Source organism: Tympanuchus pallidicinctus, unplaced genomic scaffold (genome assembly GCF_026119805.1).
Source record: "Tympanuchus pallidicinctus isolate F22 unplaced genomic scaffold, pur_lepc_1.0 scaffold3, whole genome shotgun sequence".
Classification (NCBI taxonomy): Eukaryota; Metazoa; Chordata; class Aves; order Galliformes; family Phasianidae; genus Tympanuchus; species Tympanuchus pallidicinctus.
Genome location: NW_026294747.1, coordinates 14,262,159 through 15,376,605, shown reverse-complemented (window position 1 = coordinate 15,376,605; position 1,114,447 = coordinate 14,262,159). Strand labels below are relative to the sequence as shown.

The window sequence follows — 1,114,447 nt, the reverse complement described above, 5'->3', positions numbered from 1 at the left end:
GACAGAGCTGCATCCCAGCTGATCCTGGCTCTGTGCCTCCCTCCTGAGGCGGCAGCCAGGGGGCTGAGTGGGGCCCAGCAGCAGGACAGGAACCCGCTCCTCTCTGCCTCCCTGTGCTCACAGCCCAGCGCAACCCTTCTGCAGTGCTTTGCACTGGCTCTGTTGCAGTGGGGAACCCAAGGCTAACGCCGATTTCCCTGCCTGAAGCCCTCAGAGGGCCATGCCTGGACAGAACGGGTGTGCCCCCACGCAGCATCCGCTGAGTCAGGGCTGATTCATGCTGACGCCATTCACTGGTGCCTCTCATCACTAACAGCATCCTGCAGGAACTGCGTTGTGGGCAGCACCTCTCCCGCACTCCACCCTCCACGTCCTTCCTGCAGGCTGCGGGGTATTGCAGCTGTGTAGCAGAGAAAGTGGCCCTTTGGTATCAAGCTCCGTGATTACACCAATTGCTGGCTCCTCCACTGCAAACCCAAAGCTACACCAGCAAGACAAGGCCAAGAGCAGCACGGGAAGTTTGATGGCTCAGTGGCTTTTCTCAGAAGGGCAGGGCTTTCCCCAGGGTCATGCTGGGCTTAAGCCATGTTGTAGGCAGAGCTTTGTTCTCTCTGCACCAGCTCACTTGGTCATTGAAAAACAGACCTAGGAGTTGCTTAGTGGCATCCTGGTCCCTGCATGCCACGCAGGCACTGGATTGTACCTTTCTTGCCACAGCAGAGTGGTGGCACTGCCCTGGTGCTGGCACCAGTACCTTGTGCACCTCTTGCCAGCATCTTCTGGCTCACACATTTACCCAGGAATCAAGCACTGTCGTGCTTGTCCCATTGCACTCATATAATCACAGAAACATAGAGCCATAGGATGGTTTGGATTGGAAGAGGCCTTAAACACCATCCAGTTCCCATGCCAACTTCAGCAAACTCAGCTCAATTCAGACAATGTCAGAACCTTCAGCAAACACCAGGAACTCCTCCGTTTTGAAGTTACCATCTCTTGTTGGCTTAGGAAAGTGCTTCTGTTGCAGCTATGACTGACCAAAAAAGGTATGAGACTCGTTCCAGCACTCCATCAGCATCTTTAAGAGCTTGTAAGCAATTACATCAGTTGACTCAGCTGTGATCTCTCTGAACTCTCATCTCTCTCTAGTAGGGTGTGAGATTCTTGAATGGTGCAGGAGAGAAAAGTTTATTTGTCCATTCTGAGAGAGCTGAATCTGAGCAGAACAGAGCTACAGCTTCAAAGAAGGCCCTCTTCCAGCACAGGAGATGCAGCCTCAGCAGGTAATTGGTGTGATATTGCCTGAAAACTTCTTGGTCACAGTGTTTGTAGTTGCCCAAGGTGCACATCACAGCACCAAGTGTAGTCCAGCCTTGCCACAGCCAGCTAAAGAGAACATGGCAGCCAAATGGGAGCAGGTGTGCAAACTATAGCAAAATGCACTGAGTACTCAAGACACCTGGCTATACAATGTGCAGCTCTTCAGAGAACTGCCTGTTCCACTTACCTAAGCTCGCGCCACAGCATCAGAACAGAGAGGGGCAATGAACTCCTTGCCGTAAGGGAAAATGAGTTATTGGAATATCTCAAAACCACATCTTATGGTCCAGAACATACAATGCCTACAAGGAAATTCCTGAATCAACTCCAACTGTAGTAATTCCTTCTATAGCCTTACAGTCACTGTAACGGAACTGTGTAACCCTGATATCACTTTCAGACTCAAGAAATTCAGCCACTGAATGGACAGTATTCAACTCATACTCAATATGCAAACTTGTGAATACTAACATCCTGTTACAGCTGCTCTACCAACAAGATGCTCTCCTGCATTCAGACCACAAGCACCAAGTCAGCAAGTCAAAATACCAAGTCCAAAGCAACAGCTCCAACTGAGAGAAGCAGCTGGGCCTGGTTTTTGCCTACCTTCATCTCACTGCCATGCTGTAAAGCTGCCATGATTGCTCTGAGACTGGCCTTCCTCAGCTTAAAGCCAATGTCCTGGAACAAAGACGTGCTACTGAATTAAGCAGCAATCTCACAACGCATGATTTGAGAGGAAGGACTGCTGTGTCAAGCTTTTAGCACCTCCTTTTGCTCCCAACCTATCATCTCCAATTTTCAGCATAGAATTTTGCTTTGCAACTAGAAGACACTTGAGCAAACTCAGGTAACAAGTGTATTGCTCAGATCCAGAGCGTTTTTGAGCAAGAAAACTTGAGCCTAAGGGATGCAGAAACCTCTTTGAAAAGGAAGTGCTCATACTGTGGCTCCTTGCTCCCAGACAAACTGCTGAAGGATTTTGTGTTCTGGCTGCTACTGCTCTAGCACATCCCTTGCAACTGTGGTTTGTGTGCAAGAACGTGCTGACATGGCACTTTGCAGCAGACAGTCTGGAAAGCAAGCTTTTAGTGCAAGTCAGTTCTTGCCCAGGTCGAAAGCAAAGATCGATGCCAAGCAGCGTTAGTTCTTTGTTTCTATCACTGCACAACATGGCAGAGCAAAGGCAGTGGGGTGAGAGGCAGCTTACAGGGATGCTCCCAGTGGGCCGTGGCTCTGTACTGCAGGGCAGAAGGGTTCCTGTACCCATTTTGCTACATGAGGGATGTGACTCATGCTCTGCCCCTGCCGCTCCCAGCCTCTGCCTCCTTGAGCACTTACACCTCTTCAGGCCTGGGCTAGTCCTTGCAGGATGGTTTTCTACCACACCGATCACCTCTCTCCTCTGGTGCTCTCCCTGGGGTCTGCTAGCGCAGACACAAGTCCCATCAGCCTGCACAACAGCATGGCCTGTGCTGGAGAAATGCCACTGGCCCCTTGTACAGATGTACTCACAGTGGCTGATGGCAGGCATGCCCACAGGGAGGCCCATGCACCAGCCTCCAAAGGACAGCCAGGTTTGGTGACCGATTATACCCTGCTGACAGCCAGGAGCAGCCCGAGGTGTTTACACTAAGCAGGTGTTAGTGTCAGCCAGGTGCTGCAGGGAAGAAGGAAAATTCTGCCTCCAGAACACATGAGCACTTTGGAACTGGTGCCAGAAAGACAGCTGCCTGCTGCTGGGCAAGGCTGCAAGCAGCCAAGCAAAGTACCTTGGCCAACAACTGCTGCCTTTTCCAAACCCTGCGCTACCATACAAAGCTGGGTAGAACAAGAAGCCGTCCTCTGCTCCTACCCTGCTTGAAGTGCCGCTCAGGCCAGAAAAACCCAGGAAGCACCCAACTGGCACCAGTTCTAAATGCAGCTCTCAGCTCCTCCCTAGTGCTTCAAGGCATCACATCTGAGCTTGTAACAATCCCACACGGTCTGGGGCGAAGGCAAATTGCCCAGGGCACTGCTGAGGACAGGCTCAGGCTGGTTGCACTCTGCTACCCAACCAAAACTTGGGGGCCAGCAGTGGATTTCGGTGCTAATTAAACAAACGCGTGTGACAACAACAGTGGTGCAGCAGAACTTTTTACATAAAGGACAAATCCCTGGATGTGAAAATAAGCGAGGCCTTGTGCAATCACAGCTGCTGCCTTTGGCACCCTGCAGCCCGTTAGCCGCCAATCTGCAGGGCACAGAACCCACCTCTGTTTCATCTCTGACTGTTCATTGGCACTGCCTGGGGATACCTGCGCAAGATTTTTCCCACAGAGGCCAACAGATGGCCTTTAACCACCTCAAGACCTCTTCAAACAACACTCGGCTCCAGGAAACAACATGTGGGCTCACAGCTGCTTCACAGAGGTTTGCCTTGCACCCATGTTGAAATCACTGGCCCGACTCTGTTGCCTTTCTGGTCTGCAGCACAGTGGTGGTTCACTCAGAGATGAAACCCAAGAATCTCCCCTCCCCACTCTCCTGTTCCCTGTGATCCTCCCAGAGCCACCATTGGCAGCAAGCTCTGGACAGAGCCATCAAAACGGTTTGTCGAGACCATCAAATAATAATTTACTGTGATTCAATCTGTAGCTTTGTACAGTTGCCGGGTTGGGAGGAGGCCAAAGGAGGAGGGGATGGGGAAAGAACCAAAAGTCGTCTGCTGCTGGCCTTGGTGAAGTGCGAGATAGTCCTTGGAGGGGCTGGCACTTCTCCCGTCCTCTTCCTCTCTCCCTCCCCCTCCACTCCTCCCTGAATCCATTTGTTTCTTCCTTCGCATCACCTCTTTCCTTGTGCTCTGCACAGCGGACACCTCTCCAAGTCAGGGTCCAGTCAGCTGAAACATGAGGGAGAAGAGATGTTAGCTCCCGCTTGCTCTCAGGACCAGTCGCTGCCAACCCTCACGCTTTGGGACAACCCTGCATTTGCTATCTGCTTTCTACTTTCTGGCATTGCTTGTTTGCTGGAGTCACCTCTTGGGGCTGCACTGCCCTAAGAAAAGGGCTGTACGTTGCTGTACGACAGGAGCCCCAGCAGCAAAACACATGCTTTCTGGTCTCAAAAAGACCACCTTCTCTCCTGCCCACGTGGGGGGATCTGCTACAGGCTGTGCGATTCATAGAAGCATCTTAGCATGCCAGTGCGTCTCTGTGTGTATTTACATGTCCTCCTCTGCCCCTCTAGAAATCACCCACAGCCAGGAAGCAGAAAAAGACATGGGCAACTCACTCTATTAGCAGAGAACAAGCCCCTCCTTTCCATGGCCAGCCTCTCTTTTGAAGAGGATGCTGGTGCTGGCCACCCTCGTGGTGATGGGGACCGGCTCCTGGCAATCCCTGCATGGGGACTCAGCCCAGCCCGTGTGTCCCCACTCGCTGTCAGCTGTGAGCCAGAGCAGGAAATGAGCCCCACGCTCACATCCCCATCCGGAGGAAACGCCACGGAACATCTGGATGTCCTGAACATCTGGAAGGCTCCCTCTGCAGCGATAAGCATGCTAGGCACAACGCAGCCCCCAGCTGGCCGGCCTGGGGGAGCATAGGGGTGGAGTGCTCAGCCCATAGGAAGCAAACACTGCCAGTGCCGCTTGCTTTGAAAAGAACTCTGCTATACTCATGGCTTTTTGCCTCCAAAAGCAGCGAAGGAAAAACAGCTGCCCACCTCCTTGCTCAGTGAGATGCTCGCAGTCTGTGGAACACAGGCTGTCACTTTAGGACTCCAGAAGTTGTAAGAAGGGACAAAAAGCCAGTCGGGGACATTTGGGATACTCCCCAAATGGCATCACTCCAAGGCCAATGGCCATGCAGGCTTTTCTCACAGTCCCTGTCTCTAGGAGACAACCTTCAGGTGTTCCTTCTACGTGGTCCTGGAGCACTCAGCCCTGACTGCCCATCTCCTCCTTTCCAAAGGAGTGACTGTGCAGACAGACGTCCCCTTAAATGTGGAAGCCAACCACATGGGCATTCTGGCCCATGGCCACCCAACCCAGGCTAATCAATAGCAGCTTTCCTTCCCTGCTGTCCAGCAAGATTGCCATGACTTGAATACATACATCGTTTAAAATAAAAAAAAAAAAAATTAAAAAAGAAGGAAAAGAATAATAGGCAAGTGAACGCAGCAATCTGCAAAACACTTTTTGGCTCCATCCCACACAGTTTACAAAAGCAAAACAGCTCCCTGATGTCTAATTTTCAACATTGCATCAGTTTCAAATATCCTGGGGGATGTATCTAACAGGAAAACTCTTCTGCTGAACAGAGGGCTTTCAGAGTCACATGTATCTGCTCTGGAGCTGTAGGACAGCGCAGTTGATGCAGCGCAGTAGGAGGCAATGTGCTCACAGCTCTTCCTCTGAGCTGCTCTAAGGCCAGGCTGGCGCACATGGTGAGCTGCACACCTGGAGCACCAGCATCACTCCTCTCCAGCACGGGAAGGAGCTTCCCTGGGGACGGCAGGACAAAACATGCATTTCTTTCAGTGCTCTGCAGGATTTTGTTCCGCTGAGTGAGGGGAAAAAATAAAAAAAATCCTTTCCTCCCACACATTTCCTCAGGAAAGTGGGAAAACCTGACTTACCTTCTGTTTTGACAGAAGATGCTATTTCAGTCAACATTTTTATTAAGAAATAGCCATCACTGAAGTTGTTTCTGATGCGTGTTTGCAGACGAGCACCCCCACCCTGCTTTCTGTACACTCAATCTCCTGCTCCCAGAACTTACCATAGTCACGATATCACACATTTACAGTTCATGCAGCCAGGGCCACTCTCATCTGGTGGGTTCAGCTTGCGCAGTTTATGCTGACGGATCTCCCGCACTAAGGTATAGAAGGCATCTTCAACGCCCTGCAAGAAACACACAGCGCTTTGCTCCAAGCAGGGCAGGGCAGCGGGGAGAAGCGATGGCTCTGCCCACCAGTGAGGAGCCCCAGCACTGCCTCCAGGCAGCACAGACCAACAGCAGCCTGGGGCTGGGCTGGAGATCGTGCCACCTGGATTTATCTCCCAGTGCCATAACTGAACTCAGGCCATCGATCACAGCCTGCATACAAGACGAGGCTGCAGTCAGCTTGAAGCTGGGTTTTCTGGCAGCTTCATTCCCAGCATCCTGACAGCGGTAAATCAGTGCCTGTGCTGGCGTGCTCTAATTCATGCTCCCTTCCCAGCTTGCTGCCATGCCGAAGCTGTCAGAGAGACTTTCAGCATGCTGGCTAATGAGCAGCTGGAGCACTGCTCGCCTGGCACTCCAGCACACAGTCAGCATGGCAGTCCCTCCTCTGTCCATCAGGGAGGCCGTGGCTCATCAACCTCCCCCTGCCCTGGGTCTGGGCAACATTCTCCACTCGCAGGCCTTAAAGCCCTGATGTCTCTCCTCCTACCTGTCTGGTTTTGGCCGACGTTTCTATGTAGGGGATCCCATAACTCCGGGCCAGGTCCTGCGCTTGCCGGGTCTCCACTGTCCGTGCTGGCAGGTCACATTTATTTCCCACCAGCACCATGGGAACATCATCTGAGTCTTTCACCCTCTTGATCTGCTCCCTGCCAGAAGAGGAGATGCCAAAGTGAAAGGAGGAAGGGCACCAGCACAGCAGCAAGGTCACTTCTTCACCAGGAGCTGCTGTGCTACAACACACCCAGTGCAGGGCTTCCAGAAGCACGTGTGCAACCACAGCATGTAAGCAAGTGAACTCCCAATAGCTAGGGCACCTTTGGAAAAGAAAACTAAACATGCTTCTGTCTTTTAAATGAAGCTGTTTGCTAAATTCAGCTTGCAGTTATGGCAGTCTGCACGAAGACAGCCTCCTAGTATGGCCCAAGTCAAACAAAGCAGAACACTCCAGCAGCTACCTGTGTACTGCAAACGTTTTAGACCAAGTGAGCCCTGAGTGGGTGAAAGTCACCAGGAAAACACCTGCAAGCAGAGTCTGCTGAGCTGAGAGAGCAGTGTTTGGCAGCTGCAGCCTTTCCTGCAGATGCACAGACAATATTTGCTTCGTTTCAGCTTAGTTCAGTTCACTCAAAGTTGAGAAACCAACTGGGAACCAAGGAAGTAGTAACAGTTCTCCATTCCAACCTCTGATTGGAAGGAGGTGGGCGAGGATGAGATCTACTGCTTCTACAATCTTCAGGCCATTACGGCCACAAACAATGCACTCTGTTCCCCCACGACAGATAATAACTTCCTTTGTTTAATACATCATTTAAATTGGGACACAGAACAGCTTTTTTTGCTTATGTAACCAGAACAATTGATGTGGTTTTATTTAACCAAACTAAGTACTTTTTTTTTTTTTCTTTTTTTTTTTTTAAGATGATGCTTTCTACGTTTTACTTGAATTCAAATTTCCATCCCAAAGCAGCTGGACATGCATCACAGTCAAAGAAAAAACCAACAAAAAACCCACAATCATCTTCTTTTAATACAGTAGAACCTAGAAATGAGGTCTGAATATATGTTGGATATGCCATAAAGCCACTTAGATGTTCGATATAACATCCTGACCATCAGACCCCAGCACTAAATTTAGTGCACAGTGCTACACTTAGCTGAAAAGAGATACCTCCTAATGGCCCCGAACCAGTGAGAGTGAGTGTTTCTCTGGGGAAAATTATTCTAAAAGTGCAAATGCAAAGAGCACATGTGGAATGAGATTAAAGCTAGTGATTTACATCATGATTAAAACCGGGGCTTGAAATCGAGCCATCTTCTGAGTGATTCACAGGCACCAGCCCCTGCACAAGGCAGTGGGATGAATGCTAACAAATCCCTCAGGTGCTTCAGGAAAATCCCATCCTTTGTCCTACAGTTCAGCTCCAACAAGCCAAATTAGCCCAACGCACGCAGTTACCGTGCCGAACACGCCTGTCAGCTCTGAGTAAGGCAGGGCTGTGTCTGTGCTGGGAGCTGCAGGATGCCTTGGGAGCTGTGCTTGCAGCACCACTCCTGCCTGTCAACCTCCGGATGAGATCCTTGTTCCCCACCTCTGCCATTCAGCTCCAGGCACCGGGCAGGGCTGGCTCAGGTGGCAGGGAAGCAGGCACGGGCGGAAGCTGCAGTGAGTCATTTCCTACACTGCTCTCAGCCCCTGGGGCTGGCTCCAGGCATCTGTCAAGGCAGGACTGGAATAGCGGGGGCTGCTGCAATCTGGGCAGGGCTTGGGGTGATCGGTGGGGTGAAATGGGATACCACATGCTGGTGGAGTCACTGGCAAGCTTTACTGATGGGGCACGCAGTCCCTCAGAAGGCAGAGGAAGCAGTAGCCCAGAGGCACGTCTTCATACAACTCCTCAAAGCAGGCAGGTTGATGCCTGCCAGCCATCCCGTGCATCCTTTGCAGAGCAGAAGTTGCTGAGATCAATTTCAGTAGCAAAGCAATTCCATTAATCAGAGAGGGAAGGGAGGGGGTCGTAAGGGATCATCTCTCCCTTTAGTCACCATAAACACTTAAACATTACATTACCGAGTCCCCAGGGGCCACAAGCAATCCCTTTGGATGGGTTTTATCGGAGTCACTGACATCAGCCGTCTGCTGGGCCTCTTCCCTGGAGGGCTGCTGCTCACACTAATTGTCTGTGTGGGCAGCACTGATCGAAGAGGAAAGGCAGGGTGGGAGCAGCAGAGATGCTCACCTGTACTGGTGGATGTCCTCAAAGGACTTGGTGTTGTTAATGGCAAAGACGCACAGGAATCCTTCCCCTGTTCTCATGTACTGGTCTCGCATGGCACTGTACTCCTCTTGTCCTGCCGTATCCAGGATGTCCAGCAAACAGGTCTCTCCATCGATGACAACTTGCTTTCTGTAGGAATCCTGCCAAGGGGCAGAGAGAAGGTCAGCCAGGAGGCCTCATGGAGGGCAATCCTGCTACATGTAAGAAGTGCTGCTAGGTGCTGGGAAGGCTTCTGGCACCTGGTCCTACAGCTCCGGGCACTGCATGCCATTCTGAGGGGCTGGAAGAGGGCACACACAAAGGGAGCCTGCTGGCAGTCACCACCTGGAATTGCAGCATCCTTGACATGGAGTGGGCACTGGGGGCAGTCACAACCAGAGAGGGAGCAAACTGGGTGTGATAGTGAACCTCTTGTCGTTTGAACACGAAAATAACAAAGCAGGCTGCAAGGAGGGTGTTTCCCACAGCCAGTCTGTGCCCAGAGGGGATCTGGGAAGGGTGAGGAGCACCATGGCAGGTCTTTGAAGCTGTGCTTTTCTCTGCGGTGAGATGATTACAACTTATCGCACATGCGAGGAGGCCCAGAAAGCACCAAGAGTGCTTTCCCAGGCTCTCCCCCAAAGGTCTCCCAAACGCAGCTCCCAGCAGCTGTACATTGGGTACAACCTGGTGACTCCAACTCCCAGCCAGAGGATGAAGCTGAAACCAAAGGTGTGAAAAATGCACAGGTGTGATGGTGACAGAGTAGTGACAATGTCACTACTCAGATGAGCTTTGACAAATAGCCCCAAAGATGACAACAGGCACGGCAAAGGTCACTAACAGACTGGCAGCAGTGCAGGAAGAGAGCATGGATTCTGCCCTTTATTTACTGCCACACAAACACCACCCTCCGGGACTCCACTCTGAGATCAGCCAAGATGGGGCTCCACTCTGACCTTCTCAGCAGGCAATTACCCCATCCTTTGCCACTGCGCTTCTATCTACATAGGAAGCCCTAGCAGCTCTGGAATTGGGCAGCACGCCACGTAATTCTCATTAATCTGTCTGTAATTAAGTGTTCCCTCCACCACCACTTGCAGCCGCCTCCCAGGTGCAGGGCAGTGCTGCACAGGGCAGATCGTGCGTGTCTGTCTGCCACACACATCTGCCACTGCTCCCTCCCCTCCCTACATCCCAGCTCACATCCAGAGGACGAGTGTCCCAGCACACACGTTCACGTGTTATCGCCAAGTCCCCGCTTACAGGAGGTCTCACAGCCAGACAGCACATGATGAGAAGGGACCCCACACTGTCCTGAGGATGCTGGCACCCCATTCCCCTTGCTGGGCTGGAGATCCTGCAGATTCTTTTCCAGCAAATTGATTTGAATGGACACAGTGTTAAAATGCGAACCTGGGACTGCAGGCGTTAAGACAGGACACTGGGGCTGCTCGTGGGAGCAGAGGACAGTCAGGACATCAGCACTACACCACGACGGCAGGAGGCCATGCAGGCATATCCCCAGTGTCCCCACAGCCTTCCCTGCAGCTGCCTCACTTCATCTGGGTCTACATGCCTCCTTCCCACATCCCATTTGCAACACCTCCTTCCCCTGCAGCCCAGCCCTGCCCTCTGCTTCTCCTATCACCCCTCTTCTTTTATGCATACTACTCCTCTTTAGGGCCCTGTGTGCACAGTTGGATGCTTGCAGTGATGGAGAGGAGAGGAGAGGAGAGGAGAGGAGAGGAGAGGAGAGGAGAGGAGAGGAGAGGAGAGGAGAGGAGAGGAGAGGAGAGGAGAGGAGAGGAGAGGAGAGGAGAGGAGAGGAGAGGAGAGGAGAGGAGAGGAGAGGAGAGGAGAGGAGAGGAGAGGAGAGGAGAGGAGAGGAGAGGAGAGGAGAGGAGAGGAGAGGAGAGATCCTCTGTCTGATAACAAGTGAGAGATGAAGGCATGGTTAGGTAGCAGCTTGGAGCTGCAGTCCCCCCCACAGCAGTGTGAGAAACATGAAAAGAGCCACTTGTCCCCAGCACTCACGGCATGAGTGGGCAGGGCACGCTGTGAAACACTACACAAGGTTTACATTCCCGTGGCATGTTTACATGGACTAAATTCCCTGCAGGGTACGTACAGCTGGAGGCACACAAAGGAGGCTGAATCCCAGCACATTACTGGGTCAGAGCTGCACCTGCCCACTCCAGGTCTGAGGTAGCAGAGGGACCTTCACACCTCTCCCACTGTTCCCCAGAACCCAGCACTGATGGCTCCCAGGGAGGTGCCCCTCCACTAGCAGCTCTTCTGCCCACAGCCACTTGGCACAGCTCTCTAAGAAAGCAGCAGAGCCACCCAAACAGCCATCCCACCCCAGGAGATGGGTGTGTAGCTCTCACTGAGCAGAAGCCGCACAGGAAGGCAGAGCTGGTCACGTCCCAGCCACCTCTGGGGGGGGGATGGGGTCCAGGTCTGCAAATCTGCAGCAGGAGAAGGCAGGAGGGACACCGAAATGGAACGGAATGGACTACAGGGGAAGAACACAGGAGGGGAGAGGAGAGGGGAAGGAGGCAGCTGGCTCCTTAAGCAAGGTGCGACACTGAGACTCAGGAGCCTTAAAATAAATTCCAGGCTCCGCTATGGACTCTCTAGGTGACCTTGCCAAATGACGTAATAGCATGTGCCTTTAAGTGCTTTCCTCCTCCCAATCTGTAGGATAATAAGACCACTTCAGCCCTTCTACGAGCCTTGCCTCTCTTGTTTATTTAAGTGCTGAGCTCTTCAGGGTGGGGACTGCACATACAACACTTACCAGAATAGATTTCTGACCCCAGCGGGGACCTTTTAGGCATTATGATAATAATAACAACTGCAGTAACCACAGCTGTATTTATACACATCTGGTAGAGACTCCTCCAGGACTGCAGGCAGGGAGGTTGTTGTCTGAGAGGCGTGACAGAGCTGTGAGTTGCATTCCCAGGGGAACCTACTCCTCACACAGAGCAGGGCAGGAGCAGCCAGGAGCCAAAATGCGAGCACAGCACCATGCAGATCTCTCCCAGAACGAGGCGTAAGTCACGCAGTGGGTAATTAGCATCACTCCAGCAGTGATGGAACAGTGAAATCAGCTTGATAACTGACTACGTTTTAAAAAGGTAAAGAGAAAAAAATCTTTGTTGCTTATGTTTGTAATGTAGAAACCTGGATTCTGAGCACTGAACCCCTTCTGCACAACCAATAGAAGCACAAGCTGTAATGGAAGTGCTAAGTCACAGCTTGAACTAGTGATGGAGCACCTGGTGGGAAGGCAGGGCCAACCAGGGGAGCTCAGGTGTATGCAAGATACCTGAGTGATCAGAAGGGGGGGGAGCCAGGATCCACCCCTTCCCAGACCTCTTTTAAGGGTTAGCAGTAGAGGCAAGGGGCTCTTGCTGGACATCCCTATATATCTCAGGCTTTCTTGAAGGTAAGTAGCTTCTTTCCTTTATTTCTGTGTCAGCAGCTGTTGCATTTGAACAAGTGCTCACTTGCTGCAGCCTAGGGCCATGCTACTCTGCTGTTATTGCTGTGCTTCCCATGGTGTTACAGAGGCACTTGGCTGATTCTCCAGGTAAGTACAGGACATGGCAGATCCATGCTGTCTCAAGAAAGGCTGGATGTTGTGTTGAGGGACATGGTTTAGTAGGAGCTATTGGGAATAGGTGAACGGTTGGACTGGGTGCTCTATTAGGTCTTTTCCAACCTTGGTGATCCTATGATTCTATGATCCATTTCTCACTCCTTGCAATGGAGGGTGTGCAGAACTGACCTTGCCAGCACAATCTCTCTTCTCTGCTTCCTGCTGGAGAAGGAACTCACCATGCTTTAGAGGAGGATAGAGACCTGGAACTCAAGGCAAACCACAGAAAAGCACTCCCTGTTTTCCTTTCCCAGAGCTATTTCATGAGGCCTGCAAGCCCTAGGGAAGAACCACAGCATTGGTCTTCCTACTGCAGAGCTCATCCATAACCAAGTGTTAGGTGGCCTGAAGAAAATTCACGAGCTCCCTGCTTTGCAGAGACAAGAGAGTGTCTCTTAAAAGAAATTCAGCAGCCTTTACCTCTGTTTGGACTCCTGACCTATCTCATCATACAGGACATACAAAAGTCATCAGAACCAATTTCATCAGTAAATCTCAAAACATCACGCACAGGAGGTCGCATCCTTACTTTGCACAAGAGGAGAAATGGAAGCACAGGCATAAAATGGCTGTTGAGTCTCAAATCTTTACCTGCTCTCTATGCAACCACCTCCTCAGACAGGAGGAGCTCTGTGCTGCCCATCGGGCCCTTGAGGCTGTGCCTGCTGCTGTGTATGCTGTGCTATCTCTCTCCAGCAGACAATACTGTCCTTCCTCAGGAGACACAAGTAGGACACCGTGACCTCTGAATTCACATGCAGCAACTTGGAGCAGCTTTATGAAGCAAAGGAAGGTCCCTGACCGGGTTCAGTCCTGAGTCCAACCCGAGCACGCTTCAAGTTTGCAGCGAAGTGCAAAAAAGCAGTATCAAAACAAGTAGACAGGGCTGCTTACCTCTATTGTGGGGTCGTACTCATCAACAAAATGGTTCTGAATGAGCTGTATTGTCAAAGCGCTCTTCCCGACGCCTCCAGCTCCCACTACTACCAGCTTGTACTCGGTCATCTTCCAGCTGACCCCAGCTCAGGGCCTCCAGGAGCACCACCACCTGCAGGGAGAAATACAGCCACCACGTTAGGAGAGTGAGGAGCATAAACCAGTGGCTGGGAAAGGCAGAAAAGTGGGCATCCGTGTACTTGAAACATGAGTTTGCTCTAGCTATTAAATTCTTCCTGTGAGGTATTCTGCTCCAGTATTGCTCTGGCCTCCCAGCCCAAGCTCACAGATGTACCCTCTTGTAAAATGTGGTCAGTGACAGAGATGATGGGATGACCCAAGGGTCGAGGATTTTTTGTATGCTCCTCCTCCAGTACACTGACTACCCTGGAAAGCAGAGAAAATGATATTTGTTTCACTCTGTTGCCCTGTGCTGTGCCTCCAGAATGCACTGCCTTCTATGATCCCATTCTCTGGGGTCTCAAATGTGAGATGACCTCACCTAAACCATGAAGCTTGCTCTAAAATTACAGCAAAGAACTGCAGCATCCAGAGCTATTTCACCTAATACCCTCTACCAGCAGCAAAGGTTACTTCAAAACAGTGAAAGAAATCAATCAAACTGTATACAGAACTGCCCAATGTGTAACTCTGACACTCTGCAGTCCTTCAGGGTGACAGTCTGGATGCATCCTGTATGTGATACAATGCATGGGAGATAAGAGAGAGATAAGTTGTAGGTAAGGAGACCAAAGAAAAAGTTGTGTAAATGAGAAATGAGAATTTCAGCTCCTCTTCTACTGAGAAAGAGGAACTTCAATATGGAGCTTACCAGAGGACTATTACAAAACCCTGAAGGCTTGAACAGAAATCCCCCTGAACTTACCAACCATTACAAAGAGATCTATCATGCAAGTTCAAATGGAGAGAGAAACAAAGAGCTTTAAGTGCTCTGGGAAAGGCTGTGAAGAGCAGGGATCCTAGCAGCTCAAAACCCAGCAGGGAAATTTGAAGAAAGTACATTTAAAAACATTAAGGCTGAAGGGTGGTTCCTGGCCATCTCTAGTCAAATTGCTGGTAAAGCAAATAACCAGGAAGGGGCACGGCCCTTTGAGCAGTACACAAGCACTCAGAAAGAGGCCACTTGCTCAGCTCAGAGATCTGGGAGCACAGTATTTCACATCAGATGATGCCTAGCAGTGTGATAATGCTGGCAGGAGCTGCTGCGTCCCCTGGAAGATGAGCTTTGTTCAGGCGGTTGGTACACGGTGTTCCTGCAATGGGCACTGCATCCAGCCCATGTCTGCAGCTACTGAATTTGCTAACGCAGCAAGGATCCAATCTAAAGTAGGGCAGAACTTTCTGACTTCAATCCCCATCTGACTGCAACCTTAAACCACTCAGACAGTTCAATCACCCACCAGGGCTGGGGCAGTCAGACACAGCCACTGCCTGCCAAAGCCCTTTTCTCAGTTGCTATCTCAGTGGCAGGAAGACAAAGATCATGTCCTTCCCTGCACTCAGGATCTCAAGGACAAGCAAGGAAATGGCCGCAAAAGAGCAACCAGAGCTCAAACAGGTGAGACCTCTGGTCCCACACCGATGCCCTTCTCTACTGCTACAGAAGCTAGGGAGAAAATAAGGTGCAAATGAAGAGAAACCCCAGGTCCACGCCTTCCCAGAGAAGTCTGATGGATCTCTGTTCTTGAGGCTGGGGAAGAGATTGGTTAGGAGCCATACAGCACCATGTGGCAGAGAGTCAGGCTCTAAAAGCCAAGGGAGGTTTTCAGCTTAAGAGTTCTCCAATCCCTTTTTTTTTTTTGGGAGCAATTCCCAGATAGTTTCACTGAAGAGCAAGATTGAAAAGTCAGCTCACCACCCGACAGTCACAGCCTGCTTTGTGTGTTGCGCAAGTGGACGGGACAACTGAAACTGCAGATGTAACTGGAGTGATCTTTAACTGCAGTGGAAAGTTCTGTCCTTCGGGAAGTGCCTGGTTTCAACTTATCTGCAGGGAAATTTTCTAATGAGTTAGAGGTCAAGGCAGCACTGAACAAGCTGAAGAGTGCACATGCAATGCAAAAGTGCTCCTCCTACAAAAGAAAGTTTACATACAAGAACTCTGCAGCTTCAGTATTCGCTGACTCCCACGACACCCGGAGGATGCTGGCAGTGATGAGAGATGGTAGCAGACATTCTCTGTTAGCCCACAGCAGTGTTGGATGCACCGGATGGAGACGTGCAGCCTGGCAATTGCTGTGAAAGCTTTTTCTGATGTGAGAATTTGCAGAGGAGGAAAAACAAGTTTGCATTTCTCAGCAGCTGAAGTGGAGCCCAAACAGAACTGACCAAAAAATAACAGAGGAAAACACAAAAGCACAGCTTCCCAGTCCCACGCTGAGCAAGAACAGCAGTCTGCAGGACTAACCAAGTTGCTCCCTGGTGTTTTCCACTCCTACCCAAATGTACCACCTCTGCGGTGCCCAGCATTGTTCCCAGCAGCCGGATCCCCAGAAAGTTGTGCCAGGCAGTCCAACAAAAAGCTCAGCAGGATCCCACGGCTGGGAGCCGTTCAGGAGCACCATCTGGGAAGAGGAGGGCTGGAGTCTGAGTGCCAAGCCAACAGCCCTAGCATGGAGCTGGAGCTGCTGCTGTATTTCCTGACCTCGTGGATTTTCTCTCGTAGAGAGAGGGCTCCTGGCTCCCATTCAAAGCTGTCTAGGAAAGCTGAGTGCTTCCGCCTGGCAGCGCAGCTGCTCCCAGCCCAGTAGCCCATGAGTCCTCCCCCGACGCTGTGGATTTCCCAGGCAGCAGGAGCCACACAGCTTCAGGAAACAAGAACCATCTGCCAGCCTCACTGGGGAAGCAGGGAGAGCAAGCGCCTCGCCCCAGCCCCAACAGGCACTCGCATCCCATCTCTGCGTGTATGGAGGGGATGGAGACTGTGCTGCAGGCAGATGGCACAGCCCTGTAAATCCTGTGCTGTGTGTGCCGGGCAGCACCCAGGCTTTGGCTGCAGGAGCAATGAGCGAGGTGCTTGGTGCAAGCTCTCCCAGTAAAGAGACTGAACAGCGCTTTTGGACCTAAAGCCTGGAGGCTACGGGTGCTCCTCAGGACCCCAGTTAAGTCTCTGCTTTTCTGCAGAGAATGACCTGATGTCCTGCAAACCCTCTCCTCTTAAGCAGGGAGCTGCATTAGCAGAAGGAGAGGTAGTTCTGGGGACCTGACTCTCTGATGATCACAGCTGAATTCAGTGCAAAGCTGGGACAGCATAGAGAAATCTCCAGAAAATCATCTGGCACAAGCAGAGATGAGGAACTCAAGAGGCTTGGCCCACTTCTGACATCTCATCATGTCAGGTGTCAAGCAAAAGGGATATGAAGTGGATTTTCAATGCATTAATTGATAAGGAGGCTCTCACATCCTTCAAACAGGATCTCGCTGGAGGAGCTTTCTCTGCTTCCTTCCTTTCATCCCATTGCTTTGTTGTATACCTTAAATGGACACCATCCAAGTAAACAAGCCAAGAGACAGACTTTTGCACAGCACTGCCACAGAAGCCAACCATGGTGGAGATTTCAGAAATATTGTTTATTACTGAACTATTACACTCTACCTGTCAACAGGGGGTTCATTTAATGACATAAGTTATCAGTTCCACCTCTGCAAATATCTTTGAATAGCATTCACACTTCACGTCCTTTATTCCAAAAGCCCTGTCCGCAAGAACTGAGGAATGATTAGACCCAAAATGCAATTCAGAAACTCTGCTTTGACAAGGCAAACCTTGCTGGCTCACTCTTGTGACTACCCGGACTCCTCCATTTGCTCGTATGCAACGCTGTCACCAGTGTTGCAAAACACAGCCTCTGAAGGGGCAGAATGAACTTCTCCAGCAGTTTAAAATGACACGTCATGTTTCCTTTCAAGGGTCAAAACACTGACGTTCTCAGCGACCTGCCCAGCCTGGAAGACAGTAGGAAAATGAGGCTGGCAAGCTGATGCTCTGGTATGAATCACAGCCTATCCACAGTGTTTTGTTTTCATTTACTTGCTGCTTTTTAAATTAACAAAGAAGTGGGCTGCAAATCTAACACAGTGTGTTTGGCTGTTGGCTTGCTGGCTTCATACTCAAAAGCTCAGATAATGCAGCCCTCAGATAAAAAGAGAGAGGGATGCCAAAGATGTCACAACAGTTGCAAGCGGTGACCCTGCTTTGGAGAAGCAACAAATGTCCTCCATTAGATGTTCATCAGCATGCACGAAATAGCTTTGCACAAGGGCTTGAGCAGACGCAGATACGTCCCCACATGGTGCCCAGCAGTGTTTCATGTCAGAACACATCTGGCAGTACAACCCCTCTAACCAGGGACCACAAAGAACCTCTGAAGTCCCTGCTCCTCCTCCCTCGCCATCACGCTGACAACATCCCACAGGCAATGCTGTGCCTTCAGCCGTCGGTGCTTTGCTAGGAGAGGGGCAGATGGCAGCAGGCAGTGCCCAGGTATACTGTCACACAGGCCAGAACAGACAGGAAGACAAAGGAAACGAGATGATGCTTTCCCCACCAAAACCGCTGCCAGTTTTCTATTCCCTGGTTTGCACTTCAGCTGCTCACGCCGCACCCTGCCTGATGGCTTTATTTAATAAAAGCAGCAGCAGCACATCACCTGCTGTTGGTGGTAGGCTGCTCTGACTGTGCAGATCTCCCTGGCCCTCTTGAACTGCAAGTTCAGTGAAGTACTTTGTTGCCAACTTACTTTGTAAGAAAAACATTGGGGAATTACAACTCTGCCTAACTGCTTTATTAAGCTACCAGAAACAGTAACAACCTGCATAAATATCAATATCACACCAGCTGTCCAAGAGCTTTCTCTCTGAATCAATTCTCTATGAAGAAATCATGTCCTAGCTATCGTGGGCCATCAAAATGATAACATTCAACAGAAAGATTAGCAGGGCCCTTATCTCAGGAGCTTATAAACATCACCAATCTGTAATACAGCACTGCAGCCTATCCCCAAGGAATGCTCAATGCAGAAAGTAGCACTTGCCATCAGCACTTGCGGCTGATAGCCAGCATTTCTGATCTTGGTCTGAGCGTGAGAACAGATTTCCTTAATTTCTGATTACACCTGCGTACGCTGGCAAGGAGGAATTTCCAGCAGCAGATGAAACCAAGTGCACTTGGGCTGCTCACGTCCATGCAGCGTGCTGTCAGGTGATGCAATGTGCTTGCAATTTGTGGTGGGGTCTCACTTTCCATCATTGCTGCCTGATAACAGGGTGGGATTACAAAGGATAGCAGAATCATTAAGGCTGCAGAAGACCAGTAAGGTGACCAGGTCCCACCCTCAGCCCGTTCCCCCCATGCCCGCTGACCGTGTCCCTCAGTGCCTCATCTCCAAGATTCTCAAACACCTCCATGCTGTTGTTCCACAGTAGCCTGGTCCACTTGGTGACTTGTGGAAGTTCCAATGCAACCTCTACTTGCTGGTGAACAGAAAGCGGCAGCGCTGGGGCGCAGCCCCTTCCAGCACCCACCAGTGTCCCCATCTCCCTGAAGCAGCAGCCTGGCTCCTTGCTGCCTGTGCAGGGGATTGCTGCTGCAGTGATGCAAGGGACAAATGTAGGTATTTACCCCTAACCACCAAGCCAGTCACTGCTAGAGCAGGGGTCAGTGTTGATGTGCAGAAACACCATCCTCCTAATCCTGCAGACTGGCATAGCCATGCAAAGGAACAGGCCCAATCTCATCATCAGTGGCAAAGCCAGGAACTAAATTCAGACAAGTGACTTCCAATCCAGGGTCTTAACAGGAGACAAAAAGCTCCATGTGTAGGTTTTGGATGGGAAAGCCGTTGGTTCCCCGCCGGGTCTTTGTGTTTGGCTGTCAGAGCTGACAGCTCCCCTGCCGAGCTGAGCTTCCATGTGCAGAGATGTTTGGAGAGGCAGAGTAAATCAAGTGGGAAAGCCCAAACTGCTCTCCAATTATCCTAATGAAATCACAACTGTGTCACAAGCGCGGGGAGGGCGCAGAGATGCTCCAAAGCACAGACCCAGTGGAACAAGAGAGGAAGAGAGCTGCTGCCAGAGGAATGGCTGTGACACAGCAGCACTGAAAATCCAAGGGCAGAGCTCGGTGTGCTTGGGGAGGTTACAGACAACATTCTGCTTGCTGCCCAGGAGGGGCCTACTCTGTGTTTTGGCAAATGTTTGGTGCAGGTTTACAGCAAGACTGTTCACTGGCCCCATCACTTCCATACAAACAGACTGTACCACACGCTCAAGAATTGCATTCCCCCTCCTCTCTCACCCCACCCTTCCCCATTCCTCCCAAACAACTGCTGACAAGGAAAAACTAAGAAGCCAGTTTCAGGAAACACTTCTAAGCTGTAATCCTTTAGAAAAACTTGCAGCAGAATGTGTCTGGTTGTTCAGCTTTCTGCTTGCTTTAAAGCCTAACGCATATGAACTTTCAGAGCAAATGGACAAGGAAATGAGGTAGTTGGAACTAGGAAGTTGCAGGAATTGTTTTGCTATTACTTTTCTATTAAAAAAAAATCATGGAAAAGAACCTTTTAAAAAGGCCAGTTTTTTAGCAGATAGTATTAGAAGAGTATCAGAATGCTTTGGCCTCCAGGAACAAAGTGGTACATGAAGCACACGCCTCACCTTACTAGAGATATTGCAGCAGAACGCTCCAGACAGGGAGATGGGGGGACAGGGAGCAGGTGAGAAGGGCTGGAGCCTGCTGGTCAGCAGCAGGAAATGAGAGGAAGGAATGAGATGGTGGGAGACCACACACCCCCAGATTCACTCACCCTTTGGATGGCTAACTGGCCCTGCAGAGAAATAGGGTCCTCAGCTCTGGGGATGGCTCAAGTCCCCCTGGAAGGAGAGGAAACAGAGAGGAGTGAGCAATGACAATGCCCTGGCTGTGCAAAGGAGAATATTCTTATATGGAGCCTATTCTGGAGTAAGAGTAACAGCTCAGCATCCACGCTTTGGTGCGGCTGACGACCCACCCTTCCCTACCAATACCCACAGGCTGCTTCCCCTGCCACTCACCCAGCAGCCGATTATTTTTGGCTCAGGGGATTTCCTGGGCCTGGCACAGCTTGTCTGCTTAGCAACCCTCAAAAGAACTCTTTTCCAAGGCCTCGTCCAGCCTCCCCTTGAACCCACAAAAGCTCCAAACCATCATCATATTTTGGCAAGGATCCCACAGGTCTCCTCCCCAAGGAGCAAGAAACCATCCCTCTTGTTAGAGCACAACCTGACTTCACCAAGCACTCAATCCCCACCCGCCTTCTCTCACACAATACCACAGGCTGTTAATCACATCCTCCAAAGTTCTATCTTTCCTAGAGAATTGTGGCTCACAGCCTTTTCTCCCCCCATTTTTTAAGACAGGGCAGAGCAGCACAGCTGCAATAGTCTCCTCTTTGTTGCGTGTATGGGAGCAAAGGGATCGTCTCCAGTGGCATGAAGGAACAAGAGTGAGTTCCCTTCTTGCCTTTCCATTCCCATGGGGACATCGATAAAAGCTGCTCTCACAACTCATTCAAACACAGAGCCCAATGGAACAGCTCGAGCGACCCTGAACAGACAAAATCAGATATTTCCAGAGTGTCTCCTTGATTAGTAAGCCACTTAATTTATGTGATCAAATATAACGATCATCCTTCTGCATTCATTTAGCCCTTGCAGAGCTTTTACAGGCACATACCCTTGTTTAGCAGCAGAGCTGGGAGAATAAAGAAGGTACCGCAGCAAAATCAAATGTGCTTTGGCAAATCTGGGAGAAAGAGGCAGGAAAAATGCAACAGAAAAGCAAGTGAGGGTGAGTGCTGGGGGGCCAAGCGGGCAGCTGGGAGGAGATAAAGGGAAGCAAGCAGGCAGCTGCTGCTGAGCCCCCCTCCTCCTTCCCTTCCCTCTGGGGCACACTATTAACACGGTGACACAATGCTGTCCCGGCCCCACTGCTGGCAAGCATGAATATGCATCAGACATTATGCAGCAGAGTCTGGCGCATGCTGCTGATTTATAGGACAGCTAAACAAACCCCCTCCCACCCAGCACACAGCCACCACGCTCTGCAGCGATAACACTGCACTACAGAGCTGCGAGGTGGGTGCTGAGCAGAGATCTCAGGCAGCTGTGCATGCAGCCATCTGACAGCCGAGGTGGATGGGGCTGCAGGCAGGCAGAGCCCACCGGTGTTGTGCATGCAGTACCAAGCAACTATCGCACAACAGCATTTTGACAGAGAGACAAAGAGGTCTGAAGGTTAAGGCATGAGATCTATGTTTGGATTAGGACATCTCCCTGCTGGGAAGGGAGGAGTCTCCCTCTTTTGGCTGTGGAGTGAGGGATAAAGAGACGCAGGGTCTCCATCCAGCACTGGAACAGGTTGCCCAAGGAGGCTGTGGATGCCTGGAGGCATTCAAGGCCAGGCTGGATGTGGCTTTGGGCAGCCTGGTCTGGTGACTGGCAACTCTGCACATCACAGGTTGAAACTAGATGATCATTGTGGTCCTTCTCAACCCAGGCCATTCTATGATTCTGATATGCCTTGCAGGCATCACAGCATGGACATGATGGAACACACTCCTCCATCTCCGGCAGGGTTTGGTCTTGCAGCTCTCCCAGCCCTTGAGAACTCTCAGTGCAGCAGACCAAGGAAATAACTCCATTCTGCAGTGAGGAACCCACAGCAACGAAGTGTCACTGTCACATGGGAAGCTTTGGTTGAAGCTGTGCATTTCTGTACCCCTAAGTTCTTGCTTTTGCCACAAGACGGTGCTTCCTGTCAATGGCTGGGGTTGACCATGCAGAGGACAGAAGAAGGATCATTCACAGTCTTCAGAATGGCACCATGGGCAAAAGCAGGAGGTTTCCTTCCAGAATCTCCTTGAAAGCCTGCAGCAACAGGCTCACAGCCAGCATCCAAAGGCACATGAAGGTTGGGAAGAAATCTCACAAAAAGTGAGACACCAAACCAACAAGAGATGTGGCTCCACCTCACCACAGTAGAGGCCACAAGTAGGTCCAGGGCTGGCATCTCCAATGCGCTGTCTGAGGCCATCACACCCCAGAGACCCTGCAAGTCCCTACCTCTTGGACTCAGCTTTCTTGTTGCTCTACATAGAGCAACCAATCAGGAAGAAAAAGGCAACAGGTGGCTTTGAGGGATGAGCACAAAAACAGCAGGAAAAGGTGACATGCCTTGTGCCCACAGCCTGAGCTGAGAGCACACAGCTGGATGTTTCTGCTAGAACAGAACCAGCAGGCTTGGGGAGAGCAATCTGCTGAACAAAAAGATAGGTAAGTTGTCTGGCAACATTAGCACACAGCATAACATGCTTGGTACAAGCGTGATGTTATTCACATTAGCAAAATGAAGTAGGAAGCAAGAGGGCTAACGCACTGATCTTAACTGGCACGGTCAGATTTCGCATGCATGAGGACCAGCATGCTTTCTTTCACTGTATTGTTAATTATCAGCATAGGCAATCATACTTAAAAAAAAAAAACGGAAGAGAAAAGAGAAGGACTTTTGAACTTTGAACTGTAACACACTTCCCATTATAAACACGGTTAAAAAACTGCATTCAGCCTGGCTCAGCTCCCAGCACATGAAGTTCCTTAGGACAGTATAAGCAACGTCAAAATGTGGAAGGTGTCGCAGGATTCTTATGGATCCTCAAATGATCTTTTTCTCTTTTTCTCTCTGCAGTGGAAACCAAAACCAGCACTGGAGCAAGATCTCATCCTGTTGGCTGTTTTCCAAACAAGAAAAGGGGTTCTTATACCAAAGTTTCAACTTATATTTTGTCCTTCTTTAGCTCTGGTATCCCTGCCATCCAGTCAGCAGTCAAATCCTCATCTTTTGAAGCCATGGTAAAAAGCATCATCTCTTCAGCGAAGCCACCTGATCTTATTGGTTTTAATTTTCAACACTTGGTGCACTTAAGCCTCTCAGAATCTCCATACAGAAGCAAGGTAGACCCTCACATCTCCTGGGAAATGAAGGACTAGAAAGACACCTTCATTCAGCCTGGAGGCACAGGGAAAGCCAGCAGAGCCACCAGGAAGGAGCTGCAGAAATGGTAAAATTCAAAGAAATGAACCGCATTTCAATGCTAGACTTAAAACAAGTTTTGAAATCTCCTAATTACTCCAAACTCTACCCAAGTGTCCCCTTTTTTCCTTAGCACTCCCAAGGATGTGCAGAGCCTCCCCGAGGAATTTCTGCAAGAAGAGTGACAGAAATAAGCCTGTAAATGTTACAAAGGAGTCTCTAGGTTTGCCCACCCTAGTGGAGGTGAGGGAATCTGTTAGGTAATGCGTAGGCAACACAAATGGAGGAATTGCTGCAGTAACAATCATGCTGACTCGTAACAGTGTGGCTTTGGTTTATAATATAATTTTAAAAATAATTGTAAATAAACAAATAAAATGACCTTCCCTTCAGTCCAGTGGGAAAAATCCAAGCAGCTCTCCTCAATCCCCCAAAAGATAATAATGCTTCATCACTGTAAAATCTACCACATTGGATATATGCTATTCAAGTATGGGTTGGGAAGATCTGTTATATGACCTAAATCGCTCTGCAAGCAACCAGTGGGAGCATCTAATACTGTTACCCTTTCCTATCAGTCCCCATCAATCTGCAAACCAGCCCTGATCTTTCACTGCACTGCTTACCATTGTGTTCAGTACCTGCCCTCACAAACACCAGCAAAGATGCAGGGACTGAAGCTTCACCCTGCTTTCTAGAAGGGGTTTTGAAAGCTCATGGCAGCAGAAACTCCTATGAGTACCTTGGGCTACAGCCCATGGCAGCACCAACAAGCTGGTGCTGTGTGTGGCCTGAGTTTCCTCTCCAAATATCCTCACCACTGCCCTCAAAAAGTTGTCCATGGTGCCTTTGCTGACCTTCCAAGACCATGAGGGCACTTCTAGACTTAACAGCAAACAAGAGGGAGAACTGGGTTGTTCTCCCTCAGGTAAGAAAAAGAAAACAAGAAAATGAGCTGATGTGAACTGGTGCTGCTGAAAACACAACCCAGACTCATCCGATGAGGCATGCTTCCTTGCTCCTGTCACGACACGATCCATCTTGTGAGCCTCACAAGGCTGGGCTCAGAAATTACTCATCAGATATGGAAATGAGCCCTCTGAGAAGCCAGTCAGTGAGAACAGTCACAAAGTCTTTGCTTTTGAACAAACAGAAAGAGTTTGGGTTTGGGGACGTGCTTTACTCGTTTTAAAGTGAATGGAGAACAACCAAACTATCTCCAGCTGGGGGTTCTACTTTACGGATCCACTTCTCTTCAAATGTTTTTTAGAAGGACACAGTGCTCCTTCCTTGGAAAATAAGAATAACTTCAGAGATTAGGACTGAACTGTGATTCTTTATGGTCTTGCCAGTATCATTAGGGGAGACACGAGTCACCAGCAAGGTCAGGGAAGCAATGATGTCCTGATGAAGACTCCCTGCTTCATCTGGCAGCAGCAGACTTCACCAGTAGGACTCCTCAGGGCTCTTGAAAGAAAGTACAGCAGTTTGTTGTGCATAGACATTATTCACACCTAACTGGAATTAAACTGCTTCTTATTTCCCCTTTAAATCCTCACATATTTTCAGAAAGCATCTCCCCTGAGGACCAAGTCTGTCCATACAAAGAACCTTCAAAGCCATGGTGTGGTATAGGGAGTACAGTTTCTACATAGCTCTCATTGTTCCCACACAGGAACTTCAACTGAAACATTAAAAATAAAAAATAAAAAAAAAGAATTGCATGTTTGCTAAAAGCTTTTTTTAAATAGAAGAAGCCCACAGAAAGCCACCAGCTTGCATGTCAAACAAGCTAACTTTAACTTGAAATGCTACTTGAGCAAAAATAGATGCTGCACTGTTCTGCAGAGTGAATATATTAATGGAAGAGGAAAATTCATCCTGTAACAGCAGGGAAAGCATTGAGCTCTGAAAGCTGGAGCTTGTCAACTGACCCTCAAAATCTATCCTCAAAAATTTGGGCTAAACATTGTTCTGCTCTGACTCAACACCCTCTGTCAGGGGCTGATTAGGATCTAGACCCTGGACTCAATAAACCCCCATCAATCGACTATCTTTTGTAAAATCATAAAATCATAGAGGCTCAAAATGACCACCAAGATCACCAAGTCCAATCCTCAACCCACCCCCAACATGCCCACTGACCATGTCCCTCAGTGCCACATCTCCATGGTTCTCAAACACCTCTGGGGATGGTGACCCTACCACCTCCCTGTGCCAACACATCACCACTCTTTCTGAGAAGAAAATTTCACTAATATCCAACCTGAACCTCCCCTGGAGCATCCTCAGGCTGTTACCTCTTACCCTATTACTGGTTACCTGGGAAAAGAGGCCATGGATGCACCTCTCCTGTCCCACCTCTGATAAGACTCACGTGCCAAGCCAGAGCTGGTTGGCTGGACCTGGGCTCTTGGTGCCCTAGGACAGGGTGAGAACATCTTGGGACACCACCATCCATCCATAAGGTAGATGCCTATTTACAGCCCGCAGAAGGGTGAAGTTCTGCTGGCCTGTCACAAGTCATACTCTGTTCACCTTCAGTATCACACGATACTTGAAGAAAAGCAACCAGCTTTTATGCTGGTTATATGCTCAGTATATTCCAGAAAAAAACAGCAGACCTCAGGCTACATGGAGATTACTCATGGTTTTGCTGCTGTACCTAAAACAAAGTGTGCCATACAAGAAAGCTGTCCAGGTATAGACATCTTCTGGCTTTGTACCTGTACTAATGTGGTGAGAATTACCCTTTTCTCCCATGAGCTCAGGACAGAATTCGCACAAATGCCCCAAACCAAGGGCCGTGTTAGCGTCACGCACAGCTGTAACAAGAGGTCTGTGTGTATTCTTATCACAGCGTCTTAGCTGAACGAGGCAAGGAAACAACACTGCAGGTCCTTATTTGCAAAGCACCAGGTTCCGATTCCCTCAACGACATCCCGCTGCGACGGTCCAAAAAGCGAGGTGGCTCCATGCTGCTGCTGAGTGCCGGAAGGAATGCCGACGTGCCGGCACTGCCAGGCCCAATGGGCACAGGCTTGCACCAGGCTGAGCTCACTGGTGCACATCCCCAGTGCCACGACCTGTCTGCTCCCTGCCCGCAGCCACCGGCACGCAGCACTCCTGGAAGCTCTCTGAAGCCGCATTTGCAGCGACATGTTGCTTCTGAAGGAAAACCACAACGTGCTCGTTTCAAAGCAACCAGCTGATGAGGAACAACAACAGGGAGAGGGGGAAAAAAAACACCTGGCACCACTCCTCCTTCTCTCTCTCATGAGAAGCTTATAGTAATTGCAAAGCATGAGAATCTGAGCAAATGCTCTACTTGGGCAACTGGGGCCATCCCTGCGAAAATATGTGCATCTAGGGGCTGTGAGCGTTGTGCAACCAGCACGGTACTGAGCCAGATAAGGCAAAGACCTCTCACTGGGCTCCAGAGACACACTCGTAACTCCACAAAGTTGACTTTGGCTGAGACAAGTTGCTTTAATTTTCTCTCCCTCCCTCCAACCTTCGCAGGGGAAATAATACCAGCCTACTGCTTATGCAGTTTGAAGCCACCAGACAGTATTTGCAGAGCTGAATCAGAAACCAAAGTAGCCTTTGGTGGAGCATGGGAGGGAATATGGCTTCTCTGCACTGGGAGCCTTCCTCTCTTGTTGCCACACTAAAGGCTTTAAAACCTTGAGAACATTTCTTTTTTGCAACCAAGTTAGCTCGGCTCTGAACACCAACGTGCAACAACTTATTTCATAGAACTACAGAATCACAGAATGGCCTGGGTTGAAAATGACCATAATGATCATCTAGTTTCAACCCCCCTGCTGTGTGCAGAGGCCTTCTGAGGATCACCTGCCTACATTTAGGTACATGCACATGTTATTTGGGAACTATACAAGAGAAATTAGTTAGGAAGGTCATACCGTTGGGAAAGACTTACAGATCCTGGTTTGTCCCATCAGCTTTCCAATGCCAGCACATATGCCTATTGGCTGAGAGAGCCAAGGGAAGCTGCTACACATCACCTAGAGACCTACAAATCTGCTTCAGACAAGGCAGTAAGTGTGCTGCCAGTGGCAAAAAATAACAAGCAGAGAGCACGGTTCTGAAGCCGTACATCCTGCAGCAGAGAGGCTGCAGCTGCAACTAGCACAGAAATGCTCCCAGGATAGAACCCAGGTTTATGCTCTCAGCAATGACTGCACAGCAGCACTCTGCAGGCAATCCCAACAGGATTGCTGCTAGCTCCAGGCTCTCCTTTTGGAAACCAAAACCCAGAGGTAATATCTCTTCTAGCCCTCGCTGTTATTTCCCCCATGTGGCAAAACCAAGAAGCATCTACTGTAGATGAGCAAGGAAAAGGGGCAGGCACATGCCGCTCAGTGTTACAGATGATGCACCTGCTGACCTGCAGGATCTGCAAACAGCAGGCAGAAAGCCCATGTGCAGCAACTGCAGGGAAGCAGCAAATGCTGGATACTGTGCCAGATGCCTCTCTGCCAGGACACTCCTCAAACAAGGCCACTATTTATTGTACCAAAGTTCAAGAGGAGAGGGATAGCAGTAAAAATATGGGAGCTAAACACACACTGTGGGTCTCAACTACGAGGCTCTGATGCACCTTCCTTCCTGAACCAAAGCCTTCGGAAGGTTTTCACACAACCTCCCTCTTGGCTATGCAACCACCTCTGCCCCCTGGAAGCCAGGGCTGTGGAGCAGAAGAGCTTGTCCTGCACACGTGTAGCTGGGTAGGGCAGGGAGAAGTCAGGTGCCTTGCAAAGACAGAATATACCATATAACAGAATGTAAGGTACTCTGCTTTTCTCTCCAGCATGCAATGTGTGCTTTCAAGATGGGGTCAGCCAAAAATCCTTCCCCTAACAAATTTTCTGTGATTGCAAAGGCACAGCAATCCCTTTGACATTTCTAGCTCTTACTGGGCTCGTTATGGCTGTGACATTTGGTTTTTTACTGCACAGGTTACGCTTACTGTAGAGCAATGCTTTTCTATCCATATCAGTTGCCAAGTCCTAGAAGAACTCCTGTGCAGATTCCTTAACAATACATTTTAACTGCCTGACAACAGTTCTCATTATTACTGTATGGCTCTTGCAGGCTCTTCAGAAGTCAGCCAGGGCTCCTCATACACTGGTTGAGAACCACAGTCAAAGGGTTTGAAGCAACTATGATGCACACAGTATGCTTCCTGAGGCTCTCTGGAACTGAATGCTGACTTCTGGGTGCCTGAACCTGCTGGAATTAGTGTTTCAGTCATCAAAAAGCTGGGGTACAAAACAATGGTTTTCTAAGAGTTTGTAGGATTTGATGCTAAGCACACAGGCATGATACAGGGTAAGGAGCCTGGCACAGCACCCTGCCCCGCTGTGCACACACAGCAGGCTCCAGGCTCACTGCAGAGGGACTCAGGATGAGCTCTGCAGGCTGAGCTCTGCAGGCTCTCGCTGCAGACAGGTTCTCACTCCTAAAACACCCGATGCATCATGTTTCTGCCACTGGCTAATTCTTCCATAGGAGAAGGCATGATGGAACAAGTGCTCCAATCAAAGAGGAAACTCAGCCAGTCAAGAAAATCCTCCCCAGGCGACCAGGCTTTATTTCTCCCAGTTGGCTCAGCCTCATTTCTCAGTTCTTTTATGAACAGCTCTCAGTCACCTCCAGCTGCTCCCAGCGGACTACATGGAAAACAAAACTACAGAAACTGGCTCCACCTTCCTTGCATCCCCATCACCATTAGGGTACCTAACAGTACTCCAGTGTTAGGAGGCGTTGGTTTCACCCACTAAACCCTGGAGCACCCACATCTGTGTGTAACTGCACCCTGTGGTTGCTGTCTGAACGATGTCCTTCCAGCTCTTGGCCAACAAGAAACTGGTTGAATCAGGTTGGATATCAGGAAAAATCTCTTCTCAGGAAGAGCATTGAGGCAGAGGCACAGGCTGCCCAGGGAGGTGGTGGAGTCACTGTCCCCGGAGGTGTTCAAGATCTGTGGAGATGTGGCACTGAGGAACATGGTCAGTGAGCATGGTGGGGATGGACTTGGTGATGTTAGTGGTCTTTCCAACCTTAACGATCCTATGAAATGAAATGTAGCCTCTTGAGCAAAGAGGAGGGATAGGTTTACCAGATAAGACAACTCGCAGCAAAGACAAGGACAGACTACATTCAGCAGCTGTGCTCTCTCTTTGTGCTACTGCAACCAGCCTCATGCAGCCAGTGGGATTCACCTCACCTACAAGAGAGACACCTACGTGAGAGCCCATCATCTGGAGCCTCTTTGCAATCAATGAGAAGAGACAGGTGCAATCTGTCTGGCTGGTTTCAGACATCTGCATTAGGACGAGATGAAAGCTCTCATTTCCCCTGCTGCGTACATTTGGAGGCGAAGGGGAAGCAGCGGAGATGTTAGGCGTCAACATCTAAAGAGGTGAACTGCACCCTGATGTTTCTTACCATGCACTTTGCTCAAGCACTTTTCAGAGAGGGATCATCTCGTGTTTCACGCTGCACCCAACATGAAAGCACTCCCAGTCTCCAGGGCGAAAAGGTAATACCACACTTCAGATGGTAAAAAAGGGGCTGATACTCTGAAATACCTACCGCCGAGAGAACTCCGCAGTATTTTCCCTGGAACAATATTCCAAATGGATCCAAGTCATTTTGGGGGCAGCTAGCCCAGTGCAGGTCCCAACTCGCCTCTACGTCAGCAAAAAAGGAGTGGGAATAGTCTCAGGGGCCAAGCACTCTGTGCAGTGAGAACTGCAGGGCCCTGCAGGTTTGGCTTTACTGCTGGGATGGGCAGAGAGGGATGCACACGCACAGCAGGGTTGGGGGATGGCTGCAGAAACGTGCAATCTGCACACACCAGGAAGAGACTTGGGATTTTCAGACCCATCTCTTTTTCGTGACTTCTGAGATATATGATCCTTTGGGGCTGGCAGCACTGGAGCTCAATACAGACGAACGCAAAATAATGAGTCTGGGGGCAGGAAGCCAAATCAGAGAGCACACATTAAGTGGAGCTGTCGTACTGCTAGGCTGGCCAGATGGAGGAGGTATCGTAAGATCTGCAAAGCCATCAGCCCCAGTGCTACAGAAAATAAGAAAACTAAGCTCAAACAGGAACTGCAGGCAGAATTACGTCCCTGAGAATAGGATGAATGAGGAATAAGTTGCTGCATGAAGCCCTCAAATCAAACAGTCAAAAAAGCATAGAAGGAACTACATGACATTTACCTACTGAAAGGTTCAAAGGACGAAGAGAAGTTTGAATTAGCTCTCTGAAAGGATGACTTCCTGGTGGCAGAGCTTTTTCTTCTGCATCCAACCCAGTGTACGATCACTGCTGGGTTTGTGGGCTCCTACCTTAGATTTTAACCATTATTCCCCCTGTGTCTGAATCCCAATAGGCACCCACAGAGCCAGCCAAGCTTGAAGGAGCAACCAGTGGTCCTCCAGCTGCATGTACCAGCTGCCAGCCACAACCCATGTCCACAGCAGGAGCTGTGGGACTATTCTGATTTGTTGGTTGGGTTATTTTTTCTTCCTTCTTTTTCCCCTCCTCAGGAATATAAACTGAAGGTGCACTAAACTGCAAATTGAATAAACTTGTTCTAGGTGCAGACTTTGGAATAAAGGAGAGGTAAACCTGAAGTGTCTTAAGAGATGCTGTCCTGATTGCCAGCCCATGCTCACTGCAGTCAACATCATTTTTCAACTGACTTCAGCAGAATTTGAACGAGACCTTGTAACCCTGTTGCAGTGCAATCACAAGCCCTGCCAAAAAACAAGTGTTTATTAGCATGCTCTGAAAAAACCCAACCCTCTGTTCAGCTTTTGCTCTCTTCCCAAGGAGCACACTCTTCCGACAGCGCTGGTTTTGAGGCCCCTAAACGGGACTACAGAAGCAACTCTATACTTCTTTATTTAAAACTGGATAACTTCCCCCCTAAAATTCATGCTGGATTTCGTTTGTCTTCTTAAAAGCATCTTACAGATGCCTTGTTTTTTATTTAAAAATGTAGGGACTGCAGGTAGAGAATTTGCACAAACGTGCTGGCAGCTGTAATTCTCAGTCAACTGTCCTGCATCTCTGCTAGTCCCCAACCAGGGACTGGGTGCAGGCACTCCCACGGTCTTTAGACCCTGCAGACCTCACCCACAGTGTCACTATTTATTGCTGAAATCAACAACTGTTAATTCCTACAAAGCATAAGATGAACCAATTGGCTTTCACATGGATCTACACTACAGGAGACTGGGACCTGAAGGGTTTCCCGACGGCAGCAGCAACGTGTGTATTTAAAGCACTGGCTCATGTCACACACCGCAGAACCACCAAGCTGGCTTTCTGAAATCCCATCTCCACACCTGCCCTCTCCCAGCAAAGTGCTCACTGCACTGCTGGCTCTGCAGGCAGGGACCTGCTGCATGCATCTTCTCAGCAGCCCTTGGAGCACAGAGCAGTCTCCGTCCCTTTCCTCATCTCCACAGGCAGGAGCCATTCTTCATTTTCTATCTGCAAGCACACCAAAAGACTCATCCTTTATGTATGCATTCAGCAACATAACTTTCAAAGAAAAGACAGTCTGACCTGTGGCGTGTTGTGACTCCACCTTTCCTTCTGACTCCACTTGATCTCTAGAGCCAGTCACCACCAGCGTGATGCAGAGCCAAGGTTACAGCCCCATTGTAGAGCCAAAGGAACAAGAACTCCAGGAGTTACATTTCTATGTAGGCATCTTTCCTCTGCAGCCTCCCGTTACTCACCTCCCATTCTGAACAGCTTTATCATCTGCTCTCCTATGGTTTCTCTGAACTACCCCGGAGGTGACCATATTTCAGTGGCAAATTAAACTGTCACAATACATTCCTCTCCACAGTGGTGTGTGGTGTTTTTTTTGTGTTTGTTTTTCTTTTTTTTTTAAATATGTGAGCCCCAGCTGCCAGAGAATTGTTTTGGATAGATTAGATTAGGTGCCTGGGAAACAAGTTGAAAAAAAGTAAAGATTTTGCTTCTTGAAGAAATCTACCTGCTCCCTCCCAAGAAGTTTTTTATCCAAGAATACTTAGTCAAGTAACTGAACTTCTAGCTTGACTGTTCTTTCCATGAGAAATGCCTCTGAGCAGCTGACAAAGAGAGATGGCTCATATTAGAATTACCTGCCACGAGCACATAGCAAGATTCAAAAGCTCTGTTGTTTGTTTCTTTTAATCAAGTCCTCCTCCCTTCCCCATCCAGAGGGCTACATCGTTTCTTGTCAGTTGCTCGAGTTCTCTTATTATTTTTCCAATCCACAACAGACCAAGATGCTCCGTTTTACTACAGGGTATCAATTCATTCCTGAAGATATGATGCAAACACAAAGGATTTGCACGGAAAGGACATTCACATCTATCTGAAGACCACACAACTGGCTGCTCAGCCAGTGGGCTGGTGAGGGCCTGCACATTCCTCTATGACCGTCAGCCACACCACTGCATGGCCTCCTTGCTCCTGTGGGAAGGCAGCAGCATTTCTCCAGACCTGGGTCTCATTCTCTCAAGCCTTTCTTTAGATGTGTTCAGGATGGTCACACGGGTGTTTCTTTCAAGCATGGATCTTTTGAGAATCACAGAATATCCTTGGTTGGAAGGGACCCACAAGGATCATAGAATCGTTTGAGCTGGAAGGGACCCATAAAGACCATCTGGTCCAACTCCCCCACAGTGAACAGGGAAACCTACATTAGATCAAGAGCTCAGAGCCCCATCCTGGCTGACCTGATGATCAACTCCAACTCCTGCTCCACGCAGGACCACCCTGAGAGGCTCAAGTACCAGCCCCATCCACCACATCCCCCCCAGCAGCAGGAGGAGGTAGAAAGCAAAGCAGGGACTTGTGCGCGCTTCCTTGTCCATCAGCAGGCAGACTGGCTGCCAGATGGAGGTCACAGCACATGGCAGTACAGCGGTATCCTCCCCCTGCCTAGCCCCTCAGGCAGCTATTCCACATCAGGGCAGCTATGATATCATACACGGATACAAGGAGAGACAACAGGAAAGTCAGCTACAGAATTAGCACACACAGATGCTGGACTCCGTCCCATTAACCTTCAAGCAACAGTGATGTTTCATCTACTATCATATTGAAAAGGTTGGCTTCTCAAGCCCACTCTTCTATAGGATGAACTCTAGTAACTCAAGTACTAGTGTAGTGGAAATGCTAAGTCACAGCCTGAAGCAGTGATTAAGCACCTGGTGGGAAGGCAGGGCCAACCCAGGGGAGCTCAGGTGTATGCAATGTACCTGAGTGATCAGAAGGGGTAGAGCCAGGATCCACCCCTTCCCAGACCTCATTTAAAGGTTGGCAGTGAAGGTGAAGAGTATCTTCCTGGAGATCTCTGTGTACCTGAAGCCTTCTGAAGGTAAGCAGTTTATTTCCTTTATTTTTGTACCCACAGCCATTGCATTTGAGCAAACCCTCCTTTGCTGCAGCCTAGGGCCTTGCTACCCTGCTGTTATGTGCTTTCTACCATGTTATGAATACCAAGCACTCTGACCTCTCATCCCTACAGTAATAAAGCCTGATGCAGGAACAGGATATGGGTACTACTGCAACTGCAGAAATACAGAGCTAGAATCGTGCCAGGCAGCTGCTGCAGCAGCTACTTGGGTAGCAAAAAGGATAAGTGACTAAATGGATCACATGCAGACTAATTTCATATATTCAAACCTATTTTATACACATTCCTCTTTCTCTTGGAGTAGACTGTGAATGGAGCTGTACACAAACCAGAGAATTGCTGAAGACGATGCAAAGCATCAAAACAGCATCAGCACTGGAGCAAGCCCTGTCTGCTTATGTGATGGCAGTCTGCTGAGCAAACAGACCGCTGATGAAATGAACTCACTTCTTAACAAGCCTCCAAGCAAGACCTCTACTTGCTTTGGACAAAAGTGCTTGCAATGAGATGACTTTCCTTCAGAGACTGTTCACCAGAGTCTGGCTTTCTCAAGGGAAATGTTGGCTCTGATTTAGGCCAGGCTGGCAGAACAGCATGCATCCCATCCATCCCGTGCTGCATCAGCAATGCCTTCTCTCACAGATCTCTTCTTTCACTCCTCTCTTCTCTTCCTGCAGAATGGGAGCGGAGCACAACCACCTGGTGTGTGTTAGCTTCTCTCATTTCACTCCTGCTCTCTGGCTTTTTACATCTCACAGCCTTCTCCTATGAACAGGACATCTTCCTCTTCTTTTCATAGGTTGCAGCTCCTTCCAATGTCTGCTGATCTCTAAGGATACTAAATAATCAGATGTGCAGGCCTCTTCCTCTGGGAAGTGGAAGATCTCTTCCAGAGAACTCTAGATGCAGCAACGTCCCTTCTCTGCATTTGTCACGTTACTGCTCCTACACACATCTAAATTCAGCTCCATCAGCTCTCAAATTTAACTTCAATGTGAGCAGCTTGATTTGGATTTAGCAATGCAAGAAGAAAATTCCACTTACAGTTCTGCCCAGTGCTATGTATTGCATTGCCAGAGTACCGTCACCCAGCACGCTCTCCCCTTATAGCAGCTGTACTGCATCAATCCACCCAGCAGGAGGGTCCGCGTTGCTCCCAGTAAAGAACAGTTTTAGTGAGCTGAAGCAACCATCCAGCCAACAGCAGAGACGGAGTCAGATTCCTGGGTCCCACAAAGTCATCTGTCAGCATCAGACTTGGAGAGCTGGATAAGCTGTTCAAAGAACCTCACTTTGACCTTGGATGCCCAGGTGGGTTATATATTAATGCAGGTACACCTCAGCCAGCATGGAAATACCGAGATCTCTAGCTGCACACGCTGCAGAACTGTATTCTGGCAGCATGAAGTTGATAACTGTTTTTTAAATTATTCAACAACTAGCTCAGTAAAAAATAGTGCTGGTTCCATGTTAAGGAGAGACCAACAAGCAGGTGGCAATACAGAACAGATCATCTAGAGGCATTTTCCTTCAGATATCTGTAACTATAAACCAACTATTATCAGCTCTGCTCTATTGCCAGTAAATAATTAACTGCAAAAGCATACTCCTCTCAGCCCCATCCTCCTCAATCAATCTGGCTTCAGGACTACATGCTGCCAGGACTGCTCACTATAGCAGTGCACTCAAAGCATTTCACATGACAGAGAAATGGTGTGACTTCATTATTTCAGCGGAGACCTTTCCTTCCCAGTACAAGGGGGTGTCATCATGTAACTCCTGTACTTACAGCAGGAAAGTACAGCATATTTCACTTAGAAGGTGTATCAGTTGCATGAAGATATAAAAACAGGTCTGCCATTTGATCCTGGTCATTCTTTTAGAATATAAAGACAGTAGATAATTCAGTCAAAATCACATTAAAAAGGCACAGGGAGAGCACAAGCAAAAATAAGTGCTGGAAAAACACTCCAGAATTGTGGAAACACCCTTCTCACAACAGCCAGAATGCCAGGGAGAGGCAGAGCCGCTCTGCCACTGAGCAAACGTCTTCACACAGTCACTGGGTTTAGTTCAGCTGGCGACAAAGAGTTCAGTCAAAGTCTCCACCAAGGTGGAGTAAAAGGGGGAAATGGCTACATTAGATTCAAAAAGAGAGGCTTAAAAAATGAGGCAGATGAAAGAATGTAAGAAAAACCATGATATACTGAGAGATAACAGTATGGGAAGGAAAAAAAATAAGTGAAACAGACACCAAGAACAGCTCAGGAAAAGAGAAACCATGAAAAATTAGAATGAAAAGTAGAAAGACAGTGAGAAAAGAGGAATGAGACTGGACAGAGCAGCTGACCAGCACTTAGCAAATGTCATTTGTTTAATCTCATCAATTTGTCAAATAATTTACTTGCTTAATATTTCTTTTTGGCTTCCAATGAGCCATAAAGCTGATGAAATATCATTTTGTACAATTAAAAGCATTGAATACATTCAGCTCTTACTGATATTAGTCTAATAATACATCTATCTGCTGGCTCTAAGTTTACACTTGGAAAAAAAAAAAATGTTAAAAACAAAGCTGGTAATAAATTACAATTAAGTACAAGTGCTTGGGGTGCAACTGGGTTGCCCAAAGCAGAGCAGCACAACACACCTTGAAAGATGGCAAGCAGGGGCTTGGCTAGCATTCCTGCCCATTCCCTTCTTCATCAGGAACTCTATGCAGGGCAGCCTTTGCCTCAGTTTTTACTGTGGTGATTTTTTTTCCCTCGTATTCAACTTCAGAAAGGCTCTTTTCACTCAGAAGCGTGAAGTTTTGGATCCCGATGACAAATGCTGTGGACAGCTAAACCTGGATGAGTGGGAAGGCTAGAGGACATCCATGCTGTTGGGCTGTCATCTTGGGAATTAGATGCTTGGAAGCTACACTTCACCTCCCCAAAAGGTTGGGGAAGTTTGGTGGAAGATAGCAATGTGGCAAACGGTGCTTTAGCATTGCTGCTCTCCCAAGGAATGCTTCCTGAGAGCCAGCAGCCTGCTTTTCACTGCTTCTCAGGAGAGCCGAGAAGAGAAATCAAGCTGCAGTTGTCAGCCTGCTTCTTCCTCTCTGGTCCAACAGAGTTCCCTCGTGATGGTTTGTGCACAGAACCTCCTTCAGAGCTTCGCAGCATCCCCTTTCAAGCGACTCACAGAGCCCACAAAAGAGCCTCCCTTAGGCCTTTGGTCTTGTTTCAACATCATGGCATGAGTGTGACCCCAAATGGAGATCATTATTGCTAATTACTAAATCACTTAGCACAAACACAGAAGGTATGACCACACTGATGTTCACGTGGAGATCCAGAGGCTGTGCTGACAGCACCCACCTGGCACAGCCCAGCAGTGACAGCCGCCAGCCTGCAGGCCCACCAGCAGGCCAAACTGGGAATTCCCTCAGCTCTGTTTCACCCTGCTGCTGAAACAACGCAGTTTGCGTTGTTAATCAGACCGGGACTGCACCGGAGGAGTGGGCTGCAATGCCTGGCTGCATGAAGGGGGGACAGATGACTTCACAGCCGCAGCTCTGTTACAAGTGCCGCGAAAACCAGGCAAGCTTTCATTCTCCAGCTACAAAACCAGAGCACTTTAGGATAAATATACCAGCAATTCTAACCAAAGCAGCACCCATATCCCCTGATGGTCCGGGTAGCAGGAGGAAGAGCAGCCTCAGCACGGCCCCGTGCTGGCACAGTCAGGGTAAGCGCATCCCTCCCTGCTCTCCTGCACAGTGCCAGTGTCCGAGGCGCACAGTTCTGTGCATGCTTGTGTCAGGCTCTGCAGAGGAGCGCAGCCTATGGGAGCTCGTGCCTATCGGGCACTGCCGGGAGTAACTGCACGGAGCGACGGAGACAACTTCAGGTACGGAACCGCACAGCTCTTCCCAACGCTCCAGCCTCCATCCGCCCTTCTCCAGGCACCCCGGAGCTCGCAGCCCCCCTCGATTCCTCACCGGCTCTTTTGTCTACGGCCGACCGAAGCCCATCCCGCGCGGATGCGGGCGGGCCGAGCCTCCCTCCCGTCCCGCAGAGCCTCCTTCCCACCGGGCCGCCCGCGGGCTCCTCCCCGCGCGGGTGCAGCCGCGCCGCAGCGTCCCTCGGAGGAAGGCAAGCGAAGGGAGGCGCCGCCGGCCCCGCAGCCGCACGCCCCGCGCTCCGCCACCTGCGGGCCGCCCCCGGCCCGGGCACCGCCCGCAGCGCGCCGCGAAGGCGGGGACGGCCCCGCGGTGGGGGTGGGGGGGGCAGCGCGGGGCTGAGGGAGGCGGCGGCGGCAGAGCCGCGCAGGTGCCCCCGCTCTCCGCAGCGCTGCCCGGGGCCGGGCCCACCCGCAGAGCGGCGGCGCGGAGGGGCGAGCAGGCGGGGCCGCCCGGTGCCCCGCGAACAGGTGGGCGTGCGGCTGCGGCCGCCGTGTGCCCCCCGCCCCGTCCCGTCCCGTCCCCGGTCACTCACCCGGGCGGGATGCGCGTCCTGCGGAGGGCGGCGGAAGTTTGCGGTGGAATAGCGCTGTTTTGCGTTTGGTTTGGGTTTGGGTTGTTGTTTTTTTCTTTCCCCCTCCTCTCCGGGGGGAAAAAAAACAAACTCGACCACCGAATCGAGAGATTCCCCCCCCCGCCCCTCCACCGCCCGGGGCTTCCCGCCGCGCTCAGCCGTGCGTCGGACCGGCGGCGAGGTGAAGTTTCCACCGCGGTGGCGGAGGCTCCCCCGGCGTGCCGCGCCCGCCCCGCATTGGCACCGGGCGCCGGGGCGCTCCGTGCCGCCGCCGCCGCCCGGACAATGTGCGTGCGGGGGGAGCGCAGCGGAGCGGGAGCGCGCCCCGCCGGCGGCCGCGGCACACGCCCAGGCTGCCGGCCCCGCCCCGCCGCCACTCACGGCCGCCCGCCGGCCCTGATAGGCGGCCCCCGCCGCCGCCGCCCTCCGGGTGGGCTGCGCTGCCCGTCAATCATGCACCGCGGCCCGCCCACCCGCGGCCTGGCTGTGGGGCGGTGGCGCTGCGGCCGGCCGGCCTGTGGCACTTGGGGCCTGTCGCCGACGCGCCGCCTGTGGGGGGCTCTGCGGGCGGCCCCGCGGGTGGGGCGTTCCGACTGCCACGGGGCTCCCCTGAGCCTCCTCTTCTCCTGACTGAACGCTCCCGGTTCCCTCAGCCGCTCCCCGTCAGACTTGTGCTCCTGATCCTTCTCGGTTTCGTTGCCCTACTCTGGACGCGCTCCAGCGCGTCGATGTCTTTCTTGTAGCGAGGGGCCCCAGACTGAACGCGGGGCTCGAGGTGCGGCCCCACCAGTGCTGATCACCACAGTGCTCCTGCTGACTGCACTGTTGCTAATACGTGCCCAAGCTTTGAGGCAGGACTGCAGAATATGGCTCCAAATAAAGTCTGTGCTCCTGGTACTGCAGAAATGCTGTTCGCTCTGATGCAATTCTCAACCACATCACCACTACTGATTGTTTCCATTAGAAAGGTATCTGCTAATCTGAAAATGGATCTAGAAGCCATTGTTCTAGATACTGCCGTTGACACAGTAAAAAGAAAGCTCATGCCCTGCAGAGCTCAGGGCTGGAACAGATGAAGCAAGCTGTGAGGACACCTGCTGAGAAGCCGTACAGGTTTTTTCAGGTCTCACAGACTGTTGCAGCAGCACAAACGAACCTGCCGGAGCACTTTCTATAAGCCGGAACACAAACAGACAGGTCCGAACAAAGAGGACGAAGCTTCAGCTTACCTTGAGAATATTTGCAGGCTTCTAACAAGATCTCCTGCTTCGGAACAACCTCTCTGTTCTCCACAAATCCAAGAAGAGCAGCTTGCAGAAACACGGCATCTCTCCCATGCAAGCCAGCAGCAGCGGCACGCACAAAGGTGATGGGTCTCTTCACAGGCAGGCACACGTACACACGGCGCACCGCCTCTCTGCACTGCCTGTCTCATCTTGTCTTCGCCCTTCTGGTGAGCAGGCAGGTACTGGAGCATACAGGGATCTTGCATTTTGCACCCTGCAAGTAAGTTGTTTCTCAGTACCTAAGTGGCCCAGGACTGATCAGGGAGCAAAAGACCCAAATAGGCAGGATAATAGATGAGTGTAGTAGACAAAGCTCTCAGAGAGCAGCGATGCATTGTCATAGGCTGCCCAGAGCAGCTGTGGATGCCCCGTTCCTGGAGGCATCAAGGGCAGGATGGATGGCACCTGATCTGAGTGACAGCCCTGCCTATAGCACGGGGACTGGAACTGGGTGGGCTGTAAGGTCCTTTACAACCTCATGCATTCTATGACTCTATGAAAGCTATGGGCAAACCTCGTGCTTCTTGGACTTCTCGCTAGCCTACATGTAGCAGGACACATCAGAAGAAGGGACTGAAGCTGCCTCTTGCTCATTCTTCAGTGCTGTGATCACATTAGGACAAAAGATACCTGAGGACTACTTGTTGTTGGCAGGCTGCTGAAAGACAGTAGCAGAATCGTCTATTGGTGACTCATAACCACACATAGGGTTGATGACATAAACTTGTGAGGACACTGAGAGTATATATCTTAAGTATGCCTGACACTACCACCCCCCAATCTCTTTTTTGATGAAAAGACAAAGTGCTGGTATAAGTTGCTGCATCTTATGCATCTTTGCACCTCAGCAAAGTTGCTGCAGACAGCATAGCTCCATTGCTTTTGGCAGAGCTAGGCGGATTTACACTTGCTGAGGATATAGCTCATTCTGTGCATAACGAATAATTCTTCCTGGTTACATTCTGGTTTTTTTCTTTTTTTTTTTTTTTTTTCCTTTTTTTTTTTCTACAGGGGAATGCTTCTAGAAGAGAGAATCCTCTTATTTAAGCACAGGAGCAATGCTGCAGCAAGAGCAGTGCAAATTGTACCACAAATAAGCTGGCAAGGTTGTTAATTCTGCTAACTAAACTCCCCCAGTTTGATATCTCCAGCAAACTCCTCTGCCCACCCACAGCTGCCCAGTGCAGCTCCTGTGCTCTATGGCAAACCTCTAGGGAGGTGCAGAGAAATATGTACCTCTCTAGAAATGCTGCAGTGGTACTGACTATTGCAAGCCTTTCTTGTCAGGAAAGGAAGACTAGTCTAACTTTGAGCGCACTGACACACAGTGCAATAAAAAGGAAATGGGAAGAGCATCACAAGATCCTTACTGCCACACTAGTGTTGTCAAAACCAAACCTGCAGTGGGGTTGAAGAGCTGCTCTGTCATTCCAGTGCCTCAGTTTTAACTCATCATCTTCACCAAACTGTAGCATGCATGTAGGAGGCCATAACTCACGGACTGCCTTCTCCCATCAATAGTCATGTGACTTTTAAAACAGCAGTCTAAATTCAGCCCTGGAAAGATATGTTACTGATTTCTGTCAGTGCTGTGAGCCCCCCAAAAAATAATTCCTTGATGTTGTCACTTCCTCTTCAGTCTCTGCAAGAAGGAGGCTAATGTGACATGAAAACATACAAACACAAGTTTGTAAAATTGAAACTTATGCCACAAACTTAAACAACTGAACTCGCTCATCAGATCAAGGCTATCCCCAAGAGTTTTGAGATGTTAATCTTTTTTAGAGGTTTCTCTAGTAAGACCACCCAGGTTATTGCCAGCTTGAACTCAACTCTCTTCTGCCCTTTAAAAAAAAAAAATAATAATAATTTAAAAAAAAAAAAAAAACCAACATGAAAACTTCTTGTGATCATCAATATCACCAGCAAAGCAAACAACTGCACTTTCGCAGCTTCACAGGGATATCTGAATACATCCAAATTTTGTTCTCAGCAAAAATATCTACACGAAGGCCAACTGAAGGGTATAAGTTCTCAGTAGGCAGAGGGCAGATGAGTGGTGTCAGGTTCCTTTGGTTGTTTTCCTGCATCTTTTGTTCCTTTGCCATATCCACAATCTCACCTAGCTTTGCCCTAATTACGTAGAGTACTTCCTGGTTCCTTCTGTGCCTTTTGTGTTGTCTCTACGTTCACATAGTCTGTTGGTCTGTTTTTCTGGATGCATTTTCTTTCTCTCTGTAATTGAAACTTTCTTGAAGTGTTCAGAAGGAAGATTGTATCAGTGTGCTCTCCATATCATTATCTCTGAGAGCATGCTGAGAAAAGCAGAGATTCTGACGTGCTTTCCCACAGCACCATATTCTTCATGATTATTTAATTTATTCCTTCTGCAGACACACCAGGCTCAATAAGCCTTCAGGTACTTCTGTGCTGGGATGTAGATCTTGCTCATCTCTTCCGGAGCTTCAGGGATAAGTAGTGTCAAGGCAGAAAGAAAACTGATACATGACAGAATTTGAAAATTTTGAGTTTTCTAGAGGGTGCAAATTTCCTTTGTTTCCTTTTAGAGCCGGATAGTGCAACACAAGTAACTTGCCATGGCAGCCTGCTTACGAGACAGAAAAAGGTGAGAACCACCAGGTGCTTTGTTACTGTAGCAAGGGAAGAGGCAGAGACCTTATCGTTTTTGGTCACTAATGAGCAGCACACCATCTAGTAAGTTGTCAGCAGAAGTTCATGTTGTATTTGATGCAAGCTAGCTGATGTGTGAGCCTCTTTGATACTTGGATCAAAACTGAAGTGCAGTCAGAAAGAAAGAAGGAAGTGCTCAGAAGAATTGAAACAAAGCTGGATTCTCAGAAGCACAAGGCCTAATCCATATCCGCAACAAACTGACTCAACTCTGCAGATGCCAGTAAGTGACAAACCTTTTTCTACAGAAATTAATTTGGCTTCCACTCTCTGGCAGTCTCAGTTCTTTTCCCAATTTCTTTCAAGAAAACTCAGCTCTGCAGATCTGGAAGTATTCTGAAGTTATTTGGGACAGAAGATGGCATAGGCTAGTGGAGTCTGTGTTCACATCCGTTCTCTTTACAGAGATGCTTCTGGGAAGGGCAGACTTCCTGGCAGCTTACTTGTATTAGTGAGAGAACTGAGAAAAGGCAAAGTGAAGTGGTTAAGGACAGTGAGGGGAAACCCTCCTTGGTGTCACTGTGCAAGGAGAACAAAACTCATCTCTGTTAGCTCAGAAGAGGATGACTGTGAAAGCTGCTATATGTGCAAGAGTTCCTAGAAGCCAATGTGCTTAAGGTAGGCTCATTTGTTAAAAATTAACAGGCTTAGGATAAATAGAAAATGTTAGCTTTACACCCAAACTGGAAAGGATACCTTTTGGAGGAGAGTCTTCAAAAGTGAAAGAAAAACAGAAAGTTTCTCAATCCCTAGGCTACTGATGTGAGCTATAAGTAACATTGCTCCCATTGTGCAATGGCATAAATAGGTGCTTTCCCTTTTTGCTTTAAAAAAATCTATCCCAGTTAATGTTTAGCTTGTTGATATAATATATCAATAATATAAATATATAAAGTATTTTGGAATAGCATAGTTGATATAATGGTTAAAAAGTGGTGAACAGTGAGGAATGGCAACCTTCTGGGCTGAATTTACAGATAAGACTGCTGTGGCTCCTGGACCATCTTTGTCTAACTTCTCAGTGAGCTGTAGAGAAAATACTGCTAGTTCACAAGCCCCAGCAATATTATGGCTTGGAAAGCAGCCCCTGAGAGAAGCTCTTCATGTATTAGATAAATCTATACAGGCATGCAAGGCTATAGCTTACTCCTGACAATGAATTGTTACACTGTGAGTGACTGTCTAGAGAAACACGATGGGGGAAATCAGAGTCTACTCTTCACTATAATTTACTATAATTTGTAATTTCTACACTGTCTTTTAGAGAATGGGAAAGGTATGCCAGTTTATCCTTACTACATGTTGCACTGAAGGAGGCACAGGCAAAACAGATGTCATTAATGCGTACCATCATCCCAAGGGTGTGGGGCTCACAGAAATACCTAAAACTTGGAACAGAAGTGCAACTGAGAGATGACACAGAGGAAAAAGACCAGTGAGTCCTGGTATTGTTATTTTTTTAAAGACAGATGCCGAGCAGAACTGATTTCCTGTAGTAATCAATTAACCAAACCCTGAATTAATTCATTAACCATCAATCAACTGACAAAACCTTCCACTCATATTATCTCCAAAAATGTGACATTGCTTCAGATGACCCAACCGGTGAGTGTGCCCACTTTGTTTTTAAACCTAAAAATTACAGCATTTTGGATGGATTAAATTCTACTAAGTAAAGCACTCGAGTTTCTTATAACTGAATCATTTGAAAACATTGCAGAAAATTCTGGTTAGCTATAGCAAAATCATCAATCTTGGAGAGTACTGTAGTCCATGATAGGATCTTTCTCATGGATTTCTTGTTTGCAATAAGCACAAAAATTCACCCAGCACCTTGCCAGGTGCCTGACCCAAGCCCCGCAGAGCTAGAGAAAGATTCCTATTGACTGAATTGATTTTGCTGCCAGTTGGATTTGATCGATTACAAACTGAATATAGAAACTCACAGATATGAGATGTTCTGCTATCATAGAAGGTAAAGGCTTTGTAATCACTGCTTGTCTTCTGCTGTCTAAAAACACAAACAACTGCAGATTCTTGTTTCATATTTAGAAAACAACAGCAATTCCCATACAGAAGTGGACATAATTAAAAGTCTGGTCAGTTCTAATGGGCCAGTCTCCTCGTAGGAGTAAGAATCATATCTCCCTTATACATGATATGCAGTATTTGATAATGTGAGACCCTCATCTGTGAGGGCAGTGGGGTATCTGGACTTCACATTCTGCTGGTGGGGAGGGGGATGGGATATAAATCTGACGTGTAAGTTTGACACTAATGAGAAGTAATGTTGCTCTCTACAGTTGTGGCCCAGTCTGAAGCACACTGCCTTCTACAGAAAGTGTCCCCTTTGCTCCAGCAGGTGTTTGCTCAAGTTTCTAGCAAATCTTTTTGAGTTTTGTGTTATTTCACAAGTACTGCAGCTGATCACACAATGAGTTTGGAGCCTGAGATACTTAGAAATGATACAGATTCCTTCATGAAATGCTCTCCCCAGGTGAGGGTGACTAGAATTAATAAGTATCCCGTGTCCACTTCCACTTAATCCCAGGCCTCCCCAGGACCAGCAAGGGTCAGATAGGGCAGGAGGTCTGGTAAGGTAGGAATCCACAAGTTAAGGGCCATGCTGACTTTCCTGGCAGTGGTTTGCTGGCATGAGCACAAGAGCTTTTGCTTGCTCTCTGCTTCAGTCAAATGTCAATCATTCTCTTGGAGCCTGATTGTCAGATCACTGTATAGAAAGGGAGGCTCTTGCCCTCACCTTCATACAACAACAGCTCAGGTCTCTGAGAGTAGAAAGCTGTATTTTTTAACAAGCCCTCACAATACTTAGTCCCCTCGTGATTTTCCTTTTCAAACTCTTCAGAGAAGTTTGAACACTCACACACCAACAGTTTCTTTTTGGGACAGCTCAGATCACTTACCATGCTCTGGGTCATCTATGTCACTTGTGCTGACAGGAGCCAGTCCTCCAGGCATGGAAAGCAGTTGGGTTGCTAAGGGATGTCTTGCTTTCTCTGTCATTTCTGCATTCACTGATGTGTGACAGATTTATCTTTGTGGAGTTCAAGGCTTCCCTATAGCAGATGAGTTTGTACTTGAATCTGAAACCATCCTCTGTTCTCCTGGAGGACACGCTAAAACTATTCTCACTTCTTTAAAAATAATCTTCTTACTCCTTTGTCAATTAGTACAGAATTTCTTCCTCTCTACACTGCGGAACAGTTGTTAACTACATCTGTTTCTCAGAGATTTCAAAGCAGTGTTGCACAGCATGCAGCCACAGTAAAACTAAGTAGAATTAAAGACATTGGTGTTTGTTCAGTTAAACTACTTGTTTCTTTTCCTCTGATTGCTTTTTAATGTGCCAGCTGCCCTTTGTCTCTAGCCCTGCCATGCTTCCCTCCCTCTCATAATCAGACTCAAGCTGCTTATCCTTTTCTTTTCTGCCATGTCCTTCATTGATTTCTGTTTTTCTATTTTCCACAAGGAAGAAGGAATGGGCTGCCCAAGGAGGTGGTGAGGTAACAGTCTCTGGAGGTTTCAAGAAAAGGATGGCTGTTGTATTGCATGACAAGGCTCAGTGGGCATGGTGAGGATGAGCTGCAGGTTGAACAAGATGATCTTAGTGGTCTTTCCAATCCTAATTATTCCATGATTGTATGTTTAGGAGCCCCAGACCTCGGTTCCCAGACCTACTGTAAGGTTTCTCTATTATGATGTCCTAAGCAACTTGCTGCTAATTTCTTCTTTGGCCTCCAGCTCTTGACTTTGCCTTTTCCACTCCCAGTGTACTTCTGCTGGGGAAATACTGAGACTGATGTACCATAACACCAATTAGAAGTGTGACGCAAATCCAAGTGATTGACTGAATTTTAGCCATTGACTGTGAAAGCAGAGTAAGCTAATGTTAATCTACAGATGTTGTATTAACACTGAGAGTTTTCCCAGTCCTCATTAGCAATACACTTTGATAAGGGTAGAAAGTGTTAGCTATGGTTTCCCTTCAGTAAGCTATTTAATCACCAGAGCTTACTGGCAGTGGGATTTGGGAGACTTAGGCGATCACAAAGTGTATTAAGAGTAATACAATACTCTCTAGCTTTCCTGTGATATCGCATGGAGGAAAGAATGGACTCAGGGCTGCTCTGTTCCCTAATTTAAGAGGCTCTAGTGTGTTTCAGGCACTGTGTGGGGGGTGAGGACTGGGCCAGAAGCTTCTGCCTCCTTAGCCAAGATCTTCCTCATTTTTAGGGGCGTACTTCTATCAGCTCTCCTGCAGCTATCAGCACATGCCGGTGGACTTGTTATAGCACGTTGAACAGCACATTCTTGCTGGCTCACTGGGGTCTGATCCAAAGCTTACTGCAGGCAATGAGGAAGGTTCATAGACTTCTTCAGTGGCCTTTGGACTGCCCTGCGGACACAGAAGCACGATGGCTGGTAAGCACATGCATGAGAGAACTCTGTTTCACTCCAAAGAGATGGCAAAAGAGATTCTGCATTCCAAACCTGTACGTCCTGGAACAGTAAAGCCAATATGAATCCTACTTAATAAGTGACTCAAAATCACTTTCTCCCTCAGTTTCTGAATCATCTGCATCTCAGCCTTTTTGAGGTTCTTAGGTAATGGGATGAGAAGAGTGCTGCATCTGAGGTCATTCCCACATGCACTGATTTCCAGTCACTTTTAAAATGCTTTCTATCACCGAGCAGCTCTCGTGTAAAGATCTCAGACATGAAGTAATCCTTCCAGCACTTCTAGAGAAAAGCTAGCAGCCATTAAACCTGTTTTACAGGTGGGTGGGCTGAGCTGCAGTCTGACAGAGATCACAAAGCGCGTTTAAGGCCAAACTGCCTGAGCTGCCACGTTCCCACAGCAGCGATGACCGCTCAGGGGGAATATTAACCTCCTTTGGTAGAGTGCCCAGGCAGAGGGGAGGGCCACGCAGTCTGCTGCAACTCCACTTGTGTACATGCACACATGACTACAAAGTAAATAAAACTAGCTGGCCTCGTGCCTTGAAACCGGGAGTCCCCAGAATGAAGGCTTAGTGTATGGTAAACCAACATGCTGTGCTCAGCCCTTCGTGCTGAGCCATCAGGCAGGAGGGAAGGTAAAGCTCAGGCCGGGTGCTCATTCCTGAGTCACCTTCTTCAGCATTTGTTATTGCCTAGCGTGTTAGCTTGCTGGATAATAAATGACTTCATTCACTGCAGCAGTGAGGACACCATTAAAAATTAACTCTGGCAAATGGCCTCGCGTATTTTTCAGACAGAGGCAGACAAGGGAGAAGAGGAAAAGAGTGTTGTTGAAATCTGGTTTGCAGAAAGGGCAAGTGTTGAGTTTTATTAATGTAGTTAGTTCAGGCTTCAGTTTAGTAAGTGCTGTTGCTGGCAGTTGATGATCAAAATTCCAGTAGCTTAAGGAGCTTTGTAAGCTTAAAAATAATCTGAATAGAGAAGATGCAATAGCCATATTGTAAGGCAGGTCAAAGAGTAAGATAAATGTGGATTACTTATTTGAAGCATAATGTTTTACTTGTTTGCAAAAATAAATGATTTTCTTACTTGGATGTTACTACCATACATGTGTAATGTGATGTGTAATGAAAAACAAACTTTTGCTTCAGGTATTGCACCGTTTTCTCACGGTACCACACTTATAACCATATACTATCCATGATAGCATGCAGAGTATATTTACCAAAATGGAAAGCTTGCATTAAAAATTGGAGGAACTAAGCCAGCTTGCATATAGATCCCTCATTTTCCTGGCTTCTCTTGCCTCCAGCACCCACACAATATCCATCAAATTGTCTCAAGACAATCCCAGGCTGCATTCTAAGCAAACGTAGGGCTTGGGCAAGATGCCAACCTGCTAGGCTCAGAGCAGGGAGTTCTGCCTGTGTGCACCCTCCCACTCCCACCGCCTGCATGCTGCAATTCAGTGCAGAGGAGCTCAGCTTTCAGCTCAGCAAAAAATCTCTCAGTGCTCCTTGCTCCCTTTGTGTCACTCAGAGAAAGGGATGTGATCTGAGGCTTGCTGGCGCTGTTATTAATGAACCCACTGATGACAGAACGTCCCTCTTGTTCTGAGAGCAGAAAAATAAACTTCAAGTCCACCACTAAACCTTATTCAGATGGCTTTGATATAGCAGCAAGCAGCGTGCCCCGTTCTGAGCCCAGGGTTCCCAGAACATCTAACAGCTCAGTCCGTAGATGGCTTGATATCCATGGGGAGGCTGGAGTGTAACATAAGCTGCGCTGCCAGGTGCAGTGACTGTGCAGGCAGATCTGCCTGCTGGCTGCCATGCTTCTCCCAGAAGCATACCACAGTTGTTGATATCATATTCTGTGCTGCAATATGATGGCACCTATCGAAGGGCCAAGGGGTGCTCTGCATGTACCACATCACCTGGCTGTGTCTATGTGCCACAGGTATTTGTAACCTTTAGGGTTCATTGTGCAGGCAAGATGCTATAAAGTTCCTGCATAAGAAGAGTTAAGAATTTCCTAGCTGAAGGCACTCAGTTATTGCTGTGACCAAGTTGGAGACTTTTCCTACTCTAATCTCTTTCCTTACCTGCTGCATTCCAGTGGCTTGTGCACCTTCAGCATCTGCCTTCCACGGAGCTAGCTGGTAAACAGTGAGCACAGCTGAATGCTGCACACCTGTGTTTCCACTGACACTTAAGGAAATGTGCTCTTTGTACTAGTTTAACCCTGTTAGCTAACCCTGACCTGCTCCTGCAGAGAATAATCAATTGATTACTTAGAAATTAGCCAGCTGCCACTGTTAGGTGTGCAAGATGGCTGTGAATGGTTAATGAATGTCCCTGTGATAGCCCAGCTACTGCATGGCATCAGGAGTGACTGCTGTGGGTCCTCGGAGAAATTGTGAAATGTTACTGCAACACATGAACTTCTGCTCATCTCAGTGCATGGCATGAGTCAGGTCTCAGCATCCCATTGTACCAGAAACAGTCACATATAAATCCAGCACAGGTTTGCCCCCTTTATATTTTCCAAATGTTCAGATCCAAATTGGAAAGGAAATGGTCAAAAGCCCCTCTCTGTTGCTACGGGGGGTGGGCAGGTCTGGAAGTGCAAGGTCTTTGCTTGGGCTGTAGGAAGTGAGTGGAGATGAGTCACAATATTGCAAGACAGTCCTACAGACAACAGTAGTTTGTAGTCATGAGATGCTTCCATTCTTATTTCTGTTTTCTGCTGCAGGGATGTGCAGGGGTGGAAAATTCAGCTCAGGAATTAGGAGTTTCTGATAAACCACTGCAGGGATTTACCCCAGGGTTTCTTTTACAGCGTTTCAAGTAAAGAGGATGCTGGGATGGAGCGTTCAGCTAGCAGTGTAATCATGCAGTGATGAACTGCAGAGTTCACAGCCAAAGAACTGATCTGCAAGCAATGCTGGAGGCCCCACAGCAGACAGCATGTCATGTCCACTACCACGTGCTGTATCCTTGAAAGCAGACTGTCAGGTGGGGAGCTGGAGGTAGGTGTGAGATTTGCATGAACTGTGATGTTTTCTATGGTTCAATACTCTGAAATACCACATGAGCAATTGTCTTTGTTTCACGTGGTATGCTGAGATATGTAACAGAGTTAACTTGTACTGACAGCGTATAAAAAGTACAGGAGCATACCAATAATCCATCTTCTGTCAGCACTAATCTAACTTAGCTGCTGGAATAACAAAGTACACAGTCCTTTTTCTAAGCACACATTATGCAAAGTCAGAGCCAGGGCTGTAAGGAGGATATTTGGAATTCAAGCCTCTCCTGTCATTTTTACAACATGGAAACATCCTTCCCTCTTTATAAGCATAGGCTTCCTTCTGCTAGCTAGCACTGATGGGGAAGTTATGCAATTCAGTGACCCAAATACAGAAGAATCCCTAGGCTTTCCAAAAAGACTTCCAATGGGAAAGGGAACATGAGATCCTTAAATTTTAGGGAAAATCCCAACATGGGATGGTGGTGGATTGCCTTATTTTTCATTCCTGTGAAGCTTTCGCTGGACTCAGATTCAGGCTGTGCACTACAGAATGGAAAGCAGAAGCAGATGTATAGAGTCAAGGGTTTCTTTGACAGAGCAAATCGGAAGCCCGAGCCCAACCATTTTTGTCTTTGCTCAATTCATTCATCACAGCCAAGCCAAAAGCAAGCACAAATTGCTGAGTAGACTGTGGAGCTGAAATGCCCCAGGGACCATTCTGAATGGCATTTGAGGCAAAAGAGGCAATTTGGCTCCTTTGTATGTGAGAATAGAGAGTCACATCCCCTCAGATACAGACATTAGGATGACACAGGTGTGCATGGAAATATTCAGGAAGGGTACGCAGGGTTTTTTCCAGCCCAAACGTAGCCTGCAGAACTGCCTGACAGCAAATCTACATGCTGATTTCCTCCCTGTGCTGCTGGACACTATGTCCTGAGACTTGTGAAGTACTTTTGTCAAAGCTGTTGTTTGTAGTGTGGCTTCTAGCAGTGCTTTTGGGAGTGATGGCTGAAAGCCTGGGTGTACATGAGTTGCATGCAGAGTAAGCTTAGAACTTTACAAAACAGTGCAAACAAGCAGTGAAATTGCCTGCAGACTGGTGCTTTGAACTGATTAATTTTTTTAAAATGTCCAGTTTCTCCACTGCTTCACACTGTGTATTGTCACACTGATGGCAAGTGAATATAAACCTTTCTGATTTGGTGGCATTTTGTGGTGGCTTTGCACTAGCACAAAAAGCAAGAAAATGCTGCAAAGCTGCTGCTTCACTGCTTGAAGACAGCCCGACAAATTTCACAGCTAATGCCTGCCTGGCAAAACAGAACTATTAACACAGTGAGTTCACAAGTTTTCCTCACACTGCAGAGAACAAGTGCTGCTCCTGAAAAACTATGGCAAAACAGACCTTGACCTTAACTTCTTTCCAACACCAGTTCATTTTTCTCTTAGTATAATGTTGGAAACAAAGTTGTAACTCGGTCATTGACCGTGAAATTCATCCCAGAAGAAATGCAAAGACCACCAACAATGTGGACCAGGTGTGAATTATAAATAGCATCAACAAGAGGCTTTTGGTGTCCCAAGTGCATTAACTCCACAGCCAGCAGTATTCCTTTTATATTTTTATTGTAAGCCAACCATTTTTAAGCCATCTCAGTAAGACTACATCTTGCTTGGGATTTGTGAACAGTGAAGACTGTAATTTAAATGAAACCCCTCTAGTAGTACTAAGTTTTAACAAGTTTTGTATCTACCAATTATTTAGCTAAAATGATTGTCTGTATGCTGTAGGATGGCTCTATTTACATCCCGTGCAGTGGGACATAGCCTGGAAAAGCAGATGTGTGCAGATAACAACCCTAGGCTCCTCAACGCTGGAAATGATTTGTCAAAAAAGAAGAGGAGAAAGGTAGATGTCCTTCAAGAGAAACACGAAACAATGATCTTTATTTTATACACAGACATTTCAAGTTAACCTTGGTTCATCTTGAGTCATGAATGATATAAGCAAGGGAATTCAAGCATGCTTTCCAGGCTCTCAATATATACTTTTTTCATATTTAGAAAAATTTTGTTTCCCTCTTCCTAAAATGGGTCAGGAGAGAAATCCTCTCCTTATGTATGTATTGATTGATTTATTTACAAATCCCAGTTACAACTAAGACAGAATTAGGAGATAAGCCCTGCTGGAATTGGGATGTTATGACTTGTCATTTTAGGTGTTAATACAGTGCCCCATTTCACTTTTGTTACTTCATGTCTTTCACTCTGATCAGTTGCCTCAATCACACATGAACGCAGCCATTTCTGGGTAGAGTCATTTTGTCACAAGCCAAATTCTATCTTTCAAAACAATAATGCAAAGAGGGAAAAAAACCCCACTAATCTGGCATTGGCACTGGGGATTGCTTGAGTGTAAGTGGAATTCCATTGGAGTTTCTTCCTTGCAGCAGAGCTGAACCTGCTCAATGCTTAGGTTAAAGAGACATCCCCACAGTACAAACCAGCAGCATCACATTTAAAGCTTGCTGTAAGCTTCCCTTTTCTCTAAGAAACCATCCTCTGTTGGAAGGTGCAGCTTGTTGCCTTTTATTACTTTCCAGTCAATAGTAGGGACAAAGAAAAATCATGACTGCCAACGTTTCACTGTGAGTTAAAATGCTCAAAAAATTACTTTTTTTTTATTGTTTTTTTTTTAGGTCTAGTTCAGCTTGAAAAGATACAACTTTGTGTGAAATGCCATATATTGCCTGATGAAGCTTTCCTGTAAGGTTGTACTTCATGAATTTGCGTAAGCCTGTGAAAAGGAGCAAAAACAAATGCTTGGATCTGGTGAGTCAGAGAAAATGTTTTTTAACTGGATCATCTCACTGCCCTTTCTTTTCATGCCAGATGCAGCTGCAGCAGAATAAATTCAATTCACAGATTTCTGTCTTCCTCTGGATCTTTGGATCAGTTCTAACTCCCACCCAGTCTCATTCATTGCTTCTGATGATGGTATCCTGAGCACCTGCTGTGAGCAAAATTTTTCTTACATCATCTTACGAACACAGTGACTTTAAACATGTGAAATCATGAGGTTAATACCACACCCAAGGCTTCAAACAAGGCCCTTTCCAGGTGTCTTGGCTGAATTTTTGAAAATGCTGTGGTAATTTCTAGTTCTTGATCAACACAAGAATTACCAAAGGTAGAAAGTGTTGTGCCGTACAAGAACATGAAAGAATGAGAGAATGCAGAGCAGCAGTCTGAATGGGGGAAGTCAGAACCACAGTGTAAATTACTCTCACCTTAGATTTGATTTTTGCCTTGTACAAAATGGTAGTGAATATATTTGTTCTGCATTAGCTACTTGCAACAATAAACTTTTGGAGGCACAGTTTTTACCATATCTGATGTATTTTAGCTGGTAGTGTTAGCTGCATTGACACCTTTTTTTTGATAAAAAGTATGAAAATTTGAAAATCAAATCAGAATGGGGCAAGCTTGAAGATATCCCAAATATGGAATGACAACAAAATTCCCGTTCCTCTGCTTTCAATCTACATCATAGAATCATAGAATTGCTCAAGTTGGAAAAGATCTTAAAGATCATTGAGTCCAACCACAACCTTAACATACTACCTAACTAACTAACAACCCTCTGCTAAATCATGTCCCTGAGCAAATGTATAACACTGTGGCAGTGGTAATGAAAACTGGATACTCAGAAAATGGAGTTATCCAGGGATAAAGCAAAATTTCAGGAGTTTAATACACTAATTTGGCACTGAGTAATTTCTGCCTTGCTGAATAAGAAGAGGAAGAATATCTTAAAATCATCACATTTGGGATGATATAAGAATAGGGATTACACACACCCATCAGTCTGAACCTCAACAGCACGTAATGTTTTAAAAGAAAATTTAACTGAAAGCATAATTAAAGACAATGGAAAACATGGCAGGAGTTTCCCAAGGGTGGATTACAGCCACCCCTTGTAATGGGGCTGGTGGGAAGGAAAGGTTGTGCTGAAATGGAGAACGTCTGAAAGTCTGCAGTGAGAGTTCTTCTGGGCAATAGTCATCTCCTCTTCTGTTAGTGCCCTTTGAAAAAAGCACAGAAGCATGCTAATGATGTTTGATAATGATTAAGCTGCATCATCAGAGGAAGGCTGGAAAAAAGGGACAGAGCAATAAGAATAGAATAAAACGTAGAGATAAAAAGTGCAAGGTCACACACTTACTTACATGAAGTTGGGACTCCCACTCCCCCAGAGAGGACACAAACCGAGAGGAGCCTCACCTCAATAGCTTATGATTACAGGTGACCAATTTGGTGTGACCTTGATAACGCCATCTCAGGATATACCAGACATGGCATTTCCAGCAAGATAGGATAGTATATATTCCACCATATAAGACACGTGGAGTAAAGGCTGCTATTCTGGTCACCCACCTTCAAGGAAAAAAAAGCTAGAAAAGAAAAACCAGGGTGATAATAAAAATTGTGAACTTGCCTCTAATGATGGAAGATTTTGAGTTTGGCTTGTATGACTTAGCAATATAAATGTCAAGACGAGATGAGAGCAGGCCCTATAAATATATCAGGAAAACAAATATCAGAGAGGAGTTATTTTTAGCTGGAAAATATTTTGGCAAAAGAACAGATAGGTATAAACTAGCAATAAATAATTGTAGTCTGTAATTTAGGACGCCTGTAACAATCAGAGAGAGGCTACTAAGAGGAGGAAGAAGAGACTGGCAGGTATCTAAGTGACTTTGATGTGGTTACCTGCAGTAGAATTGGATCCCCTAATGAGAAAGCCCCTTTTTATCCTGTATTTCCAAGGTGTAGTGCAGAGGAATTCCTAAATGTCAATTATGCAAGTATCAACAGCAGTGGGTGTAATCAACAATATTTATTAGTAGGTGGAATGACTGGTTGCTTTTTGGGTACGCTCTGACTGGATAGAGCCACAAGGACAGTTGCATCTCTTCTTCAGAAGACTCCAAAGGAATAGCATGTCTGACCAGGCTTGGTTTTCAGAGAAAGTTTTGCCTGATCCCTGTTCATTTGCATTGCATCAATATAATTAATCCAGTCTAACCTGTTCTAGTTCGTGGCACTCCTGCTATGGTGAGATCAAAATCAGGTCCAACATCTCTGACCGGGTACGCCATTTGTTAATACTGCAATTTAAAGGTTTTAAACATCTTGTGGCAAAACTGCAGCATAACTGCTATAAAGCTTCATGTATGTACAACGTGATTCCTGGATAGAGATCACTTCAGCTCCATAGTTATTAATTCACAGGTTTCTCGCTGACCTTAGCTCAGCTCTGGGAGCCATGCCAGAACAATTACAGTAACTCTGAGCAGCGCAGGCATAAAGCTCCTGTATTTACTCTGAAATTGTGCCAGGTTTTCTCTGGCTCAGTGATGGAAAGATGCATTTCTTCTTTGATTAGTTTCAAATAGTTCAGCCTGGGTTGCCTATAACAAGGTTACTTCATTAAAAAAAAAAAAAAAAAAAAAAAAAAAGGAGGAGAAATAAGGTATTATGAAGAGGTGTGCATACACTATATACTTGCTGCATAGATAACATTGAGGAAATGCAAGCTAAAAAGGGGGGAAAGCGAGTCAAGGTGACTTGTTATCCAGAAAGTGGCAGAGTTGGGAATGAAATTCAAGGGGAATATACTTCACTTGGTGTGGTTTTCACTGAATCGTGCTATCTTTGTGGAGCACGCTGAGGCCCACCTCCTTCCTTCCTGCAAAGGTAGGGCAGCTGGAAGGCAGTGACACCAGGTGAAGCTGAGCATGCTCACCACTTGGGAGACCCAGGCCCCTGGTGATCTTCTCTGACGTTAATTGACTGTCAGACCTTGCAAAAGGGGAGGGAACACATTTCCTGATCTGTGGTTTAAGGTAGTATTTTCCAGACTCTGGAGTGAATTTCATGTTGCAAAGGAAATGATGATGCAATCTTCCAGCAGCTGCTGTGCTCCAGCATCCTTGCAAAGGTACAGTACATATTTTGTGGCTGTATGTGTATATGCAAGCTGCATATTCAAAAACCCCGTTTTTCTTAACAGCAGGCAGGCCTCCAGGTCTCCAAACCCATCTTCCTATCCCCAAAAGAAACACTGCTAAAGGTTGCTCCCAGCAAAACTGTAGCGGTCATCCTGAAAGCGAGCTCCTGAAAAATCAAGTTTTTATGTAAGACTGCCATGGGTGTGATCTCATCTTCCTACGTGCCAGGTCTATGAGTCCTGTACCTAAAGCATAGAAAGGTTCCTCATAACTGCAAGTGAAATGGCAAGAGCAACGTTCTGAATGAATATATTGTGATGAGTCTGAAAGATCAGAGAACGCGTGTCTTTGAATAGATAAATCTAATTGATGAACGTGTGAGTCTGATGATGGAATTAACCTGATTTAATTAATTACTCCCTCTTGGTGGAACTGCGAAAACTGACTGTAGTGTGCTTTAGTCTTTTAGTTTTTAAAATCAATCACATTAAGGGAAAGTAAACAAGTTTGGTTCAGAGATGGAAGGGCTGTTACGTGCTTAGTTTATATGGCTCTGCAGATGCCCAGTGAGCTGCTGAGCTCCAGAAACTGAATCCTGCATGCTGGCCTGTCTGTGCTGGGGGTGTATGTAGCAGCGATGGCTCCCTGCCTTCATGCCCAAGCTTTTAGTTGAGCAAAAACAGACCATCTTGCCTAACATAGATGGGATGAAGATTTGCTTCAGGAAGTGTATGGGAACTGTTGGGTCACAGCCTGAATCACTGATTGAGCACCTGAGGAAGACCTGGTCAGCTGTGGGAGCACAGGTGAAGGCAATTCATCTCGTGACCCCTCTTAGACCTCATTTACAGGCTGACCAGTACTGGGGAAGCATCTCTGGTTGGGGATCTCTCCCTTGTGGAGTCTTTTCTGTAAGCCTAGCTCTTAGGACACTGGTGAGTGCCTTTATTTTCCCTTTAAATACCTGCTCATCTATGCTAGTTCTTTTGATGTTACTCTCCTGTATGGCCCTTCCACCAAGTTAATGTTTCCAATTGTAACAGGAGATCAGTGGAACATCCAGATGGCCTGCTTGGGAACATCCCAGAAGCTCCCAACCTCCTGAAATAACTAAGTGTTCTTGATTCACACCAGGGGTTGAACAGTGAAGAAGAACTGGAATGATGCCATAGTGCTCCCCAATAGGAGGTGATGAATGGGACAAGCATGCTGCTGCTCGTGCAGCCAAGTGATGAGCCAACAGTGCAAGTTCTGCTCTTGCTGCTAACAAAGCTGTACCGCCTCTGCCTCAAGCTGTTTCCTGCACAGCTCTCCTTGCCCTGCAACCATCCCTAGGGCTCCGTTCAGCCAGGATCCCTCGCTTCAGGGAACACGCGGAGCTCGCCTCCCCTCAGTGCCCATCATGCCGCAGCCGGTTGCCAGCCGGCGGGCACGGCGCGTCGCGTCGGGGCGGGGCGGCGGAGGGAGGCCGGGGCTGCCCCGTGGTGGCGGCCGTTGCCGGGTAACTGGGGCCTCCTCGGCCGCAGGTGGGAGCCGTTCGGGCCCTGTGGCGGCCGGTTTCTGTTGCTGGGAGCCTTTTTTCGTGCCCCGGTCCCTCGCAGGGAGCAGTTGGTGGCAGCCCCGAGGCGCCAGAGTGTTTGTGGGAGCCGCGGGCGCCGCGTTAGCGGGCGGTTGCCTGTCCTGAGCAATCCCACCAGCTTGCCCGTGGTCATGCACCTGGCCTGCATTGTTCTCGTGGAAAACTCCATTATTTCACCATGTGAACGCTCCTGTTCATCTCAGAGTTTTCCATCCCGTTCAAAATTTTCTGGTGAGTACGAAAATGTATTAATCAAATGTACTTTTAACCTTTTACTGTTGTAATGTAGCCTCAGCTAATTCTTAAAGCCCATGAAGTGATTACCGAGTAAATAATTGTTCAGCAAATACCTTATTTTTGCATATATGTAGATTCTTCTATATCAGTCTTTCACACACTCGCGTTTCCCTCTGGAAACTGTTCAGCTCTGCTAGGCTGTACTGCCACTCTACAACTGCTTGAAAGGACAGGTTGTGGCCAGATGGGGGGCTCTTCTCCCAGGTAACAGCGGTAGGGTGAGAGGGAATGGCCTCAAGCTGTGCCAGAGGAGGTTCAGGTTGGGTATTAGGGAACGTTTCTTCTCCAAAAGAGTGGTGATGCAGCAGCACAGGCTGCCCAGGGAGATGGTGCAGTCACCATCCCTGGAGGTGTACAAGGAAAGGGCAGATGTGGCACTGAGGGTTACAGTGGAGTCGGACTGGGGGTTGGACTTGGCAAGCGTAGAATCTTTTCCAACAGTAACAGTTCTGTGATTCTATGTGTACTGTTACATCTTCAAGACCTGCTGATCATGAATGTGTGTTGTTACAGCTGATAAAGTAGTATGAAGTAGTACTTTCTTATTGTGGAATGCTCAGAGCCTGTGGAGGTTTCATTTGAAGGCTTTGTTCTTACCGTGGTTTTGTTTTGTTTTGTTTTGTTTTAAAGCAGGTTATGGAGGAATCACACAAGAAATTGCACTGTGGGCAAATGCATCACTGAAGATAAATGGAGATGAATGATTAATAAATGAAAATCTCTATAGCAGAAGGATGGAAAGAAGAAGGGGCAGAACAGCAGCACCGCTGGAAGAAAAGGTGAATTAATTGAAAAGGCACAAGTGACTAAAATGTCTCAGATTTCTATTTGATGTGGTTTGGTCCAATTTAAAGAATTTGCGTATAGAACTTGAGTTAAAAAAAAATGCAGCATTCAGACATGTCAGAGCTTGGAGTTGCTATCATTAATTGGTTTCTTACTATGCTTTTTCTGGCCTATATGTTCTCTCTCTTGGCTTTAATACTGAGAATGTGGGCAGGGAGACGGAACTTTGGGCAATGTATGCCATTACTTGTGCAAAGTGGTGAAAGAGCCATGGGTGCCCCAGGCTTCTCAGCTGGCTACATAGTGAAAAGTGGGAACTTGGGTCTGTTCTGTCCTACTGTGTTCTTGGAGCTCTTATCTCAGGAGATTTGATAAATGGATACCTCCATCTGTGGCAGTTTCTTAGTTCAGTCGTATACTACTGTCAGTGGGAGAGAGAACATCGGGCTTTGTCTGTGGCCTGTGATGTCAGCAGCTTGCTTTACCTCAGCTCTAGGGACCTGTTTCTATGTGAGAACAGGATTCAGATGTGATATGAGACTAAATGTGAGTTAGCATCAAACTAGATTGATTTCATCTTATTATTAGTGTCTGTGCATGCTTATTTAACTGAAGATCCTCAGGGTCATGGTAATGTACTTATTTTCCAAGTTTGAAGTAGTACAGAATTTAATTCTGCTAAATGCTACCATTGTTTAATGCATCACGCATTTGGAATTGCTAGGTTTGTTACCAATGTGAATAGTGTAACATTTGCTTGGGATGAACTATGAATAAGTTATTTTTAAGTTGGAAAACCCATGAGCTTCTCACAGAAATGAATGTGTAACTTTAATTTGCCACTGAAATGGTGTTTGTATCCCTTCTGTAGATTCCTAAGCTGTCAGCACAACCTACTTTATATCAGTTGGGCCACAAGTACTTGCTGTAGTACAAACCAGAATGTCAAATTTGCCATGATGGATGTAATGAAGGCTAATTTATCTGTATTTGAAGTAAAAGATGGCTGATGCTGGCCATTCAAAGCAGCATTATCTGATTTAAACAACAGAAATAAATTCCAAGAGCCTTCTTGTTTCATTGCAGTACCTCACATAGTGAAGTATTTGAAATGTAACGCTGTTTATCCTACAGTTTTTGCATTGTGAGTTTTCATTTAATTTTCTTAGCGTTGAGTTCTAACATGACTTTGATTTCTCTTTTTTTATGTGACTAGCATAAGTAATGTTTGGGTGTGGTTTTGTTTTGTTTTAGTAGAGAATCCATCCAAATTCAAAGCAATGAATATGGAGGGGAAGGGGAGAGTATATAGAATGAAAGGCTTTAAATAAATTATTTCTTCCTGAGAAAGACAAGCTGCTGTGGCAGTTCTCTGAAAATATCATCTCATAGCTGGTCAGAAAATGTTAAAACTCTTAAAAAAATAAATAAATAAAAATTGAAAACAGTATAAATTCATTTACTTTCTCTGTGCCCGTATCTTGAATCTTATGTGCAGTTCTGACCGTCCTGGAAAAGTAAATGTCAGAACTGAAATTGTTTCCATTTCTCATCTTTGTTCCATTTCATGGGAAAGAGACAAAATCAAATGAGATTCTTTTAGCTAGAAAAAGAGATGGAAAGGAGATGATGCAAAAAAAAAAAAAAAAAAAAAAAAGTTTAAATTAATGAATGCTGTGGATGGATGGATCATCCATAATTGTGTCTAACCATTTTCACCTCATTTATAATTTTAGCCTTCACAGCAACCTATGGCAGTGCATTCTACAATTTAACCCAATACCTTGCAAAAGTACATCTCCTTTTTAAAAACTGCTTCCTGATAATCCTTTTCTGTTGGGTAATATCACTGCTTGTCTTAAGATGTGACAAATAATTGATTCCTTATTTATCAACCATGGCTGTCAAATACAACACACCTTTTTCTCAGGATATAACTAAGTAGCAGATGTCCAGAAATGAGGACAGCATGTCAGAGGAAGGATTGCTTTGAACTATTCTGTGTCTGATCCTGTTTTTTTTAAGCATCTGTTTTTGTCTGCAGTAGCGAGCTGGCCCTCTGCCTTGACCCAGCATGACAGTTATTACACTAACAAACAGGTTGTGTTAAGTGATTTCATAAAGTTCTTTTCACTGTAAGTTGTCAGACCTTGCTGAAATCTTGGGGGTGTCTGTTACTAAATAAGCTCCTGTGCACTGTTTGGTATTTTCCTATGAGTTAAACCAGAACTAGTCTACTTTTATTTATATATCCCATATGAGCACCAGTCTGGAAGTCAGGAACATCCCAGCACTGAAAATGACTTTTCAAATGGCTTTGCGGGTCACGAAATCTCTTGGTTTAAATGGCTTAATTATCTAATAGAATGGACTGAAAATTGTTTGGGGACAACAGAGCACTTTGAAATGCAGAAATGCTTTATGTGATGCATTTTCATTCTGCGTAGAAGTTTGGATTTCAAAAGGCTCATAAATGTAGTGCAGCAGTAGTCCATTTCTTGGATGCAATTTAGGCATGCTTCTGAATGGTGGATGCTAAAAATGTGCTTAAATAAAAAACGCCAAGCATTTCTTTTCTGCAGCTTTAGGCTGTCACACAGTTCTGAGTCTGTGAGTTACAACAGTCTGAGAATGAGCAGCAATGTTGTAAGCTTGGTCCTTGGTACTGCATTAATCTGTGCAGGCAGACACTAGTGGATGCATCTCTGAGACCTCTGCCACAGAAAACAGCAGCACTGTGGTGTTTTTATTCTAACAAATGGAGAAAGCCTGCAAGGCCTTTGGATATACAGGGGAAAATGGAGAATGTGTTAGAGAAAAAACAGTGGGAGAGGATCGACTGGTGTGAATGTCTCTTGCTTTAAGGCCCAGACAAAGGCAGCAAGGCTAGTTTAAGAGCTGTATTTATGTAAGGTGAGAAGGTTGGTTGTTGTTTTTTGTTTCTTTGTTTTTGTTGCATGCGTGTAACAGGAAAGGATAATTAGGGCAACTCCTATAGCAAAAACTAAGCAATGATGGGGTACTTCTATTTAATAGCGTCCCCTGTCTCTGCAGCAACTGACACCACCTTCGATATGATTTTTTTTAATTCAGTGAAATTTTTTTGTCTATACAGGGCATAAAAATTGATGCTTTAATCTTTTGCAGCTGCTGAGAGCTGATTTCAGACTTTTTGTGCAACATGACTTCCAGCAGAATATGGCAGGATTGAGACAAATCATTTGAGAAATGTTCATTCAATCGCTGACAAAAACTTTATTTTTACTAAGAAGGTAAAACTTTACAGTAGTAAAAGAATATGTCCGAAGACCTCACCCACTGGCACTGACCCAGTGAGATTGTTCCTTGGGTGATGAATTTTTTTTATGAGACACTCAGATTTTGTTTATTCTTTTTTATTCCTTCCCTGAAAGTAGGTTTTCATCCTGCTTCTGACTTTCTGAATATATGGTGCAGGCTACACAGAGTCAGTGTTGGCCTCAGGTAAATAAACATCTTAAGAGGAGTGCTTCCTGAAGGTCATCTTTGTTCCAATGTACTCAGACTTGAATACAGACTGGCTGAAGGATGTGCAGTGCTGCTGTAAGGCTCTGAGAATTGGCTGGCTGCCTTTCTTCAGCCCAGCTCAGACAGAGTATGCTGGGATTTGTATTTTTAAGTCATCTCTGTCAAATCAGGAACTAAAGAAGAAACAACTTGGACAACCGATACTTTGATATGAGCCCTTACCTACGGGCCTTGGTGTTAACTAAACACTTATTAAATGAGATGTGGCTGATGAAGAGCAGAAAGCTTTAGCACCGTTGTAGACCATATCTTGTAGAGATGTCATGAAGAGGAAATACTTGTTTTGGGGTCCTCTTCAAAATGCTTTTAAATGATGTCAGTAGATGCTTCTACTGTTTGAGGAAAGCTGTTCAAGAAAAAGGCAGATATGCCCCTCAGAGCCACGCTTAGCAAGCATGGTAGGATGGGTTGATGGTTGGACTAGAGGATCTTGGTGTTTTCTAACCTTAGTGATTCTTTGATTCTATCTTGGATTAGCCAAGTGATGAACTTTGTACTTGTGTAATCATCCTGTTCACTATATGGAAAGTTATTTATGTGAATAAGTCTTTTCAGGATTAGAGCCTTAAAACTATGGTGCTGAGTTAGATTTTCCTTTCTGAGCTTGCAGAGCATGTAAGCACATGAATGGGTGCCTGTGACATGAAGAGAGTTTATCTTGTTAGGATTCTCAACTGCATGCACTGATCTTAAAATACTACTGTCTTTACAAAACCTTGCTGGTTTTATGTCCTCAGAGCATCATAGCTATATAACATGTCTACTATCTGCATTTTAAACAACCGTTGAATACTTACTTGTAATGAGAATACTGGTCCTTTTATGTGCTAGAAAGGTAAATGACCTGGCTGGCATTTTAGAAAAAATAATTGCTTGGGTTCTTTAAATTGTCCTTTAAAGATTATAGGATATGCAGTAGATATTAGGACAACCAATGGGGTATTAAACATGAGATCAAATCTTAATTCATCCAGTGAGGATGTACTTACCTGCGTATTTTGTCTTCTGAAATAAAGAGAATATTGGAAGTAAGATCCGAAGAGAAGAATATTGTTTTCTTACAGAAGACTTCATTAAGCTGGTGCTATAGTTCAAATTAATATCTACGCCTTGGGAATAGTCGGAAAGAATAATGTTACAGTTGAATACTTTTTATTTTAACAAAGCTGAGACTATAACGGTGAGGACAGCGTAGAAATATATTTTCCCCTATCTTTGGCTCCAGAGATATGTTACATTTAAGGTAGTATCATAGGAGACTGTTGGGCAGCAAAGTCACAGGCACCCTGGAGCTGTGTTTTCCTATAACTTCCATTGCTCATATAGTACTGTTACATCCTACTGCCTGTTTTTCTTGTCTTATGCTCATGCTGGTGAAGGGTGAGGGCAGAAATCAGAAAGAAGCCTCCTGAGACATCTTCTTGCAGCGGGAAACCTGCCTCAGGAAAAGCCTATCTCTGTGGCATCTTGCAATTTCAGCCAAGGATTTAGATAATCCATGTTCATTGAAGTTCATAGCACTTGCACCGCAGAAGGTATCAATGAATGTTTATAGCTTGGTAGAAGTTGCCACTGATCCCTTCCCACCACAGTGCTCTAAAACTAAAAACGATTGAATGGACTTCAGTTTATTGTTTCTCTGACACAGAACAGCTTGTATAATAAGGAGCAATCTGCTTTTTATCCTGCTATCAGAACAGCATTTGTCAAGCTAGTTTCAGAGTGATTTAATATAGAAGTATTTCCAGCATATATGATAAACATTTCTCATCACCTTACAACCTCCTTGGCAGGGCGTGGGAAAGTATTACCTAGCTTGCTTTTTTAATACATACAATTTATATATGTATAAAAGAGAAATTGGTGGCATTTAAATGCATTGCCTCTTTTATTTATTACTGCTCTATTTCGTAAGAACATGAAATGCCTGTTGTCTCAAGCCTAGGCTGGATTTGCAGTGTGGACTTTCTTCTGTAGGACCACAGCATCACTGGAGAACAGCAAAGTTTGAACTCAGCTTTCAGTGCATGGAATAGTATGAATATCAGGAAGTACCTAAGAGCTTTCCCTGGGGACTGAGAGGGGCATAGATCATAAGGCTTCTCCACCGTGCTCATGGAAACTACAGAGCAGAATTTACATGTAGTACCAAGGGATAACCGGGCACTCTTACAACCTATGACTCCATAAAGAAGATAAACAGTGAGGAAAATCTATACATTTGCAGTGTGTGAGAGTTTGTGTCCAGCTCTGGAGCCTCCAGTACAAGAAAGACAGCTGTTGGAGGGGGTCCAGAGGAGGGCCACAGAGATGATCGAGGGGCTGGAGCACCTCCCTTATGAAGACAAGCTGAGAGAGCTGGGCTTGTTCAGCCTGGAGAAAAGAAGGCTGTGGAGTGACCTCATTGCAACTTTTCAGTACTTAAAGGGAGCCTACAAACAGGAGGGGAATCAACTCTTTGAAAGGGTAGATAACAGCAGGACAAGGGGAAATGGTTTTAAATTGAGGGAGGGAAGATTTAGGTTGGATGTCGGGGAAATTCTTTACAGAGAGAGGTGAGGTGCTGGAACACCGAGAGGTTGTGGATCCCCATCCCTGGAGGTGTCCAAGGCCAGATTGGATGGGGCCCTGGGCAGCCTGGTCTAGTATTAAATGAGGAGGTTGGTGACCCTGCTTGTGGTGGGAGTTTGGAGGTTCGTCATCCTTGAGGTCTCTTCCAACTCAGGTCATTCTGTGATTCTGTGACCCAAAGCCTCAAATTTCTCAAAAGGTTAAACAAAACTGCTACTGTAAACATTTGAGTCATTCAATGTCATAGAAGTCATTGAATTTCTTATTATGTTTTTTATTATGAAAGAGAATTCTCCTTGATATTTCAGCATTCTCATAGAAGCTTTAGTTTTTTTTATAAAGGCCCATACAAGTGGAATGTTTATAAATGCTCTTTATAGTGTTTTTGTGATCCACTGTTATTATAGCAGCATTGAAGTGCATTTTACCACCTCCTGTTTAATGAAAACAGAAGATTAATACAGTATCACCCATGTAAAAATGAAAGACTCCTGTTAATATCAAGTCAGATGTTTTATTTTTCAACTTTAATTAATGTCACACCTGCTAAAATAGAGTGGTGTGTTGCAGGATGCTTTATATTGCATAAAAGTAGTAGGAACTGTTTTTGCCATCAGGAGTAGATTATTGTAACAGTAGTTTCCTGATGACATCATAGCAAATTCCAGCTGCCCAAGTAGTTATTTTCCAGAAGAGGTTATCTGTAGTGCACTTGCACAGAGTTATACTTATGAGACCAAAGGGAACCGTGAGTGGCCGTTATAAGCCAGACCTTTGTCAAATCCTTAATAAACAACAAATCCTTTGTGGTAACAGTATGGGCACCACTGTTATCTCTGGTTCTGGATTAAACAAAAATTGCATAATACAAGGCAACTGAAAGCAAAGTCTTCACTATGAGTTTCCTCTCATTAAGGAGTGGCAAATGGTTCTGAAATGTTTTTCTTCCTGAGAAGGTTTTGGCTGATGATGTTATTGCAGTACCCTACCTGAGATGACACACTGTACAGAGGAGCATTGGGACATCATGGTTAGCCAAGGACCAAGAGAGAATACTGTCTTAGAAGCTGGTCTAAGGGAGTAGAGGTTTATTTTTGTATGAGATGTCATCCTCCTTTGTTTGGGGCTAGAAGAACCTAAAATCAGTAACAGAATCTTGCTAGGAGTTGGGAAAGAGGAATTATGGAAGCCAAAGCAGAGAAAAGACAGGTAGAAACCCACTGTCCTGGTTTTCTAGTATACAGCCTGAAATCACTCGGGCTATGAGGACTCTTGGGAGCTCTGAGAGATGGTAAAAGACTGATTTGTTTTTGGTTTACGGTTGGCTTGGTATTGCAAAAGGGCCGGGTGGCTTGTCTGATGGCTTCAGTGCAATGTGCAAAGGCATCAGAGGAGTGACAACTGGCAACACTGTTGTTGGAGGCTTTCAAGTGGTAAACTGAATATGCTTAATATTCCTTCGACCTTGGGAATGTTGGTTGCAGTGTTAATCTAAGCATATTGAAAGCAAGTGTCGTACAGATTTTAATGAAGCTTCACAACACGCCTGCAAGCTGTAATGGTCAGTGTTATTGCACTCACTTTGGGGGAGAGAAAGTTGAGATCTTCCATCTCGCTGCTGTAGTCATTGATTTCTCCTGCACTCACTAATGGTCTGCTTCCAGTTATCTGCAAGGAGGAGACTGCTAAATCAAGAGCCCCAATGCAAATCCTGAAAACATTAATCTGCTGATTTCTTTCAGTCTTTTATTATCAGTGTTCATGTGCAGGACAAAATCCGTTCTGTTTCAACTATTGAATCTTTCCCTGACTCTCCCAACTGCTTGTTGGCGTTGCTTTGCTTTCCCACTGATTTCTTTGAAGGTTTTTTTTTTGGTGCTATCAATTTTCATCCTTCTCAGTCCCACAGTCTTGCAGGAATGTTCTGCATTACCATTCTGCATACATATTCAAAGTTTATCCAATGCAGCCATCTATTCTGTGGAATGAATCTTCAGGTTCAGATTACTTTTCAGACCTCTTCAATGACAATGAAATCTTTCCAGTCTCCTGTGCACCGTTCCCTGTGGCCAACACTACTTTGGGTCACTGGTTTTTCAGCCAGTGTGTTTGACAAAGCCACAGATTTCTCATTTATTTATTAGTATTATAAATGAGTGGGTGAGATGGTTTTACTGGAAGGATTTTAACCACCTCAGGCAGGACTGAAAATGGTGTAGAGCCTGACTCTATCTGCAGGAAGGCACGTGGTGTGCCAGACCCCTTGTGGCTCCTACACCATGCCAGAGGCTTGGAGGCTTGTGGATTTTTGTATAAGGTTGGCACCTCACTATTAGGACTCCTTCAAAATGAGGGCTATAGAAAAAGAATGCAGGTGTTATTTTCCTCCATAGTCAGGAGGAAATTCTCTGGATAAAGTTTTGCATTGCACGAACATGGAAGCATTGAACATGGAAGCATGTTCAAAAGATTTGCTTTGTTTGCTGACAGTAACTCAATACCTTCCCAGAAAATTTCTGATGAAAATACTTTTCTCTTACTAATCCATTGTTACAATAATTACAAGCTCTGGATCGATAGCAGGAAATATAGATTTGGAAGTGTTACTTCAGGTCTTCAGCCACAAATTGATCTGCTTGTCAAACCATAAATAAGTGCTGTATCAACACATATTTCAGAGATAGGAGAGCATTCTGAAGTGTAATAGCAATGGACTGAAGGAAGGAGAACAATAATTTGTCTTATGCAAGTGTATTAACTCTTTACAGCCCTAATCTACACAGTCTTGCTGTTACGTGCATTTTGTACTCAGGTGTTACATCAGTAATTTCTGAGTATTGATCCACCTGGCTCCAGTAACATGCAGGATTATCTCTGGGTAAGAATGATACTTGCTTCAATTAGAAGGAATCAACAGTATTACACATGATCCCAAACAAATCTTTTATAATTGGCAAGTATTCCAGTGTTTGTTTAGCAGATGCTCTAATCCAAGTCAGTTCTTGAGCAAAAGCAATATCAGAAAAATAGAGTCAGCACCAGAAGACCTCTGTATCATGTAAGTTTTTTTTTTTTAATTTCCTTGGATGATTGTTACAACTCCATATAATGACTAAATCATAAAGACCCGCTCCAAGGAACATACAGGAAAGGACCCTAGAAATTCTGGAATTATTTGGAGAAAGAAGCAGGTGTTAGAAGTGAATAGGCTAGGTATTTTTTTCCCAAAAGCTAAGACGTCTGGTACTGGGAGATCCATTTTCTTCTTAATGGGAAGCTGCTGTTCTCTTTGGCTGCTCTGAGTCTTTCATGTTTCCCTTGCCCGTGCCGAGATGAAGACTTTTGACTGTATGTGAGCAGTAAGAGGAGATGAGGAGTTCCTTTGAAGTAAACCTCTCTCACCAGCCTCTCTAAGATCTTGAATAGAAATTGCCAGCTGAGCAGTCAGTTTCTTCTGTTTTTCCTGCCTGAAATTACTTCCACGTTTAACGATTTATTAGTATGAAGGTGAAGGTAGGTCTGAGCTGCCAGTGAAACTTTATCAGCCAGTTATGATTACCTTGATTATTTAATTACTTTTCCAGCACTAAGAATGGGTATTGCCTCACAGTGGAGAGCCAGAGAAAGCTGCAGGTGTTCGATGGCCGAGTGAGAAGGCTTTTCTCTAGTCTAGCCTATTGTTGATACAGCAACGTTTCCAGCTGTGATGCTTCATTGCTGCCAAGTAGAAGTAAATGGCTGTATAAATCATAGTGATGCTTGTACCATTTGGGTACAACTGATTGCTTGTTGTCTGCAATTGGTAGGTGTGTGCTTATTCTTGTATTTCAAAGTTAGTTAATATTTCTGTAAAAGGAATAGATTTGGAAATTGAAGAATGCACTCTTCTGAAGCGTTTTGTCTTTAAAATCTGGATTTGATTCCTCACCTAACTCACAAGCAGATCTGTTTAAATTATATTTTAATTTTCCAAAGACTTCTGTCACAACTAACAGTCAGTAACAGTCACTGGCCTGAATGATCCAGTAGGCGGTCAGTAACAGTGCAAGTCTGTTTAATTTAGGACAGGAAATGTATACAGCTGCTATACGTGCTGCCTTGGGGCAGAGACTGGAGAAAAGCAGCGATGTCTCTTGATGCTCACGCTTCAACCCTGAAGCCCAGCAGAGTTTTGCTGTGAGTTGAGTTTCTACAAGGATAGTTTCTATATGGGTAAAAAGCAGGCTGATTTGAATGGGAAGTTCTCAGCTACCAGAGAAGGGCAAGGAGAGTAATGGGAAGACTGGAGAGCAGTAGTGTCCTGAGTTTACTGTTCTTGAGTAACTTGTACAAAGCCATTGGTGTGCAGCTGTAAAAGCTTAGAGTGTAAGTTGATAGAGGTAGGGTTGTCAAGTCTTACACTTGATTCCATCAAGCCTCATGAGGAGTGGCTGAGGGAACTGGTATTGTTCTGTCTGGAGGAGGCTCGGGGGAGACCTAATTGCCCTCTGCAACAACCTGACAGGAGGTTGTGGTGAGGTTGAGATAGGCCTCTTCTACCAGGTAGCATCAAGAGAATGAGAGTGAATGGCCTCAAGTTGAATTGGCAGATGTTCAGGCTGGATATTAGAAAGGCTTCTCAGAAAGAGTGGTGAAGTGTTGGAGTAGATTCCATGGGGAGGTAGCAGAGTCACTGCCCCTGGAGGTGTTCAGGAACCATGGAGATGTGGTACTTAAGGATGCGGTTTAGTTTGCAGTCTTTGTGGTTAATGGGCAGTTGGACTAGATGGTCTTAGAGGTCTTTTCCAACTATTATGATTCTATGACTAGCTCTAGAAGATGAAGAAGAGGAAGAATGCATGTTACGTGATGCATTGCGCTGATTTTTTTAATTTTTTTTTCTGGTTAGGAAAACCTCTGTCTTTACAGCTACTTGCTAGCTTGCACCAGGAGTCAAATTATTTTTTGCTGAAGGGAAAATAATAAACATAGGGAAAAAAAATCAGACCTTTTATTATCCTTTTGTCCAAAGCATATGAAGAAGGACCAGAGGTGGAATCCTGGCAGAGCTTCTCGTCCAGCCTCAGCTACAGTTCGGGTGACTGACTTGAGTTGGCGAGGTAACCTAAATCCCAGTCCACTGATTAAAGATGATGGAGAACTACTTATGGATGAATACCTTTCCCCCAGGAAACTGGTGAGTTGATATCCAACTTTTTAATGAAGTAGAAGAAGGAAACTGGCATATAAAGTGCTGTATTAGCTTAACCTTCCAGCAGCCCTTGTGATGATTGCAGATTGTTGCATTGAATATCTGGCAGCTAGGCTTCTGCATAAAATGAATTCTGTCTTAAGGAAATTTATCAAATGCTTGTCCTTTCACCTTGTTTCATATCAAAAATATGGCCAGCATGAATGCTGCTGTCTTTATTGTCAACTTCCTTGAAGCAGCGTGAAGTGCATGGGGTAATGTAATTATAATTTAAAAGAGATCTCATTAAAGCTTTCTGAAGTACCTTGAATCTTAGCATTAGAAAAAGCTTTTTACATGAACCTTTTCTACGGATTGAAAGTATAACTTAAAAAGCTTAACTTTTGTTCTGAATTAGTGAAATCCTCTGTCTTCCTAAGAAGCCAACTAAAATATTCTGCAAGCGTTATAAATACTTCCTCCATTTATCAAAGTGTGAGTTTTCAAAGCACTTTTGAAAGCCGTGTCCCTTTTTGACCAGAGGGAAGCGATTTTTGGCATGCAGCTTCTTGAATGAGAGTAACATGCTGAAATCTCCAGCGAAGGAGATCTTGGTTGTATATTGTGCTATATTTGCTCAATACTAATTAAGAGTAAAATCCCTTGGGAGCTAAGAGCTGGGAAAATAAGCTCACTTATTCCTGCTGGAGGGAAAGAGAGCTAGGAGCAGAAGTTAGAAGGAGGAAGGTGCAGCTTTCTGTGCAACAGAGCTGGGTAGGAGTCTGTGAAAGACAGCTGGGGGCAAGGCTGTGCTTCAGATGCTCCCAGAGAGCAGGACAGTGTTCCACATCCATAATCCCGTGTGCATTCACGTTCTGCAGGGGCCCAGCTCACATCAGACTGCAGGTTTACATGATTTTCTCAATATATGCCAACCACTGTTTTGACTATGCACAGGAGCCTAGGTAGCTACTTGTTCTCAGAATGTCTCTTCCAGTGGTACCCAAGTCTTCTCCTAAGAACACCACTTTCTGCAGAGGGTATATTTTAAACTTTCTGGAAATAAAGTTTGATATGTGGCCTTGTGATCTACCCCATTTACTTTCCTTTGGTTCCTGTCAACTGCTGACAACTTATTAGTCTTTTTTTAAAGCCTGATATGGAGTTTGACCAGAGTAATATGTTTGTGGCCGTCTGTACCCTTTATAAGCCCAATGGGAAGCTCACGTATTAGTCTGATATCTTAGGATATGAAATGAAGCCCATTAGAGCAATCAAAATAGTTGCCCTTTGATTTCAATAAACTCTGAATGAAGCCCCTAGAAAGCTCTTTAGTTGGTATGGTTTTTTCTCTTTCTGAACCTGTTAGTTCATGATTGGTTATAAGCAGAAAGGCAATGCTACCCATATCACAAGAAACTGCATTTCATTGTTTTGTTGTATTTTTTTTTTTATACAGATCAGAAGTTAAATTCTCCAGCAGTTTCAAATTTTTCTTAGTAATGGAAGAAAAGCTTTATAATTCATATAATAAATGAATTCTTGATCTTCATTGACTCTTGCCACTCTTAGGTCATGTGCACTAACATTTGTAAGGAATTCACTCTTTTAAATGGATGCATGCTGTCCTACTAATTTTTCTGGATGCAGTTATCTCCTGGCTCTGGAAGCTGACATTTGTGTTGGCATAGCTGAGATACTTCCTGTTGAGAGGAAAAACTATATGACATTGTCAAGGAAACATTAACAGTGCTTATGGCTTATTTTAATAACATGTCCGATTTATTTATTATTTGACCTTTACACTGATCAAACTGAAATTGCTGCTTCCATGGATTCAGTTCTGCTTTTTGAAACACAAAAATAGGTATACTGTCCAACCACTTCAGTCTGAAGAACAATCACGTGCCTGTTTGTATAGGAACCACATGCCATTGATAACCAAGTGGTCTGAAAGGTTCTTCTGCTTGAATCAACACACTTGCAATGTCTTCTTGCTTGTCTTTTAATAGCTGTGATATTTTAGAAGTTATTAATTGTATTCACTGAAGGGCTCTAAGAAGGAACGAACAGGTTTTTAAAATACAAGCTTATTAAAGTTATACTGTAAAGGTAAGGACATAGGCCCTACTTTTTTTTTTTTTTTTTTTTTTTTTTTTTTTTTGCCTTATTGAACTCCATAGCACAAGAGACAGACAACTACTCCAAAACTCTCCCTTGCTATTCTCTTCCTCTTCACATCAGACTATCACCTTGCTTAAATCTTATGCTTTTTCTCTATGGGCTTTGTGGTTTTCTATGACCTCATTCCAGCATAATGTTCACTTTGAAATCCTTTGTGATTCCATATTCTGCTCAGGTGAATATCATCTTCAGTGTTTTTTTCTTTGCTTTCTAGAATCTCTCCTGCTGTAGTGTCACACTTTGTCCTTCTGCATTTGATTACTCTTCATCTAAGCTACAGGTTGAAAGTGTTTGATGCTAGGGCTGGTATCATTCGCTGGTCTTTTTATTCTTTCCACTAGTATCGATAGCAATTTTCTGTTATGCCCTTTAATCTTCATCTGTATCAATAGGTAGTCTTTGCTTTTTCCATTTTTTACGTGTCCTGTACATGTCCTTACAGCTCTGTTCTTTGGCTTTGCTTGTGTTGTGCTTATGTGTTGTCATATGCTATAGAGTGTTAACATGAACAAATTCTTCCCCATTCTCTCTTTATTCTGAAAACTAGATTTTAATGGGGAATACACAGATTTACCGTTAAATAAGTGGACCTGAAATTCAGAGTCTCACCTTTCTTTAATCCAGTTCTTACTCATTGAGCCCCCCAACACCTCCTGCTTGCATTTTGGAAACAAAACCTCTTTCTGACTTGCACAACAAGCAATAAAATTCACAGAACAAACTCATTTTACAAATGATCTTCCAGACATTGTCGTGTTCTCAAAACTAATCAGTTCCTCAGCTTTTGTTATCACCATGATTTGTATGTGGTCTTCAGAGAAGAAAGGCAACGTTCATCTCATTGCACTGTTTATTGATCCTGCTCCAAGAAATCATGCTTTCTAAACTTGGGAACACGTGTTCGGAAGTGGTGTTTAGTTTTGTTGTAGGGTATGTTTCATATGGTATGCACTTGTTCTCGTGGGGAGAAGAAAATCTTGGAGGGTCCTGGAACAACAGATTGGATTCACACTGAAATGTCTCAATTGCTTCCCTTTTTGCTTGGCAGAAAGTTTTCCTCATGGTTGTGAATTGTATAAATCTGAGAAGAAACTGGAGATAAGGGAGCAGGTGCAAAATCTTGATAATTTGTGATATGTGGAGTCAGGAGATGGGCATAACTGTTTTAATTTGGGTCTTCTGATTCCTTGCCTAGAATTGGGTAACCGTTTATAATGATTTAAAACCAAAGAAGTTCAAAGGGACCTCTGGAGGTCTTCTAGTTCAATCTTCTATTGAAAGCACAGCTAGTTGCTGCATTAGATCAGATTGCTTGAGATGACAGATAGCAGTAAGCATACTGTGAATAGGAAAGTAGTTACAAAGCCTCATTTACTTTCAGAGCTTTCCTTTGATATGTTCTTATCCTAATATTAAAACCTTTACTCCAATGAAAGCTTATATATATCCTGCTACATAAACATCTGATGTTTTATGTTCAAATTTTCATGTCAGGAATATATTTATATGCATGTACTTACACACATATGTATGCCTTTTATTAAAAACAGATTTTCATTTGCATATAGTAACAGCTGCTTAACTAACTTAATAGTCTTGAATTGTGTTTAGTGACACAATGTTGAAATGCAGCCACTTACTCTGCACCTAGTTGTTAGATTAGGAACAGGAATTCATACTGTGGTATATTTTGTATATCTGTGTGTGGGAAATGTAAATCTTTAAGTCTGAAGCAAAAATTGGTGTATTTATGATATTGTGCATATTAATTCAGGAGAGTTGGACCTGAGCTTGTGTTTCTTCCTGTAGGAATGATACAGGCTATTTCTGAGAAATCACCAAACCTCCCACAAGCCCCACATTTCCTTTGAAGCTTATGATAGTAAGAGAGAGCTCTTAGCAGCCTGTAGCATCAGATCCTGGTTAGCAATTGAGAAAGGAAAAGCGTCGGTGCTTTGAATCCCCAGGATGGGTCATCGAGGAGCTGAGCCAGCGATGGCGAGACAAAACTGGGACCTGTGCATGTACAACTGTTAGTGTGACTTGGAGCTTTAGCATGAGAAAAAAGGCATCTTTGCTGAAGTATCCAATTCCATTTAAACTTCAGTCGTTTCTTCACTGTTGTTTTCATACCAGCTGAGAAGATCCCAGTACTTCAAACCTTGTTAATGTTCTTGTAATCTTCTTCTTAGAAAAAATAGGAGTTGTCACACTTGCAGCAGCGTTATTTTCCTGTGCAGGGGGAGATGATTCTTGGGTTGGGAATCTGAAATAAAATCCCCGTGAAAAGCAGTGAACGCATGAATAGACATGAAAATGATATTTGCATACAGGTGTGGTATTAGAAGAAAATAAGCTCACTGCTCAGGAATTCCTGTGCTAGCCAAATTAACCAGCATCAGCAAAATGAGCGCACAGCTGGAAACACTTCTCAGGCAGCTGTGTGCAACATGCTTTTCAGCAACAGCTCTGCTTTTCTTGGAGCATGTGAAAAATCCAGCGAGGAGCTAGAAATCAGTTGTGTGCACCAGCTTTAATTGCACAGATACTATTTCCAATTAAGGAATTCACGGGGAGTTGCAGGTGGGACTCAAACCGGATTTCCCAGTATCCCCAGGTGACTTTCCCAGCATTCCCAGATAGGGAAGCTCTACGAACAGAAAAGCATTGCACTTGCAGTTTTTTATAGAATGCTTGTGGCTTTTCTCTTCTGACTGACAAGAAGCTTTCCAGATGGGCACATGCTCTTCAGTTAGGTGTTGGCCAGACGTTTTGCATGATGGGAGTGCTTTGTGAGCTGTTATGGAGTTGCTTCTTAAACTGCTGGCTAAACTAGCTGCCAATAGTTTTTTGCATGATCTCGTGAAAAAAGTTTTACTCTTTTTCAAAGGAGGTGTAAAAACATAAAATGAACTTTGGCTGTCTTTTTTTTTACTTATCACTAATTCTTCAAGGAATTGTGTTGTGCTTTTCCATAGGAATTTATTCTTCCAAATAAGAAGGTTTAAGATTGTCAGATGACATTCTTGAACATCATGTGCAAGAAAGATTTTGCTGTTTGATTCTTCAGAAAACATCTGCCTCCTCTATCTAACCAGTACCCACCTCAGTGGGTAGGTGGCAGGCAGAATCCTCTCTGGAAACCAGAAGTCAACCTGGAATTATAATTAGCTTTTTCAGGTCATCTTTCTGATGTAAATCTAGCTCTGCATCCAAGAGATCCTTGGTCTCTTTTTGTAAGCTTTACAGCTGTAAACAACAGGAGGAAACCCTAGATGGCACAGCACCTTCATGGCTTAAGCGTTCCTGGGGCACAGGCAGGAGTCCCGTCTCTGGCTGCCAGCACAGCCTTTTGAGTTTTGGGCAGACAGCCATTACTTGACACCACAGTGGCACTCCTGAACTAGGGCAGGAGCTTGTCCTAGAGCTGGCACAACCTTGGAGTGAAGGGCTGCATAGTGCCTTAGCACAGCTTGTCACTCACACGGCGCCAGACGTCCCTCTGTCCAATCTGATCATCCTTGGCAGTGTGTTTCGCTTTGATTTTTTTTTTTTAACAGCCTAACAGCAGTCAAATTCCTTCTGTGTATCCCTCCTTTTAAACTTTGCTGAAGGTTCCTGTGCATTGATATCAAACAGCAATGTAAAAGGAAGGTCCTTATTATCGTCTTATTTTAAATGCTTCCATGTCCTTCCTTTACTCCCTCCTTTCTTGGTGCTAGAATTGTGGTTGTGACTTCTGAGACCCCCTCCGTCTGCACCACTATGCTAGGAAAGGTGCCTGGGGAGTAGGAGTGTCCCAGCTGTTCTCCCTAGGAACCTTCTTCTGCCCTGACCCTTTGCTTGCTAACCAGCTCTCAGCCACACCTGGGCTCCTTGTGCTTCTAGAGCCTTTGTAATGAGCTCATATCCTCATTTTGTGTTACTTTCACATAGTATGATGGCTTTTGCATTCCACAGCCTGTCAGTTTCAAACTTTCGAAGAACTCCATCAGCAGGAAAAAGTGTGCTTTTCCTGGTGATTGTTGGAAAAGTGGCATAGGGAAGTGGGAACTATGAACAGATGGGGTCTGGTGCATTTGTTTAACACATGCTTCAAGCAGCTATCTATAGTTCAAAGAGCCAGAGGTGGCAGTTAACAACCTTATACACTGCTGGGGCCACGACTCTGCTTGTTGCAGCACAAAATGTTGGTGAAATAAGTGGCTCATCTCTCAGCTGGGGGAAGAGAACAAATGGTGGATCTGGAAGAGGAAAAGGAGAACAAAGTCTGGTAGCCCCATATGGGAAGAGAAAGAATAGGGAAATCTAGAAGAGGAAAATATAACCTTGTGTGGCTTTTATTCTTTGATTCTGAAAGAGGAGGACAAGGAGCAGAAGTGCATCTCTTGTGGTCAGAGTAGTGAAAGGAGGCTGTCTGGGATATGGTGAGGGGAAGGATAGTTTGAAGGGAGCAATGGAGAAAGGCAAAGGCTCTGCATGGCGCCAGGGCCTTCTGCTGCTTTACTGATAAAGTGCATGTCCCAAAGGTTATTGTTCTGGAACCACTTTCTATTCAGTCTTTTAATAAAGTGGGCTATTGAGGCTATTTTGACATGGACGAGGGAGGTATTTGTCAGAAGGAGTTGCCTTTCATAACAATGAGATTACATCCAAACCCAGCAATTTGAGTGTGTGGATGTGTGCCAGGATGTCAGCTAGCTCTCATTTCTCACGTGCTCTCATGCTACCTGACAAATAGTGTTGTCTGCTGAAAAGGATGACTGCAAAATACGGACTGTAGTAAAGGACCTTATGTTTACTTGGGGAAGAAAGCCGTCCATAGTAGGCATGCTTGCTGCCTTTGCAGTCTGTGTCTGGGGTTAGAAAGCATACTCCTGGATGCTGCTGAGGTCTGGGGTATTTTTGCCTTAGATCTTTGTTTATCACGCCTTACTGTAAAGGCAAGGAAGGCCAGAAGCTTAAAATCAGTTAAAAGTTCAGATTAACAATAATTTTAAGCACAGTTTCTTTAGGTGATTGGAAAGCAGGTGAAGACTTTGGATAATTCTGTTTCTGAGGAATCTAACTCAAAGCCTTACACAGGGTGTGAGGTTTGTTTTTTTTTTTAAAGAGTGATGCTCAGCTGTTTCATCAACCCTGGTCTTGATACGATGCCCTTGTAAGTTGTCATCTCAGTTCCACTTAGAGTGTTTCGGTCCCTTGTTTGTTAGAGAGTGTAGAGCCATTAGAGTGAATGAAACTGATCAATTGTGAGCAGTATGAATTCTACTTGATGAGTGGGAATGTTGCCACTGCTGTTTTTCCCTACAGAAATGATCTAGATGTTCTTGTGGCTATTCTTCCCCTCAAAAACTCCTATACACAGGTGATCCTACACAAATTCCCTTCTAATGAATCATTTCCCCTATATTAGTGTTAACCTCCAAAGGAAAACAAACTAAAGTGTGTTCTGAGTTTCTAGTTGTAAGAAAACTTATTTCCTACACGTAGATGTCATTGAGTGACTTTGTTCCTTCATGTTAAATAGAGTGGTGAAAGGCAGAGCAAAATCTGCATGAATGTATCAATGCCAATTTCTAGATATTTAAGGAAAGAACCTGTGATAGCTGCTTGTACACACACACACACCCTTGCTTAATACAGTGGTTGACCCCATCACAGAGATTTTGCAGAAATAATGAAAGGTTTTGGAGACCTCCTTTGGCATTGATCAGTTCTTTTCGAAGAAATTTGTAATTCTTGCAATTGGTGTTGTGTGCCTTGAGAAATGCAATCATATTATGATTGTCTTGAGCTGAAATCTTGTTTTCTTTTTGGTAGTTTTGGATTTAAAAGCTAAGCACTGTGTTTTATTGAGTTTTACTGTCTAGCACCTTTTTGATCACTGGTGACACCAAGGGTACAGTTTCTTATCTTCTGAGGATTAGTAAAATATTACACAAATCTTAGTGTGGGCATGTTGTTTAAATGAAGTTAATTGGCATGTAATCTTTTGTTGATTTGCAACTTGAATGTAGTGACCCGCCTTGACTTTGTGAGCACTGTAGAAGTTACATGAAGCTGAAACAATTCAGAGCTGCTAGAAAGAAAGCTCTTTGAATAGTGCATTTATTTTAATGTTATCATATGTCTAGCTGTTTTGACCTGGACTACGTGCTGACATAGCACTGGTTGAAAACCTTTCTACACCTTTTTGTTCCTGTATCATCTGGCTCATTGTGTGAGAATATATATATATATCCCTGCTTATTTTTACAGAAAGCTTTGACAGGGATGGATGATCTGCAGCAAGTAAAGGCCCTGGAGATGCAAGTAGATACAAGAGAGAGCAGCTTGGGGAACTTTGGTAAGAAAACAATTCTTTCTCAAATTTTCCCTTATTGTATTTTATCAGGACTGGGGAATTGGAAGCTGTATGTAAATGTAAAGCACTACTGTGCTTGAGAGCTCTTGAAACATATTCTTCCTGGTATCTCTCATTTCTTGATTACTGTTTTCTTCTGTGAGACTCTAAGACTGAACGCTACAGCAATGGAGAGGTGACACCATTTAGGGCTATAAAGATGCTCAAAGGGCTGGAGCACCTCTCCTATGAAGAAAGGTTGATGGAGCTGGGCTTGTTTAGCTCGGAGAAGGAGAAGCTCCAAGTAGACCTCATTGTGGCCTTCCAGTACTTGAAGGGAGGCTACAAGCAGGAGGGTGGCTGACTTTTTACATGATATGATAAGTAGTAGGACAAAGAGAAGTACTGGTGAGGCGCTGGAACAGATTGCCCAGAGAAGCTGTGGATGCCCCATCCCTGGAGGAGTTGAAAGCCAGGTTGGGTGATGCCCTGGGAAGCCTGATCTGGTGGGTGGCAGCCCTGCCAATGGCAGAAGGATACAGCTCGATGATCATTAAGGCCCCCCCAACCTAAACCAATCTGTGACTTCTGTCTAATGCCAAATTAATTTGAAAGATTCCTCATGACATGCCTCAAGGACTTAAAGGAGCATTTACTGATTAAGTTGCCCTCTAGAGTATTTGATGCTACTGTAGTGAGACAGAGTAGCCAAAGTTCAGTTTGTCTCCGCTGAAAGATTCCCCTGTGGCTGGGAAATCACTAGTGGTATCAGGCTGCCAATGCTGCCAGTCTCCTGCATTTGCTTCCTGTGCTGCCTCATCAAGCTGTGCTTGAGGAAGCTCCTCTAGACGCATCACTTGATGAGCCCCAGGAGGCTCTGAATGCTTGTAATTCACCTCTGTGTCATCATCTCTGCTCAAGAGAAGTAAGGAAGTAGTGGAGGAATTTCTTCAATAGCAGTGTCAACACTGAGAGCGTGCAACGTTCCTTTCTTCCAGTGCTGGAAGGCATTTCTGAAAGCAACCTGTGTGCTCCTGTCACAGCCAAGTCCATCTTTGTCTTCACTGAAGCTAACTATTGCAGGGCAATATTTTATGTACCAAAGGGAGTTGCACCCCCAAGAGCTGGTGCTGGTATTTTCAGACAAGCAGTTCCCGTGCAGAGCACCAAGGTGTGCAAGTGACAATAATGTAATAGCCAGTCCAATATCTTTGGGCCTTCTGATATCAAGAATAGTTAAAGGGAGTACATGAAGGGGGCTTTTGTTTTGAACTTCACAGCCATTTTATGGATGGCCTCAAGTTCCACTAGGGAAGGTTCAGGCTGGGTGTTAGGAAATAATTCTCCAAAGGATTACACTGGCACAGGCTGCCCAGGGAGGTGGTGGAGTCACTGTCCCTGTAGGTGCTCAATAAACGTGCAGATGTGGTAGTAAGGAATATGATTTAGTGGGCAACATTGGTGGTAGGTGGACAATTGGATGATCTTAGAAATCTTTACCAACCTGAATGATTCTGTGATTCTATGATGTGTATCGATTATTCAGTTTATTTTGCAGACAGGTTTATTTTTGATGGACATTTTGGTAATTTAAGTCAAATTGCATCTGTTTCTTTCAGAGTATATAATCTATTCAGTCTTGTTTCCTCTGGTTGATAAGAAAATCTTATTACACCATTTCTACCAGTGCTCCAAAGCGGTGTTCCCATTCCCATGCCATTATGCATTAGCTATGACAAGCTAGCAAAAAGTCTTACCTTATCTGTAACTTCTGTATTGTGGTATTATCTTAAACGTGTAGTCCCTTCCATTTCCTCTTTTGAACTTTACCTCACTGTCCTTTATTCCTCACATGCTCATACAGAAATGCTGCACTTAATCTTGTAGGATTTGTGAAGTGTTGTTAGAGCAGAACAAGTTAATTTACAAGTTAATTTAAATCTCTTTTTTCTCACATTTCCTCTGCACTTCCCTTTCCTTCCCATTACAGGAATAAATCCCTTTACTTCTGCTTTCTTTGAATAAGTTTTTGCAGCTTTTACAAAATACAGAGCACTGTTCCCACATTGCAAACGATTTCCATCTTATATCCCACTTTGAAGCAGGAGTTGGACTTTAGGGGCTGTAAAAAAAAACAGCAGCTGCAGATCCCCACTGCTTTTGAGACTAATGAAACATCAAGGGGTATGACAGGACAGTTTGCACCTTCAGTATGAGTGGTGTAAGCAAGGCTGACTTTGTGCCAGCTATCTCCCCTGAATCAGTGCACTGCCAAACAGGTTCCTGTTCACAGGGAGCTAGATAAGTGGAGTGAGTGGAGTAAGGAACAGACCAACCGCAATGAGGGAAGTTCGAGCCTGACAGAAGGGAAAGCTTTTCTACTGTGACGAGCAATAGAGATATCTGGAGAGGTTGTGAGTATATCACAAGCATTGACATCCTGCATCTTCTTAGCAAAATTTCCAGAGTGGTTTTAAACACTTTGAGAGTTTTTTTGTTAGCATTGTACTTTGGGCTGAACTTGGAAGCACTGTGTTTCACCCTTTCCCAGTTTGTCAGGACAGCCTTTACACAGAGGTGTTATATAGGGGGAAGGAATAGTTGTATTTCTTAGGGACAGGGTGGAGGCTTAAACACTAAAAGACCAATGTTAAAATGGTTTCCTGTGATTGGTGTTAGAATAATGAAAAGCTTCGTGCCAGAACTTGAGTTTGAGTATCTTTGTGGGATGCAGGATAGCTGCTGAAATCTGTAGCTGTTTGTTCTCACTGCACCTTGCTGAATGACAGGCAAAGCACTGAACCTCACTGGCAAGTCTTATATCCAGCTCTGCGGAATTTGGATTTACTTTTGTTCTCTATTACTGTGTGTAGGCTTCAGTTTATATTTGAGCAGATGGACTATTTCCTTTTTATTAGCTTATCCCTTCAGTTTTGATTGCTGACAGATCTGGGACCATTTTGATGACCGGTTTGTAGAAATCCCTGCTGAAAGTAATGGTTGGATATAGTCATTTAAGACACTACATAGTTCTCTTATTTCTAAGTGATTTTAATAGCTACAAATCAAGTTACCCACAATGCTCTTCTCTGGTTCTTATTCAATTGTTGCCTTCTGGCAGCCAGTCTAAGTTGATTATGTGTCTGGAGACTGTTGCTTCTCTTTGGTGAGGCAGCTGTTTGCTGCATGGGGACTCTGCAGCACTGCACTGCTGCTCGGCAGAAAGCGTTTTATCAAGGAAAAGCTCTGCCAAAGGTTCAGAAGTAGGCATATGTTGTTTTTCATACCGGCTGATCTGTTTGCTTCTGCTCTGTTTGTCAGTATTTCTTTGTAAGAAGCAAAGGCAAAAGACATTTGCTCTCCAACACGTGCCTTCCTAACCTGCCTTTAATTCATAGAATCATAGAATGGTTTGAGTTGGAAGGGACTTCTGAAGGCCATCTGATCCAACTTTCATGCAATGAACAGGGACACTTAGGATAGATCAGGTGCTCACAGCCCCTCCAGCCTGACCTCAAGTGTCTCCAGGGACATCCAGTGCCTCTCTGACCAGCCTGGTAATTTAGCTGGTATGAACAAACTTCACTGAGAAAACACAACAGCAAGGAGTGCAGCAGGTCTTGGGCAACCTCTCCAGCAATTAGAAATACTTCAGCAGGGGATTTATGTTAAACTCTGTCTTTTTGTGAGATATGACCTCGGGTAGCTAGATGACAGCTAGCTTGGGTTTGTCTGCAGATACTGCATTACTATATAAACAGCAAATGTAATAAATACAGATACTGTGGCTTTTAGAATATAATAAAGCCAGCACCTTGCCTGCTTTCTCTTTAGTGCTAGTGAGTTATGTAAATGTCATCTGCTATACCAAGGCAGCTCAGAATGAGACCCGCATTGCTACTCTGCTCATGAAGTTCAGCACTTAAGGCAATGTAGCTGAATGTATATGTATCTTTTTTTATCCAGAAATGGAGCTAGTAATCTGAAAAATGCAGCCTGTTTCTCTAAAGCAAGCAGCTCCAAAGTAGGTGCTTGCAGGGGAATGCTCATTTTATAGCATAGTCAGGCTTTTCCCTACAAATGCACATTGCTTTGGAGGGCCAAACTAACATTTACATGAAAATATTTTCATCCTGGGTCCTATTTTGATTTAAAGTTTATTAAAAAAAAAAAATCAGATATAAGCACCTACCTTACATTTTTATTTCTTTCTACTATTAATTTAGCTTTTTTTTTTCCACTGGAGTAGGACAGCAGAAGAATTTAACACTCATACACTGTTGCAAGGAATGGCCCTGAGACTCATGGGTCAGTGGCCATGGTGGGGATGGGTTGATGGTTGGGCCAGATGATCTTAGTGATCTTTTCCAACCTATGATTCTACAAAAAGGCTACTTAGTAAAAGGGAGTCAAAGACAGAAGAGAGAGAACACTGCATGCTGCTCTCAGTTCTCAATCAGACCAGAACTGCAATCATAAGCTTTTTAGAGAAATACTTCATTAAAATCCTCCAGGCAGATTATCACACTGCTGCACGTAGCATTCACTTCTTTTTAACTTACTACAGAGCCCAGGGGTCGATGGTGCCAAAATACAACAAAATGTTTGCGATGGAGGATTCTGTTACAGTAATGAAATAACCAGATGTGAAAATTATGTCTTCAGCCTGTAACACTGGCTGCCACACCCCATGGCCTCCTTGAATCCTTTAATAGCATATTTTTCCTGAACCAACCCCAAATGTGTTCAGTAGAAAGTTTTCTTTTGAACAAGACTCATTTCAATTCATCTTCTTGTCAGACTTGGACTTTTAAAGGCTGTTTGCTTCTTAATGCCTTAGGTTTCTTATCAGGAACAAAATAGTATTTTTTTTAATCATCTACATTTTGCTGTTGTTTTTTTTTTTTCCCCTTGAGGTCTGTCTTAGCACATGGATTTTATGTCTGCAGAAGTCTTTGCTCAGTAGCACTTATGACTGCTGTGAATAATTAACTGAGATAGTGGTATCTCCCCTGTTGGGACTCTGAAGTTTGGGGGGTTTTTTTGCTGTATTTTATAAAATTTGACATGAAAATGTGTGCCTTGCAGGATGAGGATGGTGTGTTTGTAATTTGTGCTGTAATTTTTATGTGTTATGGAAAATTATTAAAAATAAGACTAAAAGAAATGCACAGTGAGCTTTTAGTATTTTCTAAAGAGCTTTACAAACAAATGACATTAAAGATTTGCAGTATAGCACGAAATTCAATATGTGGATTATAATCACTCCCAAACAGCATTAGATGAAGATAATGCTTCTTCTGAAACGTGATTTATTAAAATGTTTTTGCCATAAACACTATTTGGGGAAATGGAATAAACAGCATGGTTTTCTTTGTTTGCTTGTGAGATTCCACTCCCTTTTTTTTTTTTTTTTTTTTTGAAAATAAATTCCTTTTTTGATCCTTTGCAAAGAGTTGGATAGCTAGAATGTCATGCTAAATTATCCTTTGCCAAAGAGATTACTGTTGAGAACAGGTTTTAGTGTCTTGGTCTTAGTGATCCAGTCTGCCTAAAATTCATGCTACCTCTCCATGGTGATACATCATACTTGAGGATTCTTGCCATGGGTAAAATCTGCTGGTGGGAATGGGCAAGTTTGCTGTTGTCAGTAGCAAATGTGCCCTGTGCCAGGGGCTTATATCCATGGACTGCTATGATCTAAAGTGTTCTTGATCTTCAGCTGTTTGAGTTATCACTCAGTTGATAGTCAATATGGATTATCAATCAGAACAAAGAAAGCAGTCGCCATGAAGCCAGGTTTTGTTGTCTTTTTGGAAACGTGCTCTATCAGGGTTGTCAGAGGGGGTTTTCAAAAATATAATTAGTCTGTCAAGCAGACACTACGTATATGTTGCAAAAATGCAAAGGATGTAATATTTTCTAAGTGAAATCACTTCATTAATTTTCTTAGAAGGGGTCCGGCACAGATGTGACAGGAACAAATGAGAAATGTAGGTAAAATAAGATGCTTCAACTTGTAATTGTCAGAAGTTTCTTATATCCTACCACCAGGTGTGCAAGATGATTCTTTATTCTGATCCCGTAGGTGCCTATCTACCTAATCTGAGAGAGCTGAAGTTGAACAATAGCTTGCTCGTATCTGTGAGGTAAGAAATGAATGATAACTGAAACAAACATAAAGAATAACAGCCCTCCATTTTATTTAAATGATAATATCTTCATTTATGCTGCTTTTATTCCTATCATTTCTACACGCCACGATAATGGATTGGGTCACACATGTGTACTCCACAACCTCCTAAGTTTAAGGACAGGACCTAAACTGGAATAAATCAGTGTAGCTGCAAGTGATGCCAATGGGTTATCCTACAATCTGCCACTGGGAAAGTTCCTGCCATGCTGACATCCATGGAAATCTGCAGAAATTTTGGGGTTAGAATTTTACCTCATGTGTATGTCTAGATGCTTGGATTTCAGAGTGCTTCAGCCCTTGAGCTTTTATTGTGCCCAGCAGTCTTTATTATACAGGTCAGACCAGTTCTTCAGCAGATGAAAATCTCCTTGACTTGATTGAAGTCGGTAAGTTGGTAAGTTGGTAAGATTTGTTCTGACAGCCATTGTGAGAATGGATTACCTGGACTGTCATTCGTTCTGTGTCAGAACACAAGCTGCTTCTCAATCATACATGACCTTGTAAAGAGTTCCCCCTTTGAGTTAGGGGGAAAAAAAAAAACAAAACCTGTGGATTATAGTGTTTAAAAATACTACTTCATCATTCAGTTCTTACACTTCAATCTTATTTTCTCTTATTCTGATGATAAGTTGTAGTATTTGCTCTCTAGGATTTTTTTTTTTTTTTAATTCATTTTACAAACCACAGCGTGGGAAAGCAGTGAATCTACATTGCTGCAAATGTTTTAATGGCAGCCAACCCTTGTCATGGAGTTTTCTCCATTTCTGTGGAGTAAATATTGAGTGAAAACAAATTCTATTTTTTATAATCTCAGAACACGTTTTACTATCAAAGGAAAAAAAAAAAAGCAAAAGGTGAGTTTTGGTTTGGTCTAAAAATCTATATTCTCCAAAAACGTTACATGGCCATTTCTGTTATGCAGGGTGAAATTCAGAAAAACTTCTGAATAACATGGTCTAGCTTATTTGACTTTGGGCTTTAGCAAAGTTCTGCTCTTCCTTTTGTATTGTCAAGAAAAGTTTTTGCAATATATTTCTGTGATATGACATCCTTCTTGCCCTTCATGCAGATAATGCTTGGTCTCTTGTTGAGTTTTGATTGCATCAATTATAATGCATATATGTTTTGGTTTGGATACCAATCTTGTTGTGACAGTTCCCAGGCATACAGAGCCTACGAGACACTCCACACTCTCAACTTTAAGTGAGCATATTTTTTATGTGCCAATTAAACGCAGTAATAGGGGTAAAGGAGGAGCAAGAATCCACTCTCCCAGAGCACTCAGGAACAGTTCTCATTTTTGAATTCCAATTTTTTACAGCCTATCATTGGTTAACATAAATCACACGAGGGCACAGCCCACAATGCAAGCACAGTCTGGGACTCAAACTTTGGCTTTGGACATCCGCATCAAGTCAACATAATGCCCTTAAAGCAAAATTGTCTTCAGAGCAGTAATGACGTTTGCTACAGCCAATGTAATATAGCTATACTGCCATTCTACCAGGCTGTTTCCAGTTATTCATAAATGGTTATACTGTTTTTTTTGGAATTAAAATTTTTGATGCTTGAATTCTGTCCAAAAGGTGACCGCTTGCTTACTTGGTAAAAGTAACTGCCCTAAACTTTCTCAGGGGTAAGGTCAGAATCGTTGTGGCTATAGTTTGAAAACGGGCAGCAAATAAGATGAAATGTCTATTAAGGACAGGCTGTAGGATGTTGGTTGGTTCATTGAAACAAAGGTAAGGACGGAAAGATTGAGGGTGTTTCATATATGGCTGTTTCTGGGTTTTAGTTTTAGCTCTCTACCGTCTGTTGCTAAAGGGGAACAGCTTGGAATGCCCATGGTAGTGTGGAAATAAATTATTTCTGATCTTCGTTCGTTTTCTAAGTCACACCGATTTTATAAGGTCCTCATTCAGTGATCTTTGCCCATCTCCTGGCAGCCAAGAAATTCTAGATTTATGAATCGATAATAAAGAACCAAACACGGAGCCTGCTCTGAAAAGTGTCCTAAAACCTGACTTTCTTTTGTGATGACACACGCTCCTTCTCTCGGTAATATTTCCAGTAAAAGAACTATATTTCAAGGCCAGTGAATTATTGCTTCTGCTTTGGCATATTGCCTATATATTTTTTATCAGATTGCTTTTATTCTTGATTCAAGGATGAATGAAGAGATCTGTTTAAACGTGTTAGATAAAAATCTTTATGAAAGGGCTTTTGTATCAGATATGCAATCTCAGGAATTGGTTCCCATAAGCTTATAGCAGAAGCTGTTTCATGAGCTGAAGTGCATTCCCTCCAATTCAGCTGTAGCTGAGCTAGCAGAAGACTGATCTGCTCCCAGGACTACTTAAGGAACTGCTTATAATATGGAGAAGTTCTTATATGTTAAGAGAGATGAAAACCAGAGACTGCAGAGTGAGGGGCCAATATAAGTATGAGGGATGTAGTGAAAGGGGAGCAGATTTCCTTCATCCAGAGTTTAGATTTCTTTGCTGCAGTCCACATTGCATCCAATTCTCAAATTGCTCTTACCCTACTGCAGTAAGAGTCCTCCAGAACGAGAGGATGGCAGTCCAGTAAAGTTATCATGGGAGAGCGGAAATGAGAGACCTGAAGGTGCAGAGCACGTGAATATTTGACACTACTCATGCTTTTATTTTAAGCCTTAGGATAGATAATTATTATTACTTTTATTTTTTTAACACCTTCTGAAAGGCTTCAGGCTCTCTTGATAGTGAAGAGATGGCTGAAGATGTAGGAAAAAAGCAGCTTGAGCAGGGGTTTTGCTGATGATTTCATTACTTTAAGAAAACAGATCCAAACTAATTCTTTCTTGTTTAAAGCCCTTGCTCCTAATTAAGTGTTTAAAAATACCTTTGCAACCTGAATGGAGATATTTAGGCATTTGTAATTAGCGCTATTATTCCCTGCTACTCGTTCAACAGCGAGGTTAGGTAAATGCTCACCTTTTAAAGTCATGAGAAGTTTGACTTCAGTGGAACTGCTTGCAACCTGAAAACTGAACATTAGTCCAAGTGCTTTCTTGGATCTGGACCAAGTGGCACCATCCTGTATAGGACTGAGCCATAACACAAATGACCCCAAAACTGGAAGTGCTGCTGATGTACTGTCTGGAACCTGCTGTTTGCTGGACAGTGTCCTTTCAAACAGAAGGTATAGAGGGACACCATTCCTCTTCATCTGATTTTATTAGTTTCTTTTTCTTTTCCTCACTATTGTTCTCTTCTGTTTCCTTTTTCATCTTTCAGCCATTTCTTTTTCCTTTTTTCTTTTTTCTTTTCTTTTTTTTTTTTTGCAATTAGAGAATTTCTGTGTCTGATATATAAATACAACCTGCTTTTTGCAGCAGATCTTTTACAATAGATAAAATTGCAAACTATTTTCTATATTCATGTCAGGTACTTGTTTTAAAGACACAGCTGTTTGTCAACAGGTGATCTCTTTGTATTACAGTAGTGCTTACAGCCCTTAATAAGAGATCAGGGTCCTGTTGCATTACATTATACTGACACACACAGAGAACTGCTGCTCTCACTTGGTCTATCTGAATCTCTTTGTGTCCATATTTCAGTGCCTAGAGCAGCACTGCTTGCTTTTACACTTGTTTTTTCTGCGTGGGGAAAGCATTTATTTTCCAATGCAAGTTGGTTTCTTTAGAAAGCACTTCTACTGCTTCTTGTGTGTAGGCAGCCTGAAAGCCTTTCAGCAAATAAGGTTGCTGTGAAGTCTATCTTAAGATATTCTTTGAGGACTTTGGGTGCTTTCCAGGAGCTAGGAAAGAAAGCATCTGAGTTGAAACTTAATCTCTGTATTAATGCCTGCACATCCCTGGGAATATCATAAACCTTGGCAAAATTGCTGTGACCTCAAGTTTTATTTAGCAGTGATGGTTTTAAGGACATGCATATTATTGATTACAAAAAAAAAAGTAATGATTTGGGGATAGAAACAGAGCTATTTTTAGTTGACTGGATTCTTTTCAGTAAAGTACCTTTAGCCAGTCTGCTTTAGACTTTAGGAAAACCTGATTCTCATCTCCAGCAGCCTACATTCTATGTTGTCTTCCCCAGTTGAAGCTCCCTTGCAACCCAGTGAGGTGCAGGGGGCTCTTTCCCCACATACTTCTCTTTCTGGTGAGATAGTAAGCATACCACAACACTTTTTGCAGCATGAACATGACTAGTGAAATAGCAAATTAGGTAAATAACAGAAAACATTTGCAACAAGTCGTCAGCAGCTGCCTGCAAGCTAAGGTAAGTTCACCGTTCAATGAACTGTCATGCTTCTTTTCTGCCCACCATCTAAACAGACACACCACTTCTCAAATATTTGGGAAAAATATGGGGGAATGTGCTATCAGGACTGCATGTTCCAGGAGAATGGGAGACTAGAGAGGAGACAGTAGATGTTGTTCAGCTTTTCCCTTCTCTTGAGAAAGTCTGAGGACAGAGGCATCCTGCCTTTTTCCTCTGCAGAAAGCAGCCTTTATTCTTTCAAGTTCAGCAAGCAGAGACAAATACGTGTATCCACATTTTTAAAAGCTGCAACGGTGGCTCTCACCCCTTGTATACTATTTCCCTTTCTTTCATCAACAAAATACTTATCACTTCCAAGGGGCACCTCTGAAATTATGTATTAATATATTAGCCTCTGCTTTAGTCTTACAAGTACTGCTTGTTTAAAAGTAGCAGCTAGCTAAGCTACTGCTAGCTGCTTTTAGTGGTTGAGAAGCCTTGTGGGGGATCTTGTGTTCACCTGACTCCAATCTGTGGGATTACAGGGGGCATCCTCACTCTTTGTACCACCTGGAGATGCAGTGGCAGCAATTTACAGATTACAGGAATTCAGTGGCTTTGTGGCTGAGCCACTGGACCAAGGCTTCAAAAATACAACTGTGTTTTGAGATTAGCTGTGGTCTCTTAGCTGCAGAAATTTGCCATCTCTTCAATCTCAGTTGTTTGCTTTATGTATTACCAGGGGCAGGCGGAGTCTTTTTATGAGTTACTTGCAAGGCTTTTCTTCATGGGGTCATGATCTCAGTTACATACAGTTACATACTGCTATAATATGATAAATAGCAATGTTAGAGGTAACTAGCAGATACCTGGCAGCAAATAAATGCTTTGTATACCTAGATATTCATGTTTGAAGCTGCTGTGTTTCAGATGTCAGAGCTGGAGATTGCTTATGAAAATATACACTTTAGTCAATGGTAAGACAGGATGGTTATAATTGTCATCTGAGAAAACCCAAAGAATTGGGCTGGGAAGCAGTAGTCGATAGGCCATAGCTGATGAAGTTATCCACCTACCTTCATTTCCTCAACAGCTGTGGTCCAAGCAGCCATCAGGAGGGACTGGCCTTGCAGAAACAGGCAGGAAAGTAATGATAGCATCATGTGCTGTGTTTGCAGGTTGCTTTGATTCTGTCTTCTGAGAGTTTGTCTGCCTCGTGGTTTATTGTATATTTGTTTTGTTGCTTTTTTTGGAAAATCATTATGTTCAGTGGGAAATTATGTTTCTTGGAGTTTATGTTTTGGAAATTTGCAAAAGTCTTGGAAATTAAGTTGCCTTAGAGTGCAAGGTAAGTGCTGATTTGGAAAAGGGAAGGATGGGGAAAGGGAATGAAGCTTTTCAATTCTATTAATTGGTTGGTAACTGCAAGCAATATGAATATGCAATGAAGGAATAAATAGGATTTCATTGCTCAAGCAGCTTTAATAATCTAATTTCTATAAAACATCCTCCATATGGGAGTTGATTTAGTTGTTCTCATTTTCTGTGGACGCGTTACTGTACGCTGAGGACATGTTGCTATTTTCCCACTTGCACACTTCTTTTTCTGTGGATTTATTTCTGATTTGCTCTTTGGCGAAGTTTTATCCCTCTGCCCTGAGGTTGTTACAGACTGCATCAGGTCTCTCTGGGATGGATGGATCAACACCTGCAAAAAGAAATACCAAAATGCCTTGATGTTTTAGGAAGTGAGTTTTGGGATTCAGTCAGCGAGTATCACACGCGCCCATTCTTCGCTCTTTGCCTCAAGCTGCCCTCTGTGATCTTTGTATGGAGAACCCAGAGGTAAAGGTTTGATAATGAAACCTACCATCACTTTCAGTAACAGAAATCTTATGAAGGGTTGTGTGTGTTTTTTTTATTTAAGGTTTTTAACACCGGAGAATCTTGTCAGCTCATTTGGAAATTTTATGAAATATTCCCTCTGCTTAATCTGCAGCATTAGAGGTTTCGGGCGTTGATTTTGAAAGATGAGATCTGCACTCAATCAAAGTTGCAATATATCTGTCACGTTCTGCCAAAGCTCAGACCTGGAGCACCCTGCAAAGCAGGCACACAACATGTGGGACTCTTAGTAGGTATTCATGCAGGAAATTCAAAGTGCTGTGGGATTTGCTCCTACATTGTAAATAACTCATTCTTTAATCATGGTTTCATTATCCTTTACTTTTTATATGTAAACTTTCAACAGTGAGAGTGAAGGACTGCCAGATCTATAGGAAATGGCAGTAGCTCTACTGAGGGACAATTGATACATGGGTGTGACAGTTTTATTGCCTGAACTTTGCTCTTTGAAAATTCCCTTGCTCTCAAGGAGTGTGTAAGTTGCAGCACTGTGCTGGGTTCTGCAGCATCACTGTGGTGGCACAGCTTCATGGTGAGTAAAAAAGGTCAAGGGCAAGCGTTGGCCCGCAGCATCACACTGGCAACCCTTATTACTTTGGTGCTGCAGGAGCTGAGTTAAAACAACTGATTGGTCACTGTTACCACTGCGCTACCTCATAAAATGCTACTAGGTAGCTATGCTGACAAGCAGTTTTAAAGATCAAAGGGAAATTAAGAAAAAAATTCACCATCCTTCCCACAAGTGTGGTATGTACTTGTGTGTTTAGAGGATCACTGTGCATGACTGCAAGTACATCAACTTTGATCAAGTCCATAATTCTCCTCTAGCTTTTGTGATAGCAGCCAAAAATGAGAGCATTTGAAACTAAAGCTTCAGGTCACTTTGCATTGCCATTAGCTTTAACAGAATTAAATGTCTGGGTTAGTTACAACAAGTAGTTACGGTGCAGATCAGTTCTCCATTTCATTTACAAAGACCTCTGTCCTCTTGGACTCTACAAGCACTTTTGGTTAAAATGAGATACAATCTGACAAGGAGAACGAAGGGCTTTCAGGTTGCTATGATGAGTTCAATGAGCCAGTGAGAAGAGGCAATAATGTATGAAGTGTCCCAAGCAGCATGACGGCAATGGGCTGCCCATGTGGCTCAGCAGCTGGGTTGCCCTCTGTTGTCATCTCCTGTCTCTCACCTGAGAGCTTAAATTATTTTTCTATAAGCAAGTAAACAAACAAAAAATTGAAATAAAACTCTGAGATGATGCCAGGCCACCCCCAAAAATGAGACAACAGAGGCACCCTACTGCCACCTGAGTACAGTGGCTGTGAGATGCAAGACAGAGCATCCAAGCCAACAGCTGCAGCATCTTGCTACTTGGATTGTGAAGAGTAGGTATGTAACCAAGCAAGGCTGCAGAACTGTGAAGCAGCCAGCTCTTTGCATTCAAATGCAAAGGACTTGATAGCAAAAGGACACTGCAAGGACATGAGGACACTGCCTTAGCATTGCTTGCAGGGTTGGGGTGTGTCATGGATTTGATCAAGGGCAACACGTGCATACAATCAGTTTTATAATTCTGAACGCTTTACAGCTATTTGAGAGTACAATGAAACTATTTGTAAGCTTCCTATTGGAACATGTGTTACTGATTTAAATAATTTTCAGGCCTTAAAAGTTTTTGCTTCTGATGTCAGAATGATCAGTACAACAGAATCATTGTGTACTGACATATGGACTGGATCATTGTCGTCGCTGTATGGCTTGGTAAGTTCAGCTTGATCTCTGTAGATCAGTGGTTTTCTTTCTTTACTTTGTAAGACATGAGCTCAGTCACTCTTAAATTCAGATTCCCTCCAGTCACCGGCATGTTCACTTTAAGTGACCTTTAAAAATAAATACCAGCATCAAGCCCAATTTCAGATATATTGCTACTGCAGATTTATTTCACAGATGTGTGTGTGCTTTCAAGTATTGTTTGCAAGTTCAGTGGATTTAGTGTTTTATTTATAGGTGGATGATTCTAAAGCAATTTCCAAAAGAAACAATGATCTTGAAGCTGATGGATGTGCAGGACTATGCTCTGTTAGGGCTGTGCTGTTGTGTTTACTGGGTAGCTTGAGCTCAGTGGAGCTACCCAAGATTTATTGTAGTGAAACCAAGAACAGGATTTGGCTCTGGAGGTCTGTTTTTCATCCAGCAGAATTTTGGCTCAAATGAGTCAATCCCTGAAGAACAAGGAGGCTGGATTAATGGAAGAACATGTTATTATTTCTCAAACTATTATTAGGTGTTGTGAGCCAAACTGTTCCTTGCCCCTGTGCTCTTCCCCAAGCTTTGGGGAGTGACGACAAGATGGGAGCATTGCATTTCATGGGAAAAATCTTGAATGGTTGTGCACAAGTGAGAGGGTGCTGCCAAGACCCTCACGGAACACAAAGCTGTTCAGTGAGTTCCATTCCCTGCAGCAGTGTCTGGAGCTTTCAAACCCTTCTGTTTATTCATTTTCATGGGGGGAGAAAAAAGTTATATATGAGTATGTGTAAGTTTGTGGCGTTACAATGAAACTAGGAAAGTCTACGTTGGTTTCCTAGCACTTTTAGGTGCTAAAAATGTGTTTGGGTGTTCAGCATGTTCTGTAGGCAAATGTTCGGTTATGTTTGTAGGGTAATTAGTCCAGAAAACTTTGTTTTTTGTGACCTCAGAGGCTGTAATCCTTTTGTCACAATCAGAGTGATGATGCACGTGTTTTCACCCTGTGCTCCATATTTCTGCATCATACCTGACCCATACAAACCACTGCAAAATTTATAGCTGCTTTGCCCATGAATTCCTTGCCCTTCCTGTGAAGTTACCAGCTTCCACATCACTCAGGATAGGACACTTGTCTACCAGAACTGAATTAGCTGATGTGTATATCAGTGGAGCTATGTTTCCTCTGTGGTGTCCTCTGGTTCCTTCTATCCGTTAGCTGTTTGCACAGCACCCTTGCATGCACGCAGAGAGGTAATGGCCTGAAGTTGTGCTAGAGGAGTTTGGCTATTGGGAAACATTTCTTCTCAGAAAGAGAGGTGATGCAGTGGCACAGGTTGCCCAGGGGAGTGGTGGAAGACCATCCTGGAAGTGTTGAAGAGCTGTGGAGATGTGGCACTGAGGGATGTGGCTAGTGGGAGCAGTGGGGTTGGACTAGATGGTTGGACTAGACGATTTTAGAGGCCTTTTCCAACCTTTATGATTCGATGCATGCTTACAAACCCACGTTGCCCTGATCCTTGGAAGCTGTACATGCCAGATGCAGCAGGGCTAGGCGCAGAGGAGGCACTCCCTTCTCTTGCATGCTCTGAAGTTCTCCTCCCACCAGCCAGAATATTTCAGAAGTGTTTTCAGAAGTGCAGGTGCACGCAGTTGTCCATTGGGAGCTGCTCGCTCTGAGCTACGCTGCTGTTTAACCCTGCAGCCTTACAGCAGCCGTACTCTCAGGAGGGATCATCTGTGCAGTAATTAATGAGGGAGTTCTTCTGATATTGCAGTGAGATTGACACAGCTTCCAGATGAGCCTTTTGTTAGTTACCAAATAAAATATTTGCAGGTGCACTTTGCTGCAGTAATGTCTCAGACTGAACATCACTCACTGTGGATGCGGGAGTAAAGAGCTGCAGGGCCAATATTTGACTGTTACCCAAAAAGTTCACCCCTCCAGCAGCCAGGAGAATGCCTGAAGATGCATTAGCTCATAATTCACAGTGAATACAGAGCTGTGCATGACTCTGTAGGCAGTGCAGGCAGAAGCTGGTCACGTTCATGTGCACTTGATTCAGCTGAAGCCAGCTCTGGAATTGAAAACCATAACTGTCCAATTCACACATGGGGGAAAATATGATTTAACTCTGGGACCATTTGACCTCTGGGTAGGAGCAAGGACTGCTTCTTCCAAATGTATTTTAGCAGGAGAAGGGGTGGCTGTTTCTTCTCAGGGCTTTGTGTAAAGCCATTTGGGAATGAACACATGGCTTTGTTTTGCCATCCTGTGTATTGACAGAAAGAAAAACAATAATAACAAACGTACTATCAGAAATTCCTTTTGTGGTAAAACACCATGTTAGGTAAGAAGTACAAGACAATTGAAATCGTGGATTATACCATACCACATCTGAAGGAATTGCATTAGGATTGTCCTCACTTCCTCTAGACCAATCCACAGTGTTCATCAGAAGCACTTACTTCAGCAGTGTGACAGTGGGGATGACCACTCTCATTGACTTGTGTCCATTGGCTTACAGAAAAGGTGATTCTGCACCAAAATTAGCCTGAAAATTGAAAAACTGATCGGCACTCTAAGTGGGCCATGAAGTGAGCAATATATTTCCTTTGCATTACTGGTGCCTGCTGTATTTGAGCCTACTGGTGTATTGGCCCTGGCTGATGGTAGGTTCTGCTTTTACATTTAATTTAATTTCTTTCTTATTATGGGCACGCAGCTTACAAATCTAATGATAAATTTCTGTAACTATTGCTTGGGAAGGCATCTGTTCCTTAAGGAAGCCTTGGGATGACTGTTTGCTCTATTTATGAAATAAGCACAGTGCAGATAGTCTCTGAAAGCTCTTTTACAAGGTCTGGAGATGCGATGACATACAAGGAACAGCCTTTGACAGAGAGATATGTCATTTGACAACAATTTTTCTGACTTGCTTTGCTTTGACCATTTTCTCTTGCCGTGGCTTGTCCCAAGAATTCATGCAGTGGAAAAATAACAAAAAAAGCAGATAATGATACCTCAGTCCCACTTGTGAAAGCACTCCTGAGCCAGTGGACTGACTGGTGTGCAGCAGCCCTGGAGCATGCAATTTGCTGTGATCTCTTTTGCTGCAAATCTGCATCAAAGCTGCACAAAGTTCTCTGAGAGCAGCGCAAAGCTGTTCTTTTTCCCCATCGCCCACAGAGATAAGGCACAAATAAGCAAGCTATTACATGTACTTCAAGATGAGAAGAGATCGTGTGACCATATTCTTTTATCTTCTGCAATTTTTCCCTAGAAAATGTGTTAATGTATATATTATAAAAGTTCACTAATCCACCGTTTTGAAGTCCAAGAGCCTCTCTTGTAGGAACTCCAGTTGAGCCTCTGCCTCCTCTGATAAGTTTATCTGCCTCTATGTTTAGTTGCTCACTTCAATTAATTTGTTCTTTATAATTCAGGTAGTCTGGTATCACAGCTATGGGAAAGAATTCCTTTGGGTTGGCTTGGGGTTTAATAGGCAATGCATTTTATTATTATTTTTTTAATTTAGTAATGGCTTCATGCAACTTAATGTTACCAAAGACAGAAGGTGCTCCCAGTTCCCCATGTTGATTTGCCACTTCTTTTGCATTTTGTGATGCCTTTTTCTCCAATGATACTATTGTGATGCAGTATGGACATCCCACATACATGGAGGTAAACAGGTCGGTGTATGATTCTCTGGATTAGGACTGGAAAGTTTGGAGTTCATACAAATCGTTCATTTTCTACATTTTGCTGGAGCTGCAAAGTGGATGGAACAAATTCTAATTTTCTGCGGATTGGAAAAAAATGTTATCTGGTGAGAGTGCCATTCCTTTCAATTGCAAAAACACAAAAGAGGTAACTCAGTGGAATTACAGAGTAAGATGACTGTGAGTCAGTCTAAATATGTTAGTTTGGGTTTATATGTGTAGAGTAAATGGTGCCAGCATAAATAATCCTCACTCAGTTCTTAGCACGTAGGTGCAATTTATGAGAGAACTACCATGACACAGCTCTTGGAAGAATCTTTTTCAAGCAGAACTGGAGAGGCATGTTGGCACACGAGCAAGGATCTCTGTGGAGGAAAAGCTTGCATTATAATTGCATTTCCATCTTTGAAGGTGACATTTTTAATGACAATTCTTGTAAAAAATGTGTTTTGAAGAAGGTAGCAATGACCTAATTCTAGGGAAAAGAAAGCGAGTCCTGAGTTCCTTTGCCCATTCAAATGGAGCTTCCATTATTTCTTTCTTAAGGGATCTTGGAACCACGTTGTCCCATCTCCACATGCTGTGGATGGTTTGCTGTGGGCTCTTAGATTTAGATGGAATCTCTGCCTTCAGCTCTCTAAAAGTAAGTATCAATGTGTCCTGCCAAAGAAGGATTTGGTATCTGTCTTCGCTTGATATTTTCTCTTTAATTGTAGTCTTCATTTTGCAAATACTGAGTGTTACTAATGTGAACCTGTTAATACTTCTGTTTCCTTCTGCTGAGGAACTCTACATAGCCTACAACAAAATCTCAGACCTGTGCCCACTGAGCTTTTTGGATCACCTTGAGGTTTTGGACCTGGAAGGAAACAATATTGAGGACATCAACCAGATGCAATACCTGGGGCTTTGCTGCAAACTGAGCAGCCTGACAGTTCAGGGCAACCTTATTTGTTTAAAGCCAAATGCAGAATCTGCAGAGGTGAGAGCATGGTTTGTACAGATTATGTTATTTTTTCATAGTGCTTTTAAAATGTGTGTTGCAAATGAGAAACATGTCTTTCAATTGTATTAATCTGAATGGTGAGGTGGGACACATTTCCCATGTTTTGTTTGTGTAGATCTTGTCCTCTTGTGGATGTCTCTCACATAAGCACAAATGACATACAAGGAGTTCTGGTCAGGAGTCAGGCCTGTTCCCTGTCAGTGTGAGACTTCCTACCTGTGAGAATGGGATTAAACTAGAAATCATCTTAGGACTCAACCGTGTGATATGAAATCTTAAAGGAGGACCAGTGAGAGCATGGACCTCAGTTGCATGGGTCCTTATAGCTTGTCAGAGTTTTTTACAGCCAGTTAGAAAGTAGCTAATGTTTCTCTTATGAGGTGTGCCAACTGAAATTTCTCAGTTAGACAGCATTCTTTAGGCTTTTGTATTCTTTTGAAGGATCACCTGTCCAACATCAGTTTCTTTGGAATCACCATTCTCAAAACTTAGAGTAGATGCTTGAAGTAACTAACAAAGGCTGTATTGTAGGAATTGTCCTCTCCCTGAAAGGGTTAAAATGCAATGACCAAAAAGACCTCTGTAAACGCTGGAGGTACATCTCTTAAATACTGAAATGATAAAATCAGTTCTTAAAAAGGTATTCTGGTAAGTGCAGGAGATTCTTTGTGTCATAGAGATGATGATAAAGCAATACATGATCTGCCTTGGGTTTCAGGGTGGTCCGCTAGAAAAGTAAGGAAGATCTAATCTTATGTTTATGTTAATGTTATTTTATTTTATGATTTTAAAGCTGTTCTGCTCTCTTTCACTTTACCTAACTTGAAAATATTAGCATTCCTGAGGTATAACAAAAAGCATATTGGCATCTGCTCAGGAGGTAACTGGAAGAAAAGTGGAGTTTAAGAAATTATTCAGAAAAGACTGTTCTTCATTTTGGTCACATGAGGTCTAGTACGTACCAAAGAACAGCTTGCAGCTGCCATGCTATGTACTTTCATCCACATATATGTAGGTACATAATCGACAGTATTCACTAAGGATGGCACATCCCACAGTGGTGCCATAAGGAGTCAATAATGCAAGAAAGCAGGAGCTGGGGCTGCATATCCACTGTGCCATGTTCCATAGCTTCCCTGTGTGTTTCAAAGGGGTCATACCCATACCACTAATTTTCATGAAAGAATGGATTTGATACTTGTCCTAGACTTAGTCCAGAAAACTGAGGTGTTATCAGTGAAACTCAATAATGTAGGGATATTTTGCATCTCCACATTTTTAAGGTGCAAGAGTTTCTGAGATGAAATTATTGGTTTGGTTGTATCCCTCGATAAAAGCAGCTGCAAAAGGTAGTGCTTTAGTTATCATGATTTTCCTCTCTGGAATCCAAAATACAGTATTACACACTCATTTTCTGTTTTGAGCTGTTAGGAGTGCACTTCAGAGACCACTCTTGCAGCTGTTTATATTCACAGTGATTTCTCTATCAACATTCCTCTCTTGTCGAAGATGTAATTGTGAGAGAAAAACCCAAATATTCTGACAGTAAGGAAGCACTGCCTGCTTCTGATGGACAATCACCTGAAATACAGAAAAGAGTGAGACATGGGTTCTGATTGCTCAATCTTGTTGTGTGGCTTTGCTGTAGCTCTGTACAAGCTCTCCCATTTACTTGTTTCCAACGTATGGAATGGCCCAGCTAGGTTTACTGCTCTTTGTTCATACTGCCTGCTCGCTCTCTGTAATTTGATTTTCAGATGAGCTCATCTTCCTCTGTTATCTAAACCAACAGCAACAACCCAGTGATAAATGTTGCAGCCTCTCTTGCAGTAATGTACCATGAGCGTAACATGATGCTCTGCTTAAGCAGGACATGGCTGCAGATTGGCTGCAGCCCAGGCTCTGCTCAGAGCACATGCGGTACGTGGTAGCATGGTGATTGGTTGACTCACTTTCTAAATTAAGATGAAAGGCTCAGTTGGAGGAGTGTGGTGTCTGCCCCTTAACAACAATTACACGCTTTATTTGGTGAGCTCCCTCTGCCAGCCTTGCTGCTGTGCTGTGTGGAGGGAGGGAGTGTACAGCCATCCAGCTATCTCCAAAAGGTTTCTGTTCATGACAGCTCTGTGAGGTTTTCTAACACTGCTTGTGATATCCTGGAAAGCACGACATCAATCTGCATCAAGCAATTCATTTATAGGTGGCTGATATGTCTCGGGGAAACCACCTATGCATTTTCTGCCACTAGCAACGCGCTCTTGTTTTATACTTATTGAAGCATATGAGATCACCACCACCTTTCACAGCCATTTATTACCCAAGACTATTTCCCATTGCAGTATTTCCGTTACATTCCTGGGAGCCTGGTCTAGTGTTAGATATGGAAATTGGTGGCCCTCCGTGCAGCAGGGAGGTTGAAGCTTGATAATCCTTGAGGTCCTTTCCAACCCTAGCCATTCTATGATTGCAAAGCTGAATGCCCCGCTGCCCTGAGATATTGCTAAACTTTCCCAGAGGTGAAAGTGCTACATGGAAATGTCTTTCTACTGCTGGCATCCACAAAACTGGACCAATTCACGGTGTACAGTCATAACTGCTCTGGATTGTTTTGTTGCCTAGAGGTCCCTGACCTTGGGATGGGTTCACAAATGATTTTATTCATGGTCAGCTCCACCCGCATGTACAGAAGGGGGCTGCATCAATGCTTTCCCCACTGCTTGTCAGTGAGACCATGTATGTCAGAAGTGATAGTGTTGTTGTTCCAGCGCATGGAAATGAAATCCCAAAGCAGTCAATTTCAGTCTCTTGTGCACCTGCTGTTGGCATGCAACCTCCTGCAGAAGATAGCATAGTTTGAAATAAGTCATCTCTTCTAACGATGTGTAAAATTGCACGCGAATACCCTGAAGACTGCCCCAGAAAATCAATGCAGCTCGTTCACTGCAGCTTGTTTATAGCTGTGCCTTCATCCATCACCAAGCATAGCTGCACTTGTAATGTATTTTCAGTCTTGCTATCACCTTACTGTTGATGTGGCAACCAGAGAATCACAAAACCAGGGGGAGAGGTTGGGCAAATGCTGAGGATGCCCAGGCTTTCTGTGGACGTCAGGTGGATGCCTTCACTTCTGTACAGCATATGTAGTATAATGAAGATAAAATTCTAAGTCATCAGCAGATGAACAGCAGAGGGGCCATGGGTGGGGGGTAATTTGTTTGCATTCAGAATTTCAGTAGAAATTATATGAGTAGAAAACACAGTGAAAGGTAACTTCTGATGTTATTTACTTCTGTTGGATAAAGCAAACGGGCTTACTTCATAGAGGCATTTCAAAGTGTATGGCAGTAATAGAAATTGAACAGTGTTTTGTTGCTGATGAAAGTCCACAGTCTGTTAAGCAAACTGTTCAAATGATCACTTTCTCAATTTCTCCAGGAACTAGATTACAATTACAGAGTTGAAGTGAAAAAACTCATTCCCCACCTGGAGTATTTGGATGGAATGCCAGCAAGCCAGACTGCTGTCTCTCCTTCCAGTAAGATGAATGAGGACTGGCTAATCATCAAGGAATCCATCAAGGAGGGTGGTTTGCCCAGAGACATTTCATGGTTAGGTACGTCAGATTTCCCATCAGGGTTCGTTTTTCAGGTTATGAAGTGTGAAAAGGAAAGCCAAAGAGCTAGCTGGCTTCTTCAGAGCCAAAGCTTAATTGCAGAGAAGTGACAAAGGACTTGGTCGTCTTCACATGGGAAATGGGGAAGCTGGAATTCAGCATGCTGCAAATTTAAATGAAAGCTGTTCAGTGCTGGCCACCAAGATCAGAGAAATGCAAACGACTTGTAAAGCATCGAGTAAATCCAGCAGTAGCTGGGAGCCTGTGCTCAGTATTCTTTGTGTGTGATTAGAAGAAGCAAAGTTTGGAAACTGTTTCAACAGCTGCTCTCAGCATTTTCTTTCTATGGTAGGAATCAATCCCATGTTGCATGGAAGTAGCAGGATTTTCTACTCTGGTGTAATGATACCAAAGGCAGTTTGGTCACCACTTCCTAGTGGCAGCGGGTTCCTAGCAACTGAGCTGCACCATCGTGAAATACCTCCGTTCCACGTTCTTTTTCTCCATGATTAAGCCCATTACATTCATTAGGATAGAGTAAATGGGTGGAAAATAAATCTTTTGTCCCCTTGCTCGTAGCCTTGGTTATAGTTCAAATGTCTGTACTCTTACATATCGTGCTACATGCACTTTGCCACATCCCATTAAACATTACAAAGTATTTCCTATAACTGCTCCTGTTGCTTCCCATTAACGCTGGCAATGTCGTTGGCTTCCTGACCCCCACCGCTGCAATTTGCCTGCCAACTGTACTCCATTAAAAATTTAGTTTGTTTTGGAATAAATACATACGTTTGTCATTTATTTAATCCCTGCGGATCCAGATCATTAGATGCAGTAGTAGCTACGGTAGTGAAAAAATCCATTAGAATCTGATCCCTCAGTGATCCCCATTTGGCAGGATCAACTGTGGTTCAGAAGACTAGTAACAGCGTGGACTGAGGGAAACTGTGTGGAATGAGCACAAAACTAGTTTGTTTTGTTGTCTAATGTAGCTAGAGTTATGTTTTTGCCTTTGGCTATAAACTGGTAAGTTCATATGGTCAGGTTTAGGCATCCCCATGTTTTCTTCTTTCCTACTGCAATACATACTCTGCATCTGCTGTGTGTTTCACGGTTCTTTAGGAACAACTACAACCAAGATAACTTGAAGGTCTCTAACACTCAGCTCTTAATGAAATGACCATAATATTACAGTGCCAATTGTGGAGCTCCATTATAGAGCTGCTAGATGCTCAATACTTTAAAGTGCAAGCTATTCATCTAGGCATTGAAATGAAATTTGCCCTCCTACAAATTGGTAGCTGCACATGCTACTGGCACAGCCTTGCTCTGCTCCCTGGACAGCAGACATTTGAGCAGGTAGGAGTTCAAGGCTCTATCTGCCTCCACTAGCTTTTGTATAATCCATCTTATCCTATACCGCTATGAAATTCAATTATCACTTTTCTTTCTGGTGTCAGAAGTGGCTGTCTGGAAAAATATAACTGCAATTCCCAGCTTTCCATAACTTGTGTATGTGGTTTGCCCTAGTTGATAACTGGTAAAGTGGCTGTCACTACCAGCATTGTGGTGGTGTGGTTTACAGCCACTGTGCTTATGCTGGTAAAACTTCTCTCTTAGGTCCATGTGCAATGGCAAGGCAGCCTGGATGCAGCCCAAGACCTCCTACAACTTCCAGACTTGGAACTGCACAGTGGTCTCCTAGTGCAGGAAGGTGTAGCAGTTCCCGTCTGTTGTACAGCAGCTCTCCTCTTCCAGATCCCACTATTTCTGAAGACCTGTTTCCAGATGACTCCAGTGATTTGACACATGGTAATGTAATTTTTTAATCTTGTTCCTTCCTTCACCTCCACCTGCTTCTGGATATTATTATTGCTGACAGAAACCTGGATGCTTTGAATAACACCTAACTATGCCACGGCTACATCAGGCTCAGCTAACATGAAGAAACCTGGACTCATCTCGTTCAATCTTTGTAATGTGATCCATACAGCCAAGTTCTCTAGACAGGCATGCTGATGCACATTGCTCCCCAGTGGATTATGCTCTGGAAGGTGCAGTATGTGTTCTGCAGACTTATACTGCAGCAGGATAACTACCATCAAAAACCACTTGATATATCATTTCTACTTGCCCAGAGAAGCTGCGGGTGCCTCATCCCTGGAGGCATTCAAGGCCAGGTTGGATGGGGCCCTGAGCGGCCTGTTTTGATGGGTGGCAGCTCTGCCCATGGCGTTGAGGTTGGAGCTCAGTGATCTTTAGAGTCCATTCCAACCTAAGCCATTCTGTGATCAGCGACTCCGTCCTTTTGGGTTTCCAGGGTTGGATCAATAAAAAGATTCAGTTCCTTGGTTTCACATACCTGATCTGCAGGCAAGCTCAAACCTCAGTTGTGCGAGTGCCTTGCTGTGCCCTGATAGCCTGCCTCTGCCGCATGGGAGCACCACCATGTTAGCACAAATAGAGATGAGGATGGAGTGCCCTGTGCTGCCTAGGCTCATACAGAATGAATGACATCCATGCTTCCTCAGCTGCATCCTTGTTCTTCTGGGGGCAGGTGACAGCATGGACATAACATAGGTCAAGGAAATCAAACTGGAGATCAAAGATGTCTTTGAAACCTGCTGACTGGACTCCTGGGGACAGCTGATTAGAAAGAGAATTCACTGTTCATAGGAAATGTAGGACTTCCCAAAGCATCCTTACCTCATTTCCTTGGGGAGACTTAGATTGTGAAATTCCAGTATCTCTGAAGGGGCTGACTAAGATAGGAAGAAGCAGTGGTTGCCTCTCCCAGGCACCAATCCCACCTCAGTTCCTGACTGTAGGGAGGAGTTAGGAAGATGATTGGGATGAAGCAGTGTGGCATTAACAGCTGGGTGTACATTCAGAAAAGTGCATGGAAGCCGAGTACAGCTTGCCAGAGAATGAGACCATAATTTTACTTTTTAGGTGCTAGCTCTACTGATAGTGACCATTTCACCGAATGCTCACTGCTTCTGTCTTCTCCTTTGCTGCCTTGTCTCTTGTTTTGACAAGAGCATCTGCACAGGCATATGGAGAACCTAATTCTGCTCAAGATCAGCTGAAAAATGACAAAAAAAAAAAAAAATCCATATTCTGTTTTAATCTGGATCTGTTCTCTGCTCTTACTACGTAGCCTAGCCTCACAAATGTGTGTACCAGCACAGTGGGGGAGGCAGGGCAGGAGAAGGAAGAAAGGGATTCTGGGAGGAACAGAGAAACTGCCTCTTAGCATCAGTGTCAGCCATGTGAGCTACACAGTGAACCTACACCATAAAATATTACATCCCTTTGTATGCAGGAAATGATGTTGACTGATTTCAAAGACAGCACAATTTGCCAAATGCTGGAATGATTTATTTATTTTTTTCTTTTCTCTTAGGACTCAGCCAAGTTATATGTGGTAACCCCATCAAGGCCCTTCGTGCGAGGAGGCTAAAGCTAGGTGTATGTTTTTCCTGTATACTTCATGTTCCTGCCTGGTCGCCCACATAAATCTTATGATAAACTGAGTTTCCACTGTGGTTTGAGTAGCTCACTCTCTTCTATGGACCCCAAGCCCCACGTTCTTGTCAACTTACTAATCAAAGCCCAAGTCAAAATGACAGTATTTGGTGGCATTTCTACAATAACTATTTAGCAGAAGATTTTTCAGTGGTTTGATGTTGGCGTGGTCAGGTCTATGAGGTGATTGCTGTTGATTAAGTAAATACGAAGTGTGTTGTTCTCAGTGGTGGAGCAGTACTGTGGCCGTACAGGTTAGCTTGTTCGTGTCCCAGGGCCAGTAACTGAGTGAGAGAACACCCATAGGGTGTGCAGTCTGGTTTACGATCCCTCTGTGATCCTTGAGGTCCAGTGTGGCAGAAGTTCCTGAGGTCATCAAGGCTACTTGTGTCATTTTCCAGCCACCTGCAGCGAGCTCCTTGAAACTGCGCAGTCTGAAGATAGAAAACCCTGACATCTCTGTAGGAGGAGGAGATGTGAGCCAGGAAGACGTCTTCTCTGCACCGAGAGTGTGGAGAGAGCAGCATCAGCGGCGGTGAGAGTGTGGGAGAATTCTTGTCATGCAATAGAGCAGGGATTCGTTTTCTGCTGTAAAATAAAACAAACTCTTTGGCCACCTGGTGGCTGTTCTGTGGGACAGCCTTCTGCCTTCTCGCCCTGCAGATTGGGGTGGCTCATCCCTGCTGGGAAGGCAGTGGGATAGGGAAAGGAATGCTTTCAGATGATCAGACATTATGTCTGATCCATTTAGGACGATTCTGCATATCAGCAGGTAAGTGGCAAAGCACTGTAAGTGGCTAAATCTGCAGACTCATTGTTTGCCTGCACTTCGCTTACTGCATGTTCTCAACTCAAGACTATCCTCAATGGTGATACACTTCCCGTTGTCCAGGTGCCTGCACACAGCTCAGCAAGAAAGTGTCATCCCAGCAGCAAAGCTAGCTATAGATGATAAGGAAGAGGATGAAGGCTGCAGCCCAGCCAGTGGTGCTGAGAGTGAGCTGAGGGACACCTCAGATGAGGATCTCACTGAAGGGATTTCACCTGATTCTTCTTGCCACTCCTATCTCTCCCAGTCCTCCTCAGGTATTGGACCTAAACCTCTAGAGAAGGGTTGACACCCTTCTGTAGGGGCGAGTGCTGCTGACTGTTGACTGATACATTTTTTAGGAACTGTGTTGTTTCATGAGGTCTGGCACCTAGTGTCTGCTCAGGACATAGTGACCAATTGTGTTGGCCATCAGTTGGTGTATTTCAACAAAGATCTGTAGAATTAGGGGAAATAAAGCTCTTCTTACACCATCTGAGCGTTCTGGCTAGATGAAGGATGTGCCTTTGTCTTTCATCTTGTGTCACTGATTTGTGGTGGTGTCAGGTGAGTGTAAAATACTGTTGTTCCGACCGAGCTGTTTTACCCCAGTTGGCACTGATGCAGGTAATGTCTGAGCTGATGATTAAGGTGCAAGTGGGCTGCTGGGAATTCTGGGAAGACATTCAGTAGAGTGTTTAAAAATGAAATGTGCTCTTTTGCTCAGGAAGAAAGCCAAAGACCTCTCTGGAATTGCACTTACATGAATGAGAGCAGAGTTGTTGAATATCGTATTTAAGGTTATTAGAAACATTAATAATGGTTATTCCAAGTAGAGGAGATTAAAAAAGTATGACTTAAATCTATTTCCACTGTTAATAGTCACATTTTTTGCTTCAGTAGGTATTAGCGTGTGAGATGTGGTTTTACATTTATTTCAAGGACTAAATGAAGCTATTAAAATTTGGAAAAATATATAATATTTTTTTTCCAAATATATTTGTAACAAAAAATGTAAGCATCCTAATTAGAAAAAATAATTGAGCAATTCAAAGTCTCGTCTGTATAAAATGTAAAATAAATGATATCTCCTTAACAAGGATAGAAACAGATAGGAAAAACGTAAAGGAATGGCCTATTGTCCAGTGACCACAAAAAAACCTAGACCATGATCTAGTGATCTAAATAGATCACTTGTAGATCTATTTAGATCACTAGATCTATTTAGTAAAATGATTTTTAGATTTAATATGATTTCTTTAGATTGAGAATGATTTGCTGTGATCTCCAAACATCTCAGCGTGCCAATGCCGTACCTCACAGAAGTGGATGGGCGTAAGTGTAGTTGTTGAGATCTGTCAATGAGGTTGACAAGTCAACAAGGTTGACTGAATGGTTTGAAATCTGGTGTCACCTAGGGGTGGAATGGATGACCCAGATCATAAACAACTGGCCCTCATGACCAAGGTTCATATGGAACAAACAAAACAAGAGCCTTTGGTCACTGTCCCTAACAGACATACGTGTTTTGCAGAGCAAATACCTGATAGAAGTTTAACAACTGACTGACTTTATTCAACAAAGTACTTAAAAATGAACTTGAGTTCTGTGAGTTGAGACTTTGTTTGAAGATTTGGAGAGCCACTTAACTGTAGAAGTTTGTCCTACTTAATGTGATTTTCTGGACACATCAGAGCTCGTTGCTGGAAATAATCCTGACCAGGAAAGGACAAGTGACTGGAACTAAACTGCTCCTATTTAAAAGTGCATGAAGCATCAGGTCTATATAATCTGCATGCTTTGGAGTCTTTCAGTGATATTTCAGGCTCTGGAGTCAGGCATGCCATTCTTTCAGTGTATCTTTAAAACAAACAAAAAAAAACAAATGTCAGATTTAGTCATTTTTAAAGCACATGCTGTGGTAGGAAAATTTATATGGTTATCTGCACAGTAAAATGCATTAGGAGATATAAACACGAATTTTCTGTGCCTGGGTTTGGGTGGCACGTTCTTTAGATAGTGTTCCTGCCACGGATTCTGCACATCAGGCAGTTAGGTGCAGTTGGGTCTTTTAATAGACAAGCAACTGGATCCCTGCTATATATAGGATGGTTTTGAAGCATGTACATATGCTTGTTATATCTGTAAGTCACCAATATGCATTTTCTTGTGTGTGCTGCACCTGAGGATTACATGGGCTAAGAAAAACTCATCTGTGATCTTTGTGCATTGAACTTCAGAGAGATGGATGGGGAACTTGGGTGCTTAAAACAGATCAGGGTGAGCACTGGCCAGGAATGGCACAGGTGTGCTTGGTCCTGCCTTGGGACAGGAGGTTGGGGAGCTTCTGGTAGTGGGCGTAGTGGTGATGGGTTGACTGTTGGACAAGATGGTCAGTCATTTAGCACATTTAGTACGATGAAGCAGTAAATTGTTGTGCTTCTGCCCATGTTTCAGATTCATTACGTGCTCAGGAAAGCCAAAACCAATGTCTAATTCCGTATCCTCCAAAAAGTCCTTCACCTGCAACTCTGATGGGTTTTGCAGCAAGACCCCGGGAGCTGAGGAAGCACAGGGCAAGGTGCCTGAAGCTAACCAGCCCAGAGGAGGGCAGGCAGCCCCAGCAATGCCAGGCAAGGGCAACTCAAGAGACTTCAGCTCAGCTGCTGGGCAAGGGCCTTGCTCTTCTGAGCATGCACAGCGCACCGGCAGCACAGGAGTCTCTGCCCTTCAGCCCCCAAGGGCATTGCCAGCCTGATGGCAGCATTGCCAGGCAGAGGCCTATCTCAGGACCCACAGCTGTTGGATCAGCAGGCATCAGGTATGTGCACAGCTGGCACTGCACTTTCCTTCTATACCTCCGGAGAGGGTGATGATGACTCCACCTCCTTCCTCTTTTAATGCCTCACCGTTCTTTCTAAGACATTTTTCCTGATATCCAACCTGAATCTCCCCTGGTGCAACTTGAGACCATTCCCTCTCATCCTCTGGCAGTTACTGAGGAGAAGAGGCTGACCCCCACCTCACAACAGTCTCATTTCAGATCAGTGTAGAGAGTGATAAGGCCTCCCCTGAGCCTCCTCTTCCATAAGGCCTGTGCTCCAGACCCTTCATGGCTTCGTTTCTCTGGACACATAGATCCTCTGTTGCAGAGGGTTTTAGTGGTACTTTGAGACTCCTTGAGTAAAGTGTGAGTTCTTGACATTCCACTGTGGCTTTTTTACCTTCAGATTTTTATCAACCTATGTTAGAAAACACTTAGAAAAATAATGTAGGCATCAGATAAGTATCACATGCACCAAAACATGGCTGTTTCTAGATCTTCTTGCTGTAAAGTTGACATTGAATTGCTTCTTTGACTGCAGGTGTCCAGATCCAGAGTGTAATGCCACTGTGGTGTTTTTCTCTTTTCCTCAGCCCCAACCTGGACAGGAGTCCCTGCAGAGTGACCAGCCATCCCCAGCCAGTTGTCCTCTCACCCCCAAGCCCCTCGGGGAGGGTTGGGCTGCTGAATGCTGTTTGCCCTCCAACTGCTGGGGCAGTGCTGCAGAAGCTGCCAGCCAGTCCCTCTGTCTCATCAACGTCTCAAAGCAGGAGTCCCCCTTTCATAGCCCGTGTGTATCAGACCCATTGACGCCGTGTCATCTCCACGCACTGGGTGCAGTCCTGACACTTGGAGGATCAGTGCCATCTTTCAGCCGCCTCTGCAAGATAAAAGCAGAACTGTGCAAGTAGAGCAGTTCAAACAAATGCCATGATTTGCCTCAATTAAGGCTACAGCTGGTCCAGAAGTACTTTCTTTAAAGAGCACCTGCTGATCAACAGAAGAGCTAATCAACCTCTTATGACAGCCAGCGTGGTTATTTTTTGCACAGCCTTCATGCACTGAAGCAGAACAACTCTTAATGTATTTCCTCTCTCCTGCCTCGTGCCCCACTCTGTGGGTGAGGCAGTGGCAGTAAACCAGCAGGGCTCAGTGCCTGCCAGTTCCAGGGTGGGCTGGAGGAAGTAGATGTGCAGCATTCCACCTCATGCTCAGCAGCCTTGCCTACAAGCATCCCTGCTGTGTGTGGCTTTTGCAGAACTCAGCATTCGGGGACAAAGCCAAGGGTTCAAGGCAGCATTGACCTGAGCATGTTTGCGTATCATATGACTGAGTCATTTTAAATAATGCAGAGGCAAAGATGAGGCAGGGGAAGTAAGAAAATGATCTCTTGTTTTATAATGGGGCATTTGCTTTATAGTTGGTTGAGATTCAAAAGAGCTGGTTTTAGTGACTGCAGGCTGTGGTGCTGATCCCAGTGGCTGTGCCTTATGACTTTATTGATGTTTGCAGTCTTAAACAGCATCATCATATTTTTTACAGTTTCAGTTACCGTGTTAGATATATATTTTAAAATCACTTGATGAAACAGTAATTATGTGGTGAGTTAATTAATTGTTTTATGTCTTCTCTCTACCAGTCAGCTAAAAGTAAAGGAACGGAATGGCAGGGAAAGCCCAAAATCTTCAGCTTGTTATGGTGCACTGCTTTCACTTAGAAAATATCCTGCAGCTGGTAGCTAGTTTGCCTAGTTTTGGTGGGCACTAGAGAAAATCATCCATCAAAAAGCATCAAAAACCACTTGGTATGTGATCCATGAAATGCTGTGGATGAGGCAGATGTTGCCCAACACCAATGCTTGTGTCATTAAACTGGCTCCTCGGATTGACTCTTTGCCAGTGTCACTGGCCATGACCATGGCCAAAAAGAACCTGACCCAAAGTGGCAGCACAGTTTTCAGAAATAGTCTGCAGCAGGGCAACAATCAGGCTCTTCTTGTGCAGGGCTGTAACAGTGGGTGATGGGTAGGAGCACGCTCTTTGGGTATTCTGAGCCTCCTTCTCAGTTTGCGTCTTTGGTTTCAAGAGGGCAGACAAAAAAAAGCATAAGTGGGTTTTTGTGCTTAGAAAACGGGGCAGCTGGACTGGGCTGCACGTGTTGTGTGGGTGCAGAACTCTGGGTACAGATTCGGAAACTGCTCTCAGAAGTGCCTGGGGGTTCTTCTCTCAATGAGCACTACTTGGATCTGTGCATGTTTGGGGCAAGGAGCATCGCTGCAGTGGGGGGAGGGCTTGGAGGTGTCATCAGAAAAAAGGGATTTATCCTTACACTGCTAAATCATAGATCAGGACAAGGTGTCTGCTCTACCTATTGATCATAGATCAGGACAAGGTGTCTGCTCTACCTATTGATCATAGATCAGGACAAGGTGTCTGCTCTACCTATTGATCATAGAGTGGCTTGGGTTGGAAGGGACCTTACAGCCCATCCAGTTCCAACCCCTGCCACAGGTAGGGATGTTTCCACCAGCTGCTAGGCTGCCACACTGCTGTCTGTCATTGCTTCCAGGGATGTCACAGGGATGTCAGTCTGTCCAGTGTCCTCACCGCAACTTTATACGTAGCACAGCTCTTACACACTGCTCGTAGCTGCTGTGCTTACTTGCATTTGAAGGCTTTGTAGAAATGTGCTGCTTTGCGCTTGGAACATGTTCATCTCTATTGCCAGATGAAGAGGAGATACTGTCTTTGGCTGCCAAGGAGGAAGAAGCCCAGGAGACATTTAGGGAAGAAAGTCTTACATACACATCTCATTTAAACACAGACTACAGGTCAGCCCTGGATAATTTCTAGGGTAGTTTCTTGGACAGGCACTGTGTTCAGAGCCCTAGTGTCTGGTCTCGGTGCTGTGCACAGTGCACCCATGGTAAGGCATGGATGCTTCTGGAGTGATGGCTTGAGTGCCTCATCCTTGGGTAGTGCCAGTATCTCTGCTGTGTAATGGGATTTGAGGTGGCTCACAGTGCAGCCTGGTCTGTTCCCTGGCAGTGACTGATGTTTGGTTAATGCAGGGAATAATCGTTCTTTTTCTGAGTTGTAAGTGGTACCCAGGCTCGGGACTTTGAGAGGATGATGCTGCCATGCACAAGTTGTCATACGTGATTAATTGGAGACAAGATGAGAAGAGGCTGCTCAGCTGCTGTACAAGGCTGCAGAGGCTGTTGTCTGTAATTACTGAGCTGTCTGATGGCAAATGAGCTTGGCAGATGGGGGAAGCCATCAAGACAGCTCCACGGTGCCCTGGTGCCCCTCTGTGCCACGCACACTGCAGGTGCTCCTGGGAAGCCGAGCAATTTTTCCCCATCAGGGGGTTGGAACAGGTGATCTCCAGCCTCGTGTCACTTCTATGTCTGTGCCATGATTCTGAGATTAGCCCACATGGCATGGAGACAGGAACAGGGAATATGCCATCTTGTACATCTCCTTGCCAGCCTGAAAGAGAGTCTCCTTTTAGTGCTTGCTGTTCCCAGCAGTATTTGGAGCACTGGACATCCCTGGAGGGATGGCTGCTGCATTTTGGAAGGCTGGTGGCCTTCTGTGCCACCAGAGGCTTTGCACTCAGCTTTCCTCAGCAGGGCTGGAGGCCAGAAGAACTTCCTGGAGCTCAGGGTGTGGATATGGCATTTCTCTGTCCCAGAAGAGGGAGTTGCCAGTGGGACTGGCAACTAGTTGGGAAGTGACATCGTGGTGCCACCAAAAGGAAGATAACCTCGTGGTGACAGCCTCAGTCACACCCTAGAGGCAATAGGAACAGTTTTCTGCTCCACAGTGGTTTTCAATGGGGCCCTTGAACAAACTGTTTGGTCTGTCTGATAAGTGGTATAGTTTGGTCTTCAGTTTCTGATGTTCATCTGTTTTCAATCTGTAAGGAAAAAAGTGGAGTGTCAGTTCTCCTGTCTGAGGAAAATTGTGGGTGCCCCTGTGCTGAGGCAACCCACAGCTTTTGCTGAATTTGGTGAGCAGGAGGAATTAATATCTTGAAATGGACACTAGAGGGAAGAAGAGAGTCTCACAAGTTAAGTTTTAAAAGTGAAATGACTGGGAAACCAAATGCAAGCAGGTTTGGATCACTTGGGAGGCATTCAGCAGACAGTGGGCTCAACCTGTCCTTCGTCACATCCTTTTGTGTCCCATGTGCTGGCTCATGCAGTGCCCCATCGTCTGTGCCTTCATGCACCACCTACCTTGATTTCTTTGGGGCTGTTTTCATAGGAAACTTGTGCTGCACAAGACCCCATGGAGAACACCCCAACCCTACCTCAGTGCTCGTGCTGTACGGCATCCAGCAGTGCTATGCACAACCCCAGCACATCCTGAAGAGATTATTTTTGCTGTAGGTCACAGATGCAAGCTCTGCCAGATCTGCCACGGGCTCAGCACCAGGATGGTGAAGCCCTGGGACAGGTTGCCCAGAGACCGCCCTATCTCTTTCCTTGTATCTAGTGACAGCTTTGTGGTTTTGAAGAAAAAAAGAGAGCTGTTATTTTCCCCATTTGACTGCTGTTGCACAATACTGATTTTTTTGGATTATGCACGGTTCAGGGGGAGCTGGAATCCAAACACAGATCTTTGGATTAGATTAGCGGAATGGAAAAATAAAGGAGAGGCCATTGTTGCTATGGAAAAAGTGACAACTTTACCTTAAGATCAAGCAGACTTTGCAAAGAATGGTTAGCTTGTCTTTTTTTTTTAGTTTGCAGTTTGAACAGAATAAACACATGGGTGGTGATAAGGGCTTTCCAGTGTGTCAGACCTGAGGGGAGAGGAGGTGAGCAGGGCAGATAGCTCTCAGACAAGGAGCTGCTGGCAGCCAAGACAACTGGTGTGATTTGCAGAGGAAGATAAGGAAACGAGGGAACGTTCTGGGAGGTCTCAGCTATTTACATTCAGACAATGCATGTGCTGGACTATGGAAACCACCTCCGTTTTGCTGATGGTGTTCAAAGGTCTCGCAACTCTTGGCTTCTTTTGCAACTTCAGTGAGGTGGAATTAGAGCGAGTGGGGAAGTCAGGAACTGTGACAAAAGGCCTAATAGAATTAAGATTGGAAAGATAGCTAGTCCAGCCATCAACCTGTGGCTGTGACCACTCTAGTCCGTGTCACCCACTGTCACATCTGCGCTGTCCTTGAACACCCTCAGGACGGTGATTTCCCCACCTCCCTGGGCAGCCTGTGCCAGTGCATCACCTTAGAGTACCTCTTAAGAAAACACCATCTGTTAATACATCGGTTAATACATTCTGTCACTTGCTATTATTACATTTTTGCAATGAGATAATTACAGGAGAATAGAACATTGTGAAGGCACCTGTCCTTTGGGATCAGCTACAGCTAATTCACACTGAATGCTACAACCACCTTTCCCGAAGGCACTGCAGTTCTCACTTAGCACAGCTGGCTCTGCAGCCAGCCTGCCTCTCTCTTCTCTGACGTGTCAGTGGTTGATGCCCTGTTGAGGCAGCATTTGGCCAACACTCTCAGAAACCTGGTTTGAATTTTGGGCGGTCCTACGTGGAGCCAGGAGTCGAACTCAGTGATCCTTATGGGGTCCCTTCCTACTTGGGGATATTCTGTAATTCTGCAGAGCTGCTCCTTTGCTCTCTGAGCCCTGCACATGTCTCGGCAGAGATCCCAGGATGCCGGTGGGATTTGCTTGGTTGCTTTTAATGGGCACTGGGGCTGTTCCCTGTCATATAGAATTTATTCATGTTCTGGTTCACAGAGCTTGAATGGTCTTTCGGATTTCCAGTGCCTCATTTGCAGGGTGATTCACAGGGTGAGGATCAGGTTGATTTGGAGTAAGAGACCCAGAATGTCCTGATCTAACTAGCATTAAAAGAAATCACAGGGCTGCCACTGTCATGATGGGCGCAAGCAGCATTGGGTCCTGCTCCCATCACCCCACATCCTGCTGCAAGCAGTACCTTGCTGCTGGCTGGGGCAGACTTCGTGCTGGCTGCACTGCTGCTCTTAAGGACAGAAGCTGGGAAGGGAAACAGTCACTGGGTGAGCAATTAGCACACTCAGATGGCTGAAGAAGGCTTACAGGAGCCTCATGTTGGCTGCCTGCTTTGAGCAAATTCTGCTTTGGGCAGGGAGAGCAGGAGCTGACTCTGTGCTCGCTATGTTGGCTCCCTGCAGAGCAGACCCTAACAACAACCCTGTCACCCTAACCCTGCCATCGTAACCCCAACCCCTAGGCCTGTGTCGTGTCCAGTTACAGCCATCAGCAGGTGCTCAGGAAACAGTGAGCCAGGATGAATAACGTCTCCTTATCTCGCTATCTCTGCTGATACGTACCTGTTGCGCAGGATGAGCAACCATCAAAACTTGCCCTAAACGTTCACCCAGCCTCCAGCAACTGGTACTTCATAGGCTTTAAATTTAACTTCTGAATTAAATATTTGAAATGAACACGGTGTTCACCTGCACTGTGCCACCCCTCCCACCCCAGTTCCCGCTGGATCTGATGGAGAAAAGAGCCCCGTGACCCCAGCTCAGCCCTACAGCATCCCGCCTTTTCCTTGTTTGTTTTTCTCCCCTTTGGAGCTATTCTTTACCTCCCATATGCCGTAATAATTACAAGCGATAACTCAACAGCTGCTCTGCTATTCCAGGCTCGGCAGAGCCACGCGCCTCCGCCTTCCCTCCCTCCCACGGAGCCAGGTCAGCATCTTGGCTCCTGCAATCAGGGATTCCTGCGATTTCTTTGACTCCAGAGAATCTGGGCCTGATTCCTCTCCACTGCCATCTGTCTCCCGCCCGCCCTGCCAGCGCCGAGGGGGCTGGGACTGCAGCATCCATCTGTTACCATGGAGAGGGACGGAGCAGGCAGGATGCGGCCCTGCGGTGCCTCTGGACGGGCATCTCTGAGTTACAGCCCTGTGAGCTGCCCAGGGGACAAGGAGGTGTCCGGTGGTGGCACGACTCCTGAGCTGTCCAAACCTGAAGCAGCAGATGGGTGCCATGCATGGCACCCTCCAGCTCTTTTGCTGCCTCAGGCATGTGTGGCATATGCCACTGTCACAGCTGGGCTTTCCCCATCCCTCAGAGCTGACGCTGAGGGTGAATCCATGCAGCAGCACCAGTGCTAAAGGGGTTGCACTGGAAAAGCTCTCTGGGTTCAGCTATTTTATAGCTGAGAAAAGCAGGGCTGGGAAGCTTGTGTGCTGCTACTTGGTGGTGAGCAACACAGCTGCAAACTGGGCTGGTGGTTGTGTCTTGTGCTAACCTGGGCTGAACCTGGGAGGCTTTGTAGTAGCAAGGTCAGGATCCAGAGAGCACCAGCCCCTCCCTGAAGCATCATAAAAGGCATAGTGGGGTTGGGAGTCCATTGCTGGTGCTTGGAGGGGAAGAAGGTGCAAGGTCTTACATTAGGCCATCTGTGGCACGTGAGGATACCCTGCACCTTCTGCATCCAAGTGCTCAGCCACAACCCTTCACCATACGGTGTGCTTCCTCACAGCTCTGCTCAGTTTCACAGGTCTCACACTTTGCTTTGACTCTCCATGAAGCTCTCCCAGCAGAGGTGTCACTGAGGCAGGGCAGCCAGAGCACTTGCTGCATTGCAAGCACATGGGTTGGCTCCTGGTCCCTTGCCGAGCTGAGCCCTGGGTAATGTGCAGCAAAATTGCAGTGCTTATCTGCAGCTGAGCTTTGCAGCAGGCGGACTGCAGTGAGCTGCTTATTGGTTTCCTAGTTTCAGTCTTTTTGATCGTGTGCCACAATTAATCTGATTCCCTCAGAGGCGGGATAAGTAGGAGTCAGAAATGAAATTGTAATCATCTACGCCTTTGGCGTGAAGGGAAGGAAGAATTTTGCAGTGTCATATCCAGTCTGGGAGCTCCAGGAAAAGCCTAATGCAGCCAACGACAGAAACAAGGCTAAGGGACAAAAGGAAGCAATGGGACCGGGGCCACATCACGGTACCAGCAGCCAGCCCAGCTGCTTCCTTGCCCTGGTCAAGGAGGTGAAGTTTTATGGGTCAGTGGGAGGAAGTGAGCAAAGGGGATATGGAGAGGGGTCACCTCAGGGGTTTCATCTGCAAGTAACTCTTTTGACTTGGTCCAACGTGATATGATTGACTCATATCACACACGGATCAAAAGCACCTTTTCTATAGGGCTTCTTTGCTCAACAGCTGCTCACCATCCTCTATGTATTCAACCGGCTCTTCCAGCAAGAGCGTCACGCCTCACCTTCAGTTCTGCTCAATTCTGTTCTGGGTGGTTTGGCAAATTATTTCTCCACTTTCTCGAGGCTGTTTTGAATGGTAGCTCTTTTTCAGGTTGGATATTATGAACATTTTTTTCTCCTCAAGAGTGGTGATGCACTGGCACAGGCTGCCCAGAGAGGTGATGGTGTCACTGCCTGGAGGTGTTTGAGAGCAGTGGAGATGTGTCACCAAGGGACGTGGGCAGTGCAGCTCTCAGATGTCTCTGCTCTGCTGCCATCACATCAAGTGCAATAAAAGCAGCCACGAGCTGCACTGATGTTCTCATTTGGAATACAATGCTCCCTTCCATTTAATTAAGGATTATTCTTTTTTATGAATTATAAATTAACCTGAATTAAAGGAGCATTTATTCCAAATGAGAGTATGTACAAGAAGATTTCATGTGGTTCCACTAATCTAATCTAAATTTTTCCTCTTAATTATTTTGGATTAATTTTTCAAGAGCGCACACAGCGCTTTCATTAGTGCAAACATCAGCCAGGCGTGTGACAGGTGCTTTGAAAGGGAAATACTTTTATTCTGCAGGCTGCGTTCTTGATACAAACACATCCTTTAGGCTCCCCATATGCATTATTCTCTTCCTCATGGAAGAATAAGCTATGCCAATGCAAAGGGCACTGCTTTCATTTTCCAGGGGTGTTGTTCCATTTTAATTACTGTGACAGAATTAAATCAGTGCAATGCTGAGTGCTAACAAGGCTCGAGCTGAGGTGACGTCCTTTCCTTTGCTGGAAGAGCCTGGATCTCAGCTGTGACATAGGGTGCATCTCAGCGAGGCTCCCAGAGCATCATGGCTGTGGGATGTCACGGCACCATCCAAGCTGGCTGTTAAACCACAGGCAGTTCCTGGGGAGAGGCTGTCCCAGCAGTGATGTCATGGGCTTTATCCCACCTTCTGTGTGGGTTTGTGTGCTGAGGCTATGCTCTCTGAAGTGATCGTCAGCTAGCCAGATGCAAGCCAGGGGTATTGGTGGTTTTTGGTTTTGAGAGCCTGAAAAGATCTCTCCGTTAGGCTTGCTCTTGGCCAAGAGTACGTGGTTCCCAACAGGCACAAAATGCAGACTACACATGGGTTTAACTGCTCCGTGGCTCTAAGCAGACGCCTGTACCTCTTGTTGAAGTCTGAGGTCCCAAAAGGCCTGAAAAGCCCACACCTGGCTTGCTATCCCTCCATTGAAATCACAGCATGATTTCTTTGATGTAGATGAGTGGTTGAGGATGCGTATTGCAGGGAGAAATCACTCGGTGTCAGGACAGATCCTGGGGGACCTAATGGAAATAGACTGGGATCTACATGGAGACCTAGCTGCATACAGAGAAACTCCAGTACTGGGTTAGAGCATAGAATCAAAGAATTGCTCAGGTTGGAAAAGACCTTGAAGATCATCAAGTCCAACCCACAACCTAATCAAACTACCCTAACTAACAACCCTCTGCTAAATCATGTCCCTGAGCACCACATCCAAACGGTTTTTAAACACATCCAGGAATGGTGACTCAACCACCTCCCTGGGGAGCCTATTCCAGTGCTTCACAACCCTTTCTGTAAAGAAGTGTTTCCTGACATCCAACCTAAACTTACCCTGGGGCAACTTGAGGTCCCTTCATCCTGTCACCAGTGAGAAGAGACCGATCCTACTCTTGCTGTAAGCACCTTTCAGATATCAGAGGAGAATGATAAGGTCTTCCCTCAGCTTCCTTTTCCCCAGACTAAACAGCCCCAGTTCCTTCAGTCGCAGTTCCTGAAGTCTCATAGGGCTGGCCAACCAGTGTCCTGGAGAGCATTCAGAGAACAGCAAGTGCTTCCAAGGGCACGTTGCTTGGCAGCCATAATTTCCCGCACGTTTCTCATCCATGGACCTTGCCTCCTCCATACTTCTCATTTCTCATCTCTTCCAGGTTGAAGGTCCACCTGGGCAGAGTGTGCCCCAAGTGCTCCCCACCATTCCTCACTCATACAAGCCAAGAACACAGCCCCAAATTCTTCCTAAACCCAACGTGTCTCTATGAACTCTGATGACTATTGCCCCATGAGCTTTCCTCGAACCTCTCTAAATGTCTGCAGATAGCAGCATCCTTCAGCAAAGAGCAACCCAGGTCTGCTCTCTGTCCTCTTGAAGCTGACCTCACTTCTTGCACTGGAAAGAGAATCGTAGAAGCAGGCCAATCCCCAGCCTTCTCTAGGCCATGCGTGACTTCGCAGTCATAAGTCATGTCTTCTCCATACTGACATGCACAACTCACACTTGCAGGGAATCTGTTCTAGACCTTTGACAGCTCCCCGCTCCTTCTCTGTGTTGTTCTGTTACATTTGGCTTTGAGGCTGCAGAGAGGGGCCTTTAGGGACATGGGATGCCTCAGAGCACATCTGCACCACAGCTCCTTTCCTTTGCTTTGATGCTGGGCAAAATGCATTGGCAAGATAACACTTGCCAAAGTGCTCAAACTTCTTTGAGGACATTCAGCCTGCCATAATAGCAAGGATTGATGGCACAGTTTGGGTCCTGAGATGAACTTTGCTGCAGGTGAGGCTGTAATGTGACTCTGCTTTGACAAATAATTCTTAATTCAAAAACCAATCGTTTTGCAACAACTTTTCCTTCCTCTTGGCCCTGCCACAAATCTGCTCTCCCCAGTCCATTCTCATCTTTCCTTTGGCAGCTAAACCCATTATCTTTATTGTTTCAGGGCTGGGCTTCTTCCTGTTAGATCTCCTAATTGGATTTTTGTCTTCCAATCCCTTTAGTCTCTTCTGTGCTTCTATAAAACCCTTTAACCCTTCAGCATCCCTCTGCCTTGCTAATCCATTGCACCCAAATGCTTCCATTTCACTCCCTCTAGGCAGCATCTCGCATTCCCCACTGTAAATAACTGTGCTGGCATCTGGCAACCCTTCAGCAAGCCTAAAGCCAATTCTACTCCCCTCCAGGAGATGTAGGGCCACCTGATTTCCCTCTTCTTTCCTCCTTTAAACCTGACTAGATCTGGACCAACATTTCCAGCAGAATGTACTGACTTGAGGTGTCACAGCTGAAGGCATCCTAAAGCTGGAGGTTTTCTACCCAAATTCAAGCCTGGCGGTGGCATAGGCGGTGGAACATGATCTCTTCTCAGCAGGATGCTGAGGTGTGAGCACAAGAGGAGATCTGGTATCAAGGTCCTCACCACATGGCCTTTCAACCTAGGCCTGGGTGTCTGAGGAAGAAATATTATGGGAAAGAAAAGTATGTGGAAAAAGGGCAGAGACATAGGGTGAGAGGTAATGGCCTTAAGTTGCACGAGGGGAGGTTCAGGTTGGATATTAGGAAAACTTTATTCTCCAAAGGAGTGGTGATGCACTGAAACAAACTACCTGGGAAGGTGGTGGAGTCACCTCCCCTGGAGGTGTCCAAGAATAGGGTAGATGTGGCACTGAGGGATGTGATGGGTTGAGGAGTAGGCTTACTGATCTCAGTGGTATTTTTCAACCTTAATGCTTCTGTGATTCTGTTGGCCAGGAGTGGGTGATGTGGGGAGTGTACAGGGATGGGCATGAGTTTGTTGGAGGCATTAAACACAATGCCAACAATTTCTGCCCTCAGACTCATGGCACATCAGGCCAAGGTGATTTTATTGCTGCTCCTTAGAAGCTGACTCAGAATAATGGATCTTCTAAGAAGGATTGAACGAGTTCCTGCATTTTGTGGCTCATGTTACTACATAAGTTTGAATGGATAAAGCAGTTCTGAATTGCTCCACATAAACATGCATTAAATGAGGAATTGAATCAATACGTGCTGGGCCTTTTTCCAGACCTAGAGGGAGACCAGGCCCTCTTGGAATGGCTATTTCTGACTCGCACCTCTGGTAATGGCTGGCTGGGGATTTGGGGCTGCTCCCAAAGAAGAAACCAAGAGAAATCAATCATCCAGATACAGCCTTATCAAGGTGTGGAGTGTTGCATGGCTGAGGATGAGACATCAGCACTGACAAAAACTGGCAGAGTAGACCTGAAAAAGCAAGAAGGGATCAATGCTGGCTGCAGAGCTGCTTCCCCCCATGCTCCTGTAGGGCTGTGTCTCTGCCTCATAACTGCCCCCAGCCCTGTAATTGGGATGATGCTCCTTATGGAGGCCTGGATGTTTTCTTTATGGAAATAGAAAACACCCCACAGCTTTCCATGAATGTCATGTCCCTTCTTTCCCTCCATTCACTCAATGGAGAAATCTGTGTCCGAGATCACAGTCATGGTCCTACCAGCAGCACTGGGGCTCTTGTAAAAGCTGATGCCAACGGAGAGCAGAGGAGCATTGGAACATCTGAGCAACATCTCATTAATAGCTATGCTGGCACAGCTAATTAATGGAGTGAAATGAGTGCTTGGAGATGGTATAATGGAGGGGTGAGTCAGGCACTGCCCTACACATCGCTGATCCCATGGTTCCTCCCTCCACTGCACTCAGCCTATGCTTCAGCTCTTCTGTTGGGAGCTGGAAAACCTCCCCTGGCTTCTGCAGGGGAGGACACACGAGCAGCACCAAAGCTTGCAGCCATCGGGCTGATGGCAAGAGCTCAGGGCAACTGCTCCAGCTGAGGTCCATGCCTTGATCACAGTCTCATTTGAGTCAGAAGGGACCTTTAGAGATCATCTAGTCCACATCCCCTGGAATGAGCAGGGACGACTACACTAGATCAGGTGCTCAGAGCCCCATCCAGCCTGACCTTGGGTGTCTCCAGGAACAGGACACCCACTGATAATGACACTGATTATTGTCACACCCTTTGTGACAAGGATTTCTCATGCAGAGACCCCAAATCAATGTCACAAACATCAAGCAGCCTCATGATGGGAAACAAAGCCCTGGTTAGTAATGACCTGGGGCTGAAAAGGTGACCTGGAGGCGTAGGATTATCACAGCAGCCCTCTGACCTGGTGATCCTTCCATGGGCTGGAGGTTAGAGTGAGGGAAGGGTCATGCCTGTTACACTGATCATTTTTCACTCTTTAAATGGGAACGTCTAGCACAGGTTGTCAGTTAAAAAAAGAAACAAACACCAAAGTCATGCATCGTGCAGTGTTGCTGAAGTTTACAATTCCATAGAGCACTTACAGCTTTTCAGGCTTTGCCTGCAAGACTCTGCTATAAGCAGGAACAAATGCAGCTCTCCACATCTCCCAGCAGTGCTAGTGAACCAGCAGATGGACTAAAAGTCTGCCTCAGCAAGACAGGACTTCACCTTTAAACAACTTGGCCTTCCTGGTGTCACATGGAATAAGCACTGCCTGCTGCTCACTAACAGCGTGGGATTTTATTTGACTGGGCTCATGTTTTATAACAGCCCGGCTCAGTTTGCATGTTTGCAGCAAGTAATCACTCCAGGGCTAATAGCAAATTCACTCCCAGGTGCTTAATGATGGTATTTACTGGTGACTGCAGAAAGTAGCTGTTTTAGGTCTGTGGTGATGATGTGGTGATTAGGGTGAGTTAATTGGACACAGGACAACTGGGTAATTGCTAGCGATGAGGCAGTGAACTCCCAGGTAATTGCACCTTCCCCAGAGGTGTGCTGCCATTAGCAGCGTTACAAAGGCAAGGCTGGGAGGTGATGACAGGGGAGTCATTGTCTCTACATGGCGGTGCTGAATCAGGGCCAGGAAATTACCCCTTCTCCTTCCTAAGAAAAATAACTCTTGATCTGTTTGTTTCCCTCTTGCTTTCTTAGAGGAGAGATGCACTTGTGGTAAGAGCTGTGCGTCTGTCAGCCTGTGCCTTCTCCTCATAGTCTTCCTTCTTTTCAAACTCTCACAAAATTAAGAAGATATATTCAGCTCCAGGGCACCTACACATGTACTGAGAAGAGTTCCTGAGAGGAGGAAGGGGAAGCAGAGGCTGACATTGTGCCCTCCAGACAGCACGACCCAAGCTCTGCTGGACACTAGTGGGGCCCAGGGGAGGTGTTCAGACAGAGCTCACCCACAGCAACACTCAGTAGAAGCTTTGACTTTCTTCATGGGCACCAGCAGCACCAGTCCTGCTTCCTACAAGAGCAGTCATCATTAACGAGGTAATTAAAAGCAGGCATTCATTTTCTTTTAAATGAATGTGGGATCCGAGGGAGTTTGCGTGGTCACTTATTGGAGCCCTGGTGGCCCTTCAGCAAGATTTCCCAGGTGCCAGCCATCCCTACACGTGTTTGGGCTCTGCGGGACATTGCTCATTGAATGGACGTGGGCTTGGGAGGCCTCACCCAGCCCTGGTCCTCCTTGCTGGGGCTGGGAATGCCCTGCTTAAGTGGCTCATTATCCATCTTCTAGGGCCTTTTCATTTGGTTTCATTATTAAGAGACAAAGACGTGCAGTGTGTCCTTCTCTCCTTTTTAATGAGCTCTCCTCTCCCTGTTTCATGAGAGGGAAGAACTGCAGCAAAAAATAGCACAGCAATCTTTAGTACGAGGTTGTCCTGGCAATGGGGAGAACTTGCGGCCCAGAAGCTGGGAGCGCCAACCGGAAAGTTATACGGATTTTATGCAACAGATGCTCCTGAGTTTAAATCAATACAAACAGAAGTGCTGGCACAGGTTCATGTGGCTCCGCTGACGCGTCCAGAGCTGCTCCACCACAATGGTTATAGATGAGATGAGCAGTTTAAGCTGTTCTCACCTATGCTGGCACAAGATGGCTCCCAGGTCACGGATGGACCCCTTCCTCTCTTCTATATGATGCTGTTAAGGTGAATGTGTGCTACTTTCTACATTAATGAAAAATAAAATGGTGTACGTATTTGCACGCCAATTTTTTGGGCTGGTTAACTCGTGCCAAGCTGCAGCAAGGTTCTCGAAATGACAGGACAAAGCTCCTCAGTGCTGTTTTCAAGACTTGGAAGCAGCAAGGTGCAGGTGAAGGCCTGAACACAGGATTGAAAGGCTGAGTGTCCAAAACCATTTAGCTTCTCTTCACCCTTTTTCCATTCTCTTTACAGTACAGGGATACAATACCTTTGTCACATGAGGGCATGGGAGAAGCTTGCAAAACACCTGCTGAAGTGCTTTGAAGACAAAAAGCCGTATGTGCAAATGATAAGTTGTATGGGCAATCTAAACAGACTTGGCTATAAATCTTGTGTGCTAAATGGGGGACGAGGTGGTGGGTGGTACCCACCCCTAATTACAAGGCTCATCACCTGCTCCTGTCCCAGCATAGCATCCTCTTGGCTGGAGAATGGCTGACACCAACACCTGGGCAGAGGAAAAACTTGTTGTGCAAGTCAGCTGTAGAGTCAGGAAATATCCCTTGGGAGGAAGTGGGTGCCCACAGTGGGTCAGAGGTGCCACATGCTTTGTCCTCAGGCCTCGGTGATGCAGCACAAGGCTCGGGACATGGAAGAGATTTGCAAAGGGAGCAGTAGGTAGCTCCTCTTTAGATGCACCTCCATTTTGACCCCCTTGTTCTTGACAATCACTGGCAGAGCTTTCTGTGCCTCCTATCCGCAAGCTCCCACTCCAGCTCTGAACCTGCCACATCTCCTCCTGATTCTTGTGTGGTGAGTTTCTCCAAGAGATTTCTCCATGAGCTTGGGGTTCCTGTGCAACAGAATCATAGAACGCTTTAGGTTGGAAGGAACCTTACAGCCCACCCAGTTCCATGGGCAGAGCTCAGGCTGCCCAGGGCCCCATCCAGCCTGGCCTTGAGCACCTCCAGGAATGGGGCACCCACGGCTCTCTGGGCAGCTGTATCAATGCCTCACCAATCTCTGAGCAAAGGATTTTCTCCTAACATCCAACCAAGTTGGGAGGAACTATTGATCAGCCTGAGGGTTGAAAGGCTCCACAGTGGGATCCGGGCAGGCTGCACTGATGCTCTCAGATACCTGATTCTGGGGGTAGAAGCTCTGGCATGTGCTGACCTGGTGGTCTCACACCCACCTGTCAGCCAGAATGGACCTCTAAAAGCCTTAACTGGAAGGAGAGAACCAACCATACCCTTCAAAAGAAGCACAGCCCCAAAGCATAGTGCGAGTTTTAAGAAGTAAATAGCAGGTGCTCTGCTTTTGCAGTGTTTCTGGGTCACGCTTCTGATGCGCCTTCACAGCAGTGGGAGGTAAAACCTGGCGGTGCGTGTACGTGCCAGGAGAAGCAAGATGCCCACAAAGCTGTGCCTGTGGGGCGATGGGGCTCTCCTGGGAGCAGCTCTGTCAGGTGCCTTCAGCCTTTTGCTCAGTCTCTCTGTTGCCTGCTGCTCCCTGTGTTTTGCATGCACTTATGACCTTGTCCTAAAATAAGTTCTTGCATGCACAGCACACTCTGAAGAGCACCTGGAGTAGGTTTGCTTGCCCAGGCACCTGTTTTGGCACAGGCAAGATGGAAAATTTTATTTTTCCAACCAAGACTTGAAATACATTTCTAAGCACCCAATACCTTTTTTTCCTTTGCAGCATCAGCCTCTTGAAAACCAGGCCTCTTCAAGTTGTCTGGGGCCGCTTTGAATCACTAATTGCTTCTGAATACATAGGCCAAGCATTTTATCACTTAAAACTCCTGTAGCAATTCAAATGTATACAACTGAGAAGCCTCTTTCCATGCATGGTGGGGATTGGTATAGATAAGGATTAAAATGGAAACAAATTCAGCCCTGGGGGTCCTCTTTGTTCCTCCCTGCTCTCGGTGGGGTTGCCAGGGCTACATTTGTTCCCTCATCTTTTTGGAGAGGCTCCAGAGCCCCTTGAATGCAAGGGAAAGACCCGGAATGGCTGCAGAGGGCTGGATTAGCCCTAGGTACAGGCACATTTCATCACCCGTGGAGCTGGCTGAGAGTCCCTCATTGAGGGCAGCACACTCCCAGCTTCATCCTGGCTGAAGTTTGGGTTATTTTCAGCTTTCTCTGAATGCCAGCCATATTTCCCAGGCGTCTGCCTGCCTGTGGGCTAAGGGGAGATGAGCAGGAGCCATCGGGGAGCTGTTTGGAGGTGCCAATGTCAAGGGGAGATGCTGTCATGGCATGTCCTGTACACATCCCTGAATGTGTTTTGGGGCTCGTGAGATTATGGACGCCTTGCAAAGCCCCGTCTGCACTTGCCACTTCTTTAGATAACCCTCATCCTAAAGCTGAATCAGGGTGGAAAACTGAGGTGAGCACGGGCAGCCGAAAGCCTCCTTTTCACTTCGGTTGCCTGTTGTTAGGTCTGCCTGCCTTACAGCCGTGTGCCGGGGGTGGCTGTGCTCAAACACTGCCAAGAGCTCAGTATTAGAGAAGTGAAAGCCAATTTATTCACTTTCCAATAGAGAGGAAGATACATGCTGAATGTGCATCTGTTGGATGGTATTTCTATTTCAGGAATGCTGGTAACATACAAAATGGAAAAGTGACTTTGTTTACTTGATTTATGTAGTTCCTAGAAAACCTTGGGTTAAGGAGACAGGGATGCTCTGTAGGCATCAGGTACCATTTATTCTCAGCATAGTAGGTGATAAAATCCCTGGCTTTCCACGTGAATTCCTGTTGACTGAGACACATTACCTGACCTACTCGAGTACTGTGGACGTGGAGAGCCAATAAAGTATCCTGACAAGTATCTTCATGTAAAATCAATAGCAAATATGAAATCAGTCCTGTGAGGGTGATAGCCATTTATCTTTAAAATTAAAAGAAAAACCACAAATCTTTGACAGTGAATGGGGAAAAAAATATCTGTGCTCCTTTCTAACTACTTATGTATTAGGATTTCCGTATTTTATTCTGCAATTGCACTGAGGCTCTTACAGGACTTAAAGTAGCTAAAGGTAGTTATTATCTTCATTGTACTTACACAAGAGACAGCCCTTCCAGTATAAACAAGCCACTGGCCAAAGGAGGTGAATGGAAACACTCTCCTTCTCACGTCACAGATGGGAGAGTTAAAAACTCACTGCCCAGGACTAAATCAGAAGATGGGTCCAAGCTCACTGGTGATTGTCCTGTTGAACTGAAGTCTGCACGCATGCTCCAGTTGCTTGCACCAGCACACTGTGGTGGTGATGGGTCAATGATTGGACTTGATGATCTTAGAGGTATTTTCTAACCTTAATGATTCTGTGCTTCTACTTCCAGCATTGCAAGGATACGGGGGGCCCACAGATGTGGCTCTGGCTGTGGCTATTTACAGGGATTTATGTCAATGCACACTGACAGGTGGCCACCGAGGTGCAGCAAATGGGCTGGGAAAAAAGCAGGAAAAGGTGGCCCAAAGGGTGGAAGTCGTGCTCCTCCCCAGCTGCTCCTGCAGGCTTGGGTGCCCTCTCTGCGCAAACAGAGGCAGGGAAGCCAGAACAGGAAAAACCTGCCGGTGCAAGGCCTGGTTCACATTACCCAAGCTGATCTAAATCAGGTCACATTTGCTTTGGTTTCAAAGCAGCTGGGCTGGGGAAGGCAGAGATGGCTAAACAACCTAAAGACTGCTTTCAGGCCAAGTCTGACCTGGGCAGAAAGCATGGGAAAGCAGGCATAGGTTCGAGTTCCTGCATGCCTCTAGCTGCCTCCCTGCACCTTAACCTATTTCCAGTGCAAGGTCTGGCCGGTGATTTCAGCCTTTCTGAGCAAACACTTTTTGTTTCACGTTTGCTAGGGGTGCAAACACAAGTATTTATCCCAGTCCAGCTGTGAGGTGAGACTCAGAAAGGTCAGGATCACCTCTGTGCACTCACGCTTCTTTACCTGAAACAGGCATTCAAGCAGCTGGCTGAGCCAGTTTGCGGTGTGTTTGCTCCGGACAGGGGTCTGCTCCTGGAAATAGTTCAGTGCAAAGGAATGGCCTCTTGCCTGCCCTAGCTGCTGCAGAGGAGAGCTCTGGGCAGCCATGCAGGTTGGAGCTGCCCCTCTGCAGCAGCTGATGGCCGGTTGCTGCACGCTTCTCTTCCTCACCAGAAGCTGGGCCAGATGGCTCATCCTCATCTAATTTATTTATGGGGTTATTACAGCCCTTCTGAAGGCAGTGCTCAGCCTTCTGCTGATCGAGGTCCTGCATCACAGAGAGGCTGTGTGGTTGCTACAGCAATGCTGTGCAGGCACTGCTCTTGGGAAGAAGGAGGAAAAAGAAGTTAACAGAGCTGGAGATCAGGTTGTCCAGGACTGATGGCTCTATCTGCTTATGATGCAGTAATAATAATAATTTACCTTTTAATCACAATAATTCATCACAGCTCCTTGCAGCTGCCTCATGATTCCTTGCTGCCTATCTCACCCTTCTCATTCAGAGATCTGAAAGCACTTCATAAACATTAATTAATAATTCCTCCACACCCCTGCAAGCAAAGTAAACATTACCCCCATTTTGCAGCTCGGGAAGCTGAGTTCACATGAGGAGATAATGACCGAGCAGGGGCATGGAGCACAGTGGGCCAGGCTCTCATCCTTGAACACGTTCAAACTGTGAGTGGTTTTCCAGCAGCAGGAAAGGAGCAGGGAGGGGGATGGCTCACCCTGTGCTGGAGCTGTCTGCACCACAGTGACCATAGTTATCTCTCAGCCTCCATCACCGGGCAAGCACCTGCCTGTGTGAAGCACCTGTCACTGTTCACAGTGGGACTCTCCCTTTTTTAATGGCTAAATTAATGACCCTAATCTGCTAGTGTGGATGTGGTTAATCCCACAAACAGGAGAAGTTCACAGACTGTTCCTGTTCTGCCTCCTCGTGTATCACTTTGCATCCTATCCTAACTTAACTGTCCCCTGCCCAGCACTGTGACCATCTGGCAGCAGGCTCCAGCCCTTTTGGCGCAGCTATACCCAACATAGGCAGTAACAAGCCAGGCCAGAGCCCACCAGCCCTTGGGGACGTGACACAGGAGCTGCCATCCTGAAACAAGACACAATTGGGGTGAAACCTCTGCTGTGTGTGGGGGGCCCCACAGCAGCCTAGCGGGAGTTTTTTTCCAGGAGCAGACTGTTGACTTTTGGAAGCCAAAGGGATCCCAGCATCAGAGCAGGAGGAGGGTTGCGTTTCATAGACAAGTCACGGTGTATTAAACGTAAATGAATCTGCAGCTTGATGGACAAATCAGATCAGCGCTGGGAAACCCAGCTCACGGCAGGGGATGGATTTGTAATGGGTAATAGAGCACCGGTGCACCAATGAGAATGAATGGCCAGAGAGGGAAGCAGCCAGGGCTGTGCTGCCTGCAGCACTGCAAGAAAGAGACATCGCGGGCGCTGAGAAGGGAGGTCAGGCTGGATAAACAGTGGCCCTGTCCCCAGCAGAGAATCACTGAGGCATGAAGAAAAACTTTAACAGCTGCACTGCTGCTTTTGAACCTCCTAGTAAAAAGGGGGTCAGAAGGTCAAAACTTTCAATGCCTCTGGGAAGGAGGGAAGGTTTCCCGGCAAGGCTTTGAAAGCCCCTCACTAAATTAGCATGACCACACTGCTAAATGCTTGGGAAACCCGAACTGCTCGGGTCGCAGGCTCCCCTAGAAGCGGGGAGGCAAGGAGCTGCTGCATTCCCATGCTCAACGACATAATTAATGGGGCTATTTCCTACACGAAGGCAGATATTGAGAATCCTATCCAGCACCTGGACGGGAAATAAAAGCCCATTGGATGTGCTGTGTGCATCCTTTCTCCCCCGCCTTACCTCCTGACACCACTGCCCTTTCTCCTTTCTATTTCTACCTCTTGTTTTCTGTCTCTTCCTTTCTACTCACCGTTTTCTTGGCCTTCTCTTCTGCTGTTCCCAGTGTCATGCGGCTCAGCTCACTCATGCAGTGATACATGGGGACAGGGGTAAGAGATGCTGGCACTGCTCACCCTCAGCTGTACACAGGGACCGTACCCCTCAGCTGGATGGGAAATCAGGAGCTGCAGCCTACCAGCCTCACTTCTTTCTACATTTACTGCTTCTTTTGTGAGAGCACCAATCCACATTCTGAGCTATTTTCCTCCACTTTGAATGCAGATTTTACTAGTAGATTTTCTAAGAGCTAGGCAGCAGACAAAGCATGTTTCTGCTGGATGGTGCTAGGAGGGACCCTGACATCTCTGGCTGTTATCCCACTGCCTGCTTTTTCCTGGCACTGCCTCTGCACTCAGCTCCCATTCACCTGTGCTGTGGGTTTCCTGGGCATTGCTTTTTGTGAGATCCTTTGCACATCATCCCCTTCACTGCTCCCACTGCTGCAGGTGTGGAAAGCAGATAGGCACACACAGACACAGCAGCTGCTGTTATTGCTTTTGGAAAAGTGCTGTATGTCTACAAGGTACAATCCAAATACGTCAGAAAACCAGTATAGCCCCACAGCCATAAGTGCTGCTGTCTGGAGTGCTGCAATCCTGCAGGCTGCTGTTGAGCATCTCCATCCCTATTACAGTTGCAGAAGACAAGAGCTCAGCAGATTTCCAGGATGGCTGCAAAAGCAGAATGAGTACTTCATTGAATGAAGCAGGCTGGGAGATGTATCACGTTGCAGGAGGCTTGTTCTTAAGGGAGAAAGGCCAGCCTTCTGGAGGGAGGCAGGTGCTGCCCTGGCAGTCCTGAGCCAAGCAAGCAGGGCTGAGGTGGGAAGAGTGGGATATGGTTCGTGGTGCACTGCAAAGCTCTGCAGCTCCAAACCCCATTTCAGCTCCACTGTGATGCTGTGGTATCTTTACTTTTCATTCCTCTTGTTGTCCTAGAAACAGAGCAAAAAAATTCTTCCAGGCAGGCCCTTTTGTTACACTCAAGGCAGCATCTTGTCTCTCAGCAAAAAAAAAAAAAAAAAAAAAAGCACCATTACATAATAAAATCCTTGGGAGAAAAATAACAGCAGTTTCAAAGCCTTCTAAAGAAACCTGAAGAAACTTCACACACTCCAAACTTTCCTGAAGTCCATGCTATGAGTGCTCTGTGTCTGAAAGGGCCAATGGGCAATTCACAGGGTGAGCAACATGAGGGAAAACGGGAAGTGGTTGAGGGGGTTTGTGTTCAGTCCCAGCCTTGTAAACCCTGCTATTCATTCACCCTTTACTCCCTAAAGCAGGAAGCAGAAAATGAATTGTCTTTCTTTTGCACTGAGACATCGCTGGGTTTTCAGACAGGTCTCGTGAGCTCAGAGCCTTCCAGGCTGGTAAGAATGCCACAGATATCTGCAAAGGTTTCCATAGGAGGGCACAGCCTGGCCCAAAACACGAGCCACCCCAAAGCACAAAGTACCCAAGCTGTATTTCCCAGGCATGCCCTGCCTGCCTTTAGGATAGCCTGTCACACAATTATAGGCCATGGTTTATTTATGGCCACATCCACGGTCACTGTCCTTCCTTCGGCTTTAAGTTACAGCTTTCAAGCTAAGGGGGCTCTGCTGAAAGAGCAAGTCAGTGTGCCATGTGGCACTGACACTCTGCAGGGAAAGCTGTTCCCTTATAGGGCTCCCCTGGAACTGCTGGGATTTCAGGGGAGGTGTATTTACCTGAGAAGGAAGGCCTTTTGCTGGGGAAACGTGCCCTTCCGCAGGCTGGGCCAGATCTAAATACACAGCCTGTATTTATGGGTCTGGTTTTGTGCAAACATATTCTGTTCTTTAGGAAGCCTTCGTACAAGGACACTTGTGGCTGCACCCCTGAGCGTATCAGCCCAACAGCATCATTTTCTTTGGGGAAACTCGGGTAAAGTTACCACCTCTTCTGAAACAGGAAAGCTGTCAGAGAAACCGAAGGACTGCTTGATTACAATTCAGCTGCTCAGGATGCTCAGATAGCTCTGCACTTCTGAATGCAGTGTGGCTGTTCAGTGTACAATGAGTATGTAACTTTCCAAAACCCTAAGGTGCATTTTTTCTACATAACCTGCTGCGTGTCTCAGCAGCATTTTGCAAAGCAATAGCTTCAGGTTCCATAAAGACCCATGAGATTTTGGCTTCCAATGGGGCTAAGTAGCTCAGAGAAGCCATTTTCTCAGGTTTACAATGAAATCTCATTGCTGGTCTCTAATCATGTCTGCTCAGAAAGATTCCTCTCTTTTTTTCTTTTTTTCTTTTTTCTTTTTTTTTGTGAGGTTCCTACCTGAGAAGAAAACCCAGAGAAGAAGAGATGAGCATGAACCCAATATTGTTATTTCTGGGTCCATCTCTACCTATGGCCCCGGTGCCACCAGCGTCTCAGCTTTAAGAATAGATCAGCATGGGGTTAATGTCAGGGGTTCCAGGGTCTCTCTGGTCCACAAGGAGCTGGAAGATCTGAGCACCTTTATCTGTGGCGGTTTGCAGTGTCATTTCAACTTGGAAGTGCAGTACGAGATGCCTGTTTGTTTCTTCCAGCCATAGCTTTACCTTTCCAGAGATTTTCAATCTCTTTACAAGGTGGTGAAGGTAAAAAGATTTCAAACTCTGAATCTTTTTATTACAAGGCTGGGAAAGGCAACAGTCCTAACTCATGGCAAGGGAACCTCTGCTCAGCTTGTGTCTGATAAGGATCTGGGAAGAGTATCCAAGCTAATAAATAAGATATGTATCTCCCAAGAACAGCTTTTGCTGTTTTCCTATATGAATCCTTGTTCCTTCTGCACCATGAGCTCTCCAGGGCATGGCCCGTGTTACAAAGTGCCAGCTGCATTATCTGATTGTAGGAGATAATAATTAAGAGGAATATGTCAGAACAACAGAAAACTTCATTTAAAAAAAAAAAAAAAGGAAAACAATTAAAGCTGCCGAGTGACAACCACATACTTATGTATTGCATCACATACTAGTCCCAGCAGCTTCAGTGCAGAGAGCTGAGCAGTTAAGGATGTCCTAAGCCTGCTGAGCCCCACATGAGGTGGGGATTATTCCAGCAAGTGTAGGGTAGCACTCGTTGCATTACAGCAGCAGGATGGGAGGTAATGGCCTTAAGTTGCACCAGGGGAGGTTCGGGTTGGATATCTGGAAAAATTTCTTCTCTGAAATAGGGGGTGAGGAACTGGCACAGGCTGCTTGAGGAGGTGGTGGAGTCCTTGTCCCTGGAGGTGTTGAAATAAGGCACCGAGGGACACAGCTCAATGGGCATGGTGTGAGTGGGCCAGCGGTCGGACTAGATGACCTTAGCGGTCTTTTCCAACCTTAACAGTCCTGTGATGCTACAAAGCAAATGCTTGCATGGCCCCGCAGGCCCTGTGAGGAGTGGGAGGCCACCCGAAGGTGTCCATCAGCATGCTGCAGGAGGCCATCTCCCCCCCTTCTCCCCCAGCCGCTCGCAGCTTTTGCTGAGGTGAGGAGCACGCAGGTGAGCGGCTGAGCGGGGCCCTGTGCTCTTCCAAAGCCTCCAGGGTGTCAGCAGGCATCTTTCTTTCCCCAAACCCGTCCAACCCGTCTCTCACCCGGCATGCTTCCTCCTTAGCGTGTGCTTAAAGCTCCCCAGCAGCCAAAACAGCTCCTGCAGTGCTCTCACCCCAGCTGTTGCAGGCTCCCTCCTCAGGTCCCAGCAGCCGGTGGCAGCCCCGTGGCAGAGCCCGATCCTCACAAGAGGGTTTCGTTGCTTTGACGAAGCGTTCCGTTTGAACATGAGGAATAGCTTCTTCGCTGTGAGGGTGGCTGTTGGAATGGGCTGCCCTCAGAGGTTGTGGGGTGTCCTACTCTGGACATATTCAAGACCCGCTTGGATGCTTTCCTTTGCAGCCTGCTGTAGGGAAGTGCTTTAGCAGGGCGCTGGATTGGGGATGCACAGGGGTCTCTTCCAGCCAGGAGCCTGACGCGATGTTACTGCGATTCAAAACACATAAACAAATGGATGGATGGACAGGGCCACAATCGGAGACCCGGAGGCAGAGGGTGCGCGGGGGAGGGGCGGGGCTCACCTGGGCGAGGGGCGGGGCGGGGGCGGGGCCTCCCGAGAGGCGGGGCCGGGGCGCGGCGGGGCGGCGGGGCTGCGGCGGCTCTGCGCTGCGGAGCGGGGCCGCAGGAGGAGCAGCGGCGGCAGGTGAGTGCGCGTTGGGGTCGCTCCGTTCCGCTGCGGCCGGGGAGCTCACGGGGAGCCGCTGGCTGCCCCGCGGCACGGCCGGCGGCACGGCCCGCGTCCGCAGCCGGCCGAGTCCCCGGAAGGGCGGTGGGGCCCTTCTGCTGCAGTTACAGCTACAGCTGCGCCGGGGCCGCCGGCAACCCCGTGGGGTCTGCGATACTGGAGGGGTAGAGTGGGGAGCGGGGCCCTCCTGCCTCACCTCTTTTTCCACGCTGCCCCCCCGGCCCGCCGGTGCAGGTGGTGCTGGCCGCGGTCTGCCCCGAAATAAGTTGGGAGCAGTTTCCAGAGCAACTGCAGCTATTTTGGTTGATTTTTCAGCTTGAAGGGGCTGGCTCGGGAAGGCTCTAATCCCATTATTTTGGGGCTGTGGAGTGAAATAAGCGCTCGGCGAGGTCAGCCTCGCAGCTCAGAGAGGCGGGGAGGCCGCGGTCTGCTGTTGGGGCCGTGGAAACCGGCATCTGGAAAGGAGCCGAGGACCTGTGCTCGTTGTGGCAGAGTGTGCTGAGCAGCTGGAGCTGGGGGACGGGAGCGTCGGGCTGTTTCTGCTGTCCCCAGCCCCTGTGCCACCAGCACAGCACGCCGAAAACCCGCTCCGAGGAGCGGCACTGCAGAGGAACAGCGTCGGGAAAAGCAGCCGCTGTGGCTTCGAGCTCTTAGCTGTGCACGTTTGAGGTGTCAGTGCGTGCACCAAGCGTGCAAGTCTCCACTCTCCTCTAAGGGAAAGAAAGGCAGAGATGGCTCCAGATCCCCCAGGGCGTGGAGAGGGGTTGCATTCCTCAGGCACGGGGCTAGATAAGCGCTGGGCTCCTTGCTGCATACTTCTGATGCCTTCTGTGAACTCCAGTGGCACTCAGCAGGTTGTTTTGTAACTTCATTTGAAGCACGCTGTGGGCAGGCAAACCAACTCTGCCCTGTCACCATGCTTTGCATTGAATGCTAAAAGCCCCAAAGGGAGCTTGGGGATGGCACTGCTGGAGCAGAACAGGTGCACCACGATGGCATCGTCTGTTGGGATTTCTCATGGATGGGACTTAGAAGGGGTGCAGAGAGGAGGGAGGGAGCTTTGGCTGCTGCTCGCTCTGAGCCAGGTCAGGCTCCAGGGGATGCTCTGAGAAGGCAGCTGGCCTGCAAATGCAGAGCAGTGGTGTTAAAGGCACCCTCCAGCTTTCCCTCTTTAAGTGTAGCCCTGCATGGTCATGCTCGTCGTATGACAAAAAATGCAGCTTTTTTTTTTTTTTTTTTTTTTTTTTTTTTTTTTTAGCACGGGGAGAGGTTGTGTGCCTTTTATCAGGAGTTGCTGAGTGCAAAGTGTCCCCAAGCATTCTCGCCCTGCTTATCTGGTGGTGCTGAGGAGAGGGCTGCCAGCTCCTTGCAGTGCAGGGAAGCTCATCCCACTGGTGCTGACTGGAATGCCAGGAATCCCCCCCACCTCCCTGGCACCGTTATCTGCTGGGAGAGCCCCAGCATCGTGCCTGACCCCTTTTGCTTTATCTCCCTGCTGCTACCCTGTGCTTCTGAAATAGGTAAAATGGTGAGAAGTTCCCGCTAGCATAAATCTGCTTAAAGCCTTTTTGTAACTTTCTGATAAAAGCATCCCGGGGGATGCTCAGGGGTGAGTAAGAGGAGCGCCTTCCCCACAGAGTGAGGATGAAGGGCTGGGACGGAGCAGGCTGTGCTCTGAAACCCGTGTCTCCTTGTCAGGGGGTTCAAATCCCATTTTCATTATTATTTCTTCTCTTTGAGAAGAGAAGCGAGTTACAGCTATGCTTTGGTTGCTTTGGATACCTGCAGGCCCAAGTGAACGTGCTGGGGAACTTGCCAGCCTTGCCCAAGCCTTTTGGCAGCAGGCTGGGGCTAGTGAAAGCGGCTGGAGTGAATCATCTGAGGGTGCTTCGTTTGCTGCTCTTTGAGAGGTAGCTTGACCAAAAGAAGTAGTGGTGTAATTACAGAAGATACCAGGGTTACTGCTTGCAGGAGCTTCTGTGCCAAAGTGTAGAACATCCAGGTAGAATGTGCCTTCTACCCATAAAGTGGGGATTAGTGTTGTGGTTGCCTTCACCCTTGTACTATGCTGCAGAGAAGTGCTGCCAGAACATCTGCCAGAGACCCCACTAGCTCACCTCTAGGTTTTAATACTGTCATCCTGTCCTTTTCCTCCTCTCTGATGTGGGAGGTGACCCAGGTATCCCTCTGTCCCTCTGCACGTAGGGGTAATGATGCTTTGGGATTGCATCCAGGTTTAGGTTGTATACATGGCACCACTCATCAGAGAGTCATAGAATCGTTAAGGTTGGAAAAGACCTTCAAGATCACTGAGTCCAACCACTAGCCCATCCCCACCAACCATGTCCGTCAGTGCCACGTCTGCATGCAAGGTAAGCTAGAAGGAATCCCTCCTGAGGATGGGTTGTTCTGCACCTAGGTTTAGAGGTGTTAGGGATGCCTTCAGTATTAGCTCTTTGCGTGTGTGGTTTTTTTTTTTTAAGAGCATCTTTTTAAGGGATGTTCCTCTATCTGTTCTGACTTGTTTATGCCCTTGTAAACCTGTGCAGTCAAATTAAGTCATAAGTGTGTCTACTTGCAAGGTTTTAAAGAAAACCCTATTATTGTAGATGACTGCTAACAATTTCACGTCCTTCCATTTTTCGGCTGCCAAGCTCATGAGCTTCTAAAAGCAGCTGATTATCTTGCTTGTTGTTGGTTGGAGTCAGCACTTTCTTGAGGGCTGGGGTGCTTCCAGCTGCCCCAGGCTAGTCATCTAGAATAACTTGTTGCTTCAAAAAAAAAAAAAAACCTCTTACCTGAAGACATGGGTGGGTCAGCCCTGAGCTGGAAATGCTGGAGCAGGCAAACGCTGTCTGAATTTGAGATGGTTTCCTCTGCTGCTTCTTAACCTGCACTGGAGCATAGAACCTGCCATTGCTCTTGATGTTAAGGGCCTCCTCTCCAAACCTCCCCGTGGCCCTAAGGTACCTTCTGTGCTTGAGAGGACTGAGGACAGGAAGGGCTCTGGAAACAGTTTGCAAGTTGGAGCAGGTCAGGTGTCTTTGGTGCCTTGGCACTCGTAACAGCACTTCAGGATCAGATTCCCCTATTGTGTAGCTACCTGGATGATAGGTGGAGGAAGGCCCTGGAAGAGCATTTATAGGGTTGTTGGTGGTTTAAAAGGTTCCTGCCAGGATTTGCTTCTTCAGCAGGTGAGAGCATGTGTTGGGGAGCTCATTGCTGCCTCTGGATGCTTGCCCAAGGCTTCTGGTGATGTGCAGGAGTTGGATGAACACCAGAGGTATTTCTAAATAGGAATAAAGACGAGGTGGTTTTGGAGGATTTGTGGTTGCTGTTTTCACTTGTTGATGTTTTTTTCCAGGTTCTGCCAATGTTTGGAGGTGGCAGCACTCTTTTCTGTGAAGAGCCCAATGTGTCTGTGGGGAGAAGGCTGGGGTGCACAAGGAGGTGACCTCGTAACTCTTGGTGCATTTCCCCACTAGGGGATGGCACGGAGCTGCATTGAGGGGGGTCAGGTCGAGTGTCAGGAAAAGGTTCTTCCCCAGAGGGTGGCAGGCACGGTTCCAAGCTGACAGAGTTCAGGGAATGTTTGGACATCGCTCTCAGACATAGGGTTGGGATTTTGGGTGGCCCTGTCTCGGGGTTGGACTCGATGATTCTTGTGGGTCCCTTCCAACTTAGGCTGTTGTGTGATTCTATGAGACCTGCAGAAGAGTGGGCTTAGTTCCACCCAGCAGCAAAGTTTTTCTCCTGGAACATGCAGTTCAGTCCTCGGTGTTTAGGTTTTTAATGATCTGAGAGCATACAGAAGTTAGGGTAAAATGTTCAAAAGGCTCAGCTTCCAGCAGCAAGAGTGGAGTCTGAACTACGTGCAGCTTGAACATCCAAACACTTCTGAAAACCCAAGATTTTGTTGCAGCTCACTGTTCCGGACATTAAAATAGGCACGGCAAGCTTAATCCTCACTACTTCCATTTGACTTTACAATGCTGTCTTGTTGAAAGAGACTGATTTGTACGTCCTGATGGATGGCTCCCTGCTCCGTGCCCAGGCCCTTGCCAACATTTATTTTTGCAGAGGTATTAACCAAAATGCAAATGTAGTTTTGTGGATAGCCCTGTGTTTTTGTGCCAGATAAGGGATGGAGTTGCCTGTGAAGATGCACCTTTACTGTAGTGCTCTGAAGAGCTTGTTATCTCCAGGTGGGTCAGGTTGGGACTGATGGCACCTTTGTCTAATTAATCACATGTTGAGGTGATTAATCTGCTGTGAAAGCAGCCCTCTAAAATACACAAGTGTCTTATCAAAGGTTTCAACCTGGATTAATTCTGGGCCTTTTGTTTGTTTGACTCAGTGTCTGTGATGGAGAGAGAAAGAAAGGAGTAACTTCAGCTCTCTACAAATGGTCATTAAAGGCCTTTTTAATCCTACAAAGTTATAAATAAATATCCATGGCAGCGTGCACCTGCATATTCATTAGAGCATCCTCAGCACTGCCTCCTGGGGCCCTGCAGCGCGTCCTTGGCGTGTGGCTGTGCTCCAAAGAGGGCAGGAAGCTGTGAGTTACTCTGGAAATGGAAAATAATCTGGAAGGTTATCTATGGCTTTTCATTTGTTAGTTTAATTGCCTTTTCCCCTGTAAAGGGAGTTGGAGTGATGAGAGGATCGCTGCTGGCAACTCTCCTTTTGGAGCCTGGAAAGCAGGCTGGGGAGGGAGAAGAGAAGAGAGCAATATTTCGGGGTCATCTGGCTGCTTTGTGTGCCTGTTGGGCTATGTGACCAGCCTGAACTTTCCTATAACTCCATGGAAATGAAATTCTCCATTTCTTTGAGGCGAGATGCAGAGAGCTGCAGGGCAGTCTGTGAGTGCTGTCCTTGCAGCTGGTCGAGCTGCATCTCCTCCTCATCTCTGCGCAGGACCACAGCCACATTTTTTAGAGAAAAAACAAAGCTGTAAATCCAGGAGTTTGGTGGATTTACACCAAAATCTCAGGTTTCTCTGACAAAACAGCGAGTGCTCTTGATGGATGTCTCTGCCATGGCTGCCTCTCCCTAATGCTGTCCAGACATGCTGTCAGTGTGCTCACTCAGTTATCTCCTTCCTCTCTTCACTTTGCACACACGGTCACTTCAAACAACGTAGGACACCAGGTCACAGGATGGATGCACCACCCACACAGAGAAGTAATCCATTTTAGTGGAGTTATTAAGGCAAAATGTTTGGAGTAGACAGTAGAAGAAGTGCTTTATCGCCCATCAGAGCTCTGCTGCCTAATAAGGCCTTTTAAATCATACAGCTATTTCCAGAAAGCAGCAGAAGTAGTCTAAGGAGGAGCAGAAATAACATCCCCTTAAAAGTTTTTATAGGGACTGATTCCCACATTCCCCATGTCAGCCCATGGCAAGCAGATAGTTGAAGTATTTCTGAGTATTTCCAAGGCTGAAGCAGGTACCTGCATCTCCAGATACGCAGCATTCCTCCTGCATCCCATGTCATGATAAACAGAAACTCTTTTCTATCTTGAAGAATGGTCTGCATGTAATAACAGGGCAATATTCATGAGTTACATCGTGCTCATCATCTCACCTGCTGTGGGAGATGGAGATGCTGAAGTTCCTGGCAGGTGCATGCTGCAGTTGTGTTGTCTGATAGCCCTCAGGGCTGGCATGTAGCAGCTGTGCTGAGTGCTCCCCAGAGTCCTGCTCCAAAGGAAGAAGGGAGGTTCAGGTTGGATATTAGAAAGAATTTCTTCTCAAAAAGTGGTGGGCACTGGGACAGGCTGCCCAGGAGTTGTGGAAACACCATCCTGGAGGTATTTAAGAAAAGGTGATGCTTAGGGCCATGGTTTAGTGGGCAGTATTGGTGGGAGGTGGACAGTTGGATGGGCAGCATCTGCAGCATGAGCTTTGCTCGTGACAGCTGGAAAGCAAGCACCAGATTTTTATATTAAAAGTCAAAGCTTTGGAGGAAGTTCAGCCCAGAGAGGTGTTGAAGTCCAGTCATCCAGGCTGATCCGGGCCAGCCTGGATCCAAAAGTTGCCAGACCCATCCTGCGCTGGGAGGTGGACCTGAGTGCTTTCCCAGCCTCTCCTCTGAAGGGCTGAGCATTTTGGCAGGCACATCGCACAACTAAAGATGAGTGTGGAAGTACAAGATCTGACTTATGTGTAAGAGCCTTTCCTCTCTCCTCTAATCTAGATGCTGCTGCTAATTTTTCTTCACTCCCTTGGGGAAAAAACTGCCACGGATTCACTCTTGTCTGCTTTCATGTAGTTACTCTTCACTTGTGTGTCTGAGGTTGATCATAATGATTACAGCAATAGCAGGTGCTGCTCGTGTTTCCCTCAGAAACCTTAATCTTTATGGCTGACTTTAATAGCCAGCCTTGTTCTTCTCCCCCCTGAATAGCTACCATTAGTGCTGCTTGGGAGAAATACGGTGCATTAAGGACAGTCCTTCTTCTAGGCTGTGTGCGTGCACACAGTCATCCATTGCACATCCATCTGGCCAGCTTTCATGGTTTGCAGCAACTGTGTTGTTTTTGTTTGTTTGTTTGTCTTTTTAGGTTTTAATTTATGACTTTTCAGTTGGTGCCCCGTGGTCTGTGCTTTGCTCATCAGTGGGGCTCTGGGGAGGTACGTGACATGCCTGCAGTCTTATCATTGCCCATGATTATTGACATTGCAACACTGCTCTGCTGGCATCAGGGCAGGATGTGGTTAGCCATTAATTCCTCTGCAGCTCTAGAATGGGACACTGGGGACCCAGCCCAGGTGCCTCTGTCACTTCCTGCCTTGGTCAACTCCATAAGAGGTGGCTGCTCGGATTCTGGTCTTGCTCTTAGATGCAGTTTGCAAAGCATTTGAGTGGGTTTCAAAGCCAAAGCTTGAAGGCCACAAAGGTGGAGCTGGGATGGAGTGAGGCTCCTACTGCAGTTTTGGGCTTATCACCAGCCTGCCAGGGCTTGAGCCTCCCCCACTCGAATCACTACCCAAGTATGTGACCTTGGGGACATTTCCCCATCACGAGCAGCCCCTGGCCTTGAGGGTATGCCCCAGGTTTGCTGGCGTGGTCTTGCTGCTTCCTGTAATTTGCAGGGGGAAAGTGGAGCAGAGCATCCCAGAGCCTCTGTTTTGTTCCTAATGGAAGGTTGCTTGCATGGGGCAGGCAGGATGTTGCTTGTGGCTTTCCGTAAGTGTGCCTTCTCTAAGAAACTAGTGCTGGCACAGAACTGGTTTGGGGTTCCAGGGTACTTGTGAGGTGCTGGGTCTGTGGCTTTGGTCTCAAGTGATGTTTTGCTTCTTGAATGCCACAAGTGCCAAATGATTGAGTCTTCCCAGTTATGGCTTTTCAAGCTTCTTTGCATGCAAAAAGTTCTGGCAACGTGACTGTAACTTGTACAGAAGCTGAGTGCTGGTTCTGTTTTTCACACAGCAAAAGCTACCTGCTATGGGAGCATGACAGAGCTGGGCTGCGTATGGGGTTTTTCCTGGAGCAGTGTGGGTCCTTTGTGTAATGCGCTGCTTGCAGCTTTGCTACCCAGGGGACACTGCGGCTGCAGAATGACGAAGCAAGGACAGGATGGAAGCTGCCTTTGGGCTGCCATTGTCAGTGACATAGCCAATGCTCTGGTAGGACCTGTTTGTCCCTCCTTGAGCTCCTGTGACCTCTGCCAGCAGCTCATGGAGCCACAGAGCTAGGGCAGGGCTTTGCTTCGTGCTCTGTGGCAGTGGGAGTGTTACCACAGTCTGTTGCAGTGCCTTTTCCTTCTATTTGTCCTTCTCCAGTGCTGCTCACTTCTACCTTTGTGCAGGTTGCCTTTGCTCAAAGAGCTGCCCTATTCCTCTGGTTGGCCCAGGCCAGACATCTTGTTCAGGGCCATGGCTGATGTTGTCCCGCCTCCATGGGACCTGCTGACTAGACAACTGCAGTTAGCACTGAACCATGTCCACCACCGTGACTCTATCACTTGGCCTGTGATAGATGTGGCAAGGAAGGCCCAGAAGAGCTGCCCCATTCCTGCAACACTGTATGAAGAGTTGATGATGCTCCTCAAAAAGGACCCAAGGCAGGAGAAAGCTGTCAGTGGCCTGAAGGGGAGCCCAAACCAAATCCTTCCCCAGCCTTTGGGGTTGGTCTGCAAGATGGGCACCATCACAAGGCTTTGGTCCTCTGTAGACCTTCTCCTGCCACTGTGCTTTCCCTGGTGTTGGTCCTTTCTGCACCTTTTGTAACAGGAGGCTTCAGTTCTTCAGGAGGGTTTTAGCAAGTGGTGGCGGTGCTCAAGCAGGCATTTCTGTCCCAGCAGCTTGCAGCTGATTTGTACATGGGCAAGGACAATCTCCTCCCTTCAATGTTCAGGAGCTGGGCTGGTACCTCTGGCAGGGAGGGACCTGGGAAGTGTTACATAGCTCCTGGATGTGTCACCACAGCAGCTGATCACGGTTGGTGAGTCACTGCCAGCACTCAGACATGCAGGATGGCAGCACGTGGCTGCTCCTGTCGCCACTTGCTGTTTACTTGTGTGGTTTTTTTTTTCCTTCTTCTTCTTCTGCTGCTTGAATAGTTTCCCGTGGTGTGGGATCACACGTGTGGGTTGCTTCCTACGTGCCTGCCTTTCTCAGCACCGCACGTTTCCTTCCATCTCAGTCTCCTGGGGCTGGGCTTTGTCTCCAGCCACAGTCACCCCAGAACCACCTGATCCCAGCAGGGTGTACTGCCCCTGCACAGCACCTGGGTCTCTGAAACATCCTCGTTGGGCTTCCAGTCCCTTGGAAGCTCTCAGCAGTGTTGCAGGATGGCAGCATTTCTGGCATTTCCTTGTTTTCTCCCTCTCTCCTGGCCAGTCCCAGTTCCCTGTTCACCCCAGGGTGCTGAGGATATCCCTGCCTGTCTGCAGACCCTTTTTGGGGGGTTGCTTTGAGGCACAGCCTCTCACCAGGATCATCCCACCATCCATGTATCCTGTGATCTCAGCAGGTAAAACTACCAACCAGGCGAAACCCTGTCAGCCTTGTGGCAGGAGCTGGGTGCGGGGCCGCTGTTGGGGTTAACAAGGAAAGAGAAGCCCAGGAGGATTTCATCTATGTTTATCAAGCACAGCAGCCCTAATTACAGGCTGAAAACTATTTGTGCATGTTTGAATTTGGATCCAGAGGCACTCCTGTGGTGCAAACACAGATTTCAAAGCCTGGCTGCGCACTTGCCCTGGCACAACTTGCTAGTAGGGCTTCTCCTTACTGCTGGTGTTTCAGCTCTCCGGTCAGTAAAGCAAATGGAAAACCAGACCCCCAAACAGAAGTTCTGCTAGTAAACACGCTGCTGCGTTCGAAGGTGATGTTTTCTGTGCTCTGTTTAGCACTGCCTATATGGAGTCCAGAACTTGATGGCACAGGATAACGTGCCCTCAGATGCTCTGTGCTGGATCCTCTCCTGGCCCTTCCCTTCTCACCGCTCTGAGGAGCTATGGCTGTCCCCAAGAACCTGGTAGAACAGGGGCAGTGCTTGTGAAATCTGCCCATTCCATCTGCTGCTTAGATGTGTTCAGCTCACATCACAAAATACCTTGATTAGCAGGAGGACCAATTGCTTTCTCTTTTAATTAAGGTAATCCAATTGGACAAGAGGGAATGGCCTTTAGTTGTGCCAGGGGAGGTTCAACTTGGATATTAGAAAAAATATCCGAAAGAGAGGTGGTGCAGTGGCACAGGCTGCCCAGGGAGGTAGCTGAGTCACCATCCCTGGAGGTGTTTGGGAGCTGTGGAGATGTGGCACTGAGGGATGTGGTCAGTGGTCATGGTGGGGGTGGGCTGGGTGTTGGACTTGGTGATCTTGGAGGTCTTTTCCAACCTTAATGATTCTCTGATAATCTGAAGTTGGCTTCAGTGCCCAAGCTTTAAAAGCACCTTCAATCCATGTGAGGGTGAAGCTTCTATCTAGACTGAACATTTTCTGGGCTTGGTTTTTTCCAACTTAGACTGAGATGCAGCAAAAAATAAAGCTGTAAGATCTGGGAGTGTTAATTTATTTAATTTTTTTCATGTCAGCATTTGAAATTCCAACTCCCAGTTAGGAAATTTGTTGAAGAAATTGTATGAATCATCCATACCATCAATTTAGGACCAAGCACATGGGAAGGGAGCAGAAAATTAGTCACTTTGTTAATCTGCTTCCAATAAAAGTTATTTAGAAATCCATAGAGGGGGTGGGGGTAGAGATAAATAAAAATGAGAGCAGCTTTTGGGAGCGCTGTAATGCATCCCTGTGCTGGCATCACAGCCGCCCGCTCTCTTCTCCGCACTGTTTTGGGGCACTTCCCCACTCTTTGGTTTGTGGTCAAAGGGACTATCAGAAAAGCTGTTGCTCACCTTCAAATTTAGAGGGTGGGAAGCTGCTGGGCTGTGGAAGCTTTTATAGCAGCCGGAATAATGCTGCCGTGGAAGAGCGAATAATGTCGGGCGAGTCCTACCTCTATGAAAACAAACCCTTCTGCCTCTGGGTTCTTTCCAAGTCTGGAGACAGCATTCAGGAGGGGCAGAGGTTGAGGGGCTGGTCCAGGCTGCAGGATGTTGGGAAGCTCATTAACAGGGCTTGGAGAAGCAGGGAAGGATGCGGAGCTAACAAAGGGTGAGTGTGGTCAAGGGAGAGCTGAGGAATTGCTGTCCTGGATCCAAGGACGAGCTTTGCATTCTTCCTAGCTATAACCTGCTCTCTGAATTTTCACTGTGGGAAATCCAAAGGGTCGCTTTCCCACCACCTCGCTCAGGTTGAAGCCGAAACTCCTCCACAAGAGGCAGAAGGCCGCGTCACGCCGCTCCCTGCTTTTCGGTGCTGTGGGCCAAATGCTGGTAAATGATTGCTGGAAGCACTCGGCCGAGGCGGGGCCGGAGCTCGGTTTACACCCAAACAGGTGCCTCTACCCTCGCAGCACCTCTGGGTGTCCCGCAACTGGACCCTGCACCGTTCATCACCCCTCGCCTCACCAACTGCTGGTATTTTGGGTGAGGAAAGGTGAGTCCGCTTCCTTTCACACGATACAATCCTCAGCTGGCTGGTTTCGCTTATTTATTTTCAAACTAGCCACTCCTGGCCTGTGCTGGGGCTCTGCCGTGCGATGAACCTTGCTAGGGAGTAACCTGGCTCCATGAGCAGTTCAGCTCTTGTGGTCAGTGCTTGGCTTTCCAGGACGTACCACCACCCCACACTGGTGTTGCTGTGCTGTTCCTCAGCACAGTGGTGACCTTGCGGTGGGTTTTAGGGTGGTTTCCAAGCTCAGCAGCGTGGCCGAACTTTGTTCCGTGGCGGGGGTGGGTGCTGGATTAGCTGGCTGCTCGCAGCCGGCCCAGAGCACACAGCAGGACAAAATCCTGCCTGAAACCAGGCTGGGCTCCACCTGGCAAACACGGTGCTCTGTAGATCCACTGTGTGCAGGACCCAAGGTCCTTTGTCACTGCTGGTTTCACCGTTGGCACCGCCAAGTCAAACATAGGTGAGCTCAGCAGGGAGGTGTCCATGCCCAGGCGACCGCTCTGCTCCCATGGCCATTCTGTGGCTACTGGCAATGCGAACGGGGCCAGCTTGTTTTGCAGCAAGTCCCAGTACACCGTGAGTAAAATCTGAAAATTAGGGATTGATTACTCTGCCGTGGTTGGTGGAGAGGTTTGTGTTGGATCAGTTAAGTGCTCCCTGGGGCATGGATTTGGCTTTAGGGCTTGTTCTTCGATAAGCTGTTGTGTTCTGGCACCGTCAGATCCGTCATTGAGAACAGCATTGTGAAACCATCTTTCTCCAGGCTTCTCCTGGCCTTGTTGTGTTACAGCTACAATTTCTTGTTGCTGAAGGTGGGAGCCTTTCAGCTCTTGCTTAGATTTCTCCAGTATCCAAAACAAAAAAACAAACCCAAAACCTGTTTTAACCGTGGGAATGGAAGGAGAGGGACTGGACTGATGAGCTGGGTTAGGTTTGGAAAGTAGCTTGGGACCTTTTGGACAGAGCACATGGAAATTACACGTACACCTTCCTCTGCCTGATATCCTCAGGCTTGGTGCTTCAAGGATTTACAAAAAACACCATAGGGGGGAAAAGGTCATTTCAAGAGTGTTTAAAATGAGGGTAAACTTTGAGTTCTTTGAGTTTCTTTGTGTGGATTCTATTTAGTCAAAGAATCGTTGAAGTTGGGAAAGACCTCTAAGGTCGTCTAGGCCACCCAGTAATGCATAACTACCACGTCCAACAAGTCATCCCTTAGGAGCTGCAGTTCTTCAGCTGCTGGAAAATGCAGGAGCTGGCTGTGCCCGTGATAACAGGTGTCAGCACCAGGTGGGTGCTGTGTCAAAAGAGGTGGCCAAGCTACCTCCCCATTTAGCAATGCTAAATGCAGTCTAGCTGCTCTTAGTTTGTGATCGTCAGTGTAATGACATCCTAATGGCATTACTGAAGGCTCATTTTCAGTAAAATAGCATTTCTTATGTGCTTCCTCACCCCAACCTGGCTCTGTGAAGAGTTTTGCATACCAGGAGGCATTTTTTTTCTCATTTCTTAATCCCCCTCAGATAACTGGAGATGGAGTTAGATAGATTGCAATGCGCTCTGTCTGCACCTTCTCTCAACTTCCCTTTGTGTCGCTAGAGAGCGTGGATGGGAGGGCGGTGGGAGGTTCCTCTGTCTTTTAGATATTGTTTGGAAACTCCCGAGTGCCACATTGCCAAATTGTTGGAGAAATGGCAGTGGGAGTCCAACAAATTCATTAGAAGGCTGCGCTAGGCACAGGGGCAAGCCCTGCTGTTTTTCACCCAGGGAAGATTCAATCCTACGGCCCAGACCTAAGCTGTGTGTGGGGATTTGGGTAAGGTAGGTTGGTGGGTTGTTTTGCTTTTGGCAGGTGAACATCGGTATTGTTAACAATAACAAAATCCCACGTGTACAGGAACCTGAGCCCTTGTATCTTCTCTCCTGCAGGGACCCTGTCCTGCGATGCCCCAGGGTGCCTGAAGCCCGGCAGCCTCGGGGATGGAGCTGAAGGTCTGGGTAGATGGGATCCAGAGGGTTGTCTGCGGCGTCTCGGAGCAAACCACCTGCCAGGAGGTGGTCATCGCCCTGGCACGGGCCATAGGTGAGCAGCAGGCTAATCCAGAGCCAGCTCAGCTTCCAGGATCACGTCAGACTCCTCGAGCTCTGTTTGTCACTGCCATGGATTTATGTCTCCCCCGGCCGCATCAGAGGCTTGCCAGGGAGATAGCCAAAATAAATAGCTTTACTTTGGATAGATGCAGGCGGTGTGGCCAGGGTGTCTGGATGCTGGTGCTTGCCGCACTCTCACTGTGGTCAATCCTGCCTTCTAGTGGCTCAATTTCAAAGTGCTCCAATACTGTTAGCTTGCAGGCTTTGCGTGGAGATGCTCTCCTTCTGATTTAACCCTACAAATCAAAGCCCTTCCTCTTGCCCACCTTCATAAAAAACAAAAAACCAGCATAGTGCTTTTTCTTCCACTTCCATTCTTGAGGGCATGTTTTCTTCCAGCAGCAACAAAGCAAGACTGGTTGATATCCTCAGCTATTTCCTGTGCAGAAGTGCCACTGTGGAGGCTGAGCTTTGCAAACAGATGCGCATCCTCTGGAGGGGGGGCAGTGCAGGGCTCCGCGTTACTGGAGGGATGTTGTGCTGTCCCCTCTGCCAAGAGCTGCTCTTGCTTTTGTGTGTCACTGGGGGCATACGGTCCTCATCGTTCCATGTGGAAACACACTGAGATTGCAGGCAAGGTTTCTACCAACTTCCACCTCCTGCAGGATGCTCTCCTACCTGCAACTAGGAGGGCAGATGATCCTTGATGGGTAGACCAAACCTTTCAGTAAGGAACACTGACCCTTTTCAAGGTTTGGAAGGGGAAAGGGAGGAAAGTGAGAGTGTTTCAGGGTGCGCCTCACTTTCCGGAATAGCTTGGGTTGGAAGGGACCTCAAGGGTCATCGAGTTCCAAATCCCTCTGTAACAGACAGGGCTGCCATTCATTAAAATTGGAATCATTAAGATTGGAAAAGACCGCTAAGGTCATGTAGTCCCTCTGCCCCCCAGTATTTTTCCTCAGTTTGGTGTCCAGCCTTTGCAAGTGGAGACATTTCTGTGTGCTTCCTGGGAAAAGAGGTTCCTGGTGACAGGGCCCAGCCCTGGGGCAGTGGAGATGTCTCCCTGGGCTGTGGCTTTCCCTGAATGATGTGCTTGTGTTCCACCTGCAGGTCAGACAGGCCGCTATGTCTTGGTGCAGAAGCTCCGGGAAAAGGAGAGGCAGCTCCTCCCGCTCGAGTGCCCTTTGGAGTCTCTGGCCAAGTGTGGGCAGTATGCCAATGATGTGCAGTTCATCCTGAGGCGGACGGGCCCCAGTGTGGCCGAGAGGCCATCCTCAGAGGGTGCTCCCCAGGCTCCTGAGAGGACGTTCATCCGGGCCAGTCTGCCCATCAAACCCCGGGCCCTGAGCACGGACGTACCTCGGCCCCGGGAGCCGAGGAAATCAATGACCTTCAACTTGGGCCCCATGGGCTCTGTCGACCCGTATGCAAAGAGCCGCTGGAGGCAGCATGCCTGGGAGGGGATGGACTTTAAGGACGGTGGGGCCAGCCAGCCCTCCAAGGAGGAGCTGTTTAAGACAGTGCTGCGTCAACAGGAGCAACTGCACTCCTTGGAGGCCCATGGGGACACACTGGAGACAGACCTGCGGCTCTGGGAGCATGGCCGGGCCTCCAGCCAGGAGGATGAGATCCTCTACTTAGAGCACCTAGTGCGGAGGAATGATACGGAGCTGGGCGAGGAGGAGTTTTGGCAGAGCGAGCTGCGGCTGGAGAAGGAGTGTGAGCGAGAGAGGCAGGAGCGGGTGAGGAGCCTGCGGGCCAGCCTGGAGGAGTACACGCAGAGGATCTATGAGCTGAGCGCCCGCACTGAGGCCCTGCAGAAAGAGATCCAGTGGGAGATGGCCGAGAGGGCCAAGAGGGGCAAGGACATCCCCGTGCCGAGCCCCACGGACTTGGAAGACATGGCTGCCAAAATGAAAAGGGATCTGGAGGCCAAGGTCAAGCAGGGCACACAGCTGGAGAGCAACCTGGCCAGCGTAGAGAAGGCCCTGGAAGAAGCTGAAAGGAGCCTGCAGGTAGGTACAGTTGGGATATCCTGCTCTATGGGGTGATGCACCTCCAGAGGGAGGTGGAGGGAGTGTATACCTAGGAGAAAACAGGCATGAGTCCGTCATCCAGCTCTGCATCCATCTTGGTACTTGCTTAATGGCATCAAGACTCAAAAGGGAACTGGCAGGAGAGCTGCATCCTGCCTGACCAGCATGGGGTTGGCTCTGCAGCAGTGACCAGCGTCCCCTAGACTGCTCCCAAGGTGCTTGTACCCATCCGCTTACTGTGCAAGCTTTGGGTTGCTCTGTGGCTCCTGTTGTCTTGCAATAAGGAGCACAGTGCTGTGTATGAGATAGGGCTAAGAGGAAGCAGTCCTCGAGCAGCAGTATGAGATCGGTGTGGCCAGGCAAATGGCAGAGGTTGGTGGTTGGTCTCCTCACCAGTGGTGGTGTCTCTATGTCTGTGCCTGGAAAAAAGGAGCAGGATGTTGAGGCATGAGGGTTTTGGTGATGCTCTGGGCTGAGCCCCCAGATTGGAGTGGCAGTGGCAGCAGTGTTGGGCTGAGATCTGTGTCTCACCCATCTTCAGCCCCACTGGGGTTCAGGTGCTCTCTTCCCATCCCTTTCAGCAGAGCGAAACAAAAAGCTTCTCCTGTGGTGTTTCTTCAGTGCCACGTTTCACACGACTGATTTTGGGATGGCTGGTGCCTGCCATCTCCTGCCACCATTATGTCACTGCTCACACCCTCTTGCAGAGGTGTGGGCCTGTCTTCAAAATTTTTACCTTGTCCTTGTTGCCCAAGCATCCCCATGGAGGGTGCAGCCGAGGGGTGCATCCCTCAATATGTAGAATGATAGAATCACAGAATCATTTGAGCTGGAGGAGAGATCATCTAGTGCAACTTGCCTGCAGTGAACAGGGACACCTACACTCAGCACAGATCAGATGCTCAGAGCCCCATCCTGCCTGAACTTGAATATCTCCAGGGATGGAGTATCCACCACCTACATGTCTGTGCAGTCTATGCTAGTGCATTAATGTAAAGAAATATTTCCTTATATCCAACCTGAATGTTTGTTCTGTTGCAAGAGACCCTGCTAAAGAACCTATCTCATGCCATGGCAGGCTCCAGAGTTTTCTGGGGGAGCTGTTTGCAGCAGGTTGTTCAGCAGTGTGTGGCTGTTGTTGGCCTGGCTGGCTAAAGTCCCCATGGGCAGTAGCGTGGCCCCTGATGGCCTTATCCGTATGGGGTTCCCCATGTCATTCTCAGAATCGGGGAGTGAGACTGAGGCCTCAGGAAGAGGAGCAGAGCAGCATGGGGAGAGTATGGCTTACCCTGTCCCTGCTGTGTTTTGCAGGCCCAGAACCAAGAACTGGAGGAGTTAAATAAGGAGCTGAGGCAGTGTAATTTGCAGCAGTTTATTCAGCAGACGGGAGCCACGGTGGCCGTCGGGCAGGCCAGGTCTGAGGAAGATGCCCAGCCGGAGCTGAGCCCACGCGAGCTGCCAGCCTGCCGGCGAAATGGAGGTCAGCACGCTGCCTCAGCCGCGGCCTGCCCTGTGCCCCCAAACCACTCCTTGTTGGCCTGGCTCCTTCCTCCTCCCTGTCTGGGCTGCTTGCAGTGGGATTTGTGGCTGTGTGTGGCATAGGCCTTGGGACTTGGTGGCCCTTCCTCTGTAGGCCGGAACAGGAATGAGTGTGTAGGGATGGGGAAGAGACCTCTGTGTGTGAGCAGGAGAAAAGGGGATCCAGCCTCTTCTCCCAGGGAAGGTCTGCAACCAGAGTGGATGCAGTCCTGGGCACTCTGGCACGGCATCCTGCCTGAGCCGGGTGTTTTTTCCTGTCCCCATAGGGTTTCCTCCCACCGGTGCCGATTCGCCACCCTGTGCCAGCACCAAGCAGCTCCTCGGCCATCCCCGGACCCTGCCGGAGCCCCTGGTGCCCAGCTTGAATCCGGAGGGTGCGTATGTCCCAGCAGGCCCTCATGTACCAGGGAGGCCTGTGGGGAAGGGGAGAGGGTTTTGCTGCGTGAAACGGGGCTGCGGAGAGTGAGTGAGTGAGCGTGTGCTGGAAGTGGGAGGCCAGAGCTATTTATAGATGCCATTAGGAGAGCAGCGCTCATACCCTGCCATCCCCCGTGGCCTCCACTCTGCTGTGAGGGAGCGCTGGAGGGAGTGAGGCCATTGGTGTGGCATCCAAAGCAGTCTCCAGAGTTGTTTGGGGCCATCTGCAGCCCTCCGGCCCGTTTTCCTTTCAGCTGCTTTTAAGGCCACTCGCTGCCTCTGTCCGTCCCCGTCTACCAGATCCTGTGACCATGATGTCTGTGTGTCTGTCTGCACCACCCGAGTGCAGGGCTGGGTTTCATGCTGCAGATGCATGGTGCTTGCCTACGTCACATCTTCTGTGCTGTTTTTCTCTGTGAATGCTCAGCCGCTGCGTTGGGGTCACTTAGTTTATTTTTGTCTGTCTTGCAGTCGTATCAACCAGGCAGAGCATCTGGAGGTAGAAGGGCCCAGCCAGTGGACGATTGGTTGCCTTTCAAGTGTAGCTGTATAAATAAAACCATGTTCCCTATATATATTACGTTTTTTACTGCTTTATATCACGAATGGATGTGGATGGCCAGACAGAGTATTTTTACAGACTGTAAGATAAAACAACGGCCGACCAAACAAAACGACCCAACTACTCCTATGCGGATGAAATGAACTCTTTCTATTTTTTTAAAGTGCTTTCTATATTTAACACAAAATGGCAGCACCCATGTGCCATGTGGACTTCTGAGAAGACCTGCTATGTGTTCCGAGAGGTCCTTGCTCCCTTGGATAGCAGAACAAAGCCGTGTTGGGATGGCTGGTGACATCTCCTACTTTGGGCTGCTCACAAGGCTCGCTCAGGTGAAGCAGGCTTCACAGGAAAACAGCAGGTTTTACAGCACCATGCTGTGAAGAGGAGCTTGCGCTGGCAAGCGGGATGTGATGTCCTGTGCTAGCAGTGAGGGGAAGACTCGCTCATCTTGCTCACCCACATCTGATGCTCTCAAGCCACGCTGATAGCCAGCAAGTGCACCCCTGAATGACTGAGTGCCAGTGACCACCAGCACCCTGCCATCCTCTTGCACAAGTGCAGTGTGGATCTTCCAGTCGGCAGTCCTGCCCTCCTTGGGTTTGGCCCCAGCCAGCTGCTCCTGATGGGCTCTCCCAAAACCCCGCAGCCCTGTGTCAAGGCAGCACAGGGATGCCCCAGGTACAGCTGTCTTGCCCATGTGTCCGTCCTTGCCATACCTACAAGGGCAGTGTGCCTGCTCTGGAGTGGCTGTCTCAGGAGCATAGAGATGCGCCAGGACTTTCAGATGAGTTGGTGGGTTTTAAAAACAGCCGTGAGGCACACAGGCAGCTTTTTAATGCAACTTTCTGGCCCCCTTTTTTTATGATAAGACCTGCAGTAGAAACCCTGTTCCCATGGTGCTGAGAGGGAGTGAGAAACAAGCAGCTGTTCCCTAGGGGGAACAACCTGGAAGGGACAACCAGACTTTGAGGAAGCACAGCTGGAGACCGTTTTTTCTGAAGCCCACTTGGTTTTTAAACTTGTTTTTAAATCAGCAACGTGCCAGCAGGATGAGCCCTTCCCTGAGTGCCTGTGGCTGGAGCATGCAGGGCAGAAACACTTTTGGTGACATTTCACTGAATGTTCTGTTTTATTTGTCTGTTCTTTGGGTTTTGGTTGTGTGTTTGTTGTTGTTTTTGTTTTTTTTTTTACTTGATGGCCAGTAGTTCCTCTGTTTCTGTTCATCTGTCTCCACAGGTCATGTTGTATTTTAATTGTGGCTGGGGAGGGGACAGTTTGTCCAGGAGGTCCCAGAGCCCTGGCCTCTTTGTTTTCTACGTCTGCTCTGCTGTATGCAAAAAATGTGACTTGGATGCTGTGTTCTCTGTAAAACACACTTTCCATGTATGAATGTATCCTGCATACTACGGCATTGTCTGGTTTCAATTTTAAATAAATCTTTTGGAAAGGATTTGTGCAAAGTGAGCGTGTGCATGCTGCTGTCTCAGGGCTGTCCCTGCTCCAGGTATGTGCTGAGCTCCCTGGGCACGGCGAGTGCTTCATGTGTCCTGTGAAGGCCTCTTTGCTTTCTGCAATGTCTCACAGGGATTTAAAGCTGTGTTTCATAACCAAATGCTTCTTATGCACATACTGCTCTTCTTTTTTCTTTTTTTTTTTTCCTTTTCTTTCTCCCCCTTCTATTGCAAAGTGCTATACAAACAGTGGATGAAGCTCATCTCCACTGAGAAGGCAGCCGTCTCTGGGATGAAACATGGCAGCTTTTTAATAATGCACAGCAGCAGCACAGAGCATTTTAGGACAGGAAGAGAAGGAGATGGCACTTGGCTGCAGATATGAGCAGGTAAGGGGGAAACCTCTGGTTCATTTCTCAGCCTCCCCATCCGTTTCAGCATCATACCTGGCAGGGAATAAGCAGTAATGTCGGCTCTCTCCCCACCAGCATCTCCCTGCGGAAAGCCAGGAGCTGAGCAAAGACTGCTGCTCTCTGACCCTTTGGATGTGCTCGCTCACAGGTCATTTTGGAGGTGCACTGCCTGTTTTGGAGGTGTCCAGTATGTCCGTGCCACCACATTGGGTGTGAGATGGCAGTTGCTGGTGTCCTATGGGATTTTCCCCTTCCCATGGCGAGGGGCAATTGTGGGCAAATGAAATATTAATGTTGGAGAGAAAGCTGTCAAGGGCAATGCAGCAAGTGCCAGCTGCTGTCCAGCAGTTTGGTTGAGTGATATTTAAGGATTAGAGTTTGCTTCATTCGGAGACCGCTAGGAGCCAAGTGAGTCTCTGGTTACTACCGAAGGACAGCAGGGAGATGTGATTTTAGACTTGTCTTTTTGGAACCACGATTCTCTCTCTCTCTCTCTCTCTCTTTTTTTTTTTTTTTTTTTTTTCTACCCATGAATCACTGGAGTTGGAAATGTGTGTTGGGGAAAAAATGTATTTAACAATACGTTTGCTTCGTGCAACTGCATGAAGAAGTTTGTTCCCTGTGGTGTGAGCACTGATTGCTTGCTTCTTGAACTTTTTGCTCTCGTTTTCTGGACTCTTGCTTTTAAAATGAGACTCCAAGAAGAGAATCAGGGTGTGTTGGAGATTGTAAAGAACACTGCAGTACCACCTGAGGTAAAACTTGAAACCCTCAGTTCAGGAAAACTGCTTGCCTTTGGCATAGCCAAGGGGGATTGTTCTCCCCACTGGGCAGCCAATGCTTGGGTAGTTGGCCTCAAGTTCTCCCTGAAATATCCTCGAGATTTTGAGATATGAGCTGAAGCCCTCAATGTACCCTGAAACACTGATATCTGTGACTTTAACAAGTGGTGTCTTTCATTTTTGGGCCCCGTTTGTGGTTTGGCTTTGTGCAAAATAAAGAGAAAAGGTTCAGCGCTGAGGGCACTTCCCGCAGCAAAGCGGGAGAGGAAAAAAAGCCACAGAACAATAATTCAATGGCAGTGGAATCTCTCATTTTCATCCTGCGCTACCACTTAGCTGTGTTCGGGTTGGTGGTCTGTTACATTTCTAGAGATGACTTTTTTGTGGTTTTGGGTATCCCTGGGGAGGGCGCTGTGCCTGTGTGCTAACACCTGCGTGCTAATACCCATGTGCTAACCCTTGTGTTTCAGCCACCACTGCACACACGTTTCTGCAGCCCTCAGAAATGTGCCGTGTTGCAGATTTCTTCCTGTTTTTCCCACAACCCATCAGCCAGCAGCTGTGGGGCAGCGGGGTTTCTCAAGGTAACAAATGACTGATGGACGAGTTCCGCCCTGGACCCCCCACCTCCTGTCCCTGCTGTTTGGCTCAGCAGCGTGACCCAAATTCATCCTGGCACGAGGGGCCTCACGCGGCAGGGATGTGGTGATGTGCCGTGGCACCTTCTTGGTCCCTGGTCTGGCTGTGGCTTGTCCCACCCTGATGCCACTGGCCTCCACTTAAGGCCTCACATGTTATTTAACCGATGCCCGCTGCAGCGCTCTGCCTCTCCGCTTTTATCTGCTCTAAAGGCTGTGTCAATAATACATTTCTGCCATTGAATATTTTATTGATGATTTGACTTTTCGCTGCTTGCAATTCCCATTTCAAGGCTGCATGATTGTTCCTAATTAAAATTTTATGCCCTGGGAGAAGCCTTCTTGCTACAGTGGAGATGATGCTGTCCTTTTCTAGGCCACTACAGAGCGGTAGGAAGGAATTAGTCATTGTCATGAGATTAAAACAAAGCAAATAAATTATTTTTCCTTAAAAAAACAATCTGAAAGCCCAGTGTACGGCGCCTACTGGAGAGGGAAGATGTGGCCAGTGGGCAAGGCAGCGCTCCAGCACACAGCAGGGCTGGAGGATGCTGTGCTGGGGCCAGCGGGGAGCCATGTCCCCCACAGCCCTGGGGCACCGTTCATGGCAGGATGGTGGGAAGGGCTCCTCCCTTCCCCAGGTGGGATGATGCCAGCTCCTTGGCGCCCAAAAATTGTGAGGCAGAGAGCATTTGTGTAGTGCGCAGTGCCAGCATCCTCTCTGTTGTGTTTGCTGAGAGCTGTGAGGTACCTGCAGGCTCTGTCAGCACAAGGCGCTGTGCGGGAGAGGAATTCAGCCACGGGCTGAATGCCAGTTGTGTCCTTGTGCTCCCTGCCTCTGCTGAAGCTGCTCAGCTGGAGTGCTGGGTGCCGTGTGTCTGGCAAACCCTGATTATTTTTTCTATTGTATGATGAAAGTCACTCCCATCCACCTCACAGTGTCTGCTCGCAACACCAGCCATCCTCCTCCTGGGCAGGGTTTGGGGTAGTAATGCTGCTGCACCACATTGGGATGGTTTCTCAGGTACAGGGTTTGAATTCAAGGTGCCCAGGGGCATCCTTGAGGGTCCTCTCTGACTCAGGACACCTTGTGATTCTCAAGGGAATTGAACCACCCCTACTAGCAATTGGGTGTCTGTATGTGTGCCCAGGGTTTGTTCTGAAATTCATCTAGAATGCTAGAAGCGTTTGTGTTTCCTCCCAGCCCCTGGATTTGACAGGCAGCTTTCAAACGCATGCTTCGGCACCAGTTACGTAAGGAAAGGTGTGAATGACTGCAGGAGAAAACACAGGTTAGTTTTGCTCTGAGTGATGTACAGATGCTCTGTTTACTGCACCTGGGTGCAGAGCTCCTACAACACCAGTCTCCAGGAGCCAGAGAAGAATGCTTAGAGCTGGCACGTGTGCGTGTCCCTGTGTCTGTGTACTGGGTGGTGTCTGCTCTCACTATTACAGTTCTCCTTTTTATGTCTCAAAGTGAAGACAGAGGACATTCTACCTTGTGCTGAAAAAAAAAAAAAGCACTAGAGGAGGTCGGGAGATATTCTTGTTTATGGATGAGCTACTTTCTCTCCCAACGGAACCTCCTGCCAGCAGAAATTTTTTTTTAAGATGTATTATATAAGTCCCTGCTTACATTTAACTGACTGACTTCCTCTTACTCTTAAACAATTTATGTACTCCTTCTACTCCTGACAGGCCCACTTGCTCCTTGGTGAGGCTTGCTCGCAGCTTTAGGATTTGCCACTGGCACATTACTGACAGAACATGATATGCTCTTCCCAGCGTGGTGCACGACAGGTTCCACCTGCTCCCTCTGCAAAGTGTTAAAATAGAAGAATAATATCTCTGAGGTGCACAGAGTCAAAACAGAGGCCCAACTTTCAGCATCTCCCCCATGTAAGGCACACCTCTGCCTTTCCCCAGAATCTTACAGCATCCATTCTCAGTGAGACCGTTAAAGCTTTGAGCTCCTGGATACTCTGGTTACCAGGCTAAGTATCACCTTACAAATCTGGTTATCAGCTACTGAAAAAACCTGAATGCTTAAATGAAGGGGCAGTCTTAGACCTACCGTATTTTCTCATTGCTCAGGAGCGCTCTTTGGAGCAGCCCCAGCTGCACAGGTTTTGTCTTTAGAAAGGGCTCCTGGACTAGGGCAGGCAGTAAAGGCATTGCTATGGGAGTGGTGGGGAGTTGGGCTCGAGGGACAGCCAGGTCCTAATGACACCTCCCAGTCTCCTTTTCAAGTCCACCTTCTCTTGCTCGAGAGGCAAACTAAGACATGGGAGGCACTCAGCATGCAGCACACATCAGCCACGCCTGAGCAGGCACAGCGTCCTCTTACCAAAGGCCACCTTAAGGACCTGCTCCATAATCTGCCAAGCCCTGAGTTAGAGGAATGAGCATCCAGACACTGGTTTAGCACCATTTATTGAAGACTTCAGGTGACAGCACAGTAGGTTAGTTTTGGATCATGCCGAAAGAATGTTAAAAACAGGAATTCAGTGATACGTTTCCCCCACTTACTGGAGGGAAGCACTGAAAAAAAAAAAAGAAAAAAAAAAAGGAAACACAAACAAACTTCATTCAATCCCTTGCCTTTTCTTGCTGGAGCTCAACAGGATGGTCTTGGAGGTAGAGGGAAGTCACAAGTTTTCATACCAAGTGCTACGTGATGGGAAGCAGGACCAAACTTGTCAGAGTGACCTACAGAGCCATTTCTGCCAGCGAGGCACCAAACTACAGAACAAGTGCAAAAGCAGCTCTGGTAAATTCAGGCAGCTTTCTGGTGTGCAGGAGCAATCCTGACTCACTTGCTCTGCACGAGGCATGCAAAGCACCGATTTTCCTTCCTGATGAGCAGATAGCTCCTCTGGGACCTGGCAAGAGAAACGTCAAAGGAGTACAGGCAAGAGAGATGGGGACAGGCAGCACTTCTGTGTGGGAGACTTGGTCTGCAAGAAGGATGTTGTGCTGCTTTTCTGTACTGTTAAGTGCTTACTGACAGCATTGCTGCAACAGCCCAGGGTTACATGCAAGCAACACAGACAACAGAGACTACTCAGGCCCTTCTGGAAACCTCAGAGGGCACTGTCTGCTTGCAATTAGTTTAAGTATGAGATGAAGCCATGCCATAACCTAACAAGACACTTTCGAACCACCCGGCTTCTTTATGGCTTCAGAATCGAAAGGGAGAACTTTGCTCGTGCAGCAATTTGCCTCGTCACTTCCTCCACTCCCACCAACAGCTGTGCTGCCCGGTGAGCAGCCCCTGTATGTGTTCCTCAGCTGTGTGACACCACGGTGACAGAGGGACAGGCAGCCCCGTGGGTGGGAGCAGGAAAGTGCGATCAAAGGTGTGGGATGGGATGGGAAGCAAACAGCAAAGAAAGAAAGCGAAGCTCCTTGCTGCTTCTCATTTAACAGATTACAGAGTCTCTCTTTAAAGGTGACTCATCCAGGGCAATACCAGGCATGGTTTCTTCTATTAACACACCCTTGGCAATAGCAGTTCAGTTAGTCACTGACTGGGTATCAAGACGTCACCAGCTGGGATAAAGCATCCCTTAAACTTGGTACGGTGTCCGTAAGCATTTACCAACTTCGGAGACGAACTGGGACAGAAAGAGGAGATCCATCCCTCCTCGGCCTGCTGCCGCCCACGCCATGCGGATCTGCCCTACCGGCATCCCACCTCTCTCACGGGGTGACGGCAAGCCAGCAGACGGATGGATGGCCGGGCAGACGGACGGGGCGAGGGTTCCTCATCGTGTCGCTGCACCTCGTGTCCCGCTCGCGGCGAGAGGCGTCATGCGGGCGAAGCGACGTGATGCGGCCGCACAGCGATGTCCGAGGAGCAGGTTAGCCGCTGTCACACGCACAGTGGAGTCGCCGAGAGCACAATGTGCGTTAGTCAGTGGCTCACCTGCTCCTGGAGGGTGACGGGGCGGCGGGGCCCACCTGCGGCACGGAGACATCGCTCAGCACGGAGCGAGGGGCGAGACGCGACGCCGCCCGGGCTCGGCGGCGGGTCACCCCCCGGGGTCGGCTCGCTCTCGCGGGGGTCGGCTCTCCGCGCGTCCTCCCCACCGGCCCGGCCTCGTCCCGTTCCGTCCCGTTCCGTTGCTCACCTGCGCTCCACGGCCGCGCAACTCCGCGCTCCCCACGGCCGCCGTCGCCGCCGCCAACTTCTCCTTCTGCCCCGGCCCGGCCCACGCCGCGCGCCGCGGCCCCTCGCCCCGCCCCTCTCGACGCCCGCCAATCGCCCCTCCGCCCGCCCGCCCGCCGGCCACGCCCCCGCGCCGCGCCGCCCAATGGCGAGCCAGGCCCCGCCTCCCAGAGCCGTCCCCCCCCGCCGCCCCCCTCTCGGCGGTGACAGCGGCGGGCGCGGCGCGTTCGCTTCTGCACGTCCGTGCTGCGGGGAGGAACCATTTGTACCTGTTGAACCGCCCGCCCCGCTCACCCCGCCCCTCCGGGCCCCCGCTTCCCCTTTCCCTCACAGCCTCGCCTCACGCCGGCCCCGCGAGCAGCCCCTCCTCACCTCGCGGGGAGCCCCCTTCCCCCTCTCCCCGGATGACCCCCCCCCCCTTCCCTACCCCTCCGGCCCCCGCCCGCCCCCGCCCGGCCCATGGTACGCTCCGCGGGGCCGGGCCATCAGGGCAGTGTCGGGGCGCACGTAGGCGGTGCGTGGGGGGTGGGGGGGAACCGTTGGCCACACGCTCTGCCCGCCTCCCCCCCTCCCCAAGGAGGGGCAGGTAAGGGCTCTCTGTGCCATCCTCCACCCAAGAATGCTTGAACCTACTCTGCATCCATCGCCAGCCCAGCATACCGGGCATGTTTCCCCAAACGTGTCCAGTGGGTTTCCAAAGAAGACCTCACACACAAGGGTTCCACCGTGTTCCTCCATATAGTAGCCTTCATTCTGAGAACTGACACCTCGATGAATTTGCTGAGCAGGAGAAGGTGCTTTATGGATGGGCATGCTGCTGTCCTCTTAAAGATGGGCTGTGAGCCTTCATCTGCCACGGCCAAAACCTTCTTTCAATGGCAGGAACTGGGGGGACGTGGGCATGTGAGAGCTCAGGAGGCTGGAAAGCATGCAGCTAGGGAGGTAGGGCTGAGGCACTGTGCCATGCTGTTCCCTGCCCCTGCAGCATGCCAGCTGTGTTGGTAAGCTTGTGGTCTGCCCATACTGCTGAGGCTGACATCCAACAGTAGCAGGACCACGTTAAACACGTGCACGTGCTATCCAGCAAAGGGCACCAGCTCTATGTCCCTTTCAGAAACTTCTTTGACAGCAACTTCTGCAGGCTTAGGGGTGTTCTATTCCCCCAGCAGTTCCCCAGGTCCCAGTGCAGTGCTTTGCACAGCATCCTTCTCATTGCACATCCCCACTCCAGGGTTAATCAGTCACTTGTGAGATGTAAAAGCAAAGCCTCACTCTCCAGTAGCTGCTGACAGGACTGCTGGCTGCAGTCCTATACCCAGCTTCCCTACATTTTTGCTGGTGCACCACAAGTCGCTCTGCTCTTCAGTACATTGCTGGTGGGGGAGGACAGGGGGACAGCCCCTTTCCTGTGTGACAGCCTGCAGAATAACAGCCTCTGTTGTGTTGTGTGTGCGTTATGTGGGGGTTTTGTTTCCATCCAGCAGCTGGAGGGAATAAGTCACGTACTCGATGTCTCTCCAGAACAGGGCTTGCACCGGGCACAAGCAGTGCTCCCCAGGAGTGTTTGCAGTGATGCTCACACAGCTGTCTGCAGTCAAGCCTTGTGTGCTGCTCAGACCTCCCAGTGCTGTGTCAAATCACCCCGTGCGTGGAGCAAGGCCTGGAGCTGTGCCAGCAGCTGCAGCCGGCTTCAGCATAGTCCTGTAGAAAGCAGGATGGGCGCTGACTGGAGTGCTGCCATGCTTTGTGTGTGTGTGACCCATGAGGCAGCCTGGACTCAGAGCATAGTCTGCTGCTGACATTGCCCCTGCAAGCCACTAGGCCCCGGGGCTCTCCAGAATTGGTGGCAGTGATGCTTGCCCTGAGCCCCACTCCCCCCTCCAGCTTCAAACAACACCATTCAGCTGGCGGCTCAGCTCTTAATCTCCGGGATGAAATTTCCTGCTGACATCAATGGTGCTGCTGGAAGAGCCCCTGCTTATCCTGTCTGGGAAGCTCTTCCCTTTGTTTCCAGTCAGCTTCTAGCTCCAGCTGATGCACAGCGTCACCAAAAAGAGGATGCCAGCTGCGTTGGGTTCTATGCCCTCTTATAATGGGGTCAGGTATCTGTTTCTCCTTCACTGAGAGTGCTCAGGGGGCAGTGGAGAAAGCAAGCCCTGAGTAGGCAGCATTGGCACAGGTTTTGCTCTGGAAAACAAGGGAAAGAATGAAAAGGCCCTCGTTTTTAGCCCCAACACCCTGTCTGCTCTCTGACAATGCCCCGAGTGTTCTTGAAGGAGCACACACTGCTTGCAGACAGCTGAGACTGGAGCAGAGCACGGTGCCTGGTGGAACAGCGCTGCACAAGGGGAAGGCCGGGGAAAGCTGTCCTGTACGTGCGTACGATCACCCGAAGGAATGGGAACATTTGGGCTGGGATCAGCCAGTTAGAAGAAGGAAAAAAAAAAAGCAGTCTTAAAGAGGTATTTAACGTGCCGTGTCCTCGCATGCCACGCAGGGCACATGCCTGCCTTTGGGCTCGGCTCTGCCTCCGGCCCTACGAGGCAGACACGCCCGTGTGTCTCCGGGCTCGGCCACATCCATGGTCCCAGCGCTGCGGGCAGAAGGGACGCGGGAATGGAGTCAGCCACCAGCCTGGGGGGCAGCGGGAGCGGCACCAAGGCCCTGGGGCACAAAGAAAGCAGGGATGGATGCTGCGAGCACCTCACCCCTCATCTTAAGAAAGCGCGTTGCCCAGCTCCCCCCGCTGCCCGTGCAGTCGCAGATACCCCTGAGGGCGCTCCGCACCGCCCCCCGCAGTTCCGCAGCGGCACAGCCGCCGCCCCGCTTCTCGTGACGGTTCGTTCTGCCCCCGCGCGGCGCGTGGTTCGCCCCGCCGCCTCCCTCCCCCGGCACCCCGCAGTGGTTAAGTCCCACGGCCGGCCCCGCTGCCGGTGTGACCCGGAAGTGTTCCCCCAGTACTTCCGGCGCGCCGTCCGCTGCGCGGCCCGGCCTGGTGATGTGAGCGCGGCTCGGCGCCGGAGCCTTCTCCTTGCGTGAGTACCGGAACTGGGGCCTGTGGACGGCAGGCGGGTCGGGGGAATCACCCGCTGATCCAGAGCCGGCTGTGGGACGGGGGGCGGCCGCCGCGTTCTCCGGACGCTCGGAATCGACCCGAGCAGCCGCGGCCCGGCCCGGCCCTCCTGCCTCAGCGGGCGTCGGAAACTCGGCCTGCGGCGGGTTCTTCCGCCCTCAGAGCCGTGAGACCGTTGCCCTGCGATGGCCGCCCGTGCAGCGGGAGCCGGGAGTTCTCGCTCTGACCGCCTGCGGGTGGGTGTCCTCCTTGGAGGCCGGCGGCTCTTTGTTAGGGCTGCACAAAAAGCTCGTTGGTATGCATTTCTTTTCTTTTCCGTGCTCACGGACAGCGGGGAAAGCTGTCGTTACGCTTCCTAGAAACGATGTGAAAAACATTCCGAGGGAGGGCTTTCGTTGTGGTGGATGCGCGGTACCGCGCGGTGTGTCTGCAAACAAGCTGGTGGGCTCTCTGCTGGGACAGGAATGGCACTGAGCGTGCTGCTCCCACGCTGAGCTCCTGCATGCTCGATGCCAGAAGTGTGTCTGCAAAGACTGTGTGTTGCTCTGTTTGTGTTACAGAGAGCCTCAGCAGTGAGCTGCGTGGCTTTGACGGACAGTACTGGTGTGGGATTTGGGGTTCATCAGTTTGGAACAAAGCCAAAGGAGAGCTCCTCATTCCCCCACCTGTCCCAGGGTGGATTTTTTTCTGTGCCTCATCTGTGGTGCTTTTAGGGGTTTAAATGATTCAAATCATTGCATAGGTGGTTTTGATAACGGTATTTATGAGTTAATCTTTATGGAACTTAAATGGGGGAATGTCCAATCTAAATTTAGATGTAGAGAGCTTTTCAAAGGCTCTGTGTGCACATTACATTGGCACTGTGCAGGAGGAGTCTCAATCTGAATTATTCCCCACATAGTTCCTCTGACTGCTACATTTAGAGTACCAGGTGTACCACAGACAGATTCTTTCCAACTTTGTACAAGAGTGATTTTTGCAGCTCTGTTTTTGTACACTTAATGTAACGTACGAAACGGAAAGCCCTTGGCTTTAATTCCAAATATGTGATGGTCAGTTTGAGGAAGAAAAGGATGATTGCCATAGTGAGGCTCCTAGTGGCTGGGAAACTGCACTTATCACCTGGTTGGGTTAAAATCCCAATTTGTAGCCATGTGTAAGGATCTCAGTTCAGTAAACATTTTGAAGTGCTTGTTTGGTAAACCTGTATTCATATTGCTGTTTTAATGTTTTATTAATGTACTGTGAGGCTCTGTTAAATGGGAATTTAAGAACAGGGAGTGCTGGGAGGGTGCACAGCATCTGCCTTTAGCAGCATCTTTCCCTGGTGTGCAACCTGCAGTTTAAGGGCCCCGTTTGCTGTGTGCAGCCTGCAGATGTGTGCATGGTGTCTGTGGGAGTGCAGTAGGCTTTACTGGAAGCAGTGATGCTGGGCATTTGAGGGACTGAATCCCAGGACGAGATTTTCAGCCTGTTCACCTTGTTCCTGATGTTCATGAGCTGCATGCTGGCAGGACATCCTCGCTCCTGTTTGCAAGGAGCTTTCAGAAGGAGTTACAGGAGAGAGGATCTGTGGATGTGAGAGGCTCAGCAACCTTGGGCCTTTGGACAGAGTAAAGCATGCTGAGTGCTTTGCCAGTGGGGTGTTGAGGGCATCCGGTACTCCAAAACTGAAGGCAGCTGTTGCTGCTTCAGTCAAATGTTTTCAGGGAGAGCTGCTCTATTTGCTCTGTCTATGTTACCCACTAGCATGGCATTTGGGAGGTTTGTTACATAATGAACTTTCTATTTGAATAATTCATATGCACACGCTGCTGAAACGTAAAAATTCCCGGTGGAGACTGGTGTTCTGTTGTTTTTTTGTGTGTTACATCATGGAGGGACTGGGTTTTGATGAATCTGCATGTTTTCGGCCAGTATAAATCAATGCTCATGTTAACAGCCTCAAATTTAGCTAGAAGTTCAGTCGTCTCTTTAGACAAGAATCTCACATCAAGTTAGGATATGTCCTGACCAAGAACCTGGTTGAATTGAAGCTTGATTTTTTAATTTTTTTAATTTATTTTTAGCTCCCTGAGCATTAAAGACTCAATTATAACTCAGTCTGGTTCAGTGAAAGCTGCATTCTGAAGGCTCTGAAAAGCAGTTGTGCTACGTGGCTGAAAAAGGGAGTGGATGGGTGAAGATCTGCATCAAGAGCACTTTAATAAAACATACTGTTTTGTTCCATAAAAGATTTCAGTATGCAAGCTGTGTAATGCAGAGCAGAGAGTGGGAGAAGAATGCTTGTTTGGATTCTTGTGCAAACGTAGCAAAGAAGTTTCAGTATCTTTTTCTTAGTAAGATATGACAGCTAGCTTTGTAAATGCCACTTGATTGCATTAATCCATGATTTGTTTATAGAGCAAGCGGTCTTTACAGTGATCCTTCTTTCTTAATGCTTTGTAGCACTGTATATTAAAAGCTGTGCTTTGATCATCATTATGAATTTGGATCATGAAGCGTCTCTCAGTACCTGTCATCTTTTCTGCTGGTCTCTCCTAGTGCACAGCAACTGATTTGATTGCATTAATATGCACCCCGTGAAGTCTGCTCCTTTCTGTGGTTGCGTTCTCTGAGACTTTCTTATTCCTTGACAGAGCTGTGAAAAGGTCCCTTTAGAGGAAGACCTAAAGTGCATCATCTCTGTTCTTGTTCTGTTTGGTTGGGAACATGTACCTGTCGTTGTGTTAGGCCTCATTCAGAGGGTGAGTTAACCTCTGGTGTCTTTCAGTACTGCTCTTTACAAGCAGTACACAGGATGGTTTCACTGTTTGCAGGCTTTCTTTTCCTCCTTCCATTGGGTTACGCTATTTTGATTCTGGTTATGCAGTTTAGAGTCATTCAGGAGTCCAAGCTCTAATCTTTCTTCTGAACTGAGTTGTACAGGGAGCAGGCTTCAGCTAGCACTAAAACATCACTCAGAGATGAATGCTTACTGTAGGCACCTCTGATTTGAAACTGGCAACACTAATCAGTGACTTTCTTCCTCCTACTCTGGCTAAGGACTGCTGCAAGCAGTCTTTGCTGTAGCACCGTGTCCTTTTTACTGTTCACAGTTCTGCAAGCACATTTGCTGGCTGCTCTTTGCTGCACTGTTGCTTGCTGTGCACGTTCAGTGGTTATGGCCTCACTGACGTCTGCTTTCTTACAGGGAGTGGATCTCCAATGTCCTGCCATGGATGATGATAGCCAGGATGAACTGATAAACAAGAATGCCGCACTAGGCAAGGGCAGAAGGCAAAGTCTAGCATTCCTCAGTGAAACAGGTAAATGCAGCCTCTCTGTGCATGCACATTTCTAGTTCTAGGGCTGAGAACCCCCTTTCTTAACCTTCAAAAAGAAGTGAAGGTATATTTGTGACCATTTGTTTCTTTTTTTCCAAAGAAGTTTTGTTTTACTTTCTAAATGCCCGTGTCTCAGTCTGCTGTCGTGCTTCCGTTAAGTTCCTCAGATCTCCTTACTTTGACGCTGCTGAGAAGGTCACTGAGGAAATCTGGGTTTTCACTTTTTTATATAACATCCCAAGCAGGGATTCTGGTGTGTCCTTCACTGTTCTGCCCATCCACATGTCAAACAGACACTTGCCCTTTTTTCTCCTTAAGAAAGCAATGGTGGAAACAGTTGTGAGTCAGAAGGTGAAACTGGAAGTGAGGAGGAAGAAGATGACACTGAGGAAGAGGGAGGTGAGGAGGACAAGGAAGAAAGTGAAGATGAAGAATTAGAAGGTATGTGTGTAACAAATACATTTTTTTCAATAATTGGAAGAAGAGTGGGATGAAAGATTTTCTTCCAGACAGTAACTGTGACATGTAAATCTGCAGGTGTTGCTGTGTTAGGGTATTGGCCAGTGCCTCCAGTAATAAATAAATAAGGGATATTCCCCTGTATCTAGGTTTGTGAAGTGTTTATGTGTTTGAGAACAACTCACTAGCCAAAATGATGTAATTGCAATCAGTAGGAGTGACTAACAGTTGAGGGGTTCCCAAGGTGAGTCAAAAAAGATTGAAGTTACAGCAGTGGCTCTTGTTTTTTCCACTTACAAAAAGTATGCTTGGTTCAGTTTGCTTTGGAGCTTTAAAATGAATATTGTGATAGGGAATTTTGGGAATAAATTATGATTCCTCTTAAGGCTTGGCAGGAGGGAGAAAGGTGACTTAATTTTTCTTAAGTAACATCCCCATTCACTTATTAAGCTTATTAATTTGACTGAAAACCTAGAGTGTGAATGCATATGCTTCTGAAACTGCTTCACTCAAATTATCATTTGGATAGATAGAAACTGTTTTTCATTGTGTCTTGAAGCTAAGTTGGGTACAGTTTTCCAAGTTACTAATTGAACAGTCTGGTTCTGGAAAGTTGATGCTAGGTGCCAGGAGGCTTTATTAGTTCATCTTTTAGAATAATCATGTTTTCAATCAGGAAAAATTCATAGAAAACACAAGGGCTGTACTTTTTGGTGGTGGTGGTTGTTTTGTTTTTTTTTTTAAGCTTTTTACATAACTTCTCATTCTTGAAAATGGCTACTTCCCAGGTTTTAGGGAAAGACCCGTCTGTATTTTGTACTGAACATGAAAACATCTCTCTGTAATGTCTGAGTGTCTAAAATGAGTTTCACTCAAACTCAAATTTATTTAAGTAGTCTCCAGCTAGATATCCTAATTCCTTTGATTGCTATTTATTTGTGAAATCTTTACCTGTTCCACAGGTAAGTATAAATTGCTGCTGCTTGTTCTCTGGAGTGTCTGTTAACCAGAAGAAATGTTGGATGTGTGATAATTGTGCTTTTAACTTCCATGGTATCCTGAAGCATCCTCTTCTCTCAGTATTGTGTTCATCTCTTGTTTTTCTGTTGCCTGTCCTTCTAACATCTTTCAAGACTAGTTATGTTTCAAGGCTTTTTGTTTTTTTTTTTTCCTTCCAGAGTAATATATTCCTTTTTAGTGGTGGGATTTAGGGAGGAAAAAAAGAATAGAAAGCAGCAGAAACCATTACCTTGAGCTGGAAGGGCTGTACTTTGTCCTTGACTTACTTGGAATTCTCTAGAGTAATATTCCCCACCCTGCCTTAGCTGAAGCCCCACAGCATGTGAAAGCTGTTTTTTTGTCTCTCACTTTTTAAGACTGTGAAGATGATGATGAAGAGGAAGAAGAGGAAGAAGCTGAGGCTGCTGTGGAGGGAATGGCCAGTCCTCTCAAATTAAAGCCACACATGAATGGAGCGAACATCTCCTCTGATGAGGATGGTGAAAACTGCCCTATTTGCCTCAACACGTTTAGGGATCAGGCTGTAGGGACTCCTGAGAACTGTTCCCATTACTTCTGCTTGGACTGCATAGTGGAGTGGTCAAAGGTGAGCTGTTTTGTACTTGATTTCCTGCATCTTTCTGCTGTGTTCTGATCTCTCTGATTATATTTTCTGCTTCAGTGAGAACAGATCATGTAATGTTTATATTTGCTTTCTTGAGCTTTTTCCACATAGGTTACTGCTTTACTTGTTAGGATTCAGAGTTGTGAAGCATGGATCTGTTTCTTGCACCCATCCTGATATGTTCTGTTCTCTGAAAGCTGCCATACCATGAGCAAGTGCATTTCTAGACATCTGAAAGTCTTGGTTTTAAATCAAGACATCAGTAGTATTGGTTTTCTGTGTTTATAGCTGTATATAGCTCATTAAATTCTGAGCTGTGAGGATCAGAGTTTGTTGCAACAGTGAACACTTATACAAAGGATAGATATGGAGAATGACTAAATGAGGAGTTTGCTATGAATTCAGTCTTTTTCAAAGTTACATGCCACCTGTTGTAGATTCAGTAATCAAAGTCCAATAATTTTGATAATTCAGACTTAGTTAAATGGGCTTGCAAGTAATTTTGAGTAATTGCTCATTCTTCTGGAAAAAATAGTGTCCTAAAATGTGAACTGTGTTTCAAGGCCATGTTTGGAAGAACTGTGATGTTCCTTTAGCAATTGAATGCTGATTAAATGACTTCAATTCTATTAATAAAAGCTTTGCTGAAAGTTCATATTTCCTCCGTTACAACAGTGTGTTTGTAAACCAGATAAGTTAAATTTAAGTGCTTAAAATGCTCACTACATTCATTTAATGCTTATTATATGAATAATTGAAAACTTGCTTTCTAGAAATTGATTCAAGACTTCTTTATTAATTGCGTGGTGAAAATGGTTGGTTTTTTGTTGAGTTTTTTTTTTTAATTATATCTAGAATGCAAACTCTTGTCCAGTGGATCGAATCCTCTTTAAGTACATCAGCATTCGGGCACATTTTGGTGGTAAAGTCTTAAAAAAGGTAAGCTTTCTATTCTGGTAAACCAAAAAAATGTATTCTTTCCTATTTTGAGATTGCCTTTTAAGGAGCTGTTATAGGCTTGGGTTTTTTTCATGTTTAATCACATTTCCTACATTGTTATGTGTGGAAGCTTGGTGTTGGCTTTGAAGGGAAAAAGGATTGTTTGCATAACTGCATTTTTTGTGTGATGGATGTTTGACTCTAAGGTGCTCTGCATCCATAAACCACTTTGCATAGGGAAGGTGCCCAGCATAGTGCAAGTACTGCTGTAATACAGATAAGATCAATATAGGTTAATCATGATTGATCTGTTCTTTATGGCTTCCTACCAGCTCTGTTGTGTAGCAGTTGGCTTTGTAAGGGGAGAGAGGAGCCTGCAGTCAAACTCTTACAGGCACAGGTTGAGTCTGGTGATGGTTACTCACCATGAGGAATACTGAGGAGCTGTCATTGCCTTATTATTAATCAATATCTGAAACATATTGGTATTCAGAGGACATCCTTGCTCTCATTTGTTTTCTCTTTGGATTCCTTTTTTCTTTGAGTACTTTTGATCTTATTCAGGAGTTTTGACTTCTTAAAATAGTTTTCTGTGATTGTGAGTGTCTGACAATAGACAGTTCAATGGATCTCTACTAGTGTTTGCTGTGTTCAGTGATCTTAATTGAAGGTTCAAGTGTGCAGCAGCCATTTTGCTCAATTCATTTGTAGATTTTGCTGGTGTTACTGCTGGTGTGACAGCAGATATTAGAAGTGGCATGTTCTGCATTTCATATGAATTTCTCTTTTATTTAGATTCCTGTTGAGAACACAAAAACTCAGGATAGTGAAGGAGAGGATGATCCAACCTTTTGTGAAGTATGTGGCAGAAGTGACCGAGAGGATCGGCTGCTGCTGTGCGATGGCTGTGATGCAGGGTAAGATGCACTGAAATGAATACAGCACCTGTGTGGCTGCAGAAAGTACTGCAGGGCTAGCCAGTGTTGGGTCAGCAGGCACCATCTGCTCGTTGGATTGCCCCTTGCTGCTCTCCTCAGCCTTGTCCTGTGGCCAGACTTACATCTGTATATTTAGCACAGACATCCCCATGATGTGATGCATCCTTCCCTGACTGTGTAGTTGTAGAGGGAGCAGGTTTCCTGCATGGATGATGTAGGTGTGTTCTCCTGTTTTGATGTCTGCAGTCAACTGGTTGAAGATACTTGTGTTCCCCCATGCAATGCATGGGTGCATGAGGGAATGAACACCTACATCATTTATGCCTCCTTAAGGGAGTACCTGACTTGTTCCTGTTCACTAGGCTTTAATGCTGTGTGTAAGAGCTCAAGATAGACAGTTTGCATTACGTTTTGATGTCCTTTCTTTGTAGCCACAGCTGTTAAATTATTATGTTCTTCTTGCTGTCTCTACCTGACAGAGGTTTGAGTGTAATTTTGAATCTATAATCTTCTGCTAGAGTTTAAACTTAAACACTGTTTGAATCAGTCTTGCAGCATTGTCAGTTTGATGTCAGAAGTCAGTGATGGAATAAAATGAGATACTTGTTTGAATGAATAGGTAAAATAAGCTCTTAAAAATCTTTTTTGCTGAGCTTGCTAGATAGCCTGTGGGAGGTAAATGAGCAGCTGTATTCTCTCTGTGGGCTTTTTTGTGTTGCTACAGGATATGATTAGAGCATCAGGTGAATGCTCCTTCCCTTTTCTTTGTCCTGTGGTAATTGCAGTGTGTTATCAGACAGTGAGTGAGTTTTGGCATGGGAGGTGAAGCAGAGAACTTTACTCTTTATACGTTGAGATTTGGCATCGTGCTAGATCAGAAGTAATATGATGTTTTCCTGTTCTAGAAAAAATGCTTAGAAATGCTGCTAATTGAAGCTGAAGCTCTTACTTGAAGCCTATGCCTCGCAGTGTTCCTTGGCTAAGGATCTTGGTCTCAGCACTTAGTTTTCATGGGAGGCATTTCATTTATTGGGAAGTCTTTCCAGCAGCGTAATTTGAACACGAGTTGCTTCAGATCTTTTGTGCTATTGATGTGTGTTGCTTTGTGTGTTTTTTACTGCCTGAAAACAGAATTGAACAAATTAAGCGATCAAAGTTGGGTAATGTTAAGAGGCTTTCCTGGACACCTTCCCTTTAAGTGATTGACAAGGCTAGTTATTCAGCATGTGGGGTAGAGAACAATTCAAAATGCCTGAGGGAGAATCCCGCTCTCTTATTTCCCTTTTGAGATTTGTTGAGGATGAGCACAGTCCTCTGTAAGACAGCATTTCAGAGTCCAGTGGTTAGCCTCCATTCTGCAAATAGCAGTGTGGAGCCGTGCAACGGAGCAACTATTTCACATGATTATAGAGGAATTCTTATCACTAATTGTTTCCTTAATCAGCTGAGATGTATGTAGAATTGAATGCATTTATTCAACCTAAGGCAATGCAGATGACCTGTGGCTAGTTATGCAAGGTAAAATGTTCAAGAAAATATCAGTGATAATACCACACTGGTTCTCAGGAAATTGATGCCATTTCCAGATTGTCTTGTCACCGATTCAATGACTTCTTTCCTTTCTCTTCACTGTGTCCAGTTTGGGCTTTGATTGCACATTTGTTGCAGTCTGTGTTCAAATGGCAAGCAATATTCTGCATGGTGAGGGAAAGACTCTTTTCTGAATGTTTTTGAGCCTTAAGTGCTCAGAACACAATCTGGAATTAAAGACCATCATGCAACTAGCAGTAATGTTGTTTCTCTGGAGATTGATAGGAGCAGATATGTGGACCACAGTATCAACTTTGGGAAATAGTTTCCACACTTAGGATTATTGCCTTATGTGGGATGTGGATAGACATTAAAAAAGCTCTTGTCCTTTGGTAAGGAGCACATTGTTTGATTTGGTTATTCATTTATTTTCTTTTTCAAGGTATCATATGGAATGCCTTAATCCACCTCTGAGTGAAGTCCCTGTAGATGAATGGTTCTGTCCAGCCTGTGTTCCCATGGGTGTCGATGCTTCTGCAGGTAAGGATTTTAGTGTTGTTCATTAAAAGTAAGTGTTTTCCTCCTGATTTAAATGCTGTGAGGCATGTGGCCTTTTGAAGTCATGTTTAACTCCTGGGTTGATGCATTTGAAAATAATTGTTAGGCATTCTGTCCTTGAAACTCTTGATTGAATCATAGAATGGCCTGGGTTAAAAAAGACCACAATGATCATCTAGTCTCAACCCCCTGCTATGTGCAGGGTCACCACCCGCCAGACCAGGCTGCCCAGAGCCACATCCAGCCTGGCTTTGAATGCCTCCAGGGATTTAGAAGGAGTTCTGGTAATAACTGTAGATCAAAATCTTAAGAAACTCCACATACTGTACATTATAAGCAGTCTTCAACTTTCCTGAGGCTAGCCCTGGGCTTCCGTATGGTTGTGTTGTATTACACTGAAAGTAATTTATTAACACTCTGACCCGAGATTGCTAAAGTAACAGTGCTTTCTGACACTTAGAAAATCTTGTTTCTCTGTAACAACCTGCAGCAGTGTTGGTGTTGTCTGTGTTCATTTCTCTTTGAGATCACATCCATGTTTGAAGGCAGTTGATTTAGGAAAGGGAATGCGAACTTTTTTTTTTTTTTGTCCAAAGTTCTGGAAATGCTTTCACCTGTAGGAAGAAAAGTGACCTGGACATCTTTTCTTTCAAGATACAGATCATGTGAGTGAAGAAGAGGTTGCTGCACTCATGGCTGATGTTACTCCTACCACTAGCAGGCTACGTCCTCATGTCCGAACCCGAGCTATAGCCAGGACTCGGCAGAGTGAGCGAGTTAGGGCAACAGTGAATAGAAACCGAATCACAACTGCACAGCAAATTCAGGTACTTACAAATATTTGCTCCTGAGCTTCTGGAAGGATTTTGTACAAGAGCTGACATCAGTCCCCACGTTAAGTAGCTGATCTGTCTGAGTGTTGACTGTCCATAGCAAAATAGTCAGGAGCTATGGAGTGTTGGGAGGAGGTGGTTTTTATGTTTGTTTCAGATTTGTCATCAAAATCACTATAATAGGAGGAGAGAGCTTTTGTAGCAAAACCCAAATTATCTGAATTGGAGCTCTAAACACAGTCTGAAGTAGGTGCCTTTGGTTTTTATCATATCCATGAAAGGAGAGGAGGGTTAGAGACATTCTAGGGATATGATTGGCATGTATGGAGTATGGCCAATGTAATGCAGATATTCAGAAAAACCTCTTTCCAACCAAAGAACCGAAGTGTATGCTTCAGAGTGCATACACTTCAAATGCATTTGAGTGTGTGTAGAGAAGAAGAGGAATTTGAAACTTTGAAGGAACAGCCCTTGCTTATCACAAGGAAGTGGTGCTCTGAAGATGAACTCGTACCTACCATTTCAGTGAGTTTTCTGAAGAGGGAAATTGAAATGCTGCTGCTAGTGGTACTGCCTCTGCCTCTGGGCACATTTACCTGAGTATTAAAGAAGGAGGACTTTAAGATGGGGAGCACATACTGCTTTGACTTTCAGTATTTGCTCATCGTGCTTTGTTTGATGAACCAAAGGTCTGTTCAGTGGACTTGGAAGTTCTTCTGTGCAGCTGTACACTCTTTGCAGAGTCAGTGTTAGGATAGAAAAGACCTGTAGTGATGAAGGAGTTGGAAGGGCAAGGTCAGGTTCTCCTTCATGTAGTAATCAGTAGGTGAGAAAAGTGACATAAGTGCTTTACTGGTGTTTTAGTTTTTCAAGTTTCTCATTTGAATCTCAAATTGCATTTGTAACCAACTTGCTGCTGATCTTAAGCTGCCTGTATCATGTATCTTCTAATCTTGCACACAGCACGTGCCCAGGTACCTCATGTCCTCTCTGCTGGATGAAACAATTGAGGCAGTTGTAGCAGGCTTAAACACAGCCATCTACCAACGTCCTCTTACCCTGCAAGCTCCTGCTAGACAGAAGAGAAAAACAGGTAAGAGCATCAGGAGGCTTCTATGGCTTCCATCTGCAAGAATAGAATTTGAGAGGAAAGGAGCTCGAATCATACAAAATACTTTAGAGCAGCTGTATGCTATCACACCTGTGCATGTAAATGCATGACTTTTTATTCAAAAGCATCATTTAAAATCTAATGATTTCACTTCTTCTGTTTTATGCAGTGTAGATCACTTTGAGCTGCTTTGTATACTACGAGAATATGAGAAGGAGAGTATAGGGAACAATGCAGCACCAGCACTTAGCCAGATACTTGGTTGTCTTATGTCCCATCAGGTAGGAGGAGGAAAGCAGCAGGCAAGAAAAGAACTCAGACAAAATCTTCTGCTGGGAAGAAAATGTCGGGGACACAGGTGAAGAGACGCAAGCGTTTGATGAAGAAGAGAAGAGGAAAAAAGATAAGAGTAAGATCACGTGTGAGTTTCTGCCAGTATCAGGATCCACTGACTTTCTGCCACTTAATTTATAAAAGCATTATTAGATGGTATTAAAGGTAAAAATACCGTCTTGTGGTGGTAGTGGGTAGATTTTTCTTTTTTTCTGATGGAAATATCTGTAGAATGTGTACTTCAGAAAAGTGGTTTGACCTAGAAATGAATTGCAACTTCTAAGCAGGCCTGCTGGATTAGCTGACAAATCCTGGTACCTGAACTATAGGGATCGCGCTGAAGGATGTCCCACAGGCTTTGTGTTGTGCTCTTGCCATAAAGCTCTAGAGTTTCATCAGTATTCATGCAAGCTCAGTTAAATTTTCATCACCCGTCCTTTTTAACAAGCTATGGATACTTGTGTCTATGTTGCTGCAAATCCAATTAATCAGATATAAGGGCTCTCTAAATCCCTTTCAGTTGTGGTTGGTGTCCTGATAGGAATTACACTGGGTACTCTGACAACTCGACTGTTGTCCTCAGCCATCTTAGTGGGAATTTACATCCTATGTACAGAGCTGATGATTTTCAGTGACAGTCTTGTAGAAATTTAACCTGTCTGGTCACTGAAGTTAATACGTGGAGTGAAATCTAGGCCATGGTTAGATGTTCCACAAATTTTTTGAAAGCAAATGGATGGATGTCCTTTCTATTGATGGTGGTAACCTGGTCACTGTGCTTTGGCTAAGTGAAGAATTTGTACCTGCCTTGAACATACAAATAACCTGTCTTTGCATCTGTGCAGGTAAAAAACGAGGTTACTGCTCGCTCCCGCATTGCAAGAACGCTTGGTCTTAGTAAACCTGTGCGTGGGGCCTCACTTCCTTCCATGCACAAACCAACGGAGCCCTCACTTGGTCTGATGAGAGCAGATATTGGTGCAGCTTCTCTGTCTGTGTTTGGAGACCCGTATGAATTGGATCCTTATGAAGGGTAAGACGTCCTGAGTGTATGAGACTGTAATCCAGAGATAATTTTACAAGTCTTGAGTTGTTTGTACATATGCAGGGATGTATTTGTATCTTCATGAATGTTTGAAACCTGGGATATTTTGAGACTTTTAACAGTTCGAGTACTGGGTTATATTTTGGAGAAGAGCTTGTGACTTTGTGCAAGGAGTGTAAATGTCACATCTGAAAATAGCTTTGGATACACAGTTTATAATAATGTAATGCTGTACTTGTTCTTTCTTCCCTCCTTGGCCAAGTTGCTGAGCTCTTAAAGAATCAGCCTTCTTAAAACAGGTTTACTGAAATGGTAAGCCTCGTGAAAATCTTTTGTAAGATCTTCGGACTCCAGCCTTTGAGTAATATCACAGGAGTCAGGTGCTAATAATTCTTAGTTTATTCAAATAACAGCATTTTTGTTATTCAGAGAACAGTAAATTCATGTAGAATTAGGTGGAGCGGTGAAATTTTTGATGCTGCTTCTTTCCTGTTCCTTTCTCCAGGTGCTTTAAATTCTGGAGAAATCTTAGTATACCATAATTTGTATCAGTCTTAAGCTCTGGATTTTGGAAGTTACCAGATTTCCTGCTGAGCAAACCTTTTTGTCAGTCTTTTGGAAAGAAACTACGCATCTAATACTTTAAAATTAAACACCTACGTTTGAATCTTTCTTTTGTTAGGCAGTTCTGCTTAGCAACAGAAAAGAGGTAGATGGCACAGGTCTTTATGTATCATAATAAAACAGCTAATACTCTCTTGGCACATGTGTTGTAATGGTGTTATCCAATTCATCCATTTGGCAGTAATTTGGAGGTTTGTATATGTTCAATCTACCCACAGTAATGAAGAGGTTCCAGCAAATCCAGATTCACCACTGAGTGCCAAGAGGAGAGTTCTCTCCCAGTCAGCATTGAGGTCTCACCGTCCTGTAGCTAGACCTGTTTCTGTGGGACTTCCCAGGTAAAATTCCATCAAGTGTTTCTTCTGTTTTGTTCTTTTTAATTGTGCCATGAGTCAACAAGTGATCATTCTGATCTAGCATTTTTCTTACCATGTGTATTTTGAAAAATGCATAGACAATGCACATGGGTAAATAAATAACCACAGCATTTTACACAAAAATTACTCTTTATATATCGATATCGAAGGCCCCACATGTATTTTTGTGTAATAGCACTTACAGCTCTTAACTTTCCCACTGAAATTTCAAATTGATATTTTCACCCTGGTCTCTCTTTTACTTAAAGTTTAGATGTAAAACAATTGCTCCCTTATTTAAGAGGGCATAGGAAATGAGTTGCACGTCCAAAGGAGAGAATAGGAGAGAATGAGGGATGTACTTGCATCACCCATTTCCTATGCTGTTTGTTGGAACTCAGAAAACTGGAAGAACCTGTTTGAACCTGCAATTCAACAGGTTCTATTAAATTGTTCTGCTCTGCTTTGCTGTCTGACTGGTGTTTTATTTCCTCTACGTGTGTACGTGCGTGCACACATGTGCATGAGTCTCCCACTACTAGCCCCAATGGGGTTTCAAGACTGGGGCAGGGAATGCAATGCAGAAAGATAGGGCAAAAGGAGCAAGGGCATGACAGGAAGAAAAGGGTTGAGGAAAACAGCTGGAAACATATCAGCTGAGTCACAGAAAACTGCTAATCTGGGGCAGTTGGAGATTGGGAGAAAAGGAAGCTCATCCTAAATGGTTAAATGTTATAAGAGGTTTACATGGCTGTCTTCTAATCCATCTGACTTAAAGCAAAGATTTGTTCCTTGAGATTAAGATTGTATATTTCTATGATAGCTTGAAGGACTTCTCTTTCCCATCTCTGTCCTGCAGAAAGCCTTCCAGGTCACTTTGCGTGTCCTCTGGGATAGTTTAAGTAGCACATTGCTTAGAAGGTAAAAATGTTTAGCTGAAATCCAATTTTTCCAAAGGTTTGATTTGCCTGAACTACAGTGAGTTTCTTTTTTGTCTTTTTTCTTTTTTTTTATCTTAAATAATAAACAAACAGCAAACCACTGTAAGCACTCAAACCTTTTAAGTCCTTGAAGACAGGCTTAAATAAAATGAATCCAATAAAAAATAGTAAAATCATGTTTCAAATCCAGAGGAGTTACAGTTAAAACTATATTCTTAAGATGGTGTATGCACAAAGAGTGGTGTTATCCCATGTGTGGGAGCAGTGCTGGTTTTCAGTGCAATTCTTTGCTATGCTCCTAGTTACACTACCAGCAGGTATCTATGTGTATTTTCCTAACTGACGGCAGACACCGATTTAAGCTGCATAAAGCTTTTTTTTTTTTTACACAGTAATGTAGGTTTGAGGAGTATGCTTCTGATCCTGTTTTGGTGGGAAGAGACAGCTGGGATGGAAGTATCTCTGTGAAGTGCTGAACAGTGGCTTGTGCTTCACAAATACATCTTAAATGCTCTAAAAGTTAAATCATGATGCGTAACATGTAAAAGCCATCATCCTTATATAAGATTAGAAGTATTTGCTTAACAGAGGTCTATGTTATGATTACGTGCTTCCTATCTGGTGGTATTCCTGTGGGGATACTCCTTTTTGTCGTAGAGATGGGAGCTGAATTACTCTAGTGAAGCCAAAGCTATAAGTGAACTTCTGGCTGACCTCTGTTTATGCCCTTGATTTTGGTTTCTTTTTAATGTAATGTGTGTGTATAGAACAAGTGCTGTAAGAGTAAAGGAAATGTAACCCCTCTGAAACATGCAGAAGCAGTGTACCTGCCTTGAGTCCTGATCAAGAAGCAGAAGCTGCTCCTGTGCCTGATCTGTTGGGTAGTATCCTGTCTGGACAGAGCATCCTCATGATGAGTAGTTCTGATGTGGTTATCAACAGAGATGGTTCTCTGACAGCAAAGAAAGCAGGTAAGAGTTTGGCACTTGATATTATAATTAGCCTGTTTGTTTTATCCCTGTCTGCCCTGATCTTATTTCAAAAGTACGTGCTGTGTAGTCTTATGCTTTGTACTAAAAAGTAGAGAATTGGATAGAGCAGAGCAGTCTTAGTACCCTGATCTTCTGTCGTTGGTGATGCCATGCCTGCAAACTATCACTCAGTTCAAAGGGCATGATGAGGGCATTGGCAAGAAAGTTGTTTTCAGAAGTATAGAATACATGCTCTGCAGCTGTGTTTTTCATTGGCATGCTATTCCTTAGAAATACTATACAAATTGAATCTGAGAGCATTATTCTTAAAATTACTACTGATAATGTCCTCTGCTACAGTCACTTTTATCAATCAGCAATTGCAGGATGATTAACACAGATGTAGTTACGTCTGCAGAGCAGAAGAATTTGTTTCCTGAATATTAGCTGTTACCTCAAGGATGCCATTGTCTGACATTAAGCCTTTATCATCTGACCTAATCAGACTGTCTTTTTCCTACGTGATATGTCTACAAGCTAAAGTGGAACTTAGAATAATTAGTTCCATATTTATTTTCATGTCAGGGAAAAACTGTGAAATGTGCCCTGGAAAACTTAATTGTTTGCTTGTATGCCATAGCTCCACTTCACAGAAAATCAGTAAAAGACTCACGAGTGGATGATGGTTCAGGACATAACCCCCAGCTGAGTACAGTGCCCTCAGGGACCATGACAGGCAGCTCCATTTCTGGACCTTCTGTTTCTTCGGGGCTGAATACTCACTCTAGACCCACCTCATCGAGCTTATATTCATCACCTTCACCGAACAGGACTGAGCCTGCAGCAAACCCAGCACAGACTACATCAGAAAAAGCAACTGTAAAATCAGAGTATTCAGTGACACCCAAGGTTGTTCAGACTACTCACAGCGTAGCTAGTCTGAACAGGTATGGCTCCAAGCCAGATGAAATGCCCAGATTTAATGGAAACTCTAAAGACTTTGCACGTACCCATTCATCTTCAAAGCCCCTGTGCTGTAACTTGAATTCTGGTTCAAAGGCTGTAACTGTGAGGCAACCATTGAAGCCACCTCCCAGAAGAATTGACATATTTGAGCTTCCCAGGATACCAAAGATTAAAAAGGAAACCAGTAGCAAGCAGGTGGATTCAGAACCCACAGGAAGCCAAAGCTGTGACATTCCCAGCTCCTGTATAACCCAGCTGACTGGCAAAGAGAGCACTAATCAGCTGGGAAAGGGTAGCAGGATGGAAAGTCAGAAGTCAAATGCCAGGGAAACTCAGCAACAAACACGTACAAGCGGGGTATCTTTTTCTACCAACGCAGGCATGTATAGCAGCTCTTCACTACTGGGCACTTCAAGAAGCAAAGGCTCAAGTTCTTTTGAGAGTTTTAAAATTAATATTCCTGGGAACACAGGACATTCCAGCAGACTGTCTAACCCAGGATTCTGTAACACCTTCCGCCCTGTGGATGAAAAGGAGCAACAGAAAGAGAGTCCTTCAGCTCTTTTCTCAGTTAAGAAGAAGCAAGTCAAAAGTGAAATATATGATCCCTTTGAGCCAACTGGGTCAGACTCAAGTTCAGCAAGCAGCAGTCCAGAAAGGCTTGGCTCAGGGATCCCGCTAACGAATATTACCAGGACGATTTCCATTGAAAATCCAAAAGTTCAAACATTTCAAACTGTTCGTCGTTTTACCCCTTACACGGTAGAAAATATCTTTGGATCTGGGGCTGAATCTGATGTACCATCTAGTAATACAGAATCTCATGATGATGTGCCAGTAGAAAGTAGAATTGTAGAACAGATTTCTGATACAGAGGAACGAGACAATATGGATGAGGAAGACTTTCTGAGCAGTCCTTGCACTTCATCTGTTGTTAAGCAAGTTTCAAATGCAGAGCACTTAAAGGAGGAAGGTAGAGAGGATCCCGATGTGTTCTTCAATGCTGAAGAATTAATTAGATCTAATATTAATGTGAAACTAGAACCAGATAGTTCATCAAAGAGTGAAGGGGAACAGAAGGTCCAGAAGGCGGAGCAAACAGAGCGGCGATCGCGTTCCAGATCCTGTTCAAACTCCAGTTCCCGAAGCAGGAAGAAGGCTAAAAGGAAAAAGGCACTCGTCAAAGAGCGGAAGAGATCCCGATCAGGGTCTAGGGGCAGAGCACATTCAAGGGACCGAAGCTCCAGATCTACCTCTTGGTCAGGTGGAGAAGAGAGCAGTAAAATACACACGTTGAAATCCAAGAGCAGGAGGTCTTCTACTGACCGTTCCAGCAGTCACGAACGATCTAAAAAAAAGAAAACGAAGGATAAAAATAAGGATAAAAAGGCAAAATCTTCTTGGTCTAGGGAGAGAAAGAAATCTAGGTCGCGTTCAGGTAGTCCTGGAAGTAATTCTGAGTTTTATGAAAATAGGAAGAAGAAAAGACGGTCTCGGTCAAGGTCGAGGCGGAGGGGTCGTTCCCGATCAAATAGTATTGAGAGGACAAAGAGGCGGAAACACAGGAGAGACAAAAGCTACGAGAGGTATGATAAAGACAGTAGCTTGAGGTCAAGAGACAGAAAGAGATCAAGATCCAGGTCTCGGGAGAAGAGAAAGTGGAGGTCTCGGTCTCGGTCTGCATCTCGATCGCAAGAGCACAAAAGCAGCAAATCGAAAGAAAAAAGACCACGATCGAGATCGCGTTCTAAGGAAAGAAAACGTAAATCAAAGGAAACCTCGCTTCCTCCTCCCCCAGAAAAAGAGCTAAGGCCTCCAGCTGAAAACGTACCCAGCTGTCCAGAGCAATCCCATTCCTTCAAACAAGAGCCGAAGGATGAGCTGGTCCTAGAGCAGCTTTCCGTAACCATCCAACCAGATGTCAAACTTGAAGAAATGCAGACTGAGACCCCAGTTCAGCAGAGTGAGGCCCAAGAAACTGCAAAGGCAGAGGCCACCTGTGAGGTGGTGGCGAGTGAAATTGCGTTCCCTGTGCCAGAGATCACAAACGTTTGTGTTCCTATTGGTAATGTGGACTCTTTTGCTGAAACAGAATTAATGAATACGAGTGACCCAGGACTGCTCGGTAGCTGTAGTAATACAAACCTTGAGATTACTGTTAAAATAGAAAATACTGCGTTATGTCCACCTCTGATGGAACCATCTCCAAAGAAGGAGGTTACAATGCATGCTCAGACCGAGGCTGTGCCAGTTCAAAGCTCCTCTCAAACAGCAGATTGTGTGAGAGAAGTTAAAGATGAGTGCCTTGTGTCCAATGAGAAGACCAGTAATTTCATTCAGCCTGAACTGGAGGTGGTATCTCAGGGTCCTGTGTTGAAATCTAAAGCACCTGTCAAGAGAGTTACTTGGAATCTTCAAGAGGAAGAAAGCGGTGTGATGTCTGCTGGAAGAGCTCCAAGTAAGTCTCTTGAGAAAGCAAAATGCAGTCGAAGCAGGCAGTGTAAGGCTTGGGGTGGGGGTGCCTGTTTGAACTGGGATGATCCTATGGTTCTCAGTCCTGGAAGCCTTGTATTTTATGCTTGTTCAATAACAAAGTGAGTCATGCTAATGAATTGGAGAGGATGTGCTGTCACTTCCAGAGCTCATCTAGCCGGTGGCAGCTAGGTTGGCTTTGAACCATATACTGCAACCTGATCTCTGAACTGACAGTCTATGCTTTTTATAGTTAACTGGAATGATTTTCCCTCAGAATTTAAGACTTTTCAAGACAGAGTAGTGTTGCACGTCTCTAGCTCGCTCCTGTGAGCTGCGATAAGCCAAAGCTGCTGAGAACAGTCTGACTTGGCTGCCTGTGCTGAGTGTATTGACAAAGCTGTGTGGTTCTCGTGGAAACCCACTAAAAAGCAATTGCACAAGTGGATGATAAGTCCTCTATTATCAGAAGCTTTAAAATGTTAATGATTGCTAAACAAAGTCCTTTATAGACAGCCTTGTTGTTAGATCCTTCATTGGTTTTAGTGGCGTTCTGGGGTGTTTTTTGTTTAATGTACAATTGCTTTGAATCTTTGACCCGTGAAGTTTATTTTGTTCTCTCTTTATTTTTTGTTTTTTATTTTTCCCTTCTCTTGGGAACCCAGGGATGCCGTTTTACAAACTTCAGCGAGCAAAAGAAGGAGTCTGGAAAGCAGAGGACTTGAACCAAACATTAAATCAGGTGCAGTTAAATGAGCCTCCTCCAACCAATTATATGATTCCTGAGCCTATGTTTCCTGATCTAGATTCCTCTCAGGTTGGTTCCTATTCTGACAGCCAAGTGTCATGGAAGGCATCCCACTTCATCTGTGCCCTCGTTGTGCAACACCCTCCACTCATGGCAGAGTTGGCCTTCCTCTGTGCATAGTGCATTTCATAAAGCCCATACTCCTCAGCAATCCTCTAATCACTTTATCTTTTAGGTGGCTCTTACAATTGAAGAAGCAAGTTTTCCTTTCATTCTGCACTATATGTGCAACTTGTGTTTTCAGCACTCGCTTCATCAATGGTTATCTTGTTTGAGAAGCTGTCAGCATCTCGCTGATTGTAATCAGGCTGTGAATTGGCCTGTTGGCATTAGTCTGTGCCATCAGTCTCTACACTCTCCATCAGTGACACGCTGATTGGGGCTCTTGCTAGTTCCTGGTGCACAGAGGGGAGGACTGTAGCTTTCCTGATTTAAACTAATATTTTCCTGCCTATTTCACTGGATAAAAGGTACTCTGAAAATCCTCATCTGATGCTCCTTCTTGTGAGTACATGCATTAATGAAATTGTATCTGGTTCACAGGTGTACTGTCAAAATATACCTTTGACGCCACCTCTGCCCTCAAGCCTCCCCCCATACGCACCTGTCAGCCAGCCCACCGTTCAGTTCATCATGCAGGGCAGCCTCCCTGCACTGGGCTGTGTGGCAGGCCAGAGCCTGACTCCAGAGCCAGGCAGCCTGGCTACTGCATCTGAACCAGGAATTCAAGCTGCTTCTGTTGGAAATGAAGAAGAAAAAATCAAAGCACCAAAACCCGAAGTGGATAAAACGAAGAATGAGGAAGTGAGTGAATGCTACCAAGTGGCAAATGCATAACTAGAATTGCACGTGCAACCTGCAGTCCTGTTAATTGAAGCATTAGCCATTATTTAGAAATTAGAAGCAGTGCACAAATGAGCTGTTTATTTGAACTTAGTTCATAACTCTTAGAAAACCTTGACTTTAAAACATCTCATACATTCTCATGGTGCTTGAATGCATGAATGTTTGGAAGTCACTCTCAGAAAACCAGAATGTCCAGGCTTCTCCAAACACCTTTTTGGTTTATTTGTTTTTTTTTTTCCTTCTCTCCCTCAGTTTTGAAGTAAACATCAATATGGAGAGGAGGACTGTATCCTGCTGCTAATCAGCACTAAAAATGCAGAGATAGTAAAATACTCTGGAGATTTTGCAAGTGCTACTCCTTTGCTGCCAGGTTTTGGATTTGCTGTACAGATGATCTGCTCTAAGCTCTCAGTAGATGTTAGCATAAAAACAGTTACTTTGACAGGTGTTTTATTTTCTACTATAAAGTTAAACTGGTGAAATGATGTCCCCCACTGAACCTTCATTTCTGAGCAGCAGTTTTTAGGAATTTGATCTTACAGAGTAAGTTTTGATGCCGTCTCTTCTCCTTAATTTGTAAGCAACTTTGTAATTTTTAGAGCACTTGCAGAGATACCTGAGGCTTTCTCTGTGTGGCTGTGGCTTGCTGCTTTTAGATTCTGTCCCTATTTTGATGGACAGATGTTTACTTCAGAGCTTCCAGAAGGGAAGAAGGAGATGAAGATTAGCAAGCGATGTTATGTTCACTTGTTAACAGCATATTTTCTGGGACAGAATAGTGTTTCACAAAGCAAGGATTCCTCATAGCATGAAGTTGTTTCAAGATTTTTAAAGCAGATCCTTTCAAACTGGTTCTTACGTGGTTTTTTGAAAGGTGAAATGAGTATTTTCATTGTTTATGCACTTCTGCATAAGAAAGTAGAGAAAAGTAGATTCAGAAAGTGCTTGCATGCTAACGCATGGTAGCAAACTTTTCTTTGTTGTGCAGTACATGAAGAAGCTTCACATGCAGGAAAGGGCTGTAGAAGAAGTGAAACTTGCTATCAAACCCTTTTACCAGAAGAGGGAGATTACAAAGGAGGAGTACAAGAACATTCTTCGAAAAGCTGTGCAGAAGGTAAGGTGGCAGCAAAGGGGAGGAGCTGAGCAGTTAATGAGACAGATGGTGGCCTATCAATTGCACCTGCAAGCTTCAGTGATTGTGCTTAATTAATGTGTGTGATTAAAATAGCAGATCTTTGGACTCTGACACGGTCTCCATGGTCTCGTGAAACACATTAGTTGCTTTAAGCAAGGCTGAGCAGTGCCATTGAGAGTTACCAGACTGTTGCTTTTATAAGTTGTTTTCAGAGGTGTGGATCAGGTGCCTTCAGCTGCCTCAGCTGAAATGTTACACAGCCTGTATTTTGAGTGGAAAAGGTTAAACCTCCTTCATTAAAAACTTCCTCCACATTTGTCAAGCTGCTTCTCCTAGGGTTAAGAAATAGTTTGTTGATTCCTTGGGCACCTGTGATGTCCCTGAACTTTAGAAGAGGGCTTAGCTGTTTGGGTGACATTGACTTTTGCCTCAAAACTTAGTGCTGACTGGATTGTGGTTTGGAAAAAAAGTACCTTATCACTAGAAAAATGCATGTTGTCTTGTGAAAGCAATTAATGTTGAGGTCGTTAAATGATACCCTGCAGAACTGTTTTCTCTCTGCCCTGCCTTCCTGATATCGCTGGAAAATTGTCATAAATCAAAATTCCTGAGATAATGACTGCAGTTCTGCACCTTCTCCTGCATGGCGTGTATGAAACACAGATCCAGTTTGCAGAAAAACTGAGCAAAACCACTGACAAAGTCACTGAATGCTTGTCTGAACAATGGTTAAGTTTTGAGTTCTCTAGGAGAAAGGGAGCAGATGCTACATGCCTTAGAATGGGTCCTCAAAATTGGCACGTTCTTTGTCTGAGCATTCCTCCCTCTTTAACACTGTGTATTGTGTGGAATTTGCTGGACTATGGCAGTGCAGTTTGGTATGTTAAATAGAAACCACAGGAAGGCCCTGCAATAGAAATGATTAATTTTGCCTGTGGAGACACTTCTGCAAACTCAGTTAGTGCTCAGTAGATAAGTGCTGGGGCAATTTCTGCAGTGCTTAAAGTAAAACATTACCAGTGAGCACTGCTCCACCTATTGCAGTGGCAGAGGTGTGAAAGCACAGCAGCATCCAGCTCTTGGGGCTGGATATTACTTGTGTAGTAGAGGCAAGCTAGGGTTACAGGGCAGCTCTGATGTTGAGAACTTCTTACCTAGTCTTTGGCCCAGCATAACGACTGTGCTGGTGTTCTAATACACTTGTTGTGGGTGCAGTCATACATGTTTCTGTGGAAGTCATTAGCTCAGGCTGTTGTGCCAGGCTGTTCTGACACTTGGATAAATCTGCTCAGTACGTTTCATTGTAACGGAGCAGAGGCTGAACTCTTTAAGACAGACCATGAATTGCAGCAGTTATCATGGATTGGAGTTTGATATGACGTGCTCGAGTGCATTTAGACCAAGATATGTTGTACATCTTACAAATAACTACAGAGGATAGACCTACCCTGCTGCTGGTTGAGAACTTAATTATCCTTGTTGTCTGCTTTGCATGCCCTGGTATGAGGCTCTAGGGCCTTTGCAGGAGTTGGTTCTTCTGGGAAGCTTAGGGTTTCTGATCACTTGTCTTCCTGAGCTGTCGTGATACCTTTCACTGACTGAACGCCTTGTCTAATCCCTCGTAGATCTGCCACAGCAAAAGTGGAGAGATCAACCCTGTGAAGGTAGCTAACCTGGTGAAGGCATATGTGGAAAAATACAAACATATGAGGAAGCATAAGAAGGCTGATGTTGAAGATACTCGTGAAGTGGAAAACTGAGAGCAAGCTTGCAGCCGATGTGACTTGATTTGAACTTATTTTGGCTGAGAACATTGTTCCAGAAGGAAAAACAGATCTGCAGTAACATCTCATTAAAAACCGATTGCAGAGAAGCAAGTTTATAATAGGATTGATCTGCTGAACCTGCTTTTGAATTGTTTCCATATGGGAATGAGCTTGGAGTTTTTGTTTTGTTTTGTTTTTTTTATTACCTATAGATGTAGAACTCAATAACAATCAAATGCCTCAGACCAGCAGAGTAATTCCAGGAGAAACAAAGAAGAGATTTGTGTTTAGGACTCCCGGATTGCTACAGTTTTCAGGGTTACTTTGATCACATTTTTGGGGCTGTGCACCTGTCTTGCTAAAAGTTTGAAACTGGACACCACTTTTCATATGCAGTATATTGAGAGTTATATACTGTTTCCCTTGTGTTTATTTATCGAAATATGGATTGTTCTTTAGGAATTTCTGATTTAATACTTGAAATGTGGTATTTTTAGCCTGCTCGATGGTGAGCGAAGCTTTACTCGCTCTGTCGGCTGGGGATTGCAGAAATGAGCTAACCTTTATAAATTGACTTCAGAAACACTGCTCGAGGCGTGGTGTTGATTTTCACTCTGTTGGAAGTATCTCGTTAGTGAAAAGTTTAATTTTGGGGAGGGACATTATGTTGCACTTCTGTAAATAATGCACTGATGGCTGGTTTTATGTCTGCCTTTCAGGAAAAAAATGAAACAAAAAGCAAACGTTGTGAATTTTCAGTAACAAGCTTGAGGAACAAGAGTGAACTGATGTACAAAGCAGAAATGTGACAGAATTTATAAAGTTATTTTGAATGGTTTTAGTCCTATAGCAGGTGTCATTTGTTTGCCTCTTTCTCTGGCCATTCTGTATAAACATGCACACATTAGGAGTACTCTGTTTCTTGAGGATTGGAGTTGGATAAGTGATTGTTCCTCCTAGGAAGGAGGAGGAGGACTGCTTTTCTTCTCAAGAAGCAGGAGGTCTTGCATGTGTAATAACTTCATCTGGCTTTCTTTAAAAGCACCCCTTGTTCACATGTACTGCAGAGCAACCAATGTTTAAGTGATCCTTTGAAATACTTAGAAATACATTCAACACCTTTCTGCTTTTGCCTGTGTTAGGAAGAGGGAAAGCATTAAACAAGGAAGCTGAAGAGAAGAATTGCCTGTTTCTTTCCAAGGGAACTACATATGAATATAGCTGGTCTGTTGGAACACTTAGCAGTAATTCTGAGTGCACATGGAAACTACCTTCTTTGGTCCTGCTGCTCATCTTACAGAGAAAACAGGCTCCCTGGGATGATTGTTTCATCAAGCACTTTTTCGACCCTGTATTTTTCCTGATGAGCATGGGATTAACTCACAAAAAAATAGCAGGACCCCTCATCTGTTGCTGACATGCCTGACTCTTCAGTGAGCTCTGATCTTCTGACCTCTATCGTGAGGTTTCTGAGAGGTTTCTATCTGCATACTTGCATAGTATAATTTTGACTGTGCTGGGTTTGGGCTTTGTTTTTATCCCCAATCTGGCCTAGCAAAACACCTCACTGCCACGTTTCAGCATCCTAAGATGTGCTGTTGACAAGCCCAGAGCATTTTGCGGTGGTTTTTCCTGCTCTGTTCTTCTGATGAAAGTATAAATAGAATATGAACAAAGAATTAGTAAGTTCTGGGTTCCTTTGAAAATTTTGGAATGAATCCTCTTTTTTGGCATACTATTCTCCTTAGTACCTCAAGAGAATTTATCTGGTAGAGAAGTCTTAGTTTTAGAGCTAAACTTTTTCTCCAATCTATATCTAATGGGTAGGTATGGGATTGTAAATAGAAATGCTGCTTATAGAATTCTTGACAAAATAAAGTTCAGAAACCTTTGTGGCATTGTTGATACAAGAGGAGAGCTTGATCTACATTGTCAATATACTTAAATTGAAAATGAAATGCTTTTGGGTTGTCGTAGGAATGACTCTGGAGTAACCCACATACACAGAGAAGGGCAGCTAGTGTGAAAAATAAGGTTTAATTAAATAATGGAAGCAACTATGCTCTTGGTGAGAGAGACCATAACAAACACTCTGGTTTCTCCTCAGTCTGATTTTCTGCATTAAATGTTTGGTGGGTCGTAGCCTTGAATTAACAGTAAAGATTGCACCCTGGCACAAAGGTATATCAGCAGTGTATCTATTAGTGCTGTTATGTTTTAATGACATCTGCACCTCCGTTGCCTAGGAGAGCACTGAAAAACCCACACTGCAAGTGCTAACCCTTAAGTTATGTGAGGAAGAATACTGATTCTTTCATTCTATCTACTGTTGAAAATAAACTCATGAAATTGCCCCACTCAGGGGCTGCCTTATGCTGAGAAACACACCTAAAAATGCCTTTTCCAACACGTTACACAAATTATTTTTCTCGTATTCTGTTGGCATTCTTTTTGTTTTCTGCCTTCCTTGGATTGGGTGCTTCCACCTACTTAGTGGAAGAAGTTCTGTTTATTGAATGCATGCCACAGTTGGGTAGCAATGTAACCTGTTGCTGTCCTTCCCCTGCTTGTCAACACCACCAGTGGAGGTTGACTTGAGACCTGCTCCCACGTGATCTTCGTCACGTAGATGACTTCTAGAGTGACTTTGGGAGAGGAGATCTTTGTAAGAATGAGCTCTCTGAGTTTTTGTGTAGTACTATTGAAACAATTCAGTTGCTATGCAGTTTTGCTGTTTTTCTGTCTGAAAAGAGAATGCAAATAGTGGAGGGCCTGAGAAGGGGTCGGCTCCCAAGTCCTCGAAATTCCAGGCACTTAGTAATAGGAGACTGGGATCCCTTCTTCCTGCTACTTGAGCATGGTGAACGAGGGCTTGGTTTCTGCCCAGGGGTGCTTGGGTTATTAGGAGCTGCCCTGCGGACGGATGGAGAAAGAGAGGGTGGTGTTGCCAGGCAGAGCACAGGGAGGAGGGGAGCCGGGCAAGAGGAAACGAAAGGGAGAGGCTGAGCAAACGGAGGATCCAGCCTGAGCAAAGGGAGGATCCAGTGGGTGCTACAGAGCCATGGCCCAGCCCAGAGCCTGTGAGTAGCTGCCCAGAGCTTTGTGCTGCCCACAGGGCCTGAGTCAGGTGGTGGTGGGGATTCTAGGGCTTATCTTTCTAGAGGAAACGGAGGAGAGGTACTTGGAAGAGGGTCAGAGCTTGCTTTCCAGTTGGGCTGGGTGTTCACTCTAGGTTTAGCTAGTAGTGATGAAAGCTGGAGAGTCACTCCTGAGCAGGGCATCTTGCACAACGGAGTTCTGTGTCGGCATTGTCTAGCAAGGAAGTGAAACAAGGGAGAGGAGAGCGAGTTCAATTGAGTTTTGTTATGGTGTTTTTGACATCCCCTAGCCCTAACTCTCTTCCCACGTGCAACATCTTTTACTCTAATTATCCCCTTCTGGGGCTGCCCGTAGCCCATCTGCAGCTCCCTTCGCCTGTTCTCTGGAAAACCCTCGCTGTCCCTGCATTATTCCCCAGCGTCAGGCTGGGCAGCAGCAGCAATGAGAGGAATTGCAGCACCCATCTGGAGGGTGAGGATGTGAGAGAGGAAGTGTGTTCACTATCCCTGGCCTCAGCACATCACCCAGCTGCAGGCTGGATCAGGGGCTGAGCGGCAGTGGGAGGGTGAGTTATTTGGAAAGCAGCTCCATCCTGCTGGCCCACAGCTGAGATTAGGATAGATGAACGCTGCTGATGTTCTCGTAGTGAGAGCAAAGCTGTTACTGTGGCTCTTGGTTTTCTGGTCAAAGTCTGGTGGGCACCATTTCTTCTACCACTGCGTGTGCTTTCAGGCCCAGACAAGATCCTCTTGCTGCGGTCATGCTGTGCAGACAGCTCTTGTGTTTTACTTCTGCTTTTCTGTCTCAAAGTTTTGCCAAGCTCAAGGTCTCAAGGGACCGGATGACCCGCAGCCATAGGAGTGAAAGTGTCTCTTCCAACCGGTCCTTACCTACCCTTTCTGTCCCACATGCCAGTTCAGGAGCAGGACTGTTTGCGGGAGGTGACGCTCTCTACCCAAAGGCTGCGGGTGCTGCCTCCAGCAGTCCTCAGTAATCCTGCTCTGGAAAGCCTTGACCTCGACAGGAACAAACTCAGGAGCATCACCGGCATTTCCAAACTTGGCAACCTGAAGAAGCTCATCGTATCCAAGAACGAGATTGTGGACTTTCCCAATGAAATCCAGAGCCTGGTCTATTTAGAGAAGCTTGAACTGAATCAGAACCAGATCCGAGTCATCCCAGAGGGCATCTTCTGCCATCTCCCCAGGCTTAAACACTTGCGGCTCAACAACAACCGCCTTGGTGCTCTTCCCAGGGACCTGGCAGCTTGTCGAGACAGCCTGCAGTACCTCAACATCTCCAACAACCTGTTCCGAACCTTCCCCCAGCCTGTCCTGCAGCTGGCGAACCTACAGGAGCTCCATGTGCAGAACAATGCCCTTCGCCAGCTCCCCAGGGAGCTCTTCCAGGGACAATCCCTGAAAATGTTCAAGGCCAACGGGAACCCGCTCAGGGAGCCACCCAGTGAGGTCTGTGCTGGTGGCATCCAGCAGATCCTGAATTATTTCAGCCAGCTTCAACACGGTTCAGGGCAGGAGGACAAGAGGATCAAGACCATGTTCCTGGGTGCCTCGCTGGCTGGGAAATCTACCATCTGCAGAAGCCTGAAGCAGAGGCAAGCCAAACTGGTGCCCAAGGAAGAGCGAACAGTTGGCATAGAAATCAGTGAGTTCAGGCTTGAAGACTTCACCTTTCTCTTCTGGGACTTTGCTGGCCAGCTGGAGTATTACATGACGCACCACGTGTTCATCACACCACAGGCACTCGTCATCCTTGTCATCAACCTCCACATGTAAGACCTGAATTCAGGGGAGAATGGGAGAAGGAAAATGTATCTGAATTGGGTAACCTTTCCCCTTCATTTTCCACTGCTGATGCCATATCCATTGCACCTAGATAAGTGCTCTTCTCTCAAAAGCTTTAACTAGCTCTCTGTCTCCTTCTTTTGGTAGACCACACATTTTATTAAGCCACCTTACAAAATTCCTCCCTTTTGAATCACTAGATGTATCTTAATTTGCGACAAGTGAATTTATATGGTTGTCATCTTTGCTTTCTGCATTCTCAATGCCTCTACATGGCTTCTGGTGCTCCCCGAAAATTGAAAGAGGATCAGAATTGGGCTTTTTGGTACAGAGAAATCCTGCTCCCATCCATGACATGGGAGGAATCTGCTACAGCCCCCAGCTTTTATTGGCTTAGACTAAGGATGGGCAACTTAAGGATGGCCTTGGGTATGGTCCATGACAACTTAGGACATGTGAGTTCTTTTTCAGCTAGTCTCTGGGACAGCACAGGGTGCATGGTTAAGCCTACATTTCAGGAAAAGCATTAGATGTGAACCTGGCATTTTCTTTCTCTTCCTCTCCAGGTACCAGACTAATGATGATGCTTTCAAGGACCTTGTTGGCTTCTGGATCAACAACCTGTTCATGCGAGTCCCAAACTCTGTGGTGCTTCCTGTGGGAACCCATGTGGACTGCTGTCAGAAGCAAGAGGTGGAGGAGAAGAGGTCCAACATCATGGCCAAGATTGCGGCCATGCTGGCGGAGAGGAAGAGCAACCTCACTCACTTCATCAACAATCTGGAGGACAGTGAGGAACCTGAGGTTTATGTGGACCAGTGGGAGAGGCTGAAGGAGATGGAGAGTTGCACATTAACTGTAGGGTTGCGATTATTGTGGATTTACTGCAGCTGGAAGGGGAACTAGGCAAGCTTGCAGGATTTGGGCTTGCTCACATGAGCAGGTTTAGCAGGGTAATTGATGAAGAGGTGGCACTTCATGGCCTGCCTTTAGCTCACACAGCGTACTAGTGGGGATGGTTACCCTTTACTGACAAATCAGGCACCTAGTTACTGCAGCAGCTCCATGGGGTTGGGATGGAGGTGGCAACATTGCATACTGCTGTAACTGCTGGTTGTGACCTGCTGGTTCCTTTCCGCTGCTCTCTGATGGATATCTCTGCTCATGGCTTGTAGGAAGGGCCTGGGGAGAAGTGGGGCAACTACATGTTGCATGAAAACATATCCACCTGACTTTTATCAGCCTAGTTCATTACTCCTTCAGTAGTGGAGAAATAGGAGAAAGAAATTTACTTTTCAAACACCATGGTGCGGGTGGATGGTTTTCTGGGACCACTGGAATACAGAGACAGAGCTATAATCATAGGATTACAGAACGGACTGGGTAGTAGAAGACCTTAAAAGTCCATTCAGGTCCAACCTCCTCCTGTGGGCTTGGCTGCCACTCACCAGCTCAGACTGCCCATGGCCCCATCCATCCTGGCCTTGAGCAGCTCCAGGGATGGGGCATCCACACCTGCTCTGGGCAGCCTGCGCCATGGCCTCAATGCCCTCACGGTAAAGGTGATGGAGGTGCCCTTTACATGGAAGGGATGCTGTGCCTGGCTATACAGACTGTCCTGTCCTTGTAGACTGACAAGGGAGGCTAGGTTGGAAGGGAATCCGGGATGTGTCTGAAGCCTACTCTTACTGAAGCTGAGCCAGGTGATTGCTCAGCATGCTGTCTATATACTGTGGCAACTGTCCAAAGATACCCAGCCTCACTGGGCAAACAGATAGCTGCTTGGCCTTCCTCAGCTGGGTATCCAGCATTTTGCTGAACGCCTGCTGGCAAGCACCTTGCTCCACCTCCTTGGTGGCCTCTGAAGCATGAAATCCGCCTGTCACCTCACTGGCTACTACCACAGTGGTAGCTGCTGGCTTTGCTTTTGGCAGACGTGCTTTCTCTCTTTCAGATCTTAGATCTGGTTGCTGTCAACTGCAGAGATCACCGTGACATCAAAAAGCTTGAAGCCACAATTCTGGCTTATGTGAAGAATGAGGAGCTATTCCCTGAGGTTGTCCGTGTGCTGCCGCCCGTCTACCGGGAGGTAGAAGCTGCCATTGTGGACATCATCCAGAGTGAGGAGATGGCAGACCATGGTAAGTGCTTCTTCATCCCTCACCTTGCTGCTTTTCTGAGAGGGACAGGCCCTCTGAAGTCCTTCTGTGTGTGGTGGTGGCATTGCTGCTGAAGATCTTGCAGAAGCAATCATTGTCATTGCCTGGCTTTGTCTGATGCAGGTTTGAGTTGGAAGGGACCTCAAAGAGCACATAGTTCCAACCCCCTGCCATAGATGAAGACACTTCCAACAGGCCCAATCAACCTGGCCGTGAACACTTCCAAGGGATGGGACATCTGCAGCTTCTATGGTTAGCCTGTTCCAGTGCCCTGAATCTTCAAACAAGGAAGGAGTTCCTATTATCTAATGTATTGCAAGCATCTGACTCCAAGGCCTAGGGAAAAGCAAGGAAAAAGGGCAAGTTCTTCACACAAAGGCTCTGCCAGCATCTGTCAACCTGTGGATGGAGGAGCTTTCAGCTGGCAGTGTAGTCTGTAATGTTGTTCTTTCTCCCCTTTGCCCTGTATAAACACTTTCAATTCATGTTATCTTGCAGGAAGGAGACGGACAGCTTTAATGTTTCTATTTGGCTTCCAAACCTATGTCTTGCAAATTCTATTTAACGCATATCTCTGATCTCAACTGCTACCTAGGGACAGTGTGACATTGGGCCCTGCTGATGCTTGTTGACCCTGTACAGCAGCTTTTGACTGCTGGCTTGGCTGCTGCACTCCACGATGGGCATGCTGAGCACCTACATCTCCCTCTAGGCATGATGGACCTCCAGTACCTGCTCAGCGAACTCTCCCAGCGAGAGCACCTGGCCAACCTGGACAGAGAGCTCCTTCAGGATATCCTGCGCTACCTCCACCGCATTGGCCTTCTCGTGTGGTACGAAGAAATCAAGCACCTGGAAAGCACTGTCTTTCTGCAGCCCACCTTCCTAATTACTACATTCAAGGTGAGCATGGGGAATAGGACCCTGCAAGGCCCAAGCTTTGCCATGCTCCTCTCATCACGCCTCTAATTTCTCTCTCTTCCTGCCCAGCTCCTTGTGAGGGACCGCCTGGTCCAGCAGCTGGAGAGCATCTCTGTGGAGGTGCTGATTGCGGAACATGCCACCATCAGGGACAGGTCCAACTGGGTGTGGGCCTTCAAGTCAAAGGCAATGCTATGCCACCAGGCAGTGCGTGCTTTGGTGAAGTACCAGCTCTTTTCGGAAGGGATGCAGGACATCTTTGAGGAGATCATGGGGGACAGGACCCGCAGGGGGAAAGGGAAGCTCTTCAGCCTCCTGGAGCACTTCGAGCTCTGCCTGGAGGTGAGGCAAGCCAAAGCACTCAATCCTCAGGCCAGTGAGTTTGTGCCCGGGAAGACATGGGAGACAACACAGGACCAAAGTGAGTCCTGGTACTTGTTCCCAACCTACCTAAACCAGACTGAAGAGGTTGCTGAGGTGTGGGGAGGAGATCACCATGAGGACCTCCACATCCGTACCTACTTCTCACCTGAGATACCTGAGGGCTTCTTCCACAGGTGCGCAGTGTTGTCCAGCCCCCTGATGAAGCCGTTGGCAGGCCGCTTACTGGGGTTGGTTGGGTGCAGAGCAGATATGATCATCAGCAAGCCCTCAGCTGTTGAGAACATAACAGCCACAGCGTGAAGCTAGGACTCAGGAGATCAGGGTACAGTCTTAGCCCTGTCCTGGACTTGTGGAGCCCTGCATGAATCACTGTGATGTTCCTCATCCAGATGCAAGCAAGGATAATGATCCTTCTGTTTCACCTGCCATCCGGGGTGGGTTTTTGCAGGCCATAGAGCTAGTCTGTGCCAATCCAAGCATTATAGAATCACGGAATGGATTGGGTAGGAGGGGACCTTAAAGCCCACCCAGTTCCAGCCTCTTGTCATGGGCAGTATTGCCACCCACTAGATCAGGTTGCCTGGGGTGCCATCCAGTCTGGCCTTGAATGCCTCCAGGTGTCACAGTCCCACTAGAACAGAGTGTGGAGAAAGGCCTGCTTTCCTCTGGGACTGGACCACTTACCGCTGGGACTCTTCCAGTTTCTGGAAGACCTCCTGTCATTGTAGGGTTCTTGACTTGTATTTGGGGCTTTATCAAACAACCAAATCTGGAAGCAGCTCTTGCCTTAACAGGCTGCTCCTGCTGCTTGAGCCATGGTCCTCATTCAGCTTCTAGCTCTATTTTGACTAAAAGTGGTTTCATATTTTTCAGATCATCCCATTGCCACATTTTCTCCCACTGTGGGATATAAATGGGGAGGAGAGTGGTTAAAGCCACAGGCAATCTCTTCGCAGGTTCCTTGTGAAAGCTTGCTCCTTCTACTCCACGCATTGGGTGGCCAAGGCAACCTGCCTGCTCATATGCAATGGCAAACCTCTGCTGATTAAAGAGAACAACCAGCGGGCATACAGCTACCTGGAGCTGAGATGCAGGAAGCCAGCAGGAGCAACAGGTGGGGAGCACCAAGGAATAGGCAAAAGGCCATCTGAGGGAAGTAATTTTCTTGATGCCTCTTTAAGTTGACCTTGAAGGCTGCCATGGTTTGGTTAAGATGACAAACTGTGGTGGTACACCTGATCTGGTGGTGGTTGGCCACAATAAGGCTGGAAGCAAGTTGTGTGGCTCCAATATTGCTGCTGTGGGTAACCATGCCTCTCTCCTTTTGGCTGGAAGCATTCCAGCTTGCTTGGGACTTCCTCGTGGCGGGTGTGTTTATCATCCAGAAGCTCTCTGAAGAGTGGCCAGGGCTGCATGTATGTGTGAAGACCCCTTGTCGCACGGCCGGATGTCCCGCAGAGCTCATCTGGCCAGATATGGATGGCAAAACCCCCATGTACGTATGTGCTTGCTCAGCACAGAGGGCTGGAACCTGATGGGTGCTGTTGCAATGTCAACTGGGGCTTTTTCCTTCATAGGACAAAGGAAGATGTTAAAACCTGTGGAACATGTGGGCATCGGTTTGGTGTAGAGCTGCTCTTACCCAAAGGTGAGGCTGGTGGTGGTGGAGCAGAGCTCTAACTGGAAGGAGGTGGGTGATGGTGGTGTCCTGTCTTGGGCTACATGGGAAGGCAGAGCCCCAGAGCAATCTGACCACTAGTGGGGAATTAAATGGGCTGCACAGAGATGAAGGGGCATATCTAGTGTCTCTAAGAGGTGAGGAGTTTGTGTCCAGTGGAAAATTCTGGCTCCCCTTCTGGAAACAGGTACGGCAAGCAGTTCCTTTCCATGGGCCAAAATGGTTAACATTGGCTGTCCTGGCAGCAGCAGGGCTTCCTGCTTATTCTTAGGGGAATAACAGCTCAACTGCTGGGTATACTGGAGCTGAGTTGCTTAAAAGCTGACGGTCCCTTTCTTTGTCCACACAGTGCCTGGGCAGCCAGAAGCACCCCCAGCACAGCCCCCTGTCCACTACTATGTGACCAGCTACGGCACCACTACCTTTGGGCCCAGCAGCATCCATGTCACCCGGCAGGTAGGCTGTCCCCTGCCCTTGCTTCTGTCTTTCTGCCACAGTCTTATGCCATCCTCCTCAGGCAGCCCCACACTGTAGATCATCACCTGGATGGCCTCTGTCATACAAGCACTTTGTCTCTTTCAGAACATCACCAGTGAATGACTGCAGGCCAGGAGGGAGGAAAGCTCGAATGGAAGACAAAAGAATTGTTTTTAAGCTGAAGTCAAGCTCTCCTCAGCACACTGAGCTTACAAGTACTGCTTACATCCTTACTGCAGGGCAATAAATCCATAAATGAATGTGCTGACTTGCGATGCATAAAGGATACATTTAAGATGCTATGCAACACCAGTGAGTGGGAAGCACCTTTATATAGACATACATTTAAACTTACAAAACTTCAGAAAAGTAAATCTGTGAAGAACCACAATCCCCAAAAACTCCAGATAGCTGCTGGAAAAAGCCACATGCCAGCTCAAGGTCCACAGGAACTGTCCTGGGGGCAAAGGAGGAAGGAAGGACCCCCACTGTACACCATGCTGGTGCCAGGGGGTTGAAGTGCTGCGCAGTCAGAGAAAAGGCTTTCCCAACCACCAAGCTTTTTGCAGAGCTTTTGGAGGAGTGGAGAGGTGCTGGGCTGGCTCTACTGCTGGCTGCTCCCGTAGTGTGTTGACCCTCAGTCAGCACTCATAGCCAGAGCAGGGTAGCAAGATGTGCCCGGGAGTGGATGCAAATGCTGCTCTTTTCTCCTCTGTAACGGTGAAACCAGCCCAATGCTGACCTTTGCAAGACAGCAGAGGCTGGGGGGAGGAACACACGAAGGGAGCATCAATCTGTCTGCATGTGGTATTGCTCGATAAGCTCGAAGAGGTTGAAGGAGTCAGAGAGCTGCAGGCTGACATTGCCACTGTTGAGGGAGGAGGCTCCTTCCCGCTGCACCTGCTCATACCAGTACTCGCAGAACTTGGGCACCAGCTGCAACAACAGATGGGCACAGCTGTGGATGGGGCTCGGGGCTGTTGCTTCTCCATGCAGCCCCATCCCTCCATGAGAAAAATAAGGGAGTGCACAGAACAATCCATCTGCCCCGGTCCTGAGAGTCCCAGTCCACAGTACCCATCTCCCTCTGCCTCTGAGGCCACCTCAGGGCCACTCACCTTCACCAGGATGAGCTTGGATTCCTTGGGCTTCATGCTGGAGAAGCACTGCCCAAAGCAGAGGAAGATGGTGAAGTCGGGGGAGCGCTCCCTGCGGCTGTCACGGAAGTCCCGGAGCTCTGCAAAGAGAGGCAGGGCTTGGGCTTAGGGCAGGCCACAGTGAGGGCAGTGGATACTCTGGTTGGGTTGTTCCCCACCACCTCAACCCCAAACCGGGATGGGAAGGGGCCCTACTCACCTGTGCAAAACACACTGAAATCAAAGATGGTCGTCTCCTGGTCCCGGTGGAGCAGGTTGTTAGGGGGTTCCCCGCCCTCAAGCTGCTGTGACAAGGCCCAGAAGACCTTGCACTTCTTCAGGCGAGTGGCCAGGAGCTGGCCTGCACGCTGCTCCAGCCGCAGCCCCGCCACCCCCAGCAAGTCCTCAGTGTAGTGCCGCTGCCTGGGGTCGGCCAGGCTCTCGGGGCTGGGGAACAGCACCAGCCGCTGCTCAGCCACTGCGGGGTCCAGGGGCTGGTAGGCCAGCACCCACCGGCTGTCAACCACCTGCTCCTGGTAGACCACCTTTCCTCGGTAGTAGATAGTGATGTCCAGGATGGGGGGCAGCTCTCCTGCACGAAGCAGCTGTCAGTGGTGGCGGCCCCAAAATTCCCTCGTCCCCACAGACGGACCCTTAGCTGTGTCCCCATAGAGGAACCCTCACCTGTGTCACCTGCCAGTGGCGGAGGCGCGGGGTTGGCAGGTTGGAAGAGTAGCTGCTCACCCGGGGATGGTGCAGGGATGGCACACTCCTCGCTCACAGAGAGGCCCCCGGCCCCGTCCTGCCCGCAGCTCCCGTTTGGGAGGGGCTGGTCGGCCAGCAGCAGGGACTCTGGGGGGCTGCAGGTGCCCTGCTCCTCCATGTGCCTCCAATCTTGGAACAGTGGCACAGGGAGGCAGCCACCTGGGCCAGAAAGCAGCACAGCATCCTCTGGCAAGGCATCCCCTACAGAGGCATTGTAGGTGGGTGGGGGTTTACCTCACTCTGCGCCCCCACCAAAACAAGTGGGCCTGGTCTCACCTGTGTGTGCCCAGAGGGCTGTCTGGGAGCCAAGGGCAGAGATGTTGCAGTGCTGCAGTATGGACTGCAGCATGTCCAAATCCTCCTGCATCAGGGCTGGTGCAGCAGCACCTTCAGCACTGTCTGTGGGGCACAGCAGGGGGGTCAGCAGCCATCAGCAACCCCAAAACCAACCCCCAGAGTGGCTCGGTCCTGGGACAAATCCACCACGATCCCACCGCCAGGCTGAGCCTGAGATGCCCCCACACACAAACAGGGGACTGGGACCTACCTGTGGGAGTGTTTTCTGAGGCCAACTCATGGTGGTTGAGCAACTGCTGCAGAGGAAAGCAAGACAGGCCTGAAGCACTGGTGCTGTGGGCCCAGGCCAAGGATGAGGGCTGCAATGCTCCAGTAGCAGCACCAGGCCCCCTCCCCTTCTGCTGTGCCCATCCCATTACCTGCGGCTGGGGCTGCTGCAGAGGAGCATCTGACACAGGGCCCCCAGAACCTCTGCCATTGGGGATGGCTGGAAGGAGAGCAGGGTGAGCGGGGTGCCCCAAGCTCAGCCCCCATTTTGTTGCTTCCTCCAAGCCTGGGCTCACCTGAGGCAACTGCATAGACCTTGTGCGGGTCATTGTTGCACTTGGAGTGGTCTTCCAGCAGTGTGAACATGTGGGTGCTCCTCAGGGCGCAGCGGAAGTTGGTCTTCCATTTGGCTGGATCCTCAGCATTCCCCTCGTACCTTCCACTGGCCTTCGCCCAGGCCTGGTGGGCATGCAGAGGTGAGCACAGGGACCCCCGAAATGCGGGCCCTAACTATCCCATCTCATCAATACTGAAGGCCTTGAGGTCATTGCTGGTCATCCCTGGTCCCACCCCCTTGAAGACCCTGGGGTCACTGCTAGTCACCCTCCAATGGAGTTGCAGAGTGGCAGGATGGTCGAGGTGACAAGGCCCTCTGCATCCATCTGGCCCAGCCCTTGCACGAGCAGGAACATCCAGCATTGGGCACTGCCATTCTCACCTGCCTTGAAGACTACAGTCCTCCAGTCACACCTATCCTACTTCAAAGACCTTGCCACCACCACTGGTGACCACCTCATTCCCATACACCTTGAAGACCACAGGATTAGAACCATTAAGGTTGGAAAGGACCACTAAGATCACCACGCCTGCCCACCAACCCATGCTCACCATGCGCACAGACCACATCCCTTACTGCCACATCCACACAGTTCTTAGTCACAGGGACAGTGACCTCACCACCACTCTGGGCAGCCTGTGCCAGCGCCTCATCCACCCATCTTCGTGCCACTTCAAAGACCTCGGAATCACCGCTGTTGCTCATCCCATTACCAACCAGCTTGCAGACCTGGGGTTGCTGCCGTTGACCCCCCTTAATCTCACCCACCCTTGGGTCACCGCTGCCCACCCCAGAGACAGACCGCTGGGCTGCTGGAGGTGCCGAACTCAACACCCCCCCCCGCTACTGCTGGCGATACCCCAAGCATCCTGAGGTCGCTAAGTCCCCCACCTTGAAGATCTCCACGTCGCTGCTGGTGACATCCTTCCTGGCGTTGTGCTTCCAGGGGATGCGGAAGATTCGGCGGTCCGGGTCGATCCAGCAGAGGCCGTGGTACAGCCCGCTGCTGACGGCGTTCAGCAGCCAGGGCCCGAAGCGCAGCTTCTGGGCGTCCCTGCGGGGCGGCACGGTCAGCTCCGGGGCCGCGCGGCCGGCCGGCGGGCGCATAGCCGCACCGCTTACCCCTCGCTGTCCAACGCTGCCATGGCTCCGCGGCGTCCGGACGGGGCCACCCCAAGACCGGGCTTTTATAGAGCGACGGAGGCTTTCCTGGAAATCACGTGGGGAAACGAAACTGAAACCGTCGCCGGTGAGAGGGAGCGGCAGGGAGGCTGCGGGTCCGCAGCTGCGTGGTGCGGGGATCCCGCTTCAGCGCCGCGCCTCCAGGTCCGCCGCGGCTCTTGGGAGGCGATGGGGATATTCGCACTGCGCAGCGCGGGTCGAAGGGCGGCCCGAAACGCTGCCAGCGGGGCTTTCCGGCCCCGGCCCCATCGTGCAGCGCTGGGGCTGGAAAGTCCAGCGGGCTTTGAAATTCTTTTTAACTCTTCCGGGCCTGGGCGCGCGCTAAGGGCTGGGTGAAGAACCAGACCCAGGGGGCAGCGCTGTTCCTGGGTTTCATGCACGAAAAGAAATCAAGCCCGGGGACTGCTGCCAGCCCTGGGGGTGAGCCTACCCTTCCCTCACTCCCCTCCAAAATTACTCTCTCCTTGCTAAGAAATCCCCTATTGCATCATAGGAAATCCATGGGCTACCACCCAGAGACTCTTCCATCCTTTCCCAGGAAATTTCCCCACTGCTTTGTAGGAAATCCCTCCCTTGCTTCCTGGGGCATTTCCGTGGTGGTGTTCAGTAGTTCTTCACCTTTTGAGGAAGTTCCTCCATTGTTCGCCTGCAAATCCACCTGTTGTGCTCTAGGAAGTTTCCCCTCCGCTGCCAAGGAAGCATCACTGTTCCTTTCATGGAGGAATCTCTCCAATTTGCACTCCAGCAATCCCCCCATTGGTTTCAAGGATGTTTCATGGTTAGATCCTCCATTATTTTCCATGAACATCAACCACTGCTATTCACAAAGTTCCCCCACAGATTCCCAGGATATTTCAGGATATTTGCTCCTCTACTTTTGAGGAATTCCCCTTATTGCTCTCCAGAAAATTCCCACATTGCCTCACAGGAAATTTCCCCATCACCCTCCAGGACATTTGACTGTACCTTGTCAGGATTTCCCTATCACTTTCATGGATTTTTCCACTTTTCTTTGTAGGAATTTCCTCATGATGCTTTAGGACACTTCCTTACCACTTCCTGGTACGCTTTTCTCTTTTCCTCCAAGGACGAAGATGAAAAACCATGGTTATGGAGGGGCACTAAGCACCTGGAGCCACCAGAGCCAAGGCCTGGGCAGGGACAAAGTGACACCACACAGGACATAAGGGAGAAGAGCCCAGCAGAGGACCCAATGCACAAGTCATGGGGTAAGATGCACCATGTGCCAGCTTCACGCTCCAGTCATCATCCCCTGTCCTGGGGACACATGGCACCTGCAGCAGGGAAGCAGACAGCTGGCCAGGGCGAGCAGAGGTGTCTGTTTGCCACTACTTCATAATATTGGAATTCACACTTGGAGGTTTCTACTCACTGCTGGTGGATTGGAATTCCCCCTAGTTGAAATTCATCTTTGTTTTGGTGCTAGCCTGCAGGGCTAGGTCATAGCCACCTCCTGACACCCTCCAACTCAGGTCTAGGCAGCTAAACCCAGCCCCAGTAAGGTCACAGTATCCAGAAGCACCTGGGGATAAGGAAAAGTGGCCCCCCAAAGCCGACCCCCACTCCCACAGCCCCATGGGTGCCCCCGACCCCACCTTCTCTAAGATGCTGGGATGAGGAAAGCAGGGAGGGAGGCTGCTCCAAACTCACACAAACTTGCACCTGCATTTAGAAAACCATACATATTAGAATCCTCCCTGCAATTAAGATTCTGAGTGTTTTGTTGAAGAAGAGCAGCTGAAGGTTTCGGGAGGAAGAGGGAGCACCTTAGAAAAACCACAAATCTTTCTCTTTTAATCCACCCAAGAGAAATCCAGAGCAAGAGCAGCATCACAGCACTACACACATCACAGACATCTACCAGACTCAGAGACCATCTTTGCACAGATTCCTTCCCAGATACAAGGAAAAAATCATTAAAAAAAAAGGAAAGTGATTCACACAGCAAAGTGACAAGGAACATATCAGCTACAGAGCGACTTCTTCTAAGAGAAAAAGGACGCATCGAGGAAAAAAGCACTCAACATTTGGGTTTTGAGAAATACCCTAACCCAAGAATGCTGAAACAGAGGTGGTTTTTTTTTCAAACATTAAAAACATGGATTATTATTTTTTTTTAAATTAACTTAAATACACAACTGAAACACAAACACCAAGCAAGCGCCTGGAGAAACAAACGAAAAGAAGGAATGGAAGGTGAATTTGACTCGTTTAATTTAAACATTGAGGTTGGGTGGATTGCACCACATGGAATAAATAATGGAGAAGATCACGGTGAGGTTGTTGATCTTGTACTTAACATGATTTACCAAGGATTAACAGCACAGCCCAAGAGAGTACTTAATGAGAAGCCCTCTGACAAGTGATTGCAGTTGGGCAGAATCCCTTTGGCAGAGTGGGTTGTGGAGCAGGGAAATGCCCCCACCACCCAACAACGAACACTTCCCCAAGGGTGAGAGGGATGATGAGTTTCTGGGATTGCAACCCTGCAGTCCCACCTGCACAACAGCTCCTTGCTCAGGGCATGGAACCTCCTTGACAGCAGCTGGCTGCAGGCACACCCAGTCAAACAACACCACAAAACCAGACCTTGTGCTTTCACCTTGCAAGGTAAGAGCAAACACACAGGCTTCATAGCACAGCTGCTGTACCTTGGACCCTATGGAAACAGACCAGGCTCCTCCTTTCATGTCCTGGGGCCAAGCCAGGAAACACAGAACCAACTGTGTACACAGCTAACCGTACACCTGCTACAGGCATCACCTCGGGGCGGGCAGGCTGAAGGAATGTAAGTGGTTTCTTTTTGTTTGGTTCTTTTCCCTCCCCACAATCCCTGCATTAAAAAATAAAATAAAATAAAGTTGATCCCAAGTTTCTCTCCTTCCCCTGCCTGCAGCCAAGCAGGGAAGGACCTCTGACATTCACATGATCCCACAGACATGTTCCCTACAGAGCAGCCACCTTGCCTCTGCACCTCACCAAGAGGGAAATCCCTTTGCTTTAAAACAAAAATTACAAAAAAAAAAAAAAAAAAAAAGTAATGATCCCCTTTCCCTTCCTTTGATCTCTAAGAAATTCATCCTAGTCCAACTCATTTTTGAGCAAGGGAAAGAGGCAAAGGTTTCCAAGCCAAGGAACTTGCCAGACCCAGCGTCCCCTGTGCATCCTTTTGCAGGACACCTGCTCTCCTCCTGGGACCCAGCACCCGGAGAGTTGGCTGAGGGACACAGCTGCCCCTGCAGCCTCTCTGCAGGCAGCCAGGAGCCCTAGGAAGGGCGGAGGTGAATGAGGGCTCAGGTTATCTTTTTCCTCTTCCCTCTTCCTTCTAAATGCTGGGAAGAGAATTCTGGGTGCGCAAGCCCAGTCTGTGCTTACCAGTGTCCTTAAGAATTACGATTTAAAAAAGAAGAAAAAAAAAAGGGGGAAAAAAAAAAAAAGAGATATGCATAATTGGGTACTGTCCGTGGAAGGAGGGGGAGGGAACAGGCTGCAGATCAAGATAGAAAAGAGACTCTCCCTCCCTATGTTTGCTCATCTGGAGACCATGTCCCCCATGTTCCCAAGCGAACCCTCTGTGCTGTTGCTCTCACACCACTCGACATGGACGACAAACACAGGGATGAATCCGGCGTGGCAGAGGACGGGCGGGCACAGGCAGGGGTGCCAGGGCTAGGCCCGGTGCTTGGGGAGTATGTCCAGGAGGAACTCGGCAATGCCAATGAAGTAGACGACTTGTGCGATGCCGAAGAGAGGAGCGATGACCAGGGCTCGGCAGTACGCCCCTTTCAGGAAGGCCATGGGTCCTTCCTTCTGCCAGATCTTCCTGGGAAAAGACGGCGCAGGTTGGTCAGTGTCCATCCCTTCCCATCCCTCCACTGTGCCAGGAGAACCTCTGGCCATGCCCTGGCTTTCTGCCTTCCCCTAGGACTAAACCCAGCAGTCTTACTTGGTGCAGTCCAGGATTCCTGAGTATGTGTCTTCGTTGACTCCTCTCTGCAAAGACTGCAGCCGTGTTTTGATCACTGGGGAGAAAGAGAGGCAGTGGTGAGTGGAGGGCTGGCCTTCCCCCACAGCCCCTGGCTTGCAGCAGGCAAGAGCCAAACCTGACAGCACTCTGCGACAGCCAAGAGGAGCATAGACCATTTGCATATATGTGCCATTAAAACAGGAGAAAGCAAGCCCCCTCCTTTACAAATGGACAAAAAAAACACACAACCACCCAAAAATTAACCAGCTCCCTCCACCCAATGTGACCAAGGCTTCCAAGGCTGACCTGGGTTTAAATACTTCCAAACTCAGTATCTTTCTATAAAATGGGATCTGATTTCCAAATACTCTGAGCTATCTCCAAGTGCTCAACTCCTTCTGGAACGGCAGGTCAAAATACCTAAAATACGCAGCATTGCTCTTACATTTCTTCCCCTCTTGAAGTGCGTGCAATGTTGACAAGAAAGGATTTACTTTCAGGTGAGATTTTAAGGTATTTGAGGCAGCTGCTGTGGAGCAGAAGGAAAGGCCCCCACTTGTCTCTGCCCTTTGGCACATGTGTCACTGGTTGGGGGACAATACTCCAGATGGAAATGCGCCTTTACAGGGGCAAGTTCTGTAAAGAATGGCTGACATGAATTATATCTTCCTGACTTATCTAGTGAGTACTTCAAACTTCTGTGAAAAAAACAGCCAAGTTTCCAGCTCAGCTGAAGGAAACACCTTCAGCTCCTGGAGGCAGCTACAACAGCAGAGCTCGCTTCCTATACTGCCCTCAGTGCTCATGCAGTGAAGAGGCAAGCATGGCCATCCTGCCCCTCACCCAGCCCACCCAATGGCCTCTGAGTGCTGTCACACAGCACCAGGCTGCCAGAACAAGCTGCTGGGGACTCACCATCACAAGGATTGACAGCCACTGCAGCTGTACTACCGGCCACGCATCCAGAGAGAAAGGACACATAGAACGGGGCCTTGACATTGGGGTCTTTCTGGCCCAGCTTGTTCAGGTTTGCAAACAGCGGGAAGTAAACGATGGAGAACGGGACATCCCTGTGGAGGGAAGGGAGGAAGGGGAAGAAAGAAAGAGGACAAGGATGAGCAAAGTCAGGGTGGGACACCAACAAACCGAGCATCAAACGAAGGGCTGCATGCATGGTGTGCTGGCAGTGCAGCCACAAGTGCAGTGCAGACATGATCCCAGCTCTGCGACTGCACAGGGACAAGAGCTGAAACACTTGTGTCACTCTCTGGAGGCTCAGGCTGACAGTTCTGCTCCGTGTCCTACCTTAGCAGCGTGGCCCCCAGGCCCTTGTAGAGTCCTGCGATGCCTTTGCTGCGCAGCAGCTCCCTGGTTATCTGCGTCGCTGTGGTGCGTGCTTCCACCACCGGCTCTGCTGCCCCGGCCGCAGAGGAAGAGGAGAGCTGGGCCTGTGCTGCCATCAGCTTCTTCTGTGCCGCTGTGGAGAAGCAGAGTGTGAGACTGCGAGATGCTCAACAGCAGCCTCTTGCTGCCTGGTGCCGCGGGACAGAAGGATTTCTCAGTAGAGCAAACTGGAGGTACAGCAATCATTAACTCTGAGCAGATAGACCATTTTTACACAGGCAACATGGTTCCTTTCCAGGAGCCTTTTCGAACTCTGATGCATTTCTGTTCTTTGGCCAGAAGATGGGGAGCACACCAACCTGCAGGCAATGCTGTGGCTGCCACCGGCACACCACAGGTCCATGCTGCACAGAGAATGAGCTGTTTGCAGCAGCACAAACCTCTTGTGAACCCTTTCAACTATGGTTTAAATCCTTCAAGCACTTTAAAATACTACACAAAGAAGATAAGGTCTGCATTAAAAGCAGCAAACAGGTGAAAGCAAAGTAAATCCACGATTATTCAGGAATGCCACATCAAAGGAGAGATTAGAGGACAAATTGGCCCATTTTCCAGGCAGTTTCAGAAGGTACCTAGTGGGCATCACCAGACATTCTCAAGAACAGGGCCATATGCTGGGCTGACTTCTGGAAGAGGTTAATAGCGACAGCTCTTCCTCCAGATTCACCGAGCCACTTCTGGTGTCAGTTCTGACCAGGAAAGGATGCCTAGAAGCTGTGAGGATGTTGCTATCGTGAGGAGTGGGGAAGACAGAAAGGACACCAGGAAAGAAGGAGACAGAGGAAGTACCACAGCAAAAGCACTGCAGGATGCTAACTCCTTCTTGACTGTAGAGAGCTGGCAAGTTGTAATCGCTCACAAGGTGCTCAACCCAGCCATCTCTCCTATCTCTCTCCATCCTCCACCAGCATTTGCTGTTTCACCCACCAAGCTCTGAGCAAAAACACGTTTTCTAACCAAAAGGGCCTTTGCAAGGCCAGGTGAGCAAAGGCTGGGAGGAAACAAGTTGGGAAGAGGATAAATTTCTGCTACAAACTGAGGTACCTCTGACTTAAAGTGGGAGGAAGGAAAAGCGTTTTTATGGCTCATTCCCTCTCCCTGCCTAGTGCACAGGGAGATGCAGACGTACCAATCCGCCCTGCATCCTGCAGTTGGATTTTGAGCATCTCCATGGGAGTGGTGACAATCACCTGGCAGGTACCCGCACCGCAGCCTGCCAGCATCTCCCTCAGCAGCGTCAGCTTCTTCCTGCCCAAAGGAAGAGAGAGATGGTCAGAGGAGGTGGCCAACATTCAGAAGCCATAAGCCCGCCCAGCACAGTCCCAGACCACTACACTGGAAGGCTGGCTGTTTGCTGTCATACCACGTGGTCCCCAAGGGTGATCCATGACACACCACCAGGTGTCCCAAACACGCTAACCTGGCACTGTTTCAGAGGTGCCACATGCCTCGATTCAGCAGTGGGAAAGAGGGGAACATACAGTCCTTTGCATCCCTCGACCAAGAGCTGCAGCAGTTTCCCTCCTGCCAGCCTAGTCCTTTAAACATTGACAACATCCCCAGCAGAGGCCACCAAGGAGCAAGAGGAAACAGTTCTAGCTGCTGCTTTCAACTTCTCTGACAAAAGCAACAATATGTAAAAGGTGAATGTGAGAGTCAAGAAGCAGCTCCTTTATGATTATCAACTTCTTCAACTTATCAGCCTTTTCAACCCTACTTCCTGAAGGCAAAAAAAGCAGCTTTTATACCCAACTGCTGCTGCTGAGAGACGAAGGGCACGACAGAACCCCAGTACTGCAGCTCTGTGCATTTTCTGTGCCAGAGGGCTGGAGTCACTGGGGGCATGCTCCTGTCTTACAAAACACAGCTTCCTCCCTCCCAAAGCCACAAAACCACGCAGTTAGGGATGAAAAGAGGAACTTGATGCAGAAAGGCTCAATTTTCAGAAACTGGTGAGTTCTCACCCTGTAAAAATCTCACACCACGGTGGCACCAGAAATCATTGGGAAAAAAAAAAAAAAGTGCTTTTGATCTGTTCCTTTTTTAAAAGGGGAAAAAAAAAAAAAGCAGTGAGAGATCATACAGCCAAGGGGAAACAGCCTCTTTTTTTGTTGTTTTAAACACAATGAGTACTTTCACCTTCCCACAGCCCAGCTGCTGCAGCAATAGGCAATTGCAGGTCTGAGTGCAATGAACGGAGCATTAATTGCTGCTGGGCGCCATCGCAGCACGTGCTGAGCAGCAGGCAGTGCTGGGGATTTGCTCAGCTTCCCCCAGCTGGGCATCTCCCATCTGGGCACGTCACTCTGCCCACTCCCCACCTGCCCACATGCCGCAGGGCACCCCGGGTCACAGTGGGACTGCCCTAATCCTGCTTGCCTGCCACGTCAGTGCGCCCGTTTCTCCGCCTCTCATCTTCTCCAGGCTGGGTATCAGAGCAAGCAGGGATTAGAGGCACAAGCAGAGATTATGATGGCTAAATATAAAGCTCTCCACTGGGACTGAAGGAAGAAACACCACCTAGTATTACCTTTTCAAATTCCCCTGTGGATGAAACGTGGGCAGAAGCATTGCTGCACAGCCCTTAGGCCAGCAGTGGGAGGACTCAGACACGCACAGAAGCCAGCTACCAGTCCCTCCACAACCTGGCAGAGCATCTCCTGCCTCAGCAAGAGCCCTGCAGCAACCCTGAAGCACACACTTGGCTTTCACCCAGCAAGATTGCTTTGATGCTCTGTTCAAAAGCTCAGGGAGATGCCCTGTGTGTTCATCTGTGGGCCATTACCCCAGCACACACAGATCAGCCTGCCTTGATTGAGCTCCATGGAGCCCCAGCATTGAGACTCAGTGAAGGTTTCTGTGTGTGGGTGTATTTTAGAGAGATGTTAAACAGGTACATCAAAAGCATGTAGAATGAGGGCTTTTGGTTTGCATCTCTTGGGAACCTGAGGGGAGTCCAGGAAATAAAAGCACACCAAGACAAGCAAATCTTTTGTCAGGAAGCTTAAAATTTACCATCCAAAGGTCAAACTTCCATCACAAAACTTTGCTAGTCTGCACATAAAATGAGTTGGAAAATGGATCACCTCTAGATGACAACAGAGGTTTCAACTTCAAGGCACCACAGGCTTTATCCTCAACGGTCTGAACACTGGAACATCCCAACTAACTTCAAAAGCCACAGTCTCTACAAGGACTTGGTCCAACAAATGTCAGAACAATCTTTCATCACAGCAAGAGTGTGTTAAATGTAACAAATATCCCAAATTCTGCACCGATGGAAACTGGTATACTGATGTCAAGTCGATCTTTTTCAAAAGTTTCTGAAAAATCTTGGCTGTGCAGGAGATGCCAGTGCTGGGGGAAGGACCCCAACCATTCCACAATAGGTGTGACAAGATTCCTAAAGGAAGGAAAAGTCTGACCTAAGGGAACATCCATAACAAAGCCATATTATAGGAGCCAAGATGTTCTTCCCAGCTTGGACATCACCTTCCTCACTCATAAAATAACCTCTGCCTTTGGTCTGTCCAAACAGGGTTGCACAAAGCTCCTGAAGAGTTCAAATCAAAGGCAGTCAGTTGGTTTTCTAACAATGTAAATAGCAGGAAGGGAAACAACAAGGGCCACGTTCCTTCCAGAGGCTCCTGCTGTGATTAAACAATCCACCTCCAGCTCCCTCTGGATTAACAGCTGAAAGTGACCTTACCTTCTGGCTGACCTTTGGAGGCTATGACTTCAATCCACCATAACTCTCTATGCTGCTGTATGCTAAATAAAAGGACCTCAAAGACAGTTATTCCTGAAGGGACACAGTGAGATTATGAACTCTGAACTTGCTCTTTCTCCCACCCACAAGTCTCAGAGGGTTGGATGAAGGTTATCTGCATTAAGGAAGTATCTGGGCGTCCAGCAGATAACAACAGGAGAGAACTGGCCCATTAAATTTCTTGTCAGAAAGTGGTGATGCAGTGGCACAGGCTGCCCAGGGAGTGGTGGAGTCACCACCTCTGCAGGTGTTCAAGAACAGTGAAGATGTGGCACTGAGGGACATGGTCAGTAGGCATGGTGGGGGTGGGTTGTGGTTAGACTTGGAGGCTGTTTCCAACCTTAATAATTCTGTGTTTGTATGAGTGTGTGCCAAGGTGACACAGAAGCTCAGCAGCACAAATAATGGCAGCACCTCTCCTTCCTAAACCAAAAGCCTCTCTTCACAGTCTGTGTGCACCTTGCAGCTTAAGGATCACCCAGGCCATACAATCGCTACTTATCCAGGTGCCACGAAAGAGATAGTCTGAGTATTTTAGGACAGCCTGAAAGAGGAGAGGATGGAGGAAAGAGCCCATCCAGCAAGGCAATGGAGAACAAGCTCCAGTCTCCACATCTACATGGAAGAGCAGGAAAAGTGCTATGTTTGCCTCTGGGATTACAGTCAGCTATTTCTCTTCTCCAACCAAAGCTGGACAAGAAGGGGGGCAGAAAGGAAGAAAATTTGCTGGCATCAGCAAAAGAACAATTAGTGCAACCACAGTGGTTTAAGTAGGAACCCGAGCTGCTCAGTCAGCACATCTCCAGCCTTTACTCCAGAACAGCAAATAAAATGCAGGTAAAGATGATGGGAGTGGTAAGAGAATAACATAATGACAGGCTTTGAGGAGGAAGATGAACAGCAGGAAACTCATCCAGAGACACTGCAGAGCTTTTAAGATTAAGAAATGTCTTTTATGAGAAGACATGAGACACTTTTTACTGGAGCCAAGGCAGAGCACATAGCCAAGAACCAAACCTGGCAAGCACGTGGCAAACAACAGCTATCTGGCATTAAATGCTCTGGAGATAAACATGAAGACACTTTACAGGGACCAGCTTTTAGGAAGCGCTTATCACCCAAATTCAAAGAGGACAAAAAGCTCTATAGGCAACACTTGCACCTATGGAAGTGTCCACACATACTGAGTATCTAAAAATTACTATACTTTAAATGCATGCAGGTGTACTACCAATTTACATTGCTTTCTTAGCTTCATGCCTGTGTGCTTCATATCCAAGTGCTTCACTTAGTTCCAGTGATTCTTGCTCTCACATCCTCTGCTCCGGATGATAAAGTTGCTGCTGTTTTAACAGCAGCTCTGAGTTTATGGATTTCTTAATCCATCCAGCTTCAGAAATTTAGAGAAAAATCTCATCAGTTCTCTGTAGCCTAAAGCGAAGAAGCTTCCCCTCTCACATCCTGCTTTCCCAGAAGCACAGCGATGAAGACCTACAAGAAGATGCTTCTGCAGATCCCCACTTTGGCTTGTTGGCCTGGAAACTGCAGGGACTCTAAAGGCAAAATAATCACAGGACAATGCCACGTTTCCTAGGGGGTTTCCAGTACTCACAGGCCTCCTTGTTTCTAAATGAGGTGGCATGTGAAGACCAGCACAGTAAGTTTTGTTTCTTCTGGAAACAAGAAGTGTTATCAGCAGGCTGCCACTGGTGTCAATTTGAAAATAGAAACAGGAAAAGAAGCAGAAATTAAGCCTCCTGTGAGCACATTTCTCTTGTAACAAATCCATCTGAGTTGGCCCCAGGGTGGAGAGACCTGCAGGAGCAGAACTCTCCAGGCTCAGGGGAACAAGAGCACCAATAAGGACATAAAGCCCCAATGTCAACTCCTGAAGCATCCATGAGCGCAGCCAGGAAGGGGAAAAACAAAAACAACCAAAAAAAAGAGTCTAGCACAAACCTGCAGTGATGCAGTGATACAGCCCCAAAATAGTCTTCCAGCAATCTGCAGCCAGGAACTTCCTACATCATTTGTGTTGTTTTCCATCTGGCCTTTTGGAAACAGGCCTTATGCCACATTCTTCTTCCAGCAGTTTAAAAGCAGGTTCATTTCAACATCAAGTTTTTTCAAAGCGGGGAAAAAGAAAAAAAAAGCAGCTCACTGGAAGTTGCTGAGTATCTTGAAGCTATTTTGGGCCATTTGCCACATGTCCACATTTTGTGGACATCTCCCTGTCCATAGAATGCTTCTTCAAAGCTCAAGTGGAAGCCAGACTCAGCAATTTTGATCAACAAATACTGATAAAATATGCACGTTTTGTAAAACAAGGAACTGATAAAAAACACATTTCAAGCAAGGTAAGTGCCAGCAGCTTAGCAATGAAGGCATTCAATGTTAAATAGAAGACAACAAGTCTAGAAGATTCCTGCTCTGTCTTCTAACAGAATTAGCCAGGGAGAAGGGGACAGAAGCATCTCAAGGGAGAAGCCTGCAAACAGCTTGGAAAATGGGACCAAGAGCAAGGCACCACCCTGGCAGACACCCAGCTCCATCACCCAGTGAAATAATTTTGTCACGTGAGCTGCACATGGGAAGAGATCCTGGGAACTGCCAGCAGGAAGGTGGCACACAGCCACCAGAGCATGGCTGGGCACAACCTCTCCAACAGGTTACTTTCACCATCCACATGCCTGCAACTTCCTTGCAAGCAGAAGAAAGATCCCAAAATAAGCAACTGTCCCACAGTTTCTAAGAGTCCTGGTGCTTCCTGATAATCTTTGGCCTTTCAGCAACTCCCTGCTCCCCATGCCCTAAGCAAGGTCACAGCATGTACGATACCTTCCAGTTAGATCCTAGTTTCAGGGCCTATACCAACCACAGCCAACCTGCAAGACACCTTCTTTTCCACTGCATCTTGGAATGACACCTCTAGTTAGAAATATCTTAAACTGTCTATAACCACAGTATCAAGGTTCTGTCCAACTCATTCAAGCTATCTCTACAAGCAGAGCTGACCAGACTTTGTTCATTCAAGTCCCCCACAGTAGTTGACTTCAACACCATGTGTGATGTCTAGTTCACTTGCCACCTAACCAAGGCCCAACCTTTCTTTTCCTCTAAGGGAGAAAAAAATGCTTCATAGTGAGACTCTACATATTAAGTCTTTACTTCATAGCTAGGCTACAGCAGTACATCAGGGCTTGCTGTGCTGTATGCTGCAGGGATGAGACCCACCACTTGGAAGAAGCAATGAGGACATCATCACCTCCCACCTTCTGTGCAGAGTACAGAGAGACACTATTTGAAGAGACAGACGATCACAAACAGCTGTGAGCCGATGAGTCACAGACGTACATTAAGTGCTGCTTAAAAAGACTCCAGAACAAAAAAATAGGTGTAGGAAAGGCTCAGATCCACAACCTGTGCAAATCTGCAGACTCCACTGACGTTGCTGAGCCACTGCGTTCTGGCATGGCATGTTACAGGAAGCTGTTAAACCAAGTAATTCTGGCAGAACTTTGTGTTTACAGCAAGGTGAACTGCTGGGTTAAGAGTTAAGAACTGGGATTTTATTGTAGGCAGGTTGCTTTCTAACTACTGAAAACATTGCCCTTGCTAGACCCTTCACTGTCTGTCTCTGGAGAGATGTCTTGACCTTGAAGGGAGACATGAGTGTCATCTGAATTATAAAGGAAATATTCTGGTGAAAACAGCATTAAATATCCAAGGTCTGGCTCCACACAACTGCCATACTGGTGCTTTTTACCAGCATTGAGTTCATTAACCCAACCTCTCAAACTAAACAGATAATCTTCATTTGGCATTTACATTGCCAGTGCCCTTTGCCAAACTGAAGTTCATTCATCACCTCTTCTCAGCTCTCTGGAATTATTTTCAAGCTATGAAAGGACAAGAGGGTGCTAAAGTTTAGGGTCTACACAACTTGAGTCACAATCTGTTCAAGCTACAGTCACTGAAAAGCCAGAAAGAAGACAGCAGCATCCAATGGACAAGGCTCCTCCCAGTAGCTGTCTGAGCAGCCATGAGTGCTGCTGGGTTCCTCTCAAATATGCTGCTTACAAAGTCTGGATCTGTTAACCTTGTCCAAAAGCTGTAACTATTTTTAGAAGCTTGGATAAAAACCAGTCATCTAGTGAAGAGCTTGTCACTTCCAGTTTTAGATGTTACTTCTTTAGCTCAAATGTAATCACTGGCTGAGCTGTTCAAGGTCAACTAATGTTTCAGTTATCATATCACCACATTATACCTTTACTCAGACACCCCAGCAGCCTCATCCCAAGAGCTACTGTCTTTTAAGTTAAATGCTTAAGGTCTGCATCCTTTACTCACCCATCTTTGGAGAGGTGATGCCGGAAGAAGTCATTGGCTGCCAGTTTGATAGCCTTTTCTGGTGTCACTAGAGTCAGGTTCACTGCAGCACCTAGAAAGGAAGAGAGGAAAAACCCACTGGAGAATGAGAATGAAAGAAGGAGCAGTTAACAGAATTATTTAGAAACGCATTGCAGCTCAAAATCGAGGACAGAAGAGCTGGAGGTTGGCTGATAGCAGCTGGTACCTCTGCAGGGACTTCAGCTAGTGCTGCACAAACTCCTGAGGTCGGATGGTTGCTCTTATGTATCACCACTGGGTGTCACCCTCTGAGCAGTTGCTCAGTAGGACAGTTGAGCTGGCTTTCTGTCCGTTGCAAGCCATGGCTAGGCTGGCCTGCTTACCATGGACCAGGGCTGTAAACAACCCTCACTCCCATTACCCACTGAACTTTCTTTTGTCAGGAGCAAAAAGCAGCAAATCCCTGCATTGAGCCTGCCACAATGAGCAGCCTGCAGGGCCTGGAGGGCTTTGGGACAAGCATTAGCACAACACAACAGCTGGCAGGCAGCTTTCAAGCCACCCTGGAGATAACAAGCTGAAGGGATGGCTGGTCCCATCTGAACACTTCAGGTTGGGCACCATTAGATCAGTGCTCCAGAATATTCTCTTCCCTTTGAACGTTACAGCTCAGAAAGTCCTCCAGTAGATAATGCTAAGATTTCCCAGCCTCTGCATTGAGCTCCACACCTTTCAGGGGAGCTTGGTACTTGCAAACAATCTAAACATCTTTGCAAGACTAAATACAAACTTGCCTTTGCCAGGGTACACTTTTGCATTTGGACCTGCTGTGGAGATCAAAACAACTAATCCCAAAACTCAGGTTTCCAAAGACAAGCCCGCACTCACACTAACCTTTGAAGATCTGGGGCCATGTTTTCAGGAGGGACGAGCTCAAATTAACAGGAAGTGTAAGGGCTCAACAGACCTACGGAAAGTCAACTCAACTCTATTCCTGAGGATGAGCTTCTGCCTCCCTCCTTTCAAACATGGTTACAGAACCCATAAATAAGATGTGGAAAAACACAGGCTTGGGGGACATTCTTCAGATGAGGAAGTGGAGAGGCATCACAGCTGGGACTGGGACACGGGAATCCTTGAATCTGCTTCCCCTGCTCAAGGACGCATCTCCATCATATGGGAAGTCCCCATCAGAAATAGACAGCATTGACAGGACAGCCTGACACATTTTTCTCTCTCTGACAGCAACATTCAAGTTTTGTGAATCCACACAGCCTGATTTTCAAGTGAAATGGCTACTTGCAGAACATTTCATCAAGTGCCAAGTGGAAGACAACCTCAGCATTGCTCCTAACAGTAAGGAAGTAACTGCCTGTAGAGTACTGAGACAGCATAAATCACCTTTTCTTTAGGGGGAAAAAAAAAAAAAAAGAAGAAGAAAAAAGAATGTATTTGCTATTCTAACAGATGCACAAAGGGTTTCTCAAAAGAAAGAAATATAAACCCAAAACATCAAGGAAAATATCTAAGTGTTGACATGTCCTGACATCCTCCAGGAACCATGGAGGCTTTCACATCAATTTCTCCTCCGACTGCAAATAAAATGGAGGGAAATAAAACATGCAAAAGATAGGGGAAAGTTAACCAGTCTGTTTTTTCCTACATCTTTGATATTTTCAGCAAAGCTGCTTAGCAGAGAATGGATAATCCCTGTCCTCAATAATCCATAACAGCTTCAAATCACTGGAGGAGGAGAAATGAGATACTTCAGCTGCTGGCTGGATGCTTTCCATGGTGTTTTCTACCTGGTTACAAAAACCTTGCAGCTCTTCAATTCTAGCTATGCCAACGACTGTATTTCCCTAATTAAAGCTAATTGTGGCCTATAGGCAATGCTGCATGTATCTGAAGCAATGGCAGGCGACTAGAATGCAAAATAAATTGTAATCATTAAATTAAAAAAAATGTTTGGAAAGGTAGGAAAGAACCACAAAGATTGAAATCAAGTTGTTAGAGGCAGAAACAGTTAGTTGTTTGCCTGCTAAATTGTTAAGTGCCTTTTCTCACTGAGCCCTAGGTTCTGTTATTAAACACATTTTTCATAGAAGCTCTTATATACCAACAACAGGCTACATAACAGAGAACTGAATCACTCTACTTCTGACCCCAGTGCAGCATTAGCACTCTTGCTAATAAACCCTAAGCAACCAAGCTGACTTACAAAAAGGGAAGGAGGGCACATCCCACTTTGTTGGGTCATCTCATGGAAAAATAAGCTGGTGTTTTCTCATGCCAGAAAACAGAGGCAGCTCCTCACCAAAGACATCAGAAACAAACCAAAGTTGAGGAAGCTGGGCAGTGAATAGGTAGAACCAGGGCAACATAAATGTTAACTATCCCAAACATTAATAGGGTACACTGAAGTCCCGAAAACTTGGCATGGCCCCGGCAGTCTGGGGTAATTTTGGCAGGCAGCGTGTGAATGGGGGTGACGTGGGAGATATTATTAACAGAGGCAAGGGAAGGCTGACACACTACTGTAACACTGTGCTAAGAATATACATCAAACAAGGTGCAGCTAAACTCCAAACGTCATCAACAGCAAAGGACATTTCTCCAGCCTGATCCAGGCCTGTGGCTCCTGCCAGCTAGGTTAAATGTCCGCTCTACAAATAGCAGCGGGACTTTCCAGGACACGTGCTGGGATCTGTAGGTGACTTCTGGATGGTTTGTACCAGGGATTGGAAAGGGCTTCTGCCAGACTCTCCTTCCATTGGTGTCCAGAAAGTCCAGAAGCCCAGGGCACTATGAATTATGAATTCATTTGCTTGACGTCACACCTGAAGGCAGCCCGCAGACATCCCTTAGCACAGGCAGGGAGATACAACACCACCCAGCTTTGAGGCACTGCTGCTACCTAGATATGGAGAAAGAACTTGAGAAAATCCTCTTATTTCTCAGCCAAACAAGGCCAAGAACACCTGTAGTTTCAGAGAAGAATTTGAAAGAAACATTGAGATTGTCACATGCACCAGAATTTTCACTATGAGCTACACATACGGAGCTGGGAGCGTGTCACGTGCTGCCCATAAGATCTAACAGGATGACTTGCAGAAAAGTAGCCTGCAGGATCAAGCCTCTCTTCTGTCTGCACCAGTGAGCTTTGGTTCGCACATGAAAAAGGCCTGATGTCACAGAGTGGGGAAGGCTGGGTCCAAGCAGACCCTTTTCTGTCCTCTGACAGAGGACAAGTGTCCTGCAGGGATGATCACTGTGCTTGTGACCACCATGGGACACAGCAGCTGCCGCTCTAGCCTCTTAACAAACAATCCTCCTAATTTCAGCTTAACATCTGAAAATAAGCGCTTGTGAGTCATAGCACAACCTCTGCTGTGGAGCTGGGACAGACGGAAGGGGCAAGAATCCACCCTACCGTCTGATTTCCATCTCCCACCAGCTGCAACTCTGAGCTGTATTTTTATCTTCTTCCCAGAAAATATGCTTTCTACAAGTCTTGGATGTATTTTACTGTCTCATCTCTCACTGAGAAGGAGGAAAGGGCTTCTAATATCAGCTCCCATAACTGAGGTACAGAGAAAAGGACCGCTGTACTTGGAAGACTCATTTTAGCATCCTGGCCATACTGACACATCTGTGAGTTTCAGGCTGCAGCTGTTCACACAACCTTTATCCAAACCCAGCTCCTCGTTCAGTAATTGGAGGGGACAAGTTCAAGCCATTATCAGCTCTCAAATGCAGGAAATGAGGTTAGTGGGAAACAGACCAAGTCATCTGGACTCATCACTGCTCCTACACAACAGGTGGGAAAAGAAAGAACTATCTAAAACCCTCTGTCTTCTTCGAGATTTCTGCTTGGAAATGAAATGTGGCCTGGAGGTGCATATCCTTGTCCCTTCCAGGATTGCAGAGTCTCTCTCAAGGGCCCTGACAGCCCTACAATCTCCTGTGTGAGTTCCCAGGAACAACTTCTTCCCTCTGCTCCCCAGGAAGCTGCCTGCCAATGGGTATTTATGGCCAAAGTTAAGGCATGCATCGTTCCTGGCTAGGAATACAGGAGGATCTTGTGGAAAAAGGCAAGGGGAACACATTGCTGCTAGCACTGAGCATGGAGCTTGCCAGGATTCCTCAGGGTTATTTGCCCTGTTGCCTGCTCCCAGAAGAGCTGAAATAAAGCAGCCAATCCATCCCCAGCGTCCACCTCACTCCCCCAAAACGCCCACCAGCAAGTTTGGCAAGAGACACCGCCTTGGCAGCCAGCTGTTGTTCCAACAATGGATGGCCACAGAGACTGTGCTTCCTTAGGAACTATGGAGGGATTGGCAGGAGCTGCTGCCTCTGCCAACAGCAAGGAGCCAGCATCTCCAGACTCTTGCTTGAGAAAGAAGCAAGGACTCATTTAAACAATGCTGTCCTTTAATGAGGCTTTATCAGTGAATGAGCGTCACAAAGAACGCTATCTGAACACACTATTTATCTCAGAGATAAAAACTGCGCATTCAGGCAATTGATTACCAGTATGTAACGTGAACTAGAGTTCAGCATCAACTATGCCAGCTGGACTGTGTTGACAGCCAAGGCTATAAATTCCATGTTTTCCTTTACTATGATTGAAATCAGAATTTAGCCTGCAATTCTCTCCAAAATGTTTAGAAACTTTCAAGAATTCTGCATTAAAACTAGAAAAAGTATCAACAGAACTCACTGCTACAATGGACAGCCTAAACCACAGAGCCAGGAGACTTCTAGAAGGCTAGCACATAGTGTCAGAACAGCTGGAGTTCCATCATGAACCATCCTTTTTTTTTTACAGCTCCAAACAGGCCTGATCCCATTGGCACAGGCTCTGACATAAATTCAATTAGCAACAACAAAGTAAGACACTTTGAGACCTTTGCAACTACCGCTCTGATGAAAGCTATGGTGCCCAAGGTTGGGAAGTGCACACCTGCAGTCCTGGGACAGTAGCTCCATGTAAACTGCAAGTAAAGATGACCTTTGGTGAATAATTTAACACCAGAATAGGCGTGGGAGGACTCCAGTCCCAGATGGTGGATTGCTGAGCAGACATCTGGCATGGAGCAGTCTACTTTCACACACAGCTGCAGGTGTCAACATCTGTGGGTATTGCTACGGTATTGCACTACAAGCCAGAGAATACAGGCTTCTCCTCCCACACATACACACCAGTGCTTGCAGAGCAAAGCCATACAGAGCTAGAGGAGCCTGCCTCAGCCCTTCTTACCTCTGTACATGCCAAAGTAGCCTTCCGAACGAATAGTTTTAATGAGGCAGTCAGACCTGCGAACAAAACAGAGAGAGATAAACCACAGCAGCTCAAAGGTGGGTGGGAGCAGAGCAAACAAAACTAATCTCCTGGAGTGGTTTTCATTTACAATGTCAGCAAAACCCCGAGCCGGGAGGGGAACAACGTCAGCCGCTGAATGCGCCATTGTTCCGGCTGAGTCCAACTTCAGCCCCTAATTCACAGGGGCTTTGAAACCCCCGGCTTGCCCCACGCATGCTGTCTGCTTTCTAGAAACACAAAAGGGAAAAATGTCACTGCGAGGGCTGTTTATCCAGGGTCCCCAGTGGAGAATGCGTATGCGATGCTCCAACAATCAGCTCCTCGTGCACATACTTTTAAATCCAGCTCTGGAAAGGGAGCAAGGAGGGGGGTCTAACCCGCCCAACGCTCGACTTACTCCATGAAATTTGACACAAGGCACACAAACACGAGGTGACCTGAGCGCTCAGTCATCTGTGGCCTCCCACTCAGCTCCCAGCGCTGACTTTTAACACTCTGCCTCCCCCAGCAGCAGCAGCAGCAGCGCTAGAGCTCAAGCCTGAGGAGGCAGCATCGAGTGCCACTGAGGTCAGCTCCTGACAGAAAGCTGTCACTTCCTTTGTTTTCGCTGCATTTCCTTCAGATCTAAAAGCTTTGTACACACACGCACAGTTCAGGAAGCACAAACTCAGCTGCTGGCTGAAGGTTGCTCTGAAGTCTCTAGGAAGGGGCAGGTGCTCGCTGTGGCTGTGCTGGAAGGGAGAAGTGTGCATGCAAGGAGGAAAAGGCTCTTTAAAGCAGTGATAAGGGAAATGTAGTTGAAAATGGGAATATGTTTCTGAGAGACTGGGCAACATAAAGAGGAAGCTTCACATCTGCTCTGCAGTAGTGCTGAGGTGGGAGAGAAGGAAATGCAGGCTTCTCTTGAGGTCTTTTTGCCTTCTTTGGCCAAGGTGGTTTTTAGGGTAATACATTTGCAAACAGCCCACCTGTAGTGCAGCCAAGCCAAGGCAGTGAGCCTCTCTGCTTTTCTATGCCCCTGTGCCATGACTCCTCCACCCCTTTGGACACTGTTCTTCTTCCATATCCTCATCAAGCTCTTCCAATGTGATGCTGGAGACAAGGCATCTTCCCTAAGTCATCAGCGCTGCTGAACAAGCCAGAGCAGAGAGGAGTGGGAAGAGCTGCCTCCACACCAAGCTCATACAGCCCTGCTGCATCACTGTGAGCCCTGTACCTCGCTCCCCACCCCTCGTGCTGCTGCAAAAGCAGTGAAGCCAAGGCCATGCCTGCCTTATTTCCTTTGCTCTGAAGAAGGGTGCCAGGAGCCACAGCTAAAATTATGCAGAACAGTGCATGGGGCACACAGTCAAAAACCCAGTTCTTTCCATACTCCAGGCCTGCTTCAAAGCATCTTTGGCTCTCACCAGGCAAGATTTACATAATTTTTCCAATCAAATCATCCTACACTCCCCTCAGAAGCAACACACGCTGTCTTAAAATGAAAAAGCTGAAGTTTTAAATGAATTCTTTGGCTTCCTGGGGGCTCAGCAGACACTTCTGAGATCTGGTATCAAAGGGCATGCAGTATTTCCTGAAAAACAAGCCCCTATAGCTGGGGAGCATAGATAAGCCCTCCCAGTATGCACCTATCTTAAGGGTATTGCTGAGGACACACTACACGCTTGGAACAGCATCCTCTCAGTTCCATTCCCTTGCTTGTCAAGGCAGTACACTGGACAGCCTGATGTTATCTGGATGTGTTATCCCTGTTAGTTCCTTGTTCTTGCTGGCCTCTGGGCCCCCAGAAGACTCTTATTCCCACTGGTTCAAGCTCACTTTTCACATGCCAGAGCAATGTCTTCCACGCTACTCATTCACATTCAGGCTTTGTCTTGAAAGGAGTCAGCTCAGATACACGAGGTAAATCCATTGATTCCTTAACAGTGTTTCATCTCCCAGTCGACCACGGTTACAGAGCAGATCTGCAGCTGGCTGCTGGGGATTAAAAGTTTCTCTCCTCTTGAGCCCCTCCAGAGCTACGGCATGCTGCCATTTGCTCCCAGGTTGGTGCCTACAAATCCTCCATCCTGCTCTCCCTCTCCCTTGCCGTGGTCAAACCAAGAGAGCCAACTTGAAAAGAGAGGAGGAATGGCAGCAGGTCCCACCTCAGCAACGCAGGCAGCACACATCCCAACCTACCTCAGTTCCTCAGGTGCCTCTATATAATAGGTTTGAAGCCCTGAAACTGGAGGGTAAGGTGGCTGAGAATGAGGTGGAGGGACAACCTCCAAGCTTTTCTAAGGGAGGCGGTCGCTTCATGCTTGAAGACTGCCTTACCCGATGGGATGCTGAGGGAGCTGGCAGAGGTGATTGCTGAACCACTCTCTGTCATCTTTGAGAGGTCTTGGAGAATGGGGGAGGTGCCTGAAGACTGGAGGATAGCCAATGTCACTCTGGTCTTCAAAAAGGACAGGAAGGAAGATCCAGGCAATTACAGGCCAGTCAGCCTCGCCTCTGTCCCTGGAAAGGTGATGGAACAGCTTGTGCTGGATGCCACCTCCAGACAGCTGGAAGAAAAGGAGGTTATCAGGAGTAGTCAGCACGGGTTCACCATGGGGAGTTTGTGCTTGACCAACCTGATGGCCTTCTACAATGTTGTCTCTGGCTGGGTGGATGGGGGGAGAGCAGTGGATGTAGTCTACCTTGATTTCAGCAAAGCATTTGATACTGTCTCCCACGACATCCTTATAACAAAGCTGAGGAAGTGTGGGATAGATGAGTGGACAGTGAGGTGGATTGAGAACTGGCTGACTGGCAGAGCACAGAGGGTCGTCGTTGGTGGTGCAGAGTCCAGATGGAGACCTTAACTGTCGGTGTTCCTCAGGGGTCAGTGCTGGGTCCGGTCTTGTTCAACATCTTCATCAATGACCTTGATGAGGGGATAGTGGCCACCTTCAGCAAGTTTGCTGATGGTATGAAGTTGGGAGGATTGGCTGACACGCCCGAAGGCTGCGCTGCCATTCAGCGAGACCTGGACAGGCTGGAGAGCTGGGCAGTAAGAAAGCAGATGAGGTTTAACAAAAGCAAGTGTAGAGTCTTGCATCTAGGGAGGAATAATTGCAGGCTTCAGTACAGGTTGGGTGACCTGTTGGAGGAGCTCTGTGGAGAGGGAACTGGGTGTCCTGGTGGACAACAGGTTGGCCATGAGCCAGCAGTGTGCCCTTGTGGCCAAAAAAAGGCCAATGGCATCCTGGGGTGCATTAAAAAGAGCGTGGCCAGCAGGTCGAGGAAGGTGATCCTCCCCCTCTACTCTGCCCTGGTAAAGCCTCATCTGGAGCACTGCGTCCAGTTCTGGGCTCCCCAGTACAAAAAAGACAGGAATCTCTTGGAAAGAGTCCAGCAGAGGGCCACAGAGATGGTGAAGGGCCTGGAGCATCTCTGCTATGAGGAAAGGCTGAGTGAACTGGGTCTGTTCAGCCTTGAGAAAAGAAGACAGAGGTAGCCTGATCCAGGTCTATAAATATCTAAGGTGTGGGGGCAGAGTGGCGAGGCTGGACTCTTTTCTGCAGTGTGTGGAGACAGGACAAGGGGAAACAGCCAGAAACTGCAGCATAGGAAGTTCCGCACAAATGTGCGCAAGAACTTCTTTACAGTGAGGTGACGGAGCACTGGAACAGGCTGCCCAGGGAGGTGGTGGAGTCTCCTTCTCTGGAGATGTTCAAGACCTGCCTGCACACCTACTTGTGCGACCTGGTGTAGGGAACCTGCTTTGGCAGGGGGGTTGGACTCAATGACCTCTGGAAGTCTCTTCCAACCCCTATGATTCTGCGATTCTGTGATTCTGATTCTTCTCAATGCCGTGGGCTTGAGGCTCTTCAGTTGCTGCTGCCTGCCACCAGCCAGCAACTCAGGGTGCCGGACACAGAAGGAACGAGAGGCAAGGCGAGACATGAGGCTGCATCCTGACAGCACAGGGAGCAGAGAGCGCTGTAACTGTCAAGGGGGGCACCAGTCTGGTGCTTGTTGCCTACAACCAAGTTCACACATAATTACACATCAGCAGCTAGAGCAAGGAGGGCCAGAGACTGAAACACTCAACACAACGCTTCCTTCCTATTCCCCCTGTGCTCCAAATTCACCTGGGCAGGGATGTGAAGTATAACCAGTGTGGAAGAGCAGGAAGCAGGCAGCACAGCTTCTGAACAAAGAAGCAGGAGTACAGGACACACACACTGCCTTCAGTCCCAGCCCTCTTTTGCCCGTCAACAATACAGAATTTTTTAAAAAAACTAAGGCTTGTCTCTGTATTGTAAGAGAAAGCATCTCATGCTAAGTACAGCTCGTGTTCCCACAACAGACACGCAAAGCACAGGAGGGCTGGATATACACTTGTGCCTTCCCTTCCTAACGCTCACAGCACAATTTCTTGGACAAAGGACTGATGGGAAACTACAGTGTGTGTCAACCTGTGATGTTTCAGAAGGACTGCACTGCAGTGCTCAAGAGCAGGAATAGGTGATTGTGCCCTTTTTAAAGCACGCAGCAAAGGAAGAGGTTGTTACCTCCAGTATGACAGTGAGGGAAATGAAAGAGCCAGAGATTTTCCCAAGTGCTTGGTTGTGGCTTAGAAGAGAAACAAACCAGGCTTTCTCTGCTGAGCCCTCCCTGCCCTTTTGACCAGTGCTGATGAGCAGAGAACACACTGCTCCCAAGAAAGGGACACAAACAGATGCACCCTCAGCAGATCTCACCTGCTGGGCTCAGCAGCCAGAACAGACACTTTGCTTGTTTTAGCACAGCTTGCTTTGAGATTGTCCCCTGGCTTTCTTGGGGACAATCAGTTCCTGGAAATGCTGAGCTCACCTGAAAGAAGTAACAACGTAGAAGGATGCCCTGCTGAAAGCCCAGTGGCAAGCTGCCTGTGCACAGTGTACTCACATGCTGGTGTACATCCGCTGGCCATTCTGCTGGTTCTGCAGGCGAGTTTTTGCCAAGTCAATGGGAAATACACAGGTGACCCCAATCAGCCCAGCTATCCCTCCATTGATCAGCTTGGCAGGTAAACTGTAAGGAGACAAGAAGCAGATGTCTTAGTCCTGGGATAACTCCAGGGGAGGGAGAGAAGAACGAATGTGCATCAGTGCAACCAGGCAATTAGCATGTCACTGTGTGATAAGGCTGTCCACCCCAAGCATGCAGAGAGCTCTGCCGCAAGGCAAAGCTCAGCCCTTGCTGTACATATGGGGTAGGAGGGAAAGGCAGCACACAGCACCAGGACAAACCACTGCTGACAAGGACCTGCTTTGCATCGAGTGCTCTGTGCAGACAGACTTTGGTCAGGGCCGGCTGGCATTCAAGGCAGCAGGTTTGCTGGCAAGTGGTTCCCAGTGCTGTAATCAGATACACACCTAATGAGAGGTTTGTGGCATGTCACCTGCTCCTGTTACGTGGGACAGAGCATGGCAGAAGCGCAGCCAGCTACAGATCCACAAAGCCATTTCCGGACCCACTGCTGGGGGAAAAGACACGTGAGCCCAGCAGAACACTGGCAGCCACGTGGCTCAGTGGGCTGGCAGAGCAACACGCGGCACAGAGACATGAGCTCGTACTTCTCAGTGACACCAAAACCTGTTGGCTGAGCGTGCTTCAAAACTGTGGGGCTTTTTCCACTCATCCTTCTGTTCCCAGAGGGAATTCCTGGAATCTAGAAGCAGCACTGATTGAACACCAGAGCAGCTAAACACGAGTTCCCAGCAAATTCAATTACTCAAAATGCCCAGTACTTACATGCTCAATAAACCACTATACACTGAGACAAAGGAAGCCTGTTGGAGTCAGCTCTCTCCAATAAAGCAGGGGACATGGTTCCCTGAACACAGGATGTGTTAGATATTAAAGTGATGGCAGACAGCAGCCAAGCATGAGCATACAGCTGGGCCAGACTGCAAGACCTCGAGACTCTGCTGCCTCAGGGATCCTAGCATCACAGTCAGAGAGGGAATAGCAGTGCCTGCAAACTCATGCCTCAGGACACAGGGAAATTTCAGACAGTAAATACGCCTCATGGTGTACTCCTCACCTAACCCACTGAGACAATGAATGCTGAGGGTAGAGCAATACTTGTGTGTCAAGATGGAGGTTCCACTGTATTATAAGACTGGACCATATCAGCCTCCCCACGTTCAGCTCTGAATCACTGCTGGCAGGCTGCAAATGCCAGCCATGCATTGTGCAGCCTCAGCTCTGTCACCACTTCTTTAAGTGTCTCTGAGACACCCAGAGCAGGCAGACACTTGCCTCTCACAAGCTGTTCCAACCGTGAAATCACCTCAGGGTTTACATCAGGTGGGAGTGAGGCACAGGCACGTGGCAAGCATCTTGCCCATGAATCACTGATTTCAGCATAGACCCCAGGGAACAGCCTGATGAGTCCAGGCAAGCCAAAAAATTGGAGCAGTGTGGGCTGCAGAAGACGTCTTGCCTTATCTGCAGGTGGGAAATCCTTGCTGAACACTCCCACTGCATCTGAATCCAGGTATTCAGGGACCCCTGAGCACTGCAGAAGGAAACTAGTACAGACAGTGCAATGGTCTCTGGTGAAACATTTAGATAAAGTTACACATGTACAATTTCAGAAATGCAATGCCCTTGATCTCACCTTGCAGCAGACTGCTGCTGTGGATTTTAGTCTTTTGCTATCAGTCTCATTTTGCTAAGGGTTGACAGACCTGTGTCGCAAGGGAAGAAGTGTACAGTGTATCCTTCAAGCTTCAACAGATCTCCTTGCTTGGCTAGTGACCACTGCATTGTCATGGTTCCAGAGATGGGAAGAATGACCTAAGTGGGATATGGTGAAGGAATCGGGGCAGAGGGAGGAACCTGAAACCAAGGAACAGATGGAACTGGGCACTGCACCTGAAACAAAAACTTTTCCTTCATGACTAAGCCACCCCACGTCCTAGCTTGGTACTTTCTGTTCTCACAGGATGAGAACACACAGTGCTCTCTCCTATTCTGCACAGTACCTGCCTCTCACAGCCCACAGTACAGTGCTTAGTGAAATGGGGCCGATACAGGCTAGCATACAAATAAAGCCACTTGCTAGGTTTTACATTAAAATGAGTAAAAAGACATTCCAGTTTTACTAATGCTCTTCCCCAGTCCTTCTAGCAGCTCCTGTTCACACTGCCAAGAGGGCTTAAAAAGGGCTGGAGGAGGTCTCAAGGAGACATCTTCCCTTCCTTGAATGCCAGGTTTCAAGGGGCCACAGACATCTGTTCCCTAAGCTCTGCTAAGGCTATCAGGGACACGCACCCGCCAGGCTTCACAAAGGTGAATCTCAGCATGCCTTTCATTAATGTGACAGAAGAATGCCAAGTGCTTTCCAAATTGGATAACTGATGACAGGCCAATCTGGGCATATAGACACTCTGCAATGCTGTCTTGTTATCAGTGCAGCTCAGAACTCTCTCACTTGCAGAAGGAAGGAGGGCAGGAAGATATTGTGATCATGGCAAATACTAAGAAGAGGAAGCATTCAGACGTTGCCAAATTCTGGTCCATGTTTCATTCACCCAGTGATCCAGGCTAACTGCTTACCTCCTGTCTTGAGCTGGCAATCTGGAAAGGCAGGTGTCAGAGAAGGGCCACACAAATAAATGGCACATAGGAGTCATTCATCTCAAGCAACATTACAAACAGCAAAAAGTTAAACGTAAATGTAGTACTGGACAGATCCATTTGGCATAGATCTTAGGAAGCTAAGAGGACAGTGGTGCCTTCTGAGAAAACACATCCCAAGTCATTTCCAGAGAGGACTCGAATTAGCCTCTGCATATGCCAGGGCCAATGCTCTTCAGTTCCCACTGTGCACTTAAGAGTTACCAATTATTGTTGGCACTCCGTGTTCCTGAAATCACTCAAGCATTCAAGAGCTAAAGAAGAAGGGCACAAGTTTGCATCTACATGGACTTTGTAATTACAAGCAATAGACTCCTGGTTGGCCAAGGAGCCAGCTTTGTTCCCTTGAAGCTATCAAACACCAGGTCAAGGTGACCTTTAAAAGAGGAAGCAAAAAGCAATGGACTCACATAGGGTCAAAAGCAGAGGGCAGATAGAAGTGAGAAAAAAGAACAAAGCAGAGACTGCAACAACATGACAAAGACACAAAATAAGAAAAGACCATATAAAATAGGTAAGAAAGGAGCAGCAAAAGAATCAAAGCTCTTTATGGCCAGAAGAGAAGCTCAGGTGATTGTCTCCAACCTGCCGTATCACAGAAGGGATTGAGTTGGAAAGACTTACAGAGAAAAATTCAAAGCACAACTAATTTTTTTTTTTAAAGTTACCTGATCTGTTTATCAGCCATTTAATTCCAACTTGATCTTGTTAAGAAACGGATTTGCTCCTTCAGACAGTTCCTCAACTACTTCTTCAGTCACTCCTTTTCCAGTTTAGCTTCTTCCTGGGAAAGGAGAGAGACACCAAGGAGATGAAGTTGATAACTGGGCACTTACACTCTTGCTGGGCAGCCTGCAGGGTGAGACAGGCAGAAGAAGAAGTGACTTAAGAGAGCACCCGGTCTCCTCTGATAGAGGAGTCTGAGCTGCTGACTGAGCTCCCGAGGGAGCCTTATAAATATGTCTGTGTATATACAAATATAGATGCACAAATGGAAGGAAGAGCTGCCAGAGCTGTCATGCTCCAGGAGCACGTGAGCAACCTTGGGTACCGCTGTTCTGGATGCCAATGCACAAGCTCTGCCAGGCACCAGGACAGCGGTACCCAACACTGCCCTTCCAAACCATCAGCATCTCCAGACCCAGCCCCCTACAGGTCTGCATTCCAAGACAAACAAATGTCATTGCAAGATGCCATGCTTGTCGTGAGGCATCTCAGCATCACTCAGCCACTCTTCTCCCTCTCCCCTTCTAGTTGCTACCTGGGTGGTGAGACCAAAGCAGAGGAAATTTCCTTTTCCTTTCCATCAGGAATGGAAATTTGCCCCTTGATTGCAAATATGATCTCTAAGCTTCATAGAATTTCACTCTCAACACAGCTCACATCCAAAAGAGTAGTTTGTTTTGGCTTAGTTTAATCTATTTCCCTATCAATTTATCCAGAACAAGACCAAAATACAAAAACAAAGCAGAGAGGCCAGCTACTGCTGACAGCCTGTTATCCCAGCATGGACAAGCCCTGTACCAGGAAAGCTCTCATGATAACATCTACAGCCTCAACAGGATGTTTGTGTTCCTTGAAGCAGCAGCTCTGACAAAACACACACACTGCATGCTCCTGACACCTCATTTCAAGCTCAGGCACACTTCCTGTGTGCTGCCCTGCTCCCCAGGAGTCCATGTTGCAAAGGGCACCCCAAGAGCAAACAGCAAGGCTGATAATGAGCTTCTTACTTGCTGTCTAATCCCTTCCTTCTGTGCAACCTCTTGGTGTCAGCCCCCTGTCTGCACAGACTGCAAAGCCTTCACTGTCCATCCATCCCACCAGCAGTGTTCCTGCTGGGTTAAAAGCAACTCTCCTGGTTTCAGAAGAGGGAAGAGGTACCACGATCCCTGGTGAACCGAGACCCACACAGGCTGTATAGCCACAAGCCTCTACTGCATCCTCTGCCCTCACAAAAGCTACTCAACCAGAAGATGTGATCATTTAGCATTTGATAACTGTTTGTACAGCACCTGGCACAGCAGAGGCCCCAGTGCTCACAGCCAGGAGATTTTAATGCATTACGGGATTTTAATGCACTGAGGTGGAAAGCTTGTTTGAGCTCTGTTTGCTTAAACAGAGCTCCAGCAAATGACCATTTGCAAAACAAACTCAACTGCAAAATCTACCTGAGCACTCCAGAATTCCATAAGGCTTTTAAAAGGGGGTATGGGATGAAGCCCACGGTGCCCCATTGAAGACTGCAGGGAGAAGCAGAGCCCAGTTCCTCCCACAGCAGAAAAACAACTGCTGCAGTTAGAAACTGGAAAAAGAATGCTCAAAATCTTCTATTTTTAAAAGAAACCCAAAACAACATTATACTTGTATACATTAGTAGTGGAGGTCTAAGCTTTATCACTCCAGGAGCACAATGTTCTTTGCAGCCAAATAACACAAACCATAGCAGTTTTGCTATGTTTTGTGTACTTGCGTACAAGCAAGCGCGTGGCTCCAAGGTCAGGGAAAAGGGCTTGTACCCACCACTGCCCTTACAGCATAGCAGGGGAAGCCAGCAGTACCCCAGGCTTGCTCTCATCCTGGAAGGTCTCAGCTGAGCTCAATGGCTGTGAGGACAATAGCATCTCCAGGACTGGGAACCTCCAAAGCACAAGTAACAGGGGAAACTGGTGGCAGCAGGAACTGAGCCATGAGAGAGAGCCTTCAAGTAGAAGGGGGTTCCTAAATTGCACATGCCATAATTAAGAGAGTGAGAGCTGCACAGGCGATGAATTATGTGGTGTTAATTTCTTCCTAGAATGCTGTTAACGCAGCTAGGCATGGATTAATGCCCCATTACTCGCACACCAGGACATCCCTTCTGCATTTATTAAAATGATCGAGCAAATTAGTTTTAGAGTGACATGCACACTGCAGCACAAGGAAGCACCTCTGTGCTCGGCAGAGAAGCACCACCACAGCCCACACTGCCTCATGTAGGCAGCCCAGGAACCTCCCTCCATTCAGCTCCTCTCCTCACCCAGCTTCCAAAAACCAGCTCCAGAGAGTGATGGAGCAGCCAAGTTAGGGGTAGTTCTCCACAAACCTAGCTTGGGATACATCTGATCCTCACAGCTTCTGGCCCTGGAAAAATGATATCATTCTCCTCTCTTTTCTTGCTACGTACCCCACACTCACCTGTGAGCTTTCCTATAAGGTTTCCTCCAGGCTGGCCAACTCTGAACGCCTCAGACCTGCTGCACAGGGCTGGACTTCAAACCTTTGCTTCTCCTCACCTTATCGCCCAAGGGAAAAGTGCTTACTCTGGAGAACACCACATAATTATATAGTAATTACAGGAATCCCAGGGCAACCTCAGGCAAGGAGGGATGCCTGCAGCCTCACAGTGTGTGCTATGTGCTACAGCAAAGTGAGGAAGTGGGGCAGCGTGTTAGGCTCTCTGTTTTATCCCAAACCTGTGATGTGTGACCCAAGGGATCCCACCACTCTACACTCTCTGTCCTGTCCTGCTCTCCCTCTGCCAGGCTGAAAAGTGCTGATTTATGTGAGTACATACAGCCGCTGCCTTGACAGAAGACCTTTAGCCAACGTTGCTGGCACTGTTGCCATAGGAAGAAACCCTGTCCTCTCCCCATGCCACACGTGTTCCCATCCCCACTTTCGTGCCAGCGCTAACATTTGTGCAGAATGGTCAGGCAGCGATGACAGAACTCAAGGCCAGCACATGCTGAAGCTGTCACTGAAAGCAAACATTCAAACTGCAACCTTGACTTGAAAACAAACAGCAGAAGGGGAAAACAGGACTCCCTTCCACATATTTCCATTTGTCTTGAGAGCAGACAAACTCAGTGCTCCAGCCAGAAACCAAGAAACAGGCTCATAGGGTAAGAGAAAGGAGCAAAGTTGTGCCAGCACCCACTTTGTAGAGGAGACAGCAATGCTACTGATCACCATCAAGGATCAGGAAGTATCCCCACTGTGAGGCATCCACACTCCTCTGGAAGCACAGAGGAGCAGAGCATCCCCTTAGTCTCACAGTGCCCACAGGCAAGCAGAAGCCCCAGCACTGCAGCTGCACACTGAAACACTCACCTCGCAGCCAGGAGGGAGCCCACAACCAGCCTTGTGCACCCACGCTGAACCTTGGAAGCAGCCTGGAGCAGGACCCTGCAGCTCAGGTGAAATCGGGCCAAAGTCCCTGTGGGGAGGTGCCAGGCTGCCTGCCCGCCTCATTGGCCCCAGCACTCCACCGAGGACAGGCCTGATGGCATGGTGCCTGATGCATTGCAAGGTGGTAGGGAGAATCACTCCTCTACCATGGCACAAAGCTCCACCACCCATCAGAGCACACCCTACCAGGCAGAAGGACCTGAAGAGAGCAGCCAGGCAATCACACAGTGCCAGGACATCTGCATTCAAGTCAGACAAACCTGAGGAGCAGGCCTGAGCCAACCTGGAACAAAAGCTAGATACGCCCTTCAAGCTTTGCATGTCTTGGGAAACCACCCCAGATCCAGAGACTGAAAGCTGACACTCAGAGCAGGGCTTACTGCGATGCAGCGCTGAACTGCAGTACTGCAGCACACCAAGAGGTCCTAGCACTGAGCTGGGACTCAGTATTGTAGAAGCTGTGCAAACCTTTAGTCAAGGACAATCCCTGTCCTGGAGGCTTTGCAGCTGAACTGTATGATGGGATGAACAAGGACAGCATGACCAGCAGTGACTCAGCCAGTGCTCACACAGCAAGTCCTGCTGTCCAAGGGATTGGGGCTGCCAAGCTGATGGAATGGCAGGGCAGGCTTCAGCAGGGCAAATGAGCTGGCAGCCATCTCTGAGAGCAGCAGGAGGCAAGATATTAAAACGTGCTTATAAGGAAGTAACGAAGGCAAACTTGGTGCTACCTCTCCATGTCTTCTATAGGAACAGTAACAAAGCAGTACAGAAACCAGAGGACCAAAACCCCTTTCCACGCATCTCTTACTGTAACATCTTCAGTGCCATGGTGATACAAGGCCATAGCACTGCAGCAGCAATCCAGGCCTGGGATCTTGCTCTAAAGCAGTGGTAGGCTCCAGGGTGTGCTCTGCATAGACCTGCATATCCATGCACAGATTCACAGGGATCTGTAAGAAATAGCTAGAGAACAACTGACTCATATGCAAACACAATGAACAATCTGTGTGCAAGCTTCTAGAGAGAATGATTGTTGAAATGAAGTTTACAGTGGCCCACGTTGCTTTGCAGCTGGAAGCATAAGCTAACTGACAGACAGGAAGGCAGTCCAGACATGACCGTGCTGGTATTCAAGTAAGTTCACAGCTCGGACATTGTGGATGACACAAGTGTCTGCTTATTGCCAGCAATCCTCCTTCCAAACGCTGCTGAGAAATCATGTAGTCACACACTGAATTGGTGTGACTCAAAATGATTTTAAACCCATCTTTACTCTGGATCGGCTCTCCAGGCTCACTTTTATGGAATTGCAGCTTCAGAGAGATGAAGCATTAGCTGGAGAAAGAGGACAAATTAACTGAAAAACTGGAGTGTGGAAGACCGGAGACACAGATGGGAAAACAAGCAAGAATTTGTATAAAATCTGTCCTTTTCTCTACTCTGTGGTGGCCTTGTCCTAAAAAAAAAAAGGCAGAACAAAAGTGTGATGGCGACAGACAGACCAACCCTTTGATCTGGAAGGACTCACTGCTAGCTGGGAAATGAAATGTCGTGAAGCCCTCACTCGGGTGCTCTGCCAAAGGATTGAAAAAGTAGAAAAAAAGGCTCACCCCCCCTAAATTTAAAATAATCACCATGTGCAAAGCAGTAGCTAAAAGCTACCAAGGAGCCCTGGGGAAAATGAGGATTGGATCCAAGCTTGTTCGATAGGAACAAGGCACACAGGGCTGAACTGAGGTCCTTGAGTGTGAAAGAGCTCATTCATTCTCCATCAGCAACAAAACTAGGGTCTTGGCTCGCAGCATATTGCTCTCCACTGAAGAAACAGGGCTTCAGCAGCCCTGCTGGGAAGAACAAGCATCATTTCCAGCCAAATCATGGCACCTAAACACCCACAGAGCTGTTCCTGTCTGATGCCTTGAAGTGAGTTCTCTTGGGATGGCGCCAGCTCACCCAGACTGGTAGACCTTGCCATGGTGGCCAGACCCAAGGTTTTTCCTTTACACGGGAGAAAACAGACAAATTATTTTTCTTTTGACAAAGAAAAAGAAAACCAAAACACAAATCCAAGTTTAAGTTTCCCCTACACCGCATAGGTGTTGAACAGAGTGTGTGCAGAGAGCATTACTGCAAGCACACACACACACACCTCTGCTCAATTTCATGGGGTCTTCTTACCCATCGTGCTGTAACAGCCTGATTACTTGAGTGATGCTCCTGCACGAGCTCATGGTGACAGTGAACAGTTCAGGCCTTGATAGCCCAAAGTTACCGACCCGTGGCAAGGTGGAGAAGCTCCAAATGAGCTAAGTAACAAGGGGGAGGGAGAGTAAGCAGGATACCCACACCTCTGCTCTGAGTGCTGTTGTCACATCATGCTGATTCATTCTATTGGTGCTTCCTGACACAGCATAGGAAACAGCGCTGGCTGTTTAGCAAACCTGCACCAAAAGCTTCCCTCCAACTACCGCGCCTGCTGCTAATTCCCTTCACAGCTCTGCTCATTAATAAAAATACAATTCAATAAAAGAGAACCGCACGTACCAACACCTTGCCCAGATTCCCTCAATGCTGCCTGATCCTGAGTCACCGCCAACGATTAACTGTTGCCATTCAGTGAGGAGGACACGGTTATTAAATTAATAGGGGGTGCTTAACCTGGCTACAAATATACATGAGTTCTTTGTGCCTTAGTGAGCTAATAAGGCATGTGCTAATTACATTAATTCAAACAAGCCCAGTGTGCCCTGAGGGCAAAGGGAGAGAAGGGTGCAGCAAACGGAGGCTCTTTCATAATAGCTGCACAAGAGGGGAAGGTACTTGCCTTGACAAGGCTTTGGGAGGAGCAGCATCCAAGCACTGCAGCTCGTATCCTAAGTGGCTAACATGCAAAAAGCCCTGGCTGCAAAGACAGAAACAGGATCCTCTCTCAAAAGGGCCACCTGGTTTGGCCTTCTCTGCCTCCCTCATTGCAGTGCTAGGCACATCGTGAGCTGCAGGCTGACACCCACTGCTCTGGGGCAGCCAGCTGTGGCAGGAAGGCCACAATCCCAGAGAAGCTGGGTTAGCCTCAGAAAGGCTCCTGCCCCCCAGTCCAGAGGAACCAGACCCTCACCTCTGCCATCACCAGAGAGGAGCCTTCCTCGGAGCTCAGTGTCTGCTTGCCGGCATGCCAAGCTGGGAGAGGAAGGGCAGAGGAAGTAGGTTGCATTTCTTTGCATCTCTAAGGACACGTGCTCACAGAGTCCTTTGCAACGTGTGCGCGTGCTCCTGTGGACACTAGCAGACTCTCATAGCGCAAAGCAAGAGGTTTTCCCCTCTGTTCTCACTTCCCCCCATACCACGTGTACCAAGCAGCACAAAGCACTGGCCCAGGAGGGCATGTGAATCCCAATGTTTTACAGACATGATGCTTGCTGCTCGCCCCAAAACCAACATCCCCCAGCAGGCACGAGGAGAAATGTGGGGCTACAGAAGTACAGCATGGTGCGGTTCATCCTGTAGAAAGAGGCACTAGTTCAGGCTCCATGCAGCCCTGACTCTGGGCTGGCAGAGAAGACACAAATATTTCCACAAAGGAAACCATAATGAGGATTTTTATCCCATGGAAAGTGCATCACTCTTAAGCCACGTCATTCGCAGCAGAGGCTGTGGTTACTCAGTGACTAGCTCTGCATAAACGCAGGCCACTGCCAACAAGGCAGCTCCTCCTTCCCCAGCAGAGACTGGCATACAGGCTTCAAGCTGAGCCAAGCCTATTCAAGGTGCCTTTTGTACAAAAGATCAGGTATGGAGAGTAAACAGAATATCCTTCCAGCATCCCAAATGGTTTGCTACAGCAGGGAGAGACTTTTCTGAGGAAGGCAACTTTTATCATCACCTCCCACTGCTGAAGCCAGAATGTGACTAATACTCCCAATGCACTAGAAGTGCCAGCTAAATGTCACACTAAGCAACACTCCTTGCCTCCCAGCCACAGGAACGGCACTACAGGATAGCTTTCAGCAGACACTGCCGTTGCCATCCCTTTGCTGTACCAGTCATGAACATACCTGCTTTGCTCCTGCATCACAAAGCTCATTTTTCTCCTCCCATCTCATCTGCTTGCTTACGCCAAAGCTCCTCAGAACGCGGCAAAATGGTTCCTTACTAACCACACGTCATCAGCCCCACATGGGTCACGTTGCTCCTTAAAGAGGTTAGCAGCTCCACAGGGGAAACTGAGACGTGCTCTGTGACAAGAAGGGAATTGCCAAGGGGACTGCGACTGCTGCCTGGCAGCTCTGGAGGCTGCAGCGTGATCCATCCGTCAGCTCCCTCCTCACCCGGAGAGCTGTGAATCAGCAGAGCCTTCAGCAGGCTGCACGCAGGCAGGAGCTCCCAGCAGGGGGAAAATACATTTAGGAGGCTACAGGCAAAGAAGAAAACACGCAGTCCTGCTCATCAGTATGGAACAGAAGGAGATGGGTAACATGAGAAAGGAAAACAAGGGAGAGGAAGAAAAAGAGAAATAAGATTAAACTTGGGAAGTCATTCTCTAGATACGAAACTCCTTACCTGGATGCTCCATGTGCACAGTGCAGTGCTGCCAGATGTATACTCACATGTAACAGGCACACCCGGCATCCTCAGTGAAAGGATTCGTCTTGCATTGTTTAGGAATAAGACCTGTTTTCAGAAAGTGTCCAAAAAACCCACCCCAATGTGCCTGACACACACGGCACTGCCCTGCTCCAACCACCATCCAACACTACTTCACTGAAGAGCACATGGCAGGAGCTGGCAATAATGTCAGACATTCCAAACTGCTCTGCCAGAGAGCTGAGCAATGGGCATGCTGCTCTGGAAGACTACTGGTGGTTTTGCAATGCATGAAGCAGATACAATGCTCCATTCCAGTCCTAGGACAGGGGCTTCTTGACTGGGCTTCAATTCACAACCCCGAGTGGAGCCAGCTCGGGCTGCCACCGTGGGAAACTGCCCATCTCGTGCATCCCACACTCACCAGGCACGCAGCACACACCACCAGCACTGAGCCTACCCCAGCAGCACACAGGTGCCCTCCCCAGCACGGAGGGGCTGCAGATGGGGCTGGCATGCAGCATGACACCCAGCACACTTGGGCACGTGCCCACACGACGTTCAGCTGCGGCCTGGCATCTCTTCCCACCCCTTCCTAAGCCAAACCCAGACCATCTGTTGAAGTATTTCTGCAGATCGTTCCTCTCTTGCGAAGGGCCGGGGGCCGAGTTTAGTTATTTATATAGCGTCTGGCATTTCTGCAGCACTCCTCACTTCTGTGTCCAAGCAATCTCCTCTGGCAGTTCTGGAGAATCAGAGCGGGGTATCACTGAATCTTCATTTTAAGATTTCTGAAAAAAACTGTTATCAAAACGACAACAGCTGCCCACGCCGTGCACACATTTAGCTGCTAAGAAAGCAAGTGGGACATAGTTCAGGGAAAGAGGGTCAGGCCAACACAGTGTGTTTTACGTCCTTTAGAAAAATTACCACCCTTGCAAGATAGCCTTCATAAACAACAGCTGTTCCCCAGGGATGAGATGAACCAACAAGTCTTCCTGTTGCCTCACAGCAGAGAAGAGCTTACCCAGAATGTGGACAAGGAAGCTGTCCCTATTCTTAGGAAGAATGGCAACAAACACAACAGGAAAACAAAGCACCCAGAAGAGACCATTTATTATGTCACACTGTATCTTCTGCAACAGCTACTACTGCAAAAGTACATGAATGGCAGGATTGTGGAAGTGCCTCTTCCTGGTAGATTGCAGGGTACAGGGTCAGAGATTAACACTGCTCTACTTATCCATGGTCGTGCTCTCCGCCTGAATCCGTGGCAAAGGAGAAAACAGAACCCAAATTCACAGTTAGCGCTGAAATATCTCAAAACACACTTCCCTCTTTTTTCTGCATAAATCCCTAACTGCCATAATTCAAAGAGATCACTGAATGTGGCACCAAACCAATTCCCAGTTTGCACATGGCCTAGGACAAGTTGTTTCCACTCCACCATACCTACCAGACAGCAGGGAGCTGCCCCATCTCCTCTGCCACAGTGTGCAAGCAGCACATCCACTGGTATGAGTAAGGAGCCAGGCAATGCAGCGACAAGGATCTATATTCTTCTCCTCCTGTCCTTTCTTACATGCTTCCTCCAAGACAGAGCAGGAAACAAGGCAAAGCTATGGATTCACCCTACCTTGGGCGCTACAAATAAGCCTACCTGGCAAAAGAAGGAAAACAAAGCAGCGCAATGGCTTCACAAAATGGCCTTGCCAAGGGGGTCGTGGCCAAGAGCATGGGCTGCAGACTGCTCTCATGTGTGGAATAAGAGCAGGAGGGCTACGCAACCCAGTGATGAAATAAAGAGCACCCAGAAATTGGAGCCCTGTGTAAACGATATGCATGTGGGAGATCTGCCCGTACTACTTGCAGCACTCAGAACCCAGCCCTGAAGAAGCTGAGCACTTAATTTGAAGATGGCCATCAATCATACCCGTGCTTCCACGGCTGAGCAGCTGCAGCACAGCCAAGAGAAGGGCTGCTGGTGACCTGGGCGTGCTGCTTCACTTCAGCACAGGCTTCTCAGAGCCCTCTGTGTCAGGATGGCTCTCCCAGCACACCATGCACAGCATCAGCGAAAGGATGGAACGCAGCGCAGGGAAGCTGACAAGGCACAGCCACCCACCTACAACAGCACTACTGAAATGAGAACAGGAACTGATTGTGAAAGGTTTAACAAAATAAACATAGAATTGCATGCCTGCGAGTGGCTCACCACGGGCTGCATTAAATCAAGGTCAACAAAGAGCTCACAAATTAAATAAACAGCATCCCATCATATTTCCTCTGACACCAAGAACAAGCATTCCTGCCCGGGTACCTTTCCCTTTTCCAAGCAAATAATCTCTGTGTGGGCAACAAATATGCCAAGCTTTTCTATTTGCAGATGTGTAAGAGGAAACTGCTAGACAGAAATCCAAACCACCCAGAGCAGCAGGGTTTTTTCAGGGGGCTGATTTGGGTGTTTGCACCCCATCATTTTACATTAACAACCACAGGAACCACCCTGCAATCAGCGCCTGCAGAGCAAGGGACAGAAGGAAGGGCTGTGCTGGAGGCACACACACAGGCACTTCTGCAGCAACATTCAATGCTGCTGCACCCCTCACTACACAACCAGCCCTCCTTTGCCCCTCAGTCCAAATATTTCCCAAGGACACCCCCCCTTTCAGCAATTACAGCGTATTCAGCAATTGCCCTCCAAGAGCATTACATTTCCAAGAGACATACAGTGGGGTGAAGGACTTTAAGATTTGCCAAACCAGCATCTCCCAGCCCTGGCCCAGCAGCAAAGCCACCTCCTGCCTGGGAAGACCCAGAGAGAAAGCTGCACTCCACCATCCCTTGACACTTCTTACTGAGATGCAGGAGCAGATAATCAGTCCAGTGCATCAAGGGATAATAATCTGTTTTCCCAGTACTAAGCAGTCATCGTGCACTCTGATCAGACTTTATCCCTCATGGAAAAGCTTTTCTTAAGGGATCTGTAAAATTAGTCCTCTAACCAATGATGCCAGGTCTGGTAGGTAGTTCCCCCATCTCATCTACTAACCTAAGTGTGGCTGGAGGACAGCAAATGACCCTAGCAAGCTGACAGTGACTCCTATCTCCATGTAACGCAATACTGCACACTATCCCTTCTTAAAATGGCAGTGGGACAATCTTCCAGGGCCCTGGCATCTTACTAAGACACTAACAAGATTGCCAGGTGCCAAACGAGGCCGTGAACGTTCCCTCACAGCAGGGCCATGCTCCAAGTTATGATCCAGGCATGCTCGGTGTCCCAGCACAGCCATCCACCCCTACCCTGAGCGCTGACCTCAGAACACAGCATGACTACCTGTGACCAACATGCTGTAAACAAACAAGCCCAGGGGCTCAGCACCAAAGAATCACAGAATCATTAAGGTTGGAAAAGACTGCTAAGATCATCTAGTCCAACAACCAGACCATCATCACCATGTCCACTGAGCTATGTCCCAACAGTCTCCACGTTTGCTGAACACCTCCAGGGACTTCACCACCTCCTTGGACAGCCTGTGCCAGTGCATCACTGCTCTTTCAGAGATGTTTCCTAATAGCCAATCTGAACCTCACCTGGTGCAACTTGGGGCCATTCCCTCTCATCCCATCGCTGTTACCTGAGAGAACAGGCTGACCCCCACCTCACTACAACCTCCTTTCAGGTCACAGTAGCGATGGAATGCTGCAACTGCATGAATGACGAGATGCAGTACTGCACAATTCAAAATCCTGCAAGGAAGAAATTCAGAAGGGGCAAGCATCCTTAAATTATGTCATTTGTTTTCTGGTGAAGGGCTAAGAATAACTCTCTTTGGGCCTCCTCTGTACTTTTGCTGACAGCAGCCTGGAAAGCAAAACACAGCCTGCAACTGAGAGCACAACCGCCAGCCAACCCCACACGATGCGCTGCTATCAGCCCAGCGCCACTCTGGTTTGATTGCCTTTTGCTTCCCACTGCCAAGAAGCACGTTTAGGAGGCGAGCCTCAACAGCATGCAGAGGATCAGAATCACTGCAGCTTCCAACCCAGCAGCCAGTGTGACAGGTCGAGTCTTCACGGCAGAGACCGCCCAGAGGTGTCGGCAAGCAGCTCAGCCTGTGCCAGAGCGCCGAGATTTTTGAGGAGTTCAAAGAGACGGAGGTGTCCTGCTCTGATGTCGCTGGACTGACAGCGTGGCAGGGCGCAGGAACTGCACACCGAGCTCCCTGCAGCACCGAGGCCTGGGGCACTGGAAAATCCAATTCCCACGAGCCCAGCATCCCTGCAGCGTGCAGAGGATGGGAGGATGCTCGGGGTCTTCCCTTCCCGGGGTGACCTTGAGGAAACCCCTGAAGCTACCCACATTTCCACGCTCCCATCCGCGATAATAACCTTGACCTACCTCCAAGAGCCGGCTTAGGAAAGAGCCCAGCGCTGCGCGGAGGCCGACCTGCCCGTCCCAGCCCGGCGACGGGACGCTACGGCGCAGCGAAGGGCAGGGAGCAGCCCGGGAACGGCTCCTACGGCACAGCGGCCGCCCCGCCGCGCTCCGGGCGCCGCACACGTGTCCCCGCGATGGGGAGGCGCGGGCGGGAAGAGCGCGGTGCGGATCGCCGCCGCCCCCGGCGCCGCGGGGAGGCCGAGGCGGCCGGGGGGACCCGAGGCGATGCCTGCAGAGTCGGGTCTCGCCCCACACGCGCTTCCGGCCCACCTCCGGGCAGGGGTAGCGGGCTGGGGCAGCGCGGGAGGCGAGCCGCGGCCCCGGGGCCGCTGTAGGAGAGCGGCGGGCGCCGTGCGGAGAGAGCGGCGGCGGGGCTCGTCGGAGGAGGGCTCGCACTTACCGGGCTGGCAGCGGCGGGCTCCCCCCGGGCCCGAAGCCGGTGCGGAGCGGGGTGCGGAGCTCCTCTCCCGGCGGCGCGGCTCGGAGCGGCTCAGCTCTGCCCTCTGTGGCCGCGCTCAGCGCAGGAAGAGCGGCGCTGCCTCCCCGCCCGCCGCCGCTGGGCTCTCCCCGCCCGCCGCCGCCGCGTCGCCATGACAACGTGGAGCGGGGCCTGAGCTGCGCTGCGCTGCACGGCTCTGGACACGGCAGTGCCCATAGGCTGAACCCACGCTCTGCAATACGAGCGGGATGTGCAAAGCCTCCTGCCGCTCCTTGCCCTGATAAGGGGCAGCGGCGCCTCCACCGACCCAACCCTCCCATCAGGCAGCTCCCTGCTGAGCTCCCTTAAGGCACGGGTAAAATTACAGAACAAACAAAGGTGGTCAACAAAACTGCTGTTACCTTCAAAATAAAGACGAAGCTGGTTGTTGTGAGGTGGATCCTGACCGCAGCTGCCCGGCTTTACCACCTCCAGGCCACAGCAGCAGCTCCCCAAGTGCCAGCTCTGACAGAACGACGGCACTTTCTGTTGTTTTTGCCCAATTTTGTACTGGAACAGATGGATTCTGTTTTTCTCACGTCTGCTGCAGATTGAGAACAACACCTCTGATGAGTACGGAGGAGGCGGAAAGGGCTGCAGCACCAACACACAGGCACACACATGCAATGGGGTGGGGAGCCCATACCTTGATCAGACCTCCTGGTGTGGGTCTGCAGCTGGCCAGCTGAAAATAGGGAGTCTGAGAAGGACAGGCAAAGGGAACTGCTTTTTAAAACAGTTTAAAGGGTAGCAAAACAGAGGAAGGACACAGTGGGCTTTTAGTGTGGTGTCTGATAGCAGTATCTCTGTGCTAGACTGTTCTGTGCTATTCCAAGGATTTTAGATTTATATCAAGGACTCAGAAGCGAGAATCAGGCTCTGGATTCCTTCAGAACCAATTCCAGCCTCACACACACGCAGCCAGGGTTGCAGATCAGCCGGTATGCAAAGAGCAAGGGGACTTGCGTACTTCAGGGTCAGTCTGGGTGTGATAGCAGTGGGTCCATGGTCTTCAGGGGATAGATAAATACTCTGTGGGGCCCACAGACCTGACTCCTTTTACCAAAAAGATCCACTGAGACCATTTCAGCAAGCTTTGGAAAATAACAGATGTGAGGAGGAGAGCAGCAGCCAGCCAGACCTGTGAGGCTCTTGATAATGGTCATTGACATCACATTGCTGAGGAAAGGATAGTAGAGCACAAGGCTAACAAGCAAAGGCTAACAAGCACACTGTGTATACAGAAATGACAATGAAATGGAGTTGTGATAAAATGCCCAGACATGTCTGAGGTGCGCATGTGTCTGAAAATGAGAGGAGCTTGTTATCACTTGGTTACCCAAACTAAGAAGATGCCAACCAGAGGTCAGTAAAATATCAGATGCTATGCTAATGAGATGGATGAAGATGAAAAGGGGAGAAGCTTGCACTCTTTTCAGCCTGGAAATTCAGCAAAATACATGGAGGTGAAGATCTGCACAGAAAGCTGGCTCCTGATCATTCAGCAGCTATCTGGAAGGAGACTCTGCGCTCTGTGGGGTTCTTTTGGCTGAGCATCATGCCAAGACCAACTTCCCCATGTGCAGACATGCTGGGATAAGTGGACACAGCCACTCACTCACTCACAATGAGACTAGGGGGATCCCATCACCTGATGAAGAGATGTGGACTGTTCCCTTCTGGAAGCAAGGCCAGCCACTGCAGATGAAGATTTTCTGCCTTCCTGGAAAAGCCAGGCACAACCCTCCTTGTTCTTCTCTCCTTTGCCATCTTGCCTCTCACCAGGTCTCCAAGCTTTCAATTTCAGGAAGCACGGGTCCTACCAGTGTTCCCCATAAGGGGCTGCAGAGCTGGGCAGAGAAGATCCAAACATCTGATGCTGTAGGACTTTCTTTGGGTCCCCACTCCACCAGATTTGCAAAGGCATAGTGGGTTTCACTTGGCTGTACACAATGAGACAAAAGCTGAGCTGAGCTCCTTGTGGATAGAAGGGAACGGTTATGCTTTTTATCACACCTTGCCATTCCCTAAATGGGCTGGTTGGACAGTGTTGTCCCCTGGCAAGGAAGAGGTTAACGCTGCCCTGCTTTAATCTGAGTTTCAATAGGACTGCAGAATCACCCGCTTTTATTTTCGGTTCTGCTGCATAACAACTGCCCTTTGTAACCTGCACAGAGCAAAAGACCCGTTTCCTCTGGCAGCCTTTAAGAGAGGGGATTAAAAAAAAAGCAGAGGAACAGAATTCGCATTCAGCAAGTGCCAGGTTGTCAAGGTTTCCTCTGCTCTCAGATATAATTCTTTTCTCCTGACAAAATAAATTTAATACTGTCGTGTCAAAAGAGGAGCTTCAAAAGCAGCAACAACCTGTGAGGTTTGATCTGTTTCCAGGCAGGACCCCAGTCATGGCTCACACCTCTACCCTTCTGTGCATGGCAGGGAGCAGAGCTCAGACCCTCCTATACAGAGATACTGTTGCACAACGTGATTCCAACACCCGGAGAAGGTCAGCGAGAGTTCTGCGTTTCTCTGCTCCATCTCTTTCCCCATGCAGAACTGAAATCTCAAAATCCCACATCTCTTGCCAGAGGAAAAAGTGGGGAAAACATCAGCCTGGCTGACAAAGAGAATATGAACTGTTTTTATACTGCCAAGGAAGCACATCGAATTCAGTAGGCTGACAGGAAGAAGCTTTCCACAGGTTTCATTTTTCAGTTTCCTTCCCCATTTGCATTGCTTTCTATTTCAGTAAGATATGGAGTGCTGGTAAATTTCCAGTGCATGGAAAGTGTGGGTATGAAACCAAGGCTTAAAAAAGACAGATCTGATCAGCTCGTTCACTGATGCCTTCACCCGGTGGCCAAACTGGACAAGAGAATGGTTCTGGTAAACAATTTAACTGACGATGATTGAAGAGGAATTAACATACTATTAACAAAAGTCAACATAATTTCAAAGAAAAAATCCGTCTCAAATAAGCCCAATCTTCGTTGAGACTACAGGACTGATTGTCAAAAGTAAGGGCACAGAGGGGATATGGGAGGCACCCAGCATCCAACCACTAAAAGTACAGCAGAAGAGTTTTGACTGATCCAAAGACTCATTAATTGAGTCACAGATTCAAACCCGTCCAAGACCACAGAACCATGCAGGTATGCCAACATAGATGGTCTGTCTGCCCGCTCTGGCCATCAGTCCAGAGGGAGCTGTATTTTTAGCAGCTGTTTGATTCAAATTCCTAATAAATAACAGGAGGAAAGCCCTTGATGCTTGAGTCACACTCAGTGCTTGAAAGCCCTTGATGCTTAAGCAAACCCTCCTGCCACTTTTTTTTTTTTTTCAGTGAAAACAGGAAAATCTGCTCAGCATCGTTAGTGTCTGAGTAAATAAATAAATGCACGTTTCCATCACTGCTCACCAAAAAGGGGTACAAATGGGATATTCTCCCCTTTATTAAGTGACCTTCAGAGCCGGTAATGTCTTGCAACCTGGCTATGCAGTGGCCCAGGAAGAGCTACTCCAGACAAGCGCAGTACCTCTCTGTGCCTGGCAGCTTGCCTGACACTGCAGACCCCACTCCCACACTTTCTCCATCGGGTTTCCTGCAGCAGTGGTGTCTCAACAACGCTGGCCCTGCTCAGCAGCCAGCTCTAACTCCTACACTCAGCACTGAGAGCACAAAGGAAAGCAGCGTTCTGCACTGCGTGCTTATCTCCCTCATAAAGAAGCAGGGCACTTTTGTTTATTGAGTGCCAATGAATGGCACAGTCTTGGCTGCGAGATCAGCCTCCAGGTCCTGCTCTGGGCACGGCTGCTGGCAGGGAGCTGGAGGCTGCATCCATTTATTGCCACGAGCTGATAAGATATTGGAACTGTCTTCAGCATTTTCAGGGCAGTATTATTGACGAACCCTGAGCTCCTACCTGAAAAAGCTGATGGTTCAACCTCTGCCTTCCAGCCATCATCCTTGCACAGCAGTTTTCACAAAATATCTTCTATAAACAGCAGGATCTTATTTTTTTCTGCCTGGGCTGTGACAAAACCATCTGTTGTAAGGGATTTTTGGGAGTGTTTTCTTGCTGCTCAGCTCAGCAGGATCTTCTTCAGCCCAACAGTAGTCATACTGAAACACACAAAGGACATGCTGGGCCCCAGAAGCCAGCAACCTGTGTGGGAAGTGGTGTTGGAAGGGAGCAGCTCCAACCAGCAGCACAGCACCTGATCAACCTCAGCTCTGTCCTCAGGGGAAGTCAGAAAGCACAAAGTTTTCTTTTTTCTCCATCTTAGAGAGAAGAAAACTCAAAACATTTGTTCTTCTGGAAAGACATTGCTGTTTCCAGAGGAAATGTGAGTCTGCAGAGGCTGTGCTGAAAAAAAAAAAAGCAAGAGGAAGATTCATACCTAAGCTCACGTTCTCCTCCAGCTATTTTGTTACCCAGTCCTTTGGCCAACTCTCCTGTCCTACTTCTCACTGCATTCTAAAGCTCCTCTTTAGCAGCACAATAAAGCATAATTAGAGTCTGGGGTTACCAAGAGCATTTGTATCCTCATTCTATGCTCATGCCCCAGTCTTGAAGTACTGCTTTGGAGCTGAGTCTGTCCCATGTATGGACCTGCAGCATCCTGGTACCTTTTTCTAACATCTGCTTTGTGGGTTATAAAGTAACAGAACTCAACAATTTCTCAAGCTTTTTATTGGAAATAGCTAAAAATACCAATGCTATTTCTGACCAATGCATCTGCAATCTCCCCATGTCCACAGGGCAGCAGGAGAGGGACTTGCAACAACACCTTGACTTTCTAGAGGAAGCAAATAGAGATGCCTTATCTGCTTCCTCTGCCTGCTTCAATTTTTCCACCTACTCTATTGTTGCCGTCTTACTCATCTCCTGCCTGAGAAGGCAGCCCCAGCCTTTCAGTCCCTCCACATGGGAATGCATTCAGCTCTGTGTATTCATTTGGCTTTTAACAGATCATTTTCCCACCAATTTATCCAATTACTTTCTGAACACAACATTTATATTTTGGCCTCAAACATTTCACAGCAATGAGTCAGCGTTAGAACTACGCGCAGTGGGGAAAATGTACCTTTTTTGCTTTCTGCAGGTGCTGTGGGATGATTTCATTTGGTGCCACCTAGTTGAGAAACAGCAGATAGCAACCACCTACGCAACCTTCATTCCTTCCCAGGAGATGTAATACTGCTGTGAATAGAACAAAAATTGCTCTGTATACTCTTTTCTGAGCATCCTTCCTGTGCCTTGTACGCTTTACAGTTCTGCTGCCTCCCTGCTGGAAAAGGCAATACCCTTAGGCTCTGGTGTTCAGTGAACAAACTGTGCAGAAGGATCCCAGTCTTACTCATCCAAAGCAACCTTCAGTATAGGTTAAACCTTCAGACCTAGGCAAGGAAGGAAGACAGAGACAGTATTCTCCATCTTCATGATGCCTACCTGACTTCTTCATTTCCAGAGCCGCTTCGAGGAGGATGAGAACTGGAACAACTATCAATCAGAAAGGAAACTAGATTCCTTTCCCTTTCAAAAGAAAAAAAGCAGAATAACAGTGTTTAGCATGGACACAAATTAAAATTGCAGGGTACCAATCAGCAGGAAATTTTGTCAAATGGTGGGATATCATCTGTGCTCCTGTCAGCTTGTAACAAGCTCTGCAGGGTCATGGCTGAGCCACCCACACAGTCCTGAAAACCCTGCAGGTATCACCTATCCCTAAACCAAGCAATGCAAAGGTTGCACTGATTTTTGTAGCACTGTTGTCTGGCCTCAGCTGATCAGTTGAATGCAGTCCTCTGGGGTTCACTGCCTGCATGTTCCCTTCTGGTCTTTTACTGGGAATTGTACACCACCTCACTGCTGAGAGCAGCCAGGTTTTGATGGTATTGTTGTGTAATTAATCATCTGATTCGAGTTCTACTTAGGCTTTCATTTCTAAGCTGTTCTGTTCATTAATGTTTAAACTGTGAACATGCTGGAGACATTTTATCTGAGGACTGTGCTGGTTAGCAGGGGCTGGAAGTGGAGTGAGAAACATCCTGCTCACCTCCCAGGAGGAACACTTGATCATTCTGTTGCAGATGTGTAAGTTATTATGAAGTGGAAGGGGCTCTAATGATGAGAGTTAAAAAAGTGTAGACATTATAGTCAAAAAGGAGGAGAAAAAGATATATGTATATATATGTAGCCTTTATTTTATATACATGTTTGCTTCTTTGTTTTACAAGAAGGTTCATGCACAGTAAAATCTAAATCATCAGGAGGATAGTGTGAGGTGCCTGAAAGACACCTGGAAAAGGTAAATAGTAGCTAGGAAGCAAAAGGGAATACTTCTGTTTGTAATGAATTAGTGTCTTTATTTAGAAACAAATAAGAAAATAAGAAAATTGGAAACAGAAGACAAATGCTACTTCATTTTTTTTGCTCCTTCAACCTTGTACTGCAACTGTAACCAGCATTTTCCATCCATAGCAACTACAGGCTTAAGATGGAGTTACCTGTCTCCAAGAGATTAAGGATAAAGATAACATACCTGGAAAGAACAAGTTTCTTGTTGACTTTCATCCAGTGCAAATATTTGATGCCAAGTCAGCTGAAGAAAAGAGCAGCTGGGGGGTTGCTCTGATTTCCCAGCACCTCCATATTGTCAGCTGAGTGCTTCTCTTAGTGTCACAGAATCACAGAAACACTAAGGTTGGAAAAGACCTTCAAGATCATCCAGTCCAACCTATCACCAATAGTTCTCACTAAACCATGTCCCTCAACACAAAATCCAAATGTTCCTTGAACACCTCCAGGGTTGGTGACTGCACCACTTCCCTGGGCAGCCCATTCCATGCCTGACCACTCTTTCAGAAAAGCAGTATTTCCTTATGTCCAACCTAAATCTCCCCTGTCACTGCAAGAAGAAAACCTACTACCACCAAGGCCACCCAGCCCAGCAGCTGCTATGCAGCAGCAGACTGGAGATAATGATACATCTCTGAGGTAGTTACTTAACATCCCTCTCATGCTATCTGCACAAGTTCTAATGACACCGCCTAGGCTTTGGCATGTCTATCTTTTGTCCTATCTCCTACATCAGCCCACCACCCCCTCCAGCAGCTGGTGCTGCCCAGATCTGCTCCCGATGAGCCCCAGTCATACTTTCAGTCCTTCAAGCTTATATCCTGAACGTGTTTCCTGGTTAGCTCCTCTTTAGCACAACAAAGCTAACATATGATGACACCATTAAGTCAGTTCCAGTCTGTCCTGCAGCCAGGGGTACTCAAACAAGAGCTCTCCTCCTCATTTCCATGCAGCACTGCCCAGCTCACCAGTGTATTTCTGACAGCAAGCATAAAGGGACCCAGCTCTGTCTGACATACCTCAAATGGAATAGCAGACCGTGTAGAGACATGAAATAATTAAGTGCTTATTTTATTTCCAATGAGAGCAATATGCCCGAATGCATCTCTCCAGAACTGGAGTTAAAAACAAATACCTTGTTGGTATACATCAAAATTCCAGGCAAGAACTTATGACACACTACCAGAGATTACACACACTCAAAAGACAACTGCTGACACAAACCCAGCACAAAACCTGAGGGGTAGCATGGCCTAAGAGATCAGCTCTGAGTAAGTCCCTAGGCCGAAGGCTACAGCTCAAGTCTAAAAGTCCTTGTCCAGTGCTGTAGCATTCATTCCATGCACTCCATGGCCTGAGATGATAGAATGTCTCAAGAAAAAAGAATCATTTTATTGCCCCTCTTTCAGTAGCATTGTTTGCATGTCTGAAATACAGCATCTGGTCACTGATGATTATTCACTGGGGAAAAAGGGGAAGAAAGCACCAGACCTGAAGCTGTGGGTTGATTTTGGATGTTACAAGCTGACATTTTTATACAAGCTCTCAGACTGAGAATATCCCTTTAAATACTGCTTAGAGGATGGGATATGCTGAATCCAAACCTATTCTGAATGAGCTGAACATACCTAGATTACAGTAGACATCCAAACAGCTTGTGTGCAACTTCCCACTGCCATTAGTGGGCCATTAGTTGAGGCACATTATGAGATGTGTAACAGGAAGAGAAGAGCACATCAGTAGTCAGTCACTGCACAGTTAAAAAGCAATAAATGCTTACAGCCATTTACAAGGTATTCAGATCACAAAACTGGGAAGTTTGCTCAGCACAGTTGATGCTAATCCCACGACAGTGCTAATGTTACAGCTGGCCAGACCAGTTTCTAAAATGCAAACTTACATCATGCTTTTCACAAAGCTCTGCAAACTTTTTTACTAGTACACAGGCACATCTCACAAAGAGGATGTGAGGAATCTCTCTTGGAAAGTGCAAGGGAAAATTTACTTTCAGGCAAGTTAAGGCCTCTTCAGGATTATGGAGTTGCACGTGTTTGTAAAATAAAACTGGAAGTCTGTCAAAGACACAGCTTGCAAGTCTCATGTAACAAGCCTGTCAGGAGCAAACAAGCCTGTTGGAGCAAAACTCCTTAGGTTTTGTTTAGAACTCGAGATTCCCCTCTGATAAAGCCCATTCCCTTCTGCTAGGAGCTATGTCATGGCTATCGCAGAGTCTTCAGTGCTGCTCTCCTGCTCCAAGCCCACGCGGCGGATGGACTCCCTGTATTTCTGCCGTCCCAGCTCAATGATGCTTTCGACCTCATCAGCGATGTCCTGGCGGCCACTCTCTTTCATGGCTGTGATCAGCTTGCTCACACAGTTGGGATCCTCTGAGTTTTGCTGGGCCCATGAGAAAAGCATGTCCAGGATTTGCTTATCAAGGTCCTCTCTGAAGAAAAGGAAAAGCAGGGAAGTAACACTCTCTCCTGAGTGGCAATCCAAGGAGGCTTTACCTTAGTCCAAGCCAAGAGCTGAAGCTCCACAATAAAGTAATCCAGACACAGAGCTCTCAATGGACTGTCTTTTTCCCAGCCATCACACAGGAGTTGCAGCTCCTGCACTAAAATCCCTCTGGAATCTTTCTCTAACAGAAATTTCAAATTAAAAGCATTCTGATTTGGAATGTAATTCCCCCATAGGAACAGTAGGTCAGTCATAACGAGCCACACTCCTACTTTCTTGACTTTTTGGTCAGGATCTTTTGAATATAGATATTTACAACTAATGCCATGGTTTATGGCTTACTGTCAAAGATGGAGTCCAGCCAGGAAGCCAGATGAGAGAATGAAGCAGGAATGTGATGCATCTGAACTACAAAGCTCATCAGGCTGGTTATTTCTAAATACTGTTTTAAAACATCAAGCTTTTTTTCATAGCAACAAGATAAAATAATCAGTTTTCCATGAAAAATGTAGTGCTTTGAGAAGAATTGTTGGCTAACCCATCTTTTATCCAGTGAAACAATACCAGTGAAAAACTTTCCATTAATCAAGCATTAATTTATCCTACTGTACTGCAGCTACATGAGCTGTTGATTCTTGTGTCCCATTTTACCTGTTATTGTATCCTATGCGCTCAATCTGTTGATAGGTCAAGCCCAGGTTCAGGCCAATGGTCTGCCAGTCAGCTCCCACACGCCTGGCAATGCTCAGCAGGTTTGCCTGTGTCAGGTAGCCAGTCTCAGCATTGCCCAGGTTCAAGGGAGGGAAGGAGAAGCCATTCAATGAAGTGGAGGTCTCACCCCAACGGGGTTTCAATCTCTGTGTCATAAGAGAAGCGAGAAAGAGAACTTGCTGAGAAAATTCTTTTCATAGAGGACAGCAGTCATTCAGCCTCCATACTGAAATGTTCTGTCTTGTATTGAGAGGATGGAAGATTTTAACTTGGGACTGAAGGGATAGCTGTAAGAAGCAATGAGCACTCAGACTGGCAGTGATCGGCAGTCCTCAGTGCCATGGAAAAATATAAAATCACCATGCTCATAGTCAGAGCTCATACTGGAAACTTTCCTTCTTCATTTAGAGAGCATTTTTTAAAGAATCATCTATGTTCTCTGACTAGACTCCCCCAGTTGACATTGCATTTGTCAGAACTGGATCATGCACACAGTCTGAAGTGAAGCATTCAGACTACGCACGTATTTATTGCTTTAAGCTTCTTGGAAAGTGGTCAAGTTTCATAAAATAAAGTGCCTTTCCTACTGTAAAACACAGCTTGCCCTTTAAAAGCCAGTTGGTCACACCAGAACACTTAGGACCAGTCTCTGTAACTACCTCATCCTAGGCCATTCTCATCCTTGCCAGCATAAGCTGAATGACTAAGAACTGTATAAACAAAACAGACACTTCCTCCTCCTCCACATTCTTCATACATTCAAAGGATCCACCCTCCCTGATCATGCATCCTTCCAATGCCCTGACTGGCGAGATGAGCACAAGTTGAAGACTGCTCCCAGTTATTCATACTTCTCCTTTGAGGAGTTGGAAGGTGGGATATCTCCACCATGACAAAAAAAAAGCATGTGGGAGATTCCTGTGCACATCTGATAGAACTCTGACATAAGAAGATTTAGGGAACTGTGTCTGGCTGTGTTTCAGTGATCTATCACCACAACTCCGCCTTTCATTTCATTTACAGAAAACTTCCTTTGCATGCAAAAATATCTGAAAAAGAAGAGAAGACACTTTCCTTCATTTAGATGGGCAATGATTTATTGCAATGGATGCAATCCTTGCATCTATTGTCATAGTGGAAGACAACATTGGCTGAGCAGGAAGGCCCTGCTCTTTCCCCATATAGACTAGGAGACAAAGTAACTCACAGGCAGTTTGATTGGTAAAGTAGCGAGCCAGAGGGAGTCTGGTCCTCTCCTCCTCCTGCTGGCATCTTCAGGAATGCTCTCAGGAATTGCCCCTCGATAGAAAGAGACCTTTGCAAACAGAAAGCATGCAGTGAGACTCAGATTCAAGCGCAGCAGGCAGATCTGTTTGCACCATAATGTTTCTGCCTGAGAAAGAATGAATTCATAGGCGAGAAATTAATCTATCTTCAGTCCATAAACAAGGCATCCCAATTAAGTGTGACTGGGAGCGGCACTGAAGTTTCTGCTGTAAAGGTTGGACTCTGCCAACACCCCATTAGTTAAAGGCAGGAATGTAAAGTCAGTGAGCTATCCTGATGAGTGATCCTTCCAGGTACAGTCAATGAAGTGCAGAGCACAATAAAAGTGATGATGATGAAGGAAACAAAATGTCAGTGTCAATTGTTGCTCACCTGGCCTTTTACAGCTTGGCCTTTCCTGTCTACGGGGGAAGTCACGTAGATTTCCTTCATGTTCTTCAAGTGGGAGTAAAAAATAAATGAGAGACGTCCATCCACACAGTCAGGGCGATCTGTACGGGAGAAGCAGGCAACACTGAATTTGTGCTGAAAATTGTGTGTATTTTCAAGCCTAGCCACAGCCCATCATCCATCCCATGCTACCATCCACTCCTACTGAGATCTGAAAGAATGCTAATCCCCATATCATTTCTGGGTACAAACAGAAAATTGGCTGTGCAAAAGGCAAGTCTCGTGGGTGAAAAAGGAGAATGGCCACAAGGTGGAGACCAAGTTCAAGAATGAAAGGCAAGGCTAGGAAAGGCATGCGGATGGGGTGAAGTCCCTCCTCCAAAATGTCTCAGCTTGCAGCTGTAAGACATCTAGTCTCAGTGGGTGTAAAAAAAGTCATTGTGAGTTTTGGCCTTGCTCCTTCTTTTCCTTCTCTCCTAATGGAAATGTAGAGGAAGCAAGAGACAGATACACATTACATTTCGTAAGAGGAATTCTCTGCCCTGGATCATTTCAGAAATACCTTCTCAGAGTTAAAAAAAAAAAAAAAAAAAAAAAAAAAAAAAAGAAAAAGAAAAGAAAAGAAAAGAAAAGAAAAGAAAAGAAAAGAAAAGAAAAGAAAAAGGAAGACTTCTTTCTGTATGTTCACCTAGAAACAAACAATATGAGTTAGATCACCATAGGCATCCCAACACACTGTCTGAGATGCCAGGAAAAGGGCATTACTAGCTGCAGAAAACAGATCAGTCATAAAATCAAAGGGATATTGCCCTTTGAAGGCTACAGCAGTGTGACAGGAAACATAAGCCTGCAAAAAGTGTTTTTATAGGGAAAAGTAGACACAAAAGTTGATGGACCAGAAAACGTGATGGACTAAGCGTCCAGGGGCTGTGGGTGAGCAGTGGGTGAGCAAGTACACCAAGCACAGAGCTCCCAGAAGAAACAGGCCTGGAGCTAGGAACGTCAGAGAGGCAGGAGCAGAAAGCACTACCATACCCATATCGATGCTGATGCCTCTCTCAAAAGCTGCAAAGAACTGCTCTCCTTCAAACATTTCCACCATGTCAGATGGCTCAGGTCCTCGGTAGCGGTCCTGCAGCTTCTTCAGCACTGGGTCAACCTGGCAAAGATGACAAAACAGGACCCCACCTTTGGTCTGAAGCAAATATCTGTTCCCATACATCCCTATGCCTATAATGTTCCCTTCACTCACCTTCAATTTAGAAAAATAATTTTCCACAGAAAGGATGTAAATGAACAAATGAACAAAGCCCCAAATCCTATACATCAGATACATTTACTACAGAAAAAATAAAAAGAAATCATCAGCAACACCCCTGTCTTTTTTAACAGGTCGTTAGCCTTCAAAGACCAGGATTTACTTGCTACCTCTCATAGTATGGCACCAAAAATATTTTCTCTGCAGAAAGCTACATGCTAAAAGAGCACACAGCTGAGGACACCAGAGAACTCATTTAGGTAATGCAGCCTGGAATAACACTGCAAGACCTGGGGTCTCAAGGCAGTGCAAGTGTGTCTATTTTTCTTTCTATCTGTATCAGTAAACCTTCTCTTTTACCCCATGACCATCCCTGGCAAGAAAGCAGACCCCCAGCGTCCTGATCTCACTGAGAGTACCATTGCTGCCTTCTCTGTGAAGCAGAATTCTAGCCCAATATCCAAGATATCAGGAACCCTTACAGTTGTTTCTCAATACAGGAGAATAAATAAATTAAAAGGAAGCAACCAAATCAGAGGATTATATAGAGGCTTGGAATATGCAGGCCAGGCCAGAGCTAGTAATCTGATTAAATAACCCTTGCCTCACTGACCTGCACTGTCTGTCAAGGTATAAGTTCTCCAAACACAGATATACATTTCCTTTGCTAATATCTGAAGCAATCCTGCTGAGGGATGATAACCTTAAGACAGAGGCAGCAGAAAAGTAAGCGTTGCCCTCTCCTTCAGTACAAAACCAGCCAGATTAGCTCAAACAGCCCTCCTGCACAGCATGAACTAATCAGATATTGCAGAGAAGCATATTAAGGAGGTTCCACTGCTTGAGTTGTAAACTCAAGCAAGGAACACTGGGAAAAACTTTCTAAGCAGTTCTGTAGAAATGTAAGCAGTGCTTCTGCTGCCCATGCTACTCACCTGTGTCAGACAAGTAACGTGTCAACTTTAATACTGTAAGTGAAGCTTATGCCAACACACTTTGCCTCATGTTTTCTGATGGCTAACACCATTCACAAGGCCAGTTACTGTGGCTCAGCTGAGTTTAGCAGTCCAGTTTTCAAGCTTTGCAGAGGAGGAAATCACTGCATGGCATCCACCAGTGCATAGAATGAGTCTTTCTTCTCCTGATTCCCAGTGAACTAGTATCACACTACTAACACAGAGTGGTAACAGCACACCTCAGCCATGACCTTGGGGCAGTGACCAGGACCATTTGGCACATTACTGCCCTTGGATCCTGCAAAAGGAGGCCCAGGGAGCTGAGGAGAAATGCAACCCATACCAGACCTTGTGCTTGGGGAGACACTGTAGCAGGACTTGCTCAGGATCCTTCTTCCTCTGCAGAGCAATGAAGTTCACCTGGTACATACGTAACCGCTCATAAACTTTCTTGGCAATGCCTCCAATGTAGGTCTTGGTGGTGTACCACAGCCAGTACCTGTCAGATAAAGAATTGAGAAAAAGGATGGATCCTGCCTAGGAAGAGAAGTTGGTGTCATATTCATGAGACTGCCAACAGTTTGGGTCTTCAGTGATCATTTCTTCACAGGAGAAGCATGCTTCAGCAGCTTTCTTATCCTCTGATTCTGGCTCATAGCATATAAGTACTCAGACTGAGGGTGAAGGATAAAGTGAAGATTTAAGTGAAGAAAGATTTAAAGACAAGAAGGTTGACGGTGGTGAGAAAGAAATGGAGAACTTGGGAGCTGAGAGGAGTGTGGTCTGAAAACCTGCAGCTGAAGGATTGTAGATTCAGAGTGGGAACCATTACATTGAGTGCATTTGCTCTAAAGCCACTACGCTTGCAAATCTGGACTTCTCTGCATTGTCAGACGAGAAGGATTGAGAGCATTCCAAGGAGCAGTAGCTTTTCTCCAGTGAAAATACACAACAGGCAAAGAGATCGGGGTTATGGTCAGCAGGTAAAAAACGGTGGATAGAGACAAAGTGCTGAGCTGGATCTGACTTGCAAAGGGAAAGAGAAATAGGTAGAACTAATGGCATAACTCCTGGTTAGGGTTTGGGAAAAGCAAGACAGAGAAACATCCCATAATTTCCTCAGGATTAAACCTGCACTTACCAGGAGAAGTGGGTGACTTCAAATACTGCACAGAGATGAGTGAGTTCCAGCATCACTTCATTGGTGATGTCATCCCAAGTTTGGCCTTCCACATCCCCACAAAGAAGATGCAGCCTTGACCAATCCAAGTTTAACCCTAAAGACAACAATGATCAAGAGATGTTGCATACAGCAGAGTTCTTTAACACGAGGTGAATATATGTATATGTATATATGTATATGTATATGCCTTGCTACCTTTACTCAGAGCTTTTCAAATCCAACCACAGTTTTGGGTGATTTACTTTTTAAAAGTGTCCAGTTAAGCCTTAAACTAAAACTTAAACTAAAGAAGAGCAGAATAAAAGAAAAGGCAATCTGAGTTCTAGAATATTCTCCAGCAATATAGACTCACTAGACAATTCTCATCATCAATACTTAGGGCTATTAAGATTTTATCTCTTTCTAAGCTTGTGGACTGGAGGTTTTCCAATCCCGATGCACTTCTGACATACAAATACCAGGTGGTCTTACAACAAAGGCCAAGCGAACACCCAAAAATCTTTTACTTCCTCACGAGAAAGCCAAGACATGCCAGGGAAAACTGCAATTAGAAGATGCAGAGTATTCAGCACATCACCAGAGGAATCCCTGGTAAATCCACTGTTGATTTGAGCCTCTTCATAGTAGTACTCAGAGTGGCTCTACGTATAACTGTATAATAACTGAAAGATTGCAGTAGCTCAGAACCTGATCCATCAGCAGGAAGTTGAATAGAAAGTAGATCCCTGGAGGCAGCATCTTCATTATCAACTTCAAGCTATTCCCAGTCAGGAATCAAAGCCCTTTTACAATGCATTTCCCTGTTTTGTAGAAATGTCTCTCCAAACCATCATACCAAACCCAGCAGTCCGAACATACGTGTGACTCAGCAGGGAAATCTATTTGCCACAGCAGTTCTCCTAGCTTGCATTGCTGGTCCTGTGAAGCCCAGCGCTGGCCTGCTGGGCTTCAGCTGCCTTCAGCTCTCAGCACTGCACCAGCACCAAGCACACAAATGTACCTTGCTGCTTCTGCAGACAAAGCTAATTGGTTATTAACATTGAGTCAAACAAAATGCCCAGCTTGCCGCTTGCCGTTTTCCACACAGTGTTTCTGCTCTCCAATTTTGAGAATAAACTGACCTGTAACCCCAAGTGGGAGCGGGAGCTGAATTCTCACAGGTCTGAGGAAATCTACCAGGGAATCCTGGGAGAGGCAGAGCAGAGGACTGGCTTTGCATCCTGCATCAGCTGTGAGTTCCGCTATCTCTTCTGCAGAGACTGGCAGAACCTGTGCATAGAATGCAACACAGAGAGAGGAGCAATCAGACACCCAAATTCCCTCATTTCCCACACAATGCTCCCAAACACTCAGCAAGCAAATACAGCTCTTGGCTCAGGACACAGTGGGAAATGGAAGCATAGTGAACTTCATCTGAATTTCACTTTAACATTGGTGTCACCTGGGCAAGTTGGGACAGGGCAATGTATTACAACAGCATTTAGCAGCATCCACCAACTTTACAGAACAACCACCAATTTTAGTGGGTTTGCTCTAGAGTTAGATCTGCATAAATAATCTCTGCAAACCTCTCTTGCTGAGCTGTTCTGCAAGGCTCAGTGTATTTTGTAATGGAACAAGAAGCAAATGATACTTCTCTGCATGATATCTTCATGCTGATCTGCAGGGAGGAGCACCACAAGGAAACCCACTTTCCCACAGGGGGCAGCTTGAAGAACAGCCCATTTTGCAGGCAGGAAAACTAAGGCCGAAAGTGCTAGGAGATGGGTCAGCCCATGAGGCATCCATGTCAAGACACTACTTACTCTAGGACAGACATTTCACCTTGTGTTTTGCTGCTTGACATAGGTTAGCAGCTGCACCAAGGGCTGACCAGGGTTCCTTTTTTTAGGCATACATACCTGCAGTTTGACACTGCGAGTCTCTTCAGTGACTCCAGGAGGGAAGGTCACTTTGATGTTTGGATCCACACTGGAAAAGAGCAATGTCCCCTCTGTTGACACTTTGCATTCATTTTGCACAAGTCGAGACACAACAAGGAACCAGGAGAAGTGAAGAACACTACAACGAGCCACATCCTTCTGTAACAGAGGACAGGGAAGAAGAGAAAACATATGGGCATACCACACAACACTCTAATGGCAGGAAAAATAGAGGCAGTAACACCAAAACAGATAAGAGCATCAGGATGGAAAGAGCAGCAAGTCATCACCTCCAGCAGACACACCTCCACGAGAAAGGAATCCTACAGCTGAAATCCACTCCATTTCATAGCAGCCAGTCAAAACACAGCTCATGAAATATTTCAAGCAGACTCCCCCATGGCTGAGCAATAACAGAGTGACAGGAAAGATGTGTGTCACCAGTCATTCCAGCCTGCTTACCTTACTCTTCTCCACTCGTGTTCTCAGGTCACTCCAGCTCTGCCCACTAAAGGTCCGAACAACCACCTCACGCTCATGAAGAGTTTCTGGAGAGGCATATGGCATCCAGATCTCTACCTCCTGGCACAAAAGCAGTCCCGTAAGACACCAACATAAAGCCTCAAATCAAGCCTAGCTCTGCTCAGTGGCATCTTGGGCAAACAAAGGGAGGAAAAGCATGGCCCATAGGAAGGGAGTAGGGCAGGAGATGGGAATCTGCTCTGTCTTGCAGCCTCGGGAGAGATGACAGGACATCTGATGTGCTGTGCATTGTGACTGCAGGAAAAGCAGCCTGTGGGCAGAAATGGCAAAGTAACCTTTCCAGTGAGTTGTCACCCACAACAGAGATGGTGATGTGAGTATTCACCAGCAAGAATGAAAATGACACTATCAGACTTTTGGGGAACAACATGAACCATTTTCCTTGCAGATTAAGGGCAAATGCTAAAAATCATGGAGAAAGAGGGTTGTGAGCAAGGAAGGTTACAGCTCAGCTCAAGTAGAAGTACTTGGGAAGGAAAAGGAGCCAGAACAGCACAGTACCAAGGAAGTTGGTTGTGTTCTTTGAATCTTTGCAGTGCAGCTTCTTTGACAGCTACTTACAAATAGCAGTGAGGGGGATAGCTGGCTCTAAAGTCCCAAAAGACTCTCCCAAAAGACTCTGCTGAGCTACTGCATAGGCAGATTATTCAGCAGCAGCCTGTATCTGCCCTCACCTGCTGGAATTTGACCCCATGAGGCTGCAACTCCAGGACTTTGCTCAGCAGGACATCATGGTGTCTCAGCTTCACCCACTGAGGGTCTGGTGCCAAGGTTCGGAAGTAGATCCGCAGAGGGTCAGAGGCAGCCTCTGGCGGAAAGTAGAAACGGATGCCACAGGCCAGGAACACTTCGCAGCCTTCAGAGGTCACTGTGAAACTTCCAAAAGAAATACATGAATGTGTGACACTGCAATGACTCCAGCCCTTCAAAAAGTCAGCAGAGAAATCTCCCACCTTGTGCATGACTGGCCCAGTGAGGCAGTAAGCACATACAGAATGTCTGCCATGTATAATCTTGTCTGGGGCCTTGTTACACTACTGTAATATAAGTTCTTAGTAAAGAAGCATACCTATCCTCTTCCGATGCAAGGAACAGTCTTGGTAGCTCTGTGGCACTGGATTCATCTGCAGCAACCAGGTTTCAGTAAGAAGAGGAGGCAGAGGTTATTTAGATGAAGTTAGACAAGAAAGGTTGAATTTACCTTCCAGTTTTGACTTAATCCTAATCTGTCAGAAGTTGCTAAAGGAACCCTGCCCGCACACCAGTGGGCTTCAGATCAAGCAGAAGCAGCAGGAAGATACGAAGAAGTCAAGGGGTTCCAGGGCACACTGGAAATGCTGATTCTGTCCCCCAGTAAAACTTAGGAGTTAGAAAATCTACCAGACCCGCAGCTCTCAGGACCATGACTGATCACCTATGGCCATTTGTTGTGAATGTAAGCACTACTGTGAAACTCTGCTCAGATTTCTGCTCAGTCATCATTGTATGGGAACTGCTGAGTCACGGCCTGAACCTCTGATTGATCACCTGAGACTATCCATGAGTCAGCCAGAGGAGCACAGGTGAAGGCAATTCACTCTGTGCTGCTCCTAGACCTATTTAAGAGCTGGCTACCAGTGAGGAAGGACCTTGTCTGGAGACTGCCTCTGCTGGTGTTTTTTGTAGGTGAGCCTAGCATACAGGTAAGCCTTCCATTTATTCTCTCTTATTATCTTAGTCTACTTTGCCTAACTCTCTCTTGTTCTTTTTGTGATTATAGCATCTTAGTATCCATTGATTATACATTTCAATATCCATTGATTATACAATCATCTTTGTCTCAGAGAAAGGGCTGCAGCCCGGGAAGAAGGGCAAAGCAGGAGGTAACTGCACAGTTGAATCATCTCTGATGGTTCCTGTGCTTCTAGTGTGAGCCACCATGGCCTGAAGGTCATGCACCAAGTCCAAGAACCAGTATTCTCCCTTAATGTACCCTTCTGATCTGTTTCATATGAATCCAATTTTCACTTCCACTGAAAAATCTTTCCAAAGAGCAGGACTAGCAAGCCAGTTTCTGGGACATCTGAGACCTTCAGAACAGGCTCATAAAAACAAATTGCCTGAATCACTACAACCTAATAATAACGCCACACAAATAAACACTAATCTGATTGCCCCCTGCTTTTCTTCTTTAATTCAAACCCATTCATGCCATGCTGGGCTGAGCAAGAGAACAGCTGGGCAAAATCCACAGAAGCAGAAGCCTTGCAATTACCAGCCTGCAGGGACAGCTCAGCTTCTCCTAGGGGGTTGCCTCGGAGGTGCACAAATGGCGCAGCCTGTATCTCAGGGGGGACAGCACGGAGGAAGTTGTTCTGCAGATCAAGCCTGGACAAATTGGGCAGGCTGGCGAGCGATGCAGGGACTGTCACCAGAAGATTGCTGTGAAGATGCAGCCGCCGCAGAGACTTCAAATTGGCTGCAGGTTAGAACAGGCAATGACTCCCCATCCGTGCTGTTAATTGCATTGCACATCAGCTCTCTCCACACACTCACACACTCCTGCCTTTTGGCATTGGATATCCATTCCTCTCACACACATGCAATAAGGGAAAGGCACAATAGCTCTATGTTTCTTTAGTTCCCAAAACAAATGAGGCTGCTGAACTAGCAGAGAGGCAATGCAGCCACCTCTGTTCTGTGCTTTACAGCATCAGTGGCACCTCCTGAGCAAAAAGAGAGGAGTTGAGAGCCAGTAAAGCTAGAGAAAGCTGGGCACTGGAAATCAGAGCCTGGCTCAGTGGATTGCTCCATAACACAGAGCCTGATTTCAAGCTGTTTTGCTTCCTCTTAAGCCCCAGCTCTTCTGTTTCCAGTGCTGGATGCTCCCAAAAAAACAGTTAGGTAAGACTCAACTACTTTAGGTTGCATGAAAATCCTAGGAGCCTTTCTGATTCACAGCAACAGAAAGCATGGACCATAGACATCCTGTTAATGCCCACAGGGACTGACTTAACCAAGCATGTTTTTTCCAGATATCCCTCCCACTTTGTCCTAGCAATTCTGGGAACAGAGGCAAAGGGCTCAGGGATTCTAGCCTGTATCAAAAACTCAGCAGACTCTCTTTCTTATCACCTAAGAAAACAGGTACCTAAACAATCTGGGATGCTTGATAGCTGATTCCCAGAGAGATCCAGTTCTGTGCAGCTGTGCAGATTTCCAACCTCTTCAGGGAGATGTTCCAACACATTTTCTGAGAGATCCAGTTCCTCCAGTGCTGCCAGCTCCCCGATGCTCTGAGGTAAGCGCTTCAGCTGATTTTTCATAGCAGAGAAGAAAGTCAGCTTGCTCAGTGAGCCGAAGTTCTCAGGAAGAGCCACCAAGTTGTTGTGGCTCACCAAGAGCATGCGGAGGCTGGTGAGGTAAGGGATGCAGCTGGGCAAGGTGGAGAGACTATTGAAGCTGAGATCCAAGTGAGTGAGACATCTCAGGGTCCCAATACCTGGTGGCAAGCTTGTCAGGGAGCCGTGCTGACATGAACCAAATTCATCTCTGACATGGCCACCTAGGTGCAAAGGGAAGTGGGGGGAGAAGTCAATATAGTACAAGGGTACTTCATCACTTCACGTAACACTCCTTTCTGAAGCTATAACATGGAGACTCAGATAATGGTGGGTTTCTGATCACAATGTACAGCACTAATTACAAAGTTTTGTAGGTTTTCTGCACCTTGCCTCCATTTCCTGATCTGTGAAGATCTGCTGGGAAACCAACAGATGTTGCAGGGAACCCATAGAACCCTGCTTAACACATGTGGGGCAAAGTTCAGAAAGACCCAAGCCACTCCATCACTCTGTGTAGTGGCACATACTCTTGCAAGCCTCCTAAACGTTCTACTCCTGGTGCCAACACCAGTGAGCAACACAAACACTTTATGAACGAGACCTTCCTCACACACCTTCCAGACTCTGCCCACATTGCTGGGGAATGAACAGCCCCAAAGAACGAGACCTGCCCTTATAAGACAGATGAGAAAAGCAGTGAAAATGTAGCCAAAAAAAAAAAAAAAACAACCCACACAACAGCTCATTCAGTATTGTGTAGGCCAGATGAAAGCACAAAGAGAGAAGGGTACAGGTCCTGCCCCAGTTTGGACACTCAAGGCAGTTGCACCTTGGAAAAAGAAGTACACAGAAGCAAGCTTCCAGCTCTTCGCTATTTTCCTTCCACTGCTTTGCTTGTGATGGCATATAGAGGTGGGTAATTTTGTTATGCTACATAATGGCAAAGAATGTAAATAATCTAAGAGAAACATTGTATGTGGGACCTAACAAAACCCAGTCCAACTATTTTATTGCACTTCAGGATGTTTAGAGTATGTGTACAAAACAAGTATCATAAAAGGCATTTCCACTAACCTCACCTTACTGCAGGAGAAAAGACAGATGAAATGATCTGTATGAGATTTTATAAGCAATCTGTGGTAGGTGTAGAAATGAAGCTCAGTTGTGAGAGCTTTCAGATGGAACCCTGAATTCTTTTCTCTCTCGTGATTTTTAAAATTTCACCTCCCAAAGATCAAATGACTCAATCTAATACTAAAATTATATCGTTCGTATTGAGACCCTCCTACAATTAAGAGATAAGGAAATCAAGAAATGTTATAATTCAGATGTGTGTCATTACAGAATGTCAAACAACACACACTCTGAGACATACTTTTATAAAATACTGAACAGCCTGCTCTGGTGTGTGCTAAACCTATGCTCACTGACACAATGCAAGGATTATGTTAGGGCTGATTCAGAACAAACCCTAGCAAGGGCAGCTCATTATACTAACAAATATGAAAAAGGAGCTGAACAGTTAAAAGCATTTTTCAATTTCCCTCTTTTTACACAGCTGTGCAAAAATTGCTCTTCTTCTAGAGGATGGATAAAGAAAGTGTTGCAGCATCAACCTAACCAGGCTCCAAAAACCGGTCCCGACGCAGCTGTAGAGGCAAAGGAAGGATATAAATGTCTAGAAGCTGATTCTTGTTGAAATCTGCGTGCAGCTCTGAGCAAGACTAAGAGTCGATGCCCTGGCTTGGGGCACTGGAGCAAAAAAGCTCTAAGGCAGCTTGCTCTGCAGATGTGGAAAGATGGAAAAACACAAACATGAAGCTAGGCGATGGGTCCAGGAACTCACCTTTGAGCACCAGGGACTTCAGGCGCTTCAGATACGGAAGGATGATCAGCGCAGCATCAAGCAAGTGATCGTTACTGCTGAGCCGGAGGAGCTCCACCTGCACCACCTCTGCCAGTTGCCTCTCAAACAGCTGGAGCAGCCGACAGCAGCCATCCGGATAAACATCCAGAGTGAGCCTGTTGTCTGCCAAGCAGGAGTCAGTGAGCAAAGGAGCCCCCGGAGCCCCCTCCTCATGCTCTTCCACGAGCTTCAGCAGCTCTGCCATCTTCTGCATTTTGTCCAGGGGGGCCAGACATGCTCTGACTTGCCAGGTGGGCAGGCAATGGCAGGCTGCGGGGATGGGGAAGAGGAGAAAGGATGGCTCTGAAAGAGAACAGATATGCACGCTGAAGGCCTCCTGCCCCAGCCTGAGGTGGCTGGAAACTGTTAAGAGCCACAACAAGAAGGCAGGAGGTGTACTGACAAAAAGCTTTGTGGGCAGAAGGGACAGAAATGCAGAGCTCTGTAGAATCACAGAATGGCCAGGATTGGAAGAGATTTCAAGGATCATGAATCTCCAACCCTCCTGCCATAGGCAGGGGCACCAACCTCCCCATTTAATACTAGACCAGGCTGCCCAGGGCCCCATCCAATCTGGCCTTAAACACCTCCAGGGATGGGGCATCCACAGCCTCTCTGAGCAGCCTGTTCCAGCACCTCACCACTCATAGTAAAGAAGCTTCTCGTTCCTACAGATCTAAGTTCTCCCAGCTGATATCAGGCAATCAGGCAAAATGAATGCAAATTCAGGGAACAGAGTAAATATCTGTTATTCCAATTATCCATCATAATAAATATTGATAGGAACTTTAAAAGGTATAAATGTAAGTGCCTGTGCTTTGTGTAGAACACAAAGTGCCTCAGTGAGAAGGTTTATGCAAGCAGAGAAAGCGAGGCAGGGAATGCAGACACAGGAGCAGCAGCACTCCCAGGCCAGCACGCTGCCACCAACCCTCATCCAACCCAGTTGTGAAATCGGGTAACAGTGGCAGGAACACGGAGATGGAAACAGGCAAAGGGCAGTGGAGAAAATGTAGCGTGGCTGGGGAGAGGATATATAAGACAAGGCTACTGCATAGGGCTGCCACTCTCACCAGCAAACAGGGCAATGAGCCACGGCAAGTAGCATCCCCAAAAAGAGCCATCGCACGCAGCTCCCGGAAGTTGCAGAACCTCTCCGAGAGACACACGTGGCAGACACTTTGTGAAGCTGCGGAAAGCTCCGAGCAGCCCCCGAGCCCCCGCTCCCGGCCACACCGCCCCGCGCCCCGCAGAGCGCGCCCGCCTGGCCCCGCACACACACACACCCTGCGTCCCCGCGCCCGGCCGCTGCGGCTCGGCCCCACCGCTTCCTGTCAAGTCGGTCCCGGGGCGGGCCGAGGAGGGGGAGGTGCCGCGGCGGCGGGTGCGGGAAAGCGAGGCGTGCTTCCCTGCGCAGCGGACCGGGATCGCGGGGACCGGGACAGCGGACCCTGCGGTGTTTGTTGCGCTCCCCGTGTTGCTGGCGGAGCGGTGCTCCGAGGCGCTTCCCCAGGTGCAAAGCCTGGCGGTGCTCTACCAGCCGTGCCCTTGAGGAGAGGCTGTTTCCTCAGAGCAAGTCTCGCTCGGGGGTCAATCAGCGCGTTCTGGGATACAACCCTTAGGGAGCAGCTTTTCAAATACACAAAGGGGAAACAACCACTGCCATCTCCGCACCCCGACCGCGCATGCGCGGCCCTTTGCTGTCGCGAGCATCCCGAAGCTTCCCATTGGTTGGCCCTCTCGCCTGGCCCGGTGCAATGGCAGCGCGCGTTGTTAAGAGGTGACAGGAAGAAGGCGTTGCCGAAGCCCCGCCCTTTCCTTTTCGCCGCCGGGCTGCCGCAGCGACCGCACGTTCCGGGCCTGTCTCACGCCGCCGCCGCCTCGCCAAGTGAGCGCGGGGCGGCTCCGTGCCCCGTACCGTCGCCCCTTCTGCGGGAATGGGCGCTCCCCCCCCGCGGCCCACAGCGGGGCTTGGGTGGGACCGCTCGGGACAGGGAGGGGGGGTAATGGCGGCCATGTGCTCCGCCGGCCTGGGCCTCTGAGGAGGGGGACGGGACGGGACGGCAGCGCCGAGGCGGAGCGATTTCCCCATCAGGAGACGTCGGGCCGCGCCGACTGCGGGCTTTCGGGATAGCGAGCCCTGCTGGGCACGGCGGGGTTCGCGGCCTCCGTGCTGGGCCTGCAATGGCGGGAGGCGGGAATGCGGCCTCTCCCACCGCAGGTTTTATTTAATGAGTAGAGCAAAGGGAAAAGAAGATACAGGTTATCAAGCTAGATCTGTGGCGTTAAAGATTTCGGTTTTGTTTTCCAGGATGCGTTACGTTGCAGCATACCTTCTCGCAGTCCTTGGTGGCAATGAATCCCCCACGTCCAAGGACTTGAAAAAGATCCTCGACAGCGTTGGCATTGAGACGGACGATGAACGCCTCAACAAGGTGGTGCTGCACTCTGCTTCCAGGGCTTACATCCCTGTTGGTGTTGAACGTTGGAGCTGTTCTCTTGTCTTCGGTGTTTTTTTATTTCCCTTTCTGTTGGTGTGGTATTACTTCTCACTGATAACATGATTTCATTACATCACATGATTTGCATATGTGTTATACATGATTGCATACATATATGTAATCATGACCACGTAATTCCATACACGATTTCCAAAATGCTGCTGAGCCCATCAGAACTATTTTGTACAGGCATCTTTGTAGAAGTCTGGCTTTACCAGTTGCTGCCTTCTGACTTAAATCCAAAGAATTCGAAATAAAATGGGATGATAGCTACAGATAATATTTACAGAAAGTGAATTCTGTTCAGATGTAATGTGTGGTTTGCACTTGAATGCTTAACTTTGGCTTTTGGTCAGTTTTAGTTAACAACAAACATTTCTGAAGATCTGATATTCAGCATTGTGTTATCTTAGTGTACTGTAAAGAAGTTTTTGTACCATCTGTGATTCAGGAAGAAACACAGGTAAATTATAGTGTGGACAGTTAAGGTATTCAGTAATAGGATGTAGGACAATTTTAGAAATAATTGCTGAAATGGTTGTATTGAGAAACAGGCTTTTAAAGAGAGAGTATCCTAATTGAATGTTTCTTGTGAGGCAGCAGTCCTTTCTTTTGGGCTGGAGGATAAATGGCCATGGGATGAGAGGGGAAATCTTGTCATCTGCCCCATACATGTATGCAGAGTGCTTCTGGAGAGGAGAAAGCTGTAGAGTGTTTTGCCATCAGCCCAATCCAATAACGTATGGACCTAGCTGAGAGCATCCTTATATGGTTTGGGATCTTGACTTGAACTTATGGTGCTCTTGTTTAAACACAAGATCCTTCTGCCTTGGCTCGTTTACATTTCTTTAATACCTTCATACTTGTTTTCTGTGATCCTCCAATATCACCATTATCAGAGAAGGCATCTCTGGAATTGGTGCTACTCAAGATAATTTCATTCATTTCTATTTGCACTGGCTGCATCTTTTGCCAGTATAAATGTAGTGGGCTCCCAAAAGCATCTTCTAGTTCTAGCAGGCACACAAGAATGTAATTTCACAGCACACAGCAGGAGGTGCCTGCTGGAAATATACCAAAAGTTCTTTGGTGACTGCAGTGTTCACCCTCTTAGCAGGAGTTCAACAGTAAGATCTGTGAGGTACTTTATTGTTTTTATAAAATATTAGATCATTTTTTGTTTCTGTGTGTTGCTTTCCTCACCCCTGATATAACAATGGTAGTAAACCTGAAGTTAGGACTATCTGTGCCAGTGCAGGGGTGTAACCAGCTTGGCTGTAACATTTGGTAATGTTAGGAACAGGGCCCTGGTTGGTTGTTGGTCTGATGCCCAGCACTTCAGAGCCTCCCAGTGGATGTTGAGCAACACATGCAAACAGTCCCACAGCAACTAACAGACCATTAATGGGGTTTCACAGTTGGCTTAGGGACATCTGTGTATCTTGCCTTCTGTAAAGTTCATGGATTCATTATGAATTTATTGTAATAGATTTCACAAAGAAGTTTTTGCAGAGAGGAAAAAAAATGTAGATGCAGTTCTTACTGCAATGTCTTGTTCCTTCCACTGAGAAATAAGGAATGCTGGGGCTGTGCAAGCAGCAGGATGGAGCCATTGCACATAGTAATCAGTACTTGTTTAAATGTAGCTTATGTTGTTTTGAAGCTATTAACGTTGTAAATGTCATTTACACAGGTTATTAGTGAGCTGAATGGAAAAAACATTGAGGACGTCATTGCTCAGGGTAAGTACAGTCTTGAGTGTCACAGATAATTGCCTCTGCTATTTGGGTAGCTTAGACTTGAGAGTGCAGAATTGCTGCCAACTTCCTGATTATTCACCATTTTCCTCTTGCAGTGGAGAACTTTCATGCTATGTTTCTGCTGAAATGCTTGAAATTCAGCAGGTCCATTCTAATTCCTAGCAGGTTGGTGCCAGTACCTGTGGGGTTTCGCTTGTGGACCACATTATACTGGAAGACTTAAATGTGTATGAGCTTACTGGTAGTTTGCTCATGACATAGTTTTCTGGACATACTGAATGAAAAAAGAATTAACTGTTCTTTATTTTCTTTTTCTTTTTTTTTTTTTTGTTTACTCATTTGTACACACCTCTTATTTAAGATATTTACTTATTTACTGATAAGTGTAATTAAGTGTCAATCCACTTAAAGGCACAGTTACACCCCCAGTGGTAAATACAAGCCTCTAGAGCACACATCTCTTCTGGGGCTTCCCACATCTGGTAACTCTGTGAAGGACAGAATTCTTAAGTGCTGAAGGGTGTTTGAAAGCTTGTGCTCTTACCTGCTGGCTCCTATTGAATCTGGGACTTATGACATTACTTGACTGGGTCATAGGGCTGAAACAGTGCAGAGTTGAGGTAGTGCAAAGATCTAGACATAATTATTTTCTATTTTTGAAAATACGAAGGCAAAAGGGAACTTTTAAGAATATGTTTACTTAAATAGTGCCAGGACTCTGCCTGGTATTGCTGTTCTGAGTGGTAACTGTGTGTCCTCTTGGTGTGGTCTGAAGGCCTAAGAGAGCCATTATGTGTGTGCTTACAACACATTGTTTCTTTATGTAATACTTTTTCTTAAAACAAATTGTTTCTTAGAACATACTGACATGCATATGGAACATGTTTGTTTACTTGGCTGGTTCATTAGAGCTTGAAGTAACAAGGAATTATTTGGGAACAGATTCCCAGAAACTGGAATATAAGCAAGCATACACTGTACATGACCTCTGGATGCCAAGGGAGCCTTGGTATGTGAAAGGTAGCTGCCAAAGAGCTAACTTTTCCAAAGACAAGCATAAATCAGGAATGAGTTTGCTAATCTCCAAGGAGATGCAATAGGTTTCATAGGGTGTTGGAAAATTTGGTTAAGATACTGTACTCTTTGCCATAAATATCTTTTTTCTTTTCCTCCCCCACAACCCCAGTCATCATCCACTCACAGTTTTCTGTACCCTTTAAAAAAAAAAAAAAAAAGCCAAAGCAACCCATATTTTTTGGAGGTATCTTGAGATTATCTATTTCTGGGCTATTCTGCTTTGTTCAGAAAACATATAATGTCTGTACATGTCAAATTAGATGTGTTTGCCACTGTTCTTATGATAGTTTTTGAAAAAAAAAAAAAAAAAGGAAGTTTTGTATGCAGAAGAAGGTGTATTAGTATGCATCAGTGTTCTCAGGATAAGTTTTCAACGTGAGGCTTAAGGTTCTTTTTGTTGGGTGGGTTTTTCTGGAGGTTTCATACTTTCAGGTGCAGTTTTTTGTTCCTTGCAGTGATAGTGACGGAGTGACAGTTCAGTTCATGTGACACGGAGTCTGGTTTTTCTTGATCTCTGTTCTTGCTTGACTGTGCTCACCACAAGCAGTTCAATAGTTTTTTTTCTCTCCCGTTCAGGTAACGGAAAGCTTGCCAGCATGCCAGCTGGGGGAGCTGTGGCAGTCTCTGCTGGAGGGGTGTCTGCTGCTCCTGCTGCAGGTGCTGCCCCTGCTGCTGGTGAGTATGACTGGAGAGGCGTTGTTACAGGGCAGTTCCATGTTCTCTGTTCAAATCTTAATGCTCATGTCCCAGTTTCAACGTCTTCCCGCTTTCACAGATCACTACATGGTTGGAAAATGAACTGTTACTTTCGCTATGGGTAATGAGAAACGTTTGCTCTTTTTTGTCCACTTTGAAGTTTGTTTTGGCTAATAACTGAAAATCAGGTTTCACTGCTTAAAGGACATCCCTTCTGTAGTAGTGTCCGTGTCCCATCAGTGTTTATATTTGACTACTGAAAGGGAACAAAAGGTCCTATTGAAGATCAACCATGGAGGTCAAAATGCTATTAATGTGGAAGCTGAGAACACTAAAACATGTTTCTTGAAAGCCTGTATACAAAAAGATAAATACTAACCATTGGCTTGCCTGTTTTCTTTAGCTGAGGAGAAGAAAGAAGAGAAGAAGGAAGAATCTGAAGAATCTGATGATGACATGGGATTTGGCCTATTCGATTAATTATTTGTTATACAGAAATTATTAAAATTGTTTGTTTAAAATTTTTTTTGAGTTTGTTATTGTAACGACAATGCTGTTGAAAAATGCTGAGCTCTTTAGATGGCTCTGACGAAGCTTTAATTCAATGCTGTGTGAAATAGAGAGGTGCCAATAGAGAGGAGCCATGGGACTTCACTTTTGAACGTGTCAGGAAATGGCTAAGCGTTTATAAAGCTGGATGCTTATTTTTGAGACTCCTATTTATTAAATACTGTGTGTAAATATCTTACTTGATATTAACTTATTATTTTCCTATCTCAATTACTCTGGAAGGAGTCCAGTTCAGTAATAAAGAAGCTTATTTGAGGCATCTGTTTGTTATATAACATAGAAAATCATTTGAATTGAGAAGAGTCTGAATTAGTCTAGAAGCTTTACCAATTTAGAGCTAGTTATAATAATTAGTTTTCTGTAAACATCTACAATCAGTGGTTTCATGACTGCTTCACACTTCTAGGATCTAGGGGACAGCACCAATTAAGCTTGACTAAACTTGGATTTCATGTAGCATCCATAGGATTAACAGAACCTTTAACAGCAACAAAAAAGCATTTTTCCTGTTCTTAGTGGAACCCTGAGATCAATGTGAAGATGTTCTTTTTGTGCTCTTAATCTGCCCTAGCAGTAGCCAAAATGCTAGGATTTTAGTCTCCTTGATTAGAGCAACAACAAAAATACTTTTGGAAAACTGAATGTAATCTCTAGTGTGCCTGAAGAATGCATCAACTTGGAAGGAAAGCAAGTGTTGCTTTTATAAAGTTGCTCTTAGGAACTATCGTATGTTAGGAAGCAGTTCCAGCAGATGATTTCAGGTGACTTTACAGAGGTCTTTGGCTGTCACAAGTAGTGTGCAGGCAGCACATGTGATGTGCCAAGTCTCCACAGGTAGTTAGTTTCAAGAGAGAGGGGTCATGGAGCACTCTGCACTGTAATTCTTTGGCAATGTAAGTTGTAGGGGAAAAAAAAAAAGGCACAAGCTGATAATGTTGGCCATGAGTCACTGGATAAAGCGTGGCAAGTACTTCTGAGAGGACTTCTGAGATGGGTGAAATCCAAGTAGGAAAAACGATTTTATCTTGTACTGAGAGGAAAAACGCCCTTCCCAGAAGCCAGGGCAGAGGGCAGCTGGAACTTTGATCCTCCGATCACAGGTTGGCTGTTATTTTAGCAGTTAACCCTTGGTGCCCTCCTGTGAAATCAAAGGAGGCAGTGCCAATACCTTGCAACTCCTTAATCTCAAATCGTGGCACAGCAGTAGTAGTGAAAGTTGCTGGTGTTCTTGTTCTCTGTCAGAATTGTAATGGCTGTGGCTGGATACTGAAAAGAGTGCAGACATAACTGTTTCTTTCCTCCCTGATTTCTCCACTTCAGATCACTCCAGAAAATAGTGGTTCTTGGATGTGGTTTTGCTTTTCGCCTTTGCAAAGGTACTGAGGGGAAAGGACATGATTGTGATTACACTGCTGACTGATGATTACTAGATTGATAGGAGAGAGTGATTTAGTCACAGGCTTGACATTGGTACACGCGAGCTTTGTCACTGATAGATAAAAGCTCCATCTCTAATCAGCTCTGGCTGAAAACTATTCCTTATGAACACCACCGATGTGGCATTTTCACTACCTTGGGATCTAGCTTCTCCGGAGGGAGGCCTGCGCCTACGAAGTAGAGCTGAGGGGCGGCGATATCACCGCCCCTCAGCTCTGCCCCTCCACAGTCTGGAGGCGGGGCGCCGTACCGGACCGCCCCATATAAGCGCGGCAGCGGAGTGGCCGCCGGCAGCTCCGTCCGTTTAGTTGCTCGCGGTTCCTGTCGACCTCTGGCCCGCCCGCTGACGGGCGGTGGGATGTGAGCGGTGCCCTTCGGCGTCCCCCGCCTTTGCGTAGGCCATGTTCCCTTTGGACTCGGCTTGGAACATCTCTTTCGCCGGCTGCGGCTTTCTGGGGGTCTACCACATCGGCGTGGCCAGCTGCCTCCAGGAGCATGCCCCTTTCCTCGTCGCCAACGCCCGGAAGGTGTACGGGGCTTCGGCCGGCGCGCTCACCGCCACCGCCCTCGTCAGCGGCGCCTGCCTCGGTAAGCGCCCGTTGAACCGGGGGGAGGGGGGCGGGTGGTGTCAAGACGCAATAGGGTTTGCTGCGCTTGGAGCTTTTCCTGTTTATTGTGAGAACAGGAATTGCAGAAAAGCGTCTTGAATCTGTTTACTCTTGCGCTTAGTAGAGAAACAACTGAAACAAGCGTGAGCTGAGTGAAACCAGAGCTGTTGGTTGCTTGAACTCATCTGGGATCTCTCCAGGGCACTCCTTGTTCCTCGGGGACAGGTTCTAAAACGTCACCTTCGTGCAGCTCAAAGTTACCTGCTTCTGTGCGGTGAGGCTTGAACTTTTTCCCCCTTAACGTTATGTTTACAGCAGCGACCAATGGAGTGTGGCTGTTGCTCCTGGAGCATACTGGGAGGAAGCTCTCAGCTCAGAGTTCAGCCTGGCGTTTGTAAGGCTGTTGCGCTGCGATGTCAGGCTTTCCCAGGGGTGAGGAGATGGGCATCCTCTAACCCCTTCTGTTGGGGTCCCTTTGCTGGTAGCTGCTGGCATTTGGTTACTCTGGTAGCTGCTGCTTGTAGCGGTGAGCTGACTGCACAGCCTGCTCCTGAGCTGGGAGGGCCTGGTGTTATACTGGCAGAGGTGTGGCACCGACATGAGACAGGCTGAAGGCATTGCCCGAACCCTTTGGCTCAGACACCATTACAGGGCTGAGCAAGTCTCTTATCTTGTCTACCTTGTTTTTGCTATTTATATATCTAGAGCATCCACAACCTCACAGAGGGCAACACCCAGTTACCTGTCTCGTTCCCTTTGAGGTGTAAGGAGAGGCACGAAAAAGGGGATTGAATAAGGGGCCATTTTTAGGTAACATTTACTGCTCCCCTCGCTGCAAAAATGTTTAAAGCCAGCGAAGGCATGGATTTTGGCTACTCAAATTATGTCTCAAGTTTGAATGCTCTTGGGCATTTTATTTCTTTTTTTTTTTTTAGCTCGGCCTGTGGCTGGCATGTGTCTTACATAAAGAACAGGTGACTTCTGAAAGTAAAAGCAGATGATGGGTGCCCAATTGGGGTCTGGTGTTGCTGCACTTTGTTCCTTTTATAAGCCATTCTGACAGTACAGATTACAGGCTGAGGTCCAGAGGTTGGGGTGAGCTCATAGGGAAGAAGAGGTCAGAGGGAGAAAAGGAGGTACAGCTGCAAACCATTCTAGGAGAGCAGTTCTTCCTCTGTTGGAGGGTCCTGAGTGGACCTGTGGGCTTTTTAAAAAGCCTGTGGGCTTTTTAAAGCTCATGGCAAATCCTGCTTTTCTCTGCCTAATGTGCAGTCTACTGAAGTGGAGCACTAAATATTATCTCTGAATGGATGGCAAGCAGCAGTCTTGCTTATTTGGCTGTGTGTAACATAAAGGTTGGTGCTTTTCTCTATCTGTACTTAGTTGTGATCTTAATGCAAAGAAATACTTTCAGAGGAGGAGTGGAAAAAGTTTTTCCTTTAGTGTTTTTTCTAGTTTCCATCATTTGAGACCCTAACCAGAGAAAACAGAAACTGCCCTGGACTTCAGGGTCTATTCATAGACTATGATCCCATTTTGTTTCTTATCCAGTCTTTCTTTTCTGGTCTCTGTGCCAGTCCAGCTTGCCTCTGAGCTGATTCTGATTTCACCCTGAACTGGGAGCACTCTGCTGTTGTTTGCATGTGGCAGTAAGGCTCTGTTGTGGGCAAACACTGAAGTGAATGCCCTTGCCAAATATTCTGCAGCCTTGATTGCTCAGCGTAGACTTTGAAGGCACATTTGAGTACAGCAAGTCAGGAAATATTGGACATGGGTATTAGCTAGGCAGAGGACCTTATTTTGAAATAAGAGACTAGGAGATACTAATAGTCTGTTATGACTTCACCTTGCTCATGTTGAGTACTTTACTACTAATTGTGGGGGACTTGTATTAATTCTTCAGGGCTATGCCAATGGTGTTGACCTGTGTTTGAACTGTTCTCTTCACCTTTGATATTATTGTTTTCAGTGGCAGGAAAATGCATTGTTTTCTCCACTAGAATAATCTGTGTGGATGCTGGAGTTCATTCGGCAGTCTCCCATGTATAAACATGTTGGTTTTTTAGCCCAGAGGCTTGTCTGGGAAATGGGCTTCTGTCAAGCCTGCTTCCTCTGGGCTTGTTGGAACCCAGCACACTAAGAAGTGAGCCTCTGTGTGCCAAGCAAGTGAGAATTCCTTTCCTGTTGGCTTTATGGTCTCCTCCTTATGCCTACCTCATATCCTGTAGCTTTTCACAAACTTTTTGCCTGGGGCTTACCCTCAAGACTAAATTCTGAAGTTGGGGGAGGCCTAGGTGAGTAGAACTGTCTCATGTGATGCGACAAGACTGTCCTTTTCCAGTCACTAGTAATGCTAAAATACACTTAATGTTGGGTTCCAAAATCTTTCATATGAGAGTAGGGAGGTATATTTTTGTTAAGGGCCTGGAATGATCTCACTTCATTGAGCTGCATGGGATTTGGTGTGCTTGCTTTGGAGGCATAATGCCTGGTATGAATTATGGGATGCAAACCTGTAATCACTGAAAAGCTGTTTTTGAGCTGATGCTTGGGCCCTGGACTGTGCTTGTGATGCTTGTGACTCATAGTTAACCAACAGCATCTCTGCTGTCTGTGCAGCACGTGAGTATTGTCCTGTACTGCTCTCTTCTGAGAGTGGGGGGGACTGCTGAATTATGCCTCTACTGTGGGAGGAGAGGTGGATTCTGCTGTCAGAAGCAAAGCTGCCTGTCAAGCCCCCATCTGTGGGAGTTAGTCCTGAAGTGTGAATCAGCCATCAGTGCCAGCAAAAATAGTAAAGCAAGCTGAGGAGATGCTTCTGGTACAGAAAGGAGCATACATCTGCTAGGTAGAGCAGCATTGTTTGAAATACTCTTGAAAAGCTTTCCATAAGTTGTTTACAAACTCCTGTTTGTTTGGTTGTTTGTTTTTTTTTCTTTTCCTTTAGTATCTCAGTCAGGACCAACCTTGTCCCCTGGTAAAGTAACAGTTATTTGATAGTCAGGCTTGCTTGTCACCTGTCATCATATGACCACCAGGAAACTATACTGCTGAACTGTAGGAACTCTTTCTATTGAGCAATGGAGGAAGGATGAGGAGGGTAACCCTTTCAGTTACCTTTCAAAATTGAATTGTACTGCTATCAATGAACAGTAACAACATCTTTCATTCTGAAATTATTTCTTGTGCATGCAAAGCCTTAAAAGCTGATCACAGAGGTTATTTTCTGTGTGTGGAGTCTAACATCAAATCCCAGATTGAAGGGAATAAATCAGCTTAGTTTCTAATGAGTCCTCAGAGTAATGCCAGTGTATGCTGGCTAGAGCATGAATTGTGAAGTCTATTTTGGGGGAAGCATGTTTGATGCTGCTTAGTGTGTCTGTGGGGAGGGATCTGTAGATCTTCCTAGGTGTGTGAGGGAGACCTCCATAGTGTGTGGGAGTCAAAACATGAGTCCCTTCCTGTATCTCCTGCAACGGCCTTAGCTGGGAAGAAAGTTCTACTGAGCTCAGCAGCCCCAGTGCAGTCAGTTGAAGAAGAGATGCGTGCACGGAGATACAGAGCTAATTCTCCACAGCTGGACCCTCCATGAAGTGGGGGTGAAGTATTCACCAGCATGGCTGGGGATAATTTTTTTTTTCTTAACTTGGCTGCACTTGCTTTGTTCTATACTTGAGAATGACAACGCAAGGGCTGGGGAAATGGTAATTTCATTCAGCCAAGCTCTGCTGGCTGGGTTGTTAACTGGCCAGTACTTTCCAAGTGAATCCTCTATGCTTCTGCACATGCTTCCGTTGCCCAATTCTAATGATCTGTCTCTTTCTTTCTGCTGTGTGTTCCTGTAATAATCCTCTTCCTCTTGATACACTGCAGGTTCTTTGAGTGGACCGATAGGTTTTGGAAGCCTTAGCATTTAAAGGATTTAGTACCACTTTCACACTGGAGGCTCTGGCAGTGTCTGTGTACTTATACTCCTGGGGATTATCTAGTTTACAATCCTGAGACAGAGGTGGCAGCTGGTGATCAAGGATCCCATAGCATATGTTAATTATAAGACTTGCTCTTGATGGCTTATTTGAATGCTGCTGATTCAGGGCTGGGCCCGGTGAGAAAGTTATTTTGGTGTATAATTCAGCAGGGTGTGTGTGGATTCGTCCTGTCCAAGTTATGTCATGCATGGAGAAAGTTAGAGCCCTGTTGCAGAGCATGGGGGAGCTGTATCTTAACTAGCCTAGTGGTGTTATATAGTGGGATGGGTTAAAAACTTATCATTGGAAGCAAACTGGCTTCTGCACATAGAGATGTTTGGTGTATGTGAGCTTCCGGTGGATGTTGCTACATCTGTCTTGCTGCCTTCCTTGCTTCCTTACTCAGCCTTGCAGGAAGATTTGTGCAGGGTCCCATCTCTTAGAAGGGTCTGTGCAACCTTCTGTAGTTGATTCCTGTCCTGCTTACAGCCTGAGTCATCTTCATGTTGCTGGGGGGACTGCTGCTGACATCTGTGGATGAAAGGTATGTAAATCCCCATTCTTGTCATGGAATGCAGCCTGCCTTGTGGTCTGCCTGACATTGCTTCCTCAGTAACCTTCATAAGAATGAGATCCCTTCTTGAAGACTGGTTTGGAGCAAGGTTTCTTGTTCTCTTGCTTGTAACCTGCTCCACTCATTGTTACTATGTGGAAAAATTCAGGGCTGTAAAGTGACACCAAACAGGTCTGTGTGAGATGGCAGGGCAAAGCCGGCACAGTGAGCAGCCTGCATGGAGCTGCGTGGGGAGGTACTTGGCGTGAGGTGGAGCAGCAGGCTCAGAGCCAGGAGTGGACTTCAGAGCCATTTCTCATCTTCTGCCAGGGCTTGACAGTGCTTTAGCAGCCACACAAGCACACAGTGAGAAAAGATAGGGAGAAGGGAGTAAGGCTGCCCTTTGATGGCAGAGTCTGAATGCAGGAGTGCATTCAGTTGGGGTTAGACTGAAAACCTCCAAAAGCTGTATATAGACCTAGGTGGTGATGTGCAGTGCTTTGGTGTTGGTGAGCCAGCTGAGGGTAGTTGTTAGTGCATGGTAAAGTCAAGCAAAGCTAGAGTGAAAGCTAATTCTTCAGGCTCTAAAAATAGAAATGAAGACTCTTCCCTCTGCTTTTGGTCTTAATGGATCTGTGGTGCAGGTATTTGGCAAGGCAAGCTAGCTGAACCTTGCTGGCATTTGTCAGCAGGAAAAGCCAAGAGGCTTCTCTACTGTCATGTAGCAGTGCTCTCTTCCCTTCCAAAGCATCTTACTTCCAGTGGTACTTCCACTGTCAAGTGGAAATGGTGCACTATATCCTGAGGTCTGTGTTGCTGATCTGCCATCAGACCCTGGAAAGTGAGCGTAGTGTATAAAGTTGTGCTTGTAAGTGATAGTTGCTGCTTCTGCACCAATTCCTGTTCAGAGTAACAACCACTGGAGGCTTTGTGGTAGTAGTTTTCACGAGGATAAATAAAGCAAGATGTTCTACTTCTGCCTCTGTATAGGGCAGAGTGTGAGTGCTGTGTGAGTGTGAAATGGCCTGAGTTTGGGTCCAGTTTTCCCCCCCTCCCTTCATGTGATCTCCTTCACTAGCTTTTTCTTGCTGAGTACTTTTCAAAAGCAAGTAACCCAAAGCCCAGCGTTGCTCTGGCTCATAGCAAATAGTGGGAATCTCCTGTCACCACGTGCAGATTAAGTTGTACTCAAACACTGGCAAGGACTGAAGGATGAACAAGTATAGGACTTTGAGTTCAGCTTGCCTATGGTGCCGAGCAACTTTTCCCTTTCATGTGCTATTATACCATTTATTTTCTCCCTAAAGCACTGAGCAGAAATGCAATGTTAATCCTTGTATTAGAGAATTACAATGGAATAAATTAGGCTAGTGGTGATTTCTGTTGTGATTGTGCCAGTCAAAAATCCTGTCTGTCTGCCTGGCCTGAGCTGCCTCTGGGCTTTTCTATTGATTGTTTCCCATAGAAGCTGCAGTGTTTTCTGCTTTTCATTGCCAAGGCAAATGCTCCAGGCCTGTGTCTGCAGAAACAGCATGGGCTTTGGTTTGCAGGGTGTTTGCTAGTTGGTTAGACTTTGCTGTGTCAACATTAGTGCCAGTGCAGCAGGACTGTGTACATGAAAATCTGCACCCCATATCCAGGGTGTGGCAGTAGTGTTGGTTTATCTATCAGCTGGTGCACAAGAAATAACTATTCCTCTTACAGGGAAAAAATGGACTCATTCAGTTCAGGGCTTATTTTGATAAATACAGAATAGCCCTCTGCTTTTTTTCCCCCTAGTTTTACTTGAAGCGAACAAATATGTTAATGAGAAGCTTGTGCATCTTAGGCAGTTGCAGTTGACCTGGATTTACTTAACCCTTCTGCTGCAGGCTGCACCTTGGTGCTGCTTGTAGGTTTAGCAATGCTGTGCTCTGAATATCTGGGCCAGAAATTGTGGGATGAGCCCTTCCTTCAGCATCTGCCTCTGGCTGCAGGAGCTGGCTCTACTTGAAAAGCTGTCTGTGTGTTTCCACTTGCCCTACTCGTAAGGTGAGAATGCTCCTTCCACAGTCTGAGAGGGATCCCTGGGAGTTACTGCAGTATGGGCATGAATTGGTGCCTCTTACTCTTGAGCAAAGAGAGAGAGCATTATTTGTGGCCAGGTTTTTTTAGGAATCTCACTTGCAAAAGAGTTCACTTGTTTAGTTCTGTAGTAAAGCCCCAGTAGGAAGGGTAACCTGCCAGTGGAAACAGCCAGTTGTATGAGAGGGCTGCTCTCAGACTAAGGATGTGTTGTGGGCACAGCTGTGTCTACTGCCTCTGCCTTGTCAAAAACAAAATCTCCTTCTTGTGTCTCTTATCTGGATCTAACTCATCAGAGCTGCTGCTTATCTGATGGCAAAATAGTACAACAGAAGGAATGAGAACCTTAAATGTAAGTAACATAAATGTAACTCGGATCAACACAAATTAGGGAAGTCCCAAAAGAACAGCTTGTTCTGGTACGTGATGTTTCTCAATATTATTATCAGCTTGTAGGAAGAAGTGCACAGATGTGACAAGAACTGCTGCCTGTGAAGGTTACAGTGCTAGCTGCCTTCTCCCAACCTTAAGTTTTTAATAAAGGACAGTTTTACTTTGTGTTAATTAGTGGGATAGATACAACTTCTGGCAAGTAAGGAATAGTTCCCACTGCCACCAATGCTTTTCTGGGATTTCAGCCTGAAATTGAGAACCTGTCTCCAGCTGTAGGATGCACATCACCCGAAAATGTCTCACAGGGGCAGATCCTAAGTTGTTGTTCTTATTTTCTGTTGGCATTAATTTATCTTTTTCATCCCCTCCTTTCTCCTACCCCCTCTGACATCTTCCAAGTACTACTGATGTGTGGAATGAGAACCTGACTACCCGAGTTGGCTTTCTTTCAGCCCATGTGAAGGTCTGTCTGGTTCTTGTTCTCTGGAAGCAATGGGTGGAAACCAGTTTGCTTCAGCACAAGCATGAAGCTCAGCCGGAGTTGTCCTTAGATCACCACTGTGTTGCTATCTGCTCTTCCTTCTGCTGAGCAAATGGACATTCAGAGGAAATATCTGACAAAATTGTCTCAGTTAATTATTTCCTAGTGGTCAACTTGCAGACTTCTGGTTCATTGTCTCTTGCTTACAGCTTAATGTTTTTAGGCTGGTGATAGGATTATGTTTTAATTGGGACTGTATCATCTTCTGGGAGAGGCTGGGCAGGAAAAGCATCTGTTGCTCACTCGGAATTCAGCAAAGAGGCAGAAGCTGCACAGATTGAGCTGGAGCAGCTTGGGGATTGGTACTCAGGATGAACGTAGGACAGTTCTGAATTCTGTGCTCATGACTACAGGCTGGCTGTTAGCTGTTCCAAGGATGAGTTGCTGGGACAGCTGAAGTAGCAGCAATGAACACGCAACCAAACTAAATTAGCCTTGTGGGCAGTAATGCTGGTAAATTCCTTCTGACTCTTAATCCTAGATTCAGGACCAAGCAGGGGTCTATCAATGTGAAACTCAAGAGTTCCAGTCATGTGAAGTTGCCACCCAAATTGAGAGCAAAATTCCTTGGAATTTTTGAGGCTTTCCTACAGAACATGTGGGCCAAGCACCACACAAACCTCACTTTAGACAGATAGCTGAACATGGGCTCTGTGCAACACCACCTTGCAGGCAGCTCTGAAGTGAGGTCCCTTGTTATGGTACAAAGCAGCTGGCTCCTGTCCTGGAAATCTTGTGGCCAAAATACCTTGGTCAGGCCATTGAGCTCTCGGGAGTGCCATTAGCACCTGCACTTTCTGCTAGTTCCTTTCAGAGCTTTAAGTGTCTGTCCCGTCTGGAGGCTGGGAAATAGGACAGAGGAGAGAGGAGTGGTGCCTTGCTGATGTGTAGAAAGATTTCTGAGTTCTCGTTGGCTCTGGATACAACACAGGTTTAGCAAGAATCTTTTGGTGCTGCACACCATGGCCATGACTTCCCTGTGTGTACCACCTAGCAAAGGGATGAGGATGCATTCCCTGTATCCACCCTGCACCTGGCCGTGCCATTCTCTGTTCTCCATCCCTGTTTGAAAGACTTTCAGCTTGCATCCTGTTTACCACCGCTTTAGCTGGGGAGCAGGAATGTCCCTGGCACAGAGGATGAACTTTGTACTGATGTGGAGCTCTTCCAGAGGGAGCTGCTTGTCGGAATGACCAGAATGCCCCTCTGCCTCTTCAGCCTGTTCTGCTCCTATTTTTGTTTCTTTCTTAAGCTCTTTTTTTCCATGTGAAATACTTCGTGGGTCATCTGTCCTTTTGGTGACTGGAAAATGGATATCAGTGTGACCTGATGTCAGCAGGCAAGCGTCACTGTGCCCTTGGTGCTAAAGCTCTGCTGCTGGAGAGGTCAGAAGAGGCTCTTCTCTGCTCACCTTCTCCCATAGCAACTGACACCCCACACTGCATCCCACGGGAGGTTCCATGGGATGTTTAACTCTTGCAATAGCCTTCATCTACATGTGCCACACAGAGCTGAAGAAGACTTTGCCTCAGATCTCATAGTTCCAATTAATGGTGTTTCCTGCAGCATCACATCCATTTTGTGATTGCTCTTCAGCTCTTCTCTCCCTGCAGGGCAAAGGAGTAGCAGACTCTCCTTTGGCTGATGGGCTTTTGTATACAGTGATAAATGGTACTTTCTGCTGAATGCTTCTGAGGTTAGAGAAGGGTAATTTAACCTCTCTGGGTAGAAGGTGAGAAGGGTAATTTAACCTCTCTGGGTGGAAGGTGAGCAGGCATACCTAAGAACGCAAGGCAGTGGAGGCTTTGAACCTGGTTCATTTTAGAGTTGAGTGTGTCTGGGAGTGAGAGCCAGTTCTTTAAGGGAACTGATCTTGCCAGGTCAATAAGCTGGAGTGAAACTCTTGACATAGCTTAAAAATGAAACGTGAACCAGCAACTGCCTGCAAGTCTTTTTGCTTGGGTAGCTGTATCTTGCTCTTTCTAGTTACTGCAGGAGGGTCACAGGCTGAACTTGCAGATGCTCTGGCCTTCCTTCCCCAGCAGGTGGTTCAGGACTCAGCTGTCTGATGCTTCCGTGCATTGTCACAACCAGGAGGATGGCCCTGCAGTATTCAGCCTTGTGGTTAGCAGTGTGTGCTGGGATGGCAGTGCAGGAAGGGAGGAGTGTGAAGGGATGTGTCTTTTCTACTGAAAAGATTCCTTCTATAGATTTTTTTTAAAGAGGAATAATGGTTACTAAATCTGTGTGAGGATAAATGTTGGATAAATTGTTGAATGGGAGAAGGATGTTTTCCTGGCAATCAATACGAACTCTTAGAGATTGTTGGTGTTCCTTACAATGTACCCCAGAAGGGAAAAGAAATTTCATGTAGGTTTTCCACATGTCTCTATATCCCGAATCACTTGATCCTTCAAAAACTGTGAGAGACTTTTTCTGTGAACTGGAATCAGCACTGGGCTAATCCTGGTAAGAGCAGACAGTTTGTGGCTGACCCCTGCAGGATTTCTTTCTCTGCTACTTCTCATTCAGCTGCTTCTCCCTCTGCAGGTTATTTTAATCCCATCCCTACTACAAAAGTTGTTCCAGGAAAACCAGCTCGAATTCTGCTCACGCTCTCACCTCCTCTTTCTTCTCCCATACTAGTTTCCAAGAGGGCTTCTCATCTGTCATAGATTTAGCTATATAAACTTGACTCCTTGGCTGAACCCTCAGCTGACCTCATTTCCAGGAAAACTGGTGGTGCTGCGGATCACCCTGTACCTCTCTCAGCCTTCTGTGCTATTCTGTATTCAGTCATTCAGTTTTGGTGTTAGTGAGCTAACAAGTCCAACGGGATCACAGCTGCCCTTAAGCTGAAATACCTGAGGAGCTGCTTCTTACAATCTGTTTATATGTACACATAAAAAAACACCCAGCAATACCCAAGATATTAAACAAGTGAAACTGCTGACTAGCAGTAATTCTTATTCTGTCCTGTTTTCCCATGTCCCTCCCACACCACTTGGCTGTGTGATGATGGTTGAGCAGGTAGCTGCAACTGAAGTTCTTCCTCAGATGTTGAGACAGGCTGTTTCCTGGTGCATTTAGGTCTTCACAGTTTTCTTCAGCAACTTCCAGCTCAGGCTTTTGCTCAGACATTAGTCATAAGCTCCATTTTATTGGGGTTGTTTTCAGTACCACTGTCAGATCTTTCTGCAGGCAGGTTCTAAGTCTGAAGGCATGTTTCTTTAAGGACCAGCTCCTTGGTCGCCCTCCCAGTGCAGCTGAGTTTGCTAGGATCATGTGGCCAAGGTGCCAAACTGGTGTTCTTTCATTCTTTTTGGTTTTGTTGCATGTTATTTGTTCACCTGGTAAGATGCAAAAGTATTGTAGGGATGTAGTGCTAATGTCACAGTGCTTGTAAGCCAGCCCCACAGAAATGAGTTTACTTAGTGTTGGGAAGAAACTTGAACCATGCAGCTACTATCTGGAACAGGCTGGGCTCAGTGGCTTACTGCTAATTGAGTAAGTAAGATCAGAATTAGGCTGCTAAACGTTACTTTAGGAAAGAGCAGAAGACTGGGATTATAGTGCTAAAAATTGCTTCAAAGAAGGGAACTTGGATTTTCTGCTAAGTTGCTACCTCACATTACCTAAATCCTGACCCCAGAGTTTCTGGTCATGGCCAAGGGTCTCATTCTGAACTTGCTTGAGCTGCTGGTGTTGCTGGCTTTCCTACGCACAAAATCACGTTCCCGGGCTGCATTAAGGGAAAACATGTTGCTGGCACACGTGTGTTGCAAAAGAATGGGATGTGTCAATACAGAGTTGAGGGTGTTGTTTCCCTTATCTCTATTAACCTGGGTCTAACTTGGCTGTGGTTGCAGGGCTGGGGAGGGAAGACAGGAAAACAGAGAGGTCTCTAGTCAATAGAGTTGGCTTGAACTGATAGCAACTTTCATCTTTGTCCAAAAACCAGATCTCAGTTCGACTGCAGGGAAGATTTGTGAAAACATGGCTGTTTTCCTTCTGTTTCTCTGATTCTTCCCTCAATAATTTTCTCAAATATATAATAACTATGTCTCTGAGAGCGCAGTGATTGCCTTGTACTCAGAGGAATGCTTTCTACCCCATTGTGACTAGGAGATACATGGGGCGGCATCTGACAGTGTGTGCAAAGGGCAGTGTGCGGGGTGTGGAGGGTTTGGCTTGGGTTGGTGGTTTTGTTTTGTCCTTTGCCTTCTTTCCTACTGCAGAGCTGTGGTCCTCTTGGCAGACTGGACTCCCAGTGACCATGAGATAATGGGTTTAGCAGCTGCCTTTGCTGCTGTGCAGATGAGCTGCTTTCTCTTCTGTAAACCCAGCTCGGTCACTGAGGGAAAGTGTAAAGCAGGCATGCCTTTGTGAATCCTGCTTCCCCACAGGGCCTGTTTCTAGTGCTGTGAAATAGGGCACAGAAGAGACAGGGCACCAAATCCTCTCTAAATCACTGATTGCCTAAAGGAGCATAGCGTCCATTTTGCTCACCTGAGATGTGATTGACATTGCCAGCAGAGCTGCGATGATGGATCACTTGGAAAGAAGTCATATTCCAGTCTGCCTATAAGCAAAAGTGCCAGTAGATGGTGTTTCTCATGGAGAAAAAAAAAGCGGATGTTTTGGAATGGGTTCAGCCATGAGCTCAATTGCAACAAAGCCCCAAAATAACCTCGTTTTCTGTTTTAATCTTTTCACCAGCCCTCTGCTGTTCATTTGAACAGGACCTCCTAGAAAAGCATGAGGCCTTAGCCAGATGCATGTCATCCTTGGCTTGACAGAGCATATGTGAGAGGAGGGTAGCTGTTTGCAGTGCAAGTTTGTGAGTGCCAACACAGCTAGTTTCTGAGACTCAGTAACTGTGCCTGTTGTAGACACTTATCTTGAGTTATATCAGCAAATAGGGAGAAACTTCATAGCAAAGCTGCGTACAAAATTTTTCTATATCTAATTTTGTGAAAATGGCTGATTTTTTGCTACCATTTCATAGTGCAATTTTTCTCATTACAGGTGAGGCTGGTGCCAGCATTATTCGAGTGTCTAAAGAAGCACGAAAGAGGTTCCTGGGTCCACTTCACCCCTCTTTCAACTTGGTGAAGATCATTCGGCTCTGCCTGTCCAAGACTGTGCCAGAGAATGGGCATGAGGTGGCAGCAGGACGTCTGGGTATTTCCCTCACACGAGTGTCTGATGGAGAAAACGTCATACTGTCAGACTTCCATTCCAAGGAGGAACTGATTCAGGTGACTCGAAGCTTATTGCATGGCAAGAACTGCAGTCTGTTTTGTTTTGCGTTCGTCTCCAAATGTCTTTCATAATGTGGTATAATTCTCAGTGTGTGTCCCTATGGAGCTCTGATTAACTCAGTAGGCTTTGATGTCATTCTTATGTGGATCTCTTTCTTCTTCAGGCCTGTGTCTGCAGTACCTTTATCCCTGTCTATTGTGGGCTGATACCTCCAACGTTGCGTGGAGTGGTAAGACTCTTAAAATATTTCTTCATTAAATTACGTACTAATAAATAAGACAACAAATACTCTGGGCAATTCAACTGCCTTTTAACATAGCAGCAATTATCCTGAAGAAGCATGAGAAATTCCCAAATAAACAATATTAGTGAAAGATATGCCTTGTTTTCAGCTCCTGCAGTTGGCTAAAATATCCTGAAGTCTGGTTGATTTAACTTAAGTGCTGGCTGATTTAGTAGGTTTAATGGACAGGTTTAGTGGACCCTGGCTTCTTGGTGAAACCCTCCAGCACTGAGGCTCTGACCCATTGTTCATGTGGAAAGAACTTGTTTCCATGGTAGAAGCTATGTGTTCCTTTCCTACAAGCCTGGTGTCCTTTGAAGATTTTTCACCAGTGCTGTTAGCTGGCCTCTTTTCCGTGGCGCTCCTCACGTCCTTCCTCTGAGAATGTTTTATCTGCATGTGCTCTTTTTATTTTCCTGTTCAAGCAAGCGTCCAGAGCAGTTTCTCCCTTTTGTGTGTTCATGTTAGAAATGAAAATGCTTGAAAGCTGCACAGGGCTGGAGAATCTTTGTATATAGCAGTAATGCCTAAGGGCCTCAGCTGAGCTTGGGCTTCCATTGTGGTGTGTGAGGTAATGCACTGTAAAAGACAGCTTATTTGCAATCTAACCAGTTGAAAGGTTAGAAAAAGCTGCTGTTCACATCTGTGTGTCCTGCCTTCCCACAAAATGAGCTGATCAAGATGCCTCAGTCTGACAAGGTATCAAATCTGTTAGGTGTCCTACAAGTGAGGTCGGTTTTGCTCCTGCATAATATGCAACGAGACTGTTTTTGTATTGTGCAAGCATGTTGAGCAGAGAAATGATCTAGAATAAATGATCAGTGTCTAGCCCTTCAAAGAAATGACAGGATCATGCTGGTTTGGCATTTGCTCAACAGCTACAGTCTGGATTTTTGTCCTACAGCTGGTGGGAATGTAGCAGAGGCTCTTGCATAAGGCCTCTTTGGTGTTAACTGAGGTGAGCCTGGCTCAGGCAAAAATCACAAAATTCCAGAACAGTGTACAGCAATCGGGTTATGAAATTAGCAGCTGCTCTGGTGTACCAGGGAGTGAATTCTCATGTGAAGTTTCCATTTGGGGAAAACCAGGGGCTGGGGAGGGTGGGCATGGGTGTGGGATGAGAGGAGGAAACTAATTTTTACCTCTTCCCCAGAAAATAATGACTCTTTCTATTTTTGAAAGTCAGTATGGTGAGGTGAAAGGCTAGATTAAATAGGGTATGAACTTGGGAAAAGGCTTTGAAATGGGACTGCATGGTTCCTAGCACAACTAATGACTCTATTTACCACAAAACAGAATGGCAGGCCAACTCAACTCACAGGTATCTGTTTTCAAGGCAGTATGTCTGTGGAAGTTACAGTGTCCTTATCAAATTAGTTCTTTTCCCTCCTGTTTTTCCAGTATTTGCTTTTTGTAATTCTAGCCTCCTTACGGAGGGGATGATGAAGATGGGTGGGAGGGAAGGAGAAATGAGTTCTTAAGTACTGAGGAACTAAAGAGTCAGTTACTGACCTGAAAACATGCTCTCTAGCTGTGACCTTTCTGTGGCATGTGGGTGAGATGAACCCTTAAAAAGGGTAGAAGAGAGCTAGCTGTTGTTCTTGTTGAGTGCGTGTCCCAGGGATGGAGAGGACTCAGTAAGAGAGTGGATTTGGGGACCTCAGGAATAATCTCAGACTGTGGGCTGTCCCCAGGAGTTGCTGCTTACACCTGCAGGTAGGTTGAGGCTGCAGCCAGTGGCGCTGATGCTGCTCGTGGCATTGCAAGAGACTGTGGAGGGGTCAGCCTTGGATTGGTGAGAGGTTCAGATAAATCCAAAGAAGTGCTGGCTGACCTTGAGTAAGAAGCGTAAACAGTGCTGCTTGCAGAATGGGCCAGAAGGCAGGGTCTGAATGTGTGTTCCTTGATCTCAGCGCAGGGTTTGGCTGCTAGCTTTATTGTAGGCGTCTTTCAAATAACATCTGTTAGCTTCTGCTACCACCCTCTGGAAAACTTATGTTTCTGCATCCTTAGCACAGGCTAGCTTTGTCTCAGCTGATTGGCCAAAATATTCGTCTCTGCCTTCTTTAGGCAGAGTGAAAGTTGCTGTTTCCAGCAGGGTGCGTGTGTCCTTGAGTTCTATCTCGTCCTTCTACCTTCTTCACTCTCCAAACCCAGGTAATGCAGGAGCCACTACCCATGTCTGTCTTGATACCGTGTTTGGTAACAAGGCCTGGCATGGATGAAATGCTCTGTGCTATGAGTTAACTGTGGTCTGTAGCCTACAACTGGAATTACAAGCCACTTCTCTTGAACCTGTACACAGAGGTAGTCCTGCAGTTTAGTTTGCCCTCTTGAAGCCCCCTGTGTAGTCCACTCTGATCCTGTTGCTTGGATGGGAGCTGAATTCTAGCTGCATTTGCACGCTTGAAGTCCAGGAGCCTATGAACTGTTCATCAAACTCTTACAGCTTACCTGGAGAGGTCAGCATGTGTGCCTTCCAGAGAAAGTGGCAGGCACTCTCTAGGCAAAGCAGACAGTATTTTCCTAAGTTTTCCCAAACTGTTCCATGATTTTGTGGCTGTGCAGCGAGAGACTAGTATCAGTGGTCAGACTGCCTGATAGGTGAGGCAAAGCAGGGTGTAGAATTAAAGCACATCCTTTTCTGGTCAGCATTTCCCTAATTTGCTGGGAATCAGCATCTGTCAGCTTTGCCTTTTGCCTGTTCAGCTGCCCAACCAGTGGAGAGCTAGGTGTTACAGCTGCTGCTTCAGGGGCTTCGTAGCTAATGCACACTGATTTACTTCTGAATCCACCCAAAGGAAAGACTTTTTAAACAGCAGATCAACTCTTCTATAAGAGTTGATAGATATGATAGAATGATACTGATCATTCTCATTTTTGTCAGAGGTACACAAGAGCTCAAGTCTTGTTTCTGCAAGGATCTCAAGCTTGATGCTCTCTCAACTTGACCAGTGTCTCCATCTTCTGCATATAGCTTGCTCTGCCAGAGCCCTCTGATAGGGATTCTCTTGCTCAGCTCCTTGTGCAATTATGGTACATTAAAGAATACTTGGAGTACATACTGCTGGGTTTGTCCTTCCAACAGGGGGAATGGAACTGTTTATAGTATGTATGTACAGAACGTTCTCTGATAAGAACTCTTGTTAGGAGCAAAACCTGAGTCCCTTGTACTCTGTTATCACACCAAAGCTAGCGGACCATAAACGTGTACCCATGTGTTGGAATTCTGCTTGATTAGCTTCCTAGCAACAAATAAAGTGTTTTCCTTCTTAGTTAACAAACTGTGACAGTGAGGACCTGTGTTTGAGCTATTCGTTTTGAACGCAAGTAAAAATGTCTCGCTGTCTCAGTGTGACAGCTGAGATCAGTTTGCATTGCAGGTGGTTGTTGGTGTGTCATACTGTTGGAATGAATGTGACTCAAACCCTGTGGCAGATCTAAGTCAGCAGTCACACAAGTGAATTGTGCTTTTGTCATTGAATGCTTGTGGTCAAAACACTCTTTCCTAGGAGGAAAGTCACATAGCAAAAGGAGGTAATACTCAACACAGGTGTGCTGTCACTACTTCCAACTCTCCCAGCTCTGGTGGATGCTGTTCATTCTTTCCCAAAGTTTTTGGCACGGATGTGAATGGGGACGCAGAGCAGAAAAGCTTGATCAATTACGAGAATAAAGAGTGCTTAATTTCTCTTTATTTCAGAGATATGTTGATGGAGGAATTTCTGACAACTTGCCACGATACGAGCTGAAGAACACGATCACGGTGTCTCCGTTCTCAGGAGAGAGTGATATCTGCCCACGAGACAGTTCCACAAACATGCATGAGCTGAGAGTCACAAATACAAGCATCCAGTTCAACCTTCGCAACCTCTACCGCCTCTCAAAGGCCCTCTTTCCTCCAGAGCCACAGGTGAGGTTCTTGGCAGTGTCAGAACTTGGGGGAAAATGGTTAGACACTAACTGTCATGTGTGCTTCAGCAGAAGAAGATCACAGGCACTTTTTTTCTTTTCCATCTATTTCTTTGCCTTGACATTTAGTAATCCAGTGACTTGGCAAACCTTGAATATCTGCACAAAATTGTATCAGTGGCTTGGTTTAATTTTGCTACTTTAAGATCTGTAATCTGTTCAAGAAGATCCCCATGTGACTCTTTGAAGTGGCATTTGCCAGGAAGCCAGGCTCACTTCTAAATAAGGATCTATCAGCTCTCAGAACTAACGTGCTCATGTTTTTTTTTAGAGGTCATGCTACAGGTACCAGCTCAAAGCCAGAAAATGTCTCTCCTAAAAAGAGCCAGAAAAGCAGGTGGCACTGTTAACAATTTTGTGTGCTTCTGCTTCTGAGCAAATGCAACGTTAGACCTGGCATTTGGGCACAGTAAGCATGCACCCACATCCCGAATCACTTGCCCAAGTTTTATTTGCTCCTTCTTCACTAGTCTTGCTGGCTTTGTGCGTGAGCACAGCAGCACTTCCTGGTGTCTGCAGGGAAGTATTCTGGGCTACTTGTTGGACTCAATTCCAGACAGCTGCCTATAGCAGTGTCAGCTGTAGATGGGGAAATGAAGTGGCTGCAACTTCAAGCTTGTATTTGGTAGTATTCCAACTTGAATTATCGAGTGATGCTCATATCCAAAGCCTTCATGTTACTACTCTTATTCATGCTCAAAGCAGGACAATTTCTCTCAAGTCAGCATTGAGCTGAGTGCTTGCTCTGCCCAGCTGAAGAGCCTCCAAATGAATTGCTTTTGCTTACCTCTGCCATAGGTGCTGCGGGATATGTGCAAGCAGGGCTATCGGGATGCACTGCACTTCCTGAAGAAGAATGGTAAGGCACTGAGTGTTTGTGGGGTGTGCTGAATTGTCTCTTGGGTGCCAGGCTTTGTGACCTGGCCCTGAGGTTAGTTAGTGGTGGGTTTAAAAGGTGGAAGGACAAAACTGATCAAGGAGCATGATTCAGATATCTGAATGTGGAATTTCCACTTATAAGGATATTTTAGCTCTTTAGGTCACACAGATGGACTAGATACCTCTTCATTGCAATACAGAAGAACTCTGAGTACCTTGAGGAAAGAGCAATGGCTTGGGCACGACTGAGTGTTGAAGTTATGTAGTGTGTTATGCCAACAGAGTGCATTGCCGTTTGGAGTGTCAGCCGATAAGCCAGTGCCCTTCTGTGTGCAGCTAGGGTAAGCCTAAGGAGGCAGAGCAGAGCAGAGTGCTGGCACGCCCTCAGCAGCCCCCAGGGCATGGCAGTTTGACGCTTTTGCAAATCTGACGTTCCACCCCTGGGCTTCCCTGCCTGCGTTGAATTGCTGTTGCAGGCTGAGGGTGTTTGATGCCACCTAGTGTCGATTTAGCAGACCAAACACATTTGTTTGCTTTGTGGGGTGTACTTGACTAGGATAAGAGCAGTCATGCAGCTCTGTGGATTAAGCTGTGGGAGGGGAATGTGGATTGGTTGCTGGTGAAATATGTAGCAACAAAACCCTATGAAACGGCCCTCTGCAGTGCGTGGAGGGGAAATCTAAGAATTTCTGGGAGGGGGGAAAAATGCTGATGTTAAAGCAGTCGGATTTCTTACACGCTGTGGTAAGGATTGAAACAGATGAGAGACAGGGTGTTATGTCCATCTGTTTGGGAGGTGGGTGAAGTGAAGAGTGATATTTTAAGTGCCAGGCAAGAAAGAGTAGCTAACTTGTATAATCTTTATTGCTTCTCAGGTCTCCTTCACCTTAATCGTCCAAGTCCTGCTGGTCCTCTCCTTGCAATAGAAGCCCCTCCAGGAGAGAAGAAAGAGGAAGAAGAAGCTGAGGACCAGATGGAAAACAACACTGCCCTTGCTGTTGTTGAAGACCACATCTTTGAACACTTACCTCCCAAACTGAACCAAGGTATGGTCCAAAGGAAAAGAACCTTTGCTGTTTTCATGTGCTGCATGGTCTGTATCAAAGGACTGCTGGGATGTGGGTCTTGCTTGTTGGTATCTGGGGATTGAACACCTGCTGGTGCTTAGATAAAGTAAGAGCTTGGATATGAAGGTGTGGAGGCTGAACTGGCAGACGGTGCCTCATTTGACACTTCTACACTATAAGGCAAGGATAGGATCTTGATGCTTGTATCATTCAGGAGCTCAATAAAACGACAAGTTGTTGTTCCTCAGCTGTGCTCAGAATTGCTATCCTAAGCTAGACTTCATTTAAAAAATAGAAGGTGAGGAGGGGCGACTACCAGGCTGGGTAACTTAAGAGAGACTGCAGGAAAGGGGTAGTCCCAGTCAAGAGAGATTCAGCCATGTTCTTTTTTGTCTTCAGCTCTTTTGGAGGCTTGTGCTGAAAGAAGAGGTTTCTTGACTGGTATTAGCAACACGCTGCCTGTACGTGTGGCCACTGCCATGATGGTCCCCTACCTGCTGCCTCTGGAGTCTGCTGTTTCCTTCACTGTCAGGTGTGCCTTCAGCTGTTTCCTCTGGTTGTTTTCTATCTAGTGCAGCTGAATATTTAATGTAGCTGGTGGAGGCAGGATGCTTTCTAATGACTGTAGTGCCAGAGTTCCTGGGGAAGGAGTTCATGCTACTTAACAACCATATGCAAAAATATCCCTACCTTCATGTGTAATTTAGCTGCAGCCAGTACTGCCAGCTTGAAGTAAGATTGCTGCATGCTGGAACTTGCCTTAGAAAATGATATATTTCAGAATCTGGAGAAAAGCTTCTTAACTAGAGGAGCAGAGATGAAAATGAGAATCTCATGAGATGTGACACTTCTGAAGTGAGGGGGGAGTAGTCCCGTTGCTTCCAACTCTACACTTATGCAGCTGGGAAGGCAGGTCTGTCAGATGTGTTCTTAGTACAAAGTATCCTGTGAAAGGCTTCTGAAAGGAGATGGTTTGTGGTGGACTTAGGTTGGGAAGATATTCTGTTGCTGAAAGCAAAGGTTTGTGATGGACTTAGGTTGGGAAAATATTCTGTTGCTGAAAGCAAATGAAAAATAGGGAAGGCACAGATGTAAAGATTAAGTCCTGCACTATTCTCATCTTTCATAGCTTCTCCCATTTGCTTTTATGGGTGGTAGTGTAAATGACCTGTACAGCAACCGCCACTGAAACACTGTGTTTCCTCCTATCCTTTGTATGGTTCAATTTGTCTCCTGTCTCTTTCCAGGTTGCTGGAATGGCTTCCAGATATCCCTGAGGATATTAGATGGATGAGGGAGCAGATAACTGAAATCTGCAACTATCTTGTGAAGAAAGCCAAGAAGAAACTGGGCAGCCATCTTTCAGCCAGGTATGGCTGTTTTCCTCCACAGCTCTGTCCTGTAGGGGAACACCCAATTTCCCTTTCTACCTCTGACTTCTATAGAGTACACTCCTTAACTGTTTGGTAGACTCAGAACATGGTCTACTTCTCTCTTCCCATTACAGGACCTTCACAATGAAGCTGATAGTAGAACAATAGAACAACAGAAGATGTATATCTAATTGTAATATCCTAGCTTATTCTGCTTTCCTTTTGTGGAAGACAGTTGTGATGTTTGTCAGTCCAGGGTCCCCAAAACATCCCTTCTAAGGGTTAATTGAGCTCAAATGACTTTTTTTGTCTTGGGATCTAAGCTTGGTTTGGAGTGGGGATGCACTGGAGTGGCCAAGAAATATCAAAGGATTTCCCAGATGTGGCAGAGTGCTTTGGATCTGTGTGTGGGTGTGTGCCTTGGCACCAGCTTTTCTGAGCTGAATTCCCTACTGTAAGGCTGAGGCAAGACTTGGGTGAGAATAGGAAAATATTACAGTAGTAGGCAGAGGGTCCTAGCTATGATTCAGATCCTAGCACGAGAGACTGATTCTTCCTGCAAGAGCTAATGATCTGAATAACTGGGAGATGTGAAGGACTATGGCCATGCAGCCAGTTAGTGGTGAAATGGAAACATCTCTACAGTTCTGGAGCTCTGGTCTGGTGACCTGCTCAAGCTGTCCCACATACTAATTCTTTGCGTGTCTGTCTTTCAGGCTTTACTATCATCTTGAGCTTGGTGGGCCCCAGAGCCTGCCAATTTCTCCAGGATCTCCTTGTGGTGAAGCAGTGCCTTTATGGATGAGAAGCAACCGTTCCCTGTCTGATGTCATGCTGAAGTGGGAGGAGTACCAGCGTCAGCTTGTGATGGGCTTACTCTGCATCAATGTGGACATGCAGGCATCCCTCTTCCCTTGGGAAGGATTTCAGATGAAACTTCCACATTTGGACTGTGCAAAAGAGTGCCTGCCACTCTTCTGAGCCTGCTGTGCGGAGGGGGTGGGGATGGGTGGGAAGGGAAACAGATAAAGAGTGAGACCAGTCTTGTCCCTTGGCAGCAGGCTGCCCTGTGCTCGTGAATATGCTGCAAAGGGGACTTCCCAGGATGGAGACTGGTGGAATTGTCTGTAGCCATTTGTTGCCTGCTGGGTTGTGGATGAGTAATCTGTGTCAAAAGCACAGAGGCTGATCCCTTGCTCAAGACTTGTGTTGAGGCTTGGCCATGGCCCATAGCCATGCTGATGTTGATAACCCAGCTGGGCTATCCCAAATAATGCACTTTGAATTGCCGTTGGCTTTTCACCGCCAAATAATCGGGATGTAGCTGATGCTCTCAAGTTCTCATAGCTTTTAGCTTCCTTTGGCTCTTAGAGCACATTAATCTGTTTTTTCTCAAGTCATCTGACATCCCTTAGGTCTTTGTGCCGCTGAAGGATAAGTAGTCTCTTGCCAAACCAATGTTCCAAATCTCCTTTTGACTTTATTCTTTGACACCGGATCATTGTCTTTGTCCCTTAACTGCATCCCCACTGGAAGCCAGAGCTGGCCCTTCTGCAGACAGCACTGGGGCCACAGAAATGTAGAAGAGTAGTGTGTTTATCCTGGTTTATATTGTTGTGGACTCTCCCTGTGTAATTTCCATTTTGATAGAACTTTGGCAGCTTGAACTTAGAGTGTTAAATGTCATTGAGCTTATTTTAAAGCGGTAACTTAGGCTGAGTTTTTTTCTTTGAGGAGTTTGAAGCCTCATTCTTGTCACTGCTAATGGAATTAGTGTGGGGTCAGACTGGAAAAGCTCAGCCCTACTACGTCAGGATCAGTTCATCAGTTGACAGTGGGGAAGGAATGTGAAGTGCTTATAGGAATGTGAGATTGTATGGGTCATGTTATCTTTGAGAGATTGGTGGTAGAGTGTCACAGCACGTTCTGGGAAGGTGGCTGCCTTTGGCAGGGGTTGGGCTTCACTCATTAAGGGACCATGCAATGGAAGGAAATTCCGAGTGGGTGCCACGTAAGACACCTCCTGTCAAGCAGGGACTTAACTCTTTTATTTGAGGATTTGGGATGAGAAAGATTCAGGTTTGCAGTTATATCAGCCTCACAGTTTGCCTTTTATGTTGTGGCTCACTGGTGCAGCTATGCAGCTGTCTATAGCAGGAGCACGAGAAGAGGAAGTGAAATCAGCAGTGCTGGTGCATGTGCCAGTCTTCTTGGAACTGTCTGTGCTTGTCTTGTCCCTTAAAAAGCTGGAGCAGGTCTGGGTTCTGCCTTATCAGTAGCAGTCTACTTGTGATTTGCTGTGCAGAGACATAAGCTCTCTGTTCTTCCCAGGATGAGATGTGGCTTCCTGTGGGGTTTGCTTGTACTTCAGTCTTTGCACTGTGACACAAAGCCAGCTCCTGGTATCTCTTTCTGCAGCACATCTTGCTGTGTGAGGCATCTTCTACCTCTCCTAGCACAAACAGTATGCAACTAGCCAAAGCAAACTTATGCCCTCTCTTTTGGGGAGCTTCAGCACAGGATGTCTAAAGCTGGTACATAGTCTGTATGTGGAACAGTAATTTATAATGCTCTATTTTCTCCCTTTGATTTAAAAAGTGAAAATATCCTCAGAAACTTTAATAGGTGGAGAAGGTAGTGACTCTACTTAGTTACATTTCCACAGGCAGTGTGGGTGAGGTGGTGGGTGCTGTCTCCCACCAGCATAACTGTGCCCTGAAGAGGTTTGAGTACGTGTAGCAGAGACTGATTAGCACCAGAGCATTTCTTCACCAGTGGCTGTTGCAGTCTGGGAGGCAAGACGGTGGGCAGCTGTGATGCTGATGCTGTCTGAGAGACACCAGAACAAATACTAACTTGTGGCTGAAAATATCAGCCCACAGTCCTTCCTGAGTGTAGCTTATCTTGTGTAAAACAAGGGCCTGCATAGTTTATGAAGTAGGCCTGCACTTACGGTCAGATTTATTCTTAAGCTTCACATAGTTAAGGCAACTAGGGTGTAGAGGAATCACTATGGGGAGGAAGAGAAAAAGAATATAGAGGATTCTGAAACCAGATTGGGAATATAGGATTATAAAGCATATTGGTCTTGTATTTTTATTTTTTCTAAAGCCTGTGGGACAAGCTGAATGCCATAAATGTAGTGAAGGTGAACCAGCAGCCAACTATTGTCAGTTTGTGACAGCAGGATATGTTTGAGATAAGGTGTTTGTGATATGGTGTGAGTGCTTATTGTTTTCCACTCCTCTGGGCTACCTTCTTAGTTTGCTGAATGTGCATCTCCTGTCCCTAGTGTACATGGAGCAATTGGTGAGAATGTGTAGCTGTTTAGTGGCATGAAATTAAAGCATTGCATCCAAAAGTAAAGCCAGAAGGGTAAAGCCAGACGAGGAAACCTCGTGCTTAGAGGCTGCTGCCCTCTTGGCTTTGCCTATTTGTGTTAACATAAGGGTGGAGAAAAATGATTGCAACTATTTTTATTTTTTCCTTCTTTCTGGACTGGTAAAACCACTGACTGATTTATGTAAACCACTAAACTGAACCAAATTCTTTTGGCAATAGTACATGCTAAGAAATTGCAGCTTGGCATCCTCGGCCCCTGCTTTCCTCTTGTGTATCACACCCAGCTGGGCTGGTGCCACTGTCTTCCAGTGCTCTGATCCAGAAGGTTTGCTTTGCTGATTCTGGTCCACGCATTTCAACAGAGTAACTGCTATGGCTGGTAAAAGGCCTGAATTTCATTCTCTTGCACCCCATCTGCTGTTAGCTCCTTTCTGAGATGTTAATATAATAAACTTTTGTGCACTGCTGACTTTAACCACAAATCAAAGCCTGGGTTTAAATGTAAAGGCCTTTCTCTTCTGTGAGGAAACTCCTGTTTTCCCTACGTTAATTTGCAGGGTGTGGAAGGATACTTGGGAAAGTACCACTCTCTTAACCCTCTTTTTGCTTGTATTCCCAAGTGGCTGTTGTGTGACAGCTTGTTGGTTTTGTAGATTCAAGCTCAGGTAAAGAAAGTGATCTGTCAAAAATAAATACCGCACACTGCCCTCTGCTTCCTTAGGAAGAGTTTCATGATTTCCTTGAAGTTCATCACAGACTGCAAAGGATCAAAAAGATAAGATCTTTTTGTACATCAGCAAGCTGGAAGGAGAGAATGTGTGGTTGGGAAGCCTGCTGGTAGTGGCCAGGGCCTGTGCTCTCTTGTATGTGGTATTTGAGAAGTCAGGATCCTGGACCAAAAGTTCATCTTGCAGCCCACATCTGAAATCCTTATAATATTCACTTGAATTTTGCAAGAGTTTCAACCCTTGCAGTTTCTATTGTTTCACTTAAAAGATCTGTGCATTCAGGAATCCATTTTCTTTTTCTTCTTCCTATGATACGGACACTACTTGCTGCTTTTAACATGGCTAACAATCAACTTCTTGTGCATCTAACAGGTCCCTAACCTGTACAACACGTGGTTCAATGCTGTGCACAATAGTGTGTATCAATGGCATGCTCTGTAAACCCCCACGCATGTGTGGTGTTTTGGATTCGGTTTGCTGCCTGACCTACTGTTAATAGTTCCACAGGTTGGTTTTTCAAGGGGTAGGAGGAAATTCTTCTGCAGACTGTCAGTAGGACTTAGGAAATGCTTTCTCGTGACTTCCTGGGGGAAGTCGTGTACATGCAGCACTCAGATTAGAGAATAAGAGGGTGTTGCCATCTGCCAGCTCTGGGGTTCCCCCAAGTTCTTAGATGCTTACCACTGTTTTTGTCCATTTTAAGAATCTAATCTAATAATCCAGTTTCCAAGCTTTCACTCCTTCTCTTGAGAGAAGAGCTGTCACTTCCAAAGTAGTTATGGAAGAAACCCTGAAACTCTCTGCATGCATTTGTGTCTGTTTTCCTTATGGGTCCATTTCTACAAAGAGTAGGTGTGGGTGGCAGTGCTGCATGTTGCCAAAGTTTGAGGGCCTTGTCAACAGTTCTTTCCAGCAGTTTTCTCGTCTTCCCATTAAAATGATGAGGAAATGGACCACCTTGGTTGATCGCCACACCAGCCAGTTAGTTTGTGCCAAACTCACCCTGTGCCTTCACAGTGGGTTCTGCTTGCCCTACGTCCGTGATGTGTCTGCCTTTCTGAATGCACCAGGACTTGTTCCTTCTCTTCCTCCTTTCCCCTTGCCCACCCATGGGACGCTTCTCTGCGCCCAATCTGCAGGACGGTCTCTAACTGCATCCATCCTGCTGTGTGGCTGAGATAGAAACTCAGCCAGGACTCTGCTGTTGTCACTGAGTTTAAGAAGCCCCTGAGGCACACCAATGCGTGTGGAAATCCTGTGGTAATCACTGATGTCAGAGCAGCAACTTGACCAGCAATAGCATATGCAAGTGATGTTATTTACATAGCAAAGTATTCAAGTAGCGTTCTCGGTAATTTTGAAATTACAGTATTAAACCGATGCTTTTTTTCCTCCCGTTTCCTTTTTCTAATGTTTTCTGGAGAAAAAAAGTATTTATTTTGGCAAAAATATATCTTCTAATAAAAACTTTCTCAATGTACTCACCTGGCTGTGGCAGATTGTCTGTTTTGCCCTGTAAAGGTACATTAAATATTTCTGACTGTGCTGTATGCCGTGGGTTTGTTTGCTGGGCTCTATTCTGCTCATCTCATTTGAACTGTTCTCAGGGTAAATACATGTCAGCATTGGTAAATGCTTGGTGGGGAAGGATTGGACTAAGATGATCTTAGAGGTCTTTTCTAACTTCATTGGTTTTGTGACTGATCTTCGAGATGAAAGATAAGAACCCGTCTATTTCTGCAGAGGTTTCTGAGAGGAGCTTAGCAGCGGGCTGGGTGAGGACAGGTGCGTGGAGCTGTGGAAGGATGCCACGCACATGCTCAAAAGGGAAAGTTTTCCTCCAACCCGCGGCGGTCGCTTGAGGAACTGAACCGGGCCTGCCGCCTATTTCCTCATTCAGGAAACAGATCATACTCAGCTGCTACGAATAGCGGCCGTTGCGCTGCAAGTTTTTATCTCCGCCACGAATCAGCCCGGCTGTGCCGGCGTCGCCTTTAACTCCGCTCGGGGCCAGGCGGCGGCGGGCAGCACAGCCCCCAGCCCCACCTGCCGCCACCGGGCCGGGGCGCAGCTCCCTCCGTCCGGCGGGACGAGCGTTTCCTGCGTTCCCGCGGCTCCGCTGTCGCCCTGTGGAGCGGCAGCAGGTGCCCGCTCTGCTCCTCCTCGGCCGGGACGGGTAAGCGGGGCTGTGCGGTGCGGTGCGGTGCGGGGGCTTCGCGGTGCGGGCGGAGCCGACGCCTGCCCTGTAGCCTGCCCGGTGTCGGGGGGTGTGTGGTGCCGGGACGACGTGTGGTGCCGGGGCGGCCGCCCCCCGCCCGCCATTTTGTGAGGCCGGGGTGCGGAGCCCCTCAGCTGTGAGCTGTCCGTCTGAGCGCGCTCGTTCCTTCAGAGCGTCCCCGTTCTCTAGCTGCCGCCAGCTGAAAGACGGCTATGGGCGCGCGTTCCCTCAGAGCAGCTCTGCTGGGTGAGCGCTGTAGCTGCGGCTCCGGCAGTGCGTGGGGAGCGCTCCCAGGTGGCCTCAGGTACCTCTCTCAGACAGGGGCACGCAGCGCTGGACTCCGCGCATCCTCTGCTCAGGGAACTCTCTGCATCCTCTGCGCCTTCTGGCCCAGATCCGGTGCGTGGTGGCGCCGAGGGCCTCCGTGCCGCCTCTCCTCTTTGGGAGAGACGCCGAAGCTCCTCTAGCCGTTTTCTTTAATGTCCCTTGAGAGTGGGATGCCCTTCGGTGAACTCGTGTGCGGAACCTCAGATCCTTCCTGTAGCGCTTCCTGCCGGGCAGTTGCCCCCCTCAGCCGGAGACGTGGCTGTGTCGGGAGCAGCCTAAAGAGCCGGGTAAACAAAGTGCGGTTTCCCAGTTAAAAACTGACCCACTGAATCCTTGGTTGTTCCGATGGAGCTGGTGGATGTTATGCGTAACAGGAACTGCTGGCTTTTAGCCTTGCTCTGCGCAGCTTCAGGAGCAATTCCTATCTTACTTTTCATCTTCTAGAGCTGCCTGTTTCTGTGTATCACATAAAGTTGTATACGTATGAGCGTATGTGTCTGCTGAGAGCTATGGAAACCCTCTGTTCTAGGTCTGATAGGGAATCGGCCTGGCTGTCCTTTCTCCAGGCAGTTTGATCTGGCAAATGAAAAGATTTTTTCCTCCCAAACCTAATTTGATATGTACTGTGAATTGAGGCTGGATCGTGCCTTGATCTGGTGATGTTATTGCAGGTGAGGAGTCCACATGCAGTTGTCTTCAGCAGCACGCAGGCAGTGCTGTAATCCTGGCTGCCTCAGGAGTGACCCGATGGGATGAGGTTCAGTAGACAAGTAACATAAATCAAATGGACACAGCTCCCAGCACAGTGTTCTTCATGGTCAGAGAGCTTTGCAGATATTGATCCCCATGTGCAGTAAACCAGGATGGGTTTCCATAATGCAGCTCACGTATTATTCCCTGCCTAAATATTTTTGACTCGATGTGGCTGTGCTGGAGATGGAATCCTCCCACCTCTTTGCCTGCTCCCACGAGCTCAGCTTGACATTAGAGGCAGTGATAAGAGGTTTCAGCTGTAGTACTTCTGTTTTCTTCACAGAGCTGTGCAATGTCTCCTGCTCTTGCCAGTGCCTTTGCTTGCTGTCTGCATAAGGACTAAAGTTTTAAAACACTTGTTTTGCTTCAGACATCAGAATCCAGAATGACCCATTTTGAAGCATCCAAGGAGCAGTACTGAAGCAATCAGTGAGGCTTTGTCCTCTGTCACTGTGCTCCTTGTAAGATAGTGCATGGCCCAGCAGCTCTGAGGGGAGAAGCTCAGTGTTGCTGTCATTGCTTTTCTCGATATTTTTTCCAGCACTTTCTCCTTTCCCCTTTCTGCATCCTAAAGCTTTAATTTCTTTGCTGATTTTTGATGGATTTCCCTATGTGTGGCTCTAATTATAGTTTTGCCAAGCAAACCTGACCTCTTTAGCTGCATGGGGAGTGCTGAGGTTGGGTCACTAAATGTTCTGCTGTGAGATGAAGCACACTGTGCTCTGCTCGTGCCACGTGCTCATGTCTGTCAGCCTTACATATTTATATATCATCAGACAGACATTTAAGGAAAAGAATCAACAATGGTAGCATCAGTTGACTGGTATCTCTGCGGCGTAAGAAAAAAAATGCCAGCTGCCCAGATATGTCACACAGACTATGCAGTGTCAGTGATCCATGCTTAGGATGTAGTAAAGCAGTTAAGAGAAGTGTGTGAGGCTGAGTGAAGGGATGTACAGGGAGCTTCCAGAAGTCTGTGCTAGCTGATTGCAACTGCACGGCGCTGCCTTTGCTATCTACTGTGCTTCCCTAAAAGCAGGGAAACAAAGCTGGTGGAAATCCTGTTATGGCTGCACACTGTCCAGCCCCTGGGAAGGGAGAATTGGCATAGCCTGTCTAGGCAGGTGGTAGAGTCACTGTCCTGTAGGTGTTCAGGATCTGTGGAGATGTGGCACTGAGGAACATGGCCAGCATGATGGGGCTGGGCTGGAGGTTGGACTGGATGATCTTAGAGGTCTTTTCCAATCTAATGATTCTGTAGCCTTCAGCAGACCACCTTCAAGTCAAAGCAGTTCTTTCAGCTACCCACTGTTCCCACATGAAGAAAACAATTTCCTTTGCTGAGGATTGGAATTGAAGGTGACTGTACTGTCAGAGTGGCATTGGTAGATCTTTCTCTATGGTCTGACTCTCAGCTGACTTGAGCTGGGCTGAGCCTTACCTGCTACAAAGGCTGCGTTCAGAGAAAGTGAGCAGTGTGCTGTGCTGGGAGGAGCTGAGGTGAGGGAATGGGTTGTGTAAATATTGCTCAGAGTGACTTGCACTTAACCCAGGCATATGGACTAAATGCAAATACCCATGCTGTTTTTCAGGTGGGACGGGTTGGCCAGCAGAGCTGTCCATCCCTCTCCACTGTGAATCACCTGAGGCTGAGACCTGGTAGCAGGCATTGGGCCAGCTGCTCTCCTGGGCAGCTGCTGAGCTTTGCCCAAGGAGGAAGGTAGGCGTCATCACTGAGATAAGACACAGCTTGACCGAGTCCTTGTTCCCCTTGGCAGGCACGGCTGAGTTTGCAGCCTGGAGGAGCAACCAGACCTCACCTCTCCTCTCCAAGACATGAAGCCCTGACACTGGAGCCTCAGAGGGAAGGTACATGTGTTTGTGCCCAGGGGGATGGTGAGTGTGGAGGAGTGGCCATCAGGTTGCTCTACAAGCAGAAGGCATGGATTTGGGAGCTCCCATGTCTGTCTGCTGGGGTTGGAGGTGCTGCAGCTCCATGGGTCTGCAGAGCTTGGTGTCCTCTGAGCTGCCATGAAGGTCTGGCAGGGCTAAGGGCTTGTCCCTCTCTTCAGTTCCCCAATTCTTGGAGGTCAAAGGGTCTGTTGTCCTGAGCTGTGCCCTTCTGCCTGATATCATGGGAGCTTGGAAAGGAATTCAAATTTATTGGAGGGATAAAGAATGCAGATGTCCCTGCAGATGCATGTTTCTTCCATTTCACACTTTGCTTCTGTGCTCGAGAGCTCCCTTCATTCCTCCTCACCCTTTTTACCTCTTACAAGAGCTGGCAATGTTTCTGCCAGCCTGAAACCTGAGGAGTAATCCTCTGCTCCAGTACAGATGCACAAAACCCTTTGGTTTAATGCTTTAACTACGGCACAAAACATCTTCTGCTTCCTATGCAAATCTGGCTGCTTGTTCTAAGCTGCTGCATGCAAAAGCACCACTTGTAGTTACTCATGCTGGGCAGAGTGGTGCAGGTTTTATGTAAAGTATAAAGATAAGATTTCAGAGGTTCGTCAGAGAGCACAGCAATACACGGATTTATGCTGGAGAGAGGTTAACGAGGCAGTGCATCATAGGTGATCCTATAAAGAGTTCTCACCAGCTTGAGGTTGGGTATTGCTTTCCCCTTATGATGTATGGCAATCGTTACGGGTCTGGCTCTTCTTGATGGGTCCTTGGTATTGAAGAATAGACCCCCAGGTAAGGAAGTAAGCAACCCTGTCTTTCTGTACTTGCACAGTCTTAATCTCAGCAATTTCCTGCACTTCAGGCACAGTTGTGAATGCATACCACTAATCCAGTTGAGTTGTACATACTGTTCTCTTCCCATGTCATCTGCACACAGGAAGAGAAACTGCATTCAGCAAACTCTGCTTCTGCAGCAGGGAGAGAACTGCCCTGACAGAACACAGCGGAATACAGCACTGGCTCAAAAGATTCACTGAATGATATTAGCATGGAAAAAAGTGTGCAGTGCATATATTCAAATGAAAAAAAATCTATATGTGCACGTCACATTTCTCTTCATTTTGTTTTTCCTTTTCCTCCACCTTCCTGTGGTGAAGTTGCTCCTCTCCTGTTTGCAAACTTGTTCAGCTGGGATCCTAGGCAGGAGGTATTTAAATTGATATCCTTCAAAGGGATATCAAAGAAGCAGGTAGCAGTGGACTGATTATCCACTTTTTATGGACTTGATTTTGACAGTGCATGATCTTTTGACACTTCCCAGGCATCTAGAAAATGTTCAAAAGATAAACCACTCTGGTGCATTAATTATTCAAAAAAGATAAATTTATAATGAAATAGCTCTGTACATGTAACTATTTTCAAAGTTCAAAGTCCATAAAAAGCATTATTTTTGGATGTGTAGGGATTTGTTGGTTGTCCTCTCTCCTTGCCACATCCCTGCTGCACCCAAGCACAGGATCAGGGCAGACTGTGGTTTGGTGACTCACCCCATTCTGACGCCTGGGTCCCTCTCCTCTGTTCAGCTTGGGCACACGGCATTCAGTCTGTAATCATGCTTGAGAGCCCTCACTGCTTCCTGAAGTATTAGGGAGGCTGTAATGATGCTAAGATTGTTCTAATCCAATTTGATCTGTAAATCCACTTCTCTGAAAAATAAAGGAGTGGGGGGGTGGTAGTGGAGTGTCTTTGCTAAATCAAAACCTTCCTGGCATCAGAGGATGAAGGCTTTTTCTTTTCAGCTGTGTACCGTTAAATACAAAGGATACACAGTATGGTTGGATTAGCATTTCTATGGGAACCATAAGTTTTTGCTTTCCTTGCCCTTTACCTGCATAGTGCTAAAGATTCATTGAAGTGACTCCAAAACACCTTATTTGTTTGTTCAATAAGCTCGTTGCTGTGGTCAGTACTTGGAGAAGCTTTATAAGGGCCTGCAGGAGGAGATGAGAGGCAGGGCAGGCTGTGAGGCACAGAAGGGCAGCTCTTTTCCTTCTCTGTGCTGCTTAGCAGCATCCCAGCTGACACGAGGTGTGCAGGCTGAGACCACAGGTCAGTGTTAAGCATCTCTGCAGCAAGGATAAACAGAATGGTGAGTACATTCCCCTGCTCAGAGGCAGGTAACACACTTGGTCTGATTTTTATTTGCTTTGACTATGCAGCCAGAGCCTGCCCAGAAGAGTGCGTGGTCATTCTTGCTGCCCTTCTCTAGTGGAAGAAAACTGTGTGAGGAATGTCCCATCTTAACCTTTGCCTCATGCAGATCTTTCATATCTTGCTCCTGGGAGCTACGCTCTTTGCTGTTTGCAGCCTGATGAAGTCTCTGCTCCTCAGATGCCAGCTGGAGGATCCTGGTTTACCTCTCCTTTTCCCTATGCTTTCTTGCTTCTCTCTGTGAGACAAGCAGTGCAGTAATAAGTCAGTGGCATCAGGTTTGAGGTAGGACTCACAGGGACAGTTTCCAGCCCTGCTCTTGTTGAAGTGGGGTGGGCAGCAAGCTGCATGCCTGCCTCGCGGAGCTCCAGCTGTGCTGATGTGACCTTACAGCACAGATGAGAGATTGTTGCTTCCTTCCCATTTCTTCCCCTCTTGCCTAAGGCAACTTAGGAACAAGCCCTTCCCCTTCACAGCTGTGCATGAGGCAGGATTATGAGGAATTTACCCTGGGGATGTAATGGCAGCATTCCTTGTGCCTTTTCTGCACTGACTGCTGCTAGCCAGCCTGCATTGGAAAGGGGACGGGATGCAGTGGGAGCTCTGCAAACCACACCTCCTGCCCGGACCTGCTCAGATACTCTGTGTACAGTGGCAGTGTTATTTCTTCCTTCGCTTTTTGGTGTGGACTACTGCTGGCTTCAGGGAAGGGAAGCAAAACCATCCTGCTCCTGGAGGTACTTGGGGACAGCCACAGAGAAAACATGGGGTTATGGAACTGGGTAGGGAATGGAAAGTCACTCTTGGAGGAGGAATTGAGGGAAGGAAGGCTGGAGGAGGTCACAGCTGCTGAGTCTCAGCAGAGTTTCTGCCTAGGAACTTTTTGTTCTGGTTTCCTGCCTTCCTGTGGCAGAGGGAGAATGCAGGGATCAGCTTTGAGGAGTTGGAGATGCTTGATTAACAAGTGGTGAACTTTTCAGGTTGGGTTACCCAGTGTCTTTGCAAGTGTTGAACTGAAAGTATGTGCTCTCATTTTGATGCAGTTCTGCAGGTTGTTTAACCTATGCTGGTGACCAGCTGGTTTTGGAGCTGTGGGTTTAGAATACCACTGCTATGGCTGCATTGCACTGTCAGGAGTAAGGAGAGAAAAAGTACTTCTTAGAGTATGTGTGATCGTGGTGTTTTCTGAGTACAGCTGTACTCATCTGGTTGGATTGAATACTAAGGACTTTTTTCCTGAATACTTTGTGAAAACAGAATTTGTCTCTAAAAACATTTGTTAGGAAGTTTTCTACCACCTCACCTATGCTCTCCTCTTACCCCCTATTTTCTGCAGCCTGTGTCAGTGCTGCTGCTGTGGGCTTCTGACCTGGCCACAGCTTTCAACAGAGGAGGGAAGATTTCCCCTCAGTGATTTTGATTTTCCCAAGCAGACAGAGCACGTAAACAAAGGGAGCTGAGCATAAGCACCTCTCAGACAGCATCAGCTTCTGAGTTTGCTTCAAGTGCTGCTGCCTGCTGCTGTTAGCTGGGAGGATCCCCACTGACAGGTAACCGAGCGCTGTACAGCGGTACTGCGGCCATTTCAGCGAAGCACAGATCGGGTTAATTGTCTTCTCATGATTGGCTTCACCCAGCTGCCTCAGCTGTGTTTGTTTGAATACATTTGCAGAAAGGTCAGACTGTCCGTGGCTCCCATACGTTGCTCGTGGGTGAAACCGATGGAGCAGCAGCTGCAGAGAGGCTTCTCTGGGGAATTGCTGTCTAGAAACCTTCTCCCTGCTCGTTCCTGCCAAGCAATCTTGCTTCTTATGTATTTTTTTTAATCCCTTAAGGCATCTTGAAGATTCACTGTAGTGAGGTGAAACTTCTCTCACTGTCCTGTTGCCAGCTTGCAAGCCAGAAGCAATCACAGTGGTGAGATCATTCTTGTCCAGTTCTCAAGAGATGCTGGAGATGAGGAAAAAAGGCTTAACTTCATGCATCCCCCTGCAGCTGTAGCTCTAAATAAGTGCTGTTCAGGTGCCACAGAGATCTTGCTGGCTCAGGTGGAGGAGAAATTGCTCTCAAAATTCCTCAGTACACAGTGTGAGAGGGTGCTCTATCCAGCAGTAGAATTCCTATTTCAGACAGGGGCTGGGTGGTCTGGTGTTTCATCCATGTGTGATTTGGGAGCTCTGGACTGCACGAGGCTGTCAGTTGTTCTTTGTGTACCATTAATTTCTGGATCAGGGATCTTGATCAATGAAGATGTAGCTCTTTCCTCACTTCTGTTCTTTGCACCTGGCATGGCCAGGTGGCATGAATCTGGTGGGACCGCTCTGGCTTCTGGTTGCTATTGCAGGTACAGCCTGCTCTGCACACACTTTGCTTTGCTCAAGGGGCAGGTGAGGCAGCTCTGAGGCAGTCACTGGTGATGTTCAGTTCAACAAGCTGAGGAGCTGCTCTGGACTTGTGTCATTTCCTGAAAAGATTATTTGCAGAGCTTTGAATGCCACCTTAGGCCTGAAGCTTCTTTTCTGTGGGGCCTTGCTGGCAGCCAAGCAGCTGTGGGAGTAGAGGAGGAGTCAGGGGATCTGCTTTGATGGGGCTCTCCTTGCTTGGTTTTCAGCTCAAATCGGAAGCAATCCAACATGTCTGATGTTGAGTGCCAAGTCCTCTGTCTTCTTACCTATTTTTCCTATATCTTCTCTTCCTGCCTTGCCTGTAGGTATCACCGATAGGGCAGAGCACATGTGGAGAGCATACTTGATGTAAACACGTGGAACTTCTCTACTAATTGCTGTACTCAGAGCAGTGTGTGCCTTCAGTTTCACAATACTGTTACGAGAACTCAGCTGGTGAATAAAGGCTATATTATCTCTCTGCAATTAAAAAATCCCATCTTTATCAACTACAGTTCTTGAGTGGATTGCTCCTGTCCTCTAGCAACCACATACTTGTGGTAGAACATTAACAGCAGTGGCATCAGCAGGAAATCTGATACTGCTCAGGGCCTTTTCTACTTGACTAAGTGAATGATATTTACTTTCTCCTAGCTAATTGTGTCCTTTGTGGATGTGCAGAATGATCTCCAGTCTTTGGAAATACAATGAGTTCTTCTCGATGCCAAAGGGCATAATACCGTGGGGTTTTTCCATTCCTCTGCCTTTGTGGTATATGAGATAAATCCTAGTGTTGCACTGTTTGAGATGTTGCCCTGTTCTGTTTTGTTTCGTTAAAAAAAAAAGAAAAAAAAGAAAAAGGAAACTTGTTAGCCTTTTCAAATGAAGGAATTTGTAAAAATGAGTTGTTTCTAAACTAGCTGTTGCTATTTGTCATGTCTTACTGCGGGCTTTACTTTATTTTGTGGAAAATCTGCTGCATGCTAGCTACATTGACACATCCTAGACCATTAGATGTTTATGGAAAAAATGTGCTTCGGATTTTGGTTTTAATTGCTGGGAATTAACTCAGGGCCCAAATATTGTTAGAGGAAAAACTGATGCTTTCTCTCCCGCTCCCCAAGACAAACAAGCCAACAAAGCCAAAACCCCAATTAACAGGAGCAGTTCCAGAGCAAACACACGCCCTCCGTGTTTGCAGTGCCAGCACTGTGACGCTGCCAGTGGGACAGCTGTGAAGTGTCCTTGGTTTGTGCTAGCTGAGGAGTGGTGTGGGGGTGCTACAGAGACAGAGCCTTTGTGGCACTTTCTGGGGGAGATGATCTTGTTTGGGGATGGCGAGGATACCTGTCTATTGCAGAGGGGTTGCTCTGACAGTTCTTGGTGTCGCTGCTTTCCGTTGTGCTGTTGAATTGTGATGCTCAGAAAGCAGTGGTGAGTGCAGCTTTGAGGAGTTCATGGCACTCACGGCTGGAAATAGAGAACTGGTGCCAGCTTCTCTGTGCAGATAGGGGCGTAGTGTCTTCGTGCAGTGGGTTTCTTTGTGGCATGATTTTTTTGACAAAGTTCAGCAAGTTGGTATGGTAAGTCATAAAGAAGAATTTCTCTCTGCTCTTTGAGGGAAATGGTGCAAAGCAGCAGAGTACGTCCTTGAACACGCTGCTCAGCGTGACAGAGCCCATTCCAGCAGTCCATGGTTCTGGGATATACCTCTTTATCTTGATGGCATGTCCCATAATGAAGTCATCTGTCGATAGTGCAGTGTGGGTTAGCTCAAAGCTATCAAACTGGGCTAATCTCCCACTGAATAAACAACACAAAGGTTCCTGGATTCGTTCCTATTTCCTTAAAGGCGTACAATCAAGTGGAGGCAATTAAAAGAGAGAGAGAGTGTGTACCAGATATTACACCTGATTGCAGGCTCACAGCCCAGGGTGTGTATGGGTTCTCTTAACTTTTAAAGAAAAAAAACCTTATAAAACAATTGATGTTTTTCTAATTTTTCAATGTATTTCTTTTCCTGCCATTCCTTTTGGGAAGGGAGAACCCAACAACCACCCAAACAGATCCCAAACAATGGAAGCGAATTTCCTACAAGAAGGGAAAGATTAAAATTAATTTTACACAAAGTATGCTGAGAGGGAACTTTTCTTCCTGCTTTCTCCCAGCCTTCTCAGGGAAAGCTGTGGCAGAGCTTTTTACAACAATTTCCAGCAAACGAATGCACAGTGTCTTGGAGCAACTCTTGGAAATTTACCCTGCATGGAAGCATGTTTGACATGGAGATCAATGTTCTCTGGCAAGGCTCGTTTCTCCTTTACATTCACCTAATCAGAGAGGCTTGGTCTGGCTGTAATGCAGTCCAAATACATGCTTGAGGGTACGTGTTATAAGTATATGTAAGTAATGATGGTCATAGTCAATATGTGAGATCACTGAATCTCACAGTGCTATAAAATCCGAGAGCCAACTCATCTATAGAGGTGTTTGTCCTACAAGAAGCACTGTTTTTACAGTGCCTTTTTTTTTTTTTTTTTTTTAAATTTTTTTTTACTGTTTTTGAAAGCCTTACTGGCTTTCAAAAGAGCAGGAGAGAAGGGAAGATAGAGTAAACAGCAACTGGCAGATTCAAAGTGATATAAGAGCCCATAAGCTTTTGCTGCCCTTTTCTTTTAAATCCTCCTTGTTACACAGCTACTCCTGATGATTCTTCCAGCCTGTGAGCGAGCAAACACTTCGTGCTTTGGTATCTTTAGGACAAGAGGTAATGGCTCTAAGCTGCACCAGGGGAGGTTCAGGTTGGATATTATCTCTCCTCCAAAAGAGCAGTGATGTGGTGGTGCTGGCTGCCCAGGGGCTGGTGGAGTCACTGTCCCTGGAGATGAGCAGGAACCGTGTGGATGTGGCACTGAGGGACGTGATCAGTGGGCATAGTGGGGGTGGGTCGATGGTTGGACTTGGTGATCTTAGAGGTCTTTTCAGCCTTGGTGACTATGATTTTGTGATCTGGGTGTGCTCCTGCTCTGTATCTGCTGTGGGCTGGAGCAACAGGCTTCTGCTGCAGAAACACCTCACCATGGCCCTTCTTCTCCTCTCTTTGTGTAACATCCTCTGGGATGTGGGAGCAAGTCTGCCTCATCTGATGTATGCATCAAAAGTGAAATCAGCTGAAGGACACCTCTGAATTCCTTAAGTGCTTTTGTATCAGCCTGTATTTGCTGCTGCGTGGTCTCCTTGGCTGGGACTGATCCTGCAAAGCAGCTTGGAGAGCATGTGGCCCAGCCTGTGGCACCTCACTGCCCCCTAAAAACATTTTTCTGTCATTTCTGTGGCTCCCTTCAGTGCTGTGTAACTCTTTCTCATGGGTGTGTGTCCTTCTGATCTGTTTCAGCAACCGGCTTATGCGTTCAGCTTTTGTACCAGGGTGGGGTTTTTATGTTTCTAATAATGTTGCCTTAGGCAGAGATGTGCAGGATCTCCTCTGGGAAATTTCCAGTGATGATCTGACCGCTTTGTTTTCTTTGTTTGGTGGTGCCCCTTGGACACCTACTATATGCCCAGAAGGAATCTTCTTCACGAATCCCTACTACCACAGTGTCACCAAGTATGCAGCAGCACAGGAACACAAAAACCTGCTTTCCTTTGTAGCTCTACAGACCCCAAGCATTGGCCTTGCACCAGAATCCTGGTAAGCCACTTAGCCAGTCGTCCTTAGTTTTTCCTTTGTTCACTGTAGGTTCATTGTGCTGCAGTCTGGCAGGACTGCTAGGAATGCTGTGTGTTCAGTGTCTGTACAGTGCCCTGCCTGTGACTGAGGTCACCTGAGGACCAGCTGTGCAGAGTTTGGCCGCGCTTCCCGCTTTCCTTTCCTCATCAGGTTGAGAAAAACCCCAAAGTTGTCATGTGCACACGGTGCTCGTGGTCACAGATAAGGGCTTGGTTGTTGGTGGTGTTTGAGTCATGACTTTTCTTTACCTTTTTAGCTCTGCTGCTACACTAATAAGAATTCAGAGAGAATAAATTGGAAACTATGACCTTGTAACACTATCTTGAAAACAGTATTTCCACTTTCCAGGAATTGCACCTTGTGTTCATTCTTCTGTTTGCTGAAACTTGCAAACCCTTCAAGTTCTGTGTTCAGGTGTTTCTTTTTTTAAGCTATGAGGCTTTGAAACTGTTCTGACGTTTGAGTTTCACAAGTAATTATCAGTCTCCAGGAATAGAATTTTAAAATAAAGAGCCAGCTGTTACAAGAATTGGATCCCATTTGGAGGGTTGACAGTGCCAGCATGGGCAGGTGACATGCCTTGCCCAGGGCTGTATAGCACACTGAGTCAGGATTAAGATTCATCTTGCAATTTCCCAGCTGAAGGTCTTGCCTGGCAGATCCAGCTGATTTTCTGGCCCTACTTTGCACAAGACAAACTACAGTTTATGCCTAGAGAGGTTAAAATATGCACATAAAACTGGTCTGAGTTACCTCTGCGTAGAAAGCACCTGGTGTTCCTTATCCTTACTGGCAGTCAAGTTCCTCCTGTGCTTTGTCCAAGATGATCTGTTTGCTTTGCAGGCTCTGCACACCAGGAAGGTTGTCTTCTAGGTGCAAATGAATTTCTGCATGCTGGGCCCCAGCACGCACCGTGACGGGTGGTAGCTGTTGTAATCCACACATCCTAAGGACTGTCTTTTCTCTCTTGAGCTCTATATCAGGTTTTTTGCACACTTGATATCTGCTCAAATCTGGACTGTGCAGTACCAGAGCTGACTGTGAGGGAAGAGTGAGCTGTAGAATGTGATGTGCGGAGGTGGTTCCCTGCAATTGGAGCTCGTTGGTGCTTTTGGGTCTCAAACACTTCCACCTTTTAGTAGATCTCCCACACCCTGGAAAAGAGTTGTTAGTCTGAGCTGGATGGGCTTTCTTGTGACCCAATGCAGATGTTGTGGTGATGGGGATTAATAGCCTAAAAGATAGACACTACCCTGATCCTAAGGTGTGTGGAAATGCCTAACTGATATTGTCTCATTGGCTGTCTTGCCTGCCAGATGGGGCCTGGAGAAATGAGTTCTGTGAGGTGAGAGCTGGAGAAATGAGTTCTGACAGGTCTTTGCCACTGGGAGGTGACTTGATTACATCTCTCTGTGGAACATGGCAGGTTTGGCTGACCAAAAGCATTAGGTGCCTGTACCTATCTGTCTCTTCTGTCTCCTTCAGTTTTATCCTTCAGTGATACTCTGCATCTTGCTGATAGAGCAGCTTCCCAGCAGTTTGCAGCAACTAACTGTAACTGGGGCAGGTCAGATGAGATCTGCTTCACACCTCTCATCGGCATTTCTACTGTGCAATGCCCTATCCATGGGGATGGAGATGAACAGCTGGAGATCCTGGGAGAGGAGCCCATCAGAGAGCTGCCATGTGTTTTGCTTGCTGAGGCTGTCTCATGTTTGCAACTTTGTTCTTCTACGAGTGCCATCTCGCCACTGAGAGCCACATCTGGTTTCGGGCCTCTCCGAGCAGCTTGAACAGGAGACTGTGCTCTGAATGTTGAATTAATGGGGTTGGTCTCTTACAAGAGTGAGTCAAATCCTTTCAGACTCTTGTCCATGTCAGGCTCCCAGCTCTTCTAATGAAGAGGATTTTACCATTGCTAATGCTTGGGAGCTACAGTTCGGTTGGGCTTTTGATAAAGTGGGGAAGTGCTAGAAGTAGGGATATCATGTTTTCAATTTCAGCTTGCAAATGATTCTGAGGAGGACAGAACATCCTCCTTGTACAGCCTTTTGTTTGCTGCAGCAGAGATGAGAGTCATCATCTGTGTGGGTTGCTCTGGCCTTTGAAATACAAGTTGATGAAGCTCGTAGCAAAGAAGTAAGATCTTTACTTCTGAGACACATCAGCCCCTCTTAGATATCTAGAGGGAAGTTTTAGAAAATGTATCTCTTTTTTGTGCTTTTTCACTTTCTGTTCCTTTTTTTTCTTTTTGTCCTCATTCTTGTCACAGCTCTTGCTTTGAGTGCACTTGTGGAAGAAATGGGTCTGTCAGAAGGGTTCAGCAAGGCGACGTGTGACAGCCAATAAATACAGTTCACTGGTGGAGCTGTCTGACTCACCATCATCACCTGTAATAAAAGATAAAGATATTTGGATCTCTTTTTTTATTTTCTTTCAGGTCTAACTTTACAACTTTGGTTGGACTAGATGATCTTGCAGGTCGTTTCCAACCTTGTGATTCTGTGATTCTGTAACTTTTACTTGAGTATGAGGGGGAAACTGAGGTTCTTTCTGTTTCTTTCTGACTTCTAACATGTACAGATTTGCCATTGGCAGCAATGTGGCTGCCCACTAAGTGAGTAGAATCAGGCTTTAGCCTCCACCTTTTGTTCTGTTGGCCCAGTAATACAAGGAAGCTTAAACAGAAGGGTTTATTTGAAGAAAGAGTGAAAGACTCCTATCCACCACCACCTCACCACCTCTTTCTTCCCTCTTTCCCTTACAGTATTCCCCAAAGCATGGGCCCAGCTCTGTGTCTGTTGCTTTCCTAGGGGTGACTGCTTGACTAGAAACATATAATAGCACCAACTTACAGGAAATCTGCAGTTTCAAACAAATATGTTTTCAAGTGACACTAAACGGATGCCGTGCAAAATTACCCATTTGAAAGGGGGAGTGAAGCATTCTGCTCGTTCTTTGAAGCAGAACAACCCTCTGGCTCACGGACCAGCAGTAATGAATGGAGTCACATAGCACTGCACATAATCACCTTCTCCTTTTGTATTAGTTTCATGCGGGTCTTGCATGTGACATTCTTCCAGGCCATCATGTTCTTTATCATCCCAGCGTATTAAGAGTGCAAACAGAATTAAGTTGCTTGTTATCATGGCATCTGCACATGGCTTTTAATTTCTTGGTGATTTCAAAAACAAAAGGAGCCAAGCTCTCTTGGCTAGTGCTGTGTTTAAATCTGCTCGCAGCCTGCTTGCACAGCTCACTTCTGCCCTGCAATGCAGAGCAAGGATCTGCAAGAGGAGAAGCTCAAAGCAGTGCAGCAAGGCTTAGAAATGTGGCGCTGGTGCTGAAGAAAAGCTGTCTGGAGAGCCTTAAGTGGGAGCAGTAAGTCGGAAGGTGGGTTGGCGTGGGGATGTGCTATGTGCATCTTTACAGCCCCAGGACTGTGCTTATTAGAGGAGTGCTTAGCCCTTTTGTGTTGGGTACTTGTAAATAATGGGAATTATTTTCTTTGGCATCTGAAATGTCTCTGTAATTGTGTGGTTTCCTTCCTACAAATGTGAACGTTTCAGATTAAAATTCTGCTTGGCAGCTTTTGAACTCTCAAAGCAGAGGCAAAAGGGGCAGGAGTGCCCAGCTTATTATTTTTTTTCCCATCTTATATCCCAGTGTAGGAATGTTCTGACCTTTTTTGTGCATGTGCTGTAATAACATGAAAGAGGATGGAATTAGTATTTGGGAAGTGTTCACGGGAAGACATCAGGAGTGGATGGTCAGCTGTAGGTCTGGGCAGGAGAGGGCTGAGAGAGGCATTCCTGTTCCTCTTTCTTCCATCTCAGGCAAAGATCCTCCTCACTGCCTCTGTCCTGGCCTGCAATTGTGGTACACGTCTGGTTCTTTCAGACCAGCATGGTGTGTAACTAGATGGTGTGTGGGTCAGAAGCAGAGGGTCGTGTTTGACTGTGGTTTCTCTCTTTCCTGCCCCACAGCTTTTCCATTTTCCCCTGCCCTGGGGCGAAGGACGTTGAAAAGATGGAGAACCAGAGGAGATCTCTCCTGGGATGCGTCCACTGGGAAGCAGAAGAGGAGGGGGACGAGGAAGATGAAGTGGCTTCTGGTGCTTCTCCTTCCAGCCAAATGAGCGAACTGGAGGACGTGCAGGTGGAGATGCTTGAAAAGGCGAGGGAACTCTTCCAGCTCTGTGACAAGGATGAGAAGGGCTTTATCACCAAGTTGGACATGCAGGTGAGAGAGGAGCTGTGAATTCATGAGTGGCAGGAAAGAGGAGAATGTGGCACGTCTTACCTTTGGCAAGGTGGATGCACACACACCTGTCTCGTTCAGATTTCAGGGAGCTGGGCTCTGCCCAACCAGCTGATCCAGGAAGGGCCTTGGGCCTCTTGGGAGTCCCTGGGACAAGTGGGACTGCAAATCCAAATTTTTAAGGAAAATAATAATAAATAAATAAATAGATAAAAAGCAACAGTTTGTACAAACGTTAAGCATGCAATGGATGGGAAATCCGGGGGAGAAAAATCTTTTGTTTATTTTAAAAACAAAATAACACAACTATAAACAGGAACAAGAAGTCTCAGTCTTCACAAAAAGGCTGTGTAACTTCGTTTTGTCTCGGTCATAGCTGAGGTCTTGTCTCAAAAAAATGTATGTTAGACCTGAACTATGACTTTGCATTGGCACAATGTGTGTTGCTTTTTTTTTTAATTTGTATGTTAACAGAATCTCTTTCACTGTTCTTTTTGCTTTAGTGGTTTATCAGGAAGATTACATGTGTAGTGTTTTCCTCCTTTCCCATCTCTTTCTCCATCTGTAGTTAATATTTGGCAGGTCTTGCTGAGTAAACAAGTGCTGGCTTAGTTGCTGACTCACTTTGTTTTGTGATGCCTAAGTTTGTATACCTATGTTAATAAATATTTATTAAGCTTTATCTAAATCTATGTTTTTAATGGACAGTGATGATGGGTTTTTTTCCTTTACTTTGAGTCATTTGGTAATTTCTTTGGGAAATCTTTTACACCAGGTGCTCCACACACGTAATCCAAAGGCAAATCTCTGTTCCTTAACTGTAGTGGAATAACAATGCAGTCCTAGCAGACAGACAGAAGTTCTCTCTCTGCATTCCTGGTTGAATCATTTGTTAACTGAAAACCTTATCAGTATGCTCAAACAGAGTGTACTGTCATACTGTCTCATCCTAACCAAGAGGGAGTGCTGAAAGGGCACAGCACCATAAGCCAAAGCTGGAAACAGCCGAGGCAGCAGTCACAGGAAAAATTTTGAGTCATGCTTTCATCATGTTCATTCTTTTTTGTCTGCAGAGGCTTCAGAGTGAGCTCCCCCTAACCCTTGAGCAGCTGGAGACTGTTTTTGACAGCTTGGAACAGAACAATAATGGCTACCTGACACCTGTGGAGTTCAGCATGGGACTAGGTGAGGACTGTACAGAGGTAGAGGAAGGACAAACTCTCTTACTGGAGATTGCACATACTACGTCGTCTTGTCAGAGTGCACGGGGGGGAGATGCAGAGAAGGAGCTCAAGCTGGGAACTGTGCTGCTGTCAGCTCTGCTTCTTGAGAGGGCTCGTTGCATGGCCCCTGACAGGTTACAGGAGGCTTCTCCACAACTGACAAAAAGAGCAGCAATTTTAAATGTTCAATTTAAAGCAATCTAACATCCTTCCAGGGTGTCAAAACAATCTTAGCATCATTCTCTACCCCAATTTTCTGAGCTGTAGGAGGCAGATTATAAGAGATAATGACTCTGTATTTAAAGTAGACATCCCAAGTGCCCCATCTAAGCCCATTTCCTTAATTAACTGCTCAAGGTTTTAAGCTGGAGTAAGCTGCCTGACCACACTGAAGGTTTTTTATAGCACACATTTTAAGAGCTGAAATGAAGCTGTTCTGCATCCATCCGTATTACTTCCAGTATGGAGATAAATCTCATGTTTTATGCTGAATTGGAGTGGGCAGGTTTCTAGCAGATGCTAAGGATGCAGGGGGATTGTAATCACCTGGGAGGAAGAGGAGCAGCGAGGTAAACTGCCTTGTGTTGGACACTGTCTGAGCATGAAAGGATGACAGGAAGAAAAAAGAAGCTTGCATTAAAACCTTAGCGTTTTTTACAGTATTGCATGTAGTTAATGGAAAGGAAGACATTTAGAGGCAAGAAACAGTAGAATTGAGTGACGTGAGGTACACAGATTTTGAATATTTTCCTCTTAGAGCAGCTCTGAACATTTCTGGTTGCTGGCCCTGTGGCTGGGATGTCACTTCTGCTTGGTTCCAGAGGTATACACGTTTTGGAATGGGAAGGTGGCTGCTGGTGAAGGTCTGACCTCAGTGTACAGGATGGGGCCTGAGCTTTGGGCAGAATTCCTTGATTTGTTTCTTTTAAGAATTTGTTCCTAACAACAGTATCCGTCACATGCCTTGCATAGCAGGAATTCTCATGGCGTTACTGTTGCAGCATGAAACAGAATTTGGGAAGCTGGAACTGGTACATCTGTGGGATGGGGCTGGAGGGCTGTTCAGAGGATAAGTTTGTTTTGTTCAGGCGCTCCACAGTCCCAGCAAGAAGCAGTCTGTCCTGTAGCATGTAAATCAGAGCAGATGTAGCATCCTGGAAGGGAAGAGAAGGGTAATGATCTCCCTGATACTTTTTTGTGAACTGAGAAACTGAGGCGTGAAGCTGTTCAGTGCCTGGCTTGCAATCTTAGAGGGGGTTTGTGACATCGTTGGCAACTGAATCCTCATAGCATGGCTCCACAGGAGCGGAATGACCAAATGCCACGTTTCAGATGCAGAGGATCCAAGGCTGGGAGTGGTATGTCATTTTAGCACAGATGTGAGCAGAGCCATTACAGCTTGTTGTCAGGCTGGAAGCCAGTTTCAGTCCCAGCATTGCAGACTGGACGCTGACATCACTCAGCACGTCAGAACTGAGGCTCTTTACTGACTAGGAGCTGTATTGTACAACAGTAGAGTGCAGGCAGCTTCTCACAGAGCAGTGACGTCCAGTTTGACTTTTTTCTCCTTCTTCCCTTCCTCAGGAAAGTTAATAGGAATTGACTTGTGTCAAGAGGCTGGAAGGACAGATCGCTCCAGTCACGAGGAGACCTTTGAGTCAGGTTGGTCAGATGACATGGACCCAGCAGACGATGAAGAGAAACGATTCTGCTCCATGATGGAGCAGCTTGGAGCAGCCCAGGTGTTTGAAGAGTAAGTAGAGGTGTCTTGTGGCCTTACCTCCACCTTGTTTTGATCTTGCAGTACCAAAACTTGAAAGTACCAGCAAACATCCAGGAGGTGAACTGAGCTGCTTGCTCCTGAAGTACTGCTTAGTTCTTCCTTGTTTTGTTGTTTTTTCCTTTGTTGTTGGTTTGGTGTTTTTTTTTTTTTTTTGTATGCTTGTTGTTAACAAATGTAATGAAGTCTGGGTTGTCTCATCAGTTATAAGTTACCTTCAGTGCAATGCTTTTCACAAATTGTTTCCCAAACTTTAAGTTCATACCACAGCTGTAAGATGTAGCAATTGATGTGGAAACTCATCTGCATGCAACAGATGAAAAGAAGCATGTGAGGGTTAGACAAGGTAAGGAGGATGTGTGTTCTGTCTGTTCCAAGAGGGCCTGTGAGTGTTCACATATGTTTGGAAAATCTTAACTCTAAGATTCTGCCTGAAAGATGTGTGCTCAAGGGATTGCGGGGGACTGAGCTGATCTTGAAAACAGTAAGAAGCTGAAATGAGCAGATGCTCACCAGAGCTTTGGAATTTGGTATCAATACCCTCACTTGTGGCCTCAGTAGAACTTACAGACTCAGTGTCATCCAGCTGCTAGCCTGTACATTTTTTTAGGGCCTTACCAAATGAAGCATTTTCTGTGGTTGCTTCTTACTGATGCAAATGTGTTGGAGCTGGGGTGGTCCAACAGTCTGTGTGGCAATGGGTTTTTGTTGGTGGTGGTATTTTCTTTTTTTTTTTCTCCAGGCTTCATAGTACAGCAGTAGGCACCAGTTTGCTGGGAGCAGCTCTGCTCCAAGCAGGGGTTGGAAACAGTCAGGATTGGAGACAGAAGCTGAGAGCCAAGGACTTTGCTGTTTGCAGAGCTGCATCTGTCATGAAACAGATTGTGCTGTCTCACATGTGCTGTGATGCAAAGCACCTGCGTGCTTCTTTTAATGCTGAACAACTTTGGAAGAAAAATTGAATGCTGCAAATGAAGGAGTGACACTGTGAAAGCCATACAATTGTTTTGGCTAAGTAGCCTGTGCTGTTTACAACAATTTGTGAAGCATCCGGTCTTTAAGTTTAAGTCTTATCCTCATTTTGACAGTTCTATACAATGAGTTCAGAGGTTGCTGTCATGCCTTTGTGCTGAGGCAGCTGTTATAAAGAATTAACAGGAAACAGAAGCTAATGAGAGGGGGAGAAGGAATCTGATCTTCACTGCTTTGCTACTGAATCTGATCTTGACTGTTACATTATCCATAATGTAACACCATGAAAAATTTGCTCCTTTAGTTTGTGACTTAGTTTCCAACCTTGCTAGATGAACAGACAGAGAATGGCAGTAGCATCCACTTGTACTGCCATGGTGTGAGAGTGACACCTGTGTGATGTGTGCCAAAATCCCTGGGCTGTGGGAGTTTCCTGAACGTTCATTTCTTCCAATCTTGGTTTAGACACCAAATGTATTATTACTGAATACTTGGAAAATAATTGTTCCAGATTTTCTTCCTAGGTGACTTTTTGTCTTTCAGATGACCTCCTCCATTTTAACCTCGCACTTTATTTTAACCTCTTTGCTGTATGGTGTACTGGAGGAGGTGACAGGACAAGGGCAGTCTGCCCTCCCCCGAATGCATGCTGGAATTAGAGTAACAATCCAGGAGATGACACAAACTCATTTGCTTTCTTTCTCTCCTGTATGCTTGCTCCAGTCCTAGCGAGGTTCGAGACCTTTGGGCCCGGCTACGAAAGGAGCGGCCGGAGCTCTTGGCCAATTTTGAGGAGTTTCTGCTGCGTGTTTCCTCGTACATCAGGGAGGTGAATCATGAAAAGGAGTCTATGGAGCGGGCATTGAAGCGGTAAGGAGAACATCGTTGCTACTTACTGTCTGGAAATGGCTGATATTTGGATGAAATTACAAGTGTTATATTCTGCCTCAATATATATGCTTTATATTCTGCCTCAAGTGTCAGGAGAGGCTGGGTTACAGGACATTGAGATTTTTCTTGCTGTAATGAAATGACTGTTTATCTTGACCTGATTGCCAGAGGTTTGTTTTGTAGCAGCACACACCCATAACATTTGATCTGGTGAAAAAACCAAGTGAAGTAACTTTCTGGCAATGCCACGCAGCTCTTAGTAGGACTCTCTTTGCACTCTTCTCTCCTGTTTTCTGCATTCTCTTTCTCTCTTGTGATATGTGTGCACCTTTTCTTTCGTAGAAAGGAGACGGACCATGACAGGGAAGTCAGATGCCTTTATGAAGAAATGGAGCAACAGATCAAAGCAGAAAGGGAGAGGCTAATCTGCCAGGTACCTCATCTCTTTTGGCTGAAGTCAAACTTTCTGTGGTCTGAGCCAGGGAGGGCGGCTCATCCGGTTAAGGAGCAGCTCTTAATTGTGCTGGGCGTGCATAGCTGTGTGTCTCCATCTTTGCAGGAAGCACTGAAACACAGCAGGAGTAACCTGCTCCAAAAGGAACTGCGCAGCAAAGAGCAAGAGCTGGAGAAAATCCTCTATCGTCAAAAGAAGGTAACAGAGCCCAAAGCCTTTCTGAAGCGCGCCGCCTTCTACTGTATTTCTATAAAGACCTTTTCTGGATGGGGGTGGCTTTCGTCTGCTGACAGTATGAGCCAGCCTAATTTTGCTCATCTCTGAAGGTGTTGAAGTGGGTTAGTTTGGCTGCAACAGCGATGTCTCCCTGTGAACGTCTTGGCCCTCGTTTTCTCATCTGCTTTGGTTTCTCTTGTGTAATACCTTAATTTGACAAGGAAAATGAGGTAAAGATTTGGAAGTTGTGAATTTGGCGCCTTTTGTGGTGTGTAGGAAAGCTGTGTATAGATATGCAAGAGCCAAATAGTTTTTTTTCTGGCTGCTCCAAAATAACCCAGAGGGAACAGTTCCCTGAAGCTTTGAGCTGCATGTACTGCATGCTTGCATTTCAGTACCTAATGACATATTGATTAATCAATCAATAAAAAGATCAAAGCAGAAATTTTCCATTGGCTTGTCAGTCCCAGGCATGGGCATTTGTACATGGTAGTCCAGTTTGGATGTCTTTCCCTTCTTCTCTGGAAAACTGGAATGTGTCTGCTGCAGAAAGAAGTCATGGGAGCTACGTGGAAGGTTGTGGTGACTGGAGATATCCAAGTTGGATAGCTAGCTGTGATGAGGATGAAACAGAAGTTCTCTGAACTCAACAGCTCGTTGTACAGCAGCTGGTAAAGCTGATAAAACTTCAGGTGCCGTGAGGAATGGTAATGAGAATAAGATAGAGGGTGTCATTTTCTTAACTGGTTTGTAGTTATGGTCTCCTCTAACTCCAGTGTGAGAAATAAAGCTTCAGGTTGCTGATATAATAAAGGGAATAATGCATTTGCTTTAGGAAGAGAAACTAGGAAAGCCTAACCCTAATTTTGGAGTGGAGGAGATTGAGGGAAGTTATACCAGAGCTTGACAGATTGAGGATGGTTGTGGATAAGGTCCCCATGCAATTGTTATTCCTCAAATCCTGCAACAGCACAGATGAAGGACACTCAACAAGACAAGTAGGAGGCTGATCTCAAAGATTGTACTTCTGTGGATTATTATATAGAAATAATGGAAATTTTGCCACAGAAGGTTGTGAATTAGCACTTCAAAAACAGATTGGACAGCAGGCTCATAAACATACTGAAAGGGAGAAAAGTCAGGGATACACATTCCATCATCTTTAGTCTAAGAACTATCCACTACACCACTATGCTGGTGGTGTAGACCATAGTGGCTATCTATGCATGCTCTTCCTAATTAGCATCTCTTCTTGCTGTGGGTCGGGGCAGTGTGTGGACACTCTTACTCAGCTGAGCTTTTCTGATGTCTTCATCTTGGAGGCTTGTACCAAGTTACACGGGCAGCTTGGTCCCTCTTGTGGTGGAAGTCCAACATTGTGATTGTGCTACTCTGCAGAATCAGTGTACAGACAACATAAAACCAGAGTTCTTTGTGATTTTGAGAATTCTCAGGGAGGGGCACATGCTTTATTTAAATCCCATCCTCTGGCTTATTGAAAGATCCAGAGGCTGTGGGCTGCTGTTACTGTTTCTTACTCTGAACTTGTCTGCTCAACATATGCGGTTGTGCTAAAATTTTCCATGATGTCCAAAGGACTGGAACTCTCGAGTCAAAGCTGAGCATGACGTGTACTTGTAGTTGCAGTGGGAAGAAATGTAGGGCTTTGATGTTTCAAGGAACCTGAGAAAGGTGAGCTCTATTCATGACTTGTACACGTGTTTTTGCAGAGAGCAGGGCAGGAAAGAGAAAAGCACTTCACCCTGTGTCACAGCATGTTTCTTTTACTTTCCCTTTGAGAGTCTACTTGAAGGAGCAGAAAAGGTGTGCTTAAAGCATGCTTGGCTTTCATATGGGTATTTCACAGGGTCCCTTGGTGAGATCTCTTCTCCCTGTGCCCTTACCTAACCTTCTCTCTGTGCACTTCAGAAGTTGTCGCACAGGGTATTTGAAGAGCTAAGCACGCTTGTATATGCGGAACTTCTGGGAACAAACAGTACATTCGGCTCAAGTGACTGTGGAAAATGAGTTTGGATTGTGTGTACTCCCATTTCTTTGTAGCACCAAATTCAGCAGAGGGCCTTGGTTAGCAAATGTGGTTGACTGGATACTGAAATATCAGTGTGATCCTTCCAGTGACGCCCTACTTGACTGAGACAAGTGAATTTGACTGATGCGTCTGTCTTTGTCTCTTTCCCAGCCTATGCCAGACATTTGCAAATGATCACGTTGCTAGCTGAGTACAGGGAGCAGACTTCAAACTTTTGAAGTTAGGCCTGTTATTCGTGCTGGTGTCTTGTGGGAAGCTGTGCCCCAGCAGCATTTAAACAACCCCTCTAGCCCGAATCTCTATCTTCAACACGAGTGAAGATCACCAGGTCACTTAATTCTCTGTGTATGAGTAGTGTGACATACCCCAACACCTTGATGCATCCCTTTTTCAGCTGCCATGGGCTGAGGAAGACCCTAAACCCGAGGATGCATTTTAACATCTGTGCTTAATAACTCCTAACAGACATAGCCCTGCTTCCACCCAAATTTTTCCCATCCTCCTATGACCTTCGTTTGCACTCAGATTTCTACTCTGCCTGAAGCAGTTCCTCAGCCTAACAGCATTGCTTGTTCCTCGGTGTTAGCGCTGATGAGAAATAATTGCTTCCAGTTCACCTTCTTGATACCTTTGGTGGTCTTGTGGACCTAAGCTGTGTTTTCCTCCCTTCTTTCAGCCTGTTTTTATACATGATTGTAGCTCAGAACCCTTTCTATTTAACTCCTCCTCTCCCTTTGCAGCTGGAACATCAGCTGCAGTCTCTGAACTCAGAGCAGCTGGAGACCCGTGTGCAGAATGAAAAGCTCCGGCACCTGAATGAAAACCTACTGGAGGAGCTGGAGAAAAGCAAATGGGAGCTAGAGGCTGTCAAGGGACAACTGCAGAAGCTGCAGAAAGAGGCCCAGAATGAGCAAGAGCAGAAGGACAGGTGGGAATGGAAAGGGAAGCAGCTGCGTGGGCTGTCAGAGCAGGGACCCAGGCAGAGAAGGACAGGTGTGCAAGTAGTTAAAGAATAAGATTCTTTAATTAGAAGCTGTGGTCTTATCAGATAACTGCCCGTCTCCTCTTGAGGAAGAGAAGTAACACTGCAGTGGTGGTGTTGGTATGAACAGGCAGTGTTACTGCTACCTCTCACCTGCCTGTAGTGAGAAATGAGTATGTTCATTGACAGTTGGCTTTAAAATTACTGTAAAAATTACAGACATTCCTAAGCTGAGAGTTGTCCTCCTTCTAATTTCCAGTTCATCATTGCCTCTGTAAAGTTCCTACAAATTCTATGCTAATCACATGTGTTCCTGTTTATGAGCTTAATCTAGTAATACATTGCTGCAATGAGGGGATGTTTCAGTTCCAGATGACAGAGAGCATCTTTCCCATCTCTAGCAGTTGAGGAAACAGACATGTGAAAGTAGAAAGTGGATTGTCTGCCCTCATGCCAGAGGAGAGCTGGAGAGCTGGGGTAAAACTCAGGCATCCCAGCTCCCATGGCAATGCTCCTTCCTCTGAGTCCTCCTGGAAGACCTTCAGCTTTGTGAATATTGTGGGTGTTCCTGAGAAAGGGATCTTTGCATTTTGTCTCCCATTGATTTGTTCCCTCTTCACCTAGGGATGTGTTCAGAGTCTCCAAAAACATGCAGAAAGAGAAACAAAGCCTCCTTCGGCAGCTGGAGCTCCTCAGGTAGGAACAGGCCTGGGGCTGATGTCAAACCCTTGGGCACAGAAGGGACAGACTTGGACCAGATCCTGCTTCTTGCTGGAAGCCATCTGAATGGCCAACGTGGTCAATGGTCAGTTTGGGGGTAGAAGTGGAGAGTTGGCCTTTCTAGTGAAGCTCGTTCCCTGCTTCATTGGCAGTGCTGTGGTGTCAGTGCTGTGGGAGTGCATTCAAGCAGCACTCACACACTGCTTATTTTTCTAGGCCCAGATAGACTTGTGCAATTTGGTCAGCTCCAGCAGGGTACAGGCTGTACTGTGTTACTGAATAATTCCTCCAGGGGAAGAATTTAGTCTTCCCTGCTACCTGTTAACTGAACTGGGATGCATGGAAATCTCAACATAACCAACATTACCGAGTATCTTCATTTGTGCCCCTACCTGCCTTTCCATCTAGCTTTCAAACGTTGGTCTTTTATCCCATTTTCAATGAGGGCTTTGTTTTTTCTCTCCTTTGTTTTTTTTTGGAGCAGAGAGATGAACAAGAAGCTTCGAGATGAGCGTGACACTTTTGAAGCCAAGAAGCCGGTTAGTCTAAGAAAGAAAATCCTAATTCCCAACCACCCTCCTTTCATCTGCTGCTGTTGCTGTCACCACTTGGGGGCATCTCACATCCACGGGGGACAATGACCTGACCTCACAAGGCCTGGTGTGGTGCTTAAAACAGACTTTGTGGCACCGCTCTGCCCGTGCCAGAGACAAGCTCTGCTGGTTGTTCTTGCCAGCTGCCTGGCTGTAACCCAAGGCGTGTTAGTTTGGGACTGCAATGCAGCTGTGTGCAGGGCTGCAGTGGGTGCTGCCTGCTGCACGCGCTGGGCTTGTGCTCTTCAGCCAGTACTGGGCACCTGCAAGGCAGGAAGCAAAGCGGCACGAGTCCTGACAGCTGGCTGGTGAGGAAGATGAATTCCCAGATGTGCTGTCAGCTGAGTTGGGGTGGTGGGACATGGGAGAGTTTGAGAGTTTCTCTGACCCCTTGAGCTTGTAGAAGATGTTTTCAGGTATTCCTTGGGGGCAGCTCCTCATTCCTGCAGGGAGGGTGCAGCAGCGAGGCATGGTTTAGAGGGCTAGGGGAAAGCAGTGGACCCCTGTGCAATAAGGGCCCTTGGGGAGCATCCAGGACAGTCAGTACCATTTTTGGCCTTTCCTAGCTTCCAAGGCAAGTACAGATATGATGTTTTTGAGAAAAAAAGATGTGGTCTTTTTTTTCAGTTCGTATTACTTTTTTATGAAAAAGTATTTTTGTTCACAAAAGTCACTGTTAAAGCTGCTCTGTACCTGTCTTGGACCCATCCCTGCTACCACGTGCCTTTACTGGCTCTGCCACCATGCTCTCCTTGCAGATCTGGAATTAGCTGTCCTGCAGTGATGACAGGCAGCAGTAGGCTGGGACAGACCTTCTATAGCTGGTTTGTAAGGGAACACAAAAGGAAGTGCAGGGAAGGTGCCCAAAAAGGAGACAAAGTACCCTACAGAGGAGAAGCTACTGGAGAGAGGCTGGTATTCATCTTCAAGTAGAGAAGTGGCTGTAGGAAATAGCTTCTATAAGTGTTATGGATAAAGATGAGGTACGTGTGCATGCACTTGTGTGGCTGTGTTTCTGAAAACAGAAAGATGATTTTTTTTTTCTTTTTTGAAGCTGCTGTATGTGTGGGTTTGTGCATGCACGTGTGCTGGAGCTCCCTCTTGGAAAAGTATAAACACACAGTCACTCTCTAACAGAGCCCACTGGAAGCAGGCAAAGAAAACAGTGCATTCTCCTCTTTCCATGTGCATCATTCAGCATTTGGGTTCCTTTTGGGTGGGTGGGTGTCCCGTGGAGACCATGTTTCAGGTATGTGCCTCTGTGTGCAAATTTAGTCTGCTTCTCCTCTCTTCTCCTTTTCCCCACTAGAACCCACTCATGGCTGCTCTGAAACGTCTGCTGCAGGTGGACCTACGAGAGGGCCTTGCAGAGAGCCGTAGTATAGAGGAGCCACTTTCTCCTTTCTCTTTCCTGTGCTGGCACTAGGGATCAAGCAGCAGGTTGGGCTCCTGCTACCACCTTGCTGATCTGACAGCATAGTGTTGGGCAGACGAGGCCTGCACTGGAATAAGACTTTTTTCTTTTGTCAGCTAGGGCACCTCGCTGGCTGTTCTTATTTCAGTCTTTAGGAAAGCTACGTACCTGCAGAAGATCTGCTGTTCATACTGTCCTGCCTTTAGAGGGAGAGGAAATAGCAATCCTTCCTACAGCAGCAAAGAGGAGAGTCCAGCCTTCTGCTGTGTATCCCTAATGGGTAACGTGATGTCTGGCAGACAGTATCAGTGCTTTCACAAGCTAAAAGGAAACCTAAGGCCTTAGTATCCTCCATTCATATTGGGAAGGGTTGTGTTATTTCTGTGAAATGAAGTTGTGACAAACAGTGGTTCTTTCATAGCAAAGACTGAAATGGTTGGAAGGACGAGTTGGGTTGCATGTGGCTGACAGCAAGCCAGCTGCTGCTCCTTTGCACTTCTCAGTGCACAGCTATTGAGCCTTGCTCTTCGTAAGAGCTTCTGGCCTTGCCCAGGTGGGCAGACCTGGCCTCGTGGCATGGGGCACACCTTTGCCCTGGTGGCTCAGTCACACATAGCAACATGTGGCTATTTCCGCTTGCGTGCAAACTGCTTTGGGGTGTTCCATTTTGCACCCATCTGGCTATGGAGTTATCCTCGTGTGCTGCAATTTGATAGAGGTCTTGCCTTGGATGAGCAAATTTCACGTCTGCTCATTGTGAAGAGTGTTTGGGAACTTTGATTACGCTGAACATGTATTTGTATTTCACCGATAAACCAGAAGATGCTTGTATTTTCTGTCCCATTCAAAATGCTTGCATACATGCTGTTCTTGCTGTGGAATCCTTGTTGTTATGTGTTGTACAGCTGCAACGTTATGTCTGTCCCTATACCATCGCTATGAAAAGTCAAATGTTCCATAAACCTGGCAGGCCAATAAAGCACGGCAGAACCAATGGCAAAATGCACCTTGTTTCTCCTTTGTTCCCAGGTATGTACCCTGCAGGCTGCTTCCTCTCTCAGTAGGAGGCGCAGTAGCAGATTGCCTGGGAGTCCTTTTGCCCCATAGGTGGCCTGAAGGTTGCGACTCTGCTGAATATCCAGTGGGCTGTAACATGTTTCCTTGTTTCTGTGGGTCTAGAGTGCCTTTTGAGGGAACCTGCTGGTCTAAGCACAAACCCTGAAAGCTTTTTCTCCCATCTCTGCTTGAGAACCGTTGGTTGGCTGGTCCATACGTAGTCCTGATACTGATGTTGACCAAAGGTCACTATGGAGTTGGGGTTCTTTTGTTTTGGAAGATTTGTGGTCCGCAGTTGTGAGCCTCCTACAACATCTCAGCCCTGGGCAGCACCGTGTGCATCCAGCCAGGTCACTTGCTTGTTGTCTGTATGATGCTTGAGGTGTGTGGCTTTTCCAGATGGTTTTAAATTGATTCCTTTTCCCATATTCTAGAAATGAAATTGCTGGACAAGGGCTCTGTGAGCTGGATTTCTTCTGCAGCTGAAGCTTTACCAGCTTAATATGTAACATTTTTTTTTCCTTTAAGCTCCCACTCCCAGTTGATTGAGGCCTTCTGTGGAATCCAGAGTATCTCTTCTTGGTTGATTGCATATAGCTGTTGTGGGGGTTCTGACCCACAGAGCATCTTCTTAATTTTCTGTCTTTTGAAAGGAAACTGAGGTTATTTAAGAAATAATCTTCATCGTCCTCCCCTGGGCTGTGGGCAGCATGAAGGCAGACCTGTCAGGAGCTGCCTGAAGCTGTTTGGTAGGTTCAGAACTGCTGTTGGAGGCAGGCCTGGAAGGCTGGACTCCTCATTTTTCCCCACCTTTACTCCTAGAAATAACTTGTGTGGACATGTCAGAAATGTTTGGACTCCCAGAGTGAGTACATCTCCCTTCTCCCAGTGCTGGATAGTGGGCACCTTGCCACACTGTCTCTTACTTTGTATTTTTTGAAAGGCAGGAACAGTTAACCAGCTTGTATGTGAGAGAGGGGACTAGGCTTTGACATGGATTTAGGAGAGCTAGTGGGTCAGCTGCCACTCTGCCACAGGTTTTTCTGTATGGTCTCAGAAAATTGGTTGTCTTTGAGACAAAGCTGCTGTATCTAGAGGAGCAGTGTTGTGAGGGAGTTGTTGCTCCTTATGCTTCTCTGAGAAGCTGGTAAGCGCTGGCTGGAAGAAGTGTGGGAGGTAAGTAGGAGGAAAGAATGGGGAGGATGTACATATAAAGCAGAGCCTGTACATTGCCTGTTGCAGAACAGTCTCCTTTCTTCCCTTTGGTGTATGTGCAGTTATGGGTGAGTACCAAAGAGGAGAGATTCACTCTGTCTCACATAACATCATCATAATAGAAAACGGTGGGGAAAGAGTATCAGCTGTGAATCTCAGTAGCAAACAAGCTATAGAAATAAAAGCTGTGGTTGACAGAGGAGGGCAACAGTTTGGGTCACCAGCATTATTAAAGGGCTTTGTTGCAAAGGGGAAAGGATGTCAGTGGTGCTTTCTTGCATCAGCTAAATGAGCTGAACTGAGAAGAGCAAATCCTGTGCTTGCCTCTGTTTGAGCCTTGCTTGTGGGACTCCTGCCCTGTGCTCTCAATGCAAGTTGAACTGGGGCTGGCCAGATTCCTGGGCTGTATTGACATTCTTCAACCCTTCTGTTTTCAACTTCCAGGCACCTCAGAGCAAAAAGCCCCTCTTGAAGAAAGGGTCAGTGCTAGGCAGTTACCTGCTGGACGACAAGCCGGTCAAACGGTCAGATGGGCATCTGTGTTGTGTCCGTGGTGTCATTCTGTGCCCGCTGGAAAACTGTCAGTCAAACTGTGTCCCTTGTCTGGTTCCACGCCTCAGTGCTATCTGTCTGTCTGTGGGAACATGGGGGAGATAAAGCTCGACTTGGCACGAGGTGGTGTGGGCTCAGCATGAAACTAAGGATACTGCTTTTGGTGAGCTTTCCTGTGGTGCTGGCCCTCATCTAGAAATATCTGTGGGACAGGAGGCAAGCAGGCTGCCTCTGAGCCAGGCAGTTCTGTTAAAATGCCTGGATCATCTCCTGAATGTGCTGTTCCTCCTCAGGCAGAAACCTTGTCTGTTGGTGCCTCATGCCAGACCTTGTGTCCCTGGGGCATGGGAGAGGGCAGGACTTGCACAAGGCTGGTGTTCTCTCCAGCAGCTGAAAGCCCCGAGGAGAAAACCCAGCTCCAGGTGGCTCTGTCCTGCTCATCTGCCTCCATACCTCTGCAAATGCTCACCTGACACAATACCAGGCCTTCTGGCCAGCTGGGACAGACAGCCTTGTCTGTGTGGTCTATGCCTTTTTTTTTGCCAGTCTATGTGCAGACTGTGTGGTGTTTTCAGCAGCCACCTATGCATGCTTGCCTCAGCCGTGCTGGCATTAAGCATTGGCCCTTGTGAACTATGTGCCATGCATGTCTGTATTGGCCAAAAGCCTGTTCCTCAGAGAGGCCAGCTACTGACCAAGCTATCTGTTGCAAAGATGCTGTTAGTGGCTGTTGGCACAAACCAAATAGAATGGCTTAGTAATAAGAGAAGTCTGGCAGGAGAGTATTTGTTGATTCTCTCCCTGTCTCAGTGCTGTCATACCACGTAGCTTGAGTCACATGAATAAGTTGCATTAGAGCTGGGATCACTTCAGAAAGTCTTGTATTTGTATCCCCCTTTTTTTTGTTCTCTTCCCCAAAGAGGCTTTTGAGCTTCAGCCCCTTGTTGCAGCTAATTCTGCTGGCCCTGGGAGATGGGGACTGATCCCCAGAGCCTGAGCCCAGGAGGATGTGTCTGTCTGTGCTGCACAGGGAGAGGTACCAGCTGGCCAGCTCTGGCCTGGCATGTGGGGCAGGGAGGATGGCCAGGGATGTGAGCACCATCTAACAGAAAAAAGTGCAGACTTGGCAGCAGGTGAATCTTGCAGCCTTGGTGCCAGAGTTGTTGCCTTGATTCCTGCTCTGTAGCAAGGGGAAAAATTTGCATAGAGAGGTGGGATGTGCTGCCTCTGTGCAGACGAACTGCAGTAAGCCTTCGCTCTCTCCTTCCAAATGGAATCTGGTGGCCAGCAAAAGCGTTGGAGGTCTCTGATGGATAAAAGCTTTGAGTTGTGAGTCTTCTCACTCTCTTCTTTAACCACAGAAAGCCAAGGCAGAGCAAAGACAATTCCTTGCTCCTTAGCAATGATTGCAGTTGAATTTGCTATTCTAGCTGTCTTTTGAAGTCCATTCCTCCACTTACCGTGTACGGCAGCCTTGTTTGTGTGGTCTGCTCGAGCGCCACGAGCTCGCTGCAGTTTGTACACCTGTGGCAGTCAAGACCGTCAGCAGAGGGCAGTAACATGCATGCTTGCTGCATACGGCGTCCTAAGGGTAATCAGACAGTCCTCACACTCCTTCCTGCAGCAAAAACCTTTTTCACTAACCTGCAAACCTTTGTTATTTATTTTAGCATTGTATTTTTAAATCTTTTTTTCCTTCTGTTGCCACCTTTGTATACTTTGCCTCATTTTTCAGAACTGGAAAAGTGGGTTGAAAAGAATCCTTGAAAAATCTAGAAGGTGGGAAATTTCTGTTTAAAAATGAATGAAATACATGCCAGCACATGAGCACAGCATAGCTCCAGGGAGCTTTTTTCTCCCAGAGGTGTTGTTGATACCTTAGTCACAGGGAGCAAGTGCATGAGGTAACGTTCCTGCAAGTGTTGCGTATGCACTAACTGAATCATGCTGGGTGTTCTGGGAATTTGCAACCCCCTCCTCCTTCTTCCCTGCTTCCAAATCCCACTGTGGTGCCTGTGGGCTTCAATACAGACAATTGGCCTCTGCGGACCTTCCTGTCACCTTCCCTATGGATATGGCAGTGGAAGAACCCAACAGGAAGAACTGCAGATACTTCTCAGGCAACGGGATGTGGCTGAAGACAGGCGAAAGAGGCAGCACAGACTTTGGAGAGAAGAACAGAGACCAAGAGAAGTGGTCATTGGGAGCAGATGCTGAGAAGCTGAAGATGGCTTTGAAGAGTGATGCTGACTGTAGAAGAAATGCAGATGGGTTGGATGATGCTCCACTATCTCCTAGAGGACAGCCAGTTGGTATTGAAAGCAGGGTGAGTCTGAGTACCCTAGTGTACAGCCTCAAACACCTGCTAGTGGGGGCTTTTCCCATGTAACTGCAGCTCCATAGATTTGTAGTATATTTCATGGTTGTTTTTTTTTTTTTTACTTTTTTATTTCTTTATTTTTTGTGATTTAATACTTAAATCAAACCACAGTCTGTGCCTGGGCTTTTATAAACTGCATCTCTCTCTTCCATTGTAGCTCCAGGTGCTGGAACCTGCCAGTTGTTCCCCCGATCGTATCTTCAAAGTTGTGTTTGTGGGGAACTCTGGTGTTGGTAAGAGTTCCTTCATCCATCGCTTCTGCTATGACAGGTTCTTGGCTGACCTCAATGCAACTATCGGTAAGAAATAGGGTTCCAAACTAATCTGACTGAGAAGGATGAGGAATTTGGTCTGGAAGGGGTTGTTTTTGTTTTCTTTCCTGTCACGTTAGCCCAGACATCTTCTAGCTCTTAACAACCCGAATGAAGGTTGAGGAGGTGATCCTCCCCTTCTACTTGACCCTGGTGAGACCACATTTGGAGCACTGTGTCCAGTTCTGAGCTCCCTCATTCAAAAAAGACAAGGATTTCCTAGAAGGAGTCCTGTGGAGGGTCACAAAGGTGATAAAGGGCCTGGAGCATCTCCCTTACAAGGGAAGGCTGAGTAACCTCGGTCTGTTCAGCCTGGAGAAAAGAAGACTGATGGGGGATCTGATAAATGTCTATAAATATCAGGTGGGAGACAAACGGATGAGTCCAGGCTCTTCTCAGTGGTGCATAGCAATAGGACAAGGAGTAATGGCCTAAAACTTGAACACAGGAAGTTTCATGCAAACACGCAGAAGAACTTCTTCACAGTAAGGGTGACAGAGCACTGGAACAGGTTGCCCGGAGAAGTTGTGGAGTCTCCTTCTATGGAAATATTCAAGACCTGTCTGGATGCCTACCTGTGTGATTTATTGTAGGGTACCTACTTTAGCAGAAGGTTGGTCTTAATGATCTCTTGAGGTGCCTTCCAACTCCTGCAGTTCTGTTAAGGTGGTGCCTCCTTCAGCTTTGAGTCAATCTGGCAGTTTCCCTGCAATAGTGTTGATCTTGTTCTTGTTACCTCCCTGACAGGTATTGATTACCAGGTGAAGAGTCTGATGGTGGACAACATTCAAGTTGCTTTACAGCTGTGGGATACAGCTGGACAAGAAAGGTAAACAATTATGTGAGGATTTCCTGCTGCTAGGCTCAGTGTAAGAAAGAGAAGGATGGAGCAAGGAGTGCATGCGCTTGGATATATTTCTGCTGATAGACTCATGGAAGTGATAATTCTTGGCAAAGGGGCCATGTAATTTTTGGTGATGGCTCCTCGTTTGGAATTCTCCAGTTTCAAAAACATGGGCCATCACGAGATATTGTTGTCAGTACTGTTGGAGAAGTTCAGAGTAGCAGAGGACACATTTAATATTAATCTACAGCACTACTAGAAATGAAATGCGCACCACAACCTCATGTAATTTATACTTCATTTATTAAGTACTTTAAGCTTAGGTTCAGAGGCATTTGCTAGGAGGTTGTTAACCACAGAGCCTGGCAAAAATAAGTATAAGGTATTTAATGCTAAATATGGTATGGGACCAAGCCTTGAGGAGGCAGCTGAAGTCATGGGAATATTAAAATCCTGCACTGTGCCAAGAAAGTAGGGATGCTGCCTGCCTCAGTCAGCTAGATCATACAGACTTTTGGGAAATGCACAAAGTAGCATTGCAAAGCAAACTCTTCCAAATTCCAAGTTCATACTGGAGAAATCACGATTTCTGTTTCAAAAGACTATTCTGTTGTGTTTTTAGTGCTGTAGCCAATCAGGAAGTTTTCATGACATTAAACGAGACACTTCTTTGAGACTAGGCTGTATCAGAGGCCAAACTCACTATTGTTATCTCTGCAGAAGGGACAGTATGCCTCTGAAATAGTAGCAGGTCTTAGATGTGTACTTGGAAGAAAGAACTTGGCTCAGTGCTGATACTGAGTAGGAAGAAACCAAAACTTTTCTTGCTTCTAGAGAGATTTGAATTACTTCTAACTGGATGTGTACAACTGAATATCCTATATCAGATAGAGGATCTTCTTGTGCAGGGGAGAACTCCTTAGTGATTCCCCTGAGTCTGGCTCATGCTATATTTGACATTCTTTTCTGGAGCGTGTGGCATGTCCTGTATTTCCAGAGGTGCATCCTGACTGCCAAGGATACAGTCTGTGCTTTCTCAGTTGGAGTAGCTGCCAGAATGGCACGCTCTGTGTGTAGTGAGACAGCACAGGCTTCAGGCAATCGGCTGAAGAGTTCAGGAGGGTCACTACTAGCTGCAGGTTTTCTTGGCTCTTTATAGGAGAGCTTGTTAGCCTATGCAGGGTGGAAATTCACAGCTGTCTAGTGAGATCTTGGTACTGATGCTATATTTATTTCCATCAGTTTGCAGGCAATATGACGACATGGCCTTATGACAGACTGCTTAGTGGTTTTAAGCATTTTTTTGTTTGTTTTAAATTGGAATTTATTCCCAAAATACAAGTCTGTAGTTCCAGCAGGAACCCGTGGGACAGTGTAGATGTCTGGTGGGAGTTTCACCTGGAAATTGTTTCTAGCATCTGAATTTATGTATGACAGAATTGCTTTATAGATTTAAAATTGGAAGTGGACTGTATTGATGCTGAGATCTTACTTGCAGTTTTAGCAGCGCTGGGGCAGACATTACGCACCTAGTTTATTCTATGCTACAGCTTAATCTGTAGATTCTTCCAGACTGTAGAAAAAAGTTCATGTTTTTTTCCATCCATTTCCTTTTTTACAGATGTTACCTTTTTCTACCTCACCTAAGCAGGCTATTCAGTGCTTCTTTCCTCCTGACTTAGAAAGGTCCTGCTTTCTCAGCACCATGTGTTTGGAAACGTTCCTTATTCATGGCTGCCTGGCCTGCTGCACAGATGAAAAGCTCAGGGTTTTAACTGAATTGTCATCAGTCTGTATGCCAGCTCCAAGGGATGCGTCTCACGCACAGGGGCTGCCAGGCCTTGCAGGGAGCACTAGCAGCCAGATGATCATGTTCTGCTTCATGTCATTACACCATCGTGGTTCTGAGAGTGCCTTTGGTTTTGCTGGGGCTCAGGTTCCGGAGTATCACCAAGCAGTATTTCCGGAAGGCAGATGGGATTCTGGTGATGTACGACATTACGGCCGAGTGCTCCTTCATGGCAGTGCGCAACTGGATGAGCAGCGTCCAGGTGAGAGTGGGGCTTCGGCTTTCTATTGCTGGCAGAGCTGCCTGTGCCTTGCTCTGGTCTCGCTGCGACAGTCTGTCTGGGAGCAATGTTCCTGGAGGCCTCAGGAGGTCCTTGTGAAGATGGATGCACAAAGCAGATGTTACGGTACTGCCTGTGGTAGCGTGTATGGAAGAGGGGGTTGTTGAGGGTATGATGGCAGCCCATTAAATGAGGAGGGAGTTTTATAGCAGAAAGTAGTGGAACAAGGCAAAACAGGGTATGTGGAAGTAGCTGGTTGTGTTGGCAGCATCTCCAAACAGCAGCCGTTGCACCTATGCTCAGGTGAGGAAATGTCCTGATCTATTTAGTCTGTTTGCAGGGAAGATATTTGGCCCTGGTGCATCTCGGCTCAGTTCTGCAGCATGTACAGCACTTCACACAATCGCATCCCGACTCCTTTTGAATTTTCTAGATGACACTCTAGAAACAGCTTAAACTGGAGATAGCCGATACTAGAAATAGCTTGCTTTTTTTTTTTTTTTTTTACTGTAACTTCAACAGTTGATGTTTGTTTGTTCATTTTCCTTTGTTGTCTGTCTGTCAATATTACAGTAATTTCCCACTCCTTTTTTTATTTCCAAATTCTAAACAAAAAACATTTTTCTGTGGTTTGTGTCTGAGACTAAAATACCTCCGTATCATTTAAATATGCTGTGTACAGGTGGTTCAAAGTTGTAGGGAAAGTGTCAAGAATGGCTTTGCTTTGAGGTCGTGTTGAGTGTCAAAAAACACATCCTAAATTGAAATAATAAGCACAGGTTAGAGGTTTCTAGTGCTGTAAATTTCACAGACCTGCTGGGTGAGGAAAAAAAGCTTGTCTGTTTCTCTAGACTTTAAAAGATCAAAGGTTGAGATTTTTCAAAACTAGCCTCTGGAAATCAGGCTCCTTTCAGAAGGGTTAAACTGAGCATACACACAAAAAACAAAGCACCCCCAAATCTGTAACTTCAATAATCTTTCATCCTTCATTTCCCTCATCTTAGAATTTTTCTTTCTTTGAAACCTCAGCTGTTCTGGCACTGTAATTCCTCCAGAACAGTCAAATTTGGAACCTTATTCTGCAGTCTTACTGTGATGATGCTCTAGTGGAACATAGGGGGAGTTTCAGCTAAGATAATGGGCTCCAGGAGTTGCCTAGGGATGACAGTACAGAGACCCTGTGTCAGCACTGAAAGCTGCTTAGCCACTTACAGTGCTTTTCAGAAAGCGATGGTTGAGTTTAGGATAGTGGATCAGGTGAACAGTATCACATACACACCAAAAAAGTTTTAACTGAAGAAGTCCTGTCTAGTCTTAAATGTAGTTTGTCCCATTAAACTGTTGGACTTTTCTTTTGTCTTCTTATTTCCCAGAGAAGAACTTCTTCCCAGCCTTTCCTCTCTCAGCATCCCAGCTGTACACACCAACCACTTGAAATATATCCCCATGGTTTAAGTTTCCTTCCACAAATCCCTAGGGCTGCTTAAGGAATGGCCCTTTAGTGAGCTTAAAAGGCATTCTTTGGCAGCTCCTTCAGGAGCCCTAATTCTGCTGCCACTGAAGTCAGTGGTGGTGCTCTTGTTTTGTGTGATCTTGTTTTGTGTGATCTGGAGCAGGACCTGCTCCAAGATATTTCTGTCCCTCAGCTGAGTCTCTAGGGTGTTTTGCTCTGTTTCTTTTGCAGGAGGGCATTGAGGATGGAGCTGTGGTTTTTCTGCTTGGAAATAAAATGGATACCACAGGGAGAGAGACTCGGAGTGTACCCAAGGTGGAGGGAGAAAGGCTGGCGAAGGTGTGCCACTGTGCTCTCCTGCTCCATTTGCTCTAGAGCTCCTCCAGCTGTGAGCTGGACTGGTGGAGAGCTCTTCTTGAAGCCATGTCCCAGTATGGTACCTTCCCTCTCAGCCCTCACCCTGATACAAACACGTACTAATGTTCCTCTGGTACCTGCTCTGCCTTCTCCCTTGCTGCCTCTATTTGTGTGCCTGCTGCTACCTTTATCCTCTCATTCCTGGGGGCCCTGTGTAGAAGGGGACAAACAGGGTTTCAGAGCTTTTCCCCATCTTTTGGACTTTGCAGTATAAAGGTAAGGCAGTCCACTTATCCCAAAGGATGGTGTTTCTTCCTAAACACCTCCCACTTGTTACCTTCCGGACATTCTGTCTGGGCCTTCAGTAGCTGAAAATGTGTCTCATGTTCTGGCAAGGTGGGTACAGCAGTAGCAGCTACATTGCTGGCCCCATGTGCTGCCAGCAGAGTTTCTGGTGGCAAGGTGGGTCAGTGCCCAGAGGTGTGGATGAATGCTGGGGGAGAGTTGGCAGCTGACATTGGTGCTTGCTGTGTTCTTTGGCAGGAATACAAGGCTGTCTTCTATGAGTGCAGCGCTATGACTGGCTACAACATCATGGAGCCCATGCTGCACATGGCCAGGTTAGTGATGGGAACAGTCATCTGGGGTATTTCCCCAGCTGTAGATCACTGGTGGGCACTTCTAGGGAATGGGCAAGAAGAAGTGCTGTCAGAGGCTGACTTTCTGCTGTGTCAGTAAAAAGACATGGAGCAATAGGTTCTTCCCCACTGACTCCAGGGGCCTTCTGTCTTCTGTGGCTAAAGTACCAAGCATAGACTGGATGTCACAACACGCAGATCTTCCTCTGGCAGAGCTGGCTGCTGAAAGATCAAGAGTTTAAATTGAATATTTCGTCACAAAACTTTGTGTGATATCCCAAATTTAACTTGGTGTGCTATCCCAAATTCTAAGTTGGCATTTTCAATATGAAATCTACATGCATCTCTAGGGAGTGGTTCATCCATACAGAATGTGATGTTTTGGAAGTAGTGTTTTTATTACTAAGGACAAGGAAGGATAAAACACATTATAAAGCTGAAGGAAGTTTGCATTGCGATCTTTAGTTTTTTCAAAAGAACTTGCATATTTATTTATTTTTTAAAGTCTTTGAAGTCCTGTAAGAAAAATACCCTTTTGTTTTCCTTTATCCCTTCCCCTCCTGCTGTATCACCTCTGTTAAGCTCACAGCAGGACTTAAATGTTTATTAACTGTGATGATTTAAGTAGATAAATCTTGCCTCCCATAGCACATGCTTTCAGCATGTTACCATGTGCTGCTAGGCGCTGCCCAGAGAAGTGAAATGAGCAGCCTGAGATTGTACCATCAGTGCAGGAGCTTGTAAACAAGTTACATGCCACTTGTTCAATCTGGTGTTCTGACTACACCATGCTGCCCCCTCTTGTCCATGTTCAGTTCCTTTCTGTTTCCTTGGAAATTCATGCTCATTTTCTGTGTGGTTTATCTTGTCCAGCTCCCAGACACAGCCCAGTCGCTGATGGGAGAGCAAAGGGCACAGTCAGATGCCACTGCAGGAAGAGTTGAGTAGTTCAGTTTTGTTCTTGATCTGTGCTGCTTGTTCCAGGTTGCTGACAGCACAAGAAGACAGGCAGAGGGAGAATGCCCTGCAGCTGGAAGATGTCAGGAGGAAAGGGTGCTGCACATAAGGAACATCAGTGTGTCAGCAAGAGCCAAGGGTCGGCACCGTTGGAATTCCTTCTCAGCAAGTTGAATCTGATGGTATCATGTCTGCAGAGATTTAGGGAATCTGCAACTTTTCCCCATCTGGGAATTTCAAGGCACTCAATCAGGGCAGAATGTGCATATGATCTGTACTGTTCCCTTTCCCACCTGCATGTCCAGCCCTGATTATAGGAGGCCTCTGATCTCTTGGGGGAATTTGGCAGGCCTTAGCAAATGGCACAGACTTGGTCCTCTGTCCAGAGGCATCATTTCCATGTAAAATGATGAAGTCTTGCTCCTTTAGTTTCTGGCAAAAAGGTCCTCTTGCAGCAGAGGGGAGGACAGAGGGTGTTAAATCGATTATTTTAGTGTAAGAAATAAAGAGATGATTTTAAATTTCGGCTAACTCTAGGTAGTGAATCTTTCTCTCACTAAGAGCAGGATTTTCTTGGCTCTATAACAGCAAAGCCCAGCTGACAGCCTGCTGTGGTAGATAGGGAAGCCTTTGCCTGTTCTACTAAGATCTGAATCAGGCTCTGCACTTGGTTGGAAATCTGGTTTGAGTGGCCAACACTGTAGATAACTGCTTCCATATGTGGATATAGCATGAACTGCTAAAACCATTCATCCCACTGGCTTTCTTCACTGTGCTACCCTAACAAACTTTGCTACTCTCCTTGTACTGTTCACAGAGCAGTTGCCCTGGGACTCGCAGGCGACTGCTGCGCTGGTACGTGCTGCTGTTCCATAACCTATTGTGGGAGCTGTGCTGTATCTATTGGGAGCCATGTATAGCCTGTTTTAAGGCTGAATGCTGCCTGCTTCCTCCCATTCTTTTATTCTTTCCTGAAAGGTCTTCAGCAGTTAGGAGTGCACATATCCGCAGTACTGAAATGTGCCCAGATTCCACCCTGCTGGCCTGACAGCAGTGCTTTGAAATGTACTTGGGCTGGAAGCACGAGGCAGCTGCCTCAGCTGCAATGAGTACATAGTGAAATTTTTGCTTTCGCAGTGACCTCGTGCATTAACCTCAATTTCCTTATGAAGGGCCTCAGCAAGAGAAGGGCTGCACCTATTCCTGTTAAGAAGGAGCTTGTTTTCCACCATGGAGTGGTGCAAAGCAGAATGAGAAGAAATGATGGCTGAGGTAGGAACTGGCCCCACAAGCATCTCTCTCAGCTGCCTTGGCTCTGAGTAGCTGCTACTGTGCCTGGGTTTGAAGAGCATTTCTTCCTCTGTTTTGTAGCTCAGTTTTTAAAGCTTTGTGGCTTTCTCCTTGAGCCCATTTCTTTATGTGTCTTTGAAATCTTGGGCACAATATGTGATACTGCAGCTAGGAAACAGTTCTCCAACCCTCAGCATAGGCAAGGCCTGTATTTATCACCTCCTTCCTCTCATGGGATAAGGCAATGACTCTGGCTCCAAATATCTGTTTGCTGCACAAATTTCTCTGGGAATATTCCATGCAGGAAAAGTGATCTGAGTCACCTACTGCATTACACAGTCTTTCCATGGTTCCTCCCAGTGCCATTTACTTCTAGTGGGAAAGAGGAAGATTCTCTCCGGAAGAGCCAGGTTCCTGACTTAAAGAAATAGCCCAAAGTACTAAGTGTCTGCTCAGTCCTTACTGCTGACTGTGGTTCTTGCTATTGTACAGCTGGTGAATTTAACTGCACAAACTGACCAGGAAGCTGTACATTAGAAGAGGTCCTGAAGAAACTAGGGCTTCTGGTTTTGAGCTTAGGTAACACCAGCAGCACTTCCAGTGGAACTGCTAATGTTTGCAAGAAAGGATGTTTGTGAAGTGAAATCTCTGTTCTTGGAAAACACAAAACTTTAGACTGCCTTGTACCAGATGACTGTCCAAATGCACATGTGGATTTTGTGCATTCTAACCAATGTGGCCATGGAGGAGTACAGACACTGTCACCTGCTAAGTCACTAAAATTCACTGGCTGAGTTGGAGGAGCTGCTGTCAACGATTCATTTGCATCGTGCTCCAGTTGTAGGTTAATAAGAACTGGCAATAAGAATTGACATCTTCAGTGGGCACATCAGTAACACCAAAATTTACTTACCTGCAACAGCATGCTGGGCAGGATTTTGGAAGCTGCAGCAGAAGAAAAGTATGGAATCTAATCTGCTAACATGGTTTGAATGTGCAGCTCCCACACTGTGTAAAAAGCACATGAAAGATAAAGGACTAAAGTATACCTGGCACACACGTACCATGCAGCATGTGGTAATTACCTTCCTCAGCAGTGTCGTACTGCAACAGGAAGAACTACCACGTGTTTGTTTTTTGTTTGTTTTTGGCTGGTTGGTTGTTCTTAAGGATGTTTTCTTAGTGGGCAAGCAGGGTGCAGGCAATAAAGAAATACTGTCTTGCAAATGTTTGTGTTGAGTTTTTTTTCAGGAGTTGCAAGAGGTTCAGCCTCACTTGATTTAGTTGCCTGCTGCAGCATGTAGTGCTCAGGAAGGGTTGAGAAGTGTGTTCCTGGTGGTGATATGTATAGGAGACTTGTAAGTAATAAGCAAGGAGTGAGTGGATGAGAAACCCTTGTTTCCAGAGAAGCACAGGAGCAATTCATCTGCTGTCTTATTTTTTCTCTTTAAAACAGCCAGAGTCTGAGTCTGGATGATCAGGGAAGGCAGGGCAGGGGGAATTAAGGAGATGCTTCCCCAGAGTCTGGGGCCAGCGTAGAGCTTTCAAACACAGCACATTGTCTCCTTGTATCTATGCTTGTAGAACCAGACATATTTAATAACGCTCATGCATCCTGTTCACCAGAGTTAGGAATTTCATAGCTCTTAGACCTTGTACCCTATATTTATTTCAACATGTCAGTGTCTTACAGAAGTATCTATCCATAGCTCTGGCCACAGAAATTATTACTCATTTCCCTTGCTATAAACAAACAACACAGGAAGTAGTGCACTGTAACTTTTTTTAGCAGGAACAGGGTGAACTTTTGTTTTGCCTATGATAAAGTGGCACAGAGGTTGGACAGCAGTAAGCACTAGGGTGTGTTTTATACTGGATGGTGCAATAGTGTTTTGTTGGTTTCCTGGACAGTATTTACATTTCCTATTGGAAGACCTAGACACTCACAACCGAAGAAGTAGAAGAGCCCTTGACTCTGTGTATCCACTCCTTTGTAGTAACTAAAACATTGGTGTGCTATCACTGCTATTTTCATGAAAGAAGTCCAACACACAGCACCATACCAGCTACTATGAAGACAATAAATGAGATTCCAGCCAAAACCAAGACAGTGTGAGAATTTCTCCTGTTGCTGAATGGAGATCCTGGGAGAAGCCACATTCTTCGAGTGACTGTTGGCAACTCCAATATAAGCAAAAAGCAAATAACAGGGACAGCCTGAGGTGGTATGAGATAATGGATGAAAAACTGACTGCCTGAGAGCTTATTGCTGCACTGCATTGGCTGCAGTCTCTTCGTGGACAGGTGACTTTTTGCACATAATCTATAAAGCATTTTGGAAATGTATCACGAGAAAGTACACTTCTTATGGCCTCGAAGCTTATGCTGGCCCATGCAGCAGTGCAGCTGTGTATACAATCGGGCTAAGAGCAAAGAAGAAAAAAAACAGCTGCTCTGACAAGCCCCCACAGTCCCATAAAGTTCTTGCACGCAGGCAAGGGGACCCTGCTTTGCCTTGCGTTTCACTCATCTCTTTCATGTTAATATGCTAAGGATAAACATAACAGGATTAGCCTGACAGCATCTCTTTGGCAGGCCAAAATAGGGATGAAGAGAGAGCATTAAGCCGTGGTGCTAAGTTTAAAGCTTTCCCACGGGACAAATGAAGGAATCACAAAAGGCCTTGGATGTTTGTTTGTTTTTACCTATGACTGTGATAGGTGAGACAGGGGGGTAAAGCTCAGGGAATGATAAATAGCATTGCTAGAAAACCCCTGTAAGAGGACAGATGAGGATCTTGCTTCTCTGCTGTTTTAACGCTGTCACTTCTACTTGAATGTGTTGGAGACGTGACAGCATTTTCCACTCATCTCATGTGCTGCATTCTTGGGGCTGGAGGCTCAGTGGTGTTGACCCAGAGTGCCTGGAAAGAAACTGGGCAGTGCAGGACCCCACTTGCAAAGGTTCATCATCAATCAGTGATAAAGCACATGCACTCAACTTTTGGCTGTGGCTTTATGGAGTGCCTTTGCTCTTTCCAGGCAAGCTTGTTCCTGAGGTGCTGCTCATAGGAATTTCACAACTGCATAATGGCTCACCAGTTGCCCTAGAGCCACTTTGTTCCAGCAGCTTAAACTCCAAGAGATCCATCCACAGACATTTAATCAGTCCCTTTGGGTCTCTCCTGGATTATTTTCTCTTCTATTACCCTCTACTGTTAATATATTTTCTCTCTTTTTACTTATTAATTACTTAGTCCATATATAAAACAAATACTTCATGTCTGGATATAGATGTATCTTGGAACTCATGCTATGTACCTTTAAATACTTCATTTGAAAATCTCTTGGCTCCAGTAGGTCCACTGTACTGCAGCTCAGTGCTTTGGTAGTTCGTTGAGCTGCTGTCAGTCTGCTCATTACTTATCTGCCTGTTAATGAGCCATGCTGAAATTTCAGTTGGTGCAGCTACAATAATCTGGATCCAGATTCCTCGAGCCCCTGAGGCACGCTTTAAACATCTCAAGCCAAGCAGTTTAATATGGCCTGATTCTGCGAGCAGAAGATTAGCTGCATGCTTCTTTAGAAGTGACTAGGCCACAGTAGAACTGGCCAGATAAAATTAGTTGTTTTTCAAGATAAAGATATATCTAATTAATCGTTTACAGAGGTTGCATTTGCGCAGTTCTGGGCAGAGGTGGTGGTGATGGCTCCTACAGGTGAGCACTGAAACAGCAAAGTGTTGCAGTGTAAATCCCTGCATGACACAACCGTGCTACTGGACTCCTGCATATTCCTGAGGGTCTGGGGAAAAGGGGACACTGTGGTATAGCTCATGATTATCTGCAGGCTTTCCTTTTTCTTGCCCTGCCCAGCTCTGTGTGAAGTGAGCTGTTGTCTGCTGATTTTGGTCTAACACAGCCCCTGTTCTTTGAACGTGCCCCTTCCCTCTGACTCACTGCAAACCGGATGATGGTGAACATCATCAGAGCAAAAGTGCTGAGAAGTGAGTCTCTCCTAGCAGTCCATACAGAACTTCTTAGGCTGTCCATCTTGGTCTGTTGCCTTAAAGAGTGTGGTATCCGATGAATAATTGAATACTCACTGAAAAAAGATGAAGAAGAGGGGGCTCAGGGGAGACCTTATCTCTCTCTCTACAGTGACCTGAAAGGAGGTTATGGCACGGTGGGGGTCAGCCTCTTCTCCCAGGAACAGTGATAGGATGATATGGGGAGGTTCAGGTTGGATATTAGGAAAAAATTCTTAGAAAAAGCGGTGGGGCAGTGGCACAGGCTGCCCAGGGAGGTGGTGCAATCATCATCCCTGGACATATACAAGGAAAGGGTAGATGTGGCACTGAGGGATGAGGTCAGTGGGCATGGTGGGGTGAGCTGGGGGTTGGACTTGGTCATCTTAGAGGTCTTTTCCAACAGGAATGATTCTATGAAGTGACTGGGTACATGGGACCCTAGTTAAGGCACAGTAGAGGGCAACAACCAGTAGGCCCTCAACTGGCCTTTTCCCTCACTCTCTGCTCAGCTCTCAGCCAGCCCTAAGAAACTGAGACCGCTCAGTCTCTGAGGGGAGCAGGTGGGGTTTCCCTTCCTGCAGATCCCAGCCGGCTGCTAACTGCGGTATTTGGACCGAAGTTGAAATGAGGTAATGGAAGGATGAGGCAATGTGCCAGTCAGGGCTTGATCTCAATGTGCAGGATGTCTCCTGGAAAGATCTTTAACCAGCAGCTCTGACGCCTCTAAAAAGGGAAAGGCTTGGAAAAAGAAGAGCTCGTGTTCTTCACAACGCGGTGCCTGCGGCCATGGGAACGGCGGGTGAGGTAAAGGCGGCAGGAGGCAGAGGTCGCTGCCGCAGGGCGCGCTTTCGCGCTTGCACAGCGCGCCGAGACCGCGCCGCAGGCACTGCAGGTGGACGGAAATCGGGGTGCTTTGTTTTACAAAAAAAAATATATATATATATATTACTTTATTCTATTTTTCGAAACCGCAGGGGCTCCGACAACCCATGCCGGCCGCCGGGCGGACTGTACGTGAGGGCTCTCTGCCGAGGCACCGCCCGCTGGGCGTCCCGGGGCTGGGCCGGGCCGGGCGAGCCGTGCCGCCCTTCTCCCCTCCCTCCCCGTTTCCTGCCGTGCTCCCTTCCCTCCCTCCCTCCCTCTCTCTCCGCTCGGCAGGTCGGGGCGCGAGGCGGCGCGGAGCACGGCGGTCCGGCGCGGTGCCGCTGAGGGGTGAGGCGGGGCGCCCCGAAATGGCGGACGGACGGGGTGTGAGGGGGGAGCGGCGCGCGGGGCTCCCCGCGGCCGGTAGCGCTGTGTGGCGCGGGGCGGGAAGCGGCGAGGAGGCAGTGCGTGGGGGCTGCCGGCCGGGAGGCGGCGTGTGCGTGCGTGTGTGTGTGTTTGTGTGTATTTGTGTGTATTTGTGTGTGCGTGGTGCCCGTGGTGTCCGAGGGCCGACTCTGCTCTTTCCCCTTGAAAGGTGTTTTTCTTGTCCTGCCCCTACTTCAACTTGTAGGGCTGCTAGAGGCAGAGGATAGGGAGAGTGGGGCCGGCTAGGAGTCCGGGCGATGTCCCGCTGCCTTCACGTGGAGCTGGGTCAGTGCTGCGCTGTGTCCCTCGCCGAGAGGGCTCTCCCGGTAGTCTCTGCTGTGTTGTCTTACAAAGACTGCAAACTGCTGTACGTTTAACAACAAAGTAAAATCTGGTTCTTCTCAAGGACGTCCATGATCAACCTGTTGCGGTGTCCTGCTGTATCTTGACGAGCCCTAGACGTTTAGGCTTGCCCAGAGCATCCCTCGAAGTGCCCCTCCCTCATGTCCCTCACCGCTGCCTTTCTTTCTGTGAGGGCTCGAGCGGTGTCTGCTAGAACAGGGGGTCAGTAAATGTCATCACCCACCAGAGGTGGTGCCCAGGGGCTGCCATTTTCTTGAACCAGTTTTGAAGCACGGCCCTTTTTCAAAAGATGTTTCAGTTGCCCTGGGTGAGGCTGTTGCCTAGACTCTTAAGGGATCTTTGGTGCTATAGATGCTGTCTGGGTGTTGCTGGAGATGGAGAGTCTCTCTCAGGCAGATGTCCTTCCCCATCCTGCTTGACTGCTATTGCTGTCAAACGATGATTGCTTGAGATGAGGAGAGCATAGCGTGGCTCTTTTGTGCTGTTATAGGCTGAAATGAAGAGGAAAAGAACTGTTTCAAATATGTCTCAGCACTGAGCAAGCTTGGTCTCAGTAAGTTTGGTGGTGGACAAAATGAGTGATAGACTGAGCAGGACTGCTTGAACATGGGAGGTGACTGAGTTCATATAAACTGAGTGTCTAGTAGTCTTTAGCATAAACTGGGGTCTGCTTTTCTATCATTATCTCAGGCTTTCATGAGTAAAAGCTACCATTTTAAGGAAATCTCTTTGACACCTCTGTTTGATGTAGCGCGTCATTCGTCTGTGTGGGGAGTGGCTCTTCACTAAGCTCTATTTCATGGAGAAGAAAAAGGATCTGTCCTTCATGCTAGTCATAGTTAAGAGCTGTGACGCTCTGCTAGAGGATGCTGTAGGTAACAAAAAACTACATGAGCTCAAGGTAAACTAGAAAAGCAGGTGCAAATTTTTTTCTGAAGGAGTTTGTACATAGGACAGGATCCCGAGCCAAAAACTGTTGGGATCTTGGGAATATTTGGGACAACATCACTTGGAGTTCATCACTTAGAGTTTTACCAGAGATGGCAGCCTGTCAAAGAGAGGTGTCCAGCATGTGCGGGTCTTTGCTCTGGCTTGCTACAGCTGCTCAAAGATGCTGGTATTTCAAGTCAGATATCCTTGCTGAGAGCTTGGGTTGTGAGTGGAAGCAGCCGGCAGCCTTTGAGCTCCTCTGTGTAAGTACCCTGAGATTACATCCTTGCTCTGTAGTGTCCTGATGTCCTTGTGTTCCTGTTATGGACATCTTTTTATCCACATGCCTTATTTCTGCAAAAAACATCTTGTTCTGAAACTTCCATCAACTACCCGATGCATGTGACTTCTGTTAAATAATAGTTTCTTGGTAGAGTCTTTCTGTAATAGGGGAGAATTATTGGTCTCAGCTGCCTGGTGAAAGTCCTGGCAGTCCTTGCTCTACACTGGCCTCAGTAAACAATAAGAACATATCTTGTCTGTTTGTTTGGAATAATGTCCCATATGTGACAGCTGTTCATGTTTCACTCTGGAGTCCAAAGTGGTTAGTCCTTCCTGCCACATTTTCCTCCTATCTCAAGGCAGGAGTACTATGGGAGGACTTGCTTTTAGGGACAGTGCGAAGAGCAGAGCACTTGAGAAGGAGGAGCTTTGATAGCAAGACTGAAACTGTGGCTCTCCTCTTGAACCTATGATAGAAGCCATCTTCTGAGTTACCTAAGAGCACCACCCTAAAAAGATTTTTCATAAATGCTTTGGCTTCCCAGCGTTTTTTTTTGTGCAGAACGAAAGCACCATGCCAGTTTGGAAGCAAGTAGGAAACAGGCACAGCAATTTGGCCTAAGTCTGTATTTGAGATAAACACGACCACATTTCCTGCCCTTCAGGGTTTCACTCAATGATTTGTGCCGTCATTAGTGCTGTGTAGGATGAACAGCAGCAGCCCTTTGCAGCATTGCTTTTCCTTTTGCTGCCAGGTAGTTCTACTAAAAGCAAAACACGTCTCGCTCTGTCAGACTGCAGCATGACACAGGAGAGATGAACTGCCTCACTTCACTCCCATTGACTGCCAACCCCTTGCAGCCTGTGCAGCATCAGCAGCTTTGCTGATCAGTGTGAGATTTTGTGGCCGTGACCCCTGCTAGCGCGGTTTGGCACGCTGTCTTGCCATGTACTGCCTGTGTTGTTCCTGCTTGTCTGCAGAATTGTTGTGTTCCTCTCTTCTTCCCACGGCCCCTTTTCTTCCTCCAAACAGCACACGACGAATCCAGCCTTGAGTGCTGCCATACTGCTGCTGTGCTGGCTTACGCTTCATGTTGCTTCTTTGTGAGTGCAGTAAGGCATACATTGTCAAAGCCCTGGCTCTGCAAAGGACATTTCTGGTGTGGCCTCCTCAAATTTTTGCTATTGGGTGGGAGAGATTCTTCAGCAAGGGGGTGGAAGAAAGCTGCTTGTATCCCTTTGTGAAGCAAAAATTCTAGGTGGGGGTGGCTGATGGCGTGGTATCTATCTGCTAAGAGGTTTCCAAGGAACATTCCGTATTATTCACAGCTAGTCACAGTTATAGTGCAAATCTGTAGCTGTTTCCTTTGCACACATGCAGACCAAGGAACAATTCTCTTGCTTTTGAGGAAGCTGTGAAGGAATTCTGAGCTATGTGTCCCATAGTTGGTTGACCACTGATAAATTCACTTCTGTGAAGTCTGGCTTCTGTTTCGAACAATCTTGTCTGGTGTTTCCAGGTCTCTTGTAACGCAATCATGTTGTTCCTGTGATTTTTCTTGTGCCTTCTGCCAAAGAATAAAGCTTTGAGAGATAAAATGTGGAAGTACCAGATGTGAAAAACAAAAACAGGGGAGCTTTGCTGTTTCATGTTCAAGTCTACTGCTACTGTCCTCAATGGCTTTGTCAGTCTGGCTATTTAAAGCTCACGAAGAGACCCTCCTGCACTCCCCAGCTGTATCTCTGCTCTTGGACTTGACACTAGGTATCTCCAGCTGCTCCCTGACCACTTGTACCAACTGCTGAGGTCATGGAAAGCTGGAGGGAGGGTGACTCCTGGAAATTACAGCACATCCCTACTTCCTTGGCTGCGAGGAATGGAAACCAAGTCTTCCTGGTTGTTTAAAACCCTCTAGATCTTTCTGGTGAAGATCAGGTCTCCTTCCTTCTCTCTTCTTCATCCTTCCTTTCAAACTCTGAATACAATTTTCCTCTTGCTGCAGCAACATGCACTTTGACAGAGCTTTCCCCCAAGAGTGGTGACCATCTCTCCAATCTGGAAGAAACGCTCCTTTCTGTGCCTGAAGTATGGAGGGAGGGACTGGAAGGGAAGGGCTGCAGGATGCAGATGAGGTGATCTGTCAGGTCTTCAGAGAGCACCTGCACCATCCCTCCCGAGGGCACAGAAGCCATTTGCTGCCAGCTCTTGGTAGATATCAGCACTGTAACAGCAGCACTGATGAGCATCTCGGCAGTGCTCTGCTCCTTCCCCCCCTGTCAGGCTCCTCTGCGTGTGATCTCAACAGCATGGCATCTGGGGGAATGTTTTCAATCAGTCCTATTAATCCTGAGTCCTGGCTGCTATACTGTAATAAAATTCTAGGCAGAATGAGCAGGAGGATAATTGCTGCTTTGCACTCCTGATATTTCATGTCAAAATAAGAGAGGTGGGAGCTGCTCTTGTGTATGAGTGGCTCCGTCTGTGTTTCTCACACAAATTGCTCTTGCTGGTCAGATGCTTATGGTTTTCCCTGCTAGCTGGACATGTGCCAGAGTTAGAAAGGGTGTAAATTTAAGTAGCTGGTGGCACATGTATGTGTGTATAGTGTGCATTTTTTGATGCCAGCAGTGCTGGATGCTAGTGATGTTTATCTAGATAGATGGGAAAGTACATCAGGAATTAATGTTCTGCAGAGGTTAATGGAATACTTAACAGCTATATAACTTCAGTTGGATATTGACCCACAGCCACTGTCAGCAGAGTGCAGACCACCAAATACAGTTTTAATCATGCAGTGAGCTCCGTGGTACGAATTCTAGGCTGCATCCATACAGGCTGCCACTGAGTTGCTTGTCATACCTACTGCTGAGCACGAGTGTGAAAGGCGAGAGTGCATCCAAGTGAGGATGTGGGAAGCAGCGTGGTGAGAGGAAACAAAACATCTCGGGAAAGGCTGGAAGTGAGAAGTGTGGGAGGTGTGAGGAGGGATGTTGCTCAGAACCACAGGTTGTTCCTGCTGGTTTCTCCTGACAAAGGCCCATTATTGCTGAGCCAGAAATAGGTGACATCAAACGCTTGGCACTGACTGTTGTTTCTTATCTATTGCTGGTACTGGGTCTGAATGCAGAAGGAGCAAAGTTCACTTTTGCAGCCCCAGGGAAACAGAACAAAGCAGCGGGAGCTGGGGCAGCAGAAAGAGTTGCCAGGCTCTACCTGGATGTCTGTACTCAAATGGATTTTATCCCTGTAGCTGTGGAGTGCAAGATGCGTGCTCATTAGAAGCTGCGTGGTTGTGCTGAATTATGCAATGTTTCCCATGTATCTTTGCTTGTCAAAAGAGTGGGAGATGCAGTAGGAAAAAGATCTGGGTGAGTTGAAATTATATCTGATGCCTCACCCTAGAACACTTCCCCCTTACGTGGGAGAAGTAGACAGGAGAAACACCAAGAGGTTAATTACTATTTTGCACTTCATGTACTATGTGCCAAATGAAGTTGGGTTTTGGGGTCTGGACCGTGTTTGGGTATGACCAGGTTGGTCCATGTTTCTAACCACAACTCCTTTGGCTGGTCAGGTGGTTGTGGTCCTCCCCTGCCAGCTGGAAGAGTGCAGTACAGGTCTGTAGGTGTGCTTCAGGTAGCCGTGCAATCAGCTATTGGATGAAGGTGGCTCCTTAGAAAGGTGTAAGCATAAGCAGCCACTAGTGGAAGCAGGTTGCTGGTCTTGTGGGACGAGGTGGGGTGGTCAGGAACGTTAACAGCTTGGCAGCTGGTTGGATACAAACTGTGGCTTACCAGCCTCATATACACAGAAGGTTTTAGGCTTGTACTGGCATTGTATATTTAGACTTTCAGCTCTGTACATCACCCAGCAAACTGGTCACTTGTGAATGTAACTGGACTGCAAACAATGGATTATTTGACTTTTCCATTGGTTAAATTCACTTCAACCAAGAGATGTTTGGGGTAGGAATTTCTGGAGGGGAGGTTTCTGTTGTGTTTGAGCCTTAATGGCCTGTTGTCTGCTAATCTGCCAGAGCAAGAGCAGCGGTGTCTGCGTGGTTGTTCTCAGAGTGCACTGAACCTCAGTGACCCCAGCAGCCCAACATTAGAGAAAATAAGGGGGAAGCACAGATCCAGTCCATTTTACACACTGTGGGAGCCAGCATGTGGATGCCATTCATGCTGGCATGTCTGGCATGGCAGCCCGTGAGCGTGGAGGAGGCAGGCGTGAGTCACAGCTTGTGAATGTCAGTATCTCTTCTCAGCCTTGGTGGAATCCAGAGGGGAGGAGTTCATGCCCCCGTATCAACCCCCATGTTGCCCTGGAGACAGAGGTGATGTTTCATTTCGCTTCGTGGTGGCCGTAAGCTGCAGGCAGAGCTCCAAGGGTGACTGCGGGAAGCCACCTAAACTGTCCATCTGTTCCGTAAACATAAACTCTGCACATGTTTGGGGAAGCGTTGGGCTTTGTGCTTGTCAATACGGTTCGTTCAGCACAGAAGGGGTGGCTCTGGTGCAGTGTGGGAGCACTGCTTACTGAGGAGTGGTGCCACCAGCTAGCAGAAGAATGTCTGCCTTAGGTCTCCCCTCACTATATGGAGAGCAGAGCAGCCCTCTCTCACCCCTGTGAGAGATGTGGCTTAGATGAGAGTTCTGCGAGAGGTGAGATGGGTGATTTGTGATTTGCCACAGCCTGCTGTAGCCTGCAATTTACCTTGTCATCTTGAGGAGGATTTTTTTTCTTTCCACTTTTATGCATAGGACCTCTTCATACATTTGAAGAGGAGGAACTGTTGGGCTGCTAACTGCTGTGCCTCTGAGTGGTGGGTTGCTGTCTCATTCCTGCTCCTGAGAGGGGAACATACAAGCATATTGCTCAGCTCCTGTGATGTGCTAGCGAACGAGCTTAACAAAGCCTGCTCTGTTCATTGCCAGGGCTTACCTCTGGTGTGTTCCCAGGCAGGAAAAAAGGGAATTTAAAGCCACTGTACTTACAAGGAAAAATCCTGGCTGTTGATCTCGCCTTAGAGTTGGTCAGGGTATTGAGGAAATGTGGTCCTTGACTCACAGCTGTGCCATAAGGAATTTGCAGGGAAGGAAAAGCAGACAGCTGCAAGGGAACACTGCTTACTCTGGTGTCAAGATGTTTGCCATCTTCCTATCACAGAGGAAAATGCTCTGCTGCTGCTTTTTACCAAGTGCAAAGTAGTAGTCCAAAGCCTGAGCATATATGCCAGTGACATTTGAAGAGGCTCCCAAAGGAACAATGTATGTGGTTACTCCCATTTCTTGAAGTGTTTTTTGAGTCATCCTGCTATTTGAGAGTTAATCCAAGTTGTCCTAGACAGGTAGGATGGACTACTTTAAGCCTTTAAAATTATAACCTTTGAAATAGTGGGAAGACAAATGAGATTATATGGTCCCTGTAGACGTGAAAATTGGCTCTGCAGGGAGGGGGAGTGAAAAAGAGTTAGGTATCAAACTCCTTTTAAGCTTTCATGTAACAAAGCTTGTTCGTACAGTGCTGGAATCACCTGAAGGTGTGAGGAAGTAATCCATGGCAGGATTTTTTAGCTGCATCTGAAATGCAGCCTCTGTGTGCTGACACCTGTTAGAGGAACCCCCTTTCATTTTCTTATCCCTCCCTGCTCCAAGCAAAGCAGACCATACTGACGGAGACCTGCCAAAGCCCAGCACACCTCTGAGGTGATTATAGCTCCGTTCCCTTTATGAAGCTGCCACCTGCCCTTTGCCTGTAATTTAAGTGAAGCAGCACGGAGTACCTATATGAGCCCAGCGCTGCTACTGGCAGCTCCGGCTGATGGCTAAGGGGTTTTCTTTAGAGCCTGCTGGAGTGTGCTCTGAGCTTGGGGACTGCTTTTTGCCTCTGCCTTCGGCGTTGGCAAAGGGCCAGCAAGTAATTGCCTTGAGCACAGCCCTCTCCTTCCAGTTATTTATTCACATGCTGATGCTTCCCTGTCAAGTTTGGAGGCTAATCTAAAAACAGTAGCATAAATGGTTCTGGTGGAGTCCTTAAAGCCTGCTGCATGGAGGGGCAGTGGAAGGGGGAGAAACGTTGTATTTTTGGCTTGGGGGGTTGTTTGATTTTTGCTGGAAGATCTTTCTCAGTGCTGCCTCACGCAGTGTGGATTGGGTGTTTTCAGTATTGCTTCTATGGCAACAGGAAAGAGGCAGCTATGGACTGGGCTCTCAGCTCCAGAAAATGAAAAGTCACTTAATTTGCCCTTGGTTGTGCTTGATATTTGATCTGGCTCTAGTGAAGTGTTTTTAGCTCTAAAAAGTAATAGAACTCCTGAAAGCATTTGATTGCTCCAAATTGGAGACCACTTGGAGATCCGCACCTGTGGGTAGTAATAAGGACTGATGGTCAGAAGAGATTTCTTGGCCATTCCTGTGGTACTGCTTGTAGAGAAGTGGGTATTTCCAGGTGTGAGAGCACTGCTGCCTGAGGTGGCTGTGCTGAGCAGGAGGGGAAGCTCCTGCAGGTCGTGCCAGCAGCTCTCTAGCTGCCATACTGAGTTGAGAGTTGCTGTGGGTGACGTTCCCTTTGCCACCAGCACACAGGGTGCTTCTCCCCATTCCTGGTTCTGCAGGTATCTGATCTATTCCTAATGCACTGGGAAGTTGTCACTTGTTGCTGAAAGCAGCACTCAGCTAATCAGCAACGTGTCTGAAGCGATAAGACTGTTACCTTCGTTTCCATTGTCCAACCCTTTCTCAACTGTTGTTGAAACACAGCCTTTGTGCAGCTTAGTCTGAGGCTGGCTGCCTGGGTCAGGGCTGTGTTCTGACTTGGAGGACTTTGGCTTTGTCATTTCCAGCACAGAAGGCGCCAACAAGATCAGCCTGGTTAAAGCAAAACAGGTGTTGCACAGCCGTTACATGTAGCCAGCTTTTCTTATGTTCTGCTCTGCTCTTACCTGCAGCCAGGTGTCTTGGGTGCAGGCATGGAAGTGCTAACAGGTAGTTTGAAAATGGGCATTTGACAGCTTTGTATTCTTGCAGAGGTCTTCGGAGGACAGAGCAGGTTGGCGGATGAATCTTGAGATAAGAATCTTTTCCTACTGCTCCTGTTATATCGTGATATCTTTTTTCTTCGTTGAGGGACGTTAAGACTCTTTCAGGCTGTGAAACTGTTGGACTTTGTGTCATTGAGAAGCAAGGAACAGTGACATCAACTGCCCATCCTCTCTTCTAAAGAATGCTGGTCGTGTTTTTGCACTTCAAGTCCCAAGCATTCATTTGTGAGCTAATTTAGATGGCGACCTGCTGTGACCATGCACCTTGGATTGGAAGTAGCTAGAAAATCTGCTGGCTTTTAGTTAGTTGCATTTTCACTGCTGAGATTAGTAGGGAATATCAATGAAAGCACCTCTGCAAAGAGATTGCAGCTGAACTCTGTACGCTAGCCACAGCATGTCCTTAGGTTAGTCTTTGCACCAAGCCTGAACCCCTGTGTAAAAACCACTTGTTTATAGAGTGAAGGCATCATTGTGATCACTGCATTATTTGAAAATGGCTTTGAATTCATGCACAGAATTGCCTGAGTAGCTTTGTGGGGGCTGGGAACATTGTAATGAGTGCATTTATTGGCTTGGTCCTGGTACTGGCCTGGTGACAGGGAGGGGAGGCTTTGTGCATATTGCATGAAAACACCGAGAACCCGATGGCTTTGCTTCTGAGAGCTGAGCTGAGAATGACAGTGTCATTAATAGGAAGGGATCAGGAAGAAAGCTGATTCTGCACAAACTCTTCTGTTTAGAAACGCGGCTTAATGCTACTGGTAAATTCTCCAGCGCAGACAAAGCCCTGCTTTAGAAAGCAAAACAAAACACGGTGCCCATGAACAGAGATGGGAAAACAGAATTTATAATATCAATGGTAGGCTGTAATGAGCATGGTTTGTCATGTCTGTTGGCTAACCCTGACCTGTCTGCATTGCTATTCCTTATCCCAGCAAACTCTCCTTGCTGTGAGCTTTCTGCAAACACATCCCAGCTGCTGATTTCTGGCGCTTCAAGTGCAAAAGAAAAAAGGCGGTTATTGTTTTGTGCCTCAGTTCAATGACTGGTGAAGTGGTTCCTGTGTATAAATAGTGTAGAGTGCTAGGGCATCCTTCTGAATAAAGGAGGCCTTATTAGATACAAGATGATGTTGCTGGACACAGAAGGAGTTCCCATTAATCATGTGCTGGGTGCCACTCTGTGGGCTGCCTTCCAGCTCCTGCCATGGTCAGTGTGTTTGGAGGGGGTGATTTTTTCCCCAGGTTATTGAGTGCTGGGAGCAGTGGCTGGGGCTTTCCGAGCTGGGGATGTTTTGCAAGGACTGGAAAGCATTAGCAGGCATTCTTGTTTGTGTTGTAGCAGAACAATTCTGGAGCATGATCACAGTCTTGGGCGTGCTTAATTGTTCTTTCTCCCTCTCTCCTCTCCTCTCCTCTCCTCTCCTCTCCTCTCCTCTCCTCTCCTCTCCTCTCCTCTCCTCTCCTCTCCTCTCCTCTCCTCTCCTCTCCTCTCCTCTCCCTTTTATCTCTAATAGTCACACAGCAAGCCATCGTCTCTCCCAGATTTGACTAACCCTCTTGTAGAACACGTTAATACACAAGTATGTGTGTGGTGCTGAACATAAATATCCCTGCTAAGTTTGAAGTTGATCTCACTGCTATTTTTGTTTCGGCAACACCCTTCCTTCTGGAATACAGTTGTGGAAAAAAATCAGAGGGACAGCTAAGTGATCTGAGAGACAGCTCATATTGAAGAGCAGGTGTCTCCCCAGGTGCTTTAGGCACGTAGTTTTTCATTGGATATCAGACTTCTATCCATATTAACGAGAGTTAAGGGTCTATGTCTCTTGAGGGTCTTATGCAAAATTAACCTGCTAAAGCAGAAGAAAGGAGAGAATTTACAAGCGTGCAAAAAAGAAAGAGTGACAAACCTGTACCAGAACCTAGCTTTGTAACATCTGTGGAGATGGTGTCTGGACCCAGAGGGTTTGTTCTCCCAAACTCCCAGGATGGGATTTTGCTAATCTAAGGCCTTCAGAAAAGTGTTGTTGCAGCAGAGAGGTAGGGCCATGGAGGGTCTACCAAAGGTGACCAAGAGACCTCACTCTTCTTTGAAGGTCAGTGGCTTTCTAGGTTGTTTCCACCTCTGCCAGAGCCACTGTGCAGAGGCCTGTTAGGAAGGGGTGAGGATGTTGCTTTGTGCTCATTTCTCAGCAGTTCCAAGGGGCTGAGGGTGAGCACTCCTGCACTGGGCACTCTGCAGTGAAGGAAAATGATGCCCTGCTCTGAGGAGCGTATCATTGTTCAGACAGCGTGCAGAGAGTAAAGGCTGTTTCAGGGCTGTTCTCTAGGGAATCTCGTTTGATTTCCTCCTCGGGGAGGAGGGTCTTGGACTCAAATCTGTTTTGCTTGTCTCCCCTTTGCCAAGTATAAATGAAAATTCCTGAGAAGAAGCTGCTGTGCCTCATTGGATGCCTGGCTCCTGTTCTGCCTTCTCCACTGCCCCTGAGGCACAAGTACGTTGACTTTCCAGCATGTTCCAGCATGCTGTAATGGAAAACAAAACATTCAGCTTTGCATCCTGGGTCAGCTTTTTCTTTGGAAAGGAGTGTGGGAGCAGCAAGAAGCAGATGTAAAAATGGTACTGCAGCAAGGCTGCTTCAGGAGTGTCAGAGCTTGGTCTAGCCTCAGGACCAAGGATGTGTCAGAGCTATTGCTTGCTTTGCCAGTGTCTGCGCTCTGTTTTCCCTCCTCTCCCCAGTTCCTCAGAAAGTTCTCTTGTTCAGTTTTCATTTATGATTCTGGGATTTTGGCGTACAACTGTATGGCTCAAGTGTTGGGATTTCCACTGTTTCTCTCAAGAGATTTTCCTGTGGTCTAGAGGCTACAGAGTAATGTGATTTAACAAGTTTCTAGTTCTTGGCAGAGCATTTATGTTCATCCCTGTTCAAAGGGAATGGAAGCGGGGGTAAACCAAGCTGATTATAAGTGAATGTGTGCTGTCTGTACTGTGCCAGAAAAAGGCCTGTAGGAACCTCCCCTTGAAGATAATAGAAAGTTAAAATGGTTATGAATTGTGTTGAATTTGATCTGATAATAAGAAGTAACCTTTTTCTCTTCCCAGATGGTTTGCAAACACTTCATTATCCCACCTTGGCAAGAAAGGGAATTTTAGTGCTTCCATTTCCCAAAGGGACAGTAGATGGAAGACTTTAAGCCTTAAGCTGTGAAGTAAGTTAGCGTCAGGAACTCCTAAACCCTGGAAGATGAGGAAGGATGTGTGCAATGAGTTCTGGCACTGTATGCCCCCCACTTTCCTCTTTCCAGGCAGTTTAGAAGTGCCTTCTCATGCCTGGGTTTAAAGCAATGATCCAGTGATCATTTTGAAGCACTTAACATGGTGTATAGCACCCCACTGTACAGATGGGTCTTCAAGAGCTTGCTCATGGAGCTGTTCCTGGACTGTTCAGACCAGAATGTCACTGTGGTTTGTTCACAGGCTTGACAGAAGCAGTAGCAGCATTTACAAGATGCTACAGACATAAATGTAAGTGCATTCTGGCAGGTTCGTGCCATCAGGAGGTCTTTGCAGTGCAGTCTGACTCTTCTCCATTAACCAGTGCACGCTTTCTGATTTAATCAAATGCATTCATAATGTCTTCTGAAACCAGGCACTCTCTACTAAGAAGATGGCTTAATGATAAAGCGTATTACTGCATACTGATCTTTGACATAATTCATGATTCTCTCTTCCTTTCTTTTTCAGCTTTCTGTTTTGCCAAATCCAGCAGAGGACCAGAGCCAGCAAGAAGACTGGGTGGAAGAGAAGCTTTTGAAGAGGGCTGAAGATCTGTGGTGGTTCTGTGGAGTGCTTTGGTAGGGGAAGGTCAGTGTTGAATCTGTTGACCCATGTTGGCTGGCAGTTTGGATAGATAATGAAACTTAGTAGTGTTGTAAATCAGAGCAATTTGCTAAAAGCTTTAGAGCTTCTCTGCTGGGAAGGTTTCATCTAACAGCTTCTTGCTGCTTTCTGAGCTGTGCAAGATGTGCTGGTGAGTTGATAAGCAGCCAGAGGCCATTTCTTCAAATAATCCACTGAGGTACGTGAAGCAGTGGTGGTAATATTATTGTTTTTATAGAGGGGGAACTTGAACACGGAGGTCATGTTATCAACAGTTGGAGCTTTGTCTTGCTGGAGAATGAAGTTCTTTAGTCAGTTCACTGATGCTAAAAAGTTTCTGTCCCACAGCTGCATTGCACGTACCAGGAAAGCATGTTTGTTCAGTTCCCAGGAGCTGCCTCGAGGTTGGAGTTATCTGGTCCAGCTTTCCTGGCAGCTGTACCTTGCCCCTCACTCCAGCAGCATGCCTGCAGGGTGTTTGAGGTGGCTGTATTAGCAGGAGGCCAATAATATTGGACTTAGAGCCCTTTTAGTTACGGGAATGAGTGTGGTATAAGGTGTGAGATGTTCTGTTTTGCCCCAGTTCATAAAAAATATCTGTAAAAGTGACAGCACTGACATTTAGGATACCAATTTTCTTGCTATCATTCATTATTTTTAAGTATTTTTTAAGAACGCTTTAGATGGCCTGGGAGCTATTTCATTTGCTTTGGCATTGTTTCTTTACCATCCATCAGGTGCTGCTTTAGGGCAGGTTCTGCAGAAAAAGCCTGCAGACCTGGATTTCTTTGCTGTTTAATTAAGTACTGTTACTGTGCAAGTTGAGGCAAATGGACTTGGAGGAGTGTGCTATGACTAAATGAATGTCTAGCCAGCATGAGTGTGTGTGTGTGTGTGTGTGTGTGCCTGCCACGTGCTTTCTGAGCTGTGGTGTAGGTGCGTGCCTGTGTATGCCTTTGGCTCTGCCAGTAAAAATACAGTGGTCTGTGTGATGTGATATACCACTGAGATTTCAGGTGCCTCAGTGTCAGTGCAACAAAATGCTGCTTGTGCAGTGCTACTGCTGCTGCCCTGTGCTCAGCATGCAGAACTGGGGCCAAAGTACTCAACTACTGGTGCATTCCTCCTGTCCAGTTTGTCCTAAGGGTTCAGGCTCAGTAAGGATGAGAGCCCGAAACTGGTTGCCTGGAGCTTGTCGTGCTCACAGCTGGCATTCTTTGGCCTGCAAGGCTTTTCACATCCTTACAGCATTGCTAGATTTAGGGTATTTTGAGCCTCCTGCACTGGGAAGGAAGAGCAGCAGCAAGTGATGGGCTAAGGTCCTTGCCCAAGGTCGTGCAGGAAGCCAAATCAGGTGACAGTTGGATTCAAGCTGTTCAGTGTCTAATTTATTGAATTAATCTTCAGACTGTTTCTTCTTCCATGTGCAGCTTCTGTCACACTGAGATTTTTTCCTTGTTTTCTTGTTTCCACCCATCTTTGTGTATTTTATTCCAGAGCGTTATTTGTGAGCGTGGTAGGAACCTGCTCTTGATTTCTGGTAAATAAAGGTAAAAGTATCTCTTTTCATTGCATAACTAAGTTTCATTGCCTACATTCTGTGATTACTTTTTAAATTTAGTTTACTGATGAAGCCACTGTCTATTGGGTTGGACCAAATGAACTTCGTTATGAAAATGTTTTTAGTCTTTCAGCCACTTTTTCAATTAGCAAAACATTTCCTGTTATTGAGCTCATGTCTTATTAATATGGTTTTATGCATCTGTAAATACACCCTTGTGTCATGGCTTGCCATTTTCTGTTCACTGAAGAGCTCGTTTATAATTATCTCTGTGATTCAGAACAGACCTTTGCTTCTATGTTTGGAAATAAAACTCAGCCGTGCATTTAAAGTAACGTTGCTTGTTCTTGTCCAGTTTCAAGAGTGTTTCACATTGCTTCTGTGGGTCTGTTATCAGCACTGAAGCCAAGAGACCCTGCCCACATCACAGAACTCTGCACAAGACTCTGAGTTCCCCATCGTTCGCTACAGTGCTGTGGTACAGATCAGCACCTCTGTGCTTTTTGGGGCCACATGGCTCAGAGCCCAGTGCCATCCTTAGCCTGAGCATCAGAGCATGGCTTGCCCTAGCTGTAAGGAGAGCATGGTGTGTGAACAGCTCACTGTGGAGTCAGTGATGGTGCTCCTGCTTAGAAAGGATAGATCATACAGGAGACAGCCCTGATTGCTCTCTGATTCATGGCCTGCCATCCCTGCGTGAATCACTGTGCTCTGTAAGCCTGCAGCTGTTCCCTGCCAGCTTACTGGAAGCAGATAGATCCCTCCTCCCAGCAGCGAAGCTGAGCTCTGTGAAAGGCTCTGCTTGCTGTGCTCAGTGGAGCAGGACCTGCTTGTGGAGCCAAATTTCAGGTTCCCTGTCATCTGCCTGCAAGTGCAGTTTGAGCTGTGAGCAGCTGACCTTGTGTTTCTGAAGATCAGAAGGAGGTACAGGTTGGTGACACGTGGAAATAACCATACTGGCTGTTTTTTTGGAGGAAGAGTTTCTAGAGTCCTTTGGAGCTGAGGGCCCGGCCCAAGGACAGTGAACATTGTTAGCATTCACAGCATCCTCTCTGCAAACTTGTGGTGCAGTTTGCTCTTCATGTGTTCCTGATAGAAGCAGGCCTACTTCAGAGCCCAGCACATTAGAGCCTATTTCTGGGGAGCATCTGCCTTGATCTGAGATACCTGTTTTGAGCTGTTCAGGTGTGCATAGCAGTGGGATCTTGCCTGGTTGCTGCCATTCCTGTTCTGTGGCTAAATGAAGCCTCTAGGAGCTGTAAATCTGTCACCTTCCCTGAGTGCTGCATTCGCCAGGTAGCTTCTCATTGAGAATTACAAGTCTGTTCAGAGCAGAAGGTGCCACCAGCATCTATTCCTCCCCCTGCCCCAGGCTGCAGTATCGCAGTGTGGTAATTAATCTGAGCATTGCCAGAGTTTCTGATCTTTCCTAAGGATCATGAGTCAAGTCTCCTTGATATATATATGCCACCAGCTCGGAACTGCTCTCTTCTCTAATGAAATACTATTCTGCTGCCAGCTGTTTTGTCAGATGTTATTCTAAAGGAAAATGTTTTCTTGCGAAAGAAGAGAGGGAACAGGCATGGTGGGACTGCTGGGCATGTTCTCACCCCTATGCTCCCTGCTAAGCTTTATTAGTTCCTAAAGTGCAGACCCGCCTGAGGTTTTTGAGTGGATCCTAGTGAAGCAAAAGGAAACAATTTCCTGCAAATAAAATATAGTTATGCTGCAGAATTGGCAGCTGCTCCAAGCCTTGGTTCAGGAGTAAACTAAAAGCAGATGTTAGAAATGTAACAAGGAAGAATACACTGACCAACCCAGACTCCGAGCCAGCTGAGGTACAGCCTGGCTGTGAGTACCCCTTGCTTGCAGGTAAGAGATCTTACCAGAGGATTTATCTACTGGAAGGTGTCTTGCAGTGGGCTTGCCAAGGTAGATGTTGTCTGTACTGCATAGTTGGATTGCAGGTCCTGTTTATCCCTGGAGGACCATACGAGAGGTGAACCCCTGGAAAGGGAGAGGTAGATGCTGTTTGCCTGCTTCTATGAAACTCTACAAGATTTTCAAACAGAGAGAAAGCAGTGTTTGCATCATTCCATATTGGCTGGTGTGGAGGGAAGAGGAGGACTTTTTTGATTGAATGCAGCTCTTTGAAGGGGAGAGATGGTGAGGATTCAGTTATACCTCTTCAAACTGCCTCACAGAACTTCTGCTGACAGTGATGCCCTCCCTGGGCAGTGCCTTTGTCCTGTCTGCCCAGTCAGGCAAGAGTGAAATTTAATTGTTATTTTTTCCAACAGGAGGCAGTGAGGAGACATGGAGCTGCACTTTCTGCTTTGGAATACTTTGGAACATAGCACATCTTTAACACTTTGCATGGGGTCTGACCCACAGCAAACTCTGGCTGTTTATGCATCTGCAGTGTTTCATGCTGTCAGACCATTCAAAGCCAGCGTTTATGTTGCTTCCTCCTTAATAGCTGTGAGGCAGCTGAATGATGAGAAGGGCTGTGAGAAATAAACAGAGTGAGGAAGAGAATTAATTATCCCAACATATTGCTGGGATTCAAAAAGAGGCCGTTTGGGTGGATGACAAGTATGCTCCTAGTTACATTTGTAAAGATTAAAAATACATAGAACTTAGAGATCTATTTAAAGCAGATTAAACAAGCATTGGTGAGCAAAGAAAACTCTCTGGAGACATATTATTCTGTAAGTGCCAAAGACAGTTTCTGTCATCCCCTTCAGAAGTAACAGCTAGGTGCTGCAGTCAGCCAGATCGTGGGATGTGCTGGGTAACAGGTCTGAGGCTTCGTTTATTTCACTTTAAGTAGGAGGAAGTGAACATGGAACTATACTGAAGTTTCCTTCCTTACAGTAATGTTGATTACAGTAAGACCCAGCCACTGTTTTGGCTTGGTCACAGTAAGTGCTGTGCTCATGCAGCTGTAGGTCTGATCCCTCTACTACAAGTATTAATCTTAAGGAAAATGAGCCTCCAGAAGTGACAGCAGAATGAGGAGACAGAAGGAGGATGATGGCAGTGCAGGAAGGCCACATGCTGGTACCATCTGCCCCTCTTTCACACCCTGTGAGGTCTTGTGCTGTGTAGGTCACTCAGATGGCTAAGAGAGCTCTTAATATAAGTAAGCACTGTCTGGCATCCCTGAAGCCACTTGAACGGCTTGCTCACTGCATTACCTCAGCAATACCTCAGCAAAAGGCTGGAAGTGTGAGTTCTTTAGTTCTTTGCAGGAGGTGAGTAGCAGTGCTGCCCTTAGGGAAAAGAGACACAGTGACTGGCTTTTCAAACTTTGCTTTTTTTTTTTTTTTCTTCCTTTCTCCAGGAATTTGCTGAGCCGGAAAGATGCGTGAATATACTGAGAAGAAAGAAACATGCGGGACTATCTGTCTCAAATACCTGCTTTTCATCTTCAACTTTTTTTTCTGGGTAAGAAGTTTCAGCCTGCTTCAGAGTTTCCTAGATGGCACTGTAGATTTGGTGGCAAAGGCACAAAAGCCTTCACCTTAGTGAAGTCTTCAGCAAAAAGCTCTGACATCTGTGGAACCCAGATTTTGTTCCATGGGATGAAATCCCATCCGTTGGACTTGCCAGCCCAAGCTGCAGAAGTTGTAGTTTGACATTAATAGGTCTTATTTCAAAGTATGGAAAATAACTGGATGCCTGAAAACATGCTTTGCTTTCACTTCACCTAGCTAGCATATTCAGGGAGCCTGAGTCCTGGCAGTGGAGGGGGACAACTATAGCAAGGATAACAGATCACTCCTTGCAGCTTGGTCCACGGTAGCGCCAAGTAGTGCTTTCCACTGAAAACTTACAGATCCCAAAGGCTCTGTGTCCTGCACAGCTTGCACTTCCCCCTGCGTGGTATGCACAGCTTGCCTCCTTAAAGCCCTACCAGAGTACTGCTCTCCATCCCAATGAGGTCTCTGGGAGTCCTTCCTTTGGTGTGGATTTCTTTAGTTCAGGTTGCAGTGCTGCGGCACCCTCTGATATCTCAGTTCAGTTGCTCTGGAGGTGAGAAGTTCACGTGTTGGATATCCCTCATTTGCTTGCCTCTGTTTTTACCCAGCTGGCTGGCGGGGCTGTGATGGCAGTGGGCGCCTGGACCCTGGCTAAGAAGAGTGACTACATCAGCCTGCTCTCTTCTAGCACGTATTCAGCAACTGCTTATATTCTGGTGGTGGCAGGGGTGGTTGTGATGGTTACTGGCATCCTTGGCTGCTGTGCCACCTTCAAGGAGCGTCGGAATTTGCTAAGAGTGGTAAGTTTTGCTCTTTTTGAGGGGGATGCTCCTTTTTTATCCCTTGAAGAATGCTGACAGGGTGGGAAACGTCTATTGTACACCAACTCTATTAATTTGTCCTAGGGCAAATACCATCAAGTTTTCCAGCTTTTAACAACACTCCTATCTTTGTCACAAGTGACAGGGTCTACTGCATTTCATTTCATCAATCCAAATTTACTACTGCATACCTCAAAAGGACAAAATATAGTTGTAATATATCTGCACTGTGTGAGAGAATATCTGTTTGAAATTGTTCAAAACCAAATCTTGTGGCTTTTTTTCTTCCTTCTTTACTGCCTGTCCATCTTCTTTTTCTGGAAAATGGAAAGAGAAAATAAAATATGTGAGACATGTAAGAAAACTGGCTTTTAACAACACTAAGTTTGTATCAAATTAACATGCTTTTTCACAGAATTATCAAAGATAAGAAAATATTAAATGGAAATTTTCTATAGTGGCTAAAAAAAAAATAGTTCTGAAATTAAAGCTATAGAATTTTGATAACCTGCTTTTTTTTACACCCTTCCTTATGTTACTTGCTCTGCTCCCTGCTTACCCACTACACCAGAGTGTGTACTGGCCCTGGGGTTTCTATTCTGCTTCCTCCCTTGCAGATCTCCTTTTCGGTTTGGAGTGTGGCAACATTCTTCAGTAGTGAGCTGCAGTAGTGAAGTGCAGTGACTGAAGTAACAATCAGTGGCTCTTTGCCTTCACAGTAACAAGAAACAATGCTGCAGTAGCCCTTCAGTAGCTCCCTCAACTTTGCAAGTCCTTATTCACGCAACCATCGCTTTTCCCTTCTACAGAGGAGCAGAAAGAGAAGCCATGAGCAATGCTGACGCTTGTACCACTGCTCTGAAGACCTAGTAATTCCTGTGAGAGGCAGAGTAGGGCTAGGAATGGAGAACTGGAGGAGAGCACAGGGTTTGCTAATGCTTGTTGCTCCCAGTCTGTAACAGTCCATTTTGGCCTCTCTTCACTTACTTTCCGTGCCAAAGAGATCTCCCTTTGTCTTTTTGCCTCAGCCAGAAGCTACAGATGAAAATCCGGTGGGGTTTTCTTTGTTATTCTGCCACAGAAAACTAATAATTGTGTCTCGGGAACAAAAGGTCACGCTGTCCTTACACCATGCATCCTTTCAGAATGGCTGGTCGCGACAGACCTATTGTCTCTTCTTGCTTGTGCTCTGCTTTAGTTGCCAGTGAGTAATGTACACAAGAACCATGGCTGTGCTTGCCAGGGCCCAGTGAGCCTGCCTAGGGGCCTCTGCCAGCTCTGAGCTCAGACAGTGACTCTGACAGCTTCACACTCAGTGCCCCAGGGGCTGTGCCAGCCTGTTCCAGTTTCCCTTGGTACCAGAGGCCTGTGGCAATATGAGAGGGAATGTTGTTAGCGGTGCTCCTCTCCCTGGTGCCTCCTTGGTGCTTTTAAAAATCAGCGGGCGACTTTGGCTGCTGTTTGTAAAGCATGGTTCTGGTGGTTAGTTTGTTATTCTGTTGAAGTCTCAGGAACCTGTGATTTTGTTTGCTGCTTTTCTACTTAATTACGAGTTCTGAGAGCCCTCGCAGCCATGCTACTTCTTTGTCATTGCCCATTTACTTTCCTTGTGAACCTCCTTAGCCAGGTGATTCGTTGAGGCTCGGGCAGGAGACATGGCATTTCATCTGCTCTGTGACTCTGCAGTATGTCTGCAGCCTGGTTAGTGTAATGCTGCAGAGCAGCCCTGCTGGTGGAGCTCAACCATCAGAGGCAGCAGTGCTCTTAAGACCTGCTCAAACTTCAGCTCAGAGGCTGAAGCTGCTGCTATGTTCACCAGGGAACCATTTCAGCAGTATTAGGCAAAACCAATGATAAATGGATTAGGCTTGCTCTCTCTTTCCTGTGTGCTGTGCTATGTCCCTGCCAGAGCAGTCAGTGTGTGATACAAAGCTGCCACTGGGGTGTTCTCTCTGCGTCAGGAAGAATCTCGTTAGGATTTATAAACTAGAACAGAACTTCTCCTGTCTCACTTTCAGCTGAATTGCTGAGGTAATTGCTGAGTGTAGCAGAGCACTGGGGAGCAAAAGCTTGCATGGCCATCCTTACCCAGCTCCTATATTATTCTTCAGTCGAGGTGCACTCTTTCATATACAGAAGTGTGCAAAAGGAGTCTCGGACTTACCCAAGTTTTTATCAAAGGGCTTTGCTTTTTTAGATGGTGGAAAGATCTCTCCAGATAGTGAATTTTTGTTGTAGGTGGATTGACTCGTACTTTTGGATTGTTCATAGAAAATATGCTCAGATTTAATGCTCTGCTCAGATACTTGAAGCTGAATGAAAGGAATCTGGACCCTCTGTGTCTGAAGGACACACCATGCAATCCTGAGTCTTGCTTGAGCCACAGTAGGAATAAATTTTGCTCAGAGCCCATCTAGATTCCACACGTCTCCTGCAGGCCTCTGGGGGATTCCACATTTCTTACTGGTTTCTCAGCTTCTTGGAAAGTGAGTAGAGCATGTCCCTGCTGCTCCATGCCAGAGCTGGCGTGCTTCTCACTTTCTTTCAAAGATCTGTTCTAAAAGACCAGCAGCTCCTAGTGAAGAGCAAGGAAAGCAGTCCTGTGCTCTGTTTGTCTCCAGAGCAAAAGCTGCCACTCCCCTATGACAGCATGATGTGGTGTAATAGATACTCAAAAAGGGGCCCTGAGGGGGAGATGAAGCCAAGATAAGGATAATAATGCAGACTATCAGCAGAGGCAGGTTGGGTACTTGGGTGGCAGATGCACTGACCTCACTTACAAGGGTTAACAGGGACCTCATGACTCACATTCTCTAAGCTGGATATGTGTTTGTTCGTATCCATGGTAAGCCAGCTTGAACTGAGTTCTGGTGACACAACTCAGCTCCACCTGAATGCCACTGACATGACGACACTGAGCAGAGAAGAATAAATAAAAGAAGATTTGCAGTTCCTTGGTTGTTCCCAGCATCCTGCCACCCTCCTTCCCCTTCTTCAGCATAGAGATGATGTCAGGGCAGTAGGGCATAACTAGGTCCCAACAAAAGAAAGCCAGCCTTTGTATCAGAGTACTCCAATCCTTTCTTGCCCCATTTCAACCTTCTGTGAGGGCTGGGACCAGCGTTCAGCTATTCCCTTCTCTGCTGAGTGACTCACTGCCGTGGTATGAATGGGTACCTTGTACAACAGTATGCAGAGACTTCTGGTGTGGGGCTGGGGAGAGAAAGCCTCAGATTGTGTGCTCAGATTAAAGCCAGGCCTGCAGATAAAACCCTGCTGGCCATCCTTGGCAGCTGCTGTATCCCAGCAGGAGTGAAAAAGGAAACCTGATCTGCATTTGTGTCTGGACTGTTTAATTCCTGTGAAGTAGCTCAGAAATACCTGTGTCTACCAGCCAAGCAGGGGTTGTGCAGTGCAGTGAGTAATCTTTGTGTAACAGAAAGCAATCTTGCTTGTGTCCAGGGCTTCACTGTCCTATGTGCTGGAGGGAGAGATGGTTTCATGGCTAGCTACGTTTTTAGGGAGCTGTTTACTTAATGTCTTGGGAATGGCCATGTTCTGAGCTTGAGTAAAACAGAAAGTGGGAGATGATGTATTCTGTCACAAACAGGACAAGTCTTACAGGAACTTTGCACAAGGTCATTGTTATAGCTGAAGCTAGTGCCACTTTGGCTTCATCTACAAAAAGATGAAGTTAATAGCAGTTGTAGAACAGCCTGGATCTGTAAAGGAACTGCCTTTTTCTTTTCTTCTAAAATCTGTCACTTCAGTAGTGCACTGCAGATGGTGGTCGAGTCCCACAGAATTCCCTAGGAATATAAATCCATGTCTTAAACTTATGTTTAATTGGTCTTCTATGTCCTTGGTCAAATGGGCCTTTGTTGGCTTATTGAATCATTGTTGTAACATACATTTCTCCTTAATAACTTTGTGAAATGCCCTAAACAATGTGAAAGCAAGCAAACGTTTCAAAATTATTTTGTAATTATGTCAGAAGCAGATATTTTCTATGATACTGAACATATTCATCAGGTTATCTGGCAACCACTCTCTTCTGTCTAGTGATCTTATCTTAGCTGCCTGCACTTTTCCATTCTGTATATCCCTCTGGCTGTTTTGGATACTCACACTTGCTTCTGCTTGTCTTCAGTTATCAAGCATGTTTGTTGTTTTGTTTTGTTTTTGTTTTTTGACCAGTGGGATTGTTCCCTTTCTATCCTATTGAGGTCCTAACCTCAGCAGTTGCCTTTGAGATCTCCTGCAGAAAACCATCAGCAAAGACAGTGGCATGCATTTTCCTAGCTAGTGATAAACCAGCTCCAAGCTTCTGTTCTAACATCCTATTTTTCCCATTATTTTACAGTATTTCATATTGTTGCTGTGCATCTTTCTCCTGGAGATCATTGCTGGAATCCTGGCCTATATCTACTACCAGCAGGTGAGTGAACAGCAGTCCTACAGATTCAAACCAGGGAGAGAAAACAGCTGATCATCATCCCGTTTCTCTGGTCAGAATTGGATTTGAAGGCTTGGGACCGAGTGATTGGGATTCATCTTTCTACATGTCTGTGCTCACTTTCTACCCCATACAAAAGACCTTAGGTTATTCACTACTTTTGGCAAAGCATTAATGGTTACACTTGGGAGGCTGTTCAGCCTTTCTGCTCAGCTCCTTCTTGTGGCTTACTTTGCAGGCTGCAGAGCCTTCTAGAAGACAACTGTTAAGGCTGTGTAGTACTCCTTAATACCCCTTAAGTCACGCTGCAAGCAACTGAAATGACATTAGTGCTACCTAATATATTCAGGACATAGGAGTGATCCTGTTGCATCTAGCAAGGTAGCTGCCACACTCCTGAACTTGCAAAGATGGTCCAGCCTGATAGGTCCTTTCAGGTCCATGACGTTTTTGAGGTCTTTACTTAACCATCATAGCTGAGGGTAACAGCATGGACTTCCAGCAGCTGCAGTTCTAAGTTGGCACTTCTTGCAGTTGCAGAGGACAGAGGCTTAAATCATCGCTTTGTTTTCAAAGGATATTTAGCCACCAGAACACAAACAGCCTGGGAAATTGCTCTCAAGTCTGGAAATTGATTGGAAAGAGTGAATTAGAATTGTTGTCAAGTGCCCGTCTGAAGAGCAGCTGGATATCCTGTCCCATCTTGTTGGCTTCACTGTTAGGATTCCTTGCCACTCCTTTCTATTTTGAGACTCCTGTGCTTTGCATTTCCAGAATGGGCACTGGCCGTTTGTCAGGAGTCAGAGTGTTGTGAGTTCATTTGCTTGATTGGAACCAAGAGGGGGTCAGTGGAATGAGTGTATATATTAAACTGGGAAAGATCCATCCCAGGAGCATGGCAGAAAGCTAGGATCCATCTGTGCAAAGTCACTAGGTTCATGTATGACAAGGGATGAAAAGGAGCTGATCCTTAGGTAGAGTAAGGGATGACACGTTTGCAGCTGTACCCTTCAGTGATTTAAATCACTCAAGGGCACTCTGATGGGTAGCTGCACTTTCCCCTTGCTCTGTGGCTGACAAATAACCCCTTGTTTGCTGGTTGCAGGCTGCTTGCTGTGTTTGCCACTGTTTTTATTTCAGCCCTTGCTTTTGGTATCTAAGCCTTGTGTGTCTAAACTCCCTTTCTGTTGTTGTCTTTGTTCCATGCTGCAGTTCTTCCCTGTGAGCCTGCAGGTAACTGCTTTTCTCCCAAGTACTAATTCTGCTAATGGATTCTCCTCTTTATTTGCCTCTGATGCCTTCCAGCTGCTGAACCTTTTGCTTTCTCTTTATTACATTAAGTCCTTTGCACTTTGGTAAAGCTTCCCAGCTCAGGATCTCAAAGCATTTTTCAAATATTTATGAGTGAAGCCTCTTACCAACTCTGTGAGGTAGGTATTGTCCCCACTTAACACAAGGGGTTGGGAATAACAATATATCAAAAGGAAAATAAACTGCAGATTGTATTTTGCCCAGTGCAGCATCTGACCTCTCATTTACTGCTGTACAGAATAAAAGGTGTATAGAGAAGCTGTCTCTACAGCTATCTCTACTGATGTGTAAGAGGAATTTAGCTAGACTAAGAGCTTCCATGGGAAGAAATATTTGAATCCAGTCATCTGAACCTATCAGTAGTTTACAATAGGAGCATTTTCAGAAATGATGAACTTACAGAATCAGACTTTATCTCTGTGGTTTTATAAATTTGTCACTGTTACCAAGAAATGCCATAATCTTGCAATCATACTCTTCACCCCCTCCTCTGGCATCCTTTTTGCTGTCATTTCAAGAGCTATTCAGACCATGTGACCTCAGTTCAGTGTGCTCAGGACTCTGATTTCCTCCTGCTCCTGAACAGACTGATTGTGTTTTAGTATTTTGCCATAGGTTTCAGGGACAGAAGACAGCATGTGGTCTCATGGCATGTTCATATTCAAGCAGACACAATTTTGTATTGTGTCTAGGCAACCTCTTACATATGTGAGATGAGGACCCTTATGGTGATGTGTTGCACAGACTGAAATTTGGCCAAGAATCGCCTCATTGTGGTTACAAAAGTGGAGACATGGTCTTTAATCAGCTGGAAGTAAGCTTGCCTGCTTCCTGCAAGCCAGTCCAGCCTTGGAAGATGACTTGAAGGAAGCTGTAGCTTCCATTTTCTGGCTTTCTTTTCTCTTGGAACAATAGCAGTGAAACTTATGCAGGACTCTGGGTCGCCCTGAGGGGAGGTGAGTTTGCCTTGTGATTTTATCCCGCTTGTCTTTTCTATTCAGCTGAGCACGGAGCTGAAGGAAAATCTGAAGAACACCATGACTCAGAAGTACCGCAAAGAGGGAGAAGAGAGAGTGACCAGTGCAGTGGACAAACTGCAACAGGAGGTGGGTGTTGCTGGTAAAGCGATGGCACAGTACGGGAAGTGATGTGAGCTCTCGTCATCTGACATACAGGTTGCTTCTTTGGAGTCAAAGCAGGCTGGGTGGTGTGCAGGGTCTTGGCCGTGCTACCAGCGGAATGGCATGGGGTAATCTCTGAATTGGATCCCCAGTAGGATTGAGTAAACAACATCTAAATTGATCCTGGAGTGAACTGGAGTGCCGAGTCACTCTGACAGCTGTTTCTACTTACCACATGAAAGCTTTGGAGAAATTGCTGACATTTTTCATTAAGCTTCTCAGTACCCTAGAGAGCAAGATGTAATGAAAGATCCTGCTGCTACTGCGAGCTGTGTCAGGCTCTGGGGTGGTTCAGGTATGGGCTGTCGCAGTTCTGACAGGCTTTTCCACAGGATGGACCTTTGTGCACAGGCATGGGTCCAGCAGTTTCAAAGCTGCAGCCTGCTATGCACGTAATGCCCTGTTGCCAGGTGCATATGCAATAGTAACTGGTAATTATACCTACCCTGTTAGTGCTCTCTGGTCAGGTGATTAAGAGCTGAGGCAGCTGCAGGTGCAGTCTAGCTACAGTCCATCTCAGCAGTAACAAAAGTCACAACTGGTGGAAGATGGATGAAGCTGATAATTAATCACCAGAATTAAAACAGCTCACTAATAATTACAGCAGTCAAAAAATATAGGCTAGTGAGATTGCTGGAGTCTCTCCACAAAGGAGGGTGAAGCCCAGAGCTTGATATGGGGAGGCTGGAGTGAGAAGGAAGCTGCAGAGTTTGCAGGCTCAGCTTTGTGCTCTGTGTTTGCAGTTCAAGTGCTGTGGGAGCAACAACTACACAGACTGGGCTGACAGCATGTGGATCAAATCTCCAGAGGCCAGTGGAAGGAAAGTTCCTGACAGCTGCTGTAAGACAATAACTGACCTGTGTGGCCGAAGGGATCATCCTTCCAACATCTACAAGGAGGTAAAGAACAAAAGGGCTTCAGAGCCTCTTGCCACAAAGTTTACCAAGGAGGTGGGCAGGAAGTGAGGATTTTGGGTTGGTGCTGCAAACTGTTGGCACTTTGTGTCTCTGACTGTTGAGCCTTCCAGGCTACATTTAAAAAGATTCAGGGAAGAAGGGGAAAAAAAAATAGAGGAGTCAGAGTGTCTGAGCTCCTGCATGTAGGCTGCTATTACAGAAGCATGTATTCGTGGCTGCCAGAGTGATACTATAGCCAACACCCAGTGGGTACGGTATGGGATTAATTTCTGCACAGGAGGGGCCATGGATTAGGCAAGGGTAGCACTTCTTATCTGTCTCAAGGCTGTTCTTGGCATTTGCAGGGAACCTGATATGTAGAAAAGGACTGTAAAGGCAGTAAAGAAGAGAGTTCAGGAACTGAGGAATAAAGCAAGGATATGTTCTGCACCATTTTATTTGCTATAGAGAAAAATAGTAAGTTATATTTGTTAATGCAGAATATGCTGGTGATGAGGGAGTAGGAGATGTTGCTTCTGGCAGGAGACTTGGGTTTGAGCCTTGCATTCCAAGCTTCCTGTTACTGCACTTAGTGAGGAACAAATGGAGATACAGTCAAGCATCAGAACTGACAGACTTGACCTGCAGATGAGGAAACAGGATATGGGTCTCCCTAGCAGACAAATTAGGCCAGTTTCAGAGAACTGCAGTTAGGGGTGAAATGAGTTTGGACTGAGCTGGTAGAAAGGCTTGTTTGAAGCAAATTGAATCCCAAAGTAGCTGAGTAAATAGGCAGGTAGGACCATTTATTCATCCTGTTGAATAAAACCGGTAGAATTTCTTGTGCTTTTGTTTTCATACCCTTCAATCCTATGACTTGGCTTTAACTTGCTCACCATGAATCTGTCTGTGAGTTAGCATAGACTGTTTTCTCACCAGTGCAACTTGTGCCTTGGCTGGCTGTACTGAGGCATGGGAGCAGCAGCTGGAGCCTTTTCCTTGTCTCTGCCCCCTGCCAGGTGCAGAGATGAAGTCCAGGCTTTCTGCTCTACTAAAGCTGCACTTTATTATGTCCAGCTGCTTGGCTGGGTTTTGCTCTCCTGAAAGAAGACTTTCCCATAAATCTGTTATTTTCCAAGGGCTGTTGAGGTGTCTTTGAGTGTGGAAACCTGCAAGAGTGTGAGGGCAGAGCTGGCTCAGCTTCACTCTGTGCTGTGTGAAGCTGTGTTACCTAGGAAGGTCCTGCTGGGCTGCCAAGCACAAGCACAAGCACAGCGTTAGCTCTAAAGTATAAAAAGATGCCAAAGGCCATGTGGCTCAACACTTAACAATGTTTCTCATGATACAGCATCTAAGTCAGGATTCAGAACAGATTTTTACTGGCTTTGGGGAAGAACTTAGAAGAGGGTCAGATCAGGACATGGGAGCAATTGTTTCACACTGAAGCAGCTGGAGCTTACTCTGAAACCTAATTCAGGCGTGGGAAAAGTGAGGCCTTTGCCATCCCTCCCTAGAGAAGTGCATGCTCACTCGTTCCCTCTGCCTGGGTACATGTAGGTGTCTGTGTTCACTGTAGACTCCTGGGGCTGTAGGGCCCCAGTACCCTTGGGGCACTGTTGCAACCTACACAGCAAATCCCCCTGATGTTACCATGGAAAACCTGCCTCACTAGTTGAAACAGTTTAATTATTTAAAGAGAAGTCTTCCAAAATAAGCAGAGAATTCTCTTACTGTTTTATTTTTGCATTATGGCAACAAAAACACGGGCCTGAAACCAGGATGTTATGCTGCCAGCCAAGGATGCAAGTGAAAGGCAGAGGTAGTCACTGCCTGGCTTTCCAAGTCCACATTAAAACCCATAAATATCAGTGGGAGGAATTTGCTTTCAAAGGGCTCCTCTCATGTTAGAGGTCTTGATGCTGCATTTCCTTGGCATTTTGTCCAGAGAGGAGCAAACACCTTCTCCAGGCATGTGCTAAGCAGTGTGGGAGCCCTCCTCCACATACCTCAGAGGAAAATCTGAGAGAAATCCTCTATAATGTGCTGTGTTCTTCTGTACTTCTTCAGCCACCTTCAGCAATTCCTGAGACATACAGAAACAGTATGGACTTTGCATAATCTGTATTGCTTTTCCAGCAGTGTTGCAAGGAGAGGATGCTCACGGACGCTGCTTTTTGTAGGGATGCTTTCAGGGATTGCAACTGCTGTCTTAAAGTGAGACACAAGAATTTAAAATGAAGATGACTTTCCCTGTCTCCTCTCTCTTTCCCTGCAGAATGGTTGCATTACCAAGCTGGAAAACTTCATTCAAGAACATCTGAAAATTATTGGCATAGTTGGGATCAGCATTGCTTGTGTGCAGGTATTGTGTGGAATTGTGTGGAATCTTGGGCTTGCTGGGCAGAAGCTCAAGAAACCCAAGAACTAAGGGATGGAAAAATTAGTATTTCAGGCTTTTCCTTGCCTGGCAAAGAGAAGTTATCAGGTAAGGGAAGGTACTTCAGTGACCTTGGGATCCACTAACTCCAGAGCTAGTGCCTCTTTTATCAGTTTGTAAGATTTCATTTCTGATGAAAGAAAAACACTTTTCTGCTCAGACAGGGTTCTGCAGCAGGGATGTGAGAAATGAGGTGCGGCTGTGGCTGCTGGTTTGGCAGCCTGAGAGAGACCTCTGGTGGGGATGTGCCAGGATTGCCCGTGCTGCCAAAGGGCTGGTTTGGAGGAGTTTCCCATCCTGGTTCATTAGTTCATTCCTTTTGTAATCAGAGTTTCTGCCCTGGCTCTGTCATACTGAGGAACAGCACTGTGGGTCAGCAAATGTTTCAGGAGAGTCTGAAAAGTAAAGGGATAGGATGTGGATGCTCCTGCACCGTTATAGGGGGAAAGACAGCCAGAATAATCTTTACTTCCAGATGCAGATATCTCTGGGAGTTGTTCATTTTCCCTTCTGCCCTGGCATACATTCTAGAGAAGCTGCTAGTGATTAGTTATGAGGATTAGCACAGATTGTGTTCCCTCACACTCATTGCAAGCTGGTGTGCTGTATCTCCAGGCCAGATCTGGTTGCCACTCTGATCTGGGTCCAAACTGCTAGTTTTCAGGCTGCTACCTCCACTGCATCCATTCTGTTTTTGTCATTCGTTTCTCTCTTCTTTTTCTACCCTGTAGATCTTCGGGATGATTTTCACTTGTTGCTTGTACAGGAGTTTGAAGCAGGAGCCATATTAATAGCTGTGGGAACTCTGTCAGCTCCCCCTCTGCCACTTCCCTTAGTGCCTGCCAACCTCACCACCCTCCACTACCACCACAGAAGTGTCTGCAACCTGAGGACTTCTCTCTAATTAAATGCCTTACCTGCCCCTTTTGGGGAAAGTCACCCTCCTCATTGTGCACAAGGCAGCCAGGAATTCAGCAGGTCCTCTTCACTGTCAAGAAACAGAAGAGTTGTGGATCTTCTGCTAGAAGCTTTAGCAAAACAGTCCCTTGATGTAACTAGAAGGCAAGATTTATCTAGGGCCATTTCTCCTGGGGCTCTTCCTGAGCTAGTGTGAAAGTATTGGGATGCTACACAGGAACCAGTTTGCTTTCTGAGAAGTGGCTCAGCAGAGCTGGGCGTTGACTGTGAGGACAGATGATGTTTCTGCGCTGAGCTGGAACCAGATTCGAATCTCTCAGACACAGAAGATTTGTCATTCTCCCCCCAGCCTGTGCACTGATGTCCTAACACAGCTGTTCTCCACCTGAGAAGATGCCTGTCTGGTTGTGTGGGGCAGGAATTGCTCTCTGTGCTGATCAGGAGCACATCTTGATACAGCTGAGATCTTGTTGCAGCTCTAATATTGTCAAGATCTGGGTGCCTTAGTATTTCTCAGCAATCCTTCCTCCTCTTCCTTGAAGCTTCCCTGCAACGCAGTGCCATTAGGAGCCACAAGAAGCCTTTTGCCACCTAGCAATTCTAGAGCCAAAGACATTGGACTGCTTTCTAATTCTTTTGGGTCTAGTCTTTTTTATTTAGTGGCTTCCAGTGTGAATGAGAAAGCTCAAAGGCTTGTCCCCTGCTGTGATTTGGTGAAAAGCTGGTCAGTGGAGCTGACATATCAAGCTACCCTTTGGCCTGTTTGGTTAGTGGGAATGCCTCATCATATCTCTTACATGTTGAGAGACACCCTGGGCTGGGCTTGATGCTCTAATAAAAACCTCCAGGCTTGTCTCTCTTGGGTGGGAAATGAATATATACAAAAGTTGTATCAGCCTCCAAAGAGCTCATTAATCAGCTGAGGGTTTTCTGGCTTTAATGAGATCTGGAAGCCCACTTTCCAGACTATCCCAGAAGTAAACAGTAGAGTCAGCTTCCCCCAGTTGCTCCAGTGTATTTGGTAAATTGGTAGTGCTGGGTTTAACTGTCTGTTTAATTAAATAGATTTAATTAAATGTTATCTCTGCATTGGGATCCTGGCTACCTACAGGGCATAAATGTGACTGCTGCTGTGGAATTGGTGCCACTGTTATGCCAACAAGGTCTTAGTCTGAATTCATAGGACCTCGGGAGCCTCTCCTGTCCTGAGGGATTTGAACATTTTCTTCCTAATCATCCTGGAAAGGGCTCTCATCAAGAAGTCTGCTTGGTAGAGCAGAATTATTTTATTTTCACTTTCCTGACGTGCGTTGTGCACCCGTGAAGCAGAAAGGGCTGTAGGGATTTGGGGTTCCTAAGCAGTGAAGATAATGCCCTTCTATAAGCCAAGTAATTTACTCACACTCTTGTCCTTTTGGTGGTGCCTTGGCAGCATGCATCAGCAAAATCACCCAGAGCCCTGAAGGGTCTTGCAGCATTGTGGAGGGTTTGATGCACAGAGCAATCCCAGACTGGTCCTTCAGAGGGGGCTGAAGGGTGACAAGTTAAAATTCGGAGCAGGTAAATCTGGAACTCCCCTGTCAACAGGAGCACCGTGAAATAATCCCTAACACTAATGCAAAAAGAGGTGGAGGAACTGAGGTGTATCCGTTGTCCTACAGCAAAGGGAAAGAGGGAAGAGAAATCTAAATTATTGTGTAATGATCTAAAGGAGAAATCTCTAAATTATTTCTTGTTTTATATTCAAGTTTCTGACAAGTGCTGACTACTAACTGAGGAAAATATTGAGCACGTTGCTTGAAGCAATATTTCTACTTTCTTACATGTATCTTCTTACGTGCCTTTGCCTGTTTCCTTGAAATGCATTGTGCAGGGCTGGGAGAGGCCAGGAATGAGGCTGGAAGAATGAGATAGGAACAGAGCTGGCTTGTGTCCATTGAGTTGTTTTATACTTTTTCTCTGAATAATAATATTCATTGCTTTTTTTTTTTTTTTTTTTTTTTTTTTTTTAACTCAATTTAAGTTGCTGGCCAATAGCAAAATAAAGCTCTGTACTTACTCTGTGTAGCAAAACCAAGGGGTAACTTGAAGCATGTGTGTTATGTGGGTTCCTCAGCAGTGGAAGCAGCATCCTGCCCTGCGGGAAGAGTGGGGCTGTGCTGTGCATTTCCCCTACACAATGTGCTGTAGTCATTTCCCCCTCGCGTGACAGACGTGAAGAAGGCAGCAGGCCTGCCCTTTGTTATCCTTGCTGATATAAGGCTGAAATTCACTCATTACAAATGTGAAATATGCCTGTATTCAGCCAGATGGAGGTGTCTGCAGCTGATGGGCACGGCCACTCGGTGGCTCTCAGGATTCACAGCGCTGTTAATTTAGCTCCTGCAATTAGGTGGCTCTAATTCCAGCTGCTTCAGAGAGCAGCAAAGCTGTGGTGACACCAAGCCTCGTGCCGTTGAGCCTTCATACTTCAGGCCTCAGCCTTTTCACTGCCATCCCTGGCAGCCAAGCAAAGAACCACAGAATGCACTCAGCCACTGAAAATAACATGCAAAGGTGAACATCGTGAGCACGTGAAGAGCCTCAGGGAGGGCTGCTGCAGCATTCTGCAAAGAGCAGTGCTCTTTCAGCAGAAGGCTGTGGGTCACAGACCTTGACCCCTGTTCTCATGTCTCATCCTGTGCTCCCCTGTGTCACCAGGAGTGCGGCGTGGATTGTGCCGCCCTGTCTCACTCCCAAAGGGAAATGAACCCCCTTCAGCACAGCTGTTGTGGGATGACAACTGAAAAGGCTGTGGCGTGGTGTCTTTCATCAAGCAATTGCATAAAAGCCATTTCTTGCATTCTTTCTGAATTGGCTTCTGCAGTGTCTGTGAGGGGATTGCAGTCACGACTGTGCAGTGTCCCCATGGGCTGAGCAGCCGCAGGTCCTTGGGCGCTACCTCCTCCTGGGGCATCAGCACTGATTTCTTTCCCCCTGGACCTGGAGATTTGGGCTGCGCAGCTGTGCTGTGTTCCCCTGGGGTGCTGTGGGGGCCAGTATGCTTTGCTGGGAATAAACCAGAAAACAGATTGAACAACAGGCGGCTTCTGTAAGAGCCCAGACTGTGGCAGTCACCCTATTTCTGCTCTGTTTCAAACAAGATGCTGACCCCAAACCAGGTCATAGACCTGGAAGGATTTTTTGTTCTCAAAGTGCTGTTGGTGCCCTTTTCTTTGCTGTTTCTCAAGCCTGCCTTTGGCAGTGGTTGTAATTTCCTCATTTCCCTGTGGGGTTGAGCAAAGCTGCAGTGGGGGAAAGAGAGGAGCACAGGAAGATGGTAATGTCCTCCATCACTAGATGCGACAAATGTGCTGCACTTGGGAAATGACACAGGGACATAGCCTCTCCTTTCCTGCTGTGAAGTCTCCCCAGAAGGACAGACACTAAACCATGCTCCTTGCCAGGAGACTGCCCATTTGCTCCCCTTATTCCGTGCTTTTTCTCTACTTAGTAGCTCTCACAGCAGAATAAAATGATCCTAATGGGCATAGCCTTGCTTCAATTGCCCTTGATGCAAGATGGCCCTCATAGTCCTGAGTGCTCTTATGTCAGTGCGTCTGAGCTTGCTGCTGTGCTACAAGCCCAGGTGCCTGCTTACAAGCAGCCTCCTTCCCCCAGTTATGGGGCAACTGAAGACTAGTGGGGGCAGCTTTGAGCTCGCTGCTGGTGTTTCTGCATAGCATCTGGCCCTGCAGCCTCTTTAAATCCTCACGGTGCATCTGTCCCCTTGTCTCAGCTGTACCCATGTCTGCACACCCCTGGGAGAAGCTGATGGCTGCTCTGCTCCTGTGGGATCTCTGCACTGCTCCCTGTCACAGCACTGAGCAGAGACAAGCTGCCTCAAGCAGGACTGAATGCTGGCACCCACATACCACATCAACAGAGCCTCCTCCTCCCTTGCAGTGAAGGAGAGGAGGCCCCAGATGTCCCTATTCCCACCCAAGCAGCCCTTTCTGCAGGATGTCAGGATGAAGGCTTGAGCCTCTTGCTTTTTTCTACGAGGGAAACTGAGGCAGTATCCGAGCTCACGCAGCAGGAAACACTTGGCAGCACACCACATTCCCAGCACATACTTCAGCTGTGATAAAGCACCCTCTTTCCTCCAAGAACTGCCTGGTTAATCCTCTTTTAACCTTCCCGAGCAGACTTTATTGCCTGGTTGTTTTTCTCACATCACTTTATGTGCTTTGATTACTCACTGCCCATCTGGGGCTGCAGTGCTCTACAATAAGAAATGATTACCAGCCACTGGGCTACGGGTTGGGGGCTGCCTCTGCTGGGAGAAGTGAATGACACTTGAGGGGTGGGCAGAAGGATGGGTGTTCCATGGCCCTGCAGTGATTCTCGTGCAAGGCTGCAGCAAACCCCAGGTAAGCCCCAGCTGTCTGTGTCCTCTGTGTCCTTTGTGCCCACTGCTGGCTCCTCTCCCCACATCGTCCCTCTGCTTGCTGAGCGCTGCCAGGCATTATTTGATATTTAGCTAAATCAAATCTGGTCCCACTTAAACACCCAACTCTTTGAGATATCTCAGCTTAATTCTCAATTTATCCTTCTTTGTGCTTTCTGTCCTTGCAGGTCTGTCCCAATCCACAAATGTGATCAATATTTATAATTTATTTCCTTTTCCCTCTCTTAGCTTCTCCCACTGCTCTCTTCCAGGACTTTAACAAAAGTTTTTAATAGCATTCAATTCAGGGCTGACCTGCTGTTTCCTTTGCTGATGGGCTCATGAATGATTCAGCTGTTTGGGCTCTATCTGGCAGCTGTGACAGAATTGTTGATAAAACCCCATTTCTGAGGTTTGGCCCGCTCTCCATGTTCAACAATGCGGAGCAGGGAGTGAGCCTTAAAAAACAGAATCACAAAGCTCCTTACGTATGAAATACAGTTTTCAACCAAAAAAAAACCCCAATGAAACAAACAAACAAAAAAAAACAACACAAATTGAACTGTATTTTACCATTCACTTGCTGCAGTTAATGGCACCAAATGGGGCTGTTGAAATGACAGACCAAGCACGTGGGCTCTCTGTGCCTCTTGTTTTTCCCCTTTGCACATGCAGAGTTGATCATATTTTCTCTTCCTTGTCCCCTTATGTTGCAAACCTCTTTTTGCTGCCTGTACAAGCTGTGCCACGCTGCACAGCCCTGGTTCAGCAATAGACATCTTGCTCCAAAGCAGGTATTACCCCACAAAACTGCTGCGCTCCTAAAGCCATCAATGGGAAACTCAAATCCATGCCTAACTGCTGCCTCTGCTTTAGCATCAGCAATTTCTTCTGGTTTTGCTCCATTGCGTAAGCTGTAGCTTCACATAAAGTCAATCTTGCTACTTCAGCTAAGGTTTCTGGAACACGGGCACAAATAAATTCTGCTCTCCACGCACCGCTGGAGAAGCTGCTGTTGTTTCACTGCTTTAGGGTTCAGAGCCCTCCCTGGGTCCAAGAGCACCAGTGAGCTCCTGGGAAATCACAGGAACAAGGAAAGGGAGTTCAGGAGCTGCTCTGGAGGAAAAGGAGAGTTTAGAGTTTAGCTGGTCATCTTCCCAGGGACGGGGATGGCTCAGAATAGGGTCACTCTGCCAGCAGGACTCTGTGCTGCTTTTCTCAGGAAAGGAACCTGGAAGCAGCCAAGTGTGCAACCAAGGGGCTCTGGGCTCTTCAGCTCACCTCAACTGCCTGCAATTAAGGCAATTATTAGAGTTAGTTGAGCTAATGGCTTTTTCCAGCCTACATCCCTGCTCCTAGATAACCTTCTGAGCCAAGTTCTGATCTCCCTTGTGGGATTCACAGGAGGCAAATGTTCAACCTCCTGTTTCCTGCAGCTAATTGCTCCCACCCCCTGCCCTGGTGCAAGTGGCAGAGATATCCCTAATTGCTCTTAATGAAACCAGTTGGTGGGTGAGAGTTATTTGAAGGCCAGAGCAGGCTCTCAGGAGGGCCTGGCATTCTGGGGATCCATGCTTGAGCTGAGGGGGACGCAGGATATGTGTGAAACAGGGCAGGTTGAAGTGCTTCAGGGACTATTTGATGGTGACCTATAAGGATGAATGAAGAGAAATGGGCCACTGCCTGCGCTTAGAGGAGTCAGAGCTGCCTAGGTTTGCTGTGTCTCATCGCACAGCTAGAAAAGAGCAAACCTTTCTTTTCAGATGGCATTTGGGCAAAAATATAGATAGGAAAATGGATTTAGAAAGGGTAAGTGAAAAAAGCAAGCTATGTCCATTAATCAAAACCCAAATGAATGTGTTGTGCACCCCCGGTTCCTCACCAGGCAGCTGAGAAGTCCTTAACTTTAAGCATTGCTCAACAAAACATCAGAGTGTTATCAACGTGATTCTCATCCTAAGTCCAAAACATGGTTCACACCAGCCACTATGAAGAAAATTAGCCCTATTCCAGCCCGAGACTAGGATACCTGACTGAACCTGGGAGCAACAGGAGAGACATCTGCCAAAACCACCTCAGAGAGATGACTGAGCTGTAGGTGTCTTTAGGCACCCCAGATGCTGTTCTCGCTCTGATGAGAGCTCATTTTGTTTCTGCTTCTTTCATCTCTGATGTGCAGGTGGCAGAGGGCAGCCATGGAGGGGGAACACAGAGGCCTTGTCTCCATGTCCTCTCCTGTCAGGGCTGGGATGTGTTGAGAAGCACCTCAAGCGATAACTCCACAGCTCCTGTACCCTCGGCTCCAGTGGCCCAAAATGATGGATGGGAGCAGTCAAACAGAAACAGGTGGTGTTCAGGTGGCAGGAGAGCCAGCAGGGCCTGGAGGTGCCCATAGGGTTGGCAGTGCCCAACCAGCAGGGCTGGCTGTGGAGCTGGGGACCTTGAGCTCAGCTGCTTCCTGAAGCATCATTTCATGTTGCCTCTACCTCAACGTGACTTTAATACAACTTTTTAAAGTATGCATTTGTATCTAGTAAGCCCTTGAGTACAGCAGAGTCCCTTTTATATTGAAATTCAGGCTCCTCAATAACATTTTATTATGAGGCTTGCTATTTTTGGAATTGCTGTTACTCTGTTATGAGCAAGGCACCTAACATCCTTCGATATGAAATCATTAAGGGCACAGCAGAGTTCATTACAGGGGCATTTCTCTGGATTAAGAGCAAATCAATACCACACACTAATATCACAGCCTGGTACCTGGCTTTGGTTGCAAACAGCACACCCTGAGAGGAAGATGCTCTTCTTTTGGCCTCTTGTGCTCTTCTTCCAATATCTTATTTACTGTTTTCCCCCAGGCTGTTGTGATGGATTTATGAGCAGACAAAATCCAAAGGCTGTTTTTCTTTAAGCTACCTGAATATTGTAGCTTTTAAAGTAGGGAAGTGAGAAATAACCAGCTTAAGTTTGCAATCTCGCTGTACCCTTGCATGCAATATGACTTCCCCTTGGAAGTGAAGGCCTGCAGCTCTGTCTGGGTACGCTCAGCTTATTACGGTCAGGGTTTAGAATAAATTTCAGATGTTTCAAGTTGAGAAAACGTGGGGGTGGTGTGTTGGGAGGGAGGGTGAGGGTTGTTTATGAGAACCTCCAACAGAAGGAAGAGCTCTGCTTGTGAAAATCTGCCTCAGCTGAGGCCTGGATGGAGGTACAGGCTTCCAGGTGGAGGCTCCAGCTCTGCTTCTGACACCCCAAATTTGCCTCCTGGACCTGGCTGGCCGGTGCTCAGCCACTGGGAGCTGAGGGATAATTCCAGCTGCATTCAAAATGGGAACTTATCCATGTGTCACTGCTCCCAGCTCCTGCAGCACATGGCATTCACTTTGTTCAGAAGCAATGATGGAAGCTGTTGAGGCCAATGGCATTTGTTTCTCTTTATTTATTACAAGCAATTATTCATCAATAGAATTTAATTATTTCTTTTTTTTTTTTTTGCCTTTTGAAAAATGCTGTTCAGTAGAGAAAGGCAGCCACTTGTCTAGGCTGCACTTAACACTGAGTGGGTCCAAAGCAGGGAGGTCCTTCAAGCTGCTTTTGTCAGTGAAATTAACAACAAAAAAATCAAGCTAGTGAAGTGTGGAGCTGGAGGCCATCTCTGTAATGATCTGAAGCACTCAACCCCTTAGAAGCTTAATGCTTTCATTTACAAGATCGTTCCTGGAGGAAGACCTCCTGGTCAAACTGCTATTGCTCCTTTAAAAAAATAAAGTTTGTAATTGCTTTGGCTGCACAGCTCATTACTAGGAAAGGCCTACAGCTGAGTGCAGCACTCATCTTCTTGATTTTGTTTTTAATCTTGCAGCCCAGGCATTAGGTATTCCATTGCTGTGTATAAGTTTATAAATTCAATTACAAAAGCTCTGAACTTCCACTTTCTTTGTAAACAGCAAGCTTGAGGGCTGTGCTGTATCACAAACCACGATTGTATCAATAAACAGTTGGGCAGAGCCCTGTTAGCTGGTCTGTAGTGGCCGATCAATACTTTCACGTGGTTGTCACTGCTCTGATTACCATTCATCGTGTTTTTCCATTAACTGGACTTTTTCTCCTTTTGCTCTCCCACTGCTGTCTAGGAAGGAGTGCGCCTTCACACGCAGCGCCGTAGGGAAGAAGGTTTAGTTAAACAGGCCAAAAAAGGGTGTGGGGGAGGAAGAATTTGGAGGTAGCTTTGACTAAACAGCTGGAGATAGTTGGACTTCTGGGGTTTAGCTGCGTTCTTATACTTGCTGAATCACTGGGGACATTGATACTGCTGGTCTTTGACCTGCCCACAGACAAGCAGAGCTTTGGAAAAAGATAATTTTATATATATGTATATATTCCATATATTCCATTCCTGCCCATTTCTGCTGATTCTGAAGGGCAGAATGGGTATCATCTCAGGCAGGGAAACCGAGTTGTATACTAGTGGCAGGCTTGAGTCACAGATGTATATATTCTTTCTAAGGCCTGTCTCTAAATAAACACTGTAAGGACATGAGCAGTGATATTACACAGGGATGGGCAAAGGGGAGTCTGCTGATGTGATGAGCCCAGGTAGGCAAGCCAGTGGGATGGGATGGATCTGATGCACACCGTGGAGAAGGGATTCCCATTGTCCCCAGAGAGATGTCGGTAAGGACGGTGACATTTCACTTAATCTCCAAAGTAATTTGAAGCTTGTGGATAGCACTGTGGTCAACCAAGGGAGGCAGCAGTTTGAGAAAGGTCAGCTGCAGACAGTGGGAGCATAGCTGTACTGCTGCTTGACCTCAGTCCACAAAGACACGGATTCGTTCTGTGTTTTAAAGCAGTTCATTGCTTTGAATGCGCTAAATTACATGTGCTTTTAAAAGGAGAAGGTCTGATTTCTAGAGTGGGTATTGAGCATTTGTTCTTCCTATCTCTAAGATCAAACCTGTGTGGTGAGACATGGGTTAATTCAAAATCATTAGTACCTATGGAAAGTCTTCACCACAGCCTCTGGGGTTGTTGTTTTGAAGTCTGTTGTTAACTGCTACTTTCTTGCATTCCCCAAAGTATTTGTGCTTTTAGCTTTTAGTCAGCTGCTCCATGCCTTTCTTTGATCGCTATTTATTCAGCTCCTGAAAGCAGAAAATTATGAGCCCTTTTTAATAAAACACTTGCTTCGTATTTGGGAGGGATAAATGAAAGACTTTTCTGCGTGAATTTTCTAACTTGGCTGTTACAAGACATGATGTTTGATACAGCCTGTGGAGAGCAGTTATACTGGGAAGGAAAATGTGGGGAAACTCAGGGGCGCTGTGCCCTCAGCTATATGTGACCTGTAGGTCAAACCAAGATGAAGGTCACCAGAACTTGTGACCAATAAAGTCTGAAAGACGTGGAGTAGAAATAAGAGTGAGGCTAGAATACTCATCCCTCTCTGCATGTCTTGGCTATATTTCTACAGAAGAGTGTTAGGAGAAATAGATGAGGGTTTGCTGCTCCCATGGAAATGTCATACTGTTTCCCAGCACTAGCCTGAAGCACAACCAATTGCCCTGCAGCTCTCCCCAGGTGGCCAGAGTTGCTGAAGCCAAGGATAACTTGTTAACTTTTGTATTTTTTCTATGGTCTTATATGCTTGAGGCACACGAGGCTGAGGTCTGCAGCACGGTCTGGAAGCTCTTTGAGCATCTAAGTCTTGGGCACCTCCAACAGCTCTCCTTAGCAGAACATAATAAAACAAATTAATCCTTGACTCTAGGTGGTCTAAGGCACCACATGCTATCAGACCATTTGAAATCCCATTGAAATTAATGAAAAGGCTCTCACAGACTTCAGTGGGCAACACATCAAACCATGTAGCGTGGCAAAGCCAACATGCTCTTAGTCTTTGGTTTCCAAATCTCTCCATTGTGCTGTTCCTGTTGAAGAATTAAAAATGCCTTCTTGCTGGCGAGCGAAGCTGAATAAGAACTGAAGCTGAAAACAAACCCACTATGTAAGCAATGATGCTAATATGTTGAAGTGGAAATCAAAACTGTGCTCATCATCTGGGCAGTGGGAGCCAGGTGGGAGCAGTGTTATTTTGGAGATGTCTCATCAGAGCAGTGGCAGGAGTAAGAAAATCTTGCCTAACTAAAGTTCAAATTGTGCTCAGAGAAGAGGCTGACTACAAGAGCCAGTTGCTCACTAGGTTCAGTGTTGAAGTTAGAAAATGCTTAGAATTGGGCTGCTCTTTTGGAAGCAGATAAACTGTGGTGGTTTCCTTCTCCCTTTCTGTGGAGACTGTTTTCTCTTGTAGAACTATTTGCTGGAAAAGAGGCAGCTTGTGGTTTAGATCCTCATAGTTTGTTACCAATAAAACAGACTTGCAGCTACATGGCAAGTTCGGCATCTCTATGGAAACTTACAGCTACAGGGCTGTGCACTGACTGTAATGATGATTTTCAGATCTTTTATTTTTATTCACATAGAAGAAGCATATATGAGAATTCAGGCTTCAGCATCCAATTCAGGACTGCGACTGGGGAAAGGGCATGAGAAGGACAAAACCCAGCATACCTCTCTCAGTATATCGCCTGGGCTTGGGCCCTCTGCAGTGGCCTCCACTCTTTTTGGAATAGAAAGCTTGAGACCTGTTGTGAAGTACTGACCTTCCTTTGGATTAACCCATAATGATGATTAAGTTTATCTTTTAATTTATTTTTTATTTTTAACTGCCATTTATAGAAATGCAAAGCTTTCCAAGCACACAGATAACATAGTGCTGAGACTTTGGGTAGAAACAGGGAGTTGGACTCTATGAAGAGATTGACCTGTGCTTTGACCTCATCCCATATCATGTACTAATCAGGCACGACTTTGATTTTTATAGGACAGTGATGTAGAAGTGCCTGAGCCTCTCCTGTGCCCCAGAGAGGCAGATATCCAAGTGGTTGTGGTTCCTCCCTTCTGACTGCGCTTCTTTCTTTGCCAATACAAAGTTAATGTGATCCCTACAACAGTCTTTCACAACCAGGTTGAGAAACTTCTGAAATGCTTCATATATAAAATGAACAAGCAACTGCAGAGCAGCTGCTGCACATTTGGTACACTTTCTCTCTCTTTTCCTTCTGCTCTTTATTCTGCTAAGGTCTCCTTTTTGGACTGATTCAGAGGAAGCCAAGATGATGTTTTTTTTTTTTCTCTTGTGTCTGTGCATGTGTCTTTTTCATTAGCTTTAAAAAGTGTCATTGTGAGCATTTCCGATGGCTCTTCTCACAGAGCTGTGGCAGGTTAGGAAGCAGATGCAATATACTTCTGTTATTAACAGCTACAGAAACAAGCGTGGAAGAAGTGACAGTGAAAAGGGAGTTACTTTCCTAGTTACTAAACAGCAAAGGTGAAAGCAGAGATTTATAGAAATCCAATGAAAAATTCACAGAGTATTATTAAAAAAAAAAATCTACTTCTGCTCCCAACCAACTCAATGACAAAACTCCTGAGAAAACCTTTAATGCAGACATGATGAAGCAGTTGCTCAGCCACATTGCAGAAATGGCTTTTTGGCCAATGCTGCACTTAGAAAAGGGGCGATGCAGACAGGTTGTTGTTTGCTGCTGGGAGATACTAATGCTGGCTCTGACTTAGTCCTGCTACTTGCTCTTATTTGCTGCTCCTTGTGTAAAAGCTGGTTGGTGCAGTGCTATCAGAGTGGGTGTTGTTGGCATCCCAGCACTACTGTCTGAGAAACAGTAGTAAGAGCAACCAAGCTGCTTTTTCCTTAGAAACTCTGAATGAAGCCTGCTTTGTTTTTGCAAACTGCTTCTTCATTATAACGTTTAAGAGCCACAGCTTTTCTTATCAAGTAACTTAATCTTGTGCTGGTATCTGCTTTGGGAAGAATCTTGTTATTCTGAAGCAGAAAACTAGATTAGAAAATTGTTTTTAGAGTGAGAAACAAAGTATTGTTGGCTCTCTAATCCTATCCTTTGGCACTGATGCACGGCTGCCTCAGTTGAAGGCAGCAGTCTGAGCTGCTGTGCTGTCTCAGTACCATTCTGTGGACAAATGCAGGTAAGCTGATGCTGGCATTTGGAGCTTTCTGTGAGCAAGTTAACACGTATCTCCATGTAACGCTCCACTGTAAGGTGGAAAAGTCCTACAGGAGTTCAGCTGGGAAAGGTCATCTTATCTTTCATAGTGTCCCTTTTAAAAAACAGCCTGAAAGAGAAGTGGGTTGTTTTTCTTTCAGTGCATTTTGCTAGATAATATGGCAGTCACGCAGAACAAAAGCTATCCAATAAAGTGAAACAAATACTAGAATTGTTAAATTCTCTTTGCATTAGGCTAAAGCTTGTGGTTTTAGTGTCTTTGCAGAAGAACTGCTGAATATGAGAAAACTTACCCACTATCCCATTGTAATAAATTGAAAAGTAAGTTCAAGTGTAAAGATTGGTGGGGTAATAGCTGTAGCCAAAGGCAAACTGTCCTTAAGTGTTCTTTTTGAGACAGTCTGTTTTTAAGGTTTGTGCATAGAAGTCTGATCCAGTAAGCACACTAAATAGCATCAGTGGAAAGGTGGGTTTTTAGAACCAGCTTCTTTATAGTTCTTAAACTAAAGAAAACAATCCAGACACCTTTTACCCAGCACTTAAATTTGACCACTGAGATTTTAACTGAACCAAGACAACAGCAGGCTGCAAGTTAAAGAATTATCATCTCTCTCAGCCGGTTTTCTACAAGGCTGCGTAACTATGATTTGTCCTGTATTTGCATCCAGGCTGATACTGCATTTAAATGGAGTCCTGAATGTGCACAGATGTAAAAGTGGCCTCCTGCACTTTGTGGCAAGATAAGCTCATGTGTGTGTAGACACTACTGAGAATAATGCTTTTTATAGATGTCAGGCAGTAATACAGGATGTGGTCCAGCCTTTGGCTGACAGTGCAATAAAAAGCTGAGGAAAAGGGCAGGGTCAGTGGCTGTCTTGCAGCAGGACCCCTTCCACTAGGAGAGCACAGGGCCAGGCAGCTCCACACTGCATGTACAGTGCTACGTGAAGCCAATGAAATGACTGACAAGTGGGAAGCTTGCATGCATACCAGCTACAAAGCAGTGCAGGTGTTTGGCAAGACTTCGATCCTGTTCGCAGTAACATGCGTAAATTCTCACTTCCATTGCCTTCAGTGGGAATGCTCAGCCATATTTTACCTAAGTGAAGAGCACTGCTCCACCTGATTTACTGTTTTCTGTGATACAACTGTCAGTGTTTTGTTAAAAATCGGGGTATAGACTATAGGCTGACTTTAGCTGCAGTGAAAAAATGAGCTCCCTAGCTCTGCAAGCTACTAAGAGTAATGCCTCATTCTTACCAAACAAACATCCCCTGTGCTGTTGCCAGAACCCAGAACTTTGGTCTGTTTCTAACCCCCCCTTGACTGCCTAGCATCAAGCACTGTATTTTTAATTTCATGGTATTTCTAACCTCAAAACGACCAGTGCAAGGAAATGGTGAGATGAAAGCATATGTTTAACTCGATCCAGCAACTACAGGAAGGCTACAGGCAGAGGCTTCCTCTAGTTCAACATTATGTATACAAATGATTATATTTCATAAAACACACATTTATTTTTGCTGGCAGAAGCATCTAAAAGTTCACAAAAAGAAACCAAAAACAACCTCTGTGAATTAAAAGAGAAGGGTTTACATTTTTAATCTCTAATTCTGAAGTGGACTTCATCCTTCATTTATTTCCTTGAAAGAACTTGGTGGCTGGGGCGGTAGACTCTCATTTCTCCAGAGGTGCATAATTCAGAAGCTTCTCAATCAGATCCACGTGGGCTAGGAGCATCCTGCGGCAGCAGTATCTCTTCAAACCAAGGGCATCCAGGGCATCTCTATTAATAAGAACAAGAACAATATTAAAAAAAAAAGAAAAAAAATGAGTCAGAACCACTTGTAAGTGTTCCTAAGCAACACACTGATTACTCTGAGCTTAGTCATAAAGAAAAACTTGTTTGCAGTTTAAATCAAGACATTTAGCATGTGCTGTTAATGTTCTCTTCCATTTACTGCAGCAGGCATGGTGTTTGCCTGTTCTCTGGCCAGCAGATGCACACGATCTTCTGCTAAAGATGGAATCTAGCCAACCAAACTACCAGAACTTTCAGAAGTCTGGAGAATTCCCACACGGAGACAGAACCATAACAGACCAGATCTGAAGCACTCTGTCTTCTGAACCAGCCCACTCACAGAATCACAGAATGGCCTGGGTCCATGATCCTGAGGAAGGGACCTCAAGGATCACGAATCCCAACCCCCTGCCACAGGCAGGGCCACCAACCTCCCCATTTAATACTCGGCCAGGCTGCCCAGCGCCCATCCAATCTGGCCTTGAACACCTCCAGGGATGGGGCATCCACAGCCTCTCTGGGCAGCCTGTTCCAGCACCTCACCACTCCTGACATCCAACCTAAATCTTCCCTCCCTCAGCTTAAAACCATTTCTCCTTGTCCTGCTGTTATCTACCCTTTCAAAGTCACGAGATCATGGCACTACAGGGTTAAGTGAGATCCAAAAGTATTTTGGCTTTGGAAACAAATTTCTGCTCTTCACAGATAGGAGGAAACTTGGAAATATGGCACAGTTGTAAGCCCAATCATTTAATTACAGTAACTTAGTTTTGTTCCCACAAGTGCCTCTTGGAAGACCAGTGTGGAGAAAAGAGCAGATCTGGTTACAATCCTGAGCATTCAGGTGGTGTAAGAGGGGCAAAGCTTGAAGTCATTTCCCCTGCTGTTAAAATCCTGGCCTGAGCTGGCTACGACAGCCTACAGGTGTATGGCAAAGCGAGCCCTTCGTGAGTCAACCGAGATCACGAGTCCCCAATGGATACCGATCCACAACTTCCAGAAGCCTGTCGTTCTCCTGGCAGACGCTTCTCTGAAGTACCGACGAACGACAGGCAGCCTCCGGACGTACGGGAACAGCACAATCTCATCCGAAGCGGCAGAAGGCGCAGAAATAACACCCACCCTTCCGTATACTCCGCCTGCAGGAGGCCGAGATAAGCTTCCCACTTGTTTCCGACGATTTTGCCGCACGTGAAGCACCTGACCGGGATGATCATGTTTGCCGGGCCCGCAGCTCGCCGAGCGCAGCCCCACGCGCCGGCTCCTCCGCACCCCGCAACGCCGCCCGGCCGCTCCCATTGCGGCGGCGCGCGGTGGGGGGAGACGGGCGGCGCGCGCCGGGTGGACTCCTCGGGGCGGGCGGGGAGGAGCGCTCGCGCTCCCCCTTTCCCCGCGCGGGGCGGTGGATGGTAGCGGCCGCCCTACGGCGCCCCGCGCGGCTCAAGAGTGTGCGCGAGCGGGGCGGGCTCGTGATCGCGTTTCGCGTGCGCGGCGCGTGGCGGCAGCCGGGGCGGCGGAGCGCACAGCGGCTGCACCGGCAGCGCCGGCGGGGCGGGCTGAGCTGAGGCGAAGAGGCGCCGTGCCCTTCCCTCCTTCCTTTCCATCCCTTCCTTCCTTCCGCGCGCTCACTTGTTGCTCTGCGACCGGACTCGTGCAGCGGTGACGGCACTTCTTCTCGCGTCCTGCCCGAGGTACCGCAGCTGCGCGGGGTGGAAGCGCAACTGGTGGCCGCAGCCCGGCGCCAGCCAGCGGGGGACGGCAGCGCTGCGGGACGGGGCGGCCCGCTCCCTTCTCTTGGCGGATCGAGGAGCGGTAGCGCGAGGCGCGGTCCGTCTCGCGGCTTTTCGGGCTGTTTGTTCGCTCCTCTCAGGCGGGGGAAGGCGCGGAGCGGCAGCGGCGGTCTGCGCTCCTTTGGAGGAAGAGGGGCTGCGGAGCGCCGCTGGGGTTAGCGGTCCTGCGGCGGCGGCAGGTTTGTCGGGAGTTCCCGAACTCCGGGGCTGGGGGGCTCGGCGCTGCTCTGTTCAGCGTCCCTCGGTCTCCGCGAGCCGCGCGCAGCGAAAGCAAACAGCGGCGGAGCCGCGGGGCGCACGCCGTCCTTGAGGCGCTCTCCCGCTCGGGGCGCGGCGCAGCCCGAGGGAGCGGAGCCTTTTCCCGCTCCCCGAGCGCGGCAGTGGCCGAGGCGGCTTTACTGGCGAGGGAAGTTGGGTAGCAGCGAGCGATGCGTCTTAAAACTGCGTGCGTTCCTCTCGTCTGAGCGCTACGCGTGCCTGGCTGTGCGCTGCGATGCTTGTAAGTTCAGGGAGGCACGCCGCCGTTGCGGAGAGCCTGGGTTGAAGCATCGCCCAGAGCGCCATCGGTCCTTATTGCTCACGGCGTGCCGGTTGTCCTCGGGCAGAGCAGCATTGCACCCAAAGTGCTGCGTTTTCCTGCCGGAGTGTCTGCGAGTTGATACGGCGCGCAGCACAGAGCCATTACTGTCAGGCGTATAAATTATGGTGTCTTAATGCACAGCTTATGTTAATGCGCCTTTCCTGCCTCTTTTTCGAACCGCTGGGTTACTGACCCTCCGCGGAGACCTAACTTGAACTGCAGAAGAGCAAATAGTTTCCTTTTAACCGGCAAGGTTGTTTGAAGGCGGTTTTGCAAATGTTTGCTAATGAAAAGACAGCAATTTTTGCAGCCCCGGGTGCAATTACACTCAGCTGTGCACAGAGCAACATGGCTTGGCTTGGAGGGTGGAGAAACCTCCTGCAGATTGTTATCGTTATATCGTTATTGTTGTTTCAGGCCAGTGGGAGCCAAACTGTCTTTTCTTTTTCTCCTTTGATTTCTTTCTTTTTTTTTTTTTTTTTTTTTTTTTTTTTTTTTTTTTTGGAAGTTGAGAATTTGGAGACCGTGCTTTGATGTGTTTTCAGCACCAGGGCTCCAAAGCAATTTTCTTGTTGAACTGTGCCGTGAAAGGCATTTGTATTTGGAGACAGAAGTTTGCTGATGAGGAGGAGAAAGAGGGGTTATCATTGATGTAGGTTGGACTCTTACGGCTGCCTGGAGGAAGTGCTCTTGTTTAGCTCTTAAAAACGAAAGTGGATTTTAACTTTCCCACCCAGTTCTCACAGCAACTTTGCATCTCTCTTGAAGGAAACTTTCCTCTGCTGTTTTCGCAGTGTTTGAATTTGCCTTTTCTGGACATCCTGCTTCGATTGGTGATGATCTTAGTAATCTAATAGCTCTTCAATGGCTGCATCTTGTTTGGTCGTAGAAAATATTTTTGATCTGTGACCTGGCGAGATCACTGCACACCGAGAAGTTCTCTGCTCAACTTTGTGCCTGCTCTGCTCAACCTGACTGCTTGCCAAACCACAGAAGTCTGCTGGGGGCAGGGGAGATGTATGCATGTGACTGTTACTACTCCCAGGCAGTGTTTTAGGGGCTGTAGATCACCCCAGCTAGGTTGCTTGTTTCTGCTCCTTTGTCAGGAGTGAGCTTCAATCATTGCTGTGCTACCTTCAAGTCTTTTTTTTTTTCAGGTGAGCTGGCTGCCAGCTGTTGCAATTGGGTACTTAGTCAAGTTAAGACTCTAAGCATCCTTCTGAAGAGGGATATAAACTGGAAGAATTGCAGGCTTAGGTGTCCTTCTGAAGAAGGAAAGGAATTGCAGCAGTTGGTAAATCCTGCACAGGTCTCTCTTACAGTGTTTGTAAGTTCTCATTCCATTCTTGATCTCCCGCTGCTCAGAGCAAGCAGCAATCCTCAGAGCTCTGCTTCTTTGGGCTTTCAGTAGTCAAGGAGCCCATAGGGGCGTTTCTCGACTGTAGCAGAAGAGGCTTCCTACCACTGATTGAGTTGAAATACTTGGAGAAGTGTAGGCTGGCTTTCTGATGTGCTTCTGGAACAGCTTCTGCCATGTGAGGCTTTGTTGTGGGGCGGTGCAAATATATCCTGCTTCTTGGTTAATGCAGTACAGACCTTCTTCCTGTGATGTGAAAACCTTTGAAAGCCACTAGTGTTCAGTCCCACCATCGATGTTGGGTTGAGGCCCAGTATTAGCTTTCCTTTGTTTCTTTGGTGAGCTTCAAGATGTAAAACACATCTGAGCACAATTGTTCTGCAGCGCTCCTAGCAGTGAGTACTGAAAATCTAAGCTTGTGACTAAGCAGTGCATCCTTCTTCCTTTTCTCCCATCCGCAAAATGTAAGAGGAAAATATTACTGCTTGTTTATAAAAAGCAAACAACAGAAAAAATCCCCATCAAAGCAGCCAAGTGCCCTGAGTGACTGAACTCATCTTAAAATATTCCTATGGTTCGAGTGGCCGCATGACTTCCTGCGGCTCATGTTGGCAGATCGCGTCTTTCCTGACCTTGTCGCTGTGGTTGGGGCTGTAGGTGGAAGTCGTGGGATCTCCACATTTGTGTTGGTATCGTGAGAAACTGTTGGCTGGTGGTTGAGATTGTTGTTGTGTTTTGCGGGTTGGTTTTGGTCAGGTTTAGGTGTGTGTTCTCTCTGGTCTGGAGCCTCCACTGCTTTTCACCCATGATCTGCATACGTATACATGATCTCAGAACTGAAGCATTGGGTCTTTACAGGTCTGATTTGCCAGTTGTAATTGTGTTCCAGGACAAGGAATTCCTTAAATCATAGACTTCTTAGAAGAAACTTTCACTGACAGTGTTTTTATACTGTTGGTCTTAACTTGCAGCTTTCTGGATATCTGTAGCTGCCGTTGGCTTTGTAGGAGTTAAAAGCTGCGTTTCCTGTCTCTTCCTGAGGTCACTTAGAGAAAGAATGTTCAGCTTTCCCTCCATGTCTGCCTAGACCAGCATTGCGTGTGTGACTGCAGAAGTTGTTGGTATCATATCTAGTGTTGTGCAGCTCAGATCTCAGTGAACTGAAGAGGAAGAACTTGCCTGAATGAATAAGTCGGGTATTCTTTAGTCAGGAGCTGAAACGTGATGTGGAAAACTTAACAGCTAAATACTGAACAGCAGAGAGCCAAGGGGAGAGGGGATATTTAAAAGGCAGGGTGAAACTTGGCTTAGCTGGTGTTTTCTCAAGCACGCTCTCTGCACCAAATCTATCACATCCAGATTTACTGTTGAGCTTTCTCTAGTCCTGGTTCACTACCCAGAATTGTCATTCATCCTGTTGCACAAAGAAAAGTGGCTCCCTCTGGGGTGAGCCGCTGTGACTTTGAAAGGACTTCCCTTCTCTCCTGCTAAAGCTTCCAGCTCCAAGGAGCAAAGACAAATCAAGCTCCAGCTTGGTTTTTCCTCTGGATTTTTGAGTAGGCGGCTCTGTGTCCCACTGCACACTTTGTCCTTCTGCCACTGCCTTGGTTGGATGTCTCTATAAGTGCTGGTGGGGAGGTGGAGGAGCCAAGCAGGAGAGGCAGGGCTGATGGAAGGAGAAAAGCCTTGCAGGCTCTGGTGAGCTTTGTGTTGTTTAGTTGCCCCGTATGGTGTTTAAAAGCTGCTCAGGGCCCTGGATTTACTGAAACAAATACAGAAGCTGCTAAGAGGGAATGAAGAGAAGCATCTCTAAGCTGGGGATGTGACTTGGGCTTCGCAGTAATACCAGACAAGCCTGATGCTGCTGATTTCATTAAAAGCAACATTCGGGGACTCAAAGAACAGTTTAATACTTACTATATATATATTTTTAAACATGCTGACCTTATCTGGTAAGCCTGTAATATTTGTTGCAATGAAGAGCAGCTGGTGCATAAATACATATATAATATCAGTTGCCAACTCGGAAAGCTGTGCTGAGCCCGTGACTCGTTTGAAGCAGGGTTGCTATTAAAAGGCAGGTGGCAGGATGTTTATTTTACACCTTGTTAATTGCCTGTTTTTCCTGCTGTAATTGGCTTCCTAATGGGGGCAGAACGCACTCGGTTTTGCACACAAAGCTTCATTAGTGACAACCGATGGAAAGGATTTGGAAGGTGGGATTTGTATGAAATGTATATATTGAGTAACAGATGTCTCTGCTAAATAAAGTGTATGAGGAAGTCCCATAGATGCCTCCAAAAATGCAAATGCTTTTCCATAAGCGATTTAAGGTGTCCTTGTGTTAGATATGAAGCTCGCTGCCTGTTACTTGAGAAGGGGGTGGAGGCTTTAGCTTGTTAGTTTTGTAGGACAGAGATTGTTCTGCTTCGCTGGACAGGAGTTAGGATGCTGGGATGGTGCCTCGTGCCTGGGACTCTGACAGCACATGTGGATTTGTGAAGGTATCTGTAGTGATCTTCATAGCTCCTGCTAACCAAATGGGAGGACGTGGTGAGCTGTGGTGGTGCTTAGTAGCTCTCTGAGATTTTTAGAGCCTCCTTTTCTGCTTGTGTGTGTTAGTGCTATATCGGGTGTGTTGTTTGCACTGGGACCTTGGAGGCAGTGAATAGGAGGAGCTGCATGGCTGGAGCATCTGCATTTCCAGAGTAATCCTGCTTGTGTCTGAAAGTGAGGGCTAAGGTGTTCTGGCTGAGGAACTGCACAAAGATGGTTCTTGTTTTAATGATGACTTGAAAAACAAACAAACAAAACTAGTTCAGGGTTGGTTTTATCTGTCACATTTGTTCTCAGCAAGGTCACATCATGGCAAAAGTGTAATGCTTTCCAGGCTTGGATTGATATATTTTATAAGAAAATGCCTTTATTAGATGAATCTATCACAGCCTAATTGACTGCATCTTGTTGTGGGGAGGTAATATCCTGAGGCAGCATTCTAATCAGGAAGATCACAGGAGCTGCCCATCAGCTCTGCTCTTCCATGCAAGCGTCCTCAGATGACAAAATAATCCCCTTTCTTGGGATAATATTTTTCATTTCTGCAGAATCTTTTCTTCCAGAGTAAAGGGTGGACTGTGAAGCTGATGTGAGGCCAGAGCGTGTCGAGCATTAATGTTTGAAGGGAGGAGTTCTGGGGTATTGTTCTTGCATGGGGAAAGCAATATGTATGTTCCTGTTGAGCTCACGGGTGTCCTTTTCTTTGATGTACTTCCTTCCTGTCTTTGGCTGGGATGTCCTTTCTTCAGGTGTAGAATCACGTTCTCTCCCATCAACACTTTATTTAAAGAGACTGCAGCAAAAAGTCCTTTTTTAGTAGGTTACCCTGGCATCCCTGAACTCTAATGAAAAGGACCGCAGAAGTTTCTAACTTACTTTTGAGGTCTAATCACTGAGGCTCTCAAAAGTGATGATGTCTGTGTTGGAACGAAGAATAGAAGAGCGGTTTCTGCTGAGGGCAGAGTTTTGGGTATGCTTATGTTAGTGTATAATCTTGCTGCTTGGGTTGTCCCCTCTGTTGGTCTTCAAGCCAGTCTGTTATCTTGCAAGCCTGGTGGGAGTGGGAGTAAATGATGGCCATGAGTCAGAGCAAGGATGTCTTTCCAAGTACCTTGTCTTGCTGTGTTACTGCTACACTCTTGCCTTAAGCTTGTGTTTTATGGAAGTTTGTAGTGTAGTCTTTTTTCAGAACTGAGTATAGAAGGCAAGACAGCTCTCATTAAAACCGCTGAGCTGAGGCTTGGCACCTCAGCCTGCTTTGGCTGGGTTCAGGTGCTGCAGTTGAGCTGGTTGCCCTGAAGCAGCTCCAAAGTTGCCCCCAGTATGAACTGCATTGTGGTGAAAGAACCTCTCCAAAAATTCCCACTGATGGAGCCCAAATCCTTCCAGCCTGCAGGGCTTTCAGTGTGGATGTGGGGAGGACGGTGGGGTCAGTGCAGAGAACACAAGGTTAGCACTCAGGTGAGTGGGCTGCTGTACACCTATCATGATGCTATCCGCAGGGAATGTTCTGTTGCTTTGTTTATTAAACTGCTGGTTTTAAAATTAAAAACAGCCAACTGTTTCATAAAATATTAAAAAGCACCGCTTTCGTCTCTCTCATCAGATTAACTATGTCAGTTTGTGTGTCCTCAGGGTGATGAAGCTGATCAGATTGGTGATTCTGGCAACTTAAGGATGCGTTAAAGTGACACGCTTCATCTCACAAGGGATGCTGAAACTATCGTGCTGCAGAGCTGGGAACCGTAGGGGTCCTGCACTTTAACTGCGGATTCTCAAATGAAATCTTGCAGAAGCAATACAGTTTGCTGTGCGTTTCTTTTTGTTAGGGTAATATATATTTATATATATATATATTTTTTTGGTGAGACAAGATAAGGTAATGTGGTAGAAGCATACGCTGTGACTGCACTGCAGGAAGGAAAGAAATTACTGCGTATTCAGTATGAAAGGCCAAAGACTGTTATATTCTAGTTAGTGAAGGGGGAAAAGCCTTTGCATTGCAGTAGAATTCTTTATGAATATAGATTTTGAAGCTGTTTTGCTTGCAGGTGGATTTTTTTCGCTGAAGAGCTAGTTGCAGCACTTGAATCATGATGCTGCATCACTGGAGTAGCAGAGAGTTGGGTAATGGAGGGTGTAGCTACTTTAGGACTAGAGGGATTAAGGAAGCCTTCAGCTTGCTGCAGTGATGCCCTGAGGCCTGTGTGCTGCCCAGGCAGCATGTTGGAGCTGGGACTGAGCTGTGCAGAGGTAGCTTTTCATAGAGCTTTGCATTCTGTCTTGTTTCCATCTCGCAGCTCTAACTCTTCTCAGCATGTGCGTGGTACTTTTGTATACTGCAACACACCAGGGTGACAAACAGTCACAAAACTTCGGTACACGCTAGATGCAAGACCAACCTGATTTCTGAATGTCTTGGTAGTCTGAAAGGTGTGTGGCCTCTTTAAAACTAGTATGTAATAGCACATGGGACATGTGACTGTTGCGTTCCCTCCGTGCGCAGCTCAGTTGCATACGTGGACACCCAGGGGTCTGTTCTGAAGGGCAGCAGTCCCTTTGTCTGATCTGATATGCCGCTGTGCTTTTGGTGGTGTGAGAGAGCAATGAAGTAAAGCCTTCAATCATATGACCTGATCAGAAAGGGTTGTCTGTAGAGATTGATAAGTCTTCTCAGAACAATAGGCAGTCTGAGCCCTCTTCAGGGACTGATGTTTTTGGTGGGGCTTTGTGTTCATCTTTGGCCTAAGTGAGGGAACGCTGAGATCAAGGTTGCGGTTTGTTTGCAGCTTGCCTTCAAATCCCTGCCTAATCTAAAATTGTACTTGTGTTCATCTCTCTGTTCTCTCCAGATTGAAAAGAAGCAAATCCGTAAAGCTATCTGGAGAGCAGTTTGCCCGTCTCCTTTAGGATATTCTGAGTATTTTGAGGACAGGTGCTCCTTTGCTCTCTGCCCTCCCAAATTATTTTGATTCCTTAAATTTACTCTCTCCAAAGTAGATGTAAAAATGTGAACACAAAGACATCTTTCATTCTTATGTGTCCCTGACCTGGTGAGCGTTAGGCTGAGTGAATGAACGCGTGTTCTCTTCCCCAAGAGCATCTTCCTGCCCAGCCTTGTCCTGCAGGCTGCTAATATGACCTTGTGGAGCTGCTGCTCTTCTTCACCTCATTTATGACATTTGCTATTCTCATTAAGAAGATGAGAAGCTTAATATTAAGAAAATACTGTGAAAAAAAGAACTTATTTTCTTGTTTCTTTGTATTGAAAGAAACCTCTGACAATGAACTTGTGTGATTCCACATGGCTCTGTGATAACTGAATTGTGCAGTGGTTTGGTGTGGCTGAGCACTGGCTGTGTGCAGTGCTACACAAAGGATTGCACTTGTCTGCATCTGAGTCAGAGGTATATCTGAATGTATTTGCATTGGTGCAAAGAAGGTGGATTTTTCTGCTTCTCTGTTAAGCTATTTCCCCGATGTGTGGGGTCAGTTTAAGAAGATTGAGCATCCCCACTTTCAAATGCACATTGAACAAACATGCTTTCTCTCCTATCCTGTTCTGCTTTTGAATCTGGAACAAAATAGCGTGTGGGTGAAATTATGCCTCCCTCGAGCACATTTACAGTCACTTTGTGGAGGGAGGAAAGGCATGTGGAGCAGGGAATAACTGTGGCTGCTCTGTGAAGGTATTTGCCTGCTTATGTAAAGCAGTGCTAGTTAAATGCTCTCTTTCAAGCATTCCTAGCTTCAGTCACAGTGGTAGAGGGTTTGGGCTGAGCTGCAGCGGCTCTTCCTGTGCTGCTGCTGCTGTTTTAGGCATTCTGCCTTTGTCAGAATGAATCAGGGCACCTGGAGGAAAGGCACTGTGAGATGGCTGGGACTTCCTGCCTTTCCTCCCTTGGAGAAGGGCTCGTAGGTTGCCTTTATCCTAAAAGGCAGGAACTGCCAGGAGGATCCTGTTCTGCTGCTAGAGGTCAAAAACGCAAAGATGCACGTGGTGCCAGCTCGAAAGTAGAGATGGAGATTTCTTCATCTGGTAGGCTTGTGAGACGTTTGTTTTCTGAAAGTCTTTCATGATCACTTATTGTTCTGGGGTTTGTTTGTTTGCTCTCTTTGTCAGTAAATGACCATTCAGTTTGGCAGTGCCCTGATGTTTAGGTTACGGTTAGAGCCAGTTTAGCGTGGACCTATTTAGCATTGTTTTTATTGCTTGCCTGCATCCCTGCTCTGCTGTGGGATTGTCATTACAGTGCCTTTTGGGTGTCTGCTTTGCTGTTAGCTCGCCTGGCTCCTAGGGCTTGAAAAGCTGTTTGGGGATTCCTCTGGGAGCCTAAGGGAGTTAATGGAGAGAGTTCAAATTCTCTTAAGTTCCTGAGAAAGCTGTCATAAGCCTTGTGGCTGTTGGCTTATAGCCACGTGCTGTATTTGTGGGACACATGATGAGCCATTGCTGGACAATAAAGGTTTCAGGATCTTTTGTACTGTATTGTGAAAGGAGATCAGTTCTGGACCAAGATGGCATTGTTTTGGTCAGTGCACGGACACACAAGATTCTCTGTACCAGAGATTTACAGTTTAATAAGCCTTGTTATTCTGGCTTCATTGTTTTGGTTTGTTGTTTTTTTTTTTTTTTTCCCCTGGGGCTTTTTCTCAGTGCAGCCAGTTTACCTGCTGGGGATTCAATCCCAGCAGTGTTTTATCCAAAGTTACTGTGCTTTTGCACCCTGTGGCTTTTGGCAACCAGTAAGCTCCATTTACCATGCTAAGTGCTGGTTCTGATGGCAAGCGCTGTCATGGAAGAGCCAGCTGTGCTTTGCTGCCATCTTAGCTTCTTGTCACAGTGTGGAAAATGGTTTCCATGCCCTCTTCTTAGGGTACTTCCTTAGTGTATGTGTCTGTATAGCTACATATGCAGGGCATATGTGTTAATCCTGCCTTTGCCTGTTGGTGACTGGTTCTATTGAGTAGGCTTTTATGTAAGTAATAACTGGTTCTGACCCTGCATATTTGCCCTTTATACTCAAGGCAGTTGCCAGTTTGTGCCCCCTTGTCTGCCTCTGGTGAAAGGGAAGAAGTCAGGACTAGTTTATTTGCCACATGGAGCGTTCTCAAATTTGCTTTATGCTGCAGGCTTGGGACTTTGTCTTTTGTAGTGATAGAGGACACTTGGTAGAACCAAATTTTGAATAACTAGTGATGAAGTCTTCATTTTCCATGGGAAGGAGGTTCTTTGCCCTAACAACTTTCATTCTGTGGCTGTCTGTCTTGCTGCAATTGTTTTCTGTTTTTCATTTAGTACAATTGCCCTGAGTTCTAACTACTTACTACAATGAGTAGATTAAAAAGTTGTCCAGAACGGTGCTGAAATGTCAAGAATGTGCGTTCAAAGTAATTTCAAATACTTGAATTTAAAATGAAGGGTGTTGCTGCATTGAAACTGTTTGATGCGTCTCTCTGTTTGAGACTTAAGCTGGGATTCAATCCAAACCAAAGCATACAAGATCCCTGGAGGGAAAAGCACAATGCAAATTGGAGGTAGAAAAGTCAGTCTGAGCTTCGGTTTGGCTTTGTCTTAGTAGTCTTTGAATGTGTGCCAGCGATGGATGTATAGCAGTAAGACAAATATTTAGGTGCTGCTGTACAGCCTATGGAATCTTCTATTCAGTGACGTGCACTACAGGTTTCATACTGGGTCTAAAAAATTGTGCTTCCATCAGAACCCACATTACTTAATTTCAGCACAGTGTTCTGACAATCTTGAAACATGTCTGCATTTGCTTGCACAGAGCTTGCTTGGATGCAGGTCTTGCTTCTGTCAATTTCTTTTTCCTTGGCTTGCCTCCTGCAGATATAATAGTAATAATAAAAAGTCCTGGAAAAATCCTCTCCAATGTGATGCTATTGCAGCTGATATATTGGTGACTGAAATAGTGTTTGTTTCTGTTTTGTTCTGCATGCATTTGCTCTAGAGTAGGGCTAAGCATTTGGACAGCTGTATGGGTATCACCAAACAAGTCAGGTTGTCTGTTTCTGAGCCTGGGTTGGAAGAGCTGGAGATGGGAGTGGAGGAAAAGAAACTCTTCTGAAATGTGGTATCTTAAACTGTTGGAGGGTGATGTGTGATATCTCTTTGTCTGCAGGGTCAGAGGGGGCTACTTGTATCTCAGGAGCTGGGAAGGGAATAAGTCAGAATATAGAAGGAGGGTGGTACTCGGCAGCTGTGCAGGTGAAAGCAGAGCGTGACTTTTAGTCCTTTCTAGATTTGCATCACCACAGGCACAAACAGTTGTTTTTACCATTATGGCCTTGACTTGTAATAGCTGACTGTGAGTTGTAATGTCAGCAAGGATCACTGGTGCTTGGTGGATCTGGTAATTCTTGCCCAGCACTCAACCCACAGTTTGTGCTGAGTGGCAGGGACTAGACTGAATGTAATAAGGAGATGATGGCAACAGGGTGAGAGAATTCTCTTGTGCCTTGGTAGAGTAGAATGCTGTGGAAATATGAGGGAATGGGGATTTGAAAATTGCAAAGGATGCCAAAACTGGCTTTTTGATGTAGGGCCACACGGATGATGGAGATTGAAGGCTGAAGTATTGAACTAGATGCTGCAGTTTATCTTCAGAAGTGGTGAATGTCTTGAAATGCTTCCTTCTAAGAGAGTAGTGTGTGTAATGGGCATGCTGTGTTATGACTCCAGGATGTACACATGTTCCATGGTGTCCTGCAGCTGCAGAGTGCATCAGACTCACTCTCCCTCCCTGCTTATGCCAATGGAGACAAGTCATCCCATCAAAGCTTGTGAGGAGAGCAGCATTCTGTAACCCCGTGTATAAGGCCACCAGCAAAGTGTTGAAAACAAAGCCAGCTCTTCCTGTGGTGTTGGATGCTGCCTCTAGGCAGGTCAGAGCTTCTGCATAGGGAGGCTATGAAGCTGTCACTTCTACAACTTAAACACAGTTGCTGGAAGAAGCTCTTCTCCAAACTGCAAACATGATGGGTGGTTTTTTTTTTCTTTTTTTTTCTTTTTTTTTTTTCCTCACCACCTCCCTTTTCCTGTCCCCTTCACTCTCAATTACTTGAGAGCCACTTGCTGTTAGGTGGTCCTAACAAGCTTCACTTAGGGAAGGTGCTGTTTTCTTTTGCAGTTCATGGCACAGGAGAAGAGGGATTGCACATGTGGTATTTTTGCTCCAGACACTTTTTACATCCCTCCCATCTCAGGTCTGTTTTCGCTTTCTAAAAGCATTGCAGAGCAAAAGATGAGGCTCTAATGATGCAGAAGGAAGGAGGGAGAAGGAACCTTTTTTTAATTGCTGCTTTTACATCACTGATGAAGAACACAGTGTGTATGACAGCGCCTCTGTGCACAATGGTTCAGAGCAGGTGTCTCAACTTGAGTCATGTGTAGATGTGACATGGAGAAGGCAAGGATGAAGGAGAGGGGCAAATGCAAAGAAGCTGAGCATTGAGGGGCGTTAAGGAGCTGGGAGGAGGGGCTGCAGCTGACCTAGCTCTGATGCATACCAATTTCTTTTTGGCTTTATTTTTTTCTAATTCCGATAGAAGAGCACAGGAATGGATGCAGAGTAGGAATTAAGTTGGATAGGTAGGATCCTGGATGCCACCTGGATGCTTGAGAGATGGCCTCAGACATTCCAAGCTCTCTCATTGCATGGTGGAGTTCTGTCAGTGGTTAGCCTTGCCTGTTTGCTGTTGTTTTTCTTTTTTCCCTGAGGTTTACACAGCTGCTTTGGTTGTAGGTTTACATTCATTTCCTGTATGAGTTCAGTGTGTGCGTTAGGGTAAGGAGGCTGGGATGTGAAGTTACCTCATGCTGTTACACTGTTTTCTTTGTCGTCGGTGTGCCATGATCTGCTTGTAATTTTGGACACCCACTGGTTATGAGAAAGCTCCCCCTGTATTTTAGAGCAAACTTTGAAAAGAGGGCCTTTGAAAAGAGGGCTTATTTTATGGGATTTGAGAAGCAAAGCAGAAAGTGAGTTGCCTAGCAAGTCAGTGAAAAGAGCTGTGGCTTGAGCCCAGGCCCTTTAGTTCTTTTGCTGCATTGCATCCACTTGGATAACCTGTCTCCTGTTCAGTACCTTCATTGCTTCCTCTGACTAGATAGTTGGATGAACACGAGAAAGCTGCTGTAGTGTTTCTGTGTTATTGGTATTGCTGCATTTCTAAGCTTTTTGGCAGGGAGTGGACCTATTCTTAAGTTTCTTACAGGAGAATGATCGCAATAAGGTCAACTGTTGGTGAACTCGACCTATTGTTTTTGTGTTGGTTTCCTGATCTTTGTCCCAACTACAATATAGCTGCTATTTCAAAAGAGCAGTGTCTCCTTAAAATGGCAGCTCAATCTGAGATTAAGCAAAATTTTCTTTGCTGGAACTTGGTTGCGTTTATCTTTGTTTACAATCCATGCCACACGCACCAAGTTTGTCCTGCTGTTTTCCAGAAGGAGCCACAAAGAAGCTTAAAATATGCATTTCTGTGTCCCTCTGGAGATTATTGTGCTTTCACCATTTTATTTTCATCTGGACTGAGCATTGCTATTCAGATTTAACAGCAGCGCAAGCCAAGTAAGTGAGCATAATGTTGATCCTGCTTAGTTGGCCATGTCTAATCCAGCTGTTCCTAATATACATTGGCTTGAATTCATGCCACTTAATTGAAAGGCCTAAAATAAGAGCTAGAGAGATGTTTGTCTGGATGATGACTTGCATGTTGGTGGGTATAGGTGTCCCTCTCTGTCTACTGACCACAGAGGAAGCTGAGTGTTATATTGGGTATTTTACATGAGTGCCTAAAGCTGAGTCAGGTGGAGTTAAGGCAAGTGTTGGAGAGTGCAAGCAAAGCATGGGAGACTCATTGTGTGCGTCATCTTTTGCAGCTTTGTTGCTACTTGAGTTAGAAGAAATTCTGCTTACAACTTTGTGGGGCTGCTAAAGGCTTATTTCCACTTGGATCTGTTTTCCTGCCCTGTATATTTTTCTGGTATAAAGTCTGTCCTGTACTGACAGTAATGTGAAGGGTGATGCCTTATTTTGGTTTTGTGGATGCATCTTGGATAACTTTTGTAGATTGTGATGTCTTCAAGCCAGGAAGCCTAGGTGCTGCTGCTGGCAATGGTTAATTCAATGAAGAGCACTGGGTTGCTGCTTGACCTTCAGCGTAGCACAGCACTTGCTCTTGTCTCACGCTGTAGGTAATGGTTACCCAAACTCAGCCAGAGACATCAAATAAGGCAGAGCCTTGCCTTCAGGCGCTCCATGAACGGACAGAGTGCAGGAAGAGCCAGAGGATGTTGGTGATGTCTGTGGGTACAAGATCAAGCTTGTTGTGCTCCTTCAGACTTCTCTCTTCTCTGAACTTTCATGCCACTTGTATCTGATTCAGAGCTGGGTCTCTCAGCAGACCTACTTCTCCATTCCTACCCTTTGTCTGAGAGCAGGAGGTGAGTAGGCATCGTGTCAGTCTGGATTGCTGTAAATAAATGAAACGAGGATGCTCTCCCTAACCTTCCCATCAATTATATGGGCTTGTGATGTACAATTCAACCACTGGGTGTCTCTGGGCTATGCAAAGCTCCAGGCAGGATCTCATCCCTGGAAAGCTGTTGCTCTGGTTATGTTTGTTTGAGGCTGCAATTTGTGGCTGCAATTTAGTATTTGCTTTGAAGGACCTTTTGTTTCCTTCTTGGTTGACCTCTTAAAATGTGACTTATCCACTCCTGAGAATGGAGTGGAGTTGCCCTGTGCATGGTAAGGTAGCACAGGGTTTTGGATAGTTATGCCTTTCCCTATTCAAAGGGAAGCAAACTCCCCAGCCTTCCTTCAGTTCTCTGTTTCTGAGCACCATACTTTTGTCGTAGCACTAAGCTGTGCAGAAGATCTGGGGAGGAGAGTGTTGGCACAGTAGTCTTGCTACCTTTCCATAACTGATTGGCTGTTTTTCTTTTTCCTTTAGCGGTGACAACCTTACTCTTGAGTTTAAGTTCAAGTAGATAATTAATCTGTCTGTCAACACGGCTTTGCTAGCCACAGTATTTTCTTCAATTCCGAGGGAAGAGTTACTTTTTCATTGTGATGCTGTAAGGGCAAAAGGCAGCCTATTCTCTGCTTTAAAAATGCCATGATAGAAGGTAAAGCTTTCATTAAACATGCCTGTCTGAATTCATATACTTAAGTAGCTGAACTGCTGCTAATATCTTTTGAAAGAGAAGGAAAGAACACTGCTGTAATAGCCAGCGCTCTGGATGGGTAACCAGTAGTTTTCTGTGTTGCACATAGGGGGGAAAAAAGTGAATTGATTCAATTATAGATTTATGCTGGGGAAAAAAAAACAACCCTCACAAAAAAAAAACAAACACGAATGTTTGTCTACTGCTAAATGGTAGTTCTCCCCTTCTTTCCTACCCCTTCGTCTTACAGTCAGTTAGGGTAGCTGACATCTTAGTGGTTTGCAGGTGATGCTATCCATGTTGTAGCTTTCCTACTTGTCAACTTTTCTGATGAAAGACTTGTGGAATAGCTGGCAAAACAGCTCATTCATAGCAGGAGCTCTTTCCTTCTGACTATGCTTTGCCTTGGGTACCTGGTTATCCTGACTGGTGTTTTGCTTTGTGGTGCTTAAATAGGTGAGATGGGATTTTGCTGATCTAGACCGGGGATCTGAGCCTGCCTCATCTGTTGTAGAATTATTTTGTTTTGGTGGTGGTCAAGGTATTACTCAGTGCATTCCTGAAGCATGTCAGGACCTGAGATTAACTGGCTTCTGGCACTAATTGTAGTAAGAAGAGTGAAGGTGAATGCATTATATTCAAGACTGAATAATGTTTTTTTTCTTTCCTGAGTTTGTTTGGTGGTAGGCAGCACTCAACTACTGCAGTGGATGGGGAAAAATACCACAAATCAACTAAGAGTAATAACTTACTCTACTGTATGCGTACAGTTCTGTGGGAGCTGAGAATTATTTCTGTGTAGAGGGAAAATAATTCCTCTCAGCTTCTTGGTGATGGGTGTGTAGAACTGAATACAGATCTAGGCTTGCAGTAATGAAGACTGGAACTTGGTTGAGAGATTCAGCACTTTGCTGTGGTGTGTGGACAGGTGTCATGTTCATTGCTGCCGATGCCAAATGCTCATTACAACCTCAGTTACAGGTTGATATGGAGCCATAGTGACTAGCTTGGATGAAATACCTGGCTCTGGGGATGTGGGAGGAATTCTTCTGTACTTAATCCAGATTATTCTAAGACAGAGATTCTTAGATTGCAGAGGGAGACTAGAAGCTGGGAGCTGTGACAGTGCTGTCACCTCTGTGCTATAGAGTGAGAATGCCTGGCTTAATGAGACAGAGAGCCCAGGAGTTCTGAAACAGTGAGGGTTGAAATTACTACTGTAACTACTGCACTGCGTTTACAAAAGGACATTTAAAAAATCTGTTCCCTGTCTCGCCTTGGAAACTTTCAATACTCAGTCACATACAAGCACTAATTTGAGTTACAAGACCTGATGTTGGTTTCCATTTATTCCTCCTCCATTTTCAGTCTGTAAAGGTTATTTCATTTCTTTGGAGACAGAAGCTTACATTTTACTGGCACCAACCTATGTGGCTGTCTGCAGCTGTAATCAGGAAGGAAGAGTGCTGCTAGATGCTCTCATTACCAATGGGTTTCAAATAAAGGACTCATTTAGCAGCTGGAAGATATAAACTTGTTTGGTTAGGTAGTTGAAAATACCACATCATGAAAAATGTTTTTGAAAACAGTAACAGCACTCCTTGCATCACATCACCTGCCAAATCCGTGCTACCAGAGGAGCTGAGTGAGATGGATCTGATTGGTTGTAATACAGGTTAGCAGCCTCCACTGAGGGGACAAGAGAGAGGGGAATGGAGAAAGTTAATTTTCAAGATACTGAAAATAACAATTCATTACTTATACTGCTATAATCTATGTTCCTATTCAGCAAAGGGCTGAATAGGCATTTTCAAGTCCAGTGTTCAGAGGTACATTTCCAAAGGTCTTCTAGTCTCTAGAGGTATGAAAAGCAGCAGTTTAAAAGGCTTTTATGATGTATATTATAGATACCCTGTACCTGTAGAATCCGTGGAGAATTTTCTCCTTGGTCCTTTCTATTCTCATTCTTTGATCGCCTTGACTCTGAGCCTTGCCTTGCATCTTTCTCACTTAGCAAGACGGAGAAGCATGTGTCAAACAAAATATTTTTCTGAGTTAAGGTATTTATGATGGAAAAGAACAAAGGGAGAGAGAAAAGACAGTGGGAAGCAGTGACCAGAATATGGTTGTTATTAAGCCCGAGTGATTGTGTAAGTACACAGATGAGTAAGGATGCCAGCTGTGCCAGCAGCCCACTGGAGTCTGATGGCAAGATTACCCTTGTGTTTAGCAGCTCAGAAGTTTGCTCTGGGCTGGTGGAGGCAGACCCATGGGGCTGCTTCGCTTTCTGCAGATATTCAGCATGAAATACACAGTAGAGGTTTGAAGGTGTTAGTGATTAACTAAATGAGAACTTGAATGGCAAAATGATCCTGTTATGTTTCTTATGCTTGGCAGAAGGAGAGGTGTCAGGGTGATGCTGCAGTGTGTTTCAGAGCTGTGGGAGTTCGTGGCAAAGTGGAGCAGGTGTGAGCACTCCAGATCATGACTAAGTGATGTCTCGTCTGATGAAGAGTGCTGTTTTATTCCCTTCCCTTCAATGTTTTCTTCCAAATCTAATTTGCCTCAATTATGTATTTTCTCTCTTATTTACAGTTACTGATAGCTTGCAGTTTGATGTCAGCCTGTTTCTGCTGCAGGCTGGAAGGGGAAGGATTTAGTCTCCCCTATTAGGGAGATCTTGTAGCATTGAGGCACTGCATGAGGAGACAATGCTGCTGACTTCAGGAACATGTACTCTGAATGGTAGAATATGGGCTGGCTGTGTGGCCAGTGTCCCTAAAGCTGGGAGCAGCCAGTGTCTCCCAAGCACTTTGTCCAGCCTCCCAGTTACTGATGTATACTCAGGCTTGTTTGGCACTCAGTGCTGACCTGCTGATTTTTGATCTTTGGTATTTTATACATATAGCTAATGCTCTCTGGGAACATCTGTTGTGTCCGTGATTATTCAGCTGGATATTTTTTTTTTTAACCTGGGTATGCAAATAAATGGAATGAAAAAAAGTGAGCAGGTTCCTTGCAGAAGCCAGGGTTCTGCTCTTGATGCTTGTGGGTGCTTCATGGATTGATGGCAAGTCTGGATGAGAAAGGTTTCTAAAACTACTGGGCTGCAAGTTTTTAATGAAGTACTTCAGTATTGAATTCTCATACAGAATGGCTGCTAATGTAGCTGAAGTCTAATTTTTTCTTATGCCACTTAATTAGTTAGGGGGAAAAACAGAAAGAAGTACATTGAGGATGTCCTCATAATGGATTTTTCTTGCCCTTTTGACTTGTAGATGCTTTTGAAAGGTTACAATGATACGTTTCTTCATCTATGTTGGTTTACTCAATGCTTTTTCAGTAGAAATGCTTCACTGCCGCTTGACTTCTGAACCAAATCAGCACATTTAGAAATAGCTAGTCCAGGTCTTTAAGACCTCTATTTTTTCTTACAGGTTTTCTTCTGCCTCTCAAAGGTGTGTGTGTGTAGGTATAGATGGGAGAGAGAATTAATTTCTGCAAGGAAAAAAGAAAAAAAAAAACCATGAACTCCAACTATTCTAGATGAAGCTTTTAATTCTAATACTGTACCCTACTGCTCTGTATATGTGCATAAAAATATTTTTTCTAGTAACTTTAATCTCTGAATAGTTTGATTAGTGTGTGTTCTTTTTTCTAGTCAGAGTGTGTACAGCGATTGCCAGCACTTGCCTTAAAGTTCCTTCTTGCAGAGTTTTCTGTGCAGGACCCAAGCAATGTGTCTGGTCAGCAGACAGGCTGTTGTGTATTAGCATCTGCATCTTTGTGGTCATTAAAGCATTGCCTGATGCTGCGAGTAGAACGCTGGACTGAGGACCAACGATTTATCTTTATTAAGCCTGACTTGAAATTAGCACACCTGCTTGCTTCTGATCTGATTTTGTCCTGTTAATGTTCTTCACAAACAAGTGCTTGTATGTCTTAACAATCTACATTACTCAGATGCTGCTGAGCCAGGGAACAATGAAAACATACAACTTGATGTAACTTCCATTGGGATGCTTTCAAGCAAGCAGTTGAGATACCCAGCCTTTTGTGTTTGGGAGGTGATACTAATGGGAATTAGGACAAAATTTACTTGGTTTCAGATCACATCATATTGCTTTCAGCAGAGCACCTTCTGTCTTTCAACCATGTAGTTGTGGAGTCCTGGCCTTTTGCAACGGATGCTGTGTGAATTAGATGATGGGTTTTTGTGTGTGCATTGATGCTGAAGAGTTCATTAGGAGTGCATTTTGGAGACTAATTCTATTGATTGTCTAAGTGGTGCTCATCTGGTCTGTGTGTGTGAAGGACTCAGCAAGGGGAAAGAAAGTGCTGTGAACAAGCGGTGTGCAGAGCGAGAGGGAATGCTTTCCACTCTTGTAGACTTAGGAAGAAGGCCTTGACCACAGTGAGATCAAGATCCTGAGAGAAGGGAGGGAACGAGGCAAAAAAGAAATATCCCAGATTTGAAATGCAGTAAAGCTCCCTGAAGCTAAGCAGGGTTTTGGTTATATATTGATAAGAAGCACCCAGCAAACACTGTGCTAGAAGCTAAGTTGGCAAAACCTTTAACCTACTGGAATGTCTTCCTCTTTTTAACATCTTCATGCCTGTGGAATGTTCATCATCTTGGGAACAATTTGTGCTCTACTTTGTCAGGAAAACCTGTTTGGGATTTGGGATGAAAGTAGTGCTTTCTTGGGTGCACATGAAAGTGGCTACAGCCTATGGCTGTTGCTTGGCGACTCTCGTATCATAGAAAAGAAATCCTGCCTTATATGTCAGGTGTATGAATGATAGGTCAAAATATTTCTCTTGCAGTGTGATGTCAGTCACTTGATGTGGCTGCTTAACAAGTGGATCGCATAGTTATTTTATTTTTTTTATATGGTAGGTGTTAGTAGATCTCACCTGTGAGTCACTCTGCTAATTTATGCAAGTCTTCCCTGATTCATGCACTGGAAGTGAATGATGTATTTTTTTTCTACTGGGAATTTGCATTTCTTATAAACTACAATAGGAACAGCAGCATTTCTGAAGAAAGGCAATCTATTTTTATTAAAAGAAATGTGAAATGGATGTCTTGTGCAAAACTTCTGAGACGTGCTGTATAGAACGTGTCATTCTCTGTCCTCGCTTCAGTGTGAATCGGCTTAGGAATCCTGCTTCTAAATATGCTTGTATTACTCCTATCTGTCTCTCTATTCAGGAATTCAGACTGCAGTAAGGGGCCAGCTCGCTTCCTGTACCCTTGAGGGGAGATGCGTAGTGCAGAGATGGCAAAAACCTTCACTCTTGTGTCCAAATATTCTTTCATCACATGCTGTTACTCTCACAAGTCTGTTCTATGTAATCACTGAAAGTCTTGCTAGAATTTAGTCTACACCATTTGGAATATTGAGAAATAACTGAGCAGGCTTGCTCCCCAACTTGCAAAGAGCTGCTGTTCTCTCAGTGCAGGTCTCTTGCTTGCAGGTGAGGAAAATTTGAATGTCTTCTCAACACAGCTTTCACTGTCCATGTGTCCATCGTGTGTGATGTCTTGGATGAAACCTGTATTTCCTTCATGCAGTCCTGTAGCTCTTTTCTTTTTGGTTTCATGCTTGCGCTGATGTTATTACGATTACATCTTTAAGCTGGAAGTTGCTTTAGGGAAATACCTGTAAATTAGTCCACTGATAAAGCAGTAGATTTTACAGCCTGCTGGGGTGTCAGGGCATTTTGTTTCGTTTATGGGCTTAAATGTCTATTTGCAATCATTTTTGATTTTTGGGATAGCAGAAATAATCATCTCAGTTCACCATGCCTCTTTTTTGATCTCAGTGCATCTAGCAAAATAAGGAATAAAACTCTGCCTGCACAACTGCATGTGGTGAGGTTCTTGAGCATCAAACTTGTGCTTGTTGCACTCAGTTGGGCCTTGAGATGACATCAAGAAGATGCTTCATAAAGCTGAAAAATATAGTACTGCTGAGTTGGGCCATGAAGGATCTTGTGGAGGTAATGAAAGGCTGTTGGATGATTTAACTGCCCTTTGGCAAAAGAGCAATGCTCTGTGCTCAAAGATTATGAGGAGATTAAGGTTTCACTACCACTGGATTTTAAGGAGACAGGCAAGGTATCTCTTTTAAAAAAAAAAAAAAAAGTTCAGCAACATGAAGGAAAAAACAACCAGTCCTTTCCCAATCTGCTTACAGGGTGATTGTGTCAAATTTTGTATCTAAAACGCTGATGAGAATTATGTAAGGACACGGTCTCTAATCTGTAGATGTTCTTATTAAGAAGAATTTTCATGTCATTTGTTTTCCTTCTAGTTGTCTCCTTTTAGTATGGATAGAGGGAGAATCAACTGGCAGCTGTAGGAACTTGGACAGAAGTGGCGTTTCAAGTAAATTTTGCCCATGAGAATGGCTAACAGCTCTGTTCTGCATTGCTAGGAGATAATGGGACTGTCACAATGTTAGCATCTACTGCCATTTGTTTTCATTGTTTAATGTGCATGGTCACTGAAGCTCATAATTAGAAAATAAGTTCCTTTTAGGAATATGCCTTATAAAGCAGAGTTCGAAATTAGTATTCATTATGAATGTCACTGTGTATGTGACTTAAACAAGTATGAGCACCTAACCATTGTTTGCTTTCTTTTCTTTGCAATTATTGTATTATTCCCCTTGTGGCCCTTTAAAATGTTGGCCTGGTTTTGACTTCTGTAGATAATTGTCTAATATAATACATTGGGAAGGGAAGCTAACCACAGAGTTAATTTTGTTCTCTGAAGTGTTCAGCTTCTTAGGCTGATCTATCTTTAAAGGCTTGGTTTCTTGCTGTAATGACTAAACCATTGGGGATTATTGCATACACAGAAATGAAAACATAAACTTGTTTATTCTTTCTGATTAATCTCCTGTGTAAAGATGGATTTCAGAATACAGGGTTTTAGTGGCTTTCTTCCATCCACTTCTGTATAATATGTGGTAGCACTAATTTGTGCTTTGGTCAACAATTCTGTAGGCTAGACCATTTGGTAGTCTGCTCTGTGTGTGTGTGTCTGTTGTCTTGCTCGTTCTGCATGTGAGGACTTTGACTCAGCTGGGAATTCTCTTGGCACTAGCACTCAGATGTGCTGTTGCAGCTTGGCACTTTTGATGAGACCCAAAGGTGTCCCGTGGGGAAAGCACTGACAGAGAAGCCTTTAGCATGGCTGTTAGTAGCCCAATTCCTCTCATTTCCATTTAATGGCTCAGTACCAGGCTTGTTCTAAGCCTTTGCTTGTTGATTAATTTGTTCTTTTCTGTTCCTGAATTGGAAACTAATTGAGTACTTGTGAAGGATGCCAGATTAAACTCTGTTTTTGCCTAAAGTGCCAGTGAAAATGCTTTTCTCTCCCATACTTCTTTAGGAAACCAAGCTTGAGAAAAAAACCACAAAAAGAAACCAAAAAAACCTAACCAAAATACAGCCTTATGTGATGTTGTGAGAGGCTGACAGGCATGTGCAGATAGTTGCCCTGTACTGATAATGGCTGGCTCTGTTAGCTGAATTTAATCTCACCTTTCCAGCCAGAAGCCATTTTTGTGTTCTTAGCCCTAATCAGTGAGCTCCCAGCACAGAGTGGGCTGACTGCATTGCACTGCTGTGAGTGTCCCTGCCTGCTCTGGAGAGATTCAGTGTAGTGGCTCTGCTTCAGACAACTCAGCAGCCTGTTCTGTGAATGGGTGATGTATGTGGTATGATACCCCTGCTCCATCTCTTCCTCCACTTCTCACAACACAATCCTAGCTATAGAGAAGAGGCCTGAGACTGCAGTTACTTGGAGCTCTCAAGCAATGTATTTGTCAGCTTTTTTTCCCCCCTTCTGTGGTATAAATGATCAGTTCAAAATGGTGGTCTGGCATCTAAAGGGGGAACCAGCATTTTCTTATTTCAAACTCGCACCGTGATCAATCTGCCTGCCTTAGACAATGAAGGAAGATATTTTGACGAGTGACAGTGGCTACTTTTTACTGTCATGAGTGAATAAACTCTTTTCCCTTGAGATAAGAGAATGTTCCTCATTGTCACAGACATCACCTGCCACTTTCCTTTCTTCAAGGCTGCAGGTTGTTTTGGTCATGGAACAGCACTGAGGCCAGATGAGAAGTTGAACCGTTCAGGAACTGCAGAACCCACACGCGTTCTATTGCAGTGTCAGGTTTGCTCTGTTGCAAGCTTCGTAGCACACATAGAGACTTAAGGCGAGTCTGTTTTTTGCTTTGGCAAAGTGTGTATATTTAGGTTGTTATTTCTGGTGTTTTCTAGTGTTTTGGGCTGAGAAGAGTCTAACATACTGCAGGGCATGTTACTGTGCAATTGGGATACAGACTCTTGAAAAAGGAAATGCATCCTTTCTTGGGGGGTAGTGGGGTGTTCCTCCCCTCTCCTCTCAGTTGCATCACTGGCAGTTGTTCTCTGTGCCTCCTTAGGTGGACGGGAAGATGGTTAAGCTTTCAGAATTTGGTTGAATTAAAGAAATATTCTATGTCATAAAATATAAAGCAGATTTTCTTTGCAGAATGTGACATCCCATTTGTTTCCCCCTCCCCCATTATTTGTTTACTTTCTGGGAGGAAGTCTGGGCTGTTAACTTTTTCATTGTTGTTATTTAATGTAAAACAACTTTTTTTTTTTTTTTTTTTAACTCAGATATGCCTTACAAATTCTTGAAAAATGTCTGGAGTTCTTGTTTGCCTAAGGATTAAACTGGAATAAAAAGGGCAAGCACTGTTGTCTTGCTTTCTGAATAATACTGAATATAACTCAGTACTTTGTCAGCATACATGAACTCTGCATTGTTCAACTGAAGAAACCCAGTTTCTTTTTTGTGCAATTTTGTAATAGGCCAATGTAGGGACCAAGAGATATGAGAAGAGGCAGATGTTTCTTAGCATTGAGGATATCTGTCTGTTGCTGCTCAGTTGTGGAGCTGCAGTTCAGCTATAGAAGATTTTGCCTAGAGGAGGTGGATCATCAGGTTGTCCTCCATGCTAATAATCAGTATTTCTTCAGAAAGACTCTTCTTAATAGTGTTCCCAGCAAACATGTGCTTTATAACAAAACAGGAGTGTGTAAGCAGCCATGCCAGTGTGTAGTGGATGGGGTGCTTCAGGGAGCAGGAGCGAGCTGCAGCAAAGGAAGAAAGGATTTCAGCTTCACAATGCAGTGTTGGTACCTGGAACCTGTGATGGCCATGTCTGAGTGAGATGTACATCTCTCATGAGCTGGTAAAAAAAGACTCTGGGCTCCAGCACTAGCAGCAGCTATCAACTTCTAGTTCCTTTTCCTGTAGAGCTGACTACAGGGAACTCTAAGTGAGGGTGAGATAGGTGCCAGTGAAGCATGTAGTACTTTCTTTCTTTCCCCTCCTCCTTTTCTCTCTTCTGAGATCTCAAAGGGGCTGCTACTTCAGAGACTGTTTCCCAGCCCTGCTGGGTAAGTGGAATGAAATGGAGCAATAGAAGTGAGCAGCAGGTTCTATGGGAGGTACTGGCAGCCAGAGTCAAATGCAGCAAGTAGCACTGATGCAGGAACAAACCTTTTGTCTTACCAGGCATTTATCTTAAATTCTTTTAAGTTGCAGTGCTTACAATTTGTTCCTAATTAATCTGATCTTCAATCAGAAAACAAGGAATGTTTTTTTTTTTTCTTCTATCAGAAGAAAGAATGAAGCTGGAGAAATTTATTTGAGCAGTGTTTCTTTCAGTGGCTAAACATGGGCTTACAAATGCATTTATTAACGTTTGCTTGTAGATCTTGCTGTCACTGTGTGGAGTAAGTCTGTGGTTAATAAAAAGAAAATTCTATATCCTTCTGCTTTAGGAGAGCAAGTCCCAGTGAAGTGAATATGACTGCTGTGATGTAGCTGGAGAGAGCATGGTTTGATGTTCTGTCTGCTTTGGGCAAATGTTACTGTATTGAGGACAAAACAGCAGCAGAATTGCTGGTTCTGTCACATGTGTGGTGCTGTTAATTTCTTGGTTATTCCACGAGTCAAACAGGGTGTTTTCTGTGTCCTCTGACTGCTCGTCTTCAGAGGCAACTGGGCTGATGTCAGTTCTTCCTGGCTGCGTTAAAAGCTTGGAGGAAGAAGAATCTGGTGGTAGTTCTATTAAAAGTTGATCCTAGGTAAGTAGAAGTGACCTCTGAGGTCAAGCATATGTTCTCCATGGTTATCATTAATATAACAGACATAATAGTGGAATGGTAAGGGTATTTCAGTTGAGTAGTAAGGATATGAAGCATGAGCTGATGAGCTCAAAGTGTTTTGATCCAGCAGAGCCCTTGCCTTCTCTGGAAACATAAATTTTCTTAAATTTTGTTGCATTAAGATAATATCCTCCAAATAACCTAGTTGATAGAATAAAGAAACTTTAGGGAAAGCACAAACAATTAGCAGAAATCAGATTCGGATTTTTTTCTTAAATAATCTTTGCTTCTGAGGTTAAAATAACAAGAACCAGATGTAAAATTGCAGATATGTTCAGGACTTTGAATTCACTTTGTGAGTTATGATGTTGTGGCTTGGAGAGAGAGGCAATCAGAGCCCTACGTTCTGCCAAATGGGCAGGAATGTTAAGTTCTCTTGTTTCTCACTTCTGAGAAAAGGAGTAAAAAAACCCTGTTGCTTGCATAAGTAGTTCTGGCTCATCTGTCTGTGTTTGCTTTCCCAAAGGAGGAGTAGTATTCAGACTAAACTTTGTTAGGTACCGTAGACTTTTTTTCTGCAAGTAATTGAAGTTTTATGAACATTAAGTAGAACTTATGCAAATAATGAGTAAGAAACTTATTTCCAGCAGAAGTGTTAAATAAAAGCTGCATAATCTTCTAGGCTACCATTGCTCTAGTGAGACAGTAACTCACTTGCTATTTTCTGCCTTATTTCTGGAAGTTGGCATCTTATCCAGGGTGTGTTTGGAAGATGAACAAAAGGGTTTGATTTGTTGATAAACATAACCCTCCCTCTTTGGTGCAAGGAGCAAATGACTGCTCTCCAGCCTTCTCCCTGAAAAATGCTGCTTCCTCATTGCTTTAAGTATCTGCCCAACTACTTTCTGCATCCTTGTGTCTTGTTAAAGTCTGAGTTTGCAGCTGATGACACTGTAATAAATTAGTGGGTTGGAAAGGAGTGACACTAATGAAGCTTGTCTTAATGGGAGGCTGTGAAAGTGCCTATGCTATGGCTGGTTTTCTGAATTTTTAAAGGGGTGGTAAATATTTCTTGCACAAAGAGACCTTTTTGCATTAGGAGTCTGATGCCTGTGTATGCCTCAGCAAACTAGAGGTCAGAAAGGTACTGAAACAGAAGTGCTGTTTTTTCAAATTGATTCCCTTTCATGGAGATCTTAGTTCTGACCACAGCAAGTCTTGTGTGAAATGCAGTTGCTAGCATGTAGAAATGAGAAATATGGAAAATAAATCTTTTGTCTGTGCGTGGCAGTAAGCAACACAGTGATGTGCTACAGCAGGAGGCACTGGCTCGTTGCTCACAGCCTCATGATTACTGCTCTGTTTTCAAGTTGAAGTAGGAGAGATGTATTTCATTTCCGTACTTCTGGGTTGGGCAGTGTTGTTGGAAGCATGATGATGTGTCATCCTGTGGCAGCCTTGACTGGCCAATTAAGAAAAATCATTAGTGGGAGACCCAACACTGTGAGGAAAGCTTTGCCCTTGAAAAGAGGAATTTGATGGCATGTCAATGAGCACGGGATGCATTTGCTTTTGGGAGTGCTAGAGTCACAAGTTTGGCTTGGGTAGGAGGGTGTGTGACTCTTTCTGGCCGTGTCTCTGATTTCACTGCAGTTCTGCTTTGTGTCTCTAGTTGAGTGAAACTGGGTACCTGTAGTAGAATTTTAACTAGAAGCATGGATTTCTTCTTCTTTTGTTCTAATTGTAATGGTTTTGAGTGGCCGCTCAATGGCCACTGTAATGGTTTACAGTGCCGCTGGTACTGTAAGCTGGTCAAAATCCAAGGAGAATCTTTTCCCATGCATAATTATATGCCTGTCCTTTTCATTGTCCTGCTTCTATTGTCTGACTCTGCAGTGCTTGAGAAAAGTTCTCAACCAAGTCTTGGAGGTGCTTGTTCCAGAAAAGACTGCTGTGGTAATATCAATTACAATGTGTTGCACACCATGGATTTGTTTGCTTATCCATGAAGTTGGCTGGTTATTCCTACTGGACCCTGGACCTCTGCAGTGTAAAACATTCGCTTCCCACCAGAACTTGTTCAGTAGATTCGAACTTTGCAGCTTGAGAGCAGAGCTCTGGATGTCCAGGATTTCTACCTTTCTTTGGTCGTGGTGCTTGTAGCATTCACAGTTTCTCAGTCCACACCAGTACAGTGGAGATCACAGAATCACAGAATTTTAGGGGTTGAAAGGAATCCTTGGGGATCGTCTGGTCCAGTCTCTCACTAAAGCATGTTCACTACAGCAGGTTGCACAGGAGAGCATCTAGATGGGTCTTGAACATTTTCAGAGGAGACCCCACAACTTCTCTGGGCAGCCTGTTTCAATGTTCTGTCACTCTCGCAGTTAAGATGTTCTTCCTTATGTATGCATGGAACTTCCTGTGGTGCAGTTTTTGCCCATTGCTCCTCATCCTGTTGTTGTATGCTACTGAAAAGAGCCCAGCTCCATCCTTTTTTCTGTATCACAGATTTTTATAAACGGTGATGAACAGAGATGGCAGATGTGCTTCTGCGGACACTTTTTTTATATGAAATTAAATCAAATCTCTAAATTTTAATTGCTAATTTCTTTTGGAAAGAGCAGTTAGTCTCTGACCTACATATGGGAGTCAAGTGTAACTTTATGGTTCTAAGACTTTGTTATTGGAGAAAAAAAAAATCAAAAAAAAAAAAATCTAAGTACTAAGACCTCAGGGATGCTGTGTCTCTGCTCTACTTTTTTTATTTCTTTCCCTTCACTGTTAGCAGTGTGAACTTCTTCAAGAACAAGGAGGCTGCATCTGCAAATGAAGGGTTAAGGGTGGTTTATATCATTTGCTGTTTGTATGCTTATGGAGGAATTATTGGAAAGATCTCTTTCAGCAAAACTACTAGTTACTACTAGTTTTTTCTCATGGCCTCTCTAGAGAATTCTTTTTTTTTTTCTTTTTTTTTTTTCCATCTTGTTCTCAGTACAGAAAATCTGATCTGTGAATAAAGTATTGAGGCCTGTAGATTTTTGCCTTGCCCAAAATACAAAAACAAAAACCTCACACAAAGAAACATTTCTGAAACTATTATTTTTCTGTGCACAAGTTCTGTGCTGAAAAGTACCCTGTTCCTGGAATTGTGTAATCTGCTTTTGCTCATTTCTAAGGAGGAAGTTTTTTCAGCTTTTCATGCGTACAGACCTTTAAGCTACTTTAACTGAGTCACTCAGTAGAGATACTGCCTCAATGGCAATGTTATTATGAAAATGCTATGTAATTCAGAGTTTAACAAACATTCTAGGCTGACTTGCTTCACGATCTGGATGTAAGGATAAAGATCTACAATGCTGAGAAAGCCACACTGAAGAGTATTGCCAAGAGGTGCAGAAGAGTTGATCTAGATCGAAGAAACAGATGTAAAAAATTAGTCTACAAAATGGAGAAGACAGCTAGTTTCATATATCAAAAGCGGCTCCCCTTACTCAAGGACCCCAAATACTTTACAAGCATCAGTGAATAATTAATTGGTACAGTTGTGGTGTACTTCAGAACTAGCGGGCGCCATAAAAAAAAAAACTTCAGCTGAGTTACTCATCTGGCTTTTGGCCCTAAAGAATGTTGTATCAAAAGGATAAATCAATGATTTGCAAAAGACACCATTTTTAATGGAAAGGAGAAGATACTGGCCCTCATTTCTGAAATGAGCTTTTACTACGCGTGATGTTCTTGAGCATCCTTTGCATTCAGGGCACTCGCTTTCAGCTTTTATAGGACGCTGTTTGCACCTGTTTGAAACTCCTACCCTCTCAAAACAATTCGTACTGCAGTGCATATGATTCTCCCTGAGGGAAGAAAGAGAATAAACCAAACGTCAGATATTAGCTGCAGTGCTTAGTGCACTGCTGGGAGGCACTTGGATACAACAGCTATACAGGCAGCGTTGGGAGCGAGGCAGCACAGAAGAGAAAGTGTCCGTGCCAGCAGATTACGTGTTTGATGTTCTGTACAGTATTTCTCTAGAGCACAGCTACGTTTAAGCACCTAAGTCAGAAGTATTTTTGCTTCACAGCCCCCAGCTATTAAGTGCAGCTGCAGCACCTCACAGCTCTAGCAAACGGAAGTAGCTCTTCAGGCTGAGGCAAGTCATCTCTGCCAGCAGAGCTTATCTTGATGTAGGTTAGGTGGGCTGGCAAGATCCTGTGATCTCTGTAATACATGCTGATCAAAGAAAGCATAAATCCATGAACTAAAAATCATTTTGTGATTTATTTTCATGGACAGGATTTTTTCAAGAATTTATTTAGAGTTAGAGAAACTGCTTGCCACTGATTTTCCTTGGGGCATCAGCACTGATTCTTTGCAGCTCTCTGGGAAGCGTCAGGCCTGAAGCAAGCAGAAGATGCTGGCAAAGCTGAGTATACAATTCATGAGGTCCTTGTGGGCAGAGGACATAAATGGCATGCTTATATACCAACCATGGATCTTTGGAAAAGAGGCTATCTCCCCAGTGCCCATGGACACTGATGGACAACATCAGTGGCTGGAGCTTTTGCTGGAAATTGCTGCCAGTTGAAGGAAGTACAATGATACTGCAAAGCATGCTGGTGTCAGAGTATGTGACTTGTACACCAGGTTTTTGATCACTCTTTTTACATAGTGTTCTTTTGGACGGCATCGAAGGTGTTAGGACAGTGGTTTTCCATTTATTTTTGTCTTCATTGATGGAGCCATGCTTTCCAGTCTGACCTACGGATTTTTTTTTTTTTAAAGATCTTTTTCTGAACGGTTTCCTAATAGAGAACCTTTATACTCTCAGCAGTGGAATTTCTGAGCTTTAGAAGCACTGTTTTAATGTAAGAAAACTGATGTTAATGCTGTGTCTGCATGGATGCTGTATGGTGCGCCTTGGATGTTGCCTTGGATGTGTTTCTGTACTGATTTCCTCTCAAAGATAGGCTTCTTAGTATATCTCACACAAAGAGACTTCTAGTTCTTTTTTGAGACTTTTGAAGTGATTTTTGTGGTAAACCATAACAATGTCTTCATACCAACAAATAGTGGAGGTATTTTTTCTTAGATTAATTCCACCTTCTGCCTTTATTTTGTCATTCTCTGAGCAGAAACAAGGCAACAGTATAATTCTTACCCAATTTTTTTTAATCACTTAACAACAACAAAGTTGTGTTTTAAAAACATTTGTTAGGTGAATTAAGACAAATAAGACAGTTGAAGTGATAATAAAATCTCTACAGGTAAGGGAAATTCCATGTTTTGCATTGCATTTGTGGTTGTAGAGACCTTTATTTTAATGTTTTGTCCTCCAAGAAACTGCAATTCTGAGGGGGGAAGTCTGGTTAAGAAAAAAATGCCTGTGTTTAGAAAGAAAGGGAACTCTTGAGTGGGAGAATCATCCCGCTTATTTGAGATAAGATCAATCTTTGACTTCCCTCAAGATGGAAAAAATGTGAGTTGCTCTTTCCTTCTGCTGCACGGGGAGTCAAGACGTCCCTCTGAGGTTCTGCCCTTGACACTAAAATAGGTTTTGTTCTGTTTTTTAAAACTATTTTCTTTCCTCTTCCCCCCAACTTCTTTGGATGTGTTTAAAATTATAAAACTGGTAAATAAATGAAAGCAAAACTCGATTTTGTAAAGTTCCATGCTGTTCAACAGACTTACTGTTTGAGTGAGCCAGCTTGTCTGTCCGTCAGACCACTGTGAAATGAAGGCGGTTATCTCCAAATGGCTTCTGAAGGTAAATGCCATCAAGATTTTGAGTGCTGACAGGAGGATGGAGAAAGGAAATTCCTGCATAAATAGACTGTCCCACAAGAAATCACAGGCGGTTCTGCTTTCTTGTCTGCTCTCCCATTTCAGCATCTTACCTGCAAAAATTCTGAAAACATTTCACTGACAAATTGTAACTTAGAGTAGAGGTGAGTTTGTTGGTTTTGCCTTTTGTTTTGAATTTTCAAAGAGCATCACAGCATTGTAGGCTGCTGAGCTGACAGAAGAAAGATCAGTAGGAGGACGAGTTTCTCAGGGCAAATTTCCTCACCCAAGACCAAGACAGCAAAGAACTGTCAGGATACGTTTTTGTTCACAGGAACAGAGGAAAAGAGCTGGTCACCTATCACTCAGTCTTTGTAGATGAGTTGTTATGAAGACTCGTGGCTGACTCCAGCTGGTGTCTGGGGTGTTGTGCTAGGCCTGGAGACATAACTAGGAAAGGGTTGCTTTGATATATTTGTCATGTATCATCCTTGCTGTGCTACTTGCTGGCACTGCAGACCATCTTGATGATAGACAAAGAAACCTGAGCTTAGCATGTAAATGACCGAAAAAGTGATCTCTTAAGAAGTATACCTTTCCCTTGTAGTTGTTATTACTTTTTTTTCTAATGGATGAATGGAATTTCTACAGTACCTTCCCACCCTGGCCCATGGCTGTCCAGAATAGTCAGTTGCTCATTCACATTGCTGCAGGGGTAATTTTGCTTCAGTGATGGACATGGAGTTGTGCTGAACCTTGTGCTTGGTTATGAACTCTGTTTTTTGCAAGGGAGCAATTTTTGACGTGCTTTCATTTTTAAGCCTATTATAGCTCCTTCACTTTGATTAATCTCGTTGTGGAGGTCTTTACTCTTTTAGCTTGTGTAAGGTGCAAGTCTGGTCATAGTAACAAGCGTTTCTGTTATTTCCCTCACGGTTGATGGAGGAAGAAAAAGGACTATTGATTTTATATAAAAATGAGTTTAATGAGACTTAAAGGTAAGACTTGATTCAGAGCTTATTGGAATCAGTGCTGATCTTTCATTACATTGCAGTGGATTTCAGGCTTTGGTATTTGACATACTGCCATGCTGCTACGGGGGTCAGCTGTCTGCATAATAGGAGTTTTGCAGATCTTCATCAATTGTTCAAAAGCAGCAAACTGTTGTGTTGTGAGAGCAGGGAATAGGAAGCAAGCAAACCAGATAGTTAACGCTGCTACTTTTATTTCTGCGGCTTTCTCTTACCTTTTTGTGCATTTTGACCTTGAACATGTGGCCATGTCTAACAAAGCATGCAAGTACAGATAATGCAATAGATCTTTAAAAACATTATGGAAGTTTTCAGAGATAATATCATTAACTCTGTGGTGAGTTGCATTAAGTGCTAAGAACTTCCTTATTAATTATAGCATGAAGAGTAGAGAACTGGGAAGAAGGGAAACATGAAACAAACATAAGCACAAGCTAATGATTCACAGGCTCAACTGTGTCAACAATTGGGCTCAATCTCTCCTATGGGCAAGTCCTGTTCTGTTTTTCTTGTCATATGTGTATGTGTTGATGCTCTGTCCGTGAGCTGCACCCTTATCTTTCAGGAAGGAAATATTTCTGTGTCGTGGAGCACAAAGACAGCATTGCTGCAAACCAGCTCGCAGCATGCATCCCTGAAAGATCAGACCATCTTCTTGGCTGTAATTCTCTCTACAAATTACTGCTGTGGCCAAGCTTCATTCCTGCCCCCTCCCCCTCCCCCCCCCTTCTTTTCCTCTCTAAATGCCTAGTTCCACCTGATAGAGAACTGTGTGAACAGTGCATTGCTCTCACCTCTTCAACCCTCAGCAGTTTAAGTACAGAAGCAGGCTTTTTATTTACCCTGCTCCTGAAAATGCCATCTCTTAAGTTTCTTTGCTGTACAAAGTTAGGTGATGCATTTTCAGCTGAGGTAAATTGCTGTGACAGTCCACTGAAATTAAGAATAAATGTATTATATTGATAAAAGATGCAGTTAATAGAAATGGGGATAAAATTGTTATCCATGCATCTGCTTTTGAAGAAATGCAGCTACTTCTAAGGTCTCTGTAAAGACCCACTTAACCTGTATATCTAAAATCTAGGAATTCTAAAGAAAACAGCAAAATGGAATATCTTTCTTGGAGCTTACTCCTGTCTGTCAAGCGTACAGGATGAAGACATTTTTTAATAATAATAATGAATAATGATAACGAAATATTGCTTTTCTGTTATTTTTGCTGTTAGCAATGAAACTACAAATGAAAGGAGCAGAGCTCATATACCTTGTAAGCTAAATGGAAGTGGGAAATATATATATTAGCTATTCTAAAATTTACCTAACACATTTCCTTAAGAAGCAGGTGTTTGCTCTCATATACATCACTCAGTTTAGCAGTAATGAACATCTATTTAAGTTGATAGCTTTAAACCACAATACAAAATTAGTACTTTATCCTTGATTCCACCTTATTTATTGCTGCTGCTCTACAAGTCCCCCTGGACTCATTTTCCTGTTGGCACTGCACATACCACTTGACATCAGTGGACAACATACTTAATTCTGTGCCTGTGCTGCTGCTCTGTAGTGATGGAATATATATATACACACACACACGCATATAGGCTGTCTTTCCTGATACTTGCCTAGACAAAAAATATCACATTTGTATGGGAACTGTTAGGTGATGGCCTGAACCAGTGATTGAGCACCTGGTGAAGGGGTGTATCAGCCCTGGGAGCACGGGTGTGAGCAATTCACCAGTGCAACCAGAAGGGGTGGACCCTAGGTCCCCTTCTTCCTAACCTCGTTTCAGGGCTGGCAACTGAAAGGGAAGCATCTCTCCTTGGAGACTGCCTCTTTATGGAGTTTCTAGTGAGCGCTGATCCTCAGAAAGGGTTAGCTATTTCTTCTTTATTTTTTGTTGTTATCTTTCTTGCGTGATCTGAAACTGGTTAAAGGCAATTTTATCAACTGCCTCCTATCCATATGTTGTTGCTGATACACATTCATCTTTGCATGGTGGTGCTTCATTCTATTTGCACGCAGCGACATTCCTTGTCTCCTCTGGAGGCCTTTACCTGCAATGACTCCAGAAGGCAAGAGGTACAAAACAACTTGCTGTTATCTGGCCTGTGGGAGAGGGAAGGAGAGCAAGTGGAGCTTGCCAGGCAGCCACTGTGTTGACACCTCTTGGTAGTTTTGTGCAGGCAGCCTCATGTTTGGGCTGTTTTCTGCTCCCTTGAGTGGAGGCAGCTGAGCTTAATCTCCCATTCACCAATATGGCATTCTAGAGGTCTTCTTGTGAAGGTGGCGAGATTGTGCACAGCAGCATGGCTCACAGAGCAGTGCCTGTGAACTGGGATCTGGAAGTATAAATTATTGTACCTGAGAAATCTCCCCACAGTTTAAGATACACATTGATAGGATTACAAAGTGTTCACAGTGCCTGTGCTGTCTAGTAGATGTTTTTCTGTTTTCTTTCTTGAGGGTATGTTCTGAACATGAGAGAGTCCATCCATATCTTCTCAAGTGCCGCTGTGAAGCGCTTGCACTGCTTGTTGTGAGCGCTCACATCTGTGTATGCTTTGCTGTGTATTGTCTCCAGTAGTGCTGTGTGGGTGGCAAATAAGTCTTTGAAGAGAAAGACTTTTTGAAATGGCACAGATGCAGCTGTGTTTTTCCAGGACTTGCACTTTTAGCATCTGTGGTGTTAATAGTAACCTCCAAATCCTCGTTTCTTTTATGAATTTATGTAGTAAAATCTGTGCTTAGGTGGCGAGATGCCTCTTACTCTTTATGCTTTTGACGTCTTTTTACCTAGTCAATGAGAGTAGAGAGAAACTGACATCTGGAGACATTTGGGAAGTGACAGCACAGAAGAACTGAAAGTCTTCCTAATGAGCTAGTGCTCTCTGTGCAGTCAGATTTGGTGCACAAGACAGTGTGGTTGCTGTTCTTTCTTTTTGCCTGGTTTACTAAGTGCCTTTGCCTATATGAATTTCTGAACACTCATATTTTTCTTCCAGTCTCCTGCAAGCTGTGGTGATGTTTTGCACACTTTTACTGTGTCCAAGGTCAAGGAAAATCAGTGACAAAACCAGAAGTAGAAGTGAGAATATTAGATTCCTGCTTGTTTGACTGAGCATAAGGTAGAAGCTTTAATGGGTACTTTTAAACTTAGTAGATGATTTTTGGACACATCAAGAGAACCTCTACCAGCAAGAGTAGTTGTGAATGAACTTCTTAGTAAATGAAAGTCATGGGTGGAGGAATAGGTATGATTGCTTTGGGTAGGACTTTTTTTTTTTTGCTTATCCTCAAATGACATTAATGGTATGACTCATACTTCTTTATAAGAACAGTATTATATTTTCAAAGACTTAGTGTCCCCCTAAGCTGGGGAATGAAAGGCGGAGCACAGCCCTGCTGAAGGGGACTTGGGAGTGCTGGATGGCAAGGTGTACGTGAGTCAGCAGCATTCTCTTGCAGCCAGAAAGCCAACCGTATCGTGGGCCACATCAAAAGAAGCCAGCAAGGTGAGGGAGGTGATCCATCCCTCTGCTCTGTGCTGATGAGACCTCACATGGAGTACAGCATCCAGATATGGAGTCCTCAATACAGGAGAGACGTGGCCTGTTGGAGCATGTCCAGAAAAGGGCCACAGAAATAATCCAAGGGATGGAACACCTCTCCTATGAGGACAAGTTGAGAGAGCTGGGGCTGTTCAACCTGGAGAAGAGAAGGCTCTGGGGACACCTGACAGTGGCCTTTCAGTTTCTAATGAGGGTGCTGTAAGAATGAGGGTTCAGGTTCTTTAGCAGGATCTGTTGTGAAAGGACAAGGGGAAATAGTTTCAAACAGAGGAGAGATTTAGATTTGATCAAAAAGGAAGTTTTTACAGTGAGAAGCAGGTTGCCCTGTGAGGTGGTGGGTGCCCTAACCCTGGAGGCATTCAAGGTCAGGCAGGACAGGGCTCTGAGCACCTGATCTAGTTAGGTGTCCCTTTTCATTGCAGGTGAGTTGGATCAGATGGCTTTTCAGGGTGCCTTCCAACTCAAATGATTCTGTGATTTAAAGGAACTGAGTTATTTGGTATTGGTGTTCAAGAGATGGTTAGGTTTAGTGGGAACTATGGGTGATAGGTGGATGGTTGGAATGGATGATGTAGAAGGTCCTTTCCAGCCTTAGTGATTCTATGATTCTACCTCTTCATTGTCAGTATATTATCTGAGCACCTCCTAGCATACTGAGTAACATGACTTAACTTGTGGTTTGGTATAGTTTGTTTCCTTTTTCCTCTTCTTGTGTTTTAGTTAACAAACAAGAAAATCAGTCTTATGCCAAACACCAGTAGTTGGCAGTTTCTAGAAAATCAAACTGTTGTCTTGCAGCTCATTGGGAAGCATCTGCTACTAGTGAAGCAAGGCTCTCAGGAGAGTAATGAAGGATTCCTAGTAAAATGCAAAAGTATGGGAGTGTATCTTATAAACATCCTAAGTCGTGTAGATAAATAGTAAACATCAGAGATGATGCTGTATTCTCTTGCATGTGTAAGGTTAACATAGCTGTGTTCCAACTGATGTGTTTGAGAGACTTCTTGAAATTTCTGGAGAATGAGTCAGCTCCCTTAAGAGAATGCCCACAGCTCCAGAGAAGACAGAGTCTCTTGGTCTAGCCAAGCAGTTTACTGCGAATTCTGTGGTGTGTATATTGTCCTGTTAGCTTCAATGAGTGTGCTCCAATTTTTTTTTATCTGGTGCCACAAATTCAATTCAGATTCTAATGAGGACATGACGAGAGCTGCATAAATGATGTCTGTATCAGCATTAGAGTGGTCATCTATGGCAAAGATTGCAATGTGTTTGTCTTACTTTGAAATTGAACGTCTCAGTGATGAGGCTGAGCATGCACTCTTATCCTTCTCTTTCCTCTGGCATACAAATGTAGAATTGTTTATGTCCAACAGCAGAATTTCTCTAGGAGCAACTGTGAGGCTTTCTCTAAACTACCCAGTTGCTGATGTGTCTCCTGAATTGCAGGTGGCTGGTCCATATCTTTGCTCCAAGTTGCCACAGCAGAGGTTTGATTTGGATGTTCCTCATTCTGATAGCCCAGTGATGGAACACAAGTGTCCTAATGCACACGTTAAGTATAAGTGACTAAGCAAAAGTAGTCATCACTAAACATTCTGTGATGACAATTTCTTTCTGTTTCCTGAGTGACAACTCAGGCATTCTTGGTCTGACCTTCTCCTAATTCCCTCACCCCAACTGCTTACTGACCAATTTCAACTAAATGTGGTACAGGGAGGCAGAAATTGCGAAGATAAGAGATTCCTAAGTATTCTGTGTAACAGGTTTACTCAAACTGGAGAGATGTATTTATTTTTTCTACTGTGGGAAAAGCTACAACACGAACTCAGCACTTACTTAACTGCAGCAAATCCATGCTGGAGAGAAGTGTTATGAGTGTCCTGGCAGTGGGGAAGCATCAACTAAAGCTCCTGATTTGAGAAGCCTGAGAATCGAACTGTGAGGCACAGTGGGGATAGAAGGAATCTATTGCCCAGGGCCTGTTTGTTTTTTGTTGTTTTTTTTTTTCTTTTTTAACCAACAGAGCCTGGCAAACTTAACACAAATTACTAGATTTTGGATTACTCGGTGACCTTCTTCAAGGTGATTTACAAAACCTTATTTTGGTGAAAATGTTTGCCTGAAGTTTAAGAAATTCATTGTCATTGTCTGGAGATATCCATCAAGAAGGTAAGCATGAGAGGAATTAGTAGGCATAAGAAGGATTATTATTTTTAGCTTCTGATGAAGCTCCTGTGAGAGCTCGCTCTTCCTTCAGGAGAGAAGTCTAAAGTTTTTTTTTCCATGCAAGAAACTGACAAATGCACTTTGGGATGTGAAAGGTAATGCAAATGTAAACTTATGAATATATGTATTGTATTTTGTTAATGATATGTATATGCTAGAAAATACTAGGGGAAATTTTCTTCTAGAGAAGCACAACTACATTTTATTACTTTAAAACGAAGCAAACAATCAAATCTCTACAAATTTATGAAGTACAACTTCCTGTAATGAGTAAATCTAGCATCTAGTTAAAGGAGACTGTATTTTCATATTTTGTAAATTGGGGGAAATACTACTATTTTCAGCAGTCGGTGCCTGAGAATGGAGTAATGTGGTTTGGCAAGCCATTCTGACTTGTAGCCAAAGATTTGGAGATGGACAGGTGCTTTCTGAGCCTTGTCACTTTTTTCCCCTATCTGATCACCTAGTGTATGAATGATCTTCCACTCCTTGCAAATTACAAGGCAATTTGCAAACACTTGCATATTTACATGTGGGAGATATGCTGACAATTATCTTTAAATTTTCTTTTCCATTTCAGGAAACTGTCATAGGTTAAAAAACAAACAAACAAAAAAAACCCCAGAATAAAACTGATCACACCAGGCTGAAAAGAACATTGCTGCATTTGAATGTGAGCAGGTCCTAGTGAGCAAATCATGGAAGTGATTGTTGTCTCCTGTTGAGAGCAAGAGCAATGGTGGTGCCTTGGCTACATAGCGGAATGAATTGCAGCGAGTTCCTTCGCCATGCTGAGGGATGTAATTAACAGTATAGAGCTGGTGGGAGGATAGAAGTGTTTGCAGCAACATGGGAACTGAAAGACTTCCCCTGCCATTGTTTTGGTTTAGACTGGCAGCTTTCCAATAAAGTCAACCCACCAATAATTCATGTAATAGAATGCGGACTGCACAGGATCTATGAACAGAGGGTAATATGCTTCTTGGAGACTTTCTTTTCAGAAATAAAGTTTTTCTTAATTGCTTTAATTGATCTAGGCAGTAGATATCTGATTCTATTACTACATCTGTTGCTAATGAAATCTGTGGTAGGGAATCTTTAAGTAGTCTATTTTTGACAGTGCTGCTGTAACAATAATTTAAATGCTCTGAACCCTACGAACAGAGCATACACCCTGATGTGCTTTTTGTGTCTGCTTATTAGATGGAACCAGCTGGGTAGCAGAGAACATGATTTGTAACTGGGGTTTCCCTCTGTGGTAAAAGGCTGTGGCCATTCACCCTCGCTCTCTAAAGTTTGTTATGAAAACAGTACAACCAGGTTGTATGGTATTTATAAGACATTCTCCTCTTCAGAATACTTTCATTCTCCTGATCAACTGGCCATTTTTGCCATTCTCTATAGGCTGAGCTGGAATTTTGGGTTGGAAAAGATACTGTGAAGCAAGTGACTTTCTCACTCTTATTTGTAGATTCTGGTCAAAGTTTGTTCAGAGGAGGAATCTTTAGAATACTGTCTCTTGAAGAATGATGATTTTTCTGCTTATGTGAGCTGCCCTTTGCCCCAGGGCTGTTAAGCTGCCTTTTATTTTGCACCTGTGAGTAATGTGCTTAAATTGTGAAGTTGGAAAGCAACGTTTGTGGGGCCTCCTGTTTTGATGTCTCCTTGTGTCTTTTCTCCAGATGTGACCAGAGCTAATGCTTCAGAATTAGTGCTTTGTGTAGCAAAGCTAGACTGAAGCTAAGGCTTTCGTAGCAGGTGATTTACGGGACCTTGAAGATGTAGCAGCATCTCCTACCATCTTCATATGGGAGCTGTGTAACCATTTCTCCTCCCTACCTTGACAGCTGATGCCTTGCTCGCTCCAGTTGCCTTGTGTGCTGTGTGGCTCCTTCTTTTATTGTTTTTTCTTTTCTTGGTATGATTTCACATGGGGATAAGCCAACTCTGAGGCTTTAGAAGGCATATAGAGGATAAAATATCCTAATGCGGTTGAGGTGTGTGTATTATGCGTGGTCTTGAACTTAAGAGAATGTCAGGTTTCTCACGTGCTTTACTTGCTATTTTGTTGCATGCTTGCAGCAAGCATCCAAACATGTAATAATTGAAATTACTTTGGCCTTTGACAGGATTGCAATTGTTTTATTATTAAAGGATTTCTTTTGCCTGTTTTGTGTTAACACACATCATCATAAAGGTCTTGACCGGAAGGCTGTTATTGCCATCCAGAGGCCTGTGTATGCTGTATAGTTGTTTAATGCAGATTTTGGAATGTTCACAGCAGAACCTTAGAGTTGGCAAGCTCCTAACAGCAATTTAAAAATCCTCTAAAAATTGAGAAATAGTACATGTACAGTGCAGCTCAATTTCTGTCTTGCAGTAAGACTTATCTGATAATCATGTCCTCAAAGTTCTTTTTTTAAAAAAAAAAAGCTGGCTGTTATTTAAGGATTTTTATTAGTCCTTCCTTTGGAGAGTTTAAATAAAGGCAGAATTTAATTTTAATTAAGAATTAACCTTCAACAGTCTTTCTTTCTGCTTGAAGAGGTGACCTTTATAAAATGCCAATTACTTACCCAGGAGCCTGCTATTTGCATTCTTATGTCTACATGTGATATAGATATATACGTAGATCTACATATATTTCTATTATAGATAGATGTATATTGTATTTGCATTTATATATGTCAGTAAAGGAAGGCACTTTAAAGCATGTTACTGGTATTTAAAGTTCCTTTAGTTTGAGCTGTGCTGTAATATAGACATGCATGGAAAACCCGTAGCTGGGGTAGGCCAAGGATGTTCCACATTAAATAGTTAACTGGAGCCCCATTAGAAAATAGGACTTAAGCTGGGGCAATATGAGGGCTGTAATCTAGGAATTGGGTTGTATGTATCTGAGTTACAGCTGTGCTTAGAGGCATTGGTAGAAATGGTGATGGCATGCACCAGACGCTTTATAAGAATACAGTAAGAGAGACTCTGACTCCAAAAACATTTAAGGCTGAAAAATGTTGGAAAGACTGCACTGAGGGAAAATTGACTGTCCAGATCACGTTGTATGATTACATTTCTTCTAAACCCCTGCTAAGCATGCTCTCCCATGGACTGACCTGTCTTTTCTTGTTCTTAGATCAATCACTCATTCATGTGCGCAATTTTCTCTACTCATGCTAGGAAGTGTAGATGGGGAAACATTGAAAAACTTTCCTTAACTAAGAAGAGTGCAAGTAAACACAATTTGTTGAGGATGATGTCTAGTATTCCAGTTAAGGTCCACAAATTAAATTTGCTTTTAATATGCTCTCATGGTTGAATTTCAAATATATTTAAGTTTCTAAAGATGGGAACGGATGCTTAGTAAGATTTTGGAAGGCCTTTAAATTGCTTAGGTGCCTTTGGAAATCCCTGTGGGTGTCTGTGTGCACATAATCTCAGTAAATTTGCAACTCTGTAGAACTTGTTGTTCAGCATTCCAGATTTGAACAAGGTTTGGAGTTTCTGACTTCTCTTCCTGCAGATGTATTTATTGCAGCTGGGAATACTCGCAGTGCTGACTGCAACTGTGTAAATGTGAAATGGGCCAGTTTTAAATCTGACCCTCAATAACGCAGGCATACGATGCCATAGAATCATAGAATGGCCTGGGTTGAAAAGGACCACAGTGATCATTCAGTTTCAACCCCCTGCTTTGTGCAGGGTCACCAACCAGCAGACCAGGCTGCCCAGAGCCACATCCAGCCTGGCCTTGAATGCCTCCAGGGATGGGGCATCCACAGCCTCCTTAGGCAACCTGTTCCAGTGTGTCAACACCCTCTGTGTGGAAAAACTTCCTCCTAATATCTAACTTCAACCTCCCATCTCATTTTAAAACCATTCCCCCTTGTCCTTTCACTGTTACCCTTGTAAACAGTCGTACCCTTTCCTGTTTATTTGCTCCCTTCAAGTACTGGATGCCCTCAGTGAGGTCTCCCCAGAGCCTTGTGCGAGCATGAGGATGATGGCAGGTAGTATCACAGAGGAAATTTTAGCAAACATACTAATTTAGTAAGATGAAATATCTCCACTTGTAATCTTAGTGTGTTTTTTTTAGTTTTATTTTTCGAGTGGAAGGGCTAAAGACTGTGGTGTGGAGTGAAAGCAGTGTGAATGTATCTCTTTGAAAATGCTAATCTGCCAATTAAGTTTCACTCTGAGAACCAGTTAGTCTGTTACTTTATTCCTTTATTCCTTTTTTTTTTTTTTTTTTTTTTTTTTCCATTCTGCAGGATTGTCTTTATGTAACAAAGAAAAATAGCTATTAACCCGATGCAATAGAATGATGCAAATGATGAAATGACTTCTGGGAAGTAATTGTCACTGAAATTTGTACTATGCATTACTAATTTTGTTCCTGACATTTGCTCCATCATGTCTTTTGGGCGCTCCTTATGTAAAGCAAAATTACCCTGAGTCAGCTAACGTTAACTAGTAATGCATTTTTAGTCTACAATATGCTTTAGATAATTGAAGAGAGGGACCTTTGGAGACTGAATTTAGTGATGCTTTAGCTTCTTGTATTTTTTAAGTTCTCTCTTTTTCTGTGATAATGCAGTATATGTTTCTTTCTTTACTTCCGTTATTGTCTAATGGTTCTTTAGTATCCAGTGCTGGCTCTTCTCTGTTAGTCTGTGACAGGTTATTTTGACAGCTTTGGGAAAAAATGATGAAACTTTGCATTTTTTCATTGACTAGTCCCTCTAATGAGCTTTATGTTAGGCTGTGGAAGGAGCCTCTGGTGAGACCGCTTGTTTTAAATTGTTGTGCAAGGTGGGACTGCAGCTTGGCACTCAAAAGGCTGCAACCAGGTTGCAAAAATCTGTCTGATTGCAGGTGGCAGTAAGCGTAGCTTGATGGTGAGAGGGAAAAAGGCTAAATGAAATAGACATATGGAGACAACTCAGATCTGTTTTGGGTTTTTTTGCCTGTTTTTTCTTTTTGAGAGTGGTGTGGTATTTCAATAAATTCTCAGCTGATTTTCTCCGATCAGCTCTTCTCTGATAACTGCTTGCCACACAGCCCTCAAACCTCGTGAGCTTCAATAAATCCAAATGCAAGATCTTGCACCCGAGTTGAAGCAACCCTCATTACCAATACAAGTTGGGGGATGAAAGGACTGAGAGCAGCCCTGCCAAAAAAGACCTGGGGATACTGGCGCTTGGGAAGCTGGATGTGAGCTAGCAGTGTGCCCTTGCAGCCCAGAAAGCCAACCACATCCAGGGCAGCATCAAAAGCATAGTGAGCAGCATAGGGAGGGAGGTGATCCTCTGCTCTGCGCTGGCTAGGCCTCACCTGCAGTACTGCTTCCTAAAACTTTTAATGCATTTTGGAAATGGGATCCTCTGTTGCTCTTATGCTACCTATCTTGTTTATGGGAAGACTTTAAACGTTGCCCCTATAATATGTTTGTAGTACACGCATTCTGCATGTGACCTGCAAGAGCACAGGCTTGTGTATTTGAATCTAGTTGGAAGTCAGGGTTCCTGTAAAGATGGGGATGCTCTACTGCAATAGGGAGGTAGGTTTGCTGTTGGTGATTTTCTTCAGCTACATTAGTTAGTGGTAGAGGCTCCCCAAAGCTAGCAAAAGGAGCAAGGGTTACTGTCTTACTACAACATAAGCCGAAATGCTTATGTTGGCATCTATTTAGCTGTCTCTATAGCTCTCGTTTTTCTGTTTTTGCTCGATTTATATTGCAGAACACTGTGGAGCATGTGGTGCTCATTATGTATTTCTTAATAGGTCAGCAGCAGTCCCAACCTAGTGGAGATCTGTGGTAACAAAAGAAGTTGCCAAATCGCTGGCATCTATCAAGTCAAACTCTTTGCAGGATGGGAGGCCATTTACTGTTATTGCCCATTATTATCAAGACTAGATTTAGCTTGTTTACCATGATTTTGAGATGTTGAATTTGTTTCTTCGTCTCTTGGTGTCTAGGCTGGGAATGCTGTGGAATTTTAGTTGCAGCAGCGAAATCAAGGGGAAGCAGACTTGATTTGTGCCTAGTTATGCAACCATGGGGTGACTGCATGATTGTGTTTAGAAAAGAAAAAAAAGTATACAAGCTTTCAGGAACCCTTGGCTGTGCTTTGTTATAACACAGAACATGTGGCTGCATTGTGAAGAGGGGTAATGATTGAATCCAGAGCAGCAGATCCACAGTGGTGACTGTCATCTGTGCTGGAAAGGAGAAAATTTCAACAATTCCTTTAAATTTAGCTAACTGGGGGAGAAAAACATGCAATTCTTTTGTTGGCTGCTATAGCTGGAGATTAGAATAGAGCCTGAAATGACACCCATACAGTAACATACGTTAAAATGAAACTAAAAGCACTGCTGTTTCCCCCTCCCTATCATTAATGCACAAAAACTTTTATATTTTAAATGCAGATCGCAAAAGGGTGTTAGAAGGAAGGCTGATTTTTCTTTCTTTTTTTTTTTTTTTATCAGTGTGTGTCCTGCATATAAAGTAATGGTATTTTTAAATAGAGCCCTTGATTATTTCTGGTCACTGGGAGCTTGACTTACAAAACAAATATTCTGACAGTGAAAGATGCAGCTAGGCACAGATCTAAAGGAAAGACAGGTCCTATGGCATTTTAGGCTTTTAGAACAAGTAGATTTCTGACTTTTCCATCTTGTTTGTAATTATAGTGCTGGTAAGAGAAATGTCCTATTTCAATTCTCAGTTTGTATTGCAAGTGAAATATTGACATTTGAGGAAAAATGTGAATAAGAGATTTACTCTTTGGTACTTACTGAAAGCAGTACTTGACACTGTGCTATATTTATAAAGTTTGAGTTGACCTCAGACAGCCCTGTTATGTGGACAACTTGAAAAAAGAACTTTCTAATACTGAAATTTTGGGAGGGCATTGTTGTCAGGAATATTTAAAAAGTTCTTTGAATGGCCAAAGTTTAATATGGGAAAACTAGGCTGTACCTTAATTCTTATTTTTAAAACAAACAATTTTAAAGAGGCTATTTTTATAGGGGATTAAGTATTTAAAGCAGTGTGAAGTTTTGCTTTAAAGAAATAAACTACTCTGTATCTCATAGTGTAATGAGGACCTTGTTTGTGTTTTAGTACAAGGAATAACAGATGCCTCTGTCACAGCTTCAGTTTGACAAGATCTATGAAGTCAACATTAAAAGCCAGTGCATCAGTGCCTGTCAATAGTGCACTATTTCCCTCTTGCATGGCCATGCTGGGAAGATGAATTAGCTGAGTGAGGAAATGGCTTTCTAGTACATTCTCCTGCAGTCAGCAGAGTTAAGTGAGATGAGAGCACTTAACTCTCCTTGCTGATTAAGATTTTGAGGTACCTAGATCTTGAAATACTCTACAGCCAAATAGGCTTGAGAGAAGCTGATTTGTGTTTTCAGGCTTTAAGGTGTATAGGGAGAAGTGAAAAACTATGCTGAGGCCACACCAGAGAGAAACTTTTTCTTGTACGCAGAGCTTTTCATGCAGTGACTTTAATAGGAGGTAATACACAAACGCACCTTGTACTGCTCCAGTTCTGGAGGTCTCTATTCCATCTTATATTTGCACAGCATTCCTAGGCTGAGGTAAAACAGCTTTTTCATGTCGTTCCCATTTTATCCATTCAGTAGTCCTATTTTCTTACATCTAAAGTGTAAGATTTAGGGTAGGAGAAATCAGTAATGCTTCAGGATTATAATTATCGATTTCCATGTTTAACGTTGAGTTGTAAAGGGAAATTCTTTAGCTGAATTAATGATCAATGACACCATGAATGCTAAATGAGTCCATCAAGATCACGTTGTTGCCATAAATGCCAGAAGAATTAATCATGATTAGGCTATTGTTTTACAGTTGCTACACTGTCTAATAGTTAATGGTATTGATAAAAGGAGTTCTGATAGGACTGCTGGTTAAAAAGCTTGACTCATTTAAATTTTCATTAAACTGTTAAAAAATTCTTGACAAATTCCCTAAGACAGAATTTGAAAGCATGTAGGTTTTCTTTTTTGAAGCCTCAACTAGTGGCAAAAACACAGCCTAACCCTAGCTTTGAATCTGAATTAATGCTTTGTGTAGATCATAATATCTCTCCTGTCCTCACTAAATACTTTGGTGTTTGCATGCCTGGATTGTGACCTCTGAACAGGAGAGGTTACAATCATTTTCCATGTGTAAGTTGTAGGTGTGTGTGATCCTAGGCGGAAGAGCCTTATTTGAAATTTTGCTGTGCTCTCCAGGGCTTGCTGTGCGGTACTTGATGATATATTTGGATTGTAGTTCCAGGGTTTGTTTGTAAAGGATCTACAATACTTTTGCAATGTATGTCTAGAATACTGCAATAGGAATGGTCCCAACATCCTCTTGCCTGTGACTGTGGGTTTTTTTTTTTTTTCTTACTGTTTTCCTTGCACCAGATTTTTTTTTTCCCAGCGTTATCCACCCTACTGCTAGTTCTGAATGCTGGCTTCAAAATGACAGAGGAAACAGCAGGTAGATGGAAGACAGTAGGAACCAGATTGCCTTTTTCAGCAGCATCTTACTTGTCTGAGATGAAAGTACCTGTTGAACTGCCTTGTCTTGATCTCTCCTGGCTGTGTCGATGTGATCTCCTTAGCTGTACCTAAGCACAATTGAACTTGTTGCACTGTGTGGTTCAGACTGGCTGTTTTGATGGTCCAGTCTGTTCACACAATTTAGCATTACCAAGAAGCTGTGTAAATTGACGAACCATGAGACGATATGAATATATTCATATATTGTTTAAAGTATTGTGGATTGAGGACTGGTCTTTGTTAGAAGCTAGACTCATTTGAGCATGCTGCACCCCAAATAAAGAATATAGAGATCTTGTTACCCAGAGAATGACTTCAATTACTGGAATTCCAGAGTTTTGCCTCTCCTTGAGGTGAGTGTTTTGTTGAGATCCTTTTTGGTGCTCCAAGGAGAGCTGGTCATGCTCAGAAGAATGGTGCTGAATGTGTGTGTTTGGTGGCCCTGCTAGGCAGGGGGGTTGGAACTACATGATCCTTGAGGTCCCTTCCAACCCAGGTGATTCTGTGATTCTGTGATCTGTGATTCTGTGCTGGAGCCTGCAAAAGGCTTGGAAGATGTGCTGTGATACACAGTGCGAGCAAAGATAACAGCTTTATGGATATTGTCACAGAAGCAGACCAGCTCATAAGAAGGCCAGGGTTCTTTGCTGGCCTGTGTTTTGCTCATCATTAAAGGATGGATGTTACTCTTCACATGTGTTCTTGTAGCCCATGTACTCAACAACAGGAAAATGTCACTTGGTGACTATGCTGTATAACATGTGCCTGATGCTGTCTGCAGGGCTGGCAGATGTATTTATGATGCAGGGGGTGTCTGAGGAGCCACCTACACAACAGAAATGTTTTCAGGAGGGTTATAGCTATTAAACTGCTTGAGAAGACCAGTTGAGTCTCCAGAGGGTTAAATGGCAATTTTGACCTTATGGAAACTTCACTTACAGATCTCACAAAAGAAGTGTTAGCTGAACTGAGAGAGAAATCTATAATGGAATTACTTCTAGCCTCACAAAATGTACATTGCAGCAAGATCTCCAAAATTGTGTGCTCCTTAAAAAGAAAGCAGGAGCCAGAGGGTAAACTGTGCCTTCTCTTCCCTGATGGCTTCTTCATTTTGTGGAATCAATCTGTACTCATCCACGCTAACATTCACTCATCTGGCCATGGGAATATCTCACAACATGCAACAGTGATTACATCTGTGATCAGGGGATGGGAGCTCCTTTTGTTGAATATATAATATTTATTGTCCCTGCTAGAGGAGTATAAATGTACTGCTTTAGCTTTATCCTGTAGTAGAAGGAGCACAATTGATACCAATATCAGCTATTCATATTCTGCAATTATAGCCCTAGTGATATTTTTCAGTGAACTATTTTCAGTAAAATAGTACTTTTTGGTAAATGGACTGGCTCAGTCCGTGTGGAATGACTACTTTGATTAAGCAATGCTGATTTCTTAGCTGAAGGGAAGTCCAGCTGTTTGTTGTTAAGTATCTTTATTTAAACATATTGATGCTTTCATGAAAGGACTGTTCTTCCAACTCATTGGTGCCCTTTTTAATTCATTCTTGTGACTTTTCCTATGAGGAGGAGGGACTCTGTATATACTGGTCATCTCTGCCATTGGGTGCAGCTTACAGGCTGCACAGGGAAAGGGTGTGTTTGTTCTGAAAACATTCTTGTTACTCAATAAGGAAGCAAAAAATACCGTTGTTTCTGTATTAATCCCTTGACAAATGCTGCTGACCAATGTAACTACAGCTCATTTCAGTAAGTGAGAGGTGGGAGGAGGTTGAGTTTGCAATTAATGCTTCCTCTCTCTGTACTCTGGCTTTTAAACTGGAGTTGTTAACATGAGGGTAGACCTATAGGATGAAAGCTGCCTGCAGTTAGTGACTTGGGGTATGTGCACTGCTTCTCCAACAAAACCTCTTAAAAAAAATTATATATATATATATATATATATGTATATATATGAAAAAATGTCAGAAAAGCTCTCTGAAGGAGTTAGAGCAGAGTGAGAGTGAACCACTGCACCGATCTTATAAAGCTGCTGTTGTGCTTTGGCAAAAGAAGAGTTGTTCTGAGCTGGTGAGACCAGCCTCTTGTTGTATGCTGTGACCTTCCTTATTAATCATAGAATCGCAAGTTTGGAAATGACCTTCAAGATCATCTAGTCCAGTCCTCTCACCACCATTGCTATCACAAGCCTCTAAACAGTATCTTGTAGCTCCTCATCCAGACACCTCTTGAACACTGCCAGGGATGGCAACTCCACCACCTCCCTGGGCAGCCATTCCAATGCCTGACCTCTCTCTGAGAGAAATAGTTCTTCCTTATGTCCAACCTAAACCTCCTCTGGTACAATTTGTGGCCATTTCTTCAGGTCCTGTTTGTTGCCTGGGGGAAGAGGCCAAACCCCTCCTCATCACAGCCTCCCTTCAGGAAGTTGTAGAGAGCAATGAGGTCTTCTCTGAGCTTCCTCTTCTCCAGACTAGACAATCCGAGCTCCCTCAGCTGCTCCTCTTTAGATTTGTGCTCCAGACCCCTCACCAGTTTCATTGCCTTTCTCTGGACATGTTCCATGTTCTAAGCAGTGGTGTGCAGCCCTGTGTGTTTAGGTTTCTATTGTTACTCCTTAAAAAGGTATCAACTTTGTATTGCCTTCAGGTAGCTTCAGTGGGTGAATAAATACAGGATGATCTCTGCTTATTTTGCTTTATTCCTCCTGCTTTGCTTTCATGTGTATTATTTCATTTGTTACCTGTTTTTTTCCTCCTTCACTGGACCTCTAGATTGTTAGTTTATTTTATCTTACACAATTGAAGGAATTTAGGAGAAATGGATCTGCAGGAATTATCTTTGCAAATCGTCTTTATTACAGGTGCCTAAGGTGTCATGTATTGATGTGCAGTTCAAATCCATTAATTCAGAAGGCAGAAGGTTGAGCAAATGAGCCTGGAGCTCCTCTGGGATGTCTTTGTGTGTGAATTTCTTACAGTACTCCAGAGAACTGTTATACCAGTATGCACTGGGCACACCTCATCTGTTACAGATTGAGCTATAACCATTTATGTGGGTGACATTTGCCTGTGCATTCAAGTTGTGAAGTCCAGGCAAACATGATTGTTTGCTTTCAGGTCAAGGGAGAATGAGCGAGAGAGAAAATCTAGGTCTACAGCCAAAATCCTTCCTGACCTTTTTTGCACAGTAAGGAGGACTGGTACTCTGCTCTTAAAAGGGGAGAACAGTCTTGGAGCAATAGTAACAAAAGATGCATGAGCTCAGTTCTTTCTTTAGGTTTAAACATCTTCTGTGATTATGAGCAAGGCTTTTAGCCAACAAATCATTTTCTGTTTTCTCGTAAGCTTTCCTGTATAAGCTGTGATGTTTTTGAGGCAGGGATGGTGTGCTTTGCACTAATGGTAGCAAGCATACGGGGGGGGAAGGGGCCCATGCTGTGTTGCCATTTCTGCTCCCTTGTGCCACTGGCTGTGTTGCAGTAGGTACAGCAAGGGCATGGAGGAGACTGGAAGGTGTGAAGATCTGAAGTGGCACTTTAGGGGTATTAATTTTGGAGGAATATAAAGGTATTTTTAAGTGTTTAGAATTTCAGATGTTTTCAAAGGATGTACGTAACTTTTTTTTAGGTTACCTCGTGAATTCAGGCTGTGCCTTTATTCACATATTTTCAGAGACAGCATTATGAAGGTATAAATGAGACCTCATTGGTTCATGGAGAATGTCAGACTTTGGGAATGATGAGAGAAGGAAAATGTTTCTGAATTTACTTTGACTAAAAGCTGTACATGTGAATTGGTGTTAGCAAAGCCTTTGCACTGTGTGCTGCTGCTTCGTAAGTGCTGACAAGTAACACCATTATGGGCACTTAGGGTGGCTGGACTGTGAGTGCAGGATACTGATCTACGGATTATTTTTTTCTTAGAAAAAGATACCCCCTGTGCCAGACGTATTTAAAGCTATAAAGAAAAGTTTTGAAAAGCTTGACACAGCAGCTGTCATAATTTACTGTAATATCCTGCTGTTTAGGATAGTTAATGAATGTGTTACTTTCCTTGGATGTCTTGAGCCAGATCATTAATCGTTATAAATGGGCCTGGCTTCATGGAACTGGAGGGAAGTCCATGCATTCCGACCCTACTTGAGATCCTGTATCCTAGTGGGCACAGCAGCGCTGAGGGGGTGCGCAAGGTGCCTGGTTGCTTGGTAGCCTGAATTAGGGAGGTGAATCTCCAGAGGAAAGTGCTTTCTTTGATGGAAGGAGAATGACTTCCACTTTGAGACTCTCTTCCCTCACTTCTGCTCCTTAATTTCACCAATATTTGCATTTTCCTCCAAGCCCACAGTGCAGGAGGGGCACGGCTATGTATATATTCAGGTCTTGGAAAATATATTACCAGTTCCTTGTATCAGAAACTGAAATGCAATTGCAGGTTTCTTAATCATATTTGCAGGGAAGTAGAGGAAGCTGGGAATAGGTAGTGATTGATAAAAGTAACTTACATTGACAGACTAAGATATAGAAAAGAACTAGTGTGGAACTGCTGACTGGATTCGTGTTGACTAGAGATGAAATTGCACACCTGGCTTGGTGCTGGGAATATTATGACATGGCACAGAACAGAGATGAGAAACAACTTGTATTTCCAAGCTTGAATTTGTTTCTTAAGCAACTTTTAGCAACTTATACTTCACAGCCTGTTCATAATGAGGAACTACTTTCTTTCAGCCAGGCTTTCCTCAGCTTCCTGTGGCTGACTTTCGGCTCTTGTTCTCAGCCTGCTGTGAGGTATTGTCCCCCTGCCTCATCTCCCACAGGCTGTATAATGTTAAAGCAGACCAGAAGCAACAGGATGTTATCTTCGTAGCAGGAGTTTGCTTATAGCTTAAATGATAGAAAGTTTTAACACAGCCACAGCATATTTCTGAGTTATAATCTCACCACAGGTAGCAACAGCAGCGTTTCTCATAGCTGAAGATTAAATACATGCTTTGGCTGACCATCTGCTCAGGGCAGGGACCAACTCATTCAGGGGCTTCAGGCAGCCCCGGTGCATTGGTGGTGCTTACAGTGTTCTGTGAACAGGCCTTTTCATAACGAACCTGCTTGGATTCTGGGTGAGGCAGAAGAATAGAGTGTTTTATTGAGCTTCAGCTGCTGGCGCAGTGAAGCTTATCTTTTCCTTTATGCTTTTGTCAAGAAAGCAATGTATATTATATGACGCATAAATGTCTTACTTGAGGTATCAGTTTCATCCTCTGCAATCTGTGTGTCTGGCACTTGTTTTTGATTCAGTGGGGAGTGTGCTGAGTGACTTGACTTCGTGTAGCTTCCATACAGCACCTCATAAAATTCTTAAAAATGTTTGAGGCCTTTTGTTTTCATTAGAGCAATACATGCAATGGATTGGCATCAGCAAGAGTACGGCACCAACTGGACAAAATGATTATGAATGTGTATGAATCTCAAACTAGAGAGCTGTCTTAGACTATGTTGGAATAATATGAAGTCAGAAGAGTGAAAGCAATTGGCAGAAACTGCTGGAGAGAATTAAGGAAGGACTTTGTGATTAATTTGTAGGCCTGGTATGATTCTAACAAGAGTGTGTTGGTTAGCTGTAGGGCTGTTAAAATACCAATAGTCAGTGAGCAGTTGTTATCCCTGCAGTTTAATTTCCACTTGTAGCATTTAGTCTACTTGACCAAGTCATGTGTAATTGTGGCAAACCCCAAGGCAGAAGGAAACTGAAATGTAATGCTTAAAGTGTGGATTTTCTTTTTTTCTTCTTTTTATTTTTTTTGTACTCAATTCTTGAATCTTTGAGATGGACGCTATCTTGTCACTGTCTTGTCTCTATCTTGCTCTTTACATATATGTATTTCTGTTTTCCCCGGTTTTCAAGTACAAGCAGTAATTATTTATATGATGTACTGCCTGGTGCGGCACAAGCAAAAACACAATTTTCCATAGTTGGATATAATAAACAATAGAAATAATCTCTGCCAATATCTATCAAAAGGCAGATTTTTGGTTCCAAGATGGAACAATTACATGCAGTATTATCATCATTGTATGTGAATACTGAGGTGCAGAGGAGTGAGGACTGCGTTTTGTTTATATTGACTTGCCTGTGTAACGGAAATCAGGAGGGGAAGATAAAGAACTGCATCTGTTTCCAGGTTGATTTAGGTAATACTAGTGCAGTGAGGTGTTACTATAACTGACCTGGCACAAAACTTTCAAAAATCATTAAGATAATGCTGATTTCTAAGCCATTTAAGGTCTCTGAGTATAAAATAGATACGAAAGATTGACTTGCAGTGTTTTAAATCTTTGTTTCTACACTAGTACTTAAAACAAACATAGAAAATTATCTTGATTCTTCAAGATATGCATTTGGTTTTTCTAGGGCTCAGTGGAAATATCACATTAAAGCATCTCATCCTCCAGATGGTAGATAGTTGAGGCAGCAGTGACACTACAGCACAGTGTATAACTTTAGCATCTTTATTATAGCTACCTAACATCTAGCTACTGGCTTAGATGCTTTCTAAGCTTTGCAAACAAATGTGCTTTGGAAACTGCTCGTGCCTGATAGGTGAGTGACTTCTGTATGGACTCAAATAAACTTTGATTATATTGAATCTCTTGTCTTGTCAGTGGGACTGTGTGTTTGAAAGTGTTGCCTAAGGTGACTAAATTTTTGCAGGTCTTCACAACTTCTCCACCCTTCTCCTCCCTATCCCTCTGTAGTCCTGAGAGTGCACCATGACAAGAGGAGTTAGAGTGTATGTTTAAGAGGATTTTGCTGGAACCAAGCTGAACATGAATGCTCATCCTCCAGAAAGAGACTCAGGCCTGATATCATCTAGGGAATTCCAGCAGTAAGGCTTTCAGAAAACAGCTTCACTTGTTGAGATGAAGAGCTGTGGATGGTGTGAGTGCTGCTGTCCTATCCAGATAGATTTAAGTTCTGCTCTGCTTTACCTGCTGACACATTCATGTTTGGTGCTGACTCCATTTGCCAAATATCAGTGCTTTTAAGTTACTGCACAGCAGCTCTTCATTTGCTAAGTGCCTGCCATTGCTGCACTGAGTTTTGATGCTGGTCCAGCAAGGGCATGTTAGTTTGTAATAGCTGGCTGATGTGCTCGTAGCTGTTGCTATGTTGTGCTGCCAGCCCAGGGCCGTGTGGCCAGATCTGCTTTCTCTGTGTCCAGGTGGAAGATCAGAGCAAAGGGAACTGCTACAGCATGACATGGAAATCTTTTATTTGGTTTGTGTGGTTTGGATGATTGGTTTAGGAAAGCAAAAGATATCTAGACTTGCCTCAAAACTGGGGATGTTTTGTTGCAGCTCTGTGAAGTTACCACAAAGGGCAAAGATAGGATGGGTGTTTTTTCCTCCCTGGAAATACCATGGTAAAAATTGTGTTGTAGTTCATTGCTGTGGAGATCTTTCTGGGAGCAAGATATGTCTTAGTTTTGTTGCTGTGGATACGTGAAGATACCAGTCATTCTCAGTCACTAGCTTTTTTATTTTTTATTTTTTTTTTTTAAGTACAAAAAGAGGAGGAAAGGAAAGAAAAGGAAATACTTTGCAGAAATCTAAGCAATAAGCAACTTACAGTGCTGTGTTCTTAAGTGCTTCACTTGATTGATTGGGTTAGGGAATTAAATGACATATAAACTGCTGTTGTTGCCATTAAAATTTCCTTTACCTACGTTGGCTTCTTTTTCTGTTTTCCTTACTCCTTCATGGGTGCTGTTGAGGATTTGCTCAGGGTGTGATTGTGGGATGGCATTTACATGACTGCTGCTCCCCATTGAGCTGGGGTGTATGGGAGCATTGTGGGGGGGGCTTGGTTCAGCTCTGCAGCAGACTGCTTGGAAAGGTCACTTCTGCCTTCCTGTATGATATGTTGTGGTTTATCCCAGGGCAGCTTGATGTGTTAGTGAGACTCAGTGTTATGCTGCAATTCTAACTGGGCTGCTGAGAGGGCATGGTGTAATCCAGGACCCATAGCTAACAGGCTGTCAGGTTGCTCTGGCAGTGCTGCGTTAGCCTTGTTCAGAGCATTCCTGTACCTTGCTCTTTGCCTGGGCAATGGGAAGCATCCTGCTGTTGCTGGTGTTCCTTCCTCCTAGTGTCCTGGGTCCATACTCTTTACAGTGTAGGATGGATAGCCCACCTCGTGCTCATAAGGATGGCAGGGACAACTGTATGGAGTACTGTGATACTAGAAGAGAAGTATCTCTAGGAACTGGAATACGTCCTTTGGAAATACTTAGGATATCTAGTTAAAGACAAGTGAGAGACAGCTGGCTCTGTCTAGTGTATTTTAGAAGCTAAACACCTGTCATGTTTTTAATAAACATCCTGTGTTTCTGTAGCCCTGGAACAGTTTTGAGATGACAGAGCATGCATTGAAATGGATGTATTTAAACAGTGCTGCGTCTCTATTTGTGTGTGAGTATATATGAAATTAAATTCATTATCTGAAAAGAAACCCACTTAAAGATGAATTTGAAATAATAGCAAGTCAAATTAAGACTTAAATTTTCTCTATTTAATAGCAGTTGAATTAAAAATTATGAACCAGTGTAGGTTTGGCTAGGGCTTTAAAGGGAAAGTAAGTGCTTGAACCACAGGAAATCAATAGCTTAATAGTCTGGAAAAAAGAGTTTACCACAGTATTAGGACAACTGGTGAAAGCAACAGCCTATTCTGCAGGTATAGGGACAATACTTGTCATTCAGGTTTTTCAGCAGTTTCAGTTGTGCCATGAGCAACTTACATTATGAGATGGATTGGGAGTTGAAAATGCTGTACAGCTTGGGCCATAGGGGGACTGAAGAAAAATGAAGCCAAGGAATGTGAGAGCTGTACTGGAATGAGAGAGTCAGCCACATTTCCTTGCTTTCTTTCACCGTAGAGGGAACTGTTTTTAAATACAATTGCATGTGTAAAATCTGTTTGGGTGAACTTTCTTCTCCTACTGAGCTATCAGGACTGGGGTAGTTCAGGTAATAAAGTTAGTTAAGGTGATGGTTTTTTGCACATTTCAATCAGGTTTCAATTTTCTTCCCAGAGCAACTTGACATAAAATTTTAAAAACAACCAAACCCACCAATACTCCAATTCTAGTAAAACCAAAAACCAAGTTTTAAATTTCTGATAGTAGCCAAGGTTTTACATTTTGGGCTTTTAATCACTTGGGTATATTTGCTATCACTGCAGCTAATTTATTATTAGTGTGTGTTATAATAGTGCCTGAATTATGAATGAACAGTCAGCACAGAAGGAGAGCTGCAGCTCATGTGGGTCATAACGTGCCCTGTGGTGGTTGAGGCTGGATGGCTTTGTGTCACAAGCAGCCCTTTTGGTTTGGTGCTGTTCCCTCTGGGTGCTCACAGCTCCGTAGCTACGCTTGTACAAGCCTAGGGAGGAAAGAATAACAGCCAAGTCTGGGAACCTCAATAAATGATCCAGCACAACACGCTGGATTTCACGTATTACTTTACTTTATGGTCATTAGCGATTTCTGGTCCCACAGCAACTCATTTGATTATAACAGCACAGATAGCTTTAGGTTTCTTGAAGTTACACTCTATACAAAAATGTTGAGGAATCTGCTACTCTTTTGCCTCCCGTGTAGGTTTGCCTACTTAAAGATAAACTGGCCTTCTCACATCCTGGCCATGGGATGGATTGTTCAATGCTGACTCCATCTGGAGAGCCCAATGCATGTAAGAACTTAAAGCCTCATCCTTCTGCTCTATACCTGGGGAGAAGGAAACTTTCTCATGGTTCAGACTGTGACAGGGGAACAGAAAACAAGGATCACTGATCTTTCAGCTTTCAGTGCTAAGCACTGAGCACAGATGCCTTTGCTAACACAAACAGAATGAAAATACTTAAAACCTTTTCAAATGAATATTCCAGGCCATGTAATTTTATCTGGGAATGCTGCTAAAAGATTAAACGTGTGACACATGGTTATGTTGCTTAATACAGTGCTGGAAAGTGTCCATCTAGTGTTACAGTAAGGCATACAATAGAGTAGAAAGAGGTAAAATATCTGGCAGTTGGCCGGCCATGTAGCTGTACTCTGAGTCAGTTGCTTCTGAATAAACAGGATTTCTTGTCTGTTTACTAGGTTCTGTAACTGTCATTGAGTAAAGCAAAGGTGAAAGAAGAATATCCCCTGGGGCTTTAATCTTGGATGGAGAAGAAATTTCTTTAGTTGTACACAGATCTCAAAAGAGTATGTACAGGATCACAGTTCATCAGTAATGTTTGCAGTTCTGTGCTGTCTCTTGGCATTGGGGATGTAGCTATGAGCTGGAGCTTCATCAAATATAGTGTTTACTCAAGGAAACTGAGATGCAAGTATGTTACAGGCAGATATTATGGACCTTGTAAAGAGCAACTCTGAAGAACAAAATCAATCCGGAGCCCTTGGTAATGAGAGAAGCAGATGTAAGAATACAATTGTCAAGGTTAATGCTGATGTAAGGAGCTTCCTTAGAAGCTTCCAGACTTTCCTTAGCTTCCTGTGGCTGACTTTGGGCTCTTGTTCTCAACTGCTGTGATGCTGAAGTATCAGTATTTAATTTTTTAATATGTAGTTATATATTTTTATATATTTACATGTAAAATATAATCTCTCTATAGATTAAAACAAAGCAAACAAATACCCAACAGATAGGGGGTTTTTAGGGGAGTTAATTTACGTGTTGAAATTTGAACAGACACCAGTGCTTATCTGTGAGCTTTGCTGGTTTTTATGTGCACGGTGCTGGGCATGAGTATGGGGGAAGGATGCAAACTGTGGTCTTTTGTGAGGCTGAGGAGATGCCTTGCTTCAAGCAAAAGGAATTGAAGGAGGAGATTCCAAACAGAATTATACCAAGGTGCCAAGTGAAGTTTTTGTTTGAGGAAGAGTTGTGTGGGGGTAAAAAATTGCAAATATTTGCAGTAGGTAGTAGTGAAGGGGTGAGACTTTCCAACACTTATTTCTGTTAATTTTCTCTTAAAAACAAAAAGCAAGCAGTGTTCATATCTGCTTTAGAAGATATTTCCCATAGCCTTATGTGTGTAGTAGGACTTCACAAAATGGCTGGGTTTTTTTTGTTTGTTGGTTGGTTGTTGGTTGGTTGTTGGTTGTTTGCTTGTTTCTTTGTGTTATGAGCAAGAGTACAGGCTGAAAGCATCCCAGTATAGCTGCAGTAGTTGAAAGGGCAGAGACTGGGAACTGCCTCTTACTGTTGATTGAAGTTGCTGCCTTCATCTGTGTGGCACGAGAAGTTTGTGCATGTTCCCCTCAGGACACGGAAGCTGGCTTGCTTTGCCTGTGTATGTCCTGTGTGCCTTTGTGACAGAAATCAGAAATTTCCCTTCCATGCTCTTCCTGGCAATATCTAGATCTAGACACAAGGGAAAAAAAGTCAGTGTGTCATACTCGGGAAGAGCCAAGTAACAAAGTGTTTACTATTTTGTATCAATGCTGTCTGCATTGGCAATGGTTCCGTTTCTCACAACTGCTGCCCCAGTGGGAGCAGCTGGGAAATTGCCAGATTATGGGTCTTCCCTTGAGATGTAGAGGGAGAGTGAAAGCAGTGGCATGGTAGAACGTGCTCATTAGGCTCAGAAAAATGCAAACTGAAGTAATGTTAGCATCTTTTGTTACTTAGCTTCTCCGAACTGCCAATAAACTCAGGACAGCATTAGGGAATCAACAAAAAGATGTACCGTATCTCTGCACATCAGCCAAGAAACCTAGTTTCTAGAAACACAGCCATCAGGAAACAGCCCCCCTTGACTCATACCAGAGTCATCTGGACTTCTGTGTCTGACAGTAACTCAAAGCAATGCCCAGGGAAGAGCACAAAAATGTAAGAGTGTTTCAAAGTAAGAAAACCAGAGAGCAGCAGGGCTCTTGCCTAGCTGAGTGTGTCCCAGATCCTAGAAAGCTGAGCTGCCTGTGGCAGGTCTTTAATCAGACAGTTTGAATTTGAGCATTAGGACTTGATTCAGCCTCTCCTGCAAAGCTGTAATTTCCTCACTTAAGAACGTGTGAATTGAGCCTGAAGAAATCTCCTGAACACTTGGGAGTTGTCAGACTTTTCCCTTTAGATGGACTGCAGGTTGCGTGGTGCACATCAGAGAGCCAGGAAGCATTTAACAAAGGCCTGGACAGAGAGATTAAACACATGCCTCTGGTTTCTGGAGAGGATGTCTGGTATAGCTGGCTTAGGAAGGGACCAGTATTGTACTAATCGGAGTTATACTGCAGCTGACACTCCTCTTATTATTTATGTTAAGCTTTGAGGCCCTGTTGTACTCAGCAACACATAATAAATAAACATCTTGTAAAAGATGATCCCTGGATTATCCCTGGAGCCAAAAAAAAAAAAAGAAAAAAAAAAAAAAAAAAAAAGAAACTGACCTGATAATGAAAGTGGAGATAGGGCAGACAAAATGTCTTGCCTGGAATCCCACATACAGTGGGTTGCTGGCTGAGAGGAGGGAAATGGAGCCCTGGTCTCTCTGCTCGTCTGCTTGTGGTGCTGAGCCTTTGCTGAAACTACAGCTGCCTGGGCTCATGCCTTGGGTGGGTCAAGGGCTGTGTGTGCAGTAATGGGTCCATTCAGAGGAAAATTTTGAATGTTTTCTAGGTTGGAGAAGTAAATTTACATGGAATGTACTGAGACCAACCTCTCTGATTAATGTTACTGTACTTCTGATGGCATCAGCAACCTCTCTGAGGAGGCAGGGTTAGAGGCTGAGTACTCTTACATGACCTGGTTTTCAATGACATTGTTTAACAGGAGTGATGAAAGTTGGTGGTACTGAGTTTTGTGTGACCACGTGGGCTTATTGGAGACAGTGTTGGTCTGTGCTTCTGCACCTTCGCTGCCTTAACTCCAGAGCTGGTCGTAGACTGTGTTGAAAGCGTGTGTGACTGTAATAGAGATACAGCTTCTGTACTTATTCCTGCATTTCTATGGAACAAAAAGATGGGGGCAAGATGTGATCTTGTACGCCTGTGCTTGTGATCTTAGTGTAGCATCACACTAGGTATTCTAATGAATGGTCAGACTGGGCAAGGTCAGTAGTCTGTCTAGCATGTTTTATCATTCATAGTAGCTTGGCATGCCTGTTGAATCAGTTAACGCCAGCCCATTGTAGTAATGGGGAAAGAGGGATTCGTTGGTATCCTTATTACTTCAGCTTCTAACTTGCTCTTGCTTGATGATTGGATTTGTTTTTCTAGGAAGAATCTTTGCTGCTATGAGTCAGTCTGGCTTATAAGGATTTAGCTTTCAGCTGTCTTTTGCCTTATAAGGTGATGTTGCTTCTGGTATTTGTCAAGTTTAAAAAAATATTTGTAATCTAAAAATTGTCAGGCAGCTTTCCTCAAGAAACACTTGATATCCACTTCCTTCATTCTTTATGGGTTATTTTTCTTTTTTTCTTTAGAGGGAGAAGGAAGGGAGATTGGAGAGGGAAAGCAAACAACAAAAACTCAAACCAAAATAAGGCAGCATCCAGGGAATGCATTAATGATGCTCCTCTGGGGACTGCTTGATTTATGTGGCAGTGAAATGTCAGACAGCAATGTTCCTGCACATACCAAAGATATAGCTTGCTTTCTGTTAAGCTGGATTTCTAGACCATCAGGAAGATAGTGGCATTCAGCACCTGCGGTAGTGAGATCTAGGATTCTCTGTTTTATTTAGTTTCACGAGTCACGCTAACAAACCAGTCACAGTTGGTCTACAGACCAAATGTCTTTGAAATATGGGGGAAAAAAATTGCTGTCTTTGTCAGGAAAGATGTCAGTGTGTTTATAGGAGCTGGGTTTTAACCTTAAGTAGGTTACAGAGGTGCTGCATTGTGCATAGCTAAAAAATCTCTGCAGTTCCAAACTTAACATTTAATATACATCAAAATTGCTGTGGCACAAAACAGGAGTGTAATTCATCATGCGCTGTGATAAAGCTGCAATGGATGAGGAAAGACTTTTATTTTTAAGAAATCTGTCTATACTACAGACCTCACTGCCTACTTTCAGAGGTCACACTGAACCACTGATGTTGCGTTTGAGCACTACTGAGTATTTGAGTATAAGCTATAACCCTGTGTGGTGTTGGTGTTCTTCCCTGTGCAGCATGATTTAGTGGAATTTTAGTATTCCCATTTGGAAGATGCCTTTTATTTGTGGTCATTTGCAGCATAAGCCACCCCCATTGATTAGGGCAAATGTTTTGCCAGAGTTTCAAACTTTGAAGAAATGTCCAATAAGTCAGTCAGTATTTGGTGACTTGAGGCTTCATTTTATTGATAAACTTGATTGAGGCTGAAGAGTGTGTGAGGAAGTACACAGGGGGAGGGGAACAGCATTGTGAAGTTGGCAGCTGTAATCCTGAAATGAAAAGTGCTCCTGATGTGACTCCTTATCACTGCCTGCCTGTTTTACTCATAAATGTATTGTTTTGTCTCTTGCAGAGGCATCCTTGAAGGGCTGGTCATAATTGGTGTGGAAGATCAAACGCTACTTCCAATTGCACCGTCTGTATCATCTGTAAAACCACCAGTCACAGTGAGTTTCTCTTACATACTATATTTTCCCCAGTGAAGATTTATGAACTGTAGTCTGTGAAAATAATCTTGTTCTCTAAAACTTGTTCATTTACTTTACTGTCACAAAAAATAAACTGATTTACCAATTCCAAGCCAAATGGGTATACAACACTTGTCCTCCTCAGATGGATTTGCAGTACTTCTGTGGCTACCTGCACACCTTGTAGCATGGCTTGGGTATGCTGTTGACAGATGACCATATACTTTGATTATTCTGGTTATTCATCTACTGACCGAGATGAGAATTGAATACAGTATTCTGTTCCTGCAAAAAGCTTCTGAAGGAAAAGCTTCTTTAAATGAAAGGAGAGAAATTGTTGCTTAGCCAATGGAAATTGAACTACTCTGCTAGTTCCAAGTGCCAGAAGCAAACACATCATAGTGTTGTTAGCTGGTAGTCTTAGGCGGAGACAGGAGAAAGGAGAGGGTGTCTTAGTGCTGTGGTCTTTCTGAATTTGTTGTTAGGTGTACTCTTGAAATGAGAGGCTGTTTTTTTTTTTTTTTTTTTCTCCAGGGCTGTAAGAGAGCTGGCTAATTCAGTGCTATTTGGATACCAAACATTAAAAATAGTGGAGTAAAAATTTATGACTTCTACCTAAACAAAACACTGTAAAGAAAATGCTTCTCTAGTCCTACCAGTGATCTCTGAATGTCCGCATAACTTCTCTGTGATGCTTTTGTCAATAATTCCCTTTTGTCAGTAACTCAGTAGAGCAGACTCAGGTGATTTCTTTTGATATTTTGTACTGCTTAAAATGACAGAACAATTGTTTGCAAAGCCATCTCTGGTTTTGTACCTTATATGGGGAATCTGTCTGCACACAGAGAAGGGCAGGAGTAAATCTAGGCCTGTGCAAATGTTTGTTCTAAGGAAAACATGAGGACTCAATGAAAAACAACAACAAAAAAAGGTAAGTGCTTGAGGGAGCATAGGACACTTGTGCGATTAAATACTATTACTAAATACTACTGAGTATTGAGGTGGCATATGTTGGGTGCTCAGAAAACTGGTTTTCTTGAGAAATAATGGCAACAGCAGGAGGAAACAACATTTTAAAAGGAAAGGCCCCACGATCTTGAAAAGGATATAGGAAAGAGAATTGAATACAATGTGTATTGCTAGCCTCTGTAAATACTGCTGGTGCATAAATTACATAAGATATAGAAACTGAAAAAAATGCATTGTGTAGTGAGCTTTTGTTGCTTTGAAAGGATGGAGCCAGTTTGTAGTGTATATAGTGAAGAATAATTATCAGAAATTGAATATTGAGTGAAAACAATTTTTTTAATCAAAAGTAGTTGGAAATTATGCAGAGTCAAAGGAAATGCAGCTGCTCAACTGGAAGACTGCTTCTAGTGCTGCAAACGTCCTCTAAGATGCATATTTAATGTATTAAGAATATTGATCAAGGCCATGGTGCACCTTGATTAAAGCTATTTTTCCTGATCATTGTGATAAAAAAAAATCAGCTCTTCAAGTTCCTGTACTTATTCTGTGAGGAAGAGCAGTGGAATTACTGCTGGTGTGGTATGGAACTGATATCAGGTGATTAGCTTGGCTCCTTTTTATTTCTGATTTAACACAATGCAGAAGTAAGTGCTTTAATTGCAAGAAATTGATAGGCTTTGGGAAGTTCAATTTCTGTATTCTCCTTTGAGAATACCTGCAAATGAACTTTGCCCTTGCTAAAAGAAGCATAATGTTGTCACTGAGGCTGCACATGATTGTTCCCTTTTTTTTTCCTTTTCGTAATGAAAGATGAGGACTGTGTATGGATGGGAAGTGAAGGAAAGGTTGCATACCATGCTGGTGATGTTGAGGTGTCAATATGGCATCCTGACATCCACTGTCCTCATCTGAGTGCCAGGTGTATCTCGCCTCCGCCTGTGAGAATATTCACTTCACCTGGGACACCAAAGGATGCAAACAGCTCGCAGGGTCATGTTAATGTGGCTGTATTGGGATACTTGTGTCCTCATGTCTGCTTAACTCAGCTGGTCTGGCTGTCATGCATTGGCTACACATTGGGTTTGTGGGAAAGACTTTCACCTTTGCTTTCCAAATGTTGCCACTCTTTTCTGAGACTGATTGTTTCATAGCTGCACAGCCTACCTCAAAATAGATGCTATCCCTGGTGTGTCGATGAGTACGATCTTGATAGGATTGACAGCTATAAAGCATTCCCTCTGAACTCTGAGATGAAAGTCGTCCATTTCCTTTCTCCTTCCAGAGATGTTTGGTTTCTTGGTGAGTTTTTTTTTCTTTCTAATTTTAGTTTTTTTTTAATGCAACTTATATCGGATGCCATAGCAGTATCTATGGCAGCATGCTGTGATGCTTCGTGCTACAGGAAACTGGGAATACGGAAATGAAAGGCAACTCTGCCAAGCGGCTTCAGTCTGCATTGCTGGGACGGCAGAAAGGACTCTTATGGCATTACTTGAACCTCACTGGTATGAAAAGGAATGGGGTGTAAAATCAAGTTAGAGCTTACATGTTGAGGTTGCAAGGATGCTCCCTGGGGCTTGATCTGCTTACTTGTTGATGATGTGATGTACGGGACAGAACAAAGAAATATGTTTGGCTCTGTGCTGCAGAGATATACACCAGCCATGCTTTGGCTCCCAGCCCAGGGTGAAGAGGATGGCTGATCACGTACTCTTCCAGTGTTGACATTTATTACTGTAGGGGAGAGATGTGACTTGGGTCTACGGCAGGGATAACAGTGTGAGTGCTTTTTAATGGGAAGGTGGATTTGAGGAGATAATGTAATTTCTGTTCCACAATAAAGGAAGCATCAGGAATTTATTCTTCATTTACTTTTTCTTAGTTTTTTATTCAATTCGGACTCCTGGCAGTGTCCTTGCATCCTCAAATATGCAGGTAGTTAAAAAATCTTTCATTATGTCTGTGATTTGTCCAGTCTCATAAGCTGTTCCTCTTCATTCCATAGCCAGCTACCTTAGAAAATGGAGGGAAGTGGGCTGTTCTGTAGAAATAACTCTGTATTTGATCCTTATGAACATGTCTGGAAGAACTGAACAAGAAAGCAGCGTAAGAACTTGGAGGGTAGATTAGTTGCATTCCTGTTCCAGCCTGTTTATTCATAGCTTCAACTTTAAAGCAAAAAGAACTATTTTTAGCTTGCCTTTTTTTCTCCTCCTTATTAACACAAACAAATGTCTTACTCAGAGGAGAAGGTGGAGTTGGGAGGAAGGAAGGGTGGAATTGCTTCATTAAAGCAGTTTCGAGTTCATCAGCACACAATTTCATTTTTGCATTACAGTTCTGAGTACACAAGAGTCACTTCACGTTTTCCAGAGAGGGAAGCTTTGTGTGCAGAAGGTGGGAGTGAGGGCCTCTGGGACAGCCAGGCAGTTATGGAATGCTTATGATTTCTGCTGAGTTTTCTTCCTCCATGCATGTTTGTTTGTTTTTTTTTTTCTGGTTACCTCTGATAAGGCTTAGTTTGCTGTGTCCAAGGTGTGGCTTGGTGGTAGTTCACTCTCTCATGGCTACTAGTGTTGCAAGATACAGGGCATTTAGATGTTGCTAAAGCAATAATGGTAGATCTTCTCCATCAGATCCCAGTGCATATTTGGTGAGGAACAAGACTAAGTGTAGGAGGTGAGGGCCAGAACTAGTCATTTTAACAGGGACGTAATGGAGAGGGGATTTGAGCTCTCCTGTGTCTTAGTATGTGTATTTTGATAGTTTCGTTGCAAGTAGTTTCTGATTTAGAGGCACTAGCACCTTTCATACCAGTATATGACTTTAGCATTAACTTTTAATGTGATTACTTATTTTCCTGTAGAACGTGAGGGGTTGCTGAATCTGAGGCCTGTAGATCTGATCTGTAAAAAGAAGTGCAAATCCTTTGAGACTGACTGGCAACCTTGCAGCCAGTGCTATCTGGTCAGTGCAGAGCACTGCTGTTTGATTACCTCGAATCTCCTGGGCTTTGATACTGATTCCTCAGTAGTTGTTGAAGGCTTCTCATCCCTCTATTAATGAGAGCTGAATGATTGTTGCTACAGAATATCTGTGAAGTAAGAATGGAAAGCTGCTCATGTTATGTGAGCGTATAGGCTACTCAGCACTGCGTCCTAAATAATTTCTTCTTGGTATGTATTGACCCTGTTGTGTGTTCTGCCCTGAATCATAGAATGGCCTGGGTTGAAAAGGACCACAATGATCATCCAGTTTCGACACCCTGCTATGTGCAGGATCGCCAACGATCAGACCAGGCTGCCCAGAGCCACATCCAGCCTGGCCTTGAATACCTCCAGGGATGGATGCCTCCAGCTCTGCTGGAGTACTGGTGAAGAACAGAGGTTGTGCCTATTAAAAAATGCAGCCTCCAAATCTTCTGTAGAAATAACGTAAATCCTTTCATGTCTATCCCCTCTCCCCCACATCAGAGGGTTCCTAGTTTTCTCTTGCTGCTGTTACTGGACCCTATACATGAGCTCAGAGCTGGAAAAGACAACCTGACTTTCCAATCGTCAGTCCCAAGGAAGACTCCCTGCTGCTGAAGATGAACATGAGGCAGGAGTCCTTTCATCAGACTTTCAGATTCTCTTACCTGCTTTCTTCTTGTGTTCTACTTCTCCCACTGGGAGGCTGCTGCAGAGAACGACTGCTCCATACTTCGATTTTTTCTGATCTCTAGCACAGAACTGTTCATGGTTATCTTATCTCACGGCTGCACCAGGATCGCCCTATGGGTTAAGCAGCTCTTTGTTTCTTGCTTCTTCTCCCCCAGTTTATTTGCACCAATCTTGTCTCTTGTCAAGCTGTGTTCTACCAATTTAAACAAGCCAAGCTCTCATGAGATAGGCCTCTTATTCTTAGCAGCGCTTCTGTACACATTATCATTTCAGTTAATCATGTCTGAATTATAGTGTGACAAGTACTGTTCACAATGAGTGTGTGGGAAAGGTCTGCTTTCAATACCACTAGTTTCAGCATCTAAATGTCAACTGTGATTTAAGCTAGATCACAGTGTTTGAGAGGGATCTTCTGGTCTTGCTTTGAAGACATTCGTAATGGGACTCCTTCCACTTTAGGGCAGTTCTGTCAATGGTTACTTTGATGTTTAAGTAGGTACCTTAATTTGAATAGGCTACATCTTGCCAGTGCATCTTGAAATGCCTTTCTTTGTTAGTTTACTCGAGTCTTTTATTGTTCAGAAATCCAATTTTCTTGAAAGTGCCCTTTTACTTGTAGACTGTGTAAAGCAATCAGTAAATTAAATGGTTTTAAATATCAGAATCAGAGCATTTCAAGAACAGGTCCCTTTTAAGCTATCTTTCAGTATCCAAAAATGGCTCACTATTATCTTCCATCTCTGGATGACACTGGGCACTGCACCAGCAAGAATGTATGCAAAGAATGAAAATAAAGTCCATTATTTATGACCTCTGTGAGCTTCCTTGGCTTGTGTGAGGAAAGTGAAACTACTTGGAAATACTTCACCTCCCCCTGGATTTCTGACTTCTTTGAAGGTTGTCTTGATCTTTGTGAATAATCTTTGGCTTATGCGTTTGATTTCATGCCAGCAAACTAAATCTTTCTATAATGCGCATTCCTTCAGGGTTTGTATATCATGAAGATTTGAGGGATTTCTCCCACTGTTCCGTGTAGTGCCATTCCCCTTCATCTGGCATGGAAGAACAGCAGGATATGGTTGTGAGCAAGGCACAGTCTGCCGTCTGCAAAGTCAGGGTTTGTTACCTGGCTGCACTGCGGGCTCTCTGCCTGTCTGAGAGTGAATTGCACAGTTGCTTCCTGTATCTGCCTTTAAAGTAGGGGCAGTGACACTATTCCTGGACCAGCTGAGAGACTGTGCATTTCCCAAATGCTTGTGTTGACATGTTCTCTGACTGCTTATCTGTTGGAGTTATAGTGATGGTAGTCAAGTGACCAGTGCAGATCAGCTGTTTGCCCCTGAAACCTACCTGAAGCTGGTTGTCTGATCGTACCCAGTGAACGGTGGCAAATGGCTCAATGTCTGAGTGGAGATGTGTGACAAGTGGTGTCCCTCGAGGTCAGGACTGGGACCAGAGCTCTTTAACATCTTCATCAACGACATCAGTGGTGAGATCAAGTGCACCCTCAGCAAGTTGCAGATAACACCAAGCTGGGGGACAGAATGCCATTCAGAGACACCTAAACATACTTGAGCAGCGGGTCCAGGGAGAACCTGCAACCCCTGATATTTAATACAAGCTGGGGATGTACAGATGGAGCACAGCCCTGCTGAAAAGAGCCTGGTGGTACTTGTGGTTGGCAAGCTGAATGTGAGCCAGCAGTGTGCCCTTGCAGACCAGAAAGCCAACTGTATTCGACCGACCCTGGAGATGTTCAAGGTCAGGCTGGATGGGGTTCTGAGCACCTGATCTAATGTAGGTTTCCTTGTTCGTTGCAGGCGAGTTGAGCTAGATGGCTTTTAAAGATTCCTTGCAACTCAAACAATTCTCTGATGCTATATATAGCTGAGTTTAAAGTTCTTACAGTTGAGAGTTTCCTAGGTTGCTAGTCATTAATTTGTCCTAAAATTAAGTAGATACCCTATGTCTTTTTATTATATTTTTTTAATGGATATAAGCTACCTTCAGGGTTTTAATGAAAATCCCAGCATGAGAAAATGAATTGCTTATTCCTACTTATTCTTTCGGAGTTTTGGTCCACATCTAAATGACTTTGGCAAAATACTTCCAAGCATTTAACTTCCGTGATCATAATTTTATTTATAATAATTAAATTCTTAGACAATTACAAGCTTTTGCCCCTAGAAAATGCCTGTGTGCTTGTCCTGATAGATTGCTTTACTAGCCTACACATACAATTTGTCTGACATGTATGCTAAGAAAGCACCCCATCTTTAAATGTATTCATCTTCTCTTAAATGGCAGCCATCCCTGTGCTCTGGGCATCCTTTGTCACAAACTCAGCCATTAAAATAACTTGTCGTACATCCTATTGTCCTTAAATAATTTTTCACATGTACAATTATAGTCCCTTCCAGCTCCTTTCTTCATGCTTTTAGGGACAGAAAAAAATGCGCTGCTGCTTTTAAATGTATTTTTCTGCTGTATCAAATGTAACGTTGAAGTTCGTTTTGCAGTTCTCTTCTAGTCTCTTGCTATAGTCCTTTAAAAGTGCAATTTCATAATTTATATGAATTCAGAGGGAGGAAGTTGATGTCTGTACCAGCTTATTTTTTTTTAATACTCTGTGGAAGCTTGGAAAAATGCAGGGAAAGAAATAGGCATTTGAAATTGAAGTTTAGATGGACCGTTTGTCACGTACTCCATGTGTTTCTGGAGTCTTGACTTGCATTGGTAGGAGTAATCTCTCAGTTTTAATAATTAACTGCTTCTGGGTTATGATGCAATGTCCCCATAGCTATTTGTCCTTGACAAAGATTGGTGGTCAGTGTCTGGATTAGTTTGAGTTCAGAGATTAGCATAACCCCCTCTATATTTAATTTTGAATATGTGCAAGGAAACAGCCTTCTGTTTACAATTTAGTCTGAATAAGACTGATTTGTTTGCACCACAGAAACATTCACGAGCTTTAAATAGCAAGCAGCTCACGATATGTAAGTGCTATACAATTCCAGAACACGAAGAAGGTCCCTAATTTCAGCCCAAAGAGGAATAAATGACTGCTGCATCAACAAATATTCCTGCCTCTGTAGAGATGTCATGCTAGCTGTGCCCAGCCCTTCGAGAGGAAGGGAACACAAAGCTTATGCTATAGGCTGGTGAGAGCTCTGCTATCTTTAAACGCAGTACTGTTAGTGTGTTACTCTATGTAAAGGAGGTATTTAATGCTTCGAAAATGCTAGCATGCACACAGGAGGCTTCTTGTCCTGAGTAGCATGAGGAGGAGGTGGTAACCAGTCCTGGCTGTGCTTCTTCCAGAAAACCCCTTGCAAGTGAGAGAAGGGCTGTGGGCTGCGCAGATTGCTTTTGCTACCTGCTTCTAACCAAAAGTGCTGTGTAGCCTGAGAAGAGAGTGGTAAAGGGGCATCCAAGGCCCTTCAGCTGGAGCCCTGGTCAGTGAGAGCTGTAAGAGTTTTTCTGCTGGGGTGCAGATTTGGACACTTTCAGTCTACATTGTTAAGTTATATTTTAGGGCTCTCTTGCCTTGTTCACCTATTTAAAAAAAAAAAAAAAAAAAAAGTTATTTTAACAGAAGCTGTGTCTTATCTTCCCCTTTGCACCTGGAAGCATTTGAGCCAAGGATTAAGAGCTGAGGGACAGTCCTGCTGACATGAAAATAAGGGAGAATTTTGAAGAAGCAAAACTCTTGTCTTGAGAACTTTCCTCTGATGGCTCTTTTCATGCTTTTGAGCATTACTGAAGTGCTGCTTGTATTAATCTGCAGACTCAGGAATATAGCGTAGATCTCATTTGCATTTTGTGTGTATTTGAAAGGCTATCTCTGCAGCTATAAAGACTACATCTTGATTCATTTTAATTGATGACATAGATCATAGGGAAACTCAGGACCTTGCATTCTCTGGAGTAAAATTTCCAGTCAGCACAGAAACTGGATTCATTTTTGCAAACCCATGTCTGTACTTGAATCTCAAGTTAGGTGCTGCAATCAGCTTGACACTCAGTGCAATGAATCCACTACTAGCTTTAAATACCTAGAGACTTGCTGTCCACATTTGACTGAGTTATATGGGCTCATCCTCCAGTCAGTAAAGAGAAATAGATGTTTTGGGATGTAGTTCATCTGACCCCTTTTTAGACAACTGCTTTAGAATGAGATGTGTTCTATCCTGGAAATGCTTATTTCTCTGTCAGCTCTAGTGATGGTCTAGGCAACTAGACAGAAGTTCATGTTAACATTGGCTCAAATGGATCCCTTATGAAATGCATATACTTCTAAATTTAACTTATTAGGTGTATTCAGTCAAGCATTGTCCCTAACCAGCAGTCGCATCCTTGTACCCAGGAAGCAGGTTGTGTGCTGTAATTTCTTCTGTTTTAATTTTCCATCTCTCTATTTAAGTGACTGAAAATTTTTCCATTGTGACAGGAGCATTGCCTTTAGAAAGCTCATTTATCTACACAAATACTTTCTGTGGTATTTTTCCACTAGCGTTGGCCTTTTGCTTATCTATCTTAGAGCTGGATTAACTTCAGAAAGAAAAAAGTGCCTCATATAGAACTCCAAGGCACATTTATTTCTTTGACCAGTAAATCAGTATCATAGCTCCCTGGGGACTGGGAAAGAGGTATATTATGCTGGAGTTGTACTTCTGAGTCTACTTTCCTAAACGCTGAATTTCCAAGGAAAGGTATAAATCTCCTTTTGTGATGGAGAAGAATCTACATGAAACACTTTTCAGTAGCCTTATTCTCTTTGTACTATTGCTTTGTCTCCCTGTTCTGCCTTCCTCCCTTTCCTCAGGTGCTATAGTATGTTATTGTCCTTTGAGGTAAGCGTAACTTCTTTGTCACTGTATGGAACATATTTGTATTCAGGGGGATTTTTTTCCTGTGTCAAAGCCAGTATTTCGTTGCTTCGTAACACTAACCTTCTTGGAACCCTTCAGCTAATATTTCTCTTGTCCTCTCTCTTTTATTGACTGTGGTACATTGAGTTTTGCTTCCCTCCCTAGTAATTTTTTCAATTTTATTCATGACTAATGCATCCATTTTAGGAAGCAACAAAACCCATTTACTAAGAAAAGCAAGGCTGGTTGTAGAGGCTTGATGGAAGCGGCAGTAGGAGGCACATACTCTTGAGTCACGTTTGTTTTATAGATGAGGTTTAGTGTGCAGCACAGAGGCGCACATTCTGGCTCTGCAGGATCCTTCTGTCTGTGTTCAGGTGGTTTCTTCTACAGTTTGAGAGGCTGTGCTGAGGTTAGCTGGAGATGGTTTACTTGAACAGAAAAAGCAATGAACTGTGGTCCATCCAGTTCTCCCCCCTGGTGCTGGTTCAGCGGCAATCCTAGATGCTTTGTTGCTTCTGTGCCTCCTCTTTTCCCCACAGCATTCCTGTATGCTTGCTTTGCAAGCTCTGTCAAGAAGAAACTTCATGCTTTCAGTGCCAGTTTTGTTTTCCTCTCTTTCTACTCAGTTTTGGAGATATTTTGAGGAGATGCTGGAGTTCCAATAGCTGAATATAGTTTTCCTGATACCTTTGTTTTTACTTTTTCCTTCCCCTGGTCACCTTGGGCATGTAATCTTGGCACAGTCTTGTCGTATGTTTGTTTTAGAAGACTGGAAATGTACATGGCATGTAAGGAAGGAAGAAGGACTCACCTGCATTGCAAATATCAACCACTGTGTTTAAATAATGTTTTCTTTAGAGCAGTCCCTATTTTGATGATCTTCTCTTTAATTTATAGATAATCCAAGCCTTTGTTCTGCATCTCCCCATTGGCATTCTCCCAGCCTCATACGGACGCAGTCCAACCAAAACTGGAAACATCTGCCCTTCGTGGCTATTTGAGCACTCAGAGTTTTGATACCCTGCTTTGAAAGTGCTGGAAACATAAATAACAAATCTGTCCACAGAGCAAACGAACTAAAACATTCAACACTGGAATTTTTCAGGATGAAGTATTAGTAGAGAGCAGTAGGAGAGAGTTGGTGGTGGCAAAATTTAGCAAGTTTAATATTTTTGGAGATGTTTTAATTGGATAGGTTGGGAGAGAGAGAACAGGATGCTGGGAACAGGTCGAGGAGTCCTGGGAAGAGGGAGGGAAAGTAATTGTAAACATGACCAGCAAAATAATATACTTCATGAGCAAATTCTATTTAAATGTAAATTACCCAAAGTGATTTTTTTAGTGGAATTTTTAGTAGCATGGTGTGGAAAGACAGAAGTATTTTTCCTATGTTTAAATATGTGATTCAGGCAGCTGTAGAGAGCCGCCATCCCCCTTCTCTCTCCTCCTCTCACTTAACTTCTTTCCTTTGAACTCCTTAGAGCCATTCCCTGCAGCGATGCTTCCAGGTAGTGACAGCTAGGATGTTCATTTGAGTCACCAGAGCGCTGTCAGGGCCAATTAGCATCCTAATGACTGGCATGTACCTTCTTGATAACATTCAGTCTGTGCTTTATACCAGGGGACCTAGCCTCTCAAGAACCCATCTCATCTGGTCCATACCAGTTGTATAAACTTGTTTTTTTTCCTTTTTTTTTTTTAAAAAAAAAAAAAAAAAAAAAAAGAGGAAAAAGAAAATTTCCATTTTATCTTGTCTTCTGAGTCCCAGGGACTTTGACACAGAACAAATACACTGTCCTTCCCTTTAGCTGGAAATGACAAATTTTGGCTATGGGAGAGTTGAATCAAGCAGCTCTTTTTACAGCTGCTGGAGAATTGAGGATGAAGCCTCAGTTCAGGTTAAGCAAGGCAGTATTTGTTCTTTAGAGCTGTGTTGAATAAGATCAAAGAAAGATGTGGCCACATAGTCTTTAAACTTTGAATGCCTGGTCTGTACTGATACTGGCTAGGCTGGTACTTTCCTGAAATTGCTGCTACCTGTTGTTTGGTTGTCTGCCTCTAAATCTGCTTCATAGTGGACCAGCACCTGCAGTTGAAGCAGTGCTTTGGTCATTCAGACAAAACAGGGCTGAATGATGTGCTGAGACCTTTTCTGCAGCATAGACTGAGGCACACAGGTGAGAAGATTTTGGGGAGGTTTCAGAGCTGCAGGGTTGGAGTGGACAAGATATAAGCCTGTCACTAAGGCAACCTTAACAAGCATGGAGTTTCTTTGTACTATGCTTTGCTGGGTGGGAGGGGGAGCACCGCTTTGGCAATAGCAGAGTTAAATGCTGACATACCAAATCACTCATTTTCTATGCTGTTTTTTCATTTAGCGACAACTCATTTTTTCCAGAGTAACTCATGACTTCTAGTCTTCAAAGTCAGTTTCTTGTTGTTATTGTTGTCTAACCCTGCCCCATGTCTGCAGCTCTCCAAGGGTTTTAATGAAGTGCTGTGATGCCATGGCCAGCTGGCTGGCACACTGTTACTGCTGGCACCGCCACACTAGGTCAGCTGGAGGGAGAGGTCAACAGTTTAATGGTCCTTAGGAGAAGCCAAATAGCCTGTGATGCTGTCAGGAGAAAAAAAAAAAATATGCACAGAGCAGTGTGTGTGCAGCTGGACTGTGCAACAGGCAGAATTTGTTTGCATTTCACTAGTAGTGTAACTTTTAACATTACAGATTTGAAAGTGGTAAGATATTAAGCACAGAAAGTTCTGTTCTCTATTAGAGATAGCAAATCCCAAATGTGAGCTCTGGAGACTGCACGAGCAATAATTGTTCTCGTTAGAAAGGTCATTAGAATTTCTGGAGAAACACACAAATATCTCTTCCACTTATTTTAATTATTGTCTTAGATGTGATCTGCAACATCAGAAGAACTTGATACTAAAAAGGATAAAGGACGGGTGGAACGCTGATGTTCCTTCAAGTATTTGCATGCACATCTTTGTCTCTTTTGGATGTGTCACTTGGAGAACTAAACCTATGTCCTGAAGCTCACTTTGTGAAGTGCTATTTACAATGCCATGGGAGCTGTTACACCTTAGTTTGTATGTACTGAGACTTTTTTTCCTATAGTAGTCCGCTTGCATACCTAATTCTGACTTAGAACTGTTCTGTATCACTCAACAAAATAAGGAAGGTAGCTAATTCTGTGGCTGGCTTAACAAGTACACAGGGCCCTGCAGCTTTCCAGCGTATGCACCAGAAGTATAAGCTGTCAAGCTAGGCTTCAGGAGCTCTGCTGCGGGTATTGGCTACTCTGCATGTGTCATTTAGGAGCCAGGGATTGGTTCATTTGTCAGTGCCGCAGAGCCATAGTGGAATCTGAACCAGTCCTCCTGTGTTGGTGGTTTCCCAACTTTCAGAGCAATCTGGCCTGTGTGATATTGAAGCTGGAGTCTGAGTGTGGGGGCAGAGGCTTGAGGCTGATCTCCGGGTACTCTGGGAAACATAAATGTAGTTCATGTGGCTGGATGTTATCTGTTGTAGCTGAGTCTGCAAAAATCACTTAGATCTGTAACTACCGCTGATCTCAAGAGGATTAATTGCCTACATGGCTTTGTATATCAAAACTTTCTACTTCAGTTCTCCTTTTGCAAAATCAATGAAGTTCTACTTCTTCTTTTCACCTCCCAGACTGCCTGTGTAAAGATGCCTAGAATTTATTTTGAGTATTTGTTTTTAAAACAATGGGGACATGCACTCAATTGGCTCTGTTTCATCGCAGGGTAATTATTGCTCTGTGTCAGAAGATGGGACTGCTATTCAAAGGTTTCTGAACAAACACATAGCAAAAATCAAAGTCTGCAGCTCAAAGTAAAATGTGGTCAAATCAATACTCTGTGGTTTTCCGTAGCGTATGGTAGGTCTTACAGATTAATGTAAATGCAAAAGCCCATCTAGAGAAAGCTAACCTCAGGATTTCATGATTGCATTGGACACTTCAAATGGCTGTGTAAAGATTTGTATTTGTGGAACACATTTGTTCTCAGTGCAGCTCAGGTCTTAGTACAGTGGTGATTTCAAATTTGAAAATGAACTCTCTGTCCTGGTGTCAGAACGCATTATAATCTTAATGGTAACTTATAAGAGAAAACAAATATTTTGACTTGTACCTTTTTCATCGTTATATAACTCGTAAAGAAAAGGGAGAACAGATTATTCTTGAAAGGGTCAAGACTGGCTAAAGAACCAATATAACAACGTCTCTTTTCTAGTGCTTCCGAAGATCAGATTTGGGCAATTCTGGGAAATTTGTTCAAGCTTGTTTCTAAATCCAAGTTTTTTCATGTCCACCTCAATTAAGCATTCTGGAAGAAATCTGTTTCAATGATTTGGTTTCCTTACCCTTTCCAGCTAAGTTGTAGTAGCTTGAAATATCTATTCCCCAAATGTTTGTGGAGGAGACTGGGAGTTGGTTTTGCCACCTGTAAAAACGATCGTTGCTAAGGAGGCAAATGGAGCCTAGAGTTGAACTTATTTTTTTCTGAATACTTGAAAGATGGTATTACCTTGCCATTCATAAACCTTATTTTAATCAGATTCTCAGACTAACTTTTATCTTGGTTGTGGTTCTTATTCTTAGCTTTTTACCTAGTGACTAATATAATCTTGTTCCAGCATTGTTGTTGTAAATTAAACTCACGAGCCATATGATCCATTATGTTAGATGACTTCTGTTTTGAAGCAAAATGTCCATTCTAGCATTTATACTTTTGTGGTACGGAGTAGGATGATTCCAGTCAACCTGCTTGCTCCCAAACCCCATCTGCATTGCTCTTTTCAGTCATTCTTCCTGTGGTAGATTTTGGTATTTGGAATATTTGAGAGGTTTCTGTGAATTTGTATGGAGTTTGTGATTATAGGAATAAATGTCATGCCATCAATCACTTTGATAACGAGTAAGCAATTAATAACTTATGCTTAGCTCTTTCAGTAAGGCATTTGAGAAGCTTGGGTCTTTTGAGCAGGCAAGGTTTGTGTGAGTTCCAGTGGCCCACGTCGTTCCTGATGTGGCATCAGTGCAGGGTTTGTAGGCAAAGCCTCTTGGTGAAGTAAAACACATTTTGTATGACTTCAGCTTCATGCATGATGTAAGTAGAGCTGTGGTAATGAACATCTTAGCTTTAAGATAAGTAGTTACATAAATCTGCTGTTGTAGAAAGATGAGAGGATATGTGAAAAGCTCCTGTCAGATGCTGTGACTCAACTAATATGCTATAACCAGCTGATTTGCTGTTGTTTGGTGATGCATCTGAGACCATAGCACATATGGTTTTTCATATCCATATTGTGTTGCAAGCTCTGGTGCTACTCTGGAAGCTCGTGGTTCTGTAGTGGTTTTGCATGAAGTATGAAATGGAGCACTGCATTCAGTGTTTATTCATGGAATAAGGAACGAGCACCAATGACTAAAACTTGTTTTGTATTAACGTTATGTTCTGTTCTGAGTATTTTAGTTGGCTGCTGATTTATCATGAATCAACGTAACAAGCCTATGGCCTGTAACGGGAAGACTTCTGAGCTTGGTGCTGGGAGTGATGTGCAGACTGGAGGTCTCTGTGCCATAGTTCTGGAACAGACTTGGTAGCAGTGTAACCTGTTGTCTGCTGGCCTCTGAACGAATACTTGCTGAGATAATGCAGTCATTATATTTGCTAATAGATAGCAGGAAAGTTGTTTTTCCTTTTCTTACTGTCATTTTGCTTCTTGAGCTGTACTGGACTGGTTAGTTCTTAAGCCCCACTATGCAGCCCAAGGTTTGTTTTTGGAAACAACTAGGGAGGAAGTAGCAACCAGATCATGAGCTTTGAGATCTAGACCCTAAACTAGATGAAGGTAGGTTGGTTTCTTTTCTGCATCCAGGAGGAACAGCAAGAATATGCGTGCTGTCACTGTTTGCCTGAAAGACAGCTGTTCTATTTTGGTCAGTTGTGGTTGGCTGGCTGCAAGCTCAGGCATAACTTAAAATGCAGTCCTCCTAGGTTTTCTAAAGTTAAGACTCCAAGGCTTGGTTCTGCAACAGTGATCTGCAAAATTTTTAGCTGTGCAGTTGATTGTAGTTTGTGTGGCCCCTGAGACAGTTCATTGTCTGTCAGAGCTGCTTGCTTCTTCCCTGTTTCAAGAATGTGGTTGCAAATACTGTATTTCTTGCTTATTGCTTTGAACATCCTTTCTTCCACCTACCAGGGCTTCCTTTTTCACCACCCAAGTGCAAAGCACTTACCGTAATTCTCAGAACTTTTATATCCTTTCACAGCCCTGCAGTGCTTGGACATCACTCCTGTCACTTGCTCTGTCAATCTTGAGTGCTAATTTGTCATGCTTTTTCACAAAGCCTCCTTCATGTTTTCTCCCATGCCACCTCTGTACCCAAGAGGTGTCCTAATTAAAGGTCAACAAAGCTGATAACTTGTGTTCTCTTTGAAACCTTCCATTACTATCCTCTCCATTATCAGCAGCAAGCAAGGAGATGATGAGGCAACTGCAGCATAGGGAATGCCTAAAAATTAAGCTTCATATATTGCCTTGGAAGCAGTTACCCTCAGCAGCTTCTCCCTTCAGTGACAGTAGGCATCTATGTTCCCCATTCTTTAGCCATGGGAGGAGAGGAAGGCATGGCTGGCTCTACTCAGTTCTCGTCAAAAACCCAGCCCTCAGCAGTCAGTAGACGCTAGTCTGTGGAAGAAGCTTTGAACTGACAAGAAATGGCATCATGGCTGTCCTCTCCATGCACTTTCCTCATAGTTGTATGAATCTATTCCTTTCCTGAGGACTTAAGGGACAGTATGCCTACAGGGAAGAAATGATGTCTCCATAACCATGTGCTCACTTAGTGCTCACTACTTAGCAAAACATGTAGGAACTTTGAGGTGGTGCTGTGGTTTAATGTTCAATAACTCATTTGGTACTTCCCCTACTGGTCACCACATGCTTATTTAGTTTTCTCTTCATCTCTTGCCCCATAGGAGGGATGCCTGTCCTTGAGCAAGAAGCGAAATAATGCTAGCTGTAGTTTTGGTACTAGTTGTTATGAAGGTCTCCGTAAATTCAAATCCCTTTTGTCTCCTCTCTGTCTGTGGCAGACAACTTTAGACTCATTTTTATCTCATTGTTTTATATATCTCAGTTGTTTGTATACTTTAAAGCCTCTAAAGTGGAATTATTGAATAAACACCCTAATTTTGGACTCATGTGTTTCTCATGGCTGGCTTCAGACAATTTTGCTTCTAATCTTTGTTTACAGGACATGGTATATTGCATTCCCCCAGAAGAGCCAGAATCTGCTTCTAATGCTTTTTGTTTAGCTGACCATAGTCCTATTCTAACATGGGGATTACTTGCTTTTAGTGCAGCAAGATAATATATCCAGCTCTGTTATTGATAGATGAGCACCAAAACTAAGGGACTGACTGAGAATCTGTGTGGAACTGTGAATCTTTCCATTGATTTTTTTCAATACATTTTGACTCTACCTATAATTGCCTATCGTTCTCAGTGAATCTGTGCTGTTCTGTTTACTTCATTTGATGAGATAAGGATTGTTCTGTTCCTTGGTGAGATGTATTCCCAAGCATCTTTTTTTTTTTTACCTGTACAATGATCACTTTATTTTAGCAACCTGATGCTAATAAGTGCTGCAGCATTAACTGTGTCTTTGAGACAAGACCAGCACCACTGAGAAAAGTGAAATATGCTGTTCTACAGACCCTTTGTACAGGAGACTCCTGTGCTCATCTTGGCTGAGGTTTAAAAATGGATGACAGTGGCTGCCAGCAATCCAGGCGGATTGCTCCAAAAGTAATGTCCCCTATTATGTTGGTCCACTATGTCAGAGGTAGATGTTGATGGTATGACAGTAGAGGTTGAGAGACCAAACAGTGGATGTTTGCTCAGTGAGGTGGTGGGTGGTGTGATTCAGCAGTGGCAAAAGCAATGTGAAAGATAAGCCATATTCCAGATAGTTATGGAGATTTTGACAAGTATGGCAGCAGCTCTTGCTCATCACTGTCAAAAATGCTAGTGACTATATTGAACAATAGCGTTTTGTAGCTGAGAGCTTGCTCTACTGAGTAGTGTATTGTACTCTTTGTACCTGTTGTAGTTCCCATGGAAATAAATAGGAGGCATTACTTTCAGAGCAACCTGTCTACATCCAAACTCCATCACTGTAATGAAGGCACAACCATGACATGTCACTTCATCTTTTACTTGCTTTGCCTCTTAGGCTTCATTCTTGTCAACTCCTACCTACTATCATGGTTTTCTTCTTTGTTCCTCTCTTTACCTTATGTCCTGTTAATATTTCTGTAATATCTTGACATGGTTTTTTTTCTCCATTCTCCTGGTTTTTTCTCCAAACTATTTGAATGTTACTTTCTGAATTACTCCTTGATGTTTAGTGACTTATTTTCCTCCTGTGTGGTATTGGATAGGCAGCTGTCCCTGCGCTGCTGGGCTGAGTAGGTGCCCTGAGGCACAGCCAACTGTGTGTCTGGACAAAGATCATCAGCTCAGTTTTCCCTGAAAGCCCAAATGAAAGTTACAGGAGCCATATTTGTGGCAGGTTAGTTCATAGCTTTACTCCCACTTCAGACACTTCAGGCTGGTTGTCAACAGGGAGAGATTACAGCCTAATAAGCGTGAGGAACCAAAAGCAAAGGATGCAGAACCGAGATCCAGTGACACGCTTTGTGGCCTTGTTGCAAGGTCTTTGCTCTTAGTTTGAACACTCACGTAACCCTTTACTTCAGGTTAGCAGTCCAGGTTTCCAACTGAAAGCTGCTAACTGATGTACTAACTTGGGCTCCCTGACTGCTTGCTGGATCTCTGAAGAACCACAGCAAACAAAACCAACTTCATAGGTCCTGATGTGCTCCCTGATGTTGGAAGGGAAGTACGTGTGGATGGTCATTTGGCCTTCCAAAAATTTGCCTTTGATTGCTCTGTACCTGCACATCTTCATGTTGATATCTGACTACCCCACATCATAGGCAGAGCTGCAGTAATGCCTGATCCTGATTATCCCCACTGAGACTCTGTTCCTGGAGGAATTAGCTCCAGGAAGGGCTGCACATGTATGCCTGTATACCAATTTTCTGTGTTTGTGCCTCAGAGGACAACGCTGCATTGTTTACTGCTTAGATTCAAGTCTGGAAAATATTTCTGGGCATCTTAGGAAACAGCACATAAGTCTTTATTATTTCTTAGAGAAGTTTTACCTTCTGCAGAATCTGAATCTCATCTGTGGCCCACATTAATTTGTTGCTTTTATGTATTGAGCAGGCTGCATTCAGTGTGTCAATTGAATACAGAGGAGATTTGAAAACGTGAAGCGTTCTGGAGAGAGATTAAACTGTTTTCTTGTTCAGCATTTCGTATCTTATTGCCATGAAAATTGAAACTGTAAGTATTAATAAATTAATAGTCATATTTGCTAGTCTCATTGTAATGTTGCAGCCAATCCACAAATGATGAGTCATAACTGCAAAAGCAAGAGATTCCTTAAAATTATGGGGTTATTTCACAGTGCTGAGTTTTATTTCTGTCTTCTCCTTTAAGAATACTTCAGGTTAGAATTCCTATGCTTTCTTCTGCAATCAGGAGTAGCAGAAACTGTTTTCTTTCTTAAAGGACAAGATAGTTATTCTCAAGATAGTTATCCTCAAGAAAAAGAGATTTATAGGAATAGTAAAAGTTGACGGATCTACAACTTTCTCTGTATCCTTTCAGCTGTGATTTAAATTCCTTAAAGAAACAGCTTCCTGTGACTAGCAAATGGGTAATGTTAATTCAAGATTGTCAAAGCAGATCTGAGTCTGGCACTTTCTTCCATCTTTTCTTCCCCCTGCCCCATTACCCTGTAATCAAACCTGGAAGTAATTACAACAGCATTACCCCCAGGTGTCTCAGTGGCCATACAGCAGGACCACAGCACTTCTGACAGGAAGCTTGAGCAAGATAAATTCTAACAACTACCTCATCTTGCAGTTTCTTGTGAGAGTGGTATTATTGTACTATAACCTGTTGCTACTGAAATGTAATGGTGTTACAGAATTTGGAAATATTACCTCAGTGTTCAGAGGTGATTGAAGGTGAAATGAAAAAAAAATTGTGCTGTGCATGAATTCATGAATTACTAGGCTCGTCAGCCTGGAAAAGAAGTAAATGAGAGGTCATGAGAGAAAACTAATGAAATCATAAAGAGGGAAGAGAAGACAAAAAAAGGAATGATTGTTCACCATCTCATAAATTGGGTATTAGAGCCATCTGATGAAGTAATATTAGGTTGTGGGTTTTTTTGTAAATTAAAGCCTATTTTTCTGTAATGCAGAATGGAAGTATAGAACTCATTACTACAACATGTTATTGGGGCTGAAAGTATGCATAGGCCTAAAAAAATTTAAATAATATTAATGAATAAGTGTTTTCTGGATTATTAAACATGATGGTTCAATCCCAACTTCTGACTGAGTAACTGTAAGCCTCTGATAGTTGGCTGGAACACTTCAAGGGAAGGAGTGCACCAGGAGGCAGTCATGATACCTTCTCCTGGTTTATGGTTCTTTCCATTGCCCCTTGTGCCAGTTCATTATTTGGGAGTGAAGGGAGCATATAATAAGGAGGGAGAATGACTGTTCACATGACTTGATAGTGATAGGGCACAAGGGGGAATGGTTTTAAACTAAGACAGGAGATTTAGGTTAGACACTAGGGTGGAAGTTTTTCCACACACAGGGTGGTGTCATACTGGAACAGGTTGCCCAAGGAGGCTGTGGATGCTTCATCCCTGGAGGCATTCAAGGCCAGGCTGGATGTGACTCTGGGCAGCCTGGTCTGGTGGTTGGCGACCCTGCACGTAGCAGGGGGTTGAAACTGGATGATCTTTGAAGACCTTTCCAAACCAGGCCATTCTATTTGTGGATGGTAGACTAATTGGACCTGTGTGTTCCTGTTCCCTTGCTCAGTGGCTTTTGGCATTGGCTTGTGACGGCTTGTGTGAGTCTATATATTTGAAGAACTTCGACAGGTTGATAAGAAGGCTCAGAGTCAAATGAACTCATTCCCAACATCATCATGTGTGTACTCATATTTTCTGGAAGGCTTTTCTGTGCAATTAGTTTTCATCTGTTTATTTCAGTGGAATAGGATCTTGGTGCCTGCAAAGATGCACTTATAAAAATCTCCACTAGTTGTCACTCGATCCTTATTTTAGCTCTGACTTCAAACCCATTTCAAGCTCTTCTTAGCTTGTGTAAAATGATTCTTAGACCCCAAACACCAAGCATCTGTGACAGATGTTGCCATTGGGTCTTTCTGAAACACTCTGTTAGGAAGCATTTTATATCCGTGAGATGGCAGCCTCTGAGAGCATTGTTCTGTGGGTTTTGTGCCTTTATTTTACCAGCATCTTGTCCAAGAGCTGAACCTGGTATGGGGTCTGTTGTGTCAGCTGCTGCATGCACAATGCAACCACTGCCCTTCCTGGAGTGGTGAGAATCTGAATGAGCACATTCCCTCCTAGGGAAGGAGAAGCTATAGAAACATGAAAAAGCTTGTGGCAGTGTCTCAGTCACCTTGATTTTGGATGTTGATAAAGGTTTCCTTGAGCGCAAGGTAGTGGAACCGATCGTGTGCTGTCGATGATGATGAGGAGGAGCTACTGTAGAGATGCGATGTGCCTTGATCCCAGGATTATTTCCTTCTTTTGGTTTCTTCCAGTTAAAATTACAGATGCTTTTCACTGTGTATGTGTTTTGCAGGTACATCTTTTGCCTGGTTTTACTTCTTCAGTGCTTACAGTTCAAAGTTGCACTGAGTTTAATAGATTCCATAAACTGGATAAGCATCTTTTTCCATCTTTAACTCTGCCTGTTGCAGATTCAAACTGAGAGCACGCACCCTTTGTTATTTGTGTTGGATGTGGCATTTTGTTGAACAAATCATGTTCTGTACAGTTTGGTGCTTGATATTGTGAAGATAGGGAGGGAGAGATGATGTTTCCTTAGAATAGTTTGCAGCCTGAGTGAATCACAGGAAAATGCAAATGTCACAATTTAGGCTCTTAATTTCTTACTATTTTAACAAGGCTCTCTTGTCCTTTGTTTTCATGGCTGGCAAACCTGTGTTGCCATTTCTATTTATCAGACTTGCTTGCCTTGCCCTACTCCACAAAGCAATGCAGTCATTACCCAATGGTTAATACTTGGGGTTGATGCAGATCATTCCTTTTGGGAAAGCTGTGTGTTCAAACAGGAGTAGCTCTCTGCTCTCTGTGGAAGGAGATGAACAAGAGTTGCTTGATTGGCAAGCTTATAAGGAAAACACATTCCTGTTTCTGTGTGCTTTGGCTTCAGTAAACTTATGTTATTTGAGGTAATAATGATGTAGTTCAGTGAGCAAGAGCAACTAGGACCTAATCTACCCTCCTCCCACAGGCTCAGTTTGCCTGTAAATACATTACATGTTCTACCAGGTGCACTCTGGAGCGAGGATGGCATGCAGTGTTAAAGCAGCCTAGCCTGTGTGGGAGGTTGTTCTTACAAATCAATTACTGTTTCTAATCTCACAGTGCTTAAGTAGTATGAGCATCTGTAGGGGGGAAAAACAAACAAACAAACAAAAAAACCCACCAAAAACAACAACTGAACTGTTTTTCAGGATTTAATGAAAATTTATTTTCATAAAAAATCTGTCTTTTTAAGTGAAATGAAAATTAAATGATTTTTTTTTTTTTCAATGACTTGTTCATTGTAAGAATGTTGTTCTAACTCAATTCTTGATATGAAACTTCCATAGAACGTATTGTTCAATTCCTTCCTCATGTAAAAGAGGGAAAAAAATTAGCTCAAACTGAATTGCTCTCAAGATGTTTCTCCTCTGATGTTAGAAAATGTTTATTTCCTCCTCCATCCATGTTTCTTTTTAAAATAATTATGTGCAGTTTTGGAGATACTTTGAGTCCAGAGCATCAGGATGAGTGTCAAGGGAACAAAGTTATTATTTCTAAACCAATAGGCAGAATGCTTGTGTTTGAGTCTTAGTATTTATTATTTCATTTATATACTGAGATCAAGTGAGATAGGGGTTTTTATTTGCCTGAGAAACATGTGCCTTTTTTATCTCTATTGTATCAATCCATATTTTGCTTGCTTTGTAGAAACCTTTAACTGATTGTCAGTTTTTAGAATTTTTCTGTTTTCTCAAAGCCAAAGAAATCATGAAGATTTGGAGTTACCTTCCCCCCTGTAATTTTTTAAATGTGTGAGAATATGATCAGAAACTTGTCATTGCTCTTAATTGCTTTTTAATTATTTTACACTAATTAAATCTCACAATTGCTCATTAAGGTATTGTGCAGGAAGTGTATTAATAAACCTGTGCAAGCAGCATCTGCAAAAGCTCTTGGTAGCTGTTGCCTTAGCAAGAAGGATTTTCACTAGTGTAAGCAAATAGCAAATGATGAGGTTTGCTGCTCTGTTGTCACCTGGGCCAGCCTCAGAGGAATTGAGGGATGAAAGATTTAAACAATTAAATAAAGTAAAATTGTACAACACCAAGGAAACAAGCTCCTAAGGCTGGAGCAGCCCATTGTGGAGATGATTGTTTCACTCACAAAGTCACCACTTTTGTTTATTCTGCGCAGTTCAGAATCCTGATTAGCCAAGATGATGGCTTCTTTGATCCAAGCCATTTTGTAATAAGATCAGAGAGTTCCCAGACAGTAGTGACTCTTTAGGTGCTTACATCATGTCTCCTGTGGTGGCAAAAAGTCTGAGGCAGGGATCAGCGAGTTATAATGCATGAAACAACTTACACAAGCCTGCCTGTGTGCTCATGAGAGAAGGATGCTGCAGCCAGTACTTGAGGAGCTGAGCTGATGCTTGGTGTGACATAGTTGTAGTTTGACCTTGAGGAGATCCTTTAAGCTCAGTCACTGACTCTTCATTTTAACAGTAGCACAAAGTTTTGTTCTACTGCAACCAGACTATAAGTTTGAATTGAAAACTTCTGTGTCCCTGTAATGCAAAGAATATGTGGTAAAACGACTTCAGCTGTGAGATGAATTTAAGCTTAAGAGGTTATTTGAGGAGCAGTTAAGTTTACCAGATGGCCCCCTTACAGAGATGATGTTGGAATAGCTCAATAGCAAAATGAAAGAAGTTGCAATAGCAAAGAGGGAAGCTTTATCTGCTTGTCCAGTACTCTTGACAATTAATTAGTTTGATATGGCATCACTGCAGAGTTAGTCAAATGAAAGTGCGTCTTTACATGCTGCAGTTACACTCTCAGTAGAATAAGCCTGTATCTCCTTGATTGATTGATATTTTTTTGCAAAGATTAATGTTAGCTGCAACACCACATCAAGTAGCTTCGCTCAAGGCATTGCTGTGAGCGTGAAAGAGTTTGGTCGAGTACCTCGTGGTGTTCAATTTCATATAGGGTCAGTCTCTTCTCCCTTAAACAGAGAAATAGAAATGATATGCTGTCTTTGCATGCATGTCTCCAAGAAAACAAACAGCGTAGCACACTCTGGGGTTGGAGTTATATACAACACTGTCACAACTTTAGTTGACATTTTAGGTATTCAACTGTGAATAAATGAGAGTCTGCCTATCGGTTCATGAGGGAATCTAGAAATGAGGAACTGCAGTAATTAAAATCTTTCTGGTGTGAAATTCTTCTGAAAATACTTAACATCTGCCATCCAGCAATTTTAAAATACTTAACAAGCTTTCAGCTTTCTTACAGGGAGGTAAACATCAACGTTTCTCCCTCTACAGAAACTGGGATTATGTATGTGCCGAGTGACTTTGTCCAGTCACATGCAATGAACTACAGTGGAGTTTTCTGAGGATTTTAACTTTAATGTTAGAGGTCTTTCCATACATGCAAGAGCAGTTACCGTGAATGGCAAAGCAGCAAACTGAAGGCTGAACATGAGTTTTAGGAACTGGTCAGTCAGGGAGAGGTCAACTGGCTTGTTCTGGAAGGACTAGAGAGCCTTTTACTGTTGTGAAACACAGTTATAAGTTCACTTTTTCCCTGCACAAATTTCTTTCATAAAGAGCAGAATTGATACAAGTTGAATCTGAAGGAAAAGCATTCCTCAATGAAAAATAAGGGCACTTTTAAAAATACAGTCTAGAGTCTTACTTAGGTTGTAAGCCCCATCAACGCACTGTATGAAATGGATTACTACAAAAGCATGATACTTGAAAGCTGTCAGATCAGTAATAAAGTGTAGCTTGACCAAGATCTGGTTAAAAAGAATTGAATAATTGCTGCACATGTTGAAGTATTTCAAGTGAATAATCTCACCTTCACGGAAGTGTGATTGCATTTCATATAAAACCCTCAAAACATAACCAGCACCTACCTTTGAGCTTGGTTGGGTGCCAGGGGGAGACATTAGAAAGGGATTTGGGGGTGGTATTGCACAAGCCTATGTATTGATGGAGACTCTGAAAGACTATAGGTAAACCTCGATGAGATTGAAAACAGAAATAAGTGATGAAAAGTGCAATAAACTTAGTGTTTATTGAGATCTCTGCTTCCATGCGTTCTGGCTTGATTATTATTATTATTTTTATTATTATGCTTGGAGATTTCAGTGTGGCTGAGTTTTGAGACTTGTGTTGTCTTTAAAGTGTGCAGTAGGGCAGTCAGCGTAGCGGTAATTCATCAGGTGTAGTGAGCACAAATACATTTTTGACAGATGCAATTAAGCTGTGTGTCTTAGCAACATTTTTCTTAGCCACAGGTCAATGTTCTCTCCATTTATTCAGCCCTTTCTCTTAAATGATAAATGATGCAAGACAGCTGTTTTAAAAACAGGACTCACTTCAGAGTCAGAGGTGAGAAAATACTTTGTGTGTAATGGAAAGGCCAATACCAGTGTTTCCACACAGAGAGCTGTAGAAAGCTTTGTAGCTGTTTACTAAGTGGGAGAACTTTTTGTCTCTTAAAAACAAGAGGTAGATAGCACTACTGTTTCTAGTGTGAACACAAAATACTGTTGCTACTTAGCATTCTGCTAGTGTTTCATACAGGTGCTGGAATCTGAGTGCTCCACATCACCTGTGGGCACAGAGTCAATGCCATATGGCTTCTAGCCTCACTACTTCCAGGAGTAGAAGCATTATCTGCTTTTTATTCTGATATATGACAAGATTATGCACTGTTCTGCTCCCAGCTCTGACTGTCTTGTGTTTGTGCCTGCTTTCTGATTGTTTGGTGAGCCATTGCTCACTTATATCTCTTATAGAGATTCTTGTGGCTGGACTTCCCAATGGCTGCTCTGACAGCCCCAGCCCAATTTGTCTTTTTGTAGCGTTTTGCGTACAGAACCGTTTCTCAAGTCAACTCTTCTTTCCTCCTTTGAGGACCTTGAACTTGAAAAAAGTGGTAGATTGTCTTAGGCTGAAGTCTTCTCTTTCAAAACTGGAATCGAAGTATATAAAGAGACATGCACTAGATTTTCTTATGAATCATGGCATAATATCCTAGATTATGGAGGACTGCTTCTTGTGGGAGAATAAAGAAAAAGTTCATTCTTCTTCCCTCATTCTCTCAAAAGAGGATGAAATACAGCATGGGACACAACTGTTCTAAGAACCCTTATCAGGGGATTTTATTTCCTGATGAGAAGGAGAAGAAAATTCTTCTTGCTTTGTATGTACTCTGCTTGCTGAGAGCTGTATAAAATAGATGACTTGATATCTCATGAAGACTTTCAAGCAGTCTTTTGCACTCTTTAGTAACAGGCCTGCAAAGCAGTGTAGGGTGTGCAGAAGATGGCAAGGAGCAGAAGAACGCCTGTCCTCTCTAAGCCTTTGGGTCTCAGTAGATGTGTTCAGTGGCTAGCAATTGGTGGATTGTCTCTAGTAATTATATTTGCAGCCACTTAGAGGCAGAAAATTTGATTTGGTGTTGATGACTGGAGTTATTTAAAGTAACTGTTTAAAACATGAAGCCTGTGGGAACTGTGTTGATTAAGAGAGAAAAATGCCAGATGTTTCAGGTACAGTAGATGTCGAGAAGGGATTAATTAATAGTTTGCATAAATATGTATTTTCTATGACTAAAGCTCATGTACTGAGGAGGAAGTGATTCTTTTGCTAAGGGTTAGTGAGGAAAAGTTGTTGGAAAGTGATTAATGAAGTTACACGATCCCGAGTTTATGAATCCCATGCACAGTGAATTCCAACTTCGAGGGTCTCACATTAGATATTCCCACTGTTACTTTCCTATTCTGTTACTTATCTAAGAATACACGTGTGTTGTGTAGCCTCATAGGTATGAATTTGTAGAACAAGATACTACTGAAGCATCCACCACTCAGACTTCTATACATTTCAAGGGTATTTACTTTGGACTGGCTCTAGCCTGTCCTGTGGACACCTTGTCCATTATCAGATGAGCACATGCTTCTGTAATTTAAAGTAAAAACCATTCACATGCTCTCTGTCCAGTTCTACAGTGTGAACCAAAGCATGCTAAGAGGGGATTAGACACTAACAATTACTCCTGATCCAAACTAAAGTATTGATGTGGTGTTTGAGAATGTAAGTCTTCAGCATTTTCTCTTTAAGATTTCTGGAGCTAAGCAATCTCTTCCTTCCTCCACTTAGCAAGTGAGGAACTGGTTCAGGATGAGGCTAAGTGCCTTGAGCACAGTTGCAGGAGTGCTTGATTAGGATGCTGAAGGCACTCTGCTCTCAGCCAGTGTGGTGCACTGTCATGCATGTTCTCCTGAGATTGCTTGTCAGTTGGTGTAGCTGTAATCCACATCTGAATGGGGACAGCGACTGCATAGGTGTGGTGTTTTCACATGGGCAACTTGTGATGATACTGACATTGTTCTCTACAGGCATAATGTGTGTCTGGGCAAAGCACAGCTCCTGAGATGCTCGTTGCTAATTACAATTCTGATTAGTCAAGAACTGATGCAAATGTTATCTCTGACAAACTGACTGAAACATCAATCAAAATAATTGATTGGTTTTTCTAATTTTTTCTTCTTGAATGCAAACATTCTCATTTCACAGTTGCCAGCTTTGTATATTCTGTTATTCTGTTAAACATGGCATCTTCCTTTGGGGCTTTCATGGACTGTACAACTCCGAGAAATGATATGCTCTGCCTTCTGAGCATATCATCAGTGGGTGCCACACTTAGGCTTGAAGTGTCTTTGTAGTGTGATCTGTGAGTTCAGTCTAGACTAGATTTTCATAATTACTGTAATGCTTAACAAGATTAACCCAATAAAGTTGATGCATTTCAAAATGTTGACTCCAATGCTGGCCCTGTTGATGTTATTGACAGAAGTTTGGTAAATTTTGCCCATATGAAGATTTTATTTGAACAGTTCAAGATTTTATGTTCTCTGCTGAGCCAAAGCCTTTTGTTTTTGAGGTATCTGATGAAACAGTTTTATCTTGGTTTGTTTAGGCTTTGTTTTAAATGCCAGCTTCTTGCTTCTGTTGGGTATTGTCTCATTTTTTAGGGTTTTGTTCCTTTCCTTTAGAGTCCGAATGCAGCTTGTCTATTTTGGGAGGAGACAGAAATGAAATCTGTTTCACAGCTGTTTGACGTGTGCCATCCCCTAGCAAAGCCCACCAGTTTCATTCACTTCCGCAGCATTGTGGCAGCATAAAGGGTTTCAAGCCTCCACTAAGAAGGCCTCCTACACAATAGCAGTCTTCAGCCCTACTGGTCTGTTCCACATACATGCATAATGTGTAAATACATTTATATATTTTCATAAGGGCATTTACACAAACATGCTTTCTGGGAGCTCTATACAAAAAGCTTCCTTTCACAAGTTAACTGTTTCAATGCCTGTGAAGCCTAAATGCAAGTCTAAAAACAAGTCTATTGTTTCTTATAGTTCCTGTTGTTTCTGGACTTCAAGTCTTTTTAGCCTTGTAGTGCCAGCTAAGGCTCTCTGAAAGAAAGAATGCATTCTTTTATCCTGCAGTTCGTTTTTCCCATGGATTTTACTGACAAAAAGGAGCTCTATTCCTTTTCCTCTCCTCGGATTTTCATTGCCATCAAGAGGAGCACAGAAGTAATTCCCAATGTCATGAAGTTCAAATCACAGGTTCTGCACACAAAAATAAGCTGGCACTGGTTGAAGTACAGATGGATTTGGGATATTGATGTGGCTGTATTTATACTGATGGGGATGAATATGGCCTGCAAAAAGTTGATTGTTTCCTAAGATTCTCTACGAGCTGTATACATCACAGATCTGTGGACATGGGGCTCTCTTAGGTGAGCATGCCTGCTCCCCCACTCCTGCATGGCACAGCTTGTCTTAGGTGACTGTGGAAGTTTAGCTGGCTACCATCTGAACACAAGAGAGAGGATTCGTGACCTGATAGTTCTTATATATTTTGAAGGAAAAAATGCTATGTATGTATACATTTATATGGATTCTGTGCTAAAAATAGTGTTGCATAGTGTCATTAGCATATACTAGAGAGTTGTTACTCATTGGTCATGTCAAATTACGCATGTTGAGTAAATACTCATACTTGCTGTCCTTTAACTCTGTGAAGAACCTGCTTATAATAAATGACTGCATTGTGTTGCAGAGACTCAGAAAAGTTCTGTTAGAAGTGCATTGCAAAATAACATTCAGTGAGTTCAGTACAGTTGCTTGATCATACTATCAGGGGTGCACTGTTATCTGGGAACAGTTACAAGATGCCTGATTAAAATAATGTCATTCTTAACTCCCATCCCCCCTTTCTGCAGAAGCCAGTTTCTTCTTGAAAAGCGCTGTAGCATTTCATAAGCACACAGTCTTAATGGGAATGCAAGTGAAGCTGTCTTAACGCATTGCTTATGATTAAGCATAAAGTGTTTGAGCAGACACCTGGACTGTACAAATATGCTGTAAGCTGTAATTCTGTGGCTACAAAGCACTGAAAGCTGGTGATTTTACTGTCACTTTGAATTTGAAGGTGTTTTTCTATCATGTTTGCCATGACACTGCTGGATGGCCTCATTGCGGTCGTCAGGATCACACTGCAATGTGTTTCTTACTGAAAGTGATGTTGAAGAATTTACCCTCTAGATGGGTATGCAGAGAGGGAATATACTCCCTTCAGAAACAAGACTCTCATGGTAGGCTCAGGTCAGGTCAAAGTGGTAACCAGACCCAGGTCTTAGGCCAAGTGCTGAGCTCAGGGTTGCCTGTCCTTTGCATGGTGTTCCTGTTTGTTCTGAAACAGGCATTTCCTTGATGTGCTGTTTCAGTGGTTATTTGCTCTCTCTTCAGAAAGTACTCATCCAGATAGGCTGTTTGATTTTCTGGATCTTTCACTCCTTTATGTTTAGCGAAGTCAATATATGTCAATTTTTCATCCGTAAAGCGGAGTTAAAACTTTTCTATTTAATATTGTGCTGTGAAGATAAATTAAGAGGTTCATTTCTTTTTTGCTGTGTCAGAAAGAGAGTTAATATAGTTTGAAGATGAAAATACATATTTCAAATCTGGTCTTTCCTTCCTCCCTGTCTCCCAGTGACACATTTATACTTTGTCTCTGAGGTTTTGGCTTACTTGTCGATGTATGATTTAAGTAATAGTGCACTTTAAGTATATTTTATTCCTTTTGCATTGCACAGGATAATGCCCTGTACACGTAGGTATGTTTATTCCACCTTTCTTTGACTTTGCTTTATAGCTGTAAAGGAGGGAGGTTGTTCTTCAAGGACAGCTTGTTCATGCTACTACTTAATTATCAGGAAAGAGCATTAACTATGTAGTTGGATGACCTGAGATCAGGAGTCAGGCTACAGTTGCCAAAGGGAGAAAATATCTTGTGGTTAAGATCGAAGGCTGCAGTTCTTGCATTCAGTCCCTTTCTTTGCCCATTCTTCAGTATCCCAGTGTCATTAAGTGAGGGAGCTTAAATTTCCCTGTCTAAGCTAAGTGTTGTAAGAATAAATTAATTGGTATAGATGAGTCACTCAGATGCTCTGGGACTGTGGGTTATTTAAAAACCTAAATTTATCACTGAGGCCAGACTTTTCTGAAGGGCTCAGCTTGGGTTTTTAGCTCATGTCAATAGATTTCTTACCACTATCATTTAGGATTTGTGTCTCAGGCATGCCTAGAAGCCCTCATAAGCATCAATAATGTGTTACACAAAGGCTTGTTATCCAGAAGTCCTTGCCCTGAATAACTTGCAGTCAAGGCAGGGGCAGTACATGGAGGGAACACAGCATTAGAGTACACAATGCATAGACCTACCCAGCTGTCTCATGGTTACTTCTTGGCCTTTCTAGCTGATAACATCTCTGAAGAGAGGACAGAAAGAGATTTTTTTTTTAAGGGAGGTATTCATGTATACAGACAGTTCCAGGGGAAAAGACCGAACTGAAAAGCTGAAAAACTTTCCAAATGACTGTGGACTGATTTTTGGTGTAGTAGAGCTGCCAGGTCAGAGGAAAAGTGTGCTGGTAAGGATCCTTTATGTTAAAACCAGTAACTGGAAGCTGGTGGAGAGAAGCATAGAAGTTGTTGTGATTGTGGCTTTAAGCCAGAAGGAATCTCTGTGGCAGCATTTTAAACAAAGGTAAGCAGTACAAGGTGGGTATTTATCAAGAGAAGAGAGGAATAGGTTTCAGTGGCAAAATTCCTAGTGAGATCATTGCCATATTAGTGTCCAGAGACCAGTCTGTCTGTGTGCTGCAAGGTGCTTTTCCACCCTAAATTGGATTATTTCAGCTGTCAGCAAGTAGTTGATAATATAGTGATCTGTGCTTGGGAGATTCACTCTTCATATTAGTGTTGTATTGCAGCCAGTGCTGAGGCTAGACAGAGCTACTCATCTTCACCTCAAGGTCCCGAGTGGACTCGCTTAACTTACCCATGAGTGGGCAATTAAGTACGAAGAGAGACCTTGTCAGTTCCAGGCATTAATATAAATCTTGGTGCTTGTAATTTACATGGCTCCCCAGGTCTATCCAGACTTGTAATCGGCTCTCTCATTCACAGGTCTTCTGGGATATTGACTATTCACTTCTGCTTTGTAGTCCTCCAAATCAGAACTGAGCACTGGAGGTAGCCAGCAATTTGTTTCTCTGATGGGCACTTAGTAATGTTTTTTCACTTTGGGGTACATAAGCATTGCCTCACATAGTGTTAAACACACTCTGGGGAAGCTGAGAGTCAGGCTTAGCAGGTAGCTGATTTTCACCCTCAAATCTCTCTTGTTCAAATGTCTTTTAGCTTAAAAATGGCTTACAGTTGTTGTTTCCCAATGGCTGGTATGAGGTATTTCTGGATGGATTTGATCTTCTCTTCATTCAGTAAGAGCAAGTGTCCACATCTTTGGGCTCCAAATGAATTAACGGTCAGTGCATTACTTGCAAGCATTCCAAAAAGAGTCTCTCCTCAATTTCTTTACCTTAATCACATGGAGATGTGTTAAAGATATTACTAGTATCATGGTCTTGAAATTGGCATGATCCATTTACTAGTATTGTGGTCCTGAAATTGACATGATCCACTTGCTTGGGTGGCTTCTGCTATGCTATGCTTAAGCCTTTGCTGATGAGCTCCTGAAAGTTTTGTGAGCTGAATGGAGTGCAGATTTTGACTTAGTCTAGAGAACCTCTTAAGGAACAAAAGGCATGATGCAGATGGAGACGTGCTGAATCAGAATAGCGAAGAGGTGTCAGGCTTGGATCTATTTGTGCTGCTTTTCCTGGACAACCAACAGTTTTCTTTATTCAGCCTCTGAACACTTGCAAATTGTTTATATAAAATCACATAGTATCTGGGATGGATACATGACTGGAAACTGGTATTTTTGGTTTTTCCCCCTGAACTCTCAAAAATACTTTTTGTCTCAAAATAAGACTTTCAACTCTCTTCTATTTCTACAAATAAGTAAATAATATAACTTAATTGTATAATGTGTCTGCACTGGGAGGTGAGGACTGAGCCTTCGCTTCTGGTTTTTCCAAGTAGAGGAATTTTACTGACTCCACTCGTACTGCTGCGGAGCCCTAAAGCAAAATCATTTCTGGAGCTCCTTTCCTTCTTTGCTTCCCTTCATAGAAAGCTCCAAGGTAGTGTCCACCTGATGTGTTATTGGGCGCTTGTATTTCTAGCACAATGTGTTGTGAAATACAAAGTAAGCTTAAGAGGTAAGGTCAGCAGAATCAAATACTGTCAGAGGCTGATACCTCTGTAGCTATACAAAGGGCATTCAGACTGTCAGTGCTTGTTTTGAGAGCAAGAGACAAGGATGATGTGACAGAGCTGTGTTAAGGTGACTCTATGATACAAAATGACTGGCATGCATTGTCTCACCTGGACTGATGAATGCTGGTGCGGAGATAGAAGCTGTCCGCTCTATATCCTCACTCATCTTCTGTTTTCAAATGTGTTCTGAGAACCAACTTGTGGCAGGTTGCCGCTAGCTACAGACCAGTCAATAATGATAGGAGATGGATGGTGTCAGCTAGGTTTGGGTGGCTGTATTTTTTCAGACATACTTTTCAATATTGAAGTGGCTGGTCATGTTCTTTGGGCAGCTGGTATAGCTCTTCCTTATCAATTTGAGCTCAATTCTGTTCTTGTGCAAACATAAACTGTTCAAAGTGAAGATGAGTTGTATGTGCAACTGCAAGGCAGAATTTCATTCAGGCTTGTGCTAAATCTGAGTGGCAACAGTTGGTGACATATTCAAATGGCCCCAGATGCTTTGTTTTATTACACAGACCACTGTGAGCTTGCTGTACTCTTCACCATCTTTTCCTTGCCTCCTTTTCCTTATGTTCATTCCAGGTGGATGCTTATACATGTACTGCACAATCTGCTAGAGCGTTGGGGGTAACAAAGAGAAACTGCGGTGTTAATTCAAGGCACAACATTGAATGTTGGAAATGGTCCCAGTTGGTGAAAGATTTGTGTGTGTGCGTGTTTTTGTGTTTATGAATATAGCCTGTCTGGTTGATATTTGTTTTTTTAATTCAATTTGGATGATGAACATAAAACATCTTCTCTTTCTGCTGCTGCAGAGACAATATTTAGAACTGAAACTCTTACGGTGACAATACCTCAGTAGTTTATGTTCCCAAGCATTGCTGAACTGCTGATTACTGCCTTTCAAGTTTTTGTGGTAACAACCACAGTAATGCTTTGCCTTCCTTTACTTAGGCTGTTTATGCTGGAGGTCAAGTATAATTGTGTCAGCAGTCAGAAATACTCTGCAAAAAATAATTAAGCCTTTACACTTTCTTTGCTCACGTTGTATTTTGTCATTTCCTAAAAGAAGTTCTATTGCCTATATGCTGGATAGTTAGGCTCACAGCTCCTTTTCAATCACTTTTTTTCCCCTGAATTAGCCTGAATCCCAGACAAACAATTTGCAAAGCAGAGTGGACAGTACAGCAGTCCAGAGGGAAGGCTCCTGCCTGCTGGTCCACAGCTCCTCACTCCCTTCGTGAATGATCTCTCAGAACAGAGGTTTCAATACTGAGTCTGCAGATGTGGTTCTGTAAGTGATTGTTCTTTAGGACAAGGTGTTTGTATCTTGTCTATTGCAGAATTGCTTGTTCTAAGCCCCCCAGGGTTCATCTCTTTCCCTTCCTTCCTCCCACAGCTGAACTTCAGTAAGGTCTGTACTGATGGGTCTATCATGAGCAGTCCCATTCATGGCCATAAGGAGTCTTGGCATTAAGCAACCATGTGAATGTGTGGCTTTGCTGTAAGCTGAAGCACCAGTGTTAATGTGCTACTCCTCTTTGTAGCAGATGATTTCAAGTGAAGGTACTATTGTGCAGGAGCTGAGTAAATGAGATTTTTGTCAGACACACAAGTGAGTTGTCCTTTCATTCAGTGGAGATGAAAGTAGGACTGATATAAGTTATAGCGCAAATGTGCAGACAAATGATGCTACTGTCGTGTAGTGTAATTTGAAAAGGACAGTCTGATTTCAATTCAGAAGGCTTACAGCAAAAGGGGCTTATTTGGCTGTTGTCCTCTGTGTGTTGGACTTCGAGTATGCATCCAGCCTATCTATCTGATTGACTTGAAATTCCAGGTGGCTTCATCTGTGTTAACTGCTCTACTAGACACTGATGCTGGCTGCTGTTATCTTCAGCTGAGTAGCTGCTTGTCCTCAGCTACAACTCAGGTTCAAATGAGTAACTTCATTTAAGATATTGTGTCTCCAGCATGTGGAACTCAAGCTGGTGTTTCGGTGAGCATTGTACATTCCTGCAGATCAGACTGTGCATCTCAGATAATACTCTCAGAGCAGTGCTTGGCTGTCTTCAGCCCCAGAATTGCCTGTTGTGGTCTTGCAATGCTTTGTACCATTCATGTCAGAATCTCCTTGTTCTACCACAAGTAAAGCTGGCTCTTACAAGTCTCAATCTCCATCATCAAATTGCCACTGGCCAGCCTTAGTCCAGCTTTTGGCAGCCTGACTGAGGCTGCCCCAAGAGAAGAACAGCCCAATCCTGTGTTACAAACTGTCAAATTATAGGCAAAGTGTGAAAATGTAAATTCCGACATTTTTTCACTACTATGTAAATTTGTAAATCAGCTCTTTTTGAGATTCTTTGTCAGCAGGTTGCATGCTAATTTGTTGATAGTTAAGGAGCAATAAGACTCGGAAAACATTCACCTTAATTAGGAGATGAATATTCACTGGAGTTCACTTCATCCATGTACTTGTTTTTGCAAGAGTGACCTCTTGTTCAAAGCCTGTCTTTTCCTAGTGCGATCCCATAGCTAGTGTCAGGCCCCTTCCTCATAGCCCTGCTTTCACTGTTCCCTTGATCATTTAGCAACTTTTGTATGCCTTCAAACTACAATTTCTCTCCTGACTCCACCAAATACAGTATTTACTTATTCAGGTCCTTCCCTTTTCCCAGCTAGTTGCAGTTTCCCATTTCTCCATTGTTCTTATATCGTAGTTTACTTTGCTTTCAATTTTCTCTGTCCTGCACAAGCTCTGAAAAATGCTCACATTATCCTTCCCCTTCCTCCTCCTCACAATGGCTAGTGCTCAACTCCTTCCCTTGATTCTTGTGCTGCTTTCTCTGCCTTAGTGCAGGTGAGAATTGCTCAGTGCTCCTGCTTTGCATCCCTCACCTCTGTAGTGTTGAGGCTTAGCTATGGCACATCCTGGAAATGCTGTTGCAGAGCATCCAGTCCAGTTCCCCAGCCTGGAGTGAGCTTGCTGCACTGGGAGGTTCGTAGAAGTGAGCTATCGTAAAGCCTTTGCTGACCTGTGCAGACTGCAGCATGTCAATTGCAGGTGTAAAGCTGCATTATAGCTGCTGTTCTATTCCAGAATGTGCAAATTAGTCATGTTTGAGTGAGTTCTGGCTGCATCGTGATTAAAAAATAGATAAATAAAATGAAGTATAACAAACAAACTGAATATTGCAGGTAAGTGAGATATCCTCACCCCTTTTGGGGTCATGCAGCACTCTGGGTTTATTAGCACATTGTCTTGTTAACACACTGAAATTCTTTCTCTCCCCATGCTGTTTGGGAACAGAGGGCCTGAGAGAGTAAAGTAATGTTCAGAATCGTTTCTTCATCCTTGTGTTAAATAAGATGATGGCATGATAGCCATGAGGATGATGCAAGGCTGAGTGAGTAGTGAAACTGTGCTAAAAGGAGCAAAAACATCAGAAACCAACAACTATGCTATTCCCAAGGAAAAAAAAAAGTGAATTTTTCTTATCTGATGGCAATAGAGGAAAGGGTCCAGTGCCCCCTCACTTGCCCGATGGCAGATACAAAGCAAAAAGCAACTGTGGAGATACTAGGCTGGAATTTGCTAATGGCTGATTTAGGTCAGCTATACAAGTTGCTGTTGGTTCTGTCAGTTTGTGTAAGTGAAGGATATTGCTCATACACTTTGTTCTAGAGAGAAGCATGAATCATTCAGGAGAAATTTGCAGTTGAAAGGCAGTTGCAAAAAACCAGCATCCTATGCTAGTGGTTGCATGCTGAAGTCAGGGCTGCTACCTGGGAAGCTCTCATGGAAGAGTATTGGGCCTTGACAGATGTAGTAGGAGCTAGAAGACTCTCAGATGAAGCCTATTTCATGTTATAATCAAAAATGCTCTTCCCACTGTTTTCTCAGCTGAGTGAATCAACACTGACCCTTGGTGGTTAGAATAACTGAGTGCCTGCTGGTCTACCATGCATAGCCTTTCATTATTTCAACCTGCATATCTGACTGCTGGGAACCCAAGTAAAGCAGGTGTTGACTAAAGCATTGGGTATCTTATGTTATAGCTGATCAGGCTGTTGTTTTAGGATGAAAATGTCCCCTAGCCAGTCAAGTTTGCATGGAACCTTGATTTTCAAATGGCAGGTTGAAGTGAGGCTCTTAAGTCTCACTCTTGGATGTACCAGGCACTGTTGTGTCAAGGTACAAAACAAAGGCTCCCAGTGAGCCGTTACTCTGTGATGTTGCTGTATTCTTAGAGTTTACTTCTGTTTGTTATTGAACCTAGATTGTGCTTAAAAATAGAATGTAAGTAGTTACCAGTTGTTTCCTCTTCAGCCAGACAACTTTTATTTATTTTTTTCAAATATTTTAAAGTACTCCTCAACAGAAGTCAGTTTGTTTCTCTGGCTGGCATCTGATTTCTGGCTCATTTTCTGGCAAGTGGTATCTTTTTCTCCTGCTCCTCTTTGCATCTTTGCTTCCAGTTGCTCAGTGTAACATCTAACATATGATCTGGCATCACTAGAAGCTGTGTTTAAACTATGTCAGTGCTGCCATAAAGTAGAGTGCAGATGAAGGGTATGGTCTTGCAGGAGAATTATATGAACAGAGAAAAAATATTTCAATTTTCAAGTTGTTCCTGTTATTCAATAAAATGTTTCATTGATATACATTAGGCATCTGTGTATTGCTGGTGATTATACTTAATGTATACATAAAAAGCACAGGTGCGTTGAATGCATGTAGTGGTTTACTTCTGAAGCCCGAATTCAGATACCAAAGGGATCTACAAAGGGGATTTGAAGTTTCTTGAAGGTGTTGCTTTGTTTGAAAGTACAGTTTCAGTACATGATCTTACATGTTTACATTGTCCAGGAGTTGGACAGGAAAACTCTTAAGACCTTTTCAAACCCCTCACCTTTAGTTAGTAATGCTTAGAGCTTGCATGCATGCATGCATGCACGCATCCTCTGTATTGATACAGAAACTGTGGAGACTCTACAATAACTGTGTTTTGCCATGCTTTTCTCAAATGCTACTCCTAACTGATTCTGGATATAGTAAAACTTAGGAGATCATGGAGTTGGCCTACGTATGTCTGGTCTTAGTTAACAGCATTTAAAAGAGAGCTGTGAGACAAGAGAGTGGTTAACAAACTGCTGTCTTTCAGACTAGTGGCCACATAACGTGCTGCAGAGCTTTCCTGGGAGGCTTAAAGCATAGAGGTCTTACTACTTTACACTTTACTGCTGAATTTCATTTCCATTGCTAAAGTTTTTTTTTCCAGTTTGGTTCTAAACTGTCCGCTGCAGCAGTTTGACTGTAAAAAAAAATTAGGAGTTTGGGGGGCTGAGATTTATACTGCAAGCTGCTGGTTTTGTTGCTCTATAAAATACATGTGTGTTTGCTGTGGCTCCCGTACAGGGGTCTGCAGAGACCTGTTAGAATTCCTGTTTTCTGTTTTGAACTGTGACTTCCACATGGATCATTTGGAATTTTGTTTTGGTTTTGTTTGCATGAATTATGCTGCTGTATGGCAGCATAATCCATCCCATCTTACAAATTTAAAACCATAACTGAAATTAGAGAATGGGCCTGGGAGGAATGCTTTCACTTGAAATTAATATAACATTTTCAATCCTAAAAACCCTATAGTGGTGTAAAAAATAATTGTACAAGTGTACTATTTAGGATTTGAGAGGACTGAAAAGTGAATAGGACAGTGCGTATGCAGACTGTAAAATGAATCCTTCACGTTTACATGTCTACTGTGTAAGGCAAAAGGTGATTGAATCTTTTCCTGTTTAATCAAGAGATTACAAAACATGTCAGCTAGGGGTGACTTTTCCTTTGGAGACATGTGGTCCATCCCCACCACAATTTATAACCCTAAGTAAAACCTCTCTGTGCCTTACATCCTTGCTGTGCTGAGGACAAATGACTCATGCCAAGCATGCTCCAAGCACCCCAGGACTTGTGAACAGAAATCGTGCACCTGAATGGTAGCTCTCAATGGCAATTCCTACCATTTAATGACATTTGAGCTCTGGGCTGTTTTGACATTGATAAAAAACATAAATGTTTTCGGTGATGGAATGATATGGAGCTTCTGAACCACAAACCTTATCAGTTCAGGAGCTCAGGTCAAATATGAGCCAGCGATGTGACAGCTACCAAATGGGATGTTTCAGCTGTGTCACATGTTGGAAGTCACCCTTTGAATCTTAGTTTTCAAAGAAATAGAGAAATGATGAGATACTGTAGTCCTGAGAGCCATGTCACTTTGAGGAAAACTCACCATTTGGCCTCATGCAGACAAATTGAAATGCAGGCTTTCATGAAATTGATAGCCTGCCTTTGTATGCCTGTTCTTCTTGAGAAAGTTCCTATGGTGTCTCACCATCTTCAAAAAGGACATGTCTGGAAGAAATGTCGATTTAACAAAGCCCCCCTCTAGTACGCAGCTTCTGTTTATTAGGAAGCACTGATGTATGAAATAACAGTGCTATAATCATCTGTAAATGAACCACAAACCAGGAGTACATCCGCGAGCGTTCTATAATGAGATGTGTTCTCTAAAGTTGCAGTTGGCTGGAATAAATCAATAGCCCACGGAGTGCAGTTTTATTTTAGCCCTAAACGTGCAAAAGGCAGCTTTAAGTGGCTCAAGGTTTGAGAGAATGGTATGAAGGACTTTAAAACTTCCTGACTTCAGCCATTTTCTATGCCTTGAGTTGTGTGCTAACTAAGTAGTAATAAATTTCCTGAAAATATAGTAGGTCTTTCATCTTTATCTTCTGTGACTTATTCAAAGGAGAAAAATAATTACAGCTTCTTGTTCCAAGGAGCATTGTTCAGCGTACCAATGTTTAATGACTCCTCAGTTAAATACCATTCCCAGCTCATCACTTTTAAGCCATTTGTTGTTTCTCCAAGGTGCTTAAAGAGAAAAAGGGAAGAACAAGCAAGAGAAAGCAGAGGAAGCTCTAAAGTGTATGTTGATGTTTCAGCAAAAAGATTGGACAATAGAGGAAGTACTAGTTTTGTTGTTTAGACATCTGCAAAGCAGTAGTCATATCTTCAAGATTACAGAAGCAAAGAACGTCCCAAACATGCTCTTGGACAGTGTTCTCTTCTAGTATAAAGGTGCACAATGTCTACTGCAGAGGCAGTAGTGGGTTGCTTGTCATTTGAGCAAGTGAATTCTCTATATGGCATAGATTTGTTACTGCCGGATCCTAGCTGGGAGAATGCAAGTCAGAGCAAGGCCAGTACAGAAAAATAAATCAGTTGATGACAGAGGAATTTATGGTCCATCACAGAAAACAGAATGGGAGCTGTGATTTATATGTTTATTTGCTTTAATAAATATGAAAAAATAAGGCACGATATTATTCATAGGAGCCCTGATGGTGAACGATGATAGTTCAGTCTCTGCCTGTCTGCCCAGTAGATGAGTCTTTCCTGGGAAGAAGTTCTTGGCCAGTAGGCAACATTTTAAACAGGAAGCATACAAGTATGAATGAGCAGGAGACACATCACCTATTTCTCTAAGCCTAAGACTTAACCAGGGCACTGTTGCATTCTGTGCCGGTTCTGTTATTCCAAGGATAGAGTCTCACTCTCCTCAACATTTAAGCATTGATGAGAAATCCTTTTTTCCTTTTTTGCCTTTTTCTTTCAAAGGGCAGATTCTCAGAGGTTACCTTTGGATTTTTTTGGGTTGCCTTCAATAACATTTCAGGGTAATGAGCCTTGCAAAATCCCTGTGAGCTTCTGTAGTTTTTTGAGAGCTGCTACTCATATTTCTTCTTGGAGTGTCTTTAGCAGATACATTAAGCAGGGTAACACATGTTGAGACTTCGCAATCCTCCAGGTGCTACTATGGCACTGGGATGGCCTATCAGCAGAACTGATGTTTTACTTTGCCTTGTTTCTCGCTGGAGGAATGTGTAACCAGTGAAATGACTCCATTAAATAACACAGCAAAGGAGGGGGGGTGGTAATTAGCAAACCAGGGGACAAACCTTCTACTTGTGACAGGCTCTCAGCACTTGCATACTGCATCAGACAGAGCTTTATCAAACAGGTTGGACCGCACATCTGGACCCACCCCACGTGTTTTTCCTGTGTTACCTTCTGGCATTCATTGTCTTTATGTCTGGTACTATTTACTACTCTTCTGTCTCTTGGGCTTAGAAGAAATGTGTTTACCATCCCCATCCCTCTGGCATAAAATAAGACATGTAGCAGTTGGTTTTGTGCTGATATGTCATTTTATCACTAACTATGCAATTGAATATGGGAAGAGTGAATACTGTTTTCAGTTCTTGATTTGCAACCATTCTGAATGCTTACACCTCCTCGTATGATACATTTCACATGCATTTGTTATGAAAATAGTGAAGACATATCTACCTGTTTCTTCTGTGCCCAAACTCAGGCTGACTACTTTTTCTTGCAGCACTTATTTTCCACAGAATCACAGAGTTGTAGGGGCTGGAAGGGACCTCTAGAGGTTATCAAAAATTGTGCGTATTGCACGTGGAAAATACAAATATGAGTTTGGAGTTTTGAAAGGCCAAAAGAAGCTAACGATTTCTTATGGCGCAGAGCAAATGTCTGAAATGCATACAAGGCCTCTCAAGTTGGGCACTAAAAGTCACCGTGAATCTTACTTCATACATCTTAGTTTATGAAATCTCATCTTAAACACACTAGAGCACACATTAGAGCACACTTTAAACTTGACCTGTTTGAGACGTCCCCGAACAACTCCAGGAAGGAGAGCAATCAGTGAACTTGAGGATAGGCAAGTCAGGGACTGTGCTTCACATATGGTGTTTTATGGAGAAATGCTTCCCCACTTGCTATATCAAGCTTTATAACGGTGTAGTGGGCTCAGCCGCCTTCTACCTTCTGTATTAATTGAAGAGGCAGCTTCTGAATTGCATTACCTTTTGCAATAACATTTGTAAAGTACTTAAATGACACATTTACAATTGCTCTCTTCTTTAAATTTAAATCTTTCTCATTCAGATAGTCACAGCTCAAAAGTCTTGCTGAAGGCAATAGCATGCCATAAAAACCTAATGCAAGATAAATGGGCCCTTCCAGCTGCTGAGCGATGAGAACTGGATCTATTTGAATAGTTAATACAGACTGAGTTTTTTTTATTGCCTTTAGCCACCTCTTATAGATCTTACATTCTCTTTTTTTATGTTGGTCCTAATTGTTATTATTGCAGCCCAAAAAATTTGACTGATGCTTGTGTAAGATGAAAGTAGATGAGGCAGTTAAGGATTTCATTGTTTCACCTACGTAGGCAGTTTTGTAGCTTAGATTTGGCAATTGATGCCAGTTAGTCTAACCAAGCTCCTCAGGATAAGAGATATAAGTAGCATAAAGATGAGTGTTGCAAATGTACCTCTCTTTATAGCAAGTGTAATCTTGGAGATGAATGGCAGTAGGTTGATGGCCTATTTCACATAGCTCCTCAAATCCTCTAGGATGGGAAGGTGAAGAAAGTCAGGGTTGGGAGGAGCCACATAATCAATGCTTCCCAAGCAATGGAGGGCTCTGTGAACATTTAATCTCTTTCTCTCCATTAAATCTCATTTTATGCCAATATTATGGGGGAAAGATTTTTGGAACTTAATGTGAGTGACTCCTTTCTGGTTTTGTTAAAAACTGTGAAGACTTTAAATACTTATCACCAGGGAAAAATATGACCTGTAATTTGTAACCCTAACAATCGTGTTTTCCCAGACTGTGTTCATAAAATAATTTGCTACAAAACCAATGTGATACCCCTAGCACTTTTGTTTTATAAATAAGTGGCTTTTCTCATTCCTAGGGCACACATGGGCACTTCTCATGAAGCAGACAGAGGAAATAATGTAGCAGATGCATGGCGCTGCTACTCATTGGCTTGGTGGAAGGCATCTCTCCTGTGCAGCATAAATCAGGAGATTTTAGGAGCAAAAGTGCAGTGCTACACTTCTCATTTCCTCATTCATCTTTGCTATGTTGTACCTCCTTGGGGGGGGGGGGTAATATTTTGATGGGTGAATGAAATACCATTAACTTTACCGTTATCATCAGTCATTGTGACAAAGGAGGACAAGGGTAGGTTTTGAATTAGGTCTTGCTACTTGTTTAGTCACTGAAGCCTTTGCAAAATATGTGTAAAACTGTTTAATTAAGGCTATGATTCTGTGATGCAGGCTTTTTTTACAATTATACCTGTAGTGGGTACTCCTACCACTCACTTGCACCCTTAAGGCATAGCAGCCTCTGCATCCATTGCTCTAGTGCAATTGCAGCTTCTCTGTTCAGGGAACCAGTTTGGTTCACCTTTTTAGAGGAAAAAAAAAACAACAGAAAACACATTTTTGGGGAGTGGTGGTTGTTGGAGTAGGGGGGGCTTTTCTGAAGCTGCCCCATTCCCTGGTCTGCTCATCACCTGGCTTTGTGGAGAGCTAAGCTGGCACTAAGAGGAGTGACTGTGCTGAGGGACGGCATGGCTGTTGTGGGGCGAGGGAAAAGGTAGAAAAGTCTCATGCCTTGCTTAAGAGACATAAAAATGTGAAAATTACAAGGCGTAAGAAAAAATAGTGAATTGTATTGAGAACCTAAAACCTAATTTGCTAACCTGTGCAGGTGTTGGTAATGCCTCAGAATTAAAGACATAGATAGGCAGGATCCTTTGGAAGCTTTTTTTAATGACTTTTTTCTTCCCTTTATTGAAACTTGTTTGAGGTAAATTGTTTAGGAGAAGCAGGGTGTGTGGCACAGCAGCAGGGCCTGGTGTAAGGATGTGGACCAGAGCTGTTTGGGGATTGTGAGGCTCAGGGCTTCCTCTGGGTCAGCTGCACCAACTAACTTGTATCAAGTATCTGTTTCAGCAGCAGCCACTTGTGATGGCATACAGCAAAGCATTCTTCAAACGTCTTTTCTCTACATTTTGTTCTCATAAAGTCACTGAGGACATGTCAGATCTCGGCTGTCTTTTTGAAAGGAACTGCTGTACCTTGAAAGAGGGATGGTTATGCCCTGTCTCTCAGCCTGTTTTTTTTTTTTTTTTTGTATTTTTTCCTGCAAAACATCATCCTGCTTCTTCTTTGATGTAACTTCCGTCTCTGAATCTGAGGCAAATGGTATTTACTGATCTGCTCGTTAGAGGCAGTTCTCTTGATTGCTCCTCTGGTGAATGTGGCATCACAGTCTTCAGTGTGGCAGAAGATCAAAATGTTTTGCATTCTCAGATTTCCTCCTGGATAGCAATTCTTGTGCGTGTTTGTGCTGTCAGTGTGTGTGAACACTTAAGAATCCATGAAGCAGAAAGACCTTTAAAAAAAATATCATCCCCTTTTTAACATGTAAAGAGTTTAGGTCAGGATTTGGCAACTAATTTCATAGAATCATAGTCATTTATGATGGAAGATCAAGTCCATCCAGGTCCAGGAGGCCCTAGACTTTGCTTGGTAGAGCAATGCTTTTTACTTAGCTGTACACTTAGTTTATGTTGCTTATGAAGCTCGTGCTTGCACTGGAAAAGGAACCAATAAAAGAAATAATTCTGTGGTAGATTCAGAACGTTCCTTGGGAGCAAGTAATCCCTGTCCAAAGGGATTTTTGGTCAATTATTTCATGTGCTAAGGAAGTCCCCACTGACCACTTTTTATGGGAGGAAAAAGGTCTTTTAAATTGAGTTTTTGTCTCCTTTCAGTTCAAATGTTTTCACACTGTTCAGTCCAACTCTTCTACTGCCCTTTTATAACTGAACATGTGTTACAATAATATTTGGAGATACCCAAACCCTGTCTTTGTGCTGCAGAGTAATAAGCGTGTAGGAGTTTCACTCTTTGCTTTTCATATGCAATTAGTAAGCATTCTTTGTAACTGGGGAGAAGTCAAGCAGGAAAGTCGAGGAGGAAGAGGCTTGGTGGAAAAACACAAAAACAATAAGGTGACATGATCCAGCTGGATCTGCTTTGAGGAAGGAATTGAACTACTTAAGACCCAGAATTCCCTTCAAACCTAAGTTATTTCACACATCTGAGCCTGAAAGAAACCAAAATACCTTGGAAGCATCGTAGTTCTACTGTTTACTTGTTGAGTGGGTTTGGTTGTGGGTTTTAGTTCATTTTTGCTTTTGTTTCTTTCTTGCTCTTTTGAGAGTTATCTATACTTTGATGACTGAGGTTAGTCAGCCAAATTAGCCAGAAGTCCTCCTTGTCTCCCTTTAATATCAAGGGAGGAGGGCTCTTTCATTCAAAGCTGGAGGCATTGAATGTCCTGCATCTCTGTTTTCTGTGCTGGTGCTCTGTGCTCTGTAGATGGCATCTGAGGAAGGAAAAGGGCTAGCGAGGGGCCTCAACCATCTTCTCCTCCTTTGCAGCCTCTTGAAGGACCCTACAGCCTGTGTGGAGCAAGTCATGTAAATTGATCCCATGCTCTCAGCATATGGTACAACATAATTTTGCTGTTGTGAGTCATTCCAGTGAGAGCTACCATGTCCTGCTTCCTTCCTGTACAGTACAGTTTAGTACACAGCAGAAAAGAGTTAGCTTTTCAGTGAAGATCTGGAAGAAAAACATTGACCTTGCTATGTGGGCAATGATCACACGTGCCCCTTAGCCTGAGTATTCCCTTGATCCTTTCTGCTCGTGCACAAGGGGAAAGCTTGACAGTGGTTAGCCTTGCATTGAGATTCTGAACCAGACTCGCAGTGCAAATGATGAGATGATCGCATCTTAGGCTGTGCTGGCAGTGATGAATTAAAGCCCTTGAGAGACAAGAGTGAGCAGGTACAAGTGACCTTAACTGACACAGAAGAGGTATAGGGGGTTTCACTCATCATGTGGATGAAACTAGACACTAGCCTAGGTAAAGTTTAACAAAAGAAGCCTGGCAAGCTTTTGTCTGGTAACCAAAATGCTAACAAATATTTAAGATGTTTTACTCTAAAGTGTTTTTATTTATTAGCTGTTCTCTCTTCAAACACCAGAGATAGCCTTTGCTTCTATCTTCTTTCCATTCTCTTTCTACTTTTCAGTGTCTGCACAGGCAGATTGTGATAGGACAAGTGGGAATGGCTTTAAATTAAAAGGGGAGATTTAGGTTAGGTGCTAGAAATTCTTTGCTCAAGAGTGTGATGAGGCACTGGAACACTATGCTTGGAGAAGCTGTGGATGCCCCATCCCTGGAGGTGATCAAGGCTAGGTTGGAGGATGGGGCCCTGATCTAATGGGTGCCAACCCTGCCCATGGAAGAGGGGTTGGAACTTGGATGATGTTTAAGGTCTCTTCTAATCCAAGCCATTCTATGATTCTTTTTGTCCTGAAGCCTTTAGGGCCTGCTTCTGTGTACGGATGGACCAGATTAACAGGTTTGTCAGTCAACAATGAACACTGCTTGTTCACTTAGCTATACTACTTGTAGCTATTGGAGATGGAGCTATACTCCTTGTAGCTATTGGAGGCTGGTGCTTCTTTCCTTTGGTAGCAGTGGCGGAAGCAGTGATTTCCTGTTTTTCCTTGATTGATTGGCTTGCTGGGATAGCAGGTGACTGTAAAATGCAGGTTCTTCTTTACTATTGTCAAAAAAGGCTGTACCTAGATAGAGAGAGGAAAATGGATTCCTCTTCAGCACATGGTCCTGTGCAGGAGTATAATATATTTAAAAAAAAAAAAAAAAAAAATACTAAAAAGGCACTGTTTCCAGCACTCTACATCTGAAGACCTCAAAAGAGTGCTGGGAGTTAAATCTGACATTTCTGTGACAGACATGAGATCATCTCTGTTTTGCAAATGAAACTGAGTAATTCAGGTGCTACTTGGAATTATTAAGTCATTAACAGAGATAGAAATGTAATAGGAGCCCTGACTCTTAGTCAAGCTTGTAGAAAGAAATTAGCTGCAATGAAGCTATTAAGCTAGGTTCAGACTTTATGTAGTTGAACTAATAACTGATGTCTTTTTCCTGAAGCATTGAGCAGCCACCATCTCCCATAGGAATTTGCTGAAGTGTTGGAAACTCAGAGGTTCTGCAGATCAGACTCATGAAAAGCAAGGAATGTTGTACAGTTGTTTACATTAGACCTATTGATCCTTCTTAAATGAAAAGTTGTGTTATGCACATTATGACACAAGAAAAGAATAGCCTCAAGATTATTGGCAAGCTTTCTGAGGTCATTTGGAGTGCATCGAGCAACATAGAATCAAAATTGGACAGGCTGGAAAAGAAATAATGAAATATGAGGGCACACGATGAGAAAGAGGAATGAGAAATACTGGAGGGTAGTGGCAAAGAGGACAAGGTTGGTCTCAGTGCAGAGGATAGTGGGAAAAGTGTGTGCATGATAGCAGGAACTGCATGGATTACTTAGCAGAATGGAGTATTTTGGGCAAGTAGCACAGCCCTAAGGATGTGTTCAGGACCTTGCATTCTTTTGTCTTCTCTCCCAATGAAGTGCCAACCTTGTGTCCTGCGTGTGTGCTGTGTGATGGTGCTCTGATTTTGGCTGAGTCTTCCGGGCTGCTCTAGTACTAAGCAGAAAAGTGACTTCCCAAAACCTGCAGGCAGCAGACTGGGAAAAGGAAGATGAAGAGTTGGAAGTGTGTGAGAACTCTAGAAATGAATCCATGTCAGCAGACTTATAACTTAAAAACAAATCTCCCTTCACTACACCCTGCATCACTAATGTGTTACAGATGTAAAAAGAAGTCAGAATCATAGTGTTTCTTGTTATATAGAGGAAATAAATAAGTGTTAGGTGATGTATGGGAACTGTTAGGTGATGGCCTGAACCAGTGATTGGGTATCTGGTGAAGGGGTGTACCAGCCCTGGGAGCACAGGTGTGAGCAATTCACCAGTGCAACCAGAAGAGGTGGACCCCGAGTCTCCTCCAGCTTAACATCATTTAAGAGCTGGCAACTGAAGGGGAAGCATCTCTCCTTGGAGACTGCCTCCTTTGAAGAGCTTGGTAAGCCCCGATCTTTGGAAAGGAGTGTTTCCTTCTTTATTACTCGATTGTGACTGCTACCTTTCTGATGATGCAAAGCTGATTTAAAGCAGCTATTTCTGCTGCCTCCTATCCTTACAAGTGGTTACAGACTCTGCTTTGCTGTGACTTAGGACAAGTAGCGTAACTGTTCTTGGGAAATATAGTGGGCTGGATCTCTTTGTATTCACTAAAAGAAAAACTAATGAATGTGTGTGAGAGAGAGAGACAGTGGGTGAATGTGTATGTGGGGCTTGGGAGAACAGAAATTCTGGTAGGGGCAGATTCCTAGACTGTGTCGGGAATCCTGGATAAACCTCCTTTGAGTATTCCTGGTGCAAAACATACATCATCATCCTCTCTTTGGAAATCTATTGCTTGTATGGAAGTTCTGTATTTCTGCTTCACTTGTAAACAGGAAAGATGATCTGTTTCAGTAGAGCTTTATTGCCAGGGACTTCCTTTGTGGGAGTTACTTAATGGAGAAAACAGCCTCTGGAGAACAATTTCAGTGCTCGTGAAGTGAGAACTCTGGTCTGACATTATGTTGTCTCAGGTTTTCCTGTATGTCCGTGTGTAAATCAAATAGCCTCTGTGCCTTAAGTTCCTTGGACTAACATGAGGAAAGTGGTACAACTTGGCTTGATGAGCATAGGATGATAAAGATATTAAAATTGGTGAAGCAATCAAAGATAGAATCTGAGTTAATAGATATGTCTGCCCAGTCTGAGGCTGCTATATTTCTCTTTTAAAATGGGTAGGGAATTTTTTGTAAACTAGGCCCCTTTGACCTCTGAAAAATCCCTGCAAGAAAATAGAAGGCTACTGAGTTGCCCTCCAGTGTTCATTTCTAGCATTGGAAAGCCCTGGTGGGTTTCTGGTATGTGATTTCTTTTCTTGGCTCTTCAACTATGGGCATACAAATAAGTGTCTGATGCAGTCCTGGCTCCTCAGCCACATCTCAGAAAGCAGTTGGCAGCATCAGTCATGACTTATAAGAGGGCAGTAGAGTAAGCTTTCTTCTCTTTTTCACTTGTTTGCTAGCAGTGGGTCACTGAGGCTGAAGATCAGATTTGAATGGCAGTGCACAGTTCCATGTTTATCCATGGTTGGTACTGAGAGGGAATCCCTAAGCATTGGGATTCAGTTCTGGGTGATGCTGCAAGTCCTTAGTGAAATACATGTGTAGCACTGCATGACTGACCCACGAATGAGGGAGCAGGCACTTGTGTAGATACGTCACTGTGTTGGGAATTCTCTAGCTTGCATAGAGTCTGAGTTCTGTGATCTGCTCAGATATTACAGATCTGACAAGAATTGTAAGTTAACATTTTAAGGTAATGAAAGGAGATCTGCCCTCCTGAAATTTGTTCAGGAGGTAAATTAGTTTCCAGTTGACTACTTTGCACAGCTCTGGTAAGTGGCTGATTTTTCATAAAACATGGACAGATGTAATCTTTGTAAGTTTTTCTTCTTCCTGAACAGAACATAAGCCTAAACAGAGATGGATGTCCCTGGGGAATGAACCTAGGAAGTCTGGATCAAAAGGAACAAATCTGCATTTCTTGTGCTAAATGATTATGCATGTATTAGTGGGAAGCTTTCAAGTGTCTATGTTCAGCCTACCCTCTAGAGAAGAAAAAGGAGCCATGATATGGCAGTTCATCTGTGCTCAGGTGTATCACAGTCTTTCAAATCCTCACCAACCAATAGACCACCACGTTGTACTGGAGCTGATGCTGATTGGAATTCTTGGAGCTGAAAGTCAAGATTTATTTCTGTCCACGTCAAAGCATTGCTGGTATGGTATCGGCTTGTTCCTTAGCCTTAATGTGTGCTTTGACTGCATGCAGTAAGTGTGTGGTGGTACTGTTGGACCTATGGGAGACAACAGGATTTTTATTACTCCTGAAACAGTGGAAGATGCACTTGAGAACTGCAGAGCTTTCTGTGGGGTTTAGAAGTGCCTTTTAATATCGCTTGTGGAAGTATGCTCCCCTCAGAATGCTTGGTAACCAGTTAAATGGCTGGTGAAAGCTTTCAGTAAGCCCTGAGAAGGGGGGTGAATTCCTTTTGCAAATTAAAGCTGTGTCTGCCATGGTTTTTTTTCTGTGGAAGGCAGAATGCATCCCTATTCATTTCTGCTGCCTGATTTTTGGTGTTCTTGGTTCCAGCAGTGTTCTCAGGAGCTTGGTAGCTTTTGTGGGGAGGAGATCATACAGCTGATGGAGATACGGCACAAGCGGAACATCTCACAGCTACAACATTAAGGCATACATGTGAAATTGGGATTTCCCGTGGCTGTAGCTAGAAGTTCTGGCTCTGCTGCAGATCAGTCTTGCCACCTCAGGCTTTTCATCCCCCTGAATGTTTCTTTTCTATTTTGTTCCTATCTTACTGCCAGGAGGGGACTGTATGGTGCCCTTTCTTTGTATGGCATCTGACTATATAAGAGCTTGGCTCTCCTGACATATCTATCATACTAATAATGGTAGGAAGGAAGGAGGGTACCTGTCGGAAAACTTCTCCATACCTTTTAGTTATTGGTACATTTTCCTTTCTCTTTTTCTCGCTTGAAGGGGAATGATAAGTCCGTTATCTTTTATTCCTTCTAAAAGTGATGAGTCTTGACAGGTCTGGAAATGTTTTCCTACAGTTACTCTAAGCACACAAGGGCTATGGTGGCTCTTTTATACACCCACATAGCACAACTCAGACATTTCATTAGCTTGGCATATATATCTTTTGTTTGCAGTGACAGACATGTGAAAATACAACAGAAACAGGCCTTGAGGAGAGAGAAGGGGAGGGAAGGGGATGCATCGCTGCCTGAAAATTGCTGTCTCAATGTGTTATTCTGTGCATATGCTGGGCAATAATTAAAAAAAAAAAAAGTCTTTTTATACTTATTGTTTATTAATAGTGTTTTCTATGTATGAGAGCTGATGTGGGCTCAGACAAACAGACTGTGGCCCAGATGGCTGCTTGTACCACTCAAACAAGATTGTTCTGTGATCTTTGCTGGCAGAGGAAAGGAAAAGGGCGTGTAAAGGTTTTCCAGTTGGTTGATGGGGTACCTTGGAGATGGGAGCATAAGGCAGATATGTGGCCAACCCTCTCCCCTTTTCCAGCCTTGCATCAGATGGCTCTACTCCTGGATGTCTCCTCTAGCAGGAGCCAATGTATGCTGGACCCTTCAAAGTGAGTGACAGCAGCAGAGTGACAGTAGGGGTGGAGGTTGCAGGGACAGTGCTGCTGTCTGGCTCATGTGCCCATAGCAAGGGCTGTCTTCGGCTGAGCATATTCAGGCTGTGAGAACTGAAATGCAATTGAGGCTCTGAGATGAGCGCAAGGCTAATTTTAAATCCCAGATATACTCTTGCACTGCGTAGCTGCAGCCGTCCTACTCTCTGTCATCTTGTTGCTGATTCATCTTTTCCATTCAGTGCTGTCCCCACTATTTCTCTGTGCAATTCCTGGGTGAGTGGTTTTTGTCTGTAAGCCTGCTTGTGTGCCTGCAGCCAGTGTCCTGGTAGCGTTTGTCCTTGTCAGATCTGTCCCTCTCATTCTGCCAGCTACAGAGCCTGGCAGATCTATGCCTACTGCCAATGCATTTTCACTGCTCTGCTCTTTGCTGTAGGTAGCAGAGGCTGACAGCTGTTTTGACTTCTGGTTTTGTCCCTACCCGGCTGTCCTGGTGACAGAAAAGGCACACAAAATCCAGTGTAGATGGGAAAGATGTCTGGTGGGATCTACCAAAGGTCAAGTGAAAACTGTGGAAGGAATATATTGGTGCTATCCTTTTACCATCCCCTTCTTCATCCTGAATTTGAGCTGCTGGAGGGCAGAGCACTCTTGGTATGTCACCCAGATCTTTGTAATTTAATCTAGCTTTGTTCCAGCCCTAGTTCTTTTTGGAAGGCTACCTCAGTGCTCACGTTCTCCATGCTTGTCTTTAAAAAGTAACCTAGCAAGCTGCTCTGAGGAGCTGCAGTGTTCACACTTCTCATTGCTCAGGGAATGGCTGTCTATGTGGCTGCCACCAGAGCTTGAATTCCAATGCTGAGTGAGAGCCTCTGTGGTTTAAGCTATAAGGAATGTTTTGGACATATTTCTTTGATGGGGAGGGGAAAAAAAACCTCCCCCAAAAAACAGCTAACACCTGAATATTCACAAACCTCAAGAGCTGTAATGACTTTCGTGTCTTCCGTGAATCTGAGGGAGCCCAAAACATGTTCTGAAGAGAAGGACTTCAGGATTGCTGTGGTCTAATTGCCCCAGCATGTGCTGTTCTTCAATTTGAGGGCAGTTTGAAACCTAAGCCCTTTGCTTTGCTGAATAGAGGTGAGATGTTGGGATTTTTTTTCTGGGGTCGTCAATAGGATCTGCTACAGAAAACCACTTCCATGCTGCTGTCTAACACATAAAATACTAACTGTAATATAAACTTGATGTTTGTTACTCTTTTTTTTTTTTTTTTTCCTCCTAGGCTTGTGCCAGGACAAGAAAATTAATAGTAGTATTTTGTGTGCAGTGCTACAGATTATTTATGATGCTAATGCCTATTTAAAGCCATTAGTTAATTGAACTTCGAAGAATTATAGGCCTGATCTGCCAAATTCATGCGGTGTTACAGTTTTTATTTCATGTTTAAATTCTGATCTCTGGTCGTGTTTATTGACTGAGCTGCGGCTCAGGGCTTTTTATTTTAATTTTTTTTTTTTTTTATTCGACAGTAAATTCCCAGCATTATGCTGAGTAAAAGAAGAAGGAGTAGGATTTTTAAAATACCTCTTGCTTGTGTCCTCATCATCTCCCGCACTGAAGGCATTGGCTCATTCACGGAATTATTACTGCTGCTGCTTGGAAAGTGTGCTTTCAGCAGGTGTCTGAGCAGTGCTAAATTGTAGCAGATCCATTGCTCTTTGGTACTGTTTCTTCTTTAAAGCGCTAGACAAATGGTGCTTAAACCTTTTGAATCGAGAGGTGGTTTTCAGAGGGGCTTAAATGATTTAAGAGCCCGGATCCCCTTGGCTTAGAATCAGACCTGGCGATCTTTAATCTTTTTAAGTATTGAAAAAGACATGCTTTCTTCAACAAGGGTTTGCTGAATCTGTCTCCTTGAATACTTACAGGGCCCCATCATCTACGGTGTCAGTATGTTGTCACAGCAACATAGTGTGGAGAGGAGAGCCATGTCTCCATTTTATGGCTGGGGGGGACTAAGGCAGGAGGGGAATGAGTGACTTCCCCTAGCCAGACAGGGTTTTGGAAGCATGGGAACCCAAGTCCTGCACTAATCACTGTGCAGGAGGCTGCTCTGCTCTCTTATGGGCTTCAGCATAGTGTGACATACTTTGCTCGATCAGGGCCTTGGGCTTTTCGTGACACGGTCTGTTTGGTCATGTGTACAGGTGGTATAGAACTGCTCAGGTTTGGTGATAAATGGAAATACTGGCAACAAAACCTTTCAGGGTTGCGTTCTGATGAATTTGTCTCTGTGCTAAGGAAAGATGAAGACTGTGTAGAAGAAAATGCATTTAAATGTGCTACTATGCTTACGTTGTTCGTAATTCCACTTGTGGTGTCCCACAGCATAAGAGTGTATCTTATAAAAGCTGGCTGGTGTCAGCCACTTTCTCTAGGTCGTTAGGTGTACATTGAACCCCCTCTGTAGGGCTGACCCATACAATGTCCAGCTCAGGAATTGCAGGGGAGTCTGAAGAACTTAGGTAAAGTTGGAGTGAGTTTGAAAAGATTCTTGCTTTGAACTTTAATAAAGTGCTGCTGCTTTGGGATCCAGCAGTGGCTTAGAATTGCTGGGAGCAGTTGGAGCCTTGCTTTTTTGGAGAGAAGTGGGGTTTCTGTGGACAGTGTCCTTTCTGGGCAGCCTGTGTTCTATGCTCATTGTTCTCTTTCTGTGAAGAGTGCCTATCTACAGCTGTTCCAGCTGTGCTGGGAGCAGTCATCCCCTGGGAACAGGGACTAGGTGGAGCACAGAAATATGTTTTCAAATGAGTACTTAATGAAAAGTGCTTAGAATAAAATAGTGATTCTGTGAGTTAATTATTTCTGGGCAGTTTTTAACAATGCATCTTGGCTTTTGTATGCCTCTCAATATTTGTTTTGAGGTTTTTGTTGCTGCTGCAGCAGTTTCTTTGTGTTGACTGCTCCTTGGTTAGCTGCAGTGTTTTGTGTTGGCTTGACGATGCTGTGTGTCCCAGGGCCTGTGTGTTGCAGTTATCTGGTCTGAGCCAATTGAGCAGCTGTAGTCCTCTGGCAGGCTGTTCTCCTGAATTCAAAAATGTGGTTTTGATTTATTTTTGTTTGTTTTAAATCCTGTTTGGCAGTCGATGCTTCATACTTACTATGTTCTGATTATTGACAATGGCAAACTAGTTTGTTTGAAATTTAAAAACTTGAAAAGGAGCAAATGAAGAGATAGCAAAACTGCTGAATTGATTAACTTTTTAATGTAAATTTTATCTGAGATTATCAGTTTTTTTCCCCAGAGATAACTGGGGAAGCACTTGACACACAAAGCTGAGTCAATCAGCCATTTGGTGATGTACACATGGAAGTTAATATATTTAAGAAAGGGCAAAAAACAACACATAGGCAGAAGATGAGGACCAAAAAAAAAAAAAAAAAAAAAAGTGAGTAACAGCAGAGGAGGGAGCACCAAGGTTGGAGGAAGTTTTCTGATGGTGATGCACTTATGGAGGATATGCGCTGAAACAGGTGGATATTCCCAAAGTTAATGATGGCCACGGAGATTCCATGCCATGCAATCTGTTCTGGAGCCAGAGGAAAGATTTAAGAAGGAAAGAGTGGCAGAGAAAAGGTCTTACGTACTGATGGTAAACCCATCCACCTGTGCTGCACTCTGGAGTGATGAGGTCAAGTCTAGGAAAGGAGAAAGACATTGAAAACAATGTATTTTGTTTCTCCCTGAGTTTATTTTAATTAGCAATAGCTTATTTTGGTCAAGTCATCTCTGTTCTGCCTGTAATGGTAACTAGTAAGCAAAAGCTCCCGGTCTTTATCTCAACCCATGATCTTTCTTATTCCTGTTTTCTCCTTGTCCTCGGTACCCAAATTGATGAATGAATGAATGGCTGGATGGACATTGATGCTTAGCCAAAGCTAACCTGGCACAGAATACAAGAGGTTTCATATCACACTAAGCAACTCTCACCCTTGTATGCCATTCTGCACTGCAGCTGGAAACTGCAGCAGCAGCTATGCTGCCTTTTTGAGACACACAAACAACATGGGGCTAAGACTGACATTGTCTTCATTCCATTGTTTGTTCAGCTTTGTAACAGAGCTATGGTTGTGTTCAGTTCTGTGCTGTTCTGAATGTGGTCCTGAGAATTGTTTAAACCCTTTGCAACCACGTAAGAGCAGTAATCTTGTAATACAGATGAGGCAATCGGGCTGTGTGCTGAGAGTATTCGGTGATGTAAGCTGTGTGAGATGAAGGTAGTATAAGAGGGGAACAGAAAATGGGAGTCAGGAGCCTAAGCCTTGCATTTGTTGCCTGAGATCCAGTAGAGCCACCTGTGATTGTAAATTGTATATAAACTCAAAGAATCCTTTTTCTCACTGACATATCCAGTCTGTGAATTTCCTTCTAACACATTGCAAGTATGGGCTATTGCAGAACTGTGACTGCTGATAAAATCCTTAAGGACAAGATGGAAAGCAGTAAGTGGATGTGACAGGTGAGAATGGGAAAAGAGAAACAATATGAAAATTAAACAGACTGGAAGTGCAGGGTTATGGCTGAAACTGTTGATGCTGACTTTACTAGAAATGGCATTCCTTCTCTGTGAAGTCTTGGCTTGAGCTGTGCCATTTGAACAGCACCCCTTGCTATTAGCTGTGATTCCAGTGAAGCATCTCTTTGAATTTTAAGGTCTTAAATCATTACTTTGCCTACAGATTCATCAGTTGTATGTGTGGAAATGCCAACCTCTGCGCTTGTCTTTAACTTTTCTGATAGTGCCGAAAAGTGAAAGCAGAAATGACATGAAATTGTTTTTATTATACTTAAAGAAAACTGAAAACCTATTGTGTGAAGAGTATTTTCAGAATATTTGGGTTTAATTTTTGTCACTGCTACTGGAAGTTTTCAGTCAATTGAAAATATATAAGTGTTTCCAGTTTTTCCAAGGTGTCAGGTAAAACAATGTAAGAGACAGAAAATAATCCCTGTTGAGTACATGTGTTCAGATCCAGAGACTTAGGCTTCCTGGTATGGAAGTAATGATGAGGTGGAAGGCTGAGTGCAGCAAATTCAGATGAACGCATCTCTCCTTTTACATTTGCATCAACGCTGGCCAAAATCACAGCCTGCCCAGAGGCTGTCAGCTGGTGTTAGGGATTAGTCCCTCTGTAGAAGAAGTGAGGCAAATTTACTGTTTAAGTCTGCGCTGAGCTTTGTGGGATTTTCAAAGTCTCAGTAATTGTGATCAGAGGAAACATACTAACTGTGCAAGAAAGGAGATACACTTCGAATAAGATGTGTTGTGTCCAAAGCAGCCTAGCTAATTGAATCTCTAGACTCATCATCGTACAACACTGTTAGGCTTTTTTTCTTTATGGTATTCTCCCACGAACTTGCAACTGATGTATTACTTGTGAAGGTCTTGTGCTGGTTGCAAGCAGAAGACTCAGTATGTTGCACTTGTGATTTGGAGGTGGGGAACCAGCTTCAGTGCAGTTTTCTTCATTACAACTTTCTCACAGCTAGATATTCCAGTAAGATGCCATCCATGGTTATGAAGGGAGGGTAGAGGCTGTCGTAATTTGCCTGGTGATGGGTGTTGAGCTCCATCATCAGTTTCTTCACAGAAGTAATTAAATTCTTGAGAGATCAAACAAGTTTATCTTGAATTTAATTTCTCGGTTGACTTTTATCTTGTATTTGCAGAAGGGGGAAGGTCAGAAAGGTATTTGTGAGTGTACATAAAAATGCATTCACCTTCATAGATGTGCGTATGTGCTGAGATATTGACTTTGTTATTCTTTAATCATCTCTAAAATAAGCAAACCACCTGCCTTGCTTATGATCTTGAATTCTTCCTTTCCTGCATTTGCATTCTTTTTCACTGCATACAATAATGTGTGTATATTATGCATATAATACATGTGTGTATATTGTGTGTGTGTATTCCTCTTGGTGTACATCAAGGACTCTTGCAATGTTCTGTAAGCACAGCTTTTGTGATTTGTGGGAGTTAGAAATGCAGTTACTTGATTATATCGATCATGGTCTCTGTACTTCCTATCAAGCCTTCCATCTGTGACCCTGCTGTTGGGAGAAAATAACCAATGTATGTAATCCACATCCAACTGAAGCATTCATTTCTTTTATTTTCCTGGTGTTTGGTATTGCTTTCACAAATATACACTCAACTAGCACAATTTACTAGTTCTAAAAAAATGCTTATTTAGCTGACTGAGTCATTAATAATGGCTATAGTGTGACACTATGCTAGGAGTTGGGTGACCTTTGATATTGTTTGTAGAATATAAATCAGAGCTGTTGTAGGCTGTTCCTCATTTTCTGTCTGCCTTCATAATACTAAACTGATTTACACTGGTAGGATTTGCTTCTCTTAAAAGAAGAACACTGTATTTATCATTTAATAAATAAAAGCAAGCTTAATAGTGTCCAAGAGGAACTGCTATGATCACCTAAGCTTCTGCTTAGCTTGAGCTGAAAGCCATCATACAGCAGTTTGTGTGTTCAGCCCTTGATTTTGATTGAGGAGTTGAAGTGACAGAGAAAGTACCATGCACTTCATTAGTTTGTGGCAGTGGTTAATTACTCTTTGTATTAAATTATTCATCTTCAGGTTGTATTTTGCCCTGCTTTAGCTTCAGTGGATTTCAGTGTATCCTTTCTGCTATGTTAATAGCTTCTATTGCCAGGAACCGTCTGCCTATTCAGGTGCTCATTCCTGTTAAACTAGACAATTTAAAACTTCTGATAATAAGGTTTGTATGCAGGAAAGCATCTTCCATAAGGTTTCAGCAGGACTGGTGCACCTCACCTTTTTTTCTTTGGATGTTACTGTATATGCTGTCTTTCACATGTAATGGCATACCATTAAAGTTTTCTTTCAACAGGCTTCTATGCTCCTCATCAGAATTTGTGTGCTCGGTTGATAAAATTTGCTCAGAGCTGCTCTTGAGCACCTCCTTCTCTTCCCCCCTGAGCAGGCATGTTTTCCTGGAATGGGGCCTCTGGCCCTTGCCAGATGTCTCCCTCTGGCTCCAGCTGTGGCCATGAGGATGTCACTACCCTTCGTTATTTCTCGGGGCTGCTGATGATCCCACGTGGATCTGATAGTAGAGCAGTCTGTTGGAAACCAAGTCGATCAGTTAAGTGTAAACAATTTGCAGTTTTTACTCTGGTATGTTCTGATGGATTTTACCCAAAGATGACCCAGCAGCACTTTGCACAAATGCTTCTACCAGCAGAGAGACAGCAGCAGCCACAGGGCAGTAACTTCAGCACTACAGCCTATAAGAGTAGCATCTTGCTGTGGTATCAACAGAAGAAACAGGGTGTCTCAACCAGGTTTCCATCCTCTGGACCATGCTGTTCTCTAGCTCACATCCCACTCAAGCCTGTGTAAGTTGAACCACTGGGGATGTGATGTGCTTGGGACAGATGTGATAAGTACCAAGGGGGAATTTCAGCAGCACAGTGCTGAGGAGGGTGGGTTGTCTGAGATATAGTGAGCACACACAGATAACTAAAGCTGGTTTTAGCAGATGATTTGTAAGAACAAACCACCAAGTTTAGTATGGGTGTTAGCAGATGATTTCTATGCCTGCATTTATTCTTACAGAGTCATTTTGTTTTCTCATTCTTTATTGTCACAGATATGAATGAGACTATAAATGCTCTAATCTCGCTCCTTCTTAATTCAGATTTTGGAATCTTCCTTGCTTCATTAAATACCACGTTTAACTTTATTTTGAAGTGTTTTAGTCATAGCGCATTGGGGACAGAAATGGTGCACTTAGTTCTGCTGAGTGGATGTAGTATAAGATTGACAGTCCCTGTCAGTGTGTAATTGCAGAGTAATAGCGTGTAGTATGTCATTATGGCAGCTCAATAGCACGAGTTTTGCAACTGTGCACTAGTCCAGTCTTCCATTTCTTGTTAATCTACCTTGCATAGTTTCTCCCCGATCTCCTGTAGTAGAGAATTGGTAGCTTGTAAAAAATAATATTAATAATAATAAAATTTTTAAAAAATGTATATATACGTATAATTATATACACATATATGTGACATATTCAGTTTCTGGCAAAAAAAAACCACCAACAAAACAGATGTATAATTCAAACACTATGGGACTATGGGAAAGAACTGATACAAAATTGGAATCCAGCAGTAGGCCAAAAGGAGTGAGATGTGTATGAAAAGCTTTATGTTGTCAAATGAGCAGCCTTCTCTGCATATCTACCAGGAGATGCGATAGTATTATGTCTATCCAGAGTTAATTAGAGTTGCTGAGCTTTACTAACCATATAACAAAGCCAAGACAGGGATCATATTCATGGATTGGAAAATGAGAGCGTTCTATGAATGGATTATTGCTGAGTAGAGAGTCTGTCGACCAGTAGTTTAATACTTCATATCCTGCATCGAATGCTTTATGCTGAGCTGGCTGACTTGAAGGCATGTATCAGCCGGTGTGCGAAGGCGGCCGTGCATCCAGGCCAATTGTAGAAACAGCTCCATCACTTGGAGTTGTATCAGAGCCCATTAATGTTTTTTTCCTTGTAAGAGAGCCTGACAGTGTTGTGCTGAATGCTGATCCAGGCACCTTACTAGAGCTGTATGTTTTTGAACCCCACAGCTGACACTGTCCTGCTTGTGCAGGCATAAATTAGTTGCTGATTGTGTTTGTGTGCCTGGAGAAGAATAAAGATCAGTTAAGTCTGCAGCTACAACATCCTTGTTGTTGGATACCAGTGGGATAACCAGCCTATGTGCATTGTGGGTTTGGGTCCATGGCCGTCACTCACAGCTACTGTTAAGTTTCATCTTCCAGTCATTCTGATCTTATTGCATTTATGTGGTAAAAAAAATTGCAGTGATGTGCTGCCTTCTGTTTGGTCATAATTCTCAAACCAGAAAAACAAGGAGCAGAATTGAGGGATTGGAGCAATGTTTTTTCAAGACTCATTTTACTATTTGCTTTTACTTTATGTTTCCTAATGGATACATTCCTTTTCTTTAGGATTCTTTGACTGTATCTCAGCTTTCAAATATACTTCTGCTCCTTTAGGTTGGCTTAGCAGAAGAAAACTCTGGGTTAAAATCCATGCAAAAAATAGCTGTAATCCTTCCTTGGAACCTGTTTTGTTGCAACATGTTGTTTTAAGATGTTTTTTTAATTCCATTTATGAATTAGATGTGCCAGTAGAAACGTGCAGGGCAAGGAGTGTTGCCTTAGGTGTGTGAGAGTCCACAGGGAAGATTACCCTCATGACTGGGGCTCAGCTCTTCCTGTGTTCTGCTGCATGTCGTTCTCATACAGCTGTGTGTTTTGATTACCTGTGCCATGGGTTACTAGTGAGAATAGAAAGAAATCTGCATCTCTAATCAGTGAAGTGTTTCAATATAGATCTAATCACTCTTGAAGTATTAAAAATCTTGTCACGTAGAGTAACATAAAACAGAATGTGTTTTTTTCTGTGATGGCGTAGGGAGAAAGCTTTATTCTTGTGTGGAACTGGGCAGAGGAGGTACAAATATCCCCATCTGGCTGGAGTCACATGAAGGTGACACTAGACTTCCCAGTGTGAAAGAAAACGACAAGCACAGAACTGCTTTCTCTGTGGCAGACTTGTGAACAACAGCTGTAGCACCAGTGAAGGGACCCTGAGGAGATGAGAGCCCACAGCTGGGAGTTTCAGACAGATCCTCTGGGGTATTTGTCCTCATGCTGTAAAAGTGTGGCTTTCACCACATTTGATTCTGATGTACCATTTGCTTCTGCTTCCTTCTTCCTGTTTTGTTCTCAACTGTTAGAAAAGTAGATGCTGGTGGAGCTCAGTAAGTCCTTTACTTAGAGCAGACCCAGTCTGTTGTTGATGCTGCAGCCTCAGAGCTGCCAGGGATGCTTTTAGGCAGAAGCAGCATGTCTCTCAAGTCCAACATAGTATGACTGAGTGTGCTTCTATGTGAGAGCATTAGGGAGTTGTCAAGAGGTGTCTCTCTCACTTAAGAAACCATGGCCAACTAGAGTAGTCAGAGTAGTTGCACAGGGAGGGCATAATTGGAGCTGCTATTGCTTTGTATTCCCTAGAAGTAGTGGGGATGCAACAGAGACAGCAGAAAACAGTATAGAATCACAAGGTTGGAAACGGCCTATAAGATCGTCTAGTCCAACCGTCTCCTCATCACCATTGCCACCACAAGCACTAAACCACATCACGCAGCACGTCATCCAGACACCTCTTGAACACTGCTCTTGAAACCAGGCTCTTCTCTCCTTGTCTGCCTATGTATCTGAATCTCATCTGGGGAAGGGATTATGAGCAAGCTCGATGGTATGAGGTATGAGCATACCTCAAGTCAGGTATAGATGGAATGCCACCCATCCAGGAGGAGGGGAAATGTACAGTCTGTGACTTCTCCAGGACCTGGGTGTGCTCCTCTGGCCCAGCTGTGCTAGAAAGTAGGGAACCAACTCAGGCCAACAATTGAACTGGTTTATACCAACTCTGATGATTTTTTTTTTCCTTAAGACAAGTAAGCAGTTTTTACAAAAATAGCTTTTCAAGCACCAGCATCCTGATAGCATCCTGAGAGGGTTTGCAGTGAGAAGCTGGGAGGTGTGAAACTTCTAAAGAGACACGGAAACATGAGAAGAATGTCAGCGGTGGCCTCAGATTCATAATTGTCTGCCCTTTGCTCAGGGCTTGTCAAACAGCAATGGGTGAATTAAATATTTGTGTGTTTACAGTTCACAGAAGAAAAGTGAATTATAAATAACAAACACGTGGATAGCACTGCAAACTCATCAGCCTACTTCAAAAGAGTGGCAAGATCCTAATAATGCTTTTGTTTAAAAGGGCTCAGATACTAATTCACCCCTAGAATTGAGCTAAGTATTTATCATTAGTACCATACTGCCAGATTTAGTACTGTGAAAATAATGCAAACAGTCATCTGTAATGCAAATGTTGACATCTGATTAATAGAAAAAATAACACGAGCAATTAATCCACAGGGGAATAGATCATTATAAATGTAAATTAGATCATCAAAGGATAAGCCACAGGATAAGCAGAAATAAAACTACCCTAAAACATGATTAATTATTGAAATTCCAGTTAAAAGAAAAAAAAAAGCTTCTTTAACAATAGAGTCCTTGGAATTTGTGCCATGTGATTCATCAAAATTCTGGACAAGGTTATTTTTTAATCCTAAAATTGATTAGCTTCATTATAAATACAATAGGACATTTATTCCACTCATGATGGTGTTCTCCCTTAGGGACAGAGTACAGTCATAGCACTGAGCTGACTCAGTTCTGATTTATGCACGTGCATTTTTTTCTATGGTATGTAGTTGCTTGGGTAAGTCATGAGATAGATCTGCATACATTTTTCAGGAAGGAGGACAGATTTCACATTAATACATATGACCTTAATCAATCCAAGACTGAATGTTGGAGGTCTTGCTGGTCAGGGCATAAAGTTGTGTCAGAAATGAGTTTCTCTTCTTGCCTCTCAGGAAAAAAAAATAAAATCAGGTGACCTTGGGCAGATAATTTCATCTCTCTGTGCTTGGTTTAGGTTCGTGCTCATCTTGGTTCAGGATGCTTCAGTTTAATGGTGTGTAACGTGGCATTATTTAATAGATACTTTTTGCAAGAAGTGCTAGGAACCTCCCGTGTAAATTCCTGGCCACTTTTTAAGAGCTTAAACAGAGAAGTTGTTTTTTTTTCCCTAACAAAATAGGGCTTACTGATCACCAATTACTGTTAAATACTTGAGTGAATTCATATTTTAAAGGTAAATGAGCAACACATTAAAGGCTGAGTTCATAATTCACATCTTTCTGAGGTATAGTTTTGCATCTCAAAAATATTGGAGACCTGCTTAGAACTTTGACATTTATTTTCTCCTTTCTATCAAAATCAGTTTTGGGAATTAATTCAGTAATTTCAGTGCATTTCATCTGGTATCACGGTATTGCGCATAACCCCGTACAGAACTGGCCTTGTACAAAACCACATGTAATTGATATAGAATTGCTCAGGTTGGAAAAGACCTTAAAGGTCATCAAGTCCAACCACAACCTAACCATGCTAAATATAATATATATTTAGGGTATATAATATTATGATAGAATGCAACACTTCACTCCTGTTATAATAAGTAGTTGGGTTGTCACCTCACTTGAACTTCTTCATGTTGCTTAGCACCTTATGTTTAATTTCTGCTCTGTTAGAGACATTTCCCTGTTTTGAATGGGGTTCGGCCTTGACAGCAAAGTTGAGGTAAGTGTAAAAGATGGGCTTTGTGAAATCCATGCAGCTGTTAGCAAGCTCTGAATGATGTCTGGTTCCATGCAGGGATGAGCCTCTCAGCCATGGCTTGAAGTTGTTTCTGCAAAATGTTTGCCTTCACTATGAGCCATGTTGTGGTAGTTTTTCTTCTTCCAGAGTATTATTTCTACCTTGGCAGGCTTACCTTTTGCCAGTTGCACTAGAGTGCTGGTGCTTGTGGTGCAAAATTCTGTAACTGAGAACTCAGGCCACCTGGTGGTAAATGTTTCTGTTTCTTCATGACATCAAATGGCCTTGAGGCATTTCTTATAGGAATTGTATTAGGCACCTCTGTGCATCTGAAACTTCAACAGATGGATTTAAACACTGTAAAAGCATATGAAGAAAACTCAGGAAATTAGAAACAAATGCCTGCCAGGAAATGAACACTTTTGCATCCTTATACCGTCATTATCTCTTAATAACCAGTCTTTCTGGCCTTCTTCCTATGTACAGCACTACTGTATGGGGGAAAAAAAAAATTAACTAACCTTTTCTCTTGTGCATGCGAACTGTTGGTGGTACAAGCAACTCACTTATGTTACTGCAAACTTCCAAGTTTAAGTAGCAGCATTTTCTGTCTTTAATGGAGATTGTTCCACTTGGTCGTCTTCAGCCTGAGGGAAGGATAAGTGCAGTGCCTATCCTAAGGACCTGGTACCATAAACAGAAAAGCTAGAATGTGCTTTTTTTTTTTTTTCCTGTGTTCTCTTTGGGCTGTAAACAGAGCCCTGAAGTGAGAAAGGCAACAGAGAAGAAATGAATCTTGGTAAATGGTATTAAAAACTAGCAGGGAGGGAGATATATGAATGCAGGAAACATAGGGCTGTTAAGTGAGGGAGCAGGCTGTGAACCCAATTTATGCCAGTGGCATGAGGAATGAAATGAGAAAGGTGGCACTCAGTAGATTCCCTTGGCTCCTCATAAATTTGAAAGTGGCTGCCTTTCCTTTTTTAGCAGCTTGTAAAATGCAACCCTGGGACTGTTAGAAGATACGCTGGTGAAGGTGATAGAAATGAGAGAAAAAATTTCCTCATCCTGGCCTTCATTTCCCAGATCTGTAATAATTTGTCAATCAATTAACTGGAGGTCGCATATATCTGTAGTCTGTTAAAGAATTACACTTCCACAGAGTGTGTTGTTCAACTTGTCCACGCTTTCAGAAGCACACTTAGTGTGACAATATTCTGCATGCACAATGTCAAAGAAAGGGATTTTAATTTTTCAGCACCCTCGCTGCTCTGTGCAGATTAATACTTATTCGTTGTATATTCCTGTATTTTAAGTAGGAGCATAAAGAAATTGATGTATAAAGCAAACATTTGGAGAGCAATTCCCAGAAATCATTTCAATTAAGAGGAGAAAAGGCATGTGTTTGATGTTCTGGTTGTGGATCATTTGTCTGAAGTCTGGTGGGCCAATGAATGGTGGTTCTGGATCCTCATCAGGATCCTATTCCTTTCCCCCTACTATCTTGTGCTTCCTCTCTCTGGGGACTGCACTGATGCTGTGATTGAATCAGACCATGGACCCTTGGGGCCTGAAACACCTTTAGCTTTGGAACCAGCACATGTGCAATGAGGGCTGGCCCTGTGCTCCCAGACTGTGAGCACGAAGTGCTAACGAGGTGCTACCAGTGAGATGTGAGGAGCTGCTTTGCAAAGTGAACTGTATGAATTGTGTTTTAAGCTTTGGCGGTCCTTCCCTGCTTCATCCCTCTGTTGACATGCAGCCCTCTAAATGCTGAGGCTTGGACTCATTTGTCATTGATTTCTCAGGTCACCCAGGAGAGCTCTTGCAGCTTTGTGCTGTTGTGTGCTGTAGTTCATCCCTGTTAGGGGGTGATAGGAGGACCAGCATCGCATGCGGATTTGTTCCACTTGTATATAAGTGAAGTTTGTGTCTTTTTGATCTACTTACAAATTCTTTTCAGTGCCTGGGTATGAGAAGACACACTTGGTCTTTTTGTGGTGATCTCCACATGGCCAATGCCTCATTTGAAATAGGCTGTTTTATATATTTATTTTTACAAATTCATTGTGGTTCTTAAGAGTGGCTGTTCTGTTTCATGGCAATCTGAGCACCAGCAAGATCAGGTCTCAACTTTTCCTAGTTGTCTGTTCCTCAGACGAGGTAGCTTTTTTCAAAAGGGTGCTTTTAAAAGGTGTCTGACTACACAAACCTCTCAGACACAGGAAGGGTAGGAGAAATCTGGTTGAGGACCAGAGTCGGACTATACTTGAAATTTGAATGTGAAACTTGGATTAAGAGCAATGCTATGGAGTTTTTGGCATGAACCTGAGGTGCCCTGTGGTCACGGCTTGGTTTAAGATAGGTGCTTACACTGCCTTTCTTCCTCCTGCCTTGTGTGTAAGTCATTTATTTGTGTGTGCATAAGAGTAAGTGTGTGCATGAGTGAAGGTAATCAACCCCCATGGGGGTGGGCTCAGTACTTTGACTATAATTGTGATAATCCTAGTAATAATGCCGGGGGGGGGGAGATGGGAATTATCTTACTGATTTACAAAATAAACTATCTTAATGTTGGCAACTCATGGCAGACTGATCAACCTCACTTCACTGACACCACAGCTTTCTGAAAACAAAAGCTTTTCACTGTCTAGGGAGTTGTCTGCTGAACTTTGAATGGTTTTGTGACAAGATGCTGTACTATTCAGCAGGTAATTGGCCTGTGTATAACCCAGAATGTTCCTATTAGAGTATGTAGGTGAATGATAGTTAGTACTAATTAGGTAATGGCTTCAATTTACCTAGATAATAGGGGAAAGGTAAATTAGTAATACAACCTGTGGGATAGAGTTTTTGGAGACTTATTTTGTGACAAAGAAGATATTGTGAAATATTGCTACATAGCACCTCCAATGAAAGGAGTCATCTTGCAATATGCATGGCTCCATCTTAATTTGTAATGAAAGCTCTTTATCCTTGTGCAGGGTTAAAAGGTAGATTAGAGTTGAAACTGGGTGAGAGTGTTTTGCAGTTTCACAGCACTTCAGTCTCAAGTTTTGGTTACGTTGTTCCAGAGCTGGACTTGAACATGGGCAGCCAGGCCCCCAGGAGGTGGAGAGATGTTGCAGAGCCCCTGATGAACCCAGGTTAAACACAGACGTATCAAAGACTTTTGTGCACGCATAGAGCTACGGCCTATTCACCTGGTATTGCCAATTGCAGGATGCCCAGGACACTTTCTGGTGTTGGGGTAATCAAATTTGAGACTTGACTTGTTTTCCTCACAATCTACAGCTTGAACCTGATGTTATCTAATCTCAGTTATCAGGGTATCTTGGTTCTTCTTGGCAGGGATTGCTTTGCTTTTCTTCTATTTTCTGTCCCTCTTTTTTTTCTTTTTCCTTCTTGAAATTCAAGCTTGTTGCTACAGAACTTAATGTGAATGACAAAACTTTTTTGTTTTTATTCACCCATAAATCGTCACAAGAAATGGAGTCTCCAATAAAATAACGTAGGTTTTTGGCCATGTAGTATTATGCTATAAATGACGTAAGTTGTGCCTTCCACATTTTTCCTCTGTTATTCTCACCTGTTATCTGTTCCTGCTTACTGAGGTCTGATGCCAGGCACTGGGGTGGGATTCACCTGCCTTGTCTTGTTATTTTAATGTCTTCTAAGCATCAGATAAGACTATAAAACCTCAAGTGTTCCTTAGATAAATTACTTGCTCCATGTAAGCAAAAGATTGATTTGACTTGACATTTTATAATCTTTCTTGTTTTCACTCACTGAAGCTTAAAATGTATTGCAGAAGACCCCTGTCATTTTTCTGATGACTGCTGGGTCACTGCAGACAGGAGTAATATCCTCACCTCCTTGCAGTCTTGTTTCTGTGACCTTCAGGAGTCTGATGTAAGGATTTGTTTTCCTCAGAACTGTTCTGGCTTCTGGACAGTTTAAACATATCTGTTACTAAATTACATATGATGAGGAAATAAGAAAAGGTAAAACGTGGTTTTATTCTCTGGAATTCCTGGGTGAATTCTTATCAATCAAGACTGTCCTGTTCTCCATGCTGCTGCACCTCTGACTGAGCTGCCGGGATGTATTATTTGTGTAATGAATCTACTAGCCTCAGCTTTATTCTTACTTAGTTGTGAACAGCCTCTGTGCAGTTTTGATGTAAGTCATTCCTATGCAAAGCTAATAGGCAGTACAAGGGAAAAGATGTAAGTGGCCATGTTAGATCTGGGAGCCTATGAAGCCTGTTCCTGCCTTTTTTTTAATGAAATAGTAGACTGCAGGATCCTGGTACTGTCAGCAGTTGATGTATTTTTGCTGAGGGAGAGAAAGAAAACTCAGTCACTTTCTCTTTCTGGTCTGGTGTTCCAGGAGATGCAGAGGAATGTGATCCCTGAGGATCCCTGCAGATAGTCGGGAAAGGATATATGTGAAAGTGAAAGTCAGCTACAGGATTCTGTGCCTGAAGGAATTCCAGATTCAACTGACTTTTCATACTGCAGGCTTTAAGCTGTCTTATGGTACTAGGTGCAGTATATGTTGCTGCTTTCAGGCATAAGACAGCACCGTGCTCAAAGAATACTTAGCAGCAGGAATGTCAGTGGACAGTCAGGTTCTTGAATCAAAATGTGTTTTTTGGTGGTCTCTTTTTCCACAGAAGTGTCAGAATTGATTATTCTTTATTGATGGCAGAAGTATTTTGTCAATAGATCTCCCCTTGAAATGAAAACAATCCAATTAATATCACCGAACGGAAATCTTTCACAAACTGGAAAATGTACCTAGTTTAAATCCTCTTGAAAAATAGAGCTTTCAGTGTGCCAATACCTTTTTAAATATAAATACATTGTTTTATGACAAGCTCTTCTCTAGGTAGGGAGTCTCACTTGTCGGGGAAGGCTGGAGGGTCATGGTTGTCTGGCTGCTGTGTTAGATGTGTGTGTGTGTGTGTGTGTGTGTGTGTGTGTGTGTGTGTGTGTAAATGCTGCAGTCATGCTACCTAATCCCTCTGCTTCAAACCACACTCCTGGGTGGAAACTGCCTGCAGGATGAAGCTGCTTGTTCATGCTTCCATCCAGGAGCTGCTCCAGCTGCAAAGGCAAGGGCTGTGGTTTGCATTGCTCCTGGTCAGGTAATTCCTAATCCAGGTTTGGAGCATATACCACTCCTTTTTTGTTGGTTTTATTTTTGCCTAGTGGTCTCAATCAGTTAGAGCAGACTTGCTTTTACTTCTAGGTTCAGCCAAGGCTCAGCCTTTGGGAGCAGGGCAAAGTGGCTTTATGCCAGAGACATCTTCCCTCCCAGGAGGCACCCAGTTCCCTGTTAGTTGCATTTAGGGTTTGGTGGAAATGTCATTCGTATCATTTGTGTTATAACTTGTGTTTAAAAACTTTCAAATCATTTAGCCGAATATTTTCAGCATTTTCTGCCTTTTAGGAGGAGAAGCAGAATTTAAATACAGAATTTAAACATTGTTTTGCTTTTGCTGCTGGTAAAGCTGAATACATAATTGTAAGTTCAGAGGCTTTTTGTTGAAATGAACTTCTATAGCAGCGGTTAGAGAAGTCACTGTGTAATTGATGTCAAGTAAGCCTGAAGTTGTGTGTGCTTTTAGCTTATTATCTATGATAATGTGAGCTACTCTAAGTGAATGGTCAACAGCCATAGCAATGGGCTAGCAGAGCAAGCAATTGTAGCAAGATGTAGTTGATGATAGTAAAGAGATCCTTCACTTAACATTCAAGAGCTAAAAATCCCAAAAGTTTGAAGAACTTTATGGTTAATATTTAGATGCTGAAAGTATGGTTTAAAAAATGTTCAGCAAAATAGATGCTGATGTTCCCTATTAAGTCTGGTGTTCTGGCAGGCATGAAAAAATAAGTTCATAAAACAAATGATTAAAAGAATGTAGAGGGGAAGAAGCCATTTCAGTGGTGGACTTACTGTTATGATTCATTAGGTGGGCAGCAGAGCTTCTCCTTGGCTTCAGACAGGAGTTCAGAATTTATTCTAAGCTATCAGCCCAGTCAGTTGTATCTTTGTATGTAGATTGCTGTACTAAAACACAACAGGGATTTACAACAGAGGAATTACAATTGTGTTGGTCTCTATGAGCCAAGGAAATTCAGTAGAGAGATTTATATTCTGCCAGATCAAGTGATAAACAGGGCACAAAATCATTTTTCTTGGAACAGAAACAAAGCAGAAACTTTGGATAAGTATGTTGTGGAGAAAGTTATTCCAAGTTTAATGTTACTCAGTGTTTTTTTCCCAGTGATGTTCTTTTCTTGGCTGTAGAATTCTCCCAGTGTGCTCTCCTGTTTGTGCCTCACTTTTGCAAAATCTTCTGCTGAGAGCAGCTGGAAAATCAGACTTCAGACGCATTTTCCAGCTGTGAATATTCTACTCCTTTACAGTGGATGCATCTTAGATTGAAGAGGCTGTTGAAGGAACGCAGAGTTTGAATATTGCATGGCCTTAAGCTCTGAGCTTGATGCAGTAATGCTATTTTTTAAATAACAGAAGTGTCCAAAAGTGGGTAAAGACCCATCAGCGCAACCAATGGTTCATAATCTCCTTTCCTCTTTTAGGACTGCTTCTTATCTGAAAGCTGTTATAATACTGTACTTGAATTGTGTAATCTATGCAGTAGATAATCTTTCCTTCTCGGTACTCATCCATAACTAACAATGTGCTTAAATAGGAAGGAATGGCCCTATTTCTTCTGTCTGTCTAGCCTAATTAATCCATCTCATTTTTTCAGTAATTAAAATGTACAGATCTTCTTTTTCTTACCCCTGAAGTAGAGGATAGGAGTGCTGAGCATCTGTGTTTGTTCTTGTAGAATCTGTTTGGTTGAATAAAACACCCTCTGGTGCCATCCTCTTCAGCTGAAACAGGTGTTTGAAGTTCACCCTTTTCAGTGACTTTGAAATGGAGGCAAGGGAAGCCTGCGGGGAAAATGAGTGTCAAAGGCCTTGTAGGCCTTCTGGTGAAGTTAAATCACTTTCTGATCTTACTCTTTTTAGTCACTTATTAGGTCCTTTAGCATCTTGTCTCTGTGGATTAGTCTGAACTCTTAATCACCCAATCTGGATGTTTCCTATTACCCCCAGTGGACTAATCCCAGCTTAAATAATAACTGGCATCATTGCATTGATATCAAACCTCATGTTATTCTGTTTGTAACGTTCTCCACTTAAATTTTCCCTTCAAAGCATTCCAGCCAGTCTGCAACTGGGGTGTCAGGAGCTAAGGAGCCTGGGTGACAGCACCTAATATGTCTCTTGTTTTCAGATTTTCTGGGTTCTTGGAGTAAGGGAAGCATCACCAAGCTGCCTCCTTACTAAAGCCTGCTGGTATTCACAGATTTTCCACATCAGAATGGGATCTAACATCTGCACCTGCTGAGTGTCTAGAGGGTTTTGAGAAGACTGTTTGTGGTGTTTGGAAATGTTGTGGGTTTGTACATGAAAAGAAACTGAGGATGTGATTTTATCGTGGTGAAGTGAAGAAGCTGAATCTCATTACAGAGTATCGTGAGGGCAATGGCTTGACCTGGGATGGAGGTTTTGTTTTTCTACACCATTGGGACTGAAACACTGGATAAATCGTTCATCATATGTATGTTTGAGTAGTGGATTTATGAGCTACACCTGCACTGATGGCTCACTTTGCATTGGCTGCTTATGGAAGTATTTCTAGCCTCCAGCTTTCCTGCAGTTAGTTTGGCATTGAGTCTTGATGTCAGGTGTCTTCTCACCCCACAGTGCTACATGCATTCACCTCTCTCTTCTGCACAGCATGCTCCCACTAATGAAAACATTTTGATTTTAGGAAGCTGATTTTTTTTTTCATTAGATTAACTTGACGAAGTTACTTTCTTATACTTTCACTACTTCAGACTTTTTTTCCCTGAAATAGTGGATTACATATTCTGTATGTGTAAAATTCATGTACTTGTCTTTTTTGAGTCTCAAACCCATAACTTGCTCATATCTCATCCAGTGTTTAATGTGATTCAGACTATGCAGAGAAGTAATAATGTCTGCTTTAATTAAGTGCTTGAACGTGTTTCTGAGTGGAGATGTTCTGTGTGGGACGTTCAGAAGAGCCTGTGGTTGAAAGGAGCTCAAGTCCCATTGAACGTGAAGAGCTTTCTCCCATTGGCATGAGAACACGATGCTCTGCTGCCATTGCTGTCAGCAGTTGTAGACACTTTGCCTGAATGAAACTAAGGGTTTCATCCACCATCACATTAGTCATGGTAATGAAATTTTAGCCCTTGCTGGGATTTATTTTTTCTATCAGGTTTAAATGCAAGGATGTAGGCCAGCTAGTGAGGGTCTGTTTCGGGCTTGGCCTTTTTCATCCTTCCCGAGAGACATGGTTGGAGGAAACTGTTTTCCTTGCATTTTGCAGAAGACACATGTGGCTTCTGACACATAGGCTCCTGTTTTGCAGATCGCTTCTTTGCCCGCTACACAGAGGCCATCAAGTCAACAGGGATACTGCTGGGAACTCTGAACTCCTATTCTTGCATCAGGTATGTGGATGGCTGCTATTGATTTATTGATCTGTAATGAAGTTCTGAGCAGTTAATTGCATTTTGACTTCAGGCTTTCAGCACATGACTATTCAAAGAACGGAAAAGACCGATTTCCAGCAGCCTATATGTGATGTAATGGATTGGGCTGATGGCAGGGCTTTTGCTTACTGCTGTACAAGATGGACTGGTGTGTGTACTGTTTTCTTTTTTCTTTTGAAGTGGGATGGACTGCAAAAGTATTGTGCTGAGTCTTTTGGGTGAGGGGAACAGTGAACACTGCCCCGTCCTTGGACGTGTTCAAGGCCAGGTTGGACGGGGTCCTGGGCAACCTGATCTGAATGTGTACGTTTGGTGGCCCTGCTAGGCAGGGGGGTTGGAACTACATGATCCTTGAGGTCCCTTCCAACCCAGGTGATTCTGTGATTCTGTGATTCTGTGATTATCCCAGGTTCTTCTCCTCATAGTACTACTGGTGAACTAACCAAAGTTCTAGTGATGCAGGTGCCGTTTACTGAGAGCAACTCTGTTCTTTCCAAGCCGTATCAATTTTCCTTTTGTGGTGAAGGCTGATATATTATGAAACTTCACTGTTTGTTTTTTTTTCTTTTGTTGTTGTTGTTTTTTTTTAAAGTAATCCTGTGTACTGAAGTCATGCATGAAATCTGTCCATCTTCATTCTTCTCCACTCCCTCCTCCCAAGATGCATCTTTTTAAAAATAATCTCTGTACTTAAAGAAGGAAAAAAACCCAAACATTCCAGTCCGTCCAATCCAGTTATAAAAATGGTGTTGGTGTTGATAAACATGCTGTAGTATAAGAAGCACAAACAAACAGATGGGGAACAAAAAGTACTGCAGCCTTATAGCACTGTCCTTAAACGTAAGGTCGATCACCCAGCAACAAGTTCCTAAAACATCCATTTAGGATAATCTCACAGATTATCAGATCCTGAAATGGGGGAATACACTGAATTTCAATGTTGACCCTCAGAAAAGCAGTCACTGCAGCACTGTGAGTGCTCTAACTGAGAATTGTAGGCACATGTTTAAATCAGCATGGGTTCGTGGACTTCTGCAGCTCATGCTCACTGAGGAGCTGACCAAGGCCTGTGGTGTGACAGGGAACTGGAGCCCTGCACCTGATGTTAACAAGGCTATCTTTTGACTCAGGTATTCTCATACTGGTGTCTATCAGGAGTGTTTGTGTTACTTGATTTTCATTGACAGAGCTCTTTGAGCTCTCACTATGTGGCTCTTTGGGAGAAAAGGTATTTTCTTTGCTTCTATTTATCTATGACTTCTGTATTAGTTTGAACTGGAATTAAGGCTCTTAAGGTCCGTGTTATATAGTTACTCTGTGACAGTTGTATCAACTATTTCTTCATGCTTTGTGTTGTCTGTGAAGGAGTACATTGCTGCAGTTGTCACAGTAGCTCAGGAGGGCTATTTTGTTTGTATAGGCTGCGCAGATAGGTAAGGCAGGTTAATTCTGGAGAGTGGCCATGGGATTGATTTGCTTTTTTGAATTACTGTGTTAGCACTTGAGAAACTTTTCTTTCAGTTCCCAAAATGAATTATAGATCTAAGTCAAAGGGGTGCAGCAAATAGAAAACAGGCTTTCAGTGGCTGAACTGACCCAAGCCTCTGCACTGCCACTGACAATTCTGTTGTTTTTAAATGATTGCATATTTAAGTCAAGCGGAGCTTTCAGTAGGCGAGGACTGGAGAAGAGTAGGAGGCTTCTTTGTATGCTTTGTTACTAAAATCATTTAGGGTCACTGTTTAATTCAGAGGATACAGCTTTTAGGAACTTAAGGCTGCTTTCACTGCTTTGTCCTTAGCACTGTACACAGCACTGCTCTGTAATACCACAGGGAAAGAAAATGTGTTTCTCTGCAGAGAGTTTTTGTTATGAGTCTTCAGGCTGTAGACAAATTCTTTTACTGTCTTCTAGGGAATCAGAAGGTGCTGTGGGCACCTGTTCAGCCTGATGGTGAATGTAATTGATTGTGGATATAGTATTTGTAGTTTGTATCGTATGAAATAAATGTGAACTTCCAAAGTAACATGCAATTGTTGAAATCACATGGTCTGCATTTAGCCAAGATGCCATTCTGGTCAGGAGAGCCCACACACAAGTGCAGGAAATTGGCATGCTGACATCTTTCTATCCCTCTCTGCCCCTGAGGCAAATATCTGCCCTTGTCCTTGCAATGCTTGCACACAGGCAAGGAGCACAGATGACAAGCTGTCAGGTTGTAGACTATCTGATGGATCTAAAATGATCCTATGACCATCAGAAAGCATTTTGCCCACGTGCCTGATGTTAGGAATGAAGTCATTGTGGAGGGGAGTAATGCTTTGTTCTCCCCACTGGCTTTTGGTTTTTGTCAGCTTTTCTTTCTTCATGGCTCACTGCTGACAAGGAGACTGGTTTGCCATGCTAAATACCTTGGGACTGACAGGATGGAGAAAGTTTGCAGGCTCTTTTGACAGCTGTAATCAATAAGAAGTGAAAATCTCACTTGAGAAGCCCTTTTCCAGCTATAAATGGCAACAGAAGTCGTGAAGGTGAAATCTTGATTTTAGACTATAATGTAAAAACAGCATCAGAAATCTGAGCCCAAGGAAAAGATTTGCAAACCAAGAGCTCCTCTGTGCTCATCTGTGTGCACCTCAGTCAAGGAGTGAACCACACCTGATGGAACGGACTGCCAGACAGTCCTCAAAAATCCTGTGGATGGTCCATAAAGGGGAGTTTTGCTTAGCACATCCATATGTTCTCAAGGCAGAAGCAGGGCTTGCCATAAGAGCTTTCATTATCATATTGCAGTCTTCTCTGGAAGTCTTGATTACCTTCTGAGAGATGCAAAATTTCTTCAATTCTTGTGGGGGTCACTGGGAAATGAGGCACCATCTAGGCAAAGGACAGGATCAGAATTAACTTTTGAACTGAACAGGCCTACTTGAATAGCAAATCATTTCTTTGGAGGAAAAAAGTTATTATTTTCCAAATAGATTTAATTGCCAGCAAGCATGCGTTGGAAATGGGAATAACAACTTTTAATTAAGATTGAGAATAGACAGGAATTCCCAGAGCGCTGGTTAATCAAAAATAGGGGCTGAGCAATGCAGTATTTCCACGCTGTATTATGGGTGACAATGCCAAATTATTCAGAAAACATAATAGGAAAAGTTTAGTCTGAGATATGCTCTTGTTTTGTGATGTTGAGTAACTATTTATGGGCTTTTTCTGTCGTCTTTGCTTTGCAGAATGCAGTGCAGGGGGACAGATATGGCTGTGGTCCGTTTTGCTGCACTCATACCCTAGCTGCTAATTTGGTCAGTGTGGAGATTTATTCCCTTTATGTTATAGGTATTGCTTGGGAATTTGTTACTAACAAAAATACTGAGCTTTTTCAAAGGGCTTTGCGCTGGTAGACCTCAATGATTTGTGGAGTGCGATTAACCTTGCACTGCAGAAAGGAAGATCTGTGTAACAGAAGCAAGTTTGCCCCGGTGATGACTTGGCAGGCTGGAGAAAAGAGGATCCCAGCCCTGGAACCTTGGTGCAGGGCTCCCTCTGTCTGACCATGCAGTCTCTGCTACTGCTGGTTAATAGAACTGTCAGTGGTAGCATTTCTCCTGAGGATGTGTGGAAGGTTTTCATTTCCCCAGATATTAATCAGGTACCTTTTTGTCAGCACTAAATTCACTTTAAAGAAGAGATATGAAAATAGAGCTTCTTTTTGTATTAGTTATCATACATCCTCTGGCAGCATCTTAGCCAAATGCATAAAAGAATGCAATTAATGGCTACCCAAGAGATTTATTCTATTATCCTGACTAGCTTATTTCTAAAGTAGCTTGACATTTTATTTGTCTGACTTATCTGTTGTTGTAGGGAGATCTTGTTTTATTACCCTTGAGAAGACTGAAATGTTAAACAGGAAACACAGGAGCTCCTTTCATTACTCTGTGTTTTTCCCCTATAAAATGTGAACTCAGGCTGGAGTGTCAAATCTGTGGTAAAGGAGAAATCTGGGATCATGACTGGGACAAAATGGTGCTCAGGAGGTTTAGATTTGATTACAGACAATATCCCAGCCTCTCCATGCTAAGCTGCTTATACCTCAATCCTACAAAGCAGTTTTAAGCCCTGCACACCTCACGGACCTGAAATTCAAGCTGAGCTTTGTTTTCTCTGGCCCTGCCAACATCTCAGCTTCTGCAGTCTCTGAATGGGCAGCACTGCTGAGAAGGAGCGCAGTAGAGATGAAGTTTGGTCCTGCTCCCAGAGCAGATTTAGCTGTAACACCATAGGACAGATGTAATTTAAAATACCTTCTGGTGTTGCTGCTGAATATGTGCTGTTGGTAAAGGGAAATGCAGTGGTATCCAATTTGCTAATTAAGCTGAAGGAGTAAGAGCCGTTGTTGTGTGGTTGTCTTTTAAACTGAAGTGAAGGCTTGATGACCTTTCAGAATACACACATCTTGCTGACTATCAAAAACTTATTTCATCTTTACTCTTACGAGGAAGCTTTCATTCATACTAGAGAAAACTGTCAGGTAAATGAAACGAGCAGGCTTTTAAGTATATTTTCCTGTAAATAAATGAATATCCACAGGTCTAAATACCTAAAACTGAGCTCTGCAAATATAAACTCTTTATCTTAATAGTATGCAGCACCCAAAAAAAGAGCTCAGCTTTTTGAGAAGAATAATAGAAAACTTTAAATCTTTCTGTAGGATAATTGAACTTTTGCTTATTTTAATTACATTGTCTTAGGTAGGTCGCTTGTGTGCTTAAAACTATGGAAGGCTGAGGAAAGTTTAGGAGCCCAGAGTAAGTGCAGAATGGGGATCTCTGTTTTCAGATCAGTCCCTGTATTACTGCAGTTCTTTGGTGTGTCTGCTTGCAGTCTGAGAGACTGTACTTGTGTCTGTTTTTCAGTCCAACCTGACGTTAGTATTTCTTTTCTGGGTCAACTGATTTCATGTTTGTTGCAGTCAAGCCATCTTGTAAAAGCAGTGCTAAAAAGATGGAGTCAGGCTGCTGAAAAGCAGCGTTAACAGGGATTGCCTTGTGATGGATAAAAGGACCGACAACAGAGAACTTTTTCATTTATTCAGCATGATATTAGCATGCTGATACTGAATATTGGCTTTCTGATTTAGGATGTGGGTTTTTATTGTCTTGAAAAACAGGGCAAAATTGATCAACTCGGTTCATAAAGTGAATTTTAGGGTTTTCATTATTCCCTAATTAGTTTCTTAAATGAGTGGACACATCCTCTGCGTTTGTTGGATGCTGCACGTCCCTGAGTGCTGAAAAAGTCTGATGTTTGGTGTCATCTCAGGAACAAGAGAACTCCAGGTGTGTTAGTGAACCACTTTCAGCTGCACAAATGGTATTAGAGATCTCTGAAAACTTGATACAAGACTCTCGAGTGGAAGGCACTGAAAGGAGGACTTCTGTCTCAGCTGGCTTTGCCTTACTTCACTGGTGGTAGATAAAAGTTGGCCTTTAAACTCCTTGGAGACTCTCATGAGCTATGTTTATGGAGGTGATGCTAATGGGTGTAATGCATCTGGAAAATGCTGCTGTTTCTGGGATAATAGGTTTTCAGGCCTGGCCTGTGTCACAAAAAGCAGTTAAGTGGGATTGCAGTAAAAAAAAATCTCTTGCCTGTGCTTTTTATACATTTTCTGTTGTTGCTGTACTTGGTGGGCAGCTTTTGGACAGCACAACTATACATTTAATGGACATTTTATCATGAGAACGTCTTCCTTTAAGCAAAGGAGCCGTGAGAGGCTGCTCTGAATAATCGGCTGCTTGCTAACCAGAGCTCTGCCAACATAAGCTGAGGTGTTTGCAGTGGTGGAAGAGATGAGGAAAGAAGAACTCTGTGCTGTAGGCAGAGAAGTCTGCATGAAGAACCCCACAACAAGTCATACAGCATGTGTAGTGCATCATCTAATCCTTCGCTCTGCTATCTTGCCCAGCCTGCACCCCTCTTTAAAAGCAAATGTGTTTTATTGGCTGTTACTTTGGTTTTAACTTTTTGGTGGTGTTCAAATTAGTAGAGTTTTGTACTCTTCTGTTTAGACTCTCAGTGAGAGATGGGAGCCTGGCTTAAGTCCTTACCTGCTGTCTTTTTACCCATATATTCTGACAGAGTTGACATGATGTCAGAGCCTGTTTCCTTTAACCCAGTTTAAATTATTGGCTTGCCAAACCAGAATAAAAGATCTGTTAATAATATTGTGGAATGTACTTTTTCAGAGATACATATTTATATTCTGCTTGACTTGGGTGAGCAACACCAGGCAGCTGTCTTTGTCAACTCCTTGCCTAGAGAAAAGATTTCTGTGTGATAAGTTAATCCTAAGATCAGTCTACCTCTGGATTTTTCCCTGGTTCAGCTACTTTAAGTTAATTGTGCTGATATAAAACCCTGTGAGGACGTGTTCTGGAATAAAAGTGAAAACTGAACTCAAGTAACCACTTGGAAGTAGCCACTGATTAATTTCTAAGCATATCTGGGCCTGCAGTGATTACATCTGGCATTGCTTCTGTAACTCACAGCTTGCTTACAGTAGCTCAGAGAGTATTGCTGACAACAAGTCAGGTTCAAAATTACATCCTTTCATTTTATTTAAATTAACAGAAGTTAACAATTTTCTCACCTCTTCATCTAAAACTGTGCACCTCAGATTGAAACGCTGTACTGCATATCTGTGTGCTGATTCCACAAAACTCCCAACCTCTGTTCCATCTCTTTGTAACAGGAGAGTTTAAATGTTGAAACATCTCTTGTCTGGCAAAGATACTTGGTTCAGAAAATGAGAGAAGGCAGTGCGTCACTTGAGGAAAGATCTAAGGGGCTGATGTGTACCTAATGGAAAAGACTCAAGAAAGACAGTGGAAGAATATTGAGGGAAAGAAAAATGCTGGTAAAGGGAGAGTAAACAGGAAAGAGTATAGAGGGAAGCTGCAAGGTCCTGTTGAAATGAGTTGCTGATGAGTGACTTGGGATGGGCCAGGCTCCCTGCTCTCCAGAGCTGAGCTCTGCTGACTTTAACTGTCACTTTGTCCCCATTCGCTTCAGTGGAGAACTTAGCCTTCATTGCTCAGACGTTGCTGTCTGTTGTGGCCACCCACTGGCCCGTGAATTATTTGTGCCTGTCCAGAAGCACTAACTGTTGAGCACGTTGGCTCTGCTGTCTCTCTAGGATTGATGCTGTAGCTCAGCCGGGGTGAAACAGTGGAGGCTCAGCCCCAAAGCAGCTCCCACAGCTCTCTCCAAGGTCAGCAAAGGAACAGGGCAGCCCTCAGCTGCATTGTAACTAAGGCTGTGGACAGAATAGCAATATCTAAAACTGAGAAAAATAATTTTTTTGCCCTTCTGGTATCATTCATCTAAATGCCTTACATTTTCATGGCTGTCTGAATGAAAATTCATAGAAATCTGGTGAGATACCATGTCTGTTTCCAATTAATGGGCTGAGGGGGGAAGAAACCAAAGGGAAATGTCCACTAAATAAACAAGAGCTGGGAAAAACTTTCAGATTGCCTGAGCACACGGGTTCTGCCTCTGGGAAGTGCATTTCTGCATCCAGAAGATCTTTCATCTGCACAGGGCCTGATACACAACCTTGTGTTCACTGTGTGTTTAACCACCGCTTCTTATGTTCTCAATATTCTGCTTTCTTTTTTTCCATTACTTGTGGTTCTGGTGAGTCTGTACTTGGCCAAGAACTGACTTTGTGTGGAGGACTTTTTTGCTTGTGTGCAAATGCTTGTAGTTAAATTGCAGGGGGTCTGATTTGAGATTAGTTGGAATATGAAGGTGGTCCTGATTGCTTTGAAAGGTTGCTGTACTCCAAGATCATTTGCTTGGATTGGAGATAGTTAAAACTAATAGCCTGCGCACACACGGGAGTTCACCATCACCCTTCATTTATGCTAAGGGGGAAACACGATACACATCCTAGAATATAACATTGACCAAAATAACTGCACTGCTTTGCACCCAGTGAGTAACTAACGAACATGGTGATCTATTCAGATGTCACTGTCTCCCTGGACTCACCTCCTGGACCTAAATGACAAACAGATTCCTGAAGTCAAAAAGTTGTTATAAGCCATGATCAGCACAGAGCCAGATTAAAAAACCCGGTGAAAGTTCTCATTGCTTCATTAAAGCTTCCTTTATTTATGTTTGCATTACTTTTGCTGCATGATTTCACAGCTCTAAATTAGAGTGTTGCGATGCAAATAACTGAATCAGCTGAAGTAAGGCAGCAGTGGACTGCTGTGAGGAGAGCAGACGTGCACAAGGAGAGGGAGGGGTAGCACTCTTAAATCAGATGTGCTGTTGGTAAAAAAAAAAAAAAAAAAAAAAAAAAATAATAATAATAATGTGGAACTACAGCCTTAATTGTGATGCAGTTTTTATACTAGCTCCTGATGTGAAGCTAAACTGGAATTTATTTGTTCCCTGGCTCTTCATGCTGAGTATCATAATCACTAATGCTTCTCTCATCTTAAAATGGTCTTAAGAGTTATCAGTATGAGAGTAGTGAAGGCAGACCAGGAGCGAATGTTGTGCTCCATACCATGCATTTCCAAGCTAGTTAGTTATCTGCTGCTAAGAAAGTTAACATTGTGGAAGTCCTTTTCTGTAGTGCGAACGCATGTTGTGTTTCTATTTAATTTCCCAGTGGGGTCTAACTTTTCTGAAAAAGCAGAGATAATATTTGTGAAGGTTTTGAAAGATTCAAGATCTGTTTGTAATCTCAGTCCCAATATCCCTTCTCATTTTTTGTTGATTCAGATTTGATTTGGAATGAAATCAACGGACTTCATTTCACCTGAATAGTGTGTGCGAGCCATAGGTTTTCTGGGTTTGGTTTTAAATTTTGCTGAATTTGATCATAGAAACTTCCTGAAAACTGAAGGGAGCTTTGGGTGACAGCAATTTTATGTTTTATTTCTTTTATTTTCAGTAATTTTTACATTTGATAATGTGCAAATGAAAGATACTTCTTTTGAGATGAAGAGTTGTCCTGGTTTTCTCTGTTGAGTCAGCCCTTAGTTAGGATTTCTGGATGTGTGTGTGTGTCAAAGATTTGGATCTCCTTTGCCATTCTGAATTTCTTTAAGTTTCTTTTTGACTTCAGCAGGTACTAAATCTAATAAGGGCAGGCATGTCGCTATAAAATTGAAGCAGAGACAGGAAATAAGCATTTGTCATGAATGAATTTCAACAAGCTTGATTTCATATCGCTCTTTGAAATGCAGCCTAGTATGATAAATGACAGCAGATGAAATTCTGTTTAACAGTTGCTGACCTCTCTCTTTTTTTTTTTTTTGTAGTATTCCAACAGAAGACATAATATTTAAACTTAACTACAGAAAATAAGCAGTGAGCGTGTTGTGAAGCTATCTGTGTGTATAGTGTTCTCTGAAGCACTTTGAGTAACAAGGTCCATATAAGCACAAGTGTTTTTGCTAATATGAAGTTCTGTAACAAATGTGGAGGGATAACAAAAAAGATTCCCATGTGACAGATGTTTGTCATGGTACTTGGTGCATATCTGGAACAACTGTGGGAGCTGCATTGTCTTAAAGTCCTAAAAGACTTTAACATGTTAGTTGGCCAACAATTCTCTGACCCCTCTCTTCCCAGACATGTAATAATGTTTCTCTCCTTACCATAGGTGGTAATCTTTATAGTTTTAGCATTGTTCAGTTCCAGGGTTGATCTGAAGTGACCTGCCAGTGAAGCTGAAGGAGAGAAATAGCTCTTCTCTTAGAAGAGAGAAAAGGATAGCTAGATCATTTATCAAAGATTGTTTATTGTAGGCTATCTTCATACCAAGCCTGAACACGGTGTTAAGTTCATGAAATGAAGACTTTCACTGCAAGGAAAATCTTCCCAGTCATGAGAGAGCTCCCTTGAACTCTGTGGGAAAAACCCAGGGGAGATAACATGTATGGGAGAGTATTGAGATTCTCATCTCATCTAGTGCACGTGGACAATGGAATCTGAAATGGTAACATGTGTGGAGCTGCTGCTCCTAGCTGAGCCACCTCCAGTGATTTCTCCTTGAGGCACATTTTCATGTGCATGCTAGCAGAAGTCCTAGGACATTTCTTTTAGCCCAAAGACTAAATGTATTTGTCAAGATTGTTCATTCTGCACAGGGAAAAATCCAGGTATTCCCTGTCTCCTTGTTCTGTAAAAAGTGTGTGATAGAGCATATCTTGAAGATATTTGGTATTTGTTTGATACTGCATCTGGAAAAAAGGTAGTATGCTTTACTGATAGTCAAACAAGTACCAAGTACTTTTGTGTAAAAGTTTCCCTTCTTTTGTACCTGCTACTTCTCTGTACTGCCTGTATCCCAGTTGATGGCAGTCATCACTTTTCCCGTACAGTATGTTATTTCTCTTTTACCTCTTACTGTTGTGTCTCTGACAAAATCTTGAGTCAAAAAGAGTTCAAACTCCAATCTGGAGATGTGATAGAATGGTTTGTGTTTTCTCTCTCTTCTGTAAGAACTGCTTTCTAAGTGGGAAGACCTTCTATATATCGCAGTGCCATGAAGAACACAACATGTACAAAGATGCTTTGGAGTAATTGCTTACAAGAAGCCTTGTGAAGCCTGAAATTCAAGATGGCTGAGCAAGTTGAAGCCTCCCTCTTAAGAAATGCCTCTCAAGATGGGGCTACAAAGAGGAACTATTCTGCTGTTAATCTAATTTATTAACAAGAGAACAGTGTTAGCTAGTGTGGCATGTGATTTCTTTGCAAATGTTGGTCTCCTGTCCAGAAATTGATTCCTTTTGCAAAAGCCCTGAGTATGAAGGAAAGTACAATTCTGGATAGCACAAACTAGCTGGTTTATTCTTCCCCTTTGAAAAAACAAGCTGCAGAGTCATTTGGTTTTGTCATTTGTTTTTATTAATTCCTTCCTCTTGTTAGGAGTGGGATTTAGATCCTTCCAAGTGTGCATCTTCTGTTCATCCCTGTCCACCTACAGTTGTTGGTGTGATGAGGCATTTGGGTATAACTGGCCTTGCTGAAGGAGGAAATAAAGCTTCCCACACGTGTTGTCAGTCTCTCATGTTCTCCACAGAAGATAACTGCTCACTTGATTTTTTGTTCCTTGCTTTCCAGACAATTTTAAATCCTTGTGGCTTCATTTCTGGATTTCAGTAAAGCTGTATATGCTGTTTTTGTATCTTGAGCTGGTGTTTCAGATTGTACTTCCTGAATGGTGCAAAAAAATAAGCACTTTATGAACATGCTTGTAGGTTTGAGTGCTGTAGCAAACCAGATTGAGTTCTCTGTCAATTTTTTGGAAGATTTAAAGGGCAGATTCTTATTTACTTCCTTTTTAGCAAAAAAATCAATATCTTGAAAGTACAAGACTTCTTACTGTTATTAAGGGAAAGTCATACTTTTCTGAGAGCTTGCTATCCTGTAGGAATTGTGGTGGGATGGAGAGAGATTTGGGATGGTATGTGGTAGCTTTTAGTTTTGCTTTTTTACTTGCACCTTCCGTTGTAGGCTGATTGAAAAGTCCTTCAACATAACAATTACTGGCAGGCTCCAGCTCTTGCATTGCCTGGTATTGTTGTGCTTGGTACTTTGGGTAATGCAAGAGCTGCTGTGTAAGTCCTTGGCTTGGCAACAAAAATGCCATCCAGTTGTCTCATTGGCTGACCTTTGTTATGCTTTATTTACTTTTCTGATTCCATTTCAGATTTGCTAACATGTCCTCTACAGGTGGAAACACAAGGAATGACAGCCATTGGCATTCATAGACATACGGTTACGTATGTGTTTGAATGTATGTATGTATACATACTAAATGATTTCACAAAGAAGTTACATTATGAGTTACTAACATCTATAGGTGTGGGCTACCAGTGTAGTCTTTCTATTGTATAAATTCTCAAGGTACCTTAAATAATTGAATGAATGAATGGAAATGGATTGACTAGGAAGGCATACCTTCTAGGGAGCATTCATAGCTGAACTGGTTGACTTGACAAGATCAATTTTGAAACCAGTCTTTTTTAGGGCACAGAAAGATCAAGAGTGAGAAATCCAACCCAGGAAACAAAAGGGACTCAATTTGCCTACAGACAGGCATGTGGTATTAACTCCAAACAAAATGAACACCAGATTTTCTGACGCTTGATGCTTCAGTGTAGCCCAAGAGTCAGATGCATGTATTTGAATGGTGCAGAGGAGTGGCTTTTTGTGATAAGGCTGTTTTTAATCTCTTAAAGTAAAAGTCGAAGTAATGTGATTTATGAAGTTGATTTTCCTAAAAGGAGGCCTGAAGCCTAGGTGTTGAAACAAGTGTCTTAAAAAATATGGAGGATAACGAATTTTAACTGACAGCATTCCTCTGTTCTCTGACAATCTCCTCCTAGATTTCATAGTATGTATCAGTTAAAATGCTGATTCTATTTAAGAGTTTGCAATTTCACTTGACAAAAAAAAGTGTGTGTTGAGAAAGATGTGATGTATGGAGATGTAGTGCTGTCTGTTGTAGTCTTTGTAGTGCGTTTGGTATTAGAATGAAAAATCCATACGTTTGGAATGGTTGAACCAGAACAAACACTTTAAGAGCTTCTTGGATCAGCTGATGTGTTATGCATCCCAACTTGAAAGTTGGGTCTGTAAAATTTTCACTGTTTAGTGGATTTTGAAGAAAGTTCCAGGCAGTTACTTTGCAAAGAAGCCAGATCTTGACAGCTGCGGGGAATGATGTGCTGCAGTCTAGCAGGACTGCGGAGTGGCCCTCTGGATCTCTTCTTGCCTGTTGTGCCCAGCAGACATCTGGCACAATAGTATTACTTGCAGACTCCATGTGAGCTGAGTGTGAGACTAAAATCTGGGCAGGAGCTGGGTGAATGGTCACAATCTGCCTTAAAAAGTGAATAAGTAAATCATTCAAACATGCTAACTTTGCCAGTCACATTCCCTGAAGTGTTCTGCATCACGTTACCTGAAGTGACTTCTGCAAAGAAATGAAAGACTTCCCCTCAAAAAGCCAGACTAGCCACTACACAGCTGCACTGAGAACAGTGACTCTGAACTACCGTGTTTATTGGAGGTTTTGTTCTAGGTGATATCTGTGTGTGTAAGTAGGAAGTAATTAAATGCAATGTAGGAAGTTCCATTCTGAATTCCATTAATGCTTTGAAAATGGCATTTTTCAAGATTAGATTTTAATTAAAAAATAAAACCAAAGCAGTCAAATACAAAGGGAGAGAAACAGTGTTCAGTGGAAGTTTAGATTTTGTTTCAATTTTGATACAGTCCTCTGCTTTCAGCAGGAAGATCCTCCTATTCACTATGGGACAAGCAGTTTTTCTGTGTAGCAAATTGGAAGTATGAATGCAGCATCCTTGTGGGTGCAGATGACACTGGAAGAGTGAAGCAGGACTTAAGCCACATGTTCAAAAACCTTCTTAATAAAGTAGGTATAGGTGAAAGTCAAGCTTCAGTCCTGTGTGCTGCTGCATTGATCTTCCTTCTGAGGAGATTACACTGGAGGAAATGCAGTGTCTGGATCAGATTATAAGCTATGGGGTTTGGTTTACTGTTTGGCAGGTTGAGCCATGGTAGCTTGTTTCCTTCTTAACGTGTGTATAGGAGATGCAAAGTGAGTTTCTTGTTTGTTTACTAGCAGTACAGGAGGAGAGAGACAGGTGAAGAGCTATTAATTTGTGACACAGGGAAATATTATTGAAAGAGGATTAGGGGGATTTAGAAAGTGGTGATGCTTTTTTTTTCCTGCTGTTTTCCTTGGAGAGCTGGTGTGTGTTTAGAAGGCATGGTGTAGCCATCGATCAGTAGAAAATTCACTTTAACAATAAGAAAATATAGGGTTAAAATATTTGGTGTTTCCACTTCTCTAAGGATGGGTTTGGGGGGTTTGTGCAGAAGTTGTTTTGTAATCAATGACTGTACTAAAGCCTGGTGTTATGGATTCCCACTTGTAGCTTTTCATGTGCATGTTGAAGAATTGTTCCTGTTGCACAGGGACTGAAATTTGGGAATGCCACTGGGAGAATGGCCAATGCTGATAGGCAGAGTGGAGCTGAAGGAAGTGGCTAAGTAAATAGATGTTTCTTGTGCAAACCCTGTCTTTTCTCTTAAGGTAAACACTAAAGACAGTCTGGGCATTGGAATGCTAAGGAGATAGAAAACACTCTATTTTCTTCAATTAAACACGTGCTTCATATTGAATCATACATTTCACCGTGCTCTGAAGTCTACATACATATCTGTCAATTTTGCACCCTTTGATCCTGTAGGCTACAAAGACAACTGTAGCTCCCAACTGTCCTAGGCTGTATTATGCCAAGGGACTATATAGGTATGCAGTTATGGAAAGCTTTGATTCAGAGATCTCATTCTGAGCACATTAAGGCATTCACAAAATGAGTAAATGCAATTGATACCTAATGCTTTGATCTCCTGGATGCCTCTGTCATTTTGAACAAGGATCTTGTGTTCATGGATCAATGGGATGGAATTCATCTGAGCTGTGTGTCTAGCCTCTGCCAAAGGAAGTAAGCATCTCTAGGATGTTACCTCTCTTCTTACACAGTATCAAGAAACAGATTGGATTGATTGTCTGAGAAGTGTTTATTTCTCAGGGCTCACAAAAGGGAAGGATATAGGAGGGAAAAGGCTGAGACTGGACATCAGATGTTGAATGACAGAAGTTTCATCCTGTCTATTTTTTAAAATGCTTTTAAGATGGTTGAAAATGTAAAAAGAAAACAAAAGCACTGACAAGTGAGGTAACATGCACGGTCAGTAGATGAGCAGTGGATTGAGAGAATCCTGTTTAGCACTTTAATCCTCGAAACATACTTTTAGTCTGGAGTCACCCAAATCCCTTACAGCAGCCGGGCAATTCAAGCAACCAAGCACATGAGAAGGCAAGGCCAGATAAAGCAGTAAATTAATTGCACATACCTGTGTCCTGGTGGAGTGTGTAATACAGTGACACGAGAGGTCAAGGTTTTTTGGAGGGAAGTATCTTGTGAGCTGTTTTACTCCCATGTTGTTCAGGAAACGTTTGAGAGAGCCCTGCACTGCCCTCCTCTCTCTGCCTCTTGCAACATTTGTTTTCATATCCTGTTTCTAGACTTACAGTTCATTTTTTGCTTTTCTGTATGCCTTAGTGTTGGCTAAAAATCCAGTGATTTAGTGCAGTGACAAAGGTAAAGGAAGGTCTGTACAAAGATCTCCCAGAACTGGATTGAATTTTAAAAAATCCTCCGTACCTTGCAAACCCCATCTTACTGATGCATGGAGGAGTCTGATACAGATGGTGTCAGCTGGGGACTTGGAGAGTCACTGCACCTTCATCTTCCTTGTGCTTCTGTTCTCTAGCAAAAGCAATCCTTAACTTGTCATTAGCTTTGTTTACCAGTTTATCTTAAAGAAAAAAGACAAACCGAAAGAGATTCACAAGTGAGGGAAAAATTTGGGGCTTTCAGGATTATTCAGGCTTTTTTTTTTTTTTTTTTTTTTTTTTGGTTAGTATTGTAGAAATAAATCTGAGAAAAAATGATTAGCACAATGGCATTGAGGGGGGAGATGCATTTGTATGATATGGCTCAGGATCAGCTTTTTGCTTATGGGCTAAATCTTCTCTTTTATTAAATGAATATGGATAGTGTATGACAACTATGACTTTTTTTTTTTTTTTTTTTTTTTTTGAAATATAGCCCTTAGAAAACTTTGGGAAGGGAGAAAAAAATCCTGCTTGATTTATGGGGAAAAAGCCTTAAGCTGTAGGTGACATTAACAATGAAAATGTCAGGCTCTGTAGTGTGTAATACATGACTGTGCTGTGATTTCACTGTGTTTAATGCTGTGGGACAATAACCAGGACTTCTGCACTTCTGATTACTCATTTTGAATGCAGCTTTTTCTAAAGAGAGTGACAGTTTGATATTCCTAGGGAACAAAGTGCAGATATCTTAACTGCAGTGAACTTCAGCCTTCCTCTACACGAGTCAGTAGGATTTACTCATCTCCCGTGGAAGAAAGATAAAACATTAATAATATGTGTAAAGGGTGAACTTACGGGATAAAACTTATTTTACTGGCATCAGCTTAGCTACCAAGTATCCTTTCCTGTTTGCAAGGGGTATATTTCATTTTAATCCCAAATTTGTTTATGTCCTTCACAAATATTTTGTCCTTTCACTTCTACTTTTAATGTCTATGTATTTTGTATTCATATATATATAAAGCATGTATGTAGGTTCGGGCTCAATGGTAACAGCAAGACTATTTTACATTGAAGAAGAAAGCCTTTATCACTTGTCTCTGACTTTTTTGCATTGCATATTTTGACTTTTCAGCCCCTCTTACCTGATGGCTGAAAGAAATGCTGCTGAATATCACTGTTCTTGTTCTCCAGCAATTGATGAGTAAACCAAGAATTGTTTGCCCTGGAAAGAAATCTCCCTGGTCTTCAGCAAGGGTTGAGGTGATTGATTCAGATTGAGTCATTACAGAGCCTCACATTAGGTTAATGAAAGAGATCGGAAGTGGCTTAAGATGTCAGCTGTTTTATTACTAGAATTAGAGCTGAATGTTCAACAGCAGGAGAAGATCATCTCAGTTGTGCATTCTGCTTCTGTATCAGCTCCATGTGACAGAGCGCAGGAACAGGAAAGGCTGCAAATGGATGTGCCAGAATTTCTGAGAGACAGTGCAGACTCAGGCAGGTGATAAAAACAAGACCAAAAAGTGATGGCTAGAATGATGTTTTGGAGTCGCTTCTGACTCTCAGCAATTGACTTCACTGAGGCTAAACCCATGTAATGGATGCCAAGTTACATTCTGCTGACTGCTTTACTAACTGGCCTTGCTGTTTTAATTTTTAGCTTTCCCCAGTGTCCTACATGGCTACATAGCTGTAGCATGAAGTCTAGTTCAGTTGGTTTAATACTTTTGGATAAGGTAGTGCACAGAGTTGCCATTAAATCTGTTTTTATTCCTGCTTTTTATTTTGGTATTAAAACACTGCTTCAATTCCGCTTGTTTGTTAAACCCTGTTGTGATAGAGGAGCTGAGTTCTAATGAGTAACTTGGCTGATACATTCACAGGCACCTTTTATGGGGGAAATTTTTCAGTTGGAAATAAAAATTTAGTCTCAGGCTGCCAAGAGCCTGTCATTATTCAGATAGTTAAAAAAATAATAAACATTCAGATTGATTAAAAAAAAAAAAAAAAGCCATTATTACCAGTTAAAAGTTTTGAATGAGTTACGTGAATTAGAAGTCTCAATGCTGGGTTTCCAAGGTCATTTCATGGCAGCACTTCTGTATAGAGGGTTTCAAGTAGGCATATGATGGAATTAACAAATTTTAATGTAATTGAGGGCTTCAAAGGTAAGATTTAAAATAAATAAACAGAAATCTATTTTTTTTTTCAGTGTTTCACCTGTGTCTTTTTAAAGAGGCATGATTTTCCTAGCGAAAGGAAATACTATTTTAGTAAGTTGAGCCCTTTAAACTGTTTGCAACTGTATATGAAAAAGCGAGTGATGTATTACTTCTGCTGTTGTTTATGAGAACTATATTTTTACTTCCAAAAAGAAAAAGAGGAAGTTGTTCCCAAAATAAAATAATAGCAGCATGTTTGAGACCAAGGGGAAAACTGCCTTTGACATAATGAGACTCAGTGATCTGTGAAGCTGTGTGTAATTGAGATTTCTATATTTCTTTGCCTAAAACAAATGTTTGGATTTCTTCCTTTCTGGCTGATCTGAGAAAGTGAGGACGCCTCACTTTTTGCATTTCAACTCAAACCGTGTGGCACAATTTCCAGATAGAGAATAGAATAATATAAATGAAAGAGGGCTAAAAATAAAGTGAAAAAGTCATTTCCAGCTTGCTCTGTATAGGCACTGAAACAGAAATAAGAGATTTCATAGTTTCACTGTAGCATCCGGCAATGAACATCAGTCAGTTTGAACCAGGTTCTTAGTATAAAAACAAACCATCGAATCGTAGTGGGAAGTAAGCAAGAGCTGCAACGTTCAGAATAAGGAGAAGAAGTGGAAAGAACAAGCAGATTTATGGGGACGTCTTAAATACATTTGTGTGCGTTTCCTTGGTCTTGTACTAGAAGAAAAAATCCAGTCCATTAAATTTAAATTTATATTGTCCAGTGTAGTCCAGTCACAGTACATGGTTGGAATGTGTGGCAGGCTGACTCTGGCCAGCAGCTAAGCACCCACCAGATGGTTGCTGCCCCTGCTGTGGAATGGGGATTGGAAGAAGCAATGCTTGTGGGTTCAGAGGAAGATCGTTTACAAAGAGAAGCAGAGCTGCGCTGGGGCAAAATAAGGAATTTATTCACTACTTCTCATCAATAGGCGGATTTCTTAGCTGCCATCTAAGGCGTGAGGACCTCAGGGTATGAAGCAGTTATTTGGGAAAACAAATGCCATAACCACTAATTTCGCTTTCTTCCTCTTTTCTCTGAAGTTTTATTGTTGAGCACAATATCATAGTAGGAATTGTTAGGAAGAGAGGATAGGAAGGTGGCATGTTTGAATCCTGCATATACAATATTCCTTTCCTACAGTAGGCATATGGCAGACAAACTGTTTCAGCTGTATTTCACAGTATCAGGCGCATTGTGAAGTGTAATGTCTGGACTAAAATTCTCAGCTAGATACCTTAACTAGGATCTAGTCATACATACTTAAGAATGACTAGTGGTAGTTTTACAAGTTTCTGCTTTAAGCTTCCATGTAAATGGTGATGACGTTACTCAGTGTTACTCTGAAGTCTGGAATAGTCCATAGAGTTTGGTGGCTTGAGGCACATATCTTCTTACAAGATTGTTAATGATTTAATTTTTCTGAAGAACTCCAAGAGCTTCAAGTGAAAAAGATTAAATACAGAATTGCTTATTAGTTTCTTATTAATTATACAGACGTTCCAAACTCCTTGCTTGGGCTACTATGAAGCCCAGATTCAGCTGTTACTGAATCCATGCCAAGTCTGTAATCTCCTGATAGAGTCCAACATGGCAAAGCAAGTAGTCTGAACCAGAACTCTTGCTAAAAATTAAATCCATCTAAACAACTTGTTCTTCGCTGGCAATTGAAGATGCTTTGCCTTTATTGCTGGAGAGGTTTGATTTTGGTTGCTCCAGAAAGCTTTGAGGTTTTGTGAGAACTTGGTTTCTAATATTTATATTGCTGGTGTGAGATTGCATATTTGTCCCTTTAGCTATCAGCAGAGGTCATCTGACTGGACTTGAAGTCAGCCTGGCCTGTTTAATTTGCAGCAAAGAACTTATAAAATGCTTAGCATCATTGTTGACTTCATTTGAACATGTTGAATTCCACACACCTGTGAATCCCATGTTTTAAAATAGCTTAATTTTTTTAAAGAGATTCTGACTTCCAGAAGATCGTTGCTTGTTAAGACTGGACAGTGTTGCTGGGTGCTTTTAGCTCTAATGCTTTAGGCTGTAGCTGTGTTCAAAGCACAAAAGTTATGGCTTTTGATCCACATTGGTAATATCCATGAGGCATCTCTGTGAGTTGCACATTGACATTGTGTTTCAGTGAGGCATTTGCTGATTTTCCCAGCACTACTAAAAAGCTTAACCATAACCGTAACTTTGTTTTTTTTTAATATTTGGATTTTTTTTCCCCAGTAGTTACACAGTTCTTTTTGTGTAAATAAATACACATTTGTAACTTGAGATGACATCTATGCCTACACTCAGCTTATTTCTTCCTGAAAATACTTGTTTTGGAACGTGGTAGAAGAATATAATAAATAACTATTACTCTTAACTGGTACAGAATCTCTTTCAAAATACCCACATTATGAATCTCTTGAGAGTTGAATCTTTGCACCGTATCCTTATTAATGTTTTCCCCCTGCCCACAGTCTTAGTGGAGAAGATCTGTTTAAAGTTGCTATTTCAGTATATGATTTTATATTTTCCTTTGCCGAGGGAACTGATGTTCCTTTGAATCCTGAACAGGATATTTGTCTACGATTTTGAAGAAGCATAATAGCTCTGCCTGTGTAAATACAATTCCAGTTGCTTCTGAATGGCCTACCAATGTGTCAGAGTTAGGTAAATAATCTAACTACGTTAATTGCTCTTATGTCCCTTGAGTGCTTCCGCTTTGGGTTTTACTATAATATTAATGTATTGTAATCCAGTATTATCTACAAAATTAAAATTTTCTTTCTTTGCATGCATCTGCCACTGTTAATTCAGGAACTCTAATAAATGCATTAAAAGAGGGAAGTAATAAGCAAAAGAGGGATCCCTCTGGGAATGTGTAATTTCGCTTTTACTCGTGGCTCTTCACACTGGGTTGGATGAAAATAGTGTAAATATGCATGCAGTTAAAATGAGACTACAAAGAAAAGTTGTAAAACCTTTTTGTAGCTGTTACACTTCTATTTATTATAGTAATAGAAAGAATGAGACTAGGTAAGTGCTGCAATGAGCTGCAAGCAGGTTTCAAACTTTACATACAGGACTGGGGGGCTCTAAGCAGTGCCACATTCTGGAAGTGGAAACTATGCAGTGGGGCACAGTAGGTTTTTGCCAGGGAGAATAATAAACTGACAGAAGGCTGAGACGTGCTGAGGAAAGAGGGAAGGCTCAGTGGCATTTGTGTGTCTTACGCAACAGGAGAAAAAAGTAACTGCGTGAGCAGATGAAGCTTTACTTTTTTAATGAAGACAGTAAGTTTGTTGTGAACATTTGCTTGATCACTATTTGGGAGCTGGCCTTTACAAGGTGAGCATTTCTCCTGCTGATTTTAAGTACCAAAAGGCATTAGGTGGTGACAGATACGTAGATGTGGTTTAACTGCTGTCTAACTTCGAAGGAGTAAAGTGGCATGTTACTGGGATAAGTTGGAGAAAGATTCACAGAGATCCAAGCAGAGTCAAGGAAAAAAAAAAATCAGAATGGGAACAAGACAGTGGAAAAAAGGAAGAGGAACAGGTATATTGGGAAGCATTGCTTTCCAAAGCTTTCTGCAAGGCTGAGTTCAAGCAGAAATAGAGGCTAAACTGCCTGAGGTGGAGGAAAGATCTGCCAAGGAAGCAGCTGCAGGAATCCTGGCTGGCTAAGTGCCAACGTGCAGTGGATGTAGGGCAGGTAGGAAGTGGGCCTTTCCCCTTGTGTAGGATGACAAATGTCCTGTTTTTTTCAATGTGATAATCTTCTGCTATTAGTTTGATCACTTTCATTAATCATGCTGTGCTTTCTGGTGTTGACCCCTGAGATATATTTAAAAAATTTCTTCCTGTTAGATGCCGGGAGAGCACTTGGCTTGGGAGCTAAGATCAAAAATGCTGTTTTTGTTATCTGCAGTGACAGGAGATCTCAGCAAGAGAGGCAGTTGTAGACCATGACTTTCAGTAATCACAATAAAAAGAAATTCATGCAGAAATGTAAGTAAAGGTTATGAAAAGAATAAACTTCATTGTACAGGACCAGATGGATATATTTATGTTGGAGTAAGTTATTCCCTGTTAGGCTGTTTTTATAAGGTTTTCTGCTTTCAGCAAAGGAAGAACTGGAGTCCATAGCTGCTAGCATGCTTAAAATCCAGGAATAGGCATGTCAGGTGCAGCCATGTAGTTTTTATGCAGACATAAAGCAATTGCAATGAAATAAAGAAGATTTTCAGTGACATCACAGGGCTTAAAAATGTGTATGGCCCATACGGCCTTACAAATCCCTCTCAATTTTCTAAAAGGCAGCAGTATTGGACTCTGTAGAATAAATGGAGCTAATAACTTCTGGAATATGGTCTGATCCATTGCATGAGAAGCTGAAAGATAGGGCTTGTTCCCTTGAGTCAATTGTAACTCCTTTCTTCTGTCTTAAAATGTTAATAAATAGAGCTGTGGAATTTCATGGGTGTCTGTAAAGCTTTGTGAATTGCTGCAATGAAAGATTGTCCTCTATAAAGTACACAGTGTTATTCCTAGAATCCTGTGGGGTAGAGTGCACTCCTTTTGTGTGTATTGAACTTGAGGGCTGAATAGTAACTATTGAAGTCCTGAATATTTACAATGGGTTGTGGGAGAAGAATAGTAGAGCAGATAAGTTTTCCATTAGTGTAGGTTAAGAAACAGATGTGCATTTGGTGAATGTAAATGTGTATTTTTCAGTCTTTGATAATAAAGAAAAATGCTATTAAAATAGAACAAAGCAACTTTACTAATGTTAAATAGAGCTTTACTGTAGGAGTAAGATAAATATCAGAAAATAACTGTAGAGCCCTTCTGAAAAAGCCGTGCTATAGAAACACACATATGCATTGCCTCACACGTCCTACATTCATTAAAAATACCAGATGCTGGTAATATGCTATCAGCAACCTCTGCTTCCTAAACTCCCATTAATAGATGCTGATCTAGATTTAGTTGCAATATGGTTTCCGTTTCAGAAACCTCAGTTTTTTGCTCCTCTGAAGAGTATACTAGTTATTTTTTTGGTTTTAGACCACTACTTCCTCACTTTGTAGATTCTGTGCCCCTCTCTCATTGTTTTAGTACAATACAGAATGTTTCCTGCACATCGCATTGACTGGACTGGTTTACGTGCAGACAGAATATTTGAGCAAGCAGATGAAGTGCTTTTAAAAGGGAGCTCTAATTTTTTTAAAACAACTGCAAAGATTACAGCACAATGGTCCATTTTCATTGTCTCCCAATGATTTCTTGTTTTAACCAGGAAAAAATACATATATTCTCTTTTATTACATTATTATTATTACCAAGCTTGGTACTAATATAATTCCAGTGAAATAGGTAGTAATATAGTGCTGTAAAATAGGTAAAGCAGTGGAAACAAATGTAGTGGTCTTGCTTACCAATTCAGAGAGCTAAACTTTTAATGTGAGCAGTAAGTTTGGTATTTTTGGTCCAGCACTGACGATATTTTGTATTTAAAAATTTAGTGTGTGATTTCTTTTCATACCCTTGATGTTGCAGAGATCTAATGCTGGTGACTAATTGGGAATGTAGTCATCTCTTTATCTTCATTACATACATACTATCACTAGTGCCATCTCATAAGAGTAATTTTGAGGAAAGTATTAAATCATGTAATCAGTCTTCCAAATAGTCTCAGGAGAAGCCAAAAGATGATGTCACGTCTAAGTAGATCTTCTCTAATCCTCAATATATATTTAATGTCATGTTTTACCTATGTTTCTGTAAGAATGTGAAGAATCATAGTCTACCATGAAGCTTTTTATTTCTCCTGGACTATCATTTTTTCAATTTCAGCAGTAAAAATAAGGCTTTTTTTTTTTTAAAGGATAAAATACGCATTCTTTAGTTTGATATATGTATCTGTATCCATGCATAAATCCAGACTTATGTAAATATGTTTGCATGCTCAGTTTAGTTTTTATCAGGTGGGTGTTTTATGTAAGTCTCCCAGTCCTAGGGAAAAAAAAAGTCTAAATTATGTCAAAGGTTGAGGACTACCAATAGTTGACTGTCCTTTGTAGATGTGTGTATCCTGCCTCTTGTGTTTTAACTGCGATTTCTGAGAAATAGGAAAGAAGATAATGGGCAGGAAAGGTTTGAGGAAAAAAATAAAGGTATCTGCTTTAGCCATGATGAGTTTGTGGTAGTTGCAGAACTCACATGTGAGTGGCTTCAGCTAATTAGCACGTTTCTCATCCATTTTGTTTTCTCAAAGTGAATGCAGTAATAGACTGCCCTGAAGTGGTCAAAGGTGAAATAAATTGCAAGTGCTTGCTGCCTGTATGCACTGCTTTGAACGTGCAGCAGCTGTGTTCTCCTCTGGCTGAGCATATGCAGCACCTGTTGGCATTAATGGGACTTGTGCCTGTACTTGGAGTGCAATGTGTCCTATAATCTCTGGGTAGTAATAGACACGCTTATCTTGCGTTTCCATATGTCTGTGTGGAACAAAAGCCATTCTACAAACAAACCTACTTCATTTCTCCATGGATGTCTTCTCTTGTTTCTCTCTTTGTGAGATGTAATTTGCAATGAGACAACCCAAGTCCGACAAAGGAGATCTGTTACTTTTGTTGGCTTAAAGGGTGACAAGCAGAGACTTCTTGATATGCTGTTGTTGTATGGGGCTTGTCATCTCAAGCTGCAGTCTGTGAGGTAAAAGTCACATTTCCATACAGAAAATATTGTGTGCTTTCCGTAGAGTGCAATCTCTGCTGGTGGATTAGACTGTGGCTCCTGATTTGTGAAAATATCACTCTATCCAAGTGTCTTCAGACAGCTCTGAAGAGTTGTGATAAGTACTGGTGTCAACAAAGGAACCAGCTTGAACACCTGAGGGCTCTATGCTTGTGTTTGCTGCTCCACTGCTTGGATGGGGTGACTGTCAATGGAGCACCATGAAACTTGAGCATGGAAATGATGGAGATTCACAAGCACAGCGGAAAATATTCCCCTCCTGAGAGAAAGGAGTAGTTTTGATCTGTAAGAGACCTAGTCTATAACATCAACTCATGGACCTTCATGTGGCTAAATTAAGGTGCTAAGATGCAGCACAGCAAAGATAATGAAGGGGCAGGGTTTGGGGATCATGGCGCTGTACCCTTAGATAAAGGAAGAAGAGACAGTTAAATTTACGATAATGCAATTAAATTCCTTTATGGGGGTCCTGCCAGCATCCTAAGCTTTTATGATCCACTATATTCAGGAGTCAGCTTATAGCAAGTCCTGCTACATGCATTTAAAACCATAATCCCTTTACCTGTCTTATACTGTGATAATCAGACTCTCCTTTTGTAAAACAGTGCAAGGTGTGAGCATCTGTAAATGTCTTGTGTTCAGAAAACATAGAGGTCCCTGTGACAAAAAGTTTATACTGCATGTGTGAGGCCACAGAAGTAGCCAACGTCTAAAAGCTCTTGGAGGGAATTGTTCAGGAGGAAGTCTCTTTTCCTTCTGTGGGTAATTCAACCACTAAGTGATTAAGTTCTTGGTGTGAATGGGATTCCTCGCGTTCCTTTGGTATTTTGACATCTTTCAATCTAAAAGGTTTCCCTTTGGGATCAAGCTGTGCCTCACACTGACCACTGATTTTCAGAATGGTTTTGGGAAGGGGGAGGAAATGTCTCTTCTTAGATGTTGCTATGGGTAAGAGCCATTATGGATGCCATAAGAAAAGGTAAATAGGCAAAATGTGGCAGTGGCTATCCACTTCTCACCACACTTTCTGTGTGGTGGTTGTTTTTTTCTTTTTTTGCTGTTTTGTGGTTGTAATGTAAATTCTCATACTACAGAAATGTGTTCCTCCTCCATCTTTAATTCCTGTAGAATGTACCTTGGAAGAAAGTTTTACAACTTCCTCCTACGGAAGATCTAATACAGATTTGGTGAGGATATGATCATGAATACTGATAGCACTAAAGCTTGCAGCTATCCAACACGCTTTGTAAAGCACAACATAACGTAAATAGAGTAATATTGAGTCTACAGACTAGTTTCAAAGCAGCGGAGAGTACCAGTTAAATGATTCACCCAAAATTAGAGGAGTGGCTGTGTAAGAGGCAAGATTTGAATCGTAATCATCCAAATCTCAGCCTGATGCTTTAGTCACTATAGTAGAGTGTAGCTCTGGGGAAGAGAAGCCTGCAGTCAGAGTGGAGTGGCATCGGTCACAGTTGCTGCTTTGGGGAAGTGAGTGGCTGGAAAAAGGAGTGCTAGCCAAACGTTTCTCATTGTTGTGTTTGTGTGAGAAGAGCTATGCATGCTCTAATTTGGTAAAAATTAAGGTTCATTTCTTAATTAGAAATTGCTGTAAACTAAAAACTTTGCTACACTCCCCCCATGTCTCCTGACAGCTTGGGTTTTGTGGCACAGCTAAATGGGATGACTTTAAATGTCAAAATATGCTTTTCATTACTGTGCGTATATATATATATATATATATATATATATATATATATATATATATATCAACACATTATCACATAAAATAAAACACTGTTGAGTGACAGATTACATTTCTTCAATTTCTGTCACTTTTCAGATGAATTTATGGCTGTCAAGAGAAATTTGCACTTCTAGAAATGTTGGGAACCTGAATCATCTTGACTGAAAGGAAGGTCAGAGTTTGCTCTGCATACCTCTTGCTGGAAGTGGCTGAGCTGATTTGAATACATTTGGTTTTGAATGCTTTCTCTTGCTCTGTTAATTATATACCAAACTTTATGTCATACAAATGTCTGACTGTCTTCCTCAGCTTTATCAGTGACTTCAATTGTGGAATTTAAGGAGTGGAGAGTTTTTTAAGAATGCTGGTTTTAGTCCAGTTCTGGGCTCCTAATTTCAAGAAAGACAGGGAACTTCTGGAGACAGTCCAGCAAGTAGCTGTAAAGATGATTAGGGCCTGCCTGGAGCATCTTCTGTATGAAGAAATACTGAGAGGCTTCGGACTGTTGAGGCTGGAGAAGACAAGACTCTGGGGGAGGGGAGGATCTTATCAATGCTCCTAAATATCTGATGGGCAGGAGTCAAGTAGATGAGGCCAGGTTCTTTTTAGCAGTGCCCTGTGACAGGACAAAGAGCAATGGGTAGAAGCTGGAACACAGGAAGTTCTATCTGAACACGAGAGAGAAATTCTTTACTGTGAAGGTGACAGAGCACTGGAGCAGGCTGCCCAGAGAGGTTGTGCAGTCTCCTTCTCTGGAGATATTCAAGAAGAATGTGGATGCTTTCTCGTGCAACCTACTGTAGGGAACGTATTTTAGCAAGGGGGTGATCTTCACAGGTCTCTTCCAATTCCTACAATTCTGTGATTAGTGTTTTTCCTGCTGATTGGCCCCTTCTCCATATGAGTTACAGAGCAAGAAGCCTGTTTACCCTGACAAGCGAAGGAAGGCTTGATTTACTTATTCAGAGGTGGAGATGAGAGCAACAGTATGGAGCTGGGAATCTGTTAGCTAACTGTGCTTAACTTGGTGAAGTTCAGCAGAACCTGAAAGCACAATGACTTCTCCAGGATGCCACTACCATGCATTCTTTGGCATCTTCCAGACTGCAAGTGCCAAACAGGACAGAGTCTGGATAGCAGTCAGACAGGAAGAGATCTGTATTACATACCAGAATCTATGAATGTTAGATTTGTATAATTTGTGGTAGGTAAAACAGGATGCTTGTATTTAGTCTCTACTTGTTCAGTGCAAAGAAAGTTGCTGTTTTTTAGCTGTGAAATTTGTTCTATTAATTTGTATGTAAAATCTTTTTGCTGATGGTGATTTTTAAACAAATGTTATATTTAAGAAGTTAAGAATAAAAAGAATATTCTCTGCTTACGTCAAACCTTTATAGTGCCAGTATAATTACTAGAAAATGTAGTTCATATGGGCAAAAAAGCATTTTCAGGTATAAAAGCTTGCAACCGTTATGATAGTATGTCTTTCTTGTTTATGAATGAGAATAAACAAGAATAAACAAATTGCATTGTATAAACAATTATATAAACAATTTGAAAAATCAGTGTCTCTTCAAAATGCAACATGCTTACATTCACTCTCACCAAAATTGACAGGTGGATTCCACTTCAGTCTTTACTGAGTATGTTCATGCATGTGCTTGCGTTAGTTCCATCGTTGTGTTTATCCTCTTAAAATAAGAATGCTTAAATGTAAAAGAGTATTTAAAGGTTGATGGGGCAGAAGGCTGAGTACAGACAGCAATAGGGTAGTTTGTCATAGATGAGGTAGATGATTTGATTTGACAGCACTTGCTCTGGGTACACTGAGCCAACTTCTGAGGGGAAATGGATATTATTTATATACAAGCAGGGATGCACAACATCAGGTCTCTTAGTGATATTGGCATGCAAAATAGCTATAGTGAGTAATTAAAAAAAAAAAAAAAGGTTTTTGCTAGATGTGGTCAGTCAACTGTATGTTTGACCTGTCTACTTTGAATGAAGCAGATATAAAGCAGAGGAATGTATAGTCTGCTAATTAGAACAGATTGAAAATAACAGCAAAAGCTCTTCATTCTACTTTACTATGCATTGGACAGCAGTATGACAGCCATGTCTGACTGACTGAGAGGTTATGCTTCCCAAGGTTAAAATATCCTTTACCAAAGGCAGACAAGCAGGGAAGGTTTGTGTTGCTGATGCTGCCAACTGTGGTGCTTCTAACCTCTCTTGCTTCTCATGCCTGGCCACTCAGACACCAGTCTACCCCTGAGCAGCCTCTGGCCTGCTTTTATGACCAGGTATTCAGGTCCAGTGATGGCTGTGGGTATGGTGGAGCTGAGGGTGGAGGTTGGTAAGGTGGGATGGGCAGTGTGCTCAAAGGCTTGCTTTGGTAGGACGACTGAAAGCAGCTGCTGCAGAAGTGCAGCCTGACCCTGGCAGGTGGTGCTGAGGCTGGAGGCCTCTGAAGGGGCCAGGAGCCTGGGAGCAGGCGGCCCCCAAATGCTAAATGTCCAAATTGAGGCATGGCCCTGAGCTGGGCATGTGGGCGGTACTTTGAGCTTTGCAATACACAGGGGAGTTCAAGCTTCCGAGCTGCTGGGGCAGAGATGGGTCTCCAACACCTCAGGGAGAATGGTATATAGCTTTATCCTATCAGAGCTTGCTGTTGGCCCTCCTGTGTGGGCCCTGACCTGTACTGGGCTGCTCCGATTTTCTGACCTCCAGTGCAACCTTCTGTCCCAAGCCCATGAGAAACACAGATCTTCCTTTGTGGCCCTTTGCCTCCAGTCTGTTCCCACAGCTCTCCGCAGTGTTCCCTTTGCCCTCCTGCAGGGAATCCTGCTCCCAGCACAGCCAACCTACCTCTTGCATTTAGTTTTAGTTTCCAGTCACTGTGTTTTCTTAAAAAGGAGGAAGCTTTCCTAAATGTATGCCTCCAACACGTGTAAGCGTGGCAGTGCGGTCTGAAAACCTTTGAGTGGGAAAAGCAGCACTTCAATGCAGTTTCCCTTCACCGAGGTATTCCTTAGCATGGGTGGGCTTTTATTTTAAGTAGTTATTTATTATATGGCAAAAACGTGCTTTTTTCTTTTTTCTTTTTTTTAAAGCAAACTGTGTCATCTTTTCTTACTTATCTTCTTGAGTTGAGATTTCCATGGTTCAGTGCATGAAGGGTGAAAGACTTTTGCCAAAGAGACTTTAAAGTCAGAGATGTGGCCTATTTAAATAAACCTCTAAAATAAAAGCAATTTGTAGAAAGCAATGTCTTTTGGGTGTCTTACACCCTCTGCCACAGGCATTTAAGTATTAAGTCCCCACCCCCTCGTGAGATTTGTGTTTTGTGTGTGGCTGTAGGACACAGCAGAAGATGTACAGAACTGGAAATGCAGTATTCAGTATACAAATTCAGACTAGGGTTTGGTTCCAAACTGTCATATTTTTTCCAAGTATTTTTCACATCAGTGCTGTCATCCAGGTGGACAAATCTTAGACAGATATGCACATGTGTCTGACATTCTTTTATTTAGCTTTTTTTTTTTTTTTTTTTTTTTTATGGTGTTTTTAAGTTGCTTACTTTTCCATCTTTTTCTCTTTTTACAGAGGCTTCAATAGAATCTATTGGAAGGCAGCAGGCAGGCAGCAGAAGCAGAGGTGAGTATCCTCCATTCCCCTCGGTAATATATTCTTTTCTACTTGTGTCTTGGTTTGGACATTTTGTTTTCCTCATTATTGCGTGTTTGAGATAACACAGTTATCAGAACTATCTCTGTTGTGGTGTGCCAGGGTGATGGAAGGGTATCTCCTTGAAAACATTTGCAAAGGAAGTCCAGCATCTGAAAATAGATGCTTTCCATTTAGTAGCAGCTGCGAGTTACACTAAATCTTCAATTTTACCAAAGTATGTCTGCCTTAACTAGGAATCTGTAAATACTTCAAATTAATTTATAGGGAAGGCTTGAGCATTCATGAACTGTGTTTTCAGAAGGGAGGGAAAACAAACAAACATGGATCAGACATAGTGAGATAGCCATTGTCATCTGGCTGAGAATGTCTCTGTACAATGAAGTTTGTGTATCCTGGCTTAATACTGTGTTGTGAAGGATTTTTGCGTCATCACTTAAAATTAATGGTATTAATATGATTTGTGGTACTTCAATGTGTATATGTGAGACAGGGTAAATATTCACATACGTCGCCTATAGGTATATTATTACAAAGTTTCTACTGTGAGGCACTGAAAGTTTTCGGAAGGGAAACTAGCTAATAAATAGGAGCAAACCAAAACCAGGATGAGTTGTCTCATGCCTTAACCATAAGTGTCAGCAGTGGCTTTTAACCAGGTGGAAATCTATAAATGCTGTTCCAGACAGCTTTACTCTCATCTTTTTAAGGTATTCAGTTATGAATTTTATTTATTACTGAGTACCCTTCTGTGTGCTGTATAGATCTAAGGCCTCGCTGGGAGGACCACAGGGAAGTTACTGGAGACACCAACCTTGACACTTAATTTTTTTAATTGTGACTCAATTAACGAAGCCCAGACTCTGCTTTGAGAGATGCTATTCAGATGGCAGTATGGGTAGGAAATTACAGGTAGAAAGCAATGGGGCACCAGTGTAACCTCAAATCTGCTTTGAAAAGAAACTCAGTCAAACCCACCCAGTTTATGTTAGCAAAGTTGCTTGGATTGTGAGTGGGCTTTGTTGGGATTTTTTTGTTTATTTATTAGAACCTTTATATATGGGTAGCAGCCTTAACACATTGCGTTTCTACTGCCATAAATGCTTTTGCTAAGAGTGGTCTTTATTATTATTACTATTTTTAGTCCTATGAACTGGTATAAATCATACTAAGATAATGTGATTGCTATAGGCTGCTTTGGTAATACGAATATTATCTGCTTGAGTCGTGCCAAGGTGGTTGTGCTTACATAGTGATACCAGCAAGCCATTTCTGAAGTTGAGCATTGTGCTCAACTTCATACACTTGAATAGTTTGAATGATTTCAGAAATTACTCATAAGACAAAATCTTGGCTTCCACATTCCTCAGACTTCAGTGGAGGTAGAAGCCACACAAAGGTTAGAAAATATTTTCAAACTATGAACTAGAGCTGGTAGAATCCCTGGGGCTATGACAGAAAAAAAATTGATCTTCTGATGATGAAGAAGAGTTGAGAGAGAGTTGTGGTTACACTGTGGATAATGTAGCAATCATATATAACTTGTTATTGATGGGAAAGAGAGAATAGAATGAACAGGGGCTAACACAGAGAGAAATAATGTTACTGAAGAGATAGTGTAGGGAAATGGCCTTTAAAGTGGCATTTTGGATAAATAGCTGGAAAACAAGATTGCATTTGTCAAGAGAGTTTTATCTCTGCAGATACAGTGGTACGACTGGCCCATTAGCAATGCTGTGTGGAAAGTGTCTGCCAAGCTGAGGTACAACTTAGGTACAAGATGGAAGGGTAAAGAGTAAGCTCCAAGATGAAAACGACATTCTGGGTAGGGGCTGATACAGCAGGAGGATGGTGTTATTATTTATGAAAAGCTAGGAAAGAAGCTAATGGGCAGGAGAGACTTGAGAAGATATCTGCTTTAGTCATAATGAGTTTGTTGGCAATTGCAGAACGCATGCATTAAAGTATAAGAGAAGCTGAGATTCCAATTCGAACAGGAGGTGTGATATTTTGTGTCATGAGAAGAGCTGAAAATTATTTGCAGCTTAGAAGAAACGTGAAGAGAAAGAGAAGGAACAAAAAGGAGAGCCCAGCAGGACTACAGAAGAAAGTTGAAAGGCACAGAGCATGAGGAGAGTTCAGCAGAGGGCACGCAGAAGGATCATTTGGAGAACTGGAAGGATTCAGGAAAGGATATCTTAGAAGGCATGAAGAGAAAGAGCTCAGGAGCATGGCCAGAGCTACTGAAGGGCCTAACTAAGGAATCATAACGTGATAAGTGAATGATCCCTTGACTTGCAAAATTAATGTCTCAAAGTAAACTAGATTTTCACGAGCTACTGATTTAGTTCTGTGGTCTACAGTCTGTCTCTGGGGAGAATGTGTCCTTGTGAGTTTAACATTTTTTGTGACCTATCTGGGGCAATGTAGTTAAGGTGTTAATGTACAGCACAGCAAAGATAATGAAGGAGCAGGGTTTTGGGATCATGGTGCTGTACCCTTAGATAAAGAGTGGAAGAAGAGGCAGTTGAATTTACCATAATGCTGTTGAATTTCCTTATGGGGATCCTGCCAGCATCCTAAGTTCTGTGACCCGCTTCATTCAGGAATCAGCTTTAGCAAGTCCTGCTGCATGCATTTAAAACCATAATCCCTTTGCTTGTCTTATACTGTGATAATCAGACTCTCCTTTTGTAAAGCAGTGTAAAGTGTGAGCATCTCTAAATGTCTTATGTTCAGAAAATGTGTAAGTCCCTGTGACAAAAAGTTTATACTTCATGGATGAGAAGTAGCCAGTCTGAAAGCTCTTGGAGGGAATTGTTCAGGAGGAAGTCTCTTTTCCTTCTGTGGGTAATTCAACCACTAAGTGACTACGCTGTTGGTGTGAATGGGATTTCTTGCCTTTCTTCTATGCCTTGACATATCTTGGTATGGAAGGTTTCCTTTTTGAATCAAGCTGTGCCTCACACTGATCACTGATTTTCAGGATGAAAGAGGGGGGGAGGTAAGAAAGCATATCTCTTGTAGATGTTGCTATGGGTAAGAGCCATTATAATTGCCATAAGAAAAGGTAAATAGGCAAAATATGGCAGTGGTCATCGAGTTTGCATTTTCTTAGTTTTATTTTGTTCTGCTTATGGCAGTTTTCTCTTTATTGCACAGTTGTAATGTGAAATATCTCTTTAAGTAACAGCTCCATATTAGTTGGCCCACAGTTAGACATCAAGGTGTTATAAAAGACATTAGGAAGGGACATGAGGAAAGAGCAAAAGAAGGGAGCAGATATTTTTCTGTCTCTTCCACCGCTGAGAAAGGATAGAAGAAAGGAATGGAAGGATAGAACTGCAGTTGCGTTCCCATCCTTTTACTCTGTTTACAGAATGTAACCTTAGGGACTGTTGGCACTACCCCCACTAGCTAAGCTACTTTAGGAGAGGATAACTGCTGCCAGCTTTGACTGCAGCTAGCAGTTTCCCTCTGTTTCCCTCTTCCCTTGCATAGGGGTAGAAGCGATCCACAGTTTGTAATGTTCTGCAGATGCTGCTTGTTGGGCAAGTGGTAACTACCCTTGCCAGTCATGATCTTCTTGCAACTCGAGTCAGGGTATTATCAGTGTGCTTTTCAAATGTTCATGTTACCATCCTCTCATCAGTTGCATGTCATGCTTGTGATTTAAGAATTGTAGTTGTAACGTATATTCTCGTACTACAGAAATGAGTTCCTCCTTCATCTTGGCAGAAAGGTCCACAGCTTCCTCCTACAGGAAGATTTAATATAGATTTGGTGAGGATATGAACATGAGCAGTGATAATGCTAAAGCTTGCTGCCATCCATTTCTGATGATCACCTTTGCAGGTGACAGGAATGAGCATCAGTAGAAGACTACAAAAGCACAGGCAGCTTCAAAAACGTTGATTACTCTTTGTGCTCAGTGAAATTAGATTCCACAGAACTATATGCTGGGCAAGATTATTTCTGGTATCCCAGCTATCCAACCCTATTTGTACAGTACGACAGAAAGTAGATAGGGTAATATGGAATCGACAGAGTAGTTTGGAAACAGAGAAGAGTACCAGTTAAATGATTCACCCAAAATTAGAGGAGTGGCTGTGTAAGAGGCAAGATTTGAATCGTAATCATCCAAATCTCAGCCTGATGCTTTAGTCACTATAGTAGAGTGTAGCTCTGGGGAAGAGAAGCCTGCAGTCAGAGTGGAGTGGCATCAGTCACAGTTGCTGCTTTGGGGAAGTGAGTGGCTGGAAAAAAGAGTGCTAGCCAAACGTTTCTCATTGTTGTGTTTGTGTGAGAAGAGCTATGCATGCTCTAATTTGGTAAAAATTAAATTTCTTTAATTAGAAATTAGTCAGGGATTGGAGAATTTTCTCTCTCTCGGCTTTCCTGGATTCCTTTACCTGCTTGGATAATCTGTAGCCTTGGGAGAAAATGTGTGTTGCAAAGGCCACGTGTAGAATTGCATTTTTCCAGATGCAGATGGATGCCCTCTATACATTCACAACAGCAGACAGGCAAACTAGGTCTCAACTCTATTCTCCAGCTTAAAATGAAGGAGTCACTGGTTCTGATTAAAATGCAGCCAGAGTTTCTAGTACTCTGGTATAGCAGTGCTGGCCTTGACAAAAATAGCTGTTAAATGGGGAGTAAAAAGCTTTCCATTTTTGCCAAAGTTGTAATGAACATGGTGAAGCTGTCATAAATATGATGTTCTTAGCTAAAATGATTATGGCTTAACAATTTTCCAATGCATTGCATTGGGTTATTTCCAGCACATTGAGATCTTAGTGCTGTAAAGGTTTAATAGAAAATCTTGACAGTGCGTCGTTATCTGTGTTGGAGGGAAAGGTAGGCAGTGTTTATAAATCCTCCTGCATTCTTTATCCACCTTCTTGATGTTGCTTGTCTGCTCATTCGTTGTCATTTTTACACATATCTAACTCTCAAAAAACGCTTCATCCAGTGTTTGGCTGTTAATTTCCAAGTTCAGTTGCTCAGCGTGATGCAAACTAATGATACCCATAGCTTTCAAATACAGATGCTGAATCCTTAGCAGGGATATGCCTGTGGCATTCTGCAGAACAGGCTGGTGCTGTGCCAGTCCATGGTGCTTGAGCAGCACAGTGATGCATCGTTGATGCAAATTAGTGCTTTCAGGAAAAAACAGTGTTTACAAGGAGTTGAACGTGCGTGAGTTAATGCTGAACTGTGAAGCAGGACTAGAAGCTACATTTGATGGATCTTTGTGAGGCACCAGGGAATTCAGGGAAAGTTTAAATACCAGCCTCTGTAAGGATGGTAGAACAGTAGTATTTGAGAGAATGCATGGAAGTATTTTATTCAAAATGACAAAATGACTGGTGCTTTTCATTTATGATAAGTGTGTTCACCTCCACATAGCTCTGATTTTTTACATTCCTTTGAAAATTTGCTTTTTCTCTTTTCTTCAGAGAAGATATGACTGCACAAACAGAAGAAAATGGTCATATATTTGTTATTGCCTTTCAGGTGCTGGCTTTTTTCCAAGTGTATAAATAAGCGAGGTGCATAATGCCTTTAGAATCTTTATCTTAGTGATAGTGCTTATTACTAACACCTTAGTGATTGTGTTTTGCTAGATTTGGTGATCTAAAGAAGTACATGAGGAAAGATTTTGTGGGAGAAGTATTGTGTTTTAGTTGATCAGTTGATTGTTCCTAGAGGAAGCAGACAACCTTCAGGAAAATCATGATGATGGAGCACAACTGTGGTAGTCAGAGTTTGTATCCAAAGAACTTTGATGCAGGTGGCCAACACTTGGAAGAAAGGGGTATATACATATGTGTATGTCAGAAGAAATTGCATTTAATCCTCTCTTTTTTTGCTGAGTGCTGTAATGCATGTCTATGGCATGCTGTTATGCCTTTTAGACTTGTGGTGTGTGCAGCAGTTCACAGTGCGTGCTTTGTTCTATGCCTACATCCCACTGGCCGCCCTTTCCCAGGGATCTGGTACCAGAAAGTAGCAGCAGCTCATTTGATCACCTGAACTGGCTGCTGCTAAGTATGTTTTGAATCCCACCTCCAGGTGATCATACCTGCAACATCCAGCTCAATGCTGAATGTGTCACTCAGATTTCTTTCTCAGTAGCAACCGTTCCACTAAACTGTTCCACGTACTGCTGAGAAACTGCTGGCATCCAGCCCCTTGCTGAGACTCCTGTTCAGGATTTGATCTGTCAGATAGAAGATGCCCCACTATGATTAGCCAAAGCTCAGTTGCCACCCTCTGATCACAGCTTTGTTTATTGATTACCATGTCTAAGCTGTATAAATCACATTCAGCTTTCCCAGATAAGAGCACCCTACACCAGTTACTTTTCTTGTACCATTCAGTTAGAGCTGAGGAGGTTAGCTGCCCTGCTTTAGGAACATAGCTGGGAAGCTACAAGAAGTGCCAGCTAACATAGTTATGGTTGTCTTCTGTCTTTTAGCCTATTCTGATAAATCCTGAGCTAATTGCATGCTACTATGCTTAGCTGTGCACAGTGGATGTGGTGAAGACTCTCAGATGTATGCGAGCCCTGGGTAAATGCAAAATATTCAACTGGATTTACCTGGAGAACAGCTGATGTATGGGAAAGCTGTGCTTTGTGGCTGATTCTCACAAATACCAAAATGTATCTATCTATCTATCTATATATATATTTTCTTCGCTGGAAAATGTTTAAGCATAGCTGAATAGGCACCGCTACCTGCAAAAAGCTTTAGGATAAGGAAGGCCTCTGCTGCAAGCCATATAAGCGAAGTAGCTATTTTTCTCTGATTTGTTCCACATCTACTTGGAAAAAGAGTCTGTTTGTTGTTGAATTCTACAAGTGTGAGTCCATTTAAAAAAAAAAAAAAGTAAAAATGATGTGCATTTATGTTACTGTCCTACGGTGATTGTTTGATCCTTCATTTCTTCCCAGTTTGTATTCTAAAGAACTGGACAAGGAGCAGTCACATGAACGTAGTAATGCAGGTGATACATATGTGTATTTTTTCTTCACAAGGTACTCTGACAGTCATAGTGTGTGTATATTTACAGAGATTGCTGAAATTCTAGCTATTGATGTAGGAGAGTGAAATAAAATAAGGAGGTAAGTGAAGAAACGAGGAGGGAAAAATAGGCTGTGATCCAAGAAAGAATTTAGGGAAGGTGCCTGCAGGAATTTCTGGAAGAAACTCCTGATTTTATGCATTTTGCAGTGTCTAACAAGAGAGATTTTTCTATAAAAGAAGCCAAAAATCACAGGTAGCCACATGAGGAGTGCGCTTCAGCTCTGAATTTCACTGTCCCCATATTCTTTCCAACAGTGAGCAAATGTTTTAAGAGATGGGAAAAGAAACAAGACATACAGCATTAATTCTTGTCTTGCACTTCCAAGCATGAGCGATAGTGTTGCAGCAGTGCCAAGTCTCAAGCAGAAACTGCCACTGTTACCAGTTTTCCTCCTCTTTGCAACAGTACTTAAGTGCAAGTGGTGCAGCCTGAGCTTTCCCTTGTTGTCAGAGTGGTTTTGTATCATTGCAAGTCAAGTCAGTTCTCGACCTCTGTCACCTCTCACCCCAGTGAAGCAGGTAAGACTCCTCAAGGTGTTGGGTGTGACATTGCAGTGACATGAACTGCACGTAAAGCCTGCAGTTAGCAACTTGCCTGTGTCGTGATTGGAAACATGGCTATTGGTAGCTGTACAGCTGTTTCTCTCTCTCATGGATGTGCATTTTGGATGGCCAGTGATGACAGCTATTTATGACTGCTAGCACTTGAGGCTGCTGAAGAAGAAATAAGCGTGTGTTTGTGAGCGTCTTTTCATGCTTGGTCACTCTGCATGCAAGTACAAAAGGATTACCAGAAAGTTAGCTGGGGATTGAAGCTGGAAATTCTCCTTTTTAGGAATCTCCTTAAGGGTGAGACGTGACATCTCTGTATAGTTTCCCTTAGTGGTGCAAGAAAGTGGCAGCAATTACATCAGCACTCAGGTTATTCCCCTCGCTTTCTGTTTAAGCAGGATTGACAGCCCTGGCTGTACTTCATGAAGAGCAAAAGAAAGAACTCTGACTTTCTGCTTTGTAACTGCTAGTTTTGATGATTTGATGTTCTCCCTGAATGCTGACACTAAAACTGATGAAGTTTTCAGGTTCCTTTTTCTGTTGGTCTTTGGGAACATGGACAGTTTATCCTCAATGATCATTAGTTCCATTATAGATTTTTTTCCTCTATGCACATAGGCTCTTCAACAAAAAGTGTTTTGGGATTATGCCTGAAAATATCTGCAAAGATACCTTACATAGTTCTAACTCTCAAGTGAGGGAAGTAGTTTGCTTTTTTTCTAAATGGGGGGAAAAAAAGTAGGTTGGTACAAGTTGAAATTCTGTTATTTTTCCATTTCATTCTTTTCCTTCCTCCTTATATATTAAAGCCTCTCTGGTAATTGGCCTGGTGACTACTGTGCTATGCTTTGTAATTTAGTCTTTTGATACCTAAAAGTCTTGGGTTCATGCTAGGCTTTGGTGGTTGTTTTTTTTTGTTTTGTTTTGTTTTTCTTCCCTTTTTGATACTGATCCCAGACCACTTTCATAAGGGATAAAATCAAGGACAGAGGGGAAAAGATCAGCTTTTGTAAGAAAAGGTGTAAATAACTTTGAAATTCTTGATTTAGAAACAAATCAGTAAATTCTGAGGCCCTCACAGATGGCCTCTTATTGCCAATCGCAGTTTGACCCATCCTTCAGCATCTCTGAACAAATCACTGAGTCCACCTGTGGGAGAATTGTGAATAATTTCCTTTCTAGTGTTGGCAATCTCTGAGAGGGCATGGTTAAAAATCCGGGGAGATGATCTTGGCTCTTCATTTTCTGGTTTTCACAAAGTTTGAAGCTTGCTAAATGACGTATTGAAAGCGGAAATAAACAGGCAGCCTTAGGTTTGAATTAAAGGAAAAAAACCACCCGTGCTGAATTCTGTCGCTTGTATGCAGTGAGAAATGTAAATATTCTGTTGGTAAGGAAAGGGCTTTGTAATCAGTGTCTTATGCTTTCTCTTACTTGCGCCTCAAATCATTGAATCCCCAGTCCATCCCTGAACAAGTGTTTAGCTTGTAGGCAACGTGTACATCCTAAACCTCAAGTGGAAAGTGATAGAAATGTGAAGGTACTTTTGTTAACTGGACATATTCTCTCTCTACTTCTTTTCGCTGATGGGATTTCTAGAGTCTCACTGAAAATGTAACAAAGTTTGGGAGAGTCATCTCATTGCAGAAGTAGCAGAAGGCCAGATGCAGATGGATGCCCTCTATATATTCACAGCAGCAGACAGACAAACTAATACATCTTCTCTAACCTACTGTAGGTTACTTTGTAGCTGTTATTTGAAGGAGTTATCTAGGGATTTTCTGCACTAAAATACTCTAGGAGACAGGAGGTTATGGTTTTTTATGCTGAATGGCCTCTTTCTGAAGCTGCCAGTCTCACCTTTTGCACGCTATTTCTTCTGCCACCATGAAAGCTGAATGTGAGTGGGACTCCTTTTTCATGTAAGATGTGTTAATGTGGAGTGGAGTTGCTAATTCTTACTGAAGCCTCCAGATACTTCCACAAGTTAAGGACTGCCGATAATTGATTGTTCTTTGTAGGTGTGTGTCTTGCATCTTCTGTTTTCTGCGTAACATCTGCCATTATTTTTCTTTGTTAGCAGCGGGACATGAAAAGGCTAAATCAGTGAATCTGCTGGGTTTTTTTTTGTTGTTGTTGTTGCTCTTTTTTTTTGGCAATTGGACCCATGAAGTATGTCCACTTGTTTCTAGACTGTTCTCTGCCAAAGTGCTTGAGGATTGTGTTGATTACTGTTGACTTTGCAAAAATCTGGTTAGTTCTTTTATGGGAAAATCAGATCACTTTTTTTCTGTTGTCTTACTGTGGAGGCATAAATAACAAGGTGACTTTTTTCTTCCTGAGGTACACTTGGTATGGTCTTTTAGGTTCTAGACTTCTAATTATAAAGGTCAAGATATCTACATAGTCTCGAAAAGCAATTTCGGTGTCTAGCTGTTGTTTGATGCTGATTGTTGAAGTCAATTCCATATTCTTGGATGTGCTCTATATAAAGAGCTATTGTTTGACTTGTGGATTTGGGGGAATTGCTTTGGCTTTGTGATTTTCCTTAAAAGTGAAGATTAAACCTGGAGTGGTTTCACTTGCGTCTGCATTCTGTCAGCTCACTGAAGGAGTTATTGCATTTTTATTAAATGCAGGCTGAGTTTGACGTACAAGATGAGCTGTAGAGATATAGTCATTGCTCTGAGCTAATCTTATCTTGTGAAGCGGAGCATTTCCGAGGAATTTCTAATTTTGACAACTGGGATCAAATGTCTGACTTCTGAGGGCTGACAATAATGCCAGGGGCTGAGCTGCTTTGTCTTGTTGGTAGCAACTGCGCAGTTTAAAAACCACACCGAATGCCAGGGAACCATGCATCTTAGCTGGTTAGGTTCAGGGTGTGTGTGCGCTTAGGGTAAGGCATTAGCTTTGGAAGTCTTTATGGGATAGAAATTCTGCGGCTGCTCAGGGGTAAAAATAGTTCTGGGTTTTCAATGGCTGCATTCCACGGCCGGAGCTTGAAATCATGAATCAGGGTTCAGCGCTGGCTCTGTGTGAGAGCGCCCACGAGAGCTGTGCGGCCGGACGCCGGAGGGGAGCAGCTTGCTGCCATGAACCCCAGCCCTGCTCCGCTCATACTCTGGGAGGGACCCGTGTTGCTGGTGCACTCTCATCAAGGTATCGTACGTTGTTTTGATTTCTGGTGGTTGCTTAAATGTGAATAATTAAAAATCTGCTGAACTGTGCAAAGTCTCACTAAACCAATGACAACTTGGAAACGAAGCATCTCTTCTCTGTGAAGCTCTACTTTCACAGACTTGTAGCTTCGCACATCACAAGCTTCTGGAGACCTGGGATGTTGCGTTTTGCTTGGCAGGTTTTGCTGTTCATTCCCACCTGAATGCTGTTTTGTATGACTGTCCTCGATTTTTGGATGCAGGGTTTTTTTGTTTTTTTTTTGCTTCATTCCAAAACTTTTCTAGCCTAGAAGTTCCCCTGGGAATTTAAATATGTAAATATTACTCTGTCACAGCCTTCCTACAGTTGTACATTTAGAAAACAGTATTTAAAACGTGGATACTTAAAGCTCTCTCTAAAGCTTCAAACTGTCAGTGCTGTGGTATGTATGGGATCTGTGTGGGTTTAATCCCTTTCTGACAGAATTCAGGTGATTTTTCTCAGCAGTATTAAAAATCTACTCAACTTCATGAAAGAGACAATGTTGTACTCACAGTCAGGACTTGTTGTTCAAAGTGATGTGAGGATGCTGCTAAAGCTTTTGTGACCGACTTTACTTTTAAATGTGTTGTTTTGTTGGTCTCTGGACATTTCAAACACATAACCTTCAGGCCATTGCTAGTAAGACTTTGTGAAGCTGATGTTGATGCAGTTTTTGATGCCCTGTGAGTTGAATAACTGTATGATCCTTATTCCAGAGTGAGTTGCTAAATCTTTCGTTGCTAGAAGATATAAATGTCAGCCACGGGTGCAGATTCTGTTGTTAATGCCCAGGGCACAAGGACGTGGCTCCACACCCAGTAACCTCTCAGCCAGGCACAGCATTGAAGTGAAACTGCAAGCAATGCATGTGCTTGTGCCAGCCTGCTCTGTGCTGTTCCTGTGTGCCTGGCACTGCTGTGGGCACCTGAGTTTTGCTCTGCTGGCACTTGGCACATAACACAGGCACCTTGAGATGTACTCTCCCCAGATACAGCTGGCTGGGTTTGCATTAGAAGAGCCTGCTAACTGAGCATGGCACCACGTAGCACTGCTGTTGCTTTAGCAAACTAAGTGCCAGAGCTACCTCTGCCTGATTTTATCTTCTATCATGCTGGCACAGCTTACTTTCCTAAATATTGCTGGTATTGAGTAAAGGATACTGTTTTGTCGTGCAGCTCCCACGTTATGAGGCTGATCTGCAACATAAAGTGAATTTGGGAAATCTCATGTGGAAAAACAACTTCATAAAAGTGAGTGTCTTGCTCTCAGATGTGCAGTAAGGCTGCGGAAATCAATGTAGTTCCATACTATAAGCTGTGTTAGTGAGGTGTTAGATCCAGGATGAGTAGCAAACATCAGGAACTGGTAAATCTGTGTGGTTTTATTTTTACTTGAGATGTCTTAGTGGGTGAGGCGCTAGGATTTGGGCATAGGACCTGGCTTGTATTTCAGCCTTGCAGACAATTTGCTCATCTAATCTTTTTACTTTTCAGCTTCCAATCTGTATAAAAATGATTTTAGAGCAGAGATGTTGTATGGATAAAATCTTATTGTCATTGATGTACGTGCTAATTCCACTTTTTTTTACCTCTTCAGAGTTGCCAAATTAACTGCTGGTGCATTGCTCCTGGGAGGTGTGTTCTGCCTCTAAAGTGGGAGTTTTGGGTTCTTCTTGCCAAAACAATTTTACAGGGTAGGAATATGGGCTGCAGACAGTTTAAAGGATGTTCCCAGTGCTGTACGAAGTCCAAAGACAGGAATAGATGCAGTAATCCTGCCTCCTCATCTCCTGTGTGCTGCCCTCACTGTACGTTCCCTTTTGGGACCTTCAGTAAGAGTTAGAAATATGTTGCAGGACATTAGGTTAGTCATCCACATGGCACAAAAATAGTTGAATGGGTATTTTAAAGAAGTGACATGGCAAAACCCGTGGTGTAATTTTACTAGTAGCAGCGCTGCCTAAAATAACAAGAACATGAGAAAGTCCTTTCCAAATGCAGCACTTGAGATAACGCCATTTTTACCTACAGCAGAAAAGCAATGAGAGATGTCTGAAATATTCAGTCAGTGCTTCCAGATATTATGTGCTCTTTGTGTTAGGAATTAAAACACTGTGAGCTATCTGCCAGGGCTGTCAGCAAAGGTGAGTGACTGAAGATTGGGATGTTTGCCCAAGCTGTCCAGATTTAATTATCCCGTGAAACCTCATTAGAGATGAGCTGCACCTGTGATACCAAGAGGGAAAGATTATGAAGGCAGTTCAGACTCTGATTCATAACTTAATTTTAAAAATACTTTCTTGGAATCTGAAAGTTTTTCCTTCCTCACATAGCTTGGTACATGTATTGTGCAGGCCTTGATCTGATTTTATGAAGAGGAGGGAAATAGAGAAGATGCATTTGACAGCTAAAAGGTTCTCGACAAATTGGGGATAAAATATGAAAAATAATGATAAATGCAATATGTATCACTAAAGAAATAATCAACTTATAAGAATAAGTAGACCTGCAAGAGATCTGGGGGCTACAATGGATTGCAACGTAAATTTAAGTCAGTGCTAAGTGCTGTTTCAAAGGGCAGAACCATCCTGCAGTGCCCTAGCATTGTGCCCATCAGTCCTGGGCTGTGATCCTTGTCTGGTGCTCAGTACAACCTCTGCATGGATATCATTTACCTTCTGGGAGCTGTAGCTGACAGCTGTGGGTCAATTGAACAAAGTAACACAAGTGTGATGTGAATGATCAGGGTCTAAATAATATCTAAAAGGGAAATTTGCATGAACTGGAGTTCTTCAGAAAGGCATTTGATGATCCCTCGCAAACCTGTAAGTGGCTGCTGGCTGTAAGAGGAAAAAAAGAGCCCTTTGTGGGCAGAGGGTAAGAAATAAGACTTCTGTCACAGAATAGAATATTCAAGTTTGTTAATAATAAAACTTTCCTAGGCTAATGAAGCAGTAAAATAGAGTAAATGGCAACCTCCAGCCTGGGCGGGCATTGAGAATAGATGAAGTCAATGGCTGTGCGGCCTGGCATAGTTACAACCTGTTCGACCCTTGTCTGGGTGATCTTTTCAAGTCTCTCTGGGTTCTGCAATTCTGTAATTCTTTAATTCTGCATGATTATAGGCTTTGAGTTGGAAACTAATGTCCCTAATCCTCTGCAAAAGGCACAGTGCTCAGTGCCCCCCGGATGACCTGTTCTTGCAGCTGGGGCTGATGCTATTATCTGTAATAGCATAGTAGAGGGAAGAGGTTGTGTGAATAAGTAGTCTTTTGGCAGTAGTAAACAACCTAGAGACGTGAGTCAAGAATGACTGCTTGTTCTCAGTTGCTCATAGTACATGAGCTGTAGGACAACTTGATTTTTCAGGTGGTAATTGCAAAATGAAAAGTACTTTTTCACACCGTGTTTTGTTAACCCAAGGAACTTACTGTGGTGGGACATGTTGCCTGCTGAAAGCAATTAGACTATATTAGGCCAGCAGATCTGTTAGGAGTGATGTTTAAGCATAAGTATATACTACTTCCAGCTCAGCAATTTCCTGGGCCACATGTTGCTAGAGCCTGGGGCTGTGGGCCATGGAAGCTACGGCTATGTTTGTGCCCTGTGCTTTACTTTTGGCACTTGATGGCTGCCACAATCCAAAGGGAAAGCTGTGTCCAAAATTAGGAGAGTGTTCTCTTTCTCCAGTCTCCAAGGCATAGCCTTGTGGAGTCTTCCACGTGCCTGACAATCAGCACATTTAAAATAGCCTTTTGCTTCTCCGGATCTGAGAAGAACCCTGACCGGGACTTCTTGTTCCCATCTGAGAAGCATTCTGTCAGCATTCCTGCTTTAATCCGAGAGGTGCAGCAGAACAGCTGGGGCAGAGTGGGAAGAGGCAGCAAAAATTCAGCTCCAGGCCTCAGGCATTCTTATGTCTTTGCTGGGAATTTCAGTGCATGTGATGCCCACATTATTTCCAGCCAGAACTGTGGTGTGAAGTATCAAGTCTTTGCTGTTGAGGATAACTTAGGAATCCTCATCATGGGAAATATACCATCCATATACATCTCATTCCTGAGTATGAAGCTTGACATAGTTTATGGGAGGAATTGCAAATAGCCAGGTAGTATGTGAGCAAGGTCAGGTAAAAGCTGCATTAATGTTATGTGTCACTTTTTTTCCTCTCACAAAATTGCCTTGTCTTTAGCAGGATGATATTATGAAAGGTCCTAAAATAATTTCTGTAGCTGACATGCTGCCATCCTATTAGGATTATGTGTTACAAGCACATAACTCTGTGGGATTGATATGCAAGGAAGTGGTATGCAAGCAGTGGACTCTTGATGCTTTTATGCCCATAAGCTTTCCTCTGCCAACACTAAACCCACTTTGTTGACAAGAGCATGCTACAAATTTTACCTGTGAAGCAAAGATCTCCAAGTGTTGACAGAAAAGGATTGAATTCAATGGCAGGGGCTATCTGGCAAGAGAATGTGGGGCTGGGAGAGGCCATAACATGAGCTAAGCACTGCCAGTTGTGTTCAGCTTGTTACAGAATGGAGTCTGATAGAGCAATCTGCTGGAACACATTGTTAGAGGGAATATTCCTGGCAGTCAGTGTGCAGACAGATATAAAATAGAAGCTGGGCAGAATTATGTGCACATGAGAAGTCCTTCAACCAACAGAATGCAAGCTGAGAGGGAACAGTCTTGTAGCTCCATAGCACATAGTGCTTCTATGAGTGAACATAAAAAACTGCTTAGATTGGGAAAGATATTGTGGTCCCTATTTTTTTTTTATTAGACAGCTAAAAATACATTTACAACAGTGGAGCAAAGCTATACAAGGCAAGAGTCCTTTGTGGGTTGACTGCATTGTAGTGTAGATATGCAGCAATGGTTAGAAATGGTCATTTTGGAAACTGCCATTAAATACAAGTTGAAGAACTGTTTATTTGTGAAATACTCCTCAGAACTCTGTTAATATCTTTCTAGGTATTCCCTCAAGGTTCTCTGCCCTGTTTCTCTAACATCAAACTTTTAGGACAAAGCAAAAGCAACTCATAATCTAAAGGCCCAGAGCAAAGATTCCCCAAGTTAAAGTTGAAAAAGAAAACCATCAGTTTAACATTCCTGTAACAGAATTCACTGCACATGATTCACAGTTCATTTATAAGTACTCTGAATTAAAAGGTGGTTGAAAGCATTAAAAACAGTTTCAAAGGGGATGTACTTCATAGACATGACAAAAGAATATGAGACCAGGCCAGGGCATTGACTGGACAAATCCATTGCTCCCTGCTGGCCATTAGCCAACACGGCATAGCTCAGAAGCCTCTCATTTAATTTATCTCGTATTTTAGAAATACATTTTAAATCCTGTTTAATGTACACGGATGTCCCTTATGTAAGTCAAATTCTACTGTGCATCCTACAGAGGCGTTGGAGAGCGAGGTCCCTGTTTGAGTTCAGGTGGTATGACTACAACCAGAACGGTTGCACAAGAGGAATTTCGTCCCTTGAACTTAGGGCAGCCTGCAGATTAGTTTAAGTTTTACTGTCTGAATTAGTACCTGTAATGGGATTTCACCATGGACTTGGCTCAGCTCACCAGGCCCTCACGTCCTCTCCTACAGCCAACCTGCCTCCCCCTCCTCTGTCTGCCCTTAGCAGCCAGTAGAGCCTTTTTGCTCTATCTAAGCCAGAATGATGCAGTCTTAGTGGATGTGCCTGATGCCAGAAAGTCCCCAGCTTTGTTTTGACAGTAGCTTTGTGCGGTTGCTTTGTGCATTCTGAACAGCCAAAGCAATCAGATGAGGAACTGAAGAGCCGTTGCTCTCATATTGCCCACCTTAAAGAAAATTCACCCTGAAAATCACTATAAATAAACAAATAAAGTGTCTTTATTCAGTGCTTTTAACTCCCATGATAGTTCTTGAGGAAATGACAAATGTGCCCTCAGGGGAGGGCTATGTACAATGGTTACAGCATATAGCTTATAATGAATATTCTAGAGGCGATTCTGTTGTAGTTATTTCTGAAGTCTCAACCAGAATGGGAGATATTTCTGCAGGTTGATGCGCATGAATTCCTTCTGAACTTCTGATCTGTTTTTCTGAAATAGAATTTCCCTTAAGAATAGCTTGCCTTCCTGAGACTCAACTAATCTACGAATATTTATGTTATAAGGGGTTGGTAGCCACAGAGCTCAGATGAGTTGTAATAGTATTCAGTTATTACTGTGAAATACATACCAGTGGCTTTTTGTTTGCTTGTTTTTGGTTTTTGTTTTTAGCTTTATTCAGTGACATTTTGAATGTAGCAAATTTCTGCTCTGAATGAAAAACTGCTTCTCTGAGTGACACATAAGGATACTTTTGCTTATATCATCTGTCCCAGTATTAGTATTTCTGCAAAGTTAATTTGGGGTTATTTGTGTCCCCAAGCCTTTTTTATTGATTCTTTCTCCAAAGCAAAATTCACTGATCAGATGAGAGAAAAAACACATATTGATACAGTGACATATCTGCACTTTCTTTATGGAGAAATGCCTTTTAATTCCTCTTGTACATCTGTATCCTTAGCAGCAGGTGCCACTGCCAGACAATTCATCAAAGTTACCAATTGCTGAGATCTGCTAAAGCCTTTCTTTTCTCTTGCTGTGGGAAGTGGTGTGAAAAGCTGTGCCCTCTGTGCAAAGGGGGAGGAGGCTTTGCTGGCAAACAAGCAGCCTACGTGGACTTCCCAGCTCATCTGTGTTGAAGAATAAATGCAAAAGCTAGGAACCTGTTCTCTCCCTGGCTTGTGAGGAGGGAGTGAGTGTGGGATACCTTGTCTCAGCAGGAGATGGGAGCACAAGTTCAACACGAAGGGGACCATCTGGTTACCTGTGTTAGCATGCATTTACAGAAAGGATGGGATGAGAAGTGAGCAGGGAATTTTCCAGTTGAAAGGCTGCCCGCTTAGTCATGCTGTCATTCTTCCCATGGCAGGCAACTTACAAAGCAGTGCATGCTGGTTCACAGATTGTACTCAGCAACTGTACTGGTCTGCCCCACTAAGGGTGGGGGCAGGCTTTGCTATCCATAGCTGCTGATGGCTACCAAATAGTGAACAGCAAAGCTTTCCTGGGTTTTGTCTGTCTGACGTTTTGCTCCTTGCTGATGAGACTGGCTTTTTGATCAGAAGAAATCATGACTTGATGTGTGTGGTTGCATCAAAAGTAGCCAGGTTTGGGAGGAGGGAGCCTGGAGATACAGCTATTGAACCTCAGGAGCATATAGGCTGTCCAGTGCTGAGAACCTGAAGAGCTAAGAAAGGCTATTCTGTGGCTGAAAGTGCTAACAATAAGGCTATAGGAAGGAAATGGTGCAAAGCATTTATCAATATGTTAGAATTAGAATTATCAATAACTAGTAATTTCTTGATGTTAATTTCGTGATCAGAACAGGAACAGAAATGAATGTGTATTGAATGGAGGTGTGCCCACATGTGGGCAGCCCTTTTGGTTAGCAGTATGCAGTGTTCCAAACCAGGAGAGATCTAAAGGCAGGGTGAAGCAAGGTTAGGAGCTGGAGGGCTGGTTCCTCCCTCACACATGCAAAAAGAATCTGTGACACAGGAGGACAGTCAGGCTTCCGATTCCTTACATCAGCACTTCTACATTCAGATAGCAGCAGCGGTGAAACAACTGGAGATGCTGAATGTGAGCTGAAGGTGCTTCAGAACAGAACGACAATGCTGGGTAGTTTGGAGAATGCCAAGCAGGGTCCAACTTCAACAGGACCATAGGACAAAAGTGCCCAAGAAATGGGTGAGCTCGCATTTTGTGGTAAAAAGAAATAAATAATAGATCTCAGGATCCAGAGCACAGGCAGGCATTTGGCAATACAAATAAAAGCTTAGGGCCTGCAGTGATCATATTAGTAATGATCATATTAGTAAACTACACGTCAGTTAAATGAATTTTCATAGCATATAGGTGAACATCATCATCTACAATTCTACCATGCTCTCTGCGATAGGCTGTAGCTGAATTAGGAATCAGTTTAGTCTCAGGGCACTAAGATTTAAATCCTATAAGACATCTTAATTGCTGTTCTTAACCAAACCTTTTGAAAAAAAAAAAAAAAAAAATCTACTGTGATGCCAGCTCACTATTCTTTTCATTGTCCCTTGTGTAGCCTTTCCTGGTCCCACTTGAAACTGGGTAATGTCTACAGAAATTGTTGTATTGATTTTTACATGCCCTAAAGTGAAAGGACCATCAGCACAAAACTTTGATTTAGTATTTAAGAAAAGCGGGATTTTCACTTTCAAAGCCAACTTCTGTCTTTGCTTGAAGGGTAGCATCCCCTGTGAAATAAACTCTTATTTCTATCTTTGTTTGTGCTTTTAAGCAGTTTGAGGTGGTTCGATGCTTACGTAAGTGATAATAGCTTCTGTTGATTTATTTATTTTTTTTAAGGCACAAGTTCTGTTTCTGAAGTGGATGGTAGGTGGAATTTTGGACGCAGGAGTCAATCCCTGATTGGTATTTCAATAAAGGACACAAGTGACAGAAGCTCCTTTGTTTGACAGAGGAGCAATAAATCACTAACAAATGTTTCCTGAAAGAGGAGCATTATTTGTAAGAGCTGCTCAGAGCTTCAGACATGTTGAGTAGCATTTGTCTGTGTTTGTCTTCCCCTAACCCTATTGATAACTAGACTGAACTCAGAAAGAATCAATGTCTTATGGTCTTTTTGGAGTATCAAATGTTAGAGGTTTCCAGTCAAGGTGAGCTTACAGCGTTCTTGGTGATAAGCTCATCCGTAAGGTAGGATTTTATGGATTTTATTCATCCACTGATAGCATGTGACCTTTAGAGAAGTTCATCTTTTCATGTCTTACTTTGTTCCCAGAATGTTTTAGCCCTTGCTTAATGTTGCCAGCTATAATGAGTAGGAATATTTTAGATTGTTTATGTTACAAATTTTTCTGAAGATTTTAAATGTTTCATTTTTTTTCCTACATTACATGTGAGTAGTGACAGAGTTTAAGGAGCTTTCATTTCCTTCCAAATGGAGTTATATTGCCAAATCAAATAGCATAAACAATTTGAAATGCGGAAAGCAGAGTACAGTTTTGAGATTGAAATGCAGTTTTCTGTAGAATTTAAATAAACAACTCAACCAACAGCAAAGTCCTGTAATCTACTTCACAGATGTTTGGCAGGATACAGAATGGTGGGTTTGCAGCCTCTGCTTATCACAGAGCCAGGACTGTATGCATCACTGCCACATGCTTCTCTTTTCCCTTCTTCCCAGAGAAACTAATCTTGTCAAGAAAAGGAAAGTGGGAGGAGGGAATGTATCATTCCATCACAAACTGGGTACAGTTCCTCTGCTTGATGTTTGTTAGTGGATGCTGGGCTGCAGAAATGCCTTGTATCTTGCAGACAGACTATTGCAGATAGAAATTCTAATGTCTAGTTTTCCTTTTAACATAGATTTTTTTTTAAAATGTGTACAAATTATACAGCTATCTACTTCAACAGACTCAGACTGGAATTTTTGGGGCTGCAGTGTTTCTTTGTATGTGACAATATACAAATGGCTCATCAACCATCCAACTGTAACTTCTGTTTGATCTTGACTGAAGATGAGAAGTCATGTCAACTCTAGAATCTTCTAATAAAATGGAAAATGTTCCTGAGATGCTTATAACTACCAGGAGGTTAGGAAGCATTTTCCTTTTGACCTGTGTGAAGAAAAGCCATGTTTATTAAAGTTTCAACCATGGGATTTAATACAGTGAGCATTAATATAGTTTGTTAGTTGTTATGCCATAGTATATCCTGCTATCCTCCTTGGAATAATTGTTCTGTCCCTATTACCTGAGTGTAAGAGGAAGGAATTGACAGGATATGTCAAGAACCTGTGGATTCTCATGAAGTTTCCCACTTAGGCTAAACTGCAGGGAGTCTGTGGCCGAAGCAAATTTCAGAAATGAACGCTATGAATATGGGGCAGACAAGCAGAAGAGCTTTGACTTACACAGAAAACTAAATGGGCTCATTTGCTGTGGCATTAAGGGATGAACATCACAGAACTGAGTGTGTAGAGGAAAATCAATATAACAAGATTCGGTGAAAAACCCTATAGAAGGGGAAAGTTGCTTTTATTCACAAAATCCTTAGGTAGGTTTTGCCTCTGATACATTTTATCATAATTTCGTTCATCCATGTGTTTTTACCAATATGTCCATAAGCACCAGGAGGTGGCTGTATGTTGAGATGGTCTGGCCAGGGTCACATGGGTGTGACAGGGGACAAAAGATTCCAGATGTCTATGTTTCTTCCTGGTGTGACAAGCTAGTTTTTGGGTTGACCCTTTATGCATTTTAGAATTCAGGAGTAGCTGGAGGGTAGTCTGTTGCAGCACAACTCTACTAAGTGCAGCTTAGGCTCAGTGGTTGCTGTTTTCCTGATTGGCTAGGGAGGGCAACAGGATGGTGGATGTGACACTGCTGTCATCTTAGTGCCACCTTCTTTGCAATACAGACCCTTCTTTCAGCCCCTTGCTCTCCTGATTCCTCAAGTCTTGCATCTCCGGCTTTCAGATGTATACCACTTCATCTAAAAGTGATGGGGAGATCCTAAGTTGAGGTTTGGTGTAGACAGAATGATTTTATATCCTTACTGTTGTTCTAGTAGTGATAGTTCTTTATGAGCACAGATAAACACGTGGGGTTTTGCATGAAACTGAAAATATGGCTTTGTGACTGTTTCCACATGGCACCTGTTTTCAGGTCTTTATCAAGTGAGAACAGTTTTGCTTCTTCATTCGCAGCAGAAAAATTTAGAGCTCTAAAAAGTGAATTTTACTGTGGTGAGTAAGAGATCTGGATAACAGTGATGGCTGAAGAGAGCAGTTTGAGTGCAGGGCAGCAGTGCCAAAAAGAGGTGCTTATGGAGCTCTAGAGGATGATCGTGATTCCAGGGATCAGTTGAGTGAGATTTACTTATGTGTATGGAAAAGAAGCAGTGATGATCTTGAGTACCTGGGAATTTTTCTGTACTACCCCCCTTCTCCTCCCCAGTTTAGCATATATGGCAGTGCATTAGAGTTATTAACATGAAGTTTATCTGCGCTGTGTGGTTAGTAGTCTGCTGTGGAAAGTCCCTGATGATTGTGTTGCATTGATACTTCAGCTTCTGCACAGCATATGTGAGTTTCATGCGTCAGTAGTTTTTGTCACAGGAGTGCTTGGTTATTGAGGCTGTCAAATGGATCTACCTGCAGTGATTTGAATGCTTGATTAAAGCTTGATTTGATTCCTCTTTCTAAGCTGAATGTTCAGTGAAGAGTCCAAAAGACCCCCAGTGAACTGAGACAAGAGGAAATGGGAAGGCAGAAGTGGGAACAAGGGTAAGGGAGAAAGCAGCTGTTAAAATGTTCTGCAACCACTTAAAACTATGATTTAAATTCAGTATCATCACCGTGCTAAAAACTAATCTTCTTCATAGTTCTCAACTTACAAGTACGTGTTTTGGATGGCTATGAAGAAGACTTTTTAAGAGTTGACAAAAAGGAGGACGTAGCAATTTGTTTCACAGAATCACAGAATGGCCTGGGTTGGAAGGGACCTCAAGGATCATGAATCTCCAACCCCCCTGCCACCAACCTCCCCATTTAGTACTATACCAGGTTGCCAGGGCCCCATCCAATCTGGCCTTGAACACCTCTAGGGACAGGGCATCCACAGCCTGTGTGGGCAGCCTGTTCCAGCACTTCCCCACTCTCTCTGTAAAGAACTTCCTCCTGACATCCAACCTTAATCTTCCCTCTCTCAACTTCAAACCATTTCCCCTTGTCCTGCTGTTATCTACCCTTTCAAAGAGTTGATTCCCCTCCTGTTTGTAGGCTCCCTTTAGGTACTGAAAGGCTGCAGTGAGGTCACCCTGCAGCCTTCTTTTCTCCAGGATGAACAAGCCCAGTTCCCTCAGCCTGTCTTCGTAGGGGTGGTGCTCCAGTCCCTGATCATCTTCATGGCCCTCCTCTGGACCCTCTCCAACAGCTCCCAGTCTTTCTTGCACTGGGGCTCCAGACTTGGACGCAGTACTCCAGATGGGGCCTCACAAGAGCAGAGTAGAGGGGGAAATCACCTCCCTGTCCTTTCTGGCCACCCCTGTTCTGATGGAGTCCAGGATACCATTTGCTTTCTGAGCTGAAGTGTTTGTGCATGGGGAAAACCAGTGGTGACAAGGCTTTTGTAACACAGCTAGCTGGAGAAGGTTAAATATTTGAGAAACCAGAACAGAATGCTCTGCTTGACTGCTAGATTTGGAATAACACCTGTATAATTCCCTTTTCTCCACAGTCTGGAGAAGCTAGAGATTCTGAAAGAAAGGAATGAGAAAGAAACGAAAAATACTGTAAATGCTGAGAGAAGTCCTGCTCTTTAGCCCAATGTCCTTGAAGAGAGAACTCAGGCTGGAATGAAATGCAGCTGGTACTCAGTGGGCAGCTATCTGGGAAACAGCATGTTTCTGAAGTGTTGAGGAATGGTTTGGGCCCTAACTTATGGTGGGACAGATGTGAAGACTCTAAGCCCTATAAGTCATTCTAATGTCAGCATGGAAAATCCCAAAGCCCACTGGGCAGATATCAATGAGTTTGTAAGATTTTCCTCACAGTTTCTTGTATGCTTGCAACTTTCGGGCTTTTTCTGGCATGAAATGCTCCATTGCACTTTCTTCCAGATGTTTTACTGGGACTGAAGCTGCAAAGCCAAAGGAAAACACTGCTGAAGCACCACACAGCTGTATTTATGCAAACCACTTCTTTGAGGTGGTGGTGAGAGACAGGATCTTGTGGCACTGTTGGAAGTAACCCTGGAGCTTAACAGCCAAGGCATGGCCCTGCTAGCTCTTCAGGGGTCCTGGGTGGCAGTCCTGTAACTGGCTGTGCTTTGATGTGCCCTCTTTCCATGAAATGGGAAATCTCAGCAGAACCGGGCAGCTCTGTTTTCCTCGGGGCCTCAGAACCAAGCTGTATTGATGAAGCCAGTAGGATGTTTGGAGTGGTGGGGTGGGGAGAGTATCTCGTGAGACCACCTGGCATCCTGTGCCCTGGAGCTGCCAGCGCTGGGAGTGCATCGCTGAGCGCTGATGGCAGGGGTGAGCCAAAAGGCTCCTTTCTTAACTCATGCTGTTCCCCTCCTGCATCTCACTTTATGTCCATCGTGTAGTGAAGTCAGCAGATGGGCTGTCCCCAAGATGACACATGCTTACCTGCAGGGAAGAGAAGCTCTTGTACCGAGATCCTGGTGAAACGCTTGCTGCTGGCAGGCAGGCAGCTCTGTCGCTTGGCAGCAGACCTTGGAGGGAAGATTATTTTGTCCCTGTTGTTACCCTGTGTGCCAGGTTCCCTTCTGATTACCAGGCTGGTAATGCATGGAGGAGATAACCCTGGTTCAGCGAGCAGCAATTCAGACTGTCATCAAATAGAAAGTACTTGGACAGAATTGAGAGCCATGTGCTAAGCTAGCTGGTTTGATACCAGGTTTGTAGGTGTGTGTTGTGGTTTAATCCAGCAGGTGGCTGAGCACCACACAGTTGTTCCCCCCTGCCTCCACTCCCCACCCCCAAGCCCTTCCCAGGGGAACAGGGGAGAGAACTGGGGGGGAGTGGGAGGGAGACAAACAACAAAGTAGTACTTGTGGATTAAGATAGAACTATTTACTAAGAGAAAAGAAAAAGGGTACTAGTTACGACTGCATGTTTATATATAAATGCACGTAACAAATGATGCACAAGCAATTGCTCACCAGCCCCTGACCAATGCCCAGCTAGTTCCCCAGCGAGCAGAACTCCCACCCTCTTCAAAACTCCTTCCGCATTATTCCATACTGTACAGAATATCCTTTTGGCCTGTTTAAGTCAGCTGTTTTGGTTCTGTTCTCTCCCATCCCCCTGGGCCCGGTCACTGAGAATCATCTCGCTCTGTACAACACTGCTTAGCAGCAAGTATAAGCATCTGTGTGTTATCAATGTTTTTCTCCTGAAACCAAAACATACCATCGTACCAGAGATCTTGAAGAAAACAATTCCATGCCAGCTGAAACTAAGACAGTGTAGTTGTTTGGTACAGTGGTTGTTTTGTTCCTTTTTGTTCCTCTTTCAGAGGAAACTAATCTACCAGCAGAACTTCCTTCTGTGTCCCTTATTATTCTTGTCCTCTTTCTCTCCAAATTAAGCTGCTGCCTGCTGTCTCTCCCCAGCATGTTTCTCTGCAGCAGTGCTTTTATCCTCTTTCTTCCAACAGCAGCCACTGGTTTGGTAAACAGACCAGGAGACTGTTTATGTGCTCTTGTTCCCTGGGGTTTGTGGAATTCTGTGGATGCTTCAGGTCTCCCTGCAGTCCAACCCTGGAGCTTACCAAAGTGGAATGCATCTATCACTTCTTCAAAGGGATATTGCTTTCTGAATTTGGGCAGTTTCTCTGCTGGAAGACAGGATATACCCTTCCTATTTTGATCTGTCTTCTCATTCTTCTCACCTTCCTAGCTATTGCTAATGGCTTTGGCTGTGTATGACTCCTGCTTCCAGAGGGGGTAATGGGATGAGATGTGATCCACGTTGTGAATAACACCTTGTGTTCACAGGGTCTTGGCTAAATAGCCTTCAGCGTAGGCTCCTGTCATGTCAGCGTGCAAGGAAGGGTATTACAGTGACTCACACATGTATTAAGGTTTCATTATAGCAGAGAACCAAGATGCCTGTGGACTTCACTGAGCAGTTAAATGCAGAAGAAAACAAGTGCTTTTGTTCACTGGCTGCCTTAAATGAGTTTCTGGAAACAATTTTCTCCAGCGTTTGGACTAAAGATACCAGTGAGCTGGTTTGGTGTTGGGAAGGTCACTGGACGAGGAGGAATGCAAAGCGGTTCTTGTGGCTCCTGGGGTGTGACAGACAGCAGCAGGCTCCCCAAGGGCAGAGCTTTAGAGCATCCCAGCTGCTGACTGCATCTTTCCAACGCCTGAACCTGGGTGGAGATCTGTGTGCTCCAAAGTCCTGCTGACACTGAGCTCCAGGAAGGCATCATGTTCACAGATGCTTATTTATATGCACATACCAGGCATATAGAGGGGATGAAATTGCTAATTGAGTGTGGTTGTATCAAAGCAGATCTTGCTTCTGTGCTTCTTACTGCTTTGGCAGCCTGGTGGTGGATTTTTGTTGTCACTGCTGTGTTTTTCTGTAACCATTTGTTGCTGAATAATTGTGGTTTCCATGTGTCTGTCGCAGCAGAACTCTCACATGCACAAGTCTGGGATTTTTTACTCAAAAATGTCACATAGAAGGCAGTAACCCCAGGACAAAGCAGAGTCCCATGCAGCTGAAATTGTCCTTGTTATCATAATCTGATTTGCCCAATAATTTTCTATTTTGGTGCAAAAACGAATACAGAAAACCACCTGGATTCCTTCCTCAAAGTACTGGCTCTATTTGGTATGCTTTTGTATGCGAGCAACTGCTAATAGCTGTGCTGGCATCTGTAGCATGCTGTTATGCCCCACTGCAGTAGGCACCGAGGCAATTTAAATGCTGTCCTTTGGTCAATGCCTGCTGAAAACATCCCAGACCATTGGAGTTTGCTTAGAAAAATCGGGCATTTTCACCTTTGTCAAAAAAAGAAGTCAGCTTTCTCTGAAGTCCCTTGTTGTCTGCTCTCCCATGCAGATACTGCTTACTTGCTGTCTCTATTCAGCTGATCCAGGATGACAACATCCTATTGTTTTGACAATAACCTTAATGTATTTGTGCAGCTCCAGTGAAAGGCGGTGTGGCTGCAGATGGGAATGCATGGGCTTAAGCAGCTTATAATGAAATACAGAGTCTGTTACTTCAGCTGCTTTGAGGCCATTGCAAATCAGTTGTTGGATTTGATGTTTCTTTGGGGATATGAAATGAATTGAGTGGCTTCTGGATGTTGGTTGTAGTGAATCAGGCGTTCACTTCATGAAATGCCCTGATATAATCAGAGCTTCTGGGAGGCAGACTGAGCAGGTATGCCAGTGGCTGTATCACACAGATGCAGCTCAGTTCACCAACAGGGATTATGATAGACTGAGCTGGGCGTGATTTATCAGATGCATCATTGAGTAGGAGCTGCTGGTTCTAATGGGGGGTCATTAATGCAGATGATGGTAGGACCCTGCATGAATTGTCCTGCAGAGATGAGAGAGGTGGCAGGCTCAGTTCTGTCCTGGTAGCTGTGGTCCCTGGTAGAGCATGTGGAGCAGGGAACTGCCTTGGTGTGCAATTGGCGTTGTGTGCTGCAAGATATCCAAGTCTAGGCTAGTGGTTGGGTGCCTTCAGTAGCAGTAGATTCAAAGTAGCCACTTTAAAGAGCAGGTGCAAGCTACTTAAGAGAAAGCAAACTGTTTTTCATGCATTGAAAACACCTGATTTATCCCTCTCCTTGGGATAGGAGAATATAAACTCGGCCCAGAAAAATATAGCCCCCTTGGATGCACCAATGTGGGGAGATGCTGGCAAACCTTGCCTCGTGCCACCTCTGTCAGGAAAGTCTGCCATGTGGTTGAGACTGGGGCTGAGCATACCTCTTGTGTTACATGGGTGCTTAGGTCACTTGTGGCTCTAATGTGTCGCCGGTGGCATTATACTTTGGAATGTGCTTTTGTGAGATCTTGGGCTTCCTCTTGGCTTCTTAGATGGAAGCAGCTGTGCATGAAGTATTAACACCAGCAAACTCTTGTCACAGGCAGCAGGTGCTCAGCGTATTTCCCTTGCCTGGCAAATTTGTGTCTTAATGGTGAAAGTTGGAAATAGCACTGGGTTCATTCCCTTTGAACTTGTTGGGCTTGATTTCTCCAGACTCTCAACTAATATGGAGCTCAACATCTATTTCTAAGTCATAATTTCCCTTAATTTACATTGTTTAATCAGTGATCATGCAGTGGAAGCATATTCTGTAGTGAAATGATCTTTATTACAATCACTTCTGTGAGGGCAAGCATTAGCTTTCAAGGCAATTAAAAGATGAGCTCACCAGTATGTAGAATTGCCTCTTGCTTATTACAGTGACAGTGTTTGCACAGGCTATTTTCTGTTATTCCCTGCTGCCATCAAAGCATTTCCTGCTAGTAATTCCTGCTAGTCCCCAGCAACCTAGCCCCATAAATTCCCTTTCTCCTTCTGTTGATAGGAGTCTAAGCCAAATCAATAGGGATATTCAAGTCTGGCCTATGGATAAATAAGAGTTGAGCGTGCTGTGGAAGGAAGCAGTTACTGCATTAGAGGAAAAATACTAAAAGGTAATCTGTTAGTTATCTAGTGTGGAAATTTTCAGTGTCACTCCAGCAGTAGAGGAAAGAGCCTGGTCACATGGGATGTATCATCAGTATGCATTTGATGAAATATAAGTGCAGCTGCCGCAAGAGGAAAAGGTGTGCTGTTGTTGATGTCTTCACTCTGCGTTCCTGCTTGATCCAGACTAGCAGCAAAGTGATGAGCAGTAAAATGTATGTTGATCAAATGAAGAAGAAACTGCTGAGATACAGGGCGCTGTCTCTATTCCTGCTTTTTTGGCTGCTCATTTGAGTGGTCTTTCCTTATTTGTGCTTCAGTGTTTTTGTATGTCAGATGTCCGTAACAATAATGACCTTTCTTAAAAGCTCCCAGTGAGGGGCGTTCATAGGATCCTGACACACAATTTTTTTTTACATTCTTCACTGCAGGTTAGGAGTGAGAGAAAAAGAGGCATAATTGCTACCAGAAAGGTGAACATCAGGGACTTTAAATGCCTTCTGAAGTATTTTAGAGTTGCCTCTCTGCGGTGCTTTTACAAGTGCTCGAGGTTCAGACCAGGTACCAATTTGTATGGTTCTGTTGTGCTCTTTCCCCAAAAGATCTCAGTGCTCTGTAAACAGCTGTCATCGTGATTTTAGGCCCTGGCTACTTATATCTCTTAGCCTTTTGAATCTGTCATTCTCACCAAATGGAAGAGCTGAGTTTGTGATGAAGCATTCTCTCTCTTTCAGTTCTTATGGTCACTGTGTCTGGTGTTCTACAGGTGCTTTGTGAGTAGGAATGGCTGAAAAATCCTGTGATATTTTTATGTTTTTAAACTCTACAACTCTGTCTGATCTATGGTGGTGTTACTTCTGTGCAATTTATAGATCGTACTTCTGCAGAGCTATCAGCACACAATACTTCTAACTTTGTCAGTTTGTATTTTATATACATCTCAGGTCAACTAAAGTGCATCCATTTATAGTGATTGATACTCCTTTGGGCCTGGTCCCTCATTCTACAATCTGGGCGTGAAGGTTTTCCACCATATATCTTCGTTCTTAAACATGACTGTGTAAATAGTCTGTGCCTGTGTGGCCGTATTTAAACTCTCTAAGTCCCTTCTGTGACAAGCAACGTACAATTTGTAACCATGTTTTTGTGAGTTTTTGTAAAGTGTCTGTATACCTTTTCCCCCAGTGTTTATTTCTTCTGAAGTTTCTCATGCTGCCTGTTAAATGACTTAACTCTCAGTAATAATAAATTCCTCATTTAATACTTGAAATGCAGTCCAAGATACAGTCGGTCCATCCTTCGTTTCTCAGACAGCCCGTTGTTTTTTTCACATTCTTCCTCCAGACCACTGGTGCTTGTAGTGCTTCACCTCCTGCTTTGCTCCCAGTATACAGCCTGATTCAGCTCATATTGCTGCCTTACACAGCCCTAATTTTTCCACAGAGCATGGGATCAGAAAAGAATTTGGGTCAGAAGTGGCTGATAGGTCAATTGCTTCAAGCAGGGCCAAGGTTGAAGTTATGTTGGATTACTCACTTGGGGACTCTTTAAGTCTTAAATACTTCCTTCATCCCCACAGAAGGAGCTTCCCCTTATCTCTGGCCCCTGTCCTAATGTTTGACTGTAGTGATTTCCCCCTTCCTAACACCTAGTGAGAATTTCCCTTATTCAAAGGTTGTGGTCCCTGCCTTTCCTGCTACGGTGCAGCTGTGAGATGGGTCTGGCTCCATCTTCTCTGTGCTTTGCCCTTATGTGGTTGAAGGCAGTACTACAATCCCTTACCACTGGGCAAGCTTAATTCTCAGCCTCTCATTTATCAAGTGTCAGCTTCTTATTCTAACTGGTACCCCCCTGTGGTCTTGCACCACTGTGATAAAATCCTGTTTGTACATTTTTTTTCCCCGAAATTCATTTTGTATCTTCATTTTTAACCCCAAGCTTGGTAAATATTTGTAAATATTTGTTATCCATTTATTTTAGTCTATCTTCCGGGCACTATTAATCATTCTGCAAAGCTCAGTATCAGGAAATACCTTAGTGATGCTTCTCATTTGGAGCCCAATATGAGGCAACCTTAGGGGGCTTGTTTTTCAGAATTTGTTAAAATGCCCTGCAGATACAGTACTGAATTTTACTGTCCAGTCTTATTGTTTATTTTCCCTTTTTATTCCCTTCTTATTCCCTTTTTTTTTCCCCTTTTTATCTCTGCAGAACGAAAGGAACTAGGGGAATGTAGTGTATTTTTGTGTAGCGTGTGGTTTATTTCTTTCTGTGTTTGTTTCTAAATTCTAACTGTTATTTCTGTGCAAGTTTCTTGAAATTTCTTTGTTGAAAAGAAGGAAGGAACCCAGCTGGAGTTTTGGGACTCCCACAGTGAATTTATGGGATTTGGGGAGTAAAATACTCTTTCTTGCAAATTGAGACTATTTCCTTTGAAATTCCTTGAAAAACATCAATGAGAGAACGCTCTAGTACTGCTTTTGAACCAGCTTTTGGATGAGAAGGCTTTAAGGAAGCATTTTCTGAATGATTTGGACTGAATTCATCTTTTAAAATGACTTCTTGGTACTCCAGTTCTTAGTTCAGCCTTTTCTAGGCATTCTCCTGTGCTGCTGTTGACATAAAGTTTGGAAACCCCCAGGTGCTACCATGCTACTGCGAAGGCTTGCCAACACAGCAGTTTTGTCCTAGGGTGGTAAAGAGTATTTTTAACATAGGTATTGTTATCCTGTTTCTTATCCACTGAATGAAATGTTTTTTGTAAATATCAAAATGAAGGCTTACTGTTGTACTTATTTTTCCTCTCCTGCTGTATCTTCTTCTCCATATTTTTCTTGTCACAATCCAAATGTCTTTCTAGCGTTCTAATGCTAAAGGTATGTCCTGTTTGACCAAAATGGAAAGGTCAAGTTGTTTTCCCCTCTGAAAGGGAAGGTATCCTGCAGGTTTCCAGACCAAACAGAATTATTGTCCCACCCCATCCAAAAAGCACTTAAATGCAAATATGATAGGGGATAACAAAATTAAAATCTGCCACCTGTACAGATGTCAGAGTATAGCAACATCAAAAAGGTAAGCTGAAACAACTTTTTGTGATTGACCCGAGCTTTTCTTTTTTAAAACAAGATAAAAACAGCACTCCCTACCTCAACGATCAGCTACAAGAAGAGAAATCTTATTCTGCAAGATTACAGTCAGTTCCCAGTTCTGAAGCAGAGGTGGGCTGAGGTGATCTGTCATCTGCAAAGCCACTGTTGGAAACCTCCTCCAGGATTAACCCAAGCTGATTCCTGTGTGCACGAAAACCCCAATGAAATTTATCAGAGCTGTAGCTGTGAAAAGCTATGGAAATTAGATTTGCCAGCCTAGAGATGACTATAAAGAAATGAATGCATTTTAGTACTGTCCCACTAAGGGTTGTGTCTGCAATGGATGGCCCTGAGTTGCTTTATTCAATCACTTACCTCTGTAAGGTTATTATGAGCCTTGTTTGGTTCTGCAGTTAGAGTACCACAAGAAAGCCATTCTACTGAATATGTATTTTGGATAATCACTTCTAACTTAACAGCTTTGGTCTTCTAATTGTTAAGGTCTTTTTATAGGTTCATCAAAGATTTCGTATGCGTCACAAATTATAATAAACTTCAAGGGTAGAGTGCTAAGAGAGGGGCCTCGTTTCCCTGAGCAGGAGCTGGTGGAGTTGTTTTAGCAGAGATTGCTACAGGGGAGACTGCTGCAGCTCAGCGTTAGTTTGCCTGGAAATAGCACAGGGAGTAAGGTGAACGTGAGCCAGCAGTGTGCCCAGGTGGCCAAGAAGGCCAGCAGCATCCTGGCTTGTATCAGCAATAGCGCAGCCAGCAGGAGCAGGGAGCTGATCCTCCCCCTGTACTCAGCTCTGGTGGGGCTGCACCTCCAGTGCTGTGTTCAGTGTTGAGCCCTTCACTACAAGAGGGACATTGAAGGCACAAAGCGTGTCCAGAGAAGGACAGCGAATCTGTGAGGGGTCTGGAACACAGCTCTGGTGGAGAGTGGCTAAGAGAGCTGGGATAGTTCAGTTTGGAGAAGAGGAGGCTCAGGGGAGACCTTATTGCTCTCTACAACAACCTGAAAGGAGGTTGTGGTGAGGTTGGGGTCGGCCTCTTCTCCTGCCTAATTAATGAAGGACTGGAGGGAATAGCCACAAGTTATGCCAGTGGAGATTCGGGCTGTACTATCAGGAAAAATTTCTTACCAAAAGGAGTGGCGAGGTATTGAAACAGACAGCCCAGGGAGATGATTGAGTCATTGTCCCTGGAGGTGTTCAAGAAGCATTTAGCTGTGGTAATAAAGGACGTGGGTTAGTGGGAAAATATTGGTGGTAGGTGGACAGTTGGACCGGGTGATCAGAGGTCTTTTCCAACCTTGGTGATTCTGTGATTCTGCGAAGTTAGCGTGCAAAGCCTGATTAACATTTATTCTCATTTATTTAGTCTCAGAGGGGCGTATCTCAACCAAGGCATTGTCCTGAAGTCCTGTGGTGTTTCAGAGAAGGGAGAACTGAGGGTCAGTTGAGGGCTCTGTACTGCAAAGTGCAGCTACTGATTCCCTGCCCTAAACCAGACTGCTACCACATCTGTGTTTTTCATGTCACAGGATTCAGTGCTCAGGTAGGGCTGTTTAATTATGTGGGTCCCTCCCTGGGGCCACCATGCGAGGGAGAAAAGTGTGTTCTTTTTTCCTAATGGCACTTGTTAACAAACATGTCTGAAGTACTTTCATCCCCTATACTGCTTCAGAGAAAATATGCAGACATGATCATCTCTTTCAAACAGTTGAGGGATCACTCTGATACATATTCCCAATCTGTATTATTAATTGTTGGTCTTCTCTGATACTGCAGCTTAGTTGTTAGAAGAGGTGGGGAGGGGGGAGTGTGTGAAACTTAACTTGAAAATACCATCAGATACAATGTCCTCATGTAACTAAAAAGCAAGGAGGAGTAATTCACAGCCAGAATATCAAGGACCTGTAATCTGGCTTTCTTACTCGATAAGTTGGTGATGACTTTTTCCAATTCCACATGGATGGGTAAGGAGGGGTGTTGGAAATAAGTTCGTGGTTCCACTGTGATTGGAAATCCACCGAACAATCCATGGAATGCTGCATCCCACAGGGGGATGACAGATGGCTTCCAGTGGCTCTGCTATTAAATGGGAGGCTGAGCAGAACCTCCTAGCAGCTTCTAGAGCAGCAGCCGATCAAAGTAATGCAGGTGAGGATCCCTGGAAGCTAGTGGATTTGAAAACTTTTTCCAGGTGTGCTTTCCAGCTAAAAGACAACCTACTGACGATGTTTACAGGGAGACTGCAGCACTTGGCTTTCTGTTGTGTTTGGTTAAAACAAATATGGATGTTAGAGCAAAGCTGGAAGAAGGGATGTTAGCCTGTAAAACCAGGCTGTCTTCTAATGACAAACCTGCAGCCAGTTTTCTGAAAAATTATTTTGTAACAGGGTGAAATGCTTAGTAATGCTAATGGATGCCAGCAGAGGGCATTTGGAAACTTGGCTTTTCCGCTCATTGATTCTGCTCATTTATTTATCTTCCCATCAATGGGATCCTCTGTTCAGCTCCTGTGTGAGGCTGCTGTCCTGCATGGCTTGGTGGCCTCTATGTTTTTTGTTTTGAATTTTTTACTTCTGTTTTATTTATAATTAATGTCCAGAATATCATCAATAGGATACATATTTCAGAGTACTCTGCAGGTTAGCAGCAGTATCGAGCCAGAGAGTTTTGACTTCTATCAGAGGGGAGTATTTGGGCGTGAGGTAGATAAGGGCCAAGAGGAAGAAAGTGACAAAATGGTTTATTTTCTGTTTTTACAGTGCTTGCAATCTGAAGCAGAAACAGCCTGATTTGTGATATGAATGGTCATGTTTAGAAGTTAATTACACCTGTTGTTTGCCCCGGGGTACATCGTGTGGTGCAGTACAGAACAGGTCTCTCCTGTTACAGCACACAGACCATGGAACAACCCTGCAAAGACACTGGAGAATGAGCACATTTAATAATCATGCTTTTCTGTTCTTGGGCTTGAATCAAGTAATTGCAATTCATCAACATCTTTCTTCAGGAGGATTTCAACAGACTGTTAAAAAGTTAGTCTCAATAATGGTTTGGCTGTTTCTGCCCCAGTTTTATGGAGTGGGGCCTAAGGAGTTGGAAACAGATCCATTCAGATATAAAATCTAAACAAGGAAAGTTTCACTGTGTTTTGCATAAAGTCAATAGTAAAACATATCGGAACTCTCTGAACTGAGCATGCTCTGTTTTACTCCACAGTCAGAAATTAACCTTCATTAGTGCTCCTGGTAAGCTAGACTTGCTGCCAGAATGCAGGGTGTCCTTGTAAAACCAGCTGCCTTGCAGCTCTCACTTAGCAGTAAGATGCGTGGCTCCAAACTGTCAGGCTATTCAGGCTTTGAGCTTTTCTATCTCCTCTGAAAGACATTTATGAGATTTAGGGAAATATTTTCTTTAAGCTGTGTGGAGATGCATTAAATGTTCATGGTTCTTTTGTTAGCTACCATGCATGCTGATATATTACAGGTTTGAATTTTAACATGAATGGTGGCTTCCTCACTGAGCTTATTAACTCCATTTAGGGAATGATTCCTTTAAATCTCATTTGTAGTAAGATATGATTTATGCTGTCAAATATGATTTATTAAGTACTGTTGATAAAGCAGATGGAACAAGATCTTTCTGGGAGCAAAAAAATATATTGATATGTAACACAGGTGTTGGTAGCAAAGATGGATGGAAAAAAAGGGAAGTTGATATATATTTCATATGTATTTTACTTTGCTGTTACATATGTTAACTAAATCCACCTGACATGTCCTTGTATTCTGTTGTATCCCTGTGGCAGAGCTTCCCTTTGGCCTTCTGCAAATGCTAGCTTGTTAGTGAATGTTAGTTCATACTGCAGTGCCTGCACACCTAAAAGCATTCACTGACTTGCCTGAAATAACTTGCAGAGCCACTAAACTTCATCATTAACATTTGGGTGGTTGGATTCAGAGTGTTTGTCTGCACCATTTCAGCCTGGATACCTGTCAGCTATAACAAGTGATCTCTTCCATTGTGGAGTCTTGTCATTGTGCTGGAAAACAACTTATTCCCTTCTCGTACACTCTTGAATAAGTTGAGAGAGGCTGCTGGGAGAGGGAGAAGAGAGAGCAGGGCTCTGCTGTGAAAAAAGCACAGAAGAAGAAAGAATTTACTCAGACCTTTGACCAGTGGGTCCACTGCTGTGGTTTTCCATCAGCATTAAGGGAATGCAGTGGTTACTGCTATGGAAAAACTGTGCGTTTAGGAAATGTACAAATACAACAGAATTATTTGCTTCTACTTGAATGGCTAGTGACTGCTTTTGGGATGTGAGGTGCAGTTTCTTTAAGCAGAGCTAAAATATTCCCTATATCTTGACACGGTACCTTTCCTTCTCACTATCATCATCTCTCACTTACACCGCATCAGTGAACTATTTTAGGATGCTGCTGGGAGTATTAGAAATATGGCAGCCTTCCATTTCCATTTGTGGGCCTGTCTCAGAGGAATCAAATCAATACACAGGTTGTAATACACATTGTTCTGGCTGAGGTGAGTTTTCATCCAGCCAGTGCAATGATTGAGCACAGCGCAAATAACATTGGAATGACTAGCCACGTGTAATTGCTCCTGTAGTAGAAGCAAAAGACACTTTAGTGAAGACTAGTTGTTGTTATAATGGTAATTAGCATGAAGGTTGACCTCTTGTTCAGAAAAGCTCTTTCCCGGTGCCCACTGATATTAAAAAGCATCTTAGAATGTTTTATGTATCCATGAGTCCGTGTTATTTCTCTGTGCTTGTGCTCAGATGTCAGGTTTGAGTTCTCATTATCATTATGTTCTTATTACTGCAGCACATCCATCTCCAGTAGTGTTGCACTGATCACTGGAAATCTCGAGGAGCTGTGAGCTCTGTATTAATATGCAGTGGGAGATGGTCTGAGATGAAAGGTCTGGAGAAACCACACAGGAACACAGGGACTGAATGGACTTCCTGCGCTGAAGGTCTTGAGAAGGGTGAAATTAGGAGTCTGATTTCTGATTTCAGTATAGTAGCTTAGCTAATTTTGGGGGGACAGAGTTGTAGTCCTTCCTGTTGTTTCACCTGCAGGATGGACTGATTCCCATCTTTCCCTTCCTTTATTAGCAAAAGGCCAGACCTAATGGTCTCATTTGGCACATCAAGAGGCACATCAGTTTTTTCTAACTATGCAGGTGGATCATAGAATGGCAGCTGTCAGTAACGTAGCTGCAAATGTTTGCTATTTAGCTGTTTCACACCTATGGGGAGATGGCTTTAAATTGCACTGCAAATTATGAGGTTTCTCAGAAATTTGCCTCTTTGGGCTTATCAGAGTTTGACTTCACTGACTCCCAATGAATTCTTTGGGTACGAGATTGACCCCGACAAGGGAAAAAAAAAAACAAAAACATTTGAATTTGAGACTAAACACTCACTGAGTTGGCAAATCCCAGTGAGAGCTGCAACTTTCTCAGGGCTGTGGCTGCATGGGTCCCCAGCTCAGAGAGTTGTGGTGCCTCCTCCTCTCCTATGCTTTAGGATAGCGTAAGTTTCCATGCAGAATTACACTGTGCCTCTGTTCTGGCACACACTTTGCCATAACACTTCAAACACTATGTAACAGGGCTTACAGGGTGATGGTGAACATCCTGATATGGTAATCTCAGAAGCAATGGGAGGCTGCACAAAATGTGCACTCAGCGGCAGGGTCCTGCCACCCCTTTGCCTGGAAGGGAAAAAGAAATCTAAAATTCTGGCTTGAGTACAGACTGGCAGGTAGCAAATAACATTGTGAAGTGACCTCTGGCACTGACAGGCTGCTCGGCTGAAGAGAGAAGGGAGCCAGTGGTGTTCAGAAGTAGAGGAGCAAGGGGCAGGCTGTGTTGTGCCACTCGCAGTTCCTCTGTGCATGCTGAGCCCCGGTGGCAGCTGGCTGTCCAGTGAGTCTGGTGACAGCTTGGAAGAAGGGGACCCCACCTGCGCCAAAGCCATATGTGTTGTGCAAGTTAAGCCATGGCACTCTACCAATTCAGAAAAGCACAGCCTCGACTCAAAGGAAGGGAGAAATGCAGGCAAATCTCGGTGCAGCTCAGAAATGCTGCTGCAGATCTTTTCCGTGGCACCAGGACAGAGAAAGGCAGCGTGCTTCTAGGGGAAAATACCTCAACAGTTGGTTTGGCTGAGATGTAGCCCCTGCAATTTTAAGATGATCAGCTGGGTTCTCACTTGATGTAAACACATGCAATGCTTTCAGCTGTCTTGCAGAGGTCAAGAGTCTTGCTTAGCCACCTGAATTGTGGCCAAGGTGCATGAAGCTCTGACGGATTCATTTAAAACTTGACAGCTCGTTAGCATGTGACACTAAAGCAGTTCTGGTGCTGGGGAACACAGCTTCAGTGCACCCCTCTAGGTAGGGGTTTGGTCTCTGGTTCTAAAGAAGGTCCCAGATCAGCTCTGATGAACTCCAACCTAAGAATGACGCATGCTCATTGATGTATGCATTGATTGTACATATAAGTACTGGAAATATTTGCAGAAGCTTCTTGAAACCTCCTAAAGGCCCAGAGAATCATCCAGTCAAGGAAAAGAAAATGCCAACTAATACACATAATGACATCTGATGAAAACAACAAATTGCAAAGCAACTGCAACGATTTTGTGACTAAAACATGTTTGCCAAGTCAGAAGATTTTCCCACACATAGCAGGGAAGCGGGCACCCGACTTCCTCTGAAAGCAGTCTTCCCTATTTAATACATTCCCTGATCCTCTTTCATAAAAACTGCTAAACTGATAAAACCCAGTGATCTCAGAGATCTGTGAACGGGAGCGCAAGACTTTGCATCATCATTACATGTGAACTAATTGGCTACATTTAAAGTCTGCTTTGTAAATACAAGGTTATCGTTTATTTGTTGTCTAATTAATTTTATTTCTTCTGTGATGCCAGAAGCTGTTGCCGTGAATGCTACAAAATGCTGATTTACTTGCTGTCAAGTCACTCACTGGGTATTTACTATCCTGAAATCTGTGCGTTTTCATCTCTTCTGTTTGCCTAGAAGGGAGATAAGCAGAAAGCAGAGGAAGCGGGAGTGTTGTTTTGTTTCCAAAAGCAGGTGAGGGCTGAGAGAGTGAAACAACACTTTCCATCAGTTGCCGAGAGGGAAATCTGCACTGTGTAGGAAAAAAACATTTGGCAAAGCTTGGTGCAAGGGGAAAGAGCAGCAACCCTTAGGATTCCTTGTAGTAAGCACATGGGGGATTTTGGAGACTGTGCAGTTTGGGGTCCACACAGTGTCAAGGGCACTGGGCTTGCTGTTACACCATGCATGGATGAGCCGGATTTGCAGGCTGGTCCTTGATCTCTGCTGAACACAGCGTGATAGAAATGGCCTGTGCCAGCCCTAACAAGAGCTGATGCTGACACTGGCTTCCATTACTGCTTCTTCAGGGCCCAATGTAGTCAAAAGAAGGCCCAGATCCTCTTCTTTTCCAGCTTTCCTGGAAGGATGGTTGTGGAATGCAGATATAGTTAGGTTCTTTATCCTCTGGGATCTTATCCTTGCAGCTGTGATCTTGTAGCCTGCAGAGCTGTCCTGGTGGTACACTTCTCTTTATGACAGCAGCACTGCATGTTCCAGAGTTTCCTCCTTGAACAATGTGTTTTTAAAATCCTACCATCAAGCAGTCTAGTTCACTAATTGTCAGAGCTTGTCATGCCAAGTAATTAATTTTTGGGCAGCATTCAGATACCTCTTCAAAGACTATGGAAGTTAATGCATGGAACTGCATCTCTTTTGCCATGTTGCCTGAAGAACAGACTCAGATCTTACCTGTTCAAACATGGCAGCAGTCATCAGCACTGTAAGTTTGGTGGAGAATTTGAGATTAGGACCTCTGTAAGCCACAGAAAAATCTTGTCTAGCCCTTCTGGTAGCTCAGGGATTTACTCACAGCTGGCTGGAGTCAACTGTGGGCATCCTTCTAGTCTCTTCAACCTGGTTTTATAAGCTTTCTTACTGTATACTAACACCTCTGTCCTGGAGGCATAGAGATGTCACAAGCAGCTGTTTCAAAACTGTGTGCTACCCTTGTGCTGTTCTGATCCAGAGATTTACACGTTTGGAGGAGTTGGAAGGGACCTCAAGAGATCGAGTCTCACTGCCCTGCTAAAGCAGTTCCTTACAGCATGTTGCACTGGTAGGTGTCCAGGTGGGTCTTGAATATCTCCATAGGAGACTCTACAACCTCTCTGGGCAACCTGTTCCAGTTCTCCATCACCCTTACAGAAGTTCATCTGCGTGTTTGTGTGAAACTTCAAATGTTTAAGTTACTCCTTGTTCTATTGCTGCATACCACTGAAGAGAGCCTGTCCTCATCCATTTGCCTCCTCCCTCCCTTTAGATATTTATAAACATTTAATCATATTTCCCCCTCAGCCTTCTTTTCCCCAAGCTGAACAAACCCAGGTTACTCAGAATGTCTTCATATGGGAGGTGCTCCAGGCCCTAAGATTTCCTGTAACAGCTCAATGAAGGCAGAATAAAGCACGGCTCTCATTGGAGTTGATAATGAGCTTAAATCATGGCAAAGTTGTTGAAGTCCATTCCTTTGATCTGCTTTCAAATTGAGAGGAGACAGTCCTAGGGATAACAACACAATCTGCATCCACTTTTATGGTACCTGAAGAGTAGAGAAGCAGGAATCCAGAACTGAAGAGTTTGTCAGAGAAATTAAACACACTATTATCAGAGTCCATATGTGGATGAATAAAGAATAAAACACACCAGAATTAAACTAGTAAAGCCTTGTAGTGGCTTGTGAACCCAGCCTTCTCTGTTATGTACACCTCTTACTAAATATTTTCTCCTGTTTCTGTCTGTAGCTGTGTGTCTTTACCTGCAGTGCTTTCTAGAATTTGGGAGCCCTAGGTGAGATGACTGCTGTTACACTCTGCTCATCACTTCTGATGATGAGAGGTGCTGGTCTTCAAACTTGTTACCTTCCACTAAAGGAGACAGCCTGCCTTCTCTTGATTACTCTCCAGCAACTTCTGATTGACCGCAGGTCAGATGTGCCACGTTTCAGATTTAAGGGAGCACCTAGAAGTGCAGTACATTTTCATAGGTGATGAGTTTAAAAAAATAAAAAAGAGATGGAAACAGGCTTTGTCCTGAAAAGTGCCAAGTGTGGTGATGGGAGGAAGACAGAGAAAAAGTGTTTTTTTCTGTCTATGTGAAGAACTAGGAACACACAGATTTCAAGCTACACGATATAAACACAGGTAGAGTCTGGCTTAATTTATGCAACAGCTGCCACATGTATAAGGCTTCTGGTTTACTGGCATTGTCTTGTTCTAATTCCCAGTGTGAGATGCGATTCCCCTTCCCTCACCGCTGAGTGGCTCCAGCCCCTGTGGCTCCCTTCCCAGCCAGCTTTCCCTGCTATTTGCACGTCACCACTTCTCAGGGGGTTAGGATTATGGCATACTAAAGAGTCTCAACATTTTGCTAACTTGGATGTAAACTAGCACACGGGTTCCATGCATTGATTTAACAGGTAAGGCCAGGCAGTTTTGACATTAATCTCTTTGACGAGGCTGGTAAATCCCACCTGGTGTTTGGCAGAAGTAGGTGAAAGCTTGCAAGTTGTTATTTACCTGATGGGAAAGCAGCCACCAGGGAGTGTGGCCAGCTTGAGTTCCAAGCAGTTATCTTGAGAATGGCTGGGACTCGAGGAGGAAGAGAGGATGCTTTTGAAGTGAGGTGTGTTTATGAGATACAGCGAGATGCAGAGACTGGACTGTCCCAAGGGCTGGGGAAATGGGAACCTCTGGTGTAATTCCCCTGACCTGCACAATTTGTTATGTGGATTTTGTGATTTTAAACTTACGATTAAAAAGACCAAAGACCTTGTAAGAATGGATTTCATTCCGCTGATTGTTGTTGTCCACAGATGTGGAGCCAGGCAGTGTGTGGCAGACCCTTCATCAAGTAATTAACTCGAGTTGTCAAGCTGCAATCAGCGAACTGCTCTCACACTAAAATAATAATGACAAATTCCTCTCGTCTGGGGCTGTCAGCTTCCAGCTGCATGAGACATGAGTTTGCAGTGGGGAAAAATCAGATTTGCACCACCGTCTCATCAAAGCCAACTTTGACTTGGTTCCCTTTGCAGGGTTTGTGATTGCAGGAGCAGTGAAGGCCAGGCACAGACCTGCCATTGCTCAGCACGGGGCTAACAGCTGTCGTCACACTGGTTCCCTACAGGGAGCAGCCATCGTTCTTTGTGGAAATGTTCCCAATCACTTCTCAGCTGGCTTCTTAGTGATCTGATGCAGAAATCATTTTCTCTAAACCTAAATCTATCTTCATAAAAATCCTCGCAAATATAACACAGCAAACAGACAGCTTAGAGGTCAGACCACAGAAGAGATTGACCTTGCATTTTTAGCGTGTTAACGTATGCTAGGGCTTAGATTGAGCAGGATTAAATTTTGCAAGGTCCTGTGCCAGATGTTTCCTACAGGGCAGGAATATCTGAGATCCTGATGAAAACTGATACCTTGGCTTTAAATCCAGAATCTCAATCTGAGCAGAACAGGTGAGGACTTTGAAGCTTAACCAGATACTTTTTAGGAACCTTTTCAGTGAGAGCACTTGAATTCAAACATTTAATATCTTTCATTCCTTATCTTTAAAGGACTTGCATATATCCTTAGTTCTATTCAAGCAAAGCGCTGTCATTAAATTTAAATACCACCATGTGCTGTAACAAATAGAGATGAGTTTAGTGTTGTTTTGGACAGCTCGACTTTACTCAATTAGAGTCTCCTTGTTATCCTTGGTGAATGAATTTAGGTACATTTACAAAAATGTATCACAACTCTGTTGCCGTAAAGTACAGGTGCCTTTTCTCTCTCTGTTAGCTGTGCTGTTCCATAGGGAAATGGCTTACTTACAGATTTTGACAGTGAAATATAAAGAGCCAGATTGTGGTGATGTGAACAAGTAAATACAGATATATGGTTTCCAGCGCGGATGATTCTCTTTCTTTTAAGAGAGCGTTTTTATTCAATGTGTTATCGCTATTATGCTCACTAATATATCTTCTAGGAGTAAATCCTTGGCTGTGGTTTTAAATTGTTTACCTGTGTATGTTATCTGTTTAAAAAAATATACTTGAGGGTATGTCTGAAGTTATGTCTGACTTGAGGAGTGTTATGAATGCTGAGAATGGCAAAGCAGAAAGGCAAAGCTTGTGCTCCTGCCCATAATTTTTTTTTCTGATAGCAGAAGCTCCTCTCTTTTTGCTTGAATGGATGCGGAGATGTCAACGATAAGAGATCCACTGCTGTTTGCTGTTAGCATGTGGGATGATAAAAGCCACACGATTCTTTACAACATCAAGGAAAAGGGATAATGGTCGATAATACATAGATATGCATTTTCTGGTTGCATTTTCTTTGCGCAATTCCATTCCATTTTAATATTAAACATTTCATCGTCATATCATAGAGTCACAGAATCATAGAATGGCCTGGGTTGAAAAGGGCTGTAATGATTATCTAGTTTCTAGACCTCTGCTATGTGCAGGGTCGCCAACCACCAGACCAGGCTGCCCAGAGCAAGGTCAGTGTGACCTTGAATGTTGATGGGGCATCCACAGCCTCCTTGGGCAACCTGTTCCAGTGTGTCACCACGCTTTATGTGAAAAACTTCCTCCTAATATCTAACCTAAACCTCACCTGTCTCAGTTCAAAACCATTCCCCCTTGTCCTATCACTATTCACCCTCATAAACAGTCATACCCTCTTGTTTATACGCTCCTTTCAAATATTGGAAGGCCATATATTGTCTTTGCTTATTATTCCTCTTCAAATACTCCTAATTTGCTGCAGTCTCTTTAATGTTTCAGTTTTAATTTTAAGCTCTCTGGCACAGCTTACACTGTAAGAAATGCCTTCTGAGTTGGTGTGGCAGTACTTATGTGTTGTAAAATATAATGTCCTTTTGCTAATTTTTAGAAGTTATTGGTTTTTTTTTTCAAGATGAAAAGGAAAGCTATTCCTCCCTTGGGGACCTTATTTTCAGCCCTTTACAGAATCAGAAGTTTATTTATCTTTAAGGTAGGATTTTGGAAGGAGCCTAAGGGACTTAGAAGGAAGCAGAGGTCTTTTGAATCTGAGGAGCAAGATGGCAGCAAGACCCAGAAATGCCAGCATCAGATATGATGTTTCTAGCTGCCCTTAGGTCTCAGTGTACTTAGTCAAATCTTCTGACTGCTGCAGATAGGGGAGCTCCCTGCTCCATTTCCAGCCAGCTGAACAAACTTCTCCCGTTTTGGTTCAGGCTCCTCCCCTGCCAGCTTTGCTGGTATGTCTGAGAAGTGTCAGCCTCAAAGACATGCTCAAGGAGCAGTTCTTTTTATTACAGCAGCTATATGCAGAGTTCAGCTCCATCTGCAGCCTTTTAGACATTTCCCAGGCTTATGTGCAGTCCTGCTCACAAAAGCGTTAAGTGCATGCTGACAACGTAGGTACGTGTATATCTCAATACAGTGACAATTGTGGTTGAGCACCTTGTGGAATTGGGCTCTCTGTGACGTGATTCTCAAACATGCTGAGCACTTGGAGCCCTGTGAGATAAGTGAACGTCGCTGGGCCTTCATTGCCTTGGGAAGGCAGCTGAAATTAGAGCAACTTATCTTTGTGTTTGCATCCCTAGCCCTGCTTTAAGGGTGCAAGGCGAGAACACAATCCATTTTGAATACTCGGGGAAAAATCCATGAAGATGTTAAAAAGCAAACACTTGGTAAGGAGCATTGATGAATCTTTGATTTTTTTTTTTTTAAAGTCAGTGTTTTGTTTGCTTCTGCTTTAGAATACCTTCTTTTCGAAGCTATCAGAGCTGTGTGTAGTTGAAAGATTTTTGTGCCTGATTGATTGCTTTATACTTGACAGAAAGATCCTGAGTGCCACGCATGTGTTTGAAGCGGTGTTTCTTTGAACGTCAGCTGATCTCTCAGGTTAGAGAATGTAACCTGATTTTAAGAAAACTAGCACATAAATTGCATTTGTGCTGCTAAGACCTGCTGATACCGCAAAGTTAGGTCCTGACAAAGGTTTTCTTCGGGCCACAACTCATCTGGTACAGAATGTCAGGCATATTCTTTATTTCTGTTCCTGCGTTCTCTATTACTGAGGGCATTGGCAGAAGCTCCTGCTTCTTGAGTTCAGCGGCTGGAACTGCTTGTCTTTCATCTGGAGCAGTGATCCTCCCTATCCAGGACTTAGAAGTAAGCAGAATTTGCTGGGGCAACAGAGAATCTCCTTACTTAAAAGCTCTATGATTGAAAAAAGGAAATCATTAGCAAAGAATAGGGTTTCAAAAGCAGAGAAAGCACAAATGGGAAAGGAGTTCTGTGCTACACAGGGTATAGGGGCCCAATCCCAAGTAAATTCTTTACAGACAGTTTTTGTTATTGTTGTTAATTTGGACTTGACAACGGCTCACCTGCATACATGGTCACTCTCATTACTGTTTGGATGTGCAGATGCTCAAATATGAGTGAAGAATGCCTTTAGTGTGAGTCGTGCATGTGGCAATACCAGCACGTCTGAATGCACAGCAAAAGTGATGAAAGTTATTATGCAGATGAGAGCATGTAAAAGGCAGCGAAGTTTCTGCACAAGTGACTTGTGCACAGGTTTAAATAAAGAACATTGCAAATCATACCCCAAATATTTTCTCTGTATCTGATTATGTTATTTCCATAGCAACTAATTGTGCCATAAACCAAAGATCATGACTTCAGGTGGCATGTGAGCAGAAGGAGATGAGCTATTAAGTATGGAAGATCCTTTTTAATTCATGCAAATTTCCTTATTTCTAAACAAAAAAAGAAAGAGAATGGGGGGGAGGGGGGAGGGAAGGAGGGGGGAGGAACACAAAACCCAAACTACCCTAAGTCTGCTATGTAAGTGAAATTGCTTCTGAAGGAAGTCTTTGTCAAAGTTTTGTTGGAGGCATTAGTAAATGTTTAAAGAAGTTGCAAGTGCAGCTGTGAATACCTAAAGTTCTTTAGGTTGTGTTAGCTGAGGAAGTCTGACTTTCTCCTTCACAAAATTCCAGGGTTGCTGAGGTGGTCAGGCCCTCTGGGTTGCTCTGGCCCAGAGCCGGCTGCCCAAGCCTACATCCAGGTGGCTTTTGGAGATCTCCAAGGAGGAGATCTCAATCCTCTCTGGGAAATCTGTGCCGGCACTTGGCACCCAGAAGTGCTGCCTGATGGTCAGAAGGAACCTCCTGCGTGTCGGTTTGTATCAACTGCCTCTTGTCTTAGCACTGGGTACCCCTGAGCAGAGCCTCCTCTGTCCTCTTCACACTCTCCCTTCAGATATTGAGGAATGTAGGTGAGATTCCCTCTCAGCTCTACATTTGTGCAAAACTGATCTAGGAAAGCAAACAAATGAAGGGCTGCATCAGGAGTGCATTATTCTCTTCACCAACATTGCCAGCCTGGCCCTGAATTTTGGTTCACCCTCAAGTCAGAGGAGGAACCGTTCCCATTAGTCTTTGGAAGATGTACGTTCTTTATACAGCCTCTTTTGCTGAATTGAGCCTAACCAAGCAGTAGCTGCTGGGGTGTTAAGAGCATGTTGGGCAGGAGCCAAAAAACAGAAGGGATTTTTCTCTGGGCATGTTGCTGAAGGGGACAGGCAGCTGCAAATGGTTTCGATTAGTGCTTTTCCATGGTGATCTCTGTATGTACAAGAAAGCAAGAATTAACCATTTGCAGTGAATTACTCAAGTGGTCGCCCTTCTGATTGTGATGCTGTAACCCCAATGCTTTCCCCCTTTCACAGAAATGTTTAATCTTAGCTGTTTTTTTGACTGAAACTATTGGGAGTGAATATAACCTCTCGTGCATGATTTTGCAGCCCCTCCTTATTGCAGAGCAGTGCTGGCTGCCATACCCTGCATTAACACGGTATATTTTAGTAGTCATTTCTAGCAGAATTTATTTTATTTTATGACTCTCTTCTTTACAGCTTTTATGGGGTGCTCAGGAACAGGCTGCTGAGTGGGCTGTCTCATTGCAGGGCTGGAGCAGGTACAGAGTTTTGAAGACAGTGACAGGAAGCATTAGGGAAAGCAAGTGCAACCATTAAGGACTAATGAAGACTAAATTAATGAGGAGGTGATCCAGTAGCTGCATTAGTGCAACCTGAAGGGGACAGAGTTTGCATGTGTGACAGTGAGATGATGCGACAGAAAGGGAAAGCAGCATTCAGCCTGATCCAAAGTGGTATGAAAATAGGTGGTGGTTTGGGGTCCAGAAACACTGTGTACCACTGGGAAAGAGGAGGGGAAGCTTTTTAGGTGTAACAGGGAAAGAAGTAGAGCTGTTACAGCACACATGGTAGTGTGCCACCAAAATCAATGCACATTAAGCTGTGCTGGTGAGCCTGCGCAGTGCTTTGCTTCTTGTGATGAGGAATCGATATGGATTGGCCCCAGGATGGGAATACACAGATGCAACCAGTGAAAGGGTAAGTGAATGGAAAACAGAGGTGAACAGAAGTCACAAGGCCCAGGCTGGGATTTTAGGCTCAAACTACCAAAAGGTTATGTGCCTGCAAGGGCTTAACCTTCAATGCCAGCACGCTCCTGCCCCTTTTAACTGCTGATATTAGAGTGAGCAAGAAGAACAGCAACAACTCGAGGGCTGAATTCTGCACTGAAGTGTCCTTAAAAAGTTGTCAACTCAGTGCACTGTGCTCAGTGTTGTAGGTGGAAGGAGGCAGGGGGAAATGTGCCCATTATGGCCATGCAGGAGCTCTGCTTACTGTGGGCGTTTTTCTGCATCCGTCTGAAGAACCCCACTTCATTTAGAAGCAATGTTTGGAAACTTTTTGTCTCACCCCATATCCTGGCCTTATGTTAAGGATTGATCTAAAGCAATCTGCTCGTGAATTTTTAGTTACCAAGTTGACAGTAAATATGCCAAATTGGAGATTGTTGTGGTGGGCACCCTTGTTAAATATTGATTATGTGACCTGACTGTTTCGACATAATCTGCATAGAGTTGTGTCCAATTTTCACCATCTAATGGGTGAATTTGTGTGTATGCTGATAGGGAACAAAGAAAAAAAAGTTGAATTATTTTTGATGTTGCATTGCCAGACCAGTCCAGGACTGCACAGAGAGGAAGGCTGGTGGCAGACTGTCACTGGAAGCACAAGGAGTGCATGGGAACTTGGGCTGAGAACAGCTGCTTGCTCAGGGCAGGCTTTGTGCCCCAGGGCTGGAGGCTCCTAGCTGGGAACACCTTCTGCTTGCGGGACAGGGAGGAGGAAGAGAGGAAATCTCTCCATCGTGGCGCTGAAATCACTGTGCTGAGGGGAAGGGAAATGAAAGGCAGTCACGTTAGGAGTCAGCCAGAGTTGCTGGAACAGATGGCCCAGGAGGCATCAGCCCGAGCTCTGCGCTCAGTCCCGAAGCTCGCACGAGGCTTGCGCCGTGCCTTTAGAGCTCGTGGAGGAAATGAAAGGAAATAATTAGGCTCCGGCTTTGCCGTTTGTAAATTAACAGAATTAAAGGATGGCTTGCAAGGGCGAAGAGCTCGGGCTACGTGCAAACCCAGCTCATTTCACTTCTGCTAATTTGTTCTTAATTAATCGCTTGTCTGTGCCGATTTGTGCTGAGGCCGGCACGATGCTTCTACGCAAGAGCTCCGTTCCCACTGCGATTACTTTTCTGCCCTTTAAAGTCGCGGCAGCGCCGGACCCCCAGCCCGGCCGGGCCCGCACGGGGCCTCGGGTGGGACCGGAGCCGCCCGGGCAGGGCGAGGCGGGGCCGCCGCCGGAGCTCCGCGCCCAGCAGCGGGAGGAGCGGCGATTGCGGGGCGGAGCTCCGGGCTCCGCGCTCCGCACTGCCTCGCTCCGCGCTTAGGGGCTCCGGGGGCCGCGTAGGCAGCGCGGGGCCGCGGGAGCTGCCGGCCGGTCTCTGGGATAACCGCCGGCCCCGTGCGCTGTCTGCTCCGCGTGCGGCATGTGGAGCTGGGGGGTTGTTTGGCATTTGCGATCCGAGCGAGATCACGCTTCCTTTTTTTAAAATCCCTTGCTTTGGGTACAGTATATCTCTCTGTCTCTTCTTCTTTGGTAGCGGGGGGGGGGGCCGGGGGGACCCGCTGTGACGCCGGAGGGAATGGTTACTTGTGCAGAAGTCTTTTTCACGCGGAAGCACGCCGCTCCCTAACTCCTGGCTAAGCAGCCTCCAGTTCACCAACTTTGCTGCCATAAAGCCCGTGCAACTCCTTGACAGGATGGCAGACAAAAGAACAGCTGGTGCAAAGCAGTAGGGGATTGCTGGCAAGGAGGAGGAAAGGAAACCGCAAAGCTTTTACCCGCGCCCCCGACACCTGACGGTTGTCAGAGCAGCAGCTGCGACGGGACGAGCCGGAGCCACCATGCGCAGGTCCAGCACCGATGAGTCCACCTACCACCGGAGCCCATCCCTGGACAGCAAGGATTACAGTTTCCCAAATGGCGCTTTCCGTCGTTACAGCAGCATGTATGGCGGCCAGTTTGGGGCGGCCAGCAACTCTTTTTTTGGATTCCACACCAACCCGGGCCCTAAGGCCACCAAGGCTAAGTACACGTCCCCCAAGGGAAACAAGTACGTTGTCTTTTACCTGGATCTCTCATTTATTTTTCTCCTAGAACTGAAGAGGTGCAGCATGGCTCACAACTGCCTGCAGTGTATCAAGTACCTAATGTTTGTCTTCAACCTTCTCTTCTGGGTGAGTACATGTTTAAAACTGCGAGACGGTTGTATTTCTGTCTACTTACGAAGATAGAAAGTAAACTTGTTGTTGCTTTTATGCTCAGAAGTTTGAACTTGAAAGTTGAGCAAGATGGTGGCTAGGGTAGCCTTTCTTTGGCCTCCTTAGTTGGTGTGGGCAATCTCCTGAGGGCATTTTCTTCACCCTTTCATTTCATGCTCTTCAGCGTTTTGCACCAAGCTTTTGTTCTTGGATGTACGTGCCCCAAAAGTACATGCCCCATGCATGGTCTCAGAGAAGTCACTGAGGCCATTCATGAGTGTAGAGTTGAGCGCTTGCTGACGTCCTCCATTATAGTAGGGATGGCACACTTGCTTCATCTCAGTGCTATTGCCTATATGTGAAATCTCCAGGCGTCTGCTCTCTGTCCTATCCAGCAATGGGTCCTAGCGTTGCCACGTGGCTCCGAGAAGTGGAGAAAAACCTCACTTCTTCTGGGGCTGCAGCTCTGTGACAGGAGCTCATCAACTCAGCGTGAGGTGCGCGTGTGTCAGCAGGGCACCGCGATGGAACATACAAGCGTGCAGCGTTACATTACTGTTGTGATAAATGAGGTGGCTGTCAGTAGCAGGGTGGTCGGGCACTTCACTGCCACAAACGAGAGGACGGGCTGCAGAAGGAGACTGCAGGAGCTTGGTGAGGGGTGCAGCTATAAATGCTGTTTGCCATGTAAGAATAGGGTGTAGAGTCATTGTTCAGAGAGGGGAGAGAGTTCTAGCGCAGAAAACTGCCCATTCAGATTTGGGAGCCTGCTGCGAGGTCCCTGGGAGGTGCCTTAGAACATCTCACCCCTCCACAGAGGTTCATTAACACGCTAAGGGAAATGGGGGTGTTGCAAAGTGACAGCCCTCTGTCCTGGCACTTCGGAAGGATGGGGGTGTTTGCAGATGGATGTCACCACGTTGTGGCTGTTGATGCTCTTCTCAGAGGGTTGTGGAGGGCTGTGTGAGATTGAAGAAGCTGTTCTCTAGCGTGCGCTGCTGTACAGCTACTTAAAAGCAGGCATGCTGCAGTGCTGGTGCATCAGGAAACACAAAGCGTGGGTAACTTCTGCTGGCCCAAGTCATGCCTAGGAGCTCAGCGTGATAAAGTAACACAAGTCTGCTGAATTGGCACAGTAGTAACTACCCAGAGTTGTGTGATACGAGGAGGTTGCTCTCTTTAATCCTCTGTATGCTGGTAAGGAGGAATGTTGATGAGGCTGTTGTCTGTCTTTCTGGTTGCTTCCAGTTTCTAAAAATCATCCAATACTTATTCTACCTTACTCCAGAGCCTTTTGAAAAAAGCAAAAAAACCCACCTAGTCCATCTAGTTTTCATGCTGTTTTGAGCCTTGTCCCCAGTCAGGATTATAACTGTCAGCTAGCTGAAGTGTGTGTTGGAGAAATGCACTCGGCTGGCGGTGTGAATAGCTCTTTCCAGGACTGTGCGTGGCACAGCCACAAAGGATGTTCACTGCATTCTGATTTCTTTTACAATATTCATCTTCCACTGAGGCATGTGTGTGTGATGTGAAAAGGTGCTGCTGTGAGTAATGTGTGCGTATTTACAGAAGGAAGATCACACATGCTAGTGTATCTCTGGCATGCTGTTCAGTAGGGGAGCCTTAATCTTTTAAGAGAGAAAGAAAGATTTTTCCTTCCCCTGAAACTATCAAAGCTATTCTCAAATGCCTGAAGGGAGAGAAAAGACAGAAGTCCCAAAAAGAGAGGATGACCACGTGTGAACTGGCTTCTCCCTGTACCAAAGTGTACAAGCAGGGAAACGAGTGGGTGGTGTCAAATACTGCAGCACCATCAGTGGTTTGCTTCCCTCTCACATGCTACCTGCACAGCAGGAGTGATTGATGATGATCACGTCCAAATGAGGTTTGCACAGCGTGTAGTTATAATAGATGCAGCTTTTTACCTTCTCACACTGGAGAAAGCAACTGAGAAGAGATTATTTTTAAAAGTATTAGTTTAAGCTGACTTGTCTTTTGTAAAAGAAGAGAAGTCTATTTTTAATGATCAAAAGTCTTGGAATGATTACAGGTTGATGAAGCTGTTGTTGTTTTTCAAGTTGATGTCAGTTATCTGTCAGCTTTTACTTTCTATGCAATTAAGGGAGAAGCAGCTCTGCCAGAACACGGGATTGCTCTTTGCTTGCATGCTTACCAAAGAAGTTTTGCTGTTTTATCCTGCTTCCCCCTTTACCCTTCTCTAGGTAGCTGGGTAGTAACAATCAATGGAAAGTTAGAGGTTAAATTACTTCTTTCATGCTCCAAATAAAAGCTTTGGTTATTTCCATGTATAAAGCACAGCCATTGCATTAAATGAATTAAATGCCTTTTACAGATTGCTCCTGATTTTTATTCTGTTCTGGCAAAATGCTTTGATTTTCTTCACAAAGCATACTTCTGTTTTCTTTCTCCTGTTCCCATTCATTAATTCCAGTCCATTTTGTGCATCTTCATAGCCTATTTCACTCAGAGGGTGGTGATATACTGGAACAGGTTGCCCAAGGAGGTTGTGGATGCCCCATCCTGGAGGCATGCAAGGCCAGCCTGGATGTGGCTCTGGGCAGCCTGGTCTGCTGGTTGGCGACCCTGCACATAGCAGGGGGGTTGGAACTAGATGATCATTGTGGTCCTTTTCAACCCAGGCCATTCTATGATGGAAATCACTACCAACACTACCAACTATCTTTCCTGCAGTGGGGCAGAAGAATAAACCTCAGTCCTGTGCAACTCCAGCAGGACTGACTCTGTCTTTCTGAGGTGATCCTACATTATAAATCTTGTGATTTCTACATGAAACAAAATCCCAGAGCCCTTGATTTTTAAATGTTCCTGGTGAGCTTTATTGGATTAGGTGCTGCGCTCACGTTGTAAAACTTTTACAGGCTGTCATATAACTGTGAAAATAGAGCAAATTTCTCCTCCCCTTTCTGGCTGTTGAAGGCAACACAGAGCTCTTTCATGAATGTCAGAGGCTGAGGTGCCTTCTCAGTGTTAGTGCTGAATGTGTCCAAGAATAGCTCTCTTCTCTGCAAAGAATCCTGCAGAAATTATGGGCAGCGCATTTGTGGCTACTGTGGGCTATGAAGGCACTGGGACGTGGACAAGACGTTATTAGCCAGCAGCACTTCCACTATGATGAGAATTGCCATTCAGAGGCTGTTTCCTGGAGTCCTGCCAGAGGCAGAGCTGCCATCCTTGTATCACTGCTCTGCTTTGCAAGCTCTGAGGATGACTCTTGTCACCTGATACAGTAGAGTTGCTCGATTCATTCATTGCTATAAACTTCCATTTTCTTTTGTTGAATTGCTAAAACCACTGGGACTAAAGACAGCATCAGGTGATCTCAAAGCAGAACGCTTTTATTTCATAAAGAAATATTCGTGTTTCACTGTGAAGAACATCTTTTTTCCTCACGTTCTGTCCTCCAAACATCCAGAGATTCTTTATGACAGTCAGTAAAGTGAATTGTACTTTTATTTTGCTTATAATCCAGAGTTCTACTTGCCTTTTCTTTTTAGAAAAAAATATTTTTGGTAGAAAGAGTTAAGTTATATCCTAAGGGCTGTGAGAGTGCTATAGAAAGAAAGATGTCATCTCCTTAATCCCTGTTGGTTTATGCCAGCATTCCTACTTTCTTTGACTTGTAACTCCCAAACTGCCAAGACTCAGAAAGGCAATGCTACGCTGATTGATGTTTCCAGTGGTGTTTGCTCTCCTTAGAAATCCTGTGCTAGAGAAGACCAGCTAAATTGGTAGCAATTTGTCCATCAAAGAATTGAATGCCTATATCTGACTCTTCAGATAATATTCTAGGCTAATAGAGAAATTCAGTAAAGCACAAGATTTTTCAAAGCTCTGTTGTAAAAAGACTGGCATATACAGAGGAGACAGCAATAAAATGACAAGAGGCAAAGAAGTTTGAAATGTATCATTCCTCATTTCTATGTCTCATGTCTCCTTTCCATTGTTAAAATGTAGTAGAGTTGTAGGCACTACAGGGGACTCCAAGTGTTCAAAATGGTGAGCAAAGAGATCCTCCTGTTCCAGCAGGTAACGTCTCCAGGAGGCAAGGAAACACACTCCTGTGGCTTGAAGACCTCTAGGGTCTGCAGACCACTGAGCACAGAGCAGCAGAAGCTTATTGTTTTGAAATGCTCATTGTTTGCTGCTTTGTTTTACCATTCAATCCCCAGAAAATTCTCAACTGATCCAGTCATGGGATACTGCAGATCCAGTGTGGTTGGAAACAGAGCGAATGAAGTGATAGAAGGCACGTGGGAATGGTATGGACTAGTGTTTGTGTAGGAAACAAATCCCAAGAGCCTATTTAATCTGGCTCCAGTGATGAGTTGCAGGGCTCTTGCTCTGGCTTTGCAGCTGTTTGATGGTTTGTGAATCATGGTTTAGAAGGTTGTGTACTAATGTGTGCTGCTGGCCTGGTGCACTAGCACTGTTGCCAGCAGCCGAGCTTTATTACTTGGATGCCATGGGAAAGAAGGAGAAATGAAAGTGAGAAGTCCCTCATTAATGGCATTGTTTTCCATCCTTGTATTTCAAATGTTCATGGGTATCTCATGTAAGAGCTGTGTGTATGCTGATGATATCTGGAGGGCTGCATGCAGCAGAACAGCATGCAGGGCAGCATGTACTCCCAGCAGCAGGAGGAGGGAGCTTGGTCTGAAGATACCCCATGGAGCACTGGTTGGTCCTTGAGCACCCCTGGCCAGGTGTGGCTGGTGGTTTGAGGCAGAGGGGCGTTTTGGCATTTGTGTATCTTGTGATAGTCTGTGACAAATAAAAATGTAATTGAACAGCAGCACAGGCTTTACTCCTATGCATTGAATATGTGGGAGGTTTACCCCAGAATGCCATTTTCTCTACCTACCTCCCAGCAGCTGATTCTCCTTTGTTATTTACCTCCTCCAGGAACTGCTCAGTCTCTGACTGACATCTTATCTCTGCCTCTGACTTTGTGAAGGCTCTCCAAGGATGTATTTTAAGGAGCATTGCTTTTAAAGATAGGAAACTCATTTGATATGGGAATTACAGACGTCAAGAAATGGCAGTGCCGTGAGAAGCAGAACTGTTGAGAACTGATACAAGTGAGAAAGAGATGATTGTATTACCTGGTGTCTGATTTATATGAACAGCAATTAGAGCTTTTTCCATAGCAGTGCTATTCATACTGTCTCTTTTCTGGGTAGATTCTGATGTCTAATAGGGGTTGGGGATCATGCTGGAGCTTTATCTCTCAGTGAAGGCATTGCTGAGACATTCGCTGCCTAAATGCATATCTTCTCATAAACTTTGGGAAGTCAGTGACTTTGAAAGGCTGTGTATCTGTCAAATCAGGCTGGCAATGACAAATGGACTTGCTAGTTATTTGTGAGATGCACAGCCAACAGTTCAATTTCATAATCTTCTTTCCCCTAGGGAAACCAGGTTAGGAAGGCTCTTAACAGAGTAGGAAAAAAAAAAGCCTTAAAGTTGGCTGTATATTAGATACCACCTTCAAACTGCCCACTATGGGCCAGCTTCTGCTTCCAGCTTCTGCTTCTGTTGCTCATGAGTAAGGGCAGCTTCAGCTTTGCTGACATACTGATGTGTTTTTTGGCCACAAGTATTGGTACGGACTAAGCACCTAGCTCTGTAAGATTTGCAGTCCAGTCTATCCACTGTATCTAATTCAGCCTTAGTACAAAGCCGTGGAAACCCAGCAGTGGATAAAGCCCCAGGATATGACACGTTATAGTTGTGCAGAAACTGGCCTTTTAAAGCAATGAGTGAAAGGGCTGTGAATGTTATTCCCTCCTCTGAACAGTGACTGATGTTAAATCTGTTCCAGCCAATACTCTGAGCTATACAGAGCAAAGCAAAAGGCAGATGAGATCATTACCATCGTTCTCAGTTTCCAGACACTGCTGTTTCAAACACAGTTAATCATGATTTAATGAATTAATTAATGTATTAACTATGTATTAATACTGCTATGCAATTTATATACTTAGAATCCAACTTTTGCTTAAGATAGCAAATCCACAAAAGTCATTGTATGAATAATATAAAATATGTTTAAGATATGTACAGACACTTCTCTGGACTGTTAATAGTATGAAGAGAGCACCGCTAGGTCAGAATGAAATGAGGAGTTGGATGGAATGAAATCTGCATACTCATGAAGATTGGAGTCAGTAAATTGTGTTTCTTAGTACTGTCCTGTAATTGTTTCTCCAGGAAATGTTTAACCATCACAGGATGCAACAGAAGCAAATGAAATTGAAATTGCAGTCTGTAATTAGACTGTCATACTCTAACGCATCTTAAATCTGTCTTCAATAGAAAAACTAACACCCTCCAGAAAACCCTCCCAACCTGCTTCAAGTGTGAATGCATGCAGAGGCTTATAATTTAGCACGATATAACTGAGACTTGCTCTAGGGATGCCATATATTTTAAACGGTAATTTAAGAGAGGCAGAAGGTTGATATTAGGACAGAGGACAGAATGACCTGGTCTTGTAAGTTTTCATACAGAGCCTTTCAAGAAGTTCAGGATTTTTTTTCTGCTTGCTTTTCCAGGCTGCTGCTATAGCCCTCTTTGTTCTTTCCTTAGCCGTGGTACCTTTGTTTCTTCTCAGTTGCTCTCAGAATAGTGCAGCAGCAGCCACTATTGTGTCACCTTATTCTTGGAGTCCCTGTGAGCTGTACACATCAGGGTGGCTTGAGTCCAGACAGGCAAAATCCTGGTGACTGAAGCTCCCCATTTCCCTCCAGCTGTATTTTGTACGTTTCTTTTCGAACTTTAAGCGCTGATTCTGGTAAATGCTACATGAGGACCATGAGAAAACAAAGCAGTGATTCACTAATGCTGATTGTGTTTATTGCACACATTCGGCATGCGTGCTGCTCATTTCATGTTCTTCCTCTTCCAGCACCTTGTGCTTTTATAGGATTTAGTTTGGAAAGAAGCAATGCTCTGCTGTGGGGTCAGGAAAACCAAGCTGCCACCTCTCTTACATGCAGATGGCAGTTTTTTGCTTTTTTTTTGGTATGAAGTTTACTTTCTTTTCCCTCCATGGCTTTTCTTTGCTGCAGTTGCCAACTTCAGTGATCAAACAGCTGGTGCGAGGTGCAATACTCAGAATTAAAGAACTTAAGTCTCTTATTTAAAACAGGCTTAGCACTTAGGGGCAAAAATCTCATTGCCTTAATGAATGGCTGCATGGCAGGCCTACAGTGGGATTACAAAGCCGTCGCGTGAACTGCAGTTCCACCTGCAAAGCTATGCTTGTGCCAAGAAAGCTCATTGTATTCAGAGGACTTCTGTAGGCTGCAATGGCAAAACATGCTTCTGCTAGTATTATTTCCTCCCCTGCTGGAGGTGTAACCTGCTGGCAATTTCCTCCTACCCTACAAGGCTTAAGAAAAGCAACTCCACACCGAGGTCAGACAGCACCAGATCCAAAGAGGCAGAATGGAGTCAGGCAAAGCAAAGGAGAATGGTTTGTTTCCTCGCTTTCCCTTTAAAGGATGATAACTCCTCCTTCACTAGGGAGGAGGAAAAGGTAGAGATTCCTTGTCAGGCTCCTGAACTGCTGGAGAACGAGGTGGATGTTTGATCGTTCTAGAAAGTAAAACCATATTGGAAAGAATTCCAGGCAGAGTGCTACCCAAAAACAACTTGCTTTTTTGGCTGATGTCAAACATCCTGAAGTGCCAAACATCCTACTTGGATTGCTTCACTAAATTAAAAAAAATGAACACAGTTCACTCTGGTATATGAACACAGATTTTTTTTTTCTTAGCATGTAAAATATCGCTAGTAAAAAGGGATTTTATTAGCTTTATTTATTCGTTTAGTGTAGTTGTTTCCATTCCCTATGTTTTTAAGATGAGTAGGCATCACTTCTCTTATTTGTAGGTCTAAACGTGGGCCAGAGGATTGCATTCAGGAATTTCTGCAATGGATGGCATGGGCTTTTCCTGCTAAGCAACTCAATTGCACAGTGCCCAACAAGACCTGCAGGAGAGCTCTTTTTTTTAACTGCTGGTTGTTTTGGCCTTGCTGTCTATGTGATATTTCACCACTGGCCATTGTGAAGGCATGTACTGAGTGAGATGGATTTATAGCTTTTGTATAAAACAGAGCTGCAAATTATCATGGAACCATTTCAGCATCCAAAAGAAACGTTTGTTGTCTTCCAGTAGCATTTTTAAGAAAAAAATCATTGCTGGAACTATGCTTTGGGATGTGCTGATTCGTGGCCATTTTCATACACTACCTTTTTCTGAGGTCCCTGGCTGACTGAAAACTAAAGTCACATTCCATGCACCACATTGCAGCTGTCAGGTTTGTAAAAGTATGGACTGCCTTCGTGTTGGCCAATAGGAAATTTGTACTCTTGTTTTGCAAGCAGCATTTATCTTGGGTTGCAGCACAAATTGTTTACTTATGTGTCTGGATAAATCTTTTCTCTAATCCATTTGTGGCAGCACGGAGGGGAGCAGAGATGACATGTTTGATACCATTTTCTTCAATGGAACAATTGGAACTCTGGACTTGAATTGAGTTCCACTGCCACTTGCAATCTGTTACGAGCTCCCATCCTTGAAGGCCAGAGTTTTTAACACATCCACCATCTGCTCGGTCCTCGCTGTATTCATGCAGCATGCTTGCCTGTTTTAGAATGACTTTGCAAACTAAAATATAAAACCCAGAAATTGTCTGCATACAAGTGATGCCACTCCCAAAGGATGTGCCGAGGCATCTTTGGGCATGAAAAATCGGTTGTCATTTTAGTGTTTATTTATCCATGACCCCCATCCACAAGACTTTTTCACTCTTATGCTGCACTGAGTGCTTTTCTGACGCAAACGTCAGGCTGTAAGAGCCTGGTGCAAACAAGGGGTCAACCTGAAGAGTTTGTTGGCTGGTCTTTCAGTGCAAAGAAAAGCAGGAGCAGTTTGTGTGAGTGTGAGTCCATTCATTGTGGCTGCATGTATTAGAATCAGTATGAGCTCATTTTAGGTTCGTTGTTGTTCCACATCTTGTTGTTGTTTCACGTCAGTGATGGGATGTAGTTTGTACCGTGGAGAACATGCTGATTATGTCTTGCAGTCTTTGGTGTCCTTGTCATCCTCTGCTGGTGACAGAAGTGATAAGGGAAGCACATTTACATCTTGGTTGGTGTGCTGCAGCACAGAGTGCTCAGCAGTATTCTAGTAAGGCTGCTGCCTTCCTAATGCTCCTTCCTTCTGAAAGCCAAACCTGGAGGTATATATTACTGCTCTGGTTCTGGTAGCTGAAGTAGCTGCTTTCCTCTAGGAGTCCGCTTGCTCTATCAAAGCTTGCTGTGACCTGTAATTTAGAGTTTGGAGCCTAGAAATGCTTAATGCTTTGTCACTGTAGTGAAATCTCACTCTCCAGCATAACGCATATCCAATTCAATTCCCTGCTTAGTATTTTTAGCACAAGCTGCTTACAGTTGCATGTCACCTTCCTGGTAATAACAGGGTGGATTTCCCTGTGCATGTGTTAGGAGTGCTGCTCCCTTTTGCAACTTCATTCCTTTGAGTAACTTGAGAATTCTTGTGTGAAGTTATGAAACCAGCAAAAGACCCTTCATTTTAAATCTCAGTGCCACTGGTTGGAAGAGTGCATGTGTATAGGTATGTTGTCCTTTGTATTAGGCATTTGTACCCAATCTTTTAGGGGCTCTGAATCAGGACTCACTCACTTGGAAATCTGAAATTCTCTGGCACATTCTCCTTGAAATTGCATGTACTTAGTCCTGTTGCTCTGCTTCTACAGTTGTGCTTTATCTTCTCATGAGGATTTTACAGCTTCTGTAATCATACTGCTGGTGAGATCTCAGCCAGCCTCTGATGCTCCAGAGTCCCATCTGATCCCACACATACCTGCTTCTGCTTTCCTTAGTGAGCTAATCCTTATTGCAGCGCCTCGTTTCATCCTAACTGGCAATACTTTGTTAATTTTGTCACTCCAGCCATGTGCTGAGGATTTTTTTATCCCAGCTGTAAAAGCAGAAGTACTCTGTGGCCACACGATGGCTGTGGGCTGGGGACTTGCAGTCTTGGCACACGCTTTGCTGGCTGCTGGTATAACAGGAGCTGTTAGGTTGCTCAGCAAGTTAGAGGCATCAACCCCCATTATGCTCTGTAAAACAGCCATTTTTTCTCATCACAGATATCATTAACTAGTATGTATCGCTTCAGTCACTCGATGGAGGTGTCAAATCTGCAACTGCATTACCAAACAGGTCAGTTTTCTGTAAACAGCAGCCCTATTTAACCCTGTTTTTTCTGACTGCACAGCAGGTTGCTCACATACCCAGCACTGCAGGCAAGAGTAGTTTGATTTTGGTTTTGTCTGCAGTTACACCCTGTCTTGCTCTGTGCCCAAATGAAGCTTCCATTCTATTGCCAAATGCTTTGTCCGTTACTTCTACACACTGCTCATAAAGTGGGGAAGCTGCAGAGGCACAGCTGGTCTCCAAATAACTGTGGCATGTTAATTAGATGCAAACCTTTAAACCTCAGCTCTCCATGGGCTCTGCTGCAGAGCTTTTGTGGCTGCTGCTATGGGAGGCAGGGCAGGCGATGGCAGAGGGCTTGGGTGGTATTAAAGCTTTTCCCTGTGTGCTGCCTTGGGTTATCTGGCCTGCAGGTCCCAAGCCACATGCCCAGGGGCCATAGTTTCTCTTGCAGAGGCTGCTCTGGGGCAGCAGGGATGTGGCTTGTTCTGCTCTCTTCATCGGTGTGGCAAGTGGGAAAGAGCCCATGAGGTTTGTGGGAAATGATTAAAGCTGTCAGGGGACAGAGGAAGGGCAGGCGATACAAAGTTGTGTGAAAACAGATTTGAAGCATTCCTCAGTTTGACTCCTCGACCAGTGGCACTTCAGTAAAGATGGCTATGAGTTCTGGTTCCAGTCTGCTCCTCTGTTGTGCCCTGCATCAGCCTCTTCTTTGCCTGGTTTTCCCCACAGACATCCTGCTGAGAGGTACTTGGCCGTCACATGTTTTGTTGACCGCTGTGCCATTAAAAAGAAAAAGTAAGGCACAAATCTGCCCATGTCCTCATGTCAGCCATTTGGTGGTATTGGCAGATAAAGCATTCTCAGAGCTCTTCAGTATGATAGGTTGCTGGGAGCCCCACTCATCCTAGCACTGGTGTTTGCATCAAGAGAAGTATGTGCAGGTACTCTGGAATGAGGCATTTTTCAGCATACAAAGAACCAGGGTCCATAGGGTAAAGCTGGGCTGTATAAAAGGCACAACAAGAAGCTTCTGCAAAGTTATCAAAAGTTTGGATGCATGCTGTGGGATGTTCAGAGCCTTCTGAAAGATTTTCAGAAACTTTTTTTTGACAACTAAATTATGCTGCTCCTGACTTTGTCCTGAGCAGGAAATTAGACGTTTTTGGTTTTGTTTTTTTTTTTAATGAATATTTTTTCCTATATAGGAAGCAATTTTTCTTGCTGTTCCAGGAAAGAGAAGCTCTTCAACCCAGGTGTACTTCTGTGCAGCATGCAGAATCATTTGTTGCATCCAAACAGCTTCAACGCTGGCATTCGTGTTTGTACAAGTGAGATAACTGAGTTTTTGTGAGTGGGTGTTCAATTTGGGCTAACAAGAGCCTACTTCCCTTAAAATTTGCAATAACGAGTGACAGCTGTGGGACTTCCAGATACATCAAGTTGGAAGCTATGTTATAATGATTGTATCAGAACAGTAGGTGTATATGGGCTTATTTTGTTCCATGGGGAAAGATATGCATCAAATTACATGAATATTAAGGAATATTAAGAGAAAATCAGTTCAATTTCCTCAAAATAAATTGTGTAAGATAAGAGATGGGAGTTCTATCACATTGTTGCTGAGACACTGTGTGTATAAAAACAGATATATAAGGAAAAATTACTTTGCTGCAGTCATAGAATGTCTCAGTAGATTTTTTTTTTTTGTAGCAGGTTACCTGTTGGGGAAGGAATCCTCAGACTGGGCTGTTTACTGATTGTGGATTTATATTTCAAGCTCTTTTTGATAAAAATAAACGATTCTCTCCAACATTCATTACTGGAGATGAAAAAAAATAAAATTGAAACCAACCATTTCTCTGTATCATTCAATTGAAAACAGTACCCCAGACAGAGAAATAAATATTTTTGTGCTCAGAAAACCACTTGAGCACTAAAGCAATATCATCAAAGGAAGTACTTTTTTTTTTCCCTATAGATTTGCTTTAAAATGAACACGGAGAGCTCAGCCGAGGGCTCTGTGCTGGTGCTGCAGGACCTGATGCTCTGCTCCCTTGCTGGTGAAGCATTTTGTCTGTCAGATGGCTTAACTACCTCTGAGCAGGTGTGAAGCTGTAAAATGGGGCAAATACACACATTGCTTTAAAAGGAAGCTTGAGTAGAAATGTAATATTTTTAAGGAATGGCTTTACTTGTAGAATTCTCTTAGTTTACCTTTCTTCTGAAAATTAGAAACCGGGACTTAAATAAAATGTTATAGGTAAGATATGTAATTATTCAGCAAAGTGGTGGTTTTAACCTTTTGGAAAACAACATCTCTTTACCAACTGAATTACTTAATAGCAGCCATTCCAGGCTGTTAGGTGCTTAACAGGTGTGCCAGAAGTGCAAAAACACTGTCAAATTCTTTAGGTCTCTGTCAATTGCTTTAGGTCTCTTCCACTTAAAGAGTATAGTTAGATACCTAATGTAGGGGGAAGGAAAAAGAGAAGGGATTAAGGAGCTATTTGAAGAGCCTGGATGTTTTAGTGCAATATGGACCTTCGTATGTGTTGGCTGTATGTTATTATATAGTATATCACAGAATCACAGGGTTGGAAGGGACCTCAAGGATCATGAATCTCCAACCCCCCTGCCACAGGGAGGGCCACCAACCTCCACATTTAATACTAAACCAAGCTGCACAGGGCCCCATCCAATCTGGCCTTGAAATTGGCCATATGGTTGGGAATGACTCAGTCACCTGTACTGGATGGTGTTGGGGTAGTGGTAATTTTGAATTCGACGGTGTTCAGAGAAACCCTGCAGGTCCTTAATTGTCCACTTCCCAATGAGTTTCCATTACAGCTGAACATCTTTATGTTCTTTTGAAGTTTTATTCCAAGTCTATTTCTTCTTCTACGTTCTTCAGTTAAAACTTCAGATGTAGATCAGATGTGTATCTGCAGAGGATAGGAAGAGCTTTGCCTTGAAAAAGACATTTGTGAGGTGGATCCAGAAAAGTGAGTGCACACCTCTCACCCTTCAGACTGATGTGATTCTCTTAGTAAATGTCAGGACTGAGCCATGTCATGTGTGGTGTCATATAATCCAAGATTTATGTGCCAGGCAGATGGCTGAAGTACTTTTCAGTAGTCTGAGGTGCTCTTCTGCTAGGTGTCTGATCAAATTCCTTTTTCTAAGTGAGCTAATTTTTGACAATAGCAAAGCAAAACAGTGTGCTTTCATAACACAGTAGTAACCTCTTGATAGCATTCATTGTTGGGCTTCCACCTCTGTGACTACTGCTGCATCTCTTAATGGGAATCTATTGGGAAGACTGTGCAATAGGCTCGGCTTGCAAACCAGCTGCAGTACATTTTTGCTTCTTTACCTTGAATAATTTGGGGTTTTTTCTTATTTATAATCTGGAAAGAAAGAAAAAATCTACTATTGTGCAAAATGACCTGAAGAGGAGAAATACCTTCACTGTGTCTGTGTGCATTGCTGGGCCTGCAGACATCCATGTATCCCCCCCAACAAACCCCTGCTTTGGGGTTTGGCCTTTCTTTTGCTCTTCCTGCCTCTGTTGTCAACTTGCTGAGTCTCTGAAGTCACTCGTGCGGTTACAGGCAGGTAGGTTCATTCTTCAGATGAACATTGCAGGTCTGGAGGTACTGCTGTCAGGGATTTTTCTCTTTTCTTATTTTATTTATACTTTCACTGTGTCTTCAGAAGTCACACCTAGGGCCAATGAACCTGTGGGCCTTTGTATCCCCAGCTGGGTTGTATCACCAAGGAAGTGCTGCTAATGAATTGTCTCTTAGGTCTGCCACTGCCCACTTGTTTGTCTGTGTAATTGGTAGGCGTACTCTTTTGGGAAGCCCTATTGAGACTTGCTGTCTGCTTCTTTTGAAAATGATATTAATTAAGCAGGAAGTTGTATTATTGGCTTGAACTTTATGGCTGCCCTTGACACTCCAGAGAGTTTGTGCAGTGTTCTAGATATTGTTTATACGTCTTTTTATTTTTATTTTTTAATTACCTTTGATGCTAAGTTTTAAACAGTTCCCTCTGATCTACTATCTATAAACCTGACAGAAGGATCATACAACTGGGAGAGTTTAATTTTGGTATGAGGCCCTGCTGAATATGCTATTTAAAATGTTTAGTCATGAGTTATTCGACCAAATTCATAAAACGGAAAGCAGCTTTACAGAAACAATGAATGTCAAAATGGAACACTTATTTGAAAAACTGGCCCTGCTGCTCCCACTTGGAATTGAGAGTTTCAGAGGAGGAGTGTGCGATGCAGGGACGGTGCTGTTGTGCTTAGTACTAGTCTTTAACAAATACTTGATTCTGATCTTTTTGGCAGCATTTATCATCGAACCATAGAATCATAGAATGGCCTGGGTTGAAAAGGACCGCAATGATCATCTAGTTTCAACCTCCCTGCTACGTGCTGGGTCACCAACCAGCAGACCAGGCTGCCCAGAGCCACATCCAGCCCGGCCTTGAATGCCTCCAGGGATGGGGCACCCATTTAGCATTATCAGACTGCAAGATGCTCAGGTTTTCTGCAAGCTGAAGAAGGTGGTGATGTGCCTGGGGCTGCTCCTGTGAGAATTTGTATAAATATTAGAAACTTAGGGTCACTTGGTTGTGAAAGCCATCCGTCTTGTCTTCAAGGGTTAAAAAGACATTCCAGTTCCACTGTAGCACTCCTCCTGCTCCTTTTAGCAATGTCTGGTCTGGGTTGTAAACTAAACTCTGCTCTATTAATTGCATGGATTATGCAACTGTTGATCACTGAGAAATTGTCACCAGCTGGGGTTGCTATAGTTTGGTCCCCTTTCCAGCACTCTTTGCTAGAAGTTTTGAACAGCGTGGAGATCTCATGGGGTATGTAGGTGTGTATTGAGGGTGAGGGAAGGGCAAGTATGCTGGGGACTTGTGTGAGAATCTGTGCATGAATGGAAAGGGTTGTTTTCATCTGTATGCCTTACATAGCACCCTTCTTGTTTTTCATTTCCAAACATTTCATAATCAGTACTTATCACAGCTCTTGGCTGCACAGTGATTTTCCTCACAGCAGATCTCTGAGCAGAACAAGTGCTGCTGCTGCAGTCTGCTCGGATGCCTGCTTGCTCCTCTGAATCACCTTGCTTCCTTCTTTTCCCAACATTTTCCTGGTTGATTGAACTTCTTGTCTTCTTCAGGAAAAAGGTTGTAGAAAAGGTTTGCTACTGCCTTTGCAGAAGCGATCGCCCATATGAATTTTGCTCTTTTTTTCATCCACAGAAGTGGTTTTATTTTTATGATTTTCATTGTGCGATTGTTCAGAGTGCATGATAATTGTATCTTCAGCCTTCTTCCTTTCATTTATTTGGCATTTATTTGTCATTGCAGAAGCATTGCTGTACTTGATCAGACAAGCAGCTTGGCAAAGCCAGTGCCAGACGTTTCAGGAGAAGGTTCAGAGAACCTGAAATGGGCAATCATCCCAGATATGGTTGTCTTATCTGAGGATGCTCAAACTATATACAGAAATGGTGTGTTGGTTGCACTGAAACCAATGTGAGAGACTCTGCAGACTCAAATAAAATCAGGCATTCATTAGTGGTTTTCCTTCTTTTTTTTTTTTCACGCGTGGCTCTGGACATTGAAATAATAACTTTTCTAAAGACAGAAAGTCCTATACTTGAAGACTGTATAACTCTATAGTTTAGAAGATACAGTTCCCTTTGCTCAGTCAATAATGTTATCTAGTTAGGTTACATGGATCTTTCAGTTAGAGCAACCTTCCCAGCAGTTATGACCTATTCTGTCCTTCCCGAATAGCATCGCATTGATTTTTGTCACTCTGCCATGCTCAGGAAGTGCCTCTTTGTCAAAGCCCTCTTACACTGCCAAGTATTCAGACTCATCTGTTTTAGCACTTGAGTTTCTCATGTTGATATACAGGACCTTATTGCTTCTATTTCTGAACTTACGCCTTTTTGGTATTTCTTTTTCCCCCATAGCTTTTTTTTTCCCCTCAGTTCAAGACCTCGAACATCCTGAAAGCATCAAAAATGTGTCTTTTTGTTCTAATTTTCTTGTACTTCAGCCGTGGGTAATCCTGTCTGCAATTCTCTCTTGATTATTGGCTCTGAATTTTACAAATTGTGTTTTCTTTGACATCGTGCGGTAGGGGATGCTTTGGCAAACAGAATCCTCTACCTATAAACCATTCAAACATGTGGCCAACTTGGCCCTTAGAAGTGAGCCCTTGGCCATGGAAGGAAGACTTTTATTGACCTCTTAATGACCTCCTGTTTTTCTGGCATACAAGGCAACCGGTTATTTGGCACAAACATCCTTCTGTTGGTATCATTAGTTACTGTGTTACTCACCTTCAGCGTGTTCAGGCCTGATTTATCGTAAAGCACACGTGTCTGGGGACCTGAGTCAGGTACCTGCCCACAGTAGATCTGAATAGTATCTGTTTGGTCATCACTCCAGCTTTTGTAATAGGGGTCACCACTGAAATGTTGTAGTTCTTTACGTGTGAGAGAGCTATGCTGGGAGGGCATTTGCCCATGCTTTATTCTGTCAGACTTCAGCTGCCATCAGGTGTGGTTTCACTAAACATGCTCAGTCAGAGTGAAAGATGCCGGGTGTTAAAATGTGTTTGAGCAGCGGTTTTGTTTGACACTGCAAAAACCAAAGACATTTCTTTACGTTTGCTGCCTCCTTTCCCAAATCTGTGCCTTCGTTAAATACCACTGATAGACATCTATTCAGGAAGCAGCAATTAGGCACATTCATTTGGTAAGGCAACAAGTTCCTGATCGAGCAAAATGCTGCATGTCTGCAAAGCTCCAGGTTATGCAAGGACTGCTAGCTTTTAAGAAACGCTGGTTTGTCTTCAGCCATTCATGTCTGCATTCCCATGTTGGTGAAGACTGTGCTGCTCAGCAAACTAAAATACTGTAATCTTATAATAGAATATAGATGAAAGGAAAAAAAAAGTATTTTCTAATATGGGTCCCAAATGAGGGAATCACATTGACAAAAACTATTTTTTTCCCAACTTTATCAATCTCTCCAGTGAATAGACATTTATTCTTCCAATCGTGCCTCAGTTACATACTTAGATTATCATGGCTCTGTAACCCTTTTATTACATTATAGTAATGCTCCAATTCTCTACAGGCAGATAAATCAATGCAAAAGCATCCCTGCAACATACATGACATAAGGTGAAGCCCCCGCGGGACTCATCCAGGTTTGCTTTAAGCATGTTTGGCAGTGGCTTGGGGAACATCCTCCTTCCTTTGTTTTCCCAAGATTGCTGCCTGAAGGATGACAGAAGAAAAAAAACTTGCAGATGTTTTCTGCATTAAGTAAAGAGCTTTCTCCATGAATTTATATCTTCTATAGCTTTTTATTATTCAATTATGAGTTATGTTTGGGTTATATTTTGTAATTAGAGGACAGAACAGATGGCACACCTCTCTTTAAAGTGATGTGTAGAGTAACCCATAGTGTGTGGTGCTTACTGTCTTGCTCACCAGATCTGGAAGAAAACTTGCACTTGTTTTTCTCAGCCTTGCTGTGCCGGAGCTTTACATGGAAACTGTTAGCAGAAACTTTCACCAAACCTCAATAACAGGAGCATTTCTGCTGCTACTTGGATTAACAAACTGAATCTAGTTTGAAGTAGCTGGGGGAGGGCATCAGGAAACATGAAATACCATGAACAACAGCATCCTTCTAGAGACTGTCAAGTGACCAGTTCAGTAGCAGAGGGACCAGTGTGCCATTAGAAAGGAAAGCTTTGGCCAGAATATAAGACTAGTTTAGAGCATTCCAGAGATTCCCTAAGTGGGTCCTGTAGTAAAAGAGTGATCTTGATCCTTGATGAGTTTCAGCGTGAGGTGTGTCTTCACCACCACTTCAGTGTCCTAGGCTTTCGAGGTCATACGGAATTTTTCTTTCCTTTTGTTTTGCTGAATTGCTTTGTTCCCTGAAATAGATGCAGGCAAAACTCCATTACAGCTTAAGGTAAGATGACACAAATGAAGCGTGTAAGAGTTGTTTTCAGTCTTCCTGCAGAGAAAATGTAACAGAACTGATGTGGTATCGGGTGCAGCAGTACCCCATTTTTGCTTTTTGTATGTGGTGCCAAGTGGGCACACATTGCAGAGATGCAGACACGTTCCGTTTCAGTATAAACGAGTAAAGAAGTGTGAGGTATCAGTGGAAAATATGTCTAATGTGGAATTCCTTGGAGTCCTTTCCCTTATCATCCATCCAAGAGAGTTTATGTGACTCTGGCTCTAGGTCTAGACAAGTGTAGCACCTGGCAGGCAGGTAGGATTTATTACCAGAGGTGCATTCTGAGTTTACCTCTGGGATAAAATTGAGCCTTGTTTTTTTACTTCCTCTTCAAAGGCTACTTGTTTTTCTTTTGCCCTAGCATTAATCTGGCTGTTTCACCATCCACCAGCTATTCCCCTGCCTATATTCTGTATCTTTCTAGCAGCAGTTGTAGTCTGTAAAGTCTTTGTTAGTATCACTGTGAGAATTCAGAATTGTGCTATTCTGTAGTCTCCTTGTCTCCTTTCTTCTGCTTCTGCTTCATTAATTTCCCTTTTGTTTTCTTTCCTTTGGCCAATTCAATCTCTGCTTTTTAATAAGCATGCAAATACTGGCCTTACAGTGAGGAGGGAGTTGGACCAGATGATAATCTCTATCATTATATTCACTGGAAACCATCCCCCGGAATCCACCATTGGAGTTCTGAATCATAATTCTTTTGTGTGGACATTCCCACATTTTCACTTTCATGTCACCGTGTGATGGTCTCATTAAAAGATAAAAAGCCCCAAACCTGGAATTTCTCATGTTTCCTTGATGGCATCTTGAATTAATAACCATAATGTTAGTTTGCTGCATCTGCCTGTATTTATTAGCTTTCTGGTTAAAATTTAGGCCTCTGATGCATGGTCAAATTATCATGTCAGCTGACTGCTGTTGATAATATAGTCTTATGTTATGTTTGAACTAACTCCATTTAGCTTTACCCATAATGAAAAATTCATGTTTCTTGCAGTGGCTGTTGCTGAAAGCACACAGCAGCATCACAGCAGATGAACTGACAAATGACAGTGTTGTTGTGGAGTGAGACCTTGGCTCAGATGTACGGGGTTAGGGGTTCTAACTCAAGCAGGGTCAGGCTCTCTGACCAGATTTCTAGGGTTAGCTCATGTTTTTCTTACCTGCATTGAAAACTGCTGTGTTCAGTTGATGGTCCTATTGATTTCTGTGATTTATTTAGTAGGAATGACTAACTCGTGTGACAAGACCAAAATTTGGTCAGACAGATGACAGCAATAGAGATTTCCCGCCCAGCCCCTCCTTTGAGCTCATGACTAATGATGCTTTCCTCTGAAAGTAAAATGTTATTTGCTGTGTAAGACTGCAGTTTTGCCAGAGACTCCTCACTCACTGCTTGATCTTGTTACTTTCTAGCTCCGAAACACTTAATATACATTCTTAGTGAAAAATCTGTCTCAGATTATTCTTAGCCTTGGGCTGAAAGCTACGAGAAATCCATAAAGCTAAGCAGACGTGGTTTGGAGGCCAGGTGATGTGCCCCATGATCCCGTCCCTTAGAGAGCTTTAGTAGTAGAAATGTCCCAGCCTTATAATCGTGTTCACAAATTGCCCTGCTGCTTCCAGGCAAACAGACTTTTTTTTTTTTCCCCCCAGCAGCACTGCACTTATTATCCTCTTCCATTCTTACTTTTTCTAGGGCAGGAAGGGGAAAAGGTTGTAGCAGCGTTTCAGGCTGATGTTCCTATGGCTCTAAGAACTGTGTTTTGTCAACTGCTCTCTGAGATCCAGTCTTTTTAAATAACGAATTCTGGGGTTATGAGGCGCTGAGGGAAGAAGGTTTCAATGATTAATATCACTGCTGGGCACCAGGATGTCAGATGGCTGCTGCAAATGAGATTACAAAAAGTGGAGACGAAGGCCAGTTTTCTGCTGTGTGCCCAAGGGAAAAATGCCAGGTTTTTAAAGGTATTGAGGAACCAAAATATAAAGCAGACATCTCCGTGTCTGCATGCAGCTTTAGGTACTTAATGATTTCAGATACAGAAACTGACTGCCTTTCTCTCTTTTCTTAATATCCAATAGTGATTACAGAGCTAAGTAATATCTTTGATTTTAATGAAACCTGTTCCCTTCTTATGGTGAGAAATCAGTAGGAAAAATATCCCTGTTATTGTAAAAGTAGGCAAAACTGCTCAGATGCGGATGAGGAGCAGATCTTCAGCCATATGCATGGCTGTTGTGGTTATGAAGGCCACGATACTCTGCTGAGTTACTCACACAGGCTCTGGTGCACAGTGTGAGTGGGATGATGAGGCTCACTTACATTGATATTTCGCAGAAGCACACCACCTGTGTCTTTGGGGTTTATCTGGGAGAGCGCAGATTGCAGAGATGGTAATGGAACAGCACCCTTTTTGCATTATGAAGTTGTTAAAGAGGTTGGAAGTGACTTTTATTGATGCCTTCTATTTTCAGCAAGTAATCAGAACCAATTTATTCTCCTTGATAGGATATTGTACAAGAAGGTGGAGGAGAGGCAGCCTGAGGATATGCAAAGCATCCTACTGAGGATATTTCCCTGATAGCCCAAACATGATTTATTTGACCATTTGTGTAGTTTACAGTTCTCTTCTTTCCCTTCTTATTCTTCAAGCTGAACTAATAAATACTGCTACTGGTCTGGGTGGTGGTAGTATTGTAGGCTACGAGGATGTGATTATAACCACAGCCTGTCCCCAGGAAGCTGACCTAGCTTCCACAGCAGGAAATCTTCTGTAAAGGTGACAGACTGTTAAATTAAATAGCAGGCATTTGCGTGGGAGTATGATGCCCTTCAATTAGTTAATTAATCACCGAATGACTATACTTAATTAACCACTGAATGCCTGGTGTCTTCCTGCCAGTTGGAAACTACTTGTGGATTTGTGAAAGAAAAATTGCCTGCGCTGCAGTTTTACCTGGACCTGGCAGATGTGGGACGGAAAACCACTGTTCTCTGCCTCATTACATTCATTAAACTCTATACAGACCTTAAGTACCTGCAAGATTGTTAGGTGCTCAATCCTGCTCTGTGTTTCCTCTGCAGAAGTCATTTTTTGAGCTATGGTGCTCTGCAGTACCAGTGACCTAACCCAAAAGGAGGTAGGCATAGATGAAAGCATCAAGAGATGCTTGATCCAGCAGCTCCTTGGTCTTTATTGCTCCCTGCTGATCATGGAAACCAAGCTCACATGCAGGTTAAAGATCAAGCTTAAAGAAGATTTCTCTGTGAATCCAGCCATTGCACGGAACTGATTGCACTTGCCTCACCAGGGCACTGGCTTTCTTCAGGCCTGGCAGAGTTCTTCCTCTTACGTCACCTTGCCTCTTTTTTTGCAAAGCTCTTCATTGCTGTGATAAATACTGCTGCCCACGTGTTTTCAGTTTCCCCCTGTCCATCTAATAAGCAATTGCTTCGTGCTGACAACTGGAAAGCTGCCTACAAGCAATCAGTGCTGCTGCGTGGCAGCCCTCATCAGGAGGAGGCAGCAGGGAATGCTGATGAAGAGAGCAAGTTGCATGGCATGGGAAAGGTTTTTAGTGGGCTGTGTCCATGCAGATAGAAAAGAAGGGGTTTGGAAAAGGATTTTAAAGTGAAAAGATGGGATTTTTTATTTCGGTATCAAGTAGATATGATAGCTAAATAAATGAATTCAAGAGGCTCTTTCTTTACACTGTTGGCCATGTTACATCCCATGTGTGTTGGAGGTGAACCTTGGAGGGAGCAGGCCTACCAGTTCCTGGCGTGGCCCACAAGTTCTGGTTCTAGGTGCTTGTCATGGTCCTTCTGACCTTAAAATCAAACCTGGGTTTGCTCACTGAAATAAATGCTCCAGGTGCTGTCAGCTGCTATAATGCTACTTTTTTTTATCTCGTGCAATGGTATTGCCTCCAAACTGACCTTGTCATGTTCAACAGAGTTGGATTTTCTTTTCCCAGTTCTTTTTTACTCTCCTCCCTAAGCCATTTCCTCCCCATTTATCACACTGTAAATCTCTTTATTGTTCCCTTAGGTTGTGATTGACTCTCTAGTAGCAGAGGGTTTAACAGCACTTGCAATGAAGATGTTGGGTAAAAATTAGTTGTATTCTGTGCTACAATCTAGCTTTTTGTTTCCGGCTTTCCTTTCTTCCTTCGCTTCCTAACCTGTTCTGTTGTACAAAAGAAACACCAGTATGAGTGCATATTAGCCACTCCAGATCTGTGGTCTCCAGCAAACTAATTTTTTTGTTCTGTGCAGTGTGAATTGATTTTGTTCTCTGTTCTCATCTGCTGGACTTTTTCTTGACTCAAGGATCAATCTAATCTCTAACTTTCTATACTCTGCACACTTTTATTCCAGTTCTCTGATTAGATCTGGCTGGGGCGTTGTTCCACAGTGACATGCAGTAATTTCATCAACCTTTTTTTTTGCTTCCCCCAAGACTCAACGTGATTTCCTGTGAGGTCTCCACAAGAGGTTGCTGTGCTGTGAGGCAATAACTCATCTGGAAATAAGAATACCCAAGGGCATCTTTAATTCATAGTAATGCATATTTTAACTTACACAAGGTTTTACAGCATATCAAGAATTTCTCTAAAATCTCATCAGCTCTATCTTAGGTTTTGATTTGGTCTTGCTGGTTAGAGAGATTGGCGTGTAAATATTTTCTAGTCTCTTGAAAGCCTTTTCCTTCATGGTATTACTGAAGAACCTGCCTTATATTACCTTGCAGTGTGTGCAAGCTATTGGCATTGTGATGCCAGGTTAAATAGGCTTCTCAAAGCCTGTGTGGTCAAGTTAACTGCTGAGGGCCTTGTCCTTTACCTGGATTGTAGTTTGGGGAGTGGAGAGACTGTCATAACTGCATCTTATTTTGTGCCCTGTACAATTCCCCAGGCAGCTCTATTCTTAGCATAAGACCTCAAGCAAGGTATGTTCCTCTGCCTTTGGTCAGGCCTGTATTTCAGGTGGTGAAGCAACAGATATGGTGTGGAACATTATAAGAATGTTTTCCCATTTTATAATTGTGTAAAAATCTTTGTTGGAAATATTTATTTGCATGATGCATAACACAGTAGGGTTTTATTCTTGATGAGTCCTGAAGAACTGCTGCAATGGTCATGATTGTTAGGAAGAGAGAGATCTGAAAGTTCAGCCTCATCAGAAGACAGTAAAGCCATTGGAGGGAAGCTGACCTGATAAGCTCTAGAGCAGAGCCCTTCTCCAAGCCTGTGTATCCACTAATAAGAAGGGGTAGGGGAAAGCAATTACAGCCTATTTTATTTTATTTTATTTTATTTTATTTTATTTTATTTTATTTTATTTTATTTTATCTCACTTCTCTTTTTTTCTTTTTTTCCTTTTCACTTTGGGTACCATTTCCAAACCAGGTGTCCCAACTGTCTATCTTCTTATTGCCACCTCATTTATAGCAGTGTTTACAAATCACACGCAGTCTTGCAGGACGTTTTTTGCTTTTTGGTTTTTTTCCCCTTGAAACTCTTCAAGTAAAAGTGGTGTCAACTACTGCATTCTCCTTCCTTTATGTGGCCCTTCCTAAGTGCAGTTAATACTTCAAAGACAATTTTTCACTTCATTTGGTTGATGCTTCATATTTGCTACCACATCTTGAACGGGGACATTACAGTTTTGATCCCTCAAGTCAATAAAGCTCGCTGGCTGCTTCCATATTTCTACAGAACCCAGAGCTGTTCGGCTGGTTAGGGAGCATCTTCTCTGCCAGCAGGAGAGAAGGATTCAGATTTCTTGCACTGGAACCTCAGGGAAGTTATTTGGGACCTAGTGTTGCACCACTAATTTCAAGGATCTTCTTTCAAATGCTTCAGTGGGTGCACAGTCGCACAGAACCTTCAGATTCAGTTTTCCTTCAGTTAGGAAATCTTTTATACTTTTTAATGCCTCACATTATGACAGTACAGTTCTCCAAAATAGTGAAAAAGAGTCTGAGTATGCATCTGGGGATCTTTACCAACTCTTGAAGACCTTACATTCTCATTTTAAACAAGATAGATTACATTTTAATGCCAGGCATTGTGGTGCAGGAGTAGGCTTATGTGGTGGAGATGCACATTTTGATGATTCCAGTGGGATGACATTTTAATCCATTCTGACAATTTTACTTACAAAATGGTATTTGTAAGGACTTTGTCATCAGAATGGAGTGAACAGGTTGTTAGCAATTTGGAAGGCATAGAGAAGATCCAGTTGCTCTGAGAGAGCTATACCTGGCTGTGCATTAAAGCACTCTGAACAAAGGGTTGCTTGGAATGGGTAGAGATGCTTTGAAGATACGCATGGTGCAAGCCAAGTGGATTTGCTTGTCAAGAGTTCAGTCCTGTTCTTTTCAATGAGACTCATGCAGTAAATTTTGTCCACTTAAAGTGAAGATTTTGGTGCTCTCATATCGTGCCAAGTGTTTCCCTGGGCGTGTGCATTTGGCTGCATGCAGCAGGAGCTGCAGACAGGGAAAGACAGTTTTCATGTGAGGGGTGTGGGCATCATCCGGCAGCTCTCGGACAAGAAATTATGTTGCTTTCAGAGACTCGTTAGTGGAATCTAGTTAAACCACTGCTTTAAAAGGACTAAAAGTCTCCCCTTAAATGGATTTGTTTGCTGGCAATTTGGTATGAAATCGGAGGAGTAGGAACAGATGATTAGCTTTTTTATTTTTCGGTTTAGTTTTAAAAGATTAAGAACTGCAAAATGCATAATACAGACTTCTGGCATCATTAGCAATTCCTCTTGCTTTATTTTTCCTGTCACTCTGTAATGAGTAATGAACTAAGCTGGTATTAAAGGAAGCTTAACAAGCTATTGCTTTTTAAATTGCAAGTCTCACAATATGTCCCACTCACTATTAATTTTAAATAACTCCCATTTTTGTTGCTGTCTTTCTGTTCCTTGTGAATTTTGCATAATATTTGCATTCACACTTCTTCAGTCCTCTCCACAAAGATGCAGTGATTGGGCTCTCTCTGTTAGAGCTTCCAGCACCCGAAAGCAAAGGGTATTGGTAGGCAATGAAAAGTCTGAAAAAATGTGATCAAAGCCAGAGCGTACGTGAGAGGCAAGATGGTCTGTGAATTTCACTGCTGCACTGAAGTTGCTGGAGTTCCTGAAAGGCACTCAAAATTTCAAGTCTATTAACAGCGTTTGTAATTGAGCTACTGAAGTCAGTAGCTATTGTGAGCCTGGGGTTTATCTTGCTTGAAGGCTGTCCCTGGCCGCTTGGCTGCAGGGAGTCTGCAGCTTGAATTGCTGGTCCCATTCAGCTGGTATTTCTGATCCGTCTGGTTCAAAAAGGGTTTTATTGATGGAAACATGCAGATTGTTGAGGTCAAATGACATTTTGGTAGAAGAGGATCAGAGAACGTATAGTAAGTGTGGAAGGGAATGATGAATGCAATTTCAAGTGCTTTGTTTTCCATTTCACAAAAATTTAACAACAGATGACATCTAGCAAAGGTCAGAGATTACTCTGACACTGATAGAGGAAAATACCTTGGAATTAACCTACTTGAGCTTGTTATCATAAGGTATCAGTGAAGGTAGAAGAACCATTTCTGAATGCAAAATACAAGACTCAGTGTTCCTCCTCTTTCTCGAGAGACTTTGGCATTGAGGATACTTAGCTTCTTTAGTCTCTAAATTCCTGAACTGCATACAATAGAGATAGAAATCTTTGTGTGTTAAGAAATAAAGCACTTCTGAGTTGGGAAGGAGTTTTCTAAGTGCAAATATTGTTTCACTGTGCACTCTGGAATTGACTTCTCCTCTCTGAAGCATCCGCTGCTATCACAGATAAGCTGTGAGAACAGGTGAAATGCTGGCCTAATTTAAAATTTCCCTATCTAAACAGATTGTAATGCTGTATTTACTTAAAGAATATGTGGCAAAACCTGTAGTTTTTGTTGCCATGGGCCATACTGCAGGCAGTGTGTGTTTGAAATGGTGAAAATCGGGAAGAAGAATCTATTAAAGGCTGTGAAATATGAAGGCAACACTTAAGGATCAGGCAGTGCCTGTGCATCGGAGTGTGGAGCAAGTTCCTAGAGTAGTATTGCTGAATGCTGCCTCTGTCCTCTGCTGTAGCTATGCCTATGAGGGGGTTTGCTGCTATTCTAGGTGGAAGTGCTGAGCTGGTACAGCCATTTTGGAGTGAAATATTGGGCTCTCGCCTCCTGAGAAACAGGCTCTATAAAACCGTCTCTGTTCAAGCCCTAGGAAATAGATGATTTCAAATCCCTCTTTGCACTTCAGATTGTAAAATGCCAAATTTCAGAGCATTAATTGTGAAGAATAGCACCTTGCTTTGTGTCTGACCCCAGAAACACAGGCTAGCTTGTAGATTAAGGTATTATTTACTGTAGGCATGAGGATTGGAATTTAGCCATTACTTGAGTAAAAGAGAGTACTTTATGCCAAGTGACAGTATTAGATGAGTGATGCCATCTCATTCTTGATAGGAGCATAAGAGTAATCCTCTCTGAATACGGTTCTACATGATAGAGCTTAACGATTTCAGAGAGGAGTCATTACAGACGATCAAGTAAATAGAATGTATTTAGAAAGAAAAAAGCCCACAAGACTTGGGTAGTTACTTACCCGAGGGCTTAGGAAGAGGAGTGGTTATCCTGTCAGGCATCCTGTGTACCTGTCAGAGTGCTTTCTGTTCCACACTATACATATTTATACAATCAGATTGAAGACTTCAATGCAAAGGAGCAACTGCTGGCTGTGATATGTAGGTGCTCTCCGACAATGGGAATATCTTTGGCAATAGAAAACCAATTTCTTTAAAATAGGTGAGGCACAAACTTGTTTTGTCTTCACGCTTTTATATATACACAAAGAAGGAGGGCTGGGAAGCGGAGAAGGAGAGTTAACTGAGCTCTTCTTGGGTGAGTTCCTAGCTCTGTTCATCCTGATCTGCCCTCAGGCTTACAGAGCTTTCTGAGCTCAGCGCCCAGCAGCCAAAATGGCTGTGGAGGTTCTGCCTGCTCATAGCATCAGTTTTGTGGCAGATTTTGTGGGGTTATGCACAATGTGTGCTTGAGTTTGGAGCAAGCTCCATTCACGGAGCGGGGTAGGGTTGGGTTAGGGCTGGGATTTTGTGCACTGCTGCATCACTGAGGTGCCTCAGCCAGATCCATGCGCTGATGCGTAACGTTCAGTGCAAGCAATTAGGAAGAGAATTTCTTCTCAGAAAAATGCAAAAAAGGCAAGAAAAATCAGAAAGAGGTTTTGCTTACTGAGAACTGAGCTCTGTGACGCCTGAGTATCAAACAGGGAGCAGTTTTAGTAAAGATTTGAGTTCAATGAAAAGTCAAGTGCTTGTTTCATGTTTGCTGTTGGGTGCGGGCAAAATAACCTCACTGCAGCTGAACTTCTGATGCCAGAAATCTAAGCACCATCAGCAATCCCAGCGGCTCTTAGGAGTGCTTGGCCTGGCACTCCTTGTATCATTTTTCTGTGTTTCCTTAGGTCAGTTGGCAGGCTGAGATGACTCACAGTGCTCTGAAGAACCAGGAACAGCAGGAGAGCTGTGGGGCTGTGCTGAGGGCTGTCAGCATGGTGTATTTGCAGCTTTGCCAAACGCCTCTCCATCTCCTGTCTGGGTACGGCCACTCCGTTTGCCCCCCAGCTTAGCAGAGCACTTACATTTGCTCCCATAGAAAAAAATGCTTACACAAATGAGAATATAGAAAAAGTATTTATTAATCCATAACAAAACCCAGGAGGAAGGTTTGCAAGTGATGACAGCTTAGCTTTGAAGTTGCTGTGATGTTGCCAGAGGCATGGGTTCAGAGCAGCCATAGAGGTGCTGGGTCCACACTGGCCTCTGCCCAGCCTTTGTCTCTACTTCCAATCACTGGCAAAGTTTTCATTGTTTTTTCACCTGCCATGTTTTCCTGTTATTGCGGAGCTGTGTTGGTATTTGTGTTTTATTGACTTTCTGTCCAGACCAACATTTAGATATTGGTGCAGTTTCTTTTCACTGCTGCTATCTCTGAGAGTTACGTGGTGTATTTCAAAGGTAGTTAAAGCCAGAGAATGTATATTTTAAAGTGTGGTTTTTGTCAGGGAAGTGACTAAGTAAAAATAACCCCATCCTTGTTGCAGAATGATTCCCCAGTGTATTCTCAAGACATTTGATTATTTTGACAAATATAAGTCTTTATGCTTCTTCCTGCAGACCTTGTGAAACTATGGAAGAGTGGCCTGCAGTCTTTTCTGCCTTGAGCATCTGCTGCTTTAACTCATTGGCACAGTCCTGAATATGCAATTCTCTATCTTTATTACCTGAGCCTGCTGCTAGAGACAGGAGAAATGTAGCATGATTTTTCCAATCTCAGAATGAGATTTCTGAACTGTCAAGAGAGAAAAAGCCCATGACTGAGTTGTAAACTGACTAAGTGAATTAATGCTGGCTTTCTGCTCTCCTTTCTATATAAACTGATTGCTCCAGTGGTGGGCTGGTGAGTGCCTAGAGGGTTCAGTGTCAGCCCATGTAAGAAGGTAAGGGCAAGAGATGTATCTCATTAGGGCAGAGTGGTGCATAAAATAATACAGCTCCATCTGTGTTCTCCTCATCCTCTCATAGAAGCTGGCACATCAGCACCTATGCACTCTCATGAGCGTCCATGCCCAGCAGTTATAGTAAACAGAGCAGGAGACTACACTGTGCTCTTTTTTCACTCTTACCACACACTGATCAGGCATGCTGAGGCTTAGCTTCTGCCTTGCTCATTAGAGACGGAGCTGAAATGTAAAATCTCAATTTCAGCTTGGATTTCAAGCCACGGGAATCTGAGACTCCCTCAATTTAAGGATTAAGTTTCAGGTCGTAGTGCAGCCACGGGACAGCTGTAACATCAGCTGGGTTTGCAGCTTGGTGTGACCCTTCTGCTCCATCAGTAAACAGGGAGGCAGCTCTATCCTGTTGGCAGTGACCTGGGATCCAAAACTGCTGGAAACAAATAATAAGCACTCATTTAGTGCATCTTTGGTAACAGAAGTTTTGTGCCTCTTTCTACTGATTTAGCAAGCTGTTACTGAAAATGTAACATAGGCAGGGCTGTGAATCCTGCCATGGATCGAGGCAACTCAACACTGCAAGTGCAAATTAGGGCAAGATGCTGCCAAGTGGGTATGGAGAGGAGCTGTTGGTTTTATTTTTACTTTGAACTCTGAAGCTGGTTGACAGCTCGTCCATCAGCCTTTGGAGATCTGCAGGAAGGATCCATGCCTCTTGCACCATCTGAGCCCCCTCTTAAGTATTTGCTACAATTGGTTGGGATCGGGTTTTTGTTTTCATAAACAGTCTCAATATAGATTAAATAAGTTTTCATTTCCATTTTTTTCCTGTAGTTTTCTTTTTCAGAAGATATGAGGTATAAGAGTGTTGTTTTATTTAAGAAAGAAACTTGAAAGATTTATTGAGGCTGTGGCTTAGTGCTCTGCTGTGCCAAGATATGAGCTGGTAGTGAAAGCTCCTATACACTTTTGCTGTGTTTCTCATATAGTTAAAAACTATTCTCTTGCCACTCATGTATTTATATAGTTGTGAACATAAATCTCCTTCAGAGGATTAAAGAAACATGTGTTCCATCAAGCTGAGATGTGCACTTGTCATTTAATAGATAGTTAGTCCCTTTGGGGCTCTGACTGTGCCCTGGTATGGGGATGTGGAAGTATGTTTCTGTAAAGAGTTTCTAGGTCTCAATATTAGGATGACGCTTGTTCCTCTGTAGTTTTAAGTGCTACCTCAAGGAAAGGTCCAGGCTGATTTAAGCTGGATTCAGAGAGCAAACTTATGAGAGGGGAAAGACCAAAGTAGAAACCAGCCTCTGATTTGGGTGCTCCTTCTGCCATGATGGTTAATAGCCTGGTGTCTGCTGCTCGCACCACTTCCTTTGGTTGTTAGGAAGCGTTGGATCTTCAGAGAAATTAAACCCTTGTTATTTTGTTGCCTACACTCCAAAGCTGTTTAGTGATAGAAAGAAGCTTTCAGTTGTGATGATAGCATTGCAAATGAGTTAATTGGGAAATTAACCTGCATTTAATGACAGCTGTGTGCGCTTCCCCTGCTATGGGCTTTGTCAGACAAGTGACTCCAGTATAAAGTGTTAAAGAAATAACAGACCTTCCCAGCATACATAGGATCTTCTTAAGACAGAGAAGATTCTGAGGTTTTGTGTTTTAGTTTTTTAATATATTTTTCTATGGTTATTATTCTGTTTTAAAAGTATTTCCATTGCATCCATTGTATGGTGATTTTCGCAGTAAGCGGAGCGCCTCGTGCAGAGTGCAGCTGAGAAAGGATTGTAGTTCTAAAGGAACCTGGTGGTTTGCATTAGGCTTTTCTAATGAAGACACAGTGGGAAGAGTTTCACTCTTATGATTCAATAGATACTGAAAAGCAAGAAAAGAAAGCTAATCAAAGAAAACAGAAATGATGTTCAAGTTTTGATTTCTGACACTGGCATGGTTGTTACATTTTTAGTGGTTTATACACAGAGTCCTTTTTAATTGAATAATTTCTGTTGTGAGGTGAAAGTTAATTTAAGAGCAAAACAAAAACAACCTGAGATATGTTTGATGCTAATTAACCTGTGAGGGTTTTGAGAGGTTCTGCAAATCTCAGTCGCAAATGAAGACCATCTCCAGCCACACTTTCTACACTGTTAACAGAGAATCAATCTCTAACTCGAAAGAGACTGCAGTCAGACAACTGACAAAAATGACAAACAGATGGGAGGGTGTGCAAAAAAGCAGCAAGATAATTAAGAATAGCATAATAAGCAATGGTGTTATTGTAATGCTCAGTAAATACACCCAAGTAAGAAAAGGATGGGTGGTGAATTGTATTTTCTGTTTGAAAGTGATTGAGTTGTTTCTTTCTGTTTTCTACTATCTGCGTGCAGGAGTGTGTTTGTTTTCAAAACCCCTTCCTCTTTTGTTGTGTGAACTCCAATGTTTGGGTGTGATTCCTTCAGGCTGTCAGTTATCCAGTTTGATGGAAGCTGTATCCTGAGCCACGGGTGCTCTCATCTCATGGAAAACAGCTCCCAGGATGACTTCAGACTTTCTTTTGAGGCTCATATCTTCAATCTCTGCGTGTTTTGCTGATTTACAAGCCAGTATTAGTGAACACACTGAGTCTGTTACCACTGGGAGATAAGGGAAACACCTGAAGCGATTCAGAGATAAATTATATGCATGATCTGAATTCAGCCCTTCTTTTTTGGTCACCTTTTGGTGGTCTGGTCTACGAGGAGCAGTGTTCTACTCAAAAGGCAGCACAACCAAGGTGGAAAGAAGTCCTGTAAATGAGGCCAGGCATTTGAGTGAATGCAATCAAAGCGTGCTCTTTACTCCACAAACAGCAGAACAGATGGCACTGGGGTTTATAAAATCAGGTAATAAGCTCTGATGGAAAGAAGTACCTTAAATGTGTTGATCAGTCCCAATTCGGATGGCCCCTGTGTGACTACATGAATAATCAGGGCTTCTGGCACTGACAAGTTGAAGGTCTGTCATAATTTCTTGCAGGGAGCATAAAGTACATACTTACAGCAAGTGAAGAGGACGCATTCTCTGGGAGAGGATGAAAGTGCACTAAGATTCCCTTCAATCATTATGGCTGTGACATGAGTTCTCTTATGTCTATAGGTTCTACTGCATCCTTGGCAGTGCATGATCTTGGAAATCCCAAGGTCCTGCGTCAAGGCTTTACATTGACCTTCCCTCTTTTGAAGCAAGGTGGACCTGCACTATAGATTAGACTCTCTGAAGGGTTGCTGTGCAGTTTCTTTGGCTATGCAAAATGTGCAGCTTGTAGCTGTGCACTGGAAGAGCACTTTTTGAAAGAGGGAAAACTGTTACCCTCTCTATGGTTGTATTTTTGTACATCCTGCTAATGAGTCCCAACTCGTGCAGTTATTATAACAGAGACCTGCACAGTTGGAACCTCTTGTCAGCCGCTAAGCTTCTGCTCTTCACAAAAGGAACATTTTCTAAAGTTCAGCAAAGTCTTAGGAACAACAGGGGTTCTCTAATGAGGCTCCATTGTCTCCAAGGTGTGAGTGATTTTCTCTCCTCTAGCAGAAGTCTGTCTTAGCTCCTTGTAGCTGGCAGCTCCTTCCCAGCTCCCTGCAGACCAGAGAGGAAGGAGTGCTCCAGGCGAGATGCAGCACAGAGGCTTCATAGCACTTCTGCAAAAACCACATTTGAACATACTAGGGATTTTCTTTCTCAGTGCCTCATGAGCATCTGTCTTATCTGGTTCTCTTTTAGTACCCAGCTTAGGCAAGATTGTGCATATAATAGATGAGACATCATCTGTGAGGTGAGTTTTAGCATGCAGGGTGGCCTGGCTGCTCCCTCAGAGCTTGGGGCCCATGGGCCACATGCGGTGACACAGCCAGGGGGCAGAGGGGTGGTGGCAGCAACAAGTGGGACTCCAGGTAGTTAGACACAGCTGATTGTTAGACAGGGCTGGAGCTGGGGACAGGCCCATCCCTACAGCAGCTGAAACAGGGCCCCCAGGGAGGTTGGTAGGTGACATGGAAGTATGTGCTGCGTGGTCAGGGATCTCCAGTAGTTTGTTGCTGCTTTAAATGCTTGTGGATCTGAAAACTCGTGGCTTTAGCTTTATTTTATTTTATTTTTTTCATAGCCTTTCAGTATCCCTGACCTGTTCAATCTCTAAGAAAGGGAAGACTTTCCAGAAGGGGAATGCTTTCCAGATAAGTGGCAGAGATAAATCAGCTATAAATTGCTTGATTTCCTTCCAGAGCAGCTGCTTTTACATAATTTTTTTCTGGGCATCTTGGAGAGGCCTGACAAGGTATGGACTGCACTGTTTCTGCAGCACAGGAGCACGCTGCTCTTTTTCAAGAGCAAAGTGCCAACCTGCATTTTGTTATGCATTGCTTAGGAGCTACCTGCAGAGGTTTTACAAGCCTGAGGTGGAGGGAAGCAAACTACAGGCAGATGGATGACCTTGAAAGAGTCAGTCAATAGCAGCTTCCTTTGCCTGTACTACCTACAAGCCTGTGGCTGGACTACAGTCAGTGCTCTTCATTCCTAAAACTGTTATTCTTTCAGAGGTCCCCAAGGAATCTCATTTCCCTTCAACATTTTTTGGGAATGATTCAAGGGAGAGGAGAAAATAGATTAAGGAAACGTGGTTTGGTAGCCTACAAGCCTCTGGTCTTTAGTGCTTTTGCTGAATATGTTCTCAGGTTCACAAAGGCAAATCACTTTCATTTTTTTGATGTAGAGACTTGTCAGCTAGAAATCTGACCTGAGCCAATAGTTCATTTCACACTGTAGGTACTGCTCAGCAGTTGGTGTGCTAACTGTGTGAGCCTGGTGACTGCAGCTGAAAATGGAGTAACCCTCCATCTGCCAGGAATTTGAGAAAGGGGAAGGAACCCAATGTGGGAGCATCTACTGACATCTAATGTGGAGAAGAGAAAACTAGGAGAGAAACATGGGTGGATGTGAAAAATGATTTCATGTGTTTTGCAGACCTTTTTTATTAAGAAAGAAAGTGCAGTATTAAGTCGACCTTGCGTTAGCTCAGAGCTCCCAAGAAACAGTGTTAGGCAGTGTTGTCATGTTGCATTCGCAGACTGGGTTGCGTTAGCCATAAGAATCTCTATTCTAAGTCTAAGTAGCTATTCACTGGGAATAAAGAGCTAAAAACTCTTTCATAGCTACAATATCAAATGAAATGTCTATTAAAGAGCCATGATCTTAAGAACTGTACTTATACCATCTCTATTCCTTCAGGACCTTGAGATCATTCTGGTTGAAGTGATTCTGCTGAGGTCCGCTGCTTTTATCATGAGTCAGTGCTTCTAAATGGTTAACTATTGCATGTCTGCAGAGCTTGAAGTGCCAGATTCAGGATCGCAGGCAAGCTCTGCATCTTTGCACACCGTTGAAGGGCTCTGAGCCGAAGGGATTGGCATTTTCTTCTGCTGTTGTATTACCTGAGAAGAAAATCTCAAGGGAGTACTTTTCCATTTACGTAGTCACTAAAGCAGTAAAAGTTCTTGGGATATGCGTGGGTATCCAAAAATGGCAAGGGTTAGACAGTAGTGTTATTTCAGTTTCAGAAGCACAAGGTTATGTTAGAATGGCACGGAACAGGTTTTGAGTGGTTTCAGAAGGAGGTGTTACTCGATTTTGCAAAGTGCAAGACATCTTGTACTTGTGGAAAGCTACAGCGATACAGAATCTAGTAGGCTAAGTCTCTGCTTTCTGGAAGAGGAAAAGTAGAAATACAGTGATATTTAGGAGAGGTTCTTTAATGCTTCAGAGGCATCCCAACACATTTTAGATACCAGCTGCTGTGTGTGGCTTTTCCTGCTTTATAGTGCGTGTCATTTGAATTTGATGCCGAATCTTTGGCTAGATGTATGGGGATGTTTTTCTGCCTTTTACACAGTGGCAATATCACTGTCCCTGGGGAAAATAACTCTCCCTTCAAACATTTGTACTAAGAAGGATGCTTGAGGCACTTAACGCCTCATATTTGGGAAGGCAGTTATGTTACTTGTGCTCTGCTATTTTCTTTGGTGTGTAGAACCATTTTTTTATAAAGAAGAGAAAAAACTATAGCTGTGACCAACTCTCGTTGCAAAGCCTGAGATAAGAACTGTAGGCTTCTGAGGATGTGTGCCAAAGGATGAGGTTCTTCTCAGAGGCTTCCTGTGAACCTGAAGATAATCCAAGGGGGAGCCCTTAACAAGAAACATCAAATCCAGACCTTGCAGAGTAGCTGTGCAGGCTGGGAACTAAGAGATTGGGCAGCAATCCCACTGCAAAGGCCCTGCATATAACAGGGGATGTCCAGCTGAGTATCAAACAATGATGTGCTCCTACTGTGAATGAGAAGTTTGTATATGAAGTGAATATGTGTATATGAAGTTTGTATATGAAGTGGAGCAGCATCACTGAAGCCACTGCTCATCTCATTCCAGTAGCAGGGAGCTGCTGAGGCTGGTCATTGACTCTGTCTGTAATGGGGCCAATGCATGTGTTTCCCTCTTGGTGTTTTCCCCCAGTTTATTTGAGGTAAGCCAATGTTGTTGCTGTCCCTGGATGTGAGACATTGTTAAAAAGCACTCAGATAAAAATATGCAATAGTGAACCAGAATTCACTCCCTCCATTCATCTGACAGCATCCCCTGATTCTGCCTCATGCTATCAACTGCCTATTCTCTTGTAATTAAATCTTGTAATTTTTTTTCCCTGTGCATTTCATTTCCATGCCACAGAGCTGAATTTCTTCTGGGAATTCTAGCTGGTACACAGCAATTTCCAATGGCCATGATCAACTGCAGTTGGTATGATTCACTATCTAATGTTTTCTGGAATTTTTAGTGCTTCTTGATACTTCCATGAGACTGTCAAGACCAAGGATAGAGTTAACAGAACCCTTTGCCTTGTAGTACGGTGGTGCTGAAGTATTTAATGGTGCTTGTGACCAGCAATTTCAGCTGAAGCAAAATGTGTAATTGTCAGTTGGTTAAACTACTAATGTACTGTAAGAAAAAGTGTATCTTCAACAAAAATAAATAGGGCCATATTCTCAGCTTGGTTAAACTACCATTGCTCAGCTTATTTCAGTGAGGTAATGATGTTAAAAATCCCATCTTCCTATTTGGTCTTTTAATTCCGTATTGCATTTTGGATGGCATTGGAAAAAAAGCAACAAGAACAAAAAAAAAAGAAAAAAAGCAAAGAGGTAAATGTTATATCAGCATTATACTGGAACATTTGGCTGAGCACTTCAGGCAAAACAACTTCCTGCATTGTACTCAGTCACATTAGAAATTGTTGAAAGAAAGGTAGGCAAGCGCTAATATATGGACGTTTGGTATGACTTACCTCTGTTGTCTTCCATACAGTTTTCCTATTTTCTTAATAAATTGTAAATGTATCTGAGAGACTGCAATTTGTTAACTCCAGTATGTATCAAGCAGAAGAAATAAGGCAGGCAGGAGCTGAATAGTGACAAAGCTGGAAAGCTGAAAAAGAACGAGAACAAAACTTGCCATGGAATTGACAAGTGAATACATCAGATAAAAAATAATTTCCGATTACATTTGAAGGAAACAAGTAATTTGAAAAGTGGTAAATAGGATGTAAATAAACTCTGAATATCTGCAGTGTGATATGGCCATCGAAACACAGGCGGGAGGTGTTTTTTGAATTGTGTACTGTAACAGTAAAGGCAACTTCTCCTTTAACTGCCTTTCAGATATCTCACATTGATCTATCAAATCTGATCCTGAATCCTTTGATTGCATTTGGGATTCAGATAGCATACATGAAATCAAAGGAGCAGCATGGAGAGTAAGAAAAAACATCTTGGTGATAATTGTGAGCCGCATGGTTGAAGAATCTGGCAGAATATAGTAAAGGAAAAATATGACAAATGAAGGGTAAAACTAGAGAGGAAGGAAAGGAAATGTTCGTTGGTAGATGGATGAGCTTTAGAAAGGACAAATTATTAAGGAAAAAATCTCCATCTGTGGAAGCTGGCTTTGCTGTGCCATCACTGCAACACAGATCTGAATGAGTAGAAGTTAAAGTGTACTGAACGATTCTGCTGTGGCAGAGAAGTCACTTGGGGTGAATTAAAAAGCTTGCACAGTCAGTTCAACAGGAAAGTTCAAAATGACAGCAATAGTCAGAAGAATAAACAAATCCAAGATGTGTACCTCGCTGCCTACTTGTGAGAATTAGTTCTGAGTTGAGGCTTTGTTTCTGACTGTGACTTGAGGGCATTGGGTCTTGCTTTTCCACGACGAAGCGAAAATAATTGCAGATCATTTTCTACTCAGGAATGCAGTGACCTACCTTCTATACATCTTGCAACTTAAAATAACTCCCAGCTCATTACATGCATTTTAGTGCTGTCTAGATCTGAGGATACTCCTTGGTCTTCAAAAACTCCCAAGAGGTGGTTGCTGCTACGTTAAAAATATCACACTAGCACTTACATTTATTCTAAGCTATGATGAATTTTCATGCACCAGGAAACATCTAGGAGGCTTAAGTCTACCGAAAGCATAAATACTTTTTAATAAAAAAAGATACGGTTCTGCTTTGTTTCACATAAACTCTCCATTTCACATTCTGTAGTTAATGTTGTTCAGGATGAACGTGGAAAGAGCTAGCAGAATTTGCCACTTATGTTTTATGGTCTCTGCATTCACATTTTCAGTATTCAGCCTGAGGGGTTTTTTGTACACATACAAGATTCAGATTCCTACAGTTTTTACTTTGTCAGATAAAGTGTATGTAAGAAGGTTGAAGCTTAGAGTCATAATTCATGCACTGTGTAGAGAACTTTATCAAATGTTGGACTTCATTCTGCTTATGAGAACTTTGAGTTTTTGATGTTTGAATTTGTCCATCTAATTTTTAAGAATGTTTTTGTTATGTTCAGTACTACAGAGTTTTGTAGTCTTTCCAGTTCTGGGTCTACGTGAATGTGGGTCATTGAATGCTTACAGCAGAATCCCATTTTGGGAATGGAGGCAACCTTAGGGCCTTCACCTATGCAGCGACAGCTTCATTCACTACTGAGTAATTGCATTGTTAGTCTGAAGATGATTGAGGAAGAGGAGCCCTCAGTTGCCTCAAACTGACAAAAAGTGATAGGAGATAGCTGGAGAATCATAGAATAACTTCTGATGGGAATGATCTCTGGTGGTTATCTAGGCCAGCTGAAAGCAGGTTTTGCTACATCAGGTAATTCAACATCCAGTCATTCATTTACTTGTCTAGTCAGATTTTAAGTATCCATGTTACAAGCAGGTAGTAACAAGATGGCTATGAGGCAGTGGGGAAATGTCATTGTATTCACAGTGTCTTCACTAACTCTTTGCTACAAAATGTTCTTTTTTTCTTCCATCATTATTTAATTAGATGAAAAAGTCAAGAAAAGGGCTTGAGTGATCTTTACAGTGAATATATTCTTTTCCCATCCTTCTACAAAATCATATATGTGGTTAAAAGAGGGGGTGGGGAGGGAAGCTCTCACAGTTCATATGGGCAAGATAAAGTCAGCAGAATCAAAATGTTTTCTTCTTCACTTTAAAAGAGCCTTCCCTGTCACGGTGGACAAATCACTTAACCTTTGATGTCTTAGCTTTCTCTTTTTTTTAATGGATACCATGCTCCTTTAGATCCTCTGAAGTAATGGCTTCATTTCTATTAAGGTAAGAAATGAACAGTGGATCATCTGGTCTATACTCCTGTGTATACCTTCTTGAAGAATTTCACAAAGGTATTCTGGCTTTGAGTTTGTGTTTCTGTAAATTACCCATGAAGTGCCGTAGGCAAGATGGTGGGAGGCCTTCTAGGAGTCTCACATCCTCTGTTTCTCAGCCGCCCAAAGGAACAGGGGATGCCTGATATTAACACGTTTGTGTCTATCCACAGACAGTGAACCTTATCAATTGCAAATAACTTTTAGCAGCCAGCTTTCGTGCTGACTGATGAGGGGAACAATGAATGATGTGCATAGAAAAAATAAGCAATAACAAAGCATACATGCAAATTTTTTGCACTGTTATTATTGATTTTTATTGGAAAGAAACTTTTTTGTGTTTCTAGAATTTCCCTACTTCCCTTTCCCCAAAACAATTCTTTTTCTGAGATTTGCGTTGAGAACTAAATTTTGCTTTCGTCTCTCAGATGCATGCAGGAAAGGAACTATTTTTATTGCGATAGATGATGATGTCTGCTCATCAGTGAGATGTGAAAGACCTTGCATATTTGGTTTGCTGTTTTTATTTCCCCTGGTGCCTTTTCTCTGCCAGTGTCAGACTTCCACATACAGAGTGAGCTGATGGAAGAGAGGCTGCTTGGGAGACTTGTTACATGGAGTGGGGCAGAATTCTGCAGGTTAAAGACCAACTGTCCAGCAACCCAGCAAACTGAAATTACATCATTTCTCATTCTGGAATCCCTTCCCAGCTGCCAAGGGTATTGCTGGAGGAGATGGCATTGCTGATAAAATCCAAATGTGCTTTTCAACTCACAAGTTTTTGAAGTTGTATTTCTGCTATAGCAAATAGCTAGGCAGAAGTTGTATTGCCATACTTTTGGGACTGGATTGCTTCTGGCGTTGGAATCTGACATGCTGAATATTTAGAAGTTCTGTTTTTACCTTTTTTATTTCTGCAAGACTAATGTAGCAAAATGACAGCATTGTTCTCATTTTTGTGGTACTTAACTTTACTGTCTTTTTCTAAAAACCCAATTGTTCCATTCGTGTTAATACTTAAATATATTACTTTTTATTTTTGTATGAATGCACTTTATTTTCTCTAGAGGAATAGGTGTCAGTCAAATGCCACCCCTTCCAGAGTCATCCACATGTTCCTGAAGAATCGGACTCCTATATTCATCCCACATTTTAATCCAGCTACACAGTTTTAGGCATTTGCTTCTTGATTTATGTATGGATAAAACCAGGAACAATAAAACAAATAGGATTTTATTCCTTTTGTATTTAAAACAGACAGTTTTAAGAAATATGGTGAACTTCAGTCAACCTCACTCAATTATCAATCAGGAGAAGCCACGAGAGGTAGTGGACCTGCCTAAGAATCATTTTGGGCATAGCGGAAAGTTGTTGGGTCACTGTTGTCATTTCTTTGGATCAGCTGATTCTTTGGATAGTGTGAAGTGCAATTGGAATGTGATGGTCCTTCTTAAGCCTTTGAAGAAAAGATACCTGTCTTTTTGGAAAAATTGCAATCTGCTCTTTCAGATGAGAGAAGCTGAGATAAATGAGAGGAGGACCTGCCTGTTCTGCAGTGAATTATTTCGTGATGCAGTAGCAACTCAAGGCTAAAATAATCCCCATAGTAGGAGTTTGAGGATCAGTTCTTTCTTCAACTATAACGTGTCTCAGCCGTAGTGGTGGTTAAAAGTGGAAGACAATGAGTTAAGAGAAGCCTTTACCTGACACAGAATTTAAAGCATATATATTTTAAGTAGAGGAAAGCATTGCAGCTGGGTCTGAAGTCAAGTGATGAGGCGCTTTGTTGGATATGTGCTTCTTACCTGGCTTTATCTTTCTTTAACCACCTTGGATAGGATAGTAAAGTTATTATTGGCCTGCTTCTTTCCTTCTACCATGTCATCTGTAGCATAGTCTCAACTGTTTCAGAGCTGTGTTTGATCTCCGCTACAATGGTTAGGATCCCAGAAAGTCATTACGACAAATTAATCTCTTGGATTACCCACAAGCCTTGTTGCTTTTGTCCTGCCTTGACTAACAAGTTTTGACAAGTAAATTATCAGGTCAATAGCCCATGTAAGATGAGGCTGATTGAGAAAGCTGGAAGCAGCTTCAAAGCGCAAATGGTTTATTGTCACAAGAAGCATAGCAGATCTTCAGGGATGTTGAACCCAATTATCCATATCCTCCTTGGATAATACCAAGCTGTTTCAAGCTAATTACCCAGAGTTTAGACCAATCTGGATATGAATTTCATCTAGTTCTAATGAACTTTTATTCTTTGGGTTTTCTCATATCAACTGCAGTGGATTTCACTTTTGAGTTAGCGCTGTTTTTGTTTTAATTACATTGCAGCAGACTAATTGGATGGCTCGGGACTAGATGCTTAATAACTTGGTATTGCGTATTATTAGTGCTGTCATTTAATATTAGAGTCTGAAAGAAAGTTATTACTACCTACATAAGTTTAAGACCTAATTCTTCCAGGAGAAGCAACTTGGATTTTTCCACCTCTCGGTTCATTCTTTCATTTAGTGACTGATCGAGCTCCTAGTAAGGGCTGTAAAAAGATTCTCATTGATTTGAACAAAGCTTTTATAAGGCTGCTGATTTAGATCTCAATTTAGAAAAGTACTTTAGCACGTGATTAAATAAGTTGCCCTGTCAAAAGAGCTTAAGCACATATTCAAAAACGTACTGAAGTATGAATCAAGACTTAGAAAAAGGTAATTTATTCAGAAATGTTTATTGTTCAATTCACTAGAAAAAAAAAAAAAAAACACCACAAAACAAAACTAAATGATTTTAAGGAAAAACTAACCTGGTATTCACCTTACTCTTTTAATTTTGACCTCGCTATCATGACTGATTTATCATTCATGTTCTTGCTTTGACTAATTAGAAAGAAACTGTAGGAGCTTATTTCTAGTTTACTGTCTCATTCACCAATCTTTGAATATTTTGAGTGTGTCTCTATTTGCCTTTGCTTTTTTTTTGCTTCAACTGAATGACATGCAATCTACCTAAGCTGAATGGGAGCTAATTTCTGCATTTCAGCTTGTTTCATGTTTTCTCATGACGCTCTCATGTTTACAGCCTCTCATAGGGTACGTAAGTGCATATGTAGCTGTTCCATTTGCTACTTCAGCATCTCTGTAGAGAGTGCAGATGGGCCCAGGGAAGGAAGCACTAAAAAAAACTCAGTAGTTTCATGTCAGAACTCTCTCATCTTTGTTTCCTTATACCTTTGGTGAGACTTGCATGGTTTATATGGAAACTGTTACATTAAAACTCATTTATCTAAGTTTTGGAATCACTGTCTGCATTGGTAGTAGTCACTAAGATGTTGCTGGAGGAAATACTTGGTGTTTTTTAAGTGTCCTGTTGCTTTGTTTTCCTCATTTTTTGTAGTCTGAGGTGATAAAATCCAGAGGGTCAGTTGTAATTTTCATCCAACTAGATTGGCATGGCACAGTTTATTTCAAGTTCTGGAGACAGGCGATTGTGGTTTTTTGTTTGTTTTCTTTTTAAACTCTTATTTCCTATGGAGGAAGAAATATTAATGATTCTATTCATGTGGACTTCAATAACGTTTTTCTCAAGTTCCAGTCTACAGCTTACAACTTGTAATTCATGAAACTGGAGATCAGGCAAATGCAACCTTAAGTCCTTCCATATTTCTCTATTTTATGTAGTTTGCATTTCAGTAAGGCTGCTCAAAAGCTTACTGTATAGTTTCTTCAATTGATGAGGATTAACAAAGACAGGTCTTGTGTGGGGAGTCAAACATTCTTGTCTCTACCTGGAAAACTATGGTATTTTAAACTCAAATCTGAGCAATATTTTTCCCCCATCTCCATTCTGAGGTCTTCAGATTTGTATTTTTCAGTCATTCTTTGAAACCATGATTGCAACTGATTTTTATTGTTAGCTGAGACTGCTGTTATCTCTGGCTCCAGGAATTAGAACCGTAAGAATAACACTAAACAGAACAAAGCTTGAAATAAGCATGGTAGATATTAATAATGTTGATGAGCTGCAAGTGCTTGTGTTAGAAGTTATTGCAAACATGGTGGGAGTTTGTGTTGTTACACAGATAGTGCTGTGCAGCTCTATGTCATTTGTGGATCCCTCTACATGTCAGTGACTTTCTTATAACTAGCCAAGTTGCTGTTATGTTGCTTTCTGTTAGCAATGTCATCTGTAACTTGGAGAGAATCTGAGTATGTATTTCCAAACCTACTGGAAATTGTTGTTGTGTGGAAGCAATGACTTAACGGATAATGTGAATAAGAGTCTTGAATAACTTTAATCCATTGAAACCACTTCTTTTCCATGTTCAGATGCTGTTAAAATAAGAAATAAATGCTAGGTGGTCAACCAGAGCTGTGACTGGATAGCAGAAATGTCTTCTTAAAAATAAAGAAAAAAAAAAGGAAATCCCCATAGGCTTAAACAAAATAATACAGATGAGATAAAGTGCTGTGCTGTGGGGTTATTTCAAATAGGAGGAAATGTGCAAGACTGAAGTGTAACAAACATTAACAAAATGGTTCCTCTTAGAGATTCTTGGCAAATGATGAAATGAAGAGGATTCAGATAGGGCAAAAGGACAAGGGGGAATGGCCTTAAGTTGTGCCAGGGAAGATTCAGGTTGGACGTCAGCAAAAACTTCCCTGACAAAGTGGTCGGGAATGGGCTGCCCAGGAAGGTGGTGGAGTCACTGACCCTGGATGCATTCAAAAACGTTTAGATGTTGTGTTGAGGAATGTGGTTTTGTGAGAAATGTTATTGATAGGTAGACGGTTGGACTGGATGAATTTAGAGCTCTTTTCCAACATTGGTGATTTTATGATAAATCTGTTTTAAATAGTAATCAATAGATTACTGTGCAAGGTGTAGCACAGATTTACTGTTTGGATCACACAGAGTGATTCTGCAGTATGTACTGACTACCCTCTAGAAACTTTCTGCAGACACCTCCTTCAATTTTAAAGCACAAGGGGATGTGTGTGGTGGTCACAGCCAACATACAGCTAGAAGTATGGGTGTTTTGTAAAAAGGGTTTTTTATAAACATCCCCTCAGCAGTAACTAACATTGAGCAGAGATGCCTTTTTGAGTTGACCCTAGTGGCTTAACATTTATCCCAGCTCCTTTAGAGTAGAAGCATTGAAGATAGAATTTTGAAGTAGCTGAAATCTGTGACTAGTGCAGAAATGCTCCTGTGCCAAGCAACTTACCTGACTGCACCTGTACACCAAGTGGGTTTCCAGGGAGTCCAAGAGGCAATGTCTATGCTTTTTAGCCTGGGTTAGACCTCAGTGATCAGCAGAAATGTGAAGAAGGGAGCACCTTTCACTGTAGTTTGTTTCTGTAGATGAGGTCTTTTTATGCAGGGGTGAGGGACTGTAATCCAGTAGAGTGTTTGCTAAGAATTCGTATATATCAGCTATATGGCTGCTCTGTAAGGATGAAGGAGGAATTAGATAGACGATAACTAATTAGAGTGATGGATGAAATTCTGTACCCAACAAAACACAGGAAATCCATAATAGTCAAATATTGAGTCCTAGTTTTAATTTTCTAAGTCCCCAGGCCAATTCTCTAACCAGAAAATATTGTTAATGTCATAGCAGCTAGTTTTATACCAGGTAGATGATATTAGAAATAATTCTTGTGTACCGCTTGACGGCATGAGGGACAGTGAAGCCCCTAACACTTCTTTTTAATGCGTCTTTCAAAACATAATGGCAGCAGTAGTTTTCCCAGCAAGTATAAATTCACTGCTGTTACCTTACATTTCTTTCAACTGTTATTACTGCTGAATTGGAAGAGGGGATCAAACTGTTCCTCTGCCTTTTTTTCTTTCTACAGTACAAAGCAGTTGTAGCTACAAACACATGCCCTCGTACAAATAGCAGCAACGAAAAAACAGCATTTTAAAAAGCCAGTAAGAAACTGGACTGGAAGTTTTGTATTTGTAGGAAAGCAGTTACCGTAAATTAAGTCAGGTTTATTTATGAGGCTTATTAATGTGAAACGTAGAATCCACGTTCTGGAGTTTTCACAGACGGCTACTCTCTTAAGGGAAAAACTAATTATAATCGTAAATATTGTGTGTAATCCCGATGAGTGGAGGGAAATATTGGAGAGAAAGGGCTCTGGAAGGATTCTGAGGTTTCCACGGGGGTTGGCTGACTGGCTGAAAAATGGATTAACCTGAACAGAAGCAGGAATGTAAAAAATCTGCATGGCCAGCAGTTGACTATTACAGACTTCTTGTTATTAAGCATTTGGGAGAGCAAAAGGAGTGAAAGTGAAGTTCTTCCTTTTAAAAATGGCCTGATGTGGTGCTCTGTCCAAATACCCTCTCCTGTGGCTTGCAGCTGGACTCCTTGAGCAACCCCAGGCCTCTCATCACCTCACATCATGAGAGGCAACCTTGGCCCTTCTGGTGTCCCCAGCCTGCTGGGTGCAGTGGGCTGGGCTCTGGCTCTGACCATGCAGTGAGAGCACTATGAGCTGCCTTTGTTGGGCTCAGCAAATGTCACGCTCAAGAAACAGGTGGAATAAAGCTTGGCAGGATTGTATGTGCTTGGTTTCATGTTTGTATTTGTACCCAGAGTCTGACCTTCCGGTGATCTTCAGATAAAGGAGATCTCTGGAGTCTTTTTGTGTTGCCTCAGGTGCTTGTCAGTAATTAGTATTGCTGCAACAGCATCAGAGGTAGTTATCACTCCCTTTGTGGTTGTGTGTTTAACTGTACTGCCTAGCATAAAGACAGGGCTGTGCCACCTCCTTCAGAAGGAGGCTGAGATTTTTCTTGATCTCTGCTATGCTTGAGCCATGATGATGTGGTGGTGCCATGTGCTTTATTCTCAGATTAGTGCTGCTTTAGGATGGGCGCTTAGTTGGCGGTAGGTAAATACTCCATACAGTGTGACTTATTTCTAGCAATTTCCTTAAAAATCAGTAAATTACCTTCAGGGGATAACAGAGCTTTTCTGGCTTTAAATTGGGGATTGAGCCTGAACCATTAACCTGAAGGTGAGCGGCTCCTGTTTCCATCAACAAGATTCATCCCTGTTCTCCAGGCTTTTCAAAAAGGTGAATAAAGAGCAAGAGCTGCTGTTTCTCTCACTGATTGGTGGTCTCCAGTTTCAGTTAGCAGCTCTTCAGTCCTGTCATGGCTGGTGTGGTACCATTTTGGGCAGGATGGCTTTTTGCAAAAGGTAAACGTGATCAGCATGGCACGGCTACATTATAAATGTGAGTAAATGGAGAAGTAGGGAGACAGTACTCTATCTTGTGATGCTTTGTGAGCATGGCTTGTCAGCAGAAAGGTGTGATGAGGAACCTGCCACATAGCCATTAAAATTCCAAAAGAGAAACCTCCTTCAGCCAGAAGAAATTTTTTCCTCAAGCTGCCGAGTGTGTGACAAGCTATTAGTGGCACTGTCCTCCCGATGATGGAAACCTGTGTAAAAGTGCAAGCCTTAGCACAATAAATACTTCAGGGCATAAACTGATTAACAGCTAGGATTAAGCTGAACTTTGCACACAGGTTCGTGGTGCGCAGGACTGTTTGACACAGACAATAATGGCTGACTCAGCGTGGTTGCACTAGCGTGGGATGGGAGGAATAAGGATGGCTGAAGCTTGTGCAGCTAACAGATGGGCAAAGAGAGCTTGGGATGGTGGCGATGATGATGATGATGTGGTGATTGTATTGACTTTTTGTGCTGTTAGTTTCTATAGTAAGGGAATTCTTGGAAAGAGGTTGGGTAAAGGATACAAGGCATGATTCATTAGCGTATTTTTTCCAGATGCACAAAACGATGCATATGAGAAATCCTGTCCAACTTATGAATATACCTCCTGAATTATCTGGGTAGCATAACCATGCAAAGCTGATTGGTCCTAGAGTACCCTGCAGTGGTGATTGTGGAGTGGGCTATGATGTCAATAGTCATCTTTCATCCTGTTCACATCCCCTTTGATGCCTGCCACATGGCAGTTTATAGTGTCACATCACCTCTAAACCACACTGGATAACTGTTCAAGGTGAGACACAACTTCCCAAGGATAGCAAGCTTTAAGAACACAGGATTGAACACCACACCACTTAAAGTTGTTGGAGGTTTTCCCCGCAATAGGAAAGTCGTGATTTTTGTATTTATATAATCAGTGTGGTATCAGGCTTATCACCTTTAGGTAATGCTAGAGGTGGCTAACCTGGGGTCTAGGAGGATCATCATGAACAATGGAGGCTAGCAGAAGTTCACTGCTTTCCCTGTGAATGTTGGTACTTCTTAATGTAAATCAGCATTGATGAAACTTGTTAATGTGGCTTGCTCTTCTGTAGACGACCTATTGAACTCTTTCCATGCTCAGTGCCTGCCTATGCATCCGTACTCATTTGATTAGCATCTGAACAGTGGCTTTCCAAACTTGACTGCAGGCAACCACATTTCTGAAAACTGAGACTTTTTCTAATGGAAAACAAAACAAAAACTGAGAAAAAGGATAAGTGTCTCTGCTTACCTGTGTCTTCAGGGTTACCTTTGAAATTAAAGAAGAAAATTAACTGGGATTAGTATTGAGTAAAAATTCAGAGTTTCCATCACAGTGGGAATGCCTGTATTTGAACATTGGATTTGTTAGAAATAAGAGACATTTTAACAGAGTAGGAATGCCAAAAAGCCTCGTTTGACTTTTCTTTAATCAGAATGAGATATCTTAACACTTTCCAGGTTGGAAGTGCTAAATTTCTATTACTGATTGAATCGTATAATCACAGAATCATAGAATGGCCTGGCTTGAAAAGGACCACAATGATCATCTGGTTTCAAACCCCCTGCTATGTGCAGGGTCACCAACCACCAGACCAGGCTGCCCAGAGCCACATCCAGGCTGGCCAGGGATGGGGCATCCACAGCCTCCTTAGGCAACCTGTTCCAGTGTGTCACCACCCTCTGTGTGAAAAACTTCCTCTTAATATCTAACCTAAACCTCTCCGTCTCATTTTAAAACCATTCCCCTTTGTCCTATCCACAATTTGGCTCTGAAGTATTTGATTGTGAGCCTGTTTAGTACTTAAGCTATATTTAAGATGGGGATTGCTGTTAAGACATGATTTGTTTTCCATTCTCCCTTTTGGGTTGGCCTGCTTTTCTGAACTGCATCTCCAGGGATTATTTGGAATTATGCAGCTTCCATAATATATCGTACAGATCTCTCAGAGGAAGATCTGCATTGCATTATAGGAAATGTAATCTTTTGGGCCATCTAGTTTGTGTTAGAAAATGCAGCCCCGTACTTCAATTTACATAAATCAACATGCTGGTAGGGAAATGCAGTTTGATTATTTCTTTAATCCAACTTCAAGGAAGCATTTTAGGACAGTTCAAACTAAAAAACCCAACAGAACAACGACAGACTCCCCTGCAGCAAGAAACTCTGTAATGAGATACTTCAGTTACATTTTTCTTAAGTGGTGATAGTAATTCCTTTTAGTGTTTTTCAGCATAGTCAGTTTTTCAGTGGATAATGCTGTTTTTGTGGAACTGTGTGTTTGCTTAGCAAGCTCTAGTGTTCCTACAATTTCCATTTCTACAGATTTTATTCAGTGACTGAGGTCTTCCCTCTGCTGATGGCTGTACAATATACCAGTCAGACCTTGCCAGATTTTGCTGTAGAGCTGCTCTGAATGTTCTCCTGTTTCCCACTGCTGTCAGAGATTTATGGATCAATAAAATCCACTAAAGGTTTGTTTTACTATTGTCAAAGAAAGAAGAAATCTAAAACCTGGCTGAGCAGAGTGCTAGGAAAGCAAGGGTTATGCTAAGCCTCCATCCCTGCACTGGGGCAGGGGTTTAAGGTATTAAGTACCCAGAGTCATTACTGGTTAGGGAGAAAACAGCTGCCATCTGGTTAGGTTTCAGTTACTATTAGTTCATATTAGCCCTGTTAAGCAGCTGAATTTAGGTATTAGCATAGTCAATGCTTTGAATGTTTCAGGTGAAGTATTTGGGTATTTCTTTAAATTTTTTCTGATTCTTTTGGAGATTCTGCTTTTGTGTGCTCTCTTTAAACAAGGCAATGGCTGTCACACACATGGGGCAGCAGGCTAAAAAAAACCCCCAAACCATAGCAGCTTATTCAAAGTGCCACAAGTAATTGGGATGAGATTTCCCTTAACTAACCGCAGTCCAGCACTGCATGTTTAAAGTTGTCTTTGAGCGTTGCGCTGATGCTGGTTTTCAGCTGAGATTAAAAGAGAACTTTAATTTGAAATGAGATGTGGTTGTCACTGCCTGTGTTGGCAGAGGATTTCCTCCTTTTTCACTTTTCTCTCTCTTCTGGAAGCATAAATCTGAGGAATTACAAAGATTTCTTTCTATCAGCATTATGTCAGAAGAGCGCTTATACTTCATACATAGTTATTTTCTTTTGAAGGTTGTCCAAGGTCACTGCTCTAGCCAGGCAGATGAAAACTTTCCTTTTCTATGTTGTGGGATGGATGAGAGACGTTTTCAAGCTTTCTTATGGCATAAATGCAAGAGGAAGCAGTGCTTTGTTAATGCAGACTTTGCCATATTGGATTAGCTCACTACCTCCTGGGGTGCATCGGCCCACCGGTGTAACAGCCATGGAGCCGTATCAAGGTGACCCTCAGCTCTGTTCAGTAATTTATCTAATCAGTGGTGCAGTAATTTACTTAAGGTTGAAAAGGCAGAGGAGTTACTTCATGACCTTTGTATCTGTCAATTCGCACTCCAAAGTGTGATTTTTACTGCCCACTTTATGTGAGGTCGCATAATGATAACACTGCCTCCTTCTTAAAATTCATTACCTGCACCTGTCTTTAATGAATTCTAGCAATTATGTATTCCATGAACTCCCTTTCTGTTGCCTTAAGAAGTCTGCCTTTGTATTGATTTTTAATTCACTGCCCTTTAGCTTTATTGATGAACCTAAATATTTCAAAATATAGAAATGCAGATTGTACTGCCCAAGTATAGATGAACCTTAGAGCTGAGTCTGAGAGCACTCTTGTGCCTAATTTATTCAGACACAATAAACAAGTGTAACTCTCACTGACTACAAAGGCCGGGCTTCTCAAATGCATTAAAATATCTTAATGCATAAAAATGCAATGTCTCGAAAAAACAATTCTGTTTCTCTAGTTCTTCACCATAGAATTCACAAAATAATTGTTTTCCAGACTCCATTAAGATTCAGCGTGCCACCAGTTGTACAAGTGTCATTAATCAGAAAGCTGGTGTATGTACCTGGACAAATTTTCTGTACTTTATTAAATGGAGTGCAGTTCAAGAAGAGAATAAAAGTTTGCTGTATATTAGGAATACAGAGATGAAGGCAGTATTTTGTGCCTCGTGGCCTACTTCACAGTTTACACATGCCAAAATCTGCAGCCTAGGCACATCTCAAATCCCATCTCACAGGTGTTCCTGGAATGCAGCACCCGCTGCTGGCCATGACACCACTCTTATCCAAGGGCTCAGCGCAGATACCCAGGAAGTCTGATGTCTCCTTTGGACTGTCAAATAATGGGGTGTGCCACGTGAACACCAGATATACCTGAGAAAATGTATTCCTCACAGCTAAAAGTGTTAGTCCTGGGTGCTTATCTACCTCTATCCCACCAAGTACAAAAGCCTTGTAATAAGACAGATTTTTTTGCTTTAGTAGGATGCAAAGGTGCACAGTTGCCCCAAAGTAGTTATGGGCACCATCCAAGTGCACTGTGCTGAGTAAAGAAAGATGGCTTCGGGCAAGAGCGTTTGGTCTTACAGCAAGTCATACGCATTCACTGGAGGGCAAAGCAAAACTGTGTAGATTCAGAGGTCTTGCAGCTATGTCGAGACACAAAACTCTTCAGAAGCTCAGGGAGACTCTGTTAGGTTGGATTCAATGTTGCTTGGTAGACAGGACACAACTAAGGTTTTGTGCTCTTAATCAGTTCAGTGTAATAAAAATGTTAGATAAGTCTAAGCAGAAAGGAAAGTTTGAGAAGTAAAGAGAAGGAATCACTACCCAAGCTTTTACACAACAGGAGTTTTACTTGGAATGTTATAATTTTGTTACTATGCCTCTCTATTCTAGCCTTACCCTTTGTGTAAATACAGGTGATGGGGCATGGGGGAGGAGTCCTGGTTCTGCCTTCTCAGTCAGCCCCATTCTGCTTGGAGCTTGGGAAATGCCATATAAACTACAGCTTCTAAATTTTTTTTAAGCTTCGTTCCTTTCAATTCAGATATATTAAGTGAAAATGGGAAATGTATTTGGAAAGAGAGCGCCTGTTACAAAGTGCACTGCCATCTCCTGCCTGCACTCACACCACTGATGGTAATATGAAGGGTTTTGCTTTTTAATTTTTGAGAGGGTGCAGATGGCTGCTGTAACCACAAAGAGGCTTACATGGGCAGTGGTGCCACAGTGCTATTTCTGAGTATCTCAGAGACCACAGACTGTCTCTGGCATTGATGCAGTGTGGTTTGTCCTCTAAGACCTTCGTTTTCCCTTCAGATATGCTGCCGCTGTCCCATTGTGGCTGGCCCTAGTTGTTTTTGCTATGTTCAGCATTAGCACCTGATTTCCTCCTGCCCTCTCAACTTGCCCTCAAAGCCCCATAAAATCCATCTCATCTCTGGTGCCCAGCAAGCATTTCTGGACACCCTGAAGAACTGTCTTGTGAAAAAAGCAAAGGTGAAGCGCAGCTTCAAGCCAGCTAAAGGACACTATTAACTCAATACAAACCCTGTGAAAATGGATTCCATCTCACCCTCCCTCCTCTTCCCCTTTTGTCTCCTTCATCCCATCCTTCCTTTCTGTTATTGCTCATGCACTGAAGCTGAGCAGCTTCTCTCTCATCTGCGTTGATTTGATTTGTCTATGACAGCAATGGGGACCGATGTCCTTAGCAGTGGGAAAGCTGGGAAAGCTGTTAGTTGGCTGTGCCTATCACTGCTGTCGTGAGGAGGAACTGCTTGGGCTATTGCAGGGGCTGAACATATGTTCCTATTAGATTTTATGTACTATCTCTCACAAATGACTGTGAATTAAAGGATTCCTGCCTGTGTATGTAGGTAATGGTTAGGATAATAATGAAAGAAGTATTTACAGCACTGTAGAAGGCAGGAAATTCTCTCTTTGAGCTGAACTTGCACTGACTGGCTTTCTGACTGTATTTGCCTCTTAAGAGGTTTCTCTGTTATGCAGTCAGCAGGGGGCTGAATCTTTGCTGCAGAACTTTCTAGTTCTCTTCCTGCATGTCTGTCTCACCTTATTCCCTTCCTGCTGTTCTAAATCCTCTCTGTTATTACTGTAATTACTTATTTTTATAGTTTTAGGGGCTGAAGATCTGCAGCGATCACATCAGGCTGTGAATGGTGAGCAGACATGGGTTCATAAAATAAGAGTATGTTTCTACCAAAGGAAGCTTGCAAACTGCATTTAAAGTCATTTTGTAGTATGTTTGCTTACGAAGTTAATATTACTTAGGATGTGCTTCCTACTGCTCACTCTAAGCCCCATCAGGAGCAATAATGATCAGGTATTAATGGTGGCCTGCTTGTCTCTGAATCATTTTACAAGTGTTTGTTGGTGTTTTGGTAGCAACTAAAATTCCCATCCGTTGTTTCATCGTCTTGTGTCAAATGCTATCAGTAACGTCAGTTTTATGCTGAGACAGAAGATGCAGATGGTCAGGTGATGGGACAGGCTTGGAAGCAAAGAAGTGGGATTGGTCATGGAGCTTAAACCTTGCTATTTTAATAGTGTGCTTTTGTCATGGTTTTGTGATTTTTGGCTTTCGGTATTCCACATCATAACATCATGTGGGGCACTGGGACTTCAGCTGTTAATGCTCAAGTCCTGGGTACCTGCCCTGAAGAGAAGAAGAACTACATTCCCCAGGGGACCTTGCGGTCAGGGAGAGGAGGTTTAACTCCTGGCAAGGTCACTTTAGTTCTCTTTCTCGCCTGCCCTTCGTCGTGGGCGCTGCTCCCGTCTCCCTGCTGCTCAACTGGACTGCGCATCTCACCTCAGAGTTGTGGTGAGGCCTATCCACCCTTTCAGACATTCTCTCTCTCATTATATTTGATTTATTAGCTTCAATTCTGATTATATTGTATTATAGTGTGTTATCTTGCATTCCGATAATATACTTAGTAAATTAGTTTGTTTCTCCTCAGATCGGTGCCGCTGTTTTAATTATTTTGGGGTCTCCTGTTTCCTTTTTTCCGGAGGCGCGGATCTGCGGATCCCTCCGCCCCGCTCGTCACGGAACCGGGCCAAACCAGCCCGTAAACCATTGACAGCTTTCTAGAGATGAGAGGGGAGGCAGCAGATGAGCAAACAACATGGGAGCACTGGGAATAGAAAGAATCAGAGAAGCTGACATAAAGATTAAATTGGACAAGAAAATGATGTCTAGACATTTACTTGCAGTAGTTGACTTAACTAGTGTTCAAAGTAGTGACAGACAGCTCGTGCCCTGCCCAGCACCTGTTCTTGGCTAATTCTGCAGAAAGCTCATCTGTTTTGGAGAGAGTCCACTGTTCCATCACTTTTAGGGGGCAAGAAAGGCTGCTGCAGCCTGAGAATCAAGAGAGAAGGTTGCTGTCGCAGGCATCTCCCTTTACTGAAATCTGACACGAGGAAAAAAGAGGTTTTCCTTGCTCCAGCTTATTTACTTACTAAAATACATTTAGCTCTTCAAGTCTTTAGCTCTTCAGAAGCAAACTGGTTTGTCAGCCATTTTGTTTGATTGTTTTAGCTAGCAGATCTACATTTTGCCTGTCCAGTTGCAGATAAACTCTGTGTATGAAGTGGTGGGTCTGTGTTGAAGCTTTGACTGACTAAGTTGATCTGTATAGGCATCCTCTGGGTTTAGGTTTAGGAGAGGGATAGAGGCGTTCTGTGATTCCAAATTATATTTGAGAAAGTTAAAATGCTCTGTGAAGAAGGACAAGTGTGACTTCCTTCAGTATTCTGGATGACGCTGGCAAGGAGCCTCCAAAAACCGAATTAAAATAGTAACTCAGAGTTTGTTTCGAAGTTTGAAATTTGCTGTTGTCTGCTGTAATGTGTGTCTGGAAAAGAATAAAACTTATCCGTGGTTGAGATACAGAGCTTAGCGTAAGGATGAAAAAATTTCCACCCTTCAGGTATCATTCTATCTTAGCCATCTTGCATGTGAAATAAAAAGTGGTTTTCTCCTATATTATGGTTTTAAATCCAGCTTTGTCACTAGTCTCAAGAAAGCATATAGGTTACTAAAGCATTCAGACTCTTAATTCCCTTCAGTCACTTTAAAAATCTCAGTTGATACAAAGGCATTTTGCCAAGCCTTCTACATCTTGCTTTGAAAGGTGTTTCAACAACGAATGTCTTTTTGGTTGGGGATTTTATTCCTAAGGATTTAGATAATTCTGCATTGTGTGAGCTATGTATGCTGAAACCTCAATTTCGGAATTGGTGTAGCTTCTGTAGCGTAGCAGGTTAGGTGCACATCTCTCCTATGCATGACCTTTTAAAAAGCAACCAAGCATCCAGCCCACTCTTAGTACCTCCCATCAATTATGAAGTTTTTTTTTTTTTAATTTTTATTTTTAAATTCTGAAAGCCTATTTGTATTCTATGTCCCTTATCAAACCTACAGAAAAAGAGATACAGCTTAAGCAACTTACTTTGCAGAGTAAGGCACTAGCAATTTCCTAGATTAATGATACGTACGAGCTTTTGTTCTGATTTGGAAATACCACAACAATCATTTGACCTCTTTTTACAATTATCTCTGTAGTGACAAATGAAGCCAAGCCAGAAAAATGTTTGTGGGGTTTGTGAGTGTGCCAGAGACTCCCAGTGAGCTTCCTGTTTCTGCCCGAGAGAGCTGACAGCTCCCATTGAGCTGTGCACATCTCTGCTCTGCGGTTATCTTTCATATTATGATTTCTTTTAAGATGATAATTGCTTGAGCTATTTCAAAAACGAAGTTGAGATGTTGTTTGAATTTATCTTCATTAATTAGGTCTGTGACAAAGTAGTGCCCGGAAGAGAGCTGTTTTATTTGTTGCTAAGCTTGTGTCTGAGCGTGCTGCTTAGTGCCAGCAAATTCATTCTGCAGTTAATTGAAAAGAAACACTGTGAAAGTATTATTTTAATTAATGAGAAACAAAAAATAAATACAAATGAAAAATACTCCAGGATGTTCCAATAGAATGAGGTCTTATTCTGTAGAGTTTTTCAAGGACTTCTCATGTGCAGTTTGGACTCATGGCTGGTGGGTGGGCTGACACAGCGTGCAGGACTGTATGCATCATGCTGTGTACTTCTGCTGTTTTCTTCATTTTATGGATGCACAGGTCCTGAATCGAAGGAGGCTGCTCAAAAAGAAAACAGTTTGATTTCATTGTAATGGAGATCATGAGGACAAAAAATGCTCTGTTTGTTGGAGAGAACTTTTGTAGAGCAGTTTTATATCTCAGCTAGAGAGTAAGTTCAGGAAACTCAGTGCTTTGGGCTAGGGAAACAGTTTCAGGATTTATCTGCATTTTCTGCCAGAAATTCTGACTTTCTTGTTTGTATCTGCTTCAGGAATTGTTTCTAACATTCACGCACACTCACACAAAACCCATTTCTTCTTTTCAGCATCTGTACTCTAAATTTAAGTCATTCAGTGAATGCGGTTTCCATACTTTGGAGCAGATAGAGAATAAAGATACTGGGATACCATTTTGAGAATGCTATTGCAAATGATGTAGTTGTCTTTGAAATGATTATCTTCCAGCGTGGAAGTCATACAGGCCTTATGCTGTGCCAAATTTTTCTATTCTACTAAAAGAAGAAGCTAAGGAAAGCAGTGTATCAAATGTAGTCAAAGAAGGAGGGGGTTGAAAACCAAGCAACTGTATTCTCTGAAACTATCCTCTGATGGCTAAGGTTTGTAGGGGTGGATTTTTATTTATTTATTTATTTATTTATTTATTTATTTATTTATTTAGTCATTCATTTTAATGACAAAATGTCCTTTCAGTAAAGTAAGAAGAACTAAGTGCCTCCACTTGGAAAATCAATAGCAAATCTCAAATCCCATCAGCAAACACACAAGAGGCTGCTGTTTCTCAAATCCCTTTTATTTTCACCTTTAATGAGGTAGAAAGTCATTCAATTGATATATTGTGTCCTGGCCTTTTCCCAGTAATTGACCTAGACTGCTGGGCCTTGCCTTAATAAATCTGTTGTTTGAAGGGAGGGAGGGAAAAGGAGAGGACCCATGAGTTTGGTTTAGACTAGTTGTATAGCTCTAGCTTCCCTCATTAGTAATTTCAAGTATCCTTCTTGGCTGAACAAGTTTGCTTCATGGCATGAAACTGAACAAAGTAAAGCTGATTTGACATCTAGAATATAGATTTGCTTTTGCTGAAATTGCTGTGTATGCAGGGCAACATTTGGGGTCTCAAATAGTGCAGTGAAGACCCTTGTCCTTTCTGATGACAGTTATTTATGGCTCACAGAATCATAGTTTGGGTTCAAAAGGACCCTAGAGATGATTGTGTTTCAACCTCCCTGCCATGGACAAGGATGCCTCCAAGTAGACCCAGTTGCTCTAAGCCCCATCCAACCTGGCCTTGAACACGTCCAGGAAGGGAGCACCCACAACCTCTCTGGGTAACCTGTACCAGTGTCTCACCACCCTCATGGTAAAGAACTTATTCCTCTATCTGATCTAGATCTCTTTAAACTTGGTTCACAGTTAGGGCAAGAAAAAGACAAAAGGCTTTTTCCATACTGAAAGGTATTCACATTTCAGGATAAAGGAGTCTTTGTAAGAAAAGCGGGTTTTGCCATACGTTTTCATTCAGCTATCTGACTGCATTGCCATTACTACCTTCCTCCTACCCGTGAGCTTGGGTATTTCTGTGTGGTTCCAGTTGTGTGACTGCAGGGTTTCTAGATCAAACCAAAAGTGATTCGCTTGTCATGATTAACCTTGTTTGACAGTGTTAAGCAGTGAGCACCAAAAAAGAGGCAGTTCTGCTGTTCTTCACCAGTAGGTAATGCTACTTTCCAGAAATGTTGCAGTCAACTGCAGCTGTCTTTCCATAGAAAATGAACTGCTATAAAACCAGAGGCTTTAATGTAAGCCCTTGGGTGGTAATTCCATATGAAAACCAAGCTAGCTGTATTTACATACCAGTGCAGAGGCCAGCAAGAGTGTAGTGTGATCTCATTAGGTATGTTTTTTCAAAAACATATTTATAAGCAAATCTCAAATAATTTAGATTTCTTTGAATGTTATACATTCTGTTTTGAATATCTTTTGTAAGCCATGCTTATTTGAACACATAATACAAGAGCAGCTTTTAATCCAACTTCTCTGCTTTAAAACAAGCAATGTCTGCATTGTAAAACATTTTTGTATGTACAATTAAGTGCTGAATTGCCAATGTACTTGCAAGTGTTCATAAACACAGGTGGAACTAGAAAGGTACTTAATGCTGCTAGAAGCTGCTGCAGTATTGGAAGCATATTAGAGGGGATTTTCACTTTCATGTTTCTCTAGATGTCAGTGAATTGATCCAATCATTCTTTACAAAACCAATGCATAAAAGGCAATTTCAGAACATAACATTGTTTCATACCTCTTGCTCTGAAAGCTTTCAGCAGCTAGGTATTTCATGTTTGTTCCAGGTGTAAAAACCTTAAATGACTGAGTACCTGTGGCCAGCACACTTGAGAAATTGGGTGCCAGACACCAGCAGATGAGCTGGAGATAAGTCAGAAAGAGAGCTGTGTTGCTCGTTTTGTGAATACTTAGATTGAACACTCCTCAGTCCCATGGTTTGCTTTGACTGCTGGGTTATGCTTCCATTGTTTAACTGGTTTGTTTCCTGCCATTCAGATTTGAATGATGCAGATTTTTTTGTGTGCGTATTCCCTGTCTCAGAATAAAGGCAAACAGGAGACTTTCATTGCCATCATAAAACTGTGCATAAATACCTACAGTCTGTGTGCAATTGTATGCCAAAAAAAATCCCCAAAAGAATCTTAGTAAAACTAAACTGCTTCTAAAATGAGGAAATACTACAATTCAAGTAACCTCTGTAGCACTCATTTAGCTTCTCTGTGTTAACTGCCTAATGGTAAAGATTTAATAATTACATTAGAAATATGCTAATTTTCCAGTAATAATGGCAGTCTCATCGTATATCAGTGAAAAAGATGCTTCATTTTCCCCCATCAGACTTCTACCATTCTTGCCAGCGGAAGACTAGAGCAACAGTAGGATAAGGTGTTAATGCAAACAGAAATAAGACATGCATTTTCAAGTGATAGATGCACGGATACACAGGTACTTGCTAACAGGAAAGGTATTTGCGAAATTTTGAGACTCATATTTTAGATTCGTTTCCAGGCTTTGCAGGTAGAGCTGTTGCTTTGTTTTGTTTGGGGGAGAGAGAGTTGGGGGTTTTTTTTGGTTTCTTTGTTTCATGGGTGAAAATGTTTCTTCTGCCTCATCTTCATAAATTTGAATGCTTCCCTGCCTTTCACCACCAGCCTTCTTGTGCGTTGCTCATACCTTTACATCTTCTGGTTGGTTTTGTTTTGTTTTGTATTTTCCTTCATCCTGTCAGAGTTTGGGAAGAAACAAGAAACTGTGTATGTGTTTTTGATGCTGAAGCTAGGTGAGGAATCTGCATTTGTACAGAAAACCCTGACTGGCCTCCTGTAGATCTGTCTCAAGGTGAACAGGCTGCAACCTACATAAACATCTTTGCTAAGGAGAATTTAGCTGTAGTTTATTTTAAAGGCTTACAAGTTATTCTTGGAAAGCAATTTCTCTGCCAAATTGCAGTTCCCCACTGCATGTCTTGAGCTTCTTAAAGAAAATATTTTTTTCTTTCAATTTTAAAGTTGAGTAAAAGAGTGTGTTTTTCTGTAACTTTCTTCTGGGAAATGTCTGAACTGGCGAGACTGAAATTTTCCAAAACAGTGCAGCCAGAGGCATGCTTCTGCTGTGTCAAAGTCTTTGGGATTTGAATGATTTCTGCTTTGGTGCTAGAAATAGACTTATCCTATGCATGCTTGCCTTTTAAAAAAACTCTCCGCATCAGGTCTTCAGAGCTTGCTGCTGCTGACATTCCCTGCCAGAAATCAACATGACAGGGTAAACAGTTTAATAAGGGAAATTCTGTTTAGTTGAAGTTGTTATTCATGCTGTTGTATGCCTTTCTAAATATGTAAGGCTAAATATCACATTGCCCTTTTGCAGAAAACTATAATTCTGGCCTTTCTCTGTTCCCTAAGCCATTTATTGTTTGCTTGGCAGACAGGTCTTGCAGAGGGCATAAGTAGTCAGTTTGGGTTTAAAAAGTAACTTCCTGACCAGAGCGTGTTATTCACAGTGAAGTCAACAGATGTCATTGGATAATGAACCTCTGAGTTGGAGAAAGGGCAGTCCTAATTATTTGGAAGTAATTTAATGTTTCTGTCACCCTTACCTGTGTTTGTTCTTCCTTTTTGCAGCAGTGCATTTATTTTGTACATGGTCATTTATGTTTCTTTTCTGCCTGAATTCTTCAGCTTCACCATTTCCTTGGAGGCTGAAAATTCTTTTGACTTACAGAACGAAAATACCTGTTGTTAGCTTAGGATTTTTTTAGGTTTTTTTTTTTGGAAATCATTTCAGTACTAATTCTCCTAGGGGAGCTACAGAATTTACTTTTTTTCATTCAAAAATACTCTAAGGTGTTCATTTGAAAGGAGCTACTGGACTGTAAAAGAGGAGTTGTGCTTGTGGGAGCATTCAAAAAGAAGAAAGTTTTAGTGATGAGTGTATTCCAGGAATACAAGTCCGTATTCAGTCCTGTCTTTCCAGCATAATCCTGTGTATCTCCCTGTGTCTCATTTTTACTTGTGTAACATCAAAGTAGGTTTTCTTCTGCCCATTTCCGATTACATGGTTGCATTTTTTAACATTTTGTGGAACGTATAAAAAAAATAAAATAACAATATATATATGTCACCTGCCAGTCTTTATCAGTTCAATGAAACAAATTGTAATGTCAATAAATCTGACAAGGAACTGCACTAAATTAGCAGAGTAAAATATACTTGGCTGTTGTAGTTACAGATCTGTCCCCAGCTTGACCAGTTCAGTGATAACCTACTTAGGAGAGAGACTGTACCAAGTTATAACAATACTTAATTTGTTCCATAAATGTATTTTGAAATATATTACTCTGAAGTTTCCATGGAGCGCCGTAAAATGAAATCAAATTTAATTGTGTTCCACAGACATTAATGCATTTATGGAAGGAAAGACTGCAGCAGCTGTAGTGGCCTTGGTTTACTTTGCTACATGTTTTTCCAATTCTCCCTTCCTGAGATTTTCCTACATGTAAGGTCTCAATTTTGTTCCATATTGGTACAGAAATGTACGGTGATGCACAAGTGTGTATAGCGCTGTCAACAAAAAGCTCAATGCACTGAAATGTGCAGTAAATTAGTATACGTTGGAAGTAAGTTATTAAATTGCTCTATGAAGAAGAATCCTAATTTGGGCACTGGAACAGGTTGGTAGTTTCTAGGTGATGTTTAATCCCGTGTTCTGTTGTGCTGGTGTAGTGATGTAATTTTCAATAAATCTGAAGTAAAAGGAACTCTGACTTCTTCCAGAGGTTTCTAAAAATGAAAACTGTCTTGGTGATTTTTCTGAATCCAGTCTGGTTAGGTTAAGTGGCACCCTTTGGTGGAAGGCCAGAACACAGTCTGTGTTTGCCTTGCGTGCTCAAAACCCATTGTAGTTTGTGATTTTGGTGGCCTGTAAATTTTTGTAGTGATGTTTCTGAATTTATTAAAAGGGAACTGTTGGTGTTTTAGAGAATCGGGAAAAGAGTACGGTAAACAGAAGCGTATAGGTATAGATATGGTAGAGTTCATTCTACCTGTTTCTATCTCTCTGCTGGCCAAACTGGTGTTGTGAGAAACAGTATGTTTTTGTGTTTGTTTAAAATTAATCTGAATGAAGGCTTCTTAAAATAAGAAAAAGGTGCTGGTAGATAATTAGTCAGTTCCTGGAGCTCAAGGAATGCAAATGTGTATTTTTAGCATATGCCACCTGCTAGTCTTCAGGCCTATTCTATCTAACAACAGGAGACTCATTAATAGCCATTATCAGATTATTTCAGACTCAAAATTCATTTTAGCAACCTTATTTTAACTTGAGGATTACTCTGTGCTTTTGGTACTTTCTTGTCAAGCTTTCTTTTTCTCTACTAGCTGCAAACTGAAGCTTCTAAGTGTCCATGGGCACCCCAGTAGGTTGGAAAAAAATCTGTTGGTTATTGCTTTGATAAGTAATGGTGCAGAGATCATTTAATTGCAATGGAGGTTATTTCATCTTTGAACACTTAAGAAGATTGTGCTGCTGTACATTAGTTGTCACTTACATATTCTGAGCTGGGTTTTGAGTATCCTAGAGTCAATATGATGTATATATTTGAATAAATAGTAGTAGGCCTGGGGGTGGGTGAAGCTTGTCAGACACTGATGCTCCCACCTCCATCCTGCAGCATCCAGCAAGCATGTAGGGAGAGCACGAGCAGGAGAGCTTCTAACTGGCAATAAGAGCAAAGAGATCATTTATCAGTTACTGTTGCAGGCAGAGCAGGTTCAATGTGGGGAAAATTAGCTTTAATTTATTGCCAATTAAAATAATTTGCATTGTGAGAAATGAAAAGATGACTGCTAAAACAATGCTGAGGAAACCTGCTCCTCTTCCTTTAGCCTTGGTGCTCTTCCCACTCTTTTTGTTCCCTCAAGGGTCAGCCCTGACCTCTGCCCACAGCAGCCCCCACCCCACTGCCAGCATCTCACCTCCATAGCCAGCACTCATGGAAATGGACCTAAAAGCTTAACATATTCACGGCTCCCACCATTTTTTCTTACGATCAGTGGTTTAGTGTTTTATACCATCCACACTGATGTGATTTCTGACTCTTGGCAATCTAGCAAATCAACATTTGCAGTGGTTTTATGTGTGCTGAGTAAATCTCCATGCATCGCCTGCCTAGAGGTCGAGAGACTTTGCTCATCTCTGATAAAATTTGGAGCCAAATGCATGCTCTTTGGCTAACCAGCATGCACATCACACAAGTACTGATTAGTCTCCACCAGAGGCTGACTAATGGCTCTCTGGTCATCTTCCTCATTGCAGCCACAGGTATGACTTTCTCTCCTCTTTGCAGCTGTTGACATTTACAAAACTTATAGGACCTGTATCCCCTTGCAAACAGCTTCTCTTACTTCAAGTTTGAAAGTGAATTTATTTAAAATTCATGCAGAGGAGGAACAAGTGGTTATGTGGAAGACAGCGTCAATGCATCGGCCTCATCTGAGGAAACCAGGCTGATTCGATGTACGTTATTTATTTTGGCCATAGATTACATTGTGTCAAGTCTGCTTCTTGGACTCTGCCTGTAATAGTATTTCACATTCAGTTTTTACTTTTTTACTTCACAATCTAACTTCTACTGATGTATTTTAAATCATGAAGATCTCTTGATCTTCTTTCCAATATCCTTTGCCTTTTCGTTAGTGCAGATCTTGGTTAAGAATATGTGAAGTCTTCAGAGTGGACTACCTCAGTGCATCCAGTTTACTCACTTTAATGACACATTCTGGAGCAATTTTGTTTATTTGGATCAATGCTCATGTTTAATGATATATAAAATCACTTCATTTGCAAATGTATGCATCCAAAGGCCACAAAGTATACAGTTAAACAGAACAAGTACATTGACTGTTGTATTTGCCTTTGTCATTGCACTTTGACATTGCATTTCAAAGTGATACAGTGTACTTGGAAGTGGAAACAGAGGAATTTCCCATTTTAAATCATTCGTGCTTTAAAAGGAGAGTTTTAGACTTCAGAAAAACTGATCAGATCCAACATCAGCCATTTTTTCCTGTGTCATGTTATTGCAGCAGAACATGTGATGTTCTTCAACAGTGCTTTTCCTAACAGACAATATCTAAAGTCTGAGGCTACATAAAGGCCATTTTTTATGAGCCATGGTTATACTATAGCATACTATATATACTATACATGGTTATACTGTAGCATCGTGTGCCTTGCACAGGACTCCTTGTAGTGGTTAAAAGAGTGCTTTAGACAATATGATAAGAAACTTCTCCTCCCAAATCTACGCACCTTTGGTGACGGAGTGGAGGAATGAGTGGGCTGGTGGATGTCACTCTGTTGCAGTAAGGAGGCAGTGCACACTCTTCCCCAGAGTACTGCGTTCTTTCTTGACATACCTAGGGAAGTGCATTTCTCTATCCTTGTAGGGCCTCCAACCTGATATATGCAACCAAATAAAGCAGAAGAAAATTGTTTCTACCCGAGAGCATAGTAACTTCAGTGTATGTCGTTCCTTCTTTCTTTCATCTGCCAGGATGCTTTTTCATGTTTGCCCTCTCCCTGCCTCCTTGGCAAGAAGTATACCATTAGTTTGGAATCACTGTAACCTTGTCTGACTGACAAGGACTGAACTGTTTAATGTTGTCTCCTCTTCAGGAGGCTCCAGTCTGACACTTGCTGAAAGCATAGCTCATAAGGAAGAAAACCAGGATGCTTCTATGGTGAGGAAATCTTGCTTTAATGGGGCTGCATCAGCACTTCTAGTGCATTAATATTTTTATTGGACTGTATACTGAAGTACTGGGAAGTAAGTGCATTAGTGTGGATCAGCATTTCTGAGATATGGTTGTGTTTTATAGAGGGTATCAACAAGACACTGCATTTGAAAGCTCTGTTGATCTGGATCAGCAATTCAGTGCCTTAGGGATTCATGCAAATGCCTCAGCCCTGGGATCCAGGGAGAGTAGGGATGTGTTGTTGTATGTGGCTAATTCAGGTATTATTATTACTAGCCTTTGGCCTGAAGCTGAAGTTCAGAGTTCAGTGGATGCTGATTATCTGATGAAAAGTTTGCTTTCATTAAATTTGTTTTTTAGTGAAAACAAACAAACATGTCAGTGAGTGATTATTTTTGCCTTTGAAATTTAATTTAGCAAACAGGGACTCATTTGGAGAAAAGTAAAATATATATTCAAATAGCAGCAGTAAAAATCCATTGAGTTTTTATTGATTGTATATGGCACAGTATCAACGAGAAGCAAAACTAAAAAATTCAAGAGGGATCTTTCCATTATAGTGAAGCAGCTTTGTAGACCTGATTTAGCCTCTGGGCTTCCATGTCTTGTACCTGTTCCTCCTTCTGATTGCCCATCTGAAAGCCTGTCAGGGACTGTCAAGCAGTCCTTTTCTTCAAGGCACTTGCTTTCTTGTAAGCCTCAACTCCTCCTGACTTGACAAGTTTTCCATATATCCCTGTGGAGCAAGGCTAAGGATGAAGTATGCGCCTGGAACTTTAGAAAGGTATTGGTCAAAATGCCAGTTTTGTTGTCATTCCCTACGTGATATAACAATATTGGAGCTATGAGAAAAGGCATAAATTGAGATTAGGGGAAGTTGGGCACTGGTTTAGAAAGGGAGAGAAAGGGATAAAGCAGCACAGGTAAAGTGATGAGTGGAAGATGCTTCGAGTGAAGTGGAACAGGTAATTGTTAAGGTCTAAAATGAAGGACAAGTGAGGTAGGTCTAGGATCTCATCTCTCCGGTGTTGAAGGAAAGGTTCATAAAGAAGCAAAATCTCAGAAAATAACAGTAAAGGGAAGGAAACAGAGCTGAATCCTATCCAGAAAGGTCAAAAAGAGTGTGGAATAAATATAAGCATGCTATATTGTCATGATTTTTTTTCCCATTTCAGAGATTAGAATGAAATGCAGTCAGATAGGAACTTGAGACGGAGAGAAACTGAAAGTTGTTTCTGATGTCCTCTGTAGGGAGATCAGTGCACTGATCCAACTTAGGGATTTAAGGATGAACAGTACTGAATTCTGTTCTCAGGTATGGGCGTGAAGGTCCCAGTAATGGGGATATTTTTGTTCATGTCCAAACTTTGTTTACAGATCTTCTAGAAGTACAGCATTTTTTTCTCCTTTCGCTAAACGCCTTGACATATTTGGTCCCAGTGGGCACCACACTGGCAGAATGCAATGTGCAAAAGAAAAAAGCCCACTGAGGATTAATGCTAAAGATCCTTCAGTGTTTGCTTATTTATCCAAAGAAGAGAGACTATACTTTGCAATTTCAGTACAGTTTTTCAACATAAAAAAAAAAAATTAATCTTTTTTAAATTTTTTTTCTTCTTTTTCAGTCAACTTTAAGGTAACGCTGCATCTTATGATTTTTTCAGAATATCCATAGAATTCTACCTCCATCCCATTTCAGCTTGTATTGAAGTCAGTAGAGCCACAGGATTTCAATATGAGTTTTAATTTAAAGATGTGTTCTCAGTGTTTACTCTGGTTCCCTGCATCAGCTCTCTTCTTTAATAGCTGCCTACTGTGTTACTTCCATCTTTCCTTTCAAAACCCAGGCAAAACCAAAGTATGTTGGCCTGTAGTTTGTCCATATTCCCATTCTGTAAACAAGTGCAAAAGCTTTAATTCTTTTAAAACTTTAAGTTCGTGTGACGCTGATGAAATGAAAAGATATAAATCTTGTAAAAAGAAAAAAATTAACAGAGGGAGGGGAGAGGCAGAAATCAGGCAGAGACTGCATCTTGCAGTGAATATGTTAATCCTGATAATTGCACTGATCCTACTAGATAAGAGATTAACTCCGTGGGACATCTCCTAAAGAGGTACCTTAGAGTGCATAGTTACTGGCAGGGAGTTTGGAAAGAGCCCTCTCAAATTCCCATTGGAGAGCAGAGAAATTCAGATGTGTTGCTTCTTTATGAAAAATCAAGAGCTGATCTGTCAGCCTTGGCTCTGAGCAGCTGTCATCTGTTTGTGCTTTTTCTATCAGCAGTCAGGGGAAGCAGCAGTTGTGGCAGTAGCAACAGCAACACTGTCACTCAGTCCTTTTCTTTCTCTTGAGCCCCTTTTGCTGTGCTTTTGGGATATCGTGTTCCAAGATATATATTGGGTATTCGTAGAAAGATTATACTGTTGTTGGCATGCTATTCAAAAAGATAGAGTGATCCGATGCACTTGCCTTCATGTCTCTATCAGCATGTTGCCTGCCTCTAAGTTGCCAAGCCATGAACAAAATAAGAAATGTTTTTCTCTGGTTCTCCTTTGCAGCCCTGTGGAAGAGACTGGTTGTGATGCTTATCACTTTAATGTGCTGGCAAATTGCTTCTGCAGACTCAAAAACTCTCTGTAACCCCCCTCCCTCTACTGGGTCACTTTTGTTGGGGCATCTCTGACTGCAAGCAGAGAGATTGCAAGTAGAATGTACGCTATTGAAGAGTACACAGTGATTATTTATTGTCTAAAGCATACAGTAGAGAGCCAAAACAAAAGTGCTAAGAGTCCAGCAGAGCATTAATATGTCTCTAGTGCTGGTATGGTGACCCAGTGTGTGGTGAGTTCATAACCAGTTAGCCAGGTGGGAAGGTGCTTGCTTCCACTTCCACAGTTAAGCTGATCCTAGATAGTTCTTGGTCTCTGATTCTCTTCTTTTATTCTTGGAGTTCTTTAACTGCCTCATGGCAGTATTTTTCTCCAGTCATTGACTAGTACTGATTCCCCAGTTTCATTTCTTTCTGTCTTGCTTGGCTTTAACTTATGGACTGTCTCATAGCTCAATAGCTATTTTTTACAAGAAAGCTGAGCTAGCATCTCGTGGCTGTTCTGCACCATGCTGAGTGTTGGGTACCAGACAACCAAACTCCAGGGGACGTAGTTGATCTTTGGGAAAGGGCTGATAATCATCCTTGTTGATGTTTCTCTTCGGAGGAGGAGGAAGAGACAAGTGGCCTAGAGCGAGTTCTCTCCCAAATTTAATGTTTTGCTAGAATGGAGATAAAACTACTTTCTGCCATTTAATTCTGGAAAGCTGAAAATTTCTGGAAATGGTGAGTATTACAGATTTTCTTTTTTCCCATTCATTCTGAAAACAGAGTTCTGGGTGAACTGACCTAATACCATTGTGACAGACTGCCAAACACATTTTCTCTTCTGCAGTTTTGCTAACCAAACCTTCTGACTGCCTCCTTCTCCTCCTGTCTCTTAACAGTGGAATATTTAAGATTCCCTTTCTTCTATGTTTTTTGGGTTTTTTTGTTTGTTTGTTCCCACCCCCCCGAATGTATTTGGCAGTATTCTGGGGACTCGAGTTTTCTTTTGCTCATTGAGATGTTCTCCTGGTAAGTGTGTCCTTGTCCTCATTCTAAGAGAACAGCATCAAACTTCTCTGGTGTATGTAGAACTGGACTGAGTCTCCACTATGGGAAGCTTGGCAAAGATCAGTGGCAAATATGAAAAGGGATATTTTAAAGTGTGTAAAGAGCAGTGGGATTGGAGGAACCCTTTGAGCATCTCAGATAACAAGAATCCATTGAAAGTGCTCCAAGACATGAAAAAGTCCTTAGGGTCCTGTGTTTGCAGGACAGAGGCTGTCCCAGGTGAAAAGTCCAAGTGAAGGCCTCCAAATACAGAAATTAGAATCAAAACTGACTTTAATTTCCCAGGTTTTGCTTCTCAAATCTGCTGTTGTGCTTCATGAATGAAAAAATGTTGTTTGTGGCTGGAGGTGTCCCTGATGACTTAATCTCTCTAGTTCTTTCTTCGCCACCACCCAGACCTTACATTTTTCCTCCCAGGTCATTTTGTGTTGAAGCAGGATTTGCATCTTTTGAGTCAGGTTCCCTGAAAAGCTGTTTGTGTTTCCTCTTTGGTCTCAATACTGCAATAGTGATAGGTGCAGCTGGAAATGCGAGCTGTGCAAAGGCCATTCCCTGGGGATTCTGCAGGCAGAGTGCACCTGAGTCTGCCGCATGTCCTAGGAGAAATGCTGCCAGTCTGTCACAAGGGAAATGACACAGAAATAATCTCCTGTTAAGAATATCAGGAAAGTTTGGCAGCTCCACAAAGCAACAAGACAGATCCTGAATGGAAAAAGAAATTTAAAAATTTAAACAATTTGTACCGCCTGGCTTTGGGCTGCACTTAGTCTCTCTGTGATAGCTCTATGTCTGTCCTTTGGCTTGGCTTTTATGCTGTAGCCAAGAACCTGAAGTTCATGTATGCATGTGTAGACACAGAGAGATACACACAAACGAGCTAATTAATGTGAGATGATTTTAAAAAGCGGACTGGAGTTGGTCCTAGTGGACATAAATCTGCTTAGATTTAGAGAAGATATTCATCTCAATAAACTCCAGAGGAGGCTCTTTCACTTGACGATATCAGGAATTAAGATCAAACTTTAGCACTTAGATGCGTAAAGCCAGGCAGTGTGAACAACCTTGCAGGCTGACCACAAAGGTCAGAGTGTTTGTCAGTCGGCTGTGAGCATAACTTAGTTGGCAGCCTGCAGAAATAGATGCACCATCCAGCCCTTTGTAATTGGTACATCAGAGCTGAGTAACTGCTCTTTGCTTTTCCTACATACTTTGTTAATACAGAGGGCAAATACGATACCCAAAGGAGCTGGATAAATTGAATTGTGAAACTGTGATTCTTCGGAGTCCAGACAGTTATATTTTGTTTTTTTTCTGTACGGTAAATTGAGTGTTATTTATGTGCTTTGGATACTGAAGGAAGTAGAGACAATATTACAGTAAATAATTTTGTACTCAGATGCTCAATCAGGGATCTGTATATTAAGACCAAAGACCAGGTAGTCTGAAGAGTTGCTTTTCTCGGGAAATTAAACTATGCTACAGAGAGCAGCAGAGATGAGAAACATATTAATTGAAATATGTCCAGACGATTCTATCAGCAAACTATGCACCATGCTATGGAGATAGGCAAAAAAAGAAAAAGAGAAAAAAAATCCCCCAAGGTCCTCAGAAAATTCTTTTTCAACTTCAGATCAAATGATCTGCATGCTCTTGAGCATCCAAGTAACACTCAACAGCCATCTCTGAAGAAAGGACTCTTTCAAATAGCACAGCAGTTGCTCTCTGTTCAGTGCCTCAGCTCTGTCTGCAGCCGCTGTGATGCCCTGGGGCAGGAAGGAATGCTCAGACTAGGGAAAGCCACAGCTTGCCTCAGCAAGCATGCAGCAGTGGGAAAGTTCTTCCTGATTCCAACTACTGAGCACCGAAGTACTGACTTTGCCTGTGCTGCAATGCAGAACTGCAGGATGAGATTGATGGGAGTGAAGTCCATACCATTTTGGAAGAGAATTAGTAGACATCCAAGCTGGAAGGGTTATCTGGGAACTTTTAGTTTGATTTCCCTCTTTCCTGTTCCAACCATTTAGGCCATAAAATTTTTTGCAGAAGCAGCGTTTCATGTATATTTAAACATCTCCAGGCCCAGGCAAGCTAATCATCTTTCCTGGTAATAAGTTTTAATACTTAATTGTATTTTCACTGAGAGATCTTACCCTTTTTCAAGGTTTCATAGTGTTCATGTCACCTCTAGTTTTATTCTTCATTGTCCTAAACGTGTCAAAAGCTTCTTAGTTTTTTCATTATCAGGATGTTTTTCCTAAAACACTTTCATGATCTTCTCTGGCACTTGCTTTAAGATGCCTGCAACCACCTTGGTACTTGTCAAGCAGAACTGAACACCCTGTGATCTGTAATAATGATCTTTCAAATCTTTGAACGGCTTAGGTGGGAAGGAACCTTAAACTCTACCCAGTTCCAACTTCCTGCTGTGGGCAGGGCTACCACCCACCACATCAGGCAGTCCAGGGCCCCATCCAGTGCTGCATGTGGAGAGCCAGGAATTGCTTTTCTGTGTTGTAACCCTTGTTATGGCTGAGGCTGCTTTTTTTTGCACGTTTACTGTTCTCAGGGGTTGTTGTCTAATAGTACTTTGCTAAACCACCCAATCCTGAGTGTATTTATAACTTAATCAAAAACAGGTGAAATGGGGAGAGTAGCTGGGTTGAAAAATCATACTCACTTGCAAATCAAATATTTGAAGATCTAGCTGATAAAAAAAAGCTAAGCAGTGCACAAATATACTTACCAAAAACTGCAAGCACTGTTTAAGCGATGATAATATGTGATTGGAACCAGTTATGAAGCAGAGATGTAGGTTGCCAGATTTAATACATATACTGAACAAAAAAAAATCCTTGCTAAGATGTTTTTAAAAATTTCCTCATTATGTGATGCTGGGACAGAATGGCCACAGGTTTGGAGTAAAGCAGGATGTGATTAAACTAGTTCATACTTGTAGGGAACTGTTGGGTCACAGTCTGAGCCACTGATTGAGCACCTGGGGAAGACCCAGTCAGCCCTGGGAGCACAGGTGAAGGCAATTCATCTCGTGACCCCTCTCAGACCTCATTTACAGGCTGATTGGGACTGGGGAAGGATCTCTGGTTGGAGTTCTCTCCCTTGTGGAGTTTTCCCTGCGAGCCTGGGTCTTCAGAGGTGGGTGAGCACTTTTGCTTTATAGAACCTTTCTATTTGCATTAGTCCCTTTATCATTTCACTTCCTGTATCACCATTCCATCACGTAGATCTTTCTGATTTTTTCAGAAAAAAAAAACCTGTTCATCTGTGAATTTTTAAATAGGGAAGAAGAGGCACAGCATAGTTATTGCTGAGCCCACGTGTGCTCCTGGTTTACCATGACATCCAGGCTGTCTTTGTTTCTGAAAACTTGTAAGAAACTGTGGAATAGAACACTTTTTAATCTAGTGAGGGTGTAATTTGTTGCCTAGGATAATATTTGTTTTTCAGAAGTGGCATTAGCTAAGAACTTAGTAGATCTTCTATGCCATAGACGTAAGCATTCTTGCTGGTTGTTCTTGCAGACTGATTTGGGTGCTTATGTACTTTGATACAGACACTACCGTTTTGTTTCACAGAGTGCCTTTCTCATGCTGGAAACAGGGGAAGGTTGGAAAGGAATGAGTCTGATCTCAATCGAGCCCTTATCTTGTTTGAAAATTGTACAGTAAACGGGGCCAGGGATTACTGACAGGCAGTGGGTAAGGCTGTGCAGTGCCAAACTATTCAGAGCCACAGTTTGCACATTCCTAATGATGTGGGAATGTGGTGGGGTGTTTGCTAGGCCACATTTGCATAAATGCTGAGCATTCCCAGCTGCACGTGTGACTACTTGGATCTGTGCTCTGCGTGTATGGGGTGTCATAGAAGTCCTAAATATTTTAGAGAATGGCGCTCTGGGATTTCAAGTTTGTTGATTAAATGTAGAATTTTAGCTATTTTGGCTTCACTTTGATGTCTGCCAAAAATAAAATTATCAAAAATGCAAAATGTTGTAGGAATATTGAGGCAAAATGTGAAATCTTCTGAGCTAGTTTGTGCAACAAAGAAAAGCCTGGTAAAGTGGTGCCACCACCGTCAGTCTTCATGGGTATGCAGAAGTAAAATGTGGTGCAGCACATTGAATGTGGAGGTTGAGAAGAAATGCCAAGTGGCTGCAGGGTCACTGAAGGAGCCACGATTCCCATGGAAGCAATTTTTGGCAGTGTGCCCCAATGCACGTGTACTGGGGAGAGACCTAAAGTGCACCAGGCAACCTGATACTATCTGGCTTTGCAATCGCAGTTTTCGTATGCTGAAGGATTTATTTTTTTTAAACTTGAATAAAAATATGTCACTGAACTTCACTGGCTACTTGTTTGACAGGAAATAAAGAGATTGGTGCCATTAGTGCCTCAGGCAGGCCAGGTGCAGCTGTGCAAGTTAGTAATATTTCTCAATAACCCAATTGAGTCGTTCAGGGAAATTACTGTGTATGGTGTCATTCAATATCTCTGCTGATGCCTGATGGAATTAATATTGCTATTTATATCAATAAGCAGATAGATTTGATGTTACTAATAGTATAATCAGCATCTAGGATTTTTTGTCGATGTTGTAGTACCTTCCAAATTAGCACATTGCTGTTAGGCAGTGGATGACAGGTGCTAAGTCAGTGGACTACCTGATTACAGATAATTGTAATTTAATCAACCACATTTAGATTGGTGAATGGGACTTTTCCTTTTTCTAGGGCTTATGTCATTGATACAGAAAGAAGCATCAGAAAAGATGCCTTAGAATCTTCTAATCGAGCTCCAGAGTTCTTGCAGATCTGTTCAATGCATCTTTCAAACTAGTATCTGATTGCACCCATTCTTGAATATTTACAGTAATGGTTCCTGCCCAACTTCCTTGGAGATAGTATTCACTTACCAGAGATTCCTTTCCTTAACTTACGCTGCCAGCTTACCTACCAACTTCTGAGACTGAGTAATTCCCTTCTTTCATTTATACATTTATGTTATTGCCTTGAAGATATTTATAGAATGTGACTGTGTTCCTCTTGAGTCACCTCTCTCCTAAACTATTAGTTTCTCTAGCTTTCCTGATGTATGACCTATTTTCCTAATTTTCTGGATCACTGATGGAGAAGAGCTCAGTGTCTTGCCTAAGTGGAGTATGGGTCAAAGGAGAAGTGACTGCTAGCTGAAGACTAACCTTGAAACGTATCAGAATTCTTCTAAGTGTAAGATACTAGAATTACCTATTCAAACCCCTTCTCCTGCTGAGACTGGTGTAAATTTAACTGTACTAGTTTCTGGTTCACATTCTTGATTCTCAATTTGGCAAAGGCACTAAACATCAGATGAACCTCATTTCAGTCCTTTTCAGTTCATCTGTATTGAAATTCTGAACAGTAATTGTGAACTTACTGAAATGTCGTGCTAAGAAGCATTAAGCTCAGGCCTTTGATTCAAGAAAGATTTAATGCTGACTACGTGCCCGTTGTGCTAAGGCTGCTTTTACATTACAGAAATGATGTGGTATGTTTGGTAGGTACCTGAACAACCGTCTTACTAGGTAGCTTGGGTACCTGCTGCAGTCTGGCTGTGAGACAGAGTGCATCTCAGTGACTGGATTATTCCGGAGGGAGGGTATGCTACACACACATATACACACACACACACGTGCATTTGTACATATATATACAAATACTATGCTATAGTTAAGTTGGTGTGCTTAGAGCAGAATGTCTTGCTGAAAATAAATGCAATTTATTTACCTATGGAAATAAAATGTACAGAGAGAGAGGCTAAGGTCTCTGTTGTCCTTAATATATATTTTTAAAGGCAGGTATTTTCACGTTTCAGGATATATTAATTTACGCTGGCACCCCTTAATTCTGTCTTCATTCTATGCTTTTGCTATTTTCCCAATAAGATCAGAGCAAATCTATCAGCCTTCAGTTAAATAAATATTTAATTTCAGAAGAATAGGGCAAACAGTGCATTAGGCGTGTCGTTCAGTCTGAATCTGATTGCTCTGACCTACTTCCTTGTTTGCACGCAGTTCTACTTACTGAGCATCCTAAATTACAAATATGCTTCAGTTTGGAAGGCACTTCAGCAGCAGTATCATGTCAAGTACAATAAAGTAATATGATAGCTCATAAGAGATGATACTGTCTTTGGGGGAATTGTAAAGCAATGTCTGCCATAACACTGATGTATGTCACACACTGCTTTTTCTTCCTTAAGTTCTAATCTGCTTTTCTAACGGTGCTGGAAGACCAAGTGATCACACACCAGGCAAACAATAAGTCACAACCTTTATTTACTGGTGACTCAGTCAAAATGACAGCCTCAGCTCATGCAGCTGTACCTTGGCAGGTTTCCAAGTGGTATTTTCATCATAGTTTCAGTGAAATGTAAAGTAACTTCAGCCATTAGTGTGTAAAACATTCCATGCATGGTAAAAGAGCTCTCTCCATTGTGCAGTAATTGACATTGGGTATCTCAGAGCGTTGCAATCCTGGTGCTTGCGATGTCCCTCAGGCAGAAACAGCCATTGCTGTCAAAACTGCTCTGAATCTACAGTATGTTCACAGAAAATGATGTGGCTGGTAGCTGCCCTAATAAATGTTGTGGTGATTATCTTTATGGACAAGCTTGTGCTTCAGTCTGGTGTCCTGCGGAATTTGGAGTTAGCTGTATGATGGTTTCCATATCGACTTAACAATTGGTGTTTGTTAATCTCTAGTGGAAGAGAGAGGGGAAAAAAAAAAGGCCTGTGAGTGCAGAATCAGCATCCAGACACTCATTGTGGTGAGCTTTTGGGATTATTATTCTCCATTGGAATATGGAGAAGTGCTTAAAGAAACAGCAGCGTAATTGGAAAAACTCTCCATTCATTAATCAACATGCTAACATCTCCCCTTCCAGACAGGTAAGAAACTGAACCATGCAGCCATGAAAATCAATCCACATCATGAAAACACTTTGATAAATAAGGATTGCAAAGAACAGCAGCTCTAGGCCCTCCTCACAAGTTTTGTAACTGAGCTTACTTGAACTGGAGCATTGATCTTCATTTCTTTAGGGATGAATTGTGACAGCCTAAACGTGTTTGTGAGCATGAATGCCTTTACTCTTACTGGCGTGTTCTTTACCATAATGAGAGATAAAAGTAAAATGTATGTTAATAACAAATGCTGTACACACCCTCAGGTTTCATCTGCTCTGTAGGATCTTATTTTGCACATTTATGTGTAGAGTATAGGTGCAGCCTCATAGTGATTCTGGATCAGTGACTGAAAACTCCACAGAAACACACACAATCACCTCATACAAAAAAGTGGCAAGCTTCCCCCGCTCTCAGAACAAGAGCAACAATAATAAAGTATAGCCTGCTTCTGTAGGTGCTATTCACAGGGAAACATCACAACTCTTCACACTGTTATTTTCTGTGTATGAAAACATATCTACTTTTATTTAGATTCTCTCCTTCTCTTTCCATCAAAGAAAAACCAGGCATTTGAGAGCCTCTTCTTTTCACTTGCTTATTAAAATGTATTAGCAAACATTAACGGTGTTATAAACAAACACAGTTCAGTCTGTCCTCTCCTGATAAGAATTGGCACGTGCTAGGTGTTCTTTCTCTGTTCATAGCTGCCTGAGAAAGGAGTCTATATGGCAAATCTGTAAGCCAGTGATTGTGGCTGCTATGTGGTGCTGCCACTGAATTGTCTGGGAGTCTTGCCTGCAGAGCTACAGCAGGGAGGGGAGTCCTCTTTCAAATTTTCATGTCCAAGGCAGATATATCAGCAGCCCAAGCCAACAGAAGCATTATCAAACAAATTAATCCAAGCAGAGCCCAGTTATCTGGCAGCACAGATCCAGGAACCTGGAGATATAATGGAGATCGCAGAAACATTAATGGATGGCTTCCCTCTGAATGAACTGAAATTGTTGAATGGCCTTCGAGTGCTGCATGTTGCAATGATTATTGTGATCAATCATTGATCTTGTCAGCATTGCAAACAGGCGATGTTGTGGATGCAGAACAAGTAATGACAAGGCTGCTGGGGACTGTCTGGGTATGTGGGGAAGTGTCTGAGCATCTTAGGAAACACTACTTGTTTGTTATACTGTGACTGGAAGACTTAAACACGTATTAGACCTGGATGTCAGTCACCCAGTGAAGTATTTCACTTCCATATCGTGCAGCATCACTAAGTACCAGCAGAGAGCTGAAGCAGGAATATACAGACACCAAGGGCGTTCTCCAATGAGGCAGGAAACAGGGATGATGATCCATCGTTGTAGGTCATGAAGCAGATTACCCACCCCAGAGAACCAGAGCTTCTCCATCACTGTTATTTGCATTCTGGAAAACAATCCTGCTCAGAAAGATGGAAAAGGATGAAATAGCTCGATGATGTTAGCATGCACAGTTCCTTCTGGAGATGAGTGCTGCTGTGTACTCGCAGTTAATGGCCTGGAGTTCTCTTTCACATATTAAGCTTGAGAAACAAAACTGCACTGGATGTTTATGCTGGGGGAGATGTTAGTGGATCTTTACACACGATTCATAACTTCTGAGAATGTACTTAATAAGGTCATTTGGGTTTTTTTTCTAGATTCTTTATGGTACTTTTCAGTATTTGAAGTCTTTAGTAAGTTCTTCAAGTCTAATGTTCTAGAGATATGTCACTGAAAGTGCACAGGTGGTTAAAAAGAAAAGGAAAAAAGTCAGTTGCAATTGCAAGTTGCAGTGAGAAGATACTTACGTTATGTTCTGAATGTCATTGCTTTTATATTGAGCAGGGAAGGGCCTTTTAGGATGAGAGTACGTCAGAGAATTGAACTGTACAGTACAGACTGAAGCAAAGGGTGTGTGTATATACACATGTACATATATACATATTTTTGCTGTTATATGCTTTCGAGAAGCATGTGGCAATGGGATGTTCAGAAGGAGAGTGTTGAAATCAGCACCAAGCTCTTAGAGACCAGTTCACCTCTTTAGACCATTGATTTCTCTTGGCACAACAGAGGGCTTGTTGTCTTCAGCATCCCTGGGGAAGCTGCCAAAAACCTGTCCAAGTGGCAGGACCAGCCAGAACAGCCCAAAAGCCCCATGCATGGGCTGAGAGATGAGGAGCACAGAGGCCACTCACAGGCTGCTACAAACACAGTGTTTCCCTACTAGTTGTGGTGGCAGCTCACAGCAGAAGGCATGAATTGAGGGAACAAAGTCTCTTTATTTGCTGAGCAGATGGAAATATTTGGCCATTTGGTGGATTCTTCTTACCGTCTGGACCGGAATTGCCCTTGTTTTTGTACCGTCCAGCATTAATATTTCCCAAAGTTGCCCCTTAAGCAGAGTGACAGTACTCTACAGCATATTAACAACGCGAACATATTACAGTAAATGGCTTTATACATAATACAACACAGTCATTAGCCAGCTGTGCACATAAAGCACCAAGCTGAGATGACAGGATGCAAACCAGCATCCACTGTTTCAGGCTCTCCATGGAGGCAAGCGGAGCTCCCTGGCCCACATACTGCAAGGGGCAGTGCTTTGTGTCAGCAGTACTGTCCATCCCTGGTGTGGGTTGTGCCATGTCAAAATGCCTCTAAGCCACAGGCTGGCTCAGTGAGGACATGCTGATTGCACAGCAAGCAATAGTCCCATGTGCTAATCGCAGATTTGTTGGCCGTGCTTGTATGTAAACCTTGCTAGCTTACTGCCAGTCAGAGCTGGGCAGCTTTATTTCTTATTATTTGCCATACTTGGAAATACTTACCCTGATCTAATGTCTGTATCTACCTATTTATCATATTGCTTTATCTCTATAAAATTAGAGGAAGAGAAAATATGATATAGCATGGAAAGATTTTATTAGCAACAGTTATATTGGCAAAACTTGTACATCCACGCCAAGTTGTGTATGTCATCTCTAGGATGAGCCAATAAGACTTTTATGGTACACCACGTAGACTGCCATGTATTCAGAATGCACCTCAGGAGCACCATTTCTGTTTTAGCATCTGCATTGCCTCTTCAACAGTGGAAGCACAGGAAATGGGTCTGGTGCTGGTCCTGAGAGCTGCTCCTGTGGGCTTTCCTGCAGAGCTGGTGCAGCTCTGCTCATCCTCACGGCAACTCAGACATTTGACTGCGATCCCAGTGGCTGAATACCAATCACAAGCATCTAGAGGCACTTTCATTTTAACTCTTGCACTTAGTCAGAATGGATGTGGGCCAACTCATAGTAGTCTATCCAGTAAAAGGAAAATAATTAAAGGCTTGCTGATATTTTATAGGAGACTTTAACAATGTTTTGTTGGAGCACAATGTAAAATAATGTTCAGATGTCCTGGAGATTGATTATTTTTTTCATACTGGAATATACTTTTTGTATTATTTTTAAATATGAAGGTCACTCTATCCAGTATTTCAGGATGTGTTGAACCAAAATTTGCTTTTGCTATTTTTTTGTTGTTATATTGGTTGAATAGTATTTGCTTCTCTTTTATGCGAGCACTTATTCTCCAATCCTGTGAATGCTTAACATGCTGATAATAACAATGATAGAAATGCTTTGTTTAATGTCTGTTTTTCATCTTTGTAATGCAAGCAGCTTAACAAAGAGGGGTCACTATCATCATTGTCATTTATGTATGACAGCACAAAAATAATCATGAAATGTCATAGTCACTCATTTACAATGTATGTGGCAAGCACGAAAACGAATCCTGTAATTCCAGCATCGCAGACCTGTCTCCCTGCCTCACAGTGTTTGTGCGAAGACTCAGAGATGTAGGGTTTGGACAAGCTTGATTGCATGCTAAACCAGGGATTTTTGTGTTGCGCACTTTAATTTATGTTGCACAGAGGAGCATAGGATAGATCTCTTTTACAGATGCTTCTAAATCTGCCAGACACTTCAATTTGTGCATGACTACAAAACGTCAATCCTTTGATTCTGTATTTACGATGTAAGGAGTACTAAGCTGTTGGTAACACTATTACTTTTATAGCGACTATTTACTATGTTTTGTATCCAGGGCTTCATTGGATTGAGTTGGGGTGTGATACAGAATCCATCCAACAGCACCCTGGAAGAAGCTAATGATGGGTCTGTTACTATTTTTCTAGTTGGGAATAAGCAGTCACTGGCACAGCAAAATGCAGCCCACGTGAAGCATCACAGTGCTGGGAGGAGAGCCATGCGGGAAGGCAGGCTGATGTGAAGGGGAGGTGGGGTTGAAGTGGTGGTCAGGAGCAGGCCTTAGCTGCTTGCCCTGTGGTTTTCTGAACTGAAAACCACTTGCAGGCATTGATGTGTGTTCCCCATTCTCTTTTGCACCTACATGCCTTGAAGGTCTCAGAAGTGCATGGTAAAGGCTAGCATATCTCAGGTAAAGGTGAGGTTGAACACTGGAGAGGTGACTGGTTGGTTTCTAAAGAAGGCTGGAACTAGGCAGGTAAAAAGGAAACAAATGTGTCATTTGATAAATTTTTTGGCAGTGTTTTGGCTTAGCAAATTATTACTTACAGAGTTGTAGAGATTGAAGGAGAGATTTTTGGAAAGCTTAGTGTAAAATCAAGTAGACAAACATCCTTAAAGGAATAAAAGCATTTCCTGATAAATACCTGGAGGCAGTAAGGCCTGACCTTAACTACTGTATCGTTCCTATGCTTCTCACTCCATAGTAGCTGATCTTGTGGGATGCAAATTAGAGATGATATTAGATTCAGATTTGTGGAGTATTTGATTCCTAGACTTTGCTTCAGACTGAAACAAAGTCAGAATTTCATAACCTTCTGATGCAGATGTGCAAACTTGTTTTCACTCCCAAGTGCAGAGGAATTAAGCTGGATTAAGCATTTAAGTTTATCTCAAGTAAAAAACCTCTTTTTGTCATGGGGTGGGGGGGGAAGAAACCTTGGAACTATGGTTCCGTACTATGGGCTCTGAGATAGCAACACTGAATGAGGTCATTGTGAGGGGGAGAAGAAAACAGAATAGGAGGTGGCTTGTAGAGAGATTGTGCAACCAACAGCAAGCTGCCAATTGATGGTTTTAGTGCTGCAGTTGTTTGCCTCTGCACGGTTTCAAGGACATCCATCAGAAAAGCTTGCTGGGAAGCAATCTTTTAAAAAATGGAGATTCTTTGGTGACAGCTTCAGTTTGCTGGGGCTTTGTTTTGAGGTGAGGCATTATTCCTTTAATAGAAGCATAAATGCAGATTTTCTAATAAGCAATATTTCTATGTAGTTTGTTCCTGTTAAAACCACCTTTTATAAAGCTCTCCCACCTGGTGTTATCTCATACTAAGCTCAGGGTATGCCTAGTAGCTCTGTAGGAGCCTCGAATGAAGTTTACTGCGCTTACTGTATTTTGACATCCATTCTCTTTTCCCTATAATGGATTCAGGTAGCAGCGGGCAGCTTTACAATGTGGAAGCCATTGTGCTTTCACATTGTAATGACAACAGAGAAAAAACAATCAGGATGGGTAAGAAATGTTTTTATTTAAAAGATAGTGAATACATTCCTCTTTATCAGTGGCAACAGGCATTGCTTGGAGAGGAGGTTTCCAAATTGAGTGTTACGTTCTCAAAAGACATGAATATGACTGAGCTGTGTGCAAGTGTTCTTGCTTTTTCGTCCTATAATGTCTTTGTTCTTCCACAGACTGTGTTCATACGTACCAAAACCCCCTCAAAAACAGGAATCACCAAATTAAACAAGTTCTTGTGGCAGAACCATTTATTTGCACAGGATTTGCATCCACCATCACAAAGCTGACCTCATTTACTGTGGCCATACTTCAGCCAAGGCAAGGGCTGTTCTCAAAACACCAAGTCTTGAAATGAACTTGGCTTCCCTCAGTCCTGCTGTGTTCAGATATTTCTTCTGATTCTCTCACCTCTGCATTAGTCGGTGAACACTTAAATAGAGCAGAAGTAATGTGGTGCTTTGCTGTGGCAACTTTACATATAAATAACTCACCACCGGAGAGGTTGTTATTTGACATTATACATTCAGTTGTATGATAAGTATATGCTCTTGGAGACCTTTTCACAGCAATCCTGATGGGAAAGAGAAGAAAGGGGATTTTTTATTTTTTGGTTTTGTTTTTCCTGCAGCTATGGAATTTGCACAGTAGGACAGAGTAGATTTTCAGATGCCGAGGCTGCATGTTCTCAGTGTGATTGCAATTGTTGGGAGGGAATTGCATATTCTGGGGCATTAAACTATAAAACACTTGGTTTGTGTTGCAGTGAGTGCAGTCTTTGCTCTTAATCTCATCATGTTCTCCTTGCCAGCAAGAGAATATAAAACGTTCTTTTAAATATGTCTTTAATTAGCTCTGCCTAGACCTGTTCTAGCACATCTCATGAGAAATCATCTTGTAAACTTGCTGCAAAGTATAGGCATTGGCTTGCTGAATGCTAAACTGGTTAATCGTGGATGAGTAAGGGTCAGGGTAAGTCAGTTTCCAGAGGATGCTGACATCCTATCTGACACAGCTGCGGCCTCCTTTTCCTAATGCCAGAGAGGGAAAGAAACTTCTTGCAGAGCACCAGGACAGTCAGCTGCTTCATCTGCAAATTTGAGGACTTTAGCTATTCAGACCACGTCTGTGCCCCCGTCACAGCTCTCTCCTTTTTCTGTATCACCAGACTTGATTTTGGCTGGATGTATTTTGGCATCCAGTAGCTTTCTCCATTCTACCACTCCACTGGTGAGCATAACCAGACTTCCCCTAATACCTCATTCAGCCTTTCAAGGCTCAGGAACTGCTGCTGCAATATCCTTTCTTAATCTTTGATATCCTCCTATCACGCTCCGCTGTACTAAGAGTATCGCCTGGGGTTTTGCAACCTATGCTTGCTGAGCAACTGAAAGCAGAGATTGTAGGGTGTCATGTGACAGCGACAGCAGCAGTGGCTGCAAATAGCTTTTGACTCTGTGTCAGTCCATGTACGGGCACAGATGGCCAGTTATTCAGGCAGTATCTGGGTTTCTCAGGGGAAAAGAACAGCCCACCGTATTCTTGTTGCATATCATGGTTTGGGAACTTTTGACACAGCCACAAGCACGAACAACTCCTAACAGATCCTAGAGACTTGGATTGGCAGTGGGTGGAATTAGCAAATTTGAATTTGTGTCAGAATGTCCTTACTTGGAAAGTCAGTGGTGATGGTCTGTTGCATGTTATTGAACTTTTCCTTGCTGCCACAATACTGTATTTTTGAAAATATCCAGACGAGTTGTGTTTTATCTCTCCACTCTGCCTCTCAACTCCAGTTCTGCATGTGCAGTTGTGCACTACTTGTTCATTAACTTATTACCAGATCCTTGCAGACCCAGAGTCATCAGCAACAAGAATGTAAAACAAAGCAGGCAGGCAAGTTTCAAGTCCTGTTTAGGAAGAGGAGTAAAAAAGTGAAGCGTGCTTTTTCTTTTTCTTTTTTTTTTTTTTCCTTTTATCTCCCTTGCAGTACTTTACAAAAACTTAAATTACTCCCTGAACTTTGCGTTTTTGCTAAAATCAATAATGTAGTAGAGATGGCCCAATATGTCACATTGGAAGAGATGGGATTATTAGCTAAATAAATGAGTTTTGAAGTTTCTGGTCATTGGAGCCATTGCTATTGTAACTAGGCTGAAAAATCAGAAGTAACATCCTTTTAAATAATTCAAAATCATCTTGAAGATTTTTTCTTTAAAAATATCCTGAGCCTGAGATGAAGTTCTTCAGCATTGTGCTTGGTGGAAGATTGAATTGAGATGCACAGTGCTGGATTCTTATTTCTTTTTATTGCTTTAAGGGTAGACTTTAATCTCTTTCATCCAGACCATTTCTGGTTTGCTCAGGAGTGTGCTTGGCTGACCCCTGGCCGCCCCTTATTTTGAAGCAGCACTTATCAAATCAAGTCTGTTTCTATTAGAGGCAGAATGTTTGTACAAAGACCCTTGTCATTAATGTTCCTGTTCATATGGAGCCTGCTTATTAATTTTGACTGAATGAGCAAACTCTCATTTTTTAAAATTACTATCATTAGTCTTTTTCTTTGTTCTTTTCCTAGTGGGAACAAGAAGGGCATTATTTTCTGTGCTTGTACAAGAAAAGAATTGTATAGATGCAGGGAGAACTGCTCTCAGACTGTTTTTAACTTGACCTGTTGGAAAAGTGAGCATTCTTTTATTTTTCCACATACTTCTGAAGATGCAAAGAACACATAGCTCCTTTTCCTCAATGCTGAATAATATTCATAATATCCTCACTGTTAATATCCGTCTCAAAAGCAGATAAGACCTCAAAGAGCAGTTCATGCCAAGTGACTCTAAGGCTTCTTATTGCAGGACTGTGGAGGATAGAAAAAAAGACTGAGAGCAAAAAGAAGTAGCTGACTCTGAAGTCTCCTTGCTGGAGCAGTCTTTCTCAGCACTTTCTCATTTTAAAATTATTTCTTGTTTTAAGTGTTGTTGTTTTTTGTAACCTTTTTTTATTAACTAATATTTTTAAATAACTTAGAAATGAGCTGATAGTAAACAATACTAATTGAAATGTAATTGCTTTGTATAGCTCAAGATGTAATTTAACCCGTGCAGTGTAGCGATAGCTGCTGCTGTCAGGATGAGAATTCTGTCCGTAAAAGAGAGACTTCTCCCTCTGAAGCAAGGCACAAGAGATAAATCTCGGCGATGTTGACATCTCCAGCTCTCAGCAGATGAAAATTTGACAAAATAAGTCTTTCTAGGAGTCAGGGAATCTCTTTGCAGGGTGTTCTTTGGATGTGATTGGCAAATGGGGAGATAGCATTAGAGTGATGCTGTTTGACAGGACGCTTCATAGAAGGGAATAACAACTCTGTGCTCTGCTTGGCTCTAGGAGAGGGCATAAGCATTTTCACAGTGTGTGTGCTGTTGTGTTAATAGCACGAGCATTATTCCTTTGAATAATGTTTAATGTTGCAAGCAGCAACATATGCTCTCATTGCAGCACACAGGCAAATGTTTGCATGTGAGAGTACTGGTCTTGAAGAGGAATTGCCCAGGAAGACCAAGGTTGTCTTTGAGGTTTACTGGGACATATGGAATACTTTACAAGCTTCACTGAATTTGCGTGTGGGAGAAAAGTTTTTTCCATTATATGTGCTGACCTACTCAGAGCCTGATGCCCCAGGCTGCTACTGAGGAAATGCTGTACCTAACATCACCTACTCAGGCATCGTGCTTTCCTTGTATCACTGAGCCCACTGGAGCGTCAGATGGTTCTCCTCCCCCCCACCCCTAGCACTGCAGAGTTAAGGTACTGCCATGATTTAAGCATCCTCGCCTCTTTCTCTTAGTGCTTCTGTTCTGACTTGTGCCTTCCTGCTTCAAAGGTGCCAAGTGGATGGAAAGCCCAACCGCACTACAGCTACAGCACTGTTTGTGCAGAGAAGCCTTCTCTTTTCTCATAACAGATATTAGTTACAAGTTGCCGTGTGGTTGCCAGCAGCGCAATCCATTACAGCCATAAATTGCAGAACTCTTAGACCAGAGGGGAAGGTCATGGTGGTGGGGCCCAGGCAGTGCTCGCTGGGGAGTGAAGCTGTCTGAAGCAGCATCAAATCATTAAAAATGAAGGCATCAGATGACAGCAAATTCAGATCCCAGGGGTCACATTTATTTGGATTTTCACTATATTTCTATTTGCAGGAAAAAAAATACCACCCCGAATGCTGTCTGCTGCACAGCCAAGATTTGACAGCTGTTGGGAAGGACAGTCAAGAGTTTCCAGTAATTTCACAGAATAACAGCTTGGTGATCATCCCTTGTGACAGACAGACTGTGTGTTTGGCCTCTAACATATTTTGGTTGTGTTCTTCTGCCTGGGGTGGGTGGGTCAGGGGCAGCCCTAGGGCATGGGAGGAACGTGCCCCTTTCCTGGAACAGTGGTGTTGAAGGGGAAGGGGCTGTCAGAGACAGAGTGAGAGAGGGTCACTGCTTGACAGCAGCTGCTTGGGGCACAGAGAAAAGTCCTTAAGGACGAAGCACTGTTTTCTGCAGAAAGAAACTGATGGCAGAAGTAAAGCTTAGGGGCAAGGATCTGCTTGGAGAGACCAGATGAAGGAAAAATTGGTTTTCACCAATTTTAATTTCTCTCTCCAATAGCTTTCTTTGAGTTTTCTCTTTAATTAAAAAGTTAAATACTCTGTTTTATATTCTAGCACGGACTGCCTTTTTAATTTAAGAGCCCTTTGGTCTTTTCTGTGGAACTTACGAAGAGAAGGCTTTGAATCCTTTTGCACATTAAATGTAAGCTAATAATTATCTCTGTCCTTGCCTTCTGCCACATGGTGATACTAAAGGGCAAGGTAATGGGGTAAGATCCTTACACTGACAAGAGCAAAACATCCTTGACCTCGTGCTCCATAGCTCTCCCAAGCATGCCGAATGCAACTCAAAACATGAAAATGAGCAAAGCTGCTAGGAGTGCACAGACACAAGAAAAAGCAGACCCCTAGGATCCAGGTTGTGCTGCACACCCAGTGACCACAATAAGCCGTAGCAGCAGCCGTGCTAATGAAAGTAGTGCGCTCAGCCCTTGCCAGCTGCAGGCCTTGCAGATGGTGTCTGCTGGGCAGAGCTCTCTGAGTGCCTCCCATCGGCCTCGTGGGAGCACAGCACCTCACATTCAGTGCCAGGTAGGCATGGAAATGCATACAGTATACAGATATGTATATAATGATGCTAAATCCATACAACTAGCTTCTGCAATTCTTCAGAAGTGTTAACAGACTCCTAAAAAAAGGCAAGATTGCTGTTATCAGAGGATTGTTCTTTGCTTTTCTGTTATCTTTCATAGCTTGACAGGGTGCATCCCTCTGCTTTGCGTTTCGTTAAGTCTCAAAGAGGTGTCAGTGTTTGCAGTAGGTCCCTAGAAGCATGGCAGAGCGCTCAGGTTGTGAAGTTGTGCTGTTTTAATTTGAGGAGGCAGAAAGCCAAGGCAGATGGACAGTTTAAGTACCATCAAAATAATAAACTAAATGCAGATTCTGTGTCCAAGCCTCGTCTGCTTTCAGTCAGTTCCCACTGGGACGCTCCATTCCAGTGCCCTTGTTCCATTCGACTTTCTTGCAGGAGAATTGGAGAGTATCCAGTTTTTAAAATTACCTCAGCTTTAATTTATTCTGCTTTGATGTTCATAGCACCATATATCTAATGGTCCCCATATCTTTTCCTTAGTCTCTGAGGCTATAATTTACCTGCCCAATTTCTCAAAGGCAGATACCACTTACTTTAAAAATTATGTATAATTTTAATATCCCCGTGTTTATATAATATATGAAGTTTGTGGGGTGAGGGAGGAAGGGAAAGGATTTATGTTTCATGATCATTTCCAGTCATTTTAAAGACAAATGATTTTTGGTTTTATAGAGACATTTAGCAGAAATCTGTACAGGTCCAGCATATTTAAGGCGACTTGCACATGGCAAAAAATGAGCAAGCTGTTCTCCCTTAGGGCTTAGTGCTTTCCTCACAGACCTGGGTGTGATCCAGCTAAATGTATTCTTTTTCTCTGAGCAGGTTGGCTTTTTTTAAAGAACAGCACTGACACTGAGGGAGATAGGAAAAAGACATGGGTTTTAAATGGCAGGGTTTAGAAACAGAGAGCTTGATTCCATGTTCCTTTGGGACATCTTTATGTAAGCCTGGAAATGCAAAAGGAAAACAGTGGAACAAAGCCGTAGCACTTGGTAAGGCCCCTTTTCAGAATAGGTTAAATTTAAATAAAGATCAGATCCAATGCCTTGTTTCCCACGTGATTGCTGGGTTGCAGGAATGAGAGCTGTGTCTCATGAGATCTCATGAGAAGAGAGTCACGGTGAGAATTAAATCCTGAAGATCCTGAAGACTGGCCACGTGAAGCACAGGCTGGCTCAGAAAAGCCAGTGTGAGTAAGATGCCCTGTGGTGCACACAGCTGGGGAAGCAAGCTGCCATCCAAGGCAAGTGCTGATTCCGGACCCCATGGCTGCCCACAGCTCCCTGCTGCTGACCAGGCACAGCAGGATCTCCATTTGCTGATATCATCGCTGTGTGCTCGCTGCTATCTTGGCATTACAAAGATCGTGTGTGGTGGAGAAGGAGATTAGCCAATTCTCTGCAAAGCATATTGATACATCTTCTCTCACACACCTACTAGTTGCAGAGATACCCATCTTCTTCTAGTTTTACCTGTGCACATATGCTCAGGCAGAGACAAATGCTCACGTGGCTCATGGTGGGGTAACCTTCTTAATGCCTGCTGGCATTTCAATTCTGATTGGAATACAGCAGCAGCAAGTATAATTTAGCAACTATTAGCAATAGAAACATAATGTCAGACCAGTATTTCTATTTGGTCTATGCCTGAAGCAACTGGTTGGGCTTATGAAAGAGGTAACTTTTCTTACTGTCCAAAATGTTTATTTTGAGGGAAAGAGGAAAAACAAAGATGCTGCTCGTGTCGTTCCTGTGCCACCGCACAGATCATCCTGAGCAATTTGGAAGGGTGCCTTGTGTCTTCCTAGCAAGCTGCCTGTTCCTTTATCTTCCTCTTCTTCCTTTTTCCTCCATAGGTGACAAAGTAGATTGGCTCTAGCTCACCCCTCCTGGCATGCCATATGTGCTGTGCGATGCCCTTCTTTGCTAGATTATTCCTGCCTTTGAGGAGGTGGGAATTTATTCCTGGAATCACTCCAGCGTCCAGCTCGCTTTCATTGTCTTTATCAGGATGGACTGCAGCCATAATTGGTGAGAGCAGCAGTTGGTAGGAAGTGGGAGATAACTGCCTGAAATGAACTCTGCCTCCATGGGGCACAAACTCACTTGGTGGCATCGCAGCTCTCTCATTCCGGCTTAAGTCACCTTCCTCCCTCTAGGCTGTGGCTGTTTTTAAATATGTTCTGGGAACCATATGTTCAGCCTGCTCCCCAGTCATAGTATCACAGAATGGCTTAGGTTGGGGAAGGGACAGTCAAGATCATCCAGTTCCAACTGCCCTGCCATGAGCAGGGGCTGCCCCCTTCCAGCCTGGCCTTCAATGCCTCCAGCGATGGAGCATCCAAGGCTTCTCTGGGCAGTCTGTGCCAGTGCATCACCACTCCTTGAGTAAAAGATTTCTTCCTAATGTTTAACCCAAATCTCCCTCCTTAAAGTTTAAAGCCATTCCCCCTTGTCCTATCATCATCAGGCCATGTAAAAAGTTGGTCCCCCTCCTGTTTGTATAAGCTCTGAGCTCCAAGCCAGTCCCAGGCTTAGACACTCTGCTTGTAAAGCAATATATGGTGTCATGCAGACCTTCTCGGATTGCATCCCCACCCTATTGGTGCAGGATGGCTGGTGCAAAAGAAGAAATCAGCTTTTCTGCATCCTCACCAACCGAGCACAGCCCCCTAGGTCCAAAGAGTCATTTGCTTCCTATCTGCTCATTCCTGTATCCAGCACAGCTTCATGCAGTTGGGCCCAACACATGCAACGGTCTGACTTTTATCAGCCTAAACAGTGTTGTTCCATTTTGTATATTTGGTTGGAGATGGGTTATGACTGTGAAAGGACGGCAAAAGCTTCCGAACGCTCTCCATCCTGTGTAAGACTAGTCATCTCCTAGTGGCATTTTTTGAGCTGAGCTTGTTGAGTAACCCCCTGGAGTATCAGTGGTTAAGGCTGAGCCTGGCTAACTCCCCCACCTGCAAGCAGTTAGCTAACGAGAACTAGAGGCTGCCAGCTACCAAGGGGAAGGTGAGTGTCAGAAGAAAGCTGGAGGTGCAGGTTTTTAGAGCTGTAGCTTGAGAGAGCTCACATGAGGAAAAAGGTAAGAAAGGGAACAATGGCTACAAAAACATTTAGTGAGATTTATGGGGGATGGTTGGAGGCATTGGTGCTTAAGGTATATTTGTGCTGAAGGCTGGGAGGCACTTGGCTTTCTCTTGCCTGCAGAGGGGAGAAGCAGCCTTGGAGGCAAAGGAGCATCACAAAGGGGAAAAACCTAGTGCTGGTATAGATGGTGTGGGATTTCACATTTGGAAATGTGAGAGACTGCTGCAGCCAAGCAGAAAGGTCATGTCAGCTGTTAACACGATGCTTAGATGTCTTTAAGACTGAGGCACAAAGAGTTGGAATGCTTGTGGTGGAATGTAGGAAATATTTCCACTGGATACCTTTAACTTCTATAAAGATGGCAGTGTTAGCCTGCTTCAGGTGCTGCAGCAGTGTATATGAGCCTTCTGTGTTGTCTCCCTGAAAGATGACTTTGCTGTACTGTGTAGCTGCACACAAGGTGAGGGGGGATATATCGTAACAGATTGTTATAGCAGGCACAGTGAGCACTTTGTGTCTTCTGTCTTGTTGCAAGACTTGCGTTCATGGAATCAAGGTTGGAGAAGACCGCTAAGATCACATACTCCAACCATCTACCCACCACCAATATTTCCCTGCTAACCCCCCCATCCCTTACAACCACATCTAACACTGATCTTCTTGAAATCTCTTGCTAAGTGGAGTCTTCTAGGTTTCTTTTTTGGCAGCAGGGTGCTGTGAGCATAGACTGCAGGGCTGGGACATGGCTGAGCAGTGCCACCTCCAGCTCTGCTCTGCCCGTGGCAGCTGTGTCCCATTGCAGCTCGTTAAACCTGCAGCACAGCTGAAGCCTCTCAGCTCTCTACTTGTGAGAGCTTGGCTCTTAGGCTCATCTGTGCTTTCTCCCAGACGAATTTGTTGTGTTGGTGCAAAGGGGAATAGCAGGAAGCTCTTGCATTCAGCCCACTTCTGGATATAAGAGTAAATTGTAACCATGGCCTGGATCCCATGCATCAGGCTGAGAGCAAAGCCCTACAAATCTGTAAACTTGAGCCTGCTGTACTCATCCTTTTGCCCTGTGAAAGGGAAGTAATCACACATCTTTTAGCCACCTCAGTGAGCAGGGAGCTTTATTAGAAAATGTTTTCATGTGTCTGTGTCCTGCTTGGTTTGTTTAGCTCTGATTAGTTAGTAATTGTTTCATTACTGTAGAAGTAGATGTCATGTCATTTTTTTATGTTGGTGTCTTTTTTTTTTTTTTTTTTCTTTTTTTTTCCATCCCCTGTTGTTTTGTGAACATTTCTTATGGTCACTTGCTGCAGAGAAAAAGGATTGTAACACTAGGCAGAAACTAAGAAATTGCCTTTGCTTTGGAGAACTCTGCTTGTTGCCTTCAGCTGGCAGCAGCGAGCCCATCAATATTACATTCAGGTGTGAGCCCAAATGACCCTCATCAGCCTCCTTTCCTGATGACCTCGAATTGTCAGCTGTTACTGAGAGGGACAGAGCATTTAGGGCTTCTGGAGAATGGTGTGGTAGAGGGCAAGAGGCTCTTGCAGTTGAAGGGGGTAAGAAGAATATGTGTGGTTGCCATGGGTTGGCTGTGTGTGTTCCCAAAAAGTAACCCAGGACTCTTCATGAGGCTGGGATGGTTAAAAGCTCCTGGAGGTTCTTATATGCACAGCACTGCCCTACATTAACAGTGTGAGAGTATTAGTCCATTGGAACCTCTGGATAGACACAGAGCATGCTGCTAGGAGTATCCTGTTCTATCCTTTACCTGTGTGTCTTGATAGCAGAGGGTTTCAGGCTTAGTGCTTTTAAATCTGTTAAAAAGAGCCTGTGATGAGTGTCAGACATTGCAGCCATAGCTGCATTTCCAATGGCAGAGTTGAGTCTCACATCCCTGTGACCTTCTGTGACTGTGTGTTGTGCTGGGCTGCGCTCTTCTCAGCTGGGAGCACTGCTGATGCTTTGTTTTTTATGGTAAATTAAAGAAGGCGGCAGACCCTGTAAATTCAAGCTTCCTTTTGCCATGGCAAGGAGGGGCTGGATGGTTTTTACCAGAGGTAACTTTAATGCAGAGAAAAGAGCTGCAGAGGAGATCTTTGCATGTTATGAACTTGATGAATTATGCATGAAGCACAGCAGTCTGGTATCAGCAATGCCGGCAATGATGGGAAGAAGCTGATAGCAACAATTTACATCACGGGCTTGCCATGAAACAGAGAAGCAGCAGTGCAAACTGCAAGGCTGAGGAAAGCAGTGCAGCTCCTCCTTTGGGCCCCCGAGTTTGAGAAATGTCAGCTGGCAGCAGGGGATGCAGGGCCTGCCGTGAGCTGAGTGTGGAGATGGGCAGAGAAGGCGGGAGGAGATGTCAGCCCCGTGAGCTGCATGGCAGAGCAGCGCTGACTCCGTTGGGCTGACAGCACCCAGTGTGTGCACATTAAACCCTGCCATGTAATGGGATGGGAAGGCTGACACCAACGTATCGTGTCAGGTACTGTCCTGCAAAGCAAAGGAGAAAAGAAAAACAGGGAACAGTGGTTAAAAGAGAAAATCTCATTGAGGGTGAAGGTTGACCACAGAAACATCAAACTCTGCAGCTCTTTAATATGAGATCTACCCCCAAGTGTGACCGCTGGCTGGCAGAGTTTCTGCCTGTCAGATGTGGGGGACTGGCTCCAGTGGCTTGCCAGGAAATGCTGTGCCCAGAAGTTCTCCAGGCCTTCATAAATCAGCTGCAAAAAGAAATAAGTTTCTGTGCTTGCTGCTGGGTGTGCTACCATGCATTTATCAGACAGCTGTTTCTTTGTAAGGGCGGTGGTAGGAACCTGGTTAGCTTGTAGTTGTGCTTTCTCTTTCTGCTTTCTCTGCTTCTCCCGTTGCTTTCTTTAAGTTCCTAGTTTTGGCTACTCAAGAAAAGGTTCAAAATCAATGCAGCCCGCTTCCATCACCTATGTTATGAGGCATCTGCATATCAAGATAATATACATATGTCTTAAAGAGTTGGTTATTCTCACTTTTCAAAAGCACTGTACAAACAAGGAAGTCATGTTGCTATTCCATGGTGGTATTTTCATGTTCAGTTTACAGACGGAGTCTGAGCTTCAAAGAAATGCAGTCCAGCATTTTCAAAAGCCTGCTGTATTAGGAAACAAATATTTCCTTGGCCTAAAGGGCTCAACAGAAATACTGCATGTTGCTACAATTTCTAATTCTTTTCCCTACTGCTGTACCATACGTAGGTTGTTAGGGGGGTGGCTATGATTGGCTGGGCCCCCCCATTCCCAATCTCTCCCAGAATCCTGGATGTGATGAGGCTGTGTGTATTTGAGCTGTACATTTTGTGGTTCTAACTAACCTCAGCTACAAGCAGCACCAATGGATCTTGTTTTACTTGAGGCGCACATGGCACACTCAGAAGCAGAAGAGAAAAGGAAGCCCGGCACTTTTAGAGAAAGGTCTTTGTCCTTGTCTGGATTCCAGCAGGATTTGTGCTAACGGCTTTCCTTGAGGTTAAAAACGTTGGTTTGGCTGCTGTAAAATGGTTAAAGAACACTGATCAAATTAGAACTCTCTAGCCAATGAACTGGCAAAGCTTTGATTCTGGCTATAAAATATCCCTGCTACACACGTGACATAGCAATGTATCACCGCTGTGCTTTTAATCAGGATTCACGGATTTGTTTTCTGTTTACTGGTGTGGATGTGCATGGGAAAAAAATAAACCACTCTTCTAAACTGTAAGCAGTAAAATACATATTGTGCTTTAATTGTTTTCATTTTTTGCAAAGCCACTTTATAACACAATTAAGTATGTGCCCAGGGATGTATGGGATTGAATTACTGGATATCTGCCTTCCAGCACTCTCGCTTTCTCTTAGATACCCCATACTTAAATTACAGGAATCCTTTGGGAACCAGGCATTTGTGTAAGTGTTAGCAAAACTATCTGGAGCTGCACACAGACATCCTCGTTTCCAGAGATGTTTTGTAAGTTATTTCTTACTAATCTAAGTGCTGTGAATGTGGGCTTTAGATCTGTGCTCAAGCAAGTGTTTATGAAAATCTATTCCATGTGTGAGGATGAGAGGAATCTGGGAAAGGTGTGAATCACACACTCTGGCCAAGCTTAAAAAAATAAATAAATAAAAAATAAAAAAGAGAGAGAGAGGAAGAGGGGGAAAATAAGTCTATTAGCTGAAATGAAGGCTCTGGTAATCCTTATTCAGACAAGGTGTTTGTATTCCACAAATAACCTTCTTTGTTTGCTTATGTTGTTTTGTTGTTGTTGTTGTTTTCCTTTAATTTTTCACTGCTTTATGGAAGATGAGGTATGTGTGATATTTTTGTAAAGATGCCTAGGTGGAACCTGCTCCTTGCTGGGAAAGGAATTGAGGCCAGCATGACATGGACTTTGTGTCAGCTTGGTTAAAAATTCTATTGTTGTTAAGGTAGCCACAGTAAAGCAGAAGTAACTTTTTCATGGTGTTCATCTCCTGAGTTATCCTGGATTCTAAGATAATCTAGCGCTAAATAAACTGTTTAAATGAAAGTAAATGCATGCACAAGGATGTTTGCTTTATGTTAAACAGGACAACTCTGAGCCAGATTTAGCATGACTTTTCTAAGTGTGAATTTGCATTAATAACTTGTATATGGGAGCAATACAGAAGTTTGACATAATTTGGGGGGGTCTCCATAACTAGAGGTAGTTTGACTGATATTGTTGTTTTACCATACGGAGACTTGATTTGGAATCTGATTCAATGCCAGGTACTTCAGCTTTCTTCAGAAAGTGCAAGGGAACAGTGGCTGTGCCCCCAAATTGCTACAAGGAATACGTACCGAAGGATGCCTATAGAAATTTCTTTCTTTTCCTCTGATGGAAGAGATGGACACAGATTCTGAGATGAAGACCTTCAGGTTCATTTTGTGCTGCTGACTAGAGGGCTACTGATCGTTGATGCTTATCATCTTTTAAAGATCTTGACTCCACTGTGAAATGTAAAACATCCTTACTCTGTATATTTAGCATGCACTCCAGTTGACTGAGAATTGTTTATTTCTTCATTTGCTTGGCTGATGGTTCAGTCTCAATTTTTGTTCAGATCTTGGGCAGGATTTCCCTTCTGGCACTGGTCCAAGCCAGGTTCTGTGCTCTCAATCTTTGTTTATACACAGAGGTGAGCTTGCAGTTGCTGAGATTATGCATAGATATTTACCTAAAGATAACAACACGCTCTGCACATAACCTCCTCCTCCCTGGCTTTTCTCTGAATATTAAGAGGAGAGAAATGATATGACTAAAGAGGTTTCCTTTGTGTCCCCTTTGCTCTTTCTGGGAGAGAAAAAAACAACTACTAGCAAACAACCGTGCCATGTTTGCCAGCTAAAACCCATTCAGACAGAAGTCCTAAATCCATATTAATCACCACCACATTTAATTTTTCAATCATTGCTTGATTAAATTGCTGCCTAGATCCATCCTTTCTGAGATGGGGCCTGGTAAGTTCTCTGCAGCAAACTCAAACAGAGAAGTAATAAAGTGCTTTCTGTCATAGGCACTCCCCAAAGCACCAAACACAACACAAGTTATTAAAAAAAAATCAAAGAGTGAGCTCCTATAAACTGTGTAGAGAGAAAAATCTTGATTGCCCAGGGAAGTGGAAGATTTTAATTTCATATCTGCAATTACAAAAGCAAATATATCTGTATGGAGTATTCAGAAGTAAAAAAGAAATGAGCAACATCTAACAGGGCAGTGTCAAGAGCTAGGTTTGCAAGTGTTTTTACTGCTGTCAAAAGGCAAGTGTCCATATTTTTTTCAGTATGATTGTCAGCATATTTGTTAGTTAATACACTTGAATTGGTCCACAACCACTTGCTTTTAAACTTTCCCTTCAGGAATGCAGACATTCCAACAGCAGGAGTGCCCTGATTTCCCTCGAAGGTGGAATTCTATTTAAGCAGACTTGTGCTGATGTGCAATCCTCTTCCAATGCTCCATGACCATCATGAAATCTGGATGTGCTGCTGAAAGACTCAGCAGTGACCCATGGCTTTGTGCCACCCGTGGTCAAGCAGCTGAGGTGCCGTTCCCATGCTGGGCCCTTGCTTGAATTCCAAGAACCGGGACTGTAGTTGCTGGCTGTCTTCTCTGAAATGTAATCTATGGATCTCTTGCAATTACATGAGTATAGAAGAGGATACTTACATCTTGTCTCTACTAGCTTTGTAGATCTTGATGTTGATAAAAGCATATATCGGACAACCTTGCTCTTGCTGGGACGTGTCACAATGCATGCTGCTGTGTTCTGACACAAAGAACACAACTTTTTTTTTTTTTTCTCCCCCTAATGTGGCTAAAACTCGAGTCGATAAAGAGCCAACATAAGCTAAATCATTATAAGTCAATTTTAAACCAGTTCAGGAATTTCCACACTATGGTTTGTGTGGACAACTATTTAGTGAAATCAATTGAAAAATCAATGTTAGGCCTCGTGTTTGTCAGTTTAACTAGCTTCCTTCCCATTCAGCTCCCAGCCAGCCATAGCTGGCAAAAAGCTGCAACGTAACATTATCTTAGGCTTACAGTCTTCATTGGCAAAAGAATTAAGAAGTTGTACTTCCTCTATAAAGTTTGTATTGTGCAGAGCTTTATCCATGAGTGCAAATGAGTGATGGAAACCACCTGTTTAATGCTGAAAAAGCCTGTGGCTATGGCTTTCTGAGAGCAGAACAGCCTCACTGATGAGATACTGGAGTAGGGATTGAGAGTGGAGTGCTTGTTTCTACCACTTCATCTGTCTTTTTTTCTTCCTCAGATAGCTGCAGTAATACAAATCTTGCACGTGGTGTGTGAGGCTTTTTCTCATTCATTTGTCTTGAGAAGCTTTATAAGAGTTGGAGATTATAAAGGCAATAAAAATGCACTGATTGCAGCCACCGGATGCTTGGAGGAGAGCTGGCATCTCAGTAGCACTCAGCTGTCATGGCTGCTCATCTCAGCATGCTCCAGTGGAAACCTGGAGCTGGTGTTGCAGTGATGAGGCTGGCCTATCAAAGACATCTCTCATCACAGAAAGCTTCATCTAATTATTTAGCAAGTACCTTGGAAACTTCGCAGTTAGGGATGGATTCTTCTGGTTAATGAGGATGTGATTTCTTTGGGGGATATGTTTGTTTCCTTCATTTTCTTGTGCTTATAAAGGTATGCTGCTTATGCAGTGGGTTTGGTGCAGTGCTGACAGTGATTGCAGAAGCTCTTTTCCTTCCACAAGAGTAGAAGACCTGAAATAGGGTTGCAACATTAAAATTCCTGCTTTCTGCAGCTTACCTGTTGAAAAATTCAGTAGTGAGGTATGTTTCTGTACTGGTACTCATGCACATCTATTGGCTGATTTACCGTTGGTTTCACAGACCTCAGCTACTGCCACTGTTTGCGGTGCAGAAGCAGGGAGCTGTGTGGGTGCATGCTACATCTAACTGTACAGCAAGTTACCAGTGAACTCTGGGCCTCTCTGGGTTACACACGTCTCGTACTGCTGTGCAGGAAAATGCAATTGTCCCACAGTGAGCAATAAAAATTCAAAAACATTTCATAAACGTTCTCTTAAACAAACAAAAAAAGCCATCATAACAGCAGTGTTTCATTTTCCACCCAGAAAATGTTGAGATTTCCTTGTAGTTGTGGTAGAGAAATTACTGGTGCAGTGGGTCTGAGTCTCTATCCTCCCCTGCTCTCCTCCCATTTAGCTGGGTCTGGGCTGCCTTGTCTGCTCTAGCACTGTTGTTTGCAAATCTCTATTGCTCATTTACACTCACAAACCCTTACTGCAGCAGGCTGTGCCGTTTGCTGCTTGCTTGAGAGAAGGAGCCAAAGCTGAATACTTCCATCAGGCAATAGGTTGGTTGTTGAAAATGTCAGCCAGGGTATCTGTGTGCTTACCTCTGGCTTTCAGAAACCACAATCATAACTTTTAATTTCTGCAGGTCCCTGAGGGAATCCTACTAGAAAAAGCTGAAAATGGGAAATTACTTTTAATTCCCCAGTATGTTCCATCCCTTCACTTATCCAGGTATTATTGTATTGTACCAACAGGCCCAATGACAGGTTCACTGCTCCCTTGTTCTTTCACGCTCTGTAGTTATTTTAGCTGTTTCATTAGCATAACACAACCGCAGTTGCTATTTTGCGTAGCTGTCATGAGTTGGGACACTGAGACCTCGAGGCAGGCATGGGGTTAACTTTTGCATTCATTGTAGTTATGTCAGGTAGTGGAAAGACCTGGAATGTGAGTTTTCAGAACAGACAGGTACCTGCAGCCAGCATTTTTGAATCTCAGGACTGTCGTGCCCAAGCAGCCTTGCATCTTCTAGCCAAATGGCAGATGTTTGCTTCATCAGTTCATCATTACTATAGCAGGGAGATGGCATTATAGCACATGATTTCTTTACTGTATGATCTGAGTGACTTCTAATGTAGTTAGGTGAATGAAAAATAGAAAAGGAGCTTTACTATCAATAAAGATATAAGCTTACAGGTATAGCACAGGTTGGGAAGCTGCAGCACTGATGTAGATGTGCTGATTCTTCAGGCCTTGGCAGGTTTACCTCTTTGCTTTTGTAAATTTGCTCTTCAACAGTTTCTTTCCAGAAAAATTTACAAGTTGTTGTTAGTAGAGAAACATGCAGAGCAATAGAAAAAGGATCTGTGTGTCTCAAGTACTCTTGCCCATCAAGTGCCAGAGCAGCAAGTTACATAGCATGGCCAGGCTTTGAGCAGCACATTTCTGCTGTGTTCTGCTGAGATGTGTGAATGTCTGCAAATGGGCTCTGGGGCATAGCGAGGGAGATCTGCACAGAAGTGCTTTATCACAAGAGAGCATAGCCCAGGCACAGCAAGCTGATTGCTCTGAGTTCTCTGGAGTGACCGTTTTGGTGATAACATTCGCTTACGTCGTCTGTGACACCTTTTGCATTTGCTTGAGAACCTTTCAGTTTTTCAGTGTTTGATTACAAATGCCAGAGTTATTTAGGAGAACATATGCTGTCAGTTTTGATTGGCTTCCTTTGTAATTTTAACAGGCAGTGTTCCCTGGATGCGTGGCACAGATTACATAGTGAAGACTACAGTGTGTAGTGGGGCAAAGGGATTGTAAGAGTAATAATGACAAGTAAACATCTATCTTTGGTGAGCTGTTAAAATTCCTCGAGAAGAAGACAATTCATGTGAAGGGTGCAGACAAGTTATGGGAGTTGCTGATGTCAAGAATGAGAAAGGATGAATATGATTTTATATATAATGCAAGGTTTTGAATTTTTTTTTTTTTAAATTGCTTTGAAACAGGAGGAGGATTTGAGCAGTGTGGTAAAGGAAGATGCAAGCAGGATACAAGAATCAGGATGTGGAATGGCCAAGAGGTGACAGTAGTAATTGCAGAGAGTAGGGAAACAGCCATGGAGATGATGGGGGGAGAGGGGGGAACTCATTTTGACCATGTTATTTGGACAGCTGGAAACTGCTCAGTTAGGTGGACAAGGAGAAAAGTAGGGTCCTGGAATAGAAAACCGATAGTGAAGGAGGGCTGATAAAAACAACAGTGCCACATGTAAATTTGATGAACTTCACAAAGCTGTACAATTTATATCTGTGGAGGCTCCATGCAGGAAAGTTAGCAGCTTAGGGGCAATGTTGGCTGCCTTCAGAAACAACGGGGCTGCAAAACTTCTATGCACAGAAAAGCTGCACCTCAACTCCAGCGTGGCTGGATTTTTATGTCTTTATGTACTGCACTCTGTGCTGCCACTTGTGGGGTTTTTGTTTTTAATGCCATTGTTGTGGCAACAGAATCAGGAGGTCTTCTGCCCTTTTCTTTTTCCAGAAGGAAAGTAAAATAATATTAGAAACAGAGTGAACAAGACTGAAAACATAGGAATAAAATACAGGATTGTTTCTTCCTGTCTGTCTCCTTCAACAAAATGAGAAGATGAAAAAAGGGTGAACAGATTTTGTTGTGTAGAAGCCCAGCAGTCTTCTGGAACTGTGTGCTTTTATGGGGGCATGTTACAGTGACATATGGTAACTGCTTGCATCAGCGTCCTTCCAGGGAAAGCACTTACACCAGTAAACAGTTGTAACACTCTTAAACGTGGCATATTTATGTGCAGGTTGGTCCTGTGTTCAGAACTGGCAAGAGTCTCTATGGCACTGAGAGTAAACGTAATAAAAAACTCAATAGGCTCTTTCCTGCTCAGTTATCTGGAGATATTTCTGCATTTTAATAATAGTCCTACTATCTGCAAGTGGGTGCAGCGCTAAGAGGAGAAGAAAAGACCTTCAAGCAGTTTAGGATGGTTGAGGAATTTGTCTTCAGCGTCACCCTTTTGTTTTGCAAAAGATCGCTGTGTAAGTTCTGTGTAGTGGTAGAACCCCATAAAAAATTGCTAAGGGGAAATGACTGGGAACCTCAACCAGAAGTCAGAGGAGGTTTGGGTATGGCTCTGCAAGATAGACCTGATTGTAGCAGTGTTGCCTTTTCCTTCCATAATTTCTTGTAATTCACTTCTAGGTATGCTTGGGAAAAAGCATCAAAAAGATTTGTTCTTACCAGCTTTCCCTAGCCTGCCCAAATATGCAGTTCACTCATGTGTCAGTTTTTCACACTTGATTTGAAACAGCAAGAGAGGATACACTGGGAAAAGAGAGAGAGCTGCCTCTTTCTTTACTTCTTTACAAATGCTCGAGCTAATCCTAGCGGGAGTCTTTCAAGAAGCAAAACTTTATCAATAGAGCCAGCCGGCTTTATAAATTGGGCCTGGTTTGGTTTGATATTCCTCACGAACAAACTCAGAAAGTGGAATTTAAAAATAAAAAAAAGAGGGAGGGATTCAATTATTTTACCTTCATTACACTTCATGCTGCTGCTTCTCCCCCGGAGAGTACTGGAGAGTCTCTCTTACTGCTTCAGACTCTTCTCATTTACAGAATGCGATTGTATGAGTTGACCAAATTTTCCAAACCACTGATCTCACTGCACATGCTCTGCTGACTTGCTTCTGGTTTACCTCTAGAAAGTTAGCAAGTTGCATAGAATTGACAACAGTTCTTTTAGTTGAAGACAGTTAAGGGGCCTGTGTTTTGCATTCCTGCATTACTGCTTACTATGCTCCCCTCAGGTGAAGGGGAAGGTATGTCACATCAGGAAAGGTTTGTACATGTTTGCATAGCTTCCTTGTATTGCATACACCACTACTTGTGATTTGCACTGAAGGGTCAGACTTAAACTACTTTACTTCTTTCTCATCTGCTGTGCCCAGCTGCAGGTTTAGCCTGTTACAGCATAGAAAGCAAAGACCATTGGTATCAGAAGGGACCTGGGGGAGAAGGGCACAAATAACAGCCAGGGAAACCTGTGCATGCAGCTGTGAATAACACTTGTAAAATCATCTCTGGCTTCAGCAAGGTAGATGACATGTCTGGTGCAGTGTGTTACGCTTCAGTGGTTTGTCCCCTCCGCTGTGCCCATGGAAATTGCCTCCATGGAGTGAAACTTGTTGAAGTGCCTCACATGGGCCAGATGAGGCTGGAATTGCTGCACATTTCCTCTGTCTGTTGCCTGGCCAATGTTTTTCCCCCAGTCAATGCCAGAAGGACTTTGGCTGCCCTTGCATCAATCTGTTTGCTGTGGGACAGGTGGTAATAAGCCATTCTGGCACCCAAGAATGAACCAGTGCCATCAGTAACAGACTGTAGTGGGCATTTGCAGAGGTACAATGTAATGATCGGGGCTGAGCGCCGCACAGGATGCGGTGGAACGCTCTTCTAATGTCTCCAGAGCAGCTCAGGGATAATAACCATATAATAACCGAGAGGCAATGAGCAGTCTCTGGTCGGTGCTCCAGCCGCAGAGCCAGACAGCCTCCTGCTTCCTTGTGGCCATCAGTTTGGAGAAGGTACCAGCTGAGTTCTGCACAAAGTGTTTGGCACCTGCTTAACCCCATGTTGAAACCCTTCTGCCTGAGCCTGTGTGCAGAGCAGTTATGTACGTGCTTTGAGGCACCTTGAGAAAAGTTGACTCTTTTCCTTGCGGAGCTTTGGAGGGTCCATTCTGCTAAGGACAGAAATGGGTGTAGAAAGAGAGGAGCACAGTTTCTCACTTAGTGATTCTGAGTGTTTCTCCTGCCTGTACAAATATTGCCACTATTTAATTCAGCAGTTTGAGTTGGCAACTGCAATAAAGTCAGCAAGCAGATGCTGCACAGAGAGAAATTATTTTTCTGCCTGTAGTTTTCTTGCCCTATAGCAAAGTTTCATTGTGAGTCAATTGTGTCTGTAATAAGCCTGGCTTTCCAAGAGTTGCTGTTGGGTAGGAGGCAGGGGAAGTTTCACGGTGAGCGTCTTGTCCCCCTTGTCAGAATTAATTTCCCATTTCTGGCTGGCTTTAAGGGAACAGTATGCTTGTTTTGCCAATTTAAGAGCGAGGGAAGGTGAAAGTTTTACTTGTTGAAAGCCCTGAAGTACATTTAGTGTGCTAAGTGCCAAGTGCTGTTGTGTCACTGGCATCATGAGGGTTCGGGGGACATTCCCAGCTACCTGCAGCCCTTGCAGACTCACTTCGTGCTTTGTCCTGGATTGCACTGATTCAAAGAGGAAGATCTTGATGTTTGAATGTATTTAGAGTAAAACAAAGCTGCAGGATTCCTTCCTAAGCCAATGTTTTTTCCACTTCAGTCTGAAAAATATTGTACCGCCTGCAAGGCTCTACAGAACTTGTCTATTGAGTGAAAGTAAATGTGACAGAATTAGCTTGCTCCCAAATGAGAACCTCTTTGAACAGGAGTGTTGCCTGGGGAGGTCACTCCTGAAGAAGGAGGTTGCACTGCAGGGCAAGCCATTGCCTCTTTCTCTCTAAAATCTCTTCTGCTCTGCCTGTTCTAATGTGCGAGTCAGTGCAGCAGGCTGAATATACAGAATTCTGTGTACAAAGCTGTCAAAGTAAGCCTGACTGTGCTTTTAGTGGGCTTGTGAGAGCAGGATAACATTTTACATAGAAAGCCTGAAGAGAGCTGACTTCAATACCACATTGAGCTCTCTGGAAATGGTGTCATGCTTTGATCACTTGGAGGTCCTGACAGGAGTATTTATTTAAGACGCTAGTATTTCAAAACCTAGTTATAGCTATTGCACCATCCACAGCTGTTGAAGATTACAACTTAAGATAATTATTCTTTTAAGAACTAGTTTTTGTCAGAGAGGAGTAATGCGCAGCCGTGGCAGCACCGCATGTCTTGGTGGTGTTTTAGCACTTCCTTGTAATCATTCACTCTAATGCTGCACAACTGAGCAAATCCCATGGCCATTTCATCCTGATAAAATGGAAGAGATAGATGAGCTTTTCCCTGCCCCTGGAAGGCTGACAACAAATCTCAGATTCACCGGACCAAGGAGGAAGCAATTACCCAGACAGCAGCTTGCCAACAGCCACGTTCTCCCTTAAAATAAAGGAGCATAGTGACATCGTATTTTCATCAGCTTTCCCTGTGCTACTGCAGTGAAGGGAAAGCTTTCTCTGGAGCTTTTCTCTAACTTTTTTCTGCTTCCAAATCTGTATTTTCTTTGTTAGCTTATTATCTCCTGCCTGAACACAGTTTACTCCCCGCAATTTTGAACCAGAAAGGCAGACGTTCTGTTAAATGGCAGACTTTGAGAAAATCTATATGCCTCTGCAGTGACGCTTAAAGCTTTGTTTCTTGCTCCATCATGGGTCAAGGTCCAGCATGGAGCAGCTGCACAGTGCGTAGGTGATTCTGGTGGCATCAGAGGGAGGTTTGTAGGAATGGTAAGAGAGGTACTGGCTGAAAAATGGGACCATGCATCCCACATCTTGTCTTACTCAAAGTAATACGCCTGACCCTGGGAGAGAGCAGCAGCACATCAGCTGCTTTGTAGGGAGAATGCTTCTCTCATAGTTGTGGTATGGCGGAGGTAGATAGGAAGACTGCTACTGGCAGGTCTGTTTCTTGGAGGCTGTGCAAAAAATCTGAAGGATGACTCCCAGATAACGTATTGTTGAATCCATAGCATCAGATAGCTTGGATGACAAAAGCCTGCTGAACATAAGTGGGAAATGTTTTCTAGCATCGAGTTTCTTTACATAGTCTGGCAGTTTTCTGTCCCTTGGGCTGGAGATCCCTTTCTGCCCATTTTCTCTATCAATTGCGTGCAAAAGGTTTCTTTGAGCTTCATTCTCTCTCCATAAGGAAATGAGTCATTGAGCAGAAAGGAGTTTTGGTCCAATGAACACAGAAGGTCTTCAATGTAGGTTTGAATGCAGGCTTCCTGGAAAATAGCAAAAGTTGCTGAGGTTGCATATCTCAGCATGGAATGGCAAGGATGGTAAGGGAATATTCAGATCACTGAGTATGAAGGGAACTAAGCAGAATAGGCTATTTACTCAAATAACTTTTCTTTGCATTTTCTCTCCTTTATCTTTCCAGTTTTATTTGAAGACTCTCATTCATCCTGCTTACTTTCTGTGTCCTGCAATATTTCAGCCGTGCTTTCATACATGTCCTTTTCTTTTGTCAGCAAACATTGCAGTGTTTGCAGTCTTAAAGGGATGTGGGAAAGAGGGGAGCTGGACTGAAAATTAGATACTTCTTTGTTGTTTTCCTGGGAAAAATCCATTGCAGTAGCATGATCCTTGAGATGTGCCACATGCCAGGAAAGATTTCATCATTCTCGATTTAGCAGAAGCATTGCTGTCATTTGATAAATAAAGCTTACCTGACATTGGCAGAGCAAGGGAACCTGCTGGACTGAAATGCCAGAAAAAATACTGAAGTGATGCCATTAGGTATTCACTGTGTTGTTTGAAGGCAAGCTGTTAAAGCAAAGCTCCAATGATGGGAGCTTTCTGTCCCTTTGGTTGCGTCTCGCCTGTTAAAATGTTATCAGAATTGGTATGGAGATTGCTGAAATCAACTTGAGACATTCTCTCATTACTCAGCTGCTCGTTTGCAATTTGAAATCAGTCATTTAGCTTTAAGTGGCTATGGGTCATTAATTATGAGCAGGTTCTTTACAGTACAGCTGCAGACTGTAAGTGTCCTGATGAAGAGATATTTTAAAAGATTTTTTCACTTGATTCACAAATACAGTTTTTAGCCTGAAGTTCAAACAAGAGTCTTGTTGACCCCTTCTTCCTTCCTATCCATAGACTGAAGTTCTAGTTAACCCAAGAATAGAGTTTAGTATCCAAGGTATCCTCTTCTTGTTTGAATAAAGTTATGCTTTTCAACGTTTAACTGCCTTTTCTTATCCCACATCTCTCTCTAATCTTATTCTCTCATCAGTCTTCTCCCACAGACACATTGCAATTGTCTCTGTCCTGAAGCAGGTTTATACCCTCACCTGTTAAGTTGGCATTAAATTTCTGCCATTTCTGTTTTGGGGGACATCCTAGAGTTAGTACGCAGCCTGGTGTCATAAGGCCTTTCTCTGGTTTTCCTCTCTGCTGAAGGCTATAACATTTATATTTGGAAGCTTTTTATTTTTCCACCTGTGGCATTAGAATTGCAGTACACCCTGTGGACATTTCAGCTTTGTCAGCTTGACTGTTATTAAGCTGTAATCATTTATCATCACTAGCAATGATTTTATGACCTTTTTTTTTTTTCTTTTCAGAAGGAATCGCCGAACATTTATTGGTAAACTGCTGTGAGCACACAAAGACTTAAGATACATAATTTATAAAGCTGTATTTATGTAGCAGTGCTTTATGATGGAAGGTTGTGCTGAGAAAGAGTTTGAGGTGGCGGTTTATTTTTAGATGAGCCAGAAGTCTTTGTTTCCATCCCATTTCAGGCCCCAGCACAGAGTGATTGAGAATCTCCAGAAACCCAAAAGCTTTTTTCCCCTCTAATGGCAAGAGAGAGTATGTAAATAAAATTGACACACATAAAACTGCAATAAACTACAACTGTTTCATGAATTTATAACGTGAGAGGGCAAAGTAATAAGCTATAAATTCGTGTCAGTCATCCTCCTTTATTAAGAGCTGCCAAGCAACACGTGTGACGGGCAGTGCAAGAACGTGTACAGCTGAATGCTTTCCATTTGCTGAACTGGGAGGGTTTGATTCCTCACGCTCTGTGTGTATTTGCACACGCACGGGGCTTTAATAGCTATACGATAGCATGGTCTTACCATAAGGTAGGCAAAAAAAAAAAAAAGCAATATGTAATTTTTAATTAATAAGGGTAGATGAGTTAATTACCAAATCACCTCGAGGAGGATAATGAAATTTCATGACCTGTCGTTTGCAGTGATAATTATCTTAGATGAGTCTTTTAGGAAACAGGACAGCGGAGGGATTTTCTGTTGGTCACCCCTGTGATCTCTGCATTGATCAGGGGTGGGGCTGCCCTGGGCTGCAGTGACCTTTACAGCTGTCTGGTCATTGTGGGCATCTGGGCTGTGGATGTGGTCAGGGGAATTTCGATCAGTGCTGTTAATGGTGCTGATAAAGGTGGGCTTAGATTAAGCTACGCTGATATTTAGAAGCTACTGATAGCCTTGACATCTAAAGTGACATCAGTCACATGCAAGCCACTTTAAATGTCCAAAAGTTAGTTGCACGGGTCTGAAGTTAGACCGAAATATTTGCGGTCCTTCTGTGTTGTATCCTGTAGCACGTGACAAAGGGAGATGGGATTTGTTCCAAAAATCTTGAGCAGTTCAGATTCTGACAGCGGTATTTGTAAGACTAGAAGGGCACTGTTAGGTAGCCTGTGGTGCGGGCTTGTTGTTTAAAGGATGCTTTATACTCATTTTTACTTCGTAATCTTTGTGCTCACTTCAGTGGATTCCCCAAAACAGATAAAGCCAAATAAAATATGAAGACAAGGGATGCTATGGGCTCTCCTATCTGTACATTGCAGTGACATTGCTGATCGGAGATGTGTTTATTCCAAAGCAGCTGAAATGCTTCCATAGCAGATAGTTGGTTCATGATAAGAGAAGACTATATTGTTTCCTTTGGGGATAACTAGTGCAGAAAAAATGATTATTTGAGGTGGCATTCATTACTGATGGCGTGCTGCCCGTGCTTGGAAGTGGCTTGGGATACAGCAATCGTATATAAATAGCACCAGTAAGAGTGCAGAAAAGTCTCAAATGTGCTATTGCATAGCAAAGCCTAATATAAATAAACAATCATTAAAAATTGCTAACATAAAACAAGGGAATAATCTTTGCTTTCTCTTGTACTCCCATCCAATTAGAATAGTTGTCTTGACGAGACATTTGGACTCGTCAGTGAGAGATGCTATTCTGGGCCTAATGCTGGTTTTGTTACAAGAGACTGCTTACATGGCATTGTTAGGCAATTGTGTTGGTAGTTAATACTTTGTTTGCCTGTACAAATATTATTAACAATCCATTTAGAAGAATCCATAAAAGATTTGGAACTCATCTTCCTTGGCTTTCTGATGGTGTTCAGTGAAAGCAGATGAGCTTTGTGAAGTGAGGCTGCTTATCATTTGGGTGTGATTATTGCTCACAACTCTGTTATTGATTAGGGCATCGATCCTAAAAGTGGCAAAAAACCTTTCCTAAGGCTATGTGAGCTATTTATTGATGGGACTATTTCAAAAAGTCTTTTAATGAAAAGCTTGTGGTGGTGCACGAATTTCATCATTCTCCCTGTCTCAGTGAATAGCTAAACCTCAGTAAAGGAAGGTCTTAGTGGGTCACAATGCATTTCAAATTTCATTAGTGTTGCTACTGCTAGCATGCTTGGCTCCCTGCATGGAGATATATTTATATCTTGGGTACCCTGGTTGGGGTGGTTTTGTTTAATACAGGAAAGAATATTGAGACTGTGTGCATTCATTTTGCCAGTGAGCTCTTAGAGCAGACAAGAGGTCACATTCCATCCCAGACAGTAATGGGTTTTCACAGCAAAACGTGGCAGTGGTTGCAATGGGGAGGCCGCAGGGAGAGAAAAGGAGAAGGAAGAATTGCATCAGAGTGATCTGAACCAGACCTTCATTGCACAATTTTCTTTTGTACGCAAGGCACGAATACCTTCGCCTAGTATTCCAGGTGTTACATAGTTCATTTTATTCGCAATACTAAGCTCCCCCTTTACATTGCTTTCATTGATTGATGCTGTAGAATGCTGTTTTTCTGCACTGTGGAAGTATCGCTAGCTTTACTATTAGCATGAATGTGAAGGAGCCTGTTAATAAATATCAGTGACAAGTTTTTCATGCGTTGTTCAGATACGAGAGTCATGCTGGAGTCTGTCACAGAGCTTCCTAGCTTTTAGGAGCTGGGATATTGTGTGAAAGTCCAACTGCTTTCTGAAACCTTCCTGTGCCTACTGGAGGTGGCTCAATGTACAGAACCATAAAGGTTGGAAAAGACCTCTAAGTTTATCTAGTCCAGCTGTCAATCCATCACCACCATGTCCCTCATTGCCACACCTACACAGTTCTTGAACACCTCCAGGGACAGTGACTCTACCACCTCCTTAGGCATCCTTTTCTAGTACCTTACCACTCCTTTTTCTCAGAAATTTTTCCTACTGTTTTTCCTGAGCAGGACTTGAGCCACTCAAGGAGCGAGCTGCCCATGTGATGGTCTGTCTGCAGTCCAGCATATTTGTCTTTGAAAGGACTCGGGGTATTGCTTGTTCGAGGCAGGGCAGATTGCAGGCACATCTGTGATGGGACCAAGGGAACAGAGTGCACTGCTTCTGGCATTCCCACTAACCTGCACCTCTGGCCCTCTGCCTGCCCTCTGACAGTCTTCAGAGAATTACTTGGCTGTGACCCTAAATATCCTTGTATGTGTGTCGTTCTAGTGCCACCAGCTGCTGAGCAAATGACTGAACATCAAAAGTACAAATGGCAGGGGAGAGTATGGAATAGCTGTATTCTTCAGGGGAAGATGACCTACTTGATTGGTTAGACCAAGAAAACCAATTTCTCTTTGAAAAGGTCTCCATCAGGAAAATTAGCCATTATCACAGTGAAATTACATCAGCATGATCTGGGACCTGTGGAAAGGATGCTCTTAAAACCAGCCTTGAGATGTAAAGAGCCAAACACATGAGTAAAAACAACATCCCCAAGCCTCCCCCGTTTCAGGACAAAAAAACAGGGACTGTTTTCCTGATCTGCCTCAACTTTCAGAACTAAGATTATCTTCTGCCAGTGTGCATCATGGGAGACCCTTTATTCAGAGCATTTTTAATCAGATATAGGCTTATATAGTCAAGACTCGGTATTTCTTGGAAGCTTTTGTGAGGAAGGATATCAGCCTTAGCTCTTTCTTTCCCACACTATCAGCAATTTTCTCTTTTAGATACACAACTAATTTTACATTCCAACTATAGTATGTATCTATATGCACTCTAGGGGTTTCTATAGTAACCAGCCCTGTGCTATCTGCATACCTCTATGGATGGATTATACATCTAACATAAAAATATTTTTACTTGCATTTTGCTGCAGACTGTGCCTGTTAGCACATGTTTTAAAAACATCTTGAGTAAAATGAAACAGAAAGACTGTCTCTTTTGGCTTTGTATTGTTTAAGAAATCTGTTTGTTTATGTTTGGTTTTGTATGACCCCTGTCATCTTATTTCAGTATATCTCAATCTAAACCTTTTCAATGTCTAAAAGAGAATAACACTGCAGACACCAAATAATCTGTGTTATTTCTTGTGCAAGAAATCTATGTAAACCAAAGAACTGAGCTGTGGCTTCTGGTGTCGTTATTTGGTGCTCATTATCCATAGTTTCTCCTGGCATCTCACCAGATGGTAAAATTCTCTGTAGATAATCTCCTTTCCAGAAATCTCAGTTCTTATGTTGTGTAGAAGACCAAATTTCACCTTTTGCTTCTTTCATTTTCAGTATTTAGCAACATGTATGTGGCAACAAGTGACAAAAATTGCATCTAGAACTCCAGATCTGGTTGTTTCCCAGTTTATGCTCCGAAGTCACTAGAAACTATTATTTTACAGAGGGCACAGAACTGAGATTGCAGAGCACATTCTGTTTTCTTCTATTTCTGCTTCTTTTTAAAAGCTTTAACTTCATTTTATTCATTCTGATTCCAGACCCAACACATATATTCTTCCTTAGGACTGTATCGATTTCATTACTGTCATCCCAGATGAATTTAGAAATGATGTTTGAGGAGCTTTAACGCTTTTGCTTTGTTAGAGGTTAAAACTCAAACCTGGAAAGACAGTGACTAATTAAAGTCACTGACAGTTAAGCATGTGCTTAAATGCTTTGCTCGATAAGGATGGCACTGAGCATATTGAAGTGTTTCAATGAATTTTGAACCTGTAAAAGGAAAATACAGTTTTTACACTGGATGTGTTAACTCATAACTGTTGCAGTTCTGTTCTTTTGTAACAGTAGTTGATAGATAACTATGATTTAAAGGAGCAAGTGCTTAGGAGAATACAGCTCATAAAGCAGCAGGGATTAACTGAAAGGCTTTTTATTCACTTTTCCATTAGCAGGATGTCAGTATGATATTCTGTCTTTTTACATCTTCAGTTGGCCCTGAATTTACTTTAGTTGTATGGGGCCGCAATTTAGTGGTGGAACTCGACTGGGGAGGGATAATGAATTTCTTAAGGCTTAAGCTCTTGAGGCTCTTTCCTCTGCAGGATAACTGAAAAAACAACTTCTTGTGTTTCCATTATTGACACTATGAAAACAAATGCCTTTCTTATGATATTTCTTTTCCCGTAAGCTCTGAAGTCTGTAGAATTTTCAGGCTTGATAAAAGTTCTCGCTATTTGTCAGGCTCACACACTGGCTGGAATATCCTAAAACAAATCTTATTTAGCTCCTAAAGTGTGTATCTTCAAACCTGTGCTAATAGCAAGGAAGAGAGCAATGAGAGCATGAACCCCAGGATGATGCATGACATCAGCTTTGAAATAATTTTGAGCTCTATACTGCGTTGCACCACCGGATGGCAGCTTGTAATGGAGAGGCAGACAGCAAGTGAATCACCTTGCAAGAAAAGGTCTCGTGCAACAGTGCTGATTGGGGCAGCGAGTGATCTGCCATGCTGGCTGGCACTAGTGAAGAGGAGAGCTGTGTGGCTCTTAGAAGATTCTGGGCACATACATAATGCCCTGTATTGCAAGATGACACTTTTATACTTGAACCTTAACATCACTTTCCTAAGCAAAATGCAGAAATGGAGTGGCTAACAACTAGTTTCATAGAGCTTTTAGTTTTTAATTGCTGTGCACTGCTTATCTGCAAAGACGAAGAGATTGACATTTGAAATACTTTGTGCTTTACTCAGATGCACTCTTTTGAAACATCTTCCTCAGAGTCATAGAGATATCAGAGAAGAGTTTGAGAGTGGACTAAAATGACACCAGAACAAAATAAAATTTTGGCTGAAGCTAATATGCTACAGTGAGTAGATGTTCTTATCAAGAAAGTGTTGAGTCTGAGAGTAGAGCAGCATCCATTTGTGATGTGTAATTTCTGTGGAATAATGTCTGTCTGCTAGGTGGATCTGGCGCTCATCCGAGCTGAGACCAGACGTGTCTGTCTGTGAAGCAGTGCGGCTGAGAGCCCGTCTGAATTAGGCAAGGAAATTATTTCCTGAGTCTTCTACCCTACAGAAGGGATTTGTGGACTGCAGGTTTGTTGTTGTGTTGGTTTTTGTTTTGTTTTCCTTCTGTATAAACCTCATGACGCAGCCTCCTGTTGAAATCCCAAGCTTCAATAGACTTTTTAGGTCTATCCTATAACTGAATAGACTAATGACTTTTCTACCCTTATGCTGCTCTGAAAAGACCTCCTTAGGGGACACAGCCTGATAGCCAGGGTGTAGAAGACATGCATGGTGCACAAGGCATGTGTTTGTATTCAGCCAAGTTTTAATAGGCTGCTTAATCTCGGTATTGGGAAATCAGGAGACTTCTTGCAAGGATCTAGAGGCTCTGTAAGCCAGCTCTCACTGATTGTTTGATGCAAATTACGAGACAGCTGAAGTGCTCTGGAGTGATGACAGCTGAGAATTTGCTGGTGGCTGTCCAAATTCCATAAACATTACTGACAACCTGGGTCATGATGCAAGAGCAGAAGGCAGTGATAACAGGAGAAGGGAATGCGTATGTGTGAAGTGCAGAAGTGGAGGTATCTTTACTCAGCTCCAAAATGCGTGAAATAACTCGATCCTTATTTCTTCTTTTTAATGTACTCTAGTTTAAGTACTGCGTTGCTTGTAGTTTAGTGCTGATTCACCAACGCTGGAGCTTATAGGGTGATCCTACAGGTTAGACCTGCGACTGTAATCACTGTGCCCAGTGGAAGAGAAATACAGCTTCTGCAGTGGATCTGAGGGAGGGAAAGAGATTTCTGACCTTGTAACTAATTGCATGGCAGATCTCCTCAATTTGGTTTGAATAGGCCATGCTCTCATTGATTAAAAAAAAATTATATATATGAGAGTATGACGTGGGTAAGGAGAAACAGGGAATTAACTCTTTCATTGGTGTCTCTCTCCATAAACCCATGTCTGAAAATAGGCTGATGCCAAGCAAGAAAAAACCTTCACGTTTAAATTCTAAGTGAGCACTAAAACTAGAGGGGGGAAAAGAGTGAGGTAAGGAGAACTTAACAAATGCCCATAATGTTGACCAGGTTTCATCTAGCCAAATACCCGGCTTTGGGTCATGGCCAGTTAGGAGTGCTGAGAGGGAGTATAAGAAAATGGATACTTTTCTCAGCTGCTTCAGTTTACAGTTTTGAGTTCTTCATATGCAAGGTTTGCATTCAATATGTCATTTTCAATAAAACCAGCGCGCTTTGCCCTCCTTGGCTTTGTGTAATCTCTTTTTGACCCTGCTTATATTTTGATATCCACAAAACTGTGGCCGCAAATTCCAAAGTACAGGTTAGTGTTTTCTTAATAAGTACTTTAATTGGTTTTAAACCCGTGGACAAAATGAACTCTGCCTGTTTTAAAAACTATCTTTCTCTATTTTCCTTTCCTGTCCGATACTGGATTTTAGGGATTGCTTCTATTCCAGTCTCTTCATTCTCACAAATGTTGTCCCCACGAACTGATGGTTTTTTGCTGATTCTTTTTTAAATCATAGCTAAAATGATGTTGCTCAGATCACGGCCATCCTACATGAGGCTTGCACTTATTGTTTGGCTCTGCAGTTCAGAGCCCTAGAGCCTAATTATAATAAAGGCAGAAAGCACTTCAGTTCCTCATGCAGTACTCAACTTTCCAAAATCCAAGGCACAAAGAGATGAACTTTTTATGACATCCTCGCCTCTTACATTTGTTAGATTTTAGACCTCTGACTAGCAAGAGAATTGCAGCATGTGCTACACTGTGGTGATGCTACTGGTGAATATCAGATAAGCTCTGCTAAAGAGCCCGTCCCAGTGGTGGAACACTGGCTGCACGTTCAGTATGTGGTGATGTGATGCAGATACGGGTCCAGAGATTTATTTGTTAGTCTTAAGGCCGCACCAATGCTGGCTTGAAGATGTTCTCTACAAATGGCCAGCAGGCTAGTTTCCAGATCCTTCAACAAGACAGGCAGCTGCTGCAGCAAGAAGTTGTCTGTGTGCTTGTAGAGAAAGCTGCAGTCCCTGCAGTAGCATGTGAGCTTCTGCTTTGTACATGTAGGATCCTGGATTCATTGCATCCTGTCAGTGTACGTATGTACATCCTGTCAGTGTACGTACGTACATATTACATTTCCACCTGACATATGTATCTAGCTAGATACATATGAAACAGCTAGAAACAGTTATTTAAGTACGCCTTACATTACAAGAGCATTTGCTGGGTAATGTTCACATCACAGCTATTAATACTTTGATGTTGATTTTTTCATTGTAAGCTCTTACTCCATAGTTAAAGGAGGGGGGAAGAACATTTGCAGAAGAATAACTGCGTAGCAAGTGGGATTGAGAAAGCCATTTTAAGCCAGTTTAAATTTGTGGAGACTGGGAGAGAAAAATCTTTCTAAGTGAATTATTATAACTGCAAAAAAACTGGTCGTGCTTCCACTTGAGTCCTGTTATCAGTGGATTTTTTAATATAACAGGAATAGTTTTTATCTAAAAGGAAAGTGTGATGGGTAGATCCTAATCAGTCACAGTATGAGAAGCCTTGATTAGATGCATTCTCAATGTAACAAAACCAATATAAAAAACACTTAAGGACACCAACACCATTATGATGAACAATGAGGCAATTTCTCCTGCTGTATTTTAAGTGTGTAGCTGTAACTTCAGAATTATTTTCTCTAACAGCACGCATATATCCGGGGTTGTTTGGGATTACTTTGTTTACAATAGTGTAAGATCAATTTTAAGTGTATGCTCTAAAGCCTGAATAATTTATTTTGTAGCCCATTAGAACAATTTGGAGGATCTAATTTTGCAGACAGCTTTTCTGCTAAGAGAGTGAACTCGCACGTGGCTGTGTCTCCCAGGGAGAAAGAGATGGACTGAATCTCTGCTCTTAGGGTGAGCCACCAGCTTTACTGCTACACTCTGGTATTTAAATGCCCACAAGCAATTTGTCGTAAGCAAAATGAACCACTCCTTCCACAGTCGACTGCAAAGTCCAGGGCTTGCTAAGGACCCACTGTTTATGTTTTTATAGTTGATACTTTAGAATTGAGAAACTGACACATTGGATGGCCTCTTCCAGATTTCCACCACAGTCTATCCTAGACCACAAACATAATTAAAATCTCAATTCAATCTCCAGTCTTAGGGCTATGGAACTATCCCAGATTGGGCACTAGAATAAAAGATTTTACTAAAAAATGCAACATTTACTAGAAAAAAATGTTAAAAAATGCTGCATTCTGTTGTTTCATTCACAATTGCCTTGCTCGAGAGAGTGGAATATCATGAACAATTAGGCAAATAATGTGTTAAACATTTCACAAAAGATTAAAAAATGTCGTCAGTGGCCTGATATCTTTGGGGATTTTTTCTTCTTTTTGTTTTTTTTTTTTTTAATAAATTCTTTTTGAATTAGCCTTGCAGTCTCCATGTAGTACCAATACAGAGTTGTGTAAGGTTGCCAGCTTCAGGCTGTGGTCTTATCACTAATCTTTTTGTTTCAACGTTTAGTGTGTGTTCTAAATGTGACAGCTATTTGCAAGGAAGACACCAGATATTCAGGAGTAGCCCTCGTAATGGTTTTGGTTTTGCTTAATTTTGTATCTCAGCAAATCCTGAAGGCTGTCAAGACTTGTCATCTCATCACTCTTCTTCTGCCTGTTTGATACTGGCAAGGATTGAGAGATGGAGTAGAGGAAGAAAAAGTGGAGGAAAAGGAACAGCATAAGTTACTAAGCAAAATTATCCATAGTTTAGTAGCTTTTTAGAGATGAAGATGAAGAAACCAAATCAGGCAGCAAAGAATCAATTATGACAGTTCTCTTCTGTTTGAGATACCTTGCATAAATAAACACGATCCCTCTGGTCCCTGGAATTGAAACTGGGAGTTACGCTTCTGTTCAGAATAAGAAAAGCAAAAGGAAAGGGGGCCATTTGGAACCAGAAAATATTCTGCCCTCATTGGAAAGGTTCCTGTGGCTGTCTTGGTGGATCTTGAGTTCCCTTATTTGTGTTCTTAACCAGATGCTTGAGTGTTACTGTGTCCTGTGGCCACAGACTTAGAGTTGTGGCTCAGCCCTTGGTGGAAAGAGTAGCGTAGACCAACATCAAGGGCATCCTCCATTTTCCAGGTAGTTGTATGGCAGCTCCGTGACTGTACTCAAGCACCACAAGGAAACATTCTGCTGTGGGAGGAGGAACAGGGCTGGAGTAACGTGCAGCAACCTTCAGTTGTGTGTGCTGCTGGTGTCTAAGAAGCACTCTGTGAAATCCATTATAGCCAAATGGTTTAATGCTCAAAGGATCCCTTTGTACTTGTTAGATTTTGGTTAGTCGACATAAGGAAAAAGTATGTGTTCCCTCTTCAAAAACATAAAGATAATGAGCTGATAGAGAGCCTGAGATATATTAGAGTACCTCTGAATCAAGGACAGCATAGTGAGATGCTCCTGCTGACAAACTGACCTGAAATATTCAGCCCTGATGTAAATGGGACAGCCACAGTTGCAGTGTTCTACATCAAACATCTGGTTTTGTGAAGTTTTGTACTGCCAATGGTTTCTCTGTTTTGCAGCCAAGAATGACTGTGAAAGGAGATGGTGCTGTAGCCTGATGTCCTAAGGGAAATGTCATCTTCGGTGTTGTGTGTTGTACATCATAAAGAACCTAGCGGGTGGTGGAGGAACAGCAAGCATGTCCTGACCCACATCCTATAATACAAGCAGGAGTTGTAGGCACCTGTATTACTTGAAGCATGTAGCAACACAGAGAATGTGAATAGGAATGAAATAAGCTGCCTTTTATTGGTGCTACGGAATTGCTTTGCAAGAAAGAACTGGCACTAATTGCCAGTGCTCTGATTATTCTGGTTTTAGCTTGGGCCTCTTCCCAATAGATATTATTTTACTGTCTTCCCTTTTTAGAGCATATATGCCTCCTTTTTTCCATTTTTTCCTTGGCCTAGGATGATAACTTTTGTTTACATGTCCTCAGGTACTCCAGATAATTTTCTATGGGTTATCTTCCTGTAGTATTTTTCCTACTCCTGTCTCCTGGTTAGTCATTTTAGACCACTGTAAATATCACAGTACACAAGTGGGCAGTGAAGAAAGGTACTTCAGTGTATGTGGTCACTGCAGGTACTGTCCCTCCTTGGTGCTTACCAAGGGCGCACTGCACCAGCTTGAATGTTGCGATATGGGATGCATATATATGGAAAGACAACTTAATGAGATGTTGTGAGTCCACGTGTCCTGGTCCGCCTTCTCTCAGTGGAGACATTCAGGTTGATGCAGCTGAGGTACATTGCAATGAGGTACAGTTTTGCTTCTTAGGTCTGAACAAAAGCAGTCTTGTTTGCAACTAGGGTAGAGCCACCATTCTTGTCTCCTCCTGAGGGGAAATTCAGTATCATGCAGAGGCAACCTTAGCAATTAGCACTAAGAAATTGCTTTGGCTTTTGGGTTTCTCTTCTGTGTTTCATTTCAGAGGCTTAGCTCTGCCCCAGGATTAGCTCTGTCTTTTTCCTCTTCTGGTTCAGGAGTTGCCTTATGTTCATCCATTTTATGCAGACATTTAATTGATATGCTCCTATGTGTGGCTTACTACTCTATGAATGCAGTTTTTTTTCCTCACCTTTAATTGGTTTGGATAATAAAGTGCAATTATAAAACTCAATAAAAATTGGTTATTTTAAAGGGAAGGTAGGAAAGAAAGAAATGTAAGTGATGCGCTGCTGTGTGACTGTATAATAATGCAAAATCCCCTTTGATTTAATTCTATTTAATTGCTCAACTTTACTCAGTTTGTTACAATTGTGCAGACTTTATCTCAATTATAAGCAGCAGGCTTATAATTGTTTGCATTTTTAAAAGTTCCTTGTGTATATAATAATTGTAAATTTGATGTTTTTGTGGTGGTGACTGCCTTTGCTGCCATGCTCCCTTCTCCTTGCTCACATACCAGAAGAGCCTGTACTACTGCTTCCCTTTAAGATTTTTCCTAAACCAGTGAAGTCCTCATCTCATCTGAAATTTGGGTCATTTTTTGATTGTATTATCTTATTGATAAATTTCCTCTTTATAAAGTGTTTTCCTTTGTCTGCATTGTCTACTTTGGGCTGAAAGTGCTGTAACTAAAGATCGTTCTTAGGCATGGCTGCTACAGTGAAGCTGTATTGATTCACTGCTGTATTGATATGGATTAAAATCTGGGGTTACTTTGATACAACAACTGAGCTTTTTTTTCACTTTATTTTTCCAGTTGGGGGGCTGTGGAATCCTTGGAGTGGGCATCTGGCTGGCAGTTACTCAAGGGAACTTTGCCACCCTCTCTTCATCTTTCCCATCACTGTCAGCTGCCAATCTGCTGATTGTCACAGGAACTTTTGTCATGATCATTGGCTTCGTGGGCTGCATAGGTGCCATCAAAGAAAACAAGTGCCTCCTGCTGAGTGTAAGTATTAAGCTGCTGTGCTGTTGTAGTGCTTGCTGTTTTAAGGTGCTGGCGCTATTCCTATGCATGTTACAGTATCCTGTATTTCAACAGAGGTGGTCCACTTGGTGTGTAAGAGATGTGAATATTGTTGGAGTCAGTCTTTGGTAGTTCTGAGGGGTTGCTGCATCATTTGTGACTATGCTTTTAGCCTATCTTTGCAGGATGAGACCTGCAAGAAGGGAAGGGTTAGTGGTTATGTGGGTTTCCTTGAACTCTTCAGAGAGGAGGGAAAGATTTGTGAAGACATCTTTGCAGTATACCCTTGAACTGTTGTTTACTTAGCTTTGGAAGCTATGTCTTCTTAACATCTGCTCTAACGGCACTGATGATGTGAAGTCCTGGGTGGAATTTTAACTGTAGGCAGAAAATGTGAAGAGAAAAACTGATTTTGGTTTAAACTGGAAATGATGTCCTTTAGACTTGGTAGTGTTTATTTTGCCAATCATTAGCTCTCCAAAGATTGAGATGTCAGGAAGTAAAGGTGCCAACATAAGGAGGTTGTTGTGAAATCAAAGATTAATAAGGTACCAGCTGTCCATAATTTAGCAGAGGCTCGAGCCATACAGCTAGTGCATTTTATCAAATATTGTTTGATGCCACTCAATGCTGGACTGACTTTACAGTAGAGAGGGCTTGTTGTAGTTGATGTTAGTGTATATTTTTAGTCCTGTTGAATTGAAGACTGAGATGGCATTGCTGCTGAAGTCTTGTACTTCACAATGAGGTCCATCAAACCTTATAGTGAAGTGAAGCTGGGGTTTCATTTACTGAGCTGGCGATTCCACTGTAAAAAGGCTGTTCATCACCTTATTTCACACAGATCAGGATCTGTCAGTCCTCAGTACTGCGAGAGTTTCTGATATATTGGCCCTCACTAACCTTTTTGGCATAGGCAAATTCTCACAGGATCACTTGTCCTTGCTGCAGCTAGAGTGAATCTACTCCGTCAACTAGATTTGCATCCTTTTGGGGAGATGCAGCTGTTAAGGCTTCTTGCTCCTCCTAACACATACAGCAAAATACTTTTGGTCTTGATTGCACTTGATTGTATTTGGTGGATTGAGTTAGATAAAAGAATAGAATCAATTTGTTTTAGAAACTCTTCGTATGAGAGAGCTGGGAAACTTGAGTTAATTTGATACCATCACTGAGCCCCATTTCTCTGTCTAGTTATTCTGTGTGACTTCTATTTTACTTCACTTTCTTCACTTTGGAAGTGTGTTCCCTTAGATCTGATATTGAGCTGCTATATAGAATCATAGAATCACCAAATGGCTTAGGTTGGAGGTGACCTGAAAGATCACCTAGTTCCAGCCCCCTGCCATAGTCATGATTGCTGTTCACTAGATTGGGTTGCTCAGAGCCCCAGCCAAATTGGCCTAGAATGCTTCCAGGGATAAGGCATACACAACTTCTCTGGGAAACCACTTCCAGTGCCTCACCACCCTCTGAGTAAACAATTTCTCTCTTATACTGATACTAATCTGAATGGTACCCTCTTCAGATTAAAACCATTATCCCTGGTCCTATCACAACACATCCTGATAAAAGAGTCCCTTCCTATTTTTCCTGTAGGCCCCCGTTAGGTACTGAAAAGCTGCTGTAAGGTTTCCCTGGAATATTCTGTTCTCCAGGCTGAACAATGCCAGCTCTCTCAGCCTATCTTCATGGGAGAGGTACTCTAGCCCTGTGAACATCTTAGTCGCCTCCTCTGGACCCACTTTCGAGCATGACAGCAACTCATGAGTAAATTGTCTTGCTCACGCGTGATGTTTCTGCCATATCTTCTTATGCATTATTTGGTTTAGCTAACTTTTCTTAACTTAGGAACTATTTTTTCGTAAGTGTTACTTCTGTCTGTAAACAAGAGCTTTGATAGCACTTTGACAGAGAAATTGAAGTCCAGGCTTAAGTTATGCTTAAGATATGCTTAAGTTGGGCTGATGGAAGCTATTTGACAGTATAGGTAGTGCATTCTGTTGTGCTACTCACCAGATAGTCTATTTGATTCTCTTAATATCTTCCTACTCATTAGCATTTGGCCAGCCCCAGCAACCGACCAAGTAAAGAGGCAAGTGCTAAACAAACTTGCAGAACTGAAATGGGCAGAAGTGATACAAGGTCTGCAGGCAGTTTAAACAAATCCATGGTGGGCTTATAAACAGCAAAAAAAGATCTTAATATCAATATGCAAGCAAGAAGTAAAAGGTAGGAAGTTATGTCATTTGTATCTTTCACTACCCTATACGCAATAGTCTGATGAAGCTCATCCATGCTGGAGGTGTTCCCCAGGATGCTATCATGCTGGAGTGGCAAATCCTCTTGTTATCACCTATGTATGTGAGATAAAACGTTGCTCCACTGAGCAGAGATTTCTGTTTATGTCTGAAGGAGCAGCAGGTTTCATTGCCCTCCTTCTGTCCTCTACTGATGAGTGTGAGAGAAAGACAGGAATATTCACTATGGATGCAGACATAAATAAAGATGATGTGAATGTCATCTGATCCTCCATATGTTCTGTCCATCCTGCCTGTCACCTCCTGCTCTGAAGTCATGCCCTTGAGATCTTGAAGATTCTTATGACATTGCAACCGTATGAATTATATGGACACACCTGGTGTAACCAAGTACAATTTGGACCTCCACCTGCTGTTGTCTTCTGTAGCACGCCCTATCCTAATGACAGGATTGGAAAGGCAGTTGTCCCATGCAATGGAAGCATCTCTTATTTAGCTTTCTAAAAGCAGAAGAAAGAAGAAAAAGACGCTGTAGCCTCAGGTTGCTGCTGGTGTTTGGATAGGTGGTTTGGAGGAAGTAGGTGGTAGTATAGCCAGAGGAACAAAGTGACGTGGGTGTATTAAAATGGGCTGAGGGTGGAGCAGGGGAAGAGTACTACCAGCATAATTCACCTGCACTGGAGCAGCAGAAGCCTTTTCAGTGTTGAAGATAGCTGGATTTGCGTGTATACGATGTTGCCTTATGCATTCTGGTTGATGATGTGATAAGGTGTTAGATTTATTTAAGGAGCCTGCTTAGGTAAACAAGAAATCAGCGGTTTCAAAGAGACATTTCAATTTATCTGTATTTCATACAGGAAGTTACAGAGCAGAGGGGGCTCTAATCCTCTACCTTTGTGTTCTCTAACTTTCCTGTTAGGTTGTCAGTGCAAACCTTTAAGCTCTTTGGTATGAGGCTGTTGTGATGTTAAGTACAAACGATAATAATTGCATACCTCTGGAACTGCCAATGATTTTGAAAGGAAGGAGAACAAATAAAATGTTTCAAGTAACAGAGGACAAACAGAGAAGGGAGGCCAAAAACAGCAGTAGAATTTAATTTGTAAATGAGTTTTTTTCATAGCTGGGTGTAAGGAACTTCAGGAATGAACTGCATTAACCCTGTGAATAAAGTGTTTAGATAACCTAAAGCTTCACAGTTTTACTGACTTGAAAAGACTAATCTAGTGTCCACCAAGTAAGGAGCTGGCAGATATCTTTATTCAGTGGCATTGTATAGCTGGGGACACTGCCTCCTTAATCTTTTAAGAAACAGGCCCATTTCTATCTTTCTGCATTCAGAGAAATGAAATAATATGAAAATCTAAAATGGAGCACGACAGAAAAATGAGAAGGAAACCTCAACCATCCTACGCATTCTGAAAAAAAGTATGCAGATGAGATGAATTGCACAGCTGTCATTCTAAGATTCACTAAACAAAGAATAGGTATTTACAATCATTTTTATTTGCTCCAGCTACAGCGTGAAGGAAGATAAACTTTTCCATCATTAAATTTCCCTAGGGAAATCAAAGCAACTAGTATTTCTTGAAATAAGTATACAACCTGGCATATATAATCTTGCATCTGAAAGCAGATGCAAGTTGATGAGGGAAGCAGGAGAACAATGCTTTCTTGCTTTAGTACGATTCCTTTGACTTCTCTGCTATTCTGGCTGCTCAGTGTCATATAACAGCAGTGTCTGTGCTAAAAAATCTTCTGTAATTAGAAAATGGCAGCTTTATTCTGACAGGTTGGGTCACTGTCCTGAATAGAAGACAGCTAATAAGCTAAGAGTCTGACTTGAGCAAGAAAGATTATTGACTTCATGGATCTTTTTCATAAGCATCTGATCACTCCCTACAGTATCATCTACCTATGCTGCAAATCTCCATAGGATATTCTGAAGAAAAAAAAAGAGGGGAATTTGCTGTTATTTCCTCCTCCATTGCAAATGGCTTACAGTTCCAGTGTCTGTCAGAGCCATTAGCCTTATCTTTCATCTTTGGGAATTTTGACAAAAACTTGCAGTGTGTGTACTTGAACATCATTGTAATGTATATGCTTTTCAGCTGAGGTCAAGTCCTTGCAGAAGATAGGGCACCAGCTCACTATGCCACTCTAGTGCAATTGGTTATGATGATTTGATCACAGAACTGACAGCCCCCTTAGGCAGTGACTGTATGTAAATGTGCCTGTGCTGTTGCTCTATGCTAGAGAAGTTCATGCCTGATTAAGTGCTATTTTCTCTTTCATGCTCACTTGTTGACTCCACTGATTTTTAAGTATCTGTGTAAAGATTGTCTTTTAGGTTAACTGCTTAAGATCTATGTTTGAGGACCTAAATTGCCGAAGTTCTGTCTTGCATACATGTTTTGTTCTCTCTTTCATATGCAATGTACATCAGTGGGCAAAAAGGAAAGGTCACTGTGGATAGCCCAGGTTAAAAAAACCCAACTCCAGATGTTAAATCGTGATGGATCACATTATTCATGATCTGCATTACAGTATCGCCTGCAGGCAGCCCAAGAGATCAGTCAGTTGTGTATGAATTCTGAATGAACTCCTGGTAAGGAGCAGTCCCTGCCCAGCAGAGCTTACCATCTAAATAGATAAGACAAATGGACAGTGTTATTACCCTCATTAGACAGATGGGGAGCTGCAGCACAGTGAAACCGAGCATCTTGCATAGATTGCACCGGGGGAATGGGGTGCAGCTATGAAACAAACCCAGATTGTCTAAATCACAACTCAGTGCCTGCGTCTTCTTTTCCTGATGTCAGTAGAACATGTCCAGCTGTCCTGTGTTCTACAATGACCTTTAGCAAGTATTTAATCCATGTTTCCATAATAGTGATAATAACTTGGAATTTTTTCCTCACATGTATTATGCCTAAATAATAAATAAATATTCCAAAGCAAAGTTATCTCTCAATTTATGTCCTTTTGAAAGTGCCCAGTCGGTACATTCAACTGGTTTATAAGTCAATTACCCTAATTGCAACATTATTTTCAGTTAAGTGGGAAACAGGAGATTTAGAGAAGCTGCCAGAAAGGGCAAGTGAGCATTGTGTAATGGAAAATTTTTGTAAACTGGAACTTACTTTTGGGCCAGGAGATTGTGTCTGCCTGGTTGTAAGAGCTCATGTGTGTAGATATGTTTGAAGACTCTTTCGTTGTGAATAACAACCCATGTTGTTAGGTTGGTAGGTGGTATGATTCATAGGCAGTTTCATCCTGTCATTTTGTGCCACTGTTTTGTTATTGTTTTCCCCCCCAGGATTTGGTACAAGGAACGTGTTCTGCTCCCAGTTGGCATGAGCACAGTGGGCAACGCGCCTGTCAGAAGAGGTAGAGGATGGGTCTGCTTGTGGAGATATTAAGGTCTAAAAAGGCTTTCAGTGTGTGTAGGTGATTCTTTGCCACATAGTACAGGAGTATTTTAGAATGGGGAAGGGACTTGAAATAGAAAAAATGCTGACTTGCTCTCCGATGGCTGAAAGTAGTCATCATTCTTGTGAAGTGTCAACAGTGGGCATATATCAAATCAAGGATCAGATAAGAAAGAAGATGGCTTAGACATTCCCTGTTTCCCCTTGTTCCTGATTAAGCCTATTTTTTGTTTTGTTTGGGGTTTTGTTTCCGCTAGAAAAGCTGAAAGAATGATTAGTGACAAGGGGGAAGAAAATAATCATTAACAGACAGCTCTGTATGCTCAGCTCTATTTAAGTGAGGACTCCATGTTAGTAAGTGAGGAGTTCATCACAGTTGCTAGTGTGAATAAGATCAGAATTAAACCTTTGTGTTAGGTGAGCCTGGCTGTGGAAACTGCTGATAGTCTATATCTGAATGACTATCCAGCCATCAAAAGCCTTTTATTTCTGGAATAGTCCTAGAGGAAAATGAGTGCCAGTGATGTTTTCTGCTGCGCTATTGAGAGTTTTCTGAAGTTCAGCCAGCTCATCTGTAAGTGAAATAGCAATAAAGAAAATGAGGAAAAAGTTAATGAGTGAGAAGAAAAGACAACTAAAACCCCTACTGTTTTCAATAGTATTACTTCATCCAATCAGTGAGCTGACAGCTGAAACTCTATTGGTGATAGGGAATTTATTTCAGAACAACTAAATGGGAAAGAAATAGCCCATGAATGACTTCATCTCAGTAATTTTATGCTACAGAACAAACAGTAGATTCTCACCCCAGCTTAGCACATCAGCGTATGTTATTTTAGTGATCTGAGTAGAAAAGTCAGGATAATTGTGGCTGCAGACACAGCAGCAAGTGATGCAAAGATCAGAAAGGCAGAAGGACACGCAGTGATGTGCCTGAGAGCGTTCTGTGTTGTGTGTAATGCTTCTTAGGTAGCGCTGCGTTACATGTAAAGGTGCTTCCTTGCTGCCTCTTTAAACTGGAAGCAGTGAGAACCAAACTTCAGTAGTCTGGTTGCCTCTCCTTTATTATTAAGCGTTTAGGTCTGTGAGGCACTGCAACGAATTGACCAGAGAAGCTGTGGCTGCGCTGATCCTGGAGGCATTCAAGGCCAGGATGGATAGGGCTGTGGGCAGCCTGATCTACCTAGTGACAGCTCTGCCCACAGCAGGCAAGTTAGAGCTAGTTAATAATTAAGATCCCTTCCAACCCAAGCCATTCTATGATTTTTTGATGAGTTTTTAATGAATTCTGCTTGTCTGATACTGATACTAAAACTTAGGATTGGGTGAGTCCTTCTCTTCCTTTTCCTTTCTTCATTTTTGGTAGTAGCTAGGCAAAATACCTGGGGACAGAGGGACAGAAAGAACAAAGATGGTTTCCTTCCCTCTTTTTTTTTTTTTTTTTTTTTTTTCAGACTTCAGCTCAGGCTCAAATATGTAGAACAAGCTTATGTCATAAGGTCATGCTTGTATAATGTAGACTGATCTATGCCACTAGCACGCAGTACGTTTCAGGTCCTTCAGTTATCTTACGTGGTGCCGAGATGCTGCTTTAAGGCAGACAAACAGAGTAATGGTGCCATGAGCAGGAGTCAGCAGAGCTGTACTAGTTTGTAACAGGTGAAGGTTCAAGCTGTTTGTATAAGTGGCTATCAGTGTTTCAGAGTTCCCAGCGCCTGGCTGATTGACCCAGTGGTACTACCATTAGCCTCCAAACACTCTGCGTGGGCTCAGGATTCCCCATCACTTAGAAAACCCCCTTAGCCTATCTTTTTAGTCCAGGCATTGAAGCAACTCCTATATGCTAGAGTTTAATGAAAATAAAAAGATCAGAGCCTTTTCCAGAATGAGACCTTGACAGCAAGCCTCGTTTTGTCCTGCTGCTGTCTGTAAGGATTTGAGGCAGCCCACAGCTACATCAGTGCATATCAAATTGCCAGGATAATTACGTAACCCAGTGAAACTCATGGAGGAAGAACAGAGCATGAGACTACATTGTGCTTGGATCTCTGGAAAATACTTTTGAGTAAACTTGTTTTCTACCAGGGCTTGCATCTTCAGACAGATAAAGCCATGCACTAATTGTCTGACTTATAAAATGAAGTTCTGCTGATTTTTGTGGGATTTTGCACTGACCTAGGGTCACTTGTGAGATCTGTTAGACAACAGGGCTTTACCATTTTAGAAGCAAAAGATAGATGAGTTGTATGATCCTCAACAGCTCAGACATTTGTTTCACTTCTGAGCATGATGTACAATGTTATTTTTTTTCCTTACAGTGCAGTCATTTCCTCAGATGAAGCCATAGGTTTAAAGAAGCAATGTGTGGGCTTACATTCCCATTCATTTGCTATTTTAGCTACTTTAGCACTGCTTTCTGAAGAGCATCACTGGCTTTTCTCTTTACGGATTTGAATTACATTAAATTCAGAAACATCTAACTCTGGAGGTGGAGTTGGAAGCTAGTTGGCACAAGTCATTGATGCCTATCAAGAAAGGTTTCATTGATATTAGAGGCATGTTGGTTCTCCAGGAGGAGAATGTATGGAATGGAGCAAAGTAAACCAAGCTGATTTGCTGTTCATTTTATTTTGAGCTGTTGCAAAACTGACCTATACACATCTGAAGCAGCAGTGTAGTACGTGTCTGTGTGGTACAGTTGGGAACTGTGGACTGGGCGGAAAACCAGTGGTGTAACTTAAATACAAACAAAATGCTCCAACTTGTCCTTTTTACTCACCTCAGCCATGTGCTTACCAGCATTTCCTTCACTTGCAGTGCAGTTTTGATTCCTAGAAATAAGAGACATCTTATTCTTATAATCAGCAGATGTGGTCCCATGGCAAGTTTAATTCAAGATTTCCAAATGCGTAAGGGGAAACCTGCAGAATTTCAGTTTTGTTGTTTTGTTTTTTTTTCCCCTTCAGGTCATGCTAAGTCCCCAAGCAGCCCACTCATGTCACTTACCCTGATCATCCCGAGGGCACGTCTATCAGCGTGCCCAGCAGCTGATGGCCAGATGTTCAGTGAACGTGGATGTGAAGCCAGCCCTGCCAATTTGCTTGCTCCTCGGGCAGAGCAATGAGGACCAGTCACTGCTGCTCTCAGGGGCACTAAGCTGGCCAATTGCCTGTCATGCTGCTACTTCAGATGACAAGAAATATCCTGGGGAAGGTAGAGTCAGGCAGAAGCTACATTTACCGAGTACAGAGGTGATATTAAGTCTGAGTAAAAGGTGTAAATTTAGACACTAATTCACTTTATATGTCTTTGCCATAGGGGAAGAATACTGAATTAATCCCAAGACAGAGTCTTTTAGTTGTATTTTCCATTAGCTGTGTCAGTTGGACTCAAGTAATTGCTGTGCTATTAATGAAGTAGCACACGGTCTTGAGAGAGCCAGTCTGATCTTTCAGTTTTCTTAACCTGTGTCTTAGTTTACAGGTAGGCTGAGTTTCCGTCTTGACTAGGATTAAGGCAGACACCAGATCGCATTATGCCTTCGCATTACTTCTACAGGAGAGTTGAAACAACCCTAAAAGAGAGTCAGAGGCTCACGAGACCCTTGTTTATGCTAAGAAATAATTTGTGGTCGTGTTAAGTGGGCTTGTACCCACCTATTCTTCTCCTCTGCCAGTGATAGTTAGCTAATACTTGAATTAATTTAGAACCAGTTTTTGGAAAGGATGGGAAATGACTAGAAGTAGTAATAGTATGGGAATGTAGAGTCTCTCAGCTCTCATGAGTGCTGTAAGGCTGGATAATTCCAACTGAAAGCAGTAATGAGACTAAAATGAAATGATGATAATCTGCATTAACTCTGCATATGTTGTATATCTTCCCATAAATAGTTACTCTAGACTTCTTTGAGACTTATTCATCAGCAGGAATATCTGCACATTCATAAAAAATACGGTCCGAACATAAACCAAGCTGTGTTATATATCCACCAGGCATAATGCATGCAAAACTTTGTCGCAATCAAGATGAATTAACTGTTAAGGCTTTTAGAGAATAATAGCTGATGAGCTAAATTTAAATACATGCCATTTTCATAATGGAATTTCTGTTCATAAGTCTGCTCTTACACAGTACTGCTTTTTTACGGTTTATGAGCAAACTTAGCATTTTTTATACTGAAAAAAAATATGAAATGATCATGGAGCTAAAGAGATTCACTTCTAAGAAAGTATTAGAAGCCAGGTATGCACAGCATGGCTAAGTGGGAGTTTGGATAGGATGTATAAAATGTTCAAGGAGTCTAAATACTATTGGCAGAAGGAAAGTATGGCACTACAAGAGGTGTGAGCAATAGTATGGAACTAACAAAAGGAGAATTTGAACTGAACATCTGCAAAAACTTTGGTACTGATATGTGAAATCTGCTGTGATGGAAACAGGTGGATGCAAGTTGCCCTTTCTCTTTGTTGTGAAGTTTGTATAAAGGAGCAATAGAGTGGGATTTTCTTGACTGTAATGCCAGTTGATACTCCTGTCTTGGCTCTGTCCTATCATTCCTTATTCCTTGCCCTGACTTTTTTGTACAAGTATTCCAGGCTGCAGAAGTCATTTCTAAGTTGTCAATACAATTGACGCTTTTTGTTCTGTTCTCTCCGCTTTTCTCAGTTTACTGTGGGAGAAGGCAAGAGATCAGAAGGTTTTATCAATACCAACTGTAGAAGTGCAGCAGCTCCCCTTCGCCTCCTAAATGTTACTTCAGATATAGAGAATATAATCCATGATAAGATAATGGAAAAATTAAAGAGCATATTAAATTCAAGCTAAATTCTTCATTTTCCAGTAGGTTGGTAAATTGTGGCTGCTATAAAATCCATGAAGTTCATTTGGCTTTCTGGATCTCTGAATTTGTAGATAAAGGTTTGATTTGTGTTTGTTTATTCAAAAAAGCGAGATACCATTTATACCTTCAGCATTGAAAATAAAATGATGTCCCTGCGGAGAAGGTTATATGCAGAACGCAGTGTAATATTTGGTAGTACATCTGTTTGTATCAAAACGTAATCCAAAAATCAATTGAGGGAAGAAGGAAAACAGCCTTTCTTTTTGGCTGATAACCTCAGCCTACAGCACAGTAATATGATCTGATAATCTTCCTTTTAAACTCAGCAATAAGGGGCCTTCTCCTTTTGATCAGGACAGTCGGGATCTTTCAAGTGGGCAGAGAACCTGTGCTTTAACATCTGCTGTTGTTTAAAATCGTGGTAAAAAGATAAATGTACCAATTGTGTGGCCACGGGCTCTTTTAAGCCTCAGAGGTCATTGCCAACCTGTGTGCTTCTGTGATTTTAGGAGACTGTCTTCCAGTTACTGGAGCTGTGCTGATCTCTTATACCAAACTTTGATCTGTGCATGTCAGGACCAGGCAAACAAAATCTTTACCAGGCCATCAATTCAGAGCTGTCTTGGAAGACCAGCAACTTGGGCCCAATATGAATGCTCTGTAATTTCTTCTACCTGAGATGCTTCTTCATTAGGAAGTCAAATGTAATATCAGAATTAAAGCTGATCAAATGAGAACTTAGTAATCAAGCCAAATTAAGTAGCAAATGGCTTGACTATGACTGCATCAAACTTGCAGCTGCTGTAATAAAGGCAAAATTGCCTGTAAAAAATATATATATATATTATATATATATTTCCCTTTTCATTCTGAGAGCTGCTTCAGGCCAACATCACATAGCTTGCTGGAGATTAACAGCATTGGCAGTGCATAATAAAACACAGTATAAGCTGACTGCTGAAGTATTTGTCCAGTTTCTTAGATAGGCTGTGCTGATTTACAGGCTGTTTGGCCTAAACAAATTATTTGCTAAGCCATGAATCTTTAAACTGTTTTGGAACATGTCACTATTCCAGAGAGACTACTGGCTTTTGGGTTTTCTTAAGGTGAGGGCTGTTCTGAAAGTAATGCCTCTATTTGATTACATTGGCCCATGATATCAGAGGTGGATGTTGGTGGCATGTCAGTAGAGGTTGAACCTTCCCACCAATATTCCATTACATTTTGCTGCTGTGTGACAGATGGCAGCAGAGGAGCAGTCTGACTGAATGGCATCTGACGTGGAAGAGCAAAAGAAGTAAAGGTGGGGAATTGAATTCTTCTGTATGGAAAAAAATGGCACCACTAACATTCATTAACCCTTGCTGACCTTTTATGGAGACCAAATAGTGGATGTGAGCACAGTGAGGTGGTGGATCGTGCATTTCAACAACGCGGCAACAGACAGTCATCTCCACTGGTGCAGATTTTTATGAGTGCCACATGTAGGACCTTCACTGGTGAAAAGACATAGCTAAAGGTGGTGATGATGGAAAACAGTGTTTTGTAGCTGAGAATTTGCTCTACAGAATAGTGTTATTGTCTTCATTCTATCTGTTCTAATTTCCATGGAAATAAATAGGAGAAATTACTTCTGGAGAGATGCATGTATTGTCCTGCTGTTTGTCAAAGAGGATCTGATTAATACTTAGTAAGAAACTTCTGTCTCTTCATATTTAGCTAAGTGAGAAGAGGGTCTGGTACCCTGACATCTTATTGCCTCCTTGTCTGACAAAGATTTCCATCACACTAAAGGCATTACGTCTGGGGTCAGGCTAAACAGAGCTTTCTTGATTTTGTCATCAGTTGTAATGTTTTTATCTCCTTAAAAAATGTTTGAGGAGACTAACAAGGTAATGGTAGATGGTTTTTCTTGTACTTGGTTACTTTTTCTTTCAGAAGGCTGTGAGGTTAGCTACCCCTGACATAGAGATGGGCAATCTGAGCAGCATGATAGAACTATTCAGATTTGGGGAGGTGAAGCAGTGTGGAAAAAGGACCCAATCCTATGCATTAGTGTATGATGCTTGGTCATCGTGTAAAGGTGCAAGTATCTGTAATGTTCAGGAAATGAGAGAATCTTGTTTGCTGGGAAGAAAACATTAATAGTTGCTCTGTTGAGATAGGACAAGGGGAGATGGCTACAAACTAAAAGAGGAGATTTAGATTGGATATAAGGAAGAAGGTGGTTTTGTTCTGTTTGTTCGCTTTTTATAATAAAGGTGATGAGGCACTGTAATAGATTGCCCAGAGAAGTGGTGGAAGCCCCATCCCTGGAGACATATAAGGTAAAGCTGGGGCTCTGAGCAACCTGGCTTAGCTGTAGGTATCTCTGTTAATCATGGGGGGGTTGGACTGTATGACATTTAAGGGTCCCTTCCAACACAAATGATTCTATGACTATATGCATGTAAGGGGGATCAAGGACTGGTGCTGGATGAAGGCACTAGAGACTAATGGGTCAAAAATTTACTGCAGCTCCATTGCGGATTGATTTACAAACTGGGATCTCCTCTGATACATTTTTCTCTCTCTGGTATCAGAAGGGAAGTGCTTAGCTCTGCAGTAGGCTTTCCAGCATTGCATTTTCTACCCTTCTAATGGGAACCTGTGAGAGGGTGATGGGCTTTATAGACTATGAAGGTCAGTGCCAATGGACTACTGTTAGTTTTCTTAGGGCTTGGAAGTAAGCAGGGGTAAGTAGACAAAAAGGCATCACCTTACCTCTCTTCATAACAAAAATCCTCTGGAGTTCTTTCAGGTGTAATTTAGATAACACTGTACAGAAGGTACCTCTCCAGTGAACCTCTGTTAGGTAGGTTTCTACCATTTGACATGTAGTGTGGTAAAGCATCTCTGTGCAAGGTCAGATTAATCTTTTTGTGGAGTTTTATATGAATGCTTTGCTTTGGGATTGTTGTTTCTCCATGAGTAAATCTTTATATCAGCAGCCTGCAGTGGGCTGCAGAAAAATTCATTTTTATTCCTCTCCGTATTTATCAACACAGTGAGAGACCTTATTTGAAAATGAGCTGAATTTCCTATAGAATTGTTGGGGTTTTAAGTGCTGCGAGCCTTCAGTGATTTTATGTTTTTCCCCTTTAAATTTGAATGGGATGTGCCAAGCCACCTCTGGCCCCAGATTGGACATGATTTCCTTTGGGATGATGCTGAGACTTGGAACTGAACGTGAACTTCTGTGGGAAGGTGCACTGGGAATCGAGGGGCAGGTTGTGCGTGCGGCCATCTGTGCACTTTAGTCCAGTGGATCAGAAGATGTGATGAAGCACACAGGCTGTGCTTTGCAGCCAGGTCCATCGGAAGCTTTGTTATTGCTGCTTTTATTTTATTTTATTTTTTTTACTTTCTGACATGTTGGTCTGGGTTCAGGTAGGGTTCTTCATTGGAGGGAAATGATAAATGTGCTGACATGTAAGTGCTGCAGTTTTTAGCAGATGATGAATTTAAAGCCTCCGCCTTGAGGCTGACCTCACTTAATTTACCTTTGCAATAAAAGATACAGTGGATGTCCCTACTGTCTGCACACGGTGGGATTGCTAATGCATGTTATCTGTTATATAACCGCATTCTTTCTGTCAATGAGTGTGAATAATAAGAAAGATAAAACCAGAGGTTTTCTTTAAAAGTAGGAGTATTTTGCTGTGGAGGAAAAGCAAAATCCTGCTTATCTAGATTTTGACTTTCTGAACAATGTTAATTTTATTTCACTGTATGACTTCCAAAACCTGCGGAGCATGAAACTGAAATCTTGCGATAGTGACTTTGTTGCCCAGTCTGCCAGAAAGTTGCACTGAGCTGTGGGTGGGAGAGGAAATCTGTGCAGGAACCTCTGAGCCTTTGGATAGACTTGGACATCACTAGGATGGCTTTTGTTCTCATTTCTTAAATTTTGAGCCCTGCCTGTTAACACCCGAACCCATCATATTTAGGGACAGGGAGGGGGTCAGCAAAGACTTGTCCCCTCTCCATTGCACCTGTCCTGCATGACAGTGTCACCTGGCCACATCCCAGCTGTCTTGCTTTTCTTGGTGAACCTCCTGACTTCAGCACAGCATCCCCTTAGGTGTACCCTGCTCACCAGCCCTCGTGCTTCCCTCCAGGTGTCTTTCCATCTCTTCTTTCTCCATCTCCCAACTCTTGAGCGGGTTCCTGTCCATATCCACTGGTCCAGGTTCCTGTGAGATGAGGCTGGGGGATATTGATCCTGTGGGGACAGCAGAAAGGCATGGTGGGTCTGTGTGGTGTCATGAGAGGGCAAAGTTTTGGAGTGGTTTGGGAGTTGTGTGGTTGTACACAAGCAGCAGGAATTATTTGCATAGGCCTTCTGCACTTGTAGACTTTGAAGAATTTAGCAGCTAGCTGAGCCCTCTCGTCTGTACTGGTTATGTGAAGTGCAGGTTTTTGAAGGTTAATGACTTGCCCACAAAAATCCACTTGCAGTTGGGTAAGACAAAAGGCACTTGCTTGAAAGGGAGCGGTGCCTTGTTGCAGGTCCCTGCTCCTAACGCTGGAGCATAAAAGAATTTCAAATTAAGCCAACAGAAATTTAACCTCAGTAGATTCATTGCCCTGCCTTGTTCTTAAAAGTAATGGGACTGGTTTGTTTTTTTAAAAAAAGTTCTTTCAGAAGCTTTTATCCTTTATACTGAAACAAGCTTGGAATATATAAACCTAGACAATTCAAGTTTGGCAAAATTATAAGCTGATGAAACTGGGGTCCTGTGGTAGGAAATGCTTTATTACTGATGTTGATAATGGGTGCAAGTCCCTCCTTTTGCTTCAGAAATGGCCTAGTGTGATCCAGGCTAAGCCTGTGAATTGCACAGGGGGACAATATTCACATGTATAGTTTGGGAAATGTGTGCGTTATGGATGAGCAATAAAGCATCCCACAGCTAAATAAATCAGGCATCTTTGCAAAGAGTGATGTTACTTGCCTTATTCCAGTTAATTGTATCCAACAGGCTAAAATGTTTGAAGTAAAAAATAATAAGCAAGCTGCACCGAGACTGGTTTGCAAAGCTATACAGAAGGCCAGTGCTGGAAGGTAATGATATGGAAATGAACTCAGATCACTGAGAGGGCAGTAATGGGATCCAGTATTAGGGTCAGGCAGGTGTGAAGATACTCGTGATGAAGATTTGAAAATAAACTTTCATTTAACACTCTTGGGGCCAAATGCCGTCCATTCTGCAGGCAGTCTAATTGTGCTATTGGAAAATGGTATTTTCCCCTTCTTGACCTTTTGTCCTCCATTCAATCACAGAAATCCATAGGTTCAGAGGTTTGGTTTTGACTTGCCAGGCAGAGAAGAAGCTCTGATAAGGTTTTGTAGCTATTAAACTTTCATAGATTTGTAGCCCTGTGGTTGAAGCCAGACAATAACTTTTTTTTCCTCTTGGGAATAGGGTTTCAATGAAGTCAGAGTTGCTCGGTATTAGAATTCCAGCCTGGCAAGCTACTAAGCATATGGAATTTGTGTTGAAGGGCCATTGCCTGAGCCTTGAAAGTTTCCAAAATCACTCGCACTTCCTCACCTGCAAAACTTTCATCTGCAGCTTAGGCAGGGTTTGTTCTAGTTTGTGCAACTGCTGTTTTGCTGCTGCTATAGACCCGTGCAGGTTCTTAGCAAAAAGCAGAGGTGTATTTTTTTCAGAGGTGTTGTGCATTGCCTGGAGTTTGTCCCACTAAAGTATATCAGAGCTGAGGGCTTCCCGAAATCCCTGTGTGAAGGATTTCTTTTATCTACTCCCTTGAGCTTTGAACTGCTGGGTTTTACACAGTTCCACAGGAACTCCAAAGGAGAATCATAGAATCATAGAATCACCAAGGTTGGAAAAGACCTAAAAGATCATCCAGTCCAACCGTTCACCTATTCCCAATAGCTCCCACTAAACCATGTCCCTCAATACAACATCCAGTCTTTCCTTGAACACCCCCAGGGTCGGTGACTCCACCACCTCCCTGGGCAGTCCGTTCCAGTGCCTGACCACCCTTTCCGAAAAGTAGTACTTCCTAATGTCCAGCCTGAATCTCCCTTGCCGTAGCTTGAAGCCATTCCCCCTGGTCCTGTCACTAATGACACGAGAGAAGAGGCCGACCCCCAGCTCACTACAAAAAAAGATACAGACCAGCGTTACGTTGGTGTCTTAAGAACAGATCAACTCTTTTCAGTTGAAACCTATGGGTAGTCTGTGTAGCTACCTGGAATTGCTTTTAAAGCTAACTTGATGTGTAAGTTTTTGGGTTGCCACTCAACCCGCAGTTCCCTTTGAAAAGGGCTATGACTTCATGGTTTATGAACCAAGATACCTTCTCTAGCAGTGGGAAGCCTAAACTGTGGTTTTTGGTGAAATCTTGTTAATTGAAGAGATCTGATAGCAAAAATAAATTAAGCTTAGTCTAGGAAGTGCTGCTGGGGGGGACACATCTATGTGGGTTTTTATGCTCTTCTGCTGATGTCAGTGACAGAAATGAGCCATGCATACATGGTTAGAGGTGTATTTCTGACTAGTTGTTTACCTGCTTTGTGATTATTGCATGTTGCGTGCCCTCTGCTCTGCTGTAAGCAGCTTTGCATTCTGCTGTCTGACTCCCACTCCCCTTTTTGCATGGTCTGCTGAATGTACTTACTGTGCATCCAGAAAAAGCTGAGATAGATGTTGATTGTTTTTGCTTTTTTTTTTTTTCTTCCCTTCTTCTCTTGACAGTTTTTTATCATGCTGTTAATTATATTTCTGTTGGAGCTCACTGTTGTGATTCTGTTCTTCGTCTACACAGACAAGGTAAGTCAGATTCTTCATTTTTCTTTCCCCTTCAGCAAAATTTTATGCCCCTTTTCCCTATAAATAAATCATGAAGCACTTGGCTTGGTATGCACGTCATGCTTCTGTCTTCCTTGAGACACCTCTCTCAGAATGCATAAACAGCCTTACAGGACTGGGCTCTCTTGCTTGCTCCTGTGTACAACTCAAGGTCACAGACATTGCCAAGTGCCTGTACCATTTAAAAATAAATTTTAAAAAAAATGGAAAAGCCAGCAAACATACAACAAAGCATATGAGGCTTACTAGGAACATGTGGGCAGAGCCATCAGACAGGATTCTTAAAAATGTAAAATGTTTGCAATTTAAGAGCTGTATTAATATTATATCAATGGAAGCCTCATTGGCTGAAGCACACAGTTCATTATCTTTTCAAGTTGCTCCTTGTAAGACCTGTAGAAGCCTATAAATGGATAAAATGTAGTAAACTCAGCTTTTGTTTGCAGTTTCAAATTTGACTTATGTTTGACTTCTGTTCCTGTGCTTGTTATTTCTGTGCAAGGGCAAGATTTACTTATCCGTATCATCTTTGAATGAACCCCAAATCAAGTGAAAGCATGCAATTATGCATAACTTGCCTATTCAATCAAAATGATGTAACGAAGTCTCTTACAACTGATGATTACTAAGGGAAAACTGTAGGGTAGGTGGCAAAAATTTGCCATGAACAGTCATCAGATATATGACCAATAAGCAGTTTTTTTTTTTGTTTGTTTGTTTTGTTTTTTTTTAATGAAAAAACATTTGTATGTCTTACATATGGTATAAATAAGTACAATGAAGATTAATAGTAGATCTAGATTTAGTGGATCTATTGTGTTTAAAGATAATGTGGACAGGGAGTGGATAAGACTGCAACTTTACTTTCTAGAAAGGCTCCAAATTATTCAGTTAATGAACACTGAATGATTGTCACATGCACTTCTGAAGGATTGAAAAGGACTAGGTTGTTGGATGGCATGTTGTAGCTGAGACTTGGAATTAACTTGCAAGGTAATTAAAATAGAAAGGGCAATTTAAATTCCTTGTATGCGTTATTGGATTCTGAATTACTTGTAACCTCTTGGGAGAAAGATCTACACGTCATAGATGACAACTTAATGAAGGCATCTACTTAATATGCAATAGGCCTCCAAAAACCAAATACAACAGTTGGTAAAGGAATCAGAAAATATTATCATGTCATTGTTGAAATTTAAGGACTTGCCTCATTGTTAATTTGGGATTCAGTTTTGTTTTCTTCATTTCAGTGAAGGAAAACAAATGATTAGAAGCAACAGGCAGTTGGGAGAAGGATAGTCATGGAGGGGTTATGGAGACAGTCCTGATTCAGTTTGGTAAAGGAAAGATATCATATTCTTAAGAGATCCTAAGAGGAAAAAATGATAGCAGTTTCTAAAATATTGATATATCACAGGCCTATCTTGAACTTGAAAATATAGAATCATAATTCTATAATTAGAATTACAGAATATAAATATAAAATTGTAAAATAAATATAGAATCATAATTTTCTATATACAAAGAAGTATGTTTAAAAGACGAGTATTTCTGATATTCTGCATCACCGTATCATAAAATTCCCTGTCATTGACAGTTACTGAGGCTGATATGATGGTATGGGTATAAGGATGATTAAGGTATAGTAATTAAAAGAAAATATTCGTAACACAATCAATGCCGTTATGTTGACACATTTCTCACGGAGTGTGCTGGTCATCTTTCAGAGGTAAAAATAATGAAAGTGTGAGGAGGAATTCCCTCCTTGCTTCAGATCTGTTGGTTTGTAGCACCCCTATCTACGTTCTTGGCCAGTATATCAAGACATTAAACCTCTTTCCAGGTCACCAACTGTAGGTTGATGCAGGAGGTGCAGTACAGATTTCTGCAAGTTCAAAAATGGTTCTAAAATATGAACTCTGGTTCAAGTTCAGGTTTACTGAGTTAAGAAATGCTTCAGTCTGTGTCTTGTAGATGATCAAATGGGAAGACTTTAAATACATGATTTTATGTTGGGGAAATTAGTGGTTTGTGTCTGTGTTACGCTTGCAGTCATGCCTATTAAAAAAAAAAAAAAAAAGCCTACAACTGATATTTTCTTACAGTATGCTTTCAGTTGTGTGCCAGCTATGCTCATGTGAAGAACAGCATTGCCATGTGCACTCATACAGGTAGTGCAGTGAGCCAAGACAGGTGTGCCACAGTTACCGAGTTAATGTGGTTCCTTGGAAGATCAGTGAAGGAACAATCTATGCTAACACCCACACATCAGGAGAAGCTAATACCAACTTTGCATACAGAAGCAGAATGTGACTGCAGGTTAAGTCTTTGAGGCCTCTTCTATCATGTATGTATATTTATGTGGTTTTATATATATATACTTACGTATGCACGTGAACAGCATTTTTTTCAATTACTTGGAAGTAAAGTAGGAGTGTATGTGCATGTGAAATTCTTCCCAGGGCAAAATGGTGTCCAATTATTTTTTTCTGTTACCAGGCTTAGAGTTGGTTGGATAATGGATTTCCTGGCAATCTTTGTTTACTTCTGCTTTGTTAAGTGGATGCTTCACTCATTTTACAGTTTATTCAGCCCTCCCTGCTTGAAACAGGGCAGTGTTATTTCCTTAACTTTGGTGAAGAAGCAGGGCTGAGAGGGCTGCCCAAGCTTGCAAGCAGCTGGGGCTGATCTTAAATGTAAAGCTCTTGCTGTCTTGGCTGAAAGAAGCCAAGAGTCTGAGCTGTGCCAGCGGTGTGGCTGTCATTGTAGCTACCTTAAAAATACTTTGCCAGTGCCCTTTTTGTTCCTTCTTCTGCAAAATGACCACAGTGTCAAGACAGGTCCAGTATTGAGATATCATGTACAAGCATGTACAGATGCAATGCATCTGTATTCTCCACTGGGACTACTGATTTAGTAGTGTGTTCATTATTAAAAAGCATCAAGACAAAAGTTCTTTACAGCTTTTGGCACAGTACTTTTATTCTTTTGTTGTGGGAGAGCATGCAGCTGTGGAGATGGACAGGCCTGGCTGCTGGATTTGGGGCAGCCTGCACTGACCTCTCACTCCCAGAGACTTGGCAGCAGCCTCTCAGCTTTTAAGTTGCAGTCTTGCTCCTGTGCCCCGCAACGTTATCTTTCCTTTTTGTGATGGAGAAATGTTTGTCTTGACCTCGTGAGATAAATAGTGCCCTGGATTTTACAACTCTTTCTCTAAGCTGTCTATGTGGTGCGATGTTATAAAGAGAGAAAGGCTTGGAGAAGTAGCTCAACAATGCTTAATGGAGGATGTAAAAGAAACTCCTTGCTTCTTGGGGCTGCACTGTGCGACTCCTTGGCAGGGAGCGCTGAGTTCAAGCCTGGTTAATGCTTCTCTTTTCCATCCTACCTGATTACACTGGTTATAAATCCTTTGAGTTCTGCAGAAGTGAAATGTTCACTGTGGGGGAAGAGGGTGAGGAAACATTCCTATGGAGAATGGGTGTCAGGAGAAATACATAGCATTTCTGTTTTGTCCTGGCAGAAATATCAGCCTGAAATATATGAGTCTGGAAGGGAGTTGTTGTGATTATGATTGTCAATCTTAAGCACTGTTTTTTAAGGCTAAATATATGTGCCCCCATTTGAGGTATTCCTGTGATATTACTGGAGTCATGAGAATGGCTACCTAACTATAGCTTGAGTTTCCTCTCTGATATATATTAGTTTGATTCAATTGATACAGAGAAACATTTTATATTTTATATTGTTTCTGCGTGAGGGCCTTTCTGTATTTATAAGTGATCCATGGAGTTCTGTTAGGGGTAACCTTAATTGTATTGTGATAAAGAGAAAGCATCTGTGCCCTATTCTGACAGAGGCTGGATATTCCTTGTATTTTTCAACACCAGATTGGACCCTGCTAAAATATAAACTATGCTAGTAAAATACATGGTCTTGTACCAGTTCTAAGCTGTATACTGCATCTGTGTTGAGAGACTGTCTTTGTTGTTGCTGTGATGGTTCTCCTGGAGGTTCAGAAAAAAACAAGTCCATATTTACTTTTTTTGCAGCCGTAGTGGATGAGTTTTTTCAGTACTTTTGTTTGTTCAGATGTCTGCATTTTGTCAGATTTATGGACAAAGCTATGGTGCTGCAAGTTAATGCCCGCAAATGGGAGAAAAACATTTGTTTTCTGTGGCACAGTGAATCATAATGAGTACATGTTTTAGTTTTTACTGCTCTCTTACTGAAATATGATTGATGTGTAGATTATTTTGTTTCTTGTTTTGCTTCTCAAAACATTTTACTAATGATTGTAACTTCTTATAGATGTTTTGCCTGGTCCCATACAGATTACAAGCAGCAGACTGTAGAGGAATGTAGCGGGTATGGTTTCAAGTATAGCTCAGCCTTTACCACCTCCTTTACATTTGGCTTCATGTTCCCAGCCAGCCTGGCAGGCCTGTCAGGCAAACCCACGAAAGAGGTAGATCTGATTGAAGATGGAGTACTGGAGGCTGAAGTGAAGGGCCAGATCACCCCAACTGTGTGTGCAGTTTCCGAATGGTCTTAAGTTAGTGGAAGAAAACACTTTGGGAAGTGCTGCAAAACTACTGGGGGCAGTCACTCAGCACTGCTCATCAGTCGGATGATCCTACCTTTCCTACCAGGGTTTCATGATCATTTAATTAGCTTGTGCCATTGCATTGGCATGTGTTAAATTTCTTACATCGCTCAAAACTTTCAACAGTAAGAAATATTGGCTGCCTGTATCTTCCTCCTGCCTCAGTGAACAGAGCTCTTCTGCCAGGCAAGGCTGGAAAAATTGCAGAAGAGTATCAGTGTGGGCAGTGTCTTGGTTTGTTGGTGTGCAGGAGGGTCTCAAGGTAACAAGGCTGTTTTTAACTCTGTGGTATTTCTGCCAGGATGTGCTGCATTAACATAGGTTTTCAGCCTGGAGAAGACTGAGAGGGGATCTTGTCAGTGCTTATAGATATCTAGAGGGTGCAGGTCTAGTGGATGGGGCCAGGTTCTTTTCAGTGGTGCCCTGCAACAGGTCAAGGAGCAATGGGAACAAAGTGGAACACAGGAAGTTCCATCTGAATATGAGAGAGAACTTCTTTGCTGTGAGGGTGACAGAGCACTGGAACAGGCTGCCCAAGAGGCTTGTGGAGTTTCCTTCTCTGGAGATATTCTAAACCTGCATGGATGCTCTCCTGTAGAACTTGCTGTAAGGAGCCTGCTTAACAGAGTTGGACTGGGGGTTGTACAGAGGTCCCTTCCAACTGTGATTCTGTGATCTGTGTATACAAGATATTTTGAGCAGCTGGTACATTAGCACTTTATTTTTCAGTTAGAGCTCAATTTGTTTTGTGTTTAAAAGAGCTCTCCACACACTGATCAGTTCCTGGCTTGCAGCATCGCTCTGGCAGTGTTCTGAAGTTAGAGTTTTGCATAAGTGCTGACAGAGATAAAATCCACTCCTCTGAGAAGCAGGAATAACATTGCAGGTTGATGTAGAGGAATCTGTAGGTCTGTAGGTTGCCTCCTGTACTGTGACGCCCTGCAGTTATTGCTTTGTGAGGGTCATGGGTTAGCCCTGGTCGAGTATTTTATTTCTCTAATGCAAACTGGTAATATATAAAATAAGAAAAGACAGACGTTTCTCTGTGGCTTATTTTACTTGGTAATAAGCTTAATTTTAACTAGTTTATTAGCATTTCAGTACTGGTGTCACACAATAGGGAGTTGCAGAAATTTCATCAAAAGAATTTAATTATAACCAATTCGTTTTGGCTTCTTTTCAGCAATGCATTCAGGCACGGGTTTAAATGTGTCTCTATTCAGCAGATTACTTAAGTGTGTGCTTAAATCCACATGATTGACTTAATCATATATTGAAGTCTTGTCAAAGTTGATATGTGCCTTTTGTGTTCTTACCTTTCAAAAGAAGTCTTGTTAGGGAAAATGCTAATAATAATGAAAAATTCTGAAGATGGTAAAGATGGTGGCCTTTCACTTCGTAGGGAGTTTAGTGGAAAATAATGAATGTTTGCTTTAAAGCATTAGTGGCTATCTTTTTGTATTTGCTCTCAAACAGCTTTCCTTTTAGTGTCTTTATCTCCAACACATCAGTTTAACCAATTTTTTTTTTAGGCAGGAGCAAGTGAAGAGAAATTTGTTTGTTTCTGTGTCTGAAAAAAAAACCAAATAACACCACTGGAAATTCCACAGCTTTGCTAATTCATTTGTAAAAAAAAAAAGCAACAAAGCAAAACAAAACATTGAAAGTGGACCTGCAAACTGCTATTAACAGGGTTGTTGAAGGATAGCAAAGTATTGATGAGAAGAATTAAGTGCATGCTACAGAATAGGTGTTATTTAGGAACGGTAACAGCAGATAAAATGCATTAAGGCTCCCCACTGGGAACTCTTGATCAGCAGTTGATCGGAGCCTAATTGATTCCTTGAGTAAAGTGCTAGCAAGGGAATGGGCGCCAGGAACGGAAAATCAAACTTTCCTAAATTAAGCTCTGTGCCTAACAGAAATACCCTGCGTAAAGATAGATAATGCATGGCCTGTCAGCTCTTCATGCCTCATGTATTCCTACTGTGGTTGAGCTCAGAAATGAAGACTGTAGGTGTCTCATCCTAGTCAGAATGGATTTTTGTTCGTACTGCAGTGAGTATAATATTGCTCATATTGCACTACTGCACGCTTTGGAATAGTGCTTTGTCTTGGGAGAAATCCAGTCCTGAACTCCAGCCTGACTGGCTGGGACATTAATTCCCAGAGCTGTGTAGATGAATCACACACCGCTACTGCTGCCGTCATGCCTGGCTTAAAGCCAGCTAGATCTGTCTTTTATTTCCTGGCATCACTAAATTCATTTGATAAATATATGGCAATGCATCAGTTAGCATACAACTGAAAGTGATGTTTCTGGGCTTCCCTCTCACTGGTTTGTAATCCCTAATCAGAGATTAGTCTGTGATGTCAGGAGCACATCAGAGAACATCTCTTTGTTGTGGGAGCACTTTTACAAATATTTGTTTCCAGTGCTCATGTCTTAAATTTTAGTTTTCATAGCGGGCAAATTATGAGGGGTGCAAATCTTCAACTGGCCTCTGCCTTGGGATACCTAGCAGTGTATTTAATAATCAGCATTACTGTGTGCACAGCTGTGCATACTTTTTGTCTGGGCATCTTAAAATGTGTTACTGATAGTGAGTAAGTAGTTCAGCTCTTCTTCTATGAACTGGCAGAAGTGATGCTGAAAACTGAATCCTCAAGGTGCAGCACGTTGTGGGAAGTACTAAATACTGTCATATCTTAATATGTGTAAGAGGACCTTGCTATTCTGGAGACTCAGTCTTTACTTAACTCTGCTGTGGTCAAAGAAGTCATTGCAGTGTGTAGAAATGGCCAGGAGAACTCCAGTACATGCCAACTGATCAGCACCGGCTTTAGTGGCATTTGAATCCCTTCTTTGCATCTTCTCTAAATGCTGATATGTGTTTCCTAACATTTTAGGGGAGAAAAAAAAAAAAAAAAAGGAAAGGAAAGAATAGCAAAAAGAGAAAAAAGTGGTTTAGAAAACTGATAAATTATTAAAATGCAGCTTTAGACATCTAAATACAGGCAACATCAAGTGCAAAGGAATGACTGAGATAGTATATTGAAATAGACAATGCATTTTTTATTCATTCTGTGAACGTTTTTTATGTGTCACTATGTATTTCAGACAACATTAGAAAATGACAGTAAACTAAATGTTTAACATTTTTACATGTACAGAAAGAGAAGGAAAGGTGGCTTTTTGTGTCACCCGATACATGCTGGCCAAGAGCACGCAGCTCTTGTCTAAGACTTGTCAGCTGCAACTGAAAAACAGTGTTGAAGATAGACCGCTTTATTCATATGACTTGGAGTTGAAATTCTTCCAAATCCTTCCTTTTAACTCAGTGATGGGATACACAGGATGGCTCCCAGTTGAAATGAGAAAAGACGGATCTGTGGATCAGCAGCTCTAAGTCACTGCTTGTTCAGGGACCTCTTTGGTGGAGTTGTAGCTGAAGTGTATTGACTTGGGGCTGCAGATCACATTCAGATGTTTTAATTGTTTAAACTCCATGATGTATATGAAGCAGCCACCTTACAGCATAGCTCCACTTATCTGCCCTTCATCTGAAGCATTATGATGGTGTTGTCTTGTTGGCTGATAATTGAGGATTGAATCTGTGAAGGTGGAGGAATGAGTCAGGGGTGCTTGTAATTTTGAAATACATGCCGAAATTTACAAAACCCATGTAGTCAATGGTGCATGAGAATTCCTGCCAGTAAAACAGCAACTAAATATAGCTGTAATCATCTTTGATATGGACTACTTATCTTTAATCATTTGTGATCTCTGAATCTTTTTACAAGTGAGCACCAAAGCCGGTGATATTTCTCAAAAGGAAAAGGTTGAGATAGAAGGGAGAGAAGTAGCTTTTGAGCAGAGGGATAAATCTTAACAGGAAGTAGAGAGACAACTGGGCTGAACAGTTTCTGAATGCACAGGTTTCCTACTTGAAATTTTGAGTGCTTCTGATAATCTGGGTGATGACAGTATAATACAATTTCTTTACAGTTTCCTGGGATTAGCAGTGTGGAGTAGTAGAATGAGGCACATGCAAGGATTGTTTTAACCTTCTCGCAATTTTAATCCACTTTATTTTACTGCAGTTATTTAGTGTGCTCTCTTTTGTCCCTTTAAATTGCAGGGAAGGCATCCTTGATAACAGAGTATCCCTGTATAGGTTCAGTTCCTTCTTCTTGAAACTCGTTCATCTACATGTACTCTTCCTTCTGCACCTAGCTGTCTTTGATATAATTTAGAAATGAGGGTTTTTTTTTTTCCTGTGTAAGACTGAATTATGACACAAAAATGTAGTTTTGATTTGCTTGCCCTGTCCATTTTGCACATTACTGCTGCAAGCGATGCTGCTGCTCTGCTACACATTTGTGCCAGCTGCAGCTTGCTGCTCTGAACCACAGGAAAGCAGAACAATACGTGTCATCGGCTTCTGCTGTGCTGATGCTTCCTCTGTTGACAAAGCCCTCACCTCAGCATTTAGGAAACCTTTTCAGAGTTCATCTTGAAGGGCATGTTAAAGAGCAAACTGGATTGCATGTTACAAATCAGGAAATTATGGAAAAGTAATAAACGGGAAAAGATGCTAAGAACATTTGAAGACATTTAAGAAAAGAACTAAAAAGTGTTTCTATAGGGAATAACAGTGTTGGGAAGTTATGAAGCACGAGAGGAAGAGATTTTGATTCAAAACCATGTATTTGTTGGATTCATTGTATAAGACATTCAGTTATTCTTTTGAAAATTCAGGACCAAAAGAACTGCAGTAAGACTTGAATTAATCAAAATGATTGAAGCAATATTTAAAAGCTAGGGAAATAATCAACATGTCTTTCTGTACAGTGCGCATGCACAAGAAAACATCCCATAGATTTCTTTCAGGTCCACCTTTTCCTTGATGAATAGAGAATGCATTGTAGTTGGCAGAAGAGCAGCTGAATGCATTCAAACAAAGAGAAGCAATGGTTTTTTCAAGGTCAGGTAGCCTGGGGAGAAAAAGAAATTGATTTCCTTTTGGGGACTGTGCAGAAAGGAGGAGGAGAATGTGTTGCGAACCTTGAAGTGTGTTGAGATCAAACTGGTATTTCAGTAGATGTCAGTGGAGTGCCCTTACTGCTACCAGCTCCACTCGTGGCCATTCAGAGGCCAGATGTAACTTCCCATGGCAGGGTTATTCTCAATAGAAACCTGAGTTGTGCTCTCTTTGACACTGATTTATGTACAAATGACAGAGGCAGCTCTTTATGACAACTGCTGTTGCCACAGAAGAGCACGGAGCCATGAGGACTGCTTTTTTGATTGTCCATCATATCTTTTCTTTCTCTGGGCTGCACTGACATCAGTGTCAGTTTTCATGTTCGAGTGTCAGTAAGGGACAATTAGATGAGAAAAATTAGGACTGTGAAATGGCTCTCTGTTGAATATCACAATTCTGCCACATCCATTTTAAGCCATTTGAGGGTTTCATGCAGCATCAGCTGTTAGCACAGAATGAGCACACGTGTTGCACGCACTTTCTGTATGATGAAGTCTTGGCCCCAGTGAAGTCACTGGGAGCTGTGCATTTGTTTACTGTGGAACCAAGCTATTATTCTGAATTTTAGAATTTTTGGCATCTTTCTCTGTTGGAGATTGTGCATCACAGTACAATGCTGTGGCAAGTTCTGCATGGCAACTATGTTAGAAAGAGGGTGTTATTCTCTAGCATGATGTTGTCTGAATCTCACAGTGCATTATTTGGGGGATGCTGCTGCCTGCTTAGAATTTGGTTGAACTTTGGCTGCAGAAAAAATGAGCGTTTAAAGAGAAATTAAATTAATGAAATCTAACTTCCTGTGGATATTTGTTTCCTAATATCTGCTGTGAAAATTTGGCTTCTCCATCTGCATTCTCAGTGACTGTCCAGCTTTCCCTTGCTATGTTACAGACTCGCAGAATTTTTTAGGTTGGAAAGGATCTCATGGGATCACGTAGTCCAACAGCCTGCTCAAGCAGAGTCAGCTAGAGTAGGCTGCCCAGGACCATGTCTGGTCAAATGCTGAGTGTCTGTACAGATACTTCATAGCCCATCTGTTCATGGATTGGATCACCCTCATAGATTTAAAAAAAACAACAACAACCCTCCAACCCCCCCCCCCCCCCCCCCCCCCCCAAAAAAAAAAAAAAAAAAAAACACCCACCAAAACACCAAAACAACAAGAAGAAACAAGCACATGAACTCTTTGCGTAGGGCCTTATGAAACTAGTTCAATACAAATGAGCAAAACAATATTTTTAAACCAGTATTTTACATGCCATGTATATTTATTTCTGGTCTAGATAGGATGCTGTGCAAAGCCTGTAGGGGGCCCTCAGGAAGTCACCTGTGCTGCAGCTTTCATACTTAAATTTGATTCATCTCATTGATCTTCTTTTTTAAAATAGCGTATTAAATGCAAGGATTCCAATATCACTCTTTCTCAAGATTTTTCCATGTGAACCTTTCTAGAGGTTAATTTATCACAGAAGATCAAGGAGTCCTGTTCTGTACAGATCTTTGTGAAAAGTGGCAGGACCGGGGATTTAGAAACAAAGGTGATGAGGATCTAGAATGGCCTGCTTGAAATTTATTTCTACAGTCACACAATATCATTTTTCTCATCAAAGACTCTGTCTCATTCAGCTTAACGTCACGAATCCACTGTTTAAGCAGCTTGGACTTAACAGGACTTTCCGATCCCTAAAAGCTTTGCAGTGCTCTAGTGACTCTAACCTTTCAAGAGAAGAGGACAGTGAGATGTCCCCACGTGAATTTTATTCCCTTCACTTTTTTCCCTGATGCAATTAGTCAGTGGGAATTCTAGGTTGCATGCAGACAACTTGTGTTCTGATTGAACAGAGTTAAGTGGAGTTAAGGAGGCAAGAATGTGACACTTGTTAGAGAGGTGGTCCTTATGCAGTGTCTCGCTGCTCTTTTAAGTGGTTATGAGGGAGTCTGATAAAGAGAAGAAAAATTGATGCTAAAGGAGTATGAGGTTGAGCAGGGGGTTAACTACTTCTTGAATAACAAAAATGTGTCTTTAAGCCAAGAGTGGTTGACTGTCTCTTCCTTGTTGACCTGCTTTGAAAGAAATTTAAAAAGCTTGAATTTTGACAATTTATGAAAATTAGGCCTGCCAGGATGTGAAGAGAGGTGCCCAGAATTCCCTGTCACGTCTGCAGACAGAAGTGGCATAGAACAGCAGCAGCACTCCTCTGCACTGCCTACCACATCAACACACTTCACAGGGAAGGATTCCTTGGATAAGAATGACTTAGCTTTCTGAGGCTTTACCTCACCTGATGGATCTTCCTTTTCACTTCTTCTCAAGGAAGTTTCCATTTCTGAGCTCTGCAGTCAGCAGCTCAGGCAGAGGGTTAAGTGGGAGAAAGCAGGAGTTTTGTGGCACTGCTCTTCTCTCAGGGAGCGTGGGCTGCCTGCCCTTCACCTTCCCACATCCCACCTGGATTGAAGGCTGGAGTTGATGCTGAAGGAAATGAATGAAAGTCTCTCTCTCTGCTTTCCCAGAGCTGAGTATTAATACAGCCGGTCCCCAAACTGGGAACATAGCTTCCAGGTCTCATTTTATTGCTAAATATTATACAAACTGTGGCAGAAGGAGCTGCTCGGGATTCCCCTGGAAGCACTTGCTCTCTGGCTGTCCCTCTATCCTAAGGAATGTGGTCTGACACACAAGTAATTTAATGTGATTAAATTTTAGCCCCTTGTGTAGGTTTTGATGAGGGAGATTCTTTGCTTATTCCTCATTAGTCGTGAGTGGGCTCACTCATGTATCCTGTAACCTTGGCAGCAAGAGAACCTCCTTTTGCTTTGCTGTCTGCAAGGAAATGAATTGCACACGCATAGAAATTCATGAGTGCTGAATACTGCAATTAATTTTGTTAAAGTCTCTTTATATATTTAATTAGGGAAGAGGAAGGAAGAAGCAGCTTATCACCACTTCTATGTCTGAAGCCACAGATCTTATGCAGCTTTCACTTTGAGATAAAAATGATTCTGTAAGGTATCCCAAACCTCTTTGTTTATTTTATGCATTGTAAGGGTGAGAAATGATGAAGGCAATAATGTGAAGTAGTGTTAACTGCACAATCTGCATGTTAAATTGATCAGCACAGGAAAGAAAAAAACATATTAATAGCTATTTATTACTAGTCTGAAAACTTTATAATGGTATTTATTGGAAAAGAGCTGAAATGTGAATGGCAGGTGATTGTAAATCTCAGGTAAGATGCGATGGCCTAAACGTTGTCTGAAAACGTCTTTTCAAAAGTGGTCCAGGCTTTGAACCTTGTCCATTTTTCCCATTTAATTTCATTTATATGTATTAAGTTGGCAATCACATTGCAGATGCAAAGTCAGATGTAAAGCTAGATGTATTGGATGTGCAAATCTTCTCTTTTTATGACCAAAACAGGTGCATGTAAATGTTTCATCAGCACACCCATTAAGCTCCCAGTGGTAAATTTAGCCACAAGCCTTTGAGAGGTGCTTACTTTGCATTTAATTTAGATCTAAAAAAAGAAGTAGCAGAGCTATTTAAAATGCATTACATTCAGCTTATTTAATATTCTTGTTCTCATACATTCTTATTCATTATGTATACATTAAAAATAAATGAGTAAGTCAGAGAAACACACACACACCTCAGTGATGAGGGTGGTGGTTCTAAACAGATAAAACTTAGAAACCAGCCAATCGTTTTGGGAACTTTGGCTGAACTTAGGAGTAACCTCCCCACAGTTAGTGACACTGTGCAGGGTCTCTCCCAGGCAGAGCAGCCTCTTTTTATATTGCACCAAACAGTCATCATTTCCACACTGCCACATCAAATACTAGAACTGTGGGGAGCTGTGGTTCTTTTTCATCTTTCTTTCTCTTATCCTTTCCTCATGGCCAGTGCCTGTCAACTTGCAAATTGCAGCATGCCCACACTTGATTGCAGTGGAGGCTTCTTTGCCATGTGCTTACAGGCTTTACAGTGTTAATTCTTGCTGCCAGACAGCCTTATCTTACCCCAGGTAAGAAAGTGCAGGGAATTCAGTTCATCTAGCACTCAGCTCTCTATGATATCACTGCTTTGCACATCAGCAGGAATAGTGTTTTCTTTTCATCCAGAAGTTGCTTACTATGCAAAGTGTCATTTTTATTGCATTGTTCAAAATGGCTGGCCAGAAATTAAACTTTCTGGACTGAGAGAGTGATGGAATGATAAATAAAGTATGGTAAATAAAATGGCTTGCTGGAATTAAAATATACTGTTTGCTGGTAAGTTGTACAGAAGGGAATTGGCAACTATGCCTGAAGGGGATTTTTCTTGGTAGCATTATATACAGGCCAGTGTGCCTCTGAGAAATGTCCTCAAATGCCATTTGTTTGGAAACTAACTGCATATCCAGTTTGGAGTATCTATGTAGTAAGTCCATAAACATCAATCAAAACATCATCATCTCTCCCTGTTCCAACATGTCCTCAGCCAGAATCACAGGATGCAGCACGGTGAGAGATTAAATTGACACAGACATCTGTGCATCCCTGTTGCATATTACTTGCTTCGACATGTTTTTGTTTATTCCCTTCTTTCTCAGAGGACAAAGTTTTGCTGTGCTCCATCCTTACAATTTCTCTCTAAATAATAAGACGACTTATTACTTCTGCCCCTTCCTGAGTTTAGCTTGTATCTTCTTGCTCAAGTTTTAGAAGAAAATTTTTACAGTTTTGGAAGCTCTTCTTAAATTGCCCATTGAGAAAAAAATACTCTTTTCCCCCATCCAGCGTATTTTCCACCAAAAAAAGTCTTCTGTGGAGGAAGGGAGCACATTTTTTCCACCCTCATCCCTTCCTATCTTGTTTCATCATGAGTCATGCTCCATTAGAGTCCTAATGTTTCTATCAATAAATGATGGATTTACCAATGGTGATTTAAGTTTAAAATTACTCGTGAAAACTTAATGAAGCCTGCAAATCATGAATTAGATTTCAAAGAAATTGTCTTTGACAGTTAAAAACTACCGGGCCTAAGTAATTTCAAAGGTAACATTTTTCTCTCTGTGGATTATAGACAAAGCTGGTTCTGTGGGAATTACCTTTCCTGAAGCAAATCCCAGTTTGTCTCTGCAGCAGTAACTTTCTTATAACGGTATGTTCTGGGGTGGGTGACATACTGTAAGAGGATAGAATTCAGCTTTGCTGTAGCTGTTGTGAGGGCTGGCCTGGTTCAATCTGTTTCCCATTGGTTTTAATGGTTTAGGACTCTTCTGGTTTCCAATCCTGCTTTCCAGTCTTTCCAGAAGTGATAACCTGAGGCTCTCTGCCATTGTCTTACATGGGGTTGTATTTTTACAATCCAAAGTGTTCCTCATAGGTTTAAGCCATCCCTCTTGACAACTGCTCTGCCTGTGCAGCAGGGGATGCCTGGTGCTGGTTTGCAGTTTGATGAGGAAGAGAATCCCATTCCTCAAAAGTGTATGTGGGGAATTTGCTGTTGCTTGGGGCATGTTCATTTACATAATTGGATTTGTGAAAGATAATGAGAAGTTTCCTGTCCTAAATTCTGAATATCTAATGCAATATGGAGCAGGTTATAAATCTGTCTAAAATAACTGGCAGAAGAACTGTGCTTATCCCACTCATGCCTCACTGCCTTTCTTTTCCCCCAAATCCAGGGAGATAAGAGTAGTCAAGGGCATTTAACTCTTTCCTACAGAAAGCCTGGGAAACATTTGTAATGTTTTAATACTCATGCCTATAGGCTATATTTATATTTGGTGACTTTTTCTGACCTTCATGGCAATGGAGTCAGCGTGTTGCTGAATGCTGTCAGTGTCTGGTCTGGTCAATGGGAGCTGAAGTTTCACAGGCTTAAACTAGAGTTTTCTCACAGTAATGTTGTGCATTCTCGGGGGTTCATTTTCATGGAAATTTCCCTTCATATAATGATCTTCTCCATTGAATTTAGGGCATCTTTTCCATTATCAACATTTACATTGGTTGTTTCAGAAACTGTACTTGTTAAGCCCTCACACGATTTTGGTGAAACGGTCAGCTACCAAATATCCAGCTCCGTAAGTTTTCTACTATTTTTTCCTAGTCTCAAAACTTTTCCCTTTGTGTCCGTGTGAGCTGTTTTAGCGGGAGGAGATTCAATCCTCCCTGATCACTTATGCTGTCTGCAAAATGTTGTAGGAAGATCTGAGTACAGTAGGTTTAGTAATGGAAACTCAATTCAGTCTTTCCAATTAAGGATTCCAGGACTTATTTACTCCCTGTATGCTGACTGTCATTTTTCATCTGTGAAGCTGTTTTATGCATAACGTAAATATCTGCTGCTTTGGATTTGTGTGGTTTCAACTAAGTTTCCAGGATTAGCTTGTCTGTGACACACTTATCTGCATGTCAACAAACTGTAAGAGTGACCAGCAATTTTGTTTCATGCAATGCTCAGCATTCTTCCTAGCAGCCTCCAGCTCCAGAACTTGTGACCTTTGGCAGACTGGTTCCCTTATGGTTATGTGTGTGGATCTGGCTGCAAGGTTGGTTGTTACAAAGCCGCTGTTACTGTGATAGCTGATCATGGGGATGTGGCCACTGCAGTTTCAGAACATTTGGAATTCAGTCCCTGATTCAAGGCTTGATGTAACGTTATTGTGGTCATTATCATTTTAGTTGTACTAATCTTAATCTTGGTGCTAATGAGCTCAGAAGCTCTGGTGTCAGTAGTGTGCACTGTCAACTCTCCACTGGAGTGTGTTGTAATTGCCTATATACATAGAAGCCTCAAAGCCTTTCTTCCTTCAAATTCACTTTGACTCCTGTGCCATTGATTCCCCAGATTCTCACTCAGTGATTTCTAAGTTTTCTCTTGTCGCAGGTATTACAAACCTTGCTCTTTTGACATAAAGTAGCTTTCAAGAACTGTGGGCCTTTTTTTTCATTTTATCCCACTGTGATCAGAGCCCAGTGATGCTGAGTTTCAGCATTGTTGGTTCTCATCATGGCTTTCAAACTCTGGAGGTTCTGAGTGTGATCACAGCCCTGCACAATGCTCAGAAGGGAATTTCCTGCATGTATACTCCAAAGCTAAACTAGATTGGCTGGGAATTTCTTCTAGAATTACATAGTCTTTATGTTTTCTCTGCTGATTAGAAAGGTGTGTGGAGCCATTGGCTTTTCTTCCTGGTGGTGGTTGTTGCTAATGATAAGTGCCTTTTGATGCTCAGGTGAAGGCACTGCTTATACAGCCCTGGTTATTTTGCTAGATTCTGGACTGGTTTAAATAGTCTAAATAGCTACAGCATCTGCTAAATAGCCACATCAGCAGCCTGTGGAGCTATGCTACTTTACCTGAGTTGAGAAATGCCTGCATTCAACATACAAGATTGTTCAGAGTAACATGGAATTTGAGGTAGAATAACAAGGACAGCTGTTGCTTGGGAACTGCTTTTTTTTTCTTGTTTTGTTTTGTACTTTTTGGCTTTTAATGTTTTAAAAAATGTCAAAGTAAATCATGAGGCCTCAGTGTTTTGTAATAAAACCTTTTTCAGTAAAGCTGGAGTGTTGTACACACCCCCATCAAACTACTACATGTCTTCTAAAAGCATCCCAAGAGCTGGCAATACTGATAGAAGTACCAGGTTGCTTCTTTGGGCTGATGAATCTCATCTGCAGATTAATCCCAGCCTGCTATTTCTTTAATGCTGCTCAGTGAGTACCTTTGTGGTATGGCTTTTTGTTTGTTTTGAGGTGCTTTGGTTGTTGTTATTGGCTTTTTTTGCATACAAATTGCTCAAAAAAATCATTCACTCTGACTCTTTGCTGTTTAACATTTAGGTTGTGCAATTTGTCATACTGGCCGAATAGGGTGGTTTTTTTTCCTGTGACAGAATGAAGAAAACGTAGTAAAGAAAATGATCGATGGTGAATAATGAATAAACAGCAGAACAAGTCTCAAGCTCATTTTCATTCTTGCTTAAGCTGCGTTCCCCAGCATTTATAAACAGTGCTGTGAATTTCCCACAGCCTTTCAGCGCCCTCCAAAAGAATTCAGCGCGCACTTCTGCGTGTATCTGTTCTGTTTTCACAACAGCAACACCTGGAGGCCTCCACTGTTGGTTTTAGGCCTGTAGGAGCAGGTAAAGAAAATTGTCATCCCTGCTCCAAACGCCTTTGAATTCCCTAAGACATTTATTGTTATTGATCCCAGTCTGTCTGCATTAAGTTCAGAAATCAGTATGACAGCTTGGCACAGTCTCATCTGACTGAATGGGAGCTTTGGCTGCGTTTCAGGTCACAAATGGCAGGTAGCCTTCCTGCAGCTGATCACAGGGCAGCGTTTTCTGAAATCGCTACTGTTTAGATGATGGAAGTTTTTCAAATAAAAAATTCAAGGGATTCTGAACAGGAGGGCTGTGCATCAGGTGCCTTTGTAGGAGAAAGTGACTGCAGACCTAAAGCACCACTGGTGACTTTCGGCAGACATCACAGTTCTGTGGCAGCGAGGGTCCTCACTGCTGTGCTTTGTGCTCAGCGCAGCCTGCTCTGTGCAGCCTGGGATTTAAGGCAGATGCCCAGGCGGTGCATGTTAGCTGGAGGTGGGCCAAGTGATGTCCCAAGGCAGATCTGGAAGACAGGTGAGGAACAGAGAGCAGAGCAGTGTTACTTCTATTGAAATTAAAGCAGCCGAAATGACTCAGGTCTTTGTAGTGACAAAATATTCACATGGCACTGAGGGATGTGTTTGATGGGCCTGGGAGGGGTGGGCTGATAGTTGGACTTAGTGATCTTAGAGGTCTTTTCCAACCTTAGTGATTCTATGATTCTATGAATTTGGACCATGTTGTAGCATGGTTTGTGACCCAAAAATCACCGGTGGCCGTTTAAGAGAAGCAGTACCCGAGTCTCCAAGATGAGATGTGCTAAGTAGACTGACTTGTTAGATTTCAGCTTTTGTTTCAGGATGGACTCAAAGTAAAGTTCAAGCTGCAAGGCAAAGGTGACATAATCTGGAATGAATAACAGAGTCCCTGTCCTTCGAAAACACTGTAACCTCTGGAAAGGCTGAGAGATTTAATTTAAGATCAGATGGAACTGTTAAGGTCATCTGTGATTCAAAGCACTTCAATCAGTATTGTCACCATGAAACTAATTACATCTGAGTTATAACTTTGCCAAACTCTTGAGCCTTGATTTAAAGACAACTTTGCACCTCACTCATTGTTCCAAATATAGGGTTTTTTTCCACAGCTAAAATTGTGCTTTTTTTCTATCTTGTGTTTGTCTAGCTTAAATTTCTAACCATGAACTCTCATAATATCTTTTTTCTGGTAGGTTTTTTTCTGGTGCACTGCTGAGAATTGCTTCCCCATGTAGATACCTGAAGACTACAATTAGGCTGCTTTTTAACCCTGCTATTCTGCTTAGTTTATCCAAAAGCCACTTGAAACAATGCCTGAGTCTCAGTGATCGAGTTATTCTTATAGGTCTTCTGTGAAATCTCTTCATATTTTCAGTTGGTCTCCCAAAATATGGATATCAGTTCTGCAGTGTAGCAATGCCGATACAATTCAACCTTTATGCAGCTTATTCTAAACATACCCTCAGTCCCTTTGCAGATTTCCTGCTTTCCAGAATGCAACTTAAAGACTTGTAGTGTGACTGCTCTTCTTTATTCTCAAATGTCTGTTTTTGCCTTTGGGCTGGGTAAGCCACAGGGCTTCGTAACCAAGCAGTCCAAGTGATCTCAGCAGATTATTTTATGCACATCACATTTTGTGTTATCTACCAAATTCCATTAGCAGTGATTAATTTTTTTTTCTTTGCCTAGCAGTAAGAAAAATATCAAATAACTTTGGGTGAAGAATCAACTGGATCAATCTCCTATTTTTATTAATGTTCTTTAGTTGCAGATTTACTTCAAAAATACATTGAATGTCACTGCAATGATTTTCCTTTCACTTATGCCCCCATAAACCTTGAAGCTGTTAGTAAATCTCAGTGAAATTTGAGCTACTTAGAGATAGTGAGAAGAAGTGAGATGGATAGGAGGAGAGATGCCCTCTGGAAAAAAAAGTTCTGTGTTAGCTCAGCCAGCATTGCTAGACCCCAGAGACTGCAAGGGGGAGGAAGGGAGAGAAGGCAGTTTACAGCTTCACAAAGAGATGGGGGATCAATGCTTTTCTTTTGAAACAAGTCATTCTCCTAATTAGGAAAGAGGGGCTTCTTTGATTTTTAAGATGAAATGTTAGAAGTGTGAGCAATAAGCAGCTGAGAATCATCCCTTGAAGTGTTTTTGAGACCACTGTCATAAGCGGCAGATTTAACCTTTCTCTTCAGCCTACAGTCCACTGAGGGAGCGCTCACCCCTCTGCCAGGCTGCTTTTGACTAAACCAGATCCTAAGTGACAGTGGCTCAATCTGCCTGGATTCCTTCCAGGACCTTGATGCCCTTTTAGAAGCAGCTCTTGTGTATGGCAGAAACTTGTTTCAGGTTTTCAGCTCAAGCACTGCCTTTTGGAAACAGATCTGCTTCTGGATGATTTGTATGTTGGGTGAAGTCAGGTGCATGAATGCAGAGCTAGCTGGTGTTAACCACAACCAAAATAAATGGATGGGGGGGAAAAAAAAAAAGAGAGAGAGAGAGAAAGCACAATGTTTTGTTCATATCTGCCAGAGCTTTTAGGGCTGGAGGGATTTTTGGAAGAGAAAGTAAAGAGATGGGTCAGCATAGCAGGTTGGCAATAGGATAAAACTGATACCATGGGCTTGCGCTCAGCAGGGGGCTGTACTGTAAATGGGTGATGGTAGGCTTCAGACATCTGCTCCTTTTTATCATCAGTACTGGGTGATGCTGCAGGACATACTGGGTCACATTTCCTTTGCTCTAAATACAAATGGAGGTGCCCATGGGTAGATTGGCTTGTGCCAAGCTCCTGTTCCTCTAGCTCGATCTCAGAGGTGAATCAAAGATGTTCTGAGATTAACCAGACTAAGCTTTACAAATGGATCAGTGGCCACTAGGCGAGTAGCAGTCAATTAATCCAGGGTGAAACTGTCCAGTGGAGATATGCCCTTTAAAGGTTCTGATTAAGATGCAGCTTGTGCTTGGAACTGATCAAAAGTGATTGCCATCTGATGGGAATGGTGGTGTGGCCAGCAGTGATTTGATTGAGTTTGGATTATTGTAGACAGTTCTCTATAAGATGTGACCTTGTTCTGCTGTTGAGAGGCAGCCAGCCTGAGAGGGACCAGCTGCAGGTTTTCTTCCCTTTTCCTAAACAGTGACACCTTTGGATTTAGAATGGGGCAATTTAATAGACAGGGCATCATTGTTAATGCTGTATTTTTTATATTAAGGTACAGGATTTCAGGCTGTAAAGTCAGGCTTGCTGTGGTTTTGTGGGCACTAAAATTCAGTAATCAAAGAGGAAGAGTACAGCATTGTTTCCTCTACCTTTGCAATGAAGTCGTTGATTGTTGCAGAGTGTTCATAGCACTGAACTGTGCCTTTTTCCTTTTGCCCTCCCCAGTATGAGTGGACCCAGCAACTCCATGGGATCCACAGATACTGTGAAATTTAACTCCAACCTGTTGCTGTAATTATCAGTGAAGTTGATAATCTTCTATTATCTCATGGCTGTAGCTAGTCACTCCTGGTCTCTGAGTATTTTGTATTCATCTCAGTCACAATACGGGCATCTCCTTTCGTCAGTGGAGCCTGCTTACCCATAGTCCATGGTGTGGTAAGTGATGTCCAAATGCTTACTAGTATGGCTTGTATAGGGTTAGATGAGAGCAAATCAAACCACAGTCTCTGTTGTGTCTATTGCTGCTCACATGAACAGTATGTTCTTTCTTCAAGATAGCCAATTTCTCCTTTCATCCAACTTGATTTCATTTAGCAGGGTTTCTGCTGTTCATTTAGTGAATGCTGTTTCTAATGGGAATGAAAAGCATGCATAATTCTGTTGTTCCATATGGAGAAATTGCAGTTCTCCAGTACCCGGTCTGTATGAAGGCGCTGTCATTTATCTCCCTGTGGGGAAACAACTACATTCCCTTCTCCCTTCAACCTGTGTGCCTCCCCATTAGTAATGCAGGTTTTTGTGACGTTATCAGAAGCACAGCCGATGTTGGAAACTTATATTTTGTCGTCTAAGTGTGACTGGCAGTTTGTTTATTTGCTTATTTTCTACCGTTATGGAAAGCAATCTCCATGTAGTTTATTCATTTCAGTCACTGAGTCCCAAATCATTCCCTTCATGAGAAAATCTGTTTTCTGTGAAGTACAGTGAAGAGTTGCGATTGTTTCTTTCATTAAAACGAAGGAGGCATTTAATAGCAGTTATTCACCTCTGTTTTTGTCATCTAGTAGCCTTCCAAGATACTTTGTTTACCCCTATCTCTGCTGAAAAGCTACCTAATGATTAAGAACAGTAATTCCAGTTGCTCGTGAAGGTCAGAACTCGTACGAAGTGATGTCAGAAATGCTGTTTTGGGGAAGGAATGGTTTACAAACTTGCATGTACCCTGACAGAAACATGTTCTTGAGCCACTGGAGACACCGTGTGACTGATGCCAAGCAGAAATATGAGCAACTCCATTGATTTTAGAGGAGCCAGGCAGAATTCTGCTAGCTGAAGAGCTGGTATTTCGCATAACCTTTGATTCTTGTAAATGCGTGTCTGTGTGACTGGAAGAAAATAATGCATTTTCAAGGAAGAAAATTTAGGTATGGAGATAATTACCTTCTCTGGTGTTTAGCCAGGAGGAAATTGAGATCTTATTCCATTTTCTTCAAAACAAAGCCAGGCAGAGGTTCAAATGGTCATACTGAGTTTCTGCAGAGTATCCACATGTTCCTGCAAAGCCCTCAGCCTCCCTCCCTCATAGCTGGGATTTCTGCTGCCCTCACTCCAGGGCTGCATCAAGCTGCTCCCACTCCGGGGCTGAGCAGAGATCATCCCATGGCAGGCATAAAACTCTCAGCCACGAGCGTGCCTTCGCCTGTCGTTCCGTTCCCTCCAAGGACAATGGTAATTCTCCTTGCAGCATTACTTATTTAAAATGAGTTCATTTCAGAGAAAGCATATCTTAAGAATAATAAAGCAGGCTGTGTGCGTATCTCACTTTCCCCTAAGGATTAACGGTCCCTGGATCTAGGAAGACACAGTTTCTTCAGTTCTGCTCCCCAGCATTTTTCTGCCAGCCTGCCTTTCCAGACAACTTTCTCCAGGCAATGTAACAGATTTTAACTCTTCAGTATGCTTTATCCTGCATGCGTTTTGTTTGGTTTTAATTTGTCTTCTAGCTCTAGTGCAGAGGAAGGTGGCTTATCAGCAGACGTGTCTTTCCCTGATTCTAAGGAATTGGGGTCATTTCTTACCCCACTCTCCCCATTACAACTTAGTCCAGCTACTGCTAGCTGCTGCTAGAGCTGTTAGCCCTGTGCTCGGCAGACCAGTGCTGCCACCTGCAAAATGGGCAGCTTCTGTGCCTTTCCCATGGCACCAGCAAGGGTCAGATGCTGCCATTCAGAGGCTTGATCTAGATAGGGTGCAATTGGTTTGACTGTCTCAGAGATGTATTTACCACAGAGCAGAGGACCAATTCTGCATTTTGGCTCATATTCTTCTACCACAGTTTTATATCTCTTGTACACATGAATGTTCGAGGTTGCTCACACTTACAAGGTTTGAGGGGCTGGCTCATCATCTCTTGCCATAGTGGGAGCGTAGGGCACGGTTTGCCTTTGCCATCACTCCTCCCCTGGTATTCCAGTAGTTTACTTCTCAAAGCTCTCTTTTTCACCTTTAAACCAAGTAAATAATTGAAGCTGAAGTTGATCCCATGGGATGGCTGCCACGAATGGCATAGTGGGCAAATAGCCAAGTCCTTCATCTGTGTCAGTAACCTCCTGCCTTTCCCTTTCCCAGCTCGCTGCATCTGAGAAAGAGCCTGTGTCCAGTGTCACTGTTCCGCCTAATAAATAATGGCACAGTGGTCATTAGATCCTGCCAAGGAGGAAGCTGTGTCCTCACTTTGATTTGCCTCTACACATCCTGAAGCCTTAGTGGAAGCTAATTGGATCTCGAGCTCTATTGACATCTGCATCCCTAGGTAGTTGGTGGGTTTTTCAGGGTATTTTAGTCTGGTAGATGGAGATAACAGGTTGTTAGCACTTGAAACACAAATGCTACTCACCTTTCAAGTGTCTTGGCAAACAAAGGCTCAACAGCATGTATCATGTTAATTAGCATCCTTCCCAATTTACTTATCTGAGGTTATACTGATGGTTGTTGAGGACAAATGAAAGTGATTATCTTAAAAAAAAAAAAAAAAAAAAAAAAACACATTAAAAAAATGGAGGTGAAGAGGCTGAATACAAATACCCTGGAATTATTCTCAACATAAGCACAGGTTTTGAAAGAACAGGCTTTTCCATTTTCTGCTGTTGTAGGTTCTGTGTACGTGGGATTTCAGTGCACAAGGGGTGAGTCTACAGCCTGGCACCAATGTGGGCCTATTGCCACTGTAGATCAAGGCGAGATTGCCATTTACTGGGATGTTCACGAAAGAAATTACTCTTGGAAAAAGGCAATTTGGGTGAGCAGGAAGGGTGGCACAGAAAGGAGAATTTCAAGGAGAAGCTGGGAGATCTGTGGCACTTGGCTGATGTGCCAAGACCAAGAGGAGTGTCTGAGAACAGCAATTGGAGGGTTACATGGCTGGAGAAAGGGGACAGATGTCTTGTGTCACTTGGGGCAAAGTATGTGGAAAAAACCTATTACAAAGAGAGTTTCATTCTGGAAAAGGAGTGACAACACTTGCTATCGATGGCACCCAACTTTGCTGGTATTACTGCTATTGAGAACGTTAGCATTTTCCCCAGCCATTTTAATAACCTGAATAATTTATTTAAATGTAAACAAAAAGTTCCTTATAAGGAATCAGTGTAAAATCTATCCCTAGTCTATATTAATAATTCTGTATTTCACAAAAGAACAATTCAGTTTTCACTCTTTTGAAATTCCTCTGATGTGCTGGTGGATTTTGTCACTCAAAATGCATAATGTTCAAGAAGAATTGACTTAATATCTTAGTAATTAATTTTCTGTGTTAGCCTTTTGTGAAGGTAATTGATTTGATTTACCTGCTTCGTTTTACCTACCCTTGTCTCTGTGTTCACTGCAGCATTCAAACTGTTTTGAAACAAGAAGCAGAAACCAAAAATTCATGTTCAAAGTTTTTATTCCTAGGCTCACTGAAAGAAAATCAAGGTTGTTCTTCAGTTGGTTTGGGTTTTGTTTGTTTGTTTTTAAGGAGATTGAGGACAATCTCCCTGGGGAGTGTCCATGCACACGGTGCCATAGAAGACAGAGCTGGCTGTAGACATCCTTTTAAATAAGTATCAGTTGTGCTATTGGATTAATTCTGTGTAATTCTGTATTGAGCTAAGAATATGCGTAGCTACAGCTGCATCTTAATGTTTTGAGCTCTTATCTCTGAGTTATTTACTATGTATTTTATTTAAACAAGTTTGGAGACTTGATACACAAGTTAATCAGCTGTTGCTGAGTGTGAGAACAGATTAGATTGCAATGACCTCCTTGGCTAAAGAAAAACATACTTTCCTCTTGCTCCAGCCATGACAGGGAGCTAAACAATTGCTTCCTATGAAGCAGTGAGAAAATGGCTCTCTCCCCTTGGACTGTAAAGAAATCATTTGAAAAAAATAGGGTGTAGTTTGGTGAAAACTTTTGAATTGTTCTTGCACAAAAAGTTTTGAGATGCAAAGCCTAGTGACTTGCCAGACCTGTGATCTCTATAAAACAAAGCAGCAGTAAAGCCACTGTTGGGATCCATTGGTGTTACGATTACATGAATGGTACAGGGATATTTCAGGTGCTTTCTTTCTTGCAGCCTCAGCTATCTGTCATATCAAGTGCCTTGCCATTTGCTTCTGTGCTTCTTGAGCCTATGGCCAAAAGACTGATGAAACTTCCTGGGACCAAACTATGGTCCCAGGAAAAACTCACTTGAAAACCCAGGTTATTTGGCTTTCTTATCAGTTCTTTTATAATAAAAACAATTGCAACTTCGTAGCTCTTGTTGGAGTGTGTGGCAGAACTCATGGTTTCATCAGCTTCCCTCTCCAGGCCAGTACAAAGTGTAATTGCTCTTTCTTTTGCTTTGTAATGGATCAGCATTTAACCTTGTCAGTGTCAGGAGGGTCACTGTTCCCCTCAGGTTGGTAACTCTACTCCTTAGCTCTGTTTCTTTACGAGGCTTTGTATTCCAGGTTGGTTTTGGCGTTCAAACGTGGCTTTAAAGCCATGGAAAGCCATTAAGCTTTGCAGCAAATGTGTAAGATCCCTAAAAAAAAAAAAGTTTGATTCCTGATGTAGTCTTTTGCAGTCGAATTAGGAAATGAAAATTCATTAAGCCAGTGGCTTGCCGTGTTTCAGGAAGCAATTACAAAAACTGTTAAGTTGTGGAGGTGCCTCACATGTGGGAAGGAAGTGAGGAAGAGGGAATTGCTGAGAGCTGAGTACAGCATTCTGGAGATGCTGTGTAGGACTGCTGACATTGACAAGAAATGACCGTGCTGTGCCTTGATCGCCAAATGTCAACAAAACTCATGAAGTGCCTCCTCCCTACCATAGTAGTCTTTACAGTAAATATGATGATTTCTGTTTATAGGCAGATGATGTAAGGAGTCATTCAGGGCTGAAGAAAACACGTATTGCTCTGAGCTTCTTGCTATTGTAGACTGGCTCGGGGACATCTCATTTAAAACAAGCCTTGCCTGTTGGTACAATCAATCTCATCTCTTCTTAGCAGCAAGAGGGCTCCTACAAATGACCTTATAGATTAGGTGCTTTCTGTTTACATTCGATTTCCCACTCCCTGCTATTTGTAGAGAATGATTATCAGGGCATTAAATTTAAAGTTTTGCCCAATGGGAAACTGTTGGACATTTTGTCATTTTCTTGTGGCTTCTCCTACCCTGGTGGAGAGGCAGAGAGGCAGGGGAAGCAATCACCAGAAAGGTCAGAAATATTTACTTACCTATATTGAAATGCTGCTGAGTGGCTTTGGCCAGTCTGAGCTGGGTGCAATGTTTTGTTCATGATGTGGCAGGGAAGCAGTGAGGCTTGAAATTAAAAGCCTCTATTTACCTGTGCGTTAGCAGGCTGGGGTCGCTGCTGGCATCCTCTGTCAGGCCTTTGCCTAAAGGCTGTGCCAGAATACAAGTTGCGTGCTGGTAGCAAGTTGAAAATGAGTTAATACCCAAGGCTCCTTTTGGCCTTTCTTCTGGAGAGGAATGTACAAACCCCCTCCCTTCAGTGTCCTGGGCCAAAGCCTCTTTAGTATTGCCATGGCTTCAGCTTAATCAAAGGCATGTATTGCTCTAATTGTAAGTACTGGTAAGACCTGTGTTCTGCACAGATACAACTTTCCTCTGTGCCCAAGAAGTTTTGCTCCAAAGCACTTCCTCCTTATCAGCAACAAAATTAGAAGACTGGGCTTCTTTGGGAGCAGTATTTGCCTTCCGTGTCATGCTGTAACAGTAAGTAGATAAACTCCCAAGCCTTTTATTTAGGCAGAGTGAGAGAAATTGCTACAGCTTAAGTAGCTATCTCAAAGGAATACAGATTAAGAGGAAACCACTACTAAATTTGGCCTGAATTTATTCACAGGTCTTTGGAAGGTGTTTTAATATATTGATATTTAAGAGCCAAAATAGGGACTGATGGAAGTCAGTGGGAAAATAGTCAGGCTCATTTCAGTGACCTGAGGTACAGTGCTAGTTATGTGTGTGCCCCACTGGCATGGGTGCCTTTGCACGAGTGCTTTGTAGTGAGTTCATTTTCACAGCAAGCAGGAGGACACAGTAAATTTCTGTTAGCAGAACCAACACTGAAATCTAATGGTGTTGATAAACAGGAATGCAAGTCCAATGTGACTTCCAAGTCAGAAGTTGTAGGAATTCACATGGAAGTGGTGCCAGGTGGAAGCTCACTCCTCTCATCATTTGCCTGATGAATCTGAAGGAGAAAATGAATTTTTCTCTGCTTCAATTCCAGGTTGATAAAAGCTTCTTGCTGTCTAACCTTTCTATAGAAATCTCTGGTATTCTACATGACTAAAAATAGACAACTCATTTAGGGTAATGGTCTGCCCGCTGAGAGTTTTTTATTATGCTTCATTGTGCTCCTCCAGTAGAGGTACAGTTTGTGAAAGACATGGCTTGTGTACGGGAGAGCACAGCAGATTCCAATTGCAGAATATTTAGCAAAGTACTTATAGTCTCTGTTTTGAGAGAGCTGTTTTGCTGGGCTAAGGACTGGTAGCACAGAGACAAACAAGAGAAGCTGACAGATTGGGGAATGCTGGGTGGGTTCATTTGCCAGCAGACTTGATGAATCACTCTGCTGCAGCTTTTCATTTTCAGAAAGATCACTTTCTGAAAAACTCAAATGGAAGGCAAAAGAAGAGACAGCTGGGAGTGTTTTGTGAGTTTTCATTTAAATCAAATATACAGTTACATCAGAGTAAAGATATATTTAAACGTTCCTGCTATTAAAATATTTTGAGAAGCAAATAAAATCTAGACTAACAGTAAGCACAGTTATCTGGAGGAGTATTTGTCAGCCATGTTCCAGAAGTAGGTGTTGAGTTTTGCTTAACCCTCCCTGGTCAAAACCAGTAGGACTCATATGTCTGGAACTTCAAGCAGCATTTCGATTAGGTAAGAAAAAATATCCCTCTTAAAGCCTCATAGGCAGGTTGCTCAAGCAAAGGTTAATGTGCTTTTAATAGGAGAAACACATGTGAGCAATGTGAGACGTAGCCTGAATAAGAGTAAGGATCCTGTCTAATGTGTTCGCCCTTGGAAGTCCAAGGCTGCTGGTATCAAGATTGACCAGTTGATATACATGCATGAAAAGGGCTCTGTGTAGCTGGCTAGAAGCAGAGGAGGCATAAATGGTGTGGTATTTCATGCTGGTACCCCTGCTTTAGACACGAGTGATAGGAGATCAAAGGCTGAGGCCTATTTTCATTCTTCCTGATGCAAAAGAGCTCAGCTCCTGTTGTGCTGCACAAAGTTATGGCCAGGGCTCTGTGCTCAGGGCGAGGAGTAACTCTCACATCCATTTTCTCACTATACCAAATTGGTTGTGTCTTCAAATCAATTTTGGCAGTTTTTTATTGTCTTGTGGGAACATCAGCATCTGTAAGAGCTTTTGCAGGTCAAAACTTTTACCCTTGCTTCTGGATCCCCACTGTAGATCAGAGAAGTGCAGAATTCATCCCTGTAAGCAGACCGTACTGAGAGCTGGAAGAGTTATGGCATGGCCTCACCGGCTTGGCAGGGTGGAAAGCTTCAGGTGATGCTCAACAACCTTCTGACCCTAGCATAAGTAAACAGGAGAGTGGGAGTGCTTTGAGGAGCAGCTCTTTGAGAAAGGTTTTAAATCAACTGCTCTTCAGAGAATGTGCTCTGTGGTGCATTTAGAGCATGTTGGGTAGAAGATCAGTGAGAAGCAATCATGAAGAACTGGGTGAAAAGCTACGTTTGTAGTCACTCAAACATAAAGCTATGTATATTTATGTGTGCATATATACATAAAACTACAAGACTTTCAGATAGCTCTCCATGTCAGTGGACATAGAATAATAAAGGAAAGAGATCTGGGGGTGGTGTTTCACATCTGTATGCTCGTCTCCTTCGAGGCTGCAACCAGTTGAGAGACTGCCTAGATCTGAGGAAGGAAATGAGATAGACATATAGTGTGGGATTATAAAATGCTTGTATCCTCTTCTGAACAAGATTCAAACAAGTCCTTATTTCTAAACTGACAAATAATAATAGTGGGCCATACCATGCTCACAAACTGATGTTGAGGGATTTGATGCTGTTGCTTTGAAATACTAGCAAGGGAACTGGTCTTGAAATATATGTTTTCTTGAGTAGCATTCTCCTCAGTTTCTGAAATATGGAAAGCTGTTACTAGTTGTGCAAGAATTTTATACTGTGAACACTGTTTGTGCCAGGAAAAGTGGTTAATTTTATGAGGAAAAGAGTTTTTTTTTTTCTCTGCAGGTTGCTGATTAGTGAGTCTTCTGCAGGTAGAAAGGAAGAGCAGGAATGCATGTAGAGGCAATCTGCTGAGACCATGTTACAGCACACACGAACTAACAAAATATTACTTTTGATCTTGAAGTACTTTATAAATGCTGATTGTAAGTTATTAAACATTATTGATCTCAAGCAGGGCATGAAGATTGCCTTAACAAGGGCAGCTTGTGAGTCCAGGTAAAAGGATTACCATGCTGAGGAACTGCATTGGTTTCACAAGCAAAATTTGAGTGTAGAAATGTAGATTGCATGTTTTGCATCCTTCCAGTAGCATGCCATTGCCACTTGGATTTCAGAGAAACATCACTGTTTCATTCGACCTCTTCCCCTTTCTTCCAGATTAGTGGTGATGGGAATGGTGGGCTGATGTGCAGCTCTCTCAATTTGCAGGGCAGATCTTGTTAAGTGTGATAAATTAATATTCCAAGTAGACCTTTCTCTTTTGTCTTCAAGGCAATAAATCTAATAGCTAGATACTGCCCTCAGCCATGCTGTTCCTCTTCACCTGTCCCTTTCTGAATTAGTTTTTCAACAATCAATTTATCTCAGTACCTCTGTAGGACACCAACTACATTTCCAAGCTTCTCTCGAAGATGCGGCACAACTGTGCCTGTCCATCCTAATTGATGTTCTGCTCGAGACCAGGTCCAGTCAAGGCACAGGGATGTACACTGAGGGTATATGAAGAGCTAAAACCTGGTTCAGTCTAATTCTTAAATGAAGACTAGGAATCCCTCACGCATATAAGCTTATCATTTATTGCCTGTAATTTTCTCAACTAACCTCAAGCTTAATGATAGCTCCCAGCTTTGCTTTTCTAATTAATGTTTCAGTGTCTGTGTATAACCTCTGCATAAAATCAGAAGCAGCTTACACAGTGATTGCAGTGGTAGCACAGCATCTAATGCTCAAGATAGTCGTAGATGAGACTATCAAGGTATTGAGAATAAGAGGTAGCTTTTTCATGTACTGTCCTAAAGCTGTATTTTATTGGTGGCTCATCTTGACTGTAGTTAACTTCCAGGAACTGAATGAAAGAACTGGAGACACCAAACATAACCTGTGTGCATACAAGCAGAGATTTTTTGGGTGTGATGACCTTTTGAGGCCATAGTTTGTTGTGGAGTCATGTGGTTGAGTAACTTTACATTTATCCTCTTAATTGAGCAGCATTACGCTTAGCCCCACAATAATGAAAAGGGTTCAGAAATCCTGTTTTACACTGTGGGAAGTGTTTTGCATCAAATTTTTTTCCTGGAGCAACAAAACCAGTTCTGACCAAAAAATGTCGATGGGAAATCCTGGTGTATGGTAGAAGAAGAGTCGCTCTGTGCCCTTTATTAACTCCAAATTAGCATTGGTTTCATTTTAGGTGCCCTCAGCTGGAGCAGCTGCTGTCTGAGGGGCATTCAGTAAAGAACCCATTATGTGTCTGTTCTCTGACATGGAAGAGGAGCGTGCATTAACCTAGACTGTCCCCATGAAGCAAATAGTCCATTTATTTTATCATTTTCACTGTCGCAGCAAAAAGATTTGAGTGGCACCGTATTTGTCAGTTGAATTTATAGCAGACTGATAGAGAAGGGACAGGTCTGCCTCTCCTTCCTGCCATACCTCTGCTGTCCATCAGACCACCAGCACTGGGAAGCACCCAGTGGAACAGGGAAGGGGGAAAGTATGAGCATATATGAGCAGCACAACTCATTGCTTTTCATTTCCAGCAGAAGCATCAGGTTAAACTGTGAATATCCATTTATTATTTACATCCTCTCTCTGGCACTTTGGTGATTAAATGACAAGGGAAAAGATGTTCTGGAGGTCTGCAATGGAAAACATGAGCATTAACTTTGAATAGGAGCTCCTCGTGTTCCCTACAAAACTCAGATACCTGTAATAGATAACAGTTATACAGGAGAAATGCCAGTTTGCTTTTTGTTTGTTTCAGTATCTGACTGTTGTCTTAGATCTCTCTGTCCCTACACTTTGATTTTGAAATGTTGTACTCAGCAAACCTTGAGTTTTATGTCTTTTATTGTTTTAGATTGACAAGTATGCTCAGCGGGATCTGAAGAAAGGGCTTCATTTGTATGGGACAGATGGAAATATCGGCCTAACTAATGCGTGGAGCATCATTCAAACAGATGTAAGTCTGATTTATTTATTTATTTTCCCTTCCTCTTTACCCTCTGGGTTCTGAAACAGCACATTCTGTGTTTGAACCTAATTAAACCCCTGGATCCCACACCAACCTCTTCCTCCTACCCAGTGAACACATTAGCAACTAAAATGCTTTCTGTTGCAAATGTTCATTTTGTTGATTTCTCTTTGGCCGGGATAGCTTATTTCTGTTAAATATTTATCCTGTGTTGACACCTAAATATCACTTTGATTGCTGTGCAGAGAGTAGAGTAGAGGGTCAAACAGGAAATCTTCTCTTTAAAGTCAAAGTGATAACTGATATTGGAGTGAACGATGGTAGCGTGATAACAAACACCTCAAATACAATTCATTTCTGCCTTGTCTCCTTTTTATTGCAGTTAAAATGGAAACTGTCCATGGTATTTGCAACCTCCTCCTACAGTCAGTGCATTTTTTTTTCCTGTCAGAATTCAGTCATTCTCCATCACAGATGGGCTGGGAACACTTTTTGCTGTGTTACCATCACTGTCACATCCTTCCAATTCTCTAACAACGCTCTGCCAGTATTTGTCTCACAAGGCGAAACTCAACACCATACCTGCCTTTTTCCTTTTGCCCTTGTCCAGCTTGCTGAGGAAATGCCATCACCTGCAGTCCAGATTTATTAGCTCTGTCCTTCTCTTTTCATATTCAGTGCAGTTATTGCTCATGAGTATGATCTTTCTAATCTGAGTAATCCTCCTTGAATTAAGAACATGTTTCAACTTTCCTTCAGCTGTAGGAAAAAGTATTCGTGCTGCCTTGGTTTCTCCCTGCAAATCTCATGCAGCTTTCTCAGAGCTTCTCCTTCCAGAGGTGCTAGCACAGTACAGACATGCAGGACTTGCCTCTGATGTCTTAAACAACCTCTGCCCATCCTTCCAAGGTTGTATGAATTACTCAAGGTGATGGATGGGAACCTATCACATTCTGGTGCAGTAAACCCACTTGTTTACCCTTTACTGAAATCCTGAACTGCACATCTTTCAGTCTGATGGTGGTGAAGTTTCACAAGTGCTCTTCTGTCCAATATCAGATAACAGGAGTCTGCAGTCAGCCAAGGAAGGGTTTGGGAGGTTAAATGTTCAAGGTCACTACCAGAAGCAAAGCATTGATTTGCTCATCTGTGTCTATCTTTGGGGCTGTGTGTCCTGTCTGCGTTGAGTGCAGCAGAGTGGCTGTGCGTGAAATTCTTAAAACGGCTCAGGTCCAGCAAGCAAGCTCTCCCATCCTGCATCCCAGCAATTGTATGGGGAAGGTTCCTTTGTTAATCATTAAGGGGACTCAGCATTTTGCAAAACTTGGTCATATTTTTCTCTTCCAATATCATGACTGGACAGGAGAAGGTCTAAACTCCTGATAAGAGAAATACGCTTTGAAGTGCTGGGCCAACAGTGAGCCATATGAAACACAGAGAAAATGGTTAATGTAATTGCTTATTTCAAACAAAATACAGAAGCTCTACTCCTAACTTTAATATGTAATAAGATTTACTAAGATATTTGAAGGAAATATTAATACAGTAAATTTGAAGTATTAATACACCAACAGGTGTTAATAGTTTATGTATGATGTGGGGGGAAAGGAATAATGTGGAGGATTTATGGGACATAAAACCCATGCTCCTGCTTCCTTTCTGTAAAATAGGTTTATCAGTATATTCAGGTATGCCTAGTTCTCTACCCAAGTTTTTTTCAAGATGTTCACAAATTGAACGGGATAGAGAAAAGTTGCACCAGAATAATCAGAACTTTGGAGATTTACTTTGAGGTCAGAAATTCCAAATGCTTTCTATAACCAGCAAAAGATGAAGTAGTGATTTACTTACAGTCCTTAAAGAGAACAGGAAGGGAAATGGCTTTTGAAAGCAGAGGACGCTGCTATTGATCTGAGAGCTAAAACCGTACCATGGAAATATTTGATGGTAAGATGCCATTGTGCAGCAGGATGCTGGATCCTCCTCTGAGGTGTGCAGGGTTTCTTTTTAAAAGAAATGGTCTTGTTGAGTAACAAGGTTGGGTTTGATAAGTCTGTGGTGTATGAATTGCTACAGACTATGCTAGATCATGTTAATGGTTCCTTTGGCCTTTGAAACCTATTAGTGTGTAAAGGGGGTCTTTTGAGTTTCAGATGTCAGCTAGTTCTTGGGAGCCCGGAAGATAGCAGGGAAGTGCCACCTACAGCCCTGGTACATCACTCTTTCCTAACATGGCAACTTTTAAATTCCCATGCACTGTCTTGACATGTTTAAGTCAGCATGCTCCCAGTGCTGGCACTGAGGACAAAAGCAAAATGCTCCCAGAGATCCATATTTATTGCTCTGCATGGTAGTTTTTCACGTGTATCTTTCTAAAGTATTTTGGAATAGACTTGCAGTGGTGTAGTGAAGGCAATCCCAGCATGGTTAATTATGTAAAGCACTTTACACTTGAATAGCACTATGTAAATGCCAAGTATTATTTTTTGTGTTCAGTAGTAATCGGTACCTCTTACACTGCTAATCAGTAGAGTGTAATCACTGATAGGAGGATTAGGAGCATACAGGGGACTTCAGGAAGGGATGGTCCCAGCCCAGAAGTGCTTTTTTCATTCTGGCTCCTGAAAGACAGCTCTCAAAAACCCCACACTAGAACTAATTGTGTTGCCATGCAGGAGAATGTCTCAGCACGGATTCTTTTCATGGACCCAGTAAACATCAGTCATTGGTTGAGCCATGGGCTGTGTGTGTATGTGGATAGCATCACAACAGGAGCATCAGAAAAAAAGTAAAATACTACATGACAGTAGGAGAACCCGTGATCCTCCTTTGCCTTCCCATCCACGTTGACACTCCTTTCTTTGCAATGTTAATGATTCTGAGTATGAGCAGGAAGATGGCACTGTGGTGAAAGCACTCAGCCACAGGGGGCCATAACTTCTTCAGGCATCCTCCTGGTAGCTTAGAGACCTGCCCTCCTGTGTGTGGCACCTTCCCCATAGAGAAGGAGAACCACGCAGAGCAGGTGCCATTCGGTTTTTATGGGAATAGCTGATCACAGCTAGAGAATATGGCTATCTGGTGCAAACACAGGCACTTGTGAATGGTGATTCTTGTGTTTCTTCTGGGTTCTGGCAATCTTGTTTCCGTTCTTGTGGAGGCCTTTCTTCATTGAAGCTTTCGTGCTTTAAGCAGTTGTTTTCTTTTTTGAACAGAAGGATACGCATCATAAGGAACTGGGAATGAGGGAACAGTGTTGTCCCAAAGGCCCAGGTGTCAGGAAGGCTACTGGTTTGGCTCTGTTCCTTTACCAGTGAAAGAGTAGGACTCACCTGCACACAGGCACACATTGCAATGCATGTTATAGGGAAAGCTCTGGACTCATTCTGCAGTGCTGTTCAGCCTTTTGATCAGGATGCTGTTTCAAATTGGAACACTTTATTGATTTCTTTTTAATACCTTCGGTTTGCCAAACTCACTGCCTTATCTCAATGGATTTTCAAACTGTAAAAGAATCTGTTGCATGAGCAGGTGACTTTTGCACATCGTGAAGATCACAAAAGCATACAATTTTTTATTTTTTTTTTAAAAACATGACTAAAATATAGTTTTAGAATGTGAGTTACACTGACCAGCATTATGCTTCTCACCAGCCAGGACTAGGTGAAGTTCCAGGTGGAGATCATTAGGAAACGAGAAACGGGCATTAATTTTTAAAATGTTGCTTCATCCCAACAATTTTGTGATCAATATTGGAACAGTTCTCCTTTTAACTAACCAGGCAGTAATTTGAGGAGCATGTAGGAAAAGCACTAGCTTCACCAAAGTGAGCAAATTCAGCTCACTTTTATTGCTGTGTGATGCCTTTCAAGTCTGTTTAGACCACTGCAACTGAGAACAAAATTTGACCCAATCTCCCTCCACCCTCTTCAGTGTTAGATCAAAACATACGGTGGCATAACAGCTGAAGTAATCCCAGAAATCCATTAAACGTTACACGATTTCAAATTGTAATTATCTTTTTCATTACTTTTTACAGTGATGGGGGAAAAGGGCACCCTATCCTGTCCTTCCTGCTCTGTCACATTCACAAAACCAATCAGTAATCGCTAAAACCGGACCGAGGCAAGGACTGGGTGTCTGCATGGTCAGGTTTATTCATTCATTTTAAAAACCCTGTCCCAACCTGTCTGCTCTTGTGAGATATTGGTAGGAAAAAAAAAGAAAGAAAGAAAGAAAAAAAAAAAAAAAAAAAGCCTATTTAGAATTTCATAAAATCATAGAATGACTTGGGTTGGAAGGGACCTTAAAGATCATAAAGCTTCAAGCCCCTGTCACATGCAGGGCTGGTATTAAACACCAATAAAATCCATACAGTAATCTGTTTCTTCATATTTCCACTGCAGTGAGGTAGAAATGTTGTGTTTAACATTAATTCCTGGCCCTACGTATCCCAAGCAATAATTGCTGATTAATGCAAAAATAAAGCAATCTGCAAGCAGTTCTGCATTCCAGAAGTGCAGCACAGAGACCAGCGTGCCACTGGATGCAGTTTGGCTGGAAAAAACACTGCCGCAGCACGTTGGGCTGAGCAGCCCTGTGTGTCCTGAGTGCTTGGGAACCAGTGCACCACTTCAGAGCCCGCGGAATCAATACAAGGGAGTGATCGATGCCACTGTAAAAAGGAGGGGGGAAAAAAAAAGTGGTTTGATATCTCAGGAGAAAGAACATCCCACGTGAAACATGTGAAACAAACAGCAGTGTTTCACATCAGTATTCCTGGAATCTTTCAGCAGCAGGAGGCTGGAGACAAAGGCATTTGACAAGATTTCTGCTCGTTTCAGAGAGTGTGTAGTGTGTGTGTGTGTCTCCTACCTGACTGTCACCTTGTGCTGTAAGTACCTGCATTTGTTCATGCAGATGTGCACAATTACATCTAATTACATATGCTCTATCACAGCTACAAGCCCTAGCATCAAATGATCTGAGGTGCCCGAGTCAAGGTGTCCTAAAATTACTGCTGTTTTCAAGACAGCATCTGACATTTGCTGAAAATTGCCCCCTGTTGAAGTGTCTCAGTCTAGATTCACCAAATAAGCACAAATAGTTTGTAATTGTCTTTTAGGCTTCGATCTGGATCTGTGCTGGTGACTCCCTCAAACCCACTGCAGCTCGTTTCCTTGTTCTTGCCTCTTGATTGACCTACTGCCATGGGTCAGTGCTCCCTGCAGATACTGTTCACCTGACCTGGTCTTCACTGAATACTGCTTACTTGCCTGTATGCTCTCCAGTTTCTGTGGTGTTGGTGCTCGGTTTTAGGATTCTGCATGAGTCACTGCTTAATTCCGTTGCTCGTCCTTTCTGTGTTTTCCAAGAGCATGACATCTCCTTTGATGTGTTATCATTATTTCTTCCAGTCCCACAAACCCTGTGCAACTTCATTCTGTTTCTCACCCTTGATCTCTTCTTAGCCCTTTCTCCTCTTGCTGGGATTTATCTGTCAGCTGTGCAGGTGAATAGCACTATTTAATCCTCTGCTTTTATACTCTATACAGAGAACCTGCACTGGCATGGAATGGGTGACCAAGACTAGGCCAAATTTGTCTCTGCCTCCTATTTCTGCCTTTTGTCTTACTGGAGAGTTTGACACTGTTAGGAATCCCAATTCTAGACCTTGCCACAGTCTGCTTTGCAGGCTCCATAGGAACAATTGTTCTCAACTCCTTCAGCTGAGCTGCAAGACTACAAAACCTACACTTCATTACCTTAGCCTGTCAGACTTTGACACCTTCATCCATGCCAAATTATGGGGAGAAGGGGTTCAGTTCCGATCCGTGCAAACTTGTGTCACCTGTGTTTGGCCAGAATGTCACTCAGATGCCTCAGACCTCACTGTTTACTCTCTGCATCGTGTCTGAGCCACGTTTCCAAGGCCTGCTTGACAGACAGGCTGTCTGTCACTTCCATCTATCCGAGGAGCTGATTGATAGCGAATGATGACAGCCTGCGAGAACTTCTTGTAAGATTTCCAGATAAACTCTTACTCTTCAAACATGTGGCATGTTTTCCATACTGCTCCTATCTGCTTCTGGGACCTCTCGTCATGAATTGCTGCCTTGTGTGTGGGAACATAAAGGAAAAAAAGTCACACACTTTCTTTCCCTTTTGAGTCATGTTGTGGAAACTTGTGAATGTTTCATTTCTGAGTTTACAAGCTAAGGCTTGATCGCTGCCACGGACCAAATAAGAATTTTGGGCAGAATCTTAGGGAGGTGCTACTCCAGTAGAAAATATCTGAATTTTGTTCATTTGGATGAAAAACCTCAGCACTGTGAGCACTGAAATGGCTGTATCACGGGCCTCATTCTGTGGGCACTTGAAGAAATGTAGGATGAGTAAGGCAGCGTGTGACACCCCTGCCCTCTATTGGTGTTGAATGGCAGCTCTGGTACGTGCACAGCCACCGGCCCCTCGATGCCCACAAAACCCATTATTTCAGAGGGAAAACTCTCTCTGGGACCGTGTGAAATACCAGAGTTTGAATTAGGTCTTAAGTCCTGCTGATGCTGAACTTGGTGTGATGATGAGTTATCAGAAACATGAGGAAAAGGTTGTGTATGGAAGTGAAAAATATTGATGGGCTCAGATACAATCAGGTTTAAAAAAAAAAAGACCTTGGCAAGTTGTTTCAGAGCCAAGTCAGTTGCTGGTATAGCCTTGGAAAAGTCTGAAGTACTGCCAGTAGCTGAGAGCTCTGCAGCCCCGTGCCTATAAAGCCATGCGGGCTGCCTTGTTTCACTCATTAAAACGAGTGCTGAAGTGCCTTGATACCTACAAGTTCATACATTTGAGTTAGCACAGGAGAGGCAGATGGTGTATACATCTAGATGCTAATGATCCTCGCTTGTTTTATATCACAGGCACATCACAGATCCCACAGGGGAAGATGATCACAGAGCCATTCCCTGTGCTTTTACGTACGTTTAGTGCACTTGCATCCCACCACTCAAATGTAACAAACCTTGAGATTTAGCACTGATGTGGTCATTGTGCATTGCATCACTGTGTGCATTCTTGAAATCCCGTTACTTAGTAATACCAAATAGCAACATTAAGGAGCTGCACCAGAGAGAAGAGTTGGAAACAAATCTTTTACTGAGTCACAAAGGCTTTCAGAGATGATCAGCACAGAGAGAAGTTTGCCTCGTTAACTTAATGATTTCAGAAATAGTATGCAGTACAGATCACACTTTCTTTACCTCCTGGATACTGTATCTGTGTCCTAAATATTTTTTTCCTGTCAGCAAAATAAAAATGATCATCACAATTCCGTGCAGTCACTCTTAAACTCGTTACGTGGCTGGCATTGTCCAGCTCCTGCAGCGTCCTGCCACTGCAAATAAGGCCTTTGCTTCTGGTCTCCACATTAACCACATTAGTCTCTGTTGGTAAAGCTGAGGAAATACTACGTTTCTTTAAAATGTCAAGCCCCTTCTGGTGTCATCAAGTATAATTCAGTGCAATGAATAAGGTCCAGTTTGTATCCAACAAGAGACATGGAAGATTCTTCCACTGCCTCAGAACAAGCAGACACCAGTGACAAATCATCCTTACAGTATTGCCTTGGTTCTTCTTCCAGTTCAGATGCTGTGGAGTCTCAAACTACACCGACTGGTTTGAGGTGTACAACACAACCCGGGTGCCGGATTCCTGCTGCCTGGAATTCAGCGAGAACTGTGGACTCCATTCCCCAGGGACCTGGTGGAAAGCAGTGAGTGGCTCTCCAATAGCTCAGCAGCCTCTATAGAAAGGGCAGGCAGGCAGATGGTTGCAGTGATGCAGGTGATAAGGTAGTGATGTAACCCAGATCATCTCTAAGTGGGAAGGCTTACTTTGAGCTGTGACTTTTCACCTCCAATGAAGCCATCCATTCAAATACTTCTAGGCTTTAAAGCCTTTCTGAGCTGTTGTTTCATGTTGCAGATGAATACTTTCACTGATCAGGAGCACAGCCTAGCTAGATTAAGCTGAAAATGACAGGAATGTTTTTGTCCACTCTACCTACTGGATTAAGTTGAAGGCAAATAGCTGCTCACACATCTAACACAAGCCTGGAGGAATGCTGCCATAGCAGTAGCTTTGTGTGGCCTAAGCAGTCATGATGCAAGGTGTGCAGGTAAGCCTGGGGTGTGGGGCAAGGCCAGCTGATGAAGTGGAAATGAAATGAAGTTTTGCTAGCTCCGGTGCTTTGCAAAGGAAGTACAAAGTGTCTTGGCTGTTCTTCATGGGATTTCATGCATGCAGATTGACAGCGGAAGAGGCTGAGTTGAAACCAAATACGGCTCCAAATCAAATTCTCAATTTTAGGACTGGAAAGTTCTTACTGCATTTTATTCAGGGTACCAAGGTGATCAGTGCAGGTTAACAAGGCTGAAATCACGTTTCAGGTTGGCATTAATCCTTGATGCATGCCGTGAAAGCCACTAACTGAAGGCAGAACACTCTTGCCCAGGTACATTTACAGGGCACAGGGCACAACTTCTTTCTTACAGAGAAGAGCATAGTATTTTAAGAAAGGTTTCACTTAGGCCAATTCTCATCCCACCAGTCCAGGCCAAAAACATGAGGTTGGAGCTGTTGCAGAATTCAAAGCACGAATAAAATAACAGAGGAACGCTCATACTGCAATTTAATCTAATGGAAAATGGTAAGAAATCAGCCCACATGCAACAGGAGAAGCTACTGAACAGCTCTCACTGGAACTTTTATTTAGGTAGATGTCTAATATAATGTTGATTGCATATATATGTACACATACATATAGTATGTAAATATGTGTGCATATGCATGTATTTTTTTTATTACATACATTACATGATAAGCTTTTCCTGAAACATGGAGGAAAATAAATGAAAGGCTCATTCTAAAAATCTAACTGCTTTTAGTTGGATTTTAGAGGGGAAAGGTGCCCCGAATCCAGTGCTTGCTCATCTTTAGGCACTGGCCCAGTTTGTATGGAACAGGGCTTGTGCAGTGATTTGGAGGAGGCATTACAGTCAGTGCTCCGTGCTCAAGCTTTTAAATCAGAAATGCACTGTATTCATTCCAGTAGTGCCAAGATGAAGTACCCAGCAGCTTTGTGTGATCTGGCTCTTTCCTGTCTGTATATTCCCAGGGGAGTACAGCAGTGTGTTTATGGCTAATACCGTATTCTGTTTTATTCCAGCCTTGCTACGAAACAGTGAAAATATGGCTCCAGGAGAACTTACTAGCAGTGGGGATCTTTGGATTGTGCACAGTTCTGGTGCAGGTACACTGTAATACTGATTTTCAAATCCTAAGTACTCAGAACCAAATAGCAAGCAGACAGTCTGCCCAATATTAATTTAGTAATTCCAAGTTTTGCACGTTAGACTAAAACTCTCTCTCTTATGTTTTCTTTCTGTTAGAATAAGATACAGGACTGGGAATACTGCCCACATTTTCTGTGCTATAAAGCACTGTAAAGAGCAGTCACTTTATCAAGTGATTTATCTAAGGCACACACTTGATTTAATGAAGAGGTAGTCCACAACATCCTAAGACAGAATCCTGATTATGGTAGAGTGCACTGTCTTTTAGAGCACCAGTGTTTGTACAGTAATTTTCCAAAGAGTGCAGTCAGCTTAGCCTAAATATCTAATGTTAAAATAGCCTAAAGGTAGCTTAAGTCTTCAAGCCCATTCAAAGTTCCAGGGTAAGTTCTAAGTTTAGCTGTTATTACCATAATTCTACCCTCCCAATAAACCATACTCCTTTTCAATTAATTTCAGTGAAAGCAAGCAAGACTGGCACAGAGTTGTAAGTAAGATTTTCACTTGCAGTTACTTCCAGCCTAACTTTGGTCACAGAAGGGTCAGTCACCAGTGCAGAATTCTCTTAAATATCTGTACGTATCTTTAATCCAGCAATGGTGATTCTGGTCCCAGTGCAGACATGCTGGTTACAATGCTTACCCTGAAGTATGTGAAGGCTGCTCTAGAACTCTGGCACTTACAGCTGTTTGTCAGCCCCATATAGCATAAGGTCCCACTCCTGAACACCACATTGAAGACAGAGTTTAATTTCCAGGTGCACCTCTCTCTCACAGTCAACACGTGAGCAAAAAGGATGGCATCACTAAGCTAAATTTACTCCAGATTAACTAATTAATTAATTTAAATTTTGCATGGTATAATATTGGAGCAGGAAGAGAGAATCTGGGGTCAGAAACTGGGATTCAGCTTGTGCTCTTTCTAACATTGGCTTAAGCAGGATAACACGTGTCTTACTTTCTTGTACGTCATGGCTACAACTATCAGTGCAAATGCCTGACTCCTTGTGGGCCCAAATTCAGTACAGTTTTGTTCTGTTTTCCAATGTTCTAAGCAGATATGCTCAAGAAACAGGTAAGTGCATGCAGCGAGGTCATATGGCAGAGAGACGATGTAAGAAGGTTCTGTTGTTAACATGTCTCCACACTTAAAAAAAAAAAAAAAGGCTTTTAAGCTTCTACCCAGCACTTAAGGAATCTTTAAAAGATGCACGAAAAACTCAGCAGACCATGGAGGTTTCCTTCTCACTGATTTTGATTATATTGAAGGAATTTAAGAGCAAACACCAGCTTTCTGACCAGCAGGACTGACTAATTTTGAATGAGAGAAAACATTTCAGACAATCTAAAAATGCTAATTAATGCTGCCAGCAAGTGCTGTGAAATACAGAGAAAATACCTCAGAACAGAGAAGCCTTCATCAAAGTCTGTGCTGAACTGCACTGTGTGGTTGAATGTAATTGATGATGAAAGACTTGATCCACTCTCACCTAACATGAACCGCGCTCCCTCTGTTGTTGCTGTGATGTGGTTGGTATGGCCCTAAGTCCGTGACAGCTTTTGTTTTTCATGTTAATGATATTACAGTTAGAGTGACACCGTGACACAACTTGAAGGATGTACAGCAGATGTGGCGGGAGAATGTTCTTCAGTCATGCATGCTGGAAACTGTGTAACACATTCAGCCACTCAGGTTTTATTGCACAGCTGTCCCTGAAGGTGTTCCTTTACTGGGAAATAGAAGGCATTGTTCTAGGGACTACTTCCAAAAGGCAGCTGATCAATGCCTCACCGCTCATTTCGTATTCATGGGCAGCAAAGATGAACAACTACGTAACCTTCTTTTGTTGTTTATTTATGAAGTAGCATGGGCATAATTCACATTCTTTCAAGAATATTCATAGATGGAATCTACCACCTAAGGAAACGTTAACATTTACGTGGTCAATTAATTAGGTGCTTAAAATGGAATTCACACCAACAAATTCTACCAGGCAAACCTTTATCTCAATGAAAATTTGTACAGCAGTGTTTGTTGTAAAGGAACAGCAATAAGCAATTAGTGTTAAGTAAGTACTTCCAATAGGAGGAAAACACGATGGTCTTTCTCATCCCCTTTTTTGAGGAATTACTGTACCAGAGGCAACGCAGCAGGTCAGTATTCAGGCTGGGAGAAGCAGCCACCTCTGCCTGCTGCTTCTCTTGAACAGCCTGAGCAGAAGGAAAGACACATACAATGTTGATGAGCTACTGATGATTATGATTAATGCAGGGACAGTCTGCAGCGACTCCCCCAAAGGGATCTGTGCACACACATGCTTGGAAAAGTTAAATGCAGTAAAGTAAACCACGGGGTCCTTTGGGTCAGAGATGAAACTGCTTGTCTATCAAAACAACGGCTACAGAGATAACCACAGCCCCACAGCCAAGCAGGTTGCTACTATAAAACATTTTTGAACAAAAGACATTCAAACATTTATTTTCAATGTACCTCTTCCTAGTCTCTGGTCACCTGCTTTCCATGGAGAAATCAGCTCTCCTGTGCCCTCATTGTTCATTCTGTAAAACAGCAATACAGATAAGGATAAAAGGCAGGCAGAAACTAGGAACAGAAGCAAGGAATGAGCTGGCAGGAAAAGCAGTGTGTGATGTGTCTTTCTGTGCATGAACAAAACCAGTGTAAGCATGCTTCTCCCTCTTTGTTTAGTTTTTGTTTTCTTTGGTTTCAATAGATTTTCTCTCTCTGAAAAATGATTATTATTTCTTTCTCTCTTAGATTCTTGGACTCACCTTTGCAATGACCATGTATTGTCAGGTAGTCAAGGCAGACACCTACTGTGCATAGATACCATTCCCAATCTTTTTGCTTCTCCTCTGAAGGACACAGGAGAAAACTCCTTCATGCTCATTCTTCTGACCTTTTTCCCCCCCCTTTGTACTATGAACTGTGTATAATGCTATCTTTCTGGAGATTTTGTGAATCACCCCATTTTATTGAAGGAGGAAGAAAAGAAAGATTCTGTACTTGAACTGGCACAGGTAAGAAGCAGCCTTGTCTTTGAATGGAAGAAAACCTGCAAACAGCCATGGCTCCTTTCCTGTGGCCTACAGCAAAGCAAAAGGAAGCTGCTGATGATGGGCACATCTGCAAACCAGCATTAGGAAAAGACTGCACTGACACAACCTCTGTGAAACCTGCCAGGTTGCCTTCCAGCATTTCACAGTCTGGAAGAGAAGGTGTAGAAACTGTACATTCTTCAGCACGGAAAGAAGGTACAGAATAGCTCGCACTGAATGCAGGTGTAATTTTACTACAGTTTGCACACAGCTAAAATGTCAAGAGCAAGCAGCCTTTGATCCAAGTATCTCAAGATGATTTTGTAGCCAGGAGAGGATCATCTTCAGAAATACGTTCTTTTAAAGGAGTATTTTTAATTTCATGTGCTGCAAAGTCAGGCTTTTAATCTGAATCTGTACAGTGAGATCTGGCTGTTAAGGGAAAACAGTATTGAACAGTTATTAATTGCCAGTGGCATATAGGTGATAGTTGACTGTATATGTAATGTATGTTAGATTCATATACACACACTGTTCTGAAAGGAGGTGAAAATAACCAGCATCTAATCTCAGAAGGTGGGAACCTTTCTGCCCCATTTTACATTCCAACTGAAATAACCAGGCAGGATTTCTTGTAGGAGGCACTATCGCTTATACCTTTGGGAAACAAGTAATTACTTTCAGCTGTATCTTCATTTCAGTAAACAACTTGTGAGTGGGCTCCTCAGTCATTCTACTATGATTTTATTTTTTATCATCTCTGTTTCAAGTTAGCCTGCCAAAAAATATCACTCATTTCCATGCTTGGAGATTTGTACTATGTTGTCAGCTGTTCCTTCCCTGAATGTCACCATTTCATTAATTTACTCTGGAAATATCATCATCTGCAGGTATGATAGAGTTCTCCTTGCTAAGGAAAAATCTTTGCACACTGCTCATTTTTCTAAGAGTTATTAAGACTTCAGATGTTTTTATGCTTAGCAGGTTTTTTTTCAGCTGTATGCTTATAACAGCCAAGGCACATCAGTCTTTGTTAGAACTGAAGTCATCTCACATTTGTGCTTTTCATACCCATCTCCCTCCTCCTGGCTTCAAAGGCTGTTGGCTACAATATGCCCACACTTTCTGGAATTTGCAGAAATCTAAGTCATTGCTTTCCTTTTGCCAAGAAACAGCCACACTGGTTGTCCCATTCCCCACTCCGCTTGAGTAACTGAAGTAATTTATACAGGACCCTCGTAGAATCTGAAGAATTAAATGCTTCCTGTTATTCAAACAATTCCCTGCCAGCACCCAGCTCCAGGTAATGCTGAAGCATCCTGGGGAAAGGAGATAGCAGGGAACAGGCTATCACAGCAAGCCACCTGGCCTGCTTCCCCCCCAGGCAGCCTTTTGAGGACCTCTCAGCTGGAGACAAGAGCCAGCCACAGTGCCCTGTTTTCACAGAAAGCCGAGTGCATCCACTTCTACTGGGCCAGACGAAGCATATATCAAGCTCAGGCACACAAGTTAACCTGTACTTAGGTGCTTACAACAGCAGGTCTCAGTCACAAGTGACATTTTGCTTACCTTGATTTAAGGCAATTTCCAGCAGTAAAGCTGGCCTCACCAACCTACAGTATTGAACATCTCCTTAGCTCTAGCAGTAACCCTTCTCTGGACCTGCACCACCAATGAATCTAACTCTCATTTATGCCCCCTTTTATGCATCACCCCCTGCAGCACGGGGCATTTAGCTGTGCAAAATAAAGTGAAAGTAATGCACTACTTTTGTGTATGTATCATGTGGCTTCCCAATCACAAGCTGTAACAGCCTCACCACCACTAAAGGCTTTTATTACCATGCCAGCTAGCCACAAATGAGGACAACATGTGACTGAAGTTAAACAGTGAGTATCCCAGTGAGTACAGACAATCTGTGCCTTGAGCAAGACTTACTTGTGGAGTTGTAATCACGATGGGCTTGATGCTCTTTGCTTCTTGAGCCCCGGCTGGCTGTCAACAGTTGCACTCTTGGAGCAGTGGTAGAAGTTTTCTCCTTTCCTTTCTCTCTCCATTTTCCTTAACTGCAGACAAACAGCTGTAGCCTAGATGTACCATGTGTGAGTTTTTCCCGTGATTCTTAGTTCATACTCACTGTTTGCTTCTGCTGACAGCTCTGAGTTTCCAACACTGAAAAGCAGCATAACAGAATGATGAACACATTAATAAAACATTGATTTTTTAGGAAAGATAAAAGTAGACAAGTCTATCTGTAGTGATCCCAGCCATTAAAAATTAACAGATTGACAGCAGGCCCGATGGCTCAGCTGATAAGAGCAAACCGGTGTGCAACAGAGCTTCTGCAGAAGGCAACACTCATCAGTTTGCCTGATGGAGATGTAGGGAGAAGACATCACAGGCCTCATCCTGTGAGCCTCCCAATAATGCATGCTGAACTCTTAGAGCAGACTGCTAGGCAGACTTTCAGCTACACCTACAGAAGTAAAAACACAAAATGAGAAACAGGGAAGACACACTGCGTTTTCTGGTTTCCTCTAATCATGTGCGACACTTTAGGCATCCTTACAACAAGACAAACTGCCTCAGTTTTCAAAAACATGTATCTACAGACAGTATGAAAGCATTCACTTTGTAAAACCTATTGCAACAGCAGCACCTACTGAAAAAAAAACCAACAAAACTCACTGCCAATAGAGGTGCTGGTGCAACTTATCACTAATTTGAACTGGACTGTTTTCTATATTTGATGTTATTTACTCTCTTCATGCAGGTCTAGCAGATGTTACGGTGCTTAAAGCATTACCAGCACAATCCAATTTCAAACTTCTGAACATACTGACTATAACACGCCTCAGCTTTATCATATTTCTTTTCAAAAGCATTACATCCTTTTCCTCCTGATGAGGTCAGACTGTTTTGTGTTGTGTAACAGCAGCAGTTCTTTTTCTAAAAAGAAAAACCAGATTGTTCCGTATAATGTATTAAAAAATGTACAAAACTTGACATGGAATTGGTTGATTACAATTACCCTGTAGTACATAATGCCCAGTGCTCATAGTGCATTTATGCAGAGTAACACAGAAGTCATTCCAGTTGCTTCCTTTTGTGTTTTTGTCACTTGCATAGTAAGGTCTTTTATATTATTTTCACTCATTTTTAAACGTGAAGGAGGACTCAATACATTTAAAGACAGAACCAAAGGCAACAAAGAGCACAAGGCAGAGAACTCCTGATTTAAACTCCTTGCTCTTTCTGCTTAAAAACAAGATGTGAAGGCATATGGTGCACAGCTGAACCTGAATACAGCAAGACCAGGATTTATCTTTTAGAGTCAGTCCAAAATACTTCTGGCTTTTCATCTTCACAATTATAAGAAATATATATATATGTATATTTAAGAAAACATTTTTATTTTCCTGCACAGCAACTGTCAGCAGCAGCCAAATTGTATTGCTTGTACCACAGAATTTTTTAGCTGTAACATATTATAATGCACAATCACTGAAATTCACTCCAGTTTGCATTCTATGAGTATTTCTTTACTCCTCCCCCTCAAGTTACATCAACTTGTACAGGCTTATTCTTCCATTTAATAATCTCCATTTGAATGCAGCACTGTATGCATGATTTGTAAAACCAAGAGGGAGAAACTGCACCGGAGTTGTACAAATACATTTTCCAGCATCAGCAATCTGGCTGCAGCGTGAATCCACCCAACCCCCTCACTGCTCACAAGCTGATTTCCATTTCCCCATTAGAGTCCATAGTGCATGTGGCTTCAGGCTGCTTCTTCCCCCATTCATAGGCAGGACAGGAGGTTGTCAGCATGGAAGAAGTTAATGCCCTTCACTTACCACTCGGCTTCACCGCTGTGCTAGATAGAAATGTGGCACTGAAGGTAAGCAGGAAAAAAAAAGAGGAAGAAAAAAACCATCGATTGTGGCATTTATTTTAAAACCCAACTCATTATTAACTTTGTCCACAAGGATTTGTGCTATGTGTGAATGATCTTCATAGCTACTTAGGCAATTCACAGTAAGAAAACAAGTCAGGACTCGCTATGGGAAATTGTGTTTGGATTCCATTGTGAATTCTCTTAGATTGTTACCTGTGTCTTACCACAGTGGGCAGATCTCCTCAGCTCTTTGGATTTTGTCACTGCAACAACGATTATACATTTTTGTGCATTCATATACAGAACAGAATTGAAAATATACATTTTATTTTTAAAAAAATTATTAAATATTCTTTAAACTTTACAACAGAATGTCTTTTGTATTCTTTTTAAGAAGCTACACTGCCAGCTATACGAGTATATGCATAGCCAAAGGTGGGCCAGCACGCACTGTACATGAGTTTAAAAAACAAAAAGCAGCATACTTGTTTTTGTCATTTCTCATTACCTGTCTTTGATTTGATCTGTCCTTCGTTATTGATTTTTTCTTTATTTATGCAGCTTACCCATTGCCAGGTAGATTTATACTCCCTTCTGTTTCCTTTTAAGGGCAATCTGAAATTATGTGGTAGTCAATACAGGTAACGCTTCAGAAAATATTGGGGGATCAGGCTTAATAATGTAACAAAAAGCTGCACACCCCAAGCCAATTGTTATGTGTAGAGCTCATCTGTCACTGATAATTCTGAAAGTGAGTAACTTCTCTTTTTCTGAGGTAGTTGCTTATACTCAGAAACTACTTAGGAAAACAGAGGAAATTAACACCAAGCAGTGTTACAATGGAATGTCAGAGACTCCTACTCCTGATCTCCTGTGTCAAATCGAAAGGATTTCTGCTTAGCCAAGTACCTTGTCTGACACTGCTTTTTGGATTTACTGCACCCTTCAGACACATTCAGAAGTGAGCTCGCCTCTAAATTCGGTGCCTTCTGAGCAATGCAGACTAATGAAAGGGTAGATAGACACAGTGTGAAAATGGAGAACCAGACAGCTTGGAGATTGTTGCAGGAAACCTCACAAAGCTGGCGGACATTTCTTCCACTCTCAGGCCTGCATTCCTTGCACTTCCTTCATCCTGTTAAGTGCACCACTAGATGGTCTCATTGACCACAGCTGGAGTCTTTTTCTGAATTCTGAGAAGATTGCCACTTCAGTCTTATATTCTAACAATGAATTTCACTATATGTTAAAAACAAACAAAAAACCTGTCATATAGAGAGATATTTTAATGCATTGCCTTTCACGTAGTCGCCACTGGGTCTATACTTCAGAAATGCTAAAATATTATTTAATGAATATTATAGAAATCTGTGGGCAAAGAGCAGCTCTATCACCTTTACAGTCTAATTTGTTTCCCCACTAAGGCTTTAACCCGGGAAATACAGATTACTATTGATTTCCAGGATCCCATTGTTTCAGAATTCAAAGACCAGTGTACCTTCCCCAGCAGCTATCCTAGTTCAGTTGTCTTTGCTTCCTGAACTACACATCAGCACAGACAGGTGTTTTTCTATTTCAGTCGGCAACAAGCTGACATTTCAGCTGACATCCTGCTTATTTCTCTCAGATGTACTCAGAACAACCCAGGAATTTCAGCTTTAGCTGATTATACTCACTGTATAGGTTGAGTACTTTCTGTCCGCATGGCACTGCAGCCACAAAAGAAAACAAGCTAAAGGTAGCAAATAAAACAAGAATGTACAGAGAATGCTTCCAAAGAGACTTAAGGGCAGCCTATAAATCTTCATCCCAACTTTTGGCTTGAGACATCTGAAGTACAAAATACAAAGCCCTGTATGTTTCTTACTTTCTGGTATGTTAAAAAAGACAAACAATCTATCATTAGTAACTTACCAAGCAACTGCAATTGGAAAGGCTGTTTCCCAGCAGTGTCTATGTAAGTAATTTTACCCAAGGCCATGCTTTTTTCTTTTTTCTTTTTTCTTTTTTTTTTTAATTATTTCCTTATAGACATGGGTATGTTATTCTGTTCACTAGAAATGGTGATTTTTGTTGACCTGGCCAAACCCCTCATTTTACATTCTCTCAAACAGCCAGAAAGCATTCATTACACCAATGCAAGTGAGAGGGCAACGTGGGGTTCTTGAAAGCTGCCTCACAGTGGATGTTTCTTTAGTGAAGAGATGTCCAATCCACTGATACCGTTTCTGAGGAAGTTGTTTGGGCAGAACATTTTGCTATGACAGAGTTGCTTAACACAGACTTCCCTGTACCAGTGGTTAAAGGAATAATTTAAAAGCATGGGATCCTTTATACAGTAGAAACTTCTCACTAGGTTTCCACAGGACTATTACAGGATGTGGTTTGAATCACAGGCAACAAAAGAAAATATATAGTTGTATATATCTGTAAAACAAAGTAAGTTTTGTACAAGGTATAGCATAAAAAGCAATTATTAACATGTACTGCCTATGTATTTATTTCCCCATACTGACAGTGAGAAAAGTTTTAAGTGTAAAGTACTCATCCTGGAGATAAATTACTACAGAAATAAAGGGATTTCGGGAACCGGTTTGTGAAAGTCTATTCAGATGCACCTCACCTCCCTCCTCCATGGAAGCCTTTCCTCAGTCACTGATGGGCACAATTAGACAATTCTGATAGCACCCAAGATACTGAGATCAGCCTCAGCTCAGAAACATTCCCTCTGCTGTTTTGAAAAGCTCACCTGCACCCACACAGTACTGAGGGGATGAGCAGCGTAGTCATCCCCACATTTTTCCTTATGGCAAAGCTAATTGTCCAGGTAACTTCTACCCCAACAAATCCACCAAACAAAAGCTCTACACCGAAATCCCACTGTGCTTTTATTTCTGAAGGAACTGAACTCTTCCTTCCCACCAAGGAAGTTAATTTTATTTACGGACTGAGTTAAGATGAAGCATTTGCAGATCTTTAGGAAAAGAACATTTCAGCATGGAGCTGGTTCCAGTGCTTTCTTGGAAGCTCCCCTCTTTCCCTCAGTGCACCTATACCAGATGCTGCTTATGACAGTCCAAGTCACCATGATTCTTTACAATCAGGACATCACATAGCCCTCCTCCTTGCCACCAATTGCTACTGGTTTGCAATTGCAGGAGCCTTACCTGAAAGTGACACTGGCATTAGATGAGTAAGGAGGCGGGGTGGGGCTGCAAGCAAGGAAGGACTGTTGGGGAAATTCTTTATGCTATGAGCTCAGCTGCAGGAACTTGACAGTATGTTAGAAAGAGAAACAGGAATGTTTTGCCCCCAGAGTCAGAAGCACTTTGACTGTTCCAGTGAACAGCAAAGTTGTGGCCTTGGCCTTTCAAGAACAGAGATGCCCCTAAACCTCATAGTTGAAAGTAGTCCTACATTCTGGGGAAGAACAGAAATTGTGAACTCAGACCTATATGCAACTGAAGGCACTGGGGATCTACAAATGCAAATACTGGAGTACATAAATTGAATGAATGTCGTATCATTATCCACTCGCTTTCCCTAAACTAAATAACTTACCAGCTTGGATGTACAACTTGTTGTCACGGAGCCTGCTTGATATTTGGTGCTAATAAAAATTGAAGTTTTAAATTTCTATCCTGTGAAGTCCGTGCATTCAAGTTCTTCCTTATTAATCACCTTCTTGTGTCCAACTGTGCACCACAGATGGCTAATGTGACACAGTACATTCTTCACTATCAAAACGCTCTTTGAAATAAGTCCTTACATGTTTAAAGGAATTGTTATCACATGGAAAACTGGAGTAATTAAAAAACTTCCCGGAGATCACCCATGCTGACGGAATCAAGAGTTAATGTACATTCAAGAAATATACTTATGTACCTTCCTCTGAGGATCAGAATATTCCAGTGCAAGCAATCTTTGTTTTTAAAGGATGACACAGGACTCCAATTTATGTTGTTTATGTTTGCACCAAGAAAGTCAAGGAAGAAAAGGGACACTAAAAAATAACAGATATTAAAAATAAAAAGCCCCCACAAAAACCACAGACGCAGAATATGGGTGAAAATGGAAACTGCCCAAGAGCTGGGCATGCAGTTGTAGTCACCTGAGCAGTGTTCTTCCTTACCATATCACACAGCGGAGCAGCATCCCATGAAATACACGGTAAGCCCTTCACAACAACACAAAAAGATGCTCCCAGAACTGAATCTCAGCCACAGTACATGTAAAGTACACAGTACAGTAAAGTCTCTCTACAAACCATCCCACCCAATCCGTGTGATTTAGCAGACTGAGAAGTTCTGAGTTTTGTGTGAACATGCAGGTGATGGATTCTTGTCTGTAGATGCCACAAGTCAGATCTACGTAAGAAAATCTGTGATGTCTCACTGATGCTGCAGTCAGGAGCAATCAGCTGATCCCTGGGTACAATCTTACCACCTCATTCACTCATACAAGTTACTTCCTAGTAGAGGCACTGCAGCTGATATTGCCACCCGAGAATGGGAAGCAGTCACCAACCCCATCCTTAGTATACAAGGTCAAAAGTATGCATATAAGTGTTCAGTGCTGTTTTGCTCACCTTTTCTCTTTGATCCTGCTGTTGTTCCATTCCAGCTGCTTGCCTGTCCTCTTCCAGTACTCTGACAGCAATTCCATCAGCTCCCCTCCCTGATGTTTTAGGTTCACAGAGCTTAGGAAAGGGCCTGGATGATGAAAACAGTTACAAGGAGTACAGAAACTGATTTCTCTTATCTCCTCCAGCCTTCAGTACTCCTGGCCTCCCAGGAGATCAATCTATGGAGAAGTGAGGGTGAATTTATGTATAGCTTAAACATCTGAAAACTGCTGAGATCCATGACGTTTTGAGAACTCAGCGCATGACAGCTGACACATCACTGGCTCTCATGGAGCACAGTGTCCTGCAGGTTAGAAGGTTCCTTAACATCAGTGCAATCACACAAAATGTCCGGGTGTTCAGTCACACAACCAGACCTAGCACCAAGTAGCTGAGTGCCCTGCTGCCTTATTTACACAAGAAGCTCTTTTAAAGTGCTAACAGAAATTCACACAACACAGCTCCTATGATGTAAGCTTATTTCATTTTCATATTCATCCAGTGACCTCTCACTGAAAATTAGAGATTCCCTGAGAGTTTTATAGCATGAAGTGAAGTGGCAAATTAAATTGAAATTGAGATAATCCCTAGAAATGTGTACACAAGTAAAGCAACTCCAGATACCTTTCACACTGGCAAGTTCTTGTATAAATAAGAAAAAGTAATCTCCTTCAATGAAGGTATTCTCAAACCTTTCAGTTTCTTTGAAGACATCCCCAAATAAATCACGTTGTGTCTACACTATCATCTGCAGTGGGACCACTCAGATCTCTATCAGAGAACGAATTAATATTGAAATGTGTTATATGAACCAGAAGCACCACTGAATTTCCCAGCCAGGAGTTAAAAAAAAGAAAAAGGCAGCAGTGTGAGGCAGCCGTTTTCTAATCTCATCTGTCTGCCCTACTGATAGCACACAGCTCAATATGGTTTTTATTTCAGTATTTCCACATAGCAATATCTGCTTGTGTGAAAGCTTAAACAACATATTGGTTCATGTAAGAAAGTTGCAGAGCAATTCGGTTTTTTTTTCATTTTTTTCCCCAGTTTTGGTTAAATTGTTCCAGTGGAAACAATTAATAAATTTTCATAATAAATGAAAAAATGGAAACCCTGAAGGAATGACATTCTGCATATACAGACACATAACATGGAATTTAAGCCCCAGGAATGAAAGCAGATTTGTCGGCAGGAAAGGTTGTGCTGCAGCTTCATTTATGTCTTCAATGCAATTTCTGAAGCAGAGAATGTGATGATTCCCCAGGGAAATTGCACAACCACAATGCCTAAGCATATTTAAAGATTATCATTCAGGGCTTTTAAATCCAACTCTGTTTCCATTAATTCACCGAGCTGCCGGCCCAATCTCACGTTGGCAGGCTTGCTCACTCTTTAACAATAGAAAGCTTATTAAATATTAAGGTCTTAATCTTAAGTACTTCTGTATGTCTGAGAAGTCCTAAATAGTGCATAGGAAACAAACATTTCCCAACTAACAAAAAATATATAAGGGGTGGTATTAGGTAAAGGTGGATGTCCCCACACTACTGGAACTGTGCAATAAATCCACTCACCTTAAAGCAGTCGGTGTGTCCCTGCAGCCACGTTCTGCCCTGCTTGCCTAGACACTGGGTTAATTGCCCTACCTTGAAGGACAAGAGCTCACTTCTCTCCTGCCTTGAAATGCCAGCACAGCCACAAGAATGAGGTTTGTGGAAGGATTCAAAGTACTCAACCCAACCTCAGGACAGTTTCAGATAGCAAACAGTGGTCAGACGGGCAATATGCCCACAGGGTGCAACATGGATATTGCCAAAAATGAAAGAAAGGGGAGCTTAGACTCTGTGTGTATGCATCCATACTCAGGTCAATCAAGTCCAAAATACTGCATTTAGTGTTGAATCATTGAAGAAACACAGTTATCATTTCTTAGAAAGAAGTTCTGCAGGTATTGCATTAAAGTGAGGAGGCACTGAGAGTTAGAAAACACATAGGGCTCCAAAACCCTTGGTGGGGATAATACAGCATGCAGACGTACAATGTAAGTCATTCTGTTCTGCAAGTCAATCCCTTTGTTAACAAGGGATTACCATCACAGCATTTGGTATCATTTACACACGTACAACTCATGTATTAACTCCTATATATGCAAAACTCAATTCGACAATTCGCTCCCGCAGAGCACTTTGTCAAGGTTTCTACATACAAGAATGTCAGTACATCAAATTTAAATATCCCAAGGTGTCCTGAATGACTGCAGGGCATGGCCATTCACAGGAGCCCAGAGGAACGTGGTTTCTTCATTTACCCAGAACTCAGCAATCTTTGCCCTTCTGCCAGCAGCCTGTACAGCCACACAGACTACAGGGAAATGTAAGGCCTGAGAAGCGACCAGTGTGAAACCAAAACAATATTCTGATTCTTCTGTAAGACTGAAAGGCCACTCCTTTAAACAACTGCAGATTTGGTAATGAAATGATCTCCCTGTAATCCTATCAATCCTTTGTATGTGCAGTAGCTCAGTTTGTTTATGCTTTACTTCATACGTGGCTATCTGTTTTATAAGATGCCTCTAGGAGTACTTGCTGTAGGTGCTTACAAATGCTCCTTTATGCAGAAAATAACAAACCCAAACAATGGAATCATTTTAATGGACTTAAGGTACACAATAGTTTGAAAGAAAATAATGTGTTACTTACAGAAGCACGAGAAGTAATTATTCAGATAATGTGCAAAACAGTCTCTGGGACGTTAAATAAAAATAAGCATCTCAGCTTCCTTCTAAATACATTCTTTAGAATCTCCTAATAGGTAAGCCAAATTTGTTTTGCCGTAAATTCTACGCACCCTAATACGAAGCTTGGCAGATTTACGATCATTTAATTTCCTTCTTTAACCTTCTTCATTCTTAAAGTTTTGTTTAACATTGGCAGAAATGAGCTAGAATAGCTCAAATTAAGTGGAGATCAACCATGATTATGAATGGACAGTTACCAGCCTCTACTCCAAATACTCCTGCAAATAAAAGGGATTCCTTCTGCAAAGCATTACTGCTCCTCAGACCAACATTTGCCTTTCCAGACAGACTGTACATATATGGTACACAACCCACGACAGGGCTTGCAAACACGATGTGCTTTTTAAAGTGTACCCTAACCTACAACGTCGTAGGGTTTAATTTTGTGCAAATAATTAGCCTCATCTTCACATTCCTAAATAATTTCTGATGCACATTTTCAATAGCAATGGAAAAGGACACGGCACAAATAACTTCAGAACTAAGCCAGACATCCCTGCTCAGGGCGATGCACTTTGGAGCTCACAAAACACTGCTTTGCAGCTGAACATCAGGAATTTTGCAGTCTGACAGTAAAGTTTTACAGTGAAAGAACAGCGCAGGATGGAGAGATGCCCTTAGGGAACCCGAGAGCTTTACAGGTGCCTCTCACTTCCAGCTCAGCTTTTCCAGTCCAACACAGCTCCATCAAAAATTCAAAAACACTTCCATGTGCAGTGAGTCACACTGCTGCCCTGCTTTGCTCATGCTTGCAGACATTGTAAATGGCATCTCCCTACCATCGTGATGAAACTGCCCAAATTTAAGTGCCTGACATCTGCACTGTCAAATGCTTCTCACAAAGAAAGATTTTATTATTTCAGGTTTGTTCTGAAATTAGAAGTAAATTATTTCAAATGTGACTGTTTACTTCCCTGTAGCAGAAATGCTAAGTCACGGCCTGAAGCAGTGATGGAACACCTGATGGGAAGGCAGGGCCAATACAGGGGAGCTCAGGTGCATGCAATGTACGTGAGTGACTGGAAGAGGTGGAGCCAAGATCCACCCCTTCCCAGACCTCATTTAAGGGTTGGCACTGGAAGCAAAGGGATGTTGTTGAAGATTCCTGTGTACTGGAGGCCTTCTAAGGGTAAGTAGCTTCTTTCCTTTATTTCTATGCTTTTGGCTGCTGTGTTTGGGCATATCCTCACTTGTTACAGCCTAGTACTTTTGCTTCTCTGCTGGCATTGCTGTGCTTACTATTGCCGTTCCAGAATGGCCCCAGATGAGTGATATGATGCCGCTAGTGGAAATGTCTTAAAAAAGGGAACAAAAGGATATTATTGTGAAAGCAGCAGGATCCATGAAAACTAGCTGAGCTATACAACTGCATAGTACTTCTGTATGCTCAGTAATGCTTTCTTTTTCATCACACAAAACCACTTGCTGCTCTGTCCTTCCAAACAATGCTTATATACTTAATGCAGGAAGGGTGAAAGGCACCATTACTGCTCTTGATTTCTCCCATTCTCGCTTCTTCAGCGCAACTGCAGGAGATGAAGCTGGATCATGTTTTCATTTGAGATTCATTAAAAGAATGGCAATCGGGCTGCAGCTCTACTGCTAAAAACCTGTTTTAATAATAAACAACAATAAAAATCTAAGAACCCAAATGGGCTCACAACACACGAATCAGTGGAAAAGACTCCAGATCCAGCTTTCAGTAGTAACAGTGCCTGAACACCAGGAAAATCATGCCTTTACCTATAAACAAAATAGGCTTGAGACAGAAAGATAAGCAGTGGTTTGGCTCAGACACCTCACCCGCACTGAGCACGCAGTGACTTTCAGAGACAGAAGTACATCCTCTGGAGCACGTTCTTAGGTGAGGTTAACAGCACAAGGTCAGCTGTGCAAAGGAATCGAGCAGAACCTTCTCACTTTCATTTTTTGAGTGAAATGCAGGCAATGACCAGGGCACTGGAAGAAGTGTTTTAATGCTGTGCTGGAGAAAAGATGCCTCAGAGGAAAAGCAGTCTCTCTAGTGGCATGAGGACAGAACTCCAATACCCTCCTTTTAAAGCGCATAACAGTGACTACATGGCTAGGAAATAGCAGCTGGATTTTTCAAAAGCTTGCTATCTTCAGCTTTCTGTTTTACTGCAGCTGTTAATTCCTCCTCCTGATGGTGCAGATCACTATTTCTGTTTATTCTTTCTAGATTTATTTGTCCCTATATCCATAAGTAAAGCTCTTTTCAAAGCTGTTCTTCCTTAACCTGTGATACAGGGGAGGAATAGCAGCATGCTTAACTTGACCTCTGTGCACTCATGCATGCACAACAACTTGTTGTCAACAAATCATTAAGCTTTTCCCCGAGTACTGACTGCAGAACAGTGCCTGTGAGGAAGGGGCCCTGCTTTGTTCTGGTTTCTGATGACTGCAGTAGAGGCCAGCTAGCAGGTAATGGGATAGAGAAACCTTAGCTCTGTTTGACTTTGTGACAGGCTTACTATGTGACACTGAAAAAGTTACTTTTCATCTGTTTTTCTTCCATCCTTTGTCTGCCAGTCCTGTTGAAAGCTGTGCTCTCTTTGGAACACCATTCTCTACACAGCATGTTGTGTATCTCCTGCCTCTTTTCTGCTCTGGGAACCCTACCTGCACTTTCAAAGCAGTTATTTCCAACAACCCAAAATTCCTGAATTCCTTGCCAAGGAAAGGGAGAGAGACAAAGGTGGCTTCTTAACTACTTGATAAATGAGTTTAATACTGCACATGCTTGAAATTCAATTTGTATACCAATATACATATCTCAGAAGGCAGTGAGTATTTACAGTATTCACTTTGTGATCCACAAAACTGCCTGAATAACTTAATTCTCTGCCAAAAAGCACTGGGTGAAGTCATTAGAAGAGTAGCCTTAGTTTTTTTTACAGATACACTGGCCAAGTATACAGCTTCAATTTTGCCAAAAAATTTTGTATTCCTTGGCTCCAAGAAAGATAAGGCACAGGGAAGACCTTGAAAATGCAGAGATTTGGTTTTGTTTTGGTCAGTGTAGCTCTATTCTCACTCCTGTAGGAGTGGCAAAGGAGAAAGCATCTCCTCTGAAGGCAGTGGCTTCCCTCCATTCCCTCTCACTCATTTCTCTCAAACAGCTATGAGAACTCTGCTGCCCTTTCCTGTCCTGTCCACCTCCTTAAGTGATGCAGGTAAACTCAACAGCAACTGCTGACTGGAGGAGATGAAGTCTGATGTGAAACCTGGACCTCACTCAAGCCAAATATTTGAGCACTCTGCGTCAGAGCAAACAGGCAAGTCCTCACTCTCCTAGGGAAGATTAATATTCTCCATGACTTTATTTATATAACTTTATCTCTTATCAAAACAACAGATAAATCTTGTCACATAAAAAACAAAACTCCTGAAGCTTACTGCACGTTCTCTCTTTTATCAGTCAGTAATCCCAAGCACTAAAACAAATACCTTAAAGGCGTGATTTAGCCCTCAGTGCTTTAAAATAGCCAATAAATGTCTAAAGTGGGCTTTCAAGACGTGAGCTCAGCCAGTCTCCTCCGTACAAATGCATCCTTATGTCAACTACAATTTCAGTGTTGATATGAATGAAGAAAGAAGGAATTAGATGGAATTTAAAATCCCGGCAAATCCTGCTTGCTGCAGAAAGTCCATCTAAAACAATTCCAAGCTAACAGCAAAAGCAATTTAATTTTAATAGAAAGTTCTGGGTTAAAAAACGTAAGCAGCATGCAAAGACCTGATGCAGCAGACAACTATTTAGTATTGTAATTCTGAAGGCATCATTGAATAAAATACTTTCTGAAGTTAATTCAAAATGATAGCAGCAAGCTACCCAGACTCCAAAAATCAATCTGCCTGTAAGGGTAAGCTGCATCTATAGTTGGAGAACATGAGACAACATATTTGCCAAGAAAGATGCATGCCTCTCTGCGTGCATTTGTGGAACTTGAGTGAGTCGTACAATCATCTGAGTTAGAAGGAACCTTTAAAGGCCATCTGGTCCATCTTCCCTGCTGTGAACAGGGTCACCTATGCTACATCAGGTGCTCAGAGCCCTGTCCTGCCTTCCCTTGAATGTTGCCAGGGACAGGACATCCACCACCTCTCCATGGTGAATGCAGCCTGTGCCAATGCCTCATGGCCCTTATTGTGGAAAAAACTGTTTTCTTACATCCAGTATAACTCTCCCCTCCTTTATTTTAAAACCATTTACCCTTATAACAGGCCTTGCTAAAGAGTCTGTTCCCTCCATTTTATTTTATTTTTTTTTTTTGTAGCTACCGTCAATTACTTCAAACATCCCCACATGGTACATTACCAGCTGCAACTCAAATGCAGAACAAAAGAATTTAGACTTTCAGATAGCCAAATACATCAGTTTTTTTTTTTTAAAGAAAACAAATAATGATTATTAGCACAGAGTCTTCTCACAGAGGAGTGTCAAGTAGTAGAGTTAAAACAACATGACTGTTTTACTCATAGAGCTTCCATCTTGACAACTGGGACAGCAAATATGTCCAAGAGGGAAATCAGAACAGAGGTAGTTGCTCTGAGCAAAGCTAAGCTTTCCCACCCTATCACAGAATCACTGTGTAACTGCAGGGATAAGGGAGCCAGTTTGGCAAACAAAACAGCAGTTCTTTCTGTCCTCCCTCACTGCAACTGCACAATGCTCCCAAGTACTTTCTCCCTAACTCCTACAGCACAAGAATGCAGATATTGCTGCTGCTGGGTCTTCATCTACTCATGGCTACAAGTATAAAATCAGAGGACTTTTTTTTCTCTAATGTTTATTAGGTTTTGGGTGAAAACAGACATGTTCAATCCTAAGGAATTTCTTAAGTTGGGCAGACACTGCACATTTGCTGTTTTCAGTCACAGACCCATTCTTCACAACTACAAAGAGCACACACCAGAAGCTGTGGTGCACTGAAGGAGACCTCATTGAAATGCCTACTCAGACCATTTCAAAATGCAGATTCTAAGGAAAAATAGAAGAAGAAACTAACAACTAGCAAAAATTATTGATGTCCTTAGGGCTTAAGGGTTTTTCTTTGGGGTGAGGTTGAGCTTCTATAATACATCCAAACACATGAAATAAGGGAAAACAAAATACTCAGTCTTACCTTTTGGAGCAGGATGAGAAGCAGAGGTAATTGTGACATACAGGCTTTACACGGTGGTGTAAACTAGTGAATGTCAAAATCTTCTGACTTTGATTTCTTTCCCCCATCCTTCGAGGAAGGTGAAGTGCATCACTCAAGCAATATCCTGCATTTAGCAAGATCATCACAGCAAAAGATGAGAACTGGAACATACTCCAATCTACTGTGGCTGCATGTGCAGAGAAACACAACCATCCTACTTGGCTGATACCAAGCCACTGATTTCAGAATCACAAAGCACACAGTCTACTGCTGGAAAGTCTGTAGCTTCCTGCCACTGCATCACACCTGTTGCAATTAGTTGCTTCAGGTGAATGAAATTAGGAGAGCTGGAAAGTTTCTAGAAAATCAATATTCTGCTCCTGCACACTGAGCACTTTCACATGAGCTTCGTTAACCACCTCCAAAGCAACATGTGAGCATATGACGCAGTTCTGCTCCCACCTGAGAAGTCGTGCACAGAGGGGCAGATTTTAGTTTGTTTTATGCTTTTCCTTCCCACACCAGGTAATTACTAAATCTTACCTTACATAAATTCCATGTGATGGATCGATCAAATGTGATAACCTTTGTGCCCCACGAAAGCAACTCCCAAGTGGCCCTTTGCTTTGCTTTCAGCAGCTGATTTGGAGAATGTAAAATAACATTGTTTTCAATTTTGAGTCTTGGACTCCGTTCATCTGATTTTTTTTTAGTTACAATTTTTAATAACATTTTATTTACAAAGTAATACACGTAAAGACAGATTTTCAGCTCTTAATCTCAAATGCTAATGCATGATAAGTGCTCTTATTTATTTTAGCAACATTTTGAAGAATGAATGTTAATCAAATTCTATTCTTTCCTAACTCCAAAAAGCAAAACATGGGGAAATGCAATTGGGGCCACAAGTAAGAAAGCTCTGCTTGACATCAATTAGGTAATTGATACTGTTCATGGCACCTGAGATCTTGCTGTAACATATGTTAATTTGTTCCTATAACAGAGTCAGGTGACAGAGCACAACTTCTTGTCTACTTACTAGTACTTTAGAAAACTGACTGATAGAATATTCTGTTGAAATAAGCACATTTCTGCTTTACTGCTTGCTTCATGATTTTTGCTGCTTTAACAGGAACACCAGATATTTCTCTCCTCACACCTTGAATCTTTAAGTCCAATATCTTTGGCCCTGTAAGTACTTCATTTAAGTAGTATTTGCTTCAAAGGAAAAACAGACGGAAATTTTTAACCCCCTTTTACCGAAAAATGTCTCCATATACCACAAAGCAGTGCTTGCTGTTCTTTTTGAAGCATAGAAATGAAAGTCAATTGCCCAGTACCACGGTTCTTACAGCACTACCAACACAACACTTTTGCCCATTTCTGCCCTTTGCTCAGCTTGCTCCTCTTGTCAGAAGGAAAGAAAAAACCAGATGCCCTACAGAACCCACCTTTGTACCAGCATCTCTCTCGTGTCATCTTCTCATCCGAGCAGTGAGGTATAAATTTCAAGAGAAACTTGCCTTCATCATGGGTCACTGGTGGTACACAGCTTTTTTGCATTCTGTGATATCTAACAAAACACAAGTTGACACTGCCACACATTGAGAAATTAAGCGATCACAAGATAAATCCATTAGTAGCAAGTCTTCATTCGGGAGTTCAATCAAATGCCTGCCTGGTATTTTATTTTCTGAGAACTTCATGCTAAAGAACTGTGCTTACTCTGTTTCTTTTTAACTGTTATTTTTAAAGCAATAAAAGTTTTACCTTTAGAGACAAAAAGGCAAAATCCTTAGCCTCATGCCATGAATTGCTCAAACTCACAATGTACTTCTCCTCTGGTATTTATTTTTCATGATTTAGCAGGATTAGTTTGCTCTTTCTGCCGCACGTATGTATTCATTCCATCTCTGAGGATGCTAAAGACAGTTATCCCTAGCACAGCTGTACTCAAAGACAAACAGAACAGTTGAACTTCAGAGAGAATCATCACGAGATTGAAAAAAAATGAAGAAAAAAGCTTGACAAATTACATTTATCCCTTTCTAGAGAGGAAGCCATCTATTAAAATGAAATATTTTCTTCTTCCCCAAAACTTTCACTTTTAAAACCACTACCTACCAGCTAGTAGCTGACAATGCATGCCATTTTAGATCCCAAACTCTTCTATTTGTAACTGATCATCTTTTTTCTGAGACATTCTGGTTCACTAATGCCACTGAAAGTAGAAAAACAGCATAATGGAACTAAATTCTTGCGCAGATACCATTGCCAAAAGTGACTTTTAAATTGCTTTTGAACGAACCAGAAAGCTCAAGTTAATTGAACATGAGGATTCACGTAGCAAATTATCTCAGTACTAATGGTATGGAAGAAAGAAGCCTGATTAGTAAACCCTGCTGGATACTGCAATGTGAGAAGTCGAGAGATGCCAGAACTAAATCAGTGAGGTGAAGATCAATAGTTCTTTAATCAATGGTGGATTACAGTGGGATTTATTCCGCTGAAACAAGCAGGGGCAGATAAATCCCCCACTGAGATTAATTACTGGGAAGAGTGGATGCAAAGAGAAGGAGTGCAGTTATCTTTGTGACAACTGTAAGTGGCAAGAAGAACGCCAGTGGGAGTACAGAGCTATTGCCTGGATCTCTGCTGGGGACCAGCAACACCCTCATCAAATTCCCACCCCCTCCCCTTACTTCCTTACAACAAACTACCTTGAAGCCTGTGTACTTCTACAAACAGAAAACTTATAAACTAAAAAGCAGGGACAATATTTGGGGGGACAGGGCTGTTTTTAAGCTAATTAATAGCTTCTGAGCTATTTAATAAAAAAAAAAAAAAATCTGTTTCATGGAGGCAAAAGCACCAATGGGTGCAGTTAAATAATAAAAGCTTTATTCAGAAAGATAGTCACTATATTCATAGCACCTACTTAAATAAAGGCTTTGTCAGTGCTGCTATGATGTTCTCCTGGGGTTATCAGCACAATCCATCATTACACAAATACTTCTCATTTCCATTGTAGCCTTTTGTGCTAAACACTACAGTTCCCACAAACTAATCACTAATGCATCATGCACTGGTGCTAAGTACTGTAAAATAAGACACTAAGCAGCCTAAGTGGAAGAGAGAAATCACAGAGCATCATCTCCTGCTTACAAAAATGATTTAGAAACAAGTCATGTCATGAATCAGAACTACTGTGATTTTGAACTACATAAGCAATGTAATAAAATGAAGAAAACAAACAGAGCTAACAGTCAGTATTCAATCCTTTACCAGCCCTAGGGTAAGGTATCTAATTGCTCCCCTCACACCCACCCTCTTCATTTTATGTTGACTTACCTTATTAAGAGACAGCAGGTTGCAGAGTCCAGCAGATGTTAAATTTGCCAGACATAATCTGATTAATTTATTTGTTCACTTAAATGATTAGCAGCAATTGTTTGAGAGATATCTACCTTAAACCCTGATCAGATGGTATCAGTTTGTCCATTTCATTTCTCGCAGAAAAAAAATGTTTTCACTTCTAGTGTCATCCCAGCTGTACAGGTTGGTCTCTTTCTAAGCTGTTAATTCAGAAGCTTTCAAGTTTTTTCCTCTGAACTTTATCAGAAACCAACAATCATATCTATGTGGCAAAACAAGAAGTTCTTTATTGGGAAAAATGCAAGTTTAATACAGATATGAAATAAATTACAAAAAATGTTTTCAAAATCACCTCTCCGGGATACTCAAATTAATTGAAGGTGGAGTCTCAGTGAAGCAAAAGTCTTTCCCACATCATCTGTTACTTTAAAGCAGGTCATAAAAATAATCCAGGCCTTGTCCCAGTTCCCAGATGGATATACCAGTGCCCAATTCTTTTGCAAGCTCTAAGCGCAACTGGATGGACTAAGACAAAGACATATAAAGCAATTAGCTTTTAGTCAGCGGCATCAGACACTCCATGCTGTCATCTCTCTCTGCCATTAACAGACTTTAAAAATAACCATCCTTGAACTTCTGAAAAGCCCAAAGTCTGTATTTCAAATTTTCTCTGGCTAGCAAGCACTCATTCAGTAAGAGACAGTTCATTACACCGGTTAATTCAATGACCTAATGCACGATAACCAGCTAAATAGACAAAATGCCAGTGAAATAAATCTGATTTATGAACTATGCAAAGGACTGTTCTAATTTAAGCTATCATTTCCCAACGTACAGAAATTCTAACTCTTCCCAGAAATTTCCCAAGGGTAAAATAAAACTTCATCACTGAAGACAATTAGAGCCACCATCGAGATCTTGTACCTACCCTTGCCTTCTCCCAGGACAGAGTCATAATTTTCGTTATCAGAATTCTATTTTTAAGAGATCTGGGAGATGAATTTAAAACATATCCTTATCTATGCTACTGCCGTAGATTTGGTTTAGACACTGGTTTACAAGGGAAGCAACATTGCTTTTTGTGTTCTGTACTTCTGTCAGTTCAGACAATAAAAACAATTAATTTTTTTTTTAGTCTTTTACTTTCAGGTTTTCTTACTTTGAAGTGCAGCGCTGTTTGAACAGCTCACACCACAGGGATGTCTTTAAAACTCACTTCCACAGGAAACAGAACAAAATGTCAAGGTGTCATTAATACATCTACCAGCCTGGACTTCATGCCTGCCTTTAGCTAACCACGAACAAGTCAGTTTTGAGCAGCTTAACCTACCAGTGATTACAACATTAAAAAGGGGAACAAACACATTTGTGAGTGGGGAAATAAACCAAAATTCTATGTTCCATTGACCATTTTGATCGCCATGATGTGAACAGCTCTGATTCACCTCAGCAAACAGTCTCTAAATATTTCATTGCAATCTTGAAACCTACAGGACTGAATTTTCTTGTTCAGGCTAGGTCTGATTCTAGAAGGGTGAAATTTTAACACAAGAGCAGAGAGAATGCAATGTGATAACATGCAGCACAATCTGTCTTTTCTCTGATAGATTTGCAGTGAAATTTCAGGGCAGATACTAGCAAGAACACAGTTAGATATAGCAATTCATATCCCATATGTGCTAGTACTTCCACCTGTTTTAGATTAATGAAGGGAAATATAGCTGTAACTAACAGAGCATAAGACAATATTCCCATTCAGAAAAATGGAGCTTTGGAAAAAGCTCACAATAGTATAACCATACTGAATGTCTCTGTTCTCTCTAAATATGATGTATTTCTTCTACAGAAGCCAGAAGAGGCTTAAAATTCTTTAGTTTAATTGGAGAAAATCTAAAAATAGCTCACTAGGAATTAAGGCAAATAACCATTTATCATGTATTTTGGTACACTGCAGACTACTCTGTGGACAGAAACTGTATGTCCAGCCAAAAGACTTCAGTAAGGTCGAAGTTGGTCAGAGGGCAAATTTTGTCAGTCTCTTCTCTGACAATCCAGCATCTGTTAGCACATCAATTGTGTGCTCAAACAGCTCCTTCCAGAGCTCTGGTTTGCTCTGGTGTCTGTAATCTCTAGACATGGCAAAGCTTCAAAGACCCCCTGAACCCATTATGCCTTAGACAGAAAAAAAAAGTCTTGCACAGGAAGCTGAAGCCTTTTATCATAACAACTACAACAGGGTGAATTCTTTCATAAAAGTCTAAACTAAGTTCAGTATTTTATGAAGTGTCTTAATCATCCAAGTCAAGTAAATACTTCTTTCCTCTTACTGCCGTTGGCCAGAAAAAGTCACACCTACCTTCAGTGTTGGATAGAAGATGGCGTGTTTTCCTCCTTTATTTCTAAAAATAAAGGAAAAAAAATAGTCACAATTGCTTTAGTAGACTCTCTTACAATTTTTAGCTGAAAAAACAGTTTTATTCCTTCCAATAATAAGGAAACAAAGACAGTGCTTAAGAAAACTGCTGACTTTATTGTGAAAAAGATATTGCTTTCAAAAATAAGATATGCTAGTATGTTCAGTACCTGGGAATTAATACATCCATATCAAAGATAGAGACCATCTGCAATTTAGTACCTTGTTTAAGATGTTTTGCTAATGGCCACTTCATTCTGGATGCTGAGACTGACTCTCAAATTAGACAGTTTCGCCATCAGCTTCCATTCAGCCCACACCTGGCTACAGCACAGGGCCAAAGTGTTCTCTACTGCTCTTCCATTTCTAATGCAGACAAAAACTTCTGCCCTTCTCTGCTGTAGATACAACCACATCAGAGCACATGAATCCAAAGTGGTGGGGAAAGTAAAGGAGTTAGGGGAAGGTACCCCTGCACTGTATATCTAGAAGTCAAATAAATGTGCAGGTATCAGTTACAGGAGTATCTATCAGAGTATCTTGCAAGGTAATTATTTACTGTACTCGAGTGGTCTTTAGGAGGACAACATTTAAAAGAGGTAAAACAGCTAAAACAGAGACTCCAAGACATCCAAGAAGATGCAAAGTGAGAAGGAAATCTCACAATAGAAATGGGTTGATATTAGATTTCAGTAAGTACACCCCAGTATCTTGCTGCAACTGGATGCTATATTGTAAAACCATTCAGTAGTAACACAGAGATGTGCCTACTAAATGCTTACCTAGAAGAAGATAAAGACACTTGGTTGTCAGATGGAAACTGAACAATTTTCCCAAATAACTGTCTTTTATGTTAAGCTAAATACTAGTATAAAGTGTATGGGCAGGGCAAGTTTCACTGGGCACAAATGCCAAGGTTGCATTTTAAACCTCCAAATAATGAGAAGGATGAGTTAGAGGTGGTCTCGAAGCATCAATTCTCCAGTTAGGCTAGAAGGAAATGCAGAGTGCTCAGCCAGACCAAGTGGACACTGGCTGGTAAAATCACTCATCTTGAGCAAATGTGTACCTACAGTATAGTGCACTTAGAGACAATAGATTCCTGTAACTGTCTGTAGTAGTTAGTCTCTGCCCACTCCTGTACTTTGCTTGAAGATTCGTAATTTGATTTCTTAGCAATTGCAGACATGCAAGATTGCCTGGTGAGGTGTTTTACTATTGCTGCATATTCAGGCTTTCCTGCTCTTTTATCCAAAATAACTGGAACTTCACAAAGCAAGGTGGTCACTGAAAAAGCTCCCTTAAATAAGCCTCCCCTGCAGTCAGCTGAGCCACTGCAGACACGCTGAGATGCACGACTGCCTGCCAGCCACAGCATAGCTGGAGTTTAGAGTGATTTTCTGATCCAGTTTGTTTTACGCATGGAAAACTCTTTCAGAAAGCCTACAAACAACATTATCTCCAAAGACTGCCTTTCGAAGGCAAATGAGGTAGTGCTACTGCCATGCCTTCTCTTTTCCATGTCCTGTTTGGAAGAAGACATTCAGGAAATGCTTCAAGAATGAATCCCAGATACCTGCCATTCAAATAGAGCCCTCAGAGTTACTCTCAAGAGCAAGTTGTCATCACATGGCCATTGTGCCTCCCACTGGATTTTGCATTAAAGATTAGTGAAACTAAGCCTCTGGTTTATTTATCCTTAGTTAACATGAAAAATCTCTGAATTCTTTTACACAGAGTAACTGTGCAACAGGATACTACAGAATTAAAAAGGAAAGAACACAGATTTCAGTCCTTTCAGAAAAACATAGAAAATAAATTGAAACACTGCTGACCAGAGGTAAATGTATTTTGTTCTGATAAGAAATGCATGTAGTTGAGGAGTTTACAAGGTAGGATCAAATTGCAGGTTGAAAGAATCCTAGAAAATTAATTATAAATATACAGATAGGACAGAGCTTTTGTTGTTGTTTCTTTCTTGAGTTTTAAAATATTTCAATCGAAAAGGTATTTAAAAAAATGCATTTCACTCATTTTCAGTGGTGTGCTCTCTTCATGCTGTCAGTGCATTGGGTAGTATACAAGATTAAGTTTTGGAGCAACACTGATATCTTGTTTGTAGAATTTTACCATATTTTTTTAATGTTTGTATACAATATATAGCAAATTATTACTGAAGCTTAATAAGATTTTGCTGTTTGTCTGTTTTGAATGAACTTTTACTGAATCTTTACATGAATATTTACATGATGAATTCTCATCATTTCATGACAAATAAAGAAGACAGCTATTAATTATTCTCTTCACACTCTTGGGAAAACATTCCCAGTCTTTTTAACAACTTCTGTTACTCACCTGATACTCCATAATGTTCTCTATAATCCATCTCACATAGTGCAGGCCAATCTAGATTGCTGATAGATTGCTGACCAATCTAGTCAGTAGGACTTGTGAAGGCTCTTATATTCCACAGACTGTTTGGAGAATTACATTTGGCTGATTATTAGCAATCACCTAACAGCTCAGAGTACTCATTTCAGATGCACAGTGTAAACGGCACTCAGCAGATAATTTTGATGGATAACTTCTAAAGATATGACTCATCAGACTTCTCTTCTTAAGATTGTTTTAGCTTGTATTATTTCATTAATCCTTCCCTGGTTTAATTCCCTTGCCTGAGGCACTCTTATACTAGAGTTCCATGTTGACACACAGATCACAGACATCAACATTTCCATTTACTGATTTCAGTTGCATACTACAGTTAACTGGTAATTCATTGTGTGCTGGGCCGTGTCTAAGAATATTTGTAGAACAGTTAGTGAATAATTGTAACTCACTTTTTGTATTCAAAGTAGTGTTCAGCAATTTGTTCATCCCAGACAATCTTTGGTTTGTGCTCCTTCAAGGTTTCAATGTACCTACAAATTAAAAACACAAATATGGAATTAACTACTTTTCTAAAAATCAGATATGAATTAAATAACAGACAGTCTTGAAAACACAGTTTTACCGTGCTTTGATGTCAAATATTGTATCAAAATGTTCTTGATTACAAATCATTTTCTCAGCACATTTCCAATTTGCCATGTTCATGTTTTTAAGCTTTTTTATTTAAGCAAAGGAATTTACATTCATTAGTTAAAAAGATCTACAAAGACACAGGATTTCACTACGCTTCAATATTTGTATAGCCTAATTCTTATATGCCAAAGGAACTGAAATTAGTCCTAGAGGCTAATTAAGGCACTTATTAATTTTAACTCACTATTATGTGAAAAAAGCTCTCCTACAAAAGGAACTTAGTTAATGCTCTAAGAATGAAATAAAAAATGTAAAGCTTATTTAAAAGGAAAACCTACTACTATGAAACCTTTAGAAAAATTATCTACACCACTCTTTCCTTGGCATTATTTTCTTGCAATGGACATTTTGAATGGGAGATTGACTACCTCATATCTAAGTGACACAAAGCAAAGACAGAAAATTACTTGTACACAAAAACTGCGCAGGGAACCAGTGTGGAATGGTTAGGATGGTCTAAGCTGGTGCTCTTCGTCCCCAGCATTGTCTCAGTGTAGGGACAGCATCTCCCTGTGTCTGCATCTCTGACTGCACGACTGAAACAATGCTGCCTGCTGCCTCCTGGAAGTCCACCAAAAAGTGGCAAGCTGCTGCCAAGGACAGCACCAGTCAAGAGAGGAGTCTCTTCCACATGTTCTTCCATCCCTTCTGCATCTTTGGCCAGAAATAAGGCTGAAGTAACTCTTCTGATGACTTTCTGGACTACATATCGGGGGGTTTATCTGGCCACAGTCCATTGGTTTCTGTTTTTCCTTGGGGATTGTATCAGCAATTTAAATCTCAACTCCCATCAGCAGTACTCCATCTTTTTCATAATTATATTAATCAATCACAAGCAAATACAGTTGTCATAAGTAGCAGTAAAGATTATTTTTCTATCAGTCGATTTTATAGAAAATCTGTTAAAACTGTGTCTTTCATAATACGTCTCATTTCTTCAATAACATTTCTGCTCATGACAAGATTTGCAGGGAGAAATATGACTTCAAGTCTTATTTGAAATTTCTACCTCCTATGTAAAAGTTTTTATAAATAATTTTAATCTGATACCACCCTGATCTTGTAATGGCTGAAACTCCATTTCACGGGATAGGAAAGAGAGGGAGAGAGGGAGAATTTGCAATTCTGTTTGAGAAAGATTCACTCTCTCCTTCCCTACTAATCTAAATCACAACATTCAGCACTGCAGGGAATGTTTGTTCTTCTGCTGTGGTTAGTACATTGGTAAATTGTCACCTATTGGCAGAACCATTAGAAAATATTTTCATTTCATATTTAGGCCAGCCCAGATGTGCTCCTTAAGCATCTACATAAGCAAATGAATGAATGAATAAATAAATAAATAAATAAAAATGGTAGCAGCTACTGCACTATTCCTCAGTACACACACGCCCAGTAACAACATACCTTCTCAAATAATCATAATCAAACCTTGGAAACTTCCCTACCTTTTTAAAGAAATACAAAATGTTAAGTTGTCCCATTAGAAAAATATGTAAAGAGATCTAGTTTTGTGTATTGAACATTCAAAGATAGTTTTATAACCCATTCCAGAATGGTGACCTCAATAATAATGGGAAATGCAGAATATAGGACCAAGATGTTGCAGCCAAGAGTTACCAGTCAAGGCACCCTGGCACACAGTTTCCTTCCTGATCACATATCCTTTGATGGGAAATTCTCACTTCTGTAGCTAAAAAAAAAACAAGATTATAGAATGTCCAACACACATTTGAGCAAGCTTTAGAATCAGAAGTGTAACTTGCAGCAGTCATTAGAGCCTACTACATATAAGATATTATTATTATAAAGCTGTTCAGGCAAGCACCTTATTTAATGAGAACCTATCCTGACCATGCACTGGGAATTTATTTCCCTTTCTCCTGCCTCTAGGCATTTATCACATGGAATGTAAGAGCAAAAATGAAAGAATTCATCTTTAAATCACATGTAAAGTGATGATGCTAGCTCCAAGCATGAGTTAAGGAAAAAAGAAATACTAGGCACAAAATTGACATGCTTTCCATTAATCTTGGGGGTCCTACTTGAAATGCATTAAGTTGTTATTAACGTTGTCTGTATTAAGGACAACAAAAATTCAAAGTACTGTGTTAAAAACAGTTAGCTCCCATTCAGTTTGAATTCTACTGCATGCAGACAACTCCCACATACTCCATTCTTCTCTACCCTATCTGTGTACTGTATAGTAGTGCTACACCAGCACATATTGCCTCTTAGTTGAGGCGGTACTTGACTCCACAAATGGGTAGTTACTTAAAAAAAAAACAAACAACAAACACAACTGACACAATTTTCCATTACGCTGAGCCACACAAGTATGGGATACAAGAGTTCTGGATTCATTTCCAGGTTCTGAAGGAGAAAAAGTGATGGGCAGAGAGCTCATCCCAAACAGCCTTCTCTCTTCTGAGAGAAAGCATTAGAATCTACTATCCAGCTTGCAGAAGGGGTGTGCGCATGCTATGTGTGTGTTGAATGGGAATAACCCAAAACTCAAATGTAAAATGAGTTATGCACACACAGACAAAACTAAACCAAGATCAGGCTCAAATGCATGCCTGTTTTGACTACAGTACGCACAGCCAATCAGAAGAAGATTGATATTACATGTTTTCTTTTACCAGTCTGTTTCAGTTACAATAGCCTTAACTTGGTTATTAAACTTTGAATGTAGCAGGAACTGCCTCTACGTGCCCACAGATGGTTCCTATCCACAGCAACTGAAGTTTTAGACTGCACTAGATAGGACCCATCTTCCCTTTTTCAGACAGTTCTATCTCTTAATAAAAAACAGAGAAAATATGCAAAAAGTCTGTATTCTACAGTTCCAGAGTTTGGATTTCTGATGTTAAACAAACCGAGCGAAACAACTACAAGATGGTATTCATGGTAGTACTCCTAAGAACATTCTTTATCTTGGTATGTATATTTCAAACAGTATTGAGCACTCTCCCTGCTGCTCTGTGTACATCAGGGCACTGTGTTAAAGGACTAATTATTTCCTTCAAATCAAGATTTTTTTGGAGGAAATATACATATATATGTATAATCTAGTACTAATTAACATGGTTTAGTGGGCAATATTGGTGGTAGGTGGACAGTTGGACTAGATGATCTTAAAGGTCCTTTCCAACCTTAAATGATTCCATGACTCAATAGTGGCTTTTTGTTAGTGTTGGATTTCAACTACCACAATACAGACAACTTTCATATTGTAGCTGTTCAGGCTTTACTTGTAGCTTTCCTTTTGGTGAGAGAAAATGTCAAGGAAGAACATAATCAGGAGACATTTTAAGACTTCACATCTGAGTAAAGCCAGCATTGGTAGTGCGAGAAACAACTCTTTAAAAAGGTGCTTTTTGGCGGGTAGTGAGAGAACTAGAAAGATATGGAATTGGCCAAGAGAAATTATACAAAACCGATGATGGGCTGTCATAGTTCTGAACATGTCAAAAATAATTTTGTATTCAAATATTCCATTTTACAGCTGCAGCAGAAAATATTGTAGCTTGCGTCTGAGTCTCAAGCTTCCTTTCTGGCCTTTCTCTTTCTTTTTTAAAGAACAGTTCTAAAGAGTATCTGCAGAAATGCTGAATATACGAGAAGCCAGAGAATACCTTCAATGGTAATAAATGAAAACATAAAAGGAAAGAAAATGTGAAAAAGGACTATATAGATATTTTGCATTCTCATTCCATTGACACCTAAGACTGCAGCTTGCAAATGGTAGAGAAGTCTTGAAGTTTATTAACCTTTAGATATAAGTCTTTACAAGCATGCATAAATTCATGAAAAGGCTAGCTGCAGAGTCAGAAATTGCATAGCAGTATGTGTACATATAAATATATAGCAATAAACAGGGTGAGGATCCAAACACACACGTTGCTGAGTGGTAAGTGTCAGTGAACAAGAAGGTAAGTTTCCACCAGACAGGGATCCTAAGCATCTTTTTACCCATTTCCTCTCAGTGTTCAACACTCAGTAACAAAATATTTACTTAGAATGTGCAAGCATAAACTACTGACTTCAAATAATCTGGACTTCACTTAACACAAATTCCAGAAGCAATTACAGTAGCAAACGAGATATCCAAGAAAAAGACAGCTACTACATACCTTGGAGAATCAAAAGAGCAAGCCAGCAAACATAAAATCAGATTTGGCTTTGAGGATTCATGCGTTTGAGAGGGGTGGAGAGCACATCTAGAAGCCTTAATTTATTCTGTCTGCAGAGTATAGTACTTAAAAATAGTTCTGTTAACATCTTCAGACTTCTTCATGTAAAACAAAACCAAATGCAGTATTTGTGGTGTGCTGAGTACATCCAAGTAGCAGTCCAGAAAGGAGGAATCTATAAACAAGCACCAGTTTTCTCCATTAATCCTTTCTCTGTTGATTTCCTTCATTTACAGAAGGAAGCTCAAACACAGCATTTCCACATATATGGGTATTTTAATAGTGTTCCTTATCCTCATTGAACTCTACAGTGGTTTGATAAAGAACAAGCCCTGTCTCAGAGCTTACTCAGTACCGAAGCAGGTGAATTATGCAAGGGAACTGAAAGTACAGCTGAAAGTACTCTAATGGATGCTATCTTTTCTCATTGTAACAAAAATGGTTCTCCTTTATAAAAAGGAAAACAAAGTTACACTTGTAAATGGATGAAAGAATAGTAGAAACCACAGATGAGGCAGAAAAAGATGTGCATATTTACGTATTTGAGGTTTTGACTCAAACTGACGGATACAGGAGGAACACTTGAAAATCTCAAAGAAAACAAGAGATTTATTTCTGAACCGTTAAATATTTCCCAGACAACAGGGCCACGGCAGGCTGAGGCAAAAGGTTTGCATGTCTGTTTGGATATCTTTAATGTTGATGTCCAGCACTTGCATATTATTTCGCAATAAACAGAGATTTAATATTTTTGTTTTTATCCTCTGTTTTTTTTAGATGCTTTACATGGGGCTACAAAACACGAGCTTTCTTTTCCCAAGCAAATTATTTATGAAAGCAGCTATTTACTAAGTCAGTTCTTTCCATATGCATCAAGTTTGCATATATTTTCTATCAGAAATCTTTGTTGTTCTGGCCACATCCAAAGTCTCAACTTCCTAGCTGAAGTATCACACGACATTTCCCTCTGCATTTTTTCAGTTAGCTGTAGATTTTTCTTTCTGATTTATCTAACCTAACACATGAAAGATCACTGATTATAGCGCAGTTTGGTTATGGCAGCCCTTGCTCTCTTAAAAGAATTAGTTCCTTTCCTTTAAAACTCAGTTTTGTTGTCTGGATACCTCTTTTGCCTCTGGCCAAAAGGTACCTTCCTGTCAGACAGCAGTTAACAGTAGAGTACCTAACTATGCTAGAACAAAAAACAGGATACAAGCAACATCACAGAAATAAAAATGCAGACAAGAACTGAATGTAATTAGGGACGTGGTTACAGAACAGCTCAAAGAATTGCTCTATTTTATCCTGTTTTAAGAAGTTTTCTTTGACTACTAGCTAGAGGATTTATTTGCATTTATGAATTCAGTACATAACTCAACTTGAAGTCCTCAATAAATACATATCTTCATTTAGTTTGACTGCATTTGCACACTATAGCAGAAATGCTAAGTCATAGCCTGAACCAGCGTTTGAGCATCTAGTGGGAAGACAGGGCCAACACAGGGGAGCTCAGGTGTATGCAATGTGTGCACCAGCAGGGGTGGAGCCAGGATCCAGCCCTTCCCAGACCTCTTTTAAGGGTTGGCAGGGGAGGTGAGGGGCCCTTGGTGGAGATCCCTGCCTACCTGAGGTCTTCTGAGGGTAAGCAGATCCTTCCCTTTGTTTCTCTGTCCATGGCTGCTGCTTTTGAGCATATTCTCACTTGCTGCAGCCTTGGACTTTGCTACTCTGCTGTCACTGCTGTGCTTTCCACAGTATCATACACGCATTTTTATAAATGTGGCCATACAGTGAAAGTGCAACGTTGTCTTCATTATTCCTCTTTAAATTATTACCAATTAGGTCTATGTCTGGGCCAGGTAAGAGTAACAACATTCTCTTCCAAACTTAGGAAACAGGTCATCTCGAGGTTAACATAGTTCCATTTCTGACTCATTTCTGTTATGAACTACACTAACAAAGTCCTTCTCACCTCTAAGCCAGAACCTTTTCTCCTCCATGAAGCTTTAAGCTGAAATAAAGGAGAAAGAGGAGGGGGAAAAAAAGCAGATATGTAAATAGTCTAACATATAATTTAATAACTTAAAAATTGATTTAAAGTAGATCCTCCCCTCTCTCATAATTAAAAATGATTTCACTAGCCATTATAATTTCCTCTGCTGTACACTGGGGATGACTTAAAAAGCCTGGTTTAAAGCAGATGTTAGCCTATTTTGCAGATGTAAAATGGTCCACACTGTGAAAGGATACTGATCTTCCTCCAAATTCTTCTCACCTGCAGTCAATAATGCATACCGAGAAACCAGATAATATCAGAACTAAAATAAGAAACATAAGTGACAGCTGCCTTTAAAAATAAAAAAGGAAAATACTTTTTTTCAACTGATTCCTCAAGCATCTTATCACAGAGCTTTTCTTGCCCACGTGACCACTAATAAAACCATTATTTACACAAAACACAATCAGTGCATGCTCTTTCAATCGCCAAATTTAATTAACCTGTTCTGTATCATTTAGTTCCTGCAATGTAACTTGTTCACACTGCATAGCAAACGGGCAGTTCAAGAGGTTTGCACAGTATGATTATTCTTATTAGGGCTGATCAAAAGCCAAGCGGTTTTGTGAGATATTTAACATCCTTATGCATGCAAGTTGTTCTAAATGCAATTGAAAATACTGTTATATTACTTGTGAAAAGACATTACAAAATGTGTGGTACTGATGTGTCAATAACAGTAAAGCACTTGTAGTATTTTAAGTGTTTCTTTTGATGCTCAAACAAAGCAGGAGGAGATCTCATGTTCACTAACCTGAGTCATGAAGGTATTAGAGTAAAAATGTGAAGAGAATATTCAGCAAAATGACTGTTAGCAAAGTACCTAAATATTTTGAAGAGTGTCAATTTTTAAGGACTTCTACCATTCTAGAGAAAGGGAAAATCAAAGGTCCTGACACCCTCCTCCTCCATTTGTTTCTTTTTGGTTAATCACTTTGGGTTTCTTTACAGATCATGTCCAGACAGAGAAGAGTTAATGTGGACCTTTTAAAGGGCAGTGTGGAGATCTGTATTGAGCTGTAATTTTTCTTGGAGCCTCCAGCATACGGGTGAGTGGGAAAATAACCCTCTTTCTGGGACAAGCCTAGGAGTTCCAGTATTATTTCAGAATGATTATACCCAAGGATGCTGTAATGAAATGCCAGAACTGGCTTTGAGCACAGTGAAAGCATTGCTTACCCCCATCACACACCAAGGGAGACCTTCACCACAGTCCAGTTATCTCAACACCACAGATTTGAGGACATGTTTCCACTACAAATTGTGGAATATTTCCACATATTTCCAATTACATGGTTTAGTGGAAAATATTGGTGATAGGTGGATGGTTGGGCTGGATGAGCTTAAAGGTCTTTTCCAGCCTTGGTGATTCTATGATTCTATAAACAAGGAGTAGTAAATAGAAGACAAATTATACTGAACAATATATGAAATCTGCCATCAAAAATACACATAATGTGTAAGTTAGATAACAAGTGTCTAATATGAGAAAGAGAAGATGCTGAGTGAAAGAAATCTTACAGATTCCTGAAATCCTTAAAAGTGCTTCCAGGCTCCTAAGACTATGATATATCTAAATGAGAATTGAAGATGCTGAGAAGCCAGCTGGTGACTTTTTTTTTTTTTTTTTTTTTAAGAGCTAAACCACCAAACCAACATTACAACAGCTTAATGTCCACTCTTCATAGAAGAAACATAGGTCCTAACAAATTCTTCTAAGATTATGTATCACTGTGTAGTGGTGGAAGTATTAGTCCTTACTAGGCAGGATAATATTAAACTTTAAACTCTACTCCAGTTCATCCAATAGTCTGGCTTACTGCACAGGCTAAAGCAACACATGATCTTTCTGGTTAAAAACTACTTCTCAATATAACAAAAAATTAATGCTCGTTTATCCCTATAGGATTCTTTCAACGATCAGCAGATTAATCCTAAAAAATAAATCTCTGAACATAAAATTGCCAGTTTAAGGGTCAGTTTTAGAAATGCTTAAGGATGAAGCACTTTCAAATATAGTATGTTAAATACGATAGTATGCTCCATTCTTCCAAGAACTGGCATTGTAAGCAATGCATAATGAAAAAGTGAAGCTGTATATTTCTGGATGTGAGGCTGAATAAAATTCAGATATACCAATACATCTACTGTTCAGCTTCGGCAGTAAATAAGAAAAACCACAACTATGCCAGTTCTGCAGTATGCTACGTTGTTTTTATGTTGGCTTTTTTTTTTTTTTTTTTAAAGAACCACAAATTTTAAAAGATTTTTGGACTACCCTCCTTGTCACTGCTGACAAAAATGCATAGTTAATGGTGGTGACTATGTTGAAAATAGTGTTTTGTAGCTGAGAATTACTCTATCAAATCATGCTACTGTGTTCTGTGTGTCTGTTGTAGCTTACATGGGAAATTACAGGAGGCATTACTTTTGGAGTGACCTCTGTAGAACTACTACAAGACTTCTGTTCTTTGTTGAAAAGATAGCACAATTACAAGCTCATGCAAATAATGGCTAATCTTTCCGAAGGAATGCAAATCTCCTAAGGTCAGTTCATTTTAAACAGGCCTTAGAACAATCTGGACCGCTTACAATTCTTCCAGTCTTGGCATGCCTTGAATTGAAGATGGGCTGTAAAGTAATAAAACTATATTTTATCCAATTAGAGTGGAGATTTATGCCTTTAAAAAAAAAAAATCTTCATCATAGCAGTCAAGTAAGTGTTTGAGCACATGTATTTTTAATTTCTTGATAGTTAAACTATTACTAATATTGTGGCACTACTGAAAGAAAACCCAACACTTAGCACCATGAAAAAGCACCAGAACATTTCCATATCTTTGCTGTATCTCAGACAAATATTGTTTCTGTTATCATTGATTTGTTTTAAGCTCTGCTGGACAAACATATCTGTGCTGACTGATTAGAATTGTTAAGATTAATTTTTAAAGCAAAAACAATATGTATATATTCAAACTGATTTCAAAAAGAATTGTTGCTTAAATCAAATGGCAATGCTTGGAGCAGAAATTAAGGGCTAAACTGATGGCCATGCCATTTTCCTCTAAGTTAATGGAAAATTCAAAATGTAAAATTGTCTGTCTTCTAACAAGCATATACCTGGTATGTTTAAATAAAGCAGGCACTACTTTTCACATTAGCTACAAACACCACATTTCTAGGCAACCAGTTCCAGTGCCTCACCGCTGTCACTGGAATATATCCAACCTAAATCTTCCCTCTTTAAGTTTGGATCCATCTCCCCTTGTCCTGTTGCCACAGACCCTGCTGAAGAGTCTGTCCCCTTCTCTCTTGTAGAATCATAGAATCACTGAGGTTAGAAAAGACCTCCAACGACATCCAGTTCAACTGTCCACCTATCACCAATCATTCTCACTAGAATTAGCTCCTCTTTAGATACTGAAAGGCTGCTATCAGGTCACCTCAGAACCTTCTTTTCTCCAGGCTAAACAGCCCCATTCTATATACAAAAAAACCTTTGGTTTTCTGAATAAATTGCTGATTAAGAGTAATGGTATAAAGCAGAATTATATTCATAGCGTATGTGGGATCTGTACATCCTGAAAACATCCTGAAATTTTGTTAGTAGCTGGGTAAGCTAGGAAAGTATCCTTTTGTCACATTTGAATGATAGAAGTTCAGATTGTGCAAAAATTTGAGCAAATTTAGTCAGTAATTGTTCACAATTTATCTAAGTATACTGTCAATAGTAAAACAATAGGGCATTTTTGTAACTAAAGTGACTCCAAATGCAAACATACATTACACTGCTACAAACTTTCCAAAATATTACAACTCTGCATTCCCTATACAAATCATCCAACATGTGCAGTAATCACCAATACAGCTGTCCAATTAATGGAAGAAGAAAGTCCTTAAAATGCCTATTAGCCATAAATCTAACAAGTTAAGAATTAACAAGGGCATGCTATGTTTACATGATATGCATATAATGAAAGGTCAAGCTAGAAAGAAAAAACAAAGGAAAATTAAAGAACAAAGACAACTGCAAGGCATTGATTAATAGAAGCAGAGTGGAAGAAAGTCTGATATAATGTGGAAATAAATAATTTTTAGTTTGTTTTTTAAAAAACCACAATTTTGAAAAAAAAATGTTGGGAACAAATTGGTTATCACTTTTCCTTTTTGTTTCAGCTCTCATTAGTGAGCATCTTCTTTTTCCAAAGGCATAAGAAAAGCATTTGATTATTTGAATTTAAAAAATGAATTCCAGTGAATTGAGTCTGGTAAGATACTAAATAGGTTCACTGCCACAAATAAGTCAAGTTTCTATCTTGTGTCAGGCCTGAAGGGAGAAGTGGAGCTTTTGTTTTCATTGCGAAGAGCCATTTCAAAACCATATGGCAGAGATATCACCTGGGAATGAATCCATTTGCCCCACATACATAATTATCACAAACTCCTGCTACATTTGTATGCACAGAGATGAGGTATGAATGACCTTGTTAAATAAAGAAAATAAAAAAAGAAGAAAGCTATAAGATGAAGAGAAACTGACGGGACTGTCAGCTGTAGAACTGCAGAACCCTATGTTATACAGACATGAACAAGATGGAGAACAGTGCTTGGTTTAGATTAAAACATCCCAGCTGTAGCTTCTGGAAGACTTACTGACCTACATTTGGGATTGCCAAGGCTTTTGCTGGTTATTACTTCAATTGTGCTTGCTTTTACATAAGATGGGGGGCTGTATTCTGTTGCAGCTACTGCAGTAAACCACAGAACTGCTTTATACACGTAGTCTATAAAGCAGCTATTGGACCCCTTCAGAAGAACTTTTATTTCAGTATCCTCATTCAGGATGGCACAGTTTTCTTCTTAAATCCAGAATTACTACTGCCAGATGACAGATTCTGTACTCGGCATCAAACAATGCTTAGTGAATCAAATTGAGGATTCCTGCAACAATATAAAAGTTACATCCTCAGATCATAAAAGAGAAGTTTCTCATTTGTTTCAGGAAGCTCTGATTCCGTAACTTGTCTCCATTGTTGATTGATTTTTGATCAGTTTTCTGATTGACTCTGTCACTTGCTGACTTGAAATCTCAAACACTATTTTGTGAGTAATCTCAGTAGGACATGGGGGAATGGTTTTAAACTGAGACAGGGAATTTTAGGTTAGATATTAGGAGAAGTTTTTTGCACAGAGGGTGGTGATGCACTGGAACAGGTTGCCCAAGGAGGCTGTGGATGCCCCATCCCTGGAGGCATTCAAGGCCAGGCTGGATGTGGCTCTGGGCAGCCTGGTCTGCTGGTTGGTGACCCTGCACATAGCAGGGGGTTTGGAACTAGATGATCACTGTGGTCCTTTTCAACCCAGGCCATTCTGTGATTCTCTTTTTCCCTCTGACATAGTGGACAATGATGATTGCCGTTTTTGATCAAACACTCAAAACATTTTCATACAGAGAACAAGATTAGGAAAAATAAAGAAGAACAGAGACCAAAGGCAGCCAAAACAGAGTAACACAGTAGAAAGGCCAAACCAGATTTTACTAGCTCATTTGTCCACGTGGTTACCAGTCAGGAAGGGTCTAAATGAATGGTATATTTTACAGCTTTCATAAGTTCACAAGAAGAGACAAAGAAAGAAAAAAAAAAAAAAGAGGAAAGGTGTGTGGAGAAGATGAGTAAGCAGCAGCAGTTCAAATATGCTGGAAACTGATTTGAATCCTGGGAAATGAAGAGATGGTTACATTATTACATCTATTAATTCGCATTCACAACATACATTCTAATTATAAGCGGTTTCTACCCCTTTCTGGCCCTGTAGCCACTGCAAGAACCTCTTTAATTACTTGCCTCTTTTGTGACAAAATACAATTAAGCAGTACTAATTATCTGACACAAGATATTTTGAGCATGGAAGAGGCTAACCAGTTGCTATACCAACATAATTTAATGAATTTGACTGGCATTATAGATTCAGAACTGCAGTTGTTCCTCCCATGTTATAACAGTTCTGAACTGCATCAGCACTTCCACATCTATAATCTTGGTTGCAATTTGCTATTTTGTACCTACAAGTAAGAACTTACTGAATACAAGTGCGCTCAAAGAATTCATAAAACCATCAGATTGTCACAGTGTTTCACACTTCAGAATGATGCATAAACATCTAGCAATTAAGATTGAGGTGGGAAGAGTACTGATTAAAATGAGTAATCTATTTGGAAACAAGCTCTTTCTCTGAAAGAGAGATGTCTGGGATGAGTTTGTAAATTAAACTAGACAAAAGGAACACCAACCCAGCCAAGTAATAGCGGGAATTTTGTATAATATGACAGTGACTTCTCCCTAGCAGCAGTTAGACATGCCAGGATGCGTAAATATTTCTTCAGAAATACTGTAGTAACTTTTGTAGAAGTCTAGAAAAAAGAAGGCAGGTATCAGAAAATTATAAATAACTATTCAATTGATTTCTGTGCATAATTCTAAAATGTTCCTTACTAAGATCAAAAGGATGCTTTGTTAAGAAGGGAAATGAGAAGCTAAGAAGATACCAAGTTAACGGAAAAGTAGTTTTAGGAAAATATGAGAAGACTGTGCAACTTCAGGAGCACTTTGCTCTGGCTTATATCTCAAGCAAATTAAACTGTTCACCACTGAATATTTCCTATCAGATTCAAATTTTATTTTTAATACAGTCAGAGAAAAACAATTCAAGAGATGCTCTGATTTTACAGGTTAGGAAACGTCATTCTGTAAATAATTGGTTCCATAATTTTGAGTGCAGAAAGACAATACTGAAGCTTCGCAGAACCAGAAATATTGTTTCATTCCATCTGTTGTTCATAATACAGTTAAAAAAAAAAAAAAAAAAAAAGGAAAAAAAACACATGGATCTGGTGATCTCAAGGGTCTTTTCCCAGATTACTCTATGATCTACATGTAATTCAAACATCCGGAATTTTTGCACTCTGAACTTATGTATCTTGGCTCAGGATTTCACAACTTTTTTAAGAAGCATCAACTACAATCTGAATTGCCTCTTAAAAGTATTTTCAAAGGGCAGTAAAAGAGTATGTGATCTGTTGTTTAGTTTGATTTTCACAGATACTAAGAAAGCAATGCATTCATTAATAAAATATGTAAAGCCAGCTGTTGCAGGTGAGAATGAGTAGACTGTAGGATGCTATGACTGATGGGATTCCAAGTCTTACCCCCACAAATGCTAAATACTTATGTATGGAAATAAGTAAGGAGAATGAAACAGGGGTATCACCTCCATTGGTACAGATTTTCACAAGCATGGCATATAGGCAAAAATGTGTAGCTAATCGTGGTGACCATGTTGAAAAATAGCGCTTTGTAACTGAGAATTTGCTTTATCAAATACTGTATTATGTCCTTTGTATCTATTGTAGTTTCCATGGAAATAAATAGGACACACAACTTTCAGAACAATGTACATAACTTTGCTGCATTGGCCAGCACTGAAAAGATGAAACTGGAGCTTTACATCTGTTTCTGAAAATAGCTGAGATGATATCATTCATAAACACAAGTAAAAACTGAATAATTTACCTCCAGCATCTCTGGAACTTGTCTAATCGACTGCTTAACCTTCACTGCCTTGGAAGTGCATTTAATGAAACTGTGCAATCACTGTATGCATCCACACTAATAACTTCCATAATTTCTATACTCTATACCATTACAAAGACTAATAAACCTTGCTGTTTAGATTTATCATGGAAGTTCACTTGGTTAGAAATTTATTCAGTCCTTAGGAATTCACCTTCCGATTAGAAGAAGTAGAATTTTTCACTAATGAAGACAACACTATAAAATAAAATACAGCTTCAGTTTTGTCCAAAGTAAATAAATTTTGTGTGTTTCAAGACTGCACTCCTCTGTGAATTAAAGTATAGAAATGGGAAATGATGTAAAGGCTGATCTAACAAGCTCACTCCAGAACCAAGCTAAAATACATTACACTTTTTACTTCTCATTAAGCCAATGACTGTTTGATTTTGATTGTTTGGTTTGGTTTTTATAGTCTGTATGTAGTGTATCTTCACCATCATTCCCCTGTGCATTTTTCAAAGTCCACTGTGAACAGTCCCACCGTATGCTAATAGTCAAATCAAATTGAGTTTACACAATTACAAGAAATTATTAGCCAATGGACAAGTTTTATCCCAGGAGATGAGTATCTAAAATAAAAGCATGTAAGAAATTGATTCTATTACATTATTACACTATTAGTGTAAGAAATTGGATAGCTCCAAAACAAAGCTGAAAAGTCAAATAAAGAGGTGAGAAAAAAAGTTCATTTCTGGAAGCTTGATACACAAAATGACTGTGATACAGTAGTACATCTGAAAAACTTGCCTTTAACACTTAGTGAGTTCTATATTAATTCATATGGATGCTCCACAAAAAACGGCAAAAACTGTGTGGGATCTAAGAGTAATGCTTGACAGTATGGTAGTTGATGATTATAAGGATTTTCAGTTTATTTTGATTAAGAACAAACAACTAAGAGTTAACCTGTGATATCAGTATTCAAGAAGAAACCAGCAGTTGTTGATCCAGCCTTTCCCAACTGGAGCTGAATGGTAAGGGGCCTGGTTTAGCACACTTCTACAGCACAGAGAAGGAACTCTGATCCTCAACAGGCCTACCCGATGATGCAAAACAGAAATGGACAGCAAGATTCTTGTTACAGAACCTCAAAGTGGCCCCAGAGACATTCATTATGCACTGAATGTCAAACTCGGCTTTAATTCTCTAACAGAACATTAAATACATCAAAGAAAATGCTGATGAGTGACATTCTGGCACTGGCTATCCTGGTGATGCATTTGAGTGAAGAGAATTAAGTAATTTGTGGAACACTCCCAAGCTGAGCTAGGTCAAATGCAGAAAAAGACCTTGCAAAAATAAATATGTGGTCTGTTAAAACTGATATGTCAGACCAAACAATGGTTGAATTTAAATATGGTTTCAAGGGAAATAAGAGGCTACGTGGGAGGGCACGCTGCTTCCCAGCAGCTACACTGTGTTTAACACTCATTCTGCATTCACTGAGATAAATACAGTTTTTTAAAAAATTCTCATGGTCAAAATACAAAAATAAAATAATAGCTATAGGTGTTCATATACAAAGACTAAAAGCACGTATTGAAAGCCTCCATCTCTGATTGTCACATGGCATAGCAGAACAAAATGCAGATCTGGTCCCCTATCACTCTGAGCACTGCCTTGTAGGTGATAAGGCCTAAAGCCTCTAAAGCTTTCACAGGTTTCATTCTTATCAAAACTTTTAATCTTAGAAGACTTCTGAAAGAACCAAGTGCCCAAATGTCTTGGGCAATCTGGACAACAGACTCCAGAGCTGATATTTAAATGTCTTGGGTGAAGAGAAGGCCTTAAGCATTGCAAACCTATCAGATTTTATTTCAAAGGTTGGTAGGAGACAGGGTGATCATCTATCATGCCATTTAAATATACCTACAAACTTAAAAAGTATTGAAATGAATAATCAAGGTGATTATAAATTTTGTACTACCCACAATATGAATATACTTTGTTTTTTCAAGTATAAAATAAATGCATATTTCATTGTAAAACACGGACTGTTGGTGGCAGTAAGAGCTGGGTTTATGCATTATTCACTGATGAAAAAAATGCAGTAATTCTAAGGTTGCAAGACAGTATTCAGGCCTGTAGCAAAAATGCTAAGTCATGCCTTGAAGCAGTGATTGAGCACCTAGTGGGAAGGCAGGGCCAACACAAGGGAGCTCAGGTGTATGCAATGCACCCGAGTGATCGGAAGGGGTGGAGACAGGATCCACCCCATCCCAGACTTCATTTAAGGGTTGGTAGGGGAGGTGAGGGTACCGCTGGAGATCCCTGCCTACCTGAGGTCAAGAAGATTCTTTCCTCCGTTTGTGTCCACAGCCACTGCATTTGAGCATATCCTCACTTGCTGCAGCCTAGGACTTTGCTACTGTGCTGTAGTTGCTGTGCTTCCCATCGCATTACAGTGTTACAGGGTCCTTTTTCAACACTATGTCTGAGGTTGACTGAAGGTGCATGAAGGCCAAAGCTGCTCTGTCACCTGCTTTTGCTGGCACTGGGACGCTGAACTACCTGTATGCAGTCCAAGTACTTTTAGAGTTACACAGTGAGGTCAACAGGAGCACGGCACAGCTATGACTGAGATGAGCAGCAGTTCTCTAAGCTCCTCAGTCTGTCCACAACAGAGGAAGGAGCGGCATAAGCGTTTGGAGAGATTTGAGCATTCCCAGCTTCAGCACTCAAGCTGGAGATGCAGTATCACTAGCAACAAAGAGCAATGCAGGTCTGCCTGCCTACAATTTTCTGGTATTCAGACTGTCAGCAAGAAAAAGGGGAGCAGTGTGGTCTGCAGATTTATTTGTAAGCAAGTGAAATAACAGAATTAGGAGGCAGCAACTGCTTTAGCATAAGGATACATCAGTGTGACTGAAAACATAGGAATGCATCTCTTTCTAAGTGCACTGAAGAGGCAGACTGCAAGTAATACTGGGCGTACTGGTACATTATGGAAAGAGACAACAGCTCTTAGTGGACTTCTGTACTATTTTGTGTTAATTCCATATTTCTGACATCACATAAGCATGGTTTTTGCTGAGTCCCAAATCTCTCAAGACAGATAAAAGATACCTGTAGGAAACCAAATCTCTGCACCAAGGCTTCTTCACCATATTAGTGAACATAAGGACTTATTATCTGGCAATAGTAAATAGATGGTTTCACGTCATGAAGAGGTATGTCAAATCACTTCAGAAAGATCTGTATTGTGACCTATGCTATTCAATCTACAGTTACAAATAATCTAAAAAGGAGCAATTATGGTGCTAAAATTTGTTTTGTATATTTGATTATACAAAAAGATACTGTCATGAGTTGCACAATTTTACAACAGTTAATTAATTATGAGGCAATAAAAAGACAACTAAAATCTGATGCAGATAAACACATAAAAATAATAACTATGAGAAAAGTGAAGTGTTGGTTCTGAATAAGCAGTCATCAATCAGAAAGACAAACTTGGTGTTTGCAGAAAGTTCTCTGCCAGCATCAGCTACACTCAGAAGTTCTCAAGAAGTCAAACAGGATGTTAGAAATTAATAAGAAAGGAACAGAGAAACATGAACTACAAGTGATAAACTGTTACACTCACTTTGTAAAGTACTCTGAATGCATTTCCCAGTTGTGATGCCTGAAAGTCTATGATATATGGAGTGCATTTTAACAACTTATGCAGCTAGGAGTCACATTTAAACAGAATCTGACCAATCTCCAGCCAATGCCATTGTCTGCTACATACCCCTTTGAACACAGAAATAAAGAACAAACCAGAAATCATTCATCTTACTTTGCCCTACATAGCGCAATCAGGTGAACATAAAAACTTATCTCTGTTTGAGCACTTATTTCAATTTTGTTTTCCCACAGGGCACATAGGTGCCACTGAAGTAGATGAGAGATGTCGGGGGAATGAAAAACTCTGGAACACAGTTCCATTAGTCATGGTTTAATCTCAACTTATATGGAAAAATGCACTAATACAAGCAGTCAATCATCAGAAAATTTAAGGGAATTGTGGGGAGGAAATAGAAAAGAGTTGATGCTGATGTGGCACACAAACCTTCCCAGGGGACACACCAAACTTTGACGTAAATCTAAAATAAGCATGTTAACTTTACAGAAGGTAGGAAACAGAAGCAAGTTCTTAATTTTAAACACTGTGGATCCGGCACTTGCCAGATATATAATTTGCCAACTTGATTGTACAGCACGCTTCAAGGATCAAGAGATTTGAAATTGAGTAAAACATTCACTTCTTAGAAATACAGACCATCAAAATATGTGTAGAAACACCTTAAAATGACATTGAGAACTGATTTGACATGTATGAGTTTCTGTAATTAATACATTAACTTGTCATTAAACATGAGTTTGTTTTTTTTTTTTTTCTTTCAAATTAGACTTCCATTAATACTTGGAAATTAATATCACTAATAAAATAGAAATTAATTTTGACCAGTCATGATTCGTAGATCACTCCGAAAGTAAAGCTTCCTATTTATTTCTGTGGGAGCTACAACAGCTACAAAGAGAACAATAACACTATTTGATAGAGCAAATTCTCAGCTACATGACACTATTTTTCAGCAGTTGCCACCATTAACTATGCTCTCATGCCAGCAATGAACAAGAGCATGCATGCTGTGCTCAGAAAACTGCAGCAGTGGAGGTGACCTACTGTTGCTGGAGCCACTTCTGAAACGCACCACCCATTGCCTCACTATGCTGACATACACTGATTGGTCTCCATAAACACTCAGCAAACATTGATGAATGTCAGTGGGTGCTCCCCTGCTGCCATCTGTCATGCAACAACAAAATGTAATAGAATACTGGCAGGAAGGTTCAATCTCTACTGCTGTACCACCTATATCCACCTCTAACATTGTAGGCCAAAATAATAAAATAGGAGGCATTACTTTCAGAGAAAGAACTGTGTTTCAGCAAAGGAGCTGCAGATAGAGACAAATCATATTTTCCAATCTTTTGCACTACCAAGTTTCCAAACAGACTACTGACTATTGAAAACAGACTCCAAAAAAGGGTGTTTATTGCCACTGAAATGTTGGTTAAAGCACAGATTTGTTAAAATGATTTTAACTTATCAGCTTTATTGAAAGAAACAATTATTAAAGAATTATTTTTGAATTGGTGTGATAAGGAAGCAGTAAACGTTCTTTGCAATAAAATTCTAAACCTCGTTTGAAGAATGAAGTAGCATCCTGTTAAAACTTTAAAGCAATCCAATATCATAAAGCCAGCACTACAATGGTTAAATGCTAAAAAAAATAGAGGTATAAAAATACCCCTGTCAAGAAGAGTGGGCTAGTATATCACATACTTAAATAATGAAAGTAAGTAGCTTGTCATGTTCTAAAACCACTTCAGCTCTGCGACATGAAAACATGTCCATAGATCTGTCACCGTTTGCACTGGCACTACTTAAATCTATTACTCAATTACAATTGGTAAAGCATGCAAATAGACAAAGCAAAGTGTACTATGCTTATGTCAACGTAAAGCTTTCGCTACTTAGGAGTATGATTTTCATCACTTCTTCCTAATAATTAAGGCAAATAACAGCAAAACTTCTAAAGAACTCTACATCTTAAGCCTCATCTGGAGCAACAATTTTTATACCAGTTCTCTCTAACTTAAATAGACTCTAAGATGTTCATAGAATAGGAAAAAAATAAACTCAAATTTATGCCTTCTCTGGAGAACTGACCTTTCAGATTTCAGTGCAATTCGTCTTCTCAATACAAAGGTGTAAATAAAACCCAGCATTTTTTAGCCACTTGTCATTTTGTGCTAGTGAAAACAGTAATAAAGCAGCAAACTATGTAAGCATAAAAAAAGAAGTAATGTATCAAGATTTACAAATATAATCCAAGTGAAACCGAGAAGTTACAGAATCTAGTGCACCTCATGCTTCTTTTCTGCTTTTGTGAGCACATCTTTCATAGCAGTTTAAGAACCATGAAGCACAAAATCTGTCTCCTCATAATGAAGTACAATATTTATAGATTTAAACAGAAATCTATTCCAGAATCTTTGCATTGACGATCTTCATTTTGTGAAAGTAATAAAGAGACTTGTCTTCATTTGCTTCTTTCACACCCACAGCTCTGCAAACACCATATTGCTTTCGCTTGCATTAACAAGCCTCTGTGTTGCCATTCTGCCCTTCTGCATTTCAACCAAAAGTAACAACACAAACTTTTCCAAACATTTCTGTGTTATTTCTGCACTAGAGGTCATGGGACACCTCCCTCTCCCCAGTAAATCTTTCAAATTACTTTCTTTAAGATGTGTTTTCACTAGCTATCTCTGACAAGTGAGAGAACGCCCCTAAGCTATGAATTTTGCTTAAGGTTATGAAAATGCCACATTTCTTCTGGCCTCAGAGCAGAACTTTGCAGAACTCCAAGATAAATGCAGCAAGATTCCAGATCAGGTACGACAAGGAAGCATTTGCTGACCATCTACTGGGGGAACCTTGGAGAAGAGCTTGCTCAGGGAAAGCATACACTACGAATTTGCAGCATCTATGCTAGTTGGAAGGAACCACTCATTCCTGGAGAACAAGGCAGGATCAGCCTCCAGAGAACTGCTGCACTGTAATCAGGTGAGAACCAGCAAAGGTAAGAGCACAAAGACAGTGAACTTCAAATCCAGCAACCTGTACATACAGTGACAGAAGAGAGAGGTGTTTATTTTGTCACTTTCACTGACTGTTGATGCTCTATTTACGTTCTTTTTTTCCTCCACTCAACACCTGCGGAGATTTTCCTGGAAAAGTACCAACTGCAGAAACACAACTTGTCAATGAAATCCCTGACCAAACCTCACCACAAGCATTAATTATACTAATTAGAACTGCTGCCAGTGGAGAATAAACATCACATGCAACTTATCTCAAAGCATCAGGTGAGCTCCTCATTCAGTTTCATCGGAATGGGCAATTACATGTGACTTTTTCCATCTATACTCCCAGCCATTCACTCCAGTATTGCTCAGAACACACACATCAAATAAAAGATTTGGTCACGGCTCTCTTGAGAAAGTTTGAGCACTTAAATGCACAGCAGATGGAATCACACTTACTACCAAGTGTAATTTTCCATGCTTTACTACTTTAACTTAGATTATGTGTATTCATCGTGATTTCAAAGCAAGAAAGACCTGCTGAAGTCAACTGAGGCCTATATATTGGTTCTGTTCATCTTGCAGGTAAGTCCTAAGTTGATGTTCATCCCAATTCTTTTCTTCGTAGAATGTCTTTTACTTCATATTTACTAATAACTTCAATTAAATTGGTGCCAAGACAACAGTAATAATTTTCTAGCAAACAGCAGCTGAAGCGAAGTATTTGCTGGGACAGCAGTGATGGTTACAGTTATGGTTCTTTGCTTGTGGCAGTACTTCTCCACCAAGCGAGGAGTTCTTTGTGTATACAGTGAAGCTTTACAGTGGGAGTAGCTATCTGTGACAGTAATGCCTACTAATATTTTTAGTGCCAACTCGAAACATTTGCAGACTGGTACGAATATTATGAGGTACTGATGCAAATATTTGTAAAACTGCTCTGAGGTCACAATTTATTTCAGGTATGAAGAATTCCCATCAGAATCCTGTACCAAAGGAGAAGGTAAACAAAGACGTGCAAAGAAAGGAACAACTTGGAGACATCACATGACATGAAACCTACATTTCTGTGCAAGAATTTTATGTTTCATTTCTTAAATGTGTGTCTTTTACTTTATTTAAGTGTTTTAAAAATAATAATAGTTATTTAATAATAAGAAGTGATTTTCATACTTAGAGATAGAGCCATAAAGTCACTTTCCATCTTTAAATCCATACTTACATGTGCACACATGGACACACACATCATAGCAATTTCTCTAATAAGCAGCCTGAACTTTCAGCTGAACCAACATTCCAGTCACGATGTCACTGAAATAGCAGTGTTGGACTAACCACATGTGGTATCAGAAATTAAAATTGACTTTGGAAATCTGGCAAGATCCTTCCAAGAGCTGACAGAATTGCATGTTATTATCAGTCATCTAGTCTGAATTCCAGGAATCTTGGGGAATTTACCCTATGCAAGATAGACTGAATTCTTTTTGAGTTTTTTACAAACCCACGGTGTTTTTAAACTTTAAAGCTGCATCTGTGTTTTGCTTTGTACATCCTCTTTATTCTTATATGTCTGCTAGCTCTCTATGTGCCCCCAAAATTTCAAAATACCATTGCATAACCTTCAATAACCATTTTGGTTGAGAAAAATAGCAGTTAAGTGATCAGATAAAAATGTAGTATCAAGTAAGTAATAACAAAAGTTATATAAACCCTGTGTTTTTGAGGTATGTTTTGCTTCAAGATGATTTTGTTTGATACAGAACTATAAAAAACACCTCACCAACCCCCACACCTGTCTGTTTTTCTGTATCAGCTTTTCTGTGATCCTGCTGTGACTCCATGGACAGAAGTCTCATCCTCAGCTTAATGACATGGAAAACTAAAAAGATATCCCCAAACACTGCTTTTCAAAAAGACTGCCTTATCAAGTGAAATAAATTATAAATATTCCCTAAACTATTAGAATTTATTTGGAATGATATCTCCACTCTTGCATTTGGCATACAGTCCACTTGCTCCTTCCATCTCCAAACAACAATGTTAGTTAGAATTAATAAGTACTGGTTATGATCCAGCCTATTAACGTAGCAAGATCGATCCATGGGGTGTTTTATAGCTTGTTAAAATTTTATTAGCTAAAGCAGATCATCAGTAAAAACTGTTTAATTGGCTAATTGCTACAGCTGTTTCTGTCAGTGATGCTTGTGATTCTTTCCATGTATACAATAATGTCTACTGAAAAGCCTGACATTCATCTTTACAGGAGACTCTTACTTCAGTTTGACATTACATGAAAACACAGATGTTCCTCCTCTCTTAACACCTCTTATGAAAAACACCAGATCAGGTTAAAGCTTCACACAGAACAGTCTTTTTCTAAAAACTTAGAAAACTAAAAAAATTCAGAGTCTTTCACTGTCTTGATTTGAAATGCAGTGACCTTGGTTTGATAAGCAGCACTTTGCTGGGCTAAGTAGGGATTACTACGGCGTCTCATAGTCTTTGTTCAAGTTGTATAGCAGCTGCTTCACAATCTCAACCCAGCTAAGCAAGTATTTGCACTGGAAAACATTTAGCAAGCAGTATTTGGCCAGCTGGAGTTAGAAGAATGATGATATTTCACAATTATTATTAGCAGCACGTAGTTTTATTTGAATTCTATTTCAAGAGATAAAATTAGGTTTAATGTGAGGAAAGTTTTCATTTTCTCCATAAGCAACTTGCTCTATCTGCTTGTAACATGAAGATTCTGTTTAAAAACATCAAGACTATATTTTTGCTCACTGAGTAGCTCATAACTGCTATATAGGAACAGTAGAATTCCATGCTGTTCTGCAGATATCTGTGTAAGGTTTATAAATTATTCTTATAAAATTTCTTTTACACTATTCTAACAGATTATCTAGGGTAAATTTTAAAACAATTTACCACTTAATTAATAGGCACTCCTGACACTGAAAATCTAAAGCCCATCCAGTATATGAAATATTGCCTTTTACTTTGCCTCCTAGTACTTGACAAAATGCACAAATACTCAGCTCTGAAATCCAGCAAAACTTTCTTTGCTTGTTGAACAACAACAGCAGTAGTTATGCAACAGAGAGCATCACCCCAGCAGATTGTTAAATCTGCTTGCTAATTATACCTTAAGTGTTGATCAATGCTGGAACTGAATTAATGCATTACAAATACATGACATGTGTCTTAAGCTACAAATAAGTGTACCGTCTTCTGAATAATGAAGTGAAAATTAGATTTAACCACAGTTGAACTGGGTAATTATATATTAAAATAATAGCTTATGCTACTAAAGCCTGAGTGCTTGTAAAGCTTGTATGAGCTTATCAAGTCATAAAAAAATAGAGTAACTGCAATTTATATTACTCTTTTAGAATCTTGCACATACTATTGTAGCTCAACTCTCCTAATGTGTAAGTATCTGATTTTTAACTGTGATCCAATATTTCCTACCCTTGAAAAGGTCATCTTTAAGTGTATTCATATAGCAGGCCAAGAAAAGAGAAGAAAAAAAATGTAAGAATTTGCATTGCAATTAGCATTACGAATATAATTCACAGATTAAAAAAAAGTAAGAAAATACTCCAGACCCACTTCTACCCTCACTTGTTTTGGGGTTGTTCCCCTGCATTATGAAGATCCTTTCAAATGCTAATTATTCATAAGGTATTGTACTGGGAAGAGAATACTGTCTACACTTCTGACTTCGTAAGATTTCGAGAGAATCCACATTTCTGAATCTCTGCTTGAGATAAACAGAAACTCTCGAGGTTCCTATGAACTCTGATGGTGGCTGGATCTAATTCATACCATGCATGGTACCAATGGCACATAGTACTCTGACAGCTTTTGGGATAACCTGGCCAATCAACCTCATCTGTTCTTTTCAAGCAAAATAACTCAGAAAAGTTATTGCATGAGACAATTTAAACCAGTAATCAAATATTAAGACAAAACATATCCTGATATGCGTAATTAAAAAAAAAGACAACTTACAAATTTTTACCATAGGTCTTTTTTCTGAGACAGAAGCAAGAGGATGTGAATGTTATGCACCACACTATGGATAATCTCAGAGCAAAAGCATGCAGCCACTGACAGCATTGGTTATATATCACCTGCCCTTTTTGGGGCAAAAACCCTGAATGCTTTGCTATTTCCAACATCTCCTACCAGGGAATGGAAACTAAAAACAAGGACCCTAACAGATGGCATCTGGAGACAGAACAGCCAGCCTTATGGTATGTGTCAGAATCATGATTTTTATCAAGCTTTGACTTTTAAGATAAAATTCTTAAGAGCAGAGAAAATTTTCTTCTTAAGTAGCAGTCAACAAGTTTCAGGAAAGAGCATACTGAATCTTTTCTAATACCATCTGTTAATACCAGATGAACATGCAAGTACTGTGTTTATGCTGGCAATCATTAGTATGTTTGTTCAGTTGTATCTTGATAAACACCACAAATTGGTTAGCAGACAGAAAATCTGCAGAGTAAGGAAGGAGTTGGTCTAGCTAGGCTGATTAAGAAAACCCATAATAGAGGCAATTTTTTGTACCATTGCCTTTTTTTACTGTTTAAGGCAAAGAAATAGAAGACCAAACATGATTGGAAACTGGAGAAAAAAATCCCAAGCCAGGGTGTAGAAAAAATGCAAAACACATAAACATCTTCTTGTGATTCACTGGAAGACATGTCTCCTCTAGAACAACATGCAACTGTTTCATATCAAAGACAGTTGCTCATTTGATCTTTCACCATGAATTCTATCAGTTATAAGGTAACATAGAGCATCCCCTCCTGATGACCAACTGGAACTTGTAACAGCATCTGTCTCAAATTTAATGAATACAACACACTTGGCTAGTACAAAAAACTAACACTTCAGCGCAGTTCAATATGGCTAATAGCAGAGAAAGAATCCATGCTTTTTGGAATAATTTTGTAGCTATTAAATCTTGATATAAGGAAGTTACATTCATTATTTTTGTTAGATAAGGTTAGCGTAAATGGCTTTAAAGTTTATTACTACTATGGCTTTTATTGCAAACACTCAGTCCTTTACAGCTCCAGCTACCTCCATTTGTGAAAAATTAGGTATGATATTTGGGTGCCAAGTATTAACTAATTATAAAAGATTGTAGTGTGAGAAAAATCACTGTCATCCCTAACCATCAATATAAAATGGCTAATTTCACCATGCTATGTACCTCCAAATTACCCAGAATTTTATTACATGTCCTCAGGATAGAACGAACGCAATTCATTTAATCATCCTGATTTAAAGGAAAGATGAACTTTCATGATCTGATTATAAAACCAACAGACCTCATGAGAATCAACAAGTTTGACTCAGTATTTTCAATCTGTGGCACTGCAACATTTCATTAGAATGCAAAACCACATGCTTGCATCCTTTCACTTAGCCAAAAGGAAACAGTCAAGCTGGCATTTTTCAGTTCATCATTCCAAGACGCTTAGTACAGCGGGTAAGAAATGAAATTACATTATACCAGTCATTATCCATACCCAAAATGTTTTTATTTCTCATATCCCAGCATTACTGAAATCCCTTTCAGCCTTAGAAAGCCTTGAAGTCCTACACAGTTCTCTTCAGTACCATCACCATTAGATGATCACAGTGCAACTGTCCTGCCATCAGCTTTGCAATGTAAATGTGTGCACTGGAACATCACAGTCTTCACATCTAAATAAACATTGAAGAGATTGGAGTTTTTTGTTGCCTTTTTGAACCAAGGGAGGGATGGGGAACCCAACAACCTAACTTCATGCTCAGATGTCAAGTTCTTAGGTGATACATGAATTCCACAAATTAAAGGAATTTGGGTTGGTTACAATTCCCTGTACAAGCATATAATTAATAAAATGGGAATAAACCTTGCTATACAATTTGTGCCAGCACTTGCTCTAATTTCCCAGACAGCCACAGCCTCATTACCTCCAGATTTGTGCATCTCATTATGATGCTGACACTCACACTTGTGTGATTAGCACTGAAATTACAGATTCATCCTGATCTAGTGTGGCCTTCATTGCTGTTAATTAGGCAGCGAAATGTGGAAACTGTTACGGCATTTTAATTACCTGAATGATGCAATGAGATTTGTACGCTTAAAAAAAAGTAATAAATCTTTTCCTAGAAACAGTTTCTGGTTCTGATGAAAACAGCTGATTGAGAGAAATTTTGTATCTTGTTCTGCTGCTAGTTGAGAAGATCCATCCTGTCTGTATCTGCTACGTATAGCTTTGTTTGAGAAATGACAGATCAAAAATCTCCTTTTGATAAAGGGCAGTGAAATATGCAGAAAGAAAACCATGAATATAAAAAAGACAAATGAATTAGTTAATGTAAGTAAAATTTTTTATATTATTTTGGCCAAGATCCGTCAAAAAAATCTGGGGGAACAGCCACCAGTAAGAACAACAAATGTACAGTAGCATAACCTCAAGGGAGGGCAGCATCAAAGCCTCAAGAGAAAAAGCAGTGTTGTATTTGGTTGTTGTATTTGGTTTGAAGTAATTTTGTACATGTTGTGCTGTGAGCATATGAGCCACCTGATCTTGTGTACTGACACCGTAGCTGCCTCGTGCCACCTTGCTGGAGGAAGGCTGGCAGGAGAAGGCTGCCCTTATGATGAAGGACTGAGCTAACGAGTTGTACCCCAGCAACAGCATACTTCAGGCACATGGCTCACATGTAGGTGCTTACATGTAAACACACAAATGTGTGGTTTTGAATATTGAGCTGCACCATGTCTCTTACATTTGTATTTCCATATGTACTTTAATTATGGCAGGCATCCTATTTACAAGCACGGATAAGAACACAGAGCCTCACAAGCCTCCAGACAGCTGCTGACAATACAAGTGTGGAATTTGCAGAATAGCACTGTACTTCTGACACACTTCTTGTTACAGACTCAGATTTGCAGAACATTATTCTCACTATGCCCATTTAATCACATTTGATAGGCTGCTGCCCATTTAAATCATTCTTCAACAGCAAATCCTACGTAAACGCTATTTTATTTGACCATAAATAACATTTTCATTTTGGCAATAATAACTAAGATCTCTTAAGCCTATCCACCCCTGCCATCGTTTTCTGGATAGAACTTTGTGGCTTTTTTCTATTACTAGCTCCAAAAAGCCCCACAGTATTATGCTTGTTTACAAAAAGAAAACTGAACTAGTGCCATAGTTCTTTAGCAGACAAGAGATTTCGAACAAATGGGAAAGCATCAAGAAATTTGAAAGGGAAAGTTCTCAAAGAAATGTTCAAGTTAATAAATTTTATACATTTATATCCATAAAGCAAAAGCATTAATCCTAGTTCATAACATTTAGATATAAATGTCATATTGCTGCTCTGAAAATTTTTCTGATCTCTATGCATTTACAACCTTAATTTATGGAACTTCATATATTTTTTGTTAATATTTTTGTAATATTCTCAAAACTCTTTCGGAACATTATTCAGTATGTATCTAGTGAAACCACATTCGAAACAGTGTGGTGAAATAATGAAGTAGTTGCATTATTACAGAATCATAGACTCGTAGGTGCTGGAAGGGGCCTCTGCAGATCACCTAGTCCAACACCCTGCAGGTTTCCTACAGCAGGTTGCACAGGAGAGCATCCAGGCTGGTTCTGAATATCTCCAGAGAATCTCACACAATCTGCACAATCTCTCTGGGCAGCCTGCTCCAGTGCTCCTTCACCCTCACAGTAAAGAAGTTCTTTACTGTGCTCATATGGAATTTCCTATGTTCCAGTTTGTGCCCATTGTCTCTTGTCCTATCTCTGGGTACCAAGTGAAAAGAGCCAAACCCTGCTCTTCTGACATCTGAATCCCATTTGATTCCTACCCTTTACGTATTTATAAAAATTGATAAGATCCCCTCTCAGTCTTCTCTTTTCCAGGCTGAACAGTCCCAGGTCTCTCAGCCTTTCCTCATAAGGGAGATGCTCCAGGCCCCAGACATCTTTGTCACACTCCCCTGGACTCTCTCCAGTAGTTTCCTGTCTTTCCTGAACTGAGGAGACCTGAACTGGACACAGCACTCCAGATGAGGCCTTGCCAAGGGAGAGTAGAGGGGGAGGATCACCTCCCTTGACCTGCTGGCCATGCTTTATTTAATTCACTCCACAACACCACTGGCCTTCTTGGCCACAAGGGCAACTGCTGGCTCATCCACTGCCTCATCTTGCTGGCCAGTCTTTCCTAAAAATTACATAGCTATCTGTGACAGCATTCTAGCCATGCGAGCTGTCCCATCATGCTCCCATGACTGCAAGAAGATCATGATACTGTGACCACATACAGATCTCTAGTTCTTCTGTTTATTCCCCACGCTGCACACACTAGCATACAGGCACTTCAGAGAAGAAAAGGAAGTAGAGGAATTGCTGTTATAGATTTACTAACTTCTAACCCGTAAAACTCCAGCATGCCTTTAACCACGTATGTAGTTCAGAAAGCATGGAAAACTGTTTCAGATAAATTTCATCCATGATTTCTTTCATGCACGTATGACGGACATTTTTCCAGCAAAGAAATCAGCTGTCTTCCCTGAATGTTGATTAGGTTACTAGTGAGATTACTAATTTCTTAAATATTTGTTTTAAAATTCTCATTAAAAAACTACTATTTTTCTCCCATTGTGATTCTGTAGTCATAACACATCACCTTTCCCTTCCATTGCCACGTGCCCACTCAGACATTCTGCTATAAAGCAGAAGAACACCGCTGTATTCAGACCTAAATTCTGCTTTACTGGGGGTAAAATATGAATATCTGAAAGGATTATCTGATTCCTCTCCTTCTGGCTCCCCTGTACTTTTGATATCACAGTCACGTCCCTGAAAATAATTTTGGCAAGGGCACCACAAAGATGATATTATTGAATTGAGTATCTGCCTGAGGAAGTAAATATGGAAAGAAAAAAAAAAAAAAAAAAACAACAAAAAACCCAAACCCAAGACTGATAGGTTTAATATGCAGAAATAAGCATGAGTTAATCCAGCGATTTTTCACTCTAAAGCCAGCTCCCCCAGAAGCATTTTACAAGAATAAGTACCATCATTTTTCAAATAGTAGAGTTGCAAATATTAAGCAATCTGCCAAAGGCTACAAAAGTCAATAAGAGAATCACGAGCAGAGTCCAGTTCCTTGCTGAATTCATTAAACTGCTAATCAAAGTCTGTTAAGAAGTAAGGGCCAGCAACACACATTCCTAATACAAGCACAGAAATAATGTTGATGGAATAAATACAAATAAATGCACACTCTGTGACACCACTGCAGCATGTTAAGCCTCTTAAAAAAGCAGAGAAAAATCTATGCAAATGGGGTCTTCTTATTCTTAAAGATACTGCACAGCTGTCTGTTCCAGTTAAATGCTGAAGTTCAGCCTCTCTATGTGTCTTCTGAACCTCTGAGAATAGACAGTATCAGTCTATTTATTCTTACTATTTATCATCCTTTTCCCAATGACCCTTAAGCATTACTGTACTTGACAGCCAACCTTTCTTTTTTTGACCATCCATTTATACACAAATAGCTAAAAATCTCCAGCTGGATACACCTTTTTATTTTACAGCTGTCACAGAAGAGTTGGTATTGGCCTCACTAGGCCAGTGGACTGTCCCAGTTCAGGGCACATATTCCCAGTGAAATTGACAAAATTTGCTACGAACAGGATGATCTTTTTAGCGTGCGCAGTTGAGTACATCCAAATGATACAGAGTAATGAGAGATTCACAAACATGAAGTCAGACACACTGGAAAGTCCACCCTGAACCAGAAACACTAAGTCACAACCTGAACCAGTGATGGAGCACCTGACAGAAAGGCAGGGCCATCCCAAGGGAGCTCAGGTGTATGTAATGCACCTGAGTGATCGAAAGGGATGAAGTCAGGATCCACCCCTTCCCAGACCTCATTTAAGGGCTGACAGTGGAGGCAAGGAGTATCTTGTTGGAGATTCTTGCCTACCTGAAGTTTTCCAAAGGTAAGCAGCTTCTTTTCTTTATTTCTGTGTCTGTGACTGTCGTACTTGAGCAAAACCTCACTTCCTGTAGCCTGGGATCTTGCTGTCTTGTGTCATTGTTGCACTTTCCATTGCGTTACGCACCCTGACCAGTTTTAACAAGCTAGTTCAGAATAATGAAGGTCATTAAATGGAAAGCTGCATTCCAAGTAATGTATAAAGTATATTTTACCCATAACTTTGTGCAGCTTTTCTTAACAGCTGCTAAAGGAAACAGCAATTAAATTATTTCTCCTCCCTTAGCTTCTCTCTCTTTCCCTCCCCCCCCCCCCCCCCCCATCTCTTTTTTTCTCTGTAGAGAATTAGTCAACTGCTATTTCTTGCCTTAAAATCAAAAGGCCAGCGTCTTGCAGTAAATTCTAGAAGGTATTTCTCTCAATAGCTTCATGAGTTAATAGTTTGCATATTCATAATCTAGCATAGACTGCTAAACAAGCATATTTTCCATAGAACAGTGCCTAAGGCATGTGATGGGTCATTTCACTGAATATTTTTCTTAAGCAGTGCAGGAAGGGAGATCTTACTTGAGTTCTAAAATAAGCCCACTGAGAACAGCTTAAAGAACTACTGAACTACCTTGCAAATCAATGTAAAGATATATTCAGCACACAAAATGTCCCAGTCACACCAGACAAGTGTTTCTTATTACAGCATTCAACTTACCTCCTTTACAAGTTCTGTGTTTATACAGAATTTACAATGTTTCAGGTACAAAACATAAGCTAAGTTCTCATCTCACAAAAATAAACAATTCAGGAACATATTCTGCCATGAAAATCAGTCATTCTATGAAGTTACTTTCTATTAGAATAACAAACTAAAACTCTTCCATCAGTAGAAAGGACAGCAAAAACACTTCACTGCAGTACAGTAAAGTAGGCAACTAAGGAAAGCTTCTTTTTCCTTCTTTTTAATCACTGTTTGCAACAGCCAGCTTAGGCTAATTATGTGCATCACACATGAAGCATTCCTATCCTGAGCTTGTATTTCTTACATTACCAGATACAGATTTTTCATCTCCAGGAAAAATTGCTTGTTGGGACTTGCCAATTATGACATTACATTTCTTAACCATTTTTGCCTGTACAAGATAAAAGAAGCTTTCATGACAAGAAAAACTCAAATTTGATGACAGAACTCTGTCCATCTCTTGCAGCAGCTCATGAGGCTGCAAATGCTGAAACACTAACTTGAGCTGAGATTACAGAAAAATCTGTGGATAGCTCAAACAGAATCATAGCACTCAACACAAGTAAAAATAGCAGGAAACCATATGTACCAATCTGTACTCATACTGCACCTGAACACTGAAACAGGTCAAACCAAGCAATTACGAAGCTATCTCCTTTTATGAGTGGTTGTAAATAATAGTGCTTGCCTCTGACCCTTCCCCAAACCCTTCAACATCATGGTTCAGAGCCATCAGTGCAATGCTCTCATGAATGGCTAATAGAATAAATATTCCATCAGCCAGCATCCCTGTACCCAGCTTATATTTGCTCAGAGAGAAAGGTTGCCTAAAAACCTATTTCAAATTCTAGACATGCATGTACAGCCACTTGTTCCCAACCCCAAGATGACTTCAATATCTTTTACTGTATCTACAGAATTTGCAAGTAAATAAATAAATGCATTTAAAGCTTGTAATTTAAAAGGAAAAGATTCAGGAGCAGGAAAGATGGAAATGTTGATGAAATGTAAAGTTAAGCATCAGTGCATTGCTCAGGAGTTGCAAAGAGGATGTACAGAATACTGACAGACCACAGAAACTACAAGAATGTAGTACACAGATTCTTTGCAGTTGGGAAGCATCACCCTCTGTAACTCTCTCCTGAGTCTTTTTATGAACACATTAAGTTATAGAGGTCGACTTACAAAAAGCCTGTGTGACTGTAGTACTTAGCAAGCATCTCAGATACCTCAACAATGAAAGTAATGATGTCAATATGTGCGAAGTTCAGGGCATATTCATGGCCATCAGTGCTATTCAAGATGGTGATTAACATATTAAAAACTTGCTGTTGACTGTGAACTACAAGTCATAGGTAAGGCAAGTAAACTATAATTTTACAGAAGTTTAAAATATTATGCCTTTATATGTATCACATGGATCATGAGACAGAGATGTGAGTTAGTTATGCTTGTTGCAGTCCATCACAAGGATTATGGCCTTTCCATCTAGTACTGGCTCTTTGGTACTGCTCAAAGACCATGTGCTTAACATCATTAAAGAAATGTTGACCCACCTTTCTCTGGATACTACTTCCAAAATGGTATCGCATTGAAATTATGTATGAAATGCAACATATACTTTCTACTAATAGTCACCGCTAAAGCAAGCGTACTTACTAGCCAGTGTAATTAGCTGCAAGTTTCTGAACATCAGTTTACCACATAAGGCCAAGTGATAGGGAAAACAGTCAATCTGATCACTAAGGTCTTTAGGAATTGCGAAGATTAGCAAATCCCAATAAGAAAATGCCCTGAAGTATATATTTGCAATTTCTCTGCTGTTATAGGCTATTAAAAGTCATTCATATGCCACAGAAGGAATGAGACAAAAATAGAAAGCTTACATAATCATCTATTATGAAGAATGAGTACTTAATGTAAAAATAATTGAAAATGAGCTTGTAAGCAGCCGCTGAACGGCTAGTTGCCTTAACTCTAAAAATACACAGTAATGGATTTGTTGGTTAGTGGCTCTAAAGGACATAGAGCTAATCTGCATTAATTTATAAACATTGCATGTGACTTAGTCATGGAAATAGCATAACTGCATTCGTATATCTACTTGGCTTAGTAACAGAGCTGTTGGGAAGCAGAACAGAACTATTAGATCAGCAACAATTGCCAGGTTATGATTCAATCACCCATTAAACATCACTGATGGAAACAGAGGTCTTAGAGTCAAAGTTACAAGGCTTATTTTGCTAGAAGTTGGAATGCAAATATCTGAAGGACAATAAACAGGTAGGAAGTAATTTTCTGCTTTCAGCTAGGCAAGAAAGATGGCAGAGGCCTGCCAAGGAATGACTTTTTGCAGTTTGTACGAGCAGATCACCTAGCCCTCACTTTAAAAATAAGTTCTCCTGCAGGTGAAAGGAAAGAGGTTAAGTGGTACTGCTCAGTAAGACTGGAGAAGGAAATAGAAATGCAACTAATACACACGTCCTGACTAACTTTCCAAGAAAGTGCTTACTGTTTAAGGTAAAATGTAAGGTATACTTAACTCTTCTCCTTGGAAATCTTTTTTCCTAGCATGGAATGTCTAATGTTCCATATAACAAATGGATTCACTAGCAAAGATTAGTTCCATAATAAATTAGAACGTTCTGTGCAACTTGCATGAATATTGTCTGTTACTATTGATGTGCTTCCAGGGTTGCCTAATATATATAATGGTATGTAAGATGTACATTCAAGATGAATGTTAGTCTGGCAATTGCTTAAATTTTAAAAAGAGTATAACAGTTTTTAGAGAATCTCTCTACCGTCACAAACCTTTCAAAATAAGTGAAGAGTCATAATGCCCACTCACACACAAATAAAGCAGATATGGCTCTCAAGAAATAAGTGACTGCAGATACAGTCTATGAGAAGCAACCTATAATTTCAGCAAATATACTGCTCATTGTTTCCCTATCACATTAAAGAACCTTCATAGCTGCGCCATAGTGACACTTAAAGGATAATTTTCTAGAAGGAGGAAGAAAATGACATGGCCTTGTGATATTCTGGAATCACAGCAAAATTAATCAGCATGTGTTGCCATTGGTACTAAATCTGAGAGTTCAAGCTATCTGCAGGTAAAAGAATATAAAATAAAAGCTGAACTGTGACTCAGTAGGTAGGTCAGGAAAGATCTCCTTTCATTTTCAGCTCATCTCTTTGCATAACATACCATGTGTGATAGAGGCCTTACCCACTGAAGTTGAACTGGAAAAACACTTGGTGTAGAGTGAATTAAGGAAGTAAGACATTTGCTGCATCTTCTAAAGCGTACTGCTAGTATATACTACCCTTCATGGGAATATTCATTGCAATGTAAAAACTAAGCTATATATTATCACTGGTGCATTCGTTTATTTTATATGGAAAAAGAGGGGAAAATAAAACTCAAAAACCCAGCAAAGAAGCCCATAGACTTCCAAAGTATCTCCTCTGTATTGAAACTAAGTTGTGGCACAAGTGTTCACAGGCAACCAAAGACTTGAGACTTAAGATCCTTAAAACTGTATTAAGGGGGTCCATAAAAGCTGTAGTATGAGGGGGCTTTATAATACATCATTCTGAAATGCAGCACATCTCTGCAAACGAATACATTCAGAATAATTTATGTAATTAAGTCAACACTTGAAAAAACCTACTGTCAACAAGATACCAAGAGAGATGCTGAGTGAAAAGTGGCTTTGCTATTCAGGAAGCTCCTGGTAAATGATATTTCCTAGGAAGTTAAAATATGAACAGAAGCTTCTATTTGTACATAAAGTTCAAGAATAATTAAGATAGTGAGAACAAATACAATTTTTATATTGATGTTACCATTTTTAAGCAATATGATAAACTGTCTCTGGCATTCATGAAAAACAAAAATTTTTTTGAATTAATTCATCACAGTTCTTCAGATTGTTCCACTTCAACGTACAAAGGCTCAACTTATAGATGATTTCAGATCGTGCAAGTTAGGAGCTCCGCATACAGAAATCATATCCATAACTAAGTATCACCAGCACAGAGAACAGTTGGTTTGCAGTTTAGCATTCTAGGAAGCTGTTTCTAGACTTTTTGTAAACAAATACCGATAAAGTTATGCTTAAAACAAACAGAACTAAAACTGAAAAAAGATCTCTCTAAGCTGTGCACAACTAACAAATGCGTCTCTACGTCCCAGGCAATGAGATGTGTTTTCACTCATTTGCACTAGTTGAGGCTGGGGCAAATTCCTGTTGTGGAAATCAGTCCAAAGCTGTAAACTAAATCTCAGCCCTTTTTTTCTTTAGAAGAAAGCTTCTCTAATATTTTTATGATAACCATAAACAAGGCTGTAATATTCTAATATCTGCCTCTTGAGAATGAAAACTCAGCTTACATTGACAGCAAACCCCTAAACTTGACCTGACAACAGGTAACTGGAAAGTATATGCTTGTAACACCTCTGCTGAGTTTTATTCTGGGCTAACATGGGCAACATTTCCCTGATGATGTTGTTTTCATAGCAGCTGTAAGACAGTGGGTCAACTCTGCTCGTGCAGCTGTGTTCCAGGTAGCCATGTAGATTTTCAGTAGCACAGCATGCAGACTCTTGTTCATTGCTGCTGAAAATGCAGAGATAAGTGGTCACTATTTTGATTGTGTTTTGTAGCTGAAAATTTGCTCTTTCAAATAGTGTTACTGTACTCTTTTTATCTGTTGTAGTTTCCATGGAAATAAATAGGAAGCATTACTTTCTGAGCAGACTGCGTATTTTTTGATTCCTTCCGTCAACACAAGAGCTAACAAACCAATTAACTCTGCTCATATCAGTAGCAATCTCAGAATCAAAGCTGGAATAACGAAGTACGTTTAGATCCAAAACTCATGAACTGGATAAGGAAATTAAATTTCCATTTAGTGATCTAAATTGATTATGCATAGCAGCAGATTTGGCAACACAACCAAGTTTGCAGACTAAAGGATGTGTGTACTAATGAATGTGACATGGACATTAAAACCTCAATCTAGCAAAATCCTATCAGGTCACTAATGACTTTTACATATGTTTCTTTTAAGGCATTATCCTACTAATCACGCTTTAATCAACAAATAATACTTTCAAACAGTAGCCAAATGACTTAATTGTGGCTGATAATCATATTTCTGCATAACAGAGAAGTGCAGCTTCTTAGAAAATGTTGCTTTCCATTTCCAGCAATGGTGTTAAGTGATTCAAAAGCATCACTTTGTGCTTCCTGTAGTATCCATACAAACTGGGAATTTGTCTTTTATTTCACAGTAGCAGATAAATACAAACAAAAACACATCGCTAATATAGGGTCGTTTGCTACTTGCTTCATGGATTTTTAACTGGTATTCTCATCAAGCTCGAGTGAAAGCTATTTAATATGACTGATACAGAATGAATTTCATCTTACTCAAATTATTTTGCAGTACTTATTTTAATTAGAGGAGAAATCTCCTCAGGTCATAGGCAATAGAGATGTTTCATTTCCATTCATACTCTGAACTCTACTTGGAATTAAATGTAGTGTGTTAGTATCTGGATATATTTTGAATCTTCTCAAACAGGATTTAATATTCTTCTGTAAATAGAAAAGTATATTTATATTAATATATTACTGGCACAGAACTCTTGCAAGTGTAATTAAGTGGATACGTAAAATGTAATAAAATAATCACCACATATTATGCATAGGAAATGTAACATTGAAATAAGCAGTATTTCTATCCAATAAGTGTTGTATTTTCCACTATTATGAAAGTCATTTCTAGTTAAATATAGTCCTGGGTTAGTGAACATTACGCTAGTTCTAAAGGAAGAAAAGCACCTAAGAAGTTACTATATCAATTAAATGGAACCAAGCCAAATGAGGAATATACTAATAACTTCTGGAATAAGAGAAGTTAATTCTTTTGCATTAACTGGCCTTCTGGGGTTTCTAATAGGCTGAATCTAGTATTCTAAGGGATTTTAACATTGACGTGTTTCTAATGAGAGGTTAATGAATCTAATCTCTCATACTACGGTGAAACACAAGATTGGGATTCAGGGAGCCAGCTCTGATAGTCTTTGGCTGTGTTCCAGTTGAGTTCACTTATTTATGAAGAAGTTTCCATCAGATGTTTCATTTCTTATTGAAACGTGAAGTGACTTGGGAGAGAACAGTCCCTGTGGTATAGAAGAGACTGTCAGCAGCCCAAGGAAAAGGCCAATTTAAAATTAAAATTCATTAACCTTAGCATCTGTCAAACGTTTTTGAAAAGGGGGAAAAAAAAAGTAGAAGAGGTGGGGAATATAGTAGACAAACATAACTGCCGCTCTTTACCTGCTTCACAGAAAGCCACTAAAGCAAAAGCCTTCATTATCTGAGAATTATCTATCTGCATTTGGTAAACAGAAATGATGAAATCTAGCTGAGTGTTACACTTCAGTATATTTTCAAATACTTGGTATTTAAAAAAGAAGGAAATGCCCTTCAGTCTTCCTCTTCCGATTTATTTATTTACCATCCAAAGCCTCTATTTTTTCCAAATCCTTTCCTTATGGATTAAATCCAGTAACAACTTGTAGTCATGTAAAGTAGAAAAAAACTATGAAAAATAGTTGAAAGGTTACTTAGTGATAGTAAAGCTACTATGTAGGACAAAATCACTGCGGGTAAGAGCGTATTCTTCATTTGTGCTGCATGTTCTACAATTGCACTGTGCTAAAAGAGTCCATATCTGTGTTTGTTACATACCACTGCAATTCAAATAATGTATAGTAGAACACTAGCAAAACAAAATAGTATTTTCCTCTCTTCAGTAATTAACATTTTTTTTCCAGATTTAAAGATGAAAGACTAATAAACCAAAAAAAAAAAAAAAGGCATTTTGTTTTCCACACAAGCATTAAGATCACTACAATCAACCCAAGTGGTGGAAAAGAAGACAGGTAAAACCACAAAATTGTTTCTCTGAAATCTATTGATTATTAGATAACTACCTGATATTACATCTATGTCTATCACACATTTGCACCAACCCACAAAAGCCATTGAGTCCAACCCTTGGCTCCACAAAGGAACGCAAAGGAAGTTTCTGAGGTCGCCTGAAATGTGATTACAGACATTCAGACAGGCTTGTATATTTGGCTTTCATTCTTGTCAGTTTAAATAGTATTGAGAAAATAAGTTTCCAGAAACTAACTAGTTTCCAGTAGAACATCGCTTACTGTGTAACTTCAGAGCAAACACATTTATCACCTTTTTGAGGTTTGGACCAGTGTAAAGCAATTAAGTATTTCAGCCAAATTTATGTGCAGTCAATCAAAGTGTCCCACCAGCCAGGCCTAGAAATCTACCTAACATTCAAACCCTGTTGCAATATTTTGAGCAAAACCACATCCAAAGATTTACAGCACGAGAGGTACACAGATAACATGACCGAACCCAACTAAATACACAGTTTGCAGTAGTTTTCAAATTTGTTTTAAATTAGTCCATACGTCCAGAGAGCACTGCAGAGAAAACCTGTGCAGACAAGATGGCCAGCAGAGACAACATGAGTCATAAACCTTATTTTCTTAAGAAATCCAGAAAAACAGAAATACTTAGGATCGCTCAAGATATGAAATATATCAAATGAAAACCAATAATGCACTTGAGCGCACACTATATATATGCATAAAAAGAATCATACACAACACCTCAAAGCAAATAGAACTCTAACTTCAAGCAGTTCTCAAAACGATATTCTGTTCATTTCTAATTCAAAAATCAATTTTTAGCATCTCAATCTATTTCAGCACTGTCCTCAAAACAGTCTTCTTTTTTTTGCAGCTTAATGAATACTTGGAATTTATTTTTATACACTTCATATTTCCTAGCAATTCAAATCACAGTTCTGTAATTTAACAGTGCCATAACTTAGGCAAATAAGTACATTTTACACAAGTTATTCAGCCATTCTTACTGCTTTTCAAATGTTGCCACATTTCTACTTTCTAACAGTAAATTATTAGCATTCCACTCTCATGCCTCACTGCTTAGATTCTTTTTAAGTTTACTCTTGCCTGGAATAAAGATACTTTTGAATCGATATGGGTTGCAGTGACCCAAAGCCTGGTAATACTTCAAATATTTGATTCATATTTTAAATTTATTTTTAAGTTTAACATGCTTTTCTGCCTCCCTCACCAGATCTCCATTTTAATTTCAAGTATTAAAGCAACTCTGTTAATTCACTTTCTATTGGAGTTTAGGTTCCATATTTGGGTTGCTGAACTTCTATTCTGGACCTCAGGACATTCCTTTTTGGTGATACTTCAATGAGAAGAGGTTTAAGTTGTTCTGAGAGCAACATAGCCCTAACAGTCTGAAGTATTCTAATCTAAGAACTTTTTCTGTCACATCATAAACTTGTGAAATACATGGAACTTAAGAGATTCTGTTTATAATTCTAACAAATACATGCTTCATCACTATCTGGGGTGAAAGCTCACATGTGGATATGGTGAACTTTGCAAGAGAGAAAAATATAAATTAAAAGTTATACAGTAAAAGCTTTAAAGATTTTCAATGCATAACGGAAAGAAATCATACACTGTGTAAGCCTAAATAGAACAACATACTAGCATAACAAGATTTACAGCACTGGTAAAGTTATTGTGCAGTTATCTGTTCCCAGCACAAAAGCAGTCCATTAAAATAAGCCTCCAGTACTGCTGCAAGACAGCATCCTATGTGCTAGGTTGACGAAAATCACTCTTCCTTGGTTCGGCAACATTTAAAACTAACACTGTCCACATAGAGACAAATAATCTGGAATCCATGCAAATTCGTTTCAAAGTAGGGGGAATAAAACATCTGCGGATTGTCCTTGAATATATACTTTTGGTACAACCTTCTATCAGAAAAGAGGGCACTAGAAAATGACTTGCCTTGTTTTGCTACAGTGGAGGAAAATGCTGCCAGTTAATAAAGTGAAAGATATGAAAGTTTCAAATGTCTGCGTTTTCAAATCACCCACATTTTTCAAAATCACAATCGAGACCCCTCAAGGCACAATATTCCAGGATTATTTTAATAAAGGCAAAATAAAACACAACAAAAAACTCCCTTGCCAAACTCCTGCATTCCCATTGCATTCTTTTAAAGGCAGTTAAAATGGTCTGAAAATTTCCTTTTAGCAGGCCATCAAATAAGGCAGAATATTCTACAACTCCCCCTTTGTTTATACTTTCCACGTATTCCTGGCAACCACAAAAACAAGGGAATAGGAGGCAGAATTTTCTTCAGAGTTCTCTGGATCATTTCATTTTTTGCCCAGTATCGGTAGACATTGTTGCATGCTAGGTAAAACCAGAACCAATGTTGGTAAGAAACATGTTCAGGAAGCAAGAGTACAAATTGTTTCCCATCTGTATGGCCTTTCTTCCCTTCAACTGTGCAGCAAGCCTGCTAGAGGTTTTGTTTGCTTAAAAAAAAGTCTTTTTTTTTAACCTGTTAAACATCTACTGTCCATTCAAATGGTCTAGGGACAAAAGGCAGAGACCCCAGTCATGAAGAGGACTTAGCAATAAACTAAGGTAATGAGTCTGAAGGTGTAAGATACAAGGTGGCAAACCAGAGTAGTAGCAAGAGCCTTGAAGAGAGAGTCCGGAAGGAATAGAGGATCAAGAATAACAAGAGATCATGCCTAGGACTTTTAAAATAATTGATTAAATGTATATGAAGGAAGAAGAAGGATAAGGTGTCCTTGCAAATAAGCTGAAATTTGGGAAGAACAAAGGAAGGATAGGAGTTTCCTGCAAAACAACATAAAGAAAAAGCTGAGAAGAAGAGTTTTGGCAAGAATCTGGTTAAACAAATTTATCTTGCAGATATATGACAGAAGATGCTGGCTTAGCACCTGTATGTAGATCTTGTTTGCTGGACAGAACAAAGAGTGATAGACTTTACAGGATACAAAGATAGTTTGAGCTGGACAAAGCAACAAACACTGAATCCAGATTACAAAGGTTGTATAAACAAAATGAAATGAAGGGGCGTACCTACTGGTGGGGGCACTAAGGGCAAACAGAGAAGAATGGGAACCCCGAGTACCTCAGCAAATGGGGAAAGGCTCGCTAGTGTCAGGATGCGGGGACAAAAGAGGGGCTGTGTCCCCAGTACTTTGAGAGACTCCACAAGGGTGTGCTCCAATGGACTCTGTCTTGGTTTGAATAAAGAAAGCTCCTCCTCAATCTATTTAAGGATAAAGGTGTCTGAGCAAGCCTCATGGAGCAGAAATCTTCTTATGAATGTGAGATTAAAAAAAACACAACGCCACCTAAACAAAAGCACACAGCAGTTTAACCACTCTGGCTAACATTCGAATATTCATTATATCATCACTTCCCAGTGTTCTTGAATTGTGCATTAGCTATATTCTCCATTGCTCTAAACAATGTACCACAGATCTTTTAAGTGGTATCCTTTTAATTTTAGATGCATAGCGGCTACAAAAGCACAAAATGCATACAAAAATGAATTTCAAAAATGAGTTTCACTTTCATAAAATCTCAGTATTTGCCAAAGTTAAAGGTATCACCCTTACCTGCAGTACTCCTAGTATTAAAATACATACACATTTGCTTTTCTGATAGTTCAAAATAAAGGGGAAAGAGATTAAACAAATTTCTAACTTTTCACAGCAAAGTTAACATGAGAGTTAAGAAAGAAAATAAGAGTATTTTACTCCTATTTAAAATCTTGCCTTTATGCCACCATATCCTTTATCTTTCAGAAATGTAACCAGGAGTTTTTATCTTAGCCAAAAGAATGTGGGTATGGAGCATGGATGCCTGACTGTTTTTAATAAGCTTTCCTTTTATTTGCTGCACAAACTCCACTACTTTTCTGATCGTATTAATTCTAGTTTGCTTTGGAGGTGATGGGACTGGGGGTGGAACTTCACACCCCTGGCAGTGCACAGTTATTTATAAACACCCTGATTGGAAATACAGATTTAGCAAGAACGCAAAAGAAAAGGAATCATTTATGCATGTTCTCCTCGATACCATATTGGTTGTAGTCAGCAGTGAAAGACACAGGCCTCAGTTTGACAGCTCCTGTAAAAAAAAAAATCTGGAAGAGGAAAATCCCACGTTAGCAGACAGATTGCTATAGGCATAATGAGAAACTGTTCAAAGGAAGTGCAAAGATATGGCAGGTTCTCTAATTAAGAATATAGCTTCAGGCAATGGGGTTTGAAAGTTCTGATCTGAGGTCACAGATACTCCTAAAATAGCAGATATATACATAGATGGGATGAGTATTTGAAACTTCAATATAAGCTGTGTGTAAGATATGCTAAAACATTAATTTTTAAATTTATTCTTATAATAACCCTGAAAACAAAGATTTCAAGTTTAAAAACAAATCAAGCTCTGATAATAGATTATTCTGTGAAAAAGTTTGTGCATATCAGCTTTTCAAAAAACGTATTTCTTTTTAAATTTCATCTCAAGAAATATTCCATTACTACACTTCAGATACTAAAGAAATTTAAGCTGATAAAACGTTTTAATTGCACACTTTTCTAAACTTAAATAAGGGAGAAATGGGACAGAAGATGAATATCAGAATCTAAGAAAGATTCTGAACAGTGGTCTAAGTATAAGCAGCCAAGCAGAAAATACAACCTATATTGGTTAACTATTAGTCTATGGTCTTCAAGCATATTTTGGAATATAAGACACAAACTCCAAAGCCAGCTTCCCATCAGCACCTCGTGGACAAAAATAATCTAAAATTTCAAATGAGAAACAATTAACATGTAAGAGCACAGATAATCAGCTTAAGTTATGCACATTGCTGAGAAGGGAATTTTAGTGAACTTGGAGTGAACTTGGATGACTTGGAGTGATCAGACAAAAAAAAAAAAAAGCAGCTAAAAGATCACATCATGTCCTACTCAAGTACAAGATTACTGAGAAGTCTTTCTGAGTAAATTGTTTGCTCTGTTGCTACAGACTCCCTGCTGCTTTAATCTATCAACTAAGGCACCTAAAGATATTAAGCTTATGTTCCTAACACATTCCATTCTTTCTATATATATCTTTCCATCAGTACTAACATAACGTTATTTATTTTTGGAAGACATTACTGTATGTAGTAAAGCATACAATCAATCTTATTATGCAGCTTGATAACGACCGTTTCACAACAGACTAATAGCAAGTGGTTTCCTTGCAAACTATGAGTGTTTACTATTAACTTTAGGCAAATTCATGTTTCAGTACCAGACCCTCGAATTAAAAAACAAAACAATGCCCAAATACATTGAACAAACAAAGAAGCAAATTGATTTTTCAATTTTTCTTAATGCAGTTGCTAAATAAATGCTGCCAGTCAGCTACAGAGCTCCAGGCATATCTTATGCTTAATATTACCTTTATGGATTTACTCAAGGATGACTCTGGGGGTAGGGAGCAAGAAGAAAACACTTCATTTTTGTAGAGGTTTTCAGATCTGATTGAAATTTATTGATGGGGCTCTCTGTAAGCTTGACGCTTTTCTGCTAGTGGTGCAGGGCTTTTTTGTTCTGTCTGGGGATAAATCTAAACTAAATACAATATTTCTCAAGCATCTTAGTTTCTCCTGACCTAAATTCTAATTGATTTTCTTAAGATAAAGCTGTTTTTCAGTTGAGATCTTCCATCAGCTTTCTTTCATCACTAGATTTGTGTGGACATATTAAAAGAACAACTAAAATATACCTGAGAATAATCCTTTCTAAATCAGAAAAGAATCACGCACATACTGCTCTACCTGGACACACTCTTAAAAGGAAGCATTCTTGCTTTATTAATTCATAGTTCTAAAAATCTTTTAACTAGTATCTTTGATATCCATTTTGTACATACAGGTGTTCAATACTAGTTTCCAAAGTCAAAAGTAATAGCAATTATGAGTGATAAGCAATTTACCATTCATCTTTAACTATTTTACCTAGTCTCGTGCTCTAACTCATATTCCCAACAAACAGATGAGTGAGCAAAAGAGAACAGAAACAAAGCCAGAGTAAAACTCAACACTTGAGAATGCCTGGACTTAATGTCAACAAAATACAATTAAAGAATTAGAGCAATCCCAGTGCAGAAGAAACTAGATTTTAAATTGGTAACTAAGCAGCTGTCAAAGGGATATGATGGGACACCCTCATCGTATTTTTAACTGAACGTTTAATTGTTATTTGCAAAGACTCTACGGTCTCCAGGTTATTTTTACCACATTATGTACATTCACTAGATAATGTGGGCTCAAGAACACCAGTCCGCAATGAGGATATTACTTTCACAGGTTTGGTGACCAAAGGTCTTGCTGAGGATTGTTGTCTCATCGATTTCTCTCTTTACATTCTCATAATTTACGATGCTAAAATCTAGGGTCAATTCCATAGGTTGCTATTGCCAATGCAAATCACAACTTCTCACTTGTATTGTCCATATTAAAATATATTCCACTTCATACAGAGTTTTCTCAAACTATCTAGTGCTTTATTACTATGAAATGAGGAATACAGAGGAATAAATATACCTAAATTCATTAAAATTAATTCAAAGCAGTGAAAGAATATGGAAAGCGACAGCTTCATTGACTTCTACCTTTTCAGGTTTATAGCTCCAAGTGAACATCATATTAAGCATATTAACGCACAACTCAGTTCGAACCAGCATAGGAAAATAAATCTCTAGGATTTAGTCAGCATTTACTTAGGCTACTGATGACTCAAGGAAGTTTTGCTTTTACTCAAACACAAATAATTATCTTGTAAAACAGCAACGTCTCTAAATTTTGGTAAGTACAAGGAAACACTAATGATAAGATGATCTACTCTGAGTTGAAACACTGTAGTAGATAATCATTCTTGCATTGAAAAGTGCAAGCACCGCCTGCCTCTATCACCCCATCCAGTATTTGAAGGCAGCAGGTGTACCCTCCAGTCTTTGTCTCATGTTACCCCTCTCGCTTGACTGATGTCCTCAAACACAAATGGGGCATGCACATACCTGCTCTAAGCCTGGCAATGCAGATATTTTGAACTGCATGTGAAATAAAATTCTGGAGAAATTTTCTTTCTGCTCTCCAACCACAGAAGTGGTAAATGAAAAAAAAAAAAAAAAAGCTGAAGTTATTTGTAAAAGTTGTGATATATGGAGTGATTTTAAGGTTCTCAAAGACAGTTTCCTTCTGAAATAGATAATGAAAGCTACACTTAAGTTAATTATGGAAATGACTACATTAAATGGTAAGAAACTAGCAACTACTCAGGATTTACAGATATATTTAGGGCATAATCTTGTAGATTTCATTCAGCTTTCAAACAGCGCATTTGTAATAATATTTTTAATAGTGTTTATCTTTCTAAAAGGAAATGAAGAATCAGTCTATCTTGATTTCTATCTTAGCCATGAACAATACTATGTTCCAGTAGCATTTTTGAAACACATCTCTCATATTGTTAGCACACAAAATCCAAAACTGATTTAGAATTTGCTACTCAGCATTCCTAGACACATTTTCCTAAAACAATCACAAAAACATTCAGTGGTGGGGAAAAAAGAAAATCACCTTCTACTTCCCTGTACTAATAACATAGAGAAATGTCTCAAGAAAATGTGAAGAAAATATTCATTGCACCTTTTACAGCTACTGAACGCTATCAGTAGAAACCTCATTCGATCACCCACTGTATAACTCAAGTGTAAACAAGTTGCTCACACAAATCAAAAGCTGTTAATGTTGTGGAACACATTTGCACTTCTATTATTTCAAAGGCTCTGGAGCTATATGCTTCATTATTATTTTCTGTAAGTATTACTTGAAGCCTATTCAGAACCTTGTGTATTTCACAGGCTGGCTCTTGACTCGCTTACTGAGTCCTTCCATCAGAAACTGGATCATAGAATCATATAATAGAATGGCCTGGGTTGAAAAGGATCACAATGACCATCCAGTTCCAACCCCCTGCTATGTGCCAACCAGCAGACCAGGCTGCCCAGAGCCACATCCAGCCTGGCCTTGAATGCCTCCAGGGATGGGGCATCCACAACCTCCTTGGGCAACCTGTTCCAGTGCATCACCACCCTCTGTGCAAAAAACTTCTCCTAATTTCTAACCTAAACCTCCCCTGTCTCAATTTAAAAATCGTTCTGTGCAGTCTGTCACTGTGGTATCTACTTTCTCCAAAATCATGCATAATAAACACACACATTTCTTCTTGCCTTCCAAAATAACCATGCACAAAAACATGGAGAACCTGTAGAAATGTCTGACTTTCCTTGTTTTGTTTTTTTAAACAGAAATTCTTCCACTGCCTTTTGCAAAAAAGTCATCAATTTTTTTTGTAATATTACTGCTTATAGTAATTCTGCCATTTAAAAACTTGTCAAAATGAAAAGAGGCACTCAGACTTTATGATTCTGTACATCAATTTTTAGTACAAATTAGGACTGAGCTTTGAAAATAACAACACTGTAACACATCATGAAGCAGTCTCGGTGCAAATGGATTTACCTGGATGCCACAACACAATACAACACACTTATTGCTAATGTGTTTCAGTCCAGAACAGATTACAGATAGTCCGAAGAAAAATATACTGCAAGAACTGGGTCACAAAGATACTGCTGTGCCACACTGCTTGACAATATACTCACAGCCAAATAATGAAGACAAATAATGACTTCAGCAGATCAGAAAGAAAAGAAAAAAAAAGAACCAGTTTATCAGCATTTACCCTAAGATACAGAGTTTGCTTTAAAAAGAACAGAAACATAAAAAGTGCTTCTCTTTAGCAAATAGAGTATATAATTGTCTTATAAAATTGTCGCCATATAAATTCAACATTAAAATTATATCTGAGTTACTAAGAACTAACTACTAACTAACATCCTAGCTCTTAAATCCATATTGATGATATGTAGCTCATTTCAGCAGGCCTGTAAAAAGGAGTTCAATATCAGAACTAATGTCTCAGTGTACTAAAGAAAGGTGAAGATGCGAAATCTTTACAGAGATATGTGAGAAAACTGTCTACAAAGGTCAACCAATACTTTTATTCAACATCCTAACTTTGTCTGAGTTGAAGGAGAAGATGCTTCAGAACAGCTTTTATTACTTAATTATTACTTTAATGATAATAAGGAGGCTTTCCTCTCAAACATATGATGGTCAGATTTTTTGTTTGTCTGGGATTCTTGCGGTGATGGGGAAGATGAGATACAGTGTGAGGTGGGTTGTTTTTTTCTGAGCATCCACTGCGTTAATATTTAATATTTAGCACTTTCAGTACTAAGTCAGATTTCTACTCCCTACCCGCCCACTTTGTCTATCTGCACTCTTTGCACATTGTACTGGTCCCTTTCATGGAGATTATTGTGGATTTTCTTTTCATGCTCTACTTCTAGTATTGAGAAAAGGAAGATGGCCAGTGGTCTCCTACAAGCATTTATGTTCACAACCCTTTAAAATGAGGGTATTTTCTGATAACAATGTCTCACAAAGGAAAAAAACAGTCACCAACGCTTCTCTCTCCTGTCAGTAAGTACTGTCTCACTCCTATTGGTGAAATTTGCAGCCACAGCTCAAAAAGAAGAGCTGAAAGTGACTGAGTACGAGGTGCAGCTGCTACCCTGATGTAAGATTAAAAAAAAAAAAGAGCTTTGGGGCATGGCACAGCATCATACACAAAATCCATAATGATTCCAGCCAATAACAAAACTTATTTTCATGGTACCTGAAGGCTGATCAGAGTCTGGGTCAAGTCTAGACTCCATGAAGGACAGAAAGCTGTCCTGAAGGATAAAGATCACTTATCTTGGTTTTAGTTCTAACTACTTTCTCAGCAATCATGACAATTCAATTCATTTGAACAGATTAATATTAAAATTTGGAAATGAGGACTGCAAAATCCTCAATGCAAAGCAAATACAAAAGCTATAAGCTGCTTTCATTCAAGACTTAGAAGAAAAAAATGCATATTAAAAAAAACTATAACATGGAAAAAATGACATCCATAATAGATATCAAACAATATCCCTCCTTTAACAAAATGCAGATGATTTCATTGCTGTCAATTTTCTAGTAAAGAGAATAGGCAATCAGAGCCTGGCTCTATTCAAGCTATTCAGGTAGTTATATAAACAAGCCCTTTCTTACAGTGCCTGCATTCAGAAACATATATTCCGTTACTTCATTTCATTTACTTAAGTCTACCCAACTTTTTTATGGTCAGACACAAACAACGAAACACTGTTCCACCTAACCATAACCAATGAGGAAAAGAACATAGATATATATATATTAAAAAAAAAAAAAAAAATCCAAAAAAAACCCCAATGCATTTTTCACAGGAAAAAGTGATCATATCCAGGTTGACCAGCTTATGGGCATGTGGTGAGGAAAGGTTCCATGAGATGACACAGAAGCCAAACATGGGCTCTTGGGGCTGGACGGTCAGAGCTGGCGTGCTCCCAATATAGACACAAGACAGAGAGATCCAACTGATTACAGCCAGCACCCCAGGCCATGCACCCCTCCCAATCAATGGAGGCTAGGTCTCAAGTTGATCAATAAGCCTCATCCAAGCTGCCGTTTGTTGGCGTAAAAAGAGAAGGACTCTGCAGGAAGGTTTGGATTCTGAAGACATAGAAATTTACTGTGCATAGTGTATTTAGTCAGCTCTGCAACTTCCTCTCGCCTAAACTGTATGAAGATACTAATCATATGCAGGAGGCCCTTTTCAGCAGCCCAACTAATTTGCAATGGTACTGAATATGGAAAGTGTCTTATGGGGACAGTCAGTACCAGACAAAAATTAATAATTATCCTTTCAGCATTGAGCATGATAGAGGATGGGGCAATTGGGAGTTAAGGGACTAATAGCAGAGCAATCTGGACGCACAGATGGTGCTACTTGTTCTATGTTGTCTGTTAATCATCTTATATTGAAAGAGATTCAGTCAGTGCTGGAAGTGTTTTTAGGTTCATCACTAGTGATCTCACAAGCCCAAATAAAGCTTCCAAAGCAATGAGCTTTTTTCGCTTTACTGTATACTGGGTGAATACACCCACATGCAAATCTGAAAATGCAAGTCAAATTTAACTCACAGTAAAGGTTTCTGGTTCCTATTTGTTTGCTTTAGACCATAGAAGTATTTTTCCCAATTCTATCATGCTATCTTCTAACGATTCAAATATGAGAGAGCAAAGAAAAAATTATATCATTATAATTTTGTCAATGTTTGAACATCTAAATATTGCATGTAGCAAGCAAATTTAACACTAAATAAAGAATCCTCAGAGAAAGAGAGGAGCACATTTCACAGCAATATGCTCAACATTTAAATTGTACATCACAACTGACTTTTTGTTTCTTAAACAGATACACATTCATCTATAACCAATGTGTCATAATACAATGGAACCTCAGATCTAATGACTTGTCTAATTAATACAAGCCACCTTTCCAGTATTTCTGAATTCCAAACAAGGAATGTGTTTTTACATAAAAATAACAATTGTAGCAATTTGGTATTTAAGGTAATTGTAGCAGAAATGCTAAGTCAAGACTTGAACCAATGATTGAGCAGCTGGTGGGAAGGCAGGACCAACCCAGGGGAGCTCAGGTGTATGCAATGCATCTGAGTGACTGGAAGAGGTGGAACCAGGATCCACCCCGTCCCAGACTTCATTTAAGAGTTGGCAGAGGAGACAAGAGGAGCTCTGTGGGGGTCCTTCTATCTGAGGCTTTCCAAAGGTATGTAGCATCCCTTCTTTATTTCTGTCTATGGCTGCTGCATTTGAGCAAGTTCTTCCTTGCTGCAGCCTAGGGCCTTGCTACTCTGCTGTAATTGTTGTGCTTTCCATTGCACTACAGTCATGTTTACCACTTGGACAAGCTGGCGTATAATGATTTCGCCTCATAAAGTGTTCTAATTTATCTGCGTTAATTCACCTTCCATTCCTAAGGGGAGGAAGAGATATCCATGTAATGGAAGCCACGTGTAACAGAGTTTCACAGTGCAAATTTAATAGAATAAATCTCTTGAAGTACTCCTGAATTATTTAGACAGTTCTAGTATAAAAATAACTTCTTTCCAATGCCAAGCCCAACTCTAATTTCCTTCTATCATGCTACAGATCTGCCTAGCACTATAACTTAGGAAGGAGCTTAACGGTCTCTCCAATGAAGTGGAGAAGTGTATAACAGATCAAGAGGACATTCAATTCCACAGGGCTAACTGGAGCATTGGTTTATTTGAAATATTAGTTACTGCCTGAAGTTACATAAACTATGAGTAAAACAGATTAAATCAGGAGACAAAATCCTGATGCAAGGAGGTAGTAGAAGTCTTGAGAGAATTACAGCAGGAAGATAAATGTTGTAAAAACCTTGAAAAGTTTGAAGAGCAACAGCCTCCCTTAAATATGTTTTTTTTTACCTTCTATGAGAAAGTCATGAGTCACTGTTGACCCAAATCTTCTTAAATTGTTGCTAAGAAATTGCTGCTAATAAAAAAACAGTAATTCAGAGCAAAAAGCTCATCTCTAACTGTTTAGAAGTACTACTTTTTATTACTTGCTATTTAGAGAATGGAAGGCAGCCAATAAAATTCTCAATAGAGTCCAACATCCTCACAATAGCAAGTCATCTTATTTTCCATCTCTAAATAGCACAATGTGTTGTCAAATTAGTTTCTCCCTTGCTTCGACTACTATTTATTATATCAATCTTCTTAAGTATTTAAAAATTAACATAAAAATCCCTATTCAGATTCCTTTAAATAAAAGCTGAGCATAGACAGCATTGTCTGACAACAATGGAGTTATTCACATATCTATTTTCAACAGCTGCATTTGGAACAAAAGCAGCCTGAATGCAGGATATATTCTTAAGTTATCTACAGCTAGGTAGAACAGAGAGGTATCTTCCCTCTTGCAGCACTACACAAAAAAGGACATAGTGTCTTTAATAGATAAGAGTTTGCAGGGGTGTGCTCAATAACTAAGGCTGATTTATTAAATATAAGAGACACCATTGCCATGTGATAGCCTTTGATTTACGTGGTTTCTAAGTCACAGCTACCAATAGACTTATGAGCTCCCATTTTGTCCAGGTCATAAAGGCGGTGTATTTTAGATGGCATGCGATAACACCACTGCATCATTGTATAACCTCCCCTGAGAAAACCATGAGAAAACAATGGATATTATTGCAATTGAAATGTAATGATTAAGATAGATTCTGAAGAAGCAGATAGCTAAAGGGGGGAAAAATTACAGGAAGGTAAAAGCTTGTGAGATTGAGGGGCTTGCTGACCTGATACAGGTACCAAAAAAGTCCTGTTTAAAGATTCTGCCGGAAAGCGAAACAATTTTGGCTTTGGGAGAAAATGAAGAATTACTTATCCAAGATGTATTTTCCAAGATGCTTTTGAGATAAAGAAGAAATATTGTCAGGATGCCGTACCAGCATTGGACAGACTGGAACAAACTGACTGATCATTAGAGTAGCAAGTCAGCCACATCAGCTTATGTTCTGACAGGATTTTAATGCAATGGTAAGTTTTAAAGTATCTTAGCAGTTCAGACACCCGATTCTTGATAGCTGGAGGGCAGTAAACATTGCCAGAAGGACTGGAGGTGATATGGGGAATCATAAGTATACAGCCTTTATTCCAGTTTATCATTTTGTACGAACTGTATTAGAACTAAATATACAAGGGAATGTAGCTTCCCTGCAGCTAAACTGCAGTGGTACTTGTTAGATTAAAGCATAAAAATGTGCTATGATCTCCAAGACAAACTTCACTGTATTAACAAACAGCACTGGTGAATGAGCTGCAAGTCAAAGCTCAACACATTGTTATGGCAAAAATAAGCAATAGTTCCTGCTGTAACAATTCTCAAAGACAAGCTACATTGTGTTGTCAAAGAAAAATTGTTTTCTTGTCATTTACTTCTGATTTTTATACTTGGGCACATAAAACAAGCATTCTGCTTTCTATAGTGTGTATGCAGAAAAGGAAGGTTCTATAATTTTTCAGCAAAGTAACAAAGCAGTTCTACTTTCAGAATGTATTCTGCATTTAAAAAACAGAGCTATAGAAATAGAAGTTCTATTGAAAATTATTTACTTAACAGTTAAATTCAGTGAATTAAATCTGCCTGCATTCAGAGCCTCCTTCAATTACTTAATTACTTTCTATCCTGAAGAAAAACAAACAAGACTAGCAAAGGTTTCTGCACTTCCTGAATGTAATTTTGTGTGTAAGCTATCTACATGTAATTCCATGTATAAGCTATAATAACAATTGTAAGTATTGGCCTGTTGAAGATCTGCATGTGCAATAAATCTGACATGCAAAAACCTGAAGAAATGTCTACAGTGACAAAGCTGATACCTCCATTCAGCACTTAGTTGAAGAATTGTTTTATTTTCAGTCTTATTAATAGTGCTTCATTTTAACATCGCTATCATTACAACATAATAAGGGTATATTAAAGAAGCACAGACTCTGATCTTCACACTTTCTACAGATCATGAATAACACCTGAATTACAGTCACTACCAAAGTAGAAGCTCAAATTCACTAAGGAGCAAAGGTAAGGAAGATAAATAATGAAGGCACCCACTTCTCCACTGAAAGTCTATTTTTTAATATTGTATGAAGCAGATACAGAATGAGAAAATAGGATAATGCCTCAGCTGTGTGTTATTTAGAGACAGAAAAAATATTTAGATGAAATATTTTTAATGGAATTGGAAGGGTGGTTTTTTTTTTGTTTTTTGTTTTTTTTTGTTTTTTTTTTTAAGAGGGATGGAGGGAGAAAGAGGGTCTCTGATAAGCTAAGCCTATTATGGGCATGAACATCTTATCTTATACAGTCTATTCCTTAATATTTCAGTGCCTAACTTTTTAAATGTTATATGGGTGTAATGCAGTTTGTAATCTATGAGCAAAAATCAGAATAGTCACCTTGTGTGCTTCAAGGCTTGGGTTTATTTTATAAATTAATACCAAATTTATGAAAAAGGCTGTTTGTTTTTTTTTTTTTTTCCCTGCCAAATTCATACTGGTTTTATTGCTTTGTCTTCTGGCTTGATGCACTGTACCCCTACTGTGTTTCTGTGAAGCTGCTTATTATATGTGGCTATTACCCAAAACTAAAACAACCATTATCTTTGGAGAATCGATATAAAATTTCAGGCTATCTTTCAAATACATCCCTTTATCATCTTATGGATTTTTGTCTCCAGGTGGGCTTACTACAGCTTTTTCTATTCAAAAGAAATTTGGAGGCCTATTGCTGTTTGACACCAGTATCAAATTTGAAAGTAATAGGTAACAACTTCAGGAACTGAGAGAAAAAAATCCATAGGTCAACTAAATGAAACCTAAACTGATCTAGAGCATAAAAAATAAAGCAAAACACTAACAGAAAGATGACAAACCACACGTATAATACAGGTAGAGGAAGGAGAGAAAATTACACAACCATTTTTCCCATCAGTGTTCTAACAGAATACCTGTGCCATCTATCTGCACTTCTGTACAGCAAACAACTGATCTTACTTTGTAATCAGTGAGCCACTTTTTCATGCATAGGTTTATCATTTTTGTCATTTCTATGTTATCAACACATCTATACTTTTTAAACATAAACGATTATAAATTTCCGAGTTTGTGAGAACATCATATAAAAGTACTATCCAGGAAAGTCTTACCTGGTACCGAGGATTGGCTCCCCCAAGGCTCCCAAAGCAGAATAGTCCATGCCATAGAAATTCAGCCCTAGAAGTATTTTATTTCTCCATTTTGAATCAGGATCCAATACTTGAATACAGGCTCGTACCCAGGGCAGTGGGGAATTTGGACCAGGTCTGTTGAGTTAGTAAAAAATCAAACAAGCTGTGAGAGAAGGTGCACATTTGCCCTCATTAGCTTTATCTTTTGAACTAGTATAATTGTAAAGAGCAAACTATGGTACACAAAAAAAAACAGCGAAGGTTAATTTACAATCCTACAAAGGTTCCATGCCTGCTCCTAGATGGCTTGAACTACTGATGCACATAGGCTGCTTGCCCCACTCAGCTTGGTAACTCACTTCTGTGGTGAAGAGACATGAAACTTTTACTGTAGGTTTCCAGCTAGCATGTTTTCTCTGTCATGGAGCTTTGCACGCTGCCCACGGAACACTTCAGAAATCTGTACAACTTCAGTTGTAAACAATACAGGTTTCAGTGACTGCTTAAGGTTTGCACGCTACTTCTGCTTGAAACCCCAAACAGATAATTGCCTACTAACAACAAAAAGCTACATGAATGAAAAAGTGTAGCACTAGAATACTCAGAGCAGTTGAACTGTTCTATATGCAGTATCAGGATTTTAGGCTAATTTGCTTCCTAGCTCATCAGGGACGATAGCAACAATTTCTACTGCAAAAATTCAATAACATGATAAAAGTAAAAGCATGTTCTAATCTTAGAACTATAAACATCCTAGGATCTACTTTGCTAATTATCTGCCTACAGGCCTTTAAGATATCAGTGACATTAAAACCATGTGCTAACAGTACAGAAATTTTGCTGTATGTGCTATCCTGCATTTAAAATACTCAAACCAATCCAACTTAATTCAAAAGAAGATCATCTGAACAATTTTTTTCAAATCCTCTCTCAGAAACTTTATTTCTCAGAAAATGTATTTTGAACACAATGGGTGTGTTAACTGAAGACTGCCTTCCTTGCATGTTGAAGTACGAAAAAAGCCTAGCTCCAAGCCAGATCAAAGTAGCTTAATGTAGCAGTGGATGTATTAAGATGAGACTGTGCCATAATGGATCTTGTGATTTTAACATGTCATAAAGTATGGTGAAGCTTCACCATACAGGAAAGATGGTAGCATACAGTATAGTGTATCTCTAAATGTATCCCAGGTTCTACATAGGTTTGAAAAGTCTATATGAAAGTCCTTAGCATCTCATCTTCATAGATGAGATTTATATAGAGGAAAGCTACAATATTATCTCTATGCTGCATATTTCAGCAGAAGAGGGTAACAAATAACTGTTTTAATTTCAAATATGTTCCTTTTCCCTAGGGTGCTAGGCTTGATGATCTAGAAAAAAGGTCTGGGGAAAGGGATAAGAGATAGGTAAGCTTAATAGAAAAGAACTTCAGTCTCTTCAGAAATAAACCTGTGTAGACACTATCAAAATGCTAGAATGCTACAGGTGGCAGAGGTCTTAGTGATGTAATACATGCATTTCTACATCTGCCAGCTTACCACAAATGTTAACCGTAGACAACCATACTGAAGCAAGATAAATTGAATCACCCTGGAAGTCAAAGAGCATGTCTTTGTCTGCAATTTGGAGATGAAATGAACCACACTTCTGGAGAATGATGACGTTAAAAGTCTGAGTTTAAGGATCTCTCAACTTGATTGCTGTTCCACTTCCAAAGACATAAAAATCGTAAGTTCCTGAAAATGGATATTCACATACAAGAGTGGAGTTTTGTGTTGCTTTTCAGTTAGATAAGTTGGTTCATTGAGTTGCTCCACAACAGCTGTAAAAGTACAAAGAAGGGACTACTGGAGGAACATAAAAACATGTTTAACCATGATCACATCAGCAGTGCTGTCAAAACACAGTCTGCTGCCTCATGAGGAATCAGACAAGTGTGTTGTCAATTGTGCTTTAAAGCTATTCTTTCCAATGACATGTACTGGATTATTCTGTACCATTGTGCAAAACTCTGTCAAATAACTAAAAGTGAAAAATTCACCTGGAAACAAATGTCACAGTACCAATAAAAGAATAATTATTTAGATCAGGTGCAAAGCCTTCTAATATACTATGTGCCAAATCTTTACTGCAGCTAAGTCCAAACTATTTGCTGGTTCAAAAATCAGCTGTTCTAATTACTAATCCAGAACTTTAGTATCTGATACAGTCAATATATGCTATCTGCTCAGTGAAAATTTAAAAAATGACGAACCTCACATTGTAGATTTCATAAGGGCATAAATAGGAATCAGTTACTTCAGTTTTTTGTTTTTCCAGTGTTAGAATCTTACCTTTGTGGTGTTGAGTAGTCATATGTCATGAGACTGAAGCTGTCTACTGCTGAGGCCAACTGATCAAATTCTTTCTTTGTGAACATTCCTGGCTGGTTAGTCCTTTTAAAACAAATTTTAAAAAGAAATAATTAAAACAAAAACAAACAAACAAAAAAACGAAACACCAGAAAGAAAAATTATTTTCACAACCTGGCTGACATCCCTGCCCAAAGCGCGTGGGTTGGAACTAGGTGACCTTTATGATCCCTTCAAACCACAATCATTCTGTGATTCTATAAAATTGAATGAACCCATTCTGTCCTCAGTATGAGGAAATTCCACTCCATGACCTTCATCACACAAAAGTTTAACTATGCCTTCAGTATACCATTCTATGAATTCTTAACCCCCCTCTGACTATTTTAATTAAAAACAAGTAACTTTATTCACCATTTACAAAATCTAGCTTCATGAGATGAGAGGATATATTTTTGATAGCTTTGGATTCATAGAAACGCTGGACTTTCTTAACCATTCAACCCAACCAATTACTGCACACAAGTTCTGAGTATGTTTCAAAAAGAATTCAAAACATCAAACTAGCAATGCACAAAAGGAAGCCTTAAGCACATGGCAAAGATGCATGGAGATCACTGTCCTCAGCCAGAGGGCTCTGAGGCACAAGTAGAGAAGACGTGTGTTATCCTAAATAGCCTGGGAGAGTAGGGTTTGCAGGGGAAATCTACAAAGAAAAGAGTAGTTTAACATTTACAGCCTCTTCTATAGAAATGCATGAGAATACACTTGAGAACAGAGGGGAAGATACTGAAGACTTCACAACTTTCCAGTGATATTACTTTTCCTAGAAATTAGCAGATGACCCCTATCTAGACAAAGCACAGATTAAAACCACTCATGGTCCAACTCAACTGTAAAATCCAAAAAGATGCTCAATAACAGATGCAAGTAATAAAATGAAAAAAAAAAAATCACTTGTTTTGACCCTTATCGCTTTTGGATCAGTGTCTAAATTCTTCATTCAATATTATGTGTTAAATGGACCACCAGAGCATAACCGCATTCATTTATCAGTTTGAAAGGACACTTTAGGAAAGTAGTTAACAGAGTACAGGTTATAAAGTGGGGCAGAATAAATCATTTAACATATGTCATATTATAGGTGAGTAAAGCATGAATGACATTTGCAAGTCAGGTCAATGAATGAGACCAAATACACGCTGGAATACATAGCTCAAATTTGTACAAAGCATAGCACTGCTCTAGCAGGTTCAGGTTTTCAGAACCAGTGATATAGCTGTCACATTAAAAAGAAATTCCAACCTTTTCTTTCCGAGGTTTTAACAAATTAATATAAATGTTTGCTTCTGGAACCCATTGCTGGATCCTAATTTTTTGGATAGTTATCTGCTTGTGATTTGCTGCAACTGCAAGCTACAGCTGTTTTCCAAAATAAACAGAATGAAGGACATTTTTGAAATAATGTCATGGCAACCTGAATGCCTGCAGGCAACGCAATTCCCCAATGAAAACCCCAACAAAACACATTTTCAATAAATTGATTTTGATTACTCATGACAGGAAAAGCATAAAAAGTAATTATAATGTGCATTAGATATTATAGTGAGTTAGATTGCATTACAGATTAAGCTGGGTAGTATTTTAATGAAACTTGGGTGTAGAGGGCAAGTAATGTATCCACTTTTCATATGTATTGTCAAGGAATGTGGAAAAAATTGAGGTTAAATGGATATAGTCATCATTTTCTGCAAAGCAAGCTTGTAACCAAACTATTTTAACTACAAAGGAAATCCATTTGAGAAAAAGAGCATAAATTTCCAACTTAGAATAAATCTGGCAGTAAGGATGATGCTTTCATGGATGGTGTTTAAAAAAGTTCCTAAGGATAAAAACAAGTATTTTGGATACTTGCAAGGATAAAACAAGTATAACTATTATTCTTCTTATTTAAGGTTTTCCAAACACTAAATTAATTCCAACTTAAAGGCAGGTATGTTCTACTGGGTACATCATTGAGAAAACCACCACGAAGAAATTCAAGAGACTCTGCACAGAAAATACAACGGAAGTTCATGAGAGAAAAAGTTTTTAATGTAACCCAAATGTCTGTCATTCTTTTAAGCTCTAGATATAATTTCCAAAATATTCAGCAAAGTGACAGAGTCCATCAGCACTTACTTACAGTGTTGCACTTACTTATTGTGTTGCTTATCAATGCAACACAAATGCAAAAGGACAGAAGGCACGTACATGAGCATGACTGGCAGGAAAAGCAGATGATTTACTATATCTCAAAGTCTCTTTGCTTGGAACTAACCCTGACCTCTGAAGTGCTTCATTTTCTTTATCTTTGAGTTCACCTGAAGATAGCACTGGATAAGATAGTGAACGTACAGGATAAGATAGTGAAGTCGTACACTAAATAGAAATCTGCTGTGTGGGAAAAAAAAAAAAAAAAAAAAAAAAACACAGGTCCTGCTGGTCCACAAATATACTGAAATTATGTAATGAGTATTATGAATGTGAAACAATCTGGATTCAAGAAGTAAATTTAAAGCAGTATTCATAATAGCTTACAGTAAACCCTTTTTATTACTATTGTAAGATTTTTTGTGTTTTTTTGCCTGAATATCTTATGCAAATTTCATTCACCTTCCTTAACATTCTTCTCAGATGCACTAGTGCTGTCACTTGATTCTTACATCAGTTGTTAAGCACAGTTAACTAGGAAACTTAGTAACTGCTGACAATAAAACTTCTCAGCTACTCAGATTTGGAACTGGGCATCTAATCAAGCCTAAATTTGCATGTACGTGGACTATAACATCACCACAGAGATGACTTTTACTGCACTCTAGTTACTGCTGTGAAACAACAGCAAGCCCCAAGAGAAAACAGCAAAAGAAACCCCATATATTATTACAGAATGTGCAATCATTTTTTTCACCTGGACATGCTATCCTTCATGACATACAGCACACGCGCCCAGGTGCTGGATGAACTTGCCTATCTTGCCTGTCGTTTTCTAGCTAACTACTGCATTATGAAGAGAAAACAAGCACTCCACTTTTTGAGCATAATGTTTAAGGGACAGAAACATTTCTAAGAGGTGACACAGTCCAATTCTTGTTTGGACTACAACAGCTGTACAGGACATATCAATAGCTTTGCTTTAAAGCAGTCAGTTTCCTTGAGAAGTGACACAGCTTTCACCATGTGCTCCAAAGAGATTAATTTTCTTAGCTAAAATACTGATTTTCCTTTTCAAACCTTATTTCTACAACCATTCTTCCCATTTTTAGCCAAGCCACTTTTCACTTGACTAAGAAGCTGTGGCAGATTTACACTGATGGCCAGTTGAACTCCACCACAACCACTCTCTTATACTCACTCCTCAAAATAAGAGGAAGAAAAACATGATCAGGGAGGCAGGGGGAAAGACTCACAAGTTGAGATAGGGACTACTTGACTAAAGAGGAAAAAAGAGAAAAAAAAAAACACAAAAAAACCAGCAAAGGCCATGTAGAAGTAAAGAGGGAGAAAACAATTATTCTCTACTTCCCACTAGCAAGCAATGTTCAGCTATGTCTTGATAAGCAGAGCCTTAATATGCATAGTGATTTTTCAGGAGGACAGTCATCTTCATAATGAGAACCCACCCTTCTCTTTCTCCTTTTCCAGCTTGCATTTCTGAATGTGATGTCTTATGGCATGGAATTAGACTCTAGGTCAGACTGGATCACCTGCCCCAGCAATGTCCCGTCCCTACCTCTTGCCCATTCTCAGACTCCTGGCTCTTGGAGGTTGGAAGAGAACCTCAGTGCTGTGCCAGCACTGCTCAGCACGAGACAAAACTTCAGAGGGACAGCTAGACATTGTTCTAGCTACAAATACAGAGCACAGCATTATATGGAGTGTTGTGGAAACTGAACTCCATCCCAGACAGACCCAGTATAGAAGCTCTTTTAAGACTCTCCATTTTCATTTGTAGGCTTGTGACACAAATTTCTTTTAGACAATGCAGAAAAAAACAGCAATTTCCCTGAGATCGTAGCTCTTATTTGCATTCCTTATTCCATATATTCCATATTCCCTTCAGTTTGTTGTCACCTCCTGAGGGCTTACTGTTTTATGCATATAAAAAAACTACGATAGCACAGTACATAAATGTCAGAGACTCAGATGAAATCTCATTTTTCTAGCCATTTCTCTATACACGGCTTAGAATTTCACTGTCCTTTTTGATTATGCTATCCTTTTCAAACCTAAGTGCAGGGTAGCTTGTATCATAGCTTAAGAATCTCTACGACCTGCACCTTCCAAATAGCATATGGTCATTTGTATCGAAATCCCCATTAGCGTTTTACTGATAAGTATTTCTATAGGGTTTTGACTTTGTCATCTTTCATACTGAAAGACTGGAAAAAAAAATATTTCAACCATGCAAGCCACTTCATTTACTTTCAAATGAATCTACATTTTCAATTACTTCTTGTCTCACTATGATTACTCTCAAAATGAAATAAGGTAAGAAAAAAAGGTCTTGTAACTGACTTCTATTCCTGCAGGTTTGAGCTGCATTCTTGTTTGGCTACCTCACCTTCTCCCTCTCTTATAAGGGAGAGCTTTTCTTTATCCTCGTGTCTCTGAATAGTCCTTCATAATGGAAAGCTGATTGATTTTCTGTTTCCTCTATACGTTTATTTCAGAAGTCATCTGCTCAGTAATGACTTAATTCTCTTGTTGTGTGTAATTCTGTTTTCTCTGTAAACCAGCTGTTTGCAAATCTTCCCTTCTCTGCTCTTTCATCACCATAGATCTTATTAGTTTTCATAGCTCCTCACAGTTAGCTGCTCTGAAGTATAATGCTATTGCATTTTATGAACAGACCACTGAATTCAGTTAATGCATGATCACTGAATACAAATGCACTGGTTCTTTCTGCATCCAGCCCGTTCTACAGTAAACATGAGAAAGAGCTAAATCTCTGCTCTGTGGAGCATGCAATTCTAGGCATTGATAATGAAGCAGTTAAATGAATAAACAAGTTAAAATCCTAAATCATTTTCTTCTCAGTAAAAATCCTCTTAGCAGTTTTGTTGCTATTCTGTCTCATTTTAGCTTCACCAAAATCAGCTCACTGAAGTAATTCTCCTCTATCAATATTTAAAACAAAGTTCTACACAGATCCTGGTTTCTACGGATGTTCTGCACGTAGATTCTGTGATGTCTTATAAATGTTCCACTACAATGCCCTCCCACTGCTTGGTCTTGAGGAAGTAGATGCCAATCCTACGAAGTGGCAGGGATGTGACTATAAAACTCTATTCCTCTGTCCACTTTGTTTGAAACTGGTCAAAAACTAAATAAGCTTCTGCAGAGGGATGAAGGACAGAACAGAACAGATAAAGCTTAGAGACACCTTGTTTTCTGTGAAATCAGAATAAAAACAGAATTAATCTGTGCCTGCAATAGTATTGGATGAAGCAGGCAAGTCAACAACGGGACCTTCATATGATACTCCTGTTCAGAGCTTGAACAGTAATTATAGATCTAATCCTAGCTGTCAGAAAAGAACGTGACCATACTGAACAATTAACCAAAAAGACAGATTCTCAGACAGATGAAAACAGATTTAATACATAGTATGGGCTGAATTCCATGCAGCTGATAGGGGATCTTAAAATGCATGGCATGATCCCACCTCTCCATCAGTGAGCACATCCCTGCAGACAATGTATCAAGACTGTTATACAGATGCACATCACTCAGTAAGCATTTCAGAAAATGCACGTGATTAGTATTCAAATACACACATTTGTAGAACTGCATTCTTTTTCTATAGTTTCCTTCTGAGAACAAAAAGTTGCAAGAGCTGAAGAAATCTAAACGATAGTACACCCCAAATCTCAGTTAAATCAGAGCTTAAACACATTATCTTATTCTGCAGCCTACGCTTCCAGATCAGTATGACAAATCAGGGACTGTACAAAAAAAAAAAACAAAGTTTTTTGATCACAGTGTTGAGGTACATCCATTGCTGGAGAAACAATTAATAAATTTCAAGTTATTACAAAGCTCTTCCTCTGCTTACGCTCTCTGTGCAAGTCCTATTCCTTTTAGAATAGAAAGAAAAAATCAAAGGTAACTCCATAAAAGCAGTACAATCACCAGTGCTCACATATGCTCTTCTGGTTGTGTTCTTTCATCTGGTTCTCCTCTCAGAAGACTCTCCCAGTTTCACACATGAGACTCGGAAGAGACTCGGAAGAGAGAAAAAGGAACTTCCTTGCCCTTCCAACCAAATCCCATCATCTTAACATCTGCAAACCATATTTTCTTCACATAATATCAAAGATTGCTGTACTGTTAATGAAGCCAGATAAACTTCATCACAAGAAACGAAAATTTTGAAAGAATGAGAAAATAAAAAATGGAAACTTAAACAGTTAGCAGTTAATTTCTACTGTGCTGAGACACCATGAGCATCGTTAACTTTTAAGTGCACCAACACACAAAATATTACAGTTAGCACAAAATCATTACATCAGCTGGAGACTGACTTAAGAATCCAGATTTACAGGCTTCCAACAGAAGCTTATCTATGGCCGTTCATAGGAAAGACCTGAAGAAAGTTGAGTGCATTACGTCAGAAAATTCAAATTGAAAGAACACCAGATAAACACCACGGTGGAAAAAAAAACAACACACAAACAGTAAAATTATTCTTTACTTGCAGGCTTGAATCTCTCCTCACCTTTTTCTTGTTCTCAGGGTCAATCATATTATTTTTGATATATATCTGGGGGGGAAGAGGGAAAGTTTAAAATGTATCTAACATCTTAAAGGCAGTATTTACAAGTTCCTCTGTAGGAAACCACTAAGAATGAACGCTACTAGCCAAAACCTAGTACTTCTCACTTCATTTATTTAACATATGCATAATAATTATTATACACCTTGAGAACCTTTTGGTTTATGAATTCTCTTCCTCTAGATTTAAGATGCTCAACAGCCACCACAGGAAAATGGAGCGTTTCACTGCCTGCAGTACTGATCTAAACACAGAATTTATACTGACCTGCTTTTGGGGTCTAATTTATTGACAACATATGGCTTTTTAAACTGGGAATATATTTTTATTAAGTGTGCAAACAGTTACAGTTAGTTTAGTAAATATAAACAAACAGGATTGCCAAACAAGTTTATAAAAAGCAAAAGCACGAGCATCGGTTTTACTTCTTAATTACGTTTATATTTTCTGGTTAAATTTTGAAATCAGTCATTTTACACAATCAGTTTTCAGTCTCAAGAGACAAGGGAAGGAATTTGCTTTCTTAAATGAAAACTTATCATTTGTTATCACAAGCTTACCATTCTGGGACAGCATCACATAAACACCGTGCATTTTAAAACAAAATTACTGTCAGTTATTGCCTTCCTATTAATGGATGCCATTATCGGCCCTATAAAAAACCCCAGTTAAACAGTCTTTGGAATCACGATGAGTACCAACATCACAGAAGGGATCAACATTTTGAGAAAGAGGATCCTGCATCTCTTAATGTGGCATTAATGTAATGAGATGACTTGGAGTTAAGAACAGAAAATGTGTGATCCTCACGCTATTTTGCATAATTCCACATTTCTGCCTTGATTTCTAAGCATTTGCAATATTTTGAGCCAATATTCCAAAGATGAGCTATGTTATCTCTTCTATTTTCTAGGTAGCTTTGCCTATTCATCTATTGAATTCACATTCCAGATTATAATTTAGCAGAGGTAGAATATTTGAGAACACAATTCACGTTTCCAAGTAGCAGTGAAGGAATGTGAAAAACCTGGTAAAATCCAAGACCAAACACTTAAACACTGTTTAAACAACTCATACAAACACTAGAACATTTTATGGTAAACATCAAAAGTTCTATACTGAAATTTTCAGATCAGATTTTTGAAAAATTTGAATGAATTGCTCACAATTCAGGACAGAGGTTGTCCCTGCAGTAATGCATCAGTTTGCTGATGCACAGAACAAATGGGCAAGCTATTGTCTTTCCAATACAGATCATCAGCTATCAGACTTCCCTGTTCAGTGTAAGGGTTGATTATCTCTGACAACAATCTCTGCTTGGAACAGGACAACAAATGACTATAAATTACAAAACAAGCAGATCTGAGGTAGACATTAGGGTGAACCTTCTAACGGTGCAGGTAATCTGGGAACATTATGCTAACACTTGTTCACTGGTAGATTTTAAGAACTCATGCAATTAAATTCCCATCAGAAGTGAGTTACAGTTTATTTTGCCTTAGAATAATGTACCTTCTACACCATTCCCTACTATCCATGCATACTGAATTCAGAAAAATAATTATCCAACCCTTCTTACATACTGTCTTCAGCTGCTGTACTAATTTCACAAAAGGAATTATAAAATTAAGATGCCTTCAGAAAGTATAAGGACTCTGTCAGTTGAGCACCAGAAAAATCACAAATTGAACAACAAAAATGAATCCATCACAAAAACACAAGCATGACTTTCCCTGATGTTATTAGCATTCCCAACTTTTATTCATTTTTTCTTCATGGCAAGAATCTCTCTACTAAACTCTCAAATTAGATCAGGATAGGCATTTAAAAAACAAAAAGAAATCTAGACAATTTGACAAGCAAGAAAACTGCTAACTGAGTGCCAGAGATTCACAATACAAAAGAGACAAGAGTGGTCACTTCACAAAATAACAGAGCTCCACATCATTGGGGAACTGAGTGACAAATAAAATCTTGCTGTATTTTGGTCAGGAAACAAAATAGGATTTGCAAACCAAACGGAATTTTTGCAGAACACTGAGGGCTGGCACTCTTCCTTAATATGCATATCCCATCCCAGCTGTTGCCTTTGCAGTACTTGCTCTCCAAATAGAGAGAAACACGGGATCTGTTCTTGTCATGGAATAGCCTACATAGTTTTCATGAAGCCAAACTAATTACCTGTGGCCCATCTGGTTTAAACCAGCATCAGAACTCAAGGAGGAAAAATGTGCCAACAAATACCGGTCCTGAAAAGATGGCACGAAATCCCATCAGACACCCAGGAACAAATGAGCCTGAAAACTGCTGTCCTTTCTTTCCTCTGACAGATTCTTTCAGCTAGGGCTGAGGCATGCAGGCAGGTCAGTCTGCACTGCTTACACTGTATTTTTCAGGTGACTTCAGAATTTGCATCTGAAATCTGTAATAAAATAAATCCATCAGTTTGACAAAAACAGATATATCTGAATATCAAAGAAGTAGCTTATTTCAGGACTTGTCATTGTATTTACTGTTTACATTAAAAGGTTCATCTTTAGTATCGTTCCTGTCACATTGCTTCAGCCTCTTCAGAGGAATCATTTATGCGAAAAAATGAACATTCACTGTGTCACCATTTGGTTCTCCTAATTTCCAAACTATTCTAGTAACTTGAGTGCCAGGGCTGAATGCCCAGGCAAGTCATGCTCCAATAGCAGAACATCACGCAAAACAAGCTTGTACCCTAGAGCATATGAACCTAATTTAAAAATTCTAACACACCAAATGTAGGCTTAATTCCTCCTCAAAAAAACTAAAATGCTCATCTCCACCACATTTTTTTTTCTTTCTTTTTTTTCCTTTTTTTTTTTTTTGGAAAGTTTTCCAACATCGCTCTGAAATTTATGCAGTCATTGCTGGATAGCAGCTGGCTCAGAACTGGTAATTATGAACACCAGACATGGTAAGGAATATATTCTTTTACACTCACCTCTCTTTGAACATCATTAGTTGACCTACAGATTATTTTAATGACTCTCTCCAGTGAGAATTCAAAAGGTGATGTGTACAATTGTTTCAACACATGAGACTACAGCCAGACTTCAGTTGCATTAATTTTATATAGTGAGGTGCAGTCTTTAAAAAGCCACTTACTTCTAAGAGTAGATGTGTTCCTCTCAAGTCATTTCTAAATCTATAAAAAATGCATCAAACCGTTCATAGCTGTAGTCACAGCCATGCTGTACTGGAGCTGACAGCCCAACAAACAGTAGCAAAAACAGAGAAGTTTTCAGCAAGGAAAACATGTGTCCCTTAAAGCCATTAATAAGCATCCAGATTTATTGCAGCTAACAGATCCTAGTCTATAAAGAGATGATGCAACTGGCAGATCTTCACTAGAAGTAAAGCCTCTGCATAGTAAAGAAACAAAACCCATGAGCCCAATGCCATGATATAAAGTATGATTCAGTAGTATTACTATCATTAGAAGAAATTATCAAACTTTTTCCAGTAACAGTTACTCAGAAAGTATTCAGCAGTCATCTCCTACCTAGTTTTTTGCTCTCCTCAATATAAACTTGTATTTCAAGCTGTATCTTGTCTTATAAAACACACATACTTTACAAGTTCTCTAATATGCACTAAAAACTATTATACCAGTCAGCTGGTCTAGACAGCCCACTTAAGAATCATTTCTATGCCTCCTACACTGCTGAATTTTATGAACAGAACCTGATTTCAATATCTCCATACATAACTGTACCCTCCATATTCCTGACAGTGCTGTTTTCAGGATACTCACAGGAAAATTAACAACTCCAGGAAAGATGGAAGGCAGGGTATTTATTATCTACTAGGCATAACAAATAGGAAACTGTGCTTAGTACAGAAAAGTTTTCAGATTTTGCTTTCCACATCTCATTTTTTGTACACTACAAATACAGAGATGGTCTTCCAGCACCGAATTCCTTTATTAGCAAAAACAAGCATGGGAGAGCATCATCGGTGTGTAGAGTAGCTAATCATAAATAACTGTAAAAGTAATTGTTGTGGCTTTTTTTGTAGGTATTGGTGAAAGCAGAATCCTATTTAATAAACTCTACTTAACAAAACTATTTTTTCCTACAGTACACTGTTATTTGACATAACAATTAGTCTATTTAAAACTTCATCTGAAACAAGCAAGGGATTTTCTGCTATTTTGATCCCTGATATTGTTTACTTATCAAAATTTAAAGGATCTCCATCCTGCCCACAAGTTAAGGCAAGGCAGTGAATCTTCAGCAGCTTCTGAATATGACAGATATTTGGTAAGAAAACATAAATTATTTGAATGATTACAAGTGTCCACTCCTAGTCAACTTTTAGAAGATTAAACCACCTATTTCCTTTAACACACATGCAAAACACTGGCTCATTGTGGCATCTACTGAGGTGGGCAACTGCAATGGCAGTAAGCAGTTTTCCATCATATACTCCTCCTGTTTTCCAACAAAGTATTCATATATAAATTTGTAGCGAAGGAGAAAAGGAGCATGGCAGCAGAAAGTAAAATCAAGGAACAAATTCTCTGTCCTGCTGCCAATCATAACCCAGATGAAAGACAACAAAAATAAGCAGATTCCCTCTGCTCCCTGAAAAGCTCTGAACAGCAGAAATGAAGATTAAATAGATTCTGCTAATTTTCTTTGCACAACAGCTTAGGAAAGAAAATACTGCAGCTATTTAAGACAGTCACCCCTAGAATGTTTTTTGCGGACAATAAATTGAATAGCTAAAATCTGAATTTTAGAGAAGTGGAAGTTTAGCGGTGGAAAATACTGACATGGTACTTAAAGGAGCTTTAACTAACAGGGAGAGAGATTGTAGATTTTTCTTCTCTTACATATTCAAATATGGACACCTAAAGTTAGGGATTTTGCTGAACTTTGATGAGGAGCACATATTATGTTCTAATATTTGAAGACAGAGGAGCGGTTCAGATTCCTGCAGCTTTCAAATGAAAGCAGCTGCACTACTGCTGTGCATCTCATGAAGCCAATAAAGACAAACGGTTTGATATGGACTATTTGCCAAGACTGCAGCAGTATTACTACGTTTTTTTCCAAGTCTAGAATTAAAAAAGAAAAAAAAAAAAAGTGGAAAATAAAAGGCACGTTTAATTCCAGATTCAACAGGGCATTTTTTGTTCACAAGCAATAAGATATAGAATCATAGAATCATAGAATCACAAGGTTGGAAACGACCTATAAGATCATCCAGTCCAACCATCTCCTCATCACAGTTGCCACCACAAGCTACTAAACCACATCACGCAGCACGTCATCCAGATTCATCCAGACGCCTCTTGAACACTGCCAGGGACGGCAACTCCACCACCTCTCTGGACAGCCATTCCAGTGCCTGACCACTCTCTGAGAGAAAAAGTTCTTCCTTATGTCCAACCTAAACCTCCTCTGGTACAACTTGTGGCCATTTCCCCGGGTCCTGCTCGTTGCCTGGGAGAAGAGGCCAAATCTCTCTTCACCACAACCTCCCTTCAGGAAGTTATAGAGTGCGATGAGGTCTCCCCTGAGCCTCCTCTTCTCCAGACTAAACAATCCCAGCTCCCTCAGTCACTCCTCATAAGACTTGTGCTCCAGACCCCTCACCAGTTTCATTGCCCTTCTCTGGACACGCTCCAGGTCCTTTCCTGTACATCTTTCCTGTAGTGAGGAGCCCAAAACTGAACACAGTACTCAAGTTGCAGCCTCACCAGTGCTGAGTGGAGGGAGGATGATCACCTCCCAGCTCCTGCTGGCCACACTATTTCTAATGCAGGCCAGGATGCTGTTGGCCCTCTTGGCCACCTGGGCACACTGTCGGCTCACGTTCAGCAGAGCATCAACCAACACCCCCAGGTCCCTCTCTTCTTCACACTCATCCAGCCACTCATCCCCAAGCCTATAACACTGCATGGGGTTGCTGTGGCCAAAGTGCAGAATGAGCGAGTGTGTTGCACAGTAAAGTAGTATTTTGCAAACACTTTAGAGCAGGTATTAAAACAGCATTCTAGAACAGCAAATTGAAGAACCTGAATATCAGAACTTCTGTTCTGCAAGATATTTTGGCACAAATAGGAAATCCTTGTTTTTGGCCACCTCTGCTTCCAGCTGCTTAAATGACTTTCATCAGTTCAGTTGTCTGGCTTTCTGTTAGAGTTCCAAGAGCAAATGTTTACTGTTTAAGCATTTCCTTCTTGTACATAGCTGAACAGATTACACAAAGTTTAGCGTAACAAAGATTGTAATAATTTGAACTTTAGCAACAATATTTTAAAAAGTAGTTCTCATACAGATGCAAGTAGTTGTCCCTCCCCCAAATCCATTGTTGACAGCTTATATAGAGAACAATTCAGAACATTATACAACAGTAGATCTCGATACACAAAACTTACAGGTCTAAGAGACAGCTGAATGCCACAACAAACAAAAAACATGAAGAAACATCCACTCATTCTGACCAGTCAGACTAGCAGTCTAAAGGAGGAAAATTGCTACATAAACATTTATATGTGAACAGCAGAGAAGACAAACAAAACTTGCCAGCTTCTTCAGAAAGGTTCTCTCTCCACTTCCCGCTCCAACAGAAGAACCATTTTTTAATCTAGATAATGTCTTCCTTCCTGAAGAAAGGTTCAGTATACTCTAATTTTCACAGCCCTCGTGCAATTCTGGAAGGATTTCTAATAAGTTTCTTTGGAAAAAAAAGACTGAATACTTACAGTTACTAACTATCTTGGAATAATGCTGCCTTAATAGCATGAGATGTAATAGGAACCTGCATCAACTGCTTTCTCCCCAACACCCTAAGAAAAAAGAATGCTGTTTCAAAGCTACCAGACACAATTAGTCTTTCCATTACAAAGAAACAGGAATTTAGAATCAATGCTGCCATAACTCCTTCAATCCCTTCTGAAAAAAAAAAACAAAACAAAGCTAAACCAGTCCAGAATCATTCTTCCTGACTCTTTTCAGGAATGTCAACAGATCTAGTTTCTGTAACAATGAGTACATTATAACAAAGATTATAAAAATAATACAACATGCCATTTGAACATAAAATACATTATCTTTGATGCCTTAAATCAAAAGCACTTTAAGTCAGAAAAAGAGGAAAATTGCTGAATCACAGTGAAGCACTGTCAGGGCTTTATAATCTCTCTAGTCTAAGTACAGCTATAAAGTAATATCTTTTGAGATACTTTCAGTTTTTCTGGAAGTCCCTCATCTCATAATGCACATATAAAACAAAAATACCCACAGCAAGCAACTTTTCATTGCTTTTAAAAAGTGTAGTGTGAACAACACTTGGCCTTGGCATAATCCAAATCAGTTATCAAATTTTAAAACTTCAGACTGTTTGCAATGTAAAAAGTGCTATGATTTCCAATTCGTTTTCATTAAAAGAGATCAACCACAGCAAGAAGCAGCAGTTAAAAATTATGGTTGGGACATAGCTGAGAATTGAAGAGAAGCAGAAACACACAGAGATTCTGTGTTTCACATATGAATGTGGCAAATTGCTCAGAGCAGGAATAAAACAGACACGTTATCTCTTAGAGACTGTTCTGTCATATGAATGCTGTGTCAGTTTTAGATAAGTAATGAAATCCGTATCAGGCTCTAAATTTAACAGTACGACCATCTTCAGTGTTTTTGACATTGTTTTGGAAATGTTTGCCCGGTATTTTGATTCAGGTTAAAAATTTTATTTGAGGATGAACGCATGCCTATAAAGTCTCAATCTAAGAACAGAATGCCAAAGCCTTCAGCTCCCTCCATTCCTTTTCTGTTATATTCCCCACCTACCTTTTTTAATCTTAACTAAAAGAAAAACTTCTTCAGATTTTTGGCTTTGCTCAAACTTTAGTAGGAAGGCTTAACAATGAAAGTTTTCAAAAGGTACCTACTAACAAAGACTAAGGTTAGCTTGAGTCTCAGGTATGCAGCCTGCACAAGGAGCAACTCACAGCTCAAAGGAAATAAGGGAAAGCTGTATTTGTGCTTCCTTTGTTCCTGGGACAGAGGAAGGAGGTTACAGAGTGTACTCTTTCCTTCTTCTCCCAGTGGCTCAGCTCTCCTTCCTTGTACTCTTCTGCACAACAGGCACTTAGGGGGCACTTACTCTGTCACCCAAATACATTAATAAAGGTGTTGCTCTTCCTTTCCTCCTTGCAGTGTCCTCCAAGCTCTCCTCAAATGAGACATTACCTATTTTTTAGCATTTTTTCTTTCTTTCCTCTAATCACTCCATTTTTCTAAATCTTCCAATAAACACAGTACTCCCAAACAGTTTTCCACGAGACTTCCCAGCACTGGGAAGTATAATATTTACCTTTTGTCACCCTGACATCTCTGTGCCAATCATCTCAAAATGAAAAGTAATTATCCCATATACCACATTCTGCACATTCTGCTCAATCACCTCTGATTTGTACTGGTAAGCATGTTATTAAGATACAGGTAAGAACAGATGCTATTTTGTATGCTGCTATTTAATATTACCAAGTTGGACTTGATAGAAATACCAATGCATAAAGCCACCTTGTGTTCCTTCAGGCTTCTTAAACAATTGAATTAATCTGTTCTTAAAATTGTATTCCATGTACTCTAAGCAGGACTGATACATTTGAAACTCCAAGCACAAACAACAGTAGCAACCACTAGTTTAACACACCGTAACACTAAGTGTGAACTCTTAACAGTAATAAAATGACCGGTGCAAAAATGCAGCTCCATCCTACCCTCGGAACATGACAAAACAAGTTCTCACTATCTTAAATGTAATCTCTCTTTATAAAGAAAAATAAAGCTGTCAATGGTATGTAAAGCAAATCAAAGGGTTTCTTGCATTTATTTCAGATTTTACTCTTCACTTAGAGATTCTATACAACTTCAAGGGAAAAAATGATCTCCTATTCAAGGAGCAGCCACTGCCTTGCAACCTAAGGATAGGATTTGTAAAAGAATACCCATCATATAGAACATAAACAGCTTATTCAAAGCACCTATATGTAAGTAAAGAACACGGTGTTATATTATGAAATTTGTGATGAAGCCAATACTATTTTTATTGCTGCTTTGTTCACAGGCTCCTACTTCATCAGACAATAAAACTCTGAGGAAAGTCAACAATCTGTAAATACAGAGTTATTTCACACACTTTTCAGCAGGAATAACAGCTTTTTATGACTTAACACCCACAAAGCTGATCCTTAACACTGTTATGCTGGGTCTTAAATCTGTAATAAACTATAAACGCTAGAGATGTCCTGATTGCATTTTAATTTCAGAATGCCTATGAGGACAACATCCTATCTGAGGATCCTCAGACCTTTTGCCTGCCTTTACTCAGTGCAGAAACAAAAAAGGAGTGTTACTGAAGGGGTTGCTGAGCCTGAACAAACTATGTAACCATCCAATCAGATTAAATTCAGCTAATTGCAAAAGGCAAAGGTTGCTATTCAAATTCAAAGCCTCTTTTTTTTTTTTTTTTTCCCCAAAAAGCATTCCTGAAGTATTATAAAGTTTAGAGAAGCAAAGAAAATAACTCAATCTCTTTGATTTGCAGTCTTAAGAAGACAAGTGCAGCCAAATATCAAGTCTCATTCATATTTTCCTTGCAATGACATATTTAACCTCCAGCTAATACCTATATTTATGTGCTTTTTTAAAACACTGGTTCCTACTTGAAACAAAACAACAAAAACTAACACCACAGCAAACAAACTAGCCCCAAAAATAGAAAAACAGAGGCAGAAAAAGGAAACATTAGTACCACTAGCAAATCAGAAACCAGACTACAACATAAAAAGTAGCTTCTTCCTGCACAGCTACAATATTTGAAGAGGCTTGCAATACTATTTTCACAGAGAGGGTGGTGATGCGCTGGAACAGGTTGCCCAAGGAGGCTGTGGATGCCCCATCCCTGGAGGCATTCAAGGCCAGGCTGGATGTGGCTCTGGGCAGCCTGATCTGCTGGTTGGCACATAGCAGGGGGGTTGAAACTAGAGGATCACTGTGGTCCTTTTCAAACCAGGCCATTCTATGATTCTGTGATTAGTAATAAAAGCCTATATGATATCATGTTCAGAATTTTTTAAGGCAGGAATTTTACTGAGGCCAGGATTAGTCAGCGCAGAGTTACCCTTCATCACCAATTATTCAGTGATCAAGAGCAAAACTTATCTGCCCACACCTTGCTGTTTTAAATACAGTGCTCATTTAATTTCTACCTGCTTCCACATCCATGCATGCTAAAAGCAGTAACACGCTCTAACATTTTGAGATAATCTGTTGTAAGACAGGCTGGAAGTCTTCAGCAAACCATCTGCACAAGCAACCATTTACATAGCACAACAGCCCTAGCACCTTTTCTCAGAGGCACACAACAAGACTCATCCCAACGATAGTTGCTGCATGATATCTACACACAAACAGTGTCCATCACAGCTTTGTTTTCTGCTTTTTCTCTTGCAAATATGATGCACTTCTTGGACATCCAGTGGATGGAAACGTGAGCCATCTGATCGTGTTTGATGCTGAGGTAGCCCTCTGTGACAGCAAAGCTTGTTGGATTCCTGCCTCCCCATCAGCCTCTACATGCATTGACATTTCACTGTTTATACTAGTATAACTTTCTCTGGACAATGCCGTGAACAGATGCATTTTTAAATGCTCTATACAGATAGATGAAATGTCTGCTGTTTTCCCCCTCTTGTGAGGATTTCCTGTAATTCAGAACATTTCGAAAGCAAACCAAAAGTCAAAGGCTTTACAGGATACTTTGTTATGCAAGCAAGCATCAGACAGTGGATCTCTTAGTTTAAGTTGCTTGCAAAAACTGCATCCAAAAAATTAAACAAATGACCCAATATGTTTTCTTCCTGCACCATACAAGTGATCTCATGCACAACGATGCATTTTCCAGACAGTTTTTCCTGAAGCAAACGGATATTTTTAGCTCTTAAAAGTGTCTCTTTTCAGATAGCGTTTGCTGCCAGACTGCTTTGATCTTAATGCATATCAAAGGAGTATAAATTACAAATTCCTAAATAAACTGCTTACATTTAACTATGCACTCTCTTTAAATTTTAATCAGGGTAGAACACAAAAGAAATAATGTTTCAGCTCCTAGGATCCCAGCTGGGTAGGATATTCCACGTCTCCTTTATCAGTCCTTTGCCAGCTGCTGAACTCAGAGATATTATTTGATTCTTGATGGTACTTATTTCCATGCCTTTTGCTGTCTTTTTGGTTAACGGTCTACAGTGACTCCAACAAATAAAGGATATAGATGCATTAAAGGATGCTTCAATCCTGTGTAAGTCTTGAAATTCAAATCAAGAGACAAAAAATAAGATATTCAATACACAATGGGAAGCACATTTCAGTAGAAGCTTTCTTATCCTGTAAATCAGGATTTCCATGCTCAGCAACTGTCTAAAAAGTAAAGGCAGAAAAAACAAAATCAAGATTCTTCTTACATTTATCATTAAATCCAACATACTTATAAGCTTTAAAGCAACTGTGGATTGTATATATTTTAGGATGTTTCCATAAATGATGGATGTGTTTTTGACTTCCTGTCTACCCAAGAAGTTGAAGTGTTTCTTCTAGTGACCACAGTACAAGGACAAGAATGGAAGACCAAGGTAGATGTCCTACATAACAATATTAATCTAACAGAATGTGACTGATCTATTCTCTTTTCAGTGGTCTGTGGAGACACGACAAGGGGAAACGGCCATAAACTGGAGCATAGGAAGTTCTGCTACCAATATGCAAAGGAACTTCTCCATGGTAAGGGTGACAGAGTGCTGGATGGGCTGCCCAGAGAGGTTGTGGATTCTCTTTCTCTGGAGATATCCAAGACCCGCCTGCAAGCTTTCCTGTGCAACCTGCTGTAGGGGGCCTGCTTTGCAGGGGAGTTGGACTTGATGATCTCTGGAGGTCCCTTCCAGCCTCTACAGTTCTACGATTCTGTGATTCTCCTGCATAGAGGTTTATGAATATATCCCAAAAACACTGGGAATACATAAAGAACATAAAGAAACAAACTTGATTAGAAGAATGAGAACTTTCAATCCTCTCATATAATCCATGACTGTTATTTTCAAGTGCGGGGAAACAGAAATACTTTACTACCCCTTTACAGAACAAAGCCATCAAGGAGCAGGAGTGTAATATATGTTCCAGGTCAAAAACTGCACCTTGGATAGACAGCTCTTCCCATCTCTAGCAGGGCAGCCCTGAATCCCAATTCACAAAGGTTTTGGAACTGTGAACCCCCTAGCCTGTCAATATTCAGCACAGCTACAGGAGTGGCAATAGCTACAGGAGGTCCAAACCTCAGTGCAGTGTTAGACTGCTAAGCAGCATGGAAAGATAGAGTTACTGACAGAAAATCTTGGCCAAAACAAAACATGAATGCAGAGAGCTTACAGCAGCTTCCACTCCTGCTTTAGGATCTACAAAAGTTAGATTGTGACTGTATTTAAACAGAACAGACGTATGTCATTCTGGGTATGAAAATGAATCTGGTAATAGTAATAGGTGTCATAGTGAGCAGTTATCTTCAGGTTTGTGCTGTTTCCACATGCTCCCAAATGCCAAAGGAAGTGAATGCACCTCATTGTAACCACTATTAACAGCAGTTAGTTAAATTTTACCTCTGCATGCATTAGCATTTTAAATGCATTTTTCTGATCAAGTGATTGATAAAGCGTTTCAGAAAAAAGGTTTTAAGTGTTCTCCTTTGCTTTATCTGTAACGTTACAATTAACAGGAACAGAAAATTGCTTTAAAAAGGAAATACCAGTATGAAATGCAAATCATAAGACAGCAGCATGAAAGATTAGAATAAGTGACAGGCAGGAGAGAAGACCTAGTTCTTTCTCATTATTTTTGATTTAACCACGGCAGGAGAATCTCAAAGTATTTCTGTTATCACCCCTGAATGTTCATGTGACACTAAGGTGTACTACCTGCAGCATAAATGCTGTCATAACCTGAACCAGTGATTGAGGACCTGGTGGGAAGGGAGGGCCATCCTAGGGGAGCTCAGGTGTATGCAATGCACCTGAGTGAACGGAAGGAGTGGAGCCAGGATCCACCCCTTCCCAGAGCTCATTTAAGGGTTGGCAGTAGAGGTAAGGAGTATCTTGCTGGAGGTCCCTGCCTATCTGAAGTCTTTTGAAGGTAAGCAGTTTCTTTCCTTTAATTCTGTGTCTATGACTGTTGCATTTGAGCAAGTCTTTATTTGCTGTAGTAGCCTAGGACCTTGCTGCTCTGCTGTTGTTGCTGTGCTTTCTGTTATGTTACATGACCTCCTGGTGTTCCAGAAAAATCCCAAGAATGACTATTAATGGTTTCTTAATGTTACAAAAGTTCTCATGAGCAGGGATTGGTTTTTCATAATTTGGTTTCTGCGTCTGTATTTCTAAAGAAGCGCTGAAGTCGTTAGTGTGGTGTAACGATTCAGTACAAAGCGTATCGCTCTTCAGTTTACTGAGATCTGTGCCAGTGCTTCATTGGGTAATAACCAAAATAGTCATTCAGTTTCTAGAACCTTCTCAATAGTAAAAAGCTTTCATTTTCACAGTAAAGCCATCAATGGATTACAAAGCTTCTAAACTTTTATATTATGAAGCAACCTGAATGACCCATCAACCTTCTCTTGACAGAGAAAGCCTACCTTCCTGAGGGTCCCATTTTACTAGCTACACAAATGGCTCTCAAAAGCCACACAAAAACAACTAAGATAATAAGGAACAACACAGCTGCCCAGGAGCTCTATCTAACTGCAACATGTAATGCCTCATCCTGATCAAAAGCTCCCTTTTCTAATATCCTCAACGTTCTATGTAAATGCTATAATTTCTACCACCTCCTCATTCTACTGTGCTGTCTAGAAGAGGTTGCAGACTTACATGATGCAACAAAGAAAAAGGAATATCACATGCAGGACTGTTGTCCTATAAATACTTCAGTGATCTAGCAAGAGTATGGTGTCAGGACTTTTGGCCTGAATTGGATTTGGTGCATGACAAGGTTTTGTGTGTTGCCACACACCAAACAGCCTCAGAATTATAAGCTGCATATTCTGAAGCAGGAAAGACAGGAGAAAATACAGAGCATGGAAAAGAATGGGGAACAAACCATGGGGGGGGGGGGGGGGGAGGGGAGGAGAGGCAATACACAGTGTGCAGAGTCTGGTGTTTTCAGAGACTTGAATCTATTCTCTTAATGCCACAGTGACCTAGAAACACAGTATTGTTCTGAAGACTCACACAGTACAACATGAACACTAGCACTGAGGTAGAAACAGAGGGTTTTGACTGACTGCTTCGCCAATTCACACGAAATTAATCTTGTTTGCTTTTGCTATAATATTAACAGATAGTTTATTCCTCTTTGCCCTTGAAAAACTGGTAGGCAGCAGCATGTGGAAGGAAAGGGATTTTACATTACATCAGCTGCTTTATTTGAAAGGTATAAAATATTTGTACCATGCAACAGTGGAAAAAATAATTTCAGATAATATTCAAAAATTTTAAATAATTTTAAAAACCCTCAATCATACTTTGAGACAATCAACTCAATTAACTGCACTCAGATTTCATCTAGCTACAGAAGAATGAAATAACAGGTGGGTATCACATTGGAGCTTGCTTTCCTGTGTAGGCAAGGAACATATATCCTATAGTCAGGACTTGGTTTAGAGGGGGTTATATCACTAACCAACAGCTGAAATGTCATCAGAATTATAGTGGCAATATGAATGGCTCTCAGAACAGTGTGATATTTTTAGTCACTGACTACACATTGTCTAAATATTTTCAATAGGCAGCATTTAAGCTCTGCACAGATCCTGGTAGGCAGAAGTGCTTAGTTCCCCCTTAGTGCTGGGGGACCTCCCCACAAAACTCAATAAAACACTTCCTGAGATCATTGCAGAGAAAAGGCCAGCTGCAGAATACCCAAGGCATTTACAAGCTTGTTCAGGCATTCCATTTTTGTCAGCCTTCTTGGCAACTTGAAAGTAAACACTCAAAAAGATTAAGGCAGTCTACAAGAAATTTAGAAACTTGTCCAACAACTCCCCCTCCTCCTTCCCCCAAAACTGTGCTGTTGTAAAGCAGTATGACTGTGAGCCTGTTCATGAAATTACATGGTTCACAGTAAGAGAAATCAGACGTGATCGGTATTTTTTTTTGTGGTCTCACAATTCACCTAAAATTGCCTAACAATAGCTCTCCATGTAAGACTAACTCACGTTACTGGACTTTCATGCGCAGATGCAAGGCTGCTGGTTGAAGAAAAAAGGAAATGTGGAAAGAAAAATCTCTTACTGCTGACTATGCAAATATTATCAGCCTTTCCCAGTTACCATTATCAGCAAGTCAAGCCCAGTAAGCCAAAAAGAATTGCACAACCACAAGGAGATAGCATTCCATCAGGTAAAATTCGGAGATAGAGAACAAAAGTGACGTAGAATCAATGTATGTGTCTGATTTGATGCCTACTCTGCAGTTAGCAGAACCATTGTAGCACTCTGAACCACTTTCTGTGTATGCAAGACTCTACAATGGGTCATGCTTTGTCACCCTGCAGTATATGACAAAAACCTCACCTTAAACAATGAAAAGGCCCATCTTAAACAACTAACAGGGATTTGGTACTCCTTATTCAGAGTTGAGAGACTGCAATGTACACTTCTACACTTGGCTTATCTATGGTATAACAGAGACTCTCATTACAGGGACCCATAATTTGAGGAACAAGGAAAGGGACATTGGAGTACAGTACCCATATTGTCACAGTTATCTATGAGATAATGCTTTCCTTGCAATATGTCCTTGTAATGCTATTGCATACCATAAGCACTTCTACATAGTAGGGCAACATATAACTACGCTCACAATGCAAGGATGCCATGCATTTTTTGACATGAAAAAGTATCAAAAAATGAACAAGTGTTACCAAGTAGTTCTGTTCATAGCAGGCAAACCTCCTGCTGAAAAAGCTTTGTGACATTAGCATAGCCTACGCTTCAGTTTGAAATGACAGCACTGCAGTTCTGTCACTCTGCTGACATCATGAATCACCTTCCACCTACATGGCTTCAGTTTTATCTGCTTACTCTTACATGGATATAATCACTGATTGATTACGTGAAACCTGGAAGGGTGAGATGTAAATCTCCTAAAACACAGAAATATGCATTTCCAATGGCTTCCCAGAAATAGTACTACTAGAGATGTACAAACTGGAGAAAAAAAATCACAGCTTTACTATATGTGTCTTGAAGACAATTTTCTTAAAAGTGTAAAAATATAAAGAGGATTCAAATTCTTTTTGCATATATTGAAATTATATTCTCATTTTCCAGGTATGTTTTGATTTCGTTGTTCTTGGTTTTTCTTGCTTTTTTTCCTGCCAACAAATCTAAACATAGAAAGTAAATCTCTCTGCTATAAACACTGAAAGATATGAACTGAATACTGTTAGTGCATCGAAGAACACATCCATATCCACTGGCACACCTATTGGATACAAATCACTGCACAAATAAACACAGTAATTAGTAAGAAGACAATATTTAGAATTGCTAAATTCATTTTCTGTACATGCGAACAACTAAGTCAAACCAAATAATTTTAGAGAAGACACAACCCTATTATAGAAGAAGAGTCCAATCTTACTTGATTAAAGATGAGCATTATCTATCATAGGTGAAACTATGCCCAGGGGCTCAGAAAGCCTTTATGTGCTATTTTTGTGACAATTCTTTTCACTCCTTGGCAACAAGTTATTAAACTCCACAACTGCTTTGCTCTTGTTCTCCTGGAAGTTTTCACTAGACATTATGGGGTTAACACCATAACAGGAAGTCCCCCTGCAACTTACTTTGATTTCAAAAGTTATGATGTATTTATGCTCACATATAGTACTCAGACTATTCAGTGCAACATGAATCAAGCAATCAAACTCTAAGAATTTCTTACTCATTTAAGTAGCACAGCTACAAATAAAGCTTTCAATTTTACAGTGTATCAAATAACAAAGTATTTCTTGTCTGCAACATGCTGCCTGCATAGGAATACTCACCCTGCTGCAACTGCCGGAGGTATGACTAGTATGAGTTTTAGTTGTGCTTCATGCAGAGCTTCAGAAAGGTGAATGAGCAAGTGTATCAACTCCCTGAAATATAAACATACTGTTATAGGGACAGACAGAAAACTAGTCTTACTGGTTGACAAAAGCACTATTACCAGTAACAGCAGAAATAATCGATAAGATGCAGCAGTCAAGAAATCCAAATGCAATTTCTAGTGGATGATTTTAGCATTAAAAAAAAAAAAAAAAAAGATGAATCAAAGATTTACCTCCTTATGAGATTAAAAACACTGAACTGCTGGAGGTAGTCTTAATTTTATTGTAGCCAGTGATCACTTTAGGGATGTTTTATTTTAATACAATTATTCATTGTTAGCATGTAAATATGATATATGCTATCAGAGCAGGCTACTCCTTGGAGTCCTATTCAATAAAAAGGATGAATCAATGGAAGAACCAAATACTGTTCTGAAACAAGCAATTATTGCATAGGTTTGAGTTAACTCTGTGCTATTACAGAAAAGTCTGAGAATTCACAGAGGTTTTCCCAGCAAGATGTGCAATCTTCAAGGTGTATTTATGAGGCCTGCTTTTAGAAACATTTCTGTTGCTGTTTCAAGTGGTTTTTTAATAGATTTGTTTCCCAACACTTTACTGTATAGCCACAAAATAAATGCCTGGAAATGCCATTTCTGGAATTATCATCTCCTATATGCATTAAAGATTTTTCTCAAAAGTTGATCTCCACATCCTAATTTCAATAGGAAAATAAGCTCCAGAATTTTCTTCACATAATCTATTTTGAGATCTTTCTTTCAAAAGGTGATGTAAATAGCAAATCCTTCAAAAGAGACTAGGAAAATAAGAAAATTTAAGTTACTTTTATCTAAAGAGTCCAATGAGACATTCAATTCATGCCATAAATAAGGCCATCCTGCGTGCTTCCAAGTCACTTCATTCCTCAAAACACTGACTTCTATAACTACCTGCCAGCAGAGATCCAAAAATGCAGACAGAAGGATATCTGCAGTGAGTTCTAGACCTGTTTAGAGCTATGCTTAAACTTGAACTGAGTAAAAAGCAACTTCACAACCCATTCCAGCAGGTGGCAAGTATTAGAGCAGGCTATACACTGGAGGTCATCTAAGTTGTTTGCTCCACTTATTTATCATACTGGATTAGACCAGAACTTTCACAGACTACTTCCAGTACTGCAGTCCCCATCAAGGTATTATCATCCCAGAGATATTGTTCTAAAATCACTGATCTTCCATTTAATCATCTATCACGGTAAAGATGCTTGACTTGCACAGTATAGACGCTATTCAGAATAATTAAGAAGTTTTATTTGCACTGAAACAGTTTAAGAATCAACTTAATGCCAGATGAAATCCTATAAAAAATCATTACTCTTAGATTCTAACAACAAAAAGTTTTATCACTTTCCCAATATAATCAGTATTTTGCAGTTACAATCTGAGAGTTGGCTGTGCCAAACAACTCCCATGTAGTGGAGACACAAAGTTATAGGAATCAGCATTTAGTCTACCTGCAGCATTCTTCTACTGAGAAGTAACAGCTTTACATTCCATTCTTCACAATATGCATTCTGTATTAAGAGTGTCACTATTCAGACAAACCAATTAAGCATGGAGGAATTCTTTTCCAGAGAAAGCATTAAAAAAATTACAATGCTAAACTAAACAGACTCTTCTTGACTGCCACCATATGTATCACAACCCCCACATGACACAGTCTTACTGCAGTCTTACTGAAAACTATAATCAGTGTTAAAACTAGCTAAGCCCTTTTTCCTACAGGTTTTTGTCTCATGGCTAAGTGACCTTTTAACTAATTATACTTGAAGTAGTATGAATGTACCCTTTATTAGATGTCAGAGAAGCTACTTACAAAATAAACTTGATTGAAATCAGTTCCTCTGGTATTGAGATTATCCTGTGCCACCACTTCATCAGCAGGATCTCTCTTCTCTTTCTGAATGCCTCTGTTAACTTGTACGACCTCTGAACTGCACAAAATATTTTCTGACTAAATTGGAAAGGCATACCCTGTCATATAGAAATCCTGCAACTGTAAATGAAGGACAGAGATTGGTGGCCTGATATAGGACCAATAGAAAGTTTGAACTGCTGTTTTATTTTGTAGAAAGCACAATAAACTAAAAAACTAACCCTATCCAAATAGCTTCCACTTCCTCTCCCCCAAACAAATCTAAACAACATAGCCTTGGCCAGGAAAAAAAAAAAATTAGCTTCAACTTGGGCCAGGTCAGGGAGTGAAAGTGTATCAGGATAACTGCAGATTATTACTCAAGAAACCTAGGTGAACATCTACTCACTAACCTGTCAAGCCAGTCTCAGCCCTGAGATCTCTACTGCAGATCAAATAGGATCAATGGTTATGGCTGAAGACTTCATTTTGGTTAACTTCTGTTTGTCAGCCAAGATAGATTATATAGACCAAATGTGCACTCTTGCCTCCTCCCCTAAGCAGCAATAACAGAATGCTCATTGATTGTGTGCTACAAATTAAAACTTTGCTGTGCCCTCGCAGTGCTTTCCAGTGTGCTACCACAATCTTTTCCCACATTGTCACTGGTAATTTTGTGAGGACTGTTGACATTTTAAAAACTATAATGAGGTATGGGTAATTAGGAATAGAATCACTCTTTCTGAAAAGTCCACGTTAAATATTTACCAGAGACTTCACCCTTGTCAAATTTTACTTCATAGTAGTAACTAAGACACTGGCAGCTTTAAGACCATCATGAGCTAATTAAGATCTACTTCAATCCTATGCTATTAGGCCTTCTATTATCACTGCTTTTTGGAAGGTTGGTTGCTTTGTTTTTTGTTGATTTTTTTTTTTCTTTTTTCTTTTTTTTTATGTTCCCAATTTCAAAGTATTTTTTCCCTTACAAAGTATGCAAATTTCCTTCATCCAAGGTCTGAGAAAGAGTTATTTTTTCAGGACTCACTTTTTCCAACACTGTCAGTCCATTGTGTTTGGGACATCTTGTAACAGTTCTCTTCAGTGCATAAAAGTGGGCTGTCAGGCTGTCTGAAAAGCACTGCAGAAGATACTGCTACATTCTTGTCTTCAGTTACGTGACCCTTCAGAACTCTCCAACTTTCCAACTTCTGCCACTTTCTTTTGTAAGTTAATAGTCAGTGCTCCCTGAAATTTATGCCTTGTCAAGAAAACTGGACAGAATAAAGCTGTCTACTTCAAGAAGAAATTGCTCTTTTGTGCCATTTCATTGCCTAGTTAATACCAGAAAACTGGAGTGAATTATGGCAAATCTTTGATTAATAGATTAATTTTTCAGGGACTAACATGAAGGATAGAAGTGCCAGAAGAGGTTTTTGCTCCTATACTCCTACCAACATTAATAAGATGTCTGAAGGTCATCTTCTGCATGATGCCAAGTGCCTGCAGCATGCGGTGGGTGAAAAAAAAATTGTGTTTTTCAGATTGATCCTCTGTGATGGCAGTGCCATCTGTCAGCTAATGCCAGACAAAGCAGAATAACACGTACACCTTCACATACACCATCAGATTCTGGTGAAAAAGGCATGAATGTGCCCACAGGTGTCTGGGGAAAAAAATAAAAATAAATCCATGCAAAATACTAGCAAAAGAGACATTGTCCTGTCTGGCTGTTATAATTAAAACTGAGAAAGCATAAGTTTTCCTGTTTAGTTCACGATTTCCACCACATGCATTTCTTGAAATGCCACGGTTTAAATAACTTGGAATATTCTGTTGTAAAATCAATCAATGAACTTTTAGATTTAAAAAAATAAATAAATTAAGAAGCGGGTTTGAACTGCAAGGGACAATAAAATGTATTAGAATTGAGGTATTATTTGCACAAGACATTTCAGCTGATTTAAGTTTTTGTTTAGAAACTCATTTCCTATGTGTTAGAATCAAAGACATGAAGCTGAGTACTTTTTCATTATGCAACAATTGTCAGCATGAGAGAAAAGAGCATCAGTTAGTTTCAGTCATTTATCTCACAAATTTGTCTTATATCAGTAATCAGGAGCTTCTATTCTTGCAAACCACAGAAAAGAAGTAGGTACCTACAAGAGGGTACCTCAAAGCATCTGTACTGGACTTCTACATGAGCCTGAACTGATCAGTGTTAGGCTCCTGCAACGTAGGTCCACACATATCTCAGTACAATTCAAGTTTTTCAGATAGAATAGATGGTATTTCAGCACCTGAATATAAGAATCTAATGCCATTTATTTACACCCAGGGGTATACAAAGCATGTATGCAGAATTGTTGGCTAAGTTTCAAGGCATTCAGGGCCCTCATACCCAAAGCAAACAGCCATAAATTAAGTTGATTACATTTTTTAACATAAAGCCAGGCAGCCACATTTAGGCACATAATTCTTTCTCTTCCGCAAAATTTACACAGTAAGTTAACAAATTAATGTTATATAAAAGAAAATAGCATGAAGGACTGGTATAATTTAAGACTTCACCTCTGCTGAGCATTATGGAGCAGGAAAAAAAGCAATCTTAACCCTAAATAAGAATCATTACAATTACTACATTCTTAGTCTTGAAAACAAACAAGGATTAAGCTAGCTCTGCTTAAGAATATGTAAACAGAAGATACAGTGGGCCTCAGACCACACTATTTCACTTCTTCTGGAGTACCAGCTAGGATAAACAGGAAATTGAAAGTTCTTCTTATGCAACTATTTATTCCTTGCAGGAGGAAATCTCATCTGTTTCTGATGTTGGAGTGAAAACCAAAAAAAAAACCCAAGATCTTTCTAGAAACATGCGAAGAGCTGAAAGGAAAGTAGATAAATTTGCTTGTTCTTAAAAATCCTCAGTGATTACAGGTTCTCAGTGATGCTGGTGAGAGACCTTGCAGGCTTCAGAAACCTTGTGCAATGCTAGCACTTTTACTGTTACCTACTTATATAAAGATGCAATGGGTAGAGCAAATGATGTAAGGATGTTATCAGGCTTCTTGAATTCCACTAAAGTTCAGGTTCAGCCAGTAAAAGGAAAAGGAAAAATAAAAAAAGAAAAAAAAGGTATCTCATAGAAATACTGATCTGAATCAGGAAAGCCTACACTATCTACCTAACAGTTAATATCAGTACCTCATATGGAGCACAAATAATTTCTATTCTATTAAGGCTTTACACGTCTGAAGGTTAAAGGGTCATTTCTGCGTTGATACGTTCCCATCAATTGTCCCCAGCTCTTCTACTGTTAAGAATATGATTTATACTGATGTTTATCGCTTTGGAAAAGCAGACACGGATCATGTATGAATCACGTTGCAATACTGCCACTCTGTGGGCTGAAGATGTCATGGCTCTACCCCTTCCTAGCAGGGATGAGCAAAGCAAAGGGTGGGTAGCCCATGCTTACTGATTTATCAGGACTAATTCTACTCTGCTATTCAAAGGCAGATTAATAGATCTGAAAGTAAAAGCATTTATTCAGAATGCTTGTCACTGCTTGGCTTCTCAGAGACATTCTGCAACTTAATCACCTCAACCACATCTAGGGCAGTGGTGGGTAAACACACGAGTGAGTTTACAGCTAAGCACTTAAATCAAAACTGAAAAGAAATAATTTATAACCTTTATTTATACTCAGGTTTTTCTGCCAAACATACACTTTCAGACTTCTGGTTAGGACAATCTTGAAGTCTTGCTTGCTTGCAGCCATGTCTAATCAAACATTACTGACTCAGAACACATGAGGCACTCACCGTTCTGCTCCTTGAGAATCACCTTCTCTTCTTATTCCTGTTTAGCAATAACTGAAAGACGTTGAATATGTAGATCAGCTACTCTAAAGTTCTAAAACTGTTGTGCCTGCAAAAACTGAAAGCCAGTTTCTCCATAGGTTTGCTTCAGATTGGGGATTTTCATTCTAATTTCAGCACATTCAAAAGACCTTAATATAAAATCCAGGAAGATTTCCTAATTAACTCAAAGTCAGTGCTATTTATCCAGTAACACATACCAGTCAGTGTGACCATAAAGGCCAATGCCAGCACCTGAGCACACATACAGTTGAGGTACTCTCTTCATCCTTGTTCAACAGTAACATCTTGCACAACTGAAATTTTAAAAGTTGATGTGGTCTGCTAATTCCACTATGAATATTAATACGTAGCCTTTGAGTTCATGTAGAACAGTTTTAAGACAAGTGGAACAAGAGTTAAGTGTATTTATTTATAGAAAATGACAAATTCAAGTCAACGTGGACTAATTAAACTTTCAGAAGATACTGTAAAAGAGGCAATTCTTATAATTGTATCCTAAAGACTTATACTTACTTTTGCTTTTGATTTCCTAGCTGACTCCAAACTTCAACTACAAAGCCATCAAAATTTTCATTCTAAAAAAAGAAATTGACAACAATATACACTTCATCACCACGCTTATTCATTATGCTTGCAGAGATAATGCAATATTGAAGCACACAATCAGTTCAGCTGTTCTAGCAGTATTACAGATCGAGCATGCTTCATATTCTTACAGCAATTTCATCTCAAATGCATCATTTCATGAAGAAGTCAAAGTGAAGCACAAATTGTATAACTAAAATTCAAAAGTAGAAAACCTCTATTAGTTATGCATGACTGACTTTTACTCTCACAGGATAAACCATTGGGAAAAATGCAGCCATTAATGAAATATGGTTGTTAAGCAAATCAATTGAAACACATTTACATGTATATTGGGAAAAAAAGTCATGAGCCATTGACTCTAAACATGTAAATACTAAACTGGAAAAGTCATTATTCCAAACATCTCCAAAATTAATATTTCTTATGGAAGTTTGTTTACTGTGATCAAGGATATCGCCGGACTGGAGCACCCATTCCATAAAAGGTTAATTGTTACAGAGGACCTAAAATTGATGTGGCAGTTATAAATTTTAAGAAAGTATTCAGTTCACCTCTTCATCCATTTTCCTCTAGAATGCAGAAGATTTATTTACATCTTACAGCAAGGGAGAGTATTCTTATTCTGACAGTAATTAGGCAGGTTTTCACAAAACAGCCACTAAGCTGAATGTCTCTAGGGTGCAGTCTGTCCAGTCCTAGAAGCATTGTTCCAAAGCATTAAGCTGAGGGGATCCAAAGGAAGTCTTAGCAAACAGTAACTGTTCCTTAAAGGAAACCCTCTTTTTCTCTCCCTGGACTCTTAACTGTTTTATCAGACCTGAACAAAATTATGCAGTAAATGATATCTGGCAAGCTATTCTTGATATAAAAAGTGACTAATTATGTCTAGTACACTGAAGCCTGAACATATTTGTGTAATACAGAAAACAGCACTCACTGTACCCAAGATTGTTTTGCAGCCCCTCAAAAAAATCCAACACAATAACTGTAAGAACAGTTTCTGGCTGTTTTGTCGTTGTTATTTTTTTTTTTTTAAGTAATTAAAGAAATCACTCTGCTCACTAGGTGACCTTCATGAGAAGTTTATTAACTCTCCATTACCGTTTTGATATTATTCTGCACATCAGCTGGCTGGAATGGGTTTTATCAATTAAGAGTTTACAACAGGTGGAAGTGTGCAACTGCCAATGATAACAGGTTTAGGATAATCAGACTTAAGTAATTTCACTTCAGGCTTTCAGTTAACTGTACTTACTTATTGCTGTGTTTCATACATATAGGAATTGGACACATTCTAGAATATACAGTTAAGATTTGTGTCTCATTCATATTTCGAACAGAACTTTATTTTGAAGGATGAAAACTGGAAATGAGAAAATATATTTTATAAAAGGAACCAGAAACCATGTCACACTGTCTCAAAAGCATTGTTGAGGTCTTTTACCTTGGCTAGTAGAACCATACTCTGTGAAAGCTCTTCTATCTCATCTTCACTGCCAAAAACACTTTCAAAGTCCTGGTAAGTCCAGCCATCAAACAAAATTCTAGGCACTATCAAGCAAAGAAGTCAATCAGTAACGAAAATTTAACAAATTACTATCTACATTGCAACATTTCTGCAAAAACAGAAATATTATTCTACAGAACATACCAGCAGGTAAATCACCAAACAATATATCTCATCACTTGGACTGTTGTGTTTTTTTACTCTAACTTTATCAGCACAGAAAAGTTGACACCATAGAACATTCTTCTTTGTTTTATGGTAACTTGAACGTTAATTAATAGTTAACTGATGCCAGTTTTAAGAAAAGATGCATTCAACTGACAACTGAAGTTCCACTTAGGAAGCTCTTAAAAGAACACCAAAATGAAACAGCAATCCTTCTGTAAGTTGTGCCTCTCTTCTAACATGTGAATAGCAAGGTAGAAAAGTTCACCTCAAACTCTAATTTAGTCTAATTCAGCCCCATATTCAGCCTTTTGCTCCTTTCAAGAGCCTATGACAAATCCTAATTTTGGAAAAAAAATCAGTGCTTGAGGGTACTTCTCACCCCTTTTTTCCCCCTCCACCAACAACACATTTAAGACGTTAAAAATATAGTCAGACAAGAGTGATGAAAACTGCCGTGGGAACAGCTGAAAATCATGCGTGGTGGAAATGCCATACAAAACTATGTCTAAGCCCTTTTTAACTATCAAGGTTTTTAGAAGAGTCAAGAGAGATTTCAAGGGTTTTACGACCTGGCAGCTGAAGTAATTTAGAATAGCTCACTGAGCATTCAATTTCTCTACCTGTTTCATGTTTCGTACAACCTTGTGAAGCAAGAAGAGTTTTACTAGTTTCACGGCCTCAACTCATTCTTGTTCCAGACAAAAGTAAGAAGTTTAGCACAGTTTTATCACTGTAGCAATGTTTGCCATTTTTCCCTACAGACACATTGTGGCAGATCCCTTGAGGTCTCTGCTTCAAGGGCAGAAGCAAGCAGAAGACTGACTACTGGCTCAGATTTGGATTCCTTTTCTCCTTTATAAAAAGAGTGGAATCCCCGAGTAACAAGTTTCAAGGTTACTCCTCAGGTAAGCACATCATGTTAAATGCAGAGTACCCTTCCAAAGAGGACCCAGTAGCCATGGGTTTAAGAGAGAAGACACCAAGGTAAAACATTCGGGCACCAACAGAATCTACACTTCAGTTGCTTACTTATCTGTAGTTTAACTGCTTATAATTTTCTTTTCAGACACCTCATTTCATAGAGCTATGCTAATCTCCCTTCTCTCCAATACACATGGAACACAGTTGTCTCTTGCTCTGCTGGCAGCAAAAGAAAATTGACAAAAACAACGCATGAAATATAGGCTCACCTATTTTGATGTTTTTGGAATTTTTTCTGACATCTTTCATCCAGCCTGTCAAACATTACCAAGAAAACAGCTCTTAAAACATAAATGTATTGACAAGGACAACATATTTTGAAGCACTCTTCAACTAATGTAGCAAAGTTTAATTATACCAGTCTTCCTGCTGCAGACTACTGGCTCATAAGCAATGCAGAGGAAGCAGCCTCTGAGTCACAAAAATTGAAGCTATAACTCAGATAGCATAACTCACATTTACAACAATCTTGTAAGAGTCCTTCTCAGCCCCTTGTCTTTGTTGCTTATAGTTCTGTTTCATCATGGAAAACATCTCACTGCTTACTGACCACAGCAGTTGTGTAGTCCTGGGAAGAATATGAATTTTCATTTCTTTTTTAAGTTAGCTGGGTTTTTAAGTCTGGTTGCTTTTTTTAAATTCAGTTGGTATTTCCTAGTGTCCCATCCACTCCCTCCCAGTAGTCACGGCATTAGAATTAACTTGTTAGTAGGCACTAACATGGTAAAAACAATCTTTAGAGCTCTTTAAAATGGCATTTTACAGACATGTTTCAATCAAGTTCAAAACCAAACTAATTATTTAGTAAGAGCACACTATATAAATTCTGAATCTGCTGCAAGTTCTTTGACAGTGGAGAAAATTCTCTTCAGATTAAATTCATATTTCACTCCCAGAACAAACTCACTCACAGGCGTTCTAAGTTTATTTGTATGGGGTTTTTTTTGCAAGGGCAGAAGGAATAAAAACAGATAAATAACTGCACAGTGCAAACACAAAGGACTTTTTCTATCTGTAAAGATTCTTTGTCTTTTCCTTTTTTAAAGGGGGCTTTGTAGATAGCCTGCTGTCTTTCTACTTATTATCTGGACAGAAACTACGTGTGTTTGTGGAAGCAAATGAGAACAGAAAAGTTCATTGTGTAAAAATCTTTCTAAAACTAGTGGATGAAATTACTTCACAGTGAGAGGCAGTGTGAAAAATGCACGTGTGTGTATTAACTACCCACCAGTTTGCAAAAAGAACAGTGATCCTATTTGTAATCCATATTCAAATAAAAAGGAAATCAAACCTTTATCTACATCGTGGAGCCCGGTGAACTGGAACCTCTCCTTCCCTCTCCTTCTCACCTGTAACCAGACTGGTGAGATTAATGTAAATTTATTTCCAAATATTTTGGCAATGTCATAGCCGTGGCTGTTCCACTTGCAAAAGAAAGGAGAGAAAGAAAAGTGAGAGATGACAAGCAAGACATACAGACCACTTTGATTTTGATCAATAAAAACTCTTTACCACGAATGTAATCACTTGCTAAATCTCTGCTAGTTTCAGAAAACCTTCTGTAGCTTTATTTTTGCTTAAGTAATAAAGCATTTATAACACTTTCATAGCTACATGAATGCCAATGTTCAGTTTATGCAAATTCAACTAAACTGGAGGAATTAGCATTTAGATTCAACAGAGATTTGACTGTACATGTCTGCACTTATGTTCAACACAACTTGAGAAAGCTGGAAGTTCATAGGGAACCTATTTCTGTTCTGAGCAGTGCAAAAAACAAAACAAGAGGCATTCTCTAAGCAAAAGGAAGTAACATTTATTTTTCAAGAGAAGATGCTTTGAACAGTAAGACTGAATAACAAGATAACAGCTTGACAGCAGGATAAAATTTTTACTATTTATATAGAAGGTTCAAGTTGGTAGCTGCGTAATATAAAGATACTTAGTAGTATTCCTCATCTGAAAATACTGCAACTTTACAGGGCTCATTCAAGAACAACAACAACAACAACAAACTGTTTTACTGGCGAGAAAAACAGTATGACCTAGATATCCTACAAGAGATGGGTAGGAGAACATGAGTTTGAGACCACCTGAATCTCAAGGCAGCTCTTGAATAATCCTCTGAATATCTGACTGCAGACTAGAAGTTCCAAATACTACCAAAATATTTTTATAGCAAGGATGCAAGAGGCAAGATTAGTACAGACCACTGCACGTTTGTTCAAAGCACCAATTTTATTTGATTTATTAACTCACGGGAGTAATATATCCCAGAACATCTCCTGAGAAGTGTCTTTCTTTCGTCTTCTTAGAGCAGTAGCTTCTGTGTTCCAATATGATGTCCTTTGCCTTTGGATCTGTAACTACGAGTCCCCGGTCCTGCACATTCTTATCAGAATGCAGTGTCTGGGGGAAGACAACAGTTTTTATAAGCAGCCATTTTCAAAAGCAACAGGCCTCAAAAAGAAAACAACAACATTAAACTCCGAGTACTCTTTTAAATCGTGCGAAATAGTTTGATTTAAAAAGAAAGTAAGAAAGAGCTGGGAAATGATTTGTCATCACCAGTAATCTTACTTTGATTATAAGGAAAAGGAAAAAAAAATCAAGTGATAAGATTAAAAAACGTCATTCAGCACACCTGATGACTGGTACGTTCATAACATAAAGAGCAATTTTGCAAGAAGTCTTAAACTGCTGACCTGCATGTTCTGCTAAACACAGCCACTTAATCTCAGTTGCTACAAATTCTACAGTACTTGACAACAGCCTTCGTACTAGTTGTCAAGATCTGTTCAAAATAATGCCTTTTTGTTTTCTTCTGCACTCTAGTCCATGCTTTCTGGCTATTGTCAAACCAACAAAAGTTGTTGAAGAGTTCTTAACCAAGATTTCAAAGAAGACTTTTAAACTGGACATATTTCAGGTCATACTGCACTGTGGTCACAGCTAAAGTTCCAAACACCCTACTTATAGAAGATCTTCTTGAATTAAAACACAGGTAGACTTAGCAGTAAGTCAGAAGGCTAATAAAGCCCACACACTAAGAAAGTGTGCACAGAAACAGGGTAAGGCAGGCTTCAACATTCTGTACTGCCTTTGCACCTAGTAGTTTTAGCAGCATATTAGATTTTCTTCCTGGTAGACACTGAGCAAGCAATATAGACAATGACAAAAACATCTGCATAATGAAGGATCACCTATAATTTGAGGGACAGGATTTTGAATAGATCACCTGTCTTTTTTCTTTTTTTTTTTAAAGAGTGCTTTGCAACATGAAGTACATGTATTTGGTATATGCACTGGTAAATATACTTCCATGCATATCCTTTCTCCTGCACTGCTGAGCATCCTTATGATTTTGAAAGAAAACAGGAACATGCTCAGCAAGTTAAGAGAGACTTCAGCACGTTGAATCATCTTCTCAAAACTGCTACGGGACTCTGAATAACTTTTGCCTTCAAAGAAAATACTGGCTTGTAAGCTCTTCAAACTCTTCTTTCAGAACACAGCTGTCCCACTGGTAGTTCTGAGAACATCTCCCCCATCTCTAAACGACCTTGGTCAACACTACTGCTCCCTCAACTCCCAACACAGGGATGGAGGTATGCTTTCTTTACATGCAGGAGGGGACAAAAACTTCTTGCTTCTATAGCAATCTTATGCAGCTTCCACTGAAGCTGAAAACTCCAGAAGTCTACCCTGTGTTGGTTAAAGGAGTGAATCATTTGTGACACTCAGAAAAGATGAATGAAAGGACAATTTCACATAGTTTAATTTGAGAACAAGCTTGGAAATGTCAATTTCAACACTTTTTTTTTTTTTAAATAATGAGAATACCCTTACCATTTCTCAGAGTTGAGTTATATCACTGCACATGTTAAATAAGACGATTATTTCAATTATTTAGCTTACCTTTTCTTCCAGTTTTTTTGTAGCAGGTTTCTTCGCGTCTGTTTTCGACAAGGTGCCTTCAGCTAGCCAGCAAATCACGGTTAAAGAAAGTGAAACACAGAGAAATCTCATAGTGTTTCTCCCAGTGTCAAGTTTTTCTTGTCCCAGAAATATAAGGGTTCAAGTCTCTGCAAACAGAAGAACATAACTGTTTAAGAGAAATTCAGTTTTCTTGTCTAAGAAACATCAATTCTTTGTATCATCTTCTGCTCTGTAGATTAAGACTTATTAATGCAGCTCTGTTTAATAATACCTTAGGCTGGCAGCAATATAGCAGAGTACTTTAAGAGATTCTTAGATGTACCCCAGGGAAAGCTGGTGGGATCCTTGCAGCTTTTCTTTTAAAGAATTCCTAAAGAAATACAAGGTTTTGCAGCTGAAATTGTGATAAATGCCTGCTGCCCAGAATAGCACAGCCTTGCCTTTTCTATAGCACGTAAGACATACCACTGATCATGCCTAATTCAATTAACAAGACATAGATTAAATAAAGAATGGAAAAAAATATAGCCAAATGCTTATATCTATGTACCTTTATCACAACAAGCAAGAACTTTAATGAATTCACCAAGTTGGTGATACAAAGAGAACTGAAAAAACTTTGATAGTTTGCTCCAAATATAGGTATTGAGAATTAATAGAGAACAGTTCAATTCAGTGCTATTTATCTGTCACAACTTAGTTCTGTCATGAGGAAGATTTTGCCAAAAAAATTCAAAGATAGACAGAGACTGTTTTTTAGCCCTTCCCCATTCATGAGTTTCACTGGTTTTCCAGATCCAACAAGTGGGTAAGATGAAAAAAGAAAGAGAATACTCATCATTAGTGGAAGTAGAGCAGGGGAAATTGAGGGAAGTAATGTGCTGCTAATTCTAGATGTCCTAGGCTCACAATGGGATTTTCTTTAGTGTATAATAAATCAGTTGCTCAAGACATATATCTGGCTGCTTCTCACAATACTGAGATCCTAATGGGGAAGGACAAATGTTAGCTTTCCCATAACTGTCTGAAGTTTTTTCAAACATAACCCCTTGCTCTAAATTAAAACAAAACAAATTTTTCTGTGTGACTCAAAGAACTAACTTTTCTGCCACTCATTCCGAAGACTTAATAAATAATTCCTTCAAGCTATATTTGCAAGACTTGTTCTGTCGGTAGCCATATGAGGTCAATCCTAATAATGCTGAGATGAGATTAATAACACGTATCTGGATAAGGTTGGTTTAGCAGTGAGTTGCTGAAAAGCCAAGAAAGAGATCTTGCAGGAGTTGGGCATCGTGCACTAAAACAGAGGCAAGAATGTGGCTAGCCAACAAAGCAGGAGAGTGATGGCAGAAAAAGTGCTTAAAAAAGTACAGTGTCACTAGCACCAAAGAACAGACATCTTCAAAGCCCTTGTGTACAAAATTACTTGAAGACTTGAATCAAATCTTAAAAAGAACGCAAAAGTAAAAGCAGCAAGTCCTCTAATGTCTCTTGGATCCAGAGGGCAAGGCAAAAGTTAAATCAGTATACCACTTGACATTTCACTGTTATTAGTAGCTAAGCTCTTCTTGTTGCTCTTCTTCTTTGCCTCCAAGGTCACTAGTACTCTTGTTTCCAACATCCAAGAAGATTAGACAAAGGAAGCTGCTCTTGATAGCATCTACTCTGTTCCATCAAGCTTAGCAGGATCTATAAACTATTACAGATGAGAACAGTTGAGAGCCTGAACAGTCAATACAAAATCTTAACAATTTGGACAGGATATCGATTCTTCCAGAAGCTGGTATATATTGATTTGGAGGTGTTTGATTTCACTTTCAGAAGCAATTAGCAACAGCATTCACATTCCTAGAAAGAAGTTAGTGTTTAACAGCTGAAGCACACAAATTAAAAAAACACCACTGGACTCCAATTAGAAATTGAAATGTGTTCATTTCCTTGATCATATCTATCTGGCAATTACTGTAAGCCAACATCCATTCCTGGATCTATAGAAAGTGCAGAGCCTGTAGCAACATTTTCTGCTAATGACATTCTTATACTGACTCTTAGTAGGAACTTTATTTTATTAACTTCATCTTTAGCAATGCAGTGGACTTGCCAGGTCACTGTGCCAATGGTTGAACAGCAAGTAAGATGATGTGGCTAGCCCAGGGAGCTCAGGTGCAAGCAATGCACCTGAGTGATCAGAAGGGGTGGAAACAGGATCCACCCCTCCTCACTCTCATTTAAAGGTTGGCAGCCAAGGGAGCAGCATCTGTCTGGATAGGCTGCACTCTCCTGAAACTGTAACTGCTTATTGGAAGGGGTAAGTCAAATTTTTTTCTTTATTACCTGCTATCCTTCCATTGTACATGTACCTCATTTGAAGGCATTGTCATTGCTTTATTTTGCCATACAACAGTATCAGCAAAAATCAAGCACACAGTGTCATTTTAGTATCTAAAGATGAATAAATCAAGCTTTAAATAATCTCTCTGAAAACTAAAAGCACAAATTTTGCAAGCTTTTCAAAACAAGATGCCCATCAAGTCTTTTTCCTAGCAAGCCTCCCTTCAACGTTTTATTATCCTCATATTAACTAAACTAAAGAGTTTTGTTTCTAATCTTTTGTATTGCAACATACAAGGAACATTGAGGTTTAAGATTTGAGATGTTTTTTTTTCTGATATGCTAGTCTGAAGCTTTGGTGTATCCCAAAGCCCTGCTTAGTGAGTCTCCCTGGGTAACGCAGCCAGATATTTTAAATGCTGTTCTATTTAAAAGAAATAGAGAAGCTGGCATGGACTTATGTTGTCCAAAAGGAGCAGTCAAAAACCATAATCTTGGAGACTTGCACAGTAACTATTTAGAAACTATCCTGGACAATGTGATCTAACTGTGGATGTCCCTGTTTGTTGTGGGGGAGCTGGACCAGATGGCCTTTAACGGTCCCTTCAAAATCTAAGGGTTCTGTGAAATTGGAGTGAATGCTTATATGACACTTCTGAAAGAGGAATCAGGTTCTAACTGCTATTGGAGTAAATGCTCTGATATGCAATTGGTTTAGCAAAGGAAGCCCATGCTACAAACTGCTGAGCTGCAGGGGGGTAGGAAACAGCGAACCAAAGCAAAGCCAACAGAAGCTAAATTCAGGGGCGAAAATAAGCCTGTTTCCTAAGCTGTGTTAAAAAGCATTCCCCTACCCTTCTAAGCTGCTCTGTTTTAACGCTAAAAATTGTACTCGGAAGATACCAACACTTTCTCTTTTCCGTCAGAGCCTGCCTGCAGGCCAGTGTAACCCTGCTGGCTCGGTCTGAGCGTGCCCCGCGGCCTACCTATCCCGGGCCAGCCCCCGCAGGGCCGCCAGGGTGCTTCTGCCATCCATATCACCGCATCCCAGCCGCGAGGCAGGCCGATATACCCTAAAAGGACGGGACGCCGCACCACCGCCCGCCTCCTTCCCTTTCCCGAGAGCGCCGCTGCCGCCTCCAGGCAGCGCCGGCCCGCGGCCACCACCTACCGCCCGCCGCCGCCTCGGAAATGGAGGCGGGCGGTGCCGCCCCTGCGCCTGATGGGAGGCGCCGAGGCGGCGGCTGAAAGCGGGTCGCGCCATCATGGCGGCGCCTCAGTCTGAACTGAGCGCTCCGTACTTCCTCGTGTGCCTCCTGCTCTGCTGGGTGGAGGTTGCCCGGGTGCTCATCTAGAGATTTTAGGTCCACCCTTTCCAACAAAAGCCTTTTAGACTTACTTTTTTTGCCACAGTTCACACTTGGTGCCGCTTCCCAGAAGCGGAATTGGAAGATTTCCTCATCTACCCTTTGCTTTCTTTCCCTCTTGTGTAATCCAAGATCTAACCGTAATTCAGCACTGAATCGAAAAACAGAAGTGTTTTTCCTCTGAACTCGAGTCAGTGAAGCAGATACAGCGCTGAGTATGTGTGCTTTCCCCTGTGCCCTGAGTCACACAGACACAAATTGTGAGGATTTCAAAAGGGGAATCAACGTTCACTTGTGTGCTTGGGTACTGAATTTTCTATTGCTTTGTAGAATGCTGTTCATCTCTCCCAAGTGTTAGATATTTCCAGGATACATTTCTCAATAGCAGGAAAGACAGAGATAAGGCAGGGGTATGAAGAATTTGGTTTATTTCCAGCTACTCTGCAATGCAATCTGTCATTTCCTGTATTGTGTTCCTATTATGCTATCCTGTTGACTCTCTCGTACCCTCAGTGGGACTGAACCAAAGGTTTGCTGCAGGTAGCTGGCACTCGTGCGTACTGCCCCTGAGGGAGCCTGCAGCTGCCTGTACGGGAATCACAGGTCTTTTTAACTCATAGATATAAGGGTACACTGCCAGGTACTGGGGAGTCTCCTTGAAAGAATGATATGCTGCTAAGTAAATCCAAATGATAAGGGGATCTTTGTTTAAATTCTGTGTTTTTCTGTACAATACCATTCCTTTAAAAGAGCAATGCCAATCACCTGGGGGAGAACAGAAACATGTTCCTTTCCTGGGGAGTAACTCTGCGTACTCAGGGAAGAAAGGTTTGGAAGCAAAAATGATTTCTCAGCAAGAAATGAAGCCCATAGCTTCATTTGGGAGCCTGCAGCTTAAGGGAAGATGACTAAGACAAACAGTCAGGGAAAAAACCTCCTATGAGCTAGAAGGACTAATATAGAATTTATTGCAATGCACGAAGTCACTCAGGTGGCTGTCAGCACTCTGGCAGCAAGCAGGGGGCAAGGTCAGCTTACTTGGAGACCCTTAATTCACCCTTATTGTATCTTGTCCACTCTCTTTGAGTTTATTTTAAGCTTAACTATTCTATTTTACACTTTTGTACATACATGGTAGAGTGCAAAACTCTTTCAGTCATTGAGTTGCTCACTGCATGGAAGAGATTTAGAGAAATCCATACCTGAAAATTTAGATAGATTTCACAATAGTGGTGTTATCATAGCTTTGTGTTTCTTAATCTTAAAAGCAACATATCTGATATTCTGACATGATAGAAAGCATTACTGATAAACCTGTGCTCTCCATCAATAGGTAATGAACTTTAGGTGTCAGGTAGATTAACAAGATGGAGTACACTTAATACTCAATACTATTTGTGGTATAGGAACCACAAATTCTGTTTTCTCATTAGCTGTTTTTGCTGTATAGTTAGTATAGTTAGATATGACAGTATAGTTAGATATGACAGTATAGTTAGAATGACCACAAGGAAGAGAAGAAAGAAGTAACTGATCAAGTGAGAGACAAATCTGTCAAAAATAACAAAAATTTCCTTCTGTGGAGAAATTCATTACAGAGGTAGAAAGAGCTGGCAAAACAGAGCTCTGTCCCACAGTGTGTGACTTCATACCCTAAGCACAATGCTGTCCAAATTATTCTAGAGTCTGATTTTGGCAGACACTCAATGTAGGGCAGAAGAGTAGCTGTAGGTGGCAGAATAGATGTGGCAGTACTAAACACAGCACGGACAGTAAATCCTGCTGGCTGTTGGATGATTTCTGGTGTTGAAATTCCTCATAATGATATGTAATCACACTCAAAAATCAATCACATTTTGGCTTTAGAAACCAAATAGGAATTGAAACTGCACGGCACTTAAAACTCCAAAATAAGAGTTAAACTCTGTCTGTAAACTACCACTCAGCTCTGTGTTTTAGGCAGAGAAGAACTGTGGTGGAAACTATACTTCCTACAAACAAATACTCACCAGGTGAAAACAGACAGTTTAATAATGTTCGTTTTATAAAGACCAGACTAATTTTTCAAAGTCTTTATACTAAATTGTGTTGAAATTCTGAAGATTATAGCAATTCATGGATGGCATAAGGAAGAGATAAACATCATGGATTTGTTGGGCAAACAATTGTGCTGCAAAACATTTTGCACAGTAGGAATTATCTTGAGACTATTGCCACCTTAGTGCTGATTTACACTAATTGAAATCTCTTTAGAAATCATAGTATCTTGAGATGTATGGAACAGTTGAAGTCTGATTTGTCACAGACAGGTATTTTGTAGACATTAAACTCAAAGTGGAACATTTTCCTGATATATCAGCTAGTGTGTTTTGTAAGGAATTATATCTAGTGTGTACCCTGCTCTCCAATAATCCCTGGGTTCACATTACAGAATTTCTTTCTGTCAGGATATACATCCAAAGATCATTACAGGCTCTCTCTCTCTTTTTTTGCTGGCTATTTATTCACCTAAAATGAGTATCTTCTCTCTACCCTCTGTAATTGGCTAGCGAGCTCTTGATTTAGAGGAAGTAGAGGCACACATGCCAACGCATTCGCTGTAATTGCACAAGTCTTTGTTGAGGCAAAAAGAAGATAGGATGTAAGAAAATGCATGGTAGATGTCAAAAGACAGTAGGAGGAGGTGAATGTAAAATAACTGCATAATGCATAGTGTACATTGAGGAAGTTAGAAATGAAATAATTAAATACTGAAGAGCCCCAAAGGAGTGATTTGTGTGTTTACTCCCCTTTTCAAGCAGAGTTTACACCTGGCACTATTGTATCTATTCAGCTAGAAGTATGTAAAGGTAGTTTAAGCATGCCTGCACAACTTGCAGCTGCAGTGACTAGAATGCAGCCACAAAAGACTGATGCACTTGTCCTTTAGGTGTCACTCTGCTTTTAAAAGAGAAGAAATTAGTTCAACTTCTTATTTTGGTTAACTCAAACATGAATATGTTTGTTTGCTTGTTTGAGAAAAATACTTAGTGAAATCACGTTTTCTACTTCAAAAGTAGATTGTTGTTATGCCTCAAAATCTGATTGTAAAGTTATGAAATGAGACATTTTTCTTCATGTGAGCCTCCATATGCAGAAAATCTGTATCAAGACTGTGCGCAAGTGCTGTTAGTGTTCTAGATCTACCACACCCAGGAAAAAAAATGGATACACTGGCTACTACCAGGTATTGCAATCTTCTCCTTGGAATGGATAACAATGAAAAAACATGGGTGTAAAAATGTATCCTGAAAACATGCAGAAAATATCCTTGAGAGAGATTACCTAAGCAATATACATAGCCATTACCAGAAAACATTGTGAGTCTTTGTATATGAGGTTAAAACGTATCATTATTTGGAGGCACTGAAGCTCTACAAATATAGGATGTAGGCTTTAAAATACAGAACGTGAAACCACAGCAACAAACTACCCAGGGAAACAGTGAAATCGGCGGTGTCAGATCAGGGCTGTATGCCTTTCAGGAAGATAGACTGCAGCTAAAGTCTAGTTACTGGTCTCAATTCAGGCAAAAATAAATAAATGAAAACAGAAGGAAAAGGAAAAAATGAAGGCGTAGATGAAAATAAACAGCTTAAAGGATGCAAGGAAAACATTAAATGAGTGATCTCCAGTATTCCTTAATGCTTGTAGAGGTCATTATAATCCATTAAGTACGCTAACCTCTAGCATTACGACTGAACTTCTCAACATATTGTTGTTTAGGCAGACTAGATCAGTTTTGACACCCTCTGAATCTATTTCCAGCTGATGAGATTAAATGCTCTGTGCAGTCCAACCTCTCTGGCTCATTTAAGGAAGTTTAACCTTGAAATGTTTTCCATCCCGAGAGAAGATGTGGGGTGGGACTGCGTTGCTCTGCTTGGTTGTGGCCTCCAGCAGAAACACGTAACGCCCCTGGTCATGAAGAGGCATTACGGCCCAGCGGACGGGAGGATGACCGGGGCCACCGCGGGGACGGCCGAGGGGCTGTGGAGAACAGGGCCGCTGCGGCGCCGCCTCCGCTCGGCAGGGGGCGCCACAGCCTCGCCGGCCGCCGCCCGCGGGGGCGCGGGAGCCACCCCGGCGCATGCGCGCTGCAGAGGCGGCGGCTGCAGCGGCCTGAGGAGCCCCGCGGGGAGAGCGGGCGGTGGCGGCGGCGGTAGTTGCGGTGGTTCGGCGTGTCGCTGGGCGGCCCTGATCGCGCGCCACGATGCCGGCGGTGTCGAAGGGCGATGGGATGCGAGGCCTGGCCGTCTTCATCTCCGATATCCGGAACTGTGAGTGGCGGCCGAGGCGCGGCGGGGCCTGGGCTGGACGGGGCCGGGCCGGCGGCCGCCGTGGGCCGTTGTGCTTCGGGTCGGGGCGTCCACCCCTCATCCGTCTCCCCGGTCACCTCACTGGCGCCCTTCTCTCTCCTCTCCTCCCCTTCCCTTCCCCCTCCGTCGCAGCGAGCCGCTCGCAGCGCGCTCCTCACGAAATGGCGACGCGCCCCGGGGGGCGGCGGGAGATGCGGGGGGGTGGGAGGGGGCGCCGGGACGGGAGGCTTTGCGATGCGGGAGCGGGCGTTGTTGGCGTGTCTGGCGGCGCGTCGGCGCTTCCTTCTCCCCCACGGCTCCGTTTGTCGGGGGAGAGCGAGAGGGGGGCCGATGCCCGTCGTTGGAGCGAGGCCGGGTTGGGTGGGCTCGTGGGGGGCCACGGGGGGCAGCGCGGGTCTGCCGGAGCTGTCAGCGGCTGCCGATGCTCGTTGCGGGAAAAGCGGCAGGCCTCTGCAGGGCCGCGCCGGGCCGGGCCTTGGCTGGCTGTGTTTACGCTTGGCTTAAGCCGCATTTAAAATCCTGGTTTGACGCGGAAGGCGGCTCTTGGGATCTGCTCAATGAAAAAAGGGATGAAGAGGGCTGCCTCCTAAGGGATGGGGATGCGACGTCCTCGCGTAGGGCTCTGGAGGAGGAGGAGGCTGCTGCTTGAAAGGGGGGTGTGAAGGCTGGGTGGTACCTGGCACCCTCCCCTGCCGTGGGAATGGCAGGTGAGAGCAGGTTAATATTAATCTGAGTTAGAGATCTAAGTGTGCAATGTGGCAAGAATTCCCCCGGGAAGGGCTAAGGTCGTTGTGGTTGGCGTGATGAAACGGCTATATGTTTTGTCCACCTGCATGTTTCTGGGCTACTCGAGGCTATTCTAAAAGGATTGGCACCGAGGTTGCATCTTTAAAAGATGAAAGTGGATTTGGAGACTGCTGAGTGTAAGTTATGGTGCTCTGACTGGATTTGTATTGGGGTAACCACAAACTGGCTCGGAGAAGGCTCCAGCTTCAGAGGGCTTTGTGTTGATGACTTTGGAATTATTCCAGGAGTAACAGAAAAGGCTGCAGAGCAAATTCAACCAATGACATGACTCCTCCTAAATGTGCAGTTTCATTTGACTGAATTCAGGTGTTTTGGACTTACAGTCAGTCAGTACAGTAAACAGGAACCTTGTATGTAAAATTCAAGGTCCTGGGTCTTCTTAACAGCAGAGGTTTTGTTGACATTTTCTTCTGAACTGAGTTTCAAGTCCTTTGATATCTTCTATAAGCTGCCTTCTGCACATACGGAACACGTTCATCAGTTCAAGATGATCTCAGTGCTCTTGAGCTTTGGCTGGTTGAACCAGATGTTTCCTGAATATCTACAAGTACACTAATATTGTATGCCAGCTGCATGCGTAGCGTAGTTTCACCTTGTCATAGAATTATGACTGTCACCCTTGTAACTGTTGTTTTGGGATAACTTCTTTAACCTCTTTAGCTAGAAGCACTAAGATTTTTATTCTTCAAGTATCTCTTATGTCTTGCAATTGCTTAAGACTTTCCTCTCATATTCCCTTCTTCTGAATTTCTCTGAAAATAAGACAACAGTCAAGCTCTGGGGTACCTGCCCTACGCTTAAGGACTTGGAATGGCAAGATTGGATGTGGAAGGATGAAACAAATTAACTGCTGATTTCCCCACAGACTTTCCATTTTGTAAGCAGCGCAGGAATGGATGTAACAACTATCTCTGTTCAGTTTGAATAACAAGCCATGCTCACAGTGTCTACAAGAGTAGCAAAGATGTAACTAATTTGTGGAACAAATAAGGTGTTAACCCTTGATCTATTTAAGCATACAAAGATGGTTCTGGATTGTTTTGTCTCTGTCCAGACAGCTATTTGTAGACTGTAATTACCTTTGTGTCTTTCTCATTTTAATAATGAAGAAGGTAACGCATCTTCTAAATCTAAACAGTTGTGAAAGAGCTGATAGATCCCACAAATAGGTGATCTGTGGTAGCTGTCCAATGGCACCTGAATCTTTACTGTTAAGGGAGATTTAAGTGTTGCCAGTTAACCATGGGCTGTTGTATCTAAGATTCCCAAATATATTTAAGAGCGTGGTCTGGAAACTTTGTGCTTTACAAACACTGGTATTGGCTTGAGTTCCATCTTTCCCATTTCAGAGTAGATACTTGTCAAGAACAAAAAGAAACAGCTACTCAGTTAAACAAGATCTTGTGACATGAATTAAGAAAATGTTCCTGTTCTGGATAGGAGGGAAGCTAGACACCAAGTGCAGCTGATAGTTGTACTGATGTGAAAAATACCTGCTGGCAATGTCAATTTTGGTCTTAATTTTCATAGAGTTACAGAATCACCAAGGTTGAAAAAGACCCACAGGATCACCCAGTCCATCCATCCGCCTGTCACCAATAGTTGTCACTAAACCATGTCCCTCGACACAAAATCCAAACACTCCTCGAACACCTCCAGGTTCATGACTCCACCACCTTCCTGGGCAGCCCATTCCATGCCTGACCACTACTCTAGAGAACTGGTATTTCCTAACATCCAGCCTGAATCTCTTCTGGTGCAGCTTGAAGCCATTCCCTCCAGTTCTGTCACTAGATACATGAGAGAAGTGGCTGACCCCCAGCTCTCTACAACCTCCCTTCAGGTAGTTATAGAGAGCAATGAGGTCTCCCCTGAGCCTCCTCTTCTCCAGACTGAACAATCCCAGCTCTTTCAGCCACTCCTCATAAGACTTGTGCTCCAGACCCCTCGCAGAACAATTTTGGCTTCGTTTGATTCATTTATCTCTTTTGTAATACTGCCATGTATGACTGAAGTTTTAATTTGACTTCAGCCCCTTCAGATTACAGCGTAAGACTCTTTCAGAAAGACTTTCCATGGATAGGGAATTTGCATCATATTTATTGCTGAATATTGAAAATGTAGATATATGTGCTAACTGTGCTTAGGTGGATGCAGAGCATGTTTCCAAGGTAACAACATAGGTCTTTTAAGGAATCCTTACATAAATTTTGAGCTTTTCTCTTTAGAAATGCTTAATCACGCATCAACTTTTATTTTTTGGGGCGTTTGTACCTACAGTGTCTGCGGCTCTAAACAACATATCATTCTCTTACAAGTATATTGAATTACTAATCTGGGAGTAATGCCTGTCCATTTTTACAAGTCCATTGCAGTGCTTCAAAAATGATCTTTGACAGCAATTTTTGGTTCTTACAGCTATAGCTGAGTGCAAGTGAATAACAGCTAATGTTGCCTGTCTGTATTGAACAGTTAAAAGTTGTCACTCCCATGTCAGCTAAGCATGTTTCTGGCACCTGAGTTATCTGCTTATCTGATAAACTTCTTAATCTCTATGTTAAATGCTTGTATGACACATGTAACTTTGAATTAAAAATGACTTTCTGTGTGATTTTTTTTAAAAAGTCTGCTTAAACTAGGCTGGCTTCTCAAGTCTGCAGAGCTACTTTTTGTTTGTTTGTTTGAATATGTGTGCTGACTTTTTCAAAATGATACTAGTGCAAGATACGTGAAGGAAAAACATTTCAAGTGATTTTTTAAAGCCTAAGTGTAGGAAGATGACTTGTGTTAGCTCACCAGGGTGTTTGGATTTTTTTTTTTCAGGGCACCTTCTTGTTTCAGGCCGTGTACTTGGCCTATAGAGATCCTGGTGGAGAAAACTGACCTTTTAAGAAAAGTGAAAATAACCTGACAACTTGCTGGTAGATATATGGGCTTTTCTAGAAGCTTAATCAGGTGGATTGTTTTGTAACATATAGGGAATAGTTACAGTAAAAAGGCTTTCTGTGCTTGTCTTACAGAGACCCTGGAGATAAGAAAACCAAGACTGAAAGCTCAACTAAGCACTTAGCTAAGATAATGCAGGTAGTTAGCTCTTATTTAATGTGGTTTGCTGAGAAAATAACGAGACATGGCTGTACTGTAAAACAGACTGTGATGGTTGTGGAGCTCAGAAGCTCTGAATTGTAGTTTAATGGAGCGCCATCCAGACTTAAAAGTTCCAGTTTGGAGAAGCTCTCATTGCTGCCATGATGAAGTGCCTAATGAGCTAAAGCCCATTCGAGATCTCCATGTGATGTGGATACAAGCATATGAAATGCTTATTTTTAGCTGAATTATGTTTATTTTTTCTTGTGCATGTACTAGAAAGGTGATCTTGCTAATGCAAGATGGTGTTTTATGAGCTCTCTTGGCTGTCTTTGCTAATGTAGCAGTTAGACTCATCATCCCAAGTCTGTTTTTCTTGTGAGAATGGCTCTGTGCTGTCTGGTGATAAAGTTTTGTGTCATCTCTCACTCAAGCAATTCATTTGCAACAGCAGCATTATCTGCTATTCACTCTAAAAACTAGCAGAACTCACTTCTTTGTGTGGGTTTTTTCTTTTTTCTTTTTTCAAAATTTTTTGGAGGCTGATAGTGTAGAAATTGATTTCATACTATAATGGAAACTACTACTGGAAACCCCATGCTCCACTGTAGTATCAGGAAGCTGTTTTTTCTTGGGCTGATGAAATGCACCTGTGTAGAGGTAAAAGCTTCTTTTGCCACAGGTCTGTAGAACAAAAGTTTTTTATTTCCCTTGCTTTTGTCAGTAACTGTCTTACCTTTTCAGTGTCACCTTGGAAGTTGAACAGAGTGAAGAAGGATTCCTTTTGTTCTTTTGTACCAAGTTACTGTTCCTTTCTCTTTGGGCTGTATTTTTTTTTTTCCTTAGTTAAAACTTAGCTGATACATTAAACAAGGTTGTATCTCTTCACATAGAAGTTATTTCATTACTTCTTGTTCTTACTGGATGGTAGGAGGGAGAAAGAGCTAGGATCTTTCATGTAGCATCCAACTTCTCCATTAGAGTCACTGGAATAATATACATCTGCTGAATTTGAAATCCTTTGGATAAAGGCTGCCCATCAGGACTAGTAAGAGAAAGTTTAAGGCTGCTGCAGAGAATATGGCGTTGGTCACATCAGTTAATGAGCACATATAGGATTATTTTGCTGAGGTTGCTGAAACAGTCCATTTTAGGTGTGATGGTTAAACTGGGAGACTTTGAATAAGCCTCGCTCTGTTCTTCTGTTTTTTGAACGTGAGCTAAGGTGGAAAAAAGTCCATAGTGACTTGTATTACCTCAGTGCAAATACTGCATTATCCTGCTGAAGGGAGTGTAACTGTATTATATAAAAATGCTGTTCAAGAAAATGGTTACTTAAATACTGATCAGTCAAAGAAGGAGGAAGAACTGCTTTCCATAACAGCCTTATGTTGTACTTCTGCGTTTGCATGTTGTCTTGGCTTGAAGCTTTCTTTTGATAGGAGTCAATGTTGTCTTGCCAACTAAGCTGCCAAATGAATGTTGCAGTTGTCATAAAGTCACTAAGATACAAGCTTTCAGTAGGCTTTCACTTCATATGGGGGAATATCTTAATGCTGGGTGAAAGCCTTAATGCATGACCCTACTACAGAGTGGTTTTCTTAACTTGTGATGCCTGTTTAGCCAAAAAAAAAGCATCCATGTTGAACACTTAGGATGATTAAACTCATGCTGAATTACAGCAACAAGAGCATCTAAACTGTAATGGGATTTGGAAGCTGCCGTTTGTTCTCGTATCCCCTTCCCTTTCCTTACAAGGACAAGGAGTTAATAGATTACAGTAAAGCCTGTGACTTCCTGCTGTTTCACGAAAAGCGTTGTTACAGCGACAAACCAGCAACATAGTGGGGGAAAAAGTAAGTTGTGTGCATATTGTCCACTTAAAGTGCAACATATGAGGAATGTGCACTGGTGGGTTCTTAAACGCAATCAGCGTGTCACTGATCTCTTTGACTGTAGCAATTTATATCTAGTCACAACAGGATGTCCCAAAGCACAACAGTTTTCATCAGTGCCACTCTAGACTTGTTTTTCTGGAGTTTGGAGAGAAAGAAGGGAGAAGAGTCAGACACTTTTTCCCCTGATTGAATGTATCTTGTGGAAGGACAGCATCTATTCACATTTTTCTTTGTATCAGGATTTTATCACTAACTCATTGAGCAAAAAGCTTCTTGTTCTGCAGCCTCAATCAATTTTAGAAAAAGAACTGAAGCCGTACTAACATCTTGCAAAGGTACAGTATTTTTCAGCAGTGTCTTTGGATTAGATGCACAGTGGGTTTGGTCTGTAAGCAGCACAACCAGCATCCTACTTCAGGTGTAGTCCAATGGACCTGTAATTTGCAGCTCACTCATAGAACTTTTGCTAGTTTAGCCCAATGGAGGAATTTATACAGGCTAGCTCACCTAAAGCTAGGCACAGAGCAGACAGACTCCTCCACTGGATTACTGTGTAACCTACCTCCTTTCAGCCCTCTCATCTGCTGTGCTAAATAACCAGCTGTCTCAGTGATTACAGAGGTAGAGGATGGATTTGGTGTTTTATTTCACGATTCTAATTAATTATCAGCATGGGAAATGGCTGATCTGTACTATAGGACTGTAACATGACTGTCCTGCTGGCAGGTAAAAATAATAATAAAAGTATATAATAAAAGTAATAATGTGCTTTAGTGTACATGCAAGTACTTAGGAGCTCTTTCACAAATGCAAGACTACGCGTGCTGATTGATGGTATGTGATTTTCTTTCGTGTATTTGCATGATTTTTGCTGTAGAGGTGCTAGTGTTTGTTTTGATTTTGATCCCCCTCTTTTAACCAATATCTTTCTCTGTCCCCTGGCAGAGCAGAGTTTTAGAATGCTATGCAGTCTTAGCATCGTGCTGGTAACCATTTTTAGCAGTAGGAAAGGCAAGTGGATAATCTGATTGCTTTAAGCTGTCTGAAGTGTGCTTGGACGATGAATGAAGTGAACTTGCTCTCTGCTTGGTCATGGATTCTGCTCTCTTCTGGTGGCGTTATCACTTATGGTAAAGCAGATTGGATTTACCACTTGGACACTAAATAAACCAAGCTTGCTTTCGGCTGTGTTGGCTCCCTAATTCTCCTGACCTGCAGCAGTACAAGGCAGTAGCCAAAATGTGTATACAGCACAGTATACACAGTGCCAAGGAACAGTCTGGAGTTGCTGTCTTTCAGGAGGAATAGCCTTGAACCAAAGTGATGATGAAACTACATCAACATATTTTGCTGTGGATTCTCTACCAATTCACTCACCAGTCACCTTGGATGTTCCAAATGGAGAGGCTAATGAAAACCTAAGATAACAAATACGTTCTGAAGTTTGCAACTAATGACAAGTTTCTAACTCCGTTAAGCTAGCTGACAACTCTGACAGAACTTCAAAAGAACTTGATTTGGGTAAGAACTCTCGTGTTCTTCCTGAACAGATGTTCCTGGCCATTAGAGTTTAAAGTGGAAGAAGCTGCTGCTTTTGGCCCTGGTGGCATTCGTCGTACTGCTTTCCCAGACAGAACAAGACTTGTTGTGTCTTCGAATCCTGTTTGATAATTTAATGTGCACAGACGTGTGCTGCTGGACAAACGGTAGTGCCACAAGTAGAAGCTAGCCTTACTTCTTGCCTTTAAGAAGCAGGACAGAATGCTGTTAGGCTCTTTCTTATGCTAATGAAGCCTCCTACCCAGCATGCTTTATAGCTCTTCACACTAATAATGGCACATCTATAATCACAAGATAGTCAGATGGCCAGAGGGCAATTAAGGCTACCAGGTATAACACAATGTAACAGTTCTAACCAGTGCACTAATTCAAAAGAAATGAATTAGTGAGTGAACTTAATTATGCTGGCTGCTGGCCATAGACAATTCAGAGCCAGGTGAGTTCTGGAAATATTTCAACTTTTTTGAGGTAAATCTTTTGCTGTAAGTGTTGTTGGTACACTTGTCTTTTAATAAAATCTTGCCTGAAGAAGTCTACTCTGTTCGGTGTTTGCGCAAGCTTGTGTAGAATAAGTGCTTCTCTGCTCCTTTGGGAAATAAACGTGTGGACTTGATCAGAAATATACTAAATTCTCCATGTTTGTTTATTTAAAAGCTAACAGCTTGTTACAGCTCTGCCCATGCAGATGCATTTTGTGCATCAGACTTGACTTAAGCTTTTTATAGTTAGTGCAGCAACAAGTTAATCCTGCTGGAGCAGATCACCATTTAAATGAGCCACAAGTAGCCCACTAATTCCAGCCTTGAAGTACTTGCTTAGTCTTGCAGTCCTGCCAAATTAGGATTATAGTGTCTCTAGAATGTTCAGGTGAGCAGACACAACAATCCGTTTCCTGTAACTTTCCTGTTTTTTTCATTCTTCTGTAGATTTTAATGTAAAATCCCAAGCTTAAACACATTGATATTACTAAAGCTTTGACTACTCCCTGGATTGCCAAGAGGTTAAGGGTAGTAGCCTATTCCCCAAGGAGCTGGATAACTTTTGATGTTCAGTAGTCTATCTTTGTCAAACAAGATAGTAATTAAAGATAAGAGTAGAACACAGAATAAGTATACCTTGCCTAATGAAAGCAGTATGCAGTACAGTGGAGTCTGAAGCATGGCAGTCTGCCAGATGTGAACTGCTTGCAGAGTGCCTTGGACCATATTGTGGCCAGATATCTACTTAGGTACTTGTCTTGGAGAAGACTGACAGCAGTCATACTCTGTAAGTACGTGTCTTCTACACAACAACTGGCCAGAATGTACCAACTTGAAGTCACCTCTTTTATTCACTTGCTGTGGCTATTTAACCACAGGCATACTGAGCTAGAAGAAGTCAGGAAGAATGAAAATGAGAAGGATGTGGCCTGGATGTAATCTAGTGTCTTACTTGTTCTACCCATCAGTATATAAATTACATGACCTTTATGAAGTCCCTCGGAATGGAATGGCTTGGCTACAATGTGTCATATTGGAATACAGCTCTGATAGTTTCTTGAAGCTGCTTAACAGCCTGCAAATGAGACAGATGGAATGACTGCCTTTGAAATGAAATGTAAGCCTGTAGTTCTGCAGCATGGTTCTCTTTCAGCTGTCACCAGCAGTGGGCTTATCTTCATTTTTGACCATCCTTGAGGATGCTTCTGTATTTCTTGCTGTGACAGAATCAAACAAGTAGAAATTCTTCAGTGAGTGTTACTGTAGCTGAGTAATAAGGAAAATGTGTTGGTTAAACATGTTTTCTTTAGCTGTGGGAAGGAAGATCCATCTAAAACTGATGCTTAGTTTTCTGTTTTTTTGGTTGTTTTTTTTTTTTCCTTCTACATATAACAAAGAAAAACTGTCAGCCACTGTGAGACTTTATTGTGTTTTGTCAACATTTCATGTGAGCAGTAAGTTAAGTTTGGATAAGATTACTGTGCAATGTAACTGTTGCAGGCTTCTGGCAATTTTACGTTTTTAACGATGTTTCAGCTTAGTTTTAACTCGTGCTGGTGCTGAGAGATCTTTGCCTCACCTTGGGAACGGACAGTAGTGAAATTCATTCATTGGCTTGAGAATTTAAGCCATTTTACTTGAGCTTGAACAGCGCAGGAGGAATTTTGAGGGACAAAAGCATATCTTTTAGTCTTGCTGTTTATCTAACAGCATTGTTGACATTAATAAGCCTGCAGGTGACATTTGGGATAGCTGTTAAAGCAGTAGCTTTAAAAGTATTGTTGTATACATATACATGGCTGTTCTGCGTCTTCTTGCCTCATGCCATAATGGCTCATTCTAGACAAGCCTGCAACAGCCAGTTAAATGAAACTCCTAGGAGATTAAGTAATTTCTTTATTATTTCCAGATACTTTCTGGATGAAATGTGTGTAATAAGGAGACGGTTTAGGACTTAATCATCCAACTTCGGTTTCCAATATGTGGAGTTAAGTTTTTATCACCAGCTGGTTGCTATGGTAGCTGTGTTTTGTCAAGTTCTCGATGAGATTATGTAGTGCATTCAAAATAGAACAGCCTGCAGGAATTACTAAAAACGGGCTGGTTTTAGGTTCGTGTACTGTGCAGATTTATGATTTATGGAGAATCTACAAATTCAAACTGAGTTTGCTGTTTCTGATGGGTCTTCCTGGCAGTGCACTGTTCCAGCTGTGTGCTCAGGGGGTGGGATTTTGTTTTTGTCTTTTGCTGAGACTGCAATCCATTTCTGTCAAAGGATGCTGACTTCACAGATTCCTGAAGTATTTTAGCCTAGCTTCCCCTAATGCTCTGTTATTTCTTAGAACGTAAAGAACTCAATTTATAGCTGTAACCAATACTGCATGAGTATAATGGATAGAGTATAATGGTGCTTCAAAAAGAAAAAGCTTGAATTTCACTTTGGGTTAAGAAAAGCTGAATGAGACGTACATACTTGTCGTGTTTCTTACCTCCCTCTCCATTTCAGACTTCAGGGATTATTGCCACACTTCCTGAGATTGGAGAAACAGTTAATAATATTTGAGAGTAAATATTTAAATGCTTGCAGACATTGCCTAAAGACCCAGAGCGAAGACCTAGCTTCCAAACTTAATGAAATATTCTACTCAAACTAGTGATATCCCAGACTGAAGTATGTTCTCTGACCAGTTTATCTAGATGATGTACAGTGTCCAGCCTCACTGGTAACACTTTAAAATGATGTGCCCCTTTCACTTGGCAGAGAAGATAAATGAATAGTTCTAGAAATTAAAACTTTATCCTCTGATTTTTGTTTTACCAGAGCAGATGAATTGCTGGAAATAAGGAATGTGTTTTCAGGCCTGACAAAGAATACTGATTGAAGACAGTGTAGGGAACTTGGAAAGTTTTAAACTTTTAACATTTACATGAACACTTGTATCCTTTTGGCATATATTTCAGAAGACCGACTTCTGTTTAGTGTTGAATTCCTAAAGCTGACAAGACTCTATGGTGAGAACACCAGCATATCTCCTGCACGTGAACAGGACAAATAATCTACTTCAATTAAGACAAATAAAAAATGTGTGGCAGAAGATACTGTAGGCTTTAGGTTCTATCAGTTATCTATTTATACGGAGAATGGTGCTTCTGCTGTAAAACCTGCTTGTTAGAGGTTGGCCAAGTTGAATTTGAAGAAGACTGCGTGTGTGAAATGTTGGTGAAAACGAGTTAAACTTTGTGATCCAAGCAGATGAGTTCTAAAGAGCGAGGGAAGTGAAGGAAGTGAGCTGTGATCTCTAGCCTTGTCAGCCCGGAAATGAATTGGAGTTTCTAAGCCAAATGAAAAGCTGGAGATATGCCCTGATTTATCTGAAGAACAAGATGCCTTTAGATAGCGAATGCGATTTATGATGCAGAACAGGTACTGTGAATCCTTGAACCCTGAAAAGCTTTACCATGTTAATAACAATAGGTGGACGAGTATGTACAAGTAAGTAGTTTTTCAGGGCTGGGTGTGGGGGAAGATGGTTTTCTTTTAGTTGTGTGCACTGCCTGCCAAGGCGCCCAACACCTCAGTGACTTGAGTCTATCAAACAATGTCAGAGAATGAAAACGTTCACTTTAAGCCCATCTGTAAGCATTTTTGTTCAAATGACAAGGCAAACTTATGTAGTTGCTTTGACTTTGGGCCTAACTTGTTTCTGTTTGTATGGTGCGCTGGTCTTTCTGCATGTATCTTCTTTCTGTGCTCTTGTGGCCATTATTGTAGCTTGTTAGTATAAACCAGTTTTCTGCATGCTATGCAAAAAATGCAAAATGCAGAAGTTGTTTTTTGTTTAGGTGTGGAATCTTACTGGTTGTGTAGGTTTTTGTTGTTGTTGCTCTTGTTTTGTGGGTTTTTTTTAGTCTAAATGAAGAGGTAACAAACTGGAATAATTTATGTTTGATCTGGGATTCCCTCTTTGCTATTGTTAACCTGTCCCGAGTCACTTGTTTCCTCAAATTACTTGATCAGTGTTCATCTGACCCACTGCCAGATCATCTTTGGAATTGTGAAGGAGTGAGAAACAGTTATTGGGTAGCGTGCAAACGTACAGCGTTTAAATGCCATGAGTTATGCTTATGTGGAAGAAAAAGATGAGATTGGAGATACCATAGCGTGCTGGTGCTGCTCTTCAAGCCTTGTCACATATCTTCCCTACACTGACCAGAGTGGTGTGGGGAAAGCGATGTGTGGAACTGGGGCATCCGATCTCCAACAGATAAGGTTGGATCACTTTCCTACAGAGACAGGAAGCTTTTATTCATGGCCTTGTGGCTGAATACCTGTGACAGATGGTAAAGAAAGCTGCCTTTTCCTGCTGCCACTTGAGATGTTGTGGGAACTGCTGAAAAATCTGATTGCATGTGGCTCTGAATCTGCATCTCAACTAGATGTGCAGTTCTGCATTCCTAGAATGGGACTCATTTCCTTCTACCAAACTTCAGCCAATAGAATCCAGTGCCTGAGCTGGATAATTCATTCTGCCACGCTCAATCAGACAGCAGATAACTGACTCAGACTGTTGTAGAATCTCAATCTCCAAAACCTAAAATGCTAACGAGCAATAAATACCTTTGTTTTGGACAGTGCAAGTAGTACTTGAATAAGATTGCACTGCTAAAATTGAAACTGCAGCGTATTTCTTGGTGTATCTAAATTGGGTTAGCTCCTGAAAACCTAGCGCATATCCGTAGAGTCAGGGGTTGATACAAAACATAAACTGTTGAGAATGTTAAGGTGTTAGTCATGTGAGAAACGTGAGTTGCAAATACTGTTTTGTCAGGTGACATCCATGGTGCATATCAGAAGTCTGGTAAACCTAAGCTTATCCCTCCTGCCTGAGGTCTATCAGTCTTTGGAGTACTCATACTGCTTTCTCTACTTTCCTTTTTTAATGTCCTTTAAGGTCATGAAGATTTTCTTTTTGAAGCTGTTTGAGTGACTGTTCAACAGAGAAACAGTGAATTGACTCTTCCCAGAGCAGAGGAGTACCATAATTTGTTTGTTCAGATGACTGTGCTCAGGAAGATTCTTTCTCAAGAGCACTGTCAACCTAGTAATCGAGTTTCTCTTTTTTTTTCCCTCCTCATTTTATTCTAAAAATGTAGGAACTGAGGTATTTATGGAAGTCAATAACAAAGGCATCTCACATTAACTATGTGAGGCTTTCATGCTGTCTAAAGGCTGCAAGTAAAATGTTTTGAAACATGGTTGTGTCGTTACCTTCTTGGACTCTCGTATAAAGCAGTGCTTAAGTTCTCTCTATGGCGCTTGCCTTCAGTCCTAATGCTGCTTTGGGAAGGGAAATAAGAATTGCTCCTGATGTTTGTATGTTCATGCAAAGTGATGGGGTGGGAAGAAACTTGAGGTCAACACAGCTGTTTGAAACACTGTATCCTGATGTCTGTTCTTTTGATTTCAGGCAAAAGCAAAGAAGCAGAGATAAAAAGAATAAATAAAGAACTGGCAAACATTCGGTCAAAATTTAAAGGTAAGTGAACTGACTGTTCTGAACTATACTATTCACTTTTCTCATTACATTTTTGTGTTTTTCTTTTGTACGTTTGGATTTTTTTGTGTGTCAACTGCAGACATAAGCAGAATTCTGGAGTGGGCTGTTAAAATAACTGCTGAAAGTGTTCTCTTAAGTACAGAACTTCCTGACTGTCGTGTGACTCAGCCATAGCAGAAGAAAATGAGCTAGTGTTCACAGGCTTTCTAATGCTTTGCCACCCAGCCATGTGACTGCTCAGCCTGTTTTCTTGCAAAAGGCTGACAGTTAGTTTGAAAAAAAAACATGGGTGGGTGTAATTTTTTTCAGTGAAGCAGAACATATTTAAGCATCCCTCCCACCCCCATCTGCTTAGGAAAGTAATGTATTAAACTCCCTTCTAGAAAAATTCAGATAAAAATGTGTACTTGATGAGGCCATATTGACCACTCCCATAAATAACAGCATCAAAGGTTATTCATATGAAACCAAGTTGTATGCAGTGATGAATTCTATCCTCATTCTGTCCTGAGAGGTGGCAGTTTGCTTCTTAACCAGTGCTGTGACTGTATGCAAATGGTTAAGTTTGTATGTGGATTCAAATCTTAAAGATACTGAGGGATAGTTGAAATTCTTCTGAATGAAATTTCAGCAGAAGTGGCTGTGGTAAACATTCTGTTTGAAGAGATATGGGGCTGTGTGTACCTAGATAAGGCATTGCTGCTGTGAGGTCGTGTGTGGAATCATAGAATGGCCTGGGTTGAAAAGGACCAGAATGCTGATCTAGTTTCAACCCCACTGCTATGTGCAGGGTCACCAACCACCAGACCAGGCTGCCCAGAGTATGGCTTCAGAACTTGCTGGCTTTGGATTAAACCTTTTTACCTTCCTAGTTTATCCTGACCTAGTTTAGCATGTCTATTTCAAATAGTTATTGCGTGAACTACATAAGGATCCGTTGATGTTCTTTTAAGTGGTGCATCTCTTAAGGGTGATGGCAAATTGGTAGGAAGATAAAATAGCAATAAATGTATGTGACTGACTGATTAAACACGTGCACTGACTTCTTGAACTGTTTTTAGCTAAGTTGGGCCACTTTACCTGCAAGACATGCTACCTGTGTCTAATATAAATCTTGTTTGGAGATTAAACCTCTTGGTTAAAATGCTACAATTATGCTTACTTTTAGTGGGTAATAAGGTCAGCCTTGTTGATCATGCAGTTGAAAGTAACAAAACTAAATGTGCTTGCTGCTTAGAGTGAATGAACACAATGTCTGCTGGAATCACTGGAGAGTGGACACAAGTTTAATTCTTGGATTGGATAATGGAAAGCTAAGCTCTGGAGCAGACTGTGCAAAACCTCATATTTATGCCAAAAATCAGACCACCGTCAGTGTCAGATGGGAGCTTTGCTGTGTGAAGGAAGTGAGAAATTATTTAATGGCAGGGGAGATGACTAAATATAAACTTCCTTTTTTTCTGTCTTCCCTAGAAAAGTCACTAAAGTACCTCAGTGATCCTATGATGAAGATTGCTGAATTGGATGAATTGGCCTGAGGGAATGGTGTGGAGCTGCATCAGGGCAGGGTCAGGTTGGGTGCTAGGGAAAGGTTCTTTACTGAGAGGGTGGTTGGGCATGGAACAGGCTGCCTGGGTCTGTGAGCATAGCCCAAAGCTGCCAGAGTTCAAGGAGCATTTGGGCAACACTCTTTAGACCCAGGGTTTGGATTTTGGATGGTCCTGTGTGGAGCCAGGAGCTGGATTAAGTGATCCTCTTGTGTCCCTTTTAATTCAGGAGATTCTGTGATTCTGTGGTGCCTGCTTTGTGTTACGTAGGACAGAAGTCATCTGGTTAATGAATTCTGGGAAAAAGAAAGATGAAGTTCCTGTCAGCCCAATTCTCCAGCTTTTCAAGCTCCCTCTGGATGGCAGCACAACCATTTTGGTGCCACTCCTTCTGGCTCTGTACCCTCTGTAAACTTGCTAAGGGAGTGTTTTGCCCCATCACCCAGCCATCTTAGCAGTATGTATTCAAGGGTGGTAACCTGAATGAAATATGACTTAGCCTTCCCGTTAAATGATCTACATGTATTCATTACTTTGTGGACTTCAGATGTCCTTCAAATGGAAGACAGCAACTTGACATTCTGTGTAGGAAAACAAGACCAGAATGTCAAAATTTGGGTGGGTCTGAGTCTGGACAGCTTGTCAGAGAGTGACTGCTTGCAGCCTTGAGGGCCTGAGGAGGTGATAGCTGCGTATCTTTCTGCTGCAGAAGTTCTGTGTGGACTTCGCAACATGGTTTTCCTTTGCAGATATCCACATAAAAACACACTGAACTGCATAATACACTTTTGTCTTAATTCAACCAAGATCAGTTTAATCCAATTCCTTTTTATATAACACTGATTTATTTTTTTTTAATGTTTGTTAAATAAGACAAGTGTGTAATGGAGTCCCTTAAGGTGGGACACCCCTCTCAATTATGGTGTACATGGGGGCCCTGTGATAATTACGTGGCTGAAGATGCAGCTGTTAGGCCTGGCTGTAAGAAGCAAGCTGGTAGTTATCACAAGCATGCCCTTGCTTGAGCCCAGCATAAGAGGCCGCTGTCAGTCCCTTCCTCTAGACTTCTATGTCCCACATGTTCTATTGCAGTGCCTAGCCCCTCATCTCATGTAGCTAGCAAGATATTGTGAGAATATAAGTATTAATACTCCTTGTCTGTCAAAGGCGTAGCTATTAAGACTGTTGCCCATGTAGTTTGGGCTGAGCTGCTATTTAAAATACCCTCGTGCTTAATGGACTTGGATAAGGTTGTATATGTATGTATGTGCACAGCTTTTCCTGAGTCGATGCAATGTATGTCTTGGTGCTGGGCTTGGATCTGGCTTCTGTGCTGCTTGTTCAGAAGGAATCCAGAGTCTCTGTACTTAAAGTGGCTCTGTCTCTTGTTTCAGCATGAGAAAGCTGAGTTGTTAAGGTCAGTGTGTCCTTGACAGTTGCTTCAAATGCTCCTGCGTTAACTGAGATAAGACACGTGATGTATCAAGAAACTACACCAGTGTAATAAAGCAGAAGTTGTAGGAGTTGTGTGAAGCACAGAAAAAATATTCTGTTTGTTTTGTATTCATATTAAAAGCTGAACTCGTTCCCAGGCTTGAGCCAAACTAGAAGCCTGACTTTTAGAGTATTAGTTTGTTTGTGAAGGAGATCTGCTTTCTTGAGCAAAAAATACCCAGTTTATTGATTTGTTGCTTAATTTTGATCTCTCAAAAATTTGTGTAATGGCAGAACTGTCCAAATATGTATACAGTGTTTCTGTATATGAAGGAGTTGTGTTTTCTGTCTGATTCAGATCTGATATTGAAGCTTAGGTTTGTTTTTTTTTTTGTGGTTACTTAATGAGTTTTGTGTTAGAAGAGTAGCTGTTAGATTTAAGACAATCTGATTATGTAGTAAGTGACTGCACTGACAAAGTGAGTTGTTGGAAGTAAAACCAGAGTTCAAATATCAACTGAACTGTAAGGGTGCTCTAGTGGTAGTGCAGTAGCTAAATACTACTCTCTCATGGATTTGTATGGGTTGTCAGTCACAAATGTTCAGCCTTCTATTCAGAGGGCTTAGGCTGTATCACACAGAAAGACAAATCCTGTCTTAACGTTGAAGTTTAGGTACATTCATAAAAAGCTTTGGTTTTTGGCCTTTAGGCTGTGAGCACATTGTGTGCAGAAACAGGTCACTGTGTAAAGTTACATAGCTGAAGTAATATAGAGAGAAAGCACATTAAAAGCAGGGGAGCACTTAAGGATGTTATCCACTATGTTTTATATAAGCCACTATTGAAGTTCTGGAAGCTAACCTGTTTATGGACTTGGAGATAGCAGTTGACTGCTTGTGGGATTTGACAGAGCTTCCTGCTCTGTCCCCTAGTGAATATCCTACAGGGCTGAACTGCTTTGCAACCTCTCACGCTGGTGGCAGGCTCTGTAGCTGCGTAGCAGGGTATAAAATTGAAAAGCAAATGCTGTGTTTGGACTCACGGTGCGAATCATGGACAGGAGGGAGCTGCTTCAGAGCCAAAAGGTCTTGTTAGGCATTTGTGCCTTCTTTCTGCCATTTCAGATGGCTGCCTGAAAGAAATCTTGCAAACTCAACTGTTCAGAAAAAGCAAGTAGTCTTTGAAATACCCCACTGTGCTCAAAACCTGCTGACGTGTTCTGGATCCTTCCTGTTTCTGCTGACTTGACTTGTAGTACTTACAAATAAATGTACATGGAAGCGTTTAAAAATGGGCTGAGTTGAAAGAAACGATTGTGTATTGCAATAAAGATAACAGAACAGGCAAAACTTCCTTCTGCATTTGTTTTTAGGATGTTTGCTTGGATCTGGGAGGGGCTGTACTATTTTAGCACGTACTTAAGCAGAGATTTGTTAGTAGTGTTTAAAATGGTCTTTGAACTCAGTAAATGCTACTTGTCTGGGAGAGAATCGGATAGTTAACATTTCAGTAAGGATCTGAAGCCAAGTTTTTCTTCAAAACATGTTAAATTTAGATAACAGTAATGAGACCTTTGCAATACTTTTTATTTTAAATGCACAGCTAATCAAAAGGTATTTAAAACAAGGTGAGGGGGTAAAAAAAAGAGTGGAAATAACATGCTATTATTGCTGGGGACTAAAAGCTTTAGAGGAGTGATCTAGTGGTGAGTGCTTGGCTTAATTTGAAGGTTTCCTGTTAATCAGAATCTTTAATTTGCCTGTGCTGTGTGCCAGAAACTGTTGAAAACAGACAATAAGTATTTTTTTTCTTAAGGAGAAGTGTTTCAGGAATCGTTACAGTGGTGTTCCTCAGAAAGAAGCTGCTTTTGCCCTGGCAGTAGGGTGGTAGTGTTGTGAGGCTGGATTGCATGGCATAGTTTCCACCGAAGATGCTTCACATACCCTAAGATGCTGCAAGGTCACTGCTAATCTGCTAAATATTTTGTTGTGAAAACCAAGGCAAGTCTGAGTGTACATTACTTTTATCTCCTCTGCTTTGTGCTCCCTTTTTGATCTCACAAAGTCAACAGCGGTCATTTGGGAAGATGAGAAGAATGAGGTTTGTACCTGTGACTCCTGTGCACTCCTGCTCTTGCAGCTGGGCAGTCTTGCAGGCTCAGGTTTCTCTCACATGTGGTGAAGTAGATGTGAAGCTGCATTCTGACGCCTTCTGTTGTATCTGGATCTCTGAGAGAAGCATCGTGATACTGATGCTTTTAAATCCTGTAGCAAGTCCTCAGTTATGTAGATCTCAGCCACTAGAGGAGCACGGACTAATATGAGTTCAGGGTATTTAGTATCCCCTTCTTTGAACTGTAATAATATCTGACAATTGGATGCAACGTCAACTGTTCTTTTAATCATTTGCCTGGAAACCTTTGGCTTGTTGCTGGTCTGCAGCTTTTCCCTGATTAGCACAAAAATAGTTTCATGGTAAGGCTGCTGCTTGTTCATAAGAGATACACCGCTGTTAAAAAAGCAAACAACCCAAATTCTGTAAGATCAAATGGTGTCTAGGCAATGTAAAGGATATTTTTACTAGGCTATCTGTATTGCAGCTCTAATCATGTGCATACATTTGTTTTCTCTTTTGGAAAACAACTAAATACATGAAAGCTAGGAGTTTCTCTTAAGGAAAAAATACCAGCTTGAAGACTAGAGAGTCAAAACAGAAAGCAGCCCCCAAAACAGTCGTAGTTGCTGCCTGTATGCAGAACCTTGTCTTGTTTGTTTCAATGTTCCAGCGTGGTTTTTCTTGATTCAGTAACACTGTGTGGCTTCAAAGACTGATGTTAGCATTCATTCCATCACAAACTCTAAGGCCAGTTTATAGCAGTGTTAGGTAAGTGTGAAATCTATGGGGGCTGGAGATGCTTGCTATAGGAATTCTAACCTGGCTCTGCACCAGTAGATGAGAAGGAAGAAGGGGGAACTTTATACTAGTGAGACTTTTAAGGCGTTTTTTAATTACATGTTTAGCTGCTTATTACATAAATCTCAAGCAATTTTTGTTATTTTTGTTTGAAGAGTGGAGCTTTTTTGGTAAGGGCAACAACTTGAGCAGATCTTTTTTTAAGCTTCTCGTTATGCAGTGCTATTCTGACTGAACTTGCCCTTCATGAAGGAATGCACATCGATCTGACAGGAGTTATTCTGGGCCCAGAATGCAGAGGCTAAGAAGCTTATGTAGCCTTTTAGGCAGCAGCATCTATCAAAATTTTGCTAACCTGACTAAACTTCAGCACTGCAGCTTGTATGGCTTAGTGTGTGCTCCTTGACTTCCTGATTTAGGACAGGGAGGGAGAGATTTGCAAAAAGCACTTTTTAAAAGGTATCTTCTTTTGGAAAAGCGATAGACTGCCTGATCAGCTGTAAGCATCTGTGCTGTTTCATGTAACTGAATACGGAATAAAATGCTTTAAAAGACCATGCTGACAAGCTTCTAGAATTCAGAGGTACTGCAATGTCAGTCCAGATAGAATCATTCAGGTTGGAAAAGATGACTAAGATCATCTGGTCCAACCATCAAATAAAGATGAAACCTATTTAGAATGTATTTGGTTTCTAAAAATGAAGCACTTGAGAGTGCTTTCATCTTATAAACACTCTTACTAAGGAGACATTCCAGAGGCACAGCAGGAGAATTCAGAGACTAGCTGACAGCATTATTTCATGGCTGTACTTTAAGATATGGGTGATGGCAAGTGGAATTAACACTGGAGTCTTCAGAGTTGGTTTTTCCTTTTCCTTCATATGAATTTCAGATTTCAGTAAATATTTGAATGTTATATGTAAATGCTTTCATTCAGTGACTGCTCCATTTATTGAGTTTCTGCATTTTTCTTCCATTAGGAAGAGATGCAAGCTACCTGCATTCTGTGACTGTTCTGTAACTCTCTTTTCATTTCTTTTTGAAGTCCAAAGGATATTTTACTCAAATTTTCTGATGTGTTGGGGACTGTTGGTGATAACTTTCCTATTTTTAGCACAAATTGATATAAAGATCAGAGTTAAGTATATCTTATGCATTTATTCACTGCTGAGTGAATAAAAGCTCAAATAATAATTTAAATTAATGACTTGCCTTTCAACTGAAACTATAAAAATATTCAGTGATTTACATCTACCTTACACTTGCACGTGAGACAATACTTCTGAGATTATAAAACTCAGCAGCCTGGTAAGTTTTCATTTATTGTTAACTGAATGCCAAGGTTAATGGTGCAAAGACTGCCATCACTTGACTAATAACTGATGCTCAAAGGTTTTCTATTTTATATGGTAATACATGATAAATCAAATGTCAGTCTTCATTACTAGATACAATTATGTCTTGTTACTGTATTTAAGTGTGGTATTAAGTGTAGTACTTAAATGGTACTTGGGTGGAACTCTCTCCCTGGGGAGGAAGAAAAGCTGATATAGAAACAATATAGGTTTAATTGCTTTTCATTTCCCTACTTTCCAGGTGACAAGGCTCTGGATGGTTACAGTAAGAAAAAATATGTCTGCAAGCTGCTTTTCATCTTTCTCCTGGGGCATGACATTGACTTTGGTCATATGGAGGCTGTAAACCTGCTCAGTTCCAATAGATACACAGAAAAACAAATTGTGAGTACTTAAAAGAGAAGGCATTCTGTCTAATATTCTGCCTTAGCTATTTAATCTGTAAGTACTTTCCCCCTCCCTCAAATGAAAGCCTTGTTTGGGATTTAGCAGTGATTTCTAAAATGAAAATACCTTTTTGCACCAAAGATCTTTTATCTCTTACTAGTAAGTGACTCAGATCTTGTATCTTGCACTAGCAAGTAGTGTTTAAGAATATTCCACAAATTATAACAGCTGAAATGTGTACTCTGTGCAACAATGCTGTTTTTCTTTGGTCACTGCCTTGAGTCTTGCATTTAGATAGAGACAGAGACTTCTGAGAAATGTTAGCTCCTGCTAACAGACTATAATGCAAGCACGAGTTGCACTTTAAGTGCTGTGTGGAGGTTAACCATTCATACTTGAAACAGAATAGGCAAGTAACTTAATTTTTGTAATCTCTCCAAACTTTCTTAGATAATGCCTTATTTATCAAGTACCTGATAAGTACGAGTGCCTAAACAATAAGATTCTTCTTTTGCTTCTCATTCACATATTATCCCACTCACTCAGAGTGATCTTTTGGTTACACGCTGAAACAGATTGATCTGCAGACCTTGAGCTTTCTGATAAATAAGGGGGCATCAGACTACTTCATCTGCACTTCATCTTTCTAGCTTTCACTCTAGTGTCTAATTATGTTTCTGCCCACACATTTGATATTGGAGACACTGTGTGTCCCGAAGTATTGCTTGTGGCATTAGCAGAAAACATAGCATGCCAGCTAAAATAAATGCTCCTTATCCTTTTTCTGAAACGCAGGGCTATCTCTTCATCTCCGTGCTGGTGAACTCCAACAGTGAGCTGATCCGCCTCATAAACAACGCGATCAAGAACGACCTGGCCAGCCGCAACCCCACCTTCATGGGTCTGGCCCTGCACTGCATTGCCAACGTGGGCAGCCGCGAGATGGCGGAAGCGTTTGCTGGAGAAATTCCCAAAATCCTGGTAGCTGGGTAGGTGTGACGTGCCTTCCTGCAGTGACTCGGTTCAACAGGAGCAGCTGAATCCATGCTTTGAGCTGCACAGCCCTGTGCTTGCCGTATAAATGGTCTCCCCTAGCTGCAAACATTCTGGTAAAGGCAAAGGTGGAGTTGCTTGTAGAAGAGTACTGATGGTACGTGAGAAATTAAGGCTGTCAACATCTTGAATAGATTTTTATAGCTTTGTGTACTGATCAAGTTTTTGTTCTTTATAATGCGTGCTAATGAGCACCGAAAGGCCTGTTTTACTTCCCTCATTTCTTTTGATGAAAAGAAGAGAAATAAATGAAAATAAGTAGGGGCTTAAACTACAAATTTGCTTATAAGAGCTTTTTTTAATAGTCCTGACTTCATGAGGAGTGTGCTAATATTCTGTAGAGCGAGTGTTCTTGCCTCATCTGATGGCCTTGTGAATAGCTGTTCCTGTAACCAACAAGTAGTCATAGCCACTCTGAATTTCATTTCTTATTGCTAAGAAATCTCTGACCAGACCTGGTAAATTTCTGAACTGTAGTCTAAATTTATTAGATAGCTTGAGATTGCTACACTTCTTCTTTTTTATTTCTTTTGGAAACTTAAAATAATGTGCAAAGTCTAAGCTGTTGACAAGAAGGATGCAGTAAGTGATGTCTAGTTGTGGCAAAATTCATGTGAAACACTTTTGAATTCTTGAGATTGTTTTTATAATACTGCCTTTGAACAATATTAATGTTCTGCAGAGCTAAAATTTAATATGGGCCAGAAAGAGAAGAATAAGCAGCCAGCACCTGCTACTTACTATAGGCCTTAGTCTCATTGATGATGTGGGAAGAATTCTGTTGTGGAATTCCACCTTTCTTGGACTTGAAATTTCTTATGCATGCCTAGAGAAAGTGCATTCATTGGTCATCAGCAGAGAAGAGCACTTTCAATTGAGACTTGTTTGAACACTGAGCTTTTTATGCCCTAAGTCTTCAAAGCTTGAAGGATGTATGGAATGGTGTCATTGAAAATTGGTAACTTCTTAGATAATAAGGAGACTGAACTTCTGCTGGGGCTGTGGACATTTCTGAACATTTAACCAAGATTTCTCATTATAAACTGCCTCTTAAAACTTCTGTTGCTTATGCGTCATGCCTATTTTTTAGCTATTGTGACACATGCAACATTATTAAAAACAAAAAAAACACCAATGCACTATTCTCTATTCTGTGAGAGGAAGCTCACTGAACTAGAATAGTACAGTGCACCTAAAATAGTCAGTTCTCCTGCCAGCAATGTGGATGCCAAGGTGAATAGACTTGTGGGTTGCCTGTTTGGTGACAGCCAGTCAATTTGCATGCTGCCTGTTGGTAATGAAGCTGTTGAGTGTTGAGCAGGTAATGATTCATCTCTGATATGCAGTACCTGTCAGGAGATCCAGCTTAGTTCACATGTGTAGTGTAATGGACCTGAACTGTGTGAGTCTGTTCGGAAGAAGCTTCTGTTCTTAACATTTAGTGAGATCTTGACTCAATGAGGAGTTCTGATGATGGACCTGATGAAAAGTTGTGAGATGTCTCCTTAAGTAAAAGAATCATTATAGGAGCTACTAGATGTGTGTAATGGATGAGCACTTGACCAGTTAAACTTACTGGATGAATTTCAGAACAAATACTGTTACTCAGGAAGAACTTATTTAGCAAACTTCTGCTGAAAATATGCTCTCTCTCAGAGGCTGCTGAGCCTGTATGAAGTTTAGTGTACTGCTAGCCCGTGGGCACTGCTGTGACTTTACTGTGGGCTTAAAATATTGTGGTTCTATCTTTCAGAGATACTATGGATAGTGTGAAGCAGAGTGCTGCCTTATGCCTGCTGCGTTTGTATAGAACTTCCCCTGACCTTGTCCCCATGGGAGACTGGACGTCCAGAGTGGTACATCTCCTCAATGACCAGCACTTGGTAAATCAGCTCAGTTATTCTTCTTTGGTCTACTCTGTGTATGAATTTATTTCTCTAGAGTTTTTCCACCGGGTGGGTTGCTGTTTTAAGACAAAGGTAAAGAGACGGAAGAAGTTCTTTCACAAATTGCTGTATATTTTAATTTTTATTCAAACTGTGCTTGCCTTAAATATTGTTGGTGCGTAAAAGGAATGGTATGCTTAAGTTCTTTGTTTGCTCTGACTGTAAATTGTGAGCCTTATGATCCTGAGTCTGATGTGTAGATGTAATGCTGATTTTCTTAGGACTAAACACTAAAAATGCGAGGCCTGATGTAGCAGTGCCTGGACTTCACTGTCCTGTGCAATCCATGTTGTCATTCTTATCCTGCTGGTTCAAAAGGAAAAACCTGTTATTTTAGAGAACAGACTATTCTTTTGTCTGATTACTTTAGGAAGAAAGTCAATTTAGACCTTTGTTTTGATTGTAATGGGAACACTTTAGTCTTCAGCAATATAAAATGTTTGTATTATACAAAGGCCACTCTTCACATTCAGTTGCCAGAACGCTTTTCTGGATCATCTGTTGCATCCTGGTTTTTTTTCACTCATGCTGCTCTTGTTTAAGAAGATAGTTTGCATCCAGGCTTTATTTTAGTGCAGCTCTCTGAATGTGTTTTATATGTACTATTGGAATGTGAGGCAAAGCTCATACAAAAACAACAAGAAATGCTCTGCAGGCATGATAGTATCACATTGAAAATCCTACTCAGTTTTAAAGGCGTGCAATTTGTCTGCATGATTGTAAAATAAATGGCTTTTTAATATGAGTCTTTGTCGTGGGGATTAACTCAGTTTTCTTTTATATTAAAAATTACTGCCAGTGAAAGGTGGTGTTAACAAGCAGCATCCTAAATTGTTATTAAGGTGAATATGCGGTTTTGTTTTTCTTTCTAGGGTGTGGTTACTGCAGCTACAAGTCTGATCACAACTTTGGCACAGAAGAACCCAGAAGAGTTCAAAACTTCAGTCTCTTTGGCAGTGTCGAGATTAAGCAGAGTGAGTCCAATGATAACTGATAATGATTGACGGTAGCCTAATTCATTCTGCTTTCTAGGTCAGATTATCTTAATGTTGCTTATTGATTCATCTTTCTAGGTCAGATTTATGTAGTATACCATTAAAACCGAGGATTATTCCATTCTGGTTTGTACAGGTAGTTCACACGTTTTAACATTTCTTGCTTCGCTGGACAGAAAGCTTTACTTCCCAAACTTTTTTTTTTGTATAATCCTTGCTATACTGCAGATGTATGTAGCAAAACATTCTCTCTCAGCTGCGTGTATTCTCAGGGATCCCCAGGATGTAGCTGAGGTTTTTTAAATCATCTTTTTATGTTGCTGCAGCACCAGGGAGTACTTGAAGAAAAGATTCTACAAATTTCTGCACAGAACTCTCAAAAATTATAGCCTATGCTTCTAACTACACTTAAGCTTCTTACAGGATGGGTTGTCTTTCTTTTCCTGCTTTTGTGCTGCCACTAGGCTAATATTCATCAGTACTAGATATTCTGTAAATGGGATGTAGGGGATTAAGCAGGGGCAAGGGGAAGAAGGGGCAAGGGGCAAGGAGAGGAGCAGAGACATTTCTGTATGGATGCAAAGTTTCCAGGTTAGCATCTTCATGCTGGAAACTATATGTTACTGTTTTGTTTTGCTGCAGTCTCTTAGGAAGCTTGCAAGGCACGTGAGAATATTACTTTACAGCTATGCGTTGAGCTTCAATTTGTGTGTGGTCTTAGATGCAAAATAAATTACTTGCTGTTCAGAGAGACTTAATTTCAATTCTGAAGAATCTGTCTAATATTTAAAAGCAAAGGAAGTGCATAGCTGTTCTGTAATGGAGCAGCAAGAGTTAGAATTTCCTCGTACAAGGCTAATGCGAGACTTTTGTTAACCCTAGAATCAAAGGGGAAAAAGAAATCCACAAAGAAAGGTACTCCCTCTGAAATCTAATCTAATTCTTGTCACACTCTCTATCCATAAAAATCCTTTCAGTGAAAGCCATCCGTTCTTTGCTGTGCAGTACGAATAGTAATGAAGGTGATAGTTCAGTTTGCAGTACCATCTTCTATTTGATTTCTGAGTTCACCTACCAGTGATCAGTCAATTACAACACTGGAATCAGCCAATAGGAAGCCTAAATATATGAAATGCTGACCCAAGGAAAGTCAGGCTTCTAGCTAAACATCTTGGCCCTATGAGATGATCATCTTCATTCTTAAGACAAGCAAGCATGATTTCAGGAAGGAACTCAATGGAATACTTTATTAGCAAAGCTGAATTTCTTGTATTAGAAATCCTAATGTTGTACTCGGAAGTATGACAGTTTGCACAGAGTTAAGCTACTTAATTAATCATTTTTGGTGACATAATTTTGTAGGCTTCTGTCAAAAGTGACCTATGGTGTTCTTTAGCTGCTTATCACGATTGTAAATCACTAAACGTAAGTAGCTGAAGCGATGTCTGCTTATTTTACAGATTGTAACTTCCGCATCAACAGATCTTCAGGACTATACGTACTATTTTGTCCCTGCTCCTTGGTTATCTGTGAAACTTCTGAGGCTCTTACAGTGCTACCCACCTCCAGGTAATGCACAAATCGCAACGGTGGCCATAGCTGATGCTGTTTGCTACATTCAAAGAGCTACTGCTCTGTACTGCACCCATTAAGTTGGAGTGCAAGCACTGTGCCTTAAGACAAGGCTGCTGAAGCCTATACTTCTGAGTTTATCAGATTGCTCTAAGCTACGTGTTCTATTGAACTATGTTTAGTTGTGAAGTGTCAGATGTGAGACCAGTATGCAGCACACAACAGCCATTTTAAACATACTTTAATGCTATCAAGGATATTAAAGCCTTGAAATATATGACAGTGCCAATGATGTTTGGCTTTTACTCTTGCTCAATAGATATTTCTTGGAATTTTTGATGTCTGTACACTGCAGTTGAAGGGGGAATGGGTGAACTGTTTAATAAACGGAATACTTCAGTTTAGTCCCTGTATTTAGCAAGGTAGAAGGCCTTAGGTAGAGGTTAGGGTGTTGAGCAAAATGAAGTTGTCCAACGGCTTGTTCTTCTCTAGAAGACCCTGCGGTACGTGGTCGTCTCACAGAATGCCTAGAAACTATTCTTAACAAAGCACAGGAGCCACCAAAGTCAAAGAAAGTACAACACTCAAATGCGAAGAATGCTGTGCTATTTGAGGCGATCAGTTTAATTATACATCACGACAGGTGAGCTGTGAAAACAGTTTTGTTGCAGTATGACTTTTCTAAAAGAAAAATCATGGCTTTTGAACACTGAGCAAATTTTTACCAGATGGGGAAAAGCAGAATAAGAAGCTGCTTGCTAGGTTGGAGCGCAAGCACTGCGATTGGTTTGGAAGTTAGTGCACGGTGTCACTGGCAGAACAGTTTATTGTGACTTTTCTTGCTTTTATAGGGGCGAGTGTTTTGTGTTGAGATCACTGCTTTAATCCATTAGATATGATTTGTTCTCAGTGTCTGCATTTTCATTTCACCAGCAGGACATTCTAGCAGACACCTGAGGCACTTAAAGAAATTTGCACTGCAGAAATAGTATTCTGTATTTGATGTTCTCAAATCTGTTGCTTTTAACCCTTTCACTTTCTCTCCTGTTCTGTGCAGTGAGCCAAATCTACTAGTCCGTGCCTGTAACCAGCTAGGTCAGTTCTTGCAGCACCGAGAAACTAATTTGCGTTACCTAGCACTGGAAAGCATGTGCACGCTTGCCAGCTCTGAATTCTCACATGAGGCTGTGAAAACACACATAGAAACTGTTATCAATGCACTAAAGGTAAATATTAAGTGTACGGTCGGTTTTCAGTCTCTTCTCCCACCCCTTGTGTCCCCTTCTTCACTGCTTTTTCCCCCTCTCATCCCCAGAGCCCCTTATCCCTGGTTAGGCTAGTAATACTTGGGAATGAAAAGAGTTATTTTCCTTCATCATGCTGTGCTGGCAATAACAGAGGTCAGCTTTAGCTTATTTCTTCAGCTTACTAGTGAATCTGATACTTGTAGCTGTGGCCCCTGTAACAGTATCCTCCTCAATCTGTAGAGTGAAGCTGAAACTTGAAATTGGAAATTGAGAATGCTGAGGAAGACTTTGTCCTGTTACTGTCTTGCTTGTACCACATACTTTACCTTCACTGTAGCAGCTGATGGAGAGCAGTGAAGTAGATTGGTTTCCAGTGGAGCATGGGCCGTTTTTTTCCAAAGGTCAAGAAACCAGAAAGATGAATTTTCAGGTCATGTTTCTGTGAGAAAGCAGATGTGAAGAGGAAGCCTAACTTGCATGTACCTTTACGTTCACAGTTCAGTGTCTACATGTAATGTTTTCTTCCAAGCTCATGCTGTAGCATATTCATACATCTGTCTAACCTTAAAGTACAGGTCTGTTTTAGCTGAGCTTCTGTTGATTTGAGGGAGGCTTGACATTAAAACTGCAAGACGTAACTGCCCATTGGCCTGGTGACAATTTGACAATTTCAGCCAGTTATTAGCTCATCTGTGGCCATTGGTACTAATTATTTAGTGCACAAAAGACTGCAAACTCATTCACAGAAGAAGTCTAATGTGCATATGGAAAACTTTGGAAATTTGACCATGAGTTATAATGTCTTATCTCTTCATTAAGTTGCATCTTTTCCCAACAAAGGTGAGATTATTTTGACCTTTTGCTGTGTGTCCTTTTGCAGACTGAAAGAGATGTGAGCGTACGGCAAAGAGCTGTGGATCTCCTGTATGCAATGTGTGACCGAAGCAACGCCCAGCAGATTGTGGCTGAAATGCTGAATTACTTGGAGACTGCTGACTATTCCATCAGAGAAGAAATTGTGAGATATTTTTAGTTCCTCAGTTTTTCATGTCTGCCTTTGGTATCGTTTATTGATTGGGATGCTATTTGTGGTAGAAATTCTTTGATTGTGGTTTTAGAAACCAACTGGAGGGCTGATAGTCTAATAGCAAAGAATGTTCTTCATTTCTTAGTTAAACTAATGGAGGAGGGGAGAGAAAAGCACTTGAAAATAAGGAATTTTAAAACGTAATCTTGGTTTCAGGGCATTGCGTGTAGAAGGTGAAGTGCTGATGTTTGAGCAGATACAGTCCCTAGATATGAGAGTTATGTCCTTCTCAAGTCAACTGATGAGTAGCTTAAAAAACTACTGTGATGTCTGCTTACTTGTGGGTAGAACTTCATACTGTGTATGCTGTAAGGAGACTGTTTCAGTCTGCAGATTCCCACAACCCAAAACGATGGCTTGTGATCAACTAAAAGGTGGTGCGATGTCTATTTCCTTCCTCCTGGTGGGGCAAAAATTGCAAGAGGTGCTATAACCAGTTTATGAAATGTTTATTATTTATGATATGTGAACCAGTTTATCATTTATGAAATGATAGCCAAAATCTATGCTTGTGGTAATTACTTTGTTTGTAATTACTTTGTTGTTGATAGGCACTGCATTTTCTTGAAATGATCCTTTTTTTAACATTTTTTCAATAACTTTTGAGTTTTTCGTCAGTGCTGTCTCTATCATGGCTTAATTGGTGATTTTATAGCAAAGTATTCAAAACATACAGCCACAGGTGCAACACATTCAAATGCATTGCTAGGAAAGTACTTACCTGGCAGCCATGTGTTCTAGCACAAAATCTGTGTTCATCTTTTGCCTTTGACATGGGAGCATGTGGGCCGAAACTGAGGCTTCTGTGCTACTGTGTGATATCACTGCAAGTATATAAAGTAAATCCTGGTATAGAGCTTATAGCAGAAGCTGGTCAACCTTCTGATTGTTTTGTGTGATCAGGTTCTGAAAGTTGCAATTCTAGCAGAGAAGTACGCAGTGGATTACACCTGGTATGTGGACACAATCTTGAATCTGATTCGTATTGCCGGTGACTACGTCAGTGAAGAAGTGTGGTACCGAGTCATTCAGATCGTTATCAACAGGGATGATGTACAAGGGTATGCAGCAAAGACTGTTTTTGAGGTGAGAATAATTGGATGGATTAATAAGGAAATTATTAATTTTCTGGACATTTTCTGAAATGTAGTAAAAATAGAAGCCTTTTACACTGTTTTTTTTCGCCCTGAGTTTTCTGGATGCTGGAATCCAGAGTAGTAGTAACTTGGTGATCCTTGTGGAAGTATGCAACCATTACCTGCTAATATACAGAAGTAGTCCAGGAAACTAAACAAGGGGAAGACGGGAAAAAATGGAAAAAAAATGGGAAAAGGGAAAAAAATTATGTATTTTTAATACAGTACAGATTGGTGACTAAAACTGTGTTCCTACAGGCCCTTCAAGCTCCAGCATGCCATGAGAATCTTGTTAAAGTAGGTGGCTACATCTTGGGAGAGTTTGGTAATCTGATAGCAGGCGATCCAAGATCAAGGTAAAACACCTTTTAAGTTCATTGAAGTACTTAAAAAAATATATGTATCTATTTAATATTCCTAAAAGTCAGTTAACAAATGATTCAGCTTCTGATAGCAATGCCATTGTGGTTATCATGTCAACAGAATCTGAACTAATTATTTTTCTTCCCCTCTTTCAAGTCCCCTCATCCAGTTCAACTTGCTGCATTCCAAGTTTCATCTGTGTAGTGTTCCTACCCGAGCTCTGCTGCTGTCCACCTACATCAAGTTTGTGAACCTGTTTCCAGAAATCAAAACTACTATTCAAGATGTATTGCGCAGTGACAGTCAGCTAAAGAATGCTGATGTTGAGCTGCAGCAGAGAGCTGTTGAGTATTTGAGGCTCAGTACTATTGCCAGTACCGATATATTGGTAGGTACAGAACCCTTTTTATTACGCAGAACTCTTAACCATTTCTTCTCCCAATAAGTAAACGTGACTAAACCTTAGCTGACTGCTCAGAAATCTTAATGTGGAATTACAGATCTGTAAAATGGATGCTGGTTCTTAGTGTACGTAATTCAGCTGCGGCCTTCTTTAAAACTAATATCAAAGGTGTTACTTCTTTGGGAAGGAAAATGACTGCTTGTATCTTAATGAAAATATTCTAGGTTTTCAGAGGTTTGATAAGCAGTTCAAAGATAAATTTATTGGATCGAGGCCTCAAACTCTCAAACGGATTTCTTCCACTTCCATTCCTCCACACAACGATCTGGTTGTCTTCATGTCCTTTAGCTTTGCAATTATTGAGAAATTAATGTCATCTCTGAGTGTGAGTGAAGGAAAGCAGCATATCTTAAAGAACACTTGACGAAGGCAATGCATAAATTGAAACAAAGTAGAAAAGCAGGTCCTCACTTAATCCTTACAGACTTTTTTGATGCTGGTGTTAAACAGTTTCAGACTACTTGAGAAGATCTGTGAAATCTACTTGTTTGCTGGTGGGCACAAAACTTTTGTCTCTAGAAATTCCAGGTAACCTGATGCACTCAGGCCAGAGCATGGTGCTCTCAGCCTGGACAGCTAATAGGCATCTCGGTCTAACTAAATCCTTAGGTAATCTGTGGGTTCAGATCTTGGTGTAGGTCTGCTGTAGTCTCTTCCCTCCCTCTTCATTTATTTATTTTAAAATGTACTTTATCAAACAGGTAACACACTCCTTTTCTTCTATGCAACAGCTTTAGGAGGAATTTAAAATAATTTTTTTTTTAAAGGAAGTCTTATCTACCACTGTATACCAGCCTTTCATACATAGTCATTTTCTGTGTAGGCCTGAATGTCTCTTCAAAGACTGGGAAGTTGATTTGACTTATTCTGTAAATACAATTAGTATACTTTTTTTTTTTTTCCCCTGTGATAAGGCTACAGTGCTGGAGGAAATGCCTCCCTTTCCAGAGAGGGAATCTTCTATTTTGGCTAAACTCAAGAAGAAGAAAGGTCCAGGCACAGTTACTGATCTGGAAGAGATCAAAAAAGAGAGGAGCTCTGATATGAATGGAAGTGCTGAACCTGCGTCTGTCAATGCCAGTGCTGTTGTGAGTTTAAAATCTGTTCTTACTTCACTAACTCAGAGGGTGTGCAGGTGAGGAAAGGCTGGTTTCCTTGGCTTTTTAGGGGCTTAAAGCTTCTTGTCTCAAATTTCAGGCTATGAATGTTTGCTATACACTTATCCCTCCTTTGTAGGTATTTTGGTAAATACTGCTGTAGTCTTAGAAATAAAAATTTCCTTGGTGATGAAGCTGACGAAGGTGATGAAGGTGTTTGAAATTGAACTTACTCCTTTTGAAGTGTCAGCTGTTCTTCTACGTTGTCTAACATGCCTACTTCTGCATCTTGCTTTGGGTTACTGTTGTTTTTACTAGTAGTGGACCATACTTGCCTGGGATGTCCTTAAATCAGTCATTGTTTATTTGATGGTGCTGTTTCTGTTCAGAGTCTCTTTTTTCTGTGTTGAACCACCTCATTGTAATGTCATTTAAGGTTGGTCAAATGAATGATTCCCATGACATAATGCTTGTTGCTGTTCTAGTTTACAGGTTATGCTGGTAAATACAGTGAAATGCAGTAGCATTTTAGCATGCTCCCTGCCTTACAACTTACTCCTTTAACTCTTATACGTTCCAGATGAGTTATGTTTCAATGAACAGATACATTTTTCAGGCAGAAGAGATGCCAAACATTCTTTATCTGCCAGATTGGCTGATGTATCTGGTATTTAAAATTGTGTTCTGCCTTATGAGCTTCACTTTGAATTGCAGCAGTGTAAGAAATTCTGCTAAGTTACCTTCATCACTAGTTTGGATGTCAACTTGGCTTGGATGCCTGAAGATGAACTCGGGGTTCATCTCATTGTTTTGAGTAGATATTACTGATTGATTTCTGAAAAAATTTAGTCAGGTATTTTTCTTTCATCCTCCATCAAAGTCAGTCTTTGGAATATATGAAAATTTTGAGTTGGCTTGCATTTGAATTAGGTCTGTAGTTTTGTTGTCTCATGACTTGCATTCTCAGCTTATCTGGCATAATGTAGGGTGCTAATGTCTAATGCATGAACACTTTATTTAACAATCAGTCTCTGCTTTGCTCTTGCACATTATCTGTGCACGTATGAAGCCTTTATTTTATTAACGGTGCATGATTCTGTTTCCTGGTCACTGGATTTGATCTATTTGAGCAAATTTGTGTATTTTAAGATCTGATCTCTACGTATCTTGTCTTCCCTAGTCTACTCCTTCTCCATCTGCGGATCTGCTGGGTCTGGGTGCAGCCCCTCTCACCAATTCAGCTCCCCCACCTTCCTCTAGTGGTAGCCTGCTGGTGGATGTATTTTCAGATTCAGCTTCTGCTGTTGCACCTCTTGCTCCTGGTTCAGATGACAACTTTGCAAGGTAATTAAGTCATCCTCTAAGGCATCTGGTAAAGCATTTGTCTACTAAAGCAGGATTAGACAAAAGAATACAAAGGATAAATAACTTCTGGTTTTGTTCCAGTTTATTGGATGCATTCCTGGTAGTAGTTGTGCATCAAGAGAGGTATTCCTGAACTTTGTGCTGGATATGCTATCTTTATGGAATACCTCTGCTCATGGGAAACTGAGTCTGTAGCAATCAACCTGAGAACGTTAGCCACACAGTCTTGTGTTTAGCTTTCATGCTGATTTTGCTTCTTTGTTAAACTAAGCTTCCTGCGTACCTTAATGATATATCTTGAATTTGGGCGATATCTGGCCTGATGTGTATCAGTTTAGGATTGCCATGTTTCCATAAAGTATCCTTGCATCTACATACTTATGGCAAACTGATACTGAAACCATGAGTTGGTTTGTATCTGGAGATACTGGTTCTCAGAATTTCAAGATATACTTAAATTCTTGTGCCACTGTCTGACAAACAGGTGTAAAAAAAGAAAAACAAGCTCTTATTTGTTGAGGGGATTTGATACAAGTGTCTCCTTAACTACACTGCCAACTGTAGTTGTAGTCTGTGTCAGGCAGAATGCATTATTAAGTCCTTTAATATTAGTAGGCACTGTGCCTATGCTCAGATGTTATTTGGCTAAAGCACTGGAAGTAAATAATGTGAGATCACTGGATACCTTAAAAATCTATCGTTCTGTGCCCAGAGAACAGGTTACTATTTTGAACAACAGGACCAAATTTTGAACAACATGATGCAAATTTGCAATGTATCTTAATCTGAAATCTATAATTATTGAAACTAATCTGCCTGGAGCATTGAGAATTTCATCAGAATTTTATACTAGACAATATACTGTTGCAGGTTTTCAGTGAATAAGACTTGATCCTGTATTTCCCTTGGAAGGCAATAAGTGATGTTTAGTAATGCTACACAGTATCTGAAGAAGCAACACAAGCTTGTTAGAGCTTTTTCTAAAATGTTGTTTTGGTTTTTTTTTACATGAGTAGTAGCTTCATAAACAGAAATTTCCTGAGAAGTTTTATTTTTCTGCTGAAGAAAGCATAGCATTGCCCAGCCCCTTGATCTGTCTGTCTGTAGGTGATGAAACACTTCTCTTGTGCCATTGAGAAGTTGCCTTTTGTAGTTTCTTGCCACTTTTTAATGCTGTTGTCACTTTTGCTTCTAATCTGTTACTTGAATAAGCCATTCTCTGTGTGCCCATATATTCTTGCCTACATTTTAAATACTTGTGAGCATTGTAACTGATGTAATTGATGATGCAGCTGTAGTTTGATATACCACTAATGTTGATGAAGTCTCTGCTTCAAAGCACACACTCACAGTAGCCAATATGCATCTACATTTGCAGTTTTGAACTAAATCTTTTTTACAGTCACAATTAACCACATAAAAGGATTTTGTTAAGAGGTGTAAACTTGAGCTCCTGAGCACCTTCAGCCATCTCCTGTCTTCAGGAGGAATTGCTGGTTCCTACCAGTCAGGGAGGGGTGGGCTGGGGGAGAGAAGAGGGAGGGGGGAATCATTTAATGCCTAAAACCTTTCTAGGTGTAATGAGCTAGGGCAGCTAATTAATTTTTCATGCATTAAACTCAGCAGTGCCATTTTTGAGGAAGGAGGTAAAAGAAGTAACTAAGCACTAAGCTGTCTTTACTAACTCCTGCTGTCTCTGTCGCTACCACCTTTCTTCCTTTGTGCTGCCTGAACTAGCCCTGACCTGGCTTCATCTGAGGTAGTTTCTGAGGAACCAGCTGATACTGTGCATGATGCTGATGAGCTTTTTCACAAGTAAGCAATACTAAAACCTTGCAAGGCTGGGCAACTTCAAGAATATAGTTACAAAGCAGAACTATAGTGTACATTGAGTTAATACCAGCAAAAGTAGACGAGCTTACTGTCAAAGATGTGACTAGAAAACATCTGTAGATGCTGTGTATATTACAACGTGCTTGTGAGTAAATATACAGCTTAGAGCTGGCTTTTATGAGTCAGTACTATCACCTGCTGCTCTAAAATAAGGCAATGCCAGTTGTGTATTGAGCTTTGCAACTATTCACAAAGAAAAAAAGGAAAAAAAGGGTAAACTGCTAAAAGTACTCATATTTGGAAGTATGTTTTAAGTGCCTTGTCTGACAAAGGCTAATGTTTGCTGACCACCTCTTCTACTTTAAGTGAAGGGTGACAGACAGAAGGACTGAAAACACTACAGAATGTGCTTCTCTGAAAATGACTGAAAAAAAAATAAATACAACTCCCAAGTCGACATATACATGATACAGAACTGATAAAAACAAGGAAACTCTTTTTTTCTTTCAGGTTGAAACAGTCAAAGCTACCAACTTTTGAATTCTGCACCAGCCTAATGAATTTCAGAAGTTGTCAAGAATATGAATAAGAAAAATCCTAGCCTGTTGCTTGGTCCTTTAGTGTGTGTGTGTGTGTGTGTGTGTATGTGTAGCATATTGTGGCTTTCTTTGTAGTTTCTCAGGCATCTTATCGAGTAGAAATTTCAGTTATTTTAGTGTTCTTCAAGTGATGATTTTGGTTGCAAAACACACTTGTCTTTTTTAACTGCAGTTTTCTGCAAAGACCTCTCTTGCAGACTGATGCTCTCTAGGTTAACAACAATCTTCATCCTCTGTTTAAACCCTGAATTTTGTGGTTCTAAAATTGTTCAATGTGTCTTAATTTAAAACGTATTTACTCTCTCTTCCTTTAGGTTTGTGTGTAAAAATAATGGAGTCCTCTTTGAAAATCAGTTGCTACAAATTGGATTGAAGTCTGAATTTCGACAGAACCTGGGTAAGTTTTCCGGCAGAGCAGCTGTGTGAATTAATCAAGCCCAAAGCCAGCACGATGTTGGGGTTAGGACTTGCTGTTAGAGAAGGAATGTCATTTCAGGCCTAACCTGTCCAGAAATCCTTGCTGTTTGTGTGTCCCTAACATCTGTGTGGGTCACTGTTTTCTTAAACTTCTCAGTTGTTTTGGTAGCTGAGATGAAGTGGGAGCCTAAGAGTGCTGAGTTCCAGTTCTTGCTGCCTGTGTGCAAGGCTGATACAGACAGAGTTAAAAGGGACTGTTCTCCTGATTTTTATTTTTTTTTTTAATTCTACTTACTATTTGTTTCCTGGTAGAGCTTATTGTAGTAGTGTTTTGCACAGTGTATTTCAGACACATGTCTATCATAACACATTAACGTACTGGATCCTGAAAGCATCCAGTAGAGACTTAGGAATAGAGCACTGGCTTGACTTCTTCCCATCTCTATCACTTTTAATACCATAACGACTTTTAAAGATAGAAAACAGCATTATCCAGTAACTAGAAGACTTCCACTAGTTATTTGATCATTTCAGTGCTTGTGTGATAGCTCCTGTTGTTTCATTCTGTGAATATCTTTACAATATAAAACCATATAGAGTACGCTGCAATTTAAAAATGTGATTTAAAGAATGGTAGAAAGTCAATGGATGAGTTACTTGAAGCACATACAGTCCAGTATGATTTTGTGTGATGTACCTCAAGCTGCTAATGCCTCTGTTCTTTTGTTCCTAGGACGTATGTTCATTTTCTATGGTAACAAGACATCAACACAGTTCTTGAATTTTACTCCAACAGTAATCTGCTCGGATGACCTTCAACCAAATATCCTTAAAGGCTGGTTGCCCATTCTTCAGGTTTTGTGTTTTATGCTGCATGTAAGGGTAATAAAGCTGCTGGATCAAGGCTTCTTGTCCTTGAACATGAAGGAATAGGAACTTGCTGATGCCTTTCTGAAGTTTTTATCAAAATCTTGTGCAGAGAAGGAAGACTCTCTTTCTAAAACTCTGATTACAGAGATGTTGTTTCTGTGGAAATAAGGGGATATTATTCTGAGTGTATTATTCTTTGTAAGCATGTAATGTAACTCTAGCTTTCTCTGCTGCCATGAAGTTGCTGAGGTATAAATGTGGTGTCCTGCATTATCAGAGGACTTCTGACGAGCTGTAAGTAGAAGAGTACGTGTGCTCAAAGATGACAGTACTTGAAACTAAGCTTTTAGTTTACAGTTTCTACTTAATGCTTTGCATTGCTAATTGAAGGAGTGTATATGACTAAATTTGTTTGACTCAGCATCACTGCAACATTCACATCAAAATAACGTATTTTGGTGGCTTACATTGTAGAGAGTCTGCCTTCAAACCTTTTTGAGGTTTTTTGAGGCATCTTTCTTAAGGAATTTTCCTGTAACTCTGGGAATCATGGGAGTTATTGCTTCTAGATGTGTCAATATGAAAAGAATATTTTTAGCTTTACAAGAATTAGACTTTGAATTTTCGGAAGCATAGAGAGAGCCAGTGGACACAGTGTGAATTCTTCCTGTAGCTTACCCGTAACTTTTTAATAAACAGCAAATATTGTCAGTTTGTTGCTCAGTTTCCTTAGCTACTTTCATGCCTGAATCTTCAGACAAAACCTGTTGACCCCACAGTGGATGGAGGTGCACAGGTTCAGCAGGTCGTGAACATTGAATGTGTATCAGACTTCATGGAAGCTCCCATTCTGAACATTCAATTCAGGTAAAACCGCAGTAGTTCAGTGCTATTGATTTAACAAAAGAAAGCATGTTTCAGTTGCCACGGGTCTCAAACTGATGTGTAGAATATAGATGCACAAAGTCCAAAGCTATCTTGGGCAGATGATTTACCTGAACGTTTGATACAACAAAACTTGAAGCTACCAGAGGAGGGAAGGAATGCATTTGGAACAGTCTGATTAAAAAAAAAACCACCAACAAACCACTGATAAAATGTCTCAAATGCTTCTGTTTCTGCTATGCATATAAGCCAGCTGTCATCTTTTCTCGTGAAATCTTGATGGGGAATATATGTTGAAACTTCTTCCTTCTGGAAACTAAGAACGTTTGTGCAAAAAAAAACTTGGATAAGAAATGTGTGTAGCCGAAACCAGAATCTTGTTATGTCAACTCAACATCAGCCTTTGGGAAAGATTTGTGTTTACAGTCCTGGTTTCTGGACTGTGTTCTGTTATTCAAGTCTTAACTGTTTTTTTACTGGTGTGTGTATCTGTAAGGGTAGCAAACTGTGTTGAAACAGATTCTTAGTAGAAATTCTGCTCGCTTTCATGTGTCATCTAACAGAGCAAATAAATCCATACATCACTAAATGTTACATCCAGTTATGTCTGTAGCTTACAAATGGCATCATCTGCAGTTGATGGATGTTAATGATCAGACAGTCGCATCTTACAGTTCCTCCTCGACTGCCTGGTTAATTTAGGATGAGAAACTGCAGACACTTTGTATCACACACATCATGTTCTGTCTACTCTGTATGCAGGTACGGTGGAACATTCCAGAATCTTTCAGTAAAATTACCCATCACACTGAATAAATTTTTCCAGCCAACAGAAATGTCTTCTCAAGACTTTTTCCAGCGTTGGAAGCAACTGAGCAAGTAAGACCTTCTCTGTATTTATGCTTGGGGCTTTTGTGGTAGACCAAGGAAGTAAAAGGGTATATTGTGAATGTGGCTCATACATGCGTAGTCTTGTGAGCTATAGGCTCCTCCTGTAAAATGACTCGCTGCTCAACAATTCTGAACATACTGCATGTTAAGAAATATTAATCTTGCCTTGTCTTGCAGTCCTAAACAAGAAGTACAGAACATCTTTAAAGCAAAGCACCCAATGGATGCAGAGATCACAAAAGCAAAGGTTGGTGCTGGTGTAGTATCTTGTAGCGGTATAAGGAAACATTGTTCATTTTAGCTTGTATGACAACTAGATTATCCTGTCCACCTGTATCTGACCCTTGGCAGGGCTGGGCTGAGTGAAGTGAACTGCTTCTCAGTATGTGAATTAAGTGTAGTCTTCAGCAGCAGCTGGAAACCTGAAGCTATGTATGAAAGCATAAATTTAATGCTGAAAATTGAATTGGAAAAAACTTCTGGCCTTAATTTATTAGGGTCACTAGATGGAGAACAAAACAGCATAGCACTCTGGTCTTTATAGAGCTATCTGTCTGTCAGGCAAAGCAGAAACGACTCTAGTGACAGCAGAAATGGCTTTACCAAAAAGAGGAGAGGCTTAACTCGAATCTTAGTAGTTTCTCAGTAATTTTCCTCAAGGACTCTTTTCAGTTTCAGCTCGGCAACAAGCATAACTCCATCACGTTAAAGATTTCTACTGTACTAACACTGACACTGAATAACTTCTTTAATCTTTTCGCTCAAAACAAATCAGTCCCTTGCTTGCTTTACTAGTGAACAGTGGCTGTGATCGGGGTAAACTTTGGTATTTTTGTCTGTATTTTGGTATTTTTTTTGTATTTTACTGTTCCCGCATGTAAATCTTCTGGATCTCTTTCATAGATAATTGGCTTTGGATCGGCCCTGCTTGAGGAGGTGGATCCCAATCCTGCTAACTTTGTTGGTGCTGGTATCATACATACAAAGACTACTCAGATTGGATGCTTGCTGCGCCTTGAACCCAACCTCCAGGCACAGGTATCTTTTTGCATCTACTGCATAAATACCAATTCCTGTCTGTGCTAAATTGAAAAAGCAAGTCTATATCTGAAATTCCTTGAGGTATTTAAAGAAAATATCTTTTGTGATTGCTAACTGTGATTGAGAGCTTTAACAAGAAATGAAATTGCAGCAGTTAGTCCTGGCATAGCTTGGTAAGCTGCTGCTTCATAGGAATTCTCTTCCATGTGCATATCACTGTATTATTCCAGACTGTCTGTGGATTATCTTCCCTGGAAGGCTGGAAATGTTCAGTTTATTCTTTTGTGCACCTTGGACAAGGTTAACTACAGCTTCCTTTGTCGTTTAAGAAGAATGAAAAAATGATGTGGCTAAAAAAAAAAATCATATGCAAATGAACATAAAACTGTTTAGAGGAAAAATATCTGTAACAGCATTTTGCTAGAGGTTTTATGAAATTTAAGTGAGGACTAAAAATAAATTTTGGGCACCCTGTTTTCCAAACAAATGATAGAATCTTTAGTCTTCCCCACAACACACTCCTTTAAAAGGAAAAACCAAATCTGGGACATCAATTTGTCATTAAAGCTTAGAAACATTAGAACAATGGCAGCTTTCCCAACAAGGGTTTGAAAGAGCTGAATTGCTAGGTGGCTGCCTGCTTCTGAATGTTGTAACGTGAGGTCTTATCAAATCTATCAGAACAAGTCAATAGTAACTGGTTAACTTTCACTTGTTGGCAGTATATTAATTTAAAACCAAACTGTGTTAAAAAATGTGTATATTTGTGTTCTTTTTCAGATGTATAGACTCACACTACGAACAAGTAAAGAAGCTGTATCTCAGAGATTATGTGAATTGCTGTCAGAACAGTTTTAATACTAACCATGACAGTTTTTTGTTTTTCCATTTATATCATTGTCATCATACTGCAAATAAATGTCTTGTACATCACTGTCTGAGTACTGCAATGTTAACCAATACCAGCTCCCTGCCTTAATAGGACTTGCCCCTTGTTTGAAATTGTGAGTGTGAAATGTACAGTACAGGGAAGTGACTTTTTACATTAAAATGGCTTTTAGTATGTTACACAAAGTGTGGGAGGGCTGTCTTTGTGTTTCTTTTATTGCAGAGGTCCCACTTTTAAACTTGTTAAAGGGAAATTGACTTTGACGTAGTAACCTCGGGTTTCAACTGGAAATGGCTAGTAACATTCTGCCTCAGTGCCTTTAACAGGTACTCCCTCTGCTCTGAGCTGAAGAAAAAATGTGTTGCTGCTCAGTAGAGTCAATTCAGACGTTAATATATCGTCAGTTTAAGTTAGACATTGCTTCAGGTGTTGTACTGGATGGGAAGGGCAGATTCCAAGGTGCGTTTGAACCTGATTTACGTGAATGCTTATGTTGACTGTCACCAATTTTTGTTCGATTTGAGAAATGCCACAGGTCCAGAGTCATAGAACCTTAATCTTCTAATTCTTTACATCTTAGCTGTTTTTTTGATCTTTGGAAAGTGGATTGAGCACAAAAGCTATTCTTAATCCTTCTGCTTATCTCAAATAATGAGGTGAGCTTCTCTGGTAGGTAGTGAATGAGTACGTGTTTGTTTAGTCAAACTTAAATATTCTGTTTCTTTTCTTTTGCTACCCTTTAGATTTAGCGAGTAGCAGTCCTGATGACATAGCTGATGGCAGAGAGTGTGGGTTCTCATTAGTGTGGTATTGTATAAAAGGAGAAGAAGGAAAAAGTGGGCACTTGAAGGCTAAGGCATGCACTTTGTAGACAAATATTTAATTTTAAACTATTTTCCCCCTGATGTACAGTGCTAGAACTTGAGAGGCTGAATAACTGGTATCTGTACAGTTTCCAGTCTGTTATTGGTGGTAAAAATATCCTACACAGTGTGGGAGACTTGTGTTGAGATTGGGAGTAGAAAGGCTGAGCGTGTTCAGCTTATACAGGGGCTTCTGCAACCAAAACCATTATAGCTTGTTCCACATGAGCAAACTCTCTGCACAACAAAGTGGGCTTAAGTTTGGCTCACATTGTTCAAGTCTGGAAATGCACCGAAGGCTGTTAAAACAAAGCAGGTGAGGTAGGGGTTAGGAACTGTGGGCAGTTGTCAGTGAGCAGTACTACAGGTCAGGATGAACCAAGAGATCAGCTGCTGCTGCTGTGAGGAGTGAACCTCAGATCAACATTCTCTTCCTTGAAGGAAGCTTAGGACTGTTGTCTCACAACTCATACAGCCAAATAAAGGCTTTGGGTAACAGGGATGGCAATGAAAATGAGAACACTGCTTTGCACACAGGAGGGAAAAAGATTCTACTTGGGTGACTATGGTTTGCTTTCTATCAATGCTCAAGAGTTAAAAGATGGAACGAGGCGATGAGAGTTTGGTTTGGTTGAAGGCTTGTGATCGTACTTGGGTACCAGAGAACTGAGGAGCAAAGGTTGGAGTGTGATGTGTGTTTTTTTTCCAGAAGTGTTTGGTAAATATGGACTTCATTGGATGTAAAGTTGTCTATAGACCTTGTCTTTCTGGAAAAGTTCTCTTGAACAGTTGACCCTTTCATGGCCTCTCGAGCATCTAATCAGGGCTCTCTGATCACAGATAATATCATATCTTTTGAAAAATCTTCATAAGCATTTCCTGCAGTCAAGTTGGTAGTTGGCAAAGTCCTACCAAACTACCTTGTATTTTGTCCTTTGGAGGCTGTGTGATCTTTATTAATCCTGTTGTCTTAACCACGTTGTTGGCTACTGTGTTAAAAATCCGTTGTGCTGAACTAAGGGAGTCTTAGCAGAGACAGGGAGAAGCTTCATTCATTTTTTTCCCCAATTCCTATTGTACATCTGTTCCTCTGGATATGTTCTGTGCCCTTGTCAAAGGACATCTCAAGACACGCTGTACTATACTAGTTCACTTAGCTTTGGTTCCAGCTGTGCTAAAAATGTGCATTAAAAATATGGGTAGGAGGGGGGAAAGGGAAAGCGTCTTTTCAGTGGTGACTGTATTAAGCTTATGATTGTTCACGTTTTGTATTAGATGTCAGCTCAGTGAAGCCATGAGCAGAACAGTGAACAAATTAAGGGTAAATACTTGATTTTTTTATTTTGGGTTTTTTTTTTTTTCGTGAATGATGGTTAACTTACCAAAGTGATGTATCCTTTCAAGCAGACAAAGTAATTTCTGCAGTAAACAGTGTTATTGTTTTCAAGTACAGTATTTTCAGGCATTGATGTGTGAAAATAACTGAATAGCAAAACAGGTAGCATTTGTTCATTCTTGACCTACACTCCAGTATGTAACATTTATGGTGATTGTCTTATTTGTATAAAACAAAGTTCTGTCAAATTAAGTGGAGAATTTTCATATAGAAGACTATATATTAGACTATATTCATCAGAAGAACATATTAAGATTAAATAAATGATTAGAACGGTAATCAGACTGTCCTTTTTTGTCTTGGGGAGTGGGAATGTAAGGGATAATTGCCCAGAATGGTTGTTTTATTCCAAATATAATGTTTTGGAAGAGCAACTGATGTGGGATGGTAAATTCTTTCCTACAAACTTCTGGTGGATTGTTTTGGTTCAGTCTTACCTGGCCTGTGGATCAGAGTTTGGATTTTTCTGTTTGTTTTGTTTTGGTTTTGTTTTGTTTTGTTTTTTTTTTTTATGTTTGGTTTGGTTTTATTTTGGTTTTGTTTTGGTTGTGTTATAAACACTCTACAGTGAAAACTTGATGTAGAATCTTCCTTTCTAAGCATTTGTATATTTGACAGTGGCTGAGCATATAAACACGAACAGTGCATGTAACAGTAAATTGATGTAACTCATCACAATACTTTAACATAACTTGAAATTACTGTTTTCCGGATTTCAGCTGTTTCAAAACAGTGGCTCTTTCCTTGTTTCTCTTCATTGCAAGGCATAAATAGCAACTTAGATGGTGACTCATACATTGCTTTCCATGGCTACAAAAGCACACATCTGTTATTACACCCAGGCAGGATTTGGAAGAAATTACTTGGCTGTAAAAGAAGAAAGTACCTGAGCTGTTAAATACTGCACTCGAACTTTTTGTTTGTTCGTATTTTGCTTCAGGCTCTTAGTGGTTGTCTAAAACTCACTTAAAATTCTATACAACTCTTTCTCAATTGAATTGCAAATAGTAGTAAAAAAAAAAAAAAAAAAAAAAAAAAATTGTCTCTGCTAGCAGCAAGTGGAAATTGCTTGGGTGGACTACCTTCTTCCTGATAGATTTATTGTTTGGTAACTGTTTTGATGCTTCAAAATGTAGCAGACGATTATCCTGCAAATTTCTTCTTTGTCTAAAAGCCACTGCTTATCTGTGTTAATGACATTTTGAGAAATGCCCCACATGAAGGTTGCACAGATGTACCTCCTCCTGCAGAGGTTTTGGCTCATGTAGCACCTTGCAGTCTGACAGCTGCTGCCTCCAGAAGATGAGCACAAGCACTGCACCTGCTTTCAGAGGAAAGGCAGTGGCTTGCCTTGGTCATCTATTTTCCTGGTTTGTGCAGTAATGGGCTAATCCACCGGTCCTAGTTCAAGTGTAGTGAACCTAACAGCCTATTTGCAGGTAAAATAATTGGTCATACAGTGAGGAATGATTTAACAAATCAAATTCCTTCTACTTTATTTGAAAGTCAAAATTCTGTTATTGCACAGTGCACAGGCCAGTGTTTAGCCTCTAGTTAAGTATTGCCCTGAACAAGGCTAGATGTTCTCTGACAGTCTTTGCTCCTAAACCATGCCCACTCTTTCTCCCCACCCCTTCCCCTCAAGATTAGGAATAATTCATCATTCAGTTAATTTAATTGATGCTCCAGCCCGCTGTTCAGGAAGCTCCCTGCAAGGCTAACCTGTATAATCAGTACAAGAGAACTCCCTGCAATGAGCAGTTGCCATGGAAGTATTAGGTTGTAATTAATTGTTAATATTTAACAAAATTAAAATAAGAAGTTAAAAAAAAAAAAAAAAAAAAAAAAGCAAAAACCAACAACACCTGTATCTGAAGCTATCAGAAGGTCTGGCTATTGTATGCAGCTGTCAAAGTTGCAAACGCAGCCCCCAAACACGGTAATTTCCTTAGTGAGCCTTTTGCCAGGGTTATCTGGGTCTTCACATGGTAGCTGAAATTCCTCCTTATGGAGCTGTAATGGTCTGCAACAGCTGCATGCTGCATTGAGCACCATGTTCTCAACATTCAACCTGTTTGGAGGAGAGGGAGGATCAGGTGGGACTTGCATATACAGCCTTTTAGGTTTTGTTCAAGAATGGAATTTGGAACAGTCTTGTGCAAGCAGTGCAGAAGCAGCTCATCCACCTGGTGCTTTGTCATTGATTAGCGCTGCAAAATGTGTAATAGATGAAACAAGAAAATCTTTTTGGGCTTGCATGGAAAAAATATTTAGGTAAGAACAGCTGTGAATGGAAGAAAAGTTGGTAGTCTGACTGTTATCTTCAATAATTAAAAAACCAACTCAAACCTTGCAGTATTGCCATACTGTGTTCAGAAGTTTAGGTGAGAAGATATTCCCTGTGTGCACTGTAGTTCTCTACGCACTGTTGTTCTTACAGGTGCTCTTTCCAGTTAGCTGGCTCGTACCCCAACACTACACTGCTGGGTATAGATCACACACATCTTTTCTAAAGATTTTGTAAAGGGAGTGATAGCTGACAAATAGCACTACTCACAGGAGCTAAAGAAGAAACAGCCTTAGTGTACTTATATTATAGAAGCTCTCCAGTATCCTTACTTTGCTGAAGATGGACACAGTCCTTCACATCGGCTCAAAGTGATGTTTGCAGAACAGCCTCTGTAAGTTATGTTTTCTTCATATTCCACTTTTTTACAAAACTCTGTCAAACACAGAAAAAGGACAACAAACATTTATATGAATGATGGAGTCCAAAAATTAAGTCTAAAAAACTTCTATTCCCGATACTGATGAAACCACAAAGACATAAATGAAACAATGAGCTGGCTAATTTGCAGGGAATTATTTCTGGTTCAAATAATGGATGCGATGGACTTGAAAAATTCTTGATTTGGTCATTTCTAAGATTTTGTTTCTTTACAGACGCAATATTATCAGCTAAACTTTTGAAACTCCCTGCTTGAAGAAAGGTTATAGACAAAACGAGCATTGGTGAAGGCAAGGCTCAGTTAACACTGAGGCAATCACACACACTAATGTACTCTCCTCTACCTGCACATCATAAACTAAGAGGAAAACACACAGTGAAAGTGCTATAAGATAGACAGTAGAAAAGGAACAGTTTACAGTAAAGGAGGCAGTATGAAATGGTTGAAGTATGCTTTCCAGAGAGGTTCTCCTTTGTCTGTGGAACTAACCCAAAAGAGAATGCAGGAATTGGCTGAAATTGAGAAGTTCTTTCTTTCCTGGGTCCTCAAACAGTGGTTAAGGCTTAAAAGCATTTATAACTGCCCCTCCTCCCCCCTCCCCCCCCCCATCATGTAAACATCAATGCACTGTGAGAACAAAGACTTCAAAGCAACTTTTCTATATTAATGCAGAAAGCTCAAAACAAAAAATACAGTCAATATATACAATTGGATTAGCAAAGAATATATCTCAGAACAATTCACACACGAAAAAAATGTACTAAACTCTAAAATATGATGCAGCAAATGACAAGGAAATACTTCACCTTGTGGTACTGTCGATGGCCTAAAAGGAGACATGGAAGTTGAAAGACCAGAAGTGACAGAAAGAGCTGATGTGGTGCGGGTGGTGGTTAATGTCGTCGTTTGAATGGATGTCTGTTCAGTGGATGGGATCTCTGTGGAAGCAGTAGTGGTGATACTGGGAGCAAACTTAATTGTGGTAGGTAAAAGACTTGGGATCACAGCTGGAGAGGATTTGGCAGAGGCAGCGGTGGGAAATGCTACTGAAAATGTTTCACCAGGCGGAGTAAAAGAAAAGGTGGTGTTGTGTGTGGAGGACGAATATGTAGCACTCTCAGAAGAGGGAAATGTAGAAGGAGAGAGGGTTGTAAGTGTAGGCTCTGGTATGGACACTGGGGGCGAAGTAGAGAAGATTGTGGATGGAGCAGCAGATGGCAGCTTAGTGCTGAGAGGACGGCTAGGGGCAGGGAATGTCGTGGTCAGTGGGACTTCTGGGCTGCTGGCCTCGCTGGAGATGGAGGTCTTGGAGATGCTGGTGGTAGCGGGTATAGCAGTGGTCTTCTCTGTAATGGTATACGGCACCACGTGCAGTACAGTTGTCTTTTTGAGGGTGGAGGTTGCTGGAAAGAAAGCATAGGTTGGTTGAAGGAAGACATGGGAAGGGCAATGATGTTGTCTGTTCCCAGGCAGAAGCCCCAGGCTATGCATGTGGGGCGGTAGGATCTTGCTGCACTCTTAACTAATGCTGGTCAAAAGGCAGGAATTGGCCACTGGCTCCTTTCCCACTTCTTACTTTTCCCTCCCTAGAAAGCTCAGAACAATGCCTCAGGGCTGCCCTCCAACACCAGAAGAGGAAGAGATAGAAGACTACCTCTCTCTGGAAAAGGAAACTGCGTGACACTGGCACAGGGCACTGTCTGCCCGCACCAATGCAGGCAGGGTGCTCTCTCATAAGTAATGGACTCCAAGGAAGAAAAGAAGTTCCTCCCCAAACAAAACTGCAGTACAGACCCAGCAACTCACCACAGATCCTAGGAGTGACAGTGCTAAAATCAGTGGGAAAAGGAGGGGGACAACAAAGCGGTTTGTGCTGAATGGTAGGAATGAAGAGTGAGAACTGGGAAGAGCAAACACTACAGCTTGAAGAGCAGGAGGAATACATACCAGGAAGAGATGTGCTCAGTACTGTTGAGGATATAGTTGAGAAGGGAGAAGATGCTGATGATGGCAGCAGGCTGGTTTTGGCTGTGGAGAGTGTGGAGGATGCAGGTGTAGGCGACTCTGTTGGAGCACTGGTTGTTAGAGAAGACAGCTTGGGCCATAGGGTTGTAGGCGTGGACTTTGGAGTGGAAGTTGAGAGCAATGTGGAGAAGAGTGTGGATGGAGCAGCAGATGGTAAGCTAGTGCTGAGAGTGATACTGGGAGCAGGGGATGTCGTTGTCAGTGGGACTTCTGGGCTGCTGGTCAGGCTGGCCTCACTGGAGATGGAGGTCTTAAAGGCGCTGGTGGCAGACACAGTGGGAGTAGTCTTCTCTGTGGTGACTGGAGGCACAATGGGTGGCACAGTTGTCATTTTGTGAGTGGATGCTGCATAAAGAAAGCATAGTTCAGCCGAGAGTGGCAGGGCAAGAAAAAAATGGCAAAGATGAGCTGTTCTCATGGAGAAACCTTTAGGCATGCATTTGGCCAATAAGATATGGAGCATGCCTCAGTGCTGTGAAGCATGCCTCAGAAACAGCTAAAGCACTGCTGTACTACCAGCACTGATGATCACAAAGCAGAGCATCAAGCTAGCTGCTCCCAGGAGGAAAAGAAGCTTCACCCCAACTCAAACCAGGGCATAGTCCCAGAACCAGAACCTCAGTATCCAGAATGATAATGACAAAAGCAGAAGGTAAGGAGGGTGATAATAACATGGAGGGTGAACACTGCATGGTTTGTGCTGTGAGGTAGAAAAAAAGAGGCGAGAGCTGGGAAGAGCAGGCAGAGCAGTAGGAAGGACTAAGTGCAGACTTACAGGGTTGCAATGTGCTCAGTGCTGTTGAAGACACAGCTGAAAAGGGAAAAGATGCAGATGATGGCAGTGGGCTGGTTTTGGCTGTGGAGGGTGTTGAGAAGACAGGTGAAGGTGTCTCTGTTGGAGCACTGGTTGTCGGAGAAGAAGGCTTGGGCTGTGGGGTTGTAGGCATGGGCTCTGTTGTGGAGGTTGGGAGTGAGGTAGAGTGTGTGGACAGAGCAGCAGATGGCAGCTTAGTGCTGAGAGTGCTGCTGAGGGCAGGGGATGTTGTTGTCAGTGGGAATCCTGAGCTGCTGGTGGGGCTGGCCTCACTGGAGATGGAGGTTTTGGAGGTGCTGATGGGGGTGGTCATCTCCGTGATGTTATATGGCACCATGTGCACCACAGTTGTTGTTCTGTGGGTGGAGGTTGCTGGAAAGAAAGCATAGGTCAGCTGAAGGTTGAAAAGTAACAAATAAAGGGAAAGGAGGCTGATTGTTCCCACGCAGCAGCTAGGGATATGGGGCTATAAGGTAGGACTGTGTCACACAGACTATCTGGGTAAGAGGCAGGAATGTGGCAGTTGTTCCTGTCCTTTCTCTCCTGATCCTGTCCCTCCCCCCCCAGGAAGATGGCTTAAGAACATCAGGGCTACCCTTCAGCACTGCAGCTACCTCCTTCTCTCCCTGGAAGAAGAAACTCTCTGTATGTGTCATGTCCATTCAAGACACTGGCACAGGGCACTGTCTGCCCGCACCAACACAGGCAGGGTGTTCTCTCATAAGTAATGGACTCCAAGGAAGAAAAGAAGTTCCTCCCCAAACAAAACTGCAGTACAGACCCAGCAACTCACCACAGATCCTAGGAGTGACAGTGCTAAAATCAGTGGGAAAAGGAGGGGGACAACAAAGCGGTTTGTGCTGAATGGTAGGAATGAAGAGTGAGAACTGGGAAGAGCAAACACTACAGCTTGAAGAGCAGGAGGAATACATACCAGGAAGCAATGTGCTTAGTGCTGTTGAGGATATAGTTGAGAAGGGAGAAGATGCTGATGATGGCAGCAGGCTGGTTTTGGCTGTGGAGGGTGTGGAGGATGCAGGTGTACGTGACTCTGCTGGAACACTGGTTGTCAGGGAAGAGGGCTTGAGCCTCAGTGTTGTAGGTGTGAGCTTTGGAGTGGAGGTTAAGGGAGAGGTGGATAAGAGTGTAGATGGGGCAGGAGTTGGCAGTCTGGTGCTGAGGGTGCTGCTAGGAGCAGGGGATGTTGTCAGTAGGATTTCTGGGCTGGTAGTGGGGCTGGCTTCAGTGGAGATGGAGAACTTGGAGGTACTGACAGAAGACATCGTGGGAGTGGTCTTCTCTGTGGTGATATATGGCACCATGTGCAGCACAGTTGTCACTTTGTGGGTGGTTGCTAGAAAGAAAGCAGAGGAATCAGTTGAAGAGTAACCAGGGAAGGATCGCTGATCCCAGGCAGAAATTCCATGTCAGGCAAATAGGCAACAAGGGTAGGCCTGTGCTGCCCTGAGTCTTGCTGGTCGAGAGGCAGGAATTTGCCAGTGGCTCCTGCCCTTTCTCTTTCCATATCCTGCTCCTTCCCAGATGAGTAGAAGAAAGCTGCTCCAAGTAGAAGCCCTCCAGTGCCTCAGCACTCTCTGCTTTTCCCCAGAAATAGAGCCTTTCTGCACATCCCTTTACCTAGCTGAGACACTGGTAGATCATCCCGTCTTCCTGTTTCATGATGCACAGGGCAGGCTCCAAGTGTGAGACCTGAGCCCCAGCACGATAACTCCAATACCTGGAAGGGAAAAATCCTGAGAGGGCCAAAGAGAATTGCAGTTCATGTTGACCCTGGATGACTTCTAGGACCCTATTCAGCCACTGGCTCAGTTCCCCTCATGAGAAAGGGGGGAAAAAACTGGAATGGCAAAAGAAGGGAAAGACTCAAGTGTCAAAACACTTGAAATTTCACAAGAAAGTGGAATAACTGAATAGAGAAATGTACAATAGAAACTAATGCCCAAGTGATGCATAGAAATTACTCACCACCTCCTACCAAGTACACGGAGGTTATACCAGCCTTTGAGGAATGGCTCTTTTGAAAAATATCAACCCTGATCTTATTGCTGACTATGAATTTGTGTGGCATGGAATATCTCATTGGACAGCTGGCGTCAGCTGTGAAAGCTGTGTAACTATCACCATCTTGCCCACTCCCAGACCAGAGAGATGCCAGAGAGAGAAACAGACTTGTTTATGATGTGCCAGCATACTTCATAGAGATCTAAAGCATCACTGTAATATCAGTGCTGTTTGATCAAAAAGCTAAAGCAAAGCACCAGTTGGGTTCCAAGGAAGAAAAGCTCAATCCAAGGAGCGTAGGAAGAATCAAGACAGTCCACGGGACTTCAACACATGTTCTTCCATGAATTACAATGTAAAAAGCAGCAGGTAAGGAAGGTGACAATCAAAGCACGTGACAACTGCATGGTTTGTGCTGTGAGGTAGGAATGTAGGGTGGGAAGAGCAGGCAGAGCAGTGAGATGGGCAGAAGGGAGGCTTACTGGCATATGATGTGCTCGGTGCTGTTGAGGACACAGTAGAGAAGGAAGATGGAGACAATGACAAGAGGCTGGTTTTGGCTGTGGAGGGTGAGGTTGATGCAGGTGTAGGCGACTCTGCTGGAGCACTGGCTGTCATGGAGGAAGGCTTAAGCAGCAGGGTTGTACGCCTGATCTTCGGTGTGGAGGAGAGTGTGGATGGAGCAGCAGATGGCAGCCTTGTGCTGAGAGTGCTGCTGGGGGCACGGGATGTTGTCAGCGGGACTTCTGGGCTGCTGGTGGGGCTGGCCTCAATGGAGACAGGGGTTGTGGAGGTGCTGGTGGCAGACACAGTGAGAGTAGTCTTCTCTGTGGTGACTGGCAGCACAATGTGTGGCACAGTTGTTATTTTCTGGGTGGAGGCTGCAGGAAGAAAGCACAAGTCGGTTGAAGGGTAACAATGGAAGGGAAACAATGCTAGCTGTTCCTGGTGGAGGACCTAAGCCAGGCACGTGAACGAGAAGGCAGAACCAAGCTGCACTGACTCTCACTGGGCAAGAAGCAGGAAAGAGCCAGTGGTTTCTGCCCTTTCCTTCCCCATCCTCCTCCTATCCAGAAAGTTGCAGCAAGGACTGCACCTCATGAGTGCCCCCTAGCATTTCACTACCCTCTGTATCTCACTGGAAGAGGAACATCCCTGCATGTGCCTGTCTCAATCAAGACACAGGTAGAGGGCACTGCTTACATGCATCAAGCTGGGTAAAGCACAATCCAAGGGAGAAACCAGTGCACCAGCTGAACTCCCCAGAGTGCTGAGAGGACCTTAGAGAAGGGCAGCATGTGGCGACTTCACCCTAATTAGCTGCTAAGCATTCAGTCAGCCATTTAATCCATCATGTCATGAAGCACAGCAAACAACCCCCTATAAACCCTACAAAAATGCCCACCACCAGTGAGCAAAGGAGTGTGACAACAAATTGGTGTCCACAGTAGATGAGAAATGAAGGGCAAAAACTGGGAAGAGCAGGCAGAGGAATGAGAAGGGCAGGAGGGAGGCTTACTGGGATGCGATGTTCTCAGTGCTGTGGAGGACACAGACGAAGAAGTGGAAGATGCTAATGACAGCACTGGACTGGTTTTGACTGTGGAGAGTGTGGAGGAAGCAGGTGTGGTAAACTCCGTTTGAGCACTAGTCAGTGGGGAAGAGGGCTTGGGCCTTAGTGTTGTAGGTGTGGACTTCATTGTGGAGGTCGGAGGAGAGGAGGTGACTGTGGATGGGGCAGAAGATGGCAGCCTGGTGCTGGGAGTGCTGCTGGGGGCAGGGAATGTCGTTGTCAGGGGGACTTCTGGGCTGCTGCTGGGGCTGGCCTCACTAGAGACAGTGGTCTTGGAGGTGCTGGTGGTAACAGGTGTGGCAGTGGTCCTCTCCGTGGTGATATACGGCACCATGTGCAGCACAGTTGTTGTTTCATGGGTGAAAGCTGCAGGAAAGAAAGCATTGGTTGGTTAAAGGATTACAAAGGAAAAGAAAGGAAGTAGACTTCCTTTCCCATACAGATATTCCCATACAGTTCCCATACAGAAGCCCTGGGCTATGCAGAAGGGCAGGGAAGTAGGACCTTGCTACACTGACACTCGCTGGGCAAGAGGCAGGAATTGGCCACTGGCTCCTGCTCTTCCCCTCCCCTTCTTCTCTCCTCCCCAGCAAGGTGAGATAAAAACAATGCCTCAAGGCTGCCCTCCAGCAGCTCAGCTAACTCCTCCTCTCCCTGGAAGAGGAAGTTCTCTGGCACAGGGCACTGTCTGCCCGCACCAACACAGGCAGGGTGTTCTTTCATAAATAATGGACTCCAAGGAAGAAAAGAAGTTCCTCCCCAAACAAAACTGCAGTACAGACCCAGCAACTCACCACAGATCCTAGGAGTGACAGTGCTAAAATCAGTGGGAAAAGGAGGGGGACAACAAAGTGGTTTGTGCTGAATGGTAGGAATGAAGAGTGAGAACTGGGAAGAGCAAACACTACAGCTTGAAGAGCAGGAGGAATACATACCGGGAAGAGATGTGCTCAGTACTGTTGAGGATATAGTTGAGAAGGGAGAAGATGCTGATGATGGCAGCAGGCTGGTTTTGGCTGTGGAGAGTGTGGAGGATGCAGGTGTAGGCGACTCTGTTGGAGCACTGGTTGTTAGAGAAGACAGCTTGGGCCATAGGGTTGTAGGCGTGGACTTTGGAGTGGAAGTTGGGAGCAATGTGGAGAAGAGTGTGGATGGAGCAGCAGATGGTAAGCTAGTGCTGAGAGTGATACTGGGAGCAGGGGATGTCGTTGTCAGTGGGACTTCTGGGCTGCTGGTCAGGCTGGCCTCACTGGAGATGGAGGTCTTAAAGGCGCTGGTGGCAGACACAGTGGGAGTAGTCTTCTCTGTGGTGACTGGAGGCACAATGGGTGGCACAGTTGTCATTTTGTGAGTGGATGCTGCATAAAGAAAGCATAGTTCAGCTGAGAGTGGCAGAGCAAGAAAAAAATGGCAAAGGAGATGGACTGTTCCCATAGAAAAGCACATATGTGGGCAGTGAAATAAAGCCATGCCACAACCGCTCTCACTGAGCAAGAGTCAAGGAAGGGCCAGTGGCTTCTGCCCTTTTCTTCTCCATCCTTCTCCTGTCCAGAAAGTTGCAGCAAGGACAGCACCTCAGGAATGCCCCCTAGCATTTCACTCTATCTCACTAGAAGAGGAGCCTCTCTGCATGTGCCTGTCTCAACCAAGACACAGGCAGAGGCTCTGCCTACATGCATCAAGCTGAGTATGGGACAACTCAAGGGAGAAATCAGTGACCCTGAATTCCCCAAAATCCCTGATGACAAAATGCTGAGAGAGCTTCGCAGAAGGGCAGTTTGTGGTGACTTCACCTTTGTTAGCAGCTAAGCCTTCACTCAGCTGTGCTGCTCACTCCATCCAAACAAGCACGACACCACAACTACCATAAGCAGAAATGCCCACCACCAGTGGGCAAAGGAGCGTGACAACAAATTGGTGTCCACAGTAGATGAGAAATGAAGGGCAAAAACTAGGAAGAGCAGGCAGAGGAATGTGAAAGGCAGGAGGGAGGCTTACTGGGATGCAATGTTCTCAGTGCTGTGGAAGACACAGTTGAGAAGGGGGAAGAAACAGATGATGGCAGCAGGCTGGTTTTGGCTGTGAAGGGTGCAGAGAATGCAGCTGTAGGTGACTCTATTGGAGCAATGGTTGTCAGAGAAGAGGGCTTGGGTCTCAGTGTTGTAGTGTGGGCTTTCTCATGGAAGTTGGAGTAGAGGCAGAGATGAGAGTAAATGGGGCAGGAAATGGCAGTCTGGTGCTGAGAGTGTGGGTGACAACCCTGGGGTGCATACTGTACATCAGGAGTAAAGGGGAAGTACTGGGAAAGCAGTGAGAAGGAGTAGAATTGGGAAGGACTAGGGGGAGACTTACCGAGATGTGATGTGCTTAGTGCTGTCGAGGACATAGTTGAGTAAGGGGAAGATGCTGATGATGACAGCAGACTGGTTTTGGCTGTGGAGGGTGTGGAGGATGCAGGTATCAGCAACTCTGTTGAAGCACTGGTTGTTGGGGAAGAAGGCTTGGGTCTTAGCGCTGTAGGAATTGTTTTTGGCATGGAGATTGGAGGTGAGGTGGAGAAGAGTGTTGATGGGGCAGGAGTTGGTAGCCTGGTGCTGAGGGTGCTGCTGAGGACAGGAGATGTTGTCAGTGGGATTTCTGGGCTGGTAGTGGGGCTGGCTTCAATGGAGACAGAAGTCTTGGAGGTGCTGGTGAAAGATGTGACAGGGGTAGTCTTCTCTGTGGTGAGAGGCAGCACAGTTGTCTTGGAGGCTGCCATTGGAAATCAGAAGTTGATTGGTCTCATTACTATACATGCTAAATATGGATATATATATGAATATATATATATGTATATATATGAATATGGATCATGTCTGTTTCGCAGTGTGTTGGGTAGAGTTCCTGGAGCAGCTGAGGTTACTGATGGAACAGGCATTAATATCTCTTTCCTGACCAGAGCATTCATTCATTACTACTTTACTAGTTGCAGTCTAAGCTCTGGTTGGCTTCCTTGCTACAAAGAAAGTGATGAGAAAAAATGATGGTTGAGTCTTGGGAAGAATCCTATGTGAAGCATGTTGTGGCATCTTCTGAAAGGAGACTGTCCTGGTCAACACCATGAAGACCTGGGCATGTGGAGCATTATAGGTCTATGTGGGGGAAATGTACCCTGGAGTTTGAGCATCTTCTTGCCCACCCCTCCACTGGTGATATTTTTGCACCCAGGATCAGCACCTGGTTTCTTTATCTGCGCAGCAAGGAGGCAGCATTTGTTGGCCCAAGTTTGCCATTGCTGTGCAGGGCCTAGGCATCCTTTGTATGGAAAACATACTTGTATTCTCTCTCTCACCAAAAACTATCCTAGAATTGTAATCTTCCACTCTCACTGCCTTTTATTCCCCCCACTCTCTTACAGCACTGCTACAAGAGGAGGGCCTGTGGGTAAACTGGTCTCCACCTGCTAGTTGTTGGGCAGAAACTCAAACAAGGCTGTAGGGTGATAAAGCTCTGTGCCCCAGAGTCAAATGCCTGAAGCAGCAAGGGAGAAGGACATAATTAGGGGCAATGTGACTGCCTGAGTTTGAGTGGTATGGCAAGAGGAATAGGAATAGAAAATGAATATCAAAAGTGAAACTTGTGTAACATGACACTCAGAAGAGAAGGGTGGGAGCTTGAAGGAGCAGGTGGCAGCATTACCTGGATGTGATGGTCTCAGCCGTGTTGAGGATGGAGATGAGGGGAAAGAAACAGATACAGCTGTGGTGGCAGGTAAAGAGGTGGGGCTCACAGGTATCCTTGTCAGAGGAACTTCTGTACTGCTGGTGGTGCTGGCCTCTGTGGAGACAAAGGTCTTAGAGGTGCTGCTGGACAGTGTCATTGGGGTGGTCTTCTGTGTGATGAGATGTGGTACAGTGTGTGGCATGGTTGGTCTTTTGTGGGTTACAACTACTGGAAGGAAGGCACAAGTCAATTGAAGGTGGCAGGACAAGAAAGGAAGATGGAGGGAATGCAAAGATCCTAGGCAGAATACGAGGGCTGGGGATGGAGCACAAAAGGCAGGCCTGGATCTCACTCAGTCTTGCTGAGCAGAAAGGAAAAACAGACCAGGGGCTTCTGCCTTCACATTCCCTTTTCTGCTTCTCCACAGAAATATGGGGTAAGAACTGGGCCCGTTCAGCACCCTATGCCTCTTTGACCTCCTGAGGGAAGAAGAACAACCTCTCCAGATTTGTGCATCTCCCTTAAAGGCACTCCAAGCTGGGCATGGGCATCCCAAGAAAAAGCTAGGTAAGTGAAACACAGTCACAGGCCAATGACAGTTTTCAGATCATTCTTAGTCACCTACTGAAACTTGGTGGTGCAGAGTGGTTGCTTGATTTCCCTCACTCTCTCCAATGTAAGGAAAAATGGATATTCAGTAATGCTCAATGTCTGGGAAGGTACCTAATAAAAGTGGGTTGTGATGCTTTCTCAGACTAAGCCAATGTTGTTGGCAGAAGGAGACCTGAATGTATGCACCCCAACAGTACGGGTGAGAGATGTTTGGACTGGGAGATAGTGTGCAGGTGCCTTCTCAAAGCTGACTTCTCCCTGCATGCTGTCCCAGACTCTGGTCTCAGTGGCTAATGTAGGTATACAGCAATAGAAGAAGCTGTCATAGTTGACATATGGCATACTTGGCTTCCCAAAATACCACTTCCTTTGTGACAGACAGGATTTATATTTTTTGGAGAAGTTGTCTAAGGAGAATGCACATCTGTATGTTTGTCTTTGAAAACTCACTTTAAAGTACAGAAAGATTTTTACCTTAATCTACTTCCTTGGAGGAAGTGAATAGATAGAGAAAGGCCTCTGAGAGAAATGTTGGTTTTAAGATCTTATTCAGATGTCCAATGCTCGCTGCATTGGCAGGACGCTGAAGTTTTCATTTTTATTACAATTCATCAGTCATCATTTTCCTTTCTCACTAATTTGCACTTTTAAAACATCTAGTAAGAATGAATGTTTTTGGGTTTTTTTTATGCTTACCTACTGTTGTTAGTTCAGGCTTGCTGAAAGTTGCAATCTGAGATGTAGTATAAGGTACTGAGATGGTTGTCATTTCTTCTTTGACAGTAGTCTCTAAGAGTGGTGTAGTGAACCTTGTTTTTTCTGTCTCTGTTGTAACAATGGTTACTGAGGCAGTAGTTGTAGATTTTGGTTCAGTGAAGATGGTTCCTTTCGCTGAGGTAGTTATGGAAGGTGTAGTTACTGTAGAGGTCATGCTTGGCATAGCAAAAATTGATGTTGTATGTTCTTTTGGAGTAAAAGGTAAGGAATATCATGTGAGTAATCAATTTATGTAATAATTAAAATAGACAAAACATGAAAAACTGCCCATGTTCACAAGACATAGTTTTTTGCCCTGGATCTTTTTAATGTTTTGCATGTCAAAACATTAAATGATTGTCTGTATTTATGTTCTCCTAATCTAAATGGCACCCTTTCCTACCTGTACTTGTTTTCTCTTACCTCATATTTTTCTTTGTTCTCATTTTGTACATCTTTTTCTATTATTTCCTGTGATTTCCTATAATCATTCTTCGTATAATATTTCTAAAAGTTAGCTTTGTTGTCACTTATTAGCAAAAGCCTCTATAGGCTTTGCCCAAATAACAGTGTCACTGGCTAACCTTATATTCTGAATTAGCCTTCTACAATCCATATTACAAAACTAAATAACATCATACTGTAGGACCTTCCTTGTACCAGTTCTTGTCCTGTGAAATGGGACCTCTTTTTACCTCTGTTTTCTTCTGATAGCCTGGGTCCAGTATGGCTTTTTAGTTGGAGTGCATGTTGGTGGAAAGCTGCATGCCATTATGAGTATCCACAAATCATATAATCGGAAAATAATTTATGCTGGAAAAGTCATCCTGCTGAGAGCAGGATCCTAGAATAGTAGTCACTGCACTGATACCTCTGTGATTTTGCCTTGAAGCCTGCTTATGTTATTATTTGGATTTTTGAGACTGGGTGCTATTTGAACATGACTGTGTGACTGTGTTACTGAACCAGCTGTGTAATGGAGGTTGAAACTGAACTAATAAATCCAATTGCAGCTGAGCTGGCTCACTGCTCACTTCTAACATTCTTCTCAGATGAGTCACAACAAGTTATTCGAGTTGCATTTCTAACCTGTCATCTATATCCTTTTTCTTTCTCTTTCCACACACTTTCCATCCATGCTTCCGAACATTTTTGGTTTAAACTGCTTTCTGGAAGCCTACTTTACCTACCTTCTAATCTGCAGTCTCTTGCTTGGATGTTGAGACAGCTTGCAATGCCTTCCTAGTGTAATGATAGCTCAACTCTATATAGAATGTGTTTGATGTAATTTGTTTTAGACAATAGTACAATAACTTACCGGTTGTTGACTTCATTGTGACAAGAGGTGATGATGAAGAAGTTCTTGGGACTGTGATTTTTGAGGTTACAGTGAGATTTCTGGGCTCAGTTGGTACAGTAGATGCAGAAGAAGTACTAGGTGATGTTGATTGGGTAGCTGTGGATAATGTGACTGCAGTAGAGATTCCTGTTGCTTTAGGCTGCATTGCTGTTACTAAGAGGAAAAAAAATCAAAATCAGAGGATAAGAAATAATTCTTCATAATCTATTAAAATGTTCCTATAGAAATTTGAAAATTATTTTTAGAATGAAAAACTACTACCAGTAGTAACAATTGAAAATAATTCCTACCTTAATTTCAAATATTTAAGAAAATTCATTGATCTATTCCTTTATTGTTATTTGCAGCGAATATGTTGAACAGGAATTCTTGCAGAAGCTTTATTCATAAAACCACCTCTTTACCTTTTTCCTAGTAACTCTCATTTTCATTAATGAAAGTAATGTAATTTCTAACAAAGATCAGTAAATACAGGCTCCTTTCCTGGATCAGGCTACTGGAGCTTGATGTACTTGGTCACGCACTTCCAAGACCAGCTTCCTGAACTGTTAAGTGTTATAAAGCCAATCACCATTTAAAATTGTAGTGAACATTTTGTGTGATTTTGTGTTTCAGGGAGAAGACAGAAATCCATACTCACTAAAAAAAATTTCATTACTAATGAAATTGTGCCTCAGTGTACACAAATATTTCTGGGAATTTTTTTGTGATAATTATGATACTGACTTTGTGTTACTGCATCTTACACATTCAAAACTGGTGATACCATTATATCAAGCAAAAAAAGGGTACTTCTTATCTCAGAAACAAGGATCAGGACATACACCAGTGTGTAAGTACTTGTTCAATCAACTGCTTAAACTAACCTGTTGAAGGTGAAGAAGTTTCTGGAGTAGCACTAATACTTTCATCTCCTGTGACATAGAAGTAGAACAGGTTACATTTTTAGTTGGAAGCATATTAAGAATATTCCAAATAAGGCAAATTTCAGATAGGAAGAAAAATTAGGTCTTTTCAAAGGATTGTGCTAATTAGTGTGATAAACCTGAAAATGCTTGTTTCTACATATATTGGTGATAAGCTTCACATGAAACTACTTAAAAAATAATGAAGAACTTAATACAACTCTTAATACAAATCAACATGAGCATATTTCTGTTTAAGGGCACTTCACTTTCTAGGGATAATGGAAATGCTTTTTTATCTGTAAATAAGATCAGTAGCTGAAATTCTGGTTTCACAAGTAAGAATTCTGTTAAATGAAATAAACAACTGTAATTGAGGGTGGTTTTTTTTTTGTTAATTTTACATCTTCATGGAAATCGAAATTGTAGCGGGAGGCCATCCACAACATTATTTACTATGAAAGGTTTTCGGAGTAGGACACTGCACACTAATAAATCTTAAGTTAAATAATTCTAAAAACCCACAGAACTTAAAGGGAATTGCTAAGTTAAGTCTACTAGTTTTACATACCAGTAGTACAACAATAAGATTATCTTGAAGAAAAGTTATACAGGGATGAATGGTAATCATTAACTGAGAAGTAACTAGGGAAAGTATCCTCTTTGTCAACACTCGAAGGTTTTAGTTACTGTAAAGAAAAAGGATGAGCATACAGGGCTCTACTTACCACATGGCATGCATTTTTCTTTCTCATAGTCAAAATATTCATCATGAGAGCAGTTGTAACAGCCTGAAGAAAAGGAAACATAAATTCTTTTTACATTCCTCAGAGTACAGCGTTTACCCTATACTATGTATAATCCAAAATCTTAAATTTCTATTACTAAGAAATTGTATTGATTGTAACTTCATACATTCAGGTAAGCATCTCCAGTGTAATCCTCAGAAGGAACTGCATATGTAGTAAATTTTGGGGAGTTCTCCAATCATATTTGTTTTTCTAATAGAAATAATACTGTTCTCTTCAGACCTTTTCTTACTCAAGGAGAGGTAATTTTAATTAGCACAGGTCAGAGGATTTATCTTCGTGATAACCTGAGTTCAATATAAAGCCAGGTGTAGTACAGGTACTGAACAAATTATGCATTTAAAGCATTAGAGGTAAGATAAAGAAAGCAAAACTGCTTTAAAGGTAACATCTGTGAAAACATTACTAACTGTGATATGGAAAAAAAAACACCATGGAAAATAATTATGTTGCTGCTTTGTGGTTTGAAATAGTATAGCTTATTACCTTCAATGTTCATATATTTGTAGTATTGATTTGGACAATTACAAGGTCTGTAATGCCAGGTGCAGTTGACACTGGAGCCGTAGGAATAAGCATCCCCACTTCCTGTTTTTCTGTGAGAATTGTAATACTCACAGTAGACAGCTAGAAATGGCAAAACCAGGAGAAAGGTCAGAATTTTTCAAAGAGAGAACGTTGTTTTCAAAGGACTGAAGGGAAGACAAAATTTATCAGCAGCTTGAGTAAAAAAAATTGCCACTGGAACTTTCAGTATGATGTGCAAATTGAAATTTGCTTTAGTGATACAAGTCAGTTTCTTTTTTTGTGAGTTAACTGTGCAGGATTTTCCATAATTTTAATGCATAATACAGTGAATACTGAAAAGAAACTATCAATGATGACAACTTCAGCATTGATTTATAACCCCCTCACTCTCTCTTTTCCTCTATGTATGGTGTCAGGACACACTGATATTTTCCTGTTTCACAGTGTTCTAGCCAACACAGCTGTCTTTATTCCCTTGACATTCACACAGAAGATGAATTCATCGCAGCCAAAAACAACAGTCTTTTTTTTACAATTTCATATTTTTTCTGCTTACAAACTGACTGCTCATCATACACTGACAGCAGAAAAAAATAAAATGCCTTCTGTGGTTACTTCATTTTCTTTCTCATCATTCCACAGTACAGACATAACATTTTGTTTCTTTAGAGCAAAGAAAAAGTACAGCGTCCAAAACTCAAGTGACTGAAGTCACCTATTTGTCCATAAAGAGAATGAAACACAGGAAGTGCATATATAAGCCATTTCTTGTGTTGCTGTAATACTATACTCACATTAGCAATAATTGTCTCTTAAACTGCCTTTAGGAAATCTTAAAGAAACTTACGGCAAAACTCAGGAGTCCTCCAGTCGATGCAGATTCCCTTATCTAAACAGGCCATTGCATACACTGCAATGGCATCACACATGCATTCACAATCACCTCCAATGTCACAACCACATGAGTCTCGGACACAGGCCTCATAATAGGGCATACGATTCACCTGTATTGGAAAGTGAAGTAATGAGTTTTCTGAATTCTTCAGTGCCTATTTTATCAGAAGATGTTTTTTATAGGTCCCTTTTGGCATATGAGAAAGTCAAGAGAATCTGTTCCATTGAAGTAAGAGTAACTAGTATTTCCACTGAACACTTGTCAAAACAGTCAAACTTCAAAGAACTCTTTTTAACAAGAATGTAGATATTTTCCAACTAATAATAGAAGTTCATGAGGTTTTTCTAGATATGTATGTCTAAATTCATACTGAACATACATTTAATCAGTTAAAAAAGAAATTAAAAAAACAAACAAACAAACAAACCACAAAAACCCACATCCATTCAGGCAGAAGTACCTAAAATTCACCAGCACTACAACTTCCACAGCTATGCATGACCACTGCAGTATCAGCTGTATTTATCATTTGTGGTCAATTCCTGAAAATGCAGATCTTCCTTCAGAAAGCCTGGTTCTGATAAATCTCATGATATACGTGTTACAACACATGGCTTATGAGGATTGATACCTGACTTAAAGAGAAGACCTAACTACTTCTTACCTTATTGTGACAGGCAGAAAAGACTTGACTGTTGATGATGGAACATGTCTTTTCTGCCCAAGCTTTACGATAAGGGTTCTTGCTACAGGGGTCCACTACAAAGTATACATCCCCACAGAGAGGATTCTCCTTCCAAGAATTCACAAATTCCAGTTCATTTGATGCCACATACTTGCTTCGGGTTTCAAAATCATCTTTCATATTGCCATTATAGTTTCCGCACAAACCACAGATAGTTTCCTGGATAAAATGAAAGCACTGTCAGTTGATTATTATTACTTTCATTCCCTTTCAATTACTGGCATTTTTTCCTACTTTAGTAGTGACTGTGATCTACAAATACTCTCTCACACGCTCTTTGCAAATTGTGCAGGAAGTCCTGTTCATCAGTGGATGTGTTTCTCATCTCAAATGTAAGTTGTCATAATTTAGAGACCAAATTCAACCAAAACATGCAGTTGTTGCATAAAATATAAAATCTTAGCTCAAAAAATTCTTGTAATGCCAAAGGATAATCACAAAAATCAGCCTTTAGTGAAAATATCTGCTGTTTCGGAGATAATGAGTAGAAAATGAATTGCTACTAACCTTTGCCATCATGCAGAGTGAAGACAAACATCATTAAACTAGCAGGTCAATGTGAATGAAGTATAGTTTACTGAAGAAGTTATTCTGCAATACCTGTGTTTCCCTGGAGATCTTGATGAAGAAGTTCATGTGCTTATTCCATACAAGAGTCATGTTATATTTTCCTGGGATAATGATATCAAACATCAGGTGGAGGGCATTCTTTTTCACATTATACCTCACTTGAAGATTTTTCCCAGAAATAGAGAAGGTTTCATCTCGCAGTATAATAGTCAAGTTCTGGAAGAAAAGTTGTGCACATGTTATAAATTATCAAGTTTCAGTATTTTTTTTTTTACTTTCCATGAATCATTGTTGCAGATCAGATACTGTACTGCTATAGAAAATCTTCTCATTTTTTACAGTAGCCAGAAACTTCAGAATAACTTACTGTCAGCAGTGATGAAGGTAAGCGAGTTTCCCTGGATTGTCATCTTATCTTAAAATGATTGGCTTTTATTTCCTGTGGAATTTTTTTATTTAAATGCAAATCTTCATAGGAAATATTTAAAAATGTATTGTTTTAGTCTCATTGTTTGGTATACTAGAACTCTGATCACATTTTATGCATATATTACAGCCAGCCAGCCAGCCATCTGCATCCAGCAGAGCAGAGGAGGTTCATCTTCATGTATTCTTAGAAATAACAGAAAAGTTGCAGAGAAAGTCAGTGTATCACTTGGGCTCTTCTACTTACTCTCTCCTGCTCTCATGTGTACTTTAAAACATAACTCACATCATACCATAGTGTTTCAATGTCTAGAGAATCAGTAGAAAGGTTTGCATGGGGGTGTATGCACTAGAAACTAGATCCTAAGTGCAGCACTGATGAGCTAAAAGTGCCACTACACAGTAAAATGGCAAACGTGTACTGCTTGTAGTGACTGTTCATTGGGGTAAAAACTCAGCTGTCCATAAACTACTCTCTGATTACAATGAAAGACTCCAAGGTGAGAAGATAATATTGTGCATTAGTGTTCAAATATAGCTGAGAACTGCAAAAGTTAACTAATTTTGGAAGCTGTCAGACAGCAGTGAAAATAGGGATTACTGATCACTGCTGTAATTTCACAGATACACGTCACGTAGTAGGATAGTAGAGATCTGGAAATATTTTGAATTGGCAAGTACTATCCAAACTAAGAGAAATTTGGTGTAGTTTTGTAGATCATCCGTGATAAGAATTCCTCAGTTTTATTCTGCTGCTTTCTTGAGCTTGGGAGAAAAAATAACAACTGTCTTTTGGCAGGGTGGGTAAAGTTAAAAATTTAATGACTTCTAAGGGAAGAGGCTGAAGGACTAAAACACTGACATGAGAACTGATAAAAAATACGCCTACTAAAGTTTCCTACTAAAACTGAAGCTCTAGGCTAAGCACATAATTTCACATGCAAGACATACCTGAAGTGTCCAGAAGTAAAACAAGTATGGCCTTAAATGGCTATTCTGTGGAGTAACAGTAAAATGAGGATCTTACCCCAAGGTAAATGCTGATGGATCTAGAGCACGTAACCCCTGATTTCCCACAAATGACATTCTCAGTAACAATTTTAAAAGAGGAAAGAGGTCTATTAACATTGCAGCCGTCCTAAAAAGATAAAAACACATGCATAAAGATTTAATAGACTCTGTGTCTGAAGTCTCTCAACTTAGAAGCACGAGAAAGTATAGAAAGCACAAATGTGTCATGACTGTGATTCTGCCTTTCAGTACAGCAGGCCATCTTTATTTACTCTCATATGAGAGATAGTCCATCTGTGAATGTCTTAAAATCCACTGCTTGCTATTAATAGATAGATCCTGGGATATTTTATGGTTTAGGTAACTGAACCATTCTATTCCTCGTAGAAACCACATATTTGTAGTCAGAAGTGAAAAAGTTACAGAGAGTTACCTCACTGTTTTGGGAAGTAATAGTGATGACCTCTGATTCAGTAGAGAAACTGACATCACTGAAAGACACAGTTGACTGGTACCGAAGATGTACACAGCAATGACTTTAAGTGTTATTTAATCTAAAATTGGTTGCACGCACATTAAAAATTTCATTTTGTGAACTAAACATTTTTTATTTTAAAATTGTATATATGTAGAAAATAAGCACACTTCTTGTGCTTATTGAGATTCAAAGTGCTTTAATGGATATAGTACATCCCAGGATATTTTCATCAGTCTTTTAAAACAAGGTACTTCTTGATACTAAGATACAGCCAAAAGCATCAGTAAGATGCAGATTACCATAGCTAATATGTATTCACAGTTGCCATCAAACACAAAACGCTGTCCATCAAAAGTGGTGATATGGCCTTCTCCGTACAGATTACATGTTGAGGAACATCTTGATTTCTGAACACATTTCCATTTGCCTTTTCTGCAAGTGCTGAGAGTGCAAAGAGAAACCATAATTAGATTCTAAAGACATACCACCTTATTTCTTTTTACATGCATACAGTTTTATAGATATGACATTCATTTAATAGTCTGGTGCACACTGTGACCAAGTAACGTTTAATATAAGAACCATAAATAAAAATTATGGATTACTGAGAAAATTCATTATTAAGTAAATATGTTAAGTCTCTTTTGCTTTCTTTTCCACTGAAGAAAGAATATGTGCTTGTTTATTTCAGTTGCTGATGAGAACAGATGTCACAGTTATGATGCTTTGGGTGCTGGTGTTTGTAATATTACATTAAAAAACAGAAATTGAACAAAGTGCTCTGAGAATGCAGCTGAAGAGATGCAAGTAATCTTTCTGGGAAGCTGTTTTTATCTACAGAAAGGAAGGAAGATTGCCCTCATCTTTATTTAGGTGGAGTTGATAATTTTTGACCTTATGCAGTTTACAGTTAAAGTCCCTAATGGATGCCCTTATTCCCTGGATACAGAGGTGGCATAAATATTCCCGAAGCCCATACAGATGACTACTAGATCATGACTCTTTTGTTTGTACTTATTTATTGTCAGACTTATTTATACAAACATACTGGCAAATTTTAGCTTCTATTTACCACCTCTATGCTTTGTCACTGTATTCCTTCTGTTCATCTTTCAGCTTTTGCTGAACTATTTTTTTTTATTTTTTTGCTGAACTATTTTTATTTTCCTGTCAACTAAACACCTTTGTTATATACCTGCACAAATTAGTGAAACTGAGATTCAGCAGTGGAAAATGGTTTGACTCTTACCAGATTTCACATTCAGTTTGGATCTGTTCACCTTTTCTATATGAAAGGCCTCCATATTCACAAGGACACTCTTCAGCTGGAACACACCTGCCATCAAGATTTTCATATAGCCCATCAGCACAGACACAGCCTGATTCACATTTAGTAGGAATCTGGTAAAGATCAACAGATTACAGAATGAAAAGGGATACAAGATGTATTTTATTTTGTGTGTGACTCACATTAAGGGTGAATCTATAATCAGTTCTATTTTTTATTTGATTTCAATGTTACGATTTTCCTTATGCTAATATACTAATCAATTTAATTACTTTCACTGAAGTTACAAGATATACCTACTGTGTGAGATACTAAACATACTTGAAAACTCTGAGAAATGTCTCTCATTGCTAACAATCTTTCAGACAAACAGAGCACAATATAGGATTCTTTACTATCAAGGTACCCTATGACATTACAGTTCTTTCAGTCAGTCTGTTTCCTCAGTATAAAAGGAAAAGAAAACTCTTCAGAGATAGACCCACCTAACTTAGGTCTCCTGCACTCCACAATCATCAACAGCAGATACTTTGGAAAGAATGGAACAGAAAACATATACTACATGTTCTATGGGTTTCTAGTGACATGCAACTTATGGAGTACTTGAGCCAGAGGTGATAATCATATATTTTAGAATATTTAGTGGATTTTTAATTTTGTAATTCATTTAATTCAATTCCTTTGTTCACTTTTTAAATGTGTGTACTTTTTTATTGTCCACACGGTGGAAAAAAGACTGGTGATCAATCATATCATGTTAGAAGAGATACCTCCTCTCATTTCACTAGAAGAAACTGAATTCTTCCCAAGATTCTCAAGTTCTTCCTCTCCTAGAGGATTAATATCACAGGGCTGTGAAACTTACACATTCAATTCCAGTAGCCAGCATTTGACAAGTAGGGGCACATGCAGCTCCATACTTGTTTTCCAAGCTGTCAGAACATGATATATATTTCTTAGGCGCTTTGCAGTTTTCTATGAGAAAGGGAAAAAACAAACATGGGAGATTTTGAAGTAACAATTTTATAGTGGAAAAGAATGTATTTCAAAGTAAGCCATATCAGACTCATACCTGCAGGATTTTGAAGTTTGCCAGTGCAACTTAGCCTCCCATTAACACAGTAGCTGGAGGGAAAGAAAAAAAAAGGAAAGGAATTTTGATGCAGTTCTCTCCTAAGAAATAAATTTAGGTTTTCAGCAAAATTACTTCTTGTTTTTCATCACTGGAAGTGCTTCATTTGTGTTGCTTCAAAATGGAATGTGAATCAACTTGCCTCTCTTTAGTATTAGTAGTATACAGAAACACAGTGTTGAAAAGTGAAGGTTGGGCAATCTTGGTGTTTGTATACAACTGTACAGATAAGATTAGCAAAATCTCCTACTACCCTCAACTAGGAATAATAAGATTTTACCAATTATTTCCTAATTTTTTCCTTAAAGTTTCCAAGCATAAGGTTAATCAGATGTTTTCTGTTTAAGAATTTTTGTACTTTAGGAAGTGGCAAAAAGATCTTAACATTTTTTTGCTATTAAAATAGTGGAGACTGCACTGGTTTTAGTTAGGAGGCAGTTAATTTTCTTCATGGTAGTTACACAGTGAAATATTTTGGATTTTTGATCAAGGTAGCATTGATAAACAAATGTTTTGGCTATTGTTGAATAATCTCAAAGCTGCCTTTTCTTTTCATGCCACACCACCAGCAAATAAGCTGGAGATGCATAAGATGTTAGAAGGAGCCACAGCTGGGGCATCTGACCCCAAAAGACCATTTCATACCACATGACATTGTGCTCAGCAACACATCTGGGAAAAGAAGAAAAATGGTAGTCACTTGATGTTACAGCACTTATCTTCTCAAGCAATCAGAAAAAGCTCTGCTTTCCTGGAAATGGCTAAATATCTGCCTGCTGAGAAGCAGTAAATGAATCCTTATTTTGTTTGTGCTTACCACTCTGCTTATTAAGAAAGTTTATTTTTACATATTAAAAACAAAGAAAGTTATTAAACTGTCTTTATAGTGACCCACGAATTTTCTTGCTTTTGCCCTTCCGTCTTCCTCATCCTGCTGGGGAAGAGTGAGTGAGAGGCTGTGTGATGCTCAGCTTCCTACTGTGGTTAGCCCACAGCAGAGACACTTGAAGACACTTCTTCATTTTGTATTTGTTCATCTTTAAATCCGATACACCTACCAGGTTATGCCACCAGTCATTGTTGACTGATCAGGTAAGATGTACTTCCTATCTTCTAAATAGCAGGGACAATGGGATTTACGAACGCATTCATTCTTGTGGTTCAGATACATCCCTTTAGGACAATGGCAGCCTTCAATTGGGATGTCAGTTGGGTGACATTCCAGGGTTGGGTTGGAGAGTGACAAGCATGTCCTTTCACATGCCTGAGTGTTGTAGCTGAATGTTTGATTGCCAGTACAAGTAATGGCTGTAAAACAAGAGGAGAGTGTATGCTGAACTTCGTTTCCTTGTCTTTTTCCCTATGAAAGATAACTGGGCTCACAGTAATGTACTGCATATATTCTGTCCATAACTTCAATACTTAAGGCTAGCTATTGCTTTTTTTTTTTCCTGAGGATGTGGAGCTGTAGTAAACAATATTTCAGAGCAAATCTTAATATGGCTGCTTGGAAGTTTTTGAAGGTTATATAACATCTTATTGCCTCTTTGTATATCGGAATGAAATAATACCAGGGGAAACTATGCAGAAATATTTTTACACAATTCTAAAAGCCATCAGTTCATGTGAATGTGGCATTTATACCTGCTAGTTGGTCTTCTCAAGTAATAAGTAGTTATTTTCTAATGGCTAATGTAGTTATAAAATATTGTCTCATTCTTGTTCAGTTTTTATAACAGGTGAAGCAAATCTGGGCATTTTCTAGTAGATCTGTAGCAGAAATGCATTGGTTGAATTACTTACTGCAATTGTCCATACTGTTTCTCCAGTTCTCAAGGATTAAACCCATTGCACTGCATGTTCGTGCATATGATCCCAGAGCAGAGCAAATATAAGGAAAGGTCTCTTCATAATTACAGGCTTGGTAGACGCATCTCTGAAACCCAACACAAGGGAACTATTCTGTTACTGGGAGCAGGCATTTGGAAGTACTAAATGTACTGAACAGTACTGAGGTAAGTGAAGCAAAATACATAGTTCTGCATAACTAAAACAGATGAAAATGATCGGATAAATTTCCTGATAGATAGTAAAATATGCTTAGTACTGAAAAGATTTAGTTTATTCAATGCTTTCCATTTTTAATTTTCAAAATGTTTCATGGAGATTGGCAAATAGAAGAAATTCAATTATGCAGCAGGGAAAGCTAATATTTCGCGTAGTTAGCATTTCTGAAAAGGAAAATTGCAGCAGGAGCAAAAATATTTTCTCATTCTTAGAATTATAAAAAAATCTGAATTGGAAGGGACCCACGGTGATCATGGAGTCCACCTCTTGGCTTTGCATAAGACCACCCCAAAGTCAAATGATATGTCTGAAAGCATGGTCCATGGAATTCTAGGGATAGGATTGGTAGCATAAGGCCAAGTAGACTTCCATTACAGTGGAGGTTTATTTAAAAAGAATATGCTTGTTTCTTAGCTTCTATGCATTGCTGATCCAAATGAAAGGCGTCCTGTATATGAGCTCTGTCTAGTCTATCTTTGTGCTTCCTCTGTATTCCATCTATCTTAATTTCCTACCTTGTAGAAAGGAGTAGGGTTTACCACAGCATGGCATTTCTCAAACACTGTACCCTTCTTCGTTAGAATGGAGCAATGAGTCTCAGCAGATATTTCTAAGTAAAACAAAGTCATGAACATAAAATAGCAGTGAAAATTAGGAGGAGATTTTGCTCTGCCAATTGTGAAATTAGAGGCTTGGAAGAGATCTCAAAGGCTTGTTTAGTTTACAAGCCTGTCAAAGAAATACCACAAATGCTTATGTTAGCATTGACTAACATCTGACTAACTATTGCTGAAGACCTCCAATAATAGAGATTTCTTAACATTTCGGGCAATCTGTTCGAATGCTTCATTATCATAAAATTGTTTAGATTGGAGAAAACCTTCAAGATCATAAAGTTAAACCATCAAGTCATTATAAGCAATATTACGCCCATAATTAGAAAATGTATCTAACAGAAAAATTGAATGTATTTCAGATTGTATTTTATCCTTTCTAACAGTGGTGTGGAGGGTGCTACTATTTCCATTTTAGCAGATCTGGGGACTACTAAATCTCCATTCATTTTTCTTCCAGTTGAATTCTCCCTTTTAGTGCATTTGTCCCATTTCACAATTGGTCACAAATTCTAGACCACAGGACATTCTTTCCAGCCTTCTCAGAACTCTCTCCCTATAGCTGGTACTGCTTTTGTCAAACTGTAATTTTGTTTTCTAACAGCAAAATTATACACACTATTCTAGCTGAGATGTTGGCAATGATGGATCAAGTAAAAGGACAACTTAATATGTCTTGCAAGACAATATCATAGTTCTAATAGCTCATTTGGGCACCTTTTAATACTGATAGCAGTAGGGACCTGGATTTCAGTTGCATCACTGCTGACATTCTAAGACATCCACAGAAATTACAGTTTCATTGGAAAAATCAATGAAAGTTCTCATTCATCACTTTAATCCCAGACCTCTAATACAGGATCTGATAAATTTTCACTAGATGTATACTCTGGAAATGAGAAATATCTTGGTGACTGAATTTTTGATTTTCAGTCAATTCAATCATCTCAGTCTGTGGTTCTCTCAATACTCTTTGGACTTATGGAAGTGGCAGATGAAGCTAGCAGCAGAGATCAGTTACGACAGGATCATCTACTTACTGTTCAGCTGACTCAAAGCACAAGGGTCAGTCTCTCTCTCCATAGCAGGAAGGCAATTTCCTGCCCTCCAGGAATCTACAAATAGGGAAGCTGTTCCTTCAGTGATATCCATACTAGTCATGAAGTCATCTGTAGTGTCTCCATTGTAATTACCACACAAACCTAATAATATCAGAAATGCGAGTGATGAACATTAAAAAATACACACAATGGTCTATATTTCATTCTTTTACAATAGTAAGAAAATTGTGTTAGAAGATTCAGATGGAGTGTCAATCAATATGAATAGGTCAAATAGCCAGAGAATCTTAATTATGTGTACAGTCACTGAGCTTCTCTCTGCCTTCTGAGGTTAAGATTATCCACTTGTATTCAATGATATCCATTCACACAACATTTCTATGTCCTACTTCTGGCGAAAAACGCATTTTCAGTGGTCACAAGTTAGATAAAAGATGTGAAATATTTTGAAGCTGGGTCTTTTCTTTTGTATATAAATCTGTAAATCAAGAGTATATGTTTAGACATTTTTAATGTCCAAAGCATCTCTAATTCCCAATAGATAACTAAAATACAGGATATGCCTTTGCATTTAAAGTTGCTGCATAGTAAAAATAGATGCCTCTGTCTGATACTTATAAGCTGAGAAGTTTTTGTATTCATGAATGACTCACTGTATGTACAGTGAATTTGCTTTGTATTCAAAACTCTATGTGCTCCAAGATGTAGTGATCACACAGGATAATTAATTGGCCCTTCACTGCCCTTCACAACGCATACTGAAAAAGGCATACAAAAAAGAGATCATAGAGTCATAGAATGGTTTGGATTGGAAGGAGTCTTCAAAGATCATCTAGTTCCAATCCCCCTTCCATGGGCTGGGATATCTTTCTCTAGATAAAGTTACTCAAAGTCACATTGAACCTAAACTTACACACTTTCAGGGAGGAGATATCCACAGTCTCTCTGAGAAACCTGCCTCAGTATCCTAACTATCTTCAGAGTAATTAATTATTTCTAATGCCTAATCTAAATCTACTCTTTTAGTTTAAAACCATTACCCCTGGCATGGAACCAGTTCCACTTCTTCATGAGACTACACACGCTGGCAATGAGTCTCTCCTCATATTTTTGTAGGTCTCCTTTATGTTCAGAAAGGCTGCAGTAACACCCTTCTCTTTCCAGGCTAAACAATCTCAACGCTATTAGCCTCTCTTCATAGGAAAGGTGCTCTAGCCACCAATTTAGTGGCCTTCCTCTGAACTTGCTCTAATATGTCTGCATCTCTTTTCTGCTGAGGATCCCAAACCTGGATGTAGTACTTCAGGCAGGGTCTCCTAAGAGAGGAGTAGTGGGGGAGAATCGCCTCCTCTCTGGGAGGTGACCTGCTAGCACTGCTCTTTTGATGCAGCCCAGGATACAATTGGCTTTCTGGACTGCAAGTGCACACTGCTGGCTCACGTTGAGTTTTTCATCCAACAGTACTCCTAAGTCCTATTCTGCAGGGCTACTTTCAATTTATTTGTCATTCAGTCTGTACTGATGTTTGGGATTGCCTTGACCCTGATGCAGGACCTTGCACTTGGGCTTTGAACTTCATAAGATTCACATGTGCCCAATTCTAAACAACAGTTTTGTATTTCGCATGAAAAAATGCCACCTATCAAATTCCATTGATGATTTTTAAAGTTATTACAGAAACGAAATTCTTAGCTTATCTGTTTTCCAACGCAGCTATTTTTGTTGGTTTTCCTTCGTTGAATCCAGATAAAAAAAATATGTCTTGTAGGATGAGTACTAAGCTTTCAAAATTACACTCTCTGAGTTGTCTCCTTTTCATGGAGACTAGATTTCTTACCTAGGGTTCTGCCTTGGAATTGTGAACTGACTTTAACATAGGCCTGGAACACAGGTGATGTTTGAACAATGAGTTCCAGACCAAATTCTGTATGCATTTGAATGAACATCGAGGATTGTTTGAAAATAGTGATGTCTCCTAAAAGAAGAAGAAGATTTTAAAACAGAGATATTCAAGCATAGGAATACTGTGTAAGTAGTGATTTTAATGTATATACAAATGTTTAAGCACTCTGTTTACACATCTTTTCCTTCCACATTCAAGTTTCCACAAAGGGACAGATGAACTGGAAAAGATTATAATTTTCCTATAAAACCTGTTGACTGTTACTAGCAATAGCGAGATTAAAGATGTTGGATTTCATGACATAAAACAGTGTTATGTATTATACTATGTAACATAATTCAATTATAGATATATAATATAATATATAATATATATAGATAATAATATACAATAATATATAATATATAATTTAGACTGTGCATATATTTTCATTTCTTTACCTGATTTGTAAGGTAGCCGCTTAAGTTCATCATCATCAGTAAGGAATTCATTCTGAGAAATCACAATTTTGTCCTGTATGAAAAGGATACGGAATCCAAAGTAAACATTTGTACTGGTGGTATTTATATTTTCTTCAATTTAAGCAACTATTCTCAATGACCTATATAACAGGAAAAGACTGATTCAAGCTTTTTCTTGCATTCCCATACTGTCTTCAGTTTTCATTTCAAAAATGCTGTAGTCTTCTGCACAGCTCTCCTAACTTCATAAGTTGAAAAGACAACAAAGATATTTGTATATATACATATATATATATGTATAGTACAGTATCTATTTCCCACGCTTTATCTGCTCAGACTTCAAACATTTATTTTGCTAGCTTGATTAATGAAAAGCTGGTTAGAAACTGTGGAGGGAATGCTCACCTTTGTAGACAGGTAAATTATAGCACTAAGCGATGTCTCAGAATGAGAATAACCAGACTTTTCATAAATAGCCATTAGGGTTCCATTGTGTGGCAGGCTGGAACTCTGGAGGAAAATAATGCAAACTCATGTCTGTTACAGTAAAAATTATTTGTGAAATAAATGCATAGCATTGGAAGACCTCAGCTTGTGTTCTAAGAGGAAATTGAAGACAGACATACATCCATTTGATTTTGTGTCTTTATAGATTTCAGGAAATTACCTTCATAAGAATGTAAGTGCAAACTCCATGAAACCTGTATGATCTAGAATCAAATGTGGTAACAAAGGAACCTCCTTCCAATGAGCACCTTCCAGGGCAGGGCAACTCTTTGCAATTCCATTGACCCATTGTACATTTACTGAGGAAAACAAGAAATTCTGTGTAAGGTTATTCTCATTCCAAGTGATTATTTATCAGAAAAGATGATTTGATCCTCCTGTCTGGGAGTTTTTCTGCAGCTGATCAACTTGGTAAATTGATTACTATACACAATGTAACACACATAATGTTTACTTTTATTTCTACTGTTCTGAAATGTCTTCATCTTCATTCTAACATGTCAACTACTTATTAGTGGTGGAAAATATCACTTGTATCACTTTTTGCCTCAACTTCCATGCTTTGATCTTCTGCGTGTTTGTGCATGAGCTGAAGTTGTTCCTCTTGAAGTTGCTGAACTCTTCCATGGATTGTCATAATATCTGCTGAGCATATTATCCATAAAAAGTGAGTTCACTGTTACAGTTTTGAGGACTGTTTATGTTATTTTTTTATTTATCAGAATGATGATAGTGAATTAACAGTATACAATTATTCTACAGCTATAATACTTTAAAAATTAAAAAATATTGTCTTCTGTAGTTATTTTCTGTTACAGAATTCAAACATGGTTTTCAGGACTGATTTGGTAATTTGGACTGCTGAGACTGCCAGAAAGAAATTATAAATATTTGCTTTATTCTAATTTTACCTTCATTTTACTAGAAAAGATTTTAAAAAAAAATTATTGCTTTGCGTGATCTAAAAGAACATTTGTATTTCTACATGAGATGAATCAAGAAATAAGATGTGCACATGTTAATTTAGTTAAAAATGTATTGTTTTTTAGCACTCAAAGAGTGTGACCTCAGAGACGATATGACACATTTTTAGCTGCCCTCAGGAAAGTTAGGCTAAATTGTCAAGTTACTTGATAAAGATGCTCGCCGTCCTCTAAAGAACCTGTTGCTACTCACCAAGTTCTACATGCTGCTTTCATTGTATCACCAGGAGCGTATGTTTCCCCATTCAGTGTACATGGGCACTGCTCAAGGTGAACACATGTGCGATTCTTTGAGATGTCATCAAGAACTGTTCCTGCCACAGAAGACAAAAATCAGAAGTATATTTTAGTATTCACTTAGCACTAATAAATTAGATTCTTTCCAAAACCAGATGTCATTAAGAAAGATTCCTGCAGAGAATAAAACTGGTGGATGAGAATGGTTTTTTAATTACAGTTTTTCTAAGCATGTTAGCCTTGAACTATTCTAAAGGGGTTTTACAGAATTCTTCTAATATTGCAGAACTTTTCAGAGGTATACTACGTTTTGCTGGTGCTCTAAAAGGATAGATACTTATTTAGCAAAGGAAATGAATTAAATCTTAATCTATTTACATTATAGTATAGAAACATAAGAAAGCAGCTTATAATTATCCCATCACATGCTATAGAGTTGTAAGGAAAATGCTTTCTCAACTACCTTCTAGCAAATAGTAAGCAAGGGTCTTTCATGATAGTGACACTGGTTGCATTTTGTTACATGAGAAATGGCAGTTCTAGCAGCACGACGCCCTGGAATGCACCTCTGTTTCATTGTGTAAGAATACTACTCCACTTGACTAGGTCTACACCAGAAGTATTTCAATGGATCATTAAGGATATGATGAAAACAGAGATGATACCTTCTGGACAAAAGCAACCATAGGTACAGTGACTGGAACAGCTGTACTCAGGGTTGGAGCAGGTTTTAATACATGGAGAACCACACTCCTCGTAGATTTGATTAGCAGAACATTTCCCCACAGCTGCAACAACCAGAAGTGCAAAGTGTTAAGGTTTTTAAAATGTAAACAGAAGAATGTCTCATCTACAACAGGGGATGGAGAAGATGTTGTGAAAACTATCATAAATAATCTCTTACCCTGCCTCAGTACTCAGCATGAAAACTGCTATGATTTGGAAAAGACTTTGCTATTGTTTCACTCTGATTATTAAGAATTAATAATATATTTCTGTGAGTGCATATTGTGCCTTAGTAATATTTATAAATTCCACAGGGCATTTTGTAGAAACTGACTCTTTTGAAAGATTAAAATCAATTGAGAACCAACCAAAAAATAAAATGGGTTAACAATTTATGTAAGAGGGGTAACGTTGGAGAAGAAGAAAAATTACTTTAGAAAGAAGTGTAAATGAAAAGATTTGGCGATAGTAATGGAAATTAGAAGAGAAAGCTTTCAATATGTATGAGGAAAGAATGAAAAAATTTCATCAGTAAATAGAAAAAAAAAGAGCACTTCCAGTGCATATGAAGATGAAAAGAACAGAAGAATACAACACAGGAGATGGAGATGGAGATAGGGTGAAATGATACAAGGCCTTGAAACTAGAAGAGGGATTTCACTACTTTTATGCTAAAATCTATATGGTAGCCAATCTCAAAGATTTTTTCAAGTTAACTGAGTTTTCCATGAGTAAAAAGAAATGTGTTCCCATTGAAGCATTTCATTTTTATCAATTTACTACCCATGGCTGAGATTAAATGCAATTCATATGAATAAAACATCTGAACTTACAGCAGAAGTTTTCAGTCCTCCAGTTGAACACCACTTGATGAGACATAGCACATTGCCTTGAATACTCTGACAGTGTAGAGCAAGTACAATTCTTTTGTCCTGGCTCACTGCAGTCCTGCATGTCAAGCTGACAACGAGTGACAAACCCATCTTTTGGAACACTGCAGGTTGGTGACACCAGGTTAAGCAGCTGAGAGCAGATCACGGCCTAAATAAAAAAGGGAAACAAATGATCCTAGTAGTATGTTCCTCATCTGAAAACCAGAAAAGGAAATCTCTGCTACTTATGATTTTCTTGTTGGCTTTTTTCTTTCCCTTGCTTAGTAATAGGCATGGAACGAGTTCCACTTCTTCGTAAGTTGAACAGTAGCCATTATTTTAGTGCCATCAATCTCCCTGTGAATGGTTGAGAACATCACAGAGAGAGAATATGTTATCTCATGGTGATTCATTAGGGAGAGGGACGTGTTCCTGGACAAATATCACTATGTTGATATATCAACATGCATTCCCCTTTGGGCATGCATTTGATACTTAATGTTGCCTACTGAAGTATAACACAGCAAAGAGAATGTAAAGAACTTAAACCTCCCAGCCAACAGAAATTCCCACCAGATCAAAATTTTTTTTTTCAGTGTGAATACAAGTAATATTTACAAGTCTCTTCACAAATCTTTCTCACAGGACCCAGAGAAATGCCTATTCACTGTGGAAATTATGATTTGACTTTCCCTGATGAAACAAGAAGGTCATTCTAAGAATGATTTAATTCTTATATCTGCAGATTCTAAGAAATGGAAGCTCTTTTGTTCTTTGATGCTACTAAATGCCTGCCTTTGGTCAAACATGTAAATATGGATGCATCATGTTTCAGGTACGTTGATTTTCTTTCCATCTAGGACTGGAAGCGATAGCAACAGACAGTGGCTGACTCTATTGTAAATGCTGTTATCTGGCAATATATTGAAAGTTTTTTCTGAATGTCTTCGAGTTTGTACAGCTTACAATTTCAGGTTGTTAGTTGTTTCATACCAAGTTCATTAAAGCTCCATGAATTTCCTGTGATGACCTGCATCAATTTTCAGAAGGCTGTGAGCTATTGGTATATTTATATGAATGACACAAATCCTGATTCAAAAGTACCTGAGCCTTTTTCAAAATGTATTTTGTTGCAAAGAACTCTTCTTTCTTGTATCATGTTATACAACTTTAAAAACTATTTTCTTGAAAGTGGATTTGTGAAACCATAGCCTCTCTTCTACTTTGTCTATCTCGCTGCAGAAAATTCAAGATGTTTCTTACGTATTTTTTGTGAGGAATGGAAGGAATTGATATCTCCTCAGACAGACAGATCTCTGATGGATCATCCATTTTTTGTAATGCAGCAAACTTGTATGTATCCAGTAATTTACCTGTAAATTGAAGGGTTATAATTTGTCAGGAAAAAAAAAACATGGGTTCAATTTAATTGTTGCTGTGATGGAGTAAAATTCAGATTCTATTCCTTGACTATAAAAGTTGCTGTTAAACCTAGTTTCCTGATAACAACTAGTTATTTTGCCCTTTGCCTGTAATCTGTTCAGTTAAACTTTAGTTTAACTTTTTCAGTTAAACTTGATCATCTGTGGGTTGTTACCTAATCTATCACATCAAATACCTCACCAGATAGCAGCTACTGCTGTTTTATTTTTCTACCAGAGGTTAAATTTTGTACCAGAGGCTAATTCATGCTTCCTCATCCTATCCTGCACTCTTGTTTTCCCCTACATACATGGTTTTACTCATTGCGGTCTAAAAAATATTGAAGCCTTTTCAAAGCTCTTTTCTGCGTATAGAATATAGCATTTGGAAAAATTATTCTGAAATAATTTTCAGAATCAGTTCATGGTGCAATTTAGTGTTTTCACACTAGCCTTGTAGTTCAGATTAGCAGTGTGCTTCTGAAGCAAATCATTCCTATCATTCCTAGTGCAATTTGATTTGCATAGTGGATTGGCCTTGGTATACAGAATTGTTATCAGATAAAAAAAAAACCTCTAGAGGAGGTGTTCTTAAGAGGTCCATGGGCACTGAGCTCCAACTGCTCATGAATACCACTCCAATAGACCTGGTTAGAGTGATGGGCACTCCCTATATCACAAACAGGGCTGATGCCAAATTCTCAGCACCAATGAGTTTTTTTTCCAAAGTTTCATATTTACTGGACAAACCACTTTTTAATATTCTTGTCCACTGTGTTCTTTTTATTAGAGCCTCGTTCTTGCTTCTGTCTAATGCAGTCATCTCACTCACTGCACCTTGCTAAGAACAAACCTTGGATGTTCTGCAAGTTAGGTGAGAAAACATGATTCTTACTGCTTGACTCTAAAATCTTATCACTTGTTTGAGGAACCTATAACATTATTGCCACAGCAAATAATTATGCATAGCATAATTGTATGACAGATAGGTTTGTTGGTGACGTATAGTGCTGCTCTACTCAACTCTAAAACTGAACAGTCACAGCAATTTCAGAATTAAATTCTGCCTTGACTTTGTTTGATTAGATCTCCTTCCATGTGATCTGCCATTAGATCTTACCTTCACTCACAAAGTCATTTAGTTCATAGCCATCATAATTTCCACACATTCCACAGGTCTTCCCCATGTATTTTTTTTCAGTCAAAACCTAAAATAAAATCAAAGGAAACATAAAAAGAATCACCCTAACTAAAATGATCTGCACACTACTACTTCTCAAACAAATTCAGTTCAAGAACCCATTTAAAGGAGTTCCTTCTCATTAATATCATTGACTTGACTGGATGAAGAGTTCTGAAATTAGTAACTTGCTTTCCTTATCAGCATGTAGTGAATGTTCTGATTTTTTTTCTTATTCAGTGAAAAAACAAGATTCTAAGAGATTTGCAGTTAACTGAGTGAGGCTAATACTGTAAGGAGCTGGAGAAATAGAAATAAAAAGCTGCTGTTTTCTTTTGTAACTTTGTTGACAAAGCATGTATTTCAGGATTGTTCTCTTAGGAAATTCAATGTTACAAGAAGAAAATCTACTTTCAGAGAAAGGTTATTCATTTGTTTATTGCTTTAGATAGTGAACTGGTAATATTGCTTCTGATTACAATCAATAAATTATTCTGAAAATCTTAAATTGCAGGAAATAATTGGACTGCACGTAAAATATAGCATCTGCTGGAATATATTGTATTATGCTGCTGAAATAGCCTCAGCAAAGCATAGAGTCCAAGAAAACATCCATAGATCTCAACATCAACTGCTTCAGATAACAACCAATGCTGGAATTTAAAGAAACATGTAGGTATAAAAAGCAAGAAGGTTAATAGATGAAACAAGAAATAGAATAAATACCCAAACAGTAAGCACATCCAAAGAGCTCCAATTATATCTAAAAACTGTCAGTCCAGTAAGTCAGTGAGAGTTTTATTTTCTGCTTCATGAGAGCATTTTACTAACCATGAGGTAGTCCTCATTGTTCCACATGACAACTAGTTCCATCTCCATCAGCTTGGCAACAAGGCGGACACTGCGCCCATAAGGTGCTATTTGAATTCCATTGCTGGCATAAGGCAGCTTGATGACACTGTAACGTGGGAGAAGACAAACTGAGCTTCTCATATCACTGTTATGTGGGTATTAGCTGTCTTTTTTTTAGACATAAAACACACTGCAATCTTAGTACTTATGAAGTAGAATTTTTCTCCTTTGTAACTATAATATTTTGAGATGCATTGTTTCTCCTGTATCAGTAGATACTGAAATCAGTATCAGCTGTTTCATGGAAGAATCACCAAGATATGATTACATGATTACATGATTATATATGATTACATTACATTACATTATACTACTGATACTATTTTTGTAGGACTCTGTATCTTCACTTGATTTGGTTTTATTAGGGCAAAGATATACATTTGAAAACAATGCATGGTCTATGTAAGTAGAAGTAATGTTGGTTCTCCTGAAGAACTACAGACTATATAGCCTGTCAACTGCTAAGAACAAAGACTGACAAGTCAAAGAAACTCACAAAGGGAATACTGTAGGAAGTTTTCAGCCTTGCAGCTGAATTTTAACACTGTAAAGCAACAACATTAAAGAACTGAGGTATTTTTCTAAGTGCTCAATAAACATGTATACAATCACAGAAATGTTGTTTAGGTAGGACCTTGTATGGTTAACCAGGCCAAGCTTCCACCTGAAACAGAGCTATCAGCAACACCAACACCAGATCAATCTTGGCTTTTGGAGAATGACTGAGATAGAACGGATGGGAAACTTTGGTTTCATTTCCTCAGTAAAACAGCTGTTTTCTGAAAATCATAATACTTGGATAATGTAAGCCCCTCCAGTGTTTCTCAGTTTCTTGAATACTTCAGAGTTTCTCTTATACACTAGATGTGTTACCTTTAGTACAGAGAGCTCAGAGTTACCAAGTCTCAAATCAAATAAGCTTTAAGCATAACACAGGAACTGAAAATTTTCAGTACCTTCTAAAGTGTATAATCTTTAGCAGCACTTGTGGAGGAGATTTAAACTATTGTAAGCATACCAGTATCACCTAGCAGACCGTAGTTTCAATGTGAGAACTGTTTTGGTTGGAGAAGTTTAGTTAGTTAGTTAGTTAGTTAGTGTTAACTTCTATGTTAATTTTTTGTTTATTTACTTTTGACACAAAGTAGGCTACTTTGTTGAAACTGCCTCTTGCTTTTTTGACATATTTTCTCCCTTTCAGCTCAGAATCTTACCCGACACTCCTGACAGAAATGCTGTCTTTCTCAACAATGATGACAGAAGGACCCAGTTCAATAATGATCCTTGCAATTTTTTTGTCCAGCCCGCGGCGGAACTGAATGTTGAAGTCTGGACTGGATTCATCACATACAGTTGCAAAGATATAGTTGCAAGTCCCAGTGAAGTCATACTGATATTTATCAAAAGTTGAAAAATGCCCTCCGCCCCAGGTAGAACAGGAATCCTTGCTTAAAACTGTAAATGAGAAAAATGGATTTAGGCCTACTTGCAGTGCATTTATCCATTCTCATTGCCAATTCAAACACAGATAACAGGAAAATCTGATAAGTTTCTGATTAATTAATCATGTGAACAACATTCTAGAGATGTTTTTGTAGCCTTAAAATTTTACTTCTACTCAGGAAGTCAAACAACAGTTGGAGTAAGAGCAATACTCTTATTTACTGTAAGCAGGAGAGCTCCTTTTCTTCCTTTTTGCTTTGAGAAACACCCTTGCATCTCGTTGGGTGATTTCAATGTTAACTACTTTGTTCCAGTCTACTCAATCTGTTTGTAAAAGTAACAACTTGCTACTGAAGAGATACCTTAGCATCCCAGATACAACATTTATGGGGCTATCTGTGCCTATCTAACTGTAATGAATTCCCTGCACAGTCAGATCATGAGTATCCAAAGACAGCCTTCAAAACTCCACTTTTAAGCCCCCTCTATTTTAGTTCTGTGTTTGTGTGGCAAAGTTCAAACCAACATTGCAAATATAGGGAATGTTTTAACCACGTATCATTTTTAACAATCACTTCTTGACTGAAAGGACAGATATTAGGAGGTTGAAATGAATCATGAAAAGAGATACAACTCCAGCATTTGATGTTACAGACATTTCTATACCTACTTAGAGCATTTGAACAGTCCCTCTGAAGCTGATAAAACAACTGAAGTAAGTAAAATCATCATTTTTTATCTATTTCCAGTCTTACATCATTGCTTGTCATTGCTCAATGATTTTGTTTATCTAGTTTTATGAAGCTCAATGTTTTAGACTGTATCTTAGAAGCAGAAACTATCAAGTAAGGTTAGCAATGTCTACCTGCAATTTATATTGATTATTTTAAAGCTGAAACATATTTTTGCTCTTTAAGAGCGACGTAATGTTTGGAGAATACTGCTGTTTTTATTCTGTAGAAAAAACTGTTTTCCAGTGAGCTGTTACCTGTTGACACAAAGTACTCCTCTTCCATACTTCTGGGCTGTCCAGAACGTCTAACTGGAAAATAGGAATCGGCTAATTGTTATCGTTGATCCTTCATGACCAAACCTAGCCGGCTCAATGTTGTGCTTAACAGATATGACCAGAAAACCCCAGCTTTTTCAGAGGATGCCAGGGAATGATTATGGTCAGAGTGCAATAGGGGTCCATTTCTATGAATACAGAGTGCCTTCAGAATGCAGTTTATTTGTTGTTACTTCAATCTTATTTTTTAAAAAAGTAACAAATGGGAGTATGAATAATTGAGGAAAATTTAAAATCAGATGACAGTTATTCGTCTGTTGAGTAGTTTTTAATTAAGTGATGCCTCGAGGTTTTTGTTTAATTTCTGTGTATCTGTGCCCCACATTTCCTCTGGTTTTAAGAGCTGACAGAACACAGAGATGAGTTGCTGAATTCTTCTAATGGGATGCATTTATCTACTTTTCCCTTTAACATAAACTAATGAAGCTCTTCCTGTAGCCTTTCCATGCTTAAGCTGAAGAGCATACACACAACATAAGCCATTCTTTGTTTGCTACTTCTGCCTAAAAAAAATGCCAATCATAATAACATTTGTACTTTGTATAATTTTTTGTTACCATTTTAATTATGAATTATAATGTAAATTATAAATTATGGTATTAATCATAAACAAACAATTATATTGACTGCTCTAGTAGCACTTCTGGTAGCTAACCTTTTTTAGCAATTTGGAGTGGTAATGCTAATTTTTCACTTTTAGTAAGAGTATTTTATCGTCTGTTTGTATTTCTTACTCAGAAGGACTAGCACAAATTAGCAGTAAGTAGGCAGCTGGAGTCAACTTTGATTACAGAATAAGATGCATACAGACAAACTTTCTTCACAGCTGAGAGAGAACTTCTGGGAAATTATCAGGACTTGTGGCAACAATAGCTACAGTTGGATGCTGAAGGGGAGCTATATCCAGACTGTCTTCCTTGCTTGGATATAAGAGTGAGGAAGAACTATTCCATATTCTGTTCCCACACCATATTTATTTACAAGGGCAATCTGTAATCTTTAAAGTAATCTTCAAAAAAATCTATATATAGAATCAACTTTCCTTCCTGGATTTTGGAAATGATTCAAAAGAATCAATTCCGTAAACTCTTAGATAATATTATTAGACCGTGATCTGCAGGAAGGAAAACAAAATGATTTTTTAAATTCTAAATTTCTAAATTTGGATCCCACCAGTTGAAAGTTACTGTAACTGCTCATATCTCTTCTGCCCTGTGGCATCAAAAACGTGGCAGCATGGTAGACAAAAGCATTTTCCAGTTAGTGTTAAACTTACCACAGCCAGACAAAACACAATACCACCCTTTAATAGGCAAAACTCCTCATTTACAACTTCTAAAATTAATCCTTTAAAACCAATTCTCCTTGAGGCAAGAATTTATTTTTAGTATATGTTTTGTACAAAGTCTTCTGCAATATTGAACTGATGCTGAATAGTGCCATTACTCAGAGCTGCAACATGAACATTAAATAACATGTCAGATACTTACTTCTTTGCAAGGTTTCTTTCTGTTTTTGGAGAAAAAAGTGGGACCAGTAATCTCCCTCAAAAGCTGTAGGAGGAAAAAAGACAATATAGTTGAATTCTTCTATAGGCAAATCATTTTTATTATCTTTATTTTGATTTATTTTTAAATACTGTACAAACCAAAGCACAGTGGGCATATCTGAATTGTGTCCTAATAATTATTGTGGAAAACCAAATATTTCTGCTTATGATAGAAAATTCTTCTGCAAATGATAAAATATTACCAAAGACTGCCAGAAATCCTATGTAATACAGGATTTCCTGTACTTAAGCCTCAAATCCTTCCTTGTTAAAAACATATGGGATAAATTTCGTTGCATGTTTCTGAATTCTTAGTCTATCATATGAGCAGATGCAATAGAGGGACCAGCCAAAACTGGGAAATTATGGGCAAAGTAATATCCCATGTGTTCTTTACAAGCATCATGCTATTTGTAGCAGAAAAGTGAGAAATCCCCAGGCCTAGCAGCCATAGCTGCTCTTGTTCAAGCAGAATGATGAAAGCTGCTACCTGGTCCCTTTCACACAACTCTTCACAGTCTGTCTAGTGATGAAAAGCCAAGGAACATTTAGCAAATGTGGAGTACAGTATTATCTTTCCGACATGAGTCCCCCTAGACATGCACAACAGCACTGTGATCTCATATGTACCCAAAGGTTCTCTGTACTAGCAGCTTGCTTCCTGCAAAGAAGTGAGAAGAGTGTAAGATGCTGAAAAGGGCTTCTATGGACAATCTATGAACAGTAAACCCTGTGCAGGTATACAAGCAGAACATGCATGGAGCCAGCTTTTCATACAGTCAATATTTAGACATAAATAACTAAAGAAAACTGTGAGAAAAAAATACCCCCACATGCTTCAGAAACATGTTACTCATTTATTGAAGTTTTTCAGGTCCAGTATTTCTTGGATGGTAGAAGTAAATATCCTCTAGAAAGCATATAATTATCCATTCTAGCTTTAGGATCTTTTGCAGTAGAGAAAACATGTACATTATGACAGAAGGCTTCTTTAATCTCAGAAGCCAGGCCAGGCCTACATACAATTTATGTACTTCAGCTCTGCAAGACTCTGTTGTTTCCTTAAGGAAACAAAGAGAATAAAAGCTCTTACAGAGCTCACCAACTGTAAGAGACTCTCCAGACAATTCCACACAGCACTGTTGAACTTGAGGTAGTGTTTATTATGTGGTATACAGCACACTGCTTCTTCTGTTCTCACGCTCCCAGTGAGCCATGCATCACACTGAGTGTTATTGAACAGGCACTGTTTACAACCTAGAGTTACTGCTATGTTTTTTGAACACCTTGATTTTTATGTTTCCACTTGTTTTATTATTGCATTACTATTCTATTATAATCTATTTTTGTTGGATTTATAGTTTTGTAATTACTGTGTTTTAATCTCAAACTGCGAACACTACATTCAAGGGATTTAAGAGTGTGTAAAATCAGAGGATATTTGATTTGTAGAAACTGAAAACATGTCTACAGCATTAATTTAAGTGAGATTTAGCCAGAAAGCTTGAAATAAATCAAGAAGCCCAACAATGGCAAATATTTTAGATCAGAACAGTTTACAACGCTTATTTGTTATCCATCCAAGCTTAAAGTTTGTAAGTCTAAGCATGTGAAACAGTTACAAAATGTTATAAATACTCCAGGATTGGTATTGTCATTAAAAAAGAAGAAGAAGGTGATAATCATCCTGGATCACCTGGAGGTGTGTGAGGGTTGTACTAAAAATACCTAAGGTTGTGACACCACTTGACTATTTTGCTCAGAGTGGGTATTAAAACAAATGTTTTAGATTATTTTGAGCTACTTGTTGACCATCTGCCAATCAGTCTGTATTCTGTCAGATGATGCTATTAAAATGATTACAGTAATTATTCTAAGCATTTCTTTTTCTCACATTTAACTCTTAGGATATTAATAAAATTATCCTGGCAATTTTATGAACTATTTCCAGTTTGCAATAGGCTCAAAATCCAGATCCATGAAAAGAAGAATTGGAGTTCTTGCTTTTATTTAATTCATTCTGAACGGACTATGGTTCTGTGACTGAACATGGATCTGAAGTTGGAAATAATGAACATCCTGCCTGTTTGCCAATTTTAGTACATACAGATCAACCTCTTAGGATTCAGATGTTACTCCAAAAATTGTCAGATTTTAAAGCTAACTTAACAAAATGAAATCTTTTTTTTTTCCCCACAGTGTCAAACATAGCATTACATTTCACAAGCTAAATATTTGCTGATATACCCCAAGATAAAAAGATCGCTTTGCTATTCTACATTCTACCCTTAGACTTTTATTTTTAAATTCAACAGAAGTTCCATCCTAGAAAACTCAATCCTTTAGAGGTGAGATTCTATCTGTATTTGCCCAGGTAATAAAGAAAGCTTGTGGCTGAATAGGGGTCGGCAGGAATTGTCCAGTTGATTGTTAAAGTTAATGTTTATAGTGATATATCTACTCACCAAATACACAAAATCATGCATGTTGAAACATATAGGCATTTGCATTTTGGGTCAGAATCCAGGGTAAGGTGCTTGAAGTGATCTTGGTTACAATGGTGTTAATACAGTGAACAGAGTTAAACTTGATTTATAACAATATAACTGAGATTAGAAATTGGCTCAATTTCTAGAGTCTACAAAAGAGTCTACAAAAGAGTTGAGTAACTTTTTTTTTTCCTAGTGCTGCAGTTTAGGTCAGTGATTTAAGAGTAATATGTGCCCTCAAGCAATTAGAACTATATGGTCTGTTAAATGTAGTAAATACAATACAGAAGAAATAAATTTAACTTGTTCAAACTAAAGTAAGTGAAGTATGCCTTTATGCAGTTTGCAACATGTTCTTAAAATTAGAACTGTAACAACTGATAATCACTGAGAACCTACAGAAGAGATAAAACAGAAGACATTATCTTAGACAGTAGCAAACCATGGGTGAAAAAGTGTCATTCTCCATTGAAAATACTACAGGAAGAGGAACGAGTAAGGCAGAGTAACTATAAACTCAATTAACTTGCCTGTCAAGTCTTAGTAAAAAACTACAGCCAGATGAGCTAGATGAAAATTGAGCACTTTATAAGACTAAAGAATTATACTGAGTAATATATGCAGGAATATCTAGAGTCATGTAAAAATCAAATAGACTGAAATAATATGAATAATATGCATGTATTCCAATTCAGCATTCTTTCAAAAAAAAAAAAAAAAAGAAAAAAAAAGATGTCATCACATAGAACACACTGAAAACTTTTTTGCAGTTTGTATAACAATGGGAAAAGATTTTGAAATGTTTATACAATCTTTTCTTCAGAACTTCCAGTGACATCTGTAGGACACAACATCAAGAACATCTGAAAGACAAAGGCACTCTGAAGTTTGGAAAGAGAACATAAGTCTATTAAAAGTATTTCCCGTATTTAGAGAGACTATTATAATTTCTGTATTTCATACTAGTTTTAGGTAACTATTCAACAATAACTGTTCAAAAAAATGAAAAGTTAGGAAAAACAACCTACTTCGGTTATGTATTTATTAAATATACAGTTGTATTTAAAAGCATGAGGGAAAAGAAAATGTTTAATGTCTGATGGTCACGGGAAAGGAGAGTAAGACTTGAATCGTACTATTATTTATTGTAATTTTACAGTGGAGTTTCCTACTTTGTCACAATACACGTTTTCCTTCAAATCATACACAGAGAGGAAAGTGGACATTTTAGACTTACCAGCACATTGCAGACAACTGTAGAAGATGAGCAGCAGTGCTGTCAGAAACATGATGCATGCCCTAAACACAGAGATTTTTCCAGTACCCTCCTCTGCTGCAAATGGGCAGTGCTCCTGCTACCACCACTTTCTAGGTTTACCTCTTCAAGCCTGGATGCTTTATATACAGAATTCCAATGCCCTCCCTCATTCCCATGGCTTTCAGAAACTGTAGCAGCAAAGTACCCGCCAAACAGGATCTCCTCTTCATCAAGCTCAGCACACCTAAATGCTTTTAGAAAGAAAAGCAAAAAGAAAATAAAAACCTTCTTCAGTGTGTTATCATTCTTACAAGACTTTTGTACTGATTTCCACTAGTAACAGTTTGATCACATTTAACTTCACTTACTGAACAAATTTGTTATTGTACCCAAAAGCAATTGAGATCAATAATATGCAAATTCTACCTGATAAGGAGAAGAACAATACTGGACCAACACAAGTAGCAGAAGAAAGAAATGCAGGAGATTTGGAAATGCTGGGAAGACTGCTTGGATATAAGATGGCATGAATGAATAGAGATATAGATTTTAGATTTAAAGAAAAAAATGAGTTTTTCTTTTATTAACTTTTATTCACTCTCATTACTGATTCTGTTCATCTCTGCATTTCAAGTGGAATGATAAACTTTACCTCAGTAAAATGGGCTGCCCTTGGTACAAGCACAGGAATGATAGAACTTCTTTCTTGACCTTGTAGAGGATCTAAAAAGGCTCTTGAGTACCACCTTAGCACTGCCAAGGGCAGAGGGCAAACCATGTCATTGTCTCCACCAACAACCCAAAAGAATAGCACCCGTTCTTTGATCTCCCCTCATCAGAGCTGAAATGCTGGAGAGACAGGATATGTTCAGTTATCATTGCCAACCCTGAGCTGACAGAATATAAACAGAACTTTACTTGCTTGATCTTGTCATTTTTCAGAAATCACTGAAGTTTCCTAATAAAACACAGAAGTAATGGTTTACCCTCTCCATATGAATCTCTTCAGCCTTTCCTTTGTCACCCATGCAATACTGAAAGAAACTCATTACACTTCTGGGTTTCAATTGTTCTTTTCTCTGATATCATTATTTTGCTTAAAACGTAGTTCCTCATCATGTCCTCAAATTTACCCCTTTGGGCAATGGGAAGATGTGCAGGAGAGACAGTAAAAATCCTTTAACCTAATTTCAGACTTGATTCAACCCTTTATTAAAATAAAAATATTAAGTTTTAATTCAGATGAAGGTCTGCCTTCATTTTCTTCCCCCTCTCATCTTCCTTTTTTACCACGCTTCTTCCAGCTGAAGGGTAAAATGTGTGATTGTTGATAATAGAATTGTAACCCCAAACTCCAAAATTCCTGTTGAAAAATTTTTTACATCTGCCTTATGACAAAACAAAGTAAATGAATAACAATAAGATAAACTATTTACAGTGGGGAAAAAAAAACCTGTTCAGTCAAAAAATGGCATTTAAGAGAATTTCATACCAAGTGCTTGCCCACATCTATATGCTAATCACAGCATATCCCACCATTCAACCGGACTGCGAGCTTCTAGCCTTAAAAGCACTCACCTGTCAGACACAAGAATAATTTAATAATCTTTGAATCTGTGGCACCCAATGCATCCTTTTCTTGCTTACAGAACTTTTTCACAGATTTCACCTCAGTACAGTTAGAATAACTGAACATTCAAAATCAACTCTAGTAAGGAGAGAATTACCTTTGTCTCCAATATTAAAATCTTGTATCTGTCTTCTAAGGAGATCTCTTCTGGGATGCAGGAGGTTATAAGCAGCACCTACAAGTATATTCAACCAGACAAGTCAAAACTATAGTTCATGAAGAAAGCATTTACTGCAGGACTGTGGAAGGTGAATACATGCTCAGCAATCAGACAGCCATTTTACACAGAACAGATACATAAAAGTTAGCTTAAATTAGCTTAAATAATTAAAAAGTTATTTCTGAGGAATTTATCCAATTCTGTGGTTTTCTTTTTTTTTTTTTCTTTTTTTTTTTTCTAATGAGACACTGACACCCTTAATTAATGCTAGTTTTGTTTCCATGTCATTGTTATAATCGATTTACTAATCTCATAACTTCATAACTCTCAGTAATCAGTGTAGTACAGATGAACAGAGGTAGATACTGGCCATGTATATTTCTTAGTAAACATTTCTCAGTAGTTAGCTATAGCTTACTTTCTGAAAGAAATTCTGAAAGAATTCTGAAGATTTCTGAAAGAATTAGAAATACCAAAATAATTTATGCTAAGCCAGAAGTTATGCATACTGAGAGCCGAAACAATTTATGTAAGTAACAGACTGTTTTGCAAAGTACAATTTATGTAGGTACACCTACTTCTAGGATACTCTGATGCTTTTAAGATCTCCAAGAAGACATTCCACCTTCAGTAACATACTCCTTTGTGCATCAGTTTAGCAACCTTAAATATGTCTGGATATACAAAATACAGCATTTGAATAGTCCTATGTTCAACATAGTTCAAGTGATTTCCAGCTTTGGTAGCTTGTGCTTGTAAGATTCCTTTGCTCTTTTTGATAGAAAGAAACCTGACACAGCAACTGATCTGTTATTTGTATTTTTTTTTGAGCTGCAATATTTTATTCAAAATTTAAATCATTTGGAGATATTCTGATGCTATTAAAAACATGACGCCATTAAAATCACACATATTTGAACTGCGAAATTATCCTAGAAGACTGACCTTCAAATAAATGTTGTAGAATGTTGATGCTATTAAGAATATTGATGGTATTTAGAATATTGAAAATTGATGATAACATCATCATAACACCATTAAATATCCGTTTAACATTTTCATAACACCATTAAATACATTGAACAATCAGTTTCAGAATAAGGTAAAATAAAGCTCTTGAGTACAACAAGGTTACCCTAATTCTATATGACTGAGACATACACTATGACTAGAAAGGCAAAAAAAGAAGTTTTGTCATTCCAGGGGAAAAAATCAGCAATGTCTTGTAGCATCAGTCATATTGGAGAGTCATAAGCCATTTGTGGTGTGCTGATGGAAGGTTGGAATTGATGGAAATGGTTAAACTGAGTTTTTTTGTATAGACTGTGTCAACGTAACTCTGTATTTCGTATTATCACTGCTGAAGTACGTGCATATTTGAATGCATGGAAGATGTTTGAAATGTTTCAGAGGAGGAATTGAATAAATAGGATTGCTGCATGAAATGGATTTTAGGCCAATTCTGCTGACTAAACCAGAAACGATAAAATCCCATAGCGAAAATAGACATTTAGATGACTGCATCTCTCATTAAAAAATTGTGAATCATTAATATAAAAAGAATTTTGAATTAATATAAATAAGAATTTTGTCCTGGCCATGGACAACCCCCCAAAAAAAAAAACAAAAAAAAAACCCAAACCACCAAAAAACAACGGAAATCCCTTTTATCTGTGTTATGGTGGGAAAAAGTGTGATATTACTGACTTATCCACCACGTTGGAAAGAGTTAGAAATATTCCTAAGCTGTAAAATATAATCACGTATAATTCTAAGACTGGTCTAAGAATTCTAAGACCAGTCTTAGAATTAAAAAAACAAATTTTAAAGGTAGCTTAAAGGAAAACTTACAGATAACGTGGCAAACAGTAACTATTGGGTATTTTAAATATGATTCTTTGAACAAAGGCCAGAAAATTCAGTATTTTGAAACACATGACAGGAAGGAAAAGAAGAATGCAATGACTAGACCAGGTTGTCAAGTGAGCATGAGATGACTAAGTATTATGTGCTCTACCTGTTCTGTCTGCCTGTTTCTCCTTACTGTCTTGCACAAAACTGAGTCAAATACACTGCTGCTTCTGTAGGCTAAGCTTATTGCACATTTCAGAGGCTCCTGTATATTTGTCCAAGAAGCTGGCAGGCAATCAAGCAGGCAGATGCTACATAGCCAGCTGATTGCACTTGCTGCCAAGATATTTTCCCAAGAAAACTGACATTAAAATAGACAAATATTCAGAGAACGTTCAAAAAGTGGTTAAAAAAAATTATCTTTTTAACTGAGAAATAGTGACAAAAAAGTTGTAACCAGCTATGTCCTTACCATCAGTCTATGTTGCAGCTTCAGATCCCATAATATTTATGATGACTCTGTGCACTTTTTTGCACACATCTCTTTATGATCTTTGGGCACTTCAACTCTCCCCTCCAAGCAGTATCTAAAAGAAGCCCACTATGATTGTGCCATAAAAGACTAAGTAATCCACCTCCTGATTTTAGTACAAACCCACAATTTATGCTATCCTTCTGGTCACCAAAATCAAGATAACTCTTTTCCTTGGTATCTAGACCATGTTCTGTAATTCTGGAATTTATCTGATTGTCTTTGAAAGAGATGAGATGCATCACCTACAAGCAGAAAAAAATTCCATGGAGTGGATTGTTAGGGCTGACATTGGGTATTTGACTGCAGATATTTAGATCTTATATTTGTTTAACAATGCAAATTACTTTCTGTTGCAGTATACTGAGACATAGTGGCTATGGGCGTTGTACAAGATTTCATTTCTTGTTTCAAAGTACATAGAGATCAAATCTGAATATAAACTAAAAAATACAGACTGTACATAGCAAAAAGAAACAAAACTATCAGAAAGTACTCTTTCACTGTTCCAAAAGTGCTTTAGTACTTCAGCAATTGTAAAGTCAAGTCTTTCCCATATACTTGTTAAGACAAAAAAAAAACAACACAGTAGGAAATAATTTAAAACATACTCTTCTAGAGGTGGTAAAGACTTCATTAACTTGCACTTAACTTTTAATTATAATTTGTTTTAGGACAATGGCCTGAGACCTCCCTGTGTTGGCTTTATGCCTCTGGCATTCACTTTGATGAATACCTCCAATACTATAGCTGTGGGGACCTCAGCCGGTGTCATTCACTCTTTGTACACTGCCAGCAAGAGAGGCTGAGAAAGCCTGCAGCTCCCAAAGTTCTCTGAAGCATGTCTGCTGCCCTGATGACAAACTTGGACAAAACATTTAAAGTGTTTCTGGAATAAAACACTCTGTGTGCATGTGTGCACAGGTAACACAACAAAACAGAGCAACGCCTGCCACAGTGAGAAAGTTTTCATCTAATGTTATTCTGTGCATAGGGATAGATAGAAGGCAAGTTCCCTCTCATCACCCACACACAGCTCCCCTACTCCTGAATTTTGTGCTGCTCTCACTGTACTTGAACCAGTTTGAATTCTTATCACTGAAGCAGCGTGGCTGAAGATTTGTTCTGTAACACCTCCTTATGAAGTTGGGTCAGAAACACAAAATAAATGATACAACTGTGAGACATCACAACGTTCCCCTCTAATTCTATGACTATGAAGAAAATCTCTGCAGAGTACCTTAAAGCCCAGTTTATCTTCTAGTGATTAACTAGTCTGAGAATGAGGACACTGGTTCTCTCATTTCATTTTCATTTACTTCCAGTAGTGAAAATAAAGATACTTCTTGTTATTTCTCGACTATCTGTAAGATCTCACATCAAAGTCTACAGACTGATTACAGACACTTGGTGTGCACCTATTTTTCTCAAAGAGAAAATGCTGATATTAATTATATTTTTCTTCATCTGGATTGTACTAATACAGAGACCAACATTTTTGGTAAATGCTTTTCCCACTTTCAGGCATCAGCAACTACTCTGTATTCCTTTTCTAAAGGAAACTCAGACATAACCATGAATTATGTGTCAGCAAATCTGGGCAACATGCATTTTGACTCCATACAACAACAGAGCTAATGAACAGAAAGCATTTAACATGAGGGCAGCTATGTTTCAAATGTCTGTAGCTTAGTTAGAACTCAGTTAATTGTGTCACATGAACAAGCAGTAGCTCAAATTTTCCTACCTATTAGCTTCATAATTGCCATACAGCTGCATTTGTAATTAATGTTTAAACTAGATTTAGGAAAAAATAAATTTATTTGCCACTTGTTACATCACAGTATTTAATAATTAGATTTTATTACCAGATATAGAGTGGAAAGTAAATATATTTTGAACCAGGAATCCATGAAGCACAAGCCTTGACCTTACTAGTAAGGAAGTAAAATAAAACTTGTATTTGCACAAATATGAAGAGCTGGGAACAGCAAGTCAGTGGCTATCACATGTTTACATGTTTACATTGTCCTTTAATGTGTGTGCATTTTAGAACAGGTAGTCTCCAACTGATGTTAATATATCTGATAATATCTTTAAGTGTATACTTTTGTTTACCTGTTACTTGATACAGTTTGACCTTTTTTGTTCCTTATGCATTTTGATTGACTTGTGGGAAAAAGGGAATTCGGTTTGTCAAAGCCCTTTAAATGGTGAAATCATGTTAGAATAGATTTGACATTTATTCATGAATTCTAGTTCTGAAAATAGGAAACTTCTATCCAGTTCTAAAGAAATGAAGTCAGGGAGATAATGAGATAAATCTGAAGATGGAAAAGGGGGAAGGGACTAATGAAGGTTGCTTCCATACATAGTTTGAAGAACAAAGAACTATACTGCAATTGTTCCATGGCCAGAGAGCACTCACTACCTATGAAGAAAAGTAGAGAGATGCATGCACAGAAACATATACTCTCTTGTAGCAAGAATGAATAACTTGCATCCTTTTTACATATCTCTCCTTTTGAACAGTACAAACATATCAACTGGCAACTTGCATCCCAATTATTTATAGCTGCACAGGCCCTCAGTCCAGAGAGCAGTTGTGTCTCCTTCTGTGAGCTGATCATTTAATGCATTAAGATCTCACTGCACAGAGAAGCTACTGGCAGACATTTATACTTACTTGTAGAATAAAGATGTCAGCATTATGACTTTCACAAAGATTTGTCAATTTTTGTTCTCAGTTTTTACCTTGTGACCTGCTACGGATTCATATTTGAAAGCTCTGTGTATAACGAAATATAATCTATATGCTATTATCAGTTGTGGTTACAGTAACAACAGTTTATCTCATGAGAAAGGAAAGAAGAAACTTGTCATCTGAAAACTCTGTGTAATAAAGTGCACATAATTTTCTAATATAATGAGATTCCTAAAAAATTAAACACAATGAGTTAGGAAGAATCAACTGGGAAGTGAGAAGTAATAACAAATTGCCTTGCTCTGGCAGTTTTAATTTTTAGTTCATTAGCTGAGTAAAATTTATTACTGAACTGCTGCATTGTGCCATGTAGTTCTATCTGTAATTCCTCAAACTTGGATTTAATCCCTTTCAGATCATGGGTGTCTTGCATGCGTACGTATGGGGTAAGTAGGAAGGAAATGTATTTCAAATAGCTTAGGTAGGATCCAGACTTAATTATAGTCCTTATATTTCTGACTATGTCTACTCCATTACATTCTTTGTGAACAAATGGCTCTAAGTACCTACAAATGATTTGAAATTATTTTAACAGTTTATTTATTCTAGACTTGCTTTCCTTTTAGTTCCACTGCTTCATTTGGCATCTCTAACTTCTCAATGTTTTCATTGTAAGAACAATAACAAAAATGTGTGTGTATTTTACATAATTAAAATACAACACAAACAACATATCTGCCAAATGTATTTTCTAAGGTGCAATATGCTGCTGAAGTCCGATCATTCATTGCTAAATGCATCTATTATCTTACCTGCTTAAGACTTTTTCCAAATAATCTAGATCCCAGAATCACAGAATGGCCCAGGTTGGAAGGGACCTAAAGATTCATGAATCTTCAACCCACCTGCCACAGGCAGGGCCATCAATCTCATTTAGTACAATACCAGGCTGCCAGGGCCCCATCCAACCTGGCCTTGAACACCTCCAGGGACGGGGCATCCACAACCTCTTTGGGCAGCCTGTTCCAGCACCTCATCACTCTCATAGTAAAGAATTTCCCCCGACATCCAACCTAAATCTTCCCTCCCTCAACTTCAAACCATTTCCCCTTGTCCTGCTGTTATCTACCCTTTCAAAGAGTTGATTTCCCTCCTGTTTGTAGGCTCCCTTTAGGTACTGAAAGGCTGCAGTGAGGTCACCCTGCAGCCTTCTTTTCTCCAGGCTGAACAAGCCCAGCTCCCTCAGCCTGTCTTCATAGGGAGGTGCTCCAATTCCCTGATCATTTTTGTGGCTCTCCTCTGGACCCTCTCCAACAGCTCTCACTTAGACTATTTTAACACAACTTAACATATTTTCACCTGCCAAAACTTACTGCAAATATAAACAAGTATGTGCCTGCCTATATGGATACGCATATACATATCGCTCTTCTGGCTTTCTCTGGCCAGCCCAGAATTCTGCAGTCAGATTTGATGGCAACTCTATATAGAAATGAAAACTTTTGACAATCCGAATGCTTAATAGCTCATAAAGCAAGGGAATAAAATTCAGTGCCAAATTTTGTTTTCTTTTGTAATTGTAGTATATGTCAATAATTCCATCACATAACGTCACAGCTGTTCCCAGGCTGTGACTGCCTAGCAGTTTACAGTGTACATAACTTAGTTTCTCAAGAAACCAGCAGTAGAACACTGGCTTGTTAAGAACATGTGGTACAGGATAACTTGAAATTGCCTGTGGGAAATCTGCCAAGTTGAACTGCTTCCATATTTACATACTTTTAATTAAACAAAACTAGTATTCCCAAGCGTACTGGCATATTAAAGTCTGGGATAAAACTCCCATGCACTTTAAAAATATTGTTCTGTAAGTCTGTAAGCAGTGGAAAAATGATTTCTGATTTGTCTCTACATTCTGTTATTTTCCAAAAAAAGAGTAAGCGGAATTTCAGCTGTTCTTTTATCATCTTTATCTATCTTCTACATATTTCCAGGCAGAACCCAGTGTATTTGCACATACTCTCACTAACTGCAACAACCCCTCGGTGTGTGCATGGTAGAGTGGGGCCTTTGTAAACATGTAGATTCAAAGGAATGTCATGTATTCCTCACCTCCACTAAGGAAGCTTATGTTTCTGGTTACTTTGTGGTTTAGCAGCCTCTGAATTTTCAGTCAGCAAGCACTGTGATGTCAGATGTTTTACACAGAGTCAAAAAATGACATAAGGAATTCATGTTTTTTTTCTCCTGCAAGAACCACAAATATGCGTGCAAGGGACTTTAACTCTTGGAGCATCCTTTTTGTATTGTTAGGCTTCATACAGGGAGCTCTGTTTTGTGCACATCCTTGCTTTGAGGACTAAGATTTAGTTTCAAACAGAATAGCCCACTTCTACAAATCACACTACTGCTTGCCTATCTTCTGCTATGTCACTCTCATAATCTTTTTTGAATTTCTTCCAGGAATACATCAAGAAACAAAACTATACATGTGCCAAGTTATTCACCCTTATTCTTTCACCAAGACAAGAAAGATGAATGCCTTATGGCTCTTTTTTTGAAAACTGCTGTTTTATAAAGACCACTTGTTTTGCTTACAGCCAAAAACAATAAGCAGACCAACACCGCTGCATGTTGGAAGTGCACCCTAGAGTCAGGCCACTTTTTGGGAAGGAAACACTGCCTTTGTAGCACAGCAGCAGGGGCAGGGTGGAGCTGAGACAGGTGGCTGAATTAGGCCAAGGGTTATTCCATACCCTTCTTTATGAAGAAGGCTATAAAGCTGTGGGGGGCTGGCTAGAGGGCAGATGCAGTTTGTTGGTTGCTGAGTGTAAGCTGGTGAGACTGTGTGTTGCTGGCAGGTTGTGATGTTGGTACTGTTAGTTGGTGTGTGGCAAGGAATTGTAATGCACTGTGGTTGCGTTTATTATTACTGCTGCATTTTTGTTTCCATTTTCCTCTTCCATTTTAGTAAGTAATTTCTATTTCAACCTATGAGTTCTCTTCCTCATCCCCTTTGGAGGATTAGTGAATAAACATCTATGTAGTACTGAGTTGCCTGTTGGGTTAAATAAGCCTCAACATCATTAAACGTAACAGAAGAGTTGAGTTCAAGGCCTTGTGTGTGATGTTTGACAAGCAGGAAGCAGTATGGTAGCTTTTGCCATTACATTGTCTCCTGGGCAAGTTTGTTCCTCCTATAGGCTATCTTACTGAAAAGAGTGCTAGAATTTGTCAGAAGAACATTGCTGATTACTACAAGCTTTTTTGAGAGCTTCCAACATTCTCTTAGGAATAATGAATTCAGACAAGAGTCTGGTGAAGATAAGGACTGGGACATGGAACAGGATTTGAAATTGTATGAGTAGGCAGCACAGATAACAAAGGATATGTATGATGTACTAGATTGCTGAGGAGGCTTCACTTTATCTCAGAGCAAACAAGATAAACGATCTTGGTTATTCTCATGACAATATGTGCCCAAGACATTTTTTTATTTACATGATTTTCCCTATGTCAAATAGGGAAACCACTAGACTGCTTGAAGGCATACTGCATGAAGGTTCTTTCCAATTTCCCAGATAAAAACAGTAGAACACTTAAGTTGTTCCTTTCTGTATTGCTACATTGAGTTGCATCACCAAGATTATAATTCACAATTTATTTTTTTTTTAAACAGTATGTTAAAAAAATAATCATATTGTGTATGATTCTCAAGATTTGGCATTTCAATATGGTCTACTTCCTAAGTGAAATCAGAGAGACCAATACAAGATAGTAAAGTGGCCATGACTACAACTCTTGTTGGCAAGCATACAAATAAAAAAGCATCTCAGTAATGAGATAAATGTAATCCATCACATTAGAATACCCTTGAATGCTTGAGGATTTGAAGTATTTATTTCAGTGTTCTCCAATGTATGCAAGTATAGCAACATAGAAATAGAAGTTAAATCTAGATTATCTAGTTAAACCTTCAGTAAGTCAGATGCAATCCTGTATTTTCCATGTTTCAACTTCACATGTGGATTTAGATAGATCAGGTTTATTGTTCTCCCCCCAAAAAGTTCACTCATGGTAACTGGCAAGGAGGGAAGGAAGAGAAATTCACATCAATCCATGTACTACTGTGTGTCAGCATCTAAAATATCCACTTCATCAAGAACAGAGATTAACACAATTCCTTGTTTGTCTTCCATGGACAGAGATGTGAAAAATCTTTAAGGTAGGTTTTTCTAGATCTGATAACCATGATGATCCACATAAAGACCAGGAACATATCTTGAGGTAGCCAAAGACTGATAAAAAGTTAAATGCCTTGGTGAATTGAGACTCATTTATCTTACCTCCCATTTAGAAGAAAAAAAAACAAAAACAAAACAAAACAAACAAAAAAACCCACTATTGTACCCAAATGTAGCAATACAGAATAATAATGATAGCACAAGAATTTTAGGAAATTACCAAGACTGTATTTACAAGGCAATTTAGAAGTGCTTGTGAATCATGACCTTAACAAATAACTATTGCTTTTACTAGGATCAATTGTCCAAGATATGCCAACAGCTTACTATTAGTATTGTCAAAATCTTAGCACTGAGCTAAAGCATTTTTTGTGTTCCTCAACTGAGGAAAACTGAACACAATTTTCTACTTAAATTCCAAAAAATTGCTCTAGTATTCCACTGTCTATTCAACATGAGAGATCTAATGATACCAGTGCAAAAGAAGTAGAAACAGTCAAAGAAATGGAGAATTTTCTGAGGTATGATGAGCAAAGATTTTTGTGATCATCTGTGACACTGAGATCTGATACTGGACCTGCCTCAGGCTTACCTTGCTGGACAGGCCTGATGCACCTGAAGCTAAGAACACTGATGCAAGCTGAGTACCTTAATCATAGTTCCAGTAGCTTGTTTGGAATTTGTGTAGAGTGGAACACACTGCCACAGAGTATCTCTCTCTCTTCCCAATGACTAAGTCAAGTCTTCAGTTGTGTCACCATGCTTTAGAACACTAGACTAAATGGTCTATAAATAAATAAGCACTTATTACATGCTTATTTAAACACTAAAAACAATGAAAAACAACAACAAAAAAACCTTTGATCATGAACCTGATGTGCTGACTGCTCAAGTTATGAAAATGATTCTGAGGTGCAGCAGTAAGAACTAAGAAGGCTCCATCAGGTACAAAGGGGATGCCTGATGAAGAGGCCATCTGATGAACTCAAACCATTTTAATCCATAAATTCATACTGAAATCACTTCATCGCAGTCTATCCTGGAAGAGGTTAGCTAATCACTTCAGTTACATTAAAAGCAGCACATCCAACCAGTGGATGCAAATGGAAATTTTTAGCCAGAAGTTACACCTGCCAAGCACACAGGGAGTGACAACAAAATTGTTTCTCAAGATAATTTGTGTGAGTCACTTATTTTTTCATTATTTCTCTGGAAAATGATACAAAATGGTGTGATCTAAAATCACTATTGATTCTACACTATTCAAAGGCCCCTTTTAGGGATGGAAAAAACAAATTCAAGAAAACAAAACAACTTCTTGACCGTACTGCATCTTAGTTTACGTAACTCAGATTTTAGCATCATTTGAAACATCTGCTGTTGCATTTCCCATCCTCCAGCAGTTCTTAGTGATGAGCGGGGCAGCGTGTTTGCTAAGAGAAGTGTTTTCACCTCAGGGCTTTGGGATGTAACCAACAGCAGCTGTGCCTGAGCTGTCGGCACTGTGGTGTGGGGGGCAGAGGCACACAGTGGGACTGCCTTACAGTCACTGCCTCACTAAAGCTGAGTTATTCTTAAAAAACAAAAAAACTACAAAGAAGTAACCAACAAAATTACCATTTTAAATAGAGGGGCTCTGAGTGATTTACGTTAAAAAAAGGGGGGGGGTGGAGGGGATAGAGAGGAGGAGGGAGGACTGAAACACGTGTTTCTCCAGCTACAACACAGTCTTTCCCCCCAGGGCAAGTTTCTCCTCTAGCAAACCTCCCTGGTCCCTGCCATGCTCTAGGCAATCCTCTCTGGGCTTCCTCAGCTCTTACCTCAGAGGCTCAAGATGCTATATGTGCTTCCTATTCTTCTCGAGAACAACTCTTAAGTCGTACACTAGGGGGATTCCTGACAGAAGTTCAGCTAAGCGGGTCGTTGTGTAGGCACACCGGCCCTCCTCAGCACGTGTTCAGTCGCTCTGAGGGAAAGCCCGACCCCTCCTGAGCGGTGTGTGGGAGGCTGCAGCCGCAAGGCGGGAAAAGCTCTCCATTTCTGCCGCCCAGACGCTGTATTAGAAGCACTTTTCTGCTATATTGCAGAAAAGCGTGTGAGATTTGTGCTTTTACCCTTTGTGCGCTGAACAAATTGGTTTGGGGCGACGGACTGACGTGGTTTGGCAGACATTTTGTGTGACCTGTTTTTTCGTGGAAACACCAGAGGATTGCAAACGGTTTTATGGGGGAAATATGCTGAGGATAGTCTTAAAATCTACCTTCCCTCCCCACACGCAGGGATGATTGATGTTTCCTTTAGAAAGCGAGGAGCTGCCTGAATATGAATTTCTTTCCACAGTCACAGGTGAGCAAGGAAGGTTCTCCCACCAGCTGGCAGAGGCAGCTGTGCTCTGCTCCCTCCTTTCAGCTGCAGCTGCCTGGCGTGTTCTCCAGATGCCTCCTGCAGGCAGTGACCACCATTTTGTTTCTAATACCTCAGCCTGAACTCCCTGGAGCCATCTTGCTGTGAGTCCTTGTAGCGTTCTGCAATGGGGCTGTGCGTGTCCCGGCTCGTTACCACACGCAGCAAAGTACAAATGGCAGGTAAGTATTAGGTGGTACTGTAGTTTGTTCTGGTAAAAATGTCCATTTGTGTTGTTGGCCTGTGTGAGCTGAATGTTCCAGGCTTGTGTTTATTTTCTGTGTCTGCTGCCTGTTGCAGTTCTGTTTGTTCTGCTCTACAAGTGTGATGGCAATCTGACTGAATTTAACATCAGATTTTACTGCAGTGGTTTTATAATTGGTTGTAAATATTGAAGTATCTCAAAAAGTCCCATCAAACTAACTCAGTAAATGCTAGGTTTACCAAGAAGTTCTGTCATCCAGCAAAGGTTTTGTTGTATTACAGCTGTCTATACTCTGCAGGATGCTAAGTCCCTGTTGTGAACAAAACCCTCACCTAGTCTTGCTTCTTCAATTTGTTTTGAGCCTAAAGTTTGCAATTTTTTAAGTATTTATTGCACAGTGATTAAAAAAGTAATGAAACAAAAAGATCATTTATATAGATACAGTTAAATTGAATTCTGTGATGGATATATATATATATATATATATATATATATATATTTGCTTGCTCAACTACTGGTTATCATTTTCCTTAAATTCTTTGCTGTAGTTTATTCAAATTTATATATGCTCTTCTTTAAAATTGACTTACATCTGTGAAATGTCAAAAAAGCCTCGTTTGTAACTTAAATCGATCATGTTAAGGTGTTATGTTCTCCTGAGCTCAAGGTGAAAATTAGAAAATGATATAATGTGCATTTTTTAAAAATACTTTTTGTTTTGTAGGCCACTCTACCTAGTAAACATGTTTTTTCTATGGAATTCAGGATTCTAAGCATATTTATAATTGCTAGTGTCACATTTATATCAAGGAATCCAATATAATTGTAAATGTTTACTCTTAGGTAAGTTTCCAGGATTTCAGTTCCGCAATCAATACATAGTATGTTTACACACTGCTAGCACTCAGTGAGTCACCACTTAGTATTTGCATTCAGTGATGATATTAATCATATGAGATTGTGATGTCTCTTCAAGTTCCGTTCAGTTTTCTAATGCCACTGGTCTAACAGCCAAGTGTATCTCATCTTGTACTTACTATGTGTGTAGAGAATTTCAGTAGAGTTCTGTAAATTTTGTTAGAAAGAGTAAATTGGAGCCACTGAAGCAGAGCAGATGTGGAGAGAGCATCTGCTTGTCATCTTTTGGCAGTACTTCTTCAGGACAGTTGCTTGAACTGGTTAAGGGAGAGCTCTAGGAGTAAAGGTCATGTCTGAGATAAGAACTGATTAAAAGAGGGTATTTGTTTGTATGTTTTAAATATTCAGTAGGTATTAGTGGTTAATGTATGGTCTCTGGATCTGAGCAAGTTCCCTACTTATATTTAAAAATAAAGCAGTCTGGGGGTGGTGTGTGTGTACAATATTATTTAGTATTACTGGTTATCAGGTTTATCTAGGCAACTAAATATTTGATTTACCCATTGAAGAGACTCTGTGGTTGGAAGTAACTCTTAGGAGATTGTGAGGATGGAAACATTGTTTTTTTTTTCTTATAGCACAACAGTAAGTTAATATCTAGGGGCCATTAAAAACATCACTTTATTTTTGATGTGTCAATGAATTTTTTAATATTTTTCTCGTGAAGTTCTACCTATGTGTTATTGAATAATCTTAATCTTCTAAAATAGCTGTTAATTTTGAACTTCAATTCAGCGTGTCTCTTATTGATTCCAGTCTTTGTATTTTTATTTTCTTAATATATAAGATATAATTTCAATAATTTCACTTTTATTTTCTCCTTATTACAAATGCTAGAAGTAGAACTAGTGGGTAAATAAAAATGTCTAAGAATCACAAAATGGCTGAGATGGGAGGGAACCCCTGGTGCTGTCTGGCCCAACCCCTGCTCAAGCACTGACACTCAAGTACATCATGTTCAGATATCTTCTGAATATCTCCAAGAGACTTCACGGCCTATGGGCAACCTGTGCCAATGTTTTGTTGCCTGAATGGTAGATAAGTACTTTCAGAGATTCACACAGAGCCTCCTGTTTTTCACTTTGTGCCGATTGCCTCTTGACTTGTTACTGGGGAACACTGAGCAGAACCTGGCTCCATCCTCTCTGCACTCTCCCTTCAAGTATCTATATACATTGATAAGATCCACCCTGATTCTTTTCTTGTCCGGACAGAATTGTCCCAGATATCTCAGCCTTTCCTTGTAGGGAAATGCTCCAGTCTCTTAGTTATCTCTGTGACCCTTCATTGGGCTCTTCTAATGTGTAGTGTGTATCTGGTACTGGGAAGCCACTACCCATGGGCTGTTTTATCAGAGCTGAGGAAAAGCATCATCTCCTTTGAGCTGCTTGCCATACTCCTCCTAGTGCAGCAGAGCACTGTTAGCCATTTTAACAGGGGCACGTAGCTGGGTCAGGTTTGGCTTTGGTCTCCGCTGGCATCCCCACGTTGGTTTCTGCCTGACTGCTTTATAGCTGAGTGACCCCTACCAGCTGCTGGTGCCTCCAGGCTTTGTTCCTCCCCAGGTGAAGGACTTGTTGAAATTCATTAGGTTTTTGCCAGTTCCTTTCTCCAGCCTGTCAGCGTCCCTCTGGATGGCAGCAGGATCCTCGGGTGTGTCAGCCACTCTTCCCAGTTTGGGTCCTCTGCAAACTTGCTGAGGATACACTCTGTCCCATTGTCCAGATTATTAATGTAGATGTTAAGCTGCATTTCCTGGAAACTTCCCTAAGACAAAGCACCAAACTCTCTCCCTGTATGTCAGGTATTCTGGGTAGATTTAATTATTTAATGTTATTTTGATTTGTTTGCATATCTTCAGTCAATTGTATCTGTATTCTTCAGTAAATATAACAAAAGTTGTTACTTAAAGAGAGTCATTACCATTGTCTGCTAACCATTGGTTGTTCAAATAGTTGAAAATAATTTCTTCATATTTTTCCTTTATTTATGTATTAATTTGTTTGTTTGTGATCTTCCCTTCCTGCTGTCTGAGGCCACGACTTCTGGTCAAGATCCCATCCCAGAAGTACTCCCTCAGCTTTCTCCTCTCTTCATCCTTTTTCTATGTCAAGTTTTCCTTTATTCTGGACCATATAAAAATATTAGATGCACTGCTACCTTCTGCTGCCCAAATGCTTAGTGCAGATGAAGTGCAGAAGAAGAGACTGCAGTCACTGGGAGGCTACTGATTAGAGAAAGGTTGATGTCTCTAGGCCAAAGCAGACAAACTTTCAGGACAGTCACAGATGCTAGGAAGCATTCTGCAGGAGGTCAAGTCATAGAGATCTTCTAAGAGCTTGCTTTAGATTCCTAGCCCTAAAATCGTGGAATTCAGAGACTATTTCCATTTTAATGCATGTGTTTTTCCTGCTAGGGCTGAAGCGCTATGACTTAATAGTAATCTGCAGTATTTATGTTGGAGTTGCAAAACAGGGTGACTACTGCTTTGGGGTAGGTTGTTATTCAGTCTCTATATATTCCCTGATATTTTGTTGTGAACATCCACTGCCATCTACCTACCCCTTAATACTTCCTAAGCAGCCAATCATGAATAAACTTAATTGAAACTTAGTAGATTTCTGGCACCACCACAAAGAAGAGCATAACAGGAGAGGAAAAGCAAGCACTGAAACTGCACCTGGGGAGCTCTTAGAGCGCTCTGCGCAGCTTGGTCTAGTCGTTGTTGACCCTGCACGTAGCAGGGGGTTGGAACTAGATGATCACTGTGGTCCTTTTCAACCCAGGCCATTCTATGATTCTGTGGTTTGATTTATTCTACTGATGACTTCAAGTCTGGACCCTTTGTTTCTCAGTGTACTCGTAACAGCCATTCGCCAGCATAACATTTCAACATTTCTTTGCACAAATCTATGGAATGGAACACTAGTTATGGTCTTAATGTTGTTTTATTCACCTTGCAAATCTATTGCCCTGAATGGTTGGCTGCTTTATCAATATCAAAAGCAGGCTGAATATAAAGCAGTCTTCCTCCCGTGCCCTGCTTTTGTGCTGTTCTGCTGTCCATGTAGTTTTTGTGTTGTCTCTGTGCGTGGGCCTTTTTTGTGGTCTATGTGGGCACCATAGATCTGCAGCCATTTCTCCTGAGAGAAACTTTATGCTCATAGAAAATAGTTCCTGCATCGTCATGTGTGATAAGGACTTTGAGGAAGTGCTAACCATTTTGAGATTTGTCCCTTTAGAACAAAAGGAGGGTTGGCAGTATACTGAACAGCATTTACAAATGGTAACCTGCTATCATGTTTCTTTGGGATCTGTTTATAACAAAAGCTGCCATCATTGGAGTACTGCACAATCTCTGAACTTGTATAAATGTGAAGGCCAGGATGGAAAGAATCAAATTCGATGGGTGCTTCTTCCTCTGAAGAATATGTAGTGCTGTACTTGTGCTTCCTCTTTGTAAAAAGAAAATCCTTTTGCAGGAATAGATGATCTTGCCTGTCAAATATGGAGTTAATTTGGAATAAAAATATATCAGTAAGCACAGTAAATGCTTACAATGTAAAGAAGCGGAAAGGAGATATTTTTACAGTTCTGATCTGAGTACAAGATAAATGGGTAACTAAATTATACTTAGTGACACTTCAGGTATACGCTACCTCATGTGGTTGGGGGCTCTTTGCTTCTGCATGAAAGGCTTGGATAGAATTACTGAGAAGCCGAGGGGAGGAATGGCACTGTGCCACAGGAATTCATGGGAAGATGGTATCTTCAGCAATTTGGAATCAAGGAATGGAAATATATAGATAACCTCCTCCTAATCATTTTTCTTTTTCTGTGATCAGAAGTGAAAATGATTTGATAAATGGTTTCTTGCAGCCAGTATAATAGCAAAGTTTTCACCAGTTCTGCCACATGTAAGAGTTTTTCGTTTTCCCTCACTGTGGGACCGGAAATCCGTTTGATCGTACAGAAAGTCCGTGTGCTTTGGCAGGTCTGCAGTTTAAACTTGATTGCCCACCCAGAACTCCCTATTGAAATCCTCAGGGAGACTTGGCTGCTTCTGCATACACTCTACTGTCCGTTAATTGATTAATATCGCTTCATTTATAAAGTTCTGTGGCAGAAGTGACATTTGTATGGTTGCATTTGGATGGTGTTTGAAATATTGCTGAGTACAGAATGGCTGTCACATCTGACAGCACAGTTACAGCACTACCCATATTTTATATGCAATTGTGAAAGCCGATTTGGGAATTTCTGAGTTGGAAAGCCAAAAATTATTTTTCTTCAATCTATGTGCAAATTAATTATAGAGTGGAATAAAAAATGGTTCTCACTTCTGTCTTTGAAAGCAACATATATTAGACAAGCTCTGCTGCTTCGTGGGAGTTGCTCCCTGGATTTACGCAGGCTTAGCACAGCTACATTTATCTACTTGTGAATGCATTTTTATGCATGTGAATACGTTGCAGTTGGTGATGCAAGAACTGCGGAAACATGACTGGTATGCTTCTGATGAATAGTAAGCAACAGGCTGCTGTGTACATCGCTGGCTGCTGAAGAGCAGGTGTGCCTAATGATAGGTGCTGGGATTGTTTTGAATTCCTGCTTGTACATGAATGAGGAAGTTATCTATAGAAATCTCATCACCAAATCATTATCTTCAGTGAATTTACCTTATTTAATCTGGATTTATCCGTAATTAATCAGGTCATAAAAAGCTGGAAAAATTTTTTTTTTTCATTTTGCCCTAATTATTTTTGAGAAAAGCAAAAACTAAGTTTCTGTGAAAGTTGGACCCAGACAGAGGTTCATGAGAAGGACGCAGCTCTGTAAGTCTCATACTGTAGGGATTGTCTGGGTCAGAGACATTTGGTCTTCCTTTGTGCAGGAGCTCTCTAGTTGTTGCAGAGCTGTACCTCCAAATGAAAGAGCCAAGGGAGGAATTGAATAGATTGCAGAATCAAGAAGGGTGAGGAGGAGATCAACTGGATCTTCTCTGAGACCCAGAAGTGTCAAGAGCTTGGCCCTCCAGCTGCAGTCAGGGAATCGGACAGCCTATGTCTATGCATTTGGTAGGTGTAAATTTTCATGGCGTCAGAGGCTGCAAGTTGGTGACTTCTCACACCAGGATGAACGCTCCTAGATTACTAGAAGGAAGTGTTGAGTGGGCATAGTTAGAAACTTCTTATTGCAGGAGTCAAAGAAGAGAGGATCAGTCAGTCTGATTTATTTTGTTTTGAGAAGTTTGCTTCTTGCATTTGGAACGTTGTGGATAAACTTCTAAGGCATCTATCACTCTCTGACTGCTGTGCAACACCGCTCTTCCACATAGGTGCCATGCTGACAGGGGTGACCTAGGAAGTATCAGTTGAGACTAAACATCAGTGGAACAGTGACCAGGGGCACACAAGCAAGCTGGTATGGTCCATTATCCTGCTGCAGAGAGAAAGAAAGAATCTGAGGAGGACTGGATGGGTCCTACATGTTAACAGTTGTGCTGTTGATGTTCTCTTTTATCTAGAATGGTTAGTCAGCCCAAAGGAAAGTATGACAGCTTTCTCATTTATTGACTTTGTATCAACTAGTGAATTAAAGAAGTATGTTTCTTGTAGGATGGCTCTTAAACCTCTTTGGGATGTCGTGGGAAATCGGTCATTCAAATAAAGGAGCAGCTATAGTCTAGAAATTCCAATACGATTTCTGTTTATAGGGAAGTATTATTTTGCAGGAAAGAAGTGTGTGTGACTACTAGTAGAATAGAGATGTCAATTTGTTTGATATGGAGTTGGAGAGTGCCTTGAAAAGCTGCTAACAAACCATCCTTCTCAGATAGAGAGAAAAACTGCTGACAAGTGATGTTATTTAAGCAAACCATATTAATGAACTAAGTTTTGTGTCTGTTTCTTCAGTGCCTGTAAAGTTTCTGTTATGAAGCAACAAAATGATTTTTACAGAACTCAGCTTAAACCTGCTTGTGGGCTACTGTAGTGATTGTTAAGAGCTGATGAATGAATACTTTGGAAAGAATGCCCAAATGGCCATCTTTTCTTTGTTACCTTTTCAACACTGGACAATGATGCTGTCATGGTGAATTTTTGAGGTATTTGGATGAAAATATTTGGGTCACATTCTAGACAACTGGCTAGTTCTGAGTAATGAAGAGCTGTGTACTTATATGTTTTATACACCACTGTATGGGGATAAGTAGTTCCTGTGTTACTTTTTTCAGAGTTTGAGCAAGTCTTTCATGATATTTGGCTAGCTTCCAGAAGCCTACTCTTAAATCTTAAATATCAGGTCTTGTGTAGCTTTCTGCTTGTTCATAAATTAAAGCTTTTGTTGCAAGGTGTAAGCTGCATAAAGAATGTCAGCTAGAAACGTGGCTTGGGTCTCATTAAAATATGCTCTTAGGTCTTGGGTGGGTCACTCCTTTCTGTCATTTCAGGAGCTTAAAAGCAGCAGTAGCTATCTGGAGTTGATACTGAGGCAGGGCTTTAACCTTTTCCCCATGTATTCTCTTTCTTTAACAGTTAGCAAACATTCTGTAATCTTGAGTCCAATGTGATAAGATTCTTCACTTCTCCCCTTAGCCATCATCGCCCTCTAGTCTGCAAAGTATGTTTTAATGCAGAGGGAGGGGAAAAAAAGGAAGTGAAAGAATTATACATGTTGTCACAGTGATTAAATTTTGTGAATAAACTCTTTCTGTGTGTAGAGTCTGAGTAAACATACTCTATGTGACAAGCTTTTGTGGAAAATAGGAACTGCTTGTCTCTTGTCAAGAGATGCAGCAGATCCACAAACACCCCCCTCATTTATAAGAGCTTGAAATGCAGGTGAAAGCATTTACAAGAAACTCCCAGGCATTGGCCAGAAAGCAGTCCTACTGCACCTAGGAGAGACAGGTCCCAGGTGTGCGTTAATGTTTTTCTCTATGTGCAATTGGTTCTTGGAATAAAAGGGCAGGTATTTGTCTGAATCAAGCAAGACGTTCTGCATGCTTCCTTAGCATGTGAGGGGGGGAAAGGCAGCATCTGCAAAATGCAGATTTCTGTCAATGAGAATTGACTCATTATCTGTAAACTAGAAACCGTTTTGATTTTTTTATTTCCATTAAAACAGATTAGGATTTTAATTGTAGGTAATATTTCTAAATAATAATACTATTCTGATATTCTTAACTGTTCATGGTCTAATAAGGCCAGTAATCCTCATCAGTGTAGCATTTTTTGTGCAACGGCTGTTTAGAAATAATAAAATGCAGGAAAAGATGGAAAGGATCTTTTTTACACAGTTCTCATAACAACTCATAATAGACAGCAAAATTGCCGTTCATGATGTTAAGCAATTCCAGGCAGTCTGTTCTGAGACACAGAATAACTTCATTTTTTTAACTGGTGGGAACGTTTGGCATTTGCAGTTGCCAGACTATACGTATGTTGTCATCAGATAAATTCTTATTCTTGAATATTTTCTGCCCACAGAATAACTTATGGCTGAAACTAACTGAAAATCACCGTTTTTCTCAAGTAGGTTAGTTAGAAATGTAATCCTGGAGCTTCCTGGGAGGTGAAAAGCGTTCTATTCTGTACCCTGCTCACATTGCAGCTCAAAATTTTTGAACTATAAAAGCAGGAGTAATTCTGAAGACTTATTCTGGAAACTGTACCTGTATTCACGTGTTCGAAAGCAGCTTAGGACAAATTTTAAGGCCTGGTTCTTCAGTGAATTTCACATAGCACCAAACCAGAGAAGGTGGTCAGCAATAGAGCGTGACTGTATTCTTGTTATTTCAGTCTTCTGCAAAACAAGAAGTACTAAACACTAACAGATCTCACTGCTTAAAACTTGAAACCAATATACTGAAAGAGGAGTTTATCTGTAAGTTACTAACTTCTTCTGTATTAATTAGTCCCAGTGCAATGTCTCTGTCTTCTAACATGCTAAGGCAAACAATCCATGCAGCAGTATGCTACAAAGTTGTCTGTCTCATTGCCTTTCCATGTTCCTTTGAGATCAGCAGTGTTGCTTGCTTTGACAACTCACAACCCTAGTTCTAAAGCTAGTTCTGCATGCTCATATTACTTCTAATTTTCTCTTTTTTTAACAACAGTATCATTACATGGTAGTAGAGTTCCTGCCCTTCTGGAATTGCTACTGTTGCTGCTTCAGGCATGTCGTGATTCCAGAAAGTAAAATCTGTGCTAGTTTCCGTCTGTGAGTAGCATTTCTTTCTTATTTTGGAGCACAGTCAGTCTCACCTTTAGCAAACACAGAAACACTGCAGAGAATTTTTGCAGCCAGAATTATTTGCTTTGACAGTATGATGGCTCCCTTTTTCTGTCAGAGCCGTGCTGTCGTTTCCTGGGAAACAGTTACCCCATATGTCTGCCTACTATGTCAGGCAGAAGTAGAAACTTAAAGCATTCCAGTCATCATTCCCCTGTGAATCTGGGGCAAAAATGCACTTGATTAACTTAAATGCTGTAATTCTCAAGAAAACACTCCATGTTTCAACATGAACATGATCTCCAGGAACACTAATTAGTTGCTTTGTGGCAGTGAATCTAGATGACAAATCATTGCACGGAGGAAGTGCTGCAGAGCTTAAATATGGAAACTTGGAAAGGCCATATTTGAAAGTCATCCTGTTACTCATATTTCAAGGAAGTCTGTATAAACCAGCTTTTCCTAACGGTAGCACTCTAGAATAACTTCCTGAGACAAGCTGTTTTGTAGTGATTGCAGCAGACTCCCCGCAGTTCTGTGACTGTGGAACTGTGAACAATGCCAGGAGAGAAAGTTGGTTAATAAGTTACAGTGCCCTTGGCTTAGGTTATTGTGAGTGACCTGGATCGTGGTGTATGCTGTACAATGTAGTAGTTCGTAGTGTCTTGTTTTGAGTGCCTACTTTGAAGTACATTGGATGTATGCAGTCAAAGGCCAGTGGGAAACCAGTAGCTCATGTATATTACTGCAGAAAAGTAAATAGCAAACTTTCAGAGGTCACGGGTTGTTTTATTGCTTGTTTTTTTTTTCTCCAGGGTTCTGGAATTTGATCAGTACAGAGGAGCTAATTAGAAATCAAAGAGGGCATGAGACTGGCAACTGTTGTCCTCCTAAGGGAACAAACTTGAGTCTATGTTCTGCGGTCTTGCACAGAAATACAGGGTGCAAATGACGATGAAGACAGGCTGATATTGCTGCTTCCAGGCTTCCTGCCCTTTCCCCCTTTCCTTGGTCAATCAATTCCTATCTGAGAAAGGTCAATTTCCTGTGCAGTATCTCTATTTTTTTCATCCCCACCGTAAGTTGGCAGTGAATTTTGACAGGATGCTGCTGCTTAATGTTTATTCAAATAGTTTTATCTTTGGCACACCGTATAAAGGCTGTCAGTTGCTTACAGTTTCCCGCAGTGCGAGAGAGGAGAGTGATGGTAGTTACGCTGTTTATTTCAAGAATTGAAGATCTGAGCTCTGCCTTCAGCTGTAATGCCCACAGGCTGTGGAAACTGCTGACATTCCTTCTGGAGACAGAGCTTCCTACAAAACTGTTTCTAAAAATGGTACCTTTAGGGAAGGAATTTACTTTTTCAGTAGGAAAGCACTTAAAATATTCCATTCAGGCTCCTCCTCTCCCTACTGATCAATTACATCTCCATATTTCTACCACAACTAATGCTCTGCTGAAGCTACGGCTTCAGTCTATAGTGACTCTGCTGGTATTTTTTCCAGTAAAACCTTTTATCTATCATTAGTTACCACCTCTTGTTTCATGAGATGTGAATTGCGGGTGAAGTAGCTGCTGGATGTTAATGCTGGAGTGTATCAGATGGATTAATCAGCCTGAGATGGTGATGGGTTGATGGTTAGACTAGATTATTTCCAGCCTTTATGATTCTATGTTTGACCTGGGTTCTGGGAGATTGGATTCCATACTGGGAAAAACATCATTCTTCTAAATTTGATGGCTTAGAAATAAGGATATAATTTCAGATGTGAAACGTATTTCCCCACATCAGTTCATCTTTAAAAATCACATTCCAATCTGAGTTAATGGAAGGTGAAGTAAAGAAGGTTAGCTTAAATGTATAAATTGCAGAATTTAATGTGTAGATTATAATGCCATATAAACTACTCTCTTTTTACCTGCAGCTCTGCTAAGTCAATTTATCCTGTGGCATAGCATCTGTTCTTTGGTGGCAGGCAGGGGAGAGGTGGAAGAGCATAATAGACAAGCGGCGGCTGAAAAGCTGCCTATGGAGTGAACGCAGTCACAGTGAGAAGCTGGAAGCAGCTGCTGCAGTGAGCCAAGTGTCACAGTGAATCAGCAAACTGCACAGAGCTAATCCCAGTGAACCACTGTGCTTATGAATTACACTTGAAGGTTCCTCAGGCACTGCTAGTTCTTCTTCAGCAGAATTGAAGGTCCCAGCTCTTTCCTCTGCCTGCGCAGTGGGTCCAATGAGTTTGCAGCTTGCAGACAGAAGCCAGGGTAGCGTGCTTGCAGGAGAATATGCAGGTTTGCAAGCTGGGAGGCTGTTTGGTTTTTGAGAAATGTTCTTTTAAGTAGCTCAGCACTGGAACCAGCAAGTCTGGGAAGGAGCTGCAGATAAACCTGTTTGGGTACGTGGAGACAGGTGGAACTGATTGGTTGCTCAAGCACCTTTAGGCCAGAATGATCTTTAGACATCACAAATAACATTTTCTCTCAACCCAGTGGTGAATTGGTGTCTCAGTGCAGTGAAAAATAGGTCTGACAGAGTCCTGCCTTCTGAGGCATTATATTCTTCTGTCAACTAATGCTGCAGATGACGTTTTCAGGTTACTGACAAAACAGTTTTGTTTTGTTGCTCTTCAATTTTATATAGCTCATGTACTTCATACCCAATATTAGTGTGTATTAGTGGTGGGTAAATATTCTTTCCAGAATGAAGGAATTATTACTAGCATGAAATACGCTTTTTTATTTTTAACTTTCCTTTTTTCTCTCTTGACATTTGCTGTAATGTTTCTAAGCAAAAGTAATGGCTGCACATAGTTCTAGTGAAGAAATTCCAGATATTTGAGGAAAAAAAGAGAGTATACAAGTGGGTTTCGTTGAAAATCTGTGCAGGAATGCGTGTATAAGTACACATGTTGGCCTGATTGAGCTATGACATAGGAAACCTAAATTAGTTAAATCTGAGATCATACAAGGTGTGCTGATCTTCACAAGATTCTGGACATGAAGGGCACTAAGATAAAGCAATGTGTGCTTGGTGTTTAAGCAGTGTTGTGGAACAGCTCCTGAATATTGCTGGAACACACTGAGGTTATCTCCCTGCCAAGACAGCAGTTAATCCTAATGTATGGCTTGGTCTCCCTCTGTCATCATTTCCAAGTACCAAGATGCAGAATAAAGCATCTAAGTTCTAAGGGCCTCAGGAAATAAAGTCCACTGGTGTCAGTGAATGTGATAGCTGTTGGAACTGAACAATGCAGATGAGACCCTGGATGGTAAATTCAGGATGCAGAGGGTATGGAGGCCCTTTGAGGTGCTGCTAACTTGCAGATAGCTTGTGGGTTTTCTTCTAACTGTTGTTTACAAGAGTAATTTAGGAGTTTTGCCTCTCCTAAACCAAGCATATTTCTTTCTTTTTCACTCTTTTTCAATATGGACTGAATAGAGCAGTTGTACAGAACATCTATAAATTTTGCTTTGTAATGAAGCAAACAGGAGGTAGCAGACCAGTGATTTTTGCAGTGCTGCAATAGTATGGCTTTATGTGCAATATGTCAACAGTAAATCATTTAATAATTATAATACAGTATATTTAATACACCATATAATTAATGTGCTAATATTGTATTACTAATGATGGTATTAGTGCATTATTTAATTGTAATGTACAGGGCAACACCTAGACCATGTTAAAGAACCTCTAGCAACCAGCTAAGAGAAAGCTGTTTAATACAGGTCCTGAGAGGATGTATTGAGAAAGTTATGTTATTTTCACATACAAAAAATGTTTTCTACTTTTTTTTTCCCCCTCTATTTTGTACTTAGAAATATATGTAGGTTTAGAATTATACGTGACACTATCTCTGTAAATTCCCTTACTGCACCTTGTTCACAGCAACACGTTGCCAGTCTCCTTTGATCTCCTGTTTGGTGATTCAGTATTTTCTTTTGGCCTCCTGGTGTGCTGAGGTTGTGTATAGTGTTGTTTGCTTACTGCTGTCCAATGGAATACAAAAAAACAGCTCCTAAGGCAAAGAGCTCTATTATAAGCAAAAAGAAAAATGCAAGAATATGTATATAGTGGCCAGATCATTTTTTTAATTACATTTTTCTTGAACCCTTTTCCTAAAAAGAAGTAATGATGCCATCTACTGGCAGAGAACAGGCTGCTTATGGGATCTGGTACTCTGGTACTCTTGGTGCATTTTGTGTCCCTTTGTCCGATGTTTAAATCATTGATCTTGGTCATAAATAGTACATTGAGCCAATTATTTCTGTGTGCAGCTCGTAAATTATGAAGAGTTGTGTCAGAAGATCACGTTGACAAATGCTTTTCTTGCCAAGTAAGTGTTGGCCTTGTGAAGGAATTTAACAAAACAATAATTAAGTTTGTATTTAATATTATTATTCAATTAGTGAAACCAGTTTTAATAGTTTTTTCCCTTTGAAAGCTGCAGTAATAGAATAAACTCAAACCTTTTCTACCCCTCTGCCTCAGTCTTTTTCATCACCAGCTGAAAAGCAAATGGAATTTCCTCTCTCTCCCAACCTCAATCAGGGGTTTCAGCAGTAGAGCTGTCAATTGTTTGAACTAAAGCCAGACTGTACCACTCTTTCTTTCAGTGCCTGATTAGTTAATGAGTGTTGTAATACAGTGATCAGGAAGGAGTGAGCATGCTGATGCTATACAAGGAATGGGAGGCCAGAACATGGTACTAGTTCAGTAGCACTTGTCACGCTCTTCTTTGCTACTTCATTCTGTTTAGGTTTTCCTGATCAGTGATGCTGTCTGGAAAGACACAGGAAAATATCCCTGTCTCATACTTTAGCAGTTTGATGCCGTATCTGGCAAGTTAATCCCTTGAGATTCCCTTAACTTAGCTTGGACAAACTGTTCACTTTTCTTTTCTCGGTATGAAAGAAATTTCTCTTGAGATGGACTTCATTCTAGTTTGAAGAGACTGTCAGATTTTGACTTATAGCCTCATTTGGCTTTTGTGCATGCTGCTTTCTGAATGCTAAGTAAATGATATTGTTCTTCCTCTTTACAGAAAACTGTTGATCATGAGGAGACAGATGAAGAAAACTTCTCGTTTTGATCTTGCTTGCTTTTGCAGATTTTATGTAGGCCTTGGGATGCTGATGGTTGAAAGCTCAGGCCTTCATCAGGCTGTGGGAATACTTTTTCATGAGTAACCACAGAGGGGCACTGAAGAGTGTGCCATGTTAAGCTGTTCACTGAAAAACAAACCCACAGTATTTCTGATGATCATCTTTGCTAACTTCATGGGGTGTCAGTTGTTCTGTAGCTGTGCCAAGTTTGAGTACTGAGGACTTGAGGAAAAATAAAAGTAGACCAAAGCAATTAATAAAACCCTATCCATGATCTTTCCATGGTTTGGCACAGTATGTTTTCAGTGTGTGAAACTGACAATACAATGTACCCTGTGAACTATTACTGCAATTGAAATCCTAGCATAGACAATGCTCTTTTATTTTCTCACGATTGCTTTATGGTTATTCTTATTTTCTATTTTCTCACCTTCTCAACTGGCTCTGAAGGTGTTTTGGGTTAGTACTTTTCACTCAGAATTATTCAGTTTGTTTTCCCATTTAAGCACAGTTCAGTTTTTAACACCTACTGTGAATTTTACAAAGGCTGTGTGATGTTAATGTGAAGTCTAATAGAGTTTAACTTTTCTTTGTGCGTAGAAAGAATCTTTCCAGTTTTTAACTATGGTAATACTTACTAGGGTAGCAGTAAGTGAGGTTAACTACAGACTAATTGGGTGGACTCTCCATATTAATTTTTTGAAGACAGACTCTTGTGGGGAAAAAACCAAAATGTCTCAGTATGAATGAATGGCAGCTAAATCATATTCTCCTGTATTTTGTCCTATCTTTCAAGTCAGTGTTAGCAAAGCTAGGTTACGTGCCTACGATTGGATATCATCTGTTTTGTTCTTGAAAGATGCTGTCAGTATTTTACATGCTGTTAGAATTAATTTATTATGGTTAGCCAGCTCATCTATTGAGCTAGAATGTATATACTATTCCTTGTGCTTTTTTTTTTTTTCTTCCAGAAATGAATCCATAACTGATATGAGCAAAACACATTTATGTGTGTCCTGCTGACATACATTAGAGAACACTGTACATCAGTAAAGATATCCTTATTATTGTGCACTTTGCTAAAACAGTGTGGGAAGTGGTTATTACCTAAGTGCAACATTTCAAACAGTTATTTCTTGACTGAACAACAAATAGACTGATTCTCTTCATTGGAAATGCTGAAATCGTTTAAAAAAATTAAAGAGCTTACACACTGAATTGCAACCCGATAATCATAGAATCAAAGAATGGCTTCAGTTGGAGGGGACCTTAATGATCGTCTAGGTTCAACTGCTCTGCTATGGGCAGGGTTGCCAGCCAGTAGATCAGGCTGCCAGGATCTGACTCAACCTGGCCTTGAATGCTTCCAGAGATGGAACCTCCACAGCTTCTCCAGTCAGCCTGTGCCAGTGCCTCACCACTTTTTTGAGTAAAAAATGTCTTCTTAATGTCTAACCTAAATCTCTTCTATCTTTGTTTAAAGTCATTTCTCCTTGTCCTATTGCTATGATGTAAAAAATCTGTCCCCCTTCTGCTTGTAAGCTCCCATCCATTACTGGAAGGCTGCAGTGAGGTCTCCCTGGAACCTTCTCCAAATTGAACAAGCAAGACTCCCTCGACCTTTCTTTGTAGGGGGAGGTACTCCAGCCCTTTGATCATCTTTGTGGCCCTCCTCTGGACCTTCTCCAACAGCTCAGCATCTCTCCTGTACTGGGAACCCCAGAAATAATACTGTACTGAGATTTGTTGTGAGCTGAATGAAATGGCACTGAATGCTGAAGATAATCTCTAAAATAGCACAGAGGCCTCTAAAAGGTATCAGTTCTGCCTAAAATGCTGTATTGTGCCTGAGGTGTCCAGCAGAACATACTACGTACCTAAAGATGTGTTAATAAATGTGCTTCATAACCAGAGACTTTAAGCTGCCTATGTGTTCTGTCTTCTTTCTCTGTACCATAAATCCAGGAACTGAGTGACCTCACATTTCAGCTTCCCAAAGAGATTGGTATGTGTGGCATGCTCTGCATACACCTAACTCCTCCTCGCTGTGAAGTCAGGCTCAGGCCACCACAGGCTCTGAAAACATTGAGCTAACGTGTTAGGTCTGCTGCAGCCTCAGAAGACTTAAAAAGAAATTTTGAGAAAGTGTCATCATGGCCATCTGGAATGTATCTGTGCATGTATCTATGTGGGATATGTGTTTTTGCATGCACAAATTTAGGTAACAGCTATCTGACTTTCTTGTAGTCTTTTAGCCTCAGCAGGAATGGAAGAATATACACAGGCAATAGACAAATAGACAATTGCAATAGACAAAACACAAATGTATGTATTTATGCACATCCTTCCATACTTGATGAGGTGAAAAAACTGTAAGGAAGTCAGTTAGTAAATCAGATGGATAATAGGAAAGAGAAAGCCCAGTAAGCTGGGAAGGCAGGAGACTGAGTAGCACAAAGCTGGCTTTGTTTTTGAATCCAACTACTTTACTTTTTTGAACAGTAAATTTACTTAATTCTGTTTTCCTCCCTCCTCCCCCCCTTTTTTTTGGGTGTGTGTGTGAATTATACTGCATACAAACACTCAAAACTGAAATTCTCTATTATGCTATCTGAAGCCAAATTCTATAGAAGAGTGAAATAAAATGTATATGATTTGTCAAGAGAAATTCTTGCTGACACTGTCACATGGAAAAGAAGCTTCCAGTTGTTTGGTACTTAGCACACATTCATGACTGCTACAAAATGGATGTGCTAGATCTTCAGAAATGCCTTGTTTTGGTCTGTCCCCAACAGCTGTAGTAACAAAATGTTCATTAAAAAATAATGGCAACCATCCTATAAACTTAAGAAGATAGAGAATTTTATCATAATAGCAATAGGGTGCATAGATTAAAATAATAAAAAATGATATATATTTAAGCACTTAAATATATTAAATAGCATCAAAGTGGATAATATATTGTAGAATCAAGGCTAAATATAAAAGTAAAACTGAATAGTAACTGAAAGTAAACTGAATAGTATTGTTCTCCTTTAAGCCTTGCTTTCTACTCACATTTTGATAGTCACTTCAGTGTGATTGTAACAAAATACGCTGTGCAACAAAACGTGTGGAATTTAAACCTTGAGCAACCATAAAAACTCATTGGTCTGCTCCATTACATAGAAATGTGACATAATAATATTTTGTTATCATGTGTTAAAACTGTTTTACGGTACAAGCAGAAGCAAATTTTGGAGAAAATGGTTGGTATAATCCTGTATTCATTTAGTTATGAGAAGGGCATTGTTTACAGAACCGGAACTTCCTTTCCTTGTACCAGGAACTTGCCATAAATCCCATCATAAGCATGGAGATGGGTGCAAACTCCACATGCAGGAAATGTTCTAATCTTTTTTTTTTTTTTTTTTTTTTTTAAATTGGCTGTGGCAAGCAGCTGTTGGTAGTTCTTCTGTTCCTCCCAGAACGTTTATTGCTTGTTCCCTTGAGACGCTGGGCTTGGCAGCTACTTCAATGTTTTGTTTTTACTCCATGGCAAGAAGAGTTTTCATTTTCATTATCTTAGTATTACTACAGCATTCCAGGAATTTTGAATTGCTTCTTCAGAACTGTCAGTTTCTTTTCAGTGCTCTTCTGCAGAGCCTGAGTTTTTCTGCACCAAATGATCCAGTTTCTTTTTCTTTTCTCCACAAAGAGATTTCAGTATTAGTGGCCTTATTTTCACAGAATCACAGAATTGTAGGGGTTGGAAGGGACCTCCAGAGATCATCAAGTCCAACCCCCCTGCCAAAGCAGGTTCCCTACAGCAGGTCGCACAGGTAGGCATCCAGGCAGGTCTTGACCATCTCCAGAGAAGGAGACTCCACAACTTTTCTGATTGATAATCCAATTAATGAAAAAATAAGTGTGTTTTGTGCAATAAATTGTATGTATGTGTGTTGGAGGAAGTGAAAAACTGCTTACCAGTTGAGCAGTATGCTAGTGCGATGTATTAAAGTCCAGTTCTGGAAGGCAGAAATTCTTTGGTGGAAACAGTACTGTGGTGTCTGGTAAGGTACCTATACAAGCAGCAAGCTGTATTTGTGGAACTCAAAAAATTTTGTAATTTTCTTATTTTAACTCTTCTGAAAATGAACGTGTGCACTGAAATGTGTGATGTATCTTTTTTTAATCGAAAAGTAATTTCGATATATAAGGAATAGAATAAGTTGTTACAAGTGAGTGCTGAAAAAACTTAATACAACCACAGAGCTGATATAATACAGTCAGTACCAGTTTGTGCTTCTTCACTCTTTCTCAGTGTAGTTCTTGTGATGCATATTAACCAGTAATGAATGCAGTAATGAAAAATGTCTGCATTATTGCTATGTTTGATTGTGATTTGAGTCACATGAATGTAAGAGCTAGAAAGAAAACAGCACGTTCCTTTGCAGAATACTAAGGCCGTAATAATTTAACCTTAGCACCATTATGTAAGTTGGTTTTGAATTTCTGACCAAGATATAAAAAAGCTCTAAATCTCATTAACAATTATTAAGAAGATTAATTGTCTACAGTGACAGTACTGTGCTAACCGTGAGACCTGATTCACGTTCATTCCTTGGCTTCTTACACACAACCTTTCTAAGTATCTATCTTCTAACCTTTTCTCTAATCATGCTTACCTTTATGTGCAATTGTAAGAAACATTGCAGTTCTGCTAAGATTTCTTTTAGAACAGTGTGTGCGTGCAGTTTTAAGTGCATTTGAGTTAATGTTCTTTTGCTATGTCTTTAAGTTGTCATATAAAAAGAGAAGGCTGGGTTGTAAAGGTGCACTGTATTTATTATCTCTCCATTCCTATTTCCTGCTCAACTGTAGTTTTAAAAAACTGAAATCCTTGCAGTGTACTAAAAAGTGTGTGGTACGAATGGTTCCCAATTTGAAGGGACTATGTATGCATATAAATGCATATACAATTATTGCAGATTTTTTCTTTCAAATAATTGCCATATTTTTGTAGTTCAGTCATCGTTTCCTTCTCTTTTTGCTGAGGAATGGTGAGATGGTGAAGGGCCTGGAGCATCTCTCCTATGAGGAAAGGCTGAGTGATCTGGGTCTGTTCAGCCTTGAGAAAAGGAGACTGAGAGGGGACCTGATCCAGGTCTATAAATATCTAAGGTGTGGGGGGCAGAATGGCGAGGCCGGACTGTTTTCAGTGGTGAGTGGAGACAGGACAAGGGGAAACGGCTGGAAACTGCAGCATAGGAAGTTCCACACAAATGTGCACAAGAACTTCTTTACAGTGAGGTGACGGAGCACTGGAACAGGCTGCACAGGGAGGTGGTGGAGTCTCCTTCTCTGGAGATGTTCCAGACCTGCCTGGATGCCGACCTGTGCAACCTGCTGTAGGGAACCAGCTTTGGCAGGGGGGTTGGACTCGATGATCTCTGGAGGTCCCTTCCAACCCCTACAATTCTGTGATTCTGTGAATCTTAGATTGTTTCTGACAATTTGCTAATGAAGTTATCCACAAAATGTGCTAGCTTTGGTGCTATCAGAATATAAATGTTTGTTTCACAGTCAGGAGGGCAGTATGTTTAAGAAGGACATAGTGATTGAATATACCAGCACAGTTAAGGAAAAATTAGAGGTAAGGAAATTTTAACACTTGTTAACACTTGCACAATGCCTGTAGGTGCTAAGAAGTGGAATATAAATTATTTCTGGAATTCAGAAAGAATAGAAGGAAACCATACTGAGGTAGCTCTTGGAATTGGCATCACTTGAGTAATTTACAGGTAGGTTTAAGGAAATAAAAAGTATTCTTCAGAAAGCAGGCATGTCAGTAAAGACCAGAGGCAATAAAATGTGTGTGTCTCTGCATTCAAATGAATTAGGCAATATCTTTCAATCACATTTGTGATTTCTTGACAGGAAAAAACAACATGTATATGATTGATAAAATGCAGTTTTATATTGACTTTTAAAATGACTTTTATTAGTTTTTTTTTCAATAGCTTGAAATAACTTTTATGACGTAAGAAGGAACAAGCACTAGCATCTATAAAAACTCTTGTGTACATAGGCAGTTTAGTTTGTGAAAGGGATACATTTACTAAGCAGGTAAGTGGAGGTGAAAAGCCAAGTCTTGTCTAAGAAATGGAATTTGCAGAAGAAAGGTACCAAACTACTCACTAATTTCATAAAATGTCACAATCAAGGAAGAGACAGGAGTAAACTGTCCTCAGCTTGTGTGGACTGGTTGGTGGATTCTTAAACATGTACTTAGTACAGGAAAAAGAGAGGCTTTTTTTTTTTTTTTTTTCCCTCCTAAAGTCCAGCGTTGGCAGAAAGTGCTAAATATTGGTGCATCTTTTCCTTCCTAATGCATTTTTCTGATAACCCCAAAGAGGAGTTCAGCCCTTTTTCTGCACTGAGAGGTGTCTGAAAATGAGTGAAAATCACAATACTACAGTTGGCACAGAATCTGATCCTGCTTTAGGGAGCATGCTGTTACATGTTAGGGCTGTGTTAATGCACTTTGGATTATATATGCAACACAGGAAAAGGCAGAAGTGGAGGAGGGGTTCAGAGCAGAGAAAGTGGTTAAAACAGATAACGTGTCTGCTTAAGTAGTGCACGAGCACTACAGTTTCAAACAACAGTTTGAAGCAGTTCAGAATAACTGGTATTGCTTTTTCTCACACTTATCCCCTCCCTCCCCCCAAAGATGTTGAAGAATGAACTCTTGATGACATACTCCTGAAAATAGGACCAAAAGTGAATTGATGAATAAACATAGTGTACAGTGTTCATCTTACTCAGTGAATTCTCAAGGCAGCCCTTCTCTATTCATGGTTAACAATTTCTGCTTTTGTGGAGCATAGAAAAAAGATGTTAATTGTTACTCATGTGTAGTTTTCTTATATCCTGCACGTGACTTCTAAATACTTGTGCGTAACCACTACTTCATGACAGTGCTTTATTTTTGTTGGGAAATCTAGTCAAACTGTGTCACTGTGTTGCAAACGTTGATGATGTATTCTGACGTGCTGGAGAAAAGACATGACAAAAGGAATGTCTATCAAAATTTCCTTTTGTTTTATGAGGAACAACTCTCCTATTATGTGACCTTATTAAGATGTCTGCATACCTCACCACATTTAATGAGTGACTCTGGGAATTTCATCACTTGATGTGACAGCGACAGAGTGTTTAAAGGGTGTTATTTGGATTTTTGCAGTTTGTGATTCCTTATGTACAGGCAGCAGTGCATCACTTGAATTTTCCTTCAGAAATGATACTCTCTGGAGAATGGTCACTGGTTCTTAAAGCCTTTGAACGCATCATGATGGAGTTGCTGAACTCCAATAAGTTTTACCATTTTACTTCAGCTGAGATATTGGCCACACACGTCTGTCAGTGAGGAATTATGTTTGATTCCTGCAGGTCAGAAAATCACAGAAACCTTTTGCCTGACCTGGGCTTTGTTTTCAGCACCACGGCCAGGGCCCAATGGAGGAGCTGCAGGACAAACCCAACCAGAATGTAGAGATCAGTAGAGATGCAAGAGAAAACATTTTTGCCATCCATGTATTGCTGTCTGCACTAACTTTCTCCCAGAAAATGATTGATTTCAGCTTTCATAAATCTTACATTTTATTTCTGTTCGTTGTCTGTTTTTCTTCATTTCAGTTAATGCCTGTAACCAGTTTTCTTGATAAATTAATGTGAAAAGTAGTGCTATATGTCCTGCTTCTTATTGTCATCCTCCTGATACTTGGGTGCAGCATCTTTGCTATTACCTCTTCTGTGGTCTTAACAAAGTGTAGGCCATTTTTTTCCGCTGATGCAAAAAACATTCTTCTGTTTACCCTCTGGGAGCAGTGTTCCTCATGATTATTCTTTCAGCCTTTGTTCTACCGATTTTTTATTTTTTTTTTAACGCATCCTTAGAGTTTCTCTTCATATATTGTGAATTCTGAATATGTTTTAAAGGATAACCTAGATCTTTGCTTTCATCTGTAATCTTCAACAGGTTGGTGGGGCTTCCCCCCCCCCGTCAGTGATGACTAAATGGATATTTTTGTTTTGCTCAGGCTGCAAAATTCATCTGTGTTGTTAATTTTGCATGTTCACGGCCAGCAGAAGCAAAAAAAGCTGTGTGAACAAAGTGTCTCAAACATGACAGCTGGTCTCAAGCATTTGCTATACTTCTTTAATACTTTTAAGGGACAGAGCCATCATTTAAGCGTCTCAGGAGTATTCAACGAGCAGTGCTGTCTTTCACTGAGAGCGAGTCAAGCACATAATATATTTTTTTCCAAAGCTCAGTGCTTCTCTCTTGCTCATTGTGAATATGTTTTTAATATGTGTATCTTGTCCTGGTGTCATTACTTGGTGAATTAGTAATTCTATGTCAGATGCATGACAGTATACCTCTCTGTACTAGCTTGTGTTTTTAAAGACCCATACTGTGATTTTAAACTGGACTATCATAATAGTAGTAGATCTCAATATGACCTAGTTGTGGACATCATTGCCTTTTAATGATATAACCCACACTCACTGGCACTTAATATGAAACAGATGCAGTTAGCAGTGAAAAAAAATGATGTAGAAGAAAAATGTCTGTAGCTGTTCAGTCCATGAAATGCATCTGAAGCCATTCAACATTCTTATGTTTGGTTAACATATCACTAGAATTTTATAGGAGAACTGTGCCGGGGGTGTATCCCATTCTTAGCTTTATTTTCCTTCTCTTTTCTATTTCTAAGATATGCTTTATGGAATGGAGTAACTATAATAGAAGGAAACCATTGAATGTGTTTGTTCTCTCCCGTTTCATTAAGTTGCAGTTTTCCCGCTTCTGATAGAGTCGAGCAGTATGATACTGTTTTCTGATGACCAAAGATAATGACTGGTCCTCAAAGTCTTTGTAAGCTTGCCTCATTGTGTCAGAGCTCATACCTTTTGTTACTGTTTGTATCTGATTGCCTTTCGTTTGTTTGTAAGATGTTATTTTGTTCTACTATAGCTATATGCTGGCTTTTGTTCTCTCTCCTAATCCATTTAGGCCTATTTTGATTCATGATAGCCATCTATTCTGAGCCTTTAATACAGTGTCTTCAAACAGTGGTCAGGTGACTTCTTATTTTGTTGGTTTCCTTCGTTGCCTTGGGCATTTTTCACTTTAAAACGTAGATATTAATCCAGTATTAATGGCTTTATTACTCCTATAGGTTTTGAATAATGTACATTAAAGCATTTTTACATCATCTTTCACTGCCGTTTCTACATATAGTGGACAAATCTCCACACAGAGTTCATTGGCATTACAAACACAATTTCTGTATATTTGATAATCAGATTCCCAATGCTGTAGCTCTGCCAATACATGCCTTATTGAAAATCTTGCTCCTAGATAATTTCTATGTGTTAGAAAACCAGAAATTCCACTCAAAAAACCCTACCATTCAAAATACAGAGAAAAATGAAAAGAACAATATTAAGAATATGCTACATAGTAAAATCTGTGTATCTTCCCAGCAAACAAATGTGATATTCGGGGGGGGGGGGGAAAAGTGTTGATAATATGAATAAAAATGACTCCTTGGCTCAAAAGAGCTGCTGTTCTAGTAGCTGAACAAATGACATCCCATTAGAATGAGCCATAAACCTGTAATCAAAGAGATTATTTTGTCAACATCCTGAAGTAGTTATATAGAACATACACAGATGTATAGACTTCTGGGCACTCTAGTTCAAACTATCTTTTTGTATACTATGTCTCTGTGAAATGTTACAGAGAAGTTATGCAAACTAAATACTAAAACTGTTAGGTCAGACTGTTTCTCCTGGAAGTACGTCTGCAGCTAGCAATGCTCAGGATCATTTGAATGTTTTCACCAGGGTTTCCCTGGAGTCAAGAGAGAAGTTCCTGGGAATTACATGTTGAGTGCCACATGTTTCATGGTTTTCTGGTATTATGCAGTACTGATCAGACTATTTTCTTTTTACTTTTCTCTATCTTCTTGTTATTTCATTTTTGTTATTTTTTTCAACTTTTGGCTAATATTTTTATTTGTATTTCAAGCAGATCCAGATATGAATTACTTGTAAGGTAAATGATGGTAATGAAGAATCTAGGAATATTTTTCTGTACATTGGCAATACTTAGGCATCTTGTGACATATCTGTATCGTATTAAATACAAATACCTGCTTACAGATTGTGTAGAGAGTTAGAAAGTTCATTTTCACTAACTATCCTTCTTTCTGTTTTGTTCTCTTCTAGCTTATCAAATAAGAATGTTTTTTCCTAAGACTCACGTAGACTGTGCATACACCTAATTTGCTTACAGTCAGTGACTCAGTAGCAAACGCTAATCTTCTGTTCACATCAGACTACTTTTATTGTTTTTAAATTTACTTTGTGAAATGGGAGTTACCAGATTGTCTGATAGTTTCTCAGGATTCACACAAAGAGGATACACCTTCTTAGTCAATTAGATAGCTTACTGTGAGAGTAAATGCCAGAAGTTAAGCATCTATTACTCCCATGGTCATTCCAGTGCACTTTGTGTGCCAGTATATTTTAACATGATTTATGTAACAGGATTTAAGATAAAGTAGAAGATTATACAAGTAGTATTTAACTTTGCAAAACTAATTTCTCCTAGATCAAAATTACTGCCTGCGCCATTCATGCAAAGCTTGGGATGAGGTGATGAAAACAAACTTTGGAAGAATAAAGAATTGAGAATGGAGTTTTTCTATGACATAACTGGATTCCCAAAAATTTCTTCAGGGGGCTGTTGAGAAAGGAAATTTACTCCCAAATGCATACAACATAACCAGAGTATTATTTATTTATTTATTTATTTATTTCTGATGAGGGCTAGAAGTATGATTTACACAATGTTTTATCAAAATTGTCTTCTTTAGGAGATTCTATCTTAGGATACCACAGAAAATGAAAAAACTAAGTTACCTGCATTAAGGCCTGAACATTTTTTCCTTCTTTTAGCGACTTTCAACTGGGGGATGAAGTACAGATGAATGCTCTACCTGCTGAAGGGTAAACGTCTAATTCATTCTTAGTTTGTAGACTAAGAATGTTCAGTCTGGTCTCAGATGCTAGGAAAAAAATAAAGATCCAGTTCTCTGAACTGGTAAGCAAGTGTTTATCTGGCAAGATTTTGTAAGTAGGGTGTTGCAGTAGTGATCTCTGTGGGAAGTGACCAAGGCTTTCCTAAAGAACAAGGGGCAATTTCCAACAAGCTTCACAGTGGCCCCACTGCAGACCACAGCTGAACTCAACAACAAACTTGGTGTTGTCTCTGTGATAACATATTTAAGAAAGATTAAAATGCTATACAATGGTGTGAGAAAGATAGGGGAAAAAATGTGTGAGAATTTAAAGACACTGAGGTCAGAGAAGAAAGAAAGGGAAGATGTACTCCAGGCTTTGGAGCAGATGTTCTGCAGCCTGTGGAAAGAAGTGTGGTGGAGCAACCTATGGAGAAGACCACCATGGAGCAGATAACCACACTGCAACCCATGGGGAGTCCCATGCCTGAGCAGGTGGATATGCCCCCAAGGAAGCTACAGCCTGTGGAAAGTAACCACATTGGAGTAGGCTCCTGACAAGAACTGTGAGCTGTGGAAAGGAGATGATGCTGGAGCAGGTTTCTGGCAGGAGCTTCAGCCTGTGATCGGACTGGAGCACTTGGTGAACAAAAGCAGGGAAGGACCTGTACTGAAGCAAGGGAAAACTGTGAGGAAGAAGGATTGCTGGAGAGGAACTGACTGCCCATTCTTCATCCCATCTATGACACTCTTGGCTAGGGAGAAGGCAGAAAATCTAGAGTGAAGGAGTGAAGTTGAGTTTTGTAAGAAAGTGGCCAGTGTGGGATATTGTTTTTACTTTTTGTCTTAGTTTCTCACCATCCTGCTCTTATTAAGTTCCATCAAGTCTGTTTTGCTTGGCACAGAAACTGATAAGCAATCTCACTGTCTTTATTTGAAACTCATGAACTTTTTCATCCTATTTCCTTCCCCTGCCCATCTAAGAAGAGGGAGTGAGAATGATGCTGAGTGAGGGTCTTGTAGCCAGCCAACAGTACCCCACCATGGCAGAAGAAGTAAAGAACCTTTTTGTCTGTGTGTTTGCTTGAGCAGAGCAAGACTTTATTGTGGTAATATTGATGAAGTATTGTTCTTAACTGGAAGCTCTGCTCTGGTCAGCCTTGGAAAAGTACAGAGAAGATAATATCAATTCTCTCCTCTTAAGTACTCTTAAGTATTCTGTGCAAAGTTGAAGAGTTCCGAAAATAGAAGGAAGCCCTGGAAGTCTAGAGATTCAGGTATTTTTACAATAGATGTGAATATGAGCCTCCCAAGACAGATTCAGGTATATCACTCTTCTCTAAATGAGCAATCGGTAAACTGTAGGATGAAAAGAAGCAGAAGAAACAGAACTGTTTTTTTGGAAGACGTGAAGCAACTATTGTAAAACAGAATGACTTAGGTTGGAAGAGACCTCTGGAGGTCAACTGGTTCAACTCTTCTGAGAGCACGGTGCCCAGGACTGTGTCCAGGTGTCTTGTGAAACACTCCAAGGAGGAGACTGCTCATCTTTTCTGGGCAACCTGTGATGGTGCTCAGTCACCTACACAATAAAGAAGTGTTATGTTCGTGGAGAAGGTCATGTCTGTGGAGGGATTAGTTATGATCCACAGGAAATAGCTGGGATTTAGACAAATCTGGACTTTTTTTTTTTTTAAACTTTGCTCTTGCAGCAGTTTGTTTAGGGTGCCAGATGTGTAAATGTGATTTTGAACCTGTGCTGTGGATTGCCTAAATACTTCTGGCTCTGTATTTCACCTGTACGTTTAATTCTGTACCTGTAAATGTTGGAGTAGGAGTTTTGTGGAGGCATACATTAAAAATGTCAAGCATCGTAGTACTCTGGGAAACAGTTCTGGGCTTTAATTTCTTGATTTCTTGAAATTAAAATCATATTTTTTTATTCCTTATGTTTTTACCCAGGCCTTCTGGCCTTTCCATAATTTGCATGTAGGTACTCCTAATGGGTGTGATACATCAATGGATGGTGTGGCATTTCAATCTTGCTGACACCTTTTTATAGTGCAGATGATTGACTTCTGAGAATTATCATTTAAAAAAAAACTAAAAAGAAGAAGCATTAAGGAAAGCACGAAAGTCTTTATTTTGTTTCCTTTCTCTTTTTGCTTTTTAGTTTTTTATCCGATTCAAATTTTGCAAATGCAAGGAAAATAAATACAAAAAGTACAAGATATTATGGAAGTGTTTGAAGAAAAATATTTTTTAGTGCATCCAACCTTTCATTCCTTTGCTGTGAGAAAGTTTGCAGCTCTCAGCGTTTTTCAATGTATACCAGTATATTCACCATGTTTCCATGATACAGTACTTCCTATTTACAGTATTGCCTTTCTGATGATTCAAAAGTTAATAATAAAATAACTTTATTAAATAAAAAATGTGCGTGGCAGCTGGAAGACTTGGATATGAATCAGATGCGTTCTTGCATTTGACGTAGTTTTTTCTCCTGACATGCAACATTAGGCACAATAAATTTATGTAACTGCTTGTTTACATAACTGAAGTTGTTGAAGTTTGCCCTAACAGTGGCAAGTGTTGTATGTGGTGGTGGGAGGAGTAAGACTAAATATTCTTAGCTGAAATATTCATGCAGGTGAAGCCAAGTTTCCTCAGCAACAGTCCTCTGAAACCATCACCATAGTTGTACTGTGGCTCAAAATACTGCTTACCTAAGCTGTTTAATATGAAATTTTAAATTGATGAAATTCAGTGAAGTCTGTAGAAATGCTGATTGCATTCCATTAGGTAAGCCATTCATTGAGAATTTAGGCAAATGGGAAGGGTTTACTCTATCAACCAAGTAATCAGGCAGGATATTTTGTGAAGTATGAGGATGTAGTATAATAACACTCAAGCTATTTTTTGGAAGGTCATTCAAAAATTCAGGTTTTGAAAGCTAAGAAAATAATTATAGTAAATGTTGCCTTTTAAGCTCTATCCATGTACCGCTGCAAAAAGAAAGGGAAAGGCAAAGGGTTTTGCTCTCTGGTTTTATTTGTGGCAGTAAGCTGAGACAGAGATTCCCCATTATGCCTGAAAATGGGAAGTAAAAGCAAATTTACTTCATTTCCACTATCAAATGTCATCAGGAATTTAGAGACAAGGAGAGAGATGGTAGAAACCATTAATGGAGGACGGTTGAAGCAAGCAAGCTCACTTTGTTTCTTTTTCAAATTCTTAACATTAGACTCCATCCAGAGAATGCAGGTTTAGGTGCAGGTGCTTTGCACAGAACGTTTCCCAGCTTCTCTATGAGCTGTGTTTCCTGTGGGAAAAAAGTGTTTCTTAAAAGGATGGTGGAAGAAAAATGCATATTTTGCCAGCAATTTTATTCCAATGTTTTGTAGACAGAGAATAAAGAGTTAGGAAAATCCCACTCCACTGAGGCAGAATTTGCCAGTGAAGAACGAATGAGGAATGAAATCTGTTTTATGCCCTTCCTGTTTCATCCCTTCATGGCACTGTCCAGTTGCCTGCAGTACATCCCACAGAAGCTCCAGTTAATGAGAACCATACTAATCCTTTTAAAAATGCTCAAATATTTTCCATGTGTACTGCAATAGAAGCTGTCCTGCTGAGACTTTTTCCAGACAAACCTATTTCTAGAAAGGAAGTGTTAGCAGGGAAGTTTACTAGTTGAGATGATTACTTACAACATCTGTTCTTAATCCCCAGTAATTGTGTCTCATGTTTATCTCAATTTGTACTTAGTTGGAAGAGAATGAGAAGTTTTGCAATCTTGGTCTCTAAAGTAGAGGATGATTTGCTGATTAAAAGAAGGAAGCTTTACAAGTGGAAAGTGGGTGTGATTTCTATGCAAAACTATTAAAGGAAGGTCATGTTAAAAAATTATACTCCAGCTAGTTTATACAACTGTATTTGTCTGAATATAAAGGAATGGCAAGAACTGAAAAGACTTGCTCAAGTTCCCAGTGAAGAAATCAGTGGTAGTGCTGAGATTAGTCCAGTCAGACATCAAATATGTTAGGATAAAATTAGAATTATTAATTGTGTGATATGATATCCCTGAAGGAGAACGAGGTCAGATAATCAGAATTATGTGGGTTTTAGTAACATCTTTCTTACTCTTACCATAGGAATCAGACTGTTAGTTGCATATGTGGGCATTCTGTGTATTAGAATTGTTTGTGAAAATAGCAGCTAGTGATGTACCCATTAGAATGTCTGAGAGAGCAGTAAGTTGATTACAGGCACATTTTTTCTTGACTTGTTTTTAATTTTCTAGGAAGGTATAAAACATGAGCTTGTGAATTTCAGTTATTTTGTATCAGTTATACCTCCTTACAAAGGCATGCTTATTTCGTATTGATGATTTGAGGTTAATCTATCTGAAAATGTATTAAATGTATAAAAATGAAATGCAAACCCTAGTACTTCATCACTTTAAGATTCTTTGACCTTTGTTCAGCATTCTGCTGCCTGTCTCTGTTTTCTTTCCATAAAGGTGTACTGTAGACATTTCTTTACTCATAATCTGCCTGTATTTTGCCAGAGCTGTTTTAGGATGGCTGCCAGGGAGTTTGGAGCTTGACATACATGGAGTGTAGTTTATGTTATGCGGCATGTGGAAGGCTTTGTGTGATCAGGTGAAATGCTGACGGGTTGCAGAATGAAATCCTGGAGCTCTTTCTGCAGAGTAACGTTACTGATGAAAAACTTCTTGCCTTGACAGCCCTGTTGACTTGACTTGTGATGAGCAGCAAATCAGGAATACGAAAGACAACCACTTTAGTGACCATAACTGTAATGAATAGAACCCCAGCAATATGCTCTGGCTGCTGAGAAGGGCGATGGTATTCTGGGCTGCATCAGGCAAAGTATCACTGGAAGTTCAGGTGATCCATTCCCTTCTCTTTGACACCTGAGGTGTTGTGCCTTGTTCTGTTCCCCCATTACAAGACATATGTGGACATACTGGACAGAATTCAGTGCAGGGCCGCCAAGATAGTGAGCACTTCTCCTCTGAAGAGAGGCTGAGAAAGCTGGGGGTGTTTAGTTAGGAGGAAGTTCAGGGGGGTCTCACTAATGTCCATAAATACCTGAAAGAAGGATGCAAAGAGAATGGAGTCAGGCTCTGCTCAGTGGTGCCATTACAGAACAAGAGGCAGTGGGCACAAACTGGCACTCCTCTGATCATCAGGAAGCACTTCTGTGCTGTGCAGGTACTGGGGTGCATAGCCCAGAGGCTATGCAGTGTCCTCCTTGGAGAACATCAAGCCATCTGGATGTAGTCCTGGACATCCTTCTCCGAGTGTCTGTGACTGAGCAGGAGTTGGACCAGATGGACCAAGCTTGCCAACCTCTGATCCTTTGATTTCTGTGGGATTTGTACAGTGGTCATTCTGGCATTGTGGTGACAAGACTGAAATAAGACTTCTTGGTGGGTTAACAGATACAAGAAGGTATAAAATTCATGAAAAGAAATTTGTTCTTTCTAAAACAATAAGCCTAACTAGGTCTTTGCTTAATTTTTTCACATGAAGTACCTTAAAGTTTCCATATAGGTAATTGTCTTCTGCAGTGAATTAAAATGAACCACAGTCTTCTGGGTACTCTTCTTAACAAAAGGTATACTGCAAATAAATTTCAACTCTAATTAATATAAGCATTAAGTCAGCTAATGGAATGGTTAGAAATGCTGTCACCAAAGTTTAAGTGACTCTTGATGCATTCATGCAACCATTACTCAAAAGACAGGTTTTTTTTTTCATCTGTCCTTCTGCATCCACTGATGTAACAGACACAATTGCTGTGCAGTATTCAGTGTTTTTAACAAACTTTGACTTTTGATATTGGTTTAGCAGCAGAGAATCCCCATAAGCTTTATGCAAAGATGCTAACAATAATGCAGAGTTATCTTTGTTACAAACTGGTTTGATTATTTTAGATTGTCAGGCAATGAAATATGGATGTGTATCCATTAACTGTAAGATCATTGTGGATTAAAATACGTAGAGCCACAAGCTGTAAGGTTGAGCATGACACAAAGCAAGCTATGATTGTGTACCTCAACTACTGATTGTTTCTGACAGGCATATAAAGCAGCTGTTAGGCAGGAGCATTGCCTTTCTGTCAATAAGGAAACAAAAGTTACAGTTCAGGATGCTTTCCAATGCTAGCGAGAGTATGAAATCTTATGAATAGTAACGATAAGTAGCTATGCTCACTTCCAGATAATCATAACTATGCTGACCTGAGTAAGTTTCTGTAAGAATGGGCAGAATGCTCAAAAACATGCTTAATTCTCTTATTCTCCAAGTTGGGGTGTCATAGTGAGCTAAGCTTCCTATGTATGAGAAGGAGTGTCAGTGAGAATTTATTCATGCTGGAAAGACTTCAGAAGGGAAGTGCTGCTGTTCTATCTGTATAGCCCAAGGTAGGATCATGCTTAGGATGGAGCTGGGGCAGAGAAAACCAGGCACTAACACCAGTACTGGTTGGCTAAGAGTAGCTCTTCAAGGGGTTAAAATTATCCATAACAGCCACTAAAAAAGGGCATTTTGAGTTGTGCTTAGGAGTAAAACACCACCATATTGAATAGAGGGGCGGTACGTCTTTAGGGTAAAGATGATTACCTTTCACAGTCCTAGGAAATGAATGAGGTTTGTTTCGAATGAGGAAGGTTTTTGGTAAAGAAACCTGAAAAGGAAATGCGAAGTTTTCAGTTTGTACTTATGAGCATATCCAATTGAATAGAAAAAGGGTCAGATCTGCTGAATCTGTGGAACAACTGCTGTTAAAATTTCTGAAGACTGTATATGAATTTAGTCATAGAGACCAATTTTTTGGAGACAGTAGTAATTCTGGACAGGACTGTATCTGGAAAAAAAAAACATAGGAAGGAAAAGAAAAACAGAATAAAACTTTAGATATCTCATAAGAATTTTTACAAAACATTTCTGAACAGGCAGTTTTGGTGGTGTAAAAGAAAGAAAATTCCTAGCTGGGATGCCTCCGATGTGTCATGAGAATTAAGATCTGATAAAGTAACCATCAAGGAGAGGTCTCTATAGGAGGTGTTACTTCTTTTTTCTCTGAATTCTAAATGGCTGTGACTGTATTTATTTTTATTTTCCATGAAGGAAAATTAATTATACATTCTACTAGTGATAGACTCTCACAGGAGAGAAGGGAAAATACTAAAATGCAGTTAGGACTGTCAAGTGAAAGATACCCAATGTGTGGGCAAATCTGTATCCTCAAATAGGAAAAGCAGAAAGCCCAAGAGCTTTTGAGATGTATTGAGAGAAAACAGGAAGATGTTAGGGGTGAGTCTAGGCTGTGATAAAAATAGCAAAGAAAAAGAAATCAAATTATGCCTTCATGACAAAAGAGTGTTTATAGCTGACTTCAGAACCAAAAGGGCTAAGTGAAGTTTCCTTGTGTTTTACAAAATATAGAAGTTCTGTTTACTTGTAATTTGAGCTATGCAAGAAAGGAATGCTCAGAACAATTAAGAGGATTAGAGATATCATGACACTGCAGTGAGAAACTTTGGGTGAGAAAATAGAACTTGGCCTGAGAGCTGTACGATGTAAGCTGTTAGTGCTATAAAGCAACTGTATTAATAAAGATCTGTTGAAATAATTATGCTGTACCTCAAGGAGCCTTCTGAAAAGAGTTGCAGAAGCATCTCCTCTGAGGAATTTTTCAGAGCAAAATGCAGTGCATATGAAATATATTTCTGAAGCAGGATTCTGATTTGGTACCTGGTTTTGTTTTCTGCTTTCTTCTGCGTCTTTCTCTGTATAAAGCAAAGCTGAGCCTGTAGCTGTTTGTGTGATCTAATGTGGAACGGTAGGCTGGAAATTCATCATTCATGTAGAAGGTAAGCAAGAATGAATTGTCTGAAAATAAACCTGAATTCTTATTTGGCATGAACAGCAATGTTTTCCAATTTTTCCCTTTTTTGCAGTGAGTGAAATGCGGAGTGTTTGGTTTTCTATAGCTTAGCATATTGTGAGAACTTCTATAACACTTGCTGATGTTTTTTTCTGATGCATCACAGCAGTGTTTCATAGAACATCTCGTGTAATGTGAATTCCTTGAACTTTTCTTGACACCTCAGCATGATTACATTTTGGACATAATATGGGCTTTATATTGTATTAAGAACTCCCTAGATCTTTATAAATGGATCCAACAATTGTCTGCAAAATAATTTTATAATGCACCACCTCATAACTTTTATTTACAGCAATTACTGTATGTAGACCTGTTGTCTACAAGGAGCTTTACGAGAGTCATTTAATACTTACAGAAATTTTTCAGTATGATGGTGAAAGATGAAAGTCTTCTGCCTTTGAAGCCATGCTTTAGCGTATCTCATTCTAAACTTCATTCAAGGGATTTCCTTTTTCAGTCACTCCAGAATTCAGTTTGTCATAGGAGTTGATGAAGGTTAGGCTTGGCATAAGCGTTAGAAGGATTTAAAAACATAGCATCCTGCAGGAGAAAGGAATAAAGCAATAAAACATTGCATGATCATTGAATCAATATTATACCATTTCCTCTATATTAAATTTTTTTCATTTGTTCTGAAAAATACCTATCTGTTTACTTCTTATCTTCTGTAAATAGCACACCTACTTTTTTTACCCCTCCTCTTTCCTCCTCCCTTTGTATCTCCTCCCCTGTGATGGAATCAATTGCATCAGTGGATATTATATAAAGAAATGCTTTCAGTGGTATTCGCAGTTCACCCACCTTAGCCGCCATGGGGCTAAGAGCTGCCGGCCTTCTTGTGCTCTGGCTGGCTCTTTCCAATACAAGTGAAATAAGAAAAGGTAAGCTCTAGAAACAGTATGGTGGTGGATCACCTCTTGGAAATGGGAGAGGGGGGAGTTGAAATATCACTGCAGAGTAGGAGGAAATACGTTTAAATATTACAATGGAGTTTTAAGATCTCTTGATTTTCTTTAACTTTCAAATACCAAGGCTGCATGGCTTAGCCAACATGGGTAGATACAATCACTCTTTGGAGTGATTGGCTTCTAAAGCACTAATCTTTAGTTTGAAGTACCTGAAAAATACTTTCATTGTTACTTCTTTCCGTATGTTGAGAGCTTCCTAGGTATTGCAACCACTGCACAGTAGGAAATTATAGAATTTGGTTGATTAATTGTTACAGCAGTGAGGAAAGCAGATGATTGTGCGTTACTTCGTTATTTTTGAACAACATAAATGCTTTCTTCTGAAGTCAATGGATTAACATTAGACAAAGCTCATTTTGTCATTCAGGACATGAATAATCCTTTCCTGTAAGCTCTAATTTGTTCTGTATGTTATCAACTTAGTAGTGTTGAAATGGAACTCTCAAACTACGAACTATTTTTATAGAAATAGGTTATGAATTTTGTGCACTGGTTGGGCTTGGGATATTGATCTTTGTTTGCTGTGTCTTGAATTTAATGATAGAAAGAATTGGGTTGCATTGATCCTAGTTGTGACCTCTGGGAGAATCTCTCTGTAGCCTTCATTTTGTAGAGAGAAGCACTGATAAGCTTTGGTAGTGCCAGAGAGGCTGGATGCATCTGTTATTGCTAACCATCTAAGTGCGATAACTTTGACATTGTCATGATAGTTCTGCTTTCTCAAATTAAACATTGCAAGAAAGCCCAGTGAAGATGAGTAGTAAGTGTGCTTGTTACCTTGGCAAGCTTCCCAAGTATGCTCTGCTTTTATTCTCAGCCCTAACATGCAGCATCTTGATATTTACCATGGCTGGGGAGGGAATGAATTTCAGAGCATTAGCTTAATCATCTGCTATTTTTTTGTTTTCTACTACACAATTATTCTCTACCCTATCTCCTACAAAGGCATGTGGTAGTAGAAATCCTTTTGCCCTCCAGAAGAGTTGTGGAACTTTTTTGGACTCACAGTGCTGTTTCCTTTCAAGTGCAGGTTGCATCAGAGGAGAAAAGAACTCTTGGGAATATTTAACATTGCTAAACTATTACTGTGATTCATAATAAATTCACATGTTGGCAAAGCAAGCCAATGTACGAACTTGTTAGTGGCCAGACAGTAAATTTACCAATCTCATGCAGGCAATTTCCTTCTCAAGTGAGGACTACGTGGTATATTCAAGTCCCACCAGTGTTTGTTGACATCTTGCTTTCCTTTAGATACTCACATTTTTTCTGTTAGTATGCAGATACTCAGTTAGACTTCAGATCTGTGGCGTCACCATGAGTGTAATTGCAAATGGCTTTTCCTGCATGCTGCAACCCTTAACTCTTCTTGACTGTAGCTCATTTATTTCACTTTCCTGACTTTCTTTTTCATAACTTAACAGGAAGGACAAGAAACCATGGCCACTATGTCTGCAGCACCTGGGGGAACAACCATTTCAAAACATTTGATGGAGATATCTATCAATTTCCTGGCACGTGCGAGTATAACTTTGTTTCTGACTGCCAAGACTCTTACAGGGAGTTCTCTGTCCACATTCAGCGTGCTCTGAACAGCAATAACCACCCTGAGATCCAGTATATCCTGGTAACAGTCACGGATTTCACGGTGTACCTCAAGCCCGATCTGGCTGTTGTGGATGGGCGGATGTAAGTACATTTAGTGTAAAGGTGCTGGGAAGATAAAAACAGGATTGATTCTTTACACATCTGTCTGCATGCCATATAGGATAGTGGCTAAAAGCATTTCTACTAATAAAAGAATTAAAAGAACATTAGAAATCCAGCGTAAAAACAGCTTTAGGAAAGGGCTTTACTGTTAATAGTCATTTCTACGTGGGCATAAGGGATGATTTAAATGCAAGACAGGAAAAACCTTTAGTGAATCTTCTTCTTCTAATTGTGCAGAAAACAAAATGCAGCTCATAAGCCAGATCTTTCACTGTTGTGAAATGATGTAGCTTCATTAGCTTTTTGGTATCACCTTGAGTTTATGTTAGCAGATGGTCTGTCTAGCAAATCCTCAGAAGTAAAACTGTGTTTCTATGCAGTCTTCTCTTCCTGGAAGTAGACATGTATTTTTTTCTGATATTCATAAGAATTTCCATAAAGTCCAGTAACCATTCCTCTTGCAATTATGGCAGGTAGAGTGTAGATCAGAAAAGGGATTTGTGTGTGGCAATACGTATCGTGAAAAAACTTTTCCAGTAATGTGATCACACAAGGAATTAGCCTGACATCATTATTCATGTCAACTTATGTCTTAACCTAACCTTTCAGACTGTATTTATATATGTAGACTGAAAGAAGTGAAGCAACTCATAGGTTAAGACATAATTCTGCAGGATGAAAGTGAAAGAAAATGGATGTTAGTATATCTTAGAGTATTTAAAAGGAAAAAAATCTATTTTCAGTGTAGGATCGGATTTTGTCTTGACGTTAGCTTTTGATCTGAAGTGTGAAATACACTGCAGTGAAAAACTGCTCAAAATTAGACAATAACAATCAGTTTTCCAGGGATCATACCGAAACAATAACAAAATGACATGAAATTATACAGAATGCATTCTTGTCCCAAATTGAAGAACCCCCTCATCATGTACTTGGATCATAAAAAGAGCTCCATTAAAAATGTTTAGAAATCCTTTCTTTGAATCATTTCATCACCTCTTTTTATCTTATTGTTCATAAAACAACAGATCCTTTGTGAACAGAGGCTTGTAGAACAGGTTTTCGCTACATGCAGGACTTAATTTTTGTAGAACTTAATTTTCAAAATACTCTTTAAACAGCGTATGATCCATTGCTATATAAAACATAGTATTTCACACCACTGAAGTGAAATCTGTAAAGCAGATAAATATATGAATTTGGCTTTTGGTACCTGATGATCTGGAATGTCCAAGTATTAGGATAAAGAGAGATATCTCACTCTACAATATCTGAGGTGAAAAGTTGCCCGTTTTTTTTATAATCCCTCTCTAAAAGCACAATCTATTAATGCCTCATTGTTAAGGATGGACAGTGCAGCCAACAGCAGAAATAATAGCCTGAGTTCCTGCCTAGTATTATATGCCTAAATCATTTGGCCATGTGAAAAATACCATGTGAAAAGATAAATAGTTGGAAATATCCCAGTTATAAGTAATAAGGAGTTAAATTCTCCCAGTCACAATAGTGGTTACATCCAGATGTGCACAGATATATGAATCCTGGTAGACAATAATTGTACTGGCAAATGGGTAGAAAATGTACTGGTTATTTTGTCTGGATTCCATTGTACACTATTTTTTGTTTGAACAGACAGCAGCCCTTTAGATTTTATAGGTTAAGGCTGCTTGCCACATTGCCTTTATTGCTGAATGAATTTCAGTGGTGTGACTTGTGACATAGAGACTGTAAAACAGATATAGAAGTATAGGAGAGATGTCTCATGAATTGATTCCTTATCAAACAAAAGCATCTATACTCAGCCTTCTGCAAAATATCTTGTCATGTTACTGCCTTCCTGTCACTGTTAGTAAGCTTGGTCCTGCCTACTGAAAACGACTGGGCTAACTACTGAAACAAATGAATGAATTCCTCTTAACCTGCTCCCTTCTGTTCCCATTTTTCTACCACTTTTGTTAGCATGTGCTTTTTGAATTCTCTCTTGAAGAGAAAGATCTTTTTAAAGGAATATCCATTCTCTCTGGAGTGATTACCGGAGTCTTTAATATAGAAAACTTTGATTTAGGCTATTATGCCTTTGGTAAGGGTCTAGCCTGGTCCAGTATTAAATGGTTATGTTGGTGACCCTGCATGTGGCAGGAGGGTTGGAGATTCATGATCCTTGAGGTCCCTTCCAACCCTGGCCATTCTGTCATTCTGTAAAATGATTAATGAGCATTTGAATATCCTCTATTAATGCCAAAGTGATGATGGATTTTCCTTTAATTAAGTTAAAGACATCTGACTTCTTTTTTTTTTTTTTTTGTCTGAAAGAATCTGTGCTCTCAAGGAGCCTTTTACCTCTGATGCTGTTTTATGATTTTAAGACAGTAGATTATCTTGTTGAACATCAGCGAAAGAGGATTGTGTGTTTCACTAAAACAATACATCCTGTACAAATAGGGTCAGAATAGAATAATTTAGTTGGAAGGGACCCGTAGACAGAGTTTAGTCTAACAGCCTCACTACTTCAGGGGTAACCAAAAGTTACAGTATGTTATTAAGGGTGTTGGCCTCATGCCTCTTGAACAGTGACAGGCATAGGACCTGTAATTGAAATAGAGGCTGGTTCCTCCATTCCTTAGACTATTTGGCATATAATAGACATTCATGTTGCTCTTTGTATTTCTCTGCTAATGCAAAGTCTGATTTTCTTTCTAGTGTCAAGACACCTTACTACAGCTCTTCTTTGCTCATTGAGAACAATGGCGTTTATATGAAGGTTTATGCCAAAGTAGGTCTAATCCTCATATGGAATCAGGAAGATGCACTGATGGTATGTAAAATCAATTTATTTTTAATTAGCATTTCCTGGGTTTCACAGACCACTGTAGGCTGAATAGAAGTAGAAGTTCATGGACTTTACTGAGCTAGACTGTTAGACTTACTCATCCAGCTGGTACTTACAGTATGTAATTTTTAAAAGGTAAAATTCCTGTCTCTGCAATGTGACAGAGTTAGTAATGTAGGGTGCAGATGATCTTACTACTCTAAAGAAAGGGAGAAGCAGATTTCTGCAAAATAGCTAATGCTTTTGCTGTAACACCCTCACAATCAGATCTTCATTTTCCTTCATGTGTCTTTTAGAAGACTGCCATTATCTGCTTGCCTAATTTTCAGCATGGCTTAAATTTTATCCCAGCAGTTAAGAAAAAGGAGGAAAAAAAGTACAGAAATTTACAGAATGTTTTCCTTTTCATCTTTATCAGCATGGTGTTTATAGCCTTTATTAAAATAAAGGACATTTTGACTCATCTTTTTTTTTTTTTTTATTTTATTTTTTTTACTATTTTTGGATCCGATTGTTTGTTTCTTAACTGTTACAAACTAATTTGCAGTGAAGAAACAACAACTTCTGGGAGTGTTTTGGATTTGCAGTCTGTTCTATCATTTAGCAACTTCCCTTTCAATTAAACATACTCATTTTGGAAGGTCTTCATGCTCCACCTAATTCTTTTTTTGTTGCTTTTTTTTCTTTCCATTATCTAGGTGGAGCTGGACAGCAAGTTTGGTAACCAGACATGTGGTCTTTGCGGGGATTACAATGGAGTTCCTATCTACAATGAGTTTATTAGTGGAGGTGAGTCATATATGTCACAAACGTGTATACTGTATGCTTTGTGACAAATATCACAAATACAGGCTCATAAGCATTGTGTATAGGAGCATCACAGGAGGGCACATTTTATCTCAGATATTGCTGTGTTTTTCCCAGAGTGAACATTATGAACCAGTGCTGCTTCCTTGATCTAAGATTCTTTCATTCCAGGTGCATCATCTTCCCTTTCTGCTGGCCTTCTTTTCTTGTTATGATGTTTAAATTGTTAAGTACACTTAAAATAGACATAATTGAGAAAAGAGATGCACATCTGACAGACAGAGATTGTATCATAGTAACTGTTTTCCTTCATCAGTAGAGTCTCAGGAATCAGATGGTCCTTGTCAACGTTTTGTTCTTAGTAAGGCCTCCTGTTAATTTTTTCTCACAGTTGCAAGCTACAATTCAATTACGTATGGGAATTTACAGAAGATAAGCAAACCCAATGATGAATGTGAAGACCCTGATGAAACTCAGGCTCTCCCAAGCTGTACTGAGCATGTGAGTAAGCCTAACTTCAAGTGAACTTCACTTTCCTGGACACATTGAGACATCCTTGCACTGTGAAATGTTAGTTTGTGAAGAGGTGTGAAGACTTTATCCATTCCAGGGCAAATGGTTTATTCTTCATTTCGTGTGTAAATCTCTTCAGGATATTACAGTTTTCATTACCAGAAAAGGAAGTGTGTAGGAGCTCAGGTGCCTACAAGTCTCCTAAATACTTGTACTCTTCCTTCCCAGCGTGATGAATGTGAGAAGCTGCTGACCTCCTCTGCATTTACTGATTGTCACTCACGCCTTAATCTGGAAACGTACATCCAAGCCTGCATGCAGGACAAGTGTTCATGTGAAGGAAGTGAGGACTCCTTCTGCCTCTGCAGCACCATCTCTGAGTATTCTCGCCAGTGTTCACATGCAGGTGGCCGGCCGGGTGAATGGAGGACAGAGAACTTTTGCTGTAAGCAGCTATGTACATCTTACAAAGAAACAAATATTTCACAGGGGTAGCACTGCGAAACATTTAAATAAATTCTCCCTTTACCAAGTGATAGGCATATGCCATAAATTACGTACCACTAGTGCAATATACAATGTACTGTGTTCTTTCTGTTTTCTTCTGTTACTTTTGTTATTAAGAAATCTTTTTCAGCTAGTAGAAATTATATTCCTGTTCAAAAGCTTGAGATCTGATGCTGTAGGTAAGACAGTTCATGAACAAAAGGAAAAAATAATAAAAAAAAAATCAAACAGAAAACAATTCAGAAACAGTAAAATATTAAGAATAGTTTGCAAAATTGAGCCTGGCTTGGGGCACCACTTATGTGAAGTGAGTGGGTCATGTAACCTGTGCTTTCTGATGAATGATGGACTTAACATTCAAATAATCTGATATCTTCTTCGTTTTTTTCAGACAAGACATGTCCTGGCAACATGGTCTATAGAGAAAGCAGCTCACCTTGCATGGATACTTGCTCACACTTGGAAATCAGCAGCCTTTGTGAGGAACATTACATGGATGGCTGTTTCTGCCCTGAAGGCAAGTGTATTTCTAGTTCTTGTATGTGTATATATCTGTATTATTTTTACATGTCTTTAAATGAAAAAGAAAACAATAAAACGAGAACAAAACCTAGGAGCACTAGCAAAGGTGGTCATAATTAAAATATTAGATGAAGTCAAATTATATCTAAAAAGTTACTACTGCTACTAATTATTTTGAGTGAAATTCTAAGACTTATTGTCAATCTTAGAAAAAAAATTACGGTGGTAGCCTTCATAGTATGCCATGAAAATTTTTGAAGTTGTTCGTATATGGTTTTTCATTTGTGTGCAATTATGTAAATAGATCTACTTAGAATTTCAAAGCTGGCTTAAAGTATTCTCCATGTGTCTTATGTTACAAAAAAGTCAAAATGCTTTTCTTCTCTTTTGGTAACCTCAGCCTCTGTTTTCTGTGTCAGGCTGAGTGTGTCTCCAATCTTAGTGTTTCTCTTCTGTGGAAACCGGATTTCAGAAGCAGCTGTAATAGTTTGCTGTTTTGCTTTACAGGAACTGTGTATGATGATATCACTGAAAATGGCTGCGTACCTGTTAGCGAGTGCTACTGCAGACTGCATGGAAAGGGGTATTCACCTGGAGAAACCATTAGCAATGAGTGTGAAGAATGGTAAGGATCATCACCGTCGTTCACCTTTCTTCAGCTGTATGTGTGTCTGTCCTTTTCAATCTTCCACTTAGTTGTAGATGACTTCCTGAAAACATTCTGAACTTATGTTTATTATATATGTCTATACAGGTTTTCTGAAAGATTTTCTTGTATTTATGCCATGTGATGAGAGAAATCTTTAGGGAGTAGTCAGATTTTTAATTTTTAAAATTTAAAACACCTGGGTATAGTTTGCTATTTGCTGGCTGTACAGATGCTTTTAGTGCTCTCAGTTCCTATAACATATACATGTATTTCTGGATTATTTATTGTTTTATAGCACCTGTGATTCAGGCAGATGGACGTGCCAAGATTTACCCTGTCCAGGCACATGTTCAGTGGAAGGAGGTTCCCATATTACGACCTTTGATGGGAAGAAATACACCTTCCATGGAGACTGTTACTATGTGTTGGCCAAGGTACTGTGTACTGTAGAGCTTTTCTGTCACACATTAAATGCGTCTGTGCACTCATATGTAATAGGTGTGAATCGTTGCTTTATTCCACTTTCATGGAATGAGGGAAGCAGAAATGTTAACAGCCTCAGTGGAAAATTCAGGATGGGCTGTTACTGCCCCATGGGAGGACATGGGCACTTACTGCAATGGATGTCTTACTTAGTCACTTAGCAGTCTTTCATATATATCAAGAAGCACGCTGACTGCATGGAAGGGTAGGCAGCAAAAACTCTGCAGTTCTCAGGATTAGAATGTCTCAGTCAGATCCGTTATAGCTGTATCTGTGTCTGTGTGTCAAAGTAAGTTAGGGAGAAGAGTTTGACAGCTATTTCATTCATTTGTCCCTAAAATATCTGGTGCGTATTTTCCAAAGATTTTGTTGAGCTAGAAACTGTACCATTCCTTTTCTTCTTTTTTTTTTTTTTTTTTTTGAAAGAGAGAGAGAGAGAGAGTTCATCTTGTGCTAAAACTGAGGTTTTAATAGCTAAGTTCTACAGCAATTGCTGTTGTAACCAGTGGCTTGAGTCTTAATTTTGGAAATCGTGTTGTGTGAGAGATTTTTTATTGGACTAAATGGACATTTATTTCCCTGTGATTGTAGAGTGCTGTGAATAATACTGATGCCCTCCTGGCAGAGCTGGCTCCTTGTGGCTCCACAGATGGACAGACCTGTTTGAAGACTGTTGTGCTGCTAGTAGATGACAAAAAAAATGTAAGTGTTGTTTGAGTTCTGCTGGGTGTTTTGAAAATTAGCAAACATCCCAGAGTTTTCCAAAATCATCTGAAGAGGGTGGATAACAGAGCTCAGAAAGGCTGATAAAAACTAAAGCTTCTACCTCAGGAATTCAGAATAGGCCTCAGCTGAGCAAATGCTGAAATACAAATAAGCTAACGTTTTCCCCTTTCTCTGCTCTCTGCCGTGTCTCACCATCTTCCAGGCTGGTGAGAAAAAAAAAGTGCCGTCCTTCCTCCCCTTGTGGTATTTTACTTTTCTTCAAATTGATTTCCTAGATCTGAGTCTTTTTCAGAAGACGTCCAATCTTCTTCTATTTGTACTTAATTCATTAATAATGTAAATGATAGTGATGGGAAATCTTTAGTGCTGTTTTGCATTTTTGATTCATATTTATGTAAAGTCGTCTTATTTACTTAAGTATTATGTTTGGTTATGGGAATACCTGTATTATGTTTACACATAATTTTACATATGTAAACATGATTTTTCTCCCATGTTTTGGCTCTCCTATGCCCTTACCAGCAAAATTAAAAAATCACACCAAATCAGAAAACCATTTTTTTGTCACTGTATGTACAGACTAGCATTTTATGAGGGAGCTTAACAAACTACTTTCTTACTGCAACAGAATCATACTAAACCATTACATGTACCATTGCCTTTGCTTTTGTAGGAAACCAGAACTATTTATATATCCTGAAGTCCCAATATTTTCTTCTATTTGTATAACCACAGTGTTTAAAAAATGACAACTCAGTTTATTGCTTGCTATATTTTGTTATAGACAGATGTAATCAAACTCTAAATAGGAAGACTAAGCCTTACTTCTGTCATACATGCCCACTGCCACATTCAGTTTTAAGACAGATTCTTCCTCTCATAGATTTTAAGTTTTAGCCACAGTCTAAACGTGCAAAATATTTTCTCTTCACTCTCTGCTCTTAAAAAGTTACTTTTCTATCAATTTTTGTTCTTCTCAATATCTGGAACCTCATCAGTCCCGTTTCCCTTCATACAGGTGGTGGTTTTCAGATCGGATGGCAGTGTGTCACTGAATGAGATGACAGTGAATGTGCCTCATGTGTCAGGTAAGGACCACAGCCTTGCATGTTGTCATGAAGCTGATACTCCAGACGAGGTTGTACTTTTTCAGAGCCAAAAGTTGGAGACAGGCATATGGAATTTGTTCAGATGTTGAAAGAAGAATTAAGTGTATTTGGAGTGATTTTGAGGTAAATGTGGCTTGATAGCTTCCACTGACAATTCACAGAATCACAGAATCACCCGGGTTGGAAGGGCCCTCAAGGATCATGTAGTTCCAACCCCCCTGCCTAGCAGGGCCACCAAACGTACACATTCAGATCAGGTTGCCCAGGACCCCGTCCAACCTGGCCTTGAACACGTCCAAGGACGGGGCATCCACAACCTCCCTGGGCGGTGATCACTGGAAAAAAATCCCTTCACTTGTTTTGATTCAGCTTGAATATATTTTGGCATGTAACTCAGGAAAGAGAACTTTTCATGGCTGAAACTTAAATTGAGTAAGTCAGTTTCCCTAAGAAGAGGGGTATTTAGAATTTTCTGAGTATGTGATGTGGGCATATTCTGGCTCTCAGTGTTATTACAACTCAAGCTCCCACTTCCTCTCCGCACCTTTTTTGTCCATGGGCAGAGAGCCTGGCAGAAGATAAGTGCTACGTTGACCAAAGCAGGGAAGATAGATGTACTATGTGGAACCCTGTTATCTTCCCTTTTAGCTTGGGATACCTGCATCTTTTTATATAATCAGTAGACTCATGCACTTTCAGAATATGACTCATATGGCCTAATTCACAAGCCTAAGTTCTGGTGGGATGTAATTATCAAACAGCAACTGTGAGGTCCTGCAGCAATTTCTGAAAGTAATGTAGAGCTTTTACATTCTATCACTCCTTTTTAGATATGCTCATGCTGCACATTGACACAGTATTCATGGAAGGGCAGTTGTGAGTGCTTGTCTAAAAGCAATTACAACATCTTAGCTACAAGTTCAGAGAAATTAAACTGTTCTAGGCAATAAAACAGACCATCTAATAAATAGGGCATATAATAATAGATTTGCTATAGGAAATTATCGATAGCTAGGAAACCCAATTCCTCTACTGATTTTAAATGTCAGTTCTAGAGATTGTTCTATTATGGCTGGTTTATGCTATGCTATTCATATAGAATATAAAAAAATCCACAGCATCCTGTTGTTTCTTATTACCGTATAACCAACTGAGGCATATTTGCATTTGATATAACATCTGCTTGTTCCCTTTCTCAGAGATATTTAGGCTGAGTCATAGTCTATCATTGCAAATTGTTCTGAGGCAGTGATATTAATTCATAGATTATCATCCTTTTTCCGTATGAAAGCAATATAAAAAAGGCAGTGTGTGATCTAAATCAAATGATTTTTTTCTAATCTCTAGGATATGAAATTAATAACAATTGTTTCTTTCAGCAATCTATGTGTGTTCACAACACAGTTCTTATTTTGTTTTTCAGCTAGCTTCTCAGTTTTCAAGCCATCTTCTTACTACCTCATTGTACATACTTCTTTTGGGCTTCAACTGCAGATTCAGTTGTCTCCAGTCATGCAACTCTTTGTGACAGCAAATCAGACAGTCCAGGATCTTCAAGGCAAGTGTCCACTGAAATAGGAAGCAAAGCATGCATTTCCGCAGCTGTTGAGTCATACATTCTTCACATGGGTGGTAATTCATAGACTTACATAATGGTTTGAGTTTGAAAGGACCTTGAAGTTCATCTAGTTTCACCCTCTTGCAATGGCAGGAACATCTTCCCCTAGGTCACACTGTCCCATTGAGCCCCAGCTAGCCTGGCCTTGACAATTTCCAGGGATGGGAAACTCAGAACTTTTCTGAGCGACCTACTTTGGTGCCTCGCCACTCTTACGGTGAAGAATTGCTTGCTAATATCAGACTATGGGGATGATCTCCTGACGCAAAGATACCGTCATGAGGGCTGTTCATCTTCAAGATTTTAGGTTTCAAATAGATCTCCTAAACCTTCAGTACTTACAGTAAGCATCAGTGTTGAGGATGAAGAATCAGGTATATTAGCTTCTATCTCCAGCGTTTATAATCAGCTGTCTCTTTCCCTTGCAGAATGAGAATGAGTAATAGGGAAAATGTTTACTTTTTCAATAGGTCTTTGTGGAAATTTTAATGGAATGGAAGGTGATGACTTTAAAACAACCAGTGGGTTGGTAGAAGCTACAGGATCTGCCTTTGCTAACACATGGAAAGCTCAGTCCACCTGTGCAGACCAAGAAGAAAAGCTGGAAGACCCCTGCAGTCTCAGCATTGAAAGTGGTGAGCATAATAAGACAAATGATCTGCTGTCTATTACTGCAACTGGAGTAGAAGAGTTGCACTGTGGCATTGACGTACTTTAGAGGACTGTCAAATTAATAATTCAATTATTTAAGTATGTATGCAGACCAGCACTGATTTCACATCAAATTGGAGTGAAAGTTTAAGTTGTGATTCAAAAGGAATCCAGAGCTAGAAGACAGGGAAGCAAGGTCATTCTAATTTTTTCTTTTTACCTAGAAAGGAAGGTTGTACATTGTAGTATTATTTCTTCTTCTGTCTAACTTGGCAGTGATGGTCCGCAAATGATAAGAGCTGTTACAAATCTATTTGCAGCAGTAAGATACAATTTTTGATTTTATGATTGTGTCTAATGCTAGATATCTGAAGTATGTGCACAGTGACTGCATGTAGTTCCTCCACTCTGCAGACTTCACAGTCCTCTCGTCTGTATTGTTACATTGCAATTATTTGATGTAACAATATATTGATGTAGCAATATAACTAGACGTAGCACAAGGGAGATGAGTGAATGTAATTAATATAATTATGTAATACCTGTTTTTTTCCAGCAAATTATGCTGAGCATTGGTGTTCTTTGCTGAAAAACTCAGAGGGCCCATTTGCAAGTTGTCACTCAGTCATTGATCCTGCAGAATACTACAAGGTATTGTAATATTGTGCTCTTCTTAGTACTCCTTTGTTTCAGATGGGTGATGGAGACATTTATCATTGCTCAAATATTTGAGGCATTACTGAATAATGTAACCATAAAACCTGGCAAAGTTTTTGCAGCTGTCAGTCAAGCAGCATAGTGTACATAGAAAAAAGATTCAACAGATACAGATATACACAGAAGTGTAAGTGATGCTTACACTCACAGATTCCTATCTTTGCAATGTTTAGTACCCAATCTGAGCTCAAGGTTTTTGAAAATCTTCATAGATCTGGTTGACAGTTTGCCATTATAATTTTTAATTTTTATGGATCTCTGCCTTTCTAAGTTCTAACTGAGAAAGGGTGATATCAAAATCCTTTATGGAAAGTGTTGTTAGGAGGCAGGCTACTTCATAAAGCTTCATGAGGCGTGGCTTTTTAGTCTGAATGAAATGAAGCAACACTTTCAGTCTCTGGGCGTTATCCATTCCTTCCATAGTTCTCTGATCACAGGAATTAATAAAAACAACAATGGAGAAAGAGCACACGATATTTTATAGCAACCAAGTTGGAACAGCCAGTTATTTTTCTGTGATCTTTTTGACCCTTTCATTCTCTTTTCAGAGATGTAAATACGATACCTGCCTCTGCAAGGACAGTGAGGAGTGCTTGTGTGCTGCCCTGTCCTCTTATTCAAGAGCTTGTGCTTTCAAAGGGATCATACTGGGTGGCTGGAGACAAAGTGTCTGCTGTAAGTAATAAAACTGTGATCCCTATGAAATTAATTAGCCACCAGAAATGAACAGGATTTCAGCTTTTATTTGTTTGTGACACATATTTTTTAGAAAACTTAGAAAGCAGTATTTTTCACTTTCACCTTCTTTCCCTACTTTAAATAATGCTATTTTGATCTTTGATTAAGTGACTTCATCTACAGGAATGGATTGTAGCTTTTACATTGTGTTTGCATATCATTGTCTTTGCTTTTCAGCAATATTGGTGGGAATAGGAGCTTGTCTTAGTGTGCTCTGTTTCTGGTTGTCAATATGTGAAATAAATGAGTATGAAATTAGTAACTGTTGGTGGTGGCTAAAAACAAATCTTCACCTGGTAAACTAAATCAGAGTAGTACTACTTATTAGTTATGGTAACTTGTACTTCAGTAAAATCAAAAGGAATGCTTTTATCATTACATGCTGCACAGACAAAGTAGCCAAAATAGAAACATCAAGGTTTCCTTGCACTTCTTTTATATGAGTTTGCTTTTTTCCCCTCCAGCTGCTGAAGTGTCCTCTTGCCCAGGAAATCAAGTCTTCCTCTACAATCTTACAATGTGCCAGCAAACCTGTCGTTCCATTGCTGATGGTGAAAAGTACTGCTTGCAAGACTTTGCTCCTGTAGATGGCTGTGGCTGCCCAGATAATACATACTTGGATAATGAGGATACATGTGTGCCCATCTCCAAATGCCCCTGCTATTACAAGGGGTCGTATCTGGAACCTGGGGATTACGTTATAAAGGATGGAGAGCGTTGGTATGTTTTATGCATCTTCCTGTTTGTTGGGATAAAAGCCCTTTTTAAATTGTTTTTTAAGTGTAAGCCATTTGGCTATTAATTATGCTCTAACAAACACTTGTAACATGATTCACACTATCTTCATGTTGAGCAGAATATCTTCTGTTGCAATGTAGTTTATTAATAATTGACAAGTACAGCTTTGTTTTGAGTTGTTATTCCTGGCTTTCACAAGTAAATGTGAACCTGAAGTGGTACTGTCAATAGGTCTTTTTTGAGCAAAAGGAAAAAGGAAGATGAAAGGCTAGCTTTTGTGTTTTATTATTTGCCTTTCTGTCAGAGACCAATTACTTGTCTTCCGCTGGAGGAAGGTCCCCTTAATCGGTGTTTAGTGTATCATTTGAGAGCAGCTTTCACGAGCCTAGAATTTTCAATCTTGATGAACCCTCTGACAACTGTTTACTGAATGAATCATAAGTGCAAAATGTGAAATACTTCCTTCTCTCCTAAAGAGGGTAAGAAAAGATACAAGCCAACAGATATGCAGTGTATGAGTAGAACAGGCATGAAAATTTATTGCATTATCCAAATTAAAGCTTTGGTTTAAATTATTGTCTGTTTACTGAGTCATTGCGAAGCATTGATTAATAAATAGCATTCATTCCTTAAAACACCACCTTTATGAATTATGACTAAAATCTCTCCACACCTTTTCTACAAGTGAGAATTCATTGAGTGCATTTCAGTAGAGTTCATGTTGAAATATCATCGGTTATGCAGGATGTCTAATCCTAAGACTGAAATTGAAGACACTGAGCTTACATGGTTCTGAATTTCTGTCTTGCTTCACTTCTTTCCTAGCGTTTGCCGAAATGCAAAGGTCCAATGTACTTCAGTGACAATGACAATGAAAAGTAAGTGACATTCTGTAAAATACAAAGAAAAAAAGAAACAAAAACAACCCAAGCTCCTCAAACCCCAGATTGTACTTTCCTCTTCAGTTCTCTATTTATTTGTTTTGCTTGTTCATTTTTTTCTCTTACTGTGAAACAGTTGTGCATTTTCACTTTGTTCTGTCTTCACAAGGATAGACATTTCTTCTTTTTTTCATAAGGATAGATATTACTTAGGATTTGTGTCTCAGTGACTACCACCCTTCACATTTGTTTTGGCTTCTCTTGATTCACCTAAATCAACCTAATATACCTTTCAGGTGTAACAGAATGTTCTTCAAACAAAACCTACTTTGATTGCAACACATCCCCAGACTGGACTTCACAAACACCTGTACAACTTCGCTGTGGTGCTTCTCAAACTGATCTTGTATGTATTCAGTTATTCTCCATGCTACATTTTCTTTAGTCAACACAGCATTTCAGAAAAAGCAATTGCGACTAGCAATTCTCATTTTCCTTTCTTTGCATCTTTTTTTTTTCCCCAATGATTTCAATCTGTTATCAGTATCACTGCAATTCCACTCCTCTTTGCCTTCCCACATAAGCATAATAAAATCAAAAAGGAGTTCAGTAGAGATGTACCACCAACTAAAATATGATTCAAATTTACAAACAAAACATAAACAAAAAATAAAACAAAATACCTTAAGAGCCTAGAAAGAAAAAACTTATAAAACAATTTGTCATGGGACTATTTGGTTATAAATGTTTTTTGTACCAAAAAGAAGTGAAGAATTGAAAGAAAAATTCAGTGCTTATTCCTAAAGTGCCAATTTTTCTTTATATTACTTAGTATCAAAGTGAATGTGTCTCAGGCTGCGTGTGTCCTGAAGGTCTGTTTGATGATGGTAGAGGGGGCTGTGTTGTGGAAGAGGACTGCCCATGTATTCATAACAGCGACTGGTATAACCACGGGCAGAGCATATCAGTGGACTGCAACACCTGGTATGTTGGTTTTCTATATTCTTTTCTAGAACATATTCCACACAGTAAATTAATAGTTATGCAGTGGTTATGGTGGCTGCAGGTATGAAGTCTTTATTTTCAGGCATTTTTTTTTCTGTTTGAGGAAATACAGATTGTACGGAAAATATCAGGGTAACTAGCAACTTCTGCTTTCAGTAGGCATCTTTTATTAGGAAAGTGTATTCAGTTTTTAGACATAATCAATAACCAACCTAAAATATGTCAGAGCCAGAGCTAAAGGTCGTGTTATAAACTTAAAATAGCCTAAACTATTGCATTTGATATGTAAGACACTAAGTAAAACCAAAATGGATGTTGTGCACATTATCATGAATCAGGTATCAGGTATGTTCTGCAGTTTTCTAAGCAACATGCTGTTGGTGAGATCTGAAAGGTTAACTCTCACTCTCTTCTAGTACCTGCCAGAAAGGCATCTGGAGCTGCACTGAAAACGTGTGCTATGGGACTTGCATGATATATGGAAGTGGCCATTATATCACCTTTGATGGAAAATTCTATGACTTTGATGGAAGTTGTGAATATGTGGCTACTCAGGTAATGCTCATCAGAACGGAACTGGAATCTTAGAGTGCTTTCCAGTTGCCTTCAAGATCTGTTTTCCTTTCTGATTTTGTTATTTCTTACTGACTGTTATCACTGTTCCTGAGATGATCACAGGTTATGCCAAGATAAATTCTGTATGCTTAGCATAGTCAAGTTGTGACTGTTTTCTAATTTTACAGTATTCATAAATTGCATGTAAAAGGATTAGTTAATAGTGAGAGTTAACAGTTTATCATCATAATCTGAAATAAGCAAAAAGTCTGAGTTTACAAAACAAAAATCTGAAGATATGTTCCTCGTTTGATTTGTTGTACTGCTTGTTTCCCAGGTTTTGTTATATGTGAGACTTTGCATACTAAATACATGCTGAGATGTATGTGCATCTGTTTGTGCATCTGTAAAAACATATGTACTGAGGTAGTAAAAATTTATACAATGTGGATATGCCTGTGTTTGTAACTATTATTATTAAATTGAAATAGAGTTGAAATATTCTACTCAATTTTTTGTGCTCATTTGTTCATTTATCCACAGGATTATTGTGGTGACAAAAATTCTGGTGGCTCATTCAGTATCATCACAGAGAACGTCCCTTGTGGAACAACAGGAGTCACCTGCTCAAAGGCCATTAAAATGTTTATAGGGGTGAGTAATGAGTATTCAGTGAGTGTATATTCAAGTAATTGAAGAAAATAGTGCTCCAAGTATATACAAAGATACAAAGCCAGCTATAATAAGGTGAAAGACCCTGTCAAAGTAATGTGTAAAGCTGTAGATTCTCAGTTACTGAAGTCTGTTCAAGTCGTCTCAAACAAAGGTGCTACACTGCTTTCTGTCATCCTGGAAAAAGTCATCCAACAGACTCTGAGCCCTTAGGTTCAGTCTGAGCTGTACCCTTATGAGTATTTAATTATTTATTTCATCATAGAAGTTAGTGTTATTCTTTTTCTCATCTTTTTACCATTTAGAAAACGGAACTGAAGTTGGAGAACAAGGATTATAAAGAAATTCAGCGAGATGTTGGTGATGATGTGTATTACCAGAACAAGACAGTAGGTCTCTACCTTGTTATTGAAGCTAGTAATGGTGTGATGCTTATCTGGGATAAGAAGACCACCGTTTTCATCAAACTGACTCCTGACTATAAAGTAAGTTAGAATCTCTCTGTCTTTTTCTGAAACAGAAGTATGAATGAGATAATGAAACATAGATAATCTTCTTTTCTGACTGTGAGTTTAATTCTACATCTCTGCGCACTGATGATTAGCTGATGTTCCTAAAACATTTTGGTGCAGTTCTGCTAGAGTTTCTTACATGACAGAATATGAATAGCATATGATTGCTTTAAAGCTAAGTGTCTAAGACCTTCTGAGTTTGTGAATAATAAGAGCCAGGCACTCAGAGTAGTTCATGGGGTTCTGAATTGGCTGTGTATGTGCTCAGAATCTGAGCCCCGAGTTAAAACCAGACTTCCCACGCAATGTCTGGAGATGGGTCAGATTTCTGAAAATCAGCATGCTGAATTATGGAGTACTGAGTTCATTGTGCTAAATGAGGTGGTGCGGAGTTTCATAACAGGATCAGGCTATTCCTTCAGAAAGTTGGTGTGCCTTTATTAGCACTACCGAAAATTCACTACTATAGTTAGGTTGCTAAATTCTTTCTTTCAAGAAAAATCAGTGCTTTTTTTGTTTTTGTGGATAAAGAAGCGATGCCAGTTACATAATGAAATTCTTTCATGTTTATATTAATAGTATTTATGTTATAATTGAGAATAATGGAAAATAAAAGAAAATAAATTCATTCTTCTCAGCTGAAAGAAGCTTAGTCACTCTTCAGTCTTACAAGTGGAATGAAGGGACACAGAGACAGAAATACAGTAGGTACAATTGGTTTTAAGGAAGGGCATTTGAATAGTTTGCTGAGTACACAGTCAAATGAAAGTTTAATTTCTGTGTAAAATGATTTACAAGTAAAGATGAAAACGTATCATTTACAGGGAGAATCTGTTGTATTTTTCAATGTGAATGTTGTTTTCCAACTTTATGATAGAGTCTGTTTCTCACTTCCATAATATATTTAATAGCCATGGATATTGTCATTTCCTTTTACAGGGGAAAGTGTGTGGTCTGTGTGGCAACTTTGATGACAAGTCCAACAACGACTTTACAAGCAGGAGTGGGCTGCAAGAGACAAGTGCTTTGGAGTTTGGGAATTCCTGGAAACAGTCATCTGTGTGCCCTGATGTCACAGAAGAGATTAAACCCTGTGATCTGAAACCACATCGCAAGTCCTGGGCAGAGAAAGAATGCAGCCTTATCCTGAGTGAAATCTTCAAAATTTGTCATTCCAAGGTTTGTAGATGGCAGTAAGTGATGGGATAGCACAGTGCATTTCTGTCACTGCAGGAATATGAATGAAGAAATAGTTGAGCAGACGTATCTTCAGCTAAGTCTTCAGTATAGCTAGAAGTGTCAGCACATTTCAGCTAGCCTTTGTCAAAGCAGTTTGAGTAGAACTTTTTCAGCAGAGGTGCCAGACTCAAATCTCAGACCTCATATTTATCACCACTTTTTTGCTGTTACTGCTGTGCAGGTTAGCTTTGTAAATCTAGCTTGAATAGGTATCTGCTGCAGTTGTACCATTTCTTGTAGAGAAAATGTCACAGCTATAAATTCTGAGAGGTCCTGCAGTCATCAGATCCATCTTGTGGCAGAACCACATACTATACTTGAAACGTGACTGCTAGAGAGACTGTTGTGCCTGTTAGTATTCAAACTTCAGAAGTGATATACTTGGAAATTGCTGACTGTGCAGTTTAAACAAGCTTAACTATTAGCACTATGCTATAAATTGTCATAGCACATCTCTGTATCTTGTCTCTCCCCTGAAGTATACCAATATAAAAAACAATTTGTTTTTATTTCATGGTGGAAAAGTCACGAAGAAATAAGATTTTTGCTGACTTAATATGTGTTTCTGCATTGATTTCTTCAGGACCTAAATTTCTCCTTTTCTGATCCCAAGCAAAAATGTTGCAATTTTTCCTAATATGTGACTGGATGAACTCCAAAAACTGGCAAGCACAAAATTATTTGCTTTGTATTTGCTATGAAATGCAAAGATGTTATATTACTTCATACTAAATACATGAAATAATTTCTAGCCTATACTGTTCAGTAGTTCTTAGAAACGTTCTCATTCCTGTCCAGCTCAGTTCCCATTATCTCAAGAGATGTCTCAGGCTTATTAGTTTGGAGATGAACTGTGGCATCATTTCTTTTTCCAATAGGTGAACCCATCTCCTTTCTATGATGCTTGTGTTCATGATGCTTGCTCTTGTGACAGCGGTGGAGATTGTGATTGCTTCTGTTCTGCTGTTGCTGCATATGCACAAGAATGTACCAAGGCTCAGGCCTGTGTTTTCTGGAGAAGTCCGGATATATGCCGTGAGTAACAGCTAAACACAACTGTATCTTTCTGTCTGCTGTCAGGGACCCTATTAAATAAATTATGAATACTGCAGGACTGTGCTTGCCCTTGTGACTTATTTTCACGGCATTTCAGGGAACAGACAGAATTAGTAAATTTTTTGTAGCAGTTATGTTTTATGTTTGAGGGGTAATGGTGGCTTTAGGAGTTTTAAGGCTAGATGTTAAGTGGTCCTTTTGTTTTGCTTGATAATTGGTAAACTGCAGCTCCTGTTGTCTTTCTTCTGTTTGCACAAATGATTCAGAATTGGCTTTTTTTTTTAAGTATATGGAAGTACTCTTGCGTAGGTGAACCTAATCAGTATTGACTGTATTAAGAAATGTCCATTAATAGTGTTCATACCAGAAATCATAAAATAATGTAAGTCAATATTTAAATTGTATTTTTCTTCCCCTCCAAAAAAAGTGTTCGAAACCAAATTCTGAGATTCTTAATGCCAGAAATGGCAATGTAATTGTAAAAATTTATTCTGGTTCCAAATTAAGGCTAAGTTTAAGTTTTCAAGTATAAGAAGTTGGTGATACAGAAAATTTCCTTCCTCTATCCATAGTCAACTACAACATGTCCAACAATGTGGACAACATATTTTAATGTTGTATCCATAATATCTCACATGCTTGTTCCTGACCTGCTGGAGGTTACTCAGCCCATGTCATACAGCAAGATAGAGCTACTTTGAATATATATACTGCAAGAGATTTTATGAATTTGCTAGTAGATAGGGGAAAAAAGCTCTCAGAAATTTACCCTTCATTAGAAATATAAATAAACACTAATTCTTGGTTGTTTTGTGTGGTTTTAATCAAACATTTGTTTTCCTTCTGCAGCTTAGGTGTAATATCAAAATCCCAGATTTTAATCTCAAATTTTGATATAGTCTATGTTTACATGTAATAGAAGGAAGTGTATCTACAAGTCCTGTATCAAGATCATTTTGCAAGCTTAACTTGTGGATTAATTTAGCTTTTATGTTCAAACATCTGGGCTGAGCTTCATAGTAACAACTGTATTTTTAATCAGCTTTCCTTTTTTCTCATCAGCAATATTTTGTGACTACTATAATCCTCGTAATGAGTGCGAATGGCACTACGAGCCTTGTGGCAGCAATGTCATGACCTGCAGAATGATTTATAATGTCAGCACCAACTTCTCAGTTCCGTACCTGGAAGGTAATAAATTCCTTGCTGTTTCAGTCTTCTATTTCATAAAACTTTGTCAAAATGTCTTCAACAACTGTGGATTAGTCATTTAACTTGACAAGATATTCCCAATTCTGTTCTCTTGAATTTGTGTGTCCAGTCATAAATACATTTTCATACAATTTAATCTATTACTTATTAACCCCAGTGGGTGGTAGCTACATTGCTAACAACCCTAAAATTAAGTCTCTGCTTGGATAATATCCTGAAACATAGGATTATTACACCACTACACCATTTTTAACCATATCTAAGAGCTTTTCAAGGAATGGAAAGCCTTTTACGTGATAAAGAAATAAATTACTGGTGGTTGTTTTTTTTTTTTAAATCTTAAATTATTTGTATGCTTGATAACTGGAAAATAATTTTCTGTTATGGGAACTTCAGTAGTCCAAGAATATGACTGAGATTACAAGTATCTTCTATTTTACTAAATGATAAAGTTGAATAAATCAGGTGTATTTTTGTCCTTCTCAGAAGTTTGGTTTTGCGATTTTAATCCTAGAACTGATGGTAAGTTTAATAAAAAGCAGGAACAAAAGTGTATTTGCATGAGAAATGCAATGAGGACTGACAGATAATTTACAATTTGCAGATGGAATTCGTTTCACTGGTTGAGGGGATGGAAAAATGCAGATAATTTTTCTGTTTGTGGTAGAGATACATAGTCTACCGATGACACATAAATAAGTTCTAAATATTCCAACAAATATTGTGAAAACTTAATTATTGAATGTTTATTATTGAATGCATATCCATATTTTTCATGAAGGGATTCCTGATATGGTAATCACATTTTAATATCTGTAGAAAAATCAGTATGTTTGTGTTCTGATTTAACCTGGCAGGCAGCTCAGCACTACATAGTTGTTCATTCACTGCACTCTGGAAGAGAGAATTGGGGAAAAAAAGTGAAACTTGTTGATTGAGATTAAAACCTTTTACTAAGACAGAAAACGGGAAGAGAAATAATAGTGATGATAACGTATGTGTGTGTGTGTGTATTTACAAAATGAGTGATGCACAGTGCAGTTTTTCACCACCCACTGATCCATACCCAGCCAGTCCCTGAGCCAGTGGCAGCCCTGCCCTGTCCAAATCCCCTCATTTGTATGATGTATTCAGATGAGCTCGTATGGTATGGAATATCCCTTTGGTCAGTCCAGGTCATCTGTCCTGGAGCTCTTCCCTCCCAGCTTCTTGTGCATCTCTGCCACTTCACTGGCAGGACAGTAGATGAAGCTTCAACAGCCTTGGCTCTGCTCAGTACTGCTGAGCAACAACTAAAACATCAGTTTATTATCAACATTGTTATTCTCCTGACGGCAAAACTAGCATCATATCATACACTGTGAAGTAAGACTACTCTGTCCCAGCTGAAACCAGGACAGTTTTTTTTTGTGTGTGTGTTGAAATTACTAGTTTCCCATAGATCATAAAGGTTGCTGCAGTATTTTGAACTAAGAAAAAATATTCCTTGGTTTTCATGAGTAAATTCTTATTTAGTTCTCTCAGTATTATCAATGAGGATTGCTTAAGCCTTTTGAAGAGGCTGAGTTTCCAAGGATTGGTTTTGAATCAGAATTTTTGATCTCTTTAACTATTCCTGGCTCAGTGAGAATCGTTTACTTTCAGAGGATACCCTGCTATTTAGTTAACTCATCATACTTTTCTTCACTCTGTATTCTGTGCTACTTGCCATCAACAGGTTGCTATCCCAGATGCCCTCATGAAAAGCCCATTTATAATGAAGAGACAAAAGAATGTGTGGCTGCAGATGAATGCTGGTGTTACCACAACGGTAATCCTGTTATCATTGGTGGAGAAATACCAACAGAAGAGAACTGTACAAAATGGTATGTAAAAATGCAAAAACATTTGAAATAATTCAGGAAATAATTTGTGAATGCTGAGCCCCTCTTCTACTTTATTGAGCCTCAAGCATGTTTTTTAGTAAGTAGAGATGCAACTTATATATTCTATACAATCTATATAAATATATTTTATAGAATAGAATATATTCTATATTATACAATATGTATATGTATGTGTATATATATATATGTATGTATATATATATATATATATATATATACATATTCCATATATATATGGAAGTTCTACTTCCAAATGGAAGTTCTACTTCTACTACATACAAGTTCAAAATTTTTCATCTATAGCTTTACAGATCCATAATAATCCGTATTTCAAGATGATTGTGTCTTTCTGATAGGTTTGTTAGTAGAATCATTAAATATACTCTTGAAAGTGTCATAAATGATGCAATGGCAGAAAGCCTAATTGTGTTTCTGGAACAGTCTTTTGATTCTCGTGACTTTTTGGAAAGAGGAGGGCTTCTCTGCCCTGTATTCTCATTTAAGACAAAGATTTTGAAGTCACAGTGGTCTGAAATAATCTGTATTATCCTTGAAGGAGGTAACTGACTCCTAATTGTTCATTTCCAGAACCTTACTAACGGTGGAATTGACATTTATGAATCCACATCGTGCTCAGAGACAAAAATAAATACATAAATAAAACACAACTACTCGTAAGAGCAGCTGTTATTACTGTGGTATTGCATCTTGCAATACAAAACAGCTCATGATAGTTTAAGATGTTGCACTTAAGGAATACAAATGGTGACTTAGTTTGAATGAGGTAATGATAGGCAATATTAGAAGCCGTTACAATCAGAAACATATCCAGTAGTATAAATGAAGATCAAGTGACAAAATTTTACATTTCTGTGATCTTGGCTCTGCTAGCCATTAAACATTAATCTGTAACATTTTAACTTTTGAAATTTTTGCTTTTAGTATCTGTCGCCCCTCAGGATCCATTGAATGTTCACCAATTCCAGGTAAATAATGTTTTTAATTTTTTTTTAATTAAGAAAGTGGAGGGGGGCAGATTGTGGAGAAACCATGGAACCACTATATCTATCTCTACAAAGGCTTTCTGGAAAAGAAATTTTGACAACAATTTTATTGAACCCTGATGCTAGTACTTCTTGTTCAGTCTTTCAATCACACACTATGTTTCTTCTTCCTATGTCTCACATCCAAACTTGAGGATTTCACTACAAGAGTTTACAAGACAAATTAATGTGACACTAGATCTAAGCTCCAAGTATAGCACTCAAAGGAGCATGCATGGTACAGTTAAATATTTGTATCCTTGGCAAATCCTCCAGTTGGTTTTTTTTTTTTTTTTTTCCTTTGTCTTCTACTTCTGTTTTGCTTTTTTTTGTCTTCTCCAAATAGTCATGGTAGAGAGAGAATATGCATGCTGAACTCTTTCTTGCAGGATGTCCTTGTGTTATCAATGGAACAAGTTATGATGTGGGAGAAACTGTTGCAACAATAAAGGATGGCGACATATGCACAATATATGTTTGTGCAGAAAATGGATCTGTAATTCCTGGAGGTTCTTATCCTTGTCCATTAACTACCTCACCTTCAACCATTACAACCTCTCCTGGTACAAGTACTATTACCACCATAGGTAAGTTTTCAAGAGAGATGCAGATTTTAAAATAACTTTACTTAAGGAAAATACTTTAAAGATTGAATGTACAAGTGTGCAGAGTTACTATAGTTGACAAAGATTGAGTGATACTTGCAAATAATTTTGTTGCGTTTCTCTGAGGAAGATTTTAATGCCCTGAGTTTATTTACCCCGCATGGAAGAAATTGTGACTATAAATGTATAGGATTCTATCTCTTGAGTATTCTGTGGGGATAATAGAAATTGTCTCAGCAGTCACAGAAAAATTGTAATTAGGATGTTTAAAACTACCATTATATGTTTTTCTGAAACTTGCAGATGATGCAGTAATTTTTTTTCTTTTCTATTTCAGTTACCACAAGTCCTCCAGTAACTACAAGTAAGTTTTAAATATAAAAACTAGTTGACCATAAGATGTCAAATGATGAGTAAATTAAAGGTGGCCACTACTGAAAAGCATTTTCTAAATAAACCAAAAAAATACTTTGAAAACCTGAAATTGCAAAAAATTGAGATGTATAAAGAGGCTTCAGATTGGTGATTCTGTTTTGATACAAAGCTTCTTGTTGAAGACACTGATCGTATTTAACCAATTTTAGAATTCTTTTCTCTTGCAAAAATGGCAAATTGAAATGCATTATTTCGGTCACTAATGGATCTGAATACAAAATTAACCTTTTCAGAATGTCTTCTGTGAGCTCTGCCACTGAACCTACGTCTTTTTTTGCAGCTCCATGCCTTGGATTAATCTGTGATTGGTCTGAGTGGTTTGATGTTAGTAACCCTGAAGAAGATGGTGGTGACTATGAAACCTATGAAGAAATAAGAAAAGAGCATGGAAACAAAATATGTACAGCTCCTGAAAATATTGAATGCAGGGCTAAAGACAGTCCTGATAAAACCTTAGAGGAACTTGGGCAAAAAGTGGAATGTAATGTTACGTATGGACTCATCTGTAAAAATGAGGAGCAAGATGCAAGTATATGGCATCTTTGCTATAATTATGAAATCAGGGTGAACTGTTGTGAATGGCATGAAATTCCTTGTGGGACTGCAAGTACACCGAGTTCAACACCAACTGCATCTTCAGTCACCACTGGAACAACTGTGCCCACTACTACAACCCGGCAGTCAACGACAATTACCACCACACCAACGCCCACTGCAACTACCACAAGCCAACCCACATCTTCAGTAACCACACCAGTAACTTCAGCCTCCACAGGTATTTAGCAGACCAATTTTCTCTTTCCTTACCTTGCCGTAAGATAAATAACAGACTGTCAGCTACTTAAAGCAGATATTTAGCAAGCACTTTGCTGATTTTGAGCTCTGTCCTTTTCCTGGAGAGAACATTCTCAGAAAGACTGAGTGTGAAATTGGAGTAGGCTTTGATTTGGTATATCATCATTTTAGGTATTGTCTGGCAGAACTGTGCAGAATTTCTTCATTCCACTTTCTCTCTGTCAGTTCTGATACTTGCCTGTGGATGTAGATCTAGGAAGAAAGGATTCCCTTACAGCCTTTGTGGAATGGTTTCACTCTTCAAAAGCTACTTGCTGTGAACCTCTCCCTCAGGCTTCCATTGCAGTATGGGGAGGTGACATAAACTTTAGATAAAAACGTATCCCTGTACGTATTTCATTCCTTGACCACAGCTTCCTCTCCCAGTTCTTACTCTCTGAGACAGCAAGGTGTTATGAGTGATAGGGCTGAGATGGGAAGAACCATAAGGCTTTTTTTCTCCATCTTATCCACTGGTGGGGGATTTTTCATTTAGTGAGAATCGCTGCAAGGCAATGTAACAAACCCCTTCAGTAGAAAAGAGTGTGTCTTAACCATATCTGTTCAGATTTGGCCTTAGTCTGCTTTCTGGAACTGGGAAGGAAAGGCAAATAATACAGGCCTTTGCTGCAGAAAAACTGGGCTGAGCCAGCTGTGAATTTGTGGCAGTTAACTCCTGTTGTGTCCCACTCATACATATGCTTGCATCTTTACCTGTTGTTTCTGTCCCTGTTGTTCATAATTATTCTTCTTGTTGATGTTTCCCAGTATCAACCGCTGCTCCCACGCCAACTCCATCAGAGTCTCCAACCAGTACTGCCACCACGACACCCTTCAGCAGCAGCACCCAGGGAACTACTACGACTGTTCCTGGCGTATCCTCATCCACTCCGACAGTTACAAGCACAGTCCCACCAACAATAGTAACTCAAACCCACTCTCCTCCGCCTTCACTGCCAGGTAATTAATTGCTCTGCGCTGTCATGTCTTGCCTTGGTATGGGAGAAATTGTCTATTGGCACCTTAATGTATGTCTTCACTGCAGTACTCTGAAGAAAACAGTTTATGCAGATGAAAAAAAAAAGAATAAAGTAGTCTCTAGAACTGTAGGGTACTGAGCTCTCCATTTAGCAGAGAGAGTGCAGAACATGTTTCTCGATGTCAGTTCCTATTCTTTGGTTATCCTGAGCGCAAGGATGGTACTTCTGCCTATCTTAGGCCAATGATGCTGATGGAAAGTCTTAATTTTGCTGCTTTTTGGGCTTTGTCCTTCAGCTGGATAGAAAGAACGTACATAGGAGAACATATGGTGTGACATGGCTTGTTTTTTGTAGCAATGTCATTTCATTTCAGGTGCTGTGTTAGGTCATGGCTTTATTCTGTTCCTTCTCTTGTGATTACTTGGGCTGTTTTACAATTCATCTGCAGTTCTAGCTCTCTGAAGGCTGATTTTCCCTAGCAGGGACTGTGGAAAGATTTCAGCCAATGGCTTACCTCTTGCTATGGAGTGAGACTCTCAGCAGCAAGGTCCTGCCAGAGTTGCTCTCCAGCTTTCTCCAATCTGCTGGAAAGCAGCCCACGATTTTGGCTGCAGTGTGCATCAAGTGCCAACTTGCTTTGTGATTGTGATTCTTTCCTGAATTTGGATTTGCCCAAGCGAAAGTTGTGAGAGTCCTTACTTGATTCTGCTCTACCTCATGTGCTGCCCTTAGGGAAGTTTTTTTGCGCACAGCAAGCCCCAAACAGAACTTGCTATTGTTCTGGGGGGGAGACACACATATCTCAACAGTGGCTGGGTCCTATGTTATCCCGGTTTGCTCCATAAGGCAAAGAAAGGGAGGACTGACCACACTAATGAGCTCTGTTATGGCCAGGGTTGCCTGACTAGTGTAGGTGAGTAGCAGATGTCAGGGTGCACCTTTGCTGCAGTGGAGGCCAAGAAAACCACCCGTAACAGTGCTGGAGGTAACACTGGTTGTCTCTGTCTCTAATGTTCCTGAATGTTACTGTTCTTGATGTCTATCAGTGACAAATTGTGAATGCATCTGGACGGACTGGATCGATTCGAGTCAACCAGATAGATCTGATGTGAACAGTGGAGACTATGAAATAATTGACAAAATAAACAACTCCTCCTTGGTATGCGTGAAAGCTGAGAACATTACATGCAGAGCAAAGGATTACCCTAACATTTCCCTTGAAGAGTTAGGGCAGAAGGTTGAATGCAGTGTAAACACGGGGCTTATATGTAACAATAAGGATCAAGAAAACAACAGCAATATTTCATACTGCCATAACTATGAGATAAGTATCTGCTGCACACCAAACAAACCAGAGTGTATACCAACTCCGGAATATACCACGGCAATCAGCACAACAGTGTCACACTCTACCACTACAACCATAGTTTTCACTTCAACTGTGTCAAGCACAACTGCCCCGCCAACACCAACTGAGTCTGCCCCCACTACCACCTCTGGCACGACGCTCTCCAGCAGCACCGCCAGCAGCACCGTGAGCACCACTCCTATTACCAGCTCGTCCACATCCGGCCCGACTTCAGTCAGCACATCCACACCCAGGCCAACACCCACCACCTCCCTAACACCTCCACCCACGACAACGCAAGGTAATGTCTGGTCATCGCGTTATGTTTTTTCTTGTAGCTTTCCCAGCTGCACCTTTGCTTAATTAACGTGTGCCCCACGCCAGTTCTCATGCTTTCTATTTTACCGTGCGAAGAATTTGTTTGTCTTGGGCCGGAAGACCTGCAGATGTAGATAAATGGCATGGCAAGAAAAAATGCGGTAGAACGGTTTTCAAGACGTGAGAGCGTACGGAGTAGAGTTTGCTTACTGTTCTAGGGCCATATAGCTTGGAAGGAAAGTAGTTGTGGTGGGAGCGGATTTGCTGCATTGGGAACGGTGGTGTCCCCATGGGATAGAATGTGACAGCAGTAGTGACGGAGGAGTGAAGCGTAAGGATGATTGGAATGCATTCAGCTGGCTTAGGGGCTGTGGAGTTCTTGTAGCCTGAGCATGGTCCTCACTGTGCACACGGTGTTTTGATGCAGTATTGGTCTTAGGTATAGTGTTTCCATGTGTCTCCCATGGAGGTTGTACGAAACCTTGGTGTGTAATTGCTGAACGAAAGTAATACCGCTAGTAAGATGTTCTGCTTTCCAATTCTCTGAGCTTGGTGGGTTTCAGGTGGTGGATTTTGATGAAGTCAGTAGAGAAACAGGGAGTTAAGGAGGAATTAGGAGGAAATGTTTTTCTGCAATGATGAATCCCTGTGTTATCCCAGGTCCCACTTCCCAGAGCACCACGAGTACAGTTGTGTCAAGCACAACTGCCCCGCCCACACCAACCACGTCTGCCCCCACTACCACCTCTGGCACGACGCTCTCCAGCAGCACCGCCAGCAGCACCGTGAGCACCACTCCTATTACCAGCTCGTCCACATCCGGCCCGACTTCAGTCAGCACATCCACACCCAGGCCAACACCCACCACCTCCCTAACACCTCCACCCACGACAACAGAAGGTAATTGTCTGGTCATTGCGTTATGTTTTTTCTCGTCGACTTTCTCTGCTGCACCTTAGTTGAATTAACGCTAGTTCTCACGCTTTCTTTTTTACTGTGAGAAGAGTGTTTTGTCTTGGACAGAAAGTCCCTTGTTCCTTTTCTCTGCACAGCTCTTTAGAACTTGTGTAATCCTGTAGCCTGCTACAAGAACTTTGACCAGACAGGATGTCCTTCTTTTGCTGCTTTGAGTTGCTTTCCTTCAGCTGGTGAGGTCCTTCTGTGTGCGAACCCGGTTTCAATTTGGCATGGAGCTTATTGTTGTGACACTTTTGTTTCAGGTCCTTTTGGGCGGTGGCTTTTCTGACCTTCTTCCCTTTCTTCTGCTGCTTGCCTTCGGTGCTTTTTGGGCACTGGCATGCCATTTTTCTGCTGGGAGAAGCATTTTTTCCCGTTGTGGGTTTCATGGGCTAGTCCTCAGATGGAAGCGTGGCACTTATTGCCATCAACACGTGCGTGATCCTCCCATCTGTTATCACCTCCTCCAAGTGATTGTGTCGTTCCTAATTGTTTACTTTTACTGATGTCCAACCGCAGTAGACTGCACCGTTCCGGAGGACTGCATCTGGACTGACTGGATCGATGTGAGTTACCCACAGTATGGCCCAGGGAATGGTGATGATGAGACCTTCGAAACAATTCAGAATAAGATCCCTTCATGGAACTGTACGAAGGCTGAGAACATTTCCTGCAGAGCTGAGAAATTTCCAGACACTCCTATAGAAGACTTAGGGCAGAAAGTGGAGTGTGATGTTAACACAGGACTCATCTGTAAAAATGACGATCAGACCGCAGGGGGTGTGATACCAATGCCAGTCTGCCTGAATTATCAGATCAAAGTCTGCTGTACACCACCATTAAGACCAGAGTGCACAACAGCTATCACGACTACAACCAGAGGAGAAACCAGCACAACGGTGTCCCTCTCACCGACAACAAGCACAATTTACACTCCGAGTGTGTCAAGCACAACTGCCCCGCCCACACCAACCACGTCTGCCCCCACTACCACCTCTGGCACGACGCTCTCCAGCAGCACCGCCAGCAGCACCGTGAGCACCACTCCTATTACCAGCTCGCCCACATCTGGCCCGACTTCAGTCAGCACATCCACACCCAGGCCAACACCCACCACCTCCCTAACACCTCCACCCACGACAACGGAAGGTAATTGTCTGGCCATGCCTGTCACGTGTTGCCTTGTAGAGGGAGAGGTGAAGGCCTGTGAGCGCCTGAACTTAGGCTTTGTGTATGGGCTGAGGGCCGGGAGTAGTTGCTGAACGTTCCTCAGTGGAGCAGAAGCCCACAGGTAGTCCTGAATCTTGCTGTTTGGAGGCACGGCGAGAGCATTTGTCCTGGGCAGAAGGTGCCTTGCTCCCTGACACCGCGTGTCCTAGGAAAAGGTTTTCTCAGCTAGGGGCAGCGGGTTGTCTTAGGCCGGCAGGGGTCGGACTGGAAGTCTTCCTTTTGCTGCTGTCATATCTTGTCCTCAATCTAGAGAGAGCATTCCCTTAGGGGGCATCTCGTGTACGGGCTGTGGGCTTTTGTTTTGGGCACTCTGGTTTCTGGTGCTTGCAGGTCACAGACATTCCGACCTTCTGCCCTTTCTTCCTCTGCGTTTGTGTTCAATTCTTTTTATTTCCTGCAGTGATTCTCTGTCAGTCATGTGTATGTTCACGTCCTGCTGATGGAGCATAAGCGTTTGATTGGAAGGCAGACGTTTCTGTACCTTGGGGTGTTTCTAAAATGCTTGTTGAGAACAGATTGAAGGAGGCAGCCCTTTGGCCTGAAGCATGGGCTGCCCAGGAAGGTAGAAAAGCAGTTGGAGTTAAATGGCATGGCAAGGAAAAACGCTGTAGAATGGCTTTCAAGACGGGAGAGGGGTATGGAGAAGAGTTTCAGTAGTTGTACTGGAGCCCCAGATGCGCGGGCAGGAAATTAGTTGTGGAGGGAAAACGGGCCTGATAGTTTCCTGCATTGGGAACGGTGGTCTTTCCATGGAATAGAGCGTGACAGCAAAAGGTAAGGAAGAATGAAGCCTAAGGATGATCGGAATGCATTCAGCTGGCTGAAGGGCTGCGGAGTTCTTGTCGCCTGAGCTACAAGCTTCACTGTGCACGCGGTGCTGAGATGCCGCATTGGTGGTAGACGTAGTGTTTGCATGTGTCTCCGAAGCAGGTTTTCGGAAACCTTGGTGCATAATTCCTGAATGACACAAATACTACTAATGAGACTGCGTCCTTCCCTACAGTCTCACCTTCTCGGGCTTGTGGTTGTGGAGCTTGATGAAGTCAGTAGAGAAATGAGGAATGAAAGAGGAAATGCAATTTGCCTGCTTGCAATGATGAAACCCTGTGTTTTCCCAGGTCCCACTTCCCAGAGCACCACAAGTACAAGCGTGTCGAGTACAAGTGTGTCGAGTAGCAGTGCCCCGCCCACACCAACCACGTCTGCCCCCACTACCACCTCTGGCACGACGCTCTCCAGCAGCACCGCCAGCAGCACCGTGAGCACCACTCCTGTTACCAGCTCGTCCACATCCGGCCCGACTTCAGTCAGCACATCCACACCCAGGCCAACACCCACCACCTCCCTAACACCTCCACCCACGACAACGCAAGGTAATGTCTGGTCATCGCGTTATGTTTTTTCTTGTAGCTTTCCCAGCTGCACCTTTGCTTAATTAACGTGTGCCCCACGCCAGTTCTCATGCTTTCTATTTTACCGTGCGAAGAATTTGTTTGTCTTGGGCCGGAAGACCTGCAGATGTAGATAAATGGCATGGCAAGAAAAAATGCGGTAGAACGGTTTTCAAGACGTGAGAGCGTACGGAGTAGAGTTTGCTTACTGTTCTAGGGCCATATAGCTTGGAAGGAAAGTAGTTGTGGTGGGAGCGGATTTGCTGCATTGGGAACGGTGGTGTCCCCATGGGATAGAATGTGACAGCAGTAGTGACGGAGGAGTGAAGCGTAAGGATGATTGGAATGCATTCAGCTGGCTTAGGGGCTGTGGAGTTCTTGGAGCCTGAGCATGGTCCTCACTGTGCACACGGTGTTTTGATGCAGTATTGGTCTTAGGTATAGTGTTTCCATGTGTCTCCCATGGAGGTTGTACGAAACCTTGGTGTGTAATTGCTGAACGAAAGTAATACCGCTAGTAAGATGTTCTGCTTTCCAATTCTCTGAGCTTGGTGGGTTTCAGGTGGTGGATTTTGATGAAGTCAGTAGAGAAACAGGGAGTTAAGGAGGAATTAGGAGGAAATGTTTTTCTGCAATGATGAATCCCTGTGTTATCCCAGGTCCCACTTCCCAGAGCACCACGAGTACAGTTGTGTCAAGCACAACTGCCCCGCCCACACCAACCACGTCTGCCCCCACTACCACCTCTGGCACGACGCTCTCCAGCAGCACCGCCAGCAGCACCGTGAGCACCACTCCTATTACCAGCTCGTCCACATCCGGCCCGACTTCAGTCAGCACATCCACACCCAGGCCAACACCCACCACCTCCCTAACACCTCCACCCACGACAACAGAAGGTAATTGTCTGGTCATTGCGTTATGTTTTTTCTCGTCGACTTTCTCTGCTGCACCTTAGTTGAATTAACGCTAGTTCTCACGCTTTCTTTTTTACTGTGAGAAGAGTGTTTTGTCTTGGACAGAAAGTCCCTTGTTCCTTTTCTCTGCACAGCTCTTTAGAACTTGTGTAATCCTGTAGCCTGCTACAAGAACTTTGACCAGACAGGATGTCCTTCTTTTGCTGCTTTGAGTTGCTTTCCTTCAGCTGGTGAGGTCCTTCTGTGTGCGAACCCGGTTTCAATTTGGCATGGAGCTTATTGTTGTGACACTTTTGTTTCAGGTCCTTTTGGGCGGTGGCTTTTCTGACCTTCTTCCCTTTCTTCTGCTGCTTGCCTTCGGTGCTTTTTGGGCACTGGCATGCCATTTTTCTGCTGGGAGAAGCATTTTTTCCCGTTGTGGGTTTCATGGGCTAGTCCTCAGATGGAAGCGTGGCACTTATTGCCATCAACACGTGCGTGATCCTCCCATCTGTTATCACCTCCTCCAAGTGATTGTGTCGTTCCTAATTGTTTACTTTTACTGATGTCCAACCGCAGTAGACTGCACCGTTCCGGAGGACTGCATCTGGACTGACTGGATCGATGTGAGTTACCCACAGTATGGCCCAGGGAATGGTGATGATGAGACCTTCGAAACAATTCAGAATAAGATCCCTTCATGGAACTGTACGAAGGCTGAGAACATTTCCTGCAGAGCTGAGAAATTTCCAGACACTCCTATAGAAGACTTAGGGCAGAAAGTGGAGTGTGATGTTAACACAGGACTCATCTGTAAAAATGACGATCAGACCGCAGGGGGTGTGATACCAATGCCAGTCTGCCTGAATTATCAGATCAAAGTCTGCTGTACACCACCATTAAGACCAGAGTGCACAACAGCTATCACGACTACAACCAGAGGAGAAACCAGCACAACGGTGTCCCTCTCACCGACAACAAGCACAATTTACACTCCGAGTGTGTCAAGCACAACTGCCCCGCCCACACCAACCACGTCTGCCCCCACTACCACCTCTGGCACGACGCTCTCCAGCAGCACCGCCAGCAGCACCGTGAGCACCACTCCTATTACCAGCTCGCCCACATCTGGCCCGACTTCAGTCAGCACATCCACACCCAGGCCAACACCCACCACCTCCCTAACACCTCCACCCACGACAACGGAAGGTAATTGTCTGGCCATGCCTGTCACGTGTTGCCTTGTAGAGGGAGAGGTGAAGGCCTGTGAGCGCCTGAACTTAGGCTTTGTGTATGGGCTGAGGGCCGGGAGTAGTTGCTGAACGTTCCTCAGTGGAGCAGAAGCCCACAGGTAGTCCTGAATCTTGCTGTTTGGAGGCACGGCGAGAGCATTTGTCCTGGGCAGAAGGTGCCTTGTTCCCTGACACCGCGTGTCCTAGGAAAAGGTTTTCTCAGCTAGGGGCAGCGGGTTGTCTTAGGCCGGCAGGGGTCGGACTGGAAGTCTTCCTTTTGCTGCTGTCATATCTTGTCCTCAATCTAGAGAGAGCATTCCCTTAGGGGGCATCTCGTGTACGGGCTGTGGGCTTTTGTTTTGGGCACTCTGGTTTCTGGTGCTTGCAGGTCACAGACATTCCGACCTTCTGCCCTTTCTTCCTCTGCGTTTGTGTTCAATTCTTTTTATTTCCTGCAGTGATTCTCTGTCAGTCATGTGTATGTTCACGTCCTGCTGATGGAGCATAAGCGTTTGATTGGAAGGCAGACGTTTCTGTACCTTGGGGTGTTTCTAAAATGCTTGTTGAGAACAGATTGAAGGAGGCAGCCCTTTGGCCTGAAGCATGGGCTGCCCAGGAAGGTAGAAAAGCAGTTGGAGTTAAATGGCATGGCAAGGAAAAACGCTGTAGAATGGCTTTCAAGACGGGAGAGGGGTATGGAGAAGAGTTTCAGTAGTTGTACTGGAGCCCCAGATGCGCGGGCAGGAAATTAGTTGTGGAGGGAAAACGGGCCTGATAGTTTCCTGCATTGGGAACGGTGGTCTTTCCATGGAATAGAGCGTGACAGCAAAAGGTAAGGAAGAATGAAGCCTAAGGATGATCGGAATGCATTCAGCTGGCTGAAGGGCTGCGGAGTTCTTGTCGCCTGAGCTACAAGCTTCACTGTGCACGCGGTGCTGAGATGCCGCATTGGTGGTAGACGTAGTGTTTGCATGTGTCTCCGAAGCAGGTTTTCGGAAACCTTGGTGCATAATTCCTGAATGACACAAATACTACTAATGAGACTGCGTCCTTCCCTACAGTCTCACCTTCTCGGGCTTGTGGTTGTGGAGCTTGAGGAAGTCAGTAGAGAAATGAGGAATGAAAGAGGAAATGCAATTTGCCTGCTTGCAATGATGAAACCCTGTGTTTTCCCAGGTCCCACTTCCCAGAGCACCACAAGTACAAGCGTGTCGAGTAGCAGTGCCCCGCCCACACCAACCACGTCTGCCCCCACTACCACCTCTGGCACGACGCTCTCCAGCAGCACCGCCAGCAGCACCGTGAGCACCACTCCTGTTACCAGCTCGTCCACATCCGGCCCGACTTCAGTCAGCACATCCACACCCAGGCCAACACCCACCACCTCCCTAACACCTCCACCCACGACAACGCAAGGTAATGTCTGGTCATCGCGTTATGTTTTTTCTTGTAGCTTTCCCAGCTGCACCTTTGCTTAATTAACGTGTGCCCCACGCCAGTTCTCATGCTTTCTATTTTACCGTGCGAAGAATTTGTTTGTCTTGGGCCGGAAGACCTGCAGATGTAGATAAATGGCATGGCAAGAAAAAATGCGGTAGAACGGTTTTCAAGACGTGAGAGCGTACGGAGTAGAGTTTGCTTACTGTTCTAGGGCCATATAGCTTGGAAGGAAAGTAGTTGTGGTGGGAGCGGATTTGCTGCATTGGGAACGGTGGTGTCCCCATGGGTTAGAATGTGACAGCAGTAGTGACGGAGGAGTGAAGCGTAAGGATGATTGGAATGCATTCAGCTGGCTTAGGGGCTGTGGAGTTCTTGGAGCCTGAGCATGGTCCTCACTGTGCACACGGTGTTTTGATGCAGTATTGGTCTTAGGTATAGTGTTTCCATGTGTCTCCCATGGAGGTTGTACGAAACCTTGGTGTGTAATTGCTGAACGAAAGTAATACCGCTAGTAAGATGTTCTGCTTTCCAATTCTCTGAGCTTGGTGGGTTTCAGGTGGTGGATTTTGATGAAGTCAGTAGAGAAACAGGGAGTTAAGGAGGAATTAGGAGGAAATGTTTTTCTGCAATGATGAATCCCTGTGTTATCCCAGGTCCCACTTCCCAGAGCACCACGAGTACAGTTGTGTCAAGCACAACTGCCCCGCCCACACCAACCACGTCTGCCCCCACTACCACCTCTGGCACGACGCTCTCCAGCAGCACCGCCAGCAGCACCGTGAGCACCACTCCTATTACCAGCTCGTCCACATCCGGCCCGACTTCAGTCAGCACATCCACACCCAGGCCAACACCCACCACCTCCCTAACACCTCCACCCACGACAACAGAAGGTAATTGTCTGGTCATTGCGTTATGTTTTTTCTCGTCGACTTTCTCTGCTGCACCTTAGTTGAATTAACGCTAGTTCTCACGCTTTCTTTTTTACTGTGAGAAGAGTGTTTTGTCTTGGACAGAAAGTCCCTTGTTCCTTTTCTCTGCACAGCTCTTTAGAACTTGTGTAATCCTGTAGCCTGCTACAAGAACTTTGACCAGACAGGATGTCCTTCTTTTGCTGCTTTGAGTTGCTTTCCTTCAGCTGGTGAGGTCCTTCTGTGTGCGAACCCGGTTTCAATTTGGCATGGAGCTTATTGTTGTGACACTTTTGTTTCAGGTCCTTTTGGGCGGTGGCTTTTCTGACCTTCTTCCCTTTCTTCTGCTGCTTGCCTTCGGTGCTTTTTGGGCACTGGCATGCCATTTTTCTGCTGGGAGAAGCATTTTTTCCCGTTGTGGGTTTCATGGGCTAGTCCTCAGATGGAAGCGTGGCACTTATTGCCATCAACACGTGCGTGATCCTCCCATCTGTTATCACCTCCTCCAAGTGATTGTGTCGTTCCTAATTGTTTACTTTTACTGATGTCCAACCGCAGTAGACTGCACCGTTCCGGAGGACTGCATCTGGACCGACTGGATCGATGTGAGTTACCCACAGTATGGCCCAGGGAATGGTGATGATGAGACCTTCGAAACAATTCAGAATAAGATCCCTTCATGGAACTGTACGAAGGCTGAGAACATTTCCTGCAGAGCTGAGAAATTTCCAGACACTCCTATAGAAGACTTAGGGCAGAAAGTGGAGTGTGATGTTAACACAGGACTCATCTGTAAAAATGACGATCAGACCGCAGGGGGTGTGATACCAATGCCAGTCTGCCTGAATTATCAGATCAAAGTCTGCTGTACACCACCATTAAGACCAGAGTGCACAACAGCTATCACGACTACAACCAGAGGAGAAACCAGCACAACGGTGTCCCTCTCACCGACAACAAGCACAATTTACACTCCGAGTGTGTCAAGCACAACTGCCCCGCCCACACCAACCACGTCTGCCCCCACTACCACCTCTGGCACGACGCTCTCCAGCAGCACCGCCAGCAGCACCGTGAGCACCACTCCTATTACCAGCTCGCCCACATCCGGCCCGACTTCAGTCAGCACATCCACACCCAGGCCAACACCCACCACCTCCCTAACACCTCCACCCACGACAACGGAAGGTAATTGTCTGGCCATGCCTGTCACGTGTTGCCTTGTAGAGGGAGAGGTGAAGGCCTGTGAGCGCCTGAACTTAGGCTTTGTGTATGGGCTGAGGGCCGGGAGTAGTTGCTGAACGTTCCTCAGTGGAGCAGAAGCCCACAGGTAGTCCTGAATCTTGCTGTTTGGAGGCACGGCGAGAGCATTTGTCCTGGGCAGAAGGTGCCTTGTTCCCTGACACCGCGTGTCCTAGGAAAAGGTTTTCTCAGCTAGGGGCAGCGGGTTGTCTTAGGCCGGCAGGGGTCGGACTGGAAGTCTTCCTTTTGCTGCTGTCATATCTTGTCCTCAATCTAGAGAGAGCATTCCCTTAGGAGGCATCTCGTGTACGGGCTGTGGGCTTTTGTTTTGGGCACTCTGGTTTCTGGTGCTTGCAGGTCACAGACATTCCGACCTTCTGCCCTTTCTTCCTCTGCGTTTGTGTTCAATTCTTTTTATTTCCTGCAGTGATTCTCTGTCAGTCATGTGTATGTTCACGTCCTGCTGATGGAGCATAAGCGTTTGATTGGAAGGCAGACGTTTCTGTACCTTGGGGTGTTTCTAAAATGCTTGTTGAGAACAGATTGAAGGAGGCAGCCCTTTGGCCTGAAGCATGGGCTGCCCAGGAAGGTAGAAAAGCAGTTGGAGTTAAATGGCATGGCAAGGAAAAACGCTGTAGAATGGCTTTCAAGACGGGAGAGGGGTATGGAGAAGAGTTTCAGTAGTTGTACTGGAGCCCCAGATGCGCGGGCAGGAAATTAGTTGTGGAGGGAAAACGGGCCTGATAGTTTCCTGCATTGGGAACGGTGGTCTTTCCATGGAATAGAGCGTGACAGCAAAAGGTAAGGAAGAATGAAGCCTAAGGATGATCGGAATGCATTCAGCTGGCTGAAGGGCTGCGGAGTTCTTGTCGCCTGAGCTACAAGCTTCACTGTGCACGCGGTGGTGAGATGCTGCATTGGTGGTAGACGTAGTGTTTGCATGTGTCTCCGAAGCAGGTTTTCGGAAACCTTGGTGCATAATTCCTGAATGACACAAATACTACTAATGAGACTGCGTCCTTCCCTACAGTCTCACCTTCTCGGGCTTGTGGTGGTGGAGCTTGATGAAGTCAGTAGAGAAATGAGGAATGAAAGAGGAAATGCAATTTGCCTGCTTGCAATGATGAAACCCTGTGTTTTCCCAGGTCCCACTTCCCAGAGCACCACAAGTACAAGCGTGTCGAGTAGCAGTGCCCCGCCCACACCAACCACGTCTGCCCCCACTACCACCTCTGGCACGACGCTCTCCAGCAGCACCGCCAGCAGCACCGTGAGCACCACTCCTATTACCAGCTCGTCCACATCCGGCCCGACTTCAGTCAGCACATCCACACCCAGGCCAACACCCACCACCTCCCTAACACCTCCACCCACGACAACGCAAGGTAATGTCTGGTCATCGCGTTACGTTTTTTCTTGTAGCTTTCCCAGCTGCACCTTTGCTTAATTAACGTGTGCCCCACGCCAGTTCTCATGCTTTCTATTTTACCGTGCGAAGAATTTGTTTGTCTTGGGCCGGAAGACCTGCAGATGTAGATAAATGGCATGGCAAGAAAAAATGCGGTAGAACGGTTTTCAAGACGTGAGAGCGTACGGAGTAGAGTTTGCTTACTGTTCTAGGGCCATATAGCTTGGAAGGAAAGTAGTTGTGGTGGGAGCGGATTTGCTGCATTGGGAACGGTGGTGTCCCCATGGGTTAGAATGTGACAGCAGTAGTGACGGAGGAGTGAAGCGTAAGGATGATTGGAATGCATTCAGCTGGCTTAGGGGCTGTGGAGTTCTTGGAGCCTGAGCATGGTCCTCACTGTGCACACGGTGTTTTGATGCAGTATTGGTCTTAGGTATAGTGTTTCCATGTGTCTCCCATGGAGGTTGTACGAAACCTTGGTGTGTAATTGCTGAACGAAAGTAATACCGCTAGTAAGATGTTCTGCTTTCCAATTCTCTGAGCTTGGTGGGTTTCAGGTGGTGGATTTTGATGAAGTCAGTAGAGAAACAGGGAGTTAAGGAGGAATTAGGAGGAAATGTTTTTCTGCAATGATGAATCCCTGTGTTATCCCAGGTCCCACTTCCCAGAGCACCACGAGTACAGTTGTGTCAAGCACAACTGCCCCGCCCACACCAACCACGTCTGCCCCCACTACCACCTCTGGCACGACGCTCTCCAGCAGCACCGCCAGCAGCACCGTGAGCACCACTCCTATTACCAGCTCGCCCACATCCGGCCCGACTTCAGTCAGCACATCCACACCCAGGCCAACACCCACCACCTCCCTAACACCTCCACCCACGACAACGGAAGGTAATTGTCTGGCCATGCCTGTCACGTGTTGCCTTGTAGAGGGAGAGGTGAAGGCCTGTGAGCGCCTGAACTTAGGCTTCGTGTATGGGCTGAGGGCCGGGAGTAGTTGCTGAACGTTCCTCAGTGGAGCAGAAGCCCACAGGTAGTCCTGAATCTTGCTGTTTGGAGGCACGGCGAGAGCATTTGTCCTGGGCAGAAGGTGCCTTGTTCCCTGACACCGCGTGTCCTAGGAAAAGGTTTTCTCAGCTAGGGGCAGCGGGTTGTCTTAGGCCGGCAGGGGTCGGACTGGAAGTCTTCCTTTTGCTGCTGTCATATCTTGTCCTCAATCTAGAGAGAGCATTCCCTTAGGAGGCATCTCGTGTACGGGCTGTGGGCTTTTGTTTTGGGCACTCTGGTTTCTGGTGCTTGCAGGTCACAGACATTCTGACCTTCTGCCCTTTCTTCCTCTGCGTTTGTGTTCAATTCTTTTTAGTTCCTGCAGTGATTCTCTGTCAGTCATGTGTATGTTCACGTCCTGCTGATGGAGCATAAGCGTTTGATTGGAAGGCAGACGTTTCTGTACCTTGGGGTGTTTCTAAAATGCTTGTTGAGAACAGATTGAAGGAGGCAGCCCTTTGGCCTGAAGCGTGGGCTGCCCAGGAAGGTAGAAAAGCAGTTGGAGTTAAATGGCATGGCTAGGAAAAACGCTGTAGAATGGCTTACAAGACGGGAGAGGGGTATGGAGAAGAGTTTCAGTAGTTGTACTGGAGCCCCAGATGCGCGGGCAGGAAATTAGTTGTGGAGGGAAAACGGGCCTGATAGTTTCCTGCATTGGGAACGGTGGTCTTTCCATGGAATAGAGCGTGACAGCAAAAGGTAAGGAAGAATGAAGCCTAAGGATGATCGGAATGCATTCAGCTGGCTGAAGGGCTGCGGAGTTCTTGTCGCCTGAGCTACAAGCTTCACTGTGCACGCGGTGGTGAGATGCTGCATTGGTGGTAGACGTAGTGTTTGCATGTGTCTCCGAAGCAGGTTTTCGGAAACCTTGGTGCATAATTCCTGAATGACACAAATACTACTAATGAGACTGCGTCCTTCCCTACAGTCTCACCTTCTCGGGCTTGTGGTGGTGGAGCTTGATGAAGTCAGTAGAGAAATGAGGAATGAAAGAGGAAATGCAATTTGCCTGCTTGCAATGATGAAACCCTGTGTTTTCCCAGGTCCCACTTCCCAGAGCACCACAAGTACAAGCGTGTCGAGTAGCAGTGCCCCGCCCACACCAACCACGTCTGCCCCCACTACCACCTCTGGCACGACGCTCTCCAGCAGCACCGCCAGCAGCACCGTGAGCACCACTCCTATTACCAGCTCGTCCACATCTGGCCCGACTTCAGTCAGCACATCCACACCCAGGCCAACACCCACCACCTCCCTAACACCTCCACCCACGACAACGCAAGGTAATGTCTGGTCATCGCGTTACGTTTTTTCTTGTAGCTTTCCCAGCTGCACCTTTGCTTAATTAACGTGTGCCCCACGCCAGTTCTCATGCTTTCTATTTTACCGTGCAAAGAATTTGTTTGTCTTGGGCCGGAAGACCTGCAGATGTAGATAAATGGCATGGCAAGAAAAAATGCGGTAGAACGGTTTTCAAGACGTGAGAGCGTACGGAGTAGAGTTTGCTTACTGTTCTAGGGCCATATTGCTTGGAAGGAAAGTAGTTGTGGTGGGAGCGGATTTGCTGCATTGGGAACGGTGGTGTCCCCATGGGTTAGAATGTGACAGCAGTAGTGACGGAGGAGTGAAGCGTAAGGATGATTGGAATGCATTCAGCTGGCTTAGGGGCTGTGGAGTTCTTGGAGCCTGAGCATGGTCCTCACTGTGCACACGGTGTTTTGATGCAGTATTGGTCTTAGGTATAGTGTTTCCATGTGTCTCCCATGGAGGTTGTACGAAACCTTGGTGTGTAATTGCTGAACGAAAGTAATACCGCTAGTAAGATGTTCTGCTTTCCAATTCTCTGAGCTTGGTGGGTTTCAGGTGGTGGATTTTGATGAAGTCAGTAGAGAAACAAGGAGTTAAGGAGGAATTAGGAGGAAATGTTTTTCTGCAATGATGAATCCCTGTGTTATCCCAGGTCCCACTTCCCAGAGCACCACGAGTACAGTTGTGTCAAGCACAACTGCCCCGCCCACACCAACCACGTCTGCCCCCACTACCACCTCTGGCACGACGCTCTCCAGCAGCACCGCCAGCAGCACCGTGAGCACCACTCCTATTACCAGCTCGTCCACATCCGGCCCGACTTCAGTCAGCACATCCACACCCAGGCCAACACCCACCACCTCCCTAACACCTCCACCCACGACAACAGAAGGTAATTGTCTGGTCATTGCGTTATGTTTTTTCTCGTCGACTTTCTCTGCTGCACCTTAGTTGAATTAACGCTAGTTCTCACGCTTTCTTTTTTACTGTGAGAAGAGTGTTTTGTCTTGGACAGAAAGTCCCTTGTTCCTTTTCTCTGCACAGCTCTTTAGAACTTGTGTAATCCTGTAGCCTGCTACAAGAACTTTGACCAGACAGGATGTCCTTCTTTTGCTGCTTTGAGTTGCTTTCCTTCAGCTGGTGAGGTCCTTCTGTGTGCGAACCCGGTTTCAATTTGGCATGGAGCTTATTGTTGTGACACTTTTGTTTCAGGTCCTTTTGGGCGGTGGCTTTTCTGACCTTCTTCCCTTTCTTCTGCTGCTTGCCTTCGGTGCTTTTTGGGCACTGGCATGCCATTTTTCTGCTGGGAGAAGCATTTTTTCCCGTTGTGGGTTTCATGGGCTAGTCCTCAGATGGAAGCGTGGCACTTATTGCCATCAACACGTGCGTGATCCTCCCATCTGTTATCACCTCCTCCAAGTGATTGTGTCGTTCCTAATTGTTTACTTTTACTGATGTCCAACCGCAGTAGACTGCACCGTTCCGGAGGACTGCATCTGGACCGACTGGATCGATGTGAGTTACCCACAGTATGGCCCAGGGAATGGTGATGATGAGACCTTCGAAACAATTCAGAATAAGATCCCTTCATGGAACTGTACGAAGGCTGAGAACATTTCCTGCAGAGCTGAGAAATTTCCAGACACTCCTATAGAAGACTTAGGGCAGAAAGTGGAGTGTGATGTTAACACAGGACTCATCTGTAAAAATGACGATCAGACCGCAGGGGGTGTGATACCAATGCCAGTCTGCCTGAATTATCAGATCAAAGTCTGCTGTACACCACCATTAAGACCAGAGTGCACAACAGCTATCACGACTACAACCAGAGGAGAAACCAGCACAACGGTGTCTCTCTCACCGACAACAAGCACAATTTACACTCCGAGTGTGTCAAGCACAACTGCCCCGCCCACACCAACCACGTCTGCCCCCACTACCACCTCTGGCACGACGCTCTCCAGCAGCACCGCCAGCAGCACCGTGAGCACCACTCCTATTACCAGCTCGCCCACATCCGGCCCGACTTCAGTCAGCACATCCACACCCAGGCCAACACCCACCACCTCCCTAACACCTCCACCCACGACAACGGAAGGTAATTGTCTGGCCATGCCTGTCACGTGTTGCCTTGTAGAGGGAGAGGTGAAGGCCTGTGAGCGCCTGAACTTAGGCTTCGTGTATGGGCTGAGGGCCGGGAGTAGTTGCTGAACGTTCCTCAGTGGAGCAGAAGCCCACAGGTAGTCCTGAATCTTGCTGTTTGGAGGCACGGCGAGAGCATTTGTCCTGGGCAGAAGGTGCCTTGTTCCCTGACACCGCGTGTCCTAGGAAAAGGTTTTCTCAGCTAGGGGCAGCGGGTTGTCTTAGGCCGGCAGGGGTCGGACTGGAAGTCTTCCTTTTGCTGCTGTCATATCTTGTCCTCAATCTAGAGAGAGCATTCCCTTAGGAGGCATCTCGTGTACGGGCTGTGGGCTTTTGTTTTGGGCACTCTGGTTTCTGGTGCTTGCAGGTCACAGACATTCCGACCTTCTGCCCTTTCTTCCTCTGCGTTTGTGTTCAATTCTTTTTAGTTCCTGCAGTGATTCTCTGTCAGTCATGTGTATGTTCACGTCCTGCTGATGGAGCATAAGCGTTTGATTGGAAGGCAGACGTTTCTGTACCTTGGGGTGTTTCTAAAATGCTTGTTGAGAACAGATTGAAGGAGGCAGCCCTTTGGCCTGAAGCATGGGCTGCCCAGGAAGGTAGAAAAGCAGTTGGAGTTAAATGGCATGGCAAGGAAAAACGCTGTAGAATGGCTTTCAAGACGGGAGAGGGGTATGGAGAAGAGTTTCAGTAGTTGTACTGGAGCCCCAGATGCGCGGGCAGGAAATTAGTTGTGGAGGGAAAACGGGCCTGATAGTTTCCTGCATTGGGAACGGTGGTCTTTCCATGGAATAGAGCGTGACAGCAAAAGGTAAGGAAGAATGAAGCCTAAGGATGATCGGAATGCATTCAGCTGGCTGAAGGGCTGCGGAGTTCTTGTCGCCTGAGCTACAAGCTTCACTGTGCACGCGGTGGTGAGATGCTGCATTGGTGGTAGACGTAGTGTTTGCATGTGTCTCCGAAGCAGGTTTTCGGAAACCTTGGTGCATAATTCCTGAATGACACAAATACTACTAATGAGACTGCGTCCTTCCCTACAGTCTCACCTTCTCGGGCTTGTGGTGGTGGAGCTTGATGAAGTCAGTAGAGAAATGAGGAATGAAAGAGGAAATGCAATTTGCCTGCTTGCAATGATGAAACCCTGTGTTTTCCCAGGTCCCACTTCCCAGAGCACCACAAGTACAAGCGTGTCGAGTAGCAGTGCCCCGCCCACACCAACCACGTCTGCCCCCACTACCACCTCTGGCACGACGCTCTCCAGCAGCACCGCCAGCAGCACCGTGAGCACCACTCCTATTACCAGCTCGTCCACATCCGGCCCGACTTCAGTCAGCACATCCACACCCAGGCCAACACCCACCACCTCCCTAACACCTCCACCCACGACAACGCAAGGTAATGTCTGGTCATCGCGTTACGTTTTTTCTTGTAGCTTTCCCAGCTGCACCTTTGCTTAATTAACGTGTGCCCCACGCCAGTTCTCATGCTTTCTATTTTACCGTGCGAAGAATTTGTTTGTCTTGGGCCGGAAGACCTGCAGATGTAGATAAATGGCATGGCAAGAAAAAATGCGGTAGAACGGTTTTCAAGACGTGAGAGCGTACGGAGTAGAGTTTGCTTACTGTTCTAGGGCCATATAGCTTGGAAGGAAAGTAGTTGTGGTGGGAGCGGATTTGCTGCATTGGGAACGGTGGTGTCCCCATGGGTTAGAATGTGACAGCAGTAGTGACGGAGGAGTGAAGCGTAAGGATGATTGGAATGCATTCAGCTGGCTTAGGGGCTGTGGAGTTCTTGGAGCCTGAGCATGGTCCTCACTGTGCACACGGTGTTTTGATGCAGTATTGGTCTTAGGTATAGTGTTTCCATGTGTCTCCCATGGAGGTTGTACGAAACCTTGGTGTGTAATTGCTGAACGAAAGTAATACCGCTAGTAAGATGTTCTGCTTTCCAATTCTCTGAGCTTGGTGGGTTTCAGGTGGTGGATTTTGATGAAGTCAGTAGAGAAACAGGGAGTTAAGGAGGAATTAGGAGGAAATGTTTTTCTGCAATGATGAATCCCTGTGTTATCCCAGGTCCCACTTCCCAGAGCACCACGAGTACAGTTGTGTCAAGCACAACTGCCCCGCCCACACCAACCACGTCTGCCCCCACTACCACCTCTGGCACGACGCTCTCCAGCAGCACCGCCAGCAGCACCGTGAGCACCACTCCTATTACCAGCTCGCCCACATCCGGCCCGACTTCAGTCAGCACATCCACACCCAGGCCAACACCCACCACCTCCCTAACACCTCCACCCACGACAACGGAAGGTAATTGTCTGGCCATGCCTGTCACGTGTTGCCTTGTAGAGGGAGAGGTGAAGGCCTGTGAGCGCCTGAACTTAGGCTTCGTGTATGGGCTGAGGGCCGGGAGTAGTTGCTGAACGTTCCTCAGTGGAGCAGAAGCCCACAGGTAGTCCTGAATCTTGCTGTTTGGAGGCACGGCGAGAGCATTTGTCCTGGGCAGAAGGTGCCTTGTTCCCTGACACCGCGTGTCCTAGGAAAAGGTTTTCTCAGCTAGGGGCAGCGGGTTGTCTTAGGCCGGCAGGGGTCGGACTGGAAGTCTTCCTTTTGCTGCTGTCATATCTTGTCCTCAATCTAGAGAGAGCATTCCCTTAGGAGGCATCTCGTGTACGGGCTGTGGGCTTTTGTTTTGGGCACTCTGGTTTCTGGTGCTTGCAGGTCACAGACATTCTGACCTTCTGCCCTTTCTTCCTCTGCGTTTGTGTTCAATTCTTTTTAGTTCCTGCAGTGATTCTCTGTCAGTCATGTGTATGTTCACGTCCTGCTGATGGAGCATAAGCGTTTGATTGGAAGGCAGACGTTTCTGTACCTTGGGGTGTTTCTAAAATGCTTGTTGAGAACAGATTGAAGGAGGCAGCCCTTTGGCCTGAAGCGTGGGCTGCCCAGGAAGGTAGAAAAGCAGTTGGAGTTAAATGGCATGGCTAGGAAAAACGCTGTAGAATGGCTTACAAGACGGGAGAGGGGTATGGAGAAGAGTTTCAGTAGTTGTACTGGAGCCCCAGATGCGCGGGCAGGAAATTAGTTGTGGAGGGAAAACGGGCCTGATAGTTTCCTGCATTGGGAACGGTGGTCTTTCCATGGAATAGAGCGTGACAGCAAAAGGTAAGGAAGAATGAAGCCTAAGGATGATCGGAATGCATTCAGCTGGCTGAAGGGCTGCGGAGTTCTTGTCGCCTGAGCTACAAGCTTCACTGTGCACGCGGTGGTGAGATGCTGCATTGGTGGTAGACGTAGTGTTTGCATGTGTCTCCGAAGCAGGTTTTCGGAAACCTTGGTGCATAATTCCTGAATGACACAAATACTACTAATGAGACTGCGTCCTTCCCTACAGTCTCACCTTCTCGGGCTTGTGGTGGTGGAGCTTGATGAAGTCAGTAGAGAAATGAGGAATGAAAGAGGAAATGCAATTTGCCTGCTTGCAATGATGAAACCCTGTGTTTTCCCAGGTCCCACTTCCCAGAGCACCACAAGTACAAGCGTGTCGAGTAGCAGTGCCCCGCCCACACCAACCACGTCTGCCCCCACTACCACCTCTGGCACGACGCTCTCCAGCAGCACCGCCAGCAGCACCGTGAGCACCACTCCTATTACCAGCTCGTCCACATCCGGCCCGACTTCAGTCAGCACATCCACACCCAGGCCAACACCCACCACCTCCCTAACACCTCCACCCACGACAACGCAAGGTAATGTCTGGTCATCGCGTTACGTTTTTTCTTGTAGCTTTCCCAGCTGCACCTTTGCTTAATTAACGTGTGCCCCACGCCAGTTCTCATGCTTTCTATTTTACCGTGCAAAGAATTTGTTTGTCTTGGGCCGGAAGACCTGCAGATGTAGATAAATGGCATGGCAAGAAAAAATGCGGTAGAACGGTTTTCAAGACGTGAGAGCGTACGGAGTAGAGTTTGCTTACTGTTCTAGGGCCATATTGCTTGGAAGGAAAGTAGTTGTGGTGGGAGCGGATTTGCTGCATTGGGAACGGTGGTGTCCCCATGGGTTAGAATGTGACAGCAGTAGTGACGGAGGAGTGAAGCGTAAGGATGATTGGAATGCATTCAGCTGGCTTAGGGGCTGTGGAGTTCTTGGAGCCTGAGCATGGTCCTCACTGTGCACACGGTGTTTTGATGCAGTATTGGTCTTAGGTATAGTGTTTCCATGTGTCTCCCATGGAGGTTGTACGAAACCTTGGTGTGTAATTGCTGAACGAAAGTAATACCGCTAGTAAGATGTTCTGCTTTCCAATTCTCTGAGCTTGGTGGGTTTCAGGTGGTGGATTTTGATGAAGTCAGTAGAGAAACAAGGAGTTAAGGAGGAATTAGGAGGAAATGTTTTTCTGCAATGATGAATCCCTGTGTTATCCCAGGTCCCACTTCCCAGAGCACCACGAGTACAGTTGTGTCAAGCACAACTGCCCCGCCCACACCAACCACGTCTGCCCCCACTACCACCTCTGGCACGACGCTCTCCAGCAGCACCGCCAGCAGCACCGTGAGCACCACTCCTATTACCAGCTCGTCCACATCCGGCCCGACTTCAGTCAGCACATCCACACCCAGGCCAACACCCACCACCTCCCTAACACCTCCACCCACGACAACAGAAGGTAATTGTCTGGTCATTGCGTTATGTTTTTTCTCGTCGACTTTCTCTGCTGCACCTTAGTTGAATTAACGCTAGTTCTCACGCTTTCTTTTTTACTGTGAGAAGAGTGTTTTGTCTTGGACAGAAAGTCCCTTGTTCCTTTTCTCTGCACAGCTCTTTAGAACTTGTGTAATCCTGTAGCCTGCTACAAGAACTTTGACCAGACAGGATGTCCTTCTTTTGCTGCTTTGAGTTGCTTTCCTTCAGCTGGTGAGGTCCTTCTGTGTGCGAACCCGGTTTCAATTTGGCATGGAGCTTATTGTTGTGACACTTTTGTTTCAGGTCCTTTTGGGCGGTGGCTTTTCTGACCTTCTTCCCTTTCTTCTGCTGCTTGCCTTCGGTGCTTTTTGGGCACTGGCATGCCATTTTTCTGCTGGGAGAAGCATTTTTTCCCGTTGTGGGTTTCATGGGCTAGTCCTCAGATGGAAGCGTGGCACTTATTGCCATCAACACGTGCGTGATCCTCCCATCTGTTATCACCTCCTCCAAGTGATTGTGTCGTTCCTAATTGTTTACTTTTACTGATGTCCAACCGCAGTAGACTGCACCGTTCCGGAGGACTGCATCTGGACCGACTGGATCGATGTGAGTTACCCACAGTATGGCCCAGGGAATGGTGATGATGAGACCTTCGAAACAATTCAGAATAAGATCCCTTCATGGAACTGTACGAAGGCTGAGAACATTTCCTGCAGAGCTGAGAAATTTCCAGACACTCCTATAGAAGACTTAGGGCAGAAAGTGGAGTGTGATGTTAACACAGGACTCATCTGTAAAAATGACGATCAGACCGCAGGGGGTGTGATACCAATGCCAGTCTGCCTGAATTATCAGATCAAAGTCTGCTGTACACCACCATTAAGACCAGAGTGCACAACAGCTATCACGACTACAACCAGAGGAGAAACCAGCACAACGGTGTCCCTCTCACCGACAACAAGCACAATTTACACTCCGAGTGTGTCAAGCACAACTGCCCCGCCCACACCAACCACGTCTGCCCCCACTACCACCTCTGGCACGACGCTCTCCAGCAGCACCGCCAGCAGCACCGTGAGCACCACTCCTATTACCAGCTCGCCCACATCCGGCCCGACTTCAGTCAGCACATCCACACCCAGGCCAACACCCACCACCTCCCTAACACCTCCACCCACGACAACGGAAGGTAATTGTCTGGCCATGCCTGTCACGTGTTGCCTTGTAGAGGGAGAGGTGAAGGCCTGTGAGCGCCTGAACTTAGGCTTCGTGTATGGGCTGAGGGCCGGGAGTAGTTGCTGAACGTTCCTCAGTGGAGCAGAAGCCCACAGGTAGTCCTGAATCTTGCTGTTTGGAGGCACGGCGAGAGCATTTGTCCTGGGCAGAAGGTGCCTTGTTCCCTGACACCGCGTGTCCTAGGAAAAGGTTTTCTCAGCTAGGGGCAGCGGGTTGTCTTAGGCCGGCAGGGGTCGGACTGGAAGTCTTCCTTTTGCTGCTGTCATATCTTGTCCTCAATCTAGAGAGAGCATTCCCTTAGGAGGCATCTCGTGTACGGGCTGTGGGCTTTTGTTTTGGGCACTCTGGTTTCTGGTGCTTGCAGGTCACAGACATTCCGACCTTCTGCCCTTTCTTCCTCTGCGTTTGTGTTCAATTCTTTTTAGTTCCTGCAGTGATTCTCTGTCAGTCATGTGTATGTTCACGTCCTGCTGATGGAGCATAAGCGTTTGATTGGAAGGCAGACGTTTCTGTACCTTGGGGTGTTTCTAAAATGCTTGTTGAGAACAGATTGAAGGAGGCAGCCCTTTGGCCTGAAGCATGGGCTGCCCAGGAAGGTAGAAAAGCAGTTGGAGTTAAATGGCATGGCTAGGAAAAACGCTGTAGAATGGCTTTCAAGACGGGAGAGGGGTATGGAGAAGAGTTTCAGTAGTTGTACTGGAGCCCCAGATGCGCGGGCAGGAAATTAGTTGTGGAGGGAAAACGGGCCTGATAGTTTCCTGCATTGGGAACGGTGGTCCTTCCATGGAATAGAGCGTGACAGCAAAAGGTAAGGAAGAATGAAGCCTAAGGATGATCGGAATGCATTCAGCTGGCTGAAGGGCTGCGGAGTTCTTGTCGCCTGAGCTACAAGCTTCACTGTGCACGCGGTGGTGAGATGCTGCATTGGTGGTAGACGTAGTGTTTGCATGTGTCTCCGAAGCAGGTTTTCGGAAACCTTGGTGCATAATTCCTGAATGACACAAATACTACTAATGAGACTGCGTCCTTCCCTACAGTCTCACCTTCTCGGGCTTGTGGTGGTGGAGCTTGATGAAGTCAGTAGAGAAATGAGGAATGAAAGAGGAAATGCAATTTGCCTGCTTGCAATGATGAAACCCTGTGTTTTCCCAGGTCCCACTTCCCAGAGCACCACAAGTACAAGCGTGTCGAGTAGCAGTGCCCCGCCCACACCAACCACGTCTGCCCCCACTACCACCTCTGGCACGACGCTCTCCAGCAGCACCGCCAGCAGCACCGTGAGCACCACTCCTATTACCAGCTCGTCCACATCCGGCCCGACTTCAGTCAGCACATCCACACCCAGGCCAACACCCACCACCTCCCTAACACCTCCACCCACGACAACGCAAGGTAATGTCTGGTCATCGCGTTACGTTTTTTCTTGTAGCTTTCCCAGCTGCACCTTTGCTTAATTAACGTGTGCCCCACGCCAGTTCTCATGCTTTCTATTTTACCGTGCGAAGAATTTGTTTGTCTTGGGCCGGAAGACCTGCAGATGTAGATAAATGGCATGGCAAGAAAAAATGCGGTAGAACGGTTTTCAAGACGTGAGAGCGTACGGAGTAGAGTTTGCTTACTGTTCTAGGGCCATATAGCTTGGAAGGAAAGTAGTTGTGGTGGGAGCGGATTTGCTGCATTGGGAACGGTGGTGTCCCCATGGGTTAGAATGTGACAGCAGTAGTGACGGAGGAGTGAAGCGTAAGGATGATTGGAATGCATTCAGCTGGCTTAGGGGCTGTGGAGTTCTTGGAGCCTGAGCATGGTCCTCACTGTGCACACGGTGTTTTGATGCAGTATTGGTCTTAGGTATAGTGTTTCCATGTGTCTCCCATGGAGGTTGTACGAAACCTTGGTGTGTAATTGCTGAACGAAAGTAATACCGCTAGTAAGATGTTCTGCTTTCCAGTTCTCTGAGCTTGGTGGGTTTCAGGTGGTGGATTTTGATGAAGTCAGTAGAGAAACAGGGAGTTAAGGAGGAATTAGGAGGAAATGTTTTTCTGCAATGATGAATCCCTGTGTTATCCCAGGTCCCACTTCCCAGAGCACCACGAGTACAGTTGTGTCAAGCACAACTGCCCCGCCCACACCAACCACGTCTGCCCCCACTACCACCTCTGGCACGACGCTCTCCAGCAGCACCGCCAGCAGCACCGTGAGCACCACTCCTATTACCAGCTCGCCCACATCCGGCCCGACTTCAGTCAGCACATCCACACCCAGGCCAACACCCACCACCTCCCTAACACCTCCACCCACGACAACGGAAGGTAATTGTCTGGCCATGCCTGTCACGTGTTGCCTTGTAGAGGGAGAGGTGAAGGCCTGTGAGCGCCTGAACTTAGGCTTCGTGTATGGGCTGAGGGCCGGGAGTAGTTGCTGAACGTTCCTCAGTGGAGCAGAAGCCCACAGGTAGTCCTGAATCTTGCTGTTTGGAGGCACGGCGAGAGCATTTGTCCTGGGCAGAAGGTGCCTTGTTCCCTGACACCGCGTGTCCTAGGAAAAGGTTTTCTCAGCTAGGGGCAGCGGGTTGTCTTAGGCCGGCAGGGGTCGGACTGGAAGTCTTCCTTTTGCTGCTGTCATATCTTGTCCTCAATCTAGAGAGAGCATTCCCTTAGGAGGCATCTCGTGTACGGGCTGTGGGCTTTTGTTTTGGGCACTCTGGTTTCTGGTGCTTGCAGGTCACAGACATTCTGACCTTCTGCCCTTTCTTCCTCTGCGTTTGTGTTCAATTCTTTTTAGTTCCTGCAGTGATTCTCTGTCAGTCATGTGTATGTTCACGTCCTGCTGATGGAGCATAAGCGTTTGATTGGAAGGCAGACGTTTCTGTACCTTGGGGTGTTTCTAAAATGCTTGTTGAGAACAGATTGAAGGAGGCAGCCCTTTGGCCTGAAGCGTGGGCTGCCCAGGAAGGTAGAAAAGCAGTTGGAGTTAAATGGCATGGCTAGGAAAAACGCTGTAGAATGGCTTACAAGACGGGAGAGGGGTATGGAGAAGAGTTTCAGTAGTTGTACTGGAGCCCCAGATGCGCGGGCAGGAAATTAGTTGTGGAGGGAAAACGGGCCTGATAGTTTCCTGCATTGGGAACGGTGGTCTTTCCATGGAATAGAGCGTGACAGCAAAAGGTAAGGAAGAATGAAGCCTAAGGATGATCGGAATGCATTCAGCTGGCTGAAGGGCTGCGGAGTTCTTGTCGCCTGAGCTACAAGCTTCACTGTGCACGCGGTGGTGAGATGCTGCATTGGTGGTAGACGTAGTGTTTGCATGTGTCTCCGAAGCAGGTTTTCGGAAACCTTGGTGCATAATTCCTGAATGACACAAATACTACTAATGAGACTGCGTCCTTCCCTACAGTCTCACCTTCTCGGGCTTGTGGTGGTGGAGCTTGATGAAGTCAGTAGAGAAATGAGGAATGAAAGAGGAAATGCAATTTGCCTGCTTGCAATGATGAAACCCTGTGTTTTCCCAGGTCCCACTTCCCAGAGCACCACAAGTACAAGCGTGTCGAGTAGCAGTGCCCCGCCCACACCAACCACGTCTGCCCCCACTACCACCTCTGGCACGACGCTCTCCAGCAGCACCGCCAGCAGCACCGTGAGCACCACTCCTATTACCAGCTCGTCCACATCCGGCCCGACTTCAGTCAGCACATCCACACCCAGGCCAACACCCACCACCTCCCTAACACCTCCACCCACGACAACGCAAGGTAATGTCTGGTCATCGCGTTACGTTTTTTCTTGTAGCTTTCCCAGCTGCACCTTTGCTTAATTAACGTGTGCCCCACGCCAGTTCTCATGCTTTCTATTTTACCGTGCGAAGAATTTGTTTGTCTTGGGCCGGAAGACCTGCAGATGTAGATAAATGGCATGGCAAGAAAAAATGCGGTAGAACGGTTTTCAAGACGTGAGAGCGTACGGAGTAGAGTTTGCTTACTGTTCTAGGGCCATATTGCTTGGAAGGAAAGTAGTTGTGGTGGGAGCGGATTTGCTGCATTGGGAACGGTGGTGTCCCCATGGGTTAGAATGTGACAGCAGTAGTGACGGAGGAGTGAAGCGTAAGGATGATTGGAATGCATTCAGCTGGCTTAGGGGCTGTGGAGTTCTTGGAGCCTGAGCATGGTCCTCACTGTGCACACGGTGTTTTGATGCAGTATTGGTCTTAGGTATAGTGTTTCCATGTGTCTCCCATGGAGGTTGTACGAAACCTTGGTGTGTAATTGCTGAACGAAAGTAATACCGCTAGTAAGATGTTCTGCTTTCCAATTCTCTGAGCTTGGTGGGTTTCAGGTGGTGGATTTTGATGAAGTCAGTAGAGAAACAGGGAGTTAAGGAGGAATTAGGAGGAAATGTTTTTCTGCAATGATGAATCCCTGTGTTATCCCAGGTCCCACTTCCCAGAGCACCACGAGTACAGTTGTGTCAAGCACAACTGCCCCGCCCACACCAACCACGTCTGCCCCCACTACCACCTCTGGCACGACGCTCTCCAGCAGCACCGCCAGCAGCACCGTGAGCACCACTCCTATTACCAGCTCGCCCACATCCGGCCCGACTTCAGTCAGCACATCCACACCCAGGCCAACACCCACCACCTCCCTAACACCTCCACCCACGACAACGGAAGGTAATTGTCTGGTCATTGCGTTATGTTTTTTCTCGTCGACTTTCTCTGCTGCACCTTAGTTGAATTAACGCTAGTTCTCACGCTTTCTTTTTTACTGTGAGAAGAGTGTTTTGTCTTGGACAGAAAGTCCCTTGTTCCTTTTCTCTGCACAGCTCTTTAGAACTTGTGTAATCCTGTAGCCTGCTACAAGAACTTTGACCAGACAGGATGTCCTTCTTTTGCTGCTTTGAGTTGCTTTCCTTCAGCTGGTGAGGTCCTTCTGTGTGCGAACCCGGTTTCAATTTGGCATGGAGCTTATTGTTGTGACACTTTTGTTTCAGGTCCTTTTGGGCGGTGGCTTTTCTGACCTTCTTCCCTTTCTTCTGCTGCTTGCCTTCGGTGCTTTTTGGGCACTGGCATGCCATTTTTCTGCTGGGAGAAGCATTTTTTCCCGTTGTGGGTTTCATGGGCTAGTCCTCAGATGGAAGCGTGGCACTTATTGCCATCAACACGTGCGTGATCCTCCCATCTGTTATCACCTCCTCCAAGTGATTGTGTCGTTCCTAATTGTTTACTTTTACTGATGTCCAACCGCAGTAGACTGCACCGTTCCGGAGGACTGCATCTGGACCGACTGGATCGATGTGAGTTACCCACAGTATGGCCCAGGGAATGGTGATGATGAGACCTTCGAAACAATTCAGAATAAGATCCCTTCATGGGACTGTACGAAGGCTGAGAACATTTCCTGCAGAGCTGAGAAATTTCCAGACACTCCTATAGAAGACTTAGGGCAGAAAGTGGAGTGTGATGTTAACACAGGACTCATCTGTAAAAATGACGATCAGACCGCAGGGGGTGTGATACCAATGCCAGTCTGCCTGAATTATCAGATCAAAGTCTGCTGTACACCACCATTAAGACCAGAGTGCACAACAGCTATCACGACTACAACCAGAGGAGAAACCAGCACAACGGTGTCCCTCTCACCGACAACAAGCACAATTTACACTCCGAGTGTGTCAAGCACAACTGCCCCGCCCACACCAACCACGTCTGCCCCCACTACCACCTCTGGCACGACGCTCTCCAGCAGCACCGCCAGCAGCACCGTGAGCACCACTCCTATTACCAGCTCGCCCACATCCGGCCCGACTTCAGTCAGCACATCCACACCCAGGCCAACACCCACCACCTCCCTAACACCTCCACCCACGACAACGGAAGGTAATTGTCTGGCCATGCCTGTCACGTGTTGCCTTGTAGAGGGAGAGGTGAAGGCCTGTGAGCGCCTGAACTTAGGCTTTGTGTATGGGCTGAGGGCCGGGAGTAGTTGCTGAACGTTCCTCAGTGGAGCAGAAGCCCACAGGTAGTCCTGAATCTTGCTGTTTGGAGGCACGGCGAGAGCATTTGTCCTGGGCAGAAGGTGCCTTGTTCCCTGACACCGCGTGTCCTAGGAAAAGGTTTTCTCAGCTAGGGGCAGCGGGTTGTCTTAGGCCGGCAGGGGTCGGACTGGAAGTCTTCCTTTTGCTGCTGTCATATCTTGTCCTCAATCTAGAGAGAGCATTCCCTTAGGAGGCATCTCGTGTACGGGCTGTGGGCTTTTGTTTTGGGCACTCTGGTTTCTGGTGCTTGCAGGTCACAGACATTCCGACCTTCTGCCCTTTCTTCCTCTGCGTTTGTGTTCAATTCTTTTTAGTTCCTGCAGTGATTCTCTGTCAGTCATGTGTATGTTCACGTCCTGCTGATGGAGCATAAGCGTTTGATTGGAAGGCAGACGTTTCTGTACCTTGGGGTGTTTCTAAAATGCTTGTTGAGAACAGATTGAAGGAGGCAGCCCTTTGGCCTGAAGCGTGGGCTGCCCAGGAAGGTAGAAAAGCAGTTGGAGTTAAATGGCATGGCTAGGAAAAACGCTGTAGAATGGCTTTCAAGACGGGAGAGGGGTATGGAGAAGAGTTTCAGTAGTTGTACTGGAGCCCCAGATGCGCGGGCAGGAAATTAGTTGTGGAGGGAAAACGGGCCTGATAGTTTCCTGCATTGGGAACGGTGGTCTTTCCATGGAATAGAGCGTGACAGCAAAAGGTAAGGAAGAATCTCCTTTACTTCTTCATTGGAACTACTGCTGGTAATGTTTTGGTCTTTCCTTCAGGTGTTGCATTTTGTTGTTAACAGTGTTTCCATCTGTTAGCACTTGATTTTATTCTTTCTTTGTGATTCGAGGTCTGTTAAGGCTATCTTTTTGTACTGCTTATAAAGACTGGATCTTCAGGTGGTGTTTACAAACTTGGTGTTTTAGGGGTAGGAGCGTGCGTTTGTTAACAGGAGAATGATTATTGTTCATTTATCCAGATGTGGTGGAATTTTTTTGTCAGTTAGAGTCAGCTGATTCACTGATGTACGTAGTGATAATATGTGGAGTATTACCATTCGTACTGTGAGGTCTCATCCTTTAGCTCTAGAGAATATCTTGATTTGTAGGCCTCTTGCATAGAGGAAGTGTTCTTGTTCTTGTTACACTTTTATTTCAAGTTCTGCTAGACCTTGGATTTTTAGGTCTTCTGTCCTTTTTTTACAGCTTTATTCCTGTACTCTTATGTGCAGGTATTGAATTTTTTATCTGCCATGTGTACCTTCACTTCATGTTGTACGAGAGCATTCAAGATGTTCCTGATTATGGTCTCCGTCTGTCATGAAGAAATTTTAATATTATGCTTGTTGACAACAGTTTTAAAGGTCCTTCCTTACGGCCTATGGCTTGATCACCTTCAAAGCAGTTATGCAATTAGGCATTTAATTTTAATGACTATGAAAGGAATGAGAGGGTGGTTTTGGAGACCTGAGAGATTTATAGAGCAGAGTTTGCTCTTTGATCTTCTCAGTGCCAGTCAGGCCAGTAGCTTGGATCACAGGCATTTCTGTTGGATACAGGCTCTGTGATTTCATGCAGTGTGAACTGTGATCCCTCTTCTTTCACTCTAATGTACTCCACCTCCAAAATTCTTAACATTTCTGTCCAAGCTACCTGAATTTTGTTGTCTAGACATGCTGTCTCCTGTTTCCTTTCAGGGTGAGATGGCTCCCTTACTTTGTGCTCTTTGTATGACATCAGGGTGGGTACTAACTGTTCAACTGTCTGTTTTCTCAGGAACTTCTTCGTACAGCACTACGAGTTCTTTTAGCAGCGAAGGTACGACCACAGTGTCTGAGAGCTCTTCAACAGCTTCAGTTTCTACACCCATTAGTACACAAACTACAGCAGCATCCTCTCCATTGTTGACTCCATCTGGCAGTATGTCACCACCTTCAGTTTCAACAGTTCCATCAACAGTCACAACATCTGGAACAACTCCTACGAAGCCCTTTACCACCACTTCAGGAACAACCTCTAGTTCTTCTAGTACTGTCACTGCAACCTCCATTACCACCTCAGAAATTGTTTCTTCTGGTTCAGCAACTACTTCTGGGACAACTCCTATATCAAGTACAGTCAGCGTTTCAGGAAGCTCTACATACAGTACAGTTACTACACTCAGTACTTTAAGTTCAACTACCAGTGCCAGCTCTAATTGTACGATTTCACCTGATGAATCTTATGCGGTTAGTGAATTTAATTATGTTTATTTTTATCATTGTGCTTTGGTAGGAGTCTAGGTGAATGTTCAGAGTGCATGTATTAATCTGGATAGAAATTAACTATCAGTCCATTTTGTTTGTCCCCGTTCTGTTGGGTATCAGCCTGACTTCTAGTGAATTCTTATTTTATAGTGTTTATGCTGACATTAGTTCTTCAATAATAGTTTTAAAAAAATCTTTCTTCAAGGTGTTAGATTGCAGCTCAATCCTTCTCTTTCTCATCAAAAAGTTTTCTGAGGAGGTAACCAAGGGCTAAAAGGCAGTAAATTCTCTTCGCTTTTTTCTACTTTTGAATAGGTCTAGTGTGTGATCAGAAGTTTGTTGTATTCATAGTACAGCCCAAGAAAATTAAGGGCTGAACTAAGTCTGTCTTGGTTGTAGACTGATTTAAAGAGCTAACTTTGGAACAGAACACCATATTCAATGATTTTTTCACTCCAATTCTAAGGTTTTTGGAAAGTTCTAATTATGCAGGGATAAAAATTATTGAATGGCTGAGAAACTCAAGCAAGATGGAAAAAAATGCCTACATTCACAACGCATGCATATAGTGATGTAATACATTACACTCCAAGTAGCTTGTTTTCACTGTAGCTTCCGTAGACGTCTGTGAACAGAGTTGATCATATCCTCTCTTTCCCTGTCTAGGTGGTGAAATTAGATATCTAACTTTTAAACAAATTAAACTTGAAAAAAGCAATTCCCCTTTTTGTTTACTGGCTTAGCGGTTATAATTATGCCTTTCACTCAGCAACTTTGAATAAATCTAGCTTTCAGGCCTTAATGGTGCTGAATGTTGTTCTTCTTTCCCAGTTTCAGACTTCTGGTGGGAAGAAAATTGCCAATAAACACATGGCATTTTAAAACTTTGTAGAAGATATTCAGGCATAAATGTTAGTAGTCTGATTCAAACTGACTGCTTCATAAGGCTTTTTTTTTTTTTTTTTTTTTTTTTTTAACTTCTTTCCAAATACAGCCAGGCGAGTCGTGGTGGCTGTGTAACTGCACCAAGGCTATATGTGTAGAAAACAATACTGTTGTGATTGTTCCAGTAATCTGTGAGCCACCTCCTAAACCCACCTGTTCCAATGGGCTCGCTCCTGTGCAAGTCATTGATGATGATCAGTGCTGTTGGCATTGGGAGTGTGATTGTAAGTATAATATTCTGTGTAATATTTTATTTCCTATGGGAACAGTACAACTGTAAAGAGCAGCACTATTTATTGAGGACAAATATTGTGCAAGATGTGCTCTAAGACACATCTGGTCTGTTTAGAGTGCTTCATTGGTTCTTTTTGGCTAAGTGGGGGACTTTACTTTGATTTCCGTCATTTCAATATAACAGTTTTGCCAGTAGAACCAATTGTTCTCCTAAGAGGTTTTAAATGTCCAGATGCAGACATCTATAGACTGCAAATCTGCATATAGTTGTTTCGGCAATCTGTAATGGTACTTCTAGGGCACGATTAGTCCTATTCTTTGTTGTCATTTAGAAATAAGTTGGATAAACAGTGCCTTGCAAGTTCCTGGATTCTTTTCTGTTTTGGGTAAGTTCTAGAAAAGTGCTCGTGCATTGACAGATATACTTTAAATATTTAAATTCTTCAAGTTAGAGTAGGTGAATCTCACACCTACAGGTTTTATTTGTAGTCTGATTGGATTCTGGATGTTTCCATAAGTTGCTAACCTGGCTGTATGTTTTTGCAGGTTACTGCACTGGCTGGGGAGACCCACATTATTTGACTTTTGATGGATTGTACTACAGCTATCAAGGGAATTGCACATATGTTCTTGTGGAAGAGATTGAAAAAACAGTTGACAACTTTGGTGTCTACATCGATAACTACCATTGTGACGCACAAGATGTAGTTTCCTGTCCACGAGCAATCATTGTGAGACATGAGACTCAGGAAGTGCGCATTGAAACAGTGAAACCAAATACCCTGGAAGTAGAGGTATTGGAGGAAGTTACCTTTCATTTCTTGACAGAAATATTAATAAGTCATCAACCTCGTAATTATATTCACAGCATTAGGAGAAAATTAGAAATTGAACGTGTGTTTCAGATTTTAAAACGTTTTGGATTATAGTACTGCATTGAAGGAATGCTTTTCTGAATCTGAATGCTGGGAAGAGTTTCAACAACTCCTTTCCTTTTTTATTACAAATCTTTGCAGTGTGTTCTCTCTCACAAGTGCGTAAATACGGATGAATGGCTAAGAGTTAAGGTTATAAAATAAATTAATTTACAATTGATATTTGTGTAAGAAGGGAAAAGATTAGATTTTGATTGGGAGGATACAATGTAAACTAGACATTGGAATTAAAGAACTGGGCTTACCCATTTTAAAAAACAATTATTACTAGCTTTGATTGGTATTCTTAAATTTTTCAGAAAAGAGACTCTTATGTGTTTAACTGATAAATATCATTCCCAATTTTGGGGATTCAAAATTGAGAGAGAAGTGTTTGTTTTTAGACTTGACTTGTCCAGTTTTCATTGAACATTACTGTATAGGAGTATTATGAATTAGTTTGATATAAATGCATCACAAAAGACGGTTGTAAGTATCCTGGATGCATTAGGCAGTACTTAATGCCCTAGTCATCCCAAGAAATCTGTAGAGTGTTTAAACTCCTAAGTATATTCTAATTTATTAATGACTGATAGGACTTTCCGGCTTGGAGAAGGCAAGTTTGGCTTTCCAGTATCATATAAGGAAAAACAGGGACATTTCTTATAAACTAAAAGTGTTTACAAATTTATCTCCAATGCAAAGTAATGAACAGTTGATTGTTTTCTAAAGTCAAATGAAATGTATGTCTCTTTTTTGTTTTCTTTTATTTACTAGGTGACTGTAAATAAACAGGCTGTGGCTTTGCCTTATAAGAAATTTGGCTTGATGATCTATGAGTCAGGCATAAATAGTGTAGTGGAAATTCCTGAGCTTAAAATGAATGTGACCTTCAATGGCTTGTCATTTTCTATCAGAATGCCCTACAGCCTGTTTGGAAACAACACTCAAGGACAGTGTGGTAAGGCTTATTCTTATGTTTTTTTGTACTTTCAGAAAACTACAAACAGGTAAATCACAGCCCTGCCATAAAGATGAATGGCATTTGATAATGAATCTGTGAGTGAATTCTTTTTTCTCTTATCCATTTTAGGCACTTGCAGTAACAACACAGCAGATGATTGCAGGTTGCCAAATGGAAATATTGCAGAAAACTGTGAAACCATGGCAGATTATTGGCAAGTTGTTGATCCATCCAAACCACAGTGCTCTCCAGGCCTAATTCCTACAAAAGCACCTAGCACAACAACGGGGCAGCCTTGCAAAGAATCTTCCCTCTGTGAGCTTCTTTGGGGAAGGTAGGCATGCATTCCTCTGGTGTTTATATAAGCATTTGATTTTCAAGTGTGATGACAGTTTTGGGGTTCATTTCTCAATAAAAATGTTTCTAACTACTCTCCTATCTTTTGCAGCTCTGTGGGTTTCTCGGCTTTCTTCTGTTTCTTTTGTCATTTTAAGATGTCATCCTTTGCTGACAGATTTTACTCACAATCCTCTGGCTGCTACATTAGCCTTACTTGATGCTCTTACATTCTTTTGTGCTGCCTTCCGCTCTGGTGGAGTGGTCTTTGTCCATGTTCTCTGAGCAGCAAAGAGACCAACTGAAAAAAAATCTTAGTTTTTTGAACCTAGTGTCAGAATTAAAAAGTGAAAACTAGCTAATGACTGTACTTCATAATATTCATGTAGCTCCTGGAGTGAAAATATTGGTGCATAGGTGTATTGTGGATGAGAGGAGAATATTGTAAAATACGTTGGAAGGTTGCAGTCTAGTCAGATGCTCTTAGTGGAAATCTGTCAATAATAATCCTGGTTCACATCTCCTGAAGTGTCACTTTTACCACAATATAACATGCTTAGCACATTGGAGAAATCATGTATAATTCAGTAACTAATAATGATGTACTTTTCTATTTTTAGTGTGTTTGAGAAGTGCCATGCAGTTGTTAAGCCTGATAAGTACTACGCAGCTTGTGTTTTTGATAGCTGTATGCTTCCCGACTTAGACCTGGAATGCTCAAGTCTGCAGATCTATGCAGCTGTCTGTGCAGATCAAAATGTCTGCATTGACTGGAGAAGTCATACCAACGGTGTTTGCTGTAAGTATTTGGCCATTTATCTTGAACTGTTAAGGGAATCTTGTATTGAACTTTTATTTCAGCTATTTCAGTTTAAACCACAGGAATCTGGTGCTAGCAGCAACAGTAGCTGCTGATGCTTGCAGGGTGCCTGGAGGGCATCTGAGGAGCTTTCCAAGTCACTGCCCTCCTTGGGCTGTGTGTGTGTGGAGGGGCTGGCTGGCACACAGCAGGTCTAAGGAGAGGGCCAAGTGAGAGTATGGGAGTGCTGGCTGCCCCAGCTATCAGTTCACAGGGATCTGCATAGAACCAGCCACTATGGAGCTCCAGCAACCAAGGCTTTCCAACAACGAGTGGCATCTTTTGGGATGTATGTCTTCTTATTGAACTGTTATGCAAATAGGAAATGCATAGGCAGTGAAACTGATGTCATGTGTCCTGGGAAGAATACAGGGACAGTGTCTGGATGGAATCAGGAAAGCTAACTGATAATTAGAGCTGAATTTAGCAAGGAATGTGAAAAATGATAAGATGGGCTTCTACAGGTATTGCTAGTCAGAAAAGCCTCACTTTTCTCTGGTAATCATCCTTGCCACGTATCTCAAGTCCAGACAAGCAGGGACTGGGATATCAAAGTCCTTCCCATTGTAATAGAAGAGCAGATGTGAGACCGTCTGATGAACTGGAACATACACAAGTCCATGAGACCTGACAAAGAGTATCCCAAAGGGAACTCGCTGATGGAGCTGCTAACCCACACTCCATCAGATTTGAAAAGTCATGGTAGTTAGGAAAAGGACCAATGCTAATCGATGGCATCGATAGTGGGATTGAGTGCACCCTCAGTAAGTTTGCAGGTAATACAAAGGGAGTGATGCAGTTGATATGCCATCCAGATAGACCCTAACCTGATGTGGGCCCATGAAATCTACTGAGGCCAAGTGCAATGTGCTGTACCTGGGTCAGAACAAAATTGCCAATATCACTGCAGACTAGGTGATGGAATTCTGCGCCTGCAGTACTGTGTCCAGTCCTGGAGTGCTTGTATGTGAAAGATATGGGTGTGGTAGAGTGCATCCGAGGAAAGTTGCAAAAATGATCAGAGGGTTGGAGCATCTCTTTTGTGTAGAGAGTCTGAGAGAACTGGGGTTGTTCAGCCAGAAGAAGAAGGCAGTGGGGAGACCTTATTGCAGCCTTTCAATAAATAAAGACAGTGAATAAGAAAGATGGGGAAAGAGTTTCTACCAAGGCCTGTAGTAACACAATAATTGGCAAGAATAAAAGGCGCAGTAATTTTAAACTGAAAGAGGGTAGCTGTAGATTGTATACAGTGTATAGACTGTATAGAGTGTATAGAGTGTAAAGAGGGAAGAAATGTTTAATGATTAGTATGGTGAGATAGTGGATCAGGCTACCCAGAAAAGTTGTGGTTGCACTATCATTGAAAGTGTTCAAAGCTGTGTTTAACAGGACAATGTGATCTAGTGAAAAATGTACCTGCCCATGTCAGGGAATTCGACTACATAATCTTAATGAGTCCCTCCAACCCAAACCATTCTATAATAATGCCTTAATGATAGGTTATATTTCTTTCTGAGCAATTAAGACATGAATAAATCACACCAATAAATAATTTCTTCAAGTTATTTTCAGGTGTATTTTTAACAATAGAAGTAATAAATGAGCCTGCAAAAATACACATCCATTTACTGTGTCTGAAAGATCTGTATTAGTAGATATGTCTCTTTTTTTTTCACACAGTCAACTGTGTATTTTGCAGATACTGGCAGATGACTCATTTATTTAGTGTAATCAAAAGAGAATGGCAGGGTAGGAATACATGTCCCTTTAAGAACTTATACAAAAGAGATCTCAATTATGACAAAATTGTAATCAAGATGTAGTTTCCTGGCTTTATCTCCTTGAATGTAAACAGTGGTGCTGTGTGGTAAAATTGCTTGAGTCTGATATCTATTTAACCTCTTTGCTTCTTAAGGTTGTCAAGCGTTCATAGGAAAATGAGTACTTAATGTTTAATTCCTTGCCATAAGGTCATGAGAACTTTGTATGATATTCTTATTGAGCTCTTCCTCTTTTTTATTCTCCCATTCCAGCTTATGAATGTTCCAAACATAAGGAATATAGAGCATGTGGTCCTATTCAAGAGACAACCTGCAAATCAAGGTAAAGAATTCCTCCACTGTTAGTTACATCTCATACAAGTGTTCAGCCATATTTGAAGCATATGTTGCTGAGAGAAATCAACCAACCTCCTGTCACTGACTATTTCATTTGTTACCACTATTCTCTTGATCCTAAATGCAGATGCCTGTACTTTTTATGTTGTTCAACTAAACCAAATGCAAACAATGGCAACTTCTAAATCTCAGAAGTACAAATTATTTGCACCTGTATTTTCAGTTAATAGTTATTCAGCTTAACCTTCCTCTGTATGCCTGTGATAGTAAAGGTTTTCCTCTGAACATTTTGTCTCACACAGTACACATAATGAAACTTCAGTTAAACAAGTGGAAGGCTGTTTCTGTCCTAATGGTACAATGCTGTATGACTCTGGTGTGGATGTCTGTGTACACACCTGTGGTGAGTTTTACTACTTCAGTTGGGTACTTATTTGTTTCCTCTTTATTTTGTTCTGATGCATTCAACATAGATCTGACTGTATGTGGTATTCATACACTGTATTCATACAACATATAGTGAAGATGTCTACTGCTATTTGAGTAGTAATCAAATTTATTTTGATGTTCTCACAGGCTGTGTTGGATTGGATCTGATACCAAGAGAGGTATGCTGCCATTTGCTTTTGTATTTCAAGGCGAGGTTGGGTATGGGGAGAAGAAAGTAGTCTGGAGCAGTTTTGTGGTTCCCCAGCTTTTCATTGCTGTTTTCATTGTTGTTCTCTATGCAATCATTCACTTTATTTTCTTTAATGACAGTTTGGAGAAAAGTTTATAGTAGACTGCCAGGACTGTGTTTGCCTGGAAGGTGGAAATGGCATTGTATGTGAACCTCACACATGTCCTGAACAAAATATCAGGAATTGTTCTGGGAAAGGCTTCTATGAAGTCACTGAAGTCAACTCTGAAGATTCCTGCTGCCCCATTGTCACTTGCAGTGAGTTAATGCTTTTGTTTCTAGTCTTTCTCTATTCTTTAGGAACAGAAAGGAAAAGAGCTTAGGTAAGCGTTGAAGACATGAAGTAGGGAGCCAAGAAATATGTTTTCTTAAATCTTTTTGTCCAATGTTAAATAAAATTAAAAAAATAAATAAATAGTGAATTTAATAATGCTGTGACACAACATGGAATTTTCTGTTCTGGGATTCAACATAACTGCATCTACAGTTCTTGAATTTAGAATCAGATTTTTTTTCAAGTAAAATTCAGTCGGGTCGCAGAATTCGCTGTGGCTGTATGGTTTTCATTTTGCAACAATTGCCTACACTCTTGGAGAGAGAGATTTCTTAGCAAAGAGTTGTGGTACTTTTCTTACACTTGGTAATTATGTACTAGGGAAAAAAAAAAAAGAGTGTAGTTCCCCATCCAGTGCCGGATGCCTGGATTCACTAGGAAAAATGCATCTTCCATGTGTAATTTGTTTCTTTGGAGAGGGTCTGGAATATTTATTAGCAAGGAAATATTGCTTAAATGGGGATTCTGAGAGATACCTTTTCTTACCTGTGATTTAATGTAATTTCTGGGTTATTCCTTTTTTTTTTTTTTTTTTTTTTTTTTTTTTTTTTTTTTTTTCAGAATGCAACACAAGTTTGTGCACAACTGAACCCCTCAAGTGTACGCAGGGATTTGAAGTTCATTCTTATATTCCCAGTGATGAGTGCTGTCCTGTGTACCAGTGTGGTAAGTCCTTTGGAAATGTGTTTTAAATGATTAGCATTATATATTATGTAATTTAGTATTAGATTTAATGAGACGGCATGCAGTACCCTAATGAAAGCAGTCAGATTCCATGAATTGGTTACTATTAACTTTTTTTTAGTAATATTGTGGTATTACAACTATGTAATTAGAGTTCAACTGAAGTTTTTCCTGCTTGTAGGTGCCTGTAGAAACTGCTATAGAATTAACTGAGATTGTGGTCTCAGCTTAACCTAGCAAAATGTCCTTGTTAATGCATCTAGGAGAAGATAGATTGTTGATAATTGATACAAGGAACTTCTTGTAACTGTTACATGGACATTATTGGCTAGGAACTGGACTATGTGAATTGGGTTAAAGGTTCCTCCCTTGTTGCTCATTAAGTATTTGTTCTTTTACTTTACGTACACCACATCTGCTACCAGAAATGTGGAATAACCAATGTATTTGAACAAGAGCATTGCAATTCACTGTGGAAGAAATGAGTGTGACTAGAGTGGAGTAAGGACTTTTTTTCTCTGATGTAACTGCCTGTCTCCTTTCTTGTTAACAGTTCCCAAGAACGTTTGTGTACATCAGAATGCTGAGTTCTTGGTAAGTTAAGACTATTTCAATAGCCTTCTGAGAATGCTTAAAAGACCATTCAGCATACTTTAACAGAAGTGCTATAAGGAAGTTTATCCAGCAATATTTTAGAAATTTTCAATTTTCTTCAGGGATTTTTCAGCTCAACAGTGTTTAAATATTTTTTGAAAAGGTTGCTGTGAATAGAGAGTTGTTTTTAAATGTCAGTATCAGAGCTAGATTTGGCTTTAGAGTGAAGTGTTTATGCATTTTAGAAAGTCAATCCATGCTTACTGTCAGTACTTCATTTCAATTTTAATTTTAATGCTTTCAGAAATTATTTGTAAAGAAAGATTACTCTGAGCAGACATAGATCCCTAATAATTTCTTTATGGTCTAGTAACTATTTTCTTACATATGTTTATATGACTCCTTAGCTTTTAATATCTGAGTTTATCTTTGCTATATAGGAGTTCAATAAACACATATGAAGTTTAATTCAATATTATTTATACTGTCTTCATAAACAACTAGACAAATATATTTCCAGTGATGTTCATGATAAATTCCTATTCCATGGTTTGGTTTAGAGGTTTTTTGGGAAATAAAAAATGTCTATTACATGCCATATCTCATTAACATATGAAACTTTGTTTCTTTAAATTTACAGCCTAATTCCTCAGTCTTTGTTGATAAGTGTCACGATTGCTTCTGCACTAATGAAGTTAACATCAGCACTCAACTGAATGTCATCTCCTGTGAACACATTCCATGCAACACATACTGTGAACCAGTAAGTGATGAATGTAAAACTAACAAAATTAACAAACATAATATCCATGTCCATAAAAAACATTGTGATTAATGAGTTGCATCTATTATGTATGGGGGGCAGAAAGTGAGAATCCAGCTACAGCATGGACACTAACTGTTGTTGAGCTATCTATTTTGTGTAGCTTGATAGTATAACCAACAGTTCACCCTGGGAGGATTAGCTAAGAAATGTCTGAAGCAGTGCACTTAATGGAATGATACTTAGTTTTTAGGCATACTTACCAAAGTCTTTAGTTTATTCCATCTGTAGCCTTTTAACCATTGTAACCATTCTAGAGTATGCTTCAAGGCATAAGCAATTCATGGGTTGGTATGTTTTCAATTATTTTTCCACAGTACATCTATCACTGCTGTTATTTCAATCTAATTTTACTATGTAGGGATACGAACTGAAACAAGTAGAAGGTGAATGTTGTGGAAAATGTGTGCAGACAAAGTGTATTATACATACATCACATGGTTCCAGTCTCATATTGAATGTAAGTATGCTCTACATGTTACTTCTCTACCAAATTTGTGAATGTTCTTTTTTCAAAGATAAGGCTTTATGTAACTTCACATCTGAAATATCAACAACATACCTAATGCAAAGACAATCTACAATATCTTGGCCTGAAGGATTAATGAAATCAAATTTTCTGAAAGGCTTTTTGAGGAATGACAAGACAGTAATATCATGGAAAGGTTTTTGTATTGTTTGCTTATTTATTTATTTATTGGTGATTAGAAGCTTGAAATTTTCTCTATTATTTAGTTTCTGTATACTGAAGAATGTTAGAAAAGCCTGTATATGAAACAATCTTATTGTCCCTATTTAGGTTTCCCTAAGCAAAATTCATAGGCATGAATGACTTTGCCAGTATTGTTAATGTACTTTAAGTGCTGCAAGTGCTGTTTTTTTCATGTAAAACTGAAGATTCTCTCCACTTGTGGCATACTGAAATGTACACAAAATTCTGTATTCAAAGTTGCTGTTAACCTAACTGAGAAACAGTAAGAAAGTCATTTTCAGAGCAGAGAACCATTTCATTCTGAGCTCCCTTCACCTTTTCCTGTTACATTTTGTATTTCACTTGCAGCCTGGAGAGTTTACAAATGATCCTTACAACAACTGCACCGTTTACAGTTGTACAAATCTCCAGAACCAGCTTATCCCTTCCACATCTGAAATTATGTGTCCTGCATTCAGTGAGGAGAGCTGCAAACCTGTAAGTACATATGGAAAACGTACCCTCAATGCATAAATTGCTTCAGTTGAGTTCATTCACCTAATTAAACAATGTCTCATTGATTCTGATGATCATTCTCCAAAGTTTCTCTGTCCAATGGCACAGATTTCTGCTTCATCTGTGTGCAGACCTACAGAGTGTATTAAATAAGATATGTGACTGAGAGTTTAAGATTCTTCTGTCAACTCTCTTAGTAGCCAAAAAAAACTGGTCGTGTCTAAAAAAGAACCACGTTTTTTGAATGTCACAGAAATACAAGCTGTCCAGTCAGTAGGCAGTAACACCATGTACCATACAAGTATAGAAGTCTCTGAGAAAATATTCTGTGACTTTTTTTGAATGGTTTGATGGTTATTGTAGACTTCCTTCAAAACTTCACCTGTATTTCTACGGTCCTCAGTAAAAATTGATAGATTTCAAGTCTGTTATAGACCATTTCATTCGTTTATTCTCATGAGTGCTAGAGTTTTAGCTAGTAATTTCTAGCCATTGAAAAATAGCTCTCCTCTTTTATTGAACTAAAAACGTCTTTAATACAGGAAAATAAAATAATACTATTTTTCCTGTCTTTTTTTGTTTTTAGGGAACTATTACACTCTTACCTAATGGTTGTTGCAAAACCTGTAAGTATGTCGGTGTACCTGAATTAACAGTACAGAAAACGGATTTTCTTCTTAAATCAGCCCATTTTATTATGCAGAGGCTGATATGTTTGTATTTACATAGATGCACCTGTGTTTATGTTTGTTACTCCAAGCATTCAGTGCCCAAACTGTATGGGAGGGTTTAAACTGAAGCAGAAAGACTTCTCAAGACAATTCTTCCAGTGCACTAGCAAAGCCAAGTGTACTGAACTTCAGGGAAAAAATGGAGCTATTTCACTGAAAGCATTTTCTGATCTTTTCCTTTAGGTGAACCTCTGGATAGCCCCACACCATGCTTTGTCCGTGAGAGAGAAGACTTTATTGTCTATAAGAACTGCCGTTCTCTGGAGAGAGTTGTCCTGACTGAATGTGAAGGAACATGTGAAACTTTTTCACTGTAAGTAAACTGATTGGACAATGAGATTTGAATTCTGCAACTGACATTGTTTATGTAAAAGGAACAAAAAATTGATGGACTACAGAGTAGCAGAAGACGAAAACTATCAACTCCCAAACTCAAGGGCACAAAATCATGAAATCTCTGACTCAGCAGTTGATTCACAACACAAAGCAGAAAAGGGTACTGGATTGCATTGGGATTAGGACAGCTATGGCAAGTTCCATTTATGTTAAGAGGTGACTCGTCTTTCATTTGTGTCAGACTGTCTTGGACAGAAGTCACTGCAAGAGAATATGGATTGTTTCCCGTAATGTGAATGAGATCAGAGAGTAGCCAGTCTTGATATTCATAAGCTGAAAAGCTGCCTTTCAAGAGTTAGCATATAAACATATAGATTAACATAGAAAATGAAATAGGCATGTATCTTTTCAAACATGCACAATTTTTATACAGTAAAGAATTGAGAAAACAAATGCCTTAGGAGTTGCATTGGTAATTTCATTATATGTTACTCCCTAAAAATCTGCAAGAAAGTGGCTAGTGTGACACACGATATCAAGCTATTAAAACACATCAGAATAATATAATTCTAGATTCCCAAATAAACTGTCACTTGCTGCCTGTTGCTGCATGTACCACTGGGTACCTTACATGAAAGAAAACTGGTTTTACTCTGAGATTGAACTCCAGTTAGCCAGATGGTTTTATTAGCATTTTCAAATACCTCACAGTCTTAGAGTCCTGTTGGAGCTGCCTCTGCATGCAAGCATAAGAAAAAGATGGCTCTTGACAGAGTTCATGGTGAAGTCTGATATGAACAAATTCTGCATGTCAGCATTGGTGATGGACAAAATGCTGCAAAAAAAGACCCTACTGTGAGACAGCAACAGAAGGAGCTACTGGTTCCTCTTCTTGTTAACACTGCTTGTTTTGGAATACACACTTGGATTCATCTGATACAACTGTACCTCTTGCAGCCGATTGATATGATGTCTTTATAGGTGGCATTGTAGCCACAAGGCTCAGCAGTTTTCTTTCTCAGCTCAGGGCTGCATCTGCCCTTAGTTGTTTGATCCAGCGTGTTTAAAATCTATCGTGCTGGGATGATGAGAAGAATATGAGGAAACTGAACTCCCAGAACTCATTGCATTTCTTCAGTAGGATCTAGACAATTTTTTTTTTTTACAAGAAAATCCCATCCAAATGCACAGAATTTTAAATGCATATTGTTATAACAGTTATAACCACTGCCCTGTGGTTCAGCACAATTCATCAGCCCCAGATATGGCTCTTTTGCATACAGAACAAAACTTCTTGCAGGAATTCTGCACTCTCTCCTTTGTATTCTGGTCTAGCACAAAATGATGTTCCCTTTCTCCATCTTAACAGGTACTCTGTTGAGGCCAGTTCTATGGAGCACAGTTGTTCCTGCTGCAAGGAAGTAGAAACTAGCATGAAGGAAGTGGAACTGCAATGTCCCTCTGGGAAGTCAATTACACATAAATATGTGTATGTCGAAAAATGTGGCTGTCAGGACACTCAGTGCGTTGTCTCAGAATCTAGTGAGTCTCAAAGCACAGAAGAAAATGATGAGAGCAGTCGAAGTCACAGGAGAAGAGCCATCAGCTTAACATCAAAATGAAGCAGAAAAAAGCTAACAGCACTCAAGTAAAGGAACTATGCACCACTCTGATCTTCCTTGACAGTTTTTGAACTTAGCTTTTCCCCCTACTGTATCCTGTATGTTCTCTAGTTATTTTTAACAATGCTCTATTTATTTGTGTACAAAATTACACTGAACTTTCTTCCAAGTTGCATACCCCTCTGGATCATTTTATAATCAACTTATTTTCTCTGAATGATTAAAAAGCACATTTAAAAAACCATGGGTTTTGTGCTTATTCATATACCACCTAGATGAGCTTGAGTTTTAAAAGAGGAGGAAAGGTATTTTTTTGTTTTTTTTTTTTTGTTTTTTTTTTGTTTTTCTTCAAGTCAGAGGAAGTTTGTTGATCTATTTCTCAAACTTTTGCAGTATCAATTTTGCATTTCACTAAAAACTGAACTATTAGAAGATCTTCCCTGGAGGATACTGTCTGGGGCCAAAAGTTGATTATGCCTGCTGAATCTGAAAAAGAATAATGCATCATAAAATTATTCAAGAGACTCTGAGAAACTTTCAATCAAGTCTGGCACCAGGTCTCATTTTAGCATTGTTAGAACAGTCTCAGTTCACCACAGTTTTCAAAAGATAGCAGTCCTTTGGCTTTGAGAATATGAACTCCGTTCACATTGTTTGAACTTTGAGAGATGAATAATTAGTGCTATAGCAGGAGATCTTCAGATTTCAACTTTCACAAAAAAGATGCCCATATCTAGGCTTTCCCTACAGGAGATGGAGTGGCACAGCCATTTTCAACATTCATTCATCTCATACCAAAGGAGATATCCAAAGGAGATTAACTGAATTGCATTCTGAAGTGCCTCTTTATCTGATCTCATTGCAAAGATAGCTGAAGGGCATTAGCTGAGAGCCAGAAGACAGAAAACAGCTGAAGTACAATTAGAGTAACACATGCTTGCTGTGTGCAAACATTTTATTTTGTGTTATTTTTGCCTCTGTTGATAAACATAGTTGTCTTAACTTTCTGAGAGCTAAAAGTAACTCTTCCTGTGCCATCAACTTGAATACATGCATTTTTGCTACCTGAAGTACTAGAACTTTTGAGTCCATTCTATGCTGCTATGAGCCCTGCCAAATGCGTTACAGCTTGAAAGACAGAAACCAGTAGAGATGTACAGAAAGTAAAACACCAGACATTTTTCATCTTCAGAATACTATTTTTAGAGAGCTGGGGGGTAAGAGATAGCAGATCTAAGAATGAAGTTCACTTTAAGTAGCAAGCTCCAAGACTAATGAAGCCTGATTTCTACTTCAGCATGGGATTCTGATGATTTCTGGCTGTTGGTTCATCGTGAGATATGGCTGAGACTTTTGTTCTGGGGCATTTATCAGTTCACTTTCTCTGTTTGTTTCTTTGTTTTCTAGCAGCCTCTGTGCTGAAAATACATGCATTCTCTTCCATTAGTTGTTTTTAAGACCATTTAAAAAAAAATCTGATGATGTCTGGCCATCTTTGAGATCTTCATTTTTGCAGCTAAATTTGGTTGGAGTCAGCCAAAAGTTTTTGGAGACAAACAGATTCATGACATGAACAGATTTGTCTTATTTCCTATGAAAAAGATAAACTGTGTCATTTTGATGCCACTGCAGGGTTTTCTTTCTGTCCCTCGTAGTAATGGGCAAACTAGTTCTAATTGCAGAAGTTAAAACATCCTGTGTAAACAGTATTCCTGCAGATTTTAGCTTTGCCACTACAGGGCAGTGTAAGGCTAAGAATGTAAAATGGCTCTAGAGGCAATAAAAAGCCTGCTGCCTACAACAGGGAGTTTGTATTTTACCAGGTAGAGTTTTACTTCTGAAAATAGCAGATGCTGTTATTTCCCCACAGGATTTGTATGC

The 1,114,447-nt window shown here is 42.6% G+C and overlaps 18 protein-coding genes, 6 long non-coding RNA genes and 1 other non-coding gene across 127 annotated transcripts; 18 read left to right on the top strand and 7 right to left on the bottom strand.

The window, feature by feature from the left end:
• Positions 1 to 3,911: 3,911 nt before the first annotated feature.
• Positions 3,912 to 38,936, bottom strand: HRAS (HRas proto-oncogene, GTPase). Of its 2 annotated transcripts, XM_052694944.1 has the most exons (7): positions 38,651 to 38,934; positions 20,441 to 20,507; positions 13,575 to 13,728; positions 8,993 to 9,171; positions 6,742 to 6,901; positions 6,084 to 6,208; positions 3,912 to 4,201 (listed from the first exon to the last, which is right to left on the bottom strand). In XM_052694944.1, exons 3-6 carry the CDS (start codon positions 13,683 to 13,685, stop codon positions 6,089 to 6,091), a joined length of 570 nt encoding a protein of 189 aa, XP_052550904.1. In that variant the 5' UTR covers positions 13,686 to 13,728; positions 20,441 to 20,507; positions 38,651 to 38,934; the 3' UTR covers positions 3,912 to 4,201; positions 6,084 to 6,088. The 2 variants fall into 2 exon arrangements, with proteins under 2 accessions (XP_052550904.1, XP_052550906.1); XM_052694946.1 differs by lacking the exon at positions 20,441 to 20,507 and having other exon boundaries at positions 38,651 to 38,936.
• Positions 38,937 to 39,236: 300 nt separating this feature from the next.
• Positions 39,237 to 110,204, top strand: LRRC56 (leucine rich repeat containing 56). Of its 3 annotated transcripts, XM_052696207.1 has the most exons (21): positions 39,237 to 40,142; positions 40,987 to 42,889; positions 43,931 to 44,101; positions 46,157 to 46,258; positions 46,921 to 47,109; positions 49,990 to 50,179; positions 52,884 to 53,016; positions 57,333 to 58,008; positions 58,708 to 58,853; positions 70,010 to 70,174; positions 78,614 to 78,701; positions 84,787 to 84,847; positions 97,081 to 97,177; positions 97,319 to 97,516; positions 100,976 to 101,153; positions 102,777 to 102,968; positions 104,563 to 104,627; positions 105,086 to 105,219; positions 105,577 to 105,770; positions 107,950 to 108,313; positions 108,910 to 110,204. In XM_052696207.1, exons 9-21 carry the CDS (start codon positions 58,809 to 58,811, stop codon positions 109,124 to 109,126), a joined length of 1,998 nt encoding a protein of 665 aa, XP_052552167.1. In that variant the 5' UTR covers positions 39,237 to 40,142; positions 40,987 to 42,889; positions 43,931 to 44,101; positions 46,157 to 46,258; positions 46,921 to 47,109; positions 49,990 to 50,179; positions 52,884 to 53,016; positions 57,333 to 58,008; positions 58,708 to 58,808; the 3' UTR covers positions 109,127 to 110,204. The 3 variants fall into 3 exon arrangements, with proteins under 3 accessions (XP_052552167.1, XP_052552165.1, XP_052552166.1); XM_052696205.1 differs by lacking the exons at positions 39,237 to 40,142; positions 40,987 to 42,889; positions 43,931 to 44,101; ... (2 more) ...; positions 49,990 to 50,179; positions 52,884 to 53,016 and adding an exon at positions 54,072 to 57,133 and having other exon boundaries at positions 57,242 to 58,008; XM_052696206.1 differs by lacking the exons at positions 39,237 to 40,142; positions 40,987 to 42,889; positions 43,931 to 44,101; ... (2 more) ...; positions 49,990 to 50,179; positions 52,884 to 53,016 and adding an exon at positions 54,072 to 57,133 and having other exon boundaries at positions 57,242 to 58,008; positions 58,705 to 58,853.
• A 23,200-nt stretch (positions 110,205 to 133,404) lies between these two features.
• On the top strand, positions 133,405 to 154,928 carry LOC128087035 (ras association domain-containing protein 8-like). 7 transcript variants are annotated; one of them, XM_052696214.1, is made up of 7 exons: positions 133,405 to 133,482; positions 146,486 to 146,639; positions 147,758 to 148,662; positions 149,995 to 150,163; positions 150,489 to 150,596; positions 152,892 to 153,044; positions 153,144 to 154,928. In XM_052696214.1, exons 2-6 carry the CDS (start codon positions 146,537 to 146,539, stop codon positions 153,038 to 153,040), a joined length of 1,434 nt encoding a protein of 477 aa, XP_052552174.1. In that variant the 5' UTR covers positions 133,405 to 133,482; positions 146,486 to 146,536; the 3' UTR covers positions 153,041 to 153,044; positions 153,144 to 154,928. The 7 variants fall into 7 exon arrangements, with proteins under 7 accessions (XP_052552174.1, XP_052552173.1, XP_052552179.1 ...); XM_052696213.1 differs by lacking the exon at positions 133,405 to 133,482 and adding an exon at positions 143,896 to 144,538; XM_052696215.1 differs by lacking the exon at positions 133,405 to 133,482 and adding an exon at positions 145,034 to 145,132.
• Positions 154,929 to 161,565: 6,637 nt separating this feature from the next.
• Positions 161,566 to 186,163, top strand: PHRF1 (PHD and ring finger domains 1). Of its 3 annotated transcripts, none has more exons than XM_052696203.1 (18): positions 161,566 to 161,694; positions 164,926 to 165,040; positions 165,377 to 165,499; positions 166,894 to 167,123; positions 167,997 to 168,080; positions 168,876 to 168,997; positions 170,991 to 171,088; positions 171,761 to 171,933; positions 172,903 to 173,032; positions 173,332 to 173,459; positions 174,229 to 174,416; positions 175,271 to 175,390; positions 177,166 to 177,320; positions 177,961 to 180,744; positions 181,424 to 181,500; positions 182,110 to 182,370; positions 183,401 to 183,529; positions 185,176 to 186,163. In XM_052696203.1, the coding sequence occupies exons 2-18, from the start codon at positions 164,950 to 164,952 to the stop codon at positions 185,308 to 185,310; spliced, it is 5,028 nt and encodes a 1,675-aa protein (XP_052552163.1). In that variant the 5' UTR covers positions 161,566 to 161,694; positions 164,926 to 164,949; the 3' UTR covers positions 185,311 to 186,163. The 3 variants fall into 3 exon arrangements, with proteins under 3 accessions (XP_052552163.1, XP_052552160.1, XP_052552161.1); XM_052696200.1 differs by having other exon boundaries at positions 173,332 to 173,471; XM_052696201.1 differs by lacking the exon at positions 161,566 to 161,694 and adding an exon at positions 164,394 to 164,479 and having other exon boundaries at positions 173,332 to 173,471.
• Positions 186,164 to 186,282: 119 nt separating this feature from the next.
• Positions 186,283 to 196,099, top strand: LOC128087032 (malignant fibrous histiocytoma-amplified sequence 1 homolog). Its single transcript, XM_052696204.1, has 11 exons — positions 186,283 to 188,396; positions 189,331 to 190,207; positions 190,787 to 191,078; positions 192,175 to 192,361; positions 193,092 to 193,282; positions 193,370 to 193,857; positions 194,641 to 194,798; positions 195,020 to 195,179; positions 195,262 to 195,332; positions 195,712 to 195,818; positions 195,945 to 196,099. Exons 1-11 carry the CDS (start codon positions 188,378 to 188,380, stop codon positions 195,960 to 195,962), a joined length of 2,568 nt encoding a protein of 855 aa, XP_052552164.1. The 5' UTR covers positions 186,283 to 188,377; the 3' UTR covers positions 195,963 to 196,099.
• Positions 196,100 to 196,152: 53 nt separating this feature from the next.
• IRF7 (interferon regulatory factor 7) lies at positions 196,153 to 200,005 on the bottom strand. 4 transcript variants are annotated; one of them, XM_052696209.1, is made up of 10 exons: positions 199,764 to 200,005; positions 199,533 to 199,695; positions 198,601 to 198,763; positions 198,457 to 198,524; positions 198,288 to 198,333; positions 198,017 to 198,139; positions 197,660 to 197,941; positions 197,196 to 197,567; positions 196,958 to 197,076; positions 196,153 to 196,775 (listed from the first exon to the last, which is right to left on the bottom strand). In XM_052696209.1, the coding sequence occupies exons 1-10, from the start codon at positions 199,784 to 199,786 to the stop codon at positions 196,629 to 196,631; spliced, it is 1,506 nt and encodes a 501-aa protein (XP_052552169.1). In that variant the 5' UTR covers positions 199,787 to 200,005; the 3' UTR covers positions 196,153 to 196,628. The 4 variants fall into 4 exon arrangements, with proteins under 4 accessions (XP_052552169.1, XP_052552171.1, XP_052552170.1 ...); XM_052696211.1 differs by having other exon boundaries at positions 197,660 to 197,899; XM_052696210.1 differs by having other exon boundaries at positions 198,288 to 198,330.
• A 15-nt stretch (positions 200,006 to 200,020) lies between these two features.
• Positions 200,021 to 202,059, top strand: LOC128087037 (uncharacterized). Of its 2 annotated transcripts, XR_008209631.1 has the most exons (3): positions 200,021 to 200,243; positions 200,911 to 201,052; positions 201,652 to 202,059. It is a non-coding gene; the product is annotated as an uncharacterized LOC128087037 (long non-coding RNA). The 2 variants fall into 2 exon arrangements; XR_008209630.1 differs by lacking the exon at positions 200,021 to 200,243 and having other exon boundaries at positions 200,367 to 201,052.
• On the bottom strand, positions 201,612 to 240,060 carry SLC25A22 (solute carrier family 25 member 22). Of its 6 annotated transcripts, none has more exons than XM_052696220.1 (10): positions 239,921 to 240,060; positions 226,991 to 227,106; positions 223,581 to 223,706; positions 218,598 to 218,653; positions 213,335 to 213,425; positions 206,345 to 206,463; positions 205,117 to 205,288; positions 204,727 to 204,881; positions 203,791 to 203,866; positions 201,612 to 203,667 (listed from the first exon to the last, which is right to left on the bottom strand). In XM_052696220.1, the coding sequence occupies exons 2-10, from the start codon at positions 227,008 to 227,010 to the stop codon at positions 203,514 to 203,516; spliced, it is 969 nt and encodes a 322-aa protein (XP_052552180.1). In that variant the 5' UTR covers positions 227,011 to 227,106; positions 239,921 to 240,060; the 3' UTR covers positions 201,612 to 203,513. The 6 variants fall into 6 exon arrangements, with proteins under 6 accessions (XP_052552180.1, XP_052552185.1, XP_052552181.1 ...); XM_052696225.1 differs by lacking the exon at positions 239,921 to 240,060 and adding an exon at positions 239,482 to 239,577; XM_052696221.1 differs by lacking the exon at positions 239,921 to 240,060 and adding an exon at positions 233,611 to 234,801.
• A 6,121-nt stretch (positions 240,061 to 246,181) lies between these two features.
• Positions 246,182 to 263,674, bottom strand: PIDD1 (p53-induced death domain protein 1). Of its 5 annotated transcripts, none has more exons than XM_052692737.1 (16): positions 263,583 to 263,674; positions 262,237 to 262,599; positions 260,198 to 260,611; positions 259,322 to 259,525; positions 258,137 to 258,191; positions 257,742 to 257,943; positions 256,987 to 257,106; positions 256,504 to 256,683; positions 255,724 to 255,871; positions 254,561 to 254,696; positions 253,768 to 253,918; positions 252,241 to 252,364; positions 251,188 to 251,306; positions 250,736 to 250,843; positions 249,469 to 249,674; positions 246,182 to 248,803 (listed from the first exon to the last, which is right to left on the bottom strand). In XM_052692737.1, exons 2-16 carry the CDS (start codon positions 262,508 to 262,510, stop codon positions 248,566 to 248,568), a joined length of 2,679 nt encoding a protein of 892 aa, XP_052548697.1. In that variant the 5' UTR covers positions 262,511 to 262,599; positions 263,583 to 263,674; the 3' UTR covers positions 246,182 to 248,565. The 5 variants fall into 5 exon arrangements, with proteins under 5 accessions (XP_052548697.1, XP_052548699.1, XP_052548698.1 ...); XM_052692739.1 differs by having other exon boundaries at positions 262,237 to 262,566; positions 263,583 to 263,653; XM_052692738.1 differs by lacking the exon at positions 263,583 to 263,674 and adding an exon at positions 263,370 to 263,517.
• LOC128085427 (uncharacterized) lies at positions 258,656 to 259,527 on the top strand. The gene is made up of 2 exons (XR_008208961.1): positions 258,656 to 258,749; positions 259,353 to 259,527. It is a non-coding gene; the product is annotated as an uncharacterized LOC128085427 (long non-coding RNA).
• LOC128085426 (uncharacterized) lies at positions 261,117 to 262,112 on the top strand. The gene is made up of 2 exons (XR_008208960.1): positions 261,117 to 261,302; positions 261,949 to 262,112. It is a non-coding gene; the product is annotated as an uncharacterized LOC128085426 (long non-coding RNA).
• A 385-nt stretch (positions 263,675 to 264,059) lies between the features above and the next one.
• Positions 264,060 to 268,854, top strand: RPLP2 (ribosomal protein lateral stalk subunit P2). The gene is made up of 5 exons (XM_052692773.1): positions 264,060 to 264,184; positions 264,608 to 264,731; positions 266,491 to 266,539; positions 268,211 to 268,309; positions 268,734 to 268,854. Exons 2-5 carry the CDS (start codon positions 264,609 to 264,611, stop codon positions 268,808 to 268,810), a joined length of 348 nt encoding a protein of 115 aa, XP_052548733.1. The 5' UTR covers positions 264,060 to 264,184; position 264,608; the 3' UTR covers positions 268,811 to 268,854.
• LOC128087443 (small nucleolar RNA SNORA52) lies at positions 266,700 to 266,832 on the top strand. Its single transcript, XR_008209857.1, has one exon. It is a non-coding gene; the product is annotated as a small nucleolar RNA SNORA52 (small nucleolar RNA).
• A 1,752-nt stretch (positions 268,855 to 270,606) lies between the features above and the next one.
• Positions 270,607 to 296,853, top strand: PNPLA2 (patatin like phospholipase domain containing 2). Its single transcript, XM_052692753.1, has 9 exons — positions 270,607 to 270,925; positions 283,493 to 283,725; positions 283,893 to 283,958; positions 287,716 to 287,925; positions 288,783 to 288,843; positions 289,739 to 289,909; positions 290,330 to 290,462; positions 291,178 to 291,300; positions 292,020 to 296,853. Exons 1-9 carry the CDS (start codon positions 270,739 to 270,741, stop codon positions 292,282 to 292,284), a joined length of 1,449 nt encoding a protein of 482 aa, XP_052548713.1. The 5' UTR covers positions 270,607 to 270,738; the 3' UTR covers positions 292,285 to 296,853.
• Positions 296,854 to 297,254: 401 nt separating this feature from the next.
• Positions 297,255 to 338,808, top strand: CRACR2B (calcium release activated channel regulator 2B). 7 transcript variants are annotated; one of them, XM_052692747.1, is made up of 19 exons: positions 297,255 to 297,549; positions 300,450 to 300,567; positions 312,891 to 313,146; positions 314,238 to 314,349; positions 315,972 to 316,140; positions 317,863 to 318,009; positions 318,373 to 318,463; positions 318,590 to 318,682; positions 321,491 to 321,678; positions 322,357 to 322,428; positions 322,937 to 322,991; positions 327,175 to 327,254; positions 329,314 to 329,608; positions 329,820 to 329,961; positions 330,721 to 330,802; positions 332,754 to 332,868; positions 334,571 to 334,678; positions 335,240 to 335,316; positions 336,319 to 338,808. In XM_052692747.1, the coding sequence occupies exons 2-19, from the start codon at positions 300,545 to 300,547 to the stop codon at positions 336,398 to 336,400; spliced, it is 2,187 nt and encodes a 728-aa protein (XP_052548707.1). In that variant the 5' UTR covers positions 297,255 to 297,549; positions 300,450 to 300,544; the 3' UTR covers positions 336,401 to 338,808. The 7 variants fall into 7 exon arrangements, with proteins under 7 accessions (XP_052548707.1, XP_052548709.1, XP_052548708.1 ...); XM_052692749.1 differs by having other exon boundaries at positions 297,256 to 297,549; positions 300,450 to 300,540; XM_052692748.1 differs by lacking the exon at positions 297,255 to 297,549 and having other exon boundaries at positions 300,327 to 300,567.
• A 3,877-nt stretch (positions 338,809 to 342,685) lies between these two features.
• On the top strand, positions 342,686 to 374,546 carry CD151 (CD151 molecule (Raph blood group)). Its single transcript, XM_052692772.1, has 9 exons — positions 342,686 to 342,822; positions 355,269 to 355,388; positions 360,311 to 360,414; positions 361,058 to 361,249; positions 365,634 to 365,708; positions 368,039 to 368,143; positions 368,962 to 369,117; positions 371,390 to 371,476; positions 372,283 to 374,546. The coding sequence occupies exons 3-9, from the start codon at positions 360,331 to 360,333 to the stop codon at positions 372,340 to 372,342; spliced, it is 759 nt and encodes a 252-aa protein (XP_052548732.1). The 5' UTR covers positions 342,686 to 342,822; positions 355,269 to 355,388; positions 360,311 to 360,330; the 3' UTR covers positions 372,343 to 374,546.
• Positions 374,547 to 386,492: 11,946 nt separating this feature from the next.
• On the bottom strand, positions 386,493 to 388,103 carry POLR2L (RNA polymerase II, I and III subunit L). Its single transcript, XM_052692774.1, has 2 exons — positions 387,924 to 388,103; positions 386,493 to 386,786 (listed from the first exon to the last, which is right to left on the bottom strand). Exons 1-2 carry the CDS (start codon positions 388,016 to 388,018, stop codon positions 386,678 to 386,680), a joined length of 204 nt encoding a protein of 67 aa, XP_052548734.1. The 5' UTR covers positions 388,019 to 388,103; the 3' UTR covers positions 386,493 to 386,677.
• Positions 388,104 to 388,377: 274 nt separating this feature from the next.
• Positions 388,378 to 782,122, top strand: TSPAN4 (tetraspanin 4). 10 transcript variants are annotated; one of them, XM_052692761.1, is made up of 11 exons: positions 388,378 to 388,492; positions 449,196 to 449,289; positions 521,148 to 521,229; positions 550,853 to 550,903; positions 599,919 to 599,998; positions 715,866 to 716,057; positions 733,378 to 733,452; positions 765,330 to 765,431; positions 773,083 to 773,214; positions 774,670 to 774,753; positions 777,572 to 782,122. In XM_052692761.1, exons 5-11 carry the CDS (start codon positions 599,936 to 599,938, stop codon positions 777,638 to 777,640), a joined length of 717 nt encoding a protein of 238 aa, XP_052548721.1. In that variant the 5' UTR covers positions 388,378 to 388,492; positions 449,196 to 449,289; positions 521,148 to 521,229; positions 550,853 to 550,903; positions 599,919 to 599,935; the 3' UTR covers positions 777,641 to 782,122. The 10 variants fall into 10 exon arrangements, with proteins under 10 accessions (XP_052548721.1, XP_052548722.1, XP_052548727.1 ...); XM_052692763.1 differs by lacking the exon at positions 388,378 to 388,492 and adding an exon at positions 388,662 to 388,770; XM_052692762.1 differs by lacking the exon at positions 521,148 to 521,229.
• CHID1 (chitinase domain containing 1) lies at positions 772,576 to 900,208 on the bottom strand. 11 transcript variants are annotated; one of them, XR_008208953.1, is made up of 19 exons: positions 899,983 to 900,090; positions 896,642 to 896,808; positions 894,983 to 895,132; positions 894,015 to 894,147; positions 892,933 to 892,977; positions 891,512 to 891,618; positions 889,993 to 890,054; positions 883,634 to 883,726; positions 859,664 to 859,765; positions 857,308 to 857,463; positions 802,968 to 803,048; positions 800,071 to 800,113; positions 798,067 to 798,239; positions 795,791 to 797,976; positions 794,883 to 794,978; positions 794,319 to 794,463; positions 786,339 to 786,462; positions 779,791 to 780,024; positions 772,576 to 777,354 (listed from the first exon to the last, which is right to left on the bottom strand). XR_008208953.1 is itself a non-coding variant. In XM_052692755.1 (13 exons), the coding sequence occupies exons 2-13, from the start codon at positions 896,750 to 896,752 to the stop codon at positions 798,141 to 798,143; spliced, it is 1,182 nt and encodes a 393-aa protein (XP_052548715.1). In that variant the 5' UTR covers positions 896,753 to 896,808; positions 899,983 to 900,090; the 3' UTR covers positions 797,978 to 798,140. The 11 variants fall into 11 exon arrangements, 2 of the variants coding, with proteins under 2 accessions (XP_052548715.1, XP_052548716.1); XR_008208954.1 differs by lacking the exon at positions 772,576 to 777,354 and having other exon boundaries at positions 779,939 to 780,024; positions 795,791 to 795,912; positions 796,110 to 797,976; XR_008208956.1 differs by lacking the exon at positions 772,576 to 777,354 and having other exon boundaries at positions 779,939 to 780,024; positions 795,791 to 795,933; positions 796,464 to 797,976.
• Positions 790,281 to 795,899, top strand: LOC128085429 (uncharacterized). Its single transcript, XR_008208963.1, has 4 exons — positions 790,281 to 790,300; positions 792,312 to 792,471; positions 794,438 to 794,992; positions 795,802 to 795,899. It is a non-coding gene; the product is annotated as an uncharacterized LOC128085429 (long non-coding RNA).
• LOC128085430 (uncharacterized) lies at positions 809,546 to 829,939 on the top strand. 2 transcript variants are annotated; one of them, XR_008208965.1, is made up of 4 exons: positions 809,546 to 810,512; positions 823,499 to 824,021; positions 824,239 to 824,324; positions 824,702 to 829,939. It is a non-coding gene; the product is annotated as an uncharacterized LOC128085430 (long non-coding RNA). The 2 variants fall into 2 exon arrangements; XR_008208964.1 differs by having other exon boundaries at positions 823,499 to 824,324.
• On the top strand, positions 856,009 to 859,414 carry LOC128085428 (uncharacterized). Its single transcript, XR_008208962.1, has 3 exons — positions 856,009 to 856,184; positions 858,683 to 858,736; positions 858,864 to 859,414. It is a non-coding gene; the product is annotated as an uncharacterized LOC128085428 (long non-coding RNA).
• A 4,293-nt stretch (positions 900,209 to 904,501) lies between the features above and the next one.
• Positions 904,502 to 945,540, top strand: AP2A2 (adaptor related protein complex 2 subunit alpha 2). 4 transcript variants are annotated; one of them, XM_052692742.1, is made up of 23 exons: positions 904,502 to 904,682; positions 918,021 to 918,089; positions 925,602 to 925,744; positions 926,543 to 926,736; positions 928,554 to 928,683; positions 929,619 to 929,720; positions 931,202 to 931,310; positions 931,809 to 931,956; positions 932,371 to 932,539; positions 933,441 to 933,578; positions 934,551 to 934,733; positions 935,042 to 935,139; positions 935,303 to 935,534; positions 936,524 to 936,697; positions 937,887 to 938,050; positions 939,809 to 939,886; positions 940,818 to 940,900; positions 941,654 to 941,743; positions 942,534 to 942,657; positions 943,438 to 943,554; positions 943,744 to 943,813; positions 944,470 to 944,604; positions 945,388 to 945,540. In XM_052692742.1, the coding sequence occupies exons 1-23, from the start codon at positions 904,616 to 904,618 to the stop codon at positions 945,463 to 945,465; spliced, it is 2,895 nt and encodes a 964-aa protein (XP_052548702.1). In that variant the 5' UTR covers positions 904,502 to 904,615; the 3' UTR covers positions 945,466 to 945,540. The 4 variants fall into 4 exon arrangements, with proteins under 4 accessions (XP_052548702.1, XP_052548701.1, XP_052548705.1 ...); XM_052692741.1 differs by having other exon boundaries at positions 931,806 to 931,956; XM_052692745.1 differs by lacking the exon at positions 939,809 to 939,886 and having other exon boundaries at positions 904,503 to 904,682.
• A 9,459-nt stretch (positions 945,541 to 954,999) lies between these two features.
• Positions 955,000 to 987,538, bottom strand: MUC6 (mucin 6, oligomeric mucus/gel-forming). Its single transcript, XM_052695807.1, has 34 exons — positions 987,511 to 987,538; positions 986,294 to 986,534; positions 984,999 to 985,125; positions 984,108 to 984,195; positions 982,830 to 982,939; positions 981,528 to 981,735; positions 980,634 to 980,756; positions 979,925 to 980,045; positions 978,909 to 979,047; positions 978,647 to 978,751; positions 978,221 to 978,293; positions 977,715 to 977,852; positions 975,857 to 976,018; positions 974,718 to 974,812; positions 973,939 to 974,071; positions 973,194 to 973,443; positions 972,076 to 972,128; positions 971,869 to 971,978; positions 970,965 to 971,116; positions 970,015 to 970,156; positions 969,254 to 969,364; positions 967,831 to 968,016; positions 967,150 to 967,389; positions 966,438 to 966,594; positions 965,549 to 965,689; positions 964,982 to 965,044; positions 963,307 to 963,495; positions 961,929 to 962,195; positions 960,597 to 960,734; positions 959,271 to 959,669; positions 957,854 to 958,276; positions 956,865 to 957,284; positions 955,828 to 956,226; positions 955,000 to 955,061 (listed from the first exon to the last, which is right to left on the bottom strand). The coding sequence occupies exons 1-34, from the start codon at positions 987,536 to 987,538 to the stop codon at positions 955,000 to 955,002; spliced, it is 5,793 nt and encodes a 1,930-aa protein (XP_052551767.1).
• A 53,197-nt stretch (positions 987,539 to 1,040,735) lies between these two features.
• MUC2 (mucin 2, oligomeric mucus/gel-forming) lies at positions 1,040,736 to 1,112,810 on the top strand. 50 transcript variants are annotated; one of them, XM_052692729.1, is made up of 64 exons: positions 1,040,736 to 1,040,814; positions 1,042,326 to 1,042,590; positions 1,045,312 to 1,045,426; positions 1,046,140 to 1,046,230; positions 1,046,640 to 1,046,749; positions 1,046,990 to 1,047,206; positions 1,047,660 to 1,047,785; positions 1,048,298 to 1,048,415; positions 1,048,735 to 1,048,873; positions 1,049,514 to 1,049,624; positions 1,050,667 to 1,050,736; positions 1,052,181 to 1,052,315; positions 1,052,846 to 1,053,010; positions 1,053,583 to 1,053,677; positions 1,054,292 to 1,054,418; positions 1,054,946 to 1,055,201; positions 1,056,045 to 1,056,097; positions 1,056,397 to 1,056,506; positions 1,056,933 to 1,057,084; positions 1,057,522 to 1,057,660; positions 1,058,204 to 1,058,314; positions 1,058,638 to 1,058,817; positions 1,059,784 to 1,060,023; positions 1,060,962 to 1,061,118; positions 1,062,202 to 1,062,330; positions 1,064,069 to 1,064,216; positions 1,065,180 to 1,065,223; positions 1,065,670 to 1,065,867; positions 1,066,223 to 1,066,249; positions 1,066,601 to 1,067,095; positions 1,067,923 to 1,068,114; positions 1,069,181 to 1,069,783; positions 1,070,461 to 1,070,700; positions 1,071,277 to 1,071,906; positions 1,076,683 to 1,076,922; positions 1,077,600 to 1,077,839; positions 1,078,416 to 1,079,045; positions 1,081,162 to 1,081,401; positions 1,082,601 to 1,082,634; positions 1,084,737 to 1,084,963; positions 1,087,080 to 1,087,319; positions 1,090,252 to 1,090,881; positions 1,092,998 to 1,093,237; positions 1,094,437 to 1,094,676; positions 1,095,354 to 1,095,593; positions 1,096,170 to 1,096,799; positions 1,098,718 to 1,099,169; positions 1,100,182 to 1,100,356; positions 1,100,913 to 1,101,160; positions 1,102,058 to 1,102,241; positions 1,102,374 to 1,102,578; positions 1,103,201 to 1,103,379; positions 1,105,473 to 1,105,542; positions 1,105,859 to 1,105,959; positions 1,106,133 to 1,106,164; positions 1,106,316 to 1,106,493; positions 1,107,131 to 1,107,235; positions 1,107,807 to 1,107,847; positions 1,108,488 to 1,108,610; positions 1,109,032 to 1,109,130; positions 1,109,731 to 1,109,859; positions 1,110,464 to 1,110,503; positions 1,110,792 to 1,110,921; positions 1,112,314 to 1,112,810. In XM_052692729.1, exons 1-64 carry the CDS (start codon positions 1,040,745 to 1,040,747, stop codon positions 1,112,564 to 1,112,566), a joined length of 12,633 nt encoding a protein of 4,210 aa, XP_052548689.1. In that variant the 5' UTR covers positions 1,040,736 to 1,040,744; the 3' UTR covers positions 1,112,567 to 1,112,810. The 50 variants fall into 50 exon arrangements, with proteins under 50 accessions (XP_052548689.1, XP_052548637.1, XP_052548636.1 ...); XM_052692677.1 differs by lacking the exons at positions 1,040,736 to 1,040,814; positions 1,042,326 to 1,042,590; positions 1,045,312 to 1,045,426; ... (8 more) ...; positions 1,052,181 to 1,052,315; positions 1,082,601 to 1,082,634 and adding exons at positions 1,073,106 to 1,073,360; positions 1,074,038 to 1,074,277; positions 1,074,857 to 1,075,483; ... (4 more) ...; positions 1,089,436 to 1,089,675; positions 1,092,081 to 1,092,320 and having other exon boundaries at positions 1,052,850 to 1,053,010; positions 1,084,334 to 1,084,963; XM_052692676.1 differs by lacking the exons at positions 1,040,736 to 1,040,814; positions 1,042,326 to 1,042,590; positions 1,045,312 to 1,045,426; ... (8 more) ...; positions 1,052,181 to 1,052,315; positions 1,082,601 to 1,082,634 and adding exons at positions 1,073,106 to 1,073,360; positions 1,074,038 to 1,074,277; positions 1,074,854 to 1,075,483; ... (4 more) ...; positions 1,089,436 to 1,089,675; positions 1,092,081 to 1,092,320 and having other exon boundaries at positions 1,052,850 to 1,053,010; positions 1,084,334 to 1,084,963.
• Positions 1,112,811 to 1,114,447: the final 1,637 nt, after the last annotated feature.

Coding starts and splice junctions, on each gene's coding strand:
- CRACR2B (XM_052692746.1), top strand. CDS start 303,289: ATGAGGAATTTACCCTGGGGATGTAATGGCAGCATTCCTTGTGCCTTT. Junction 316,141..317,862: donor GCAGCCCAGGTGTTTGAAGA/GTAAGTAGAGGT, acceptor TGCTTGCTCCAG/TCCTAGCGAGGTTCGAGACC. Junction 332,869..334,570: donor ACTGGATGAGCAGCGTCCAG/GTGAGAGTGGGG, acceptor TTTCTTTTGCAG/GAGGGCATTGAGGATGGAGC.
- PIDD1 (XM_052692736.1), bottom strand. CDS start 262,900: ATGCCCCATCCCTGGAGGTGTTTAAGGCCAGATTGGATGGGGCCCTGG. Junction 259,526..260,197: donor AAGCATCCCAGATTGTTTAG/GTACCTGTTTTC, acceptor TCTAACCTGCAG/CCAATTTGAAGTCTCTGCGG. Junction 257,107..257,741: donor ATGGGGTCAAATTCCAGCAG/GTGAGGGCAGAT, acceptor CTTTTGTGCCAG/GAGGTAGAGATCTGGATGCC.
- CD151 (XM_052692772.1), top strand. CDS start 360,331: ATGCGTGAATATACTGAGAAGAAAGAAACATGCGGGACTATCTGTCTC. Junction 360,415..361,057: donor TCTTCAACTTTTTTTTCTGG/GTAAGAAGTTTC, acceptor GTTTTTACCCAG/CTGGCTGGCGGGGCTGTGAT. Junction 369,118..371,389: donor CTTCCAACATCTACAAGGAG/GTAAAGAACAAA, acceptor CTTTCCCTGCAG/AATGGTTGCATTACCAAGCT.
- PNPLA2 (XM_052692753.1), top strand. CDS start 270,739: ATGTTCCCTTTGGACTCGGCTTGGAACATCTCTTTCGCCGGCTGCGGC. Junction 287,926..288,782: donor TCTTTCCTCCAGAGCCACAG/GTGAGGTTCTTG, acceptor CCTCTGCCATAG/GTGCTGCGGGATATGTGCAA. Junction 291,301..292,019: donor GGCAGCCATCTTTCAGCCAG/GTATGGCTGTTT, acceptor TCTGTCTTTCAG/GCTTTACTATCATCTTGAGC.
- HRAS (XM_052694946.1), bottom strand. CDS start 13,685: ATGACCGAGTACAAGCTGGTAGTAGTGGGAGCTGGAGGCGTCGGGAAG. Junction 9,172..13,574: donor AGTACGACCCCACAATAGAG/GTAAGCAGCCCT, acceptor GCCCCTTGGCAG/GATTCCTACAGAAAGCAAGT. Junction 6,209..6,741: donor CGTCGGCCAAAACCAGACAG/GTAGGAGGAGAG, acceptor TGTTTCTTGCAG/GGCGTTGAAGATGCCTTCTA.
- RPLP2 (XM_052692773.1), top strand. CDS start 264,609: ATGCGTTACGTTGCAGCATACCTTCTCGCAGTCCTTGGTGGCAATGAA. Junction 264,732..266,490: donor ACGATGAACGCCTCAACAAG/GTGGTGCTGCAC, acceptor TCATTTACACAG/GTTATTAGTGAGCTGAATGG. Junction 268,310..268,733: donor AGGTGCTGCCCCTGCTGCTG/GTGAGTATGACT, acceptor TGTTTTCTTTAG/CTGAGGAGAAGAAAGAAGAG.
- AP2A2 (XM_052692741.1), top strand. CDS start 904,616: ATGCCGGCGGTGTCGAAGGGCGATGGGATGCGAGGCCTGGCCGTCTTC. Junction 925,745..926,542: donor GATACACAGAAAAACAAATT/GTGAGTACTTAA, acceptor TCTGAAACGCAG/GGCTATCTCTTCATCTCCGT. Junction 934,734..935,041: donor CAGCAAAGACTGTTTTTGAG/GTGAGAATAATT, acceptor GTGTTCCTACAG/GCCCTTCAAGCTCCAGCATG.
- PHRF1 (XM_052696200.1), top strand. CDS start 164,950: ATGGATGATGATAGCCAGGATGAACTGATAAACAAGAATGCCGCACTA. Junction 165,500..166,893: donor TGAAGATGAAGAATTAGAAG/GTATGTGTGTAA, acceptor TCACTTTTTAAG/ACTGTGAAGATGATGATGAA. Junction 181,501..182,109: donor TGAACCAAACATTAAATCAG/GTGCAGTTAAAT, acceptor TCTGGTTCACAG/GTGTACTGTCAAAATATACC.
- POLR2L (XM_052692774.1), bottom strand. CDS start 388,018: ATGATCATCCCGGTCAGGTGCTTCACGTGCGGCAAAATCGTCGGAAAC. Junction 386,787..387,923: donor CAGGCGGAGTATACGGAAGG/GTGGGTGTTATT, acceptor TCTTATTAATAG/AGATGCCCTGGATGCCCTTG.
- LOC128087035 (XM_052696214.1), top strand. CDS start 146,537: ATGGAGCTGAAGGTCTGGGTAGATGGGATCCAGAGGGTTGTCTGCGGC. Junction 148,663..149,994: donor AAGCTGAAAGGAGCCTGCAG/GTAGGTACAGTT, acceptor TGTGTTTTGCAG/GCCCAGAACCAAGAACTGGA. Junction 150,164..150,488: donor AGCCTGCCGGCGAAATGGAG/GTCAGCACGCTG, acceptor CTGTCCCCATAG/GGTTTCCTCCCACCGGTGCC.
- SLC25A22 (XM_052696220.1), bottom strand. CDS start 227,010: ATGGCTGATAAACAGATCAG. Junction 223,707..226,990: donor ATGGCTGATAAACAGATCAG/GTAACTTTAAAA, acceptor GTCTCCTTACAG/TTTACCTGCCAAGCTGATCA. Junction 204,882..205,116: donor CTGGGGGCCACGCTGCTAAG/GTAGGACACGGA, acceptor TTCCCTCCACAG/GGATGTCCCGTTCTCCATCG.
- CHID1 (XM_052692755.1), bottom strand. CDS start 896,752: ATGAGATTTCTCTGTGTTTCACTTTCTTTAACCGTGATTTGCTGGCTA. Junction 895,133..896,641: donor CAAAAAAACTGGAAGAAAAG/GTAAGCTAAATA, acceptor GTCTTCCCCCAG/ACACTGCATTCTGATAAGAA. Junction 891,619..892,932: donor TTCCAAAAACATCAAAATAG/GTGAGCCTATAT, acceptor TTTGCTTGATAG/TGCCTAGAATTTTGTTTGAT.
- MUC2 (XM_052692676.1), top strand. CDS start 1,052,869: ATGGAAGGTGATGACTTTAAAACAACCAGTGGGTTGGTAGAAGCTACA. Junction 1,093,238..1,094,436: donor TCCACCCACGACAACGGAAG/GTAATTGTCTGG, acceptor GTGTTTTCCCAG/GTCCCACTTCCCAGAGCACC. Junction 1,107,236..1,107,806: donor CTGTCCTGTGTACCAGTGTG/GTAAGTCCTTTG, acceptor TCTTGTTAACAG/TTCCCAAGAACGTTTGTGTA.
- LOC128087032 (XM_052696204.1), top strand. Junction 191,079..192,174: donor TGGAGAGTTGCACATTAACT/GTAGGGTTGCGA, acceptor TCTCTCTTTCAG/ATCTTAGATCTGGTTGCTGT. Junction 192,362..193,091: donor TGAGGAGATGGCAGACCATG/GTAAGTGCTTCT, acceptor ATCTCCCTCTAG/GCATGATGGACCTCCAGTAC.
- MUC6 (XM_052695807.1), bottom strand. CDS start 987,538: ATGGAAGAGGAGTACTTTGTGTCAACAG. Junction 963,496..964,981: donor AGAAAAATGCATGCCATGTG/GTAAGTAGAGCC, acceptor TCTTAGTAACAG/CAATGCAGCCTAAAGCAACA. Junction 957,285..957,853: donor ACTGAGCACATCTCTTCCCG/GTATGTATTCCT, acceptor TCTTTCCTGCAG/CTTTCACCCATGAAACAACA.
- LRRC56 (XM_052696207.1), top strand. CDS start 58,809: ATGGAAAGAAGAAGGGGCAGAACAGCAGCACCGCTGGAAGAAAAG. Junction 84,848..97,080: donor AGCTTGCTCGTATCTGTGAG/GTAAGAAATGAA, acceptor TTCTTTCTTAAG/GGATCTTGGAACCACGTTGT. Junction 97,517..100,975: donor CAAATGCAGAATCTGCAGAG/GTGAGAGCATGG, acceptor CAATTTCTCCAG/GAACTAGATTACAATTACAG.
- TSPAN4 (XM_052692757.1), top strand. CDS start 599,666: ATGCGCAGGTCCAGCACCGATGAGTCCACCTACCACCGGAGCCCATCC. Junction 733,453..765,329: donor TCTTCGTCTACACAGACAAG/GTAAGTCAGATT, acceptor TTATTGTTTTAG/ATTGACAAGTATGCTCAGCG. Junction 773,215..774,669: donor CAGGGACCTGGTGGAAAGCA/GTGAGTGGCTCT, acceptor GTTTTATTCCAG/CCTTGCTACGAAACAGTGAA.
- IRF7 (XM_052696208.1), bottom strand. CDS start 199,748: ATGCGCCCGCCGGCCGGCCGCGCGGCCCCGGAGCTGACCGTGCCGCCC. Junction 197,942..198,016: donor AGCCCTCTGGGCACACACAG/GTGAGACCAGGC, acceptor ATGCCTCTGTAG/GGGATGCCTTGCCAGAGGAT. Junction 196,776..196,957: donor CCAAGCTCATCCTGGTGAAG/GTGAGTGGCCCT, acceptor CTGTTGTTGCAG/CTGGTGCCCAAGTTCTGCGA.